Source organism: Phaenicophaeus curvirostris, chromosome 1 (genome assembly GCF_032191515.1).
Source record: "Phaenicophaeus curvirostris isolate KB17595 chromosome 1, BPBGC_Pcur_1.0, whole genome shotgun sequence".
Taxonomy (NCBI): Eukaryota; Metazoa; Chordata; class Aves; order Cuculiformes; family Cuculidae; genus Phaenicophaeus; species Phaenicophaeus curvirostris.
The window spans coordinates 100,119,884-101,273,316 of NC_091392.1; the positions used below are offsets into that span (position 1 = coordinate 100,119,884).

A 1,153,433-nucleotide genomic window follows, 5' to 3' on the forward strand; every position below is an offset into this window, starting at 1 on the left:
AATGAGTAACTGGTGCAAGGGCAACATAATTTTGGCAATAAATTTGGTGCTCTGATAAGGCACAAGGTATCATCTTCAGTTTGGGGGTTTGTCAGGTGCAGGATGAAGTATCTCTTCAAAATAAGGAAAGTAAGCCCGCAAAGATGTGGCCTTTTTCCAGAAAAATACTTCAATTTTAGGTATCTCAAACCATAGATAAGTTCTTTGACTTGACTGTTTGTAGCTGTTCTTACTCTTATTCTGCCCTGGTTAATATCCTTTACCCTCCTGATATAAAATGAGATTCTTTGTGATATCTCAGAAACTATGGTCTGGGATGCAAAAAACCCTGTCTCCTACACAGTTGTGCTCTTGACCTTTTTTTCTAGTTTTCTTCTCTTTTTTTTTTAATCGTAGATTTGAGACTGTGTGGAAAGTGGTGACCTAGACATTGTCACAATATTGAAAGTCATCAGGCTGGAAGGGTATTCTGCTGTGGGCTCTAGGAGAACAGAATCATATGAGGGAGAGAAGAGGAGAAAACAAGGTGTTGTTTCTTGGATTAGAGCTTTTGCAAGCTTCCAGAAGAGAGGAAATTCACATGTTTAGTTGGCAGCAGTTGGTGATGAGGGAAGTGCCCTGGCTCAGCTCCCTGTTGGGCATAGGGAACAGTTTCCTTCCATCTGTTAGGAGCTTCTGATTAGATGAGGTAGGTTAAATCTTTTTTTCTCTCCGCTCCTCCTTCCCAGTGGTTGCAAAATCACTTATTTGTGTTGCTGGGAGCAAAGAGAAGAGAAATGAAACCACAAAGCCAGTGCAGGCTTTTTATGCTCTTTGCAGGGAGTGGAGGCTGGAAAGAGGCGATTAGAGTGATGGAAGATTGATGGAAGTGATAAGATGGGTGAAAGGGTACTGAAAGGAACAAGGAATGATGCATTTACTTAATGGGAGATCTCAGGTTTTTCTGTCAGGCTGCCTTGATTGCAATCTGTTTAATACTTGCCCTTATAAAGAATAACTGTGGTTTATTTTTCATTTTCTAAAATTGCTTTCAGAAAGGAAAAGTTCATATCTGCAAGTGTATGAATTGGTACAGGGAAAGAGGAGTTACTACTCACTTCCCATATGCCAATATGGCTTGTCTCAAGGCCATGCTGAAGTAATAACAACTGCATCATTTTATAGTGATGTTTTCTACATACAGACATTTCTTAGCTGACTGCCATAGTGATGAACTGAGATTGTACAGTTTTGGAAATACAGGCCAGTACAAGCTCTTCAGGAAACAACTCACTGACATCAAGTTCTGGCAGGTTTTAGAGAAACAAAACAGGCACATAATTACAAAACTTTAAAATAAAAGTTAAAAAGAGTCCCTGGGAACAGCCTTCCAGCAAACCCCAAATATATACAGGCACATACACCAAATCTGGGGAAAAAAAAAATAAAAGTTCTGAAGAGAGGAAGAAACTTTCTTCCTTCATCTTCTAGCCTCTTCTTGTTCTTCACTCTTCACCTTCTGTGACTAATTTCCTTGGGTTCCTGACCTCTCCCGCTGTGATATTGATCCATCTCCTGTGAGGGCATCAAATTGCATAACACACCAATACAATAGGCTGCTCTATTTGTGCAGCAGCCCCCTGTTAATTCTTCAGTTGCTGGCTAGCCCGACACAAAATAACAATAAAAAAAGACAGTCACAAGCATCCCACAGCCCAGGACAGCATCATTTCACTGGATTTTGCCTTGTCGCCTCCCTCTACTTTTTCACAGGCATTATCATAGGAGCAGAAATGACAGCAGCCTCTTTTCTGTTAGAAGAAAAATTAATATTGTGATGTGAGTCCTACATCAGCCCCTAAAGCAGCAGCTTTCCTTTTGAAGACTGACCAGGAGATTAGGCTGAGATTATAGAAGGCACAGTTAAAGGTGGTTGCTTTTTCTAAATAGAAATTTGTAATTTTATAACTGAAAGTCACACGTTTGCGCAATCAGAAGTCGAGGCACATTTTTTCCAGTCTTAGTAAGTGGAATGAGGCATTTCTGCAAGACAAACAAGGTTTTTATAGAATCATGGAATCACAGAACAGTTTAGGTTGGAAGGGGCCTCAAAGATCATCCAGTTCCACACCCAAAGCTGTGGGGAGGGACATCCACCACTAGATGAAGTTGCTCAAAGCCCTGTCCAACCTGCCCTTGAATACCTCTAGGGAGGGAACATCTACAACTTCTCTGGACAACCTGTTCCAGTGCTTCAGTGTCTTCACAGTAAAGAATTTCTTCCTAATATCTAATCTAATCTACCCTCTTTCCTTTAAAAACCATAGCACTCATTATATCACCACAGTCCTTGATAAAGAGAGCCTTCCCATCTTTCCTGTATGCCCCCTTTAAGTACTAGAAAACTGCTAAGAAATCTCATAAGATTTTCATTGTTGAACACTCCTGTCCCCCCAGAACTGGAAAAGTAAAATGGCCAAGAAAGCTTCCATGAAACATTTTTCAAACATGTTCACTTAGCCAAACTAGCTAATTTACATCTCAATTTACATACATCCCACAGTACTTTATTCCATTGATTAGACATCAGCACATTTACATTTCCATCACTTCCACATTAACTGCAGTGGTAGGTCACAGTGACCTTACAGATATCTTGTCAAAGCCTTTTGTGTCAAAACAGCCCAACCTCAGAAATGCACTATCAAAACATCCCTATCATCCAATGTCAAAACAGCTTCATCACAGAGTCTAAGCACATTTAGATCCAGCAAATTAACATATCAAGGCTTTATTGCTTTAATATCCAAGTAAAAAACAAAAACCTAATGCCTTCCCTGTGAAAAGAAAATTGTTCTTACTCCCATTTCCCACTGCTAATTAACAAAGTTCCTATCTACTGGAGTGTCTCAGGAGTGATTTTTTTTTCTGACAGTGCCATTACAGTGACCAACATCTTCATTTAGTCAAACTTGCAAAAGTGGCTGGAAGAAGCTTCTGGGGACTTTGCCTCAGTGATGGCCAAGTCAGTAATATTTCTGGCTAGCTACAAGACTGTTCAGAAATGTGGACAGCATACTGAAAAAATTAGGAAACAAAAAAACAAGGCATGGTTTTGGACCAACCACCATTGCATTTTAATTATCTCATCATTCAAGTTTCAGGATAAATCTCTCTTAGCACTTGGCTGCTCTGCAAGTGACTGAATGGGGAAGTGGAAAGTACATGCTACACTTTTTTTCCTATAAAATGTAAAGGAAGTGAGATAAATTATCCCCAAAAGGTGAAACCTGGCTGTTTTTAAATCGTGGTCTCAGTGGTTTCCTTGCCATTTTGTCCATCTACATCCAAGGCAGAAAAAGTGCCCAACTCATGCATAATTGCACATTCACAGCAGTGCAACCGGATCTATGCGAACCCCAGAATTTGAATTGTAATGTCCACTTCTGTTTTCTGAATGGGGTGATCATGACGGAGGTTTTCAGGGAAGGATTGCATTACAGGACAGCGTGCCTGAATGCAAAGGTACATGACATACAAATATAAAAGTGATCAGGACAGTAAGACTTAGTGTATTCTTGAATAGGGTCATGCATAAGCCATCGTCTGAAAACGCAGTAGTGCCATCACCTAGTCTGGAATGTCAACACTGCAGATATTCATGTTCAGGCAATGCTCACAATTTCAGGCAATGACTTTCTTAATAGGTAAATCTTTCAGATATAGAATACATAAATATAAATCAGTCTGTTATATTCTTTCCACCTTTTTTTTTTTTCTTCAGGATATTAGCTAACAACCAAAGCAATTAAATTTACAAGCAAGAAAAAGGTTATAGGCAATCTGCTCTTAATTGACCCTGTAGTAAAGACATTGTGTCACACCCATTTGTAATAGGGCAGGACCTGCTGCATTTTGCTCTGTTTCCCACGAGTTATTTCTGTGGCAACACTGGGTGATACCATGAATTCAGATTGATTACATCAAGGCAGAACAAACCAGAAGCAGCAGTTGCAAATTTGTAGAAATAAATCTGACTAGCACAGTACTGTTATACCCAGGAAAAGCAAGTGGGGACGTGATCACATATCTTGATCTTGTATAAATATTTTATATTTAATTTTTCAAATTTGATTCACTTTGAAAGACACTTTTTTTCAAAATAATGATTTTTTTTCTTAAAAGTTGTACAGCAGCTCCTGTGTAAGCTCTCCTCAAAAATGGTGTATCAGTATAGGAGATGGTATTCCCTCTTTTTTAAATGAGAAGATTGTTGCATAATTCATGAACTTATTAAGTGTGATGGATGTGAAGAGATAGAAAAACAATTCACTCTGCTATAATCATGGCCTTTAGTTTATATTTAACTATACTTTAATGGATCATTACATTTATACTTATTTTTCTTTCATTTTCTAAAGAGTAAAATAGTGATTTCCAATCTGTGGTCTGAGAACTAAACTCACAAGTTCAATGACCAGCTTCACAGTAGTGAAGTCTCTTAATGTTAGTGCTTCTTATTTTCATCTGCTTTTCCAAGTTCTTCCCTGGAAACAAGATGTACCAAACCAATTTAAAGTCAAAGGGCAAAATACTTTAGATCTCTCTGATAGAAACTTCTGCTGCCTGAGAGCTGAAGGAGCTGCTTTCATTGGTTGATGTGACCTAGGGGACTTAGATGAAGTGACACACACACACATGTGAAACAAAAGTATAAGGAGAAAGAAAAGCAATATGGGGTGCTACAATTACAAAAGGATATAGAAAAAAAGAAGTAAAGAGGTAGGGTGAAGAATCAAATGAGAGACATATGTATGAAAGAATAATAAGACCTCATGATATGGAAAGTGGAACCAATTTGTTCCTGCATAATTTTGATTCCACTCAATTTCTGCTATTGAAAGTAACAAGGATGGCCGAGGAAGCCAAGCAGCCTTAAAATGGTGGGCAAGAGGAGCGGCTGCTGCTGCTGTAGGGCTGCATCTGTAGAAGGACTTCCAATGAAGACAGCTGAAATAGTTGCTGACGGTCAAAAGGTGAAAAACTACTGATGTTGTGGGACATCCCAGAGGAGTACTGAGAGAAAGGTTGCTTTGAGTGGATAAAAGTTCAATTATTAAAAGATCCAAGGGAGCAAGAATATTAGGTATGGTAGAAGAAAAAACCTACTTAAACCTTATTTGATTACCTAAATTCTCTGAAAATTTTTAATAGGAATGCTAATGTCCCTCTATGACTGCAGCCCTTCGATCTAAGTTTTCAGAACTGTAGGAGACATTTTGTGATAGCTCTGAGACTGCTGTATAAGACATCAGCCTCACAATGATTTGCCAAAGCAGAGATCAGCCCTTGACATAAGAAACCTTTTTGGCAGCAAGCAGCCTGGCAAATTGAAGACATATTTCCAGTGTTCTTGTAGTTTCATGATAAAATAATTTCTATTAGAGTTTATTCCAAGCAGCTGAGGGGGTCTATACACAGGGCATCTGTGTGTCGCCCAGTAAGTACATCAATGCTGGCAGAAGAGACCTTAAGATTCACTTTACAACTATCAACTACATCTCTAGCTGCCTCCATGGAGCTTGGTAATCACCATGGCTGAGAAAGTGGGAAATGACTCAGAATAAATGAGTTTTCAAGACCTAGTTTAGATACATCATTGGAAATTACAATTGCTCCTTGATTTGATCATTAAACTGATAAAATAACTGAGAAAACTGGTGTCATCTTTCTAACCAGTTCCTCTGGATTGCCAAGAAAGTAGAGCAGCAGCCAAAAACTTCTCAATAATACAATCCTGTATCAAAGACTTCTCTGCCATGAGAAATAATTCTAATGGAATACAAAGATAGGCAATATTCCAGACTAGCTTTATGGTAGGAAAATACAATGAGCTGCTGCTGCTAGTGAAACTCAGTCTGAAGCAGCAGAAATGTTGTATTATTTCCATGTAGCAATCCTGAGCAGCAGGAACGGTGCTTGTGTGTACTACTCTTTGAAAGCTAGCTGCCCTTTTTACAGAGCCAGATTGTCCCAAAATGGGTGATGGAAGTGGGATGAAGGGATAAACAGTTTGGACTGAAGTAACAAGAAAAAACCAAAATCATGAAAACTTAAACACAGACCAAATTTCAGTAACATTGAGCCATCACCTTAGTTTTGCAGGGAATTTCTCTTTTAGTTCAACATTTTAGCTTAAGTCTTCAGAGGCTGCACTTACAAGCAAAAATTTCAATCACCATGTTTGGTTTGCTCTTTGTACCACGCTTCACAAGCCTTATCATCATTTTACCATAAACGGAAGTTGGGTTTCTTTTTTCTTTTTAGTAAATTCTTCACTACTATTCTTGTTAAAGTAATACTGCACCAGAGATTCCTACGATAGTTTGATTATGTTAGAACTGCCATTAATGCTGTTCTTCTTTGAAACTTCTTCCTATGGGTTTACTTTTGTACATCTGGTGGAGAACTTTATTTGCTTTTTTGTTTGTTTACTATCATATACAAGAAAAGCATACATAAATCAAATGCTTTGTCCCTCAGGCTTCATTTGTCTTCTCTTTCTTTACCCTGTATCAAAAATTTCAATAAAACCTGCTAAGTAATAATCTTATAAAGGCATGAAAGTGGAATGTGGCACACTGACAAATCACTGGGGGTTGGATACACAAACAATCTTTTTGAAAAAGCAAAGAATTCTGATTGCAGATAATTTCTTCCTTATTTATTTATTTATTTATTTTTCTAACTTGCTGTTTAAATTTTATTTACAGATTTATATACTTGTGTGAAGGTTGCACCACTGCAAAGTTGGATAAAGTTTGTAAGGAATATAAAAGCACCAATTTTATCTGACATGTTCCTGTTTTTAATCTGATTTCAGTAATCATTTTTCCCTATAGTTGCAAAAGAGATACTTTGACAACACTGTCATTTACATTGGCAACAGACGAAGATCATCACAAGACAGATGTAGTACTACAAAAAATGGAGACAAATATCACCTAATTGTATATTATTGCAGATTGCACAGTACTGAGGTACAGAACTGCAATATGCAAAATATTGCTTGTGGAGAAATGTCTGGTGAAGAGAATTGTGAAAGGAAGGAAACAAAACAAGACCCTAAACTTTTAAATATATTACGTAAGAGATGTGGGAAATAAGAAGCACTGAAACAACTTTGTATTTTCTTCTGTGGAATCAAAAGACCAGAAGTCTAATTAAATTGTCAGGCATTAACCAGTCTAGTGCAAAAGGGGAAAGGTTGAGATAAGAAAGGAAATTTTAACAGTGGCACAATGTCCTATGATTTTATGGACCTTTCAGATTATGCTACTTTCACTTGAGTCTGCTTCTTCTACTATCTCTACTTTTGTGGGTGTTTTGTGTGTGTATGTGATGCTTTTTCTCATTCCAAGCACTTTCACCTGAAATGCAACATGTCTTTTCTACTCTTGTTGGCTCCTCCATATGGTATGTGTTTCCTCATTGAATAGTCCCAAAGCCATTCAGTTTCAACTTTTCTGCAGCACTGTGGCAATGACAGCACATGACCCAAGAATCAGGGGGCAGATGTGGCAACAGTGACACTACTCTTCTCATTTAGGATAATAGTAATAAATCTTGCAGACTCATTACTAAAACAGTAGACTGTTAGCTATGATTCCTCCCTCCTTCCAACAGTGGGACACATTGTAAGGGTGGTGACATTATAAGGATCAAATTAGTCCAGACTATTAATACATGGCTTTGTGGGTGGTGTCACTGCAACAACTTTGGGGTTTTTGACAATGGGATGGCCTACACAGCTCCAGGTTTACAAGTGTTGGACAGGAGCCACATTTTCTTAAAGGAAAAGGATGGTCTTTGCTCAGGAGCTCACTAGGCTCATGGATAGGGATTTAAACTAGATGTGAAGGGGGAGTGGGGTAATAACAGAGTCGCCTATGAGAAGTGGTAGGAGGACAGACAATGGTTGGAAGGATGGGTTGCTGATATGGGCCCTCCACCTGCTGTCCAGGGGCACGCTGATGATGCCATAACATGGCTGTAGTCCTGTGGAGATGAGTGGGAGGCTCCAGAGATAGAAGGTGTCAGGGAGGAAGTTTCTCCAAAACACCTTATGAGTAATAAATTGACCACCTGAGGAACATGAATATATGTAAGTCTATGGGACCTAATTAGATGTGTTCCAGAGTTCTGAGGGAATTGGCACATGTGGTTGCCAAGCCACTCTCCATGATATTTCAAAGGCATGGCGATCAGAAGTCCCTGGTGACCAGAAGAAGGGTAATACAGTCCACATTTTAAAAAGCGTAGGAAAGTCAAACCTACGAACTACCGACCTGTCAGCCTCACCCCTGTGCCTGGGAAGATCATGGAAAAGATCCTCCTAGAAGCCAGGCTAAAGCATGTGGAGGACAGAGAGGTGATTAATAGCAGCCAGCATAGATTCACCAGGGGCAAGTCTTGTATGACCAACTTAGTGGCTTTATTGATGGGGTAACCACAGCAGTGGACACAGGAAAACCAACAAATGTGATCTATCTGGACTTCTGTAAAGCCTTTGACATGGTCCCCCACAACATCCATCTCTCTAAATTGGAGAGATATGGATTTGATGAGTGGACAGTATGGTGGATAAGAAACTGGTTGGATGTTCATGTTCAGAGAATAGTGGTCAGTGTCTCAATGTCCAGATGGAGATCCGTGACAAGTGGTGTCCCTCAGGGGTCCATACTGGGACCGGTGCTGTTTAATATCTTCATCAATGATATAGACAGTGAGATTGAGTGCACCCTCAGCAAGTCTGCAGATGACACCAAGCTGAGTGGTGCAGTTGCCACACTGGAAGGACAGGATGTAATCCAGAGGGACCTAGACAAGCTGGAGAAGTAGGCCTGTGAGAACCTCATGCAAGGTCCTACACCTGGGTTGGGGCAATGTCTGGTTTCGATACAGGATGGGGGATGATGTGATTGAGAGCACCCCTGTGGAGAAGGACTTGGAGGTGCTGGTTGATGAGAAGCTCGACATGACCCATCACTGTGCACTTGCAGCCCAGAAGGCCAACCTTATGCTGGGCTGCCTCAAAAGAAGTGTGGCCAGCAGGTCAAGGAAGGAGATTCTGCCCTTCTATTCCTCTCTTGTGAGACCTCATCTGGAGTATTATGTCCAGTTCTGGAATCCTCAACATAAGAAGGATATGGAGCTGTTGGAACAGGTCCAGAGGAGGGCTACAAAGATGAGCACCTCCCATATAAGGACAAGTTGGGAGAGTTTGGGTTGTTCAGCCTGGAGAAGAGGAGGCTCTAAGGAGATCCTATAGCAACTTTCCAATACTTAAAGGGTGCCTAGAAGGCAGCTGGGGGAGGGACTGTTTACAATGGCTTGTAGTGATAGGATGAGGGGCAATTGGTATAAACTGGAGAGGGGCATAATTAGACTAGACATAAGGAAGAATTTCTTCGCCATGAGAGTGGTGAGGCATTGGAAGGGGTTGCCCAGGGAAGCTGTGGCTGCCCCATCACTGGAGGTGTTCAAGGCCGAGATGGATGGGGCCTTGGTCAGCCTTGTCTGGTGGGAGGTGTCCCTACCCATGGCAGGAGGGTTGGAACTATATGATCTTTATGGTCACTTCCAACCCTAACTGTTCTATGATTCTATATTAAAACCACACACAGTTGATCCACACTTAGTTTCTCTTTGTGTCTGTGGTCAGAGATTAAGACCTGACGAAAAGCATTAAGCCGTGTACTAGAACCTATGGAAACAATGGTTTATTTTTATTTCAGCAATGTGTTTGACCAAAATACTTATATTTTCCTCATTGTAAAAGCTTTATTACAAGACACCACATCTATTTCTTCATTGCTGTACTATACACTTTGAAAATGGACTAGAAATATCCAACAAAAAAAGAAGCTTTGTATGAAAATATGTTGTCATAAATATATAAGTAAGTCAAATGCAAATGAGAAGCTTCTAACAGAAGACAAAGCACTAAGTAATCATCATTCATGGCCAAAATATTGTTACAAAGTTTCACTCAGTTATTTGCAATGAGTTTTCACTGTTTCATGTAGACTTTAAATTTTTCTTCTCAATAGCAGACAGGTGATGTCTTTTTTGTTTGCTTGTTTTCAAATTAGGAAGCATGTCTGCAGATAAGAATACTCCCAAGTCCTCTCTGCACTGTTTGGCACAGTTATTTATGGATTTGCTGATTGGAATGTTTGTGCTTGGATCGCTTGACTGGTCATCCAGTTGTCACCAACAACACAGTATGAATACGAAGTGCCAAATTCTCAGAAAAACTCGTGTGCATGTGCATACATTTTTAAATGGCTGAAGTCTTATTTGAAAGCATTCAGCTTCAACGATGCACTTACCATTCAACGGTTGCATTCATATAAGCACAGTTTTAAGCAGAAGAGTTCATTCCTTATTTTGATGTAGGATCAGCCCTGCTGTTTCATCTAAGCCTTATCCCTTGCCATTTAGTAAATCTGACAGTATGACAAAAAAGACTTTAGTGCTAACAAACTTTGTCTGTTCCCTTTTTAGACTTCCCAGTAAACATCTTGCAAGTGTCACTGATATTTATTTAAAGGTGGAAGAGATCAAGCACATAGAGGATATTTAAAAATAACAAGCCACTAGGAAATAAATGAACAAACCCCACCAAAAGTAGTATTTACAGCACTGCTAAAGAACAAGGATTCAGTTGGTGTGAATCTGTGTCGTTTGCAAACACTTCTGCCCAAGGAGCTGTGAGACCTGACCTCAAAGTAGAGCAAGAAATCATACTTTTGTGAACTCTATCACTCTCTGCCTTTCAGAAACAGAAAATTAAATGTTAAAAAAAACAACAAGTAAAACCAGTAGAGAGAATGCTTCTAGATCTTGCTCTTTTCTCCCTTCTGCCTCTCCAAGCTTGGACCCAGCAGAAGCAGCACTTGCTTATGGCGTGTTTCTGCCACCCTGGATGCTGTGGCTACAGCCAAGGTTTTGGCTTCAGTTATACCACCAGTTCAGTCAGAGAGTAGTTCCCAGGAGTGCCAGGGCCTTCTGAAAAGGTCTTTCCCCTGGAAAGGAGACACAGAAGTCAGGAGAGTGGGCAGTGCTGTCAGCCATAGAGAGCAGCATGGCACACCTCCTCACCTCCTCCTCACAGGAGTCAGGAGCTCAGAGGAGATTTTTTGAAAGTTTGAAGGTGTTTTGAACCATCCAGTGAAATGCAAAAGAAGCAATGCCCATCACATCTATTGTGTATTAGATCTGCTAGAGAGCTTCAAGCTCAGTGAAATCCAGTGCATCCATCTAAAGCTTTGATGGCAAGCCTTCCTTGTGTTCACCTAGGAAAATTCAGGAAAAGAAGATTAAAAAAGTAATTAATAAACAACAAGGAGAAATTTCCTTCCTGGAACAAAGTGCAGTGATGGTGACGTAGATGTAAGGAATTAATATCTATTTCACCTCATAGGTGGGAGACTTTAAAAGCATTTGCTTTACTCTTGTTCTAGGTTGTTTCTGTTTGTGCAGGCGGATAGTACAAAGGCAGATAATTTTAACACAAGGAATGCATAAAATGGTTTGTAATGTTTCCTGTGATCTTAAGCATTGTGTTCAAACAGGAAGGTTGGCATCAGGAACTGATGGATCCAAGCTACTGCCCTAAAGGGTAGTGGAGGATATTCTATCTGCTGGCTCTTTCTGACTGTCAGAACAATTTCTCAGGCCCCATTTTTCTTTACTCTGTACTAATTGAGACTAGAATGTAAATACAGTCTACTCTGAAGTTAGCAGAAGTTTTGGCATTGACTTCAATGGGACCAAGATTTCATAAATATGTTTGGTTTGGTTTGTTTTTTTTCCTGTCAATTACAGTGTTGTTATGGTTTTCAACACGGCACCTTAAGAATGATGCCTGCACCCTGTGAGGTTAAATAGGCCTTTGCACTGTAGAGAGTTTAACTTCTCATTGCTACTCAGATACTGTCTGTTCTCCCTCATATCAATCATCAGAGAAATAAGTCCTGCCATAGCATGTTATTTTGCCCAGAATATAAATGGATTCAACATGGCAGGATCTTACAGGAGGCTGGATGTGTTCTATTGGGCAAACTGCTATAGCTGAAAAGTGATAAATTTTGAAGCACACAAGCTCCTCTTCTGCTTTGATGAGAGCAAACAATTCTCATGCTCCTAGACAAACATCACAGTTATGTAAAAAATAGTCACATGTAGGGCTACAATCAGGAAAGAGAGGTTCTATTATCATAAGAAGTAACAATCTTAAATCACTGGAGATCTATTGGAAGAATAAAGGGTGCAAAATAAGCTTAAGATTGTGCAACAGCTTTGCAGTCAGAGAAGTCAGAACTAAGAGCTGAAATTTGGTGACTACCTTAAACAGAGGCAATAAATAAAGAAGATTAACCACTTATTTGTTGGTTGCTGGTAGGAGCCTTCTGCAGACCAAAAGCTTCAAGTTTTTGGAAAAGAAATTTCTTTTACAAGCAGTCAGAGAATGAAACAGAGGTGAGTTTCTACTGGCCCAAGGTAGATCCAATCTACTAAGAAAATAACCCAGAGTCCTAAGGAGTGAGAGGCACTTGGCGATAGTAATTAACATGATATTGTGGTTCTTTGCTAAAAAGAAGTACAGTGATTATACTTCAGTTTAGTGCACACTTCAGTGCAAATGTTTGGGAAATTTTGATAATGTTAAAGGTTTAGCTAGAAATACTGTATTGAATTTAAAAATCACGAGGATGTAGAAGTAGGCTGGAAGGTATCTAAGTAATTTCTATTAAATCTGCATTAATAGGCAACTCATTTAATTGTAAGGCAACTCATTTAATTGTAAGTATTTGGAGGGGGGTGCAATGATTTAAGTGTCCCAATTTAATTATTAAGCCACAATACAAGTTAGGGGTTTGCTTTGTTTTCCTCTACAATTAAAAATCTATTATTCATATTGAATTTAGAACATAAATACATTAGGCATCAGTACCAATTCCTGGAAAGACTCAGAATCCCAATTGAATTAAAATCTGATTAGTGGATTGTTTATTAAAATTACCTATGCTATGCATTAAGAATGGATTTGTATTTGTACATCTGTGTCAACCGAAGGAAGTCCTGTCTTTTGTTCCTTATATTTCACTGGGATGTCAGTTATTTTAATGTACATCTTAACTTTGGATAAATCAAGGAGAATTGTCTACAACCACTAAACCCAGAACAAAGTAACTTAACTTGGCAGTTTCATCACCCATACTGCACATTTCATTACAACTTACTTCACATTTCTTTCCCCTGGAACTCTCCCATAAGGAGAATGAAAATCTCAAGGAAGCAATAAAGTAACAATTTTATCAACAGTAAACATTAAGATTTCCATCTGTGACACTCGGCATGTCATAGAAGCATTATAATGCTCAATAGTGTAATTTGGTCATATTGTAAAGTAATTATACTTAAAACATTTTCTTCTTTTTTACCATCCTAACATTCTGCCGATATCTATTCTCTTCATGACAAAGCATATATAATGACAGAAAATATGGCAGTTGCAACAAATATGATGCCAACACAAAATTAAACATGACTCCCTGCAAACTCAAGCTGAATTTCACGGTGTGATCTGTGTAAAAGTTTCTGTTGGAAGCTGATAGGAAGTCAATATACATATTCAAGAGCCGAATTTAGCCCCAGTATCAGTAGCTGTGTTGTTCTCACTATCTAGACCCTAATTACAAGTCTTGCCTTTAGTTTCAGACGATCTTAAATCTGCACAAAACTTCTCATTTTAGAATTATGTTTTCATGCACATTTACTTTAAAGTTCCCAAGCTTTTGTCCCTTAATGTGATATTTTAAAACCTGCCTGTGTCACACTTGAACTAATTTTTGGGACGTGTTGGGGTCTTTGGCATAGAGATAGAAGAATTTCAGAGTTTATTTTTTATCTGGGGCAGGATAAGGTTTCCTTACTGTTGGGTTGGGAAAATCTAACTTTCATTTGCTCTGCAGAAAACATTTGGCAAGGTGACAGTAGAAGCAGATGGCAGAAAGTGGGACAAGAGAGACAATCACTTTCATGTAATGGAAATTTCCATATTGTTCTCATATGAAAGACTCATAACCAGTTTTAATACCTGGAAAATCTCAGTCCTAGGATGTTCTCATGTGCGCAGATACCTTAGTTTCCTTAAGAAAGCTTGCTGAAGCCAGGGATGTCTCACATGGGATCAAATAGCCATAATTCTTAAAGTCAGACCCAAGGTTCTCCTATAACTCCTGTTCTTGAAGTCAAATCTGGTAGTCTGTTGACAAAAGTACTTGGTGTGCATTCATTATTGTATTGTCTTGTATTACACTATAAAATTTTGTGATTTTCCATCTCTTGTTGATGTGAGGGGTTTTTGATTACATAAAGTGCTAAGATCATGTTAAAACTGATTATCTGACTAGATCAAATAAAGAATTCTCACTATTCTCTCAGGTTTTCCATTGCTAATGTTTGCCATTTCTTTTCTCTGTTATGGTAATTTCCCCAAATTTCAGTTCCTTGTTAACTCTGAAAATGTAGTGCTTTTGAGGTTACTGGAGTGTGACTTACCATTAGCAATATTACAGTTACAGCTTTGCAGTAATATTTTCCAATATTATGGCTATCATGCAGACTCAAGTAGACTGAAATGGCTCCAAAATAGCCTAATTGGCTAAAAATAGTGTTTTCAAGCATGATTCAGAAGAATTATCTGTGATTGTGTTTTTAGAAGAAAATATTAAAATTACGCAATAAAAAAGACACAGCATTAAAGTGACATAATTTAATGTTATTTGTGAGTGAAACACACATCTTTGCAATTCTTTACATTAATACACAAGAGGTCTGAATCTCCATAGACTAGAATGGTCTACAGTGAACTAAGAAATTTTTTTAGATCGTTGCACTAAAATTTTGCCCGACTTTGAGTCCCAAACATGTCTTAGTGTCGTAACTTTGATAACTCATATCCATGATTTGACTGTCATTTTTTGATAAAATATTAGTGCTGTACTGTCATTTCTGATCTGTGGCAAGCAATCACACATTGAAAAAGAGAGTGAAATGGCATTATCAGGAGATGCTATCTCAGAATCTGTTTCAAATTTGTATACAAAGCCATTTTGAGACCCTTTTCTGATTGCTGTGGTAATGTACAGTACAATTTCATCTACAGACGTTGCCAAAGGATAATATTCCACTACATTGACTAATGTATTTTATATATTATTTAGTAATAACATGTGCGTAGTATGTCATCAGACTCTGCAATACTGTTACAATAATATGAAATTACAGAATAAATGCCTGCCTTCATTCTCTTTTATTCCCCTTGTGGATTTTAGTTCCTTAAAATATTGTTTAATATGGTTTTAGAGATTTAATAACAATCTATTGACCAAGAGAGGACAAATGTCTGTTCACTCCCAGCTTGTTCTCTGGGACATAAGTTCATTTGAGAATTCTTTTTCTTTTCAGCCTTATATTAAGAAATATCTTCTCAATTATCTTTGATGCCATCAAACAGCTTTCCCCAGTTAATGGGAGGTCTTTAATGACATCTAACAACAACATGTTCTAGAAAGTATTTTGGGAAGCTTTGAATATAAAAAGTGTTACATCAAACTGGATTCTATTTTTGTGCTGTCTTGTATCATTTTATACACCACCTGAATTGCTAATAACAGCAAAGTCTGACATATGCAGAACATGAGAAATGTTTTAACAATAAGTGATAATTGCATTATTATGTAACTGAATGCTATATGCACATAAATAAAGAATGTATTTTACTGATTGCATAAAGTACTTGTGGACTATGAACTTCCACTCATAGTGTATTTCTGAATATTTTCATAGAAAAGAGAATCAAATTAGTCAGTGTTTCTTTGGTACTTTAATGACTTTCACTGTTATTTTTATGGAAAGTTTTCCACGCTCGTGCAATTATTTAATACAGCACAAGCAAGTCTGGTAGAAATTATAATCATGCCCATAGTTCAGCAATCTTGTCTTCTCATTGCATTTCCAGTGAATGTGTACAAATAAAAGGCCAGAGCAACACAAAGCCAAAGTTTATATTCATATATTGACATTAGATCTAAAATTCTCTCGTAAGTGAACAGAGACAACAAGATTTCCAATTAAAAGCGAGAGTCATATCAACCCAAACAACTCAAATGTTTCCAAAAGAAACATTGGAAATGTTGTCTTTGACTCAGGATTGTAATCTGTATAGTACTGGGATGTATTCCTGCATTTAAGCATAAAGTGAGTTTTTGAGAAAGTTGACTGGGTTTTAGGATAGTAGGACAAGAAGTGTATAATCACTACCCTACAGATACACCAACATAAATTTGCGCAATTTTAGACCTTTCCTAGCCAGAAGTAGTTGAAGTTCATAGTTTTGACTTTCCTGTATGATGTGCTAAGCAGCTGGCTATCCACTAGCCTGCAGCAGAGAAACACTTTGTTGCCACCATACTTCAAAAGAAATCCAGGATTCAGAAGTCCAAAGAGACAATAAAGGGAAATTAAGAAATTGTGATTCTAATTATTAATGAGGATGCTCATCTAGTACAAAAGCAATAGAGGTTTGTACTTTTTGATGTTTAAGAAGTCAAGTCTTCTGTTTCCCGTGTTATTAACTTGTTCAAAAATTAGAGAATAAGATCTTCTCCTCTGGCTTCTGTTTTACTGGAAATGCCCATCACTGCTGTGATTACAAAGACAGTACACTGAATTTGCCCAGCAGAATACATTTCTCAGAGAATAGAAAATGGTCTTAAGGCATGAAATTGTTGCCATTAGCTCTAGCATGATGGCCATGCCACTGGGAATATACATTAGCAGAACCTGAACAGCTTGGAAGATAAAAATTAAGGTGCCAGGGGGATCTCACAGACTAGCATGGACATGTGGGGATTTTTAGTTCAGATTGTAGCTTGCAAGTATTCTCGCATTACACTTGAAAGTGTCTAGCAGGGTCCTTGCCACAAAGCCATATGCGTTTAAAAAAAAGTGGTGAAGAACACAGAAAAATAAAATTAGTTCAACTTTAAATAAATACATGTTGACACTTTTGTTTCTGACATAACTTTGTCACAGGAGTGTAGCCCATGCAAATATACTGGGATGCTTCCTTTACACTGGTTTCACCAGAAGGGGAGTTGCACTCAAGTATCAATAGGTCATCCTTTTTTAAAAGTGTCAAAATATGTACAGCAATGAACCAAAGTGTATTTTAAGAAGCATTTGGTTTATGTGTACATGCATATATGTGCTTTACTCTGCTTACATGTATGTGGGGATGTGTACTGACACACAGCTAAAACTGAAATACAATAAGCAGTTTGATATACCTGGTGAACAGATGTGTCAGCATTAGAAATGCAAAACTCATGGATAAATAAATGTCTTCCATAATTATAAAATATAAGCAATTCAATTAAAAACAAGAGTTTAATTCCTGCTAAGCTATCTTTGCAATGTGATGTGAGTGTAATTTGCTTAAAGTTTTTGATGTTGACAACAAACAGTTGAAATCACTCTTCAGTTGTACATCACACTAAAAAAAAGAAAAAATACTCTTACATTGCAGATTTCATCTCAGTCTAGTTTTATCTATAAAGCCTGAGGTGTATCAAAAACTCAGTACCTGTAATTTGGCAGAAAAGTAACTCGTGGCAATCCTTGTTGACTTTTGCTATAATACATTAGTCACAGTAGCCACAGAAGGGAATATTTTGGGTATCTGGGATCAAGCTTGCTGACTAGTCCAGCCAACTTGGATCACTGATTTATTAGGGTTTATTTCAAGGGTTTGATACATTTTTGTTTTGGATTTTTGGGTGTTTGTGTTTTGTGCTTTTTTTTAATTGACCAATTGACAAGATAGAGTATTTCATGCACTTGAGGTACAGAATGAGCTTTTGATGTGTAGAATATGATCTGAGGTCTTCTTTTAAAAGCAATTATTTAGCTTTTCCTTGAATGACACTCTGTGAGGGATTATGGAAGAAAATCATTATAAGGTTGCACATCAGCCAGGATACTTTTTGCCCCTACTCTTTGATTTAGACATACACTGCCAAACAAATCAAAGATAACACTTGGGAGCTGAATGTTGCTGTGATGGATCTCTGGAGAGGAAGAGAAAAATGAAGTTAAAAAAAAGAGGATGAGAAACACGAGGAACCAAAAAAAAGTTTTAGCAAGTATTGGCTTTGCTGTCAGTCAAATAAAAGAGAAGAGGCAATTTGATCTATTGCAAGCTCATATCCAAGGATGAAGAAATAAAAGTTAACTCCCTGAAAGAAATAAAGAAATAAAGAAACACACATTAATTTTGATTCACCCAGTTGTTTGGATTTTATTGTTCTTTTACAGACAACAGCTTTTTCCCTGTTCTGGTGATATGACAATGCGCTAGCAAAGCCTGTTGATCATGTGTAATGCACACATTCTATGACACCAAATTACGTCCTGAAGTTAGAAAGGCTGAGAAATGAGAAGCAAATAAGGATATTCTCCATTCATTTCAGAGCTATTAAAGGATATAATCTCTTAATGCCTCAAAAGACCTGACTGTTGAACTTCGACTACAGCTACCACTAATTAGAGGTCTGCAATGCTTGATATGCCTTCAAAGCAAAACAATAGCAACAAACTAGCTTATTAAAACCGTGATGCTAGCTCACTGCAAGCAGCTGCCAGCATGGACAGTTTGGGAGTGCATGTGGAATGAGAGGGGAAAAGCTGCTGTAAATGTAGTCAAAAGAAGTGGATGCACCAAAGCAATCACATTGATTTATGAGAGTGTGGGTTTATGGCAGAGTTTCTGAAACTTCTATACCTGGAATTAACTAAAGTATGTAAGACAGTTTGCTTCAGGAGTCACCTTTGATAATTACATGACACTTTCCCCTTGCGTGAAGTATTCTATAGTGACCAGGTAAGTATTACTTCAAGCTGTGCTCTTGGAACTACCTGATTTTATTGCCTAAAACTTTTTTTAACTGTAACTGTACACAACATAACTTGTATGAGCTTTACCAGAAATTTTTTTATGCTGCAGGGAAGGGGCTTAGGGCAATATGTGGGACATACACTCGTACAAGTTGATACAAAAGTGTGTAGACTGTCGGTACCTAAGTACACGATCAAAAAATTGTCATCAAACTGCTCACCAAAAAAAATGCAAACCAGAAAGAGATCCTAAAAAACCTGGGAAGTGTATAGGGAAGCTACCCAGTTGTTTAGGGATAAGGTCAGGAAGGCCTAGGCACAGTAGGAGCTGTACTTGGCAAGGGAAGTGAAGATGAACAAGAAGGGAATCTACAGGTACATCAGTCAGAAGAGGAAGGTTAAAGAGAACGTACCCCCACTGATGGTTGAAAATGGTGACCTCACATCAACAGACAAAGAGAAGGCTGAGGTACCTAACAACTTTTTGCCTCAGTCTTCACTGACAACCGCTCTTCTCACCCTTCCTGGGTTGTGGGAAAACAAGATGGTGACCAGGGTTGTGAAATCCCCCCGACTGTAGCAAAGGATCAGATTCATGACCACCTAAGGAACCTAAACATAGGTCTATAGGATCTGATAAGATGCTTCATAGAGTCCTGAGGGAATTGACAGATGTGGTTGCTAAGCCACTCCCCTTTTAAAAAGGATAGAAAAGACAACCCTATGAACTACCGACCTGTCAGCCTCACCCCTGTGCCTGGGAAGATCATGAAACAAATCCTCCTAGGAGCCATGCTAAAGCACATGGAGGATGGGGAGGTGATTAATAGTAGCCAGAATGGATTCACCACAGGCAAGTCTTGTATGACCAACTTAGTGGCTTTCTTTGATAGGGTAACCACAGCAGTAGACACAGGAAAATCAACAAATGTGATCTATCTGGACTTCTGTAAAGCCTTTGACATGGTCCCCCACAACATCCATCTCTCTAAATTGGAGAGGTATGGATTTGATGGGTGGACTGTTCAGTGGATAAGGAATTGGTTGGATAGTCGTGTCCAGAGAATAGTGGTAAATGGCTCAAATCCAGATGTAGATCCATGACGAGTGATGCCCCTCAGGGCTCTGTACTGGGACCGGTGCTGCTTCATCAGTGATACAGACAGTAAGACTGAGTGCACCCTCAGCAAGTCTGCAGATGACACCAAGCTGAGTGGTGCAGTTGCCACACTGGAAGGATGTGATGTAATCCAGAGAGACCTTGACAAGCTGGAGAAGTGGGCCTGTGAGAACCTCATGAGGTTCAACAAGGCCAAGTGCAATGTCCTACACCTGAGTCAGGGCAATGCCTGGTTTTGATATAGGATAGGGGGTGATGTGCTTGAGAGCAGCCCTGTAGAGAAGTGCTTGGGGGTGCTGATTGATGAGAAGCTCAACATGAGCCACCAGTGCGCACTCGCAGCCCAGAAGGCCAACCCATATGCTGAGCTGCCTCAAAAGAAGTGTGGCCAGCAGGTTGAGGGAGGGGATTCTGCTCCTCTATTCCTCTCTTGTGAGACCTCATCTAGAGTATTGTGTCCAGTTCTGGAATCCTCAACATAAGAAGTATATCCAACTCTTGGAATGGGCCAGAGGAGGGCTACAAAGATGATTTCAGTGCTGGAGCACCTCCTATATATTGACAGGTTGGGAGAGCTGGGGCTGTTCAACCTGGAGAAGAGAAGGCTCCGAGGAGATCCCATAGCAACCTTCCAGTACCTGAAGTGGGCCTAGGAGACAGCTGGGGAGGGACTGTTTACAAAGGCTTGTAGTGATAGGATGAGGGGCAATTGATATAAACTGGAGAGGGGCATAATTAGACTAGACATAAGGAAGAATTTCTTTACTAGGAGGGTGCTGAGGCACCGGCACAGTTTACCCAGAGAAGCTGTGGCTGGCTCATCCCTGGAGGTGTTCAAGGCCAGGTTGGATGGGGCCTTGGTCAGCCTTGTCCGGTGGGAGGTGTCCCTGCCCATGGCAGGGGTGTTGGAACTATATGATCTTTATGGTCCCTTCCAACCCAAACTATTCTATGATTCTAAAAAAAAAAAAAGATATTTCAAACTTTACTTTGCCCTAGCAAGGTTATGTTATAGCATTCTCAGACTGATGGTGGAAGCATCTCAATTTCATTTTTAACAGGTTTCCTTATGGAAATCTGTATTTAAGTGAGAGAACTCATTAAAAAGTGTAGCAGAGAAAAGTGTTGAATTAATTTATGAACTTTTATTCATGACTATCTGGCCTTAGAAGATTATTTGACATTGCCTATGGATGTCAAATACTTGCAGATTGAACTCTATTGCATGTAACTATCACTCCCAGCTTGCAGCTATGACAAGCTTAGACTTGAATTCTTTCCTAACTGTACATATGGCTTAACTATATCTTTATATGTGTAGACCCTTCATGCAGAAATAACGCTGTGACATTTTTAAGAAAATGACTGTAAATTTTAATTATGAGTACATGTTTTTTTCTGCATTTGAAACATCTAATCAAAAGTAGAACATACGCTTTGAAGTGGAAAGTGGCATTCTTTATGTGTCCAGTGATAGAAAACATATAATGCTAGCATTTTGCTAGTGTTTTGTATATGTGAGGGAGATACGAACCTAAGTGCATTTTTAGATAAGATTACTGTAGCTAGCTAATGAAATCCTGGATTTGTATTCAGTACAACAGCCCCTTGTGATTGCTTAGTTTAAGAAGTGACTTTTTAAAAACTTGTGAACCAGACTTGAATGTCTGATTCGGGTCTTCTGACTGAAAGATTTAAATTGATTCCATGTTTGTGACCTGTTGCACTGTCAGGATTTGTTCATTATATGTAATACCCATGAAAAATAATATATGCCTAAGACAATGTGTACACAAATAAAACTTTACCCATGTTTTCCTTTACCTGAAAATTTCACTCCTTTAAGTGAGGCCAGGCATCTGTAAGATCCCTGTACATAAATCTGCAGGATACTGTTCCTGCAAAACCTAGAAAATAGAGAAGGATCAGCCCACGGGTTCTTATGAGACCTTTGGCATGGCTACCTCTCTGTTCCTTTGGGTTCCTCAGGAGGTCTCCCACCACCTGAATCTCTGTTTAGTGGTAGGAACTCCAGCTGCTGTACATTCTACGAGAGGTATATGAAGTGAATTCTTTCTTTCAACTGTTCTTACTGGTATTGTTGTCACCACAGAGCTAGACGCCTGCTTCAATTTGAGCAGATTTTATTTTCTTGGACACAGAAGGATTGTTTATCCTTTTCAACTTAAAATGAAATCAAATTTTGAGAGTTTCCCTTAACAAATATCAGCTTACAATGCTTTACCACAAACCATTTTTTTAGCTTAGAAAAGTGAAGATTTCAAGAAGTAATGTGCATTTTTGTCAGAAGAAAAAAAATTAAAAAATTTTCTTTAACCTAGTCTGTGCTCTTTGGCTCCTGAGAAGCATTATATAGCAAATGCATGGCTCCACTTCCTTCTAACTTTATAAAAATTTACAAAACTGAAATAAAGCTGGTAGAACGGTTCTAGGAACATGACTGGGATTTTCAAAGCAGGATTTTTAAATAGCTGGTGGTTTATTTACATTTGTAGAAAGCAGGCAAGGAAATAAAGTCTAAGGATTTATCTTGCATCTGAAATCATAAAGCCTCTAGGTGTATATGGACTTAACATTCTATTGGTTCCAACTGTGTATCAGTAATATACAATCTGGATATAATTTTTATTTACAAGCATGTAGTCCTGTCTCTCTGAATACATTTTTGTGTGAGTTATAAGCATTTTTTTAATCTAGTTTGTATGAAATAAGAAACAACATAAAGTAACAGTAAATAAAGATTCAATCCACATAAAGAGTTCCTCTGAAACACTAGGCAATTGTTAGCATTTTACTTACCCAAGATCCCTGTATGGTTTCACCAACAAAAGAAAATATATTTTTCTAAAGATATCCATATTGATTTTAATTGTATCAGATCACCATAAAACAGCTCATTTGCAATAAATACTGACTTTACAATATTCCACAACCTATTGATTCTAAATTGTTGTTTGAGCAGTTATAAAGAGAAAAGAAAATTCAAGAGGCATGCAATACAGTCTGCTCTATGGAACCAGGTAAATCACAGTTTGTAACATAATTTTCCCCTCTAATAGAGTCAAAAATAGTTATTGTGCTTTAAGGTTGCCGCACTTCATCTAATTTATTCTTCCATTCCCTAACTGCCTGGCAGTTTTTTCAAGGTTGCATAGTCTATCATATGTTGCATCTATTTTCTATATGACAGAAATTGTCTTGATTTCCATAACAAAACAATAACACTTTCTGCTATTTTACTGTAACAATCTGAGATATCCACTAGCGTTTCCATCTCTGCCTTTGTACCCAGTAAACTGAGATTTCATTAGCACCATCCCAATCCAGTAAACTAGAACTGAAACAGTGGTCAAACAGCATTTTATATATTAACAATGTTATTAATATGCTAATAACTCTTCTTTAGAGAAGGATCTCTTTCCTTCTTCCATCAAACATATTTTAGATCAGAAAGATATGGCAACTGATCTTGTAGAATATGGCTTCTGCCCATCTAGCATGAATAACCTAAGCAATTTGTTCAGATAGAAAGACCAAGTGTCTTTCTCAGTACTGCAGAGAGTTAGTACTGAAAGGAGTTAGTGGGCTAGCAATGTATTTTTTCTGGTTGTTGGTATCACATTGCACATTGAAGCTTGAGCTTTTTATTGTGAATTTTACTTCCTAAAATGGCCACCTCTTTCTCCCTACCCAGACGTCTCCTTAGTATGCTGTCTGCCAACCAGACTTTTTTCCTCTTTCACTCCTATTTATTTATATTAAAACTTCCTGCCTCCAAAACTTCAGTACCTTCTTAAGAACATCAAGTCACTCAGCAGGCTAATTGCTTTTCTGCTAGAAGAAGTTATCAAGTGAATACACTACTTTCTGTAGGAATTACAGAATGACCCCAGGGCAGAATGTGCACAACAATAAAGCTCAGTAACAAGACAGATCCCTACTATTGTAAATGGATGAAACTCCTCTAATGTCAATGGGGTCGTATCTATTTCTATGGGTAGATAATTTGGCTTGCCTTAGTAGGCCTTTTGTGGATACTTCCCTTGTTTTTTTAGGAAGTTATTCCTATATGAACTCCTCCTGCCATTGCAGGAAGGCAATTACACCTTCCTTACCCCCAAGGTTATGCTGACCAGTGCTCTCTCAGAACCAATATTAGCAAATTTAATTCAAATCATTCTCTCCTTTGCCAACACGTGGATCAGTCTGCTCACTTTCATTTTGAGAATATTTCAAACTGCTACTCAATGAACCACCCAGATGGCAGAACATTTAGCTTTCCTTCCTCAGACAATAACAGATGCATGTTCCTTTTGCTGCCTCTATTTAAAAGCTTAGGTGCAATTACATTAGAGAAAAATCTGTTCTCTTTTTCACATATTTAGTTAAAGATGAAATTCCTCTGCAACCATTACTACTAGGACAAGGACTTTTATGCTACAAGGGGTGTATCTGTCTGTGGTTTTTTCAGACTTGACTGCTTGTACCAGTGTGAAACTGTAACCATTCCTGGTCATGTGAGGTCATGAACATAAAAGGATCAAAAAAAAAAAGCCTGTTAGCCTAATACAGTCCATAATTTATATATTACATAGTGAAAAAAATGTAAATGTTAAAAGTCTGAAATCACAGCAGTCCTAAGATCTTGTAACCTTACCCTGCGGCATTCTTTCCATTCTTTTTTTAAGAAGGAGGCTGAAGAAAAAGGTGAAAGGGTTTTAAACAATGAGCCATGAGCTCAGAGTAGGACACAGATCTGACAACAAAGCAGGAACATGTTTTTATCTCAGTCTTTTCATAGCTATTACCTAATATGTAGCATGCCTTGTTTAAAGATGTTTGTTTTATCATTTAATTCACAGTTTCATTTTTTTCCTTGCAGTTATTTTGACTACATGTACAACATTGCTGCATTTTATGAAGGCTGCCATTAACTATATCAGTGCCTTGAGAGAAAACAGCAATTTTTGCAGCTACAAATAGCAAGTTACAGTCAGAGTTTTTAAGCTGATTATGGCAAAGGGCTTAATCCAGAAACCTATCTTCACAGCAAGGGATGAAGGCAGAGGGATAAAGGTGATTGCTGTTGGTCAGATGCCTAAGTGAAATGCCTTGCAACAAAACCTGCAGGCTGTCAAAAGAAGAGTTAACCCTAAAATTGCAAAAAGCTTTTCTTCTCTGGACTGGTTCTATGTTCTTAAAAATTGTCTGGGAAGATAAATGATGACAGAGCTGCATCATAGTAAATAGGCAAATTAGCTTACATATATACATCAAGTTTATCTCCAGAATACTGTGGAGTGTTTGAAAATCCTACAAGCAAAAACAGAGGAAGATTCATTGTGTGAGCTTCTATACTTATAAACAATCAAATCAACTCTTTGAATATATGGTAAACAAGGTCTATAAGGGAATCTGTGTTGACTGAGATATGTGATCTGATGATACTCTTACATCTCTTTGACAAGGATTTTACCATGATTGTAACGTAGCCAAGGCAAGTCCCAGTTTTCACCATCAGCATCTTGGCATATTTTGATGTTGGTTTTGCTGTTTTTTGGGTTTTTTTTTAAGTAATAAAGGTACAAAATACTTCCAAGGAAAATCCATGACAATATACTAAGGTTTAACAAAAAAGCAATTGAATCTTGGCTACAAATATGAAAAGAATGATTAAAACTGAACATATATGCATGTTCAAACCCATGTTGTTTCAAATCCTAGATTCAATAGTATCATTTCCACTGTCAGTGGAATAGTAGATTAGTATTGGTAACCATTGCTTCTGAATACATGTGTTATAGCTAGCTGTTTGCACTTCTACTTCTGAGACAATATTGTAAAAATAAGCCTGTCAGATTAATACCTTTATATACAAACAGCTTTCTTCTCTCCCTCAATGCAGGTGGTACTTGATTAGCTTTACCTGCATGGTGTGTGATCTGATTTGAAAAATGACTTCAAGTATCTTACGTCTTTGTCTTAATTTTGAATCCAGATTTTTGTTTTTAAGTGACAAAATTGCTATAGAGTTTATTGTGCTGTATCTTGATATTTTTAAGGTTATCATGTCATTTCAGATACTCTAATGGCCATCTCCCTCAGAGAAAGATGGCATTTACTTAGAAAGAATTAAGCCACTGTCACTGGGAGACATGTATGAATCTGTCATGACTCTAACCAGATCTGTTTGTTTATTTGTTTACATTTCAATTTCTGTCAGTAATTCTAGGTATATTTACAGTAAAAGACACTACCATGGTCCTCAGAAATGAAAGGGTGTTAACAAACACAGCCACCATTAATGAACACCACCAGCAACACGGCTATGATTTGAGCGCAGAAAATAAGAGATGAGAAGAGAGACTTGGCAGCTTACCAAGAATGTAAAATCCATATAGGAAGACAATTTGGGCTATAAGCCCTTGAGTTCTTCATGAGAATGGCTAGGTTCTTTCCTTGAAAGGATAAGTACATTTACCTCAAGATCGCAACTGCCTGTATTTGTGAAGTAAAAACTTGGGAAATTATTTCGTTGCTAATACCAAAGTTTACAGCAAAGAAAAGAAGCTCAAAAAGTTGCTCACCAGAAATCCTGTAAACCACCTGAGGAAGCACGTTTCCATAATTTTTACATCTCCATAACAGTGGTGTTTATAGTGTCTCAATCAAATTCATCTGCTTAGTATGCACATTAATACATTGTTGATTATTCTGAGATCACTTCTTAATCTCCAAGTGCATCACAGCCCTAACTGTTCTGCAATGAAAGTATGGTCTGAAAGACAGACAGAAAAGTATTTACTATTTTCATTCAGATTTGCTAAGTGAATTTGATGATAAATTATAAGCTTTTTCTCTATGGTTTGAATATGAGGTCCAACACAAAACAACAAGACTAACTCTATAGCTTGGGAACCAAAAGTGTTAGTGAAGAAACAAAGATAGTCATAGAACGTGTTCTAACCCATCACAATGAGACACGACTCAATTCAATTGCTTTAGAGTACAATTGTGCACATGTTCAAATATAGGTGTTTTCTTACCCTTGGTCAGAAAATGTCAGTGTGCAAGAGTGAAGAGCAAGTTAACATCAATTTTTTGGAGAAACTAAAGAAATCCATGATAGAAATTTTTCAGTTAATGACAAAGAGATCTCAAAGATTAAGTCAGTATTCAAAGAAACTTATTTCTTATCAGTAGAAGATGTGGAAGTAAAACCGACAGAGATCCTCTACAGCCTTTCAGAAAATGATTTGCAGAATTGCTTTTCATATTGGAAGCATCATATGCAGCTGTGTGTCAACTCAGCATGGAATTATTTTGAAGATGATCATACTTGATTTTCTTAATTTGCTAAATAAAAAGATTTACAGATACAGTCTCAGGGTCTTGGCTTTTTTGTGTTGGACACATGACTACTAAAACATATGCTGAAGCAAGGAAAGATTTCAGTCTTGCTAGTAATACTTCAAGTTTTAAGCATGCTGGGTAGCAGTTTTCTCAGAGACCTCACTGCACAGATGAATCTATAAGCAGTACATTAATTTCTAAGCAGGTCTTTTTTTTTTCCTTAGAGCACTGAAGTTTCACTTCAGAACAGCAATAAGTCCTTTAATCTTCATAAACAAAATAATAAAAAAAAGCTAAATGGTTACTTGCTATTTACATTATCCTTTTAAAAGGTCTTCTATGTGCTGTTTTTTTCACTACAATTTTTACTCTTACCCTTTGTCTCAAAAATTCAGATTCATACTAAAAGCTGCATGTTTTCAAAGTGGTATTGTTCCTCATAAATTACCCTTTTCCACCAAAACAGCTGTGTTGAAAGAACTGAGATTACAGGAACTTTGCCATTTACAGAAAAAAAACCCAAGAACAACCAAATATTACATACGAAAATGAAATTGATACACTATGGTTACCAATATGTATATAACATCCCATTCTAAGTGACTCTTGGTTTGAAGATCTACATTTAAATACAAAAGTTCCTAACAAAAATGCCTGAGCATCAGATGCTTTTAGAATCCTAGGTATAAAAAGTGTCTGAGAACATGGGAATGAGATTTTTTTTTAAATGTTATGCATGATTTCCACAAGTTTGCATCCATACTTCTTTGTTTTCATTCTTTCGCCACTTTTGTGTCCATACTTTTTTTGTTAGATTCTTCTTGCATACTTTTCTTTCTCTTCATTTATACTCTTTCTCTTTTTATGTTCTTCCTGTTTTGTGTGATCAGCTTCAGTTTTCAGTAGAGACTTTAGGAAAACCTCCTTTGAACACCAGAGAAAAAGAGAATGTGTCTTTTGCCAGTTCTTATGTGCATGTAAGATGATGTTCCAGTACACGCACATAAAGCAATTAACATTGTCTTTTATTGATTAGCTTAACTGCTTCCTAGAGAGTGGACTCCTGACATATCAAAAACTTGTAAAGTATTTAATCTGTATTCTAGTGGTCTCCTTAGATGTCTAGAAGCAATTTCCAATTCTTCCCTTATATCAAGAATGAATTTTGAGCCAGTAAGTAAAGTGTTCAGAGTAAGAGGCGTTAAAGTCAACATCACTTGAAAAATGTTACGCATGCAGTCGAAATGCAGCTTAGAGATAGAATGCGTGTTTTGAGCAATAGCTGAGGGTTTTTTTCCAGATAGCACCTTGTGTTGTCTCGTTAAATTAACAGCTCCTTAGACAAGAGAGAGCAATCTGAATTAATATATAATGCACTATATATATTGACATTGCTCTACTGTGATTCTCAATGAACTAAAATTAAAAGCATACATTATTTGTGGGTATAGCCAAAAGTGAACTTCAAAAGAAATGACTGTGTAGCAAATCCCTCTAAATTAATGAAACATCATGTGTACGTCTGTGCAAGAAAGAAAATATATGTTACCAGTAACAGGAAATCTTTTGTGAAACTAATAATTAATTAGATATTTTCATAGACGTTCAAGTGTCTAGTGCATAGATTCATTCTGAAATTTCATTCATTAAGTTTTGCCTGCAGCAAAGACTGATTGATTGATAAGGACGGAGACTGAAGAACTATATCTCATTATCCCTTCTGATTAGTTAAATGGTAGATGCATGTATTTTACACAATGTATCTCAATGTAGATTTCTTCAAGCTACTCATGAATATGTGGTATATCACCAAAACCCAACTAAGCACAGAAGAGGAAGACTTAGTGCTTTCTCTGAAGAGTTATGCTATGAGAATTTTTGATTATTGTTTTTTTAATATTTATATTTTCTTTAAGTACCAAAGTAGCATCTGTGGCTAGCACAAACCTGAAGTATTAGGACACATTTTCTAAAATATGATAATATAATTTATTCCTTCTTGATTTCCTTGTCCAAATCCACAGACTTTACAAACATCATGCATCCTGCTGATGTCTTACCTGATATATGTTTATGCCATCGTTTCTTTCTTATTTAAGATAAGTATTTCCCATTTGTAATAAACCTTTATGCAATGCAATAAATTCCTGAGAAATAGAGGAAGTTAATTGTTACTTTAACTGCAATGTTAACTGATTTCATAGGACCTATGCATGTGTCTTACAGAGATAAGATTACAAAATTTTTATGTAGAAAACAAAAATAATAGTTTATATTATAGGCAAGAGGAGGAGTTTTATATCTAAACAGAATGGATTCATTGAATTTGTTGGAGTACCAGGAAAAAATATATGGTTTTTAATTAATAAATTGTTTTATTTAAAGAAACTTCAGCTATCCAGAAATAAAAGTTTGCAAAATGGCCCAGAATGGACAAGAAGATCACAAAAAATGCTGCTTCGAAAAAAAATTGTGTATGAGTTTTCTTTTTGTCTCAAAAGACTGAAACGTAAGCTGAGATGAGCACACGTTTGTAAAGAATCTCAGCTGTGTTATCCTTGCATCCCTACACTCCCCTAATATGGAAGTATTTTTAAATGTTGCTAGGCAAGTCTGGTATAATTTTTAGGGGGAAAAAAAGAAAGTTCATTGGTGGGTTTTTATTTTGTCAATCATGTTGGTTTTACCAATGCTCTTTTTCACCAGAGAGATTCCTCAGTAAAACTTTGCAAGTTGTTGCTGAGTGGGCCCTGCACAAAAGGAATTCCCAGAAAAAGTAAGGGAGGTCACAGAAATTATTTCAAATCTTTCCCTTTTCCAAAATACTGTTTTCTCCATCTGCTACAACTAAACTAAACATTTTCTGTCTGGTCTTTCCTTGTCTTTTCAGTTCTTTTCTTTTTCATTCTTCCCCCTCATTTTTCAGTGATATGGCATCACTTTCTGCACTTCTCTCACTCTCTCTATTTATTAAAATTGAAGGCAGGTGCTATGTAGATACACAGGAGTACACTTCTCACCCTCCTTGAGTACTTAAACAGCTTCTTCCACTAATGCCTTATTTCTGCACTGAACTCTTCTTGTTTCAATAGTCCCACTGAGTTTAGTGCATTTACACACTTGCATGAATTCGCTGAAGAATTTTGAAGCTTTTGCTTCAAATGCCTAGCATGTGTTCTATTCACCACCAAAAAACCAGGACAGTCCTTCACAACAAGGTATGTTGAACTGAAGTGATGTACAGACCTATCTCTGGACCTCATTCTTTGCAGAGAAAAATGACAGGAAGAGCTGAGCTCTGAAGTATGCAAGACCATGCTGGAATAAAATGTGATAATGGCTCGAACATCCTTCGGCAAATTTTTTGAAGACAAATTCAGAAAACTGAATGTTTATTTAGTAAAATTATGAAGGGTACAGAAAATTACAGAAGTACCTGGTATTTCTCAGTTCTGGCTCATAATTTTACTGCAGAAATGTAAAAAAAAAAGCAGGATAAGTTTTGCCCTTGAGAGTAATAATTTCATTACAACAAGAAAGTTTCAGATCTATTGAATATTTTAAACCATTCACTTTAATGTGTGTTTCATTAACTTTGGGGTGGGAATGAAAAGAAGGCTCCTTCATGTTGTTTTTCATACTGTTCCTCTTCATTATTAAGCAATGATGCCAAGCTGTTCACTAGGATTGCTGCTAGCAGGCTTGAACAGCTTCTGCCAAGTATGATTAATGCAGATCAAACAGAGTTTATTCAGCAGAAGAGATTGGCAGATAACATTTATCATCTCTAAGAAAGTTGGGATTTCCAGACTGACGTCAGGCTGGTGATAAAGGCTAAAAGATGTTTGACCAACTACTTTGCATATTCTTTAGAAGAAAGTTGCATCTATTTTGATTAGATTTGAAACCTGAAGAGAACCTCATTTACATGCAAAGCCTCTTCCAGTGGTTAATGTTTCTTTTAAAAGGACAAGGCATATGGAGACTCTTATCAGAGATTTAGTTTTTTTCAGAAGTGAAAAACCTCTGTGTTAGACTATGTGCATCTTGCTAGTATAGAGTAGTGTGCTACTGGCCAAATCGGCATCCTCAGGCTATATGAAGGCTGAGAGAATAAGGCAGACTGGATTTAATTCCTGGGTTTTCTTTATTACCTTGGGCCACAAGGTTCTAACATTTTTTGCTTTCTGTCTGCTTGACAGCATAAAGTTTTCCCAATGTCACAGTCCCCAGGCTCAGAGGACAGGTGAAATACAAAACAGCAGCTTGCTGTCTTAGGTGAACATCTTTTCAGAAAACAAGAAGATTTTGATGAGGGAATCGGAAAATGTTTGGTCTTTACCTTTCTCAAAAGTTGTTATCTTCAAGTCAGTTTTCTGGGTGTTGAGCAACACAAAATCTATGTTAAGAAACTCATTCAGTTTCTAAGATCTGGTACTTGGCCTTGAACGTCTAACAAGAACCTCTGCAAAAGATCTTAGAATAACAATTTTCCGCTTCCTCCTCCTTCTGAAGCCAAACACAACCCTAATAACAGTAGGCATAATAAAAAATCTCCAACAAATAAAAGCAATTTACTAGCTGTAGTCAGCTAATCATTGAGACAGCCTGTGTTCTCACCTATGCTGAGAGAGCAAAAAGCTCATTAATAGCAGATGAATTGTGTACACATGTTCAGTCAGCTCATCCTGGTTTGGTTACTCCCCATCTAAAGCTGTCTCGGGCAGGAAGGCCTTTGTTTCCCTCCCATTTTGGTGGTACAGTGATAGAACCTATTCTGCCGTAGCATGTATTTCTCTGCAGTGACAAATGTCCTTTTTGATATCACTGTGACCTAAGACCTTTGTTCCTCACCACAAATTTCCATAGACTTATTCTCTCGAAAGTGTTGCAGTTCCCAAAGCTCCAAATGGTAAAGTTAGTTTAATTTTCTTTTCACAAAAAGGATACTTCAGAAAAAAAACTAAAACCCCGAACAATAATAGTTTGGAACAAGCACAGTTTCTTTCATATGCAGGAAAAGTAAAAATAAAGAAGTTTATTTTCTTACCTTGCTATATAGCATTTTCAGTTGTTGTAGGTAGTATTTTTGGTATAGTGTTTTCCTCAGTATTGGTTAGGCTATGGCTTAGATTTTTCATTCCTAAATGAAAAACGTTTTGAAGGTGACTTTTTATTTATTTGGGGTATTTTTCTAAAGCTTTCTGAACATCTTAGTACATTTAAGAAACACCTGCCTGCTATTGATAACTCACTTTCAGATTGATAACACAAGTTTAGAAATACAGTCTTTCAGATAACTTGTGTTAGTCCTAGTTATAATACTTTCTTTGGAGTCTCACACTCAGCAGCAGCTTTGGCAAAAAGGCATCATTTTGTCTGAGACCGAACAGCAATTTTAAAAGATAATAACAACAAAACCTAACAGCCCAACACATACAATCTAACACTGGAGTTTATACTGTAGCTTATCTGGCAGACGTTCTGAACAGTGCAACTCTGATTGCCAGAGCTCTAGTTTCTGTTCCATTTGCAAGTGATCATTTCCACACTCAGTAGTGGTTGTATGCCAGATCCCTCTGGGCAGTGGCAATATGCTCTACTTAGTTTCAGCCTTCACTAGCCCAATATATATATATTTAAAGTAATAGTAATTCTGAGTCTGGAGCAGAATGGTATTACAGCTGTACAAATTTGTCCTCGGGGTTGTTTGTGAACAAGTTATTCTTGGAGCTTACTGACAGAGAAGCTAGGCTCTAGAGCCTCCTTAACATCATTCACTGTGCCATACTGGAGTATTGGCAATTCTTGTCCTATTCTTGTCTCCAAACAGCAGCAGCTTTAGGTTGCTGTCTCATGCAACACCACAGTTCCACATGTTGCTGTGCAAAATGTTTCATTCTCTTTTACTTCTTCAGACATCCTCCAGAGCCAAAAGGTTTGACACTAGATGCTTCAGGAGCTCAGAAGAGAATGATGCTGTCCCCACACAATACAACAGCTATTTCTGCTTCTCTTGGATGGTCCTTTTAAGGGTGCCAGGAGAGATCTGCTCCATTTCAACTCTCTGCAATGTCACTCTCAGAACTGCTGCAGCTCACCTCTCCTCTGGCAAACGTCCACTGCTCCACCATCCCCTGTATGATACTCACTTGCAGTAAAGCAGCTATAGGATCTGCTGATTTAGATTTCAAGGTACAACTGGAATAGAGCCATTTTCAAGGCTTTCCAGGAGCACAGACAAAGTCACTTTTGTCACTTGAATAATAAGTGTCACAAGCCATGTCAAGCAGTGCCTGCTCTTGGTAGGGACAGCTCAAAAGAAGGCATTGAGCTTGGACATGGTGATGGAGTTTTTTGTCTTTATCATTGCCAAAGCTGAAAGCATGTGTGCCCCTCTATCACCATTCCCATCCCACTCCACCATACCACAGCGACAGCTATGCTATGGACTTCTGGAGCCCCACCATCCTCAAAGGAAGCAGCTGAAACCACTGACAAACATTTGCTATTACAACTACACCAAGGAATGAGCCCCTCACTTTCATCACTAGGCCTGCCTTTAGTGAAGAATGGCTGCAGCCCCTTGTAATGATAAACCAGCACTGAAACAAAATTTGAACATTCATAATCTCCTCTCTCAGATTCTCATACCATTAATGTCACCATTGCTGTGACCTTTTAGCAAGATATCAGGCTGTAGCAGCAGGTTCACAATGGCAAACTTTAATTAAAAACACTATTTTAAAATAAAACTCAGTTTAGATGCACTGATAAGTGATTTTCACCATGTGAAATTTCAGAGTGCTATGCTCAGAAAATCATTGCCAGTTTCCTATTAGTTTCTGGTCTAGCTGGGTTTCAAGGACAAGTTTATTAAAATGAGCAAAACCTTATATAATAAACTCTTTGCAGTTGTTATGACCACCTGTGCTACCTCCTGCCCTTATCCACCATGTGACAGAGCACATTTAATTTTTCCACTTCCTAGCACAGAAACCGCGCCACCGATCTGCTTCAGTTTTAGACTATGAGCTCACACACACATATTTTAGACATCCTTATTTTTCTGTATGGCAAGACTGGAGCTGGCAGAGTTGTACCTAAATACCTTTAAAAACTCTTCCTCTGTGCAGGACGATATAAAAGTTCAGATAAAATCATTAAACTTTCTGAATGGGCATGAAAGCAAGAAACAAGAAGTAAATAGAAGTGGAATCCTAGTTGAAGTACAGAGCACTGATTGTACAGAAAAGGTCTCACATGAGACAATCTTAATGGATTACTGTTAATAAACATTTCAGTTTATTAAACAGTTTATTAAACAAACAACAGGATGGTACTCATCTGAACTGAAACATAAATAGGGAAATTATGACTCTTGAGGCTTGCTCACTATGGATAAATAGCTTCCTGTTCTCTCCTCAGCCCTAAGTCTAAGTTTTATGAAAACATTAATTGCTCCCCAATCTCATTCTTAATCATCAATATTTCAGTGAAAAATAAAAAAAAAAGTAATCAAAAAAGCACATACAATCTTGATTGTGTCCCCGTGGATCAGACTTTTTGGATTGTGCCAATCTCTTCTTAATGTCATGGGGAAAACCCCTTAGTTGCAGCCACAAACAAACACCAGGTGACTGTTTCTTTTCCACACAGGAAAAGTAGAACAATTCAGTAAGGGGAGAAACTTGGCAAGCTGAAAAATGGAAAGTAACAGAGGGAAGAGATTATAATTAATGCATACAGGTAGTTTAAGTGCTGTCTCCTCTCCATGGTGGGAATGTAGCAAGTTGTCTAATTGAAGCCTGGGTTTTGGTTTCTTTTAAATTTCTCAGAAAACATTGCACTTCACAGTCTGCATCGTTAGGTTTTGTACATTTTGACCACAGGAGAAGCCTAATAGAAATAGCAGGATGAAGAGGTTGAGCTATTTCAGGCATAACATTCTGGAGAAATACCAAGATGTCACAACTAGTGAGAATGTGCATGAAATTGCATCAGGCACAGATGAAGTGTCCGGTCATCTGCTGAAACTCATAAATATATTAGCACATGCAACTGTCACAGTCACATCCTATTTTTATATGCAGTGACTGTCCTCTTCACCAGTCCCTGACAATTCTGATCAATTCTTGTTGCTCTTCAAAAGAAATTTTGATTTTGATTTCACACCAGACCATGGGTTTTACCAGTGTATATGTGTCTAAAAAGGTGCAGTGATGCTCTGGCAGGAGAGTGGATAGAGATGTTTCTTACACTTTCTCAAAGCTTGTGAAGAGCTACAAGCGAAAGCTGGATTACCTAAATATTTACAGTTTAATTTGTTAAGTATGAAAAAAGAATCCTTAGAGTTTAATATACAATACGCAAAAACCTAATGTTAAAATAGCAACTATGCCTATTCATTTAGCCAAAGTGGATACCCATCCAGTAAATTACACTGCAAATTGCAATCTTTGTGAGGCAGATCTTAAAGCAGAAAGCCTGGAAGCCCTTAAAGTTTCATAACTGACATTCAGAGGAATTCATTGATTAAGTGAGGATAACACAGTCACCTGAAAGGGAAATGGAAAGAGTTGTCATGAGTATTGACATGAGCTGCGTCACTTTGGCACCAGCCCTAGCTTCATGATTCTCTGTTTCTAAGTGCTACCATGGCATGTAGCCAGTGCATAAGAAGATTTCAATTAAAAGTAGACTAGAAGAAACCTGCATCTTTTACTAGAATGTAGTTAAGTATACGACATTTTAATTTCAACTTTCAGTGTGCAAGCAAAGTGATGTGAGTGACTGCTTTTGAGTAAAGTTAGAAAGGGCAATTACTTCTGAGGTTTAAGGAAAGACCACTCAAAGAAAATGGTGCACACAGAAGGGCAAAGCTACAGCTTCAAACACTTGCATGGAATTATCAGTGCTCTGAAACTGTTTACTGACATCACAACCTTTATTAACTGCACTTCTTTCCTCCTAAAAGACAGAATTCAACAATAAGTTATTTGGAAAGGCCAGAATCTCTGCATTAATTTATTGAGATTTTCATCCTTCTGCACAGCAGTGCATTTTTTAATACTACTCAAAAGATATCAAGTACCTTCTTTCCAACCTATTCACTAGCTCTAAATGGGATTTGACATTACGAGGTCAGCTTTGCTTTGCCTCGTAGATGACGAACAAATTTGCAGAGACATAGGTTCACTATTCTCACATGGATCACTGCTCAACAGGCCACCAGTTTTTGATGGCAAACATTTAACTTAGAGTCATTAAGTAGAAGAGGGAATTGAAATTGAAATAAATTACCTGGCGTCTAAACAGTGTTAAAGTTGCCCATTAGGAGTGCCTTTAGACAGTGGAACAGCACATTAGTTTTAAATTGCAAAGTTCAGTCAATGGAGTGATACAGTTCAGATCTGAAATGTTTTACTGAGCTATTGAAAGGCCTGCACAGTGAAACATATGTATTGTGAACAAAAGTGGAGTGGAAACCCATTTCTATAGTCAGAAGACTGCAAACCCTCAAGACCTCTCTGCCTCCCTGCCCCCAAAAGTGAACAAAAATACTGATACACACTGTAAATGATAATGATAGTTATAAGTGAATTGTCTATAAAGTTGTCGTATTAAACTGATTTCACTGTGCTTTAAATTGTGTGGGCACATCATACAGAAAATATGTCTTTGCCACGATGATAGTAGAGGGTGCTATTCCTACCTGCTATGAATTAATGTTTTCCCCTTTATAATCATGTCAACATATATGGCTGTTCACATCAACTTTCCAATTAGGAGCATTTCCCACCTTGAATAAGACTGGAATCCTATATAAGGGAGAGGAATAAAAAGAAGAAATATATAAAGAAGGAATATACATAGTGATACTATTTGGGGTAGAGATGTAGAGATTAAATAGTTTAACACTTTGCACTTTAGAAAAAAAGTTCCATCGAAAACTTTTTAGAATATCTGACAAATTGCATTTACTGGTTGCTTTTTACTACATCTTGGGTGAGGGAGCACAGAATGTGTATCTCTCATGAAAGGTTGGTGCAGAAAAGTTTGAAGATGCTGCTTAGAACAAGTTTCCAGAACAGGTTAGAAACATGATTTTTTATGGGCATGATGCAGATAACACTCAAACAAATATTTTATGGGTATGTGATTGATTCTTGGTGTTTTCCTCCTTGTCATTACTCCCTGGTTTAAATTTTTTTCCTCTCTACTTTCTTTGCTCTCAAGAAAAATCTCTTGTATTCATCTCCCCTTTTAATGTGAATTGAAGTTTCTTGAATAATCACATCCTTCTTTGTACTAGTAAACCTAAAAGGAAGAGATTTGAATGGAGAAGAATCTGCAGTTATTAAAAATACAAATGACAAGGTGAAAAAGATTTCGTATGGCCTGCAGAGGTAATGAGTAAATGATGCTTTCCTGTTTCCTAATACATGTGCTGAGTGTTTGCACATTGAAAGAAGGACAGCTAAACATAGAGAGGCTGTCTTTGGAGGAAACCTGCAAGACAAAGGAAAAGAGAGCCCAATGGAGAAGGGGACAAATAAATGTAAGGAAAAAGCACTTCAGGAGTGATACAGAACAAACCTCAAGGAACTAGGATAACAACAGCAGGAAGGAAAAGAGATTCAGGAAATCTGTGCATTGTATTATTTTATCCAGTTTATTTGTTCAGCCCAAATTTGGCCAGCGATAGCTTTGTTCACAGTGATAGCTGGAAATTTACTATCTTAACTAGGCAATATTTTGCATAGCTGGTTATAAATCTATAAAAGACATCAGTTGTAAATGCATCCGAGACCTCTATGCATTTTTACTACTCAAGAAAATTCAGTAGCATTGTATTCACCCATCAGCGAATGAATGAATGAACAAATATCAGGCAGAAAACTTGGCCAACCAGGAACTCCAGGTGAACTCCTTCTACATGACTTCTATTTTACTTGCTACAACTGCTACTTCTCAAAGATGCAGGAGGATATTGCCAGTTGTAACTCAGTGAAGAAATTTACTCATCTTCACAAACCTAAACGCCAAAGAAAATAAGTGCCATGAATATAGTGTCTCATTCTCCTTCTAGATAATTTATAGAACTCTTGAGCGTTTTCTGCAATTATTGTGGCAATTAACACTGAAGAGAGGTGTTCACTTTAGATATCCAGTATAAATGTTTATCTTTCCAGAATTCAATTATGAGAACACTGCATAACAAAAAAAAATCTTTATTAAAAAAAAAGATGAGCAAACCCCACACCTGTAATGAAAATTCAAAAGATTAAATTGAGTACTGCATAACATCATTTGAAGTGAGTCAAAATAACCCTCCAAAATGTCAAAAAAAGAGCAGCTACTACTCCCTGTGGTTACTTGATATATCTTCTTGAAGTATGAAGTATTTCACAGCTAAAGGCCATAAAAATGTACTCAGGAGGATATACTTACAGGAAGTGTTGTTTATGTTGTAATTATTGTGTTGTCAGCAAACTTTCTGAGGGTGCACTCAATCCCACTGTCCAGGTCTGTGACAAAGATGTTAAACTACACCAGTCCCAATACCAATCCCTGAGTAATGCCACCCATCACTAGTCTCCACTTGGGCATTGAGCCATTGACCATAACTCTTTGAGGTTGTCCATCCAGCCAATTCCTTAACTACTGAGAGGTCCAGGTAGATGATATCAGTTATACTTTCTTTATCGGCCAATGCTGTGTCTCCATTATAGAAGACCACCAAAATTTGTTAGACATGATTTTTCCCTTAGTGAAGCCATGTTTTCTGTCTCCAATCACCTCCTTATTTTCCATGTGCCTCAGCAGAGTTTCCAGGACGATCTGCTCCATGATCTTGCCAGGCACAGAGGTGAGACTGATCAGCCTGTAGGTCCCTAGGACTTCCTTTTATTCTTTTTTAAAAAGTTCTTCTTTTCCAGTCAGTGGAAACTTTGCTGCCATGACTTCTCAAGTATGATGGATAGTAGCTTAGCAACTGCATCTGCCATTTCTCTCAGGATCCACGGATGCATTTCATCAGGTCCTGTGGATTTGTGCACCTTCGAGTTCCTTAGGTGATCTCACACCTTATCCTTTCCTCCAGTGGGTGGTTCTTCAATTTCCCAGTCTCTACCTTTGCCTTCTGTGACTTGAGTGGTGTGGCTCAGGCCTTTGTCAGTAAAGACTGATGCAAAAAATGAGGTTGAGTACCTCAGCCTTCTCCATATCCTTGCTAACCAGGTCTCACATTTCATTCTGGAGAAGGCCCACATTCTCATTAGTCTTCCTTTTCTCACTGACATACCTGTAGAAGATTTTCTTGTTGTTTCCTTGATGTCTTTGGTCAGACTTAATTTTATCAGGGCTTTAGCTTTCCTAAACAGATCTCTTGTTGCTTGGGTAATTTCTCTGTATTCATCCCAGGCTAGCTGCCCTTGCTTCCACCCTCTCTAGTCTTCATTTTTATTTAAGTTTGTCCAGGAATTCCTTGCTCATCCATGCAGACCTCTGGGCATTTTCCCCTAACTTCCTCTTTGTTGGAATGCATCACTCCTGAGCTTAAAGAAGGTGATCCTTGAATATTGTCTAGCTTTCTTGTCCATCCCCTGCCCCCAACCTGAGGGCTTCAAGCCATGGTACTCTACTAAGTGTGTCCCCGAAGAGGGCAGTCTGGGATTCCTTCTTTAAGGAACTTGAATTCCACCTTTTCATGGTCACTGCAGCCAAGGCTTCCCTTAAGCTTTACATTCCCCACAAGCTCTTCGTTGTTGGTGAGAATAAGGTCCACCATAGCACCTCTCCTTCTTGGTTCCTCTATCACTTGGAGAAGGAAGTTATCATCAACACATTCCAATAACCTGGATTGTTTATGCCCTGCTGTGTTGTCTCTTCAATAGGTATCAGGGTGTTTGAAGTCCCCCATGAAGGCCAGGACTTGTGAAGGTGAGGCTGCTCCTCTATGTCTATAGAGGATCTTATCCCCTTGTTCCTTCTGGTCTGGCGGCCTGTACAAGACTCTCACTATAACGCCATGTATCCCTACCTTCCCTTTAATACTGACCCATTAGGCTCTTGTTTAGCACCTCATCCATCCGCAGGGAGAACTCCATGTACTCCAGCAGGTCATTCACATAGAGGGCAACATCTCTTCCTTGTATCCCTTGCCTGTCCTTCCTAAAAAGCCTGTTTCCCTCCATCCCAAAACTCCAATCATAGGATCCATCTAACCATAACCCTGCAGACACGCACACGTCTCTTAATGCCTTTTGTTTATTCCCCGTGCTATATGTGTTCACATAGAGGCTGAAGTTGGGTCCCCAGTGAAGCTGACTTACTGGCTGGAGCGGTTGTAAATCCTTTGTGTTCCTCTTCAGGTACTCTCCTGCTGACCTACAATCCTCCTTCAGGCTCTGGGTACCTATTGCTGTCACTGACATCAAACTGATAGGAGCAGGATGGATTGAGGTTTCCCTCCCTCAGCAACTTAAATTTAAAACCCTTTTCACAAGGTTGTCAAGCCTATGACCAAGGACTCTCTTCCCCTTCTTCAACAGATGGACCTCATGAACTCCCAGTTGACCAGGTTTCTCAAAGTGTCCCATGGTCTAAGCAGCTGAACCCCTAGCTGTGGCACCAGTCCTGTAGCCATTTGTTGATTTGCCAGATCTGACTGGCCCTTTCACATCCCATCCCTTTGACTGGGAAGACTGATATAAGAACTATCTGCGCTCCAGAGTCCCTTACCACTAGTGAGACAGGCTGACCTCCTGCAGCTCATGGAGATTAACAGCAGGGCAGACCTGCAGCCTGTGGAGAATCCCACACCAGAGCAGGTGGATGTGCCTGAAAAAGGCTGTGCAGTGGGATCCTGGCAGGACCTGTGGAGAGAGAAAACCGCACTGGGGCAGGCTTGTTGGCAGGACTTATAAGTCAGTGGGGAACCCATTTTGGAGCAATTTGTGAAGAAGTGTAGCCTATGGGACGGGCCTATGTTGGAGGAGTTGGAGAAGTTCATAGAGGACTGTCTACTGTGGGAGTGACCCCATGCTGGGCCAGGGGAAGAGTGTGAGGAGTTCTCCCTATGAGGAGGAAGTAGCAGCAGAAACAATGTATGATGAAGTGATTGCAACCACCATTGCCCATCCCAGAACACTGCTGAAGGGGAAGAAGTAGAAAATACTGGAGCAAAGTAGAGCATGGGAAGAAGGGAGGAGTAGGAGAAAGTAGTTTTAATATTTTGGTTTTTTTGTCATTATCCTAATTTGATAGGCTTAATTACCAATTAATTGGTAATAAATTAATTTCCCAAGTTGAGACTGTTTTGCCTATGACAGTGATTGGTGAGTGATCTCTCCATCTCCTTGTATCAATGCTTGAGCCTTTTATTATACTGTCTCTCCATGTCCAGCTGAGGATGGGAGTGATGGAGTGGCTTTTGTGGGCACTTAGTCTTCAGTCAGGGTCAACCCACTGGATTTCTACTTCTTTTTTACAGTATTTGACACTTGTTCTCTCCCCAAAGAACTTTTTTTTTTTTCTCTACATCCGTTTTTTAACAGCTAGCATGAAAAATACAGTGTTTGAGGGTAATAGTCAGCATTCATTCAGAGCAGTAAATACCTTTTTTCTGTGTTACCAGTTTTGTTTGTCTCCCATAGACCCTAAATCTTATTGTTGATTGAACTGTTCTGAGCAGTACTGAGGTCTTCTTTCTCAGTGGCTAAATAGAGGCATAAGAAAGTTTTAAAAAGTTCTTAACAATATTAGGATGTTCAGCAGAGAGCAGAGCAACTTGGCAAGATCAGTAGGAGTTGTTTCTCAACCATTTCATACTTGTCACAGTCAAGTCTTAATTTCCTAGTTTTCAATATCTTCTTATTCTTGACATCTTTGAGTTATACTTCTGCCTTCACAATCACATCATGCTAGATAATTACAGCTTTATCTCAAAAAATAGTCCATCGAGGAATGGGAAAGCACCCACTCTCACTACTTTGAGGATTTTCTCCATCTACCCATGCTCTACAAAGAGAATTTCTATTAGTTCTGTGCGGAGGGTGAGAGGAATGAAGTTCCTCTCTGAACTCTCCCTCTGCTGTTTTTCAGTAAACCTTACAATGGATGCATAAATTAGAGTTGTTTGTCAGTGTGTTGTGTTAGGGCTGGGTAGATGAGAGCCTGGGTACTGGATCAGCTTTCACCTGGATTTGTAATTCTAAAACCAGACTGCTAGAATATGTTGCCCTAGCAGTAGAGAAACAACAGTTGAGATAGGCATAAAAAAACAAAAACAAAAACAAACCCCAAAAAACCAGCAATTCCTGTATACATACAAAAAAGAGGGGGAAAAAAGGCATCAGTAGTTCAGTAGTCAACCAATACCCAGGATGGGTTAAAGAAATATTGTTTTCCCAGTGTTACCTTGAGGGAATCTTATTTATGGCAAAGGCAAGGAACAGTGATTCCATTTAAAAAGTCACAGCTAGGCTCATAAGAAATAAGTGTTAAACTCCCCTCTGGAGACCTTGATATTCGCATTGTAAACAGAAAATTTGTGTCAAATAAAAAAACCATTTTTTCCTTCTTTTTTTTATAAATTTTCTCCCCAGTAGAAACATTTTGACAACACAAATTTTGGTCAAAATTTTCCACAAATAACAGGTATTTCAGCAAAATATCCAACATCGTAATTCTTCCATGAAGACTGGCAAGGCATCAGTTTGCAAAAGCTAAGGCATAAGCACATTTTTGAATAACACTGGTAAAAACCTAATCTCTCCATGGCCATAGGCAAAATACCCCACTCCAATTTCCTTGTAAGACTTCTCATTTAAGCCAGTCCTTTGTATATTTCTTGACATTTGCAGTGGGGTTTGTATGTGCTATATTTAACTAATAACATTATATCATATGTCAACAGCTATGGCAGCCCAGTGGGAAGAGCAACTTTTAAGAAACTTTCTCTACAATACATGCATCTTCCAAGGATTCAGAGCCAACCAACTAATATAAACTACTGGAGAATGTAAGTTGCCGCATAGGTTTTTAGAGGTCAAAACTGACAACTTTATTAACTGTAATACTAAAGAACCCAACTGTATAAACAATTTAAACATCATCAAACACTAGGTGAGGAATAAAGTGGTTTACAGACAATACCTATTCATCATGTATCATCTTAATAGGACAGGTGATGCTTCCAGAAAGGCCTATTAGGCTATCACCTGTGTTTATCACACTCTTGGCTTCTTCACATATACACTTTAGCATGGTGCATTAAAGTTTTGCTCTTCAGCTTTGAAGAAACTCGTCTACTATACAGTGGTGCTGTCTCATCTGAATTAAAGTCATACAGTGTTTCCTTAAAGATAATATGTTGCACTGTCAGGAAGGTAGTCATATATAGAGTGGTAATACACATATTTTGTGAAATATCTAAAAACTTACTTGGATATCGATTTAAACCCACCAAGTTAAAGCATCTGTGAGAAATTACAAGTGTAATCGACTGCCTTGGATAATGTGCTGTTGCCATGAAATCATAATGATACTTTCCAGTAGAGTAACACTTCCCAAAGGGAAGCAGAATGTGGAAATGAATGATGTGACAAAATTATCAATGTTAAAAAAACTAATCCAGAAAATTAAAATTGTTAAATTCTTCAAGTAGAAATGCAGTAAATTAAACCTAGGTAACACCAATATACTGAGAGAATGAGTACAAAAGGAACATTTGACACAGATATTTAATATTTAAACAGCATCCATTTTTGTCTTTTTTGAAAAATGTCTGTGTTCAGAGATACAGAACAGTGCTAATATACCCAACATTAATCCAGTCAAAAATGTCAGGAAAAAGTATAGTCTGCGTCTCACTCTTTAAACCAGGAACTTATACATCACTGCAAAGTCAGCTGCAGTTTTAAATTCAATTCCTTGAACAATGCTTCCTCATGTCTGCAAATTTTCTAGTTTGTGAATAGGCATTTGAATAAATAAATCCTTAAACTGATTAAGTCATTTGTCTAAGAAACATAAATGCAGTATTTCTATGTCAACTACTGTTCATATTCGTATACAGACTTATTTGCCAACCTTGAGACATAAAATTGTAAAAATACATTTTCAGAAAAATTAGATGAAATATCCCTTTTCATTCTGTAATGAAATAAATATTTTTCCATAATGTCTCACAAAGAAAATTAGCTAAGAAAATTAGCATAGGCATCACATCTTACCTTGGCTGCTGAAGAAGATGCCTAAGGAATGTGAAATGATACTGGCAAGTGGTCTTGGTGACCTCCCAAGCTGTCAAATCTTAGACTGCACAAGACTAATAGCTGTTTTATAAAGCATCTCTCTTAGCAATGCTCCTCAAACCCAAAGGCTCAGAATATCAGCTTTTTAAGGGAAAAGCAATAAATGTTCACTAACATTGATAAACTGCATTTTAATCCAGAAGCAAGTCACAGAACTTATTAGCAGGTAGAACTATGAAGATAATGGACTAGGACTCCTACAGCTTTGTCATATGGAAGATTAAAGTACTTAAGTTCATTTTGCTTTGTTACAGGGTTTGTGTTAATTTGCTCTCACAGTCTGCAGATTTCTTCTAAATGCTGTCTCTCTGCAAAGAACCCAAAAGGAGTCACAAAGAGCCATAGAATTTATCTTGCTTCTCTAAGTTTAAAGCAGGAATGACCACTCTATGGCTCACTCACCACAAGGGATGCTATATACTCTCAGCTGTGATAGAACTCTTATCTCAAAGAGAGAAAGAATTATAAACCAATGTGGCACTCCCAGAAAACAAACCTGTAAAGCAACAAAATTCAAGCAACAAATAACCAAAATGAACTATTTACAGTCTGGAAGACACACAGTGATGGAAACTTCCCCATGTAGCAGCACAAATACTTACTAGCTGTCTGTAGGCCTGGTATTGCAGAATACAAGGTTTGACTTATCTCTGACTGATGAAGATTCAGAAAAAGAAAATGATAAAGGGCAAAAACCCCTCAGAGAATATTACCAAGGTCTCACCTGCCTCATTTTATGAAATAACTTGAAGAAATACTTAAAAAACATTATGATGCTGGAGTATGTCCAGGGAAGGTCAAGCAAGCTGGTGAAGGGGCTGGAACACAAGTCTTGTGATGAGCAGCTGAGGGAACTGCAACTGTTTAGCCTAGAGAAAAGGAGGCTGAGAGGAGACATTATCACTGTCTACAACTACCTGAAAGGAGATTGTAGCAAGGTGAGTATTGCTCTTTTCTCCCTAGTGATAGGTGACAGGATTAGAGGAAATGGCCTCAAGTTGTACCATGGGAGGTTCAGGTTGGACATCAGGAAAAATTTCTTCACTGAAAGGGTTATCAGGCACTGGAACAGGCTGCCCAGGGAGGTAGATGAGTCACCATCTCTGGAGGTTTAAAAGATTAAGTTCTCAGGGTAATGGTTTAGTAGTGGGCAGGTAGGGTTGGACTCAATGATCTCAAACGTTTTTTCAAGCCAAGTGATTCTATGATTCTATATTGTAGGATCATGCACAGGAAGGCCAAAAACATCATCAAAAAAAAGAAGCGGGAGAAAAACAATTACAACACAGCAGTGAGAAAAATTAATACTATATGGGAAAGCCAAGTCTTATTTACAGACTCACTTTCAGTCTGTTTCACTTGTAAGACTACACTGAGAACAAAGTTCAATACAGAGTAGCATTCAATGGAAAACATAAAGAAATTATTCCACAGTATCTTGGCAAATATGTTATGTGACCATCTCTCATATGAGAAAGAATAACAACTACCCAGTAAAATCTTTATTTGAAGTGCATTCATTCTGTACACATGCACGCACAGTATATATATGTACATATGTGTATATATATATGTACTTATAAACACACACACATCTTTATGGATGTAGATATATAATGGCATAGAATATATTCATACAAAGATACACCTATGCATATAATAGATAATAAAATAAAATGTAACCCTACTTCCACTTTACAAGAAGCAACAAAGTTGCGAAAGAATCAGTCAGAATTGATGTCCATAGCAGTGGCCCAGAAAAAGCAGCTATCAATTGATAGGACTGTACCTTCACACAATATAATGATGAAAATTGATTTGAGGAGGTGCCCAATGATATATCAACCCAAATTACTTTTTAAACAGCTATATATAAAGAATTCTCACTTGCAAGTCATAAGAGCTGCAACCCTACTGTCACTATACAGCTGAGCGTTTTTGCTCAGTGTATGCCTGGAAACTTTGCTATAATTGAAGAACTGCTTGTGCTCACATTCTTCTACCAACACTGCCCAAAGTTTGTTTAGAGTAAAAAAAAAAAGTCCTAAAAGTGTGACACTATTGAAAATGGTAGACTTGCTAGACAGTATATGCTCAAATAGGACACATACCTTGACTGGTGAGAACGGTTGTGAGAACATGCAAGAAGAAAGACTTGTGGAGTTAATCTAAGTTTTTCAGATATCATGATGCTATTCACCTAGAAGTCCCATGTAAGTCAAGGACTTGGCATCATTTGTTCATGTTAAAAATTCTGCTCTTTGCTGCATCAACTAAGTAAATGCTCATTAAATCACCAAAACACTCATAACTTGTTCAAAGAAGTATGAAACAATATTCTGTTGAAGTGCTCATTGGCAGCCAAAAGGTAAAGCTTTTCAGAGTTTTGGAAATTATCAGGCTAATGTGTTTGTAAAGTATTCATTAAGACAAGAATCCATTAAAAGATAAGATAAGGATTGGTTAGGTGATCTAGCTTTTCTTACAAACTCATAATTCATCTTAACAGCTTTACACATTTACTGCAGTTTATATGTCACCAGAAACACTTATGAAAATCCTATACTACATTGCTTTGTATGTACTGTAAAGTCCTTAGGTGAAGAAACCCTGAATACTTTTTACTTTCCCCTCTGTCTATTTTGGTAACTGATCTTCCACAGTATTATCTAGTCTTTGGAAAAACCATTGCTTTTCTTTCCTTCACTGCATTTAGGTTTTTGTCTTTTGACAATATTAAAGAAAATAATAATCAAATTAGAGCATCTTTCCTTCTTAAAGCTGAGAGCTGCCTGGACAGTGAAAAACAAAAAAGAAGGAAGATAATGAGAAGGAATTCCAGGCATGTTGTGGCTTACCTCACATTGACACATTGAAGTCAGGCTGTGTGATTCTGACTTGAAACTGGACTACTGAAAGATGAGATCATCTGATCTGTAATCCAGGCTCTGAATGACTTTCAATATCTTTTACAGAATGCCTCTACATTATCATTTAAGTTCAAGCCCATAATGTGCTTTTGTATTAAATTTTGGTTGTTCCTATTCACCATGCCTTGGTCTGCAACATAAAGCAGCCTCAGAGTGCATACATTGGTATCTTTCCGGTCGAGCTAAACCAAAGGATGCACTTTGTGATCTCTCCTTACATGCTTCGGTTGTGACTGGGTGTTCAGTCCATTGGATCAGTCTAGAAGAACCAGTTCAAAGAAAAATGCAGGAACGGCTACAGTGCTTCTGCTGGATCCTCAGCACCGTATGCTTTTCTTCACTAAGCCTCTCCATTGTGTAGTATATACCTGCTAAGTCATACACAACTTTGGGAAGGTCTGTAACATTCTACTGTGCCTAAAAATATATGCAGAGAAATATAACCATGTTGCAGTTGTACCTGAATACAATCCAGACTATAAGTACAATTAAGTTAGCACTGGCTAGAATGGTTTAATTCTTAAATAATTGGTGTATTAAATAAGGACAGCACAGTAGAAATCAGTGGAGTTGAAAGTTGACTCTGCCGTAGAATCATAGAATGGATCATAGAATGGTTTGGGTTAGAAGGGACCTTAAAGACCATCTAGTTCGAACCCCTCTGATGTGGTCAGGGGCACCTCCCACTAGATAAGGCTGCTCAAGGCCCCATCCAACCTGGCCTTGAACAGTTCCAGGGAGGAGGCATCCACAACCTCCTCGGGCAACCTGGTCCAGTGTTTCATCATCTGTGAACTTGGCTCACAGATTCACGTTACTTGTCAATGTTGGAAATAAAATTGCAACATGCTACTTACCTGCTCCTTAGAATCCCTATAAACACACTGAATATAACAACATTATTAAACACTTAGTTAGTCCATAGATACTATTAAGACAAACTATTTTCAGTCAGCTGTGGCCTGTTATGCATGTAAAATAGGGGTCAGACCTGACAAACACACTACATTAAAAACTCTTGCTGAGTGACATTCATTTTATCAATGCACAAAATTACTTAATAGGACCTATTTCAGATTATTACTATTTTCCATAATCTTTTCAGAAGACATAATAAAATATTTTAATCATTAAAATTTGGGATCATCAAAATATTTATTAACTTTTTTCTATTCCTGTGTATATTTTGATTTGCAAACTTTGTAGAATCATAGAATCATAGAATAACCAGGTTGGAAGAGACCCACCGGATCATCTAGTCCAACCATTCCTATCAAACACTAAACCATGCCCCTTAGCACCTCGACCACCCGTGCCTTAAACACCTCCATGGAAGGTGAATCAACCACCTCCCTGGGCAGCCTGTTCCAATGCCCAGTGACCCTTTCTGTGAAAAATTTTTTCCTAATGTCCAGCCTAAACCTCCCCTGGCAGAGCTTGAGGACATTCCCTCTTGTCCTGTCCCCTGTCACTTGGGAGAAGAGGCCAGCACCCTCCTCTCTACAACCTCCTTTCAGGTAGTTGTAGAGAGCAATGAGGTCTCCCCTCAGCCTCCTCTTCTCCAGGCTAAACAACAGCTCCCTCAGCCGCTCCTCGTAAGACTTGTCTCCAGCCCCCCCACCAGCTTTGTTGCTCTTCTCTGGACTCGCTCCAGAGCCTCAACATCCTTCTTGTGGTGAGGGGCCCAGAACTGAACACAGTATTCGAGGACCGGTCTCACCGGTGCTGAGTACAGAGGGAGAATAGCCTCCCTGGACCTGCTGGTCACACAGTTTCTGATACAAGCCAAGATGCCATTGGCCTTCTTGGCCACCTGGGCACACTGCTGGCTAATGTTCAGTTGCTGTCAACCAACACCCCCAAGTCCCTCTCCTCCAGGCAGCTTTCTAGACAGACTTCTCCTAGTCTGTAGCACTGCACAGGGTTGTTGTGCCCCAAGTGCAGGACCCAAGTCCTGTTGTGACCCAAGTGCAGTTGTAATTTTAACTTGTATTTTAATCATGTAACATGTAGAAAACAGTGTGAGATGTAATATTTTTCACCAGAAAAATCCAAGGCTGATAACTATAGAGTTAAAAAGAATAATTTCCTGCCTCTTCTTTTCTTGTTTGTACAGACAAAAGCATACTACAGTTCCCATTACAGTGTTTGAAATGACACTGAAATTTATTATTATTACCTTAGTATTCATGGAATTCCAGACTCCTGAATTTGCATCAGTTTCTTGCATTGAAAAATGAAGAGCTTTGTGACTAGCCCTGTACAACTGAAGGGTCTAAAATTATCTTATGAAGCCATCTAGCTCTTTCCTGCTGTCCTTATGTATTTCAAGCCAGAATGCTCATAGCATTTTCCATATTTGATCTCCAAAACTTTATAGCCCCTGCGATGTCTCAAATGCATAGTTTCCATTTCATGGCACCAGGATGCTCTGCCGGGCTGAAAGGCCAGGGTAAATAAATTTCCAGTTTCAAAGCTGTTTGTTTTGGTAATTCTAGATGGAGAGGTTCTGTAATTGGTACCTACTCATTTTTGTGTTTACCAAAAGGTTGTTTCAAATCAGAATTATTCCCATAGCTCTCAACTTGCCGGAGTCCACATGCGTAGCATAATGTCTAACAAAGAACTAGAATGAGAGACTCCAAATATTTACAAAGGGGAAAAAAATAGCACCCACAAACTCAACATCCTTAAAACACTATGGACTTCAGATTTCATTCCACCTAAGAAAGAGCTCTTACCATATAATTGTTTATTAGGGATCAGGGGGAAAGCGTTGTCTCAAAGGTCATTTTAACTAGAAAATTGTGAGGAAAAGGAGCTTTTAAACTGTATGGAAAGGTGATAGCTTTGACTCTAACTTTTACATGAAGAGAGCCCTCAAAGAGAACGACATTTAAGAAGCATGGCAGTTTCACATTAGTGTGGTAAACTAAATTACAATCAGGAAGATGGCTTGCATTAGATATTTTGATTACAAATTTGCAGTGCCCTGTCATAAATTCTCTGAGGCTATTAACATCATTGTTATCTATATAAGAGTGGTGCCTAGAGGACTCGAATGAGATCAAATCTTAGTTGCTATAAGCATTTTACAAGTGCTCTTGTACTCACTCTCACATTGATACTGATGAAATACAATGAATAAAAGAAAGGAAAAGGGCAAGAATTGAGAAACTAGTTTCTCTGAGTCAAATAAGGGATGTCTACATTGGCTTGCATTGACTGCAGCACTAACACACACTTAAGTTTTGTATTACTCTAGGAAGAATTTTGCCTGCTCATTCTGTCATGCCCCAGAACCAAGAGCTACACACTCATGTCCAGGCCTTCTCTTGACCTTCACAGTCAATAGAAGGTTGTTCATTTATCTGTATGGTGATCCAGAGGCCGACAAGGTCACTCTCAGGGTGAAAATCAAAAGCAAAATTTATTCTGTCTTTGACCAAAACAAACAGACCAAAAACCTCAGGTGCACAACCAAGATATGGGAGTGCAACTTCCCAAATTTGCTGAAAACTGATTTCAATCTGTTCAGATTGCAATCTGATCCCTGAACACAGTCAAAGTCACTTGGATTCGATCTGATGCACCCTGATACCACTCAAGACAACACAGTAAGGTAAATGATATATAGAGAGAGTGAGTGATGGGAGAAAGAGAGAAAGAAGGGAAAAACTCACTACTTCAGTGGGCAGCCAGCAGTTCCTCGGGAACACGTGGTCACTGCAGCAGCAACTTCTTCCAGGCTGTGTGGTCCAGGCTGGTCTGGTTGGAGTGATGAGTGCATGCACCGCTTGGCTCCTTATGAGTTATTTTATAAGGCCAGTCCATGCTCCATCAGCACATGTGGGGTGGTCTTGCCACTTGTGTGCAGAAGCTCCCATGGGAGAGTCCAGCCAGCGCAGTCAGGTGGGTATGAGGAGCGGAGGGGCAGTGCCTGCTGCTGCACCTTGTCCCCCATAGCAGTCAGCTCTGGACTGTGATCTCAGCCAGGTGATGGGGAGTGGTGCTTACTCCTGCACCTCCCTCCTCATTGAACCCGACACCGCAGATCAGGCCCTCAGATGATATCCTAAGATCAGTCTTTGGGGAGCGCCTGCTGCACCCCCTTTGCTGTTCACTGCCTGTGCCACAAAACAAAGGCACAAATGGCCAGCCTTCAGAGAAAATGTTTAAGACAAACAAAGAAGTAAAGTCACAACTTAAAAGGTCAATGGCATTACAGGATGGAAAGAGGTAGATTCAGCCAGACAGTTCATCCCTGCTGCACGAGGTTGCATGCTTTGGGCAACTGGTCAAGTTTTCCCCATTACCACGCTCTAGGACACCAACAAGGTTTGCATCTTCTATCCAAACACCTTGGATTTGAGTGTCTTCTGGGTCAACCATCTAGAGAACACCCAGAATGACTAAACCCAGAACCCTTCTCAGCCCAATGGCTTGCTGACAAGAACACATTTTTTTCCTCAGTCAGTACATACTCCACATAAATGGTTGCTTTACGTCAATAACTTTACCATCATGAAGGATTGAATTCACTGCCCTTCCAACATTTTTGTGTTCTGCTAAGTTCATGTAAGCAGCTGTATTTTAGATCTAGCAATATAAAATCTTCAATAAGACCACTATCATTATAAAAGTTATCATACAATACAAGTAAATTTCATTCTCCAGGTAATTCATGTGTGACTTACAATTTTTATTCTCTCTTGGTAATTTTTTCTCTCATCAGGAAAATGTGTTTCATGGGTATATTATGTATCATATTTTAAATAACACATTTTAGTGTATGATATCCAATACCACATTCATTATTTTAAATAAGACTGGGAAATCTAAACCTACAGGGGAAAAAAAAGTGTCATATATGCATAATCCACAAAAGGAAAGTCTATTAACCACATAAATATTTATATTTATACATTAGATTCCATATTAGAATTTTGGAAAATAATTGTATCTTAAGGTAGCTCTTAAAATCAAAATGGAAGGTGATTGCTCCTAAATATATTAATACAAATCATGTGAAATAGATTGTTAACTGTTCCAGAGGAAACCTAATATTACTTTTCAAAGAATTGTACAACTGCATCTATTTGTATTTGAGTGTGTATATATATATATGCACATGCATGCATATATACCTAAAGTTACTTAATGTGCATATGCTAAATATTACATATATGCATAAGTGTGCAAAGCTAGTCTGAAAATGAGAACTTATTATTTAAATATTTTGTTTCAAGACACATTATTTTAAGCTGTAGCCTCTCTTGCTGAATTGACAAAGTCATCTCATATTTAATTCTTATAAACTAAAACAGTGGGAGATAAATACTTTTTACTTTTACTGAAAACTTCATAACTTTTGCAATTTCTGCCCCAACTTGGATGATGCTTAAGAAGTATTTACGATAGTAGTTAAAAATTTTCATCAACTCAAAAATATGACATCTCCTCAGAAAGGAGAAAAAGCAATCAGGGAAAATAGAATGGAAATCAGAATTTTTACCTGCTTTAAACCAAGAAAGTTCATTGAGCAGCCAAAGTTGGTAATCTGTCCTTTTATAAATACTGGTGTTTAACAGCCTTATCTTACAGAATAGGGTAGGAAAATGGTTTCTAGAATATAGCAGTGATTAGAGTACTGAAAACCAGAAAAATATCTGTTAACAATGTATTTTTGCATACATACACTATATCACAGTGCATAAAATTGCAAAAATTTAGATTTATTCTTTAAAAATAAAAATAACTGTTCAGAATTTGTACTAATAAGTATGCATTTAGGCAAATATTAATGAATTAAAGTAATTATCAGTCTAAAATGACTAATAACAAGTATGCCTAGTCTTGCTTACATCTGACTTCAACACAAATCTTTTTAGATGGAAAAAGCCCTGTTTGGTATGTGGAAATCAAGATTACATGTGGAATCACACACATTTGCATGACGAATGCATGAATACATGCAATTACTGCCTAAAAAGATTCACTTTTCTGAGGGTATTAAGTTTTACCAATCCATAGCTTTTTGTATCATTGAGCTCTCCAGCTGTGATCAAAACATAGTGCAAAATCGAATGATGCTGCACTCCAGAATCTTAACATACTACATTGTCTGAATTTTTTTATCTAGTTTAGACAAAACATTCTAGCTAAATTTGTCTACAATACTTATATCATCTCTGTTACTGGAATACCTGAGCTCTTCACTGTCTTTTAGTGTCAGCATTTGTTGATGAAAAGTCATTTTTTTCTTGCAGTTTATATACTGAACATCAGCATAGAACTGCACAAGACATTTGGTGAGCTGCTCTGAAACTCCTCTCCTACTAAAAGAGGAAAGGTGGACCACAACTTCCAAAGCACCTGATGAGTACAAAAGTTGTTTATGAAGGAGGAGTAAGTGAGCTCACATCCTTTTGGATGAAAAGCACAAGGTGAGCTCAGCCATCCATAAAGCCACAGCTTCCTAGCCCATGCTGCAGTTCCCAGCCTTTAGATAACTTTTTTACCTACCTCAATCTCTTGCTCAGGGTGAAGAGTGTATTCAGCATGTTGGAAGAGATCGGTGACTATTTACAGGTTTTCAACAACCTCAGCTTACTGAAGGAGTCACTTGAAACAAGTAAGCATCCCAAGAGACACCAAGTTACTCTTCTCTAAGATATACAGATGCTTTACAGAGAAGATGCCTCTTTGATCTCCATTTGGGGTTAGGACTCTCTCCATAATCTTGGAATATTTGTGTCCAGGTCTGCTGTTTTCCACAATGCAGAAGCTGTGGTAAATGGCTGCCTTGTATTTAATGACTGTGTGGTTAGCTGAAAACGTCCACCACATAGACTTTCAGTCTTCAGTGTATTTAACTCCTTACATATGCAAAACCAAGCTTTTTGCATGCCTGGAGTACCTTTCCCTTTGAATCAAACTGCCTAGGTTTTCTTCAGACAAATTATTTTTCTAGTCAGCAGAACCCAAGGATTTTGACCACCTGAGCAGAAAATCTGGATGCCCCAATGTGCCAGACAAATGCCATTGTAGATTCAGGATCAATTTAGAGCAAATGTGCTGCAAGTTCAACATGTCTTGGATGCGCTGATGCCACACAGATTCAATGTGACACATTCTGGGATTGCTGGGCTCAGCAGATGCAAAGCCTAGTAGGTCTGCAGACATTTTAAAGTTTAAAGACAGATAGAGGGAGAATGTCATTTAAGATTGTTTGAACCCATATTCTTTATCTTCTGAGGGAGGTGTTTGATCAAGTGACAGGTATTCAGGAGTGATCAGAGGCTCTCACTTTCAATGCTAGAAATAGTTCAGTTCATATTGAGTAACTAACTAGTAACTGGATCAGAAGAAGGGAGGGAGGAAGCCAGAAGGCATATTACTCTTCAGCCTGGTAATAAGGGAAAATAAAAAGGGACAGTATGTCTGCCATAATCTACCATCTTTTGCATAAGAAAACATCAGGTAGCTGTACTTTGACACACAGAGGCTTTTGCCACACAGGTGAGATAGGGGAGAAAACCTTTCTTTGTGTGCTGGAACACAGCTGATCAAACTTAAGTAATTATCAAGATAAAATACTGTGAGACACAGTCATAAACAGATCTTATTTGAGTGGTTTTACTCATAATAATGTAGACCTCTAATGGGTTAAGCAATGTTTTTTGAGGAACTGTCTAGGCATCTTGCTCTAACAAAAATAAATGTGGATACTGGGTGTAGTAATCCTGGTGACTCTAGTCACTTGCCTGCAAACATAGATTTCTAGAGCTGGGACAGAGCACTGTGCTTGAGTGTCTTGAATGTCAAACAGGCCCTTAAACAACAAAACTGAATCATGGATCATCTTTAGCTCAGTAGACAAAGAAATAAAAACCCAGCAATAAACAAGAACAATTCAGATGAGGTAAGAAAAATTTAAAGCATGAGAATTTATGTCAAGGACCTTCTATCTTAACAAATTACATATTAACTGAATTGGATAACTGTCTGGATTCCCTGCAGATATACTTTGAGGATTTAAAGACAAAAGAAATGAAATTTTAATTAGGTACTTCTTATGATCTTAGTCTCTGATTCATGAAAGCACTGAAGCACCTGTTCTAATCCATGTGTATTTTACAATAAAGGTAACTATTTGTCTGAATCTCTTATTGAATAAAAATATTTTCCTAAAATGAGGCATTGCCTTTTAAGGGACACTTTAAAGCTGGTCAAAACTTCCAACTGCATCTTGTTGTATGTCACTTTTAGATCTTTTCAATTGAATCCTATATTGGAAAGAAATCATCATTGAAGGAATATTAAGGATACCAATAGAAAAAAAGAAAGTAAAAAAAAGAAACAGATTAGGCAACTTATCCTTCCAGTTTTACAAATTCATTTTGAGTCCCTTTTATCTGTCATGCTTCCCGATGAAATGACCATAAATTTCTGCAACTATAAAAACAGTCTGAGTATTAGGTTCCAGATCATATTTCAGCCCCTTGATGAGACATCTCTATAATTGGAATGGGTGAGTAGTTCTTAGCAGGGAGATTTAATACACCATGCCTTACTCTTTTGGCTCTGAGCTGTTATCTGGGATCTCCAAGTTTTACGCCATAGCCCATTTTTGCGCATTTCACAGAACTTATTTCACATACGAAACACTATACGCTGGATTTTGATTTTGACTCCTCTACCCACCTTTTTTATAGACGAGAAGGCTCAAGGCTTCTCAGCTACAAATTCAGTTTTGTCCTGCCAAAGATCCTTCAAGAAAATTCAGTTTAGCAGCATAAGCAACAGGCCAGATTTGAAGGAGTCACATGCTGGCAGGTGTTTACAACACGGAGATCAGGATTGCTGGAGGGTCGGGAAGGGCACCAGGAGCTCTAAATTGATATTTGTCTATAATAGGAATGCAGCAAAATTTTAAGGCTCTCTGCATGGCACAAAGGACTACAGATGAATGAGACAGAGTTGCAGTGTTACCGGGTAAATAAGAAGGGTTTGGGGTCCACTACAGATGGGGAGGAAAAGTAGAGCTGGGGCTCTTCATGGAGAAAGTGTGAAAGAGATAGAGGGTAATTGGTGAAATAACCAGATAAGGAGGGGGGGAAAGAAAGTCCAGCCTGGGAATTTCACTTCCATCTTTTTCTGCTGCCTCGTCTGTCCTGCTGCTCTTATTTGCTCATGAGGCAAATATCCCTATCCCAATCCCTTGCCTACTTCTTCAATTGCCCTTAGGCCATGGAGGCAGTGCAGAGCAAAGGTTTCAAGGTAATAAAGAAATAACTGCCCTCGCAGCATGTTAGCACGACCGGAGAATTAGACTGTAGGAGTACAGGAGTACATCTATGCTGATCTACATTTCCTCCGACACAGGCAGAACAGCCTTTCCTTGCTACAGGCTACTTCCTTAAACTGATGCCTGTTTCCTATGCCATTTGTTGGCTCTGCCTCTAGGCATAAGCCCAAGCTTCCACAAATAGTTCTATTGCAATCAGTGTGACTACTCATGTGAGTAATGGCTCACAGCTGGATACAGAGTCATGAGCTCCCTACATTCTTAGGGTTTGAATTTTAGTATTTTTCTTGTGCTTTTTTCCCCCTAAGAAATTGGATAAGTAAATTGTTTTTCCTCAGCTCCTCTATGTTTAGGATCACAATGATCAGCACAGTAAGACAAATAAAAACGAATCTTATTAAGAAAAGTTATCCCAATGCTGCTGGAACTCATAGCTTTTTGTTGTTGTTGTTCTGTCAAGCTTTGCTGGTAGTATGTGGATTCGGTTATCAGTCCCTATGGTAGTACTTTCGTCAAGAATGACTAGAATAAATTAATACTATTTTCTTAGATTGTTTTATTTTAATAAAACTAAGGAAAAGCCAAAAAAAAAAGACAGGAGAAAAGAAGGAGATATTTTGTTGAGGGGCTGATTTTTAAATGCTTATGACCACAGTAAGACACACTGTCAAAAAGTGTTCAATGTCCAGCCATTACTTCTACAAAAATGATGTCTGAATTTTTTGAGAATTCAAACAGCGCATCACTGGCTACTTCACTGGTGCTTCAAAATGCTTCAGGTTCTCTTGAAAGCTTGACTTTTAACAGGCAATACAATCTTCTGAAAATCCTGTACTTCTTAGCAAATATTGCAAAACTCCTTTCTCAGACGGACATAGCAAAGAACTGCCTCATCAGTCCTTAAAAAAGTGAAAATATCTAAATTAAATCTATTTGAGCTGAAATCTAATGGAAAAAATGTATAAAAAAATTAATCTTTATAAATACATATTCCTTTGTGATTTACGCCCATGAAATTATCTCTCCATCTTCCTTTCCCTGTAGCTACCTCTGTACAACCTTCTTTTCCTTAACAGCTACCTCTTTACCTGTATCATGTAGCTGATCATTTGATCATTCCTCATTACTCTTACTGCTAAGCCAGTTTTTTCTTTCACAATTATTAAAATTCCTCATCCCACTTTCCCTGCTCCTCTCCTTTCCCTGCCTTGAGGACAAGTTCATCTTCCTTTCTTGCTGTAGTTACAGCAAGTTCATACTCCTTTTTTTTTTTATGCTTTCCCTCTTACTCCATTCAGTTCATATATTCTGTCCTCACATCTCTGTAAAACTGTTCCTCTGATCAAAACTGACCTCTTCTTTCCTTATAATGTCTTACTGCTCTTGAAGGTCAGTGAAGGACAAATATCTCCAAACAAGAAGATGAGTTAAGAAAGCTACAAAAGATACACAGGAGAGTCCCACTACAATTTTAAACATTATCAAGCATTTTTACTAGTGTCTCCAATTTCAGTGACTCTCTAATTCTGCCCAGAATCTGTTTGTGACATCAGAACTTCTATTTGTAAATTTTTTAGGACTGAAGCTCACATGAACAATTTCATGTGAAATTTTGTTTAAGCCAATCACAGAATCACTAGGTTGAAAAAGACCCACAGGTTCATTGAGTCCAACCATTCCTATCAACCACTAAACCATGCCCCTCAGCATCTCATCCACCCATCTTTTAAATACCTCCAGGAAAGGTGACTCAACAACCTCCCTGGGCAGCCTGTTCCAGTGCCCAATGACCCTTTCCATGAAAATTTTTTTTCTGATGTTCAGCCTGAACCTCCCCTGGAGGAGCTTGAGGCCATTAAATGAAGCTATAAAACCTGAAAAGTATAGACACATTTTTTTTCAGCTATATTCTCTTGCTATAGATGTCTAAGCAAACGGACTTTCTGGTAAAACATTTATAAGATGGTGGTTTTTTGGCCAAAAATGCAGAAAGATGAGTATTTGAAATTCTTGTGCTTATTTGAAGAGGAAACAATATTCAAAAGAGTTATGTCCATCCAGCTGGAGGCAGAGGCATGCCACATATTTTAAAACCGCACTTACAATGCATAGTAACCTTGCAACAAAACAAATAGGTAAGGGTAGACACACTGGCAAGGTATATTCTTCCTTCTTATAAAGTTTATACGTATCAGAACTATATTTTTGATGAAGTAATAAGGAAGCACAAGCTGCAAAGGTCTGCCCACTGCCTCAGATAAAAATAACTTACCATTGTTGGGAGCACCTCAAATAAACAGACTGAGAATATTAACACACATGCGCAAATATAAATTGTAGTTGTAAAACTTAATTCATTTTCTCTCAGTTGTTGGGTTTTCCTTCATTTTGTTCAGACACAGCAAACAGATGTGTCATCTTTTTGTTGATTCAGTAACAGAGAAAAATCTCTAGAATCCGATTATCTCAATTTATATATAGTCTGCAGTTATTTAAAAATAAGTAGTCTGGAGATTCAGCTTTGCTTCAGAAATCAAAGTAATCTTATTGTTCCCCAATAAGTATGGCATGACTCACTCCACTGAAATAGTCCCTCCACATTCTTAATTGTCTCCAAATGAAGAAAAGTGTTAGGTGCATCTTACTGTGAGAAAATGAATACTTCTGATCCCTGCTGCTAAATAACATGGCAGAGAATTCCTCTGAATGTACACCAGATCTCTTCACTAATTTGAAAACTGTCCCTTGAATGCATTATTCAATCATTTTTCATTCCAGCAATAATTTATAATTTGTTAAACCTGCAGAATTATTTCACATACATAAAGTGAGTGTTACTTCTCTATTAAGAGGGGACCTTGTGAGCTCCCAGCCTTTCTCAGCTCTTGACAGAAACTTGATTGCAATAATGAAGCACAATAGCTACAGCTCTGTTAAAAAATACTGGTTTTGTTTTTAAACTAAATTGTGACAATTACCTCCCATTTGACTCAAATTTACACAAGCCTTGCAACAATTTTTTACTCTGTGGTTATTTATTACGCATTATTACCTGAGTGCTCAGTGACTCCCATCACTGTGGAGGACTCATCCTGCAGAGAGTGATATACGAATTGATGGGCAAAGGCCTTTCACTCCAAAGTGTTTGCAGTCAAGACTCCAAAACATGTCATGTGTGGTGCCAAGAGTAGCTCCACCGCTGGCCCACACAGCACCTAGGAGGAACAACAAGGCCAAGGGTTACGATACCAGCTTGCTAGTGATAAGTGCTGTGGTGTTGATCCAGAAGAGCATGAAGGCACGACTATTTACACTGAGCAGCAAAGTAGCCCATTTACAGCAGAGCCCAAAGGAAGAAACTAGTGATAATTAGGAAAGTGATTAGGTAAGGCAGGCAAGTTGAGCAAGTATGGCTTGCCTCACTGGTAGCAGGATCTCCACATTCACGTGTGCATAAGATCAGATTTGGATCTATAAAGGTTGGATGGAGACCTAGATCTTTATGCAAATATTTCTCCTCACTTCAAAGAACTCTATTTTTGAGAGGTTTTAAGGAAAAGTCATGTCTGTATTATTTAAAGGCTGTTTTCCACCACAGTAAATCAATGTAGTTTAGGAAACATCTAATTAAAAACAGATTCTGCTTTTTAATATCAAAGAAATCCTGCCTAACAAACCTGAGCTATACACATTTTCTTGTTTTTTTATTTTATTCTATAAAAATATATCAGAAAGAGTATTTTTGTGTAAAACCTACCAACAAAAATCAATGCATAAATGTCAGAAAAATAATTTTGACTACTGTCTGCATTATCTCCAACACATGAAATTTAACCAGCAGAGCCTGAATTAAATGAAAAAAAATACATATTAAAAATTAAAAATAGCAAGTACAGAAAACTGAATTGAATCAAGATTCTCCTACCACCTGGGAAAGCATGTGGAAAATGTTTTATTGCACAGGAGAGTCCGGATGATATTGACCAAGCCCCTCTTCATTTTATTTAAAATATTTGTTGCATTAAAAACAACTCCTAGGAGCAGTGATTTATTTATGAATTCCCTGGATATGCAGAGAAACACAAAGGTCCCAAATCTGCTGACTAAGATAGATTGTAGGTTGGAATATATTTAACAAATGATAATGCAAAATGCAGAAAAGTATACAGAGAAACAGCAGATAGCAGTAGAATGGAGTACATGACCTGCCTGAGAAGTTACTACATACAGCCAAAGAGTAGATATAACTGCAGATGAATTCCTTCAGCTTCCAATCCCTACAGAAATAAACTACTATTAAGAGAACACATATTTCTCCCTGCAAGTGAATCCTTCAACTGCTTAGCTGCAATGGCTACGAAACTGCTGTTGCAGTAGGAGAGACAACTTGAAGCAGGGGAAAGGTTAGGAGAAAGGACTCTACTGAAATACATTTAAATTTTTAAGCTTCCAAGGCAAAACCAACAGGAAATATTAAAAAAGTAAGTGATTATTAATAGACACACCTCCTGCTACTATGGCTAGCCTGCTGCAAAGTGCCTTGTTACGCACTTTGAAACATCTAATGCTGGCCAGAATTTGAGTTTGGACACAAGACACTACAACGGGCTAGTGGTCTACTAGGTCATGGCAATTCCCACAGTCTTGTTTGGTAGAAAGATGCAGGCAACCCTGGTTTTGGTTGGTTTGTTTATTCATGTTTTAGATCTCCTCACCTGTTTCTCTCTGCACATAATGACCAAAAAATAATTTCACTAAGCTGTCACTGCAAGCCTCTGGCAGACGAGGTCCTAACTTGGGCCAGGGCTCAGCAAGTACAGAGCTGCAAGTGTAACTCATGGAGAAATACAGATGAGAGAAAACAGAACCTGCCACTGACTTGCACTCACCTGGTTTTGGTCTTCTCATTTCCCTTGCTCCTGTGCAGTTAGAAGAGTAATGAGATATACCAAAGCATCCCTCTGTCCATTTAAGAAAGCTGCTAAGTAAATATCTTGGAGAATTCTAAGGTGAAAATTGACATAGACAGTGAAGAAGGGACATTGGAAGGGGAAATTGTCAATGGTAGCTAGGAAATAAGACAGTTTAATAAAAAAATTACCATGCTTATGAAATAATAATCTTCCACTGAGACTCCTTCAGGTGCTTATTGTTGCACAGTTTGTACAGCACTACCACAATGTGATGCACAAACACTACAATAATTCAACAGAGGATTCATGGAATTGTTCTGGAATACTGAACTCAATCTCCATGGGATCTATGGTAAGGTAGAGATAACAACAGTGAAAAGAAGAAAAGGGAAAAAAAGGAGTCTTGAGAATAATTTTATGTACAAACAAGACTTGGCTTCATCTGCTGGGCTGAAAGGAAAAGGCAGGACACAGCTAATTCCATGAGGGCCACATTTTTCCAGAGGAAAGTTTCACCATCCCTCTATTACCAGAATACTCCTAATTCTGTATATGATTTAAGCCCTTAAAATGTTCCTTCTTATAAAATCCAGCCTTAGCACTTCTCTTATGCTCTGGATTTGCTTAGAGAAGAGTCCTGCAAAGCCATCAGCTCTTGAGCGGATGCTGTTCCCATCCTTGATAGAGGCAAGGACTCCAGTTCTGAGTTTTCGCAAAACAAGATTTTAATCTACTCCATATAGTCTTGGCTCGACTGGAGAAAAATTTCAGAAGTGGAAGCAGAACTAAAACACAACATGATCATACACTCTTCCTTGTCTAAATAATGAGATTTCATGCAAAATCAGTATTCTGAAATAGCAATACTTAGCCAAATAGAAATTTATTGATTTCTTCCTTCATTTTTCTACTTTTTCTGACTTTAACAAAACATATAATATGTTTTCTCACCCTGGGAAAGTTTGCTTCTGCCAAGAAAATGCAGATGAGGAGTGACTTCCAGACAGTTCATCAAGAAAAAAATCCCAGAACTTCCCTCTATAACTAGCTAGATGTTGTTACTGACTCATAGGAATGTGTTCTACTAACTCTCCTTTTTTATCTTTCACCAGCTCATATACTGTTTTATTGTGCTAAAATAACTATTTTTAGCTCATTAAAGTTCACTGAGGACCCAATTAGATAAGTGTCTATCATCAGATGGGAGCATTGACTCCCACCGCATGATTCATACCCAAGAAGCTATTCACCCACCCTCCCACTGGACTGCTAGCTGTGCTGCCTGCTGCAAAACATATATCACAGTTTCTAAGACATTCTGTGCTGTAATGACCTACTAAACTACTGAAACACAACCACCACATAAATTTTCCTCCTATCCATCCCAGGACAACTCTATCTCTGTGACATGTAAGTATACAGAAACATTAATGAGCAAGCTTTGTATATTCCTTAATAAGCTTATTATCAGTGGTGATGTCTTGGAAGGCAGAAGTGTATCCTACCAGTGACATTAAGCTTTGCTCTTCAGGGACATGACTAACAGCAATGTCTACCAGCTCTTAGCTGTGTAATGCATAGCGGTGTAGCCCAGTTGCAGCCTCCAAAGAGATGTGTCAGGTTTCCTGAAAAATACAGCAGACACAATTTGAGGTATGTATCGTGAAAGAGAGGACAATTTGCAAGGATGCATGGTTTGCTCTCAGTTTGCAATAGGCTCTTCCAGGGCTGCCACTTGATGAATCTTCTTAGGGGGGACAGAGGCGGGGTTTCAAAAAAAATGTATTTCAAACCAAGTGTCAGTTTTGGAAGAGGCAGAGGACAGATTACTCACTGTTACTCAGGACAACTATAAGAGCAGTTACAAAATCTACAAAAAAAACCCGGTTGACCTGCTAAAGATGTGATACCTGACAGTACCAAGCTGAAGAAAAGAAACCATAACACTCCAGAAAATTCTAAGCAACAAGAAAAAAATGAGAGGTCTGCAGTGAGATTGCTCCAGATTTTTTTTTTTTTGTTGTTGAGCTGTACAGCCAACCAGATTTCTCTGCTACACATATCTTATTTATAGATGAGTTATCTTTGTGCTGCCACTGCTCTCAGCTCCTTCCTTGCCTGTCTGTGTCATTTCTTTCATCCTTGCCAATAAATCCTATAAGGACTTACCAGTCCCAACAATTGATTGAATAACAGATCATGAAAAAAAAAATCTATAACAAAGAAAAGATGCTGGAAACTTTCCATTTTCCTTCTTTTTTTTCCTTTCAAGCATATTAACACAGTACCTACCCCAAGGCTTCTTGTGCTTTATCAAAAAGACCAGATCCGGGCTACTTCTAGCAACATGCTAAAGTACCATCCATTATTTATTGGATATGACATAGCATTTCCTACATTCCTGATTCAGTCTTTGATCACCCTTGACAATTTATTTTAAAGACTTTTGCCATCTTAAAAGATTATAATTGGTACATGCTGTCCTTTCAAAAAAAGGGTTTTTTTTAAAAAGAAAATAAAAATAAAATGCCTGAAACATCATTTATGTTCTTCCTACTTTTAAAAGTTCAAATAAGTTCACATTTAGCAGATTGTTAAGAAATATTTATATTTGTTTTCTTTTCCTTCAGCACCAAATCACTAATGTCTTAAGAACCCTTTATTACAGCATCCTCCTGTGAACTGCTCTTTTCAGTCCTTTGATCATGAGCCAGAGGAGGGTCTCAGTGCGTCACCTTGGTGTCACTGCAAATCATGATTACAGGGCAAGCTGGTGTTCTTTTGGTTTTATGCACATTTTGTAAACTGTCTTCATTAAAGAGAAATTTTTAAAAGACTTGCCATCGGTTGGGTAGTCTTCTTCTGTTTGTTTTCTTTGCTGGTTTTCTTCTGCTCTTTATTTTTTTCATGTTTGCTACTCTTAACAAGAAAGCTAAGCTTGACCAATGCACTTCTACTAAAAAGCATAAGTTAGCACAATTTGGTGTGCATAGATCTACACCTCTGCCAAGATCAGCCGAATTTCCTTCTGGAAGAAACTTCCAGTAGCTTTATTAGTAAACAGCACTGCAGTTTTAATTGTGCCTGTGTGCTTTGGATGCTCACACTGACATTCCTGTATTGTTACTACCAGCTAGTGAGCATGATAAAGACTAAGTGCCCTATGACAAATATTTCTGTGTTCCACACTTCTTGGGTGGCTTTGTGTCCCAGAATGCACAGGGAAATAGCTGCAGTGTATAATGAGATGACAGATGAATGTTAGATTCTTAATTATATTTTTTTTTCTGTCTTATAAGGTTTTCTGAACATTCCTAAAATAGTCAACCTTTTGAAAATATTCTGGTGTTCCTCCCTACTCTTAGTCTTTCTGCCACCTGCAAGGACACGGAACAGATCTGCAGCATTCTTGTGTTTTATCTACAGACATCCTAGGCAATTCTTCTGCAAATGCAGAAATTCAATAAGTATAATTAAAACATCATTTGAAGACATTGGGAAGAGGATATAGAGTTTACTGAAGTGAACAAGTAAATAATGTTGCTTGGTGTAGAATTCTGCCGGCTACAAAAACAAGAGTGATACTTCAGGGCCTATGAAATAAACACTAACTGATAGGACCACTTACATGCAGACCTAGGTCTGTTTGGAACAGCTGCCAAACTTCTGACCAGGAAGGATTCAGCCTATACTACAACTCAACAGTTCAGAAGCAGAAAGCAAGACAACTTTGGCAATCAAAAAGAGAGTGGTGAACATCACCAGAAAACTGAAAGTCTAGCTTGTGCCAGGCACATATCAGTTGCTGAGGAATCAGCTTCAGGTCAGAAAACACACCGTGAAAAGGGCTGTCACTCAAGTATGCAAGGCCACTTCTTGCATTTTTCTGTACAAAGCGCAATGGAAACAGCTTCCTGAAGAGCAATGCAATCAGAGACAGGACCTATGTCGTAATGAGATTTTTTTTTTTCCTATGACTACATAAACAGGAAAGCTGTTAATTTTCTTGGGTTATGTAAGCACCTGTCTCAAGTGGAAACATTTAACTGTGCTGGCTCGTCAAGGCAGTTTGTAAAATATTTACATCGTTAGGAACATGTGTCATTTTCAGAAGGTGCAAGCGGGGATCTTTTTTCTTGACCAATCCCTCTACATTTCTGGAATAGCATTATCAAGGGTAATTTTGTCCTTTGCTTCCCTCATTTTGGGGCCCCTAAAAAATTATCATAAATATTCAGCAAATATTGAGAAAATGGACAAGTTAAATTTAATATAATTTTAGTATCCTGAAAAGATATGAAAATGTACCGTGAGTCAGATTGATACTAGCAAAGTTAATGTTTCTGCTTTTATTGCTATGTATGCTGCACTGAATCATCTTTGTAAGCTAAGGTAAATATTTGCAGCGCAGGTTAAAAGAACATTAAAATCAGAAAATTTGCTTGCTAATTTTCAACACCCAGATACAAAGGCAGTTTTGAAAAATCTACCAAGACTCTGCTCAGATGAGAGAGGTCCTACAAGATCTTAACAGCATGTCTGAGTACTGAATTACCTGCTTTTTTTTAATGTGCGTTGGGTAGAATATTGCAGTTAAGTGCCATATAAATAAATAACTTGAACCGTTTTGGAGAGAAGAGTGCTGATTGGGCATCTGTGATCTAATAAATTTCATAACAAATGTACACATTTCATTGAATAAAAGCTTCAGAAAAGGAAGCCGTGTAAACACATCAAACAGAAAATAACAATACATTCTGCAGATACTTTTCATAATAGCACAAAGGGGCACATAGTGCATGATTTATAGGGAATACCATGCATCTTCCTGATTTATGACTGGCATCCATTTGAAATAGAGAAGGATGCTGGCCTTTTGTGTCTGTCACTGTAGGGGCAGCACTTGATCTCCAAAAATTGGTGAAATAATGGCTTTTACTTATTCCAAGTCCATAATGATTTGTGTCCAACATATAAGAGTTACACAGTGTTTTGGTACCTAGCCATCCTTCCCTCTCAGGCCTGCAAAATGCTTTCTCGTAAGAACTTGTGGGCAGTACGGGTCCTCTGACTCTTGGTGAAGCTTCAGTAAACAGCAAGGTTACTGTCTGCCAGCCAAATCTGCTAGAGAAAACAGAAGTTTTTAGATAACTGGAAAGAAAAAGAAGTCATTCTTAAATTTCCTAAAGTCTGTTCTGAGAAACTATTTAAAGAATAGAGAATGTGTTTCAGGGAATGTACCTCAGCAGCCCTGTCACATCACAATGAGCCCACATGAAGGCCAAACCTCAGAGAAAAGAAACCTTCTCCGGGGGTCTCAGGTTATGAGTGTGGGAACAGAAGAATGGATGCAACTAAATTACTCCAGACATGATTATTGGTAATGTATTGTTCTGGTGGTTGAAAAGGACTGAAATGAGGCAAAAACTGCAAGCAGTTAATGGCAGGAGGGTCTTATTGCTGCTCAGTTACTTGCATGAAGGCCCACGATATCTAAGGGAAGGATACAGGAAAATACTTCATCAGGATGGAAGAAATAAAACCTTTATTCCTAGAAACCTCAGGAAGAGGTTTTTGACCTATTCCTGAAAAATGCTGCTGTATAAGTTGAAACATAAAAAGAACATCTCTGTACAGGTCAACACAGCTATCTCACAAGGAAAGATGAGTCATCCTTGCCACATAACACTACAAAACAAAAGAAAGCAGAAGTCAGGATCAACTATATTGCTATTGTAATTGCTTCTTCATCCTTGTGAAAGTACAGTGCAGGTGTGAGACATCTGAAACTGTCAAAATCATGTTTCTAAATGGGACTACAGGCTTCTGCAATTTTTACATTTCCTGCGTGCTAGAAGTTTATGAGAATTTATTTTTAAACCCAAGGACCTTAGACTGAATCACCACCGCTATTTGTGAAGCATGTCCTCATGTAATCTCTTTTATTTTAGTTACATACCTAGATCTGTAGATTTTTCTTTGTTGCCATGACCTGCATTTTCTGATATTATTGCTTCATGACAGCTGAAATTCCACCGTTGATATTAAGATGTGGTAGATAACTAATGGCTTTAATATTCCCTCCTTTTTGCTAGTTCTTTATTTAAAGACATTATTTTCAGAATCTGTTCTTATGGCTTTTGGCCATGAAATGAACACTATTTTTTCAAGACTGTTTCCAGTCTTTTTTGATTGGAAAAATAATCGTATGTATTATTTCTGCTTTAACTTCCTCCTTTATTGGGATTTCTCTGGCTTCCCTGTGTCTGATGCTTCTAAATTTTAGAGCAATTATAAATGCCTAACACACCCTGGATGTCATCTCACATGCCTCTTCTTCCTGGCCTCTGTGGCATATTTGTGAATTTCCAGCTAGATCCAACTGAAAGCATGTTTTTCCTTTTACATGTGCAAATATCTACAGTTATACTTAATCTTCTGTACATATGCAAACATCCTTGTTCACCTCTTTCTTCACATATATATTTAGCTAGGAAGGGACTAGTGATGAGTTAGCAGATGCTGTCCTGGTCTCGTCTACCTTCCAGTAGGCCTGCCAGAAATCTTTCACTTTAACTAGTTGCTACATCTCAGGTTTTTGCCCTTGACTATTCTCTGCAATGCTGTTGACCTGAATACCTCTGTTCTCTTTTCTGCCTAGAGGAAACATCTGCTCGGCCCCTTAAACCATACAGGGAGTAGGGTTTTGTTCAGGTGTCAGAAAGGCAGTAGGATTAAACTACTTCAAATTTGCACACGGGTGCACGAAAGCCTAAGGAGATAAACTGACAACTTTTTGTAGAAGAGAGGAGGGGAAAAGGAATTAGTGCTTGGATCATAATGCTTTCAGCGCAGGCAACCATAGACTTCACTACCAAAAGAAAAGTATTTGATATTGGGCACCAACTGTGCATTCAAAATAGAAAAGGCAGCAGGCCTTCTCTTGATGAGTTTTAGCATTCAGGGACACATTCTGTCTCTTTTTGTGCTCACTCTGATTAGTCTCTTACTCCCTTTATATTCCTGCTGTAACTGGGAGGGCAGAATGTGAGCTATACAGTAGTGAAGTGGAAGGCAGAATGCAGTCTGCAATAAACCACAAAAATACAGTACCCGAAAAGGAAACAAAATTACTAGTATGCTAGTGAATAACACTGACACTGCATAATCAAATGGCAGGATATAGGATAAAAAAAACCCAGTATCTCAGCTTTGATTATTATATGTATCACTTATGCATACTCTATTATTTTACTACACCTTCTTGGTACATGCTTTATTTCTTAGGGTTTGTGGTAAAAAGATTGGATAACTAATCTGGATTTTATCACTAAATGACAGAGCCCTGAATACCTCTTTCTTGACTTCAGTGGTATAAAGAGTTTCCAAAGCTCCTCTCCTCCACTCTTTCCAGTGCATTTTTAATGCTAAGTATTTCTTTTAAGCAAACAGAGATAGATCACCTGGCTTCTGCACTTAATAATTTATTGTGCTTTAGCTTTTATGAAAAAAAGAATTCTCTAGAACTACTTAAGCTTAAAAACCATTTGCCTGAGCTGACTGTTATGACGTCATTAGATTCAAGTAGAGGGATGTGACAAGAATGTGAATATTCAGGTAATGAGGCAAGTTCAAATATTTTTTAAATCTCACTCCAAAGTTCTAAGAGCAATCCTATTTAAAAGTGTGTGTAAAACTAGGTTACTCTTACAGTGACTAAAGCTATGAAATACTGCTGTCTTTTTAAGCATCACTGAGGATGGATGCCAGTATGGCATCCTAAAGAATGGTAAATTCTTAAAGTGAAGAACTGGTTAACATCATTTCCAAAGGTTGGGTGGAGTCATGTGAAAGACTGAAAAGCCTGAAAGGACACAGCTGCAAAGCCAGCTACTGCATATCCTTGAGATGTTCATACAAGGACTCTGTGATGTACAATGCCAAAGGAAGAGAGATCTGTGGAGTCTGTTGAGACAAGGTACCTCTGTCAACATTAATAAGAAGAGAGGTTATCTCACTGCTAAGTTTGGGTCAGAAATACACTGAAGCTTCTCAGAAGACACATGGCAAAAGAGATAATGAAGTAACTGAAGAGCTACCACTTTTCCCATAATCTTTCCCCAGAATGAGAAGATTAATGATAGAATGATAAATGGCCTCTTCATCTAAAGGAAGTGAGGGATTCTTCTTTTCTTTTGCCTTTTTCTCTTTCTCTGTTTTTATTGCTTAGAATTCAGACACTATTTTAGGAGACAGCAGAGCTTTCCTGATCTCACTCAGAATGTCATTTTTATGGATATGTGCAGTGTCCAGGCACTTCAAAGTAACACACTTTTTAAAAATCTAAGTACAAGAAGAACAAACCTACATGGCTATAGGGATAAACTAAAAGTTGCTCTGGACTGAGGACTCTAGTTGTGTCAAGTCTCTTTAACTCAGAACTTCATAAGAAGCACATGCTGATGGCTCCATATATTTTACTTTTATGTTTGCACCCATCCTTGCCTGGCCATTTTCCTTTCCTTCCAGATACTTTTATGCTTTTAAAAATATCATGTGCTTATCTCTATGTTTTATTTTTTGGCTATGCAATTTCTATATGCTCTGTGATTTTAGATGATGGTTTCTAGCTATCTAATAATTCTTGTAACTTCCTTGTAAAGTATCTCCATCTGATCCAAATATTTCTTTAAGTGAGGGCCCCAAGTTCAACATAGCTTTGTACCCCTGAGGCCCTTGAATCTTTATAAAAGTTTAGCAGAATGAAAATATTACCTTAAGTGCCTTGCTGACACCCAGTACAGTATTTGGATTCACCACAGCAGTATGACATTTTTAACTCATGACTCATACGTATTAGCCTGTGGTTCAGTACAAACCCTGACTCTTTTCAGTATAACAGTTTCCTAGCCAGCTGCTCCTCATTCTTCATTTATGCAGTTGACTCAGCTTGCCTACGTGAAGTACCATGCACTTCTTCCTATTCCATTTCATCTGCCCCAGGTTGTTGAGATAATTTTGAATTCTGATCATGTTGTCCAGTGCATCTGACTTCCTCCATCTCAACTTGCCAGTGCCTTGCAGGTGGTGATCATTAATGAACAAGCAGTACATGGCAGCTTTATATATTGCTCTGTTCTGATAGGGAAACTGATAACTACCTTCTGTGAAGAAGTTTCAAACAGTTTTGCACACAAGAGTGTCAAAAGTGACAAGATCAGAAGACTTTGTGAAGTCAAGACACAAGATTCAGTGCTTCTTCTCTGGCATGCTGTAAAACAGAAGTAGGTTGGTTTGACACAATTGTTTTCTAAAAAAATCATTTTGCAGCTATTTGTCTCCACATTAACTTCCAAGTACTTAGAACAGTTGGGGGAACTTTGGCCTAACATGTTTCTAAGAATTTTGATTACCCATTACAGTCAAACTCCACTGGCTCCTTCAATTGTTAAAGAAAGGCATCTTGGTATGCCTCATGATAGTCACCATCTCTGAGATCCCCTCACTGACGTCATTTCCTACAAATGGATTAATATCTTGGATACCCAATGTGTACTTGGCAACATTGACTAGAGTTATTTAGGGGAGTAAAATTAAGAAGTCACTGAATTATGATTCTAACTTGTCAGTTACAGGAAATGATAGAAAAAAAATCTTTCTACTCATATTCTCTGATGGCTTGTAACCTTTTGAATTAAAAAAGCTATATTTCAGCTGTAGAAATCATCCCCATTTTTCTAAATTTGCCCCAAATACATGACTATTTCCTATGAAAAAAGGTATTTTTCAGAACATCTACTTGTAAGAAAAGAAAAATAAGTAGCCACATAGCCACAAGAATAAAAGACTGCATAGTCTCAGTGCACGTGCAACTTAATTCGTCATGGATCCACACTCCAGGCCTATCAAGACAACTCTGTTCATAATGTGATTTTCAGTGTTTGTAAGAATAAGTTATTGGTTAAACAGATGGGGGAAGAGGAGAGTGAAGAGAGTTTTTGAAGTTATGAGATCATAGGAAATTTATTCTCATTGTCAAATCAAGGGACTTGAGAACTGATGATGAAAAAAGGGTTTTGCAATTTCTCATGTCTAGTTAAATTTGTATCTACTCAGAGCATTGCCCTTATAGCACTGCTGAAAAACCTGTAAAATATCCAAGATTACACTGCAGCAAGGCAACATCCCTGGTTTCTAATAAATTTAAACCAAGAGGCCCCCTAAGCTAGCAAGACTAAAGCTGAAATAGTTTTCTGTCTGACACATTAAGGAAAAGCAAATGAACCTACTTGAAAGGATGCATTTTGCTCAATGGGCACTCAGGAGTCACTGTGCTAAAATACATTAAAAGTGATGTCAAAACAAATATTCCTATTTGTGTCTAGAGTTATGATTTATACTTAGTATAATGTGCCTGATACAACTGAAGGAAAATGAACCTTAAAAGGTGGTGTATTCAGAAACTGCAGCACCAAAAGATAACCAGAACATTCAAGTCAGTCAGCAAATAGCTACAAAGAAAGAAATTAATTCTTTGAGTTTGACTCATCCACGTGTCATAATGATTTACTGTGGGCTATCACAGGTCCTTGTATCTAAAAGCCTTTGCAGAAGACAACCTTGTGTCCTGGCAAAGTGCCCAGAACAAGGGGCATGGACATCATCTGCCCTTAAGATACTTTGGTTTCAGCACTTCTCCTGGTTAGCTCCCCACTGGAAAATACAGCTCTCTCCTCCTAGAAGAGGTCCTTTCTCTCTTAAAAGCTACAGCAGCAGACAAATTGCCTGTCTTGTCACTCCACAGATTTCCCTTCCTCACCATGGCACAAGGGACATAATTCATATCATTCTGAATCTGCACAAGTGCTCGTTAAAACTTGCAGACCACTTTCCCTATGACTATTCCTCTTTCCTAAAGTTGAGGGCACAATTACAGGAAAATAAATGCTGTTCATAGATTTTCCAGAGCAATAAATATATACGTAAATAAACAGACGACTCTCAATTTTCTTCAGAAATTTCCATGCAGACTAAATGGGTATAATTCTGCTCACTTGCCCCCAGTTAGAAGGTAAATACCTCCCTTTTGTCAGAAGCTCAGCATGTCAATGTTTTTTGTTGTCACAACTGTTATACAGAAATGGAGATATTAAAAAATGGTTTTAGTTTTGAAAGTGCTGGTATGTGGCAATAAATTTGTGTGTCAAAACTGACAAGTAAGAGGCTCTGTAAGACCTATGGAAGTTCAGTATTCAAATGTTGCTAACGGTATTTAATAAACTAAATGTGGAGATATGTGTCTCCCTTTTATCACTTCAACAGATTTGACATCAACTATTTCACCCCAGTTAAAAAGTCAGACTTGCAAATTTATTTAGCCTCACACATAACATATCCACATCAACAGCATCATGGACACATATGCATCCTGGACACGTGTTCTCTCTAAAATTCAGAGACAAAATTCCTTCTTCTGTTAAAGGGAGTTACACTCTGTCAAACTAGTATGTTTGGGTTTTGGGTTTTTTTTAAGGCAAAGAATTCTCACTTCTAACCACAGCTTCATTACGCCACACTAACGGTAAAGCAATAATAATAATGATAAAATTCAGCAACTCATAACAACTTGTAGAACAATAATAGTTGTGCTTTTGCCATTTTTATGAGGCACTAATCTTGTTGCCTCATAAGGAAGCAGATTATGGTCTCATAAAACAGCACAGTGGAGCTATGGTATAATGACTTTAGTAGGTACAGCAGCAGCTTTACTACATCTCCTCTCTCGACAAATTGTGTGATGTAGGATGATAAGTATAAATATAAAATCAATCTAAATTTAATTTGATTGTGATTTCCACCTTATCAGGACAGAAAGAGATCACAAGAGAGCATGAAGTAGCAAAGACAAATGTAAAAACCTGACCTGTAATAAGAGAGAAGATAACACTTTCAGCTGCCTAACTGTAAAAATATTTCAGCAGGTGCCCAGAACACTAAAGGTATTTACACAATTCATACAAAATAACAGCTCTAAAAGATAGTTGTCAGCTACACAATAAGAAAGAGTAAAAAGGCAGAATTAAGTAAATGGAAGTACCCCTTCAGAAGCTGTCATTTATATCACATCAGTTTGTTTCATTTCTCTGTATGGAAGAATATTAAAAAATGCCTTTTAAATGACTATATCACATTTTATGTCAGCCTAGGAAAAAAGATAAAATAAGAATTTTGTTTGATTCTACTTTTTTTGAGCTTTGTGATATTGCAATGCAGTAATTATACGTGTCGCTCTATATATTCATACAAAAGAAATACTAACAGAATAAGACTCAGTATCCTAGTTATTTTCAGTACAAAGACTGATAAACAGTATACAATTGCTGTTGGTATATACCAAGGGCCTGATCCGATGTTCAAGAAGTCCACTGAATGCCTTTTTGCATCATGTACCAACATAATCTCATAGTATTGCCTCTCTTTCTTGTGTGATTTTGAGTGTAAATATCAGACAAAGACCTGATTCTGTTTGAGTGGTTGCACAGTATATAGCAGTGTGAGATCCAGGTCTGCAACTGTAGTGCAATTCTAACGTAGTTCTAAACACCACTGTACTTATAAATGAAATCCAAATCTCTCTGATCATCCATGATAGAACCATGAAAACTGGAGTTACTCCCAATTTTTTTTTAAAATTCTCAATGGATTTAGAGTTCTATTTCAGTGCTATTGCAATTAATTTTGGAGGGGTCATAACAGAATAGTTATTACTATACAGTCCTTCAATAGCATTGCAATTTTTGACAGAGATGATGTACGATCCACAGGTATGAGGTTACCCTTGCAAAATCAATGTACTCGGTTCCATTTAAATACTGCTTTGAGTTTCGGACTCTCCTGCTGTTTCAAAAAAACATTCCCCTTAAACGTCTCCCATGGTTGGATGGGAGGCCCTTACAAAAGCTGTGATCAAGTATAACTCTCCACCCTGCCACGCTGCTGAATTATTCTACGTGTTCAAGGATTAAGACCCTTAGGTGCCCAGAGAACAAATGACAGTACCTACTCAGACAAGCACTTAAATTAAAACCTAAATTTTGCAAATTTCCAGTATACCTTGTCTGTGTACAGTTCTGTGCTTTGAGAATGGTCTCTCAAGCAGCTGAAAGTGCTGCAAGCTTACTGTCCTACATATTTTCTGTCTACACAACTGCTTCAGAGATAGCTCCTATGGAAATGGGCATTGTTGTGCTAAACCTGTCAGATGTTTCATATGGTCTGCAGGATCTCATGGATGCTCTCTACGTGGATGGATAGATGGATGCATAGATAGATAGAGTTAACACTTCATTTGTGTCCCTCTCCCATGACTTCATCCCAGCAAGCTCCATGAGTCCACTACTACCTTGCTTGCTTTCAGCTACACTAGTAAGAACTGTTCACCATTGTCTCCTTGTATTGCTTGATTTTATATTCAGCCACAGATTTTTTTTTAATAGCAGCATGAAACTCCTACAATGAATGAACTGAAACAGCAACCGAACAAGTGCTTTAGATTGCAGATGTTTGTAAGCCCTGCCTTCAGAACTGCTTACAGAGGCAAGTAAGATGTGGATTTTTGGAGGGGCTGAATATGCCTGTTAAAGTAAATGCTAGCAAGACTTTTATTTACTAAGTTTTACAAAGAATCAGCTTCAAGATACTGTGATATCTACAGTGATCTGATACAGAAATTTACCTCAAAGTATTTTTTTATACAACCCCCTCTGTTGCTGCAGGTTAGGGCCAAAGTAATTATAAAAATAAGAGGTGACAACTAGGAGAAAACCTTCCAGATGTTGCAAGGATCTTATACTGAACAGAGTAATGTCACATAGTGTTGTGCCTGATGAGACTGAGGTAAAACAAGACACTTTTAGTTGAAACTGGGCTTGGTAACAGTTGTATTTGCAGAAGATCTGGTTGAACAGGATGCTAAAATGAACATAACCACCAGAATCAGAGATGTAAATGAAGTAATCTGTCTGTTAGCAAATAGAAATCCAGTCAAATATGTATATGTCATAAATGACTGAAAGAATGCCTAAAGATCTTTGAGTTTTAGCTGCTGGATTGTCTCTCATTCCTTCCTTACAGTTTCCACCTCTTTTATATCATCAAATGTAAGCATTCATGGCCTGGGTAGCATGAAGTTATTGCCATGGCTTGCAACAACAAGGCAGCTGACAAGCAGAAAGAAAAACTGACACAGAAGCAAAGTCATTGTACTTTTATGTAAATTTCATCTCTGACCTGCATGCAGTTAGCAGTGCATATTTTATTGTGTTCCCCAGGTTTTCATTACACACCTTGTCATTTGCTGAAAGGTATTTTAACTTCATTTAAATCTCCTTGTGCCTCAGAAATGTCAATAAATGTCATTGTTATCATCAATTTTGTCCTGGGTTGGCTTTTCTGATTTTTCTGCCCTTAGATTTGATTAAAATTGGGAAATAAATAGTGAATAACATATTGATTGCAGATGGGAAAAGTTGCAGATAATTTATCTGGCAAGCATGATACTGAGATTTTTTCCTACCAGAATCTTCAGACTAACAAAATCTGTTCTGATGGGAAAGAGCAGTTTGTAACTATTCTTCAGTGCAAAGTAGTTTTGCAAGTCTTTTTTTAGTCATCTACAGACCATAAATCAAGTTAAGGTCAATGGTAGTTTCCCCACAGTTAGTTTACCAGACCTTTAAAAAGAGGCTATTAAAGGTTATTAAATACAAAATCAAAATGCATTGCTTACAGGGAAAAAAAGAAAAGAAGATCAACAGGCATTGTCTGCGAACACTAATCCAAACTATAATTCATTTTATTAGCAGTAATTTCATTATATTGCTTTATCCAGCCTTGCAGAAGTGTTAGTATTCGGAACTATGTGTCCTAAACTGACATTTTTTCACTCTCCAATACCGCATCACTAGCCAGGAGAATCAAAATTTAACATGCCAGCATCAGCTTCTTCACTTCTCATCATACCAATGAACTCTCAAGTATCTTCCTGCTTTCAAGACTTTATGTGACTGAGAAAATCTGAACATAACAATGATGATTCAGAGGAAGCAAAATGAGATAAAGCTAGGTAAGACATCAATCAAGTGCTTCAGTCTTTCCTGTTTACCTATCAAAGGGAACTACAGGCCTGTCAGTCTGACCTCAGTGCCAGGGAAAGCCATGGAACAGGTGATCTTGAGTGATATCATGAAGCACACGTAAGAGAACCGGGTGATCAGGCCCAGTCAACACGGGTTCATGAAAGGCAGGTCCTGCCAAACTATCCTGATCGTCTTCTATGACAAAATGACCTGCCTACTGGATGAGGGAAAGGCTGTGGATGTGGTCTTCCTGGACTTCAGTAAAGCCTTTGACACAGTTTCTCACAGCATTCTGCTTAGGGAACCCTCAGCCTCTGGCCTGGACAAGTGCACACTCTCCTGGGTGGAAAACTGGTTGGATGGCCGGGCCCAGAGAGTGGTGGGAAATGGAGTTAACTCCACCTGGAGGCCAGTTACTTAGTGGCGTCCTCAGGGCTCAGTGCTGGGTCCAGCCCTGTTCAATGTCTTTATCAATGACCTGGATGAAGGCATTGAGTGAACCCTTAGTAAATTTGCAGATGACACTAAGCTAGAAGGTAGTGTTGATCTGCTGGAGGGTAGGGAGCTCTTCAAAGGGATCTGAACAGGCTGGACTGCTGGGCAGAGTCCAATGGCATGAGGTTTAACAAGGCCAAACGCCGGGTCCTGCACTTGGGGCACAACAACCCTATGCAGTGCTACAGACTAGGAGAAGTCTGTCTAGAAAGCTGCCTGGAGGAGAGGGACCTGGGGGTGTTGGTTGACAGTGACTGAACATGAGCCAGCAGTGTGCCCAGGTGGCCAAGAAGGCTAATGGCATCTTGGCTTGTATCAGAAACGGTGTGACCAGCAGGTCCAGGGAAGTTATTCTGCCCCTATACTTGGCATTGGTGAGACAGCTGCTCGAATACTGTGTTCAGTTCTGGGCCCCTTGCTACAAGAAGGATGGTGATTCTCTAGAGCGAGTCCAGAGAAGAGGAATGGTTGGACTCGATGATCCGATGGGTCTTTTCCAACCTAGTGATTCTATGATTCTATGATTCTGTGATTCTAATGATTATATGATTTTATGATTTTTGAAACTTTGTGTGCATTTGGAGAAAAGTTACCATTTTTTTTACAGGAAAGTATTCTTGTGAAAAAAGACTACCCAGAAAAGCTGTTTCAATGATGACAGAGATAGAAATGAACTGTCTAGAAACTAGATGCCCTTATGTAATATATTGAGCTACATGAAATTTTTTCCGTGTTTTATTCATTTGCAATATAAGGGCGTCATGGTGCATTTACTAAGAGCCCAGGTGGTGTATTGCTCTTGAGCTATTGCTTTTTCACTAACGTAAAAACAGAAATATAGAGCATGTAGGACAAATAGTCCAGATTTGAAGGTGAATAAAATTGCAAACAAAGCACAGAATCACCTTTGTGCTGTAGTCCTTTTGGGAAGATTTTATAAAAGTAAATAAACAATAAACATTACTGAAGTTGTTCTCGGTTCTGCCTCAAATTATTCAGACAGTGACAACGACCCAAGTAACACAAGACTACCCATTGTCAGTTGTAAACAAAAGGGAAAGATAGACTGCGAAGAGTTATTTAGCATAGAAACATGTTTCATAATTCATCTTCTAATATTACTAGCCATGATAGAAAGGGATTATTCAAGAATATCCAACAAATTCCAGCAACAGGAATTCCACTTAAACTAATGGGACTTCTGCTCCTCATTGCTTTTCAGTCTTCTCATTAAGTATAAAGCATTCTTCTCATCAGATTCATATCTAAATTACAAATGTCTGCAGCATTTCCCAAATTAAGATTAGATTTAGTAACTTCCTTTGCTACCCAAATAGGAATACAATTTAGCAACTCAGAAAGACTAAGTCCAGATGCACCAGTTTCATGCCCTGACCACTAAGCTGCCCTCAAGAATTTATACATAGCAGAAGAACATGTCAACATCTATGAGAATGAAATCTCATCAGTAGAGGCAATACATTTAGTTAATAAACACAGAATATGATCACTAGAACTTCATTTCTGTGGAGTTCATGTATATCTTGAACTGCTACAAATTAGTGTAAGATGTCTAACCGAAAAGATAAACAAAGAAAAATCTTGAAATAAGGGATTTTTACATGAATGTTGGTATCCAGCATTTCCACTGCAGCTTCTCATTCTTTCCATCATCATGCTTCAGGCAATGACAAACTATTTCACCTTAAAGACAATCAAGGGGATGCATGAAATAGTATGTGGGGGAGTGGGATGTATGTATATATTTTTTTTTTCTGATTTTCCATGGCACCCACCAAGCAATGATTCTATGGCATCCTATCTACACACTGGGTAGCATCTATATTTTAAACTGCAACATTGCACCACTTCAAAGCAAGGATAGATATTTTTTCTCTACACTCCTGCTTCTCCATTAATGCCTCCTGCTGACACAGAGGCAATGCCCAATCAACTGACCGAGCAAAGTGTTGATGGACCCCAGAGATCCTTCTCTGCTCCCGCTGTGCTGAGAGGGCAAAAGGAGAAGAAACAAAGTCCATTATCAACTTGAGGGAGATGTCAAGGGATTAAATATTGTTCTGAGTTTCAGTATGAGACATGGGATGAGTCAGAGCTCCAGCTGATCCACTGGGAGGAGCAGAGCTGGCTGCAGAGATAGATAGGGAGAAAGAGGCCACAGAAGGAAGGTGAGCAAATGATGCTGCAGAGGAAGAGAAGAAGCCTGGTTCAGTCCAAACCTCTAGGTGCAACACCTTTTGAGAAGGAAAAGTTGTTGAGTTGCCTCCCACACCATACCTCTCCTTTGGCCCTTGAAGAGGGCAATTTACACTCTTACAGGCCCCCCCACTGTGCCCAGCATCAGGACAGGACTGATCAGGGATGCACAGCCTCCTTGTTTCTCTTGGCTTTGCTCTTGCCCATTGCTAGTGGAAATAGCCAGAGCATGGAGGGGCAGCACCTGCTCTGTAAGCAAAAGGGGAGTCAGCAGGAGAGGAGAACTGCATGGTTAACCTAGCTGCTTGGCTGAGGAAAACAAAGTTACAGTTTACTTTCAGACTACACTTTCCATCAGCAAGAACCAGTTGATATGTCCCCATAGATGACTACTCAGAGATAAGGTGGTCAAACAATACTTCTTCCAGCAATATGTGAACCTCATAAGGCTCACCGAGGCCAAGTGCAAGGTCCTACACCTGCGTTGGGTCAATCTGCAGTTTCAATAGAGGATGGGGGATGACATGATTGAGAGCAGCCCTGTGGAGAAGGACTCGGAGACGCTGATTGATAAGAAGCTTGACATGAGCCAGCAATGCACACTTGCAGCCCAGAAGGCCAACTGTATTCTGGGCTGCATCAAAAGAAGCATGGCCAGCAGGATAAGGGAGGTGATTCTGGCCCTCTATTCTGCTTTCCTGAGATCCCACCTGGAGTATTGTTTCCAGTTCTGGAATCCTCAACATAAGGATATGGAACTGTTGGAATAGGCCCAGAGGAAGGCCACAAAGATGATCAGCAGCCTTCTAATACCTGAAGGGGTCAGCAGGGAAGCTGGAGAAGGACTTTTTACAAGGGCATGTAGTGATAGGATGAGGGGGAATGGCTATAAATTTGAGCGGGGAAGATTTAAACTAGACATGAGAAAGAAATTCTTCATAATGAGGGTGGTGAAACACTGGAACATGTTGCCCAGGGAAGCTGTGGATGCCCCATCCCTGGAAATGTTCAAGACCAAGTTGGATGGAGCCCTGAGCACCCTGGTCTGATGGGAGGTGTTCCTGCCCATCGCAGGGGTGTCGGAACTGGATGATCTTTAAGGTCCCTTCCAACCCAAACCATTTTATGATTCCATGATTCTACGAAAATGGATCAAGATAATTATACATGACTGCATATTGAAGAAACTGGATTTTTCACAGGGGGTTGCTCCAAAACTGAAAACAAATCAAATCATTAACAACAACAAAAAAAACCATGCATTAACACTATCCAAAAGGCCCATGGGCAGATAAAACCACTTTTATAAATGTGGATTATTCAGTCTTTGATGCTTTAATCTTGTAAGTGCTATATAATTACTAAGAATAGAACTGGTTTCTCTCCCTATGACACTACTTCTTATGCCTAAACATTGACTATGCAAGCTAAGGTGTTTTTTCTCCCACTTTCTCCTGTTGCTTAGGTAATTATCCAGACATAATCTTCAAGGGGATCATCATCATCTCATGAAATATCCATTTAGTGTATTTAAGTCACTAAACACTCACAATTACAACTATTGCAACTGGGAAGAAGACATATTTTTTGTTATTGTTTTCATTCTTATTACTTTTATTTCTCTAAGTGTTCCTTCATATGGAGAAAGATACAAACAGGAACTTTCTCTGTACTTCTGATTATCTGCAGTTGTTACAAGTGCTCTGGAGATGTTAATTAAAAACCTTTGTAATGCCTTCTGTCCCTGACCAAGTGTATTAACCTACCGGAACACGCATTATCATCTGTGTCTCAGAATTGGAAAAGCTGTGCTCACATAACTTTTACTCTTTCTTATTTGTTTAACACTATTTCTATCCCCTAACAAGTGAGTTTCTGAAAGATTAAGGCCAATTACCATCATACGTCTATTATATTTTTTGAAGTTGAAAAAAAGACTGCAAAGGATCCTTGAACATAGCTTGTTTTGACATCTTAATGCAAACTGTGCTGTTAAGCTTCCTGGCTGACTTCCTGTCCAATAGATATAAGATTTTTATGCCATTCCTACTTTGTTTCCTACAATACACGAATGACAGCATATCTTAAGTGCTATGTCTTTACAGTATAAGCCACAAGGTGTTTTTCAAGCAATCGTGAAATCTAAAGCGGGTTGCTTACCATGACTCAGTAATGTATTCTAGAGATATGAGTGCTTTTGTATATTTAACATTGTGAATTTTGTCTTTGATCGCAGCTATCACATTTAAAAGTATCCTAATCTTGTAGTTCTATAGCTCATCTTGAAAATTTATCAAGCAAAGCTTTCATGAGACACACATACTCTTAGATATACCACATCTCCTTATTAGTTCCTTTTGGCAATCAGACTTTTCTTCTCCTTCAGTACATTTTCTATCAACTATCATATCTCCCAACTGTGTTTCAGATAGCCCATTTTAAAAACAGTTACTCTCTTCCTGAACTGATGTGAGCTTTCCAGCCTATTAAGTTAATTAGTAAATGCGAATGGATAAAAGCATCCCTGAAAATGTTATACACATCACAATACTTTGCTTAAGGTATGTGATGCTACAGAAAATAAGTGATTTCCAACTGTTTTAAAATGAAATCTGCTCTGACAATCGCAGAATGATTGGTTTTAATGAACAAGGAGTATGTCAAAAACACTGTAAATTCAGAGTATCAGAATGCAAATTTCAAACTTCTCTCTACTTCTTTTTTAACATGTTGATTGACATACTCCCCAGGGGAGAAGGCTTCTGAGCACTGATTGTATCGCTAGCAGCTGAGCAGATTCCTCCACTAACTACTTGAAATTGCTGGAACATGTAAGGTATTCCTTTGCTAGTGCTGACAGTAATGAATACCTGGTTTTGCTCAGCTTCAACCACATGGGGGAATTGCATTTTACTGTCTTCAATTTTCAGCTGGTAATCTCATACATGAGTGTATTTAATACCCTCTTGATTTGTACCAGAACACCCACTAATACCTTCTCAGGTGCACATTTTGGAATCTTTGCACTTGAGGACTTCACAGATAGGGGGTAAATTGCAAGGATTTGCCTTCTAAAGGTTTATCATCCCCTACACATCTCTCTCTCTGCACATACAATATTGTAGACCTAGAATTAAAGGATCTATCATAAATCTTAATTTGCTAGGCTTCCTCATGGGGACAGATCTTTTATCTGGAATCCAATACACAGCTCCCTGCAAAAAAAATGAGCAACTTTTCATTCCCGTCACTATCCTTTGTGTGTTTGCGTGTTTGCGTGTTTGTGTGCATCCCCCAAAGAAAGAATAAACTTCACAATATCTGGCTTGACGGCTAAATATAGATATTTAGCCACTGAAATTTTTACTACTGTTTCAATGAGTTGCCAGTCCAGGACTGGTAACTTCCAATTACATACACATAATTTCATAACACGGGTGGATCACTGAAATTGTAGGAGTGTCTTTGTCACAAAGAACTGTAATGACAGTTTGCATGGGCTCTAGGATCTTGTCAAATCACCTTCAAAGAAGTCATGAGGTCTTATCCATTTCTCCAGATCTGTTTTGACAATAATGTGGCACTAATAGCTGATTGTTGCTTTAACTATCTAGATAACGTGTCACAAGTTTGTTGGAACATCTGTTATTAATTTACACTGGGAAACAGCCAGCAGGACTGCTTCTTTTCCAGCACAGTACTTGCTGTGTGGATGCTTTGGAAAAATGATGCAAACACTGTTCACCTGGTGCACATTTAGATCCTCTGCAGTTACTGAAGTGAGATTATGTAAACATTTAATATGAGAGGACAGTTCTGCCTCTTTAATTGCAGTCAACATGTTAACCACATTATCTGTAGTAGCAGATGGGTTCTGACAATACTTTTTCGAGTCTTGCTGAAATGCAACACTAGTCAACACATGAATGATGTTGTGATCATTCAGCTATCAGAACGATCTGTCTTGCTCAACTTTCTTTTTTGTAAAACAAAGTCTTGATATGCTGTTAGCTGGTTTTTAGAGATTTTGGTATTGTCACTGAAGATGTGGCTTTAGAGGCTACAAAAGATACATCACAGGCTTCTGATATACATTAGCCTTTGATTTCTGCAGAGGCTTATAAAAAACATTCGCAATTGGTTCCTCCTGGGAACGTAACATTTGGACTGAATTTTATATATAAGCATGCAAATGCTTTTTTTCAACCATTGAACTGAGAAGCAAACATGATAAAGGGTTTATCTCTGTTATCAGCTTCACAGTTCAGCCCTAAGTTCTGGTACTCTGTTCTAACTGTATACAAGTCAATTCAATTCTAGGTTCTTTTTTGAAGTCACCCAATCATTTCCATCAAACCAGTTATTTTACTTCAGGGACAGTTATTTACATTTCCTTGTGGATAAAACTGTGCTGCTTTGGTTCTCCTTACCTTGTGTATTTCTCCAATACTACCATAACATCTGTATCCTAAAATCTTTCTATCTACTTTCCTGATATGTTCCAAAGCATGCAATGCAGATCTTCAGCTCTTATGCTAGGAAAAAAAAAACCCACAAAAAAACCCTAACAACTTCTTTTATAGGCTGCTTTAACATTATTTCAGACATTTTGAACTAGGCAAGAAACCACGCACATACAAATCAGTTTTAATGTGCAGTGGTAGGGCCTAGGGAAGGTCTGGATCAAGTGCTAAGCAGTGCTGGGATACCTTTAGACAGAGTGGTTGCAGGCCATTCTGCACAATTTTGTCTAGAGACAGATTTGTTTTCTGGAAGGAGGACGGTAGCTATGCAGATATAATCAAACACAGCAGTAGATTCTGTAACATGACTAGTTTATGATTTCAGTTTGCCTTACACCATCATTAGAAGAGCTACTTGTACAGATTTGCACTATTTTTTTTGCTTTTGGATTCACCGTCTCCAATCTGCCTTCCAGAGCAATTCCATATGTTTCTCTTCAGAGGCAACATTACTGTATAACTGGCTTTAGAGCTCATGTTGCCATAGCAAACATTGCAAATTGTCTCATTATTATTTGTATTTTGAATGCTTATGTATGCAATTATTTTCAAACTAATGTATTTGCATTGTTGTAGAGACTGAAATGATTCTGTGGATCTCTGCATTGTGATCTCAGTGTGTTTCACCTAAACCTATTTTTACATTTGACTACTTTAGGGGTATATACTGCTAGCTAGGATGTTCCTGTTGGCAGGATACTTGAGGGCCATTTCTAGCAGAGAGAGATGGTGGGAGCTGGGACCTCCCAGGTCACTCTTGACAAAGAACTTGGCAGGTGGTTTTGCCACATATGAGAGACAGCAGAAAACCTTGGGATGATGAACTTTTCAGCTGGTAGAAAAAAAAACAAAAAACCAAAAACACAGCAAAGGTGCCCAGTTTAGCATGCATACAAGTCAGCCCTCAGCAAGACCAAATGAATTTAACAGGAAGTTAAATACCTAATCAAGTACATTATCATGTGTTGAATAAACTGTGAACAGTTAATAGTTTCTTTAAAGCTAGTAAAGCTACATATATTATAATAGCAGGAAAAAAGGAAAAAAAAAAGGTTTCTACTTTAGGGTATTCTGACTTTACAGCTCCATAAAATTTCTCTTCACTTGAACTGACTAGAAAAGGACCACATTGCCTTGTACAGAAGCTCAGTTCTTTGTAATGAAACTGATAGAAACATATAAATATCAGGCATATTCATCATCAGTATGTTCACCTCCCTTTCCCCAGATAGCTCTAATGCTAATTATTTCTCCAGCTACTCACTTAATATGCAGTGTATTATGTACGACAGAAGAAGTAGAACGGTCACTTTATATGAATAAGAGCAAAAATCTCACCTGTGTTTGGTTCCTGTTAATTGTGTCATGGTAAAATACTTTATATGACCTTCATTTTTTTGTTGTTTTATTTCCAGCTTTTACAGTGATGATTTTTACAATCATAGACTTATTGAAGTTGTAAGAGACCAATAAGATCATTAAATCCAACCGTTAATTCAACACAACCATGTCTACTAAACCATAACTCAAAGTGCCACATCTACACTTTTTTTGAATGCCCTCTAGGGATAGATCACTTCCCTGGTCATCTTGTTTCAGTACTTGAGCACTCTTTCAGTAACTAAATTTTTCCTAATATCCAATCTAAACCTCCCCTGAAACAGCTTGAGGCCGTTTCCTCTTGTCCTATTGCTAATTACTGAGAAGAGACCAACACCCACATTACCTCAACCTCCTCTCAAGTAGTTATAGAGAGCGATAAGGTCTCTCCTCAGCCTCCTTTCTTCAGACTACACAGCCCCAGTTCCCTCAGCTGCTTCTTATAAGACTCATGGTCCAGACTCTTCACCAGCTTTGCTCTCCTTTTCTGGACACACTCCAGCAACTCAATGTCCTTCTTGTATGAGGGGATGAAAATCAAACACAGTACTTGAAGTGTGGCCTCACCTGTGCCAAGTACAGGGGGACAATCACTTCCCTAGTCACTCTGGCCACACTATACAAGCCAGAATGCTGTTGGCCTTCTGGGCATACTGCTGGCTCATGTTCAGCTGGTTGTCAACCCACATCCCCTAGTCCTTTTTTGTTGTGCAGTTTTCCAGGCATTCATCTCAAAGCCTGCAGCACTGCCTGGGGTTGTTGTGACTGTAGAACAGGTCCCAGCAGCTGACCTTTTAAAACCTCATCTGATTGACCTTGGCCCATTCATCCACCCAGCCCTCTTACCGTCAAGCAGATTGACACTCCCACATTATTTGGTGTCACTTGCAAACTTACTGAGGGTGCACTCTACTCTCTCATCCAGATCACCGATAAAGATATTAAACAAAACTGGCCCCAACACTGACCTTTTGAGAACACCAGAATTTTTGTGTCTATTAGGAATTATATGATAAAAAAAATTGTGTTGATATATAGAAATTGTTTTCTTTGCCCAAGAATGAATATAGAAAAGACTGGACAGATCCTTAGCTTTACATTTGTTAAAATAATCTAAATTCTTTTAGAACACTTGGGGAGGGAAGCAGTTACTCACAACCACCTATCTGATTTTTACACAAGCTGAGACTTAGATTTATTTTCTTATTGTATATGATTTATTGTTAATATTACAACTTTAAATAAAGATACCTTCCAGTGGAAACATGGTTGCTGAGGATTTTTAATGTACTGTACTATAAAGGTTTTGATAGCACTCTAGTTGCCAGAATAGCCACAGAAAAATGGCCAAATCAAAGGCTGATAGCTAACAGGAAAAATCAAAGATGAGCAAAATAAATAACTCCTTAGCACTGACAGACTATTTGTTTGCAAAAGAAAAAACAAGGATATGAGGAGAACATACAATTTTAATAGAAGGTTAGTTGAGTGCACTGCAGCAAGGAATGTGAATGCAATGCAAAATTGCATATTGTTTCATTTGGCTTCCACATGCTTTCCTGCCATGCTAATGAGGAAAATGTCTTTAAAAGATCAACAGAGAAATATGAGTTTGTATCAGAGAATTAGATTTTGGACACAAGGTCATAAAGCTTAGGTCACACAGTCCAGTGCACAGAGAACTGCTGATAAATTTTGGCTGAGGTAGCAATCAGTTAGGATGAAAGGAAAATAAAGAATTAAGGAAAACAACGGTTTTCACATGACTGTAGTACACTAAACAGCTTCTATACTCAGATGTAATATAAGCAGTTTAAAAGAAAAGGTAGCCTGCAGTATGATGGCCATTTAGCCAAATTCTCTGAAAGCTGAAGGGTAATGTTCAAATCCTTTCTGTTCTGATAAATATCACTGGAATGAAACCTAGGAAGAGGATAACCAGGTGAGATCTATATATGTTTAAAACAAAGAGCTCAGCTATAAACTAAGCCACCATATTACAGACTGTAGAGTTTTCAGAATGTAGAGGCTGCTATTTATCAATATCAGGGTCAAAATAAGAATACTGATTCCCAGAAAATACATCTGAATTAAAATCCAGGGAAGAATCTAGGACAATCTATGTCCTGCTAATATTTTCCTTCCTTGTACAAGTCTTCCTCCATCTCACATTCTTACAAAGTGGGTCCTATAAGCTTACACATAATTTGAAATAGGAAGTGTGATGCAGCATTTTCTAAAGCTGCTGAAATTCTTTTCTCCAAATAAGGCTTTTATCAAATAGCAGAGCCTCAACCAAAATAAATATAAAAAGCGTGTTTTTTTCAGAATGAAATACTCACATATTAAAACCACTCTAGGCTGTTAAGGTAATTTTTTTAAAGATCTGTAAAAATAATTGTTCCATCTTAAATAAAAAAAGTGATTGTTTGAAATTACTTCATTAATTTTCAAAATTATGTAATATAAGAAATTGCAATATGCTCACCACTGGTGTGCTGGCAGTGCACACAAACAGGTTGTGCTGAAAGCTGAGAAGCAGCACGTCTGTTAAATCCTGATGTGATGTGATCTGAAAACTCAGTATTATGACAGAACTTAGTATGGCAAATAACAAATGCTTTCAATCTGACTACAGGAGCTTCGTAATGCCTTGTCTCAGTTTCCTTCTTTGCCAAAAGCATCTGAGTGTGCAGGCTGTATGAACCCTCTCTTCAAACTTCCTTTTTCCCTACAAAGACTAATTACTTTTCTATTTAAGTATTTAAGCTTGGATGGGATATCTTACTATTTCCAGGATCTACTTTGTTTATACAGTATAGTAGCTTATTTCAGAATCAACACCATTCAGCATTTATTCCTATTTTCATCAGTATACAAGTCCCCTCAAGGGCTCAGTAGTTCTTGTAGTCTTTCCCAATCCTTCACAATTGCCTTGGGAACTCTTCTCAAACCTCTATTACAAATGCTTCATTCAGACAAAAAATTCTGTGTGGTTTCATTTTTGCTTACATTTCACTGTAGCTCTTTCAAGTTCCACACCATGTTGTTATCTTCCATCTATAAATACTCTAGGGTCTTCTACTGTGCCAATGACTAAGATGTGATACAAACTTGTATTGTGCACCTATATGCAGTCTGGCAGCATCATGAAACAGATCCCATTCCCCTAGACTTCTACATATTCCAGCCTCACTGTCTCTCACAAAACTATAGCTTGAACCAGGCCGGCCAGTCCTCAACTCCTACAGTTCCTGAAATGGACTAGCTCTTTTGTGGCAGTAATTTGGTAAAGATGCCACAGCTCAAGTTGCCACCTAACCATCTCCAGCCCCTGCTAAAAAAAGTTAAATCACTGTCCCCATGTAAAGACATCAGGATGTGACTTAAATATAATGTATTGCCAGAATATAGTAACAGGAAAACAGAGGCCAAAAATGTAAAGGTGACAAGCAGTAACAGTGGTTTGTAACAAGCAGTCAGCACTGGACAAAGACACAGCCAGACTCTGCTGCCTCTCTCTGCCTTGTTCATTGCTCAGGGAGTAATTTTGACAGAAACAGTGCTGTGACTCACTGCAAAAGGTGCTATTTATCATAACTATGTGTAGGAGACTGAGGACCCAGTTTGAATAAAATGTCTGATTTGCATGTTTAATGTATGACAGTTTATATTTTAAGTTATTAATGAGCATGCTGATCTGAATAAAGAAATTTGCTAAATATTTAATGTTTAACAAGCTCTGGTTAAACAAACTGGAACAGAAGAAATTTCTGAAGTTGCAGTCACAGCATTTTTAAGCCATAGGTTTATCAATATTCAAATACATGTAGAAAATGTTTGGGAATCTAAAACCACATAATGGTCTTACATTCCTATAACACCTTTAATTCAAAAGGATGTCAAAGTGTTTAAAAACTACAGGCAAGGATCATTTCACCTGTCATTAAAATGCAGACGTGGCTGCAATGAGTTCTGGAAGCACTTCAGCAGCTCAGAGGATCACTGCACAACAATAGAGGAAAAGAATAAAGAATGCTGCAGCTTCAGAGGCTCAGTATCAATGGGAATTTAATCCTCAAGGTTTATGAACTCATACTGGCATGTCTGCAACTTTAGGTCCCCACACAATTAAAGAAAATACAGCCCATAATAAATTGAGCAGATCAAAAACAACTAATCAAATTGGCAGAATACTGTGGTTAGCCCATGACTGTTTTTTGAAAAGCAGAATGAGACTGAGCTCAATACTCCTTTATTGAAATACAGTTTTTTTTCTCTCAGCTGAGAGGCAGTATCTTGGTAACAGACATAGTCTGTGGTTCTGGTCATGGTGTAAAGTACTAAGTCCATAATAATCCCTCAGAACAGTGATATATATCAAGTCATCAACAACAGTTTTGTTTTCCTTGCCTTTTTATTCACCCTCCAAAAACCACTTCTTTAGATTATGAGTCATGATAGAACAATGTCCCTAGGATATTGGTGCATAAATACAGTCATTGCTTGGTTGCACCCATGGCCCTGAAGTGCTTGAGTACAGACCTTAGAGTCAGCTGGAAAACCAGAGACAGAAAGGGCAAAGAAAGGATGAATATTCATAAACCATTGCTCAGAAGCAGTTTTGCTGAATTCCACTGGATTTGGTTCAGCATCTAATTTGTTTTGACCTTTTGCTGTTTGAGGTATTTTTGATCTTGACTGCACAGCACTACAGCTCTCTTTTCAAGACTTATATGGATTCATCTTGAAAACCACACAAACAAACCAACAGTAATGATAAAGTAAAAGCACCCACTTTTTCAATCTTTGCCTCAAGGAAGGCTGACAGGAAACTAAATGGAAGTTCATAACGCACCCTTGAATCAGTTTTGATTCTAGACAGCCTACTTTTACCTCATTCAAAAGAGATTCATACAGAGCTTTTCCTGCTTCATAGAATCAGAGAATCACCAAGTTGGAAAAGACCTCTTGGATCATTGAGTCCAACCACTCCTGTCTGCTACTAATCCATGTCCCTGAGCACCTCATTTATCTGTCTTTTAAATACCTCCAGGGATGGTGACTCAACCACCTCACTGGGCAGCCTCTGCCAGTGCCCAACGACCCTTTCTGTGAAAATTTTCTTTCTGTTATCTGGTGCAGCTTGAGGCCATTTCCCCTTGTCCTATTCCCTGCCACTTAGGAGAAGAGGTCAGCTCCCTCCTCTCTACAACCTCTTCTCAGCACTGCAAACTGATCAACTTATATATTTCACTTAATGATGCTCAAATTGAAAAGTCAGAGTGCAGTCCCTCAAGCACAGACCACACCCTCAAACACACTTAGAGAGACCAGTCCTAACCGGGTCCTAACATCAAGTTACCATTTTCTTTATATCTTTTCCTAGCACCCTGGATCTTTCACTCTGTGGTGCATCCTGTGCCATCTCCACCCAGGAGGGACAAATTCATCACTCCTGATTCAGCCCAGCTACCCCAACAGTGCTGCCTTTGCGATACTCCCAGAGGAACCAGATGGTGAAAATTTAGCCTCTTCAGGGTGAATTTACCAGTGAAGTGCTCTAACCACTTCATTTCTGTATAAAAAGGGAGCATTAGTAGAAATGAGTAGAAAATTCACAGTGATGTAGTCTGGTTCACAGCTCCCAGCAATAAAATGCACATAATAAGGATGTTCCACACTACTCAAGTTTTGTGAAGGTAACTGTAGCAGAGAATAGGAAATGCTCAGACACTGTATTAATGGAGGGGATCATATAGGTATGTTAAAGAGAGAAACAGAAGATAATTCTTTCTTCCTGACTGTCCATCTTCCTATTCTAAATGGAAATGCTCGGGAAGTACAATCCATGAGAAAGGCAGAGAAAGTGGCTAGCCAAGATGGAAATAGGCAGCCCCATCTTTCCCCTGGGCTTACGATTTTATGATAAATTGGCAGTATGATCATCCAACCAAAACCAAGATGAGTCAGTACTGTCTCTTAAACATGCCCTCGTACAAAGCCAGAGTGAAGAAGAATCCTGATATATTTTATATTTCAGAAAAGTTAGATAAGAATGAATAGGCCTTTTACTCAAACCTGTTGGAGAAAAAAAAGTGCCTACCAATCCATCAAAATGGAAAATTCCTTCCCAGCTGCATATGCAATTATTTTGACCTTTATGAAAGAAAAAGGAGGGCCATGTTAAAATGTTTAATTCCATGTATTGTTTCCAGGTGACAAAGGCCAGGTTCTTCCTTATGTGAAGGTTTCTCAGGTGTGTGGACACAGGCACATGTGCTGTGACAGTGTGTTCCCTGCCACTGCCCAGACTGACTTTTTCCCATAAATCTTGATGAAGCGATAACCACAAGAGGTGATTGTGATGGTTCTGATGGCTGCATCGGCCTCACGATGATTTTGGGGACAATAGCCAAGGGCTAATCTATATTAATGCACCTAGCTGGCCACAGTGCATGCCAAATCTGGAAGAAGCAGGCACCTACTGTAAGTATGTGAATGTGACTACGAGTCAGTCATATTACTGCACATATAGTAAGCAGTCCTTCGAGTTTTCCTGAAATGACAGCGTGCTGCATGTCAAGATCTCACCTTGAAAGGGTTACCTCTCAAGGTTACTCCTTGAGGCTGACAGAATCCATACTACAACAGACCCTCAGTAAGTTAATTGGGAATAAATGTATGGAAAGTTTGTGATGTTACCTAGGATACGTATATGTAAAGGACAGATTGCACACAGATAATCCTTTAGACGTAAACTGTTAACCTAATCTGAGACTGTCTGGATCCAGCCACACCAAGACTCCTCTCTGAGGAGGAGTTTAGAAAGTAAGGGGTGCCTTTCTGAACTGGGAGGGTCTCCTTGACAGTTTGGTCTCACCCTGTCTTCTATTCAGTAAACAATCAAGTGTACCATATCATCAAACCTTGTGAATCACTGTCACATTTATTACCAAACTTTGTTAAAGCTCTGCTTTATAACAATAAACGTATTGCTACTTCTCCTCTAAAAGTGAAGTGTGTCACTCTGTCTCTCTGTCCTCGGTGTGCACACATTCGTATTCCAGGTGGTAGAGCAGTGTTCATTATTAAAACCGAAGAAACTTGAGACAATTAAACTGTCCATTTGGACAGCCACTACTGTAATTTACCTGGATGGCTTCTTTTTCATGAAATGAAAGCCTTCGATGGTGATAGATATTGCCTAGGCTGTCTGATTGTAGAATGTTAAAATCTTTTTATTAGTTGCTTTGTGAGAAGTATTTTAAATCAGTCATTTTTAGGAATTCTGTACACTATATATTAAAACTAAAAATTATAAAGTAAAACAATCTGAACTGAAAATATGAATATATTTATAATTGATGCCTTAATGGACTTCTTTCTGCTGTGGTTTTGAAAATCACGACCTAAAAAAGCTGACAGAATGCAAACAAGTCCTCTTCTCATAGTTGAAAGTATGTGACTTCAACTTCAAAAAGTGCTTTCTTCCTGGAGCTTGAACTTTAAGCAACATTTTTTCAACATGTCAGTGATAAGATACAATTAGTTCCTCATCAAGAAGAAATATAGCATCTCAGAATTCAAATTTTATTATTGTAAAGGTTTGATTTAACATCCTGCATGCCTAAGCACTGCCAGGCAGCTGGGATGGAATACATTGCATCAAATTCTATCCTTTTTATTAAAAACATATTATACCTTAAGGGAAGTATGTTTTTCTATAGGGATTGCTCCACAATTTAATTACAGCAGACTATCCTCTCATTTTATGAGATTCATCGGAGCTCAGGAACCACAGTGTGATTTATATCAGAATATCCTGCCCTGTCAGAGCAGAATGGGTAGCTATGTTCTGTTCAGAAAAAATAGTATGGCTGGCAAAAATTCTTTGGACAAACTGCAGAAATGACAGTACACTGTTGCCTCCACAAGGTAACATACATCATCCCACTAACAAACTATTACCCACTAGAAACATCTCAGAAACATGTGCTGGCTGAGGCAATACAGCACCTCAGTATATCTTTTTTTCCTATAAAATCAGGCAATGGCACTAAATTTTGAGGGTGACTTTTTCTTTTTCTTTATTTTTCTATTTTTTTGAGACCATATTTTACAAAAGCAGAAATGCTGCAGAAACCCTCAGGAGATCAAACCATCCTTTTGACGTCTTTAATATGTTTCTTGGTTTTAAATTTCTTTAAGTTCTTATAAACAGTTGTACAGCACATGATATTCTCATTCTCACACAGACACACACAAAGGGAGCTTGAATATTACTCTATAAACTGGCCCAGCTGAGGAAGTCTCATACTATTGCAGTCCTCAATTAAGGACAGAAAATAAGTATTAAGTATGGAGTGTACAACAAAAATAGGACCAGAGATTGTCATTGCAGAAAACGTGCTTCTACTGAGCATGTCATACCCATCTTATGAAAGGGAACTCACTATGTTGATACTTAAATCACAGGCTTATATGTAAAATCGGGAAAAAAGAAACAAGCAGAGAATGGTAAGAAAGATTTTTTGATTGACATGGTATTTCAGACACTTGCTAGCTAAAAATCTGCCATTATTCCTTTGCTTCTGGGAAACACTTTCATGAAATCAGCAAAAGATTCCAGACATACAAGATGAGGGAGCTCAGTCAAGACTGCAAATCTCAGCACTTTGGTTGTCTTATGGCATCCTGCTCTTTTTCTGGCTGGTTGTTTGATTGGTTTGCTTTTTATTCTTCCAATAGTACCTGGTGCCAGAATTATTAGAATGTAGGAATATTCAAACTATATTCAAGTTTTTCACTTTATAGCAAATTTCCAGCTTACTTGTTTCTGAGAACAAGAATTAAAATAGACCATTGTACAAACTAGCAACGGAGAAATAAAGAGAAAAGGTATCAAAAAAGCCAAACTACAAAAGATTGATTTTTTTTCTAAATCTTTCATGTATTTCAAGGTATTCTCAAGATTTTTTACTATTTTGAGTTTGTAAAACTGTTCATTTATTATCTGCTTTTACTATCAAGCCTTCATCTGGCAGTTGTGCATCCTGAAAGAATCATACATTCTGGTTTAATACTCTGAAGCATATTCCAATTGACAGGTATTGCTGTCTTCCCAGAAACAATACACAAGGAAATGCTTTCTCATACCCTTGTTTTCCTCAAGCAGGACAGTAGGCTCGTAGAAAGAACTGCTATTGCATGTCTTCCTTCTCCATACTGAACACCTCCTGACTGATATATTTCCACAGTAATATATCACATGACTGCCTCTTAAAGCTGGCTCAAGACATGCAATGCATGGCTTTTGAGCTGCCCAAAGACCCTCAAAACATAATGAATGTACATGCAAACTCTATATGTCCTCATCCTGCAGGGCAGAGGTAGAAGGGAATCAATCATTTGCAACCAAATGCCATTTTGCACTGAAAGTAGAGCAGGACTTTAAAAGTCAGATCAGGACCTAAAATGCCCATAGCTTTAGCTTTTACTGACCTCCACTTTGTTCAACAAATACAAAGTAGAGTGTCATTCAATACCACTGCTTTAAAAAAACCAGCACAAAGCCAATAACAAACAAGTTTTAAATCTTCCCAGTACTATTGCATTTTAAGGAGGAGAGAAATGTCTGCAGAAACTCAGAGAGAATTGTTGTCTTACAGAGAGACAGATAAGAGTTAGAGGTCTCCCGAGCTCCTCTGGGCACAGCAAAGCAGGCTGCCTAGAGGATTGCTGATCAAGAGCATTTTACTCTGCAAGAGGCAGACCCTCCTGACTCTCCGTTTCTGATGAGTTCCTGTACTTGGGGAGCTGTTACCTTTTCTAACAGAAGCTGGCGCGTGCTCCTCTGCAAGGTTGTGTTTCTCATTAAACTGATAACTATTTCCTCTCTCCTTCCCCCTGACTGGAAGCATTGCCGGCTGGCAGCTTCTGACCAATCAAATGGGAAAACAGAAGAAAAGCTCCCAGGGAGACATCAATCATAATGCTCAACTCACATTTTATGTTCAACTCACATTTCTTTCATACAGTATTGGAAACAACAATTTTCTTCCAGTGTCTTGCAAAGGAAAATACTTGTGAATGACTAAGAGCTAAAAGAAGACTTCCTATATATTTTTATAAATCCAAATAAACACGTGTATGGCATGAGTAGTGACTATTTCAGAAAGTCACAGATGACAGTCACAATTCAGTTTATTTTTGTGCAACCATCCTACCAGTGGACATAATATTGGCCTTTAGAGTCAATAATCAGTAACTGATTGGCTGATTGGTAATATCATGCATGATATTAAGCATGCAGTGTTATCTCCTAATTAGTTTCCGAAAAAATTCAGTTGTTTCATTGTGTTTTACATTTTAGAAGGCCCTTGAGACTATTCAGTACAACAGCAGGCATACAACTGAGTCCCATATGCATTTGTACAAACACAGGTATTTGGCAATGGACCATACTTTGGTACAGGTATACATGGAGATACAATATTCACAGTCAGTGTAGAGAAGCATTTACTTCTAGGCAGTGGCTGTTCTGATTCAGTTTCTATCACTTAGAATGAATAAAATCATTTCTCATACTGACATTTCTCTCCTTTGATGATAAATGGTGTCTAGAAAACCAGCTCATATCTAGATATTGTAAAAATCTGAAATAAGGTGATGTGAAACTCTAATCTTCCCCAGCTTCCTACATAGTCAGTGGAGAGAGTAATGCATCTTAAAAAAGTCTTTAAGTCAGGCTCACATGCTGCCAAGCACAGGTAAATAGCTCTATGGGAGGAAATAATCTAGTAGTCCAGAGAAACAAAGTGAAAAGGATCTTTTTTGAAGGAAAAAAAAAAAAAAAGAAAGAAGTATTACAGAAAGAAACATTGTAAAACTAATAGTTCGCTGTTCCAAGCCTTAAAAAGTTCTTCAGGAAACATTTTTCAAAACAGTTGCATGCCTTTGCTATAGTCCCATATTTCCGTAAATGTTACTGACTCAAAGACAAGCTTAGGATACAAACATGAAAGGAAATCTCAGCAGTTTTGGCCATATCAACAACTATCCTCATACATTATTAGTTTTAGACTTTCAAGGTCAATTGTTTTGACTGAAACAACTGATTCATCTCCAAGGTTTGTGTTTAGATCTACTCTACTATATAGAGAAGTGCAGTAATATTCTGTGAAGTAGAATGCTCTCCCTTTTCTGTTGTGGGAATGGCTCTAGAATCATAGAATGTCCATAGTGTGAAGGAAACCACAAGGATCATCGAGTGTTCCTGTCATTCTCCTTTTCTCTGTCTCAACAAATCTCAAAATCCTTTCTGAAAATTGGAACAATTTCACTACGAAGAGTGCAGTGTGGTTTCTTTCCAGAGTAGCTCATAATTGACTCCACTCAAGGAGACTGGAAATATGGAATTGAGTTCGTTCAGGCTGAGAAGAAATTGAAATTCTTCCACATTTGGTGCAAAAGCTAGAAAAGACTTTTCCCAGCATTTTTTGCTGAGGTATTACTGGCTGAAGCATCTATAATCACCATTGGTAGTTGCTCACTCCCACCCCCGTGCAGATCTGCAAAAAGACACAAGAGAAAACCTTTTTTTATCCCCCTTCCCTCCCCAGTATACCAATGTGAGCAGCCCTTTAGGTATAGCTGCTCCCAGTGGAAGCCTTCAGTCCGTAGTATAGACAAGAAACTGCATGATGCACCTATGCAACAAGGCTCTTTCTGAGTCATGGAGGCAAGTTTCTGCACCCAGGCAGGTTCTTCCAGAGTTCCTAACCATGCACAGGCAAAAAGAAGCTTCACAATAATGTCTACAACTTAGGAAAGACAAAAAATATGAAAGTAACAGGTGGGAGGAACAAATATTCTACAAAACCCAAGGTTTGGCTTCTTTGATGAGAAACAGCCCTCTTATCCACCAAGTAAAATGAGCCCTAACAGCTCTTCTGTCTGTGGAGGTGGGTAGCACACAGAGAGAGGGGCTGAGGAGGATGGGAGGGTGAACACTGCTGTCTTCCCTGCTGTGCTTTCTTCCACCCCATTCACACTTGAGGGAATGCTTCCATTAATACGCGTCAATAGAAGATACCAGAGGAAGCGAGCCAGACTGTTCCTCAGCAGGAACTGTCTTTAACAAAGGGACATCGTTTCTTTACAATACTCTCACTTCAGGGTTATTTTAATCTGAAACTCAACAGAATACAGCAGCTGTTTTGGTTAAAAAGCCTCAGTGGACTAGAAGCATGACAAAGGATCTGAAAAAGATATTTCTCTCCACACCTCTTCTTCTAAGTCTGTTTTTTTACTTCAATGTCCATTTTAGATACCAATGTCTATGTCTGAGCTATTAACAGTTGATGAGTTTGGGCTTGGACCAATCCCTATATTCCTTCTACTTGTCTATGGTAACCAAAAATTCTTCTTCAATACTAATTAGTCCACAGCAACAACTTCAAAAAGCTGATATCAAGCTATAATTATTTTAAATTAATAAAATATGAATTTGCTAAATCCTAATAGAGTTTATTAAGTATACCTAGAAAATTCTGTAAGTTATGCAAAGTCAATGGGGAATAAAGGCTGCTTGGACCATTAAATATATTTGGTGTGCCTAAATCACATTTTTTGTATTATCTGACATTGTAGGGCTTTCAAAACAAATCCAAATCTGATTTGTGATCTTCTTTATGTAAGCACCGACCCAATAATGACCCTAAAGTGTGTGGGTGTGAATGGCATAAACATCAACTCTCCTTTCCCAAATCACAGAATCATGTAGGTCAGCAAACACCTTTAAGATGATCAGGTCAAACTGGAAACCTAGTACTGCCATGTCTACTGATAAACCAAGTCACTAAGCACCACACCTACACAACATTTAAATGCCTTCAGGGATAGTGAATCAACCACTTTCCTGGGCAGCCTGTTCCAATGCTTGGAATATCCAATCTAATTTTCCCCTGGCATGACTTGAGACCATTTCCTCTCATCCCATCACTTGTTACTTGGGAGAAGAGGCCAACACGCACCTTGCTACAAACTTTTCTCAGGCAGTTGTAGACAGTGGTAAGGTCTTCCCTCAATCTCCTTTTCTCCAGACTAAACAACCCCAGTCTTTTCAGCTGGGAATAATTCTTGTTTTACTTTACTTGAATTACTTCTACTCATCATTGTGTAAGTACATTTCCTCACCTTGAAATTCGCAACAGCACACAGAAATCACAGCCCCTCAGCATCCACTCCAAACTATTATAATTCATTGTTTTGATTGAACAGTCTGATTTCTCTGCCTTCACTCACTGTATGAGCATGACTGAGTGCCAGCTGAACCACAACGATGCCCAAGACCCAGAGAGATTATGTGGGTAAAGCACGTACTGCAGCTGTGATGATATACAGGAAGGGGCTGGATCATGCTGAGAATCACTTCTGCCACACAGTAATTCAGTAGAATAAACAAATATCTCTTTATCTTAAGGTCTGTGTGCCTAGTGCTTTCACAGAGGCTGTGGGGGAGGGAGGTTTTGGGGGGATTCTTTGGTGATGTGAGATGGTGTCTTTGCAAAGAAAAGAGATAAATCAGCTCTTTTAAAAAGCCTGTCTGCATCATTTTTGGAAATGTTGTTTGCAACAAAGTAGAAACAAACTGTGCATTGTCAGTGCATATCTGCAAAGCTGTTTCATACAAATAATCACTGTACCTTTTAAAACTTCAAAACTTTCTGATTTCCATATCCTTTTCTCCACTACTACCTTCAGCAATGTATTCACACTTTGTTCTGAACAGACAGTTGCTACTTCTCTAAATTTGTAAGCAAGTAATGGCCAGAGTCTACTCAATGGAACACATACATAACACTATAGCTAACAAATAAAATGGAAAGCAAGGGGATTCTGAGTACAACAGCTACAGTGTCCAAAGGGGCTGCTGCATTGTTTATATGAATCCAAGGCAATCATTCTCCTGACTGTAAGTGACTGCTGGCACTTCCGAGCCGGTAGGCAAGAAGGAAGCTGTCTACAGAACAGCTGTAGCATCAGAAATGAGTACAAGATGATTCCACTAGTATTTAGGCAGACAAAAAGAAAAAAAAGGAAGAGATTTTCGTAGCAGGAAATTCATATAAAAATGGAACTACTTTCAGAATTAGTGTTCAAGACACTCAAATGAAGTATGGGATTCTACGGAAAAAAAAATGTGATGCCATAGGAATTACATATTGGTGATAAAACTAGTGCTAAGAAGGAAAGGATTCTAATTTAACTAAAATTAACAACTATTTTGAGGAAAAGTTAATGCAAAGCAAAGAATTGAAGGTATAATAAGGCAAATATTTTTGAACTGTAAAATACGTACACAAAAATTTATTTAGAAAAAATCTCAGTATTGGATGAAGTGGCAGAAGAAGACCTATCTCAATCTCTGTTTTCACTAAGATTTGAAAAATGACTCACTTATGATCTATGTCAATGCATTGGGATGAAGGGGCATCTTGGTAGCCACATGTTTGTGAAGCACAAAACCAGAATATTTGAACTAATAATTAGACACTATTTTGGGAAGAGAACTCATCTCTCACTCAGATCTAAGTTTTAAAGTTCTGTGTTACAGCCAGCTTTGAATATTTTGAAGTATTAACATGCTGCACAAGGATACAAGGTTCTCACATTATAATAAGAAATGTGATGGCCACACCATCACAAGAACATTAATAGCATTATCCATGTCTTGGCCAAGTGCATAAACATTTTTGAACCTGCAGAGCACAGAAAGGTTGATGGGTAGCAAAATGAGGTAGCAGATTATTAAAAAGTAAAATTAAGCTCTTGGTTACATAGCAGAGGTTCATCAGTACATATTTTCAGACAGCCAAAAATTCAGGGTAACAACTGGAGATCTGGATTGCAGGGTATATGTTAGACATTGGGACACAGCCTTGAAAACAATGTCAGAGATTTCTTGTTCATGACCTGTAAATACAATATTACTTTTAAAAACCTAATAAAGTCCTTGGAGACAGAAGGAGACGAGTAGCTTCAATGTGGGTAAGAAAGCTATTGGAATTTATGTACCTAATTCCAGTGCACACATCATGGCAGATGTAAAAACAGTAGATACATGGAAAGGAAGGTGTGTGGGATGCATGGCAATCTCTCACATTTGTGGGCTAATTTATTTTCAATAAGATTAAGGTTTTACAACTTATATGAAAACAAGAAAGACTGCAGTATGGGTTCAAGCCACAATAGGCTTCCAAGAATTGGTATCACAGGACTATCTTGTTTCATAGCTTGGTGAAATTTTAAAGTCAAGGGATATGCACATAATCAGAGCAGTTGATAAAATCGGGCATTGACTTCCAGTGTAGAACCTGAAGAATATAGTTCTTGTAAATTTTAATGAACTATTTGCTATCAGAACCTGTCCACTACATTCTGCTAAATCAATTAACTTTTTGAAAAATTACAGATTTCTACTGAAACCTCAAAGATTTTCTGCAGAGTAAAGACATGACTGACATATTGAACAGAGATAAAAATGTGTCAGATTTATAGGCTAATTTTAAAAGCATTTTAGGATAAAAATAAAAGCTTTCCTTGTTCTCTACTCAGCCAGAATGAAACTGCTGCAACCCGTGTTGGCAATTCTCCACTGCATTAGTTATTTCATCATGAACAGAACATCACTGCCCCAATAACAATAGTAATAGTATCAGAACTGATAATAATTATAAACCAAAAAGATTTAATTCTCAGGTTGCTGGTCAACACTTCTAATAATTGCAAAAATATTTTTACTCCTCACTGTCATCTATAACAACATAACATTTCTTAAACCTTTTCCTTATTGAGTTGAGTTGCTTTCTCATACTGAATGAACACAATGGTTAGTTACAAGAGATCTCCTCGTTAGTGTTGAACTGTTGGCAACAATCATTGGAGCATTTGTGTGTTTTTACTGAAATAAATAATTAGGAACTGTGCTAAAGTTCTGGATATAGAGGGAAATGGAACAAAGAAGGATCAATATGTTAAATCTTTGAGAAGCTCATAGGCTCATGAATGACCTTATTGGTAGAACACCACTAACTGCCTTATAATATAGCTTATACAGATTGGGGTGTACTTATTTGTTAGTGGAGAGAAGGGGCTTTTTGTGAGGGAGGAGGCACACAAATTCATGGACAAGTCCCCTTCAGCATTTGGCATGTCATTAGACTGACAGTGTTTATATTTGTCATAAATATGCATGTCCTGTTTTCCGAGATCAGAGCAGTGTGTTTGGATTACTGTTTTTAAAATTAGCAAAACTTGTGTCTTGGTTTCATTTTCCAGCCAAATATCTGAGAAGTAACTTGAAATCAATGCTGAGCAAAAGAACTGCCAAACCCCAGTCTATTATTTAAGATATCCAAGATTCAGCTGTTTTTCTAGAGTGCAGAAATGTAATATCTTTTCTTCAACTGAAGTCTAGACACTACAACCTTTATTCTTCTTTTTGCAGATGGTAAGGAACCCAGTGTTGTCTAATTGTATTCTAATCACAACAGCAATTTCCATCCACATTTCTGTTAGAGGAGTCTTAGAAGATTATCATTCAGCCATCACATATATAACCCCTACATGAAAAGGAATAGTAATATTCTGGGGATAATCTAACCTTATCCAATGATACTTTGCCATTTTAACAAGGAAATCGGACAGCAGGTCCGATAATAATCTTATCTATACAAGCACAGGGGAGTGGAGGGGGAAGGGGAAGGGGAAGGGGAAGGGGAAGGGGAAGGGGAAGGGGAAGGGGAAGGGGAAGGGGAAGGGGAAGGGGAAGGGGAAGGGGAAGGGGAGGGGGAAGGGGAAGGAAGGGGAAGGAGGAGGGGGAGGGGGAGGGGGAGAGGGAGGGGAGGGGAGGGAAGAGCAAGAGAAGGGCAGGGCAGGGCAGGGCAGGGCAGGGCAGGGCAGGGCAGGGCAGGGAAGGGAAGGGAAGGGAAGGGAAGGGAAGGGAAGGGAAGGGAAGGGAAGGGAAGGGAAGGGAAGGGAAGGGAAGGGAAGGGAAGGGAAGGGAAGGGAAGGGAAGGGAAGGGAAGGGAAGGGAAGGGAAGGGAAGGGAAGGGAAGGGAAGGGAAGGGAGGGGAGGGGAGGGGAGGGGAGGGGAGGGGAGGGGCTTTTAGTCTTTTATCCAACAGAAAACCATTATTTGGAAACAAGTGAATCCCTCTTTAGTTGTCTTTAGGTTTCTTAAAACAAGATTATAGCATTTTATGTGCAGCTGTAGTCACAGAATCAATATACCTGGTACACTAAACCTGGTAAGACTTTAAGTAGGCAAGGTCAAAACAAGACCAATAAGTGAAGATGCCTTTTTTTTCCAAAGGGATGGGGGAAAGAATATATCAGGTGGAATATGAATAACACAAGGTTTTCAACAACTCATCCTCCAGAAGAGACCAGTGAGGCTTCTTGGCCGTGATCAGCTTATTAGCCTACCCTTATCAATAGCCTGTGTGAAGGCGACATGAGAAATTTCTCTCCTTCCCACCTCTCTTCTTCTGCCATGTCTCCAAAGATGTAGATTAACAATATCAAGAAATTTGCCCTTTTTTTTTTTTTGCCAGACAAGTCAGTAAGCAGCTTCCTCTGATGTCTAGACTGGGCGGGAAACCACTTTTGAGCACTGAGCCAACAATTGATGTATGATGAACAAGTGAAGCCTCAGAACTTGATTTTCATAGCTGCAGGTCATCCCAAAAGCATGTGCATTCTGCCAGGCATGGGAGCAAGAGACCTGAGGCCATGCTTCAGCTGAGCACCACTTCTCCAACTCCATCAAAGCAGTGCTGTTTGCTAACATGTAGTGCCAAAAAAGAATCCTTTTAGATGAACTGTAGTGTTATTTCTGTAAGCTGCCAATTCCCTGAATTCCTCAGTATTTATGAGTGAAATCCAGTGGGTTCCTAATGCCATCTTAAACTACAAATCAACACATTACTAGCAACAGGGTAAGAAGGTGTCTTGAATGTATACAGTCATGGCATGATACGCAAGCATCTGCTCATGCTAGCATGCTCTTCTAGTTTTGCTGTTACCTGTTAACTTACAAAGAATGTTAGAAATCCAGAGAAAACTATTTTTTCCAAGTAGAAATTGACAGCTTGCCTCTTGCTGTCCCTGCGTAAACATCACCAGTCCTACTATTGTCTTCCAGGCAGAAGCACCTTCCCCTAGTACTTAATTCTTATATATATAATTAATTCTTATACTTCGTATTTTTAGGACCTTTTGTAGCGCTGTGTTAACTGGAATAATGTGAAATGACCTCATTCTTTAATATAATGCTGCAAGAGGGCTTTCCATTGAAACAGGACTCATTCTTGTTCCTGTACATAAAGTTCCAATGCATGTTACCCCACTGTGTCACTCTCCAAACTTCATTTCGGCTCTTATCTCTTGAACAGCAAAGGAGTGGGACAAAATTACTCTCTATCTAATATCTATATTTCTTCTGATTTTATATCATTCACAGATGGTCTCATTAATTATATGACTTAAAAATACATGTTCCTAAGATTAACCTCCAGAAATGTAGCTTGCGCATATACACAAGGCTTCTTTTTACTAATAAACCAAAATAAAACCAATAAAATCCTGTAACTCATGCCATGTTAGCAGTTAACTAATGGGCACTTCTCTGACTAACTGCCTTGAGAGTGATTTTGCTTGTCTCTGCTTCTCTTGCTTCTCTCTGTGTTTTACTTCATTTAAATTTTGCCTCTCTTTCTAAGCAGATTAAATTTAATCCTCTTCTATTATTTGTGCCAGTTTTTGCACAAAGAGAGGCCCATAAACTGCTTTGCTCTGGTATCCCCAGTTTTATCCTCCCTTTTTTACTGACAACTATGGGCTACTACTTAGGCTTCTGAATAATAGCATTGCCATAGGAGAAACCCAGGAATAGTGTTCGCCACGGATACTTAAGACAGCAGAAAATTCATGACCCTGTGACCTTAGCCAAAAAATACCTATGCTTTTTAGGTCTTTTTCAATGCTAATTTCCAAGTTTGATACTAATGCTGCTTAGTTTTGTTTTGTTTTTTTTTTGCAAAAGCAAGAGAAAGATACCCTGTGGCAGGAATTAATTATAAGACAGTTTGGGCTAATTAAGTCTCTGTAGCTCCATGTACAAAACTCATAATGCTTGCAATAGCCACCACACACACAAAACAAAACAGGGACAAAAATAGGACATCATCCCACTTACCTATTCCACAGCAGAGACCTGTGTAGATAGTCTTTAGCCTTTTTTTCCGTGTTGTGCAGTGAGCATGATAGCCACTGACAATCTCTAACATGGGACATCTAACTTCATGCCAAAAAAATAAGATAAATATCTTTGGTTTTCAAGACTTTTTTTTTTTTTTTCTGTGCTTAACAGCACAGACCTGTGAGAGCTTGTCTTCATCCCAAAGCCAAGATTTTTACATGGTTCCTTAATAATGAGAATATCTAAAATGACTAATTGGTTACATTGTTTGCTCAGTAGAAGTTTAGGAATCCAGTTCTCATTGAGTAAATTCCCTAGGAACAGTCTAAATAAAGTATCTTTCTTATAATCTGTCTTAGAGAGCAAGCCAAGAAAATGAACAAACAAAGCAAATCTCAGGCTATGATTGTGGAATCATTCATATCTAGATTGAAGAAAACATCTGGACTTCAGGCTAAGCCATTCAGATCAGGTAAGGCTCATTAATTTGATCCAGAGTCAAAGGGGTCGAAACAACCATCTCCTGTTTGATGTGATTTTCCATGAGACGGCTGTAGATAACATGAGGTAGGTCCTCTTGCTACATCCACACTCATCTCTTTCCTTATTACTAATGCTGCTTTCAAGACCCTTGGCTCAGTTCTCAGTCTCTCTTTTCCCAGAAGGCACAGGATGATCTTCCTAGTTCACTTTCTCTCATGTCATTGCCTACTCCAAGCCCCTTTCCAGGTCCTTTGCTCCCACAATCTCATCTCATTTGTGGACTCCAGGACCTCTTCCTACTTCCTTTCCCTATTCCCTCTCCTGAAATAAAAATCATTTGCACTTTTTCATTTGCACAGTTTCATTTGCACAGTTTCATTTGCACTCCTGAGAAATCTTGTATAACTTCTGCAGCTGACAACAATATGTGACACCACAAACTCCCCCCTAAAAGAGTGGGAAAGACTGATGATAGTATGACCTTAATACACATTGCATGTCTTAGAAAAAGATACATTGTGTGCAGCTGTTAAAGGTGTTTGTTAATTTTTCAGTTACGATAAGACCACAATTTAACCTTAACAGTATTTGTCCTGTTTTTATCTTTTTTTTTTTTTTTCCAATCTGTGATGTGATGGGTAAGCAACAGAGAAAAAAATGACATCTTTGCTCTATTGAGCTTTTACACAATTTGCACAATTTTCAGGTTTCCATACATTAGCTCCTATGAGGGAGCCTGTCTGGAATCCCTCAAGTTTATCGCAATTATAGAAGTCTCTGTGGGTCTCCCTTACTGAATAATTTCCATATCCCTCTTATTTAAAGCTTGTTTATATACAGATTCAAATTAATAAGAAATCAGCTGATAAGGATTCTGGATACTTTTCACTAGCTCTACTACAAATGGATTAATCTGAAAAAATACATAAACACATTATAGGTCACTCTATACATCTGATGAAAGAATTAACTATTCAGAATTTGTCAACAGATTACTGGAACTGTCATGAGAACTGGATTTCAAACAAACTGAACATTGCAAATATCCAGAGCTAATGGCAAAATAAATACACATATTTTTCTGAAAAAAACACATAAACCATCTTAAGAAACACCTCTAAAGGAGCAGAAAGAAGCTGGAATATTTAAACAGTAGGGTTTGGATATTATGAGACATCCTTCAAACAGACTGAGCCCCACTAATGAAAACACACAGACACATACACAGAAATCAAACTGACAGACTCAATATTAACACGCAACAAAAACTAATAATAAAACCTTCTTCCAGCAGGGATCACAGACCAAAAAATATCCTGTACGACCAATAAATGATAAGACTACAAAAAGTACACTCAGAGAAAATGTAAGTACAGTAGAACTGCCAAACTAAATTTTTACACTCCCATTCACTGTGGAAAGTACCATAGGCTCCCATGTGGTAATACTTTTCCTTGGGAGACTTGTCAGAGGATCTGTGTGAAATTGAAATCATTATAGAGAAGGTCATGACACAAATGGACAAATAGAATAGTAGGAGCTCACTAGGACCAGATGGTGTCCACCCAGGAGTTTCAAGGGAGCTTGAGGGTGAAGCAGACAAATAGTGGGTTATAAATTCCTACCTGAAACTGTGCTAGTATGTGAAGATAAAAAATATGTTGTCAATAAAAAAATAAAATAAAATGAAAGCAGGATAAAGATGCCAAAGGAACAAGATAGAAGCCTGACACCTGCAAAGGTCCAGTTACTAAAAGCCTTATTAAAAGACAGGATGAATAGAAAAGTTGAAAAACATGATTTGCTTGGAAAAAAAAAACAACATCTCCTTTCAAAGAGGAAGAAAAGCCTTAAAAATCTATTAGAGTTCTTGTCGCTGTATTTAACAGAAATCTAGATACAGATCATCAACTTGGTATAACCCATTTAGTCTTTCAAAATGTTTTCAACTAATTCTTTCATTAAAAGCTTTTGGAGACCTAGACAACCGTATGCAAGGGAAAATGTCCTGGCTACATTATTTGCTTAATGATTGGATAAAGAAAGTGTAATACAACCGGTCTCAAGCAGTGAAAGAAAATAATTAGTGGAGTTTCACTAGGACCCCTCCTGTTCTGTATGTTCATAAATATAATCTTTGCAAAGAAGTGAGTGGTGAGCTGACAAAGTTTCCTGACGATTCTGAGATATTGAAGTAGGAAGGACAAGACTTGTGAAGAATTGAAGGAAGATCTTATAAGACTAAGAAGCTGAGCAATAAAATGTCAGATGGTGCTCAATATAGGTAGAAGTGCAGTTAGTTAGATGGAAGAAAAATAATCTGAACTCCACGTTTAAAGTGATGGCTGTTGAACTAAACGTTACAGCTCCAGAGCATGAGCTTTGGATTGTGATTGAAAATTGCATGAAAATGCTTGCTCAGTACTCAATAGTAGTCAAAAAAAGAGAAATCGTGTTAGAAACTATTACAAAATAAAGAGAAATAAAACGGAGAACTTCATTATGGCATTGTACAAAACCACAGTACATCCATATGTTGAACATTGTGTATTCCTTAATCTCAGAAGGTATACAGTAGCTTGAAATATGTGTAGAAAAAAAAGAGTTGAAAATCAAAGATGAAGGACAGTTTTTGTACAAGGCATAACTAGGCTAACACTCTCTGGCATGGAAGTTAAGTGACTGAGGGAGGATATGAGAAAAATCTCAAAAATCATGACCGGTATGAAAATGTTGGATAGGGATGAACCATATGATTTCTATTCTTTGGTATTAGAACTAGGGGTCATCAAATTAAGACAGCAGGAGCCCAGCTCCACACAGGAAAAACAGAACCAATTGTCTGTGTAGTATGTGGGACCCCCACGATACTTTGGGATGCAAAATCTATGTTCAAGGGGAGACAGAGCATAGAAGAGAAATCCACTGACAGCTACAAAACAGAAGGAGATGAGACTTTGCATATATACTGCCCTGACTGAAAATGGTTCCCTGACTGAAGCAGCTCCGACTGAAAACTGTTGGAGAACACTGAAAATGCTGAAGGGAGTGTCTTACTCTGCTTTTGCTCTTTCCTAAGCATTCACTTATAAACTCCTACAGAGTCAGAATTCAGAATTAGATGGACATTTGGTCTGACCCACTGTGATTCTCTTTACATATTTACATCTTTAGGATATAAGTCAAGTGTTACCTGAAGCATTAATCTTTACCTCTGTGGATGAAATATATGATGACTGAAGAATGTAAAGCTTTTGGTACTGGGGTCTGCCCCATATCCTGTGCTCAACCAGGAGCACTGGGCTCCTGGTTGCTCATTTGCTATCTTCCTGTCACATATAACCCCATAATAGTAATGGCAGAACCTTTTAGTTTTTACTATTAGCAGGAGAAATATTTTTAATCTGTTATTTTTGCATGGGGTATGTCAGAACGTTTTCTTTTGGTTTTGTTATGTAATGCAATGTGTATTTAGGAAACTACAAAGAAAGAAAATGCTAGAGATTATTGTTGAACTAGTTTAAAAAAACAGTTGGACAAATAAAATATTTATATTGAATAGCTTTCACATTGCAGGGCCTGGAATTTGGCAACAGATATTACAAATCATGAGCAATACAGAGGATACAGAATTTAATTAACAAAACTAAAGATGGAAAAGAAAGTACACTGATATATGTAATATGGCTCTCAGTTTCAATATTCAGCAATAAAAAAACCAAGCCAATGCTTCTAAACCAATCTGAAATGCGTTAAAAACAGAAGCAACATAGTTGGAAGGTTATATTTCAAAATCTAATTAGTGTCAGAAAATTCCAGAACTACTAAAAACAAATAAGTCACCAAGTTCAATACAAAGGGAAACACATAAGACAAAAAAGTAATTTAGAGAAGGAAACATACCTTATTATTTTTATTATTTAAATCTAATCATCATCAGATTAATTTAGAGGAAATGAAATGAAGGTAAAATACTACATCTTCATATTGCCAAATAATGAGTGTCAAAAAAATTTTAATTTACTGGAAACAATTCCTTCTGTGAAATTAAAGAGGAAAAAATGCTATTATGTATGCTAAATAACAACTTTCACTGTAAAATATCGCTCTCCGAAGATTAGCCATGGTTTAAATGAATGTCCACAGAACATGATTTCCTATGTTCTGTCTTCATGAAATTAAAGATGACTATGAAAAAAGGCCTATGTGAGTAAATTTGACAGGAATACTGAATCGTAATTTATTTGTAACTGCACATTAAGAGATCTTTTGGACAAAGCTAGTATTTTACTGTGTAAAATACTGAGATGCACTTGCAAAAAACATGCTCCAGCACAAATGCCTGGTAGATGCTCACTTTACATCAGAATCCAAAAGATGTCATTTATACAACTGAACAAGAAGTACCACTTCCCTTTGGCTGTGATATGTAAAGCAGCCGCACTACCAAGCTTATGCAGACATTTGAGCATGATGAGAAAACACTGGCAGTGGCACACATGGCAATTTTTAGTGCTCCCAGACTAACCTCCTCTACAGAAACTTCACAGTCACTTCAAAAAGCATTTCAGGGTAGTAATGTTACTGGCAGTTTTCTCTTAACTGCTATAGGTTAAGTACTCTGAAATAGAGATGGGCAGTCATTCAGATATGTAGCTGGGTTCAGAGAAAAGTGTCTCTTGTCTAGAAACATGTCTGATGATAGGAAAAGACAACAAGTGGCCTTCTTTCTTTCCAGTTAGCCAGGAAATGCGCCATCCTTGCACTCTCTTTCATCTGCTTTGCTGCAGTCAGGAACTACAGACAAATATTAACGTGTGAGAGTGAAAATAATAATACAAGCTTTCTGTTTTTCCCCTCCTAAATTCAGGCTCAGGTTAAGGGCTATAGACAGTCAGACCAGCTGTTTTTTCCAAAACAGTTCATCCATCACTAATCAAGATGCTAGCAACCAGGTACGTTGATCCTTTTGTATTCAACACACAGCCTTTCTGTGCTCTTCAGGAGAAAAAAGGATCTCACTGTAGACTATGCTTAGTCAAGAGTGCTTTTCCATCAGGAATCCACAGGTGCAAGCTCTCTGGCTTTGGCTTTGCTCTGCATGAAAGCTAATTGCATACCCCTTGGATGACCATTTGGACCTGTGTCTCTTAACCTCTGCACTGCTGAAAGGAAGCACTGTGTTCAGCACTAAAGGACGAATCAGGAGCAAACTCACTTAATTACCCCTCCACACTTCCTTCTATAACACATCTTCCAATGCACAGATTCCTCCTTGGTGCTCTACCTGTGGTCTTCCTACTAACTACTCCCTTCTACCTTCCCAGGGTAAAGGAGGCACCTTTTACTAGTCCAAAGGTGTCATTGCACACTCCTCTCATGCAGATATTCTCTTCCTAAACCCTTGAGTGGCTTTCTGGTGTAATAAAGTACTGGTTCCTGTCCCAAGGCTTCAGTCAAGTCTACTAAAGGAAAGGCATTCGCAGCTGGGAAGAAAGAGAGGAATTATTGAATTACACAGCCTAGTGCAAAGGGCTTCAGCCAATTTGGGCTCAGAATCTACAGCAGAAATGTGGCGCACATCAGGGCTGGGTGGTAGCTATGCACCACAACATGTTCCAAGGTCCTAGTATTTTGGAGTGCAAGTGAGAACCTGAGCACAACAGAGTCTGTGCCACTATTCAGTCCAGATAACTGTATTAGAGAGGGTTTTGATTGCAGAGAGCTCAACAATTGTGATGATAAGGTTGAATGTTTATGGTTAAGGATGAGGGAGAAGGCACACAGGGCAGATATCCTACTGGGAGTCTGTGAAACATTCTTCAAGTGGCTGGCAGAAGTTTCACAATCGCTAGTCCTTATTCTTGTGGGTAACTTCAACATACCAGATGTCTGCTGAAGATACAACACAACAGAGAGGAAATATTCAGGGAGGTTCCTGGAATATGTGGAAGATAAATTCCTAACACAGATGGTAATTGAGCCTGCCAGAGGAAGTATCTTGCTTGATGTGCTGCTTACAAACAGAAAAGGACTGGTGGGAGATGTGCTGCTTAGAAGTTGTCATGGGCTTAGCAACCATGAAACGATAGTGTTCTGAAAGCTGTAACAAGGAATGGGGGATGCAAAAGCATTGCCATGGACTTCCAGAGGGCAGACTTTGGCCTGTTCAGGACACTGGTTGAGAGAGTTCCTTGGTAGATCATCCTGAAGGGCAAAGGGGTCCAGGAAGGTTGGACATTCTTCAAGAAGGAAGTCTCAGAGGTGCAGGAGCAGCCTATTCCTATGAGCCATAAGATGAACTTGCAGGGAAGTTGGCTGGCCTGGCTGAACAGGGAGCTTTTGTTGGGACTCAGGAAGAAAAAGAAAGTTTACCACTTTTGGAAGAAGGAGCAGGCAACATAAGAAAAGTACAGGTCACGCAGACAGAAAATCAGAAAGGCAAAAGCCCAGCTAAAACTCCATCTGGCCAGTGTTGTTAAGAGATAAAAAAATTATATTTTTACAAATACATTAACAACAAAAAGAAAGCCCAGGAGAACTTCCACCCATTACTGGATACCAGAGGGAACTTTGCCATCAAGGATGAGGAAAAGGATGAGTTAATGCCTTCTTTTCTTCATTCATTAAGATAATTTTATTTGTGATCTGGATGAGAGGATAGAGGGCACCCTCAGTAAATTTGCAAATGACACCAGATTGGGTGGGAGTATCAATCTTCTTGAAAGCAGGAAGGCTTTACAGAAGAGTCTGGACAGGCTGGATTGATGGGCTAAGGTCAATTGTATGCAGTTTAACAAGGCCAAGTGTCGGGTCCTGCACTTGGGTCACAACAACCCCATGCAATGCTACAGGCTTGGGGATGAATGGCTGGAAAAGTATTCAGTGGAAAAGGACCTGAGAGTGTTGGCTGACAGCAGCTGAACATGTGCCAACAGAGTGCACAGACGGTCAAGAAGGCCAACAGCAACCTGCTCTGTATAAGAAATGCTGTAGCCAGCAGGACTAGGGAAGGGATTGCCCCCCTGTACTCAGTGCTGGCGAGGCCACACTCTGCATCTCATGTTAAGTTTTGGGCCCTTCACTTCAAGAAAGACACTAAGGCACTGGAGTGTGTCCAGAGAAAGCAGCAAAGCTGGTGAAGGGTCTGTAACACAAGTCTCATGAGGAGCAGATGAGGGAAATGGGGTTGTTTAGTCTGGAGAAAAGGAGGTTGAGGAGAGACCTTATCATTCTACAAGTACCTGAAAGGAGGTTGTGGTGAAGTGGTTTTGGTCTTTTCTCCCAACTAACTAGGAATAAGACAAGAGGGAATGACATCAAGTTGCATCAGGAGAGATTTAGATTGGATGAAAAAATATGAAAATATTCACTGAAAGAGTGGTGAGACATTGGAACAGGCTGTCCAGGGAAGTGGTGGAGTCACCATACCTGGAGGTGTCCAAAAGAAGTATAAATGTGGCACTGTGGGACATGGTTTGGTAGGCATGTTGGTGGTGGGCTCACGGTTGCACTTGATGATCCTGGTGGCCTCTTCCAACCCTAATGATTCTATGATTCTGTGATTTCCCTATTGCGAATCAGGATTCAAAAGACTAATGTACACACATTTATGACTGTGAAAACATCCCTCCCCTATGCCCTTGATTTAGGCTTAATTAAGAAGGCTGAATTTAATACGCTACCTGGTTACACCTAGAAGTCCATCATGGATTGCAGGTTCCTTTAGCAGAAGTAGTAGATTTACCTTTGCTTTTGCATGCATGCATCCTCTACAGAAAAGGAAAGTAAATAGTATTTAAAACACTGCTAAAAGGATTATTTTCTGGTTTGTGTCAGTATATATGACACAGTAAAACCTGTCTGTGCCCTCATCACCCTTTCAATTACAAAAGCAGAGGAAAAGATTCACTACCAGGCCTTTACAGGGAACCATGAAAATTATTTTTTTTTCTTTGCATAGTTATACTGTTGAAAAATTTGCTAATATATGTGCACATCTTCTTAGCATCTCTCTATTAAGAAAATGTGATTAACTAAGCAGATGGTAAACAGAAAGAGGGAACTGAGAGAGCTGGCTTTGAGCATTCTCATGGCATAGGCATTATGATGTACATACGAGGTATATAATACAGGCAAGATTGTCAGACAACAGTAGGCTCAGTTCATCACTGACACCTTTTTTTTTTGTTTTGTTTTGTTTTTATGATATTAAAAAGCCAGCAGATAGGCTTCTCCAGGGAATTTGCTGATGAAGAGGCTTCTCAGATCTCATACTATAGTGGGCTGTTTATGAAACCTTATGATAGTCCCAGCAAAAAGACATGTTTCTTCAGCACAGTAAAGGTGGAAAGAATGAAAAAAACCAGGCAGCCATAAAAACTGTCTTGGGACTGCAGACCCTGTGAAATTAAAAGAGTTTTGGGGGGTATTTTTTCCTGCAGAAAAGCTAGGGTGGTTCTATATTTGTGTTCTGTTTACCTGAGTTTCATGTAGATGTCACAAGCATTCACTGACCTTGAACAAAGGCCACATCACATGCAGAACTCACAACTTCCGAAGGGGTTTCTGAAGCCCTTCTTGGAGCTTAGGCTCCTCCAGCATCTACACTGTGATAAGAAATCATATCTTGTAAACTTCAGTCCCAAGTAGCCCAGCATAGTCCGTTTGTGACAGTGTTTGTTTTCCCCGCTCTAATTTTTCAGACAGTGTCATACTCTATTTATTCACATCACTGTAGCTTTTGGAAGACTTAATTTTAACTGACATTTTACTGTTCTAAGGTAATTCTATACCATTATTCAAATAATATACGTGCACATAGCTTTATTGTAAACATACTGTCAGAAACATATGTTATAATATTGACTCCTCTCAAATTAAATTTTAGTTATTTCTACCCATAAGAATGTCACTAATGTATATTTATGGAAAGAAACATATAGTGCAGCCTCTACTCATCTGAAATAAACCATTATTTATTCCTTAAAAACATTATTCCCCGCAACTATTGTTTAATTAATGACTCAATGCCTGAGCTCTGGGGACAGTTTTATTTCCTTTTTTTTTCCTTTTGAGCAATCTCTAATATCTCAGTCAGTTTAACGTAGTACCAGTAGGTGGAGTAATGGTAATGCAAATATCTGCTCCAGCTGTTTATATTTATAATCAGCCATTTTTAATATCTTTTACTGAGATTTGCATAAACCAGTTGAGTATATGTCAGAAACACCTATACATGTAAATATATATTACTTACATGCATGCACTTATTACATAGATTAAAAGAACATACTTAATACCTAAGTGATGAAGCATATTTCTATTTAATTCTAACATTCTATGCTTTCTTTTTTCAATTTATATATATCGGGTAATAGATAATTTACAAACTGCATTACAAGCCCAAACCTCTACATACCGATCCACTTAAAAAGAACTGATTAGTGCCTGAAGCGACTAAAGACTTGCTGGCAAGTTTTGCTTTGGAATTGAGGTCAGTGAAGATTTGAGAGACAGCTTTGGTTAATAGCGTCACGCCTTTGCCAGCCTGCAGTTATGTATAGCATGCTCAAAGCCTTCAGTACACTGGATAGGAGCAGTATTAGCAAGACCTTTGCCCTGTGTCAGGGTGGAGGATGGCTGTTGTGGACAAATACACTTCGGTAAATATTCTGGGTTTCACTGGGGTAGAGTTAATTTTCTTCATATTAGCTAGTCAGGGACTACGGATTTCTATTTGTATTTGTACTGGGAACAGTGTTGATAATACAGAGGTGTTTTAGTTATTGCTGAGCAGAGCTTACACAGAGTTAGGGCCTTTTCTGTTTCTCACACCACCCCACCAGCAACTGGACTGTGGTTGCACAGGAGGTTAGAAGGCAATACAGCAGGGACAGCTGACCACAACTGACCAGAGGGATATTCCATACAGTACAATATCATGCTCAGTGTATAAAGCTAGGGGAAGAAGAAAGAAGAGGGGAGGACATTCGGAGTGATTGCATTTGTCTTCCCAAGTAACCATTACAGGGAATGAAGCTTTACTTTCCTGGGGATGGCTGAACACCTGTCTGTCTATGGGAAGCAGTGAATGAATTCCTTGTTTTGTTCTGCTTGTGTGCACAGCTTTTGTTTTTCCTATTAAACTGTCTTTATCTCAAGCCATGAGTATTCTCACTTTTACTCTCACAAGTCTCTCTCTCATCCCACCAGAGGGGAGCAAGTGAGTGGCTGAATGGTGCTCAGTTGCTGGCTGGGGTTAAACCACAACATTAAAGAAAATGTTTCTATGAATGCAGCTGCTTTTCTTCCTTCTCTCCATTGCACAAAATTCTCCTAGCTGCTCATCTGGATTTCAGATAAACACTAGCAACCTGCAAGCATTCAGGCAGGAAACAAAGAAGAGCCTTAACAAATGTGTAACAGCCTTAAATCACTGTAGCATCTCAGTCTCCTAAAGCAGCGATTTTAACCTAAATTTTAAGTCACTCTCATATGTGATATTAAAATATAGAAACTTCAGAAAATTAAACAAATATGTACTGAAATAGATCTCATTTGGACTGCAGCGTGTAGCCTTTGTTTATGCAATGTTCCTTCCAAAGTCATATGCAGGGGTCTGGGTTTTTTTGTTTGTTTTTTTCTACATAGCAAGCAGGCCCAAATCCCTTGGTCACTGTAAGAGGAAAAATGATCAGCTAATGCATTTATTGATTCATTGCATTCAGATAAGGAGGAGTGCAGTGCACTTCTGTATAGATGCTTCAAACTAATATCTGAACCATAATGAAAACTACACATTCCCTAATATCGGTCTTAATATTATAAATAAGATGGCTGAAATTGAGCTTTTCTTGTGTGCAAAGATTAAAATCTTGGTCAGATTATCACCATCATTTTTAGCTATGAGATTCGCAAGGAGAAAAGCAAGTGAAGGAGCTTCAGTTTGCTCCTAGTGATAATATTAAATTGCAAATTCCAACATAAATGGAAAAAATAAAAGAGGACACGATACCCTCTGTAAAATTAATATAGGTCTAAAGAACTGTAAATATCAGTCTCAATATATGCGCTACTGAGTACGGGTAAGGCTATTTCCCGTATCACCGTTTGTTCTACCCAGCTATATGGAGATTATTAATATTAAAGAAACCCATTCTACACACCAAATCCACAAGCTCAAGAAAATATTTTCTCATATTAATTTGAAAATATTGAATTGCTCTGTGCTCCCTTCTTTAGGGTTGTTCAAGTTTGTAATAATTTTACTACGATTTTGTTTGTAAATTACTTCTGATTCAATTGGGATTTTTTAATCCTTTTGTATGCAATATTCAGTAAACCAAAAATATCCATACTCATTCCCCTGCCAGTACAAGCACTGCAGTACAATCACCTTCTTCTACCTTCTTATTTTTCTCTAGGAGAATGGTGGGAAGCGCAGAATAACAGATATTTCAAACTAACCACTTATTTTCTGTCAAACAAAATACAGTCATATCCCTGAAAACAAATATAACCTCAACTTACACCAGAGAAAGCAAGTGAGCAAAGAATGAGTATAAAATATACCACAATCATTCAATAAAAAGAGCTACAAGATTAAGGGAGTCATAAATTAGCATGATCTCAAGAGATCAAGCTTGTAATATCTGACATGTTTTGACACATATGGGAAGGGTAAATGAGTTTTAAAACTGAAGAAGAAAGGAACATTTTACAGAACTGTTGCCTGATTAGGGTTGTATTCTTTGAGTTGGTGTGCAAATCCCTGCAGCCCCTGCAGACTCACCAGGGAGAGGATTCACTGCTGGGCTGCACCTTGCACAAGTGTCGAGGCAGCCTCCAGCACCAACCCTGTTTGGTAATCAACAAGTCAGAAGATGAGGGCCCTCACAAAAACTGAGGCAATACAGGCAGGTGCAAGGCTGGGACCGTGGTAGCAGTCACTATGTCACACATGGTCAGCATGCCCTTTCCTCAAGAGGTAACCCCAGTTCACACTCTGCACACCTCCTCACCGGTTACTATGTTAGCTGCTCATTTCTTCTTGCTTTAGCAATAAAAAGTATGACTGTGTGAAGAGGTGGGGAGAGAACATACACATTTTTTTTTAGCAGCCAAGTGGATGAAATTCAGTTCACATACGAGGAAAAAGAGGGGCGGGGTGGAGGGGGGAGCAAGCTCACATCTTGCACACCAGCACTCATTCTTCTGCTGCCCTGCATCTCACACATCTGGCAGAAAAGGAACTACTACCAGATTTTATTTTTTTTTTTTTTGCCTTCTTCTTAAGCTAGTACAGTCTGGATTTTCACAGACTCTCTGGGAAAAAGGCATTGACCCTTTACCGCAGTCCTCATTCTGTTCACAAGGAATACTGTCCAAAGGGAAAACAAAAATCCTGCAACGTTTATAGCAAAAGCCTCCTCTACCGATGACAAAAAAGATGAACCAAGTCAGTTTTGCACTCATGCTTAATCTGACTACAATTTTCAGATTAGGTGCTAGCTTGTCATTCGCAGTTATCCACATTATAAGGCTGGTTGGTCTGACATGGGGAACTAGGGGATGATTTAGTGTATGAATTTGCCCTTTTGATATATTTCTTGACATTTCCAAGTCTAGATAGCCCATTTTGCATAAATCTTGCTGGATGCCATCTAGAAAGGTAAGTTTACATTTTAGTCCCTTCTGCTGGTCTTATTTTGTAAAACTGCATCCCATTTCAGTGACTGTTGGGTGCTGTGTCTCTATGTTATGGTTTGCAGCATTTTATACATCACTCCCTGAGCTCAGAGCCATGGTAAAGAGAGAGTTTGGGAAGCAAAAGCAGAAAGGGAAGCGGCTCATAGTCAGATTTACTGTCTCGCAGAAATCAAGGGCAAGTCTGCAAGCTCTTGACAGAAAATGAGACAAGAGAAAGTAAGCAAGTGGCAGAGGGGCACAAATTAAAGAAAACAGATCACTTCTGAAAACATGAATATACTGCAGGTGAAATCCAATATTTAGCTGAAATATTTTGCTTCCCTAAAAGAACTGCTAAAAACTAACACAGGGATCGGCATGCAAATCTCAAACTTAAAGATTAATTCAGGTTGGAAGTGACCTTGGAAGGTCATATGCTTTGACCTCCTGCTCAAAACATGACCAGAGCTGAATCCATTTCCACTATGCAGCTAGGAACAGGCATGTAATGAATACCATATCCTCAACCAAGTGTTCTGGACTAAGGGGAAAAAAAAAAAAAGCCAGACATCACCTACTAAAATAACTTGACATCTGAAAGGTAAATAAGTTACCCAGCAGTAACTAACATAGGTATTCAATACACTATCACTTCAAAGCACAGCTTTCACATGTTAGCAGCAGCCTTGTTACAGCTTTGCCTTATCTGCGTTAGCACTGTATCTCAACTAACATGCAGAAAAATGAACTACAGTAATGCTTTGGTGGTATGGGGATCAGAGGAAACCTAAAGAAAGATTTGAGGAAAATGTCTTTATAGAGTTTTCCAAAATTTTCTATACTGAACTGCAAAATATGCTGTAGCAAGAAATAAGATCCCCACAGAGTTCATGTAAATGAGAGTTCTAAAAATGTGTGCTAGGTACCAGAGGATTTGTTCATTATTAAACTTGTATTGTGTTTACCTGTGTAGTGCAAGATTGAGGAAGATTTAATTGCACACTATGTCCTTGCCCTCTGACCTTCCTGTTAATTACATTTTGCTATAGTAAGAATTAGATGCACCATTTTCTCTTATTTCCCTAGGACTGAGACAGTTATTAATTCCTAATAAGCTTGCTTTTTCCATGTGCAGAAGGCTATATTTTCTTTTCATTGCATGCACAGTACTCCCAGAAGCTTTTAATTTGCATATATTGAAGATCACTTCACACATTTAGCACTTCCAAAGTAAACTTGCTTAAAGTCACCATGCGGCTGTGCTCTGAGGTTTAATCTCCTCCCAGTCTGTAATCATAAAACCCATAGAAATTTGCAAGATAGGGAGAAGAGGTATAAGTGTGTTTCTGCATATCTTCATACATATATTGTGAGTGTGAGTGTGCATGAGGAGCGTGGTTGCCTGGTAGGTTCACTGAGGTTCGTTTTTTTGGAGTTAAATGTAAAGACTGATCTTCAACATACTTCCCACTCTGTCTTCTATAGAACTGTTACTGTCATGTTGTATAGCTTAGTTTCCAACAAAGACAAGGTTTTTTCCAAAATCAGAGAACATTTTTTTAATCTTTGAGGATGTTCTTTTTATTTCAGAGGGGATATTAATTGAAATTATATTCTACTCCTATCCTCACCTAATAGCTTAATAGTCATCACATTGCACAAATTATTTTTAATACCTTGAAAAATTCATTAAGTGAACAAAAGATCCTGACATAAGTCATAAGATATTCTTTTCCCTCAAATCTGAAGTTAATAAAAAAGGACTCTAGAATATTAAAGTCTACTTTTTAAAGCCACCTTTCTTTCCATTTTAAAGAAGAGTCTTTCTGCTTATTTCCAGCAAATTTAGACACTAAGCTCTGACCAGAGATAATCATTAAGCCAGAGAATTTTAACATGTCTGCACCTTCCAGCAAAATACAGGAGATTTTCAGAATAAGCCTTGTTTTCTTTGTTAATAGACTGAGCACAGAAGGCAGCAGTTAAGACTCATCTCAGATTTCAAGCAGGGTAAAACTTGTCATTTGTAAGAGGATGTCTGTCCTCAGAAAAGTCTTTATTGCACAGACAATAAGACTGGATAGAGAGGGAAAGAGAAAATGTAGTCTATGTGGTGGCACTGGAAGCATCGTGCCCTGCTGGAGCATGTAGAAGTGCTGGAAGAGCTGAATGTAAGTTGATATCACAAGCACAGCTCAACTTCTCTGGCCTGTCAAGCATGAAGTACATACCCTGTCTTCCTCAAAGTTCATGGCAGTTCTCCTGTGCTAGAGTATTCAGCTAGTGAGTGTTATGTCCATATGTGTTGCATCTTCTCACCCTAATGAACCAGAAATATTATCAGGCCCTTCTATTAATAATAAAAGACTTCGACATTTGTTTCAAATTTTCTCACTGTCCAGCTCCCACAAGATTCAGAATTTGAAGATATCGTTCTAGTAAAAGCCTGCAATAACATGGATTTGGGGTAAGTGACAACTTCTGTTTTGTGGTTATCATTGAGAACAAAGCAGCAAAGTAATGGGCAGATCTATTTATTTTCCCACAAACACATTTTCTCCAAGACTCTCACAGAATAGAAAGGCATTTCAACATAGTTTCCCACTCCCTAGACAGTGTCACTTCTCAAAGTGAAAGGGTTTGTGCTTAGAAAGGGATCACCATGCTGTGCAGGTTCACACAGCCAGTAGGAAGGCACTCGGTATCCATCATTATTTTGCCCAACAGGAACCAACCAGAGCAGTCAGGCCGTGCTCTCACATTACATACCAGTGCCACCTTAGAGAAAGCTTTGTGAAAAATAGCTAAGCCAAGAGAAAGGTCAGGGACAAGCCTTTTCCAGGTTCTCCATGCACATGATGCCCCTTGGCTCTGGAGCTGTGTTTTCACTTGAGGCTGGCCAGCCCCTGCTGGAGGGTCACTGCCTTCCAAGTGCCAGGCCTAGGGCAGCACCTGAGGTGGCTGGGCTGCAACTGACTCTGTCACCACTCCCTGTCCAGCACAGCTCAGACTGCTGGAGACTGCAAAGTAGATCTGGTCAAAGAGGAAGCCTCACCAGTGATGCGCTCGGCATGGTCACAACTCCATGCACTGTTAAAAATAACCTTACTTCAAGGCCATTTGTAAAATTACTGACATCTGGAATTTAGTCCAGGTCAAGACTTGACAGACTTACAAACAGCAAAAGAAAAAAAAAAGATACCGTTTTTAGGAAAAAAAAAAGCTGTTTCCTTTTACAGTTAAATCTGTTTTTGCTCATAGTGTAGTTTTCTAAACCTGTATATGCCCATTTACAAGGTGTTTCTTTTCTACTTTGTCTAAATTCTCAAAGATGGCTACATTAGTAAGAAATCAACAGCGTTCTTCACAGATGGACATAAGTGAGTCACTACGTCATATCTTCTAAACACTTTTGATGCTATTTTTCTCAAGTTGCTCCAGATTAATCCAGTCTATTTGACTCTGTGTAAAATTATTCTTTCAAAGAAGACATGGGCAACTGCAACTGAAAATTGCTCATCCTTCTCAAAACAATGCACTCTCAGTACATGCTTGATTTGAAGTCTAGTGTAATTGAACATATGTTTAAGTGCTGTTTTATGTGAACTGGCACCCTTGGTAGCACTCGAAGTTTCACAGGCTTGTTTGGCTGCATAGAGCAGAAGACTAAATAAACCAAAAAACATCTGAAACTTCTTTTCCTTTGTTGCACTTAACTGCAACAAAACCTCTCCACTTTGATGTAACCAAGCCTTTACAAACAAACACTAATTGGCTGCTTCTGTCACTGCCAAGAAAATCCTTTTAAGTTCATTTTAGTAAACGACCATTCATGTTTAGGGTAAATACCCACTTTGCTAAATGCCCCTATCTTACCATAAATGGTTGATTAACTGAAGCCAAATTTTTAACACAGTAACACCCAGACATGTTCTAGAAGTAGGGCAATACGCATTGCATTGGAGGAACCTATAGGAGAGATTATGGCTGTTTCAAAGAGGTAGCAAAACCAGAAATTGTTGGCAGCAAAAGTCTTTAGACATATAGGAAGAAGTGATATAAAATATAGTAACTTTCCCAGGGTTTTCACAGAGCTTACTGAGTAAAATAATGTACTTCAATAAAGAATGATACCTCTTCTTCCTTGACAGTGGTCTTCTAGAAAATTTCAAAGCATGTATAGTTTTCCATTTAAGACTATGGGTTGACAATAAATATATATATATATAAAATCATTCTAAAGGCTTTTAAAGCATATGACAATTGTACAGAGATTCTAAACGCTACTTGATTGTTGTACCTATATTTCACATTGTAGAGGAGTGTCTAGCAAACTAATTTGATAAGATCTTGAAAATTAATTAAATCCTTGAACTTTCTTCTATGACTTCCATTAACTGTCTAATGTATTGACCATATTTTGAGATATGACTGAAGTAATTCACTATTGTTTTCCAATAAAACAAATTTCTACATAGTTAATCAAACCAGCTACACTCAAAGCTGCTTGATGGATTTCATCTGCAGTCCACAACAATCTCTGAAAGATTCAATTCAAGAAATTTCCAGTAATCTGAGACATTTCATCATGGAAAAAAATAGGCTGAAGCCACCATTTCAAACAGGTGAGAGAATAACTCAAAGTTTGGTAGTTGGTACAGCAGTACAGCCATTAATGTGCATACGAACATACTATTACCATGATCATTTAAGCCCCCCAGGCTTTTTGTTTTGGTTTGGGGTTGCATATTTTTAATTCATTCATGCGTGGCATATAAACTTTGCAGCTGGAGGTCTCAACACCGAGTTAGGAATTGCCTAATGTAACTAAAATTTTGTCTACCTTTGACATTTGCTGCACACAGTCTTAAATCCAAACAAGGTTGTTAAAGATTAAAAGGAAAACAAGTGGTCTTTGAAAGCCAGATAAGCTAAATTATTACAAATTACACATGTCTCAGTTCAAAATCATTAATGGCTCTCAGAGTAAGAGATTAAAAGACAGAAATAACCTAATTAGAAAGGATTTACAGTGGGGAGTTGAATTATTTGTGCTCAGAGGAAGGCAGCACTGGATCTGAAGTACAAGATACAATGCACAGGCAATAATGATGATAATCAGGAATGGTAACTAGTATAACTGCCATAAACCAGTCACAAACACATGAAAAAATGCAGAAAAAACCCTGGGATACAATCTCTTTTTATCTGAAAACAGTCCACTTTACATTCTTTGAACAAAGGGAATGGTTAATTATGAGCTTTCAGATATTGCTTTCACTATACTGTTTGTAAAGCAGTGACTTTCAACAGCAACTTTAAACTAAAACTAGTATATTTATAAGCAACCCTTATGTTACATTTGTTAAGGGAATAATGAATAAAAGGTAGCTATACTACTGAGGATGGATGATTTCTTAGCCATCATCAGGAAAGCTGCAAAATAATTTTAACTGAACTGAGCACTCAAGGGTGAATCCAGCTTTCAGTTACCCATGTGTAATGCCACTGATTTGTATTCAAGAAACTGTGGGTATAATTTAGCCTCAAGGAAGTAGATTGCGTTAGTGCCATAATCTTTGTTTTACAGGGAGTACAACATTTGGCCCAGAGGAGAAATATGCCTCTTGTAAACCAGGCAAGCAATGGGCCCAAACCAGCTCAAGATATCACAATAATAAATGAGAAATAATTTCATTTCAATTTAAAAGGAAAATAATACCGTATGAAATGGGAATCTGTACATATTTCTTCTGATTCTGTTCTTATGGAGAGATTTTGGATTGAACTCCTTGGACTGGTGACCCAGGTTTGTCTTTCTCATGCAAATTAATTTGTAATTTACCTGCTAGATGCCAACAGTAGGAATCTAAAGAATTTATTGCCAGATTGTTTTAGAGGTCAAATTCTCCAGTGATCTGCTTCACCCATGCATGTCTACAGTAACACTGCACTATGTTGGTATCATCAATAGCTCTTCTTTGTCAAAATTCTGAGAGTGATACCAGAAGTAGTCATCTTTCTCATCTTTTTCAGCTCTCTTGATGGAAAGACAAGAAGTTGTATACATGTCCAGAATACTATACCTGCATATCTGTTTGGAAAGTGCACCTCCAGAGCGGGGGAATTTGGCCCTGAGGCATCTCACATCATAGTGTGATACCGTGTCTTTCCATTAGCACCAGAGTCCTTCACAGTCCTCCACCTTCACCCAGCACAAAGGAAAATATACATACCAGATGTATGCATATGGTATTGTATAACATCCAGCTGTGGATGTCAATAAAGTTTCATATTTCAAAAGTACTTACCTTGCACACTAAACTGCTACAGTAAACCACAAAACAAATAGGATTTCCATGTAACCAGTAATGACCTTGCATAAAAATCAATTAAATGTGATACTGTCAAACAGAGAAATCATGGAAAGGAGATAATCATATTCTTAAGATTAATGTGTTAAATTATTGGTGCCAAAAATGTGCTTACAAATAAATTTTTAAATTTTATTTCAGTGCAAGGTTGCTTACCTATCTGGTAGTCTATGCTCTCACCATTATTATTCTGTTCTGTATTTTCACAGGTTCAGTCGGTCATTTGCAACCCAACTTATGACCACTGTATAACATTATGGAAATAAAAGACTTAAGAAACAGGCTGAAGAAGCTTAGTGCACTCTTTGCCCCTACTTATAGCCAACTAGTAGAATAACTTGCTGGTCAGAGGACAGTCAAGCCACATTAAATGTGTTGTGTATTTTTATTGCTGGTACTGGCTAGAAGGCACTGTATGAAGATGGCATCCATTGTCTCATCTAAATGAAGCTCCATTATGGCTGAGTAACAAAAATATCCCTGTGGGCGCACTTCCTCTTGCTAGCATGCCACCTAAAATTCAAAGTCAAAATTTAGTTGGCATCACTGTGTTTATCATGTTAGCTACAAGTGAAATGTTTATCTAATTATGCTAGCACTTCCTCCGTATTTCCTTTGGTTAAATCACCTGTAAAAAGAGGTTTCCAGTGTTCATTCTCTATTTTTTCTCTACTATTGCCAGTCTGTGCAAGCATATGACTTCGTGCATCCTTAAATGCTGGTGTCCATATTTGCCGTCTTTCCCAACTCCTCCCTGATTTACAGGTAAGGTTTTAGGTACTAACATGAAGAATGAGTTGGTAACCCATTGTAAACACAGAGAGGAATGTAAATGTTCCAAAGATGTGTTAATATTCAAACCAGGTTAAAACTAATGCAAATAGATCTACAAATATTATAATTTTTTTGTTTTAGAAAATCTTTGGGCAGCAAATAAATGGTCATTCTATCTGAATAGATCTAAGAAGCCACAATATAGAAAAAAATTCCAAAAATCTTACTTAATTGGTACCTCTGAACTCAATACTGCATTAAACAACAATAACAATACTTCAGTCCTACTGCTATAATTCTAGAGAAAAAATAGTTTTCAAGTTACTTTAAAAAAGACCCCAAACTAACTCTGTTACAATAGCTTTAATGCTTGTATCAATATGTTCATGAATGACTGAACTTGGGGTAAACAGAAATGAAGTCTGCATTTCAAATTCAAAAGCAAAACTCGCAAAACAAATTTTGCATAAAATTTCAGCCTCAGAGGCTAAGTAGATGCATATTCTCCTGCTAAGTTTCATTCTCGAGCCAAGGGCATATCTTGCTTTCAGACTTAAAGCACAAATAAAATATGTTTTTATGAATTCAAATCATAACCATCCAGTCCCTGAGAATTGAGGAAGCATCAATCTGTCTTGTTAGGTCTATTTTAAAGCCATAATATTCCCATTTGAAGAAGATGCATCATCTGTGGAGAGACCATCTAGTCCCTATCTAGTTCAGCATTCAAGAACATGAGTGTCTTTCCATTTTCATTTAGTTGCACAGTTTCTCACATGTACCATGCAAAATATTTCCATGAAAGAAAAATCTACCATTAGGAATACTGTCTTACTGAAATGGTTGTCTGCCTCCGCTAACAAGTTATGTTTCTACTTGCACAAGAACATAATTTAGTAGATTTTTCTTATTTGTAATTAATGCAATCTTGCATACTTCACCACAAATACTGTGGAAAACAAAGTTTCAGTTGACAAGGAGAATCCAGCTTGCCAGGCTGACTGGTTCAGTCAGCACACAGCATTGATCCCTGGTCAGTCAAGTGTAAATTTGGCTAAAGAAATTTCTGCATGAGCGAGGAAACAAAAGCATGCAGCAAAGCACAGCAAGCTAACCAGTTACTGCTCAGCTCCCACCTTGAGAGCCCAGCCTTGGGGGCATCTCCAGCTAGGGAAGCAACCTGGGCAGCTGCTGCCTGTGATGGCACTGAGGGGACACATTTCACATCAACTTCCTTGTTCAGAAAGGCAAATTAGCCTGAGCTGAGGTCTGGGAGGCCATAGGTGCTGAAGCTGGGCAGTTTAAAGCTAGTGGGGGCACCTTTGTGTTGTAGCCTACTCACCTGACACCTGGAGAGGAGAAGTTCTCTGAAAATAACTGCGATTTTTCAGGATGGCTGTTATTTTTCTGTTGTGGTCATTGATACTTAAATGATAATTGAGCAGGAAACAAATCACTTCAAGACCAAAGGAAAAAAAGCTGTATATCACTTTTATTCAATACAATAAATACATTTAAAAGGAACTATTGCTGTCTCTCTTAGTTTTCCCTCATATACATCAGCTGTCAATCCTTGAGCTTTAAAGTGCTTGAATAATAAACCTGCACAGAATTGAATTACTTCAGTAGCAAGTTGATTAGTTCCCACATCCAATAAAATGTCTATGGTATCTCATATATTTGGCATTTAATGTTGTAATTAATAAGTCTTGATCATGTGTTTCCTACAGCCACAGGTCAGTGACAACAGTGACATTCCCTTTCTCAGCAGGAAATTGAGCCTCCAAGACATTTTCCTAGACACTTTCAATTATGATAAATTGTCAGATTTGCTTCAGTCATTTTGAAAACTACTTCAAGTATCTCTGCCCAGGTAAAAGTAGTACAAAGTTGGATTTTTTTCAAAAGGTGTGATTTGAAATGAACTCATCTCAAGTACATATCTTTGCAACTTAATGTAGCATTTCCAATAGAGGGACAGATACCAAATTGCTTTAAATCTGTGTAGCTTCATTGAATTCAATGGGTACATGTTCAATTCATTCCACACAGGGATTTGTCCCTTTAATTTAAAATGTTTAAAAGGCAACGTTGAAAAAGAATTTATATTCTTTTTCTTTTTAATGGTGTATGCAGGACAGGTTTTTCACCTTAATTTATTAAATATAGGGACTTTATTTGCTCCATTTTTTCATAATCATGTTGACAGAATGAAGGGCTGCTGATGAAAACATCAGTGGACATAAAAGTGTAGAACAGGTAGAGGCATTTTCATGAGTTATCACCTAAACCATGTGAGATCTCATCTAGACAAAAGACTGAGGTAAAAAAAGAAAGCAAAAAGTAGAAATGTCATGGAACCAACATTACTACAGCTATTTCTTTGGCACCCACAGCAAAGTTACATTTTTTTTCTATTTAAGAGATTACCAAGGTCATCTTGTTTACATGGATGGAGTTCTAAAATAATGTTCTTGCATATAAAAGTTTTTAGAAACTGAAGGCAAACTAAGGCTTTTAATATATAATTGCTAGTAAGAGTGAAAAGTTGCAATGAAAAGGGGGAGAAAAACTTTGCACCTAACCCTTCTGATGCAATACACCAAAAGGAGAGGCAGAGGGAGAAACAGAAGCAAAACTTTCTTAATGTTTGCTTTCCTTGCCTGGAACTTTGTTCAGTTACATTCTCTGACCAAGAAATGTTTTCTCTGAATTGAAGACAAATGGTTGACAACTCATTAATTATCAAGCTGATTGCACATGACTCCCACCTTGTTGTTCATGTATGTAATGCTGCCAAACCTGACACTCACACAGCATGGCTTAGATTTCAAGATATTATTCATTTTAAGAAATAACATAGCTTTGCCTCCTCTTAATATCTGTCCTATTTTTGCCTTCAGTCTTCAGAGATTGACTTTATCAAGGCTGTCTTTCCTTAAAATCATGAGATCTAGAAACCTATTTCAGTTAAAGCTGAAATTTTTATACAGTCATAAGTCTGCAAGTGCAAGAATGCTAAGAGAAAAAGGAATTTGAAATATCATGGGACCTGCTGTTACTGCAATAAGCAGTAAGAATTTATAAGATGCCATAATACAACATGAAATAGTCATACTTTCCTCAAAAAGAAGAATCCACCAAGCTTCAGGAAGCAGGTTATTAGTCTTCTAAGTTTTACAGATTAAAATCTTATGACAGAGAGCTTAGTGCTTTGCCCAAAATCATAGAGTCAATTAAAATAAAAATAAGAATACAAAAAGGTCTTGGAAACAGAGGTCTTCATTTTTATCGCCTACTGACTGGGCAAGTGATGATGATGTCTCTAGTTCTCAGACTCTTGCTTTAGACTTGGAGTCAACATCCCCTGAAGAAATAATTTCTGTTACTTGTTTTAGGAAGCAGCCATAGGTGCTGGAGTTACCAAGCATTGAGAAATGGCAAGTGAGGAAATCCAAAGCTTTGCAGCAGAGACTGAGTTACAGCACAGTTTTAAGGCACCTTCACACACCTCTTCTTTCTCATGTCAACACTGCCTCAGAGCGTCATGTGAAGACCTTTCAGTTAGCACCTGCTGACGCCATTAACTCCAAATGGCACAAGCCAAGGCTGGATATACTAGCTCAAGTTCAACTGCAATCTGCTGTTGCCCCAGGCACTGTGCTGGTCGTTTTGCTTCTGGATGTTAAATGGGATACACAGTAATCCTCACCTCTTCTGGCTGTGGATTTAGCTTGTGCAGAGCCACTACTGACAGAACGGGCATGTCCTCAGTCTTGTGTCTCAGTGAATGCTGAGCACAGAAGCAAGGGTATTGCAACTACAGATCATGCATTTTTGAAAAGACAGTAAAATCCTGTTTTAGACTGAAGGGTGTCACCACAATTGCCTTACATGTTTAGTACATACAAAACAGACAAGTTCTCGCATCTTTTGGTTGTCTTAAACCCTTTTCTGTATTTGAAATACTACACAGTGACATTTGTTTTGACATCGTTCTCTAGTGAAAATATTTACCGGTTATGAGAGCGTTTAAGATGACCTCCCATTTCTCCAGATTCTGCAGTAGAGTTACAATTGCTGCAGAGAGGTAGCCATTGTACTTTATAAATGTGAGCTGTAATTCATTTAGCACTTTTTTAAAAAAAGAAAAGTAATTAAGTTGCTGAAACACTTTAAAAATAATCTTATTTATATTAGGAAGAAAGATACAGAAAATTTGTAGGATACTGAAACCAACTATCTCCTTGGAAACAACCAGTAAAGAACATGTATATCAACATTAAACAATTCCAGAGAAATTAGGACAACAATAAAACAAGAATATTTAGAAGGACAATTGCTAAAATGATTTAAAAAGAAATTAGATAACTGTCATAGACTGGATACAATAGAGACAGAGCAAAAAGAGATGAAAGACAAATGAGGGAAAGAGAAAAATAGCACAGAAAACACTCACTACAATGGCAGGAAAACATGAAGAAGTAGCAGTGAAATCTCCTTTTCCACCCTCATTCTTGTAGGTAAGCAACCTGACTATGATGCTGAGATTACACGATTCTGATCTGCAGGAATTGCAGCCAAAGGTGCAATTAAAGGAATTCCTATCCTTTGGCTTTATAAAGAGATGCTTTCTAATTTGATGTTTTTTATTAAATCTATATGATATTCCAAGTTGTTTAATATTGCCTGTTTCTAATATACAGAACTTGCTAAATAGTTCTTCACATAACTAAGATGGTCTGCATCTGCTAACTCTCAAAATATATTGGTTACTACTGGTTTAAAAAAGACCACCCAAAAATGAAATGATCTCTTGAAAATAAGAAAAGTAGAAACTGTGCACAGGTTTCTGTCCTAGCTAAAACAGAGATCTGGCTGTTGCATCTAGAAAAGGTCATTAACTTAAAACTCATCAGTTTTAGAAGAATGTGGTATGGAGCTACCGTAAAACTGTGAGCAATCGCAATCTTCACTGGCTGTGTACAAGAACTATTCTTTCTTATATAGAAAGCCATTCGTGGTGTCACTCAGACACATATACTTTTCAGAACAAAATTTGTCTATGCAAAGTCATTTTGCACCTATTTTGCACTCACCAGAGATAGATAACTTCATGACATCAATCTTCACTCACTACTTTGTCATAAAAACCCTGACTCACCCCCATTCATCTCTCTTGCCTGACTCACTGATTAGCAGAGATTGGGAATTTTACTGTGACAAGCATGTTCAATGGAAATCAAAGTCTCTTGCTTAACCCAGATGCTTTCTACAGGAAAATCTCAATTATGTCAAAGTTTTATGGGAGGGAGGGAGGGAGGGAGAGAGAGAGAGAGAGAAAGAGAGAGAGAAAGAAAGAGAGAGAGAGAGAAAGAGAGAGAGAGAGAAAGAGAGAGAGAGAGAAAGAGAGAGAGAGAGAAGGAAAGAAGGAAAGAAGGAAAGAAGGAAAGAAGGAAAGAAGGAAAGAAGGAAAGAAGGAAAGAAGGAAGGAAAGAAGGAAAGAAGGAAGGAGGAAAGAAAGAAGGAAAGAAAGAAGGAAAGAAAGAAGGAAAGAAAGAAGGAAAGAAGGAAAGAAGGAAAGAAGGAAAGAAAGAAGGAAAGAAGGAAAGAAGGAAAGAAGGAAAGAAGGAAAGAAGGAAAGAAGGAAAGAAGGAAAGAAAGAAAGAAAGAAAGAAAGAAAGAAAGAAAGAAAGAAAGAAAGAAAGAAAGAAAGAAAGATAGATCAACTTAGGCCCCTTGATATGAACAAAACAACATTGTCTTTTTAAACCAAACCATGCGTCTAAACACACGGAGTGACAAGATTATAGTGTTTGATAGAGGATGTAGTCTGAGCCCAAATCTGAGACAAAGAGTTGACTTTTTCTCCTGGGGAAAAGACAGGTACCTGCACAAGGTGTGTATGGGTGGATGACCTGTTAGGTCAAGTAGCTGAGTTACAGGAAACAGTAACTAGACTGTGCATCATAAGAGAAGCCAGGGCAGAAATTGACAGGTTGATTCAGAACAATGTTCGAGTAACAGACAATACTGAGGATGACGCACCCTTGACACTGGTGTCCCATGAATGCATATCCCCACAGTCCCCACCCTCCAGCATCACAACTAAAACCAAATTTGAGGCTTTAACAACAGTAGACACCCATGAGGAAGACCTGCAAGTTGCAACTGAACCATCAACAGAAGGTGAATATTGCAAAACGAATCAATGTGTGCTCATTGTGGGGGACTCTCTATTAGAGGGCACTGAGGCACTCATCTGCTGACCTGACAGGGAGTCACATGAGGTATGCTGCCTTCCGGGAACTAAGATCCAGGATGTTACCAAGAAGGTGTCACAACTTGTCAAGAGACTACTATCCACTGCTACTCTTTGATGGGGGTATGAACGACACCATAAGCTCTAACCTAGGCAGAATCAAGAAAAACTAGAAGGCCCTGGGGAAGAAAGTGAAGAACCTTGGTGCTCAAGTCACCTTTTCTTCTGTACTACCAGTTCAAGGAATGGGGGCAGACAGAAATGAATGCATAATGGAGATCAGCTGGCAACGTGGCTGGTGTTGCCACAAGGCTTTTATAATGGAACCTTGTATGAGGACTACAACCTGCTAGGTTGGGATGGAATCCACCTGTCTAGAATCATAGAACCATAGAATAGTTAGGGTTGGAAAGGACCTTAAAGATCATCCAGTTCCAACCCCCCTGCCATGGGCACAGACACCTCCCACTAGACTAGGCTGCCAAAGCCTCATCCAACCTGGCCTTGAACACTTCCAAGGATGGGGCAACTGCACCACTTAGCTTGGTGTCATCAGCAAACTTGCAGAAGGTACACAGGATCTCACCGTCAATATCATTGATGAAGATACTAAACAGCACTGGTATCTGCATAAGTGACCTGGATGTTGGGATCAAGAGCACCCTGATGAAGTTTGCAGATGACACCAAGTTGAGTGGTGAGGTTGACACCCCAGAGGGAAGAACTAACCTCCAGGAAGACCTGGACAGGCTGTAAAAGTGGGCTAGTAGGGATCTTATGAATTTCAGTGGAGATAAGTGTAAGATCTTGCACCTGGGAATACATAACCCTGGAATGCAACTCAGATGGGTTCCACCTGTCTGGAGAGCAGCTCTGTGGACAAGGACCTAGGGGTCTTGATGGACAATAGGCTCCACATGAGTGAACAGTGTGCTGCAGCAGCAAGGAAGGCCAAAAGGATGCTGGGGTGCATCAAGAAGGGCATCACCAGCAGAGATTATCGTACTCCACTGGGTACTTGTCAGGCCACATCGAGAGTACTGCACTCAGTTTTGGTCCCCACTATATAAAAAAGATGTGGACAGGTTCAGAGAAGGGCCACTAAGATAATCAGAGGACTAGGAAACCTATCATACATAAGGCTGAAAGAACTGGGCTTGTTCAGCCTTGAGAGAAGCAGGCTTGGGGGAGACCTTATTATTGTGTACCAGTACATAAATGGTGTCTACCAAGAGGATGGAGACTCCTTTTTTACAAGGAGTCACATGGAAAGGATAAGGGGTAATGGGTATCGGTTGCTCCTGGGGAGATTCTCATTGAGTTCCAGAAGAACTTTTTTCACTATGAGAAAAATTAAACAGTGGAATAATCTCTCCAGGGAAGTGATAGATTCCTCTACACTGGACACTTATAAGGCTCAGTTTGACAGGGTGCTGGTCCATCTCATTTAAATTATACATCACCTAAGAAGGTTGGACCAGATGATGCTTGAGGTCCCTTCCAACCTGGCACTGTATCATTCTATGAATTTCATTTTTTATTAGGCACTGGTCCCACTCAGGCAGGCACAGTGTAACATCCAGCATAAAAACTTTTGAAAGTTCTATTTTTTTTTATAAATTTTCATTCTAAGAAATATTTTTCATCTTAATTCAAGGAAAAATGAAATGTTGAAATTGCAGATTTTCAAACTCTTTCATACCACTTCAGTTTCTGTTTGTTGCCTCTACTGTCGTTCACAAGACACCCATTCAGAAGACACTGCTCCTTAAGACACCCATTCTTTTCTGTTCCTTCTGCGATCCTGAAACTCACCCACTCACTCCACACATTCACCTTCTCCCTGTCCCCAGTAGGGCTTTCTGAGGATTGAAGCAGCCACAGTCAGCAACTGCAACTGTTTGAGTTAGGGCTCTAAGTCGAAAACAGAATTAGAAATCTTGGCCCTAGCCTGCTGGAAGAGAAATGAAAGCTGCCCATCAACCCCTTCCTCCACCCCAGATTTGGGAAGATAACTAGAATGAATGACCCAGGGTGTGAGGCAACCTATCAGAGGTATTCTCGTAGCAGGGAAGCAGATGTCCTATGGACTGAAACTCAGCTGGTTGCAGCACGAAGAGAAACCAGCATAAAGAGGAGGCAGGAAGGATGAAGTAATTGCTGATCTTTGCAAACTCCATGTAAAATACCATTCATAATGGTGATGACAGTCACTTTCTACACACAGGCACAAAGGGCTTTTTCTTCCATGGCACTCTGACAGTTTACGCAGGAAGAGAGAGGTAGCTAGTGGAAGTAAATTGTCAGCGATCTGTCACTGAAGAGCAGATTGCTTTTCCCCTCCTGAATTTTCCCTTCTGAGTTAAGATTAGTCTCTATTGAAACCTAGGCTTCTCTTCATCACCAGCCAGCACCCACAGAGATGAAATTTCTTTATCAGATCTCTCCAAATAAGTAGATGAAGCTTAAATTATTCTGACCTTAGGAAAAGGAGGGACAGCTGTCGCCAAATACTGAAGAACAAAGCATGCTATAAAATAAAGCTCCATAATGAAAAATCATTAAACCTGTTTTTCTACATGCAGGCTACTGTAGTGCAAATTAAACTCAATGTAATCACAAGGGAATTAAGGCCAATAAAATTATCGTAAATAAATTACTAGTGTTAAACCACTTCGATTAGTCTATATTTAGCCATGTGTACAATCACAGAAATTAAGTGGAAAAAAAAAGATTCAGTTACATATGAAATATTAGAGTAACAGAAAAAAGCAAGGGAAAGTCTCCTTTGTTTTATTTGACTTTGTTTTGATAAACACTTTGCTGTTTACCCAGGTACAGTGTCATCTTCTTTGTAGAATACTAAGATCTATGTGGAAAACAGAAGTGTCTGCTAAATATTTCCTTCTAAAAGCAAACAAGAGAATGAAATGTCTTGTATAATTGAATTTGAAAAATGCCAGGAAATTTTGTTTTCTTCACATTCAAAATGAAAGCAAATTATTTTGGTGAGGGCTGAAAGAAGGGGCAAGAGGAACTTAACTTTTCATTTAATTTCTAGGTGCACACACATTTTTAGTTGTCAAAAGGCAGTCTTTCCATAATAGGCTACAGTAAATAATAATATTTAAAAAAAAAAAGGAAAGCCTCTGTCACGGGGGCTCTGCCTTTGTTCTGTATTTGTGCATTGCCTAGAACACTGAAGCTCTGACTTCTAAGCCAGATATAAATAAACATGGAAGGAAATGAAAGAATCACACAAGAGAAGTCAAATAGATGGGTTACTTAAAAGAAAAAATAAAATTGTATTTATGCTGTTTAACTCTTGCTTGTCTAGCTCTTTATGTTGCCTTAGGAAAAAAAAGCCATTGTTACAAGTCAGCAATATCTGCAATTGCTTCCTTTACAGCATGTCAAAGATATTAAGTACATATATATTTATATGGCAATCACATTCTAACGTAATGGCTCTTTTTTCTCCACGGAACATGGCCAACTTTTACACAGCAGAGCCCATGACAGCCCCAAGGTATCTAGGACAATGCATTGAATTTCTCTGAGTATTGACAAGGAATCTTGACATTTGTTCTTACCAGGTAGTGTGGCAGTCTTTGAAATTAATTTATAGCCTCCAGAAACCCAAAATATTGACTTGATCTTTAGGACAGGAATGACAGCAAGGCACTAGCTCACCTTCAGGAGAGGTCTCTGCTGGATGTTGATGGGAAGTGGGTCCTTAGACCAGTCATGTGTCCTCTGCAAATACTGTGAATCGCTGACTAGACCCTGCAAAGTTGAGCCAGACTCTTGTAGCTCTGCACAACTGGGATACACCTTTCTACAAAGAATTACTGTTCTTATCCCTTTCAACACAACAATGATGGCCACCCACAAGAAAATGCTGGTATTTTCTTGAAGTGGAAAACTCCACTGACAGCAACAGCATTCTCTTGAAAACAATCCACTGCACATGGAAACAAGACCTAACAAGCTTGCCTAGCTGTCTTCTTTGCAAAGGTATTTGTATGGTATATAACAACATGTGGCATTTAGATAGAATATTCAGGTAAAAATCTTTGTAACCAACCAACCAACCAACCAACCACTCACTGTGTGTTTTAATGAAGGAGGTAAAAAACATTACAAACATACTAACTTAATTTACATTCTACAGGGAACATTGTGAACTGATATGTGAGACAGAAGAACAAATACTGTCCATCCAGAGCAGAGTTTGCCCTACATGGTGACCAGTGAATAGACATGCAAAAATATTGTATTTATTGGATTAGCACTTTTCAGTTGGAGATAGCAGAAAGAACTGATGGGTCAGCCACAGTCATCTGTATATTTTATGTCACAATATCTTAAGCAGCAGTTTCAGATTTTACTGTGCTTTAGCTACTTTGTAAAATAGATAAAACGAAACCAGGCAAAATAATGAAAGATGTTGCATTCAGAAAGGTGTATAGAAGTTTTTGTGATGGTATCGCAGGAAAATGTTGCAAGGTTATTGCACCAATGATGTTAAGAAAAGACAGAGTTATGGAGTACAAATACATTGGCACTTCTGTTTCACAATGTCATGTCCCCTTAGCAATTGCATTCATGACAATATGCAGAAGAGATGGGGAAAAAAAAGGAGACACCAATACCTCCGATTTCACCAGATGACTGGAAACCAACAGAAGTGAAAGGTTGAAATGTCACAGTGGCATTTTTTTCCTGCAAAGGAACTTCTGCTGTTGGTACAATTGCTGATGTGATCTGGAAAAACTGACATGAGGTTCCAGTGGAGTTATTCCCAAATCATCCATGTGAAAAGAAAGCATCTGTGTTCTGTTTTCACCAGACCACAGTGCTAGTAAGCTACGTGCCAAAGAAAGGAAAAGCTATAGCATCATCATGTTGCATTGAAGACAACAGAGCTATTTCAGGAGACAGCAAGCCTGATATTAGTTCATATTATAATCAAAACAAATCAAGCATGGACAATTTGGATCACCTAACCAGGCTTTATACGCGCAAGAGGAAAATTTGGTGGTAGACATTGGCAATGTGATTCTGATGTGCTTTGCTGAATATCTACATTTGTCATTTGGTATTCCAAGTTCCAAGACTCAAATTCTGCGATGTCCTGTGATTGCTGATTGTTTCTGTAGAAGTAGTCAACTTAGCTAAATAAAGATATGATAATTCAGGAGCTTTTCAAGCTACAGTTTGTGTTGAATTTCAAGCTTTTGGGATGGAAATACCAACCTGCTTGCATGTGGACTTATTGAACAGCACAGATCATCAAAGAATTAACACTATCACTTGTAACTCCACGCCAACAAAAAGAAAATGACAGCATCCACCCAAGTATTATATATAAAAAAAAGTTCATGAAATTTGTTGTATAAATATAAAATAGCCTAAAAAGCCTGAATCATGAAACAGTTCAATATGCACAGCTACATAACCACAGCCACAAAATCTGTTACATAGGAAAAAAAAGGCAGATATGAATTGGAAGTCTGTGCATTGATCTCAGATTAAAGCAACGAGAATAAATCAATTCTTTTTGGCCCTGTCACTAAAGGGGTGTATAACAAATGACAATAAAATATTCTATACAAGAAAAAGAAATAGAACTAGGGAAAGAAATTAAGATGGACACATAAGAGTGAAAGAAGAAGGTCATAAATGCAAGAAAGGGCAAATAAAAAACTTTCACACAGATCTTTCAACTTAGCAAATTTAATGAAAGTCTTTGGGTTTTCTGTATTTACCAAGGAAACACTGCTGAACACCTGAGTTGAAAAAACTTCTAATTTAACCATGAGAAGTATATTATACAACTAAACATGCTTAAGGAAACAGTAGAGGAAGCCAACAAAATTTCACCGAAATGCACACAGAGTCCTGGTAAAGCTGCTAAATGGAGCTGGAAGCTTGATCTGATGGCTGCAGCACAAAGGCCTTAATCCACACTTATTGATGCAAGTCTCAAATTCTGAGTGGTGGAGGCTCAGATCATTTGTCTGGCTCTTTTGAAACTCACAGTGCCAGACTGTGGGCCCCTAATCAGTCAGGGAATGGCACTTTTCCCACTGAATCACTAAGCCAATGACCCGTCATTATGTCAGGGGCAGGGAGGTGTTGGTGCTGATGGAAGGCATGTGTGTTTGGATTACGAAGCCCAGCAATTTCCCTTCAAAATAGATACACTGGCCCAAATGCTCTGGCTAAGTGCAAATACTATTGCATCTTGCCTACCACAATTTTCCCTGTGGTTTTAATTGAAAGCTATATAGCTTACTGTCCATCCTAAAATGTTGACTGATTCCGACCTGCCTTGCTGGACAGCTGCTGTGTTATGGCCCAGAGGTAAGTGCTTAAGTGGTCTCTCTATACCCCACACTAGCTGATTCACTGGGGTACAGAACGTCTTACTTAATGCTTGTAGAGCACTTAGGGATCCTTAAGTGGGAGGCATAAGTGCACAATACCATCAGCATTAGTTATAAGGGCCACTGCAGAGAAATTGAAAATATTCCTTTTCCCTGCCCATCTGGGGTTTTACACACCACCTAAGCAGTGCTCCCATCCCCTGCCAGCTCAGAGAGCAAGAGATCAAATCTGTGCCTCTGGCATAATAGTGCAGAGTGCTAATTACAGAACTACAATAAAACATCTGCTGTAGTGCATAACTATAATTCCTTGGCATGCACAAATACAGCACCTAGATGTTCAGAGCATAGCTCTGTAAGCAAATCCTAGGAACCAGAGTATAAGTGGCCCTCAAGTGAGTCTTGCCCTAGATGAAGGGAGGCTGAAGAACATAGAAAAGCACCATCTCCTTGTGTGCCCCCTTCATGCAAAGGAGTCACAGCTGCAGGCTCTGCACACAGACAGGAGCAAAGCCAATGTAGTTGGCAGCTATCAGCTCCCAGAACCAGGTCAACTGCCTAAAAGGCAAGGAAGGGTCTACTCAAGAGCATCTAGGTAGGCACCTTCCTTTCATGTCTCAGGATGACCCCAAATTAATTGTTCACAAGATACTGTGAAGCTTCACCCCCCCACAGGAGGCCTCAGAGAGATTACGTCTGAGAATTAGTCTCTCCAAGACCTCCTGTAGCCAGGCAGAGCTTCCCAGTGTTTCCCCTCTGCCACTGCAGAGTTGTGTATAAACAGGATGTCTTTGCACCAGGAAAGCACTGGCATAGACAAACAGGACATTAAAAATTAAAGTTTTTCTTCATACAGATTTGGAAAGGGCAACTTCTCGTTTATTCCTTCAGTCAGCAGTTACTTACTGCAGGGACGAAGTGTACTAGTATACCAAATATCAAGTTTTATTGCTTTTTAGGACTGTCCTTCTAACATGGCTTTCTGTCTTAAAGAACTTGGTATGGCCTGTCTAAAAACTTATCTAACATATCAGGCTTGTAAACCTAGTGATAAATTTCGTCAGGACGGAATTTCAAGGAAAGTCATCAAATGTTCCCTCATTCCCAGCTGATGTGCAGGGACTTGAAAAAGTTACACAGAAGGTGCCTGTGCTCCTCACCAGGGTCACAAGGAGAAATTATCTGCTGAAAACCTTTTGTTAGTGTGAAGATTCTTTATGATGTGTCAGAAAATATGTGCTTCAGTGCCTACAGGAAATATATGTCCTAGACTATTACATCTTTCTTTTCATCCATGAGGAAACACTTGTACTAATCATTGTTATAATTTTAAAATATCACATTCTAAGCATCAACATTAAAGTAAACATGTAATAGGGACAAAACACAGACCTTGCTTTACAAAAAGTAAGGAACAAATGAATGAAGCCATTAATTCCACAATAAGAATTGATGTGCTAATGTGACTTGCCTTGAAGACAATCAGGCCAACATTTAAAAAAAAGAAAGAAAAAAAAAAGCAAAAAAAAAAGCCATAGAATAACTCCGCAGCAGTTCTGTGACCAATACTATGGAAAAGCAAAAATATACTAAGCTGTCCTGCCAATATCTTTACAGTAAAACTAGAAATGTAGACACTTCACTTATTCATACATAATGGTACTAGAAGAAATGTATAAGAAAGACTCTTCAGCCTGAAATGGATAAATGGAGATAAGACACTGCTTTTGACGCAAGGCTAATCAGAGAAGTTGGAGGCTTTTGTGCTGAGCTGCTTAGATTTGTTTTCTCTAAATAAAAGTATCTTCAGAAATGTCAATTAAAAAAAAAGATTTATTTCACAATGCTGAAATTCAATACCAAACAAGACTGGCACATATGTTCTGATCTCCGTGCTATCATATTCATCTGATCTCTGTGTGTCATATTCATCTGAAAAAATTAACTGCAAAATTCTACCTATGAAATCTGAGGAACACACCAAACGTGAACAGACTCTTAACTACATTAAACTGTCAGTGCATCTAGATAGGAGGCAATGTGGGGAAAACAGGAAAACTTCAAGTAATAATTTGAAACAATATGCTACTAAAAATTAGCTTTTTGTTGTTGCTACAAAATATTTATTATTTTCATTCATGTCTCTGTTAAATATAATTTCACTTAAGAAATTCTATGCTCCCTTTCTATGAGGCAAAATATTATTCTTAAATAGGAGGCCTTCATCAAAAAAAGAAATAAATGGAGCTTTTCAACGTGCTCCTACCACCCACATCAAAAGTATCTAGAAGAAATTAGGTACCATCTTTGTAACAAACAAAAAAGCTGTAAAATTAATGAAGGGAAGTTGGCAATAAGTGTAGATAAAAAAATATTAAATATAAATGTATTTTTCTGCTTTCCTGGGAAGCTTGTGGTGCTTCCTCAACACTTCTCATTTTATTCTGCTGACCCAAAGGTCCTTCCCTTTCATCTTTTAATATTAGATTTTGGGGGATTCAATTCACCACAGTGCTCCAATGTATACTTAAGTGAGCAATCTAGCATGAAAGAAGTCAATAGGAAAAAATATTTTAAAAGGTTTTGCTTTCAACAAAGCCAGAGATAAAGAGGTTTATCGCTTCCACCACTGACCTGATATCATGGTACATGTGTGTACACAAGAAGAGCAAGAAAGACAAAAGATCTTCTCTGATATAAGTATATGCAGAAAATGCATTTGGACATTGTCAGCTGGGACTGTACAGATTCACAGATGTCATCATATAACTTATTTTTTTTAAATTAATCAGCAAAATTCAGTAAGTTCTTCCATATGAAACAACATACAGAAGAGAAATAAGAATACTGTATAGGATGGCTGCATTAGAATTTTAAAAAAGGGAATTATTTTTTACAGTATCTTGTAGAATCTCTGCTTGGTCAAACCATGTTAAAACATTAAGGCCACAGACCATGTTTTGCTTGAGGTATTTGGTATTCCTCCAGACACAAAGAATTTACCAAAGCCTGTAGATACTGTATATGTAGCTGGACACGGAACCCTGTGAGATGTTGAGTATTAAGGACGATCAGTACATTTCTTTAAAAAATGTATGAAAGCAACATTTTCTTAACAGAATACAGGAAAAACAACTAAAATGCTCATTGTTTTAAATTGAACTCTACCCAGCAGGGAAAAGCTGGTAAATAGAGAGCAATTTGGGACAGGATAAAATGGCTAATACATTCAGAGAACTGGTAGACTATAGCCACATAGGGAAGAGATAAGCCTTATAGGAATTCTAGAGAGATAACGATTCCTTAAAGAAATTATAACAAAACCACAAAAGCAAATGAGCAGAGTGTAAAGAAGGGACAGAAAATGCAATTAGACCCTCATTGGCTAAAAGACAAACTCTTCATTGACCTCATTTTAGAAGAAGCCAAGCAAGATTACTAAGGATGGGAATAAAAGAACAGCATTTATATATAGGGGCAACATGAAGCATTACTTCCTAGCAAACAACATGAAAGACAACAGGAAACCATCCTACAAGTACACTAATGTGCATAAGGCTAAAAAAGAATAAAATGTTGATCTCCTCTTCAGAGAGACAGAATGCCCACAAAGTACTGCATGCCTTCTTTGCTGCCAGTCTTGATTAGAAAAATGATGTACAATTGATGTCAGCAGCAAAAGTCTAGAGCAGGGAATAAACAGCTCAGAGACTTATGATTTGTTTTCAGACTCCATGAGCTTGATAAACTTCAGTTTCAGGAATTTTAAACATCTGAAAGTTCTTACACATTAATGACTGGTTTTGAGAATCGCTGGGAAATGGGTAACACTCCAGAAAACTGGAAAAGAACAAATATAGCATGTATTTCTGAGACAGTAAAGGGAAGTGGTAGAAATCAGCCACCTTAACCTCCTACCTAAAACACTATCAGCACAATCAAGCAGCTTTTAAGAACCAGCAAGGAAACAAGGATAAGAGTAATTGTGAAGAATGAGTTTTATCAAATCTACCCAGTATCTTTTTATGGTGGGATAACAGGTCTTTTGACCTTAACTGTTCTGTGAAAGGGAGAATGGTCAACATCATGCACCGACTCTGTACTCCTTATGAGAAATTCACAGGTGGCAATGAAGGGAATCAATGTCTAGATCAACAACACTTACAAGATTTCCTCAGCAGTCTTCAGAGTACTTATCAGGTGTTCACTCTCAAAAACCAAAAGATATATCAGGATTATTCCAACTGATACTACTTTTATTCAATACCTTCATTAGTGGTCTATGTGATGGAGCAGAACTAGTCTGCACAAATACAGGCTGAGCGCAACATGCTAAAAACAGACAAATAAGTTCTATTGTAATGGATCACAGAAAGAACACGAACCAACAGTGTCATTCTCTAGCAGAAAAAGATGGATATTGAAGCAGGATTATAGACAACAGCATAAACTGTATTACTTCTATTTTTCCTAGCTTTCATTCATTTTGCTGTAGTAATAGGTTCAGCCTTGGATATTGTCTACCAAAAACATGTAGGTTGCTTACAGAGATTCCTGCGGATCAGAGATCTAAGATACATAACCTACAAGGAAAGGCTGAACGAATTGGGGTTGTTAACTGCAAAAATCTTCAAGCATATTAAAGGATTTTGCAGAGAGAAAGAAGAAATAGTTTATCCTCCATGCCCAAGAAGGAAAGAATAAGAAATAATAGCCTGAAACTGCAGCCAGGGAAATCCACTTTCCATCACCAGAATTTTTTAAGAACAGGTAAGATAAGCATTTTTCAGGAAAAGCAGACAAAGGTTGTCTTGTCATTTTCTGTAATGTCTTCCTTCAGGGCATCCTGAAATCCTTTTAAACCCTACAATCTATGACTTGAAGTCAGTTATAGGCCCATTCAAAATATTTACTAAATTACTGTATCTCTTTGTGTTACCCAGAAAAATACATGGTGGAAGTATTTTTGAAAAGGTTATACTTTTTGGTAACTACTCCAATTAGTATGATTGCCATGTATGAATAAGAGACAGTGTTTGCTGGAAGCACGACTCTGGTCTATGGCCTGTTTGTGATGAGACTTCCCACTTCTACTCTGACATTTTCTAGTTGAGAAAAAACAAACTTCATAAAAAAAGAAAAAACAGCACCTTTTAAACATTGATCTCATTGACCTCAGAATACTTTATGCTCCTTACAAAAGCAAAAGCATTGTTACTTTCAACCATTCTCTGTTACAGGAAATAGTTAATAATCAATAACATCTACTATTTTTCTTATTAGTTAAATAAATTCTCTTGTGTTGCATTGCATGGAATATTCACAGTCCTGAAAATTTCATGTAGTCACAGAAGCATTATCTAAAGGGGACATTCAGTGCTTTCTTAGATGGTGAAAAGAATACAAAATCAGTAACATCAGCAGGAAAGTTTTCCAATTACCTCCTACCCTAAATGTTTCTTTTTTACAAGATGATCTCTTTTAGCACAGTTTACCTATGAATACACATCATTCTTAAAAACATATTGAATTTATGCGTGTGCAAAGTTTACTTTAAATTATATCATTCTAAAAATGTTCAAACACTTGAACAACAAAAAAAATCATTTAATTGTAAAAAAATATTTTGTTCAACCCCAAACAAATGTGCTATGGTGAAACTGTCAGTTGTTTAACAGCTTTGATTTAAAGATGGAGCATGTGCAGAAGTACTGAAAAGAAAACTATACACAGTCTTCATATTCATAGATACTAATGTAGTAGATTGCAAATTCGCCAAACCTACCAAGGTTAAGCAGTTTTCATCCAAGTATAGAAGCTGTCTTGAGCCATATAAGCTGACTCCCAGATGGTACTATTTTAAAACTTCTTACCCTGCCAATCACTGAAATACAGGTGTTTGGGGAAGAGGTCCTGAAACTGGTGCACTCCTATACCAAGAGTCCCCACTCTCAGTTGTTAGCTGGGCAACCCTTCAGCTGGTTTTCCAGCCAGGGCAAAATGACTATTAGGATCTGGAGACTGCACCTCCTGCCCCTCAATTCCCACAGTGGTACTACACTGAGTAAGTCTCTATCAGAACACTAACATCTTTTTTGTTACTGTACCTCATTTCATCTTATGGCATATCAAGGTTGCTGGAATGCAAAGACAGAAAAAATCAGCAGGATAATAAAGGTACTGACAACTGGACTGGGATGAGATAATGCGAGAATCTGTGAAACCAGCGAGATGTGGTGGAATAATATTGGCAAATGCTGACAGAAGGATATATTTGCTGAAAGGATATGCTTGCTGAAAGAGTGAGTGACAGGATTGCCAAAGAGAATTAGATGGCTGGGTCACTGACCAAACAACATGAAAGTTTCATGGCTAGAAGATTACATATGACTAATGCTGAGACAGGAATGGAATTTGCTCAAAAGGAACAGTGTTAAACCAGCAGGAAATTAGGGAAGACAGCAATGGTGCACACCTGTTCAAGTTGCAGGCTCAGAAAAATATCAACCAACAATTTATTACTCATTTATATAAAAGATGAAGCCAAAGAACAACCCAGATGTAGTCAGATTAAAATCAATTTGTGGTGAGTTTCTGGTCTCAAGATACTCTAGACAAGAAGAAAGAGATGAAGATTAATCTGGCTTCTTTAAGAATCTAAAAGAAATATTAAACAGAAAAGGGAGATCAAGAAGTATCAGACTGTATCTGAAATAGCCTGCATCTGTCTTTGATATAAACCCCTATTTGTTCTGCCAATGTCAGCTTATGCTGGCTATGGTGCTTCTTTGGCTCCTACTGTCCTGTAAAGGGTTCATCAGCCAGGCTCTTCAGTTGGAGGCTTAATTCAAAAAAGCAGCAGAGGTATTGGTTTAGCTGCAAAAGTTAGGCATATCAGAGAGAGCAAGTATATGAAGAACCCATACTTGCTTTGAGACAGAAGAAATAAGAAAAGCTTTAAGCTGGGGGCTGTGCTGGTGCTAGAGGTGATTTGCATCATTAACCCCTCAATGAGGGAAATGGTGGGTGATAGCAGAAAAAAATATAAGTTGAAACAGCTGAAGGAAAGATGACAAGAAATCAGAAGTAAGACGAAATGTGACAGGGATGATTTCATAGAAAGGAAAAAAACTAGGGAAGGAGAAGATGCAAATAGGAACTGACAGTGAGGAACTGCTTGGGATCATAAATAAGCTCAGTGGAAAACAGTGTGGCACTCACTGAACTGGAACCACTGAATTACAGGATTACATTCCCAGAACTCGGCACCATAGCATCCTCTCCTAGCTACACAAGCAGCTCTAGATTTATTATACTGTGGAGCTCCCTGCCTTTCCTAGCCTGTCCTTGTAAAAGCAATGTTGAATGGAAAATTAACCAGGCCCTCTCTCTTCCTGTCTTTTCTTTTCTCATTAAATTAGTGAGAAAATGTAAATGTTTTCTCCCTTTCCATCTCTTAGCCAACTGTTGACATGTCAGGAGCTAACAGTGAGAAGATTTAATTCAGAGCTTTACCCTCTTTCTTCAGAAGCCAGTGACCTTCACAGGTGCTAGAAGGAACAATTCAATCTGCAGTGCTTATGCTTCCAACTAGTATTACGACCTATGTCCATAAAACACAAAGGAAGAACGTATAATGAAAAGCAACGGAATGCTTCTGAAAGCATTTCTTTCCAGGATTTAGTAGTATTCTATGCTAAGTTCATACAAGGGCAAACCTTTTCTAGGATAATTTTGTAGAACTACAACAGGGAAACTCTGGAAATACTAATAGAAAATTCACAAGGCTGCAGATGAAGTTTACCCCACATTATTAAAAAAAAATTTGTTACTGATTGTGATTTTAAAAATACTGAAATTTGAACAAAATACAGAAAGTAATGTTTTTTTTAGGTTCAGATATTGAACAGAAACATGCAATGGACGTTAATTTTGTGGAAGACAAAGACTGTGCTCACCTTACCTTCACCTTGTTTCTCCCTGTATTTCATCAGGTCTTTTCTCATAGAAATAAAATGTATGGACACCATTTATGTAGTTCTTCTCTTTTAGTATATTATTTGACCAGGGAAAACAGATGGTATAAGACAGGACATTTCATTCAGAGGGCTACTTCTCCACTTTCAGATGTGAGACCAGACATTTAGGGATCTAATTTCAGACCAAGTGTTCTCAACTTCTATTTATTGTTTTAAGGAATCTAGAATTTATTCAATTTCATTACTCTCAGCCTCAGGACTGAGGTTTGTATGAGGCCCTCATCTTCCTCCTTCTTCCCCTAAACGATCATAGACTACAAGATGTTTTAAAACAGAGACAAAAGACTCATCCACCCTAAAGCAAAATTCAACTCTTGCAAAAAACTGCCAAGTTTGATTGATTGGAGTGCATTCTGAGACAACCACAGGGCACAGATTTCTGCAGCAGCCTGGCTTTTAGCAGATAGGGTGCTTGACTCTACTGGTGTCTCTCTTTTGCTGTGCAGAGTGCTTGAAATAGAGTCATACAAGCTATAGCAAATTATACTTTCTGTTTCATGGCCCTTCAGTCTGAAATAACCCTACTTAGAACTCAGCAGGAGCCTCGATGCCTATCAAGTCCCTACAAACATAGTAGATCCAGAACCACCACCTCTGCAGGGGCAGAGTGCCCCAACCCCTCTAGGGCAAGCCATGCAGCCTCATGGTGAGGCTCATAGTCCCAGGTGAGAAGTCTGACCCCAGAATTTCATGTCCCAATTCATTGCTGTCTTTGCAAAACAGTTTCCTTGGCAAAACACTGACAAGCAAGCCCTATTTTTTGCTAGAACTTTGAGTTTTCTTTGTCTAGCATAGGGATATAGTTCTTGGCTGTATCAGGATGCTAAAAACATGCCTCCTGGAAGAAGCTAAATTCTCCTGATCCCAGTTTTCAGCAGGGAATTTCCCAAGGTGATGAATTGAGGAATATCTGGTTATCATTCTGGACTGGGCATCCCCCACAGGAATGGTTCCTGCCCTTGCCTAGAAACCAAATGTTCTTTTTCTCTCCTTTGTATTTTCTTCTACAGTTACAACATCTCCCTTCCCTCTGGTTCCTACTTAGAGCTCTGTAAGGTCTGCTCCTGATCTGAAGCACATGGAGCGACATTCTGCTACCATGGAAGTCAAGAGCAAAATTTGCAGTGGCTAATTAGAATTGGCAGTTATTTTACTTCTTGCTTTTTTAAGGATGGGGATAGCAGGGAACACAAAATCCCATGCTACAGATACTTACACTACTTACATATTATACAGTTTGACAACATGCAAAATGTATCTCCTGTTTTCCTTCTGTTTGCATTCCCTTCAGATGTAACACTTGGGGTTTGTTGTTGTGGGATTGGGGGTTTGGTTTTGGGTTTTTTTGTGGGCTTTTTGCTGTTTGGTGGGATTTTTTTCCTTCCCTACTTCGTGAAATCCTCTAAAAGCTCTTGAAGAGTGAGGCCCTTTATCTTTCCATGAAGTTTGTATAGCACAGGTTGCTCTCCTGTGCAGCTGGAGGCATCCACTTACAAGTGAAAGAGTAGCTCATTCTCCTCAGCCAGCCAGTTCTCAGCCAAGAGTCTAACAAAGGGAAATAGTTTTTTGTGTTTATTTGAAACACTCCTAACAATGCACCACATATCCACATAATGCATAGGAATAATAGAAGAAAAGCCCTGCCCCAGGGAAGTTAATAATAATGCTTTCACAGTTCTTCTCCCACTCCCCAAGAATTGCATGCGGTTATAGAAAAATATATTAAGAGCTAAACATTACAAGGAGGAGACAGGTTGAGGAAAAACAGTTTCCTTTGCCCAAACACCCTTTTCTGCTTCTTGGGCAAGAATGCCTACCCCCATCTCCTGATGGCTGTGAAGAGAAAAGAAGGGATATAGGAGGGAAATAGAGCCTTTGGGATGAACTGAGCCACTCTTTCTTCCCACCTGACCTGCATAAGGGATACTATGTTCAAGAACTAGAAGGCAGCTGCAGAGAGAGCCCTTTGTCAGCAGGTCTCTGCTCCCTCTCTGCTTGCTTCTCCCTCTGAGCACTCATGCACCCAGTACATGCTGGTACATGCAGGTACCCACATGAGGTCACCATCTGCATGGGAACAGGGCTGGCAAATCTGCAAGAAGCAAGGTGGTAATCCTAAGGAAAAGCAAACGTGAAGAAGAGACTGAGGGATGGGAGGACAGTAAATGTAAAGAACAGGGAGACTTTCATGATAAAGAGAATGAGATGAACTGAGTATAAGAATAAAGGCGAAACATGGATGGAAATAAGGCTTTTGAAGACAAAGGTGACTTGAAAACATTGAAAGTACTATGATGCACATCTTTATATTTCTTTTCTGTAGGCCTGGCAGTTGCATATAGTTGCAGAAAGGGATTTTCTTTCTTAAGCAGGGGGGAGGAATAAAACCAAACAAAATCAGTAGGAAAGAAAGAAACCATTGTACATTCTCAGCCCTGCTTATTTTTTGAATAAAGAGGTAATAAAACACAGTAAATAATTTCTGTGCTTAGGAACAGTTTTTACTGAGACTCAATTCTCTCTCAGGTTGTACAGTCACACAAGGGAAATCATTGTCGAGTTATCTGGCTTATCAGCATGTTTAAGAAGAGAAAAGACTACTTGTTGACTGTCCCCCTTGCTTCCCTTCTCTAACTCACTGATGAAAGCAGCTGAGCAAACAGGAGTTGGAAAAGAGTTTGAAATTTACTACAGTATGGTAGCAGTAAATACTTCCCTCCACCAAGCAGGTGTGAGTGATGATTCAGAGGACTCTCTAGATCACAGTTGTTCTACGACCTTCTTAGTTATACAGTATTTCAGGCTACCCCTAAAATGTAGCTCTTGTTTGCTGATCGTTTAGATCAATTCCACTGATGCTTTCTTAAACTGAAATAGATAGATTCTTTGATTTCTTGCATCAGGCTACTATTTAATATAAAGAAACCCTCTATATCTCAACAATGAATTTGAGGTTGTTTTTGAGATGCCAAACAACATTGGACCACTCAGTCTCTCTTGTATCTGCCTTATATTCAAAATTATAAGGAATTTTCTTATGCTTATTTGCGCAATAAATGAAAGTAAATGTGAAATGCACTAATAAGTCTCATACCTCTGCTAAAAGGAATATTCATTCTTCTTGTTTACTTGATCAACCTCTGAATAAGACTTCTCTCTCAAATTTCTTATTTTTTTTCCTAAATGAAATTTATTATCAGCTGTATTAATAGAATATTCACTGTCACATATTACCTGGTCAAATCAGGTCTTAAAAACATATTTATGAAGCTTTGGGGAGTAAACATACAGATTTCCTTAAAAAAAAAAAAAAAAACCAAACATAAAAAACCCCAGATAAATACTTCAAATCAACAATCAACTGCAATTCAAAATATGAACTGGAACCAAAGTAATGAGTCTTCACAGCCAGTTAATGCACGCTGTAATAACTTTTTCACAATATTCTTAGTATGCACTGCAATAGCTTGCTAATGCTACATGATGCTTTTAATATGAGAATGTATATAGAGATGGCAGATAAAAGCATTACTTGATGTTTGTCCTTGGATTAAAGGCTCCTTATTAGGAGCCTGAAAAATTGACACTGTTTGTCATATCACAGGTCCATTGAGTTTTTCCTCTTTTCTGCAACTTTTAATACAAAGGGAGACACAAAATTGCATTAAATCCAATCATAGAGGCTTTGTTTAAACCTTAAAAATCAAAAAAGTTGACATAATTCTTGACAAGTCTTTAGATATGGGCAGAGCAACGCATAAAATGCAACAGGTTGGGACCTTGCATTCAGCTTAAAAATGACTTCAAGATACAGTCCCATACAGAGTGCATTAACATTTAACCTTCAAGTAACAAAGGCGTGAATCCTATTATTCAAAATCAGCTTGGAGAGCAAACATGGCAGTTGTCATCTTGCAAGGCAAAAGTGGAAAAATTGGTACATTTAGCATGCAGGATCTTCTGTTCTTAATCAATAGAAACATATGCTTAAATTTTCATTCACCTTTTCATGCTGGGAAACAGTACTCCTATTGCATTAATGCTGGCAGGAAAAATCAAAGTGTCTCAGATGGAAGACATACAGACTGCAAATGTAATGGAATCTGGCATTTTCTTTTGGGTAGAAATGCAGCAATCAAAAGGAAACGTTAGGCTACTGAAACTGAAGTCAAGAGGACTGAATTTATCTAAACAAAAAGGTTTATTTATAAACATGGAAGACCCTGAAAGCATCATATTCAGTAACACAGAGAAATGTGAGACCAGAAGTTTTTAGCCCAGATTTGGAACGTTGCAAACATCATCTTAATGGCAAGTCATTCTGGCTTTCTGTCTTTCGCACTTTCTCTTGCTCACTCTTCGCTTTTCTAAATACATACTAAACTTAGGGCACAGGTGGAAATTAAGGCCAGTGTGCTTTGGCTTAATGCCAGGAATTGTCCTCTAGCTGCAAGCCTCAGGAGTTGCCCAAAGCACTACCACAGTCCTCAAGATCAACTTCTGGCTAGTTAACAATCTTTCATCCAGATCCTTAACTGGATGCTACTGAATTCTAATAGCCTAACTACGACAACAACTTGCATGCCCTCTTCCCATGTCTGCTCCTGAATGCTTCTGCAGCGTATACATCTCTAATAAGAGAGGTGTATTTAGCTGCAACACCTTGAGAGGTGCTAATTTTGGGAGAGAGGGTGAAGAACAAACCTTGCTCTCAGTCACTTTTGTAATCTCCCAGGAAGATAAGGGTACAAACTAAGAGCTATCAGAAAACCATTCTTCCAACTCAGTTAATGCAAGAACTGCACTAGCGCTTACATGCACATAAATGGTGGGTGGTGGGGAGGACGGATGGACAGGAGTCCGGACACAAAAAAATCATCCACAAGCTATTCACATATCTAAAGAAATTAGCAGAACATTTTAGTTTTGTCCAACAACTGCAAAGTTAACAAAACATGTCATTCTCTACCAGGTATTCCTGTGTATTTACAGGGGCAGGGAAAGTATATTAAAGTAATTAAATTACTTAATTAAATTGAATTAATTCAAAAGATACCATCTTTGCCCAGGTAGAACCTCATCAGTGGTCTTCTACACAACAGAAAGAGATATGATAGAAGGAAACAGTTTGCCATCTTATCAGCATGGAGCCTGGACCTCATAATAGATCAACTGGTGTACACTACTCTGTACAGAAAGACATCACATTCCCATTTCCACAACGGTGACTATTTTGGTCCCCCTCTCAGCAATTCTGCCTTCAGAATAACAAGCAAAGCCCAACCACATAGCCAAGCTAATGACAGCAAGGATTTGTTGATCAGCCTCTAGGAAGGCTGGAGTTAATGTGAGATACCCATCACCAGCAATTTGCTTGAAGTCAGTGAAACAACAGATGTGCTGAAAGACAATCATGTTTCTGACTTTTTATAATGAAAAAGAAAATAAGATACATTGAATACAAAGAAAAAAGTGAACAATTATTTTTTCATAATGTCAAACATCAAAATAAAATAAAATTATTTGGCTTTTAACAGTGTGAATATCAATAAATACCTTCTCTAAAGTATGGGAGCAAAGAGAAGAGGGGAAAACATGTAATAACAGTAGCAGCTTTTTTGTATTATTTCCTCCAAAACTTGTAATGCAGCCAGACACTGAATTCCAAAGCAAAACCCCACATACTGCAGCCATACTGGAGATCCTCTGAAATTTGTGTAACACAAGCACACACATGCTAATCTGAAAAAAAGTCTGCACAATTGAAAAAACTGTTCAATGAATGTCAATCTGGAAATGAATTAGAGCTAAAAAAATACATACTGCAGGAAAAATAGCAACATTCTACCTGGTAATAAATGTGCCTGGATGAAAACCCTAGAAACGTGAGTTCCTTAACCCATGATTCCACAAAAATAATCTTGTCAAAAATATGTATTTGCATACTATATATTACTGCCCACTATAATGAAAAAACTTAAATTCAACTTAAATTCTTCAACTCCAGATAAGAATGACAAGGTTCAAAAAGGTCCTATGTAGCTTTAGATCCCTTCTTGATTAAACAGACATTTTGAAGTTCACTGTTCTTGCAATTACCGTTGAGGTTGGTAGATCCAATTTCTGTAAAAACATCTGTGCAATTAAATGTATTGTAATGATTCCAGAAGTTAATTTTTTAGCTTTAGAAGTCATGAAAATAAGTCATACTGTCTAAAGAAAAGACATGCACACAACAAAGAAAACCCCACAAACTAAAAAAACCCAAAAACCAAAACACAAAAAAAAATTGGAACAAATCAAAAAAACACACACAAACCTCAAAATACCCAAACTTATACTGAATTATTATTGTTGCCATTGTCTATGTTGAGTAAGAATTATATCATGGTTATATATGCACAACACGATTATAAGTATCTATTTATCAGTCTGACTTGAAATAATATTATTTTTATTTGCTGTCCTTTCCTTCTCAAGTTGTTTGAAACAGACCTAGTTTGTGCCCAAATGTCAATGACCCTAACAGATGTTTTAGTAACTGAGAAGAGCAAGAGCACATTAATAGAACAACCCAGACATCTTTCCTGCTGGGGATGCTGATGAACGCTGATATAAAACTACTTTAGTCCCACTTCACCTGAGCAGCACAGAACAACAATACCCTGTGGACTGATCTCACTCTTCTACTTCCTGAGCTCCTGTTACAGTTCCTACATATTTCTCTGGTTTTGAAAGAGCAGAAATCTGGCATCAGTTGAAAAAAGAAAAAAAAAAAAAAGGCTGGGGAGGCATGCATCAGGAACAGTGGGGAAAGGAAATTAAGCTATTACTCATTCAGGAGGAGACACCAGGAGAAAAAGCTTGCTGAAATTAAGGTTTGATTGCTGTGGGGTTTTAAGCCATGTGTTTCATACAAGGCACAAAAAGCCCTCTACTTAATCAATAAAATAGACACAAGCAATGGGACAGAATTTCTTTGCTCAAATATTATCAGTCTTTCTTTGAACATTTTTGCCAGAAAGGATCTCCATAGGCTTGCTTTAGAGTCAGTTTGTAAGAACTCTTCTGCTATCCTCAGATCCTTGCTGACTTCTCAGCAACATCCAGGCTGCTGCAGACTTGTTCACTCTGCTCAGAGGCTGGCTCTGCTGCTGGCATTTGCTGCAGGAATTGCCTTATGTAACAACAGGACCCTCTCTGAAGAGAGAAGAACTTCCAGTGACTGACAGAATGCACTTGGCAAAGCAGCGCAGCCACACCCTGGCTGAACTGGGGAATTCTGAAGGAGTCCAGAGGCAAAAAGCAAGAAGTGAGAAGGAGGGAGCAGGGAGAAACTGTGAAAGAGATCACCCACATGCAAGGTTGGATTCAGGATGAGCAAAGCATGGCTGGAGTTGAAACAACTGAGAGCTGTGCAGCGTAACAATGAGGGAGTCTACAGCTACCTTGACAGTAAAATCAAACTGTAGGAAAATGTGAGCTCGCTGATGAATAGAGAGTTGGCTACAGTACTTAATGCCACCTCTGCATCAGTCGTTACTGAGGAGGTCTGCTCTCAGTGTTTGCTGACAACAACACTGAGAAGAGACAAATTTTGTGATTCTTGAGTAAGCCAAGTGCACACTTGTCCATGAAACAGGACAAAGCATACCAAAGCACAGCCAGTATTGCTATGAAGCCACTCTCTATCACCTTCAAAAGTCTCTGCTGACTCGCATGGTCCCCAGTGAGTAAAAATAAAAATCAGAACAGCAGGACTATGATCTAGGGAATTACCCTGGGAAATTTATTTATTTGGCAAGTTCTCATGAAAGACACTTCTATGCACGTGAAGGACAGGAAGGTGATTTGGAACAGTCAGCACAGATTTACAAAATTGCACTTGAGCAGCATGATTACCTACTATGATGAAAAAAATATCTCTGTGAACCATGGGACAGCAGAGAATGGCACTTACTTTCAGTTTCTAAAGACTTCTATCAGTCTCACCTAGCAGATAAATTATGCTGACTGGGACTGAATGAGTGGTCTATGAAGTGGCTAGACTGGCTGGGTTTTCAGCGTTAACAGTTCGAATCCTAATTGTCAGTCTTAAGGTTTTTTTAGTGACTAGCATATCTTAGGGTTTGATAGTGTTAAATATCATCACCTATGAGCTGGATGACTGGAGATACTAACCCCCCTAGCAGTATGTGTATGGTACTGGGTGGCAGTAGGAGAGGCCAGCACCCCAAACTGTAAGGCTGACACCACTGCAGTGTGGGAGAAAGGGTCAAAAGGAAAGCTCAGGAGGTTAATGAGGACCAAAGGGAACTTCTGGACCTGGGATAGAATACCCTTAGGCCACAGTACAGGCTAGAGACTTGATAGGCTAGAAAGTAGCCTTGCAGTGGAGGCAAAAAGAAAAAGACACTGGCCTGACCAATCTGTAGTTCATAAGATCTACTAGGTTTCAGTAGAAGTTTTATACAAAGTTATACGTATATTGCACTGAATTTTGCATGCGAGACAGACTGAGTTCATGTTCTGTAAGTTTTCCAAAAAGCAGAACTAGCATCAAAGTAAAAAATGCTCAGCTTCCTGTAAAATTACTTTATGGTAAGTTTGTATTTTAAAATACAGTGCATAAAAATAAATGAAAAAAAAGGTGGAGTCAGCTAGAATAATTTGTAAAACAGCAAGTTCCTGCCCTGCAGAAGTGGTGGGGCAGGAAAAATAAGGAAAAAAAATTACAGGTTCTCCTTATTTTAGATGATAGTACAGTATAAGACTTCTTGGAATTCAGGTCTAGAAGATGTTCAGATATCTATGCTCATCTTTATGAAACGCATCTTAACATGAAAATAAAATTGATAAAGAGACTTCACAGGAAAAAGCTGAGAAACTGCAAAGAAAACAAATAACCAAAATGCAAAGCATAGTTTCTCAGTTCTTAACAATTCAAAAAGATTTTTAAGTGTGCCCTGCTATGAAGTCCCTGTGCCTTCCAATTTTTTACAAACCTGGTGATTTGGATCTTGGACACTATCTACATTTGAATCAGTTCATCTGACCAGATAAACCAGCACAGCTCCAATAAAGCAATAGAATCAAATGACTTTAGAGCCACTGGAGACGTTGTCTCATACTGCGACAATCAAAAAATGATTGGTTTTTGTTCCAAATTGCCTTTGAAGGCTGAACGATGCCACACTTTAAGAGTACTTTTTCAGAACACTTAGGTAATATCATTTGCTCAAGCAGTGACTTCACTACATGGAAGCCTGCTGACAGCCTGTACTGTGCAGGGGCTTCAGCCATGGGGAGATGACAGAGATCCTTCTCACCTTCCCTGACGGTGGCTGGCTGGAGCGAAGTCTGCCCATGGATAGATGCCAGCAGAGGAGAACAGAGAGGTGAGGTCTGATGGATTCTGTCAGGCATGACCAGCCATCCCCTTTCCTCCCTCATTGCTCTGTGGGGTAATGGCCGGGCCATGTGTTAATTTCACCCCCCATGTGGCAAGGCTGGAGCGCACTGTGGCGTGGTGGTGCAGCTACAGGAGGCAGAAGTGGGAGAAGAAGAGAAGAACAAGCTGCTTTTGCCCAGAGCACCCTTTCTAGAAACCTGAGCCTGAAGCAATCACTTGAGATCCTGGTATTCCCATTTCCAGCTCATTTCCCATGTGGGGAGACCACTCTCTCTCTGCCAACAACTGGCACCTACCGAAAGATTCACCAGGGTCCTCTCCTCCTGAGCCTCTGCATGCCAATTTTCTGGCTCAGTGAGAGCAGCAATCAGCAGACAGCAATTAGATCAGGCATTGCCTCCTGCAGCTTCAGCTCTCCAGACTCAAGAGGCAGCCATTTGACCACAAGCTGATCTTTTCCAGATCAGCAGCTATGGAATTTGGATATTTCTCCTCAATAAGCCCAGCAAGTTTTTTTTTCACTCGTACCATAGGAGTTCTGTAGCTTCTCAAGAGGTGCTCATATTTAACTTACCTGGAGGAAAATCCTGTGTTCTTCCTTTTAGGAACAACATAAAAAACCTGCAACTTTTAAATGCAAACCCACTCCAACATACAAATCACTCTAAAACAGACGCAGGTCTTGGAAACCTTCAGAAAGACTCCTAAAGACAGAAGTTTTATGCAGCTGAAGACAGGCTATTCCGGCACAAAGCCACCCATCCAACTGATGGGCAGCAGTACCAGCTCTCCTCAGAAGTCCCATTTCTTTCAGTTTACTTATATTTCATTTAATATGTATTGAGACACATCACATTATTTTAAGCTTCAATTACTCATGTCAATTCTTATTCGTGTACTCAAACAGTCATTTTGTCAAAAAGAAAGTTCGCAGTCCAAGACAGACACTGAATATTTCAGAATCTGAATCAACCCGAGCAAAAGCATGAAAACAGTTGAGGAAGCACTGCAATCTCCTCACTGCATGTTCAGAACAAGAGTTAATAAAAAACCAGCTAGAAACGCTCCCCAAGCACCAGTTATGAGCGAGTGCATAAGGCATCAGAATGCCAATGCTGTCAGGCAGCTGCTGCCAGAGAAGCTCCACCTGTGAAACACACTGCTCATCTCACAGGAGGTCAAGCTTTCACCAGGCAACCACATTTTTAGATGGTGTATGTCCTGGTCCTCAGAGACTCTACTTCCAGGACCCAGGTCTACACAGTCAACATCATGTTTGCTGTATGACATTTTGCCCACTCTTGCCTCAGGCCTGTTTATCTCTCCTCTCCTTTCTTACCTAAGGAGTCAGACCAAATGCCTTCTCAGTAATGGGACTTCTGAGAGCTTACTTTCAAACAACTAATAAAATTCAAAACAAGTCTTCCTGATTTGCTTCTTTGGTACAGTATTCCCCTTTCAACTCCTGCCAAAGCTCCCTTCCCAAGGCAGGCAAAAGTTTCTTCCAAACTATCTTTTTCCCATATATTAGTAAAGCATTACTCCCAGGTCTGTACTTGCAGTAGGCTTTCTTTTCACTGACCGCTTGGTAATTAAATACAGATTTCTAGCCAAGCACTGCTGCTAGCTTAATTTTTGTTTTTGCCACTTTGGGAGTTCAAATTCACAGAGGTTATGCCATGCCTTCCACATAACGCACACAGTACACTACAACTAAAACTTAAGCAATAATAGTATATATCATTAGCAATCTCTCATATTACCACATTGTAGAATTAGCAAACAATGTGTAATCTGAGAATTTTTTTGTCTGGTTCTTTCACACCCTAGGTGTTACAATTAAATGCACCAGTGTTTTTTGTTTTGTAAGTATTATTATAGTTAATGATGATTAGCGTAGATAATTTTGTTAGGTTCCCATTTTCTAGCTTAGGGGTATCACTTTAATTCTAAAGTGTTAATTGCTTCTTATCTAACTTTGAAAATGAGATTAGATACATTTAAAATGATGTTTCTTATATTGTCTAACTATGTAGATTTATATGGTAATTTAAAATCTGATAAGCAATGAGTGGCATAAGATTGTGTAATAAAGCAATCACAGGAGTTGACATTTCAGAATGAATTAAATTGAATCTTGCTTCAAAAGAGACAGGCAAAAAATATGTACCATTACATGCTGGGGACCAAAGCGCTGGGGGAAACATTTAGGCCTAGGGAGTCATTACTTAACTTACATGCAGTGCCCTCATTTTCTCTGCTTGACTGGACAGGTGCATTCTCTATGTGTTATTTTGGGAGGAAGAATAAAGGAAATGGTCAAATGCTAGGATCTGCCTAGAATGAGATTGACTCACTAAGGACTTCTGTGATGTGATTAGGATCACAGACTTTTTTCTGACACAGTTCTCTATGTTCTTCTGCACAGGCATGGATAAGGGAATAATAAGGTAAGAGTAACCCCAATGCAGTAGGTGCAGTTTCTTCTAGAAAAAAAATTTAAATTCTCCTTACAGGTGGGGCAAAGCAAACGAAACTCTTTTGCCTTCAGATTTTAAGGCAGCTTCTAAACCAAACTTGGAAATTGAATTATGCATAAGAACTCTGCATAGAACTCTGCCCTTTTCAGCATATACAAAAGGCAACCAAGGAGTGAAATGAGTGTTTTTAGGGAAGGATGATATCCCTGTGGACTGTTAGGCAGCATGCAGTTTTGCAGGATGGAAAGCTGTATGCTGATTATCTTCTTAAAAGAAGTCACCCTAGTATACATTCTTAGATGTTAACTCAGGACTGTCATGCTGCAGAAGCAAGATGGTAGGACAAAAAAGGGGAAACATACAGTCTGGAGCATGCTAGGAAACACATCTGTTTGAACTACAGCTCTTGCACATAGAAAACATTCTCTTGCAGCCTCTGAAGATTATAGCAGGGAATCTAAATAGGTCCGGGCAGTACACTGACACTAGGGAATCACCACTCCAGACACTTTACCCAGGCACCTTCCTCTCCCAGTGAAAGACAGATCCCCTTCCTACTTAACTCAGGGCTTCAGAGAAAGCTGGCTCTGATTACAAGCCCCTTCCACAGAATGGTTTGGGCTGGAAGGGACCTTAAAGGTCACCTAAATCCAAGTGCCCTGCCATGAGCAGGGACACCATCCACTAGATAGGTTGCTCAAAGCCTCAGCCTCATGAATTAGTCTATGGCTTAGTAAAAGCGTGTGATTATGAGGGCAGACTGGTGATTGCATAAGAATACAGTCACAGTATACAGCCTTCCTGGAATACATATTAGAGGGACTTAGAAAATCTGCATTATGATGGCAGAGGGAGGGATGGGCTGTGGCATGCCTTACATATATGATCTACTTTTTAGCAAGTAAAAAAGAAACAGATAGATATGTCAAGCCAATGCACATTTAAGAGCAGCTGAGTCGTGGTCTGAAAAGCAGAGCTGTGATCTACTTGTTTTAGTTATACAATCCATATTTTATGACTGAATTGTGATCAAACAGGATTATAACCATTGTTCTTTCAGATTTTGCATCTGAATGGTAGACACTGCTGTATCATCAGAGAGCTGAGCCACAATACAAGACACATCCCTTTCCTGGCTACACAGCATGAACAGTTATCTGAAATAAAGAGCCTTAGGTGAAAATACAGGGTGAAGATCCTTTGCTCTGGAACAGGATCATCCTGAGTTAGCAAGCAGACCTCCCACGGGAACCAAGAGATGAGATTCACCTTTGCTTTTAGAAGATAATTCATGACATTCCCTACATTCTTTTCTCTGCTGAAGTCCTGTGAATGGCTGGAATAATTTAGAAAAGGGCCTGGAAGGTATTGCTGAACTATAGAAGAATCCATATGCTCTCCATTTGCTCTAACTGAAGCAGAAATTAATGAAGTATAACAAATGCATCAGGAGAGCAGGTTTTTTTAATATAAAAAACCCCACAACAAATTAAAATAAAAAAATAAAACCCCACATGAATTCAAAGAAATCACCAATGTTAAAAAAAACCAAACAAAATTAAAAACCTACAATCAACAAAGTGTCTTTTCTAAGTATGAAAGAGTTTAAAAACTTCTCTGCTGCTATCCTTAGTTAAACAGAGTTTTGAGGTGTGACTTCCTTTTTTCTCAAAAGCAAATGCTAACACAACGTTTTGTCAGAGCAAACACTACCTGTAATAGCTCAGATTTGCTAGTGAGAGACTGGTTAGCAATTTTATTCTTGACTTCTGCACATTGTGTCCTCTTAGTCTGGGCTGTTAGCAAAACTGTGCTTCTGCTCCCTTAAGCAATATTTTTGACTTATTCTGCTTTCTTCCTTTGTCCATCTCTTGCTCTGTCCTATGTAAGGTCCATCTCCCTCTATGCAGCCCTGCTGTCCATTGTGGTCAAATGACCACCCATCCTCCTTCCAAAATCCATCCTGGTGACACAAGGCACTGCAACCAGGCCAGGGCTAGCACCAGGCACATGCCTCCCACACTAGCCTCTTTCCAACATAAACACTGAACAGCGAGCAAATACAGACAGTTCTCCATCATCCCAAATAGATTGTGAGCAACCAAAAGATAAAAGATTTCTAGCAGAAAACCAAGAACTCAGAAGTAAACGTTACCTAGAAAGGGATAAGCCTCAACCCTTAAATCACTTAATGCCTTTCCTGAGGTCAGAGATCTACCGTGGACCAAGGACGTCAAATTCAGTCTGCTCCAAGGGATGAAGGCAAGGAGAAGCGCTGCAGGCAGTACGCAACTTTTTATTGTGCTCTTTCATCTTTAGCAATCCTTGTTTCTCGTCTAACACACCTCTGTTATAGACTGTGGTGCTTTTAATAGCAGGGATTCATGCAGGATCTTTCAGTGTCAAACCCACAATGACAAGGAGTTCTAACTCTCTTTCTACCCCACCCCCCCATCAAACTCTCTTAACAGTATCAGCTAAACAAAGCTGCATAAATCCAACATAAACTGTTTTGCTGTAATTCAGCTTGGAAGTCTTTATTATTATTATTATTATTATTATTATGCTTTCATACTCTTCTAACTCAGCCAAGCAGCAAGCGGTATCTGGTAATAAAATGGCTTTTTTTTGTGAGGTTCTTATAGAATATATCTGCATTACCAAGAGCAAAAACAGTTGTACCCCTTCTTTTGGCAAATGTCAACTAGGCAAGATATTTAGACTAATCAAGCAATGTATACTAACACTGCTTGCTCAAGAGTATTCATAGTCATGCAAATATCTTTGGCCCATTGACTGAGTTTCCACAAATGCACAATTAGTTTCTCCTCTATAAATTTTAATAAGCACAGGGCAAAACATCTATGCTTTAGCTGTTAGCTTTCTCCTCATGTCATTATTACAGAAAAAAACATTCGGCATTTGTCAGCTTTCTCTGTATATATTCAGAAGAAAACTGTTCTTGATATTCAGCAACTTCCTTTTTTAATGCATTGTTATAACCGAAAACATGTATTTGTTGCTCCTCAGATTTCTTCACAAGACTTGAGAAGAGGAAATTTTGCTTGGCAGTTGTCATACTTCAGGGTGTTTTTCATAAGCAAATCACTCACCATTCATCAGCTTTATGTGGATCTACTAAAAAAAAGGAAGTGTTTGCTCCACTTTCCATCAACACACAGATGTAACCTCATTATAGTCCAAGGATGAGCAACTCTAGATGCATAAACTCATAACCAATTAGCATTACGGGGACATCTTCAGTGCTTCAAAAATACAATTCGGGCAAGTAGCTAGGGAAAACTTCCCCATGGTTATTAATTAGTGTGGGTAATTAAGAGTATTAATCTTACTGACTTTTCTCTACTAATTTACAACAATTTACTTGGGAATAAATAACTATGATCTTTTGGACAACTCATCTTCCAGCCTTGAACAAGAAATTCCTTTTCAGAAGAACAGTTAAGCATGGAAAGCATATTCTCTATGTATAGTTCAAACCACAAGTAGCAGAGGGAAACAAAGCACAGCACAAGTGTCTGAATCAAAAGACAACTAAAGTAATTTAAATCACATCTATAGCAAGTCAGTAGGACACTCTTCACTGCCCTCACATACATGCTTGTCCCCTCAGCTGATCTCAGGATGGAAAAAAGTAGTAGGTAACATGGTTGAAAGAAGAGTTACTGACTTTTGTTGGAGTGAAGAGGAATACATGTAAGTATACTATAATATGTCTTTAGGTCTGCTACTGCTGCTCTGGTATGAAGTTCCTGGTATTATAGCAATGATTGCCACAGAGCTCTGCTGGAAGTTTTCCAAGAAGCCCGCTACTGGCTTGGTTTATATATCTAAAAGACTATCACAACACTTAAAGGTAAAATTCTTTCTACCATTTGCATTTAGTGAAAAACTCACATCTGATTTGTAATTTTTTTTCTTACAAGTCTTGGATGTCTGTAATGCTTAGCACCTTTCAGAGGCACACAAAGCACTATCTGTTACAGCCAGCTGTTTCCTTCCTACACCTTCCCAAGAGAGTCCTGAATGGAGATTTTATTAGCTGGCTCAAAACGCAATAGGCCAGGTGTGGAGAGAATATGACAGCAGACACTCACTAATTTAGAGAAACAAACAAATAAGAAAAAAATAATTGGTGATGATGCAGACTTCTGAAGTATATTGCTGCTACTGTAGAGGCACAAATGACGGCACAGAAGTACATGTAGCTGCGGTTCTATCATTCACTAAAAAACAACCATGAAACGAATTTACACAGTAGAGCCTGATCATCCAGACTGACTGTTTCATAGCTGTTTTGACTATTTCAAATATACTTCTCCACAATACTGCCCAAGTCCATTTAGAGATATAGCTCACTCCAGAGGTCATATAGATAATGATCTGGATTTTTTTCTCTACACAGTTATTTTTTACTAAACTGGAAGATTCACAACAACAGAAAACCACTCTTCTGGGCTGCTACAAAATCCTGGATGTGATATGAGATGTTTCAAGATGACAAAACCACACAAACTATTTCATAATAAAACGGTTTGGGGGGCCCAGAGGAATTCTAGGTTCAAGGATGACTTTAGTGCAGATACAGCAAATCTGCTCATACAGTCTGCATGTGAACTAGTGGGTGAGGGATTAGTCCCTCTTATTCAAAGCTGTATATGCCAGCAGAGTGGATGATGATTACTCGCTTGCAGATATTCTCAGTGCTTTCCAGACACATACTAAGCCTGAGCTCCATCTCTTTGGGTTTACTCTGAAAAGCATTTGAAGTTTTGAAATAAAATACAAATAGCTCTCAGGTTGTCTAATTTTCTTTTCAAGGTGTTGTGAATTTATACTTAGGCCACCTCTTAAGAGACCATTTTTGACTCAATGGCCCATAATGGTTTCTTCAAAGCAAGACACAGTCTATCAGTCAACTTCTGTTTAGTTCACAGATCATTGATACAATGGAATTTAACAGCTGCTCAGGAGCTATTATAGCCATTCATGTCAATCTAGTTGTCAAAGGTGTACAACAAATGTCAAAAATGTTCAAGAATAATTTTAATTGATATTTACTGACCATATACAAGAAGTAAGCCCTTATTCCCAAGCTTTTTTTCCAAAGGTTAAAGTCAAAATACCTTGCAACCTGGGAATTAGAGCTGCCAGATCAAACTGGTCAACACAGTAAACATCAGATATATTCTTAGGCTGTAGAGCTTAGCAGCACGTTTACTCAATAAATTCCTGCTCTCCACTTCACTCTCATAAAATAAAACTAGCTAAACTTCAAAAAGAAGCTAAAAAGGGAAAATGTTTTATTAAGGCTTCACATCTAGTTTACTAGAAGTCTGGTTTTTACAATCAGCACTTAAAATGCTATCCTCAAAAGGTCATGAAAGTATGACGTTTCAAGAGCTAAGAAAGTTGGTTAAATAAACAATCTTTATAGACAGAAAAATAGTTTGTGAGTCCAGATATATCATTCAAAACATGAAATATAAATACATGCATAAAGTAATTACTGGGAGAGAAAAAATCCTTATGAGTCAAATGAAAATAGAAAGTCATCCTTGAAGATTTCAAATTGCAGCCCTGAAGTTCAGCCCTTGGAAATCACCTAAATTCACAGGCCTCTATATTACATAAAGAATATACTTTTTAAGCTGCCAAAGCTCTAATTTTGCATATTAATTCAAATATGCACAAAGCAACAACTTCTTCAGAGGATGCCTCTTGCCAAGCAGCTGAGCAAACTCCTCCACTCTGAACTAAGCAGCCACATTCCCACATGCCCAGACTGCCTCTGCCCTTTTCCATCTGCAGATAGAAAACTCCCTCTGTTCTCAGCTGTGGTTTTGCAGGTCTATCTTGCCACCATCTAGGACAAAGGAGGATCACACAGGTTCTGCTTGTCACTGGTGCACAGAAAATAAGCACTGCAGGTGCTAGGCAGACTGGAGAGGACCATGAGGATGGGTCACTGTGGAAAAGGTGAGGGAGTGATGCAGTCCCAAGAAAATGTTCTGACTAATTGGCAAACACCAGGCGATACTGAAGACACCTCACACAAGGACAAAACCATGACAGGAAAACCAAGGTCTGTAAGTTCCTGCTCAATGCCAGTAGGTCAGAAGTGTTTAAGAAAGAGGGGCAAAAAGAAAGGCTGAGATATGAAAACATGAGACAACCAGCTAGCGTCTTTTATAGCATTCAGGTAAAGTGCAGGTATCCAATTTCATTCCCTCAGACAGAGGATGGCAATACATACTAAGCTACTAGACAGTAGGGTGTGATACCATCCAGCCCCTTCATACATACCTCTTCTAGTAGATGCCGGTTAAAGGGGACATGATTGAAAGTGACCCTTTGGAGAAGGACTTCAGCGTGGTGATTGAGAAGCTCAACATGAGCCAGCAATGCACACTCACAGCTCAGAAGGCCAACCATATCCTGGGTTGCATCAAAAGAAGCATGGCCAGCAGGTTGAGGGAGGTGATTCTGCCCCTCTATTCTGCTTTCCTGAGATCCCACCTGGAGTACTGTGTCCAGTTCTGGAATCCTCAACATAAGAAGGATATGGAACTATTGAAACAGGTCCAGAGGAGGGCCACAAAGATGATCAGAAGGCTGGAGCACCACTGCTATGAGGACAAGCTGAGAGAGTTGGGGTTATTCAGCCTGGAAAATAGAAGGCTCCAAGGAGATCTTATAGCAACCTTCCAGTGCCTGAAGGGCGCCTACAAGAAAGCTGAGGATGGACTTTTTACAAGGGCATGTAGTGATAAGGGGGAATGGCTTTCAGTTGGAAGGCGGAAGATTTAGACTAGACATTAGGAAAAAATTCTTCATAACGAAAGTGGGGAGACACTGGCACAGGTTGCCCAGGGAAGCTGTGGCTGCCCCATCCCTGGAAGTGTTCAAGACCAAGCTGGATGGGGCCTTGAGCAGCCTGATCTAGTGGGAGATGTCCCTGCTCATGGTATGACGGTCCCTTCCAACCCAAACCATTCTATGATTCTATGAATATGCTTAATTTTCAGGTATTTCAGTTGCTTATTTAATTTAGCCCTCAGCTTCTTTGTGAAGAAAAAAAAAAAAATACTGGAAATTCAAGTCATTGCTGGGAGATAGCACCCCTTGCAGAGAAAATAAAGATTAATTAGGTAGCTAGGCCAATTTATTAGGAGGGAACTGCAAGATCACTCAGCATTGCCATGAAGAGAACTTACTCTCTGTAGAAGTAAATGAATTTGAGGCACAAGAAGACAAAGGAAAGGGAAAAAACTACAGATTAGAAAGGCCAGATACAGGAAGGCGTTATCTACTCTCAATAAAAAGGAGTAATGGATAAAATTGAATAAAGATAAATTCTTAAAGACAATATTTTTCTAGTTTCAAGGTCTGATTATAACTCAAATTTTGGGGAAGAACTGAGATTAAGTATCTAAATGGCTTTTTATGACTAGGAAAGCACATCAACCCACTTCAAATTATTCACTTCAAAAAATAATAAAATATTACCTATGGAAAAAAAATCAGCAGGTTTCTACAAAAAGTTTCCAATGCTTTTGTTGAAGTAATTAGTTTGTCATGGATGTATTGAATGTATTACAAAACTGTTGATCTATATTAATTGACCTGGTTTTCTTTCTAAGGTCAGAAAACCTGTGAAATTTTACATATAAATATTTTTTTTTTCTGTGGTGTCACATGTCTATTAGTCTAGGAGGTAAGCCTTATAGAACAGAAATTCACGTCTTCAAAACAAGCTGAGCTCCCACTTTTTGACTTGATAGCTCTTCTGGGAGATCAACTTTTTTATCCCTGCAAAATTAATAGCATGCTCTCATTGTCCCATGTTTGAATCCCATTTTATCTTAAAGGAGTGACTGATTGGGAGGAATCCAGGACTTCCATGCAAGCCCTTTGTTCTGCATTAGCTGCGACACTGAGCAGGCAGGAAACAGCCTTGATTAAGTTATTGGTATTCCTTAGAGCTTTACTACTGCCTAGGCTCACTCTGCACTCCTGTAACCCCGATCAGGAACAGCTGAACAACAGAAAATAGTTCTGGCTGTCATATGTCTTTAAGAGATAATGATTTTCTTAGGAACACAGAACAGCAGCGCATATTTAACTTGAGCAGCAAAGCTTTGGCCTCATTCTTTATTACACCATTCTACCAGAAACAGCAGAGGGGATTTGCAGGACTCTGATGCACAGGCAGAAACCCTCAACAGGACACTGAGTCCTAAACTCTCACAGTTTACATGTCTGTCTCTCCCTTTTTAACTTGCTGTCAGCTTTCAGAGGTGCCTACCAACTGAAGATATTTCATTAAGGTTTTATAGCATGAATCAGGACTCAAATGTATAAAACTTGGTCTGGAGAAGACAAGGCAGCAACAAGAGTAAGTTTCTCCTTGAACAGACAGAGTCAGCAGTAGGCATTATGAACTACAAAGATGCAACAGGATGTAGTGTCTATGCAGCTGCCTAGGACCGACTGTGGTTTGTAAAGCTGACTTTCCAAAACTCCACCCTTCTCCTATAAGGATTCCCCAACCAACTTAGATATATGTCTAGCTAATTTATTTTACTTCTGCATCATTGTGGGCAACATGACCTAGGACCATTGTAAAAACAAGCATATGCAACTAAGGAAGAGAATTTTTAAATAAAGAAGCAAATAAAGAAGTGCTCACTGTTCTGATACAAGAATACAATAAAAATTTAGTTTTATCTCTCTACATTATTTATATGCCCAACCCACAGAGAGCTTAAGTTTAATGATTCTATGGTTAATCATTAAAACAAGCAGATACATTAGTTCAATGAACTGGATGAGTAACTGCATGCACTTTTATGCAGTACTGCATTTAACTAGTTTGAAAATACAAATCTAAAATTATTTCCAAAATACCTTTACTCTTTCCTTATTATTCTCCTTTTTAAACACAGAAAATAATGAAAAAAAATATTATTTAAACTCCAAATACATTCAGGGCAATACCTAATTCTGTAACCAATTAATAGAAATTCTGGGGCAGAGAGTAGGGTTTAGAAACCATTAACTGTGAAAAATACATTGTTAGGATTCCCTGCAGTACTTTTCAAAAGAATTTTCCAATATGTCATTAGGCTCATTATTTCTTAAACACTACAGATATTAGCATCAGCATAATACTACCATTCATACTTCATCTTTTTTCTGTCTATTCCATCTCTAAACTTGTTATTCTCTCCAAAGCAAAGTTCTCATACTCAAAAAAAAAAAAATGCTTCTCTCTTGTCAGCAAAGCACTCTCATTCTTCAAATCTCTCCATATAACCTACATTTCACGAAGATTGACAGTGGTGCTCTAAATGCTGTCAGTATTGCACCCTATCTTACAATTTTACTCTTATCCTATGTATCATATTCCTGTAAAATCAGATTCCAAATTGCTTCAGGCTTAAAGTTGCCTTTCTGCTTTTCTTTACCTTGAGACATTCAAAGGGCCAAGTGTTTCCCACCCTGACTAGTTCATTCGTAGGAGCTATGGGACTGCTTTATGGCAGCTAGAACAGCACCTGAGGTTACTTTACCCATGAACAAGGAATCAGCTGAGCGTATAATATTCCAGCTCCACATTTTCCACTCCAATGGACAGCATCACTGGCATAGGACTAGTTACATAGCATTTGGAAAGCAGATTAAGGTTAGCTTATGTTGTTCATTTCCAGAAGATTATCTTGACAAAATTGTGGCTCTTCTTTAATTTACCATGATTTTGGTAAGGTAACATTAAAAAAAGTTGAAGCGGCTTTTAATTATGTGATCTATCTGGACTTCTGTAAAGCCATTGACATGACCCTCCACAACATCCTTCTCTCTAAATTGGAGACATATAGTTTTGATGGGTGGACTGTTTGGTGGATTAGAAATTGGTTGGAAGGTTGTATTCAGAGAGCAGTGGTCAATAGCTTGATGTCCAGATGGAGATCTGTGACAAGTGGTGTACCTCAGGGGTCCATACTGGGACCAGTGCTGATTAATATCTTCATCAATGATACAGACAGTGAGATCGAGTGCACCCTCTGCAAGTTTGCAGATGACATCAAGCTGAGCGGTGCAGCTGCCACACCGGAAGGATGGGATGTCATCCAGAGGGGCATGGACCAGCTGGAAAAGTGGGCCTGTGTGAACCACATGAGGTTCAGCAAAGCCAAGTGCAAGGTCGTACACCTGGGTCAGCACAATTCACGGCTTCAATACAGATGGGTGATTGAGAGCTGCCCTGCAAAGAAGGACTTGGGGTACTGATGGATGAGAAGCTCGACATGAGATGGCAAGGTGAGGCTGAGGGAAGTGATTCTACCCCTCTATTCCTCTCTTGTTAGACCACATTTGGAGTATTGTGACCAGTTCTGGAATCCTCAACATAAGAAAGAAATGGAACTGTTGGAACAGGTCCAGAGGGCTACAAGGACGATCAGGGGGCTGGAGCACCTCCCATATGAGGACAGGCTGAGAGAATTGGGCTCATTCAGCCTGGAAAAGAGAAGGCTCCAAGGAGACCTTCCAGCGACCTTCCAGCACCTGAAGGGGCTACAGGAAAGCTGAGGAGGAACTTTTCACAAAGGCATGCAGTGGTAGGCCTAGGGGGAATGGCTATAAATTGGAGAGGGGCAGATTTAGACTAAACATAAGGAGGAAATTCTTCACAATGAGGGTGGTAAGGACCTGGAACAGGCTGCCAACGGAAGTTGTGGATGTCCCCTCCCTGGAAGTGTTCAACGCCAGGTTGGACGGGGCCTTGGGCAGCCTGATGTGGTGGGAGGTGGCCCTGCCCATGGCAGGGGGGTTGACGCTGTGTGATCTTTAAGGTCCCTTCCAACCCGAACCATTCTATGATTCTAATTATGAATCTCACATACATGACAATGTCCTTAAAATTATACAATAAACTGAAAATTAAAAAATATAATCCTAATGTCCCAACAGCAAAGGATCTAAGCATGACAAATGAACCAAGACTGTGAAAAATAAGATGCTCATTGATATATGGGGAGCGCATATTAATTTTACAACAGCAAAATATGGCAAAGCCTACTCATTCAAGACACTAAATATAAAATGGATGTCTTCAGACAAAAAAAATGACAAAATTAAATTTTGATGTTTAATGCAATAAAATGTTAGGTTTCTTAATGAATAAAGTAAAACCTTTCTTCAGTACTAATTATGTGAACTTAATGGAACCTCTCCCTGTCAAAATATTAAACCAAACTCACCCCAGGAGCCCTGACTCTCTGAAACTTCTATCTCTACTGCTTTTGAAGTATCAGTACATTGCATTAAGCCTTCTAATTGACATTTTTTTAAATATAGAAAGTCTTCATAAACATAAAATGAGCCAATTTAAAACCTTGATGATCTTTGCATTGAAGTGTTGATGAGATAAAAGGCATAACTGAAATACTAAAGGCATAGGTTTTTTAAAAAGGTACCTCTAAGAAACTATTCAAATCATTTTTGCATAGTGATTTTCTATTTCCAAGAAGAAAAGCCATTTTATACTGGCTTAATGTTTCCATAAGTCAAAGTATCACAAGGGCCTCAGCCTGATTTTGTAGCAAAATAGCCATGTTCAGCTGAGACACAGGAGAGAGCAAAGACAGCTTTTAATCACAGTGCAGTGTTCTTGTCATTACAGTATGGAGACTTTCTGGCTCATTGTAAGTGGCAATAGCCACATTGCTCCGAACATATCCTGGCAGAAGAATCACAGAATCACAGAATAACCAGGTTGGAAGAGACCCACTGGATCATCGAGTCCTCTAGCTACCTCCTTCCCTGATGCACCCGGCAAGCAGCAGACCTCTCTGTGGAGCGGGTCCGGTCTGCAAATGGGTCCCTCCGTTCCTTTTAGGAGGGAGTCCCCTACAACAATCACCCTCCTCTTCTTCTTGATGGAGGATGTTTTTATCTTTCTCTGAGAATGGTGCAGCCTAGGGAAGGATTCTAGGCTGTGGGAGCCACCATCCTCATCCTCAGGGTTGGATTCCACCTGCAGCACCTGGTACTTGTTCGCCAGGGGGATCTGGGGCTTTGCTGTCTGGGTGAGGGGAGCAGGTTTCCTTCCTCTGGCAGGAACTTGCTGCCATTCCCCATCTCTTGTTCCCCCAACCGTGCAGTTTGCAGGTGGATGATGTTCGGACACACTAGCTCGAGCAGGCTGCTGAGTTAGTGAGAGGGCCCTGCTCCACTGGTCAATCTCCCTCTCACACTCCCTGATGGTCCTCAGCCTCTTCACCTCCTCTCTTAGCTCCTTCACCATGTGAAGGAGTTCCCCCACTCGAGCGCAGCTTTCACAAGTGGGGCCAGTACCAGAGGTACGAGCCGGTGTGGGAGGGGGGCACTGCCTGCAGCCCAGGGCTCTGCGGTGCACAAGTGAAGCTTCTGTTCCTCTGCTGTGGCCTTAACCAGGTGTCTGCTGGAGGGGCTTGCAGGGGGAAAGAGACTGATGCTCTCACATCAGTGCTGCTTGGAGGTAGTTTCTCATCCTGGGATGACCCCAGGCCAAAAAGCTATGAGCATTGTGTGATACTGAGGTAGCACAGGAAAAAAAGAGAACCAAAATCGGGTTTATACTTTTCATACACTGGAATTTGGAAGAAAGAATCCATCGTTTGACATTAAAGGAAAAAAACAAACCTAAGTACAAATTGAAAACTAAAGGCCATAATTTCTTTCAATTAAAAAGCACAGCAGAGGAACTTAAAAATCCAAGAAAGATAATCAGAATGTGCTCTTTGAAAAGTAGCTGGAACAGTGTGCACAGCTGCGAGGACATCCACCTCAAAGCACCTGGGCAGTGCAACACACCAGCAGCCATTGCCAGACAAGCAGACAATACACTCAAAATTTCCAGCTCTGTGTTCAGCTCATACTCTGCCTCACAGCAGAAGAGATTTAAAGCCTCAGCCCTCACAAACTGCAAGCTCTGAATTCCAAATCTATCCACAGCCATGCTCTAACCAAGATTATCTACCTTGTTATAGCTAAGTATGTACCAGTAAATCTCAAGTGTGAAAACAGTAGGGTATCTTGGAAGCTGGTTCAAAAATACAAACTTGTTATCATTTTCCTACAGAATCCAACACCTGTAAGGAGTGCTTTAAGAAGTGTCTAAAAAATGGATCAATATTTGAAGCTCAATATGCCCTTGGGAAAGCCTTGCTTTCCTGTATTCATCTGCCCTTTTTGATCGTCTAAGCAAAGCTTCATTTCTACAACATGGAAACTTCAGGTCGTTGCTGTGTTGGGGAGCTGTGAATCTGCAAACAATTTTAATAGAAATATTATAGCATAGCATAGAGGTAAGAAAAAAAGCTAATCAACACACCATATCCAAGATGAAAAGTTACGGACCCTAAAAGAGAAAGCGAGTCAAGGAAGTTATGGTTTAATATTCTCTTTGATCTGTGTATGACTTTGCCACTTAATTTGCTTGAGCTTGAAAAAAGTGGACAAGGAAGGAAGGTTTTATGAGAGAGATCATTTCACAGCAATCCAGCTTCATTTGACACTTCTGAAAAAGCAATACCTTATATACTGTAAATCGCTCCCTCTTTTTAGACTTCCCCCTGCCCCAGTTTGACAGGAAGTGAAAAAATGCATCTATTATATTCATATGACCCTTGAAGTACTTAAACTATCATGTTTTACAGGAGATATGTCTTACTAAAGATGAGAACATATTGTATATGATTACTATTTAAAACCTTACAACTGCAAAAACTACACTTAAAATCAGCTCTGTATTTATAAGCTTTGAACCAGATAACAGATGCAAGATGGACTGATACAGAATGGTAACGTGGACTTCCTGAGATATACTGCAAATGTTGCATAATAGGTCTGGATTGTACATAATGGTTACCAGAGGATTTCAATGCTGTATTGAGCAAAAAACCAGAAAGTATCTTCACAAATAACCTGCAGATCAGGAGGGCTTGGTTTTCTGCCCATGAAACCACTGGGGTGACCCCATTTTATTGCTTGCACCCAAGTCTGTGCCACACAACTTTGAGATTGATAGAGAGATTTGAGAATGAGCTCAGGGTCCCTCCAGCTTCTCTAGCAGGCCACTTCCTTGCACACAGACTGTGGTAGTAGCCATCTTTCTCACTGCTTCACCATTTACCTTGAGCACTGGTCAGCACCACAAACAAGGTTGTTTTTCTACCCTGGAAACTGAGAAGTCACCCTGGGCACAGTGCTTGTACTTTCTCCTAACCAGTTTCCTTCCTTGGCTGACTTATTCCTTAAGGCAGGTGGGATGAATGAGGTATAATACAGGAACTGGCCACCATATGGTTGTGGGGAAGTCCACTGTGACACACGTTGGTACACATTGTGTATGAACAGTCCCCAATACATTGCAGAAGCAATAACTAACTTTGGAGCTGGGGTACTCCACTCTGTTTTACTATACATCTCTACATCACTAGCCTGATTTTCTCAACTGTTCCTTCAAATGTCCTTTCTATAGCCTAATGCCAGCACAAATGTTACTATGAACATTAGGGAGGTTTGATTTGATCCCCAGCCCCCTTGATCCCCTTTCCTTCTTCAGCCTTCCAGATAAAGAGTGCATCATGTGGTGTATTGTGTGCAGTTTTTTTTCAGAGGAGCCTGTAAAAGCTGGTCCCATGGTCCCATTAAAGGTCCCAGGGTACCTCTTGATAGAAGAGAATAAAGACTTTTTTTGTGTGTGCTTTCTTCAGCCAAGTGCTCGCCTTCCAGGGCAATGTACTAAGTACCTTTCAGCTGTGTTCTATCTGAGGAAGCTGAATGCTTTTTTTTTTTGTGTGTGTGTATAATGAAGGCTACTATATACATCTAAGCTATTAATTCAAAGACAAACAAGCACTCATTTGATGGAAAGATGTGAGTGAGGTAGAAATGGGTTAATAAATGTGAAAATGAATCTTTTAAGGGTAATGTGCTACTGTCAAGTAGCAAAACAGCTAAAGCACAGTTCTGACATCTCCTCAGGACACATGATATTCTCACAAAATGTGCGCAGGGGAGAAACATTTGATGTCTGGGCCTACCATTTATATTTTTAGAAGGCTACACAACAATACTCTGACACCCCCTGAGGTATCTAATGGTTCAACAGTCCTGTACAGCTAGGTTCTGCCTCTTTTCTAAGGCACGCAAATCCACAAACTTTCACTGACCTGTAGTATCGGTATGTTCCTGCCTGCAGCCCTTTTTTCTGCTGTGTTAGAAAGCCTGATGAGACTGCTTATTGAATTTCTTCCTTTCAACTTCAAAGATACTAGCCATGCTCTCCAATTATTTAATAGATTCTGCTACAGTGGAGATCACTGATTCATTTTCACTAAAGATATCTAGTCATTGTAACGAGCAATTATATATAATAACAGCCTAGCAGTCTTCAAACACTCTTTTATCAAATACACAGTCCAGTGATTACCAAAATGGGCAATGATCTGATATTGATAATAAAACTTAATATCTTTAGTGTTTTACCAAAATACCAGTTGCTTTGCTTTGCAGACCCTGGCACTCAAAATGCAGTGGGAATGTTTGGACTGCCTTTTGCTTTAACTGTTATATTTATTTCATGATCATACATTTTAAGCCTTGCAGAAACGCATCTCTGATTCTTTTTTTTTTTTTTTTGCTGCTTGGCAGTGCTGTCTGGAGGAATGATGCAGGGAGATGGGAGATGCTGACTTCTGAAGCCAGCTCTGTCACCAGGCAGCCTCAAGCAAGATGTTTTGTGTCAGTCTTCCCATCTGTAAAACTTTCCTATTTAAGTGCGCACAGGGATCCAAGATCAATTTGTTAATGGCTGTGCATTAGCCCTATGCACAGCCCTTTGAACATATAATATGTCCTAAAAATACTAACCTTTTTTGCCCTTATTCACAGATTACTTTCCAGATCTACAGATTAAAGTATGCTTTTTCTAAAACTTTCCCTGAAATAAAAATTCAGTGATAGCTACTTATTAAGCCTTGTCTCTCAATATCTCTGAGGTGACAAGTCCTCTACTTGAAGTAAAAACTTTTCCTAACCCTTTCTTTTACAATTGTGATTCAACTAGAAGCAAAATTAGAATAATGATGTTCACAGGGCTTGCTTGACCTTGAAGTCTAAGTTGTGAAAAGCAAATTGAGAGCATTTACCTTCTCCAGACTAGTTTTTACTCCAGCCGGCTAATGAAGGCTTCAGTGATGAAGATAATCACAATCTTGAGTAGGTTTTATTTCCCCATGGACAGAAGACAGGATATGTGAACAAGGTCTCTGCTCTAGAAAGCTATTCTGTCCCATGTGCAATTTTCATGCACTTCAAATAATCCCTACTGTATGTAGAAAACATGATCCTCTACCTTTTATGCTCTGTTCTTTCTTATCTCTAGGGTTACACTAGATACAAGTTTCCCCTTTCTTTTTTTCCTCCTTAAAAATCAGATAAAGGCAGATTGTGACCATATGTCTGCTGTGTAGGATATAAGCATGGCTCCCACTGGAACACGAATTGCAGCCATCACAGATCCTGCCCACAGCATGTGCATAGGCGAGTCCTAGAGGCCACATACCATAAGGATGACATACTTGTGCATGACATAAATTTATGTAGGGCATTTCAACAGCCTAGAGCATGTACCATTGATTCCTTGGATATAGATGCTTCTCTTCAGAATTACTCTGGAAGCCTTAAGGAAACAAGCCGACAAGTAAGGCACTAAGTACACATAAGTACACGTGTTAGCATGGAATAAGAGTGAGAGCTCTCCTGAGAGAGCATGGGTGCATGGGTGCATTTATTCTGCCATATTAGTTCAAATTTTGCACTCAGATCAAAGCCTCACTCACTCTGCTGGACGAGTTATCCTCTGGCTTTAAAGTGAAACAGGTCAAATCTTTCATAAGGTCAGGTAACCTAGGCATAGTGTGGGGGCCCTGACTTGCACTATTCTGCTTCTAATCACAGCAAAGGTATAGAGGGGGATTCAAGAACACAAGTTGGCTCTAAAACCTTCGTAAAAAATTCAATCCCACAGACCAAGCAGACTATAGGTATAACCAGCAGACACCAAACCCTGTGAGGGGGCACTGCATGGACCCATGGTCAGGGTTTCTAAGAGTTCAGGAACCCTGCAGTGCTGCCAGATAAAAGCACTTTTAGCTGCCATTTCAGTTCAGTCACCCCTACTTTCAGCAGAATAACTGGCCTGGTTTACCTATTACTATTGACTGCTCCAGCTCTGCCTTTTAGTTGTAATTCATATACTGCAAAACCTAGAGCCTGCAGCTAACAGATAGAGCAAATCATTCAGCATTAACCAGCATAATCTGTGCTGGTTTTCATGGAGCCTCTTTACCACTCCTCCTCAGTCATGCGCAAGCTCTCTGCGGGCGCAGCAAAGCACATGTGGAGCAGCCACAACAGCCCTTGGGGCAGCTGAGGTTGGGAAGGAATTTTGCTTGTCTGCCTGGTCTCTCTACTTGATATTCTAACTCTCCATCCATTTATTTTTTTTTTTCACATCAGGCACCTATGAGGCTTTTTTTTAATACACTATCTGAAATCTATTTTCGTCTAGCATTCGAAACATGACTGTAAATGGTTTATTGTTGTAATACTTCTAGATTACTTTAACTTTAGGAGCACTGTCTTTCTCCCCTTTATTTTTCCTGGCAATACACACTGCTTCTCTTCCCTGCAAGTTGAAAGACGCATAGACTGCTAGTTGTCAGTATGTGCAAGTAGCCATTTAAAAGCAGATATTTTTTGTCAGCACTTTTATTTGTGAAGCTTCTATGACAGATTTGGAAATTGAAGCTCTTGATTTATCTCCAGGCTGAAAACTAGACAGAGGCAAGGACACTGTAAGCCTAAGGAATGAAATTACAAACATGTCATTACCTCCTTTAATCTGCTCTTGTTTCTGTGAAATTGCTCTAGACAACCCAAAAAATCCATGTGCTTTAACAACAAAAAAAATCCTCTTTTCAAGCTATTTTCCACCCATATTATTTGAGGCTAGTCACTGTTCACTTGTGTAAAAAACAAAGGCTAGTAAATATATTGCTTTTTAACATGTGTAGGGAGCTCAGCCAACAGACCCAACCAAAATACTAAACAGTCATGTCTAAAAACACCTCCCAGCCTTTTTCTTCTCTCACACTTTTTTTTTTTTTTTAATCTTGTTTGGCTCACAGGACAAAACTGTTTGATAGTGAGTCATGCTAGTACTCAGTTCAGGCCACATTTGGCATAACATAACATCACATCTGGCACATCGAAACCATAACTGACAGACTCTGCAAAGATTCATGTGGTGGGAGTAGCAGGGGTTATTGCAAAGCAGAAGTGAGAGGCATCAAAGGAGCTATAGTGAAAAAGTGGCAAAAAGCCGAACTCCCCCTTTGCCTGCTTGAGCATTTCTATTAGTTTTTATTTTTCCATTGAACTATGTACCTACACAGAAATTCTAAGAATGACTACACATATTATTTTGTGTTGTTACCCATGTGACAACATCAGTGGATAACTGAAGAGAATCTACTGCAACGAGAAAGGCTTCAATGAGTTTACAAATGGTTTTATTAAGTATAGCCCCTTTCCTGAGCTAGCCCCTAAGTTGGTGCTGGCACTAGCAGGAGCCAGTGGAAAAATGCAGTTACCTGAGCTGGGCATATAAAACACCTTTCTCACCAGGTTGGTTTGTTTCCAGCATGAGAAGTCCTCTGGTCACCCTTAAGCTGTTCACCACCAAGATGGGCATCCAGTGCCAAGAAAATGAATGACCTTATTCTTCCTACATCTTTCTGAAGTTCAGAACCAGTGACAGATCTCATTTAGTGTAAAAAATCAGACAGAAAAAAAGTAGCAATAATGCCTTCGTAGATAGGCATTCACAAAGAATTTGCCTGCTGTGGAGAAGATCTCATTTTGCTTCAGATCTGGGAGAAAGCCACTCAACCTGCAGCAATTCAAGCCCATTTCTTCCAGCACCTGTGCAGCTACAACATAGTTAAACCAGAAGAAATGCTGGGAGGAGGAATATGTATTCTGCCTCTTTTTTCAGGTGATTTGACTTTGCAGAACAAGGGGTTATGTTCCTAGCTGTTAATCTCAAGATTTATTCTTATCATCAGTGACCCAGTAAAGTTGTAATCTTATTCTTCCAAGATGCAGCAGTGGTGACAAACAAACTCTGAAGCAAACGTGGGTGTCTCTGCATCCATATCACTTTATAGGAGAGCACTCATGTCAGAGATGAAAAATGCTGACACTGGGGACCATACAACCTCATTACCCGTCCTGGTACATAAGCCATCTGACCTGATTTCTGGAAGAGGTTCAGGTAAAAGGTTCCAGTACTAAGCCCAAATGAATAGCTGATTTATGACAGGCTGAAGTGGTTTGGCAAAGCTCCAGAGAAGGGTAGAATTTCAGGCATATCCCTTTTGTAAGCATCTCCTGCTGTCTGACATTCCACATTGATTTTAAATACAACTGATATCAGTGGACTGGGGATCCACATCCTAGGCACCCAGATCCACCCACACAGATTTAATGCAGACCACTGAACTCTACTTTGGCAGGTAGGCACTAAAGGTTAGATATCAAACCACATAACTTTAATCCTTAAACCTGCCTACCAGTCCACCCCTTTGTGCTCAGATTCCTCTCTGTGGCATGAAACCGCTACCCACAGTTTATCAAAGGGTGAAAATAAAAGCAGCAATCTCAGAGAAAATTTGGATGCTGCACTGAACTTGGGTTTTTTATACTCACTGCCATGCTGCTCAGCTGCTGTTGTCTGTCTTCAGATGTGCTATCAGAGAGAGCTAGAAGTGGGGCAAAAGCCCATTAGTCAAGAAGGCAGACAGTAAAAAGAAACTGAAAGCCAACAACCCCCTGCCAAGATCCAGTAATGATGTAAAAGCCAAAAAAGCCAGGAGAGAGGTCAGGGTCTTCATGTTGTAGAAAGCTATAGCGAACAGCATTTGAAAAGAGTGAACTGTGGGTAGATATAAGAAATAAACAACTGCTTCTCCTCCCCTTTTCTTTCTCTTCTCTCCCATACCTGCTCAAGAGTCAATGAAAAGGGCAACAGCTGAGGTCAGTGGCAGCCAGGTGCCAGACAACACCATAGCAAGGCAAAGCCATGCATCCTGATCAGAGAAGCCAATCAATCAAACAAGGAAAACATGGAGAAAGTCTGTGTGAAGGGAAAGGAGGACTGGACATTACCAGAGAAAAGAAATGATGCCCAAATTATGAATGCTTTTCCTTTAAAAAATTTCATTCCTATCAGTAGGTCAAGCTTCCTTTGGGAGTTGAAATCTGAAATCTGTGATGGAATTATCAGGGAAAAAAGAACTGTCAATCAATGTTAAAAAATGCAAAACGTCAGCTGTAAATTACTGTTTTAATCTTTCACTTATGGCATAAATACTCTTTGTTGCACAATCTGCACAGTTTTGCATATTAACCATGTAGCATTTTACTGTGGGCACATAATTTCAACATTTATGTGGTATTTCATATTTGGGAATAGGTAAATTAAAAAAAATGTTACAGAAAGTCCATTGTGGAGGAGGTCTTTTGATATAAGTACATCAGACTAGTTTCAGTGCTCAGTGCTAAAATTAGATCTTCATCTACTTAAATGCATGGGTTCTGAATGCAGCAGAACTGTTCTCATGTCAGTGAGATGAGAATCAAGTCTGCAGTGAGGAAAGATTACTTAATCTGAGATTTTTTTTTTGTTCTAAAACTTGTGATTGACAGACTACCTTATTACTTTTCCTTTTTTTCTTAACTTTAAGAATATCTAATGAAATTAATCATAGCCTGGAGGAGACAGTTTGAAACCTGCTAAGAATTATATATGTCAGTGTAAGCTTTACAACTCACTTGGGCTAATTTGCTACTGGCAAATATATCACTGTCATACACTTCTGTAAACTTTGCATTTACAATCTTTTGAACTAACCATACAAACTGAACCACTAGTTTTAATATCTAAGAGTCTGATAGAAGTGTTGATGCAAAGTTTCTGCCTCAGCAATAGCTCCAGTAAAGACATATTGCTACACTCTCTTGTCTTCTAGTAATATTTATTGTTTACTCCATATCAGAGACACAGACAATAGGAAAAAGTAGTTTGTCTATTCCTAAATAAATCAAAGAACAGCTAGAGAGAAAACCTAGAGATAGTATGTACAGGAACTCATACTGTGTGCCACCGGGTGGTACATTAGCATCAGGCAAAATCTTAAAATCGTTAATGTTGTTATTAATTAACTCACATATTAATTAATCTTTCTTGGATGGACAAAGGAGGTTGCATTTTGCTATATCCAGACTATCCAGACCTTTTATAACAGCAGCAAAAGTTAGAGGAAAGTCTCTAGTAGTTTTTGCCACTTCAATAGTCGACACTACTGTCAGTTCCCTGTAAGTTATTGATTTCTGTTTGAAACAAATAGCAGGAACAATGTCTATGCTATTAAAACTCCTGTGCTAAAGAAAAGCCTTAATTAGGACCTCCTATTCTCTTGAGTCAAGATATTGACACATTTGACTGTCATACAATCTGTTTCCAAAATTGGTTTGCTTTACATTGCTGAAAATGCAGTAGATATTACAGCAGGAGATGAGTTGCCCTATGGAGAGGCATATTTTTTTCCACTTTTCAGGATTCAGAGATACACACTTATTTCCAGACTAGGTACTGCCGTTCAAGCTCTGTCAGATATCTGTGTTGGGATTATTAGGAAATTCGGTGGATCCTGCTGAATTCAGGTTTTTTTTACATCAGTGGTTGTCACAGATATTTGCTTTCCTGCTATCAACTTAACAGAAGTGCAAATCTAATGGGATTTATAATGGGAGCTAAGCTAATGTAATAGTATGAGGTAAAGGCTAATTTTTAATATGACAATCTCAAAATACTTTAAAAGGAGTACCATAAGTATCACCTTTATTTTCTAGATGGAAAACATGGAATAGATAGCAAACTTGCTCAAAACCTCCCCAAACAGTGATATCTAGGTATCCCAATACTGAATTTTCTTTAAAGGTCTTTGAGGAAGAAAACACCCCCTAAAATAACTCCTTCCTTCAAAAAAAATTGTGTTGACAACAAAATGTATTTGCACACATAGGCAGAGAGGGACTCAGAGACAAGAGGATTTTTTAATAGACTAGTTAGGGCTGGAAGGGACCTTAAAGATCATGAAGTTCCGCCTGCTATGGGCAGGGACATCCCACTGGATCAGGTTACCCAAGTCCCCATCCAACCTGGCCTTAAACACCTCCAGGGATGGAGCATTCACAACTTCCCTTGGTGAAGATGACTTCAGCTTTTTGAAGATGACTAGGGCTTTGAGTAAATATATTTAGAGGTATCAGTATATATTTCTCAAATACATTTTGAGACCAGACTACATAGATATCTATATTCTCTATCCACACTGCTATGGGTTAAGAAGAGGCGCAGGTGCATTAGTAAGTGAGGCAATTCATGGCCTCATTTATCACAGTTCATGTCCCATCTGAGGTGCTGTTTTGCAGTATGTGTTTTGTCTGTGTGAACAGACCTTCTAATTCATTACAGTAGGAAGTGATGAGAAACATAGGTAAACCCAGATTGTATTTCTGTTTAAAGAAAGAAAGAAAGAAAAACTTTGCATACCATTTAAACCCTTTTCTCTTACCAGTCTTGACTTTCTGAATATCAGATCTCTTCTAAAGAATGTTGCCTGGTACTAATATGTTTAGGAAAGTATAGGGAATATCAAGAAGCTAAAGGATGACCTCAAGATTTGTTTTTTTCTGCTTTTATCAGAATTTTTTATCAGTTCATGGGAAAGAGAAAGTTTCTGGGTGAGAGGTGGTTTGCAAATGGACATTTTGCACGGTAGTCTTACAGAGACAGTTTTGATTTCAGTTTAAAGCCTGGTTCTCCACTAGCAAAATGCTGCTGTAATCCTGTACCAGCCAGATGTTAGATCAGTCCCATCATACAAGATTTAGTTGGTTCTTGATTCCAGCTCTGTACCAGCAAATGAGTTAGTTTTCACAGCAAACTGAGCATTCAAGTAGCTGTTTGGCCAGCAAGGAGCCAAGTGAGTTACTCACACTGTACTGGGCTCTGCATTCTTTATACATCAGCCAGTTGCATTTCTTGGGGCTTAGCACAGCTACTGAAAGTAGCTTTGCCAAGTGAATTTTCTGAGGACATTTAATTCCTAGACCTTTCCCTGCAGTCCCACATAACAACTTCTTCTCAGAAGTATCTGCTCATGGTTTTCACTGTGATATTTGCCAAATCCTCCTTTCTGTCACAAAAAAAAAAGTGCCTGCTTTCCTGTGACTCTCAGGAAATATATAATCCAGAGAAAACAAGCAAACAAGCACATACCCAGGTCATCCTTTATTTTCAGGTTGGTGGGTTTTTTTCTAAACCTATCCAGCTGTAACTGCATATTTTCTAACTTGAAACATGGGCAATTCACTGCTAGCGTATGACTGTGCAAGACACTCATCCTTCCCAATATCCTCCCCAAAATCTAATTCCTATGCATTAGCTTAGAAACAAGCTGCATAGCTGTTTCTGCTTCTTGGAAGAAGTCAGTGTATTAACACATTACCAAGTTTTTCCAAAGTTTGACAAAGTATGGGCAGAGTCAGCAGGACTGTTGAGGTTAGACTAGAAGTTCTCTAGAACTCTCTTCCAACCCCTACCGTTCTGTGTTTCTATGACTGTAACACTTGGTGCAGTTTTTTTGGATGCCTGTCATACTGCCTAATATAAAACCTTGACATGAAAGGTCATACAAATGGGTGGAAAAAAAGGAAAGAAATAAGGAAAGGAAAAAAAAAAAAAAAGAAGCCTGAACTACCTGAACTAAACCTTTCTCCATTTCTTGTCCCTGGATGGCAGTACATCCAGCCCTTCACAAAAGCAGTAATTGAATTCTATGCTTACCTGCATCCATCTAAATAAGGAGTAATTTCACAGAAGTCCAGGGAGTTAGGCTGCTTTTAAACTGAGCCAGTATTGAAATAATTCAGATTTATTTCTGTGGTTCTCTGTTTCACCTTATTTCATACATATGTGATGTCTGCCAAGTCATTGCTTGTTTTTTATTAGAAAAACTAAATCAAATCACAAATTAGAGCGCTTATTAGGGATATGGGGCAACAAGAGCTTTCCTTTTTCATCATATATAATGACTCTAGGTTCCACAGAACACTTAATTTCCATTTCCAAGAGAATATCATGACTTGTACAATGAACTGTATGGCTCATGAAACTCTGACAATGATTTTTCACTCTTTTCTTTTGGTTAATTTCTTTGCCTTGTTATAAAGGAGATTATTTCTGAGAAGGAAGTTTCTGCCTGAGGTATATAAGAAGGTGAGAGACTTCCAAGTTTTGTCTGTTAATGCACCAAGGTTTAGCCTCTTTTAGTATGAATTTAACAGAGTGATTTTGCAGTTCCTTTTAGCTATAAAGAAGTAGGAATGCCTCCACCATTGTCAAAGAGTAACTGTCTGTCTGTCTTTTTGGCAAGCTTCCGAGTAAGTGGGTGGCAGCTGGTGACAAAGTCTGTGACTGCACTTGCCATTTTCTTGCAACAGCTGAAGCACAAAGCTGGCCTGAAGCAATTGCTGCCTTGTTCCTTATGTCTCCAGTATGGCTAGGGAGGGGATTTATGCATATGTAAATATTTTTATCAAATATGTTCATTCCAATAGAAGCTGCTGGAATCAGAAGAGGCAATGCTTTAGACAATGTCATCATTTCCCATTAGTTATGGGGAGGGAGTCTTTTGTGGCTATAGGAACCTGTAGCAATTGCCTTCTGCTTTATTGTCTACTATGTATTTTATGCTGAAAGTGTTGCCTGTGAGCAACCTGCTCTGTCATGGACTCCTGACTTTAGTGTGTTTTTAGCAGTACCCTTTGATCAGTTCAAAGGCTGCCTGTGAGTGACAGTGGAAGTCCTTTCTATCAGAAACCTGATGTGGTGCCTCCTCAGTCCCAGCTCTGGGGACTTTAAGGCATATCAGCAGCACCAAATGACACTCTGTCCGTCTGCCATCATCTTATTTCTTAGGCCTTTCTGTCTCTCCACCTTTACTTTGAAATATCTATTTAATTCCCTCCCTGAGCCTTATCAGATTTTGTAGTCTTATCTGAACCTTTAGCTATGTCCCCGTTCTTTAATTGTGAACCTCATGAGATTCATGCTGCTGGGCAAGGTATTGCAGCATTTCCTCCTGCCAGCACTCTTAATTTTCTCAATGTTATTTTATTTCTTGTTCGTCTCCATCCTGTCCAGTGTACGTAATTCTCTTCCCCCTATTCCCAGGTCCTTATAGAAGCAGTTATTTGTTAGCATTGTATATTAAATAGAAATACCATATTGTCAGATTTTGCCCTGCAGAAAAGCAGGATGATCATGATTCATTTCCTGAATGAAAACTTAGATTCAAGGCCCCAGGGACATTGAAGCAAGCCACACTGTTTTCCTTCCACTCTGAAAGAAAAAGAGAGTTATGTTAGCAGAGAAAAGTACAGGATTTGGTGGTCAAATAATACCCGGATCTGGTGGCTGTACTGACATAGACACTCTGCCAAGTCACAGCAGAACCAAAAAGCAATGACACTGCCAAAAGTCTCCTTCCCATCCTGGGGCAGCAATCAGCAGCTTCGCAGAGTGATGTTGAATCTCTCTCCCAATTCACAGAATACAATCTAGTTGTACAGAAGACAGTGGGAAAATGCACAATGCTTCCCTGCCATCTCCCTTTTTATATATTAGTGCATCTTTTAGAAAGCCTGAATAAACCTCCTGCTGAAAAAACTTTCAACTAAAGTTGCTGATCAATGTGTAGTTTACTCATTCTACACAAAGCATTGATGGCAGATGTACAAGTATAAAACAAACATGAAAAAGAGAAAGCTTTGTCCTAATAGACTATGGTAGAGATAGTACTCCATGAGCCTGGAATAGCAGAGCAAGTGGAAGATCTCTACTGGAGCAAGAAGGTGGCAAAGAAAAATACATGAAATAAGTGCTGTGCGTGTGTGTGAATGTGTAGTGCTGTGTATCTATATCTGTGTGTTTATGAGCTCATACAACCTGAAAAATGAAAACTCTAAATTACAGCCTACTGCTAATTCCAAACAGAACAAGAATAAGACCCTGAATTCTCATTTTAGTAACTTGTGATATTAAATTTGAAATGATTTCTTAACAGCCCCTAAGTCATCCGTCAGAGGAGAAGTTTATGATGTATAATTGACAGTCTCTGTAATGACCTACTGACTCTCTTCCTTTCTACTCCGTGAAATGATGTCACTCTCAAAGAAGTTTTTGCATGCTGCACAACGGTTGCTGTAAAAGGTAAGGTACCGACATTGGCTTTTCTGGCATGAGGCACCTAGGGAGTAGTTATAGCAAACTATACCTCCATCTTGCAGCTATCCAGTTCCATTAGATTTATCCTCTCCAACATAAGCCTCAGATTCCCCATGCAGACTAGTAGCTGTTTGGTCAGATGTGCTGCACCAATCTCAGCTGTGTCCAGATGAATAACATTAAGGGGTTATTCTGCCTCTTGGGAAGAAGCCTACACCAGGCTCCAAAGTAGTATTGCTACCTGCCCAAAAGGACTACTACTACTCTTCTCTCCAGCAGCAGCCATGATCATTGTTTTTTACCACCGGTAGGCAATAAATGAATTTGAAGGTGGTAGCATCAGTTCACCTATGTCACCTCTCAGGTGGGCTACATTGGTGCAATATAGCTGGCCATGCACAAATTCCTCACACGTCCTCAAAGGCATAAAAAACTTGGACATATCCTCAGTAACAAGCGAGATCAGCTTACTCTCTGCAACCTACATTGGCTTCTTTTAGTTTTTGGAATTTAGTCCAAGGTCACTGTCTTTATTTTAAAGTGCAGATTTGAGTGTAGCTGAAAGGGTCCCTAGAGCTCATAAATGTAAATCACCATCAAAATCTTTATTCTTCTATGACATTGAAGGATTTATGGGGAGAACTTTCTAAATCAAGATCATTGAATCTCAGAGGAAGAAGGGACCATCACAAACTGTATTGGTTTCTTCTTGAAGTACAGAGTACTCTTTTAATCTAAGCTTCTTACATAAACATAGAGGAAGTATGAAAACATATAAATAAATAAATAAACAAACAAACCACAATGCTTCATTGCACACACACTTCTCCACAGGGAGTGGGTGAGAGAATAAATATGACAGCTCTTAGTCATGTTGCTTACTACTGTTCTGGAGGGTAATCTCATACTATATTAGTGAATGCAAGATAATGATGCATTTTAACTGGATCACATCATGGTAGATGTACTTTTGTCTCTAGGGTGACCATTAGATTCTCCAGAAATAGTAAAAATGCACTGAAAAAAATACAGAATTATATTAAATATTTTCTTTGTTCTGAGACAAAGCTGCTAATTCTCTGATACAGAATTAAAAGCCCTTGTAAAATCTATTATTTCCATTACAATCATTTGTACTTTCTATCCAACTTCATCTATCCAGATCTAAATTCTCATTTGCTTGTTTCTTCTCCTTTATTCTTTGTATCTTATAAATTCCCATCTCTCTATAAGCTCAATCAACTCAAAGCCTTTGAAACAGGAAGAACTGACTGTTTGCCAGGAATTGGCATCAGTGTTTTGCAGAATGTTTCTCACTGTTCAGCAGCTCTATGATTCTGCTCATTGGACCAGTTTCTTTCTTTACCCCTGTAGAAGCTGTAGAAGTGGGTATAGATTGGAGAATAACAGGCTCGCCTTTAGACCTGTACCTAGAGAGGGACAAACCTGCATCCCGTACTCTTGGCATGTACACAGCTTTGCCTCCTCTCTCTGTTCCCTGCCTCTTTCATTCAGCCAGCTGGCACAACCCAGAGGATGTACTCCCCCCACAATACAGCAAGCAAGGATGATCACTGTCCTTACCAGCTGACATTAGTTCTAATTTCCTGTAAGCTGCCACCGAATAAAGAGCCCTCTTCCTAAAAAATCTTTCCGGCTTGCTTAAAAACACTCTCTGTCTTCTTTTCTTCCTGCATGCAGCTTGCAGAATCAATAAGGCCCTAGCCTCTTAGCCCTGAGCAGCACAGAAGCTGTTGCTATGAACTCAGCGGGAGCAAGAGCTAGGGCAAGTAAGTAGCCCAGAGCTAATCAAAAGTGCCCTCCCGTGGCTCAGGATGTTGCCAACTGCCTGAAGCAGAACCAGAAGGCAATGTAGTATGACTCTTTTGTCAGGCAAGGGATCATCTTCATTATTCCCACTTGATTATTTCTGAGCTTTACTAATTACATATACCTTTACCTTGCACTTACCAATGGAGGTTGGTCAAATTTTGCTCTGTAACACTACTTTTGAGAAAGTGTGTGTATCTTCATAGTCTGATGGCTATTAAAAGGGGCAAGTAGACATTTTTTTCCTGTCAGTGTTATAACACCGTGACAGTCTGGTACAGTGACTCTTTATTCAGTGAAATAATTCTCAGTATGCAATGAAATTTCAAGCAGCCTTTACAGTTTAAAAGAAATTGTATTTGTTTCCCCTTACAGTATTTCTACTGAGAAACAAACAAACTAAAAGCCGCCAACAAACCAAGCAAACACCCAGACAAAAAGGGACTGTTGTCTTTTATTACTATTGAAGGTGAAGAGGAGAGTAGGCATTTTTTTGGCTGCTGATAAAAGAGATCCCTTACTGACATTTATAGATATAGGGCTCTTTTAGAAAAAGAATCATATGAGGGACACAACAGGTTAGGGTGGTGATCATTCTAAGAATCTACCTTTGCCAGGTAGGGAAAAGGCGTAAAGCAAATCACAGTTACCTTTGAGGAAACGTTTGGCTTATAAAGCAAAACAGGACAGTACTGAAAGAATTAGAGCTTGAATGCAGAAAAAAACCCAGATGCAGTGGTGGATTATGCCATTTGCTGGTCTCTGTCTTTTTCCTTCAGGACACTGTTGAATTCCAGCATGCTTTGCCCTAAATCATAGGCACATTGCTGAGGCTCATGTGCAGTTCTGCATCATTGCTGTATTTAGAAAGTATGTTATAGCACATTAAAAACAGATATAGGGGACATAGTTTTGTTTAGTGAAAAGAAGCACTAAAGACAAGAACAAATGTGCTGAATGCAACAGGGCTGTACGTCTGTTGGTTGTGTGCTTGATGTAGGTCATAGGAAAGCTCTGCCATCAGAGATGTGCAACAACACTTGATGTCTTCTGCATGGAGCTACCAAACTCTGTTCAAGTATCTTTCTGCATCTGGAACTTGTTTCTTTTTCCTAAACATAGACCCTCTCAGAATTTCCTCTTCCCCATGACATTTGTCTCTTTCCCATTGAGATGAGTGGCCTTCTTGCCCTTTATAACATCAACTCAAGCATGATAAGTGGTATAGAAAACCTTGTATGAATTCTCTAGCTCCTTCTGGAGGGCTAAGCCACCATTTAAATCCCACAGGCTTAAATGCTTTTTCAGCACTTGACCTCTTTGTAAGGATGAATTTCTCCTACAGCGGAGACTGCAGCCAAAAGTTGTTACTTTGCCAGTCAGTGGAAAGTTTAAAGCAATGCACAGTAAATAGTATATAAATATCAAATAATATAATAGAATTTATAATTACCTGTTAAGTACCAGTGTTTCACAGCTTATTTTCTTGAATAAGTGTTTACATTATCAGAATTAATATTTAGAGTATCATTATAACAATTCTACTAGAAACAGCAAAATCTGCTCAGTGAATAGTCTGTGTACAGCCACTGGTTTAAATCAACTCCACTGCCAAACCGGCAAGCACCAGGAAATATACTAAATGAATAGACAATTCAGAAATGTCCAACAGGTAACTAAAATTGAAATTTTATTTTTTTCAATAATATTCATCAGACATTTTTCTGACAAGACTTTTCTGAAAGATGAAGTGCAAATGGGAACCCTGTAAGAATGTTTAGAAGAGTTGTACATGACATTTTTTAAGCGCCACTAAGTACACATTGAATACTTTGTAAGTATATAGGCATAGCAACATGCAAGTGTCATGTACCTAACATTACAATATGCATTTTGTCTGCTTGAAGTTGTTAATGAGGAAATTAAATGAAGTAAATATGTCTCATCATCAGTGCAATATGTTTAATTCCCATGGATTTTGCTTACAGGTTAATGGTTGTATTTCTGAGCCATTCAAATATATTTTTCTGAAGGCCTTAAATTGCCAGTGTAAGAACAGAGTACACAGGCATTCCTAGGAGAATACACTTACACTGACTATGAATAGATGAAGTTGTTATAATCCTTTCACAAATTATGCCATATTATTTATTCTAGGAAACATCCAGCTGAACTGAAGTTTTTCTGTAGTTATACAATATCTAGGCCAAAGGCTAAGGATGCACAAGGAATGCTTTATAATTCCATTGGAAAAGAGCTAAATAGCAACTCAAACATGTGCATTAAGGACACGAGCCTTGTTCTTTTGAAATCAATAGGTGGATTTTACCCAACTTTTGTGGAAGCAGGACATATATGGAACCAGTAATCCACGAGTTCACTCTCATGGCTCACTGTTTAGGCAGAAGCAGATTGTAGGTCATATTTGCATATTTCTATGGAAACTATATAGGGGTTTAAGCAAATCTGCTTTCACTGAAAAAGGACATGTGGAACTGTGTATTTACTAACATTAATCAATATGCATAGAAAGGAAAGAAAGAAAAATTAATACAGAATTCAGTTCAGCAATTAAAGGTTTTCCTTCTCTTCATAATCAACACAGTTGATGATCATCATTATTTTCTTTAAAAGTTATTATTTTGAAACCGCTCCTTTTGAACCTATTATGAACCCAGTTCAATGATTTAATTGTAGAATAAAACTAAGAAAATTAGTATGTTTAGAAGAAAATGGCATCAGTGATTTTTAGCACTATGTGAAAGGGCAGTATAAGGCTGTCTGTTTTTTTGTGCTGAAATGTGAGATCAGAGCTCACACATAAAACACTGTTGGCTTGACCTGGAACACAGGGAAAGTACTAAAGTGCTGACCCCAACAGGCTTGGCTTTGCACCTGAAATCTTTAAAAAAAACCAAGAAATAAAAATCTTTGAACTCTTCTTTAATAGTAACGCAGACTGCTCCCTTTAGAGGAAAGGTGGTTTTTTTTTCCTACCTCCTTTCCAATTGGACTGCTGCTTTTAGCCCAGCTGTGAATAAATGATTTAAAACACAGAACATCTAGGGCAAATCTATAGTAAACACTGAAGCCATGAAGAATCTTTTTTGCCATCTATTGAGACACTCTGGAAGCCCCTAGTACCACAGAGTCATCATATTTGCTCCACATCATCTTCCATCTGGTTGTGAGTACACGAAACATCACTGAAGAAAGTGAACATAGCTTGGCAACAAGGTGATTCCTAGATGTTGGAAGAATTCCCTTAACAGCTGCTGGAAGCACACAAAGCCTGGAGCATCCCGAGAATGTGGAGTGATACAGAAGTGTGCTGTTAAACCATGTTTGTACCCTTATTTCCTCCTGAGATAAAACAAGTGCAGAGTGCTGGGTTAGATTCATTGATAGCAAGAAGGAACTGTGCTAGCTTCTGTTAATGCCAAGTAGATAACCTCCATTTGCTTTAGAGGTACTAGGTCCACTCTGAAAAACCCTGTAGGAGGTCCCACTCTTAATAAGTTTCTACTCTGAGTCATTGACATCAAAGGCTGTTCTATCCATTTAATTTTCTTCTATTGTTTGCAATAGTCCTTACCTCTTCCCCCTGCATTGAATGTTTTTAATGTAAACATGCTCTGGCATTATTATGCTTAATTAAGTAAGAGACATGTCAGAATATCTCAACAGTACTGGTATTGCATATTTAATTCAAAAGCTTGCATGTGCTTTTAAAAGTTTCTGTTCAAACCTGCATGCCTTTTACTGGAAAGAACTGTGTTGCAGTTGCATTGCATGTCATTATCTAGTGCTGACTAAATATTGAAGTGTTTCAGCAGTTTATTTTTAAGCTGTTTGGGATGAATCCCCAGCCAGTGTAAATTGGCCCACATTTAAGGCAACAGAGTGAAGCTGGTTTATGCCAGCTGAGGCTGTGTCCTTATGCCCTGTTAAAAGCTCAAACCATCTCAGAATTAGTAAAGAACAGGGCAAGAATTATGAACTCAGGCAACAGAGTTTTTTTATCTTTTTAACAGAAAAAATACTATGATCTTATTTCAAGAATACACCAAAGATTCAGTAGTATTTTTAAATGTATACAAATATCTCATAACTAGTATTTAGACTAAGAGGTAGCTGTCATATTCTAGGAATAATATAGTATGGAATGATGCTAGTGGCAGTTGCTAAATATGTCTATATGCCTGTTACACAGGACACAAAATTGGTTTATAGCAATGGCAACCACAAGAAGGCTTACACTATTCTTTTCCTCTTTTGCTATTCTATGTTATCTGGCTTTCAGTGCATTCCTTCTGGAAGGACATGATGGAAAGCGATGAGAAGTGAAAAGATCAGTAATACAGAATTTCACATTTACAAAATGTTAGCTTTATCATTAAAGGCATCTTCTGTACTTTGATGGTAGAATTTTGTACTTACAATTTAAGATTACCTGGCGTTACTGAGCAAATAGTAGAAATTCCAGGTGAGGTGATTCAGCAAAATAGGGGTCAGAAGAATGCAGCTCTCTCTCTTTCTTGCTTTCTCTGTTGTTCATGCTAAAAATACCAGGGCATATGGCAGCATATTTCAGCATCTTAACATACTAGGCTCCCTTGAGGACAGAAAAAAAGAGGAAACTTGTGCTGTTGAGCCAGAAATAGATTACAGAACAGTGTTGCTAGACATACAGAGTGCTGGCAGCAAAGCCATTAGCAGAGTCAGTGTCTTACTTTGCCTAAAGGTGTTTCAGTGATATTTAATGAGCCTTAAAGAAATGGAAAGCAAAGCTAGTGAGAATGAGGAGTGGTTATAAGCATTTTTATAAATTAGTTGTCATTGCAAGTAAAGGAATTACACATATTGCATTAGAATATCCACTGCTTGTATATGTACCTTCCAGTTTTTTTTTTCTCTTGTGACTGTTAGGGGTCATCCCCCCTGCTTGAAATAATCAAAATGCATATTATAATTACATGGTTTTCCAGTATCCATACACAGCAAGTACAAGATACTTACATGTAAGTACACTGTATTTACCTATATTTTTGCATAGTTTTTAGTGTGTACTTTGTGCCACTTAATAAAAAGCATTACTCATTATTTTTGCTGTTTGTTTTTGGTTTTTTTTTTTTTTTTTTTTCTGTTAGACAGCTTATTCAATTAAAGTTGAAATAGATGCATTTTTGGTATGTTCATCACAGATTACCAGTTCCTAGGAGTGTGGAGATTAGACACTTGGAGGAGTTTGGATAAGTGATAAGTGAAGCTGCAGTGTCAACATGAAGTTTTAAATCACCTCCTTAATTAAGAAATGTAATAACAGATTTATGGTGCTAATTTAATAAACTTACCTTTAATTTGAAGTCATAAAGGTAAGAACTCCATTTTACTTTTGGTAACACTTTACAATAAGTGGCACTAAATTACACTATAACTGCTATGTTACAGGGAATTACATGTAACTACACTGTAACTGTTGAAATAGCTACTGTACATGTGCGTACATGGTAACTTCAGTGCTGTTACAATCATGAATTACATAATTACAAATGATTCTGTCTTTTCTTTTCATTGAAATAGTTATATATATATATTATACTGTAATGAAAATACACAAGATGTTGACTTTCATGTCTTATTTAGAAAAGTTGGTTTTCTTCATGTATTCCTTTATAGAGGGAGTCTCAGTGCAAGACGAACCATTTTTAAGTAATATGGAAACTTTGAGTTTTAGTTTAAACTCTGAGCCTTAAGTTAAACATCAGGTTCCTTAAACTGTTTCGTGGTTTGTCAGATGACACTAAAAGAGTGAGAGGATGCATCCTTTGTCTTCTAGTGCACCACTTTCCTTTTCAAATCATGAGAATGTTCTTGAAGCATTAAAAAAAAAAAAACTACATAAAAAAGTTTAAAAATAATCAGCAATCAACACTGTAAACAGTACACTGGCAGAAACTAGCTACCTGGTCTTGAGAAAACTACTCTGCAAGTGTGTGTGTGAGAGGATGTCACACATATTTTAGTGAGGGCATTTCCCATTCAGAGCATCCGTTTTACACATTCACTGGATACCTCACACCATCATCAAAATGGTATTTCAAAATGGGATCTTGGACAAAAGGAATGGATGACTGGCTTTTAGCCTGCTGCATGTCATTAGTGTTGAACCATGCTTCTGGTTACAAATAAGAGGGATGCCTCATTATACCTAGCGTAACTTAAACCTGCGAAAACCAAAAAGGCCTGCAAAATGCTGTCCAGGCAGAATACTTGGTGTGGGTTTTTTCACACCTGCTTTGCACAGATGCAAGGAACATACCCAGGTGAAATATAATGGAAGATCAACTGTGTTAAAAATGAGCATGTGTGTAAGTTTTAATTGAAAACCAATGAAATAACTTATTTTAACAGTACCATTTACCTATTTTTGCAAAGTTCAAATGCTGTTTCTATGCCACTGGAGAATATGGTTTGCAATGGTTACCCCAAGAATGATCCTACTTTTGAAGGTCCTACTTGACCTTGGTTGGGCAACAGTTCAAGTAACAACCCTACTATTCAAGCAAGCTGGTGTCAGGAAAAATGGAAAAAGGTGTAAACACCAAACTGGTGGGGAATTCCACTTGAACAAATAAGGCCTTCATCCAGGGAAGCACTTAGTTTTAAGCATATGAATAGTGCCTTACAGTTCAGTGGAACTTCTCCCACACCTGAAGCTGAGCATGTGCTTAAATGTTTAGTTAAACTGGGCCCCAGGTCCTGAAATAAAACATTGTCATATGTGATACTGTATTGTAGCTAATGTAACTTGTGACAAGAACCCATATTTTTGGTATTTAATTATTTCCTTTGCCAGCCTTTTACCTGTGTTTGTTTTGAAAGACATGAATATTTTGTAAACCTATACTAGTTTTCAATGTGTCTAGTAGCACCTACCTGGTTCTCTCAAACTACCGTATTATATTAACATATTATTGCATTTTTCCACAGATGAGTATGGAGTGAACTGTAAAAACAAGCATGCAATCACATCAATGCAGACTTATTTCTTTAAAATGTCATACTGTATATGATTTATTATGTTAACACTCAACCACATCATATTATTTATGTCTGTATATTTTGAAAAAAGTGCTGCTTTGATTGACGTCACCCTTTTTTCTTAGAAATTAACGAGATAAATGTTTTGACAAAAGCAATTAAAATACTCTAATATTATCCTTAAAAGGTTTATACTCTTCTGATAAATAAACTGACACAGCACCTTTATGTTCCATTTTACCATACTACATGATGTCATATTCCAAACTCTCCCTTCCCCACACAAAAATAAAATCCCAGGAGAAAGTCCTTTACAGCAGACCATCATGCTTTTAGACTTCACAAGTACAGCAACCGGAGAGAAATACTCTTTTGTCAAAGGTGCAAAACTTAGGAGCAAGACAAGCTCCAGCAGACTAACTTGCATTCTCCAGTGTAGAAACATTTCCAAGAGCTTTTATAGCCACCTTTTATTTCATTGGAAGAGGAAATAAGCCAATGGGCTTACAGTGTTTTGTTGTCATATTTAAGAGCATGTGATTTTTCACCTAGCGATTACACAAAAAAAAAAATCAGAAATAATCCAAACAGAGACTTTCACTGTGGAGCTAAAAGCATGGCAGGAATTCTCTATCATTCACGGTGACATAAGTTTGTACCTCACAAAATGCATAGACAGGAATTTAATATAAAGAATTAGTCCATTTACTGTATACACAAAACATATATCTTTTGTTTTAACACTTCTATTTTTTTTCTTTTTTTTCTTTCTTTTTTTTTTTTTTTTTTTTTTTTTTTTTGGCAAACCAACATAGAGAAGCAGCTCTGGAACTGCCAAATTAAAAATTGAGAATTTTAGCAACTCAACAGCATTTTTTTAAGGATAGTAATCAAATGTGGTTGTAATTTAAAACCTGAGGCTGTGCACTGGTTGTTAGCTTAAAACTACCTTTCCATATAACATTGTGCTTCCATTGTATAACAAAGAAAAAATTAATGAGAACTAGAAAAGTTTGCTGCTGAACAGTGCTAGGACATACAGACAAAAAATTACTAACACGTTTTCTACTCAGAATACTGATTTGAATAATATCTAAAGGAATATAATGGACATTAGAAAATGCTTACTTGTGACTGACTTAGCTACTGCCAAAAAAAGGTAAATATGTATCAAATAATGTTTAATTGAATTTATTATATGCACTATATACAGATACTAAAATGCCTTGCAGTTGTGCCCCATGAACACTTCAAATCTGAGTAGGCAGGTGAGTTCATGAGAAGCAAATAAATTATAGAAACAGAAATTACTCAGAAAGATCTCTAATCTTTGCAATCCCAAAAAGCAGTAATAGGGTAGGACAAATTTGTTTCAAATTAAGCATTATTATCTAACTTCTCAGAATCTATATAGAAATTTAGTATGTTTTTACCAGTGAAACTGGGCACTGTTTTCAAAGTACCATTTAAAAACATAACAAAACAAAGCAAAACAGAACAAAAATCAGTGGACTAATAGCTTTTTCCCATCAATCCAAGCATACAAGAAACTATACTAAAAAGATTTCAGTTCATGTTTCCTAGGGCGTAGTTTCCAAAAACAAGCTGCTTTTTGAGTTATAGATAAACATGTACAAAACATTCTTTGTAAACCTCTAATCTTAGACTTAACACTTTATGTAAGTAAATTAGGTCCTTACCTAATAGTATTTATTATGAATATTGTTCTATGACATACTAGTAGGGACATGATAAAAGAAAACTCAAAAAGAAAGCTGCATAACATTTAAAAATGTAGAAAACTTGATTTAAGATGATGATTAACTTTGTTAAGGCTGTATATTCAAGCACTGTATGTTAGGAGAGCAGTGGTTATGAATTTTAGGCAATAAGAAATGTCCTGCTTTACGCATGATACTGTAATTATAGAATAATGTCAATAGCTGATTGTTGGCATAAACTGGCTACTTATAGCAGGTATGCAAGTTAATAAAGATAGCAGAAGATGGTAGAAATGAATGCTGAGAAATGATAGCCAGTTTTCTCCAGCAGTCAGCCTGATAAGTAAAACTCCAAGATTCTAGCTCTGCATCTAAATGAAATACTCTTTTTTCTCCTCTGCATTAACTTGGCTGCCTTCTGCATTGATAATGGCTGTGTCGGCATCAGGTGCATCTTCGGCTCCTTTCGCTTCATTTGTTAAATATGTTCCTATAGGAATCAGTAAAAGTGAAAATTAAAAAAATGAGAGAAAGATTAGGAGAGTTTACCTTTACACTGCATTATTCTAACAATGCTCCAGTTGCCTCATGAATAGACAAATATTTTAACAAAATTTTAGTATATATTGTACAGGTTTGCTCTTCTTTCTAATTTGTCTAAGAAACATTTATAGAATTAATAGTGATAATGCGCATACACAAATTTAAGTATACCCACAATAAACCTTTTCATAAAAAAGATATCCATTTTATCTAACTGCAGTAATATGCAATACATTTTGCAATTATAAAGTAAGAGATAAAATCTTGGCTATTTCACGGCACAGCTACCCGTAAAAAATGAAACAACTTTGAAGATTCAGATATTAATAAATGCTTATTTTTTAAAAAAAATAGCCACTGATTATTTTTGTATTTGTATTTTTTCATGATTGTATCGGTACTTTAATTTTACAGAATTGTAACATTGCCATTTCCAAGTATTACAAATTAAGGTAGTTCTAGTAACTGAACACACTAATGTTATACTATTACAGATATTTTTATGCTCAAGATATGAACAAAAATAATTGTGCACCAATAGTCAACTTTCCCTGTAGGAAAAGCATTATTTGTGTTGGCATAAATGTATCTGTGTTCATTCAGGAAAGTAAAAGAAAAGTAACTTTCACTGGCTCATTAAAAAACTCTTCCCCTGCAAAGTCCATCAAATTAAAAATGTGTTTTTATCAGATCCTGTCTGCTATCCATATGATTATCCTAACTAAATAAGATTTAATGGGTTAATACCAACACTAATTCTTTCTTTGCTATTTTTTTTTCTGGTGAGGATAAGTCATGAACTGACTTTTAAAAGCCATTCATAGGTTAAATCTCAAGAAACGATTTTGGAATTAACTAGGTCAAAATAGGATCATAGAGAAGCTTAGTCAGAAGTCAGTGTCACTCCACTGCTGTTATCTCTGATGGCAAGGGGGATTGAAAATGAAGGCAGTAGAGTTCTTAAAGTGAAACCTCTGAATAAATTAAAGCTTGGCCCAGGAAATAAAAAACCAAACTCTTATTCCAGTGGTATCATTAGTAAAAGACCTGAAAACTCACCACCAACTTCTAACATTATCTTTTAAATTCATACTTAAATATTAGCATAATTTATTACAATGTAAAATCTTATTGACTCAATGTATATATATATTGTGCTAAATTGATATACTAATGAAAACTATAAGAACATGTAATAAAGTGTTTAGAGGTAGGGACTAAACTCAAGGGGTTGTCAAATCTCACAGTTTCTCTAGATCACTAACTTATGACGTGACCTTGAGCACATAACTAGATGTCCTTTGCTTTAACCAGTCTACTGGAAAACTGAGTAAAATTCAGGGACTTCACTCACAACCAGACTGTGAACTGAGCTTTCTTGTCCAGATTATTTAGCAGATGTGGGAAGGCAAAAGAAAATAGTACTTCCAGGTGAAATCACGCCTTACTTCCAAAAGTGACTGAAGTTCCACTATATCTGTCTTACCTTTATGTCTTGCCAGGTATCGACCAAGAAGAATTATAGAACATAGTGTTACAAAAACAACTACAGCCACTATTCCTCCTATAAGAGCGTGGTCAGGTCCAGTCTGTCCAGCCAGAGCATTTGGATCTAGAGAGAAAAAAAAAAAGCAAAAGTGGTCCTACGCAAATAAAAATTGACAGGAAAATTCACAATATCAAGTTTTATTCCAACCATCCTGAAAATAGGGCATTTTCCTCTTTAATATTCAGCAAGGCTATTCACACTTTTACTACCAGTATCTTATCAACAACATAGTGCTGATTGTATTCCCACATTGTTAAAGCCCCGAGGACATCAGAGTTATGAAAAATATTACCTTATTCTTCTTTGGCAGAGGTTATTAAATGGGAAAGGTTTCTGGTTTTGTCCTCATCATTTTACAACCGAAAACCTGGCCATAGCTATTTATAGAAGGTAAAGCATGGAACCGAGAATTGGGGATCAGATAGCATCAGCAGAATAGTGTCTGCATAATACATAATTTATAGAACTGATTCTCAGTGGGGATCCCTTATATATATTCTCTTCCTCTCATTCCTATCCTATTGCACCAGAATGAAAAAGACAGATATAGTGCAGCCATGCCAAGTTCCTCTGCACATGCCTGAGTCTGCATGAATTTGGTCAGATAAAGGTATCCGGCAAACTGAAAGATCATCATTCAATCTCAAGCATCAGTTTGTGAATTTGCTATGAATACACAATTAACAAGCAGTGTGAGCAAGCTGTAATAGATATAACAATGTATTAGCAGGTGGATCTCACTAACTCTGTGCAGAGCGCTAGGAATACTGCCAAATTTGAGCTTTCTGTGCTGTTTATTTGCCTGTTCTGCTGCCCTGTGCAAAGAGGCAGTCGTGGGAAATGGCACTACTTAAGGGTGAATGATTCTTTGGAGCTTGTTAACAATGAACTAGCAACCTGTGATTGTTGACTTACCTGAAATATGCAAAAGAAAGTAAAAATTAAATGTAAGTATCATGGTAAGATTTTTGTTTTAATGAAAATGCATTTGCTGCAAAGTAATAGTAATTTTCTGAAGGTGCTATTAGCATGTACTGTATGCTGCAATCAGTCTACTCTCACCGCTTCAAGGGCATTTTCCTTCTAGGAGCTTCTTATATTCTGTGAATAGTTTGCAAACAGTTTCTTTGCTTTGCAAATGGGGAAGGCAGGAAAAATATTTTCACAGAAAAGAGGGCAAGTCGTGAAGATGATAGAAGGGCTTCTGATAATGCCAAGGAGGTGTGATTCCATGATACCATAACTACATTCTGCTGATCAGGATTATGTAACAGTAAGGTATATAGATATATCTACATGCACACAGATGTACATAAGTAAAACATTATACAGAAATAAAAAAAGAATCCTATTTTCCCCTCTTTTTATAAACTCTCAGGCATATTGAAACTACACTTCCAGGTTTGCTGAAGTACAGAGTGGTATGGTGACTGTTACAGATTCAGTTCTGCTTTTTACAGTTACTGAACCTGTCAGGCATGGCTTTGTTACTTATTGCTGGCTTTCTGAGCTCCCAGATATTTCTCTTCTGGCTGCTAGGAGTACTTTGGAGAAGCTGGCCACTGTACTTCTGTGAACATGATGGAAAACAGTAGGTACTGGCATCAAAAAAGCTAAAAATGCCTTATGATATCAGCTGTGCCTGCCCTATCCTCTGTCTCCATGAACCTCCTGGCATGCTGCTACTGTTGGTGGCACTATGCTAAGTATGCCCAAGCAGTCCAAGGTGATACCTTGGTGATTAAAAATGATCCCAAGTTCTGTGTACCAGCAGCCTTGCAGGGAGGAGCAAGACAGCTAAAGTCTTGCCTCCCTAGAGCAAAACCTTGGAGCAGGCAGCCATCCTTTCACATGCCTTGTAGAGGCTCTATTTTCCAAGATGAGTAAGGAGGAGGTGACTGCTCGCTGCAGAAAATGGAAGGTGACAGCTTGCCGTAGGACTGTCAGCCTGCTTGACCCACCTAGCAAATTTCTCCTTCTGTGGTGCCTGTAGCAATATTGCTGCAAACCTCCTCCCTGCAGCAAAAAAGGCGGCACCCATTTGAGCCCTAAAGAGCAGCGATGGCCCAGGTGCTCTGTGTGTCCTGCAGGTGACGCTCTTCCCCAGCATTGGACCAGGAGTAAATTAGCATGTTTTTCCACTAAAAGCTAACTTCTACTAGTATACTCATAGTAAAAATAAAGAATGAATGGATATATTTTAAGGGATAATATACTTCCTGATGCAGAGTGTAATCCAGGGAAGGGTTAGCACAGTACTTCATCTAGAGGCATTTTTTGAAAAGCTGATTGCAGTACACAGCCTTAGCTCAATAGCCAGATTTACAAAGTATCTCCTCTGTGAGCTTTAATAAACATTATAGATAAAAATTCTCACAATACACTAAGATGAATAGGCCTCTGTGTTTTTATCAGCAGGTGATTTCCTATACGTAGCTTCTCATTCTTCCTCTGACATACCTGACGTGATGACATGAATTGACCTAAAGCCAGCATAAACATAAAGTTTCCACCTATTAGTGTGGATAACGAGATTCTACTTCTGTTACAGGCTGAAATTTTTAACTTTAATATTAGTTTAGGTGCTTATTGTAATGCAAAGGTATTATTGCATTTCTGCCATAATCTCTTAGCGTTGGTTTCAAAGCCACATTGTATTAATAAGTATTGCTAGACATGGTTGACTATGAAAAAACTTGTACATGACCCATTACCATTATATTAGCATTGAAAAAATATTTTTCAATAAAGGAAAGGAAAAGAAAGGAAAGAGAGAAAGAAAGAGATGGAAGGGAAAGAAATTTCAAAATGAAAATCTGTACAATATAAACAATATCCTGAACAGGAAGTGCACCTCATAGAAACATTCTCCTCATGGAAAAATAAATGTTAGCATTAAATATAAATATGCTTTACATTATGCATATAGAGTAATGCACTACGCTTTTGCTTTTCATGAAATGACTTAAGCCTCATGAGTGAAGCCTAGATCTGGGGCTATCTATCAGTGTACAAATAATTACTATGCCAAAATGTGCCTTAATGGTATCTGAAAGACAGAAATACATGGGTTTGGAAACTATGACATTTTGTATTTTAGATATTTATGCAGTCAACATGTACAATTATCCAAGCATTCTATGCATTTTTATTAAAAACTCTCATTAAAGTTCCTGAAAGTTCTAAATGTGTATTTGGGTGCTGACCGGTCTACGATTTGCTTTCCAAAAAACCAGAACAGTATTCAGATTACTTTTACATTCCTATTATAAGCTTCATGGGCTTTACTACGTAAATCCTATCCCGACACACACATAACACCAGCAAATGAAATCTTAAGTATGCAACTCTGCAATAAATACACATAATCCAGCTGTTTCCATAAAAAAAAAATAGATTACCCTCTTCCTGTTTTAAATATAGACTGTATTTTACTGCATGAGCACGAGCAGCCACAGTAGTCATGGACTGAAAGAGTGAAATGAAAATTTTATAATCAGACTAGCTCTTCTTCAAAGATCAGTTCTTTTTCTGTTTATTTCATCCTTTGATGAAATTGAGAAAAACTGTTTTTTCTGTTTTTGTTTATTTTTGTCCTAAATTTAGGAAGCCTCTTCAAAATAATGAAATAATGATTGCTGATACTGTGAAGTTGCCTCATTTTCAGCTTCTGGGATTTGCTTATTATTGTTTCTTCACAAACCTACAAAAATAACACACTCAAAGTAACTAAGTGTATCGTCCATTAAGAAATGAAACAAATCAGATAAATCTTAGAACTATTAAATAAGTAGATGTGTGCTTTTTATGACTTGTTGAGAAAGTTTCAGCGTAGCATATTTGTATGTGAATTCCCATCTTAGTTAAGTAGAGAAATTTTGGAACAGTTTTTCATGCTTTTGCATAAAGTATATGTTAATTATTCATCTAATTTCATTTTCTTCCTGATTAAGTTTCCTTCTTCTTTATGCATAGTTAGACTTGACAGAACAGGCTGCAGGAAAGGGTCACATAACCCTTTCCTGCACAATGGGAGAGAAAGCACATTTATGAATGCTGCAGTGATATATTTTTGGGAATATACGCTCAAGTAGCCCCATTTGTGGCAGAACTTTGTTAATGGGTATTTTGGCTCAGGTGCTGAAGTTTTAAAAAATCACCCTGCACATGAGATGTACCCAAGTTTGAGGCATCCAGAATAATAATTTGTCTTGACCTTTTCTATTAAAGAAAAAATTGGAAATAAAGTCTGAATTTGCTGTGGAGTTTCAATAGCATTCACAAAATGAAGACATATTAAGCAGATGTATTATTCAAAAATTACTAATCATTAAAGCTGTGAAAAGAACAGCAATGTCCCATATGTCAGACAAGTACTGAAATCGCTATCCTACAGTCACTTTTACTGATTTCATGAACAATCAATTCCTGAAACAAAGTAGAACCTTTCCAGCAAGGGATCCTGGGTTATGGCTCCATGTTAACATTTATGTGGCAGAAAAATCTCTTCAAATCACTCCTATTTCTTTCCCCCTATTCATGGATATTTCATCCCCGTAAAACTTGCTAATCCTTATTATTTTTGCAAAAGCATTTGTTTGAAGGGCCTGGCTCAAAAATCAGATCAGCAAAGCAACGTGCACTTTAGGGTGGGAAAAACCCCAAAGCAGAAAATTTAAATAAATTGTTCTATTGCATTTGAAGGGTTGGTGAATTATTGCAGGACAAAAATGAGTGGTGGGAGCCAGTGAATATTTCAAGAGGAAATCTAGCAAGGAACCACAGATCATGAGACATCTAAATCTGCACTACTTATAAGTGCCTTATCCAGAGGAAAGCAAACTGCAAAAAACTATGGAAAGCAAGTACTTTTGGGTTTTGTGAAATCCACCAGAGAATCTAAGTTAAATTATAAATACTATGCATTGAAATTTCTCTGCTTTTCAGCTCAGTTTCCTAAGGAGACATAGCTTGTATGATCATGTATTTCAGTCTGTCCAAATCACTTAAGAACCATGGATCCATCCCAACGAGTTTTAAGAGACAGTAAAGATTTCAACTTTATTGTATTCCTATATCTATCTTGAGAGGATAGGATATTAGAGAACCTATAGGAAGCATGCCTTCAGAAAAACCCTAACAGAGACAAAACCTTGTACAGAATTTGTGCTCAAGAATCAGTTTTTCATTAGAGATTTCTCTCCATTGTGAATACTTCGGTATACAACACGGCACAGAACCAGCTTCAAGCTATTGATGTGGTTAGGTGGCATTTATAACACCTGAGTCCTTCCCACTTCACCTTTTTACCATTCCTTCCATACCCACTCTTCCTTTTCCTCTTCCTTCTTGCCTCATAACAATTCAGCTCACACTGCAATATTTGTATAAATCTGTTAAAAAGTCAATCAGCCGTGAGGCACAATCTCATTGGAAACCAGAGAAGATTTCTTTCTGCAGCTTATGGAAACAACTTCAGTTTAAAAATGTATTTAGGCTATTATCATTTGCCAGATTTAACCATAAGTTCCATATAATTTTCAACTGTCCCACAAATGTAAGCATTGGAAAAAAAAAATTTAACCTCCCCTATCCCCTCAAAAAGATCAATGATTTATTTAACATCAGTGGGAAAAAAGACTAAAATTGGAATTTACTCACAGTATGGACAGGAGGTAGGACTGCAGTGATAGCTGACAAGGTATTTGCCTTAGGAAAAGCAGCAGTAATGTCGTCTGTGATAAATTTTGGCAAGTAGAATTTACCCATTTTAGCATCTTAATTTGGGCACCCCAGAGTTCAATTTTCCTTGCCTGGCCTGGAGTAATGAAACAGGTACTTTTAATCTCATTTTTTAATATACTGCTAACCACTAAAATACATGTATGTGAAACTTGTGAAAGTATTTTTAAAGGGGGAAAGAAAGTTTCTGCACCTTCATTTAAATTGCAAAGAGTAGCTGCCCAAAGGGGCTGGTTATGAAGTTCATTGAAAATATGTTTTGTTATTAACCAGTTCTGAACTTAAAATACCTGTGAATAGCTTCTTTATCCTCCAGTGCCTGAAGCAAAGAAGAACAAAACAGTGTACTAATACACAGCATATATAAACTGCTATTTTAATAGTAGAACATCATCAACCATAGAGAAGACAGGCAGAAAAAAAGTTTACTTGTAAACCTTCAAAGGCATTGTTAGCTTTTTCTTCCCGTCTCATTGCAGCAGTACATTTGGCACACTTTGCCTCCAAGTGGGGTTTGTTTTTTTTTCACAGTACTGAAATATATATACATTCCTATTAAGAAGAGCCCACATCCCAGAAGGATAAGAGTCCCATACTAATGTTTCAGCAGCTGAGCCTACAGCTCCTCTAGAGGAGTTCATGTTGTTCTCATGAATTTAAAACTTCTTGCAGTGGGCAGAAAAATCCAAATGCCTTCTGATGTGTATTTGTAAGAATGTGGCCCTTGTCAAAGACAAATAAAAGCATTACCCATACTTTTTTGTTTTGTAAATGTATTTTTTGCAATGCTAATATGAAAGCTGTATAGTTACAATAGTAACATTAAAAGTTTAACAACATTTTTGAGGATCCTTAGAGCCTTGTTCCAGATTTTGTGCGCTCCGTCATTGACGCAGTTTTCTTTAATGTTGATTTTTATTATTATTATTGTTACAATTACTGGGTTTTTTTAATTAATGCCACTTTAAAAGCTATAGTTTCCTGAAGGGAACTGTTCCTCTAATTAGAGCACATAAAAGACTTTTCTCATTGACAATATTATATTTTTGTCTGTCAATAAACTTATTAATGGCTTCAGACTTTGTCTTAGGAAAAAGAACTAAAAGTCTGCAAATTTTTGCCTTCATCCTATTTTCTGTATAGGATAATTAAGTCAATTCAGAGTTTGAAGAAATACTTGCAGCCCATCCACCTATAACTTCTGGCCACTGAAACAGAACACTAGAGAAAGAGACAACTAGTACAATTGACTGTAGAATTGCCCTGTTCAGTTTCTCTCCCCAAGTGTCAACTGCAGGCTACAACAACAGTCAACTCTGCTTCTACCATTTTAATTTTCATCTTCTTGTTAAGTTCCAGAGTGCCCAGTGCCTCTATTGAAGAAAACGAAAGAACGCAGACTGAAGTTTGGAAACTTCAGCCTATTAGATACTTAAAAAACCCCAAACAAACAAACAAACAAACAAAAAAGAAAAAAAGGGAAGAACCCACTAGAATCAATCAGAATCCATCCCTGCCTAGAAAATCAAGATGCATTATTTTCTCCTTTTTTGAGAAAAAACCCACATTCCACCAGTGTCATCTTGCCTCTAATGATTTCTCATCAATAAATATAGGAGGATCCCTGCTTTTGGTTTTCTTCATCAAAAAAGGGACAGGCACCAGCTGGAGTAGGTGTGGGTGTGTTCATACAACTCCTTTTCCTGTCATTAGAAATTAATTATCTATACAAACAATGAGCCATTCTTTAATTAACACAGAGACTGGAGATGCCAATGTATTCATTTTAGCCCTTCCTTGTATATTGTAGCTGTGGCTTTCAATCACTTCCTACAGCCTTCGTTTTGGTAGAGAGAATATGAATATGATTGTATGGGAAGGGAGAGTGGAGCATGTGTTCAACAGAGTTCTCTAAGCATAGGCGTCTATTGCTCCCTGCCAGTGGGGGTTAGGGCCAGGCACTCAGGTGGTCTCTGGCAGTGTCATCGTCCACATACCATGACAAAGCAACATGTTATCACCACAACTATACATCATGAACTATGTTAAGATTGCTAAGACAGTAATTGGTCAAAGCATTTCAGAAAGTTATTTTGCTAACTATAAAGATGTCCCAATAGCTTAAGCCTACTAGAAAGTAGTATAAATCTTTCCATGGTGGCTTTTTTTGCCACTTTATTTTTCTGCTTTTATACAAGCTTCCTTACAGATTGCTTCTCAGAGGTAATCAGTACCATTGCAGAGCCCAAGTAAAAAATACTACCTCTAGAAAGCAGCGCAAGAAAAACATGATTTCAGCTGAGAAATGGTATGAAGCAAGTGGAGAGGTTCAGTGAAGTGTAGAGATAGAGACAAAGCTGTTATTGATGGCAGAAGCTAGGGAGGAGAAGGTTTTCTAATCAGTAAAGCAGAGCCACAGACGTAAAGTTAACAGAGAACACATACAGTTCTATAAATACCAGAGAGGCATGAACAGATTCACTGTTGCACAAGGTACATTGTACTAAATATGTTCATGAGATTTTTAAAACCAAGAAGGCCAGCTTTAATTTATTTGAAGAACAGTTCTAATTAAAATTTACTCTGTGGTGGAAGAAAATGTATTGTTCAAATGAATTCTTTATGCTTGTCATACTAAATTTTTCTTACCAAATCAGATTAGAATAATTATAAGCCTATAATGACATCAAAACACCCCAGTAAACCAGCCAGAATCTGACACCTTATTCATGCTGAATAGCAATTTAATCTGTCATGGGACTACTCAGTGTGCGTAATTGTTACAGAATTTCCTCTTTGGCAGTTAATAGCATATTTTATCTGTCAATATATCTGTAGAATATTAGTCAGACATACCTGTGGTTAGGGCAACTGATGCAAAAGATGTTGTTGACTCACCCATCTCAGAAACAGAGATGTGAGATGCATTAGCAAAGACAATCTGTTATAATGCACAGAGTAACAGAAGGGTAAATTATTGATAGGAAGGTGAGCATCCCTGTTAATATGTGAGACATCTTTTATAGCTGTTTTAATCAGGGCATAAAACCTTACGTAATTTCTCTGGGACAATGGCAACATCTATTTGTGAAGTTTCTGTCTAAGCAACAAAACTTCCTCCAATATGCCTGAATTTTTGCCTATGGTTTAATTGAATGCTATCCATTCTTTATGCCAACTCTGTACTAATGGAAGCAACAATATTTTCCCCATTTAATAATGACATGCTTGGTGGAATTCAATATCTTAACCAAATTCTCCTCTGGGAACATTAAGACTTTGTTTTTTCCCGATGCCTTTAAGTTAAATACCATCAAGCTATTTGTAAGAGACTCTTTGCTCTTAATGCCATTGATTGGTAATGGATTTGCAACAATTTTTGCTTTCTGAAAGGCTTTTTGTATTCATAAAAAAGTAAAGCTACACAGTTATTGGTTTATGGGCCTATTTTTTTTTCAGCTTGGCAGCATATATTCATTTCCAGCAGCACTCATGATCTCTATTGTTAACACAACTAGTTGCAATACATCCAGATTCTACCAAGGGGGTCACATCCACACCAGTTTGCAACTGACAGATTCATTTCCTACCTTCTCTTGAGACAGCAATAAGGACAGAAAAAACAGAGGTCCACTGTAATTACTATGTATATTTCAGATTAAATAAATGTGATAAAAGCCTCCATCTGGCTGTTGATCAAATGTGCAGAGGCAGGCTGATTTTCAGTGACATATTACAATATGTCTCTTGTAACAGTCCCTAATGCCGTCCTGTAAATTACTTACATTTGGGATTACTTGACTACGGCAGAAAGAATATCACTCACTTCTTAAGTGCTGCCTACTGGGAATATGGGAGATGTGGTCCAATCTTAAAGTTGTTAAGCATAGCATTAAGAAATAATGGGGCCATGTTTATTTTACTAAATACCTATTGTGCTCACACTATTTGAAGATGGCAAACCTAATTTAATAGTAGCATTAGTCTGTTCCTGATACTGGAAACCTGTAAAATGTCTGATGCTGAGGTAATATGCATAAGTGGTGTGCTGGAACAGTTCTTGAGGAGAACTTTGAAATTCAGAAAAGTCTTGACAATATGTCAATAGTTTCAAATTATACTCTATCTGCTGAAAAAAAAAAGCAGGCCCCTCTCTGAACAGAAATTCAGAGATTCTGGGCCTTTCATTAAAGAAAAATCACAATGAGCTACCTAAAAAAGAAACAATAGGTATTTCAAGGTAAAAATAGAAGCCTATGCTGCCATTTCTCCATTTATTTTACATGTCTCTATGCAGTGGCTGTTGCAAAGTGTAGAGTCAAAATTTACTGCATTACGGAAGGTGTTTTAAAAAACCTATAGTAGAAAAGAAAGGCGGGAGAAAAATCTATCAACAAATAGAGTTAGAGCAAGAAATTGGGGTTAGAAGGGCTGTTCTTGTGATTTACAGCTCCTTGATGTTTACAACTCACAGAAGAATAACAAAATTAATTCAAAATTGAAAATAGAATTGTTTATTTAAAAAGAGAGTAATTTAGGCTGGAAAAGTATTTAAGGATCGAGTCCAACCATAAATCTAACACTGCCATGTCCACCACTAAACCACGTTCCTAAGCACCACATCCACTCCTCTTTTAAATACCTCCAGGTATAGTGCCTCATGCCCCTTTCCACTTCCCTGGAAAGACTTTATAACCCTTTTGGTGAAGATTTTTTTCCCAATACCCAATCTAAATGTGCCCTTGTGCACCTTGAGGCCATTTCCTCTCTTTCTCTCACTTCTTACTTGGGAGAAGAGACGAACACTCACCTCACTACAAACTCCTTTCAGGTAGTTGTAGAGAGTGATAAAGTTTCACTTCAGCCTCATTCTCTCCAGACTAAGCAACCCCAGGACTCTCAGCTGCTCCTCATAACATTCTTTTCCCTAGATCTTTCACCGGCTTTGTTGCTTTTCTTTGGACACACCTATTTTACCAGTGCTGATTTTAAAAGGAAGACAAATCTCCTCCCTTAGCCAAACTATGGATATTTCTAGTCTACAGCATCACATTTGTCCTTATTATTGAAAATTCATTCTGTGCCAGGACACCATGTAAATCAAGATGTTGCCCAGCAAGGTCCAGCAAGAGATTTGGTCCTTTAAATTCTTGTTGTGAATCCCACTAGAGAGCCCTTGTTGCTCTATTGTTCTTAAAAAGACAGTATCTTTGCACTGCAGTGGTTAAAATACCTTTTCTTCTAGCTATTGGTCTGAAAAAACTTCTTGAAAGCATTCACGAGCCCAGGAAACATCTCATGACACTTTTTGCTCTAGAAATATTCTGCTCATCTATTTGATCACCTCAGCAAGTAAAATTCCAATCCTTTCCCTGTTCACTTCTCATTCTGTTTTAACTACATGAGATTTTCCATATAATCCCTTCACCCTAAATTGTCTCAGTAGTCTACATCATTTGGCATTCAGACTTACTTAACTGAAGTGTCTCATTAAATGACTTTTCCTCTTAAGCACCTCTGAAAACTTAGTCTTGTCTTTAGGAAAGCAAGAATGCAAAATTTGAAAGCAAAAAAACAACATTCCAAACAAAGCTGGAGTTAGCAAAAGTTCCAAATGCCACTGGTAAGCATTTTTTCTTTATCTCTTTCTGCCCTTATTTCCTAATAAGTCTGTTGCCTTTACATTACAGCCATGTAAGTGACATGAAGGTTTTCTCATAAGTACTTTGTGTGCTTAAACTGATTAAAAATAATGATGCACTCAAAAAAATGTGATACCTATCATTATATCATTATGTTCAATGCCAAAGGTTTTATTAGTCAGAAAAATTTTATTTATGACTATCTCACTGATGTCTGTAGCAATGTAATTCTGAATATGGAGCCAGAGGATAATAAATTCAGCTGAAAAACGGAGATTCTTTAAGATAAAGTTTGAGCATATGAAGCCAAATGTTGATATTTTGAGTTTTCTGATGTTACAGTCCTTAATTCAGTAAAACAACTAAGTATGCAACAAATGGAACTTAAAAGGATTAGCAGCTTTTGTTGAGTTGCAGCTGGAGTGTTGGATCCCATCTTCGGTTTGCAAGACTTACTAAAGGCGACACAGATAAACTAAAGAAGGAGCTAGTACTCCTTTAGCTGTGAGAAACAGTGTTTTTAGCTTTCCTTGTGTTCTGGAAAGCTTTAGCAAGCTGCTCCCTTATGAGGAGGTAAGATTCATGAATTCAAAGCCCATTGCAACAGCTTCTCTCTCACATTAGTGGGTCTGGGTTTGGGGCCAGATGCAGCAGCTAACCAGCGGTGCTGGGCTGCTCAGAATCAGAGAGTCCCTGTCGCTCATAGCAGCCACTCATCAAAGCGCTGCTCTTGTCACCTGTGCCAAGGAGGCAGTGTGTGGCCTATTCCTGCAAAATCTATTTCGGTACTTAAGGTGGAAAGGTTTTTTTACAGTTTGCAGTCCAACAAAATCATAAAAATATATGCATGCTCTGCCTAATGACAACTTAGTCTGCTCAGAATATATAAAGTCTAGAGGTTGGTGTTCCTCTAGGACACCATGCTGGTGACAATCCTTGAGCGGAAGGTTAGTTTTTCCAGGGATAAGTATGGAATACCAAGTTTAAATTCTTGCCATGCAAGAAACACGTGGATGTGCACTTTGGTAAAGTGTTTTATTTATCTATGCATCAGTTCTGCTAAAATGAATTAAGACTCATGAACAATGACTGAATCATAGAACAATGAATGATTTTGAGATACTGTAGTAGCAGGAGTAAGGCAGGTACTTCACCTGTCCTTACAAAAACTATTCTATATAATAGTATTTAAAAACATTTGAAATGGACATTTGAAATGCGTATTCTTCATTTTTGGACAGATGTAAAACTCACCTGAGTGAGGCCCTGAGCAACTTGATATACAGTGGCGCTGGTCTAAACTGGGCTTGCACCAGATGATCTTTAGAGGTCCTTACAACTTATATTTTCTACAATTCTAGGAAATGGGTCATAAGCCACCAAAGAGGAGAATACATGGTAAAAAATAGCTACAAAATATTTTCCAGATTTCTGTATCTTAAAGTGAACAGTTAATAATAAACCAGCATCCAGCCAATGGATGCTAGGACCCTACTATTGCCCTAAGATACACTGTTCTTTCTGGGTTGTCTTACATTGTTACCATCACTGTTATATTCATACTGTCAAAAATTCAATAGGTTCTCCAATTACTTTTCTTCTGCCTTCTAGTAATGGACAGATTTGAATCAAAACAGAAGGATTTCACATACAGCTTTAGAAAATATACAGCAGAAAGTAGGTGTATGTTGGCAGGGGAAATCTCTATGTGCTATAAAGGGTCTTGTCTTCCTCTAATATTCTTTTTCTTGAAATATTTTTTCTTTATCTCTAAAAACATGGTGACAGCAGCCATTCTGTAAAACAAATTCCCCAGTAGATTATTTCAGATGATGTTTTACAAAGCATTATACATAATAAGAATGTCAAAGATCAGCAAATTGTTCCAATGGACTTTACATCAAATTATGTTTACAATTACTGAGAGTATAGGCCTGCAAAGAAATGAGCTGACATTTCAGCATTCTGTGGCAATTGCAGTGTTTTCAGTCTGAGGATTTCAGTTTTATGGCCAGGTTGACAAAACTAGTGTAATTCTGCTTTCTTCAGATACAGCTAAGTTTATTTATAGCAAAGTCAACTCACTTGAAATCTCTTCTATCTATTTACTCGCTAGAGAAATTCATGGGAGTAAAACTCTGGATGGTGTTGTTTCTCTGTAATAGCATGTAGTAAGAACCAGAAACCACAGGAATTTTTCTCTGTCTGTCAGAACTGATATTCAATTCACAAAACATTTCATACATAAAAATATACTACAGTTTATCTCCATGCAATAACAGGGAGCATGCATCTTTCAAAGTACACTTTAGGCCCGAAATACGGAAGGGGCTCTGATGGGACTAGCGCATGGAAGCCCTCATCTAGCAATCTGATAAATAAATACAAGGTCCATATCTGTTCCAGTAACCTGGGGAGATAAAGTTATGCTGTAAAAGTTCTGATTAGAAATTTCCCTCCCCATCCAGATTCTGGGGGAAGGCTCTTTGGAGTGCATCAGCCATCTCTCTTTCCTCCTTCTCCTGCCTCCCTCCCCAGTCCCTTCCTCCTTAATGTCTTCCTTTTTGGCAAATTGACTTCAAGGAGAGGAAAACTTTTCAGAAAATATGCTAATAATATAATATCCCAACTCTGGTTATGAGAGTGCTCCCACTCAGTTTTCTGTCTTCTGCCTTTCAGAACTCTACACCCTTCTCTGCTACTTTTTCATGGAAGATGGTCACAGAGCTTCAGCAAAACTGTGATTTAAAATTACTTCCCCAGTGCCACAAGCATCTGCATAAATACTGTTTTGCCTTGCTATTGTGTTGTTATTTCTTGCTACTGCTTTGGAAATTAAGTTGTTTTCCTTGTCCCAAAAAGAGATCCTAGGAGACCTCTTGCATTCTTTTCAATTCAATATTACTGTGTACTCAGGATGAGAAACAAATTCATATTTAATTATCTTTAATACATCTTAGGTCAAATTTGAGCAACGAAGTCTTGGAGTGTGTTAACAAAAATGTGGCTTAAGCCATTTAAAAGCAGTGAAACAATGTGTCATTGATGAAGATCATGTCCTTGGGTAACTAATATGCTACACTATGCATGTTAGAGCCAGCACTGTTTTGGCTGAGCTGATCATCTGTGTACCTGCCTGTCCCATAAGGTTAATTTAAATTCACAAAGTAGGTGTCTCTACCCTAGGTTGCCTGAGGGTCCAGTAGATTTACCTACATTAAGAATGTTAAATACACTCTTGAAAACACTGAATTCAAATAAAACTGTACTACCTACAGATAATTTTATTCAAGAAGCAACATTAAGAGGTGCAGAATCATTATGTCTCACTATGGATATGGAGATTAAAAGGGGATATTAAAATAAATACAATTCTGGCATGCATGAGAGAGGGTGAAACTCCCTCAAAATCATCACCACAGCCAAATTACATGCCTTGGTCATGACTCCCTTGGTACTACGAGACAGAAATTATATTGAATTCCCAAAAGCAACAGTCATGTTATCTGAGAGGCAGGGTTTTGTGAATGTAATTTAAGAAAACACTATTCTTGAATGGAAAGGTCTTGGGGCACAGGCAGAGTGAACACATGATTTATTGTACCCAAAGGGCAGCTTGAAATGGCTAATTCAGTATTGACCTCCTCTTCTGACTGCCTAACGTGTTGCACTGAGTATCAGATTGCCTCTTCTTTGGCCTCATTCCCTGTTGACTAGGTGTGCCTAGAAAGGCAAATAACTCAGAAGATGGATGCAGTGACATATCTCTTGTCTCAACTCCCTTTCATGCATAAGCAAGCGTATGCTGACCAGCAATGGTATGACTTGGCCTTGGGCATGATCAAAACATTCCAGGATTCCTAATGAGATATACTTTCAGCTGAGTAGTTCCTCAACAACACTTCATCTCTGAAAGAATTGGAACGTTGTGTTCGAATGCAGCATATATGAAGGACATGATGTCACTAACACATTCTGCTAGTTTCTGTAATGATCGATTCCTGACTGTACATTCAATAGAATATAGACTGTTAAAATCTCTGTCTCTCTTTCTTTCTGTCATGCGTCTCTTCAGAGGTATGTACTTCTGACACAGCATTTGATTAGACCATGATGGTTTTAAGCACATTAACATTTAGTTGACAGAGTACATTACTCATTTACATTCACAGCTATTAATTTTAAGCAATTCTATTTTTACATCTTATGGCAGGAATTTTTCATTGACTAATGTTCTAAACTAATAATGTTTTTATGGGAACATAGAACAAAATAGTGCATATGAGATCATCTTGGAAACTTTTGTTCTAAAATTGCTTTTTTACAGAATTTATTTTCTAGTTATTAAAAGAAAATCTGTAGAAGCCAAGAAGCCAAGTTAAATGTATATCGATCACATTGTCTAGTGTTGCTTAACTTTGTTATTTGAAACACTTGCTTTTCAAGCTTTATTTGCCTGTCTGGTGATAGTCAGACCAATTACTGAAAGATTTCTTTTCCTCAGAAGAGTTGTCTGTCATTTTACAGAATAGATGCTGAGAGAAGTTGGCTTGTCTTTCCCTGAAATATGCTGGAAACAAAATTTGCCTAGACAAATTTGCCTTTGGTTTTCCATGACATCCATGAAGAATTACACCAGCCAACCCTTTAAATAAATGATATCATGACTGAGCCCCTCATCAAAGGCTTAACCATGAAACTTTTAACATTGAGTACGCTTCATGTTTGCTTTACTTCAGTATCTCGGAGTGCAACCTTTCTCCCATTTGACTCAATGCACATTTCAAGCTTTTAAATATTTTAAACAACTTAAAACTACTACTAAAAGTTGTTGGCTGACAGAAATGTTCCTCAGCCAAACTACTTCTGGGACCTTCTTTGTGTGTGGTATGGTCAAAGATGTGTTTCTTCTTAATACAAAGAATACGGAAACCATTCTGAAATGCACTGAATAGGTTATTTTTCTCATGCACACATTTCTGCCATCGTCTGGCATGTACTTAAACACAATACGACCAAGAAGACTGCTTGCACCAGATTTATAATCTTTAATGGAAGTGTCACGCTACCTCAGAGCAGAAAACAAACTTGAGAAAGTATGTGCATTCTGGCAGAAAAGAACAACCCTTGTGCTGGCATAACCCCAGCAGCAAGGCCCAAGCAGTAGATTTTTCAGGAAGGCTAATATTTATCATTTCAAATCACATAATTTGGCATAATGTTTTCTTATAGACCAGTGATTTTTCAGAGACCAGACAAGCTTTATAATCAGATACTACAGAAATCATTGTTTAAGATTTACATTTGTAAAGGAAAACATTAAAAACTAAATCTTTTTAGTCCATAAACTCATGCACAGAAATGGATACTGAGGGAAGTGGCAGAGAAAGTCTCTCTTTTTACTCCCAGTTCTTAGAATCTGATTTAAAATTATTCCACCTCTTCCTACACCAACAGCAATATGGACAGGATTTGATGGGAAAAATATCATACAGTGTAAGAACTTCAGAGAATTGTCCCTTAAAGAAGCAACATTGTGGATAGGGTCTACAGTACATTGGAAGTACTAGTTCCAGGGGTTGCTTAAAGAAAAAAAAATTAATATAGTGAAACAGTCCTATGCAACACTTTGAAATGTCTCATATCTGCCTTTTGAGGAAACATAAAAAATGGTGGCTGTAATTGCTTTTCATAGCTGACAACAGCATTTTGATATCAGATCTCCTTTTTTTGAGTAGAACATGTGTGAAACAAGCAGCTATGCAGCAAAACCAAAATATTCTTCCAAAGAACTACAAGAAAGATCTAAGACATAAAAGGACTGATAATTATGATAGCACAAAAAATAATGAGCTCTGAGTGTAATTGATGGTGAGTTGAACTGTTCTTTCAGATCAAAAAATCAAACCTCATTTTCAACATGTTTAGGGAGAGTTATTCTAGCACTAACAATTTAATAGCATTTTTACACCTAAATTGTACAGGAACCTTTTATTCCCAGAACACCCTGAAAACTAGATGATTCATTTCAATAGGTCACGCCTCGTGAAACATTTTAAGCAAAGTTGAAAATCAATTATAACCAAAGAGATGTTATACTGTTTGTCTAAATGTTGGAAAAGCAAAACCATGCTTTTCTTTACAGCATTATGAACTTATTAACATCTTTGATACAAGAACATAAAATATTTTAAGATATTTTTAAAGAAAGACTGGGAAAGGGAGAAAAGAATCTGCCTTAAGAACACAAACCTCTTTCCTCCCACCTTTTTCATTTCATTTACTTTTTTTCATAAACAATGTTGAATCATGGAGAATATGGCCATGCTCTCTCATTTGTGGTGCTTCCTACATGACTGAATGCTCTAAAATTCAGAAGAAATAGTAATTGTGCCTGTGGATGAAGCCAAACAGGACAAATAAAAAGTACTGGATACATTCATTCTCTCTGTGTGGTAAGGATGGGGAAAGGCAAGGCAGATTTTTTGAAGTTTCCTTAAAAGAATAATGAATTAATATGAGTGTCCTTCTTTTAGTAATTGCTGTTGTTATTAGTAGTAGGAGTAATGCTTTAATTTTACATATATATTTCTCTGTATAATTCAAGAAAATTTGAATTAGTGTTATAATCTGTTCATGGGATCCTTTAAATAGTGATAGGAAATAAGAGAGATCTTTCCCTGGATTGTGCTATTGGCCATGTCTGTTCTCATGGCGCTGAAAAACAGTAGCATACTAACAGGGAAATAAAACACATGCTTGTATATCTCTGTGCATCTTTGATTTTCTGCGTGAACACCACTAAAGGAGAGAATGAGTTTTAGGAAAAGCCTGCTGGTGCACAGAACTGCTAGGTCCCTTGCTCATGCTTCAAGAGCTGCTTCCTTCTTGTAGGGAACCAGCTCTGAACTTTGCCCTTTTTATCAATTATAGTAGTTAAAATAGCAATGGCACAGCCAAGCTCTGCTACATATTTTGTTCATAAGTATTTAAAGTTATTAAAAAGGGGATGCAGAGGCATGAAATTACTTCTTCGAGGAGAGTAAGATGGGAATAGCAACAATGGTGAAACTCAGCCCCTATTAAGTCAGGAGGAAACATAAATTAGAAAAACCAAATTTCAAGCCAGAATACCAGCCAATACTCTATTCACTGTTGTATGATTAGCAAGAACCAGATGAGCAAACAATACACACTTTAGGCTGTTTCTCCCTTTTTTTTTCTTTTTCTTTCTTCAATTAGTCAGTGGCTTTGCTGTTGCTAAATTCCTTTTCTTTTCAAAGAATCTAATTTTCTTTCCATTGAAGCAAAACTGAAGAAAAGGAGTGAGAAAATCATGGAGTAACTAGGCAGGTGAAATCCTTGTAAATTCTATTCTGAACTGCTTAATATTCTGAATCCCTGTTTCAGGGAGGTGAAAACTCTGTTGGCAAAGTATGAGTTGCACTGATGTCTGAGATGGAAGTGTTTACTGTAGATTTAGAAGCCTGACTTGTTAGGAAAAAAAAAAAAAAAAGAAAGAGCGAGAAGTTAAGATTGCTCTGTTATGCTGGATTTTGCTACAACACAAGGCTCATTCATAAACAGAAATATAAACAGAAATTAGAAGTATTAGAAGTGGTCACAGACTGCTGAAGGTTTCCATTTAATTAGTATTCAAACTACTAGCAAACCATCTAGCTCATTTTGGTTCATTATGAAACATTTCTGGAGAAACAGAAAAATAACATAATTCCTAATGATTAAGATTGCCATTATGTAATTTTGTTTAGGCATCAGATTCTTTTTCATGTTCCTGGGACTTAGCCAGGATTCTAGTTTTTCCCTGAAATGGGCAAGAGATTGCTGAAACAAAACTTTAAATCTCTATTGCAAAACACGTGTTTATTGAGAGTGCGTTCATTTCAATTGCCTGAGGGGACACATAGTATTAGAGACTTCTCTGCATCATCCAGTGGAATAGAAGTACTGTTATATGCTAGCTATATATTCCTCAACATACTTTAAGCATCTTACATATTACACCAGTTGTATTAAGCTGTGGAATCACTTAATTTTTTTTCTTTAGCAGAAGGAGATATAATTAGGACATACTTTATGGATGGGCCAAAAATCAACTCCATACTTTCCTTCTTCAGCCACCCACTTTAATTCTCCCATAGAATCCAACCCGAAATACTCCCTCACACATTCAGTATAAGATGTACAATATCTCACATGGAGTTACTACCTTGGACTCACATGGCTTGAGCAATATAAACTTCTGTTATTCAACAGCTTTCACTGATGTGCAGTAGCAAGCAGCTTGCTCAGGGTATGTAAAACCAGATCATTTGGATGAAATGTCTACACAGATCATTAACTTCTACCTGCTGATGCCTCTCTAGTTTCCAGTGATTCTTCTCTCACTCATAAACGGGTGACTATTAACAAAGGAGAGCAAAATCCAGATGCTTTTAAATTTTCAGGGCTAAAAGTCACTGTTTCTGATTTATGACTACATGCAAATTAACTGTGCTTTCTCCTGCCTATGTATCAGAGGGAGTAGGGTGGACTGACCAATGTATGTATCCTTTTAGCAGCTAGTTTTTCACTTCTGGCATTTCAGTAAAAGTGGAAACTAAAAAAAAGTATGCTAGTAAGTAACAAGAACTGCAGCAGATTCATTGCTGGCCTACAGCAGGGGTGCAGTTTGGAGCTTGGAGATCAGCATGTGTCTCCTTACTTTCCATGGAAAGAACTAGAACACAGATTCAGCTGGGTGCCAGTTTCCAGTATTTACTCTTTCAGACAAGCCATAGGAGCTTGGTTGATGCAGTTCAGGTCTGAACAGTATCACTTTTGCTGTGTGATCTTTCTGGAAGTGCTCTTGAACATGAAAATCAGCATCAATTTTATGCATATCAGAGGAAGAGAAAAGATCAATGAAAATTCATGTTTACATATGCATGGTATTCGAGACTTGTAAGTTTACAGTAGTGTGATTGCCAATTTCTTTGATAGTCATTTTACCACTTGCACAGTAGCTGGACATGGGGAAATGTTATTTTTTCCCTTATGGCAGAAAGAGTCATATCTGATGAGCATTCTCTGTGTTATGGTATCTTTTTTTTCCTGATAAAGTAAATTATATAGTAAGCCCTTTTAATCTGTAGTTTGTATTTGCATTTTTGGGAAGGAGGAAAACTCATAACTTAGTTTTTATGATTTTATAATTTCATTGAAACTGTGAGACTTGGCAATAAAAAGTCTAAATCTGTAATTCATTTTGTTGAGATGTTACCTCCCTATTATTTATGCAATAATGGGGGAATTAAACTGCACTTTCAAGCATATCTTTCTCTTTCACAACCATTACGACGTTTATTGAGCTTACTTACAAATAAAATCTTAAATTTAGGGGAAAAACTTGCAGATCCTGTAATAGTAAATGAAAACACACTACTCAAAAGCATTCTTCAAGAAAGCACAAACTACTGTTATGAATACAGGCATAATAAGTGGCCCATTTACTTTTATGTTTTCAGGGTTGAGGCCTAATTAAAATACACCATGGAATCTTTAAAAAAGATTTCCAGTGAAAAAAAGTTCCAGTATTTGTTGTTTTTTTTCACAAGCCTTCAGACTCAGCTCTGTCCTAGTCTTTAAATTTTACACAGATATGTAGGTGTAACTTTGTAAAGAAAATTTTTCAAAACAACATAAACTACAGAGGAGGTTTAGGCTGAACATTAGGAAAAAAATGTTCACAGAAATGTTCACTGGGCACTGGAACACGCTGCCCAGGGAGGTGGTTGAGTCACCTTCCCTGGAGGTGTTTAAGGCACAGGTAGACGAGGTGCTGAGGGGCATGGTTTAGTGATTAATAGGAATGGTTGGACTCGATTCTCCAGCAAGCTTTATTTCTCCCTGCTAAATTTGATTTTACCAAACAATGACAAGAAGTATCTTCTAAAACTATCGTAAGTCAACATAAATTTGTGAATGGCCACTTCACGAGAAGAACAGGGACACAGTAGTTCTTGAAAATGTTGATGATTCATGTAATGATCACTGGCTTAGTCTGATTTTCTATGACTAGTATCAAAATATTTTTGTCTATATTAGCTGTGGTAAGTGAACTCCGGTATGGATAGCAGTATATTTATATTATTTGTACATCAATAAGGTTATAATAGTAAATTATATTATTAGAAGATTTGGTTTAACTAAAGTAGATTAAGGTAGAGGGATATTGCAGTTGTGATTTAGTCATCTTGCCATTTTTATTATTTTTATATGTGGTTATTAAATTAATATATTCAATTTACTTTTCTTATCATTGCAAAAAAAATTAGCCTGGTAGTCTACAGTTACCTTAGTCAATAACCTAACAGTTATAAAGATCTATTTTGAGTTAACAATTTTATTATTTTAATAATAATAAAAGCTATGATTTGAGATTGATATGTGTTTATTCATTTATATGATGATCAATATGAGATATGCAATTTTTTTCCTGTGCAGAAAAATCTTAGAACATAGAAATGGCTGTAAGAAATCAGGAGACACCACCGTCTAGTCCATTTTACTCACAACCAGATAAAAAATGGAATACATAAAGTTCCCCTTGTTCACTCACCATTTTCTGATTCCAGAGTCTAGAAGCTTTCTGCATTGGTGACTGCATCTACATCACTGACTTTTTTCATGTTGTTTCTAATTCAATTTAACTGCAACCACCTCTCTTTTCAGCTGTCTCTTGTCCAAGCTGGTCTGCTTAATCTCCGTTAGTACAGACACCATTTTCAAACACCAGCCATCCTTCTCACTTTTTTTTCCTCATTTCTCTTCTATTTTTTTTTATGCTGGATAAACCGAACTTTGTGCAGTATTTCTCATGCAGAGGTGCAGCATAAAGCATGAAGTCCACTTATTAAGGTGCACCATAGATTTACACAATGACATGGCAATGATTTCTGTTTGGGTTTCTACTCTTCTTCTGCTGGTGCCATCATTCTACTTGCTTTCCTGTATTGCCACAGAATCCTGACTTGTCTTACAAAGAATAGATGAAATGATCCAGCATCTCTATACAAAGTACTATCAGAAGCTTATTCAGACCTCACAATTACTGTTAAGTGTGTACAGTTGAATTGGTTTTCCAGAACCAATGCATCTCTTCCATTTATTATTTTAAATATTTTCATTTGATTGCTTCTGCAACTGTACATTGAGATTCTACAAAATTGTTAAGTCAGTTAAATGTCACGTGCATAATGGTCACGTCTTTTTGTTTATCAGCCTCTCCCTGCATAGTGTAATCAAGTTCTTCCTTTCTCTCTCTGCTTGGCAGCTGTCCTTTCTCTCCCCAGTAAAGAGCAAGATCACTGTGGGGTGAAACGGCTGTCTCAATGACACAGTAAGGGCCTTCTGACTTGTTTCTTGGTAGTGAAATAATTAATACCACTTCAGATAACAAATTAAAGACTTTTGCACTGTTAAGGTTCTTGAAACATCTCAATTTAATTTAGAAGTGGCTTCTGAAAACAGCATTATTGGGCAGGAGGAGTAGGGGAGGATTATCCCCTTAGTAGGTGATGGAAAAATATGCATAATCTCTGGTAGACTCCAACACTGAAAATTATGAATATTTTATAATTTTATCGTAAAAGTGTTTTCAAAGCTTATGCGAATTGCCAGGTGATAAAGTTTTTTTGCTAAATAATCTCACTACATATAAGATCTGTGAAATGGGAATGGGGACCGTTCAGCATATGAGTACATAGCTCTAATTTATTTTAAATTTCTGTCATAAAGATATAGTTTTACTCTTTGCTGCCTAGTAGCAGTAATATTTAGCATTATCTACTATGGTACTGCAGATTTTGAGATAAATATTTTGAGAACAAGTACAAATTTGAAGTCCCATTACTTCTTTTTTTTCTTTGAAGCAGGTTCTGTGAACACTTCAGATGAAAATTGGGTCTTATCTTAATATTCACACCTTATCAAAATTTTGAAGTGTTACATAAAGTAAGCAAATGGAGTAAATGCTTGATAAGTGCAAAAAATATAAATGCTTTAACCTTATCATAAAAGTGATTTATCTATAATAGCTTAGACTGAGTGCCAATAAAAAAGAACAAACCAAAAAACTCATTTTTGTTCTTCTTGTCTCAGTATGCAATGAATATGTGCAAAAAAGATCAAATTAATGGAATATTTAGGCATGATTATGTTGCACTGCCTGTTACACAAACTTCCAAATAAGTTTGCGTAACAAATGAAATGTTACACATTATTAAATGAAACTCAAAAAAGGAGGTTTAGCCCTAGTGTTAAACATGGCCCTAGTCTCCTAAAGGCACACATGCATTTGACTTAAATAATGGATGTAGCTTCCCTGATTTCCATGGGATTGCGCATGACAAGCAAAACGCGCAGGTAAGATTTTGCAAGATTGGGCTGGTACGTGAAGCCTGATTAATGACATTTGCCCAGAGACAAGATGTCACAGATGATAGGAAGGCACCTACCAAAGTGCTACTGTTAGCAACATACTGCGTGATTATGTAGTCACAAACTAATTCAATTAACATGTAATTATAAGATACGTAATGCAAAACCGATGTAAGGTTCTTTAGATTTCAGCACAGGCATGACAAAAGCTAAGTTTAGACTGAATAACATACTGCTAGATAGCAGGCCCCATTCTTTCCAATGCTTTTGACCTACTATGTATGTAAGCAGTGCTTCCAATGCAGCACTGCTCTGCTGCCGACACATCATTTTGGTTATGATTCCTGAAAAAATAGCTGTCAAATACAGACAGGCGTAGTTCACATTCCTGCAATGATTAGTGGTCACCATATATTGTATAGCATTCATTACCATAATCTTAGAAAACTACTTTTTTCAGTGCTACATACTATTATTTCTATGTTTTCATCTATATTTTCCTTGCACTAGGATACATGCAATGCAAAGACAGTAATTAATGTTTACAAAATACCAGAGGATAAAGCTGAGATCTTAAAATGTAAGATGGTGATTGAAAGAATAATTTCATTAACAAGGGTCAATTAATGAAATATTAAAGAGCATGCTTTTTTGACAGAATTCCATTCTCATGGTAATCATTTTGGGAAATTCCAACACATTTAATACATCCACTGATAAATAAATCATCCACAGTTATTTTTGATTATAATTTGAAATCAGAAGTTGAGAATATTTGACTGGGAATATTTGACTGCCATTTTCATTTCTCTTCTTTCAAGAAGACTTCCTTTTAGCTTACTGTTAATATTACAATATGGATAAAAAAACTACACTTTTCCAACATTGTCCAAATGTCTTTTAAACACTGACAGGCTTGGGGCATCACCCACCTCTCTAGGAAGCCTGTTCCAGTGTTTAGCCACCCTCTCAGTAAAGAAATGTTTCCTCATGTTCAGTCTAGCTTTCCCTAATGCAGCTTTGAGCCATTGCCATGCATCCTATCACTGGTTCCCAGGGAGAAGAGATCAGCACCTCCCTCTGCACTTCCACTCCTCAGGAAGCTGTAAAAAGCATTGAGGTTACCCCTCAGATCCTTTTCTCCAAATTAGATAAATCCAGAGTCCTTAGCTGTTCCTCAGTTTAATGAATTAATGTCAGTTCTGAGACTCTGAATGAGTAGAGCAATTTAAATATGGACATAAGCAAAACACTTCCCCAAGACAAATACTTCCTTTTTAAAATTAGGTAATCAATGATAAAAGTTATGTAAATAAAATGTATGTGATAATAACAAAAAGCATGATAGAGAAATATAAGGCTGAAACGGACAACTGTAAAGAACTGATAGGGAATTTGGAGAAGCTGCTACACACAGGAGATTTTAATGAATATGCAACCACTCATTTTCTTTCATTTCTCCAGCTTTGTTTCTCCTATTGCCTTCCTCAGCCATCTGTTTGGCCAATGACAGATCCATTCATGTTTTAGACACCTGTGATTTTAAACACTCATTAAAAGTTTATTCTGGTTTCTTCACTAAAGCTCATGAAAGCATGAAGAACTAGTGGAACCATTCTGTAACCATAAGGTCAAAAGAGAGAGAAGGGTTTAAGATTATGTCCAATTCTACAAAGTCCTAATCAGATGATGTCCAAGGGAATGAAGACTGTACTGTATATGATCTCTGTTTAAAGCACAGGGTAGCTGTTGAGCATGTTTAATTGTTACTTACTTAGAGCTAAAAATGTGAGTTAAGCTTGTGCTTGAATATAGAACTAAGCTCAAATGTTGCACACAATAGATTCAGAGAATTCTTCACACAGTGCTTTAATATGTTAGGATTTCAAAAGTTATTCAGACAGACTAGAAACTGGGACAGTATAAACAGGGTTACTGGACTGTAATATAACTCAGATACGTTTTCAAGAGTAAAAAAGATTAAAAAAATAAAAATCCTGAAAATATTAGAACAGAATTAACATCCAAAACCCTAGAATCTGCTTGTTGGGTTCTATCTTGAGAACAGACAGCTTAACAGTTCATAACTTTTTTAATAAAAGAGATACATTAGAAACACATTTTAGAGTGACTCACGTATTGCTCTTATTATGAACACTATCTCTTCTGTTAGTATACACTAGTGCATGCAAGCACTGCCTTAAAAACAGAACTGCCCTTGAACTTTCCTGATGTTCTTAATCTCTCCGTAATACTGCAAATGTACTAGAGTAAGATGTTTCACACTGCATACAACCCACCTATTTTTTATGGCGCTGAAGACAACCACACAATACTGTGATTTTCTCTTGTGTGTGAATTATTCCCCTGACTGTTTACTTGGTTGAGAAGGACATAGAATTATGTAAAAATCCTACAGTTCACTCATATTTCATAATAAATATAGAAAAGCATGTTCTTCACAATACATTGAAACTAAAACCTCTGAGTGTCATAGCAGCAATATGCAGTCATTTTTTGCCACAGAAAGTGCTTGGTTAGAACTAGTGGATACTACTCAAAAACACCAGGAAGTTAAAGTATGGACATTTCAATCACATAAACCCAAATAGCCCACCTCCATAGTCATGCTATATTACAGGGAATTATGATAAGAATAACAATAAAAATGTCCCATAGGAACTAAGATTCTATAAAACCATTCACAAATTACTTGGCACGAAGTCTTGTGGTGGAGGAGAGCCAACCTGATTTTAATAAAAGACTAATTTCTTCTTAGTGTTGCTAACTCCAGAAATATTGGTAACAGACACTTTCAGAGATGAACTGAAGGGATAGGGCTCTGAAATTAAGCAGTCTTTAAAAACTTAAATACCTTAAATAACCCTGGGCTGCTATTGTTTTGTAAAACACACAGGTTACCTAAAAAAAAAAAAATACAATCTGAGATATGAATGTCTACATACAATAGCAACCCAGCACTCACACTAACAGAATTGCATTGTAAGGGATAAACAAGTTCAGGATCGATGGCAGTAATTGTGCCGAAGAATCTCAACGTGTGCCCAAGAACGGAACAGAGTGAATTTCCCCACTGGAGACAGTAATTGAGTCAAAAGCAAACCTAAATATTAAAGATGTTCCTCTTAGGTCTATATTGAAAACTACACACGCACACACAAAAAAAAAAAGTGCAACAGATTTACACATTAACCTACGATGTTTCCATTCTCTAACAAATTAATATAGTCATAAAAGCATGTCCAGGGACCTGGTGCAAAGTCAATGCTAAAGACTAATAGAGCACTTTGAATTCATTAAAATGAAAGTTGTCTCTACTCTGCAGGGTGCTGAATTCAGTTCATGACCTGATGTGTATACAGAAGAGACTTGTTAGCCACAAGAAAGAAATGTACAAAATAAATGGAATGGCTTCCTTAAATTGTCAGTCTTGGGGATTTGTCAGTGTTTGGAGTTTGTCCTTTTTTTTTTACCACCTCTAACATATTCCCATGAATATTTATATTCTGGTCTTTGTTGCCCAGGATTCTTGTCTCTTACCCTTTAAGCTGAAAAAGGAAATTGTATATTAAAGTAAATTGCTACTCCTGATACTTCTTTCTCGTGACTGATGGTTTTCTATTACAGGCTTGTAAGAATTCAGTCTGGAAAGAAACCTAAGCATCTTGATTGAAAGGATTTGATACATTCTTTTCAAATTCATACTATCTAAATCACAGCAGGACAACTTGTAATCAAAGTTTTTCAAAAAGAACATAAATTTGGGGAAAAGGAAAAGGCCATTCAGCCCACTGCAAGTCATCTTGGTTAACACAGTTCCTCCAGAATAGTATCTCCCTTCTTCTTTAATGACCCCAGTGCTTTCAATTCCAAACCTGGCTCAGTAGGCTATTGAAAAATTGTATTTCTTTTTGAGTGAAAAGTACTTCCTTGTTGGTTCTGAATTTCATTTTTTTCAGTCACTTCCATTTGTGCTTTCCCGTTCAGTCTTTTATACCCAGGCAAACAGTGAGTCAAGTGTTATTGAATAAGGTTTTCCACCCTGTATTTCTCAGAGTAGATGAGTTTGTAGTTCTCTCTCTTTCTCAATTTTTATGATGAAAAAATGAACTCAGTGGTGATTAGGTACAGCCATTTATGATACCATGTACTTCAAACCAGAATTCTTTTCTGCTTCTTTCATATAAGGTGTGTTTTAAGCTAATCTTTTAAAACATTGATATCTTTTTTTTTGCAACTTTTTTTCTGCAACTTTTTTTCAGATTTGTTGACTCTGCTTTTCTGCACCCAATGTGACAGCCACATTGCAGCAAAAATATTAGAGTATAAAGATTTTTGGTTTAGAGTCATAAAGTAATAGAAGTACAGAAATCCTCTTCTTTCTGTATTTCCAGTCTCTCTCCCTCTATTAACTGCAACAAGAAAACACATTTTAACTATACTATCAAAAACATAATACAGCCAAGACAGGCACTACTGCCACAGCAGGCCCTGCACTTTCAGTATTTTGTCATGTAGTGCTGAGATGTGCAAGGCACACACTTGGCATTCTGCTCTAGAAACATACGTGTTGTGATGTTACTCAGCCCATTTATGACTATGTACCCTGCACATCAAAAATAACCTGCATAAAGTATGACACCCCATATGGGGACCCTAATAGATCCATGAGGAGACCCAGACCAAGTGCTAAACTGTACTGATGCTTTTGTAAGCTACTGAAGGAGCCAATCCCTTGAAGTAAGCACACAAACCAATTTCTCCAAGCACTGTTTTTCTCTACAGTTCAGTCTCCAAACTAAACACAGAACACACACACACCTCAAATTGCTAATACAGCATAAAAGGGAGACGGCTAGGCAATTGATTTCAATGGTCTGAAAGGTGCTAAAATATTACATGAAGAATATTCTTTTTTTATATTCACTGTCTGAATAACCTCATGTGCAAAAAATTAATAGGTCAGATTAAATCACCTCTGAAGTCGCTTGTTGTAGATTTTGCTTTTATTTTATTGTCCTGGGGAATACTATAGCTTCAAGTTTTACCAAGGTCATCTTTCATACAAAAAACTTAATATAATTAGTATCTATTCTGTATTTTGTGAAGCTCACACTGAAAGTTATTAACTGTGTTTCAAGCAGAGTGTCAGAGAAAACAAGGGCAGAGAAAGTAATCTTTTCAGCTTCAAAGGCACAGTTGATGACTTTAGTTCACTGGCTAGTGAGAAAGATGTGCATTTTTATTAAAGGTGTTAGCAATAAATTTGAAACTATAAGCATTTTTCTCTCGCTTTCTTTCTTTTCCTCATTTTATATTTTACCAGCACCATTTCAGACTTTTTTAACATCCCACATGACATTGGAGCAGTTGCATTAGTTGTCCTTGTTGTTAACTTTAATGATATTTACTTGTATACTTTTGCTTTTAAGAATGAAGCGTTTCATGAGTATCCTGACAGCACAGAACTTGCCCAAATCTGCCTTATGCAGTAAGCCAGAAAAAAAGATCTTGGTTTTGTTGGTACTATCTTCAAATATCATAAATATCTTTCTTAATAAAATAAAACTATGTTAGCCTTACGATTTGATATAAAAACAGTAACAATGAAACACTGAACAGAAACTATTTGCTTAATCTTGCTCTTTATAAGAAATGCATATTTTCCTTAAATCTCATCATTGAAGGCATGCTTGACAATGCAATTAAAACAAATCAAGTCAACTAAAACTTTGAATAAGATTGTAAAGATCTTAAATTCTTTCAAGTGGAGTCCAAAAATACATTTTGATGCATATTTACAGAGTCTTCTTTACAATGAATATTAACTTTTCAGAAGAAAATACATATGGAATGAGAAGTTGTTTTACTGGAGAAAGATTTAAAAAGAACCTATGTATGGTCGTTAACCTTGGAGAAACTTAAAGGTGAAGCAAGGCTCAGATTCATAACAATGAGGCCAGTTAACTGCTGAAGAGAAGCGTCAAGGGAAATCATGGATTCTGCATTCCTCCAGGTTCTAAATTAAGCCTACATATGTTCTGTTGGATGCTCTTTAAAACAAAGGTTTCTGTTCCTTATCAAGAACTTATGAGAGTGGAATCTATACAAGAATTTAGGCTAATTGACCCAGCAAGTCCCTCTGGAACTAGAAGATCACAGATTTTAATCTATGAGTAACATACTAAACTCCATATAGTCCCTCTAAAAAATAATAAGCTTATGTATATGTAAGATTTTAGATAGAAGAAAGGATATTACAGCCTGTTCTCTTGTAGAGGAAACTCTTCACATATCTGCAGGTCATTCTAAAGCTTGGGGACACTGCATAAAACATTGACAATGCACTAAAAGTACTCTGTTTCTCTTAGGACTGGAAAGTCCAGGTTCATCCAAACCTTAAAACTACCTGTCTGCTAGATGGGATAAACTCATTTAATCAATTTGAGAACCAAACTGCTTGTAGAGGTATAGTACTTGTTCTCTAAAGTCTCTTGAAAACAGTGGAATTCGGGCTTCTAAAGCAGCAGGTTAGAATATCTAACTTTTTTTATTACTATCTTGAATGTCACAAGATTATGAAGCATGAATGAAGTATGAAGTTAGTATGAATAATGCAGGTTTCAGGTCTTGTTTACATCTAAATGTTGAAAATGACCACACGTTAATAAAATGAAGAAAGAGTTATGACTGAAGTCACCACTCAGCTAGAGGTTAGATGAAAATGGTCAGTATGGTTACGATCTTCAGTACACATTGACTTTGATGTTATGCTTTACATAGAGGCAGTGATACTGATTAATTCAGTCCTTCCCATGTACTTTTTGAAAGGCTTGTGTTTCCTTGCCATTTACATGTGAAGGCTGTGCAGGAGGAGTGCTAAGACCCTACAGTCTGTGGCACCTGAGGAAAAGTCTCAGGACTAATTCAGAACCAAGGACTTTGTTTGCAGGCAGTGAGTATGCTTCCAGCAGAAGGGACTCTTAATTTGGAAAATCTCTTATACTGCTAGCCTACAATAGAACTGTAAGACTGCATAATTCATATGCAGTAGAAAAAAAAGTAGTGTGATCAGAGCTCAGGTTAGGAATGTTTGAATTCCTGATGCATTGCTGAAGCCTCTTCGGAGCTCAGCTATATAATGGAATCTTTATCAGACCATCAACCAATTGTGATGCTTATCTGTACAGCTTGCATTTTGGGTTAAGTGATAATCCATCAAAGCTGGAAATCATTGTGTACTTTTTAAGTTGCATACTTCATTACTGTGAGCTGACAGCTGGATAGATTTGTTAGCACTAGAAATATTTGTTCCAGACACAAAAAGCAGGTTCCTAATATATGATATTATGACATTGCCTTTCCTTTCATGTATTCAGCATGCCTGTGTTGTAATCTACGTCTTGTTTATGATGTTCATTTACATAGAAAACTATTCAGAGTATGAAATCTATCTTCATTTGTTCCAGAATGCAATGGCTTCATTTCATGAATAATATGACCAAATAACATATAATAATGACGACAGTCGTCATCTTACATCATAATAGCTGTAAAGCAGAGAAAGCTGCAATTTTCCTAACTGCCTATTTCTTTGCTTTAGCGTGTAAAAGATAAAAATTGAAAAGCCCAAGTACACTTCATGGCAATCAAGCTAACGAGCATGATATGGGTCATATCAGAATTTTTTGTTTGTGGCTAGACTGCATGGTGCATGTCGACTAGAGAATTACCCTTGGATAGATATTACAGCTACAAAAAATCTTTTACAAGTATCTGAGAACTAGGTATTCCACACAGAAACAGTTGGGTTTGTATTTTGGTCTGCTCACAATATAAACATTAGGATATTTCCATCTTTTTAGCATGTACCAATAATAGAGTTTCACATTAAGTTTCACAGTGCATGAAAATGTACTCCCTTTCACAACTGCAATCTGATGCTACTTACTACCCTGTTGTCCCATTTCCTCTGAGCCACAGGAAGATATGTTCTGTAGATGCAATGATATCTGAAATTCATACTCTTATTTTAAGAAAAATATAGATTTTTTTCATACTAAGTTTGTATAGCCCCTTGCTTGAGCCTAGTGTGTTTTTGGTCTACGATCATCATGCATGTGAACATGTGCTGTTTGTCATGACTTATCCTTTTTGGATATACTTAGAAATCTGGAATTTTAGGCATTGAAGTAAGAAATTGCTTCTATTTTTGTTTGCTTGTTTGGTAGGTTTGGGTTTTTTGTTTTTTTTTTGGTTGGTTGCCACAATGAGCTGCCTTATACCTAAAGTAACTAAACTGTAAAAGAAACACCTGAGGACTCCAGATTTTAATTTTTTTTGTTTCTATCAAATCTGTGTACATGATCCACTGCATTAGCATTCTCAAAAACTACTTACATTATATTGTAAGAAGGCTTTTCCTGGCTGTGTATCTATCAGACCTAAAAGACAGAGTTCTTTGAGCTATAAGAGATGCTACAATCTCCTTTGTTGATCTTAATATTGTGAGCTTTGAGAATTTGCCACATTAATTGTACTCCCAAACGTGACTAGTGGGGTGAAACCCTAATTATACATGTAGAACTTCAGAAACTCCAAGTCCTGTTCAACACATGAGGAGTCAGAGAAAAGTACAGGCACATGAGGACTGGGCAGGTGCACATTAGAAGAATAATTTCTGGAGAAAATATTGGCAGAATAGACTTAAGCGTTAACATTATAGAGCCTTTTTTTTTCTCTCTTTCCTGAAACTCTAGAAATTATCAGGTCATGCAACTTAAACAGCAAGTGAAATCAAATGAACTCTGTATGCTGAAGGAGACAGAAGAAACATTGATGGATCTGTAAATAGACAGAACTAATATCAATTCACCTTCCTTGCTCATGTTGGGCAAAAGTATCCTGGATTCCCCTTTGCATGGCATAATTAATGTGAATCCTGCAAGTATCACAGGAGAAGAGAGGAGCACAGGACTGTCTAATAATTCTTTTTTGAAACTCTAGGTTCTAATTTCCTCATATTCCCATAAACAACACATTTGAATCTCACCATGACAGGATATTTTTATATAAAAAATACAAGTGTTTGATGCTAAAACAGCCACTCTCAAATCTTGAAAACTTGCTTTCTCGTCTCTGGGAATATTAGATTTTTGTGTTGAGTTTGTCCTCCCCGTTGTACAGAAGCCTGGGATTTGGCCGGAGGAGCTGAGACCATACACAAAGCTGTGCAGTTTTCATTCCAGTGTCAGAGCCCACATGGAAAGTGTAGCAGAGTGCACATGGAAAAGAAGGCAGACAGTGTTACACTACTGCATATTCCCTCTGCACTTGTTAGCTAGTAGTGGACATTGGGAAACTAGGCATCATTTCTCTTCCTGGTCTCCTCTATTTAGTCCATGTAAGTGCCAACGAACAAATGTATGCTTTCTGTTTCTGGCCTCTCTATCAGCTAGTTGCAGATGCTGGCTAGGGAAAGTTTCTCAGCTACTACTCAGCTGAAGCTTGTGGATGTTCCACCTGGGTAACAGATAGCTCTGACCATAGAGGTTTCAAGACTTAGGGAAAGATGTTTGTAAAGTAGATTTGGGATGTCATCATGCTTTACCATGATTTATTAGTGCACCTTCTAAACAACTGAGAAACAAGTAGAATGAAAAATAAAGGTAATGGAAGAAGCCATTATAAAATCAAGAGATGCAGTTCTTGCTAGGTGGGTGCTAAAGGCTTACTTGAACATCTGATGGAAAAAAAAATCTAAAGAACTGTTGGCCTCAGATTGCTTGTTCTCCTGGGAAATCTAGAAGCCAGTAGGAGATTATTGTAAGAGAAGTGAAGATGAGAAAAAAGAAACAAAACCAGGGAAGCTGTAATTTTCTTACCTGGTTCAAGTAAAACCAGAAACAAATTACAGATCTTATGTTATCAGTATAGTTATAAAGTAGTATATAAAACAATTAGCTTTTAGCATGCTGTCATACAAAACTGCTTTTAACATTAGAAAACAATCTTTCTTTTATAATCAGAGTTGAATGCAAGTCAGCATACACAACAATATTTAAGATATGTCTACTTTTATCTCCTTTATTCCTCCAATATTCTATACCTTTCCCTTTCTTTATTGTTTCTTTCTCTGCCAATATCTCTAAATGCCAAGTTATATGAAATCACAAGGAAAGAACTGGTAATGCTTAACACTTTTTTGATGGAAAAAAACTGAGGTCTACAATTACTGTCCAAGTAGTGTCTGCATTTAAAGTACCTACAAAGAAAAAAGTATTCTGATCCTTCTTTTTCCCTATTCTCCCCTTATATAAACTGAAAGGTAAAAAGGAGAGAAAAATAAAATGTTATTTTTTAGCTAAGGTGGTTGAAACTTGTGCTATTAAATACAAATATTCACACTTAAACTTAATTCACAATAGTTTTCACAATGACTATGTCATCCTCAAACCCTTCCTTAATCCACCACAAACTCTTCTTCTAAATTTAGCTCCACAGATATCCTTTAAGAAATCTTTCTTTTATACTAGAGGCAAAACCAATAAAATCAAAGTGGATTATAATAAAGCAGGGATTTCATTCATATATAAATGTGTACTTTCATTGGCTTTGTGGCCACCCTGACTATTGCATAAACTCTTGAACTTCATAGTGCAGCTGCCTAGAAGCAGCATCATATCTCTGCTACACACAATGAATTTTGGAGATGTTTTTAGGCATTGCTATATAAAGCTTTGAACATTCTGGCACAGTCATTATACAAGTGAGTCAGCTAAGAATGAATCACCATAAAATCAGCCTGAATGGATCTATCTTCTGAGTTTGGGATGCTCTTGCAATGTTACTTTTGTATCTATTTGTTATGTGGTGGTGAGATTTCAGCCTTCAGTAGTAAGAATAAGCAAAAATTACCAAGTTTTATAACTTGTTTGACTTCTTTTTTGACAAGAAAATATTTAAATTTAAACAATCACAGAAGGGGTGTGTGTGTTGGGGGGGGGGTGGTGATTAACATAATGCCAGCCTGTGTGAGGTTTTTAAGTATATTTGTGTGTGTGAGCTTTTCTACGCTGTGAATCCAGAAATACAGAACTGTTCGGACTTGACTTGAGGTGACTTCTCCTAGACAGTTAATCACACTCCCTCTTCACCTACAGTACTTTGAGGATTGGCACAGAACCATCTAAATTAACTTTATGCTAACAAAGAATTTCTCTAACGGAGGCATTGCGTTTTTTCACTACTGGGGGCAAATCCGCAATCCTCTTATGTCTCTTCCCAGTCACAAAAGGGAACACTAGCATGGATCCATGCACAGCTTTCACAAATAACATTACATAAATCAAATAGAAAGGAAAGTACTTGTACAGTTTATCATTATTTTTTCCATAGTCCTCTAGAATTGTTTGTTCTCATGCATTTTATTCTCATTTTGTTGTACATTCCTCATCGTGGTTATTAGGTTTCAAGATACCCTTGACAAATATATAAAGGGCAATACTCTTCATTGGCATCAAATTGTGCTTAGATTTTTTGAGTTAGTAGGTAATGTACCAGTAAAAGAATAATTAATTCCTGAAGGACTGAGCACAAAAACAAGCATACGTTTGCCTGAGAAAGTGAAAAGTTTCATTATATAGGATGTTTATGAATTATCACATTATCATCCAACTGGATGAGTAACTTTTTTTCACATTGTTTACTAAATGCCATGCAAATTAAGACAGAGATGGGTCACAGTTCCAGAATTAACCGATTATAATTTAGAGATTTTTTTTTCCATTAATTCAGGCTTTTGGTAATGATGAAGTACAATCACCATAATGTAAAATGCCTTAAATTAACAGATTTTCTGGGCTCTTTATATCCTTCATAATTTTCCTGTAAAACCATCTCTTGCAACTGTATGTGAAGTAACATGTCCTCAAGGTGGACTTTGTAAAATTTGCCTGATATGATTCATAAGTGTTAAGTCATAATTTTAGAACAGAATTAGTGGAATCCATCCAGCAAAATTATTATGCCAGCTTTTGGAAAACAGGTTCAAACATATTACCAATTAGTATGTCCTACCCTATTATCTGGGGCAGACTTTTCTTTCTATAAGGTTTGATCAAACAAGATCCAATAAAGTAAGATGAAGAGAAATGCTGTTTCCAATGTACCTGGAAGCCAAAACACAGAGGGGGGATATTGTTTTGAAGGCTGAAAATATATTAATATCTTCTCAACTTTCTGTCCTTCGTGTCAAAAATCTTATTGGTATAAGAAGCAGAAGTATCAAAGAAAAATATATTTATATGGTAATCTTCTCAGCCAGAGACAGATACTACTGAAAATCTGATTCTTTCCAAAATGTCCCTTACGCAGCTTGCACCTCTGATTTGCTTGCACCTCTAGATAAGGGTTAGTTTAGTATTCCAGGACAGCAGAACTCTGCCTTCACAACATTCACCGCAAGTTTGTGAACTTGTTTATGGGTCCAGGAAACATAGAAGAGGAAGAGACCTAAGGGGAGCATCCTGTCCACTTCCCTCTGCCATAGGAATCAAGCATTTTTAAAGAAAGCAAGGATGAAGGAAGTTATAGAACTTCAATAGTTACACTGTGTCACTGCCTCCTGTGAATTTAGAAAGTTTTCCCACTAATTCAGAGGATTTGTTTTCCCCATGGAACTTGGAAAATAATTCTTTGTCAGAGTCATACTGACTTTTCTTATTTTAAAGCAAAACCAAACAAACTCGTGCCTTTAGTTCCCTCACAGAGCATATCTTTAAAATTTCTTGACCTTGTTTTCTTTGACCTGTATCTATTTGTCATTAACTTTTAGCACGACACCCCTATTAGGAACAGTTGTCCTCTATTGCTGGATAAAACACTAACTACTTCAGCCTTGTCCTAATCATTCATGAATAGGATCACTGCATTTCTTTAATTTTGTCTTTAATATAATGTATTTCTAAATCCTTTTGTTTTGTTAAATGTCCTGTATCTTACTAGCTGCAATTACTTTTGCATCTGACTGTTTCTGATTTTATGCCTGATTTCCTGCTTCTTCCACAAAGATTTATTCTATGACTTGTGCTTGTAGTAATCCTCATTTTCACATTTTTGTGGGATTTTATTTCCTCTATTGTTAATTAGACAACTTCATTAGTCCATTGCATGTGTCCTCTGCATTGGGATAGACCGTCAATTTCCTTTCAATGCAAGATACCCAAGAAAAAGCCTTCCCACACTACTCTATCTCTTAGATTATCTGCACAGGCGACCGTATCTTCCAGTTCCTTGAGTTTGAAGTGGTCTCATCTTCTTAGCCATTTTGCTACATTCACTCCTTTTCCTGGGAAAAGCGAGTGCTCATTTTTAGCGATTGATCACCCAGATTTCCTTCTTTCACTTCCTCTTAAAGCAGTATCTCTTTGTTACTCTAGCATCAAATTGCATGCATTCTCATACATATTAGAGCTGAAGCTTAGAGGAGGATTCTCCTTTTCCAGATCTTTGTCTTGATGCAAGGCACACAAATGGTAAAAATGAACACTTCAGAGTAAAAGAAAAGGAGGTCCTAAACCAGACTCTGGAGGTAACAGAATGCCCTAGTAAGATCAGTACACTAAATATACAATCACATCAATGACGTAGTTTAGCGACGATCACACAACAAGAAGAAAACAATTCAATAAGGATAGTAAACACCTACATGGCACACAAAACACTTTGTCCTTCCAGTATCTGAACCTTCAGAAAGCTGAGAAGCTTCTGCTGCTTGACTCAAAACACTGTTTTATAAGGACAGACATGAGCATTTCTGTCATTCTGCTATTTTTAAGGAAATGTTTCTCTTACAACTATGCAGACCCATGAGTGCTGAGCTCTTTTCCATGGTAGACCATTTTTTTCTGGAGGGTAAGGACCACTATAAGACTCCTTCTCACTAAAAAAAGTACTTTTTTCACACCATAAGTAATATTGAAGCGTAAAAATGTATTTTCAGGTTTTATGTTAGTTTAATAAATGAAGGCCACAATATTAAAATAGCAAGTCAAATCAAGGAAGAACTAGGGTGATTCAGTGCTATCACAATCTTTATATAATAGATTTGCATTTAACTCAGCTTATACTTGAAAGTTAGACAGGTCACTACAACTGACTTGTAACAATTCTTCCAGAAAGAAAATATTTTGTAACTCCATCTCAGCTTTCCTGAGATTATTATACTTCATCATATGAATTCTTGCAGTGTGATAATTGAATATTTCCTCTATTGCTGCACAATGAAAGCCTTCAACAGACGACATAGGAACCTTCTGCCATTTCACTCACCATGAGAGATTGCTAGCTACCCAGAAGATAATAATCTGTGAAACCTTACATGCATATCTTCACTATTGAACAGTTATCTCATCAGCCAGTAAATACAACAGTAAAATTCAGTTTCTGTTTTCCTCATAACAAAGCAAAGCATTACAATAAATACTTGAAAAACTATAACAGAGAAAAAAAACAAGAGGAGAGGAGAGGAGAGGAGAGGAGAGGAGAGGAGAGGAGAGGAGAGGAGAGGAGAGGAGAGGAGAGGAGAGGAGAGGAGAGGAGAGGAGAGGAGAGGAGAGGAGAGGAGAGGAGAGGAGAGGAGAGGAGAGGAGAGGAGAGGAGAGGAGAGGAGAGGAGAGGAGAGGAGAGGAGAGGAGAGGAGAGGAGAGGAGAGGAGAGGAGAGGAGAGGAGAGGAGAGGAGAGGAGAGGAGAGGAGAGGAGAGGAGAGGAGAGGAGAGGAGAGGAGAGGAGAGGAGAGGAGAGGAGAGGAGAGGAGAGGAGAGGAGAGGAGAGGAGAGGAGAGGAGAGGAGAGGAGAGGAGAGGAGAGGAGAGGAGAGGAGAGGAGAGGAGAGGAGAGGAGAGGAGAGGAGAGGAGAGGAGAGGAGAGGAGAGGAGAGGAGAGGAGAGGAGAGGAGAGGAGAGAAAAATTTTAGGTCATTTACTCTTGTTCTGGTAAGATAAAGACATCTCTAAATTAGGAATACCTTACATTGTAAAAAACTAACAAGAGTGATGTAATGTGTTGCCTTTTTGTTATCAAGATTGCATCAACAGTAATCTTAATGTCGAGATACTTATCTTGTTTAAAACATTTGCCCTCAAAATAATCACTTCTAAAAGGCCATGTATATTTAAAAATAACTTGCTTGTATTTTACATTAAAGTTAATTTACTAACCTTAAAAAAATGCAAATGTATACAAATGATTTAAGCATCCTGTCAAAGTTCACATACACTCTGCTAAAGCAATAAAAAAATACAAGGTCATATGAAATCTTTCTTAACCTTGTAAAATTGTGTGGATTATTCTATTATATCTATATATTCAACTAAAGTGTTTGAATTCTCTCTTTAGCAATTGCTATCCTTCTTAATAATCAAACCTACAATTTCCTGCTCATATTGTGTTTTTCAGGCCATAACAAAGAAGCGTACTGTACCTCTGGCGCTGATGGCGGTTGCCGATGTGGTTGTGCTGGTTGTTAAGGCTACATTGGTTGTGACTGTTGCAGTGGTAAGGGAGGGGATGACAGTAGTGGGAAGCAAAGTGTTGAAAACATCTGGTGAGTGGAAAAAAAAATATAAAATAAAATCATATCATGCAAACAAAGGAGAACCATAATAGTGGTTTAATTTGTAAATACAAGTATGTTGAAAATGACTAAATTAAAACATGATTAACATAAATTATTACAGGTACAACAGAGTACCTTTAAATTCTTGACATTATATCACTCTCAATTTTTATAGTCAATCTTCTAGCATACAGAATTTAAAGAACTGTTAAAATGACCAAGTTTCCACAGAACTGGAGAGTGACTGTTTAAGTGACAAGAATCCATTTCTTCACTGAGCCATTTTAAATGTCTCAAATAGTAGAAACCATATACAGATGAAACATGCTGTGTCAGAGTGGGAGATGGAAAAAACAACACCATCATGCTAAAATAAACACACACATGTTAACGAGAAATGGCTGTATGTTAAAAACACCCACTTTCAGACAGACTCAATGGAAGAAAAAAGGGGAGAAAATGCTACTAACTATAAGAGCTGCTTTTTCCGGATTGCTTTTCTTCTTCCCACACAATTGTTTAAGACACAGTTGTCTGCTAAGATCCAGAGCAGAGTATATTTCAAAATCTTTACCCTAATTAGCAGGCAAAGTCATCTTTCAGTCATCCTTAACACTTGAAATTCATCGTTAATACACATATTCTATACCAGTATTTTTCTAAAACTGCTTAGAAATAAAAATCAGAAATGCTAATAATATTGCTATTAAAAAACCCCACAATTGTATACAATTCAGAAAAAAGTGCATAGCCTTGATCACAGCATCCTATAAAACTCTTCAGCTTTTGATCAAGCAAGTGCGGGTATGCCAGGCTTAGGTGTGCTGCTTCTTCATTGCAGAGGAACCAACAAATGGCTGTTGCAAAATGCTCCAGTACAAAGCAGAGCATAACGAGATGTACACAGATAGCAAATACTTTGATTACACTGCCAAAAGCAATAAAGACCAGAATCACTTTGCTTATAAGGTGACTACAGGTTTTAAAGAACAAACAAACAAAAGCCTTGAAGAGAACTAGAGAAAAGCACTTCCATGAGGAAATAAAAAGCATCTGACATTTTTCAAATTATTTATACCATGGGTTTAAAAGGAAAGGACTAGTTTCACAGCAGTTGATGGTGAGTAACCCATTCCACACTGATTTCAGTGAAAATATTTCTGAAGGGCGCTATTCAATGCAATAAATAAGTAAAAATCTGACCCATGATCTGTCCTCCCTTGCTGTGGAAAGAAATGTAGTGCACCTCTCAGTACCATCAATTCTGACTGAAATCAATGGAATCTGAAGTAGCTCAGAGCTTTACAGTATTGGACCCTACAGAATGCATTTCAGACACAAGGTCCTTGAGTTCAGCATTGCATAATTACTCTCTTAAGACTTCAAATTAGCATGCTTACCCTATTTTCATACTGGATGACACATTATTTTGCGACTTTAAAAGTTTTCTTCTCAGTTAACATCTATGAGTCACCTACAATTTTCTGTATACCTCTGGTTTTGATAAACGCTAGAGCTATTCTCTCTGGAATATGTATTTGTGGGATTTTCCACTTTAGAAGCAATCAGAGAATGGCATGAGAGCCCTCTATCATCTGTTTTACACTGATATTTAATTTGTTTCTCAGTACAAAATATTCCCAAGACAGAAAAATTAAAATAGGCTTTTAAAAAACCCCACAGTGTAGCCACATTAATCATCAGGAAAAATGGTAACATTACCTGGAGTGTGAATACCACGATAATTAAACAGAACTGAGTATAACAAGCATCAGAAATAAATTAACATGTTAAAAAGATACATGTCACATGTACTGATCTATGCAATTGCTTCTCATAAAGGGGAACTCCTTGCCTGATAAGTATCTGCAAAAAATTAAATAAAAAAGACAGAAACCACTTACATCAAAAGGACAGCAAAGGCTAGTTTATTAGGAAAGCATTACAAATCTGTCTCATATGTAAAACCTAATTGGTGTGAGTTACGGTTCCCTTAATTATCTTTCTTAAATATGCCATTTACTTAAAATTATGCACTGGCAAGTTAACTGCAACGTGCAAATACAGTTGTGGTTTTATGACAGTGTTTTCCATTCTGTGAATACACTGTCTACCTGTTTTACCACGTTATAGCTTAAACAAGTCACTGCTGAATTTAGAAACTGCTGGTTTCTCTTCTGATTGAAGTATTTCCAACAAGATTTCTTATTTTAAAAGAAAGGATACCTAGAAAACAGACTAGTTAACAAGAACTAGGATATATCAGGTTTTAATACAGATGTGATAGAATCTTTTCTGATCAGATCAAGAATAATGAAGACTTGTACAGAAATTAGTTTCCTGATCAAAGTAAGAAACTCTGATGCCAAACATAAAAATGGCAGCTTGTCAGAAGCCTCAAACAAAAACATATATTCTTAAAAGAAATGTAAATGCAAGCAATGGCATTAGCTTTGTTTCTTTCTGAGTGGAGTAAGGTGAAATTTGCCGTGCAAATGACTGCAGTTGGTCTGCTTTGCTCACAGCATGACAATTACTTGCTCTCAAAGACTACAGTACAAGACAGCAACAAGGAATCAGACGCCTGAAGACCATTGCCCAAGCAATGAGATCTAAGGCTGCTCTGGACTCTAGAAATGCCTGGTTCATACCTGCCTAGGTTTGAGGCTCTGCCCAGTAGAATTGCTTTGTTAATGACATGAGAGTGTGCAACAGGAATGCACGTGCAAACAAACAGAATAGCTCACAGCTCTTCAGAGAGCAAATTTTGGAACTCTTGGACCACGTCCTATCCTTATACCTTGTTTTGGACAACTCAAATCCAGGCTCAGATTAGCATTCTGAAAAGCAACAGAGCTCCACATTCAAATACTTTTTGTGTCCAGCCCCAAAGCCCCTCCAGGCCTACTGTGTCTCTGTGACAGAAAGGCTCCTTATCAGTTCTTACAAGAAGATCTATGGATTCTTGCAAAAAATTTACTTGTCTTTGCCTTGAAAATGCTTTTGTATAAGAGAACACAGAATATGCACTTCAGAAAAAAGCGAAGTAATATGCTATGCCCCTCATTCTCTCATCATGTATTGTAGGTGTAAGAGGTAAGTGGGTTTGGTAGCTCAGACTACAAGTATAAACTGATACTGAACAGCACAGGTTTCTGTTGGAGGCGTATGAATCACTGTGTTTTAAAAATGGTGTTCTGTTTCATTTATATCCCATTAAAGGGAATTACGGTTTCACTTGTTTCTGGTCCTGTAGGGCACATCTGCCTTATACTACTGGTCAGGCACATGTTATGTTATCCAGAGCTCTATGTTGGCAGCTGCTCAGAAACACACTATCAAAGGGACCATGTAGATTCATCCTCTTGAGTTGTCTGTCAAGAAGGATCTTAAAAGAATGAATCTGCAGATTTCTGCTCCAAACACTTGCATTGGAGTGAGATTTAATTTCATTTTCTGGCCTTGCATTTTCTGAATCTAATTGTACACAATGTTCAGCTGAAAAAAATTTTGTTTATGACTTTCATGCCTCTAAATACCAATGACCATTATTACCATGAGACTTTGTAGAGTGGAACTTTTGAATTCAAGTAGCCATACTCAAATCAATGCACCAGACTGCTGTTTCAGTAATACTGAGGCATTAAGCCTTAGCCTCATGTGAGGGAGAAAATAGCTAGAAACACAAGAAAATAAAAAAGCCATGCTCAGAGATGTAGAACTGAAGCAATATTTGTCACAGTTAATTTCAAAACCTTACTCCTAAAATGAATGTTTGTTGACGGACAGATATTCAGTCCAAAAATTCAGTAATGTGTTTAAGGTGGTATTCATCACCTTGTTATCTCAGAAATACGAACAATTCACAGATAACTATTTACTTCCATAAAAAATGTTGGAAATAGTAAAGGGGCTAGACTTCATGCCAAGAAGAGTTACTGACTCCAAAATCCCTAATTATTTTTCATGCATGTTCCTACAGGTTTTACAGGTAAAACCTGAATTGGATTTTCAATGAAAGAGATTGGCTCCTAACCTCTCTGTAATGGCACAGAAGGGTTTGAGCTGAGCTGCAAATGCTCAGCCAAGAATTCCCTTTTCAGTGAGGACCTGACATAATGTCACAGTTTGGTGGGTGCAGAGAAAGTATGGCGAAGGTTTTAGAGAAGTGTTCTTCGTGGCCACTACTGTCTGATAGCATGTCATCAAGCTACATTGGCAAGGTGAAGGCAGACAGCAGGTAATCTGACAGATAATTGCAAACAGACCGAGGAAAAAGGAGAAGCATTCAACACATGGCTTGGTCTGGAGGCTGCTCTTTAGCAGAGGCATAGATATAGTGTGCCTATGAGTGGCAGAATAGGATTGTGCAAGATTGCCTCAAAACACTATCAAGCTCTGCCCAATGATAATTTCCTGTTCACTTTTTCTTCTTTCTTGAATGGATGTTGCATTCTTCCTACTAGGGCAGAAGACATTCATCCACTTAAGTGCAGGGAGCCTGGACAATTTACTCTCACTGCCAGTTTGGCCCTAAGCATTTTTACTTTCCATTTCCAAAGAAATGAGAAATGGTTCTGTTTGGTTTAGCAGGCTTAAATGAAAGATAGATTTGACCTATTGAAAATATTTGACTTGTTTGGTAAAAGCACAACCAATATTCTGAAATGACTGAGCACCATTCAGACAACAATAGCTGCAGTTGATAAAAATGTAGTCTTTTGTTTCAAGCTTGACAAAGGCTGACAGAAAAATTAAAGGACAAAGTGATAATGATGGATGGCTTTTGCTATATTTTGACTGAGAATGAAAGAAATTTTAAGTGGTAAACTGAACTGAGTGATGACCTACCTGGGAAACAATTTCGCTACTCTGTGCAAAATTTAATCAGTCTGTGCTATGTAGTGCTAAATAATTTAACAAGATTTTAAATTCAAAGGGAGTTACATTTAGCCTTGCTCCATGAAAATGGGACTGAACAAAAGGATCATTCAGCTGAATATCATATGCCAATATCTCCTTAGCACCCAGACTGAATGATCATGAAGGCTCATGGACATGAGCTCAAGGGTACTCTTTACTAATTGATTCAGATTTATGAAACTCTGAAATGGCAATTATATGCTTGACATTTTTGCTAGCAAATCAGATATCATTAAAAAATATCCAAACTCTTTTAACAAAAGCTCCATGTAGATCTAGATCCCTACTTAAAATAACTAGAAACATCCAGTGGATGAGTTCATAATGCAAGATATACAGCTCGGCTAAGATGGCTAGGCAGCTTAGAAAGAATAGAAAATAAATTCATATAGTCCCATGATTCTAAAATGTTTCATGGGCCTGTAGATTATGTTAAATGTTGGAAGATATGGAAGAGCTCATTAAAGTTTGATTAAAATAGTTTCGTTGCACACTCAGGGCAGAGGGAAAAAAAATCAAGTGTTAAGATAAACTAGGATTTTGTTCTCTTTGCTCTTTCTCCATAAATTAGAAACTAGGAAGGACCACAGTTCTCTTTCCTTATAGAAAGTATGACAGTTTGGTGTTGGGGTTTTTTTTGTTTTTTTTTTCCTAATTTGAAAGCAATAGGTTTCAGTAGCAAATAAAGGAGGATGAATTATTACAAAATCACAGCAGACCCTGGCCTAAATTCTAGCCTTATAAAGTTGAGAATGCAACTTGAAAGAACAAAGCCCATTTCAATATTAGTACTGGCAGCACAATGTCATCCCAAATAACTTTAAAGTTTATCCTTTAAAATGAGGACATGATATCACACTGTGCCACATTTTACAATACATGCTCTGACCAGAATTGCTTATGACAAAATAAAAAATGTGATGAATATGAAAAAACCAAGATGTAGTAGCAAGTTACTTCTGATTATGCCATCTCATTTGACATTGAAATATGAAGAAAAGTTAACTGCACTTAATTGTCTTGAAAGAAATTTTCCATTGAGTACCTCATTTATTTTGCACACCAGAGCAACAGCATGACTCACAAAGACTGCATGTGTGTGAAAGGCTGATTTTCTACCAGTAAAGCTAGGTCAGGTTGAGGACGGGCTGTCAGGTAAAAGGAGCTGTGGGTCTCATACCGGTGACAAGAAAGATGCAAGGGGAAGGAAGTACATTAAGGTTGTTGGAAGGACCTGGTAAGGGAGGGCAATTCTCTGGGCTAAGAGTAGTGACTGGCCCCGTGACTTCCTCTCCTGCCTAGGTAAGGCTCCCCCAGGCTCAGGCCAGCTCTCACGTGGTGCTGTGGGGCTCTGGGTCAGGCAGACAGGGAGGGATATTTAGATAAAACCCACCTCCATCACCTTCTGTGGGGACTTGGACAAGCAAAGGATTCTGAGCAGGTTAAGCCTCCAGCCTTCCTCATTAACCCCTCCCATGGCACAGAACAGAATTTGGGATGTAATGGGTGCTGGGTCTATGTCTTTTATAATTCTCATGAGTACTTGCTAAAATTCAAACAGTAGCAGTAAACACACACATAGAAAGGCAATTTTAAATTTCTTTTTCTGGGTAGAAAAGACATGACCTTTCCCCACAGCACAGATGTTGCCACAAATATGGCTTTGTCACCTGGAGACTAGTCTGTTGCACGTACAGTTGGTGGAGTTGCACACAGGGACCACAGGAAACTTGAATCAAGCATTTTACAGGAAAGCATCTAACATGAGCATGTAAGTATTGCATCAGTGGCCGGTAACTTTCAAAATGCAGGGATTGACCTTTGAAGCCCTTAGTGCTTACTTTAGGGATCATTTTCTCCCCACACTGCTCCACTGAATTTGTGATCAGCAAAAGTACTCTAGCTACAGCTCCCTTGAAACAGAAGGAAAAGTTTGCAATGAAGGCTCTGAGATGCTGGAACACACTCCCATTTCACTGTCCATCAGGCTTATTGTTTGTTGCCCGTCTAGCCAATTAAAAAGTTAACCATTCTTGATCTCAGTGAAGCAGAAGAAAAAAGGTGACATAATGTGGTATCTCACAATATGTTTACCTATTGCTTTTCAGCTTTTTTGGGGCAGATAATATAAATTGTAACATTTGTACTGGAGAAAAAAGAATAGGTTGTAATGTGCTATCAATTAATTTCTAAATCTGCTAAATCCAGATGACACATAAAGAGCATAAAAGGATAAATTTGATTAGTTAATAACTTGTCCTGGTGAGTAGATATTGAAAATTATCCTCGTACAAGGAAAATCTAAATTGCCAAGTAGGCAAATTTTTTAATACCAAATAATCTGTTTCCAAATGCACTAAGTTTTACTCTATTAACTGTTATTAGCATAACATGTATCTCTAAGGATGAATCAAAACAGATATTCAGCAAAAAGATTAATATTCCATGTTCTGGAGCTATATGAATACAACAAGAACTTCAGATTACTCCAAGAGTATGTTGTAAAACCTGTATTTTAATCAATGTTACCATAAATTTTGCTAGTAGTTAAACAAAACCCTTTCTTGTTTAATAGTAGTAACATTAATACAATTCATTATTTTATTTAAGGGAGTCATTCTATCCTGTATAAAAGCCCATCTTTCTAAATAAAGTAGTTACAAATGCTGCACTACGCAAATCACTTAAGCTTAAGCAACTTGCCTGAAAGAAATTAAGTAAAATTTGCAAAGCATAAAACAGGCAAAAGAAAAGAATTTTGTAATACATTTTAAATACAAAGGAAAATTTTTAGATCATTTTTTGAGACTGCAGTTTTAAATGAAGTAGCTTTACTTATAAAAAGGCATATATACATGTCTTGATTTTGTTCACTACTCAACATTAACAACTATATATGCAGTACAAAATGGATCTCTGCCTTGAGTTTCTGTAAGATTGTTACTTAGACACCACAGAACCAATATAAGGAAAAAGGAGGTAGCATTATTCCCATTTCACAGCTGGGAAAATGAACACAGAAGTATTAAATGAAATGTCTAATATTTTACAGACCTCTCAGCCTGACAGGGGAGTTTAGAACAGATCTCCAGAGCTGCATTTTAATCCTCTACTAAAAAAGCCCAAACCAATCAAAACTACAAAAGAAAACAAAAACTCTTAAAATCATACTTTAAAAAAGCAGTTGTCCTTATACTTGAAGTGCCAGTTTCACCGCAATCAAGACACAACGTTACCACAAAAGCACAAAAAGCCTTGTACCAGTACAGCTAGCATGATTGCCCTAAAAGTACAGCATTCTATCATTACTAATATGGTGTTCTAGGCCCATTGACACTGCTTAAAAATCATATTAAGGCTGTGATGCTCATTTTTATTTTTTCTAAGTAAACAGACAAGCCATATTTCCTTATTTCTCCAAGCCATAAAATAGGAGTATTCAAAATTAAATTGAATAAATTACTGGCAGCTGGCCCTTGAAAATCTGTAAGGGAAAGCTAATGTACAATACAAATTCAGGCACCAGAAGCCTTGAACAAAGATCACAGAATCATAGAATCATAGAACGACCAGGTTGGAAGAGACCCACCGGATCATTGAGTCCAACCATTCCTATCAAACACTAAACCATTCCCCTCAGCACCTCGTCCACCCGTGCCTTAAACACCTCCAGGGAAGGTGACTCAACCACCTCCCTGGGCAGCCTGTTCCAGTGCCCAATGACCCTTTCTGTAAAGAATTTTTTCCTAATGTCCAGCCTAAACCTCCCCTGGCGGAGCTTGAGGCCATTTCCTCTTGTCCTGTCCCCTGTCACTTGGGAGAAGAGACCAGCACTCTCCTCTCTACAACCTCCTTTCAGGTAGTTATAGAGAGCAATGAGGTCACCCCTCAGTCTCCTCTTCTCCAGGCTAAACAACCCCAGCTTGCTCCGTCGTTCCTCATATGGCCTGGTCTCCAGCCCCTTCACCAGCTTTGTTGCTCTTCTCTGGACTCGCTCCAGAGCCTCAACATCCTTCTTGTGGTGAGAGGCCCAGAAATGAACACAGTATTTGAGGTGCGGTCTCACCAGTTCCGAGTACAGAGGGAGAATAACCTCCCTGGACCTGCTGGTCACGCCGTTTCTGATACAAGCCAAGATTCCATTGGCCTTCTTGGCCACCTGGGCACACTGCTGATCATGTTCAGTCACTGTCAGCCAACACTCCCAGGTCCCTCTCCTCCAGGCATCTTTCTAGCCAGACTTCTCCTAGTCTGTAGCACTGCACAGGGTTGTTGTGCCCCAAGTGCAGGACCCGGCATTTGGCCTTGTTAAACCTCGTGCCATTGGACTCTGCCCAGCGGTCCAGCCGGTTCAGATCCCTTTGCAGAGCCTCCCTACCCTCCAGCAGATCAACACTTCCACCCAGCTTAGTGTCATCTGCAGACTTGCTAAGGGTGCACTTGATGCCTTCATCGAGGTCATTGATGAAGACATTGAACAGGGCTGGACCCAGCACTGAGCCCTGGGGAACCCCACTTGTCACTGGCCTCCAGCTGGATTTCACACCATTTCCCACCACTCTCTGGGCCCGGCCATCCAACCAGTTTTCCACCCAGGAGAGTGTGCGCCTGTCCAGCCCAGAGGCTGACAGCTTCCTAAGCAGAATGCTGTGAGAAACTGTGTCAAAGGCTTTACTTAAGTCCCAGAAGACCGATGATAGCTTTCTCGGAATGACACTTGACTCTTTCTGTGTAAAATTTTCAAAAAGCTGTGCCAAAACTGCACTAGGAAGAAGAACGAAGCCAAGGAGAATTTTCTAAAATTTCCCTATTAAGGAGACAAGTGTTGAACCTAAATTGATGTAAACAGATTGATAATCTCTATTTTATTAGGTTGCTGCTTTCATTTCACTTGAGAAATTCAGGACAAATCGCTGAAATTGCTTGAACAACTCAAAACTCACTGCAATAATTTTAAGGTTGGTAAAAAGTGATAACTGAGAATATTATTTATTTTGAATTACTTTATTTCAAAACAAAATCAAAACGGGTGGAACACTAATCTGAAATGCTTTATCACAGCGGGAGAGCTGTATACCATTGAAAATCACCTTGGGCAAGCTAATGGCATCTTCACAACCTAAAATATAGTCTATTGTACTTTTCTCTGTCTGACTAATACACTTAATTCTCACATTCTTATCACCATAGTACATTATCTGAAAAAAACAAAGCCCTGTCTTTCCAGTTGTCGATCTGTTATGCTGTCTTTTACTGCTCAGAAGAGTTTTATACATGTAGTTGTAGTTGAATTCCCTCCCTTCTCTGATGACTCTGGCTACTACGAATTGTGGGATACACACAATATATGAAAGACTTAAATTTATTAAAATAATCCAGTTTCTCTTCAGGCAGGCAGATATTCAGTACCATAACTACTAAGTCATCAAATAGAACACTTAACTAATGGAATACCACAGTGTTTATTATGCAGAATGCTTGGTCATATCTGCTTTTTTTTTTTAAACAAAATGATGTACAAAGCAGTGCAAAGAGATTTCAGTTCCTGCTTGTGAATGATGAAAGCCATCCAGAGCTCTCCTCAATCAAGCAGCAAACTAGCATTTCAACATGTCAGCCTCCTTCAACTCCTTCCTGCCTCCTACCAGTCCAGCATTAGGAAACCCACAGAAAATATAAAACCCAGAAACCACAGAGGAAAAAGAAAATTCACAAATGCAATGACCCCCAACGATATCTAAAGAATAAAACAGTTTAGCCAGTCCTACATTTTTATTCTGCCAAACTTTTTTCTGTCCTTTCTACCCTCATTTAGTACGTTTTTTTCTTCACTTGCCATGAGGATTAATATAGGTCATTTCAGCTGAAAGATATACCCTCTGCAGGCATAAGGTTACCGAGCAAAAGCTATTTTTTTCTTCAAGGGCATACCTAGGGAATAAACAAACTGTGTGCATACCAGTGAAGGGAAGGTAAAGGAAATGCTTGTCAAAACATAAAATACAGGAAACAAAAAAGAGATAAAAACTTTAACTCTTCTATATTCAGGAGTTCTATCAAAAGAAAAGTAATCCTGATTGAAAAACTGACTACTATTCAGGCATATGACAAATCACATTGCACCACAATACAGTCTTCAGTCACAGCAGACCTCTACACAGGCACCTGCTAGAAGAGCTTCTTCAAAAGGACTTACAGCTTTCTTTGTGTTTGTGAGGTAAACACAGCCTTGTGAAAGAAGCCAGGGGTGTTGTGGGACATCTCCATGTGGCACTAGTCATTCTCACCAACTTTATCAACTTTGGCAGAGTCATACTCATACTTGCTAGCAGTGGGGCTTGTGTTGGTTCTTTTGCTCCCTACAGCCTGAGAATGGTTCTGAGATACACTTTTACTGTCCTCCTGGCTAGTTTTTGCTGTCTCTTTCCTTTTCCATGGGAGTCATATGGAAAAATTAATGCAATGACCTCTCCTGAAAGCTGTTAAAATAGTTCTGATTCCTTCAAAGTCAAAATGATTCACAGTAAGGCACAGCAAGGCAGAGGAAGATCTAATGCAGAAAGGCTGTAATATGATTTAGCCATAAAAATGTGACTTTAATTACAAACCAAAAAGAATTTTGTTACACTGAATCAAGATTTCAAACAGTAAGACCCAGAAAAAAAAACAGCTTGTGATTCCAGCTTGGAGATTTCCCTTTTGGAGGAGGATCTAAAGAGACTTTGGGTCCCACTACAAGTTTAGACTGAACCTATGATGTAAATAAGGATGTTATGAACGTTTTAAAATATTGTTCAGGGAAATTTTGAATTCTTGTCTGTTTGATCTGTTTCTTCGTGGGAAGAATACTGCAAACAAGGGGTGGAAAGTTCTGCAAGTAAAATATTAATAGAATAGTGGAAGAAATATTTCCTTTATACAGTATAGAAATGCAGGATAAAATAAACTCCCCCAAATGTTCACAAGTTATTAACTATTAAAACTACAACTAGCAAAAAATAGAATAACTATAACTAATAATTATTAACATATAGTTATGGATGTTAAAAATATTAATCGTTTGAGATGAGGAAATTTCTAAGTGTCTACTCTCCAAGCCTCATCTTTGCATGGGATCAGAGGCCTTTGACAGAGAAAACTCAAAGCTGTCTAAGAAAGATATGCAATTTTAACATAAGCTTTCCCTACCCACCTTAGACTCAGGATGTTGTTTGCAATATCCCCCAATGCATTTATATCTATCTTCATTTGCTCAGAATGAATTATTTGTGCTCCACTCCCAAAGTTTGTAACCTGAGCTGGAACAAAACAAGATCCTGACGTATCACCAGGCTAGCATCACCAGTTGACATTTTAACCAATATCACTACATAGCATATAATTTTCCTTTCTTGAGTGAAAAACTGAGCAACCTGTTCTCAAACAAAAGGTAAATTATAGAAGAACCGTATGAGAAATATAGAGACAGGTCACCCTTATCTGCATTCCACCTAGCAACTCATGGTGCAGGAAAGATTTCAATTTAGAAAATCACTAATTCACTTTAAGAATTTCTTTATAGTTTGAATCTTGTGAATAATGATCTAGATGGAAACAGAAGTTCATAATCAACCGTTCTACTTTGTCATCAGTCTAAAGTGAAATCACTCTATTAAGAGTTATATTTTCTTCATGAGGTTTGCATATGATGTTCATAGACATGGTAATTTTACAGTCTGACTCCTTAAGGAAAAAAGTTTAATTGAAATAAAGTTCAAAAATATTAGTGGTAAGCAATAGCAAAGCTTGAAGTCTAGAAAAATTAGAGAGCAAGCTGTGCTACTACAGCAAATCAAAATGATAAACTCAGTAGCAGTATTTTAGGAATACGCATCGCTTAAGTCAGTTAAAACAATTCCTTTTAAAAAAGCAACAGCAATATATGTAGTTCAACAAATACTTAACTGTAGATGCTCTACCTGTATATAAACATCCAAAATACTAACTTTATGCAGTTATTGTGTATGGTGAAAAAAACCCCACATTATAATTAAAAACTAACATGCAATCATTTTCTCTTCAGAAATGACATAGGAAATACAAATCAAGACATTACATTAACCAATTGTATATGTGCAGAGAAACCTAAATATTTTCAAGTGATGTGTTTTAATAAATAAATTATTCAAATGTACATTTTTTTTAGAATAAGAACAACTTCTATTCAACTAACAACGAGATATACATGTTAGAATACGTTGTTACATATTGGAACAGGAGGGAGCTTTTGCTGCATCCACTAGGTGGTAAAAATTAAAAAAACATAAGTCATGAAATTTTCTGAATTCAATAATTTCAATGAACATTTCAGTATGAAAAAAAAAATTAAAATCTTCAATGTTATCTTATAAAATCACTTCATTTTAAAAGTTGTCTTTTATCAAAACCGGTATATTAAGGCAAAAATATAGAAGCAACAAACAGATTTCCTAAAAGCATTACTGTAGTTTGGAATGTTATTTTCTTGATGTTTCCAAAATAATTTTAAACTTGTCTGAAAAAAAAAAGGCAAAAAACAATGAAACACCCAAACACCTTGTATCTTATTTTCCTAAAGTCACTATAAATGAAGAAATACCAATTCACACAGCTCAACTCTAGACCCCACTATTCAAGTATTTATCAACAAAAAGCAATTTCAAAGTAGCTGCCTTGCGAGTGTTCAGGGATAATGGCTGGACAATTCATCCATAAAATTAAGCCAACAATTCCAACATAAGTTTCTTGACAGAATTCTTATACCTGAAAATGTCAACTGAAGATTATTGTTCTTTATTCCAATAATAAATACTATATTACACAATGATATCTGAATTAATTTGATTGTGCCGCATTATGCTTTAAGGTCTTGGCCACCTCTTTTAGCATAACAGAGTCATCTGGAGAAGTTAACTTTAATATTATAACAGCAATCTACTACCTTAATGTTACTTTAGAACACTGATGTATATGCAAAATCAAAATATTTCAACAAATTTTGAAGAGCAAAATTACATGTGAATCAAATTCTCTCCATGTTTACAATGCTACCTTTAACATGGGGTTATAGTCAGTTATTTTCTTGCTTCCACCACAATAAAACCTCATTCCTTCACATCTCAGCGTTTGCAAGAAAACCACACAGGTTCTGTGGATTTCAAGATATATGAAGATGAACAAAGGCCAACCTTTTCCTGAATACGTTACCAGACCTCTATTTGTTTGTTTGCTTGTTTGGTTGTTTGTTTGGTTTTGTTTGTGTGATTTTTTTTTGTGTGTGTATGTAGGCTTGCATGGTGTGGAATGGGAAGAGAGAAGAAAGAAAAAAGTATTGGTTTGGGGAGAAGGAAGGCCTTTGAGAAGGAGAAAGTCTTTAAGAGCATTCTTTTACTTATTTATCTTTCAGTTGAAAGCTCAAGCTCCTCTGTGAGTTGTCTTCTGTACTTTTGACTTTTTATAAGATAGGAATAGGAGACACTTTTCAATTCTTTTTTTTAAGGCCTCAAAATTGAGACACTGTCTTATAATTCAAGCACAGATATTAAAAAAAATATCAAAATTAAAAAGCATAGGTATTCACATGCATAGAATTTCAAATGAAGTCCTAAGCAGTCGTCTGAGCCTCATATTCTTTATATGCTTCGATTGCTGTAAAGGCAAGGTTTATTTTTCACTAAAAACATCATCTATTGTAGCTGTGTATGTTACTATTGTTCCATTACACCACGTCTTCTCAATTCTGTTTTCCCAAAGCCCAAGCTTTGTTCAGTTAAAGGGTAGGATTTCCCCATAGGCAGGGAAATTCTTTTCTCTGAGATGTGTCTGCAAATTAGACATTTCAGCTAAGGAGATATAAAGTAGAAACCTTTAGAAATTGTCTGGCTACCTAAATATCTACGGCCTATCTACCACTAGAACAGAGGACAACTAGGTTACTCATGAGCATGTTGCTCTATGAAGATGCTGCTGCTTGTTTCTATTCATACCTTCCCCCCCTTTAGTGAATATTATTTATGTAGTCTTTGAGGTATGTTTATGAGGATAAGGTGTCCAAAAACAGCGCATCAGATCTACCAGAGGCCTATATTGAAAATATTTGCAAGTCAGATTTATTGCCTATACAATAAGCTCAGCTTTTAAAGAGAACAAAAAAAACTTACCTCCTTACTTTTATTTGAAATTACTGTTCTACTCAGTTTTCACTTTCATGGAGTGGGAGATATGCACAAATGAGTACAGAAATAAAGGAAGGAGAGGATACTCCAAGAGAACATCAGTAGAAGTAAAACATAATAAAAATGTGATAGTGGGCAAAAGAACAAAGATAAAGGACTCTAAATACAGATAATGGAGTTTGTTTCATTTCATATGTGTTTTGGACTCCACAGAGTTTCTACTACTTCAAAAATAAACTTGTATGGAAGTAAAAGTGCAAGCTACTGGAATTATGGGTGGACACCAAAAGTAGACTTGTATAAATATATTTGGAGGCAAGAGTTAATAAACTAATGTGTCTGGTGCAAATTTGGCTAGTGCTGTTACAGACAGGGAGAACAGTCAATCATAGAGATTTGCTGCTAGACCTAAAGTGAAGAAAAACATAAAAAAGAGACCGTAAAAGAAGAGTGGATAGAAGAGACATGAATACAGGAAATGTAAAGTCTTAAGATCATAATTAGTGAGAAAATAAGAGTGAGGTGGAAATACTTGAGAATCTAGTGAAGGGAAGAGGCATGAAAATAAGTGTGATTTTTAACTGCAATGCAGCAATCAGACTGGAAAATGGCAAAATGAAGGTGGAAATGAGAACATTACAGACATAACAACAGCTGTGGGACTTAGAAGAGGATACAAGCCACTGGCCTAATTGAGAGAATTTATAACAGTACTGCGATGTGGAAGAAAATATGGCAGTGATGGTAAGAGGAATGCCATCTGAATGCAAATGTCAATAATGATCAAAGCAAGATTTTCTGTACTTACAGCACGAGCAGCAAAAGGGCCAAATGGATTTGAGAGTTGAGAAGTGAAGAGATCAAGCAACAGGCTTAAACAAACAAAAGAGAATACTACTCTCTCAAAGCACATAATTCAATTCAGAAACTTGTTGCCACAGGTTATTGTGAAAGCTAAGATGACAAATCTTTTGAAATGGGACTGGACAAACAGGTGGAAAATAAATACATTGTAATCCGAAGGAAAGGTGCAGTGGGACCTTTGGTCTTACACATTGTAGGAGATCTTCTGTTTGGAAGTACATTTCAAAAATTTAACGAGGATGAAAGTCAGAAGCCAAGGGAATATGTTATGCCACTTTTTATTCAACAGAGATAGTGAGTTACTGGCTGAATTGTTTTCTACTGTATGTATAATTGTGGCAGTAAGAACTGCCTTGACCATCCACAGCTGCTGATTCATGTTAATTTCCATATCACTTTGATAGATAATTGATACATGGCACATTGTAGCTCTGAATATTTCAATTAATTGAATGGATGTCTTTAGACTGGCAAATCACGACATTTCATCTAAGTACTTTATTTCAAATAGGTCTGCAAATTACCAAATGCTGCTGTTTCCATTAAGAAGATTTTCCAATGACGTGGACTTCAGTCATCCACTTAATAAGATGTTGAACTGAGTCTTCATCAGTGACATACAAAGGTTATGAACTACTGCTACATTCATAAAAGCTGTGTGTTCATTTTGATGATGATGGACCACTTCCTTTCTCAATGCCAGCTAAATCAATGCAGTTATTACCTAAGATTTGCAAGTAGAATCTACATTGTTGAGTTGGAAATCATGAGCTTGACAGTTACTTCTTTTTATTAATGATTAATGACTAGTATTTGAATAGAGGTGAACAAAATTTCTTAATAAATTGGAACAGAATGAATATTGCTTGGGGTCCATTACCAAAGAAAGGGTGTAATATATCTGGTCAGAATGTGTACTTCTAAAGCACTAAACTCACCAGCTATAATACAGAAATGACAACAGGCATTAAAGCTTGTGGCTTTGTTACTGCATGAGACACAAATACTTGAGCAAACTACATGTCTTGCCTTTGTACAGCTGCCTAGAAACTCTGACTTTGTGTCTACCTTCCTGCTTCAGGAAGTGTTTTCTTTAGAAAAATTAAACTTGCTGCCATATTGTTTTGGGAAAGCAGCATGAGCGTGTTAAATAGCCTGTGCCTTTTACCTGATTCAAATACATTAAATTTCTCTGAAGTGTGATTTCTTTAATTACACTACAAATGTATATTATCTGATACTAATTATATCAGATAGATTGTCATTCATCTGCTTATAGCAAAATTTATTTCCAATGCCATGACTTAACATCAAAACAGTATTACCTCATCATCATTTACAGCAAAAAAAAATCCTATTTTTCTTGTATAATTTTGTGTGTATGTTGCAACTCCTCTGGGCTCAAGACTTTCCCAAAACAACTATTAGCTGTGGAGCTGGACTTCCGGAGGCTCCATTAGGGCACCAGCTACTAGCACTCAGGACACTTATGCCTTACACCTTACAGATCTGGTAGGTCACTTTTCCCAGAGTTTAGTTCTTTGACCTACACTTTAAAAGAATTTCTTGTGAAGAGATTCTCTGCTCATGCAAATTCTTGCTTCCTCCCCTGCCATGTCTCTGTGAACATACCTTCCCTCACATTAAATCTGGCATGTACCTGTATTAGAAACCTAACATTCAAGATAAGCAGTCATGTAATAAATCAGCTCTAACAAAGGAGCAGGACAAAAAAATATTACATCAACACATTAGGCACAGGGGAAAGGATGAGAAATCAGAGGGCTGAAGATATATTTAGGAAGATACAGAAAAATAAAATGCATCCTCTGTTAAATGGGAGAATGCATCTCAGGAAAATGATATAAAGTAGATTTGCTAATCCCCAGAGAGGTGGAGAGAGAGAATATTGTACAATTTTGGGAGGATTATGTTTCACTAAAGGCATTTGTGATTGCAATAAGATAAAGAAGGGATAAGACACTTCCTAAATTGATCTATACAACTGATTGTACTACAAATTAAATAAAACAATTGTGTCAGTGTCTTCTGTACTTAAAATAAACTTAACTACTCTGAAATGCAGTATGTTTTTAAGCACTAAACATCGTCACATACTCTGTCACACTACTCTCATTGTTTCGGAAACCTCAGAAGCACCTGACATTTACCTTCTCTAATTCTAACACTGGAATTGCAGAAATGCAATTAGGAAAATTCTGGTACTCATAACAGTAAAGGTCAGCAATGTGCAAGCTAAACCTGATAACATGCCTAATGTGCTGCCAAAAATAACAGAATGCCTTCCTGATAATGAATTTTACAAACAGACGTGGATTAGTTGTAAGATAAGCAGATCAACACGGGACATGCCACTATGCAAGACATAGGAGATCATGAAATATTCCTTGACAGAGTTATATTGCAAAGTTACCTCTGAAGGTGAAATTATAAAAGATTGTATTTTCAAAAATAATCACATAAACAAATTGGGCAGAAAACTCAAATGACTGAAGTTTCAACATTTGGTATGCGCAGAAAACACTACCTCATAAAAGCCAGCAGCCTGCAGCCAACAACCAATACAACACAACCTTTGAGAGGTAAGAGACATTTTCTTTCTTTTTCTTTTTCTTTTTCTTTTTCTTTTTCTTTTTCTTTTTCTTTTTCTTTTTCTTTTTCTTTTGCTTTTGCTTTTGCTTTTGCTTTTGCTTTTGCTTTTTCGCTTTTCTTTTTCACTTTTTCTTTTTCCTTTTCTTTTCATAATCAATGTAAGTAGGGGTTAGATGGTTTAGTTTTTTCTGTTTGTCTTTAGTACAGAAATACTCACGCATCAGTACAGACTCTGTGTTCCTCATGCAAAGACCTCCTCCTTACTTGTGCCACTAATCCTTCATAAACTAATAATCAACTTAAAGAAAAATGAGAAGTAATCTATGAGGTTCTTTTGATAAATGACATTTCATCAACAGCACCAAAAAAAAACCTCATTATTGAAAGCTGAAAGTAGCACTTATTAAAAGTTTTCTGCCAAATGTCTAAAGGCAGGTTAAACCATTAATGAAAAGCAGTTTTTGAGAGCTTGCAGACATCAAAGAAACATATACTTGTTCTACCTGAATTGATCATCAGCAAACAAAATCTATAAAGTTCCCATGTGTATTTACAGACTATAAATTCCCATGTGTATTTACAGACTATGATTTGTATTAGATTGTTTTATTTTATTTTGTCATTTCTATAAATGCTTACAGGATTTAAAAAACTAGAGGGAAAAAAGTGTACTGTCAGGAACTACAGTGAAGCTTTTGCACCTATATTCCTTTAGGTTAAAATTTAAATTACAGAATTCATAATTTTCCAGGAATTATCATATACATATCTCTGATAAGAGAACATTATGCTTCAAGACTGGTAGATACATATTGCAAAGCTGTATTAAAGGGAAATGCTAACTTTTATATTATAGTTTCTCTTATACCTGTGTTATATCAATCTATTTCATGATTAATTTAAATGCCTGCTATTCTTTTCATGTGACACATATTGTTGCCTAATTAATTAAAGAAAACAAACTATAATTTAATGTGAACCTTCTTAATTTTCAATTTTATTGGAAATATCACTGATTTATTACATGATGTATTTTTGAGGATTGACTGTAACAATAGGCCAGATGATGATCAGCTATCTTGTATGAGCTGAATTTTCTCAGTAGCAGGCTATAACCTGCATGAGGAAAAGTCTCTGATATCCTGTCTTTGGTGGCCTGTAAAAAACAAAACAGAAACCCTCAAAACCCTATCTGTCTGATATTTCCATATTTCCCTTCATATATCCTTTTGTAATCGGCTTTATCAGAACACTGAGTGCCTGAGGCAAATATTTATAAAACTGCATCAACATGCCGCAAAAGATTTTTACAGGTGTTTATGTTGCAAAAAGTTCACAGCATAAGTGAATATATTTTGTTTAAACTGCATGAAGACAGGTATGCCAATAAAAGGAAGTAAACATACCCCCAAACTAGGTGACAGGATCTATAATAACGCGGTTTTACGTTCAGTTTTTCTTGCTGTTCTTTTGGTAACTGTCGTAAACATCTGATTGTATTTTCTAGAAATGCTACATATGCATATCATGCACCAAAAAACTAATGAGAATGCACTCACCATGTACTATCAGGACATATTCTGTGCTGTTTCGGCCAATAGGATTTTTTGCTTCACATCGGTATGTGCCATTGTCTGTTTTGTTTAGGAAACTGATGCTTAGGATCCTGCCGTTGACAACCATTCTTTCTGGATCTGGTAATTCTCCACCATCCTTTGTCCACAGCACTGGTTCTGGCCTGTGGGATTTAAACAGATACATGAAGCATGTATGTACAACATATAAAACAGAAACAGAAGAATCAGAAATATGAATACTAGATTGCCATCATAGAATATTCAATGATAATTTGAGTTACTGGATATAATGAACTGTCATTATTATAAACTCACCATCCCTGATGGGAACTACAAAAAAAAAAAGTGAAAGAACAAGCAGGGAAGAAAAGAGAAACAAAAAAGGAAACAGAATGGTACTGGAACAGGTCGAGATCTTCCCTAAATTAAAAAGTACTTCTCATGAGGTTTCAGGGTCCACTTGGCAAGCTAAGTGAAAACAGCTTTCTATTCGTGTGATGAGCAATATGGTCCTGCGTGGCTGACAGACATTAGAAATCATGCAAGCAGGCTGAGGTAAATGTAAGTGGTTTGCAAATGTATTCTAGAACTATTTAGGCTACTCACATTCACAAGTGCACTTGCATGCCCTGAGTATTTTTTCCTGAACCAGGCATATCAGTCTCAAAGCAGCACATCTTATACACAATCTAAATTTGTTTCTGTTGCTGCATTGTGCCACAGCCCATCCCTTTTTCTACCCTTTCTGCATTCTTCCCTCAAACAATTCCTTGTTATACATGTCCCCCACATCAATATAAGATTTTACTTAAAATCTGGATTTCCTTCTTTCGTGAAACCTTTCCTTTTGTGCTTCATGAACTTGTATAAAACAAGCAAAAGGCAAAGTACTGACAGTGATAACTCCCTAGGCAAGTTAAGGGCACCACAGAGAAGGGAACTGACCATCTTGGAGATTCCCATATGCCTTCCCACTGGCAAGTGATTCCTAACCCTTTCCTAAAGACTCTCAAGAAGCTCTTCAGTTCATTAAATTTGCCTGATATATAGCAGGATGTATTTATTACCAGAATGTAATCTTAATTTACATGTAAGAAGACCCACTTTCAAATTTACATGAGGAGTATCACCAGAAAGAAAGGTCCGTGACTGAGAATGAAAACTTGGCTTACTGAATCCTGACTATCTCACAAACAAACAGAGCATCTCAGGTTCTTAGATATTAGTCACTAAATCAAGATATAGACGGGTTGGGGATTCACTGTTATGTTACTTGTCTCTAGTAGATTTGTACACTATAACCCAAACAGCAATCCCTTTCTTTTGTGTATACTATTTAAGTAAATTCATTCAGAAACCATTATATATTTGCACATTTATTTTGCAGGAGAATGTTGCATTACATTTTCCTATCAAGGTATGCAACTGTATGACTAAGTAATACAACATAATGTAAAACACTGTTATAAAATCAGCAGATGCCAAATTATTTGCTAGTCTTACTCATTAAATACTTAATTTCATTAATTTTAGCAGGTGTTTAAAACCTATTAAAGATAATAAATGTTAAGAATAAGATTTAAACCTAAGTACTTAAGGACAGACATTTTGCCAAAATGTGGCCTCATGCACTGCAAAATAGTCCTAATGACTACAATAACATAATTATCTTATAAGTCAGGCAAGACACATAAACAAAGTGTTTTTTTTCTCAAATGCACTTACTGCTATGTAATACACATTATTTTAAAAGTAAAAATACTATAACTTATTTTTCTTTTGAAAGATAACAGATTCATACAGATTTTAGTAATATTTGGATGACATCTTGTTAAATCATTGTTGAACTTGTTATCTAGACCAGCTATTCTCTGAGGTTATGATTTTTCTTTTAGAAAATCATATACTCAGGAAATATAACAAGACACATAATTTTAAACAAAGGATTAAGAACTGTCAGTGTAATGGGCCTTATTTATACTTTACTTTAAATATGTCTTAATTTTTTTCCTAAGTGCCCTTTCAGGAACTGCTGTCTAAATACATGTGACTCACAATATACATCCTTCCTTTCTATGTAATGCAAGTAGCAAATCTAGAAGGCCAGGCTGTTGCAGAAACATTGTCCTATGGAGTTCATAACTTTGAGGTCTGATTTGCTTTGATATGTGAAGGTGGATTCGTTCCATTTCCTAGAAAACTCCTCATTGTTCCCCATTTACCAGCTTACTTTGAATCTGTAATCCCAGGAGGGAAAACTGAAACACTTCTGCTACAATGTGCACCATTACCTTCATAAATAGCATGTTAAAGCCACTTCTGTGCAGTGGTAATTTATCGAACTTACATTTTAAATTGAAATTAGATGGCATATCCTAGGGGAAAACCCACAGGATAACAAACAACTATGAAATGGAGCCTTAGATATAAATTATTCAGGGCTCTTTGTCACATTGTAATACACCAAATCGAGTCTTATACAGAGTGGTTAGCTGTGGCTGCAAAATGATGGTGGCAGGAAAACCCCAGCTTAGAGAGAGGCAGACCTACATACTGTCAGCGTTGGGGAAGCCGCTAATTAACAGTTCATATTCAGCCACCCTGTGCTGGCTCAGTGGCAGCAGCAGAGCAATTCCTGGGCAGTGGTCCCACAGTCAACACACCCTGGTGGCCGGGCACAGCTCTCACTCCTTCTCACTTCTCTCAAGGAGGATGGTGCCTAAAGCAGCAATCCTGTCACAACCAAAGAATTAAATTTTGCTTGTACTGCGGGGAAGCTTTGAGACACTGTGGTCTAAACAATTTACTAATTAGGCAGAAGTGCATTAGAACATGAGACAGGCCCATGCACCCAAGCCAGCACACTGCCATGGTCAATGACAAAGGGAGCGACTATTGAAGGAAAGCATTTAAGTGGGGCCATTTTTGGGGGTCATTTCCCCCTGTACTCTGCCAGCATCCACAATCATTTTGTCAGGGATATTGGTGGGCACATCTCTTGCTCTCTTTTGTATCTACTTAGTATTAAGACCTGTTGCCTATGAATATCTCTAAAAATTTGTTGAATCTGCTTATACTGTCTACCTACCCAGCCTTCTGTAGTAATGAATTCTGGAAGTTCCCTACCCACTGGTATAAATACATTTACTTTCTTTTACTTTCACTGATCTCTTAGCAATAGAAAGAAATATTGCAAGATATGGTAAGTAATGCTTCTGCATATTATAACCTTGCCAGAACTTAGGATAGCCTTGTACTTAGTAGGCCTCTTTCTCTCTTTATTAGAATTTGATACCTTCTGAGATTATTGGGTGGGGCAGGGGGAATCACAGAAAAAAAGGGTAAAGGAACATAAATTCAGAACATATTGGTTATTCCTTTATAATTGCTTTAATACCTTTATTTTCCAAAGAACAAATGTAGCTGAAACACTGGTAGAGAAGCTTTCCTTCAGTGACATAAGGCAAAGAGAAATGTGCATTCCCCAGAGTTTAGCCTATTGAATGGGTGCAGATTGAAACAGAGGTTCTTTCTCTTACCCAGCATTTTGAAAGGATTCTGGATGAACTGGGAGATATTGAGGTTTGACATTCTAAAATATCCATCAATTATGTACACTCACAATAATGCACATTTTTCTCTATTGTATGCATCTCCAGTATTGCAGAATTACAGCTTTTCTTCATATGTTAAAGAGTTGCCATAATGCTATCTGTTTCTGTGTGCACTGGAACAGAGTATCCCTGTGCCTTGCATTTGTGCTTACTTCAAGTTGAATCACACTTTCCAGTTTAATCTCCATTTTTCTCAGACAATCCTGAAAACATCTTTCTTGCAGCACAATAGCTGTAAAGCCAGAATGAGCACTGTGGCCACTAATGCAATTGCACATTACCACTTTAACACATGTCATGGCACAAACAAGCTCACTGACCTGCTCTGTCCTGATGGAGGCATACAGCCTGCTGGTACCAATCCCATCACCCAAAGAACAAGTTTGCCCTCCTTTTTTTCCTATCTTGGATGAGAGGTGCTTTTCTGTATCCCTGGTTTAATCCCCTCATGTGGATGAAGTTAAGTGGTCATGAGCTGTGCTACCACTAAGACTCTTCACTGGTTTGAGGGAGGTAACAAAGCTGAAGCACCAAGGAGGTATTTTCTTCCCTGAAACACAGCTCTGTTTCTGGCTTACCTATTCTGACACCTTTTAAAGCTAACCCAAACAAATTAAGCATGCTATGCTGGAGAAATTCTCTTAAAGACACAGCTCAACTGTGACAACCCATGCTGTTTGTTTCGCTAGTATGCAGTGCTTTTAGTGCTTTGGCTTTGCATGCAGCTGCATGCAATGGTACTATCAGGACTGTACTAAACTGAAAGAAGCCAGAGATACTGATCACATAGATACTAAAAATCCTTAATTATGACCAATGACTTCTCCTTAAATCCCTAAAGGAACTCTACTCTCTCTGAAGACCTGCTAAATGGGCTTAGATTTTGGTATAATTAATCTTAGTAGAAAGGCCCAGAAGATTTCAGTAACTGACTTGCAAGACGGATCTGGATTTCATGTAAATAAATAATTCAGACAACTATCTCCATGTTAACTTCAACACTTGAGAGAAAAAGCAAAAGACTCTAGTATTCTTACATATACAAACTGAAATGGAACTGCAATGGGGATATAAAGAAAATAGGTCCAGGATTATACATGTATTATACTGCAGAACAGGAATTTTCTTGTAAGTAACTTCGCAAATCCCACAAGACCATCGAGTCCAACCATTTCTATCAATCACTAAACCATGCCCCTCGCCAACTCATCCATCCATCTTTTAAACATCTCCAGGGAAGGTGACTTAACCACCTCCCTGGGCAGCCTGTTCCAGTGCCCAGTGACCCTTTCCATAAAAAATTTTTTCCTGATGTCAAGCCTGAACCTCCCTTGACAGACCTTAAGGCCATTCCCTCTGGTCCTGTCCCCGTCACCTGGGAGAAGAGGCCAGCTTCCTCCTCTCTACAATTTCCTTTCAGGTAGTTGTAGAGAGCAATGAGGTCACCCCTCAGCCTCCTCTTCTCCAGGCTAAACAATTCAGCTCCCTCAGCTGCTTCCCATAAGACTTGTTCTCCAGCCCCTTCACCAGCTTTGTTGCTATTCTCTGGACACACTCCAGAGTCTCAACATCCTTCTTGTGGTGAGGGGCCCAGAACTGAACACAGTATTTGAGGTGCGGTCTCACTAGAGCCAAGTACAGAGGGAGAATAACCTCCCTGGACCTGCTGGTCACACCATTTCTGATACAAGCCAAGATGCCATTGGTCTTCTTGGCCACCTGGGCACACTGCTGGCTCATGTTCAGTCGCTGTCAACCAACACCCCCAGGTCCTTCTCCTCCAGGCAGCTTTCTAGACAGACTTCTCCACGTCTGTAGCACTGCACAGGGTTGTTGTGCCCCAAGTGCAGGACCCAGCATTTGGCCTTGTTAAACCTCATGCCATTGGTCTCAGCCCAGCGGTCCAGCCTGGAGAGCCTCTCTACCCTCTAGCAGATCAGCACTTCCACCCAGCTTAGTGTCATCCAGGTCATTGATAAAGACACTGAACAGGGCTGGACCCAGCACTGAGCCCTGGGGACACCACTTGTAAATGGCCTCCAGCTGGAGTTAACTCCATTTACCACCACTTTCTGGGCCTGGCCATCCAACTAGTTTTTCACCCAGGAGAGTGTGCGCCTGTCCAGGACAGGAGCTGACAGTTTCTCAAGCAGAATGCTGTGAGAAACTGTGTCAAAGGCTTTACTGAAGTCCAGGAAGACCACATCCACAGCCTTTCCCTCGTCCAGTAGGCAGGTCACCTTCTCATAGAAGTAGTCAGGTTAGTTTGGCAGGACCTGCCTTTCATGAACCCGTGTTGACTGGGTCTGATCACCTGGTTCTCTTGCATGTGCTTCATGATAGCACTCAAGATCACCTGTTGCATGACTTTCCCTGGCACTGAGGTCAGACTGATAGGCCTGTAGTTTCCTGGATCCTCCCTCCAACCCTTCTTGTAGATGGGTATAACATCAATCAGCCTCCCATCCAGTGGAACTTCCCCAATCAGCCAGGACTGCTGGAAGATGATGGAAAGGGGTTTGGCAAGCACGTCCGCCAGCTCCCTCAATACCCTCGGATGGATCCCATCTGGCCCCACAGTCTTGTGAATGTCTAATTGGCCAAGCAAGTCTCTAACCACTTCCTCTTGGACCACGGCAGCTTTGTTCTGCTCCTCTGGCTCCTGTGTTTGTACACAGAGGGAACAACTTTCCTTACTATTAAAGACTGAGGCAAAGGAGGCATTAAGTACCTCAGCCTTGTACTCTTCCCCTGTCACAGTTGTTCCATTTGCATCCAACAGGGATTGAATATTCCCCCTAGTCCTCCTTTTATTGTTAATATATTTATAGAAAGTTTTTTGTTAATTTTCGCAGACTTGGTTAATCTCATTTCTAGTTGGGCCTTAGCCCTCTTGATTTTTTCTGTGCACAATCTCACTTCCTCCCTGTAGTCCACCCAAGATGCTTGTCACATCTTCCAAAGCTCATAGACATTCCTCTTCTTTTTGATGTCTTTCAAAATCTCCCTGCTCAACCAAGCTGTTTGGTTTTTTTTTTCCCGACAGCTCCTTTTCTGGAACATGGGGATGGCTTGCTCCTGAGCTGCTAGGATTCCCTTTTTGAAGAGTTGCCTATCTCCTGTGGGCTCCCTTACCCTTAAGGACTGTCTCCCATGAGACTTTATCAACCAGCCTTCTGAATAGTCCAAAGTCTGCCCTCTGGAACTTTAATGTTACTATTCTGCTAATCCCTCTCTTCACCTCACCTAAGACTGAAAAACCTATCATTTCATGATCACTTTGTCCCAGGTGTCCTCCAACAGTCACATCCCACACACCCCCCACAAGGCCTTCTCTGTTGACAAACAGCAGGTCCAATGGGGGGCCTTCCCTTGTTGGCTCACTCACCAGTTGTGTGAGGAAGTTGTCTTCCACGCAGTACAGGAACCTCCTAAACTGCTTCCTTTCTGCTGTATTGCACTTCCAGCAGATAGCCATCAGACTGAATTCTCCCAAAACGACAAGAGTTAGCAATCTTGAGACTACTCCCAGTTGATTATAGAAGAGCTCATCAGCTGCTTCTTCTTGGCTGGGTGGTCTATTACAGGCTTCCATCACAATATCTACCTTCTTGTGGGCTCCTCTGATTTTAACCCACTGGCACTCAATCCCATAATCACCAAAATCACGCTTGAGGGTATCAAATCACTCTCTAACATAGAGGGCTACCCCGCATCCTCTCCTACCCTTCCTGTCCCGATTGAAGAGGTTATACCCCACCATGTCTGCACTCCAGTTATATGAGTCATCCCACCATGTTTCCGTGATGGCAACACTTTTCTTCCAAAATAAGTCAGAAAGAAAGTTAAGGATGAACTAGAATGTCTTGGGGAAAAAAAAAAATGTTTTAAAATCCACAGCTGAATTTGATTACAACCCAAAATTTAGGCACAGACTTACCTTTTCAACATATGTTTATGTAATATTAAATTAAAAAATTAATACTTAGGCCCACATTAATATTTTTGATAATCTAGCGGTTTAAAGTTACACAGTAGTATTTTAAAACAGCTTCTTTAATTTTCCATCCCTTTCTCGATTCTTAACCAAAGGATCATGATGTTTCAGTGCTTTCCTATAATTCTCCTTTCCAGTGATACCTTTATATCTAACCACTGTATTTGTTTTAACTTAGCCTTCATTCAAAAATGATACATAGATATATCTCCTTTCCTTTCTGAACAAAGTGAATTTAAGCAATGCAATCCATTCTCACTTTAAAGTTCTTGGCGCTATTAATTTTTGTTTCCCTTTTCTGGTTCTTGTGTACAGAAAGGTCATGTACAAAGTGTTCTTCCTTGAGACCTTAGTAAACAACACTCAGATACCTTACTGGCCCATGAAATTAGCACAGGGTAACCTTTTAACTTCTCTAAGTTCACACTCAAAAAAAACCCCCAAAACAAGAACAACAAAAAAAAACCAATGCCAGCTTTTTACATACTAAGTCTCACCGAGGATATTATCATCCAGCTGGTCATCTAAGCACCTTGTTAAAATTTTGTAGCCAATGTGGGTTAAAATAAGAGAGATGGAAGGAGGATTTATGGAACACTAGCAAGACAAGTAAATTCATTATTTTGAGTATGGAACTCTTGAACATTGTGTTTAACTTTTCCAAACAGGAGCACACTTGTATCCTCTGAAGTCTATAAAAAAATATTCCTTCATTAATTTGAAACTTATAGAGTTTCTCTGTGTTGAGAATCTGGAATTTTAGCTTTGCCAGTTAATCATCCAGTTGAAAGTTGAAATCCCAAGGGAACCTCTTGTTTATTTAAAGTCTCAGTCTGATGAGTCATATTGGAATGAACAGGTTTGGGAGCATTATTTCTATAAAAAACATCTACATACATGGTCACTAGCCTTTCTTAAAAGGCTTGGATAGTTGTTTTTTATTTTTTGAGATAAGAGCAGTCTGTGATTTTGTAGTTCTGCAAAGCTTGAGAAAATGTCATGAAGTGTTTTTGTCCCCAGAAGAATTAGTCAAGAATATCCTAAGTACCTTTTATTAATTTCTCCTTTTTTTAAGAAGGAAGTTTTGAACAGCTGAATTGACTATTATATTTATATATACTTTTCTCTTTTAAGCATCTCACCAGACATAAGGTAGCCTAAGAATATTCAGGGTGCCCTATAACAATGTTTTTAAAATGGATAAGAAATAAATTATCAACATATGTAAAAAATAAGGAGGCAACAAAATACAGACTACTACTTTTTGTATCATAAAAATTTGTCAGGAATTCACAGCTATAAATAAAGACAACAGAAACAACAAAAATGTTGAAAATAGCTGCAGCGGATTATGCCTTTGAAAAAAGTTGCTTAAATGATAAACAAAGAGGTGTCAGGGATCTCAAATGGTGTTAGTATTAATCCCTTACAGAAAAAAAGTTAACATCAAAACCCAGAAAAAAATAGAAAAGGGAAAAAACCAAACAAAAGAAAGAACAACAACAACAACCCACAGCCCCTCTTCCCTTATCTTCTGTCCTTGATATGGAAAACTTCTTTTGTCCATCACAAATGTATTTGAGTGACAGGCCAACCTGCCTGTAGCTTGCTTTGGATAAATCAGGCAGTCCTCTCGCCTTAAGATTAGCTCCCTGGATTACAGTTGATAACCATGTTAATATGATAGACTAAATTTCCAGTCAAAAGACCTTATCCTCAACAGCCTGTGACAGCTACTGATTAAAGTGACTCAGGAAGAGTCTTTTCAAAGCAAAGCTATTTATACTTTTATACAAAGATACAAAATGTAGATTGCTAAATCATAAAAGAATAATATTTCATATTCATATTTCCCCCATCTATACGCTAATCTTTCTTCTGCAACCATATTTAAGTTTCCTTAGTGAATTGCACCAGAAATATCCTTTGTATTCTGCTATCGTTAGCTGCAGGGAAGCTAGAGATAGACAAAAACATTGTCTCAAAAAAACCTCCACAACTTTGTGAGCAGATGCCACAGGGATATAGGCCAGAATTTGATTTAAATAAACTCAAAATCCATTGACACATGAAGGCAGATGTGAGGAATCTGCTAAGCTTGTACAAAGTACTACCCTCCCTAAGGTAAATTTGACGTGGAAGGAAAAGGAGGACACCAAACTGGTGTGCTTATTGCTGTGGGTGATCCACCGTCTTTCCATGATTTGCAATAGTGAAGCGAAAAAAATAGTTCAGAGAACTATAATTCTTTATCAATAGTCACTGCACGTGATGGAGAAGCAGTGTTTTGTCAGGGTTAGTTTGGTTGTATTAGCACTGCCAGCCCTTTAGCTTTGAAAGAAATGCAAAATCAGATAGCTCACAAACATGCAATATTGCTGATGGGTCAATAGGAGAAAAAGCTCTGTTTTGATTTCATGCAGTACATCAAAACTTAGTACAAGTCAGCAGATTTTCTCAATAGAAGAATACACAGGAACCCATCACTCTAGTATGTGATAACACAGTTACTTACTTACTTTAAAGTGATTTCTTATGCCCCCAATACCAGAGCATGCAAACGGCCAACTCGGAATAAACGCAATGAGACATGAAATCAAACTGTGCACAGTTGGTTGCTAACACCATTTATCACCCGAAGTACCTCTAACTATTCAGAGTCAGGAAAACACTTACCTGAAGATGCATCTTCTAAAAAACTGTTCTTGTCATAAAGATTTCTGAGAAAATACTATAATCATTCAGGTTACATATTTTATTTTGCCTGTTTCAGCAGTGCTGCTCCTAATTCTATTCATTTCTTTTAACGTTTTTATCTGAACATCTTATCTGCTCTTCTGTATCAGAAGGAATCTCCTTTTTGTCTTTAGAGGTATTAAACTCACCTTGCAGTGAAATTACCATTACATGCCATAAAAATAACATGCTAACTTCTTACAAATGTCACTTACCTTTAAAGAATGCAAACTCTTTTGCCTTGCATTTTTTATTAAGTCCTGAAGGAAATGTCTGTTAAAAGTTCCTCTATGTGATCATATTAAGCTAAGAAAAATAAAAATCATTCTAAGCAAGACCTTTCACTTGATCTGGAAGAGACCTACAGTCTATTTCGTATTTCTTATCTTTATTGATCATTTCCCCTCTCCCTCACCTCCCTTCCTGTTCTCTTAGGAGCAACTCAGCATGAAGTTACAATTGACTGCCAAATGAGCAAGAGAGAAGACAGCTCTGGTTGAAGATCTTCTGCTTCTCTTGGTCTCCTATTAGTTAGGCAAACACTATTAGCAGAGGTACCAGCAAATCCTGATCTACCTTTCCAGTGTGACAGGCAGCTAAATCTTGTTATAATAATGGAAGGTTTGCAGAGATGATCAGAATGTCAGCTTTTCTAATTGATATTAATAACTTCAAATCCATGTATCAATTTATTTGCTGAATTGTACTCTATATATTGAAAAGCTTATTTTTTTCCTGATTAACATGAGAACCCTATTATCTTTAATTTACATAAGAACTAGAAACCTTTTTGCAAAGTTCAAAGCTTCTACAAATTACATGGATCTCCTGCAGAGTGAACAAATTTGGATTTTCTGTCTTATGGAGCTTGATTACTCTTAAAGGGAAATTAACTATATATTCCTGAACTATTGACTAAAGGTCTTAACTCTGTGCCAGTGTGTAAATATAGATCAGGATTGACAGGCATCTGCTGTCGCTTAAGGCTTGAAGTTCATGCTGACTATTTAAATTATTCATCTCATATTTTTAAGTAATGAAGTGATTTTTCTGTTTTCTACCTTTTTCTATCTTTTGGCACTTATGTATTCTGCAAAACATTTTCCTTTGAATATGCCATATTGAGAAAGTGTTCCAAAATGTATTGTACCACATAGTATGCTTTATGTCCTGAATCTAAAACTTCCATGCCACAACAGCTCAGATTATCATAAAAATGCATTAAAAACCTAGCCATCCAAATCTAGTATATATTCTGGAGTGGAGCACTTTCCGATTCATATGAACAGTAATATTTTGTCCATTGATCAGTGAATTAGTCTGTCCATATCTGAATCAAGAATTAATCTGGCACTACCATAATGACTTACAAGTACTGAGTAAATACTATGACTATATGAAAATACTTTTTTAAAGTATATTAAGTTTACACTCAACGTACTTCTTGTTAGTACTTAACAACAAATCACAAGTGGAACACTTTCTGCTCTTAAAGTATGAAACTTGGAATTATATTTAAACCTGCTTTCAGGATCACTATCACTAAGAACAGAAGTCTTTCAGTTTATATGATTGTTGCCTGCTTCAGCTATCATTTTTGTAGTAATGTGAAAAAGCAATACTTTAAATAATCCTAATATGTGAACCAACAACAAGTTCTAGAGAAGGCAAATCTATAAAGTATTCTAAATATCCAGTGTTTTCAACCTAGTGAAGGTTCAGACATCAGTTGCAAAATACCTGTAACTTTCATGGAAGTACAAAATGTATTTCAGGTTTTATAGCTGTTTTAAGAATGTTTAATTGCTTCCTGATTGCCAGACTTATTTTGGTGCTATGAAATGTCTGAATGCTCTCAGACATCCTTTCCAAGTTTGTGTTCTAAAACAATAACAACAAAAAAAGTCCAAATAGTATTCTTCTAAGCCACCTTACTTTTATTATTTGCATATAAAAAATTTTAAAAGTACTTCCACTTTTATTCTTTTGATCATAGAATAATAGAATGATAGAATAGTTTGGGTTGGAAGGGACATTAAAGATCATCCAGTTCCAGCCCCCCTGCCATGGGCAGGGACACCTCCCACCAGACCAGGCTGCCCGAGGCCCCATCCAACCTGGCCTTGAATACCTCCAGGGATGAGGCAGCCACAGTTTCCCTGGGTAACCTGTGCCGGTGCCTCAACACTCTCATGGTGAAGAAATTCTTCCTTATGTTTAGTCTAAATCTGCCCTTCTCCAGTTTATACCCATTGCCCCAAATCCTATCACTATTGATACACTATTGATGGTGTGTTGGTGTTATGTTTGAGTTTCATCATAAGACCTCAGAAATCTTTCATTTCTTCATTTTATTTCTACCTTTAAACCAATTTATTGTGGTACTGATTACTTCCCCAAGTATATACATCCAGTACTCTTCCAAGCCTGATACTTCCTCTATAGGTATGCTTTTGGTTTTTATCCAAAATTATTTTCAAGTTTTTCTTTTTTTATAGATCTGAACTCTTCACCTCTTCAGAAGATTTGTAAAATTTCCTATAGTTTTTAAGTATTTTATTGTTATTATAATTGATATCCAACCAATTTGCTAATTTCTCTAATGGAAGTTCTTCATTAAATTAAGTGTTGGGTTTGTCTTGTGTCTAATTTTCTTCAAGAAATTAAAATTCATTGTCTTCACTAATGGATTTAATATTTAAAAATGATCACAATTTTCCTTATACTTCCTAGGCCCTGCCAAAATTTTAATATAGGTGTACTTGTGAGTGGAGCTCTTAATTTTAAAATTGCATTCTTTATCAACAGTCAGACTAATACCATAGTAATAGTTCCACTTTAAATTAGACGTGTGTATAATGCATATAACCCATATATACAGAGTTTTCATGAGAAGGCTGCCAGTTTCTATTCTACAGCAACTTTTATTCACACACTGATGAGACTCTGTTAGTAGGCTTTTTAGGGTAGGCTGAAAAAAAAAAAAAAAAGAAAGAAAGAAAAAGAGAGGGGAGGGGGCAAGGTATCATGGATCTGTATCTCCCTTGCACTGGAGCTGTGCAGTCCATTTTGTTTTTACACAAACGTGCTTTCATTGCAAAGAACAGTAAATGCCTTCAGCTGACCAGTCTCTACAGTGCCAGTTCTATAAAATATAACCTCACTGACCGGTTTTCCAGTTTCCCTGAATCCCCCTCATATTTCTCATGCACTCCATATACTTTCAAATCTTTCATGTCTCATTTTACATGCCCTTCAACTTTTTGCTTCCTCTGACTCTGACTAACTTTCCAAACAACAGGTTGGACATTTCCATTCCTTTATACTTTCTCAAGTCTTCAGATATTTCGGCAACAAGCAAGCCATTACCCTAATGAAAGGCTAAACTTGCTGATCTACTTTATTTCTGCCTTCTATCGGTTATGAATGTAGAAATACAAGAAGGAGGAGAGAGAAAGAGGCTGCTGTATTTCCGAACTTTCATGGTCACCATCACTTAGGAGCAAACAGGAAAAGAAGGTACATTAATAAACAGCATAAATAAATAAGGTGCATCTCTTTTAGATACACCATTAGAAGGTCAGGGAATAGGCATTGACTTAATTTTTTACAGATTTACTCTGAAAGAAACCTGCATATTTTAACGTATTTTTAGTACTTCAATTAAAATGCCTAGTATTTAGGAAAATTTCTAGTAGCCAGCTATTAACCACACTTTTAAAATATGCATTTTACAGCCTGACGCTAAAGTTCAGAGAAAACACCATTACTGCTACAGCTTATACACAGCTTTCATAAAAAGCACACTTTAAAATCTTCTGTCTGTAGAAAACAATGGTATGTATGGCAATACTGTCCATTTTGTGTTGCCAGTTGATAACTAACTTATTTTCTTTTAAATTTTAACCAGGGGAAAAAAAATATGTTAAGATCTCTTTCAAAATGATTCCCAAGGCTAAAAAGGCAGAAGGAGAGGTGTAAGACAATGCAGCAGCAGTAAAGAAAAAAAAATACACTAAAAAAATCTAATGCCATAAATTCTGCCTTGCAAAGGAATGGAGGCCTTGCAGAAGTGACTGCCTCTGTCAGCTAACTGACACTAGCTCAAGGACAATGTACTAGGTAACACTTCGCAAGGAATATCCACAGGTCAGACTGGACTTGACCACAGATTAGATAAGGTGTTTTTCAGTTTCTATAAAGTAGCAAAGATGCTGCTTTTGTATCAGAATTCTTGTACTGAAGGCCTGATATGAACAGATTACACAACAATGAGCTGTTCAGGTGGATGGACAATTTGTCAAGGGCAAATGACAGCCTTGCTTTTAGGAGGTTGTGCAAGAAAGTGAAGGAGGAGAGATCTCCATAAGGTGCATCTCCCTTACTGCAGCAGGCAGAGGGGGAAGTAGACTTGTGAAACCACCACTTCATCCAGAGAACGGAAAGTCAGCAAAGCCAAACTTTAGACTGATGGCCAGGTAACCTCACACAGGAAAAGTAGTGAGTTCCACACAGGGCTACAGCAACATTACTCCCCTCAGAGGAACGGATAAAAGATGAAGCAGGGAAACAGTGATGTCCTGAAAACCTTAAAATTCCAGAGCTGGAAGTACTCTGGATCAGTGCTGGAACATGTCAGTAATATACATCCTTCCTCTTTTCTGCCTGGGATTTGTGCCATATATTGATGTGCAAATCAGAAAGACAAATCCCTTACTTTTTGGCCTTATAAGCTAAGACCTATGCTCTCAGGTAAGTGCAGGGGCAGAGGGGAGGAGAGGGGAAAATACATATAGGAAAGTGAATATAAAGAATAATTGTCACACCTTGCTTAAATATTTTATTTCTGTTTGTAAAGGCTTTTTCTTTTCTGTCAGAGTACAGCTGAGATGATAAATGGCGCAGAAGCATTCCACTCATATTAAAAAAAACATTGATTAAAAATAGACATCTTAATGGCCTGGTTTCAATATAATTCTAGTTCTATAGGTTTCCAATTATGTAGTCTGTGTTCAAACAGCTAAATCTTTCAGTTTCTTACACTGCTGTTTACATCTTGTTGATTTTGGCTTAACCTTTAAGAGCTATTGATAATTAGTAAATTTTTTCATCAGCTGTAAGTAAAGCATGGCAATAAGAACAAAGGATATTAGAAACTGCAGTGAATTAAATGGACAATATCTGAAAAAGAAGTATTTCAAAGACATGCAAATGTCAGCATTATTAAGATAATATGGTGCTTAAGTGTATGCATGAGAATGGCTGCTGAAAATTACTGGGATTAACGAGGAACTATGCTCTTAATGTTAATGAAGTACTACTGGGGATAGGAAGTCAGCAGCAAAGCATAATAATAGGATATGCACACCTTAGTTACTATGCATTTCATAGAAGAGAGGAAAATAACATCATCTTAACTGGCATATCTTCAGAACAGTTTATATAATTGTTTTTCTTTATACAAGTCTACAAGCATACAGCATTCCCAGATAGGGCCACAAGAGCTGGGAAAATATTGATTTACCAGAAATAACAGAAAAATAGCAGAAGACTCCACCATTACGTATTTCAAATGTTTTACATTTTCATATTATAAGACTAGAAATGTACATTTTCTGAAACTATCTTGGCTTACACAGGCTACGCTGGAGTGCCACTTTGAGATAATGACAGAGACTGCAAGAAAGAGGAAACAGGAAGCAGCTACATGCACATTGCATTTTTAGGTCCCTTTCCTCTCCCTCCCATCTGCCAGCTCCCTCAATACCCTCGGATGGATCCCATCTGGCCCTATAGTCTTGTGAATGTCTAATTGGCCAAGCAAGTCTCTAACCACTTCCTCTTGGATCATGGGAGCTTTGTTCTGCTCCTCTGGCTCCTGGGGATGTACACAGAGGTAAGAACTTTCCTTACTATTAAAGACTGAGGCAAAGAAGGCATTAAGTACCTCAGCCTTGTACTTACCCCCTGTCACAGTTGTTCCCTTTGCATCCAATAAAGACTGAATATTCTCCCTGGTCCTCCTTTTACTATTGATGTATTTAGAGAAAGAGTTTTTATTATCTTTCACCGACTTGGCCAATCTGAGCTCTAGTTGGGCTTTAGCCCTCCTGATTTTTTCAGTGCATGATCTCACTTCCTCCCTGTAGTCCTCCCAAGATGCCCATTCCTTCTTCCAAAGTTCATAGACATTCCTCTCCTTTTTGATGCCCACCCAGATCTCCCTTCTCAACCAAACTGTTTTTATTCCCTTCTGTCTACTTTTCTGGCACATGGGACAGTTTGCTCCTGCGCTGCCAAGTTTTCCTTTTTGAAGAGTACCCAGCCCTCTTGGTCTCCCTTGCCCTTAAGGACTGTCTCCCATGGGACTTTATCAATCAGCCTTCTGAACAGTCCAAAGTCTGCCCTCTGGAAGTTCAAGGTGGCTGTTCTGCTAACCTCCCTCCTCACCTCACCCAGAACTGAGAATTCTACCATCTCATGATCGCTTTGCCCCAGGCATCCTCCAGCTCTTACATCCCCCAGAAGGCCTTCTCTGTTGACAAACAGCAGGTCCAGGACGGTGCCTTCCCTTATCAGCTCACTTACCAGTTGTGTGAGGAAGTTGTCTTCCACACACTCCAGGAACCTCCTAGACTGCTTTCTCTCTGCTGTACTTCCAGCAGACATCTTGTAGATTAAAGTCTACAAGAGCTAGTGATCTTGAGACTTCTCCCAGTTGTTTGTAGAACAGCTCATCAGCTTTTTCTTCATGGCTAGGTGGTCTATAATAGAATCCCATCACAACATCTGCCTTCTTGTGGGCTCCTCTGATTTTTACCCACAGACAATCTTGTCACCACCATAACCGAGCACAATGGTATCAAAGCACTCTCTAACAGAGGGCTACCCCACCACCTCTCCTACCTTTCCTGTCCCACCTGAAGAGTTTATACCTCACCATAGCAGCATTCCAGTTATGAGTCGTCCCACCACATTTCCATGATGGCAGCTACGTCATGGTCTCCTTGCCCAATCTCAGTGAGATTACTATGAGCTGTTTTTCCTTTGATGAGTCAGGAGTAAAGGCTGCTTAGATATTTCAGGCTAAGACATGGATATTAACGTGCCTAACTTGTACTGTTTCCAGTAAGAGCTGTATTCCAACACTCCTAAGGAACTCTGTCTGTGTTATTACAATAAGCTGAGAAATCTCGTATAACAACAACTGCATTATTTGAGCTAAGGTTAAATGTGTGCTGGCACAAGAATCAAAGAGGAAAATGAAGAGTGGCTGATTCACTTCTGCTTTTGCCATCAGGCAAACAGTTGAAAATCTCATTCAGTTACTCACTTGTCCAAATACTACTTGATTAAAATAATTTGCTGTTGATATAAGGCACAGTCAAGGAGAAGCCTCATTAAACCAAAATTCCTGCATGCACTTGAGGTGCAGTGACAACATCCAGAGAGATGATAAAAGTACCAGTGCTACAACTTGAATGACAAGCGAGGGCTATACAAAGTCTTCAGTACCAACACTCATTAACCAAGGTATGCACTTCTTGACTTTCAATGCATGTAAGAACATCATGAAGTTTGGGAGATGCAGCAGAATATCCCCTTTTTGCTAGACAAGCTACTTTCAACAACCAGCCATAACATCAACGTTTCTAAGATGTTAAGCTGAATCAAGGGTTCTTCTCAACAAGTAATCAAATGTTTGTTGATATTTATAACAGTTATAGAGACACCAAAGGAATGGAAATACACCATAAAATTTTTGTACTTCAGCTATATTTTTTCACCAGTGTCAAGAAAATCTGATGTTGAAGCACATTGTATTAGATCATAATAAATAATAAAGTGTTTCATGCTTTCAAGATAATATAATGAAATCCTAATAACAATACACGGGGAACTTATGATTATTTATATTTCAGAGCTAAGTCCTATCCTGTGGTCTGTGTCAATTTCTTTTACATCTACAAATAACTAATAAAACACTAACAGAATAAAGGGGAAAAAAGAGACAAACATTATTTACTTACAGGAGTTTGCTTTTCTTCTCCCAAATGTATCATTACCTCCAGAAAGAGGAGAGTGCTTTAGTTCACAAAAACTTCTTGCACACAGAAAATTATTCATTATTACCTTCATGGCAATAATTTTAGCACTGTAAAGAAGATCTCCTCAAGGTTTCAATGGGATCTAGCTCCATTAGCATCTAGTCCTAGCAAGCCACAACAAACCATGTTCAACACTTAACGTCACAGAAACAGTTGTACTGTATGAGGGTAGAAGTTCAGCTAGCCCAGTGCCTTATCTCTAACACCAGGGATAAGCAGATATCTAGGGAACAGGCCAAGCACAGATGTTGCCTCCCCAAGCACTCTGACATGCAACTATTTCAGGCACTTCTGACACCAGGTACAGTTAAAAAATACTCTGTAAACCTTAAGGATTTTCCTTTCCACAAGCTCATGCAGTTTTCCCTTGAATTACTATGAATTTTTACCATCTGCCATATCCCCTGACAACAAATTCCCCAAGTTTACCAGTCATTGTATGAAAAATGACCTCCTTGCTTTGCAACAAAACCAGTTCTTACTAGCTTAATTTTCCCTTAAACTTGTATTTGAAAAGAAAATGAACCAACAATCCCTAACAGCTATCTCTTTGCATTTCCACTTTTGGAGACTTCTGTAATATTTCCCCCTCTATATCAAATAGGCCACCAGAAGGCATATTGTCTATGCCCTTCGAGGAATTTTAACATGCTTATTGTATAGAAGTTTGCCTCTGCAAATGTTATTCCCCTCAGAAAATTTGATTTTATTTCCAAACCTGCTAATTCCATTCCTTTTTATTGTTCTTGTTTGGTTTTTTGTTTGTTTGCTTGCTTGTTTGTTTGTTTTTGTGTAACCCAGATGCCCATTCTATAGACTTGCACATTCTGGGCTCTATCCTGAAGCACTGCTGTTCTGAGTTAGCAAGGTGGTTTTAGGAATGAAGTTTCCTGTCACTGACTGTAATTCATCAATCTCATCCTTGAGTTCCCTTCAAATGCTGAGGTGAAATCATATGATCCTGCTGGCTTGTTACGGCTCATTTTCCCCTTTTGTTCCACAACCTCCTCCATAGTCAATTTAAGAAAATCTCTCTCGTGAGCACCTCAGAAAAAAGGGGAATCATTCTGTAGTATACCCAGTTTCTTCCACAGAGAATATGGATGTAGCAAATTCATCTGGCTTTCCTCTTCTACCTTCAGTTGATCCTAGGAATGTACTATCATATGTCCTGACATATTTCAAGAAAGTTTAACTATTACTTTCAATTCCATTTTCTGGTTGCTCCTCAAACACTTTTTCTTTCTTTTCCTATTTTTTTACAATTTTTTTTTTTTTGGCTTGGCTCACTGCATTTTCAGATTTAATCTACAAATATCTAAGGATCTTCTCTTTCCTTTGCAAAACAACTTCAGCTTTTCAAATTATGGCTTTGCCATTTTTATTACTTTGCTTTCTCTTCTGTTTAGCCTCACCAGTTTCTCCTTCTCAAATTTTCTTTTAGGTGATGTGTATTGAACCTGTGGTTCTAAGCTCTTGTTTTATTTTTCTAACATAGTCCTCAGGGTGGCTGGAAAGATTAAATTTTCTTAGCTGACCCTCTTAGCTTCTTTTTAACAAGATTCTTCATTTTTTTTAGTTCCCCTTTTTGATGTTGATTACCATATAATTGCTTAGACTTTGTTTTCTGCCTCCAGGTGCAAACTGGAAGTAAATATATTTTGAAGAACAAGCTGAACATAGATCGTACTGAGAGCTCCCTAAGATTGTCACTACTCGGGTCAAACCACTTGGAGCATTCTAGAAATGTATGTATGAGCTAAGAAGATAGGCTAGAGGTATTTGAGAGCAGTAGAAAGTTAAAAAAGACCAAAAAACCAAAAAAACCCAAAGAACCCAAACCTCAAAATCACAATTAAATAGCAACAATATATAGAAACTCTGTCCTGTCTCCCACTTACTTCCCTTCTACCATCCTTCAAGGAACCACAGTGCCCCACTCTTTGTCATCTGGCCCAGCTCTGAGGTGAGCACTACTGCACACTAAGCATTTATGGCTGGATGTCCTGCTCCTACCATGGAGATATCAGAGTTCATCCCAACAGCGCTTCTTAATCTTTGCTAAAATCTTTATAATTTCATTTTAAAATTGACCAAATCTGTGTTTCTAAGCAGTAATAGACCAAAACAATGACAACAACCATGGCCCCGCTGCAGGGCATGGCTGAGCCCCACAGCCACACTGGCACTGCCATGGGAAGAGCCTGTGTAAGGAAGGGCAAAATGCTGCCTGGCAGTGAGGGGAACAGTGTGAGAAACAGCCCTGTGAGCACTGAGGGGAGTGCAGGAGGAAGAAGGAGATGATCCAGCTGTTGGAGCAGGGATAACCCTGCAGCCCCTGGAGAAGAACACTCCAGAGCAGCGTAAGGAGGAAGCAGCCACAGAGAAGAGCTATTATGGGCTGAACACAGCTCTCATTCCTCATCCCCTGGAGGGAGGAAATAAAGGAGCTAGGAATGAAGGAGTGAAGGCAAGCCTAGGAGAAAGGCAGGGGGATGAGGGGAAGGTGTTCTTAGTTTTTGCCTTTGTTTCTTATCATATATATGGTTGGACTCGATGATCCGGTGGGTCTCTTCCAACCTGGTTATTCTATGATTCTATGATAACCGCCAATAAATTAAATTATTTTTCCCCAAGCTGAGCCTGTTTCGCCCATGACAGTAATTGATAATGTGATCTCCCTATCCTTATCTCCATCTACATCCTGTTGAGTAGGCTGATTGCAAGAGTGGCTGGGTGGGTGTCTGGCAGCCAGCTATGGCCAACCCACCACAGATGGACAGCTGGCAACTCCTGCTAATCATGGAGGGAAATGCACAAGAGAAAGTTACAGGGTCCTTTACTAAGCTGCAGTCGATTTTTCTGTTTTCCAATGTATAAACACTAAATACTCACATCTTGTTTGTATTATTTAGATAATGACTAACCTGTGCAGTTCTTCCTTCGTACAAGACTCTTCCCTCAAGCTTCTGCTGCATAATATATCAAAAAAAGGTATGTATGCAGCACAGCATGCACATCTGTGATGGAATTTTCTGTTCAGGGCCTCACTAAACAACACCCAGTAGACTCACCGCTGTCTTCCAGTTAGATCATTCCCTGAAAGGGTTATTCATCATTAATAGCTCCAGCATTGCTACTCAGCCCCTCAGCTGCTCATAGGAGGTTCTTAGATGAGGGACAAATCGGGAAACCAGTCACAGCAGTTTCTTGGCAATTCTCTTCTTGCGGTTCTGCATCCTTTCAGCCCATTGCTTTTGTTTTTCCATGGAAGACTCCAAAGCACAGACTCAGTCTTTCCTCAGGTCTTATGAGTTTTGGAAACAGTTTACAGTGGTACTTTAAATACTAAGACTTGAATCTGGAAATTTCATTTTGACTAGCCAAACTTAAGTCTGTTAAATCTCTGAGATTTTCCTTGCAATAGAAAGACAAAGACTATCTAAAATGAACAATGAATAATTTGTAATCATATTAAATGTTGTTAATTTACTCATTCTCTTACCTGCTTCTTGCCATGCCTATCAGAACCAGAATCTCATTTACCTTGCCATCTCTGTTCGTTCTGAAACTATGCTCACACACCATAGAGTAGTGTTAAGCTTACATTTTCACACCTAAAAAGGTTGCTTGGATATTTTTCCAACATTTGCTTTCCAGCCCTTAGCAGGTGGCTTAATTGGCTGGGCTAATGCCAGAAAGTTCTTTCTGTGGAAAGATACGCAATTCCTTCCATTCATGACAAATAACATATCTTTTGTAAATATGATACCTGTTTGGCCTATTTGTCAAAATATACATCAGAATAGTACTCTCTCATGACAACTGAGAACAACTGTATGAAGTGATTTTTCCCAGCAATAACTCTTGGGAAAGGAGATCAAAGAACTTCTTCCAAAAAACAATTAAAAAAGACCAATAATATATGCGTGCAACACTTGGAAATTCAATGGGCTTGTGGGTAGCTCTCTCTGCCTATTCAGTAATAGGGCAGAATTTCTTTGCTGTGTAGTGGAACAATTTCATCACCTTTCAAAACAATTCTCTTAGGTTGTCCTGTAGCAAAAAGAATTGCTGCCAATAAGGACTATAAGTCTCAGTTTCATGAGGAAAGGAAAATTGCCAATACAGTTACAGAAAATTATGTAAGCAAGCACTGGATTTACTGAATGGCTTTCTCTGGTGCAAGTGCATTATGAGTACTTGTGCAGTAGTAGCCAGGAACAGTACAGGGACAGGAATCAGTGTTCAATTAAAAAAAAACCCCAAAACCAAAACACAACTCACTGGCTTCTTCACCTTTCATGTATAAGGCAGCCATTCCAAAAGTATGCCAACGGACCCAGCTGTATTGTTATTCTCCTATACTCACTCCATTTATACCCTCTTTGAAAATTTTCATGCTGACTGAGAGTATATAATTCTAGAGAAGGATGATCAGGCACAAGGCTACATTTGAGTTTGTGGATTAAACCCTTTCTTCCAGTGCTCATTTTCTGCACCTCATTTGCACATTAATCATATATGAGCCTCAGCTTCACAATGACTGGTGAACAGGCCAATATCTACATCTCCATAGCAATTCAGTCATTCAAGAAAGGTTACCCTCTGAGCTTGAGTTCTGCATACCAAGAGCTTGAGATCACAGTAAATATATGGAATAGATGTATAATAAACTGAGTTACATAAACATGCTTCTCTCTGCGATAAGTGCTTTAAAAATATGAAAAAAACCCTCCCAGATAATTGTAATTTAAGAAAAAAAGAAAGTAAAAAAGAAGTATATCTAACATTGTCAGAGAATGCTAGGGAAGGGGGGATAAGAGAAAAAAAAATGTATTGAAAATAACTAACTGAAAAATGTAAAGTAACAGTGGAGAAAGGAACAATAACAACTATTTTCCAGAGGGAAAAATAAGAGAAATTCCAAAATCAGTGTCTCATAAAGCTTATGTCTTCCTAACAAGAGACGTGAGTTTTAGAATGAAAAGGCCCTAGAGCTGACATTCTCCATGAAACTGGGTGTTCCAGTTTCCAGATCACATCTGCTAAAAAGGCAACAAATTTTGTTTCTTGAATTGTGTAACAGGGCAAATACCATGAGCATGATTTGCACTGAAGGACTTAGACTAAACGTGTCTTCTTTTGTTCTACAGCTAATAGTTGATTCAAGACTGCTGTAATTTTACCTGTAACTGTAGCTAATCCTTTATTTATAGAAACTGAAGTATCTAAAAGACTGAGCATCATATCCTCTCCCAAAGATTTTTTTACTCATGTTTTAACTTCCAGTCCAGTACTCAATTTGAATTATCCATGCTGTATTTCAATTTTATTTACTATGCTATTCCATGGACCTTTTTTATTTTAGAATGTGTTCCCTCCTGAAATCAAGGAAAATAATTATTTCAAAAAGAATACACATGCAAAATGGATTTAATGAGCAGCAAAAACCCTGCATCTTGTTGTTTTTCACGCTGTACTTTCTGCACCATTTTATGTGTAAACACTGCAGAACAGGGAAACTTTAAAGAAGAGGAAAAGCAATTATTGAATTGAGCCTATTAGGCAATGTGATCATTTTACAGAACACTAAAGGGGAAGTTCTTAAGCACTGCAGGAGGCTTTATTGTAAAGTGTAATTTTCAGACAGGCACTAATGCTCCCACCTGTTTCTTTTTGTGTCATACTTTTTATAAATTCAATTTCCCCACTCCCTGCAAAACACTTAAAACAAACCCCAAAAACAAACAAACCAAAAAAAAACCAGAAAAAAAAGAAACGTAGAAGGTCCCAGCTGTGAAAAGAAGATTCAGCCTCCCAGACGGCCAGGATGTTTTACATAAACCGAAATTTAATCTATTAAACATACATGCTGTATCCCAGCAAAAATGTTACCTGCTTCTTAATATGTTATCTACTACATCACAGCATTATTCCACAGTGGAGTTGTAATGTCAATGAAATATTGGTGTAGAAGGTTACAAGCTGAATATTTACATAATCTTTTAAAAGAAATGGCTTTTTTTTGCAAAGACACGCTACCTGTCTGGGTAGATTTTTTTCTACAATTTATATTATATTCTTCATAAGATTTTAGAATATTTTACTGAAAACATGAACTCATTCAACGTAGCACATAACAGATGCCTACTAAATTAAGGCAGGAGATATCATTAACTCCTTCAAAATTACAATAATTTAAAAATTGGTCAACTATCCAAAGAATGTAATTACAGAAATGATGGCAAAGTACTGGTAAACCTTGCCAAGTTTGGCTTCAGTAGATTTGGACTGGCATCAGTGACAATATTAACTAGAATTATTTAAAAATAAAATTGGGCATAGAATTTGGATATTGAAAAGGTTCGCCATTATCAAGTGTTATATATATTTCCGTCTAAAAAACTTCTGTTGCATGCTATCAGACCAGTCTATCTGGCACATGATAAATTTTCTCTTCACCTTCCCCACTGAAAGAGCTTGAAATGCAGTGTTTAATACTGATAAAGATTTCTCTATATATACACTGCTGGTTGGAGAATCCAGATGCTTGACTTACAAGTCTGGTTGAAGATAAATTTTTATGCGTTTGACAACAACCATGGCCTACAGAGGGATTAACATTAGCCAGCATGGGTTATATCCCACCAGATCAAGTTAAAAGTAGGTTGCTTTATGAGTCAATAATCACCTACTCAAATACAACCAGTTCCTCTTGGAGAAATCTAAGTTCACACTTCTCCAAACTGGAAACAACATAGAGGGCCTAAAAAGGATAAAGATACAAAGATGAAAAAGCACTGTTTAAAAAAAAACAAAAACAAACAAACATCTCAAGAAGCTAGAACAAGGTAGAAGACAGACAGGAAACAGATACCAACTGCATTTGTAGGAGTGGCTCTATCTAACTGCTGAACAAGCCAAATTGAAAGACAGACAATTAGGAATGGACAGAATGTGAGGCAAAAGGAAGGAACAGAAGAGCCTGAACTATCCTGTGAGCTCTTCCCCAAAGACAAGGAACACAGGGCTGAGAACTGTGAGGAGGGGTTCTTACCTTTGTCCAAGTCTAAGTTCACAGATAAAATACTTTGTCCTACATACATAAGCATTTATTCAACAACATATTTACAGAATTATGCCCAAAGCTATATGTGACATGTGCCCCTGGGAATTTAAGTGTAAATTAAGAGTATTCAGAAAGCATAAAAATGATAAAAGAAAGATACTTTAGTTACTGAGAGGTACTAGAAGTCAACACTATTTCTGGGATCAAAGCGAAGGATGCCAAGGAGACTCCTAGTCTCTTAAATGCATAGCAGTTATGACAAAATTGAAAAAATAGATAAATTGCATTTTTCTGCTAGGACAAAGACTGTCCAGATCTAAACATAAAACAGTGGAACTCCAGTATCTAAATTTCCTTCTTCCTTTTCACCTACTTGACTTCAGTTGTAGGTGGTCCTTTCCAAACAAATCTGGAAATAGACTCTTACAATTCAGGAGTTCTCATGAACAAATATGTATGAAGCTTAAAGGAGAAATACTTTGATACCACATGCTTATTTTGCTAGAATAATATTTCATCCTAGATATGGACAAATAAATCCAGTTTTCCAAATAATTAATATTTATTGGTACTGCCTGAGCATACAGTTTGGGCTGTGGATTCATTCTGCAAGGTGATTTATAAACACAGAAATATGCACACTTTTCCAGATTCATTATTATAATTCATACAACTGGAGTTAATACTAACATTCCTTTCTAGGCTGCTAGGAATTCGTGTCACAGTCCAGATAGTATTCCGCAGTGAATAAAATTCATGCAGAAAATGAGAAAATTTCTTACAGAACCTCCATCTCGCCTGCTAGAGAAGCTGGGAAGTGTATCATGTCAAAGTAGGAAAGAAAGGATTGTACGTGGACAAAAAGCTAGCCGTTAGGCTAATGATTCAGAATCTAAACCTGCCATTATGATGTAGTTTCTAAGCAATACCGGCAAACTACTTACATCAAACTGTTAACAGCTGAATGTCAAGTGGGTTTCTGCAATTTTCTCCACTAGTTTTTGATTTCAGACTCTCAAGCATAGATTTGCAGATGAGCTAAGAACTCTCTGTAACAATTACAATAAACGATGAGCTATCTTCTGTTTGTGATGCTGTATCATGTCACATACTCTTGGGAAAACAGTGACTGTGTTCAATGTCAGACGTGAAATATACATTATCTATTTGTCAACTTTGATCTTAGGATTTTTTTTTTTTCTGCTTCAGTTCACAGCTGTAAATTTGAGGCAACTGAATACCCTAATTGTCCGCAGGTATGATAAAAATAAACATTTATATATTTGCCAAGTTCTCAGATATTAGGTGAAAGAAACATATGAACAGCTTTGAAGAAATTATTTTAATTTTGTATTCTGAGGGCATGCATCAAATAAGGCCTGAGTCATACAGATCACTCGTAGCTATCATTCATAATTGCTGCCCCACTGAAGGAGTCAGGAATCCTCTTCGAAGGCTATGTTCTGCTCATATTACCACAGTTTACAGGAAGCAGAGCATTATGATATTTCTCATAGCATAATGAAAGTCAGGAAATCTAAATGTGTTCCTTCCAGAATTTCTCAAAATACCTCCCTTAGGTTCAGAAGTCTTTCCACTTTGTGTTAGTTTGAAATTCAGAGGAAGGAAGAGGTTTTCTACTCTTTTGTTTATAATACATTTTACCCTTGAGCCTGTGACAAAGCAATTCATGATATAAATGTTTCTGTAATTTTCTAACTACGAAATGTGAACATTCTAAAGAAATGACAGGATCTTTTAAAGAAGAACACAGTGTATGTTGTCTGCTTTGACTTTAGCAGCTCTTCACTCACTCTCTCCAATGGCATTCTTTGTATCTCGGCTGGGATGTTATCATTGTTTTGGGTGAAAAATGTTCTGGACCATTGATTGAGTTGAAGTCACACTCTATCTAGTGGCTGGTTACAAGCAGACATCTTCAGGAGTATATCTTGGGTCCTGTACTGTTTAACTGTTTAATATTAAAGACCTAGATTAGTTGGTGGAATATTCTTCCATTAAGTTGGTTGTTTACACCAAACTTTGACTGTACTGAGCATGCTTGAAGGGAAGACCGCTATTAAAGGGGGGCCTCTGCAGGCTGGAGTAACAGGCCAATAGGTCCCTCATGGGAGGCAGGGAAATTCAGCACATAAAGATGCAAAATCCAACACGTAAGCTGAGAAAGACCTTTGAGTCATGCCTGACAGCAGGCTAAACATAAGCCAGTATGAGTCCAGGCTTTGCGGCTTTCAGGTGGCTGAATCCTAGTCAACTCTCCTCACTAAGTTTTCTCTTTTCACCTAGAGCCCTGTCAGGTCCTTCTCAAATGAAACATTCACATGCTGGGGTCACTGACAGGATCATATTGTATATTTCTCTGCTATCATTAAGATTGGCTTCCATCAGTCTTTGTAAAGTGTTTGTCTCACTGAAGAGAGTCTTCTTTAAATAGATAATTAGGAAAGACGGAAATGTTGTGGTGATAACATACGTATAGTTTACAATAGCTTTATAGTGCAAGCTTGATTATTTGGTGTGCCCTCACTATTAAGAGTGATTAATTTTTCTGATATTAAAATGTTTATTTGACTACACTTTATATTAATGAGTACGTATATTAGTATTTATTACTTATTGTGCTTTCCTCTACAACTTTTTGATGACCTTACAAATAATGTTATTCTAATGAAGGATATATATATGAATGTTATCCTGAAATAAAAGTCTGTCCTATTTATTTCAAACAAGGCCAAATATTCACTTTATATTAGTCAGCCAACTATACTATGATTCCCCTGAGCTGCATGGAATGGAAAGACATTTCTCTCAAGCACAAACACTTCTACTAGAATTTTTCCAAAATAACACTTTTATATGTTGTCTACCATATACTATCTCAAGTTCCCTTAAAATAGTACAGATAATAGGGTATGTTTCTATAGTGAGATATAAGGTCTGTTTAAAAACAATCTCTGTGGTAAAGTGATGAATGTATTTCTTTTTTTGGCTTTCCGCTAACTGAAAATTTTAATTGGAAATGTCATATCTTTATGCATAAAATATTCCAAATAGCAGCTTTTCACTGTTGCTTCTAAATGGTGCCCCAAGTGCCACACAAATTGGATCAGAACACCATCATATCCATAAGCGTACCCTGATTTTTTAGGGAATATTCAATATTTGACACTAGATCCTAGACTCAATGAATTCAGCCAGAGTTGTATATAGAAGCAAGAGGCAGGTCTTTTGAAAGGCAATATATAAGGAAGCCTTCTCGCCTCACCATCTTGCCACTTCCACTCTGACTCAACACTGTGGCCCCTAGGGTCAAACCCAAAGACAGATGGTTTTTGCAGTAACTTCCCAGCGCCTCTCAAGAAGACTGCCTCTGTCTGAAGCTGCACCAGCCACAACACATACTCTAGAGGGAACAGTGGAAAGGTCTATAATGATCTGTGACACCTTATTAATCACTACATGGCCTCTGAAAAAACACTGCAGAACAGCAAGGAAACCTGGCCTGCTCTTCTTATTGGTATCATTATAGTTCTATAGCAGCAACACAGTGCTTACCCAGAAGAATAGCTCCTGCCTCCAAAGTAATTCCCTAATAGCAATAAGCAGAGGGTGACAACAAGAGTCAAAGTTATCCTTATCCTCATTCTCATAGTAACAAGCAGAGAGATAAAACAGAAGTTACAGAATGTGTGTATCCCGTCTTACACCCTCTCATGTTGCCTCATTGGATTATTCAAAATTGCTCACAGAATTCTCTCCAACCCCTCTACCATTCTCCCATCTTCTTTTCTCCCCTTAGCCCACTCTTAGGATTCTTGTTCCAACATTGCTATCTCTGCACCAAGACCTTGAATGTGAGGATACACAAACCCATTCATAACAACTAGCAACCTCAGAGTCTGGGATAATTCCAGCCAATTTCTCACATTATGATAATTGATGTTGCATACATGTAAGAGTCTGAGGTATTTTTTTCTCTTGTCTAAAATCATGGCCATTGACTGGTCAAGCCAAATGTTATATCCTAAACTATGAAAGCTTAACAAGGCCTTAGTTCTCCAGTTTAAACAGCTAATAAATGGTTGTTCCTTATCTCTCTTCTATATCTCCAGAGGATGCTGTTTCAGCAGGAGGTGCGGAGAACAGTTGATTTCCCAGAGGTTTGTTATAAGACAGTAAGGTAGGGCTTTTCCCTAGGACTGTGTTGTAGACTCGAAACACAATGTCTGAGTATCTGTGATGCACAATGTTTGAGGGAAAAAATCCCTGCAAAGAGGGTCTTAGTGATTAGATGTATGATGGGGTATGTTCTAGTTCTGGCCTCATTCTGCTTTACCCTTTTGGGAAAGAATTACTATGGAGCAGCTATCAGTATTGTGATTGTCACCACAGTCAAAAGCAGGCTTCATTCTTTCTCCATTTTCATCTCAAATGCCATTTTGAAGCTTGTAAAAATTCTCTGGGATACAAGAGAAATGTACCTATAAGTAAGTGTTCATTTGCTGGTATGATTCACTGCTGCCTACGGAAAACAGGAGAGACTGTTGTAACTGTGACATAAAGTTGACAGTGCATAGACATTAGCCCATGGTGTGTAAATGGCAGTGAAGGACTGTGGCTGCCTCTGAGGCCTCCATGAAACCCACAGTTCATCACTAATCTTGTGGCACTGACATATCTGGGTTCTGTGGACCTCTCCGATTTCTCTCTCTCTCTACAAGCCAGAAGGTAATCACAATGTAAGTTGAGAGCATGACATTACTGTTTCTCATGCTAAGCGACTGCAAACTGCTCCCAGGAGGATGCCTATTTATTACTGGCTCTGTGCCATGGAAGACTGACCTAATGAAGCAATATAGAGCAGCTGATGTTGCCAATCCTTGAGGCATGGACAATTACAGGTGCATTTATTGGCAAAATATTTGTGCCCCAAAGGCTGCCACATACAGGTGCCCTGCTCTTTCTTCTGTAATTTTCTAATGTAGATCAGACCAGTCAAGTCATAACAGTGCCTAACTCTCTCCACCGAATGCAAAAGGCAGCCCACGTCAGCAGCTCAGATGTAAATATCTACTATGCAGATGTTTAAAAATAGTTGAAATGATTCCTGTACACTCAGAAAGTGAAAAACATCGAGCCTCCTTGTAATACTCAGAGGCAGGTGAAATCATTGGAGGAATTAAACCCTTAGTTGGCATTGTACACCTATTCTCCCTCTTCCCCACCCCCGCAGTTTATATTCATATATCAAATCATCCTGCTATATGTCTCACAAAACTAGAAAGAACACAAAGAAGAAAAAAAACCATAACTTCTAAATTTTCTTATTATTTAATGACTCCAAATGTAAAGGGATAAACTGTCCCTCTCCCCAACAAACAACAGGTAATAAAAATATAAAAGTATGTAATGATTGCCTTACTTTTAAGCCTTTATCCCCACAGTGAATGTTAGATGAATGGTCAAAATCAAGCACCAGGTGCCAGGATGCCTGAAGTCTAAATGCCAAACAGAGCACTTGGCGTGTAGCTGTCACCTGTTAAGTTATGAGGAAATCTGAAGACAGTATTCAAGATGCGGCCTCACCAGTTCTGAGTACAGGGGCACAATCACTTCCCTGGTCCTGCTGTCCACACTCAGTCTGATAGGCAAAGATGCTATTGGCTGTCTTGGCCACCGGGGCACACTACTGACTTGTATTCAGCCAGCTGTCAGCCAGTACCCCCAGCTCCTCTGCCAGGCAGCTTCCTAGCCCCTGTCCCCTAAGCCTGGAGTGATGAATGGGGTTCTTGCATCCCAAGTGCAGGACTCGGCACTTGACCTTGTTAAACCTCATACCATTGGTCACAGCCCATTGATACATCCTGTTCATATCCCTGACTTCAAGGAGGTCAACACTTCCTCCCAGTGTAGTGTCAGGTGCAAACTTACTAAGGGTACACTCAATCCCCTCATCCATATCATTGATAAAGATACTGAACAGAACTGGACCCAACACTAAATCCTGGGGACACCACTTGTGACCAGCCTCCAACTAGATTTAGCTCCGTTTCCCGATGCTCTTCGGGTCTGGCCATCGAAGCAGTTTTTTACTCAGCAGAGAGTGTAACTGTCCAGGCCATTGAAAGCCAGTTTTACAAGCAGAATGCTGTGAGAAACTGTGTCAAAGGCTTTACTAAAGTCCAGGTACACTATATGCACAGCCTTCCCCTTACCCAGTAAGCAGGTCACCTTGTCATAGAAGGCGATCAAGTTAGTTTTGCAGGACCTGCCTTTCACAAACCCACACTGACTGGGCTTGATCACCTGGTTCTGTTGCATACGCTGTATGATAGCACTCAAGATGACCAGCTCCATGACCTTCCCCGATACCGAGGTCAGACTGACAGGCCTGTAGTTACCAGATTCTCCCTCCGACCCTTCTTGTAAATGGGTATAACAATTGCCAGCCTCCAGTCAAATGGAACTTCCCCAGTCAGCAAGGACTGCTGGTAGAATTTATAACAACTAATCTGAGCAGATACCATTTTAAAGTGTGAACTCTATTTAAATAAATAGCAGACTCTGTACAAGAGTTAAACTCTACAGATCTGCCTTTAAAAAAATATTGATGGCAGAGACATTAATTATCAAGTAAAACAACTTATATTCTTAAAGCAGGCTACATCTTTTAAAATTCTGGTAGAAACAGGTATCAAGCTGCACATGTCATTAAACTTCAAATTCCCATGTAAACCACAGCCAAAGCATGCAGAAAGTTCAATGTATTTTCTCTGAGGGTAGCTGATGTAGAAAGATTTTCATGTGATGTTTTCCCTTCCATCATCAGTTCAATGATATAAACAGTAACTGATTAAGCCTGCGCTCCTTTCAGGCTGATATACCCGACTGAAAAAAAAAAAAAAAGGAAGAGTCTCACAGCTGGAATTCTTTCTGAAAACTAAAATAGATGACAAAGTAAAGACCAATACTCTACAGACACTTAATGAAGACAGGCTTCAAGGGGTTTTCTGTACTAGAGATTACTTTACACCCCAGGATAAGACAAAACCAGCAGATTTCTGCAGCTAAAGATTGCAATCACAGCAGAATAAAGAAAATAGCAAAACCATATTACTTGTTAAATCACTTACACAGGTTTTCCTTTGGATTCACAAGTCAAAATTATAGTTTGTCCTTCTTCGGGCCATGAATTGGAAGAAATTATTTTAACTAAAGGTGTATCTAGGAAGAAAAAAAAAAGAGACATCTTGTTGATATACAAAAAAAAATATTATCTAAGAGTACATTATTCTCTCTTTACAAAAGACTATAGCATAGATAAAATTTATACTTGGAGATGCTTTTATATGAAGCCTTGTGCAATTTTCATTGTCTTCAGGAAGGCAATAAAAATGACCAGTGGAACTAAAGCAGTAACTTTTTTATATCCCAAGGAAACATAGATAGAAAGCACATGAGGAAATAACTTTTCTTCTTTCTCTATTCAATGCTAACACTCATATCATATGACTATTCCAAAGCCTGTTAACAATGAAATAAAAAATATTGAGGATGAATAACAAGTACTCTGTGAAATTGTTTCTTTGTCTACTTATAAGTTGATATGATGGAATGCTGCTATTGGAGGAATGAATGCAATAATACACATTTGAATAAGAACACTTTTATTGTTGCAGAAGCTTGAAACTCATAATAAGAAAGCCACAAAGGGCTTTCAGATAAAATAGCTTGTTATAAGCATTTTACAGGATATTATTTCTGAAATGCAGGAATGTTGCCCGTAAAAGAGAACATTCTTTTTTTAAAAACAAAATTTACAAAGAGAATGTTTTAAATATCTTTAAGAAGCACTATATAAAGTCTGTAATTTGTCTTAAAAAAATTTAAAACATTATTCCTATATATTGGAATTAACTTTATAATTTCAATTCCAAAAATACACACAATGTAAGTACTGTGAATTCATGGAGAATAAAATACCTTCAGTGTATCTTTATCTTTTAAAACATATTGCCATCTGGCTTGCAACATTATATTCTCATAATCAAAATATTTTACATGAGTTAGAGGGGGCACTTCTTATAAGGAAAAAGAAGACCACAAAGAAAAACATCTCTACGTAAACCAGTGTTTTCCTTAGGAAATGGAAAAAAAGAATTCATAGTCATAGTGAGGATACTTTTCAAACTCAATAGGAAAACATAAATTCTTATTATCTCCTTTTGTTTTCCTAATAAAAATGTACACCTTCATTCATGGTGCGAGAAATACTTTAACCTGCAGATCTAAGGTATGTTTCGTCTCATCCAACTTGCAATTCCTATTTCATTAGCAGAGTGGTAGCACTGACACCATAGGTACCCTATTATCAAGCAAATGTGAAAGAGCATGACAAAACCTTATAAAATCAAATAGAAAAAAATAATATGCTATAACAATATAATTCTTTATTGAGATGCTAATAGTCTTGTTAAACACTATATGGCATATGAACAATTAAAGATGTTGGAAGCATTTTTCTAACTTTGATATTTTTTTTGGCTTATCATAAGGTATCAACAAGACAAGAAAAGGGGAAGGTTTGGTGTAGACACGTCATAATTCCAATGAAATCACTGTCAGAATCATTTAGCTTTCAGTACACCTGCACTAAGTTAACACCAGAAGCAAACCTATTCCACAAGTTCATCTTTGTAAGGACCCTGCAAACCATTAGGTGGGTGACTAATTCTTCGGAGGTCATGCTGGCATTTCCTTCATTTTTAGCACTTGTTTAAAGCACTGACCTCAAGTGCCTTAATAAATCAGAGCATCAAGTACTTCTGTGATTTCAGTGGTACTATTGAAGATGAATAAATTACTCTCTTGACTATATATTGAGCCAAAGGAACAAATTAGTATCACATTGGAATACATGAAGAATTTAACTGAGGGAGGGAGACAACTAATGCAATGAGATCAAGAGGTTTCCAGAGAAATATGAAAAAGAGCTAAACTTTAATGGAAGTAATCATGATAGCCACAGGTGAAGAAAGAAATTAAACACCTTTCTAGCTAGCATTACTGGGTTAAATATTTAAGAAATGATCAGCATTTCATACATTACTCTAAATTCCCACATAAAATAGAGGGGACTTCAGACAATTAAGCTTTCCTTTGCAAGGATCAATGCAGTACTATTTCCCCCAATCTAAAATTCCCATTCTAACTTTATTTAATGCCCTGGAAAGTGCTCTGTCCCTATACACTTCTAAATAAAGCTTACTAACACAGAATAAGAAATGTCGTATATGTATATGTATTTTACTCTTTAATGTACAATAAGATAGTGCAGAAAATATATTCCCCTGTGGTTTTCCCTAGTAATTGACTTGTATAGTAACTACTTATTTCTTTAAAACAGGAAACATAGGGATTAATTCAATATACAGCTTTTAGGGAAGCTTACAATTCTCAATTTTTGTATTTTATGAACAATCTTTTTTCAAAAACTAGTTGATATTCTATTTTGGGTGCTTCATTCTCAGTGTTACTGTTTCCACTTCATTTTCATGCTGTAGTTAATGTCTCTCCAGAATAAAAGTGTACACTTACAAAAGGAAAACTTTTAAGGAAAACTAGTCTTCCACTTTTATGTTCACAACAATATTTAAAATGAGAAGGAAACTCTGGAATTATTGCATCAAAACTAACCTAAATATGTTATTTTAACAAGGATAATAAAACCTTGCTGGTTGATACTTTTCCAGAACAGAAACTGCCTCCTGCCAGGACTGTTCACTCTAAGAAGAATTTGAAACATATAAATATACTCTTCCAATACCGTGATCTTTAACGTCTCACACCCAGAAGTATTAATCATAACAACTAGAAGATCACCTAATCACCAGAAAACAACACCAACATTAGAAAACAAAGTCTAAAGAAAAATAAAATGAGAACAGCAATACAGCAAAGAGGTTGATTTATTTTCAGATATGTTCATCACCTTGTTAGAAGTAATGTGGATATGTCCAAAAAAATCTCTACAAAAGGAGTAGGATCAAGGGTGTTATTGTAGGTCAGATCTGCTGCTGTTCCTCCTCTAGAATCAGCAGAAGTATACCAACTTACGTCAGTTAAACTTAACAGAACTTTAATAATTTGCATATTTTTTAGGATTTGGCCCAGTAATTTTATGGTAATAAAATACTGTAGATCAGTACTTTAAGTGGAATTCTTCTAAACAAGGGATCCATGACTAAAATTTCTCTACAAAACCTACAAATATGCCCTTATCCTGAGCTCTAAGGGCAGTATGGGATGAATAAATATTCTGAAAAGGATAATCATTGAGAAAAAACAATTTTTTTAAAAAAACCAAAATGCATTAGTTTGTGTGAGTGTAGGTAATACAGCAAGCCTTGACAGTAAAACACACTGGTTTCAAAACCTAGTGACTTATTTATTTACATGCATCTCCAACAGTGTGAGAGCTGTTTTGCCCTCCAGTCTTTAGTTTGAGTAATGAGGTACTTATGAGCTGCGATTGATTGCTACCACCAGTCTGAAATGAGACTCAAAACTGTCTTTAGACACATAGCAAGACATTTTCTACCCACTCTGAGCCAAGAATCTGCCTTTTTGCTGGAAATAACAGCTTAGCAGTGGTTACAGATAAAAACAGAGGGAGGGAGGTTTCTATATACCCTTTCCTGTTTCAGAATACCAAAGGTAAAAGTTCCAGTAAGCAATTCTATTTCATCCATCTTTCTAGGATCTGGATAAGTCTCATTACATAAGACCACGGAAGGGATTTTAATGCTTTGAGAAGATTTATCTATTCTTGGTAATATTAATTTTACTCAGCCACATACAAAATCAGTGAATGTGTGTGGAAAATTGATTTCAGTTTACACTGCTAAATGAATGTTATCTGATATATGAAGAAATTAAACACTTCAGCCCATGATTTTGTTGTATTCCTAGCAATAACTAATGGCAACATTAATGCCTTGCGGAACTGCTTTAGTTATTGATTTAATCTATTTGAAACTATTTCAAAATAAAAGTGGTTCTTATCAGTTATCAGATGTTTTCTGCTAATCAGATCTCCAATGCTAAAAAGTTTGATTTTTTTTTTTTCAAAATGCATTTGCTTTTATAGCACTTGAAGTAAGGAAAAGTTCATTATTAATTTATATTATTGTATTGCCAAGCCCTTGCAAGGTTACATGCAGGCTTAAATTTCTTCATATAAATTTCTTCACATAAATTTCCTCATCTAAAGTAACAACACAGAAGCCAGTGGAAGATTCTCACATGATAAATTATATTAAACTATATGTGTAAGCCCTTGACAACCAAAGCGCAATAGCAGAAACTGAATTAGTAAAAGTAAGTAAATTTGCTTGAGATCATAAAGCAAGTCACCAACAGAATCATAAAATGCATGTCTATTGTTTCTTAATGTCAAGGGAGTAGAAAAATAATTTGTCCTCTTTTTCCAAACTGGTAACATTTTTATTCAGATAGGGCACTTATGTTTGCACATTACTATTTCATTATAAAACGTAGTGCCCCTTCAAGATTTTGGGTTTTTAAATGTGTTTATTGCATGAAGTCTGCAATTCCTGCTTCTCAAAGTAAAATCTCCAGATGACAATCTCCTGTAGTATTATCCATTCATGGTTTTGCATACTATGCAGTGATTTTGAAAAATGTTTGTATCTTCTCTTATTACCTGGCTACCATGTTTTTGTCATGATCAAACAGTGCATTAATAAATATAAGACAAGTTACTTGCTGTTTAATTAACAATTGGTGCCATTGGCATCAATATACATTTTTGGGAAGGTTATTTCGCATCATTCTAAGGAAATGAGTGACAGTATCAAGAAATCATATCTTGGTTTCCACTGTTGTCCCTTCATCAAAGAATGTATTACTTTCTGGTGTGTAGGATATTAAAAGAACTGGCACAGAAAAATCATCACTTTTGATGACAGTAACATATAAGGTTCAATATATATGAAATGTATAGTGAAAGATTAATCTCTTGAACTATCTTGGTTTATGAGTCTTTGGGGTTCAGAAAGAAAAACACATTGTTGAAGTCCCTTCCTCTGTGCATGGAGTACATCAATGTGATATATGCTGTCTAAATCTCTCTTCCTGATAATATGGGGGATTCTGTGTTTTTTTTTATTTTTCACAAAGTCCCATTTAGTCTTCTAAGTTCAAACTAGTACCAAAAAAGATAGATCTAGTTGAAAATGGTAGAAAGAAAGGAGAGTGCGGGAGTTCAAATATTTTTGCATGTTGCAAATAAAAATGTACACCTCTATTATATTATAATGTAATCATTAAAACTCTGAAACAATGCCCTCCCACCTGGTTAGATTCCATGCAACCAAATTCAAAATAGGCAAATTGGGTGGGCAATTATATGTCAGGGCAAACACAATCCTGTCCCTAATCATGTTCTAAATAACTGAAAACAGCTCAGTAACATCATTTGCCCTAAGCCTCTACTGGAATACTTCAATTCTGCTGTGTGTTTTCTTTGAAGGTGATATTCTCTCCATAGCTTATTTTATGAACATCTCTACACCTTCAGTAAGAAGCTGAGTTTGTTGAAACAAAGTCTGTGGTCCTTGTCGGACTTAATGTTTGAACACAAATTATGTTAACAGTAATAGTAAAGGCACCAATACAGGGAGGGACAAATACATCACTTGCTGGGTTTGTCAGAGGAAGTAAGTGCTCATATTACATCAGGATGTACTACAAGTGTTATTCAAATCCCTCCTTCTAAAAAACATTGATATTGACTTCTTGTTTAATCTTCTGGGGATGATGGCTAGATATTTTTAATCACCTTTTATGGCTAGATGTTTTCTTCTATGCACAACTATTTAAAGCCCCTTAAAAGTACTGCTAGTAAGATAAGAGAAGACTTTGTTTAACAATGTAGTTCTGCATTAGGTCCAACAATATGAAATATGCCATTGGATTGACTCAGGAAAAAGGCTATGTTTGTGTTACAGAGAAATGCTTCCCACTGTGATCACTGAGCTTCCCGTGAGTCCCAGCTTTTACCTTCACAAACACTAAACAACACAAGGAATATGTCTTATAAAATACTGGCCAGTTTGGAAAACACTTACTTAAGCTCCAGTTAGCCTCCAGAATAAAATACATAGGCCCTACCTATGGTGTAAAATCCATGTTATGGCTGCCAGATCATTTGGAAGAGTCACTGAAATGAGGTTTCTCTTCTTCTCTACAGAAAACTTTGCTGGGATTTCTAGGAATAATGGGAGGATTTTCATTGTCTCAGCAAGCAGGCTGTGCCTTGTTGTGATATATGAAATTCTTCTTGAGTTGGTTGGTAAGGTTCGCTGCACTCTTCTCTTGCCATGATCTGCTGCATTATTTCTAATAAGAGTCTCAAGAACAATGGATCATAATAACATTACTGTCCTCCACAGATGAATACATAAGTTTCTCTCACTGAGGTAATTTTTTTCAAGCTCTCTGTGTAGCCAGCAATTGCCACTGCCCAGGAAAACTTGCAGATTTTCTTTTGTCACCAAAAGGGATAGAAATGTATCACCCCCACAACTGCATGTCATTGCCCACTGACTGTTCCCAGACCACTCTAGGTTTTGACATAATCACATAATCCTGCACAGCAGCATCTCCTGCCTGGATCTTTAATACTCATGTTTGCTCTGCCATTTTTTAATTTATTTATTTACCTTGTTGTTTAATTTCTTGCATGCTAGCTACCATTTCCTCTTTGTACCAGAGGCTTATGGTTGATTCATTACAACACACTTTGTTTTGTTACAGGTTTAGCTAAATTATGAGCAAGAACCAAAAATTTCTTCTACAGCTCTGCCCCTCACCCTGGTTAGAATAATATGCAGTAGAGCAATTTCAGTCTGTGAGACACAGGTGCAGCACCGTTCATAACAGAGGAATGCAGCGGGAAACTATTTGTTCTATCTCACTGGCACAAGGCATGGGGCATTGCTCTCAGGTGAGGTAGCCATTCTTTGTGACCAAACTGCAAAGAGAAAACGTCATGCAAGATGGATTGTGATTGCTGCTTGACCAGTCAGGATCTAAATGTGCACTTTAACTTAACTTTGCTCATTATAATGTAATTATAATGCCGTTTTAATGTAATTAACACATCTCCTGGCATGCTCATCCACCCCCTTCATGCCTCTGAGGCAAACCACTCCAAAAACCACTCCCACTGGGCATGCACAATTGATTTTCATTTGCTATGCCTTCAAACTCAAAATGAGAGTTTCTTCCACCAATCAGGAGTGGAAAACTGGATGACTGAAGCCACTCAAGCTCCATCCAAACTCTGCTCAAAGGTACATTTATAAAAATGAAAACAAAGGGGAAAGTTCTGCAGAAGTCTTCAGCAAAACTTTCTGATATCAGCTGATGGATTGGGCCACATCTTCCCCCTCCCAACTGGGATGCCATTGAGTGAGATCTTTGTGTTATGTGCCCTGTACTTTAACATCAGGCTAGCTATTAGTATATCTTTATTTTCATTTTTTCACTGCTTATTCTTTACCTGCACATTGGCTTTCTTTACACTTGCTGCTTGCTGCATGCTGCTTAAGATATATTTTTTCAACAGTATCTTATCCCCAGCCACCACTGAACCATTATTCTGTCACAAATTGTTATAATAATAATGATTTGTGTACACATATATATAAGTTTCTGGAAACTTTAATCTCTCAATGTGATCCTGGTGGGCAGGACAAATTGCAAAGGGCCTGAGGCAGTCCCCTTACTATAGGGGATTTTTCTCTGTGATGCTGTTGGCATTATGTAAGGCATTTGCCCCAGTGATGCTGCAAGAATAATTCTAGCAGGCGGGACAAATTGTAAAGAGCCCAAGGCGGCTCCCTTGTATTGTCCGTTACCCTAACTTTAATGGAGACAGCTAACAACAACATGTCTTTAACTTAGTAGTTTTATTTTATGACCACAAACCTTCTGAATATTGAAAAGCTTACACAAACATCTCTGATATCTTATTGTGGCACTGAACAACGACAATTCTAATGTTATAATTTAAAAAAATGTTATTAAACTAAGAGTCCAATAACAAGAGATTATTGCTACCTGGTAATAAATGACTGACAGATGATAAGATTTTTGAAGTGTCTCTTGAGAGACTAATTCATTTATTTTCTACCTGGTATTGTCTGTTTGTTTGGGGTTTTTTTTCAAAAAAGTATGTTTGTAAATCTATTTATGTCACAGTTTCCTTCGTTTTTCATTGTGCTTTTTCACTCTTATTTCCTTGAAAGATTTCCATCATTTCCAGATGCAAAGATAAAATAAGCAGATACGTCTGAAAATTATGATGTATCTACTTTTCAGATTAATTAGCATTGGAGCAAGCATAGGACAGTTTAAGGTACCTTGGTTTTTGCTCCAGAAACCATGAGAAGATGATAATTTTCATATATGGATAGAAATTAAAAAGCTCCTTAAATATTCTGTATTCCTACACAATATTTTTGTTATTCCTAAAAAAAAACCCTAAGTAATTAAGCTTAGGGAAAAAAAAGACTTTTAAACTAAATTCCAAGGACAAACCACTCTAGTATGTACAAAAATCAACATCAAATTGGATATCCCAAATGAGATCTGAAAGATGAGAGAGGAGTACTCTAATCAGCTCTGTGAAAGTGCTCACCATTTTTAATAGCTTTTACACTTACCAGCTGCATGCATCCTACAGCTGTGAATCAACATTCCACCAAATTGGGCTGCTTTTGTAAATGACAAACAACATGGCTTTTGCCTGTGCCCCGTGGCTTTGAATAAGCACTCGCAAAGCAAGACTGCATCAGTAAACTTCATCAAAATACCCTGGGAGATACAGTAAGTTTAATGCTGTGCTTCAGAATATAATAAATGACTCATTGCTTAAACAGATGAGAGAAGGGCTTAGTATTATGTATCTGACAAATTAGTTTACTATTAGTATTTGTGGGTAAGACAATCTATATCAAATGATTGTGCCATGGCAGTGACATTTCATTTCAGTAAATGTATTCATCAATACTGCAAAATTAAGATTTATGATTTATTTTTAAATATTCAGCTTGGATCAAAGTGAATACTTGGTGTCATATCCACATGGATATTCCTATATCTTCTTTTTAAACTCCTTTAAAAACTATTTTACAGTCAAGCAAGTTTAGAAATAGCATATGGTCCCTTTGTTACTTGGGAATCTTTGATGACTATTATGTCACTCTTTATCTTGTCTCTTTTATTTTTGTTTAAAAAAGATGTTTGTTGAAGAAAAAAAGTAATAACAGGTTGTACCAGAAGATTGGAAAAACACTCTTCTGGATACAAACTAACAAGCCAAATGCCAATGTGTGGGGAAAAGAAAGCCTGATCAGTGAAATATTCCCTCCTGACACTTCAATTTCATGAGTGCGTTAATTTAAGAAATAACCTCGCAGAAACCCTTTAAGTTACTAATTCTGTGAACAGTGATTATCTGCTACTTTGTTAAAAATATTCATAGTACCTATTTCAACACTTCACCTGTCAGTCATACTACACTCCTTCACTACAACTACTAAAAAAAAAGTAATTAAAATTTGATAGTACGTATGTCTAGCTTGGGGTTTGAGAAGGTGGAAGAGAAGGTGGAGGTACTCTAGCAAAGCTCCACAGTTCCTCTCTGCTCCATTTAAAATGCATTGAAACCTTATCCTTCCTTTGTCATGTAATGTGTTCATGGATCATTCTTACCCAGTTTGTGCTTGGTCTTAAAACTGGCAGAGATAAATGTGAGCATGGCACTGGATATATTGGTAGACTCTACTGAATTAAGCGGTAGACAGAGTGGCACTGTCACTAGTTCTAAATCTGTGACACTTCGTGGAGATAGTTAGCACCAGCAGCACTGCCTGAGTAAATAAAAACTATTCCCCTTCACATGTTTTTGCAGAATAGGTTACTGGCTTCTTAGATCCATTAAGTCCCACACACATGAATAATATGGTAGAAATAATGTTTTCTTTGGCAACTCAGTCCTGTTTTCTTCAGTGAACCCAAACAATGCATCTGAGTTTTACAGCTTTTATGTTGTTTAATTATCTCTGTCATGCCATTTCTTCAGACTAAACAATCTCCATTTTGCCAATCTCTGCAGATGTTTAAACCTCCCTGTTCCATTTAACATGTCTGTTTCCTTACACTGTGCTTTCTCCAACTTATTTATATTTTATCCCATTTTTGTCATATCACCCAAGAGGAATAAAGGAAAAACAGAGGAGGAAAAAAATTCTTCTACCTTAATCATACGTATTATCAAGAAATTCCTAATTCTGAGTGAGCACATGACCTTTCAATTTTACTTTATCTCCTGCATACTTCGTTTCTTTTGCTTAATGCTGTCGGTTTTCTGTTATGTCTGACTTAAGTTACCTTGAATTTGGCTTGAGAACTGAAGCACATAAGTACATAAGAGGTCTGGATGCTCAGCATACCCAAATACCCCTACAAGCCTTTCTCTAACATTCATATCAGATACTGAGGACTATAAAAGTTTAATCTATATAAAGTATCTAAGCAGTAGAATGGGAACATGAAAATTTGAATTGTTTCTTATGCATATATAGCACACCCTCATGAAGGGAAAACTTCCATTCATTGGGAGGTCTTACTAAAAATCTCTCTATTTATTTTCCTCCAGACTATCTCACCTGTTTTCTAGCCTTTAGTTTTGGAAATAAACAGCTCCCCCTGCCCCAAACTGTTCTACAGGAAAAATCTGGAACAGCTCTCTCCTTCTGTTATTATGTTCACTGGCTGAAGGTGACCACAGCTGTAACCTGGAGTGTGAGGTATACAGATTCTGTGATTTTCAGTCTCCTTCCAAGATGATCCCATTTGAAATAACACCAAGTTTGGACTAGAAAAAAAAGAAAAAAAAAAAAGAAGATATTTGAAGCATATTTTTGAAGGCAGCATGGAGCTTAATGGATCTCAGTCATGTACCTGAAAAATTCTTGCTCCAGCTGGGACTTGATATGCAACTTCTCAGACACTGGACTGTCATTTGGACACTCAGTCTTTACTGTCCTGTTACTGCTGCCTGATATAAAGCAGCTATAACAAGTATATCTAAAAATTTGCTTCCTACTTTTTCTGTAAATTCAACATTTCACTACCTATCTCTAAACATAGATCATCTAATATATTAAGATTATGTTCATGTAGACATTCATCTTATCAAATACAAAGCAGATAAGTTACTTTTTTTAAATCACTTCTGTAGTAACTGGTTGCTACTTACATTAGGAGATTAAAAAGTCAGTCAGTCAGTCTGGGGGATATTGCTGTTGGGGTTTCTGGAAGAGATCATTATTTCTGGAACCTACCTCCTTAAGTAGAAAAAGGTTTAGTGTTACAGGAAATAAGCTGCACTGTTGGGTCTTTTTATTCCATTAGACTAGTTTTCTGGTCTTTTCAGGTAGATGAACTAACTTGTTCTCTTTATTATGTCCACCTAAGAATATCCTCCAGTGGCTTGACTGACTCACAGTGGCAATTTCTACTGATAACAATGGCACATGGCCAGTTGTGACCAAATTAACTACACAACCTAAAAGCCTACAGTAAGCCCTATAAAGTTCTGTCCCCAGCCTCCTCTCCCCAGAGAGAAAAAAGGTTTTAGCCCACCAGTGCTCATTAATTCAGAAGCATTACCACACTGACTGATGCTAGCATCTCCACGTGGCAATGTACTGTGATTTAAATGTATAATATTTGTAACAGATTCAGGGACAACCTCACTGTGCTCCAGTTCTCAGCATAGCTGTGCTCTCTGTTTTTTCAGTCCTTTCACCATAGGTTTTCTATTTCCTATGCCTATAGGCCTACTTCTCTGAAATAGAATTATATTTATTTCATGTTTATTTCCTTAATATCCTAGTTTTAATATTACTAAATGTTCCCTCCCAAACTCCCATTGAAACCTTCTTGAGCCCTCTCTAAAACCCAAGAGAAGCAGATGGAATAACCTGCCCACAACATATTTTAAAGTTTCTATGTAGAATAGACAAGCTACTCAGTGGATTTTCCTACAAGACATTTTAGAGAGGAATAAATTATATTAGATTATATTTCACTTGTAAACCATATTTGAACATAAGCCTCCAGATGGGAAAGGTCAGGACTGTACATTAACCCTTTGAACTAGATATCCCCTTTGAAAGATGAAAGTTTGGCAGTAAATGGACCCACAAGTTTTTGAATTATTTTGCATTTAAAGCATGGATTTCTTATTTTCATCCATCATTAACCTAATTGATCTCATTTAAACATGCAAATTGTGACGCTGAACTTCCATGTTCACAGGCATCATTCTTTACTGTTTACAGTAACTATCCTTTCTGTTTCATTTGTTTCAAGCATTCACTAATACGAAAAGCTTAAACAACATTATTTTACTTATTAACACGGTATTTAGATAATTAAATAGAATGACTTGTTATATACTTTTCATTCAATATGAAGTGCTGTACTTGTGCTGAAGGCTGTATCTTTTAATTTGAATTCTTATTATTAGTATTTTAAAATGCATCTTACACTGGTAAATATGGAAATGTCCCTTCTGTAAGTCAGACAGAATGGAAAGAATGGTCACTGAAACATTGAAATAACATCGAGATAAATTGTCTGTATTAATACCCATGCTGTGATTCAGGAATAAAATAGTCCTGTTCAGAGAAAGCACCAGAAGTGTATCTCAGTACATGGGAGTATTCAGTGGAAACTTGAATGTGTACAAAGCATAAATTTGTCCCACAATATAACAATATAACAGTCAACTGGAGTCAACAGAAGATCTTGAAATTCTGTCATTCTCAAGGTAACAGAAGTCTGCAGAACCTCTTCATAGAAAGAAAAAAGCAAGACCAACCTTTGGAAAGTTGATTTCTGAAGGATGCAAGAGACGATACTTCTATCAGACTCAGGTATCCATTTAAGAAAACATCTAGCTTTTCCTCATGACCTCCTAAAGGATTTAAACAGCTAGCAGTTTTTCACTGAAATGACAGAAATCCTTGAGTGCTTAGGCTTACAGAGATTTTCTATGATCAGAATGGAAAGTTTTGTGAAAGACTAAGATCCTGTCTGTACATCACGCAGAAAATACAGTCCTCTTGCTCTTTAAGCAGGATCGAAAAGTGGTTTTAGTCAGTAAGTCTCTTTATTGCGACATGAAGGTCAGAGAGAAAAAAAACCCTTGAAAAGCTGAGATCTAAGAACCCAAAGTCCAAGATTCTTATTTAGTAGAGGTGGAGTACATCCTAAAACCTCTACTGTTATAGTCAAGCCCAGGTGATCAAGATGCTGAGTGGCATCTTACCCTAATCAGCTTCTACTCTCCATTAACTCATGGGAATGTATTATGGTAAGTAGAGTTCAATGCTAAGGATAAAAGACATGTAAAAAAGACCCCTACGACAGGCCATTACTGGAGCAAAACCTAGCACTCCCTGGTGTCTGTAGAGAAGAGATTGTTCTTAAAGCACCCAGAGTCCTGACAAATCAGTAAAAAAAAAAGAAAAAAAAATTGTTCTGAATTTCCCTCTTGTGACCTATAATTCACACATGGCTTGTTGGTATGCTTAGCAGAAGGACTGATAAGAGATGGCAGTCTGATAATGACTTAGTGACTTCCACAAGGTTAGGTCTACTGACAGCACACTGTTTCCTCAAAACAAGAACACATAGCCTAAATATGTCTGATTCCCAGAGCTGAGCCTAAGAACTCTGAAGAATGAAGCATTAAAGCCAACATATGTATTAGGAGTATATCTGTTTGGAAAAAAAAAAAAATCCGTTTCCTCAAAGGGAAATTTTATTTTACATTTGTTATGAACAGTATACAATAGGATAGGCCGTGCCAGGGAATGTGCTGCTGCATCTGTGCCAGCAGCTTACTCATGAAAGAAGACTTAAGCTTGAGATATTGGCCACCTTCCTCAAGTTCCAGAGGAACCTGAGATGTCACAGTTCCCACACAAATTATTCTAAAATAAAATGGAAAGCAAATTGTGTTAAGTTGGAATAGAGAACTGCAAAGCCCTGGATGTGCAAATCTCAAGCGAGAACTTTCTTTTATTGCCCTAGAGAATTATGCCCTTGGAAAGTCCAAGTCTTTTCACTGCATCAGAATTTATAGGAGAATTGTGTATTTAAGCTTACTGACTAAAGATATAGTTAGGTAAACATTTTCTCTTGTGGCAAAGCCAAAACAAGTTACAGTTCCTACAAGCACTCCAGCCATTTTCACTCCTGACTCAACATACAATCTATCTGTATTATTTGAGCTGGCTTACTATTTTGGGGCACTGTTAGAAAATAAATGAAAACTTGGAAGGCTGTGACACCTCATTAACCTAGTTAGTAAACCATTCCTGACTCTGGGGATGGATCTCTTGCCGGACTGTCCATACAAGGATTGAGGTATTGTGTAATCATGCCAAATATTCCCAGATTTAACTTTTAGCCAGTGTGCCTTTGAGACTGTTACACAGCATAATGAAGGGATGTTCATAAACAACTGAGAATGACTAATACTCCTGTTGACTAATCAGAAATGAAAAATGATCACCATCAGTGATGGAAATGTCTTTTAAGTTTCATATTTTCTTAACTGTGGGAAAACATGTTCTCTGCCTAGACAGTACAAGCTACTTCCAGAAAAAGGGAAACGTGCCTTTGTTCCTAAAGCACAGGTACCACTGAACTCCTGGGAAGTTTTGTGAGACATACCTCATGGAAGAATCAAAAAACAACCAACAAACAAAACAATCCTGAGGCCAAGGATAAAAGGAGATAACTCATGCCAAATTGCAAAGGCATAAATGTTTTTAAAGCTCCAAGCTCGGATAATAACTGAAGTAATTAAAAAGAAAGTAACACGCTTAAAAGGAAATTAAAATCTTATGTCTTAGTTGAACATCATCAGAGACAAATGGTCTGCCTCAGCCAGACAGTTTAAAAACAAATGAAGTTGTGACACATATTTTACCCACCTACAGTACAGAAGGAACATCTGTAGGCAATGGGGAAAACTGCCCCTCCTCCCTCATAGTTTATCTTAGCTAAGAGGTCTCCAATTCTGTGTGCTTTTGCATCGACACACATCTATGCCTTCCAAATGACAAAAGTACAGCAACAGTTGAGATAGTCACCTTGAATAGTAATCTAAAATATTTAAAATGTAAGTAATTAATGAGTATTAAACATTAAGATTTAAAGATTTTTTTCTCTCTACTTACTATTCTGAATTGCAACTGTCAGTGATTTAGGTCTTCTCCATAGAGAAATAGTTTAACAGTAAACTATGCATGATACTTTTCCTGCCCTTTTTTATAATGCCTTATTTCACATACTACTATATGAATGTATGTTATAATATATATTATATTTCACTACTTATATTTTCACATATTTACACATATAAATACATATTTCATACATTTTCACTTCTTTTTGTTCAGAATGTGTAACTGAAGAAACTGTTCCAATAAAAACCTGAAACCAGACAATTAAAAATATCAGGCTAAACTCAGTGAGCATTAGGTAATGCAGCTTTTTGATAAAAATATTCTGCTTTACACCAGCAGAAATTCTAACCCCGTCCTGTTGTCAGAGAAGCCTCCATTTGTTAATCCATTAGAAATCACAGCAGTACTCTGTTGATACACACACGCACACGAGTGCACACACACACACACATAAACACACTATTTTCTACATGGCTGCGCAAGTGCATTGTATTCAAGAGATTTTGTTTACTTAATTCAAAATCAATAAGTTTATTTCCCAGACAACAGCAAACATTCTCTTGGAATTGCCACCTAATTTTAAAGTCAAGTTCAGACATTCAGTACAAAACAATCTAATAACAATCCACAAATGAAGAAACAGCCTATTACACAAACATTGTTGGAATAGCCTGTAGAAGCAAGTCAGTTGATGGGTATAGACTTGTCAGACTGACAATTCACTGCACATCTGTGTCTGTCAATATAAAATTTACTCAAAACTGTCTCTCTAGACACTTCTTTACATAACACATATTTAGCTTATTAGTGCTGTCATTTGGGAATGTGGTCAGCTTTTGAGCAAAATCTCACCAAGTCTGTTAGCACAGATCATATCACAGCTTCCACTTTAGAATCACAATGATTGGGTTTGAAGTTTAAATTATTTGATTTCACTTTAAAGCTTCAAAAGCAGCTTCTGGGACAGACTTACACAATTAATTTTTTGCTGAGGTCTTCTGGGTAATTTCCTGTAGTCAGTAAATCCTTAAGGATTTACCTTACCTCACCAAGGTAAGGTAATTACCACTGGGTAATTTTATGGCATTCCATTCAGTAGGAAGCAACGTGTTGGCTAGCTTCTGCTCAGATAAGACCAGGAGGAAAGAGAAGATGTTGATTCTGGGAAATAACACATCAGAGACACAGAGGATGGATGAGCTGATTTGACTCACTTCCTAGATATGGTCCAGAAGTCATATTTGCCCTAAAATTGTCTTTTCAGGAGTGTGTATTAGGACTCATAGCATATAATTTCATAAATGTCATACTGAGACTATTTCAAAATCTAAGTACTGCACCTGCGATTCTTTAATACAGGAACAAAGTATGTATTCTTAGCTTAGTTTGAATGCAGAGGAAACAATGAAATGAAAGATCTCTTTGCGATTTGTATTTATCTCTTACAAGAAGCACTTCCTAATAATCAGTGGCAGCTAGGCTGACAAGCAAACTTCAGAGCAAAGCCACAGGGGATACAAGTCTATTTTAGGTTTAGTGTTGACAGTAAGGGTCAGAGGAAAAATAAACTCAGCAAGTAGTGTCATGCCACCACAAACCTCTGCTGGCCAAGCAGAAACTAAATTACAGCCAAACCTTTCAGCACGACAGAATGATTTGGGCAACTGGGCTGCCCTTCAGTGCACAGAGCATGACATGCAGATGAACACGATTAAGCACAAGTGAGATATAACGTAAATTAGTAATAAATAAAGCTCAAAAGATTGGAGGAACTAATTATCCTACTGTCTGGAATGAGGCACAGTTTGCTCACACCAACAGCATTACTAGTATTTTAATATTTGAAGTCTGAAAAATTAATCTGGACAACCCTATGAAAAAAAGAACCAATCACAGTTTCCTTCAAAATATCCTTATTTTGGTCAAACTGTAAATGATATAGTTAATCTATACTTCTGGACCTAACCATTTAAAAAAGGAGAGTGTAGCAGAAGGACTCAGAAAAATATTTCTATTACATACATATACATGTATTAAAATAAAACTAAATCTTTTTTATGTTAAAAGTTTAGTTCTCAGCTTCATTTCATGTACTGTAATATTACTGGGAAAAGCTGATTTGATTGCTCTATCATACTAACAAAAGCTAAGATTTGTGTAAGGGGAAGAAGAGGAAATACAGTATATTCCATACTGATTTTGCACCTTGAATACGACTTTGAGTTCTGGGTCACTCACTAAAAAAGGATGATGAGGCTCTGGTGTGTGTCCAGAGGAGATCAACAAAGCTGGTGAAGGGTCTGGAGAACAAGTCTTATGAGGAGCGGCTGAGGGAACTGGGGTTGTTTAGCCTTGAAAAGAAGAGGCTGGGGGGAGACCTTATTGCTCTCTACAACTACTTGAAAGGAGGTTGTGGAGAGGAGGGAGCTGGCCTCTTCTCCCAAGTGACAGGGGACAGGACAAGTGGGAATAGCCTCAAGCTCCACTAGGGGATGTTCAGGCTGGACATCAGGAAATTTTTTTTATGGAAAGGGTGATTGGGCACTGGAACAGGCTGCCCAGGGAGGTGGTTGAATCACCTTCCCCGGAGGTATTTAAAAGACAGGTGGTCGAGGTGCTCAGGCACATGGTTTAGTGGCAGATAGGAATGGTTGGACTCGATGACCCTGGAGGTCTTTTCCAATCTGGTGAATCTGTGATGAGACAGCAATATGCACTCACAGCCCAGATGGCCAACAGTATCCTGGGCTACATCAAAAGAAGTGTAAACAGCAGGTCGAGGGAGATGATTCTATTCTGCTCTTGTGAAACCCCACCTGGAGTATTGTGTCCATTTCTGGAATCCTCAGCAATATGGAACTGTTAGAACAGGTCTATAGGAAGACCATAAAGAAGATTAGAATTTTTTTTTTCCCAGAAAGGGCCATTGGGCACTGGAACAGGCTGCCCAGGGAGGTGGTTGAGTCACCATCCCTGGAAGTATTTAAAAGGCGGGTGGATGAATTGTTCAGGGACATGGTTTAGTGGTTGGTAGGAATGGTTGGACTCGATGATCCTGGAGATCTTTTCCAACCAGGTGATTCTGTGATATCGTTGCTGATGGCCTTACTGTCTTTCATTTTGTTCAGTTCAGTTCCTATTAAAGCTGATGATAAAAGCAGCTGTGAGGACTTGGACTCATAAGCACCTCTATATACATCTCTCCATGGACTCATTAAAAGTAGGTTTCATATAGTCTCGTCATCCAGGACAGATTTAATTTTATTCCGTCTTTCACTAGTCATAAATAAACACCTGTCCTTTCAATGACTGCATTGATTTCCATTTTCTCTATCTATCATTCACTGGATGCAAACACAATCCTGTATTCCTACTGTCCCATTAATTTCCTTTTCTTCATTTTTTTGTGTTTTGATGAAGCCACAAATGTTTGGTCATTGTAAGGGGCTAGCTGCTTGAAACGATGAAGACTTTTTTACTTTCAAGCATAATTATATAGACAATTTACTATTGCCCTTTTCTTCTAACCTGTGACAATATACTGATAATTCGTAACAGCATCCATGTACCAGAGATAAAAAACAAGTGCAGCTCTAGTGGGTGTTGCCCAATCATTGTGCATCCATTCTTTGCAAAACTGATGCTCATCTGTGCTGTTCTGTTTGACCATTTTATGGTACTTGCTTTTCATTTCCCATAGCTCTCTGCTCATCTGAAATACCCGTGGGAAATTCAGAACAAGTGCCCTGTGGAGCAATGCCACAGTAGTTAGTGGTGATTTTGGAGCCTACAGGATATCATAGTAACAAATTGTCCTGACTTTTCTCATGAATCCCATATTCATTTGTTTTGTTAGCGCTACTTTTGAACTGCTGTCAGGTGGCATTGAGAATATATTGGGTCAGCTCACATTGGGTCCTGTGAGCATGGGTCTCAGACAAATATGATTCCTATTATATGTTTGAAGTCTTATGGATTGATGGAAAGAAATCAGCAGCTTCTTGTGATCACCGTAATACCCATGATGATGGTGAGCAGTATCAGAATAAAATCAAGGGGCCCAGTTCCAGAGCAATGTAGCCCATTCAGAGCCTTTAGGATTGCTCTAGTAAATCATCCTTCTCTTTTTTTCCTTCAAGGTTCCCTGCTGAACCACACTATTATTTCCCTGAATCTCCTCTTTTTATAAAGCTTCCTTCAGAAAATTCCCCAATGTCAGACTTCTGAGTACGTCAGCCACAGAGATGTAGGTGGTAAGGAGAAGGACAGTAATAGCCTGTTCTTAGTATTCTTGTCACCAGTAATAAAATACTGCTTTCTCCATGGTTTTAAATGGTATTTCCACCCTCTCTTCTAAACTTGAGTTCCTTTGGGCAGATTTCTTGCTTATCGTTCCATGTATAATGACTCAATACTAGTGCTGAAGAATATTAAATTGATTGATAGAAAATTAATGGAGCAAGCAGGAATGATAGAGAATAACTACTTGTGCATTGTGGCTTTTAATAAGTCAGCAGTCTGAGGGGGCAGAAGCATAAAGCACATTAGTAATTGTAAATGCCTAGTGCAGTTTGTCCTTGTTAGAAAATATCAGTGAATGCACAGAAGAAAGAAAAGGGTCTTGTTCAAAACAGAAAGCATCAGCATAGGGGAAGATGTATCACATTCCTATTTACCAAGCGTCTTGCTAGCTAGGGTGCATATTGGAAGGAAACAACATATATTCATCAGCTTTTTGTAAGAGAGACCACAGAAATGCTTCTTTGTCTCATGATCTTATGATGCTCATGCAAACCAGAACACTGTCTTTACCTTGAATCACATTATATTGCAGCCAATGTCACTCAGTTTAAGCATCCTATTTCTGCATCTACTGTTCCGTTTGATTTGGTTCATTTCCTGTAGTGCCAACATTTTGAGCAGGGCACTGAAGGAAGAGCAAGCAATTTAGGAGTGAAGGCATGGGCCAGCTCAGTTGCTGATGGTTTTGGGATTTAGAATTTAAGGAAGTAAAGCTGTTAAGCATTCATGTCTCCAGTACAAATGACATTTGAACACATTAGGGGAGGCAGGTGTTTAATATCCATTTGGTGAAAAAGGCTTTGAACTCCTTCAGTAAAATGATGGGTAGAAGGTTTCAGTAAGCAGTTATTTTCTGCATATATTACTAGTGGATGTTAATTCACATCCTCATAATTTTCACTCTTTTTTTTTTTGCAGGCTTTTTTAGCGATGCTATCAGCTTCTGTGCATGGAGTGCTTTTGCCATTACAGCATTTTATGTGCTACAAGTCTTCAATGTTTATAGAAATATTCTTGTTTAGAAACAAGTTATGTACGCCAGCAGTCCTTGACGTGGTGTCTTGGGAACTAAGTTGCAGATAGTGGAAGCTTGTCTGCTTTATAACAGGTTGATTACACCTACCCTAAAATCAGATTTGGGAAAGGTCTCTCCCCTTCACCTGCTCTGACAATATTTGCAGATGCCTATTTTTGCTAGCTGGCATTCAAAAGTAACAGGCGTTCTGCAGAAATCCAAATAGCTGTACCATGAAGAATGATGAGCATAATGCAAGTGAATATGAAAATGTCATCTGATGGTGAAAAGGTGTTCCCCTGAGTGTCTCACAGTTTATAAGAATAAAACTGACTCAAAGGACAAAATTAATTCAGAGTAGGGCACACAGATACATAGGCAGGTTCATTCAACTTTGAAACAATGCACTGTGGAAAACATCAAGTTCCCATAAATCCTATTTGAAAAAATGGACCAATATAAAGAGAAGCAAAATAACTGAAGTGTGGATTATCTAAAGTAACATTCTGTATAGACAAAGCCTAAAAATAAATTCTAAAAGAGTAACATTCTGTATAGACAAAGCCTAAAAATAAATTCTAAAAGAAAATTTTCCTCCTGGACTCATATTATTAATGGCATTACAGAGTTTCATTAGCAGGATTCAAAGCTATTTAGGAAGTCTGCTGCAAACTTTGCTTTTTCATACCCTTGTTTCAAGTGTCTAGATACTTTCAAGGACAATTGTGAACTACTATGATCTTGATCCTTAAGAACTCTTTCACATTGTTACAATGATAAACAAAAAAGACAAATGCATTTCCTCTCTACCATTTCTCAAAGCAAACTAGGAACTCAGTCCCATACTGTTTTCATTGGTAAAGCTCCCACAAAAATTTTTAGAGTTAGTTCTGTAAAAAAACCACACCTCTCAGCAACCAACAAACCTAATAAATACAAACCAGATAAGCTGGCTAAAAGAAAGGTGTTATCTATTCACACAATACCATTTTTTTTTTTTTAATTTTCCCACAACAGAAACTCTGAAACAAAACAAAACTATAAAAGCAAGCATATATAGTATGTACTACTTACAGTGTATTTCTAGAACTTGCATTGCTATCTGAGGTGTAGAGTTTAGGGACTCATGATCTACTCTGCAACTTAAAACTGCACCATCATCATTGCGATCTGCTAGGAAATCCAGTGTGCTGCTGACTGTGAAAGTTTTACGATTTACATCTTCTTCTTTTAGATATTTAACATCTGAAAGAAAAAACAAGCAGACAATGTTTTCTCTAATACTTGTAGGAAAAGTAGCCCAGCATTAGACAGATAAATTATCTATCACAATTGTTGAATGATCTCATTAAAACAAAAGTTTAATAATTAGACTGTAGTTATTCCTTAATTTGCTTCCATTGTCAGAACAGGAGATAGACATTGAAAAAGATAATTTTAAAGCTGCTTACATTATACTATACTTAAAAGATCATTCCTTTCATTACTATCTCTTATATATTTTGGTCCAAATTTGACATAAACTTTCTCTTCGGTTCATTAGAAAAAATGTGGGCTCCTCCCACTCTCACTTCCCTTAAGTATTCACTGCGTCACTAAATATTACGTGTCTGTGTTTCTAATCTTTCATAGGAATGCAACACATGGATATTACTGAAGCCATGTGAACTAAGACCTGTATGCATGTAGCCACATTAATCTTGTTCTTACTTTATTCATTGCTTATTGTGTTGTTTGGCTAGAATTATGCTAATTTATGAAATAAACTAAACCAAAGTATAGCTATCAATGTCAATGAACAACTGTAAATAGAGCGTGTCATAGTATTTACTGGAATCTACAGACAAGTCCCTGGAAGACTGGAAATAAAATTACTTCAAAGGAAACTTCCACTCATTGCTTTATATCATGCTAAATTGTCCTACTGCTTTTGTGCAAATTCAGCCAAAAAAATCTCTTCAACAGTTTTCAGGCCAGATATTGTAGTGCAGGGAGCCTACAGCTATGCTTAAGAAGATTTCAACTCAGTTCGAGGTTAAGGTTCAAATTCAGAGAATTTTGTTGTAGGACATACATTTTAGATTAGAACTGAAGATCCAAACAAATGAGCATTTATTTTAAGATGTTTCAATAAATTAACTGTAATACGAGAACTTCTTATGTACACTTATTCATAGTTTGTTTTACTTGGTTCCCAACTACTTATAATACTTACTGATTTTAATTATTTCTGCAAAATAGCAAGCTCATTATATTTTTTACAATGGAAGCTTTAAAAGACATATATAAATACATAAACATATAAGTACTAAACTACAATGAGATAGCATATTTCCTCTATGTCCTAAAAAAGAAGTAAGGGGTTTCAGATTAAAAATTATACTAAATCCCACTAGAGTAAAAAATGACCTAAATAAAATTTCCAGGAAATATTGGGTTTAGAACACAAATCTTAAATGTCTCAAGCTACATCTCTTTTAGATTAAAAATAACTTTGAATACAGAAATGTGGCCTTTTTCATTGTCTCCAGACACATGAAGTCACTACATAGTTATACAATTTCCTTTTTCCTGAAGAAATAATTATTTCTTGCATATCAGCATTCTTCTGCCTGTTGGTTGCTAAACTTTAAGAAATTTCCATTTCTGTCACAGTGACTATTAATATTTAGGGATCAGTAGGTGAGAGAAATATCAACTGGAGGTAAAGAAAATTTATTGTAATGAAATAACAAATGTCTTCAATAATATTTAAAGCAAATACATGAAAATTTGTTTCTAGAGTTACATCTCCAAATTTAATAATAAGAATCTTTATAGATAGCCTTATGCCTATAAGTAATGTACACATCTCTTTGCTCAATGACTTCAGGCTGAGGAAAGGCACCTCCTGAAAACATCAACTACTTTAATTTCAGTGAGAGGTTGTGGCTGCTTAATCCTTTAGAAAAACAAAAGCAGTTAATTTCCTAAATGGATGTTTAGAAGCCTTTCTCTAGACATCGATTGTTTGGAAGAGTTCAACTCTTGGAGTTAATTACCTCTGTAAAAATGATGGTGAGACTATTCTCTAACCTGTTGGCATCCTCATCAACAGAAATTCTTTGTTTGTCCACTTTATCAGCTGTATCTTCTTAGATGTTTCTTCACAGCAAAATGCAGGTGATTGTAATACATACTAACTGAATGCATGCCCACCTGGATGCAAGAGCAGTGAAGATCAGGTACTGGGTATATCACCTTATGCTAGCAGTCAGACTATTTACCCAGGGATTTTACAGAATTTTTAAACGTGTCTATTGTAGTCCATTCTTTTATTTATTTCCTTACTACTCCTTCTCTCTTCTAAATAGCCTCTTGAAAAAAACTTTTTTTAAAAAAAGATCCGTTACAGATGCAATTTCTCTGGAAATCACTATAATGAAACAAGTTGGGGGATGATTAGACAGACAGTAGCTTTACAGAGGAGGAACTGAGGGTCTTGAGGACAGGCTGAATATTAATCAACAGTGTGCCTTTACAGGTCTGAAAGCTAAAACCCAGCTACCCTACATTATAATGGCATAGCCAGCAATTCAAAGGAAGTGATACTTCTCCTCTATGCAGCACTTGTATGGCTGCATCTAGAGTATCAGACGCAGGTCTGGGCTTTCCAGTACAAGAAAGATACCGACAAACCCAAGTATGTTCAGCTGAAAGTCATAGAGATGGTCAGTGACAGAATTGTTCAATGTAAAAGGACAGCTTAAGATAATTGGGATTGTTCAGCCTGAGGAAGAAAAGAACAAAACCAGATCAAACTGCTGCCTTCAAGTACTTAACGCATGGTCATACAGAAGAAAATGCCATGTCATTTCAGAGACATACAGCAAAAGTTGAGGGACAATGAACAAAAGTTACACCAGGGTAAATTCTGATTATTTATAGTGAAATATCTAAATATAATGAAAATCAGCTACAATAGGAGCTTTCAAATGCTGAATCATCTAGCCCAGACAGATTACTGAATCTCCATCCTTGGAGATTTTTTCAAAATTGGAGACGAACTTTAGCAACCTGATCTCATCTTTAGACAGTGGCTTGGCCGTATGAAATCTAAGGGTCAACTATGGGCCCATGTCTATGCCTCTTTCAGATACATGCACATACAGATATGTTTGTATTAACTAATATTGGTTTATATTTCATAAGTATAGATGTTTGATAGTGAAAATAATAAATATGAATGATAAAATGTCTATCATTCATTGTTCAATGTCAACTGTTTATGAAAGGACATACTTGTAACATCCATATAGAAACACTTAACTTTAACAAAGATAGTTTTGCTGGTTTTACAAGGCAATTCTAATTATTGTTTACACAATAATTAAATAAATTTCTGCCATGAAATGGCCTTGCTACCTAACAAATTTTCATCTTTGCTTTAGAGTTTTATCAAGACAAAATGTTCAGTACCTCTCTGATTTTTTTGAGTATACTAAAAATATATAAACTAATTCAAAGTACCTAAATCTGTTGCAACAAAACAAACTGGTATTATCTTACTTAATTTCAAAGTCAAATTTTTTAAGGCAAAAAATAAAAGAAAGTCCATTAAAAATATTTCTGAAACCTAAAAATATTTTTAAATAATATTGTTGAAATAGCATGTAACAAATTCCATTGAAAATTGCATATTTTTAAATAAAAACTATGTATTCAGTTTCTCTGGTTTTTTTTTGCTCTTAATAATCTTCCAAAAATGTAACTAGAATGCTAAATTGCAGATTGCTTTGTTAATTTTATACATATATGAGAGCCAGAACACTAAAGTAAAAGTTATGGTACTCAGTGCTTCACACTCAGTCTTTCTCATTATTAACACTTACTCTATCAAACAGTATTCCTTTGCCAGCTGATGATTCCTTTTTTGAGTAATAGCAATGGATCTACAATTTTTTTCCCCTTTGGTGCAACTCTGAACTTAGCGCATTATTTATATTCTTTTCCACCATGTATAATACACTGTAACTCAATTGGATTTACTGGTGCTAGACAGACGAACTCCTAACCTTTAATGTCAGCTGCATTAGCATATAATTTCATATCTATTTTCTCAGATTTATCATTTCACCTGCAAACTGCTTAGGTTATTTTATTTCTGACCTTTGTGAAATGGCAATGTGCTCTTCAGAAGACCTAGAAAACCAAACTGAAATGATTGTGCTCAGTACTTTCCTCTTTTGATCTCATTTCTGGTTGTTGTGTTGTGGGGTTTTTTTTTCCCTTTAGTGATCTTTTTTTCACACATCATCTGTGTTCCTTCCCCACTCCCTTTTTTTTTAAAAACATCCTTTTAGGAACAGTTAAGAGGAGTAAATCAGTTAAAGAGTTAAATCATCAAATTGCTTGATTCACTTCAATTACACATCAGCTGAAATAAAGGCAAAGTCATTATACCAGACTTTAAAATATAATTTCTAAAATAACATCTTTTGGGATGTGCTGCCTTGCTGTTGAGCTAGCTATATCAGCAGTTCTCTTAAAGTATTGACATTGTGTTAGAGCAATTTTCAATCCTTACATCTCTCGAATACATACATTAATCCTGCCATCTTTTCTGGATGATGGAATCTATGCTGTGCCATGTGTGTTAGCTGTACTGCTAAATTCTTATTTTTAATGATGTTTGATTAGAAACTGCTTTTCTTTCAGCCAATTCCACAGATTTTCCATTGGCTGGAAGGAATGGTTCTCTGTTTCCTCAATTTCTACCCTGTTACAAATTTTCAAACACATTTAAAACTATTTCAGCCTAAAATTCCTTTCTCCTTCGATATTATTATGGTTTTCATCAGAAAACTAAAGACACTTGGTTGGTCTTGGTGATCTTAGACGTCTTTTCCAACCTTATGATTCTATGATTCTAAAATGAATTGGGTTCTTTAGACAATCAACTGCAATCTCCCTTATTTAGCAAATTCATTTTACAGCTCTGGTTCTGGATGTAGAACTGTGATAGAGAATAATAAAGGAAGATTAATGGATTCTGTAATTAGTGCTGTAACTTTGCTTGAGGCAGTTTATTGAGGTAATAAAATCCACAATGTTAGACAAATATGATATAAAGCAGATAAAAGTTGTTTAGTTGTTTCTAGACAGAAAAGGTGGATTTTGAGTCATTTATTGATCTGGTCTTATAGCAAAATGAATAAAGGTGACGTGAATAAATATCAATACCTTATCCTTTTTATTCATCTACTCTATAATGGGCACCTCAGATGGCTGTGGTAGATGTGATTAAGTGTTCTGTTATGGGAAGTTCTCTCCATCCATTCACTAAAATAAAAATTAGACTACCCCAGCATTTATGGGAATATGGACTAGAAAATCAAATTTTAAGAAAACAACATAAAAAGTGCAAAAGAAGACAGAAACAGCTTTTCTATGCAACTCTCTCCTGTCTAACTGCACCCTTAAAGGCAAAGCCTTACTTTCAGCTTTGGTTTTAGTCACACGCTCTCAGTATCCTTGCCTCAGGTGCAGATTCCCAGTTTCCCAACTGAGATTCCCTTAATTGTTGCATCCTGACTCTTCCTCACTAAAGCAGGTTCCAAAGCTTCCTTACAGCAAGTGCCGTCCCTGCCACCTCCAGACAATTCTGCCTCACCTGGTCACTTTACTTGCAAGACTGCATCATAAAACTGGGAACTGACCAAATCAGACACATGCCATATAAGAAAGCAAAAAGAAATTAAAAGTTAAAGTATCTGGAGTGAGTGGTATGGCTGTGATAACAGTAATCCATAAAAACTTTCTCTGCAAAGCATCACAATTGATTTTACTATGCTGAGCAGAGTTCAGAGCAATTCAAAATATCAGTTATTACTATTTGTGCAAAAAATAAAAAGATGGTTACACTATCGCTCAAACAAATTACAGTCGGTTTCTGATCTACATACTATTATTGACTCATTTAACAATTAAATATGAGGATTTTTACAAACATGAATTAAAAAATATTATTCTAAATAACATATGATTTTGACAATTGGACCAAATTACATTAAAGTCCTTTTAAATACCTTTAACTTCTTTGTCGTTCTTGAACCATCTGATATCAGCTGCTGGTTTACTACCAGATGTCTTGCAAGTTAGCTGCATTCTCTCTCCCTCCATAACTGGTGAGGTAAATCCAGTAATTTGTGGCTTCTCAGGAACACCTAACAAGCAAATAAGCAAAACATTTCTGATAGTGTTAGCTGCTGTCATAAAAATATGAACAAGTTAAAATTCAATTCTTCATATGCTCTAAATTCTGAAAACAGAGTAATTAGTTTCTTGTCTTCTATCAAAATTGAATGTCAGTGAATCCTGTTTGTTGTGGCAAGTATGCTATCAATCTGAACGTTAGTTGATTTTAAAGAATTAAAGAAAACAAAGCCTATTTTGTTTTCTAAGTTTTCCTATTTCCTAGTTTTCTAAGGAAAATTTTGTATTTCAAAAACTGTCTTATCTACTTTTATTCTGCATGCAGGTCTAGTCCAACCTGCTATTATAATGTTTAAAGGGGTCAAGCAAGACAATAAAGTATATTAGAAGTATAGTCGTGAAAATAAAATATAACTGGCAAAAAAAGCAGAACTGATCTAAGTTCAGAACATATGTTTCAGTAAGACTTAAGAAAATTTTTATACAAAACCTGAGAAAAGAGAGGATTAAAATAAATAAAGGAGTTACTCCATCTTCAAAGAACATATAATAAAAAAAACCCCAAAACACCAAAACAAACAAAAAACCCAAAACAACCCATGTAATCACAATTCCATTGGCTATGGAGAATTCTTCAGCTGAATTCAAGTACTTTGGAAGAGGCCACATGATCATGAAATACTATACACATCATATTAAATTTGGAAATTTTTTTTTCAATGAACCATGGAAGATTTAAAAGATTTTTAAAAGAAAATAAAAAAAAACATGAAAAGAATTGGGAAAAATTTGAACACTACGAGTATAAATACACTTGTCTTCCAAAACCACTAGAATAATTTATTGTAAAGTGATACTGATGATCGTAATTTTAAAATCTCTGAAAATGTAATTGTTATAACTTGCACCTTCAGTGCTTCGATGCACTAGTATTTGTAGACAGGTAGCGGGATAAGTCACAGCAATTGATTCTGTATCCTGCATTTCTCAATTTAGTTTGTTTACATCTCTTTTCCAAAATGACAGATTACGTACATTAAAGCCAAGCAGTACTACCCATTGCATAGTACATTTCTGTAACAAATCTTCTTCTCTCTTTCTGGACAGAAAATGGTGTCTACTATAATACCTTGACACTTAAATCATCTAATCCATAACACAGCAGTCAATAAAGAGATTATTAGTACATAAAAGAATTGTTTATCTGATTAAAAGATGTAATACATTTCAAGAGAAAATATCCCCTTCTCAGATAGAAAGTGTTCAAGAGTTTAAAATGTTACTTTGAAATACAATATTACGAACATAAAATGAAAAAAGACAGTCATCTTAAACCTTGCAACTTTCTTTCTTGGAAGGTAAGTAGCTGACATTGGGAAAATTTTATTAAATCCTACAAAATGAAGATAAAACTGAAAGTACCCTGAAAGATAAAGAAATTTGGTTAATAAATATTGGCTAGATTATTTTTTTTGTCTTTGTAAGACCTTTCTATGTCTACCTGTCATTTAAAAAGTTGAACTGTTCTATTAATCTAATATTTAGATCATGAGTTGTGTCTTGATTGATGGTACACAGTTTTTATTCCAGAATATTCTCCTTTGAGAGGGTACTTTTTGTTCTTAATGGCAAACTTATGAAGATTTTTGTAAAATAGTCTCATAGGGCCTGAAAAGGAGACGTTATTTCACATCCTATGCACAAATCCCTGGCTGAATTAATGTGAATATTACTGGCACAGAGAACAACTTACATCAGTCCCATTAAATTCAACTGTGTGCCTATCTACATATAAAAATAAAACAAAAAGAAAGAAAGAGTCAAGTTCAGGGACACAAAAAGGAGAAAATAAAAATCAATCTCTAAAATCATATAACCTCTTAGGTACGCAGGTGTGTTTCAATGAACTATAGCAATTTCAGCTGATTGTGCTACTGACATTCATGGAATCATATAAAGCTTTGAGCAGAAACTTTATTTCCTGGGCATCTCTCAAAATCTATTGCATTTCTATGTGTATCCATAACCTTTGGGGAAAACAGCGGAGCATTTAGAGGATAAAGCATAAAAGAACCAGCAAACCCAGTGAAAATATGCACTTTATAGACAAAAAAGCAAGCAGAATGAGACAAGAAAATGCACAGCTAAGAAAAAATGATAAAGCTCTAAAGCCCGTTTTTATTTTGTGCTTTCTGACTTTCTACCCTTTGCCTTATACAAAACTTTGTTAGGAGATGAACACATGGACCTTCTTCGTACTTCTTGTGTTTGGGATGGAGAAGTTCTGTCCATTTTATGGAGCATTCATACTGTGGTATTTGTGTGCTTCCTAATTAATTATCCTGCCAAAGTGCAAATGGGAAGAGGCATGTTGGTTTTCAGCACAGCAATGTGAAACAACAAACTTGAGGGAAACAGTATCAGATGTTTACATATAACCTCTGCCAAGCTTTAGAAAAGCTTATTCATATAATAACTTCCCAAAGCCTGAGAAACTTAACACTAGTTTCTTCATGCCTAGCTATTTATACTTACCAAGAACAGTAAGAAAAGCCTTGGAAGTTTTGACAGGCATAGTAAATAAAGAGCAGGTGTACTGCCCTTCATCTGACAGAGACACATCACTGACACTGATACTCAGTTCATGCCATGAAGCTCGGACCAGCTCAATTCTGTTGTCCCTCAGAGCTGAAAAACAAAAAATCATAGTATAAGGTAAGAAACAGCACATTAACAAAAGTGATATGTTATAAAAGAGTTTCTATGAAGCAGCCTAGTGAAATCATGCCCTACAATACAGGGATATGGATGGAGTTGTCTTTAAGCACAGTAGTTTGTTTTGTCTACGAAATAAAGCACAACAGCTTACCAAGTTTCTGAATGGTGTACTGAGTGACTTATAATGCACATATATCTAGAAACTAAGAGACTATTGTTACCTTTGATCTTCCTCTGAAAAAAAACCAACATCATTGACCATGATTTCCGCTCCTATTGGCTTTGTCAGTGCCTAAAATAACATCTCCCTAAAAACATTTTTTCCCGCATATTTACACATGTGGGTCAGTATTGAGAATCCTGTTTCATCTATGAACAAAATATATTTTCAATTAAGAAGAATAACGTTGCATAGCTGGCCTACATAGATATATTAAAAGTTCCACTTCTACATGTATATGAGGTCCGACAGAAAAAAATCCGAGACTTTGCCCGTAAATTGTTATTTAACAAATTAAGAAAATCAACTATGATCATCTTCAAAATAGTTCCCTGCTGAGTTGACACATAACTGCACAGAATGCTGCCAAGATTCAAAGCAATTCCGCAGATCATTTTCTGAAAGGCTGTTGAGCATCTCCGTCAGTTTTGCCTTCACATCTTTTACTGACAAAAGATGGGTTCCTTTGAGCACCAACTTCATCTTTGGGAACTCTTCACTCTAAGCCTCAGTCAATAACTAAAAAGTTTCTGCCATGGATTTCTTCAGTTTCACAAGAAGCTTCTTAACTCATTGCTCACTCTTGCACACCAACACTTTCTGACTGATGGTAAGAAAACGTCTCCATTTGAAAGTGCATCTACTCATACTGAGTGAGGCAATTGAGTCTTGCCTCACTATGACAGGTTAGAACATATTCTACTACCATCTCTTTGTCTCTCCCTTCCCACTCTTGGTTGCCTCGCTATAGGGTTAGTCACGGGTTTTTTGTGTCAGATTGTATATATAATACATTTAAAGTTTTAAGGTAATTAAGATTTTACGTTGTTGATTATGAATAAAAATATGTTTTTCTATCACAAAATCCTTCCTAAAAAAATTCTGTTTGCACAAAACCACTGGAGGAAGAGGAGCAGGGAGATGTACTTAAATTCAAAACCTCACTTTAGCTAATGCTTTAAAATTTTTAATATTCCAAAGCCTACGTTTAGACTAACCTTTGCCTATTTAAAAACAGTCAAAACATTCCAAACATTCAATTTCTCTGCTGCAGAGCTGTTTCAGGAATCTACATATATTAATCAAATCTTTCCACAGCATAGAAATACTACTATGAGAAGTAAACAGCATAATTCTCCTAAGCAGAAAATACAAAAGCCTGCATTACCCAGGAAGTTCTGCCGTATACCTCTAGAGTCTGTATCTCTACATTCAGAGCTTTGACATGGTAGTATTTGAATCTTTAGTCAGTCTATTTTTATAGTAAGTCTCTAATATTAAAAGTAAAATGGGACTATTATAATCACTGGGAGAGCTATGCTTTGATTTGTGAGAAGAACCAAGATGTTCAGGCCCCTAATGCTGTTCTCACTCACCTCTTTCTAAAGTTCCCAAAGTATTTGTTTTTTCAAACATTTATATTTTCCAGTGAGAAAAATGAGCTTTAGTGTGGTTCTTTTGCTATTAAATCTAGATATTTCTGCCCTTTTACAAAGCCCTCCAAGTACTACCAGGACAGGAAGATTTACACCACAATAAGCAGGTACAATGAATATTCATTAAAAATGTCCTTTGGATTTGTTGTGTGCTGAGGCTTCCATTCAGATTTCTTTACAGTGATCTCAAGATGAATTTATTGGCTATTTCAGGGTGCATCAGCTAAAGCTTGACTTTGTCTTTGCAGTGTCTAATGACTAAAAGGTGACAGCTTAAGCAGACCTAACACACTAGCATGCTGTGATCTGCTCCACGGCATATCAAAGTGGCTGAGATTGTATATGATAGACACATTCTGGATATCATCTGGCCAGCCATGGCAAGAAATAAATATTTATATGGTATGTAATATAAAATGCATATGATGATAGAAAATAGGTACAACATTAAAGCAAACAAGCAAGCAAAACAAAAGCCACAAGATGAAAAACTATGTATACACCAATATGCTGACATAACAACCAAGAAAAACAAACTCAAGAAAACAAAAACTACATAGAAGCAAGCTTCTACCAACCCAGAATAGCAGGCAAAGCTGATGACTGTGATTTTACTAGGCAAAAGTCCTCACAACAGTGAAGCTGTTGTTATCTTTGAGGAAGTAGATGGAGACTCAGAATTCATTTTTCAGCTTGTCAATTCTAGTCAGATGCAAACTGAGCAGACATAAGAATGGTAGTTTATTTCACATTACTGGCTTTCCAAAAAAACCCAACATATTCAAAATTACCCAGTGCTTCCAAATGCTTTGACTACCACCACACCTGTATATATAATTTGGAGAACAGTATAGAAAATACAAAAAAACCAAACAAATCCAAAACACACCCTTAGCACCCCATAATTAAAAAGTGGTGATTTTTGCCTCCACTTAATCAGAAATTATCTAAAAATAATGCAGTATGTCATCTTACATAGCATTTTATTCTGTTATAATTTTCAGTTGCTACAGTCCTGTGATGAAGATTTATGTAGCTGTCAAAATATTTTCCTGTACATAGGGCAATGTGCAAAACTTCATACACTAAAAAGAACTGTAATGAGTTCCACTAGAGCACAAATGGTCTACAGGTGATGTGAATAGCACACCATTTTGATCTTACTAGTAGGAAAAAACCAATTGAAATACAAGCCACCTGCATCACCTACATTCCTACTGCTCTCCTCTCTCATTTCCTCCATTCCACAATTTTCTAACTTTTGTATAATATAGAAACGTCAGCTTAGTCAATTTTCTGGAATACTGGTAAAATCAATTGCTGATCAAGAACTGAGATCAGATATTCCATGTTTCCGCCTGAAGTGAATTCTCATAGAAAGAACAGAAAGAAAGGCTTTTGTAACGGAAATACCAACACAGAGCCTTTGCAAATAATGCTGAAAATAGTACTGACATGATACTCCTTTACAGGGAAGCCATTTATCACAAACATTTTTATAAATGCTAAGCCTAAATGCAATTAATTATCTGTGCCATCAATTTCAGTCCTAAATATCTGTATGCTTTCCTGTCTACACAGATTCGAGAGCAAACTAATAAGAAAGCTCTACCTCTAGTGCTTAGACAAGGCTACCACTTACCACAGTCTTTTTAGAATCTTATTTGCAAACTTTATTCCAATACCTATGTCTATACCTTACCTAGATCTGTTCAGAAAGACACCAGTTCCTCCTATGAAACTGATAGTTGTGATGGATGCTAGAAGTGGTCATGTTCCATTTTCTTTGTTAGGTATGTTTTGCTAAAACGGTGATGTTGCATTAGAGAAAAAGCAGCTGCCTGTCTATTCCTGGCTCCTGCACTCTGGTCAGGGGGAACCCACCGGGAGAGAGTACTGGCTACCTTGAACTGAAAATGAGCAGTCTGCAGCATTGGAGAAGCCAGGAGCACTTCTAGCCACCTAGCAATCCCCAGGCACAGAGACTGAGTGGAACAGGGGTGTTGTGTATAGCAGAGAGAAAGCCCTTGCCAAACCTGACTGATGGAGAAAAGAAGCCTGTGGAGCCTGAACAGAAGCCACCTACTGAAAGGTATCAACTGATGAGAAAAGGCTTGAAGAAATAGTCATCAAGGAGCTGGTGAAAAGAAGGGAGATTTATTTACAATACTCCATATATGGTCTCTTTCAGCAGATCTACGTTCTACTTGTTTAAAGACTGGTTTCATCTACTTTATTATTCTCTATTGAAAGGTCATGAGCTTTAAAAGCTTCCTGCAAAGTTTTTGATTGCTCTGTCTTTGAAGAGAGAATTGCCCCGAACAGGACAATTTTATCACAAGGATCAAGCCAACTTGAAGATTTACCAAAGCAGTTTAAATAAACTACCATAAAGAAAAATAAAAATGTTCTCTATTATTTAATTAACAGCTGAAAACAAAAATAGAACAGACAAGGGGACATTCTGCATGAATTTGTAGTTTGGTATACACTAGTAAACAGATTTCCTATATACTGAAATGCCCAATGTCCATACTTTGTACAATTCAGATGATAGTAAATAATTCCAGATCCCCACTGAAGTTAGCAGGACACATCAGGCTTCTCTTTAAAGTGTCTCATTCTAAAATACAACTGCTGTGTTGTACTCAAGTGACAGAACTTATTCCTCCACTTTTTAAGAAGGTTATACTAATAGCTCCATTTTTATTCCATATGTAGTTTCTGCATAGTGCTTATTTGTATTGTTGTAGTGACTAGATAGCCCAGGTGAGCACAGAAAAGACAGCTTTGTCCTTAAAGACTCTGCAAGCTCTGTCCTCACTTGTCCTCACTTGACTTGCACGATTTCCTAGACGCGGCCGTGTCTCTGCCTGCTCTTTCAGAACCTTCTTGAAAGCTGTTTATTTTTTCCATTTCACTTTGTTAGAAGACAAGCAGACCTTCCTGGGTCTTTTCACCTGAATCATTACCTTATCAATAGTTTACATGCCTACATTTTTACACAATACAGAGATGCTAGAAAAAAAGAGTAAAAAGATAGAATATGTATTCAACTTCTGGGAAATAGACCTATGCCAAAACAGTAAGAGAGAATAGCACCACTGACATCTCCTTCCTGGATTCTTATCTTGCAAGCACTTACAGGAAGTATAAAAGGCAACAAGAAATATAATTGCATAGTAAATGTGAATATGCCCTAAATACATTATTTCAGTTTTCTGTAATTCTCAGGCACATATGATGTAGTTAATTAGCAAGGTATGAAATAATTATGCATAAAATACTTAATCCTAACAAGATATTCTTAATTTAATTTATTTGTCATTCTCTTTTGCTGTGGAAAAATTTTCTTTCAGATTGTTTTCTGACACAGAAACATGCAATCTTGATAATTTGCATAGTTTTGATTATTATGAGTAAAAGACAGTCATGTATTTCAGCTGCATTGATTAGCAGTTGTTGAGATTGATGACCATTGCAATAAACTGGTCTCCTTGTTCACAATCACAAAAAGCTGTACTTCATTTTTTTGCACTAAATGATGTAACGATCATATGTAGTCATGTAGTGAAATCTTGCAATAGGCATTATAACAAAGAGAGGAAAGTAACTTAGAAATCCAAACTTTCAAGGAAAAAAAACTCCACTTTCATACTGAGCAGAAAAGGCAGTTGGACTTATTTCTGTAAAATGCCTAAATCTTACTAGTCTTTGGTGTTGTATATTTGAAGAATGGGGAAAAAAAAATCCAACTAAACTCCTGAATCCTCTAGTGTAATTTACAGATGTTTTGACAATGCTAACTTGGCATATGCTGCTACCCAAGGATTCACTCAACAAAATTTTTTTCTTTATGTTAGAGTTGTTCCCTCTGTCATGGGAATAATGTAACCATTACTTGGAAGGAGAAAGATTTGTGATACTCTACAGGTCATGCTAAACTCCCAGAAATTTAATACTTTTGAAACTGAAAAATTCCTCCTTATTTTCATATTCTGAATTTCTGAAGGCAGTACCATCTTGAAATCTGAAAAAAACTTAAAGAGATTTATATTTCAGTTCTGGGTATACATAGATACACTTTAGAAGGCCTTTGCTTTGTTCCTAAATAATTCAATGCACCAAGATGCCTATAGGGATGATCTGTAACATTTGCCAATAGTTCTGCATCAAAATCTATCAAGCCACATACTGCTACCATCATCACAAGGGAAAGAAAAAATACAGGAGGGGAACAAATGAAAGAAAAAACAAACTATTGTTGGTGTTCTGGGTCTAGTTTTCTCGTTCTTTGTACTCCTTTTAAAAACATTTCTATTTCTTTCAAAAAAAATCATGTACTAATTCATCTGTTGCTCTATAACAGTTTGCCAATTCCCAACTGATATACAGTTATTCTAATGATGTCTTACCTTCCTAGTAGGTATTTGCACATTATCTGATCTCGTAACATTTTTAAACTTATCTATTATTTGTATGTGGAAAGAAAATCTTTTTTCTTCATCTGCCTTTTCCAGTAACATAATTTGATTACTTTTGTACACAGAGGGATACAAGGTTAGTGTGGCAGTGTCGATATTTAGTAATCACATTTTCTATTTCTGTTTCTCCATGAGGTGAGGCCATTTTTACTTCTCACTAGAAATGAACTCCATAGCATTGCATCTGTGAAACTATTGCTTTTGCTCTTATTACTAGCTGGTCATGATTCCAACAGAATCCAAAGGTCAGAAAGATAGATGATCTCTTAATTAGTCTAGAGTCATGACAGATTTCAGTACTAGGCCAGAAACATTAAAATGGAGTCTTCTTTCACAGGTAAAGCTAACGTGGAGAAAAAGGCAGTTGGCATTATATTAGAATTTTTTATACAGCTTATTAGATTGGCTGATGTATATACTGTTGAAGTCCTTTAAAAGTGACATAATTTCTAAGTAAAATTAGTGGAAATAATAAGACCTGAAGGTCACAATACTGCGGACAGATCTTTGGCTAATTGGCTCTTGAACAGAAAGCTGGCCAGTTTGCAGATACATGGTGATATTTTTCCCCATTAGGAAAATGATTAGTAACACAGATGAGTTCAGAAAGACATTCCGAACAGTGTTTTTTCAGTTTTCTGTCACTCAGATGCTGTGGATACTTCAATTTCAATTAATTTTCCAACTCATTCATGTACTTATTGAATAAATTCAGGGCATCACTGAGTTTCATAGAAGGTGTTAAGTAAGGTTTATGAAATGGTAGAATAACATAATAATCCTTGGATATTAGTTTTACTTTCATTCCAATGCATTTAAATTTCTCTTTGAACCCTTCTAAAGTAATCAGTAATCAAAAGGATGAAATAGTGGGGTCAGTAGGAATACACTTCTTTTACCTCTAAACATCTGGTCATCTTCTACTTTATGCTCTGTCTTGCTATCTATTAAGAAAAGACTAGATTGTTTTCAGCTGAGGAATACCACTGAAATATTTGACTAGCTTATCTAGAGAACAATGTTCCACAGCAATCTGATTTCTCCTTTTTATGTTTTTTTTCAGATTTTTTTTCACATTGTATAATGCATATGTCAAGGACTACAGTAAACTCCCTTCATTAGAAGAGCTGCCAACAGTCTCACTAACAGAGGCATCTTCTCTGTGCTTTCTTACTGCCTTGAAAAGGCCAAAGAATTAGAGACCCTGAATCTGTGCATAAAAGTTTATCTATTATTTATCAGGGCAGGCTTCATTTAAAGGAGGAAAATCTAAACAGCAGGCTAATTGTTGATATTTTTTCAGTGAAATATCAACAATTCTCTGTTTCCTGCAGTCTGGATAAAATGAGAACAGTTTAAGGTGACTTACAATGACTTACGATCTCGAACACATCTGCTAAGAGAGGTTTCTCCAGCTGTTGCCAACTGACAAAAGAAGGCCAGGAGGATTATTTGTCCTTCATGAGTGGAATAAATATAGTAAAACCTTCCTGCATGCCAGATTTTCTACATTGAACTACATTTTCTCTCACAATAATTTTCTGCATTGTCTTCAGTATCTGTCTTTCAGAGCACTCAAGATACATGACAATAAAGAAAAAGAGAAGAACAACTTGCCTTCTAGGGTCTTTATAATGCCTATTTCTGATACCAAAGAGGCACTGCATTTATATTCTGCTAGTCTTTTTAGAATTATAAGGATGACATTTATTGTTGTAGATGATCAGAGGGTCAGCCTCATTTTCATATATGAAATTTAAGTTTCAAATCCTTCCAAAATATACAAATCATGAAGTGGCTTTGTTGTTTTATTATGTTGGAATAATGTTTAACTGTACCTCAAAAAAATAAAACAAAATCACATTGTTCAGGATGAACTGTTGTCTTACAAGGTCTGCTTATCTGATTCCTCCTGCAATGGGGATTACAAGATTTCCTATTATACTAATGCAACTGGACATGTGCCACAGCATGGTAGCCTAGAAAAATCTTTAACAATCATACTTCTCAAATATGCAGCTGTAAAAATTAAAATTGCAAAATGATCTGGCAAGGTTAGAGATGGAAAGAATTAAAATAAATGAGATTCAATAGATGAAAGTAATGGGTAGAAATTATAATCTTATATACCGAGTTGGAGACTGATATTTTGAAAGCAGTAACACAGGAAAGAAGCCCTGAGGATTATGGAGGAAATCATTTAACTATATGTTCAAATGCAGCAGCACTCTAAAAAGATGAATCCTATTCTGGGTAGTACTGATCCTGGCAATTATGGTAAAAGGAAAAAATAATTCTACAATATTCCAAAACTGCATATATCATACTGTGTCATATGTTGTAAATTACAGACAGAAACAGGCTCTCAGTTGGGAAGGTAATTTCTGAAGGTCTACTGATGGAATAGTACTGCATAAGTAATATATGAAAATGCAAATAATACAATGGAGACCTGTAATAACAGCCCACACCTACCTCAGAAAACACTAATAGAAGTTAGACTTTTTTTCCTATAATTTTGCGTGTAATATTGAAAACACAAACCTGTATGTTTCAGGCTGAATGAGAATTCATTGTAAGTGAGAAATATTGGATAATGACATTATTGAAGTAGGAGGGATAAATACTAACCTTCCTGCAAACTAAAACAAAGCTACACTGATTTTCCAAGATTTCTTCTGTGAAGAGTAAACCAGGTAATTTTTCCTGATGCTAGTGACATTGATAATAATTATTGTGTTAACATTACTTAAATGATTGCTTACCAAAGCAAGAGTTAGGCTTATTTAGGTATTAAAAACTGTCTAGCCAAACAACATGGAGCTCTACCAAGACAATTACAATATATTCTTTTTTTCCTCTTCAGGAGTCTGCCCTTTACAGTCACTGTTGGTGACTCTCATGCACTGGTTTTAGGCAGATTTGGATGCGAGGAATCCTAAAGGGTAGGGTTCGTAGAACAGCTTGGCCAAATTTTACACTCTTAGCACCATGGAAATCCAGTTGCTCCTCAAACCTGCCCATGAGCAACGTGGTTTGCATATGTGTCTGCAGCTGACTAAGTCTTAAGGAAGTTACAGAACTAAATTATACATGTATTTCTATAATCTTGTAGGTGGCTACATTACACTTCTGCTCATTCACCAGCTAAACTTAATGACTCCATCATAATGAAAATGTTTTTAGTGGCAGGAATGTATAATATCCACATTAGAATCATGTGTAAATTATTGCCTCATACTTCTTGGAAAGTCATAGTCTACTAATTTCTAAAGAGTTCAGTCCTGTTCAAACATATTCTCTCAGCAGAATTTGGAGAGACTTTCTCATTCATTAATGATCTAAGTGAAAAGATCTGCCCCTGTTGTTTCTGCATTTCCTGCTCATTCATGTAGATATATAAATTAGCATTGTTCTTCTTGTAGCAGATGGCTACATTGGGTAGACATGCAGTAGCAATACTCATATGTCCTAACTACATTAAGAATTCAGACCCCCTAAACTCCTGCTGCAGTCAGTGGAGCAAGATAGCTTCCTCCAGAGGCCAATTAAGAACAGGTCACCGCCTTGAAAATATTATGGAACCCAAACACAACAGCAAAGAAATTACAAATGATTGATGAGGGAATCTGCAACCAATCTGTCAATTGATTCCAGTACCAATGTAGAGTCAAATACTAATGTGTATGTCAATGCTGAAGATATTAATAGTGTTAGTGCTGACTCACATATCTTACTGCTGAGGGAATTGAAATATGGAATGAGGTACCAGAAGAGATCTGAGATGAGTTAAGTGCAATTCCAGAGTCGATCTCAGAAAGGTCTTGGATGGTTTTAACATCTTTTATGATAAAGCACTTTAAAGTTTTATTATATGTCTCATATAGCCTAGCAGCAGACAATCCACCTCTGAACCACAAGTACACAGACGCTTCCTCTTTTGCAGGATTTGTCTGAGTTTTCCAGATACAGGTGTGCTGTGAAAGAAACTATTAGTGAGAAATTGTGATGGAAACAGGTAATTAGGGGACTGAAACATCACTCACACAAGAAGAGGCTGAGAGATTTGGGATTGTTTAGCATGAAGAAGTAGCAAATCATGAACTTAATCAAAATTCAAAAGAAAAAAATTGGAAGCAGAACTTTATAGACCTCTAATTTTCTGAGGAACCCGCTCTATCTGGACATAGTTGGAGAAGAAAGTTGGACTAGGTGACTTCCAGAGATCTTTTCCAACACGAAACATTCTGTGATTTTCTAACTCTAGAATATTTTGGGCTGAAGAATCTGCATATCACAATATTCAGGAATGTGACCAATCCTGAAACACCAACAAAGTAAACAAACAAACAAACAAATAAAACCTACACCCCCTTTGCTGGTTATTCACAAAGATTAATCTTCTTTAGTTTTTCCTAAGCAATTTTCTCCCCCCTTTGGATTTGAGCCCCTCCAAAGAGACTACCTGTCTGTTCAAGTCATATTCAATAAAAAAAAACTAGGCTACACCGAGTTTGTGTGAATACATTTCTTGTGCAGCTATATTCCAAGAATGTAGTGACCTCACAAGTGCAATGGTACAATATTTGGAGTTCAGAGTGGTGGCCAGATGTATTCAGCAAGTACCATGGGACATCATTTGGAAAATAAAAAAATATTTGGTATACAACATCATACTTAGTACTGATAGCTACACTGAATACATTATTTGATAATACCAGAAGAAACTTGTCCATTTTTAACATATATGCCTAGACAAAACCCAGATGAATGCATCCCAGCTTTTTCACTTAAGCATTTATTGCAGGCATTTTGGTTTTTTCAGAGTTGGGGAAAAATATTATTGTTGTTGTTTCCTTCTGCAGTTCAAATTGTAGCAGTAAGTAGAGGACTGAAGACAGTAATTTGAAAAGCAAATATATAGAGTATCTACAATTTACAGCTACATAGCAATAGAGTACTACTTGACCACACTTGCAAGAGACGATTAATAGTATTGGTTCTCATATTCCATTTTCCTTTAACTGGTATAGTCTGTAGACTCACCCAGAAATTCACAGAATCACAGAATCATCAGGTTGGAAAAGACCTCTTGGATCATCACGTCCAATCATTCCTATAAACCCCTAAACCATATCCCTGAGCACCTCATCCTCCCATCTTTCAAACCCCTTCAGGGATGGTGACTCAAGCACCTCCCTGGGCAGCCTGTTCCAGTGCCCAATGACCCTTTCTGTGATTTTTTTTTTCTGATGTCCAGCCTGAATCTTCCCTGGCAGGGCTTGATGCCATTCCTCATTGTCCTTTCCCCTCTCACTTGGGAGAAGAGGCCAGCTCCCTCCTCTCTACAACCTCCTTTCAGGTAGTTGTAGAGTGCAATAAGGTCTCCCCTCAGCCTCCTCTTCTCCAGGCTAAACAACCCCAGTTCCCTCAGCCTCGCCTCATAAGGCCTGTTCTCCAGCCCCTTCACCAGCTTTGTTGCTCTCCTCTGGACACACACCAGAGCCTCAACATCCTTCTTGTGGTGAGGGGCCCAAAACTGAACACAGGATTCAAGGAGCGGCCTCACCAGTGCCGAGTACAGAGGGAGAATAACCTCCCTGGACCTGCTGGTCACACTGTTTCTGATATAAGCCAAGATGCCATTGGCCTTCTTGGCCACCTGAGCACACTGCTGGCTCATGTTCAGAAGGTTATCTGTCAACAACCCCAGGTCCCTCTCCTCCGGGCAGCTTTTTAGCCACTTTTCTCCGAGTCTGTAGCACTGCACAGGGGTTTTGTGCCCCAAGTGCAGGACCAGGCATTTGGCTTTGGTAAACCTCATGCCATTGGTCTCAGCCCAGCAGTCCAGCCGGTTCAGATCCCTTTGAAGAATCTCCCTACCCTCCAGGAGATCAACACTTCCACCCAGCTTAGTGTCATCCACAAACCTACTAAGGGTGCATTCAGTCCCCTCATCTAGGTCATTGATAAAGACATTGAACAGGGCTGGACCCAGCACTGAGCCCTGGGGAACCCCAGTTTTAACTGGCCTTCAGCTGGAGTTAACTCCATTTCCCACCACTCTCTGGGCCTGGCCATCTAAACAGTTTTCCACCCAGGAGAGTATGTTCCTGTCCAGACCAGAGGCTGACAGTTTCTGAAGCAGAATGCTGTGAGGAACTGTGTCAAAGGCTTTACTGAAGTCCAAGATGACAACAGTCACAGCCTTTCCCTCGTCCAGATCACCTTGTCATAGAAGGCAATCAGGTTAGTTAACAGCATCAGCTCTAATAAAGAGTGCTGCAGTAACAATCTACAACACCGGATACATTAATATTTTTGGTATCTAAGTTATAATAACCCATTTCAAATTATACTACAGCCTTGATTCCTTCTTCTCTCTCTTCTCTTCACTTCAGAGCTGATGCAATTAGCTCCTTTTTACCCAGCAATCAACTACTTTTTCTCCTTCCCCAGGCACTAAATTGAAGACCTCTATTTAAAAAAATATTAAAAATAATAAACGTGCTATTTGTACACCTGAATCTCTTTTCTCATCTTACTCAACTACTATTAGATTAAATAGCTCTGGAAAAATTCCAGATACCCAACTGCTTCTGGTAAACAATGATTTTTTAACACTACCATTTTCAATGAAAGCAGTATTTTTACATCTGTTTTCCATTTTGCTTACAAACTCTGTTTGCCAAGTTTGGGGCTTTCCTCAGATCCTCTTCTTGCCCTTCTTTAATTAGGGTGTTTCCAAATTCTTCAAGCAAAAGCTACTAAATTAAATTTTATATTTAATTCTTTTCTCGTATAACAATCTTTAGTATACTCAATTTATGTTTATCTTCCAACAGACAGTATTTGTCCTGCTGCATTGATCCTACCCTTTCCTTGTTCTTTATTCCTTTTCCTCTTCATCTTCCTTTCTTCTTTTTCTTTGAAATCTTTCCTGGCTGCAGACATATGGGGATGTTGCCAATGCTTGAAATAAGCTGTCTTTAACTTCACTTTTTCCTCCATCTAGACCCTTCCTCCTAATCTCATCAGTCTTAAATTGATAAAGAAACCTGTTGGCATCATCTTAGTAACACTTTTCCCATTTTCTGTAGGAAATAATTTTGTTTCCTCCGTGCGATAGATAATTTCTCCATGAGAATGAGGCCACTGAAATAAATTAGAAAATAAGAATGGGCTAAACCAATTACATATGAAATATACATCAGGAATACTGATAAGTAACACCTTAAAATGGAAGAGTACATAAAATTAATTTATTTCTATATATTTCCAAATATAAAGTCCAAAGTACACTTTATCTTTTCTGTAACAGAAGTGCAAAAAAGTGTAACAACTGCAAATTTAAATAACTTTACACTTATCAGCATCCTGAGCTGTACTAGGAAAAATGTTCCCAGCAGGTCCAAGGAGATGATCCTTCCCCTCTGCTAAGCACAGGTGAGGCCACACTTGAAGTATTATGTCCAATTCTAGACTCACCCAGCACAAAAGAGACAGGGACATACTAGAGTGAGCTCAAAAAGTGATTAAGAAACTGGAACATCTATCATGTAAGGATAGGCTGACAGTGCTGAAATTGTTCATGCTGGAGAAGAGAAGATGTAAGGGAATCTCATCAGTGTTTATAAATACCTGATGAGGGCAGTAGAGAAGACAGAGCCAAACAGTTCTCAGTAGTGCACACTAACAGGCAAAAAGGCAATGGGCACAAATTGAAATGCAGGAAATTCAACTTAAGCATTAAAAAACCTGTTTTACTGTGAGAGTGGTCAGACAGCTGCACATGATGCCCAGAGAGGTTGTAGAGTTTCCACCCTTGAAGATATTCAAAACCTGACTGGACGTAGTCTGGGGAAACCTGCTTTGGCTGCCCAGATTGAGCAGGGTGGTTAGACTATATGATCTCCAGGAGTACCTTCCAACCTCAGCTATTCTATGATTCTCTATTCCATATATCTTTTGCCTGTATCATAATACTACAGACAAATAAAACTAAAAGTTTTCAAGCATTCCTCTCTTCCTTTATTTGGCTTTTAAATTGTTTTCTTATAATTAACAACTGATACCTGGAATAGTACTCTGCAGATATTAGTGAAGACAACTGTTTGAAGACTATGCATCCATAGAGCTAAGTCTCACCCGGCATTGTTAAAATGTTGACAATTTAATGTGATCTCCTCTGGAAATGAGTGCTGCTCTAAGTAGATCCTCTTATGATCATCTCTTTTCCCAGAACAACAAATAATTTAAAAACCTTTGATTGCATCAGTGAAAGTATTTCCAGTTAGAAGAACAGAGAGGGAGTTGGAGAGAAGGAAGCATGCCAGAAGTTCATGGTAAGTACATATGGATGAGCACTCACATGCACCAGGACTGTGTTCTAGGTGGCTGTGATCTGTTCTCAGCTGCTTTTTCTACTTGTAGGATACCACAAGCTCGAGCTCTCCAGGAAAACTTTTGTGTCAATAATGAATTACAGCATTATTTTCAGAGATAATAACAACAGCAAAAGAGTTCTGGAAGCTCTGGCAACTTAGATCTTCAGGGTTGTTGAAAAGCTCAACAAATTACCTTTGTACTTAGGGTGAATTTCCTTATTGAGAAAGGGTATTACTTCTAGCTAGAAATTTAAAATGTTTCTTCCTCAGACCAGCAATCCCATAGTGTTATCAGGATTCAGCTGGAGCCAAAGAAATCTATTTTAAAAAATCCCTAGTAGACAAAAAAAAATGAGATCTATAATCCAGTTATTAGAGGTGCTGTCATGAAGTGCCTGCAAATGCTGATGTACTGAATATGCTTTTGAACTCTCTATGCTTGATAGTCACACTGGATTACTCTGTTCCCAAGAGGTCCATTCTGAGATCATGGGGAAAAAAAAGAAATCGAATCATACAGCACTTATTAACTCTCAATTAAAAATCTGAGTGAAAAAAATCTCAAAAATATTTTTGTAGAAAAATGCACAGAGCTGATAATTCCTCTAGTGTTTCCTAAATTTGAAACTTACTTTGCAGATTTAATTTTCTCTATTGAATTTTGGAAAGTATCACCGAACAGCAATGGATTAAAACAAAATAAAGCAATCTCCCACCACCACAGCCAAAAGGAAAAATAAAAAGAAAAACAAAAAACAATCAAACAGTTCTGGCACAGAAAAATCCAATCCTATCAATTTAAGGATACAGCCAGATTTCAATTTACAGCCAGGCAGAGGAAAGTAATCAGAGTATATGGATTGATACTAACCCTAAGGCACCGTTAATTTCTGTAGGGGACTTTAGGGAAGATCCTAGTGTAAAATCTGGATCATGAGATTTACACCAATAGTTACCAGAGTATGAAACAAGGTTGGTCTCCAGGGGATGAAGACAGAACAAAACCCTCATATGCAAATCTGTCTTCCTAATTCCACCTACAGACATAAAACATTAAGTGAATTAAAGCCAAAAATGAGAGGGGGGAAAAGCCTTTGCCTCCCTCAGTGGCACTTTAGAGGACACTGCTTAAACAGTGGACACTGCTTTAACTGTTTGGACACTGCTTAAAATCAGAGTGAGGGGAAAAGGGACAAAAGATGCTGAACTACTTGAGGATCTGGCCCTGGTGCGTGTATCTAGATCCAAGACAGACAGCTACAGATGAGCCTAGATGAAACATTACTGACTGCGTCAGACAAAGGAGGATGGGAATGATGATTACACTTCTTTTCAATGTGAATTGCTGTAGCCAAAGTGACATCCTGAATTATTCTATGAATGTAGTCGCTGATCATCCATTTTAAAATTACAGATATATTGTTCCCCATGAAAATGAAATCAAAGACTCGACTCTGATCTCCCCCATAACGGAACAAATCAGATAATGTAAATCAAGTGTCATCTTGTAAGGTGATCTCTACTGGAATAAATTTGGCAGCTTTGATAGACATGTCAAAAAGCCGCTACAACAATACCCAGGAAGCTCACTGGCACTTTGTACTATTATTTGTGTTCTGATATTTCTGTAACTTTATTAAGGAAAAGTACCTAGTCCTAGTTGTGACTGAACTTGCCACATAAAACTATAGCAAACATCAGAAACACGAATCCTTGTGCCTAAGGAAAACCTTTGGGCACTGCTGAAATCCTTCAATTATGCAATGACAGGTATCTAGCTGAGCTGCTGAGCTCAGTTTTCTCAGTAAGGACAAATGACTGAATTCTCCTGGGTCATTTAAGAGCACTGGGAGTGAGGGACAGATCCTTTGTTTGCATCAGGGCAATTCACACGCAAGGCACTCCCCTATTTATTTTACCCATAAGCTCACGCACCAAACATTCTCAGAGTTACTTGCTCTACTTCCAGCTCACTTGACTATCTAGCAGGCCATCACCACTGGACTTTTTAGGCATCTGCCATTAAGAGTGTCCTTTTAAGCTGTCCAACTTTCTACAAATACATATTATACAAATATAAATACAAACACATATTAATTGAAGGACAGACTTTTGAGTGTTTCATATCCACTAGCTCATCTTTTTTTCTGCTTCCTACTGTCAGAATTTGCAGTGGAATAGCTTTGGTACATGAAAGTGTGAGCAAAGATCATTAAGAAAGTACAGTGGCCAGATGGTTAGGACATTCTCTGAGAAGGCCGGTAGACCAGAAGTCTTATTGCTCATTCTTATTAGAGACTGTGGCAGTTAAAAACCTTGTCCCTTCATCATTCACCCCACTTGCAATGACTGCTCTAACTACTTGGCTACTGGCTTGAACCACGCAGCCTCTTCTCTGTTCTTTCATTTGTGTCTTTGTTTCAGTATCCTTTAGGGAGAAGTGGAGAATCTCAAGAAGCACTAAAACCCTCCCTTTAGACTGAAGTTGCTTGACCAGGCTTTATTGCGTCTCATTAGGATTTCATAATGTTTAGCTTGCACAGCTTCTGCTGCAGCTTGCTGTCTTTTGAGAACCACATTCTTAATTTGTCTTGCTCTTTCCAGATATTTCTCAGAGGGCTTGAACATGTAATTTGAGGCAGACATTTCCTATAGGTATGTGTGTCTTTTTTGGGAATCAATATATTGCTTACCTAGAGAGGAAAAACTGTAGTTTTCATTAAATAATCAAGTGTTACAAAGTTACTAACAAAACCAGGTGTTGACTCTTCAACCTCCCATCATACCTACTTGACTGTTTTCAAAAGCCAGACATCAGATAAGATTCTCTTTTATTTCATTGTGTAATAAGTAATACAATTAAAGTTAGGTACCAGGCACTAGTTCTCAATGCCAAAGTCTATAGAGTCCAGAAGAGATGTACACATAATGAACTTACCTAAACAAGGTTTTTTGTAAAACATCTCAAAATTCTTGTTACTTATAATATTAATGCAATTTATGTTTGAATATCTGAGGTATGAGAAGTTCTGTATGGACCAGAACTGTTTGAGCAAGGAAGATGCTTATTTATCTGATTTCTGTTTTGGTGTACAAGCAAAGAGAGTGCTATTTCCATGGTTGAAGTTCAAGATGTGTCTCACCTGAAAAATGGATTCCAGTAAAATCAACAATATACAATCTATACTGGGTATGTGTATCAACTTAGAGGAAAAAATGAGGAAAACAATCATTAAGACAAACAGCGGACTAAACTAAACCTGACAGGCTTGAGTGATGACATAATACCCTCTTACTCTGTGATGGTGACACAAAAATTCCAAAGGACACAAAGCTGTCAGTCTTGTTGTTTATCTTCTATCTAAGACTAATAAAAGGAGGTCGATGATTGACAGAACAGACATTGGCACAGTCCTAGGTCTACAGTTTGCACTCTGTTTGAAAAATGTGTTGGTGGTTTTAGTGGTGCCTTATTTGTTATTGCCTTTTTCTGCATTACCTTTGTGATCTTTCACAAACTTTTGATGTAACTTTTTTAAAGCTATTATCGTCTTTGTAATTTCATGATTAGTAGTTATAATTGCTGAAACTGCAATGCTCTACTAATTTAGCAACAGAATCAGCTTCCAAGGAAGTGTCTAATTTAGTTGAAAATAAAGCTAAGTTTTGCATAACCCTTAGGAACTATCATGGTGAATAATGGAATATTATCAAATGTTTCTATTTTTAGCTGCCTCAGAAAACAAAGCCTAAATGCATCTTGCTACATCAGCTCCTACCTATTAAATATGGAAAATGACACAGGTCTCTATAGAGCACAACATTGGAGCAGCATAATTTTACAATATAAGCCTTTTAAGGCAGGTAAAACTATAAAGAGAGAGAATAAGGAACAGTTTACATAATGAAGCATTACTGAAAACAAGTGACTTATTTGATGATTGCCTCAATTACTCTGTAGCCATGTCTACACACTTTTTGAACACCTCCAGGGATGGTGACTCCACCATTTCCCTGGGCAGCTTCTTCCAATGCTTCACCGCTCTTTCAGTAAAGATCCTTTTTTGGTTTTTTTCTAATAGTCAATCTAAACCTCCCCTGGTGCAATTTGAGACTGTTTCCTCTCTTTCTATCACCTGTTACTTGGGAGAAGAGACCAACACCCACCTCGCTTCCTTCTGCTCCCTTCAGGTAGTTGTACAAAGCAATAATTTCTCCCCCCATACTTCTGTTCTCCAGGCTAAATAATCCCAGTTCCCTCAGCTGCTCCTTATAAGATCTTTTCTCCAGACCAGCTTTGTTGCCATCAACTTCTTCTCAAATTATTCAAAAACCTTATATAATTGAAGAAGGTACTATATAGATCCACACTGCCTTGTAATTAATTGCTTTCACTGGAGAAGATGTACAGGCCCGTGTTAGAAAGTTACATCTTCAGGACTTAGAGGAGATATCTGCTTTTCTAAAAGCAAATACACTCAGTAATAAGAAGGGCATTTTGCTACCGATTTGCTCTTTCTATCGGAAACGGAGATGCACAATACCACGGAGCAATATTTATGTTTTCTACTGAAGCTTGTGTGCTCCCCTTTAAAGCATCGAATGTAGTGCTGAGAAACACACAATTTGCTTCTGCTTTGCATAATGGTTTGCTGTTTGACCTTGTCTGCAGGCACTTTAGCTCACTGAGTGTGAGATTTCTAAACACCACCCCCAACCAGTGACACTGAGTTTTCTTTCCGACTAATGCTTGATGTAAAGTGTTATTGGAGGAAAGGCACAGTACCTGAGAAAGGTGTGGATTAAATACTCATTCCAGAGTGGACTGGAAAACATCCTTTATTGGCACACATTGGCTGAATAGAATAGCTCTATTCATCTTCCAGTTGCTGAGCACTAGGGCAGAACGTGAAGAAAGTCTTTGGCTGGAATAGCTGCACCAAACGGGCATATCACTATGCTTTTAAGTCCCACCACTCTATGTCCATACACTCCCCTCCCTTATTTCAGTAATTTTGGCTGATAACAAATATATCTTTTCAAGTTTCAAAAGATCATTTTGCCTTAAGGTTGTGCTTTGGCAGTATGTTTAACACTGGCCAAAGTAGGCACAACAATTCATAATTTGAAAGATAATTGGGAAACTCCCTTCTCTTTCCTGTATTACAATTGCATTACAATGCATTTATATATATTGTAATGAGACACGTATGAGTGTGCATCACTATGCTATAGACACATTATTCCAGCTGTTGAAGTTATTTTTCTTTGGCACCACATCTCGATGCCTGAACCCCCCCAAAACTCAGGAATGCACATCCTATTACATCCTATTACATCTTATTACTTCAGTAATATAGAAAACCAGCCTAGCCAGTGAACTTAGCAGCATATAACTCTTCCTCCATTCCTCTGCCCTACACTCCACTCATATGTTTCCAGTGATAACAGGGCATTTTATTGTTATTTCAGGCGCAAGAATCTGCCAGTGTTACAGCCATCTTGTCTTCTTTGGGGTAGAATGAGAGTAAAATCTATGAATGAAATACATAACTGGAACACAGGCTTTTTTTATTTGATGAAGTGTGCTTTAGCTGAACTGCTTCTCCCTATTGCAGTATAGCTGTTAGCCTTCTTAAAGAGGTCAGTTCCTTTTATGAGCTCATTCCTAGAAATTTTACATGGAAATCATTACATTTTAATAGGAAAATCTGCCCTTATTTTGTCTGCATTTTTTGTTCACAAAATAGGGAGTTCTTGCTCTTGTTACTAGTATAATAAAAATCATCTGATAACTTTGCATCATTTCAGCAAGATATATTTAAAGCAGTAACATGATACATTTAATGCCATTTAAATATACAGCAACAAAACCATGTCATTACTCCCCTCTCCATGACACACTCTGTAGTAAAAGTCAGCAACAATTAAATGGAGGCATTTAATCAAATGTATGGTTTCAAGGGCAGCCTAGAAACATTAAAAGATAGCCTGAAAGCACTATGTTCTTAACATCCTGATGTCAGACTCCTGTCAAAGTAGCTTTATTCTAACTACGAAAGAATGTTATCTTGACCGAAATAACAATGAAGGGAAGCACTCAGTCAGAACTGATCGGATGTAATTCCTGTTCTCACACATTCCTCGTCACAAACATATTCTCAGATGACATTGGATCAGTCCAGTTTCTACCTTAAAATTTTAAGGGCTTTGCTGAAGCAACATCCTTAGATCTTTAAAATAGTAAAAATGGAAATTATAGTCACATAGCCATTTGAAAGACCCTGAAACAAACATCGGTACTGGGAGAAGAATAACTTTTAGCTGGACTAAAAGATTTTTAGAAAAATGAGTCACAAGAAAAATGCCTAGCAGGCAGGAATTGTAGATGCTTATCTCAGAATTTATGCCAGTGTCTTCTAAGTCTTTGATAATCTAGGTAAATTTTTTACCTTTTACTCCTATTGCAGAAATGCAGATGACAGTTAATAGTGGCACAGAGGCATTCAGAGGAAAATGCTAAAGAACAAAATTTCACATTGTATTCAGGAATATAAGTGACATTCCTAAATCTATTCTTAAAACTACAGTATCAGCAACATCCTAAATTTTAAACAAATAAATTACCAATACCAGATTTTAAGTTATAGCATCACAACCACCTCAGAGCTCTACATCTTATTTCCTTGCAGGTCAAAACGCAAAGATGGAAGACAAAATTAAATTTAGTATATTTTAAGGATTAGCAAACGTACTTTTTCTAATAAAAGTTGAAAGTAGTTTCCACAGCCTGGATTTCCTTGGGCATAGACACACATATTCCATTTTTCAATAATGTATGCCTGATTATAGGTATATATTATAAGTGCCACAAATTTTCATGGTGTTGTCGAACCCGAGCAACCCAGCTGTACTCTGTGGAACAGCCATCTTCTGTTCCTCAGCTGTAACAGCAACATCTTGTATATACATAGTCCCAGATAAGAGCTTGGTTCTTAGTTTGGGCACACTTGGCAAATGAAATCCCCAATATGATGAGAGGATGGTTACTCTGAAGGCACGTTACCTGAGAAGTAGTTTATTACTGTACAGTCTTTTCTGGCCAAAGCGTGTACCATCTTATGATCCCTTATGGTTATACATGTAGGATATCCACTGCAAATTTGGAATCTCACTGAAAATAGTTGAATGCCATTGTATGAGGCCAGACTAAAATCAAAGCCAGGTTAAGACATAGCCACAAGTTAAGAGAAAAAAGGATATAAGAAACAATGAACATGTGCTTCTACGTGCCAAAGTACTTCTTGGTAGTCACTGCTCAAACTAATGACCTTTTGAATACCCTCAAAGTAAAGCACCACAAAGCACACATTGTAATACGGAAGAGTAGTATAGTTACCACAAAAGGTGATTCTGTAGCAGACAATGTAGTACCACAACAGGAATATCAGGCCTAGTATCCATCTAATGGCATAGTGCAGAGGGATCTGAAACCAGTCCAGCTGCATTAGCTGGGCTCAGTAGCAGTAATGTAAGCACAGTGAGGTGGTTATACTGCTCTGGGGACCTAGGCTGGTATTTCTGCACAGTATTTTGCTTGGCTGCATGTCTCAGTATCTTTGCCTACTGACTGAAAATCAGGTATTTTTCAAGACTTCTTGCTAGGGTTTTGTTTCTCTAACACAACAGCACTGAAATTGACTGTGTGAAATTTCCAGGTTTTCCATTCTACTGAGTTGAAGTTGATTTTAGTGACACATTGATTGTTGTAAAAAAACCCTCACCAAACAGAGGATTCTTGTAATTAAGAAGGTAAAACCTTTATGATAAGGAAACCTTTTATCCTTCAGACACTGTACTATGCCATTACAAAGTGGATAATAATCATTCGTCCAGCAGGACCAGCAAGAGCGCATCAGAATTCACAGTAACGATTTACAGGATCATTGATTGCCTGAATATTTGATTAGTCTTTATCTTTCATCTATTGCAATATTTATTCTAGTTTTAAATAGTTTTCCTGTGCTCATTATCTCTGTAAATCATATCGGGAGTTGCAGTTCTTTGAATAAGTTTTTTTATAGCGTAGAATAAAAAGTGGCCCTTAAATCTATAAGTGGAAAAAAAACCCAGAAATTATTTTCTATTTTTCACTGCAAGTTGATGTTTTCAGTAATCGAACTACCTGAATCAATGCACCAGGAAAGACTATTCGGCACAGAGAATATACAACACAGATGAACTTAATTACTTTTCAAAGGGGAAAGGAAACTATTCTGAGAAATAGCAGACAGGTCTCATATTGACCTAAAATGAGCAGACAGAGCTGACTGCTGCTGTACTGTAACTCAGATGTGGTTGTGTTTTACAATACTTCTGTCAGGCTGACAGAACTGCAAATTACCTACCATAACAATTCTAGAATTAGTGTTGTTTTCATGGGTGTCTTTTTACTCTCCACTATTAGACCTGGTGGAAGAGTAGGATCAGCCCTCCAAAACTAACACTGGAGATCAGAGCGAAAGAGTTTTTCAGTCAAAACCACATCTGTCACTATTATTCACTCTGAGAAGCAACTTAATCGGCAGGAAACCCCGCTGCAATCAATTACGAGGTAATTCCTGCCTGTGGTAGCCTTTGGTCCAAGCATGTCACAGTTTGACTTAGAGGGATGCATTCATTCACTTACTGCTCCAAACAGGAGAATGTGGTTTTTCAGCAAACGTATTCTCACAGATTTGTAGTGGATCCCTAGTCACATCAGCACCATGGCAGTAAGCTTTGTGCATCATTTTCCCTTTCTTATCCTAAGGTAGCCTAGCTCACAGAGAAGCAGTGTGTTCCAGTTTGAGCTAAAGCAGAACCAGTTTTCTAACTTTTCAGCTAAGCCTCATCTAAATAACTTCATTTTCTGAAAGTTAGCTGTATCTTTTCAGACAGTGTTTCTCTCTAGAAGTGATAACAATAACACAGGGTATTGCTATGCAGAAAGGACATTGCTTATATTTATTCTTATGGAAACCCAGGCCATCCCTTAGCTGGTGGAATGCTGTAAGTGAAAGGGACAAAAACAGGTCACTCTTGCTGGGAGGAGCGGACAGGACAGGTGACCCCAACCTGACCAATAGAGTATTCTATTCCGTATAAATCATACTCAGTATAAAACTGAGGGATCAAGAGGGTAAAGCTCTCTTCTTTGATGGCTGGCGTCCACTATAGACCGTGTATGTCTTTTTGCCCTGATCCTGGATCCGTGTGTCCCTGAATCCAGCTCCCTCCTGCTGCTGAGTCTAACCTGGGACCCCACACCTGCTCTGCACCATCTGTGGTGAAAAGGGGGCAGGGCAGCATTTTCATATATTTGGATCTATTATATTGTTTTATTATTAATAGTGTTTTCCTTATTATTATTATTGTTTTGGGGGTTTTTTGGTTTGGTTTTTTTTTTTATTTTTACTTTTAGTCTCCAACTCACAAGCCTTTTTCTCTTGCTTCCCTAAGCCTGGGGTGGTATAGAAGGGAACCGGGCTCCAAGCTGCCTGCACTTAGTTGCCAGTCAAGCCAGGCTGTGGTTAAACCGTGAAACAGAGACAGGTCTTGTAACGATTTACTTAGAAATTATAGTTACAGGAGCCTACATAGCTCTTCATTTAACTGTCAAGATTGTGTTTTCCTTTCCTGAGCCAAAAGAAAGAGAAAAAACCATACTGATAAGATTGTATCATTTTTACTGATGTTAGGATAAGGGCACTGTATTAATGAGATATAATTAGATTAACTGATGAAGAAAATGAATTTGCAAGATCTACCTAGCTTGTATATAAGATGGGAATCTCTGTGATGCAAATTTGCAGGACTACTGAGGCAGACAGTACATGCTTAGGAGAGAAAAATGATAGCAAACATGAAATTATCTTCCAAACTGGAAGACATGGTAGACATGCAAACTCTCAGGTTGGTATACAGACACGTAAAAAACCCAAGTACTTGTAAGTATACTCAAACCAACTTGTTTTCTTGAAGTTAATATCATGACTTCCATTGTCCACATTAAGTATTGGTAGCACTGATTTTGCAAAAAATATTCTTCAAAACATATCTCAGAGGTATACTAGATTATATTACTTTCACTGAGTAGGAAGTTAGTGACACAAACCCCTTCATCAATAATCTTAGTGTCGTCCTGTTCTATTTAAATTCATTTTATGCCTCTCCGAAGCTTTTACACTACTTTCTCCTTGAATAATGCTGCTGGTGCTTTCACTTTGCTTTTTGTGGCTTGCACATCATTGCAGGTTTGATAAATCAAGCCCTAAAAATTTTATTATTATTTCTGTTGTTTCAAGATTCCTTACCACAAACTGTTTTCCTATCTTATGTTTTCATTGTTTTCCTTTCTTACATCACTGTTCTTCATAAATGCACTTTGTTTTACAGAGCTCTACTAGTTTAGTGCTTGGGTTTTTTTAATGCTGTCTCTTTATAATCTTCTACTTCCTTTCTTTCCCTTTGTCTTCTTTCATGCCTCTGTACTGTTATGGTGTGCTGAAGTACACAGTAGGAGCAAAGCCACCCTGCTTTTTAAGGAGGATGTCTGAATTTAGAGGGCAAAGGAATCAGCACTATTCTGAATTCAGTTCCCTTTCTTTTTTTTTTTTTTTTTCTTGCTGTAGTAACAAGGTAATTACTCAATTGTGCTTCCAGAATCCAATTACTTTGAATATTATGCCATCATCCTTTTCTTTTTACTAATCGTTACAAGGTTTGTAAACTCCTGCACAGTTGTACTGACACAATGATGGCCATGGCTTACACACTTTCTTAAGTAAATTGTAAACTATGATTTGAACATACTAGAGTGACAGGCACATTATGAGATAAAATAGCATAAAAGGAACTAACTAGCAAATTACTCTGTATGCTTTCTGAGACAATTGCATTACATATTAAACATCTGAAGAACACATAACCTGCCGTATTTCAATTCCCTTATCTCTTTCTCCTCAAACTTTCACATGCTCTTTTCCCCTTTATTTAAATAGTTATATTGAAAATACAAACTCATGGAAATTCTCTTTAAAAACCAACAGAACAGCTGAAATTTTAAGTCCATGATTTGGGATCTTGATTAAATTCTTCTAGCATGACAAAAGAACGTTACAGAGCAATGAACTCAGAGCCACGCTGCCTGCATGAGATGCGGACGCAGTAAGGGAAAATGGCCAGTCTCCTGCTCCATGCAAGACCACGTAACTCACAAGGCTGTGCTAATGCTGAATTTCCTATTTAAGGAGCTTCATATACTATTTGCTAAAAAACCAAACCAAAACAAACTTGTATCCTTAAACCACTTTCAGAATTCACAAAAGCCAACGACTACCTACCTAGCAACTAGAAGAGAAGTAAATCATTGCATGACAGGTATTTTAATGAACCTTTTCTTGCTTCTGTTATTCTTCTTCCTTTTTTCTCCCGTGCTTCCTTCCCTCTCCAAATATATTTCTGTCCTAAGATGTCCATTTAGTATGGGTGCAAAATTTGTGTACTGTATAACTGACCTTATGCAGACATGAAAAGAAGATAGAGTGGCAAGGAATTCAGTTAAGACTGGCTGTAATTTCATATTTATATACACAGTAGCAGAATTTTTGTTCTTTTTTTCAATAATGTAATCTCAGAGGTGCAATTCTGCAGTCTATATTTAATCTTGCAAATAATGAAAAATAAATTATGTATTAATCAGTTTACAGAGCCATTTCTTTTTGGGTTTTTTTTTTGACTACAGGTTCTCAACTATTATCTGATTTTCTAACGATAATGGTTTTGTCAATGTTATGAATCTATAGTTCCATTTGAGTGCAAAATAGCTGTGGGAGAAAAACTCTTGTATTAAAGTTTTGTTCATTTTTTTTAAGTTACTTTCAAAATGTTATCTGAATTGACAATTCTGCTATTTCTGATGATACTTATTCTAGTAATCTAATTAGTTCTTCCTGTTCTGTGATTGTTATGTAACTATATTATGCCATAAAACCAGCATGTTCTGTCAAATTGTTCTTTTGGTTTCTTCATGAAGTTTTAGTACATTAACAACAAGAGAAAAAACATTCTCTGTAACAAAGCCATAAATAAGCCCCGGGATCCTTTTTTGTATTTATAAAACTCTTATTAACAAATGAGACATTCAATTTACTGGAACATATTGAGTATGTGAAAATAAAATCTTGCATCATAACACACTGTCTTTGAAATGTTGTGCACCAATCATATCAGATTGTTCTCATTGACTCAATCAGGCATAATTTAATCAGATATAAATTAGACTTCCTCTATTAGTGTAAAAATAAACACTTGATTCACATTCATTCCCTTGAAATATTTAGTTGTATCCACAGTCATATAAAGATTAAGGGGCTCAGCAGGCCCTCTGGCAAAGTGATGCAAAGGTCTGTTTTCGTAAGTCCACAACACACAAGTCACTACATGTGATAATGAATGTCTTTTTGGCTGATGACACTGAGATTGGATGAAATGAACAGCTGATTATATCTCTCTCACCATAACTATAGCTCCATGCATATTCTGTTTCCTTCTTTCAGCTAATCATAGCTAAAATGAGGACCATTTTCTTGGATGAACTACATCTTTAGACTAAGAAGTGAGCCAAGTGAGTTTGACAACAGAAGTTTTTCTGTACAAAAAAGGCAGGTAAAAAAGGCAGGTGATGCTTTATGGGTAACTTTCAAAATTAAACGGCATGAAATATTAGCTTCAGCTTATCAGAGAATCATAGAATCATAAAATAGTTTGGGCTGGAAGAGACCTTAAAGATCATCTAGTTCCAACCGCCCTGCCATGGGCAGGGACATCCCGCTAGATCAGGCTGCCCAAGGCCCCATCTAACCTGGCCTTGAACACCTCCAGGGATGGGGCAGCCACAACTTCCCTTGGCAACCTGTTCCAATGTCTCACCACTCTCACGGTGAAGAAAATCTTCCTAATGTCTATTCTAAATCTGCTCTTCTCCAGTTTATACCCAACTTATACCACAGTTTGCCTAAGACCATCAAAGAAAATTATTCTATATAGTACATTATTTTTCTCATGCCCAAGGCTCTTAAAGTAAAACTCAACAGACTAACAATATAATCCATGAGAATAAGGTGGGGTTGAGAATCAATACTTAGTCATTCTCTCAAGTGAAACGTAGCTACCTCAGATCATACAGACTATGATCACAGCACTCTGCATTAGACTCCAGAATGGGCTGTTACAAGCATCTATTAAACAAATGCAGGAATGATGGGCAGCATCAGATGTGATTAAAGAAAACAGTGGAATTGCAGAATGCTGAATGAACTGCTGTCCTCTAAAATCCTTTTATGAAGAAACAGCCTTGATTCATTCTGTGTCAGCAAAAACTGTTAAATGAATGACACACTTGGGCATCGAGCATTCATGCTTCACATTGCCAAATGAAAGATGAAAAAGTCCATCTCCATACGCTCAACTCTTTCCCTAATTGTTTATGTAATGATAAGTACTATGTATCAAGCAGATGGGAGAATTGCAATGCAGGTGACATTTGACACATACGTTGCCTCTCCTCATTCTCTTGTATGAAGTTCTCTGCAAGGTGGGAAGAGAATGAATTCTCCTTTTCCCTAAATGTAATTTCTATGTGAGAAATCACCTTTCATACAAGTACTGTAAATGAACAGCTTATTTGTTGGGGAAGAACACAATGGTTAGGATGATACAGCTCACAGACACTTTTTTTAGCTTCCATTTGGCAAGTAATTTGGATGTTTGGTCCTAAACTCAAGACCTTTTCCTAGGTATAGCCCAAGGCCTTAGGGATGCATAACACAAAACTGATGCAAAACCTTTGGTAGTCTTGCTGCTGTCATCTTCCACAAGCAGTATAACCACACTGTTTTACTGCACTGAAAATTACAAAGTATGGACATGTGACTCGTATGTGTTTATAAATACCCTGGCTCCTAGTTTTGCTGTTAACAACTGTGACAAGGAAGAAAATTGAGTATATGCACTCATCATTTTCTCCTTAGTCTGTACAAAAATTAGAATAACTAGTGCAGATGGGTCTCTAGAATAATAAAAGGCATGTGCTCTTTTATGTTGCTCGCTTTTGCACAGATTAGGAGACCTCACCAGCTATGCTGTTTATCAATTACAATTTCAGTTGGCTACCATTTAATTGCTTATTTCTCTGAGGCAATGAGAAAGCAACTTTACACAAATACTTTCTACATCAGGTGCTCTCTCAAACACAGCCCTGTGCTCATTCAATGTACTTATCAATCAATGTAGATATATTTCCCTGTGGAAGGTGAGTGAGAACAGAGGGCAGTGGCATTTTACATGCACAGCATTCAGTAAATCCTTAATATCTCACTTAGTTTAACTGCTTTGTAAGGTGCCTTAACTGAAATAGGACCATAATGTATAGCTCCTGTCTTTGGAACTCCATGCAGGCAGAATTGAGGTAACTGCTGTACACTTAGAGGAACATCTGGTTAATATCACATGGACTGCACCTGCTCTTTGAATGAAGGGACTAGCAGCCTTTTTTTCTTGAAGACAGCAGTCAAAGAGATTGTGGAGTAACATTGTAAAGGTGTGCTTTTTACTTATTCTTCTGCAGCATAAAGTTTGTCAAATTTTCTTACTGGTACCAGGTAGTGTAAAATTATGCTTAAAAACTTGAGTCATAAATATTAAAAGGAGTTCAAAGAGGCAGCAGTATCATGCTAATTTAGAATAAATTTGCAGTTGGTTCACTTGAAAAATCCTAATCCAGATTACTACAACACATACTATACTGCCTCTTACCACAAGGGAAGCATATAATGTCAAAACCACACATAACTTCGAGAATCTTCTTGGTTGGTTGTTAATCTCCTGACAGGTGATAAGATGTACTTTTCAGCCACACAGATATAAATTGCCTGGGATGCAGACAGCTGATACAGTGTATCTTTCCACATAAGGTTGGGATAAGCAGAAATGCTTGAGCTGGAAACTGCTTGGTACAGAACAGACAAAAATGAAGGGAAAATGCTTTCCTTGCCTGGCTTTTAATTCTGCAGTTGTCTTTGCCTTTGACCAAAACTGCCAACTCTCTGAATGTGCTACAACAGCCCTTGTTTGCACAGGATGTGGTGCCACATCATCTGGTGTCTTCATTTCAGAAATGATCATTTACTTGTTTTCACTCTCCAGTGTTTCAGGGACTTTAAAAAGTAGAGAAAAGGGTTATCATACTTGAAGAGCTATTTTTGAAAAGGAGGAAGGGGAACTGTTTTTTCAGTTGAAATCAATACTGGACTGATTTAGTATTTATTAAGAAAGTAGAAAACCTGAATCTAAGTCCAGTACAACTGGAATTATTTTCTGTAAAACTGTAACTGTATCTAAGTTTTGGATACCCAGATGACAGAAGCACACTTAATATCTGTACTAAGAACAATTTATGGTGCAGAACAAAAAAATAAGAGGAGGGAAAAATATAAAATATTCCTACTTTATCCATATTTAGAAGCAAAACATTCCACTAATACAACAGCTGCTACTTTTTAAAGCCATGATGAGTTGTGCAGATTTTATTGATGCATAACATAAAACTTTACAAAGTCATTATAAAAATTAAAACTCATTGTTCCCAAGTGCTTCAGGGGACAGTATTTTCAACTGAGATACATTAGTGGCGTTCCTACAATGAAGATAGTGAAGCTTTAAAAAGCCTATGGAATAGCCTTTTTAATCTCAGTCATCTGAGAAGCAGATATTTTGACAGCTACTTAATGGCAGATAATAAGGTCCATGCCAACTGTGTCAGTCTTTCTAGGTACATCACGCAAACATTTATTTACACGGATGATACCTTGTTATCACTGCAAGAACATTAAAATGGGCATATAAACTTGAAATATTAAAGTTCTAGGAAAAAAGAAAAAAAAAAAAACTACCCACAGATGATAACAAAATCCATCATAACCCCAGGGCAACAGTTTTATGCCACTGTAGCATAGATTTTCCTACATTTAGTGCATATTAATCTTGAAAGTGACAAAATAACTTAATAAAAGTGGAACAAACTATAAACAACATTCAGTAAAGCTAAACAATATTACAACAAATTCAAATTTAAGTAGTAAAGTTCTCAAATATTCTTTGTTAGTTATATTTCTTTCTTGTACCTAATTTAGTAAGCTTTAGTGCAAATCTTAAGGTAATGTATATCATAAGAAAAGAAAATGGTCCCTTTGATTATGAACCTTCTATTCACTTAAAATATTAATGAATGTAAAAATATTATTCTGTTTATGTGACTTATTGGAAAATTACAACAGTCACTCATTCATTAGACACTAAAAGATTTATTATCTCTAAACTGTTACTACAAAATGTGAAGGAGTGTTCTGTAAGGGGAAACAAGAAAAGATGAAGTTTCTTTTGATTCTTCTTCTGAAAAAAAGGTTCAGAGTGAAAAGAGCATAAACATCAGTATAGACTATCCTTATTTGAGCTAAAAATAGAGAGAAATTAAAATTTCAAGAACTGTAATTGAACATGGCCAGGATTTTATATGCCAAGTTCTCAGGACTAGGGTATAAACATGTAATTCTACTGAGTTTGGTGGATACAGCTTCCTTTGCAACTACCTCATCATGGTTTAGCCCTGACCTGCCTAATTTCAGCAGCTAAAATGGCACAGTTGGACCTTCAATTCCCTTTCTCCCACCCCCCAGGGAAAGGAAAATGAGAGGAGAAAGACTTCTGGGTTGGAAACTAAACCTACAACTTTAATGAAATAATAATAGTAATAATAGTAATAATAATAATAATGTAACAAAATATATACATACATACACATATATGAGATCATGTCTTCACCCCACCCCTCCATGACTATACATCACCACAAATAGTGTAGGGCAGACACGAGGGAATGAGTCCATGGCTAGGAGGGAGGTGGACTCAGGAACTGGATTTAGCAATGCACAGGTTGGGGATCAGGACCAACAGACAGATGAGATGCTCACTGGATGTCAGCCATCATAGAAAACTACGAGACCTCCTACGAGGTCTCTCAGTTCTATGCTGAGTGTAATGTATGTCGGATGGAATAGCAGATGGAATATATCAGACTCTGTGGGTCAATTTAGGGACACCTGTCCTGTCCATCCCTCCTTACAGGTGCAGGCTTTTTTTTGCCAGCTTGAGGATGGCATTGGTTACTATGGGAATATGTGTAAGCACTGGCCTTTTTGCATACCAATGCCCTGTGTTATCACTTCTAGAGAGAAACTGTCTAGAAAACATGCAGTTTGCTTTTAGAAAATGAAGTTACTTGGTCAAGACTGAGTTAGAGTCACAAAACTGACTGTAATTTAGCTCAAACCAGAACATACCTTATAAGCCTGCCTAAAGAATTATCTTAAATTAAAATTTATCCATAAATATTTGAAGTACTGACAGTGTCACTTGGGGCTCTTCCTTTTCTATAAACATAACTCGTGATTGTGTAAAATGCACTAAAAATATTGACATTAAGTTACTAAAATGAATAGATGGTAAAATAAATGACGAAAGTGTATTTTTTTTAAATAGAATAATTTATAGATAATATCTAATATAACCCATATGTTCCACTAATAACTGGTGTTATTAGTCACAAGGATTTTAAAATAGCAATGAAACTTCAGGCAATGATGTTTTCTTTGGATCCAGATGACTGTTTTCCATGGCAGAAGAAAAAAGATTGTGATGAAATAGTTTATGAGCTCAGGAGAAGATTGGAACCGAGTCCTGCAGTGTGCCATAAAACTTAAGCAAAACTCTGAGTTTTCAATTCCAATCAGCTTCCAAACTTCAGACAGTTCACCATCTACCAGTCTTGGACGGGTGAAACAAAAAACTGCTGTGTGATATCCTTTCATTTTTATGAAGGGTAGATAGAATGAAAAATGGCAACAAGAATATCAGTAAACAGATTCTGAACACTGCTACTGTGCATCAGAGTAGACTGCAAATATGGCAATAATCTGGATATTTAAAATGTAGCCCAAGGCATAAACCTACATGAAGTTTTCATTATCACATATTTAAAAGTAATCGAGTGTTACTGTCAATCAGTTTAAGAATATTGTACAGCTGAGTTAAAAAGACAAGTAAGCCTCTCTAAACTACTCAGGAAAGAAACCCTTCCCATGATTAACACTTCTAGGAACAGAAACCCTTGTTACTTGCAGCTTTTACTTGTAGATTTTAACAAGGTCACAATCTACTTATAGTAGCAGCTGGTAGGAGATTTCTCCTTTTAACAGTTTCTGTTTTAATTATCACTGTTATCTGAAAAGGTACTTTTCATTGTGGCAGCACTTATCATAGAATGAAAAAAAAAAAGAAAAAGAAATACTGAAACAGACCCACACTCAAGAATGAAGTGAGTGGGTTTCTGAAAATTTAATAAGCTTTTTTATTTTGTAGTAGAAGATGTTGGGGATTATTTATGCATACTACATACTAGAACCTCCAACCAACCAGTGTTACTGTTCAAATCAGACTTTAAAGATGTGATTCTTCTGAAATAACAGTAGTAGAAGTAATTCCTCTACGTTCTGCTTACACTTAGATGACCAAATTTTGAAAGTGTAGAAGAAGAGAACTTTTTTTTAAAAGCCTGCTTTAATTCATAACTTCTTCAATGAGAATTGTCATGCTTTTGAAAAACAGTCATTTTTATTGTCACCCATGCTGATGCAGTAAACTTGACTAAGCAGGAATGCTGCTTCTTCCTGCTTTTGGCTGCCCTGTGTATCCAAATCTTCTTGTTTCCTTTATCTTATCCAAAGCCCTCTTAAAATTAAAATCTGCAAACTTTCAGAACAGATGAAAAAGGGAATTTGTCAATATAAGAAAGAAACACACAACACATGTTTGAGTTTACTGAACTGTTATCTCCTATGGACTAACTTTGCAGAGATCCCATCAATTAATGCCATAAACAACAGTTCAAAATATCAGGTGTTTGTGTCGGCACAGAAGCCTGACATCTTGGAAGTCCCTGAAGTTCAGTCAGTTCCTGATCATGAACGTAGCTAAATTATGCCATATCAAACTCATCCATGAAATACTATGGAGTGTCAGCCCTGAGCACATAGTTAAAAGCTAACATGTAGTGGTTTAGAGGAAGGCTACCATCAGAGCATTTTTAATTTTTTTTTCATTTTTTTTTCCCCCTTTCAAAAAGGAGCAGCACTGCAGCAGCAATATTTGGCCAAAGTTTAAGAACTAAAAGCAATCACAGTTTGCAGCCTTGAAATTCTAAGTGCAAGAACTGGCCTGAGGTGGGCAATTGTTGTTACCACAGTTCTGACTGAATGAGTTGTCATTTGACCCTAAAGCACCTGTCCAGCCAAAACATATCAAAGAACAGATGACAACAGCTATTTCAGCAATATTTGCAGAGACAAGAACACATCAAGAGTCAATAGAGAAAGTAATAAAAAAGGCTAAACTTTCCATTACAAATAAAAACCAAGAAAACCTTTCTGATCCTGTTTGTACAAGAAATATGTGTAATGTCAGAGCTCAGAAGTTGAGGTGAAAAAATGAGCACCATGCATTATGAGTCGTCAAAGTAAAAAAGTATGCCCCTATAACACCCAGAAACAGCCTTCAGGACACTCAGAATATCTTCATTTTTGTAAATACTTTCACCACTGTATCCACAGTTTCTTTGAGTATTTATTATCTCAAGTTATTAACTATCTTAAAACCATGTTGAGAAAAAAACAGGAAAGCTAACTATTACAGAGCTCTTTCAAAAACACATTTGAAATTATATAATAAACATTACTAAGTCTCCTCCTGTCATTCATTGTTAGCCAATGATGAGTTGTTGGAATTGAGTGTTCTGTGCAAAGTTTCATATTAAAGAGTTTAAACTTATTGTTGACCAGACAATATGAAAATTTTAGAATTAAAAGTACCATAAGGCTTGGTTTTTAAGTTCTAGTTCTGTTTTTCAGGTATCACAACTTGAAGTCTTTGTTAAGAATGTTATTTAGTTTTACCTGAGAGTTATAATTGTTCTGGATACTAAGGGAACAAAAATATGTGTTCACACTATATTTTAAAGTAACATTTAGATTGCTATTTATTTTATTGTATCACTCATTATAGCCCTATATTACTTGTTAGACAAGATAGCAGTCTGATTCCATCTAGGTGTTGCCAGATTCTACAACTTTCATCAATTAACAAGAGTGGGTTGAAAGTCATGTCAAACAGGGCTAACCATGTCCAAGCTAATCTACCTACTGCTGCTGCCACTGGAAAAGGAACCAGAACCACATTGGAATAGATGCTGCAGGGAATGGTCCTCTGAAATCAATTGTGATGCCATGATTCAGTTGCTACCTACCTTCTTTGTTTTATATTTGTACTCAGTACAACCATTACTGACTATGACATGTATCTGTATCACAATTTGAAGGCAGGACTGAGTTGCACTGCAATTCAGATTTACCTAACCTTCAACATAACCAACCCCAAGCAAAAAACTTTGAGTGAATCTGAGAGATGGAAGGAAGCAGCAACTTGCTCTCACTGTGTCCATTAGCACAGGGACTACTTGTCTCTACAGGCATATGGTGGTAGAAGGGTAGGCAGGCAGGCTTGCCTTAGATTTTAAGGACACTCTCACATGTTAACTACTGGGGGATACTAATGCAGGCACTGAGGGCTGGGTGGGTGCACCACAATCTAGACATACCCTACTGCTTCCTAACAAACATGTGGACCACGCTAGATTTAATTTGCCATCTTGTCTATGCTGCACCAAGCTGCCTTGACATTAAGTTGAAGGTGAAGACAATTACTTGTAACCAGCTATTCTTAAAACTCTAAATATATTTGCCCAAAGCAGAATACTAGATAAAAAAATTTAGTATCTGCATATACAATGTTAAGTAATACAAACAAGAAAATTCCCTAGTCTTTTCATTTGTTATCCTGTTTGTTGTTTGCTTTTTATTTGTTTGTTTTGGGTGTTTTTTGTAAGGGAGGGAAACACTAGAAATAATAATGTCCAGTTATAAAGTATATACCTTGAGTATTCAGTTACAGCTTGATTTGTTTCCATGAAACAGCAGTTTATCCCGTAAACCAGTCCCCTTGCATGTGACACATGGTGTGAAAGTTGGGGTTGTCCTGTGCAGGGGCAGGTGTCAGACTTGATGGTCCTTGTGGGTGCCTTCCAACTCAGGACATTCTGTGATTCTGTGTGATTCTGTGACCTGCAAATTTCTTCTTGTCTTGGGAAAAAATTTTCTTATGGTCAAATTTAAAGTGCCTTTGGAAAAGGGAAACCAGTATTGTAGTTTAGTCCCTAGCCAGCAGCTAAACAAGTACACAGATGCTTTCATCCCCATCCCCACCTGGTGAGATGGGGAGAAGAATTGGAAAATAAAAGGAAAACTCACAGGTTGAGATAAAGACAGTTTTAATAGAATCATTAATAATAGAAGTAATAATAACAATAATGACAGTAAATGTATAAAAACATATCAAAATAGAATTGCTCACATTCTGATTATTTGCCTGTCCTGAACAGTGACTTCAGCAAACAAAGGGATACCATTGAGTGCAGAGATTATAGTAAGTGCAAAGATCCAGCAAGTGCAGTGATAACAGAACATAGAACACTAAATGGTGAGCCCAGACCACTTCCTCACCCCCTGGCCAAATTCCCATTTTTATACTGAGCATGGTGTTCTGTTAGGGTATGGAAAATTCCATTGGACAGTTTAGGTTAGCTGTCCTGGCTCTTTACCTGTAGATTAGCAAAACATGGGAAACTGAAAACCTCATGATTTTTTGTCAACAGTTAAAAACATCAGTGCATTCTCAACATTCTTCTCATACTAAATCTAAAACACAGCAGGTCCTGGAAGGAAATTTAATTCTATCCAATCCTGGTTTTCCAAAACTAGGAAAACTAGTCCAACATTGATATAAAGAAGAAAAATCTCTGTTATGCAGGCAGCTGTGACTTTTACATACATTGCAAACTCACAGAAAATATTCCAATTAATAACTTTACCAAATTGCTGCTATAATATTTACTCTACTTCCTTAACAAAAGAGAATTTGTGCCACACAGCCAAAATACCTTCTATGAAAAAACCAGCCTGCTGTGTCTGGTCACTAGGCCAATGAGTCCATTTAACAAGGAAGGGAAAAAAAAAGTAGAACATAAGAGAAAAGTGCTGTGATTGAGCCTGTAAATCCAACTGATAGAAAGTGACCACACTTCAAGAAGACTTGAAATTCAGAAATTATCACTAAGCAATGCCTGTATGGCATCAGGACACATTACAAGCTAACAACCTGGAATTAGAATTCTGAGAAGGAATTTTAAACAGAGAGTACATCATGGTCTCTCTCTGTTTGTTTTTTTTTTTTACTCTGTTATTTACAAATATATTGTCTTTTTTTTTTTCCCACAGCTACTTGCCAGCTAACTCTGGAAGAACCTACATTGCTACCAAGTATCACAGAGGTCACTTCCACACATCTGATTTTCTCCTCACTTGATTTATAGGAGTGTTTCCAGACATATACTGAAAGCGACTGTGAATAATCCATTTATTTCTAAGATGGTTACCTACAAAATGCTATTGGACTCAGGAAGCTACAAGAAGCTAACCTCCAGAACAGTGGTTTTATACTTTACATACAAGGTTTTAAGAAAAGTTAGGTATTGTTTTGAATAAGTCAGCAGCCTCCTGCTCTGGCCATGATTTTGTACATGGTGTTCCTGATGGAAATACTATGATGGAAACTCATAAATTGACAAGAAAAAAAGTTTTCATGGGAAGTCTCATGTATGGCATAAAGAATTCACCTTTACTGACTTTATCTACAGAAACACTGAAAGAACCTTGATAGGGAAGCAAACCAATATGATTAAATTTCCTACAGGTTATTGAATATTCTATAAATTTTTCACTTGAATAAAGCAAATCAGCCTTAAAGCCCGCTGCTATGAAAATATCAATTAGTACTTGCTCTGGTTGTTTTACGAATACCTAAACCAACATCTTTAATTTAGGGTCACCATGTGCTAACAAAGATGAAAAGATCCTACCCTCAAAGGTGTAATAAGTATATGAATGTCACAGTTGAGCCCTGGCTTGTTTGGTTTTGGCAGCTAAAACCAAGTAGTTGGGCTCCCTATTCCTTTCCTCCCCACCCCCCTAGGGAAAGGGGAAAGGAAAATGAGAGGGAAAAAAACCACCTTGCAGGTTGGAAACTAAAACTATACCTTTGATGAAATAATAGTAATAATAATAACACTAATACAAATAACACTAATACTAATAGCAATAATAATGACAAATATAAGAAAGTAATAAAATATATACAATATATGAAATTGCACCCCCACTCCACTCCTCAATGACTACATATCACCACAAATGTTGTAAAACAGAGATGAGGGAATTGGTCCATAGCTAGGAGGGAGCTGGGCTCAGGAAGTGGATTCAGGAATGCATGGATCCAGGATCAGGGGCAAACACACGGACAAGGTCCTCATGCTTGTCACTTCTCAGTTTTATATCAGGTACAACTTATATGGGGTAGAGTACTCTGTGGGTCAGTTTGGGATCACCTGTCCACCCCTCCCTGCAGGTGCAGCCTTTTTTTTGCAAGACTAGGAATGGCCCTGTATAAACATTGGCCTTTTTCATACCAGTGCCTGCATTATCACTTCTAGAAAGAAACTGTCTGAAAAATATGCAGTTTGTTTTCAGAAAATGAAATTACTCCATTAAGACTGACTTAGAGTCGCAAATCAGACTCTAATTTAGCTCAAACCACAATAAGACAAAGAACAGATAGGGCAAGGGAAAACTTAGAACCTCCAAGCCAAAGTCAGCATTCAGAAGCTGAGAAAGACTGATGGTCAAATCTCCAACAGTGCTTTTTTTACCAAAACCAGAAACCCGAAGACTGTCTCCCTAGACATCCAGAGAGGTAAATATTCCTAAACAGCTACCTAATCCCCACTCATGTTTATATTGAAAAACATTGAACATTCATTCTCCTTGAATCACAATTTTATGAGGGACAGATACAAAAGCACTTGTTATTGCAAATAGACAATGTACATTGTCTTAAAGAAGTTATCAAATCTCTCACAAGCCTTTACTCTTTTTAATGCTCATTTTGTGTTTGAATACGGGAAACATTACAAAAATATGGCTAAGCACTACCATTGCCTCCATGAAATCAAAAGAATGGGTAAGACATGAATACCTGTTGCATGGATGTTGCTCATTTATAAGAGAGTCTCTGGTTACTCAATATACTGAAGCCTGGCTTTGGATACTGGCATGGCGCTAGCTGAGGTACATCAGAATATGAACAGAACTAGAAATCTACCCATCTTGGGAGATTTACAGCACAAACAGTGTGCTCCTATCCAATTCTAGACATCTAAAATTCACTAAATGCTATTTTATGCCCTTGCTTATCTTTTTCTTAAATATTTAACCTGTTTAGGTGTCTTTCCTCTCTCAATATCTGTGGATTTTTGAAAATACTTCATTTTATTTACCAAAGGTTACATAAGAAGCCTTTGACTGAAAGAGAAAAAACCCCCATATTTCACGAATCCTAACCCAGAGCGTTAAGCATAAAATTACTTTTCTGTAATTACCAGTTTTCCCCAAACCATTTTCTATCCCTGTGGTATCTTACTGAGAAGTCATTACGCTACTGAAACCTGAAGTATCTGAAAGTGAATAAAGACAATCTCTTCTCCTGCCCTGTAGTGCTCTTTTAGTTGTTCTTCTGAGCTCCTCTGAAGCCATACATGTTCCTTCTTCATTCCTCAGTTCTTTTTTCAGATACGGGTTCTGTTTCCTTTGTCTCTCTGAAATCCTTAGCTTCTTCTACAGACAGAAGCATCATACTGAAATCTCATTATGTTATTCAAGGACTTTTCGAATGCACATTACTCAAAATCTTGAGTCTTACAAAAATCTTCAGTGAAACCAGAAAAAAGTAAAGAGAGAAACGAGGCATATAGAGAAGATGCCAGGACTGAGATTAAAATATCTTTTCACCATACGATGTGTTAAACAGAGTTTGGAAAGAACCAAACTTTATCTATAAAGTAGCGAGTCAGGAAAGCTAGACAATACCAAGGGTCTAATTCCAAGTCTATGCATTTGAGTGTAAGTTACTTAGGACTAGATCATTAGGGTGGGAACTGGTGGTCTTCATGAAGGGTCCTATTACTCTTCTCACAAAATGTGGCCCTCCCAAAATCATCTGATTACAACTAAAGAATAATGACGTGAGCCAATCACATTTCACAAGATATCTAGGCAGTTCACTTGCATATTACCCTTCCAAGGGAATAGACTTTCAATTTGATAACATTGTTTTTGTTCTGAGTTACTTAGAAGAAATGTTGCATTTAAAGTTGTAGTACATCTTTGTTTGGGTCAGAATTGAAGAATTCTGCTCCATTTGCACATCATTGTGCAAAGACCACAGGTGACTTATCATGTGCTACATTCACTAGTGTACCCTGGTGAGACAGAAGCACTCTCACAGTTCTGGAGATAGACAGGTTCAATGATCAAAGGTTCTATAATCTCCTTTAATCAACATCTGTATTGGTGACTGAGAGGTATGTTCAGAGGAAGAAGTTGTGGGGGAGTTCCTTTAAAAAGAGCAAACAAAATAGAGTAAGCAAAGTACGAAACTAATTAAACTTAATGCAACAAAAAACTAAAGCATTTTTATGCAATTTATTAAGGAGAAAAAGCTGTGAAATTAACAGCAATCAAAAACTAATTAAAGTTGATGCAATAGGAGCAGCCAAAGAATGCTGATAACATTTATTGAACCAAAGAAACATGGCTGTCAAGTTAAAAGAAATCAAGCAAACTCTGTTTTTGAATAGTAACGCAAAGATAATTATTCTCTGGGTGACACTTACAGAATAAGATTCAAGTCATTACCTCAAAAGACAAAAGGATTGACATGCTGTGTTTAACAGCCTGTGAAAAAAAGGTTCTTAGTACAGAAACTTTATAAGTAATTCCTAGGTCTTGTATATAAACAAATATGAGTCATCAATCAAAAACAATGCACTTTTATTGCTATATCAGTTACTTCCATAAACTAATACTTGACATGTAGGAAAATACCTTGTCTAACAGGGTACCTACAAAACAAAGACTCCTGCTGTTTTCATCCTAGCTTTGAAAGGCATTGCCTTAGCGCCTTGGGCAAGTAATTAACATCTAGGAGTTTGTTTGCTTTAGGATTAGGATGCAAAACTCAATTCCTGATGTCAAGCACCATTTAAAGTATGGCAAACTACCAGAAATTCTTTTCTCATAGAAAGTCTTGGTGGTAAATAGTGAAGTGGCTCTGTCTGGAGTGAGTATAGGGCACTTGTTATTTCCCCTGTGTAGCTGGACGACTTACACATTATGGTCTCAGCTTTACAAAAAGAATTCAGACAACAGCTTACTGTTTAACTAAAAAAACCTCTTTTAAATCCTGTAGGAAAGGTCACAGTCAGGGTCCCAGTTAGGTGAATCTCATCCAAAATACTCAACTTCCAGCACCTTTATTCTGGAACCATGGTTTAAAACCAATTCAGGGAATTCTTCCCAGTCAATTGCCAACATTATCATCAACCTACTAAATCACCATCACAAGGCTTCCTCATCACTGAACAATTTAAAGCCTATCTTATAAAACATAACATAGCCAAACATAGCACAGATTTCAAGCAATCAATCAGATTTATTTTGTTATTTTAATTTCACAAAGTCAATTTCCTCAGTCGTGAAATAAAGTTTTCTGTGACTCATTCTAATGCTTTTAAGATCTACTTCCTGGTCTAATAAAAAAACTCCAAACAAATACTTGTCTCTGGTGTACACTATGTCAAAAAAAACGACTGCTAAAGCCCATAATTCAATTCCATGGAACTGCAGTCTGGTATTACTGACATGCCGAAGGAACATTTCCATGTCACATTACTGCTTCATAAACCTGGCATTCTTTTTAAGCATGGAAGAGTAAGTTAGTCTGCTTAATGGTGTTGATTTTTCTTCTCTACTGCATTTTTACCCCTAAGGAATTTTTAGCAGTGGGAGAGATTCTCATTACTCTCACAATCTTTGAGGCCTATTTTTTTTTTTTTTTTTTAAAATGCTCACACTTACATGCTCAAAATGCCTGGCTTACTTGCAAAGACAGTTTACATAACAAGCATATATTTAAGAGATCATTATTTCCCAGTCTTTTCAGAAATTGCTTAAGATTTCTCAATAGAAGTTTTCTTCAACTTCATTTTGTCTTACAGTGACTCAAGATTTTGAACTCCTTTTTACCTTAGGAATAAACTCTGGCTTGCAGTGAGCACTTTCTTGTCTTCACTTCAATCACAGATGAATGAAGTGCAAACTAAGCTCCAGTAAAGAGAGCATTTTCATGTTTTCATATTATAGACTTCTGCAGCCTGGTGCAGATCTTCAATGCACCTAGAATCATGGGGCTAAATTAACTACTAACGTAACCAAGTTAATGTTACTTGAGTGGACAGAGTTGCATGCTATGCTAGGTCATAATTTGGCCTGTCATGGACAAAACCAGTCTGTTAGGCCACTGTTGGTGTGTATCAATCCATATGACTGAGCCTGGAGTTCAACCTGTTACAATTTTATCACTTGAACACAAAGAAAAGTTTTAGAGTGCTAGCTATTCATAAGTTTTAGTAAGTTGTTCAGCAAAGAGTTACTGAAACCTGGAAGCTATACTCATCTTTTCTTATACCACAGTAATTATTTTGTCCCTTTTACAAATATTCTCAGCTTCTTTCTCCATCCTGCCCTGTTGGATAAGAAACAGATGGGACCTACTCTCCCAGTCTGCAGCTTTGTATGAGTTGACTAGCTGCCTCACTCTCCTATCTCAGCTGCCTGGTCAGTGTCTGCCTCTTTGAGTACAGAAGAACAAAATTCTACCTGCCTTTCTCACAGTAGCAGAACACATTTAGATCACCTCTTTCTACTCCTAATACCTAAGAATTTATACGTAATTGATAGTAAGACATTCTTTCAAATAGGTTGGAACTCAACAATAGATTCAAATACTAATGACAGAACATTTGGAAAAGAAGAAAATGAGTTAACTGATAGTGCAATAATAATTTCCTAGGAATACTGTCTAAAAATGGTTTTTTTCCAGCACTTCAGATTAAATACACATAAAGACAAAAAATTCCAAAACAAGTCCGAAAAAAACATGCTGAATGTACACAGCTTTGCAGGAACATGACTTGAAAACACCTGTTCATTTCAAACCACTGCATAAGGGAAAACTTTTGAAGATTCTCCGGTTGTATTTTTGCCAGTACCATATAAATTACATCAATTCATTTTCTATTACCCTCTATTCCAGGTCTATTAAATCTTTACTAATAGGTCTCCTTCATGTCATGCCCGTAGAGGGGGATGCAAGGCCCTTTTTATCATAAGTTAAATGGTGGTAATGGGAGGATGGTTGGGTGACATACTGCTTTCAGACAAGAATAGTAATTTCCACATTTTAAAATAAGAAATTAATCTTTATCACCTCTATTATATCTTGAAGGACAATTCTGATCTACTGTGCCTTGATTAGTTTGGCATTAAAAAAAATCTGTTTATTGTTGGTAGTTAAAACACAGACGAAGAAATAGGAACTCACTAGAAAATATGACTGCATGAATATCTTTCTTCAGAATTTTTATAAAGCACATAAAGCAAACAAGGACATTTTCATATCACTGCCATTTTCTCTTTTCCTTTGCTACTCTCTCCTGTGTTTGAAAACATGAACATAGATGTAACCTATTTGACTATCGTAGGAGAAAGGGAAAGATTCTGCTGCAATCTGAAAGAAATAGTCTATACCAGTAAAGGTGTAAGCTTTTTCATCAAAATGGGTTTATTACTGACCAGTGTGAAAACCATCCTCTCAGGAAGCTGCAGTAGACTGATAGATTTTATACAGACTCCTTAACCTACTTCATTATAAACTGACAACATCATTGCCAGCACATTTTGTTAAACACAGATGAACTGCGCCTCTTAAATTCTTCAGCAGCAATGCTGACATTGTTGGAAAGTAAATCCTCTCATTTGTGAAAAAGAAATTATATATACTTCAGGACACATTGATCTGGAGGATGAGTCCAAGCTCATCCAGGCTTAAACAGTCTGGCAAATAGCACAAGCTGACCTGAGTTGCATTAACTTTTCTGAATTCATCTATAGGCTCTCAAAAGAAGTGTTTCAAATATAACATGATAGGAAAGTGTTTATGACTGTCATTGGAAGCCTCAGCATCGTGTGTTGATGTGGCACTGTATCATCTTGTGGTGATGAACTCTGGCTTGAGTACCAGAGACAGAAAAGAAAAAAATGCATTTTGAGTAAGCTCTTCCTACATCATCTTAACTGCAACACATTCAGACAGAGTAATGAGTAATGAAGCAGGGTTGTAGTTTGAAAGACTGGGTAAGCATGTCTTTCTGTTTAGCACACTTTCATCTATAAATGGGTGGAAAAAGCCACAACACATTTAATATCATAGTTTTAATTTCCTCAGAAAGTTCAGCAAAAAAGCAGGGCACCAAAACAAAGAAACATCTTGTTTTCCTTGCCTTCTATTTTAGAGCACAGATGTGACCAAAGTCCCTATTTTAAACAAGTAAGGAAAAAATCGTTAAAGGATTTGTATCTGTACCTTTCTTCATCCCTGTTGATGCTGCTTTCTTTCTGAAAATAAGCAGAAAAAACTTAAGATGCCCTAGTGAAGAAGCAGCAGCGATTGTTTCTGTTTCTACTAGGAATAAATCCTACCAGAAAATCACACAAAAGGAATTCGAAATGATCTGGCTACACCACTGTCGGACCTCACAACAGAAAGTAATACTATTGAGCAGCACATTACCTTTTAATACTGTCCCTTCACTATCTACATACAGGCATCTGCAGGTGTGCCCTGACTCTCAACAGATTTGTGATGGAGCAGTGAACTGAGCTCACAGCTCTCAAACCCAGGGGCTTGGTCTCCCCTCTGCGAGATTTCTTGATAGTAAGGTGATGCCTGCAAGGAAGAACCATTCTAAGAAATGGGCTGGGCTGTTCTGGTGGTATTTTGCTCTGTGGTGCCATGGTTCATGCTCCAGACCTATTTCCTTGGGGAAAGAAATTCAGAGTTTTAGGTCAACTCTTACCCATATGAATCTGATTCTTCAAGTGGACCTTTCCACTGCTCCAATACAGCACACCTGTCTTGAGTGTGTGAATCAAGGGGATAAAATCAAATTATTAATTATTTTTTTTACTCCAAAACCAGTGAATAGAGCTGAAAAAATGAAAGATCAGTAATCTGTGCAGATTGGCTGTCGTGTCCTAAATAAAACTTTTCAAAAAACATGTTGACAAAAGCTTATTATTCACTGAAAAATAAACTAATTAATTGACATCGTAATGCCTCATTTTCCACTTTCCATTTCAAAAGAAAACTAATTGTAGTGATAGGATGGAAATTGAGTGTTTTCATTTTAAAATGTTTCAATTTCATATATAAAAAAGCTGAACTGAAATAAATGTTTCGTTTAAAAGGAAAAAAAGAAGTTTTTTCTTTATGTCAGACAATTGATACTTATTAAAATGGTGATATTTCCTTCAAAATAGCAATCCCAGATCTCACATCAGTTAAGTTCTGAAGCGGGACAGCTAAAGAAATTAAGATTTCCTTATCAATGTTCAACAGCTTCATTAAAGAAGCTTGTAGATCATCAATACACAGCTATGTTTGAAAGACAAACAAAAGGCAAGACATTTGATGACTAAGGATGACTGTTACAGGAGGTGAGGGAACAGCAGCCCACTACTTTTTTCGTCACTGTGAAACATGTTCCCTTTTCACAGCTTTTTACAGACGCTAATTTAGATACTTTTCCTCCTCTGGCTGAATGATTGGGCACCTGATACTTTGAGATTTTGTTTATAACATAAGTTGTACTATGACTGGCAAAAAACAAACTTACCTGCAAAACACAAATGGAGGGTCCTTGGCAGCTATAAAGATCTGGAACATATGAAGTTTCTCAAATGCTTTAATATTAAGGTTTAGTGAATAGAAGCTTACACAGATATTCTAAGGAGAACATCACCGATGGCACAAGGCCTCTTGTCTCAGAGGAACAGGCTGCATGATTTCAAGGCTCCTACTTGCCTTGGCTCTAAGGTGACCCTTCCAGCTGAATACAAGAATAATTTCAGTATGGACAAGGAGACTGGGGGTACACTCAGTAAGTTTGCAGACAAACATGTCATGCAGGAGTATTGATGTGCTTGAGGGAATGAAGGCTCTACAGAGGTGTCTGGGCAGGCTGAATCAAGGGACCAAGGCCAGTTGTATGAAGTTTAGCAAGGCCAAGTGCCAGGTCCTGTACTTTGGCCACAACAATCCCAGGCAACGCTACAGACTTGGAAAAGAGTGGCTGCAAATTGCTTGTTGGAAGATTACCTGGGGCGGGTGGTCAAATAGCCAGCTGAATATGAGTCAGCAGCATGCCCAGGTGGCCAAGAAGTCCAACAGCATCCTGGCTTGTATCAGAAAGAGTGTGGCCAGAAGGACTAGGAAAGAGACCATCCCCTGGTAGTCAGCAGTGGTTAGATGATTCTTCAAATACTGTGTTTAGCTTTGGGCACCTCACTACAAGAAAGACACTGAGCTTCTGGAGCATTTTCACAGAAAGGCAACAAAGCTGGTGAAGGATCTGGAGCACAAGTCTTATGAGGAATGGCTGAGGAACTCGGACTGCTTAGCCTGGAGATAAAGGAGGCTGATGGAATATTTTTTCACTCTTTATAGCTACCTGAAAGGAGGTGGTTGTAGCAGGTGGCAAGGGAGGTGTTGGTCTCTTCTCCCAAGTAATAACTGATAGGATGAGATAAAATGGTCTCATATTGCACCAGGGGAAGTTTAGACTGGATATTAGGAAATATTACTTCACCCAAAGGATTGTCAAGCACTGTAACAGGCTGCCCAGGGAAGTGGTTGAGTCACCATGCCTGGTGGTATTTAAAAGGCAGGTAGGCGTAGCACTTAGGAACATAGTTTAGTGGTGAACTTAGCAGTGTTAGGTTTAAGGTTTTTACTTGATGATCTTAAAATTCTTTTCCAACATAAATGATTCTATGAAACTGGATCCTGTGACAAACAAAGAACAAATAAGTCCTCCTTTCCATGAATTTCCTCTAGCCCTACTCTAACAGAAGCTCATCTGCAGGAAGACAGCCATATGGAATGCAAACAAATGACCAGGCAGCATCAAAGTACTGTGCATTCTGAGAAAGAAAATTATAAGCAACTTTTTTAACGTTAATATGGGGAAACTGAAGCCTTCAACAGGTCTGAAAAAAACCTCAACAACATTCACATCCCTGGCTTATCTACACAGGCAGAAAATTCTCTATGAGTGAGTCAGCTGCTAAGAAAGCTCTGACTAATGCACATACAAGTCAGACATTTTAAGTTAACTTTTCTACTTTTCCTGTAGATCAGAACTGTCAGGAGAGTTCCCCAGGCAGACTAGAGGATTGCAGAGGAGAGTTATTCTGTAGCAGTCTAAGAATTGTGGCAAAAGTGCTTTGATGGAATTAGCAATGGTCGTTTAAGAAACAGCCTTGGATTTCTTTTTTTTCCCAGCACTAGCAATTACCACTTCCGCAAGAAAATCAGAACAAAGGAACAACATCAGAAGGAAATCAGCTGCAAATTTTCCTATACAGGCAAAGAGCAAATTCCCTTCTGTTGCTTCTTTCACAATGCCTTTAACTAACATCTGGCAGTGGGGCAGGACAGACAACAGGAGACAGGAGCATTGAAAGTGTTGCTGCTAGACTTGCCAAGAACTCAGCTGTCAGAGTCCTTACACCATCTTCATGCCTCTTCTGCTTTTCTCACAAAATGTTCCTTTAATAAACATTCATTCTTCAAAAATTAAAAACAATTTCAAAAGTCCTTTATAAAGTACATCAGCAGAACCTACTGTTCATCTGTAGAGTGCCAAAAGAAGGATTAAATAAAATGCTGTTAGGTAGTCAGAGAAAAAAAGTCTTTAAAGATACCGTTTTGCACGGTTTAATCGCCTGTTTCATTAAAGAAAGGAAGACATACTGAGAACATCTTCCTGCCATCTGATTAAGCAATGAGCCAATACAATTATAAATTGTCCAGAAATTCCCCATGGTTCAACTCAATAGAGGCAATTCTTTACTTCTCAGACCCTATCCTTCATTTTCAGATAATCATTGCATTAATTGTGTACAAAAACTTTTATCATGCTGTTAAAAGAAATGGAATGTGACTGTTCTGTGATTCTTCTTAGCAACCTTTGAAAATTAAGAGACTGAATTATTCATATTTTTTTTTATATAATGTCAATTTTTAGGTTTGTTCACCACTCAATTGCTCAAACAGCAAGAAAAAACAGAACTGTTTGACTGGTACAAATATTGCAGCTGTTCATGTTCTGCTGTTTTAGTGGCTGATACAACAACTATCTGTAAGAGAGGTAAAAAGGATTTAAGGGTGCTATTCTATCCCCACAATCACACACTATGAATTGACTTGCAAATAATTGCATTTTTTTCTTACTTTGAATAAGGCACATTTTAAGTCTTGGCTACACTTATTTGTTTTATTTACAAACAGTATATGCACTAGTTTTATGTAATACCTGCCAATACTACATATAGTTTTGTGTAAGTCCAATCAAGATTAGCATTTTAATTCAATGTGATTCAATTCAGACAGGTCTTTTTCTGTGTGTTAGTAAGCAGCACAACCATGGTATTAAAACACAAATTATGAGATTTGCACTAAGACATGTGATAATTTCATGCAAGATGGGAAGAATACAGATGACACCCACTTCATTTTCAGCCTGAAAATTTGACTAAAAAATACAAAGAAAGTCAAAAGGGAAAACGTGCCCTGTATGAAAGTAAAATAAATACATATGTCCTAAGATTGTACACCGTGGCGCGCATTTTAGAAACCAAGCTTTTGTTCACTGGCAGAAACTGAGTCACCACCAGATAATCTGCATGTGAAGAAAGATCTAGTAAAATGGTATTACGATCTTTGCTCTAAAAGTTATTTTAGATAATAAGAAATTCTGTTTAAGTTGGTGTTGATTCCATTTAACATACATTTGAGCTGTCAGTATAGCTGCATGCTATTATTCTCTTAGGCAGCTACTGGATAATAAAGCTACAGATAGAAATAAAATAACAATAGTTTGTGACAGGTTACATTTAAAATGTTTGATCAAACTGATCAATGGAGCTTTGCTTGAAAAGCTAAGCTGAGGTTCAAGGAAGGAAAAGATAATGGTTGTTCCATGAGTTTCTCCATATCTCACTGAACTGGAAGGTGTTTGGCATGCAGCCTCAGCTGCCGCATATGAAAAAAACGTGGTTTTTTGCTTCTCAGATTCCACCATGGAAATTCACATCTATCTTTTTTCTTACAAAAAATACTTCTGTTAGAGCTTATAAACTTAATGTGGATCTTGGATTTATTTTAAATTTCAGAAGCTTTTTCTTCCCAGTCTTGTACTTATATTATATTCTTTAAATAGCATTCTGAAAACTTATTAGTATTTGGCAATTCATATATAGGTAAAAATAATTATCAGTCAGTTACTGTAGTCAGTTAGCTGTTATAGGCATCTTTTTTGAGGTTTCTTTTTTAAGCATCTGTTAAAATGCCTTGAACTCTCTGCCTGCTACTGCTTTGGTTTGGTTTTTTCTTCTCCATTTACACAATTGCTTTTGGGTTTTGGTGTTTCCTCAAACTCCTTTTACCCAGAGTACACACCTCTGAAAGTAATCTCATTCAGGTTGATTCAGTTCTCGTTTCTGTTCAATTTAAAGTTATTTTCTTCGGCTCACAGCAGAACATCACACAGTCTCTCACTGAGTTATTGAGGATTTTCACCCCATATCAGCAGCTCATCAGCAATTACTTTTCTGCACACAGATCCTTAAAGATCCAGGACACGATGATTTGTTACAGTTTCTCTGCTGAAACAATCATGAAGGGAAGCTCCTTAAACAAGCTTCGACCAGAAAACTAGTGGAGAGATGAACACTTCTAATAATGGTAGATACTTCACTTCTACTTCAGAATCTGAAAACAGTAATATTTTGGGGTCCAGGCACTCTGAAAGTGTACATTTACTTCATTTATTTAACTCTTCCGATATATTAAAATCCTCAGCTTGTCTGACCTTAATACTGCAATTCCCCTAAAAACTAATCATCTAGGTTTTGGAATGACTTCATAATGTCTTATGTTAGGTCTGGTAAAATTTGTCTTTAATTTGTTTCCCACTGTCAATGGAAATTTAAATAAGGTATTCAACTTTTGGTGATACAGTGGGATTTATATAATAAGGTCTGACTGTAATATATGGGAAATATTAACACTGTTAGATATACGGGAAGTATTAACACTGTTAGATTTAGTACACATCTTTTATAAATTTATTTTGGTAGCCATACTATACACATTTTTAATGATTTGTTTGGTTTGTTTTGTTATTTTTTAATACAAGCAGTTCTTTATCCTAACCAAAATTAGGATTTTCCATTTAATTCCTTTATGGTGTCAGTCAACATGGGCTTATTTTTTTAGGATGACTATTTAAAAGATAAATGGTATTCTGCTTTAATCTAGTCTTTAAATATTAAGAATCTCAGAATCACTGAATGGTCAGGGTTGGAAGGGACTCTGGAGATCATCCAATCCAACCCTGCTGCGAAAGCAGGTTCACCTAGAGCAGGTTGCACAAGTATGCAGCCAGGAAGGTTTTGAATATCTCCAGAGAAGGAGACTCCACAACCTGTCTGAGCAGCCTGTTCCAGTGCTCTGTCACTCTTACAGTAAAGATGTTCTTACTCGTGTTCATGTGGAACTTCCTGTGCTCCATTTAGTGCCTGTTCCTCTTGTTTTATTGCTCGGCACCATTAACAAGAATTTGACCCTATCCTCCTGACACCCACCCTTTAGATATTTATAAGCATTGATAAGATCTCCTCTCAGTCTTCTTTTTTCCAGGCTAAACAAACCCAGGTCTCTCAGGCTTTCCTCATAAGATAGATGCTCCGGTCCCCCAGTCATCTTTGTGTCCCTCTGCTGGACTCTCTCCATTAGCTCCCTGTCTTTCTTGAGCTGGGAAGCCCAGGATTGGATACAATACTCCAGGTGGGGTCTCATTAGGACAGAGTAGAGTGGGATGTCCTGCTGGCCACACTTAATGCACCTCAGGATACCATTGCCCTTCTCGGCCATGAAGGCACATTTCTGTCTCATGGTTAACATCTACCAGGACTCCCAGGTCCTTTTCTGCAGAGCCGCTTTCGAGCAGGTCAACACCTAACCTGTACTTAGGGTTACAAAATTCCATCTTTATATCATTAAGTCTTCCTGTGGCATACAGAGCAGCTGAAACTGAGTCTTTAGTAGTATCTTCTCCATTCTTAAGTTAAAGAAAAGCAAAACCACACTACTAGTGAAAAAAAGACTCAAGCCATCTTCACCCTTGATAGGTGTGAAAACAGAAGTGAAGAAAAGCATGCTACAGACACATTCACCCTGTATGCCAGTTAGCTCTAAGTGAGAGAGAATTTATCTCCTCTAGGCAGTGAACTCTTAAGCCCTACTAATACAACATGGTGAGGACTTGCCATCTTGGATCACAGGTAGCTTTGGGAATTATCTACCATATTTGACTGAGCAATGTGAAAAAGCTTACACAATCTGGCAAGTCTTCGTCTTTGCAAAGATGTAATTTCAGGAGGTAGAGGGCTGAAACACACAGATACAACTGTGTTATCAAATCAGCTTCTGAGCTAGGTTTGTAATCCAGTTTTCTCAGGTCTAGTTAATCCAGACTGGGAACTCTGTATCATGCTGATAGAAGAGGCTTTTCCTATTCCTCTACTATTTTCCTCTATAGTAGTCACTGTCCTTCAGTCACATCCTTTGAAGTTGTTTTCTATCCAGTTGGGTAATTCTCTAAAAATACATTGTTGAATCATTCTTGAGACTACATTTCTTCTTCACCTGCTGTACTTTTATTCCGCCAGCATTTCTGAGTCATAATTAACTCCACTTTAACCCTTATCACTTGGAATAGCAGTGACTGTATCACTGTTAGTCTACAGCTGTTGTGATTATATGGCCTTCAACTTCAGTTTCTGTTTCAAAGTTAGCTTTTGACTGATTACTTCTAGTGTCACTAGCCAGCACATTGCAGAACCTTATATTTTAAATGTGTTAAGCTATGCTCATGTTTATAAGCCACACTAAAAAGGTTTTTCTTTTCAGCTGACCTAATTTGCTTTGAGAAATCTTGTGCAAGTTGAACAGACCTGCCAGCAACATCCTAGCTTGCTAAAGCACAACCTCAGATGTCTCTTCATGGCACTGCATTGTCCCATGCAAATACTGTCATGTTTTCAGGGATTTCTGGTTTGTTCTTGTACATTTTGTCATCCCAATACAAAGTCATAACTGCATTTGTCGTTTGGATTTTTTCTTATTTCTGTATGCAATATATCACATCTTTCTGTCCTGGGAATATATGCATGCTCCATGATTGTCTTTCTTTCCATTTTAATTACAAATATTTTTATGCTTTTATCCTAAAGCATTGTATATTTCTTTATGATGTGATATACCATTTCTAAAGATTTGCACTTAAACTTTTTCTACTGCTGTCATTTTCCTTTTAAAAGCTTAATTTTCACTAGCACTGCAAATATCAGCCATTCTTCACAAAATTATGTTTTCTTGAATCTAACAATCACTTGTGTGACAGAATACTTCAGGTTCCAGTCCATCTGATAATTCTCTTTTCCCTATGAATCTACCGAACTGAGTATATTTTGATATAGCGATCAGCACTCTTGCCTGTCACCTAGTTTCTTCAAAAAGATAACCTTCTCTTTCCCTAAGGAAAACTGTTCACCATGTTCCTGATTAAAAACAAAATGTCTTTTTCTGTCTGCCTTCACATTCCTCATGATGTACAATGTTGAAATCTACTGCTCCTGGATCTACCACCTATCATTGCACATGTATTCTCCCATTTGCCCTTCTCTGCAACTCAGATTTTTCCTCACTATAATTTGCTCTGAGATCTGTCTGAAAGATAATAATAAGTTCAAAATTTAATGTAATAAATCCATTTTCTTCTGAAATCCCAGCAAGTTTTTCTCATCCATGCAAACAACTAGTATAGAGAGGTCAGGTATAAAAAATTTATCTTTCTTTTTCGAACATCACTTCCATTCCCCTCTCCCCAAGATGTCTCATTCCTTAGAAGATTCTTTGCTAATTAAAAAAAAAAAAAACAACAGCCACCATCCGGAGCAACATGAAATTGCAATACAAAGTAATCTTAGCAGTGTCATCACAACTACTACTTCATCATATTGCAATGTATCAACATTTAGCTTGAGTGCTGGCAAACTTGATTTCTGCACATACCCACACTTCAGAACAGTATAATATAAACTCCTACACTTTCTAGCCATTTCTACAATATGCTCATTTACTCCCTTAATACTGCTAAGAAATGAAAACATAAATGCTGTAAGTGGGAGCAGTTCTACTAATTTATGAAATAATATTCTAATGCATTTTAATACATTTTTAAAATGTAATTTTCATATTCATACAGACAATAACTGTCAAGATATTTTAACAGATTCCCATTCTCTTTTATCACATTATCATTTTTAAGATGCATGAACACAAGCATTTTGTCTTTCAAAAGTTGCAACCTGTTTTTGAAACCTTAGTTTCTAAGGATCAAGTAAGAAACTTCTCGATCTCAAAAGCTTGAAAGTCTATTTTTCCTCTGAGCACTAACGAACTTCCATCCAAAATCATTTAAGCTTATTTCCTGTCCATGTCTCAGAGGTAAAGTGTGTTTGGCTTGGCTGGGATGGAATTAATGTTCTTCATAGCTGCTTGTATAGTGCTGTATTCTGAATCCATGATGAAAACAGTGTTGATAACACACTAGTGCTTTGGCTTTTGATGAGCAGTCCTTGCACAGTGTCAAGGGGTTCTCTGTTTCTCACTCTGCACCCACAGCAAGTAGGCTGTGGGTGGCACAAAGGTTGTGAGAAGACGTATTTGGGACAGATGACCCCAAATGACCAAATGGATATTCTATACCACATGGCACTGTGCTCAGCAATAAAACCCAGGGGTTGATTTCCACGAGTAGGGATTGCTCAGGGACTGGCTGGACATTGGTCTGCCGATGGTGGGAGGTGGTGAGCAATTGTCTTCGAATCTATTTTTTTTCCTTTTTTTTCCTTCACTTATTAAACTGTATTAACCTCAGTCCATAAGTTTGTCTGAGTTTTGCCTTTCCAATTCTCTCTTCAACCCCACTGCAGGGGAGTGAGTGAGCATAAGAACCCACTAGTAAGAAGCAAAATTGCAGCTGAAAGACTTAACATAGGTTATCTATCTCTATATGTCATACCATGGGCCTCAAGGAAAGATAGAGTCGGATAGACAGATGTGTAGCGTAATAGTGAAGTCACAGATCTGACCAACATTAAAAAAACAAAAAAATCACACTTAGCTACAGATCATGGAAGAACCATTCAAACAGACCATCAGGGAGAGCTCCCCATGAAAACAAGATTTCTATCTTCTACATTTTTTAATTTACATGCTAGAAATCTTTCAAATGTTGTAAAGCATTTATAAAAAAATAAAATAAAACCCTGTCCCTCTGTGCACCTTTCCCCCCAACTTTTCCATCTGTAAAGTCATACTTTAATATTTGTCTCTATACTTTTCTTGCATTTTTCCCATTGCTTTCACGTTATGTCACAGGTTTACTACAAGGTATTATCTCATTGAAAGGGTCTATTAAATTCTAAGTAACGGTGAACCTCTAATTTATATGTGTACCCTGCAATGGAGTTAAGCTTTGTCATCATCTACTGTCTGATACCATCTCCACTCTATTATGTAATAGGAAATAGACCATGTGAATGTGGAGACATAAATCCATTCATCATTGCTACTCGATTTCACATCACTTAAATGTTAATGCTCTCAGTCCTCCCAACAATACAGTCTGTCTGCTGCCCTGTCTTCATAACTAATTTAAAGCATGTATTTCCTACTTTCCTTGCTATTGCAAAAAGAAACATTATTTTCTTCGCTTCCTTGACTTCATTTTTGTTACAAACCCATTCCTTCTGTCTGAGGATTGCTTGTCTACCTGTATGCCTACATCTTAAATTCAACTGCTTGCTAGAATCATGAAATGTCCTACAGGAAGGAAGTTCACATTTACCCCCAGTCAGAAATATTCTCAAATTATTTTTGTAACTCACAGGTGCCTCTGCTGATTTATGTAGGGTAGAATCTGAGGCTGGATCACCACGGAGGGGTGTAAGCCAGGTTTATAGGTAAACTCAATATCTGGAGTCTGACTTCCACAAAACAAGCCAAAGCGTAAATACAACCAACTAGGAAGGAGTCATAGGTCTACATCACCAGAGAGGCAGGATGTTCGTGCCTGAAAGTGCCAGAAATAAAGTTCTCTGCACAAATGACTCCTCCAAAACTGACATAAGTGAAATGGTCATTCAATTCCCATACTCTGTGCACTATGAATTTCAGAATCTCCTTCTATGTCCTTCTATGTGATACAATATATCTCAATATGTCTTTATATTGGAAAAGAAAAAGCTTAGGAGTTGTTTTCATGGAATTGATAGTACAGATAGGTATGACAAAAGGCACAATGTTTTGATTAGGATGCAGCCTGTCTCTAAACTTACCTGCAAGTTCTAACATTATAGTGCCACTGCTAGGAAGGAGCAAATGTAGAACCTTATGGAAAGCTGCTACACTCAGACATGTTTTCACAAGCTCACCTGAGGCATTCTGCCTATCAGGGAAGCTCCTGGGAGCTTTGCAAGTACAGTGTTTTCTCATAACCCTTGCCTGGTGCACCAGTATCTTTGAAAGCTTTCAAGATGATAGGGAGTTACATAAATGACAAGTAGTCTTACACATAAAAAAATCAAAGGTCATCTAAAGAAACATTCTGCTGCTGAGGGATGAATAATCCTGAGGTTGGAATAAGCTTTCTATTTTTTTAGTAAGACATAAAGTGCTACTTCTTGATGAAAACACAAGGGACATGTCCCCATCTATGATTAGCATCATATAGATCAGGCATATATCTTGTCAAATTTCACATGTCAGTTTGTGGCAAACTTATCATGATCAATGTCAACACAGCACTTGTTTTACTATCAACAGACCTGCAAACTTCCCTGTTAAAGTGAAGAGCAGGTATCTTACGCTTTCTCTCACCTGAGTGAGCAAAATCATTAGGTATGTATCCATAAGGTATTTTTCTATTCCTTTATATAGTCTCATTGCGCTTTTTTATATTGATGAGATTAAATATCTTTGTCATCAACAGCCATTGTTCAGTAGCATACGTCTCTTCTATAACTCAATACCTTGCTCCATATGTATTGATATTCCCTGCTGAAAGGAAATATGAAAAGACAGCTGCTATAGCAAGGTGAATGAAGGTTCCTTTCAGTCTTGTCTTTATCAACCATTTCTGCATATCCATGCTACACCCTCTCTGTTATAAATCTACAGTCACGTATATGTCTCTTTGTTTATTGCTCACTTGAAATCCTTAAGAAGTGTCACCAGTGAAGACAAAATAAAATAACCTATATTATTTTAAAATCGTATCTGCCAGTTTTACATTGCTGCACATTGTGCTTCTTCCAAAAGCAGCTCTATAATTACAGGTACTTGGGTGCATAAAGTGATACAGAGGTTTCTATGGCAATTATTCACTTTTAATTGAAAATTGTGTAGGGAAAAGCTGATTTTGTGTGCAGTATACAATTTGCATTTGTTTCCAAAGAATCTGAACTTGTTCTGAGTGAACCATGAATTCCTGTTTTCCATAAAGACACAGTGTTTAAAATTCTCTCTAGGGGGTGGGAAACTGAGGGGGTTCTTGGCAAGGTTGTTAGGTTTATTAAAATGTAAAAGCGTTTATCTATTTATGCAACTAGTCTATCTATTTTTTACTGTCAGAAAAAGATTTCATGCTTGAAATGAAAGAGGAAGAGTTAAAAATCAAATTGATACACAATGTCCTTGAAGCTACAAGGTAATGGAACCAGAAGAAAAGAAGTACCAGAAAGGACAACAGGGAAACAGCATGCTGAAGGAGATGGGTCACCAATGAGACTAAATCCACAAGAACAAACATTTGTAATTTCACATGTTTTATCTGCTGCATGTTAAAATAATAATGAAAATAAAGTTAGTTCCAGCTTTAATATATTTTAGAACTCAAAAAAGAGTTAGAGGGAAGTAACTGTTTTACCTCTCTGAGCTAATAAAATTATACATTATTTTAATTATAAAATTATACATTATTTTCTAATTATACATTATTTTCTAATTTGAAAACACAATATCTTTCCTCCTCCAATTCCCATCATCACAATGAGCCAAACACATACCCAAATTTACAGCAAACAAATCAACTGCTTCAAGTGATGAGATTTCAATGTCCCTCTAGAAGATAGACTGGTGGAACTGCACCCTGATCTCCCTGACACAGGAACAGAGGCAGCCACCAGAAAAAGATCCTGGTCAAAGGAATCTGGTATCCTTCCTCTACCAGCATGTAGGCAGGGATGTAAAGGGATGTAATGAGTGGAAGCAAGTCCACCAATGGGGCAGAAAATGAACCCCCTCCTTGCCCATGCCTCCCCAGGTGCCTCTGCACAACAGGCATGAGGCTCTAGCTGTGGAAGATCGACCAAAGGAAAATGTGGGTGATGACTCGTCTACATCAGAAGAAAGGCCAAGACCAGAACAACATACCTCTCATATTAGTACAACTGCCACAAGGAGGAAAAGGCGAGTCGTAGTACTAGGTGACTCCCTGCTGAGGGGAACAGAGGGTCCAATATGTTGAGCGGACTCTATTCATTGAGAAGCCTGCTGTCTTCTAGAAGCCTGGGTAAGAAATATTGCTAGGAAACTCCTCAGTCTGATGAGGCTCTCAGACTACTACCTGTTACTGCTGTTCCATATGAGAGGTGACAAAGCTGCAGTATGTAGGCCAAGAGCAATTAAAAAAGATTTTAGGGCCTTGGGATGGCTAGTGAAGGAATCAGGGGCCCAGGTGACTTTTCCTCCCTCCTTCCAGTTACAGGTGGTGACATTGTAAGGATCAGACAGGTTCAGTTTATTAATACATGGCTTCATGGCTGGCGTAACCATAATCATAGAATCAGAACCATTATGTTGGAAAAGACCTTAAAGATCATCAACTTCAACCATACCTGCCTACTACTAAATCATGTCCCCAAGCATTTTAAACACCTCCATGGATGGTGACTCAACCACCTCCCTGGGCAGCCTGTGTCAGTGCTTGATAACCCTTTCTGTGAAGAAAGTTTTCCTAATGTTCCATCTAAACTTCCCCTGACACATCTTGATGCCATTCCCTCTTGTCCCATCACCTATCATTTGGGAGAAGACAGAAAAGCCCACCTACACCCAAAGTAATAACTTTGGGGGTTTTGACAATGGGAAGGGTTACACGGCACCAGGTTTACAGGTGTCAGATAGGAGCCAGCTTTCTCAAAGGAGGAAGAGGATCTTTGCTCAGGAGCTTGCAGGGCTCATTGACAGGGCTTTAAACTAGTTGTGAAGGGTAAGGGACATAATATCAGGCTTGCCTATGACATGCTGCAGGAGGACACACAACGGTTGAAGGGACGGGGTGCTGGTATGGGACCTCCACCTGCATGCTGGGCATGCTGGGGATGCCATGGCACAGTTGAAGTCCTGTGGAGATGAGCGGGAGGCTCCTGAGGCAGTAGAAAAATAAACTTCCACAGAACACCTTAAAAGAAATAAGTGGTCTTCCACTAAGGTGATACAAGCAACAGCCCAGCTGAAGTGCCTCTATGCAAACACATGAAGCTTGGGCAACAAATAGGAGGAGATGGAAGCTACCATGCTACTAGAAAGCTATGATCTTGTTGACATCACTGAAACTTGGTGGGATGAATCTCATGACTGGACTTTGACTATCGATGGCTACAGGCTGTTCAGAAGGGACAGACTGGGAAGGAGGGGTGGAGGTGCTGCCCTGTATATCATGAAAGGGATAGAATGTAAAGAGCTGTCACTGAAAAGGCCAAGTGCAGGGTCCTACACCTGGGGCCCCACCCCTGGAATTGTTCGAGACCAGGTTGGATGGGGCCTTGAGCAACCTGATCTAGTGGGACGTGTCTCTGCCTGTGGTAGGGGGTTTGGAACTAGATGATCTTTAAGGTCCCCTCCGACTCAAACCATTCTATGATTCTGATTCTATGGTTCTATGACCTGAAATCAACCTCTGAACTATTGTTTCACATTCACTAAATTTATAGCAGTGCCTTTGCTGAAAAAGAACTCTACTCATTTTCTATTTATATCATTGTAAGATTATATAGGCAAAGTGTCAAAAATGTCTCAAGTTAAAAATAGTCCTTGTCTCCTTCATAAATATAAAATACATATTAAATTACTGGGAGGGTAGGGGAGAAAGTGTTCTTTATCAGCCACAAAATCCTCCTAACTGTGTGAAAACTGAGCAAAAACCATGAGGCCCTGGCAGTATGTGAGGAAAACAAGAATAATTTTGACAAGTTAGCTTTGGTGTTTGTGTCTTTAGCTCACTGCATTTCCATACCTATGTAGGATATCTAAAGCAGAAAAAGGAAGAATATGACTCATAACTTCAATATCAATGATTGCATCATAGTTCAGAAGAAAGCAAAATGACACAAATACGCTTTTCATTGTATAAGTCACGCATTTTCAATAAAATGAGGAGTAATAATAAATTCCTTGTTGAAAGACACAGCACTGGGAAAGAGACATTCCCCCCACCTGACCAAAAGACAATTTATTTTCCTGGCCCGTAACAAGTTCTATTTTGGTCAGAAAATATTTTGCAAGACAGAGAAACCAACCTGCTTGAGAAAGAGGCATGAAGACAAAAGGGGTCCCACCAAGAACAATCTAATAATTAGAGGGCTTTTCATTGCATGGACAATTTGTTCTGGTTTTGGCATCTGTTCTGCCATATGCTGACAGCTGTCATCTCCCTCATCTTCTGCTGCAGTTAGGACCTTCTTTTGATACTTAACTAGTTTCCTTTGTTTTACTACCTGATTCTCATAACTACTAAAATATAGAACAATCAGTAGAAAGGTTTCCTGAGTACTTTTTATGCTTCCAAACATAAAAGAAATATGCTGTTATTCTTATGTGTGTCATTCTTATACGTAAAGATATAGAAAATAACTTATTGAAGGAAGGTAAAGGCATGCAAATTTGATTTAGTTCTGAATGGGGCAATATTCACAGTTACTCAGCTTTGATGAATATAAAGGCTGCTAGCATTGGTCCTCTTGTCTGTTTCCTACACAGAACTTAACCCTACACTATCGTGTACCATACACCTACTCTGCAGTTTTCATGAATTTTCAGGATTTGAGAAACATAGCTATTAAACAGCACTTTTCATGGTGCTGAAAGGAGAAGATCTGAAGGTTGATTTTGGCTAACATTAAGAGGCAGGTTTAAAAAGACTCTGGACGAGACATTGCTCTCAATAAATTAAATGTAATGACTGGACCTAGTAGAAAGCTGCTTTTTATAGCCAAATTGTATGCCTGGCAACGAAGAGTTATGTTTGTTTTGCCATCATTCACTGAGAAAACCATGAAGATGTCAGAGCCATAAATATCTCTTTCCATTTTGGCTCAGTCAAAAGCAAGAGTCAAGAGCATGTAAAGGAAATATCCTTTGTATTTTTAATAATGTATACATGTACACATATACACAGAAAAAAATGCCAATCAAAGCTATAACTTCATTTTTAAAAATGGTAAAATGACTTTCCATGTTGGTCTTGGATGCACTGCTCGCTCTCCTTGGCATACTCAAGCTGGGAAATGTCACACAGAATGAATGCAAAGCTCTGTCAGTGTAAGAAAGACCAAACATCTGTGATTGAAGGACTTAAAGATTTTCTTGAACATGTCAAAAATTGTCCTGCCTAACGGATGCACAGTTATCCCTCCATAAATGAATCATCGAGTACTCCTTGAAGTCTTGGGACAAACTAAAAGTTTAATAAAGAGTGTGGTCCTTTAAATTTACACATTTCAGGTCCTCATACTTCCTGTGCGGAATATAAATTGCTTCTAAGTACTTACTATGCAGCATGTCATTCAAATTCTGTTGCTTCGATTCATTACATTAAAAAATAATACAAATTTCAATTATTTGTCATAAAAGCATAGAATTAGCTGAAGCACAGAGAAAATTCAATTCACACAAAAATGTCTACAAAGTTAAATTTAATCTATTCGCAGTCCTCCCACGTCCTTCTCAGCATCCTTTAAAATGTCATTTGTTTTTTAAAAGATATAGATTTTGTGTATTGATATGCTCTATCTACAGACAAGTTCTCTCTACTTTTAGTTTGGCAAACATTATTTACCCATCTAAATCACTAACAATTGCAACTAAAATAAAGGGGTCCATCCATATCAATAAAGGTTACAGGGCTAGACTTAGAGTTAAAAAGTTTGCACCTTATAAACCTCTCAATTTCAACCTCGCATTTAAAAGGTACTTATGATTTCAAAGAAATTGCAAATCAAATGATTACACGCTACAGGAAATTAGATAAAAGAGAAAGGAACCACTTCAACACCACAAAGAGATTCTATTCAGATATTATATTAATAGCACCCCCCACCTTATCTTGATTGCAGCTTCTGCAGGTATAAAATGACAGGTTTTAGACTTTACTTTTATTGAAGTCCATAGATCCACAAAGCATTTTCAGTTCTGCAAGGTGTTTTAAAGTCTTGTAATCATGCAGCAAAGCATTTGGACAGCAATTCCCTAATTTTAAGCAAAGGAATAACTGCACTTGTTAAAATATGTCCTAGAGCATGTAGCACCTTTCAGAACAAATTCAAGGAGTAGAATGAAGTAAAAAATACCATTGAACAGCTCTATCACTGAAATCAACACCAAAGATTTTGCATTTTTGAAACCAAATTATGAAATTATTCCTCATATCTTAAGCTTTAATTTCTTTATGGAATCCAATGTAATCTTTATGTTAACATCCTATTATCTAAAATGCAATTCTTTTTCGCTTCAGATTAAGATAACTACCATAGAAATATATCTTACTGCAGATATGGTGCTCTTCTTTTTGAAAGGAATGGATATTTTCCTGTCTTTTTTCCACTTTAATTTAACTAAAATTAAAAAAGAAAGTACATGGCATAATCTGAAAAATTAGGGCACTAAAACTGAGCATTTTTATTAGTTGTAAAGAACACCTACCTCAGCAACTGCTTCTTGCACTAACAAGTAAACTGCAATACGCTTGAAACAAATAGTGGGATTATACATGTAAAATATATAACATATATATATGCATATATACAAACACACACATTAATAAAAGCAAATCACAAGGTTTGCGGACTACTTCTTCCCTTGCCAGCCTCCTACCATTCATAAATGCTTTTCCAAGATATTTTGCAGTTTTCCAAATTAGCTTGCAATGTGAATTTCAAATATTATTCTTTTCCTTTAATAATAACACACAATTTTATATGCAAGCAACTAGTTATGTGAAGTCCCCTCAAGAAATATTATATTATAATTGTAGCTGAAAATTTATTTTCCTTGTAAATGTTTTCATGTTAAGATGTTAAAAGGATTTTAGTAAAAACATTTTCCTCCTAGAACAAATTATGCAGAACCATGAGTTTAGGAAAAATTTACCTTTCTTGTCATCGAAGTACAATGTCTGTTGAGCCGGATTTGACCACTGGAGGGAGGTGTTATCATTTTGATCGACCCTGCAGGTCAAATTTGCTGTTCCCCCTTCAACAACCGTAACATTCTGTGTTAGTGGAAACTGGCCTTGGCTGCCTGAGGAGGGAGGGATAGAGAAGGGAAGAGAAAAAGAGAAAAATAAAAACCCAGGTTTTAAGTTGTAAAACTGAATATACTGTAAGAACTTCCCAGAGGTGACAGTCTGAATTCAGTGTGAACTATGCTGACCAAAGAAAGTCAGTACAATAAATTGGAAAAAAATATATATATACAAAATAAATTATCTGTATCCGAGAAAAAGATAGATGAAGAAAAAGGGATTCCCACTCCCCCACTCTCCCACACCTTCCCTCACGCCATAAATCATACTAATTAGTTCCAAAGAAAAGCTCTGCAATTTTATCTCCTCAGACATACTCATACATCCAAGATATGCCACTGCATAGGGCTCGGATGCTGCACACCTACATAGATGTCTCAGTACAGATAAGATAGTTAAATGACTGTTGAAAACATCACTGAAAGCATAAAATAAAAATTCACATAGGATTTTTTAAATAAAAGGACAGGGCAGCCTTGATTTTCTGTTTCTTTTTACGCTTGTTAAAGAATTCTTAGGACAATGTTTTTCCTCCCAGGTTTGCAAAGTTGCTGGAGAGCAAATGCAGTGTGAATCTAATACTAGATGCATCCTCTATTGAGGGACTCTAGCCTGTTCTCTTATGAAAATGGAAGTGGTGTTATAGTAGGTCTCTTACACATCTATGATTCTATCCTAGAGCATTATGAATCACGTTAAGTGCTTGCTGAAAAGTCACTGGGAAGATTTCCAAATACTGCTACACAATACAGCAGCAATATCACCCAGGTTCTTGAATCACAAGCATTTTCAATGGCATAGTTAGATGGAAGTGTTTATGTATTGTGAGAATAGCTAACACCTTGCCAAACAGCACATTCTGACAGAGTATCACAACAAGGGAGCACAGTAAAAACATGGAAGTAATTTTTAATAAAGGTGGGGAAAGTAAAGATCTTCAATAATATGAAGACACATAATTATCTGGGAGATATATTTCTTTATTCCAGGATAAATTGCAAAAGAAATACAATCCAATAGTGTAAATCAAATATATGTTTCTTTCTTCTTCCCCTCCTTTCATACAGGTTCTATTAATACAAGAAGCACTCAAGGGCAGGAAGAGCTGCTAGCATAAGTAGTATAATACAAAGATTGATGCTCAAGTGGGATGTGTCAGAAGTGAAAAGTCTCTCTATGGTCCTACAGGAGTGAACAAGCTCATAGACATTTCATAAGTACACCAAGAAAATTATATCTACAATATCCACTAATCATATCAATATGGAACTGCAAATTGTGTATAAAATCTGGACAGAAATGTCCTATTTTACTGACTCTTATCAGACTTGTTCACAGCTAAGTTAAATGAAGACATATTTTCTATAAGGAAGGCATGATAATACAGAAGTCTGTTATCTAGTACACAGGTTTTAAGATGACCAGAGAAAGGAAATACTAAATAAAAGATTAACAACTGAACTTCTATTTGAGCTACTGATATTGCAAAAAATGTAATTCTAGCTAGGTTTTTCTAGCTGTCTATTTTCCTATGTAAAATATTTTAATGGTTTTAGGCCTGGCACATAAGCATCTATGTCACGGAAACCATTAGCATTTAGGTAGTCTAACACTCTCCACAGATAACTTTACAAAAATCATTCTATGGAGGCCTGAACAAATTAAAAAATTATCGGCAGCGCTAAGGAAAATTTATCTCAACAATCTGAGATATTGAGATATTGAAATACTGTTATAAATATTTTATTTTTTAAAAAAAACACATCCTTGCCTCAATTGAAAGAAAGAAAGAAAGAAAGAAAGAAAGAAAGAAAGAAAGAAAGAAAGAAAGAAAGAAAGAAAGAAAGCGATTTTGATCAGAATACCAAATCTGAATAACTGATATAATTTTTCTATAGATATCAATTTCCTGTAGAAATCTAAATATCAAAATGTATTATGTGCTGATATTTCCTATAAAAGAGTTTATACCATTTACGGGATAACAGACATAGTAAACAAAAAATAAGGAATATTGAAAACTCCATGGCTAATTTAAATGCTGCAAACAATAAATGCCAAAATTCTCATGACATCCTCTGTAGCTGACACTTCATTAATCAAACCCTGCTCTTGAAAACCACATGTTGAGAAATAGTTGATGAGTGAAAAATTATAAACAAGGATGGGGAAAAAAAAAGCAAACAGAAAAGATTTGTCATTCCCTTCCATTTCTCCTCTTTCAATTCCAATGTGTCAAGGAACCTCAAGATATTGCATAAATTGCTTATCGCTTAAATTAGAATTTTAAAAATCCAGAAAAATGCACACAGCCTGTTATTACTTCCACTAAATTACAGGCATCTTACCAAAGAAATAACCTTCTAAAGAATGAATTGTGGATAAAAGGCTATGGGGGATAAAATATTTTTTGCATACAGAGAGCATTAAACAGAACCCAGTGCCAGATTAGCACAGTGAAATCTGTCATTTACATTAAAGGCTAGGAATGGAAGTTAGTTTAATGAAGACTTGCTGTAATGATTTAGTACCCTATTAACATGATTCCTGAGAATTATCCCATATTCTTTTTCTCACATTATAGTTCTTATCATGAAGGTGTCATTGCATATGCAGTCTGTCATCAGGTAATGATTGTCAAGTCACAGACTTGTTTGACCAGAAGAGTGGTTAGTGGGCAAAGCTTTCTGATAAAACACTTAAAAAGAAAATATAGGTGCCATGATTTGAAAGAGGTCAGATAACTTTCTTTTCTCTAGCCACTCTATCACATGCTGATGTTTTGGAAGCAAGAATTAATCTAGCATATAAAAGTGAAACCAAAGCATTCCCCCTATCCCTTACCAATACAGAAGCAGTGTGTATCGGGAAAAGCTTGGGGTGGAGAAAGAGATATAGAGAAAAAAAGCCATTTAATCTGCAACCTAGCCCAAAGGGAAAGAAGGGAGCCTGTGTGGAAAAGAGAAAAAATATACACAGCAAGACCAAAAGAATGGATACTGCACATTAGTGTGCCCAGGTGGCCAAGAAGGCCAATGGCATCCTGGCTTGTATCAAAAACGGCATGACCAGCAGGCCCAGGGAGGTTATTCTCCCTCTGTACTCGGCACTGGTGAGACCACTCCTTGAATCCTGTGTTCAGTTCTGGGCCCCTCACCACAAGAAGGATGTTGAGGCTCTGGTGTGTGTCCAGAGGAGAGCAACAAAGCTGGTGAGGGGGCTGGAGAACAGGCCTTATGAGGCGAGGCTGAGGGAACTGGGGTTGTTTAGCCTGGAGAAGAGGAGGCTGAGGGGAGACCTCATTGCTCTCTACACCTGAAAGGAGGTTGTAGAGAGGCGGATGCTGGCCTCTTCTCCCAAGTGACAGGGGACAGGACGAGAGAGAATGGCCTCAAGCTCCGCCAGGGGAGGTTTAGGCTGGACATTAGGAAAAAATTTTTCATGGAAAGGGTTATTGGGAACTGGCACAGGCTGCCCAGGGAGGTAGTTGAGTCACCTTCCCTGAAGGTGTTTAAGGGACAAGTGGATGAGGTGCTGAGGGGCATGGTTTAGTGTTTAGTGGGAATGAGTGGACTTAGTGATCCAGTGGGTCTCTTCCAACCTGGTTATTCTATGATTCTATGATCCTATGATTCTACTTAAACAATCTAGCTTTAGTAGTTTATAGTAAGATAGCCTTCAGTTGAAACTGTAACTGCTTTTTCTTCTCAGCTGACAATAAGAGCAACGGTTTTATTGTGAGTTCCAATAAAACTATGTACTCCAATCACAGATACATTTCCTAGATACAGCTAGAGCCACAGTGGGCAGGATGGCAAAAATGTTCTCGTATGTCATGAGGACGTTTCTCCAGCAAGCTTTATTTCTCCCTGCTAAATTCGATTTTGCCAAACAACGACAAGAAGTATCTTCTAAAGCTATCGTAAGTCAACATCAATTTGTGAATGGCCAGTTCATGAGAAGAACAGGGACACAGTAGTTCTTAAAAATGTTGATGATTCATGTAATGATCACTGATTTAGTCATGGGGCATGGTTTAGTGGTTGATAGGAATTGTTGGACTCGATGATCCTATGGGTCTTTTCCAACCTGGTGATTCTATGATCTCCTTAGGAAGACTATAATTATTAGTAAGTAATGGGAAAACTAAGACAAAGAAACATTTATGAGATTTACTTTATTGTTTGTATCAGCATTTAACTGGGATTACTGAAGAAAGATCTTTGGGGCTACAGAAGCCATCAACACCATGCCATCTAACACAGCACTAAAAGATTTAAAGAAGTGGTTTTATGCCACTAAAGACTAGATCTGGTCCTGAAGGTGGATATAGTATTTTCTCGGAGAGGTCTCATTTCTGTTAAACAGCACGTACCCAGGAAACACAGAATCATAGAATGATTTGGGTTGGAAGAGACTTAAAGATCATTTAATTCCAAGCCCCCTGCTATGGGCAGGGACACCTCCCACCAGACCAGGTTGCTCAAGGCCCCATCCATGCTGGCCTTGACAGCTCCAGGTATGGGGCTTCAACAATAACGTTTTCTGGGCAACCTGTGGGCACTGGAGTGCCTCACCGCCCTCATCATGAAGAATTTCTTCCTAATGTCTAATGTAAATCTTACTCCTTCTAATTTATAGCCATTCACCCTTGTCCTATCACTACATGCCCTTGTAAAAAGTCCCTACCCAGCTTTCCTGAAGGCCTCCTTCAGGTGTTGAAAGGTTGCTATAAGGTCCCCCTGGAGCTTCCTCTTATTCAGGCTGAACAACCCCAACTTTCTCAGCCTGTATTGTTCAAACAAGAAAATAGAATTTTATTCCTAGTCTGAATTTGTCTTTCTGCAGCATCTAGCACCCACTGGCTCATTATATCTTTCCTCTGTTCTGAAGAGCCCTTTCTTAGAAAACTTCTTTTTCTTTTGTAAGTACTTAAGGACTGTGATTAAATCACCCATTAACCTTCTCTTTGATAATCAAAATAAATCAAGCTCCTAAGTCTTTCCATAGAAATTGTATTTTTTTCTAATCCTTTAATTAGTCTGTGTCTCTTCTTTGTGCTCTCTTCAATTTGTCATCTTTTTTCCAAAGCATGGAGCTGGGACCTGGAAACCCCACTGTAGTAGTCACAGAAGAAAAAAATAAAAAGGTGATGCCACTTCACTACCAGTACTTTGAACTCTTATTTGCACACCTAAATGAGTCCCCTTGGCCACAGGGTCAGATGGAAAATGAAGTCTGACTGATATTCTACCATGATGCCAGCGCTTTTTCTCAGACACTGCTCCAAAGACAACCCCACCATTTCCATCTGTGACCTCCTCCTGCGGATCTCAGGTGTAAGTTCCTATAACTGCACTGAAACACATGTTTCTCTGAGACCAGTGACCTGTGCTCTTCTTTTTATCATATATTTACAGTCTTTGTATCATTGACAAACAAGGCTGGCAAAAATTATGCTTGCCAGGGTGTTTCTAAAAACCAACTCTGAAATCATCTAAACAATACAGTACCAATAAGAATAAAAGAACATAGCATATCACAGAATTTCCACATCCAGTGAAAACTCCTAAGCACTTCCCACACTATTCATTAGTGCATTAAGCACTTCCCAGATACAGCATCTTTTAGTCTGCATTGCACTAGTTAAACAAACCAGTAAGTTTTATTTGCCTCCCCTCCATTACCACAACACCTTGCCAGCAGTACATTATACAAAGGCAATAGTAAGTCTTTATTTTAGGTTGCAGGTATGGAAAAGATGCCTAAATATGGTAATTGTACTAAGGAAAGATACTGAACTAAGACTTGCTTTAGGAGATGCACCAGGAGAAAAAATGTCATATGGAATTACGTGACGATGATGGGACACCGGGCTTGCAAAGGCCAGGGCTCTCTTGAAAGCATGTACCCATGCACATTCAACTCTTTTGCTTCCTGCCAACTTTTAGAGAATGCAGAAAAGGAAAATGAGGCTGATTGATAGCACCAGAAATATGGGAATTATCCCTGTTCAGCTAAAGAAATAGAGGTGGTATTGTAAACTGACATGGGTTAGGAGGGGAATAAGAAAGTAAGATAAAATGACGCAGAGGACAGGTTTGAAAATTTGAATCAAAGATAAATCTTCCCCTTAAATCCTATGTAGTAAGTATTAAAGGGATACTTTATTTTTATAAACATCTAGAAAATAAAATGAAGAACATGTAAATAATATGTACTCGTCTAAACACAGCCTTTTATGTAAGTTCAGTGCAATTTACTTCTTCCTTTACTGTCAACTGAGGTGATTGACAAGTATGATCAAGAGAATGTATGTGACTCAGACCAGCACTGTTCTATAGACAGGTCTACCCATCCAACTTGTTTGCTTTCTTCACAAAATAATGGTCGACAATGACATTTCTACCCTCCACTTGCAGGTCAGATCAAACATACACATATATAACTACTACAGTATATACAATTATGTTCTGTTCCATAATCAAACCCTGAGGCAAGTCAAACAATTTTACTATCTGCCCGGAATATACTAATAATGAAAGAATGAAAAAAAAATACTGATGGTTTGCATTAAAATTCCTTTGTATCTGAAGAGGAAGCAAGAAGTTTCATGAAAAAGACAAATTACAATAAGCAATGAAACCATTGCAGAAAGAAGGGAGAATCTAGATATTGCTGTCATCATGCTGTATCCTGGTCCCTCTGCTCATTTCGGGGAGTTTTGTTAGCACAATTATTTCAGTTGTTTAACCTAGATGGAGCTAGAGTTAAGTATGTTCTATTGTAGGTTGTTTTTGTGATGCTTTGTGAATGACCAAAACTGCTTTCCAGTAGAACTGACAGGATCATATCTCATTAGCCACAAGCTGTTTTCAGGCAAGAATGGCTTTTTTTTTTCTTTTTTTTTTTTCAAGCCAGAAATCATGTCTCAACTGCTTTTACAGATTTCAAAACTGATCTTTATCTCAGTATGAGACTAGACTATGCAGAATAATTATCATTATTTGGTCCAGTTTGGAAACATTAATCTTGTGAGTTCATCTCATGTTTATCTGGTTTTGTTTGTTGGTTTGGGGTTTTTTTTGTACTTTTTGCTATTAAAATGAAAGCTCTTTAATAAGTTCAACATTTTCATTTGATGTTTAGGTTATATATTCTAATCAATTTATCAGGGTAATCATAAATATGATTTGGCGGCTGAAAAGCACTGAAAAGATATAATCCTTTCTTTACTTTTATTTCTGCAGAGATCTTTTTTTTTGTAGGAAACAGTTATTCTATATATTGAGTTTCACAGTATCAGTGCAGCAAGCTTTGCCTACTCACTTCAGTGTATATCAGAAAGCCATAAAAAGAAATGGGAAATGGGTGTGAAAAGAGAGGGGGGACTGCACAAGAGGTGACAGCAGTGAGTTAGCAATGTTTTGGTATATTGACTCTATGTTCCTCTGTGACCCTGGCTGCCCAGCATTCCTGTGAAGTAAATGAAGTTTATCAGCATATGAAGGAAAGAACAGAGCCTACAGTTCTATTCATTCTTACAGAAAACCTGCAGCAGAAACTTATCTGCTTCAGTCTTGTGTAGAGCCATAAAGCAGTGGGCTTTTTGTTTGATGCCTTCATACCATGATTTCAGCCAAAACCAAAGCCCATAAAAAATGCCAAGCTCTGTGAGAAAAAATAAAAAATAATCTTGAGTAAATAAAAAAAAATAAGTATCTTGATCAAAATATTTTTCAAATCAGTCAGATTTTTAATATTGACTTCAGTAGTCTAAGCAAAAAAAAATACAGACTAAATTTTTGGGTGGGGAGGCAAGCAACTTACTAATTCAAATAACAGCCTGCATCTGTAGGGAGAATACATTAATTTTGGCCTTCTTTCTTAGCAAAGGAACCAAGACACTAGAAACAAAAGCCGCTATGATGAAATACATAAATATGTTGAATGAGTTTTCTGGCTTTCTCTCTTAATTTATATATGAAATAGTGCAAACATCTCTCCAGGGAGATGAAGTGTTATTAGCTTGTCTTTGTCTAATTTAAAGAAAAATGATACCATGAATTGCATTTCAGCAGGCATAAACTGAGCTCTGCCTTACTGTGCAACTAACGTTTCTTCTAACTTTTCAATAGGACAACATGTAATATCCTGGAAATTTTGAAGAAGGAAACTACAAAAGAAGTTATTGGCCCTATTCATTTTATTTCATTTTTAAGAAGTCTTAAGCGTGTGGTAAAATAATGACTATGGCTTAAAGGTAGTTTAACTCCTGATACATAATTATCTGCTTTGCTTTATTCTGAAAGACAATACAATAACGTAGCCTGCATGCTAAACTGTACTCATTCAGCATTTTTTAAAAAATTTAAATTTTTCTGAGCATAATTTGATACACAGTCTTTGACTAGGTCAACAGGGCTTTTCTAACTTGCCATCTTAATTGGCAGTAAATTAGTCCCATATCTGGACTGAACAGTTTTTTAGATTCGATCCTTGAAGAGTGTGCCTGTAACTTGTTTGCTTAATGAAGTAACCCTGTTTTAGAAATAAAAAACACAAAGTGGGAGGGGTCAGTTGGAAGTGTGCTCTGGTAACTATTACATGCTCCAGTAACAAAAACCACTTGCAATAAGAACACTGCAGAAACTTACTACAGGGTGACAGAGGTTTAGGAGAGAGAGAAGAAATACCCAGAATATAACTGTTATCCCAAAACTGTGCATTCAAGGTCACTGGGCCTTTTTTAATGTTTAAGCAATGACTAAAATAATCCAAATGACAAGAACATGATGGTGCAGCCGCTGATTTTAGACTACAGAATTTATACTAGACAGCAATAACGGAGAAGGTGGAAGCTTTTGTTCCTTCCTTCAGTCCCCATGTTTCAGGTGTATGTTTCCAGAAGAGCAGCTAACTCAAGATATAATTGATTTGGACTACATTTCAGTGAAAGAGATTGCAGATATAAAGTTAAGAAAATTACATGCGAAAGTACAATTATTCCATAAAGGTAAACAGTAAAAACTCTGTGAGAGACAATAGACTAAAAAGCGTTGTTTCCTAGGAACCTTGCATAAATGACTATTTTTACTCTTAAGACCATCACCACGCTACTATTCTCTTGTGGATGGAGAAGAGCATCCACTGATATTATTTATTTATTTATTTATTTCAAAAGGGGAGAAAGGCATTCCCTTCCAGCATTCTAAATTCTGATGGAATTTACAAACCCAAAACTAATTACAGTGAACTTCATCTCCCACAAGTGTGATAAGAGACTGCTGAATTTTCTATTTCTCATAAGCACAAATGTGGTCTAGAGCTTTCCATCCACAGACTGTAAAGCCCTTTTTCACTAAAAGCAGGAAGGCACCCAATTCTAACATGAAGTATAAGGATTTAGGCACTTTAATTTCTTTGAGGATCTGGGACTTATTGTCACATTTCCATTCCTAATCTGCAAAATGAGATTAATGTCATTTTCTTACTTCACATCAGTGCTCCAAGAAGAAAATGAACAAAAAATTTACTCATACACTGGATAATAGGGTAAAGGAAGAAATATATAAAGCTATGGTGGAGATAAGCATACATAAACACACAACCTTATCAAATCTACGTCTAACTAATAAGTTAGAACATATCATGTGCTCTCTTCTCCCCCAAATCCATGCATTTCATCAAGCCAACTGGTACTTTTTACACTTAACACAACCAAATAAAATGAATCTGATTACCTCTCATAAAAGTCAGTCTAGAACTTCCACTGGTTTAAATTCAATATCAGGCATTATCAACTTCACATCAGTTATGTGTTTGGCCATTCATGCTACCGAAAGTACTTTCTGCTACAATTTATTACTTCTCTGTTCAATCTCTCTGAGTAACACATGAAATTAAATTCTGGACAGGTCATTTTGAAAGAAAATAAAAGAGCTGTAAACACATGACTTGCCAGACTTTTAAGGACTGACCATACCCACACTCCACAGGCCTCTGGAGGATGCACAAGCAGGTGGTATGGCTAAGGGCTTTGACTTTGTCTTTGCATGAATGTGTGTTACTGCTTAGAGGCAGGTGTAGGACAAAGGTGACTTAGTGGCAAAATTGAAGATAGAGCTCTGACTTTTTCAGAAATTGAAAAATATTTAGAGGATGTAAGGACAGAGTGAAGCTTATTTACAGAAATGTTAAATGTCAACATAAAAAAGCTAAGATCATAAGCAGAAAAATGATGTTTCTACAGTGCATAATGAAACTAACATAAATAAGAAATTTAACTTACGAAAAATATTTCCAATAGGAATACATGACACTAATGTAATATTAACCTATCTCAAAAAAATTACTTTTGCAGACAATAACAGAATGCTCCTTTCTCTCCCAATGAAGGCTATACTAATACATTGTACTAGTTATGTCACAGTTTCATATTTTAGTTCAGCATCAATAGCGGTTAATACAATCACTTCCCCAGACTGCTCTCTTAATACTGTGATTTGGGAGTCTCAAAAACTGCCTATCACACTGCAACATACAACCTGGAGGCAGTACTCTGCCTGAACACTTCTTTCTGTCTTCTGATTAATTGCTTATCATCTACAATAAATAATCAGTTAAAAGTACAAAATACTCTGCTTTGGTTACTCCTCTCTTTCACTGTGGAAAGTCTTCATAAAATAAGAGCCAGGAAAAAGGAATAATCAGCAAATCTAAGTAAAAGATCCTACCCTAATTATCTGCATACAAATGTGAAGAGTTTTCCCAAATGAGTACAAAAGGACAAGAAAAACTTAACGTTACTGATTTTATTAAGATGACTGTTACAGAACCAGGATTGTCCACAACCAGCATCTCATCAGTGAGATGGTAATTCTGTAACATATATGCCAAAAAAATTTTGACACCAACGTCATGCTGATATGCAAGAGGGCAACCGAAAAACTATCCAAGTCTAAACATTATGAGAAGACTTATATCTATATTGTCATTTAAAAAGTAAAGGATGGAGCTACACATGCTATTTGAATTACATTGTGAGTTCTTTGCCACATTAAACAATTGTCATGCAGATATTTAACAATGATAAAATATAATTTAAAATATACCATCAGTGTAATTTGAATACAATGTATTAATAGTATTGATCCATTTGCAGCTACTTATAATGGTAGTAAAACTGACTACAATGAAATGCAACCTAAAGCACACACTTTTCTCATTTTCCATCCAGTCTCCACGTGATAACTCACTGCAAGCTACAAACGTTTGGCACTGTGTTGTCATGACCCAACCATTTACTCTCTTGAAGCCCACTGCAATTCAACAAGTGCAAAAAAACCCAACCCAACAAAAGCAACAAAAAAAATAATCAAAAAAGTAGACAAGTATTCTGATGCACTCCAGCCTGCCACAACATGATTCTTCTTTGGGGAAATGGTCGTAAGGCCTGGATGAATATTTTATGTGAGAGGTTTTCTTTCTAGTTCTTCAAACTCAAAATATCCAGAAAACGCTGAGAAGCATTCAAAGTCTTACATGTTTATATGGACATAACTGAAACTGTGTTTATTCTTTAACATGCATGATTAACATACCCTCCTCCCCCGCCCCAAACACAAGAATTACATAAATGAGATCAACGTGGGTCTGTAGATATTTAAACAGTGTTAACAACACATCTTTTCAGTATCTAGAAAGGAAATACTGGGAAAAGTGCCCTGAAGCAATACCCAAAGTTTACAGCAATAAACTGATGATCTTGTTTCAAGCACACTCCATACAGAAGCAGTTTCACAGATAAAATAGGTTAGAAAAGAATATGAAATTATCAACCACAGTTCTGAAGCAATTATAAATGGGGGAATCTAATCTTTCTCAAAGGAGGAATTACTAGAAAAATGACACAAACATATAACTTCAAGAATATCCTGAAAGTTAATTATTACAGGCCCACAAAAACACTTTATCATTCTGTAATGCCATTTGAAACGTTGGTAATCAACATAAGTAGATGTCTCTCTCTCCCCTAGCAAGAAGAACAGTTGAAATGCAAACAGTTAAAAATGAGAAAACTATAGTCATATTGAGAAATGTTCACAAGAAAAAGTCACAAACTCAATCCTAGATTGGGATATCAGTCTAGAGCAAGTGTTCTGAAAAAAATTGTATAGGGCTCTTTAGGATCAGTGTGAAGATTCAGCCCACTTAGGACAAAGCTAGCTTTGGCATTGTGGGTTTTTTTGGTTTGTTTGAGTTTTGATTCTTTTTCTTAATAGGAAGGGGACACAGATAGGTTGTGAAATCACTTTATGTAAGTTGTTCTTCCAATATAGATCCAGTGAGTAACATGAATATTCGTATACAGAGCTTAAATATGGAGGACATCACAAAAAATGTACCAAAGCAGTAAATGAATCGTTGCATAGACTTCCTAAATCAGATCCACAGGTTTTCATTGTAATCCTATATGCTTCATTTTTACTGTGAACTAAGAATTTGTGTAAGCTACTAAGTGTTAACAGCTGTCACTGCCTGGTCAAACTGTGCACTGGATATTTGCTGTTCCAACCATTGCTGGGTTTTACATGCTAAACTCATGTTATTGTATTTCCTTACAACTGGGTAGTGCCTAGCATTGTCTCAGGTGAGTGTCTCTCCACAGGCTGTACGTATTACTCCTTTATTCAAGTCAGATACTCAACTGATCCACTTGCAGAAGCTGTGCTAATCTCACAGATATTTCAGTAGCCTAATCATAGCCTTTCCCACAACTTAACCCTATTTAAACCTTGGCTTGAAATAATCTGGGGAAACATAAAAGCATATAGCCTTAATATTGGGAGAAGATATTTTGGAAAAAAATAGATTTGTTGGACAAGTGAAGACTGAAATCACTACAAATTCAGAAATAATTGGGAAAATAGTTTTAGCTAAAGGAAAAAGTAGGCATGGACTGAAAACATTAAAAATATATTTTTTTCTTTAAGTATTAAATGCAAATTGTTTCTGTTCAGAAAAATCAAAATACTTTGAGTTTCATATTTTAACTCAAATATTTCACTGAAAGATCACACAAAGAAGAAAAAAAAATAATTAAATCTATGGATTTGATTAACTATTTTCTGCTCATTTTGCCACAACCTCTTTCATCATTTCCCTGCTCCCACCACTGAAACTTTTCAAATCTATTGGAAAACATAGTCTTTCAGGTTTTCCAGCTAATAAGTCATTATACAAGAAAATATTCTTGCATCTTTCCAGAAATACAGTTTTCCTATTTCTTTCATGCTTAAAATAGATAATGGAGTTTGAAGTCCAGCATGCAGGTAACCCATCTGGCAGGGACATTATTTTTATCTGTCTGTTTATCTATATTCTCTGTTAAATCACTCTTTCCATCTAGGAGATCTCAATGAAGATGTAAAATCCTTCCACTTTTAGCTTTGTCTCACCACCATCCAAAATTTCATCCAAAGGAGATATTAAAAGACAGAAGAAGAGGTAGTTATACAAGTCAGCTTCAAGTAATGTTGTTCTTTGAATGCTTCTAACCTCAAAGAGTATTCAGGAATCTTCAAAATGTACCATCATTGAACTGCTTAACTTTATTTACAAATACTCCTGACAAAGGCTCATTCATCACTTTAAATCTGTGTTTAAATGTAAGCTGGCTTTTCTCACTGTATCAAACAGGTGAGCAAAAATGAAAATGAAAACTTTTCTAGGTTTGCCTTAGTATATGCCCACAAAATAGCTTTTGTTCTTGTTGAAACACAGAAGTATACACCTATCTTGCACGTCTAACATATATGGACAAAGTGATACAATCATCAATAAACCCTCATCTTTTTTCTGTGATTAACTTCTTTTTACTTCAGACTATATATTTTAATCAAAACAGAATGCAGTATCTAAACACTGATCCAACTACCTCTGATTTAGAAGTCTGAGTAAGAATCGACTGTCATTGCCTTAGCACATTAAATAATTCCTTGCTATCTGGACTTCCAACACTTTCACTGTTCAGTTTGCTTCAGAGGATGTGATATCCTTAAAGGCAAATGACAAAAAAGCAAAGGTAAAAAAAACCAGATTTTGATCAGAAACACTACACGTGGTGTTGCACTTACCTGTTCTGATTACCAGTATTTTTTGTGAAATACTCTGCAGTCATAAATAGTCCCAATTAAATCATCTTCGTCATAAATGGGGATCAATTTCAAGGACCTAGATAATTGACTTCAGTCAATATAACACTATATAGACAAATGAAACATACTTTCAAATAAAATCCCTTTGGAAACAAAGATATGTACTATAAAAATTATCATGAAGGGGTACGTATATATGTGTGCTTTAAAAGACAGTACTGTTTTAAAGGTGGGAAATAGTATGCCTGCAGATGGTTTTGATCTGAACAGGCACTCCCTTAATGACTTTGTGTTGATCAATACACAGATGCATCCCAGTCAACTTGGATCATTCCCTGCAGAAAGCAGTTCTGATTCTCACAGAGCAAGAGCCAGAATGATTAATGAAGGTTTTCCACTTGTGATCATCTGTATATTCACAAACTTTTCATTACTGGTGACTTCACCCACCATGTCAATATTTACCTGCACTTTCAGACACCAGAACACAGGCTTGAACTGAAGAGACAAGAGGCAACTTACACCAAAATAGGATGCCCTCTCTCCTCTACCTTCACTGCTTCAACACTTTTTCTCTGCTGTATGTCCTGACACAGAGTGGTCAACGCCCTTCCAACAACCTTCTTCACACTATTTGTGTTTCAGAAAGATGAAGGAAGCTCCTTCTGGTGCAAGATTCTGAGTAATGGAAATATATTCTCAGGTGACTGTTTTCTGTCAAATTCCATCTGGGAACCTAGGTGATTTGCTCCTATTAGCAGACATTACAAGATTAGGATTGCATTTTGCTATAAGAAGTGTGGCCAGCAGGTCAAGGGAGGGGATTCTGCCTCTCTACTCCACTCTTGTGAGACTTCACCTGGAGTACTGTGTCCAGTTCTGGAATCCTCAATATAAGTACAATATGGCATTGTTGGAACAGGTCCAGAGGGGGGCCATGAAAAAGATCAGAGGGCTGGAGAACCTCCCATATGAGGACAAGTTGAAAGCGTTGGGTTTGTTCAAACTGGAGAAGAGAAAGCTCTAGAGAGACCTCAGGGCAACCTTCCAATACCTGAAGGGGGACTACAAAAAAGCTGAGGAGGGAATGTTTACAAAGACTTGTAGTGATAGGACTACAGGGAATGGATATAAATGAGAGAGGGATGGACTTAGAGTAGACATAAGGAAGAATTTCTTTACTATGCGAGTGGTGAGACACTGGCACAGGTTGCCCAGGGAAGCTGTGGTTGCCCCATCCCTGGAGGTGTTCAAGGCCAGGTTGGATGGGGCCTTGGGCAGCCTGGTCTGGTGGGAGGTTTCCCTGCCCATGGCTGGGGGATTGGAACTAGATGATCTTTAAGGTCCCTTCCAACACAAACCATTCCACAATTCTATGATTCTTTCATGTACTTGTTCCCTAATGAGTTTGGCACACTGATCAGCTGTAGAAGTGGCTCTAATTTTGTGCAATTTAGATATCACTTTATATGAAACGACACAAGACTTTGGTGTTCTTTGAAATTAAATCACTTACTCTACCGACTTTCCTTTTTTCCTCCCTGTGGTTTATGAAATATCTATTGAAATGGCAGTGCTGATCTGCAGCAGTTCTCCCTGCTGACTTCGGCCAGCAAGCTGCTCATGAATCTAGCAGATGTTTCAGTTGTCTAGGCCAATGGAAACCTTATGGACCCTTTTTTCTTCATCTCCTCCCAGGAGCAAATGTTAGTACAGCAGATATCTGGATGTGTGCCATGTAGCAACAGAGACAGGAAAAAGCTGCTGCAGCTTTGCTAAGCATGGTGTTGTATACTGATTTTATTTTTTTCAGTCCTGTCTAACAGGGTTATTTGCAAACACCATACTCCTCAGACATAGCCAAATGTTAAATCTTTTCTTTTTCAGACTTCCCTGTTGGGTTATTGAACCTTAGATTAATAAAAAGATTTAAATTAGAAAGATACATTCATGCGTCAGACCTCTTTTTCCCTGCCAATACAAATTTAGAAGTGCCTAGATGCGAGTTACATTTAGCAACATGCCCCTAATAGGTTGCATAGACTGTGTCAGGGAAACTATTAAGGGGATTTAGGTACAAGAACAATCTAATTTTTAAAAGTTTAATTTAAAATAAATTAATTAAAAGGAAATTATATGGCTGAATTCTCCAGCTGCCCTTCAAAAATAGTTATATGGAAAATCATTCTTTTATCACTTGACCTAGCTTTCACAGTAGATGGAAGGAACAGTCCCTCATTCCAAATCTCTAAGTTTTTAATCTAGAGTCTGTTTCTTTCTTCATTATGACCTTCGGATCCTTTTTTTTTTTTTTTTCTGTGAGAATTACAAACCATTTCTAGTGGCCTATGAATAAAAAGCTTCAAGTCAAATATCATATTTGTCTAAAATTCTTGCCCTTACTGTTCTTAAAAGTAATGAGTTGGTATGACGGAATCAGCAGAAAAACATTTTCTAAATTTCTTCACTTTATGCATTCATTAGATGTATTTTTAGATATTGGTATTTGTTAAACATCTCTCATGCGCCAGTTAAATTCTGACTCCATAGAACACACAAAAAGGGACAGCATGGGTGTACATGTGTGAAGCCAGCAGCAGAACTAGGAACTCAAATAGAGCTGACTTCTAAATTTCCATAAAAGGCATTAAATGTTTAGCTTCATTATAACCTGGATTGAAATCTTTGTCTCTTTTAACTAAAAATGCCTAGTGTATGTCCAACTGGCCCACAGAATAACTTTATTTATCAATTATTTTCAATTAGAAAAATTGCATATGCTTAGGAAGCAATTCCAACTTCTTGCAACGATACAAACTTACTCTCTTCCTTTTGGTATGTCCTCTTGCACAATAAATCCCTTAAGGATCTGGAATAAGATTCACAGGTTTGAGGTTTTTTTCCTTTTGAATGCAGTTAATTTATCAGCTCCATACAAACATTCATGTACTTCTACAGCCAAGCTCTACTTAAATAAAAAAAATATAATAGATTTTTATTTTTAAAAAGGTAAGCCCAAGGAGCTACAATATTTGTATGCATTATATATATTTCTAATGTATGAAACACAAAGGATCTGTGCAATAACAATTATTTTTTTTAAATCCACTGAAATGTAAGAAATCAGCAAGTATATTGATACATGCATTAAAGTAATTTTCTAGATCAGTGAATCCATGTCAGTAATGGTTGACTAGCTTTCCTACTTGGCTGTAAGAATATTTTAGTTGAATCCTTTTATTTTACAATTTACAGAATTATTCTAAAGGCTACTGGTTCCTAACAAAATTTTGACTTGAATGAGTCTCTTCTAGAAAACGAAGAATAACACTTATCCTGCACATAGTTAAGAAAATGTTTCTTTGAGTCAAATTTGCAGGATAGTCAACAGTTCTGTGGCTAGTCACATTAATGTTACCTTGCTTCTTTCATTTTACATAATACGTTGATACAAATATATTTTTTTCAGGATTAAATCACATTATTTTTTAATGACCGAAAGACAGGAGAGCTACCATAACATACATATCTCTAAAGCCCAGTAAGGAAAGTTGCTGTGGAGTGATGATATATTAGGAAAAAGAGTGCAGTGCAGTTGTAGGTTTGCTTGTGGGATGACAAGCTTCTCTGGAACAAGCTTTAATCTTACTAGTGTGGTCATCAGCAGCTCAGACGACATAACCACACATTGTTATTACCTGAATCAGTGCCTCACATATGCACACAAAAATGAAATTTTGAGTTCCCTAAGCAGTATTGCCCTGAGAGTCAGGAAGAAGAAAAAATATTCAGTAAATAAGGATAAGCAAACTCTTTGTGACTCATGGAGTAAGAAGCAACAATATTCATGAGGGAACATATGGGGCAACGCCAGGTGTGGAGTTTCCTTAATCACCCTAAAGGATGAAAAGTTTGAAAAACTAATAAAAATGCTGTTATGCTAATTAGAAAATGCAAAGAAAAGAAGAATTTCTCAGTTGCATCTTTTAGTACATAGCTGTCAGGTTAGCAGTCTGGAAACTTGTGAGCTGCATAATCACATGCAAAATTTAAGTGATTCTTCTTGGAGTCAGTTCTAGCAAGTGCTTATTAATTACATTAATATTGAGTGTTGATGGGTTTTAGTTATAAGAAGAAAAGGTAAGCAGAGCAAGTGTAAATTAGAATGCATTAAAATTTACTACAAATTCATTTTCAAAACATAAGAGCTTGCCCACACTCAGGAAAAGAAAAAATCTACCACTTGGCAAAGAATTCATTACATGGCAGAGGAGGATATGAGATAAAATTCAGAAAACTCATTTCTTAGCTTAATTATAGAGATTTTTATTTTATTTTATTTTATTTTTTAAATCTCAGCAGTTACCACAACCAGCCTAAATAGGGAAAGAGATTTCTCCATTAGGAAAATATAAATGCCAAAGACTACATTTGCATATTAGGGGAAGGCAGGAGAGGAGGGGACACAATGACTAACATCTGTTACACAGATTGAGACAACTAGACTTTTTCTGGACAGCAGTGTGCATTTCTCAGGTGAAGAAATGGAGGAGTAATACACTGAATTAATGTGTCTCAAGGTGGAGCAATGTCAGTTAAACTTGAGGTTTTGAATCCTGATTTTTTAAAGTAAGCTTTTAAAATACATTGCTTACAAATAAATCTTGGGTTTAGGTCTTCCGAACAAGTATAATTATTTTAGCAACATTCAATCACAGTATGCTCTATATCTGGTCTTTGTTGCTTGGGGGTTTTATGTTTGTTTGCTTTTTTTAACTTAAACAGGAGAAAAAGTAACATGAATATTTCTGAATCTTGTTGTCAGCTGATTTTTTTCTTTCTGTTTGCACAAAGCACTTTTTTCTTGGCATTCATGCACTCAGCAATCAGAATCCCTGCCTGAAAGACTACCTATGGGGGGAAGGTAAAAGGAAAGCTATCTCCCTCACCATGCGCCTTTGTTTTGAGTATCCAGACTTCTGTATTCTCAAGACTTATCACCTATTTATGTACACTGACAACACAAACAAGCAAGCACTTATAAAGCAATGTTTTATTAACATTACTACTGCAAATTTTATACTCACACATATCTATGTGTTTGTTGTACTGAATCCTTTGACTGCAGCTATTCTAAAGCATCTGGTTTTATTCTGAAGAAGTTACCTAAGAATATAATAGTTTGGAAATAATTTTATTTGGGAAGGGAAGCTGATGATGTAATGGGGATTTTCTGTGATAAGTCATACCATTAAAGAGTGCACAAATTTCTATTACTCTGAACAAAAAGCACATAAACCAACACAAAATGTGACTTTGCCCATGATTCAAATTTTTTCTCAGTCAATGTTCAGCCTAAAGGCATCTGTCTCACTTATTTTTTTTTTTTTTTCAGTCTCCTGCCCAGTGTTTTCTTCAGAGCAGGCTGTGGGAAACAGCTAACTGCTACAGTATCAAACCCTACAATGGCTCTTTTTTTTAATTTCTCCATTACTGACCTAGAGCAAGCAAAACTATCTCCACACTATATTCCAATCTACAGTGAAACAATCATTTTTACTGATCTTCCTGAACTTCTTTCACAGAACCACAAACACAAAATCACATCAACAAAATGATTCAGGCAAACTAAGTTGTTTCATCAGTATGTGTATTCCATGTCTACCCTTTGGGCCAGGCAGTTGTGAGGTAGAGGTCACTGACCTTTTCAGCATCATTGTATTGCTATTTTAAAATTATCTTAAGTTTAATAATTATGTATCCCCATTTCAAGAAGCTACTGAAAATTCCATAACAATATCTTTCTAAATCCTTAGGGAAAAACAGGCTCTTTACCTCTTGATATTACATGTGCTGTTTTATTCACTTTCGGATGTTGCTACTTCTGCTTGACTCTGAGAATCAAAGGAACAGTAAGAATGGTAGTAATAAAACCATCTTGTAGCATCACGCATTGCATAAAAAGCAAAAGTGAGTTCTCCTGAGCACCACAGACTTAGAGCCTATTACACACACTTATAAATCTTTCTTCTAGCATTCATTGGATTTTCCATTCTTCAGTTCTCCAAGAATAATATCCACTGATGAAAACAGATTTATTGATACAGTAATGCCAATATAAGACAAAAGTCAGCAGAAATGTCGCCTGCTGTAAAATACTGCATTTCTAAAAAACATCATCATCACAGAAGAGAATTTGATCTTCTCAATTAATTTGATCTATAATTAAATCATGTTTAATTTAGATATTCTTCAGTTTATATTTTATACCTTCTGCCATCAAAAGTAGTTGCCTTGAAGACTTTTGTCAAGTACATTTCTCCTATATGACAGAGTTGGATCAGCAAGTCTAGCTTACTCTTTCTTTGGCAGCAGAATCTAGAAGATCTCTGCTGCTTTTCTCTAGGTGCTTATTTCCTTTGCCAAGTTCTGCTTACTTTGCTCTGTGTGCTGCTGTACTGCTTCAGCTGTCAGGCTGGCCAGACCTCGAACTGAATCTGTGAAATGATTCGGTTTCAGCAGTACTAGGCTGGTTGGCAAACAGCTGAATCAGTGCAACCAAGGTCATGAGGACTGTGAGAACTCCTCTAATGTTGAATCCTAAGAGACAAAACTGGTGTCAAATAAAATTCCTGTGATTTCATGTATGTGAGAAAAACATATGCAAAAAGATACACACAGCAAATATGTGCTGAATAAAAATGCAATATTATTATAAAAGATGACTCAAAACCCAGTTGAAGGGTTCTCTTATTTAATGTTACGCTAAACTGACTTACAGAATCAACTTACAATAACATTTCATAAAGGAAGCTTACATCTTTAAAAGACAAAGAATACTTGCTTGGCTTTTACTTAAGCATAATTCTGCCCCATGTTTTGAGCAGAGCAAAACAAGGTGACTGTTACGGTCTCCAAACAAGCCACTGTTACAGTGTCTCTTCCACTGCCAGACTCTAACATCATTTACACTGCTTCTGGGAACTTATTTTGAAATAATAAATTTGCTGTAGCTAGCACATCTTATTCCCCATGCACAAAAACTTAACTATCTAGGAGTAAATGCAGCTCCTCAGAAGATGCCCTCCGTAAATAAAAACAGCTTTTAATGGCTTTGCTTAGGGACAGCAGAAGAAAAAACAAAACAAACCCAAACAAAACCAGACCCTTACATTTTCAGGAAGAATACTGCTGTTGTAGACCTGCACTGGCCTATAAAGAGAACTTTTTTAAATTTGTCTGATCTTTACAATAGGATCCATTTGAATATATCATGAAGAAAAAAATGTTTAAAATACTTTAAGCTTCTTCAAGAGAGAATAAAAATAAGAGAAAACAAACAATTGAAATTATGATTTGGGATTTGCATAAATATTTCCAATTTTTTATGCAATGCCATATGGAAAAAAATATATAATCCATTGATTCCAAGAGCTGCAGCTTCAAAAAAAAAGAAAACAAACACAACATCAAACGTGAGACTTGTCAGAAGACAGCAGGAGATAACTCTCTTCTTCATATACAAATGAAAATGTGAAAGAAACAATTGTGTGTTGCATCGCCACTGCACTCCGATTCTTTTGTTCCAAAAGCCACACCAAATCCATTAAGCTGCTGCTACAAGAGCAGGAAAAACACAAAAGCTCTATGCCAGCCTATATTTGAGAACTGGTATAGTGATACAGAAAATTCAGTTGTTGCTGTTCACTGTTCTAACTACTGCTGTTACAAATACTGTTGCTTCAGGCTTCATATACTGAAGGACAACATCCCAGGGAAGAAAAAGAAGAAAAAAAAAACCAAAAAAACCTCATACCAACAAAGTGAGCAACCCCTCTTGCCCCCCAAAGCAATATCACATCTGTTTGTATATGGGAAGTTCTGTTCCAAAAAAAAATGGAAGAAAATATACAGCAAATGCAGTGCTTACAGAAAGCCCTCCAAGTCTGTGTACTGCAGCTACTGTGTTCATATACACCTGATGCGAGGCTTCTGGAAAATGCTCAACATGCTGCCTGTGAAACGTCCTGCACATGCTTGCTGTGCATGAACAGCAGGTCTTTTTAGGCCTCCTTCTGGCTCTGAAGTGAGAACTGTACTCGGCACTGGTGAGACCGCTCCTCGAATACTGTGTTCAGTTCTGGGCCCCTCACCATAAGAAGGATGTTGAGGCTCTGGAGCGAGTCCAGAGAAGAGCAACAAAGCTGGTGAAAGGGCTGGAGAACAGGCCTTATGAGGAACGACTGAGAGAGGTGGGGTTGTTTAGCCTGGAGAAGAGGAAGCTGAGGGGAGACCTCATTGCTCTCTACAACTACCTGAAAGGAGGTTGTGGAGTGGAGGGTGCTGGCCTCTTCTCCCAAGTGACAGGGGACAGGACAAGAGGGAATGGCCTCAAGCTCCGCCAGGGGAGGTTTAGGCTGGACATTAGGAAAAAATTCTTTACAGCAAGGGTCATTGGGCACTGGAACAGGCTGCCCAGGGAGGTGGTTGAGTCACCTTCCCTGGAGGTGTTTAAGGCACGGGTGGACGAGGTGTTGAGGGATATGGTTTAGTGTTTGATAGGAACGGTTGGACTCGATGATCCGGTGGGTCTCTTCCAACCTGGTTATTCTGTGATTCTGTGATTCTGTGATTTCAAGAAATGTTGAGCTGTGCTGTCTTAAGTGAAGCTTAAATGGAAGTGTGGGGGGCAAGGTATTCAATTTCTGCTGCCTAGAACACAGTAGGAAAAACTGTTCAATATGAATAAATGCCCATATCCTCATTATTGCAAAAGATAGACTAAATAAATGTTTTGCTCCCAAATTACAGAAACCATAGACATCTAATGAAAGATAGCACAACATCTCAAGAGCTATGGTGAAACAGTTACAATGAGAAACTAAGACTCTCCTCATTCCCGCTAGCAATATTTGCTACCTCTAGCAGTCAAGAAAGCTAACCAGGAAAGTAAAATTTTTATGTGTTCTCCCTGATACGCTTCTGGACAACTCAACAGTACAAACAGTATTAAAATACCAAGTGGAAGCAAAAAAGTAGAAGGCAATTTTTCCACTCATACATCTGCACAGTGTGGTTGTGTTATTAAAGATGAGATAGAAAGCCTGTATCTATCCTCTAAGCAAGCACACTAGTTATAAGCCAGAAAAAAAACTTTGCTTGTGTGTTATCATCCATGAATTAATGAGTACAGAAGACAAGTCAAAGAGATGGCAAAAGAGCTACTTTTGGTGTATATGTAAGCTTCAGTTATTATCATTAAAAAATACCCAAGAGACAATATTATGTTTGGAACATTACAGCATAACAGCAGAAATGAAGAAGGGACTAAAATGATACGATATGTTGCAGACAACACTACAGAAATTGAATCTGATGCAGCAATAGTAAAAAGGCTGGTATAGAGGGCAGAAAAAAAAGAGCAACTGAATTGGACTGCAGATAGAGAGAATATTTAAATCATTGCTTTGATTAGATAACCTGCAGATGATTGAAGGACCAGGAAGCCAGAAAGAAAAAAGATTATGACAAGATGTCTGAACAGCAGTAAGCAATTTTTTGTTTCGTCCTTAATATACCTAACTTGACTTATACAAAAGAGACTTAGTTTCCAAAGGGTAAGATCTTAATATTTGTTGAAAAACTGAAAACCACTAGTCAATTCTAAAACTTCTTCCTGAAATAACTTGGGTATGAACAAGGTGAGGTTTTTTTTAATAAAAAAAGAAAATGAAATATAACAGGATGAAATATAGTGATAACTGGAAGTAAAAAAAAAAAAGAAAAAAGAAACAGTATAGAGAATATTGGAATATTGGATCAACAGGAAGAAAGGTGAAAAAACAAACTCCATCAGTTCTGATGACATTCTGTTGAGAAAAGAAACCCTTCACAGTCTTTGAAACACCAAAGAGGAACACCGTGAATTTTTATTTAGAATATAAATTTTAGATTGTTATTTTATTTTAAAATATCACCTTCTACATTTGGTAAAGTTTAAAATCACATATTGGATAAAGAATGTTAAACAAACTGAAGACAAGGCATATAAGAAAACATTTAAGTTTTAGTAAATTTGAACATTTTAAATTAACTTTTTTTTTACCATGATACTTTAATGAATTTAAAAGAAATGGAATATATTTTTGTCCAATAGAGATGATTTTAATGTAGAATTTTCCCACAAAACAAACTCAGTCCATTTCCATGAGTTCCAACACATTCATTTACATTTATACATGGTCTCTAGCCGCATCACAGGATAAAAGAGACCATTAACAGAACACAAAGTCTATCTATATTTTCCTCCTACGAGTCACAAGAAATGACAATAAATTATTAAAGTAGAAGTATAGAATAGACGATACTAAAGTTTCTAAACCAATTTTCGTTCTACTTCAAGTTGGGTGTGGAGGGAATTGACTAATAAAAAGTCTCACACACAAAATCCATTACAGGAAGGCTCATTTCCCCAAAAGTGGGTCAGAATCAATTTCAACCTTGTTAACAGGATGTGAAAATGAAGACTGTTGAAACAAGCAATGCAGGAAAGAGATTTTCAAGTCTTTGTTTTGTACTCAAACACTAAGTTTAACAAACAAATTTTCAGGGATCAAAGCTAGCCTATTACAAAGCATAAAACTACCTCTGAAAACCATAAATTATGTATGGAGCAGGCATATTTACTAGTGCTGCTAGTAATGCAGAACAACTCTGAATGAGTACTGACTGCTGAATGCCTCATGTTCTTTTATGATGAATTATGCAGAAAGCTCCAACACCATAACTATGCTAAGGTGCTAGAGTTCATGTACATGAGCATTTATGAGTCAGTCAATAAGTAGTAGACAAAAATACTACCTTTTTCTTTTGCTCAGGTCCAATGTTTTGTGGAGAGCAATTGCCACTAACACAAAAATGGATATATTGAAAAATATCAGATGAAATTATTGCCTTCTCCACCTCCTTTCCCTTTCTTTTATTTAGTTTTCTTCTCTCCTCTCCTCCCCTACCCTTATCATGTCTCCCTTCTTCAAGTGATGCAGCAGCATAAAAATTAGATGTACTGATTGATGTACCAAATTTAATGAGCAGAAACAGCATTTAAGAATATAACAACCAGTAAACATCATGAACATTTAATTTTAAAAAAAGCTTTTGCTTCTTCAAAACAAGGACAATTTCAGAGCAGGTTCATTTGTATTGAATATTCAGAAGAATTTAAAACACTAGATGAATTGTAGGGAATGTCTACATGGCCCAATGAGGCACAATTCACCATCTCTTTCCCCCTCCAAGGTAGTGACATCCCAAAGCCATCTGCTATGCTTCTATCAATAGGTCTGGATTGCTTTGATGCATAATTATGCCCTAGCTGTACTATTTCTGATTTGAGATGTACGTCGGTATTTCTTTCTGGCATCCTCACTGCACTCCACAAGTTAGAGTCTGTGCAGGGATTTTTAGGACACAGAATCAAACCCAAAGCAGGACAAGTGCAGGTTTTCCTGTCCAAATTTGAGGCACATAAGGAGACAGCAATCTGCTGAGGAGAAATATGTGAAGAACAAAGAAGTAGTCATCACGCTTTTTTCCAGAAGTCTGAGAATAAAAGATTAGCCTAAAACCTCCACCCATATAAGTGCATTATGAGCCTGCTTGGTTACCCAATACATGTGTGGATAGGTCACATATGGCTGTAGGCAAGCTATCAGATTCAAGTAAAAACACAGTGGAATATGCTTCATCTGCAACTTGTCTTAATATATTATGGCTGGAAAATACAAAGTGTGACTAAAAAAAGGCAATATTCCCTCCAAATCATAGAATCACCAGGTTGGAAAAGACCTCTTGAATCATCTTGAAGTAGTTCTGATTCCAAGTAAGATAAGAAATTATCTTTTACTCCTTGTGCGATTTTCAGAATCCAAAGTCTATTTTTATTTATTTAGACTTCTATAGAATTAAAAATATATAATTTTATTCCTCTCTCTTTTTCACATTGAAGATAGTGGTTTAGCACACTGCATTTTTTCCCCCAGACTTCTCAGTTAATGCAGGCGGTTTAATTTTCAGATCTTCAGGGAAAAATATCAGTCTTGGGCTGAAACTTTATGTGTCTTATTTCAGCAGATAGGATTCATTTTTTTCCTCTTTAAGAAAGTTATAAACCTCATCTTGAAGTCTTTGAAGATGAAATGTATTTTCCCTATGCTCCTAACTTCACCAATGGCCTAGAGATTTAACAGAAAACTAGGTCATTAGAGTCTTCAGTACTGTCTTTGACATAGCTAAATGACATCTCTTCTGGAATCCAAATGTCATTTTTGCCCTTTATTCTTAGAAAAATATATGTCAATCCCCACTAGAAAATACTTTGATAGAAGATTTAAATAAATGAGAAATAAAATAAGTTTGAGGTGTTGCTGCTTTACAGCTTTTGTTTCAGATCCATTTTCTAGGCTTCCTGAACTGCCCAAGCCTCTCACAGCTGGATAGTCTCTTCTTCTGATAAAGAATGAATCCAAAGGTACACAGGGCACTGTCTGTGCATTTTGGAGACCAGCTCATGAAGTTCAGGGTTAGAAAAATTCTGCTTCACTTCACACTGGTTTAGAGAAAAAGCAAATCTAGCATTTTTGTGAACTGTCAAGCTACAATCTGACTTTACATTGTAATATATTCAACAGCAATTCAAAGCATAATGAATACAGTACCATACTGTAGATAACTGAACAGCAATGGGTGAAACACAAAGCTCAGTGGGGTTTAAGATTAAATGGTTTCTTCCAGTCAGAAGTGTTGCGAGCTGAGAAAGCCTTGTGTATCCTTTCATTGGCATCCTCCTGACACAAGCCTGGCTCTCTCACTCCTTCAGCACAGCATTCCTCTTCTAAGAATCCCCACCTTTCTCCCCCACATTTTAATCATGGCTTTAAATTTTACAGACTGACTGGGATTTTGCGTTTTTCTATTAAGCTCCCCCGGGATACGCTATTTACATCTAACAGAAGCTCACGTCACACACACAAGGGAAAAAAAAAACAACAACGAAACAAAAAACCAAGAGAAACAGGGAAACACGTTGTAAGATAAATTGCCATGAATACCTCAACAAGTATCATTACAGAGACCTCTATAGCCACAAGGCCTTAAGAGTTGAAGGACAAAAGTGACAGAACAACTCCAAAAATGGAAAAAAAACACCACTTTAGGGCCTGGTGGGATGCTAGGGGCAAAAGTGTGAAATTCAAATTAGTATGGAAGCTGGAAGATCTGAGCAGTAGAAATACAGTTTAGTTTAATCGCCATATAAAATCTCTGTTACCATTTAATTCAAAATCCTCTCCCATTCACTTCAGCAGTACCTTCTCCCATCACCCTTCACACAGAACCTGAGTATGTCAAACTTTAATAAGCATACAGGTAGCAAATTATGGAAAAGGATTTACAATATATGTAGCAAGTTGAAAGATACATATAAGGCACTTGTGAAATTAATGGAAAAAAATGCAAAGAACAGGAAATGCCCAATAAAGTCCCTTAAAGATACATAGCTTGGCAAAATACAAAACTGCTGGATACGTAATACAGAATTACTATACGCATTTAGTACACAGGTAAAATAATAAGCCCACTACAAAGTGGCCAGCAGAAAATTATGATAGTAAGATGCAAAAATCACTTATCAGGAAATTATTACATATGAACTATAGCTGTAATTCAGATTAGATTAGATACAATTTGTACTTTTTGAATTCCACTGCTTTCTGTTTTATCACTACTCAATAGCATTATACTTGCTAAATATCAGTTGTCTTGACTAAAACCCCTGCCTACAGCCACCGTGACATGCTGGAGAAGTAGAATGTAGCCCAGGACACCCTGGAAAGACAAGAGACCAAAAAATAACTATCTGTCTACCAAAATGAAGCCCAAAACAAGATTTCATAGTTACATGTGTATTACTCACAGAGATAAAAAAAAAGAGGAGGAAGGAGAAGTTCATCTTACAATTAAAGATAATCTTGACTGAAGAAAATATTATGTGAATAGGTTACTTCTAGAAATTAGAAGAACATGCCTGGCAATTGGAAGGGAAGTTTCACAGTTTCAATAATCAGAAAACTAGATGAGGGGGAAAACAAACCGTCTTTTCAGAAGAATGCATATATGGAGGAGGTAATATGCGATGCTTATTAAAAAAAATGGACTTGGTGATCATGAATATCTCTTATAGCTGTCCATATTCCTGAATACCACACACAACTTGCTTTTCAAAAGCAGCCCAAGGGCTAGAATACTGTACCTCAAAAAGTCAATCAAATTCATGTCCTTTGGGAAACATGTAACATTCTTCAGGTAAGACTGACAAGTTTACAGCCTAAATCTCTGAAATGACATCTTATTTTAAGGAAGTGTCATGGGAGATAATGCTTTGCTCTTCACAGAAGCACTAAAGAATGTAAAATTTATGTTTAAATGGTAAAGTTATTAAAATAATTGTCACTAACCTACACAAATGACTGAATATATTTTAGAAGATGTTTAGATCAAATCAAGCGGAAGGAATAATAGATTATGAAACTGCCTCCTGTGTTACTGGGACATACCAAAAGTTAAAAAAAAAAAAGGTTGTATACAGAGAGTAGTGTTCAATGGCTCAGAGTCCAGATGGAGATCTGTGACAAGTGATGTCCCTCAGGGGCCCATACTGAGACCAGTGTTGTTTAAGATCTTCATCAATGATACCGACAGAGAGACTGAGTGCACTCTCAGCAAGTTTGCAAATGACACCAAGATGTGTGGTGCAGTTGCCACACTGGAAGGATGGGATGTCATCCAGAGGTACCAGGACAGGCTGGAGAAGTGTGCCCGGGTGAACCTGATGAGGTTCAACAAGGCCAAGTGCAAGGTCCTACACTTGGGTCGAGGCAATCCCCAATTTCAGTACGCAATGGCGGATGATGTGATTGAGAGCAGCCCAGCAGAGAAGGACTTGGGTATACTGCTTAATGAGAAGCTTGACATGAGCCAGCAATGTGTGCTCACAGCCCAGAAGGCCAAGTGTATGCTGGGTTGCATCAAAAGAAGCGTGGCTAGCAGGTTGAGGGAGGTGATTCTGCCCCTCTATTCTTCTCTTGTGAGACCTTACATGGAGTACTGTGTCTAGTTCTGGAATCTTCAACACAAAACCAACATGGAACTGTTGGAATGGGTCCAAAGGACAGCTATAAAGATGATCAGGGAGCTGGAGCAGCTCTCATATGAAGACAGGCTGCGGGAGTTTGGGTTTTTCAGCCTGAAGAAGAGAAGGCTCTGAGAAGACCTTATAGCGACCTTCCAGTATCTGAAGGGGCTACAAGAAAGCTGAGGAGGGACTGTTTACAAAGGCTTGTAGTGATAGGACTAGGGGTAATGAGTATAAACTAGAGAGGGACAGATTTAGACTAGATGTAAGGAAGAATTTCTTCACTATGAGTGGTGAGGCACTGGCACAGGTTGCCCAGGGAAGCTGTGGCTGCCCCATCCCTGGAGATGTTCAAGGCCAGGCTGGATAGGGCCTTGGACAGCCTGGTCTGGTGGGAGGTGTCTCTGCCCATGGCAAAGGGGTTGGAACTAGATAATCTTTAAGGTCCCTTCCAACCCAAACTATTCTATGATTCTTAAATTAAAAAACAAAACAAAACAAAACAAAGCAGGAAGGAAGGACTAGGAAAACATGCTATTACTTTAAAAACACTGACATCAGCAGGGGTGGAAGCTGTCTGGAAGTAAATGGAAGGGAAATGGTGGCAGAGCACATCTCGAGCACATTTCTGTAACCCTGGGATTTGTTTCCTAACTGGTGTCCCAGAAATCAGACATTTTTCAACAGTGCTACAAGGCCCACTTTTTCTCCTGAGCTTCTGTAGAAAGAAAAAGCCAAAGATCAGATGAATGTTTTTAGGTCTGCTCTGAAGAAGCATTTATTTTACTCATCTGCCTCCTGGGGAACATTTATTGCTGTAGTGGTATGGGTAGTTCATTATGACAATCATTACAAAAATTAAATTCTGTAAGAGAAGCTGAACCATGGGAAGAAAGCCTATTCATCCTATTCATTTCTGTACCTAACAGTATCAGAAAAGAATGCTGAATTATTAGCTCATTAGTTTTATACTCTTGTAAATTCCTAAAATGTAAATGGACATCTATGCAAAGAATTATATTCTCTCTTCATTTCTGAGCTGCTACTTGGGAAGCATAAGCTGAAACACTTTAAATTTCCAGAAATCAGTGATAAATAAATACAATAAGTACTATTCCCCAAAACAAATGAAAACAAATATTTCTGAAGGAAACTAAGAAAAGAAACCAAGAAACCAAGAAACCAAGAAACCAAGAAACCAAGAAACCAAGAAACCAAGAAAAGAAAAGAATGATTTATTATCATTACAGTCTTTCACATATTCAGCCTCATAAAAAGGAAATCCTAAGATTTTCTTTTTCCTGGGGTAATGCTTATTTTCAGCTACAGTGATCTATTAATAACAGGAACACTTTTGTTCATCTGTTTAGCTTTCTGAGAGCCAGTAACAATTTCCAAAACATAAATGACATAGGTTCCTACCAAATTTGCAATTATTTGCAATAGGCCAAATAGAGTTCTGGTTTTTTCACTTGAGCCAAGGAGCTGCATAAAGGCAATATGATGTTGCAAGATTTTTGAGAGATGAAATTCACTTTATCAGGTTAATAGAAAAGGAGTTGGGTGTTCTGCAAGTAGTGATTGAAGATATTAATTCAGAATCAACAACCTAAAGCTCATGGTAAACAAACAAAGTGTATTTTTCTCCTTCATCTCTAATGATCCACTGGATCATGCGATAAATAGATCTACATGAATTATCTGTATGATTGTTTCTAATCATATTTTTGAGGTAGTTGTGTATGAACAGCACAGGAATAACCATCTCTACATAGCACTCTACTTAAGTATTTTCCACTACCTTTCTCTTATAAGCAGTCCGTAATCTATTAAAATGTGAGGAAGACCTTGATGTTATTAGCCTTGAAAGAATCCCAGAGTAATGCAGAGCGTAATGCTTACTTACAAAGAATTTCTAGAGACCCAGTACAGAACAATGGTAGCATATATGGAAGTCTTAACTTCCTTTCTTCTGTTTCTTTGTCTGAAGCAAGAAAGCAAGCTAATATTAATATAAAGCACCAAACATCAGCAGTGAGAGTAAATCCTTAGTAATTTAAACACTGTGTGTTTCACTGAACAATGTCCACTAAAGTTAAACAATTCTTTGAAGACCTGATCTCAAAAAAGAGATGTAAGAAGAAAATCTTGAGAACTTAGCTAATGTGCAGAATTAGGTTAAGTCCTACATTTTTCACAAGAGCATTTGAGAAAAAAAAAAAAAATCTTTCTTTTTATTTAAAAATAGTTTTTTCACTATCTTTGTTTATAAAAGCATACTGGAACAAGGTCAAGCCTTAAAGAAAACCTGTGCTTTAAAAAGCCTCTATGACGATCAAGAGAAATAAAAATCAGTGATTAAGGGTTTGCTGGAAGCCATACACTAACTGTAACTTTTCTCCAATCTTTATTTATTATTATTAAATTCCTTTTCTTTATCAGAAATTTTGTCTCAATAGAAGTTGAGTAATTTAGATCTTTGGGACAAAGAGAAGTCAATAATTTGCTTCAGAGCAGAAGTTCCTTCTGACTGCCAGATATTAAGAAATCATGCCCAGTCATTACACAGCATGATAAAATACAGTGAACACATCCTTGATATTCACTATATTCTTTGGATTGTGCCGAAATTAAAAGTGTTTTGTCTCGCTGGAGTGTGAAAACTGACTTCACTGGGCCAGTACACAGCAATATCTGTCTGTTCACAATACTTTCACCTCCTACCTCCTATATACAACTCACTGCCTACAGAACATCTTTGTAGATAGCCACAAGGGCTCAGTGCTCAATACCACAATCAGATTTACAATAATATGTCCATTCAGATAGCAAATAAAACAACTAAATTTCCAGCAGGGTTCTATTCAAGTAAGGCACACTGCTGATGTGCTGCCTTTGACAGTCTGGTCTCAAATACTTAACAATCAAATGAGGGCAGATAAATTGAAGAAAAAAAAAAAAAGAAACAATCAGAATTCTTATTAAGTATTGTGGAGGGAAGAGTCATCTATCTGAAAGTTGGGGAATAAGAACTGACAAAATGCTTTGGTAGATGCTAACTGGGTCCACGAGTCCCTCTCCCACAACTGTGTTGCATTTCACAAGAATAAAACCAAATATTATCTTACTACATTCCAAACTCTTCTACTCTGGTTATTAAACTATTTAGTTAATAAATGACTGATGTGTGGCTCAATGGAGATGACAAATGAAAAAGGCACATGAACAGCAGTAGCCTGCCCCTACTGATCTCATTCAGTGAGGCTTTGTACTTTCCTTTGCCATTTCTGTGTTGCTAGAACTGCTTTATTCCATGGTGGCCTACAAATTTAATGAGCATGTTATATTATCAAAACTACAACTGAATGTTTTGTTTTACATCTATTCTGGAGAATGTATCAAAATAAAACACATTAAAAGCAGTAAGGAGGACATAGAGGATTGTATAACTGCTGTTTTCAGTGCTGCTAACACAGTCCCTCAATCTAAGAAAGGAGAAGCTGATTCATGTTTCCACAGTCTCCTCAGTAAGAGGCAGAACTTGGAAACTTGAATGGCAAAAGGATTCTGGCTAGAACTGCAATGGTGAGCATTTGGATGGTGCACACACAACATTATGGAAATCTCAGCTGGCTCAATATTGAAACGATCTTACAGATGCTAGGGCCAAGTATTTCCCACATACAATTACAAAGGATAAAGAACAGTCATCAACTTTCTTAAGAATTAGTATCACCATTATGATTCCAGCTTTCTCCCTCTGAAGATCAGTTTGTAAGGAAAAAAAAAAAAATTAATGTATTTCATGAATCTTCTAAAAACCCCCAGAGAACTCAGGTGACTGCTTTATCTTTCAAATCTCTTTTGACAAATGGTGTATATATTATACTGAAGTTGATAGATATAATTTTGTCACAGTCTGACAAAATTATAATGTTTTATATCATCTGATGGAAAATTGAAACTGTGAAATAACCTATTACCTTGATCTAATGTGAACTTTTGTATTTAGGATGTTTTAAAAAAAACACTAAATCCCAACGTATTTTTTGTAACTAGAGAATAACAATTAAATTGTAAATTCCATATTCTTTTAACAAAAATGGAACAAGAACTGGAAAAATACAGTAAAAATTGCCTGCCTGCCTAAATTAATTTCTCTGTATAAATGCATGAATGTTGACAGCAAAAGCGTGCAAGTAGGAGCAAGATGCTTCATGCATGTCTTCACAGTCCTTCAGCACTCTAAATATGGTAATTTTCAAATCTGTTTTCTTTTTTTGTCCACTTACTTCGCAGACAACCATTAAATTTTGTTCTTCATTATCACTTTCCTTCCCCTATTGGAGCCACTGAATATGAGAAAACTCTGGCCTTAAGTGCCATGAGAAATCACAGAGGAAAACTGTGGCAGACCTAGAAATGAAATCCAGACCTTTCAAACTCACAGGTTTAGCCATTGGACATGATTTAATCAGCAGAGGAAAGCACTGGACCACAGAGGTTATGTACTGGAAGCAGTGACTAAACTACAGGGGAGAAAATACCAGAGAGACAGTAAAAGAATGGTTATCAAGTTTTCATTAGATTTGTTGTTTCCCCTCCCAAGTATAATCTTTTATAAAGATCAAAGGTGCTTTTACTACCTTAAAGTGACACGGGAAAATTCTACCTTTAGAAAGTGAAACTGTATCTTGAACAAAAATATCAGGAGAATATTTTACAAATAAGAGCTCCTTTGTTTCAATAGCACTGGAATATCTGAAAATGTTCAATCAGGCTTCAGATTATGCTATACTACTACAGTAGCCTTGGCAAGCTTTTCATAATGACCTTGTATTAAAGGTGGAATCTGACAGGTTTTCATTTCTACACGTCTCAGTGGTGAGAGCTTGTAACCATAAATAAATGCTCTTTCAAACTACTGTGAGTTATGGAGTATCCCTAGGCTCTGTATTGGATTCACACTTTCAACATCTATACACTTCCACTAGTTTGTATTTTTTGCCATAATGCTGCAGTGTGTCATTTTTATGCAGATGATACCCTGAGTTATCTATCCCTCCATAAAGAAAACGTTGCAACAGGAGAGCTACTGCCTGACTGATGTTAATAAGTAGAACAGCTCAAAACTTTGTGAAGATAATGCAAACAAGACAAATAGCAGTATTTGGGTCTCCTTTGTGTATATTTATTTTGTCCTTTTCCTAACACGGACAGGTACTATATTGCTTCATTTCAGGATAATTTTACCTTGAATGAGAAATCTACTTGGCTAATTACAAGTACTGAAGAAAGGATCTAAAATGTAGGTCTTCCATACAGGGAATTCTATTCAACGTAATTTATCCTGGTTTGTATGGTTTTCAGTCAAAACAATGGAATGAATTAAACCTGTTTTTTAACCAAGATGACAAATACTTAGGTAGATCAATGCAATAACCTGTAAGAAAATCAAAGAGATGTGTGGGTAGAATATGACCATTGATGAAGATCTGGTGAAGTCTCAAGAAAGAAACTGATTCCTAACTAAAAGATACCATGAGTCATTACACAATAAAAGAGCAATAACAGCCAATAACAGAGTATATTTGTACAACATTCTTCATATGATCCCTCCTGACTTAAACTTCAAATAAGCTGATAGTGATTTCATTGACATAATGAGAACAAACAAAATACATCAAGTTAATGAAGTACAGAGTGATCTTTGCTTCTTGAATAAGATGCATTTAGACACTATATCAACTGCTATGATGATTTATATTAGTGATTGAGATGTATGTTTTAAGAAGCATTCTGAAAGCTAAATTTAATCTTATGTTTCTAAAGGAATATCAGTCTGTTACTGTAAGAGCAAAGCAGAAACAACACACCTCTGCATTTGTGGAAAAGAAGAAATACAAAAGTGCTTTTCCATGGAGCTCGAAAATAAGAACTTCGTGTTTGGGACATGGATGTAATACAAGTCAAGATAAAGATGCATCTCAGAAATCTCAGGGATACTCAATGGGCTACAGAAAATGATACTGTTAATATCAAAATTGTAAGACAAGTGAAATAGTTGAAGGGATTTACAGTACTTAAAAGTGTAGTATTAAGTCAGGAAAAAAGTTTCAAGGTACCACTCATCAACAGAACATCCCCTAGAATCCACTGTAATATAGCTTTTACAGCAGTTTTGGAAACAGACTATAGCATTATGCATATATAGATTGAATTACATAACAGTAGTACTTTGTTATGAAAATCAGTGTGATTATGATATGATTGTTATTTCTTTCTGAGAAAATTAAAACCAGAACTTCATATATACCTAAAATGGGGTAATATGAATACTACAATGTTAAGGCAATTATATTTTCTCCTCTGCAACATTCTCTCATTCTTCTTCCAAAGACTCTTTGGAATTTCACCATTTCTAATCTGTGGGCCTCCAACATAGTCTGTCGTACTTCTCAACAGACAGACAATAAGAGGTCTTTCTGGAGAACTTGGCCAGTATAATAACTTTTTTTAATAGGAAATGTTCATATTCATCCATAGCATTCCAAATATCAAAAAATCAGAAATTTCAATTTAAATTTTGAAGGGTTATAAAGTCAAGTGTCCAACTACATGAAGCTAGCAGGCCAGCTCTGGAAATAGCTTTTTAGTAGCAGCTGACACAGAGTATATCAGGGAAGTGAAAATGTGGAGCACAGAACTCCATTCATCAATTAATTACATCTGGCTGAAGACACTTGGTCTCTCTTCTTTCACCTGCTGACTAAAAATTGACATGACATTAGCAGCTCTGATAAGAACACTGAGCCTGGAAACCACTGTTAAATGCTGCCAGCAGATATCTGCAACAATACTGTCACCAAAAAGTCACAACAATCCTTAAGATGTCAAGAGGTCTTCAAACAGGTGCCTTGATAGAGCTTGTTTATAGAGCTCAAGTTGAACAAATCTCATCTTGTGCATTAAGGAACAGTCCTCAAAATATTCATGCACTGAAACAATTCTAGACAGATAGACTGAGACTTTTAGCTGGCATCTTTTGGTTTTGTTTCATCAAATTCAGTTCTATGAATGACCATTTTCATGCTTAATTTTTCTCCTTACTCTTTAAAATCCTTCTGAACTAGACTTCTTGGAAAGATCACGAGTATTCTATCCAGAACATGAGTGTTCTCTGACAACATCTGCCCAATGTAGTTCAAAGCAAGAGCCTTCCTTCTGTTAAAAATCCAACTATTTACCCTTTCCAGAGACCATGTAAAAATTTCATGCGGTTTCTTCTATGTAATGGAAAGTATAAAAGAGAAATATGAAAAATAAATGATAAAATAAAGCAACAAGGGCACAAATCTAACCTAGAGCTGTGAAATCTCTGACCCTTGAGATACTTCACTTTGACTGGAAGGCTCTGAACAACCAGATTTAAAAGGGCCTTACTTAAAGGTTGACTAGGTCCAGAAGAGCTGCGCACATAATGACCTTCCAACCTAAGTGGATTCTAAGCACGCAAAGTAAATATAAACTAGAGAGTTCAAAAGCTGTTTTACACCACTTAGTATAAACAGTCTTCAGCAAAGCCTGAGAAAATACTTAAGGAAAGAGCATTGAATGGAATGTTTGAGAAGAAGGGCTCTAATGTTTTGCTTATAGACAATCCCACAAGGAATGGAGGGAAGTTAAGACCTGCAGGAATTTTTCTAATGCTAATGAAGTGCAAACAAAATTCCAGGACAGGTGGTCCCATAGCATATCACCTCATAATGTGCTCTGGAATTGCTGCATTTGCTACCTTATTAGACAACTGCTTGCCAGTTAAGTAAATTGCTTGCCAGAAGTTATACTTCAACAGGAGGAAAAGACCTTTATTTACTATTTAAAAAGAAATGTGAAACTATTAAGTTATCATCTACTTTATGTCTTCCAGCACAGGAGATTGCAAGATGAATGCTATGCTTTTTCTAAAAGACAGCTCTACCATAGGACTGAATTTCTCCTGGATATTGGGCATCTTCAGCACCAAAGGAAAAGTTGATGATGTCATGAAGACACTGTGCAATTGAGCAAGAAAACTTCAAAGACAATGCATAGCTACAGATTATGAGATTTGCTTTTATCACAGTGTCAAATCAGTTTACTATATATAGTTTCAGCTGTTCATTCAATATGCATGTGCACTTCTGCAATAAGGGTGTGTTAATGTCCACAAATGAGTGGGGCTCATGAGTAATTCTGACTCATTTTATAATTCCTGTGCCTCTAGGGCAGTTTCTATTTGAATGACAATGTAAGGGTAAATGAAATAATCACTGAATACTGATGAGATTATGCTTATTTGTGCTGAAACTTTGGCTCCATGGATGTGTTTTAATCTTGTTCGGGTTTTTTTTTCATTGTACATGAAGGTCTTAAACTCTTGACCACTGTTACACAGCATCACAGCCAAGTACATGACAGTAGCGAAAGGAGTAAAGTAAAATTCGTAGCATGCATAGATAAATATGTGAATTCGACTTATATCCATTCCCCTCACTCATGACATCCAATGCATGCAAAGTTCCTGAGAAAAAGATTTTACAAAAAGCCATGCAAGGGTTTAGAAAAACCTGAGCTGTATTTGAATTCATCTAATTATTCTAATACATAAACACCATCAGATGGCTGTGTTTCCTTTGATTATTATTACTGTTCTACATCTTCAAGCTAGAAATATATATAATTGAACTTAATAAACATGATGAATATGTGCATTATTAACTTCCAAACTACATGTAGCCAAGTAGAAATCTTTGCCTTAAAATCTGATATTTAATTATCAAAGATCTCAACATTATCTACTGGAAATATTACATAAAATTTAGTAAAATATATCTTCTCAGAATTTCCTATGAAAATATATGTTCATATTTACACGCACACATTTATATGAATATGCAAGTAAAAATACACCCTTCAGGTTACATTTGCTACATCACTGCTTCATTGAAATTCAGGAAATGGTTTGAGGCACAACTGACCTTACATGATTAGTTCTGAAAGGTTTACTTCTTTGTCACACTGATTTGTGACAATCATCTTGCTGCTCTGAAGTCATAAATCTCTGTAGAGATTATAGTATGCCTCTATATCTGTTGGTATGCTATCAGAAACAGTGATGATCATTTTATACTAGTGTGAAAAGGCAGGGAATGCTTAGGAGACACTTATGTTCATTGTTCTCTGTTCAGATATTTATGACTGTGTCTAGAGATAAAAAAAATAAATTACATTTACATATTTATGAGCATTTTAATGTAATATCTTAATTTCTATTAAAATTCTATTGATATCCCTACATTACTATAATACAAGTAGAAAATGTAACTATCATGCACTTGGTTTTTATCTTTTTCCTGGAAACTTCCTAAAGTAAAATAATTAACAAAATACAGTACAAGTAGTGATGAATGATACTGAAAATAGTCTGCACTTAGAGGCAATTTCTAAACTGTAAAAGACTAACCTATTATACCATAAGATCTGAACATATCTTTCTTGGTTTTGAGGAGGAGAAAAATCCTTGTGAGACAATATATGGGCTGCAGAACCATGCAATGCAATTTAGGAGTGCAGGCAGAAACTCACCTCTAGCTCTGTTCTTTGAAGCAGCCACTGGAAGCAAGGAAAAGATTGCACAAGAAGAAGAGAACAAAGATAGATTAGACAGAAGTTTGAGCAAGTAAGGATACAGAGAATCTTCACCACTATTGATTCAAAGTTAACAAACATCTTTTTTAGGATTATTTGACCTATTTATTTGAGACACTGTGGCACTATGAGATAGTTCAGATCTATGATTCTGTCAGAAAACCCATGTTGAGAATTTAGAAAATGTATCACAAAACACACTCCAAAAGCATGGCAAGGAGTGCAGAAATATCACGGACCATTAATCACAACTAGGTGAGAGCATATGTATACACATTTGTGAATTCTAAACTGAACAGCACAATCTGCCTTGCCAAAAGTCTGAACTATCTAAATCTTACATATTTTTCTTGCTCTTATTTCTTGAAACATTCTCCTATGAAGCTGATGAAACCAAACATCAGTTAAACTGCAGGTACTGCATTTGTAATTTCTGTCATAAGATCATTGTTTTTCTTCATTTAAGCCTGTATCTTCAGATAGTTCTTGCACCTTATGTAGCATGCAAAGCAAAAGAAGCAGATAATATTTTAAGCAAAAAGTGATCAGTGTTCAAACTCAGTAAAAAAGGGGCAGACATTACATCCTTCCTTGAGTCTCCTGAAGCAACACAGTTTCGCTATTAATTTTAAAGACAAAAGAGGGCAACAAAAACAACCATAGGAGCTAAAATGTTCCACTAACAACTCTCCTACTGCCAAAATCAACGGAATCGTTATTTTCTCTTTTCTGAGGTTCATGGATAATGCTGCTGATACACACTATTAATCAGAACCCAAAGCACAAATGGAATCACTGTTAGCTGTAAATTACACAAAAGATACTATCCACAATTTTTTAAAACTCTCAGATGCCTCTGAAAAGACATTCATTCAACAGGAACTTCCTTAAAAAAAAAGGCACCTCAGAAAAAAACAAAACAACTTAACTCCTCTTCTGCTGACCCTTCCTGTAAGGCAGAAGTATGTTAACAATTCAAAGACAGATACACTTGAGACCAAAAGATAAAAAAAATAAAGAGAAAGATCAAATCCCCTTTCTGCTCTCTTTGCTTCTCTTGTTCACTCCTAAAGGTTTTCATGTGTTTGGGTTTTCTTTTTATTTGGCTGAGATTTTTCTTGTTTTTTTTTTCTCTCTGATCTGGTGTCTCATTAATCAGTCTTTACTAAGACAAGTAAGGAGAGAATGGCAGTGAAGGTCAAGTAGCCATATATGAAGAGAGTGTTGAAAAAAATAAACTTTAAACTTAATGATTGCATCCAGAAATGTTTTTTGCTTTTTTTTTTTGTTGTTTTTTTGTTTTGATGGTGGTTTGTAGGTTTTGTTTTGGGTTTTTTGCGTTTGGTTTTTTTGGTTTTTTTTTATTTCTTCACTGATCTCTCCTCTACCGTTCTGTACTGTCATCATTCTCCTGGCAATGAAAACAAAACTAAAAAGTAGTCTTATGATGTTTGAAATCAGCATTACAACATGGAACAACTCTGCTGTGGGGAGGTTCAACAAATGCAGATACTTCTGCAGAGCTCCTTCCATGAAGCTGTTTAACAAGACATATTTGCCTTCAAAATAGCCAGTAAATCTTACATGCACTAAATACTGCTCATGCAGTAAACAAAATTAATGATGCCATTCTAATTTTATAATAGTTGAACAGTTTCTCCTTCACGCAAATGTAAGTTGATAATGAACGCATTGAGTTCATCAACCTGTTCACTTTCTTATGCTCCCCCTTCTTCTTCAGTGTAGAGAATTACAGCTACATGAAGGCCTCATTTTGAGCCAGCATACTCATTTCATCTTAACAAAGGTCTGGAGAAAACATGACCTTCCCCTGCCCCCTAAAGTAATTTAAAAGCAACAGGACACTTCATACTCATATTAATAATTCAGAATAGGAAAGATATATATCTCTTTCTATATATAGAATATGCATATTAAAAATAGATATGTACTTTAACTGTTCAGATTAAATATAGATATACACATATATGTGAACTATATATAAACTGTGTGTATAGGTACATATATACATGTACATTAAAAGATTCCAACCATTCTATGGTTAGACAGCTTTATTTTGAAGCATGAGTACTAGATAGAGAATTATTACCCATCATGTATCAGTAAATAAAGAAAACATATAAATGAGGTTGTACATTATAATTGGGAGTAGGACAGGTTACTAAGCTCGTTAGACCAATTACAAGTCTCTGCAAATCCACGAATAGAGGACTAGATGATAGTAACCTTCTTAAAAATGTCATGTTCAATACTTGTAAGTTTTTCCATTGACAGCATGGTCCAATTACAAGACAATTCATAAAGTTCAAACTACACAACAGCCAAATTAACTAAAAACAGTCTTTCAAAATATAATTCTGCCTACTGAAGGGAACTAGCTGGAGCTGCTTCCACCGATGACCCATCTTCTTGATACCTAGCACAAGAGAAAATTCCCCTTCATTGTTATTATTGACATTGGTATTTCTTTTTCAAAACATGAAAGAATTTTTCCCTCTTTACTCTCCTTGTGTAAAGAGAAGACAATTTTCAACCCACATCCAATATGTTTTAGAACTTTTAGCTATCTCTTCTTATTCCTACATGAAAAGTCATAGGAGGAGACAAGCATAGATAAATGTTAAAATGAGCAACATCAAGACTGAAATCTAGCAGAGGGAGTCTGATCTCATGGTTAGAACACCGGATATAGTATAACTCCGCTTTTTGTAACACTTAAGTCAGTAGAAAAAAAATCCCTGTGGTTTTCAACAAAATACACTACAATCAAAGGATGTACACTTGCTTCATGTCTCCAGCAAGTCAGTTTATTTCTCTGCATTTCACATAACACATTCTTTTTTTCTCCATCTAGACATCCTTGCCTGCTGACTAAAGGGAAATCTTCAAGGCAAGAAGCCTCCCACTTCTCTAAGTAGTGCAGAATCATAGAATGGTTCCAGTCAAAAGGGACCTTAAATACCTAGTTCCAACCCCATTGCCGTGGGCAGGGACACTTTCCACTAGATCAAGTTGCTCAAAGCCTCCTCTAACCTGGTCTTGAACACGTCTGGGGTGGGGCATCCACAGCTTCTCTGGGCAACCTTTTCCAGTGCCTCACCACCCTCACAGTAAAAAATTTCTTCCAAATATCTAAACTAAATCTACCTTCTTTCAGCTTGAATCCATTAACCCTCAGTCTATCACTGCACTCCCTAATAAAGAGCCCCTCTCCAGCGTTCCTGTAGGCAAAATATATTTCTAGGACGCTGACTGGAAACTTCAGTAATGCAGCTAACATGGATTAGGTCTGGCCAGTAATCATGGGTCAACGTAACAAGAAAACTGTAATTTACTGTATTTGGCTGGCACTTACTTCATTTGGCTAAATTAATGAGCCAATAAGGAAATGGATAAAAAGGAAAGACAATGATTTCCAGTATTCTCCATGTTCAAGGATTTCTTTAAACACCAGCACACATTTACTACAGAAGTTTTCTTCAGTTACTCTGTCTTGACTTTCTTAGGAAATTGATTTTGGATAGAGATGCATACTAAAGAAAAGTGTGAACAGTGATCTTTGTCAGAATTTAAGGAAGATTTTAATGACCACAGAAGAAAGACAAAAAGGGAAGAAAGAGCATATTGTCAAAAGTCAGGTTGAAAAGCACAAGGTTACTAGATTTCTAGGTAAGACTGAGAAAAGAAAAAATCTCTTTTATTAACCCTTATTTCTATCAAGATTAAACAATATTTTATTTTCTGAAGGCTCCTCTGGCCTCAGCATATGCAATACAAAAGTGCTGGCATTAGGGAAAGGTTCAGGAGTGAGGGGATCACAGAGCAGCAAGAGAATTCAAGTTCAGAGATCTCAGGGGAGTTCACTCTGAGGGATCGGGAAAGGGAAGGAAAATTGTGCTAAATCCTGAATCATGACAGTTAATAATCACAGAATTATGTTTTTAGGGCACTTTAGATCAGAAAAAGCATTTCTGCTACAGCTGTGCTTCTGAAACAATGTTTTGTAAAAAATCATTTTCTGAATGTAAAAAGCTGGACTCAAATTTAAAAAAAACATTACATACCCTTGCTCTCAAATATCAATAGTATATTGTGCTTTATTTTTCTGTGATATATCTTTCTGACTTCTTACTTTTTGTATGCCAACAATTGTTAAATTACACTCTTTGATAAATTGTGGCTACAAGTTGTTCAATATTTTCTCCACGCTCAGCTGTCTCTATGCTGTTCAATTTTGTGGACGCTTTTAGACAGATTTGATACAGCATTTATTTTATTTTTCTCTTACATGTGATTTATTATTCAATTTGGGGTTTTGTCTTCTGTCTTTGGGGAAAAAAAACACATGTCCTTACAATTACTTCAATCACTCAATAAAAATAAAAGAGGGAAAAAGTATTTTCCCCAGATGTCCAGCTTACCTAACTTGTTATTACAGAAAGTAAAGAGAAAGCTAAAAGAAAAAGGGAAAGGTTTGAGGTCAGTGTCCTCTTCTCATTTCACTTATTACAGGGCTAAGAACGCAACTAGCAAAAAAAATAGTACAATATCTAAATGCTATAATGACTAAATAGCTCTTTTCAAGATAAGAAACGAGATGAAAGTCACACTCATAAAACACACTGCATTGATTTTCTCCCCAATACAGTAATCTACAGTTCCAGCAAATATGGAGGTTATTTCATATTCAATAAAAAAATAAGACATCGAAAGTACATAGGATGAACATAATTATTAATTTGCATTTTTACTTCAGTCTTAAAACCTCTTCCAGCCATAGAATACTAAAAATTACCAGAGAACCAGCACAGATTAAAAACAAAACCAAACTATCCTCCCTCCCCAACACTCATAACATATAATGCATATTTCCAATTTTCAAAAGAAAATGAGTTATCTTTATACTACCTAAATTTTGAATGTTATTTTAATTTTATGATGACAATGACAACAAATGCATTTTTTTCCTTTATATAAACTGATGGATTTTATCATTGGCCATTTAGGTCACCTACATGCCAGCTCTTATTCTCAGACTGGAAACACTCCTCTGTGTGACAGAAGGCTTAGCAGGATCATTTTCTCCAGACAATAATGCAAATTATTAGCCTCTCAGAGACTGAGAGACCCATTCAAAGCAAAGATACCAGCATATGCTGTAACACAGCATCCTTCACCACCTCCTTTTCAACAACAGCATTTTCCAAAAGCCACTGAAGGAGAAAGAAATCACCATCATCGTCTGAAATTCTCAGTGAGATTTTGAGTCTCCTGCATTCAGGAAGACATTACTGACTAGTATTGAAGAGTAGCCAATAGATCACAAAGAAATATGGGATCTACAGATTTCTTTTAGATAAGGATACAGCTAAAAAAAAAAATAGATATGTCCTCATAGCTAAATTTGTTTGCTTCTGATCTTTTGACCTCTCATTTGATTGCCTTCATTGATATGCCTTTGCATTTTATAGTGAATGCTGTTTTATATATGCAAGTTCTGCACTCCTCTCATAGAGATTTCTAAAATACCATTTAGTGGAATTTGAAGATACAATCAAAACGCATATGTTCCTAGATAAGTCTTCATCTCTTTATTTGTATAACCATTAAAGATCTGTGCAACCATGAATATGTAATTTTATGGAATTCAAACATGTGACCTTATATTATTTATTGTATCTTTGCATTATTCTATCCACAATACAAGTTCCTAAGATGACATCAGGTGATTTCTTTCTGAAAGAGATATATTTTGCTTACTAAACTCATTGACTGGTCTTCAAAAAAACAAGAACCTTTTTGGTACTGAGAAATTAATACATTTTTTACCTCAAATTTAAGAGAAAAATTACAAACAAACTGGTATGCAAAAAAAAAGTGATTTTGCAATGACAAAAATGTATTAATATCTTTTATTACAACTATAGCACTAAGTGTGTATAAATTAATGCATATTGAATATATGCTATATAGTAGGGATCGTGCATCTGTATATGACTTGTAATCAGTACTCCTCTTAGAATACAAAACACGTTCTTAAAGATGCCATTTGAAACAAGACCAAAATGCAAATTTTAAAAGGTTATGAAGAGGTCAACTACTGCATCCTCTGGGTTTGAAGCAGCATGAATTATGTTTGGACCTCTCCTAACAGATTATCTAGCATGTAGTTAAAAACTTTGGAGACAGGGACTTCAAAAGCTCTCTATGTAATCTGTTTTTAGCGCACAACTGTCCTCTCAATGGCAAATTGTTTTGCTGACATAAAACCTAATCATCATATACAAGAGACTAGACAAATTGCTTAACCATTCTTATGCCTTTCATGAATACAAACAGAACATATACTTATTCAATGTAACCCTGCAAATTTGAAGACATTATTTCTCTTATGTGCCAAAACAAAATGTTCTTCTTCTACTTTCTTAATATATGCTTTCCAGCTTCCTCTTTATTGTCTTTCTTTTTTTTCCTCGGATTTTCAACAACTTATCTACACTGATCTAAAATCAGGCAAGACATCCAGCTGAAGTGGCAAAAGCAAAAAGTGGAGTAAGCACTTATAATGCCTTCCACCTAGCTCTTTGGCTAAGCACTCCAAAACAGCACCTGCCTCTAAGAGAACACAATCACATTATGTTGAAGCTCCCATTGATCCCTTAGGCCTCTTCTCCATACTGTTGTACACCTACCTATTGACCATTTTGGATTCATATATTTATTTTATCCTTTCTGAAAGCAAGATTTTATCCTTGTCTTTAGAATAATCTATTGCTTTAAAGTTATTTCAGCCATTTATTAAAGTAATCTTGAATACTAACACAACCCTCCAATTCCATTAATAAATATTAACTTGTACATTAATCTATAAAATACAAACCTATCTCGAAGCTACATACTGTAGATTTTCTAAAATAGTAATTATTGAACCCAGATAATTATAGGGAATTCATATACCAGAATAGAAAAGCCAAAAGGACTGTAAGCATCTTACAAACTCCCTAGTACATTGCTAAACATATTAAATATTTTAAACCTGCGATTAGATTATCGCATACAATGACTTTTATTAAGCAATACTTATTACAAAACATTGAAGAACATACAGTTCCATTCTCTTTCTGAAAAGTAAACTATAAATATAGTAATTTTGTTCTTGATACTCATTATAACTGGCATGACGAAGATCAGCAGAAAAATCTTATAATCTACATATCACTAGAGTTCAGGATTCTAGCTGTAGCTGATTAACATTAGCAGCTGGAAACACACAACGCAGTATATTACTGTGTAGTGAAAGTAGAAGATGAGTATAATCATGCCCTAAAGGCATCCAGATAACATGATTTGCCTGTCCCAGAATGCCAACTTTATGCATGTAATAATACAGCTGGACATGAAATTTCTACAATCAATGCAAGTTGCAAGTAAGCAATTTCATCATAAGTTGGGTTTCCATAAAACATCACACAAATTTCACTTGCAAATAAATAATACAGTTTGTGAACAAGAGTAAATGCAATTTCTATATTTCATTTTCTCAAGGTAACAGAATGTTTTAATAAGTATGTATAAGAACAACTCCAAAGTAGTACAATGAAGAACTCTACAAGGTTGTAAGTGTGCTTATGTCGAATACTCAGTTTTGCTCTCAGATCTTTTACCCTTATTTCAAAACTTAAAGCAAATTTTTAAAAACCTTTGATATTCATTCATCGACTCAGACAAACTATCAAAATTGTTCTGTGCACACACACTCACCAGGCTTCCATGTTTACATCAAGCCTCCAGAAAGAATAGAAAAAAAAAGATCCTACTTGCATACACTTAGCAAACTACTTAGGCACAAATTGGCTGTCATCGCATAACTGTGATTGGGCACAAGTAGCTGTAAGCAGTAAGCTTATATTTCTTCTCACATCTGCAGATCAATGCATGCAAAACACGTCAAACTATGCCCTGTCCATTTCACTCAATACAAGCACAAGCTGTGACATTCAGGTCTCATGTTAGGTTTTTGCAGGGGGGATTTTTTATTATGTCTATGCTGTCTTACATTATTACAGATAGACATTTTCTGAGTCTACTATGCTTATATACCTTTCTTTCCACTCAGTCAGATCATTTGTATTAAATGATTCCTTAATAAAGCTGAAGTATGGGCAACTGGGATAGCAATTAAAGCCTGTGGAAACAAGTGCATACCTTAAAATTATAAGGAATTAAAACCTGGAACAGTAAAAATAGATAGTTTGTTTCTTTTATTCTCCAAATGCTATCAATTTAGACTTCTCATACAATCATAGAATGGTTTGGGTTGGAAGGGACCTTAAATCCAGTTCCAACCTGGAAGGGACACCTTCCACTAGATCAGGTTGCTCAAAGCCTTATCCATCTTAGTCTTGAACGCTGCAGTTTATCATTTGTTATTTGCAATCATACCAAATATGAAGTTAAACGCTATCTTTTTCTTTATATCTAGCTTTATAAAAAATAATTCCACTTCAGTGTTGGAAACAGAAAAGACTTGTTGTCACTTCATTTTGTCAGCCAATATTCAATGTATTGCCTCCTAATGCTGTTAAGGAGAAAAGTTGCCTTAGTAAGACTTATCGAGTAAGACTTATTTTTGTAGACTGGGTGACATATATAAATAATTTGTATAGGGATGCCCTGTCCACAGATATATTTCATCCTTACTATAGATCTTTTTTACCTTAAATCATCTTTCATTGCATGTTTGCAATTTTATATATGCATTACGTTCACAATTACATGAAAAGATATTTTATTTTCTAATATAGTTCTAACTTCCTGCTATGGTTTTAAATGTATATATGTGTTGAATATACAACCTAATTCAGAAAAGTTTTCAGCTACTCTACAACTTCCCGATACTTATGAGAACTATGGCTGAAAATCCACATATTTGTCAATTAACAGTTCCAAACTTAAGATTTTACACCCACTCTCTTGTATAAATAAATACAAGCTAGTAGCTCTATATTAGAAATAGACTGGAGGAATTAATATGCAGAATCTACAGGCATATGCCTAAATATTTAGAATTTGGGAATTTCTAAAACAGCCATTTGTTTTTTCAGGCAGAAAAGGAAGGAATATTAAATTTGGAACTTAAAACATTGTCAGAGGTTTAAAAAATAAAAACAGTTCCAAAGAAGTGATAATTGCTCCAAACATGATAGTTTTCATATCAGTATGAGCCCTAATTGTCTTTGTATCTGAGTATTAAAATAATTTCTATTTCTTCTTTAAATATATTCCACTTATTGAAACTGTTTATAGGCAAGATTCATTTAAGAGTTCATCTAAGTTCACTGCAGCTATCAGTAGTCATAGCTCTCCATATCACTGTCAGGTTGCTACATGAAATAATATGACTAAAATGTTGACATGTAAAGAGCTGGAAGTAATGTCTGTGATATAATATGTAATCAGAAAGCTTTTTGCAGCAAGAAAAAATGTTATTTTTAACACTGGGTCTGTAAAGATCAACTTCTTTATCTGTATTTGTCTGTGTGTCTTAAACATCTGTCTTGCTGTAAGGCTGTGCATGCTTGGGGTTTTGTGCAGTTTAGTGCAGGTGTAGGCATTCCTCCAAGCCTGTACTTGGACTCCTAGTGTTCACTGAGTTATTTGTGTTGCTGTGGCTGAGGGATTAGTGCACTCTGAAGAGGCAGGAGTACTCCTGACTGCACATGCACACACAAAGGGTTCAAGCAGTGGTTATTCTGTTGAGCTGCCAGCAACCCCTGAACCCTGCAGCCCCAGTTCAAGAACTTTCCACACAGAGATATACTGCAGGCATGGCGAGACCACTCCTCATACATTAACAGGGTTTGGAGCTCCTCTATAAAAACTCATGCCAAAAAAGTACCTTTGTGCACACTCTGTTGAAAGCTTCATTGGATTAATCAGAGATGTGCTTATTTTTATCTTATATTCTCTGTTTGTTTGGGGTTTTTTTGCTACTTTTCTTCTTTTTCTCTCTCTGCCTTATTCTCTCCTCAAATCTAACACTTTTTTCTTGGCACTTTGGGTGAATTTGATTGTATCCAAGTTCTTGTTGTAAATTGTTGATACTTTGACTGAGCTCAAAGTAAAGATTGGAACTTTAAGTAGACCTGTGGAGTGACTGTCATCACTTCTGTTGCTGCCCACAAACATTCAAAAGAAATCTATTACACACCCCATCCACCTTGCTGAGTAAGCTGGGCCAGAATAATAGAGTCCTAAGCTAATAGGCAGTAAAGCTCTACTTAGGTGATAAGCAATTAGAAAATTACATTGTTATTTAAACTCTCTTCAGCTTACATTTCATCTAAGTTACTTTCAAAAGTGTGGCTCACAGTTTGCCACTCTAACAAGAACATCCATAGACGGCTGACATGAGCTGTTGATTTGGCTGTCATAGCTTTGTTCTGTACTGGGGCCTTTCATGATGTGCCCTTCACATTTTCTTTTCAGATGTATATGCTGACCATACCTCCAAAACAGACCACATGAACTGCTCAGTTCTGTCTATGAGTCTTCAAAATAACGACTCATCAGAAAATATCTTGACCAAGGTGTGTGTACACAGTGTGTATAGTCACCATATGCACACTGTGTAAGCAGACATGCTAATAGCAGTACGTGGTCCACTGCAGTGACAACAATAAATGAGAATTTCTGAGTGACTGCTAGGGATAACTGAAGTGATAAAACTAAAATTCTGCAAATTCTGCTGCTTGGTGGAAGGAAAGTTAAAGATTGAAGCTTCACAGCTTGTAGACAGCACAGGCTCTTTAAGACTTTAAACTAGGAGATGTAGCAAATGAATATATTAAGATGAATTAAAAATCATAGGTGCTAAAAGGAAGATTACTTGAAAGTCAACAAGAAAAACTAAAAACCAGGAAGGTAAAAAAGATGAAACCATAAAGAAGACGCGGAAAAAAACAAAGAATAAGTGAAAAGATGGGGAGAAAATAAAAATCAAAGATCCAGATCAGAAACCTCAGAGAACCAAATATGCATGAGACATATTATTATAGAAATTTCAAAATTTCAAACTCCAGATATCTGTATTTTCAGCATTTCAATATTGAGAAAGTATTTTGAAAGTGATAAGAGATACAGAATCTACTAGGAGATAGACTAAGACGCCACAACAACTGTAAATGAATACTTAACATAGTAAGATTACAGGAAATTTTTCATGTCTTATTAATAATTACTTCCTTACTACTTCCTTACGGTATCTGCCTGTGCTTATTCGTTCTAACACTGTCAAAAGGTTGTTACATTAATCACCTTAAAGAACAGAACAAATAACTGATCTTTATTTTACAAAGTAAATAAGCATGTTTCCAGCACTTCTCATTTCTCATATTTCTTTTTCCTTTTGAATCAGCAAAAGTACTCCCAGAATTTAAAACAATATGAATTTATACCTAGTTATATAGTATACAGTATATTATGAATACTTGGTATTTTTGAATTTATTATTTTAATTATTTTTACAAGATAAAACATACTCTGTGCTATATAAACTTATTCATTCAATAACCATAGCTTTACAAATCACCCACTGTTATATTCTATAAAAGAATATATAAAGCTATTTATATATTTATATATAAAAATGTATATATTTATATATGGATTATATACTATATAGTTTATAAAAGTGTGTGTGCATCCACACACATTACTGCCTGTAAAGTACAATGCATATTCATACATCTGGACAACAATCAAGTTAGTTATGTGCATAGTCAATTGAAAAAGGAAAGATAAGAACACTTTCATGGAATGATTTTGAGAATTTTTTTAATAACATCTTAGGAATTTAAAGAAACAAAATCTAGTCAAAGTGATTGTTTACAGGAAATTATGCAATTCTTGGGGTAATCCTCTTAATTATGAATTCTGAGGTAAAATATTTTTACTGCTTCAATAATGAAAGAAGTATTATTGTAAATAAATGATTTGTGAATCTTGTACATTTCTGAACTGTACAATAACTTCAAGATAAGGTTCATAGTATTTTGATTTATAATGCAAGTTTTATAACATCCTGAAAGAACATATACCAGAAACATAATTACTCAAGTTAGTCCTCAGTATAGCATACTAGTTCTGGGCCCCTCACCACAAGAAGGATGTTGAGGCTCTGGAGTGAGTCCAGAGAAGAGCAACAAAGCTGGTGAGGGGGCTGGAGAACAGGTCTTAGGAGGAGCGGCTGAGAGAGCTGGGGTTGTTTAGCCTGGAGAAGAGGAGGCTGAGGGGAGACCTCATTGCTCTCTACAACTGCCTGAAAGGAGGCTGTAGAGGGGAGGGTGCTGGCCTCTTCTTGCAAGTGACAGGGCACAGGACAAGAGGGAATGGCCTCAAGCTCCACCAGGGGAGGTTTAGGCTGGACATTAGAAAAAAATTTTTCACAGAAAGGGTCATTGGGCACTGGAACGGGCTGCCCAGGGAGGTGGTTGAGTCACCTTCCCTGGAGGTGTTTAAGGCACGGGTGGATGAGGTGCTGAGGGGAATGGTTTAGTGTTTGATAGGAATGGTTGGACTCGATGATCCGGTGGGTCTCTTCCAACCTGATTATTGTATGATTCTATGATTCTATGATACTGAAAACCTCCTGAAAACAAAAGAAGAAAATAAAAATGGGAAAAAAATCCAAACACTAAACTAGCCCACAAGGCAGATAAACAAATTACTGTTGTGCGTTTCTGACTCATTCCTTGACATCTTTGCTAACATGCATCTTCTAAACAACATTATTACACAATTACAATAAGCTAAACAAGTACACAAACCCTCTTGTAGCAGAGTAGTGCTTATATGTAGCGTTTAGCCTCAATCACTGCTGGAAACAGAGGAAACATTTTAAAATATGTCACCTATTTGTAGCAAAGATCATTGTATAAGAAAGGATTCTGATTGAAAGAACACACACACAAAAAAGGGTAGTGTTACTATTTCTGTTTTGCTGTTGGAGCATATCCAGAAAAGATTTGTAATTCAGTGAATGGGTGGCATTACAAACTCCGGCTGCGAACATGTGCTCTGCAAGATTCAACCAGGTCCTTAGCAGCTAACCAGGCAGCTCATCAAATTATTTCATCATGCTCTTGCCTTGCCCACCTCTTGGAACATGCCAAGCAGATGGTAACAACAGAAGCATCCCATTCTTTTCCTAGGAAACCAAAGAAACCTTTTAAGGCCATTCCACAGAAGTTCACACGCACCTCTTTCATATTCAGTATAAGTCTTGCAGTTTAGAATAAGTTTGCACATGAAGTCAATCACTGCATAAATGGAAACTGGCAACACAACTATCACTACTCCTCCTTAAAAACCTCATAAGCCTTCTCTTCAAAGAGATTTATGAATAATGGGAACTAAATAATTCATGGCACTGCAGATGCCAGTCCAAATAGCCTCTTCCTTTTAAAGGTTTCAGTTTCTAGATGTGTGATCAAAAGCCTTCATCAGTCATGATAGTGGCATTTGTACTCAGTCCAAACAAACTGTATTTGCATCTGAATGTTTTTCATTGAAATGAGAGATATAATATGCAAACCAAGTCCCAACTAAAAGGTGTTCTATGCTATTTAAATTCAGTCAATTTAAAGGCTGAATGCAACCTAAAAGGTCTACTTCTCAGAACAGTAATTTGACACATCATAAATAAGACTCATTTTTTTTGTTACAGTACCTCAGCACTTGTCTGAAAATTTTAGACAGCATCTTAACAGTGATGCCTCTTAAGGAATAATAGAGAAAAGTCCTACATATAAAGTAATGAAGTAAACAGAAACTTAACATGCTGCCACCAGCTCAAAGATTTCACTTACTTATTCACATTTACACAAAACCAAGTACATAAAGCCTTCACATCTGTGAAGGCAACATTAACCTGGAAGAACCTACTACATTTTTGAGCAAATAAGTATATGTCTTGTACATGGAATTCTCACCCTGTTATATTAATCCTGTTTATTAATAAGGTGGGGATCATTCTTTGCCATGTCCATTGGTAAGCATTATTATTACATTTAGAATTGTCACAAGCAGTCCCTCAAAAAAATAACAAAGGGAAGAAACCTGTACAATAAAGACCTCAATTAATAAATGTTGAAGAAGCAACAGGAATTTCACCTTGGCAAGAGACAAAGGAGTAGGAACAGATTAAAATTCTTGTTCTCGTCACGGGCAAATAAATACAACTCTCATAACCTGAGGTTGCAGTCTTCATAAAATTAGTATTAAGACCCTAAGTTGGCCTTTTCATGTGAAACTTAGTTAGGATAAACAAGGTAATTATTTTTAATTGTCAGGGGGTTTACTCTAAGTCCCTTATTTTTCCCCCCTTTTTTAAGAAAGTGTTCCTATTGTATCTAAGAGTGAGGTGAGCTGGTGAAAGAAGGAAATTAGATATTATGTATAGATCTCACACTGAATCCTGTCAAAGGTCAATTTTGCCATTTAAAATACATCCGGGGTATTTATTGTTAGTTTTTTAAATAAAAAATCTATCGGTTTGCTTTGTAGAACACAGAATCCCATTAATTTCTTATCCAATATATATTACATTGAGGTCTTACTTGTAAAGTCCCTAAATTTAACTTAGCAATTAGTATATGCACTGTAGATGAGAGACACTATAACAGTCCAAAGGATGTTTAAATTCATTCACACACAATCTATTTAAATATTTACTATTTGCTCAATATTTAGTTATAAATATAATGATAAATCATAAATAGTAAAATCATAAAACATAACTAAATATCATAATTAATCATAAATAAATAATAATATTTAATCAATATTTACTAAATATTTATTTTAAGGTATCACCAGTTTTCACATGGAAAGAGTTTACTTGAACAAAAGCTAAGAAAAAGAAGAGGAATATACTTTAGAAAACAAGAGTACTCAGAAGCATGGAGGTACAGACTTCTCAGGAAAACGATAGGGAATGGCTTGTGGCAGACTAGCACAACACAGCATCAACATTGTGAATGCTAATGAGTAAAGCCATGGAATAATGCTGGAGCATCTTATACTGGAAGATGACACTGATGAGGGCAGATGTAGAGAAATGATTATCAACTTCAGACCCCTAGAGCAGCATGAATGAAATCACATCCTTGTGTTCTGGGAAATAAAACAGGCAACTTGGATAGAAATAAAGACAGCCTTTAATTATCTAAAAGTAAATTGGGAGCAGCCCATGATAATTCAGAAGTGGTGTTATTATAGAACACAATGCAGAGTTAATTCAGAAATCAGTTTGTTCAAAAACATCAACAGCTGGGTTTAATAATAGACACAATGACTCAGAAATGAAGAAAAGCTTAAGACAGAAGACTATTGAGCAATTCTGATCATATTATTAGGTTTACAACTAAACAATGCCAAAGAACCTGTACGTTAGAATTATTTAAATAAAGGAAAACAATAATTTGGATTGGTGAGCTGCAAGAGCATCAAATCCCTGAACTTTTACAGCATTATTTTGTTTAATTGTGTTTCAGAGATGTTTGGTTATGCTTTAACCATGGCACAAGGTAACTTTCCTATTCCTTCAAATTTTTTGTGTCTTGACACGACACCAAAATATCATTTGAATGAAACAATGCTTTATTATTAAAAAAGGTTTTAGTTACAGGGTGCTATATTCTGATATTTCTGTTCCTATTCAGTAAGATCTTCTGCAAATTCTCTCATTGTTTTTCTAATTCGCTGACATATGAAACTTAAATTCCATTGCATTGGGGAAAGCATGGGAAAAGCACAGTGAGACTATTAGATGATCAAAGCCAGTACTAGCGGCTGACTGAAAGTTTGGGTAGAATGACTGGATGTTTTATTAATAGAATTATAAAGTTGAACTTAGTACAAAACATGGCCAAATTTTACATATAAGATCAAGCATTTAAAGCAAACACTGTAGTGCCATATCTTGCTCAACAGGAAAAGAAAACCAAACAAAACAAAAGAACAAATCCAAATATTTTTAAGTTTTTCTGTTTGTTCTGGTTTGTGGGGTTTTTTTAAGGGAGGAGAATAAGGCTGCGTTGTTTGGGCAAATCTCAGCAACCTTCACAGAGTCATAGAATCATAGAATCACTAGGTTGGAAGAGATCTTTGAGATAATCAAGTCCAACTGTATTTGTCCACTACTAAATCACATCCCTAAGCACTTCATCCACCTGCCTTTTAAATACCTTCAAGGATAGAGACTCAAGTAAAGCCTTTGACACAGTTTCTCACAGCATTCTGCTTAGGAAACTGTCAGCCTCTGGCCTGGACAGGAACATACTCTCCTGGGTGGAAAACTGGTTGGATGGCTGGGCCCAGAGAGTGGTGGGAAATGGAGTTAACTCCAGCTGAAGGCCAGTTAAAACTGGGGTTCCCTAGGGCTCAGTGCTGGGCCCAGCCCTGTTCAATGTCTTTATCAATGACCTGGATGAGAGGACTGAATGCACGCTTAGTAGGTTTGTGGATGACACTAAGCTGGGTGGAAGTGTTGATCTCCTGGAGGGTAGGGAGGCTCTGCAAAGGGATCTGAACAGGCTGGACCGCTGGGCTGAGACCAATGGTATGAGGTTTACCAAAGCCAAATGCCTGGTCCTGCACTTGGGACACAAAACCCCTATGCAGTGCTACAGACTAGGAGAAGTGTGGCTAGAAAGCTGCCTGGAGGAGAAAGACCTGGGGGTGTTGACTGTTAACCTTCTGAACATGAGCCAGCTCAGGTGGCCACGAAGGCCAATGGCATCCTGGCTTGTATCAGAAACAGCGTGACCTGCAGGCTAGGGAGGTTATTCTCCCTCTGTACTTGGCACTGGTGAGGCCGTTCCTTGAATCCTGTGTTCAGTTTTGGGCCCCTCACCACAAGAAGGATGTTGAGGCTCTGGAGTGAGTCCAGAGAAGAGCAACAAAGCTGGTGAAGGGGCTGGAGAACAGGCCTTATGAGGAGCGGCTGAGAGAGCTGGGGTTGTTTAGCCTGGAGAAGAGGAGGCTGAGGGGAGACCTCATTGCTCTCTACAGCTACCTGAAAGGAGGTTGTGGAGAGGAGTGTGCTGACCTCTTCTCCCAAGTGGCAGGGGACAGGACAAGAGGGAATGGCCTCAAGCTCCACCAGGGGTGGTTTAGGTTAGACATTAGGAAAAAATTTTTCACAGAAAGGGTCATTGGGCACTGGAACGGGCTGCCCAGGGAGGTGGTTGAGTCACCTTCCCTGGAGGTGTTTAAGGGACGGGTGGATGAGGTGCTGAGGGGCATGGTTTAGTGTTTGATAGGAATGGTTGGACTCGATGATCCAATGTGTCTTTCCAACCTGGTGATTCTCTGATTCTATGATTCAACCACCTCCTCGGACAACCTGTTCCAGTGCTTGATAACCCTTTTGGTGAACAAGTTTTTCAATGGCCAATTTGAACCTCCTCTGGTGCAACTTGAGGCCGTTTCCTCTCATCCTATCACCTATCACTTGGGCAAAGAGACCAACACCCACCTCTCTACAACCTCCTTTCAGATAGTTATAGACAGTGACAAGGTCTCCCCTCAGCTTCTTCTTCTCTAGGCTACAGACTTCTCCTTACATCCTTACAGTTAACCAGTAATCTTTCCAGCTATACCTATACTTTAAAAAAAACCCTTTTTCCTGCATGCATTGTTTAGCTTTCAGTTGTCATCTTGTTTGAGTTGGTGATATTCTGTAAAATGGCAAATAATAGAAAGGTGAACAACAAATATTATTGTCCCAAATACATGCATCAGGTCTGCCAAACAGAAGAAATTAACAAAATCTATGAAAACCCCTACTCTGAGTTTGATGATATTGTTCTGAAGTCAGAGAATCTATCAAGATAGTCTTAGCATCTTGACATACTGCCTGCTAACAGATGAAAGGTAATTATTTCTCAGAGAACATGAACTAAATAACGTTAAGAGATTTCCTGTTTTCATGACTCTCTGTAATGCATCTCTCTCAATTCAACTTTTCTGCAATGGCCCTGTATTATGTGCAGACTAGATTAAGTGAATGAGATTCACCATTTTTGACGCCATTAAAAGCTGGCCTTCACTCATCCAATGGAGTCATCAGAAAATAAGGTGCTTTCTCCAAATGCTTACACAATAAGGTCTCCCACTATTATTAGCAGTTTCACAGCCATTGAGATGTCCATGACAGTTTGCTGACAAGTACAAAGCAAGGTCTTGGTTCTCCCCTTGTTTGTCTATGAAGCCTGAACTACACTGTACTGGTTGCGCTGATCTGTAGCAGTATACAAATGAACTTGAAAATATCCACCTTTGAGTCTGCTGTCAGTGCACTCAAGCCAGAACCAAGAGAGAACCAAGTAAGTACTTGTTCAAAGTATCAATCAACAGACTAACAGGAAAATGCGTTCTCATATATGCAGTTATATTATTTCTGATTTCCCATAAGAGTAAAAGTAGCTCTAGGATGAAAAAAACCAGCATTGAAAAGATGGTGATTCATGATGCTCTTTTGGATAATTACATAAATATTAGCTCAATACCACCTTGTTAATTTATTTCACCTTCCTCCTCTCCTCTTTTCACTCAAATTGGAAGTACACATGCAGAAAGAGAGGCTACCACAGTATTTTTTTTGGTTAACCATTATTTTGGCAAGATACAATTCATAACAATACTTTCAAGAAGATACTGAACAGTTTCTACAGTCAGCACTTTGCATACCAAACAATACTGAGTACTGAACATTGTTTAAAACTATAATTTCAAATCAGATTCTTTTCAAAGAAACAAAACCCAAAAGAATGCTGACAAAATATAGCCGCTCCAGGTAAAAAGCTGATATAAGATCTGTGTGAAGCTGTTAACCAGAAAGCAAGTCAAACATAAATTGTTGGTCTCTGAAACAATTTATGGCAAATGTACAAGTGCTAAAACTACATTCAACTCAATATTTTTGTATTTTGCTTTTTCTAAAACAGGAATTGAGGAAGGAAGTACCATTTGCATAGAGATGACATTTCATAACCTTCCATATTTCATCATATGACAAATAGTTTCAAAGTTATTTTCATTACCAAATATTCCTCTACATAAGTTGATATATGTAATATACAAATAAACTACATCTCAATGACAACTCAACAGAAAATTTGTTGGAGACAACAAACATCTACAATGACACACACGAATATATGCATTTATTCACTGAAAAGTAACATTTTTATTCAACATAGTTGTTCCTTCTGTGATTCAGATATTTTGTTTCCTTTAATGACAGGTACTTTTATTCCTTTTTGGTTTGTCTTATAAGTAAAGAAAGCATTTTCATTGACTTTATAAGGCTTTCAACCAGAGCTGTAATCTGACACTCAAAGACGAGGGAAAGGAAGGAAAAGGTTTTGGCCTGTGCAGCATGAACTGTATTTAGCCTGCAATTGAAATAGTTTAAGCAAAAGGTGGCATGCATCCAGTCTGCCTGATGGGAAAAAAAAAAAAAATCTAACACCCACTGAATATAACAGGGATATTTCTATTGACTTCAGTAGGCTATGAATCAAGTAATAATTATACTATTAGATCATTGAAAGAAAATAATAGCAATTTAGGAAAAATAGATGGAAAAAAAAAGAAACAGCCCTAGAATGATCTTCATAATCAGATATCATCCTTGGCTAAATGAAATTGCATTTTTCAGTATCCTCTAATGCAGCATTTATCAGTAGTCACACGTACATATTATTTTAAATTTATGAGCTAAAATGATCACTATCATGTAATAGAAATCACTGATAAAATAAATTAATAAATAATTTTTATTAGAGAGAGTATTCACAACAAATAAAAACAGTTTCTTCAAAGCCTTGCTACTCAAAGAGATGATTCATATAATAAGATCCACAAATCTATATGCAACCGATACTGTTATAGCGAACAGCTATCTTATGAAGTTAATCCCATAACAAAAAAAAAATATCATGTATCTTAAGTGGCAGAGCAAGCATCCATAAGATGATCTGGCTTTTGACAGGTATTATGCATGGTTGATCTGCTGTTCACATTAGTATGCTGAGAATCAGTTCACCTAAAAGGGAACTTTCAGGAAGGTGAACACTGGCTGTCAGCGCCATGATTTTACTCCCCAAAATGCCACATGCCATTTCACCCGAAAATTCAGTGATGTATTGAAAAGCAGCAGGTAGCTTTATCAGGGATTTATGTTTCTAAAAGCTGTATGGATCATTCCAGTATAGAAAGCTACTTGATATTCTAGGTTTTTGAAAGGAGTAAACCATCTGCAACTGAGGAATATATGTCTTATATATATATACAATTATACATAAGACAGACAGATGAAGGTCCTCTTCAAGCTTAATGTCAGGCTGAGTGCACAGTCATCAGAAGTCCATGAAAAACTATATTAACGATAATCCCAGGTAATTTAAAAACATGAAGTTCAGTGCACTGGAGAAGACATAAAGGACATAAAAGTATAATAGTACTGAAGAGAATTAAATACTAGAAGATAATCATCTTGACATGATACATTTTTTAACATCAAGCCTTTTTATACTGGAACTATAAAATTTTAGAAAGACATATAGATTTATTTAGAGCATAATCATATTTTGAATTAAGTGGCCATAAATCAAGAGTGACTGTTCCTGTCCTCTGTCCATCCTCCAACCACTTGCATGTCTCCCCCTCTTACCACCCCACCCCTGCCTTTGGCTTTTACACCAGAATCAGTACATTTTCGACTATGAGACAAGGCAAATGAAGGGACTGATGAACTGATGCAGCTGAAACAAATTACAATGCACTGCTGTGTTTTGGATTCAGTTGTGTTTTGGATTCAGTTCTGTGGATCTACTTACAAACTTCATTCCTTCACTTTATGCAACTTTAACTGTTTTATACTTCACTCTCATAAAATGCCATACTGCTCTCCCCTCACATCTTTAATCTATAAATGTAATACAACATGCATTACAGTTAATATGAGGAACACCAAATAGATAGGTATAATAGATATAATCTACACCTGGTCTCATAAAGAGAAATGAATACTAACATGAGAAAACAAAATAAAAATAGTACACAACTGTAAACCTGCATCTGCAAACAGGATATATTTAGGAAAAAGTTTATTAATTCAGTGAATTTGCTGAATTTGACTGAAGTTTAACTTTAAAATTTTAGCTTTAGAAGAACATACTTTAAGCAGATCATAAATAATCTATCAGCAATAGAATTGCTTTAAATAGATCATAAGATTATTATGATAAGATTATATTATGATTAGTTAATTATTATTAATTATAGGTTAAGGCTAGATCATTAATTATTATTAGATCATAAGATTTTTATCATTTATAGTCGTGTTACATATTTAATTTTGGATTGAAGTGGTGCTGCCTGGAGGACAAGGACCTGGGGGTGTTGACTGATAGCTGGCTGAACATCACCCAGCAGTATGCCCAGGTGGCCAAGAAAGCTGATGGCATCTTGGCTTGTATCAGAAACAGTGAGGCCTGCAGGTCGATTATTCTGCCCCTGACCTTGCCACTGGTGAGACTGTATCTCTAATACTGTGTTCAGTTTTGGGCCCCTCACCACAAGAAGGATGTTGAGGCTCTGGAGTGTGTCCAGAGAAGAGCAACAAAGCCGGTGAGGGGGCTGGAGAACAAGTCTTACAAGGAGTGGCTGAGAGACCTGGAGTTGTTTAGCCTTGAGAAGAGGAGGATGAGGGGAGATCTTATTGCTCTTTACAACTCCCTGAAAGGAGGTTATGGAGAGGAGGGATCTGGCTTCTTCTCCCAAGTGACAGGGGACAGGAAAAAGGGCAATGGCTGCAAGCTATGCCAGGGGAGGTTCAGACTAGATATCAAAAGGAAATTTTTCACAGAAAGGGTCATTGGGCACTGGCAGTGGCTGCCCAGGCAGATGGTTGAGTCACCATCCCTGGAGGTGTTTAAAAGATGGGTCGACAAGGTGTTCAGGGACATGGTTTAGTGGCAGACAGGAATGGTTGGACTGAGTGATCCAAGAGGTTTTTTCCAACCTGGTTATTCTGCATTTCTATGATTCTATGAAAAGAAAGTAAGGGGTTGAAGGGTGTGGGAGGAGGCAGCCCGCTTAACATACACTATCAAGCTATTAATGTGTGAACTGGAAAAAAGTATAATAAAATTATGAAGGGTATAGTGAAAACTATCCAATATTTTTTGAACTTTATTCTCTGACTGTGAAAAGTCTGCTTCTGTGAAATGATAATAAACTTTCAACTGAAAGAAGGAGCCACATTTCCAAGGCAGTGTTTAATTAATTTATGGAATTACTGCTGTGAAAGTTCATCGAGACAAATATTGAAGCTGCTTTTTAAAAGGGCTGGATAATTTTCTGATGATAAACAACACTGGCAGCTTTGTAAGCAAAGACAATGATATTAGAGTAATTAAATCTCATGCTTCAGGACATAAGTAGAATCTCTCTGCCTCACGTACAGCATGAACTATTATTAATAACATCGTCTTCATCCCATAAATGTAAACTCCTAGGTGAATTATGTTGTCTGGCCCACCTCTTAGCCTATTTGCTACAGCCAAGAACAGCACATGAGACTAGAGAAATCCATGGGTTGACTTGAGTGGCAGAGCTCGTATTTTGATGAGAAATGTTACAATGCCAGCAGAAAAGTACCATAGAATCACAGAATCATAGAATCACCAGGTTGGAAGAGACTCACTGGATCACTAAGTCCACTCATTCCCACTAAACACTAAACCATGCCCCTCAGCACCTCGTCCATCTGTCCCTTAAACACCTCCAGGGAAGGTGACTCAACCACCTCCCTGGGCAGCCTGTTCCAGTGCCCAATGATCCTTTCTGTGAAAAATTTTTTTCCTAATGTCCAGCCTAAACCTCCCCTGGTGGAGCTTAAGGCTGTTCCCTTTTATCCTGTCCCCTGCCACTTGGGAGAAGAGGCCAGCTCCCTCCCCTCTACAACCTCCTTTCAGGTAGCTGTAGAGAGCAATAAGGACTCCCCTCAGCCTCCTCTTCTCCAGGCTAAACAACCCCAGCTCCCTCAGCCATTTCTTATAAGACCTGTTCTCCAGCCCCTTCACCAGCTTCGTTGCTCTTCTCTGGACTCACTCCAGAGCCTCAACATCCTTCTTGTGGTGAGGGGCCCAAAACTGAACACAATATTCAAGGAGTAGTCTCACCAGTGCCGAGTACAGAGAGAGAATAACCTCCCTGGACCTGCAGGTCACGCCATTTCTGATACAAGATAGGATGCCTTTGGTCTTCTTGGCCACCTGAGCACACTGCTGGCTCATGTTCGGTCGGCTGTCAACCAACACCCCCAGGTCTTTCTCCTCCAGGCAGCTTTCTAGCCAGACTTCTCCCAGTCTGTAGCACTGCACAGGGTTGTTGTGTCCCAAGTGCAGGACCTGGCATTTGGCCTCATTAAACCTCATGCCATTTGACTTTGCCCAGTGGTCCAGCCTGTTCAGATCCCTTTGAAGAATCTCCCTACCCTCCAGCAGATCCACACTTCCACTCAGCTCAGTGTCATCCACAAACTTGCTAATGGTTCACTCAATGCCTTCATCGAGGTCATTGATAAAGACATTGAACAGGGCTGGACCCAGCACTGAGCCCTGGGGAACCCCACTTGTAACTGGCCTCTAGCTGGATTTAACTCCATTTACCACTCGGCCATCCAAAGTCTTCCATCCAGGAGACTGTGCTCCTGTCCAGGCCAGAGGCTGACAGTTTCTGAAGCAGAATGTTGTGAGAAATGGTGTCAAAGGCTCTACTGAAGTCCAGGAAGACCACATCCACAGCCTTTCCCTCATGCAGTAGTCGAGTCACCTTTTTGAAGGCAATCAGGTTTGTTTGGTAGAAATAAGCAGAAATGCAGAAATAAGCCTCCCTCCAACTACCTACTATCAAATACTTTTCATCTAGTCTAACTCCAAAATTCACTACACCGTCATCAGTATTATCCACATAATGCTAAGTCCTCCGTGATAAATAAAGGTGAGGATGACCAATTGGCCAATACAAGGAAATGTAGGCTAAATTAATTCTATGTTTTCCAACTAGCTTCTTAAAATTCCTATATACCTGCTTATTTTTTGATAATATAAGTTACAAGAGAGCAGAAAAAGAACATTATGCAAAAGAGGTTTTTGAAAACGTGGAAAATGTACGTTGCATGCTTAATGAATACTTATACTTAAATGCTAAAAAGAATTACAATTTTCAAAAATCTGTTTGGGCAAAAGCAGTGTAACATTTATGCATTACTTTCTACTGTAGTATTTCTGTCATCATCTGTGCCCAAGCACTTCAATAAAATAAAAGTTTAGAAAACATGAATAAAATACATCGATCCAGCAAAACCAATAAAAGGGACAAAAAGTGGAAGGAAGCACACATATGTGGAGAGTCATAAAAAAATTACATGAAATTTGAGTGTTCTTTCACTATCCAGATAATTAGAAGAAAACTTGCATCTCTAAACAACGTATTTCAGATTACTTCACAGTAAATCTATTATGAAGACAAGAAAAGCCCATAAAACTTATGTTTATTAGTGCATACTTCATAATAAACAGATGAAGGGAATTTCAGAGTTTTATCACTTAAATATGATGTCAAATAGATTTATACCCTGATCACTTTTAGGCACTTATTTTCATATAGATACACCAAAACATAAAATAGAAAAAAATATTAAAACCTTTTTGGTGGAAGCAGTTTTGCAACATTGCTTGAAACCCCTAAGAGCTATAAATATACCTTCCCACAAATGCCAAACACCTCTACTAAAGGAAATGGTGAGTAAATAATATTAAGCCATGAATACACGTAAAGTACAGGATGATGTTATATTTCCCAAAGAAAATTTTTCATACTTTGGAATACAGCAATAACTCAGAGGACAGTCTGCAAAGAACTGCAACCAAAAGGAAGCTGAGGTACACCTGAAATCCAGATGGCTACATTATCAATTCTTTCTGCACCACCACTGGCAAGGCGCTCATCATTAAGAAATCAAAGCTGAAAATCTCTGACCACTGAGGTGTCACTGGCATTTGTTGGTGAGGCTGCCGAGAATGGGCATGTTGCTTTTGCTGCTGCTTTCTTTCCAATTAGCTGCAGAGAGAGGTTAGGAGAAACCAAGCTGCGCTGCCCCTGCTCCTTTTCAGAGCAAGGGCACATGCTTCCTCAATCTCTCATGCTCCTCTGCTCTTACAAACAAGTGACAGTAGCAAGAGTGACTACAAACAGGTTGCAGAATTCCTATAACAAGAATGTGAGTAAGTGCATTTCAAGTTAGATTCAGTATCCTTGCGTGCCCCTAGGCTTTCAGGAGTTGCCATCTGCAGACACATCAGTATAATATGCCTTCCTGAGTTACTTCGTCTGCAGTTTCTTTACTCTATGATCAGAAGTTATATTTCTATTCAAAGTTCACTTAGTAAAAATAAAATAAGCAGCTTCTTCCTGTGGCAATTTTCAACTCAGCTACATAAACGAAAGTAGAAAAGCAAACTAAGAGTTTTTCTGAATGTTCCCTCTACTTTTTACTCATTAATGAAAATCAGTTTTCTGCAACAAAAAAAACCCCACAAATCAAAAGCCTCATCTCCCTCTTATTGTTAACAATGCTAACTTAACAACAGTAACTTTATATTATTAATGATAGAATTAGTTAAAATTAATAGTCATGCTACCCATTTGGGTTTAAGACAGATCATCAGAATTACTAACAGGGGAACAATTATAGATTTAATAGATGACCCAGATTTAGATGTTTGTTCCCTCCATTTATTTGACTGCAATTCATGAGCTTGGTCAATGCATCTTCTGTTATATTAGCTCATTATTTCATTTTATCCTAGGAATTCTAAATGAACTATTCCTGTTATAAGGTAAGGCAATTTGTAGGTAGGGGTAAAATCTTTTATTAAATCAGTAGTTGGGGATGGAAAAATAACATGAATTTACCACAAACAAAGACCAGGAAATAAAAGTGGATTAGTAAAGTGGGGGTAGCTAAGATTTTCTACTAGTGCTGTTCCAAAGGTTGAGAGGGCTCTAAAAAAAGTACCAGTGTGCATTCAGGACAGTATGGTAGACTATCCAGCCTGCTCTGTGGCTCAGCAGAAAACACTGGCATCCATCCTTCCATCCATCCGTCCATCCTTCCATCCATCCGTCCATCCATCCATCCATCCATCCATCCATCCATCCATCCATCCATCCATCCATTTCAGCTCAGCTTTATAACCCTTGTTGAAATCTGAGCACCATTTCTCACTTAGCACTAAGTCTGATGGCAGAAATACCACCTTCAAGCCTAGAACCATAATCCACAGGGCTAGGAATTTGCTCAATGGCTAAGAATATTAGAGTTTACACTGCTGTCAGCTATAGCCTTGTTTCCTTTAATAAATTGTACATATATGCTACCATGAAATCCTTTGAAGAGTGAGGAGTTCATCACCCCAAGCAATCTCCAATTCAGAAATGCAATTATCATGGTCTGCTCTTGCAGGAGATGGAAAACTTCCTGCATGAGGCTAGTCAAACACTGAAATAGGGTGCCAAAGAAAGTGAGGAATCTCAGTTTCTTGGAGATGCTTGGAACTTGTTCAATTAAGACCCACAGTAACCCCACCTGTCTTCAGAATTGTGATTACTTGGCTCAGGGGGTTGATCACGTGACTTCCAGAGGACTCTTCCAGCCTAAGTTACTCCATCATTAGCTCCAACAAGAATCTTTCATATTACATGCAATAATCACATCTTCAAGTATGCACTCTTAAACTTCAGCTTTATCTTGAGTATTTTGTAAGAAGCGATACGTTTGGTACATCAAAAGAGTAAAAAGGGGACTTTAATCACAGTATAAGAAGAATGTTTCTTCTCAACATACCATTACAGTTCTTCTTATATTTAGTAATTGTCTTGATTCTTGAATGACCTAAAAAAAGCTGAAGTCATCTTTGATATATTAGGAAGTAAAGATATCATTCCTAATGGAATTGAGATTTGAATTGGCATGGGACCTCAAGTGAGCCTGAGTACTAAAGGAATCAATAGTTTTTTTCCTCTGGTTGTAAATTATTTTTTTTATAAGAAGAAACCTTTAATCTTGCATTACAAACAGATTATTAGACAGATGATATACAGCAGGAGACTTTGAGCAGATTAGAATGAGATAAGAATGGTATTACCTACATAAAGGTGTAAATACATTCTCTATAGCTAGAAATTTAAAATTACTTATTCATTTTATGATATTGTAAACTATAATAGTCTATGTTAAGGATGATTTACAGGTACCAAGCAAACACTAAGGCATCCCAAACCCAAAAGTCTGGCAATGCTAAAACCAAAGAAACTAGAAAAGTTTTCCAGTGCCCTTACTACAGATCTTTTTCCTCAGAGTACCCAAGAACAAAAGGGCTGTAACAAATCAATTAAGATTTTTGTAAAAGAAGAGTCTTCTAGAAAGGTGGCCAACTTAGCCAGGAACTATGACTTGTGGTCAAACTTAGCCAGGAAAGCTCTACAGCACACAGAGGTCTGAAACAGTTACAGTCCATGCAGTAGTTAATAATAAACAAAGAAAACACCAAAAAAGTTTACCTCCTTCCCTGCTTTAATGGTAAAATCTTTAATGGTAAAATACTTTCACCACAGAAGATACTCTCCACTGTTTTTAATGCTGGCTTAATCAAGGCATATTATCTCATATACACACAGAGATCAGTGTTCTCATTGCAGACCAAGACTAGCAGCACAAATCCAGAACACAACACTGTTTAACAGTGACTTTTACTAGCATTTTTTTCAAGATGTCATCATGCTTATTACCAAATGATGCTATAATATATATAATATAGACAATTTAATTTTTTGTTAGTGCTGATATCAATACACTTGCTAAAATTCATCAATGTACTTGATTTCTATAACTGCTTATAAGGGATATAGTATCCAACATGGCAAGAATTCGCTTCCTTATGCTCCACCTCTGAAAAGACACCATTCTACCACAATGCCAATTCATGTTCTCTCTCTCTCAAATAAATAACAGTCAAGTTTTTGTCTTTCAGGAATGCAAATTGTATATTACATCACATCATATGTAGTCTAACAATGCTAAGCCTGTGTCTGTCTTTCCATGTAATTACAACCTAAAAAAATGTTATAGTTTTAAAGAAACTCATAAGAAAAAGTACAAAAAGATCAATATTTTACATTTGTGGTTATTAAATTTCTACCAAAGACCCTATTTATCAAAAAACATCTATGCATATATTCTTCTCATTTTTTAATCTTTCAAGACACACACACAGAATGATGTGAGTAAGTCAGAAAATCAAAGAAAAATATCCCTGCAAATGGTTACGGGTGGTAGTTTAACACTAGTATTGATTAAGCACCTTGAGTATATTGGAACTTGACAGAAAAGTCTCCTGACCCTAGAAATCAATGCAAGATGAATCTGCTTAGACTTTTCTTCACAGATTGGGTAACTGCACTACTGGGTAAAAAGACAGGCTCTCAGCTCTACCATGGGGACGTTGCTCAGCTGTGTGCATTACAAAGCAGCTAGCCAACTGCACCCTGATGCATTTTCACAGTCTGCTTCACGCTTCTCCTGCTTTGTACACTCATCCACATGCAGCATAACTCTCGTGGTTGTGGAGCAAGGTGCTGAGTTTGAGGCCTTTTAAATCAGCAGAATGGAAATACAGAGAAAGGGGACTGTTTTGAAATTATGCCACTCAAACTTACTCACCTTACTGAAATGTCTGATTTCAAAAAATGGTGTCTTAATCAGTGGAAAAGCAGAAGTAGTCCAGGAACTTACATCAGGCCTCCTCTGTGACTTGCCAGTTAGAGGAATCTTCCTTTCTATTCATGTATTACGATGTCTCTTAAAACTAGTGCTTACGTGTGGGTGAGATGGATATTTCCCTGCACATAATTTTAGGTTGAATTAAAGATGTTATTCTAAAGCCTCTGAAGACTTTATCAGTAAATAGTAACTTATAAGAAAGAAGACAGAGAGAATTTACCAAAAAGTCTGTTGCTTATTATCAGTACTACTTCTGAAAATCTGACTTAACAAAATATGCATGCATGCAGTTTAAGTGGTTAGTCAAATTAGGCTGCAATTTTTTAATTAGCTTTAGAGCAGCAACAACTGTCTGGACTGTACATTAGAATTTGGATTATCACTTCCATGAATAGAACAGTGGATGTAGGAGTCTTACTATGGTTACACACCATACCGCATCAACCATTATACAAAGACAGGAACACACACTGCTTGTCCTGAGAACCATTAAGCTGCTCAACAAGGGAACCGAATCAGTAAGAAAGCTGTGTAAGCCCCTTAGCATGTGTTACGGCTTTACAAGAAAGGAGCAGAATGCACGCCTGGGACAATGAGAAAGTTATTTCTGAGGAAAGGAGGAGTGGATAAATTAGGATAGGATAAATTAGGCTGAGACTATTGTGGTAAAAAGATTAGAATAATTAAAAAAAAAAGACCCCAATAGTATTTGAATTCAATAGTGACAAAACAAATAAAAGAAAAAAAAACCCTCCATTAAATCATTGGTTCAGCTAGAGCAAACAATGTTCACAAGCTCCCTTCATGCTGAAACAGTTATCCCCCTACCTATGAGCAAAAAATGTGAGACTGACTCAAGAAAGACTTAATGCCTTTTCTTTATTCTTCCTGAGAGGACAGACGTGAAGAGGGTATAAACCATGGTTCAGACTAATATGAAATAAGTCTCCACACATTTTTGATTTAGCTTCCTGACAATGTCTTCCTCTAATCAGAGGAAATAGGGCAATATCAAAGCCTGAAAACACCAATCATCTGTTCAAATATGACTTTTTCTGTGTGTTATTGTAGTGGTTTGGACATATTGTACAAATTTACTTACAGAAGAGGGGTCATGATATTCCTGAAACTTCTGAAAAATTGTGTAAAAATAATAAATATACATGTAAGTGATGAGATTTCCATATTTTCTAAATCATTTTAGACCTGACAGGAGACTGCACAGGCACTGCTGTATACAAGTTGCAGTGCCACTGGTAAACAAAGCATTGCCCTTGTCAGTATTTTGACTCCATACTATTCCATAATAGTATGTTTGACATGGATTGCAGTCATTATGTGGATATTGCTTAAAAGCTTCCCAGTGATATAAATATTTTTTAGTAGAGCAAAACAGCTATGAAGGTTAATATCGAGAAATCCCATTAGTTTTTAGTTGTACTGGATAAATACGCTTCCTCCTCCCCCTGCTTTTGAAAACTCTTGAAAGCAAGGTTTTCTCTAAATTAAGTGTAAAAATCATCAACAACTTGCCTCAGATAAAAAACACTTCCACTTTGTCCAAAACTGTAATTTTGAGCAGCTGAGTTTTATTTTCTAACACAGAAACATGTACTTTTTTTTTATTTCCATTATATAGGGGTATAAAAATGAGATCATGTTAAGCAAAATTGAGAAATCTAAATGCAACTCATTGAAACAAAACAATTTCTGCTTAAGAAAAGGAGAATTGTTTTGTTTCAATGAGTTGCATTTAGATTTCTCAATTTTGCTTAACATGCATCTCATTTTTATACCCCTATATAATGGAAATAAAAAAAAAAGTACATGTTTCTGTGTTAGAAATAAAACTCAGCTGCTCAAAATTACAGTTTTGGACAAAGTGGAAGTGTTTTTTATCTGAGGCAAGTTGTTGTATGATTTTTACACTTAATTTAGAGAAAACCTTGCTTTCAAGAGTTTCAAAGCAGGGGGAGGAGGGAAGCGTATTTTTCCAGTACAACTAAAACTAATGGGATTTCTCCGATATTAACCTTCATAGCTGTTTTGCTCTACTAAAAAATATTTATATCACTGGGAAGCTTTAAGCAATATCCACATAATGACTGCAATCCATGTCAACATACTATTATGGAATAGTATGGAGTCAAAATACTGACAAGGGCAATGCTTGTTTACCAGTGGCACTGCAACTTGTATACAGCAGTGCCTGTGCAGTCTCCTGTCAGGTTAGAATGCAGAGGGAGCAAGTAGCAACTCCATGCAAAGGTCTACATAGGTGCATCCTTGGACAAGATAAAAGTTACTAGTCATAAGATTAAGAACTGTTAAATATAATCATGCCCCCATTTTGTTGCCATACTTTCTTTTACTGCATAGATAGCAGAGAGATTAAAAATAAATACATGCATAAATAAACCTTAAGACTTTTTTTCCAAGTAGCACATAATGTAAGAGAACAAAAAAACAACAACAACAAAAAGAAAAAACACTTATTCTAGAAATACACAGCACTTTATATGGATTTTTAATTTAAACTTTTGTTCTATCAAAAAAAGTAAGCCAACAAAGCCCAGGATTATCACACAGCTCTCCTTTTCCTTCAACTGCTTTGTAAGGGTTTGTCAGTTTGTTATTGTATACTCACTCCTCTTTAGACTCCTACCTGTATTATTTAATTTTTCTGCTGGCCTGTAGATAACAAATCTGTTGTCAACCTGTCTGTATATGTCCATCAGATATGCACAGGGAATAAAATGTTCAGAACAGGAGACAAAAGACTATTCCTTTACTCCTGCCTGAGAAAAATCAGATTTACTAGAAGTGCTGAAGCCAGCTGTAGCTCTTACAGTGGCAGGAGGTTGAAGAATGCATTCTGTTTACCAATGTTATGTGTAACATAGAGGGACAGACATTGCATCTCACTCTCCCACTGTATGGTCTTTAAAATTGTTGCACGTAATTTGTAGATACTAATATTTTCATCATCTACAAAGAGGAGAATAAAATAGATGGATAGAATAAAAAATCTATGAAACTAAAAATATCAACCCTCCCTTGAATATTTTTCATTTGGTTAAAGAGCATTCTCTTAAATGACTGTGTTGCAAGGCATACAGGATGGAGACATCTAAAATCACTTCTTTATTGAGAAGAGCAGATTACCACACTTAGTGAAATCCATTGAACTTCCAGTGACTAAAACTCCAATGTATTAATTAAATATCACTAGAACTTTACAGGTGGAAGTTTCTCTCACTTCACCTGCAGCACTTAACTGGCAAGGTTAAATCAAAAGCTCACATAAATATGCTTGCAGTGACATTCAATTTTTTGCTCTTCTGTTACTTTATTTCCCAGATTAATCAGCATTTGCAATGCATTTCTGACACTTGCATGAAGACAACACATTAAATAACACTGACCACGATTAACATTTCTTCATGTGTACTTGCTAAGAACGCAATTATTTATTAATTATATGCTTTTATGAAAAGCACTATTTCATGTATGAACAGCTTTAGATGATTCCCACATGCAGTGGTTTATTTATTATTTATGACAATAAGAAGAATTATTTAATATCTGCACTTAGCCAACTTACTTTATAAGATTCAAGGTACAAAAGAATACATGCTGAATTCATTAACTACACTGTTAACTAATTTGTTATCTCCAGTAACAAAGATAATAGTTAGGAGAAATGAATATTCAAAACTGGTTTTAATCTGAGGAAAACAGCACATATTCACACACACTCCCACTGAAAAATGTCTATAAAAGACTAACGGGTGTAAGCGGCATGAAATAATGTCCACTCACAAAAGCACCAGCACGTCACCTACACAGAAAAAATAAACCCATCATAGCACTAGTAATTTTCAGACTGTGAAGGTTTGGAATTTCAAGCAATTCTTACTTGCTTAAAACCATGTGATCTAGAACACATCTTCACTTCTTAATGGTTGGACTTGATGATCCAGTGGGTCTCTTCCAACCTGATTATTCTATGATTCTATGATTCTCTTAAGGGAGCAAACAAGGATCTATTTCTATTTTAATAAATATGAGAAATTTTATTATTCTCAGAATAACTATAGTCAGCAATAATTATGAAACCATCTTTTGGGCTGGAAGGAATACCGAGGACCTTTCATGAAATAAAAAGAAAAGGAATTAACTCAATAGCTATCATCACAATAAGTACCAAATTCCATCATTTCATTATATATCCTCTCCAAAATGATCAGAGAGTTCCAATTTCAGCAGAAAAAAATGTAGCAATATGTTTTAAAAGAGGCACATTATAGAGAAGCAATGTGAGGAAAGAAATAAAAACCACTAGAGTGCAAGAACCATCAACCTTAAAACAGTAGCGGGAACATCAGCAAAGCACAATGTAGTCACAGAGGCTGTAGTCCACAGCCATACGGAGACTGATAGAAGCAGCTTTCAAAGATAACAGCATGGAAGCGTTTCAGAGGGGAAGAGAATGTGTGGCACTCTCCTGTCTGAGGAGCTTGTATGGCTTTAGCCAGGAGCTTAAGAAACTCTACCTTAAGCAGTGCTGACACCACCTCAGCCTGTGCAATGAACCAAGAGAGGAGGAGCAAGAGCTGCGATGCAAGATCTGACTGACACCTTAGCAAAACCAATTCTAGTCTATGATAAGAAAGCACTAGCAGAAGGAGCTAAACACCACTGGAGCAGAGCCCAGAAAGTAGATGATGCTGAAAGCAGCCTGTGCCTGGGGTATCAGACGTAACAGCTGACATAGGAGAAACAGTCAGCAGCAATTCCCAGAAGTGGGAAAACTATTTGCTGCTGTCATCTACAAGGCATAGGAATACAGTTGTCCCACTGTGCCACAAGAGCAAACCGAACACCAAAGGACTGCCTGAGAACAGGGAATCACAGTCAGCCTGAGCCTGGCAAGGATTTACCAAAGTTAAAACACTTTAGGTATTAACTAAAGCTCTCTCTTCATTTAGGCGTTTGGACACTAGATAGTCAGGTACAAGATACAAAAGACTCGGGGCTGAGTCCTTTACAAAGGAAGTCCTTGAGAACAGACAGAAAATATTAAAGGCTTATTCTCTGTAGAAAACAACAAACTCATCAAGGAAAATTTTCTTTGCTGAAACTGTCATAACCTATCATGTCATATAGATGATCTGACAACTCACATTTATATAAAAACAGTTTAACCCCTTTGTTATAAGCATTTCAAAGACAAGTTTGGAGTTGCTTCCCCTTCCCACCCCACTACCCCCCTTCTCTTGCTAGATTATGGTAGTCTCAGCCCTACTGATACTAAATTCCAGAGCTGTCTGTTGTACAGAATGTTGGATCGAAAAGGCACATTAGACTTTATGGCTCCCACATTAAGTCTTGCCAGATGTGCTCAGCAGTGAATATCACAGACAGCAAAATGGGGCATAAGTGACTATGTACCAAGCAGATATCAATCATTCTCTGCCTAAATCTTCAGTCTAGATGAGGTGTGCTGAAATCTGTGCTCAGCTACATGGGGTGTTTTCACTGCTGTTTGTGGATGTCCAGAATTGATTTCACCATAAAACAGGGGGGAAACTTCTGTTGCTCTGATTTAAGCAGCTGTCTGGATTCTTATGTGCCATTTTGACCTTGTTTCAGTATTTTGTAAGAAACAGTGAAAGAATTTTTTAGAAGTTTGTTCCATTCCTTTATTCCTTTGTTTCAAACTGATTTTCAGTGTATTAAATATGAAAAATAGTTGCTCTGCATCACTGAAAATAGGACACAATTTAGACAGGAAATTTTATGGGTCTTATGAAAGGCAGGATATTAATCAATATAATTATGACATTTATTCAAACAAATGACCATAATGCAAGGCAAAGGTATTAGCCACCCTAACAAGCAAGATGAAGGACATCACTGAATAACCAAAGATATGCTTTGTTCTTAAAAAAATGATAGCACGATCAACCTGTGCTCAAAGGAAAAGACAAATGGACAGCTTTCAGATTCTCATACTGTAAACAGCTTTTATACTGAGTATCTGAAGGATGGGTGTGGTGGGTGTACCCCAACTAGCACCTAAGCCCCCATACAGGTGCTCATTAACTGTTCTCCAGTGGGATGGGGGAGACAAAAGGAAAGGCAAAAGCAAGAAAATATAGTGAGTTGAGATAAAGAAAATTTAGTAATTAGGAAGAAAAATAATAAACAAACAAATAAAAAAAACCCCAAGCATATCAGAAAAAAATAAAAATCCAGATCAAGATAACCCCCAAATGGTGGAAGGACAATCACTGACCACCTCCCACCAGCAGACTGATGACCAGTCACTCTGAGCCATGGCTACCTTGGTAAAACTCCACTTCCCCCAGTTTTAGTGCAGAGGATGATACTATATACATGGAATATCAGTCAGTTCAGGTCAATTCAGGTCAGCTATTTGTTGAGGGTTAGAGGGAGAAATGATGAAGGCCTTGATGCTGTGCAAACACTGCTCAGAAGTAATCAGCACAGTGACATGTTGCCAACACTGTTTTGGTCGGGAATCTGAGGCATAGTACCATACAGGCTGCTATTAAGAATATTGACTCCACTCCAACCAGACCCATTACAAGGTGGTAAAAACCCTATCTGTATTCAAACTACAAATCTTTCATCAGGAAAAAAAGTGAAATGAACTATGAGAACCTAAAACTGATAAAGTATAAGAGCCTTAACCAGTGAAATGTCTCTAACAGTAAAATGACAACAAGTAAATTAACAGCTTGGAAAGAGATTCATTGGGTTAATTTTACCAAGGTAACAGGCTATGGTAGGAGGATCTCTCTTTTGTAGAACAGATAATAAATAATATCTCATAGCTTTACCCCAAAAATCATGATACGGGAAATCACATTGTGAATTTTGTGGAATGTTAAGCTATGGTAAACTCAGGGGAAACTGCAAATATTCATTACTGGAAATGAGGTAAAAGATATCAGTACACAAATTGAAAGTAACATATCAAATTACTTGTTGACTTTGCTCTTACTCATATAATGCAAAGATCAGGAACATCTCACTATTGTATAAATCCCGCACTAGTAAGGAATATGAGATAGTGATGGCATCATTGCATAATACTTCTCTTCACATTTGAAGTTTGAGTATGATTTCTATGAAGTCAGAGATTAAAGATATAGGACTCCAAAATCACTCTCATCTTTAAACACTGCTGCACTGTGCTAAGTGAAAAGCCATCTGATCAATCAAAAGAGAGATAACAGTCTGCTCCACAAAGACTGCTGGGCTCAGAATACGAAATCCACTGTTTCCTTTGCCACTTAGTGAAACGAGAAAACCAGACAGAATGATCTTTTTCCAATAGCAGTATCTACACTCTACCAGCAACACACCTGAATACAGAAACTTCTATTTTCCTTAAAGGCAAAGTTTCCTTCCAGGTGTATTACACCAGTTCTAATCTAAATAAATTTTAATCTAAATCTTGTAGTTAGGGTGCCTATTTCTTTATTCAAGATGTCACATAATTTTGCTTCTGACTGTAGCTTCTTACTCACCTCTTCCCAGTATCTTCTGCTCAGAGATTCCACTAATCTACCATTACTTTGATGCTATTTGTGCCTACACAAGTACTCCTGCCTCTTGATACCACCTAGCTACAAGATAATTTTTCATTAAACCAAACCTTTATGAGATCTACCAAAGAATTACACAATTTCTCTTTAAGCAACTGATATCTTTCATCTTCCTGGTCACCAAAAATTTTTGTTGCTATTGGTTCTTCTTCTAGTGCCAGGTCAGACAAGAGAGAATTTCCTCCACTTGTACTTCTGGTACACAAACAGCAGCAATAAGCCAACAGCTAGAACAGCCAGCATATTGGGTTCTGGCCAGGTTAGGGCTAAGAGGGACACACAATATCACCACTTGCTACTTGCCCACTAAATAAAGGTTGTGTTTCAAACTCTTTGGTGGCTTTGTTGTTCTGAAATAAAAACAATGCCTCTCAGAAGTCTTATGTTTACGTTAAAATTCTTTGAAATTCATACTAAACAAAGACTTTCAGAGTAAACATTTTTATTATCTGAAAGTTTCCATAGACAGTATGGACTTTCACTAACTGAAATGGGAATATTTAGCTGTAAGACTTTCAGAGAAAAATACATTTTAATTAACCCCTAGAGGCATGAATCATAGCTCTTCTTTTTATTTTTCTTCTCTAAGTTGGAGAAATAATTTTCTCAGAGAAGATCCACTTGGTCCAGTGACAGAGGAAAATATAAGTATGGGCAAAGGAATCAGGAAAATATTCAGCCTTCCTCTTTAGTGCAGTGAAACAGCAAATCACTGCAGTTAACAGCAGGTCTCCATCCCTTACCAACAAAACAGCACTGCCATGCTCAGACTTTGAACCACTGATATTCAGTAATGGTCTGCATGTGACATTGCACTCTGGGTTAAGTGAACAAAATTGGAAAAGGCATTTAAATTAATTTTATGAGATATCTTAATCACACTGTGCTTACTAATAAAAAAACAGGCATTTCACAGACGGAAGGAAAACCTCTGACATTTCCAGCTTCAGTACAGATTGGGGAACAAGAGGCTGGAGAGCAGCCCTGTGGAAAAGGATCTGGGGGTTCTGGTTGACAGCAAGTTGAACATGAACCAAGAGCATGCCGTGGCAGCCAAGAGGGCCAACCATGTCCTAGGGTGCATCAAGCACTGCATTGCTAGCTGGTCAAAAGAGGTTATTGTCCCACTCTATTCCACACTGGTGTGGCCTCCACTCTGAGTACTGTGGGCAGTTTTGGGCACCACAGTGTAAAAAGGATATAAAGCTACAGGAGAGTGACCAGAGGAGGGCCACAAAGGTGGCGAAGGATTTAAAGGGGAAACCATATGAATAGTGGTTAAAGTCAGTTTGTCTGTTCAGCCTGGAGAAGACTGAGGGGAGACCTCATCACAGTTTACTGCTTCCTCACAAAGGGAGCAGGTGCTGATCTCTGACAGGACCCGAGGGAATGGTGGGAAGATGTGCCAGGGGAGGCTGAGGTTGGATAGTAGGAAAAGCCTTCTCACTCAGAGGGTGGTGGAGCACTGGAACAGCTCCCCAGGGAAGTAATCATGGTGCCAAGTCTGACAATATTTAAGAAGCATTTGGACAGCACCCTCAGACACGTGATGTGGATGTTTGGGCTGACCTGTGCAAGGACAGGAGTTGGCCTTGCTGATCTTTGTGGGTCTCTTCCAACTAATGACGTCCTATGAAATTTTATTTAAACCATATTCGATAGTACACAGAGTTATGCATAAATTGGCAAAGGTTTGTGAAATTGAATTTTAAAAGTGCACTTAAAAACCTGCAACACAAAACCAAATAAATTCCATATTAGTTATAGCCAAGTTATTTAGAGATACCTTCTATTATATAAACAAGATTCTTTACTGCAGTTAGAAGGGCTGTGTATAAAATATACTGTTAATATAAATAATTATTGAAATTTATCAGAGAACTATAATTATTAATTTCAGAATAATCCTTTTGCTTCCCAATGAAAAAAAAAATAAAGAAAACTAATTTTGTGGCTACATTCTGCAATGTCTTTAAAAGGTATATATTATTTTAAAAACATTAAAACTTCTCCTTATTCCACAGAAAATTTAATTAAATTCTTGACAAGGCCTTCATTCCTTACACATTTATATTGGTCTTATTTTGAAGAATGCAGAAGGCTATCAAAGACCTCCAATTTCTCTCTGTGGAAAAGGATATTTTGTACTTCCAGTCTTCACAGAAAACTCTTAGGTAACTTCATTGTCATTCCTTTAGCTGTCTCCTCTCAAACTTCTCTTGTCCTTTCAAACTTCTCAAAGACCAAATTCAAAACAATCTTAATTGCACTGATTTAACCAACTACTACCGTTCCCCGTTTTGTTTTAATTCCAGCAGCGCCCCTTTGCTCCAAGTTTTTTAAGTCTATCTAATCTAAATTCCAGATCATTTTTTTTAAACTTTGCATTCCCTATTGTCTTTTAATGATTTCAATTTTTCCATATTCTAGTTTCTCTTTCAGTGACCTTCAGCAGAGCCTCCTCATTTCACCCAGCTCTCTGCAAGACTCCTCAATACCACTGTACTTGACATACATCTCATAACTGCATAATCCCATCCATAAACTCACATAACATATATTCATAGAATATCTTTAACCTCCTAAGGTCTGTTCTACCATGTCTAAATTAAAATCTCATTAGCCTCTTCCTCTGGCCTGTCTTGCATGCATCTCAGATATATTATGGCTCAACTGAAGCTCTTAATTTTGCACCCTCCAATTTCCCCCCATTCCCCTGCTCTCTCTGCTTTTTTTTCTCTCTTTCATGACTACTGACTATAGTTATAACCAACAACAGCTCAGCCTTCTAAATTTTACTTAAATAGTTATACTGATTATTCCCTCTGCTAAGTCCTTCACATTGGTAGTCCACAGATGCCTTTCGCAAAGCATCTTTAAAATACAGCTCTTCTTATTTTTTTATACAGAAAAAATACTCTCATCTTGCCTTCTGCATGGCAGCATTCCTTGTTTTGGCCTAGGTAAGTGCAGTTTTGCACTGCTCAAATCCATTCCAGATGTGGCTACCACCAAATAAAAGATTTATCAGTGCAGATAAGCATAATGTGGTACTCCATTAGCAATGGCTGCTAGAATAGGAATCCTCTAGACCATCTCAGGGAAGCAGTGCACTGTTGTACAATTTAAAAATGTTTCCAACCCTTCCATTCTGAATCCCAGTACAACTATGTAAAGGGCCAAGGAAGCTCATCTGTACTCCATCAGCACTTTTCTAAAGCTATTTGTATAATGGCCTTTATTTCATAAATAAAAGCTTTATTAATTTTCACAGCCCTTTTGTTCTATCTCATTCTCCAACTCAATGTTCAGATACCAACTTCTAGTTCCTAACACAGTCTGGAGGCTCTCAAGGACCATTTAATGGACAAGACAATTCTACAAGCCTGCAAATGTAAAATGTTGGTCATCTTGAAACAGCCCCTTAAGTTTCACCCTCCTCACACTTTCAGAATCATAACAAAGGCTATTACAACACTGAAACTACAGCCCATGTGCCAGTCAGGATTGTGACACCTTCTTACTGCTACTTAAACCTTGTATTCCTCTGTTTGATTCTGGTATTTTTGCTTTATAGTTAGCTTTTCTGTTCTTGCAAGACACGGACCTTCTTTTACTTCTGTGTTTATAGATCAAGTATTACAGCATGGCCTTATCACCTGTGCAGTCAAAGAATGAAAAAAAACTATTATAAATTAATTCTAATTAAAAACCTTATTGTGACTATACCTTCTTTGAACCTCAATAAAAGGATAGTTAAGGAGACAGCTAGAACATGACTTGTATTTTAGAACTATTTTAAGAAAGAAAAGCTTTATCAAAATCCTAGATACATCTGTACTAGAAAGAGTTGGGGGAGGACAGAAAGGGGCAGAGAGTTTTTTAAAAATCAACTTTCTTCCACTGCAAAATAATTCTTAAACATTTTCATTTAAAAGCTGTGTTTAGTTGACTCAATAGTTAATATTTATGCTCATATGAAAACTTTCTATCCTAGGAAAAAAAATCTTCATAATATATTTTATATTCTGGTCTCTTGATTATTTAGACATTCAGCATCCATAAACAAGTAGTTTATCCATAAGATCAGCTATGTGATACCAAAATTAATGTACCCCTGAGAAATATCCTTCACAAAAAAAAAAAAAAAAATTAAAAGCTGATTAGTGTGCTTATACTTGGTTTAAAGCAAAGCAGATAAATTGTGCAAGAACACAAACGTCTCTTAAGGCCTCAGATTCTGCAGTTCTATGGATAAAAGGAACATTTTGTACTTTTGGTAACACTGTTGTTTCATAAAATACTGCTCATTAAGATACAAGCCAATGTTTAATATCAGTGACAAAGACTTTATTTCAAATGCATTAAATGAAAAGAAACGAAACTAACGCAGAAGCTGAAGACAGTAAAGGACAAATCATTTCATAAGCCATTGTTAAAATACTCCTTCGTAATATATCAAACCACAGTTTTCAGTTCACAATGCTAATATTTTCAAGGCCTAACTATATACAGAGACATAAAAAGGTCTATCTTTAGCTAAACTACTTATCAAGTCAGTCATTTAAAACAGGAAGCATGCAAAGACCTTGCAGCATGCTTACCCTTTCAGTTTGTCCTAACTCTGCAGCCCAGTGTTTTCTATACCAAATAGGACATAGCTTTGTTTCTAAAGGTACCCTTACTGATTCTTTTCACTTTCCCCTTGATTTGCTGTTGGAATTTCTAACCAGCACTTCAAGCCTTTTCTACCCCTCATCTGCACTGGTTTAACTTCTTTGTGATGGCAGATAATTGTTTTGGCCTTAGGCAAGGAATGTGCTCTCTGCTTAGGAAGATGGCTGCACAGCATCTTTATAAGGGAGCCAAATGAGGAAAAATGAGATCATTGCAGAACATTACATTTCTTTATCTTATAAATTATTAAAGAAAGACTTTTTTATTTAATATGGTAAGAATACTAATAAGAGGTCAAAATATAACACCAGGCTCTTGGTATTAATGGTGATAAGAGCCATGATGAAAAATAATTCAAAATAAATATTACCTAATGAACACAAAAGCAAGACTATGGTTGAACTATCGCACTACAGACAACAAGTATTGCTGTTAAAAGAATAAAAGAAAACAGAAATTAATCTAAGCACTTGAAAAACTGAGGGAGGTCCATCTTCTAAAGCACCTATATCCACTTCGTTACTGAAACATAAATATATCAGAACTCAGGTTTACTTTATAGTTAATATTACCTTTATAGTCAATCTGAGATGTTCCAGCAAGAACAAAGTTTATAAAACATATAATGTGCATCTATACTTAATAATATTATTCATTAACAGGGACAACAATCAAACTGATTCTCCAAGTTCTGTGTGTCTGAGATGGCAGGCTCAAAGACTTCTCAACAGAGGTGAAGATATATCTGATAATTCCCATGAGAATTACATGTTCTCATTTAATCAAGAGAACAGAAGCAGCAGATACTTTCACAAAGTATTCTTCAAGTTAAATTGAAGGTGGATTTTTGGAAGACTGAGGTGGGGGACCTCTGTACATGAACCAGGATTGTTTACTACTTTGCTTTTCTTCCTGCTTCTCTTTTTTGTATAATATCAATAATTATCACATAAGCAGGATTTTTTTTTCCTGTGTTGAATGCAAAATGAGGAAGAGCAAATGCTGGTCACAAAACTAACATGTAGAAATAGAACTTCCCTAAATGACTTGGAGCACTGGAAAAGAAACAGAGGCAAAAATACTGCATTTCATCACCTTAAGCAGTTCCAACATTACAGATATAATTCTTTTTCCCATTTCCTGTAAAAGTCTGCAACTGCTATAGATGGTAAATATCATTAAAGGAATACTTGAGGGAAATCTCTACACTGACACTAATGTTTTCATCCTGTAGTCGAAGCATCAAGACCTAAACTTTACAACGGTATGCTAGAAGACATACAGCATTTAAATTTCCTCTGTTTTGATTATTTTAATATATTTCTTTTTATTCACTCACTCAATACTTAGAGCCCTTAAAGTTACTAAAGAAAAAAACAAAAAATCATTTTGAATTCACTCAAAATCACATCATTACCATAGATTTTCAAATTTCTTTCCCAGTTTGTTAAAAAGTACTTAAAAATGATGATGACAATTTTAGTTAAAAAATCATAGTATTGTCAAATGTATTAAATAGATAAGGCTATTCTTAGATCTCTCTTAAGTACTTAAAAGCCTGCCATTTTTACTGGTATGTGTTCCATGTTTTTAAAGTAGTTTTTAAATCTGAAAGATGGAGGCTTGATTATACAGGATACAGAACCCAAACTGGTTATTGTTAACATCAGCGCCTCTTTCAATATCCTTTCTTGAACCTTTTCCTGCAGAGGCAAACTCAGAAATACCACACTGGCAGCAGCGTAAGAAGAAAACGTGAGCTATCCTTTGGAGATTTCTGCAGGCAGCTGACTGCTCTGTCTATTTCCCACTAGTGTTGCGTGCAATATGGCAGCAATGAAACAAACAAAAAAAATACTAAAATGTGGCTTTGCTGACATCTCACACTTTATATTCTGCTTGGAAATTAGGGTTTTTTTCCTAGTAAATTTAGTTAACAAGTTTCAGACTCATATTTCAACAAGTATCTCTGTTTAAGCTCTTGAGAAAGAGACAAAGATGCACATAAATCATACCATTCAAAATTCAGAAATATTCTCAATCACATACATCAGAACTATAATATGCCCAGAGTATTCTAATTATAAAGGGTTTACACAGTTTTCATTAATTCCTGAGTGACTACATGGTAGCTCTAGTATTTAATAAAGGTATGCAACGAAATCCAAATGGCTGACATATAAACCTCCAGAGGCAATACTAACCTGAGGCTGCCAAGCATCTTCTCTTCTGCTTTGGTTGAATGACCTTTTACTCGACCTACAAGCATGAGTATCACTAAGGAATATCAATGAGAAGTACAAGTAGCCAACTCTCAACTATACAGGTTCTCTGGACGGTGCTTGGTATAGAAGCTAATGTTAAAAACAAAATTTAGGCTCTGTTTTCTGGACATCTGCATTTGTTCTACCTGAAAATTTATGATTTATCCCCTTCTACCCCGCCCTCCCACCCCTGGCTTTCTCTTTTGAAGTTAGGCTCTTCTAAAACTACTGCACAGAGAAACAAAATATTGACATGGATGCCTGATTGCTGTGGAATTACTCCACAGAGGAGAATTCTGAATTAACATGCAACACCATTTTAGCTTTAACATTTTGTGGTTCAGTCACTAGACCTTGCAGTTTATTGCGTCTGTGAACTGCATTTGCTTCTGCCAGAAAATAGCCTTCTATTTAAGGCACTTGAGGTTGGGAAAAAAATTATCCTCAAACAGATTTCATTAATTCAGGCAAGAGAAAGTTAATATCCCATGACACAACAGATTTGTTTGTAGGGGTGTTAAATGCATCATTTCCCTAATAAACTAAACCACTAGAGGAATGTGTAGAAGTTGGTGTTCCTTCCCTCAACTCATAAAAAAGCAGCACTATCTGCCAGGTGAACTCTGAAGAAAAGTACTGAACGGATCACACACTGATAAGCATTTCTAAACAGAATAAATAGTTTTATATACTTATCTTGAAAACAGAAAGAAAACATTCTGTTTGAATTCTTTGGAATCGTTTCTTTTTCCAGGATCCAGAAGCATCCCAAATGCATATTCACTGTAATAGTGCTTTTATTGTGCCCTCAAAAGAAGAAGCCTATTCTATCAGTGTATCTGCATTACGGTTTGAACATCCAGACTTAGAATTCTGAGTCCCTGCATTTCCATGCTTGTGAGTATTGCTTTAGAAATAACAATTTCCAATTTGTTGATTTTTAGGAAGTTTCAACTCATCATCTAATCAACTTTAAAAGAAAACAAAATCAGCCACCTGAATAGCAGAGATATAGGATGTGATTAATTCATCTTTTAAAAAAGACAGTTTTATGGAATGGATATAAATGATAACATTTGCAGAAAAGAATACACGTTTATTTGCATAAGTGCAACAAGACACATGTCCTCTCACCTTCACATTCCCACAATAAACCAGATCAGGGTCTTATTCCACAAAGTCTTCAATTTAAGGAAGGTGTCCCATCCTGCTTGCCACAGATCAACTCACTTCTGAACTATCCTTGCTGTCTAAGAGGGGTTTGAAAGCCTGTAAAGATTTCAAAGTTTCCTAAAGTTCTATTCGTACCTTAAATTCTGTGAGAGCTGGCTCTGTTAGCCTTCTGGTATGGAAGGCCAAACATATTTGCTGGAACAGAACAAAAAAAACCTCACAAACCAAAAGCTTCCCAGACTACATACTTCCACATCGCCTTCTGAAATCACTGCCTTTAGTTCTTTTAATTAAAACAGCACATTTTCATGATGGAAAGATCATAGTCCTTCAGAAAGCTGAATAAATACAAGACGAAAGCTAAATATTTTTGATGTGTCAAGATATATTCGAAACATATCATTAAGTAAGACAATTGCCTAACAGATCACCATAAAATTTTTTCATTGCCACTCAAAAAAATCTCTGCATACATCAGCAAGGGAAATATCAAGCTTTCTGTTTTCATTTGTCTTTTCTAGGGAAATATGGGTGTAAAAACAATTAGCCCTCCTGCGGTCTTCTGCAGTCTCTTTTGTTCACTACTGAGTGAAGAAGCAAACAAGACTCCTATATCATAGAACAGAATCATAGAATTGCTTGGTTGGAAAAGACCTTTGAGATCATTGAGTCCAAATGTATCTGTCCAGTACTTAACCATATCTCGGAGCACTTCATCTACCCATCTTTTAAAAATGTCCAGGGATGATGACTCAACCACCTCCCTGGGCAGCCTCTGCCAGTACCTGACAACCCTTTTCATGAAGCAATTTTTCCTGATGTCTAATCTGAACCTCCCCTCATGGATCTTGAGGCTATTTCCTCTCATCCTATTGCCTGTCATTTGGAAGAAGAGACCAGTACCCACCTCACTACAACCTCCTTTCAGGCAGTTGTAGACAGCGTTAAGGTCTCCCCTAAGCCTCCTTTTCTCTAGGCTAAACAACATCAGTTCCCTCATCTGCTCCTCATAAGACTAGTTCTCCAGCCCATTCACCAGCTTCACTGTCCTTCTCTGGATGCGCTCCAGCACTTCAATGTCCTTCTTGTAGTGAGAAGCCCAATACTGAACACAGTATTCAAGGTGTGGCCTCACCAATGCCACGTACAAGGGCACAATCACCTCCCTGGTCCTGCTGGTCATTCTGTTTCTGATTCAGGCCAGGAAGCTATTGGCCTTCTTGGCCACCTGGGCACACTGCTGGCTCATATTCAGCTGGCTATTAATCAACACCTCCAGGTCCTTCTCTGCCAGGCAGCTTCCTAGCCTCTCTTCCCCAAGCCTGTAGTGCTGCACAGGGTTGTTTTGTCCCAAGTGCAGGACTCGGCACTTGGCCTTGTTGAGCCTCATACCTAAAATATTTTACTGAACAACAGCTGAAATGCAAATCTAGTTGCCTAGCCAACTCTCATACATTTTAAACAAGTACTTTCACTGCAAATTCATATGAAGACCAAAATATCGTGCCCTTACATATTCTTACATCGCCTCTCAGAGGCATACAGGACTGGTCTGAAAGAAACTGAAGACATCATTTATACCAAAGAATTTTGTATTTGATAAGATTGGACCTGAAAATTGTTAGGATTTGGAGACCAGAATGGGCATATTACTTCAGAGGTAAGGGACTTTTATCCATAAGATTAAGTTCCATATGTCCATTCTGGACCAAAGTGCACAGTAATAATCTGTAAATTTTTAGGGAGCTGGACTGGAAGCACTTAGAAGTACAACAACAGGAAGTCAAGTGCATAAATACAGAGTAAAAAGATTGGAAACATTCCCACTCATCCCAGTTTAGCTGGTGCTTTATTTATGCTTCATATGGTCACTCAGCAATTTACTTCTACAAAAAACACCTGATGTATCACTGGCAGCAGCATCAGACATCCAACTGTGTAAAGACTGACTTCTTTGCTTGCCTTAAACATTTGTCTGAGGGCTGACCATTTGTGCCCTTGTTTGTGGCATCAGCAATGAAAAGCAGAGGGGAGGAGGTTGCAGCAGCAAGTGCTCTCCAAAGAGCAGTCTTAGAATATAGTCTGAGGGCTGTCTGTCTTTGCTTTGTTTATGGCACTGGTCCTGAGCTGGCTGCTATAGCAGTGGGAGAAGGTGTGACAATGGGTGCTCCCCACCCAGCCCCACCTGACTGCCCTGGAATGGCTGGACCCTCCCAAAGGAGCTTCTGCACAGGCATGGCAAGACCACCCCTCATATGCTGATAGAGCACAGACTGGCCTTATAAAAAGAGCTTGCAAGGAGCTACACAGAGCATGCCCATCACTCCAATCAGACCAGCCTGGACCATGTAGCCTCGAAGGACCTGCTGATGGAGCTGCTGCTAGAGAGACCACATGTTCCCAAGAAAACTGCTATGGCCCATTGGAGTAGTGACCCCTTCCTTGTTTTTCTCCCTCTATTACTCTCCCCTCACTCTCCCTCCCTCTGTCTCTCACTTATCTTACTGTGTTTTCTCTGACTGTCATTGGTGTGTGCCAGATCAAATCCAAGTGACCCTGGCTGTGTTTAAGGTATCAGATTGTAATCTGATAACAGTGAAATCTGTTTTAGATTTTGGGAAACTTTGGGAAGTTGCCCCCCTGCCTTGGGTGTGAACCAGAGTTTTTGGTCCATTTCTTTTGCTTGTGACCAAAATAAATCCTGCTTTTTGATTTCACCCTGAGAGTGACCTTGTTGGCATCTGGATCATAACACAGATAAATGAACCCCCTTCTTTGATGGTGCAGGTCAAAAGAAGTCCCGAACACAAGCGTGTAGCTTGTAGACTAAGGCATAACAAGCTGTGAACAAGGGAGGCTTTCCTCATGTGTGTCAACATGTTCTTCAGTGGATGACCCAAATCGAAGTGCTGAGATGTCCGCAGACAATGTTGGTACCATCTCCAGATGCACAGGAATTCTGTGACTGCTCAGGTACCAGCTAGCACCTCTCGCTGTGCACCGGTAGAGGGGCAATTTCAGCCCCATATCACTTTGCTCAAGTGTCTGGAAGATCTTTGCATCATATCAGTATTTCAGCCAAAATGCATAAGGCTTTGCACAGCTGCTTCCACTGCTGGGATAGTTTGGTCAGGGGAGTACCAGCAACTAAGCTGCTCTGTGAATTCCTTTTGGCTGTTTGAAGCACTCCCATTACAATGCCCAAATCATTCACTCTCTTCGAAGGCCCTCAACTTGCAGCAAAGTTCATAAAATAGTGATAATCCAGGAGAACTACAGCTGTGGTTTCCATTAGGGTATTAAGCCTAGAATTATATGGCAGGAGTTACTTCACCCAGGTCCAGTTTACACCACTTGTGAGGGCTCAACATTATTATCAGGGCAACCTCATGTCCTGTGGGATGACAAGGATCATAATGAAGTCTCTTGTGAACTAAAGAAGACATGACAGGGCAACATCTTGCAGCATTAGCCTAATAGGCAGTTCACTTGACCTGTGGTGCAGCCAGGACAACCACAGCCTTAACATTACTTTCTAATGATCCTCTCTGATGAAAATATGTATGTAAGGCCAGATAAGGAAGACTAAGACTGATACTACAGATGGGAATTGGACAAAATGAAAGAAGCATGACATGTAGGGAAGCTAAATCACACAAGGTGTAAGTTATAGAAGGTCTAAGTGTGATGGAGAATACAGCCATATAAGCTGCTATTTCAGTCCTCAAACTTGGTAGACCATGGACTATCACCAGAATGTACAAATGTCATTGTATTGAAAAGAATTAGAAATTTTTACTTGTCACCCTGCAAGGTACTTAAGTGATTTTGGTATCTTATGATTACAGAGACTTGACAGATGCTGGTTGAACAAGGATTTTGCTCTAAAAGTATGTATTTATACATACTTTATAAACACTAGCTGTGATCTCACATCTAATCTTTCTTTAGCTGTATTTGTCAACCTTTCACTTAGATGACAATCAAAAGAATAAATTTATCAACAGTACTGCAAAGCAATGCATATTGAAAGGGGTGAATTATTTAGCTTGAGTCATAACATAGTCGTCCATGAATAGTCTTTGACAGAATCGTATGATCCCCAGGGCGGCAATCCAACTTCTAATACTTCTGTGTTACCAAAGCCATAAATATTTTTCTGACAGTGTTAGGTTGAATATTCAGCATCCCTATAATTTCTGCCCTAATTCATGAACAGTTTAAAGGATTTGTGGTCTCTTAATATTTCTTCTGTAATGATTACAGCTGTTTCAATATGCTGTATCTATTTCTAGAATACAGGAGGGTTCTTATTCTCCAGAAAAACCCAAACCCACAACAGAAAAATTCATGTATTTTAAAGTGCAAATCAAAACTGCTACAGAAATGAAGTAAATATTAATTACAAGGTTCAACTGCTCAAACAAAAGAGGACAATAAAAACTCGTAAAAAATAGTTCAGCTCCATGATTATTTCAATAACCACTATTTATCTGACAGACTACTACACTACTACAGTCTGTATGCTGTGTAAAATAATGTCAATTAATAAGGAAGAAACACATCAGACAAACAAGCTAAATTAAAAGTGAGGAGATGGAAAAATCTAATTAACTTCACAAACTAGTTCTGCCTTTGTCATACCTTAATTGTACTAGTGGAGTACAGGTTATGATCCTCACTAAAATCTGAATTGCAAGAACATGTCTGAAATTGCTGAAAGAAAAACATCCTTTTAATGCTTCTTAATTACAGCAACATAGCATGAAACAGTGTCGTATCTGTTGTGACACAATGTTTCTAAGGTCAAAACCTCTTAAATTTTACCTGCCTACTCAATTGGTGTGAATATTGGAAAACTGGGATGTCATTAATAATTACTATTTTTATGCAAACCTTCTAAATAGGAGTTTGATATACCCCGGAGCTTGTCTTGTTTACCTAAAAGTAGTCTTATTTCACAAAGATTTCCCACTGAAACAACAGAACAGGCAGGGAAAAGGTACTAGGGATTTGTCATAGCACTATTGTAGCAGTAGCTGCCAGACTGAGAGTCAGCAAGAACAGATCAGTCTTTTTTGCAAGTATGACTTCATGGCCACAGATACAGCTTCTGCTAGCAATAGTTAATTTCATGAACTGGGACTTAATTTACACTGTGAAGTACATACTGAAAACATACTAGAAACAAATAAAGTTGGAGACTCAGGAAAAGAATCTGGAACTAATGATAATGTTTCCAAACATTATCAAGAAAAAAGAGTCAGCTTCCTGTCCACAACCTCATCCTCAAGGACTGTGAAAGGCTACCTCTTGAAGACAACAAATGAAATCAACTTCTTTCATCTCTGTCATTTTGCAGAGGGTTGACGCTCGCCAGCAACCAAACACACACTCTCCCTCTTTTTCACTCCTCTCCTGTGTGGGATAGGGAGAAAACTGAAGGATGGCAAGAAGACTCATGGACTGAGATCTTGAGAGTTTAATAGAGAAAGTAAAAGCCATACTTGCAAGAAAAGCAAAAATCACTGCTTCCTATTGGCAGGAAGATGTCCAGCCACCTTCCAGGCAAGCAGAGCCTCAACATTTGTTAATTGCTGCTTGGGAAATCATACACCATAACTCTGAACACCCCCTGGTTTTCCTCCTTTCCCTGAGTTTTTATGGCTGAGCACAACATGATATGGTATGGACTATCCTCTTGGCCAGTTGGTGTCAGCTGTCCTGCCTATGTCTCCTCCCAACTTCTTACCCACTTCCAGCCTACCAGTCTCTGCAGGGGTAGAAAAGAGAAGGCTTTAAGGCTCTGCAAGCACTGTTCGGCTGCAGTCAAAACACCAGTGTGTTATCCACACTGATTTAGCCACAAAAGTCAAGCACAGAGCCATAGAGGGTGCTATGAAGAAAGTAAGCTCTGCCCCAGCCAGACTCAGTACAAATTTAATGGAAAATGCAGTCATAACTTTCAAACCAGCAACCTACATCTAAAAGTAATCCTAAGAGTCAGCTCTAAAGACTGATACTTTTTGTGATACAAGCAGCCTAATGCAAGGCGCTGAGATACCTGTGAGACAAAAATATTCTTTAGATCTCTTAATACCTTTTAGAACTCTACCACAACCTGTAAACATGCTGCCTGCAAAAGAAACTTGAGATTAATTCCAAAGATTTTCTGATAATCCTTTTTTTCCCCTCAAAGTGCTGATATTGGTAGAACAAAATTTTTGCTAAAATAATTCTATCAACAAGACTGAGTGCATGCATGGAAACAAGGTAATTCAGAGTAAAAACTGTAAACAGTTGGAATTATAAGTAAATAAAAATATAAAAATGACAAACAAAACAAAACACTCTGAATATAAAATATAGTTTTAAAACTTTAAAAACTTCAATATATCAGCATTTCTGCAATACTTCATACTGTAATATTACTAGGTTTATCTCTATAGTCTTCTGGTGAATTAAGCTTTACTTTTTATTTTTAAGATACTGGCACAGGAGTTCAAACAAAATGAATTCTTCATCCTGACTGTCAAAAGAATATATTTTTGGTTTTGACAAATGCATATTTTCATCAATATTGCCTCCCCCATTGCAACACTTCCAAGCTAAAAAAACAAACTCCACAACCCTTAGGTGAAAACTCAGTTCTCTATAACTAAAATCAGCATTGTCACCGACACAGTTCCAATATATCTATTGCCTTTACATAGAAAAGATGGATAATCTTGTCCTGCTTATTCCTGTAAGAATCTCAGCTGAAAAATGATAAAGTCTAATTTTTCCCCTTCTAAGTGTATGAATTCTATCAGCTTGAAGTTCCCACTATTGGACACTTGAATTAACTATTGGACAGGATATCAGAGAGATCAATTTAAGCTCTCCAATAGCTCAAAACACATTGTATAATCCTATTCATAGAGCTATTGGCCATCATCATTGCTTATCGTAGATTCCTGCCATTGCTGTTCCTCATCAGATCTACCTCCTTCAACAGCACATTTTAGTTGAAAGTAAACAGACCTTCTTTCAAATAAATTGTTCTTCATTATGTGGCATGACTGCACTAGATACATCCTGTGATGACATGACAGTTTGTGTCAACTGATGGTGGGATCACTCTTCAGTCCACTGACAGAAAGGCTTCCTTAGATATAGGAAAAGGTAATAGGTACCTAAGAGCAGGTTGAATCTGCAGGAGGAAAGGAAACGGGGAAGATAAGCATGGTGCAGTTCTTGGGAGCTCAAGAAAAAGTAAATAAAGCTTTTGATAAGAAATATACAACAGTTCATTTAATAGTCTATACAGGTTTGAAAGCCCAAGAGTAATGTTTAAGTCTAGTGACGTCCCCTAGAGAAAGGAAAATTTTATGGATTAAATACTTTATCTGAAAGAGAAATAGATCAGCTGCCATACCACAACCTTGCAGCCTGAGGCAGAAATACTCAATATATTAAACTGCTATATAAACAACCCATGTCTGAGAATAAAGTGCCTTAAAAACTAAAGGAAAAAAAAATCATCCATAGAAAAAAAGCTTTTTTTTTTTTTGTGGAAGTTTGCTGGAATATACTCTGAAATGTAGACTATGTGAGGGATCCATTTGGCTTTCAGATATACAGACACAAGGATGATTCAATTTTCATTAATTAGTGTTTCATACTTGGCGTGTAAGAGCAGAACTGGGCTCCTTCAATATCAGCATTTCTGCAATACTTCATACTGTAATATTAGTAGGCTTATCTTCTGTTTAATTAAACTGTAATTTTTATTTTTAAGATACTGGCACCAGAGTTCCAAAAAAACAAAGCATCACACATTCTGTTCTGAATATGTTTCAAACCTCTTGCTTTTCTAATAAAGCTACCTGCAAAAAGTGCAGCTTTTAAAGTACTTCAATGGGATTATAGCTGGCCTACTAATCCTGCCATGAAATTAATTCAGAGAAGTTCTCCACTGCAGTTACTTCTGTAACAAATAAGACTCAAGTATAAAAGATGCATTAAAACGTGTCTTGGTCACAATGTAAATGCAGAGAGCATTACAGCCATCTAATCTCAAGCAGGAAACAGACAAGAAAGACTGTAGCAAACTGCATACTTGAAAAACATATATATTTGGTTTTAGCCCCATACAGACAAAAATCTAATCCTTTGTATTTGATTTATGTAGCTAGATGAGCATCTATTAGAGCATTTTAGACTCCATGTACATTTTTTTTCCTCAGAAATTCAAAGTTCAATAAGATGAAAGAACAAAATAAATTATATCATTTCCACAGGAAGGAAAAACAGTATTGCAGAAATTAGGCAAAGGCAAATGTCCCACAGTCAGTAGGTGGTAGAGATGGAAACTGAACTCCAGCACTCTCAAGGTTGCTCTCCCCTTTCAACCTTGCCTGTACTGTGACAGCACATGCATCAATTAGATCACTTACTTTATTGTGGAACCACATGCATAACCTTCACATTTTAATAACTCTGTAACAACACTGAAGCACTTTGTGAAAGAAGAGTACTGGCAATGAAAAGTCAGGTTGGCTGGGTCTGCATGTCCCAAACAATTCTCACAACAGTTACTCAAACCCATGTACTTCAAAGATAAAAAGGGATGAAGTCCTCACTTATCCAGCATCATTTTCACAGAAGCAACAGTGTAGGGTGTTGAAGTACAGGAAGCAATGATCCTCTTCCTTTGCTCCCCTAATACAGAACTGTAGGCTATGTGTAATGAAGAGACGTTTCCCCTCCCCCATCATTTAAGCTGCATAAACTGTAATTTTAGTAAATCAAACAGAGAGATAATCAAGTTTTGATTTGCTAATTACTTCTCAATTTGATTAGAGCTGGCAGCTAATCATCTCTGGAAATGTAAAGTCAATCCTTCACTCACATTTGAAAATCAAGTCTTTAGTGTAAAAAAACTGGGATATTGTGCGTTACATCCTTATATTTTTTTCATATTTCAATGCTTTTAACAATAATCCTAATTTTTATTATTATGGCAGCACTCTGAAAAAAAACTCTGTAGAAATCTGTATGGCCTTGAGAGCATGGCATTGATAACAGCTGTAGCATTATTAACAATAAAGTTCAAACTCTATGTATACTGAATTAAACAAATACAATACAATGAAAAGTATAGTTCACGTATGAAAAAAAGGTATCAGAAAAGAACAAACAGACCAACACATAATTTCAACAATCAACATTTTTAGGATAAAGTTTTAAAAGTAGCGCTACATCAAATGAAGAAAAAAAATCATTTACCTTATGTAAAATCAACAATTGAGCAGAAATAAAGAAATTAGACTATGGGGTTTTATTTTGTTCTGAGGCAACATTGAAATTGGAAAGAGCATGGAGTTCTGCTCTATTTTGTTTCTATGAAGAGTTCTTGGCCCAGAACATCTACCTCTATTCTTCCTCTTCTGAGTTGAGGACAAACAGCCTTCTAAAACCACTAATTCTCTGTCATTCCTTAATGCCTGGATGCTGCACTGTCTTCCTACATTAGTTGCACTAAGGGACAGATGGAAAGTTAATGCTCTGAAAAACATATTTTTACAGATATCACAACAGCAGTTTCTTACTAGAGTATACTTTGATAAACAAAACTCACATTAGGCATCTCCGTGCAGACTTCCCTGATTGTCTGTTCTCTACAGAAGAAAGCGAGGGCAAGATCAGGATGGGATGGTCCTGCTTCTTGATCATCCTGCACCCTCTTAGCAGCTCCAATATCACCAAGTATAGGTCCATTCCTTTATCTAAACAAGCCTATCTAGATTGGGCCACTGCTGATTCTTTCTGTCCCTCCCAATATGAAAAGTAAGAAAGGAAATCACTGGTGGGGAAGCACAAGGCTCCATCCAACCATGTGGAGTCTGACATCTTCCCCATCCAGGAAGTGTTCAGCCTCCTCCCCTCATATATTCTACTGTCATAGGTTCACAGCACTATTCTAGCCCCAAATCGTCCTCATCATAGATATATAGGATGTTTTGGGTTGGAAGGGACCTCAAAGATCATCTAGTTCCAATATCTCTGCCTTAAGCAGGGGCAGCCACAAGCTCTTATCCATAACACTGTCCTTGTTTTCTTACTTGTATTTCTTTAGGCTTACACTGGATACTTATGTTGAGTATTGCAGCCACCAGACTGACTTTATTCAAGTCATCCACTCTCCTCAAGACTATGACTCCAGATCCTCATCTTCCCTGTCTACACATTATAAACAATTCCTTGTGTTACCCAGACTCCCTTAGATTCCAACATTGACCTGATGCCTCTCAGGATTGCTTCAAAATATTTTGGGAGGCAGGACAGAGGGTACAGATATGTTTAAGTGAAATTCTAACTACAGCTTGCCTCCTCGCTGTCTTGTTTCACATTTCAAGACCTGCAGATCTTTTTGTGACAGAGACCCACTGAAGTATAATCACAGTTGTGGGGAAATGGGGAAAGGACAAAGTGATGCAAGATGACACTCATTCAAGCCAAACTAATAGAGAAGCACATATACCAACATTACTTTATATCTAATTTACTAAAATCTAGTCTTGTTTACCTATCCTATTTAAGATAGTAGGACAAAAATGGAAGAGTCAGAAACAACTGAAGAGTTGTCTTAAATAAAGTGCAGCTTAAGTTCAGAAGTGAAAAAACATAAACGGAGCCATTTTCAGAGAAAACACATTTCTAAGAAAAAACACATTCAGAGCCTGTCAAAAACATTTTACTTAAGAGTTTTTTCTAGAAAATACTAGGCTTCTTTTTTCCTTTTACCATTAACTATCATTTAACACCTTAAAATATCCTGCACTTGTATTATAGACTTCCAAAAGATAGATTAAAACATATACTATGATTCATAAGAAACTTTAAATATTTTCTTTAAAATTAATTTAATGCAGAAATTCAAATGGTTAGGCTTTGTTACAAAAGCTTGTATTAAAAAAGGATGTAAAAATTGACTCTACCATCTCTATTGTCTGTGTATATAATAATTTCCTCATAGTTGCTGATTTCAATGAACTATTATTAACTCCATCTTCTACAGAATTCTCCCATCTATCTATTCTGTTTACTATTTGAATGCTAGAACAATAGAAGAGTAATTGTTCTGACTGAGGAGAGTGAATACCAAAGACATTGTGTAACAGCGTCTAATAAAATTCTTCGGTGTGACAACTGTTCTGAATACCATCATTACTTTAGAGTCTCTCATTACAAAAGTTACTGATTACTTATTACTGATACTACTGTCAAAAGTTTTGCAAATTAATCATCAGTATATTCATTTTAGAAAACAATTAAAATACAGATTTACAACTGTACCTTCAGCAATATAGTATTTTTTATACTTCTGTAATTATCAAAATATAAAAGGTAAAGAACTCTCTATTCTCTTCATTAATTGATATGAAATTATAGCAAGAATATCTCTACTAGCCCATTCTTCACTTCCCCCTAACCCCGTAAAGTAATTATGCACAAGATATATTCTTAATTATTTTGAAATTGAATTTGGGACAAGAAAATAATAAAGCTAACTATGAAACTTCAAAACATAAAAATGTAAACTTTGTGACATTTCACATAAGGGTGCACTCAATACTTTCATCAATGACCTAGATGAAGGCATTGAGTGCACCCTTAGCAAGTTTGCGGATGACACTAAGCTGGGAGGTTGTGTCGATCTGCTGGAGGGTAAGGAGGCTCTGCAAAGGGATCTGAACAGGCTGGACCGCTGGGCTGAGTCCAATGGCATGAGGTTTAACAAGGCCAGATGCTGGGTCCTGCACTCGGGGCACAACAACCCTGTGTAGTGCTACAGACTAGGAGAAGTCTGGCTAGAAAGCTGCCTGGAGGAGAGGGACCTGGGGGTGTTGGTTGACAGCGACTGAACATGAGCCAGCAGTGTGCCCAGGTGGCCAAGAAGCACTGGTGAGACTGCACCTTGAATATTGTGTTTAGTTTGGGGCCCCTCACTGCAAGAAGGATGTTGAGGCTCTGGAGTGAGTCCAGAGAAGAGCAACAAAGCTGGTGAAGGGGCTGGAGAACAAGTCTTATGAGGAGCGTCTGAGAGACCTGGGGTTGTTTAGCCTTGAGAAGAGGAGGCTCAGGGGTGACCATATGGCTCTCTAAGACTACCTGAAAGGAGGCTGTAGAGAGGAAGGTGCTGGCCTCTTCTCCCAAGTGACAGGGGACAGGACAAGAGGGAATGGCCTCAAGCTCCACCAGGGGAGGATCAGACAAAATATCAGAAAGAAATTTTTCACAGAATGGGTCATTGGGTGCTGGAACAGGCTGCCCAGGGAGGTAGTTGAGTCACCTTCCCTGGAGGTATTTAAAACAAGGGTAGATGAAGTGCTCAGGGACATGGTTTAGTTGCAGATAGGAATGGTTGGACTCGATGACCCAAGAGGTCTTTTCCAACCAATGATTCCATGATTCTATGACATATCCCGTACTACAATCTACAGCAGAACACCAGCTATCTCCCCACTGGACAGTGCGGCCACCCTTCAACTTTCTTTCAAGTGCAAGAGAAACGAATTAGAACATTTTCTTTCTGATATAATGTTCTAGATGTTCCCCATTAAAATAAATGCCATATTTAATTTATATACTCCACAATCTAATACATTTTTCCCATTTCTATTTCAGAACAGGAATATCAGATACTTTCCAAAACATCCTCAAAAACACAAGATGAAAGGACTTTGGAGTCAATACCAAAACACCACAGAAATATTTAATTTTGCTGTTATCACAGGAACAGTCTAAACTTAGCTATTTGTGATTTTGGCAGTTATTTCAAAAGCTGTATAGCACAGTTAGAAAATTACTTAGCTGTTTCATTGGAAACCAAGTGAGAAAGCACGACTTTTTTTTTGCTAGCAATGTTCTTCAATAAATGCTGTGCCTATAAACTCATTAGTTATGATTCTGTTGATGAAACATCCTGCCTTCAACCTAACTCCCAAGTCTCAACCAACTAGCAGTAAAATATGTTATTTCACATGTAAGCTATAATTAAAGTACAACTGAAAAACTTAAAGTTTACCAAAGTAAAACTTCAAAGTGAAATACATTACCCACAGAAAGTTACAGAGCTTTTTAAGCTTTTGAAACATACAGCTGTGATAATATCTATTTAACCATTTATTTTGCAAACATCAAGAAAATAAAATTAAAAATTATTTATGTAGGAAATTATAACACTACCACTCTTCACCAAAGAGGAAAACAACTCTCCAATTCAGTTAGGGTAGCAAGTGATCAAGAGCCAAACACTCACCACAAGTCTTTCAAATGCCCACGGTTCAAATCTGTCCATCTATTTGATCTTTGCAACTTCATTCCTTCTCTACAAAAATGAAGTCATTATAAAAAGCAGAGACTTACAAACACACACACACAAAGAAAATCTGATGTCAAACCAGCAAACCAGTAATAGATAGGTTTTAAGCTTTTTTCAAGTAGAAAGTCAGTATACAACAGAAAGACACAGGTTGCATTTCTTGGGGAAACAAATTTTCCAAAAAAATTCCTTTTATTTGTTGAGGAAAACAGTTCTCTCTCAGTCTTTGTTCTAGCTGTTGTTTCAATAATCGCCTATGCCCGTTCACATTTCAAACCACTGAAATGTTTCATATCTGTAATTTAATAAAAAATTCATAACATAAATGAACCAAGAAACCAGTGTGTTGACAAGTTTACTTTGTGAAGAACAAAGTAATAATGCTAAGGCAAGATATGAACTTAAGACTTTATCATAAATCATACATCGGATTTCATGGGAAAATTAATAGTAATGAAGCCTACTATCATTCCCTTACCTTTAAATGAATGCTCCATTCATCAACAATCAAACTGTAGGGAATGAAAGTTTGCTAGAGATTTAATCTTCATGCATCTGTGCCCATAAAAGTCATGGTGGAATGACTATTAATCTTCCTGCACATTTTTTCATGTATTTTTGTTAAATTTGTTCGATGGCTATTTCTTGTTGTGAGACTTCATTTGCATTTAAAAAAAAAAATTCTTCAGTTTTTAACTTTTGCACATTACTGTCCCATTGAGCACTTGCACATCCTCTGAGATAAAGTGACTTTTTCAATTTGGCGAACTGAAATCCTTGCATTCAATGAACCTTTGATCGCTAGCTGATAACCAATTCAGTGTTCACAGCCTTAACCAAAAAAATGGAAGACTTCTAGTTCAAGATAGATATTGGTAATATATAGGCAAGGGAAGCATAGAGCATACAAGAAATTGATACAAAAATTGATACATTTAATCTGAAATAGTTCAGTCTGGGTACTTAGAAGAAAAGCCATGGGAAGTAGTTACAAAAACTTAGGAAGGCACAAAGAATTATTTTACCCAATAACAATTAGATCTGTAACAGTCCAGTTATCAAATTAGAGGAAGATTTGGAAAATTAACATTCTTGCTTTTGCTAGGTAGTTTTTTGTTTGTGTTTTTTTTTTGTACACATGACAATTCTAACAAGGAACCACAGGTTCACTGCAGCAGGAAATTAGGAAAAAAAAATAAGTACTTTAATTTTAATGTTCTTGTCTACCTGCTCTACAGTGTGGCAGAACTTAGTAAGTCATTCAGTCCTTAGCAGCTGCATAAATTGCTTGCTCACATTCATGTTAATGTCTCAAGTATCTAGCAAGATGTTTCATGTGAAAACAATGTTAATATCTAATTAATTACCGATAAGAATTATTACTGAATACAAATATCTTAACTTGAACAAAATATCATGTGTCTATTTCCCATTTCACAAAACATACAGATATTTGTATAGTCATACTACAATAAAATATCTGTCCAAATTAACATGTAACAACAGAGTTGAATCCTGCTGCAATTATTCCTCTGTATACAAAATAGATAAACATTCATTGAGATGTACATCAAGAGATTCCTTATTCTGTAGTCAGTGACACTGAACTAGATGTTCTAACAATTCTGCTTCAACAATGTATATCTATAAGAATGTAAAAGTTTTAAGATAGACTGATTGCCCAAGATCAGCATACCTGACAACACTATAGCTAGGGAACTGTCCTAAGAGAATGCATATTCAGAATTTTTAATAGCTTTAGCAAAGTGAAAGCTGAAATTTTGTTTTAAATTGCGCTGTCCATTTGGAAAAACATACCTTTCAGTTTTCAGTAAAATTCTCCCAACCATAACTCTTTGAAAATGTTATATATCTTTAAGATAAGACACAAATACCTAGCAAGTGTAAACGCAGGCTTCTTCTAGAATTAGAAAGAAGTACGATACTTATGCCTCGGTCTTACTGTGTCCTACTCCTTCCTCTTAGGTTTCAATTCTGAATTATAGAAAACTTCTAGTGAACCTAGTTTATGGCAACGAGTCACTCAAAGACATTAAAATAAGACATATTTGAGCATGAAATTGTTCTTGAACTGCAGAAAGAACTATAAGGAACATAGCTTTCCAAATATAAAAAGGTATACTGATTACCTTTTGTTCTATTTCTAGGCATGCCAAATGAGTTGAAAGAAGAATTCTAACAGATTAACTCAACTACTATCTTTTGCATCTTTACAATAGCCTAGAATTTTCTATGTAGTACATCTCTCAATAACAAACAATTAAAAATACGAAAATTTAAATGCATTGCAACTTATATTAACTTCCTTACTAAGCAGACAATCACTATTATTTTAATATGTCCAACCCCTTCTCCTTCATTTTCTCTCTCTGAAGTCTATCAATCCACAGAGATGAAATGCTGAACTCCAGCTCTGAATTATGTCTTGGAAAGGATTAGGAAATTCAACTCCAAGATAAAATTCTTTTTCAGCAACTCCATTAATCAGTGCTCTGGACAGATTAGTGGACAGATTATCACTCTCCACAACTAGTGGTCTCCTACAGAGCAAAAGAATAATCAGGGATACCTGTGTCATATCTCTCAGTATAGACTTTAGTAGAATTTGATATGTTCTTCTTTTCCCCACTCTGATTCAGTAACAATACAATATTAGGGTGAACTGGAGTACCTGCAGACAGAAATAAAATGAATAGCTATTGTTTCTACATTATCAACTAAAACTGCAAAAATATCCACTCTGAGCGTTGTATTAGTCTCTCACTTATGATGAATATTTTCGTCTCTTAAGCTGATCAAAGAAACAGAGGTAGGTAATGATCATAACGAATCTCAGCAACTGATCTGGTAAAATTGTTCATGCTAAATTAGTTTAATCTATTTAGAACATAGATTTCAATGTCTGCCTCCACTGAGACATGATGGCTATAATTTTGAACATGTCCTAACTCCCATCCTCTAATTTTGTCTCACCCAATCTGTCAGCCCATACAAATGGATTGTAGTTGAACAAGATGCATATGGTAGAAAACATACCTTGCTATTTTCCTCAAGCAGCAGAACTGAAAAGCACCACCTCACAATTAAGAAGCAACCATGACAGTACTCAAGGACTTCTGAACTTCTGCCTTCAGGACCACTGCCCCCCTCAGAATGATGCTGGCTCAATACTGCCCTCTCCCATCCCCTATCATGCATTTTTTCCCTTTACATTTGGGATCAGCAACTGAAAATAAACTGTCAGGTTCAAGTAATACTTTAAAAAATTATTTGTTTTCACTGGAGAAACACAACATCTAAAAATCTAACTACATAGAAGTTCTTCCATAGGTTTTCAGTGCAAACATTGATAAACCACATGGTCACCCTATATTTCATTTCCGCTTCTCTAAAAATAAGATACTACCATAAAATTCTTCTCTGTTCGTTTGTTTGTTTGTATGTTTTTATTAAAAAAAAAGAAATTTTTTAAAGCAGTGAATGGAACATCAGGTGAGCCTTGTCACTGAGATACTAGCACTAACCATGATTACAGGAACACAGCATGTGATACGATCTCAGTAAAATTACTCTTGCTTAACAGGAATATTTTGAAGGACAAGTGAGAAGTAGTTTCATAGTTCATAATTCACTTTTTTTTTTTAACTTTATGCTTGTCTTTCTCTAGCTGGTACATCTAGAACTACTCTAGTGGCTTGATAGGCCATTATGAACGATAATACAGCAGCCTAAAGACAAATTGTCTTTTCTTCTCTCAAGTGACTCAGAAAACACTATATGGCACAGGAGAAAATGTTCCTATACATGTTCCCTTTACATCAACATAGTCTCATGTATAGCACAGTTGTTCATACATTGTAGATAAATTAACAGAAAGAGCTACTGTAGCTTTGAGGCTTTATGAGAAAATTATACCATTTTAAAATTATGTTCATCTCCAAATAGCCAGGCCATAATCAAAGTGCTATGAAAAGGCTATGAAAAAAACATCAGAAAGGCAATTAAAGCTGGATGCACAGCATTTACTAAAAGACAAGAAGCAGGAAAATCTGCAAACAACGTTAATCAATGTTAAGTTTCTATCTCCCATTTACTGCAAGTTTCAGAGGGAGTCATAAATCTAAAGGATCTTTTGAAGGACAGAAAAAGATTTTCTTGTAGGAATAAGATATCTTATTTGTTAAAAAGTAACGGTTTGATAGTATATGTTTGACTCACTTGTTTAGCAACAAAAAGTTTACTGGAGTATTAAGCTGCAGCGTTTTTTTTAACCTTACTCACCCTTTAAACAGCACCTCAGCAAAAAGCAGCAAGTCAGCTGCTGAACCAAAATATTCAAATAACGTTTTTGCCACTCATGCTACCTCTACATTGTTCTTGAAGTTGGATAAATTGTTAAAATCATGACAGACAAACAATGTGCTCAGAAAACATGAAATATATTACCATGAGAGCCTGTTTTATTTGTGCTGAAAATTTGTCTAGACAATTAAAAAACCAGAAAGTTTAAAAATAATACTGGTTGGCTCATTATAATAGTAGAAGTAATTTTTAAAGTACTTATTATCCAAAGTAATTTTAAAATGTTTAAAAAATATTGAAATGTTTATTGTACCATATGCAGAAGTAGCATTGATTACTTCACAAGTATGAAAAGAAAGAAATCGAGGATGTAGCAATAGTTGAGAAAATGAAAGATAATTACCCTTCATGGGTGACATATTTCATTTATTCCACTGAGATTCATTTAATTTGATTGTAAATTATACCATTTAGTTCAATATTTTGAGTACCCAGTATTGCAGGGGACACCTGGGAAGACCTAGTGAGAGAGTTGCCAAAGACATAGTTAGAACTCACAATAAATTACACAAATTAAATAGTATGTTTATAATTATTTGCACTGGGTGAGATTTTATTGAATATCATCTGATCTATTCAACTATGTCTGATCTCTTCTTCCTAACAGCATGAATGTTACAGACATGCAATTTCTAAGAGAATATTTTTGTAGGAATCTTGTGTGTGTTGAGTTTTTGGACCTTTGTTTTTCTTATAGAAGCGCAAGGTCAATATTATCAAGGCAAATATATGGAAATCAAGTCTTAAAAAAGGCTGCTATCAGTTCCATCCCCTTTATTCTGAGAGAGAGAAAAACAAACACATTCAGCTTAAAATTTTCCTTTCTCATGCAACAAAACTGTATTATAAATCACGTATCACAGCTGAACACCCTAAAGAATCTCTCTGGGTGTAGGACAGCCAAGTTACATATTAGCCAAATATGATAAAATTAAGTGTCACTTTATATTACTCTCAATAAAACTGATGAATAGATTAAATTTAAAAAAATGCAAAATCTGTGAAGTTTTCATTTAAATTGACCAAAGGAAGCAATGTAATGCTGAGGATGTCAGTCGATCCATTCTTCAATACAGCTGCTCCTAAATATTGCAAAACATTGAAAAGTACATAGTAAAATTAAAACAGTAATTTATTTTGCAAAGGATGTATGTTTATTGATTTTGTAAGAAAACACTCTGTACAGTCAGAAATATAAATGTTACCTCATTACAGTGTCCCCCTAAGCACCAAACCCCTATAAGGAAAGTAAACCCACAGCCTGATGATCAATGTGGATTTTGAGGTAGTCAAAGACCCTCTTGATTACTTGGGTCCAAGAAAATCCTCAGTGAACTGGTGACATTTGAAGGGTTACCTAAAGTTTATTAAAAACTGTGCAGTAACGTAAGAAAACAGGTGCCAGAATGAAGGAAGTTTTTGAGAACCGTTTGGAGAAATATAGGTTAAAAACCAGTGAGATTTGAAGTTAGACGACTTATTTGGCTCTACATATTTTACAAAAAAAATAAAATCTTTGTCTAAAATATGAAGCAGGATGCAGAATGTTCTACTCACCCTACAGTGAAAGAGAAAGGCATAATTCTGCCTTATTTTGTACTATTTTTGTCTGCACATATTTCTTACACTTGAAACAATTATTGCCACACAGAGCAATCCTAAGAGCTTATCAGATCCTCCCAAAATATTTGGAAACTTTTATTAGTAATTGTCTAGGGATAACACAAATAGCATGAAAAATAGTAGTAGAATCACTGAAAGTTTTGATACCCATACACTTCTCATGTTCCTAATGTATTTCTGTGTCCAGAATGTTTTAATGGGAATATTATACAACAGTAATGATAAAATTATTAGGTGTGTAATACTAAAAACTGATTCCTATAAAAACCAATCTACTGGACTTCATTAACAACTCTTTTCATTGCAGTTCCTCTATTCTAATACAGGGAATATAACATTAGTGGGAGAGAAGCAGTCTTTCCAGAAGAGAACCTAACTGATACAGGTCAAAACTGACACGCCAGACTTTGCTTGGAACTCAACAACAACCAGTGCAGAATAGAAGGCTGGCACATTCCAGCCATGAAATACCATATAATCATTATGGTACCCAAGCATTTCCTATGCTAAAATGAGAAAGGGCGGACAATATGTTACCACGTATTGCTTTTTAAAAGCGTAAGTGAGCATTCCATCCTCTTAAACACAGGCAAAAGAAGTCAAATGTGAAATACCATTTTGAATATCTTGGAAAGAAAGCAGCAAACACTTGGTGATCTCCCCCATTGCTTCAGGGGTTACACACATCAGTCTAACAGCTGCACTTCCATCACCAGTATTATCAAAAGCATTAATGTGGTTAGCTAATCTTTATCCATCAAAAGATAAAAGCTGCTTGTGCTCCCAGAAGAATTTTCATACTTAACCAAGAGTCTTTAGAGTTGGACAGAGGTATCGAGAAATCTTAAACCACTTTTAAAATATGTCTCCAGTTGTTTTACTTTAAATTAAAGAGGTTTCAGTAAGAAATGACAGATAAATAGATTACAGATAAATTCTTTCCCAAGTTAAGGATCTATATGCTTTAATGTGGTGTCTCCAATGATACAAAAGAAAATGTGAACAGTGACAGTCTGTAGCATATAAGAGCCAGAAAAACAGTCACGAGATGGGATGATTTAACAGAGATACAGAATGAATTTGAACTAGCTTTATTACTTACTCACACCTGGTAAGGTGGCTAGACGGGAGCTAACTTAAATTGTTTGGATATGCAACCTCATTTGTGTTTGCAGAATTCAGAATAAGCGATGAACATATATGATCATCAAGTGCTGTTTTCAATTGTATTCAAATAACTTCTAGATAATCTTGGTCTTCTACTTTATACCACCCGTCAATTTAGCCCTAAAACAGCTAACGAATTTTAGTCAAAGAGGATCACTGTGTTCTGGAAGAAACAGATAGAGGAGAGGTGACAACAGGAGTTTGCAGGTATCCAAGGCCTTGTCTAGTATTTGGCATAGAAGAAATATATCCTGAGAATCTACCATTTTCCCTGTGGTAGCCCTTGCTGTAGACTGCATCTTACAATAACAACAGAATCTCATGTGGAAGGATTTTAGGTTTCACCCTTTCTAAATTTGAACCACATTTAATGCATACTTGTGTATTCACATTAAAATTACTATCAACAATTTTCTAACGAGTGATGAGTCAGCATGTTACTAGGAGAAATTTCAGCTTCTAGTGAAAAAAAGAGATGTGTTAAATTTATCACCAGGGAAGATGTTATTAAGAGGTACAAAGATAGGAAAGTGCCAATAAAATACCTCCTTCTTCACTTTGATGTCATAAATTGTGTGTGAACTTAAGTCTGTAGCTGTACTTATGCTCATTTACTACTTAGAATCTAAAAATGCAAAATGAACTGTTCCCATTATAATTAAAGAAGAGTCCAAATATAAGCTAGACTCTAACAATAAACCAGTTATTATGGCAGGCCTTAATAATTCAAAGTAGGGGCTAACAAATTTGATGCTTGCAGTTTAATCAACCTAGTTGAAAGAATATTTAGAGGGCACAGTACTTCTAAACAGTGAGGACAGAAAATGGTAATTCAATTATTTTCTTTAATGCAATATAAGTACCAACGATCCATTGCAAACAATATACTGTTGGATACAGTATATTTATAATGTTATCTAGGACATAAGCACCAAGGTACATTGTGGGCAAATATATTCAAGCTCTGGCTTCTGGATAAGCCAATTTGCCGTGATATCTTTTAACTAGCAATACACCATGGATTTTGGTCTTGCTTCTATAGCACTGGAAACCTGAGAGATGATTCAATATGGAACTGAACCCAAACCAGAGATCTGAACCAACAGTACATGAGGTATACATATGTATAAGGAACAAGCTCACAGTAAGAAAAAAGATAGGGAGTGAGAAAAGCTCCTTCAAAAATAGAAAGAAATAGGAAATATCTTTCCTATAAAGACCAATACACATATAAGGCAAGCTAAAAGGGCCAAAATCTATTAAAATGCATATATTAAAAGCATAGATAGCTTGGAAAGCATAGGCTCAGGCACAGCTAATCTATGATGCAGAGCTCTCTAAAACAGATGGGTTTGGGTAGATTGTCTGAAGGCAGTGGTGCCATCAAGAAAAATGAATTGGACCTCCTTAAATATGGCCATCATTCATAGACTAACATACTAGATGCTGAGACCTTTTTGCAGAAATTATTCTCTTCATGTCAACACTTGTAACGTTTCCTGCAACTGCCTATAACAGAGTATACATTCTTGTTAAAAAAAACCAAAAAAGAGTGAAAAGACAGACTTCTGTGCTTTGATAAAGCATTCTCTTCCAAGAAGAGAATGAAAGGGCATTTTGAAGCCTCTGCCACCAAGACTAGTAGAACAAAGCATCTAGAATAATTAAAATTGGTGACAGTTACTTTACAACTCACAGGTTAGAAAAAATAGGTATGATACTTGTGGCTATGTGTCCATTCTACATACGTAGTGTGCTTTTTGACCAGCCAGTTAAAGTTTGGAATTAAGCATACTGCTGCAGAAACTAGCATTTGTTCAAGTAAGAAATTTCAAATTCAATTGGCTGACACTTTAACCAATCAGAATTACTTAAGCAACTTGGCTTCTCAAAGTACAGGAACAACAATTTAATCAGCTTTGAGTACTCTTTTTGCACGGCTTGCTGACTGCCTACTACTATATACAGCAAAATAGGTGCAAAACTCTTTATTGACAGTTTTTGATCAAAGCAGAGTAAATATTTATTCTTTCTCTGTGAAGTATGTGGTATTCCTTGAAGAACACATGACACCATCTATACATAAATGTAAACCCATATAGGAAGAAGCTTTCAGAAGTTCATGCAGGCCAAAATGTGCGACTTGCAGCAAAAGGATAAAGGAAACATGTTTTTTGGTGTCTCATCAAATGCTTGTTTTCTATATCGATCATAGCTTCCCAAAATACAAAGGGGTTTGAGAACAGCTGGTCAATTCTTCTGACTATCCTCTGTTGGAGGACACAAAGAGATGGAATCAGTTTGCAGGGAAAGATTCATGTTGACTATTACAAAGGCATGAAAAGGAAAATCAATCTATAAAAGACCTAAAGAACTGGAAAAGATTATCTCAACCCACAGTGCAATCTCTGTTACTGAAAACCACTATGTTCTTGAAAACCACTATACAGGTTCTGTGTCTAAGCAGGGGGCTTATTTATTTTATTCAGGATGAGTTTCAATGTTTGGGATAACCTCTATTAACACCAACGGATACACCTAAATAATAACAATCTCTGTTATAAGAAAAATGAATGCTAATTAGTCTTCTACCTATACATATCAGCATTAAATGATGCAGTAAAGTAACTTTGCTATTACTGTGGAAAATACATCTTGAGAATACACAAAACATTTCTTTTGTTGGTATTTTGAAATTTTCTTTTCTCCAGACTGAATTACCCACAATGCAACTACCTTGAGACTCCCTCTGTGTTTCAATTGCTCCATAGTGTGTTTATTTCTCACCTTGCTGTATAGAGAATATGAAAAAAAGTGAGGCAGGTGTTGCACATAAGGCTGACACTCTTTCAGTCATAAGCTGCTCTCTGGTCAGCATCTGTTTTTTATATATGCATGAGGTAAGGTATTATTGTTAGAAGAGGTTTCCAAAGCAATTCAGAAGTAAATTAAAGAAGCTACCCAGCTGGTGATTGTAATGAAGAGGTAAAAATAATGAGAAAGAATAATCAGACACAGAACATGATTTTATTGGAAGTATTTTCTGATTTTTCTTAAGTAAATAAAGTATGCATTTTTAAGGTTTAAGAAATAAACTAGCGTCCAGCATGAACTTAAAAGTAATTTACTGCTCCCGTGATCTAAACCAGAACATATCATAATGCTCTTAAATTCACGGTGGGTTGGGGGTGAGGGAACATAGCAAAACCCCAAATTTATCTCACATGCCTGCAGATCATCTTTCTAGAATACAAAGTATGTTCTACCAATAAATTGATACAACGAATTTTATCAAAATCTAATTAAAATAAGTCAAATGTGCAAAATTAAAAAAAAAGAAATACACAATCTGTCCAAGCTCTTGTTCACCAAATTAAATGGAAAAAATCCCAACAAACTGACTGGCATTTATTTTCTGTATTTTCTGTCTTAGAACAACACAAGTTATATTTTCATCTTGAGAACTCTCATCGCAGTTAAATTATGTGCTAACACACAGCACCTTATTGAATAAAAAAGATCTCTGTCCCTAGTGGGCAAGTCAAATGCAGGTCAGCACCTTGTCTTTGCAGTGAAGGAGGCCAGTCAAAGCCTGGGCTGAATTAGCAAACAGTGTGGTTTGCTGGCTTAGGAAAGTGACCCTGCTTTCCTCTCTTCAGCCTCTATGAGGCCACACCTGGATACTGTTTCATGCTCCCTGGTACAAGAAAGATATGGACATACTGGCATGCCAAGTTGGTTGGAGGCTGGAGAGCACAACATAGAAGGAGATGCTAGAGGTCTGGGCCAGTTCAGCCTGGAAAAAAGACGATCAGAGGATACAGAGAGAATACACACTGTTCTCAGGGGTGTACAGTGATGGGACAAGAGGCAACGGACAAGTTGAAATGTGGGAAATTCCATTCATATATTAGGAAAAAAATTGTTGGGGAGGTGGGGTTGTTAATTTAAACCACAACGAACAGGTTAGTCAGAGAGGTTGTGGGATCTCTGTCCTAGGAGGTGTTCAGGATGAGACTGAACATGACCCTGAGAAACTTGACCTTACTAGACATATTTGGAGCCGGCAGTTTGGCTAGATGACCTCTGGAGGTTCCTTTCAACTTAAATTATGACTCTACTATTCTACTAAGGAAACATCCAAATACCATTTTCCAGAGCACTCCAGTTCACTAAGGATTTAAACAAGTTTTCCTTGGACAGCAAAACTAATTGTCTAACAACAGATTGGTCTGTCTTACTCACTCCGTCTCTTCATTCCAGCATAAAAATTCCCATATCCCTTCCATGAAATATCCACTGCAGAAAAGATACAGCACATACCATGATTAGACAGGAGCTGATTTTCTAGCTGGTATATTTGTGCTGACCAGTGAGCTAGCCACTTTCAAACAGAATACAAATAATCTTTTTTCCCCCCACTATAGAGAGTTATTACAACTCTCTTGCCACGGTTGCTACCATGAAATTCTGGACACTGAATATCTTGAAGACCTTTAACCTTTTGACAAATGCTTTTGAAGATATCGGTTCACAAATTCTCAGTGACCATGAAAAGACAGGCAGTACACGTACTCTCTAAGGAACCACATTCAGAATCATTGCTGGCTAATACATAGGGCAAGCAGCTTGAACTATGGCTCCAAACACTCCTTGTACTTTCTGACATCTAGTACCAGCTTTGATTTAGGATCTCAGAAGTGGCCTTTGTGTTTCCATACAAGAAAGAGTATGATGTCCAAGAGTAAGGATATTTCCTTACTCTTTTGTTCCTGTCAAAGGCCAGAAACAAATCCTTCGATACCAAGAATTGTCTTTCAAAATCAAGTTAGATCAGGAATCATGAAAACAGCATTACCAAGACTGCTCTAATAACAAAAAAACATTCAAACAAGATCATGTTAAATCAATAACTTTAAATAATTTTTCCATAGTATAGGTAGTGAAAGTTTCTAGGCTTACCATAGGATTGAACAAGTGTGAGTAAGCCTACTGTAGATCAAAATGTAGTTTTTCAGCATTTTGAAACTGCATAAAAGCATTTTTCTTAGAAATTAATCTCCATCAGGAAAAAGGGATACTTTCACAGAGAAACATAAAACATCCTTTTTGCTTTTAACCGTTGCCTTGCATTCCTACTGCTTGCTGTACTGTTGTTATATTACTCTGGATTCTCAATTTGAAGAAAGCATAACATTTACTTAAAAATGCCACACTTTCCAAGACCTTCACTTAAACTTGAGACTGCCATTTCAAGACTGTGAACTGTTGATTGAACTGGAGATTAAATCTTTTCAGGCTTTTTCGGTGGTCATAGAACAGCTTTGCTTTCTTTCGAAGAGGCAAAGAGACTCAGATAATTCATTTGGCAGCTAGTCGCCCCATTGGCATTATGCTGTACATAGATGTTAAAATCAGACTAAATAAATACATTTAACTTTCACATTATAAATAAAATTTCCACTTCAGGAATAACTACTGTCTGATATAATTTTATTTAATAAAAGCCTTAGTATAACCAAATCTAACAACTGAAGAAAAAAATAAATACAAAAGCACGAAAGGCATGTGCATCATATTTGAAAAAAATAAATACAGGCATAAACTTTTAATATTTTTTTATTGTCCTAGAGTACATTTGAAGAATATGTGATGGTTCTAAAATTAATATTTTTAGATGTCCTTTTTTTTTTTGCTCTGTATTTGCTTATGCCTGCAAATTTTTTGGTACTGAAACTGAGAAGCCAGGCTGGTAATTAATATTTGCTACATTCATGACACATTAGTAATTCCTAAAATTTTTTATTTGTCCAAGAACAGGTTTACTTGCAACAGTTTCATTGTGTTGATGTTATGATTCAAACAATAAATAAATTCTGAGCTATATATATGGTGCTTGGTTGCAGACAGTATTAATACAGCAGGAAAAAAGAAAGTAGAATTAAATCTTAAACCTCAAAACTGTTTTCTGGGCTTAAAACGCATTTGATACACATGATGAGACGACTGACACTTGCCATTATATGAATATATGCTGTCTATTTTATAAACTTCATTCAAAAGAGAATAATAAATTTTAAAAAGCTGTAGAAGTTAAATGATTAGTAAAAAACAGAAAACAAGACAAATTGGAGGATGAAAAGGCTTTGATGTGTCAAAATGAAAAACTTTTAAATTTGCCAAATTTTTGTTTCGATGTAAGCCAGTATATTAATATTGGTTATTGTAACTGTCTTATACCCTCAGTATGTGCTATTCTAATAACTTGACAGCTTAATTTTCTTGATCTTGTTGAAAAGCAATTACATTATGGGTTATTTGTTGAGCTCGTACTTGCAGAGCAAGCTCAAAATTTGTATATGAGGCCTTATTTCTCTTGCTAGATTGCTTTTTAGTATTAAATGTATTTTTAATGCTGGTTTTGTGCTTTTCAAATGTCCAAAAAGCCTGGAGAATTGTCAGGATCTTCTAAGATGTTCTTATTAATAATTCTTTGGAAATGTTTTACTGTTGAAATATATTCTGCCACTCATCTGTTTAGAGAGATCTGTACACTGCAAGTAAATCTTACATTCTTTTTGTTTTATTGTAATTTGAACAATAAAAAACCTGGGTAGCGGCTACTGTATATCACAGTGCACAGCAAACTACCTCTATATAGGTATCAGCTCTTTAATACCCTTCTCATTTCACTGTTGTCTCAAATCCTCTGTCAGCAAAATGAGAAAATAAGTAATATCGGGATAGGGTTACCGGGTGAAGGTGATTCAAGGTAGAACAGATTCAAAGTGATACTATCCTGCTGAGCGCCTGCATCATGCATCACAAAGTACAATTTAATCTGCTGGAAAAACTGTCCAAATTATGCCTATTTTGCAGTTAATGGAATAGTACAGTTGACCATTCTGTATTAAGCACTTTCAAATTCAGTGGGATTTTACCAAATGTTTGTTTCCAGTTCTAATTGCTTGCAACTTCTGTTTCTTTCCTTTTTTTTTTTTAAGAAACCTACTTACAGTGCTCTTTACATTGTTCTTTGTTTCACCGCTATTGTATTTGTATGCAGAACTCTACATATTACAAATGCATGTAACACACAGAAAAATACTTACATACTTTTCTATTCAGACTATAGAATTTTTGTGCTTAGTATATCCAGCCAATCTTTCCTGCCCTCAGGTGTAAATAGGTAGGATAGAAAAATAAGTTAAGGCTTTTCCTATGACCATTTTATGGAAGAGTCTAGTCACACTTTAACAAATTATTACAAGCAAGTTACATTAAACAGCACTTAACAAAATAAAATTATTTATTTGATTTTAATTACTACTTATTAAATAGATCAAACAATAACTATCTACTCACAGGGTATCTCTGTTCTCAATTATTATGCTTCTACTAATTCAGAACATGGGTTCTCTAAAAGCAAGGATCATGTTAACACATTTATAAAAATATCAAAGCAACATTCTAAACTAAAATTTAAATAATTTTTAACTTTGTAATTCTGCTCTTCATAATACATTTTTTGTGATGGTAAAATATATATTTACATATTTTGAAAACAGCATATGGCATCATATTCTTCTGCTGTACAGTAGGAGGATATCTAAAGCTTGCAGTGATGATCTATACATATAAAATGTTACCTCTATACTTTTTTTATTAATACATTCCCATTACAGAACACATTTGCAGGGTTCTGAAACCTACCTTACAAAGCTATTGACAGTAAAGACTCAGAAAGAAAGTCTGAAACCAGAAGTTTTTGTTTTATTTTTATCTTGTTACACTAAAAAAACCCCTCTTTGTTTATTTTTTTATTTGGGCAAGAGGAAATGTATGCCTCATTAAAACAACCACAAACTCTAATACAGCATCATTGAAAGTAATAAATATCCAGTTTTAAGTTTTAGATAATAAAACTGTAATAAGATCCATCAATCAGTAATTGCATTCTCTAAAAATCTAGATCAAAGGTAGTGGCTAGCCTCATCCCCTCAAGACGTAATTTCTTTCTGTCCCAATGAGCGAATTAGTTTCATTCTCCTATGCGTCTTTCGAGCTTCTACAGCCACAGCTTCCTGCCTTTTTATGATTTTCATGCTGAAGCTTAAGGAGTAGAGATAAGAGATGTGAGGCAGAGATGAAATGAAAAAAAGGGGTTCCATGGGAGGAGAAGGCAAAGGGAAACCTTTAGGGTTGAAATTTATTCTTGGCTGTAGCATTCAGTACAAGCCTTTTAGTACTGTACATCTGGTTAACTGAATATTATTTTATCTTCTTTTTGCCATTGTTCTATCAAGATCATCTTTCACACTTCTAATTTCATGAAAGAGTGTACTCCCATGCAGACAAACATAATGTTCTCCCTACAACTTGATTCTCACAGGAAGTCAAAAAAGAGCCTACAGGCCCTAACAGTTTAACACAGCAAGATCCATCTCTCAGTAGAGTGCTGGGAAGAACTCTCTTAAGATAAAGGATCTGTGGTTTTTGGTTTGGTATTTTTTTTGTTTTAGTTTGGTGTGTTGGTTGTTTTTTTCAGTTTTTTTTTCCCCTATATTCTCCTAGTCTTTTTCCATTTAAGCATTACCCTTTGAAGTTTCTAAAACTTATTTACATATAAAATTCATATATTTTATACATATGCATGATACATGCATACACATATATATATATGCTGGTAAAATAGCATGGCAAGCTCTAGGCAATCCAGGAGACTCCTAAAGTTCATTGAAGATAATTTCTTAAGCCAAGTAATAGACATCCCTACCCAAAGGGAAGCAATACTGGACCTTATGATCACTAATGCAAGTAAGCTCATCAGTGACATCGAGATCGAAGGTAGCCTGGGCTGCAGAGATCATGCACAGTTGGAGTTCAGGGTCCAAGGGGAAATGCAATAGGTGAGGAGTATAGTTAGGACACTATATTTCAGGAAAGCAAACTTCCAGCTTTTCAAGAAGTTGGTCAGTAGGATCCTTTGGAACGTGGTCCTCAGAGACAAGGGAGCAGAACAGGGCTGGCAAATGCTTAAGGAAGGAGGCTTTCCATAAAGCGCAAGAGGGCTTAGTGTCCAGATGTACAAAATTGGGCAGGGAATGGAAGAGATCAGTGTGGCTGAGTCAAGACCTGCTGGTCAAACTCAAGACCAAGAGGGAATTGCACAGGCAATGCAAGCTGGGACAGGGAACCTGGGAAGAGTACAGGAACACTGTCTGGTTGTGCAGGGATAGGGTCAGGAAAGCCAAGCAGTAGCTTAAGCTGAAGTTGGCAAGGAAAGAGAAAACTAACAAGAAGGGCTTCTACAGGTATGTCAATCAGAAAAGGAAGGTTAAAGAAAGTGTACCCCCACTGATGAATGAAAATGGTGACCTCATAACAACAGATGAGGAGAAGGCTGTGGCCTTCAACAATTTTTTGTCCTTCACAGACAACAGCTCTCCTCACCTCTCCTGGGTCAATGGACAACAAAATGGACCAGGAGGGTAAAGCCCCTTCCACTGTAGGGATGGATCAAGACCATGACCATCTGAGGAACCTTAACATATATAAGTCTATGGGATCTGATAAGATACATCTCAGAGTCCTGAGGGAATTGGCCAATGTTGTTGCCAAGCCACTCTCCATGATATTAGAAAAGTCATGGCAGTTAAGGGAACCTGGTGACTGGAAGAAGGGCAACATTGTCCCCATTTATAAAAAGGGTCAAAAAGATGACCCTAGGAACTTCTGACCTGTAAGCCTCACCTCTGTGCCTGGGAAGGTCATGGAACAAATCCTCCTAGAAGTTATGCTAAAGCACATGGAGGACAGGAAGATGATTAGAGGCAGCCAGCATGGTTTCACCAGGGGCAAGTCCTGCCTGACCAACCTAATGCCTTTCTATGATAGGGTAACCACAGCAGAGGACACAGGAAAACCAGCGGGTGTGATCTATCTGGATTTCTGTAAAGTCTTTGACATGGTCCCCTATAATGTCCTTCTCTCCAAATTGGAGAGATATGGACTTGATGGGTGGACCGTTCAGTGGATAAGAAATTGGTTGGATGGCCATATTCAGAGAGTAGTGGTCAATGTCTCAATGTCCAGATAGAGAGTGGCATCCCTAAGGGGTCTGTACTGGGACCAGTGCTGTTTAGTATCTTCATCAACGATGTAGACAGAGAGATTGAGTGCACCCTCAGCAAGTCTGCAGATGACACCGAGCTGAGTGGTGCAGCTGGGTGACAGGATGCCACCCAGAGGGACCTGGCCAAGTGCAAGGTCCTACACCTGGATCAGGACAATCCATGGTTTCAACACAAGATGGGAGACAATGTAATTGAGAGCAGCCCTGCAGAGAACAGCTTGGTGCTGCTGGTTGATGAGAAGCTCGGCATGACAGAGATGGTAGAATTCTCAGTTCTAGGTGAGGTGAGGAGGGAGGTTAGCAGAACAGCCATCTTGAACTTCCAGAGGGCAGACTTTGGACTGTTCAGAAGGCTGGTTGATAAAGACCCATGGGAGACAGTCCTTAAGGGCAAGGGAGCCCAAGAGGGTACACTTCAAGAAGGAAATCCTGGCAGCTCAGAAGCAAGCCATCCCCATGTGGCGGAAAATGAGCTTGGTTGAGTGGGGAGGTCTGGGAGGACATCAAGAATAAGAGGAACGTCTATGAGCTTTGGAAGAAGGGACAGGTGTCTTGGGTGGACTACAGGGAGGAAGTGAGATCTTGCAGTAGAAAAATCAGGAGGTCTAAGGCCCAACTAGAGCTCAGACTGGCCAAGTTGGTGAAAGATAATAAAAAATCTTTCTATAATTAACAGTAAAAGGAGGAGCAGGGAGAATATTCGATCCTTATTGGATGCAAAGGGAAAAACTGTGACAGGGGATGAGGAAAAGGCTGAGGTACTTAATGCCTTCTTTACCTCAGTCTTTAATAGCAAAGGAAGTTGTTCCCTGTGTGTACATACCCAGGAGCAGAACAAAGCTCCCATGATCCAAGAAGAGGTTCTTAGAGACTTGCTTGCCCAGCTAGACAGCCATAAGTCTATGGGGCTGGATGGGATCCACCCAAGAGTATTGAGGGAGCTGGCGGACATGCTTGCAAAACCCCTTTCTATCATCTTCCAGCAGTCCTGGCTGACTGGGGAAGTTCCACTGGACTGGAGGCTGACTGATGTTGTGCCCATCTACAAGAAGGGTCGCAGGGAGGATCCAGGAAACTACAGGCCTGTCAGTCTGACCTCAGTGCCAGGGAAAGCCATGGAGCAGGTGATCTTGAGTGCTATCATGAAGCACATGCAAGAGAACTGGGTGATCAGGCCCAGTCAACATGGGTTCACAAAAGGCAGGTCCTGCCAAACTAACCTGATAACCTCCTATGGCAAGGTGACCTGGATGAGGGAAAGGCTGTGGCTGTAGTCTTCTTAAACTTCAATAAAGCCTTTGACACAGTTTCTCACAGCATTCTGCTTAGGAAACTGTCAGCCTCTGGACTGGACAGGCGCACACTCTCCTGGGTGGAAAACTCATTGGATGGCGGGGCCCAGAGAGTGGTGGTAAAAAGAGTTAAGTACTCAATAAGTGTAAAAGCAATGTATTTTAAAGCAGATACTATTCTATTTTTCTTTTTCTAAAACACCCTTATAGATTAAAGCAAGATTTGCACCTCTCACGCATCATGTGCCTACTGAGATGCAATCTAAGCTCACATGTTCACTATGCTTATGTGACTGTAACTCTTGATAATTATGCATGTAGAAAACTCAGACTGTAGTGCTTAATACTTGCAGCTTCTTCCAGTTTCAAGGAGAACTTTGTTCATCTTTTCCTTTGTTAGAATTATTAATGATATGAATGTAGCCCACTTAACATATGTATTATTACTAGAAAAGTTCAATGAAGTTTAAAAAAAAGCCAGCATGTATTCATATAATTGCCCTGTTCAATGTCTTCATCAATGACCTGCAAGAGGGGACCGAATGTGCCCTGAGTAAGTTTGTGGACGACACTAAGCTGAGTGGAAGTGTAGGGAAGGGTAGGGAGGGTCTGCAAGGGGATCTGAACAGGCTGGACCACTGGGCTGAGACCAATGGCATGAGGTTTAACAAGGCCAAATGCCGGGTCCTGCACTTGGGGCACAACAACCCTGTGTAGTGCTACAGACTAGGGGAAGAGTGGTAGAAAGCTGCCTGGAGGGAAGGACCTAGGGGTGTTGGTTGACAGCGACTGAACATGAGCCAGCAGTGTGCCCAGGTGGACAAGAAGGCAAATGGCCAGCAGGCCCAGGGAGGTTATTTTCCCCCTGTACTCGGCACTGATGAGACTTAAAATTTTCAATATTAATGTCAAGGAGTAATACGACTATATATTTTTACATTTAATGAGAAGAAGAAAGGAATAGGCATAAAGTTATTTGAAACAAACACTTTATAAGTGGCTATCCTTCTCCAGAATATAATTTCCATATGGTACATTTTCCACATCCCGTCAAAGCAACAGTAACAGCCAGTTAGAAGCAACTCAGCATCAAGCTAACAAGATGCCCAATGCATGAAGTTTCTCTTTCTCCCATATGTTGCTAAATTATGCTATAATAAGGTTATTCATTTTCTGAAATACATAGTGAGTATTAGTCAGTATGGAGTCAAAATTCTATATTTTAAACTTAGTTCTCCAGAGGCATTATACATGCATCTTCCCTCCTTCTCTGTTACAGTTCTCATTTTCTCCCTCATGAGCTGTCCAGTATCTGGCAATTTAGAGAGCTGCTTTAATTCAAAATCCCAGGAAAAGCCCAACACAATCTCCTGGGGTGGGGGTAGGGGGAAAACATAATCACCATTTTTTTTTGTATGACTTTTTTTCCCCTGACTTCCAACTTTTGAATAAAACGTCATGGCCAATTGGGTATACAAGTCTGAAAGAACACGTAGTAGATAAGAGATTTGTTGTGTGATCAGTGAAAAGGGCCAGAAAGGTAATCAAACACCGAAATAGCAGCTCATCAAATAAACATGCTCTGGAAGTTGTTTCTTACTTCCCCCTTTTACTCCACAGAACGTGTAAAGTGTTAAGTGAAGCAAAAATATTAAAAATTACTTCTTTTACCATTTCAGTTCTTATCTAAAATTTCTCTCCCACTCTCCAACCTTTTACTTTCTATGCAACTTTAATCACAGTGCAACTATTGGCACTTCCTCCATCATCATGATACAGTTGCAGTGGTATAAACAGTGCAAAAAGAGAGCTTGAGGAGAATTTGTTCAGGAACTGCTAAAGAGCATAAGAAACTGCAGTGGAAATGGTGCAAAACTGTATTGTCTAATTAAGATCAGTATCAACTAGATAGTTTCTGATGTACTGAGTAACTTTGACTAAAAAATTCTGAGGTAACGCTTAAATTATCTGCTTAATAATACATTGACAGTTAGGCTTTTGCAACTCGTCTGATTATACTGATACTATGCTGGTGCCCCCTAAATGAGACGACATATGAGGTCCAACACAAAAAAAATGTTGTCCCTGCAACTCTTTTTAGTTAACAAATTAAGAATATCAACTATGATCACCTTCAAAATTTTTCCCTTCTGAATTGACACACAGGTGCACATTTTGCTGCCAATGTTCAAAGAAATTCTGCAGATCATTTTCTGAAAGTTTGTTGAGGATCTCTGTAATTTTTGCCATCAGAACTTCTACTGACCAAAAATGGGTTCCTTTGAGCACCAACTTGCTCTTTGGGAAGAGGTAGAAATTGCAGGGAGCCAGGTCTGGTGAACAGGGTGGGTGCTCAAACACAGTGATGTTATTAGCTAAAAATTGTTTCACAGACAAAGCATTGTCCAGGTGTTAACTTGCTCTTCACTCTTGCACATTTTCCAGCCAAGGGCAAGAAGGTCCACTGTTACTGAGAAAATTGATAACCATCTCTTTGTCTCTCCTCTCCCATTCCTCATCTATAGCTTAGTTGGGGGAGGGGAGGTGAGGGGAGGGGGGAGGAGAGAGAGGAAGGAGAAGAGGGAGAGGATGGAAGGGGAGGGAGGAAGGGGGCAGACAGTGTTGGACCTACTTTTAAGCATCAGTAAATCAAACTAGCCAATCTTTTTCTCATCTACAACCTACTGACTTCAGTTTTTACAACAGGAACACATGCTTACATGAATCAGCACAGAAACCAATTCTTTCACTATGAAGCAAGAGTTTTTATATAAAACGAATTAGTTTTCCAGAACACTCAAGTTTCACCTCCTCCAATTACTGAGAGTTCTTTATACCTTTAGAGCAAACATATCAGCTGAAGACATTCAAGTCTTACATGAAAGTGAAGGCTTTCGAATATTAGTTACACTGACATCTGAAATGAATGCTGCTTCTAACAACCTATCTCTGCATTTACATTTTATCTGTTATCCAAAGTTTACTTCATCAGACAGGAGTTGAAAGTGAGTGCACTTAGGAAATGTGAATTTATTTACCACTCAAGCTTTCTAATGATATTTTCATCTAAATTTAAACTATATTCAGTATGGATAAGCAGGACTCATTAAGATTTTTAAAACTTCTTTTTCTAGCTTTGTCATAGAAGACTTCTCAAAAAAACTCACTGGTGAGCTGAACAATTAAAGATTAAAGAAAGAAGGAACAAACTCACTTAATATTAAGGTTTTCCCACTGAAGAGAAAGCTACTACTAACTTCCTTGAATTTACATTTAAGGTTGCAAACACATCATCATGAAAGTTTGATTTCTCCTAGTGAAAAACCTCTCCAGCCTCTCTCTTTTCTCTCTGTGCATTCTCTTAATACATTACAAAGACATGGAAAGTTTAAATTAATGATGAGTGATGAGTGATAAATTAATGATAAACAGTGATGATGAGAAAAAAGCAGCAAATAATAGTCACAATATTGCTCCCTGATAGCTAACCTAAAATATTTGCAGCTCTTGGAATTTACTCCTTGTAAACATGTGCAAAGGCAACACTAGATAGCTAGCAGTCTTCCCTTTAAAGGCTGAGAGACTGACTATCATGATCTTATCTTGATCGAGATACCTCCTGATTGAGGGTGAGCCAGATCTCTGGCAGCTTCTGCACAGTACGTTATCTGGAATAAAACCTTTTCCCTTGCCAGCAGGCACTGTGCTACACTTCTTGCACCTGTCTTATCTATTCTGGACTATAAGAAGCCTTTTCACAAGTTAGGCAGGGAAGCAATTTGGAAGCTTTCTCAAAAGCTTGAACTTGTAGACCCACTAAATAAGGCTTAATGTTTATAAACGACATGTCTGAGTAATTCAAAGACTCTGGAAGAAGCTTTCTTGTCTTTTTGTTAGAAAGACAGTTGCTTTTCAGCGCCTGCAACAAAAAAAAAGTGACTTCACAATCTGGAATGGTTATGAAAAAGGGTTGTAGCACAGGACAAAAGCCTCAACTATATGCTTTTCTATTAAATACAAACCTCAATTTTTTTTTTTCTGGCACTGCAGTTGAGTTACTACCTCAAAGACACTGAAAAACATAGAATGCAACACTCGATCTTAAAACTGTCACTGAATTCAATGGGGTACTCTGAGAACCACTGACCTTTAGGCATCAACCTTTGGAAAACAGTTTTTACTTGCATGTTGGCGATAAGAAAAAAATGGTGAAGTGGGGCCAGGACCAAGTCTAGGTCTGCATTTCTGTGAGCAAATTATTACAGCTGGTGATGTATTTTCTTTGATAAAAAAGCTAAACTGCCATTTTCTGAGTTCAAATCAACCTTTTAGTGTGCATGTAGTTGGAACCGTAGACAGGTATGAATCACTTATCATGATAATATCCTCAAAGTGTAGTGTTGAGGTAACAAAGTCTATTTGTCTTGTATTCAAGGCTCTGGAGCGTGTCCAGAGAAGAGTGACAAAGCTGGTGAAGGGGCTGGAGAGCAGGTCTTACGAGGAGCAACTGAGAGAGCTGGGGTTGTTTAGCCTGGAGAAGAGGAGGCTGAGGGGAGACCTCATTGCTCTCTATAACTACCTGAAAGGAGGCTGTAGAGAGGAGAGTGCTGGCCTCTTCTCCCAAGTGACAGGGGATAGGACAAGAGGAAATGGCCTCAAGCTCCACCAGGGGAGGTTCAGGCTCGACATAAGGAAAAAATTCTTTACTGAAAGGGTCATTAGGCAATGGAACGGTCTGCCCAGGGAGGTGGTTGAGTCACCTTCCCTGGAGGTGTTTAAGGCACGGGTGGATGAGGTGCTAAGGGGCATGGTTTAGAGATTGGTGGGAATGGTTGGACTCGATGATCTGGTGGGTCTCTTCTAACCTGGTGATTCTATGATTCAACATCATGTGACTTAAGGCTTTTTGGACAGGAGATGGATAAGTAACTAGCTCTACAGTGCTTGTATAAACCATGAGCCACCACAACAAATTCAAGCAACTTACCACATTTCCTAGTAACTAACAAATTCATTAGCATTCTGAACTTCTGACCTTAAAACCAAAATCAAGACCTGGGATTGTTCTATTTTGGTTATTATACCATATTTTTAAATAGTATTTAATAAAAACTGTGTTAGGAAAATGCAATGACAAGAGGTGAAAAATATTAGTGAAAACTATGCTCAATGAGTAAAAGTCATTAATATTGTGTAATGTATTCTAAAGGCTTAATCTTCATCAATGAACTTATAGACACCAGTGTACATTAGCATTTTAGCTGGCTGACTAGATATCTAGAGTACATATTTTGAAACAGACCCAGATAAAATACTTGGCTTATTGCTAGACTATTTGTTATATTTTTCAGTATGGAAATGTATGATTTCTAGAAATCCTGCGCTCCAACCTATGTAGTTGAAAAATTGAGTATTTTCAATCTATTTGTACTTTTACTTATAGTATTCCATAGTTTCCATTTTTAGTGTTGGAGGCTTACTCTATACCACACACATATTACCCAGATTTCTCTAATTTCTAATAGCGAACCTGATCTTGCAAAACACCTTTCACTTTTCCCCAGTTTTGTGAACTAGCTACTAAAATACATTCTCAAAAGCAGTTTAGGAAATCATCTGTAACTGGTTATTTGAGGGATCTTTCTTTATTTAAGCATGTCTTATCAGATGGCGACTAGGCTGACCTAAGCTGGTTCAGTGGCTAATCATTTATAATCTACACATGAATTAATTATAAAAACAAATTGGAATTCTCTCAGATTAAGTAGTCACAGAAAGAAGACAGGCTTTTGTGATTTGCCCAGGAGCAATGGGGAAGGAATAAAGGGAAGAGCTTACTAGTGTCACATACCCTACTTTAATCGAGGGAGTTCTCTTGTGTTGTTTTGTGTGTTTTCTGTTTGAGTAATGAAACTGGTTCCAGCCAAAATCTAAGTCGAATTCTGTAAGTATCATCTGTCCTTTCTGGCCTGGACAGACAGGCCTGCAGCTTATGGCCATCAACGGTACTGAAATTCTGTTTATGTCTTCCTGGTTTTTCTGATTCTTTACCAAGGCCACTGTTGAAAAGGAGTGACATTCTATGAAACGCAAAGTCACTCTATCATGTTCTCACTTGCTTTCCCTCTCCGTCTGCTATTGGAGCTATTGGAACAGGCTGCCCAGGGAGGTTGTGGAGTCTCCTTCTCTGGAGATATTCAAAACCTGACTGGACACATTCCCATACAACCTGTCCTAGGTGAGCAGGGGGATTGGAACAGATCATCTCCAGAGGTCTCTTCCAACCCTGACCATTCTGTGATACATAAAATCATCTCTACATAAATTAGATAATTTTCAGATATGACATTTCCCATTCTTGCCTCAGAATGAGTTTATGCTGCAGTGTTACAAACTATCCTAGCCTAGATTAATGTAAGTAACTTGACTGCCACCAATTGCAGTCTCCTTTAAGTGGCACAGACTTGCCAGTGCAAGGTAGCCCAAACTGCTATACTTAAAATTTCTTATGTTCACTGCTTTATTTGGTGTCCATTCACATTTCTGAACTTAGCTTTCAATGAAGCTACTTTCCAGCATTAGATGACTATTTAACTGTACTTAGATAAATTTCAAAATACTGAAGTTAGGAAGCTTCAGAAAACAAGTAAAGCATTTGTATGCTTGTTACATGTTTCATGGCTCACCTAACTAAGATTCAAAAGAGATTGAGATTGGTGTTTGCAGACTATTGCATTCAGTAAGACTTAGACAATATTTGTATTAGTCCACCTGAACAGGCAAGAAATCTTCCCCTGCAGTACTGTGCTTCCTTGTGCTGAAACATTGCAAACAATTAGAAAGTTATTTCTAATTCTATATGAATACTTGTTGGTCATATTTAAGAATAATAATCTATCATTTTTCAACAGCCTGCCAAATAAATGCATTATAGAAAACACTAAGTTATATTGTACAAACCAAAGGGTTAACTATCAGCATTAGGTTCTCTAAATATAAAGTGGACTAGGAAACTGTCAATTCTGAGGCTATATTAGACAGGTAATACAGTTAATTTTCATGACTTCTGAAGCTTTAGCTTGCTACAGTTTTTTTATATTAAAGTTTCTAAATGGGTTAGCATTTTTAACAACTTTTGAAATTATTAAATTAACATTAAAAAAACCATCAAAAAAACCCACAAACAAAAATAAAGCAATAGTGTTCCCCCAAACACTGTGAAACTCAGAGAGGAAGTGCATTACTTCTAAACCAAGTAATATTTTGGTCCCAGTATGACTCTGATCTCAGCTTTCTATAGCATGCTTCACCCATCATACATGCAGAATGCACTTTAATTTCATCCTTGGGTTGTATACACATATTTCTGGTATTTTTAGCAGCACTTTAAGAGTATAAAATCTATTCCCTATGCCCTCATCAATTTGAAATTACCATTTTAAGGCTGATTAAATAAGGATTAGTGCTAATGTTCCACTTATTAGTCTGTGTCTTCAACTGGAACTGATGATGTAGTATTTGTCAATAACTAGTTCACAGCCTTAAACTCCACAAAACAAAACTTCTGCAAGACAGTCCATCTGTCAGAAGATTTTGTAGCAGGCTCCCATTTAGAAGAAAATCATCCATTATAGGATGTTACAAGATTAAAGTGGCATGTATCACAGCTGTTTGATTACTACCGGGAAGATGACTTGCATCCCCTTTACAGCCCTGTATCAGAATCCAACAGTGATGGATTGAATTTCCCTTGCTTTAGCATGATGATGGATTACCTCAGCAGTATGTGTAAGAAAGGTAAAGTCTCATCCAAAATTAACACCATGACTAAAAGATGCGGGCCTAAGTTGTGATTTCTGGCAGATCTGGATAGCTAGCGAAACATTTTAAGGACCTTTCAAAAGTGTATATGATGGGATGGGAATTCTCCAGAGACATAAAGACCCTTAATACACAAACACCTGGAAGACATGGATCAGGCAGCAGGTTTGGAAACTCAATGAGTTTGTTCATGAGGTCTGAACTCAAACATTCTCTGCTATCCAGAAACAGGTTATTTAAATCCCCTCATATAAACAGTACCTTCCAACTCACAAAACATACTATCAATTGAAATGTAAATTATCCTGTTGGTCTACTAAATGAAAAAGAAAAGTATCAAATCAAGTTCTTTAATCAGTGTACCTACAGACTAAAAGAGAAACAGGCAAGAAAAAACTCCAATCATTTAAATCTTGCAATGAAAGATCTAATTTCACCAAGAATTTTCGTAAATTCTAGTACATCATACATAAATACCACTACTTCAGTATGTTCTTTAAACTCAAAAAAAAAAATGCCTGCAAAATATTGAAGTCTTTAGTTTTCTTTTTTTATCTTTGGGGTTCTTGGTGCAACGGACCTACACATGTTGTAGCAATACAGAAAACTTTGACTGGAATCTATTCGCGTAGCACTTGTTAGTCATTAAACACAAGTAGTTAATTTAAAACTTTCTATAAATTGTATTGCATTATATATTCTGTTGTAATTTGTCATAATGTTTTATAGTAGTTCCCAAGATTTTGTGGAAAGGTTCAAAGAGAAGTGAACATAACAATGTAACAAAAAGGATTTTAAATACCCAGATTTTATTTAAATCACCAACTGTACTCAGTTAAACAAATTTACCTCTCTATGTAGGGAAGATGTATGCCTATATTTTAATAAAAGTTAAATTTAAAACCTTTAATTGCAATTGTTTTTAATTTTTAAGAAAAGATAGGGTCTGAAGTTATGTCCTACTGACAGTTGAACTTGGAGTGGAGAGGCAGGAGGCTGCTGCTTCTGTCTTGCCATAACTGTGAGGAAGATTTTATCAGCAGAGTGTTAGTGCCTTATTATGGTTGTTCAGTATTCAGTGAAGTTTGGGAGCCTGTGACTATTAGAGTCACTTTACTTCTGTAGTTTTAAGAATTACTTGGGTGCCTTTTGCATATGAAAATGTTCCTCAGTCAAAAAGCACGTTAAATTATTATTAAAATTCCTCTAGTTCCATATTCACACATCTATATATAGAGAACTCCGTTAGTGGAATTGGAAGTTAATACTAGTAAAGCACCATCTGAAGGTAGAACCCAGCTAAATCAAAACAATTCTTTCCATTTTTTTTGTATGTGTTTTCTTAGTTACAATTCTGCTAAGAGACAGGAAAGCCAGCCCTGACAAATCTACATACATTTCAGCAATCAGGCAACAAATATCAAACTTCAGATTTTTTTTTGGCACCAACAGCAAACATAATCAATAAATATTTAAGATCATTTTCCTACATAAAACCTGAGAATTGAAAGGGCTCATTTTCAGTGTTTGTCCTGTATTACATGGAAAACAGTGACTAAGTCAGCAAATGCCTACTACTGAAATCAAGAGGTTCTGCGCATGTTTAATGAGGCAGCCCATGTGCCTTTTCTAGTAATAATACATATGTTAAGTGGGCTACATTCATATCATTAATAATTCTAACAAAGGAAAAGATGAACAAAGTTCTCCTTGAAACTGGAAGAAGCTGTAAGTGTTAAGCACTAAATCTGAGTTTTCTACATGCATAATTGTCAAGAGTTACAGTCACTTAGGCATAGTGAACATGTGAGCTTAGATTGCATCTCAGTAGGCACGTGATGCATGAGAGGTGCAAATCTTGCTTTAATCTATAAGGGTGTTTTAGAAAAAGAAAAATAGAATAGTATCTGCTTTAAAATACATTGCTTTTACACTTATTGAGTACTTAAATTTCCAGAAAAGAAGAAAAAAACCTACCCTCCTTATCTACCTTATCTATGCTTTCCTCACTCCTATTCAACTACTTAATTTCCATATCAACTTATCCTCAGAAACTAAACTAGATGTCTTTAGAATCCATCAATACTTCACGCCTCAATAACCTTTCCAGTATTTTTTTCCATACATTTATTACTCCTTGTAAAAATGTTTCACTTGAGCTGTCTTTTTCTCAACCTTTCCTAATCAGTTTTGATTTGTCCCCCTCTCCCCTTCCTGAAAGAATAAAGAATTCATTTAATATTAGCCATCTTCTCCCTGAATATATAAGTTTTGCTAAAATCACCGTAAAATATATTCTTCTTTTCCAGTCAAAATAAGCCTCTTAATCTTTCTTTATAAATTAAATCTTTGAAGCTTGGTATTATTTTTGTTTCTTCTCTTTGACCACTGAAGAAAATTATCTAAGAATCAGAACTGAAAACCTCATCCTGGGATTTGGACTAAACATTGCTTCTAATAAATTAAGAATTCTATCTTTTTAATGTGGATAATGCTCAAGAGCAATTTTTTTTCAGGCACAATGCTATGTTCTTTGTATTGATTTTGCACTTCACCAGGCATGGAGAAAACAACACCGACATTTTCTTCAAATCTGTTTCAACACATTCCTCAGGTAGCAATCTCATAGGAAGCATAATTGGCTGTATACCACTCTGCCATAAAAAAAAATAGAACTTTGTTCATATGGTGACCTTCATTTTTAACACTCCTTACACCTTTACTTCATATTCAAGTAAGCCTCTTCCAGAGAATGTAAATATTTCTGTTTAAAAAGTCATAATGCATTTCAGTTAATCTAGAAGCAGATGTAACATGGCACATTCACCCTGGAGCTTTAATTTGATCACACTGTTCTAGAAGTTCCAGTTGAAAAACAGTTAACAGCAAATAAATTATGCTTATATGCATGTTAGTACAACAGGTCTTTGATCGTGATCAAGCCCATAGGCTCTATCATTATATACATATTAATTGCATCCACAAAATCATATAGAGAGATGGTTGCTAAGCAAAATATTTAAAAGGAGGAAATGTCAGACTCAAGGCAGCCTATATATTACAATACAATTACCAATTAAACAGTAGAGTATTACTTTTCACCATTAGGACTCCTGCATATTGCAATAAACTAGGTCACTGTGAACTTTTTTTTCATCCTTGTGTTCACAGTATAGCCCTATACTTTAGGACACAAACCTCTATCTAGCTAGTATATAGCTACTTTCTTCATGAACATTTCTGCTGCATTCCACTATTGTATTTAAGGACCTCACAAACACCACAGATTTATCTTCAAACACCCTTTATGGAATTATATATTGTTCTTGAATCTGCATTACTGTTGTGTTCAAAATCTCAATGTCTGGCAACCAGGTGCAGCAGCTGCAGGGAAATTCACCTTAATGCAACGCTCCCAAATCTAGACATATTCAGTTCTGAAAGCTTCTTTCATAAGCTACAGCCATAATAACTAGAAATCCTCCATGTCATTGCTTACAAGACGCCTGCATGATTAACTGCTTATACATGTTGATTATCTCATTTTGCCTTCATTCATTCTCTGTCTCATTATTTAATTGCAATGTCATGGATGATTCGGTCTTGTTTTAAATCAAATACCAGAAAACAAAATAATTTCAAACACAGAGAATTAAAAAAAATAAGTCTTACTGCAGAGCTCTCTTGAAGTAATATTCTGGACAATTAAAAGCAGTCACAATAGACAACACATTCATAAATTTAAAGTACTCCTTTTACAAAGATTTTGAAATATTTTTTAAGCTTTACTGGATCACTCTTAAAGAGATAACTTTAGAGATAGTATACCGCCTTTTTAACAGAAGACGAAAGAGGAATAAACACACCATCAGTTTCCACTACACTAGACCATTATAATCAATACTACTTTAAGACTTTGCTTCAGTCATACTCCCATTTGCAATGGAGCTCTTGCTACATTGACAATACACCAATATCAAACAAATTTGCAGTACCACCTAATGCCTGTAGTTCGATTTATAACATAATTTTTCTACCATTTCTACAAAGGGACTTAACACATGAAAGTGATGTTATATTATGTTAAATAAAGAGCTTTTATTTTCACTGTTGGAAACTAACCAACAATTCTAAAAAAAAATGGAGGTTAATTCCATAGAAGGATTAGATAAGTGGATTTTGGGGTAGTGATAGGATCTTACTATCCACTAATAATATTATGGATTCATAGATGTTTAAAATAACTGAAAGTAAATAAACTAAATAGCATTACTTTTAAATGTGTCTTTGCTTTTATACAATGATCATTCTAACACCTTACAGACTTGGTGTGTACTTCAGATATAAACATCTGGTAAATTTCAGTTTTATTAGTACAGAGATCCTGCTGGCACCATCATGAAGCTAATATGGGTGTATTCCCTCTAAATTTCAAGTTGTCTCTGGAGATCAGTGTGCTTGTATGCTTCACTATTTAATATTATTACACAGTGAGACTGACACCTGGCAGATTCTTACAGTCTGTAGAATCAAAATGTGAATATAATGCCAGGCTGAAGACTGCCTGCATGCTATATTCATTTAGAGACAGAAGAAGTTTTACACTTTTCTCACAGGAAATTCTCTTATTTTAAGACCTAATTAGAAGAAACCACATTCTTCCTAAAGACTTATGGGTGTCACACTAAAGAAGACTGATTTAAAACTTTCCCTAGCATCACCTCCGCTCAAAGAAGAGCCTAATTCGATGCTACCGTCTCATCACATGTCAGTTACTGAATCATAGAATCGGAGTAAATAGTTTCCCATCACACTGAGGCCTGAGGAAATAAGGATGTATTTGAGAGGCCCTGAGGAAAATCCCTTACATAAGCTGATCCTCATGTCATATGTTACTGGGAACAACCCTACTTGAGCCCAGCTTCTGCCTTTGGGATAAGGAAACTGGAAACAGACTTTTCCCTGTTATTCCACATTCTCTGCTTCCTATGGCCCACAAGTCTTTCTGTAGCCCAAAGTCGATGCAGAACATAGGAAATGGCACAGCAGCCAAAAGTCTCTCCTTCCCTACCTCTATTCCTGAACTATGTAGACTGACACAGAGTGTAGGGTCATCACTTTGGCTTTATCTACTTATCCTGCCTTTGAGATCTGTTACTTGGAGGAGAAAAAAAATCAAACCAAAACAAAATCCCCCAAACAAAAACCACTCCATCTCTGCCCAAAAACCCCAAACCAAATCAGTCAAAAGTGACAGCACCCATTCCCCACAGCAAAATATTTGTTATTATTTTAAATTAAGAGTCAGAGAAAGAAGGAAGAGAGAAGAAAAAGCCAAGACTCAAAATAGAAAATGGTAGAAAGGATGAGTGCATAAATTCAAATTATTAAAAGTTTAGAAATGCAAAGGGAAAGATAAACCTTAGATTTTAGCTGACAGGAAGAATGGTTCCCTAATTCCATCAGGACTGTGAAAGTAAAGCCCCCAGAACATCTGAAATAGGTCCAGCCAACCACCAAAACAGTTTTCTGGCAGTTGAAACAGCAGCAGATGGGGAAAGGGCAACATTTTTCAAAAACCAGGACCAGCCTCTCAAGTCAACAAGAGTTCATAGCTGAGTTGGGCAAATACAGGGTAACATCCTTTGTTCTGAGCTTCTGCTGCTAACTGCTCACTGAAAACACAAAAAAAGATCAGTGCATTTCTTATAAAAGTGGTATGTTTATTTTGTTAAGCCGAGGAAACACCCTAGCTAGCAAGTTACTTTCTTCAGGCATATTTTCCCAGAATGTTCTTGATGCATAAATTCCCACTCTGTTATTTACCTGATTACAAGAAGTTGCTCATTATTAGAATACACTATTTTATTAAAATAAAACTTCATACATATTTGTCTCTGTGTAGCTTCTATATGACTATGCTAGTTTAGATGAGCAGAATTTTCTTGCAATAAGCCTGATTGTTCCCACTTACAATGCTTTGGTTCTCATCTTACAGCAGTCTTGAAAGACACAGATTCCTTTAAATGGAAGCTAAACTTGGTGTACTCCAGGAACACCTCTAGTGTTCTCCAATCTCTGACAGGTGCTCCAGTCCACAAGGATAAAGTAAATGGAAAACTAAGATTTCAGAAAGGCACACAGCATGGGTGTTGGGTCCTCAACACCAGGTGTTCCAATCTACAGGTCCTTTCCACACTACCTGCTAATGCAGATATGATCTTTGATTTCACAGCAATGAATGCATATATTTTTAGTTTGGTCTTTCCTTGATGGTATTAGCGATAAGCTTTCCACTTTCCACCTCCCCACTTAAAACACATGCTCCATGCATTAGAGTTATTAAAGTACACCGTACTGGAAATACTGAGACATAGGCTTTGTGATCACGAAAGGAAGACCCATTTCCTCAAACTTAATGAGGACATTATTCAAAAGGAACTTGCTACTAAAATTAATTCACCTTGGATTATATTAACAAGATTTTTTTTATTATTATCTCTATTCAGGCACTTTTCTGATAATACATTCATCACAATTTAATTGCTAAATGGGACACAGGACAAGATATGAAAAGGCTATACCAACTAATTTGCATCAAAACATGAACACAAATCAAATTATTTAAATGCATCTGCATGAAGGTTTAGGAAATTGTGGAATTTCTTAAAATCTGGCAGCGCCTCAAATTTCATCCAAGTAACTGTTTTTAACTATATATATATGTGTGTGTGTGTGTGTGTGTATATATATGCACCAATTATAACCTAAAAAAATTCTTCACACTTCCTCCAGGAAGATCCATTACAACCTGCTCCTGAACTAACCAATATTAAAAAAGAACCATTGTTCCAACTTCTGTTGTCTGGAGTCCACTACTGACATTCTATACTTGAGATGGGCATGAATCCAATCATGCTCATCATTAAGCTAAAATCAACAATTCTTTGAACCAGGTATACTACTAACAAACATTCCGTTAATAAGTTACTACAAAAGTCAACTTACTTGATCTAAGCAGCATTGTAAGTGCTCAAACATTTATTTTTGAAGTTCACTAAGAATAAAAAAGGAGTGAAGGATTGGCAAGAAAACAAACAAAAACCCACTACCATCAGACTGCAAAACTGATATTTAAGAGGATGAGAAATTAAATCTGAATCCATCCTCCTCATTCTTTGCAACAAGTATTTGTTACATTCTTATGCATATTTTTGTTAGAAAAGATAATTGCTTTTTCACTGATCATTTAAATACTTTCATCTCTATTGTTTTATAAATATTCCATTGGCATTCTTCTATAAGTTTTTTTGCATGCAGATAAACCAGGAATAAAAGAAAAAAACTTCTAAGAAAGTTCTCCACAGACCCACAATTATCTTCTCTCCTATCTTGCCATATATAAGCCTCAGACTGAAGACATGGTTTATAATAGTCTGAATTAAAAACAAATTTGCAATTAGATGGGCAAGTACAGAAGACACATGGCAGAGTTACCATCATGCCTTCATTAAGAACACACCTGCATTTTGCTTTTTAACCATCTCTACATGTAGCATATACTCGCAGCTCATCATATGACCTTTGTTGCTATGGTGTCAAGTAAAGAAGCATCTCAGCCAGCAAGGAACCATTTAATATTCCACAGGTTTCACACAACACCTTGAAAATTGAGCCAAAAATTACAAGCACTGGCTGGCAGTCATGGAACTCATCTGATCTCTTTGGAAAGCACAGCTAAATGAAGAAGTATTCATTATCTGCTTTTTCACATTTACCACAGAAAAAAAGATAATCTACATGAAAAGAAAGAAAAAAAGCTAGATGCTGAGCAGGTTTATATAATTCTTCCAGAGAGTCTATGTTTTTTTCTGTATGCAAAAAAAAAGCAGTAAATCTATTTTACCTTGTTTACTTTTCTTAGATTTGCCTTACTGATGCCAACATCTAATCCTTCATCTCTACAAACATTATTTGTTCACTGCTTCAGTTTACAAATTGCTTAAATACCACCCTTTAGGAATTTCTGTTACAATCATTTAGAAGGATGCAGCAAGCTAATGATTATATGGTGTGTACATCATCTGACCACTGGATCCGAGAGTAAAGGCTACACTAAGTATCACAGCTTAAAACACACCCAGAACACCAAAGCATACTCTTAGATTGTCACTAAAGAGCTTAGGCCCCAAGACCTGAAATTGTCACCACTCGTGTCATTTTCAGAAGCCTTAGAGAAAAAAAAAAAAGACATTTCCATCTGTTGTACTCACATTTTATAAGCAATTCCTAATTGATAAGAGTACCCTCAGTCTCTGTCTTTGCTTACAAAGAGAATCACATTAGTAAGCTGACTGAGGACAGAAAAAGGAGAAGTGGAACAGGAGTGACAAAAGCAATTCGACTTGGAAAAATTCTGTGGACCAATAGTGAAGACAGCCACCTGATGGGTGACACAGATAAACTGAAATCTATCATCCTCCAGATTTAGGGCCCAAGTCTGGCACAAAAAATTTTGCCTTTCAGGAGTATATGACTAACACTACTCTGATGCGAGTCTTTGTATTTTGTCAGAGAGTAAAAATAATTATATAGAGTGAGCAGGACTCTGCACTTGACCTCTAGCTGCACCTGCATTGCCTTTCTATTTTGTCAGCTAAAACAGGAAAGCTGGAGATGAACCACATTTCATCTTTCTTTCCACCCTCCAGGAATTCCCTTCCAGGAATGCTGCTCTTTCCCCTCTTAAGCAAACCAGAACTAGCTTGAGTGTAAGATTAAAGTTGATTCATAGTTCTCAGTAGAGAATTCTGTTGGGATAAACTAATTGTTACTCCAAGGACGTTAAGAAAGGGAAGCAGCAGCAGGTCTGAACCCCTCTTTGTATTAGGATGTATCAGGTACTGATCCCAGACCTTCAGTGCATTGAGACTGCCTGGGGATAGAAAGAGGAGAGAGATACCATTAGCCTTTACTTCAAAGCGCAGAAAACTTGCTTATGCTGCCTGACATCACTAATGTCACAATAACACTTTGGAATCAACTTGTAAAAGACTCAACTACAACAACCCATCCTGAAAACCCAGACATGTATTAAAAATATAGAATCATAGAATAGAATCATAGAATAACCAGGTTGGAAGAGACCCACCAGATCACTGAGTCCAACCATTCCTATCAAACACTAAACCATGCCCCTTGGCACCTCGTCCACCCGTGCCTTAAACACCTCCAGGGAAGGTGACTCAACCACCTCCCTGGGTAGCCTGTTCCAGTGCCCAATGATGCTTTCTGTGAGAATTTTTTTCCTAATGTATATTATATTGACATGTTCTGCAGTCATAAGGCCTGAAATTCCAGCCCATCTTTGACATCATTCCAGTAACATCTCTGGATTTTTTTCTCCAAAACAAACTTTCAAAACAAACTTTCAATAGAAGAATCCATTTAATGCAAAACCACCCACGTGGTACATATATGGTACAAACACTAAACATGTAGAAATGTATATTACAAAAAGCTTTCCGGTGCAAATTTTGACTACAGAAGAAATCATATAATATAATGTGATTCTGCAGGTGAAAAGAACAAATACATACTCCATAATACAATCCAAATACATGAAAACCAGAACAGCAACAATGGCAAACATCTATGCCAAGGTTGTGAGTCAGTTCAGAGCAGCATTAAGCAAAGAAATAATTGCAGACATAAGAGTTTAACTAAAGCTTATTCTCACATTTTTTGTATTTTTTTTAGAGTATTAATTCTCTAGGGAGAGAAAAAGATCAAGCAACAATATGTTTTCCTCTTACTCCAAACATGAAGGGCATTAAACTTAACAGTTCCTGACCACACCACAGCTTGTGGCACTAAGTTTCCTTTAAATTTGAAGCTTGTTGTCTTTAAGAACACAACAGATCCATAGGAAGGAAAGGTGAATAGATTTGTTAGTGCTGCTTGGCTGTTTTGGGTGGGGCTCTTTGTGCTTTTATATCTCAATAACTATATTATTATAGCACGCATAAAGTCATTGTGGAAGAAATCTTTTCTCCAGCAAAGCAATTTTTCAATAGTTTTGCAGTACTATTGTTATGCACAAACATCAGCATTCAGGTAGAGTTGTTGGATTTATTATTCCTTCTCCTGGTACCATAACTTCTTTCAGCATAAAAATGCTAATTTTCTTCATATAGGACTTCATTTTCATTCACATTAGAAGCTAAGTTGATTTAACAAACTCTGTTTAATTGAAAATTAAATTATTCAGAAGGGCAAAAGAATATATAGTGCACAGGGTCTGCTCCTACACCAGCAGAAACTGCACCTCCAACAAGGTCACTGTTTCAGAAAACTGAACCTAAATGCTAAACCACTTGCTGAGAGTACACTGACTGTTAGAAATATGGTCAGTGTTAGTATTTGCTAAGTGTCTGACAGCACATTGTTTCCTTCACTGGTGACTTTGTCAGAAATGGAAAGACAGTTTAATAAGTAAAACAGAATTGTTGTGCAGGGTTTGTGGCAGAAATTAAAAAGATTTTTTTTTTAAATATTCTTTCAGCACTTACTTAACCCTATAACTCTATGTTGCTGGCTTGGATAATTCTGCCCTTAGAGCCTTCTTCCATAAATGGTATTTAGTCTTTTTCTGGAGCCAGCAGGAATCCTGGTGCATTTGGCAGGTATAAGAGTCAGAGAATGCAAAATTTTGATACCTTTTTTTCTGCCCCCAGTATTATAGGTCTGCTGATTCTTGGCAAATGTTTATCTTGCTTGATGATGTATCATTTGTCAAAACAATACCCAGAAAGTCTTCGTGATACTTGTGGTCTTTTTGCTACTGTGTCTTTGCACGTTGTGCAGTTGTGAATTGAAAGTATTACAGATAAGATTTGATCACTTTTAGACAATAATGAGTTTTTGGTCTTGTCACTTTGAACAGTGGCAGAGCAGTACACATCTCAAAGCTTCTCTATTCTATGGGTTAGAGGGTTTTAGCTACTAAATATTTGTATACTAAATGCACAAGTTGTTTGCTCCTCCTATTGCAGCAATTTTTCCTCACTTCCTATTCCTCCTGTTCCATCACTTCTCCTCACTTAACTGAAGTCAAATTTAGAAGACCTGTGTTCTCCTAAAAACAGCTGAGAATAGCCTTAGGACACTGGAGGCTTAAACCATTAGAGTTTATTAGGACATCATCACAAGATAATAAAAGAGAAAGAAACAAAAACCAACTTTGCTAAGCCACACATGCATAAAAACCATGACACAGTAATGAGCTGTAAGTAACTCAACCTCACTTTCCCTGAGGCTAATTTTCTGCTGTGGGAAATAGTTGTCCATCTTTTTGGAATTCATTGAATTATTATGGCCAAAACACCCCACAGTCAAGACAGGGATGCTAATTCTATCCAACTCTTATATATCATGTACAGTTAGCAATTTTTTCTTTGGCCTATAAAAAGATGCCTGGCTAGAAAATGAAGAAAAATTATTTTAATGAAAAATTAAGAAAATTAGTTTCTGGCAAACATTTTATACTCATGAAGTCTAGTTTATTTTGATAAAGTTAAATTCTAAAGACCATCTCTTTCCAAAAATGACTTGGTTCCTGTGGAGGCAACAGGTCTAGAGGAATGTCCTTGAAAGGTCAAGACAATGAGACAGAGGTAAAGATACCATCTGTACACTATATGAGACATTGTAAACATCTTTAATTACATATTTTACTGCAGATACTAAAATCAAAGATATTATGCAGAACATTATGTCTACTGAAACAGAAGAACTATTCTATTTTAACCAATCATGTCTTTTACATATTTTGCTTTCTCCAGAAATGATCATAGTAACCATGCTCCCTCAAAAGCTAACAAACAGTATGTGTGTGTGTGTATATATATAACACCTTTATCAGAGACTATACATCCTACCTGTTTAAAATTCTGACTTTCATTGATTTGTACAATGATATCTGTTGTGGTGAGACATCCACTTTTGCCCTCCGCAGTGTTTGGACAGCAGATGCAAACACAGTAATAAGGAACAGTGAGCTGGTAACTACAGGAGACTATGTTACTAATAAGAAACTAGTTAGAAGTGATCTATATTCCTCCTTTCCACATACTCCACAGAAGTCTGGTGACTTAAAGTCCAGGAACACTGTACACATCCTAAGCCTTTCAATAATTCAGCATCTAGCTCAGAAGAAGACCTTACTGAGATTCATGGAGTTTGTGTCTCCTACCCACCCCTTCTGAAGAGTTCAGTCTGCAATGTAAAGATACATTTCACAAAGCAATCTCAACAGGCTGGGCTCTATAAGCTGTACAAAATGCTCATTTTTATTCAAACGCTGTTATGGCCAGTTCATCCACTGTTAGAACACCCAACATAAACCAGATACCTAACACAGCAGCAACAAAAATCCAGATTCTTACCACTCTGGTTGCATAGTTTAAAGAGTAACCATTACAAACTTTTTTCTTCCTTCCCCCGACCCAATGACCCTTGAACTTAGGGAAGCCATTTAAGTGGCCCCAATCCAGTGCTACCATCTCTTAAGGTTTGAATACTGGATGTTCTGCCTCACCAACACCTAGGCTATTTTAACAAAAAGAGATGCCAAGACCTCTTCTTTTGTGTTTAAGAGAAGCAATCAACAAAACAAACCCTCAACTCATTGCAGCAATAACAGAAAAGTTCATTCTATGGGAAGCATTCCTTACAGAGGAAAGCAAGTGGGGAACTGTGTATCCAATGAGGCAAAACTGCATGCCTAGAGAACAGCTGTGAACAGAAGTTTCCTGCTTGGTGATTTTACCATTCCAAGGGCTGAAGGGTGGGAGACATTAAATTACAATGATATTCACAGTACTGGTTTTCCCTTATCTGACCTAGACTATTTTTGTCTTTTTATATCATTATTATTTTTAAAACTAGGGTAGAGCATTTGTAATACTGTACTATGCAGCAAAAGAGGAAACTCTGGGACTTACCATGAACTTCTTTACAATGACTTGCAACATTGCTTTACAGCCTGGAAAGGCACTATGAACTTATTTGACAAGTAATCCGTATTGCAGAATATGGATAGAGAAAATAAAAAATACTTTGGAATAAGTTAAAAAGAAAAAAGACACCTATCTACTGCAACTTTTGTTTCCCCCTTGCTACGAGAGTCACATGATTCATGCAGTCAGCAGCATATTATAGGGCAACACAAGGCTGAAAAAGCTAGCAGTATCAACCAAATAGCCCAAGAGTGTTTCTTGAACAGCAATGAAGTCTATTCATGAATAAAAACCTTGCTTTCTTGGACTAAGTATGCTCTAGAAAACTAGGTCAAAAATCTATTGACATACAGCAGCAACTTTCTAAGGCTGGAAATGTCAAAGTCTATGTTGATTTATAAATACCCAGGCAAACTTCTGTGCATAAAAAGGTATCAAGGCCACTGTGCAAACTGCAAAGCTCTCAGAAACAGAGCGGCAGTAATGAAATATTCCAGCAGAAGAATGAAAAAGTTAAGCTAATACATCTCATTTATGTGTATTAGCTATTTTGACTTGTGTCCAAGTGACAATAAGACACATAAATTGTCAGTTAAAATAATATTAAAACCTAATATTTTCATTAATTTTGGAATTCACTGCTTCAAGGGAAGGACATTATGAACTGTTTATAAACATAAGAAAAAAAATGTTTGTAACTACAAACATTTAAACAGAAATTGAAAAGGGAAATTGCATCATTGAACTCCTGCTAGCAGCCTAATAAGCTTGTCTTCTTTCCCAGATTCTTCTCTATTCTTTTTCAATTTCCTCCTAGTCCAAAAACTGCTTTCACAGTCTTTTCCTCTGCTGTTGCTTTACCTTTCTACTATGTGTCTTTCTTGTTCATACAATAGAACATGAAGTTCCAAGAGTGATTGGCTAGCAGTCACTTCATGTTATATCTTAATTTTAAGCAGTTCTTAATAAAATACTTTTTATTTCTAAAAAACATGTCAAATAAGGGGTAATCAAAGAATCAGTTTGGACACTCTCCCAAACAACAGACATAGGTTGGATTTGCCAATATAGCTTTCATACAAACATAATTGGTACAAGCAGAGGGTGCCTAATTTCACCTTACTGGCTATTCATCTGGAAAAAGAGATACAGGGCAGAGCAAGGAAAAAAAACCTAACAAATATTTAAGTCATTTACTGGCTGACATACTTTGATAAGCACAGGTGTCCATTGCATTATTTTAAGTCAAGGTTAGGAAGATGAGAAGAGTGCAACTTGAAAAACCAAAAAAACTTAAAAATCTATGACCTCAGGCAGCATATAATAATTAAAGGACATTTTAATCAAGCAAAGAAGGAGAAAGCTACAGATGTTTTGGTTTCAGGAGAAAGAAAATCCACACACACTTCTGTAGAACTCTAATTCCAGATTAGGTCGCTTATTCATTTGTAAACTAAGAATTTCCATACATAGTGAACTTTAATTGCTTTAGTATTTCCTGTGTTTAAGTGTATTCCAGTACAGTTAAACAGCAAGTCCATAAAAAAATAAATTATATCCATTAGTTGACTGAAAGATAATCTGATTGCTATAATTGATATTTTCTTGGCAACATTTTGCTATAAGTTGATTTAATATTGAATTCCTTCTAAAAGAACTTCCTGGTTCTAACAGTGTATACTGAAGATTCTAAAAAAGTCCATTTATCTAAGAGTTTAATAAAACATGAGGGACTAGATCAGCATGATTTTTGTTCATTGCATTAATTATCAATTGCATTCTGGTCATATATACAATGTAAGATTCTTATTTTTATTCAATAGCAAGTATATCCTGTAAAGTTGCATAGACCTACCCACCCATTACAGACAAAGCCTTAGCATAGCAATCGTTTAAAAAAAAATAAAAAAAAAAGTAGTCAATCTGTTTCTGTCTCTGATGTTGCAGCTGGAAAAATAATAATAAATGAAACACAAAACAATAAATTAAAAAAGTGACATGGGAATAGACAAATGATGCATTTTTAAAGCAAAAACAGTGTTACAGATTTTATACTGATTTTATTAAAAAGTGAAGTTCTGTCAGCAGAATGTGCCATACCTTCTTCAAAGTCTTTCAAGAAATAAGGACAGAGAAAGCAGAAAAATCATGCATACAGTATAGACAAGCAAAACATTATACATATTTTCAAAGCTTGATTCTTCCTCATGAACTAGCCACCACCACTTTGAAGTACCCTAACAGTTCCTTTTACTAAGAAACAAATTGGAGAGTTTCACAGGAAACAAATTGTGCTTTATTTACAGGCTTGGGTGGGAACCTAGTAAAGGACACACTGGGTAATGTTATCCTAAACTCAGTGTCAGAACTAACAGCCTCAACTTAAAAAAGAAGCCCTCAACACAACCAAATGCAGCAAGCCAGAAAGAACTCCCTAAGCTGTTTAAGCACATATCAGCCTTACTACATAGAATTGCACAGGTCTACTGTATTCCACATAATGATTTTATTTGGTAACTTTACTTGTCAATCTAACAGACTTATTTTATGCTGCGCTTCTGCTAAATTGGAGCTGAAGAAATGTATTCCATTCTCATAATACTTAAAACTGTAAGCAATGCTGGGTGAAAGAAAAATGAATTTCTCCATGAGTTAGCTGTTCAGCAGCTGAATGGCATATAGCTGAAATGATAGCTGTCAATTTATGTTCCTATGTTGTTGGACGTAATACTAGTTTCTTTAAATTGATGAAGCTCATTGTAACCAATTTTCAGCTCCTATCAGTCATACCTGGAGCTGCACTAGTATGCTGCTGGGCACCGGAGTGTAGCAAATAGCTTGAGATAGTCAGAGAGTAAAAATATTTACTGAACTTATATGAACAATTGGTCAAGCCATCAGTAACACTTCAATGAGACTAGACATTGGGGTTTTATTAAAAAATAATCTTGAAAAGTTTCTTAGAAATATTTTTATTAACATATAATACTATACATTTTTAATTGCTGTCTAATAAAAATTAAACACTAAATTCTGTTTTAATATGCCTGCCAATTCTTTAGCATAACATGCAGGTAAAATGCTTGTGGGGAATTTTGTTCTTTTTTGTGTTGATTTTATTCCCCAAACATGCAAGAAAACTGAGGTCTGATTTCTTCAAGTACTCTTCTGTCTACTGTGACTATGAAAATCTTGGCATGCTATTCCAAAACATTTTAAATTTGTGCATGGCTTCATGGCTTGTCCCCCTCCCCACCACGTTTTTTTTTCTTTATATCATTAAAGATTACAGAAACAGAAAAAATGCATTCAGGGGAAAAAGAAAATAATTGACCTATTCACACAACAATTTGCTGAGAAAAATGGCCTAAAAGAATTACCTACCAGATTATACTGTGTAAGGGCACACAGTTCTGATCAGGTCCACATCCTTATTGTGCTAACTGATGTACAAACACAGTTTTATACCCTGAACAGACTACAATCTGTTGTAACAGCAATATACAGCCTACTGTCATAAAAAAACACAGGGAATGCAGAAGTAAGGACAGGTAAGTGACCAAGTACAAGGAAGGACAAGCAATAAATATGTATGCTTTTGTAGAGGACACAAAGTAATTTTTCTTAAAGCCCATTAATTAGAAGATACTGGCAACTAACAAGCAACTCCCTCATGGAAGCAGCAATTATCATCTTAAGTTTCATGTAAGACTGCCAGAGACATAAGTCAAGAGGAGACAGAAGAGAAAATCATGACATGTTTACATGTGAAATTATACCAAGGCAAAAAAGTGAAAGCCTAGAATAGTGGGGCAGAGAGGGGTGTGACATAGTCAGAAGAAAATTATATGAAAACAGGTATCAGCAGTACCCTATCTCTGATAAGATGTGTAAACAGGCAATGAAGTCAGAAAACTCTGGACCCAGAGGCTGCAGAAATGAGAGATAAGGACTTGATAAAAAAACTTAAGGTGCTAAGCAAAGAAACAAATAGAGAGCTCTCGGGAACCAGGAAATGAGGTGGCATATCCCAGCTGGAGCAGAGGCTCAAGCATAAGGCCCAAAATTTTACTGTTTTGTCAGGTTGTGGAGAAAAGCTTATTTCAGCAAAATTTCAGTTGCATTGGCAACTCATTTTGCACTCAAAGACCTGACCCTTTTAAGCTTAATATTGGATCTCTCTGAAGAGTTCTGGGAAAAGTATAAGCCAGTGGGTGGCAGTTATGTTGATTCCTGAACAATGCATGAGCTATGTTTGTCACTAGATATGAGTTTTATATGCCAGAAATATCACAGGTTAACACAAGAAAATTCCACTTGCCTCTAACTCCATGCTCAAACTTGTGACATTGGAAATCAACTGTATTGAAGTACGTACTACAGGATTAGTACATACACTTGGATTTTGAAAAGCTGTTCTTTACTTACAGATACCTTAAACCAGACATTTTAACCAACATGGCATAAATTAAAAAAAAAAAAAGACTAAGTTAACAGTCAAGGTCAATATAAACTTTTCAAAATTTATAACATATCAACATTTATAAATCCTGTTTTAAGCTATGCATGAAGTCCAAAGACTTAAGAATTACTTTGCAAAACGTTATAGCCAGTCCTACCTTTCCTCTCACATTTTCCACAGAGATACAGGCTTTGTCAGCAGTAGCAGCCATGCCTATCTGTGCATGCTGTGAATGACAGCTACAACAGAGGAAAAAAGTTTATTGTGTAGAAAAATGGGCCTTTTATTAGATGGATTAGTGTTTTCATTCACAGTTGATCCTTTGATAGTTCACACACATCATCTATAGCAGGGGTTAATTAGATTAGCTCTGTGCCTGAAAGAACACAAAATCTCTGTATACGTCTCCAAATATACACCCAATTATATTTCCAAAATTCTTAATTTGATATCTATTGGTCCTTCTTGATTTATTTTTTTGTATATGTCATAAGCATAAGTAATATCTGCATATGCAACTGACAAGCTAACTCCTACAGCATATAACTTATTCCTCTAATAATAATTGTCTAAATCATAATCGCTAGCACAGAAACATACAGTAATGACGCTTTGTTACGTAATCACCATACTGGAGGTTTTTTCTGCTCTCCTGGTGACAGTGACATTGCTGTCCAATAGAGTTAAAACAGTCTGTTAATAAAGACTAGTTCATGCTTTTAATTTTCCTGTGTTTAATATACTACAAATATCAATACTGTGCACCTATAACAAACACACAAGTAACTCAAAGTACATTAAAAACCCAGATCTGGATTATTATTCTTTAACCAGTTCATTGATTGCTGTAGATAGATTCAACTGACTGCCAGAAGAAGGCGGCCCATGATAGGACAGAAAATAAAATACGTGCCTCAGAAGTCTTCTGCTTTTAGTGCTAGTGGATAAAAGTTTAATAGTATAAATTGCTTCACAAATTGATGTGTCCCAGCTTACTTAAGAAAAAAATGTTTCTATCCAAGACTTACCTTTGACAGTAACTTCTAAAATGAAACGGATATTCACATAATCTTGCAACAGGTACCAAATATTGAAAACCAGTTACTACAGATTTCAGCCCCTGTGAAAATAAGAGCCTAGAAGAAAGATTCCTTCTTGGTCTTTGGGGAATGCTGGCATACTTCACAAAAGTTTTGTGGAGAATTTTATTTTTTTTTCCTAAGCCAGGGGTGCACGCCGTTTCTTTTCAAACAAATGACATATTTTGAAGTGGATTGTTTGCAATATCACAGCCCTCATTTATGAAGTTACAAGTGAGATGTTTGGACATAGCAGGCACAACAGGAAGGAAAAACTACACCCATATTTCATAAAGTTGAAACTAGAGAGAACATGATATGAGGAATATGGCTTCTATGGAGTGGGAATAAGGGCTATGAAATAAAGCTTGCAAGACAGTGTAAATGTAGGTTAAGAAATAAGTAGTGAGGAATCTTAAAGTCTACATTTTCATTTTCTTGATGGACAGATACTTAAGCTTCTTTCAGAATAGCTGGCTGCATCTCACTTTTTCCTCCCTGTGAACAAGGCACTGTCAGTCTCCAGTACCAACAAGGTGCAAGCAGATATAGAGGGAAGGACTGCAAGAATAGCTTCCAGTAGCTTTCTTGTAGTCAGAGTTCTAAGGATTACCCACAAAAAAGAACACTTTTTTTGTGTGTGTGTGTTAAGAAACCCCTGATAATTTTAATTTCCAGTATCTGCTTTATGTTTTTCACAATGCATCCAGATTTTGGCCACCATAATATTCCATAGCAACAAGCTGTAACAGTTTCACTTTTAATAACCTGAAAATGTACTCCCTTATGTTTTTCAAAATTTACCAGTTTCCTAAATTACCAACAAATCACCATCCAACACCTATATATCCTATTGTAAAATTTAATTCTAACACTGTTAAATTCCTTCCTGAGTCATGTTTCATTTCAAGCCTGCTCCACAGAAAAAATATTTTCCAAGTATTTTTACCATTCTACAATTTCCTTACCCATAAGCACATAATTCCTCTGAATGTATCATTTCACTTACCTAGCATTAAACCTCCAGAACACACAGATTAATTGCAAGAAATCCTTTAAGACGACAACTGGCTCAGCCCTTGGCTAAACATACGCAAAGCAACAGCGAAAAGAGGCTAATGAACCTCTCTTGAGGAGGCACAAACCTTTTTATACTGATCATATATAAGGTGTGAAGCCTGAGGGCATAGCCCTCCGAGGTGCATTCTATCATTTTGTGCTTCACCAAGCTGTCATAATTCTCCCCATTTTGTTGTACAGGAGTGCCTCACACAGAAACAGTTGAATTGCTCACAGATACTTTCTATTAACTTCAAGAGGCACAGACTGACAGTTGTAAGGACCTATTGCCTTTGCCTTTTTACTTCCTTCTCATGTTGAGTTTTATTGAACTACACTCTTGAAAAGTCACATGATCTCACTGGGCAACTTAAACTCTGTGTTAGTGAAAGCTAGTTTTAGGATTGTGTCTGCGTATTTTCGCCAATCACATCAGAGAATTTCCACAAAGGGAGTTTTTGGACTGTTTTGGAGAGTAGAGTGGAGGGCTCTAGCCCAACTGACAGTCAGTTTGAGGCAACCAAAACCACTGTGAAGGCTACCTCAAATATCCAATTATTTCTTTCAGGCTCCACGGAATGACTACCTTTTCAAGATATCACTATCATGATTTAGCTGGTAATCTACTCAAGGTAAAAGAGAAGCAAAACTACTCCCAAAATATTTTAAATAGAGCAGACATTCCTGAGTTGTCTTCCTAACTAGTGTTTTCAGAATAGGATGGGAACAGTCCTAATACAATCCAGAATTCCAAATGTAGAAAAACAACTCAAAAAACTGAAAACAGAGAGAAGGAAAAAAATCTAATTATGTGAATTCAAACTGAAATAATACAAAGAGTAATATGGAATGGCAACTTTGGCTTCAAGTCACTAAGCTTCTGCATAACTTTGTAACCCAGTGAAGTTGTTGCCACTGCTAATAACAGATCACAAGTTTTACACTAACTCCACAGGGCCTCAAGACAGGGGCTTGTCAGCTTTTGTCTAGACTTGTTTTGAGTTTGCCTAGAGCATTGTTTTAGCATAAGATGTAAAAGCAACTGTCTAATTATCAGGTAACTCATATCTGACCTGATTTAGCTTAGCTTTGCACAATGGTGTGGTGTAAACCCCACTGCTATTAGAATTTTGATGTATTTTTATAACCAATGGAAAAGAGCAGTAACTTGTTATTCTAAAAAAATAGAAAGCTATCTATGAATTTAGCATAAAAATACAGCACAGAGGAGTGCAGACATGAAATGATAGCAGAGGCCTTGAAACTACAGATGGCAGTCCCAGGACTGTAGAAATATCTTCAGCAGTCAATTACCAGTCACTAAAGGATGCAACCTTGGGAGCTGGATTGTAAGAGAAAAAATAACATGCACTCAACATTTGAAAAAAATGCCATCTAGAATGTAACGTGGGACTATAAACCAGTGAAGACAGAGCCAGGTGTACATCATGTTACAACAAAACGTTAAACCTGCCTCAAAGGAACACTAGAGTGAGGAGAGAAATAAAGCATTTATAACATACTCATCCTAGTAAGGTATTTAGGATACTGATGACTCATTGCAACCCATTCCTACCTCCATTCCTGCTTGAGCACAACTGAAACTGTCAAGTTCTCAGAGAAACTGGAAGATAAGTGTAACATCAGAGCAAAGAGGAAGATATTAGGAAGTGTTTAAATTTTAAATTTATTGCTATTGATACTTTCTCCACAATGTTGTCCTACTTTATTCGTACATAACAAACCTCAAATAATAACTATTTGGTTAGACTGTTAAGATTTCAGTTAGACTTACAGTAAGCTCCTTGCTTTGCCAATAATGTGGGGGGGTTTGCCCATATAAACTGCAAAAAACCGCAATGCAAAACTCTTAGAACAAATTGGTACAGATAACTTTGATTTAGATGCCACAACTGCTAGCAACTATAATGCCATCTCACATGCTTCCAAAAGCAGGATGGCTTTTTCTTTTCTCCTCTCTATCTTTTAAGCAATTCCAGGTGTCTTAAAGTATAATAAATAAATGAGAACTGTAGGAGTTTTAACCACTCCCCAACCTCTAAATGCTTAATTAGTCCTCTGCTATGAATTTTTTTAGAGCACAAGTCACATTGGCATGCATTTGCCTTGAAGCTGAGCCATAGGCTAAACCAGTTTCATTTTAGCTAAGAATCTCAGATTGAGTCAAGTATCTGTAAGCTCAAAATACTCAGTGCTTCAATCCCAGTGAATAGCAATGAAATAAAAAACATTTTGTTACACATGAAGGGTACATTCAATTGTCAGGATAGCTGTCAGCCACCATGAATTCATACTATGACTAAGCTAGGCAATATTCTTATTTTAATGGCATTATATAGATGTTCGGAGAAATCCTGCCCATATCTAACAATCATTTAACAAATTCAGTATTGGACACAAAAGTATTCAAGTTTTGAGGTTTGTTTTTTTTGTTTTTTTTGTTTTTTTTTTTTGCTTTGTTTATACAGGTTTTGCTAGTGTTATTCTGAACCTAGTCACATCTTATGAGAACAATGCAAAATATAACTCACTTCTGCTCACTGGGTACCCACTGTAGGGATAAAATGAAGCCACCTGTTTATTGTTATTCCTGCCATCATAAGACCACATACATACTTTATTATTTCCTCTGTACAAATGCACAAAATTATCAGGCACACTGCAACAATGGTTTCTGCTTAGCCAGAGATCAGGCAAGCAGGTACAGAAATTCACTATTAGAACAGTGTTAGTCTGAGATCAGCAGTGGAGCAACATGATCACAGTTGTGTAGTCTACGCCCTACCTGGCATGTGCAATGAAAAGGCTGCTCATTTTTCATCAGCGTCTTAATCTTCACAAGTATAATTACAGCATTTCTCAGTAATGGTAAATATAAATTATACTCTGTTCTGCAACACAAAGATAAGCTTGTTTTTATAGTTCAACAAAAATGAATGTACGATTGGAATAAAAAGATATTTATCCCAGTTTAAATATTAGCATTATATAACGACTTTTAAAATACCTGCACATAAATTGAATGTTCATCAGCTCAGCATCCTAACATTCATCTTATAAAACTACAGTGGAGACAAAAAATTGCTTTTATTCTTTGTTACAATACTGCTTCAGGGCTATGAAAGATCAGCCATAATTAACTTATTCTCTTTTGGTTTCCTTAAAGTGTATCCTCTGGAGGCAGAAAATTATTTAAATGACACCTGTCTGATATAATTTCCCATTACAAAAACAATAGCTTGATGAAGTCTTCACTGTGATTTCAAAGATTTAAAGACAAATAATAAATTGCCATCTATTTTCTAACATGATTATTTGAATAGTTAACCTCATATTTTGCTGGTTAATTACTGACCTCTATACTGTGTGACTGAAACAATAAAAAAAATCAAAATGGCCAGAGTGTCTGAAATCACCATGTTAGAACTTGGAAGCCTTTTGTACTCAAGGTAGAATAGCCTGTTGATTAAAAGAAACAGCATAAGTTCACTATTGCAGACCAGGCTACAAGTGAGAAACTTCTGAATTTGAAACTCAGGAGTGTCATGCTTACTTCCAGAATTATTTAAATGGAGATTTGCCACAGTTTACAGTTTATAAACTAAATCCCAAGAAGTCCTACCTAATCCTCTTCTTCTTTTTTTTTTTTTTTCTTCTCCTATAGCTAGCAAAACAAGTCTCAGTCGTGGTAATGTGGTTACAATCTATTTGTATACATTGTTTATCACAACAAATAGCATTTGAACAATGCACAGAGCAAGAAAAATACATTTTGCACTAGTTTTATATGTTTATTCTTGCTGAGACAAGAAGTAATTTACTCTGCCTTGCAGAACATTTAATCCTTTTTACCATTCAGATCCAACAGGATTTAAGGACGTACAACATCTCACAGGCAGGACCTGAGAGTATTTCAAGAAGAACCCTATCTTAACTAGCTTTACAGCCCTAGCAGGGCTCCACTTCTGGAATGATTTTATCTGTTATTTTTAGAATTGATAATTACTCATTTTTCCCATACTAATTTCTTAAAACCAACAAAGAAATCTCACAAGTGTATGAAATAGTCTATTAAAAATTATGAGAGGGATATGATTGCTTCCTCTTCTTTTCAAACAGTGTAAGAAAGTAGGATTGTTTTGTACAGAGGACATAATTTCTTCACATTCACCAGTTCGGCCTGTCAGAGCTTATCATCTTGTTCGGCCTTGGTATACTTATTACTTCTTTCTCTGCACATTAAATGCCTTGCAGGTTTTTTAGGAGGCAGACACACTAGCAAGGGAAATTGTTCTTTTGTAAAAAACCCCCACCAAATTAAAACAAAACAAAACCAATCTATCTGTTAGTTTGCTGCATTTGATATGAACCACCTACTGTGCACCTCCCGTTTCAAATCTTTAGTACAGGCATTAGTTAATTCTCTCTGTTGTATGTAGGTTTAGACAATACCTGAATTTGGCATTTAGTTTTGCATTCAGTTTTCTAATCCATAGCACTGAGTACATATAATTTGTCTTTGTTTTCATTTTACTGAGAAACAGGTGTTAAGTAGGGACAGTCTCACAAGGAGGGGAAAGGAGGACCATCAAATCAGTTTTCGCTCCCTTGTTGAACTGAGTAACAGAAAAAAACCCAAGTTAAATATGGAGAAAAATCAAAGTAAAAATCCTAGTGTAACCTCAGCAAATCAGCAGGTGCTTAAGTACTTAAAAAGAATTAGAAGGTGACAGATAACAGGCTGATACTAGACTTTCCCAGCACGGTACAGAATTGTGAAGAACACCTGGATCAAATCTTGCATTGGGAAGGTCAGCAGTAAAAAGGACAGTGTTAAAGTCTGAGCAAATGCAAGAGGATTACACAATCCCTACTCTTTAAAAATGTAGTTTATTGTAACAGATGCATGCTGTTGCATCTCCACCCTGTAAAGATTATCATATCACAGCCTGACTAGCCTCAGGTCTGGCCCTTACATCATATTTGCTACTGAGGAGGCATTTGTGAGAGGGAAGTGTAAGGAGAGGACAGGAGAGATCTGTCTGTTCACACACAACAGACTTGTGCTCTGTTGTTTGTCTTAGAAAACCATACTGTGCTTGCACTAATCTATAAAAGGTTAGGAATGGAAATCTAGAAATTACAGATTTCCAGCCATTCATTCATTAACTGCTAAACAGCTCATAAGAATTGGACTTGATACACACTGTTCACATCACACTGTACTTAAATTCTTTCTGATTTTGAAGTAGTAATCTCTTTCTTTTGACAAAAATTCTTTGGCTAAGAACATTTTTCATTCCCACCTCTCTGCTTTATTTGGTCATCACATAAAAATCATTATTTTTCACATAGAAAACCAAAAACAAAGAATAAAAGATATTTACATAATACTTTACATAACAAGCTCCCTTTGAGAAATGAGAATATTAAAATTTCAAAAGTACAGTCACAGCAAGTGGTTGGCAAGCAATGAAGATAAATCAAATCCTATTTCTTGCCATGCTGGGAAAAGACGGCTGGCTTTTAATCATCATGATGTGCCATATGTAAATTCCATCAAAGAAGAAGTTTGGTAAATGTTATATTTCATAACCACAGGGAAGGAAGCTATTTATAAACATCAATTAAATTACATAATATAGTATAAATCTATTAATAATAAAACTATTAATCTAGGTAGACAATACTCTCATACTGAATAGTTTTTCGAACATGCTTTTTCAAATGCATATTTAACTAAGAAAATATTACATTTTATCTATTAAAGGTCATTCAAATCTGCCTCCTAGTTTCTGTGACATAAGTAAATTGTTTCAGAAAAAACTAATGTACAAATCACTCGTAAACTGAGAATCACTTTCTCAAAAAAACCTGAGAATGTTTCAGTCAGCACCTATGCTTGATATGCGGGCAGAAATCAATATATGAAGTTTAAACGCTAATTCATATTGTGCTTTGCAAGCCTCAGGGAACATTTGGAGATGCATATGTCTTCAACAGGAGATAGTAAGAAATCTATTTGCAAGCCTCCAATGGATTAAAGAACAAATCACAATAATAATACTATTATACTAGAACTGTACATCACTTGAATTAGAAGAAAGGAATCTCATTTGAAAACATTAAAAATCATTATGTTTCACAAAATTCTTAGGAAGGCTGTAATCATCAATGTCATGGTGGGTAAAGATTGGACATAGAATAGTTTACATGCCCAGTCTCAAGCAAGTATGGTAAACTGACCTAAATACTGGACCAATACTTAGAAACACCCTTCATTCCCATAAAAGAAGATAAATTCAATGGTTTCAAACAGATATTCTATAGCAAAGCATGAGGGAAGGCTAATGACAGCTGGGAGAAGCCTTGTAGCACAAGAACTGCCAGGCTACCCACTGGATACTCCAGGGAACACATACATACATTTCAAAGTAATAAAGGCATGAAGGAATTAATTTCTTCTCAGTAGATATCAGGATTCAGAAAAAAAAAAACAACCAACTTTTAAAAACCTACAGTAAAGCATATCCTTTATAAAAAACCTCCAGAATCCTCCAAACTAAACTTCATTTATATTTTGTGTCTACCTATGAAAAAATCAAACCTAGTCCAGTCTCACCAGAAAATTTATAGAACTCTGTTTGTTTTCCATGACATAGGAACAAATATTTTCAGCTACATATTTAAAACAAATGGTTTTATTCTAATGAGCTTATTGAAGGGAGAAAAAATATCTCCATATTTTCAGCACACTCAGCAATGCCTGTGTGCATAAACTGAAGCATGTCATATCTGCCTTGGGATTAGGCGAAATTTAATGCTTCACCTCTTTGTAGTGTTTGTTGTTTTGTTATAGCTGGTATGTAGATTGAATGGCAGGTGACAATTCACCAGATTTATATGAGGTAAAAAAATAATCAAATTAGTATATTCCTTTTCTACAGTACTAGTCATTTGCATATATAATGCAAGAGTGTAAATAAAAAATAACTCCAAGTATCAGAGGATATTATGAACTGCATTTCTTACATCTTATAACATATGTGTGTATATATATACACATGTATACAACCATCACAGAGACAGCTTTTAAAATCCTGAAACCCCAGCTAATTTATACAGCAGTTTGGACTGAAGAAGTGATAATGCTTACCCCCTCTATGGCTCACAGCAGGTAAGATACCACACTGCAACATTCTGTAGGGCACCTACAGAGCCACTTATAAATCAGCTGCAAAGGCAGCCTCTGATCTGTCCTTCTAAAAAAGGGAAATGCACTTACAATGCCCAAATTATATTCCAAAGGTAAGCTCCAGGTCTGATTCTGTAAAAAGGGTTTGGCAGGTACTTATTCACACAAGGAGATCAATAAAAACCTGATGGAGGGGACAGGATCTCAACCCTTAGTCTCTTAGCTACAGCTTTACTCAAATGTAAGGCAACCATGACATGGAGATCCATCTAGAGAAGAATGAGACAGCAAATTAACAGATCTACCAGGACTGATAAAAATAAAGACTAAAACACTGCCTAGTCTGCATTAAAAAAATGCTGCAGGTAAGTAGCACTTACAAATTAAACAGTAGGAATTTCAAGGCTACAGGCTAATTTCTTTTAAAAGATGTTGCCAGTGCATGCAACAGCACAGTGAAACAAAATAATTGATAATTGAAATAATTTAATAATTGAAAATCTATTTGCCTAAAATTGATTTAAAGAGTTAAAGGATTTAACTATGGTAATTTGTAACTGGTGCTCCTGTCAACAAAAAAAAACAAAAAAAAAGAAAAAGATAGTCTTTTATTTATGAACTGAAGAGAGCTAGACTTATTAAAGTTGCAACATAAAGCTGGAAAATAGTAGCTCTAACATACGGTATGAATTCACATAAATACAACACCTTTAGCCAGCTGGAGACAAGATATAGTGCTAGCTGCATAGGTTTGGCTTTGCACAAGGGATTAATGAATCATCAGTATTTTAATTCATGTAAATGCATAACTTACAAAAAAAGTAAAATTTCTATCCTCTGAAAACAAACAGAGAAGTTCAGTAAACAACTATCAAATACTACTGAAAGGTATGAAAAAAAGCTTTAAAAAAGGGCAAACTTGTGGCAGAGGGGTATTAGGCACTGCCAACGACTGCAGACTACCTGCAGGAAACCTGGACTTTCCGTATCAATTGTACAGAAAAAAAAAATCCCTATTTTCCATATTTCATCTGGTAGCAACTGCATGCACCACCTCTTGTGTGCACAGTCTATGCTAGCAGGCTGCTTAAAAGCAAGACCTGAGTCTATATTACAATTAGCCCTGCTAATTCTCTGCTAAAAAATTAACAACCTTTACTACTTTCCTGGTGGCAGAAGAGGACTTTAGTCTGTTGCTTGTATTTCTCAGTATGCCATGGACACCACTGGTTTAGTGGTATGAAGGCTAACCCAAGTTAAAGCATGAATGTATTTTCCTTAAGGATATATGCTTGACATTCTGTGTCAAAAAAGGCAGAGGACTGGTAAACATCAAGGAACCTCTTACCCTATTCTATAATCTATCTAATCACACTGTACCATTACATAGGTACGTAGGCCATTACAGGAGAAAAAGACTTTTAATCCCCTCTGCCAGCATGTCATTCTTTTAGAGTTGTTTAGAATTTGGCTAGCTATACTTGGAAGTTGAATTTCATGCTTGCTTCTCAATGTAACCATCAGGGCAGAGAGTGACAGATTCCCTCTCAAAAATGGTTAAGGGAATGGGACCAAAATCAGTCTCCCATATAAAACTGCTTTTTTAGGGTACATTATGGATGTATTTATGCATAGACACATATGTATGAGATTATTTATACTTTATAAACTTTGAAAATAGTAACTGAGTTTACTAGCATTGAGGAATTTGCTTACCCATTTGAGCCAGACTGCCAGTTGATGCTTGGAGTCTGACAGTTTCTCCTTGGAGGGGAAGCTAATGATAGAATCAGTATTTCTTTGAGACAGAAATGATTGCTTTTTACAAGAAGCATATAAAAAACTCTTTTCAGAATACAATACAAATGTTAGATTTCATCTTGAGAAAGCATGAACCATGAACCTATCAGGAAATATTAATTTGAACAATTCTTTCAACCTGCTTATAGTAATGTTACAAGTGTTTCTGTGACACTTTTTGAGGCTTCTTTACTAGGTCTCTTCTACTTTTTTCTTTTTTCTCTTTTTTTTTTTTGTAGAATTTATATGCCTCTGTCAACATCTGCCTCTACATTTTCATACAGTCCCACTATTACCTCCAAGCTGTGTTTTCTGCAGTACTTATTATTTCAGCTATGTCTTCTAGAGTGATGCTCAAATTCATTTCAGGTCTCTTTTCAGTGAGGGATGACTGCCTCTATCTTCAGCCAGGTGTGAGGAATATTTATCCTTCACCTGTTTCTCTACTACTTTCATCCTATTCCTACAAGTATGCACAACTTTGCATATTTCTTACTCTCTCAGAGTTGTCCTTGAAGACTTCAAATTCCTCTTTCATTTTAAGCATCACTATTCCACACATTTACTTCTGAGAGCAAAAGTATTTCCTACAAAAGACATGCAGCAACTCAAGTGTATCTCTGTTAATCCTACAGAAAAAGACACTTGGTGGAAAGATGTGATTGTAAACAGTAAGGACAGAGGGAGAAAAATAGTTACATGTCAGCACAGTGGGGATTGAAGCAACAACTCAATTAAACTCATAATAGAGGTATTTAAATTAAAATACCCCTTTGAGTGAAATTCAGCACTAATGTATGTTACCTTAAACGTCCCCTGTTTCCTTTCTTTCCTCCTACCAATGAACCCTGGGAAACATTTTAACCTCCTGAAGTGTAGTCAGCAATCCATCCCATGACTGATTGACCCATATCAGGAATGAAGCAGACTCTGTGGGTCAGTAGCATGCAGCAAGGGGAATGATGAGGCATTGAATCTGCACTTGATAGGCAGACAAGATACAGACAGGATAAGGTGGATAATAGGCTCAGCTTCTGTCACCTCTTCTTGTGAAGACTCTCAAACTAAAATATTGTTAAGAGTTCTTTTCCATTAATTAAATGGGAGCTGAGGGGATACATAACCTGTCAAGGCCTGAACAGCTCGACCTCCAACAGTTTCTTCAACAGAAAATGAAGTAAACATCCTTATTAACCAAACTTATGTTTCCTTCTTCCCTCCTTCCCTACAGTACCAGACACAAACACAGAGTGTGCTAAGTACCACCTATCCAGGACACTTCAAGTAGTTTAGACCATCAATGAAAAACAAAGAGCCCTCAAAAATAACCATCATTCACTTCTATTAGAGAACTTTTCACAAAGTCCCTTTGTTTTACTGAACAGACATGCTAAATGTACTGTAACAGTCGTAACATTTTTCCAGAGAACAAAGTTGCTGCTTAAGATACGTGCATGTTTCTTTGATTGCTTGCTTGCAGCTTGCTTTTACCAGGTCGAGGGAGGTGATTTTCCTCCCATTCTACTCTGCTCTCCTGAGACCCCACCTGGAGTACTATGCCCAATTCTAGAATCCCCAGCACAATATGGAAGTGTTGGAACGGGTCTGAAGGAGGGCCACGAAGATGATCAGAAGGCTGAACAACCTCTGCTATGAGGAGAGGCTGAGAGAGTTGGGGGTGTTCAACCTGAAGAAGAGAAGCCTACAGGGAGACCTTAGAGCAACCTTCCAGTACCTGAAGGGGTACAAGAAAGTACAAGAAAGCTGGGGAGGGTCTGTTTACAAAGGCTTGTAGTGATAGGATGAGGGGGAATGTCTATAAATTGGAAAGGAGAAAGTTTAGGCTAGACATTAGGAAGAAATTCTTCATGATGAGGGTGGTGAGGCACTGGCACAGGTGGCCCAGGGAAGTTGTGGCTGTCCCCTCCCTGGAGGTGTTCAAGGCCAAGTTGGATGGTGCCTTGGGCAGCCTGATCTAGTGGGAGGAGTCTCTGCCCATGGCAGGGGAGGTTGAATTAGATGATCTTCATGGTTCCTCCCAACCCAAACTATTCTATAATTCTATGATTCTATAATTAAAAGCTGGTGCCAGCTTTAACACATAAATAAATGACTTACTGGATGAGAACTCAATGTTATAAAACAAGTAAAGTAATCAGTTGTGTAAAAAAGATCTTGAATTAACATGCATGCTTCAGAGCAGGGCAGAATATCCAGTTTCTTATGCAGTGACACTTTTTCAGGTTTAGATCAGTATTTGTCAAAGGTGAAGACAAAGCCTGACCAATGAAACACAGATGAGTTAATATATGAGCTCTTTGGCATGTGCACATGGGCACATGATAACAAAAGAAAGAAACTGGAAGTAAAAGCAGAAAAGTATAAAACTTCTTTTCTTTGTAAACCACAGAAGTTCTACTGCAAAACCTAGAATTTGCAATGCATTAAATGATTTGCATACAAATAATTGATTTCTTCAGTATTTCCAGAAATGGGTGTTCCTTAGGTCACCAATGGAAAGCAACATCAACAACAAACAGCAACTCTTGCAGTCTTCCCTAATTTGAATAATGAAAAAAATTACTTCAGCGAAACCTCTGATTGAAGCAAAGCTTGCTTGTACAAGGGTAATATGATTCTATAATTGTCTTCAGGACACATCATGTTTTCTATTACCATATTTTCAAGAGAAACGATTTATTAAGGTAGTTTAATACATTTTGCTGATTTTTTTTTCATTCTTTATCTTCAGGGATAAAAAAAAAAAAAAGCTTCACCACAGGCACTTAATCTCCAGTTACTCAATGGCAAGTCCCAGTAAGTTAGGAACTCTATGATTAATTTCTTCAGAACTGCATATGTCAAACAAGAATAGCCTAAATCCTTTACAGTTTCTCAGAAATTATAACCCAGATCTTCATCTTAATATATGTCTATTTGTAACCATCCACTGTTTTAATACATATAAAATTATAGGTATTAATCTCAACTGAGAAACACTACAAGATGCAGACAGCTTCCCAGTGAACACTGCAGTTTCATAGATTCATTGCATGTAACCATTTCTCTCACAGTTTTATTGAATAAAATACAATAAGGGAGTATCAGAAGAATCCTGTGCATACTTCATTTTCAAGGCAATGGATCAATGAACTGTAGTTTTGCCTACTGACCAGTGATCTGAAATTCGTAATACCCTACATAACTTTAAATGAACATTTTGAAACATCAGCAATACTGAGTGTACAGTAAGACAAGGGATGCATCCATTCTTTATGCAGATCACTTGAAAACAAGTTGCTTTTTTAGAACTGCTTGGCCGTACCTGGTGCTGCTACTCATTCTCAAGCTTCTCTTAAGTTATGCCAATTAACACTAAGTGGGATTTTGGCCTTCTGCACTGTTTGTAATAACACATTTTAGGCAGAAGCAATAGCATTCAAGAAAACTACTAGGAGATTTTTGTAGAAATATGCAAGTATTTAAATTGGACAACGTATAGTGTTCATAATTTTATAATGAAATAAGTGACCTCACAAAGGTAACAAAATTATCATTTAATTAAATATACTACTTAAACTATGATTTTTTTTATCTTAAAAGCTTTTAAATGAAAAGGATTATTAACATTTTAACAGCACCCTAAGGAACAAAAGCTAGTTGTGTAACTTAAATATGTATGACACATATGAAACATTTACATACACCAATGTAAGTGTGTATGACACAACAAATTATCATATTGTCCTCTGCATGCAGCTCTTTAAAAAGAACATTATTCTTTTGATGGACTTGCACACTCAGGTCTCCTATTGTTCCCAAAGGCTCACTGCCTCCTTTAAGACAGTTGTAGATTTGGTATATTCTCCAGTTTTTTGGCAGAGGTTTATTTTCTACACCTAGGAAGGTAAGAGAAGAAATGAGAATTTGGAGGTCTCTGAGGAAAAGCGAAGAGTAGTCTATGCCATAGGGAGCTGAACACCCTTGGGAGGCTGGGATCTCAGAGGTACTACTTTATAAATCAGTTTGGCACAGGGGCAAACACTGCTGCAGAGCTGTTCTACTAAGGTAACTATGGATCTAGCATCATCCTTAGTTTCTAATGGGAAATTACGTGACTGTTGATGGAAATGCAAGGTCCAGTGTGATGTGTGACCATTAGGCTGGGTGGGAGATTCTCAAGTATACTTCCCCAAATCTATGTGTATAAACTGATCACCACGGAGTCAAATAAAGACAACAGACAATGCCTCATAAAGACCCTGTATTAGTAATGCTAATGTTAAAAAAAACATGCTGGTTTGCAGCATTCTGCACTTCAAACAAAATCACATATTATAGTGAAATGTACTTCCGAATTCAGCATGCACAAAAAGACAATCTGTACTTCTTTAGCTTCTCCAACTTTGGTTATTTTACTTTGCTGACTCTTCTTACAGTTGTCTGAAAGTCATGGCACTTTGCCAAAGTGCGTATTACATCTATATCGATTTAGATGCATATTATATCTAAATAAAGCACCTGAGGTGTTTTGGTGTACTTTCTTCACAGTTTATTGCTATTTGGAACCCATATGTGGCTGTGCAAACATTCTTGGAAGTAAGGGAATGAAAATATCTGGGAAAAACAAAGACTTTAGTGGATCAAATACATTACTCAGGAGAAAATAAACCTTTCAGTTTCTGTAATAGGCTTTTTTCCTCATCTATATAATCAATTTTCAATAATAGTGTTAAAAATAACTAAATATCTGGATAAGGACAGGTAATGATAAACAGAAGGATCTCCAATTACAGGGTTATATACTAACCCTCTTCCAACTTCTTCTGGATACCACAGAATATGTAATTATGTTTACTCTGAACAGCTTTCAGCCTCTGACAGTTTGTATCATTATAAAAAATTTTACTGTGCTTCTACTTGTTATTACTAAATTGGATCACAGCCAAATTAAAATAACAGAAGAAGATAGATTTAAGGATGCAATAGGCAAACATCTGCTGGACTCATGCAAGATCAGTGTGAGCCACAGAGGTAAAAAAGAAGAAATAAAATTTTATGAGATCTCTGAAATAGGAGATATTAATTAAGGTTGTGCCGTTATATAAAAAGTCAAAATGTAGGTAACATGTCTACAGACATATTAGCCAATGACTGTTATGTGAGGTATTACTATGTAGTCATAAATACTAAATGTGGACTAACCTGGAACAGATCGTATGGCCTCTCTATAAATTCCACCTCATTATTTCTAGTGATTCAAGAAGTCTAGTGAAAAATTGTAAACTTAAATTATTGGTGGCTGAATTAATAATGTGGCAACTTAATGCCAGAATGCTTCATCTTCCAAAGATTTACCCTCTGGGAGGAGGAGGGGACCAGCAGACAGGATGACACCTGCAAGAAGCAGGGAGTTGGACTTGATCCTTAAGAGTCCCTTGCAACTCAACATATTCCATGATTGTATATTGATACACTGAAGCTCATAATTCATAAAGCAAAGTTTTTAATCCTGTCCTCACTATTAGATGCTAATTCAGGAAAGTTCTTCAGTACAAACTTCATGCATTCAGTGAGCACCAAGCCAGATGAAGCCTAAACACGTGTTCAGGTCTTCTCTGATTTTCAAGGAGTTACTTGGGAGTAAGTATATGTTAAAATGAATTGTTGCAGCAAAGCCCACATAAAGAATGCAAAACACAATAGAAGAAGCCTGGGGAAGAGTTTTCCCTCAGAAGCTTTTGCCACTGCCATAAAGTGAAAGGTAATTAGACTGACTAACTGAAAATCATTGAGGAACTTCTGCTGCACAGTGCCTGAATCATTCTTCTTTGCAAATACCAGCAAAGAATGCTTAATGAAGAAAGGTGAATAGAAGCTGAAACTATTTTGTGGGTTTTTTCCACCATAATTAGGAACTTCTCCCATTAATTCCCAATGTATACTTTTCCTTTTAGGGAATAGTCACCTTCCAAATTAAAACTCCTTGATATTTCATGTTATGCCAGGAATAAACTCTTTTCAGAAGATTTCCTTCCAAAGAGAATTTAACAGAATTTTGCAGAAGAGCTTTCAGCACTGATTATTCCTGTGACTTTTAGAGCATAATATAAAAGAAGGAAAAAAATAAATTAAAAAGGGAAATAATTCCTTCTACTACCACAAGTGGCAATCAATTAACTCATCAGATTTTCTTCTAACATTATACAGGTATCTGGTAGGTTTTCCTAAAGCCTGATATATTTCCGATCAGTTTGGCTAATTATTCAACAAAAATAGCAAAAATGTTCTGGAACAAAAGCTCTGGGTATGTAGACTTACATACTGAAATATCAAATTAAAAGTTATGGGATGGATCTCCTAACAGCATTTATTTCATTTATTTGTTTGCAACGCCCTTTATTCTCCAAGTTCTCTTCTACATTAACAGCAATAAGTCTCAAGATAAAACAACCTTAGACAATACTGCTAAAATATTTTCTGTATTCATCCACAAATTACTTTTTATTGATCTAGCACTGAAAATCCAAAATAATGGTGAGAACCTCATTGAACTCAGCATTCTATAAATGACTGTATCAATACTTACAGGTACTAAGAGTAAGCAATAAAGGATTTACCAAAAAAAATAAAATGAATTCTATCGAGGGAACTGATCTTCACCATGTATTTATATTTAGGCATTAATTTAAGCCTCATTCATTGTTAAAAATCAAACTCATTCATTAGATCCTCTCACACTGCAAGTTTCATAAGAAGAATTTCCCATTATTAACGTATAGGGAGTTTGGGTATCACCATTTTTAGAATGGAATAAATACCGGGAATAAGTAAATTACATTATTGACTTATATGGTGGGAGTCAACAAAGCTGACTTTAAGGGAACATTCACACAGTTAAATGAATGTGTGATATTAAGGCAATTATGCCTTCTCATCAGAGCTTTAGCCAGCAACTAAATGTGCAGATACAGGCTTCAACACGGGCCAGCAACCACCACTGTGTGTACCCACATTACGTGTTTGGCTTGAACAGCTTCCTCTAAGATCCAGGCCTTCATTACTAGTGTCACCTATGAAGGACCATATTAACAACAACTTGCTGTTCACTGTATCACAGTAGCAAGAACACCAGAACACACTATAGTAGGGTTCTTTATTCAAAACAGATATTTTAAAAAAAAAAGGTAAAAAGATAAAAATTATCTTCTATGATGGGGTGACAGCAACAGAATTTTTGAATAGTCAAATCAAGGGGAACAAAAAGAGCATTGATGAAAAGTTGAATGATTCAGATGAGGAAAAGTTAGTTGACTGTTCCACAAGAACTTGCTTTTTGGTTTGAAATCCTGTGATTTGGAAAGTAGCATATTTGCATTTACTTTTTAATGCATTAATAGCAGCTTAATTTTGAAGATTTCTTGTTAAATAACCTAGTTAAAAATTAATTGAAGTTTGATTGATATGAAAACAGTTTTGATTTATCTTTCTAGATTTATTTCTACTAAAACTGTATGATTTGCAAAGTAACATTATTTTTCTTTAATTATTATCATAACAGTAGAGTAATTTTGCTGGCTTTTCTATTGAATAATTTGATTACTATAGAATTGAGCTTTGCTTCAGCTTTCTATTGATTCATGTGTACATACATTAGTATTTTATATTCTGTCATTATAAGTTAAAATACAAGATAATAATGTGTCCTGTATCAGGGACAATGTAATGTGGCAGTGCTTTTGGAGGAATTCTGAATGAGAATTTTGAGTTATTTTGCCAGCAATCTATGGAGTAGATGCTGCCCATCACAGCATACAAAGCCATAGCATAAATAACCATTCAAAATACGAATTCTTTGAAAAATACATTTTCATTTTCACATCCTAGCAATATTATATACATCAGAACTGCAGAAGATCCTATATTGCATAATGGAAAGAGGATTTATTTATTAAAACCACAGAATAATTAATAAATATACTGTTGAAGGATATACTTTTTTTTTCTCATTGTACATGATATCACAGACAATTTAGAACTTTGTTCTTCCCTTTTAATTATTCATCTATTCTGGAAAGTCATAGAAGAAACATGCACACAAACTATCATAAAGAAAAATTATATTTTGAAAAATAAAGTATAAAAATAAAGTCTGCAAAAAATACATTTTCTACATAATCTTTTGTTTGATTTCATATGCATATTTAACACAAGTGCATGCTTTAACAACTTGATTTTATATTAGTGCTTCTGCATAATTCCCGTCTCATTCATGGTATTAGACAGTTTGAGGCGAGACGGGTGAAAGGGGGAATCAATATGCTTTTAACCTGATAAATCTACTTGTAGTTCTAAATTTCATTTAATCCTCACACTGGCAAGAAAGCTTCTAGACTGAAGGCATTTTATTTCACTTGTGAAGTCAAGTCTTCTGTTCAATTACTTTTTCCTAGACTAGGGATGCAGAGGTAAAAGGAGGGATTATCCATTATCCCTACCCATTTTTATCACAAAGAGACCATACCTCCATTCACAATAGGTGCAGAGACAAAAATCCAACTTGTCCTAATGTAACCTCACATGTAAAAAGGCTGCTTATAACGTTATAGTTGTATGTGAAAACAATATGAAAACAAAGAATCCTTGAAATTCATATAATTTACAGCACAAACTGTTAACACAACTTAAAACTGGTGAAAATTGCCTTGGAAATTATAGCTAATGGATTATAATATCCTTTGTCAGAAATTGTCCAGAGTAGCTTTGGTTATGTACTATGTAGCTTTACATAACATTATATTGCATTAATATGTTTATGATTAGCTATTTTATCAAACTGCTCAGAAACCTCTATTAATATTAATGGATCCAAAGAAGCATATCTCTCTTAAGAACTTTGATAACTTCTCTGTCAACATAGGTGTGCTGGTTTGGGCTAGGACAGAATTAATCTTCTTTAGAGTAGCTTGTAAGGAGCTATGTTTTTAAAACAGGAATGTTTTCATTATTGCTGAGCAGTGCTTATGCAGAGTCAAGGCCTTTTCTGCTTCTCACAGCACCCCAGGGGTGAGTGGGCTGGGGCTGCACAATAAACTGGGAGGGGGCACGGGCACAACAGCTATCCCCAGCTGATCAAAGGGATATCTCACACCATAGGATGACATGATCAGTGTATAAAGCCGGAGGACGGTTGGCTGGGGAGCTGCTGCTCTGGAACTGTCTTGGGTATCAGCCACTTGGTGGTGAGCAATGGTTTTCATTTGCATCACTTGCCCTTCCTGCATTTTAATTCCTCTCTCTTTCTTATTTTCCTTTTCATTAGAATTTATTGTAAGTAGTATTAGTGTTACTACTACCATTATTACTCCTCCTTCTCCTCCTGTAGTTCAGTTATTAAACAGCTTTTATCTCAACCCACAAGTTTTCTGATTTTCACACTTGTAATTCACTCCCCCCACCCTTTGCAGGTAACTAAGTGACAGCTGTGCAGTGCCTAGTTGCTGACTAGGGTTAAACCACACTAAAATGTATGGTAGACTAATATTTAGCCCAAGAAGCCAAACCTTTTTATTCAAAATACATAGGTATTTCATAGAGAAGCAAAGTTCATTTGTGTCAAAGAAATCCCGACATGAAGCTTGGACAGAGCTCTCCCACAAAAAAATTCTAGAATTTTCTACTTCTCCACAGAACCCTAAGAAAAATTCTCAAAATAAATAATACTGCAAATATACTGAGTTGAGACTTCAGGATGAGGATAGAGACAGGAAAAGAAATTGCTGCATTGCCTTATGCAAACTTCTGTGTTTGCCTTAGATAAAACACAAACATGTAGAGTTATTAGAGTTATTGATGCTAAGCATTCTTTAAGTTATTCAAAAAAATATAAACAGAAAAGTAACTTCAGAGAGCGCACTGGTGAAGTACCCAGCAGTATGCAATCAAGCATGTACAACTACCCATTTTTTTTTCCCTGTTGTTATGAAGAATTTTAACAGCATTCAGCAAATGCTGTCATTATATGAGAGTCACTCGATTGCTGTAGCTTTGTTACAGAAACCAGGATTTGCATACAAGTTATAGCATACCACTCCTGGAAAGAAGGAAATGGTACATACAAGTGGACTTATTAAAAGCATGAAATATGGAATGCCTGCTGTGTAAACACATTTAAGAGCCTTGCATTGTATAATATTCTGGATTTAATATTCCAGCTAGAAAAGGGTCACTTTTCACCAAAACTTTTACTTTGACTACAGAAATACTTGGTTGTATCACCATTTTATTTATCTTAAATACTATCATTCACTTATATAAAGTAGGAAACACCAATTGTCTTAAAATTATATGTCTAGACCATTTGCCAGCACACTATACATGCAAAGACAACTAACTTGGAGATTTCATCGCTGAACATTTTTTTCATTACAATTTTTCATATGGTGTGACAGGTGAAAATACAGTAGCAAACTTAGGAAACAGTCTTCTAGTTCTGATAAGGTACCTGTCCATGCAGTTTCATTAATTCACCAGGAGCAAAAAAAGGATAGCTACTAGGGGCAGGGAGAGGTGGAATGGAGAGAAGGGAAAAGCAAACAAAAAAAATAAAAAATCCCCACAAATTGCCCTACAGTCAGAAGAATTCTGTAGGCCAATTTGTGGAATAAATCAGAAAGTTGTCCAACTGCCATCCTTATTAAACTTAATGACCTTATGTACAATTTGCAGATATCAATTTGACCAGAGATACACAATTTATGGTTTCAAAACCTGCACTGCAACTTTAGTACCATTCATCTGCTACAGGTAGCATGCCTCAAGATTAAAACAAATAGCGTATTACATTTAAAAGTAAGAGCATCTGCTGAAAGTACACTGCAGAACAACAGATGTTGCTATATCAAATAACTATCAATCTTAACCTGATCTAATAGCACTGACAAGGCATTCAAAATACAGCTGGACAAGGAAAGACACACCCACCCCAAAGTTATACTTGAAATAACCCTGTGTGATTTCTGCTTTAGCTAAGTAATCGTGAAATCTCTGGACAGCTCACCAAACCCTACTTAGAAAAAGCCATTTAGATTCATCACAACATTCTGTCTAGCAGTAAAGGATTTATGCTGCTTACTTGCCTTTGTGTAGCTGTCGGATTTTATGTATCCCAGTATCAAACAATCCAGATATTGGCAACAAAAAAATCTCAGTTACTGAAATGTGAATACAACATTATCAAGGATGCACTAGCACTACTATTCTTTTTAAAGTTGTATTTTTTAAAGAAAAGATGCAATCAGCGAAAGAAAGACTTCTTGGTTTCAAGACTACACACACACTCTTGCTGGAAAACTACCATATTTAGAACTACAAAACTACAGATTATTTCTGAGGGGAAAAATAGGTATCCATTTTAATTTTTAATTAAATTTTCCAGGAAAATCTTAGAAAGCTGTTGGTGATAGACATTCCAGTACTGAATCTTGGCCAAAACTAATGCTGACTGCTTAACCATAAAGAATTGGGGGTTGTTTAGCCTGGAGAAGAGGAAGCTGAGGGAAGACCTCCTTGCTCTCTATAACTACCTAAAAGGAGGTTGTGGAGAGGAGGGAGCTGGCCTCTTCTCCCAGGTGACAGGGGACAGGACAAGAGGAAATGGCCTCAAGCTCCGCCAGGGGAGATTTAGGCTGGACATTAGGAAAAAATTCTTCACAGAAAAGGTCATTGGGCACTGGAATGGGCTACCCAGGGAGGTGGTTGAGTCACCTTCCCTGGAGGTGTTTAAGGGATGGGTGGACGAGGTGCTAAGGGGCATGGTTTAGTGTTTGATAGGAATGGTTGGACTGGATGATCTGGTGCGTCTCTTCCAACCTGGTTATTCTATGATTCTATGAATTAATTGTACTTTACTTCAATAACCAGGTTGATTAATGCGATTCAGTTGTCTATTCAAAGGACAAGATTCTAACAGGAGTCATATCCATAAATATGGACTGACAACAATAGATGCAAAATGAAAACATTTCATGACCTATGCAACTCTATTATTTTTGCTATTTGCATGTATTTTTTTCTTTTTTTTCTTTATTTTTATATCACTTCACAGACTGATCATATTCATATTTAGTCTTACTTTGCAAACACATAGACATATAGAGCACATCCAGTATAGTAAATATATGAATTAAATAGTTTTCACAGAAGAAAAGCAAGACATAGCCTAGTGAGATTGCAGCACAGAAAATAATTATTTTTATTAGATTTTCAAGGTTTGCTAGAGATTTGCTAAAGATGACTACTTTTCCTTTGTAAATCAAATCTGTTACTGACATTTTTCATATGCAAAAGAATTTGTTGTCCACAAACATGCATATACAATTATAGTCCCATCATAGACTTCAGATGCCTGAAATTTGTTACCTTGATGCAGTCTGATTATAGAGAGAAACCTGATATTTTCTTACCTAGAACACAAAAAAGAAATTGTTTGATTAATCCACAGCATTTTTTAAATAATGCATTTTGCAAATTCTGGTAGAATTAACAACATACAATCAACAAATCAGGTACACTATTTAGTTGTCTTTAGCATTAACGCACTCCAAGAAATTTGACAGCATCTTCTACCACAGCCTTGTCATTTGCTCTCCTTGGATAAGTATAAAGTGAATCTTTTCAGCCAAATAAGGGCAAAAGCCAAATCTTGCAACAAAAATCCAAGATCCATAGTAGTATGTATCTTGGTATGACTCAAGTTCTATCTTTCTAACTTTTTCGGTGAACTTTTAACATCACTTGTGTAAATAGACATGTGTAAACAACATTTTTACATTGAAAGTAAAAATTCAAAGCCAGTTCATATACTCCTCACTTTATAATGATTTGTTTTGCTGATGATACTACATAAATGGTTTGATGTCATTTTGTCTTCCACTTTCTTTGCCAACAGACATGCAATCATGACAAATGTACCATATTTTGTCTGCAGTAAAACATCTTGAAGCTCAAAGAGTGACTGAAGAAGTAGTAGCACCTTGTGTTTATAAAGTGTATAAACTAGGAAATATGTATGTCTGAAAAAAATCTACCCTTTAAATGGTTCGCATTCTTTAAAGCAAAGTAACTTTAATGATGCCAGCAATGGGGCAACTGCAATCCTTTCAAATGCATGAACTATAGAATGTATAGATTCCTGTGACAGCTGAAACTCTGTTCCTGCTAGCAGTTCAACAGTTGCATGGATTACTGGGGCCTCAACCAAGACTAAAATTGTACACTTTTCAGCACAGTTCACCTTATAAGAAAAAAAAGCAACATAACAACAAAGTATCCCTTAATTTAGAGCTATTACATAAACAACCAAGGATCACTGTGCTAGAATCTGCATTTTAGGGTGAGGAGGATTGGGAAACAACAACAAATTATTAAGCACCATCATATTTATGATTTTGCAACAACTTGCATGAAATGCTACCAAAGATTTCAATTAAGCTAAACTTTTCATGAGTAAAAGAACAAGAATTAATATACAAACAGCCAGCTAAGTATGTCTTCAAGGTGCAAATACTACAGATAATCTGAAGTCTACCACCACTCCCTCTCTTCCTTCAGTACTATTGCAGCCTCTTAGAAAAACCTCTTCAACATTTTTTTTCTCATTCACATTGATATCACTCCTCCATTTAAACTAACTTCATTTTTTACATGAAATCTTTTCCATCTGTGGGTGCCTTGCCGCTGGTAATTTTCACTTCTGTTCACCTCTCTCCTTCGCCATTACATAGCATCTCTGACTACTTAGAGGTATCCAGTATGTTTTAACAAGTCCTTATTTATCACAGGAGGTGTCTAATGTTGACCAGCTGTCTGGTCTGAAGGTTTTAAATACCTTGCTGTCCAAAAACATATGACAGAGAAATTACTACTACCTCTCATTGTACATTCATGTTTATGATCACATAGTGTAAAGACAAAATGGACTCAAATACAGAAACCCTTTATCATATATATATGTGTAGTTTTATAAATTACATGATCTCCATATCCCACAGGAGAGACAGAACAGTCTGGGTGGAAAGCCAAGTAGGTCAACATAAAGACTGGCTATACTTTGTGTAGCCCAGGGTAGGACAACTGAGTCCCCTGGATGTCTCCTTCAGTTTCTCCTCTCTTGAAACTTTTGGGTTTTCCCTCATGTATCCCAGAAGTCTCTCATACAACCCTGAAAACTCTCCATCATGTGTCTCCAAGAGTATCTTCCAGAGTATCTACTTGGCATTTCTCATTAGGAGTCTCTCCTGCCACTAATGACTGCCACTTTTATTTCAGCATGTTTGAGTAGGTGCAGTATGGGCTCCCTGATTGGATAAAGTGTTTGCAGGTGATGGGGTGTTTACCCCAGTTTCAGAGCCAGGAATACAAAACAGTTAGAGATTCCATTTAGAAAAACATTAGTGCAACAAAAAGAAGGAAGGTCCACTCTTCTCCTTATTGTTGGACCTGAACAACGCCACTGGATTTCAAAATGAAGGATTCAGTTAGGCAGTACTGATGGGTTTCAGAACAACGGGGAGGCTGGAAAAGTGCACGCGGTCCACTGGCCACCCTAGCACTTCAGTGGTCCTGGCCCAGAATCACCAAGGTACCCAGCAAGCACAGGCTGGGGACAATTTCTTCCAGAGCCAGCAACCACGTATTTGCTTATTTCTTTTTTTCTACACATTCTGCAGGTTCTTCACACTCTGTTTAAGCGACCACATGCTGACCCAAAACTGCTCGGCGTCATTCTCCACTCTAAATTTCAATCACTTAAAGACAGTTTTCTGTTTTCTTGTTAAACTGGATAATTTAGACAAATTTGGGTTAGTTTCTGGTAAAAGTGATGCTTGAAACAGCACAACAGAGAGTTTGATAACTCTCAGTGGGAAAGGGATACTAGCTTTGCTGGCACAGGAATGCAGCCTTTCCTTTAACCTTATTCTGTTTATCCAATAGGCGAGCTGACTGATTTTCTCAATGAATGGCTTTGGGACAAGTGACAGAAAAACTAACTTTTCTTCTGTCCTGCTATTGAAACATGTGGAACAAAGCTTTCTTTAAACCACTTTTTTTCCTGCTCCCTCTGTTGACTTCATAATCTTTTAGTAACCACTAGAGGACTAAGTCTTAGCTCCTAGGATACACAGGTACTAGCCTAGGAACATCTCTTTCTAAAGCTATTTTTTGATATTTTCCTTGATAATTGTGAGTAAGAGGTCAGGGATCAGTAATAATCTTTGGGAGTAGAAAAAAAAAAGGAAAAGGAAAAAGAAAAAGAAAAGGAAAAAGGAAAAAGAGGAAAAGGGGAAAAGGGGAAAAGGAAAAAAGGGGAAAAAGGAAAAAGGGGATAAGGAGACTTTCCCAATGGTGAATGGTTTCTAGTGTTTTTATTCCAGATGAAAGCTGTTTGGCTCCACTGGCTTCACCTGTATAACTTCCAGTAATGGCTTTATTACATTGGAAGGATTATGGAATATTCTGGCAAGAGTATTGACTATTAGATTTTTTTTTAAACAAGTTATTTCAGATTTTAAAATATCAGTGTGTTTTACTTATAGTCATGTTGCTAAATACTTTCAAGAGGGATGAAAAAGTGCTATGATCTGAAAATTTAAAAGATAAAAAAATCTAAAATATATATTTTTCTTTCATAACTGAAATAAATTCAGCAAAATGACAATGACAGTGGAAAATGGTCATTGCTGGAATGTACTTAAGTAATCTTCTGTCCTCACACTTGGCCACCATGCACTGCTCCAAACTTTGTAAATTCATTATGTCAAATCCACTCATGCTCATAATGATCAAGAAACAAAGGTTTCTTTGTCCTTTCCAGACAGACTTTCCTAGATTTGTGGAAATCTTGGCATTATAGATCTTTTCACACCACTTGACTTTATTATCAGTGAATCTATAAGATACAAAGAAAACTGCTATTCACATCCTATACAGTCCTTCTAGAATATAATTACCAGAAATGTCCATGGTCTACCAAGCTGTTCAAACCAGCAACCTTCCAACAGCATAAAAACCTCCATGACCAAGGGCCCTACCAATGGCATGTTAACGATGATCCGGTGGGTCTCTTCCAACCTGGTTATTCTAAGATTCTATGATTCTATGATTCTATGTTCCTGAGCAATATCTGCCAGTGCTGGTGAGCCTCTGGATGCTGCCATCAGTGACACTTCCTTACAGGGAACATGAAAGGTAACTTCAATAATGGACTCCCATTTGAGTGAGCAGGGCAGATTCTGAGAAAGGATGACTTTTTCACCCAGAAGTCCCATTACTTCAAGTGTTGTCACAGTTCTACATATCTTCCCTATTCAGTGGTCACACCATTTGTCTAAGACATAAAATATAGGAGCTCCAGAGAAATACTCTTTCTGTTGCATCCCTTCCACCTTTCCTTTTATACTCTTCCTGTCAAACTGCAGAGTCAAAAATGTGTCTTATGATTTAAGCATATTACTGTTTATATTTGACTATCACAACTGCAGCCATCATCACCATCTCTCTCATGCAACAGGAGAGAAATTTTAAAACAGCATTTGCAAAAGAAAAACAGATACTAGTAGTCTATATTGGGGTATATATTGCTTACATCTGGAATACCAAAACACCTGCAGTTTTTACTAGCCAAGACACATTTCATTAAAACAAAACAAAACAACCCCAAACAAGCAAAACAAACAAAAAAAAACCACAAAAAACCCCAAACCCTAAAGTGTGGGATAGAGTATTATATTCTGTATTTTCAGCTGAGAAACTGAGCAGCAGATGTTGGTAAGCAACAACCTATTTTGACATAATAATTAGTCAGAAAAGTGCTTCAGAGTGAGATAGCAAAATGGCAATGAGATGTTCTGATTTGACAGTCAAAGGGAGCAAAGATAACTAGACCAAGGAAGTATTGCGTGTAATGCATAGAACAGCATGAGGAAAAAGCATCATTGCAGATTTCTATAAAGGTTTAGAGTTCATTTCCATTAGATTTAAAGAGATCAGAGCTTTACAACTGAGATGTAAATTGGAAGTTTAAGGTCTTATGATATACCATTGAGGAATAAGCTGAGTTCAATAAATGTCCAACCAGTTAGCAATCAACAGCAGTGCCTATGACATGGTACAGTATAAATTAGTAGTCTTGAATAAACAGATACATGGTTTTTAAAACCCAGTTGGGAAAATCCACAAATACAAAACATAATTTTTAGTTGTGATCACTACTCATGAGACAAACTACTATAAAGCACGTTACTTACAATTACCTACACTTCAGAAAGGTGACTTATTTAAGTTCTCAAACCCAGTCATTTCATGTATTGAATGTTAGCAAACTCTTCCTTTAATTTGTTACTATAGGTTGATATGTTGAGGTCAAACAAGACAAAAAATAAATATTTGCATCTTCATCACAGTTGTGCAAACTGCACAGATACCAGACTTGCTCACAGTTCTCAGACTAGTCAGGCCTATTTGTAACATATGAATCTTCCTTGAGCTCGACTTTGTATTGACTTTGAAGTTTATGAGCTGAAAAGCAGCTAAATTAAGCAGAACAAAACAGGCAAATGACAACTAAAGAAGCATTAGACCCAACTCTATCCATTCAATTAATTTGCAGGTTTACCTGTTCTTCTGTTTAACTGCTTTGTCAAAATTTAGACAGAAATACTATATGACTGAATCTATGCTATGCACAAAAATAAGCTAAATATCAGAAATAAAGAAAAAACAGAGAATTCTGCACAATAAGGTATAGTAAAAAAAAAAATACTATTTCAGTTGTCCTTTCAATGCATGCATTTACTCTTTACTGTCAATTTTAAACTTTGTTATGTTCTAAAGAAACGAAATTAAGACTCATATTGATGCAATAAAATATTCAAGAATTTAAATAAGGGGCAGATATATAAATTAGAAAAGCCTTCAAGGGAAAAAGTTATATGAGACTCACAGGATACTGACAATTCTTTTGTCTCATTATAATATTTGATAGAATTCATCAGGCCAAATAATATGTAAACCAAATCAAGATATGAAATCAGTCCCAAACAGGATAAAGCACTGTTTCAGTCAGGTCCAGAAGCTTTGTCAATTACTCAATTACTTCAAACAACTTCCGCTTGACTTCTCAACCTTTCAATCCACTTTTCGACTTTAAACGTTGTTTGAGACGTACATTGATCAAATAAAGCCACTCATCAATGATTGGTACAAAGACTAGAATTCCCTTATATTTCTCAGACAGATTTTTTTCAAACTATTAATATGTAAGTTATCAGTAGAGATAATACCTACTGTAGCTGTGCATTTCTAACAGAAGAATGTGAAAAAACACTTCTCGCTACACAAAGCAAGCCATATTAATAGCAAAAGTAGCCAGATGAAATTCGTTGGGTAAGTTTAAAGAAAATTATTAATAGGCCTTTAGGAGTACAGTTATACAGAAGAGTGCCAATCAATCTTGAGTCTTGTAGAGACATATATACTTTGCTTGTATTTTCTGGAAAAATAGAGCACAATGCCTATCTATGGTGCACTGTAAATTTATGTAGGACAGAAGGAACATACAGCCCTACTTCTGCTGCTGTGTTACTATTAGCAGAGGTAATCTACTGCACATATTGGGCTTGCATCTCCCTACACTGAAGACAAAAATCAAAGTGGTTTGTTTCTTCTTTGTGCGCCTCCTATAGCAAACATGTTCTACTTAAGTCCCCACAGAGTTCCTTGTTGTTGTGGAGAGATTCTTCCAGTAATCAAAGTAACTTAGTCAAAAGTATAGCTTATAACTTCATAAAAAGTACAGCTGCAGTATGTCAGCTGCACTGCAGCCTCTGTCTGCTAAATTGATGTCACTATCTACACTGTGCTTGGAACACAAAACCTAAAGAGCCTGAGCTAAAGAACATCCAATAAACCCATCCAGGTGCTAATTTTTTTCAGAGGCATTATATTTGTAGCAAGTCTGGACAGGTACTTACGGGGACCAGAAATTATGTCTTTTGACCCAAATACAGCCCCACTCCTATTCTCTAAACCATAGAAACACAAGAATAATTCAAAGAAAATAATGAGGAAAATTGTGTTATATCAGCAATGTTACTCCCCAAATTGCTGACTACACATTCTGTTAACTGCATTTATTTTAATGTGATCAATGTGATTAAAGTATACTGAGCACTTCATGAATGTGGTATTACAAAGCACATGCAATAACAAAATCTTATTTTCCACAATTTAAATTTAAAAACTGACAGAAGTAATTCTTCTTTAGAAAATGATTTTCTGACAATTTTTGAAAGCTTGGATGCAGATGTACTTATCTGTCCTCTAAAGCCGAGATAAACAACAGCACAAGCTCTTTTGTATGCATGGTTGATTTTCAAATCACTTCTTGAAACAAAATAATAATTATATAGAAAAATGTCTCTAATTCACAGTCCTGACTGAAAACCATTACCAATGACTAAATCAGAAGAATGGTAAAAATGAATTTAAAAAAAAAAACAACCTGAAACATCTTTGATACGTGCATCAGAAAAAATGTTTTGTGCCTACAGTCATTTGACAGTTGCAGGTTGTGCTTGTACATGAAGGCTTAATGCATGCTGGTTTGTCCTAGAATGCAAGTTATGAAGCAAACCTCTGGAAGATGTTACATTTGAGATAGGACAGTAGTCCAGCCAGAGTTCGGTCATGCTTTACCTCAGCCTCTTCCCGTGGCTTTTCTCCCTCTGGTGTAGGTGTACTCAAATGAAAGACCTTCTTAGCCTCATATTAGGGCAAGGAATGAACCTACATGACATTTTCTGCTCTGTTCTGAAGAGCAAGAAGGGAGGCTGCAGCTGGTCCTGCAAGGGGGTTTGGATTTTTTTCCTGTAATAAAATAGTATTCAACTATTTTGTTCAGTTATTGGGCACTGGAACAGGCTGCCCAGGGAGGTGGTTGAGTCACTTTCCCTGGAGGTGTTTAAAAGATGGGTGGATGAGGTTCTGGGGGGTATGGTTTAGTGAATGATGGAAATGGTTGGACTCGATGACCCAGTGGGTCCTTTCCAACCTAGTGATTCTATGATACAGTTAGACTTCAGCTTTATATCCACTACTTAGAATAATACATCATTAATGTGCTATTCAACTTACTATGCCACAGTCCTGTAAGAAGTATTCATGGAAATCAGAACCATATATATTTTGCTTAAGGGCTAAACAAACAAACAAGCAAAAGTTAAGAGTATTTTAAAAGCATATGCCAAGGTTTGTTTTTTTTTTTTTTTAAAAAAAAGGCTGGGTCAAAACAAAACACCTAATTTGTCCTGATATTGTCTAAAAATATTAAGATCTTTCATGGTCTGAATTTTACCCTCATTCTGTTGAACAGATTTGCATCGTGATAGATGAGCTTATAGCCTTGTGTCGCAAAGCCAGCAGGGTCAGATGCAATTTGGGGTAACAACCTAATTTACATGTTTACAGAAATCAGTAATCAAAAGCTGATTTGTTAATTCTAAACTCTGGAGAGGGATTTCTGTTATTTTCAAGAGTAAACTGTAAGGTGGGTAGATCAGAGAATTACAGGTTAGGATGGCTCTGATACACTGACTAAATAACCATATATTAGGTCCTACATAATGAGGTTCTGTGGAAATAATGTAGAATTTAAAATAGTGATAATTATTGTGTCTCACTTCGAGTATTTAAAAAAAATACTTTGAAAAATGGTAACTAAAGTCTGAATATTATCCTACATTACACAGTATACCTTTATTGTAATTACAAACATTTTGGGGGGGGAAGGGGGGAAGAGGGTGTATGTGCGTGGTAGATATAAACCTGGATTCAGACGCTATATAAAAACAAAAAGCCATAGAGAAGCTGTGGTGAGTTGGCCTTAGCTGGCTCCCAGATGCCCACCCAGCTGCTCTCTCCTTCTTCCTGAACAGGACAGGAATAAAATAGGATGAGAAAGCTCATTTTCTGTGTCAAAGGGAAAAACATATTTGACTTGGGGAAAATTAATTTAATTTATTTTCAGTTAAAACAGAGCTGGGTGGTAAGAAACAAAGACAAAACCTGACACATTCACTTCCTCATTCCCAGCCCCTCTGTCTCTTCCTCATTAACTAAGCAGTGGAGCAAGGGTGGGGATGCTGGCTGGGGTCAGTCCACAGGAGATTCTCCCTGCTGCTCCTTCCTCCTGACACTTTTCCCCTGCTCCAGAGTGGGGTCATCCACAAGCTGCAGTGTGGATACCTTCTCCACAATCATCCTTCTCCAGGAGCTGCAGGGTAATCCCTGCTCAGGTGCCTGGGTCGCCTCCTCCATCCTCCTGCTCTCCCCTTGGTGCTTGCAGAGCTGTTTCTCTCACTTTTCCTCCATCCCTCACTGCTGGGCAGTGTTTTGCCCTTCCTTACACAGACTCTCCCCACCACAGTGCCATTGTGGCTGTGGGGTTCAGCCACACACCACGGTGGGGCCACAGCAGTTGGCCAGAACTTGCTCTGTCTGGCACAGGTCAGCCCTGGCCACTCCTTACAGAGGCCACCCAGCAGCCACCTGCCGGTCTCTGGATACTTGGAATGCATATAAGGCCAAAACCGGCTTCATAGCCAGGACTGTCAAAGCTGCAAAACTCACTTGTAAAGATGAAAAACAGTTGGTTGTAATTTGTCACTGGACAGGTGTGGTCCATCTCAATTTCTCTTTCAGTCTCTGGGCTCAACATAGGCATTCTCAGTTAGTGCTATGACTTGTCCTGCAGCATGGAAAAAGGCTAAATCTTACTATTTATAAAGTATTTTGTGTTAAGTAGACCTCTTCATTTTAACTGAGCCGATTATAAAGTATGCGTATCTGAAATTTCTATCAATAATATTAAACAGATAAAGGAATAAGTCATACTACAGGGGACATGAGAAGTGTTTTGTTATTGACATACACAATAATGGATTAGGTTTCTTAGCTTCCGTTGATAGAAATTCTGATGTATTCCACTTAGGATTACTAGTTAGCTTTCATTTCCTTTCAACTTTTGCCTCTGGATAAGCTCAACTATTCCCAAGAAAAAACACTGATCAAGTACATTTGTCATGCGAACAACTATAATAAGGTAATTCATCATAGTCTGTCAGACTCCTATTCCAGGAAGACTGCTGCATTTTTATCCTTACTTAAAAATCTGCTGTCACTCCTGCTGAAAATTTTGGTAGACACTTTAGACATGTTTAAAAGCCCTTCCAAACTGATTGTGGCAGATAATTAAGTCACCAGCTTTCAAAGTCTTTTTTCACTCTCTGCAATGTTTATGACACCATGAACCTTTCTGGCCGGTTTAATCTGAGCCACTCAGAGTGTGTGACCCCTTGTTCTTTCCCTTTTCCTTTCTTAATGGTAACCAGTGACCAATGTAATTCACTACAGCAAATGAAGCTCTTCTAGAGAGTCTAATTGAGCAATTTTGTTTTCTTTTCAAGGTTTGAACTCAGACACATCCTGCAATCCACTCTTCAGTACCACAGTAATAAAAGTGTTACTTGAAGGCCAAGCAAGCTAGATTTTAAGTCTCTAAACACAAGAATAATAAACTAACACTGGTTCAGAGTTGCATGTGGGTGAAGGTGGGATATGTTGAGTAGGCTACTAGAGATGCTTAACTTTTTTGTATATTATCTAGTCAAAGTTGAACATTTTTTTTTTTTTTTGCAAGCTTGGCACTTCACCAGCATGTTGGGTATAAAATTTTATGTATTCTTCTTGTATTTTCTCTTACATTACTCTGTAGATATAAATATTCTGTTGCAAAAAAATTCCACCTTTTGTTCTCAAAAAAATAGGGCATGCAGTTTTAGTACTGGTGAACTATCTCACAAATGAAAATGCACTGAATGGAAAAAAAAATACCGGGAAAGAAGCAGGTTCTATTTTCATCTTCCAGAAGAGCATTAACAATAGCAAGAAGACAATGAACTCAATCTTGCAGATCTATTGACTCACATACCAACACAAATGAGGCATAATTTCAATACTTGCACCTCCTCTGTCAGCACCTTTTATCTGTGGCCTTTCAATATAGTAATGCTAGCCTAATGACACAGTGATCTTAAAAAGCTAGAATTAATTTCCACTTCAGTCACAGCTGTCAAAAAGGCAGGGAGAGAAGTTAGATCTGATACGCAAAATTAAAAGTAACATCAGTTAAAACCACCAGATACATGTGGTAGTTTGCTAGCAACACTATGCAGTCTGTGTGTAATTGGTTTATTAACAGCATTCCATTTATGAAAGATGAAGCAAAATGCCACAAGATTTATCCTGAAGCAAGGCTTCATCAAGTGTGAAACACAAGAGATTCAGCATCAGAAGATAAATGAGTACTATTCCTAATACAGTGAAAAGTGAAGGAAGGTAAAGAAAGGACCATACTTAATCCTTACTTGACTTCTAATAATAGGTCTTTTGTAGGTCTTAGAAGAAAGTGACATATATTACAACTAAGAAGTCTAGGTATGCAAGAAGTCAAGTCAGTCTGCAAAATACTACACCTTCCAAGCATTATTTGTATTTGCCTAGTAGGGAAGAGAAAAAATGAATAATAATAAAAAAAGAATAGTCTTAGATACTCAAATATTCTCATGTGCTTAGAATTCAGAATATTTGTAAACATTTCACTTGTATTTAGAACTTCTAAACTTAAGTCACAGAGAATTTTTGAGGAAACAGAGGTTCAGGGGTTAAAGGAAACTTTATTTTCAAAATAAATATTTAAGCAATATCATGCTTAGTACTTGTTCATAGTCTTTTTACATAAATCATACACAGGGGCACTTCTAATTGTGGCTAAAAAGTTATAGAAACAAGACATCTAGTGATGATCCTGAAGCAATTGCACATTGAAGAATGCAGCTCATATTGCTAATATTAATTCCAAATCAGTATAAAATATTACTACATCATCCAGCACCTGCAGCTTGAGGGACAAACTTTTTACCTCAAAGTAACAGCTGAACTGATATTTTTAGCCATATATTTAGTGTTGTTCAGTCCTCTTTTCATGAAGCAATGCTAAAACATAAGAAGAAATAACAGGCCTCTTGTTTACAATTTCTCTGGTTGAGGAAAAGCCAGCTGAGAAATCACCATCAGCCAGTGAGACTAGGTGCTCTCCACAGTTAGCTTCACAACCGCTCTTCTTTGCCACACAGAAGGTGAGAAAAACAAAGCTTCTTATGTCTGGTGTATACGTTGAATAGATAACTTAAGAAGAGTACTGTGACTACCTGATTGTCCAACTTTCATGCTAAATTTTCCCCCTCCACTGCCCATGTTCTCTCAACACAAGTTCCACAGCTGAATCACTGCTTGTTCACTCTGTGGTTCCAGGCTTGAAGCAAACAGATCTGCCAAACAAACAGATGTTCTAAAAACCTTGGCTGTAAATCGTGGACCTTCTGGTTTCAGCTTTTCTTCGTCCCATGACGATATGCACTTGTGTATTTCCCACCCTGAGGTCACCACCAGGCAAGGAAAAAGTTCAGATCAGCAAATGAAATCAAACCCTGTGAGTAAGTTTAAATGGCCTTAGCCCAGCATATCCATCTAAAAATGGCAGAGCCTCACATTTTCCATTCAGAGATTTTTGACTGGTTGTTTTGAATAATCTAACTGCCTTTAGCAGTCAAAACCAGATAGCACTAAGAAAAAGAATCAGTAATTTCAGGAAAAACCTAAGAGTTCATATTCCACTTGAAGACAATAGCTTATTTTAATTTATTAATATCCTGAATAGAAAATCTAGTATCTACTATGTTTTAACTATTTAGTATTAGGAAAAATCTTATTTCTCATATGGTTGTTATGAAAATTTTCCAAGGTCTTAATGAAGGCAAAACTTCTGGAGTACATTCACTGAGTCTGAATTGCAAAGAATCCTAATTTATATTTTCAAATAACATTATTTTTTGGCATAAAAACCATATAAATGTTACAGCACAGCCAAGAATAGCTCTTATTGCCAAAGGGACATAGGGACCATGACAACAAATTTCAGGACACTGAATTTTAAACTGGAGGCATTTCTATCTTAAAACAATCATTCTTCTCAGGGAGTTATAAAGACAGCCTAAACAATGTGAGGCCATAAAATGTTTGACCTCTTTCCCACAATCCAATAAATCAGGGTGCCAAAGAAGCACCAGACTATGGAACTGCTGAAACTCTAAGGCTTATGAGAAGGATTCCAAATACAACTGGGAAGCATTTAATTTCAGATTTCCAGGGGAATTCTCAATACCAGGTAGACTGAATTCCCACTCAACGTTTCTCTGTGTGTGGCCATCATTAGTGTTAATTATTTCTGACATTTTGTCTATCATACTGGATCCTTGGAGAAAAGTAATGAGTTTCCTAATGTGAAAGGTGAAAAGAATGAAGATCAAATTAAGATGCCAGACATAATTAAACCACATGATCTTACTAACTACAAACCCCATAAAGGATGTGATTAAACCACTTGCAACTATCAGTGTGACTGCAGAAATCTCCTCATTAGCTATAAAAGCCAACTAGCAGCATCTTAATTCTGGTGTCTCAATTTCATTATTTGATTGTGTATACATGTTCCAGATTTAAAATTGGTAAATGACAACTGTCTGATAATAGTGAGTATGTCAGTAATTAATGAGGGCTACTTACCTGAGAAGCTAAGTCCAGTCATTTCCTAATCGTTTCTTTTCAAGTGGTTGGGAAAGTAGTTTGTTAAAGTTATCTTTAACCTTTTCCTGAAGGTCATGTTTGTATGTAATAAAACTTACTCAGCTTTTTGAAAAGAATATACCAATCAGTTCAAATCAAAAGCATTGGAAAGTACAAATTACCTTTTCTCTCTTCCTAGCTTACTGGGAGGAAAACTCTGTATAGTGTCAAGAAAAATGAAGCAAAGAAGTCTAAAAATCTGTGTATTCTTATCCAAATAGAATTTTACAACAGCAATGAATGATTCAGAAATACTACTAAGGGGAAAAACTAATTGGCAGAAGACTATATTGTATTTCCATATTCAGCTAAATAAGTACAAGATAATTTATTATTATATTCAGAACTATCACTAAATGGGTAGATGCAGAAGACTGCAAAAGTAATGAAACATACTTTCCCTCTGAGAAATATTGTTTTATGAAATTTAATGTATCTCTTATTCACTTCGGTTGTCAGCTAACACTTGACCTACATGATTAGGAGTAGAATAATCGCTTAGTACTGGAAGGAGCTTATAGCAATCTAGAGAGTCCATAAGTATGGAAACAATAATAAATAAATAAAAATTGCAAAACTAATTTGGAAGTATTATTCTGCAAATTCTCTGGCAGAAGACCAACAGAGCACTACAGAATAATTTTACTCTCAAGCTAGAAATGCACAAAAACTTAAGTATAAATATTTCTGACCATGAAAAAAACCCACCATATATTTTTGTCAGTCAGCCTCTAAAGAAGATCCAACTCAGTAAAAATGTGTGGGCACATAAGCAGAAAAATCCAAGGTTTATTCTAAAATGCATCTGTTTCCTTCCAGTATTCTCGAGAAACAACTAAAATCTATGTGTGCGTGTGTATATATGTATATATATAAAAAAATCTGCAAACAGGGAGGAAACAAGCCATTGAAAATATCTTGGATTTTAATGTCATGTCTAGTAATTTTTACAGTGCTCATCAGATACTGTTACAGTAGTCAGATCTGCTACAATCACAAGCCCTGATTTTACAGTTTCCCTTTCAAGAATTTTACTGAAACTAAATACAAAATCTTACTTATCTCACACTGACATGAACCTATCTTCTGGCCTAGCAAGCACAGCTCTTTTTTTACACTAATCACATATTTATACAGCTCTCAAATCTCACTTTGAAGGAAGAAGGAGCAGCTATGTCAAGACTACAAGTATTGCTGTTGTTGAATAAGCTGTTGATGGCATGGGATATTTATTACAACTTATCATATGTATGTATGCAAAACATATTATCATATACATGTGTGCAAAAGACAGGCTGAGAGAGTTGGGATTGTTTAGCCTGTAGAAAAGAAGGCTCCGTGGAGACCTTAGAACAGCCTTAACAGTACTTACAGGAGACCTACAGGAAAGATGAGGATGGGCTCTTTATCAGGCTGCATAGTGACAGGATGAGGGGCAATGGTTTTAAGCTGAGAGAGGGTAGATTTAGATTACATATATTAGGAATTATTTTTTTACTGCGAAGATGGTGAGACACTGGAAAAAGTTGACCAGAGAAGTTGTATAAGCCCCATCTTGGAGGTGTTCAAGATTAGGTTGTATGGGGCTTTGTGCAACCCAATCCAATGGAAGGTGACCCTGTTCATGGTCAGTGGGTTGAAACTAGATGATCTTTAAGTTCCCCTCCAACCCAAACCATTCTATGATTCGCAAAACAGTGTTTCTGTCATCTGCAGTTCTTGAACTTAACACTCACCAAGATAGAAGCTAATGCTTAACTTCAAACTGGCCCTACATACTTCCTTAGAAAAACCCAAACATGTTTTCTTAATTTTTCTTTTTAAGTATTCAGACACATGAGAACTCCATTTTACTTATTAATCTGCCGTTGTGTGACTTCTAAAACATATAATCTGAAAAAAATAAAAGAAATTAAATATACATCTTAAGCCTTCTTATATCAGTATGTATGTATAAAGGCAAGAAGACCATTAGATCTTTCCACTTTTGACAGTTACTGTTAAGAGATGCAATCCTCAGAAGAAAGCAAGAATAAAAGAAGAGTAGGCCCTGATTATTACAAAGTGTATCACTTTAAGATGTGTAGTGGTAGTGAACACGAACAGAAAGAAACCCTGCAATGTCATTTATTTAGTATGAGTGAACATGCTAAGTGATTCAATTAGGAAAAATTATTGAGTATCTCCATTCTCTAGACTTTCTTCTTATAGAACAGACTTTCAGAAGTAATATTCTTGAACTATATTTCGAGAGCAGAAGGATCTTTATTCCCCTAATTGCAATTTGATTTAAAGAAATTACCAGAATTTATCCACTCATCTGTAAAGATACTGTACTACAGAAATTGTTTCATCCAGTGGTAAACAGTTATTGATCTGTGCTCCCAACATAGAAAATGGAAGAGTAATAAATGGAGGAGTGATAGTGCTTCTTGAAAACAAACATTCTCACTAAAGACTTAGTTTTACTGAGAATGGATTAGTGGTCAGTGGGAAAGGTGTGTCCTTACTGACTCTGTATCAATGTTGAGATGTAATTCAGCCATTTTGTAGAAACAGTATATTGTTGCTACGATAGTGATTAATGCAAAAGGGACCGTCTCTGTGTTCTGATGCTTGATTTATCCTTGTAAATGCACTGAATACCACAAGGGTCTCACTTTGCTTACTAAGCTGAGAAGTGCTGTCCTTTCACAGCACAGAAAATAAGATCACCATCTGTTTCTTTGCAAATACTTTATCTGAAGAGATTGTTGTAAAAGCAAAATAAGTTCTGAGAATAAAAGAGGAAAAATGTAATTTGAAGTTGTCACAATAAAAATAAAGAGAAGATGAAGATGGATGATGGTGGGCGGTCTGGCAGCCTGTCTGAAAACATATGGCTTGATCTAAGACCCAGTAAAGTTAGCAGAGATTTCCTAAAGAGACTTCAGTTACAGTCAAAGGCCTATATAAGTCATTAAGACTGTAGAAGCAGAGTCATCTTGTTACCACCGCTTATGGATTTTTTAGTTATTTATGGTTATGGAATTTTGTTATTTAAATATTGTGACATTTCCAAATACATTGTATGTTACCATAAACTCAAATTTATAGCAAAACAAACTGCTTCAAGCTGTGCTGGATGTGGCAAATGGAAGCTGAAAGTGTCTAAGGAGTAAATGGATGCCAGCTTGTTAGCTGAGGGAAGAGGCTGAGGCAATGAACACTGTGAACTTGGATAACGAGGAGCTGGGTTTCAGGGAAGGCTGAGAGTTTCAAGAGGGAGATGAGAAAAAGCAGGAGAAAAAAAAGTAATTTGTGGTTTTGAGAGTGTCTGGTTATATTAAGGTAGAACAGTAGCTTATGGTAAGAAGGTGGGTTTATGGAGGCACTGAAGGAGGATAACTAGAGCTGTTGAGTAATTAGGCAGTAGCCAGACACCTTAGAAAGATGTGGAGGTGGTCTGGACAGCAGACAACGTGGACTCAAGGGTAAGCACCAGTACCAGATTACCAGACCTCAGAACAAAACCATTTTCAGAATCCTTTTAAAAGGAAAGAAAAAAAAAAGGAATGCTAACAATAGACTAATTACTATACTAACAGCCATTTTCAGTGTGATTGCTGAAAGCTGGAGTAATGTTTCCCCAATTAACTCTTCAAAAGGAGTTGCTGCCTCTGCTTCTTCTTGCCCCTATAACAGCACTTACTTTGTCTCAATATGAGCACTCGTGTGGCTGCACACTGAATACCAGGGAACTAATTCAGCTGAAAAGCATCATTTGCATTTAGTTCACAGTCTTGTCATGTAAACACTCAAACTCAAGGGAAGTCGTTATGCAGGGGTACAGGTACCTGAGGCAGCAATCACTTTCTATGGGGCATCCATATAGCAAACAAGAGGGTGTGCAATGACTTGAAGAAAAGCCAAAAAATTCTGAAGGAGTTAAGCTTTCTCTGCTCTCTAAAAAAGCCAGCACAGACAGTACCTTCTTCAGGACTGAAACATAAGTCACCACAGAGATACAGCTATTGCCATTTCTACTCATTATTATTCACAACACAGGCTTACTGAAAATTGTCTGTTAACTAGAAAATTACCATCATGAGATTCCTTCTCCTGGTTTTGGTTTAAGGACCTAACTATAATCCCCTCTAGAGGAAACTCTCCAATTTTTTGTTCTATACCTGCCTGTGTGCAATTCATGGACTAAAAGCAAATGAGAAATTCCAGGCAGCAAGATGTGCCAGGGTTAGTGTGGAAAATTACATTTCTCCCTTAAAACACTGTCCTTTTAAATACATTGCAGTTGTCATAATTCTTGAGTTCAAACTTATGTGATCTTATATGTCAGGCAATCTCCACTATAAAAGGTGTTAGCAATTTTCAGATACATGAGCCTGTTTTACCACCCTACTATTAACATTTTACCATTTAGACAGTTATACTCCTAAGACCTTTGAGGCTGGCATTATGAACAGTAGGAAAAACAAATGCAAAACAAGTTTTTTCTTGCGCTCTGGCCCAGCTAAGTCATGGAAACACAGAAGCTTACAGTCAAAGTTTATTAGATTTTCACCACAGGCAAAATATGTTCTTTCCACTTGTTTCAGTTTTCAGTTGGGAACACCATCATGTGTGCAATGCACAAACCATATCAATATATCAGTAATAGGACAAAATAACTTTGGTGCCATAATTTAGAATTCCAGTCTTCCATTCATGTGTTTTTTCAATGAAAGATTTGATTCCATTGCTGGTAACAAATTACAGGCACTCTAAAACAGCCTTAAAAAAAAAAAGGGGGGGGGGGAATTTCAGTCTGCTTACAAAATACATTAGGCTTTAGTTCATATATATGTATTCTCCCTCCACTTGAACTAAAAATATACTTGAGTTCTAAGCTGATGATTTCTTTAAGAGAGACGAATGTTATCTTTACCATGTGGCCATTAACCAGTCAGTCAACCTTGACTAGAACCCTCTTGAACTTCAGCTGTACATAGTGTCAACTATAACACAAGTTCACATAATGAAATGCCCTCTTGTTCTGCAAAAGCAGATAGCATTCAAAAGATACATATATACTTTTAGACACTTCACTGTCCTTGCCACTTGTTACTGTCACTAAAAAGCATCAATGCTTTTGGCATCAGGACTCCAGTGAACTACGTCATCATGTTCATATATATAAATGACAAAAAAGTGAGATAAATACAAAATACCGGGCCTAAAGCTAAAATCCTAAATCCTTATGTCATCAACTGGCCATCAGCAGTCTATCAGCAGTTTTAGTTTGTGAAAATGCAACCTGATTGGCACCTCATAGTCTCCTCTTCAAAACAGGAACAAACCCCAAACCATTTAAAATTACGAAGTCTCTAGTTACAGTGACTAATTTGAGCTACTTAAATTTTCAAGTCCTGACCAAAACACTTTTAACATTATAAAGAGGCAGTGCGCATTATTAAATTAGTAGCATGACATAGTCCTCTTCAGAATGAAGGATGCAGAAGAATTAGTGGTCACTTAATTAGAGCACAGAAGGAAGATCAAGAGAGAGGTCTCAGAATAGCTAGTCTATACAGTGCTGCGGGAAATTATTCATTCTGTTCTGGAAACAGTCTAACCACATTAACATGCTGCTGTTCTATTCCAATAAACCTTTTGAGGCTAGACTGCCCTGAGTATAACTGGATAATAAGTGACTCAGCTTAGGTCGGGAATCGACAAGCCTTAAATCTTGCATTTCTGAACACTCTGCTCCAGAGCTGAAAAAAGCAGCTTAATTCCACTTCTGTCTGACATTAGTTCTAGCAGAGCTTTTGTGAGATCAAATCTGGTTATGCTGCTATACCTATACCCCAGACAGGATCCATTTATGGCTAAGCTTCTTCAGTGTGAAAAGAGATCAGATGCAGTCTCCGACTTTATGTTTTCTAGAAAGCCTTTTAAGAAGATATCCTCTTGGGAAAGGATTTCAGAAAGAGATGAGTTTTTACTTTCTTACTTGTATCAGAGGGGATAGCTTTTCTAGACTCTTTGTGTTTACTCACCTACCCCAGATACCTGAACACCATAAATCAGAGTCTCAGGTTTGTAGTTTACTCTTTCTAAGCCTCTGGTGAAGCAAAAGAAGGTAATTTTCAGAATTTGTTACCTCAATTGTACTAAATGTAGCACTATTAAGCAGAAGTGGTTAAATCATATAACATCTATAAGTACTTCCTCGGTGTCACTAATTACTCTTGATCACAGTGCAATATGTGTCAAAATTTCTAAGTATGTTCACTTTTCTCTTTTTACAAATCTTGGCTTCTCTTCTAAGACAGGAGGCTCTCTCATCACCTGTACATGCATCCAGCATTCTGTCCTCTCCAAATTGTCAGTGTCCAGCCACTGTCAAATAAAATGGCAATCAGCTTTGTCAAAATGCCTTTTGTCAAAATGCTAGATGAACCTTCAGCTGGTCATCTTCCCACTTGGCAAAGCTGCTGTCTTGCTTGGCCAGCTTCTTTAGTTTATCCACTATACCGCCCAAGTGGACTTATTCAAATGCCAATGAGCTTTTTTAATCTTTTCACTGGCCCTAACCAGTTATTGCCTGTCATAAACAATGCCCATGGAAATGGAGAATACCGCTGGTAAAATGTTAACCCTTGGATATCAGGTAAGAAGCCACACACACATATGCATGTATACACAAAATAACTAGGTATACCAAGTAATTGTATTTCATAAAACTATTGCAAAAAAAATCTCTTTTGGTTTTGAGGCTTTGGTTATATGTAAGTATAAAAATGACAAAAATCTGGCACTGTTATTCTCTTAAAATAAACCCAGAAGGCTTTGTGTGCCTTGGAATAAAGGAACACATAAAACTTCTACATAAACTCTGGGGATACTATAAAAAAGCAAGTTTTCAATTTCTGACCCTGAACACTCTCAGTAAGTATGCCCCACTTGTTCAGCCTATAAATTTTCAAGGTTATTTCGAAAGTGAAGAACAAAAGAAGTGTTTTTCATGAGAAAAAAAACTCCCTCAGAAACAAGGAAGGAATTCTTTCCTTTGGAACACCTTCAGACCTTACCTATACAGCTTAAAAAGTTAAATAGGCTAAGCATTATACATACTGTCTTTTTAAAATAGATTTTAAATTCAGTTTGATTAAAAGTCCAGCGTGCAGTATTTTGGGATACAGTAATAACTTCTCTTGCAGTTCTGAAAGATGTTGCTAGATATGAGCTATGCAACCAATTAGAGCTCCAGTTCAGTCTGGGGAAAAATGAGTCTCCATAAATAGAGTATTTGTATCACATAAAAGAAAAAAGCAGGCATACTTGTAAACCCAAACTAGAACATCAACACAAAAATGAAACTGAATTTTCAAGGAAATATGACATAGCCAAATGAAATACCTGCAAACGTATTGTGCAGGGGATTTTATGCTGAGCTCTACATTTCAATTATCCAACATAGACATACCAGTAACTAGTGTACAGATGATACACTGCATAAATTACCACTGAACTATCGAGTACCAGTGTAAAAATGCAGTAAATCACCCTCTCAGTTCCTTTCCCCACCCCCTTAGGAATGCAAACCCATTCATATAATTTATTTATACAGACTCTCCCCATTCTTTATAGAACACCATCAAATGAAAAAGGAACTGTAGAAAAGAAAGGTAACAAGGCTGAACCCAAATATGTTTTACCTTTTTTCTGAAAACACAACAATGGGACAGTGCTGCAGTAAACACACACACACACACACAAACAAATAACGGTGATCCAAGAGTATGCGGATTGATTTTTGTCTGAATAACTGTTCTTAGATCAGTTACCAGTTAGATCGTTTCCCTTGGAGTTATGAAATGTTATGCTGAACCTTTTACTTTCATCAGTCATAGCACTCAAGCATGCTACAAAGGCTGAAGCAGCATTGATGTTCTAATCTCTACTCTTTTTTTTAGCGTTTTTAATCCTTCCCAGCTTCTTTTGAGGTTCAACTTCCTTCCAGCTCACAAAGAAGGCTAATGCATCAATAGATTGTTCATGAAGGCACTTGTAATAAAATCTCTGCACAAAAATTTCTGTGTTTTTTAAATAATTCAGTATTTCTCAGGAGATAAAACCATACAAACTTCATCCCTCCCCTTCCAAAATAATTAAAAAAAAAATACACACATACCTGTTTTTCTTGTGGCTTTCTGAAACATTACAAAACCAAATCTCTTGTTTGTCTTTGTGTTGTTCAGTGAGAATGAAAAGGCTGGTGCCAAGTTGGAAACAAGTCAAAATGCCCTTTCTGACTTGTTAATGAAATCCTTCTGATTTACAAAAGGTATTTATTCACCACCTTAATAGTCACACTGCAAGAAGATTTTATCTGGCTAGAGACTCATTTATTTGAATGAAGAACTAATGTCTTTTGTGGGATTCACATAAATGATTTGAATTTAAAAATAAATAAAAGGAATTGTTTACCTGCACATAGCTAATAATACCTTTGGAAATGCCATCTATGGATATTGACTACTGAATCATGAAACATTAGTCTGGCACATTTAAAAGAGTTCACGCTATAAAAATATAATGAGTCTATGCTCTAGACCAGCACATAACAAAAAGAAGATAAGGTTAAAATTAAGTTCCAACCACACTCAGAAAAAAATAACAGAATATTGTAGAAAATAATTTCAGAGAATGGATTTGAAGAGGTATGGAAAAAGCTCCTGCTTGAAGCTTTGCAAATTGCATTTGAAAGAACTGACCTGACATAAGGTTGGCAATGGATGCAACTAGAGCTTTAATTGAATAAGCTTGGACATCTGTCTCAACTGTCAATCCTCCTAACAATAAGATTGATAGATGCAAGCTAATCACCAATTAGAGGGAGTTCTTTCAGATACAGGCTGTGAGCTGAGAAACTGGATGAACTCACAGGGAGGTGGATGAAGTAAGTACGCAGAAGAGAGAGCAATATTTCTGTTTGTTTGTTTCCAGACAGAGAGACCACAAACGATAGCATCTTAGATTGGATTCATAGAGCAAAGTGTCACTGGCACAGTAGTGAAGGCAAGAGAGAAATGCTGGCTCCGCAGCTGTGTGACCAACCTCTATCTCATCTTCAGACAGATTTAAGTACATACTCAGTATGGTCTTTCTTACACAGTCATTAGCATCCCTTTCCTCCTGGAATACAAACTATTTCAGCATTACATAATGCAACTGTATTAAGTGTCTCATTTTCTTCCTTCCTGAAACATAAATACATTATCTAGTTCTTTTACCTTTTCCACATCCTTCTTAACAGGCTACTTTTTATAATAAAAAAATATAAGGATTCCATCTGCTCCTAATATGTTTAAACTATTTTTGGATTATCCTGGCTGGCTGCTGGTCAAAGAGTATGTTCTCATTTCTTCTATCAATTTTTCACCATTCCTAGTTTTGGTCATATAGACTTAAAAAAAATCTCAGTAGTTCTTCCTAGTTTAGGCCCCGATATTCAAAAATCCTACCTCTCCCTACCCTTTCCCTCCTCCTGACTATGGAATCACATCTTTGTGAACACAAAATGTAAGTTTTATAGTTATCAATATATATTTTCTGTTTAAACACTGCTTCACCACCTCTTTGAGATTCACATGTAGTGCCGCCATGGTATACCACGAATCCCTTGAAGAAGTATAATTATTTCTGTGACACAAGAACAGCACAGTAAATTTATTCTTCTCTCTTCTCCTCTCTCCAGTATCAAAACTTAATTCTTCTCAAGGTGCAAGCTAGTTTCTTTAAACACCACTTTTGGAGGTACATCTGCCTACCTAAGTACTTTGATTCGCATTTATGAGCTTGTAGAGCAAAATTGATAACAACTGTGGTGGCTGTTGGGAGGAAACATTTGTTTCCGTTCATGTTTATCTCTCTATTCTAGTCTCATGTTGATGGGAAACTGCTCTTGGATGCCATAGTTGAGGTTATAACAACAGTTGCCAGCTTTCAGAAATCATAACTGGCAGCACAAAACTTCCAGCACGCCATAGAAAGAACTGCTGCCTAATAGCTAGCTCAATGCTATGTTCCCCAACAGACTATAAGTGGTTTCTGGTGTGATTTAGTAGCCTGTAGTAGGCACTATTAGGCACACCATACTAAACTTTCCTTAATAAGCTTTCAAGATAATCTACTTCTAAGTTGCCTATGACTTGGAAACCTATAGTCACATTAACTGCACCAGAACAAAAAGATAGGCTGTCTGGATAGCTCATGAGCATGAGATTCCCCTTGGACCACTGGAGCTATGCCTTTTCCAGTACCAAATGTTGCTTAGGTATTTCTCTACAGCCTAGTTTCACTGTTCATTGTAGTTCATAGAAAACATATCCTAATTCATTATGCAATGCTCAATGGGAAAACAGTGTTTATGGCAGGGAGGCATGGTGAAGTGAAATAACTTAAGCTTGTATTTTTATACCTTAGCAGACAGAGAAGTTTTCACCCACCTAAAAAGCCCAGGAAATGACCTCCAAACACTTATGTCTCTACCAAATAAGTCCTATCTCTGGCCCATAAATATTTTGAAGCGGAAGTCGACTGTGCTGTTGTTTGCTGGGAATGGAAATGTCAGAGGTATCTGAAGTCCCAAGGGTTAAGTCATTTCTATAACAGTAATGGCCAAGCCATTAAATGTACATGAATATTTAATTTCAGTTGTACTTAGTTACAATCTTAATTCTGAAAACCACTTTGCTAAGAATATGCAAAGAAATAATCTATTCTCCTCATTTATGTAACATGTTCACCTCTAGATTTAGGACAAGGAGTTAAACCCACAAGGAAGTTATTTTAGGGGCTTGTTCTGCCAGTTAATCTTACCATGCTGTCAGAACTAGGACTAAGCATAGCCATGGCATCATTCATTATTCTCCTCCACCTTTTCTTTTTACCTTAATTTTCACAATTTTCTCACGATCTATTGAAAATAATTCCTCCACAATCATTTGGCTTTCTCACCAATGCTTTTTACCTAATTCAGAAAAATCTCTGCTGTCCAACTTCAGGCTTTCAAAATATGCTTATATTCAAAGTGCAGGAATAACTCGGGGTTAAAACCTGAAGTGTGGAGTATAATTTGCTTTAAAACATAAAATACTTTTAATGGCACTATTGAAAATGTCCCTAAGCATTCTCCAGAAGCTGTTAAGCCATTCAGTGCATCCTGCAGTGTTACAAACTCCAGGTACTCTGGCCCAATGAGTGAAAAGTCCATGTGGATCTTTTATCTAGAAGAGCTATGTAGTTAATGAAAAACAGCAGTGATTGGCACACCACATTTAAAGAATGAAAAAGCAGGGTTTTTTTTAATTAGCTTTCTTCCTTTCTGAACAAAAATGGTAGTTTTTTTCTAGTAGGTTTACTTCATCAGGACACATAGGGATGAAAGATTTACAATGACAATCAGCTACTACTGGAAACAAAACTTGAAAAAGCAAACTCAAAGGTGTGTACTACAGCCATTTGTAAAGAAAGAGGCAGAGGATTAAGTGACAGGTTTGGTGCATGTACCCTCAGAGGCACATGAAATACATGCCTAATAGTTGTGCCTTTAGGCAAACAGTCTTAATTCATCTAGTTAAAAATCCATATTCCAGTGTTACATGCTAGTGGCCACACAGCCAAAGACTGTTTTCACACACCTTTTTATAACTTGGCAGGGCAGCTGACTGCTAAAATTAAATATATTTTAATAGTGTAAACAAATTTATTTGTCTGTCATCGGGTTATGCAACTTTGCCAAAGCCTACTTATTTAAGATACATTAATTATTTTACAGTTTCATATAGTGTGTTCAAAATACACTTAAATTTTAAAATAACGTTGCAGATGAGAACAACATATTTGAATCTTTTGCAAGCAAGATTTATTGCACATAAAATGATTTTATTGCATATGAAGAATTGAATTTTAACAGCTTGAATGAGTCACAAAAAATGGCTTTATTAAACTGGCTTAGAACTGTGATTGACTTTGGGCTACTGTCATCAAAGTATAGCGTGTATCTTAAAGGGAAAATGAAAATAACACCCTCTTCCACACTCACTTCCACCATGCAGACCAACTAAAGCAAATGGCATGTGGGAAATGCTTCAAATGGAAGAGTGTTGAAGGGAAAAGTGGAAAACCCAAAGCCCTAGAACATTTTCATAATTGTGTGAATGTGAATGTTGTGTCTAAGAAAATCTGCTCACACATTAATACAATGACAGACAGCATGGGGAAGATTTTTCAGGAATACTGAACTTTTAAGTTTCCTTTATGTTAACCTATATGTCTAACCTATTATAGGTACCTATACACTACCACTAACTTCTGCTTTTCAATACAGGACACAAAGTGAAATTAATGCAACAAAGAAACATACAATGGCATGAATTGTTCCATCATTTGTTTTCTGATGTTCCAATAAGGTAAAGCAGGCATGGAAAAAGATACTCCCAGGTTATGCATAATTCCAATAGAAATACTTCTGAGCATTGTCATAAAATATATGCAGAATCACCCTGCCCTATTTGCCTAAAACTGCCTGCGGCAGATTACATACATGCAATCAAGCTTTGGGAAAGTATGGCACTGATTGTACTCTTTTCAAAAAGAAACTACCATCTCAAAATGTAAGCATGAGGAATTAGTTCTTGGACAAGGCATTACAGTTAAAAATTTTATGTTTTCAAGTTCTAAAAGAATGTACAGAACTTTATTCTTTATATATTCTTTATTCTTTATATATTTGAGCTTAAGGATTTGAATGTTACTTTAAAATAATCCACTTAATATGTAGATATGTGTCTGTGTTGCTCAGTGAGAAGGGAAAAGGGTCATGTAGTCTGGATCCTGCTTGTCAATGCTATTATTCAAAAACATCTAGATGCAAAATAAACATAAACATTCATTGAAGAAGAACTGGTGATTAGGTTTCATGTCACTTCCAAAGGAGCCTAATTCACAGCAGGTCAACAAAAGCAAGTGCTCTCTCTTCTCCTTCTCATCCCATAAAACTTGCTCCAGAGTGGTCTGGATTCAGAATCAGAGAGTAGAGAAGCCCCACTCAGCCTCACTTAGCTACCTAGCCTGCAGCTTGAGGTTTGGGTCCCCATTTGAATCTACAACCTACTTGCAAATATACATATTATGAAATATGTTATGTAAAAATATCCAACTGTCAGCAAGAAGTAGGATTTGAAAGGGGGGAAGGCTGCAGTTTGCTATTGAGCAGTATACATAGAACACCTTATTTTGTAGCAGCACCTCAACATAACATTTCTCCCCTTTCCTCTTAACCTCCTGTCCTCCCATCCCCAGGCAGTTCTCTCTTACTCTTTGCACTGTTACTTCCATCATGGGCTTATACCATTGACTGCTCAGCAGCTCACTCCAGCAGCAATGACATGAAACCCAAGTTAGCTGCTCTAAAAAGGCTGAGTCTGGGATCTCTGTAAGGATGCCCCCAAGCAAGTTAAACTAGCCCCACTCAGAAAAGCTTACTAACATTTGTCCTGCCTTGCAAGATGCTCAAGTTCATTACCAAGGTATCTGAGCCAAAGAGCAGCCTCTTTTACGATTAACTGCAAATCTTCAAGTTTACATTTACTCAAGGAAGGAAGAAAAAAATCAGAATTTTCTTTATCTTCCATTTTTCCATTCCACTCACCTCTTTCTAATGTTCTCTTCAACATACAGAAATTTCAGTGCTATCCACTGACTGATGTATATATTTTTTTTTTTTTGCTCAGTATGTTGCTTGCCTTGAATTGTACTCTGTTGTCCAATTTCTCTATTTAACATGCAGGGAACTTAGAAAATCTTCACATGGCAAAGTAAGGACACAATTAATCCCAAAATTCTCTAATCTTAGACATGCACTTTGGCCTTTTAATCTGATATTTCATTATTTGAAATACAACACAGAATATGAATAAGTAAAAAGGTGAGACCAGTGTTCAAAATAATCTCATGCCAGCCTGAGGCTCTTCTCATCACCCATTCCAGTGGTTTTTAATGAAGTACCTTGGACTTTATTCACAGTCTCCAAAACCAAACACATTTTGTGCAGCAGGGATAGCAAAATAAAAAAAAAGTGATGTCTGTGTCTACATAAAAAGGAAAAACTATTTCTAAAAAGTAAATTTTTTCACATCCTAAACCTGTCCTAATAATATGTATCAAATACTTGAAAATACAGAAATAGATATGAGTAGAAAGTCAATCCTGTACAAACAATATTTACAACTCTGTGCACAGTTATCAATTTTAAAATACTATGTAATATTTTCCAGTTATGAACAAATACTGCAGATCATGTGATGTGTCCTCTGCAATAAGAACTCTACTCTTCTTTCAGTAAGAAAGAAGCCTCAATATAAATTGCCAAAGTTCCTATTATTTTTAAGCTATAAACCTTCTGCAGTTCATAGCATTATATCAGAACAAAGCAGAAAGGAAAAAATAAAATAATAAAAAAAAACCAATCAAAAATACAGAACAGCCAAAGTCTCTTTAATCCAACTCACAAAAAGATGACATTTGCATGCAAAAGTATAGGTTGTTGTCATTCATTCAACCATAAGCTATTCTGACTTCTGCTTCTATCTAGACTCTAAGAAAAAACGTCCAAATTGTCTCCTTTAATAATAGCAGATGATTCATATGAGTAAAAAATTCCTACAAGTAAAAAAAAGGCATAGACACTAGATCACAAATGCAGCCACACTGACAGAAGAAGGCAATCTGTAATTATGAGCACTAATACCGTGTATGCTATGAATAAAGATTCTTCGTTCTTTGGCATATGTCTCAGCTCACTGAAATAAACTTACGGTTCAATGTTCACTATTTCAAATCTTTAATATAGATACTCATGAAAAGGGAAAAAAAATATATTGAAGTTTGACCCAAGCAATTTTGGACATTTCATTCATTAAAGAAAGAAAGCATGCTAGAATTATGGGGGATGTTACTGCCACAAAAAGCATAAATGCACAAAGGACTCTGTTCAGTTCATTGTGTTACATTTACATGTTCAACTCGAATTTTTACACCAAGATTAAGTTTTGGGGGTATATATATAATTTTTTTTCACGAAAAAATAGAACCCACCTTGATTTGATAAGTAGACATTTCTGACAAGTACAAGGAACACAGAGATACCCAAACATGATGCGAAACAAGGCAGGAGATGCTTTGAAAGAAATGTGGTTTCCTCCTTTTCTCCACATATATTTATAGCAAGACCATCGATTTCCCCCATGGCAAACTACCTCCATGATCTTTTGCTTCCACACAGTACAGTTAGGAAGACTTTCCTTCACACATTGCTACCAAGCTCATTCCAGACAGCAGGAAGAAGCTAATGAACCATTTATTGATCACTGGACTGTCCTGAGCCAGTTTCTCTAACCCCAGATCTCCTTGTTCTCTCTTTTTATAATTTGCTCTGGATGTAGGTACTACGTGTAATAATGTAGCATGTAAAGAAAGCCTTGATTTTGCCTCTTTCTTGCAGGCAGCAGGCACAACTGTTTCCATATTGAATTAACAGTATTTCAGTACAGCCACCAAATGTAACTTCTCTCTAAAAATCATGAGCATGAAGGAAAAAGATTTTCTTTTGACAGCACTAATATTAATTCCACTCTGCTTCTTTTCATATGTGTATATTTTGATATGCAACAGTCTATGACTGAGGTTGGGAAATTAAAATGTTAATACTCACTGTTTGCCAGGAACTGAAGTACATTTGTTTTTAAAATAAAAATACTAAACCAACAATAGTGGTATACAGTGCTTTACAAAAAACAGTGCTACAAAGAAAAACAACTAGATTTTATACAAGCATAAGTAGCTGAAGTTCTGAATATATCTGGATTGAATGTCAAATAATTTCTCTTGAAATCAAAAATCTTCATCAACATAAGGCTGTTGAACATGTCTTTAATTTCTGTATGCAATCTCAGTACAATTTCTGCTTGTCAGGTGACAGAAGAGAACAACTGCTATCTATTCGCAGATTAATTTTTATTAAGCACAATATTCTTATACTAAAGGCTAACAATTTTCTACATCAACTAAGTAAAGGTTAGTTTTCACGCATATCTGAATCCCACATACATTTCCATTCTCACAGTAGATGGAGAAATTTCCAAAGCTGAAAGCTATTTTGAGCAGCTTCCAGAGCCTTTCTTTGTAACACCTTCTTAACTGTGATTTCCTAATCACTATGCAGAAGATTTCACTGCCTAATTAAAGGACTGGTGCAGTGATGAAGATAAAGAATACAGAGCAGGGCTGCAAGCTAATCTACAAGCAAAACACAGGAGCTACTTGTCAAGAGTAAGGGCATATTTTATCGACAGCTGTGTCCAATAAGGATGAGTTATGTAGTGAAGGTTTAATATTAATGCATTTCAGTCTTTCCCATTTCTTACTCGTTATACATACCTAGGGCATTTCCAGTTCTCTCACTCTCCCTTCTTATTGTAATGTAATTAACATTTTAACCCCTCTGAAAACCCTTGGTTTTACATCATCACAGACTTTCACAGTGTTCCACATAGCTATATGTTTCAGCAGTGAAGTTTTGGGCCTGTAAAATGCACGCTGGGTGTCTAAGTCTTGGTGATGAGTGAATCTGCAGGCCAAATCCACTATTTGCCTGCAATTTATTTTTCCTTTATGTGCTTCTCCCTATATATATGTGTCTAAGTATATCTGTCTATTTATACCACTTCTCCCAAAGGAATATAACTGAAACAGTTACAGATTACTCAGATTACTAATACTATACACCAAAGACATGGTGTACAGTTAATGGTATGTAAAAAAATACCCTATTTTTAAAGAATATGGGGTTGGCAATTCAAGCACAAGCATTACATTCGTTTGTACAAACATGGTTCAGTTTTCTTAAGATCTGAACAGCCACTGCTCAGGTCATACATTCCCTCTGTAGGATCCTACCCCTTTATTTATAGCAGAACTGTCACCAGAGAAAGACAGGACAAGAGGGAATGGCCTCAAGCTCCACCAGGGGAGGTTCAGGCTGGACATTAGGAAAAATTTTTTCACAGAAAGGGTCATTGTGCACTGGAACAGGCTACCCAAGGAGGTGGTTGATTCACCTTCCCTGGAGGTGTTTAAGGCACAGGTGGATGAGGTGCTAAGGGGCATAGTTTAGTGCTTGATAGGAATGGTTGGACTCGATGATCCGGTGGGTCTCTTCCAACCTGGTTATTCTATGATTCTATGATTCATACAGGAACTCATAACTGTTGAGTGATTAGGAAAGAGGCAATAACCGTAGAAAAATAATCTTACAGCTGAAACTGGCAGAGTCTATCCTACCTATATACTGTAAATAAAAAATATTACATCAAATTCCTTCTCATGGGTACTAAGTGCCTGTTCCTTATTTGAGGGCAATTAATTTGATATATCTAGGACGTAATGCAGACATGGTGCATTCACACAGCAACACATTCAAGGGGAATGGTGTTATCAGCACATAAACCTCTACACAACTATGCCATAAGTGTGTCAAACTGAAGACCCAACCGATGCTTTTAAATTGTTGGACTTCCATGATCGTGCCTGAGTTTGCCCTACGCAACTCATGAAAAATAGCAGTGTGGCTTGCAATCAAGAGGTGTTTTAAAGCTGAATTCCTCAATGGTTTATAAATCATTAGGGCTCAGAGAAATAAACAGACATACATTTTACAATAAAATTCTCTTTCAACAGGAAAGCTCAAATCTGCTTCCATACGAGCTTTGAGGTGCTCATGCACTCTCCTCTCCCTCTTTCTGACACTTTGAATTTTTCAGTAGGAATGGAGCAGGCTGTCAGGATCCTGAGTGCATCCTGTCTCCCGGGGCTTTGGCTAGGTGGGCTCTGGGCCAGCTCAGAGCAGAGCTGGTGATCTTGAAGGTAGGCACCGTGAAGAAAGTCAGAAGAAACTTCATCAGTGGCAGCCCCCACCTTCCCTGAGGAGCTACATTTACACCAAGCATCTCACCCCGGATCTCTGCCCAATTTGTGCTGCTGCTGCTGCACCAATGCCTGCCCACGAGTCCTGCGGACCTGTACCCCAATCTGACCCAGTCTTTGCCCTCCTGGGCCCTACAGCCACAGCAGATGGTCAGGACCCTTGGCTGAATGTGGCTACCATCACAAGGGCTGCCAGGCTCACCTTGACAGCTGCTGTGGGACACAGCTGCATTCACTGAGGGCACTGTCATGCCTGCTTTGCTGTCTCTAGCCCAGCTAAGACCTAGTGGACCCCCCAACTCTAGCACCATGGGGCCTGACCCGAAACCTCCCTAAGATGCTACTTGCCAACTCACAAACCAATGGACACCCAAAGCTTTGTTGCTGCCTACCACCCCTGTATCCAAGGCTGCAAATGAGCCCCAATTCAGGTATGGTAGTGGTCTCTGATGACACCTGTCAGGAGGCATTGGCAGGGTCTCCACCTCAGCATCGCTTGGATGGTAGTAATAAGATTGTCCCCAAAAGACAGTACTTGCAAATAGGAAAGCTCATCCTCAAAAAAGGTGAGAAGTAAACCTTGGCATCCTGTAGTCTGAGTATATAACTAGGAGCCAGCAGGTAAGAGGTGAGCAAGAGGACAATGTTTTTACCATCCCAATAAGAAAGAAGCCAGAAATGATCTCCTTCCCTGCAGAAAAAAAGAAAGACTTTAGGTAACCACTCCTGGATATGTTTTCTGTCAGTGAGCCAGGAGCAGCAGAAGGCACCTGGACTCAGACCTGACAGATACAAACATCCCTTGTACAAACAAGCATCTATGATCAACCTGTGCAGTGGTGGACAGCCTCTCAACTTCTGCACTGGGGACCCAAAGTTTTAACTAATATAACAGAATAAATTAGATTCATGCCGATACACTTTGACTTCTGCAAGTTTTCATGTCACCTAAATGGAGTAGAGAACTCCCTGTTTTGTACAAAGCCCTGTAGCAGAAATGCAAGATGTCTGCATACTGAAAAAGAGAGCCAGACACCTAGAAATTAGGCATTGCAATCCTAACTAGCAAAATTCTTATGTGTCCCTTTGTGAATCTAGTCATAACAACCAAAATACCTGGAAAAAAGTACATGAGGAAGTTAATAATTCTGTCTGTGTTCAGCGTAAGGACTGGACTATGTGCCGTAAATATTCCATTCAGTTACAAGCTGATGGGAACAGTGAAGTTAGAAGGAAATACTGAATAGCACCTCATTTGGTACTCAGCAGAAGTTAAAGGTTGTGTGGAAAAACAAGTCAGTGAACAGGTAATTACAGACTGTATTAGTGCACCTGCTTGAAGGGGACAAATCAGTGTTGCATAGGCAATCTTCATCACAGCGTTTCCTAGGCTGCGAGTGCTTGCCTTACAACCTTGAAGTAGCCTTGGCATATGTTAATTTTCATTCCTTTTAATGCCATATTATATAAACAATCCCTGTATTAAGGCTGACTTCAGATATTTGTATAAAAAAAAAAGGAATTATCCTCTTTGTTTTATTTGAAGAATACATTATATCACCTTCCCTGCTCAAAGGACATACTCTAATTAAAGATTGACTTTTCTCAGGATTTTAACTAAATCTGTCACTTAGCTTTTGCATTAAAAATAATTAAAGATAGGGTCTCATAAGAATTGTACTTCTGCGCCTGCTCACTTCTGTCTGATTCCTTTTTCAATAACAAATTGGTAATTTTCCATTGTTCACGTGCTTTGCATAAATTGGATGTACTGTGAAATAATTAATGCACATGGGAAAATTATGTTGTAAGTAAAAGCAATTTTTCCCCCATTATAGTCAGAACTTTGCCTTTCTTTGAAACAATACTTATTCCACTCCTGTCTGCATTCGAGGAAAGCAAGTGTTTGTCTACAGGTAATTTTGTCAGGGACTAGCTCATCTCTACCAGAAGATGATGTCCTCTTCATTTCTACAAATAGTTCAGAAGACAGAAAGCCTTTGGGGAAGACAGCTATCATTTCATTGAAGCTTACTGTGAGCAGTAACGGCTGATGTTCCCACTTCTTGGACCCAAACTGTTCTGGAAGATGTCTGCCATTTCATGAAGAAATTCCATTGCATAACTCAGTTATTACATTTTCCTTTCTTTTCACAAAATAACTGAAATACAGGACTTCCAAGATTGACTCAGTAGTGTAAATAATGTATAATAAATGAATGCAATATCTGCCTTACTTTCTTAACATGAGGATGAAAATTTTTGTTTCTGCATGCATTTTACAGAAGTTTCAGTGCTTGTAATCCAGATAAATTGCCATCCCAGACACCTGCTACCAACAGGACCTTACTTCATCAGGTTGGACGTTCTGATCCAGATCACAAACCTCAGTGCCGCTTGGCTGCTACTATTTCCTTTCCAATACTCAAATATTCTAGGTATTTTATGGCCAATTCTTTCATCAGCTAATAGCAGAAATGAAATGAAATTTTGTTAAAAGAAGAAAAAAATATGTTTCAAATAGTTTAAAAAGATAAAGGCTCAATTCAAAAAAAAAAAGAGGAAGCACACTGGTCACACATTAATCACAACACTTAAAATTGTTAATACAGTGTCAATTCTGATGATTTACCAGTGTCTGTAAGGTTTCAGCTGTGTGTTGTTCCACAAAAGAAGAAAGTTAGCTTCAGAAATATATGAAGAAACACAACGTACATGCAGTCCCCACTTCTTCAGAGATGTTAATCTCAGAACTGTTTATTTACAAGAATTATTTAAAGATACATAAACACTTGTTGCTCCTTGCTTCCCCAGCTGACAGCAAAAAATTAAGTAAGAAACCTAATTCATGCTCAATTTTAAAGATTAATCCATATGTCTGCCATTGTAAAAAGTATATAATTAGAAAAATACGGAATTCTGGGTGTTTGGAAAAAAAACACTATTCAAAATCAGAAATTATTCCTCTGTCAAATATTAATTTAGTTTAGAAATGCACTTGATAAAAGTGTCATCCTCTCTACTACTCAGTTCTTATGTCTTTTGTAAAATGAGCTAATAATGTTGTGTGGCAACTCCACTAACTTTTCTCTTCTCTCCATTAAAACAAGGAAATGCAGTGGATTGAATAAACCTCTTGCTCTCCTAAAACCTAATAGCTAATTGTAAATTTTTGTTTGTTATTAACTTAAGTGTATAAAGATTTTCCATAACTTTTGCATATGCATATTACTTCCCATTTCCTTAAAATTGCCATGACAAAATAAGAACAAAAGTTCCTGAAGCAAATCTATGATAGTTCAAAGCTCACTCTTTCTTTTTTTTTCCTGACTGTCTTTATGAAATTGGAAAAAATGTAATTACCATGGAGACCTCTAGCCTTCTGTCAAATTTGATTGAAATCAGCCAGTAGCTTCAGATGTTTTCAGAGAAAGAGAGTCATACAGTGTCATAAACATTGAATAATTGTACAACTCTTCCTCTAAAAAAACAAAAACCTGAGCAAACAAAACCAGTATTACCTTAATAAATAAAATGCAAACTGTCTCATCTCTGAGCTATGTTTTGGAAGTATGAATTTCAAAAATTCTCCTTACTCTGGGAGACACAGTCATTTAAATTCAGGAAATTCTAATGAGCACTATGAGAAGTCTATGAACAAGATTAATTTTCATTCACCAGACTTAACTTCCAACTTTTTTCATGTGATGTTCTGTTAGTTTTTTACATATGTAATGCTATTTTAATATATGATTAAAAAAAAAAAATCCAAACCATAAATCTCCACTTTGGTTACATTTAAAGCCAGACTACATGCAACTAATTTAACAAATAATCTTTTTTTTTTTTTTTTTTTTGTAAATTCAGAGTTCCTTATTTCAAAGTTAACATAATTTGGATGAAACTCCTCCCAGGATTAACCTTTGTTCTAATCATTGTAGTCATAAATGACAGAAATGTCCCAAAATCTGCAAAGATTAATCTTGTCTTTGAAATTACTGAAAGCCTTCATTAAGCCTTAATATATGCTGTCAGTTTTAAACTAAATAATAGATGAGATTTTAACATAATCAGAAGAAAACTGCTGGTACCTGCCTTTGTTTCTGTCACAGTTAAATTGACGTGGTAATTTTAAAAATAACGCCTTCTCTAAGTCTGTTAAAGACTGACAAGAACCCACCATTCTTTACATAGAAAGAAGCACCCTACTATGAATTCACTGGTACAAATGAGAAAATAATTCTCCTGCTAGTCCACTGTGGGAGTAAAACTTGGATGTCTGGGTTAAATAAATATATAAATTTGAAAAAGTCATGTATAACCTTTCTTTTGGAAAAACATATTTTTGAAAATAATTTGCAAGTATTGTATTATTTGTTATTCATGGCTGCAGGGAAAATCATTTATAATGTTTATTAAATGTGCATTTGGGGATTAGACTATATACTGTGCTTAAAACCTACACTTAGTATTCCACACACTATGAGGATGAGGACTACATAATGCAAACAACTTCGAGTCACCCTCTGTATCATCTAGTATCCTAAAGCCCATACAGAGTTTATAAGGGAGAAAAAGAATCTTACTAATCTCTAGCCACTCTAGAAGTTCCAGGACACCTGCTGGTTTCAGGTATGCCTTCTCTCCTTCTCTCCATACCCACATGCAAATAAAGCAGAAAAAACTTCTGCAGCTTCTTGACTGGACTCATCATAACAACCCAGCCTCTTGAGATTCCTCTGTGCTGGACTGGCTGAGCCAGTCAAAGCACAACATCTTTTCTGTATCCCTCACAGCAACACCTACTAATACATGAACCAATCCTCCTCCATGGAGATTTCACCATTTGCATGAGTAAGCAGACCAGCTGATACCCCTGCATGCCTCTGCTTTTTACTTCTTTCCTTTCCTCTGATACCTATTTCAAATACTGCTGGTATTGCCTAGGATGTCTGGCAGCTTCTAATGAGGCCTGGATCTCTGTTGGCCCAAAATCCTCCTAAGCTTTTCTTACAGATTGGCTAAGAGCTTTTATCAGAAGTAGCACTGTGCATGTGAACTTAGCAATGGTGAAATGAAACCAAGTTGTAAATAGTGGAAGAGGAGGTAAGTCACCAATAAATGTTTGACTTAGAAAGTGTTGCATTTCTCTTCTGGAAGGGTGACGGTTTCAAAGTCTGTTTTAAGATAATCATGTTCTGTGCCTATCAGCTGTCACTGTTCACAGTGACACACTGTTCACTGACACATTTCACTAATTTAGCTGCAAAAAAAAAGGATTAAAATGGAAAGTAATCATTTCAAGTACTTCAAAGTAGCTCAGAGCTCTAGATGCTGGATCACTTTATAGGACTAGAGAAAATATTTGAACACTCAAGGAAGGTAACAGCACTACGGATAATAAAACACGATGACTCATAGCTGTTTTTTTGAGGGCTAGTACTTATTTTCTGGTTTTGTAAAACAAAACAAAAAATTTACATCCGCAAACACTTGAAAAGATTTCAGCCCCTTGGGGTGGAGTTCAAGTCCCCTGCACTACATCTATGGAACCTGACCAGACCTTGAAGTCTGGAAATTCTTTCAGGTCATGCAAATGTGTCAGACATCTAGGCATGAAGCTATATAAAAATATATTAAATAAAAACAAACTGCATAGTCTACCTATGAAATAAAATTGATTACTCTCTTCGTGAGGATTTATGGATGATGACAAAACATAGCACATACCCATTTCTCTTTTCAGCTTCCATAGAAAATAAACGGGACTGACTGACAGAACAGGAAAAGGACAGTTGTAATTCAAACAGTCGGAATAAGATGTAGATATTCTCTTATAACCAGCTGCTCTAAGAGCTTAAGAAGCTAAATGCATCATTAACAATGAAGAGGACCTTGATTAGAGGGCTGTGTCAATCCTTCATAGTTGGGAAAACAGAGTTACTAGTCACTGAGCTCTACATTGGCTTGACTGATTGGGCAGAAGGAATAGAGAGTGCTTGTGCGCATGTGTGCCTCTGTGCACCAGTATTTGTACGTACACATGTGCATGTGCCTGCCTGTAAGTAGAGAAGCCTTACATACTTTATTTGTAATTGATTTATTTCCTAATTTCATATAAGAAGGTGAAACGGAGCCTACTCTGCCCCTGTTTTGGCCTCCTTAGACTGAAGTCCTGATTATTATTGTTGCTTCATGTCATGTGGCACGGATTGCACATATCCAGCATTAAAGTTTCATGACTATTGGGGAAGCAATTGCAATGTGAGACACAATGCGTATTTCGGATGACACATGACTGATGTGCTTTGAGATCTGCGTCTATTATGTACTTGCAACATTCATCTACTACCAGAAGGCTGATATTTCCCTCTATTGCACTAACTAAAGTCAAAGAAGGAAAACAAATGTGCATTTTGAATGTATCTGATCTTTTACTGAAACAATGAATTAATGTACTGTCATGTTTGTGTTCTACTGTCTTTCCCCAAAGACAGAGCAGGGATATAAAAGCAGCACCTGAACTTTTCTGTATTTGCTTCAAAATACAAAAATTTCATTTTAGAAAATGTTACTAGGTTTGGATTAATAAAATTTGTTCTAATATCTCATTTTTTAAAATAGGAATTTTACTATAGGAATTGTTCTGTCTTTTATTTGATATTTCCAATTCTCTAAAGAGTATCTTTAGTCTGTTGCTTACTATCTCCAAATGACAAAAAAGTTCAAATTTGTAAGAAATAACTTACATGCTAGTCACCAAAGAGTTGTTTAGTCAGGAACCTGGGTGAATATTTGTCACCATTTCATTTCAGCTGTAAGAATGTCCAATTCTAGAAAGGTTGTTTCCTTTGATTTCTCTCTTCATACCAAAACAAATCAAAAATAGAAACATCCTCTACCCACACACTCACATATATAATTTTGAAAAGGCTTAATTTGATCCAATAAGGCAAAAATGATTTTTTGGAAGCTCAAGAAATTTATAGCAAAGAGTTTCCTCAATTTTATTTAATGGGTTATCTTTAAAAAAACATCTAACACATCAAATATTGCATATGGAGAACTAATAATTCTGTTTACTGCCCAAACCAAGGCAGTCCTAATAATGTTTTTAAGTTGTTCTGAAAAAAAAAAAAAGATAAAAGCTTTTACCAAAAAGATAAAACCTTTCAAGAGGCTGTAGCAGACAGAAATGATAAAGGAAAGACAGATGTGGCCTTTAAAAGCCTGAAAAAATACAGGTGTCTGCAATCTCATCAAGTTTTTGCTTTAATGATTTTAAAATTATAAGCCTACTTTCCTATGTTCCTTTCATGAAAAGGTTTCTGGCCCATCTTTACAGCTTTTCATAGCAATACGGTGTGAGAACTTCATGGACAGGCAAACTGGGGAAAGGCAGTCACTGCTACATCACTTATCCACAAAGATTTCAAGTACTGTTTTTTGTTTCCTTTAGAGCTTCTCATTTATAGTTCCTGAAACCTATTCCCCATTTGAGGCAAGTTTGGCAAGTGCTGTTGCCTGAGTGCTGTCTCCAGGGAAAGGAGAAGGTTGGAGGATCTGCACTATGAGCTGGGGGAGCTGCACGCCTTGAAGCTTCCCACTCACTAATAGCATTAGGACCCCAAATGTCCCACCGAGTTCTGGCCACACACAGACCCTGCCACTTCTCACACAGAAGTGCAGAAGAAATCACATGGGAAGTTTGAGCTGTCTCTGAGTTAATTTAAGAAGCTGATGCAAAAACATGAAATCAGACTGCATCTCCAACTAGCCATTGCTTTCAGGTAACAATTCAAGCAGGTAATGCAGCTGTGCTACAGTCACTTCAGTTTTCCCACTCCTAAGAGAAAATTCTGCCACCTGGAGAGATGCTTACTTGGTAGAAAAATCTCTAGACCCTGATAAATGACTAAATGCTAAATGGAAAAACCCCAGCAACAACTGAAAACCAAACCAACATGTTGCTAAGTCAATTGGTCTAATTGTGAAACTCTCCTATTAAAGTTCTCAGGCTCACCTGTTTCGCATTCAGTGTCACAATTATGGACATTTCAGCTTCTATATATTTCAGCTTCCGCACCTCCATTTTCAGCCCTTATTTAAAGGTTCCACTTTCCAGGGTAGAAAACACTACTTTCCTCTTTCTTCCTTTCTTCCTTTTATAGACGTTGCAGTGAGAAACAGAAGCAAATAGCCTGCTTATAGTTCATTATAATAATTTATTGTATTTCACCTGCAGTAAACCCCTGAGATGAAACAATCCTGTTGCAAAGGATAATGTTTCATAGTCAGAAAAAAGAAAGGATTCATACAAGCTAACAATGTAAGTACATCTCAATTCATGTTACACACAGATGCTGCTGAAAAATCAAAGCCTCATGCAACGTTTAGAAAAAAATATTTCTTAATCATTCAAAACCAGACCTAGTAAATGAATAACATGCATTGAAAAGCAAAAACAAATTTCAGAAAAATTAAATGATCTAACTATCTGACAGCAGTTGTAGAAAAGGCAAAAGTAGATATCCCTTGCATTTGGTAAGCACTACCCAACAAAACAGCAAATTGTACTTTTAAATGAGGCCACAGGTGTTAGTTACCTAAATGCCTTCTTATGTGGCAGCTGCTTGTTGATTGGGTTTGGTGGACAGGTCTTCACACCAAGGAGACCATCACAATTATTGCCTTTGTTGGCAGTCTTGGCATAAGCCAAGAACTGAATGGCCATCTCTGTTCCCTCTGATATGTAGCATGTTGATGAGATTTGCTCGTGCTATACTTACTTGTTCAGTGGTTCAATAGCTTAATTCAATTCCCACATTTTACTATCCAGCAGACCTACATTCCCTTGAAAAAATATATATTCTTCTCTAATCTCATCTGCCTCAATTAATCACTCCAATTTCAGATATCATCCCAGTCCTTGAAATTGAAAATGGGAGGTCAGCATCCACAGATCTCAATTCTTACCTCAGAAGTATTATTTAGAAAAGGCAATGTAGAATGGCCAGTGCAGCTACGTAAAAGATGTGATAATATTCTTCAAGAAAAAGACAACAATAAATCATCAGTAAACAAACGTGTCATGATCATACAGACTACATAGTGTTTTTCCAAATGGAGATGCTGTAACATACAATAAAAACACTCACAGATAAGGGAAAGAGCAGGGAAAATTTGAAAAGCTGAAACCTTCTCATTGTCTTAGTTCACGAATGGAACAGAAAGAATATTGTAGCTCAGTCTAGAGACACAACTCTATATAAAGGCTGACTGAGAACTCTTCTGTATTCCGTTGACATCACTTAGGCCTCCTAAGTGGTAGCATTTAATATCCTATACACAGTAATAAAATACTGCATACACACAGAGGTATAATGCATGCATATACTATAGAGTAATATTTGAAGAACTGTGTTATTTTGTGGTCTTGACCAATTGTTATTAAATCTGTTGCCTTCAACTGAAATTCCTCCATACCTTTCACATCCTTCCATTTACACTGAAATCTCCAACAGAAATCTAATTTGTGTTTAAATATGAGAATTCTAGGTCACTGTGCAATGATAAGGAATTTCTGATGTTCCTATCATCAGAATATTTCCAGTAGTTTATGGCTACCTGAGTGAAATATAAGAAAACATAAGAAAATATATTTTTCTATGGTATTTCTCAAACTACTGTTTCAGAAGCAAAGAAGGACTCTCAGAACAATAAAATAAAATAAAATAAAATAAAATAAAATAAAATAAAATAAAATAAAATAAAATAAAATAAAATAAAATAACAATCACATGTACTAATTAGATACAGGTAATAAAGCCCAGCATTATTGATCTCAAGCCTTCACACCTGTTGGTGGTAGTTGTAAAAATGTGGATTCCCTTTCAGCTCACATGCTTCTTAAATAATGATAATATCATATATACACTCAGAAACAATGTGGTGAAAACAACTCAGTTATCACATCTGAATGCTTGAAATATGTGAATTGTAATATAAGTGGTTAGTATTGCTCTGGTGAGAGTCTTGATTTTCCATACAGACAGCTCTGGGGTATACTTTCTTGCTAATGGTACATTTTAATTTACTATGATGGGTTTGGCTGTTGCTTTGTGAGTTATTTTATGATATTTAAAGATTTCCCATGGTAAGAATACTTCAACGTATTTATAATCTTTTGATCTTCTACGTGTTAATTTGGTCAGTTACCACTTCTGGTTATGGATCATCCAAGATGGTCAGAATTCTAAGCAAGTACCCCCAGTAAAATTGCATTGTAAGAAAAAGATAAAGACACTAATTAGGAAAAAGATCAGGCTGTTACTGCCATTTCCTCTCAAATATCCAACCAACAACTGCAAAAGTAAGATGAAAAAAAACCAGCCATGTTCAAATACAAATAAATTCAGTTTAAAATATCATCTTGTCAAAACAAAGAAAAAAGTTGTGAATCAGTAAAAAAAGTATTAATGAAATGGGAATTTACTAGAAGAATTAATTTCTGCATTCAGTGTGTGGGTAGCCATTTAGTGGCAGCAGTACTCTGGCAAACACAAAGCTAACCATTTTTAAAGGGCAAAGTGTTTTAGGAGAACATAAGCATATGAGGTCACAACTCAGATCCCCTAGCTGACCACAGCTGGGTTTTCCTTTATGCTTACTGAATCCTTCATCTTACCTTCCTGGGTTCTTTTGTCACAATCAGTTCTTCTCCCCTCCTCCATTTTCATCCATTCACTAGGCAACTTCTGCCTCTTTTTGCCTTTATCTTAGGCTGCTTTTAACACATCAAGTATAATCTCCGATTAAAAAGTGAACTGGTATTCTTGTTCAGTTGCTGAAATTTTGTTGTACCCTTCCTCCTTATCATTAGCTGAGAGCATTTTAATGCTCTATGTATGGCACTCTCTATATATCTCACTACTGTAACCAGAGATAGATGAAAGACTTTGCATATTTTCCACTTCTACTTGCAAGCAGGGAATTCTCCCAACTTATTTATCTCCCTGCCAGAACTGGTTATGGATTTTCTACTAGACAGCTTCCCCACCAGATCTTTCAGGACTATCAGAACTGAGCAAGGTACTTCAGTTGTCAAAATGAAATACAGTAGTGGGCCATTCCTGAGAGTCTTCCTCTCTGATCCTTTGTCCTTATGTCTGTCCAGACTGAGGAATTTCATTTCTCAGTCTCCTAAAAATTCCCAGGCTCAGCTGACAGCAATTGTAGAAGTCATCAGCTCCCAGGCTCTAAGCCTCTTACCAAAGCTGGCAGAGGTGGGCTTCCCAGGTCTGCCAGCAGACTCGCAGGCACGGTCAGGAGCAGGGAATCACTTCTTTTGTACAAAAGGATTTCCTCTTCTCAGTCATGCCTTCCCCTTTCTTCCAATATTCTAAACCACAGGTATAAGTGGTTTGGGGTGTTTTCTTAAAAACAAAACTTTAAAATACACAATGAGTGGCCATCTGGCAATGCATCCATGAGAAAGAACAGAGAAACCCAGATGGAGGAGGGGAAAACTTTCTACATAGCACAACTTTGTATGACTCCTATTTGCAGACAGAAAGAAAGTGGTATCACTTTCCCTAATCCTCCCTGCCTCCCAGCCTTGTTTCAATAGCCAGGTCTTAAGTGCATGAAGTTGCTTTACTTCCAGGCATCTTTTTAGCAAATCTGGATGGCTGTCACATAATTACTAGAGGTTAAAATAGAAGGGCTAGCAACAGAGATAACAAACTAAATCTTGTTTGAGAAATCTCTGTATTCCTTCTGTCATGCAGAATCAACTTTATCAGTCATTAACTTTGTAACCTAAGCTACTTACCACACCTGTGGGCTTTCAAATGGAATCAAAGGAGTTAGTTTTGACCTTTAAATGACTGGGAAAAGGGTACTTGAGAGACATTTTCTCTGTAACATGATTGTGCTGTCAGAGAAACTTGTGCTAGAGCTCTGTCAATTTAGTAAAGTGGGACCTCCTAGAAAGGCATACACTGTAAAATCCCCTTGACTCTGAAATTGGATGCCCCTTTAGCTTCCAAGCCTGGATTTATTGACTCTCCTGTAATGATATTGGGTTGACTTCTTTACTAGAAAACTGAAGAAGGCCTTTGAACATTAAAATAGGGGCTGGTATTTGGGGCAATTTAGTCCATTTTAACCTCTGTAATCTCTGTAATACCAAAATAAAGCACGGTAATATTTACTGCTGTTCTTTGAGACTCCATCTGCAGAAAATATGTATGTGCAATTAGAATAAAATTGTTTAAGGCAAAGAAAGCATTTATTTGATTGGGAGCATATTATGATAGAGCAGTAAGTCCAATACTACACATCTTAAAGGAATTGAAATAAGTCCTGTTGCAAGTTTGGATTTTGAGTCTGACATGAGATGAAGAAAGTCATTAGGGAAACAGAAGCAAAAATTCCTGTTGATGAGGTCATCTATCAAATGATGCATGAACTACCAAGCTATAATTTTTTCTAGATGTGGAGACGTATATTAGTATCTGTCCCCCAGGTCCCTAAGAATAAATGCCAGAACAAAACTGCTTGAAGAACCAATTGCATGTCACTCATTACTTGCAAATAAATTCTGCATCTCCCCAGTACCAAGACAGAGACAGGAGCTAGAGATGTAAGGAGAAAGCAATAACTCAGACCAGGTGAACACAGAAATGGCTATCCTTTTGTTGGTAAAAGCCCATGATATTTTCAAGTATCTTAAAAATAACTTAGAATCATCAGACAGGCAGGAGATTTAAACTAGATGAGTCCCAGTTAATGATTATCTTTTGTAATTTTTCTGGTATGAGATCATATACTTTTAGGTAGTTTGTTCAGCTGTATGGTTCTGTTTTCTATAGATAAGAGAGACAAGGCTTTTGGAAATAATAGTGTGATTTATTAGTATGACTTTTGAATGGGGAACTAGGAACTTAAGTTAAAAAGTTCCAAGCCAGTGACTTAGAGATACTGAGCAAATGACTAGGAGAAGATTGGGAGCTGACCACCAGACACCCCTAAGGATCCCCTTGGAGCATGCACAGACGTGCAACGAATGACTTGGCATTTATTATATTTACACGTAAATATGTGATTATATGAATGATGAATAATGTATGGTTTATGTGTAACTTTGTGCATCAATGAAAGTCCCTTGGTGTGTTCTTGATTTGAAGAAAACCTTCAAGCACCTGGGATTTGTGCAAACCTGAAATAAAACAATGTCCTTCTTGATGATATGATTATTGGTTTATTGCACACCAGGCAACAAATCCATAGTTTAGGACAACACGTCTAGACAAGCTACAGGGAAATTAGGCTGAATTTGTCCCCCACAAAAGTTAGGGTTACATGCTTTCTTCCTTCTTCCTGAAAAAGACAGCCTGTAATCTGTCAAACTATTTAATATCTCTCATCTTGGGATGACACAGCATTTGATTGCTACAGGTTAGTTTCAAATTAACTACATGAAAATACAAAATATAACTTGGGTTAAGGATGCTTCTCAAACATTTATCATTTAAGCTTTACTACTTCATTCATAAAAGTCTCTTTTGTATATTCACATGGATGTTTTTCAAGTGTTGTATTCAGGAATATGGTTTAGTGGTAGACTTGGCAGTATTGGAGCTTCAGTTGGACTTGATTATCCTAAAGGTCTTTTACAAAATAAATTATTCTACAATTCTATTGTGATTTTAGATGTAGGTTTTAATCTGACAGCTGAAAAATCTTCTACTTACAATTCCTCTCTGGAAAGCAGAACAATAGTACCTCCTTAAAGGCTATGATAAGTGGACATACTGATGTAAATGCTTATGATTTCATGACAATATCCAAACTATAATTTGTCAACTTATAAAAGACTAAATAATAGTATAATTAAAATTATAAACAAATCAATGAAATTACATCTCTAAGAAACTTGAATCTTTAAATGTGTTTCTTCCTTGACTGATATATTTATACATTTATACTTCCCAAATTCTTCTCTAAAATTAAATATATCATTAAATTATTATATATAAGTCTCCAAATAGCTGCAAATACTGGTAACTTCATTTTGTTAACTGCCTACTGTTACAATTCCATACCTGCTTTAACAAATTAACCCCCAAAAATCTAAAAGAAAAGCTAATAATTTCAGTTACATTTAAAGTTATTTTTCTTCCCCATATTGAGCTAATAAAATGCAAACATGCCTTTTTTAGGCAATTACTAGAAGCATTTCAACTACCTTTCAACACTTCAATATCCAGTACAAGTTTACTGTCTGAAAGGTCTACAATGAAATTTAATAAGCCCTTACATATTATTCTTAAAATGATTAAGTAACTGGGAAATTTTTCATTTGTAAGGAAATGACCACAACCAGAAAGTTTGTCTGTCTTTTTGTGTGTGTTTTCATTATGCAAGTACTTATAAAAAGAGACATCATAGTCTTTCTACACTGAACATGAAAGATGTCCAGAAGTGACCGTAAGCACTGAATTTTATTAATATCAAGCTGGGCCTAAATATTTTTGCAGAGAAGTTGTGTGAAAAAGTGACTGATATTTGCACTGAGTAGTCACCCTTACAACACCAGCTACAGTAATACAGAAGTGCTTTCTGGTTTCCAGTTTCAACTGAGAGGTAAGTAACATTTCTGGAAGTGCTTACTGATATTTATTTAGTCTTCATTTTAAAATTAAATATATTCTCAGCTAGAAATCTGCAACAACTCTAATGTTAGTTAAGTAAAAGTGTAACATTTTTATTATTTTGTCTCAGTATGATCATATGAGTTTTGAAAAACAGCTGAAAAATTTTTTTTCAAGATCTATTTTTCACATAATCAAGTTTATATACTAACCATTTGTAACTTATTATTTGTCCTCACACTGGGCAATTAATTCTAATATAGGAAATCCATTGATAGCAAGTGCCTATTAATACATCAATGACATGTTAACATGGCATTTTCTCTCAGGATGGACATACGGGAAGGAAAAACTTCAAAAGATTTAATTTTAAACAGTTCTTCTTGAGGCTGCAGTACTAGTTTAATGACAGAGATGTTTTAGAAGGAAAAAGGTGTGAAAAATGAAAAAAATTCCTGTCCTTAAAGATTGAAAGCTCCCAGATTTTTGAAGAGTTCAGTAGTTGTCAATGCCAATAGAATTTAATGGAATAGATACAAAGCAAAAGAAAAAATCAATACATCAGTGTTTGTGCTTCACTTCTTTGTAGTTGTCAAACCTTTGAAGTTGTAAAATAATGGCTTATAGACTAAGAATAGATGTCCACTTTGACACTTCCTTAATACCATGTCAAGAATCCAGCTACTCACAGGCAAAAAAACCCAAAACTCCGGTGGGTCTCTTCCAACCTGGTTATTCTATGATTCTATGATATAGAAAAGAAACTCAACCCCAGAACTATGTGATGTGAAATTGATGCCACCTGACTCTTCATATTGCCTTTATACAATGCAAAAAAAAAAATCTAAAAAAAAGACCTCTTAATTTCTAGACCTTTGATGAGAAAACAAAGCTTACTCCCCATATAAATATCGTTGAGACAAAGACATTTTATCATGCATGTACAGACTAAAAAAAAGAACCATTTTGTAGGCTTAAATCATTCTACAATAGACAGATCATTCTTTAGGGATTCACTGTTGAAGTGCTCCTCTGAAGCATGACTCACTTAATCCTTAACTAAAGAGCATAAACTAGCTCTTTAGTCAATTAATAACATAGTCATCTTTACAAATTTCATGCAAACCCACTGTCCCTCCATGACAACTCAGAGCATTCAGAACTATGGGATAGAGACACTATCATCTCCCCATTATGAACCCCACTACGTTGGTATAGGTTTGTCCCCACCTCCTGTAGGACTGGAATGTGGCATAGGTGAAAGCCTAACGAGTTTTGCTTTGTGAGGAAGCTACCACCTCCTGAGCCAGCAGCTCTGTACTGTAAGTCAGCTAAACAATGTCATGACTGTTGGGAGACCTACGTAAAAGGGGAAGTTAGGGCAGAATAAAACAGAATTTAAATTAAAACCCCTTTACTAACTCCCAGGAGACCTGCTTTATGGCTCTGATTCATGATCCTTGCCTGATTAAGTTGCAGCATCTGAAGACGTTCCTGCCTGTCCTCCCTCCCTAAATCTGGCAGTTAAAATAAACCAACAGTTTTCAGGACCTAATTTCTTCAATTGCTGCAGCTAAATCCTGCAGGGTTTGTGAATCAAACCTCTCAGGTACCATGGCTCCTTGTCTCATATATTAAAATAAACTGAAATGTCCTTTGGTTTATATTAATATTACCATGGCTCTGGACTGGATGCGCTACCATTTCATCATCCCCAACGCTAAAGCAGAAGCTTTTGGTAGAAAACAGGCAGGACAGATACCATCTGGACTCTCTTCAGCTGCCCAGCAGGAATTGGCAGAGCTTGACTTAGAGCTCTTACTCTGACCCAAAGGTACCTTGTCTAGTTTGGGTTAATCTCCTTTGTAAATGTAGCATAAGTGTTGCAGTTTAAATTCACACCCTAGCTTATTCTGTATTCATCCCATTATGCAGAGTTACATTAGAAAGTAACATTAATCATATCAAATTTACATCAGACTAAAAACTTAATATTTAAATCTTGTAAATACTACTGTTTCTATTAGCAATTAAAAAAAATCCTTTCATATAAGCATCGCAGAAGACTATCAGAATAAAAGAATTAAAATTATCAATAAGATAAAACTCTGAGCCACCCTGCAGAGTGCAACAAGGTTAAAATCAGTCCCCTCATTCCTTCAAAAAGAGAAAGAGGCAGCATAAAGCAAAGCAACAAAACCTTCTTTCTGGCTTTCTATGTGCATTAAATATCGCTCACAGAATCTTGTAACTCTGACAGCCACTTTATTCCTTCATATATTTCTGGAATACTGAGAAGGACAGATTAGGCAGCTTTATTTTCTCTGAAGGTCAGCCTTTTATTGATCTGAAGCTAAAGCAAAAGCTCACACTTCCAGAGAATTCTTGTGTTCTGACTATTTGGATATTTTAAGAATATAACCGATTTTAATTTATACAAAACAGGCAGAATTTTGGATGGTGAAAATCTTTTTTGGAAACCAGTCTTTTGGTACTAGAACAGATAAGTGTAGCCTGGGGTTTGTGTTCGCAATAATGGGTCTCCATGACCAGTTAAGCTACGATGGGACTTCTTTACAGGCAAACCTGCATAGGTTTTGTCAGACGCTGACAAAAATTTTGTCATTATCATGCTTAAGCTTTCCACAGCTTTCCTAAGCTAGGATTTCCTAAATCTCTGTTATGGAGTTCTAACAGAGATACTGGTAATAGAATTGGCATAACTGAAATTCAATGTTGGGCTGATTTCATATTTTGGATGCCTGAATTTCATTAGGACTATTCATTTTCCCATGAAAACATATAATTAAAACAAACACTTCCAGACATCACTGCACTGAAGGTTCCCTTGTTTTGGTATTCTTTTTTCCTGCTACTGAAATCTTGTTTTCCTTATGGGAATTTTATTTTAGAAATGCAAACTGGTGTGAAGGAGACTCCAGAGAATATTTTGTCCTCCAGTAACATGTATAGATGAGATGACTTGCTGAGCAATACCTTGTTAACAACTTTCAAGTTTTAAAAAAAGCAGAAGGGGGTTTAGTTTGCATGCTGCTTGCTTTAAGGAGGTACTGTATAATCAAAACAAGATTTCCCACAGGAGAGATTCTTTAGTAGCAAAGGAAGGAAAGAAGGCGTTACCCTCGACATTTGATATAGAGAGTATGAAAAGACAAAACCAAAGGAACAATTCAGTACTGCTTATTCTCATAGCTGTATCAAGTGCTGTAAGGAGTAGCAAGCAGATCAGAAACCACAGTTGCTGATGCATCTACTTAAGCAAAAGGACAGAAGAAGCTGATGCAGGAGTTGACAGTGTCCAGGCATATCCTCACAACATGCCACACACTGTCAGATGAAACTCAGAAATATCCTAGTTTCTCAGCTAGTAAGCAGAGGTCTCTATTCTGTCTCACGGTAAAAAAAAAAAAAAAAAAAGTAATTTTTGCTGCTATAAAAGGTTTGATCACTGAATCACTTTTGCAATTTCATGACTGTAGCTTCCAGAAAACACCACAATACAAATGATAAAGTATATGCAATGATCTCTGGCTTCAGAGACAAGAACAGCCAATTCAGGGTCACAAATGGATAATTATATTTCCAGACATTCTTATTTCATGTTTTATCATCAGGACCCTGTTAGCCAGTGCCAGTTTTTGGTGCCGGTAAACAGAGGATATCAAGATTATGTGATGATTCACTTGACCACTTAACTAATCCAGCTGCATTATTTGCAATTAGAGTCCTGCATAAAGTTAGTCCTCAAGGGGGTACATGTTCAGGGAGTAAAGGAATATAATTGCATCAAAACTGCTACACATGAGACTTGAAAAGTTCCACATGTTGAAAGCACATGGAAAGAAGTGACAGTATAGCTGCTACTGTCGTGCAGAAAATAAGCAATATTATGAATACCTTGTTAGGCTGTCAGGCACCAAAAGTAAGGGAAAAATTTTGAGTCCTAAACTAATCTATAAAATGCTTGTTCATTAAAGTCATTAACTCAAATAAAACAAAATAGAAACATTGTAAACTATCTGATCGCTTGCTTTCATCTTTGGCTAATAGCCACTTAATTACAGTGAATTAATTATGTATTAAATTACTTTTTCTGAATCTATCAACAATTTGCATTTGGTGCAAATAATCAAGTTTTGTAGAAGCAAAAGTAGCTATGTTTTATATTTATCTTATACTATTGGCAAAGTGAGTAACTGCATAATGTAGTGTGGCTATATTATATGCAAAAACAGCAACAAAAGACACTTTTGCATAATGTCAGCAACAACCTTTAATGTGTGACAAAACTGTATTTAAACTTGGACATTACAATCTATGCTTTTGTAATGCCAAAAATAAAATTACTCATATGACAGTTTAAGAAGGGAAACATCTATGCTGAATAATTTGCTATTGCAGACAAAATCACTGGAATAGACCAAAGGTTGTATGTTATTTCTGGTAACTGTGCCTGGGTGTGACTGAGGACACAGAATTGGAAACATTCTCCCATAACTCTGCTCAACAACAGTTTTTATGTGTTTCTCAAAGGGGAGAGAACTTACAAATATGTTAGTTACTGAAAACCCCAGTAGACTGAAGGAAAATAAAAGACTACAGATCTTTTTTATGCATTTAACTCTTGTTTGAAAACTTAGGCCAACACTGAAGCAAAACATAACTGTATGACACAATTCAGTTCCACAAACAAGCAGTGTAACTTGATTCTGTAATCTTAAAATATTTCATTACTACACCTATCTAAAGAAATTGCGTTATTTGAATATTTTAGAAATTCCAGTGGCAGCAACTAACTTTTCACTTGCTCTTTTTGCACCATTATTTGATGGGGGGTGAATTTTACTATCACTGGCATTTGTTTCTTCCTTCTTTATCTTGCTGAGCTACAGTTTTTGACACCTAGTGCATGCCTAGCTCTCCTCCTGCCTTGCAGTCACTCTTGCAGCCTGTTGTTGAGCAACCCCTCCATCCTCCCTGCATGCCTGCTCACCAGGCTGCTGTTACCGTCCCCAGTGCCCTTCCTTCTTCAGCCATAACTCCCCTTGCTTGTGATGAATTTGACTACTACCTGCAGGCAAATCATTCCCAAATGCATCTCACCATCTCTATACAATCTGATACCTCCAGCTGTCAAGCAGAAAATGAGCATTTGATGATGGCTTAAAGTAACATTATTCTGCCTCTGAAGTAAAATAGGGAATGCTAACAGTCTCTCTATTTTATTTTAATGTTGTACCTGTATTCAAAAGTCTCATTAAGCAGTGCTGCACTTTTCCTTCGAGAAGGATTCTAGTGCAATTCTTTTTCCTAAGGGTGTAACGAAAATACACATGAATCATTTTTATTTGTGAGATTATCTGCAGAAAGTTCTTTGTACATTGCAAGTTTAGAAAATAATGTATTTCATTTTGGCAGATCTGTATTCCACCTGACAAAAAAGAGTAACATAAAAATGCATTGTCTGTCTACATTACTTTGTGGTTTTTTGGTCACCTACATATATCACTATACACTCGTGCTCCACTCAGGGCAAAAATTTTTGGTGATGTACGAAACAAAGACATCTCTAAATATTAACGCAGTGCTCAATATGATGACAAGTGATGGTCTTTGGTAGATAAGGTGGGTAGCCGACAACTCTAGAGGAGACAGTGCATGTATACGGGCACCGACATATCAAAATAAAGCTACTTGAAAGAGAGAGGAAAAGGTCATGGGAAAAAAAAGAAAGTTTAATTTACCTTATTCTTCTTATGAAACTAGTACTATAGATTTTATTAGTAAGTGGATTAATCCCATGCTGAAGCAATTTAGAGACTTAAATTCCTTAGCATTCAGAGTTTCAAAAGTGACAGCAATCCACTTCTTTGTCACTTCTGTGTTAACTAGCCTCCTACCACCACAAATACAGTTCCAAAAGCTCATTTTACATGCCTGCTACATGTTAATTATCTGTTGAACTCTGCCTTTGTGAACAGCATGTGATAAAGCACAATCACAGTCATCCAGAAGCATTAAGTTTCTTACTCTTTTTCTCAGTAAACCAGATAAAACAACTTTCCTACTGTGGATGTTTAATTTTAGGGTAATTTTAATATTGTGTGTTTCAGCTTCTTTATCATCTTAAAGCCTAAGGTCTGGTTTTGGATGAAAATCTCCACCTCTGGCCACATAATGCTTCTCTGAGAAATTTCTGGGAGCTACAGTTTCTACACTAAAGTAATATACTATGTTTATTTCCAAGTCATTGAACTAATTTTTGAAAGATAAGAAAATGGATCAGCAAAAGTAGTGTGTCAATCTGTAATAATTTCTCATGTGCATCTCTGCAGCAGACATCATGAAGAAACTTTGTTTTCAAAATCTACTAGGTTTCCTTTTAAAACATTTATCTATCTATCTATTTTAAAAAGAAGCAAATGGTTTCCCTGAAAGACCATATGTGTTTAAAATGATGCATGGTTCTGTCTCGTTAAGCTCTGAAGTCAAAGTATACTGAAGATTGGGAATAATTTCCTATCTATCACTAACAACAACAAAATAAAGATATTTTATTGGCTAAGAAATTTTTTCACATCTTTCATGCTTCTTTTCATGCAGCCCAGGATATGGTTGGCCCTCTGGGCTGCGAGAGTGCATTACCACCTCATGTCGAGCTTCTCACCAATCAGCACCTCCAAGTCCTTCTCCACAGGGCTGCTTTCAATCACGTCATCCTGCATACTGCACTAAAACTGTGGATTGCTCCAACACAGGGGTAGGACCTTGCACTTTGCCTTCTTGAACCTCATGAGGTTCTCACAGGCCCACTTCTCCAGGCTGTCCAAGTCCCTCTGGATGACATCTCATCCTTCTGGTGTGGCAGCTGCACCATGTTGGTGTCATCTGCAAACTTGTTGAGGGTGCACTCAATCTCACTGTCATTATCATTGATGAAGATATTAAACAGCACCGGTCCCAGTACGGACCCCTGAGGGACACCACTTGTCATGGATCTCCATCTGGACATTGAGACATTGACGACTACTCTTTGAATACGACCCTCCAACCAGATTCTTACCCACCATGCTATTCACCCATCAAATCCATCTCTCTCCAATTTAGAGAGAAGGATTTCATGGGGGACCGTGTCAAAAGCTTTACAGAAGTCTAGATAGAGCATATCCATCAGTTTTCCCATGTCCACTGCTGTGATTACCCCATCATAGAAAGCCACTAGGTTGGTCAGGCAGGACTTGCCCCAGGTGAAGCCATGCTGGCTGCCACTAATTACCTCCCCATGCTCCATATGCTTTAGCATAGCTTCTAGGAGTACCTGTTCCATGATCTTCCCAGCACAGAGGTGAGGCTGAAACATCAGTAGTTCTCAGGGTCATCTTTTCTATCCTTTTTATAAATGGGGACAACGTTACCCTTCTTCCAGTCACCAGGGACTTCTCCTAACTGCCATGACCTTTGAAATATCATGGATAGTGGCTTGGCAACCACATCAGTCAATTCCCTCAGCACTCTGGGATGCATCTTATCAGATCCCATAGACTTATATTTGTTAAGGTTTCTCAGGTGGTCAGGAACCTGATCCTCCCCTACAGTGGGAGGAGCTTTACCCTCCCAGTCCATCTTGTTGTCCATTAACCCAAGAGAGGTGAGGAGAGCTGTTGTCAGTGAAGAATGACACAAAGAAGTTGTTGATAACGTCAGCCTTCTCCTTGTCTGTTGATAAGAGGTTCCATTTTCATCCATCAGTGGGGATACACTTTCTTTAACTTTCCTTTTCTGATTCATGTACCTGTAGAAGCCCTTCTTGTTGGTCTTCACTTCCCTTGCCAAGTTCAGCTTCAGCTGTGCCTTGGCCTTCCTGACCCCCATCCCTACACAACTGGGCAGCAGCCGTATACTCTTCCCAGGCTCCCTGTCCCTGCTTGCACTGCCTGTCTTCAGTTTGACCAGAAAGAACCCATGGTCTTCAGTTTGACCAGAAAGAACCCATGGTCTTCAGTTTTACCAGAAAGAACCCATGGTCTTCAGTTTGACCAGAAGGTCTCAGCTCAGCCATGCTGGTCTCTTCTCTTCTCTGTCTGATTTCCTACATCTTGGGACTGAGAGCTTTTTCACTTTATGGAAAGCCTCCTTCCTTAAATATCTGCCAGCTCTGTTCTGCTCCCTTGTCCCTGATGACCATGTCCCAGGGCATCCTACTGGCAAACCATTTGAAAAGCTGGAATTGTGCTTTCCTGAAATTTGGGGTCTTGACTATAGTCCTCACTTGCCCGATATCCCTCAGGACCCTGAAGTCCACTAGTGTGTGATCATTGCAGCCGAGGTTGCCTCCAGTTTTGACATCACTGATGATCTCACTTGTATTGGTGATCATCAGGTCCAGTATTGCATCCCCTCAGGTGGGGGTGTCTATTACCTGCGTTAAGAAATTATCTTTGCTGCACTCTTAAGAGTCTCCTTGATTGCCTACAGCTTGCTGTGCTACTTTTCCAGCATATGTCAGGGTGATTGAAGTCTCCCAGTATGATGAGAGCTTGGGAGTGTGAAGCCCCCTGTAGCTGGAGGAAGAAGGCTTCATTGGCAGGCTCTCCTTGATCAGGTGGCCTTTAGTATACACCACCTACAAGGTTCCTTTTGCTGCCTTTGTCTTTTACTCTGACCAACCAGCTTTCAACTTGTTCATGGCTACTCTTCAAAGACAGCTCTTCACACTCTATCCATTTCCTGATATAGAGGGCAACACCTCCACCCCTCCTTCCCAGTCTGTCCCTTCTCAACAGCCTGTAGCCATCGATAGCCAAACTCCAGTCATGGGATTCATCCCACCAGGTTTCAGTGATGGCAACCAGATCATAGCTTTCTAGTATCACGGTAGCTTCCAGCTCCTCCTGTTTGTTGCCCAAGCTTCATGTGTTTGTATAGAGGCACTTCAGCTGGGCCATTGGCCGCATCACCTTCTTAGTGGAAAATCCCTTTTTTCCTTTAAGGTGTTCTGTGGAACGTTCCTTCCTGGCACCTACTACCTCAGTAGCCTCCTGCTCATCTCCACAGGACTTCAACTGTGCCATGGCATCCCCAGCATGCCCCAGGGCAGCAGGTGGAGGGCCCATACCAACATCCCAACCCTCCAATCATTTTGTGTCCTCCCACAGCTTGTCATAGGCAAGCCTGATATTATCCCCTCCCCAGTCACATCTAGTTTAAAGCCCTATCAATGAGCCCTGCAAGCTCCTGAGCAAAGACCCCCCTCCCGCTTTGAGAAAGGTGGCTTCTGTCTGATGTGTAAACCTGGTGCCGTGTAGGCCATCTTGTTGTCAAAAATCCTGAAGTTATTATGGTGACACCAGTCATGGAGCCATATATTAATTGACTGGACCCATCTGATCCCTACAATGTCACTGGCTGTAACTGGAAAGAGGGAGGATAAAAGGGGGGAATATAGAGCAATATGCTGAAAAAAAGCCATTTAGTTTTGCTACTTTTATCTTCCTCTGTGGCCCATGAATGAAAACTTGTATCATATAGTAAGATTATCAAAGAAAACATGTGAAATCTTTAGCATCTTTGCATCTATAGATAAGTAATTGGGAACTAATTTATTTCCATAATGGCATAATGTGTTTGTTGAAATTGGGTAAATTTTAATGTATGGGGATTTTTATAAAGCAGTTTTGAATGAAACAATTTAACATACATAGTCACCAGAAAAAAAGACTTGAATATCATAATAGCTGTGATTTGAATAGATATTACTTAAAGATGCACTAAAATAGAGGTGATAAAAACTGAGCTAAAATTTACCACTTTTTTCTCAATTCAGTCTCGTACTAAAATAAATACAATCAAAAAAGAAGGAGATAAACTGTTCGTGTGTTATCAAGTGCAAAAGGAAAAAGTAAAATCAACCTGTAAAGCATTACTAAATGTCTCTGATGGCGCAGAGATTTATAGAACTCCCAAGTATGTAAAAGACTGTGTGGCCAAAACAAACCCACCATACTCTTCCTGTGGAGTGATTCTTTAAGATAAGATTCACAGCAGATTACAAATACTGAGTCTACTTGGTTGAGTCAGTAGACTGAGAGAGAGTTGAGACCCCAGCTGAGAGAGCTGGGGTTGTTTAGCCTGGGGAAGAGGAGGCTGAGGGGAGACCTCATTGCTCTCTACAGCTACATGAAAGGAGGTTGTGGAGAGCAGGGAGATGGCCTCTTCCCCCAAGTGACAGGGGACAAGAAGGAATGACCTCAAGCTCTGCCAGGGGACGTTCAGGCTTGACATCAGGAAAAATTTTTTTATGGAAAGGGTCATTGGGCACTGGAACAGGCTGCCCAGGGAGGTGGTTGAGCCACCTTCCCTGGAGGTGTTTAGGGACGGGTAGATGACGTGCTGAAGAGCATGGTCTAGTGATTGATAGGAATGGTTGGACTCAATGATCTTTTGGGTCTTTTCCAACCTAATGATTCTGTGATTCTGTGATACTGTAAAACACAACCAGAAAGAATGAGAGATAAATAAATTAAAAAGGGAAAGGGATAAAGAGAAAAAGAGAGAGAGGAAAGAAAAAAAAAGAGAAGGAGAAAGGAGGAAAGAAGGAAATGAACAAAGAAAGAATGGGAAAGAAACAACAAAAGAAGGAAAGAAAGAAGAAGTCTGGGTGAGAAAAAAAAAAAAACAAAAAAAAAGTGGAAAATGGCTTGGGTATCCGGAAGAATCTCATGACTACATTAGAACTAATGGAACCCTGCCAAGACTGGCAGAAAATTAGTAATATTATCGTCTTCCCAATAGTAGTAGCCACCACAAGTAAAAGGTGAAGAGAACTGGAAGCCTTCCCAGAATTTAATTTTCTCAGGAAAGCACTCAGCAGATAATTCTATTAAATTCTAAAATGTTGGATAAGAAATATATAATCCCAAGTTTAATTTGCGTGTCTGCATAGACTGTGCAAGGAGATTTTTTTTGTTGTTTTAAAGGCAACACAGAAAAAGAAAAATGGCTTAAGCATCTGAGAATAATCATTAAGGGTCTTGAGAGACAGAGAGGGAAATCTGGAGAAGTGGGCCTGTGTGAATCTAATGAGGTTCAACAAGGCCAAGTACAGGGTCCTACATATGGGGCAGGGCAGTCCTCAGTTTCAGTACAGGACGGGGTATGATTGAGAGCTGCCCTTCAGAGAAGGACTTGGGGATGCTGGTTGATGAGAATCTTGACATGAACTGGCAATGCACACTCACAGCCCAGAAGGCCAACCGTACCCTTGGCTGTATCAAAAGAAGTGTGGCCAGCAGGTTGAGGGAGCTGATTGTGCCCCCTCAATTCTGCTCTTGTGAAACTCCCACCTGGAGTATTGTGTCCAGTTCTGGAATCCTCAACATAAGAAGGATGTGGAACTGTTGGAATGCATCCAGAGGAAGGCCACAAAGATGATCAGGGAGCTGGAGAACCTCCTATAAAAGGACAGGCTGAGAGTTGGGGTTGTTCAGCTTGAAGAAGAGAAGGCTCTGAGGAGACCTTATAGTGACCTTCCAGTACCTGAAGGAGGCCTACAAGAAAGCTGGGGAGGGACTGTTTACAAAGGCTTGTGGTGATAGGACTAGGGGGAATAGCTACAACTTGGAGAGGGGAAGATTTAGACTGGATATAAAGAGGATCGTGAGGAACAGGAACAGGTTGCACAGGGAAGTAGTAAATGCACTTTCCCTGGAGGTGTTCAAGGCCAGACTGGATGAGGCCTTGGGCAGCCTGATCTGGTGGGAGGTGGCCCTGCCCATGGCAGGGGGTTTGGAATTGGATGATCTTTAAGGTTCCATTCAACTCAAACCACTCTATGATTGTATGATCTAGCAAGCTTGAGTCTGGCATTCTCTTTTAAACCTTATATTGCTTTTCCTACTTAGAAGCAATTTGTTTAAGTATGCACAGTGAGGGTAATAGCTGGCTAAAAGAGGCAGCTTCTTATTAGAAATGTGTCAAATGACTTATTAATATATGCATTATAATAGGAAACTCCTTAACATATGATACTAAAAGAAAATCAATGGCATTTGCAAATCATTACAAAACAGTTTAATTGCAAGGTGTAATTCTCTTAGAAGGACTCTGCTGAATTTCTTTTACCACTTCTCTGATTTTAACAGGTGAAAACCATTCAAATGGAATTTAGTGTTAACTAATTAAAATACCTCTATCTATTTATCTTTATATATTTGAGCCTGTAAGGTGCTTGGGAACTGTTTAGCAAGTAACACTGAATGTGAATACAAAGTATAAACACTAAGTAAAACAAATCAGGATTCCGTTGGTAGCAATAAGGTCTTCTTCAAGGTAGAGCAGTGGATCTTACCCATGAGGAGACATGGGCTACTTGCAATGCTGTACTTATATGGAATCAGTTATAGGATACATTTGTTGACAAAAACCAGAACTTAGAAGATGAAATTCCATAGTGTTTCCAAGTTCAAGACTACTTCTCAAAAAACAGACAAATGTCTATATTTGTTTCAGTTAACAAATGGGAGAAGGAATTAATTTCTCTATATTAAGACATAGAAACATTTCTACTAACCAATGTAAGATACACAAACAACAAAAAAAACCGTATAGTTCCATAATATAAAACAAACAAATCCACAAACAAACAACACACCACAAAAAAAATCACCAAATCAAAAAAAATTAAAACTTCTACCTGAACAACATTCTAGGAAGAAAACATAAATAAAAATACAATGCTTACAGTGGAAGCTACTGGTTTCTTTTTTTTCTTTTTTCCAAAAGAAGAATATTGTCTTAAAAACAAAAATAATTTTGCTTTTATCTCCCACAAAAAAATTGACTCATTTTCAATTGAATATCGTTTCATTCTTTCACACCACATTTTAAATTATTTCATTGTACAATCCTAATGCATAAAATATAGTCTTATAAATAACCACATCTCTTAAAAGAAGTATAAAAGAGATGCAAAGCCTGATGAAGAACTGGAAAGTTTATATGTCCTACTATGATAACTGTATTAGAATTTTGTATTTAAGAAGGTGTTATCTTTGGAAAAATCCACAATGAAATTGCAAAGTAAAAAACTAATAAATATCTTAAGCCATTGGGTTTGTATTTTTCAAGTTCTCCTATCGAAGCATATTAAAATAGCCATCCTGTGGACTAATTCTGTGTAATTCTTTGGTTTAGAGTTTAAGGACTGGAACCTCATTGATAGTCTTGAAGTAAAAAATGACCTCGCTGAAGAAGGGAGTAGTAGAATGGGAAAGTAGACAGTGAAACAGTTCCCTTTTCATGTGGCAAAACAATAGAAAGAAAAAAAAAAGGAGGAAAAAAAGCATATGGAGCTATATTATGGGGAATCATGATGATGATCACGGGGCTGCAGCACCTCCCATATGAGGACAGACTTAGGTTGTTTAGCCTACAGAAGAAAAGGCTTCTAGGAAAGAGTAGAGCCATCTTCCAGTACTTAAAGGTGGCCTACAGGAAAGCTGGGGAGGGACCTCTTATAAGGTCATGTAGTGATAGGACAAGGGGCAATAGTTTTAGACTGAAAGAAGGTAGATATACAGTAGATATAAAGAAGAAATCCTTCAATGTGAGAATGGTGAGGCACTGGGACATGCTGCCCAGAGAAGCTATGGATGCTTCATGCCTGTAAGTGCTCACTGCCAGGCTGGATGGGGCTTTGAGCAACATACGCTAGTGGAAGGTGTCCCTGTCCATGGCGAGGGAGTTTGAACTAGATGATCTTTAAGATCCCTTCCAACCCAAATAATTCTATGACTCTAAAACATTTCAGACAGTGTTATACATAGCACAAAGATTGTAAAAAGGTTTCCTTGACAAAGTTTTCATAAAAACATCTATTCAATTCAAGTTTTGGTCAGTTATACAGGAAAATTAATGAGGAAAAGTGTCTTTATCAATTAATAGATGTAAGGTTTGAAAGTGCATAAATGTAGTTTTTTACAGTAATATGCTTTCTAAAAAGAAATTATTCCTATAGCTGAAAGTAATAGAGCAGACTATTTCTTTCAAAATAAGCATACAGTTACAAATCAATAACTTCATTTTTTTCTTTTAAGCGTGGTAAGAGAATGCCTCCCTTAAATGCTGTTTAAAAATCTGATCTTAGGCCTCATAATTGGAAATTTTGATTTACAAAGTCACTAAGGAAGTTCTGAGGATTGTTCTGCACAAAATATTAACGATACACTTTAGTCTAAAATAACAACAAACATATATTAGTTATATACTCTTTGCCCATAGTGACAGCCCCCCCACCCCCCAAATGAATGAAGGGAAATACTGCACATTTCTAGTTCCCACGGCTACAGAAAAGATGATATTTGATAAGACAAGTAGTTCTCTATAATTCTGTGTTCTTGAAAGTGTAAGACATAGCATTTACTCTTTAATCATGTACTTTATCAGGATCTTTTGCCTTATTTTTATGCATTATTGTTATAAAATATGTGTTCATGGGGGAGGGGTGTGTACAAATTAAAACATTAATGCAGATACAGAGAGTACTCATTTTTAATAAAAATTAAGATGTTTCAATACTGAAAATTAGCTATGTTGCTATGGAAATTATTTGTCCACATCAGTAAATAGGAAAACTAAATCTGAACACAAGGAAGAGGTAAAAAATACTCTTCATGAGTACTCCATGACCCAAAGAACAGAAACACGGCAAGTAAATAAAAACCAGTAATTTCTACAGCATAATCTTCCTAGAAAATAGAGAAAATGGAATATTTTAATCTGTAAATGTGAAATTAGCATAGAAATGTGAAATGTGAAATAGCATAGTCTGTAATGTAAAGAATTAAAAAGATCCTATTGAAATTAATTCAACATTTCTTAACAATCTTGATATTCACTATGCAAGAACAGAATAGTTTCTAAAAGTTAGCATAAATCACTTGATTTTACACCAAAACCAGACAAACAAAGAAGTGGCATTTACTGAAAAATTAAATTCTGAAACTTCCTAGAGCAGTTCTAAAATTGATCACCCTTAAGGAGGATGCAGGACACTGGAAATACTGAAATTTCTGATATCAAGTACTGTCAGGGACATTTTCTGAGGACAGAAAAGAAACAGTGTAGTAATGAGAATATAGTTTTTCTGTTTTGCTGTATCCACCACCAATAGTTACTTCAAAATACTCTTCATAGTAGTGAGTTGTTGGATAATTTAGAGGTCAGAAAAAATGTATTTCATCATTCTTTGCATATCTAAATACATGCCTTAAAAACTACAAGGGCCAGAGCAAGGCTTATTTCCCACATGAAATATACACCTGAAACATCCCCAAAAAAGCTTTAAGAAATATTTTCCTATCTTAACAAAAAGCAAGAACTTCAAGGATCAAATAATATCCTTTGTGTATGTGGCAGTTGGAGCTTATCATCGGGGGGAGGGGGTAGGGGAAAATTGCTTTTGTGAAATAACAAATCACAGTTAAGCAATATAAGTTGATTTCAAAGCTGACTTCTACTGGGCAGAGAAAAGTTTTAAATTTAATTCTTTCTAATCGCTTGCCTTAGTTAATACTGTTTCCTGACCCTTTACCATTAAAAATTGGAAAAAACAAGTCATCTTGTTGCCAATGAGTAAAACACACTGTGCACAGCAGAATACCAATTCAGCCTGTAAAGCTGGTTCCATTCCCATTTGTTGTCTTTTTCTTTTTCTGGTGAAGTACATCATTAATGAAGACTACAGAAAAGCACAGCAATTTGTTTTTCATGTTAACCTCTTCAATCCACTACTACACACAGCAAGACAGGCTGCAGCACTACTGGAATGCTGGCATCAAAATTATTCTGTTTCCCTCAGGTCTGCTCACTTTAACAAAAGATATGATGCAGACAACTGATAAAGTTTGTAATTGTGTCCAAATAATTGATAATTGAATCTACTATCATTAGAGTTTACTGGAAGCTCATACAGGATTACAATTTAAAGAACATGCATCCACTGAAAGCTTCCCACAGCTGGAATCTCTCTTTAGCATTGTAACAACCTGAAGCCTAGCATTAGACTACAAAGACTTAGTCATTTGCTTCGTTGGAGACACAATTCTAAATTGACTTTATTCATTAAATTCACTTAAATTCATTTTTCCAATAATGGTTAAAAATTATGTATTTTAATTACCAAGGTAAAACTTATTATGCATGCTGCCTCAGTCTTGGAGGAGCTGATAAAGCCTCCCCCATTTAACACACAGCATTATGTTTACTTTTCAATTTACCTAATAAATTAATTCTCCAAATTCCTTAAGTAGTAACACAATTCTCAATTGTGTTTGAAAAGTGGAAGCTCACTTACTGCTACCATTCCTTGATATTTCTGAAATAATCGAGAGTACTCCAGGGAGTGCTCCCAATAGTATTTATCTTTTTTTTCCCCTTAGGTTGAAAAGTCGTTATGGTTGATTTCTTCTTGAACGGAATTCTTTCAGATTCCTCCATCAAGGAGTGCCTGTTTATGAAGAACTCTGAAGCCTGAGATGGGAACTGACCTGCATAATCTGTATCAGCTACTCCAGACCCTTCAAACCATCAACGAGCCTTCCCTTACAGCTGACAGACCTGTGGAACAAGGCTTCCTCACTGTCGTTGTCACAGCCATTCTGCAGGCTGAGGAATCCTTTACTGGCCTCACAGTCCAAGACGTTATTTTTTTTAAAAAAAACCCTTAATTTCTTCAGCAACAGAAGGATTTTCTTCTGTCAGCCCCAGAGGCTGGGAGGCAGGCATGTGTATGGAGGTAAAGATAGAAAGGTTCATGATGTGAAGGGGAAACATCAACCATAAAAAGCAGATTATTAAACTATTATCAGGCTAACAACCACCTTGGTCCAGAGGGAAAATAATGTAATCAATAGGGCCTTTACAAGACACACCTTTCCTCCCATTGCCAGACAGGTGGAACAAATGGGAAAGAAGTCTTTGCCCCTCATGCTAAAATAACATTTCTACTTATGATGATTCCCTCAGCTACAAACACAATTTAGTTTGTAAATAACAATAAATCTCTATAAGACCTCTTTTAAGTACAATTCCTATTAAATCATCTCTATGGGGTTCTCCAAATAATTTTTCAGACCACAGTTGTAACTCAGCACTATAGGAATCTAAGGCGCTGATGTAAATTGAAGCGAGAAGAAATTTAGGACTCCACTTCTTGTCATTGATGCTTCTAAGGCCACAGTGACAGAAGGAGTATCAATAAGTATGCTGCTGCTGCTGAAGACATACACTTTTAAAATAACATAAGAATCAAGAGTAAAGTAACAATTTATGAAAACAAGATACAAGGCTTAGAAATGGCCCTGATCATCAACCTGAAAGTCCAGAATAGAGCTATCAGGCAGAAAGGTTTGCATAAATTTCTCTATCATTTCTCTAGAGAGATGCACAACTAGATTTTGTTTGTGCTACAACATTAGAATAGGAATGATTTTTAATGAAATTTGAAGAACTTGTTTCTCTACTTTGTGGAACACATAACTCATAAAATTAAGGATAAAAGAAAAAAAAAAAAGGAGGATGGAGCATTTTCCTAAGCTTTTGCATACATATACAGTCTTACAGTCTTGCGTCTCTTGCTTATGTGCTAGTCACAGTAAATTGACTAGAGATGCCAAGAAGGGATAGAACATTCATTTTTAAAATATACATCATGACGGGATGAAGAGTCTCTGGCATTCCCTTGGGTTTGTATGCTTTGTTGGTTGTCTGTCTCAGTGTCTTCGTGGGACTGATGCTCAGACAACCCACTGTACTTCTCCAGACACGCGTATGAGCTTCCTAAATGCATTTTTGAAAGTGTCAGAGACAATAATGTATTCTACCCATTTTTCCATTCTGCATGACAAACCTATTGTATTTTCTACTCAAATGTTTTCCATTTCAATAAACAGAATTGATCATTTATCAGACAATGCATTGTAAAGAAGTCTGTAAAATATTCCAGTATATAAAATAAAACCAAACCAAAGTAAAATAAATAACTCCAGGACATACTTGAAAATTGAACCTCCTGCATTTGAGTGCCAAGAAGCATAAAAATTTCTGTAGAAAAAACGTAAGACTGAAATATTTTCCTGGAATCTCCTGGCTACGGCACAAAAAAAGAAATACATGGAGACTTTAATGGCTCCACATAAGGCAATCTGAAAACACTTTCTGCAGAAATATTTCATTTGAAATTAGAATAGAAAATAAAAATGCTTATTAGATGAATGGTAAATGGTGCAAAGCAGTAATTAAAGAATAAAAAATACAGCTTTCTATTTTTTTCCGGTTCACTGTTATAATTACACTCTAAAGTTAGCTTGTTAATTAACTTCACTTGTTATTTGACTGGACATGATGAATGAAGAATCAACAAAACTGTTGGAAGATATCAGGACAGTGCCCAAAGCAAAGCACCTACACACTGTCTGTCACATGGAGAAACACATTTGCACTAGAAACACAAATACATACATTCCTTTACACCCAAGGAAGCAAGAGGAATCATTTAGTATCACTTGGCTTATTTTTAAACAAATCAGCAAACTCATAATGTATGTACTGAGCAGTGTTGCTTCAAATCAGACTTAAGCCTTATTTTTCTCTCCTGAAAACAGTAAAATCTAGGGAAGATCATAATAAATTCTTATTTGGCATGAAAACTTAAAATTATTACAAGAAGAAATCTCAGCCTTTCAGTGAATGCTACTCCATCAGTATTTTAATATACTATAAAGGGAAAAGTTGAAGAATATTTTAATTATATATGAGAAACAAATGACAGTTGTGAGAAGAATGAGAACAATACTCCAAAAGAAGAAGTTTTAGGGAAATAAGAAGCCCAAACTATCATATGAATTATGCTTTGTGGAATTGAAAAAGATTTAGAGTAGTAAGTAATATATTACCTGTAAAGGACTGTTAACACATCACAGAGCCTTGAGAAAAAAAAAACAAAACAAACCTGCAGGATTGTCGCAGAACCTCTCTCATAGGAGACATACAGTAGTCAATATTTAAAATATAACTGCCTTCAAAATGTTTGTGCAAACCCAACTACAGGTCAACAAGCAACTACAATTCATGTACCCCCTTTTGCAACAGCCCTATTTTCGTGTGTAGAAAAACTGCTCTGGCAGTCAGCTATCTGCCTTTCGTTTATTGCTCTTGCTGCACTACAGCTAACTCAGATGATGTGTCACTTCTCATGTAAACATATACTTTTCACATGTCTTAACTGTCAGGTACACTTATAATCCTTTACAGGACATTGGAAGTATTAGTTAATATGAAGATATTATTCAGCCTATCTTTCACTTGAACAAAACAATAGTTTGGTTTTCACACTGTCAATTAATGGATGAACATCATCATATAGGGAACATGGAAATTGCCAAATTGCCTGCAAAAATCAAATTTGTAAAATTATGACTGAAAAGCTGCATCATCCCAGAGACATTCTTGAACTGCTGTCTGATAGTAGAATAGTACATTTTAGGACTGATCCCACTTCTGCAAATTAAAAAGTCATCCTCATCACAGGGAGAAATATCTGTTCATTCAATTTTGGCATACTGTCGGGCATGCATTTCTGTCCTGATAATACTGTTTTTCATTGTGTTTTCCTTTATCAAAGTCTATAGTTCTGTTTTCTGAGAAGCGCAAAGACATCAAAATATTTTTTAAATTAACTCTGGGGCTACACAGAAGTGAATGTTAGAATGGCATGTTACAAGCAGGACTCATGACAAGCACATAAACCCTTATTTAGCATTCTGGAAATTAAATTGTAGAGAATTCAGAAAAGGCTCTCTCCTCATTCAATGACTTACAACTTTAAAAAGCTGATAATGATGATGACAATAATAAAAATAATGAAAAAAAGGAGCCTGGACACAATTGTTGATTTAGTCTGGGAGTGTTTTGTTGCCCAAGCAAAGGTATCCAATGTCTAAACACAGGTGTCCTGTAACCAAACATATGTTCCCCATTCTGTGCAAGAAGACTTGGGGGTATCTTGCCTGCTGCACACTTGTTAACCCGGACAGTCACAGGCCTTGCACAGGTCTTGTGTTACATCTGTTAACCCCCTGCAGACCTGCAGACTTCTTGGCTGCATTAAGGTATCCTACATAGCATTAGCTACCTTTCTCTAAGGTAGCTATTTAAGTTTGAACTGAATGAAGCTTAAACAAATGCTGTAAAAGAAAGTTCTGTAAACATTTTTTTTTTCTTTTCTGGGGTGCTACATAAACATTTACTGTCTACTCCTCTTAAAATTCAGGTTATTTTGCATTTAGATATAAGCAAAGTTATTTTGTTGCTTGAATATCACCAGCAACAATATCCTTAATTACCAATATATTTTGCAGTGTGGAAAATATTTTTTCTAAGACTTCTGGAATTAGCAATAATTTGTTGTTAAAGGAGGCTTTCTGCTTGACCCAATTCTTTATACACTAAACTGAAGGTTGGATGAGGATTTTTCTGTTGACAACAAATAGTTGTCTAAGAACAGACAACACTGGTTAGAAAATATTCATCCTAGGTTTAATTTAGTCTAGTATTAGGGACATAGATTATGAAATGAAGCCTTGCTTGCCACACATAAAAAGAGAATCAAAGGATATTGCAAGTCTTATACATTCTTCAAAGTGCCAGATCTTATCCAAATCAAGAAAAGAGTAGAAGGGAATTGCTTGATCCTTCAGTGAAGACTTATTTCTCACTTGACTTAGCCAAAATACAGATGGAGAAGAGAAAAAGATCCTGAACTGATGTACATCTTTATAGCTCCACCAGAGTCAAAAGAATAAACAGATTTCCCAGTACTTGAGGATTAGCCCTTAAGAGATCAAAACTTAACAGATTTTTATCCCTGAAAAAAACCCCAATCTTTAGTACCTTTAAAACCTGCTCTATTGGAGTTCCTATTCATAAAACAGATGGTCTGAATGTTGAATCACATTAAGCACTTGTCTGAAAGATCTTTCTTACAAGCAAGCTGATTTGTCCCCAAGTACTGAAATAGCTGCACTGAGAAAAATCAATTGATCAGAAAACATCTTTGCTTTGGAGGTGATACCTCTCCAATCCTTATTCTGCTTTCAGGAACTGTATAGCTGGTTGAGAAGACATGGAAATTCTCCAATAGGATTGCACTGTAAACATTTTTTAATCTTTTGTGCAGGGCTACACAGACTAAATTACCAAGGGAAGTGTTGCTTGTATTGGGATGAAATAACTTACACTGCACAAAGTAATCCTTTATTCACTGGGAAATTTGCAAGGAGTTTGAGGCTTAACAGCTGTATCATAAATTCCTACTGAAGACAGAAGTTGTACTGTTATGGTGCATAAACCTGTTCATATTCACTCCATTATTCCCAATGGGAAAATTCCATGAGCCAGGAAATTAACCATTTTTAGTGTGACTGTTGTGTAATATTACCATAGAATAAGTTCTGAAAATAGGTGCAGAGTTCTTCTTGTTGTTGCTTCGGTTTTTACTATTTCTGATATCTTCTTTTTTCTTGATGTTTTTCGTTTACTGTAGCTTTCTCTTTCCTGGTGTAATACACAATTTTCAAGAGAGCATACTTTCGGCTTTCAAAAAATGCTGTTTTTTTTTTCTTTCCCAAACAGTGTCCATCTTGTAGTTTGAAGGCACATGACTTATGTAGGTAATGCCTAAGTCTGTCTATGCCTTACTGTGTAAACACAGAAATTGTGAGATAAGACTCAGTGTGACACATAAATGCCTCTTTTCTTAATTATTCTATAAAATATTTCCTTTTCTTCTAAAAGAAGTCAACCAAAAGGCATCAGACACTGTTTTCTGAAGCTGTTACATAGAACAGGTTAGTACCAAAGAACACTTTTGAAATTCATGAAGCTATCCTCTTGAAGAAAGAAACACTTTGATGTATGAAATCTAGTTTCAAGTGATTTTTGAGAACACGCAATATAAACAAAACACCTTGGTCCCATTATGGCCTTCTTCCCTTCCAACATTTTTTTTTTTAAACACAGTCTTAAATTTTAGAATCTCTTTCTTAGCTTGGCATGTATGTATATGGCATACATACATGGCATGTATGCATATGTATGTATATGTTGCACAGATTACTATAATACTATGAAGAGTTAAAAATCAGGTGCTTTAAAATTCTGTCCAATACATCTGATGAAGAAGCTTTCTTGAATGTAAACAGAGATGTTACAGGTTTATAAATATTATATACTCAATATTAGAAGTGCACTAGACTATTAAAAAAGAAACAACTGTAAATAAATTTTGGGCTCCCTTAAAGAATGGGTTAAACAAATCTAATTTTCAAAGTCTACAGTTAAACCAGGTTACTGGTTAGTTAATGGGACATCCTTTCTTTGCACAGAAAAGGTAGGTCATAGCTACACAAATAAGAAAATTCATGTACTTCATTGTGATATAAAAAACCTAAAATGCATGAAGAAAAGCAAAGAAATGTCAAAAAATACAAACACAAATCCTGAGATCTACTTGAAAGGTTGGTACCCTTGGAGTTTCATGTGCATCATGTCTTTGTTTTTAAGATAGAACTTTTTTTTTCTTTTTAATTCACAAACAAAATATGTTCTCTCTAATTTCCAATAGATTGAAAAATTCAGTTCAGTGTAAACCAGTGCAAATGCAGTTTAAGATCTGAAATGAAGCTTTTATCTTTCTTATGTATGCATATTTTTCCATTAACAAAGACTCTGAACTGGAATATAGTTACCAAATATTGATCATGCATAACCCAGAAAATAATATAAATCATTCTCCCAAGCAGAAAGTGTTCAACTTTCAGAAATGAAAGTGTATAAAGAAATAAGATTCTACTTTAGATTTTACAGTATTTCACTTCCTAATATGTAATTAAAACAAACCAATGAACCAAACCCCCTTAATGGAACAATAAGCATAACCTACTCCTACTAATAGATTATTACTACTGTTCCTTACTCATAAAATTGACAATTTAAATACAGCCTGTATTTATATCTTACAATGCTTTTGTCCTTAGACAGAGATAGAATTAAAAAGTTTTCTGCCTTTTGGTCTTTGGTCTTTACACTGCCTACAGAGGAATTATCCAGACATTAAAATTTACAAGAAAATTGTATTTTGTCCCGAAGCTCCAAAATATTACAATTTTTATCTGGTTATGGGACAGCAAGATATGATTTTCCTGTCATCGGTCTACCTGCTGTCTTTAGGGAAAAAAAAAAAATTCTCAAGGATAGGGTTTATTTTGAAGGCGAATAAAGTCCGTACATCTAAAACCATCCAAAATCAAATTAATTTTGCCATATAACACAAAATAGTATACACTCCTCCTTTGCTGCTCAAACACATATAATTTTGTCACTGTCCTCAAGCCCCCTGCAAACACTATACCTCAGGTCTCTAAGATAAAATATTCAATGCAACTCCTTTGAAGAAAGATGTGAAAACTTGCCCTGTTTATGGTAATAGGACCATCAATGACATTTTTTGGTCAATGTCAATTACTTTCTTCTAATAAGTAATTCATTTGAATGACATAATTACAGACCAAATCACTTCCTTATCTGCAATATCATTTGTACAGACTATATAGTTTGTACATCAAGGATTTCCATAGGCCAAAGCAGATACTCTATTCTATTTTGTTAAAATGAGGACAACACAACCTTACACATAGAATTGAGTAAGTCTAAATAGGGTGCTCTTGGACTCAATAATTTGCTATAAATTTGCCCAGGACTGACAAAATACCCTACTCGACTATACAAACAACTATGCTGTTATATTACAGAGAAAATTCCATTGCTGTGCTCCTGTACTTTCCTACTAGACATTAGGTCAGAGGATGACAAAACAAGCTGGTGGAATATCAATATCAGTTAAAGACCCAGAATGTCAGAGTTATTCACAGTTATTCACTTAAGGACTGAAAAGTCCCATGAGAGCAATTCATTTAAACCACTAGCAGAAAATACATAGGGATTTCTGGCTGATAATGTTTACTATTTTCTGTCAAATTAAGAGAGAATGATAATATTCTGCCAGCTGGAAATAGCAGAAATCAGGTAATCAAACTTCTGTTAATAGGATAAGAAATTAAGAAGTAAAAATAAATATAATTGCTAAGAAACCACTTCTCTGAAATGTAAATATTTCATGTTTTAAATAAGTTATCTACCACCATGTGACAGTATACTTATCATTCACAATTATATAAAAATAAGGTAAATAATCAACAGAATGTATGACCTTGGAAAAAGATTGTGCTGAAAGCCTTTAACTTAAATAATGCAATAGATCAAATTAAATTACTTTTAACCTAGTTTCTAGATTTATTAGGAAGAAAAATGAGAAAAAGGACCAACAAGTGTTAACCAATCAAAAGAGCCTTATTTTACAAAACTAAGTTCAGCAGCAAGATTGTTTTGACAGCTATACTGCATTTCTGTTTAAGAAAAAGTTCTTAACTAACATTTTAGCTAGTTAAGTGGTATTTGATGACTATCACTGATTCACATAGATTATGACAGAATTGATCTGAAAAAAGACTGACTTACATTTCCTGTATTATTCATTAGAGGCCTCATACTTTTAAAGAAGGATATTAATGGATTTTTCTTCTTTTTTCCTCAAATTGGGATGAAAATTTAACCTAAGATGAAAAAGTTATGATTTCTATCAACATTCCTCTAAAATTCTGGTTCGTATTTCTTAAGAGGTACTGCAAATTAATAATCACTTTGGAAGAACTGTGCTCATTCCAGCCAATAATACATTAAAGCCCTACTGAGAAACAGGACAAGGATGAAGACTATACAAGTTATGAATAAAATGGCTAAATCAATATGAAGTGTCAAGTAAGTCTAGTTAGAAAAAGCGTACATAACTAAACATGCAGTGTCAGTTATACTGGTGATCTTTATCTTAAAATACGTAGTCTTTATCTGAAATTGTAACAATGCTGAAACTGTACCTACATCTTTGTATTACGCAATGCATTTTTCAGCAGGGATACTTTTTATGAGGTGGACTCTTTTCTTTGCCCTAGCCAAACATCCATTTAAAACTAATTTACAATTCTGCTTACTGTTGGCAAAACACAGTTTCTTCACAAAGATCGCATCTCTGAGGTTTGAGATTGATTGCTTCACACAATATGTGGTGACAAAAAGATTTACAGTTTTTGATCAGAGTTACTAGTACAGCCATAGGCATTGGGTGGTATTACTTCAAAGATGATGTGCATTTTAAGATGAATTGGGCCCTAACAGTGACCGCTGGTGAGCTACAAGGCTTAAAGTGTTAAGTCACAATTTGTTCTGGCATTATTTCATTGCCATCGTCTGGCTCTACATTTCATATATTTAGTAAAAAGCTGATAGACATTTTATATCACAGAGTTCAGCACTTTCTTGAGAAAAATATGCTTCTGTGGCCAAATAATCATAAAATAAGGAAGATTAAACCTTGCACAGCACAAAGACAAAAATCCAAAGCTATGTATTTTTCCTATTTTTTTTCTCACAAAAATTAACAAGAACAATATGGTTCAAATTATGGCTTTCTGTACCTGAAAAAGCCACCAGCTGATTTTATAAAGCAGAAATATATAAAAGTGAGTTTAATTGCTACAGGAATAGTGCAGAATTCTGCAACTTTATTTCTATGTCAAATCCTACCTTTCTTTTGACAGAACTGTCAAAGGAACAGATGTAGTATGCTTCCTTTGGAAAGTTCAGCAGGGAATCAAGCAAATCAAATCAAGCCTATCCATTATTTTCCTTTTTTTTTTTTTTCTTTTAGAATAAAATATCTTCCTTTTTGCTGATCATCAGTAATAACAGCTAAAGAAGTAATTCTTTCTCTTCAATCATTCCTCAACTATCCTGGGCTAACAGTTAATAATTCATTTATAGTTCAGAGAGATGTTGAAACTGCTAATTAGTTAAGAGATGGATTTTATGCATAACTTGATGTGCATCTATGCCAGACAGACTTATAATATTCACACCCTTAAAACTGTCACATGCTCTAGCAGCTTCTGCTTAAATAGAATTACATTAAATAAGTATAAAATAAAATAAATAAGGCCTTTTGTCTTCTCACAGGCTTTCAAATCAATTTACTGGGGATTGCGTAGAAAGCCATTGAAAGCAAACAGACATGTTTAAAAGCATTTCAGGATTTTCAAAAGAAGAATTTATTTTTCAAAAATATTAATTATAAATGACATTTCTAGTTAGCATATAGAGCTAAAATATCAAATGGTTCATTAAAATCATTAAAATATCTTTATTTAAAAAAATAAAGATGTGATGACTAAACTTTAGGAAGCTATTTCAAATAATAGATGAGAATATTTTACTATTATTCTTTGGACTGGTGTAGGGTTCTGTCCGACAATTATTTTACTCCCAAGTGGGCATCATAACACTGTGTTGGATAGCTGAATCACTTTCAGAGTGCACTTTTCAAATGTTCCTACCTTGCCTCTTTTCATAACGAAATTCTTTGGGGACTGAACGCTTCAAACACATTTTGTTCTCACACATGCCTGTTTAGAAAGAACGACATTCTTACTTTTAATTAATTTGATACTCTCATGTTCTTGCATTTAGGGTTTTAACATTACGGCTTCTTCTCCTGTCAAATATCCATGCACCATTTCAAAAGAAACATACATTTTCATCTATAGCAGCTGTTTTAACAACTGTTAGAAAGATGAATCAGAGCAAGCATTCTTGTCTTGCCTCTCTAAAATATTTTAGCTTTTCTCTTTATATGGTAACAATGCATTTTGCATGAACACAGATTTTCAAATAATCTTTTCCCTTATCTTTAATTTGTCTTCTGCACTGATAGGCACAATCAATATTTCATCAATCTGTGAATTCATAACTATGCCTTTTGTATTCTTTTCAAAGTTTTATTTTTCAGACATAAGGAAATTAATTCCTTTTACAGTAATTAGCATATCTGAATGTTTTCCTGCTCTCAGTTTCAAAGTACAACCTTGTAATATAAGGGCTCAAATGAGCTCTTAGGAGCAGATTCCCAAAAAAGACCAGAAGATTTATCAATTTTAAGTAATTTTAATTTTAAAACTATTTCCTTAAACCTGGCATATTAGAAGAATTTTTGTCAGCTAAGCAGAAATTCTGAGCAGGAGTAGGAGAAATAGGTTGCAGAAATAATCAAATTCCATAAATGATTCTTCTACTTTCTCTAACTTCTTCCTGGTTCAGAACAGCATAAAGAACAACCAGCTCAGAATGTCCTCAGCTAAACTATTGTAAAAAACAATGAAAGCAAAGTCCATAAAGAGTACAACTGTTGCACAGTGTTACACATTTATCCTTGAAAGAACCAAAAGACCCCAATCCATAATCATTTCCAAGAGGCCCTTGGCAGCATGGCAGAAGTACTGCAAGCACAACACCCAGCGAGTCTGGTGGGAGCTCAGGCTGCTGGCCTCCTTCCAGCCCTACAGCAACTGAGAGGAGATAAACTTAAAGGATAAGAGTTTGCCAGGGTGGAGCTTCCAAGGTGTACTCAAGACCACCATGCAGGGTGAAAGGACCCTTGTACAGCAAAGGAGATGGCTGAAGATGATGCCACAGCCAGTGGCAATGAGAAGGTTAATAATTCTGTCTTGCTTTCAGAAATCCCTTTTGTTACAGAACAAGCCTTCATCCCCATGAGCTAGAGGGTCAAAGTAAATGGTGGTGGCAATCACATTAATTACCATATTTTCTTTTGATATTCTGTTGTCATGTGGAGTCCCACGCATGAAGAACAGTGTATGCCATCACAAAATCTTGTAGGATGTAGCTTTATACACTTACACAAACTTTGATTTTAAACTTCCACAGTGATGTGGAAACTAAAGAAGAGAAAATTCAAATAAAACACAACTGAATGTTTGTGATTATCTTAACTGAGTGTGTGTTAATTCATATACTTGCAGACAGTTGAGGATACTAAGGTGTGTCTTAATACTATTTTTCCATTTCTAAATTCTTCAGTTTAGAAATACTTGGGACAGGCTTTGCCTTATTTCCTTTATTTAGCTCCATGGCCTCCCTTATTTGTGTTTCAGTCTCACATCTTCCAAAGAAGTTAAATGTATGAAATATCAACATACGCAGTCAGTACTGCCAGTGAAAACTTCCCATAAATGCAGTCCCTAGAGACTAATGGAGACTGGGTTTCAGAGTACCCTGCATGACAGCACTGCTCTAACTACAGAAGGATGCTGGTAACTTCAGTCTTCAGCAACTGATGAAGTGACATGGTGATGAAGCAGGAGGTAAACGAATCACAGTCTGAATCAAAACCATAATTCAATTCTGATGTCCTGAGGTTCAAAGAAACTCTATATTACACTTGCAAAGTTCTGGATGAGTTAAAGGGAAAGCATTATGCAGTAGTTTTACAAATTTATGGACTCATAAAACTGCAGAGTCATTCAGAACTTCTGTACTTCACATGAACTAGACTTCAGGAGAAAAAGGAGTATGGACAGCAATGTCAGATTCAACATACCTAACAATTCTGCACTGGTTTTCTTGTCAAGGAGACCAGAGGCATACAAACAAGAAATCATGAAACATAGTCTATCTGCTTTTCAGTTTCAGTGTTCTCATGATTAACTTCTGGATGCATACCTAGCAACAGCTGTTATTATTTTTAGAGGGCCTAAAAGTGTACTCAAGAATCATGGCTTATACAATGACATGATTTGAAAAATCCTGTGTTCTATGCTAAGCAGTTATCATGAAACAAAGCTTACCATTACTTCTTTAGACACTTCTTTCAAAAGCAAATCTTGAAACTACAAGTCCTCTGCTTTGCCCCAGCACTAGATTATCACAACTTGTTCTACCTGTAGAGCTCTCATTCTTAGCTGATTCTTTTAAATCACTCAGTTCCTATTGCAAAAAAACTCTACATATTGTAGCTCAGAATTTTGACTACACCAAAGTCTACCTATCTCTTCATAAAGCTAGTTAAACCTAAGCCCTTCTTTATTTTCTTTTTTTTTATTATTTTTTAAAAAATACTAATGATTGGAACTTTGTAAACTTTTAACATAGAAACCAGTGAATGAATATGCAGTTAACTGGTGTAGAAAAAAATTACTCCATTGTTCTAGAAAGATTAAATTAGGTATTTAAATTGATACACATTTCTAAAGTTGAACTCAGGCATTTACAGGTAATTTACAAGATACCTTGATTGTATAAACATGACAACCTCTTACTCCTCTATGAAAATTTGTACAACATAAGTAACTTGATATAGCTGTTACAACTAAGTAACTTACTGTAATATTCTAAATTTTCCTAGACTGAAATGGAATGGGAAGATTTTTGTTGTGTTGTAATCAACATCATGAACAAATATAAAATCTTTCAAGGTAATATTCTTAAGATTAGTTACTGATAAAAAGTTTGAAGTGGCACTAGAGATGGAATTCATTTGCCTAAACTACAGGCATCTATACTCTTTGATATACCCATACCATGCACCTCTACTCCCCGTAACAAAGAACTGCAGGAAGCTCTCATCCTTCCAGAGAAGCAGATAGAGTCCAGGTGCTACTGCAGTGGACATAAGTTTAAATAACAAATACCACTCTTCAAAAATATATCTAACTTATAACTGTATATATATATTAAGTATAGTTTGATGTCATTTCTGTCTTCTTCTCTTAATGGCATTTATAAATGATGCCTAGAAACTTGCCAGCCATTAAAAAAACAACAAAACCGAAAACCAAAAACCAGCTGTGTTTTTTGACCATGTTATACAATTATATGAAGTAAAGACTCTAAACATTTATTTTACCGTTATACTTAATCAGAAATGATTAAAGTGTCTCAATTGATACTAAGAACAGGATTCTTGCAGGCTATGTTGCCATCCAGAGGGGCTTGGCCAAGACAGAGAAATGGGCTCATGTGAACCATATGAGGTTCAGTAAAGCCAGGTGTAAGTCCTGCATCCAGACTAAGGGATGAAAAGACTGAGAGCAGCCAAGAAGGATGTGGGGGTACTGGTGGATGAAAAGCTGTACATGGCCCATCAAAGTGCACTTACAGCCCAGAAGGCCAACCATACTCTGGGCTGCATCAAAAGAAGTGTGGCCAGCAGGACAACGGAGGGAATTCTGTCTCTCTACTCCACTCTGGTGAGAACCCACCTGTAGTACTGCATTCACTTCTAGGGCTGTCAGCACAGGAAAGACATGGATGTGTTGGAGTGGATACAGAGTGTCTTATGAAGTAAGGCTGAGAAAGTCAGGGTTGTACAGCCTGGAGAAGAGAAGGCTCCAGGGAGACCTTATTTTGGCCTTTCGGTACTTAAAGGGGCATACCAGAATGATGAGGACAAACTTTTTAGCATGGTCTGTCACAATAGGAAAAGGGGCAATGGTATTAAACTAAAAGAGGGTAGATTTAGACTAGATACAAAGAAGAAATTTTTTACAAATGGGGTAGTAAAAGATTGGAACAGATTGCCCAGAGAGGTGGTAGATGCCCCATCCCTGGAAACATTCAAGGTCATGCTGGAAAGGGCTCTGAGCACCCTCATATAGTTGAAGATGCCCCTGCTCACTGCAGGGGGCTGGACTAGATGACCTTTAAAGGTCCCTGCCAACCCAAACCATTCTGTGATTCTATGATATTTTATAGAACAAAAAGGATATGGAAATTGTATGCAATAACATTATGAATACTGAAATTAAACTATTTTATGAATGTAGTCTGTGAGGCAACTATGTGACTCTGATGAGGCACCAGAATTTTTGGTGTAAATATGTTCTGCTACTAAAGCTTGTGGGATTCTCATCATATGCATATAATTCTTAACAGGAATACAATCTGGTCAGGAAGACACCGCTACTTCTTTCCAGAAAACAACTTACAAGTACAGATTTGATAGACTATCATTTTCCTAAGTTATATGTTAAACTGATAACTGTTTTGTGAGATTGCCAGAATAAGGATCAAAAAACCCTTTAACTACACAAATCCTTGTGAAGGAAGGAGAGTTACCTTTCCAAAGGGAAGTTTATGTGTTGTGAGAAAGAAGATAAGCTGACCTAGAAGAACATTAAAGAAAAGCTTGCAAAAAGGTAAGGCTTCATGAGATGAGAGATGTGTTAATCCTATCTATATTAGGTATCTAACTACCCCATATAGCCTTGGATTTAAATTTCTCTAGAGTTTATATGTAGAAGATGGGAGCTATCTGAGGTGTTGGTGTCTGTACAGATTCTTTTGAGTTGCCTTGGGTTTTGGGAGATGCTTTTTTAAGGTACTTCTTCTCAAAAAATATATTTTCTTCCTAATACATGGTACCGTCTTACAAAGAAGTTTTTTAGCTATGCATTCCTTCGGAGAGAAGCATGTAAGCCCTGAACTAAAATTAGATCTGCTGAACATTTTTTACATACTATGGAAGGATTTATAGTCCTGGCACAGCCAGACAGGGAAAAGGAAGCTAAGTTTATTCTAAGAGATGTGTGGGTGATATAGATCTGAAATTAGGAGGACTGCAGCAGCTGAGCAGACAAAGTTTGTGCATCAAAGGAAAATGAGTTACTATTGCTTCAGAAATCACCACTCATCATCTGGAGCTCTGCTAGTGGCAACGAACAAAATCTTATCCTGTCCCAAATACAACTTTTATTTAATTCAACAGTTCAATCAAGTAGAAACAAAAGCACAGTCACTACAGTGGACATCCAGTAATGAGCCAAATTACGGAAATTCACATTTGCCTATCCCTATGGAAGCAGCACTTCTTCCAGGAATAATGAGAGATGATACTACTCTTAAGTACCTATGATTTTGATATAAATAACTGTTGTCAACCTCGAGTTTTACTGAGATTACCTTTGTCTAAAAATACAATGCACAATAATATTAAACTAGCTAAACTCGTTTTTTTCAAAAATAATCAACCATATTTCCTTTATGCTTATCTTCATATGAAAAAGGTGTTTTCATTTCAAATGCTGATATGCTTAACATAGTTTTTCTTTTCTTAAAGAAGTATTTTTAATGCTGAATATGTGAGAGTATATCATCTTTATTACTGAACAAGTAAGAAATTCACTATTGTTCACAATGCAAAACTAGAAACCATAATATGAATCCATTAAAAAATGGAGGGTGGGAGCTAGACATTTTTCTACACGATGTATAGACAAACTCTGAAAGTTATTACCATAGACAGCTCTGGATGCTAAAACAACATACATAGACTTTGTAAGAGAATGAACTTAAATTCATGGCAGAAAAATCTCTCCACAACTACAGAGCAGAAAAATATGTCCTCTAGCTCAGGATTCTAAACTACAGTATCACAGGAATCTAAGATTATACACTAATGCAAATTAGACTGTTTTTTCCTCCGGCTCTTTACTCTTTTCCTAAGGATCTTTTAAATTTGGCTAGAGGTTTTACCAGAGCAACTATATTTAAGACCATGCACATTTATGGGGGGGAGTAATGTTAAGGAGCCATTTTGGAGGTAATATATAATATCTGCATGCATTTATTTTCACTTAAGAGCATGTTATGTTTTTTTTTCTTCTGAACAGAAATCTTTAAAATGTGAGTCTCCCTTTGAAAGTATAATCAAAATCAGAAGTACTATTAGTTCTTTATTCTTCTTTTAGATTATTTTTGGTTAATCTTTAGATATGTTTTACAGAACAAAACACTAATAGGTACTATTTGTTCTTTTGATCTCTTTTTGTCCCATTTCATTCTTTTTATTATTTTACTTCCGCCAGGATTCCTAAGATGTACAGAGATGTCTGAACTGTTTACTGTCTTTAAAATAATTGTTTCTGCCATAAAGTTAGCATTATGTCCAATATATACCAAAGTTTTCCACTATGCAGTGTCCAAGAACTCTAATGAGCCATTAATGCTCTAAGCTGTAACAATTTAAAATAAGAGATATTGAAAGACATTTCTGTGTAGTTTAAGTTCTTTTTTGTGTCAGCAGGAACTCGCAGAAGGCATTTCAAGATGACATCATATTAAGCAGATGGAAATCTGTGTTAATACATTTGAATCTGTTAAGTTTTCTCTACAATCTTACCATAGAAAAGCATAGTACAGTAATGCTTTTGCATATGAACACAAAACTAGCTAAAAAATACCCACTGCAAAACCAAACCAAAACAACACAAAACAAACCCTTCATGTATTCTTCACTTCTACATTAAATGGAGATATATCCAATGTGAGAATTTTTAAAGATGCCTAGGTTTTTAGTTTTGCTTTCACAGACATAAATTTAATTGAGATATTCCATCTGGAAGTAAGAAAAAAAAAATTCTTATGAGGACAATTGGGCAGTGAAGCAGGTTGGCCAAAGAGCTTGTGCAATGTTCAGCCTGGGAGACTTTCAAGTCCTGACTGAAGAAAACCTTGAGCAACCTGGTCTGATCCTATAGCTGGACCTGCTTTAGCAGTGGGTTGAATTGGAGACTTCTTGAGGTGCCCTACAACTGATACTGTCTATGACCCCACCGTAAACTCACTCTGTGTATAAAACATCAAACCAAGGTATTGGTATCAGCTTCTGAAGAACTGTATGTTATGACAGATTTGTTTCACTTTCTAAATACAAATTGAAGAGTTAATTTTCGTTATATATCTATTATAGCCACTCCCCCCAAAAGTCTCATGCCTAACAAGTGTTATACTGCGTATAGACCAGTGTATTTCAGTCATTTAGAATTCCTCATTTTACACCCAATTCTTCAGTCTCTTATCCTCAAGTGGTTTATTTGATTTTGAAAAGTTTTTCACTTTTTCTTGTGACAAAGGCAAATATATGATAAAACTAAATGAAATATGAGCATAGCCTGAGTTATCTAATTTAATCATTATTACTACAAAGTTTTCTTTAAACTCTAACTTTTAGCAAATTAAAAAATAAATATTTGATTTTGAAGCAATTTTTTGACCAACCAAAAGGGATCTGAAATTGGTCGCTGTTACTAATATTTGCCAGTCAAAGATATGTCAGGAATAAAACCCACAGAGAAGGTGTATTTTTCAATCAGAGTGTTGGTGATGCAGAGTTTTACAAAACTGCTTTTTCTAGTGAAAGGTAATTATATCAAAAGGGAGCTGATTTTGGGCAATGACAGGTTCAAAAAAATAAAAGAGAAAAAAATGAAAATTCCTAATGAAGAACTCTTTTTAATTGGCATTCTGCTCACCCTGCGCACAAAGGGGAATGTTTAAAATATTTAACAGAAAAGCAAAGTTCAGTGCTAGTCTGAGAGCATCCTGAGGAGAATAACCAGGAAAATGTAAGACACTGTTTTGACACTGAAGAACGCCTCCTCTTAAAGAGAACACAGACTAGCATGAAAGTTAGTTATTTTGTTCATTCACAAGCATGATCTATTTTTTCCTTGCAACCTTATTTTCCTCTCTCATTTGTGTTTAAAAAGTAAAAAAAAATACTGGCATCTGAAAATTGATGACTCTATTCCTTCCTCCTCCTTAATTCCATACAAAAATTGCTTGTGTCAGCTCCCATGAAAACATGAGCAAAACACAAATCTTGATAAAATTTATTAAGAAATAATTTTCTTAGATGCCAGTTCCACAAATGATTTGTATAAACGTCTCCCTGACTCTCTTTTTACTAGCAGTTTTGGTTTTTATGTAGGAAATAATTAATATCAATACTAGCTTAATGGGATGGAATAGCTTTCCCATCTATTGCACAGTGGGTTACTGACCTAGCCAAACAAATGTGGAAAGTGAGTACAAGCTCTCCTAGGTTAGATGGCAGCAGGCTTCAACGGAAGCTCCCTTAGTAAAGGTAAGGAAAAGTACACACTAATTTATAAGATTCTCATATAGCAGAAAATGCACTAAAAGTACCATATATCTCTATGCAAAAGAAAGACAGCAAGGTCTGAGGCATGGCTTTAGATCTAGTTGAAAAAGGAAAAGAAATGACTAGTGTGCTTACAAAATAGACAGATATGAATAAGGAAAGGGAGATGATATTCATCCTACAACTTTCTCTCAAAGTCTTCTCCAGATAAAGAAATGAGATCCTTTCAAACAAAGCCACATGACCTATGTTTTGATTTCTTACAGAGAAGGCTGCTACTTAAGTAAAATGCAAATATCACCTAAGACCATTTCCTTTTCTTCCAGATTTTTTTTTACATCATTTGGAAGTTTCTCTTTGAATCATTATTTATAATCCTAATTGTATTTTAAATGGTTAAATGAATGTCTTAATTTCAAGAAGCCTATAGATCAATTCCCTCCCTCTTCCTTGTTGAATTAAGACTTGGTATATTTTGGAGTTCTAGAGATGGTTTTTACAAATAATTCAAAACAAATACAGCCCTCTGAAACATTAATTTACATTAAATTATTTTAGCCCACACTTTTAAGTTTTTCACTGTTACTTGTACTGAGCACACAATAATCATCAACCTATTACTGGTGGCAACTGATATTAAAATTTCATCTAACTCAGTGTTACATCCTTGCATGCTTCAGTTTCAGGCACAACTAAGGAAGTATTAGCATTGACCTCAATGAGTTCCTCTTACCATTAAGTCTGAAGTTACCTAGACTAATTGTCCTTGAAGAATCCCCCAGCTACAACATAAAGTCTGTTAAGTTAGATTACAGCAGAGGTAATTTATTTTAAAAAAAAACTTATTCCATTAAAGAGTTTAAATCCAACTTACAACAATGAAACCTTAAAGATTTAAGAGTTCCAAATGAAAACCAAATTACAAACTTTTTCCATAAACATTTCAGTCATATGTAAAAGTAAAGTTTAGGATATCAGAGATCACTCAATGGAACAAATCCAGCTAGAAAGGCATACAACATAAAAGCAAGTTAAGAAATAAATCCTAAACTTTTCTATTTTAAGAAACAAATTAAAGTTTTTTTTTCCCCATCCTCTTTTTAGAAACATTGTAGTAATGCAAACAGGGAAAAAACATTGCAATTAATCTTCACTGTTATGTAAGTTCCACTCGATACACCACAAAATCTTCCACACTCATCTATCTCATCTACTCCTTTTCCCCCTGACCATCAAAACAGCTAAATCTAGCTAGAGACTAAAATTTTATAGATAAGTCTGCATTATTTACTTGGTTAAATAATATATCTGTAATCAGTTTTAAATAATTAGGAAAAAGAACACAGAACATATTCTGGAATATTATAATCATTAAACTATAAATACTTGTAAATCATCAATACTTTAAAACCATTTCAATGAAAAAAAAGGGATAACTATTACCAGAAAAGAGGAGATCTCATAACTGGGCACTTTATTCTCTGAGCCATAGGAAAGGCTCACATACTTTGTAGCCATATTCCTTTATAAATTCTGATGTCAGAGGCCTATTCCCTCTACATAACATTAAGTTCAGAAAGGCTTTGTGGCACTTGCTCTTAGCTTTTGATAAGGAACTCAGCTAAGAACATTTCCTATGGTTAGATTCACGTATATCACCTTTTCGCTTTTGACATTACTATAGTGAAAATATCCAATAAAACCTCTTACTTTTCTCAACATACAAACAAGGATCACAGGAAAGTTAGCAGACTGGACCTCCTTCAAATAGTAGTCACGAAAATCTATCTTTTTTATTTCATTTTGCCCTAAAAATAAGTATTTCTTAGACATCTAAATGATTTTTAAGTGGTCCACATTAAAATGTACTGAAATGTAAAAGTATTTTTGTTATTCACAGTGGTATTTTTTCATTTCAAGTTTTTCTTTAAAAATGAGACTACATGAAAAACAGACAGCTAACTTATTTACATTGTAATGAAGTTTCAGAAGCAAAATAAAAGACGTACAATTTCTACTTTTTCCATAAGTAGAATTGTGTGATGAGCCTTTGGTACAATAACAGTGTGTATCATCTATTTTCCAGATATGCACATTTAAATAGTTAAATATTTGACAAGCTGAATGTTGAAACATTCTGTCTCGAGATGGAAATGCAGGAGATACAAGGGGCAGAAACACATATATAGAGCACTAAAGAAGTTCTGAATGTGGAGTTCCATAATTTTGTAAGACAATTTGAGTGTTTTCAAAAGTAGAGTCCATTGCAACAAGTTCCTAAAATTATTTTGTTCTAAATTGTGCAAGTAGAAGGTAGAGTTCAAGATTTTAAAGTTAAAACGTCCTAGGGAAACCTTAAAATTAACTTCAATTACAGATGAAAAGATCAAATGGAAAAACTTCTATAAATACTAACCTATACTTCTGTTGTACAAATTCTGAAAATGTTAGCTTAATCATAAACTAAGTCCTGATAGCTATTTTTTCCGAGTATGTCCATTCATAACCTGCCCAGTCCTACAGTAGCATGTTTTCAATTAATCTCAATCAACAAGATTAGTTTACCTGTGCACTTGTCTATGTGAAATGAATACAAATATTACAATACTACCTATGCATTTAAATCACAAAGCTCATCAACTTATGTTGGCAAGGTGAAAGATAAAAGCTACAGAAGGTCCTTCCCAGCCTCTGTCACTAATGATAAACAGCATTAACTGCTTCTGCAGACACTAATGCTGCTATCTTGGGAACACAGGCAGCCACCATGAGAACTTTACAGCTTCACTAATCATACTCTTGTTTGTCACAGAACACCAAATAAAATCTCAACAAGAAAAGGCAATAAATATTAACAGCTATGAACAAAAGGAGGTCACATTAATATGTAGATCTTTAAATACAAGATGCTTTCTTCATTAACTAAATAACTTGTTCATTATTATAGAGTGTCAAGGGGGCGTAAGGGAGAAAATACATTAAAAAAAATCCCTGATTGAGAGCTTTAATATATTATCTACTCAACATTTAATATTTACAGAATAAGGATTTTTGCTTGTTCTACTTTTAGTTCAAGGTTGTAAGATGTTTAAAGATATTTTATAATCCATGTATGTTGTTCAGCTTCTGCTTTATGTACAATCTGATGGGTGAAGTTTGGTTTTGGTCTCTGTTTTCCTCCTTTCCTCATCTTTTTTTTTTTTTTTTCCTTTCTCAAAGTTTTGATGTTGTGTTTAGTTGGTTTTTTTTGGTTGTTTGCTTGTTTTTAATTAGGAAGGGTGTCGGGAATATGTCTGAATATGTTCCCGTTTCTTTTTGATCACAGAGCCACAGTGAAGATTTCATTTGTTCCCTGAAGAACTCGATGAAATCATCCCTACCATACACTGCCTAATAAATCCTTTAAAAAATATTAGGCCGACTTGAGCTGCCATTTGTGCCCCAGTCTCTATGCGGATACATGCGTAAGCCTTGCAATTTATCTGTATCAATAATGTTTCTATTATGCAAATGCTTATTGAAAGATAAGGAGGAACAAAAAGAAGTGAGCATGCCCAAACTCCACTCTCCCTTGCATAATAGTGTACTTAACCCAAATAAATTGTTTACACCCAATTAGCCCAAAGGCTTTACATCTACATTTTTTCCCTTTAGCTCCTCTAAGCTCTTGCCTATACCTTGGCAGTATTCCTTCACTCAACAGCAACCACAAGACACTATAACAAGCCCTGAGCGACAACTCTTTGCAATGCATACATTCTCTTGAGAAATGAGAGAAATGGTTGGACTCAATGATCCTGGAGGTCTTTTCCAATCCTGTGATTCTGTGAAATAATCTAAGATTAACGTGACCAAACACCTCACCATTATTGCCGTAGGAAAGTTGCATAGGGTGATCCCAAAAGTTGTTGTGAATTATGTTAGCAAAGCCATGTATGCAAAGTTTTGTGGAAGCACAGGAAGAAAGCCTGAGGGAAACAGTCACCTCAGAAAAAGTAATTGGAGAGCCTTACATCTCAGCCATCCATACATGGAACCTTCCCCTCCCTTCTGCTTTAGCATGAGCCTAGGCCCAAGCAATCCTTCACAACAGCCAAAGCATCACTTGATAGCACATTTGTATGATCTTTCTTGTTACACAAGCACTGAAGATAAAATGAGATTATCAGAAGCTAGTGGCCTATGAAAGGTGCAACACTCCTTCTGTCAAAATACCCTTAGATATATATAACCACAGACTCAAGCACATGTGAGAAACCTGAATATTAACAGTGTTCAAGAAGGGTTAAAGTGAAAAACAGTATTTTAATAATCACATTAATACAATAATAAAAAGTCAGAATTCTTAAGAGATACAAATATATTTAGGGATATATTCAAACTGATCTTCAGTTGGATGATTCTTTCATATGTATTACTTCACTCCAAACAAATGAAATTCTATTTTTATACATTCTACTGTAAACAACCAGTCTTTTTATACTTAAAGGATTATTTATTTTAAAAGAATACTTACTAATTTTGAATTATTTGTTACTGATTTATTATTGGCAAGTAGGGAACATAAGCCAGCCTTAGTAGTGGCATGAATTAGTCACACATCTAAAACTAATCATTGAAACTTAAGCATGCCTAGTCCCACCAACATTACAGATTGCTAGTGATATGTGAAATTTCAGGGATATACATTAGAAATGTAAACAATATTTTATGTGTGAATCAGAAATTAAAATTGTAAACTTGCAACAGGAAGTTTTCAGAGGTGTTAAGAGAGGAAAGAGATGGGATTAGTTTTTATGACATCAACATCATCTAGAAAATAAGCTGAAAAGATATTCAGTGCATGAGTTTCAAACTGATTTACTTATCCTTGATGTAATTCTTTTCAGAACCCATGTTTTACTAGGAGCTCTAAAAATCAAACAAATGAAACATTTGCTTTCATGGAAATTGTTTTAATTAACTGAAAAATTGTTTAATAAACTATTATCCATTGTATAATGGCAAGAAATGCAGGAATAAATAACATCCATTCAGTAGGCTTATAAGATAATAAAATCAGTCAGCCATTCACGTGGCCATCCGATTCTTTCCTGAGATCATTTAAAGCCCAATTCACACAGAACAGCAGAATCCCCAAATGATATTTCAGACGAGACACTTTCAAACAAGACTGTTGTTTGACTTTCAAGCAAAAGACTTTTAGAACTCATTCATCAAAAGATAAACAAACATAAGAGACCTTATCACACAGGTACAGCAGATATAACAGAAAAAGAAAAAAAAATCACACCTTTGACAAAATAGGAGATAAAAGTAGATAACAGGAAGCAAACAGGGAACCAGATAAAAGTCACTATCTTGAGAACTTGTTTCAATTCAGATCCATTCAGCAGACATCTACGTCATAGCAAAATTTTCTTGGGCTTTAAGAAGAAATCACAAAAAAAGCTGTCATACCAAAACACACAGTTATATAATAACTGAATGTTCTATCCTATTATTCTGCTAAGACATAAGACTCTCAATGAAGCAACAGTGTGGCAATTTACTTTCACTAGTCTGATCATGAATGGAGTAGAGGATTGTGCATGTGACAGATTCCCCAAATCAAAATTTTGCCTGTTTTGAACAAATTCGGATACTTTGGTCATAAATTACAGACTTAGAACACACTTGTCTCGCAAGAAAGGAAGTTATTACTACTTATAATAATAGGTGATACTTGGAGGACAAGTTTTACAAGGAGCGGCTGAGGGAACTTCGGTTGTTTAGCCTAGAGAAAAGGAGGCTGACGGAAGACCTTATTGCTCTCTACAGCTACCTGAAAGGAGGTTGTAGAGAGGAGGGTGCTGGCCTCTTCTCCCAAGTAACAGGGGACAGGACAAGAGGGAATGGCCTCAAGCTCCGCTAGAGGAGGTTCAGGCTGGACATCTGAAAGAAAATGTTCAGAGAAAGGGTCATTGGACGAGGTGCTGAGGGGCATGGTTTAGTGTTTGATAGGAATGGTTGGACTTGATGATCCTGTGGGTCTTTTCCAATCTAGTGACACTGTGATTCTGTGACTAGATGAAAGCCTCTGTTTCTGTTTTAGAGTGAGAGGAAGAACATTACCAACGACTTATTTGTGCAAGACTTTCTTGGCCTTTTCTTAGTCAGTGAAGAGGTTCATTCCTCCAGGGTGTGAGTGAGTCAAATTATGCACTTACTCCAATTATTCCTTGAGAAGAACCCATTTTCTCTCCCTTGAGGAAGCTTAGAAGTTAGTAAAATTCAACAGTGAAGAAAACAAGTTTGAGAAACTGAAGCCCAGGACCGTTAGCTTTTCATAAGGAGAAAAGTCCTGAAAATATTTTTCAGGACTGAGTTTTGAGTAATTTTTCTTCTCCTGATCCCTTCCAAAGGCGATCACGTGTACTCTTCCTCAAAACTTATTTATCCTGTTGCATTTGTTTCAATATTCCCAACAGAAAATTACTTTAAAAAAAAACCATAAAAGTGATCACCTAGTTGAGAGTAGGAGCTACAACTACATTTGAAATTGTGTCACACCCTAGTGTTTAAATTTCCAATGACCTAGTTCAGTGACTATCTCACACAGGTACTACAATGACATGAAGAGCCATCAGAGGGATTCAGCCAGAACATAATACAGCTAGGTTATGGAAGAAGGTGTCACGGCAGGAGGAACAATAAATAGAAACATAGTTAGAGGCAATTTTTCTGTGGTCAGCAGTTCCACTACCACTATGCCAGAAGCAGTGAAAATTTCCTGAGGGAACAAAACAAGAATCTTCAACAGCTGCCTACAAAGAACTTTCAAAATCTGTAGCCAACACACAATAACAAAGACACAGGAAGAATTACATTATGAATTTCAAAGTTTTACTTAAGTGTTTAATTTCATCTATAGTTCCAGTAGCATTAATTAGCTTACTCTTCAAGTTAATCATCTGCATAAACCTGTGAAGGTTAAAGATCAGAACCTGAATCTGTAAATTCTGTTAGAATGTGCCATAATTTATCCATATTTTCAATTAAATCTATTTCAGAGGAACCAGTCACCCCTGGATAAGTGATGCAGTAACACAGGAATTCATTAGTGTAGAGGATAAGAACTGTACTTGCACATATGCAACATAATACAAAACAATACTGTTCTATTCTAGAACAGGACTGTCATTCCCTTTTTGCAAGCAGCCGAAATTGAGCAATATCTTTTCTGCAAAAGACTTCTGAAAATTCTTTTAAAAGTTCCTTAAAAACTACATCCAGATGTGACCCTTGATGCAATAATACATTCATACAGAGCTGCATAGACACTGAAATAATAAAAGATATCAGATTCTGCTTACATAGCTGAGAGCTGTTTCTCCTTTTACCTTTTAGCAGTGTCATTTCTATAACATACAAGTCCAATGTTCACATGTGCCACAAATGACTAATATTTAGAAGGACAATAGAATGTAGCCCTCATTCTGTTAACAACATGTGACTATCCTATATTACATCAAGCAGAATCCATATACTTAGTAGATTTTTCATGTATATGAACAGAAAATTTTAGTGCATTTTAATTTCATCCATTTAAAACACAGGTCTTGCACATCCCACAGCTGCATTTCTTGTTCCCTTCCTTTATTTTTAAAATGGTGTACAAATAGAAGGCCATTTCTTCCAAGCAAAAGGATTACTTGGAGGTCCCAGATATTTTTCCCCTCCAGTACTATCATAAGCAATAAATTACAGCAAATTGCAAGCCTAACAAAACCACATTTTAAACTGTATTGTCGTATTTATTATAAAAGTCCTGGTTCATTGCATTTTGGCATTTTATACAACTGGTTCTGACAGTGATTAACATGGTTTGGGCTTCTGCTGTTTCACCCAAGAGAAATAAAACACCAAAATCTCTGCAGGTGTGTAATGGGCCAGGGATTCACAATCTGTTCTGCAAAGTCAGACTTCAAAGACTTCAAAAACAAAAATCCTAAAGTTGGCATTGCTTCTGTAATAATTTAAAGCTTTTTGCATATTTCAAGGAATACTAGTTTCAATGTTTTAATCAGCAGTGTTATTCAACATTTTTCTGTAACAATTTAACCAATTGCATTACAAAGTCTCCATTAGCTTTGAGTTTCGCAACCCAAATAACATAACAATGAGTAGATTTGAGACTAAATAACAGAGCAACCTAAATTATTAGGTACTTTTTTGAACTTGAAAGGGGCTTTCACTTATTTGAAGCAGACAGTACAACTTTATCTAATGCATGTCAGTGGTTAGAATCATACAGTAATTACAAGAAAGCAATCAGACAGTTGCACCTGCAGTAAAGGAGCCTCAGGACAACATCCCTAATTGCTTCTGTGATTACCCGTCTAAAACTAATACAGAACTTACTGAAGAAGCATTAAAGTTCAGGCTATAATCTCAAGTCCTTTGCAATTTAAAAAAAGCATTAAATAACAGACTAAATAGGAAATATTCCTAAAAACGATAATACAAAAACTGTCTTACATGCTCTAGAAATTACAAAAATGTATTTCATTATTAAATTCTTAAGAAGTGGAGAAGACTATCACTTGATATGTTTGTTAGTGTTTTGGTTTTATTTTTCGTTTAAAGTGCATTTCCTTATCTTCAATATACTTTAAGAATTTTTTTGCTCCCTACACAAAGGGTATTTTTCTTGACATTTGGCATTTAGTTAGAAATTTTGACTAGTTTTTTCTTCAAAAGCACAGTCACTCAAATATGAGACTAAATACTTTGGTCTTAAAAGATAACTGAAGTAGTACTGCAGACATCAATTAAAAATATTTTCCTTCTTGTTTCCCCTTAGTTAGAACTTATAAACCTTATTTCAATGTTCACTTATAAACCTGATAGTCGCAGCCTCAAAACAGTCATCAGAACAAAATGATAATTCTATTACGGTACAACATAAAACATGGAAACTTTTTATACCATTTTGCTGAATACTCAGTCAAAACCATTGATCTAAACCAAAATAAAATCATCTCCTTGCTCATAATAACATATCATTAGTAGAAGGAATAAGCCAAACAAATCTACAATAAGAGGAAGGCTAAAAGAGTTTGAAGTGCCATAAAATGTTAAGCATCGTCCTTACTAGATTAGGTTTAACTCACAGTAAAATACTATTATATGTCATTTTAATTCCATAGCTCTTAATTATTTAAGAGAGTCAGGTTTGAATGAGTTGTGCAGCACCATTCTGTGCACTGTCCTGACTCCTGACTTGGTGGAGTGTGATGGATTGCTGCTATCTTCATGCCTCTACTTCTCTCTTTGCTTTCTATAAGCTTTTGTATCAGATCTTTGAACTTGAGGGAAAGGTGAAGCAAGCAGATTGTCAGACACAAGCAAAAGTCAGAGTTCCTGAATTTTTAGTCCTATAAGTTACCTAGTTCAGCATGATTCATGTCACTTGTTATGGTTGGGGTTTTTTGTTTTGAGGGTTTGATTGTTGTTTTTTTTGTTGTTGTTTTGTGCCTAAGCATAGAATGGAATAAAAATGTTAAACTGCATTCATTAAATCCTTATGCCTATGATCAGCTTTTACCTCCCTGTGAGTACTTTATACTGACATATCTCTACAGCAGTCTGAGTATTGTAAAAATGTTTTAATCTTTTCTTTTAACAAGACATGACTGAACTTTGACTCATTGATTCTGTGTGAAGAATGCAACTTACCTTAAAGAAAAAGTGTTCTTGTGCCTTTTAAAGATGTCTTTTCCCTTCAGCTGGGAAATAATCTAAGATTAACGTGGCCAAACATCTCACGATTATTGCCATAGGAAAGTTGCATAGGCTGATCCCAAAAGTTGTTGTGAATTATGTTAGCAAAGCCATGTATGCAAAGTTTTGTGGAAGCACAGGAAGAAAGCCTGAGCGAAATAGTCACCTCAGAAAAAGTAATTGGAGAGCCTTACATCTCAGCCTTCCTTACATGGAACCTTCCCCTCCCTTCTGCTTCAGCATGAGCCTAGGCCCAAGCAATCCTTCACAACAGCCAAAGCATCACTTGATAAAAACACTGTCACTTCCATTAATTAAAAAAAACGCTACAGCTTTTTCTTTATTAACAATTCCATAGTCTTAATTTTTTTTTAAGATTTGAGAACTATAGTGCCCTGTATGAGATATAATATTGTCAGCCCAAGGGAAATCAAGAGACGGCCAAGTAAAAAACCAATTGTATTTGCTGTTCTTGGAGACCCATATACTTCACATAAAACTGTTGCACTTACACTCCAAGCAAGGACTTAATACTAAGCAAATAGTGCAATTAAAATATAGTAATAAACATGGATGAAATAAAAGTACTGAGCCTACAGAAAGGCTAAAATATGAGAAAAAAGAAAACCACAGTAAAATAATAATATAATAGGAAAAAAAGGCAGAAGTCATACTGTCCAGAAGAAAGGGCATTTAATAAGTAAAAGCCATGTAGTAATAGGATATAGGGAGCATTTTTCAGCTTTTGCAAAGAAAAAGATTGCATACAGATGCCTTGCAAAGGGAAACTACATCGGGAAACTTTAAAGTCCTGATACAAACTTTGCTCTCATCCACTAGTTAACAGATGGAAAGTTAATATGCATATAATATTAGAAAAGTAGAGGTTCAATGTGTATACTGAATTCTTTCTGACCACTAACAATTCATTACACTCATGGGAACATTCTGGTAGTCATTAGTTGCCATTATTCTTGATGCTAAGGAAACCTCACTTCAATGAGCAATATATACCCACAACTGTATTGTGTAGCCTCTTGGCACGCCTGTATTTAAAAGTCAAGAAGTACAAAGTACAAAATCAGAATGCAAAAAGTTGCTGTGTGCTATCAAATGACAGTAAAATAATAGTTTAGCATAAAAAAATACAGAATGAAAGCCCAGACGATGTCTGCTTTCAGTATGCCCTGTGCCCATGTATAACCTATGCTGAGAAGTAACTAAGAGATGGACAAAATAGCTCAAAAGTGAACTATTAAAATCAGACAGCAGAAATGAACAACCAGAATTCATTAGAATATTCAAGTGTTACCGATTCAAATACCAGAGAATGCAAAGCATAACAAAAATGATGCTAATTTGCCCCTTATAAAATAACAAAAAAATATTATTAGCATCATTATCAGCTAAGCATGTGTGGGAAAATATTAATTTCCTTCTCTATTAAATAGAAAAATACAATAGATCTAGGAACTCAGTGAAATATAAATATTGGCCATTCAGAGAAGGTTTGGGTTTGGTAGGATTTTTTTTTTTGCTTTCTTTTTTTAATCATCATGCATCCAACCAAAGATGATAATATTAGGTTTCTTTCTACTACTTATATTCCACAATTACAAAATTAAAGGTAACCTTTATAGGTTGCTTGTGTGTATGTTTTTACAGAGTTCTACTCTCCTGCTTCTAGGTCTGTAATGCTATCAGTTTCTCTCTGACTTGTAATAAGCATAGCATAGAACAAGGATGTTAAATTTCCACATTAATTCAAATGTTGGAATAAATTATTACTGTGTCTTCTTGATATGAAAGTTCAGTGATATTATTCCTATCATTATTAATTCCTTTGGCATACACCCAGAAGTATTTATACTGTATATAAATTAATAAATTATACAGGTAGCAGTTAGCTGAAGTCACTCTTTCCAATTTCTGTTAATTAATAATGTCGCTGTCATATTAAACCAAAGGATTTGTGCAAAAAATCTCAAATCCTTAAGGCAAAAAAAAAGTTTAAAGTATTACCCATCACACTTTAAAAATGCCAATCAATACTGTTAGCCTAAAGATTCTTTTGGCCTTACTTGGCATCAGTTTTATGAAATAATTATTTTGTTTTATCTCAAAGACTTTCTCTGCAATGCTTTATTTTTAGAGACAATGAAAGCTGGGGAGAACAAAAAGCTGATTGTTTGGTATATATTAAATAATATATGTATGATATTAGGTAATGCTGAATTAATACTGCAGATCCAAAGGCTATAAATACTCATGGCTAAGAATTAGTTATATCCTTGAAAGTTTCATTTTGATGGATATCTAAGGGATTTTCCACTGACACAAGTCTGCTGAGAAAAGACAAGATTTGAATATGCAGCTTCACTAATAATTTTGATGCTTAATTATTATAAATACTTTTCATGTTAAATTAGGGAATGCAAAATAAATAGCTTTCTATTTTGATATCTATTATACTTCATTTTTAAATAAGAGCAAAAAAATTTGATACAAGTTACACAATTATTTCAGAGCAAACAGAAAGGTTAATCACCAGCATGAATGTCAACCAGGCAGTCGACTTATTTATATAAAGACTTGGGGGTTACTATGTATTCCAGTTTCCTGAGGGCTAAAATTTCCTTCCTATGCAAAGCTGACTCAAGATTTTCCTCTGAGACATATTTTTTAAGCTTAAAAATCAGCCCCTTCTTCCCCAAGCAAAAAATCCAACAAGCCCCAGAAAATTATTAACTGGGGTGTTGGGTGTAGTTTGAAATTCGATTGGTTAAAGAACTCAGTTGGATTATTTGAAAATAGCTACTAAAAGGGACTTTTATTTTCTTTGAAGTAACTGTATTTTCTGCATACCCTGCTAACTCTACAAAATGGCTATTCCTGTCTAAAACTAAGAAATTTCATTATAGAAATAGCCTTTACACAGAAAATGTACATAATAAACAATATTTCAGATGAGTTCTCTTACAGATAGTTCCACTGTATAATTAGATATATTATTATAAATCCTTCTGTTAGAGTTATCTCTTAGTGCCATTCATATAGTATTGATTTTAGTACCCTGCACAAAAACGCTTTCACAAAATCTGGAAAACATGCATTTCCAGATGATGATGATGGCTACTGATGTGGCACGCACAGCTGAAATCATACTGCTTTTCCTTTCCATTTTGTTCCTACAATAGTTCTGAATTTTTTAAATATTTAAACTGCAAGAAAGATACTTGAAACTTTGAAGCAGGTACCTGGTTAATTAATCTGATTATGTAAGGACAAAGAAGATTGTGAACTAAAACCAGAAAATGTACAATGTGAAACTGTTCTATATGGGAGCCAGAGCAAATTACTATTTGCCTAGTAAGTCCAATGACTAACACCTTCTGTGCAGCGCTCTGCAAATGTGACCCAGACACTTCATGAGCACAAGAGAGAAACCCGGAGGTTTGCTGAACTGTGAATGTTCAGACAAAAACCAGCTGTGGTGGCTCTCACACAACCACATTTAAATTCTGTCCGTGACACTATGTCAGCACAGCAGGTTTAATGACAGTATGCGGTGAACTCAGAAGAGTTATCCTATATATCTCATCAGGAGGAGCTGACCTGAGGCTACTGTAGCCGTACCAAACCAATCTTTAATCTGACTCAACAAGCATTCAGGATTTTCTCAGTGATGTTTCTTAGCATGTCAACAGCAGACATAGTAATGTACCTTGACCTGTAGTACACAAAAGAGGAAAAGAATAAACGAAAAAGAAAGTAGAGAAGACACAGCAAAAAAAAATCAGACAATATGTTTTAAGAGTTTGTCATTTAAAATTGCTCTGCAGTTTTTTTTGATAAGCAACCTTAAGGGACAGGAACAGGGGGGACAGAACGTGGTTTTCCTAATCCATCTAAAAGCAGAAGAAAATATCCAAACTACTTCTTCATTGAGCAAAATAGCACCAATACTTTAATTTCTGCAGCAGCCACAAATTTTCATGATTTGTCTTTAGGAGATTTCAGAACAGTGATAAGACCGAAGCATTCTTTTGAAATTCTTCTCAGTACTTCTAACAAGGTCTTACAGACAGGAAATGTTGAGAGGGAAGCTAGTTAGGATTTATATTTCATCTTCAACCTCAATCTTCCTGGAGGTTAGAGAGGCTTCTTTATAACCCTTACCTTGTACATGTATTTCTAACATATTTTATATTTTTCTATTACATAAAAATCCTTGTTAACGATATGAATTGGTTACAGAGAGAAGGAGAGTTCATAGAAAATATAATGGTGCTACAAAGAAAAAAAAAAATCAGTCTCTGAATGACTGAATGAAGTTTTGTCTATTAGCATTCCTAGATGTGTTAAGAGAATCACAGACCTTTTTCACATATATATATATAAAATTCTAGCAGAGATTTGTTAAAATACTTGAAATATTTATTTATGCACCAGTCCAGTTATGCATTTTCTATGTGCCAACTTAAGTCTCATCTTTTTTCTCAGGCAAATTTTATATAGTTCTTACATTTATGAAATAATATATAAATTAGTAGTAACACCTAAGAAGTAATGAAATACCAAAGTTGGGAAATTGATTAAATAAAATAGAGAATGTGGCAAAACCCCTTGGTTCCCTAACTTATCTAAGATCTTATTTTCTCTCCATTCAAACCAACCGGCTTTCTGATGTTGATATAATATAATTTCTTTGCATAATTTTAATGCTATAGATACCTACCCTAATTGCTTAAGATCACTTGTCCTATCACACCAGTGAAAGTCAAAGAGAGTAAATGCTGTAAGAAGAAAAAATTTGATAATATTGCCCAGAATAAGTGCCAGTTCCTTGTAAAGGTCATAATTCTCCTCAGTGCAAAACTTTTATGAAAGGAGATTCTAAAACATCCAGTTCAAGTATTTGTGACCACTGTCACAGGCTGCAACAATGTCAAACTGAGATAAACTATACTAGCACAAACTAATCTTAAGCCCATCTACCGAAAGATAAGGAAAGACCTCATAATTCTAATTTTGCATCAAATTGAAGATTTCTTGAAACTTATAATTTGTCGGTTTCACCTAATCTAATGATGTATTGTCTTTTATACTTCCTGACATTAAAAAATTACTGCATTACATATTTGCTAACAGTTCAAAACCAGTGTGCATGTCTGGTATAAAATACTTAACTGTAAATATTTCATAGCCCATTGTCATTAAAAGATAAAATATTCCTCATTCACTTATTATGTGCATTTAGATGTGTAACATGTATTTTTTGAAAGTATCCTGTAAAAGAAAAATAAAAAAAAACTTTCCAAAATAGCATGAAACATATTGCATAAACCCCAAAACTACTTTAAAAAAATACAAGTTTTTAAGATCTAAGTTTATTCAATTATTCAAAAAGTAAATTTTCAGTATTTGACACAGCTGAAGGAAATAAGTAAAATAGTTGTAATGGAAGAGAAAAATTACTACTACTTTTATGTCTCTTCGCAGTTATAATAAATTCATAACACTTTCTCTCTTAAATGAAAGAAGCAAAGACGAGAGATAAAAAAAAAGAAAAAGCAATATTGATCTTAATACTTCAAATCAGAATCATAGAATCACTTGGCTGGAAAAGATCTTTGAGATCATTGAGTCCAACTGCACCTGTCCACACCCCTGAGCACTTCATATCCCCTCCAGGGACAGTGACTCGACCGCCTCCCTGGGCAGCTCTTCAAGTGCCCGAGAACCCTTTCAGTGAAGAAATTTTTCCTGATGTCTAATCTAAACCTCCCCTTATGCAACTTGAGGTCATTTCCTCTCATCCTATCACCTGTCACTTGGGAGACCAACACCCACCTCACTACAACCTCCTTTCAGGTAGTTGTAGGCAGTGATAACATATCCCCTCAGCCTCTTCTTCTCCAGGCTAAATAAAGCCAGTTCCCTCAGCCACTCCTCGTAAAACTTGTTCTGCAGCCCCTTTACCAGATTTGTTGCTCTTCTCTGAACAGGCACTTCAATACCTTTTTTTGTAGTGAGGGGCCCAAAACTGAACACAGTATTCGAGGTGCAGCCTTACCAGCACCTAGCACAGGGACAGAATCACTTTCCTTGTCCTGCTGGCCACGCTGTTTCTGATACAGGACAAGATGCCATTGGCTTTCTTGGTCATCTAGGCCACTGCCAGCTGTCAACCAACACCCCCAGGTCCTTCTCTGCCAGGCAGCTTTCCAGCCACTCTTCCCCAAGTCCATAGCGCTGCATAGGGTTGTTGTGTCCCAAGTGCAGGACTCGGCATTTGGCCTTGATGAATCTCATCCTGTTGGTCTCAGCTACTCGACTCAGCCTGTTCAGATCCCTCTGTAGAGCCTCCCCACTCTCAAGGAGATCAACACTACCTCCCAGCTTAGTGTCATCTGTGAACTTAGTAAGGGTAAACTCAATCCCCTCATCCAGATCATCAATAAAGATATTGAACAGGAGTGAACCCAGCACTGAGCCCGGGGAAAAAATTACAAAGCATTTTATCCTTAAAAGTAAAAATCACTTGAATATGGTTTTGTTTGTTTGTTTTTAATTTAGTATCTGAGAAAAAATTATAATTGCCATCATTGTCCTAAAGGCTTACACATTTGCAGGAGAATAACTCAACTGACAGGAACTGCTGGTGTGTGAGAATACCTTGGCCAAGCCTCCAGCAGCATTACACACAAAGGCATAGCAGCTTTTTATACGTGCTTCAAAAAAATCCCACTCAGTGATAACAGTTGAACTGAATTAAAAATTCAAATATATAACTGCTATCCTCCAGAACAGATCCACAGAGTAATATTAATATGCCAAGAGTATATTCAATACTTAAAATGTATTCATTATAATTTTATAATTCGACATTTTATGCACCACACATAGCGAAAAGAACACGCCATGGCACTTACGAGCCATTGTGCTTGAAATTATGTAGTTCTGTGCAATATTTTAGGGTTTGTAAAGTGACTTCTAAATAGCTTTAAATGGCATCTTGTAGGCATCACTATATATAAAGTTAAAACATTTCATATGAGCTAATATAAAAACCTGAGCCTACATTTTGCTTCAAAATTTATTTTATACTTTACAAAGTAAAATAACTTCCCTCCCCTCCATCCACAAATCTCAATTCAAATCCAGGAATAAAACTCAGCCCTCTGCAAGAGATTTAATTAATAAGAATATTTTTCAATAGTATCAGAAATACAAAACATCTGTCTTCCAAAGAGGGATTTAAGAAAAATGACTGAAGACATTCTCAAACTGCATTTGATTTAATATTTAAAGGGAAAGTTATTCAGTATTTTACACAACCATAACACCAATTTTATTGATTTCTATTGTTTGATTGTGGGTTTTTTTTCTGCTAAGACAGAAAATCAATTTTTTAGCTCAAGCTTGCACACCTGTCAACTTAATTTCAGATGTCCTTCCCAATGATACAATAGTTATAGCACAAAAATGCCTTCCTAATGTAAGGGTACATATTTCTTAAGTTTAATTTTTCAATTGAATCACTGACAATATATCTACAATTGTGCACATGCTGATCATCCTTTTATTAAAGTTTAGTTCTTTTCTTAGATATGCTATTGATGTCACAGTTTAATCATTCTGATATCATGTTCCACAGCTGTAAAAGACTGAAGGAATTAATTATAACTTTGTCACATTTTTTCCCTACAGCCCAACAGTTTTGTGTACGGTTTTATCACCTATACAGTGGTACTTTCTGAAAGAAATTCAGTGAAGAAGCAGGGAAGATTATGAATAAACTGAAGAATGTCAACACTCCTCAAGAACTGTATAGGAAGGAATCCAGTCATAACTATGTGTGTCTCCTGAGACTAAAATTAAGTGCTGATGAGAATTACAAGCAGATCCAATATTTTCCTTAAAGAACAGAAGGTTACTCTTTGTTTTGCTTTTAAGTTATTTGATCAATTTAAAAAGGGGTGAAATCCTTTTTAAAATAAAAAAGATATAGATATATGGTAGATCCTTTATAAAATAAATTTTCCTTTGAAACTATTCTTAAATTTATATTTTAGAAGGTAGCTGTTCACAATATAAAATGAAAAAATTTAGTTCAGATCAAATGATATTTTTCACTCAAGCAACTCCTTTATTTCTTTCTTTTTTTTTTTTTTTCCTTAATTTTAAGGAAAACCTGAAGGTTTTGGCTCAATCAAAACATCAAACCCAAGCCCCAGCCCCTTCATTTTCTTCTCACCACTGCCATAAAGTACTGAATAAGAAAGGGGCTCTTCATTTTAGACTACATTTTATTTAAAAAATAAAATTCAGAGAGAAGAAAAGAAATTAAAAGAGGCTGAGATCATGACAGTGAATTAAGGGTAGCTAAAATAGAGATTGTAGGATTTGCTAACAGTAACCAAGTATTTTCTTCTGAAACATTCTATAATGGACTCTGGTGTAATGATTGAACATAAAAGATGCATTTGATGTAGAAATGCTCATGTAACAATTATTAGAAAATGGGTTAAAATACTGTCATTAAACTATGCAGAGATCTGCATGGATTAGGCTTCTGACTTCACATGTATATGTGCACAGACATATGCATGTTTTCAAGCTAATCTTACATACATACTGAGTCACTCTAATTTTCCCTGAAGTCAAATGAATTCTAGGAATTTATTAAGGACTTTTAATGAATATAACATTTTGTTACTTCCGTAAGTAACATTGCAGGTAGTGGTATCTGAGTAGTATCTCTAACTTAATTTACTATACTGAAAAAATGTAGAAATAAATCTAGCAGTCTCTTTCATTTTACCTAAAAAACTAAAACAGAAGAAAAAAAACAGGCAACTTATTTACTATGTCACTGACTATAAACTTATTTAACAAATGAGTGCCTGTTAGTTAAGATGGTGAGATACCCCTACACGATGGAGCAAATTGCTGGAACAATCTCCCCTCCCCAGATCACTCCTACCAGAAAGTTTGCCCTTTAACTGAATAAAAAACTTCTGAACTAATTAGAAAGCGCAACTAGCACTATTGTTAAACTAAAAGAAATAATTTGTTGTGGAGATCCAGTAGCACTGAATTTAAGTGATAAAGGTATGAATTCTGTTTGCATCTAACTTTAAGCATGAGTAAACCTCTTAAGAGAAATGCAGTTAATCCTGTTCATTCAGATATGCCTAAGTAGCTTGTTATACAAGGACAGTGACCCTGTGGTGTGTGTTTCTCTGCATGCATGTGTAAACTTACAGAAAAGAGACTTTTTGAGCAAATGGTTAAGATTAACCCAATCATTGATGTATACAGGATTCTTCCAATTAGAGATGAATAAATGATGGGGCTGAGAGGTGGAGATAAACTCATAAACCAAATCTCAAGACCAAAGTGTGAATATTGCTTCTAAGTAAATTAAAAATGGACTACTTCACCTAATTTTCAGCCATTACTAAATAAAAATTTAATGGGGTTGTTTAGCCTGGAGAAGAGGAGGCTGAGGAGAGACCTCATTGCTCTCTACAACTACCTGAAAGGAGGTTGTAGAGAGGAGGGTGCTGGCCTCTTCTCCCAGGTGACAGGGGACAGGACAAGAGGGAATGGCCTCAAGCTCCGCCAGGGGAGATTTAGGCTGGACATTAGGAAAAAATTCTTCACAGAAAGGGTCATTGGGCACTGGCAGAGGCTGCCCAGGGAGGTGGTTGAGTCACCTTCCCTGGAGGTGTTTAAGGGACGGGTGGACGAGGTGCTGAGGGGCATGGTTTAGTGTTTGATAGGAATGGTTCGACTCGATGATCCGGTGGGTCTTTTCCAACCTGGTTATTCTATGATTCTATGAAAAACAAAGTGTATTGGGAAATGATACCAGCAAACAGAGGATATTTGCATTCTTGGCAACTGTACAGACCACCAGTTACTTACACGGGTTGAATTTATATCCTCAAAAATTTTCAAATATTTCAGCTTCTCAGAATACCGTCCTTAACATTTTGAAAAAAATAATTAGAAAGAAACAAACAGGACAAATAAATTAAAATATTTGTTGAATGTTGGTTTGGGCATTTTGGGGATGTAAGATATTTTGTAATGTATTAGTATATAGAAATACAGTAGTTTAAAAGCATATAGCATATTTTACTACTATACTCAGCTATCTGGTCTTAATTCTCAATCTCTGATGCAGAAGCAAAATTGCTATATTTATAGTTCTTTTCTCTGTGGATGAATTAATTTTCACCTAGGTCAAACAATTTTACACATTACAACAGCAAATTAAATTTTTATTTCTGGGTTTTTCCTCTGAAGTTTTGATTACAAAGACAAAAAGATTCAGCTTGTTCAGCCTCAAATTCATTTTGTGACACTGGTTTTTCAAAGATACTCGACATTTATCATATTAGCTAAGACTATTCAAGAGTATTTAAAGGCAAGTTGTAAAATCTCTTGAATACATATGTGGGGAGGTGGCTGGTGTGACATTCTAAATGAAAGAAAAAAAAATGTGCAATGCTATTATTCTTGACCTTTCTGAGAGTCTTCAAAAGTACACTAATATTTTAGCATATAATCATTTTTCCTTCTGCATTTACTATGTAAATAAATAAGGAAAACTACACTCTGGCCAGACAGTGTTTCTCCAGGGGCAAAACAGTTGTTCTTTATCATTGTGTGCAGTTTTTGTTATGGCTTTGCATATGGTAGAATAGGCTAAGAATAATTATTTCGTTTCTTGTCTTATGTTTTTGCTTATTTTTCTCTTTTATAAAAGTAAAGACCTAAGAACTGAATCAAATAAATCCGTTGTTTGAGCAAAAACACTCTTACTCCTGCCTTCAATTCCATTATGGCTGCATTACTCATTCACTGTATGCCTGTTTTTACTCTGTGCATTTCCCATATCCCCAGTGCTTAAGAAAATTCCTCATTTTCACGACCCCTCACACGTACAGACCTGGGGAGTGAAGCCCGTGATAGCTGCTCAGGAGCGCAAATCAAGCATTTCATGCCCAAAGCTATTACACAGAAATGACTGTCTGGGGCTGCACCATCAGCATTACTGCTGTAGCATGAAGGAGAAAAACAAAACAAATATTAATGGAAGAGATGGAAGGACAGCAATGAACACATAAAGACTTGTTAAATCATTGTTGAAGACTGCACCATTTGCATAACTCCCTTAAAAATGGAGGCAATGGAAAGAGTATTGACATGCAGGTCTTTCATATTGTATGTACTATCAAATTACCTATGAGATTTTAGGGGTTTGTCATACATGAGTGAGTCAGGTAATTAAACTATTTGTTGCAATTAAATAGCATGAATACTGTTGAATCTATTCCTTCACTCCTTTTAACTTCACAACAGAAATTTTAAACTATTTTAAAGGTAAAGAATTTGACAATCTTGCCCAACAGATTGCAAAAATTTATTCACTGGTTTCATTTAAAAAAGCTCACTAATAAGTCTGAAGATAGTGCAATAAGATATATCTGACATGTAAAAATCTCTTCTTTTGGGTTATAAGTCAATGTTTTCTCAAAAATATTTTTAATAGATTTATAGTTTTAATACAGAGATTAGACATGAAAGTCTGAGAGTTTCATGGTGGTACAGCTTTACTTTTTTATTTCAGACTTGATTAATATGTACCTGACAAAAACCACAAAACAGAATGCACAGATCTTGTGGGGAAAAAAGCATTCAAAGAAGTGGTTTCAGTGAACACTTAGGATTACCCTCCCTTTTTTTCATTAAGTTTGACATTTTTGACACAATTCTGTATTACAGTATATTAGCCTAAAGCAACGATTGGGTAGATTAGATTTTTACTGAAACACAGACTGAAAAATGTGTGAAAAACTGAAATTACAAGCCTATATTAGCAGGTTATTTTCAGAGGATAGCACCATCTTTGTTGTATGATGAAGTATAGTAATTTAGACCTTGCTGCTTACAAATGTCATAAACTGAAAGGCATATCCAATGTGCCTTGATAATGAAGACACCCTCTAGAAAACAGCTCCATTTAAGCAAATGTCCACATTTTCCTCCCCTCCCCGCCCTCCACCCTACTTTTGATAGTGTTTTTGTTTCTTATTCTCCTTTTTACTTCCCTGTTATCATATCTGCTCCAGGAGTGGCCCCGTGGCTGTGAGCAGAGCTGAGCCCATCCCACTGTTCAAGCAGGACTTGGGCAGCTCAGCCAGAGGGGCAGCATGCTCCCTGCAACCTACTCGCCCTCAGTAAAGACAGAGCCCCTCACTTGCAGGGGCACTTGGGTACATCCCTTCCCTTTATGCCCTTGAAAATTTTCCCCTTCCAAATCCCAATATATTAAGTTATCATGCTGTCTTACTGCTCAGAATAGTTTTTCAAATGCTCAGATTCTCCACAGAAACTATAGCAACTAAATTCCGTGTTGACTTTCATATTTATCATACTAACTTGAAGAAAACATGCTAAAATATGCAGATATAGATATAATAGATACCACACAATAAATTAGGATAACAATATGGAAAAATTTCTCTCACTGCAGAGAGAACAGTTACAGCAGAAATGTTTAAAAACATAAAATTGTTTAGGTATATATCAGTATCTTTTTTGCATCAGGTGTGATTTTAATAAGGGAAAATGAATCAGTAGTTGACAGATAGACACCATTTTTAAAAAGTTGAGAAAATGGCAATGATACAGCCACTGAATCACGTCTTTACAATCTCAATAATAATTTTCCACATAAAAGCAGTGTTACTTTAACTTCATGAGGGGCATAACCGTTACTCTTTTGGGCAGGTAAAAAGAAATTATCTTATTTTTTAAGCTGCAAGTTATAATCCCCATAGTTTATACCTTATATTTATTCTTTTAAATTTGCAGTGTTCTAAAATTAAGGCCAATTTCCGCTGCAGAACAATAAACTTTTTTATTTCCAGAAAGTGGCTACAGAAGCTCCATGCTACCCTTTATTCTGAATTGCAAAGGAGAATCAGTCAGCCAGACAGCAGTCTATATTCTGGTCAGCAGAGTAATTTTTAATTTATCTGCAATTTATGAAAATATTCCACTGTAAATATTTTGCAATTAAAAAAAAAGCATGCATGCTGAAATGTGTGATACGCCTGCATGTGTGCAGGTGAATCAAATTTTCATAGTGGCATCTAAAACTTAAAACAATTTAATTTTTTAAAAAAATATAAAACAATAATTTTTAAGTTCAGTTCAGAAAAAAGCAAATCATATTCTACAGAGCTGCTACACTCTACTTAGAAGTTGCAATTTGAGATCATACTCTCAAGAATCTCTGCTGGCTTATCCAGGGAGGTTAAAATACGCCTTCCGTGGTGCACTGTGCCTATGGCATGGAGTGGCAGATTTTTTACAAGACAGAGAATAAAAGCCGATGAAAAAGAAATGAATACATGAACCAAAATATCCAAATAGCACTAGGTTAAAAATAAAATAAAAACAAACTTGAAATAAACCTGAGAGTAAGGAGTTAGAGGAAAAGTTACCTTGCACTTTGAAGGTAAGCAGACAAATGGTGCTATAATCAGGTATTTATCAAGGAAACACTCTTCTACAATCAAAGGCGGTAGCTGCTAATTGCTTTTAACTAAAGAACCTGCTTCCCTTGATACAAGTATTTAGTTCTAGCCTCTACCTGACCTAGTTATAAGTTATTAATAAAATTGATGTTGCCACTTTAAACAACACTGAAAAAGAAATTTTAACATTAAATAGAATTTTACATATTTCTTTCAATTAATTTTAAATGCAGTGAGTCATATGTAAACATTTTGCTTCATAGAGTGCTTCCCTTGGAGAAGAAGAATATCCTCCAGCACAAGGGAGAAGCACCATTTTGCCAGCTTAGATCAATGGTCCATCAAATTACCCATGACTAACTAAAGCCTCACACAAGGTAGTCTTATCTGTTTCTAATCCACAAAAATGACCTTTAAATCTCTGCCATTTCCTCAAGACCGACCTTCATTACAAATTCATCTTCTTTTCCCTTTCCTCCCATACTTGCAAATTTTTTATTCTCACACACTGTAGTTTGATCTGTAACCGCCCTGCTGACTCATTCTTGCTTTCCTCTGTTGCTTGACTGAAGCATTTACCATTTTCAGTATCTTTCCCTGGGATCAGATTCTAGCATGTAGAGAATACTGCTTCTCTTTCCTTACAACAACAGATTGAGTCCTGAACTATTTTCAGTCGGATTCTCTTCACTAGTCTCATACCCGTTACTTATTTCTCTTTTCATATATTTCCACTGTTGTCAATACACAAATATCTCCCTCTGGATATATGCCATCTGGAACAGCCTTTTTGCATTGCTTTGCCTCATCAGCTCCAGCTTCTATTAAAACCTCCTTAAAACTGCAATTTTAAAATATAAATGTATTTAATATGAACATTACACTGTAATTAAAGCAATAAACTCTCTTCACTTCCTGTCCAGAAATTATGCACTATTAACTTCAAAATCATGGCTAACTTCAAATTGTTACGCCTAATATTTCTGAGTTAGTAAAATCTACCAACAATGAAACAGAAAGACAGAATGCAATTTATAAATGCTAGGTTTTAGCATATATACATGCGCATATATATATATGTCAAATAGAAAAGCATTCTCCCTTCTCTTAGGAGAAATTGAAAAAAACAACCAGAACAGCTTCATTCCTTTTAAATGTTTTGTCTTAAACCCGTGAAGAATGGCATGCTAATAAATGCTGATAGACTGTTTTTGCAGCAGGCAATCTCCTGGTTCCGAATGAGCAACTGGAACAATGTTTTATCTCTGAATAGGAGACATAAGACGTCACTTGGATCGCAGGAGTCAGTGTGAACATTAAGAACATCTTGACAGAGTCTAGTCAAAGTAACAGTGAAAACTTTGGAACAATCAAAGGGGTTACATCACAAGGAGAAGATATTAAGAATTTTACATGCTACTAAGAACAGCAGCCTGTAAGAAACTGGGTTTAATATGTATCTTTAAACTTAAATCTAAACTGAATTTATGCTTTGCAGAGTGAATTACTTAGATAACATAATAGAAGAGGATCATTTTCCCCCTCATCTGCATACCTTTCAATCAGAATAATTTCTAATTAAACTGCAGTCCGGGTTTCATCTGGTTTTCCTAAATACTAAATGTATTCCTATTTAGCCATGCACAAAGCACTCCACTCTTATACACATCTAAATAAATACATTTAAAGCAGCATACAGATATTTGCCTGCTTTGCTGAAGCAGAAACAGAGATGATGTTTTTTTCACAAATGCATTTGTCATTGTTGTCTAGCACGCTCAATAATATCTGATAGATACAGTATCTTTAGACAGAGTTCTGCCCTTTCAGTTGCTTTAGATTTGCAACGAAGATGTTCGAAGAGTATTAACTATCAGAAAAGTCATTACTAATTTTAGTTACATTGCACATTAAAAAAAATAAATTATTATTAAATAATTATCATTCAATTTTAATACATCCAGTATTTTCTTTATAAAGAAGATGCTTAATGAGAGTTACATGACTGAGGTTTTCATTTAAAAAAAAAACAACACAAAAACCAAAACCCAGAACAACCTCCTCCATAATACCAATCCAAGCAACCAAAAACCTTCCTCTCAAAAGCCACAAAACACCAATGGTATACCCAAGTTATATCCAAATTTACTTTACAATATGGTACAATCTGGGGGACAAGGTGGCGGGGTGGAGAAGCAGCCTGATAAATAAAAACATTCAAAAGATGTAAATACCTACAGTTAATGGAGACCAGTTATTGCTATGACACCTTGGAAACCCTCTTTGATTATCTTTTCATGAAGTCAAAAGAACAGGGAAAGGGCTAGGGTGGCTCATTGTCATAGAATAGTGTGAGAGTGCAAATTACACTTGATTATCCATGTGAAATATTTTTCTGTAAAAAGGCTCCAGCTTCTCCATAAGTAAGATCAGTTCCGGCTCTCAAACCGCAGGAAAAGCCCTTGAAAAGTTGTGAGGAAAACTTAATGCAGCAGTCTCATAAATCTCACTCATGCGCAAGCACAACTTAATTTCTTAGTTATCATATATGCATTGCATTTTAGCTTCAGGTGTTTCTACAGCTCAACCAAATTATACCAGTTTATCAAGGCAGTATCAGTACAGAAATCTGAGAAAAAATTACAAACGGAAACCAGATGCCACTAACTCCTTCATTATGATGTGCTGTCGGGGCCCCTGCATATTTAATTTATGCAACCCAAATTCCTGCAGCAAATAGAGTAGTTTTACGTGGGAAAGATACGTATTTTTATAGGTTGGTCTAAACACAAGACACATCTCCTCCTCACTGGAAATTATATACATTGGTACTGTACAGAATTACTAGATACAGTGTCATTCTACAAGTTTTCCTTTTTAAAATCACCTACTTAAAGTGAGGTGACATGTTGATGCAACCTACAGGATTTCTGTCTTGTGGAGAAAAATCCAGGAATTTAATATCTTGTACAAATAACCCAGATTACATAATCCATAGAGTTCACAGTAATAGTCTTGAAACCTGTTTATGACAAAAACTATCTACTTATCAGAATAAGTGGAATTTTGTATTTTTTCATACTCATGCATGCCTAAGCCAGCATTCACAACAAAATCTACATCTAACAATACACTACAGTGTAACCTGGCACCATAATAGGTCAGGTACAAACAAACTTATCCTTAAGAAAATAACATTGAGAGAAGTACTAAGTAGCCAGTTAACAATTCCAAAATTACTGTTAGGCTGTGAAAGATTAACAAACCCCAGCGTGAATATCCCTTGAATCATGCCCATGTTCACTATTCATATCACTTCTGTCAGTGCAAGCAGAGAAAGGAGAACAGGGAAATTTGAGCTCAGCTTCGTGGCGTAGATTACACAGATGACTACATCTTCACTAAAGCAAAGTGGTATATGTACCTTTTCCCTGTGAACAGCAGCTGCACAGAAATAAACCTCTTTTACAGAGATTTCAAGCAAGTCACTGCCTGCTTTGCACCCTGCCTGTGACTCCTGTCTTGGGGGAACTGCATTCACTAGACCGCTTGCCTTGAGCTACATTGCAAGTAATTAGTTGGAAATAGCTACCTTCTACTTCTTGATTATTCTGCAGGCCTTGCTACATGAGATGGGGAGAAACCCAGCCAGGACCAAATAGCATTTCCCAGTCGTGTAGGGGAAGCCCAGCCTCCAAACAACTCTCCCACCAACTGATCCCCAATGTTAACTTCAGCCTGCCTTACTGCACACCTGCAGCTTCTAATCTTGTGTATGTAGAAAAATAGCCTACATTTCTGTGGTTTGAGTCATTCTAAGAATATGTACTGGTCAACTGTGTTAACTTAACAAGAACTGGATTACTTTTTAAAGGCCACGGAAAGGACAATGGAAATTTATTTACACTTCTGCTGGAGTGACTGAGGCCAATCCTCACCACAAAGGGGATCACATCTAGCCAGGGTTAAGTAGGAACTTTGATTTCATATTACTTTCTCAGTTCAGCTACTAATGAGTTAAATTAATTTGAAAGAAGCCTCCCTCTCCTGCCCCCAACCAAAATTAAAAAGAGCAAGTGACCTTAGTGGAGAAAGGTACAAATTATGCAACTCAATTTATCAGCCGAATCCACATCACTGGAAATCTGATGAATAATTTGTGATAGTTCAACAGGGAATATCTCTTATAATTACTTGCTCATAAGCTTCTGACCAGCCAATAACTATTTGTCTTAATCAACAATGTATACTCCTCAAACAGGTAAAGCTTCCTGTTTTGACAAATTAATTACATTACGAACCCTTTGTTAACATCTTACAGTGAATTCAGAAATAACACATTTGTGGGATATGAATACAAACACCTCTGTATCCCAAAATAAAAATCATAACTGTCCAAATCACACAAAAGCAAGTTGCTGCATATCTTTATTTAGAAGCTATAGATTTTGTTAACACTAACTACCTCCTTCTTCAAGCTTTAATTCAGGGACAGTTTCTGTTAAATTACATGACTTTCCCTTGGGGCCCTTGTGGCAAATATGCAGCTACAGAAACAAGAGCAGATTCTAAATAGAGGTGATAGAAGCAATGAGTACTTGTAATGAGGTCGGTATCAAAAAGAAAAATACCCAGCATTCCATCCAAAATACAAACAATAAAAAAAAATGCACAACTCTGTCTGCTCTTAACAGTATCGGCCTTTGGTCACCCAGGAGGATACGAGAATGGTCAAGAATTTCAAAACTAAAAGTTTCAAGAGCAAGAGCATACAACAATTTTCAAAGCTTCTCATTTAGAGAATACTTTGATTACTCTGTCTTGAGCACCCCTCTATCCCATCACCCTTCTCAGGGGAGACCTACAGTAAGAAACTGCTGAGCCACCATTAGAAAAGTTGTTCAAAAATACAAATTTAGAAAAAAAATGAGGTAAGCCCTGGCTATGGATAAAATTTTATAAAATATTGAATTATAGACCAGTCTATTTCAAGATCTCCATGTGTTTAAATATAACTATTTTTAAAACTAGCAGAAGTTACTCAGAGATTAATGACTGGCAAGATTTTCTTACAGTATGTCCAAATCTCACGCAGAAAAATGGGTACTAGTACATTTATTGAAAATATTTACAGCAAATGAGCTTTAAAATATGTTAATACAGTTATGGGTTGGTTTTCTTTTTTTGTTGTTGTTTAAACTGCTTTTCTTTAATAGCAAGCTATTAAATCCCACATTTTTGAATATTTTTGTAGGGATTTTTAAAGTACTGTCTTTACTACTCTACTACAGTAGTTCTATGAGGAGTCCTGAGGAAAAAAAACCAAACCCTCTGATCAGTGCCTTATAATGAAAGACTTCATGTTCCTTTATCTGTGAATTAAATTTAATATTTAAAATAAGAAACAGGCTGTTTTCTTGACCTTAATTGTTACATATTTTTAGCTATTAAATCTGTCTGATATTTTCATTACCATCTGTCTAATATTACCCCACCTAGTTAGCTTTGCAATGCAGTATTGTCTATCGTCTTTAAGCCTTGGGGAAGTATTTTTCATTTCTTATTGTTTGTTCAGACTTTAATGAGATTCTTGAAGAGCAATCCCTTGGATTGTAATAGAATCCCACTTCAGATACATGACTGGTAGAAAGTGTTTTGATATGACTAGTTTTACAGAAAGAGAAATTTACCTTTACAAAAGTAGACTAGATATTAAGGGTGGAAACAAGAGAAAAAAGAATGAAGTAGCTACAAGTAGTCAAATAAAAAAAAAAAAAATCAAACTACCAAAATACTACTAGGCTAAGAGTCATATTTTAAAATACAATCACTTTTTCCTCCTTCCTTTTCAAAGGGCTCTTTTCAAAAACATGGATAATAGCTATAAGTTCTAGGACCTACCAGAAAAAGACAGGCATATAGTTCAAAAATCTGCTAATAAGCATTCTACTCGAGCCTGTGATAATATAATTTAACTTACAAAAAACAAAAAAAAAAGAGAGAGCGACCTCATATCCCAAGTTTCCTTTTTTGCCATCTTCTGTTAAATAAATTATGTCTCTACTAAGAGTTTTGTGGCTATGTCTGGAACAGAAAATACTTTGTACAGAGCAAATCTGCATACGAGCAAGGTAAAATAATGGCTTCGTTCCCCTCAATATACTCTTCAGGCACTATTTTTAGGCATGCTTTTGAAAATTGAAGTGTCTTTTGAGGAAACAAAAATAAAGCATGTGCTGGAATAGTTAGAGGGACGTTTATGTTAATTTACAAAATGCATCAAATTCCATTTGCTTTTATGCATTCTTTACTATAATATACTTAACGGTATTAAAAAAAAATATTGTCCATACTTGAAATAGCAGGCTACCAATGTATTCAACAAGATTTCACATAACAGTAGAAACCAGTAATATAAATGCTAACTGCTGTGATCAACTCCGCATTCAATATGTCATGGAATGCTCAAAAGCACAGAAAGCATTGACAAAGATGAGCAAATTACTCTTAAGTCAGTGTTCCCAACAGCAAGAGGAAAACTGTATCCAGAAAAGTAGTGGGAGAGAGAGTACAAACAGTCTGTACATTTTAACTAATAAGTTCCAGCTTTGCATGGTGAAGACATTTTAAAAAGATAATTATAAGCATTTTTATTCTTTTACAACATATCTTATTATTAGTTATTATTATTATATTCCTCTAAAATACATAATATTATTATGCCTTATGACAGTAACAGTTCAAATCACTAAAGGAATAGAAGACAACCAGATTCCCCATCTCTTCATTACTGAAGAAAGTAATGTAGCATTCCTATTTGCTCTTCTCTCTATTGACACTCTGCTTTAGTCTGATTTTAATACTTGACAGTTGATAAATTTGCCAAAATGACAAGCTAGACTTTTAATTTAACTAAAATAAGCTAGATTTCTAAACCACAGATTAACTGAAGTAATTAAATTCCTTAAAAACTTTAATTCTTACACAGTACAGATTTAGTAAATTACACATAAATACACTTTTATTATATTGGTCTTCAAATAGTTTGAAGCAGACAGCTCAGTTGACAGCTCATGACAATGCCTAGCTCAGAGAGAAATTTTAGTTGGCCTCCAAAATGCTTCAGATATGACTAAGCAACATGCAGCACACATAACTAGAGACAGACCTGGAAAAATTATGTATTAGTTAACTAGACTGCTAATCAGTGCATGCTTGATTGCTCTCAGCTCAACCTCCACTTCCCTTTCAGTCAACTAGCAAGCTCCAAACAGGGAGAAAGGGAAAGGTGCAAAACATCAGGAAATCATTTAACTGCACAGACGTTCTTAAAAACACATTCAGCTCCAAAATATCGATGTACAGTTTATCTGGGTTGTAGATTAAGCACACCACAGATGCTGAGATATTAGACTTGGCAGTCTGCAAAGGCATCTTAGGTCCAGGAGGATGCTTTAGCAGAGCCATGTGCAGATTTCCAAGCCAGGTCAGCAGAGCAGCTGCTTATGGCAAGGCTTCAGCTGACCCTGGGGACCTCTAGGTTCCTATTAGCCTCTACTTAATCCCAGGCAAAAACTGGCCCTGCAAGGTGATGCACCTGAGCTAAGATGCCCCTTCTGGATCCAAAACATTGAGGAACAGAGGTACAAGCCAGCAGGAGCCAGTTTGGGTCCTGATGACATGGAACAGAGCCAGCGCTAATAAGCTGGGCCCATATGACGTCTTTAATGCTGGGCTGTGCAAATCAACAGTATGGGTATTTTCAAGGGTTTTTTCCACTATCCACTGTTTTCTTGATTGATGTGTCACCACTTTAGCATGGCCATAACAGGGATGAGGAAGCAGAAATTCTGCACATATAAATTGGCTGCTCCTGGCATTAAAAAATAAGAACTTGTATATTTAAAAAAAAATAAAGGGTGTTTTTTTCCCTAATATTGTGTATTTTAGAATTCCAAACTATGTTTCTGCATGTAGCATGTGTTTAATATAACTTTAAACTAAAGAGTGTAATACTCTAATATTTGAAAACTATGAATGACAGTTTCATTATATGCTGTGCTTAAAGTAATATCTACGATAAATTAATTTATATGAAATATGCTCTGGTGAATTAAAACTTGTGCTGCAGGTACAAATCTGGGAGGAAAGATAGATTTTGTAGAAAATTTATCACAATCACCCTTACTTCTCTATTATAAAACGCTGTAAAAAACCTGCCATAACTTCTTGCTTTGTTTTAATTTGGCAGGATGGGGAAAGTGTTTTTCCTTTATTGGAGTACAAATCTGGAGATAATTATGTAAGATCTGTCAATTCATCTTTTAAATATTATAAGCTGAGCTATAAACTTTGTGGTTTTGGTGTTTTGGGTTTTTTTGTGGTGAAGTTTGCCTTAGTTAATGCCTGGACAGCATATTATATATAAAGTTATATATTATTTTTGTAAGTAATGTGCAACTGAGTCCATATTTATATTTTTTTCCCCAAATGCAACTAATGTACTGCATGCTTCATGGCTCAACACCCTTATTTTCATGGTGATCTGGTAACAGAGAGTAGTTATATTTTACAGGAGAGTTATGCAATCTAAAGACTATCCAATCCCCTGTTGGGAACAGGAACATATGGACTTTATATGAAGTATTACAGTATATGCAATATCCATACTGATGGAAAACTTCTTTAAATGTATGAAAATGAACGATGTAAAGATATAATACAACAAAAATGAACTTTTAAGGGTTTAAAAGCCTGTTGTATTTCCTTTCTCTTGAGTGTTCCGTTAAAATTAAAATCATACACAAAGACAGTATATCTTACTGTATATATTACTGATATCAGTAATATCATCCTATACATTACTGAAGAAAATACAACCATTTATGTGCAGAATATGAAATGTTTTGTTGTTAAGGGTAAACAACACAGTTCTACTGCGGAAAAGGCAAGTAGATGAGGGAACACTGAGAAACACTGCAGCCTCCAGACCTCTGTTAGCCCTCATTTTCCCCTGGAATTACAATTCTGGAGACATCAAGTATTGTCATAAATATACCAGCTTTCTTCTTGCCTGTATTAAAACTCATATGTCATGTTTTTTTTTCTGATTATTATTTTCTTAATATTCAAACTGTTACAAATTTACTATTCTCAATCCATCAGTATACTAATTGTTTGATTCCCAATTTACACAGCTGAAGCCAAAATTGCAAAGCCACATATGGCACCTCAGGGTTTGCCTACAGCTGTGGAGAATCTGTCAACTTCATGTTCCAGTAGGACAGTTACAATATGTGTCCCCAAACTTGAGCACTTGCAGGCCACTGCAGCTTGTTAGGGATGGCTTCCCAGTGCTTGGGTCTCAGTTTTGTATCTTCAGAAGTATGCGTACAGATTACTTTGTTCAGATTGACACCTTTCTTAGAGGCTGACTGTATTTCCTATTATCCTGGGGTTTAAGCGACAGGAAAAATCTGTTATGGAGGTTAGTGATGACAAAATATATGGGCCACATAACCTATCAATGGTTCCATTTTCAGTACATGTTAATAAAGTTGCAAGATTAAACTAGTCCAAGACTTTGACCTTTGTGATCAATGCAATTAACTTAAGCATATCAAAATATCCAAATTTCAGTATTTTCTTATAGTTTTAATTTCCATTCAGATTCACCTAGTTTTCTAGACACCTTTGTGTGTGAATATATGTAATTAAGGTTAATTAAGAAATTATTAGATCAGTTGTTTTTAAATACCCATTTCTGCCATATAAATGCATGATAAAAGATCTTTGCTCACAGCTCACTAAAAGTTACCTGTTTAATGGTCTATTCTTTTCCTCTCAATCAGCCTTTGTTTTTGATGCTTTACCTGTCTCTGACTATGCCAGAATCCCACTAAACTACAGAAAACAACCTACTGGTATGGAAACCAGTGATTAAGGACTAACAAGATATACTTAGCCTCAAAGAAAAGAAAAAAACATGAAAACCACCTTCACTTTCTGATTTGATAAAAGTGTGTGTGTATGTATATATATACACACACACACACACACAAAACACGAAAATAGTTTATGTGACATATAAAACAATATTATTGTATAATTAAGAGGAAAAAACTTGACTGAGACTGCCTTTGAATTATAGCGTATTATATGTGGGATACTACTGACAATGTAAATCCCTGCAGGGAGGGATTTGTAAGAAATTCCCATTACAGCCCATTGTGTATTGTTGTTCATGCAGAGAGGGATTTCACAGAGCTGAACATAAAACTACACTTACCTTTGGCTGCCACCGGGGTAAGTGCTAATTCAACATAAGTGATAGTTTATTTGTTTGTTTAGTTTGTCTGAAAGGTACAGGCATATTACTTGAAATATGAAATACAGGAATTATGCTTCACTATTACACACAATTGAAAGTCACAGCTATTTTAAGTAAAAACAAACAGAAAACAAAAGCACAGAGGACTGTGCATCTGTGATGGATTTTATTAATGTAATTTTATCATTTGCAATCCTTATCAGAATCATTGATTATAATTTGTTCATATGACAGGGGTGAAAAGCAGCCGGCAAACACTTCCACCAGCTCAGTGCACTTACAGGAAAGTATGCTTTCCTATTGCATTAGAAAAAGGAAGCCTGGATAAATGGAGCTCAACCACTGCCTGCTGAATTCAAAATGCTAGAGTCTGAAGGATAAGATTTGCTATGTATGAACTATACTAACAGACCATTTAGAAACACACCATAGAAAAGATCATGCTTAGAAGTAGGTCTTACAGATGTTTGCAGAGAGGGGCATTACAACCAAGCTACAACTGGCTGTATGGCACAGAAACCAAAATTTTCCCCCAGACATTTTGATTTTATTTATTGATTTCATTTATGTTATTTGTAGCCTTGCACTGAAGGGCAAAATGCTGATGTCAGCAGGAATAAGAGTCTAAATCTAAAAGAAAAAAGGAAGATTGGTTGCTAAAGCTTTGAGACAGCCAATTTTATTTTTTTTTCCTATTCATACCTTTTCTTTTTTTTTTTTTCCTGAGCCTTCTGATATTTTTAGAGCATACATTTCTGTGACACAGAAAAATTTTAAGTCTCACTTATCTGTCCTTATCTGGACCACATGATTCTTAACATCCAATCAAGAAAGTGATATACTAACAATGAAAGACCATTTCTCTAGGAAACATGGAGAATATAATACACTGCACAACAAATGCAATGTTTAGAATGTGATACTTTCTCATTCTTTTAGGAGTAATGCTGTCATCTTCCTCAAACTCTTCTTCCATTATAGAAGTGGTAAGAAATAAACTGACATTACTTTGAATCTAAAAAAAAAAGCTAAAGCAATCTAACTTTGAAAATGTAAAGGAATGATTTACAACAAATCAAAAATCCTGCATCACAATATTTCCCATGAAACAAAGGAACTACAAGGAAATCTACTATAGATGCAGCTATTATTATAAATTAAAACATGAAAGACACCTATACACAATAATGATGATGGGCAACAATATAGTGCCTTTAAATTTATCTTGGAGTTACAATATCCTATTGTGCTTCAGAAAATGTGTCCACACCTACTAACAATGCCATTTTAACCTATAAATATAACTATATCTAATTATTACTTACTGACTTCACAGATGTATAATCCAGATAATAAGAGCATTTCAGACATTACGAGTAAAAAATGCTAATTTGTCATTTTGAAATGCCTTTGGGAACATCACCAAGTACAAGTTTCTGATCAACAAAATTATCTCTGTCTTCAGTAACTCTCTGGGTCACCACAATCACACAACTGGTAAATTAAGGGAAGGCTAAAACCAGTTTTCACAAGACCTTTCAGAGAGCAAAAGCCAAGACTGAAAGACAGTGAATGGAAAATATGAGGAGATCAAAGCAAGGTTTTTAATTGAGAGCTGTAAGACAGCATTTTCATCCTGGTATGTGTCTTTATGAAAGGAGCCCCATAAAGGGTACACTCAAGTATCACAGATACGCAGATGGATAGAGGGCTGAAGACTACCTTTTTTAAACAGTGGAGCAAGGTGATGAAGAAGTGGAGGAAATGGCAGAGGGCACTCTAAATGGAGTAAAACTGTATTTTCATTGTAGCTACCTGGTTGAAACACAGAAAAAAATGTCTTCTTTTTCACTTAAGAAGGAATTCATGAAGCAACCTCAAAAAAATTGAGATGACCTTACCAACACAATAGACCTTCTGCACACTGTGGAAAAACAGAATTCTGCTTTCTGCAGGGAGGAAGTGGGATGGCAAAGGAAACACAGAAAGACATCCTTTTGGGGAGTAGAGGTTTCAGGGTTGCAGCAGGGATTTCAAAGACTCAAGGTGAGGCAGAGACACAAATCTTGTTACATAAGAAACTACACAATTCTTTCCTGCAGGAAGCCATACACATTAATGCAGTGCCAAGGTTTTCACTGGATGAGGGACCTCAAAAACACCCAACCTCTCACAACAGGAAGGTTCCTTACCCTTTTTAAACATGTTGTGAAGCATAGAGCAACACATTGATAGCGGTCTCCACAGTGGTATCAAGCTCATCTCATAGATGATACTAAGAGATCTTTAGTGCTTGCAGATATACTAGTTATAAGACCATTATCATCACCCTACTTGGGAACATTAGATGAGAAATACATTTGAGCAACAGCTCTGTCCCAGCCGGAACCATGTTTCTTTGGATTCTGGCAACAGTGTCTAAGATGCTAAGGGCAACAGGAAGCCAGAGGCAGAACAAAGGGTACATGGCCTCCTGACAGGAGCAGCCCACAAACCTCTAAGAGCTGCAATAAAGACATAAAGATAAGTTTTAGTGCACACTGTGAGGAGGAAGCTTCATAACCAGCCCAGAGGACACTGCAGATCTTGCCACTGATTTCTGTTCTGAGTTATGTTATTAATATGATAATGCACAGTACAAAAAAAGATTGTTGATACATCAAGAAGGGATGAGTGCATAACACTAAAATCACAAGTTAAATTCACTATAGCCTGGTCATGTATTTTTTCTTTTGCCAGTCAAAGGACATTTGAATATGATGAAAACACAAGAAGCCATCAAAATTATATTTTGTGTTTGCATTAGTTCAGTGCTTGGAAAACAGGTTACTCTGGCAATTTGACTGTTGACATTCAGGTGATAGAGGTGAGGGTAGTATAAAAATCTCTGCAGACTATAACCAAGCTGGCACATAAAATAAGTTTAGCAAAATAGAGACACTGACTCATCAAGGGTGCAAAGCCTCTTTCGCAAATCAACCTGCTAATAAAGCAGTTAAGAAAGCTTAAGTTTATGCTCTGTCTATGTAGGAAATTAGCACATTGACCTTCACTACAGGATCCTCAGTGTAAATGCAGAGTGTCACCAAGGTCAAATACAATATGTATGCACAGCAGCTGCACTATCGTTTTTAAAATGTGTTTCCAAATATAGGAAAAATTAAAATATAGAATAATATGACAGAGCTGCAGAATTGTAGCAGGTTAAAATTACAGAAATATCTGTTGTTTCAAAAGACTAAAAAAAAAAAAATCAAGCAATTATTGCATTGAGTGTACAATAAAAAAATGGTGACTTAAGTTATTCCATATACATATTTTAAAGAAGTTTGATATTAAAAATAATGAATGCTTAACATAAATGCAGCAAAAATTACTTTTCTTCCTCTAACATTTACTATAATAAGTATAATAAGTTATGATAAAACTGAACAGGTAAAAGTATATAATCTCATTTCATTTTGCTGATCAACAGCAATCAGTTAATGTGCTATTATATGAGTTAGAATCAATATAACATGAAATTTATATAAAGATGTTTACTGCTACTTACTGGGTACTTCTATTGATATTTTAAACCTATAGTTAGAATAATGACTCATTTGCCTTTCATCATAAAAGCGGAAAGATTCAGCCCTTGGGTTTAGACTTCCAGAAGCCAAAGCTATAACTTTGTTCTGATAAAATTTCTAGGAAGAACAATTTCCCTGCCCACTTTAAAGGAACTTGAAATGACTCCAAAATACTACCCTTTAAAAAGTGTTCAAATTAAGAAGCATAAAGATAGATTTGAATGGAGTTAAGCAAAGGAATTAAATGCCGAGCACTAAATGAAAGCACCTTCTTATACTGCCCATTCTGGAAGGATTTGAGTAATATGTATTTTTACATTACTTTTCATACCTTGGTCCTTATTCAAGCATATATTTCTGCATGTTTCCAATCTCATTAAATACTTACTCACTGATGAGTCCATTGTATTTCAAGATGTGCTTTGTTTGTCCTGCCATGAGTCTTTTAGAGTTGTACTTTATAGATCAAATATAAAAATTACAGGATAAGTAGACTAATAGGATGCTCCATTTGTGACAATGGCAGTATAGGGTGTTTCAGGAGACATACAAAAGACTATAGAAGAAATTCCATCCTAACTCGAGGCAGTTAACAGATGTCATTCTTTCTCTTCAAAACAAATCAAAGCCTAATCACCTAATTTTTGAAACCTATCTATTATGTCCTTGGCTGTTTCATTTTCCCTTTAAAATGATACTTGAATATATCTATATACCTAATCAAGTTTAAATTCCACTAGTTAGAACTGCAGAATTTTAAAACAAAACACACAAAAAACAAACCCAGAAGAATAAATAAGATAAGAGTTTAAGGACACTAGAAGAGAAAAGATAGAATCTACATTTGTGTGTTCCTTCTGGGAGGCAGAGATCTTGGCCTCTCCATAGAGAATAAATATTTATCATAAATAAAAAGGGGAAAATGCTGAAAAAATTGTGCAATTTACAGAATGGGCAGTATGTAAGTAGCAACTAGCAGATAACAACCACCTTAATACTACTGAAAATAAAAATCACGTAAACCAAAATCTAGACTAAAACTTAAAAATGTTTTGAGAATTATCACAAATTCTTTATCAATCTTAGTTTTAAATATTCCAAATTGTATTGTTGAATATCATTCACTGAATATATTGAGAAAATTCCACTAAAAATGTCCTTGGCCCACAAACTGAAGAAGCATACTCCTTGCTCTTTATACTGGCTCTGAATCTGGCTTCCCATACCTGTTCCAGTCTTCCTGCATTTTCGGGAGGTATTTAGGAATTGCCTGACTTATAAAACTACCAGTACTGCACAAAGAGGAGGAGTGAGTTAAAGGATCTCAGGAAGAATTATCAATCACACAAAAATTAGATGAACCCTAGTGACTGGAAACACCTGGTGTGAAAGAGCAGCAGTGAAATGAGCCAGGGCATGTAAAACACCTGCCCATTGAAGTTGTTATCTCTCTCAAGGCTTGCCTGGGAACCTGCTCAAAGAATCTGTGCAAAGACAGGCAAGAGAAGTTACTCTCATTTGACCTACTCCATCTTCTGATTAGCATTTGGTAATTGGCTGGAAAAAGTCCAATTTCTTGCCCAGTTGATGCTCTTCAGGTATGCTGACCGTGTTGGGTTAACACCCTGAAAATATGGCAATCTGTACTAAGTGATCTAGGAATACAAAATCTCACCATAATTAAGTGGAATCCAAGTACCTAACAGCTAGGGATTTTTGATAATCCCTATTGTTACACCATACTGCAAACAATGACATGAAAAAGTGGCTAGTGTAACTCTGAAGAATAATGAGTAAAAAAAGGAGAGAAATTGTGCTATCTCTTTCTGCTTTTCAGCAGTAATAGATCATCAAATCTGAAAGAATCAGCAAAAGCTTTATAAAAGGGAGAAAGAAGCTAAATTAAAAGACAATAAATACATTTAAAATCAATCATAATCTAAGAAATTCTTAATTTTGGGTAAAACAGGCAAAAGTAGGAACATTCTGAAAAAAATACAAAATGAGAATAGGCACAATCTAAATAACAAATACTACAAAACACTGATGATACAGTCAAGCTACACTTCTGCTTTTCTTTAAGGAACAATGTTGAAGGAACAGCAATTTGCCAAAGTGTTACATGAACTCCAACTGCCTGCTCTGCAAATCTCAATCTGAATGAGTATCCTGAGGCATGCTATCATGTCTGAAAAAGCTCTAGTTGAATAAAGTCTCATATGACCCCTGAGAATCAGTTCAGCTGAGAAATAACAATACACAATGGGTGCAGAAAGCTATTTTGACACATTTTTCTGAAAGTGGCTGATTTATTGTGTTGATCTTTTTTTTTTACCAAAAATGTCTCAATGCTTAGTCAGGATGAACATTCTAAGACACCACAAGAAACTTTACAGCAGCATATCAGCCTCAACAAGAAACTAATGACTAACAGCAGTGTGGATGCTACCTCCCACTAACTGAATCAAGATAAGCAGCATTACTGGTAAACAAGTAATTACATTTTTATACTGAGAAAAGGTACAAAAGCAGTAAAGACAAATAACAAGTGCACTGTAATTTTGATAGTACCAGTCATAAAGTTTAAATTTCAGTGAAGTTTGATTTGATAATGGAAGGCTAACTGTATCCTTCCAGTTTCATTCAAGTATGTAAACAAAGGCTTTTCTGAAGATAGATAAGTGTTTTTCACTGAATACTATCCTCTGCAAAGTTCTTACTGAGACTGAGGATTTGAGGTCAATCCTCTAGTTTTAGAAAATTAATCAAGTGATTAAACTTTTGTGGTGGGTTGACCTTAGCTGGATATCAAGTGCTCAACCAAGCCTCTCTTCAGCAGGGGGGTGGGGGGGTGAGGGGAACATGCAGGGAGAAAATAAATTGGAAAAAAACTTATGGGTCAAGGTAAAGGCAGTTTAATAAAGCAAAAGCAAAGGCAAAGGCTGCACAGGGAAGCACACACACACACACAAATTTATTCTCTACTTCCCATCAGCAGGAGGTGTCCAGCCACTTGCCAGCAAGTAGGGCTTCAGTACATGCAGTGGTTGCTCCAGAAGACAAATGTCATAATAATGAATGCCCCCTGCCACTCCTCCTTTCTCTTAGTTTTTATTGCTGAACAGATATCACACGGTATAAAATAACCCTCTGACCATTTTGGGTTAGTGGTCCTGGCTACGTCCACTTCCAAGGTCTTTCCCACCCCCAAGCCTAGTGATGATGGAGGAATTCTGGAGAGAGCCTTGATGCTGTGTGCACACTGCTTAGTGGTAGTCAAAACACTACCAGTGGTGTGTTATCAACACCTTTCTAGCTACCAATACAAAACACAAAACTATGAGGGCTGCTGTGGGGAAAACTATCTCCAGTTCAGCCAGACCAAATACAGCTTTGACTAGAAATTTCAGGGATAAAATTCTTCTGACTGAGCTTAACCTTAGCATATGCAATGGAATTAAAATTTATTAAATCCTCACTTCCCTGGAAGTCTTGTGTTTGAAACAAAACTGATGAAGTGTTATTACCATCCCAACCTTACACCAAATGTAATTAACACAATGACAGGTTAATAATTTTTAATTGCTTCTCCTGTTCTCAGTGGCTGTTGTATGATATTTGAGAAAATAAATGTTAATTTAGAACCCGTTCCTGCAAGTGCAAATGTAAATACTCAACTCAGTTCTGTTTTGCTCTGTAGAGAAACATGTGTATTGATCTACCCACATGCATCCAGTTGAAACCAAGACCACAAATTAAATCCTAAATTTGCCAGCAAATTTAAGTTTCAGTTACCGGTTCTGCCACAAATGTGTGATGCACTTTAAAACCCTTGCCTGAAAGACAGTGATGGAGCACAAAAAAATATACTACTGAGTTTCATTTCACATTTCTGAAGAAAGAAATTTAAAAAGTGACTTTCCTGTTTAAGCTCTAGTAAATAATTCAACAAAATCTTTCTTACACATCCCTTAGGTATTTTTCATGTTATTTTCAAAAAAAATATTTTAATATTAATTTTTTATATAATATTAATTATTTAATATATGCTCCCAACAGTTTATTTCTGACTTACATACAATGAAAGTTATGATGTTTCATCTTCAGACTGTGACCTATAGTAACTAGTGTAAGTATGGTTCAAAGAAAAGTCTGGGGTGAAATGGTTCTGTCCACAGCTTAGGCCACAAGACAGGTTGTTTAAAATAAGTTTTCACACACACAGTTAAAATTTTGATACAGGAGCATCTTTAGAAAACTTTTCAGATTACACGGATATTGAAAAATGTAAATAAATACTTCTGCTTTTGAAAAGCAAAACAAATACCCCAAAAGTGTTTAAATGTCTCTTGGTCAGAAATAAAAAGCTTGTAAACCTTGTTGAAAACACATTCACTACTTGTGAATCACAGAATCACTAGGTTGGAAAACACCCATAGGATCATCAAGTCCAACCATTCCTATCAAACACTAAACCACGCCCCTCAGCACCTCATCCACCCGTCTTTTAAATACCTCCAGGGATGGTGACTCAACCACCTCCCTGGGAAGCATATTCCAGTGCCCAATGATGCTTTCTGTGAAATTTTTTTTCTGATGTCCAGCCAGAACTTCCCCTTGTGGAGCTTGAGGCCATTCCCACCTTGTCCTGTCCCCTGACACCTGGGAGAAGAGGCCAGTACCCTCCTCTCCACAATCTCCTTTCAGGTAGTTGTAGAGAGAAATAAGGTCTCCCCTCAGCCTCATCTTCTCCAGGCTAAACAACCAAAATTCCCTCAGCCGCTCCTCGTAAGGCCTGTTCTCCAGCCCCCTCAACAGCTTCATTGCTCTTCTCTGGACTCGCTCCAGAGCCTCAACATCCTTCTTGTGGTGAGGGGCCCAGAACTGAACACAGAATTCAAGGAGCGGTCTCACCAGTGCCGAGTGCAGGGGGAGAATAACCTCCCTGGACCTGCTGGCCACGCCGCTTCTGATACAAGCCAAGATGACATTGGCCGAGTGCAGGGGGAGAATAACCTCCCTGGACCTGCTGGTCACGCCGCTTCTGATACAAGCCAAGATGCCATTGGCCTTCTTGGCCACCTGGGCACACTGCTGGCTCATGTTCAGTTGACTGTCAACCAACAACCCCAGGTCCCTCTCCTCCAGGCAGCTTTCTAGACAGACTTCTCCTAGTCTGTAGCACTGCACAGGGCTGTTGTGCCCCAAGTGCAGCATTTGGCCGGCATTTGGCCTTGTTGAACCTTATGCCATTGGTCTCAGCCCAGCGGTGCAGCCTGTTCAGATCCCTTTGCAGAGCCTCCCTACCCTCCAGCAGATCAACACTTCCACCCAGCTTAGTGTCATCTGCAAACTTGCTAAGGGTGCTCTCAATGCCTTCATCCAGGTCATTGATAAAGACATTGAACAGGGCTGGGCCCAGCACTGAGCCCTGGGGACACCACTTGTCACTGGCCTCCAGCTGGAGTTAACTCCATTTACCACCACTCTCTGGGCCCGGCCGTCCAACCAGTTTTCCACCCAGGAGAGTGTGCGCCTGTCCAGGCCAGAGGCTGACAGTTTCCGAAGCAGAATGCTGTGAGAAACTATGTCAAAGGCTTTACTGAAGTCCAAGAAGACTCCATCCACAGCCTTTCTCTCGTCCAGTTGCAACTATTGCAGCTATGTTTGCCTTAACCAGCACTAGCTGTAAATTCTGAGCATAACCAAACAAAGTTTGCTTGCTTTTCTATTTCCTATATCTCCTAACATAAGGAGCTAAACCTTGTTTTTTGAAGTCTGCAGTTAGCTCTAGATGAGCTGTTACTATACAGTGCTAATACTCACTGTGCATAGTTTCAATCCATGTAGCTGCTGAAGTTCCTGTGAACTGCAGTTGTTGTCTGTTTGCCTTACCGCCAATTCATGTTCAACACCCACATGAGCTCTGCGAGAACAGTCAGGACACAATGTGAAGCTATAATGTCTGAAACTGTCATACCTCCAACTCCAAAGCTCTTTTGCATTGTGCAAGATTACTATGTTAAGCTCTCCCACTGTTAAGTACCTGAGTCCCCTGGCATATTTTCTGGCTGTGGCACCTGCCTATTATTTGACAGGAAAGCCAACCAAAAGCCAAACTTTAAGGCCTCCAAGACCTGGGTTGACCTTATTTCTGATAATACACAAGAATATTTGTTCCACGTGGTTTTTACACTTACTGTGAAAGACAATATGATATATGAAGAACATAGTACAGCTTATTTAGTAGTATAACGAAATACACAGACATGAGGGGAAAAAAAAAGAAGACGACCCCCTCCCCCCAAAAGGAAAAAAAAGAAAAAATGAAGTCAAGCAACCACTTTTGCATGGCTTTCCTCACTGTTCTGGATAGTTTTTCTAGGAACCAATACACCTCCAATTTCTCCCAGAGCTTGTAGTTTTTCTTAGGAAGCTTCAGTTTTAGCATGACATCTTCCACTGCCTGCTTTTCTCTTGCCAACAGTTTCCTACAGTTTCCTTTGACTGCCCAGAGTATTTTCTGCATTCCTGTGCCCTCCCACCTCCCACCTTCTCTGTTCTTGTGTCTTCATTCTCTGTTCTGACAAACACCACAGAAGACATGTGGGAGATCAGTCTGGATGCTTAAAGGCGTAAGTTGCATGTGCATTCCATTTAAAAGCAGTATGGCTTGAACAATATCTGTTCTCCCTCTTTCCTATTCCTACAGTTAATCATTACTTCTCCCCTTAGTTGTGTTGTCAAAAATATTTTCAAGGCTCCAAAATGAACGAAATGAGGAAATGGATCTGAGATGGAATTTATATTGAAAAATGTGGACAGAAGAAAAGAACTAACTGCTAAATGCAAGACCTGTCTAATTTAATGTTGCTGCAGAGGGAAAGGCCTATGTAACTGTTGTTTCAAAGCACTTTTGCTAACATCCCAGTGAAGTTACTGTAAATAGGAAAACGGTTACCAGAGCACTATGTCTACTTACTACCTGATGCATGTCTTCTAATGCATCATTATTTTTGTCAAGTGCATCATTAATGGTCTTAAAACAATAATGTATGTGAGATTAGTTTGTAGTAATGAGACATCAAGCTATCAGAAAACCACATCTTGAAGAAAACCAGGAGATTTAAAGTCAGGTCTCCTGAAAGCACAAGCACCAGATGATAGCAAAGATCTTGACAGTGGGAACACAGGATGACGACAAAGCTGCCAGAGCTACAGAGACAAAGCAGAAATGGTCGATCACTAGTCACCAAGGGAGTGCAACCACATGAACTGGGGCAAAAAAAAAATAAAATCATTTTATCAGTGAATAAAGATTGAGACTGTGTTAGAAAAAAATAAAAATGAACCAAAGCAGACAGCGACCATTAAGGAAAAGACTTCCTAGGTCAACATCATATGCATCCCATCAAAGGGAAGAGAGAAACCAGTAACATTAACATCAGCAATTTCTGGTGAAAAGCTTGAGGTGCTGACAACTCATCATAACTCCATCCTGTTTCTTTTTCTATTTATTTGCTAAATAAGACTACTAACATTAGTCTTATCCCCTAACCAGTTTTAAGGAAGGTAAGGTAACAGCAGAGAAAGGGGTAAAACTTGGTAGCATTTTAACAAGACACTAGTTCTTTGAGTAGACTTAAGACTTTAATAAGATTAAGAATAAACTTTTGTTTTCACATACATGGTGTGATTCTTTACACCACATGAAATACATGAGGTACTTGATATGTACTCCGCCCTTAAGGACTAACTGTTAAGATGCAAAGTTGTGGCTTGAGATTAGATAAACTTGCCCTGATGCTTAATTCTCATCTTTATCCTTTTGACTCTACATGAAAAACCCGCTGGCTGTTCTCCAGAATACCTTCCTTATAAGACGAATATAAGCAATAGTGATCCAGAATTGCATCTCTCTTTTCCTGATATGATTGATGACAAAAAAATGAACAGTACTGACTCTAAAATCATCCTTAAACAACCATTTACAAAGAGGAAGCCTAAGCTCTACATCTCCAAAATATTGTTTTACACTGTTAAAAAGAGTTCAAAGCTTCCACTTCGGCTTTCACTGCATTATCACTTTAAAGAAGTGTAAAAAGGTACAAATTAACTGAAAGTTTAATAGCAATTGTAAACAGCTGTGATGTAGCTCTAAAATTAAATATTCTGCTATTTTAATTGGTTTCAATGTTTTTAGTTATTTTACATTGTGTGTCAAATACCACTGCTGTATTGTTTTCCCTATCTCCTCACCTGCTTAAGACACCATTAATGCTTTGAGGTTGGTACACTAGTTTACCAGAGAAAGAAAATGGAATGAAAGACTAGAAATATAAACATCTCGGAGCTTTTTTCATTTTTTTTTACAAGCTTCCTAAAACAAAGCTGGGCATAAAAACTTTGCAAGTGATCTCTTCTTCCTTGTGTTTTCCTCCCAGGAAAATAAAGTTGATGCAAAGAGACAAGCATTCTTGGTGTTCATTACAATATTCTCAGACATCACTTCCATAACAAAGCTAACTAAATGACAAGGCTAAAAACTTGGTTATGCATCATGTTAAAGAACATGGAAAATTACACCATAATAGCATTGAACTACTGTGATTTCAAGATTTAATGTTTACCTGACAACTTTCTTAATGGTTCTCCCCAACACTTGGAAAAAAAACCCTGTGGAATGCATAAAGCATTGAATATGATTATCCATAGCTTCCAACAAAATTTGCTTTGTACTGTAAAAGTGAAACTTCAGCCACAGTACATATAAGCCATGGCACTGAATGTACACTAAATACATGTTTAGAGATATTTATTTGGCATTTCAATAAAGTATATTCAAATGCTTAGGAATACAGACTAAAAGTTTTTCACTAAGAGTTACCACCAGGAAATAACTAAAATGGAAATAAAAGTGAATTGCCTATTCCAAATCATGTCTTAATTTCAAAAAATAAATAATGGCTGATAAATTATTTGTTTGAATATCTGTATAAATTACTTGTTTGAAGAATTACTTATAATTACCCTTCCTGATTTCCTGTTTCAAATTATGTTCTATGATATAGTTCTTACCGGACTTTCTTGCTGAGTTGCTTCTGGCAACTCAGTCATTACAGCCTTACAGCTTTCTCCTCCAAGTGCTGCTCAGCTACTGAGAATTATAAATGGTCTATATTTCGATGCTGAAGAAAGAGGTTTGGTTTACTAGCCTCCTCAAAATAATGAGTAAAGCCAGTATTTTAGTTTTTAATTAAAATCTTGGGAGGTTCCAGTCTCCTAATCTTCTGCATCCTGCTGTTCTGTCACTATACTATGTACACTCCAAAGAAAGCAGTAGTAGTAGAGGTAAGATAAGTCCAGACATGGGCAGAAATTTCAGTCAACCCTGTTATTGTCACCATCTTGGCAATCACCTTTTTTTTTATTCAGTATACATGGAAAAAGCTACCCAAATATAATGAATGCAATATAAGTTCAAATAAAATACAATTTCTATTATAACAGTTTCAGAGATCATAATGAATTGTGGTTGCATCTAAAACTGGTAAGCTAATTTGTATTCATTTTGTGGCATTGACAACAACATAGGAAAATGAATCAATACCTATGCTATCTTCTTTTCCTTTAAGTGATGAAGCCCGATATCAAGTGGTTTTGTATTTTACAAAATTAGGATTAGGAGATTAAAAAAGCAAACCGTCTGAGCAGATTAAATCTTTTAACATCTTTGCCATTATAAAAATACTAAAGGTGATAATTGTTACAATATTGTAGGTAATGTTTTCACAGGAGGATGAAAGTTAAGTCAATTAAAAGCTTCAATCTGAAATGAGAAATGGCTCAAATGAAATGCCACTGATAGTGCAACACTCAATGAGAACCTACTAGTTGTGCTGCATTCAGCCTTGGAGTCCTCAGCAAACGAAAGGCATGGACCTTTCGGAGTAGGTCCAAAGGAGGGCCATAAAATTTAACAGAAAGATGGAACATCTCTCCTATGAAAAAAGGCTGAGAGAGTCAGGGCTCTTCAGCCTGGAGAAAAGATGACTTTGGGGAGAACTTACTACAGTATTTCAGTACTTAAAGGGAGCCCATACAAAACATGGGATAAAATTTTTATCAGGACCTGTTGCAACAGTACAAAGAGTAATGGTTTTAAACTAAAAGAGGCTGGATTTAGGCTAGATATAAGGAGGAAAGTTTTTACAATGAGGGTGGTGAAACCCTGGAATAGGCTGTCCAGAATGGTGGTAGGTACCTCACCCCTGGAAATATTCAAGGCCAGATTGGAGGGGTCTTTGAGCAACCTGGTCTAGTTAAAGATGCCTCTGCTGACTGCAGGGTGTTGAACTCCATGACCTTGAAAGGATTCTTCCAACCCAAACCACTCTATGATTCTATAACACAAGAAAATATTACCCATGTATACCAAAGGAGATGCAGTGAGGCTGTTTCTGACGAAGCAGCAAAGAGCAGGTCAGAACGTTTCCAGCCAGCAGGACACTGTGCAGCCACCCACGCAATCAGGACAGGGGAGACGGGGGAGTCAAAGGAAGAGGAAGACAAAAACTGAAAAAAAAACCCCAAAAACAGAAAGGAGGAGGAGCACCCTGAGAAAAAAAAGAAAGGATTCATTCAGATTTTGCTGCTTTGTGGTCCAAGCACATGAGTATTATACAACATGTAATGCCAGAGACCTGCAAACAACATCCCACAGAGCTCTGCAGGTTATGTAAATAATATAGTGCATGAGTTTCTAAACAGCAGCATAGGCACCACTGCTTATATATACGCCTTTTTTTAGGTGGTTCACAGCCTGGAGCAAATGCTACTATTAGCTGTGGTCATATGGGGAGTGGGGGAGGGGATCTGCAGGAGGAGTTGCAAGGGTCTTGTTTTATTCATGTTACTGTTGAGGAACAACTTGCATCATAAGGTGTAAAAATCTTACTATTTATGACCAAAATTTAGATGCACAGAACAGCTGATATATTGGAAAATGAGAAAAATGAAATATAAGGAACATCAAACAGAAGGAAGAAAATGTTAGCAGATGACTATAAAAGAATGAAAAAGCAATGTGTTCAAAGAGGAAATTATGGATGGTTCCCCAACACCCAACAAAGGCTAAGAACTCTCATAGTATCAGAAATATCCCATGAATGTGATCAAATACTGTTAAATTGTTCATTTATTTTTGGTATCACATCTTCAAGTCTCATCAGTGTGACAGTTTGCTGGAGTTGAGAGCCACAGGAAATAAAACAGAAGTGAATGTAAAAGATAAGTAATACTGAATAAAGAATGAACTTCTCTTGTGTCTTTAGGCACTAAAAAGGAAAACAAGTAGAATCCCCGTTTTTTGTTTGTTTTGTTTTTAAAAAAGGTCAGCAAAATAAAAGGGTAAAATATATTAGTGTGATAACTAAAGAATAAGTGTTAATAGGGAGAAGAGAAAAAGATTTTTTTTTCTTTATATGTTCTAAGCCTTAAGTATTTTTAAAGTTCTGCCTTTTAGTTAAAGTTGTAGCAATGCTTTTATGGCATGATGTAAGTTGAATCAATCCTAATTCAGGATATAAAATTTCTTTCAGTATGTGAAACTATGCTGTGTCCTTGAAGGTTGTGAAGTTTAACTAGTTTATATTTTATTTAGTACTTATGATCCTGACCAGCAGGCTGCCTTAGGCCTCATTTCCACTTAATTCAGAAAAACAACATTCCTTATTCATGTACTGTCTCATCAAAGACTTAACATTTAGCACAACAGACACGAAAAAAAAAAAGCATACTGTGAATAGATTTCTTACAGCTAAATGAGAAACTGAGCCCAGCTCACGGAAAATGTATTAGTTCAGGTTATACTGGTTTTGCAATTTGTGCACAAAGTTGCTCTGCCAAATTTGCAGCATTCAAAATAGAAAAGAAAAAAAGGTATAGTATGATATGGATACATAATGGCATAAATGCAGGCATAACAATCACTGAAAAGAAAAAAAGTATGAGGTGAGGCTTCTTACTTACCTTGAGTGGTTCATGTTCGCATTATTTACATTATTTGCATGCTGATTAAAAGCACTTTGGGCATAAAGGATTCCAGGCATTCACATAATTGCACTAGTGCTGATGGATCTTTGGGCCCAGCAGTCACAAGACTGTGCAGAATGAAATGCCAATTACTTTGTCTTGAGTATTATGGGCGGATTGCTTGTACTTAGACAAGTCTGTATGTAACATCAGTCACCGCCTGTCAATGTACGTAACAAAGTTCTGCTTTAAGCACAGGAGAAGAATAAGGTCAAGTCAATCACATTCTATTTCTAGGATATTTTAAATATCTGATAGATCTCATACAGCCACTGAGAAAACAAACAAGTTGTCGGTACAGTTACATAAATTAGTATCTCTTAAATTATATTTTCTTGAAATTTTGTGTGACAGCCTACCTGACCTTTGTTATGCTCTCAAGAGTTTTGCAATCAAGGTGCCTCAGCTCCCAGCAGTGCTCATGGTGTGGGTAGGGCAGAATATAATTTAAACATTTCACAGCTAAACACCAAAACAAATTCTGGATGGGCTTTTATTCATTTTGTGGTGCTGAAACTAATAAGCAGATGTAGTTTGACCTAGTCAAAGACACAACCATATGAAAATTAATAGATTATTTTAAGGACCTCTGAATTTACAATGTTTCTGGACTAGAATTAATGTCATGGAGCTCAAGACGAGCACTGTTCCAGCTTACAGTGTTCAGATGTCAGCTTTCTTTTGTTTGTATTTCAAGTTTGTTATGCTTGATAAACTGAGTGTGACCAGAAACACTTCATTTGTTTTACTTCAGCTGCTGAAGAGGAGATAGGCAAAATAGCATTCCACATGATATTGCATAAGTTTTCTTTGCTTAGTTTCTTACTCCTGTTAAATATCTATTTGGCTAAAAAGACAGGAAAGTGGCAAAATTCATAATAGTTCAGTTTCACATGTGAGTAGCATGAATATGATTTAAAAAACAATTCTTGCAACCATCTAGATCTCGGATTTCATTGATGATAAAAACAGTAATTTTATCCATTTCAGAATGTTTCCAACTTTCTGCTTAATAAACAAATATCTCTGCTGACAGTCCACTCAAGGACAAACATCATTTCCTTAGATATAAGTGTTAAAATTTCACTTAAAGCTATGAATTTCAAATAGATGTTTTTACTCTGGGAATTTCTCTTATTTAATCATTGTCAAAGAGACCCTATCATAACTTAAGCAACTTCTAGTATCTTTCAAATGAGAAATCTGAAGGAAAAATAGCTTGAAGATAAATTATCATTTAGTTCTTAGGGCCAGCCTTGCAGGCCTTTCAAAAAAGATTTGTGTCCTGATCCCTGAATAGTAGGAGCTACAACAATGTGTCCTTCTTTTTAGTCTAAAGAATGAATCCCTATATCTAGATCCATTTCATCCTTGAAGCGGTTTGCACACTCATTAATTCTTTGACAGCCTTTCATTGGTTTTGAGATTTCCTCTTCTTCCAGTATTCAGTATATATTACAGTATCAATTATGTTAGTTCATAAAGTCCATTTTGCTCTTGTACATTATTAACTATCCCTTTATTTCTCTTTGTCCTAAAAACTACACGGGATGACAGAAATCCTAGTATCAACAAAGCTGGATTATTTCCTCTGTGAAACAGAAGATATTTTAAAGCCCAGCATAAGATCTTATGGAAAAAAGAAAGAGTTTTCTGAGCAACTATGATGGAGTGTATCTCCAAGTTTTGATATAATATTTAGTTCCAGAAGTAGTCTTCAAATCAGCATTTCTGGCATTGCTTCTGGGCAGCCAATTTTTTTTCAGGTTTTTGTCCTTAGTTGTAATAATTACTGTCCTGGACTGTAAGCCACTGCTTCAGCTTCCTTTACCCAGAGCACACATGGCTCCATAGTCTCATAAGACTAAGGAGCCCAGCTGGGCTGGGCTGCAGTGAGTGCCTGAGTGCCCGGCATGAAGCACTGCATCACTCAGCACTACAAACATCAAGTGTCTGGCGGGAGATCCTCTTGCTTTGTATTTTCCCCTGTAATACACCATACATCTCCATTGATATAAGCTTTCTCTAGTTGCATGAACCTGAAGTTGTTCTCCCTTGGGTATTTTCTCTAGTCTTGACTCAAATTTTTAAATTTACTTCCCCTTCCTCTTATTCCTGTTGTTTTCACGTGCTAATTAAAAAAAATAATTAACTTTCTGATTTGCTTTCTCAGTGAGGCAAGTGGAATTCATTACCTCCACCACAAATTAATACAATAGAGCTAGACAAAACATTTGTATATATACTTGGGAAACTTAGAATCACAGAATCATAGAATAACCAGGTTGGAAGAGACCCACCGGATCATTGAGTCCAACCATTCCTATCAAACACTAAACCATGCCCCTTAGCATCTCGTCCACCCATGCCTTAAACACGTCCAGGGAAGGTGACTCAACCACCTCCCTGGGCAGCCTGTTCCAGTGCCCAATGACCCTTTCTGTGAAGAATTTTTTCCTAATGTCCAGCCTAAATCTCCCCTGGCAGAGCTTGAGGCCATTCCCTCTTGTCCTGTCCCCTGACACTTGGGAGAAGAGGCCAGCTCCCTCCTCTCTACAACCTCCTTTCAGGTAGTTATAGAGAGCAATGAAGTCACCCCTCAGCCTCCTATTCTCCAGGCTAAACAACCTCAGCTCTCTCAGCCGCTCCTCGTAAGACCTGTTCTCCAGCCCCCTCAACAGCTTCATTGCTCTCCTCTGGACTCTCTCCAGAGCCTCAACATCCTTCTTGTGGTGAGGGGCCCAGAACTGAACACAGGATTCGAGGAGCGGTCTCACCAGTGCCGAGTACAGAGGGAGGATAACCTCCCTGGACCTGCTGGTCACACCGTTTCTGATACAAGCCAAGATGCCATTGGCCTTCTTGGCCACCTGGGCACACTGCTGGCTCATGTTCAGTCGCTGTCAACCAACACCAGGTCCTTCTCCTCCAGGCAGCTTTCTAGACAGACTTCTAGTCTGTAGCACTGCACAGGGTTGTTGTGCCCCAAGTGCAGGACCCGGCATTTGGCCTTGTTAAACCTCATGCCATTGGACTCTGCCCAGTGGTCCAGCCTGTTCAGATCCCTTTGCAGAACCTCCCTACCCTCCAGCAGATCAACACTTCCACCCAGCTTGGTGTCGTCCACAAACTTGCTAAGGGTGCACTCCTCATACTTGTAACACTCCTCATGTCACTAGTTGGTAAGGGATATTTCACAGATTTAATTACTTAATGACAAAGTCACCACACAAACTGAAAAAAATATATCTGCTATTTCTTAGTGCAAGAGAAAATAGTCTCCATGTTCATTATCCCAAATAGTTAATAAGAGACAGGTGGTTTTAGGGACAACAGGATGGCAGATAAAGGAGGTTGTTTTCTTTCATGGCTCTGGGTTCCTGGCATCAAAGTTAAACAAAGTTTAAGCAGTAGATGAACCTGCCGATTTTACCTACTGAGTAGCAATTTGATTTGACCCTCACCTGCAGAAAAATTCTTAAAGATGAGACATTTCCTAAATAACTGTGACACAGCATACAAAATAACCGTTAAGTTAATAAATGAGTGTATCTTTGCTAAGAGGGTGGTCTATAAAAGGTCTGCTGACCCTCAGTAAAAGCTGGCGGGAGACCACAGCAGGGGAGGAGACCTGAAGCAGATATCACTCACGTTAAAACTGTGTTAAAACAAAACAAACCAAAACAAACCCAAAAACTTGCACAAAACACCTTGGATCTAAGCGCTCACATTTCAGTCTTCTCCAAGGGAGGACAGAAAGTTTACATTTTCCCTTCAAGGTGGGTAGCAAGTCAAAACATCAGCCACTGGAAAACAAGCAGTCAGTTTGGAGTAGATTTGCTAAACCCAATTAAGTACTCTATGAATGGACTTAAAGCCTTATGACTTAATAGGAACATAGTGAAGACATGTAAACTGAAAACATCGAAAGACTAGATATTAAGGAGATGAGAAGAAAGGTCAGAACCTGTTCACAGTCCAATAAATAACTTGGGTTGTTATTTAATGCAGTTTTTGATAGAATAGAATAGAATAGAATAGAATAGAATAGAATAGAATAGAATAGAATAGAAGATAGATACTAGAGCAAGTATAAGAAAAAGATGAGTAACACATTTACATCTACGTAATGATAAATCCTATGTGCTATCAAACTGCATATATGATAATTATCACAACACTGAGTGATTAAGCAAATAAATTTGCTGGTTTTTTTTTTTTTAATGACAACAATACATAGCCTTCTCTTACTCCTGATAAAGGTTTGATTCTAACCGCCTTGCCACAGGAAAGGAAAAGGTCATTCTAACCCCAACAACAGAAAAAATTTAACTAAATTTTGAAATTCCTAATGGGACTGAAAAGAGTACTGACCTGCAGATGTAAAAGAAAAGGAAAAAACAAACCATTTCTACTTCTCACAGCAGGAACAGTTTTTCAGGCTTGGACTGAAGTCCCTTTCAGTTTTTCTTCTAATTCTGACAAGGAAAGTATGCTGGTAATTAAACTTCCTAAAGAAATTAGATAGATTTTTTGTTGTTTTTTTTTTTTTAATTACATACGATAATTCAGTGTGTTTTACTTTTCCAGTAGCAAGTTCTTTAGTGAACACTAATTATTCAAGTACTAGGAAATTCCCTTTAACATTTAAAGTCAATTCTTTCTAAACTTTGTTAACTTGGAGACTCGCACAAAAGCTTTGAATCAAACAGTCAGTAACTGAATTTGAGGAAGCATTTGTTAAATACTGAAATCTCTATTAAAATAAAAGGAGCACTTTCACTTTTAGGAAAGGAATATATGACCCAACTATTCTGTATGAGTATCCCAAAACATGAATAAAAATTATTCAATTATAGTGAATTTTTTAAAGATAGAAGTATGTAGTCGTGGGTGGTATGGAATCTTAGAGTGGTTTTTGCTTTTAACACATTGTTAGTGAACTACTTCAGAACATCCTCAAAGTGACTGTTCTAAGAAAACAGGGTCCACTGTGAGTTGGTGATCAATTCTATAAGCTGCTGAAATAAATGGAAAACATTTACAAATAAAAAAACCCCCTAATTCTTAAATATTTTTTTAAAAAGGAAAAGCTAGATATGGCAACAATACCAAATGCAAATAAAAGCAATGCTTGCACCACTGCCAAGATTATCCAACAGTACTCACTTTGTTTTCTAAAAGGTGATTTAGGTAGTGGTGACAAATTCAGCTGAAATGTGATGCGTGTAAAGTAGAATATAAATGGACTGGATTATCCACAAATTGGAATATGGGTTATTTGTTATTTTCTTGCATGCAAAAGCAAATGTAATGTGTTAAAATGCATGGAAAACATTACAATTTATTACTGCACCACAATCATGACCTACTGTATAAAGCAAATATGCAGGTGTAAAAAGTGCCTGCATAATTATCCTTCCTAGTTTAGGTTCCTTCACAACAGTACTCCAGAATCTTAGCTTCACCAACCTCAGATTCTCTAGTCCATTTGCAGGAGACAATAACCTTCAAAGGTTTACAATGATGCCCGTGGAGGGCTGCAGAGAGGCTGACAGCTTTTCAGAGGTGTGAACTGATCTTGTTTGTCAAAACAGGTGCTAATGAAAAAGCAAACTTCAACAATTTAAAAGTCAGTGTTAATAGTTTCACTGCCAAACATTGCAGGGGGAAAAAAAGGCACTAGTGAATCTGTTGTTATTAAATGAAGCAGCAAGGAAAGCATCATGGTAGATGGAGAGGGTTATATGATACTTCTCTCAAAGGCTGCTGGAAGTGGGAAAGAGCTATTAATAATTTCTCATCTAGGATTTAGAGAAATATCTGTCTTATCCCCCCAAAAAGAAAAAGAGATGCAAGATAAAAATTTATGGAACTGCTTCTTTGCTGTGTCATGATAAGATCCCAGGAATCAATAAAACAAAGTCTTGGAGGAAAAAAAGATCTCCTCTTAACTCTTCCTTACCAGACACTGCTTATAAAATTATGCCTGTGCTGATGCCCGAGGGTTAGAGCTCCAGCACTGTCCCAAACAGCAACCTCACTCTGTGCTCACCCTGGTTCTCAACCAAGCTAAATCTTGTTGTGTTTCATTCTTTCAAGCCTAGGAGTATGTAAATCAACTTCTTCCCCCTTTGCTCATCTCCTAGTGTTTGCTCACCTCTGGGAGCAGTCACCTCTGATGCAGCACAGCTCTCTCCTCCTGAACCTGGAGGAAAGGTGAACTGGGCGTTCTCCCCCATGGGGCAGCATCCAGGATGCAGCAAAGACAAACTATAGACTGGAAACTGTCAAAAGAAAACTTCCAGTCCTCTCCTGGTAAATCAGTGTCTGTGAAACATGTAGATAACATAAGCTTAAGTCATAGAACTTATAGTTTCTTAACTCATAGTTCCTTTTTAAAACACAGCCTTCAGTTTTTATCATTGTGTTAATTGTTATTTTGAAATACTGCTATTATACTTCAAGTTCTCAACTGCTCCATAATAAAATTCACCACCAGGTGTTATTAACATTCAGCTATCTCACTCGTTTAAATAAGGCACTGTTTTCTTCCTTATAATACAGTGAGAACAACATAACATAATTTCACAAAATTTGTTTTAGATATTTAAACCTGATTACATTTTTTTTGTTTGAGAAAGCAATTTGCACAGGAGCTTCATCCTATAAGCAATATTCTTTGCTGAGATTACTCAGTCTCTTTCAAACAATGTGTGGTAAATTACTAATTATAGTCAATTAAACCGTACAATATGAAGTGGTTTTTATGCTTTGCAGTTCTTTCAACCATAAGAAATGTCTAGTAAACGCTATAAAACAACAACATATAAAGACTTTTTAATATAACAACATATCTTGCTCACAATGCCTGAGTCATAAAGATTCCTGAAAACATAACCATTCTGGCACCTGTGTAACTGCAGCACAAGTCTTTACTCCACAGTAATGATTAAAGCAATACACTCTTACAAATTTCAGCTAAACCAGTTTGTTTAAAATATTTTTTCTACTTCCTTTTTGAGGCTTAATTTTACTTGAAGTTAAATATATTTGTATTTTTCCACATACATAAAAGTCAAAAACCCAACGCACATCTACGATGTCTCAGTCTCTTTGCAGGACAAAAAGAAAACATACAGTGTCTTTTCTGGTAATAAGGTAGGTAATCTGTATTCCCTTCTAGATATGCTAGTCTTGTACTTCCTATGTTTCCTTTTATTTGGCACGTTAGCTGAAATATCATCCTGGTTTTACCACCAGTTCTCCAGACAATTAACCACTAATATTTGACTTACTTCTTTGTGAATTAAATGCAAAATTAGATGATTTAATGTGCTTTGTGCAACTGTATACTACATCACTGCTGAGAGTTTTTTGAAGAGTATCTCATTAGTTTTAGCCCTACACGTCTAAGTGAAAACCTTGAAGAAATTCTGCAGAAGATTTTACCGCATTAAAAGGAAACAGGAGAATGGGCTAATCAACCAACTTCAGTAAATAACTGATAGAACAACAAAGAGCAACAACAATGAATCAAATGTCTATGTTAATTGATTCTGCCAAGTGCCTTTTATTAGTAACAGGTCATACTTCTACAGTATGTCAATAAGTTTATGCAACATACAGCCTTCAAGAAAGAACAACCACTGCCTCTAACAAGAAGATCATTCTAATGATGGCTTGTTCACTTAAACATTTTGATAAAATGCTCAATCGCCAAACCAAGAATAAAACCACTTCATTTCACTGACTCTCTCTTATCTGCTCTGGCTAATATTAAGCTGCACTGAGACCTCAGGACAGGAACAGTCTGTGGTGCTCTCTGGAGCATGCTCCATAGTCATCATCATCCATGAGGCTGGCTGACACTCATGAACGACGGCATGAAAAAGTGGAATAAGAAAAAGGAGGACTGAAGTGTACCTAGGTCCAGATGGGAGTCACGGCAAATACTTAAATCCAGAGTCAGACCAGTGTTTCTGTGTGCCAGAGTGGAGGCCAGCTCTTGCTGCCTGGAGGCGAGTGCTGTGAATGTACTCACAGCTTTTCTCACTGAGCTTTTGAAAGGATTAGATAGTTAATATTTTAAAACCTTTGTAAGATTAAAAAGTTGTGAAAGATTTGCAAAGTGACCTTGCAAGTTTCAGTTGTTTACATATCTCATTTAATGAACTCAATTTGTCTATATTTACAGGTGTGACAAAGATGCACCTCAGACTTCAGAAATTAAGATGCATATTATATTCATCCCCTCAAATATTGTAAATCTATAATACTACTGCACACATAAAGAATACTACAGAACTTAATTTCCTGATTAAAATCTAATTTCATGCCCAGAATTTTATTTGCTTAAGCTGGTATTATAGTGGAATAAACATGTCCATAGACCAAGCAACCTCACAGTTTGTAGTTAAATGGAAAAAAAAATATATATATATGTAGATTTGTATTTATTTAATAACACATAAAATCCAGTATATTCTACTGCAGTCTGGAACTGTACAATGTTACCTTAATCACCAACAGAAGGCAAAAATCTATTTGACAAATGTTTCAAAAAGCACTCAAAATGTAGATTTCAATGTGCTGACTGAAGCTGAAACAAACCACTAAGCAAATAAAACAAGTGAACCTTTGTTATTGATAGGATGCACTCAGACAGACCCACATTTCAGTAGCATACTAAACAGATTACTGGAACTGCAACCAACAAACAATTGCTGTCAATTTAATTTTCAGAATTTTGTAGAAGATGGAAACTTCTATTATTTTTCAAAGAAGTATAGCTCATAAATCAGTTTTCACAAAGGCTTTTTCTTCTCTAGGTCCTGTTAGCTATTTCACAGATATGTATGTGTAACAAGAAGTCTTTACAATTTCATCCTCACACCCTAAAAAGCTTCGAAGGATGCTACACATATAAATCTCATCAGAGGTGATGGACAAACCTTCAGCTCTTTCTCAGTTGAGTAACAGAGCTACAAAAGAGGTTACTCTCTTTTCAGGCAGGATTTCATGCATAATATTGCTACATAAATTGTTTTAAGATAAAATAATGGTTACTGTTCAGCTAGATCAATTGACCAGTATAATTCACCTTTAGTTTCATAAACAATTAATGCAGCAAACGTTGCCTGGGCTATCATTGCCTCTTCAAACATGCTCACTGAATGTACAGCTTCAAAATCTACACAAATGTTTTTCCAACAATGTGAGCTTCTTGGCTATGTCCAGAACAAGTAGTGTGGGCCAACTGGAAGCAAATATGTAAGAACAAACAGCTGGCAAAGATTATCTGCTGTCCATATTTCACAGATTTCCACAACAAATCTTGCCTCTCCTCAGCCGATAAAGCTGGAAAATCACACTGAGCCGTACTAGAGAAATGGTGCTTTAATTTACAGATTCTTCCTAATGTAACTCTTTAAACTTCAATTGGTTAGAAAGATTCTTTCCAACAGACAGAAAAAAACAGTTTCTAACATATTTATGTGATGGATTCCAAACATAAATGGGTTTATTTACTCTAGTAGATAAAAAAGTGTTACAAATAAGGAAGATCCAGAATCCTCTAAATAAGAGATATTTTTGTGGAATTCTGTAACTGAAAACAGCTGGTCTGGAAAATACCCTTTAACAAAACATAGCAAATGGAGGGCTATTTCCATCAAGCAAATCATGTTGTCAACATGTATGTGCAAGGAGTTATGACAAAACACATCCAGAGGACAAAAGATTAATTTTGCCACCCTGTCAGCAGCAAACCAGACAAAATATAATATTTTTATCTATTTATAAACACAACTTTAATGATTCAGCTCTGTCATATGCTAAAAATAGCAACCCAATTATTTTTTATACTATTAGATCGGTGTGGAGAAGTACCTACAACCAGATGCAAACAAAACTTCAACAAAGCAGAATTATATTTAAATTAAAATTAAACTCACAAATGAAAGAAATTATTAGTTAAATTAAACTATGAATGCAGTTATATTAATTTATATTTCTTTATTAATACTTGAGTCTCCAAAACATTCAGTTATTTTTCAGAACTCTAAATACAAGTTTTCAACAGATGCAGTAAACAGGAAGAAAGTTGCCTCTTTACACAAACACAGTTAAAGTGGATAGAGATACTGTATTAAATACAATTTGAAATACTTGTATTTTTGTACACTGCATACTGAAATTTCTAGTTGTTCATTAGTTTTTAAAGTTATCAGAGTAGAGTTTTAAGAAAAGCAATCTATTTCTTTAACAATTTAGTAGTTAATAAATCATGTAACCATGACTCAGTCAGCATTCATTGTTCTGATACAGAAAGTGTTTATATTTCACTTAGAGAAATATCAAATTTTTGAGATCTGAAGATGTTTATTTGCTGCTGTATGGGCACTAAATTGGTTTTACTCCCAGAGGTACTCAATACTACTGTATTTTCCATTATTTATTTGTGATTTTATTCATTATTTAAGATTCTGCCAGATATTTGCCATTGGTACTTCAGGAAGAATAATAATTTAGTAACATGCCCCTGTTCAGTATTAGATTAAATGATCATATTTAATAGCTGAAACATTTGAGCTATGTGGCCTTTAGAACATCATGTTAGATCCAAAGAAATTAGGAAGAAAGAATAAAAGCCATAAACAACTAATCTGTCATTTTATGGCTGCTCCCCACTGCAGCATTTAGCAGGTGCCTGCCCTAACAAGTTTAATTTCCAACTGAGCTGCTGAGAGCCTAACCCACAGGCTTAAAGGCTCACAGGTTTCTCCAGTTGCTATCGTCCTCCTTTGCTAGCCTTTTACATGGCTTATGCACATCTGGTTTGCTGTTGATTGTCACTCTTACTTCCAGCTATTTTTCCTACATAATTGCTTCCGTATTTCTTTTAAGTGTGTTATCCATCTTCCAAATTCTCCTCACAAGATCTAATTGGGCTACATTTTGTTGAAGCTGAAGCTCACTGTGGTACTCCTGCCAGTGTTTCTAATCTCTCTGTAGGTCTTGTGTAATTTTTTTTAACTTTCAAGTATCTCTATCCCCTCACAATTTAGTAGCACATGCTAATTTTATTAGCATGTTGTTAACACTCTCTCCCAGATCATTAATAAAGATGTTAAAAATGACTGGTTCTAGCAGTGATCCCTGTGGTACCCTCAAGACACCCTTTGTTTGTAGTCTTTCAGCCAGCTTTTAATCCACATGACAGTGCTCTTATCCAAGTCAATTTGAATTAATTTTGCAAGTAAGGCTTAGCAAGGCAACAGCCAACTTTTTGCAAAAAAAATCCAGAAGTACTACATTGATTCCTTTCCCAGTCCTCACTCCTTCCTCCACATTTTCTAGTGTTTTTAATCAATTAAACCAGTAAGTTTTATTTGCCAAATTCATTGGCAATTATATCTTAGGTATATGTTGTATTGTATCCCATAGATATTTTACACAAGTTCCTATACTACATCTTCTTTTTTCTCAGTATTTTAGATTTTCTTAATAGCTTGTGGTATTTAAAAAATAATAGATAATGTTGTAGTAAAAGCTGCCTGTGTAAGGATTGATCTGATGACTAACAAATAGTAAAGAATACAGCTTTATGCCCTATGTAGAAGTAAAAATTTACAAAGGCACGTACTGATAGGACTAGAGGGAATGGCTATAAATTGGAGAGGGAAGATTTAGATTAGACATAAGGAGGAAATTCTTCACAACGAGGGTGGTGAGGCACTGGCACAGGTTGCCCAGGGAAGCTGTGGCTGCCCCATCCCTGGAGGTGTTCAAGGCCAGGTTGGATGGGGCCTTGGGCAGCCTGGTCTAGTGGGAGATGTCCCTGCCCATGGCAGGGGGGTTAGAATTAAATGATCTTTAAGGTTCCTTCCAACTCAAACAATTCTATGATTCTATGAAACACAGGGTTATCTTCAAATGAATTTGCATGTGCATTGGAAGGATTTCAATATATATATTCTAAGATGTAGGATACTGTATTTTAATGGAAATAAATTTATTTCCAAAATAAATGAGAACCAACCTACATCACAGAAATCCTAAAGGTCAACATCAAAAGTCATAATCTATATCAATTGTTGAGTAAATTGTAAATAAGGAATAAATATACTCATTGTCCTGTGTGAACGTTGCGTATACTTCAAGGAATTTTCAAGTTACTCCATTTCTTGGTATTTATCAATAAATATTTTACAGGATTTTAACTTAATAACAAATGCTTTCTCTCACTTTTCCTTGTGAAAGAGTCCCACTTAAAATTGTTTTAAGTATCACAGGCTTATGAATCTTACATATTTGGTAACAGGCCTAAGATTTTGTGCGTGTGTCTTAATGCATACCTGTAATATTAATCTCTAAGGACTTTTAGTTTACTTCCCCTTATTGTCATGTCTGTAAAATAATTTCTTCATCTAAAAAATAGTGATGACAACACAGTATCATAATTTATCAGCTTCGTCAATTATATAATAAGAATTTTAATATTCTCATGTGCACTACACTCCTCATTTCTGTTTTTTTTTTTTCCAAAACGGATTACTAAACTTTGATGTCCTTGCATTACATTATGCAAAATCACTCTAAATTTTTATGAAAGCAAATAGATGGCATTCACTAGTTCCAAATTATTTCATTTTAATTTTATAAAGCGTTCCCAGAGCAGCTATAAGAATTGGATCTAAAAATTCCATTTTACAATGATGAGCTATATAGTTTTAGTAAAATTCACCTTAATAAAGAACAAATATTACCTTAATACCTGTAAGAATCTCCCTGTAAGAATTATGATGGACATGAAATATATTTCATTTTTAACAGAAGCAACATGTTCTCCTCTAGGAAGATGTGGCCAGTGGGTTTTTCACTGCTCCATAGTACTGTGGAAGTTAGAGAGATATACGGAGATGCAATACAGAAATGTTTAGTTCTTTGCTATTACAATCAACATATTATGGAGAAGTAACTAAATCCTTTCTGAAGTGCTTCTTTTTAGCCATAGGCACATTAGTATCCCGCTACGAAGAAATTATTGGAAATTTGTCTCAGAGGCTGTAGATTTCAAGCTTAATACCTACATAATTTTGAAAGGTACCTTTGCTGGATACCTTCTTGCAGTCACAAGCATTCTTAAAAAGGGATGCTGCTTACTAAAAATATTCTTTGGTTTTAATCTCTGCTAAGGTTCTTCTCAATTACTACCTGCTTAAGGCTCCCATTGCTGTAAGTTTTCTGTTAAAAAAAGGGGAAACACTTTTATAAGTTCTGCTTATCTGTGACCTTCTGCTGGACAAAGAGCACCACTGTATTGCTGGTAAACATCTGAACTGCAAATCACTTCTTGTATTTCTGGGTAAAGTGGATGAAGAGAAAACCATTTAAATTATTTAAAAAAAATGTACAGTTCAAATTACATTTGCAACTGTAATATTTTTGGGTTTGTAATTGGTGATTTTACTCAGTGTTTTTATATTGCTATAAGTCATATCAACTCACACTTGTATATATGTTACTCATCATGCACCCCTATCAAGAATATTTTTATTTCAGTGCTCCATGGGAATCCAATTTTATTCTTCCTTCCCTGCTTCCTCTACTCTCTCTTCTTCCTGTAGTGCTTTCTGATAGCCTATTTGAAGCCTGCATTGCTGGATAGTACCAAGAGCTATTCAGTCCTCAGGATCTTGTGCAAATATGGGCAGTTTAAATGGCTAGATAAAATCAAGATGGAATAGATGCAATCAGCAGCAGAGGGCTAGCTGTATGATGCAAAGGGAATGGTAATCCTCCTTGCCTTGCTGTTTACAGATCTGCTAGGCCTGAAGGCTGTGCTGCACTTGAAAGAAGGAATTTGTGTGGGCTGAGAGGTGTGAAGAACAGGATATTCCAGATCTTGGAGACTCTTCTTCTCCATGACTACAGCCACATGCACCTTTCCCACTCTCTGAAGTGGATGAAACAAATAGCTGCCACTTTTTTTGTTCTCCAGTATTTGATTCTGATGAATCAGTAACTCATATGCAGACCTAGCTATACCTCTAATAAAATTAAGTAATTCAAAGCCCTTGCTTTCAAAAGTTCCTTTCACTCTTTCATTATGTTGTTATTCTGTATCAGAAGTATATTCTTGTCCACTCTTAAAAGCAAACATTAAATAGTAGAATGTATTACATATCTTTCACACTCGATAAGCATTTTTGCATAGGTCTCATATTCAAATTTAAGGAATTTTTGTCAACCAATTTATGTAGGTACAAGCTCCTTAAAGTGTCCTTTGGGGACACCTGTCTTCCCAATTTCATCATTTCAAGTGAATATAATACTTGTGTCCCCAGGTAAAAGTCATGATGCAATTCTATCAGACAGTTGCTGTACTTTGCACAGTGTGGGTGTGAGAGCTAATTTTGTCCTTAGATTCAGAGGCTTCATTAACAGTCTTAACACATTCACTGCAGCTTTCTAAATCCTTTCAGGCTTTAACACTTAAGTTACTGGGGGGAAAAAGAAAAGTTCAAATATAGGAAATGCTATTTCACTAACCCAAATAAAACTGATCTTTTAGATAATACTAATTTCCACATTACAGCAATGTTATCCCTATGAGATTAAAATGTTCAGAAATTAATTATAGCTAGTAAAGGCTTTAAACACTATTTTGTGCAATTTATCCCGAAAGAAAATATGTGAAATTCTGAACTGCTATGCATAAAGGAAAAGAGTGGAAAATAGTTGTCAGCTATACGCAGGTATATGAACTTCAACATAATGCATATGGTACCACTTTGCTGTTAAAGGTTATTATTCAGAGAACTTCCTCATGTAAAAATATATCATTCATAACATTAAGTAATTAAAAACATGGAAAAAATACTTTTTCTTCCCTCAAAGATGGGCATTATTTCAGCTTTAAGAAGTTTTATACAGTGGGGTAAATTTTAAATACTTTCAAAGAAAAAGGAAAAAAACCAAAACCAAACCGCAAAACAAACACCTCAAAAAAAACCCACTCAATAATATTTTTCCAGTATATGTAACTAAGAGGACAAAAGAAACAGATAAGTTAGGCCTTCATTCTGGTCATATGAGGCTTCTGTATCTAATTTTATCAATTGATCCATGTTGCATAGGAAAATATGTCTATTCATTATATTTTTTTCCTTGAAGCTATCTACAGCAACATAGACGTACAGATAATGGAAGTCCTACGTATTACTGTTTGGAAGCAATGAGAACTAAGATTCTGCACATAAATTTTACAAAATCCAGTTACATTTCAAAAATTAATTTGAAAAGTTACAGCTATCCTTATAGCTTCTGTAAAAAAAAAGGGAAGCTTTACTATTATCTTGATATTACTTGCTGATTCATTTCTATTCCTTTTTATGCTCACTAAGCCTCACTCAAAGTCCGCTTCTGTTTAATTTTTACTTTATGATTGAAGTTATATAAGAAATTTTAAATTATGCATGAACTTCATTCCAGGTAGACTTACTCCACAACATTACTTCCAACAGTGGCAAAATACTTTGCACACAACTTTCTTTTCAGCAGCAGTGAGGGATGGCTGCATTAAATTTTGCTTTCCATAAACAGGCATTAATCTGGAGGCATATCTCCCACCAGTGACTCCTGTTGTTTTCAGATTGATTCAAGAGGCCTTTTATAGAACAAAAGGACCCAAACTAGCTGAGAAATAGAGGCCATTAACATTACACATGAAAAACTATTAAATTATTCATTTTTGTATTTACATTACATATTTATTTTTTTCTAGAAGATCTTATGTTACTCCTTGGATGCAGCAGGATTCAAAATCAATTAAACAGGAGAGCTCATCTGTTTAATAATCTAAACCCCGTTGCTTATAGTGAGTTATGTCCACTCATTTGCTTTATTTGCCAAGACATCGAGAAACAGCAAAAATTATCCCCTTGTGCAAACCACAAATATTCTAGGCAAAAAAAAAAATATTTAGAAGAGAACACGAAGCAGCAATAACAAGGAATAAAGATAACAAGTTCAGATTCTTTTCGTTAAATAAGAAATATGCAGACAGAGAGAAGCTAAGGAAGACAAAGGATTCATTTTTCATTACTTTAAAAACCAAACCTGTCTGCAGTGAAACTTGCATAGGAGAAAAAACAATGATTAATTTTTCTGCTAGTCTTAAAGATTTCTGAATCAGTAAGCTTTCATTATCTATTGTCCTCTAAGTTGAAGGAAGATCTATGCTGACCTCTGTCCTGCAAGGCTGGAAAAAAAACTTCCCTGCTCCCTGAGAACCAGGTATCTGGAAAGACGATCCATTATATGCGACCTGACAGCTCTGGGGATATACCTTTAGCTCATGTGCAGGTTTATTATTTCACCAATGGCAGATTTCAACTCAGGAAGCAGGCTCTCATATTATCTCAATCAGCTAAAGTGGTCTAAATGTTATTATTGCCTGCACCTCAGCCTTTCTTTTGTCTTGTTTTCTTTTCCTCACTAGACAATTGATAAAGAGGTAGGTTAAAACCTGATTGAATTTGTTTTGGATGAAGGTTATTAATTCCATATAACATGGCACCTTCATCTGAGGATTTGATATTTGCTTAAATAGAATAAAATTTTTGAATGTAAGTAATAGAAAATATACTGCTTGAATGGATCTTGCACGTCTTTTCCCACATTCACTGAAATTAAATATATTTCCAAAATGACAATAATTTGAGGGATAAATTTTGAAAATATATATTAAAATAATGTGTTCTGTGTTTTGGTTTTTAATATTTCTTAGGTTTTCAGTCTCTAAAATTATAGTAACTATTACTGAGCAAAAATTTTATAAAAAGGAGCTTCTCTTTCTGGGATGGATTACTGTCCTCTAGCTAGGCTACACATGATTATGAATGCAGCAATGCTTTTTGTGACTACTTTATCACTTGTATTTATGCAAAAGAAGGATTTAAGAAAAGTTGATACAGTAAGATAACAAAGAATGTGAACAACAAATACAATGCTACAGCTGGAAAAGTTGTTTGTAAGAAATGTAATCCTCTGCTTACATTACTGAATGACAAGATTTTGTTTTAATTTGTTTTCAAGTTTGAGAAACATTTCTAATGTTACTTCTCACGGCACATTCTAAAAACATTTTAAACCTTTATCCGACTCAGGTAGTCTCAGCTAGTCTCAGAAAAGGGGAAGGTTAAGAGAACAGTAAGAAGAAAGCAAATTGTGACTCATGTATTTCAAGAGTGTCTTTTTGATCTAAAACACTTTGTGGGGAAAAATATCATCTCAAGGATCTAAGTTATGCTGTGTTTAGCTATCTTCTCCATTTTCCAAGAGATTCTTAAACATGACAAGTAAATACCCAAGTAACAGGTTTGCAGTGGGAGCTTCTGATTCTCTACAAAGCAGTGAAGAATGGTGGCCTACCAGTAGACACACTGCAGTGGTGGTTAAACTGATCTGTTTGGCTCCACCTTGCAGAGGAATACTAGGGAAAAAAGTAAATAATATCAACAGAATTCACTTACTGAAAAGACACTCATTGGTAGTCCCAAAGTGTTTGAAAGCAGAAACACTGTCTAAATAAGTGGATTCAGAGGTACTTTACTCCATAAAGGACAACTTTAGTCAGGCATGCTGGATCAAAGAATTAAGACTACAGGAATGCAAAGCCCACAGATGTTGATATGAACTTGATTAACAGCCTTTGTGACCTCTGTCATTGTGAATGGCAAGACTAACTCAGCAATAATGCTGAAATCTTTAGTGAGCAGACATGTGAAAAAAATTGCAAGGCTCATTGTGATTTATGAAAAACCATGATAAAAAAGTATGATAAGGAGAAAGGATGTTGGTATAACCACTCTTCAAACTGAAAATGAATGGAATAAATCTATGAAAGGCAAAAGTGAAGATAAGGCAGATGCAAAAAAAAAGAAATTTTAGGGAGTATCAACATTTTGGGGGAGAATCATGAGACTAAGTAGCACAGAGAGTGTTGATTGTTGCTTCAGGGCAACAGACATATTTTAAACACGCTTGCAGAGACTAAGACAAAGCTAAGGAGTGTTTAAGAGAGAGAAAATGGTAAGAAAATAATCACAATATAAACTTCTAAAGAAAACTGCTTAGTGAGGTGGTCCTAGTGTGAGACTGATTATCACTTCTGATCTCAGTTTTAGTAATATTGCCTCTGTTTACAAGCAAGTTTGATGAGAAAAGGCTGCTGTCCCTTAAGAACTGCAGAGCATACGCAAGTTTGACTCCACAAAACTCACACAACTTGGCATCAGTGGAGGTGGGTCCATGTGGTCACTTGAATGACTTGGCAAAGACTTCACCCACCTGCCAGCTGGTGTGAGACTTCCCAGCTTTCTTGATGTGGACATCCTTTATAAGCAGCTTCAATCAAGTTGGACAACTTTCTACCCTTCCCCTTTTGCTTCTGGCAGAAGATACAGCATGTTTGCCAGCTCTTCTCAAGAGTGTTGATTCTTTGCCAAAGATTTAGGAATACTGAGGGCAGAAGCAATATTGCTTTCTATTAGTTACTGTGAAAAGCCTTCTTAAAAGCTTTTCTAGCATGGGGACAATGAAAATGGTTGCATTCTCGTTGAACTCTCCAGATAAAAAAGTGCAAAATGTTCTGAAATGAAAAACACTATGTAATAAAAATATAAAATAAAATATTATAAGATGAAATTCCTCTTCAGTGGATCACTATATATGAAGACAGATATTTTACTGGGTCAACTCTCAGAAGACTTATTCAGTTCCCTTGGTATTCATAGTAACTAATGCCAAGCAATTCCATGAACAATCAAAAAGAAAAATAAAAGTAGTTAACATGCATGGTCACTAAACAGAACAGTCTGTAAAGATTTATCTTCTAGAGATGTTGGTATGTTAGGAGAACAAGAAAAGAGTAAGGAATCATGATATTCAAGACAAACAAACAAATTAAAAAGGCAGGAAGTTAAAATAATGAGGGCTTAATCAACATGGATAAGATTTTTAAGGAGACAAATCTATACTGACTGTAAAGAAAAATGACAGGAAAACTAACATCTAAGAGTAAGAATTCCTAACAGTAAGTAAAGATTTCATTGAAAATTGAAAGCAAGTAAATAATACAGATACAAAATTGCCAGAAGTTTATCTGTAAAGCAGGAAAATAAAAGCTTAAAATCATTAAATGACCTAATATTGTAAAACAGTTCAGAAATGCTAGCATTAAATAAAAAGTATAGCCTGACCCAGAAAACAATACACAGACAGCATCAGGATCAGATTTGCAGGCAGCAGCTCAGGTAGGGAAACCGAATTTCTAGATCTCCCACATCCTCCCTTTAAAGGAGGATGCATCACCGGCTAGAGGGACTGTTGACCAAAAAGCACTCTCCTGTTCATGAGATACAAACCTGATAGAAGTGCACCTCATTGCATCAGGGTAAGTGGTAAAGAGAGTTGGACTCTCCACTGTAATTTAAAAAGTCATTCCTATATTAGTCCCCAGGCAACACAGATCATCATCCCTACTCTTGACTTCAAACCTAAGCCCTCACCCCAAACTAATAAAGACCACAATTAAACTATGTCAAAACTACGTCATAAACTATGAAGATATATTCAAGAAGTTGGATAAAATCAACTATTTAGGTGCAACTATGTTAATAATTATTTAAACGAGGATGGACAGTCAAAAGTGAGAACTGAACCTGAGAATTAAAATAAATAAACTTCAAGTAATATCAAGAAGGATTACTACTACCTGAAAATCCTCCATTTTCTATTGTGATTAAAATTTGAGAATAGGAAAAGGCAATTCAATTTGATTAGTACAGCTTTATAACTATGCAAGAATGATATAAAGGAAAATAGCATTTAAAAAGTAACTTAAAGATGACAAGAAACAAAAGTCAATTTATCCTTCAAACACTAAACAGATCATGTTAGTGACATGATCTGTACGCTCCAATCACATTCATTGCAAACTCAAGTTATTATTGACATCTGATTACCATTATATGTGATTTCTTTAAGCACTGTGATTCAATTAGTAAAACAATGACCCTTTCGTATTCCAGTACTGATGTAAAATAGTTTTTGAACTAATTGTACTGACTACCTAATTGCTTCAAAAAAAAACCCCACAAACCACTTAAAAACACTTTCCACAATCATACAACTTTACAACTTTGATTTTTCTGTGGCTACCCTTCAGAGTATCAAGCATTCAGATAAAATAAAATTTTATTTATGGTAGTGCCCAACTAAAAATGACTTAAAAGTAAGCTATAAAAATGTCATCATGAAGCTGGCAGTATGGTTTATTGTGGTTATCCGGAAATAAAATCAAATAGCGAACGGATCTTGTTGTGACGAATAGAAATAACATTTGTCATTTTCTCTCAGGGACAAAGACAGCCTGATATTCAAACATCGCCTACATTTGTCCTTAAGCACATTTGAGCCTTTTTACTCTTCTGTGTTCAGTTTTCAGTATTTGTAAAGATGTATAATCCTCCTCCAGCACAGAAATTGAGTTGTTGAAACAAGTAAGGATCTATAAAACCCCCATTTTCTGAACTTTAAGGAAATACATGCTCTAAAACATACATCCAGAACTCAGCTTGCAAGTTGGTCTATGAAACTGAGTAATTGCTAGATACACAATATCAATGTGGGAACAGAAAGTGCATAAATAAGAACTCTAACAAATATTACGTATAAACACTTGACTTAAAAACTGCTGAAGAACCTACTGCACAAAGTATGGAGTAAAAGTACCATCTATCAGTATAACTTCACTGCAGTAACTTTTTGATGCTAACATCTTCTAACACTAATCAAGAGCTTACAAAGGCTTTTCCTTGAAGTAGCAGTATTAATTATATAGAAGGATATTCACTTCAATGTAATCTAATTCATGAATGTAAGTGTATGGAATGCAGATGAATCCCCTCTTCAACACGGAAACAAATGAATTGGAGCGTCTTGCCTCTGGTTTTCTGTCACACGTTTTTTTCAGAAAAGGTTTGTCCTAGTTATACCTTTTTCTCTTTATCTATATATCCTAAGGACATAACTAAAATCAATCATCAGGCTCTCTGCTGCCATAAACAAAGATATGACTCTGCCACAGCTTGAATTGCTGCTACATTATACTTAGAGCAAATTATCTGCTCAGGGATGACAGAAATCCTGCCAATTATACAAAATTATTTTCACCTCTGAAGTGTCATCAGATTATTATTGGAATCATTGACACCTTGTATTTCAATATCTGAGATTCAGAAATTTAAGAATGCATTCTGCATCTAGAACACATTAGTATAAAGCTTCAGCTCTTAATAAATCCAAGTCATTTCAAAAAGTAAAGATTCTACTGCAAACTGCCTGAACCTGGTATAAGGTAATTAAAATCTAACCATTATTGTTCTTGTGATCCATAGTATATCACTAAAGTGTTACCACTGTCAGGATAGGGTTTGTTTATGGGAAGCATTTCTCCCTCAAAATATGGTTTGGGGTTTTTTTTCAGATTCTGAACATCCTCTTTGTATTACCATCAAACCATTTTGCAATAACAATATTTGTGAAAAAGCACTCTTATCATAGAGTAACCGACACTGGTAAGGGTTAGATGACCTTGGTGGTGTTGCAACATTTGTAATTTTTCTGTACAATCAATTATCTCATTATACTGTCTTTTGTCAGAGACAAAATGAAGATCTGTAACACAATGAAGACCTGATTTTTTTCTGTGAAAGAAAAGATTTGCTTTGACTGGTACAGAAACATTTATACATGGATCACTGACTGACAAGGGAACTGTGTATTACTCAGTAATAAAAAATAATAGTAGACATTTATATAGCACTGCACCTCACACATAAGAGGCTCTAGGCTCATTATAATAAGTATTATTTGTCAAAAATAAATTCCAGTAACCATCATATCTTCCAAAAGATTTTATTTTAAAATGGTACATGACAAAAATTGTAAATGTCAAGTCTTATATATCAGTTAAGAGAGAGCCTAGCATGTTACAGCAGCTATGTTCACCATGCTTTGTAAATGAAAGTAAAGATACTGAGAAAAAAAAGGTACTAAATTAAACATCAATTGACAATTTGAACCAGGAAATATTTGTTTCAAGTTTCACAAATTATTAGGAGAAAGAGTTGCATGCAGCACATGTGTTAAGATATGTTTTCAAGCTTATCCTCGGAGTCACACAGTTAAACCAGTGAAACATCAAACAACAAGCAAAGAAATAAGAATCGCAGCAGTGAAACAACAGAGTCCCTCCAAAAGAGAATCAGAGAATGGAAGTCAAATTCCCAGACATCTGAAGAAGATGCATCTAATGTGAAAACATTTTTATGCATTAAACTACATTATTCCACAGAATTTGGAAAAATTCTAGAAAAGAAAATAAGCAAGCTCTTGCATGGACTAGATGAAGCATTCCTGCAAGTATAAGCTATTTGCCTTAGTTTTATTGACAGAAGTGCCTACAAGCTTAAATTCCATAAGAATTTTGGCAACCATTTGACCACAGAGAAGTTTAGGATCGTAAGCTAATTAAGTTGGAAGGGACCTTCAGAAGCCACCTGGTTCAAAACCATACACACAGCAGGGTTTACCGTAGTCATACTGGGAAATTTGAGGACTGTATTTTGAAATAAACCTAAGTGTAATGTTCATTCCTATGAAGAGCCATTTCCAGCCATCAGAGTATCAAGTACTGACATTAAAGTTGGAAATTAAAAGAAATATTTCAACATAAACTAAAATTTGATAACAAGAACTCTAAAAATTTTCAGAGTATTAAAATATATCATTTCACAAGTAGGGCATGAAACCAATCAACACTAAGACACCCCAGTCAGCATTCTACAAAAAAATTTACTGAAAAAGGATGATAAATAAAAAAATATTGGTAACTATGCTGTGTAAACTAGAATTTGAGGAAAAAAAATGGCTTCAGTTATATATACAACCTCAGATTTCTTTGCAACAATATTTAAGATTTAACGGTACACTACTTTTTAAAAACATTATTTATAATTTGTACTTATTTTCACAGAAAATAACACTTGCTACATATCTAAACAATAATCAATATACACATTAAGTACATGGGTTCCCATTTTACCTCTGCATCAAAACGCACAAAATTCATCAATAACAGGATGAAGACTTAAGACATGCTCACATCTTATTTCTGATCCTATTTCAAGGAGTAAATGCTAAATTTCTTTAAGAATAAAGGAGTCCCATGTAAAGCCAAACAATCAACTTTACGCATCAAAGCCTTAAATTATAGATATTTGTGAATATGGCTTGAAGTTTTGTATCTTGCTAATATTAATATCTGAAATAATAGACGATTTTGTCTTTCCAAAACCAAAAGGAAAACAAAAAAAACCCAAACAAAATAGGAAAGATATAGGCACAATCCCAGCATCTGCTTTGAAATCTGATCATCCAGAAATCCAGAAAACACTGCATGACTAATAATTAAATATTGATTTGAGTAATATGATTTATTACCCTCAATTTAACAAGAAAGAGAAAACATTTTTCAGACTGTTGAGTGCTGCTATAGTTAAAAAATGGTAACATCTGAGAATAATGATGACTAATGACCACTGTATCCTCTGGATGCTTCATGTTTAACTGGCATTGCTTTTTGAGAGTTAGTTCCGAAACCTTTAACATGTATCACTGCAGGTGATCTAGGGCTTTATACACAAGGTGCTATGCTCAAAAGTATAAATGTACAAGTTACATAAGGAACAGTTCTAGGATCATCATCACACGCTTTGAGGACACATTTTACTTTCAATTAGAGACATGGGTTTGTCACGACGTTCTCATTTGAGATTTCATTCTAAGTAAAAGTGAAACACATACATTTATCAAATTAAAAGGAAAATCTTGGACAAGAAGATAATGGATTCCAGAAGTCTAGCTTTTCTCCTAAGGGTGCTGCCTAACAGCACAGACATGCTACACTTCCTTGAGTTTGATATAGCTACAGAAACTCCGTAAGAAAGGACAGGTATTCTTTCTCTCATCTCTCCAACCCTATACCACTGAGACCTTTTTAATCAAACTATTTGTGTAAACTAAAAACAAGTAGCAGCTGATTCCTAAAATATAGCATGGGTAAAATCGCTAGCAAATAAAACACAAAAAATCTGTTGGACTGTCCAGCAGTTCTAGTTCTGCTCTTCAAACCCTACCAGCAAGTGAAAAAAGGATACCTCCCTCTGCACTCCATTCAGAGACCATGAAATAGTGGGTGACTGGAACCAGAGGCTAAATAACTTCAATTGACCCAGCAAAATCTGTTTATTTTTAACTGTAACTTTGACCAGTTAATTTCTACCATAACATGATTGACTTGCTTGATTGAATCTTCTGTCAGAAAATAAAACCTGACAAGTTAATAACTTGTTAGTCATAGTGTTAGAACTTACTTATTCCACACTGACTTTTCTTTTCTAGAATCATCTTAACATATATGATTAAAGAGCAGGGAGGGGAAAGGGGAAACAGGGGCATCCTTCATTGTCACAGTGGAGACAAGAGACCTGATGACATTCAAATTTCCTTGACTAAGTCAATTTGAATAAGTCAATTTTCCCTCACCATAAAATGAAAAAAAAAAAACAACAAACCAAACCCAAACAAAAAGAATTTAACTAAATTATTTACTTTGATTTATATTCAGAGAAGATAGAATCCATTCTGTTTAAATAGTTGTAATTCAGGAACTAAGAACAACTTTGTTCTTGAACTCTCGATGTATACCAGCTTTCAACATTACCACAACCGTTTTGTGTCTAGCAGTATTGCAAAAGCCTCTCTTCTTTTTTGGTCTGCCACAAGCATTTGCTTGTGGAGTTAAGTAAATATGCGTCATCATGTGAAGAGGTTCCTGCTCCTCTTTCTTGCCAGTCTCTGCTCTGATCAAAGTCTGGATTCTTATTTTTTTATTCCCTGGTGCTATGAAATATATTTAAAAGCATTTGATTTCCACTTTATTTATTTCCCTATAATTTATAAAAAAATTAATGCTTTTCTTAGAAAGGATGGCATACATACCCTCCAAACACGGAGCTAAGTACATCATTGAAAACTTGTGCTACACGTTACCAGTATATTCTTAATCTATGTTAGGAGCATTCACACATATAAACGTACTCTACTGCTACTCACTCACCACTGTGTTTACACTTTCAATCATTTTACTCTCCTAACAGAAAGGGAAAAATAACACTCAAAAATTAAGCTAGTTTTAAAAATAAAGACCAAGAGAATTTGATGTTTTTGTAAAATCTAGCCCTTGGTAACTTACCTACCATCACAAATTCTGTGTGAGGAAAAAGATTTCACCTAGTTTCCTCTAAATTATCTACTAATACACTGGTAATTCAACATATTTTTCCCAGATTCTGAAACTCACACCACTGTAACACATACTTATAGATTCAACACATACTATTGTCTTAGAGAAGACGAATGTCTGCAGTATTTTGTGCTTCTGCTGCTTTTCACTCAAGATTCTCAAAGAGTATTACAATGAGTAAGTCTGCATATCTTATCCTAAACCAGCAGTAAAATAAACACTGTAGATGAAAATACCACACGTAATATCTAAATGATGCAGTTTTAAAACACCACAGAGTTTTACATGTATAGAGCATGTCCAGAGACGAGCAACGAAGCTGATGCAGGGGCTGGAGAACAAGTCTTACGAGGAGCGGCTGAAGGAGCTGAGGTTGTTTAGCCTTGAGAAGAGGAGGCTGAGGGAGACCTTATTGCTCTCAAGAACTACCTGAAAGGAGGTTGTAGAGAGGAGGGAGCTGGCCTCTTCTCCCAAGTTACAAGGGACAGGACAACAGGGAATGGCCTCAAGCTCCACCAGGGGAGGTTCAGGCTGGACATCAGAAAAAAAGAAAATCACAGAAAGGGTCATTGGGCACTGGAACAGGCTGCCCAGGGAGGTGGTTGAGTCACCATTCCTGGAGGTGCTTAAAAGACGGGTGGATGAGGTGCTGAGGGGCATGGTTTAGTGTTTGATAGGAATGGTTGGATTCGATGATCCTGGGGGTCTTTTCCAACCTAGTGATTCTGTGATTCTGTCACTCATAGCACTTAATGGCAGTCACATACCTAGAAATACAGTATGCTATGCTGAACAATGGTAAGTAAATTTATACAACGGATCAATAAACCACCAGCATACATTTAAATACTCTGGACTGTTTTGGCTTCATCTGCAATGGAACAAAATTGATACTGATAAAAGATTTCTCAAATCATCTAGAAATTATACAGTAAAATGTAGCATCAAATTGAAATAGAGAAAAACATACAATTCATTCAAGGAGCATAACAAGAACCAAAATGCATCTGTCATGCAAGCAAAAAAACAGGTTTCACTTGGGTTTCCTCCTTCCTAGAAATACAAACTATGTAGCAAATCAGCTGGTCAGAAACAGGAAAAAGAAGACTGGGAATACCTGGTAAAGACTTAAAATTAATTCCTAATACAGAAATAGTCACAACAACATCTTAAGTATTTGAGTAAAGAGCTTACATACTAGGAAAGCAGATACTTTTTAATTTTCAAGACAAAAATAAAATAAAGGGCAAGCATTTAGGCAAATATAGATGCCCTCTTTTAATACGCTTAGAGGTTATGATTCATTCAGCACACACTTAGACAAATAGTACTGTGTATCACTTTCTATTGATCCATAATATGCTCATAATATGCCTCTTCAGAATCAGAATAGTGACCTTAATCACTTCTTTCGTGACCAAAATTTCTGCAAATACAATTCAATTAGAAATAGGCTGCAATAAATCTGGCTTACCTTTAATCGTACTTTCTATATCCTTAATATGCAGTTAATGTGTCTCACAAAGTCAGTCTCTCATCAGCCTTTCTCTGAACCTATGTGAAAAGCTGTTCCTTTTTAATCCAAATATGAATGACAGCTTGGTCATTTGAACTGTTGAAATCAAAGGATGATCATACCTCTTTCTTCTTTGATAGCCCCTCTGAAAGATTAATATGCCTTAAGCTCTCTTGTTGGGTGAGCTATTCAGGATTGGAACAGACTTCTGAATATATTATTTTAAGTAAACCAATATAACCAAATCTTACTTATTGCCTTCTCAAATTACTAGTATTGAATGAATCTGGTATTCCACCATTCCAATCATGCAATCCACTTTTAAGTCCCTCCTTAGCTTCCTAAACCTCTTCTTTACCCCTGAAACGGAGCTTTTCATTGTCACCTATGTTCTGTACATGGACTGTACTGAACTTGCATGTTCCATGCTTCTGTTATGCATTTCCCAAATGTTTCATTTTCTTTATCTACTCTACCTTAAGAGCGTGGTTCTGTCTTTCTGGAAATATATCTATCCCTCTTAATCATATTATTTCTCCTTTCCCACTTGCTCCCTAGGGTCAAACTCACATCTCTGAAAATAGATTTCTTAGAGAACATTTCCTCTTGTCATTACTACCTTTATCATGCACCTATTTTGTTTTGTTTATAAGCTGTTTGTGACAAGATGGAGCAAATTCTGCCAGTATTTAAAGTATATTTCAAAACAACAGCAATAATATAGTTTTAAAAGGCAATTATTGGTTCTGAGTAAATGTGGATTAATAAAAATAAGATGTTGTTCTGCACTTAAGTACCAAATGAAATATAACATAAATGTGAACCACTGAAGTTAGATGAACCAGTAATTTAATAACACTGACAACCTGTAACTATTTATACTTCTTCAGGGAATATTCTAATACAGAAAAGTATTTGAATACAATATGTTTTTATCCTAAATAGTGCAAAGTAACAAAAATTACCTTCCTTGACCTATCATGAATTTTAAGCAAACATGCAAATGCTGCTAAAAATGTTTTATTGGTTCAGTTAGAGTACATGCACACAACAGGCACACAACTGTATGGTTAGAACTCAACCACCATGTATGAACAAGAAGGCATGTCACCAGTGAAATCAAATGTAATACAAAAAGGACTCTTCTCAGAAGAAATGATCCCAGCTTTTATCTTCCAAGAGGTCTTTGGTTTATGCTGGAGGGAAGGAAATTCCTTACTTCTTTTCCCACTACCTTTCTCTGCAAAGAATAGGAGAATGTTTTGATAGCAGAAAGATATAGAATCATAGAATCACCAGGTTGGAAATGACCTCTTGGATCATTGACTCCAACCATTCCTATCTGCCATTAAACCATGTCCCTGAGCAGCTCATCTACCCATCTTTTAAATACTTCCAGGGATGGTGACTCAACCATCATCCATCATATCTGAGAAGTCATGTCAGTCCAGTGAAGTTCCCACCGACTAGAAAAGGGGAAACATAACTCCTATTTTTAAAATGGATATAAGGAAGAACAAGGGAACTACAGTCTCACCTCTGTGCCTGGCAGTGTCATGGCACAACTCCTCCTGGAAACTCTGCTGAGGTGCATGGTAAGTAAGGAGGTCATTGGTGACTGCTAACATGGCTTTACTAGGGGCAAGTCATGCTTAACCAATATGGTGGTCTACAGTAGGGCTACAGCATGGGTACATAAGGGAAGAGTAAGCGACGTCTTCTACCTTGATTTGGTGAAAGCATTCAACACTGTCCTGCACGACATTCTTGTCTCTAAGTTGGAGAGACATGGATTTGACGGATGGATCACTCGGTGGATAAGGAATTGGCTGGATGGTCACACTCATAGAGGCATGTTCAATGGCTCAGCACCCAAGTGGAGACAAGTGGCATTCAGCAGGGACTGGTATTGTACAACACCTTTGTTGCAGACATGGACAGTACGATTGAGTGCACTCTCGGTAAGTTTGCTAACGACACCAATCTGTGCGTTGAGGCTGACAAGCTGGAGGGAAGCGATGCCATCCAGAGGGACCTTGATAACTTGACAAGCTGTGAGGCACTGGAACAGGTTGCCAAGAGAAGCCATGGAAGCCCCAACCCTACAGGTATTCAAGGCCAGGTTGGACAGGGCTTTGAGCAATCTGATCTAGTAGAAGGTCTCCCTGCCCATGGAAGGGGTGTTAGAAGTAGCTGATCTTTAAGGTCCCTTCCAACTCAAACCATTCTATGATTCTATAACTGAGCAAGATAACAGAGGTGAAGGAAAAACAATAAACTATTTTCTAATCAAAACAGAGCAATCTCTGGTTTGGTTTTTTTCCAGAACTAAAACTCAAAGAAAGAGCAGCTCCACCCCAAAAAATCAACATAAATCTAAAAATCATATTGTATTCATAAAATACACAGATTCATGGTGGATCCCAGAATTCTTTGCGGATGTAATGTACTTGGACTGTAGTAAAGGGATCTGAACAGGCTGTATTGATGGGATGAAGTTTAAGAAGGCCAAGTTGTTTAACAGTCCTGCACTTAAGACACAATAACCATGTGCAGTAAGCACTACAGGCTTGGGGAAGAGTTAATAGAAAGCTGCCTGACAGAGAACGACCTGGGAGTGCTGGTCGACAGCTGGTTGAATACGAGCCAGCAGAGTGCCCAGGTGGCCAAGAAGGCCAATAGCGTCCTGGCCTGTATCAGAAACAGCGTGGCCAGCAGGTCCAGGGAGGTTATTCTGCCCCTATACTCAGCACTGATGAGTCTGTACCTCAAATCCTGTGTTCATTTTTGGGCCCCTCACCACAAGAAAGACATTGAGGTCCTGCAGCATGTCCAGAGAAGGGCAGTGAAGCTGGTGAAGAAGCTGAAGAACAAGTTTTATGAGAGGTGGCTGGGGGAACTGTGGTTGTTTTGCCTAGGGAAAAGGAGGCTGAGGGGAGACCTTATCACTGCCTACAACTACCTGAAAGGAGGTTGTAGGGAGGTGGGTGTTGGTCTTTTCTCCCAAGTGATAGGTGATAGGACAAGAGCAAATGGCCTCAAGTTTCTCCAAGAGAGGTTCAGATTAGAGATCAGGAAAAATTTCTTCACTGAAAGAGTTATCAGGCATTGGAACAGGCTGCCCAAGGAGGTGGCTGAGCCTCCATCCCAGGAGGTATTTAAAAGATGGGTAGATGACATGCTCAGACATATGGTTTAGTAGTGGATAGGTACAGTTGGACTCAATGACCTCAAAGGTCTTTTTCAATGGAGCAATTCTATGATTCTACAACTCTTACCAAAATACAAAAGGAAATGACTGCACAACTATGTACAGCATAAGGTGTAATTAAGGCTTTATTGGCATTTAATTGTTTTAAACATGCTACTTTCTGTCATAAATCACCAGCTACACACAATGTGCTGTGCTTAATAGGTTTACATAAAAACCGTCTGTGTTTGCATATATATTTGTGTATATATACACATTCACAAAAAAAACCCGTTTTTCCCTGATTCTTAATTAAAATTTAAATCAAAATCACTATTAAAATGTAATTTCTACTTTTATTTAAAGAAATATGGAAGATATCCTTCCAAACTGATATTTTGACAAAGGACTTAATATTTTCATATCTCAGAACCTGCATTTACTGTTTATTTTTTGAAAAGGAAAGGCAGTCCTGCTGAAGACTATGAAGCTGAAATTCCTGGAAACCAAAGTCCCACCTTGATCCTCAGGGCAGCTAGAGCTTGGGAAACCATAGAAGTTTCCTCAGACAATGACTCCAAAACATCTAAGCAGTGTCCTAGAATGCTGGATTGTCCTTGACCTCTTGCAGAGACTGCTGAAACCAGTGCCAATTACTGTCAGTTCTGTTGGTTTACTTTGCAGTGTAGACACCTGTAGACCATGAAATGGAACAAGATTGCAATTGCTTTCACACAGGTCACCGTGCAGCCATCAGCGAGTAACAACTGTCACTCATTACCTGCTGAAAATGTAATCAGATTGACAGCACAGAGATGAAAGCCACTGCTTTCCCTCCTTATGAATCTGAAGTATTTGTCCCTTCCAATGAAAGGAGTCAGTCCTCTCCTCCTTCAGAAGTTTATATTGTTACCCAATTCCATTTAAAAGGCCATACTATAAATGCCTGCTTTTTACATTAAACTAGTAGAAACACAAAGCAATTTGCCTACAACAATGAATGTTCCCAACACACTTGTTCCTCACCAGCAAATGAAAAGAATATCTACGTGAGCTGGGCAGAAGAAAATGAGGGGAAGAGAAAGGAAAGTGTGATTTTTGTAGTGTTCTGGCAGCTTAAACAATTTGGATGCTGGTGGAGTAATGACAGGAAAAAGCTCTTAAGTCAGATGTCCTTCACAACTGCATCCTGCTATCAGTGTCTTCCTAGTTATTTTAAAAGGACTGTATCTCAGTCATCTCTGCTGATGTGAGGTCCAGAAACACATGATAATTAGAGCAGCCTATTTTTAGGCTATCAGTTATTGTGCAAATAGATGAAAAAAGAACAGTTAAAGTCCCATGAAGAGTGTACTCTGTTAATCTTGTCTCCAAGTAACAAGTAGTAGACCATGCTGACAAGACATTCATCCCCCAAAAGAAAAGTTCAACACACACCAAGATATGGTGGTGAGGCACATTTGTGCAAGTCGCAAGTAGCGTGAGACCTGACAACATACTCTACTGAACATCAGAGGTGAACTTTAGTAATTTCCTCTTACCATCTTCTCATCATTTGTCAGGAAATTACTATACCTGCTGCTTATTACTAGCTAACAGGCAGATAGCTCTCTCCAGAACCTAAGCTCACATGAACAGCTTTCTTTTGGTCTACTGCCCCAGACAGTCCAACAGATAAGGACAGAGACAGATCTCTTCAGCCTGCTGACAATGTTCTTTCCCTTGCTGTCAGTCTAGCTTCCTTAGCAAGACTGAAATATTCAGGCTAAGGATAAAATAGTCTAATCAAGATAACAGTAGTCTAATAAAAGTCTAATAAAAGCAGACAATAAAGTAGAAGAAGATAGTCTAATAAAAAAGTTCATATTTAAAAAAAAACACCAAGACAAATGAAGTGATTACAAATTAATAAATAAATGAGAGATTAGTTAGTGCAGTAAAGGCAATAAATATTTTTCACACAGTCCTGCCTTACAAACAGATAATGTTCAAAAATCTCAAAGACTGTAATGATTGTCAGAGGGACCTTCCCTCAAACAAAGGAAGAGGGAATGTTTCAGCAGTAAGAAACACTGTTAGCATTACTAACCCTGTTAAAAATAGATTGTAACAATAGATTCTGTAGCTGCTAATAGCCCTTTGCTAATCCCTGAAAAACACCTCCCACCTCACTCAAAACTGCACTCGGCACTCCCCACCTTTGGGCAAAACAGAGAATATGCTAGGTCTGTCTTTCTTTTTCTGTATTTTTAAAGCTTTTTCTTTTTTTTTTACCTATGCAAAGGATATTTCACTTAGTTTCCTAGTTCAGATTTACTTTAAGACTGTGATACGCACAAGAATCATAGAATCATAGAATCACCAGGTTGGAAGAGACCCACAAGTAACCGACACAATGTATTCTGATTCTGTGACAACCCACTATGTCTGCCAAAGACAGTCATTAAAATGATGAAAAAATTAATATTGCTACACAAACAAAATTGGTCTTACTTCTCTCCCCACCCTCCCCCAAAACCAAGTAATTAAGTACTTTACAAGAAATCAAGAAGGGACGAATCTTTTGGAAGGGAAGTTACATATTTGTTATGAATAGCTGTTCACACTTAAATATTGGCTAGTCATGAATTTTTATGATTTTGCATAATCTTCGTCACTTCTCAATATGAAACTCACTTCATTACATGGATGCCTTATCTGAATGATATTATATGGTTGCAATTTTGTGACTGCCTTTGGAAATAAGACAAACTTGCTTTTTAACAAATCTAGGAGCACAATATCACAAAATGGGTTAGTGTACTGTTTTCATTTCGCATGTGTTCAGTTATTAAACAAGAACTTTTTATTCTAATATTTTCCAGTTTTATCTAGTATTTAAAAATAACAAAGGAAAATATGGAGTAAGAATACAGAAATAAATAGCTGTTTCTCTCTTTTCTCTCTGTTAGCAAATAAAGTAATTTGTGAATGGCTATGAAAAATGGAAAGTCACTTCACTAGTTGCACTTAAGGGAAGCTATTCAATAGAAAACATCAGAAATATGAACTCTCTAGAATTCCTTACTATGTTTTGTTTAGTTCAATGAGTAAGGAATGCCTTAACCACAAACTAGTCTTATACAAAGATGAACCTTATGAATCTCACATAGATTAGCCTTTCCTGTAGAAGGGATATCTTATTAAAAAAGCAGTGAAAAAAAAAGGCAGAAAATTAAGAAGGTATTTAAACAAATTGGAAAAAAAAGGCCAATATACTAGTTGCCTTTACTATACTGACATTTGTTAAGCATTGATATCACATCTTCAATAAATATTTTTGTTTCATAGCCATGAGTTCTTACAATGCTAAAATGGCCTCCGCTTCTCAGTGCATGTTTTACGCTTCCAATAATTTCTTCTCAAGTAGATGTTAGATACAGTAACTATTAGATTTAAGCTACTGAGTTCTTTAATTTGACACACATTTACAAACATATATAAACAGATACACTAGAATACAACAAAGAAGTAATTAATGGAACTATATAGTGAATAAATTTTTATACATAATGTTTATATCTATGCAATGATCTAGGAGATCTGAAAAATTTAAACCAACATATAAAGACATACATAAATTCTATTCACATAAAAGTAATACAATAATAAGTTGTTTATACCTATCCATGTGAACTATAACCAGTCAGATTAGCCACTGTGATAAAAAACACTGAACACCAGTGTAGTTCCTGAGAACATATTGTCTATGGATTCAGTACCATCTTAGCTATCACTGTAATAATTCTATTTTCTTTGAGCCTCTGATGATACAGAAAGAAAGAAATAATTTTTTTTTTTTTTCAAGTTCAGGCTCTATTTAGGTATTGAGAACAACCTTTAATTATTGTCTTAATTCTGAGACAATGAAAAAAATGCTGAGAAATGGAGTTTTTTTACCATAATATAATACAACTAGTTCTGTAAAAATTAGAGATTTTAATAGAAAAATCCTCCCTTCTGACATTTGCATTTACAGTCTATATTGTAAATACTGCTTGTTTTGCTTTAGCCTGAATCTTATAATAAATATCACAATTTTCATTTAAAATTAACACAAGAAACCCTTGAAGGTAAAACATGAAAACAAATATTGCAAAGCTGAAAAACAAATATTGGCAGAAAATACCAGTGTATAAAAGAGATAGATAGACCCCAAATTTTTCTGACTAAAAGCCAGTATTAAAAAAACCTGTACCTAAAATTAGGCAAATCGATACTCACAACTTCCTCTTTAGATGGGCAACAGTTGTTTGAAGCAAGCTGTTATTATCAGGTTGACTCAAATAATATATTTTTCCTCATTAAATAATGGGCTAAAGCAGAAGAGACAGTCATGAAACTCCTTGACCTTCTACTTCTCTAGCTTACTTCTTTCAACGTCAGAGTGAAACAAGCAGTATATGAATAGATCTACTAATGAACATACTAGCAAACTGAGTTATGGAAAATGGTATCTTCTACAATTTGTTAAAAGCTTTTCACCCATAAAAGAACAAAAATGAGACAAAAGGAAAAAAAACCTGAACCATAAAAATGTAGCTGAATTGTTCTCACTAAAAGAAACAATCCAGAATAAATTAGGAAATGAATATATTACTTCAATGGATATTTCATATTCAGTGTAGTATCAGTGAAGAAAATTTCCTATGTGTGGACTTTTTTTTTGGTTTACAAGTATCTTAGTTGAAACCTAATTTTTGGTTTAAAACTGTCTCTCTTTTCCCGCTACTTGCAATCTCATCTTCCAATCTTGCTTCTGCCCTACACTCCATAGTAAAAGATGGTGATGGAGTTTGGAAGGTTTTTTGTTGGTAGTGGTTTGGAGTTTTGGGGTTTTTGTTTCTCATAATGTTGAGGTGGTTGTTCAACACCAACTCACATGTTCATTCTTCTACACCAAAAATATCTGAAACTGATGAACATCTGAAACCTTTGACTCAGAAATTCTAATTTACTCTCAGCTACAGCAATTATCACTGCTTTTATTATAATGATCATTCCTGACCCCAGGATAATAAAAGCACAATTAATAGCAACTTAATATTTTGGAAATAATGGAAACAGATGGAAAAATGCTCAATATTTCTTTTTATTGCAGTTTTTGATGCAGGAACAGCAAAATCTTGTATATGTTACAACAGTAGCTGTTCTGATTACTTTCTTGTATGTCATTTTTTTTCAGTTGTTGTGACTCTGAATCCCTGTGTTCCTAAATCGTTGTTACAAAGTCTTGCTAAGTCCAGACTTCTGGATAACTCTAAACTAAAAATAATGAATACTAAAGCATCATGAAAATTGAACATAAGCTTCCCAGCAGGCAACCATAATGAGACTACTTTAAATTACAGTATGTTACAACTTCAGAAGGTTGCATAATAAAATTCCTAAATGATTAATTTAATATACTAATCGTTGCAACGATGATTGCAGAGGCAAGGTTCTAACAGGTGTAGAATACATAAATGTCTTCTCACTGATATAGCCAGGTGTGAAGAAAATTTAAGTGATGTGTGCCAAAGAAAGTGCAGTATGAAACACTACAACTGAAATTTACGTTTATTTTATTGCTTTTCATTCCTAGCAATAAGGTCGATTCAATGAGAAATGTTGAATTGCATGTTTTGTACAGGACCATTTATTCCTCTACACACTAAATGTTTTACTTCTCATCAGAGTTACTGCCTGCAGTTTATTCCTTTGTATATCACCACTGTAGTTATCACCTACAGTTAATTTCTATGTTAAACATTTTTGTAATTTCTCTGCAGCAAAGGATAAGCTTCATCTAACCACACTTTCCAATGTGAATCTCCATATTTGTTCAACTCTCTCTTTAATGTGTGTAAGTTCTGATCCAAGTCTAAAGCATGAAGGCAATCAATGCTGATGAATGACTAGAAATGGTTTCTTTATTCCACTCCTCACTGAATAGAAAGTTTCCATTATCTCCCTGAACATCTTCACTCTATCAATTTGACAGGGGCATGCCGTTCTACACTCCACTGCCTTCACTCTAGAAGTGTATACAGCTTCTCCATCTTTTTGTAATATAAAAGAAAAATGATAAATGATAAAGCCAAGTGAAAACTTCTTGTCTTCCCTCATAAATGTCATCTTTCTCTTCTTTTAATTGTTCTATACTTTATTAAAATGCATATTAGATTAAATATACAGTATCAGTCAAAATACATACACATAAAATACAAGAGTTTATTTGGACAAGCAGAAAAACAAATCATTACAGTACGATAAATGCTAATCTAGTTAAGTCAGTATTTAAGGCACCTGTGACAAAATTTATACTACAGTATCCCAGTGGTTTTAGACTGATATTGTACGTAAAAAGAAGCATTCTTTCAGATGCATTGCTCAAACATAAGTGGAACAAAATGACAAATAGAAAACTGTTCATTCAACTAAACAGGATTTTATCAAGCCTTAGATAGTAACACAACATACTGCTAATAATAAAAGCAAAATATACCAAATGTCCAGGAAAGCACTCAAACTGACAACAGTATTAAAAAGGGGGTTTCCTGCCTTCACCATGACTGTTCTGACGGAATTGATCCTCCCCTGCAGTGCAGTGTTTGGTCCTTCCCAAGATGATACCTGTCACCCAACTAGGATCCTGGTTTTGCAGGGACTCAAGGTACCAATTATGGTCTTTTTTACTCTTGTTTTCTTCTTACTACCCAATTACATTTCTGGCTTTCAGTTTTTAATGGAGACAAACTTAATTGTAGAGTGCAAATAAGCTATGGTATTGTCCGGTTACATGTTCTTTCAGCCTTTTTATACTCATCACCTTTTCACATGTTGTCTCATTATGAGTCCCTTGAAGACTTAAGGTTCCCAACTCGAAGTCTGAGCAGACTGAAAAATTATGCTTCTTTACCTTTTTTTAAATTTTATTTTATCCATAATAGCTCCCAAATTTGAAGCCTGCATCTTGGTATTAAGAAATCTTCTGGAGAAGATCTAGGGCAGCATGGGATGGGGTTCTAACTGCCCTTCAGTCCCACTGGGCAGCAGAAAAGGAATGATGAACTTGAGGGCTTCACCAAACACTGTACTAAAAATAATGAAGAGCTCGGAATTCTTCCTACCACTTACATCTCCTTCACCACAACATCCCCTGCTCCAACCCACCTCCTCTCCTTTCCCCATTCCCACAGTGGGAGTTGCCAGTCCTATAAACACAACAGCTTTAGTGGGACATGGCACTGTGGAAAAGACACTGCAACAACAGCCTCAGGCAGGCAATGATGTTGGAAAGTACCGTATACATCTCCAGCAGGTGCTGCAGTAATTTCTTCAAATTGGACTGCAGAAAAAAAGGAACAAGGGACAAGGTGTAAAAGACTAGATGGCAGACAGTGGCAATTTGGGCCCCGGATTACCACTGCAGTTACCTCAAAACTGTAGTGATGTTCAAAATTATTACGTGACAAGAAAACATACTTTCTAGAATTATGATACAGTCATTGTTGTGTTGCCCAGTGCTTTCTTAAATGGTCAATAAACCAGACCTCTTTATATTAAATTATTCCCCTAAACATGGACTAAATTTATATCAACTTCCATTATGTCATTATAAAAGCTAAAAAATATAGCACAAGCCTCTTCCTCTTGCTTTATGTTATATCAAGCCATTCTATAGGTACTAGTTTCAGACAGAAACTAGAGTTTAGAAACTCAATTTTTCTAGTATTCTTCAGACATTTTCTACAGAAAACCAATTGAAAGGTTGCCTGATCACCCTGAAGAACTTAACAAACTTAGGCTTTAGGTATCATACTTTTTTTTTTTTTAAATCAGTAGAAGATTATTCTGGGATTACATTATATTTGATTATATACATTGAAATACCTAATCTGCTAATCAGCCAACAGAGTCTGCAAAGTAACTGCTTTGCCTTGCAGTTTCAGTTTGCTCCTTTCTTTACCTTTAATACACTCTTAGATAATGGGAAGGGAATGTGCTTATGAACAAAGTAGAAAAATACTATCCTGTGGCTTTATTTTATCTATGCTGCATACTCACCTTATCTACTTACCAGTACTGCCTAATACTTTAAGTATTCAACATATGTTGGTTAGTCAAAGCAGTCACACAATAACTGGACTGAAAGACTCAAAAGGGATGAAAGAGAAATAAAAAACTATGACACACAGTCAATATCTGATTTATGGAATAAGGTATTTTTCATAGTTTTATAAAGAAACAGATGAAGTTTAAGTTCATTTTTGCTATTACCATTGTTTTCAGTAAAAGTGGTCAGCACACCTATGGATGTTATATTAAATGCAGGACCTATTTGGTAGAGTTAATTCCTCAAAAAATAACAGGGTCTAAATTGATTTTAATTAAGTATATATAAATAGCCTACCTTTAAAGCATAGGTTAGATTCATAAAATAAACAAAAAATGTTTCTTCTATTAAAAAAACATAAAAAATTTTACAATAAAACTTTTTTTCTCCATGGGAAACTATTTGTTTAACAGGGCAGGTGGTTATAGAGGTGGTTAGTCTTTCTTTAATTATTCCATTTTGTTTTCACGCTTGGGCTTTATTTCTGGAACATCATAATCAAATACCAGGTTCAAATGAAAAGCTGTTTCATTGCCCCAGTGTGCAGATTGCATTCTCTTATTGAGCTCCCTGCCCTTTCCTATCTGTCCCTCCTCCCCCTCATCTTCAAATAAGAAGTACAGCTTGATCTTTTCCTTGATCTTTCTGTAAAAAACAATCTATAATATTGACCTCTAAGAAGCAATTAGATTTCCCAAGGGGCTACTAGGGGGAATCCAATGTTAGATGATTCATGAATTGTAAGTATTCCAGGGACTTTTCTGAATAAAACTTCTTCACCTGTACAGGTACAGAAATGTGTTAGGTAAGCAAGAGAGTCAGTCCGTGGTGCTAGTCTCCAAGTTACCTTCCCCATAAACTCAAACTACTGTTCTTTGCATTGCAAGCTGTCAAGCCATTCTGGAGGAGCCCTTAAATTCCTGCAGAAGCCTTTAATTCCTGCAGACACTACCCTTCAGCCAAAATTCCTACTGCTAATAGAAGTTTCTTGTTTCAAATGCCACCTCCTCTAAACAGAGGATGATTGGAAATTTTCCTTTGTTTTTTGTATTGATGAAAATGTGGGCTGTGAAAAAAGACCACTCATACATGGGTCTCAAAGAAACCTCCTATTTTTGAACAATTATTTACAATATAGTATATCTTCAAAGCTTAAACCCACCATTCAGTAGCCAGCAGGGGTAAATACTTATTTGAGTTCTTCCAGTGAGAGAGAGTTGTTATAGAGTAAATTGAGAACAGAATATAGGAGCACGCAAATGAATCGGAAACATCCACATAAAATTTAAGAATTAATCATGTCTCATTTGTATAAAAATATGCACTGTCATATGACTAGCGCACCTTTATCATAAACACATTCTAATTAAAAAAACCAACCCAAAACAAACAAAAAACCCCAAAACCCCAATTCCCCCCAACCAAACAGCTGAATAATCTCTTGACATTACTGACTACTATATGTTGTTTTATGGAATGTTTACTCATGTCTAATCCAAAACAGATTACTGCAGCATAAGAGAATAACCTGCCTAAAGAGTTCACTGTGGCATGGAAAGCATCAGCCTCCTTTGACTTTATTTGGAGAACAGATCTTAAATTTAAATAAAAGGAAGGCAAGAAAAAGGTATCATTTCTCTCTGTCATGTCATATGAAATGAAAGTGCAGCATGATCTTGTGTTGTCAAAGCTAGTAGCAAATGTCATTTTACAAAGCCAAAGATCTGGCACTGCTACTGTTACCCTGCCCTATTCATTTCAGTATTACTCAAATTGTCCATAACAAAAAGAAAAAAATAATGATAGACTGAATTATTCTATTGAAGCCATTCTGTTCAAGAGAATAAAATAGTGATGGTAACAAAAACAGCATACCAGCAGAAATTCAATCCAAGTGTTCAAAAGATGTGACCTAAGTGTTACGTGAATAAAGAAAACAAAGAATAGGCTGTTTTGCACATCGTGAACTTGGCATTTTATACTAGGTGTAAACAGAAATAAATATTCCACATTGGTATTGATTAAAACAGAATTAAAATGAGTAATAAATACAACTCTTCCCGACAGCTTTTGGGATTTGAGGAATCATTGCCTTGCCTTTGGCACCTCATCCAGTTCCAGATGAAACAAACCATAGAGAGGGATACAGAGATTTCCTAAGCAGTTAAATATTCTACCTATTTCCACTGCTTTCTTAAAGTGATCTGGAGTTTTGACATCAGTATTTTTGCCCTTTCTCAGATTTTCCTTGATTTATTTCTTTTCTTCTATCTTTAATTTTTCATCTGTTCATTTCTTGACTACGTTTCAGAAAATGGTTTTGATTGAGCTAGTCAAGACATTCTATTGACCCACTGTCATGAGTCAATTGGCAAAAAGTCTGGCAAAATCAATGGGTAAGGATATTTACTGCTATAGAATTAATTCAGTCTACACACTAAAATGGCTTGATCTTTGTAAATGTATGTTTTGACTTTTGGTGGGTAGTAAAATCCATGTGCTAAGATGCACATAGCATCAGCAAGATGAGGGAGGTGATTCTTCTCTTCTATCCTGTTCTTGTGAGACCTCACCTGGAGTACTGTGGTCAGTTCTGGAGTCTTCGGCACAGGAAGGTCATGGATTAGTTACAGTGAGTCCAGAGGAGGGCCATGAAGATGATTAGAAAGCTGAAACACCTCCCAGATGAGGAAAGGTTGAGAGAGCTGGGCTTAGTCAGTCTAGAGAATGGAAGGCTCCAGGGTAACCTTATAGTGGCCTTCCAGTGGGCCTTGAACTACTAAGCTACAGCATGTGACAAGACAGTAATCGGAGGAAAGGCAAGGCAAGGCGAAAGGCAAGGCAAAAGGCGAGGCAAGGGAAGGAAAGGCAAGGAGAGGGAGGAGGGAAGGGAAGGGAAGGGAAGGGAAGGGAAGGGAAGGGAAGGGAAGGGAAGGGAAGGGAAGGGAAGGGAAGGGAAGGGAAGGGAAGGGAAGGGAAGGGAAGGGAAGGGAAGGGAAGGGAAGGGAAGGGAAGGGAAGGGAAGGGAAGGGAAGGGAAGGGAAGGGAAGGGAAGGGAAGGGAAGGGAAGGGAAGGGAAGGGAAGGGAAGGGAAGGGAAGGGAAGGGAAGGGAAGGGAAGGGAAGGGAAGGGAAGGGAAGGGAAGGGAAGGGAAGGGAAGGGAAGGGAAGGGAAGGGAAGGGAAGGGAAGGGAAGGGAAGGGATTTCCATTTTTGTCCTTTGCTTGAAGCTTGCCCCTGTACTTGGCACTGGTGAGACTGCACTTCAAATACTGTGTTCAGTTCTGGTCCCCTCATCACAAGAACGATGTTGAGGCTCTGGAGCATGTCCAGAGAAGAGCAATGAAGCTGGTGAAGGGGCTAGAGAAAAAGTCTTACATGGAGCAGCTGAGGGAACTGGGGTTGTTTAACCTTGAGAAGAGGAGGCTGAGGGGAGACCTCATTGCTCTCTATAACTACGTGAAAGGAGGTTGTAGAGAGGAGGGTGCTGGCCTCTTCTCCCAAGTGACAGGGGACAGGACAAGGGACAATGGCCTCAAACTGCACCAGGAAAGGTTCAGACTGGACACCAGAAAAATAAATTTCACAGAAAGGGTCATTGGGCACTTGAATAGGCTGCCCAGGGAGGTGGCTAGTTCACCATCCCTGGAGGTGTTTAAAAGACAGGTAGATGAGGTTCACGGGTACATGGTTTAGGGGCAGATAGGAATGGTTGGAATCAATGATCCAAGAGGTCTTTTCCAACCTAAACAGCAGCTTATGAAACACCACAAATAAATCACTGACTTGGTAACAAATTAAAGCTCATCTCATTGACTACAGTTTTATTGATGTGCTTACTAGACAGACTTTAACTAAGTACTCAGGATAAGACACTTGACTATCTAACTGCCTTTTAGAAGAGATTATGAATAAGAAATAAGGGACCTAGATGACACTGACCCAACAAAATTAAATTGCCTATGGTTTTCTAATTTTAGCTCCTGGTTGCGTGCCTGCCAAAAAATAAAGCAAATGTGGGGAAGTGCAAATGGTATGGAAAAGTAAAAAATATTTTTAGAGTAAAAAATATTTAAGAACAGTACTAATGTTGAAAAGCTAAGAAATATATAATACTGGACATAATGTAACTATAGCATACTAGGATATGAAGGAAGATAAAGCTCCATGTAGAATTTCACTAGAGTTGTTGATATGTGAGAATGGAATCAATCCTGAATTTTCCAGAAAAGAAAAAATAATAGTAAAAAAAAATCCTCTGAGAATGAAAAGCACCATTTATCAAAGTCTGACAATTTCTACTGCCGTTAGCATTATTTTAGAAACGTTAAAATATTTCCCTAATCCAAACTAGATTTGACCAATCTCTAGCCAAAATCACTGAGAACACCATACCACATCAACATCAACAGCACATTGCTTATAATCCTTATCTTTCATTTAAAAAAAATCAATGTTTTGGTTTCTCTTCTGTTTGACATAGAGGTAGCACTTGAATCTCAGGTCTCCATGCAGACACAAGTTGCCTGCTACTGCTGGCTACTCTCCGCAAAGCCTCTTGGTTTCCTTTTGAAAGACTTGGCACTTCCTAAAAAAAACATTTGCCTCAAAATTTCCATATGCAGTGCAAATAGGGAACTACTAAATCATTTACACAATCCATCTTTCTGTGCAGTCCCATATATTTTTAACTTATATACTTATATAAAAATGCAGGACTGACACAAATTCTCGGACAGAAATAACAAGAATAAGTCTTCTCCCATTCCTTGCAGGAGAGATTAATACCTGCTTCCTTCCTTGAAAAGAAAAAAGGAACCAAACAATCCATATAAAGTAAGGCATGGGAGACAGTCCAGAAGGCAGAAAATGAGCTTCCCTAGATAAAAGCTATGACATAGCAGAACAAAAAGAGCCTGGGATGAGGAGAAACAATAGCTCACTCACAAAAGCCACCATCACTTAAGTGGGCATGTAACTAGCACAGTTCTGTATGTCGGCCAGTTTTGCTTTGTAACAGGCTCCATTGAAAAAAAATATGGGCATCATGGAAAAGAACACCCAGGTAGCCAGAGAGGCTCTCTGAACCGGTAACTTTCATAAATAAGCAGTTTGCTTTCTACCCCGATTCCTGCATAGTACAAATTGGACTAAAATTTATCTGCAAGAATGGCAAGCAACTTCAATTCAGTATATAACATCACAGCTCAATTGTTCAGCTGCCTTTCCAGAGCTTACTCAGGTAGAAGTTTACATTCTGTCTCCTGGAAGATGCTTATCTTCTGAAGTAAAGAAAAAAAAAGTTTTTAACTTATTTTATTCCTTGACCATCAAATCAAGAGTTTTTATATCAACATATCATTTTATATCCCAGGGAATACCATGTCAGAGAGCTTATGTTCCCTCCCTGTTGGCTCCTTATTACCGTCTTACTCCTGCACAAAACCGTATCTCGCAAGTTGAAAAAAGGATAATATATTTTATTTATACTGGAAGTCACGTAGCATATTTTCTGTGCTATAAGTAATAAAATAAAAACATAACAAGATGTTCAATTAAATCGCGCATCATAGACAAAGTACATCATGCCCCTAGCAACAGCTTCCATTCGCTGCATAGAAATATGCTGTAGACATGACAAACCTTTGTGAAGCTTCTCTTAGTAATTACTCTGCTTAATACAGGCTGTCATTATATGGTAGCTTTGATATGAAAAAATATTTAGAGTCATATACCTACTTGTAAAGCTGCTTGCAATAAACATGAACTTTTTCAACAGAGCTATCATAAACCCTATCTGTACATTTTGCTTTCTAAACTTGAACTTTGCACATTTTTTGTCTCTGCCTGGCCCAACTGGCCAACAAGCTGAAGTTCATTCCTATGTCGCTGGCCAGAATCTACTTTCCATGGCAGTGGAAGGTGAAGACCACTCCTGGGCATGCCCACCAGCTATGCAAAGCTGCCTTACTCCTGGTTTTATGCAGGGCTGCACACCACTGGGTTTATGCTTCTCCCTTCGTACCTCCTCTGCAGTTCTACCCTCAGCCCTGCTCTATCTTGCCTGTTCCTGTTCCTTTCCCTGCTGATGATGCTTTTCTAGCTTTGCTTGCCATTATGGACTTCCCAGCTTCCAGGCTTGACCCTTGTCAAACAGCTGATATATATGCACTTTCAGCTGCTATTGCTTCCACTTCAGATCTTCAGGTTGACTAAATGATTCTTCCTAATTTTTTTTGTTCACATTGATCGGCTGTACTTAACAGTTTCTACTCTACGTTTTCCATTCTTTCCTGGGCTGCCATTGAGTCATCTACTTAATAGCTCTTAACATGCAGAGGAAACCCTAAATGGAATCATTATCACATACACACAAATGGGTAGTATGCCTTATTTAAATGCCGTCTCTCTGCCAGTTAACTTGTCACTGCAGAGGCTAACTCCTCACCTTTCAATGGAATGCTACAAAACCACCTGAAATTTGAGATGCGTTAATCCACACTGCAAATTACCATTTATACTAGGTTCTATCTAGCGTATACAGAAAATTTATCAAGGTAACAAAAAAGAATTCAAACAAGAAAACCAAACTTGCTACACAAGGCAGCAATGGATAGAAACAAAATCTGTAATTTTAAGCACAATACACAGACCTTCTTCTAAGTATGTAGATATTAACAAAGAATCATTTAAAGAAAACAACAAAAGAATAGCTTTTGATTAGTGATACTAAAGTTACTTCCATAACTGATGCCAAAACCTGTCCCATATAAAAAGTATAAAATTATAAGCCTCAAGCTGATCTTGGTTTCACAAGATTTAGAATACTGAATAACTAATTTAATTTCTAATTGGAGAGATCTCAGAAATGCTTCATAAGAAGTTCTTCCACATACAAGATACTTAAATCTATCAAGTCTAAAGTGACAGACTTCCTATTTTACTGTCTCACTTTGAAGTATAATACAGACATCCTAAAGGATTTATTTGCCCTAGGAACAAAAGGGTAAGCAACAGCCTTTGTTTTAAATGAGGAATTTATGTTCACCTGTAAGAAAAAAAAAAAGAAACAAAACAACCACACCAAAACACAGCTCAAAGAAGAAAATATTAAGTAATAGGTTATCAAAACACTGGACTATTTATTTCTTCAGTTTATTCTGCCTTCAACCAGCATAAAACACAGCACAATCATAGTGCCTGAAAGTCCACTAAATTAAAATTCCATCTGAAACTGGTACAATTAATGAAGTATTAAAGTGATCTGTAAATAAAGGGAAACCCTTTATTATGCTATATTTTAAACACAACTTTTTTCATCAGACAAGATCCCAACTGCTCAAATTGTTGAGGTAGTTCATAAACTATGTAGTTTGTTTCTACCTTGCTTTCATAGCTGCAAGAGAGACATCATGAATGCAATGCCTCTGGGTTTTAATAGGAAGTGAAATGCCTTTGTGTCAATTGACTTCTAAACCTTTTCTAATGAAAAGATTTGGGAAGTTACTTTTTTTAGCAGTTATTTTTAGTATCAGGCAGTTTATGGATCCATTAACACCATGAGACAATTACAAAGAGCTGGAGTGAGAGGAGGAACAGTAGCATGGAAGGACAGATATTATCTGATTTGTTCTTACTGAACTGAAGATCTAATCAGTTTTAACTATAAACTAATTAAGAGTTCATATAAAGCTAATTCCAATAGCTAATGAATTCTGCTATAAAAACACCAGGTTTTTTTTAAATATTGTTTTTATGTTAGAAATTACTGATAGAGGAAGGAATCAGTTTAGCATTCTGTATAATTTTCTTTTTCCTGGACTACCCTTTTCAAATCTAAGTTTCTAGATAGAATTCAACCTGGTATTTAAATGTATGACCTCAATGCTTCATCCTTTGAACCTTCTTAAAGATTATTTATATATAATGATACATACAACTGTCAATAGTTCCCAAAAACAGAATGGATACAGAGTACAGACAATAAACTAAAGTTCAGTTACTTCATTTGGTAGTTTACATACCCAGGTAGTTGGAAATGAATATGAAATAACTCTGAAGTGTGCAAAATACATTCATATTTGAATCAAGTTTTGTTCAATCAGAAGTCTATACACTGTAGCTATTACCTAAAGAATCACTGAATGAAAATAATACAACACTGAATAATGTTATATGGGATGAATTACTGACCCTCGAAATCAAGTTTTCTATTCACTTCTGTAAGGCTTATCATTTTATTCTTCATTTTTCAATTGAAGTAAATAGTCTGAGATTTCACAGGACTGCTTATTGCTTTCATATGACATCTGATCTTCAAGTGTGTTTTATTAGTGCTTGAAAAGTTAACTAGCTACACTAAGAATATAAACCCGGATATATTTGAACACACAAAATATCTATTTAACATTCCTTCCACCTGCAGAGTTTTTTAACATTTAAAGAAAAAATTATAACAGATAAACTATGGAGTAATAGTCAGGACTTTGACAAACAATTGTACAGCCAAAATGAAGAAACTGTAACAAAGTGACTGTCAGGCATCCTAAATCAGTGTCATTCACTACATTTTTAATATAAATGTTCTGCCTTGAGGCTTTGAATGCATGATTTTTCAGTGTTTCTGAAACCATGAGTTCTTCTTTGCACATGCTATGCACCATATAGTGCTATTGAGTACTCTTTATATGACCTTTAAGTTTTCCAAGTTTAAAAAAAAACATGCTCAAAATTCTAATTTCCTAGAAATATGCTGTCTTCACACAAAACAGTTTTTTAAATCTGTGAAATTATTTACTAAATTAATTTGTACAACTGAATTTTAATGTACTTTCATGTATATGTGTTCCTTTAGAAACTAAAACATTTTCACATCTAAAAACCTATGAAAATTTTCAACTCTGCCCTAAATACATAATTAAAATGACAGAAGAAAAGAACAGGCGTTAAATTCTATGAAACTGAATAACACAACACTTCTCCATATAAAATACCTTTTCAAGTCTGTTGCAGTTTTTACATAATGTTAATATAGTAGCCAGTAACGACACTAATTAAAACACCATTGCAGAAGTGATTACCAGTTATTCATTTTCACTTACGTGCTCATTTAAAAAAAACAATGTAATACTTCTTTTACTTACCCACAGCATGCTACGGAAAAGCATTAAGCATACTTGACAATCGGGAATTCTGTTAACCTTCAGTTACTCACCTATAAAAAAGAAGAAAAGAAATAAGCACTCTGTATGGGGAGGAAGACAACAGTATTAATGTGTGATGTATGCAATAAGCTTCTGTGTTTATGATTTCTTTGAAATAAAATATTGTATCTTTAAATCCAAGTTAAAAAGAAGGAGCTGGAAATATTTCATATAGTGAGGTAGATTACAAAACAACAGTTAGATAGAAGTTGCATTTGTGTAAAATCAAATCATTTCAAACAATGCTCAAACAATACTGTTCTGCTACCACAAAAGGAATCTCAAAATCTTCTATAACCAAAATGTATAAATACATTCTGTGTTCAGAATACAGTGCCTAAAGCAACACTTTAACAGAAAGCAGTTACAAAACTAATTAACTTTTGTGACTACCATAATCGCTTTCAAGGCTTCCCATGAAGCCTGGTGGGAGATCCAACAATTTGCCTGATAAAATTAGACAACTTTTCTGAACTACTGTATTTTTATATTTTTATTTTATTCTGTTTAACAGAATAGTGAACATACTGTGGTTTAGGTAATGCCAAATAAGTATCAACAATGGTACGTTCTTATAGAGGTTTAATGAATTCAGCATTTATTATTGAACAGTGTGAATAAAAAACCAATTATGAATATCATAAGCTACATTTGTTAAAAAAGAAGGCTTAGATCTCAAGTGTTAAAAATAAATAGAAAAAATCCAAAAAAAGAAAATGAAATGACACCTTTACCTAGGAAGCTAATATTTTTCTTTACTGTATTAAAAAAGGCATTAGCTTTCATAAAGGCTATGTCTGTTCAAATTTGGGAAATTTTGCCAATAAATTATAAACTACAAAGAATGTAATTAAATGAAAGTTGCTAGATTTGAGCATAAGTGAAAAAAAACTACTTGCTAGTCCTCTATGTGAGTGAAAAAACTTTCCAAGTAGTATGACTTTTCCATGGTAGTTTTAAAATAGTTAAGAAGTTCATGTAAATAATGTTTTTTGACACGTGACTTACTTTGGTTTTATATGTTGGTATAGAAAGCACTTTGAATTATTCAGACTCTTGAATGCTGCTTAATAGTCATCATTTTCTATTAAGATTTTTGTGTATCTTTCATAACCCAGCCAATGTGTACAGTCATCTACAGCAATCCAAAATACAATTCTTCAGAAATATGGCTCACAAAACCCCAAGGCAGCCCCAGCTACTGTCTCAAGAGCGATACTTGTGATGCACTGCTACATTTCAGTGCATGGAAACCACTGATGCATCTCTCAAATCTCACTTTGGTACCCTGCGGGTTAGATCCAGATTGCTTAACTGACAGTGAGATACAAAGCTATCCAGGCTGCATAAATGGGATACCTAGACACTCTGCATAATCTACAAGAACTGTGTTCAATTCCAGTGGAATGCAGAGGACTACTAAGACCACTTCTGTTACAACCCTGCTATTCTTCACTGTACAAATATAAAATCTGAGTTCTCTTACAGAGGTTCTTCAGCAAAAACTTTCAAATATTATGCCTATGAGGTTAGACAGGCTTGCTGTGGACAACCTAATAAAATTTTATACCATATCTTAGGTGTCATTGTAGGCTCTTGCATGCACCTAAGATTTAGATGAAGTAGCTTTCTTTTTATTCTATGTTTTTTTCTAGAGCCCAACTGCTTATTTGAACAGGCTTTCAACACTTTCCTAATAGGAGAGAGTATATAACAGTCTTGTAACAATCTAAACAGTATATAACATTTTTCTTAAGAGTACTTTAAATACTCCTGCAGGATAAGAGTCGATCTTTATACTAATGAAGTTTGATCTGATGTATCTCATGTTCTCATGTATCTCATGTACTTAAGAACATGACTGCAAACCTATATTGAGATCAGGTCCTTCCTGTTTCACCTTCTAAGAAAAGGCAGAAGAAGAAACAAATGGCTGAAGATTCAAGAGAGAGTCATTATACAAATAAAATACTTTGGTAAGAAAAACTTGAACATCTCACTTTAACAGGAAATCCATTTGAGCACAAAACTTTGCCCTATTCATACTGTGGGAGAACTAATTTCTGCTAGTGGCTGCTTGCTGTAGAATTTTCCCAAAGTATCAGGTGAGCAACTCTACACTCATGAACCATCTCTTTAATTTTTATAACTTGCTTAATACTATATTGAAGAATTCCTTTAAATGTGTGTACTACCACAATTATGATCTCCCTCAGTAATATTTTGAAACCAAGCTTGCAAGCATAAGGCTATCTTAACTTTAGAAAAAATAAAACTCATGGTAGCAGCTAAAATACTCTGTAATGAGGGAAAGCTCTTTACTAAGCAAGCAATTGAAAGTTAATAGCAATAGCATTTAAATATTTACCATTAGTGTGAATTTTATATAAATACATCAAATTTCTACTACAAATCGAAATCATAAAGTATATCTCTCTACATTCAGTTTCCATCAGGGCAAATGACAAAGCCATGCACCAGCAGGAAAAAGGTTTGCAAAGTTCTAATACATGCTACAATGTTTTTGTAGCTGCAATACTATTAGCAGGAGCTACTTTTTATTGTTATTCTAAATAAGAAACACTCTTAGAAAGAACTTCTACACAGAAATTTAGAGAGCCACGAAACTGTATCTTCTTTCAGCAAGTGCTTCAAATTATATCATCACAGTGAAAAACCTTCTAAGCAACTGCATTTTCCAACATTATGCATTTGTGATTTTCCAGTGTCAGACTATTAATGTGAAAGCAACTTGTAATCATTAGTCAAAAATAGTGAGTAAAATTATATACATGCTTAAAACGACCTTTACATGCTTAAAAAGACCTTGAGACTGTCTTGTCTTGTCTTGTAAAACATAGATAGCCAAAACAATTGCTGTTTAATGATTGTTCCAGACTAAATGAAATCATACTTTAATTGAAATACTGAACTAAATCTCATTAAAAAAAAAAAAAATCCACACAAGGTTGTTACTTTCAAGTGTTTATGGGACTACATAGGAAATCTGAACATAAGTAAATATAGCCTGTTCAAAATATGCCTGAAATTTAAAAGATTATCAATCAAATTTACTATGCCACTAGCATACTGGCACAGTAATTGCAGTGCTATAATACTGGGTAAACCTATATTAAAAGTCTTGAGAAATAAATAATTGTCCACACAATTATTAGTTGGAGTATTCTGTGAAAATCTGATAATTCCTAAGTCTGATCAGAAATGGAAGTCCTACAGTGTTGGGTAAACTTCAGACTTCTTTACTTAAGTTTTTATGTTGGTTGTGTGCTTTAATGTGATCCTTTTTTTGGGGGGGGTGGGGGCGGGGGAAGAGCTGGGGGGGAGTGTGGTATGGTGCCCAAATCACTAACTTTATTTTTTTTCCTTCTTTGGAAGAAGTGAAAAATAGGCAAATTTGCCAACAATAAAGTATTTTTCTGACCATACAAAAGCATGTCAAGAGCTACTTTGGAGAGAGAGGAGAGGTGCATTTCATGACTTCTCTGAAAACAATTCAGAAGTGACATGAGAAGGACTGGTTAGTAAAAGATTATTATTAATAATATTATTATTCATAAAGTGGTTCTGTTTAAAAGCAGCAAACACCCTGTTCTATAGTAATGCAGTACTTCCAATATACATGTAAGACTTTTACTTCTAATGCTTCCTTTTCTTCCTGCCCCTATTCTTTTTACCTCATTTTGTTTTCCAGCCTTCTCATTCCCTCTTGTACACTCACTGTACACATCTCCTTGTACACTCACTTTACACACCTCCTTGGTCCTCTTTCAGATATTCACCACCCTACTTTTTGAATTATCCTCATAGATTTCACACTCTTCCGGTATTTCCAAACTCCTTCTCTTGACAATAATGAATTTTTAATTGCTTTGTATTTTTGGCTATCTAGTACTCCTCTGCATGTAATACAGGTAAATTATTAAGTAAAAACCACAATTACATTGTCTGATTTCAGTGAAGGAAGATATGTGAACGCTAAACAGCATGTTCTGCTTGGGAACACATGCCGAGGAAGTAAATAGCTCCATTCCCAATTATAGCAGCATTCAGTTGGACTTCCATAGTTCCTATTACTACCATTATGATAAATTTCACTTCCAAAGATATGCAATTAGCCTCCAAATAAAAGGATATATGAAGTAGCTTAAGCCAAATATGTTATTTTCTTAAAAGAAAATTAAAATCATTTTACAAAGGTTAGTATCAATAATTATTGAACATTTCAAATGAACAGAGAAGATGTGGATATTTAACTCTAAGGACACAGATAATTCCTCTGAGTGTTACATAACTACTTTTATCTAAAAGTAAACATATGCATGGTGTTAAAGACTAACATTTCAGGTTTTAATAGAGAAAAAAGGAAAAAAAATCTCCTATAAGCTTAAAGGTTAGGATTTTCAGCTTTTGTTGCTTCTAATCTTCTCCTAGCTACACTGTCTTACAATAATGCCTAACATCCACAGGCTGGATAAAACAAGGAGTCCTACTATTAGTAAAAATATAGTGGAAAAGTGTAGGCTATGCAGCAAAACCAATACATGAGCATGTCACAGAAAGGTATGTAGCCCTCTGCTGTAACTTAGGTCAAAACTAGACAGGTTTTTTTTTACAGGTAGCAATCTATAAACTTTAACTTCACATAATGCAAAGTGGCAGTTAAAGTAGTCATGAAAGCACTGGGGTACTGTTTGCAAGCATCTGCGCGGTGAAAAACACAGAAAATTTACCTAGTCAACAGATGAGACAATCTATGTGAAAGTTTAAAGTGAAATTCTCTGTGTTACTTAGGCTTCAATTATAGATAGACTAGAATTAAGTTTGAGGTGTCCACCTAAAGCCAGACTTCAGATGCCCACATATGAAAAATCACATGCCAATTGCATTTTAATAGAAGTTAATTCTTGGAAACTTTCTAGTCAATTAAGTATTTACGAAATCATTCAACTAATTGAACTGAGTTCTTTACAAGACTGAAAAAAATTGTTAGAGATTTATTTATTTTTTAATTATCTTTGTGCAGACTTCAAACTTCCAGTGCAATTTACCTTAATGAAAGCTTTAGTGATTTAAAGATAAATTAATATCATTTCAGTTATCCTAGATAACAAATATCCCTCACAAAAGGCTGAGCAGTGATATTGTTTATACAACTTTCTGAATACCAATGGTGTTCCAAAACGGATGACATCTCTAAGTGCCTCATCTTGGGTCAAATATAACTATTGTTTCCATCTGCTTGCAGTATTAATTTTTATGGTTACAAGTATCAAGGATGCAGCTTTTTCATTAAAAGTATTTTCTGTCAAACGTTAAGCATTGGATTTTTTCTCAGTAAATAACAGGTATTTGGCATTATAGAGGTAGTAACTCTTTAGTAATGGAAGAAACCTAGTAAATCACCATTGAAAATATATAATAGATCTTCATATTTCATATTATATTCAACATTCTTAAAATACAGTACCAGTAGGAATGATGGACCACTGCTCTGAGAAACAGGAAACCTCAGGCGGGGCTGAGGTATGCATGATTGGATACCAAAAGCCAGAGACTGCTGTGGGCCATGACAAACTAGCTTCACCTTGGTGACCTTAGGAAACATGAGGTAATGACTCAGTAATGCCTGAGTAATGACAGAGCAATAAATATAAACTCATTATTTAGCTAATACTTTCTCTGGACAATTCAACTAGTTTTTACGCAGTGGCAGAACAAAATAACACAAATAAAAAATAGAAACCCTGTAACTTAACTCTAGTTGAAATCAACTGAATGTTGAAAGTTTTCTATTTGAGATGCATGTAACTCACTTTTCTAAACCAAGAAGCTCATTCCAGCAATTACTTAAAAGCAATCAGAATTGTTTGGAAATATGATTGTGAATAATTAGCTCCTTATATTTTGCATAATCTTCCGTCAGTGATATATGGTCATTTTTGTGCTCCTATTCTTTTCCAAACACAATGTGCTTCTTTCATCTATACACAATATGGATATGAGTATACTAGAAATTAACTGTGATTATTGAAAGATGAAATGTATAATAAAATTAAAATATTGGATCAAAGTTTTCCCATTTTTGTCAAAAACATTTGGAAACATACTGTATGGCTTCAGAGTATAAAAGAGCTCATGTATATTCAGTCACAGCCAGATGAACGTGCACAGATGATACTACAGAGGCACTCTTGAAAAAGTACTAGATCTGACACTTGAAAGTTTACATTTGTATTTTAAGATCTTTGCATTACTGAACAAACTTTCTCAGTCTGGTGGCAGTCACAGTAACATCAGCATCACACCAAAATGCACACAGAGATTTCTTGGTTTCTGCTTTTTTGAAAGTTGACAGCGTTTAAATTCACAAAGATTACATGAGAGCTCCAGTTTTGTTCCTAACTTTAGCATTTACCATATAAAATTCAAATCAAGATGTGAAAATAAATTGTTCTAAAATTTATACATGTTGTTTTAGTAGCATCTCAACAGGTTTATTTTTTGCCACATCTATAACTAAAACAACCTACCTCTTTAGAAAATCCTGCACTAACCGGAGGCCTAACACATATGACAACTAAATAAGCTTATCTGATCTGAGTTTTGTCTAGCAATTATTAAAAATCACAACCAATAAATAGCTTGAAAGTGGTATAGTAAACCTTTATACGTGCTGCCAATCAAAACTGAGATTAGCATCTTGAAATGAGATTCTGAGATACTGCATCATACTGTGAAAATTAACTCACCCATCTTTACTTAAAAGGTACTGTTTTGAAGATTTTAAGTATTAATAAGATATTCTTTATATACTTTAATATAAACATTTTAATTCCTCTTTATTCTTTTCAGTGCCAAGAACCTAAGACAGACATATTCAATTTAACCATAAATTTGGAAGAGGACTCTCCTACTATCACCTTCTGAAACAAGACATGGAGAAAGTTAGGCAGTATGATAATCTTCCCAATACCAAGAACGTCTTCCCTTCTTGTTTGTTGGACTCAATGTTGGCCCCAGTAAAGTTTGGCGCAACTTGCAGACTACTGTATGGCAGCCTTGCTTTATACTTCATGTCATGAGGAGTACTTTCAGTTACAACCACCACCACTGCTCCAACTCCAGTATTTTCTGGCCCCAAGACAGCACAGACATTGGACATGCAGAGCAGCAAAACTTCATTTACTCTCAGGCTTCTGACTGAGGCTTCTGCTGGCTAAGCTGTTGAATGATGACTAATTTACCACACTGGTCCAGGCCAGGAAGAGAAAACCAAAGGTTTTTTACATAATGAAAACATTCTAGCAACCCAGTTTTCTATTTTTGCGATATTTGAGATGAGTGCCATAGATGACATAGATGAGGGACAATAAAAGGAAGCAAGATCATTTTTACAAATATAGTTTACAAGTCAAAGGAGTATTTCTTCTTTGAGCCTTAAATGTAACCCACAAGAAAAATATGCATAGCATATTCAGCAGTTGTCTAATTATATATGTCTAAATATATTAACTTTAAAAAGGAAGTCTTTTAAATTCCTGCTGTTGCTTCTGAATTACACAATTTTAGAATCTATCTTAAATAACATAGGGAAAAGAGGAATTTTCTTCTAACCATGTTGAGCACTGAAGATATCCACTGATATCTAGGAAAGTTATTTTTAAGTAACACGTGGCACGCTCGTTGTTACAACAGATCCTAGCACCTGGTGAAATTTGCAGCTGAGAAGCTTTAACAATTTAAAAATAACTGAATCACATCTTATTTTTAATTTCAAATAATATAATCACCTGTATTTAGTATTATGAATATTTAGACGAGCTGCCTGTCTCTGTTCCCAGCCACCTCTTTCCCTCTGTCATTTAGAACTTGACATTTTTCAATTCCAGATATGCAAACTTTTTTTCCTTGGATGACTTGTCACTAAAACTGTCAAAAACTATAATTATTTATGCATACCTGTTTATTATTAATCTAGCAAAATCTTCACAGACATGACACTGCTACTGTTTGCTCGTATCATTCTGCTTCCAGTCCCTGTTTTCACTACTGTTTGTTTGATGCCTTTTTGTCTACATCTCACCCATTTCTTTTGTTGACCATTTCCAGAGCATGGTGGGCACAAACATGCTACCTGTTTCTCTGTTTGTTTGGTTATAAGGTTCATACTTATTAAAACATATTAATGCAAGGCCACAATAACTATAAAAAACAAGTTATAGAAATGTTTTGTATAGCTAAGTAGCTTTGATCAAACCAAAGTTTTATTTTTTCCCATTATTAGGGGAACTGTCCGTATCTCAAATTTTAAAGTCTCTACTTTCAAATGGTTTCAGCTATGAACATCTCAGCTATGTATAAAGTCTTGCAAATACATGACTGAACAGGTTCACCCAAAGATTACATAAGATGGAGAAGGAAAAAAATAAATTAAAAAAAACCACAAATGAAAAAAACCACCCTCCTACTTCTCTGTTGAATTAATTTTGTACTGTCTGTACATTTTGGGAAACCAGCCAGTAAAAAAGGCATTTTTACCTTCATACTTTTCACTTTACCTTCCATTGCTTATTCTCCAATTCAAAGCACTACTGTACCTTCCTAGTGTCCAGCTTATTGACATACCTGATATATGCCCCTACAATGGTCCTTTTTTCCCCTCTACTCCCACCCCTCCATGCTCCTGTTGTTAAAATTTTGTTCCAAACCACTAGTCAGAATAATTTTTATTTTTTTAAATTTTGTTCAACTGAAGATCTTAATGGGTGAAATATAATTGTAAATCAAACTGAGTCTTCATTAAGAACCACTACAGATTATACATGACGAATAACTCTTGCATCTCCTTTGAATTTTTCAAAGCAAATTTGTCACAACATACAAATTGCACTAGTGCAGATATCAGGAGCAGCAGAAAGATTAATATAGCAAATTAAATACAGCTTGAATTAAAAGGAATAAACACTCTGCTAAAGGAAAACATAGGCTGAAATAAAATTTCCACCCAAAAAAACCCAACCCCAAAACTCAAAATAAGAATATCCGAATAAATAAAGATACTAGAGGAACAGAACTGAGAAATCTTCTGTTTAGGGTAGAACTTCTGTCTCCTCACCACTTGTCACAGATGAAATTCACCACTTGAAACCAGGAAGTGAGAATTCCTTTTTTATTTCTTTCTCCTCATTGCCACACAAATTTAAGTGACATCCAAAACTTCAAACCAGACTCAGACCCCAAATGGCCCCACCCTTTCTAGCTTCTCAGGGGTTCCTCAATCAGCGCTGCCGCCTCTACGTGAAGTCAGCCAACAACAGGCACCCATTATGCAATGCAGGCTCAAATTCATGGCTCCCACCGATCCAGCTGGCTCTGCCTCCCAGTTGACTGGGATTACAGGCACATGCCAACAGGCCAGCTGAAATGCCTCTATACAAATGCATGCAGCTTGGGCAACAACAGGAAGAGCTGGCAGCTCCCATGCTACTAAAAGAAAGCTATGATGTTGTTGACATTACCGAAACTTGGTGGGATGAACCCCATGACTGGAGTGTGTCTATCAATGGCTACAGGCTGTTGAGAAGGGACAGACCAGGAAGGAGGGGTGGAAGAGTTGCCCTCTATGTCAAGAAACAGATAGAGCGTGAAGAATGCTCTTTGAAGAGTGGCCAGAAACAGGTTGAAAGCTTGCAGGTCAGAATAGAAGACAAAGGCAGCAAAAGGAACCTTGTGGTTGGTGTATACTAAAGGCCACCTGATCAAGGAAAGCCTGCCAATGAAGCCTTCTTCCTCCAGCTACAGAAGGCTTCACACTCACGAGCTCTCACCCTACTGGAGGACTTCGACCACCCTGACATACGCTGGAAAAGCAGCATGGCAACCTGTAGGCAATCCTGGAGAATTCTAGAGTGCATTGAAGATAATTTCTTAACCCAGGTAATAGACATCCCAACCTGAGGGGATGCAATACTGGACCTGATGGTCACTAATGAAAGTGAGCTCATCAGTGGCATCAAGATGGGAGGCAGCCTGGGCCACAGTTATCACGCACTGCTGAACTTCAAGGTCCTGAGGGATATGGAACAGGTGAGGATTATAGTCAGGACCCTAAATTTCAGGAAAGCAGACTTCCAGCTCTTCATGGAGTTAGTAGGACCCCCTGGTATATGGTCCTCGGGGACAAGGGAGCAGAAACAGAGCTGGCAAATATTTAAGGATGCATTCCATAGAGTGCAAGAGCACTCAGTCCTCAAATGTAGGAAATCAGGCAGGAAAGGAAAGAGATCAGTGTGGCTGAGTTGAGACCTGCTGGTCAAAATGAAGAGCAAGAGAAAACTGCACAGGCAGTGCAAGCAGGGACAGGTAACCTGGGAAGAGGACAGGAACGCTGACCGGGTGTGCAGAGAAGGGGTCAGAAAGGCCAAGACGCAGCTGGAGCTGAACTTGGAAACGGAAGTGAAAACTAACAAGAAGGGCTTCTACAGGTATATCAGTCAGAAGATTATGGTTAAAGAAAGCGTACCCCAACTGCTGAACAAAAATGGTGACCTCATATCAACAGATGAGGAGAAGGCTGAGATAATCAAAAACGTTTTTGCCTCAGCCTTCACTGACAACAGCTCTCCTCTCCCGTGCTGGGTCAATGGACAAAAAGAAGAGGACCCGGGGGTATAGCTCCTCCCACTGCACGGGAGAATCAGGCTCATGAACATCTGCGGAACCTGAACATACGTACTTCTTTCGGACCTGAGGAGATGCATCCCAAAGTCCTGAGGCAATTGGCTGATGTGGTTGCCAAGCCACTCTCCATGATTCTGGAAAAGTCATGGCAGCCAGGAGAAGTTCCTGGTGACTGGAAGAAGGGTAACATTGTCCCGGTTTTTAAAAAGGGTAGAAAACATGACCCTGGGAATTATTGACCTGTCAGCCTCACCTCTGTGCCTGGGAAGATCATGGAACAGATCCTCCTAGAAGCTATGCTAAAGCACATAGAGGATGGGGAGGTGATTTGAGACAGCCAGCATGAGCCAGACCTCTTTACCAGAGGCAAGCCCTGCCTAGTAGCTTTCTAGAATGGGGTAACAACATCAGTGGACACAGGAAAACCCATGGATGCAATCTACCTGCATTTCTGTAAAGCCTCTGATATGGTCCCCCACAACATCCTTCTCTCTAAATAGAAGGGATATGGATTTGATGGGTGGACTCTTCAGTAGATAAGGAATTGGTTGGATGGCCACATTCAGAGTGTAATGGTCAATGCCTTGATGCCCAAGTGGAGATCCATGACAGCTAGTGTCCATCAGGGATCTGTATTGGAACCACTGCTGTTTAATATCTTTACCAATGATATAGACAGCAAGATCAAGTACACCCTCAGCAAGTTTGCAGATGACACCAAGCTAAGTAGTGCAGTTGTCACACTGGAAGGACAGGATTATCATCCAGAAGGATCTGGACAAGTTGGAAAAGTGGGCCTGTGTGAATGTCATGAGGTTCAACAAGGCCAAGTACAGGGTCCTGTGCATGGGGCAGGGCAATCCCCAGCTTCAATACAGAATGGGGTACGATGTGATTGAGAGCTGCCCTGCAGAGAAGGACTTGGGGGTGCTGGTCGATGAGAATCTTGACATAAACTGGCAATGCACGCTCACAGCCCAGAAAGCCAACTATATCCTTGGCTGTATTAAAAGAAGTGTGGCCAGCAGGTTGAGGGAGGTGATTCTGCCCCCTCTATTCTGCTCTTGTGAGACTCCCACCTGGAGTACTGTGTCCAGTTCTGGAATCCTCAACATAAGAAGAATATGGAACTGTTGGAATGCATCCAGAGGAAGGCCACAAAGATGATCAGGGGGCTGGGGCACCTCCTATATGAGGACAGGCTGAGAGAGTTGGGGCTGTTGAGCCTGGAGAAGAGAAGGCCCCAGGAAGACCTTACAACATCCTTCCAGTACCTCAAGGGAGCTATAGGAAAGCTGGGGAGGCTCTATTTACTCAGGCATGTAGTGACAGGATGAGGGGGGTTCGCTATAAATTGTACAGGGGAAGATTTATACTAAACATAAGGAAGAACTTCTTCACTATGAGACTGGTGAGGCACTGGAATAGGTTGCCCAGGGAAGTTGTGAATGCCCCATCCCTGGAGGTGTTCAAGGACAGGCTGGATGAGGCCTTGAGCAACCTGATCTATGTCCTCGCTCACGGCAGGGGGGTTGGAACTAGATGATCTTTAAGGTCCCTTCCAACCCAAACCAGTCTATGATTCTATGATTCTAAAACTTCGAATTTTCTTCTGTGAGTTTCATTGTTTCAACTTTGTTTGGCACTACAACCAAAATTATGTGCACTTTTACAGTTACTCTAAGAACTATTCCTTTTTTTTCTTCCACAGTCACAGTGACTCATTGGATCAAACAAACTCTTTCCCCACTCCCTGCCCCTTTTCCTATCAGGTCAGTCTGCTTTTCACAAAAAGCATCCATTTGATATATGGTTTATTTTATTTTTGCCATTTCCCTTCAAAAACAGAACTGCATCCATAAGGCACAATGTCCCTTCCAGATTTTTCAATAAACTGTTAAAACCCATTACTGTAGGAGAAAGTAGTTGATTAATAACAGCAAAGTTTCAGTAGTTACTGGAGATCTTTTGCACACAGATGGCATTACCCAAGACTGAGAAGCCTTAGATGAAAGCCAATGAAAAGCGTCAACCTGCTACTCTGTTTACTGTTTTCCCAGATGCCTTTATTCATGGTTTGTTCATTGTGCTCATAAGTGCTTTTGGGAAAGTGAAAGTACTGTTGGGGTAGGGCTGGTATATTTTCTGCTAGAGATTTTTAGATCAATTCAAATTCATGTTTACTTTTCTTCTTTGGGTTTTGGGACTTTTTTTTTTTTCCCAAGGAGAGCACACACATGGGGTGGGAGAAGGTGTCAAAGCTTTATCTTCATGACAATTCTGACTAATGTTGTTCAAAAACTGTACCACAAGATCTGTGTGCCCAGTTGGAAAGTCTTCTGTACTTAAATCTGATCAGAAAAGGCTTATAAGAACTTACATATTACAGATAAAATGGGATTTGACATAACAATCAAATTGCTGCCATGCCAAAGGAAAAGAAGGGGCTGAAGTCAGTTTTGCAGACTCAGTTTGGGAACAGAAAAAAATTCATTGTGAAAGCTACCAAAAAAGAACAAAATGGTAAGCAGATTTTCTAAGCCTAAGATCCCAGGGCATTTTCACTTCAAATTGATTAATGGGATCACTAAAATATCATGTGGAAAGGCTACTTGGCAGGATGGCTGCATCACTAAATGGCAACATTCAGTCAACAAAATATAAGATGACTTAAAAACAATTGCTCTGGACTTACTGCTTAGGCTTGAAGTATGTTCAGTCAGTAGCTGAACTCACATCAGCCAAGCGACATGACCCTGCAAGCATAAGAATAGCACAGCTGATCTCATTCTGAAGCTGCTGTTGGGTATACAAATCTTCCAATTATATGTATCCATTAACTGGCACGCTGCCAACTGAATCACTACTTCATTAGATTTCTCAGTTATGTGAAATGTTTATTAGCTTTCTCTTCCATTTTAATGTCATTGCATAAGGTATGATGATTTCATGAGCAGTCTTAAGAATTTCAGACACGTTGGAATGTCATTGAAATTAACAACTTGTCTAAGGTATTTCAAGAGTTCTGGACACAAATAAATTCTGTTCAGTGAGTTTGGGTTTGGGAGGTTTTCTTGGTTTTGTCATACCCCTGAGCAAATCAATACAGGCTGCTGTGTAGAATGTAGTGTTCGTACTAATACCTAATCTAATCTAAGGAACTAGTGAACAGTTAAGTACTTCTGTGATACTGGAAGAATAGAACAAAGTCTAAAGGCCTCAAAGGCTGCAGAAAACTGGCATCTGGACAGTACTTCAGGAGCCAAAAAAAGATGAAGGTCAAGACAATCCTGATTTTGAACCTTCTATAGAAACTTCAAAGGAGGGCAGATGCCAACAAAATAGGATTGAGGCTGTTTTGCAGACCTCATACTCAATAAAGGACTGTGGGGAGCACGTGCAAGGGGGAGGACACCTATTATAATTAGTATTAGGAAATGTGACCAATATGCCTGATTTTTCTGAGAAATATAAAACATACGTATAAGTTCAGTGTATAAATAACTGCTAACAATCAATATATACACTAGGCGGGATAATCACCATGTACCAAGTGCCATATGAAAGAATGCCTGCTTCTTAAAACCTCATTGGGTTTAAGGAGTTTCTTTACAGATTCTGGTGATGATTTGTTGTTTTATTTTGGTGTGGGTGAGTTTAGTTGGGGTTTTTTTTGGATGAAATCCATGAGACTAGAACTTGACCAGAACCTTGAGGTGAAAGTGCCTGGACATTCTCCTTTACTGAGTAACCTCAAAAGATTAAAACTCAGAGAAACCACGTTTTCTTAGACCATAAAACAGGACAGTTAAGTTTTTACACAGTGAATATGTTACTAACTGGAGTATTAGTTTTAGTTGATTCAGTGACTTATTCGGTTGTTAAGAAACCTATGCCAGGGCCTTCCTGTCCCTGAGAAGTTTTTACTTCCCATGATGCAAAGGTCTAGCTATGTTTTTACTCTCTGATCTTACTGGCAGCCTGAAAATGTCTGCAACCGCAATGCACACTCCAAATCCATTCTGCTCCTCTTATCCCTTCTTCCCTCTTTCTGCCCACCCGCCCTGCAACTTAGGAGTCACTTCTTCATCACCATGTTTAAATGTTCTTTACAGGAAGGAAACAACTCTTCCAGGCATTTTTAATTTATTTCTCCCTTCTTAAAGTGATATAGCTTGCAAACTGAGAACAAACAAATTAAATGCAGTTACGTGTCTCATTTCCTCAACTACTATCAGTAGAAAGCTTCTAAAAGTCCTGACTTCATAAAACCATTTTATGAATACCTAGCCAAAAAGGAGAAAATCATTTGATATAAGAAGGTTTCCAGTTTCCCACCTATTGTAGTCCAAGTAACAGCTAGACATGTAGGTACATGCCTGAAATATTACACTGAAGACCTAGCAAAGGACAAACTCGAAGTCCTCAAAAAAAAGCACTCTGGACCCAGCAAAAAGGAATACATTGCCTGCAGATGGTGAGCACATCATTTTTGTGGTGCTCTGGCAAGAAGCAAGTAGACACAGAGAAAGTCACAGCTCCTTTGATTGTGAAGTCTGAGGAAACAGCTCAAGCATATATATTCTATAAGCTTTACTATGTACTGCCTTACATGTGTTTTTCATTTAAATCATTATTTGATGTGACTGATCATTCAAATATCAACATCTTTATCAAGACAGAAGAAAGACAGAAGAAAAATTTCAGCATCAGCAGCTAAACCAGGCCATCAGAACTACCATATCAGAAAGTGACCCAGAGTTTCACCCATGATCCCATGCTTAGGGGGATAAAACCTCAAAAATCAAGGCCCACAAAGGTAGGATGTACACAAACAGAGAGCCAGTGGTGAAGTACATTTCAAACCCTATGGAAGTTATAGGACTGTTCATAATATAATTAGGGCAGCAATTTTTAAATAGCCCCTCTCTAATTGGAATATTCAAATATCAATTGCAAGTCATGCTGAGGAACACTCTAAGACAGCATAAAGAGATGTTAGACAGATCTGCATCTTTCAATATAATCTCCATACATGCAAGTATATTTCATAAAACTATAAAGTATACTTTATTTTAGTACTATTATTTCCAATAGGTTATGCGATTATGTCCACAACTCTCCAGTTTATTATCTCCTATGATATGATCACTACTTTTGCATCTTCAGATGTCAGTATGTTACTCTTTGTATTGAACAAAAGTTGTTGAGCTAATTTTGAATTTGGGACTTATAATGGTCTCCCCCAAAAGTCATTTATAATATTGGGATAATATTTGGTCTCCCTTCCAAAGAAAAAAAAAAGTCTGTCAAGAACTGAGAATCTATAGTTTCAAAACATACAGAGTAATCTTTAATACTACCTGCAGACTGTTGAGATATGTTTGTGTGTGTAAATAAAAAAATATAAATATAAATAAAACAAGATTACAAACTTCCATCCTGAAAAGTCTATGTAGATTCCAAAAACACAGAGAGAAAACCAAATAACTAGAAAAGCAAATAACTTTCTCAACAAAGGAGAGATGTCTCTAAATCAGGGTGGAATTGCTGTAGTACAAAAGAAGAACTGTTAGTGTGAAACTTGTTCTGTGCAAAATTTATTTATAATTCCTACAGACTGGAATTAAAAATTTCCTGACTTACAACACGTATGAAATATGAAAAAAATCAACTGAACTAAGAGTTTTGGTAAAACTAGCATCGGTGCCATCTTTCAATAGTCCCAAACAACTCAAACATGAAGTACAGCAATAATTTAATCGCTGCCTTTCCCATTCTCATTTCCTGACACCACTTAAAAAGAGAAGTCTTTGATGTAGAGGCCATAGGGGAAGGGCCAGTTTTAGACTGAATGGCTGAATCACTGAACACCAACAAATTCATTGAAGTGGACAAATAGGAATTCATTGCCCTTTAATTGTCAAGCTATTTCAAATTAAGTATAAAAAAAATCTTAAAAGTAATTTTGATTCCAAGTTTTGAATTTTTTTCTGTTTAATATTTCTCTAAGCTATTTAGATATTCTGTGACTGCTAAAGCATCTCATTTTCCTTCTACAACCGATGAAATCTGTGCTGAATTAAGTCAATATTTTACACAGAAAATAACTGCTGAAATTAAGGCATATATAGATTCTGGTTTTTTCAATTTTACAATATTAGGGAAAAATGAAAAAAAGAAAAAAAGACTATATCAAGAAAGCTATCTTCCCAAATATTTAGTGAATTCTACATTTTTGCATTTGACTTCCTAAATGTGTTTTCCTATTTTCCTTTAAATTGGACTTCTAGTGGAACAGGTCTATTCTACTCCTTCAGAGGGTTTGTGTGTTTAGAGTTGCAGGTCTAAAGGTCTGAACTGAGATGTTCTTTACTATTTACAGTAAAGTTGGAACTGTAGATATACCATGCCCTTAAAAAGTTTCCTCTACAAGTTCAAAGTTTGAAAGTAATTTACCTCATCCAAAGAGAAGAGCAATGTTTTTGTTTTCTTCAAAATACTGCAGATATAGATCTCTAGTCTTGTCTACAGCTCCAGAGATTACCAAAATTACTTTTATTTACTGTGTTAGAGACAGTCCATGTAAGAATTGAGACAGACCTCAGACAAAGCCACATTTTCAATGCAGATACACTTTTCATACAAAGTACTTACCATGCTTAGACGTTAAACTCTATGAATATCATTATTACAAAGACTTTATGCCTTTCTGTATGCAGACATTTAATATATTTCTCGTTTGGTAACTACAACCTGTGAGAACAAGCTTCAGTAAACACATTTGTTGGGTTTTAAATTAAAAGTTTAACTACATTAACATACTGATTTGACAAATTCAAAGGACTATTATGCCTAAAGCTAAATTCATACTCCTTCAGAAAACTGAGATTTTTTTTTAAATAAAAAATTAGAAAAACTTAAAAAAACCTTAGAGTTCTGTGATTAATCATTTCATCTACTATGTATTTGTGGTTTTACATACAAAGGAAAAAACACTCTACTGACATATTATAAGCTTTCTATGTTGGTGTTACCAGGACCATAAAAAGTTATAATATGTAATTTTAACAAGCAAATTAACATCTGAATGTTTCTAAATTGCATCTGACAATAGATTTCACTTCAAATTGTGACCTTTATAAACTAATTCCTTAGGACATTTAAGGAAAAAGCTGAACTTGAATTTTATCTAATAAATTTTCTGTTGTTTTCCTACCAAGTTACACAAATATTGCTATGTGAAAAAAATACTTTCAACAATTCTGTCATGAGTCTGAAAAAAAGATCATAAAAGGATTCATTTGACTTTTGTACTTGGATTACAAATTAATTCCTTAAAATTCGTTAAAGAGATTGCCTACTTTGAAATAGTGGTTCTTAATTGTTTGGGTTTGGGGTTTGGCTTTATTTTTTGGTTTTGCTTGGGTTTTTTTTTCTTTTTTTTGGGCGGGGAGGTATTTTGGATAGTTTTGTTTTGGACTTGGGGTTTTGTGTGGGGGAGTGGAGTTTGGTGGGGGAGGGTGCTTGGAGGGGTGATTATTTTTGCTGTTGTTTTCTAAAAAAGGCTTAAAATTACCTCGTTTCAATTTTCTTCTTGCAACTGCTTCTCTATCATACTGCTGGAAAAGAATCCCATTTCCTTTTTTGATATATTATTGGTTTGTTTGATGGGATTTTCTTATTGCGTTTTTATTTACTAAGAGAATATTTTATATTCCTTTGCAGGAATAAGAGTGCAATTAATGTAGACCTTATCCAAAGAGACTGAAGAGATTTATTTAATCACCATATAAAGCAGTAATTAAGCAACACAGAAGATAATATAGGAATAAATGCAAACCATACTTCTTCCAACATGTAAAGAAGTCTTAACTGTAGTTTATGCAGTTTTGAATTCAAATACTCTTCTAAAACTTTTTACCTAAAAGGAGAATTCTCAAAAGAAAATTAAACTAGTCAGGCCTCATATTTGGTGACATTTCATAACAGAGCAATGAAATCCTGTAAAATAATTAAAACTCTTAAAAGGATTTGGTAGGATTTTTTCAACATTTTCCCAACTATCAAAATATATCTTTCTGATAGGCTAATAGGAAATCTGTTTCAGGACAAAGATTTGAGGATGAAAATTTCTAGTAAATTATACATTTGTATGAAGATGCATCATTAAATTATTATCAATTCCAGTATTATTTGTGCTAATATCATTTGCAAATTCTGAAGACTGACAAAATGGTCAAGAATATTCCATTAAATTAAAACCTATAGCATGATTTATGAAGAAAGGTTTATGGGAACATATCCTTGTTTATTTTTTTCCAGCTTATTTTAAAAGCATTGGTGCTGATAGATTTGGAAGTACTTGACTCATGATGTGTGAATCATTTGATGGCTAGACTCAACATTTTAAAGAAGCAAAATTCATTAATAGTTGGGCAGAATAATATTGTGCCATTGGGTACTCAAGGTCAACATCATTATAAAATCATACAGCACGTAGAAGAGAAGTTAATTCTCTCATGACCAATTTTGTTCTACATCTGTTGATAATAGTAAATTGTTTGTTCGTTGCCCCTTGAAAGGGATACATTGTGATACTAAATTATTTCTATTGATTAATCTTTAAACATACAACACATTTCGTACCCGTAGTGTTACTAGAATTACTGAAGATTTATCTCTGCACTTTTTTTGTTCCACCAGTACTGATTTCAAAGAGATCCACAGGATCTTGTGTATAAAGGAAAATTTCTCTCTGATTTCCTTTTTTTTCTGTGGGATCTTGTAAACTCTTACCTTCTCTATAGAGGATTTGTTATCCCTTCTGTTTCTTCAAATTTCCAAAACATTCTTTTAGTATATGCTCTTTAATATGCACCTGATATCCTAGATTAGCACAGACTATTAACAGTCTAACACTGATAAACACTACCGTAAATGACAGTCTAGCAGCACTGCGTTACAATAGACACTATTGAAACCACTGCAGTAGTTCAATTAATATAATGTTAACAATAGCAATAAAGCAAAGCCATATAGATTTCAGCATTTGCCTTAAGAGAATACTTTCCTTTTTCTTTTTCTAAATTTAAAAGTTGAACAACTTCTGGGATGAGAAAAAATATTTTCTAAACAAATAATTATAAAAGCTATTTAAAAATTGTTACTACAGCTCCTACTTGTAATGTTGGCAATAAGAATGATGAAGGAATGTCTAAAGGTCCACAGCATTTATTTTTGAAAAGCATGCTATTTTGCTACCTTCTATGACGAAAAAGGTTTTCAATATGAAAATTGTCCTACATTATGCAACATATTCCATTTAATGATGCAAACTCCATGACATGATTCTGGAAAAGTCTTGACTTGAATGAACTTTATAGTTTGGCACCTGGAATCCCAGAAGCAATAAGTAAAAATTAATAAGAATAATTGAAGCTCACCTATAGCAATAGCCTAGCAAATATAACCATGTTCTAGTAGACATAGACACTCCACTCCAAGACAACAATTAGTTAGAAAAAGAAAGACACTGTACCATTACTTGCCTGGGTGCATTTCTGTAGAGAGGAAGACTACAGAAGAGCCTTGTGAATGCCAAAATAACGTTTGAGTTGTAAATTACTAAAAGAAACTTTACTCTTCCCCAAACTCCAAAATGTCTCAAATTCAAAGTTATCGCTTCCTCCTTAATTCCTTCATCATTCCCCAAAGTCTCCTCCCGCACAAGAGTCTATCCTTCAGTATGCCTTCCTCACCTACTTAGAGCCTCACACTATTCTAAACCTCTCCCCATACAGGTCTCCAACTTTCCAAGCAACCCTCTCACTATATGACTTCTGAATTCTCTAGAACTCCACCCCTCCATCTCTCTCTAAAGAAAACAAAACAAAACAAAAAAGATACAAGTACCCAGAGCACTCAAACATGAAGACCACTTCAACTCATTGATTTGTCCAGCAATGAAGTTTTGAGACAACATCCAAGGTTGACCCTCGGGCACCCCACACAATGACAACTGGTCTTCAGAGATAAAACCAAAATGCCCATGAGGAAAGAGGTCAACCACTCAGGTAAGAAAAGCAAACCTTGGTAGCTCAGAAGTCTCCACTACCAAAACATATTCTTCCTCATGGAGATGAGTTATGAGGAACTGTTTCCAGAACAGCCCTGAATGTATCATGAAAAGCAACGACAAAGACTGCAAGAAGACCAAAAATACCCAACCCTGTTTCCAGAATCCTTTTTTTATTATTTTCTTTAAATCTATTTTTCATAATGTATTAAATGTGTAGTTTTACCAATCATTTTATTCAGGTCCACTTGATTAACAGTCAAAGAGATACTGAGCAGTGCAGAATAAGGGATTTTCTGGTCTTTACTTTTATTTGGGGGGAGGGGAGGAGATAGGCTGGGGTTTTGCATGTTTGGTTTTCTTTTTAAAGTTGGTATTATCTGAATTGTGTTAATTACCCTTGGCAAACTAGGGGATATGATCTTTAATTATTAGTTTGTTTACTGCCAAATTAAATATATTCTGTTCCACTGGCATCTGTTATATACCCATTAATCTTGGACTTAGAAACAAGGCAATTATAATTTCAAAATATACTAATGGAAAATTTAATATTAATTTACTTTCTATCATTTTGTATTTTATTTCCTTGAAAATGATACATAATTACATATGTATGCATATGTAATGAAAGCTATCTCAGTTTACAGCTTTTTGTGAATAATTGGGAATATTCAGTGGATAGAAGACATTTCAGAATAGTGTTCCTTTAAGAATCATATTGTGACACTATTTTTGACTGAATACTACAATTGTGAACAAAATCCTATATACTTAACAAATGTTTTACAGTTTTCCATATGAATTGACATGGCTACTTATGGGTAATGTTCATTTAAATGAGTGGTTCTGTCATGGGAACTAAAAATGTGTTCGTGGTTCAATAAATAAGTTTGTTGATCAACCAGACCTGACAGATTATAACCTCTAGTGTTTTAATCCTCTGCCACTATCAATGATGCAATTCCTACTAAGCTAAATATTTAAATCTGAAAGAATATTTTTTGTTTACATCATATGGAAAAAAAGGTTAACGGATTACCTTTTGCAAATTGCATCACGTTAAAAAAGTGTATAACAAATTTGAAACCATGCATTCCAAATACTAGTTTACATAATTCAACTGAATTAAATTTCTATTTTTATACAGGAATTCAACATACATTCTAATTATCAGCAAAAAAAAAACCCCAAAAACCCTGTCTTCAGAAATGCATAACATTCAAAATGCCTAGAGTCTTATCAGTGATATGTGAGAATTTTAATGCACACCAAAAATACATGTACATAAAAAAATCCTTCATGCTGATAAAACTCTTATTTTTTTCCCCTAGTTTCCAATTTTCACCTTAAAAGTTAGGAACAAACAACAAGAAAATATTTGTCCCTAGCCTGCCACATCACATCTGATATTGGTAGTAAGTGTACTTACGACCAATATCAGATGTGATGTGGCAGCCTAATCATTATAAATGCAGATTTATTTGTCCTATTACAATATAGGCACTATCAGAAGGACTGAGGAGGAAACCTTAAGCTCAGTGAAACTGGGGACAGCATATACCATTTTGAAGACCTTGGAAATCAGTTAAATTTTCAAATCCTTCAATTTATTCCTTCCTCCATTCTAAAAAGAATTTAGCTGTAAGGTTGATTTAACTCTTGTGAATTCTACTAAAGTGCACAAGTTTCCTTCTACCATAAGGCAAGCTCATCTTTTATGCATTTGTAGTGGAAAAGGTCTGCTATCTTAGTCTCTTTTCAGAGAGAAAATAGTTTTTCTCTCTTACAGCTGCAAGAAATCAAAAAGTTTTATTTCTATTTTCCTACCACTTGTATAGTAATCCAAGCCAACAATATAGATGCTACAACATTAAATAAAGCACCTCATCTACTTGTTTTTAATACTATGCTTCTAGCTAAATATCCTCAGAATGTTCCTGTATTTTATTAAGCTCTCTCTTATCACTTAATAGAGCAAATGTTATTCAGATTCACATATTTATACTTTAAGCTTCATAAACATGTTCAGGTTCACAAAAACTCCAACAATATAAATAACGTACATTTTTAAAGAAAACAGAAAACCTATTTATAAATATTCAGGAAAAGGCTTCTCAGAATCTCTAGCATTACTAAAAATATATATAAACTCCAAAATGAATGATTATAGATACCTGTATTCTGGCAACATTTTAAAGTTCTCACTCAAGAATAGAGCTGCTTTCTAGTGTGAGCTGTGTTCTGTACCAGCACAGAAAAGCAATGTTGTGTCTACACTGAAGGGCTCTCAGTTATTTTTTTCTTAGTAATTGAAGTATGTAACTCAGTGATGAGATTACATGCTTACATTTCAGTTGAGAACATATTTTTAAGAGCTGAAGATTTGAAGAATCAAAAGATGCAGAGACACCTATGAAAAAGTAGGATTCACAGAGAAGTTACTCTTGCTCTGCTTATTATATAAATCTTCAACTGTATATCAGTCAACTGAACAGGTATGGAAAACAACCACCTCTTTTTGCCTGACAAACTTGTTTTCTGAGGATAACTTGTTTCCAATGACTGTTTCCTCTGTTTAAAAAACTAATTTTGTCACTTTTCTTTGTACTGCAGCATATGCAAGTACTATAAAACCTAGAGACCTGCCTAGTACACGAAAAACAACTGCTTGTAAGGCTCATTCAGTAATACTCTGAAGATGGACATTCTTGTTCAGAAGGTTAACTGAATAACACTGTTGACGTCAATCTCCATCAAATATTTTCCTACCTCAGAAGTATTTTAAAAAACATACAATTTCTTCATAAAGCTACTTATATTTGCAACTGGAATTGTTTTAAGTGCTAATCAATGGAGTCTTTTATTAACAAAGTCTGTTTATTAATGGAATTCTTAATTTTGAGGAAAGATGATGAACTTCAATTTAAAGATCTCGATATTTCTGACTTTGCAATTATAATGTAGCTATCCCTTTCTCATCCTAGCAGAATTCTAGCCTGCTATCATGTCAGATTTTCTAAAATAGTTTCCAATTTTTTTTCGAAAAGGAAAGAGGTGATGTCATTTATCCTAAGACAATGTTCTATTAGATTTGAACATATTTATCTAGAATACCTGAACTAGAGCTTTTCTATCTAAAATACAGGTGCTTGTAAAACATTAACAGCACAATTTAAATATCAAGTGTTCTGATATTACTGATTGCTTTAGGTTTTTATTTTTTTAAATTTTTTCAAAATTTATACCAAATCTGAATTTGAATAAACCAAAAGTTTTCCTGCCTGAAAGTAACTATTCTGGGTCAGCTTTCAAAACAAATGAGTCATGTTGCCTAATACAGAACTTCTTGTTTTTAACCATGTTGCAGTACCTTTCAGTTTTCCTTATATCACATCCTTATATGAAAGAAAAAAAATTACCAGACTAATAAAATTGTAATAAAAAGACAGTGCTCCTACAAAAGCGATTTCACAAAACATAAGGAAAATAGAGACGGTGGTGCATTTTCTGTCCTGATATACAGTTAACAACAAATTTTAAACATAGATATCAACCTATCCAGCAGATGCTTCATTTAATGACTTTTTTTCATTCAAGATAAGACAAATATATCCCCAAAGAAAAAAGGGTTGTGGGTGGAGGGAGGTAGACTGAATAGGTAGGCAGTCTTCTTTCTATCTCAACAAACACTTCATGTTATTATTTTGCCTTTTGCCTGAAAAGCAAATGATGAAAAAAACCTGATTTCTAATCTGATTATTACTAATGGAATTTGGTTTACTTTTTTTTTTTAATCTACATGGATGCTCTAACCACAAATTTCTTGAATATAGCAAGGAAGGAAAAATTTCATCAAAAGAATCTTTTTCTGCTCTCCTCTTCCCAACACAACATCCCTTTCCAGAGCAGTTCAAAGTTCTCTTTTCCTGACTTCTTCATACTTTATAGCATTTCTATTTTTTTCAGTAAAACTGCATATCAAGAATATTTTTTTTTGAGTTATCTGAAAAGAAGGAAAGCCATTTACTCAGATATGAAACCATAAAAAAACATTCTGTTCAAGTGGGATAAAAAGAGAAAGATTCAGTACAAATTGAACAGCTATGCTACTACAGTCTTGAGAGAAGTCTGAAGACTGAGCTTTTCACTTGGGAATTAACAAAAAAGGCTTTTTTGGCTTTCTTGATTTTCCTATACAGAAAATTCAAGCACCACAGTTCTACAAAGAACTACAAATATATAGTAATGGGCAGATTTTGCTCTTGAATAGCTTCCAATCTATACTAAGTATGGGTGAAGTGGGAATTTAGAGAAACAGTTATTCTTCTTAAGTAGCTCATTCTCCTCTACAAGAAACGTATGACCAGCAGAAAATAAATCTCCCCACATTCAATCATGCCTTCACTGATGGCCAAAGAACAAATAAACTAAAAGTACAGTTGTTTCATTTTATGGTGGGGGCTCTATTTTATCCCCAGATCCAACAACTTGTAGTTTAGGTAATATGAGTCACACACATGTAATTGTGTGGATGGTCTTTCAGTAGATGTGTCTGTTGATTGCTTTGGCAAATGTAGTATGCTGAATCCACACAGTTCACTGTACTTATTTAATTTGAGAATAGGCACTTCCTTTTAATTTTAAACTAGTTTCCCGAGATTGTCATTTTATTATAGCCAAGTTACTAGTTTATGAATAAGATTTCTTTGTTCCTCTTTTCCACGTTCTCTATAGTTGCATACCACCGTGTTACACCCTTCTCTATTACTTCTCCTCCAGGTCCTAGAGCACTATAATAAATTTGATCTCACTCCAAATGGGAACCTTTCCAAAATTATCATCTTCATTATCCCACTATGTAATTTCCTTATTTTTAATTCCTGACTTTTCAAGACAGTGTGGCTTATGAATTTCAAACTAAATACTGATCTTTTCTCTCTTCTTCTTGATTCCATTTTCCTTCAGAAATTCAATAATAGTAGCTAAACATTAGGTTGATGTTTTCAGACAGCTACCTATAATGTCTCCAGGAGGGCTGTTTGCTGGTTTTTGTTTGCTTGTTGTTTCCCTCCCTCTATTAATATTATTTTTTTAAATTTTAACCTCAGGAGTCCTGAGGGAATCTCTGCTCTTGCACCTGAAGCACCTCCTTGCCCTCCTTCTTTGCTGACCTTGATGCCTGTGGAGTTGTTTGTCTCACATGTTCTCACGCTTCTCTCCAGCTGCAATTGCCATTGTGCACAGTTGTTTTTTCCCTTCTTCTTAAATATGTTATCCCAGAGGCACTACAATCACCAAATGGTTTGGCCTTAGCCAGTGGCAGATCTGTGTTGGAGGCAGTGGCATTGGCTTTATTGGACACAGGGGAAGCTTCTAGTAGCTTCTCACAGAGGCCATGCTTGTACCCCCATGCTGCTAAAATCTTATCATGCAAACACAATCGATGAGAGGAATTAAAAATAGTAGTATCATATTTAGATACTAGCAGTGTTGTTTTTGTTGGGTCCTTTCTATAGCAAGGCCTGGGGCTAAAGCAGCATGAAAATGGAATCACTTTCTCAAATACACACACTGTAATTGAATTTCCTTTATTTGTATGTAGAAACTTTGTATTTATCAATGTCCTGTTTATATGCAATTTGACTCCATATGGTCAGCCAGAGAATCAGCAACTAGGTGCTCCAAAATTAGTCTTAAGCTTGCATGGCTCAGAAAAAAATAATCTACTGAGCACGTGCGTTGTTTCTGCATTTTGTAGCTTTCATAGTAGTTTAACTTAATGTTAGACTAAAAATGATAAAATACCAAGCAATGTTTTCATTTTTGTAAGTTCTCAGTGTCATGACCATTTATATCATGATCCAGCCTTAAGGCTTTACTGTATACCTAAGGTCTCAACACTAGCAGTATTTAGTTTATCTTAGAATGAAATGGTTCCCCTTAGGCTTCAAAACTGTGGCATTCAGAGAGAAACTCTCTGGTTAAAAAGATCAGAGCAGTTCTGCCTGTAATTGACCACTTCCCTTGAAGATTACAATTCAAACACACTTTGAGAAGAGATGACCCAGGATTTGACACAGTATAGAGAGACACAAAATCCCTTTCCAGGACTCGCAAAGTCCAATTTAGAGATCTCTGGCACATGCAGGTTAGGCAATGCAGGTAGGATGTAAATTCCACCCTACTGGGTTACACAGTCAAGCATATCTTCATCTTTTATTTGAACTAACTATCAGGAGTATACACAATAGAGGAATGGACATAAGGAATCTTACTGTTGTGTGTAGCTCTATTTTGTATTAAACCAGGCCTGAAGCCCAGGCTTAAATAAATTGCTCTGTATTTACGAGTTCCCTGCACAACTAAGAGTCCCTCTGGTAAATATGAAGAAAGAAAACAATAGAAGCACTTTTGAATAATTCTTTTATGAAAACAATTCCTATGAAACTAAAAATCTCAAAACAAGGAAAATTTCATCTGAAACATTAATTATGGAGCAGCAAGGAAAAGTCATTCAAAAGCAATTCAAGGAAGATTAAATAAAAAGAGAAAACATGGAAAAGTCAATGCTCACATTACTGTTGTAATGATACTGTTCTATAATTATTTGATTTAATTTAAAAAAAATACAGTCCCCAAATTGAGTTGCTATTAAATGAGCAAAATGTTATGTTAACGTACAACGGATTTTGACAGTGCCTGTCACAGAACAGATAAACAACTACATCTGACTTAAAATAAATAATAAACCCATGTAACACAAGAAATGCTGGAGATCTACTAAATGCTATGGCTTCATTTCTTCACTGACATCTGTGCAAGCAGATACCTGCCACAATGCTAGTGATGTCAGTTTTGCTCACCAATGGCTCGTGGCTACCATATAGTGATGGAGACCAAATTTGGCTTTATCAGTCCCAATCAATCCTGCTACCTGAACATGGAAGAAGATCGAATGAATTTTTAACTAGGTATAGCCATAACTATTTCAATACCTAGTGACGTATTTAGTTTGTAATATTAAGAAATTAATCTACTTCCTCTGTGTTGGAAGTTCAGACCTAGGCATATTTTTAAAGAGATCTTAAATGTGCTCTGAAGTAACCACCCAGCACAACTTCAGTATTGTGACTAGAGTTCTGGAAAAATGGGATGTATCATGAGATTATTTTATTAGCCATGTAAGTATTGTCAGATTCAGTATTATACCTTTTCTTCTGAAACAGGTGAGTTTTCATAAAGGTACCTTAATGAGGATTTTTTCTTTCATTTTCCAATACCAATAATTTTTCCTTATCACTTATACTTGCAAGCATTGCATGTGGAAAAGCCATTAACTCAAAATACAGAGTATAGCCATATTTCAAAACTCCATTCAGAATCTAACACCTCATTCACACCAGAGTTGAAAAAAAAAAAAAAATCAGCCAAACAAAAATCACTAAACAACAAGCCCCACCTCCCCTATGTAATTTTAATTTCTTGAGACTTCAGGGAAAACAAGTACTACACCGTATATATTCATATAAAAAGAACAGTATGTCAAAGTGAAAGCTATGAAAAATACAACACTAAAAATTATTATTAAAGGCTGACTTAAAAATCACTTTGTACAACAGTCTATTGTTATGTTCTCATTATAGTCAATGTACTGCATGCAGCAACAAGTATAGTGCACTTTACTGTTCCTATCTGGTGTGGATTTGGCTGTGTTGCTATTGTACAAGAGAAAAGGTTTTTAAAAGACTCTGAAAGGAAATAAATCAGTAAGATGTACTGTATACTATAAGCAAAACAGATACATAGTTTCTCAAACAAAGCCTATTTGTGTCACAATCTTTTTATATTCAGTAAAATATTGTTAAAAAAGTCAAACCACAATCTGAAAATGGTTCAAGTCAGTCATTGTCTTGAACACCACAAACAGATATAATAGTAGGTATGCAGTTAAGGTACCACATGGAAACAGCAATCAATAAATAGCCTACTGCTAATCCATCCCAGCAAAAATTCAATAATTTTCTCCCACTCCTCTGTCCCACTTTGATGAAAGGATTGATAACATTGCTGTTGACTAACAAGTCAACATTAGTTCACCCAAAATTAGTACTAATTTTGAAGTCCTGACAGTCAAGAGAATGCAAAAAGGGGCTTCTGCCTTTATATTACCCATAAAAGGTGTGGCTTCAGTAAAAACAAACTAGTCAAATAGTATTCAAATGTAAAGTGCCATCACAGGATAAGGAAACTCCAGCGTAGGGTCATGAACAGCAGTCCTCTCCAGTGGTTGGTTTACTGCACTGGTACTGCACTTCTAACTAAAGCCCATGGGGTTCCAAGGTTTTTCAAGTATCTTCCCACATGAAAGCCTCATATTATAAGAAGGAGGGGAGGAGAGAGGAAGTAATTTCACCTCTGAAAACATGAACTTCACAATGTCTATTGGAAAATCCGAAACCTCTGGTGACACCCAAATTTAATATGCAGGGTAATTAGGATAGGGGTTTAGGAGGTCTCCTCATGAATGAATAGCAGGTTTAGTTTGTTTGCTCCACACCCTTCTCTCCATCTTCTCGAATTTCACCAAATCCTTCTTGAATTTAAGAGGAGAGAGCTACACGTTATGCACAAGAGGATGTTGCAGGAATTTTTTAACACACCACAAAACAATGTCCAGCATACTCTTGAAAAAAAATTAGTTTCAAAAAGGTAATTTAACTTGATTACTGTTGTCACTGATTGTCATTGATAATTGGAACAAAAGAATCAGAGTTTATATGAAGCATATGACAGAAGAGAAGGTTACTTTAGCTAGATGACTTCCTTGCTTCCAAGTCCTAGTAGGCTCTAATGCTTGGGAGAAAGGAGAATACTATTCTTATGAAAAAAAAAAAAAAAACCAGTTATTTTTTTCATTAAAAAAATGTAAACTATAAATTTAACAGTACTTCTCTAAAGTATATAAACTTGAGAAAATTCTGTCACTCTGAATTATTTCAGTTCTACTGACAAGGCTCAAAACAAGATGTCACACGTATACTTTGTTAAAATTAGAGACCATTTCCTGCACAATAAAATCCTAAAATTTAGTCCTTTTAGAATTCTTTACTTTCTGACATATGAAGAAGATGCAGTTTTGTAATCACTGACATCTCTTTTCCATTTGCTATGTGATTTTAAAGGATAAATCTCATGTTTTATAAAGTACACAGTGTTTGAAGTGGTATTATATACAACTACTTTATAAATGGTAAAATTCTATAGCAAATGGCTTTCTTGTTTATTATATGCCTTAAAAAGATAAAGAGGTGGATTATATTGGGATACAATCAACATTTCTGATCTACAACCTGTAATAAAGCAGATGATAGTCATTATATTGGTCGTTTGCCAACACAATCTCAGTTTACCAGACAGGCATAAATAGCAATGTTTCTGTTGATTGGCTTTCTTGTTTTTTATTCTTACTTCAAGGGCTTTTTTTTTTTTCGAAATCACAACTTTGTACACTGAAATTGTTAAGGCTCATAGAATTTCACAGTTGCCTTGATACTCAGTTAAGACAAGGAAACTGCAAGCAAAAAAAATCCTGATTGACCAACAACAGAAAAAAAACCCAGAAGTAAAACTACTTCATCAAGGCTTTCTCTTAGCGTGAAAAAGAAAAACACAATGAAATATGGTTATGGGTTTTATTAATATGAAAAGCAAAAAATGAAAATGTATGGAGAAATATTGATTTACCTATACAAAAGTTTCTCTACATACGTTTAATTGGAATGGTAGGTCAATCATAATAGTTTGTGCAAGTGAATATTGTAATCCCATTTAAATAATTGAACAACTCACTGCTGCAAAACTCAGCATATGCTGCAGAGATTATAAATCTATTTTGTTCTCATTCTTGTAACTACTATAAAAAAAAACCAAAAACAAAAACAAAACTTCCACTCCAATGGTGGTTGCAATCAGAGAAGTGGTATCAGGCACCTGTTCCATTGCATTTTTTTTATTTCTCCACAGGGTTACAAGGATAAATATAGCAAATTTTCTACTTCCTAAAAGTGCCACTCAGCTACTTGGATGAATTATTGATATGTAGAGTTTTTTTGAACATCATAACTTTGCCTATACATGCATGGGTTGGGTCAGTTTGGAACACAGAGGGAATATCAACACAACAGCTCATAGCATACTTCCCATGCAAAGGTTCTATATATATTTAAAGTATTACCGTCCTTTTGGTGATGAAACACAGCAATCACTCTGACAGACATGAAACAGATGAAGATCAAGTGGCTAGTTCCAAGTCACAGAGACAAAATTATCTTTATTTACAAAATTTATCTTTATTTACAGAGTGGCTTTACTAGATTAAAGCAAATCACCTTAACATATCTGGGCTAGTTATATCGTTGTTTATTTTTACTATTTCTATTAAATTCATAAACTATAGAACTGAAGTGACTAAAAAAGAGACTCAGTGAAAACTTACACACAAAAACCAGTTGCTACAAAAGTAAAATTCAAGATAAGCACTTTGTCTTTCATTTCCACAAATTTGGTTCTGCTTTCAGAAAAAGATGTTAAAACAGTAGGCTTTTACAAAGGTTCTAGTGACTTTAAATACAAAATGTGTACCCACTTAATTCTGTGGTCGTGTGAACCAGGTTTATCTAAACTAGAAACTCCTGATTACCACAGCTACAATATTAGAACAAAACAGATTCATTCAATAGCACAAAAATACAATAAGGTTCTTCTTTCTTCTTTTTGTTTTAATTAGCTTGAATTCACCATGATTTATGAGATAACTTTAAAGTTTAAGATCCCATTTTGAAGAAATCATTAGGAAAAAACACAGGTTACACATAAACCTTTGCCCACAAAATTCATTATCACAGAATTTTGTTCTCCTCTCCCCATATTAAAGATCATAGTTCACAATCAGTACACAAGCAGAATTAAGGAGACTATATCCCTGAACACTACTAAGTCCACATTATTTCAATAAATTTGTAAATCTTATTTATATTAATATAAACATGTTATAGTTCAACTCAGAGCAAATAGCAAAGATTGCTTTAAGAACACATGCTGGTCATGTGCTCTCTGTGCCTCTCTTGCTGCCACATATTAATAAGAACTGTGACTGTCTGAATAGTCTCAAAGCCTTTACAACGTGCCCACTGTCATATAGACTTTACGACTTATACAGAGCTAGTTCGCAATATCGCCCAAGTGTAAAGCACAAAAGATCAAGTTGAGCAATCAATCTGCATGAATTCAGCCTTCTCTGGTTTTGAATCCTGTATTTCCACCCAAAAAACCAACAGCTTCTCCTCATATTAACTCTTCCACCCTAAAACACTTAAACTTCCCCTAACTTTCACATCCTCCTCTGTTCTAACACTCATAGTCATAGAATAACACTCATAATCATAGAATAATCAGGTTGGAAGAGACCCACTGGATCATCGAGTCCAACCGTTCCTATCAAACACTAAACCATGCCCCTTAGCACCTCGTCCACCCGTGCCTTAAACACCTCCAGGGAAGGTGAATCAACTACCTCCCTCGGCAGCCTGTTCCAGTTCCCAATGACCCTTTCTGTGAAGAATTTTTTCCTAACGTCCAGCCTAAACCTCCCCTGGCGGAGCTTAAGGCCATTTCCTCTTGTCCTGTATTATTACAATATCCTGGATCCATGCAAGTAAAAAAAAAAAAACCAAAACCAAAAAAAACAAAACAAAAAAAACCCCAGCAACTACACAGAGTCAGAAATTTCTACCTCCTCCATATTTTGGGAAAACCTAATTTATAGCTGCCTCCTATTAAAGCAGATTCTATTAAAAGGAGGGAATTATAAAGAAAAAAAAAAGCCTGCCATCTTATGAAAACTTCCATTTCAGAAATCTAGGACTCAATTCCCAGCACAAACTCACATATAATTCAACACTAGATCAGATTCTCAAATGTAGTTTATAGCATTATGACTAAGGGGTGGTTGAATTGATTTTCAATTCAAGTGAGAAATCAAGTTAACCTTAACCTCACAGCAGACAAGTACATTCTAGTAGAGTATGAGAAAATATTTAAAGGTTTCTATGGTTAACACAAACTCCAGTTGCTAATGTAACAAAATCCACTGTAAACAAAGCGCAATCCACCTTCCAAATGGTCTTCTTCCAGGGCAAGAGATATTGTTCTTTCCCACCTGATAAGGATCCAGCTATGATGCATTTGCCTCATTCAGACTGTAGTACTGTAAGTTACAGAAACTGGAAAATAATGCAGTTACTTCTGTGTTCTTCATGCAGTTACTTCTGTGTTCTTCACCTCAACAGATTCATAACCAACTGGTCCAACTCTCAGACAGTGTAACATCTTCATTAGCATCATCAAGGCCACAAATGTGTCATGCCCATTTCCTTTCTTGATCTTTCTCAGGACTCAGAAAACAAGCAACTAAAAGGATGAAAGTCATAGAACACAAAATACTGAGCAATGTGTAGGAGACACTAATGTGATCATGGTGATAAAGTATGGCTTTGGATCTAACCACATAAATGAAAACTAATAAATGAAAATTAGTTACTTTTTAAATACATTGAAGAAACTATCCTTGTGATACAACATATCCCAAAAAAAGTGAAAGATTTATAGTACATACTTTTTCCTCTTGTATCTGTTCATCTCTTTAGAAGAATAGCATTGACAGTGAACAGGAACTTCAGTTACAGGTCCAATTTTCTTAAGTGTGGAGATCACACTGAAAAATGGTAGGTATTTCTATGCAAAATTATATACACAGAAGGAATGCTCTTCAATTTCATAATGGCTAGACAGAGTATGAAAAACCTTTGAAGGCCAGGCTATTCAAAATATTAAGGTTCAGAAAATCCAAAGCATTAGTGGGCTTTCCAATATATTATTACTATTCCTGTTATTTACCTAAGGGTTTTACTTCTCTTGAGAAAATAAAAAAGTCAGACTGTGGCTAATCCACTGAACATTTCCCATGCTGGGAGGTTAAAACTCTGCTCAGAACCAGGGCTTCCACATTGGAAAAAAGTCAGCTCAGAGGAGGATGTGGATTATCAATAAAACATCTCTGCAGAATTAGCTGAATATTTCAGAAATACAAGATTTCAGAAAATGAATTTCTGAACAGAGAAAAATGAAGTAGCTGAAAAGAATAAGATTAATATGACCTCTTCTTCAGTCAAGATACAACCATGGACCCTAACTTCAAAAGATAAAATAATCACTCACTATTAAAAAGCTTCTTAATTTGTGTGATCCAATCTAAAACTCAGGAATAAATATTGTCTCTTCTCATGGCTCAAACAACTCACCAAAAAAGTTTATTATTATTTAATCGCAATTTGGATTTGAGAGATTGCCCATGAATGAAGAAGAGTTATACAAATCAATGCTACACAGAGTGTGAGTATTTTAAAGTAGAGTTGTGGGAAGAATTTAATAACTACTCATTGTACAACACATATTTTGGTTCAGAATGAGAAAATTATCATTTATAGTTAAAATACCATAAAGCACTGCTTCTTCTAACATATATATTCAAATATATATTTTCTTCTTGAAATAATCATGTTCTGTACTAAAATCAAAGACAGTTTCTTGAAAGACAACATCCACATTGAAATGATGTCTACCACAATTTTTCTTAACATAAAAAATAACTCCCTATGAAAAGCATTGCTTTAATCTTCATAACGGTTTGGGACTTTTTTTTTTTTAAGCTAAGAATTTAGAGACTGAATTTCACAGTAAAATATAAATGCACAGAATTATCTAAATACTTTTTTGCACCCACAATAGTACAAACCCCAGAAATCCAGCTACAATCTCAGTAAACACTAACCTACTATTAAAAGAAAAAAAAACAAACAAACAATCACCCAAAAACTATAAACAAAACACCTAAACAAAAAGCAAAAAAAAACCCATCAAAGGCCTGATATAGAATTGAAACATACCAAAGACGTCATGTTATTTCATGGCATAGTTGGGTTTTGGAGATAAATTTAGATTTTCCTGTGTTTCAATGTTTGCTCGTAGATTAACTATTTTATAAGTGTATGGTAATTTCCTAGAACAATTGATGTGCTCTCCAAAAAAAAATCCTCAAAGAGGAAAAAAAGCCTCCACCTAAACCTTTTTTCCCTCTTTGAGTAAGACTAAAAGGCATATTGCTATGCCAGCACTTTCTCTGAAGGTATTATTTGTTTGTTTACAAAAGAATACCTAGAGCAAAGATGCAATGAAACCAGGACTTGTGGGCATTTCCATTTTCAAGCACTTGTATTTGATTCCTTTTACATAGGCTACATGAAATCATCACACATATTACTGGTTATATGACCAGTCATCTAATCCTTAAATTACAAGTTATTATGACAGTCAACTTACTACCTAAAATTCAAGCACAGAAATATTAATGAAACCTCGTGGGAATGGACAGCTGAACACAGCATTCGTTGAAAATGTTACGTAAGGGTTTATTTCACTTCAATGTATTTTATTAGTACTCTTGGCAAATAATACTAACAGAAAAGTGTGTATAAGAAAACAAAATCTATTCTAAGATTCTACTTAAAAATTAAAGTTTCACCTGTTATAAAAAATTCTGAAGCATTTTTCTTCACTGCCACCTAAGGATATCCTCTACTATAATTTTGTTTTCAAAGAGAGGCAGGGCTTTTTGGTATGGCCTGGATTTTGTAAGCATCTGGAGCAAGCACACAAAACCTGCTAATCTTACTTGCTTATACACCACCTTCATTCAGTGTATAAGCAGTGTATGACTTACGTGCATTCCCCCCTCTGGGATGACACAAATTTGGCAAATCTGTTTTACTCCTTTTCTTGTCAATACAACTCCATGCAAGAGGAAGTACGCAAACATAGAACTGATTGTTTCTTGGCTTTGCAAGAGATCTCCTTACATTAATCCCTTAAAAGCTGCATAGAAAAAAGGCACCCTGACCTCAAGTTATTTCAGACAAATAAACTATAACTTTGCAGATTTCTAAGCAAGCAGATTGATTGTTGTCGACTGAATTTCTTGCTGTGATAAGATTATTCCAGTTAAATGTGCTAAGTCAGGTCATTAAAAACATAGAGCTGATTTCTATTGTGAGCCATACAAGAACTGCTGTACTTTCTCAAATAAGTAGTATGCTGCTCAGCAGCAACACAGAATGTAGCAGAAACAGGACGCCATCTCAGCCTACCGCTTTCACAACTACTTTCTAGCTAAACTTGTCTGATAATACTATTTCAACTGCTTCATCTTCATCTCTGTACGACATAGCCTGCAGGACTTTAAAAGGATTTTTTTTTTTAAATTACACATACTTTTTTGATTAAAAAGAATTTTCATAATAATTGAATCATAGAATCATAGAATCATAGAATAACCAGGTTGGAAGAGATCCACTGGATCACTGAGTCCAACCATTCCTATCAAACACTAAACCATGTCCCTTAGAACCTCATCCACCCGTGCCTCAAACACCTCCAGGGAAGGTGAATCAACCACCTCCCTGGGCAGCCTGTTTTGTCCAGAACACTTTGAAAATGTTTTCTGTCTTGCTAAATTTTGAAACACTTCATTACAACTTCTCTATTTTGCTAAAATTTTACTTTTCTATTTTTCTATTTGACTTCTTCTGTTTTCCAATCAATACTGTTTTGATTTTTCAAAATCAAATAGGAATGATACCACACCAGTTAGGCAAAAATCTTTCAATACACCCAAAATGAAATTATTAGGGTGTTATTTGTATAATAAATGGAGTTTTTGTCATGAATTGGAGTAAGAAATGAATAGCAGAATTTCCTAGAACCATAATTGTTTTCAAGCTCATTGTGTTAGAAACAGACAAGGAGAAATAGTGAGTTGCATTTAGGACCCCCTAAATCTGCCTCCCAGTCATTGGTTCCTGCCATCTGCAGGCCATCTTTGATTACATTCTCTAGACCTTCCGAATGTCCCAAAAGCATCCACATTTTACAATCTGTTTTTTGATTTGTGGCAACCTCCTATGATCTCTGTGGCTAAATGCTCTGCTATTATCTTTTGTTTTCTCATTCTTAATTAGGTACATGAGAAAATAATTTTGCAATCTTAGAAAGTTACATTAATTGGTTTTGGCTATAGCTGAAAGATTTAATGTTAAATGACCCAAGAATTTTATATATATATAAAACCAAACCACCCACATGATAGAACACAGATTATATGGAAGCTATGGCACAGAAGTTGGCATGGATGCTTACCAAACAAGTCATTCTAGTTACAGGTATAATTAGGAAAGACAAACAAGCAGTTGTCCTTCTTGTCCTCCAAAGAGTACAAGACAGATTAATTTACATTGAAGGGCGCTGAACAAATCTATACAAGAACAACAAAAACAAAATATCTAGACAATACAAATAAGGATCTTCCTCAGCTTTTGGAAGAAACTGTGGAGTTGTTACAGCTACATACAATAAGAGGTCTATTCAAGCTATGTGAAGTAGTCAATGTGGGCTCAAGGAGTAGAGTTAAACAAATTCCTTAGTATGAAACCAGTAGCAGTGTTAGATGTCAATATGCAGTGTAGTTGCTAAGAGCTATACTGTTTATATGCAGTATAGACATATTTTACAAAAAACTGCATGGTGAAGTTGAATCTTGGCTTTTTTCCCAGCTCTACCTGAAATGACCTTGTACAAGCTGTCAGTCAACAAGGTGAATGATATATCCCAAGGCAGGAAACCCTGGCTTATTACAAGGATTGTTAACAACAGTCAGTGGAAGATTTGGGACTACTATGCATAACCTATGATGCAAAGTTCACTGAATTATCCAGTAGACTACAGTGCACGCTAGAAAAGGGGTTGAGTCTCCCCAAAAGCACATGAATACTAGAATGTTTTTATTTATGCCCTTGGGATAATTGAGAGAATGCCTGTGTGACTGAAAAATCAGAAACTGCAGTACATGCTGAAGATGGCAACACTAAACACAATAGACCTCATCTCAGAAGGCTACTTAGCCAAAGCATTCACATTTAAGACTTAATCTTGCATATAATCAGCAGTATACTTTATCTTCAATCACAACTTATAGCCTTTAATTCACTTTACATACATTCGCAATTGACAAAAGACATTTCTATAATTAAAAGCCCAGAAAGGACTACCAGATTTGTCACTAAACTTGTGAAGAACACAGATCACCAAGTTTCAAATAAAGTGTTTAATAAAGGCCAAAATGACAGAACAAACAATTTCAGTACTTGGTAAATTATGCCTTCATCATAGCAAGGGCATTCAGCTGAATGAGGAAGCATCATGTGCTTATCCCCTCAGTCTGAGAACCTGGCATCTGCATGGCAGTCCATCCATTTTCGCCCTTCCTAATTCTAGTTCCTTCTCTTTTCCTACTCTTAATCCCAGGCTGAATTCACTTTTTTACCGGCTGTCAGCACTGCTTTTGCTGATGCTGTGCAATCTTTTCACCTTTTCCCTACAGACAGAAAACTTGACACTTTATACTTAGGCTCCTTAGATTCACTCTGAGACTTCAGGCAAAAAAAAAAAAAAAGGCCTTCCCAAGCCTAGTGTACAGACTGGTGCAGGCTTATCATGAAATACTGTGCTGTTTGTAAGCTTTTACTGAGTTCCACTCCTGCCTACTTCAGGATTCTTCTCATGCAAAGGTAAAAACAAATAGTGCATTGCATTCCTGAGGCCAGCTGCCATCATAGCCACTGATGGCCATAAGTCCACGAGGCCACAGATTGCTCCAGCAAACACACAGGCTCAGATATCTTGTACAACACTCCTAGCTTGGGAAGGAGAATTAAAAATCCATTGATCACCCTGGTTCTTACAAGCATACTCTTGTACCTACATGCAGCCATTTACAGATGCTACTTCACTGTCCTGTCTTCCTTTTGAGGACATACAAGTTTAGCAATTTAGCATCTGACAGACATGGAGCTTGACTGGTGCTAAAGAAATTCTCATACTAACTCCACACACAGTCTCCAAACAGCACCTCCTGCTTCCTGCTGCAGAGCAGCCCTCGTTGGCCACAGAAGCCCAGAGCTGCAAGGCAGGCGGTGAGCTGCTGAACACATGGGGTCCAGCCTCACTATGCTCCTGCATCTGGGCACCCCAACGCTCTACAGGGCTGCACTGGAGAGCCCTGGCTCTACACATGACTGCGTCTTGCAGATTTGAACTCTGAAAAGCAAGCCTCTCACTGGCACTTCACCACACAGGGAAGTGCAGGAGAGAAAGCTGATTCACCTTCTTTCCATCTGTATAATAATCCAAGTACACAATAGCTTAACAACACTAACTGCTATCTATCTCAGTATATATTGTTTCTTTTCATCCCTCCTTTCCTTCTTTAAGGAACAGAAAGCACATGTGGGCACACCTTTTATTTTCTATGTGAAGGATTTTCATCCCAGTTTTCTTAGGTTGTTTCCAGTGATAAATTGGTATTTATAAGCATCAAATGCAAAAAGGACACAGAGTGGCTAAAAAAGGAGATGCTTGTTAGTAGATACTTAGCTTGACACTTTGGGCAAGTCACTTAATCTCTCCTTATCTCAAAATCCCCACCTGGAAAATACGAATAACAGTGGGGAATATTTTGACTAGTGTTTATAAACAATTTGAGACTCCCAGCAGGCCTGAAGAAAAATGAAATGTGGTATTAATATTAAAGAAAATAATGTTGAAATTTGAATGCTATATTCAAAATTAAAACAGATCTCATATGAAAGCATGGAATTGATTGACTAATCTTGATTTTTCTGGACTGAAATAACCACATAAAAAAAAGTCATAGTAAGGGAAACAGCTGTAACAGAATACTCCTTGTGCATGTACTTGTTCAATTATCTTAATATTGTATTTCTGGGGGAAGGGAGAAAATATATTTTCAAGAGCACTGCTTTCCAGACAGAAGGACAAAGGAATAAAGATAACGAGAAACCAAAGGAATTTACCTAGCCTCAGTGTTTGTTGCCACAAATCCAAAAACTCTGTTACCGCAAATTCTTCTAAAACAGGAACTCGTAAGAGCTGGTTTTGAAAAGATTTGCTCAGATTACTGGACTGGACCTACACTGGAGCTCAAGGCAAGCTTAAGTATGCTTCTTATCAACTTAATACTTCATGTTGGCTGAATGAAAGTCTGCATAGGTAGTTAGGTAAATTACATTGCTGTCTGTACAACAGACACAGAATTACAGATGCTACATTATTCCTTCAAGTCTATTTGATAAGCATTCAAAATGGAAGGGGGAACCTGTTTAGCATCCTAGAAATTTATCACTTTTATAAGAGATCATGCAAAAAGAAGGAAATTCAGAGGCATGCTGCTTTTCTTCCGTCAGTCTATGAATGCTTTACAAGGTTCAGCTAAGAAACAACCTCGTCCTATTTTATTAAAAGCCTGTATCCAAAGTTTATTAATCTGATGTCAATTATTTGGTATACATATTCTAAAAAATCTGTTGAATGAGGGAAAGTATACTTCTTATATTTTCCAGTCCATTAGAACTAGAATACCTCTTCAACTTAGTTGGAGAAAGGAAAATCTTTTAGTCATGAGGTCCTCATCAAAACAATGCACAGCACAGGAAATACATAGAGACATAGTCTAACAACAAATGCACAGAATCAGGACTTTGCACTAGGTCTTCTAAAGGACTACTACAGTCTTAGATTTCTCTCACCTATTTTTACTTCAGTATCTAGGCCCTATAACAAGAAAGGAAAAATTTACTACTATGACTGTCTTGCAAATGAACTAATTAATGTTCACAAATCCTTCTCAGGAATATAAAATACCAGAATTTAATCAAGCAAATTTAAAATGCATTACCATGTTTGCATATATTCAAACTTCTTCACAGGTTTACTCACACATTTGCTACAGTGCTTCTGGGGTATTTACAGCTTCTCAAAACCTGAATATTAAAAGACTCCAAGCCCTCTTCAAGCAAGAAATGGTTTGCCATAAATTGATAATACTTGCAAAATTAGAAGCAATATACTAGTAGCTGTTAATTTTAATAAAGCAATAGCTTTCCATAAGTGGGAAAACTGGGTTGACATATTCAGTTTGGTTGTAGAAATTACTTAAGTATAAAATTTATCTTTTGTCTATACTGTCTGGAGACTGCATTACAGAAAAGAAGAATTAAAAGTTAACACACTCAGAGGCACAGGTCTACAGAAGAACTGAAAATCTTTATTTATGAAAAAGATGGTCATAGCTGAAATCTGAAAGAAAAAAAAATCAGAAAATTGTTTACATCTGCTCAGACTAAGAAGAAGTTTAAAGTATTTTCAACTGGGCATGACATCAATATATTCAAAATTCATGCTATTTACAAAAACCCAGCAAGATTATTTTTATGGCTTTTGGTTGCAATAATTAATTTTTAAAACCCTCAAAAAAAAAGCACTTCTCAGAAATAGGTTGACAGATCTTCCTACAGTTCCTAGAAATATTATAAGTTCTTTTTTGTCAAGTTAGAATTATATACCTGGAAAAAATAATATTCACCTGAGGTCTGTACAGCATCATGTAGAATGTCTTGTTTCTACAGAAGACACTGTTCTGCAGAACACACTAAACACTTGTAGGAAGCTGATAATCAAGGACACTGTGTACATTTGAGTCTTAAAATTTCAGATGAGGCATGGTAGTAGATACAAGTGATTTACAAAAGCTTCAGGAAAGCTGCTTTACCCTGTGAAGAAAGTAGTCAGACTGTGGATCATTTTGCTGTCCACTTCTGGCACATCAGCTTTTAAGATATTTCTCTAAGACAAAAAGCAGATAGGCATTTAATTTTTATGCTTGGCTTACTCCCAGTGCTCTAGGGCAATCTCATAATAAACTGTATTGAGCTTAGTGCTTCTTTTTTTTTTTTTTATCTCTCCAACTACTTCATTTTACTTTCATTTGTAAAGGCATTTTTTCAGAAGAGCTGCCTGCTGGAAGCATCTGTTTTGAAGCACAACAGCAGCTGGCAACCCTACCAAAATATGGCCTACATGGTTTTGTTACTCAAAGTGCAACAAGCCTTGTAACTGTGCCTGAAGAAAGGCTGTGCAGTATTGTTTCCAACAGTGATATGGCCATAAGAAATAAATATCTGAGTAAGAGAGAATATCTGTAAGATAATATGGTAAGAGTTGTTTTGGAGCTAAAAATAATTTAGGAGGGAGATTATGTATCAGACTCAAACACTCTTATTTTAAACAAGTTTTCCCTATAATATTTTAACACTTTCATGTAAGGCTAACCAGAAATTCAGGACAGAATGGAGAAGATAAAGCAAGAATTTAAAATAAATAAAATAAGATGACTGGTCTCAAACCTTCCATTATGAATACCTTGTAACACATGTACCGTAGAAATACGAGTAGTATTCACAGAAGTACCGAAATTTTTAAGTTGCTTCTGAACTTGGAATTTTCTTTCTTAAGTGCATATTTGCAGGTGCATTTAGCATTTAGTTATCATGCAATCCCATTCAGGTTTACACTAGACTATTTCGCTTTGGAAATCACATGACAGAAAGACCATTTGCCAGCTGATCCCCTGTCTTTACAGAACAGTAAATACAGCCCAATGTTAAACTGACCTGACCTGCACTCTTCTGCATGGGACTTACATTCCATATGAATGGTTTGTAGTTTATAACAGCCACCTAGATCCATCCTTGTTAATCTAAAAGAAAGACTATATGAAATTCAAGTAAACAATTTGAAAAATAAATCTAGAATGGAAGTTTCACCAGCAGCACTACCTAGCAGTTACACATTCTAACCTTCTCTTTTAAAGCATGATCAAGAGACAGGTCAGAAGAAACAAATTTGGCAGGTGGCTTTGCAAAAATGTCACGACTTTGCAGATGAACATGTTTTGTTGGCTAATAAGACAAACTTCTCTTCATACTCCAGGAAGAATTGCTACCTATGCAAAATCCTTGAGATTCAAGATTGGCCTAGGAGATACCCAAACAATGACAGCAACAGCCCATGCAGGAATCCAACAAAGGTCACTTCACATTGTTAACTAGGAAAAAAAAATACACATGAAAAGGGAATCAAAAGCACTAAATCTGTGTATGCCAGACACTTTTCAAGGAAATCAAACAGAAGGAATAAAATAAAAGATACATAACTACAGCATATGACTCCCTGTGTTCCAAAGGCACTGCCAAAAAACATTAATATCTCATTGAAAACTCCAAATTTTAACTAATCATGTTAACATAGTCATTAGATGCCGTCAATGGATAATTAAATATCTTTGCAGTTTTTGCAGCCTTCAGCACAAAGAATGGGCATTCATCCAGGTAACCAAATTATGCAGGGGGAAGACTCAGCTTTTTCATAGAAATATCTTTCAGTGAAATTGTTCAATGTAACCAACTACAGCAGTGATTCTTTTTTACCAGTTGTGTACTTTATCACAGTCCTTGAATATTTTGCTATGTTCTACACAAATAAAAAGCTGTTTGAATAGGTAACTATTTTAAAAAAGAAACCACTTAGATGAGAAAAAGAAAAAACAATGACAAAACAGTGAGTATAGTATTTCTCATGTTCATAGAATGAAGAAAATTCTTAAAATTCTTACAATTAAACAAGTTCAATGTAAAAAAAAAAAAGTCAGAGTCATCACATGAACTTGAAAAGTTCACTTATTACTTTGATATTTCAGCTATGAAAAGTATTAAAACATTTGTGTTCCTCTCCATTCTGATATACCATATCTACTATTCTTGAGGGAAAAGACATCTTTTCAATATGTACTATAGAACGTGGTCTTGTAGGAAGACGTCACTATGAGGCAACTAAAATTTGATTAATAAAATAATGGACTTTCTACTTAGATACATCAAGCCTAGCACAATTATCAGCTATAAAGTTTAAATTCTTCAAATCAACAACTTTCAAAACAGAATTTACAGAATACTGTGTTGGTTTTACAGGCATCAGTCACCCATGAAAGGGATTACAAGGAGGATCAGCAAGGCTGTCAGCTTTCAGTCAAATCAATTCCACTCAAGTAATGTATCTGAAGAGAAGAAATCACTAAGGTGTACATGAGCACTACTGCTAATGCAAAACAATCAAGCAGATTAAAGCTCTCAAGAGAACAAAAATCTGCAAGAGCACTGGGAAAGTACTTAGCAGGACAGGGAAAAAGCTATTGCATCTTTCAATATTAGCTATACAATTTAAAAAGCAACCCAGAATTTAATATAGACTGTACCAAACAGAGTTATATTAGGTGTTGCAAACAGATCCTCATCCAGAAGTCTGGAAGAAAAGTGAGATATCACCCCCCTCAACATACAGCATAACAAGTGTGAAAATATCCCTGTTTCATGTATACTCTCATTTTGTCTATTCACCCATAAACTTTGCTGGGACCTTGGCTACATTCTAACATGTATCTTTCTGTTCCCTAAAACTATTCTGTGACTAACAGTAGCTACTTTATTGTGGCAATCAGTAGATAATCTTACTACAATGTTACAATCAGCATTTTGTCATAATGTGGAGCTCAATACATTTGAGGTGCAGCAGTGTTTCTGTTTCACAGCAGTTCTGACAAAACAAAATAAGTTTGAAGCTCTTAACACCATATGATAAACTAAAAACATTTTATACGCTGAGGAAGACTTACCTACATACCAGCCTCTGTGGAAACATTGATACAGTCAATGGTACCTACAAGGGGAAGAACAATGACCAGGAATTTCCAATGCTGAGGTTTTATCAAACTTCAGAGAAATGTTACGAAAACAAGCCTTATCAGAATCATTGCTCAAAACCTTTTCCTATTTGACTTTAACTGCAGGATGCTCCAACTCATATTTTTATTATGTTGCCTAAAAAGAGTAATAATCATTTCAATATATGACAAGAAATACCAAGTATAGGCTGCATACTGTTTTCAATAATTTCAGAAGAGCAAGGGAACTTTAAAAATAGACATTCTTCAACTATGTCACACTATTTTCATCCATGAAAATAATATCTTAAATGTAATATTCCTTCATCTCCAAAAAAATGTAAGAAAAAAACTCCTGAAAAAAACAAACAAGACTGCAAGAAGGCTAAGAAAATATAATTAGGTCCATTCTATCAAAAGGGATTTGCTGAACAACACAGCCACATCTAATGGCCTCTTATGGCCTCAAGCTCCGCCAGGGGAGGTTTAGGCTGGACATTAGGAAAATATTCTTCACCAAAAGGGTCACTGGGCACTGAAACAGGCTGCCCAGGGAGGTGGTTGAGTCACCTTCCCTGGAGGTGTTCAAGGCACGGGTGGACGAGGTGCTAAGGTGCATGGTTTAGTGTTTGATAGGAATGGTTGGACTCGATGATCCGGTGGGTCTCTTCCAACCTGGTTATTCTATGATTCTATGATTCTATTCTATGATTCTAAAGAAGTAAAACAGCTTATAGTAAAGCAGAACACAACACTAAAATAAAAATTACTTCACTTGTAGTTTGTAGTGTGACTTAATGTGCACACTAGATAAATACATATAATTAGAATTACTATTTATTTCTATACTTTTGCCCTAAAAGTAAGTTTAGCCTGCAGCACTCAGATTTGTTCACCTGGATTTTCAACTGAAGGTGTAGAAAAGAAAATTTGTAATCATTATCTGCAAGCAGTGATAGTCTACCACTTGCTCTTTCAAGTATTTTTACATGTGTTTTGTTATCCAGAAAACCTGCAATTAAGGATTTTTAGAATCCAGTAAAAAGACAGCTTGAAGGAAAAAAAAAATGATCACAAGCTGGATTAACACTCTATGGGCAGTTCTGAGTGAAAAAAAAGAATTCATTAGGGATACTATGTTTGTCATTTTTAGTCAACTATGATGACATATTACAACCTGATGAATATACTGTGGATGAGGTAACAAAGAAAAATAACCAGGCCTGAGGCTTTTTGAGGCATTTCAGCATGTTTTCTGCAGCCCCTTCTGTTTTTAAAAGTAATTAATAATCCATGGCTCATGACATTGTCATTCTCAAGCTATTAGTTAGACAATAGCAGTGTTAATTAGAATAAAATATACTATTTCAGTTGGAAGGGACCTGCAAGGATCATCTAACCCTAGTGCCTGACCCCTTCAGGGCTGATCAAAAGTTTAAGCATGTTCAGGGCATTGTCCAAATGTCTTCTAAAACATGACAGGCTTGAGGTGTAGACCACCTCTCTAGGAAGCTGGTCCCAGTGTTTGACCAACTGGCTTCCAGTTATGGCAGCCACATTCATACCTCAGTTTCTTTTTCCATAAAGTTAACTTAATGTTTACCTAGATAATTATGTCTATAAATAGATATAAGGATATGAATTAATGATAATAATCATAATAAAAAGTAGGAAAATAATCAGACACATACGTAGGATCCTTTATCCAGTTCCCAAAAAACTTGTAATAAAGGACTCTGGATGAATTTTGCAATTAAATGAACTAAAACACAAAAAACCCCCATATGCCTATGTATCACATTCATACCATATGGCATCTGTATACTCATTCTTCTCGTAAAATGTGAAATGATTTCCATTTAGCTTTGCTTCCTTGGCATCATGGAAGGTTATATTTGAAACTATTTTATTTTCATTAGAAAGCACTGCACTTGTACACTGTTTCCACTGACCGTGCTTTGCTGAGTCAGACATTGAAATTCATGTGCTACCAACAAGGAGCCCTCTGAACTTCATAATTTGAGATCAGAATGACCTGGTCTAGGTCTAGATTACTGCAAATCAGTTTCTCTTTGGTAACCTGGAAAGTTGACATACAGAGCTTAGAGATCTAAATAATAAATGAAAAAGCATGGAGCTGAGAAATCAAATTTCCTGTTGGGAGTTTCAGACCAGATGAAACCAAAGATAAGCATGAAGTCTGGAAATAACTGGAAATCCTAACATTTTTGGTCTAGACATCATTGTTCTTGGTACTGATTTTGTTTCCACAAACAAAGTATTCAGTACTTAAAGTGTTCTTAGATCAAAAAAGGACCCTGGCCCTGCAGAAGCATGTTTCCTCTCTCCTCCTGCCATCCTAAACAAAGACTGCACCCAGGAGTGCCCCAGCCTCAAGTTCAGACTAACACCTAAAGCTTCTAAGATAATCTATTTTGTATTATTTTGGACCTATTCCATTTTACCTTGGGAAATAGACTTTAGCTGTTACAAACATTGCCACACATTTACCGTCCAGAGGAACCTGACTTCAAAAAGAATAAAATACATAAAATAAATATTTAGGAAATGGTAAGAAAAAATTAGTTTTATATAAGTGAAATTATAACTCAAGGTCATAAAAATAGTTTTTTTAAATGATAAAGATTTTTAATTTACTCTAACTTAGAAAAAAAAAGATTACTCATTTTACAGCAGATTTTAGACACTATTTCATTACTTTTTCCAAGAGTATGAACTTCAGTCCATCCATTTTCCTTTTACAGTTAACTTGTATTGGATAAAAATGTGTATGCCACATGATCTGACATTTCCTCTTAAAGCTCTGTATTTGAAACTGAAACATGAAGTTTTGCAAAGGGTTCACACTAGCACTTCTATTACTAGATATCAGAGAACATAGGTAAATACTTATAATATAAAATATAAAAAGGTACACACAGTTGACATATCTAATTACATTCCTGTTTAGTTTCTGCGTTGATTTTGTGGAAATTAAGTCTGAACTTCAAATGAAGCTTTTTCCCTCCACACAATTAGGGCATTCCTGTAATGCTTACCTTTTAATACCTTCTCTGGCATCTAATAAGATGCACAATTAGGTCATTTGCTACATCTAGATTACCTGATTTGTACCAACATGTGAACTCATGCTGAAGTAATTTCTTCCGTAGGGACACTGAGCACTACCTACTCATATCTTTGAGACTTCTATCCCCTTATCCAATTTTAGTCCTATTTGAAAAAAAAAAAAAAAGTTTATTACTGTCTAGTTTATAAATAAGAAAACAGTGACAACTTATAAAGGGGGGAGGGTAGGAACAAGTAATCGCTTCTACACCTATTGGTTGATAAAGGGAGCAATTTACAAAGGACGAGGCTAAGTGACCTTTCAAAAACAAATCTTCTGAAATCAAAGGATATGATTCATTGTCCATTAAGTAGGCAATGATATTATATCTTAAGACAGAAAAATTCTATTTTTTATTAGAAGTATCAACTTTCCAGAAATTCATGTATAAACAATATACTGTGTAATGGTATTGGGGTTTAGAGTCAGATCTAAAGACTTTCAGTGTTCCATTACATTGACTACTTCTTTTCCAAATTTTTTCAGCTTTGCTTCACTGACATAATTTGATGGCTTAAGGATACTAACACTCAAAAGAGGAGACTGCTACTTTTTAATGCCACCCTGTGGTTGTTTCCTCTGGAATAGCTACTACCACATGGCTGCTGTCGCTCACCTGTAGCTATACCAAAAAAGAAATCACAGCACAGCAAGCTTTATCTAACACGAAAAGACACAGTTGAAGATTATTGATTTCTACTTCAAAACTGGTCAATATTTTTCTTAACCTATATTGGCTCACTTTACTCACTGGAAAAGAAAAACTCAAGCGTTTCAACATCTCTACAACACACGTGTTTTTCTTGGTAGAAAACAATTCATCTTTGGTGGTGCTTGATTTACCATCAAATAGTTTCTTACATTTCACTTTCCTCAGGGATTTACAATCAATTAAAATAAAAAACTATATTACTTTAAAACCTATTCTTTAATATTTAAATCTGCTAGTCTATTTCTCCCCTTCAATACCTTCAATTATAACATCCACAGAAATCCTTGGCACTGCTTGAAATGCCCTCAAACAAGTGGTTGCTACACAGCTGGACTATTTTTTCTCTCCTTTCAGAGCTCCCATAAACTTTTAGCAATCATTTTACTTTTTCCCAGCCAATTAATTCTTATGCTGTTATTTCTATTTCTTCTTATTCTTCAATTGCCTTTCAATTATGCAGCTTCTTCATCAACTTTTCCATTAGACAAGACAAGTTTACACAACCCTATACAGCAAAAACCAGAAAGACCACCCTAGTTTCTTCAAAAGCTAAATTATGAATCGCCTGAGCATTAGATATGGGACCATTAAACAAGACTTTTTTCAAATATTGATACTATTGCTGAAAAAAGCACACATCAGATTCCAGAGTGTGTTAATGTCTATATCCTAAGTTCTAAATAGAAAATGACCCCCTATCAAACATTTTCAGTAATTTATGGAAATGCTCAAAGAATTTTAAGAGGGAAAGACATTAAATGTTCCATTAGTGTACCACAAGACACAAGAATTTGACAATACATCAAATATAAGTGTAGAAAAGCATACAAGAAATATTACCCTGGATAGATGCTAGCAGAGAGAGGAAAAGAGGAAATCTCACCCAAGTCACCCTTTCATGTTTGCAGTGACCCAGATGCATGCTAGAACGAACATTTTAAAAAACCCAATCAAACAAAAAAATACCCAAACAGAAATGTCAGAGAAATATTCCACATTTCATAACTTCTGACACAATATTAGTTGATTGCATTTTTCTTCAAGCTTATTGCTTTCAAGTGTCAAAGCAATTTTTGTTATACTGGTAGGATTTTCAGATAAGGAGAACTATGCTTTGCCACTGATTATCTTTTTTTAATGTAAATATACAAATTTCAAACTCTATATGACTCAATATAGGCACACAGGAAGCTTACTGCTAGCAAAAAAGTAAACTTGTGGATGCAAAGTAAGAGGCATAAAGACTCATGCACTGCTTAGAAATTAAGATGATTAAAACAGAGTTGTATGCATATATTCTCAAGTCATACAGGGACTGAACTGTTCTAGAATAAGACTCATACTTCATTTTGTGTTGCTTTACAGGAATATGATTACAGGGTTCTATAGTAACATAAGTTATCAGGTATTTTTCGTATATGGTGATGCTGTTATTATAAGAGGTAGACAAGACTATCATAGAATCATAGAATAGTTTGAGTGGGAAGGGACCGTAAAGATCACAGAATCACTAGGTTGGAAAAGACCTCCAGGATCATCGAGTCCAAACATTCCTATCAACCACTACACCATACCCCGAGCACCTCATCTATCTGTCTTAAATACTTCCAGGGATGGGGATTCAAACACCTCCGTGGGCAGCCTGTTCCAGTGCCCAATGACCCTTTCCATGACTTTTTTTTCTGATGCCCAGCCTGAACCTCCCCTGGTGGAGCTTGAGGCCATTCCCGCTTGTCCTGTCCCCTAAAATTTGGGAGAAGAGGCCACCTCCCTCCTGTCTGAACCTCCTTTCAGGTAGCTGTAGAGAGAAATGAGATCTCCCCTTATCCTCTTCTCCAGGCGAAGCAACACCAGGTCCCTCAGCTGCTCCTTGTAAGACTTGTTCTCCAGCTCCTTCACTAGCTCTGTTGCTCTTCTCCAGAGCCTCAACATCCTTCTTGTAGTGAGGGGCCCAGAACTGAACACAGTATTCAAGGTGCAGTCTCACCAGTGCTGAGTACAAGGGCAGAATAATCTCCCTAGACCTGCAGGCCATGCCATTTTTGATACAGGCCAAGATGTCATTGGCCTTCTTGACCACCTGGGCACACTGCTGGCTCATGTTCAGTTGGCTGTCAATCAAAACCTCCAGGTCCTTCTCCTCCAGCCAGCTTTCTAGCCACTCTTCCCCTAGTTTGTCGCACTGCATAGGGTTGTTGCATCCCAGGTGCAGGACCCGGCATTTGGCCTTGTTAAACCTCATGCCATTGGTCTCAGCCTATTCAGATCCCTTTGCAGAGCCTCCTTACCCTCCAGCAGATCAATACTTCCACCTAGCCTAGTGTCATCCACAAACTTACTTAGGGTGCATTCCATACCCTCAATCCAGGTCATTGATAAAGACATTGAATAGGACTGGACCCAGCACTGAGCCTTGGGGACACCACTTGTAACCGGCCACCAGCTGGAGTTAACTCCATTTAGCACCACTCTCTGGGCCCAGTCGTCCAACCAGTTTTCCACCCAGGAGAGTGTGTTACTGTCCAGGCCAGAGGCTAACAGTTTCCTAAGCAGAATGCTGTGAGAAACTGTGTCAAAGGCTTTACTATAGTCCAAGAAGACTACAGCCACAGCCTTTCCCTCATCCAGTAGGCAGGTCACTTTGTCATAGAAGGTGATCAGGTTAGTTTGGCAAACAAATCTCTAACCAAGTCCTCTTGGAACATGAGAGCTTTGTTCTGCTCCTCTGACTCCTGGGGATTTACACACAGGAAACAACTTTCCTTACTATTAAAGACTGAGGCAAAGAAGGCATTAGGTCCCTCAGCCTTGTCCACATCCCTTGTCACAGGTGTTCCCTTTGCATCCAGTAAGAACTGAATATTCTCCCCAGTCCTCCTTGCATTGTTAATGTATTTATAGAAAGATTTTTTGTTATCTTTCACTGACTTGGCCAATCTGAGCTCTAGCTGGGCTTTAGCCCTCCTGATTTTTCCTGTGCATGATCTCACTTCCTCCCCGTAGTCCACCCAAGACGCCTATCCCTTCTTCCAATGTTCATAGACATTCCTCTTCTTTTTGATGTTCCCCCATATCTCCCTGCTCAACCAAGCTGTATTTTTTTCCCCGCAGGCTCATTTTCCGGAACATGGGGACATCTTGCTCCTGAGCTGCTAGGATTTCCTTTTAGATCATCTAGTTTCACCTCCCATGCCAAGGGCAGGGACCCTTTCCACTGGACCAGGTTGCTCATAGCCTCATCCAACCTGGTCTTGAACACCTCCAGGAATGGAGCATCTATGTCTTCTCTGGGCAACCTCTTCCAGTCCCTCACCATCCTCACAGGAAAAAATGTCCTCCTAATATCTAATTTAAATCTACCCTCTTGTAGCTTAAAACCACTATGTCTTGTCCTATCACTGTACTCCCTGACAAAGAGCCCCTTCCCAGCTTTCCTACAGGCCCCTTTAAAGTACTGGAAGCCTGCTCTAAGGTCTCCCTGGAGCCCTCTCTTCTCTAGACTGAACAACCCCAACTCCTTCAGTCTGTCCTCATGTAGGAGGTGTTCCAGCCCTCTGATCATCTTCATGGCCCTCCTCTGGACTCACTCTAACAGATTCATTTCCTCCCTTTGCCAAGGACAGGAAGTATTCAGCAATTTTAAACCTAGTCAAATGGCTGACGCAGTTTACAGATATTAATGAAATACTTTCACTAGTTTGAAAGAAACAAGTCATTAACTCCATTTATAGATTAACTGAAGGCTGGGGTTTCTTTTCTATATTAAAAACAGAGAAAGCAGCAAGCCTTGAGTAGCACAAGTTAGGTAGAGGAAGACAATGTGATTTGCACACAGAAAGATCTTTTAAGAGCTGAAGAAGGCTCAGTCTAATCTCTAATGAATATACCTAATGCCTTGTATTATGAAAACAAAACATACTTGGTTTTCCCTTTCGATTACTCCTTGTATACTCTTATATTTTTGTCAAGTCAATATGTGTACATAGATTTCATATGATGACAAGAATGTACCATTCAGAAGCAGCTTTAATCAAGATCTACGTAGCCAACAAGTTCAAGATTGTTTTCATTCATCCCCAGTTACCTAAAATTAAGATGTTATTCCACAGCTAAGGATTATGTGCAGTTTTACTCAATCTTAGTCTGCATTCAGGGCTGAGTTACTTTTGTCTACTAGAGTTAGATTCTTCTAGGACTATGGAGAACTAGATGAGTATTCATTCAGCAGCTGGCTAAGACAACTACACCAGCTTTACAGGAATACAATGATCTAAATTCTGGAGAAGCAGTAGTGGCAAAAGTATGCTCTATATACTCAAAAGGTCTTTATGCTTGGGAGCCAACTACAGGACTGGGAAGCCATCATAAAACTAATGAAGTTCTATCATCTTTTCTTCTGTTTTTGCAAAGTTTCTTTATATAAAAGACAATGAAATATTGAATCATTAGCAGCATCAAAAAAATTAGAAGAAACATGACTGAGGTGAAAACATGTCTGCTTTCTGCAGGAGGCATTGGACTAGATGACCTTTAAGGGTCCCTTCCAACCCAAACCGTTCTATGAGTCCAAGACAAAATGAGTATCAAAACAAAAAATGAGAAAAATTCTACTCTCCCTCTCATTGGCTAACTAATGAATAACATTTCAAAACCAAGTCTACAAGGAAATGCCACAGCTGGAAACAATGACATTCTTGGGGTTACAGTTAGAGAAGAAAATTGTAGGACTTGAAGAAAAACTAGAATGAAAAATACCTTCGCATATTTTATATTTTTAAATTCTATTTAAATTTCAAAGTTTTAAATTAAATCAAACAAAGCACACACACCTAGGGTACAGAGCTATACAAAAAGACCTGCAAGAGATAATGTCTCAAAAAAACCCCCATCCTTCCCACAAAAGTAACATAAAAATAATAGAAAACAGGGTAACAGAAGAGGACCATTAAAGAAGGACTCATACTTTCTATTGGGTTCAAAGGAAAAAAAAATTAAAAAAATGAATGAAAGAAAAAAAGCATTTAACCTTAAATTTCTGCTCTTTTATGTTTTCCATAATTACTGAAATGACTAAACGATGACTAAAGTAGTGCTTCTTCGCTGTAACAAAAACAGTTGCAGGAAGGGTTATCTAAATGTCACAGTCAAAATAATTTCAAGTGTAAAATTTAATCAACAAGCCATTGCAAATATCCATTCATCAGCAAGAAGGAATTTAACCATAGATAATTCTGATGCTATATATTTATTTAGAGATCAAGTTTCCAAATTGAACCATAGATAATTCTGATGTTATATATTTATTTAGAGATTGAGTTTCCAAATTCAGAACTATTAGTCCATTTTATTATTTTCTGCTTCATAAGGAAGATTTAATTTTAAAAAGTGATCTGTAACACATCTTTTTTATGATGTCTTCATGAAAGTTAATTAATAGTTATTAGTTTATTAGCAGCAGCTAACCTCTTATTTCTAATTTTCTTGTTTTCTCCAAAAACATCATTAATAGCTAATGGCGCTAATAAAAACACTAGCATGATAAAAAAATGCAGGCTGATATAAAGGTTTTGTATCAATATGATACTCTGTTACAGCTTGTTTTTATTGTCACACAAAAACAAGACGAAGGAAAAAAATACTTATGATAAACTGGAGTGCTTCAAAATGCATATTTACATTTACAAACATTATTACATTGCTACAAAAGCCCTATTACTCACTCTTCCACTGAACTCATGTGTCTTCAGTTTACTTTAATTGGTGCCCAAAAATTTAAGGTAGAAAGGGCTAATTAATTTTATAATAAAAAATAAAAATAAAATAAAAATCTACGCAACCTTGGAAGAGTCCTGGGAGGAAATGAAAGCAGGGAAAATTAAAATACAAGTTGATGAATTCCAGTAATAGATACCATAAGCCAAAATATAAATTTATCTCAAAAGAATGAAGAATAATTTAGCAACATTAAGGAAGGTAGACCAAAGCCAGCAGGAAGCAAAGAAGCAGGCAGGAAAAGTTTGAATCATAGAAAATCTTGAGTTGGAAGGAAACCACAAGGATCGTCAAGTCCAACACTTGTCCCTATGCATCCACCCTAACCCTAACGTTCACACCATGTGCCTGAGGACATTGTCCAAATGCTTCTTGAATATTGCCAGACTTGGTGCCATGACTACTTCCCTGCGGAGTCTGTTCCAGTGCTCCACCACCCTCTGGGTGAAGAACCTTTTTGTAATATTCAACCTAAACCTCCCCTGGCACATCTTCCTGCCATTCTCTTGGGTCCCATCAGAGAAAAGATCAGTGCCTGTCCCTCCTCCCCACCTTGTGAGGAAGCCGTAGACTGTGATGAGGACTCCCTACAGTCTCCTCCTCTCCAGGCTAAACAGACCAAGTGACTTTATCTGCTCCTTATATGGTTTCCCCTCCAAATCCTTCACCACCTTTGTGGTCCTCCTCTGGACACTCTCCAGTAGCTTTATTTCCTTTTTATACTGTGATGCCCAAAGCTGTACACACTACTCAGAGTGGGGCCACACCAGTGAGGAGTAGAGCAGGACAATCACCTTCCTTGATCAGATAGCAATGCAGTACTTGATGCACCCCAGGTCATGGTTGCCAGGGCATGCTGTTGACTCATGTTTAACTTGCCATCAACCAGAACCCCCACATCACATCCCGCAGGGCTGTCGTCCAGCCTCTCGCTCCCCAGTCTGTATGTGTATCCAGAGTTGCCATGTCCCAGGTGCAAAACCGCATGCTTGTCCTTATTAAACTTTATGTGACTAGCGATTACCCAACTTTCTAATTTGTCCAGATCCCTCTGCAGGGTCTTTTTGCCCTAAAGAGTGTCAACAGATCCCCTCAGTTTGTGTCATCTGCAAATTTAATTAGTAAACTTTCAAGTACTGAATCCAGGTCATTTATGAAGATATTAAAGAGTACTGGCCATAAGATGGATCCCTGTGGAACCCCACTACTAACTGGTAGCCAACCCAGTGTAAACCCATTTGTTATGGTCCTTTGAGCCCTGACTATCAGCCAATTGCTTGCCCATTGCATTATGTATTAATCCAGATGTATGCTGGACAGTTTGTTCATTAGGATACTGAAAGAGACAGTATCGATGGTTTTACTGAAATCCACAAAGATTACATCAACTGGCTTTCCTTGGTCAACTAGGTGGGTGACCTTGTCACAGAAAGAAATTAAGTTTGTTTGTTAAGCAGGACCTTCCCTCACTGAACCCGTGCTGGCTGGGACCAATGGCTGTGTTGTCTTACAGGTGTTTTTCAATATCTCCATAGACCTGTAAATTAATTTTACCACAGTTTGAAGTCCAATTGAGCTGTGCTAGGAAAGGACATATGAGAACCTATTTGAGAGCTGTGGCAATTCCAGAAATTATAATACCAATGAAAAAGGGAAAGTGAAGTCTAGTTTGAATATTACCTGCAGCTAGAAAGATCCTCTTTAAAGGTACAGTGTGATCTTAGTATTTGACTTCATTAATTTGCCTATGAAATTAAGACAGAATATTACATAGTGAGAGAAGACTGTTTCCAGTGGCTGAAAAATGAGCTGTTCTCATTTGAAAGAATTTTCAGAAGTTTCATGGATTTCTTATGGAAAGTATGAACTTAAAGACAGAGGAAACAGAGCATCCAATCCTCCAGTCACTATAAACTGCAAGTGACGGAACTGGTTAATAGTACTTGTACTGTCAGGCAGACAAGCTTTAAAGGAGTCAAAACAAGACCAAAGAGGGTCCATTCTGCCTTAGGACTTCAGTCTCTTAAAGTTTACTTCTCCAAATATGTATTTATCTTCCCCTTCATTTAGACAGAAGTCATATAATTGCAAAAAACCTTGGTTCCGAGCATTGTATAGATATTATTCCACATTGGATTATCTTTTGATGCATGAAAGTATTTTAATTTCTTCCAACAATTTTCAAGAACAAAAGATAATTTGATAGCTTACATCCTCATGTCTCACTCCACCCCTCTTTAGTTTCCTGGTGACTCATAATTTGAAATTAAAAAAATTACAAATAGTTCCAAATTCTATCATCCTGCCTTAAGTCTCTCTAGATTAAGTTTATCAGAACTAATAGCCTTTAGCAAGCTATTTCCTTGGCAGTTTGAGGCTTAGATACCACTTACTCTTACTGATATCAATCACAATGGTTGATCTTTTTGAACCTTTCTGTTAACTACCCTTTACTAAAAAGGCTCTTCCATCATTCTATGATTTTATAGATTAGGCTGGTTTAGCATGTCACATATTACCCTATTAAAAGATTTCTCAAAGGTGCCTCCAATTATAAACAGGTGAACTGATGTTCTTCCTCTTTTAGGCTCAGGATTAAACACAAAACTAGTACCTAAATTTCAAAGTAAATCAGATATATTTATCAAATAAAAATCTAGTTTCTGACATGCATCTGAAGTCACCTCAATTTTAAGGATAAAGTCTTTTGAATTTTAGAGCAAGAAACAGAGATATATGCATAGGAAAATATATCCATATACCAAAATATAACATGTGGTTAAAAGTGTTTGTATATTAAGAACCTAAATTCAGTTTGCTTTTTATAATTTTGTACAGTAATTGTATCTATGTCAGATAACTCCTACCCAGATTTGTATGTAATTACTACTGTTGATTCATTGCTTTTTATATGTTGATCATATTTGGTTTTAATATATGTATTTTAAAATTTATCTGCATCTAAAATAGAAGTTTTATTTGTCAAATTTTATGAGAATAGCCACACATCTAATCTCCATGTTATCTGCTTTATTGTTGACATTTTACTATCTGCACACATATAGCCTACAAAGAAATTACTAAACAAAAACATGTCCTATTTTCAGGTAAGGAAGATAAAATTTTAAATGGTGAGAATCTTCTTTGATACAGATACTTTTTTTTAGCAACAGCAATACTGGATGACTTTTCCCCCCAGGTAATATTATCCAGAATACATTCATCTGACAGAAAACTATAATGTGTTAACAAGTGCTCCGCTGAGATAAAAATTAACTTGGTCAGCTCTGTTACTGGTAAAATATTATTCCAATCTAATAGAACTTTGTTAACACGGTATGAGGTACAACTGTATTAAGAGTAATATAGCAATCTATCTTTCAAGTTTTTTTGGTTTAAGAGCCATTTTTGAGTTAGAAAGAAAAAACAGCTCAGTATATATTCATTTTCAATGAAAGCAAAGTTATCTGATAATAAATGACCCATTAGTTTGCTCATAATTCTGTCAGGGTTATTACAGTCTTTAGATTCTGAATGACTGTAATTTACCATAATTGGTTTGCAGGACAAGAGATAAATTTGACTTGCTCAATTGCATATTCACTAAAATAATTTTGAATGTTAAAATTATTTTAGAATATAAAGGTCATGACAAAAATCTAACAAAAACAAAGAAAGTTAATAGAAGAAATGTTAGTTTGATATTCAAAAGAAGATCGGTTACTGAAAATTATCAGTCTGCCTCAAAGTTTAGTCCTAACATTGTATATATTTTGTCTAGTACCTAGATCTTTCCAGAATCAATCTTTACAATGACATTTAAAAAGGAGGAGGTAGCTGAGAAATTATATATCTCAGATAGTTCTACACAGGATGTAAGAATATGAGGCTCTGCTGAACATATATACTTCCTCTCAAATACTTAATTTTAGACACTAAAATATAAATGAAATACAGGAAATTGAAAAAGTTGAAGTGTGCATGCAAACTTTTAAGCTATTTCTGTCTTGTTAGGCTGCAACATTTATCCAGGTTTCTAACAGCTCAGAACTCTTCCAATCCATGAAATTGGAATTGATTTGTTTTTATTGTTTGCTGGTCCTAATGCAAACTATGAAATTGAAAGTGATATAACGACAACTGTGGGGCAAAGATTAAGAAGTCTTTTCCTTAAATTTAATCTTACACTTAAAAAACCCCAAACCAACAAAAAAAAATGCCCCCAAAAAGCTAGTGACTACATTGATCTTTTAAAGTCAAGACTGTGATAACATCTTTGCTGCCTTGACCTCCCTTTTGTTTACTTGCTGTTCAAAAAGGAAAACCAGTATAGTCTCAAGGTTTACCTTTCTTTCAGAATCACAAAGCACTTCAGTTCCAATTTTTGTGCTCTAATTGCTCCCAAGACAACACAAATCAAACTGCTATCATTCATGTAAGCATAGTAGCCTTTTTCTCAGATGGAATACCGATAGTTCTGGACTTGACTGGTTAGTTTAATAGAAGTTTTCTCTCCTGGTCTCAGAAACCTTTGGCAAAGGAAGGCAAATATACTGAGTGGCAAGCTCAGCCCTTCCTAGTGGTACAGCAAAAAGCTTAAAACTAAGTTTTAAGTAAAAAATTACAATCTTATCTCCATGGATAGCTATTCTATTATTATGATCAAGTCAAAACCTAAAGATCCAGTCTTACCATTGTAATAGGATTGTGTCCACAGCAGTTAAAGTTTAGATTAGAATCTGCAGTAATATCTAGAATGGGGTGTCTGGAAGGAAAAGGAATGGCAATTGTTTGGGGTTTTTTTTATAATGGTTGATTTCAGCTGGAGCTAAAAGGCCTTGGTAAGTCCTAAATTTCTTTTTCTTCTCCCCATAAAAAGCTGGTAAAACCCTTTAAATGAAGGGTCCTTTGACAACATGTTATATCTGAGAGCTCTCTAAAAAATTAAAATAGAAATCAGAGACTACAATATATGTATCACTGAGAAAAGTAGCATACATCCCTTTCTGTCTCCCTAAGAAGAGCATCAAAGTCTGCTGAGTTAATGACAATGTAGATGTTTGAACTACAGAATAAAGTGCTTGAGCAGGTACAGGACTGCTGATACCTTATGCCACTGACTTCACAGGCACCACAAGTGATATGTATGCACATGGTGTCTTTATTTCGTCCAGAGCTTCTGGTCACCTGAACTCAGTTGGACTAACTGTGCTAAATAAAAGCTAAAATACAAGAAATCCTTGAGCAGTCATTCTTATACAGACAAATTTTTAAGCACAGGAAGTCTTAGGGCACCCATATTTGCTATACTTGTATTCAGCAGAGCATGCAAGCATATTACTGTTGGGCAGGGAAATAAGGAAATCCTAGGGAAAACTAGAGCTCCTTCCCTAGAATCCAATCCATTCAATAAAGTAACCCAGTCCCCCAGTCCCTCCCTTTACTCCCTTTATTTTCCTCCAACTTTTAATGAAGATCAGGTTAACACTAACTGTTGAAATCAGTTTGTCAATACACGACAGTATTGGCACTTCGAAACAACGCAAGTGATTCAGAAGACAGTTCGAAAAAGACAGAAATCATTAAGAATAAAAAAAAACCTTAAAAAATAGTTAAGGGCTAGCTTTGATTATCACACTCCAAAATGTCGGCTTATAAGTGCTCTATAGATAATTGGAAGAAAACTGAATAGGAATTGGTTAACAACTCAGCTAAAGGTCATACTCAAGAATTCTAAACCCCTTAATACTTCAGCAATTAGAGTTAATGTAAACATTTTAAAATTCACATTCCTTTTTTATTTCTTTTCTTGTTAATCTGCTATTGTCTACCGGGTAATAAAATCTCAATTTCCCAAAAAGATTTTTTGGAAGCTGAATTTTTAGAAAAATATGAGTGCACTAAAAAGGAGGAAAAAGTGGAAGACAATAAACAAGAACATATGGCTGATGATTCTGAGAAAGAGATCAAGTTCCATCTCTGTTAATAACAGAGAATTTTATATAAAGAAAATAATTTAAATGAAAATTTGCAACCAAAAAATCCCAACTTCTTTCTCCCATGTGGTGGGCTGTTTCAGTTATTTTTGCTCTGAATTTTGTCAAAAAGGAAAAAAAAAATATATCAGCATAAAAAGAATGTACAAGTTCTGCTAGTTTTCCTCTTACAATAAGAGCATAGAACCAAGATTAATTGTCCATAGTAAAAATTTTACTTTTTAAAACCAAATATCCGGAAAATACTCTCAGAAATGCTTACACTTACATTTATTACACAGCACATTAAAAACAGGACACTATCACACCAGAAAATCTTTGAAGTTCATGCCGTAAAAAGATGCACTAGCACTTTTGCATTCTCTCCATCCTTAAATATGTGTCCTTATACATTATTTATTGAAAAATAGCACTATTTCTCTCTGAATTGGGCACTTGATGTGTTTTTTCCAGCTTTGAAATCAACATATTATCTCAGTGCTCCAGAAACACTGGTATATTTTTATTAAAAATTCCTTTAGGTATAACTATACATTGTAATAGCTTTCTTTGAAGAACATCCATCACAGTTAATATAAAAGATATGTTTCCACAGGCCCATCAAAATTTCTATAGCCTCCACATATACATTTGAGAGAAATTATTTTCTGTGTTCACAGCAAACCTTTTGGGGGATTTTTTTGGAGGAATTCTAAATACTCAACTAGTTTGCTGTTGTAAGATGAACATGTAACATCTTTTGTTACAATAAATAAAATAAATAAAACATATTTAGCAATAAAAAAAAGCTACTAGAAAAAAGATTTAGTGAAGGTAAATGCAGAGAGATCTAACAATATCTTGTTTAGTGACATGAAACTTTTCAACAAAATGATTGAAAAAAAAATCACACTGATATATAATGCCACTTCATGAAATGTGAGGTTGACTGTCCACTCCTCTTTCTTGTTTTGTCTCTTCACTAGGCTACCAGTCAAGTCACACCTAAATTCAATTCAGTCAATATCAGATATGTATTATGAAGAAGGGAATTTTGTCCCCATTCAGCATGGGCATTACTTTATGCTAAGGCAACCTGTGACCTACAGCTAGAAAGCCCCAGTGTAACTGGATCCATATTAAGGAACCTGGGCTCCAAATCTTCAGTGTTTTGGCTCCAGAGGTAGAATCAAGGAGTGGTTCTAGCTAGCCTTTTGGGTTTCTAAACCCAACATTTTGCCAGAAAAGCACAACTACTACCAAATGCCAAAGGGATTTTAAGGCAACTACTTTCACCACATGAATACAACTGCTTATATCACATTAATGTTGAGCATTTCACTCTTACGCCTGCTAACAATGACAAGACTAGTTATTCTATCATCTGTCTTGCTTTCATGACCTTCTTTGGTAGACATGTTTATATCACATCAAATACTACACAACCATGAAAAAGCCTCTTTAATTAAATACATTACCTGCTGAATCGAGTGATAAAAGTCTAAGGTCTGTTTTCCATTTCCTTCCACTGGTTTTATGTGGAAAATTAGCTCAAGGACGGTGTAGAACAACATGGGGCATGGTACTCTCCCAGGAAACAGAGAAAAGTTGGATTTCCTCCAAAATGATGGGAGTTTAAAAAAAAAAAAAGTAGTAATACAATTCTGAATTTGAAATCTCTTAAGCCATCTTCCTTTTTGAAACAGGATATTGATTCATTGTATCACAAAGTTTAAGACCGTGATCCCTGACACAACACAGCACGGTCTGTAGCTATGAGTTGTAAGAATTTGCTTTCCTTCAGATTTTTAGCAATCTAACATAAGTCATCTTTCCTCCTCATTGTGCTGCTGTCTGTAAATAAACTCCAAGACAACTGCCATGCAAGTGACTAGGTAGTAAAGTCAGTTTTATGAACAGTGCTTTGGGGACATATATGAAAAGCTGGTTTAAACAAATTCAGTGTTGGAAGCCAAGAGAACAGTACTCTTCAGTGTTATAGAATGGCTTACATCGGAAGGCCACCATTTTTCCTCTTCATTTACCTGTTTCATTCACTATGTGACTTTCAATTTCTGCACCAAGTTACATCAGTAACCCTAGAGACAACAGCTTCATTAACTCTACAACTCATTCATTCTCCAAATGCCACCCATCCTATGCATTAAGTGGAATATGAATCCAGTGAAAGATAGTGTATGAACATGTAATTAAAGGCAATTATAATACACACTCACAGAGAGAATGGGGGACAAATTAAAATTGAAGAAGTACCATGGATTCTAGCATTCCTAGCTGATAAAAGATTATAACCTACAACAGCTGTGTGAACCAGCAAGAGAGAAATGGAGCACACAATTTCTGTTAGTGGATTTCATGGCTACTTGCCAACACCTAATGAAGTCTGAGACTCAGGAATTCTGGATTCCTTTCCAGACTCTTCAAGCAGTTCAAGACCTGTTTGCACCTGCCTCTCCCAATAAAGCTTATGAATCCAAATGAATCTTCTTGATTCAATTCTGAGTGGTTTGCTCTCTTCTATATTATGTTCCCTATATGTCCCACTTCATCTGGGAGCAACAGGCCCATTCTTCATTCATATGCAGCCTACATATAGAATCATAGAATGGTTTGGGTTGGAAGGGACCTTAAAGATCATCTAGTTCCAACCCCCCTGACATGGGCAGGAGCACCTCCCGCTAGATCAGGCAGCCCAAGGCTCCATTCAACCTGGCTTCAGGCACTTCCAGGGAGGGGGCAGCCACAACTTCCCATGGCAACCGGTTCTGGTGTTTCACCACCCTCATCGTGAAGAATTTCTTCCTAAGGTCTAGTCCAAATTCTCCTCCTGTCACTACACGCCTTTGTAAAAAGCCCCTCCTCAGCTTTCTTGTAGGCCTTCTCCAGGTTCTGGAAAGTCACTATAAGGTGTCCTCAGAGCCTTCTCTTCTCCAGGCTGAATAACCTCAGCCTGCTGTCATATGGGAGGTGCTCCAGCCTTCTGATCATCTTTGTAGCTCTCCTATGGACCCGTTCCAACAGCTCCATATCCTTCTTATGTTGAGGATTCCAGAACTGGACAGAATACTCCATGTGAGGTCTCACAAGAGAGGAATAGAGGGGCAGAATCACCTCCCTCGACCTGCTGGCCGCACATCTTTTGATGCAGGCCAGGATATGGTTGGTCTTCTGGGCTGTGAGTGCACATCACTGGCTTATGTTGAGCTTCTCATCAACCAGCACCCCCAAGTCCTTCTCCACAGGTCCCTTCTCAATCACATCATCCCCTATTCTGTATTGAAACCGCAGAACACCCCACTGCAGGTGCAGGACCTTGGCCTTGTTGAAACTCACGAGGTTCATACAGGTCCACTTCTACAGCTTGTCTAGGTCCCTCTGGATGACATCCCATCCTTCCAGTGTGGCAAATGCACCACTCAGCTTGGTGTCATCTGCAAACTTGCTGAGGGTGCACTCAATCTAGCTGTCTAGATCATTGATGAAGATATTAATCAGCACTGGTCCCAATATGGATCCCTGAGAGACAGCACTTGTCACAGATCCCCATCTGGACATTGAGCCGTTGACCACTTCTCTCTGAATGCGATCATCCAACCAGTTCCTTATCCACCAAACAGTCCACCCTTAGTCCGATTAAGAAAGAAGGATGTTGTGCGGGACCATGTCAGAGGCTTTACAGAAATCCAGAGTTTTTCTGTGTCCACTGATGTTGTTACCCCATCCCAGAAAGCCACTAGGCAGGACTTGCCCCTGGTGAAGTCATGCTGGCTGTCCCAAATCACCTCCCTGTCCTCCACATGTTTGAGCATAGCTTCTAGGAGGATCTGTTCCATGATCGTCCAGGCACAAGGTAAGGCTGAAAGGTCAGTATTTCCCAGGATCATCTTTTCTACCCTTTTTATAAATGGGCACAATGTTACCCCTTTTCCAGTCACCAGGGACATGTCCTAACTGCCACAACTTTTCCAGAATCATGGAGAGCGGCTTGGCAACCACATCGGCCAATTCCCTCAGGACTCTGGGGTGCATCTCATTAGGTCCCATAGACTTATAAATGTTCAGGTTCCTCAGGTGGTCACAAACCCGATGCTTCCCTACAGTGGGAGGGGCTGTACCCCCCCAGTCCCCTTCTTATTGTCCATTGACCCAGGAGGGGAGAGGAGAGCTGTTGACAGTAAAGACTGAGGCAAAAACATTGTTGAGTAACTCAGCCTTCTCATCTGTGGATATGAGGTCACCATTTTCATTCATCAGGTGGGGTACACTTTCTTTAACCTTCCTTTTCTGATTAACAAACCTGTAGAAGCAGGTACATAAAATACACAGAGATATTAGGGATAGTGCCATAAATACTTGTGCTACTCTGTTCACTGCTGGTGACAGGAGAATTGTATATGGTCCTCTACCCTGATTCTGTCCAGTTATGTGTTCTCATGAATACGGCCTTCTGTAATTCAGTTGTTAGGCATCCAAAGCAAGATCAAAAACTTGAATTGTGTATCAGTATCAGCTCCTGTCTCAAGTGAAATGTTGACTGAATTGCCACATCAAACCCAAACTCCCCTACACTAGCTACAAATAAAAAAATAAACAATTTTCAACTCTTGCAGTTAGCCAGTGTTTACAAATCATCAAGCACTGGCATTTTTGTGCATGAAACAGCTTCTTTCAAAGTGTCCTTGTAGAGAAAGATAACTACTTGTCCTAATCTGTCAAAAAGAAATTTCAGGTCAACTTTTTTTTTTGTTGCCTGACATATACAAAAGACAAAATGTAATTTTATTTAAACTACAAGGACACGGGGTTTGTCAGTTTGCTTTTCTCTTTTAGAAGCTTTCTTTTTGAAATGAGTACAGAACTATTCCAAAAACCTGTTGTTTGCTGAAAGGAAAGCCCAACAAGCCCTAATTTCTTGACTACATGTTCTTCCACTTGATTGTACCTATCTGTATGGCCTTTTCCAAGTAATCACAGAGAACGAATCCAGGATGTTAGTCACAAACAACCAAGTGGAACCTTGTGTCATATTATTCAGACAACTGACAATGTGCAAAAGTTCAAACATATTTTCCTTGCATATTTAAGTATAGGTCTAAAGACTTATGACATCCTGATTAAATTAGAAATATTGTGTAGGTTCTTTGGAAAAAATGGAAGGTTTAAGAGTTATATGAAAATGTAAGCTCTCTTAAGTCAAGGTTTTATTCAATGATTCCTACTTTCTGATCTTCTAAATAAAGACAGCTCAAAGCAGGAGATAAATAACACCAAATGCATTACTATGATGAATGGTGCATTGTACAATCTGCTTTGGAAACAGTCAAAGAAATGTCTTTGTTATTCTAGTTACCTTATGTACTTCCCTGTCAACCAGTGATGTGAACAATTAAAAAAATAGGCAGAAAATAAAATAAAATCACAGCTTCCTACGGCCACTGTGTCGACTTCTAACTTTTCCTATATTCATTATTTCCACCCTAATTGATTGAAATTGGCTGCAAACATAGACATTAGCAATATAATTTGGATTCTTCTTCTCAAGGTAGACGTGGAAAGACCATGCTGCTTTGACAAAGTTCTGAAATGAGGTGACAAAGGAGAACTGCAGGATGAACTGCATTCTCTGCCCTTCAGTTCCAGTTGTGCTGCCAAGTTACATAAAAATACGGTAAAAAAGAATCAGAAGACATAGTCTGTTAAATGTTCCCACTATTAGCTCAGTATAGTAGAACAAGCAACTTAAGGATATCTCAAAAACAAGTGTGAGGATCAATCATAATTTTTCAGACAAATCCGTTTCTGTATATGTCTAATTTAGTAATCATACTTTAGCTGGCATTCTGTTCACACAGATTCAGAAAGTGCGGATACCTAATAATTGCACATTCTTTAGACATAAGAATTACTTCAGTAGTTAATGCTTCACTGTATCCATACCAGTATTACTTCTTGAGGTAGATGAGGAAACCTTAATACCTTAAAATATGAAAACAGAGAAACCCAAAAATACTGCTGTGGTTTATTTCACTCAGAAAATCTTATTGCATGCTTCTCAGATTTTAACCCCGTTACTTGCCCCAGTTGCTATACCTTCTAGTGGGTTTTCTTTGTTCCATAGTCACCTTGAACAGTCTCTAATTAAGGTAGGTTCTTTCACAGCAAAACCTCTGCCATCTTGATAATTGCACCAGCTATTTTCTCCTACGGTAACATTTTCAGTGGGTATTTTTTAATAGTCTCTAGTTAATTCAAGGAATTTTTCCTCTCTTTATGCCTATAATTTATTGGCCTAATTCAATATCTAATATCAAGCAACATGGTTAATTCATGAAGGGTTCCCCCTCAGTAGCTCAATTGTGATCTTTTGAGTATTATCTAATCACAGATGACTTCTTACTGTAAAGCAAAAAAAGGAACTGTAATCTCTTCCCTGCCTTTTTCAACTGAGACACGAGAGTTCATTACTCTGCGTTTGGCCTTAAGCCTCCCACGTGCCATCACTTTTGCTGCACAATAATCATCAGAAAATATTACACAGGGTTTCTTGCACTTACAATATCTTAGAACTTAGACAACATTTAGATTTCTAGTCAATAAAATAAATATTCCTTAAGGAGTAATTTGAGACATAATTCAGTGAATTATTCAAAACTACCTGGAACTCCCCATCTCCAAATATTAGTAAAAAGCACCATCAGACAGAACATAGTCAAACTGAAAGCCTTCTATATTCTTGTGAATACCCTCTGTATAATTTTTATCTATATAGTATAAATGGTCTAGAATCTTGTACATAAACTTCTGGAAAAAAAATTATCTGTGAAACCTAACTTCTTGCAGTTGGGCTGATTTTTTCTTTCTTTTCATCATTTTTAGTTCAGTAAAACAATGTTGCACTTGCTATTGTGAAGGTCCTTTCCGGTATGCTGTATCCCATTATCAGAGGCTCTGTTATACAGAAGTACATGCTCATCATTTCCCTTGGTATGACTCACTTAAATTTCAGATGAAGAAGCAAGCCACCAGCTGTCTCCAAGAATCAATTCTGTCAGTATTCACTCTACTTGCCCAACATACTAGTGCCGCCAGCGCAACTGATCTAATTTTCACTGCAGCACAGATGTACAGATTACACAGAGGATTTCATCTGCACCACTGATGAGTAAACAAAGTTTCTCTGTATTTCTCAGCTATCCTGAGTATTTCCAGTTGCCTTCTAACTAATGCTGCAGTGTAACAGTCAACAAAACCAATGAGACCCTGAGCTTGAAGAACTACAGCCAATAACATAGCTAAAATACTGTCTGTTAGTTATCTTTCTGAATTTCTGTATCAACCCTGACTGCTACTGTTAAGTCCTAAGGTTCAGAGTGGTTATACCACTAGTTGAGGGGCTCTGTCCTGGTAGGTACAATTCATTATAGGTTTTTGCAAAGGTCTAGTTCTCAGGAAGTGTTTCCCATCCCACTGCTTCATGAAAATATCTAATTCAGTGTAATACTGTCTTGAACATTATCCTCTTTGTAGTAATGTTCATATCAAAGTCTTATTTTGAAAACTCCTTACAGGCCTAAACTCTTGGCATTTTCTCTATTGATTCTGTTAATTTAGTTTGTAGTATTTATCTTTTTTGCATGTAAGAACTTCTTTCCAGGAAGTAAAACAGGAACCAGGGCATCTGAACATTGTTCTTCTGAAACAGCCAACAGTTTACCACTTCATGAACCCTTTACATTCTTCCAACTGACACTATTGCTCCTGTCTTGCTCAACCCTTCTCTTTTATACCACTTTATTCGTGCTTCAAAGTATGTCTGATGAATTACAGAAATTAATTTGTATCTTTCCTATTTTTCTGTGCTCATTCCCCTCTTCCTTCCTAATAATTACACTTAATTCAGCACTAGTATTGAAACTGCATTTGGTTTTATTTCTAAATCATTGCTCAAATCCATGTGACTGTACTCTATATAAAAGACGTGATTAATAGTATTTGTGAGGAATGGTCATACTATAAAATGCAGAAAAGTCAATTTCTCCAGATACTGTTGGCTAAAGAAAAAAAACCCCACACACAAACCACCCACCAAACAACAGTAACAAAAAACAAACTGGGTCATGATTGACAGAAAGCATTTGAATATCTGTCTTTGAAGTGTCCGGCACAGTATTGGTACATCATTCTTCTAAATTTGGAGGCACAGCAAGATTCAGATCCACATTCATGTTATTTTAATTCTTTCTTTAATTATTTGTGCATTATTCAGGAGACTACAGTAAAATAACATTTTAGTATCTACAATTCAGTTTTCTGCCATGTGTATTAATATTGTTACCCATGAGGAGAGAGGACTGTTTAAAGTTCTGAAAAACATGTGATAATTGTTTCAACCTCTATTTTTTCTGCTAAAGACTTGATGTGACTTTACTCTCTTCCCTTACTTTAAACGATAAAAAAGATCCATTTTGCTACTGTAAGATAAACTATCTGAAAGTATACAGATCTTGAAATTATAAATCAAATAGAGTTGAAAGCATCTCAGTAACCCAGCTGTCTCTGAATAATGCTGTACAACGACTGTACACAGCTAAAACAATTCATGTAGTCAAGGAACACACAGAGAGGGCATGCATCCCTCTGCAGAGTAATAAAGAAACCAACAACTTTACAATATATTAAGCAAAGCAGTCAGAGCAACTAGGTCAGTCAGAATAAAAATGCAAGGTCTGTGTAAAACTCTTCCCTTGATCATGGCGTCCTTGAAGGCAGATTCGCGCTTCCAGTGTGTCAATTTGGGCAGTTCTCATCTGAGTCACAGTGCCTGAAGCCTTCTCTTGCACCTGCTTCTCCAGCTCAGAAGCAGCTGCCTCTTTGGGAGCTCTACCTCCCCATACCTTCTGTGCTAAGCATAATGCAGTACCATCAATGACTTACACAACTATCAAGGGATTCATTACAATAAATTTGATTAATTTTGCATATGGATAACAAGCTCAGGGTATAAAACCCCCAACATTTTAAAACTCTTGTACCAAAATTCACTCAAGAAAGAAACACAAGTACACAACCTTTGATACAGACTTCAAATATAGGGGGTTTTGGGTGATTTCAAGAGTAGACAGAGTGTCTCCTCTCTTATACTGACATGCCTGTATAGACCAACTTTTCTCCATCATATTACAAACTTGGGGAAGTTAAGGAATTCATCAGAACAAAACCACTTTTACACATATGTACACAAATCTGTTTCACTGAGTGTAAACAACTTTGCGGTTAAACTTGCAGATGTTTTTCCCAAGTGAGCTGAACTGAAATACTTGGGTTAAAATTGACTTAAGAGGATCCAAGCAGAGATGCGCTCCAATGAAGTAACATCTGCTTAATAAAATCACACATTGAAATTCAAGCTAATTAAGTTTTGTGAGTGAATAATGACTGAACCTCACCAGCTACACAGTTTGTGTCTGAATTTCTTTTATCTATCTCCATCACTCTCTGCTCTTTCATCAAATACGGATGCTGCACTGAGCTTCAGCTCTCAGGTTGCTGCTATATGTAATAGCATAAGCTATCTTTTGTTATGTTCACAGATCTGCAGTAGAATCCAGAATCACTCAGTCCTCTCTGCCTCAGCCCACAAATACAACACAAGAATCCGAAAATAAATGTCATTAATTGAAAGAACAGTAAACCATGTATTTACCACCTCAAAAACAAATTCAGTGTTTGTTTTCTGATACACGTAGGCTACTGATTACATGGATATGGGTAAATAATACAGGAAGGCCCTCAATAAAAATAATTACATGGCTTGGAATGTTAAAATAATTAACAGAACTAACAATAAATTATTGGTCCTGTATACTTATGGTGGGTTCCCTTTTCACAATAACAAGAGGAAGTGCAAAATAAGTAAGAAAATAAATCTCTTTCAATTTCAACATCTTTGAAAAATTCATTTAGGATTCATGTTTTGAGAGAAAACACCAGGTGCACAAAGGTGACAGTTGAGGATAGGTGCTGTTCACTGCAAAGCCTGAAACAGGATAGTCATCAAAAGGCCCTCACTCCAGCCTTCCTTTGGAAGATCTGAGTCAAAAATGTTGTAGTTACACAGTGAAAGCAAACCACAACCTACAAAGACAGATGGACTTTCTTTACACTTTCAGTTCCTGATACAAAGTTTAGGCAGAGATAACATTTTATAGATTATGAACTATATCAGACTGTCAGTTCTGTTCTCTAGAAAGTTGCAATCATATAATAATTGCTTGCATTTCCTCAACACTTAAGTCTATTTCAGGATTCAAAAAATTACTTTTTTAAAAAATACCCATTGAACTAAGTACTAGGATAGCAACTGGAAAAAATCAAATCAGATTCTCAGACAGAATTCTGCATCTAAGTTCAACCTGCATTCTACCAACACAACTAAATTTTGAACTAATTCAGACAAAAGTAGTATCAAAGACTACCAAAAAAAAGAGAAAAAACACCACACTTCAGGTCAATGAAATAAGAAATGATCTGTTTTAAGAGACTTTAGCCCCTAACAAGCACAAAACCCAAAATGTCTCTTCACACTGGACAATAAAGTTCAAGTCATGAAAGTGATAAGATATTCACTGCTAAATTTAGCATTCTGCTTCTTCTTAAGTCAAAAGATGGTCCAAAAACTGCAATGTACATGGGGCTAATGTCTCCATGTTAAGCCAAATGTGTTTTAGAACCCTCTGTATACCTAAGGTAATAGCATCTGAACATATATTTGGTAGGAAAGAACTTAATGTTCCACGGTATCTCAATATTCCACTTACTGATTATTCCAAGAAAATCTCAGCAACAACCTCTTTCTGATAAGGGAAGAAAAGAAAAATAGAATGTGCCAAATATATCTCACTATTTATACTTTGGGAACGCTATTAATACCATAAGCACGATTATGGAGTTTAACGCCAAACACAGGCTCTTTAGCAGGTTACATTTCACAAGTCTAGCAAAAATTACTAGTCATCAAAAGAAAATAAAATTATGTTATTTTATTTTTCTTTAAAATAAAGTTCCTTAAGGAGCTACCTAGGGACCACAAAGAGCATCATTAAGTGTGAAACCCTGTAACCTGAATACACGCTTACAGTAGCTGATGCTCCATGCTACTTAGCAGAAAACACATTTAAGAGTATACTCCAAACAGCATGGTTCCTTCCGAAATAGCAGCCTACCTGCTTTCATGAAGTTCAAAACTGAAAAAGTTCCCATTAATTCAGTAAGGACTGCAGATAACCCAGCAAAACTGTCAGACCTAAATTTATTTCTCAATCTACTCTATTGTGAATTTATAGAAACTCAGGAAATGCCCCCAAGTACATCGCCACAGTAATGGAAGCTGGTACAAATACACTCAGTCCATACTTGACTATGACAGTCTGTCAAATTTAACCATCAAGACAGATGCTTCAGCCATTTTCCAGGATCAATCCAAAATATACAAGACTCCCTCCACAGCTTCTGTGTAAACATGGTAATAACATGGTTAAAAATTGTGACAGACTTCTACCACAAAATTACTTTTTTAGGACAATATTAATCATGAAGTATAAGATAGAAGACAAGGCATATGCATTTGGTTTTACTAAAGGCTGTAAATAAGCCAGAACACATGGAAACCTTTTAGAAATGCAGTTTACCTAAAGTCTGACCATTTTTGTCTGCTTTGCTTTCTCTACCCTCAACAGTTACTAATAGATTAACCTGTATGTTCTGAATCACTTAATTAGTCATTTTTACAAAAGCTGATATAAACTGTATGCATCATTAAAATATTTATCTGTACTTTAATTTTCCCCCAAGGTATTAGTAATTCTGAAAACAGGTCACAATCAATTGTAAAATATTAACTTCTATGATTTCTAGTTAAGTAGCTTTTAGATGCAGTCAAAAATAAACACTTATTTCTCAACTACGTATGAATGGTATACAACTGCTATTTCATATTAACTGTATCACCACAGTTGTATGTTACCTGACAAAAATAGCAGTGTATCAAGAGTCTTGAAAGATATTAGCTCCCTTATTTTAAACGCTCTAGCAATATTCATTTTTAAACACCCTGAAAATAACAAAAAATGTAATACATTTAACGTTCCCTAATGACTTAGTAAGCCTTAGAAAGTCAGTGTGTATGTCAGCTCTCCAGAAGTATTCACAAACAAGAGAGACCTTTCACACCAAGGAGCTTGTTTCAAATCCCAGCACTGACAATCTGCCAGAATTGAAAACAGCAGGACAAATAATAATTGGGTATCTGTTTGCATATTAATGACCAATATTCTATCTGCAAAAAAGAAACCATGTTATTTCCACCCCAATGGTAGATAAAGATATACTATGTTTAAAGCCTGACAATTTTAGCAGCTGCAGAACAACGCAAACACTACAGAGCATGCCAAAACAGCGTTCTGACTGGCACTGCTGTAGATTACTTCGGAAGCTCATAAAATATTCCCAGATAACAACATGTATTTTCCTTCTGCAAATTCAAACTGCTGGTTCTCACCAATACATAGCTTTGCTAGTGCCAAGTTAAAGAACTCCTACACTTGATCACAGGAAACCTCTGCTTTTACCGTTCTAGTCAGGAAGAGTAAACAAAAGCAAACACACACTCAAACACAGTTCTTTACCTTCCACAAACTAGGCCTTTCAAGATTTACACTTCTTCAGAGAAAGCACCCCACATTTACATAATGTGCCAACATTTCAACAGCAAGAGCATTCTATGGAACATGCAGAATATAGTATTCCCTGCCCATAGCAGGGGGGTTGGAATTAGATGATCTTTAAGGTCCTTTCCGACCCAAACCACTCTATGTTTCTATGATTCTCCTAACAGAGCCAGATACTTCGTCAATAAGCACTAAAACCAAACATCAATTAGAAAAGAATCTAAACTTCATCTATAAGCAGGTATTCTTCATCAAAAACTAGATGTACAAAGTGATAGATCTAGGGAGGTAGCAGTTTATTTTGTTATGAATTGGAGAAAAGGTGCTGTGTTCACGGCAAGTTTCATTGATGTTTCCAGAGTTGAGAGAAGGCTACTTACGAAGGAATGTCCTTGTTAATGTAGATCCAGAGTAAAATCTGGAGCATATTAACCATAAGGGAATTATCAGCCAACCGCTATCATGTCTCTGACCATGAGTAATCTGGCAGGACAAGCAAACAAAGACATTGCAAGCCTTTGTATGGTATCCAAACCAACTGATGACCTTAAATTCTCTTCTATGGCCCTGAAGCTATAAAATCCATTACTTAAAGCCAGATAAATGGCATTTTGCCTTTCTACAATTTTGGATAGTATGAATGGCTTCAGAGGAAGGGGCAGACAGCTATAACTAACACTGATTTAGAAGGATTTCTTTGTGACTTCAGCAAATTCCTCTTTCATGGAAGTTTTTTGTTTGTTTCTAAACCAACTTGTCACCAAGACAGCAAATAAAGAAAAGGGCTGCCTTTCAGAATTTAGTAACTATTATTCTTATTAAGTTGCAATAGGTGTTCTTTCCCAGTTATTCAGATTGAGTAATGTCGAGTGTCTCTTGCTTCTATACCATAAACATACCTTGTCCTGTGTCTATTTTAGTTTTGATGACATAAAAAAGTTCATCCATTCTTCATAATGCATAGTGAGTAAAGAATGCACAGTATTATCTAAAGAGTTATTCAGCATACCAGAAAATCCTACATTTCACTGGACATAGCAAAATTTATCTGACAATAAAGGAATACACTGTAGGTACAGAAACTGAAGTCTAGTTACTTTGGAATTCCTTCTATCTATGCATAGCCAATGCATGTAAACTATTCAGTCACAACCAAAATACTATGTGTACCTTACAGAATAATATTATTGAGTGAAAAAGTACAAATAACATAGGATATAACTGTAAGAAAGTAAGCTACCAAGGATAAGATCCATTGCATTTGATTGTATTTTATATACATTAACAGAAAAAACAGCTATAAACTAAGTATTTGAAAGCATTTCCAGTGAAATAAAACCATCTGGCTATGACAAACTGGACTCTGATCATCCTCCTGTGCCCTGCAACTTCTCCTTCTCTCACTAGAACGTAAGCCATTAGGAAACTGTGGTTACTAAAAGAATAAGCAAAAACATATAAGGACTGATGTACATGAGTAATAAAGATCATTGATTACTTCCATGTGCTTATTAAGATTTCAAGCAGAGCATAAGAATCCTCAGCATGAGCTGTTCTATTTGTATAATTGTGTAAAAGAAAGCAGTCCCTATTTCAAGTCTTTCCAAATGCTCTGCTTATAACCAATTATGTCAGACACCTTAACAAATCTTTTAGCTCTATATGAAAAAAATATCTTCTCAGCAGTGCATACAGTAAGTAGAACAAAGACAACAGTTAGGAGTGCAAAGATTTTCTGTTTGTTCATTTTCTGCTCAAGATGGTACTTCTTTCCTTTTATTAACTTTTTTCTCTCTACAAATTAAGCCTATAATCTAAGAGCTAAAGAATCAAAAGCCTCAGATTTTTAAATCAGGCCTTCTTATGAAAATATATTTTAGAAAAAAAGAAACCCGCTCTTATTTGTTTGACATCATTTGAGTTTTCAAAAGAAAATTCCAACATTTGCTTTGCAGGATGAATGGGGTATACAGTCTGGTAACATGTTTCTGAGTTTTGGAAAGCCAGAAAGGTAGTTTTAAAATGCCTTTGGAAGGTTCAGTCAGTATGGTGACAGAGCATAGCAAAGGTACTGCAATGGCCAAACTGCGGGATCAGAGTCAGATTAAGACTTGGCAATTGAAATGAAGCACCTCTTCCAACATAATAAGCCAGAGCCGTTAACGTAGTTTCTTCAAATTTGGATATTTTTAAATGAATTGATGGTTTCAGTTGCATTATTGGGGGGGGAGGAAATTCATCTTACAGCAAAAACTTATTTATAATCTACAGAAGCTTTGACTATTACTGAAAAGCTATTGCCTTTTCAAAATGCAAACTGATAAAAGACAAAAATGGGTATTAATTGTGATATTTACATGATGATCCAGGTGACGCTCTTTAGTAACAGGATTTAGAAGACTAACACATTTCATGTAGGCCATTGGACAGATGGTTAGAACTTTCAATCATGTCCAGCCTCATGGCAGTTCAAACTCATGACAAAGAGGTAAAAAGCTTTGTATGCCATTAATAAGCTCCATGCCATCTGTTCTCTGTAAATGGAGAGACTCTAGGACAATTCCCAACATATTTTTTACGATAATATTTATTTCAAATCTTTCCAGAAGCTTAATATTTACCCCATCAAGTTCTCCTCATTCAGCAAACATTAATTTTCCTCACTTGAATCAACTACAAAACTGCAGGAGTCATTTCTATTTAAAAAACTTCAGCTGGCACACCATTCTAAAACTGAATTTCCTTTTGCATGCCTTAGGTAAGAAGTACATACTATTTAAGTGTTTCTTCAGAATTTAAAATCAAAAATGCACACCAACATATACATTTGAGATATGTGCATACCAGTGTTTTGTCATAGGAATGAAATTCAAATGCTACAAATTTGAAGTTAGAAACCTTTGCTGACCTCATGGGTGGGCTACATTTGAACATACAAATTCTAACAATGCTTTAGCAGAAAAAAAATACTTGGAAATCAATTAAACAATTGTGTTGAATGTTTTCAACAGCACACATGGATTTCAGCTTCCTAGTCATGACAAGTTGACCTTGGCCAGCTGCCAGACACCCATCCAGCTGCTCCCTCACTACCTTTGCTCACCAGTGGACAAAAGAGGGGAAAAGACAAGATGGATAAGCTTATGGGTCAAGACAGAAACAGAGATTACTTAGCAATTACCATTACAGGCACAACAAACTTTATTTGGGGAAAATTAATTTATTGCCAATTAAAATAAAGTTGAATGGTGAGAAACAAAAACAAAAACTAAAGCACCTTTCCCCCCACTGCACATCTTCACTCTCATTCCTGGCTCCTCCATCGCCTCCCTGCCTGAGCAGTGCAGACAGCAGTTTATAGTCAGCCATCAGCCCCTCTTTGCTGGTCCTTCCTCCTCATACTTCTCCCCTCCTCCAGTGCGGGTCTATTCCATGGGCTGCAGCCCTTCAGGACAAATCTGCCTCAGCTTGGGCACTCCACAGGCTGCAGTGTCATATCTTCCCTGGTACATTTCTCTATGCAGGAGGCCAGGGAATACCTGCTTCACCATGATCTCTCCAGGGGCTGCAGAGGATCCCCTGCTTGGCTGCCTGGAGCACCTCCTCCCCCTCTTCCTCCTCTTATCTCAGGGCTCACAGGGCTTTCTCACACTTTCTCCCCCACATTCCTCTCTGTGACTGTCCAGTGTTTTACCGTTCCTTACACAGACTCTTCCAGCGGCCCCACCATTGTGGCTGTGCAGCTCAGCCATGCCCTGCAGTGAGGACATTGAGGTCAGTTGGAACCAGCCGGAACCAGCCACATCCAGCACAAGACAGCCCTGGCTGCTCCTTATAGAGGCCACCCAGCAGTCACCTGCAGCCACCAGCTACCAGCCACCTCCACCCTGTCCAGCAGTTAAGATCAGACATCTGATGTTAACAGCTTAATCTAGACTTCTATTTTTTCTCTTTGTCTATAAGATTAAAAACTAGCATCAACAGGAATGAAGTTATATTCAAACTGAAATGCTAGGTGTTTTCCTGCATGGAACAACGACGTCAATGCAATCTTGCTTATACGTGATAGTGAAAATGCCCAGACGCCCCAAAACCTTCCATCACTCAGTAAGATACTATACTGCTATACTTCTATTTCCTGATTCTAACAACTGAAACAGTATTTGTATTTCCATTCAAATTGGTCTATGCCTAATTCTGACCTGCTTGAGAAAAAAAGAATTCCCCAGAACTAGAGTGTAAGTGTGAAATATTGTCAACCAGCCGAAGCAAAAGGCAAATAAAATATGCTTACAAATATCTTAGATTTAATTTCATTTTACATGAACTTTCAGGCTTTAAAACATTTTTTTTTTTTTTTGCACTGAGGAACCACACACAAAATCCACTTTGCATTAGCAAGACAAATGATTTTGCAGCTCACTAGATGTTATGAACTAAACCACTGCAATCTACACATGACATGATCCCTAAGTTCTCTTCAGACTGTATAAAACTCATGATACCTAATGGGTGGAAAAGAGACACCTCCTATTTAACATCTTTATCCATGACTTGAAAGAGGTTAGGAAGCGCATTCCTATCCAGTTTATCAACAACAAACTAAGGTGGTACCACTGGTGCACCAAGGACAGGGCTGCTATTCAGGGACACCTATAGATGCTGGAGGAATGGGCCAACAGGATCCTCAGGAAGTCCAACAAGCGAAATTACCAAATCTTGCCCCTGGGACAGACTAACCCCCTGTGTTAATAGTATTAATACAGGCTGGGGAGTAGCTCTGCTGGAAAGGTCCTGGGGCTGTCGGATGACCTGAGCCAGCAGCCTGCACTGGCAGCAGAGATGGCAAGTAATAGCTTTGGATGAAGGTGGTAGATGAAGGAGAGGGACTATCCTCTCCCCACATCCAGCAGTCATTAAGTAACAAAAAAAAAAAAATGCATTCTTGTATTAGGGGATCAAAAACGACGAGATGCTGAGTAAGTTCAAAAGTGTACTTGACCAGTGAGTGGAGGCTGAGGGATCAACACTTGCTCTGCCTTGGGAAGAGATAGCTTGAGGTTTGGGGTGATCCAGCAGCCTCCCAGTGCCTATAGCAAGGTTATCAAGGAGATAAACCTCAGTGGCGTATGGCGGGAGCACAAGAGACAACAGGTGTTGCCTGAAACTGAAACACAGGAAGCACAATCTGGCTATAAGAAGAAACTTTCTCCTCATGAGGTCAGGCAGGCAGCAAGGCAGACTGCCCAGAAAGACCATACAACTTCAGTCCTTGGAGGCTTTCAAGACCCTGGCGGATCAAGATCTGAGCAACCTGGTCTGACCTTGTAGCTGATCCCGCTTTGAGAGCAATAGGATGGATTAGAAACCATCCAATGCCCCTTCCAACTGGAATTATCCAATCATTATCCTGTGCTATAATTTTGGGAATGGCATCTTTTTCTCAACTGAATATCATCTATCCATCTACTTGCAGTTAATTCTTTTTAACCTTTGAAGCAGGACATTTAAAGTATGAGCAAGTACAGTAATTTCTTATGTAGAAGTATTAAATAAATTACTGACTAACTGAAGAAGGTGACATTCCCTCCAAGTTATTTTCATTAAAGTGGTGAAAAAATATAACATTTCATTAAAATATATCAAAAATAAGAATTATTCGTCTTTTTTTTATATTTTCTAAATTTAGGTATTATTTTAAGAAATCAAAGTATTTGCAAATAAATATACCCCGGCCAACTTAAACTTCAGGTTTCCAAAACCTTAAAATCAATTAAAGTATATTCTTGGAATTATACAGATTACAGTAGAAACATCTGCTTCCACTGGATGTTTTCCAAAGTATTTACAATTCAAATTTGGCTGCATTGTTTATTAAAAATGTAGAAATAATAAAATAAAAAACAAACAAACTTGTAATCAGAGGAGAACATGACCAACCCTTTACTTACGCCTGAGCAAATGAAAAACAAATTTAACTGCATGAAGGTATTAGCTGTTTAAATAACATCTTCAGCTGATGTTTGAAGTTCAAAACTGTCAGCAGCCTCTTCCAGAGAAAAATTAATTATTTCTTCAAAATCTCCAAAAGTAGAAAGAAATCAAGTTATAACGTGATATGTAAGCCATTATCATACTTCAAAAGTATTGAGATGGCAGATAATCCCCTTTCAGATGGACTCCTTGTCCCCATTACTTTGTTATTTCAAATCGGCTTTAACACTGGAAGGAACTGAAGGAAGTAACACCATCTCTCCCTGTATTCCCATATTGCTTCTTTCTGCTCCTGTGCCACCTACACTCTTATTGCTAGTCTCTGGTTGTGGACAGGATCAAAACACGAAATAATCTAGTAGGATGATAAATTTTAATCTACAAGTTCCTCAACTCTATGTCACCACATACACATTTCTGATCTTATTGTCAGAATAGTAAACAAAAACTGTTCAGAAAAAAAAAAAACGCCCTTTGATAAAAAAATAATAAGCTTGAGTATGGTATGAAAAAAAACATTTATAGATGGTATTTTGCAAGATTTCATGTTATATTTGAACTCGGTATATATTTGGATGGCACTTGATCTTCCAATGAGTATGAGAAAACAAGAAAGAGACAAGTTTTTACACATTTAAAACTTAAAGCATATATATAAAGTAGTTGATTTTCTCATCCAACATTTGATGCTCAAATATTTCAGTTATCATGCTTATACAATCTAACAATTCTTGAACAGGAACCTTGAAATCAATGAAACTCTGGAAACAAACAGCAATGATAGCTTTTTTCCAGAGAAATATTCAAGCCAAAGAGAAGAACTGTACAGGCAATTATGCAGTTAAACTCAAAACATACAGAGACACAATCTTCAAAGGGAGTAACTTATACTGAAATACTACAGTGACAGCCAAGAAACAAATAAATATGAAATAATTCCATACAAGATAAATTTTTCTTCAAGGCAAGGCTGCCAGAATTTAAACTTTAGCATAACGAAAATCTGAACCCTGTACCAAAATAAAATGTGCATCTAAATGAGGCTCAGGAGCAGCAAGAGACATATGTAATCATCATTACATAGATACAGTATTAGTACATTTGAAGGTCTGAGATAAATATGATCTATAGCTCCCATTACAGAAATGAAGCAGTCTGTATTAATGCATGCCTCCAGGCATATTCTCAAGTGTTCTAGGTTTTACTACATATGCACTGAAATACCCATAATTTAAGAGGGAAGCTTATTAAACTTAAAGAAACACAAGAAAATCATATATGAAATAATACATAAACAGGTAAGTATATAAACAACAAATAGAGCTTCATTGAGTACTGACTGTACATAGAATTTATTTATTAGCTGAAATAATTACTATCATTGTTTTAAACCAAACAAGCTTGTAGAGCAAAAATATTGTAATATAATATTTTTAGAATCCCTATCTCTGATTATTAAACAAAAATGGTGTAGATTTTCTTGAGAGAGGATTGCTCTACAGTTATAAGGAGGAGGAAAAGAGGGTAGGTGATAGTAAAAAGGAGGTAATATAATAAATGAAGAAAGTTCTTTCCATCTCAGTACATAATAAAAGAAGTCATTCTTTCATTTTCTACTGAAATTTTCTGAATTATCCCTTGGCCTTTTATCACAACATAGACATTTAGTTTGATGAATGACTGGTAGCAACACAAGTTTAACTTAGTTCCTGATTGCAACAGAATCCTCATCAACTGGTACAGATTAACCTCAAGCAGCAGAGACAGCAATGCAAAGAGGAACTCTGATGACTACGTGTGGAAGAAAAACAAATGCAGAAAAGTGTGTCTGCTATTCTAAGTATTCCATTTTAAGTAATCCAACTTAAAGTCGGACAAAGCCCTAGCAGGAAAGGGATGTGAACAGCAATAGGTAACCAAGCACTCAAAAGCAGAATCGTTTTTGTGACAGACTCATTTTTACAAGCATAAACAGACTTTCCTCAAAATTGTAATGAGTTTTAATGCTATCTCATATTTGCTTTAAAACATTTCAGAATATTTATATTTATTCCCAGTTTGAGTTACTTATTCCCTCTATTTCAGGCAAAATACTCTCATATGACAATTTTTAAAAAACAAGCAAACCTCTCTTTTTTTTTTTTTACTCTTCTAGTTAATTCTTATGGCAGTTTTCTAACATCCTTCCAAACTTTGTTCTTTTCAAAAAGATCAGCAATAAATTAAACGCAAAACTCAATCTCTGAAGGCATCTACCTTAAAATAATGGTACTGCTATGGAGTTGTCCTAACCTAGGCTGATTTATTACTTTTAAGAACAACATAAGGAGCTTACTCAGTTTACGAGAAAAGATTAAGTTATTTTTAGCTTACAATCCCACAAGCTTAAACCTGGATATTCAGTCAGTAGTACTCTGCATTACTCACACAAATGTTCTTACAGTGAAACTACTTTCCTGCTGCTGCCTGTGAAACTTCAGTTTACAGTGAGCTACTTCAAACACAACTCAACAGGCATTCCAGTGATGCTCACATTCAATTGGTAAGAGACATGAAATGCTGTTTACAGAAACAGCTTATAGTTGGCAGAGAGAGCAGTATCACAGCAGCAGGCAGGTAAGAATTTTGTTACCAAGATGAAGTAGTAGAATTTTCCCTAAATTAAGCAGACTAGCTACGCCTTAGAGAATTCAGACAAAAGTTTCCTCAAGTTAAACACTAAAAATACAGGAAATTGGTGAAAAGGAACATCATCTTTCAATTTATTTATCTTCCATATCTTTAATTACTTTTAATTCTATATTAATTCAATTACTGATGTGTTTGTGCATCTAAGCTGATTAAAGCAGCACACTTGAATGTTTAATCAGCAGCAGCAACTTTTTCTTTGCACCTTTATACTCTATCATTTTCTGGGCATACACCAGTCATGACACAGAGTCCTAGCTTTTTTAATTACTACAAAATACAGAAAGCTATTCTCTTTTACTAACTATACATTGTCAACTTTAAGACCAAATTTAAAAGTCAAAGTGGATTTTTGTAGGCAGATGTGAGCAAATCATTTGCTTTGACAACTTGAGTTCTGCCCACTGGAACACATGGACAATGCTGAACCTAAAGCTGTAATTCTTGCTTGAAAGACTGGATGCATCAGCATGAATCCTTAAGTCCTTGCACTACACTGTCAGAATGGGCCTAGTTAAGACTGGAGGTATCATGTACTCTACTCACCTGTTCTTAATAATGGACTTGTTGAACATGTTATTCTCATTACCCAGCTAAAAGGCCTCTATGATAATCACACATTCTTGCTTCTCCTTTCCCAGTATCAGGCAGGCATGTCTCACAATGCCTAGACTCTTCTCTGTAACTGCTTATCTCCTCAGAGATGTCATTCAAAGCTTAAAAAAAGCTAAACCAAAAAGAAAAGAAACCATCAATTTACATCTAAAATGTAATTGCCTTTCTTCACCTAATTATCAGAAGAGCCTTTTCTGGAAAAAAAAAAAAGAGACAATGAAAGAAAGACAAATGAGAGATTAAAATTAATAAACTCACTGATGTTGCTCCCTGAAAGTATGGGTATATGACAGATTTTCAGTTAAATTTCTGAAAAGACAGGTTATAATGACGCTAATGCTAATGCTAATATAAGAGCTTTATATAAGGCTTCCATAAAGAGAATTAAAAGTGTAGTAAGCTTCAATATCTGCATCTTGCAGGTGAGAAACTGAGGAAGAGAGATTAACCAGATCAAAGGACAAAGAATGCTATGCCACTACTTATTATTTGCTGTACATACCAGATCTTTATTTAAAAAATAGAAAGAGAAAAAAAGCACAAAACCACCTGCTATTTAGTGTATCTTCCTTGATAACTCGAAGAAACAAATCTTTATACCGGTTCAGTGACTTTAAATCTTAACGCTTAAATCTATAAAATTCATCAAGCTCACTGGCAGGGAGCAGCAAGAGCAGGGCTACTCCACAAGTAGGGAGCCATGGACAACGCAAGCGCAAGCGGTGCCTCCTCAGCATCATACTTCCCTGAAGTATCTGAGAAGTCTGAGCAGAGCCACAAGCTGACAGTAACAGTTCCCACCAGTAATCCTTTTCCAAGCACAATGGGAGGAGGAACATGCCAGGAAGTATGTAGCATCTTCTGAGGAGAGATGTATAAGAGCATGTGTGGAAGATAGGTCACTAGCTATCATTAGGGAAGGGAGCTTCCCATGGTGACATTCTACTCCATGAGAGTCTCAGAGGGCTGGGCTCAAATCTTCACAGAGATGAAATGTTCACAAAGTGAACATTAACAAATGAGCAGGACCAGATGGTTTCCACCCAAGAGCTTTAAAGGAACTCAAAGATAAAATAGATGAACTATAATTATAGCATGTCATTAAAGGACAAAGTATGACTACATCTAATTCTAAATGTTTGAGTTTTTTAATATGCTATGAAAACTTACAGCTCTGTAAACTTGATGTATTTATTGAGCAAATTAGTAGAAACTGTAATTAAGCATAGGTTCGCAGGCTTGAGCATTAAACTTTGACATTCTGCATAAGAATCAACGTGGCTTTTGTAAAGGGGACTGATACCTCAAAGCTACTCTGTGGACAGGGGTCTACTTTGAAATGCAAAGGATTTCAACAGTGCCCCTTCAAAAGGTGCTTAAGGAATCAAAGATGCCACAAGGCACAAGATCCAGCATGAGGAAACAACTTACTTAATGCATGGAGCAGTAGCTCATGGTCATAGTTCACATAGGTGAGAAGTCACTGGTGGAACTCTGGATGGATTGGTACAGAAATCAGAGATATTCAATTAAGTAGTTAACAACTAGATGGGCCATTACTAAATTATTTCAAAGAGGAGATTATTAGGAAAGTAGGATTTTGCTAATAATGCTTAGCAATTGAATGTTATAAAGATAAGGCGACTGAACTGGACAAAGCACCTGACTAAAGAGGAAACATCACCTGTAGCACAGGAATTCTCAATCATAATTTAGTGGAGAATGGGATAATAATCCAGGGAAATTTCACCAAATAACTTCATCTTGTTTTCACGTCCTTTTGGCATCTTTTTTTGACTACTGTTACGAGCACAACACATTCTGTGGAAAAGCACCTACAGATTATGACTAGGAATTCACATCAACTGGCACAGCATGAATTCCCAAGTGACAAACCATTAAGCTCAGCCAGAAGCATGCATGCTATTTTAACACAATATATATTGGGGGGGGGGGAAGGGGGGAAAGTCTTCCATTGGCAGGAACCTAATTGCACTGAGACTCTGCTTTTGCAACACATACGGAACTTCAAATTACTAGCATTATTTGGCTATTTATCCAATTCACTTAAACTCAGTTTAAGCTGTATTTACTAGCAGAGAGGTCACATTAGAATAATGGAAACAGCTGTTATACCTAGCATATTTAGAAAACTGTTCATTCTGTACTATTTTGTGACAAGTGCTACACGGTGAAGATGACTCCTTCTGAGTCACTTAAACTGTCTTTGATAACATTTTTCTGATCTCTGTATAGTCAGCACATTATGAACTTTTCTTCTCAAAGCAGATTTTTTCTCTCTACTGATCACCTAAGATTAGGTAACCACAGCATACATTTCACTGTGTTATACCTGATGCCTGTTGGAATACCCTCAAGCCACTAAATCAGTTGGCAGACTATTTTTTAAGAATCATATATAGCCAAGAACATATGAATATTCTGATCAGCACTAGCAATTGATAACTGACCCACAAGGTAGCCTCAACCATATTTTTCAGCTTAAAACAATAAACCTTTAAGTTGGTTTGGGACTGTCCCTCCAACATGATATATGCCTTGCTGTGCGTCACAGCTGGCATGTTAAAATTACCTTCCTCTCTATGAAGAGGGAAAAATAGTTGTTTAAAACAAATTAAAATAAAAAATGGTTCCACTGTTTCTTAAAGAAAGTGCAAGCCCATATGCTTGATCCCTACAATATGCTACATTGGGCTAAATAGTAGGAACCGTAACAGAGAGAAGTTAGAAGAATGTGTGGATAAATATGATTTATATTGGAAGAGTCAACGTGGCTTTTTTGAAGAGAAGCCTGGAAACATACGGCAGTTCTGTGAGGAACAAGCACATGTTTAATGATGTTTCATCTAAGGAATTCACAAAGATTTCCAAGAGGCTTTCAGACAAAGCCAAAATCATTCACTATGGTTTGGGGCTTTTTTGTTCGTTTGTTTTGAAAATAAATCAGGCAACCATCTGAGATAACAAGAAAGGCATAAGCTGTAGACTGTAAATCCTTGCAATTCATTTCAAAACATGTAAAGAAGGTCAGTCAGGAGCAGTCAACATGGATTTACAAAAAGTAAATCATGCTTAACCAACCTAATTTCCCCCTGTGAAAAAATGACTGTCTGTGCAGATAAGGAAAGCATAGTGAATGCACTATACATTGACTTTTGGAATGCTTTCGACCATCTCACACAGCATTCAGATTTGAAAGCAGAGGAAGCCTTCCAGTTGACAAGTAAAAACACTGAATTAAGTGACTCACAAGAGATTCCACTGGTATTATGAATAAAGCACAGAGGCATGAAAAGTTTTCTGTACTGTTTGAACAATGCATTTATTACATTAGATACAACATAAAAACATTCTGAACTTTAAACATACAGCACAAAGAAGCACAGTGGCTGGATGGCAAAAAGCATACACACGGCAGTAAGAAAATCAAATAACTAGATATTAACAGTAGTATTAAAAGTCTGCTCTGGAACAGCAGTGAATCTAATTCACTAATTAGATTAACAGTCGTTATTATCTCTCTCTCCAGTCTGAGATCCACTTATTAGCAAGACCTGCTTGGGAAAGCTATGTAAAATGGAGGTAGTTCAGTGAACTCCAGTTTGGTAGGAGTTTTTTGTTTGTTTTCAAGTGATTTCTAATTCCCTGAAGTTAAGCAAGAAAATGGCTGGTTGGTTCTATCTGACAATTTACATGAATCAAGGAAGCATCAGCGAGAATCACAGCTAGGAAGACAACTACATTGAATAGTCAGCAACCTGATTACCAACCTTTAATAAAGGTTAAAAACAATATATCAGGAAAGCATATTTATCAAAGTGTTTTGACAAACCTGAAATATGGGGGGTTTGGAGAATTTCTCTCTTGGGTCTTTTCCACGTTCAACTGAAGTTGAAAATTTTCCCACAGGACAATGAAGAATGCAAGCTTTGGCTAGGTCTCTAATCAGATTACTCAGGAATGAATTAAAAAATCACTGTATCTGTTGTCTTCCATCTCCTTCTTCACCATTGTCAAAAGGAAGTTAGACAGCAGTATACTAGCATTCCCAGAAGAGAAATTATTTGTACCACTTGTCCAGCAGTGCCTCTGAAGCTCCATTTCAAGCACTTTCATTGATCCCAATTGTCTAGACAAACTGGTGTACAAGTGTCTGATAGCCAATTTCCCCATGTCATCCTTTCCATAGTTGTTTTACTTTGTTTTCATGTAAGTTAATTGCTTAGACACAATATTGGCCTTTGCTGGTATTAAGCACAGTTCCTACTTTCATAGCTAAATAGAGTTATTTTAGGCTGTGCCAAGAAGTTAACAGTATGCTATTCAGTAAAATTAGAACAAACAGGAAAATTTGTCATCACATAAAATGCAGCACTAATTCATTTTTCATGACTGGAAAAATGTAATTATAGAGCATTTCTAATATAAAAGACTTTGCTGCATAAACTTAACACATATTTTGCAAGTTCCAGCTAATTAAAAAATATTTTAAATCTGAATGGTTTTACAGTGTTGTAGAGTGTGATTTAAGGATGTGAGAAAAGTGACAGAATATTCATTCATACTTTTTAATCAATGAGCTGGGATACAAAGGTTGTTTATGAGTTTTCTGAATTTATCAGGAATAAATGGAATTACTTAAAACATATGATAAAATATAATTCTAAAGCCATTTCAGTAAATTACTGAAAGTCACCTCTACGAACACCTAGCGAGACTAGAGTTAAGTTTCAGTTAAATTATCTGAATTCAAACATAAATATTTACTGACAATTAAATACTCTTTGCTGAAAGCATAAGAAACAGAACAATAATGATCATAGCCTTGAATCAGCCCTTTGGGTTGAGTTTAGAAGCCCACTGGCTGCTTCTTTTATCTAAATGCCTTGGCTAAAGAAGGGATTATGTAATCAGCAGTCTAGAAGACTCAACATGGTAAGAAGAAAATTTCCAAAGTTGGAAATTTCTTTCTTCCAAAGGAAGTTCAAATGAACTCTTCTTTCTCCCTCATTTAAACATTTTCAGTTCAATATATTTCTACTGTGCCCATACAAGGGTGGACAGCTAGCCTGTACAGAATGCAGATATGGAACCACAAAAAATTTCACAGAAAAGAAATCTCACTTAAAACTGTTCTGGTATTTTTAGACTGCTAGTAACTATTAAAAAACACCTCAACAAGCAAATTCATCCAAACTATTATATTCAAGTAGTTAATCATACAGCAGCACAGACCTGGAACATTCACATTGGTGGTCAGAAGAAAACGATTGTACTCTTAGAGCAGGCTATATGCAGAATCCATTTGTTTTTCACAACACATGCCAGCTGTGGACTGAATTTTCAAATGCCACCCAGAACTGCCAATATCATCTCCTAATTTCTCTTGTTGTTTCTCTCATTGTACTAGTATCACACAGAGTTTGCATTGAACTGAGCCAATTCTTTATTTTTTCAGTGATGAGTAATCATAACGCTTTACTTGGGAGGTATTAGCTTATTCAGAAAAAAAATAAAGCAACTCTGGAGACTGTCTAATATTGAGAAAATTATGAAGACTGGACAAAATTCTCAAAAATTATGAAGAATTTCTTAATTTCAAACAAAATAAAACTGTTTAAACTTGCAAAAGCCATCTTTAATAGAATCAGGTAAACTACGGAACTTCAGAGCGATGATACTTGTCATTTACATGGGAATTATTTAACAGTGAGGAAATCAAGTCAACTGTAAAGGGTCCAGTTTGCATAGAGCATTCTCAAAAAAAGAGTTATTTAAGAGCAGAGAATGCAATTTAAAACATACTGAGATAGAAAATCTGCAAGAACCTTAAGAATCTAACATTGTCAGATAAAGAGGTCTGAAAATTAGTGATCACTAGAAAAGGAATTGTAAAATGAGGAACCCCCTTGTCTTTCAGAAGACTATCAGGGAAAGCAGAAGGGAGCAGGGTAATACTGATGCACTACTATTTAAGTAGGATGCATAGAATCCGAATAGTGCAGGGGTTTGAATGATCACTCAAAAACCAGTAAAGTACAGACTTATTACCAAACCAGGAGGGTTTTAATACACCTTGTCTCACTGAAGGAACATTAAGCTTTTTTTTTTATCATCTGAATGAAGTAATTTTACTTCACACTCTTCCTATTAGAACTGTAATATTGTGTAGCAAACACTTTATAACCAGAATGGACTAGAGAGGGAATTCATGAAGCAGTACCCTCCAGGCCCTCTGCTTAGTGCACTCATCTGAGACAACTGACATCAATCTGTCAATCAGCCAGTGAAGGTTTACATGGGAGTCGATTCTCTGATTTGGACTGAAAGAGATGCCAAGATATTCAAGTGGTGGTCCTTTTTCATGTACGATGAAAGATCCCTTGGAAGTTTATTTCACTCATATGGATTTTCACTCTTATCTACCTCCTAGACAACTAACTAAAGATCATCCTTCAGATATTTTACTTCCTACACCAGTGTTGTTCTAGGAATCTGAGCTTTACTTTCTTGCCCAGAAAGAAAAGACAGCAGGTTAAATCAAAACTATACTCAGATTTTACTGATGGCTTTCATCTGCCAAGTCTAGAATTTTTATAGTATCATCCGGTGAGACATAATCTTCCACTGTACATTAACTTTTTTTTAAAAGTAGCAGTAATTAGGGTTAACAATAGTGATTTAATTTAATGTTCATACGCTTTACAAAGAGAAAAGATGGATTATGAAAGCTAAATATCTGTCTCCAAAGCCAAAATGCAAGTGTAATGAAGAAAACATAGCAAAACGCACAAATTCCTTTTTTTGCATTATGAAGATCCCAAACATTATACTTTTACAATAGCTGACCTCTATCAAACTAGATACTCTGTTACAGCAGTCCAGTTCTTTTCTCCTTCATGTCAGTTCAGCAATACACTCAAAATATTGGAGGGGGCAGGGGGAGGGGGTAAACCACAAAACCTCAAACAAACAAACAAAACAAAGAGTCACTTTATTTTATAATCTATCAAGCCTAAGTGCAAAGGAGCTGTCCAGCTCGGTTTCCTGCCCCTGCCACCATATTATCTTGGAAAGCTCCTTAGTTCTTTCAGCTTCTAAAATACAGATCATTAGAGAAAGTGAATGGCCATTACAGTTACTAAATAAGAAACCTTAATACTCAATGAAACAAAGCTTCAGACTTCTTTTTTTTAATAGAGATTTGAAATACAGGCCATATGGATACTAGCACGCAAAACTTAAGTTCTTATTTTTCTGTAAGAAGAAATATCTCTGTGATCCATTGCAGAACATAAGCTTTTGTAACTACACCATATATTAGGTTTTTCAGACAATAATGGAAAAATGTAATATCCATTTTATTCCATTTTTGAGAGACAGATTCGTATTTCATTTTACATAGCTGAAATATGCTGCATTTTCAATACTGATTCTTAAATAGAGCTAGTTGTTTTCTAATGGAATTATGGAAAATGCTAAGTACTATCAAAATGTCTCAGATGTGATTAATCTTTTATGAAAACAAATATTTCAGGGTGCAGTACCTGAGGAAGTTAGCTTCCACTGCCTATAACTTCATGTCAGCAATAATATAACAAATTAGGTAAACAGGCAGGGAACAGCCTTTCTGTGCTCAGGTTTCCATGTTTCCTTTCTCTCAAATAGGGAGCCTGAGTGGACTTCAGAGAACAGGCTCTAAGGAGAAATCTGAGAGTGCATTTGCCCAAAAGCACATGAAAAGCTCTGAGCAGGAGCCTGGTTTATGAAAGCTTCCAGCTCCTGAGTGAAAAACTGTAAGCTTTCTAGAGTGTCAATAAGTAAACTGCCTTAAAAAATCTACAAACTTTTCAGCATATCACCTTTGTCTCATCTACTGCACAACTGATATTCATTAAAGTACTGATTGCTATTAGTAATGTCAAACAGGCAACTTCATGATGTTCCACTAGTAGTTTCCAATCTCCTACCATTCTGGGGTTTTGTATGATTTTGGTTTGGCTGGTTTCTTTTAAAGTATTGACGTATTTTCCATAACGTGCTTTCAATTATTGTCAATTTTTTTTTATCCTAAAAGTAAATGAGGGAAATTTTGATTTTTTTTCTCAAAATGAGAAAAAAACACCAAACCAAACTTTCAAAATCAACTGTTTACAGTTTTTCATATACTGCCTATGAATTAGAAATAAAGATGCTAACCTATAACTAGCACCCAATGCCTCTGATGAGACAGTTAAATAGTTTAATACCAGTAATTTTTTTCATAGAAGAAAAACCTTTAGGTCTTTGCCTTTTCCCCCAACTTTTCTCTAGCTGCACTCTCTACACTAAGAGCTTGGCACTTTTCTGGACCAGGACATAGAAGCCTTTATGGCTTGGGTGGAAACATAGACAGCATGGTATCCATAAAACCTGACTGCATCATAAATGATTCTGCCATTCTCTATTCAAAAGAGATTAATGGGACTGATTTCCTCTCTGTCTGCTGCTCTGCATCTTTGTGTTCCATGCTGAAATCATGAAGAGCTTCTGGGCAGAATTAATAAAAATTGATTAAAAAAACTAGATCTCTATGTTTCTTCATTTACATCTGCAATATATGTTGATACATTACATTAAATTTAATTAGTAAAAGGAACAATTTAGGGTGTATTAAATATCCTTTTTAGTCTTACTTTTTCTTTTAATATCTTGCATTCTTAATCTAAGATAAATATCAACTTTTTTTTCCTACCTAGAAATTATGACATATTTTCTACACATTTCCTTAATACTCTTTGTACTGAAAACATAAGAATAAGGTACTGTGGTATGAAGGTTTCCACAAGGAAGACTCAAAAAATTTAACTTTGTTCAGGACATGGCGTAACGATTCAATCCATCAACTGGAAAGATCAAATAATGAATAAATACTACACAAAAAAGATAAAAATCCAGAATCCTGGGAAAAGGAGGAGGAAAATAAAACTATAGTCATATTTCTAAGCTGGGTGAGCACAGACTTGCAGAATTCAAGCTGAAGTGATGGCCTATCCTTTGCACAACAGATTTCTGAGATCAGATTTAAACCTGCTTTACTGCTTTCCCCAAGGGCTCCCAATGGCCAACAGCAGCCAGAAGAAGCAGTTGAGATTGTTTGCACATCTCCTTCTGACCAAAGGGACTCCAAGAACTTCTGTCTTCTCTGGTCTTCTGACTTCACAGCTTCTAAGACAGGTACACTGTGGGAAATGGGTATTAAAATCCATTTGTTTTCTAACTAGGTACTCTTTTCCCCAAAGACATGTTATTTAGTAAACATTATCAAATACCATAGCCATTCTCTCTATTCCCAGAAATAGCTTGTCAACTTAGTTATTTGCAAACAGGTTCCTTACAGGCCAAGAGTGAAATTCAATATGTCAATCTATGGTCTGGAAACTGATCCACATGCTAGTGAGCACTCCAGTAACCAACTCTTTTGCATGGGTTTGACTAATTTTATTTACTTTTATGTTTAAGTTTGAAATGTCAGAAAATATTTTAAGTTCTTCTCAATATAAAAATATACCTATGATGTACTTATTTTTATAAACATGTCAGCAGTACTCTCCTATTTAACATATCCATACTAGTTTATACAGGAAAACATCTGTCTGTTAATTCCCCACCCTCAGTACACTTCAATAATTCTAGCTCCACAGTACTCAAATCATATCTTCTCCAAGCTTGATGTTAATCTTAGGTCCAGGATGATGTTGTTTTCTATTTCAGGGGCCCAAAATGTAAACAAATTTCTTCCATAAATGTATTCTTTGATAAAGAAACTAGGCAGATGAAAAGTGACACTAAATAAATTACTAGTTCTACTTCACTTTAACAGTAGAAATGCCCAACCTTTGCAAGCATTCAAAATAAAAAAAAAAACAAAAATAAACCCTCAAGCCAAAATACAACAAAATTTAGTCCAACAACAGCCTTATTCAGCTATCCAGTATACAAAATCTATTTGCTACAATATGCAGAAATAATAGCATTCTTTCCATTTAGTTTCCAAAATGAACAGCCTTGGAGATAAAAACACACACTTGTCAGGATGAGCTCACCAATATGAATGCCAATTTTGTGGAACATAGCTCTGTATGCAGTAAAGACTATAGAACAGTTTTTCAGGGTCAAGAGAGATTTCATTGAACTCATCTGAATAACTGATAAAGAATAGAAATCCATTGACACAGCAAGATGATCCACATTACATCTGTTTTCAGTAGAACTGACTAATCTAGACTCCATTTTTGTAACAGGATAGTCTCCTGTTATTTGAAGAAATAAATGGCAGATTAGACAGTACCATGTTTAGATGTACCTTGCAACAGACAAGAAAAAAATAAAAGGTAGGTTAAACTACAGAAGTATAAACGATGAAGAAAAGCTACCAAGGAAGTAAGTTGCTAGGATACCAAGCACTAATGTGAAATCTGATACAGCAATTAAACTAAAACTATACTTTCAGAATGTAAGAGCAAAACCATTTATTAGTCTAAGTAATTAAATGGAATATTGAAAACGGAAATAAATGAAAGCAAGCAGTTCAAAATACTACATTGTCAATTTGGTATTGAAAGCTTGAAAGGTCAATTGATACACCATTACAAAAACAGATAGCAATTTGACAGTAGCAAGCATATATTAGAGCCTACTTATGCTCTAATCTGTCACTTATGCCATCACCATGATCTATTTTATTAAACTGGAGATTAAAAATGTTCTCAGAGCTAGTAGTGGCACAGAACAGTAAAAGCCAAGTGCGTAAGCAAACAAGCAAAACCCAAACAAACACAACACCTGCTTCGCACCTACCTGTAAAACTACTGTAGGACTGTTCCAACAATGCTGCATGGAGAATAACAAAATAGTCCACCAGAAAAATTCTGTAGTTGGGAGATGTTATTTAGTTCCTGCTTCTTCAAAGTTTTAGTCCCCTTTTATTTTCTAAATTAAACTCAGAATTGATCTCTAAATAATTACTTAGATCTCGTTCCATCTTACTAGGATATACAGGTGTACCCAAACTCTCCTTCTTTAACAGTACCAAATTAATGTTCAGTCAGTGATGAATTTGAACACAGGTATATGAGGTATAAAATGACTGAGACCTCTCAGCAAACTACAGAAGTATCAATACATTCACTAATGTTTTACATAATTCTTCTTATTTCCAACACATTTCATAATCTCAAACAATCATTCTCGGAATATTCCTTAAGGTATGATTTCTGTTTTGTTCAGAAAAAAACTCCAGTATTTTCAAAATTAGGAAGTCCTCAAAAGCAAGGTTTCTTTGTCATACTCCAGTTTTCCACTTTTTCTCCACTTCTATCTTGTCCTACAACTGGAAGTTGTAGTGAGTTCTAGCTATTCGGGAAGTGGATCAAAGAAAGTGGCTTGCATATAAAACCTCAAGTAAGCCTCTGCAAAGTGTCTCTTCTAGTTATCTTTTATCTGCTTAACAATTATAGCCGTGTAAGAAGAAATTCCTCAAAAAAACTGAAACTAATTAAGTAACACACACAAAATCAGTAAAAGGGAAATACTGAAATAAAGAAGTTGCTTCAACTGTAGATGAAATAAGCACATTTGCTTAAAGCAATGATTTCTCTAGATCATAGTAGTGTCAAGCTTGCCTTTGTATGAATATGCAAACTATTCTTGCCACATTTTCATTGAATCAAGACTTAGAAATTCAGCCATGAATATGAGAAATCAGTTTATCTGCTGATACAAAACAAAAAGTCCTCAACATATTTCTTCAAGCACCTGTGATTTTTTTTAGGTTATAGAAACATTGACTTCTGCATCCCAGGTATACACCCCAGGAATCCTAGGGATACAAAGCCTACATACTCTTCAGCCTAACTGACTTTTCTTACCTGTATTTTGTATTTTATTTGGCCAACTGATAGCAAGTTGAAGCACTTTAAGAATCATTACACTCAGACAATCACCTGAAAACCCTAAATATGAAAGCTACATTTCCAAAAAGATCATCTACAAGAACAGTGGCCCAGTAACAATGCTAACAGCATTAATTCTCAATATATTGAAAATACATACATCTCCTCACTCCAGTTTCACAACTATCTTGTGATACCTATCTTGTATCTATATTTTGTGATATCTATCTTGTATCTATATTTTGTCTTTATATATAAATGAAATTTCAACTAATAAATTGGGTTTAACCCCTACATAAACACTGCAGTTAAGTATGGCTACATTTAAAAATAAATTCAAAGTACATTCTAATACTCAAAATCTTCCACAGAATAAGCTCAATCTTTCTCTTCTTGAAAATGATCTTTCATGAAATGTGTGGTCCACTGAAACAAAACTATCCACACATAATAAAAGCTTGTGAACCTGAGGAAAAAAAAAAAGGCAGGCTTACTTTACAGTACGATGTGACAACAGAAATCACTACTTTTCTATCAAAAGCCATGATATGGCAAAGCGCTTAAAGCACCTACATTACCACACACATCTTCAGCACAGCACATTAAACTGTTATCCCATCCCAGCAAACCAAAACCATCTAGGAGCTCAGGCACTGCATGCTAAACTCAGTTACTGATCCACGTTCTCTACAGTTGTTTCACCCATGCATCAAAACAATATGCATTAATAGGGAGGAGTAGCACACAGGCTACAGAGTGGGCAAATACTGAACACATCTACACTTCACGTAGCCTACAAAGGCTGGAAAAAGATATTCATACACCTCAAACTGTCATAGTAGTTTATTCAAAACCATTATGGTACAAATTCTGATCTAGGCTTTTTCAGATACATGTGGTTTGTCTTTTTACTTAGCTAGATATTTCAGGACATATAAACAATACTTCCATAAAATAGACACAACTAGAAGACCAAGCTTAAAACTTTCAGGAAAAGGACTAGAAGTATACATTCTTTTTCTTCTACAAATCCCATTTCAAAGAACTTCTTTTTAAAAGAGAGGGCTGGCCTGAAAGTATAGAAAAATAATTATTTTATTATATTTAAGCTATTATTTTAAATGTAGGCCAAGAAGGTACATCACTAGAGCAAGTTATGCAAACTTGATAATACATTTATTTGTAATGTAACTACTCACATGCTTAAAACCTTCCTTCCATCCACCACTCCCACATTCTAAATACAGACTGAGAGCTGACAGAAACTGTTAGGACCTTAAACCTCCAATTTTTATGCTACTGAATTCTGGGAATTAAACCATTTCACGATATACAACTCTCCAAACTTCAGTAGCAGAAGCACGTGACTGACATCATCCACAGGCTTCACCTGCCCCTCTGTTGGAACCTCCCTTGAGGGTCTGATGAAATTCAGGGGTCCTGAGTCAGCAGAGGCAAATGTAGAATGGACACCTTAGCATCCTCAGGAGATGTCCCCAGCCAAAGTTGATAAGGTTGAGGATCCTGAAAAGATCTGCCACAGCCCTAGGCTAATCCAGAAGGGGAAAAAAAAAAGTGCCCCAGGGAAGTCCTCAAAAGCAATGCTTTTTGGTGTCACGATTTCATGTTTCAGAATCTTTTGTAAAATATGGTTTTGGATAAACATGTCATAGTACAAACCCAATTTTAAAAAGGGATGTCTGCAGAACAAGTAGACAACACAACACAACGACCAATGTTCATTAGAAACATCCCACTGTTTTAAACAAATACTAAGGCAACTCAGAAAAGACTTTTTATGGCCACAGACCTAGAAGGAGAACAAATACAAAGATACAGATAAGGGTACCCCAGAATACTTTCTTATTTAATTCTGTCCTTGAAAATATAAGCTAACCACACACTTGCAATATAAATATTAATGTAATTCCAATATATGGAATCATGACAAGAAAAGAATAAAGAAAAACTTTAAGACCAACACTTTTTAAGTCATCCAGGTGTCTGAAGTCAGTTGCATTGGAAAAAAAAAAAACATCCAAACTTCAAATGTTAATGTGTTTTAACACACCAATGAATTGATACCTATGAATAGAGTGTATGAGTACAGAAAATAAAGCAGTCTACTTAGAGGCTCCAGAGCAGACTGAGCATTTTAATTAATTCGCTTTGCAGCTCCTAAAAGCCACAGGCAAACTTGCTGTTGTGCAGTATATTACAAAGCAAACATATGCTGCATACAGGTAGGAAAAAAAATATTCGCTTTACTACTTCTAAATAGAAAAAGCTGACAAACAACATACAAATACAGGTACAGGCCTAGGCAAACAAGCAATAAAAATAGTTCAGTCTCATCTTGCAATTTTAAACACTACATCAGAATGATTATAATCACCCCTTGAATATTGAATTTCTATTCTCTTAACATGTTCCCCACGCATTATAATTTTATTAGTAGAGATCAATTAACAGCTCCGTGTTTCTATCGCTTCTGTCTGTACCTATTAATACGTAACCACAATATTCTGCCTGCATATCACATTTGCCTTTACAAATATGGAATATTTTCTTAGATATTCTGCTGTAGCAATTTTACCGCAGGAAAAAATATTGTTCTCAAAACCCAAAGTATTTAAGAGTTTTCAAACGAAATAAACCATCTTAATCAAGTTTAACGTCAATACTAAAATGGACTATTTTCTAATTAAAACCTTTCAGGCCTTGCACTATAGTTCAATAATACGCTACCACGTGAAGTGGGCAACAGATACTACACCAGGTGTACTGATATTTGCAGTGCAAATACCTGTTTGCAAAAAAATACCTGTTTGCAAGACCCAGCGAGGGGTTCAGAGTTCCAATGAGCTGCAGTTATATTGCAGGAAGATAATCTGTGCAATTTATTTTATCTGTGAGTGCTAACGAAAACTTTTTAATTTTATAAAAGTTATGGACTTGCTGAATACTGATGCCTGGAAACTGAATAATATATTTTCATTTCCTTCTGTACAGGTTCTTGATGGTAGCATTTATCTGCACATATGTATGCACATAGCTCATTTAGAGATTTTCGCAACAGGACTTGAGAAATTACTTCTGATTGTTTAAGGTCCAGTACTCTGAAAGAAAAAAACTCTCAGGGGAATCTGTTACACCTTTTCTGCACCTAGGACAGAATAATGTCAGGCTCAAGTATAAATTAGGAGAGGAGCAGCTGTAGAGTCCAAACCATTGCCAGGGCCATCACGGCCATCAAGTCCTTTGCCATTTCCAAGTATTTCACAATCACCAAGTCTTTTACCATTACAGAGTTCTGTACTACCATTAAATCCTCTACCACAAAGATATCCTTTGAAATCAGTGCCACCACAGCATCAGCAGAAGAATTCAGGACAACCAAAACCAGATACACCCATCAGATCCTTATCTATGAAGGAGCTGCGAATTCTAAGAAAAGATTTTAGCCATCACCAGGGTGAGCCAATTGTCTCCTGGTTGCTCTGGCTTTATTAGAAGTTGGTCTATAGTGCAAGGCATTCAAATACATCCTGACAAAATGTCATGTCACCAAGCTTTGTTACAGAAGCTTGTGCAAGGTGCCCCACCGGTGTATTCTCACACACTGTCAACAATGATTTGGGGAAAACCTGCTGGTAATCCAATGGTGGGTGAAATAATTGACAAACTCTGACAATATGAAGATAGTCTCTCTCAGCCTTCAGAGGCTGTGTCTTGGCTCTGGAGAAATTATCTGGAAAAGTGCTCAAAGGATTCAATAAACTGCTTCATAAATTGTCTCACAGGGACAATGGCTCCTACTCCTCACAGACTCACATCTCAAACTACTCCAGTTTTCAGTGGATGGAAACGTAATTCCTATATTCAAGCTGTGGATACACAGGATTTGTCTCAATCTCCTGCAACCGAAAGAAACCCATTCCTTGATGGGTACTATGTTCCAAAATAGACATGCCTACATACCCAAGAGTTGAGCCACTGAGAAATATCAAAACAACCAGCAAATGGATAAGGCTGCTAAAGTGTTCCAAACAGATTAGGACTGGTAACATAAAGGTGAACTATCTTCAGCACCATGGGCTCATGACACTTCAGGTCATCAGGGAAGGGATACAACACAAAAATGGGCATGTGACCGAGGGGTGTTTTTAACCATAGACACTATTATGTAGGTTATCCACAATTGTGAAACATGCACTGCAATAAAGCAAGCTAAATGGTTAAAGCTTTTATGCCATGGGAATGATGGTTGAAATATAATATGGGGAGAGCTGGCAAATTGACTACATCAGACACCCAAGAACCCGCCAGAGTAAGCATTATGTGCTTACAACGGTGGAAACAACCACCAGATGGCTGGAAACATATCCAGTATCCCATGCTACTGCTCATAACACCATCCTACGCCTTGAAAAGCAAGTTTTATAGAGGCATGGTACTCCAGAAAGAATTAAGTCAGACAATGACATGCATTTCAAAAACAATCTTATAGATACCTGGACCAAAGAACATGGTATTGAATGGATATATCATATTCCTTATTGTGTATCAACCTCAGGAAAAATTGAGCAATATAATGGACTATTAAAAAATACCCTGAACTCAATGGGGGGTGGTACATCTTAAAATTGGGATAAGCATTTGGCAGAGGCCACCTGGTTAGTAAATACCAAAGGATCTACCAATTGAGATGGTCTGCTCAATCAGACCTTCTACACACAACAGAAGTTGATAAAGTTCCTGTGGTGCATGAAAGGAATTTGCTGGGGAAAACTGTTTGGGTTTCTCCCACTTCAGGCAAAGGCAAACCCATTTGTGGGGTTGTTTTCGCTCAAGGGCCTGTACATACTTGGTGGGTAATGCTAAAAGATGGAAAAGTTCAATGTATACCTCAAGGAAATAAGACCCTGAGAATGCTCAATGTTAAACTTTATTACTAACAGTGTTTGCTAAGTTTTTCTTTCAGTATAATGAGCTAGCTTCATCATGTGGTGTCCAGTAACCTTCTCAAGGTTGGCATTTCTAACTTGCAGCCTGTGGGCACAAACCACAATGAATCTTTATATTATTATTCTCACCCTGAGAAACTGCTTTAATGAACTTTTGTGTAGATAGATCATGAACTTGCTATATGTATGTACATTTAAAAATATAAGTAGTAATTACCTGAGCATGATGTAAATGGTATAGTATAAGGGATGGAATGTTGTAGTTTGAAGTAAGTTAGAGTCAGTTTTATGACTAACAGTTGCTGTAAAGTAACTTCATTTCTCTGAAAACTAACTGCATGTTTTTGAGACAGCATTCTTCTCTAAAGTGATAACACAGGGCATTAGTATGCCAAAAGACCAATGATTATACTTAACCAAGGCCATCCTCAAGCTGGTGGAATGGAGCTGCACCTGTGAGGAGGGGTGAATAGGGTAGGTGACCCTAAGCTGACTGCCAGAGTACTCAATTCCATACATGCCGTACTCGGTCTAAACTTGAGAGATTGCAAGGGTCTCACTCTCTTTTGTGATGGCCTATGTCCAGCGAGGACCTTGCCTATCTTGTTGCTCCCAATTCCAGATCAATGTGTTCCTGAATCCAGCTCCCTCCTAGCCATGGATCCATTCCCTCACGTCTGCTCTGCAGCATTTCTGGGGATATACAGCCATCAAGGAGTGGGTGCATGATCTCTGTATATACTTTGTATATACTTTATTACTTTCTAATTATTATCTTTATCGTTTTTATCGTTTATCATCACCATTTCATTAAAGCTATAGTTTTAGTTTCTAACCTGTAAGTCTTTTGCCTCTCATTTCCCTCTCACCTTTCCCCACTGGGATAAGGACATGGGGATTTGGAGCACCAACTGCACAGTTTTAGCTGCCAAATTTGGCTAGGTGGGGTTAAACCATGACAGAGGGTTAATGTCCTGGAATGAGTCCAGGAGGAGGACAAAAAAAGCCGGTGAAATGGCTGGAAGGCATGCCCTCTGAGAAGCAGCTGAGGATTTGGGGCTAGTCTAGAGAAAAAAAGGCTAAGGAGCAAACTCTTAGCTCTATACATCTTCCTGAGGAAGGGAAATAGAGAGAGAGATGTTGATCTCTTCTCCCTAGGATCTAGTGACAGAGCACATGTGGATACTTCAAACCAGTGCCCGTGGAAGTTCAGACTGGACATTATGAAGTATTTCTTTAGTGAGAGTGTGGTCAAAAGTTGGAATAGGCTTCCTAGAGAGGTGGCGGATGCTCCACACATGTCAGTGTTTAAGAGGTATTTGGACAACGCCTTTAATAACATGCTCTAACTTTTGTTCCACCAGTTAGACTATATGACCATTGTAAGTCTCTTCCAACTGAAATTCCATTCAATTCTTTTGTTCAGTCACAATTCAAATGAGTTCCCTACTCTCCAATATCGAAAAGCACCTACAATGCTGTACACATTTATTCCTTGTATGCAACACCCCCCCTATCCAACCACAAGCTCTGCTTTGAACTGCCATTGAATCAGACAGACAGCTCTTATAACCCAAGAAGACTTGCTAGCCTGTTTATGTCCAACAGATGGCCTGTAAACTTTGAGGCAGCAAAGAGGAGACATAAAACTGCCAAACTAGTTCTGTAAGCCAGGAGGAAGCTGTATTCACAATAGGATCCAGTAAGCTACCAGCTGTCCCCTCCCAAATACCTCACTAACAGATGAGGGAGAAATTAGTCCTTTCAGATGTTTTGGACGAAGGGGGAGGAAAGTTTGCTTTAACTTAAATTGACACGCAGAAAAGTGTGCCTGTAACTTTTACTGCTCTATTTTACACTTTCAACTAAAAGATCTAAGGCATACATCAAGGACAAAGGAGGGAGAAGCGTTAGCTTTAGGGTTTAGTTTTGGGGAGGGCTTTTGTCTTTTTTTTTTAACTTCTGAATTTGACAAATAATTTTAGAAAAACTCCAAGAACAGATAACAAGAGCAGCATTAGCTCATGCAAAAGCCACACATGAAGCTGAGAAAAGAACTAGACAGAAGTAGTGAACTATTTCCACTCTGAAAATGGAAATTATCCAACTTCCTCATTTTTACTAGCATGCACTCAAGTTATAAGCTACGATTTTTTCTAAACCTGTAAATGTTTTCATACTATCCTGTCTTTTATAAAAAAATAGTATTTTCATTTTACTGACTGTTGGAAGTAGAAGAAGACAGCCTCTCCTGTGCAAGTTAGGCAGCTATGCATCAAAAGCAGCACTCATACACAGTTGCCCTCTTACCAAGCCAAATCACATCCAGCCCCTTTTCAGTTCTCTGAATTCACTAAAGAACTGAAGGAAAATGACCATTTTTTCTATTTTCAGCCTGACTACATTCTCTCTCTTCATTTATTCCTTCTTCTCCCTAATCAGAAAATGAAAATTCATCTTTTCAAAAGTACTTTTGAAATATGCACATTTATCCCTGTGGCCATGAGGTTAGGTATGAACCAAGCTTAATGAACTTGTGGCCAAGGTGAGAAGAAATAATTATATGGTTTCTTGATTGCATAGATATCTGATGTAAAAACACGTAAGTGAACACCTTTGTTCTTAAACACTTGCAGTCTAGAAACTGAGCATTAGTAGCCTCTTTCCCCATTAAGGACAGAGAAATCCTAACTTAAACTCATGTATATTATAGCTCAATGTACACAATTAAATATTACAGCTAGCATGGAGAAAAGTTAAAAATAAAAAAACTAAATCTCCCCTAGCCGCCAACATCTACAAAGATTTAGTTAAGAGTTGATGAAACAGAATGTTTAGAAAGTGCAGAACTATCTAAAAGGGCAAATGTAGTATTTAAATTCTTTTTTTCTGTGAAGTGATGATTTAGTTGGAGGCATACACTCAGTCCAGGAAGTTCCAGAGTTTATTAAGGTTAGAAACACTCATTAACAAGTATTATCACCAACAGAATCAAATATCACAAGCAAGAGTACTATGCGAACTTAAAGTTATCACCACAAAGGCTGCCATCTTATAACCAGGTCAGAATACCAGTCCAATAACAGAAGTCAACATGCTAGCATGCCAAATGGAGCATCTACCTTTTAAGAAAGTCATAATGATGTTGGAGTGAAGAATAGGGTGTTATTTTTTACTGACTACATTTGTTAAGAGTATCCTAGATTACAGAATTTGAAAGTGAGCTGAGAATTGCTCGTATTTGTTACTATAATATGCCATTTAGATTATTACCTTGAAAGCCTGCTGTGACACGAGTCTTTTGAATGCTTATGAATGGTTAAATATCAAATAAACAGGAAGCTCTCAAAAGATTCAAGAAGATAGGAGTAGGAAAGTCAGGGAAAAAGCAAGAAAAATGTGTGTTTTGATTTTATATTCAAAACAAATTTAGTTATATACTATGACTAAACCAAAATAAAATGCTAACATTTTTATTTTATGATTTTAGCAAAAGACAGGAGGAAAATAATCAATAGCTAGGTGGACCACATGACTGACTGCAACATAGGAAGAAGGCTATGACATCAATCAGTTCTTCTTGATCTTTACTGAATGAGTATTACAAAATCAGGGTTTACTACACATGTTGGAAAAACATAAGGTCTCAGAATCTTACCTAAATATATTTATATATTTTAATATATTTTTGATACATGTACTTACAAAACTAATAATATCGTTTCCTTTAACAAACTGAAGTCTTTTTGAACTAATATAATACCTATATTTGAAATATTTGGTTCTTTTACTCACATGTATTTGGCACATTGATCATTTAAATACCTCAAGCAATCAGGGCAGCAAGTTAACCATCATACTATCAAAGCAGAGCGTTGTTAAACAAAAAGTGTTAAATTCAATTATACTTCCAGGTTGCTTTTTTTTGTAGTATGTCTATTGCAATCAAAGAAACACAATTTGAAATAATGAAAAAGTATATACAGACAAATTAAACTGGTTTAGTATTTGTAGTTACAAAATACTTCAAAGGTTAATGCATACGTAAAACAAATTCTATGACATTATCAAACCTGCAAATACTGGCAGCTGTAAAATTGTTCTAGGCAGCACAAGAGACAACTTAAAACATCTTTAAATTGGAGCAAAATAACCTCAGTCTCCCAGAACACTACCAAAGTGCAAAGACATACACAGGTCAGTAGCACTCCAGCTGTGTCCTGAACTCTAAGGTCATGGATTAAACCTTCAGCAGAGCCAGGGTCATCTGGTTATGTGCCTATATGACTAAAGGTGATAAACAATACATCATTTTACTTGTATGTGTTCTTGCTTGAACCGTTTCAATGTTGATGATTATAATGCTGTAATTCTATTACTGATGAAGTCTTCTTCCTCTAGCTGCAGAAGGCAGTCCCTCCTGGGGGACTTGAGCCACCCTGACATATGCTGGAAAAGCAGCACAGAGAGCTGTAGAAAACCCAGGAGATTCTTAGAGTGCATCAAAGACAATTTCTTAACTGAGGTAATAGACACCCTTACCCAACGTATGCAATACTGGACCTGATGGTGACAAATGCAAGTGAACGCATTAGTGACATCAAGATCAGAGGCGGTCTGGGCTGCAGCAATCCTGCATCGGTGGATATGGGACAGGCAAGGATTATAGTCAGGACCCTAAATTTCAGGAAAGCAAAATTCCACCTCTTCAAGGATTTAGACAGCAGGATCCCCAGGGAAATGGTCCTCAGGGACAAGGGAGCAGAACAGAGCTGGCAAATATTTAAGGATGCATTCCATAGAGCACAAAAACGCTCAGTCCTCAGATGTAGGGAATCGGGCAGGGAAGGAAAAAGGCCAGTGTGCCCAAGCTGAAACCTGCTGGTCAAAGTGAACAGCAAGAAGAAACTGCACAGACAGTGCAAGCAGAGACAGGGAACCTGGAAAGAGTATAGGGATGCTGCCCAACTGTGGCCAAGGTGCAGCTTAAGCTCAACTTAGCAAGGGAATGATGAATGAAAATGGGACCTCCTATGGACAAATGATAAGGATGAGGTACTGAATTTTTTTTTTTTGCCTTAGTCTTCCCTGACAACTGCTCTGCTCACCTCTTCTGGGTCAATGGACAACAAGAAGCAGACCAAGGCAGTACAGCCCCTCCCACTGTAGGGGAAGACCAGGTTCATGACCACTTGAGGAACCTCAACATTTATAAGTCTATGAGACCTGATGAGGTGCACCCCAGAGCTCTGATGTAATTGGCTGAAGTGTTTGCCAAGCCACTCTCCATAATACTGGAAAAGTTATGGCAGCCAGGACAAGTCCCTGGTGACTGGAAGGCTAACATTTTGCCCATTTATAAAAAGGGTGGAAAATATGACCCTGGGTACTGCTGACCTGTCAGCCTCACCTCTATGCCTGGGAAGATCATGGAACAGATCCTCCTAGAAGCTATGCTAAAGCCCATGAAGGACACAAAGGTGACTAATGGCAGCCAGCACGGCTTCACCAGAGCCAAGTCTTGCCTGACCAGCCTAGTGGCTTTCAACCCATCATAGATCACATCAGTGGACACAGGAAAAGCAAGGGATTTAATCTACCTGGATTTCTGTAAAGCCTTTGACGCAGTCCCCGACAACATCCTTCTCTCCAGTTTAGAGAGATATGGATTAGATGGGTGGACTATTCAGTGGATAAGGAATTGGTTAGATGGTCACATTCAAAGAGTAGCAGTCAACAGCTCGATGTCCAGATGGACAACTGTGACATATGGTGCCCCTCAGGGGTCTGGACTGGGACCAGTGCTGTTTAATATTTTCATTGATGATATAGACAGTGAGATCAAGTGCACCTTCAGCAAGTTTGCAGATGACACCAAGCACCTGATCTCACTGTCTAGAGGGACCTAGACAAGCTGTAGAAGTGGGCCTGTGTGAACCTCATGAGGTTCAACAATGCCAAGCTCAAGGTCCCACATCTGGGTTGGGGAAATCTGTAGTTTCAATCTATGATGGGCGATGACATGATTGAGAGCAGCCCTGTGTAGAAGGACTTGGGGGGGCTGATTGATGAGAACCTCAACATAAGCCAGCAATGTGCACTCGCAGCCCAGAAGACCAACTATACCCTAGACCGCATCAAAAGAAGCATGGCCAGCAGGTTGAGGGAGGTGATTCTTGCTACTCTGCTCTCATGAGACCCCACCCTGAGTACTGCATCCAGTTCTGGAATCTCCAGCATAAGAAGGATATGGAACTGTTGTAATGGGTCCAGAGGGCCATGAAGATGATCCGAGGGCTGGAGCACCTCTGCTACAAGGACAGGCTGAGAGAGTCAGGGTTGTTCAGCCTGGAGAACAGACGGCTCCAGGGGGACTTGATATGGGCCTTCCAGTACCTTGAGGTAGCCTACAGGAAGACTGAGGAGGCACTTTTTATGCAGTCGTATAGTGACAGGATGAGGGGGAACGGCTATAATTTGGGAAGGGGGAAGATATAGATTAGACCTGAGGAAGAAATTCTTCACGATTAGGGCTGTAAGGAACTGGAACAGATCGCCCAAGGAAATTGTGGCTGCCTCTTCCCTGGAATTGTTCAAGGCCAGGTTGGATGGGGCCTTAAGCAGCCTGGTCTAGTAGGAGGTGTCCCTGCCTATGGCAGCAGGGTTGGAACTAGATGATCTTTAAGGTCCCTCCCAACCCAAACCATTCTAGGATTCTATGAAAAATACACACATAAGCACATAGCTTGATTGGTTTCTTCCATCATCTCTGAAGTGGTCCGTGGCCACTGCCTTCTCATTCTCCTTGTCCACAATATTCCACAGACCCTTGTCTCCCCATCACACAATTCTGCAGCTTCTCTTCCCTCTTGCTCTGATCCAGCCTTATTGCTACATCCTCTTCCTCACAGCTTCTGTATTCCTCTTCTGCAGGCATAATAGTGTTTCCTTATCAGTTGTTCTTCCCTACCGCTTCTCTGCTGACCTTCACCATTCCCCGAAGCTGTTTGGGCCACCTCCTCCGGACCTCTCCTGTATCTGTATGCGCGAGTGCAGAACCAAAGGTACTCAGCAACAGAGCTTACCCAGCTGCCTTCAGAGCTGCTCCACATTTTTCAGAGCAGTCAGGCAAACAAAGGATGCCACAATGAAAACTTTCACTGAGGACCACAGTGAAATGGAAAAACTGAGAAACACCACATGCTAACTATCACCCTTACAAAGCTTACAGGAAGACACAACAGCTGAAGACACTGACTAACGCTGCCATCCAACTGATCTGTAATTTTCAGAGTATTTAGAGCGTATCTAACAGCTTTAAGTTGCAGAACAAATGCATCCTGGCAAAGTAAAAAGTGATGAAAAATTTGATCAATTTCCCAAGCAAAAACATTTAGAAACAACGTAGGAGGATAGTGATCTTTCTGACAACTGACACTTATAATAAACCATGATTCAGTCTTTTAATTTGTCAGCCGCAGTCCAATAAATTAAATAAGTTATTTAACTTTTTAAATGTGCACCTGGATTTAATAAGATTTTGATGGAAGTCCTTGGTGGTAAACACAGCAAGTAACCACAATTTTGAACTCTTCAAATTATTACTTTCTAGTCTGCTCCAATATTAAAGTGAATCAATGAAAGTAGTCTGGTGGAAATGGATCAGTTACCTGATACGAATGTGTTTTCTTCCTTCAGTAACTATCATGGAAAGAAATCTTCTCTAATCATTGTCTTGGTGCTTACTGAAAGATCATCAACCTAAACGGACTTGTAGATAAATCTGAATTATCTGAATACCGTATAATGAGTAGATTTCACAAGGCAGCCATTCAGGTGTCTAAATGATCTTAAACATGCTGTAGTTTCTGAAGAAATTCTTCAGAAGTCTTGCTCTAATATGCTCTGCAAAGGGAGCATTTTCAAAGTCTGACCAAGCAAAGGAGAAACTGAAGATTGCTCCTGAACATCTATTAGATTAAGTGTGCAGTAACATGCTTGTAAAATGTTCTAGGAGAGTTTACATATATACATCCACAGACTACTAACATCCTTAATAGATCCTTAAAAGATATAACTATATGCTATAGAAGAAATGTGAGTAGATAAGTGCAAGACCTGTTTTCTAAAAGTCACTTTCAATAAACAGTTAACTTCACTGTTGTAAGCTTTTTAGAGGGAAAAGTATAAGTCTAAAAACTTCAGCCTTAGTCACATTACATGAAACTGCCACAAGTAAAAATATACCAAGATAGATTTTCCTTCTTACAAAAGTGAAAATCAAGCATAATTCAATGCAACAGACATTCCTCACCTATTTTTTAAATTATACATACACATGCATATACACACATATTAACGCAAATTAAGTCATGAAAAACTTTTATAAAATTTAGAATTTATACTTGTTTAGATGAACAACTACAGATGGTCAAGAATTCATTTAAAAACTATAGGCACTAATAATCAATTAATTCTTATTAAACAAATGTGATGCCAGTATACTGTTCCCAGGTGAAAAATTACATTTTTACTAAACTAAAGCTATCATTATATTAAGCAATAATTTCTTTATATTATCGTCATGCTATTCTACAGTCATAAAAAAAATCCTGCAAGCCTGTAAAAGCCATTATTCAAAGGCAGAAGTAAATGTTTATAAGCAGTTGAATAGTAAAAATAAAATGCCACCTGTTTTCTCTCTTTTGTAACTGTAACCCACAGAAGAATTTTGGAAGAGATTGTCCTTTTTTAAGTTAAAACTCTACTGACAGCTTGGTGGTTTTGCTCCATAGACAGACACTACTCTAAGTTAATTAATTTCTAGAGTTTTCAACTTGCCAGATATGCATTCAAGAACATGCAGTACCAGTATTGAGAACAAAGAAATCTGATTAGGATGGGATCTATGACTTTTTGCCATATCAGTATCAAGTAAATTTGTTTGTTAAATAGCCAAATCACAGTGCAGAATATATCTTTGGACTGAACAACTAGAAAGCATTTCAGATTTACCTAGAGGATAAACAAAACCAAGCCTGAAATAAATAATTTTCATTTCAGAAGGACAAAATGAAAAATTAAAGCAACTGGACGAAGCTCACCAAGATGTGGAAGATATTTAGATTCAGTGCCTTCACATGAGTTTGTTTGGAAAGGGCATCTTAATCAAATGGAAGAAACCCAAAAACCTATTGGAGAAGCTTTTGATTTCATTGAATAAATAGCTACACCAAGAGACTACTCTGATCAATTTTCACCTAAACCTGTTGAAAACAGGGACATTTATAATAAAATGTAATCATAAAAACAAAACAAGGAATGAGAAAATTCATGCTTTCATGATGATAAAAAGAACTACCAACAAGTAAAGTCTTGCAAAGAAGACTGAAGAAGGAAAAATATTTCCATCGGTATACAATTTTTATGTAATGCCAATGGAATTTTAATTAAAAAGTAAAGCAAATTTCAGTTCTGCATCAAAAGTTGTAGAATATTTTGAGTGTGATAACTGTCATATTGGATAAAATTAAAAAAAAATAAATACTTATTTTACTAGAAATAAAAGGTAGCAATTAAATATCCTCAGAGGTTGTCCCAAGGCAGAAAATTTTGCACATCATATGAAAAATAAATTCTACTAGCTTCTGCTTATTTCTGGAGAGCCTCATATTGTTCTTTGCACAAACATGATTTAACATTCTCATAAGCAACACTTCCATACAGGTTGAATGTGCTAACTAAATTTACTGATGATAACTTGGGAAGAACAATAGGTTTCTACATCTAGAAAAAATTTAATGACTTGGAGCACTGGAGGAGTAAAACATTCAGAAATTAGGAATTGTAGCTAGTAATTCCTTTTGCATGCTCTAAAGAGTTTCCTGGTTTAAGCTGATAGCTTCAGACTTGGAAGTAAAGCAAAAAAAAAAAAAAAATTAAAATCACTAGTCTCCAAATGTGACAGTGCCTGTAAATGGCATAAGCAGTAATCCAGCAGTAGTGGACATTAAAAATAAGGAAGGATTATTAAAAAAAAATCCTAATCTTATTTAAAAATGAATTCTTAGTTAATAATAGAGACTATATTATATGGCAGCTTAGAACAGCAGATTAGTGCTGATATGTATTCTGAAAACTATTATTATAGGCTCTGTTCATAGAAGGATATTCACCCTCTGGATTAAGGTTAGTCAAGCACACTGCATTTGGAACATAAGTATAAGATACTTGTCCCTGTATAAGAACAGAATCGAGGAAGTCACTCAAGCTGTTCTTCTGGAATCAGACACAGGAAAACTAATCACAGAAACAAGTAAATCATGAGAATTAACGAGGTCCTATATAGGAAACAGTGAGGTAATAAGATAACAAACTTGCGCTATTACAAAAAAAAAAAAAATCCATTGATAACCATTCATTGATATTTAATATTTGATCCTAAAGACTGTTTTCTGCTTTTATTACAGAAAGTATATGGAACAGAACCTTGTGCAAAACATATAATTTCTTAATTCTAATGAAGAACTTAAAAAATATTTTTGAAGTGCCAATCTGTTTACAACTAAACTGTGTCTTGAGGCCAGACTAGCTACACATAGCAGGGATCTTTGCATTTCTTTCCATCTGAAACAGTTCATATTATTTTCCTGTGCCTTACAGCAGGCAGTGTCCCCTTCATGCCTCAAATCACATTCTGTGTATCTACTTTCTGTCATACTATTGTACATTACTTCTCTCCCTCTCCTTTCCACCCATCATTTCAGAACCCTATGCATTTTCCCGTCTTTTAACTCACCATTAATATCTTATGTTACTATGTGAATGCAGCTAACAAGAAATGGGAGAAAGTTGAGCTTGTCAGCAGGGGGACAGATCTGCTTTTTCACTTTAGTCCTCTCACCTTCTTTGTCTGCCTACTACTTCAGTATTTCTCCTAGATCTCTCCTCAGCTGACAGAGAAGTACCCATCAGTACCCACCAACATGTTTTGTGTAGCTGAGCATTGTTAGGGAAGTGCAAGAGCTGACAATGAATAAATCTGCCATATTCTAAAGTACCTAAGGTTCTAAGCTGTGCAAGCAGAGCCAGTAGCTTAGTTTCACATCAAATACTACCTCTCCAAATTTGCCATTTATTGACTAAAAAGACAACTTTGTTAAAACTTCAGTGACAGGATCAATAGATTAAAAAAAAATAAATCAAAATGCCTTTCAAAGAACTCACACAAAGCCCATGTCCACTCCTTTTGCCTAGCACTATTCAAGAAGGTGGGGATATTTTTGCAGCTATGTTAAGATCAATGCCATCACAGGAGGTGCTTTGCCTAGGTGGTTGCTGAGAAATGTCAGCATGCACATAAAGCCATTCTTCCAAAAAAGCAAAAGCTATCAGACCATCATTTGCCTTAAAGCAAATAAAAAGTCTTATGACATAAGGCACTGTCCTAGACAAATGAAGCAGCATTATAAGGTGCAGAAAGTACTCATGGTCAACCCCAAAATTACAGTAGTTGAATCAAAGTTACAAGAGTATGACTTTACCACTAACAGCTTTTGGTGAACCTCAGATGAAAGCCCCACTGCATATGTAACTCCACTGCCAAATTCCCAGCTTACATGAAAAAAACCAAAAACATACGAACAAAAAGATAGTTTTTTCTCCTGTGATAAAAGATCTTCCATGTGCTCCTAGGATGTCATGAATTTTACCCAACTCCAATTTCAGTCACTCTTCTACACACTCATGAGTTTCATGTAACTGATCCAACTTGTGTTGCTGCTTATTTTTCAAGAAGCTGCAGCTATAGAAACTTCCTGCTTTCACTTGTTTGTATTTTTAGAAAAACACTGTGATATAAGTCCAAATTCGAAGCACCTAGATTACAGACTTCTGTTGTTGACAGTGGAGAGTGGTTAAAGAGGGAGACAGGAGAATAACACGTGGTTTATCTATTTATAAGAGACTTAAGCTAAACTGGTTTAAAGATCCTTCTCATGGCATCAAATTCCTGAGATCTTTTTTTCAATACAGAAGTTAGGAAATTTTGAGAACAATTACATAGATATTATAGATAATATGGTATCATTGGGGGAAAGTTGGTCCTAAGTTCAAGCTTCTGAAAAGAAAAAAGACAACCAAAACCCATGAAACATGTTCAGGTTAAGTTTGATATAGAATGGATAGCAGCATAAATCTCATGAAGAATACCTCCTAAAAATTCGTCATTCTCTATCAACTGTTTTCTACTCCTTTTTTGCAGCACTACAGTTTGCTTACTTCTAGATTTTTCCAGTTAACTATCACGAGTGAAGCAGATTTCTGAACTGTTGTTCAGAAAATATTTCCCGTTTCGTCAAGTGCTAGTGCTTCCCTAATTATTTGAATTACATGTAAAAGAATCCGATCTAGTAATTTTGACTCAATTGTGGTAAGTCAACATTAGAAGAGGGCATTCTTACTTTCTTTCTTTCATTTTAAACTGGAAAAATGCCTTTATCTCTCAAAGATCAGAGAAGCAGTGTTCAAATAGGATACTCATGTAAACCTCAACCAATTACAGGTTTTTTACTAGCTGCTGAGCTTAGTACAGTCTGAGAAAAAGAAAAGGATGCAAGTTTAAATTTAACTTGAAGTCTTTTCCGTATGACTACCCAGTCATGCCTTCTAGTATTGCAAATCTTGTCCTTCTCCACACATATGCGCACACTCAGGTCTGTAGATTAGCAAGATCAGTCTTTAAACTTCATTACTAGCAAGGCGCATTAAGATGTGGTTTGGCAGCTCTCCTCATTTGAGTCTAAGGAAGTCAATAATAAAAACAATAAGTCTGCCACTGAAAATTTAGTGGATGTACTTCAAATACATAATAAAATTAAATCTATCATATTTTATTAGACACTTTACCTTTTAACCTTGCTAGTAAATAGCCTAATCTTTTACAGGAGAATTACTTCTTAACAAAGAAATCTCAGAAAGAAAACAACTATTAAAGCAAATTCAGTGTAAAACTAGAGGCATTTCAAGTGACCTCCTGATGATGTAAATTTTAGTTTGTGTGAAAAGAAGAAGTCACATTAACAGTTATATTTGTTACTAATTCAAACTACTTTTTTAGTTTTAATAATCTCAAGTGCTTGCAAAACAAGAGAAAAGCTTCAGAGTACTCTTAAGTATTTACACTTCTGCTTCTATTTGTTCAGCTTATTTTGGAGTCTAAGAAATTCACACTTCTAACATAACTGCAACAGACACTCCTGCAGCTTCAAACAATGAAGAATTTAACAGAAATTAACTGAAATAGTTCCCTGCAATGTTGCATTTAAAGAATGGCAAGTGGGCATACATCCATTCCATAGAAACTAATTATGTCTCTTCAGTGAGGAAGATCTGTTTCATGAAAACAGGACAAAGGTCAGAATGTAGTACAGCTTTTCACATCCAGCATTAATCAGGTGACCCATGATGACCTGGAATAACCTAATTCTGATTCTATTCAACTAATGGATAACAGGTCTTGCATAATTCAATTGTGTTGACATCAACACTTCAAAGTAGTACATATTTTTGATGTTTTGAAGAGGTTTTGATTTTCCGGTGTCATCGGAAAATTTAAATGAATGCATAAGTGCAAACTATAAAATAGTAGTACTTATTTAACATACGCATTCTGGGACGCAAGTGCTGACAAATAAGTATAGATAAAACAATCCCATTATAAGTATGAGGTTTCTTTAGAGCAATTACTTAAGATATACAGACTAGAAATTGGCAAATTGAAAAAAAAAACCAGAAAAAGAACTCCTGGGCAGCTGAATGACTTTTCACATACTATGACTGCACCTTTGAATTTTCAGAAACAGTTATAGAGTACACATGGACTATACCTACAAATCAAATTGCAATTGCAAAAAAATATAGACAACACACAAGTTATTCTGCTGCAGTAACAATATCTTGGTTTTATCTGAGCATAGATACCAATGCTCATGTGTTTCACAATGAAAACAAACAGAATTGCAAATAACATTCCCCAACAAATAAAAAGAGACAACACTCTTTGATTAATTTTAGACAACTGGCTTCATGGCAGAAGAGTTGGAATTCCAATTTTTTTTTTTTTTTAATGTTGTCAGCCAAGTTTTATACACAATTTAAATTCTCCAGGGGTTCAGGGGAAAGTGGGGATGGCTAGCAAAAAAACCCCAAATATCTTGTTTCCTGGACATTGGGAATATTCACACACAGCCAACTAAATAATTGAATTGGGTTCAAACAACATGCAATAATTGCCCTATCTTGTTCATCATTTGTTAACAGTTTTGATATGGACAGATGTATCCAAACACAATTCTGTGTCTATCTTGTAATTTCCATTTAATTCCCCTGTTTGCAATCTTATGCACAGATAGAGGTTTTCAAGAGGAATTAATCATGACAAACACTATGAAACAACTCTCAAAAAAACCACTTCTATCATTACCATAAGCCTGTATAGCCTTAGAGCTCAATTTAATTAGAACTGATGAACTATGCTTAAAAAAGTTAAACCAAAAGGTTCCAAGATCCCATTCTCACAGACAAGAAGGAAAATGTTAACTATAAATATTTAATAAATTTCCTTTAAATCACATATTTGGAAGAAAGAGTTCAGCCGGTTTTAACAGCAAATTTAAAATCTCTGTACTGAAAAAAAATCAAACGAGAGTCATACTCTATAATGAAGTTATGCTAAAGAGTTTAGCTTTAACAATAGCTGAGAGTTAACAGTTACTGCAACTGTGGCAAATTAAAAACTATGAAGACAACGTGAAAGGCTTCACAAATATTAAAAATAAAAAGAAAAAAGAGTATCTTAGAACTTAAAAGTGGTACAGCCAGAGAAAATGCAGAATTATTGTTATGAAAAACAAAGTAATTCTCTATTGTACCCTTCTCACAACCTGTATCCCTTCCATAGGTACAATGGAAGTTAAATTGCTCTTGGTTGTCTATATTTTACTAAATTGGAAAGTAATGTTTACTGTTTACCTCCATTATTCTTACTCAAATCCAAATAAGGTAAGAAAAAAAAAATCCCACAAAACTTTACTTTATGTGTTTTTCTTATTCTGAGATAAGAAAATACTGGTATGAAGTTTCAGATGAGAGTATGTTCTACATATTTTGGCCTGAAACAGATAATTTCATTTTTATTCAGCTTTCCTTTTTCAACCGATTTAGTACATTGACCATATAAAGTCTTGTGTTGGCATGCTGACATAAGAACAAAACAACCTACAAAACTAGACAATGCAGGAAGAGAGATGAAAGTGCAGATTAAAAGAGAATAAAAGCTGAAAATTGAATGCAAAACATGAGAGATCTTGGAAATCAAAGAATGTTGAAGGAGGACATAACATTTTCTCACATATAAAAATAAGAAATAGTTTATGGTTTCTTTACATTGTGGTATTTTACTGGACTAGAAAAGTAACCTTACACATGGTGCTATCTTGCATTTCATATATAAATTATTCATTGCAGTGTAAGCTATGGGAAGGAAACACTACAGTGCTAACCTCAATAAGTTCAAACAGAGAAGTTGCTTAAAACTCAGTACCTAGTTCAGATCTCTCCCCATACAGGTAATACTATGGGTGGGGAACAAAACACAACCTAGCATTATTGTAATGTAGTCAGAAAGCAAATCCAAGTTTTACTGATGCTTTTGGAATCGTTGCATTTCCCAGAATTTACACAGAACAGATGTGATCAAAACTCAGCTTGTTTTCACTGGCTCTGCTTTTAAATAATAATAACAACCCTCTCTCTTCCTCAGATCTGAGGAAGTACTAACATCCATTTACTAAAAATAATTTTTGAATGTTTTAGGAATCACACTTCCAGTGCAATCAGCTCAAATTAAATTTTTAAAAAGCATCTGTAACTTATACAAATCTCTCAGTAAAATACCAGTAGCTTGGACTCTAACACATCACTCTTTCACATGTTCATACTTAACTGCTTAGAAAGACTTGGAAGTGGTCCTTCATTTATTTATTAACAGCCCAAACCTATCTAGAATACAGTATACAAATCGTCAGTTTTATTTGTTTTGAATCAGAAGAGTGGAAAAGAAATTACTACTTGAAATAAACTGCAGTTTGCAGGAGAAAACAGAAACTTAAGATATCTAGCTTAATTTTCAGTTTATGATGTGCATTCAGAAATCTTCTGCACACTTGTACCAAATTACACTTAGCAATTTATAATCTATTAACACATCCCTTTTGAAAGTAAATAGTGGTTCAATTTGTATGGGTTAGCAGACTACCTCCAATTTGCTTATTCCAGTTATGGAATAAGTAAATGCCAAGCACTGAATTAAATATGGGAGTGAGGTTTTATTAACAAGTTTTAATGGCAGACACAAAAACTTTGTATAAAGTCTATTAATGCAGGAGTATACTACTCAAAGGCAGCTTCTGCTCTGGTCTCAAGAATACTTGATTTCCAGGAATTAAAAGGGATTTTAAAAATTACTTCTTTGTGAATTAGATTTGTTTTGGGATTCTTTCTAGGTTTACGAAAATGAATCAAAAGACCTTTTAGTACTTTTCAAACACTGGAACGACAATAATGACAGCTTGGTCACTGAAGTCTTACAAAAATCAACATAAAAGGAATTATTACTTTTTAACCTTGGTAGGTATTAATTTGCAATACTACGCGTATTACTTGCATATTTTACAAAATCTTAATCCAAGTAAAGTAAAAGCATTTTATGCTTACTCATGAACAATCAAGGAGTACAAACCAGACTTTCTGCTTTAGATTCCTCTCTACAATGCAGCAATTAGAAAGAATAGGGGAGAGAAACTGCAAGAAAGTGGTTTTGTACTCACTCATTTGTGACTATTAACAGCACAGCTTTTTTTTTTTTTTGATAAGTAATTACCTGCTTAGGGCAAACACATTCATAAGTTTGACCTAGCTACAGCACTTTTTCATCACTTTTTCAGTACAGAAGTACATTTTCCCTGTTATTTCTTTACCTTCCATCTGTTCTTCCAACATCCCTGTTTAAGTGGTGGTAAGTGAGAGGCATTCTCTACCAAAGTGCTACATACTGAAGCTGGATTCTAATTAGTCATTTATTATTCTGCTGCAATATTGAACACTGATATAACAAATCTATCTAGATCCCAGGTGGTTTATTATAGCCTAACTTCACTACTTCCTATTACAGCATTAATGGTGTTGAGACAAGACAGTGATTAAAACTTTACACTTTTTTGTCAATGGAAGAAAGCTTAATAAATTAGCTTTCTTGCTTAATTAACTGGGCTTTATATACTGCTACCACACAGCTACAACAAATTTCTTCCAGCTATTATTGATAATCTCATTGTGCTGTTAGCAAATTATGCTCAAAATGTTAAAGAAACCAACAATGGAAAATGACTCAAAGGTTCATGCATCTAATCATGCTAAACTGATCTGACCAAATAATCCTGAATATGCAGCCAAGTAAAGGGTCAAAAAGTTGTTAGAATTCACTCTGAAGTAATTGAAACTGAGAATAAAAGAAAGTCTATCACCATGCTGAATAAAACTAAACCATTTGTTGCATGCAATAGTTCCACATGAAATACAGTGTGTCGTATTGTGCAGATATTAGCTCTCAAAGTAGCACTCTCAATGAAATCAGAAACAATAACTTCATCAAACATTTCACACAGCTAAATTTATTCTTGAAAAGTAGTAGCCTGGTGTTCTCAGCCCATACTTAAAAATTCAGCTAAACTACAAAGATGAAAGAACAGCACCACCTAGTTCTCTATTTAAAAGTTTTCAAATATTATCATCCATTGATTTATTTTTGTAACCTTTATTCACATACGTGTATGTATTCTACAATGAAGTCTGTCATATTTCCATAGCTAACAGTACTAACAAGTTTGTCAGGAGTTAACGCATCGGATGTAGATACTTTACAAGTACATTCTGTGCAAAAACACACTTGCAGTGCAAGAATGCTAGAGACTTGTAATAACACAGCTATTGTTCTGAAGCACCATAAACACTGAATGGATTGCTTATACATCCCTCATATTACTTGTGGGATCATTTCTTAAATTTAACCAAAACACTGTATTTGTTTCGAGTCCCCCATACAGCAGTCTGACACTTCATAGTACATATGTATTCCAGATACAAAACATTCATAACATAAACATAAAAAAACTATAGCTCATGCAAATTGTTTCATCTTTACTTTTCTACTCTGCAAGTAGTAGAAACTTTTCAGAAATGGGATAGATATTTGTTAGTTGGACTGAAAGTTTTCATGTCAAGAACTTCCCTGCTACAGAATGAGATGTGTATTCAAACAACCCAGAAATTTACCATGACAAAACAGCAACACCCAAGAAACAATCTATTCCTACCATGCAAACATCTTAACCAAATTTTACTACCATAGCTGCCTGTGTTTCAATTTCATAAGCACACAGCTATACATACACAACTGTTAGTCTATTTTCCAAGACATGCTGGATTTTCTAAGATCTTGCTCATATCAACAGGACACAACAGCAGTGGCAATTTATTTCTGAAAATATCAGTCAAAGGAGATGATGTTTATCAGTCAACTCTGATTTCTTACACTAGTATACATTGCACTTGATATTTTCCATAAGGCTTTTAACTGAAATAAAGCACGCTATTCTGGATAGTATGGTATTTTACACTGTGATGGCATGTCTTGTAACATTGTAGAAAAAATGGGAGTTAACTGCAGCTACAAAGAGTTTCAGCTGCATTTGAACAAAATGTTCAAATCGGATAATTGACTTACCTAGCTTAGAACAAGGAAAATAAGTGAAGCTACATTGAAATGATCTCATGCAGCATACTTCCATCAATATGCTTAAGTTCACTTAAATTCCTGTTTTTCATACAGTAGCTTTTAAAAGTATTTTCAGCTCTCAAAATTGACCCTTCCTAACAACGCCTGTAAGAAGTCTTCCAAGCTGTACTAATGCAAAATAATCAGGCTCTCAAGAGGCAAAGAGAATAAAGCCTTTTGACTACTTCACTAAAAAGCTTCTGCAACTGATGTCCCTGACAGAAGTCATGTCCCAGTGCCAGGGACTAACTCCCACTAGCTCCCCTCTTCTCTTCTTCCGTTAGAATACATTTGGGGAATGTACAGAGAAGCAGGGGAAACAAAAGGAAATAATAATAATTAAAAAAAAAATTAAATCTAGACCTCCTATCACATCACTCCCAGGTATTTTCTCCTCCAAGGTAGAGAGAATGACATTCTCTCGTAGCTTCCACTGAATGTACTTGCCCTAAACCCTTCACGTGCTGCATTCCCTTTCCTGGTGAAAAGAAAAGGCAGTGTCAGAGCACAAGAAAAGATGAAGTAGTACACTGTGTATCATGCAAGTCTGAAGTTGTATCCAGTCTCATTTTCATATATGTCTTAGTCTTTCACAGCAAATGCTTTTGTGGTAATCTTGGAGGGGATGTTTTATTCCTAGAGAAAATAAGCTGCCCCATTGCCTGTCTCCCACCTGTTTACCCACCTACATATCATCCATGAAGGCCACTTAAGTGTTGGCATGGCATAGGTCACTTTTTGCAAAGCTGACACATTAATGTAAACGGATTATACTGGATCCAAACTTGAGGCCTTTGTCCTCACCATCTCAAGAAGAGAAATCTCTTCATGCATACAGAGTAGGGCTATTGCTCTTTCCTCACAACAGCAACAGAAGAAACGAGAAGTTTGGTTTTCTTGATAGGTATCTTAGACAAACAAGGTCGACAGGGAGATTACTCCACATTTAACTGTGACCAGCTAGTAATCTATTTTGAAACCGATTTCTGAATCTATTTCCTTTCTAGAAGTTGTTCAGATGACAAGAATATGTAATGATCAATTAAAAGAAAAAAAGCCTATGGTATTAACAATTCATTGATCAGCAAGTTCTCATTTGTTCACTCTAAACGATATAGACTACTGGGTTTTATTCTCCTGTTGGGGTTTACAGTGTATTTCAATTTGCATCTGCGCTTTCAAATCCTGCAATACAGATGTCACCGTAAATGAAGAATACCCCTTATAGAACATGTTCAACTGTCTTCTTTGTCCAGATTTCCTGTTACTCCATTTTCCATCGTATCAGGAGAAAACATGGATTTGTATAACAGAATTATCACTCTCTTCTACAAACAAAAGCAAATCTTTACAAAATGTGATATAATCCTTTTTCTCAAAATCCAAAGATAATTTTGGAAATTCTGCAATCACATTCTTTTAAATTACACACATGTACTGCTTACACAAAGTATATTAGAGCATATTAATTAAAAAAAATCTCATATACCAAGCTATTTTGAATTTACGTTAATCTTGTATTAAGCATGTGAATATCCCATAAGTAAGTCTATCAGTCACTGAGGTTTTTATTTACCCTAAGTAAAAAAAACAACAGCACACCTATTTCTAATGATTACATGTCTTCCCTATCATCTCCAAAATTCACCATTCAGAACACAAAGAAGCAATAATAATTCAAAGTTTTCAAGACAAAAATTATTTAGGAAGCAGAAAACATTTTAAATTTTGTCTGATCCAATTCTAAAACTCAAACTTATTTTATGGGGAAAATACTGAAATTATCTGAGCTGTGGACCATTCTTGAAGGAGCAAATGAGTTTACTCACTCTAAGAATGGTATACATTCTACATACCAAAAAGAAGCACTAACCAGCAGTTTGTAACTCACAAACTTTATATTTAGTGAAGAGAGATATGACAAATACTTGACAAGAAAAATTCCAAATGAGGTAAGGAGAATGTTCAGAAGAAGCTGAGCAAATAGTCAACGAGCTAGCCCAAATTTAACTTACTTATGTACTATTTGTGTTCAAGTAAGCATCATCTTTATTATGTCTATAAAGATGTCAAGATATATCCTGAGACTGTAACTCTAAGTTCAGGACTCCAGCCTTTAGAGAAAGTACAGCCTATGAAGCTAATTCACTGCTGATTTGTTTTATAGTAAAATATTAGACATGCTCTCTTTTAATATGTAATGTCCTAGTAACTGTCAGACTTCAGGTTCTGAAAATCTCCTCCAAGTTAAGTGTTGCTAACTTTGCTACAATTGGTTTCAGTTTAAAATGGAAAAGATTCCTTTAGAGTGTACAGATACCATCTTGCATTAACCAAAATTATCATTAAACCAGATGGTACTTATAGTTTCCTCCACATTAGTTCAGGTCTCACTTATTTTTCACATACTATAAGGCCACATTATATAAGCCTGGAAACATCAATAACATTATTGGAGATGTGCAAATGCAATAGAAAAGTTTAAAAAATGGTAAAGTTAAGAGGAAACTGCAATGCCATGCTTACCTAATGAATAAGATTTCACATGTTACTTAAAGTCATGAAAAATTGCGATGTTATTTTAAGATTTCCTCCAAACTTACAGGAAAGAAGTTCTATTTTCAGTAATAGTATTTTAGATGTTAACAAAAAATTCATGTAAAGGAAATAATACAACACATTCTTGTACATTGTACCATTTAGTGACCTGCCATAGATTTGAGATACTCTGCTAATGCTTGAATAGCAGTCAGTTTAGGGAGTAATATCCCTAGTCACTGCATTTTCTAATTTGCAAACAGCTGCAGTTCAACATTTTTGTGTATCTGAAGATATAAAAAGAACTTCTTTCTGTTGATGACCTGAAGTATGAACAAGTGTTTTCAGATATCAAATGAAGTTTTGCATTTCCTGTATAAACTGCAAACCAAGGAGACCTCTTTGCTGTTCTTCAATTTCTATCCATATGAAAATGAATATATTACAATGAAATATATGAAAATAATGAAAAAATTAACAGATCACAATTAAATATATGAAAAAGATGAAAAAATGAACATATCACAATGAAACACTGAACAGCATGTCAAGATTTAAACATAAAAAACCCCCAACACATTAACACTAAAGGAAGAAGACAAACACCTTTGAAAGGGATAAATATAAAATGACCTCAATACTGGAGCAAGTTTTGTGCAATGCTTTAATTAAAAGAAAATTTTAATATTAGACTCCATCTTGATTTTGGCTGTACCATCCCCGTGCTTTTGCTTGATATTTTGTTATATTCAGAATATAATTTTTTATTGCAAAGTAATACTATGTTTTTTCATTAGCAAATTCAATTACCTTAAGCCCTACATAAATCTAAAAACTGATTGCTTCTGCTTCAAATAGTATGGCTTTTCCACTTGTTAGGGACTAACCAAAACAGCCTTCCTGCCTTATAGCATAGCAGGAGTAAAAGCAGGTCAAGTTACATTGATAATCCAGCAGATGTAGGTCAATTTGGGATAAATATCGGAACAAATTGAAAATACCAAAGTGCGTACCACAACTGCTGCTGTGAAGTACTGTGGTCTTATTCTCTTCAGAGCTGTCAGTCAGTCACAGCTGTGGAGTTTCCAGCGTTGAACTTTGAAAAGCCAGAGTTTATTAGTCTTAGACAGATGGGTCAGTATAGCTGTGCTGACCTATTCAGTTTCTGCCAGAAGGAGTGCGAATAATGCAATGCATTACATATTGATGACATCCAGAAAGGAATAACCACATCTTTGTATGCAGGCACAAATTATTTTTGCATGTAATAGCATATTCAGGTTACTTTAGCTAAGATTTGGCAACTGAATTACCACTATTAGAATAACTGTTTTATTAATTTTGTGGTATATAAGAAGTTTGAAACACAAACAGAACATTTTTACCTGCAACATAGAAAACAGTCTCTCTTGCGCTACCTTTATCATCCAACAAAGACAGGTAGTCAGCAAACTGTTCACAGAAAAGTTAAGATACAGGGAATATCAAAGCTATGCAGACAACCACTATATTGTATATATGATGACACATGCTGTTTTACTAATAACCTAAGCCTTTCCAACTACATTCACAGAACAAAGAATAAGCCGGACAAGAGTTTACTGATATATGTCTATGTTAGTAGAACTGTATATATGTACACACACACATACACACCAGAAACCTTCAGCTCTAAAAGAACTTCAAGGATTCAAATTGAGAAACACAGACTATACACTAGTTATTTTTCTAAAACTGAAGAGCAGCTGCTTATGAGCAGTTAATATTCTTTAACAGCTCTTTAAGAAATAAGGAGAATTTTAAATTGAGTATTATAAAATATTTTTTTAAGTTAGATTTATGAATTTATAGTAATGTAAAACTATATTAACAGTAATTCACTGCTACTTAAAGTGTGAAAGCTACAAAAAACTCCATACTTTCCAAAAGCCATACAATTAAACTAGAAAGCAGTACATATATCTCAACTCATGTTTTAGGAAAACTGGTCTTTCTCTCCAAAATCACAGACTTTGCAGACAGCAAAAACACTCCTGAATAAGGATTACATAGATCCCAAGATCCCTGCTTTTCAAATAAAAGGATGTCAAAGGATGCAAGTATGGTTTTATATGTCACAGTTACAGATGTTAGGGAAAGAAGATAGGAAAACAGGCAAGTATTGTTAAAAGAAGAAACAGTGAGTCTTCCAGTCCATTCACAACAAAAATAATGACCTATATTCTTCACTAAATCCTTTCTGACTGTTCCTAGTTCCTCATGTTAGAAAGTCCCACACGTGAAACATTAATATTAAAAGAAAGCACTGGAAGATGCAGTACACAGACTCCAGTGTTAGCACTCTATTTGTCATTAAAATAAACATCCAATGCTTCATCCTCTCCCTCCTTAAAATGCTATTATGATAGTGTCCTATATATTGGCATTTAAAGCACCCACCCTGAGCCTGCTGTGCATTAACATAAGAGAATTTGTAAACATTTAGACTTTGTCTTTAATTTTCAGTTATAAAATAAGGGGGAAAGATCCTGAAATAGAAAAAACAAAACAAGCCTCAAACAAACCCCCACAACATTAAGAATACTTGCAAAATATATCCACATTCATTGTTCAAAATACTCCATTCTTTCCAAAATGTTTTCATTCTGTAGAAAGATAAGCTGTTCGAGGGCAGATTCCTAAGAGGAATAATGATTTTACAAGTTACTCCTTGCCACTGGAATTTGCTATTTGTCTTTCTTCCTTTTGAAAAAACCTCAAAAACTCCTTGGGAAGAAGGGATATGCTCAATAAGATCACACTTAATATTAGAATCATCATAGAATCAGAATCACCAGGTTGGAAAAAATCTCTTTGATCAAGTCCAACCATACTTATCTGCCACTAAACCATGTCCCTGAGCACCTCATCTGCCCATCTTTTAAAGACCTCCAGGGATGGCGGCTCAACCACCTCCCTGGGCAGCTTGTTCCACTGCCCAATGACCCTTTCTGTGAAAGATATTTTCCTGATATCTAGTCTGAACCTCCCCTGCTTCAGCTTGAGGCCATTCTTCCTTGTCCACCCAGAGGGGACATTTACTAAACTATTTCTAATGGTTTTACCATTCTACTTTTGCTTAGGAATGTATACCTTAAAGCATGTTGGTGGCATTCTCTCTAGAGAAGACCCTCCATTGCTTTTTGAGTGCCTAACAGAATTAGCCTGTTGTTAGATTCAGGTTTTAAAACAAAATTGAAGTACTCCTCCTTTCTCTTGGAGAAAGCATTATGAGGAAAATGACAGTATTTTCTGTTTCTACTTTTTCAATATTATATGAAGAGAGCATCATTCTAGTACAGCCAACCACACCTTGGTTATACTGCTATTCTCTTGGCAATTACCTGACGTCCATGTTCATGTCTTTACCGTACATCCAATAGTTACTAATTACTTAATCACCATTTCTGATGCCTAAGCAAAAAAATAAATAAATATCTAATCTAGGGTTCACATAGCAATATTAAGAGATCAGTTCTTTGGTAGAAAGAGTAAGGGTAAACACATTCAACATATTTTGTCAATAGTAGGATCAGGTCAGAGTGATTGGAAAGCTAATCGCAAGAATTAAGGCTCCCATAATAAAAGTCCATGGCTTAAAAACATTTACAGTACATTATAAAGGAATTGCAACCAACAATTAAGTAGATTTAAAAGCAGATGGAGTGTCACTGTTTTTAATTCTTTTTTTTTGATTGTTGTGTTTTGTTTTAGGAATGTAAAAGAGAACTAACAAGAAAATAGACAAGAAAAACATATGTGCTTCAATTGAGGTGCTTCTCTTGATCAACACTCCCATGGAGTAACTTCCATGAGAAACTTCAAAACTTTTTACTGTTGAACTGATGACAAAACCTTGATAAATATTGTGAAAGCAAGACTGCTACATATTATGAGAGTGAGTGATCCCCAGTCATATATTCCTCAGGGAAGCTGTGTGAGGTTATCAATGGTAGTCTGGATTGTTCGGTTACTTCATGTTCTAAAACTTAACATGAACTGCTGTATGATGACTAGCACTAAAAATACATGAAGAAACAAATTCATAAAACATGAACCAACCTTAGAACTAAGCAGCTAATAAGACTACCAAGCCTTCACTAGACTGACAGAAGTCATAAGGATGGGCATCAAGTAGAATGATACATTTTATACTTCAAATTTTGTGTAAAATATTCCTAATAAAGATTGTATCAAAACTACTGTCTTCTAATCTGTAGTTGCCTATATCTTCACAGAACCTACAGAATTACATCAACATGTTTTTGTCTTGCTGTACGCAGTATTAGTCTAACAACATTTAGTTGTCAAGATAATACCTATGCATACAGCATTGGGTTGCCGATATTTTGCTAACAGAAAACCTATCAAAAATTCAAACCAGAACCTAGATACACAGATTCCGAATAACGCATGAAAGTTTTGTCTTACATCAGTTTAGATGTTCTGAGAAGTACCCATTTGCATATTTGTCTTTTTTTTTTTTAATTCTCCTTGTAATATATATGGGCTTACGAAAAAGAGTCTCACTCATATGCAATTATCTGTCTTCAGTGATTTGTTGCATCACTGATCACAGTTTCAGACAAATTAAAGTGTCTTTACATCATTTTCATTAGTAGACAGGTTGCAAGAATTTGAAGTATCTGAAGAAAACATATTGAAAAGATATGTTTGGTGTTGGCAGAGAACTGAATGTAGATCATTTGCTATCACATCCAGCACTATCCAGTGTCTTCTCAGAAGCAGAGTACATTAAGGCATTAGATGCCATTTGCATTATCACACAGCAGGGGGCTATAGCAGCTACAATTCCAGCATAATCTTAACCTGTATCTGTATATTATAAATCCAACAAAACTATTTTTAATATTAGAGTTTCTCACATGATAACTCTTTACAATAGAGAACTTACTTTCCATGTTGCATTCAAACAGCTCAGATAATGTACTTGTTCTAAATATATGCTGCCTTCCAACTGTTAAATTTTGTCTAAGGAAGGCTAAATTCATGAAGCAGAAAAAACAATCAGAATGAAACTAAAATGTAAGAGTGACTGTAAACATAAGTAATAGTTTAATCCCTTGGGACATGGCTTAAGTACTCCAGAATCATTACAGTGCACAAGCTAAGAACAACGGCAGACTGAGATCCTACTATTTTCACAGCAAACGCTGGAGAGGGCAGAGCAGACTAATATCATACCTGAACTCAGCTGACAAACTGCTTCTCAGCTCAACATGTTATTACTCCCTCTTCCACCTTCACCACTCCCCTTTCACAGCAAGCAGTTGACACTGAGCTCTTTTACTTCTTTTGCCTTCCATCTGAAGGGACTACTTGCTGTTAATGCTATTCCACACACAAGCTGAGAAACATTATTCTATGTTCTCTTCCCCCAGCTGATGCTTCATCAATACTCAGGACAGATTCCTTAAGCAAGTCTCTCCACAGATCATGTCAGAAAGGCACACTCCCATACAGAACACACATGAGCTTGACTCTTTGTCACCTTGTCTTTAAACTAATTAGCTGTAGTTTCACTAACAGGAACCATTCTTAGTTACAATCCAGAGGTGTTTTGAATCCTCAGAACAAAGATCTTCATTTACATACAGAACTGACGAAAAACCTGCATATCCCATAACAGAAAATCAGAGGCATCATTAGGTTCCATTGAGCCACTTTGTAACACAATTTGGGGAAGCAAACCAGGCCAACAGAAAAAAAAATATTTAAATGCAGGTATAAAGCTGCCAACAAGAAACGTGTCTAATATGGTAGCTGTCCGATAGTTGTGCTAAAATAAGAGGCACAAACTGAGAAAACAACGGTTATGAAGTAGTACTATAAGGTGGACCAAAAGACTTCTATATTCTATTAGATACAGTCCCCATTGGGCAGTCTTCCCCTAAAAATTGTTTACTCATCTTTTCGGTTCTCCTTTACCTTAGGAGGAAAGGGTAGTAGAAATTACTTCCTCTCACTTATGTCTAAGGATTACAGGTTCTTTATAACACCCCTTATTTTTAGCAGTGCCCAGCAGAAATGCCTCTGCACTCTGCAGAAATGCATTACACAGGCTACCTAAGTATTTTTGACTGCAGTTTTAATCAGGAGCTGAAAAAAACTAACCGTGTGAGAAACTGAAAAAGGGGTAGATGTTTTACACACATGGACGGCAAGCCGGGTAACATGTTAAGCATCGCTTTCCCCCATCTGCAAGGACAGGCCCAATCTGGTTATTTTCACTCAGTAACAGTCAGATTTGTATTACACCCCTTTCCTTGCAACATGTTTTATACCTGATGCAGTTCACAGAGTTACATTTCGCCTGGCACACTCCCTTAACTGCTGTGAAAGGCATCACTGTTTTTAATCACCGGTTTACTCTCAAAACCGCGGTGCGCTGAATGCGGCTGATTGCATCTTCCCAAAGATCAAATCCTCCTCCTCCAGCAGCAGCCCCGATTTTATTGGTGACAGAAAGTCAGTCCAGACGCCCCCGCCGCACCCCCCCCCCCCTTCTTCTTCGCAGGGCAATGAATTGACAATTCACAGGGAAATGTAAAAGGCAGCGAGAAGCCAACCCCCAGGTGCAGCCCGCCACACATGCCCCAATAAATAATCCTGTATGGCCCCAACACAGCAGCTCCTTGTGCGGTGACGTACAGGGCAACTCATAAACATCGGGAAAGAATACAAATAATCCGCCCGATGAAACTGCGCTTCGCGGGTGCCAAGCGCGCTCCCCCTTTCCCTTCGCTCTCGCCTCCGCGACCGGTAACTTCCCGGGGAGGTAGAGCGGGGAGGCTGCTGCCCGATGGGCTTGGGGGGGATGAGGGTCGCGTGTTTCGGGGTCTCCAGCTACCGGAGCTCCAGCTCCCAGCTCCCGGTCTGCCCGCGGAGACCGCCCGGCGCAGCCGAAGGAAACGCGAAATATATTAAACTTGACGCGAAATGGCACGACGGAGGCGAGGTGGGGGGCGCGGGGGGGGGAATAAAAAGATACATACACATCTTACAAGGTCACTTAGTTTAATCGTTTCTTCGTTCCTCCCTTCCAAAAGTGAAACAACGCGGAGGGAGGCTCCCCGCCGCCCCCGAGCTCGGGGCTCCCTGACCCCGCTCCCACCCGCCGCCGCCGCCTTCCCCGGCTCCCCCCGCCCGCGCTCGGTGGTGCTAGGGGAAACGGGGATGGGAGGGGGAGGCAAACTCTCCGTGCCGCGGGCTCGGCAGCCCGGTCGCCTTCCCCTGCAGGAGCGGGAGACGGGGATTAAGAGAGAGAGAGAGAGAGGGGTCTGGGGGAAGGTCTCCCGCAGGCAGGCGCAGCGGCGCGGCAGCAGCGCGCATCTCCGTGCGGCGGCCGCTCCGTTCGACTCGGACGGAGAGCGGTAATTAGGGAAAACGGCGGCGGGGAGGGGATGAAAGAAAGAAAAAAAAAAAAAAAAAAAAAGAGGAATGCATCCAGTCGGGAAACTAGCTGCAAGGATGAGCCGCCCGGAGCAGGATGGGGAAGGGATCCGCTTCTGAACCCGCGGCTGATCCGATTACCCTACATACACACATTCCCTATCTCGCATCGCGCCGCCGCCGAGATCCCGCAAACGAAGCACGGACACCACCACCCCCCCCCCCCGCCCTCCCGCCCCCGCCATCCCCCTTCCTTCCCACGTCCCCCTCCCGTCTCCCTGCCGGGGAGGCACACCGGGAGCCCGCACGTTTTCCCGGGATGCTGTTGCGGCGCGCAGGATGCTGCTGCGGCAGCGCTCGCACTTTCGGTGCCACGTTTGCGGCCGGGGAGGTGACGGGGAGTTGGAAAGGGTGGCTGCGAGGGTGAGGGGGGGGGAAGACGGTCGCGCGGAGGGCGAACGAGGGTGGGAAGAGGCAGAAAGGGTTAACAACCGCACGGTGCTTTAGCGTCGGATAGCGCTGCCCGAACGGGAGGCTGGGGGCGGCCAGGAAGGAGAGGGGAGGTAGGGGAAAGGGAGTCAGAAGTGGGGCGGGGGTGTGGGCAACGGGGTCAGGGATGCCCAGGGCCGCTGCGGTGCTTCCCCCCCGCCCCGGGTCCCTCCCCTCCCCTCCCGGCGCGGGGCAGGGGTGGGGAGGAGGAGGCGGTACCTTGTACGAGGATCCCGCAGAGGCTGTAGAAGCGCAGGAGCGCGCCGGGCTTCAGCCGCATCCTGGGGGCTCCCCTCGGGCTGGGTGGGCGCCAGGCACGCAGATCCGCAGCCTCCCGCCGCTCCGCTCTCCGGGCGCTTCCTTCCCCCCGCAGGAGCCGCCGCCGCCGCCGCCTCCGACGCAGTGTCTCCCTCGCTGTATCCAGTGGGGTGAGGAGGAGGAGAAGGAAGACCAGGGTCGCGGGGGTGGATTGGGGAGGGGGGGAAGGAGGACGGGGTTGGGGGGGGGGGGCGGGGGGGAGCGGTTCTCTCCACCGGCTCCGGTGCTGCTAGGCAGGTTCAGGTTCCCCCCGCGGAGCGTTGCCCTCGCTCGCTCCCGTTGCCCCTGCTCGTCTGTCCGTCCGTCCGTCCGCTGGCCTCTCCTGCCCTGCCCCGTCCCGGCGGCGGGGGGCGGCGCTGGCGGGGAGGCTGCTGCTCCGCTCCGCTCCCAGCCGTTCCCCGGCTCGAGACACAAGGGCAATCTCCGCTTGCGAGGCTCCCCTGGCCTCGCCCCGCCCCTTTCTGCCGGGAGCCCCGCCCCCGGCCCGCCCCCGGGGCCACACCCCGGCCCGCCCTGCGCCGTGGCCCCGCCCCCCGCCCCGCCCCCTGGGCCCCGCCCCTCCCCCGCAGGCGGGCGCGTGACCGGCGCCGTCCGCCCTCCAATAGGAAGTCGCCGAGTTCGGCCGGGCGGCCAATGAGGTGGTGGCGGGGCGGGCGCGAGACGCCGGGTTACGAAACAAAAGCGGGCGTCTCTCGAGAGCCTTCGAGCCGCGAGCGAGGCGCCAGCCCCCCGCGTCCCGCCCCGGCGAGCGGCAGCCGGCCCGGGCCAATCGCGGGGGAGACCCGGCTCCGCGGAGGCTTCTCCAGCCAATGAGCGGCGGGAGGGCGGGGCCGGGCCGGCGGGGGCGCTGTCCGGCCCCGGTGCTGAAGAGGCAGCCGGCTCGGGCCAATCGCGAAGGGGACCCGCCTCCGCGGAGGCTTCTCCAAGCCAATGAGCGGCGGGCCGGCGGGGGCGCTGTCCGGCCCCGGTGCTGAAGCGGCGGCCGGCTCGGGCCAATCGCGAAGGCTTCTCCAGCCAATGAGCGGCGGGAGGGCGGGGCCGGGCCGGCGGGGGCGCTGTCCAGCCCCGGCGCTGAAGCTGCGAGGGGCGGGCCGCGGCGGGGCAGGGCGCGCCCCGCGGAGGGGCAGGAACGCTGCCGGCTGCCGCGGGGCGGGGGGGAGCCCAGCCCCGGGGCGGGGAGCGGCCGCTGTGGAGAGACCAGAGCCCCGGGGCAACCCCCGCGCGGCAGGCGCCGGGAAATCGCAGTCCCGGAGCCCGCGGGCAGGCGAGGTGCGTGGGAGCCGGGCACCTGCGCGAATCCACCGTCCGCCTCGGAGGCGCGAGTAACGTGGAGGCGGTGGAGAACTGCTTGGTTGGAAAAGACTTTTCACATCATCGAGTCCAGCTGTACCTGTCCACCTTATTCCTGCGCCTACGTCTCCTGTTCTTTTAAATACCTCCAGGGATGATGACTCAACCACTTTGCTAGGCAGCCTGTTTCAGTGCCTGATAACCCTTTCGGTGAAGACATTTTTCCTAATGTCCAGTCTAAACCTTCCCTGGTACAACTTGAAGCCGTTCCCTCTCATCCTATCGCCTGTCACTTGGGAGAAGTGGCCAGCTCCCTCCTCTCCACAACCTCCTTTCAGGTAGTTGTAGAGAGCAATGAGGTCTCCCCTCAGCCTCCTCTTCTCCAGGCTAAACAACCCCAGTTCCCTCAGCCGCTTCTCGTTCACGACTTGTGCGCTAGCCCCTTCTGCACCTCTGTTGTTCTTCTCTGAACACACTCCAGGAACAAAATGTCCTTCTTGTAATAAGGGGCCCAAACCTGAACACAGTTTTCAAGGTGCAGCCTCACCACTGCCAAGTACAGGGCCAGAATCACTTCCCTGGTCCTGCTGGCCACGCTGTTTCTGATACAGGGCAAGATGCCTTGGCCTTCTTGGCCACTTGGGCACACTGCTGGGGCTGCCCTGCCTGGGTTGGCACCTCGCTCACACTGCAAGCCACCAACATGATGCAGTATATCTTGCACCATGCCTTCCTGAATTTCCAACTCAATGTCCCTTTCTTTAACACCAAAGAGCTTTACTGAGGTGAACAAGTAACAAAATAGTCTTATGTAGCTATAGGACAGGGAAGCTCTTTAAACGCTTATTTCAGTGAAGACTGCATGGTCTCAGATCCTTAAGGAAGTGCTAATAGTTGTCAGCTTGACCTTAAAGAACTTGAACTATAGTGGGATCTGGGAAGCTATATATTCTGTAGTCGTATCTTCCCCTTTGTTTGTTAGCAAGTGATGATTATGCCTAGCAACAGCTGAGACTGCATCAGGATTCACAATGAGTTCCCTGTCTCCAAAATATGTCCATGCAAAGTGGAGAATCAAATTATGAAATTACATTTTGAAGTTCTATCGTTTGTATGATTCTGAATCAAATTAACACTATGTATAACTCCACTCTTGGAGTAGGTTGCTTGAACACTATCAAAGAAGTTGCACTGGAATTTGCCCTAGGACAAGAAAGCATTTAAAGTCTGTTACTGGTGGATGAGTAGGTGCTTGCTTCACTTTTTTTTTTTTTATTGATACTGGAAAAATGCACAATAGGCAAAGATTTTACCACTGCTCTAAGGGCTTGGGGTATGTAAAGTAGTAATGAATGGGAAATGATTCTCAAAATATTTTGGAAGTCTTGCAAAAAGAAACAAGTTATGCTTTTTAAGGCAGTGCTAAAAATGCCAACAAATGCTAAAAAAAAAAATTTTTTTGTTGTTGTTGAGGAAGGAAATTAAAAAAAGCAATTCTGACAAAATAAGTAGTTTAAACCCTTCACTGTAATTCAACCTGAAGTGCTTTTGCATTAATTATAGCTGACAGCTCTGTACTTTTCACAAAACATACTTTTGATTGTAGTCTTGTTCCAGGAAGTGTTATAGGAAAGATACAAGTGTTTTCCCAGCTTAGCAGTTAGAAACTGTGAAAAGACATCCCCTGGCAGATGTAGGACTGAAGCGCCTGTCTGTGCATCATGGGAGTTATACATCTTTGCCACACTAGTACTTTTGGAAAAGCTGTTCTGCATGTTTAGGAATACCAGGTGACATTTTCCTTCCAGGACCCACAAACATGAACACGATATCACACTCTGTGTCAGAAGTGCAACCAGAAATGCTGGTTCTTACCATTCTCTTCTGGCTCAAGTGGTTCCAAGGTGAGCTAGCAACATGTTGATGGGAAGCTGGTTCACAGCTGGGGGAGATTTTAGCTTCATCGCACAGCAGATATATTTACAAACCATTAAAAAATTAAATCTAACATTCAAACCCCACCAATAAACCACCACAGTGGAGAAGAGTATCACGAGGTCTTTATACTGCATGTGCTGAAGCGACTCTTGTCTCCATTTTTCAAAATGAGGAAAAAAATCCTAACCAGAAGCCCTTGGTTTATTTGACGGACTATCTGTCTGAAACAGTTGTGATTAAAATCATTAGAACTGGTAGATATGATGTCATACTTCTGATGTCATTCTTCTGATTAACACAGCTATGTTAATTTGACAACTTATGTATAACCATTTAATGTAAATGTAATATCATGTCTTACGGCCTTCGGTGGCAACTCACATCTAAACCTAACATAAATTGGACAGAATTTTGTAATGGGTCTTCAAAGCTAGAGCTCTCACACAGAGTGGCCAGAAGCCTCATTACTTCCAGACCGAAAGGGCCGCAGGAAGTCTTCAGGAAATACACGTTAGATCACAGTAAAAAGTAATACCATAAAATATCAGCAGGAGATCAGCGCTGAAAATCAGATGCAGAAGGTAAACATTTTATCAGAAACAGAAAAAAATTCTTCTGTTACCCAGATATTCATCAAGGTAATACTTACAAGTACTCCTGATGCTAAACAAAGCAAAAGAGTTTAATCTCCAAGCAGGATTCAGAACGAGTCAGCAAGTTTTTCCTCTCACTAAATTGGTGAACAGCAAGTTGTCCAGCTTCCATTACACTTTCAGTACACATCTTAAATTGCATTCTCCTACTTAATTTTTTTCTTGGTTGTGTTCACTCAAAAGCTAACAGACAAATCCTTCCTCTAGCAGAGCAGCCAGCCTTGTTAGTTGTTTCCTCTCTATTTCCTGTTCATCCTTTTCTAGGCAGCTCAGATTTTACAGGTAATGGTGAACAGCTGATGAAACTGTGCAGTCCCAACAGCTGATGAAACTGTGCAGTCCCAACAGCTGGCTCTGATTACCTACTGCTTCATGTCCTGGTCCACTACATGTTCTGTTAATTTGCTTGCACGCCTTTTTTCTCCTGTTCAAGAAGACTTTGTGCTTCTCTTTAGAAAGTTAAACTCCATCTCCTATAGTAGGAGCCATCTGTGTTGTATTGGGTCAGTCTACTTCTAGAGTTTGCCTTGAAAGACAAGTAAAATCTGAAGGGATAATAATTATTTTAGTGCTGCTTTTTGATAGCATCAGTGGTCAGTGATTAGGGAAAGGAAATGATACCTGAGGAAGGCTTATTTAGTTGATAAGACATTATGGTTTTGTTGAATTTAGCAAACAGAAGAAGATAAAGGGTGAATTTAAGGAGAGAGAAACTTCCAGTATTACAAGCTGTGAAACATATCTCTAGAAACACTTGCTCTGTGCTGTATTTTATAGTATATATTTTTAAGAAATTTTGTATGGTCTAGAGGGTAGTGAAGATGAAGTCAAAATATGATTGCAGAGTTCCAACAACAACAAAAAAGACCCAGGGGAAATAAGGTATGGAGAAGGCAAGCTGGTAGTGACAGAAGTTAGAGACAGATTCTGTCCCGACTTGCAATACTACTTCACACTCACAATCACATTTAAAATAGTACTTTGGAAAGTGAGACTTATTTGCATGGCTCAATACAGAAATGTTGTGACAAAACCCCCATGCAGCTGCCACCTAGCTTTGAAGAAATAGCTGGTTGCATAACAGCCATCCCTTGCAGCTGGAAGTACTTAATTCTTATATTTTCATCTTTCTACCTGAAAGTGGCAGAATGGCTTCTCTAGGGTGTAAGGTCCCTCTCCAGAAGGCAGCACTTATCGTCACAGAAAGTGTATTACCCTGCCCAGTTCACCTTTATGGGCTTATGTGGAAACTGGAGGATCAGATGTACCTTGACTGAAGTCTGTGTATTTGTATTTTATGTTAACCCTTTACTACACTTCAGCAGCTGCAACAGAAGAGTTTGGGATTTTTTTGTTGTGGATGAGAAATTTTGTGTGATGAAGGTGAGTTACTGTTGTTTTAAATTGTGTGGATTTGGTTGAAGCTGATGCCTAAAAAAAAAAAAAAAAATTGGATAACGTTTACTTACCAGATGCCAGCAAAAATGCATTGGTTTGAACAAATACTGTAACTACTAATTTAGTTAAATCTATCCAACTGTGAAAATATATTGTCATGAATAAAAATATATAGACAAGAAACACATTGCATTTTTTTTGTTTGAAAAAAATTGGCTTCAGTAAAGAGCAATTGAAGTTTGAAAATATGCTTCCGAGAAGAAATGTGTTCATTTCCATAAAACATATTGGTGTGTAAATATACAGCATGTATCAGTTCCAGAGCAATATTATGAATTCAGTGAAATTTTGTTCTGTGTTAGCAAGATGAACGAAGAAAAAGGAATTGCATGCTGCAATTACTACATATAAAATATGTGTAGGATGAAATTCCATTTATAAGCAATTATAAATGTGAGGTATGTTGCTGGCTTTTGGAAAAGAAAAAAGTATATAAAACCACACTGTCACTGCAATGCCAATGAAAAGAGAACAAGGACGAAACAAACTGGTGTCATTCTTATTGAAAAGTACCTAACGTACTCCTTGAGTTGGTGAAAATATTTGCAGAAGAGAACTACCAATGATGAGTGGAAGCAGAATGTCTTACTCATAGCCTCATCCATATAATTTGTGGAATGAAGATCCAGAAAAAATTATGCTGGTAACATGATACTCCATGCATTCTATTTAGGTCCTACTAAATGTTTGATAATTAGCACATGGGTGTGCTTTCCTGTCTTCTAGCTGTTAACTAAGAAGAAACTGCTTTAAGATATTTTAAAGTTACTTACACTAAACTACATAATTATAGAGCCATGTAACTTTAACACCTCTTATACCTTTGTTTACTTATGATTTAAGTACATATAATGTACATTACAGTTGGCCATAAAAGCGTATTACTGCATGGAATTAATTAGACACTAATTGTGTTTTGAATATGCTTGGATGAACGTATTTACATAATGTTTTAGAATACTTCCTAGCTAACATCTTTGAAATATTTATTTATCCAAGTATCAATTGTTTTATTATTTCTGATGCCGTGTAATTTTTAATTGCTCTTTACTTATGCATAGATTATGTGATATGTTGAAAAATGCTTTCTTGCACACAGCTGAGGTGACAAAGATATATTCAAAAGCTCAATACAAAGGAAGTTGTTCATTCTGTAAAACATGTCATCCGTTTTACTTTCTTAAGAGTATCTTCAATTACAGAAACCAGTATGTTTACAATTATTTTCTTGCATGTTCAGGTAATTTAAAATGAAGGTCTAAGCATTTAGATTCAACATTTTTGGTTTTTTTTAGTCTAGGGTTTTCATAGTAGTGCATCCTTAGTTGAAAACGTTTTCAAATACAAATCAAAGTATTTTAACTAATCCAGAGTAAGACTCAAAGAATTGAACACAGACATTATTTTGCCAATACTAAAGACTCCTAAGATATTTGTTCTAATAAAGCCATGATTAAAAAAAAAAAAGGTCTTAAGACTTGATAGGACCTTTCTGTCAAGAGTATTTCTTTTGCTATTTCTATGAAAGTAAGTTCAAGGCATAAGCCCCAGGAAAATAAAATGCACATGGCTGACTTAATAGGCCATAGACGTTAAAAAGCCTACACGTTCTGTCTCTACTCAACATTCTCCTTAAGAGTTAGATGATCTTGTAGTGGAATACAGCCATCTGGCCAGACTAGATTACTATTGCTCTTTCCAGCAATGAGGATGACGTTGCAGTTTTGTCAGATGGTGTAATGTTAGATGCCACAGTTAGGAGCGGAAAAAGTTTATTGTGCTTAGCTTGTGCCTAAACATTTCTGATGCCAAAATTGTTCTTCATGAAGACCTAATTTGTTGTGTGATGGCATGACACCAAAATTCTCTTTAACAAGAAACCAGGGAATGTGAGAAATTGTGTACTCCAGTTTCTGCCCTGACATTCACTCTGGAAGCTGAGGATGTTAATGAGTCTTGATGGTTCTGACCAGCTACACCTGGGGTCTTGACCCACAGCCACGGGCCAGAAGCTGTGTTAGAAGGGTGCAGATCTCTACTTTAGTCCTACTCCTACCTGGTTATGGAATACTTTGATCCATATATCAATCAGTGGCTTGATAACAGCCTGTCTTTTATTATGGACTTGCCTAGTGATCGCTGGATCTGATCCTAACCTTGACCTGCAGATTGATTTCATGGTGTGATCTCTGACCTACTTCATTACCATAATATTGCCTTATGATCTCACAATTAATAGATGTTCGTAACAAAAGAAATTAACTTGTTTGCTATGCAATCTTTATATTGGTTTTGTATTTTTATATGGTGAACTGTAACTACATGATAGCCCTTCTGTCTTTTTTTGTGCCTTGTCCATCTGTTGTCCTATTCTAGCCCTTTTCTACATAACACAGAGCCTTAGTCTCATTCAGCCCAAAGAGCAGCTCTAGGCATGATTCAAGGGTTTGGGGACAAGGAAGATATTGATAGATATACTCTATAAATCATTAGCTGAAAAAAATTGGAAAAATGCACAATCAATATGGCAGAGGACTAAAAGAAGAGGAAAAGACAATCAGAGTAATTGAACGATGCCTCTAAGAATTGTATTGCTTCACTATGCCACAGAGTTCCTCTGTGATATTAGTTAAATCACTTAAACCAAATGTTTTTATAGAGATAATAAATCGATATTAATACTAATTTTTCTCAGTTTCCAGCTTCATACTGAAGAGTCATCTCTGCAGAGATGTGAAGTACTGCAGACATCCTAAAGCCAGTGTGAACTGGACTAGGAAAGCACAGAGCTGTGTAATGAAAATTGGCCACTTGGAATTAGTAGTTACCTTTGACATTAATCTTAATTAAATACTTCATTATGATGTATCTGCAGAATGAGGACAAATTAAGGTTGCATAGGCAATTCTGAATCCTGGCGTTTCTTAAGTCTTTGACTTTTCAATTTTAGTGATGTTAGTATGGCTTTGTATGTCTATTTGGTCATTTATTAGAATTCAGTTATTTACTTTTCTTTCTTTTTGTATTGGCTTATTAGCTTTGATTGAGTTACTCTTTTGAAGTATTTGCCTAATGTATTTAAATCTATCTCAGAAGTGTAATCATCACAAATTAAGTCAATGAAAGTTTCAGGATTTTTTTCCTCTGAAGAGTATGAATCTCTTGTGTTAATCCAATAAATCACAAATACACACAAAAATTATGCTTACTAAGATAAAGAATGACTTATATTGCCACTTCTTAGTGGCCCAAAATATTGAGCTGACCTCACCCTTCTTTGGAAGAAAAATAGTGGAAGTATATTTGGAAAGAAACAAAACCAAAGGAATTATGCAAAAAACAGCAACTTGCCAGTCTCTGTTGAGCTCTACTTCTTGTTTCACAGTAGGTGACAGGTGTTTGTTACTGTAATTGCTACATTATTTTGCAAGTAAACTTCTAATTGTTTTGTGCAGAACCCTGTTACCATGTTGAAATGTATGTAAATCAGAGAAATCTATGAAATACACTTATGTTTGCTAGATTTATTTTTATTAAAGTGAAATTCCACTTCTAGACCTGTGATATAACAAGCCTGTTAATACGGTGTATAATGAACAAGCAAATAAGGGAACATGGCACATTTTTTAATGCTCCTCTTCTATATAATGGTGCAGTAAAGTGTTTCATTGTATCACTTGCTGTTGTGATATAGGACAATTAAGTCAGAAGGTTTGTTGCTAGATGGAAGAATGAGGATAAAGAATTAAAACAAATACATGTTGCAGTATCTGCAACTATTTGGAGGTGCATTATTTCTTTTCCCCTAGAAAAATTATAATGTGGGAGATTTAATGGGTCAAATCAAGTTTCTAGTGCAGTGAGATACGTGCGTTATAAAAGAAAATATTTGTGACGGATTACAAGAAACTACGAAAAGGTTTTCAAGGTGCTTGTACTTATTAAAGCAAATTTAAGTTCTCTGATAATCACAAAAGTGGTTTGTGGCAAGTGCATTTTGTTGCCATTAATACTTTAGTTATTAGACAATGGTGCTAACAACACTTTAAAATAGTGATATAGGAGGTGAGATTTTTGCTTCTTACAGGTGTAAGTTATTTTCTAATTTTTTTTAATTAATATTTGGACTGTGTTTTAGCCTATTATCAGTAATTTTAAAGTAACAGATGATAAAAGTAAAATGAGTAAAAAGAGTAAAATGAAAATCAGCCTTTCGTTGCTAGAGGCTGTGTATGGAAATAGTGGGACACATACAAAATCTCATTTTAAAAATTCTTTTTCTATGTTTCAGTTGTCTGAGATCTTTCACTTACAACAGAGATTCTTCTTTTCCTGGATTGATTGGATTAGTCTATGTCTCATTTTTTTTAAGTTCAGAATGATTTGTATAGTGCCAAACCGTGGAAAATTACTAAATTCAGCTATATTTTATGCGTACCTTAGTTTTTCCTGTGAAAGTATAAAGACTGAAATTAACAAATGATATCTGAGCAGCAGGCTATCCACTGGAGGTTGGTTTATTGCCTACAGCAACTCAATTTGATTTGCTTCTGTATTCATAGCTTTTGTATTTTACAGAGGGCAAAACAGGTTAATTAAATAATTACAATATTTCACTTTAACAATGCACAATAAGTATTTATTGCGTAAAAAGTATGTTGAAAAGAAAAAATAACAAACATCATTTATGTGCAGTTCATGCATGAATCCTTTTCAGGCACCTGCTACATGAGGAATGTAGAAGGTAAGAATGGATACTTCTCCAGTAGTCATACTCCAAAGTATGTATTGATATATGAAATTGCTTCAGCATATGAAAACTAATTATCATTGTAGTATTCTGGAGCTATTTAAAAGACAGGTAGATGAGATGCTCAGGGATATGGTTTAACAATGGACAGGTACAGTTGGACTCAAAAATCTCAAAGGCCTTTTCCAACCAAATTATTCTATGACTCTGAAATACATGCCTATCTGTCTTAAAATATATATATATATCTTTATTTCAGGTATTGAAAGATGATTAAACTTATGGAGCAGAGTTTCTCTTGGTTCTTCATAACTGTTTCACATGTATTTCCAAAAGTGATGATTGTCAATGGGCACCAAGTTTACAGAATGATTCAACAGAATCTGTGAAGATGTAATTTATTCCTTTTGTGCCTCCTGTATACAAGCATGCTCTGAGGTTGTTAACCATATGTGTATATGGGACAATTTCAAGTTTGCACTCATTGGAGTATATGCCATTATTGTCTCTTAATTTATATAAATACTATATACTTCTCTAATGTCTTGCTCAGGTGTACATGAGTGTACTCCAGTACTGCTGAAGAAATTTTACAGCTTCTTGATTGGTCAAGTACTTGGTTTCAGTCCTGGCACCTTGAAGTAGATTTCTAATGTTAAAAATCAGCTTCAAGAGTGATCTTCCTTTAGGAATGGGCCTAATCTGTAATTGTGCTGTGATTTGTACATGTGCACTTGTGGAAGGAAGTGGATGGGGTATTATTCGTGAAAAGTATTGGTACAAACAGAATTCAGAGGGATTTCATTAAAAATATTGTTATGTGAATCGTTTGGAAACCAAGGTAATTATATAGATAGCTGTTGCTGAGCATTTCAGACTTTTCAGTGTATGATAGTTATACTAGTTGGTAATTTGAACAATGGACCTTTCCTCCATACTCAACAAGAAGCCAATGACTGTGGCCATTGTCTTTAATTTCCCTTACAGCTAATCAACCTAATATATTAGAGATCAGACCACATGTTTTAAGATGACCCTAAAGTCACTGTGCATAAAGGCACTAGAACAATCTGGAACAACTTCTGAGCAACATCAATATTTCCTGCAGCTCCTAGGTGCATTTTTCTTTCCAAGCCTAAGCATGTTCATGAATTTTCCAGCCTTCACTGCAGTATATCTGCTGAAGTATAATTTTTGATCTCAGGTTTTTATGGAGTTTATCATATCTAGCAGTTTTACACAATTTAATATAAGTACACTATTCATTTATCTTTGCACTGATGACCTTGTCAAAATTGAAAAGGCAAAGGAGTTGCCAGAGGTTTTAATTTGACCTTATGTGTGCTATACTCTCTACTAAGTTTTGGCTTGTTTTATTTTCCAGGGATTTCAGGGGAGTCTCTGCTGTGTGTGATTTTGAAAGTGTACAAGCGGAATTCTTCTGTATGAAACTAAATAATAATGCAAACTTGAGAATGTAACTTAAGCACTCAACTCATGGGTGCTTTATACACAAAATGGGACTACAGTTAGTCTAAGGAAACGTCTACCTACCCACATGCTTATAATGTTTTCAGAATAAAGTTATATTGTGCAGCACTGTTCTTATTATATCTTGTTACTCGGTAGCGTATATGTATTCTTACATATGAGGACGTCTTCAAATGAATCGAATTGGATCAGTTTCATGATTGAAAGTATAATGGGGTTTTGGCGCTTTTTAGAAATATAGGGTGGGGGGAGAGCATTAGATTTGCAAAGATTTTTGTGGACCTAGAATGAAATTTTCTTCCACCTGAACTTTTCCCTCAGAAGGTACTTGTACTAAATGAAATTGCTTTCAAAATCTGCTTTTAGGGGTTTGGGTTTTTTTTCCACAGACTATAGGACTTTGTAAATGAGTTAAATTCCCTCTTATTTTCAACATATCAAAACTAAGAACTATCAAATCTTGGATTTTCCAAGTAGTAGTTCAAGTTCATTTTAGTTGCAGGAGTAAAACAATCATTTTGCTACTTCTTCCGGTGAAATTAGCCTAAGATTTTCCCCATTTCTCAGTGTATTGCTTAAGTCATCACTACCTGGAAAGACATCTCCTGTTGCCACAAGCAACTTGTGACTAGGTTCTACTTGGCATCTATTTTGGAGAGAAGTATCACTTGACCAAAAGCAGAGAATCTTGGAACGTTGATTAAAATTCTGCAAAGTGGCAAGGAGTACTAAGACTAGTATGCAAGAATACCAGGAACAACATAAAATAATTGTAATAGATACCATTTGGAACAAACAAATAATAGACATAGGGACATAATAGCTTAATAATGGGCTAATTTAAGGCTAACAGGTAAGTATTAAAGGTTTACAAGAAAAACACAGATTCCATGATGCTATCTTTTTCCTTTGCATTTTCTTGAAGAGATTCGTGGGGAATTTTTGATACTGTAGTACTGAGCAGTTTAGACAAAACAATTTCTCTTTAGTTCCCTCTTCAATGGAAATAAAAGCTCTCTTTCAATTTCAGTGGGAATTTTGGGTTCCTTTGGATTGGAATCTCATTTATTTCCTGAAAACAATATCTGACTGTATCTGTACCACGCCACTAACCTAGGCATTTGAAAAAAAGACTTGTTAGGGTATGTATTCTCTTTCTGCATTGGAATTCAGTCCTTTATCTCATATACTCAAGCTTCCCCACCCATCTGACTTGTAGTAGACCCACTAACAAGCCTATAAATTATTTGTGGTGTCATCAGTTATATTTACATGAAAAAACTTCTATGATAGTCCAAACTAGGAGAAATAAATTTATATTTGTAAAGAGCAAAATTAATAGAAGGTAATAGGGATACAGATAATGAGACTGTTCCAGTTATAGCTTTCTTTTATTCAAAATACAGCCCTGACCTGCCTAAAACTTCATTCACAAAACTAGGAAGACTCAGAAGCAGTCAAGCTTATACAAGGACATGTATAATATATTCTTAAAAAAGTAATAATGTTGAACTTGAGAAATTTTAATTTGTAAATTCACTATCAAATAAGATTAATGAACATTTAGTGAACAGGAAACAATAAGTAGTCCACACCTGAGCAGCTGAGTTATCCTGTAGTTCATTGGTGTTACTGCCATTTTATGTAAGTGTATGCACAAGAAGAATTAGCCTAAGGATATGGTAGTCTTTTTGTGAAGGAAATAATTGATACAGAAAATGTACTTCTGTTTTAATTATTTAGTATTTCCATTCTTAGGTGCGTAAGGCACCTATTACTGTTCATTATTTCAACATTGGCAATTCAGTCTTCTGGCTATTGTATCGATGGACTAGATATTTCTCTACTTCCTTTTCTAAGTGATGTCTCTGTGACCTTTTGTTATGGAAAAGTGTTGTTAAAGCATGTCCTGAATATGTCAGTTGTATAATACAACTGACATTTAGTATGTGTGCCACTTGAAATATATAGTCGGCCATGTGCTGATGTATCTTCCACCTTCCACATGACTTCATTGAAGTTCATGGTTAAACAATCTGAAATTTCTCTGAAATTATTGAGCTCTTATTTTTGTATGAATTTGTACATGATCATGTATCATTTGGGTTTACCAACTTCTCTCCCATCTGGTGGTACTTCTGAGTATTCAATTACTTTTTCCTATGATATTGCTCTTTTATATTTGTTGATAATTTCTCTGCTCTCCATTTGATGACCTCACCCTTTAGAGAGAATGTGTTGTGTTCAAATTCTGATACTGCAAATGCTGTATTAGACAGACTTCTGGTAGTTTAAATTCCATGTCAGGAAACTGATCTTTATAGTGTTCAATGAAAAGTTGCTGTTGAATTTGGTATAGATACTGTTTTTTCAAAAATTAGATTAATAAATTGTGGCAAATGATGCATTTCTAAAACAGGTATGCAGTGTTTCCAACTTAGGAGTCCTGCAAGTATGAGTGGGCTGTAATAGTGTTGTAGTAGTAATTAGAACCAGTGTCATGCTGTGGCACATGTCAGAACAAGGAATATTGAAAAATTACCTGTTTTGCTACTTTACTATCTGATACTTGTAATTGAAGAAAACTTTCAGGAATACGCCTTAGCAACCTAAAATGTAAATAAGCAGGAAAGAAACAGTTTATAGTTTCTGACAATTTAGATGGACCAGAAACTTGGACATGAAATGTTAGTGCGTATGTTTCATGCTTTGGGAGAAAAATGTTCTGACTGATTTGAAATTAGTCCGTATAGTTCTAGTCTTGCAGTAGTGATCTACACAGCAGGAAGAACAGACATTAGCAGAACTTATTGCCATTAGGAATGACTCATAAAACTTCAAGGTATAATTGCTTAGATAGACCCATATGAAGAAAAGAAAGGTAGAAGGTATACTGTTGTGTAGCAGTGTAAATATTTTGGTATTTGTAGCAAAATCTTATGGAAGATCAGAAAATTAATGGATATCCAATATCCCCATGCCATCTAGGTCTCTCAAGATAACTAGCTCAAAGAATGTCAGTGTTTCTGTTCTTTGTTTTTTAGGTTTTTGGTTTTTTTTTCCTACATAAGATCTACATTCTCGTACCTATTTGAGTGGAAAATACTTTTGATTCTTTGCATCCTCGTGGCTTCCTTCACAAGTTCTGAGTTCCAGTGAAAGGGACGTGGCCTATGCAAAATATTCAAACACAGGTTTTTTTATAACAATACTGCAGAGGAATTTCTTCTGCCTTATATGTGATGCATCCATATATATAGTCCATAATTCGGCATGTTTTTTTCACTTTTTGAATAGCATTCTGAAAGGTTTAAAACTTTATACACTGCTTCCTGAGAACTTCTGCTTGTTTATTGTTGGGGAACATATTAATCTAAGGAGTGTATAATAGCTTATCCCTTTTTCCTTCCTTTTTTTGGCCCTGGGCTTATTGTCTTTCGCTTCTCTACACTGAACCACATGTCATTGCTGCAAGCTTTTCCAGCAGTTTCTGAATTATAATGTCTTTTTTTTATTATTCTGTGTTGGTTGACGCTTCTTGATTCAGTGTTTTGTTATCCATGTGTTTTGGCAACTTACCTCTTATTCTTATATCATTTGAACAAAATGGCACTCCTTTAGTAACCTCTTTCCAATTCAAACTATTTTCCCAACATATATTAATTTAGCTGCTGTATATCGTTTACTATATGATCTCTTGAAGCTAAAATAACAAAATCAAAAAGTGTGTTTTATATTGAGGAGAAGTATACTCAGACTGAAACTTTGCTGAACTCTTTTACTTCTTTCCATATACGTGTACTACAGCCAGTACCTCTCATCCACAAATAAGGTTATTTTTCAATTGCTTATGCTTAATACTTCTCTTGCTAATGATTCAAAGCTGTGGAGAAATGCCGTGGATGCTTTACTGATGTCTTTGTGAAAGTCCATTGTCCTGGTGTCCTTTTCATATCTTGTCAGCATGATGCAAGAATTCCTGGCTAGTACAGCTTTCAAAGGTACTAAATGAGTAAGATGTAGCATATGTTCAAATGTAAATGTTTTAATGGTCCCATTAACTCCCGTGGCCTTTACACAAATTGTTCCACTGAGGTGGAGTTATGCCCCTTCACTGTTCCGTGTGAGTGGATGTAGTGGTCCAGGTGGGATAATATGATGGATTAGAAGCTATGCAAGTTTATTCTTTCACTGGAACTTGCTGAAATACCCGCATTGTTACTCAGCCCCTGAATAACAGAAACAAATTAAGAGACAATAATATTTGCTGTTCAGTGTATGGGAACAATAGATTTATATTTTCCTTTTATTTGTATTGAATCTTGCTATCTATTCACAGAAAAGGAAAATGGTAAATGGTACAGGTGTTTGCTGGCTGTTGACTGTTCTAAATAGTCCTGTGTTAAGCTCTTTACAGTCAGCAATCCAGTATGTAGACTGTCTTAGTCTGAATGGAGGCTCTAGCTAGCTGCTGTATGCCACCAATGCTTGGACTGGTTGTACAGAAGATCTGACATAAATGTTTACTGTGCCTTTCAGTCAACCATCACTTCTCATTTAGAGAAATAAATTACTGTAACAGTAAGACCACATTTTTAACTCTTCAAAGTTTTATCAAGTGTTGGTAGACAGAAAAAAAATAGATAAAATAATAAATTCTAATTTAATTACTTCTTTTCCTACTTCTCCAACTAGTAATATGGAATAGCCAAAAGAAATGGGAAAAAAAGTTTACACTTAAAAATATATCAAATCACAGAAATAAGCTAACCTCATCATTCAATCTCCTTGCTTAGATTTGGGGATATAAAATGAAAGGAGAAGATAAGATGCTTCGACTTTTTTGGAGATTAAATTTTGCACAAGTGTTACAGCTGCTATTTAATTTCATAGTACTTAGTACGTTTTTATGGGTTGTCTCAAACAGTATTTTTCATTCTCTAGAAAAAAAAAGTCAGAAAAAGGTGATGAAAATTGGGCATATATGTTTACCTAATATAAACAATTTGAACTTATTTTGTTTTCCGCAGAGAAGATTTGTAGTGCTGTGCTCTAAAGTAGAACAATTTATGACCAATCATTCTGATGTTCATTACATGACAGGAGATCACTTGAAGTGGAAAAGTAAATAATTCCAGTCCAGATGTCCAGAGAGCAACAAAACAAAGCCAGTGTAGGATTTGTTTGGATGTTTCAAGACTGAATATTCTGTGCAAGATTACATCTGATGACCATTTAGAAATTTGGTTTATTACAGAATATGGTTACTGACTTCCTTCATTTTAGAATAGGTCAATGTGTTCTATACTGTATATTGTTTTCTACTTCATTTTGTTATACAAAGCCCTAATAAGACTTACAAGTTGCTTTCCTTTTTGCTTTTCCTCCCTGTGCCTGCTAACACGTTCAGTTTTAGCCTGTTCATGTGAGAGAACTAAAAACTGCATAGGAGGGTTCCAAGATGGCACTGAGGCTTCCTCAGTAGCATCTAACAGAATCATCATTACTAGCTTAAGAACCATCCTCTGGGCCATGATATTAAAATCGTCCTAAGATAGCTTGAGAATCAGGTGGGCAAAAGGTTTGCAAGAGGTAGTAGATTTAAATGTTTTCTAAAATGTAGATATAGTATTAGTTACAGCCTAATATGCTATTCATACCTAGAAAATTATGATGAAATCTCTTCAGAAATGTCTCAAGTATTTGCAGACAGGAACTGTCAGTGGAACTTATTAATTGTTGAGCATTATGTATGCACTGAATTTTTGACTGTAGATGTAGATAACTTCTCTTGATTTTAAAAACTGCTTAATTGTACAGTGATGAAAGATATAAATTGCTAATAAATTCAAAATAAAAAAAATTCAAAGTCCAGACTTGAATAAAAGCAGATGGTGGAAGAACACTACATGTGACTGTCCATGTGCAAACTTAGAAAGATGGGAATTACTCAATTATGTCATCCCACAGTTCCATCCATCTCAGTCTTCTGGATTCAACAATGTCCAATAGTGAATGTTGAGTGAAAGAGAGCAAGTTTGACAATATGATAATTTTTCTCATTATGTGTTCCTCCATCACCTAGGAATTAGCACTTTAGGAACTTCCTGAGATGGAAGTTGTATCAAAGCCATCTTGTTAATAACCTCTCAATGGAGTTTCTTTCTGCAACTGTCTTTATTCTCTGTCAAAATCATTTACAGTTTTGAATGCATGGTATAAATGTTACACTATTTTAGTTTATATTAAACCTATTTCTTATGCTTATTTTAAGACTACTGCGTGATAATTTCATTGGGTAACACTCTACTTAGCTCATTACCCCTTTGTGTTTCCCTACACCTTGGACAAACATTCTTTCCGTCTTCTCCTTCAAGCTGTTCTGTCCCATTCTGTTAAATCTCTCTTTGGTAAGAGAGTATATTTGCCTACGAACTTCCTATGACTTGCTTTGTAACTTTTCCAGTTGTTCTTTATGCTTTTTGAGAAGCAGTGGCCAGACAGATAGTATTCAATATGATGGCATGTTGTGGTTTTGGTTTGTCCTCTTTTCTTTTCTGGATATTTTCTAACATGGCTTTGTTGCTACTTAACACTACCACTTTCAATAACTGTTTCAATAGAAAACCAGGCAGTGAACAGGCAATGCCTGAATGGAAATGGCTTATCCCTGTGTATTTGTGGACATGTGTTGGGGGAAAAGGGAGCAGGGGGCTGTATGTGTATTTACATGTCAGGAGTGGTTTGTTTCTGCCACACATATTTTCTTCTGCATTTACTGATACTGAATTCCATTTCCCATTTTACATGAGATTGTTCTGTAATTGTTGGGAACCTGTTCTAGCTTTGAATTTTCTGATTTATTTTGTATCACCAGGGACTTTGTTGTTATTCACCCATCCAGTCTTCTGTAAGCAAAGAATAATCATGTTTTGTTTCCAGTTAGTCCTAGTGTATCCCACTTTCCAAGTCTGCTTTGTTTCTAGTCTAATACTATTTTTCCTGGGAATTTTGTTTCCTGGGAATGTTGTTTACCTGATTTTTCCTTGTATATTTGTGTGTTGTTCACATCATAAACAATATTTTATTCATGTAAAAGAAGATTTTTTTCCTGGCCATATCCTTGATGTTGCGCTTAATATTGTGGTAGGTCTTCTGAGATATTGAAGTTTTTAACTGTTAAATGACGTGTTCTTCAATCTCATGACATTTAACTAACAGCTATATTATTTTACTACAGGTTCACCAAGTAACTGGTCATGGCACCAAGTCTGTCAGAGTTTGAGGTGCATCTGGACAACGCTCTTAGTCATATGATTTAGTTTTAGATAGTCCTGTGTGGAGCTGGGAGTTGGTCTCAATGATCTTTATGGATCCCTTCCAACTTGAGATATTCTATGCTTTATTTGACTGAAGTCTTGTATGTAAGGAAGCAAGGAGGTTTAGTTTGGACTGCAGCAATGCTATTCAGAAACTAAAGATTTAAATTACTTAGTATTTTGGAGAAGGACATGTATGATCAAGAGTCAATATTTTTAAAATGTGGAACTCCTTAATTTCAAGGTTAAATAAACTACTATGGTTCTATATCTTGCTTTCTCTGTAAATACTTTCTCAATGTGTTTCAGTAATGTAGGAAAAAGATTATCTATGATTTTTTTTTCTTTCCTTCTCTAATGGTAGTTTTAAGTACATAATATGCATTATATATCTTATATAATTACTACTGGAGAAACAAAGAAAATATACTCTGTGTTTTGAAAGTGTAAGAAGATACAACCTTAAAGAATGCTTTTATTTACATTAAGATATTGCAAATCACCTTATTGTGTGGAGAATAAAATGTTGCTAAAACTTCTTTGCCCCTCAAATTATATATCTCTTCAGCTATTTTGCATATTTATTAGCTTTTTATCAGAGATACTTTGAATAAAATTTTAGAAAACAATAAATATTCTCCAACTTTTTCTGTCATGATGGATGTAAAGGAGCACATTTCCTGCATGCTGTACAGGGAGTTAGGCTTGCAATTTCCATTAATAATGAACCATGCAGAGAATTTACCCTTGAGAGGTACATGTATAGGCATGACAAACATTAATCATTGAAGTTGTCCAGCATTCCTAAACTATTTTCTTATCCAAAACTATAAGATACATAATAACTAAATTTCTAATTGAAACGACTGGAATTAATCTGATACACTTTGCATAAAGAAATAGCACTGTACAAAGTCAGGAAGGCTCTCCTCTGCCTTTTCTGCCATGGAGTTAAAGTGGACAGACAGACCCTACCACTCCCCTTACATATGCAACCTATTTAATAGTAGTGCTTACGTTAAGATTTCATACATGGACTTTTCAAGCAGGTATTAAGCCTACTATTTTCCCTGACAGAATACAGGTCTGGTGGTTTATTAGGGAGGCTATAAAACTTGGATCTGTTGCTTCATATTATAAACTACTTGTCAGGAATTTGCTAGAATATATCACCACTTTCTATACCTAGGTGTAAGTACAGTGGTGCTTGTTTTCTTCTCTTCTTACCTAAAAGCTATTCCTCTGCATAGTTAGGCAAAAATTCTGTAAATATAATTTACAGGAGTAAATTATAGTTGAGTCTACATGTTAAAATATGAAGGATTAGTGTTTTAGTATATTGTCTTGATTTGCGAGAAAAGCCTTTGACCTTGCTGGAAAAATGGTGGTTTTATTTGGTGACTCGCACTTGTAGATATCCCTTTACTGGAATCAAACAGAAATAAAATATAATCTGCTGCTTTTAAATGAAAGTATCTCAAAACGATTTGAAGACCTAATTCCAAAAAGTAGTACAGATTATTTTTGTTGGCAGACTATATTTGAAACAAAGCTCATATCTGCTGTGTCTGAAGAGATAGCTAGAGCAATATGAAATTAGTTTATGAAGACATGTTCTTATTCCATATTAATCTTATTCATAGAATCATAGAATCACTAGGTTGGAAAGGACCTACTGGATCATCGAGTCCAACCATTCCCATCAGTCACTAACCCATACCCCTCAGCACCTTATCCACCCGTCTTTTAAATTACCTCCAGGGAAGGGGACTCAACCACCTCCCTGGGCAGCCTGTTCCAGTGCCACATGACCCTTTCCATGAAAATTTTTTTCTTGATGTCAAGCCTGAACCTCCCTTGGCGGAGCTTGAGGCCATTCCCTCTTGTCCTTCTCTTTCTGTAGGTAAAAGGAAGGGGTATACAAATAACCTTCCCTTTAAAATTGCATTTAAAAGTGGCCTTTCATTGCATTTTGTGTGGACTTGCATTAAACTTCAGTTCTGGTAGTCATGAAAACTGGGACTTTTGAAAAAGCTTACCATTATTGTTAGTACGGCTTACTTTAGTTATAACATACAAAGTATGGGGTTTTACACCTTACAACCTGTCCTGGTGACATAACATTTGATGTCATACTTACAAACTATGGAGTCTGTATTAGGCTTCCTAGTTTAATTGATTGATAGCTTGAAAGAGAATGAGGTTTCAGCTTTTATGGAATGTTTCACACAACTGGTAGAAGAATTCAAGCAGCGACATGGATTTAAGAGTGTGGTTTTTTTTTTTTTTGCAGCTGTGATTTATTTGGTGAAAGAAAAAAAACTTCAAGTGTTCTAAGGTGAGAAGAGTACAACAATTTCCGTAATTGTCCTTGATTTTTAGTTATATCACTCAGTTTAGTCTTAAAGCAACCACTTCTCCACACTATCTTTTGTTCTCTAGCTATAAGACTTCTACTTCAGAATAGAAAGAAGAAAAAGTTATAAACAATATTCTGGTTTTAACTGCACCCCCTAGTTCTTACAGTGTTTTTGCTTTCCTTCCAAATTTGGTTTGGTTTTTTGAGCCAGCTTGATTGAGTTAGCACAGGGGCATAAAGTTGCTTCAAAAAGACAATACCAATCTTTCTTATAGAAGAACACTCTTGGGAAAAAAAAATCTTAATGAGGTCAGTGGAACTGATATCAAACTGTTCAGACTTGACCTTAACCAGTACTTCTTTTACAGCTAGACACTTTCTTTATACCACAAGAGCAAGTATATGTTAGGAATGAGTAATGTCATGTACATTCCTAAATTCTGAGCTGGCCATCACTGGAGAGCCAAGCAATAACAGTGACCTTCAGGCAGCATCTCAATTGCTCTGAGACTTATTTAGGAAAAATGACAAAATAATACTGTTTGTCTGATAGCAGTCTAGTCTGAATACTGCATCTCCTGTTTCAGTGAGTTAGAGAATACTACACATGCTCCAGTGAGTCTCAGTGAACAGAAGGAAGAACTAAAAAAGACAGGCGAATAACATCTAGCAGTTTAACTGCCTATACTCTTACCACAGTTTTAACATATGGCTTTCATAGTGTTATTGTGCATCACTAAAAAGCTGGCATATAACCTCAGTGCAGTTAAATTCCAGTATTGCATTAAATACATAGCATATTCGCTGTGTGGGAGTGTGTATATAAACATATTACCTGCCTGGATGGTACATCTTTGGAAAAGTCAGCACTGATGATTCTTGTGATAACATCATAACTGTCTTGGTATTAAATGCTAGTGTATCTTGTCAAGATGCTACCAAGATTACTACCATCCATTCATACAACTGCTTTTGGTTTAACCATGCGCCACCTACCCTTCATGCCCCTGGCCATTATATCCCAAGATGTTTCAGAGAAAGAAGAGGGAAAAAAATATCTTGAAGAGACACATCTTTCTGGTAGCTGTAATGCTGTTTGTATTTGTGCCTCCTGTGAGATTTGTAGTTTAAAACATAAATGCTTAAATAGGGACCTGTTGTCAGCTGCATGTGTTTTGTGGTCACTGGATGGAGTAAAGGTGGTACGGTGGTAGTCCTGAACAACAGGTAGAGAATAGGAGAGACACTTATATATGTATGTTAGCACAATCACATAGGTTACAGATGTTTAAGGCTTCCCACAAGTGGAAGCTTTGACTTCTCTTATGGTTTCAAAAAAGGGAATTAGAGGCAGTAGGTAAAGAAGTCCAAAAGGCAATGGCTCACTATCTGTCTTATAAGCAGGAAGGGAGAATATTTTATGCTGCAATATGGTATTTATCTAGGACTGAGTAAACAAGATTAAGAAACATTGCAGTGGATAAGACACATGCGTTCTTGCTAAATATTTTTTTAGTTAGTAAGAAACATGTATTTTTCTACTTTAATGTTTATGGTTTTGACCCAGAAAACATAATTAGCTGTCAGTGAATTTGTGTATGGGAAGGCTTAGGAAATGTACATGGGACTTCAATCCCTGTCTGTTGGATTTAAGACAGGGGTTCAAACTTCCAAAGCTATAGCAGAAGAATCAAGGATAAGCCTGAAGGATTCCCTTTCAAGAAGCTGTAGTTTAAATGTCCCCTAGACTTCTGACATATCAGCGCTTCTTCCCTCCAGCTTTACAGCAAGCCAGTCCTGGCAACCCTTCCTACCAAGCTGGCAGCTATGTTGAGACATGCTGTCACAGAATGTTTCCTCTTCTGTAAACAGTTTTCAGTAGAACCAAAGTCACACTGACATTATGCAGAGAAATTGCACCTCTACTTTCTTTTAAAGGTGTAACTGAAGTTGCCTTGCGAGGACAGTAATAAATTCTATTATTTCCAGTAGCATATTCTGTTTCAAATATTGGTGACTGACCTGAAGAAATAAAAAATGTCATGGTCAAAGAAATCTGGCAGAAAAAGTAAAGTCAAAGAGGGAGCATTTGGGAGTTCAAAGAGAAAAACTGAAGGAGATCATGAGTATTGTTGCTGCTCACATTGCTTTCCATTCATCTTTTTACCTTTCATATTTTTTTTTCAGAATTTCCCACTTAGCTTCTGAAGCACAGAAAACTATGACCATTTCTCTAAATGCCATCTTAATTTCAATCCACTGAATTTAATTAAAAGTAGCACCAAATAAGCTGAAAAAAAAGTACAGTCTCAAACCCAGTGATAATATTACTGAGCTCTGGTATATCTAGAGTATTCATTGCATGAAGCTCACCAAAGGATCAGGACAAGAATAATTAGCCTGACTTGAAGAATTTGGAAACTGATGCTGCAGTAAGTCCATTTGCATGAAGTCTGCCCTGTGAACTTACACATAGGCAGGGAGTAAAGTTATTTGTAAGACTAGACAGTGTTCAGATTTTGGGGCCACTTTAAGCAAAAACATAATCTTTGTGAGAGAATTAGTGAGTCCAGCAAAGTTACCAATAAAAGAAAGACCAGAAAACTCAACATCACCCTTTTTCAAATGTGTTAAAATTGTTACAATGAAAAACTCAAAAAAGGTGAAAAACCTAAACCTAAAATAGTTAGAATTTCCTATTTTCATTAATTTTAAATATTTCTGTAACTAGAAATGCCATAAATATAAACCTATAATACATTGTATTTTGATCATGAAAAGAGGATGCTGTCACTGTGTGAGAAAGGTCAACAAGGAGGAAGAAGGTAGGAATAGAGAGAAATAATATATTCAGCTATAGTTGAAAATTATGTTTGATTTTTTTAATAATTCAGTTGTCTCAAATGTGAATTCTCACCTTTTGCAAACTCAGATTTGACAAAGAAAATGAGAACCATAGCTGTAAAAAGAGAATAATCAAAAATAAAGCATTCATCAGTCCAAACTGACTAGAAAACTGCAAGAATAAATCAAACAAATCAAACATTGTGGTAATTGTTTTACAGTGTTATGCTTCTTTACACCTGTTATTAATTGAATGACAATTCCTATTTACAGTGAGAAACCCAGGTAATTTGGATTCAAAATGAAAGATATTTGCAGTAAAGCAGTTCAGGATATACTGCTGGGAAGTGGCTACTACTTTAAGGAATAACATATTGCTGGAGTCAGAAAGCCAGTTGCTCATGCTTTCTTCTTTTCTGTCTGTCTTCCTTTGTTTCTTATTAAAAGCTAGTACATGAATCTTAACTTTTGCCCAGGATTTTAGCTGCCATGGTAGCTGAAATCCCAAATCACATTGACAACCTGATCACAGCAGAAGTGTCACAATGGGGGACCTTTGCTCAAAGGATTGAGAATACTAACAGACATTCTGGTGAACAAATATACCTGTGGTGACAATTATGAGTAGAATCTATTCAACATGAAAAATATCCAACTAAGTTAATAGTATGGCTGATGGAACTTGAATAGTAGTTTTAAGCCTATGTAACTTTGATTTCATTAGGCTTAAATCTTGAAGGATTTGCCATTCTATAACATATTCTTTGAAGTTATAATAATTTTAGGTATTATATGGAATGCTTCTTTTTATGTTGCATATGGACCAGTTGTACTTGCTCTAGGAACACTATACAGTCTATTGGTAAGAATCGTATGCATTCATAGAACATTAACTTTGGTTTTCAACTTAATACACAGATAAGATAATTATTCACTCAGCTGCATGATCATCATATTCCAGAGAACCTGCTAGAGAGTCAAGAATAAAACATGAAGTATGATTTGTAGTAAACATACGATTAATCCATTTCTTTTCTTTCACAGTCTTGAAAAATAGCCATGCCACTGCAAACACTTTTGTTTCTTTTAACATTTTGTTTCTTTTGCATTTAGACTCTGTGTTTGTTGATTCTGCTATTTACTCTGGAAAACAGCTGTTCTCACTGAATTGGTTGTTTTGGTGACGTCCTTCTCTGCACAAGGATTTGTTTGCTCTCTGTTTTCTGCTGGAGGCAGAGTCTTGCTCATGACACTTTAAGAAGTTTTCATTTTCTGGATACAGCATCTGATCCCGAGTTTTTGTACAAGTAGGATTGCTCTGTCTCTGCTAGGTTTACATATGAAAAGAAAATAAAGGACAAGACAAATTTGCCTTGGTAAGTTTCTCTTCCATCTCGATTCACTGCTGAATACTATGGCATGCCAACAACAAAGATCAGCAATATGAAGGCTTTGTGACCAGACATAGATTTGTATCATTAAAATAAATTCATAGTTTGAGCAAATGACTGGATAACTGAAATTCAGAAGCACTTAAAGGTGAGTATATATAATCTGTACACAGACTACAACACTGTTTAACAAAGGTGCAGCTCTAGATTAAGATTTGACCAGCAATGAAATCAACTTTATTCTCTGTTCCAGCAGACAAGTGATAACTTAGACCATCAAAACCTGAAATAAAAACTGGATGTGAGTTACTGATTTATGAAAAATATATTTAAGGAGTCACAAATACTGTGTTGGGAGGCAAAAGGTCATAAGAAGTGGATCAATTTACAAACATTTGGAAACTATTTGGAGGACTATTCAGGAGGAAATATCACAAATGTAAAAAGAAGCTTTACTCACTCATTAGTGAGTAAAAAAAGACCAAAATCTGTATTTTTAACTCAACTAAAACCTCCATATTACTATATAGCTTAAAAAGTGTGAAATTCAGCAGCAGCAGAGGGCAAATGCCTAAATATATTAAAACAAAAACCTAGTGGAAACGTTAAAAGGAAAGAAAATGTAACAACCCCTGAATGGTTCCTTGGAGGTATCACAGTAATATAAGACTCAAAATTACTTCAAGACATTACCTTAGTTTATTCAGTGGCATAACGGCAAGTGTATCTAACCTTTCCCTGTTGTATTTTTTTCCCAACTTATGAATTTATTTTGGTATTTCAGCATGTATTGTTAGAAAATGTTCCTTCCAATGTTCAAAGTACATGTTTGCTCTAAATGAAAATTATTTATTGTTGATTTTCCCCAGTTTCCTGGAAAATGATTGATTATAAATCCTGGTATAGTGCCATCCCTGTAAAGGTCCTCCTTGAAATCTTTTCTTTTCTGGGCTGAACAATCAGGTTTTTCAGTCTTTATTCACAGGCATATGTTTTTAAGCCCGTCCTCAGTGACAGATTTGCTTAGCAGTGAAAGCATATACTAATCTCTATAGCCTCTGAAATTATTTTATATCAATTGCATAACAACTAGTATTTCTTTCTGTAGTTACTAGTACTGTGATATACATTGGGAATGAATGTTTAATTTAACAGGATTTTATTAGCTAGAAAATCCTCTTTAAGGCTGACATTTTCATCTATTTTCTTAAACCTAGGAAGAATGGGAGCTAAATTTAAAATACAGTAGCTATGAAAAATCTGAAAAGTAATTATATAATATCTGAACTCCAGTTCTGTGAATTTTCTGGCTTTTATGATATTTTAAACTTCTAGAAACTTGGAAAACAGAGTTTTAAAAGTCTTCTATGTAGGAGGATCCTAACAAAACCCAGAAGTATACTGCATATTTTGAAGTCAATGTTATGGCAGTGCATAGAAGAAACTATTAATTCTGCATCCAGTGCTTACTTTTTATACAACATGCAGGATAACAGTAACAAAAAGTAAAGAGGACACACAAGCCACAGAACAAGCCACAGACACACAAACTGCTTAATTTCTAGGCATCTTCATTAACTGAATATTGATGCTGTGGCAATGTCAAGCCTTACAGTACAAGTTCATGTCACTAAGGCATTTTTACTCTCTCCCAAAATACTTGACAAACTGTGGCTATGCTGGAAAATCTATTGATTATTTTTCCATTGCTCTTGCTTTAAGTCTGCCTCCTCTTTCCTAAAATGTTTTTGAAGTGTTTGATTCCCAGTTGACTTTTTATGAGTGCATATTCCGATGTATATTGCAAACACAACATTTTTTTCAGGTGGTGCTATGAATTTTTTGATATTTTGCTGACTTGTGAGTTTATACTTCGGAATTTTGTCAGTTATAACATTCACTCTATGCAGTCCTTCCAGCACTTCATGTGCTTTTTTTCTGGACAAGTTAAAAAAAGTCCCCTTCTGCAAATGAGATGCAAAGGGCATTTACAAGAACCAGCAACTGCCAAATGACATGCTGCAGGCTGGCAGGCTGCTTTTCTAGTCCAGCTTCATTTGCCAGTGCAACACTTGGTCACCTTATGCAGTGAATACAGTAACCTGAATGTCATATCATCCAGCATTTAGTGCTGGCCATAATACTCCTACAATAGTATATTATTAAGATGTTTGGGCATATAAAAATTCAGTTTCTTTCCTGTAATTTTCTTTGCTATAGCCATAATTGAGATGATGAATTTGGGCCCATCAGCTTGCTGATCTTTACCTGATTTGTACTTCGTATAGGTAACACTTCTTCGGTCATTTTGGTCAGAGGGAGTTGATGCCATGTAAGCTGGCTTCTGTTTATTCCAGAACGATCCCTGAGGTGCTCCATGCTGTCATTACATCTGCAAATTTGTTTGATATATCACCCTAACAATTGTGTGTTTCCCCAGGGTAATTACAATTTCGGTCAACTTCCTTTTCAATACTCAGCGTTTTCCCTGCAGTGATGGTATTTGTATTGTGCATTTCTCCTCTGCCTCCTCTGACTGCTATGTATGCACAGACGGCCTCACCTGACCCTTGTCCTACCATACTAGAGTTCTTGCCAAGCTCCATCTGTATTGCCTCGAAGGAAAGCTGTTGAATTGTGCACCTGCACCTATTTTGAATATCTGAAGCTGTTTTTCTGGTCTGGTAAATATTGTGGCAAAAGCAAAATCTTTTCTTTGTTCTTTCCTTTCTGTTCTGTTTGTTTGGGTTTTTTTGATGGAAATAATTCTGGAAATTCATCGCTTTGTTCTTTTTTTCAAGAAATGAGTCATACTGCCACTACTGTCTGTATCATCCAGTATACCGTTGACAGCTATTTGGGTGATGTAATTTTTTTCAGATTTTACCTACACTAAGCTTTGGTTATGTGTCATCCCTCTCTTACTCTTAGCTGCCCATTGGCATAATTCAGTGCAATCTCAGCCCTATCTGGCTTTCTGTCAATGTCTGTGCCATGTCTGCCTCTTTACATCTCTCTGGAAGGATGTCAGTCTTCCTAGTTGTCTGTGTATTGGGACTGAATGATATTTCTTGCCAAACAGCATCTCCGTATATTCAGTTGATTCTGGAACATTTGATTATGCACCTTCTTATTTTCAGGTAGGCACTTTTCTTTCAATTCTATAGAGACTCATTGATTAATCACTTGTTAATTATCATTGATTAATAAATGATAATTAAGCAGGTCATAACATGCCTTTAAATATTAATTATTTGCATACATGAATATTTAGTCTTTTATTATTATCTAGAGTAGATTAATTCCGTGGTTTTACTGTTAACTCATGCAACCTGAACATTTCTTTTCTCCAAAACATTTTCATAATTTGAAATAATTTACCTATTTTTTTTAAGTTATTCTGTGTCAGTTTCTTTTTGAGCTACAGCATTGATATTTCAAAGTGAAACTGTTTTCCTTTTATTTCTCCTTTTTTTTTTAATTCCCTGTGCTGCTTAACATCTTATGTCTGGGTTGGCTACCCACAGCTCAACCCTAGCTGTCCAGTTTTATAAGGCACTCTCCTCTTCCCCTTTTCAACTTCTAGGAAAGGCATGCTGAGAAGTAGATGCTTGGCTTTTGACACAGCACAGTGTTAACATTTAGGCTGTTAACTTCTGTCAAGACAAATATACCTTCCTTCTGCCTTAGACACTACTTTTGATGAGAATTTTTTATTTTTAACTTGTTTCTTCACTGGTTCATATTCATACTTAAAATTAATAGCAGTCAACATCATGCTATTTCTTTCTCTGTTCACTCCAGTTTTCTTCTTTTCAGAAGAAAGCCATCTATATTTTTTCTTTTGAATCTTTTGACCTTTGTATTATAATATTAGGCCTCAGTGATTCAAAATCACTTCCTGTATTTGAAATGATAGACTGGATACTGTTGTACACCTTCTTGGAACTGTTGAAGCTTTTGGCACACAGCTTGTTCTAGTGAGGATACACAGACATTTCTGCTTTAGGGAAAAAAATTGTTCTCCCAACACTTTGTCAGACTATCTAGCTATCATGCTATAGATAGAACAATTTAATTTCTTCCTGTGGCTATTTTGCTTCTTGTTACTCCTTTAAACTTGTTCCCCCATTGATGGAACTTCTGCAGCACCTTGTTTCTTATCCTGTAACTTTGTTTTGCCCTTTCTGCTGACATAAGAACAGTTTCCTAGATCCTGTATTTCATCATTTTCTTACCAAGACTCTAGGAGAAGTCAGTGCACAGCATTTGCAATGATTCCCTCTATATATTTTTTTTTGTCTGCTAGGCTTGTGCAGTTTACATACAGTGTTGTTCTCTTCCTACTGCTTCTGTCATCATCTGCCTTAATAGCGTGTTTATGACGATGGATGCTATTATTAGTCTCATATGCTTGCATAGTGTGGGACCATTATCATCTCTGTGAAAGAAAGGGAACCGAGTGAGTCAAAATAAATTCTTTCAGAGGAACAGGTCCATGAGTCACAGTATTTCTTCTCTCTTTAATTTCTAGACCCACCCTCCACAATGTAAACTACATATTTATGATTCCATGCTGCTTTTCCTATTATTTCTTTAATACGAAACCATTCCTTTAATAATTCAAACAGTTGTATCTAAGATTCTTTTTGTTAAAAATCAAACTCTAGAAATGAATCCATGTTAGTTACTGTTACCTAAAGACAATAGCTCTAATGTAACAGTTCTACTGTGGCTGGCTTCTCACATGGCTTCTGATTTTGACTGCTAAATTTCTTTAGGGTGAATTTCCTCACAGGGATGATATATTTTAATATGAAACTATATCAATATAATATATATTTTAATCTAAATGTTGGGGGGGGGAGGCGAAGTGCTTTTCCTGGCATGTAAATGTAAGAATATGACATTTTGTTACTAATAGTGTAATTCCTGACATGTAAACAGTTTTTATCTTGTGCCTGTTTAGTTCTTTGTTAGCAAGATCCTATATCAAATCCACATAAGTGACAATATCCATTGAAGAATATATTACCAGGGGTTTACCAGTTTTGGTGTTCTCTCAGATTCAGTGCTAATGAAAATTTGTCTCAGCTGTCAATGTTAAGCCAGATACCTAAAAAGTCAATAAAACAAAAGCAAAAAAATACCAAACATTTTGGAAGGTGTCTGAAAAAGCTTCACGATTCTAGCAGATTATATAGAGAACCAGGGATTTGCTTTGAGATGTTTCCAAGATTCAGCATTTTTCAGATTGGAAAGAACACATAATTAATGTTAGTGAGTTTGAAAGTGCAATTATTTGGTGCAAGTTGTTAGGAAGACAGTGATGGGGTGGGACTGGTTCCTAAATGAGGTAACACACCTCATCTGTGAACCATGCTAGCATAACTATGTGGAACATGGGGGCAGGACAATCAACTGGGAAGACATGTTATCATGGCAGCAACTCAGAAAGAATAGAGAAACTTAAGTGTGGAGTGTAGGGGTGGTGAAGACCACAGCCATGAGAGCAAACTTAGGGAAAAAAACAAAGAACGGAGAATTACTGTTGGAAGAGAATAGTTTTGCTTCTTTGAGGAATATGCTAGGGTTAGAGAAAAGAACTATAGTCTAGCATGTTACAAAGTCCACATTTCTTGTGTTCTAGTAGCAGGACTAGCCAGTGTTCCTGTAGATACGGGGAGTTTTGGTGGGGTTTTTTTTACATTTTTTTTATCATTCCCTTGATTAGATTGCTTATTTATACAATGGCAATTATGATCCATTCAATTATAACTGATTTACAGAGCACTCATAACACCTAGTATTTTTATTGATAGAAATATTTTTAATAATGGGCAAATTATTTCAAGCCTTAAGTCCAGCCTCCTTTCTATTTCTGTGGTTTGTTTAATCTTGTGTTCAGTAGTGTTGGGAACTTTTGGCACTCAGTTCATCTTTTACATACACTTGTTGATTATTTTCCTTATTGCAAGCTTTTTGATTCTATTGGTGCACACTGTGAAAAGGATTTCTAAGAGTACCATAACAGCATGGACAGAAGTGCTCCAGGTGAGAACCTGATTCTCTTAGGGTTAAGACTGTGGGATTATAAAGTAAGTTAGCTTGGAAGGGGCCCCAGAAGGTCTCAAGTTCCTTCTAAAAGGGTAGTTAGCTACAAGGTCAGACCAGGTTGCCCAGGGAGTTATCCAGACACATCTCAAACCTCCAAGGATGGAGACTGCACAACCTTTCTGGGACACCTACTCCACTGCCTGATTTGCCTCATGGGGTAAAAGTTTTTCATTACATCTAATCTGAACCTCTCTTATTTTACCTGACACCTGTTGTTTTTTGTGCTTCCACCATGCACCATTGAAGAGCCTGGCTCCATCTCCTTAGTAACCACTCCTTGGTAACCAGCACACTGCAAGTGGCCAGCCTGAGTCTACCTCCAGACAAATCAAGGTAGTAAACAAGGTCCTAGAATCTATCTAGCAGCAGAGGATGGATCAAGAGACAGAATTCAGAGGGTTTTATCCAGGAGACAAACTCTCTACAATGTAGAAGTTCATGCAGAACACAGACTCAGAGACAAGTGTGGAGACAAGAATACATATGATGCAGCTCATGCATGAACTAAAGGTCTAGGCCCGATCTGAAGTTGAGCAAAAGAGTGTGGTGGATGGAGAACCCAGGTACAGTTCATCAAGGCCATTAAGGCTTATTAGTGCAATGAAGGCCCACAAATATTCCTGCATTTTTCTTATTCACCATTTTACTATGACTACAGCAGTAGACTATAAAGTTGACCTTAATGGCCCTTGTCAGCTCTGACTGAGCTTTGGATTTCCTACCACCACTGTTTGTAGTCTGCCCCTGTTTCTACCACATCTAAGGTGTTTTTTTTCATTGGTGCTCTACCTTGACTTCCATGCTTTTCCAAGGTGAGTTGTCTGATATCTCTGCTTATTTTCTTAAGTATTGTGATGGAAAACTTTTGTACTTGGGAGATGTCATCTTTAAAAACCTGCCAGTTTCTATGAGCTACTCTGCCCTATCAGAGCTGTCTTCCATAGGATCCTGCCTACCAGTTTTCTGAATAAAGTGGTAGCAACTACAACTGCATGGTTTCTTTGTTCTGCACTTTGCTTTGCATGTGCTTTCTTATTTGTTTGTTATTTATTAGGTTTTTATGTCTTTTAATTCTGAGTGAAAATGAATTACTCTTTTACCACAAAAGAACAAATTACTCTGACTTCATGGGTGAGAAGAATCATTAGTTCAACCTACTCCTTTAATGAGCAAAGCACTGTTATCTAGGGTGCTTACATTTTACTGACTTGTTTTTAAGCCTCCTGAATTTCTTAATATGAAGTTCCATGTTGTTATATATTTGTCTTACTTCCTTCTCAACGCTTTTATTCTGCAATGGAAACAAGGCCTTATTTTTCTCGAGAAACAACATACATGCCTCAGTCCCACTTGTATGTGTATACTTTCTGGTATCATAAATCCAAAACTTAGAACTTACTTTTGCAATAATAAAATGATGTAACAGAACTAGAGAGAAAAGATTATTTTCAGTCTAACGTCATTACCTTTTACTGAAATCAACTTTGTCGATGTAGCTAATGACTTGGCAAAATAAGGGGATTCCATGAGTATGCGCTTCATTATTATGTATTGAACAGATGTAAAAAGTTCATGCTTAGTTTGCTATGGTTTATTTCTAAGCAGGTATTTTTTTTCCTAAAACTGTGTAGCTGAAACCATGAAACAACAGATTGTTCCTGGCCCTGATGAATACCCAGAGGAATGAAGAAGGTGAAAAGGGATCTGTTGCCACATGTGTGCAGGACACCACTTCAGGCTGTTCTTTATTCTTTTTCCCCTTTGATGTTTTAGTTGGTGTGATATATAGGGAAGAGCTTGCTAAAATACCAGGGTATAATAGTATAAGCACACCATCTAAAGAGCACTGGGAACTCCTACAGGAATCAAGATGGCTCAATATTTTCCCACAAGCAAATATCACTCCATACCACCTCCAGTGAAGGCCAATGTCACAATCTGGTCCTTCTACTTGTAATTCTGAAGAAGTTACTTACTGTCCCTCCTGAGATTTATGCCTTGCATGCATGTATTCCATGCACTGCTGGACTTGGATTTAGACTCTGTGGGTGATCTTCTGCCACCACACACCATTGTACATTTTGCAAAACACAGTGGAACTGATAAAAGGGAGAAAGGGCATACAGGTGAATTGCCAGAAGCAGCCTTCAGGTTTCATGAGCCTCTTGAAAATAAAATAGGGATAAGAATATGCTTTCTCCCCCTTGATGCTAGTGTATCATAATGTGACTACCTGAAACTCCTAAGGTTCTACATTTTTAACATCATTATATTTTGTTTAAAGGTAGCTCTTAATTAGGTAAATATTGTGGGACGTCTATTAATAAGAAACACCATCCTTGACAAAATCCACAATTACATTTCTCCTTACCTAAACAGTGAACTCTCTGAACACAAATGGCTATCACGTAGTTTAAGAGTCTCTCCAGCAGGTGAACATTTAAATATCTAGATAAACTTACAAAACTATATAAATCTTTATTCCAATTATCTATCCTATATAGATTCTTCAAACAAGAAAACCTAGATAGAATTAGAATTCTATCTTAGAGAGAATGTACAATGAAGAGAAATTTGTTTCAACCTTAGTACTGTATTTAAATTGGCAAAACAAGCAAACTGCAATTCAAAGCCCAGATTTTACAATAAATATAGCAGGGAGAAAATGCTCTGACACCTGGAGAAGAGTTCAAATGTTTATTCCTCAGGTATCCTGTATTATGCTTTTAATATACTGTCAGATATAAAACTTTGTAAAAATTTTGCATATCTTATTTGAAGATTATTTGTCTGCTATCTGCTTACACTTAAGTAGTGCTTTACTGGGGTGACTTCAATGTTTGTTAGTTGTTATGTAGATGGAAAATAGTTGCTCAGATAAGTGATGCTTTTTGATTAAATGAAAATAGCTTCCTTGGGTAAATGACTGTGTGGTTAGACCAATTGTCCCTCTATTTTCTTAGTCTTTTATTCTGTCAGTAAATCATCAAATGTGCATCTATTCATTCTTAGATGACTATAGAAGGAAAAAAAAGTTTCATTCTTCCAACCTGTAGACACAGATTTTATCTGATAGGTCATTCCCTGCTTCAGTAGAATTTCCAAATTTATGAAAATTCAGTATCAAATCAAGTGCTGAGGTTTGAGGTCTTTACTGAAGGGAAAAGAAAAGCTTGTAGCTCTAATAAAGGCTTAATTGGTGTATACATGGCTTTCTTTTACTTAATCTGTGCACCTTGAATTTAAAATATTTTTTGTTTCCCTCCTGTCCCCTTTCTCAGTCTTTCCTGGATTGTCTTATGAGATCAGACCTTGCTGAGACTGCATAAGTAGTGATGAAAGTGGAAACTGCTTCAAAGATAACCCTTAGGCCCTTAAGAATATGTTGTTGATGTGAGCAGCAATAAAAGTGGCCTGGTTAGAAGGGGAAAATTACTGGGGAAAAAGGAACTGTCTGCTGAAAAATACTGCTAGAGGAAGGCCTGCCAGCCTAGAAGTTGGAACCTATGAACTAGCCCTGTGCAACAGAGACATCCTTGAAAAGGGCAGCTGGCATCTTTCAAGTACAACTGGAGGACCTAGAAGAGAGCGACATACTGAAATACCACCTACGGGTGTAAAAACAGGGAAGTGAAGAAACAACTTATCTTCTGAGAAGGTGGAAAACAGTCTGAAAAAAACTGCTCTGAAAGAACAGAAAACATCATCACCTGTTCAGTGTTACAAGTGAAAAAATCAAATTAACAGCATTTATTGGCTGCTTGAAGTAGTATAATTTGTGCCCTGCTATATTTTAAAAAGAGCTTTATTTTTATCCCAAATGGAACCTCTTCCTGAGAACCTCCCATGCCGCAGGTACTTTTCCTTTTTCCTAAAAAGGCTGAATTCTTCCCAGGGGCTTTTTATGAGAGCTTGAACTCTCCCTGAAGATGTTTGGCTGACCTTAGACTCTGTAACGTGGATCAGGTTTGAAGGAAGGCTCTGTCTGTTACCTTACCGGACAAGGGATAATGGACACAAACTGGACCACAGGAATTTCCACCTGAACATGAGAAAAAACTTCTTTATTGTGAGGGTGACAGAACACTGGAACAAGCTGTCCAGAGAGGTTGCAGAGTCTCCTTCCTTGGAGATATTAAAAATCCACCTGAATGAGTTCCTGTTTAACCTGCTCTAGGTGAACCCGTTTTAGCTGGGGGCAGTTGAGGGGCGGGGGGGTGGGAGGGAAAGAAAGGATTTAGAGGATCTCCAGAGGTCCCTTCCAATCTGGCCATCCTGTGATTCTATTATTAAATTATTGTTGATAGTAATTTGATATATACAACGTATGACACAAAAAAGAACTTTGACTAACCCTATAGCTCAGGAACAAAGAGTGGGATGGGAGAGACAACGAGATGGTTATAGAACATATTCTAAAATGTCACAGTGAGATAAGGCTCAGCTCAGTTGCCTCACTCAGTATGAGTTGATGTGTGTTCAAATATAGAAGTTTTCTTACCTTCTGTTTGAAAACATCAGTGTGCAAGTGTGAACAGCATGTTAACTTCAAGTTTCTTGTGAAACTGAAGAAATCCATGATGGAAGCTCTTCATTTATTGACTGAGGCTTAGAGTCAAGAGTTCCCAAAGATGAAGTTAGTGCTCAAAGGAACCCATTTTTTGTCAGCAGAAGATGTAAACGCAAAACCGACAGAGATCCTCAGCAGCCTTTCAGAAAATATTCTCTGGAATTGCTTTGAACCTTGGCAGCATTATATGTAGCTGTGTATCAACTCAGCAGGGAACTGTTTTGAAGGTGATTGTAGTTTGTTTTCTTAATTGTTAAGTAAAAAGATTTACACGCACAGTCTTGGGTTTTTTCTTGTGTTGGGCTTCATATATATATATATATAAAATATTTACTATGGTATTGGTGATTTGTTTGGTATAAGTAGCAATCTGCAATAAAGCAGAGAAATTTAGAGGATAAAGCTTCTATGTCCTTGTGCATTACAGAACCTTATAAACTCATGATGGTGATCTCTATACACCCATGGACTGGGTAACCCTTTAGGTCATGACAGTTGTGCAAGATTACTTGCCTGTTGATATGATTTTTGTATTCAGATTCAAACTCATGGTTTTTAAAATCCAGACATATTGATCTGTTTTAATGAATAACTTCTGTGAAAAATGTTCTGCCTGTGCTGTCATGCCCTGATGATATATGACATTGGAACAGATACTGTTTTGCTGGGACTAGTCTGAATGAAAGAGAGATATTACCTTGCACTAGGTCATCTTTTGGATGTTCACCATCATGCCACTTCTTTTTTTGGGATGCCAAGTAAAGCTGCTATGTTAAACCCATTCTGAAAATTCAATTCTTAAGAACCTAATTACTTTGTTTTCTCCATTAAAAAGGCATTTCCTTTGTGTGTTTTTTTTAATGTATCTAAAAGAAAGTACAGTGAGGGTATTAATAGCATTGTTTACCTTAAAGATATAAAGGATGTTTCTAGGTATAATTTCGTAGCACTGGGAATGAAAGCTAGCAGTTAAGCATCTAAGCAGCATTAAGAATTTTCAGAACTTTTGTTGCAAGGCTCTTGAGAGATTACATTTCCTTTTCCATTATACCTGAACTCTCATGTTTCACCACAGTATTTTCACATCTAATGATTTCTTTGACCTATGAGAGGTAACCAGTGGTAACTGTAAACCTTATTTTGTGACTGTGTCCTTCCTTTCTTTGAGTTGTTCTAATCTCCACTTTGATGTGAAGAACAATGATATTGCCTGCAATCTCTAACAATATCCATGTTAATACTAATACTTATTTTTAAACCTGGAACTATTAAGACTCACTGTGACTCGCTGTCTGCACTTATCTTCAACCTGCTTCTCTTTCTCTCTATTTTATTTTTTTTTCTGGCTGTTGTAGCCACACACAGCTGTGGCCTTCCTGTTATAGTTTTCAGATTTCTATTTTAGACATATAACTGGCAAGTTCCTATAAGTAATGATAACTAGGGCTCTTTGGTTTGATGGAGAGACAGTATATTGCTAGAAACTTCTAATCTATTTTCAAATAAGGATGACATATTGCATAGAGATTAATCTTTCCAGCCTAGGTACATTATATGGTAAATTAAAACCTCTTATAAAGCAGTTTTTCTGGAAAAGTAATGTAAGACTTCTGCATGGTCAAACAGATAGTTTGGTGTACAGTCTTAAATTCTTTTATGACTCAGGAAATGCTCCTCTTTGTTAAGGCATTTATGGGAAAAATACTGGAAATTGAATCAGAAGAATTCTCAGAATGTATGTTTTTAGAAGCTCCTTTAAAAAACTTCCTGCTAGACTGGAGAAAAATATTTAATGTTCCAAGAGCTCTTATCCTGTTGCCATTTAGTGTCTTGAGATGTTATTATACTTTCACGTGTTATTTATTCCTACATCTTTGATTTGGATTTACAAGGTTAAAATGGAAAGCATTTACAAACATGATCTCACGTCAGCTGAAAAATCTGAATAGTTAATCATAACACACTGAAATATTCTAGCAAATAAGAATGACTAAGCAAAAAGCATTTCTTGTGTCAATCATTCTTTTATTTTGAAATATTATTTACCTATTAGAATTAATGAGCTAGGTTAGAAGCAAAACTTTAAATGCCACCTCATACCTATGAAATCAGATTTTAATTTAAAAGACAGAAAAATTGGAAATTTTATCTGATTCCTTTTAAAATAAAAAAGAACCAGAATCAGTCTTCTGTAGATAATCTTGGTTTATTTTCATTGAAGACCTATGGTAATAACAATTCAAATGGACAGCTACATTTCTGTATATATATGAATAATTTTTTCCTGAAATACAGAAGCTACGTTTTCTGAAGGAAGCTACTTCTCTATACAAAATCTGAGCTGACTGTTCTGTTGAATGGCAATGGACTAAAAGCTATGGAAAGCAAAATGAGAACACAGAACTCAAGACATGACATCTTTTAAGTACTTTGTACACTGTTCTGCTAATAAGTATCAGCTGTGCTCTGCGGTAACCACATATCTCATGAATTATGGTTTATCTATGTATAACCATCAAGTTTTAACTTGCACTTCACTAATGAAGTCAAAGTACTGAGTGCCTCTAAAGATGAACTGCTTTACAGTCTTGGCTTCATCAGTAGAAGATGCAAGTTGGTCAAAGGTTTTACCTTTGTATAAATTTTTTTGAGAGATTTGACATGGGGCACAAAACAGACCTTTGAAGACTGTTCTGGTTGAAGTTGTCATTTAATTTTGAGTTAGTTTATTTGAAATGCTGTTACAGCAAAAATCAACAGGATCTACTATTAAAAAAAAGTCTTCCCAAGAAGGAGGACAGATTGACCACCAAAGTCTATTCCATATGATTCAGATGTGTTATACTGTGTACTTATTTATGTACATTTCTTTCTTACAAGCATAAGCTTTGATGTTTGTTCTCACCACTTCATTAACCAAATTCTTTCTCATTTTAAATGTAATATGCATAGTCTTTCCACTCCCATGAATACGGATTCTGTATTTAATCCACACAGCTTTTACAGATAGATCTTAACATCTAAATTAAGAAAAGGATGTTTTAACACTGCTTGTTTGTATGCAGGCAGAAATACCTTATTTGTGATATGTCTGTAATGTTGTTTGTAAGCTCTGGAGATACTAATGCTAATTTCATCTTTGTTATACTCCTATATAATCTGTTCTACGGCTTTGTGCATAGCTGACACACAACAGCCAGAGTGTTTTTTCCTTAGCAAAGCCTGTTGTTTAGTCTTGTTATCACTAAAGCTTGTTATCATTTATCCTGTTCATTCAGCTGTAAGGTTCAATCCTTGTCCATCATGTTTCCTTAATGCCCCATGTCTTTACTTGCCTGTAACTGCTATAACATAACTTCCTATTTTTATTTAGTACATAATCTGTTTTTAGCTTAGCAGGATAGTAGCTGATCATGCGTGTACAAACTTTTATAGCTCACTTTGTGTTATGGCATAGTTTTCAATATTAGGAGTCTGAAAAATAAAAGAAATGCAAGGGTAAGGCAAAAAGAGAAAACTGTGGAAAAGAATGTAACAGATAAAAAATCATATTTCAATCCAAGATTTCTAACAAATTTTCCTTTCTAGGGAAGAAAATAAGGTTTATTTAGCTCCTGATTTGCCTCGGTCATCTGTACAAAGGGATATGTGAGAATAAGAAACTTTATCTTACTCTTTGTGGACTACCTCAACACCACGCCCCGTTATGCAGGGATAAGTAAATGTCATGTAATCTTTCTTTCTCCCACCTATAAGAGGGTGGACAAGCCAATTCTCTTTACCCCCTGAAACATATTAATCAGAACAACCAAGCTGACAAGCAAGAAAGAGGTCAAGAAACATTGGCATATGCAGTGGTGTAAATTGGAAGCAATCTTATATTGCTACAAAATGATAGCTTGTGATTAGTCTTTTCAGAGCCTCCTCTGAGTCCTCTGGGCCGTGAGTTTCTGACAATCCATCCCAGAAGCAATATTCCATTCCATACTCTCTCAGAATAAGGGATTAGTTTATGGTGCCATTTATTCAAGTGGGCAAAATAAACATTGCATCCATGAAATGCTCTCTATTGCTAAGAAATAAATGTAACTGAGCAAAGAGGCTGTTATGGCACCACTACATGTGTTCAATAGACAGTTGTGTGTACAAACTACTTCTGAAATGAAGTACTGCATAATAGAAATAGGAAAGCTTCCATGAAGTGCTCAACTTAGAATGCTGATTTTTCAAAACCAGAAGGATAACCTTGGTGTCCTGACATGCACACAATTGCTTTGTGCATACAGATCTGGTATTTGTATATGAAAACATTCCATATGTACTTACCATTTTTGGGAGGCACAGGCCAGTCTTCAAGTCAGGATTACAAGTCAGGATGCAAGTTCTTGCATGTAATCCTTAAAATCTTTTCCCCATATACTGTTTTTTCAGAAAGAATTACTATTTTAGTAGTTTTTCAAACTAAGCATTTGCTTAACACCATTTGCTAAAATGGATTTTTACAAAATTGTACGGTGAGTTTGTCACTGTGACTAGATTGTGACTTAACTCTGAAACAAGACTAGAACATAGTGGGTTGGGAAAATGAGCTTTGTAAACTGGTTACACAGAAAAGAAAAATAATTTATACTGGCATTTCTAAAATGGGAATTACAGTTTTTTTCCTGTGTTTATCTCAAATATTTCGTTCAAGGTATGCCTTGATTCATAACAATCTTTTAGATATCTTTTCTGTCAGGCAGTTTCCCAATGGCCAGATTATTTTCTGCCATATTTCCCCCTTAATTTTAATAGCAGTCACAGCTGACACTATTTCCTTTTTCAAAAAAACCCCAAACCACATGTCTGTAAATACTGAGAGTTTTCTTCTTGATTGAAGAGGTAGGCCCTTTGCTTTGTTATCATTATGATTAGCCAGATGACGAGAAGTGGCTACCACTTGGGACTGAAGGGTTGTCTCAGTTTATTCCTAGGAGTTCTTAGGTTTAATTTAATGTAAGATCTAAAATAGCTTTCAGGTAGGAACTCTTCATTGTTAGCATCTTAATGAGACATTAAGAGATTAGACTATGATTACTGAGCTATTGGCCTATTTATAGACTTCTGGGCCCCTTTGACTCTGTCATGCTTCCTATATGAAAAACCCAGTGCTGAAAAATCAGAGGGAGATGGTATTGCTATTTGAATCTTTTTATCTTATGGTAAAGCTTTTCTGTCTGTTATCAATTAATATTATTTTTATGTAATACTGTATTGATAACAAATAAATAAATAAAAGGATTTTTTAAAAATAGCTATAAAATCCTAATTTTTCTACCTTCTACCTATTCAAAATTTCTGTTCTAACTACCTCCAAGCTGATATACTTAAATAAAAGATCATTAAGATATAATATACTGATTTTTTTTGTTGCCTATTATATGCTAGCAGGAGAAATGACTGCATTTTTATCATAATTGCTTTTGTTATTTGTCAGTTGGTAAAGGACATATATGAGAATTGCCATGTTAATGTGACTTGTCATTTAACCGTTGAACTAAAATGTCATCAAGTACTATAGAAGTTCCATCACAGAAAAGGGGCAAAACATAGCACAAGGCAGGACACGAAACATGGGATGTGTCCTTTATATGACAAGAGAGATTTACTTTCAGTAAGCTATTTGAGAAAACACATTCCTGGTAAAACTCAGTGTTTCATGCTATTGATGACTTTTCCTCTTTCCTCAATAATAGATGTTTGTGTCTTTTTTTTTTTTTCACACAGCACTACTGGCTATGATCCTGTTAACGCGGCTTTGGGTGCTGTAGGAATTTTTTACTGCCTGGGCATGCTGCTGGCTCAAGTTGAGCTTGCTGCCTACCGAGACCCTAAAGTCCTTTTTTAAAAATCCTTTATTATCTTTATATTGCCATGATTTAGAGTAAATTCTGTCCGGAAGAAGTTAAAGATCATAAGGCTGCACTATGAAAAGGAATTGGTAGAAAAGTAACATTAAGCTCAATATTCATGGATATCCATTCCTGATATGGAGTTTTCTGGAGCACGTGCATTGTCTGACAGAGAAGACAAAACAAAAAAAAAGCTTTTATTATCCTAGAGACTTAAGATTTTCCTGTCTGACTAAATGAATAGTTGGGCAACATTCACATAATTTCTATGCATTTTTCATTTACTAAGAAATCCCATTTGTGCTGTTTCCTGAGATGAGACTGGAAGAGGTCTTTTAAGAGCAAAATGCCTAAAAGAATCCATGTTGGCAGAAAGAAGAGGTCTTAGAAGCAGAAAAGAAAGTCTGACCAACCTATGTTAATAGCTGTTCATATCTCTTAAGTTTAAAAAATCTAATAAATTAACAGTATTCTGAGAAAATTTCTTAAAAAAAAAAAAAGAATCAAACACCTCCTACCCACAATAAGGAATTTTGATATGTAGTAAATGCCCTGGACTGGTTTGGAAATCAGTTGCTTTCTTTCCTGAAATCTCTCAGAAGCATGACAGCACATATCAATTCCACATCACAGTTCTGAAAAAAAATAAAATAAATATGACAACCAACATTCTTTCCACAAGAGACAAATTGTAAATAGAATTGGAGCTTATGCTGAAACTGCTTGGAAGAGCAAAACTGGCAGTGAAGTGAGTATGAATTTGCACTACTTTGACCTTGAGGCAGCACCCCTGAGAGGCATAAACAGTGAAATGTAGATAGCCATAGAAAGTCAGTATAAGAGCTTGTGTGATGTTGAAGGAAGTATGACATTATATTTTTCTATAATCTGGAAATATCATTCCAGGCTGTCAGTTGAATAATGCGAGTTCTTTTTTAAAAATTATTTTATTTTATATCTAATTTCTATTTTATTTTGTTGTTTCTCTATTCTTAGTACTATTATACACATTATATGCTGCCTATTAAGTATTTAATGGTTCTATTAAAATAGAACTTTATGGTTTCCACATAAAGAACCAAAATCTGTAGTAATTGTCTTGTCATCATCCAGGTAGGTTATTCAGTATGAAAGAAGTAATGCTATGTATGCCTTCTCATATTCCACAGTTTCAGAACATTAAGATGCACAGAGCAACTCAATGTACATGCTCATGCAAAATTACTTCTCTTAAAACAACTTTTATCCTCAATGAATCAAAATTCATAATTGTCCTCTGTGACTGCTCATTTGTTTACTCTCTCTTAAAATGAAAGCAAGTTGCTGATAACTTCTATATTGGTTAGAAAGACTTGAGACTGAAATACTATTTCTTCTGAAAGCATGTACTTAACATCAAAGGATATACATGAAGGAACAAACTGAAAGCTGTATATCTGTCTCTTTGTCTGTCTATCTACTATTCCATCTTCTGCTCTTTTCCTAATATGCTTAAAGATTTCAGTCTAAGTTCTGTATTTCTGTCTGAAGGACATAGTGATATTTTTTAACACATTCTGCAAATGAGATGGCAGTTTCTCAGTTGTAGTCCATGAAAACTATTATTGAAGATTGTTAACTTTTTCCTAGCAGAGAGTTTTATTGCATGGCAGAATCTTCTTCCCCCTTCACAGACCTGAAGTTAAAAATAAACTGTAGTTTGCACAGTTGTTATTAGATTTTCTCATAGCACGTGGCTGATGCTTGCTCAAAATCCACATTATACTCCCCCTTTCATCCTTTTCCAAAATTTTATTTTGCTATTGAATGTTTCTGAAGAGCATACATTAATCATTTGTTTCTTCTTCTGCAGTATTCCTGTCTTTCAATATATTTTTATAGACTCTTTTGGAGCTATCAAGAAAACAATACTGTTTACCTTCCCACTGATCTTTATTTCGCTCTTCTCATTCATTTGAAAAGAGAAGTTAACCTACTTGTGCTGACAGGTTTTGCTGGTTATTTGTTTAACGGAGCCTTGGGGTGTTCAAGCATTTACTATTCCAGCTGAAGGCAGCTTGTGGCATTTTCATGTGCCAGGCAGCGACCACTGTTACCTTATCCTGTGCTACTTATTACCCAGGCCCAATGTGTTGAATTTTTTTGTTAATATGGAAAACCTGAAATATTATTAGGCCTTTTAGACTATAAGATTAATACAAATAAAACAGTAGTCCAACTATTGCACTCAAAACTATTTTGAAATAACATTAACATTTTCTGGAAAAATAGGTATGAACACACAAAGTGTTTCAAGTGAAATATCCAGATCCATACCGTATAAAGTGGATTCTGTCAGCTAGAAGCACAAAAACTGCAGTGATTAGGCTTTAGCTCCAAACCAATAAAGAAGGCACCTGTATTCCAGAATTTGGCAAGAATGTATTAAATACAGTTAAGAAAGAGATGCATATTAACGCTTATGTACATATAAACAAGCTTTTTATTTTTGCCTTTATTTTATATGGATTTTTCTGTGAAGGGATGATGTATGCTTGAGGAAAATGTCTCTAACACACTTAAATTTGCTACAGGCTTTCAGAGGAAAGATTTAGTGATGAAAAGGATAACTTTACTTACAGTGATCCATTGAATGATGCAGCTAGGCTGCTTATGGTATTGGAATGGCATGTTTATATCTATATTTTTTTAGTACCATTTCACTACCCCATAATCTAGTGCGTAGACGTATGTATTTTGTTCCTTATATTAGGAGAATATTGGCAGTTGAGTTTGATACAGAACACTGGAAAAACACGTTGTGCAACCATGGCACATCCAACATGTATTGTTCTCTTCACATGTAGCAGGACTGTGAAAGAGCATGAAATAGACCATATCTACAGCTATCCTGGAAATACAGCACTTAGTTTGGAACAAATTAGAAACCTAGAAAGTCCCTTCTGGACAGTTAATATTTATACCCTTAATGGATAAACTATTTTCTTGGATGTTTTGTAGTTATTTTCATACATTATCCTGCTCACAAATCCAGCACTATGGAGATACACATTCAATGAAATATCAATGACAGCTCAAGAAGTTGCACTTTTAATGTTAAGCCTAGAAACCATGCTGTTATCTAGTGTCTGGAAATCACAGTAGTGGCCAGGGTTGTTGGACCAAACCTTGGATTCATGTCATTAACTTAGTAATGCTGCCTATTCTGGTAGTATAATGTTGAACCTAATTATGAGTGTAATACTATTTGTACATAATCTGATCTTACATTATCATCAAGGTAAAAGTCCAGTTATTGCTAACTCCAAGAATCACCTATCTAGAGTTTTGATTTGTTTTTTTCCCCCCTGGAGTCTGTTTTCTACTACACGGCCCCTGAGGTTTCAGATGTTTTCAACACAGTCAGACTTTCAGGGTGATTAGAAACTATAGTAAAACACAGTTCTTGTCTACACATATTTACTGAGCTTCCAGGTTCCTTTTGCCATATGTGAATAGCTAGAGCAACACCCGTAACAAAATATTGTCATACTGTACCTTCAGGTTTGTTTCTAATCGTATGTGCTGCCTGTAGATTTTTATCTGTGTCCTTAGGCTCAGTTATGATGACAAAACTTTGATCTTAGATAACACTTCTGCCAGAAACATCCTCTGTGGAATTTTCAAAGTGCATTCCTTCTTGAAGAATTATGGGTTGAGATATAATTGAAGATCTGCAGGAATTGTCTCCTTCCTGTTGGGAAGGATGCACAGTGCTCTTTCATTGTTTCTTACCTCTTTCTTATATTCTATTACACCACCTTCTGTGAGTTTTATTTTTAAGAAGATTTCTCTTTGTGATCCTCTGTGACTTGTACACGGGGCATAAAATGTCAATTTTCTTAATTACTGTGGTCAGTTTACTTTACATCAGAAAGAATCTGTCTTCACATTTTATTTTCCAATTAAAATTAATATACCAAATTCAGACCTGCTGTGAGTAAGTATTGTATGTTAATTTCACTGGACACATTAGGCCTGATGATGCACTGGAGTTTTTTTGACTTGCCAGAAGATCAACACAAAAAAAAAATAAAAAATTTTGTGTTGGTACTGTAGATAAAATAGGTCTGCATCAAAGACAGAAATGCTCTAATCTCTTTAGTGCAAAATTATGGGTTAAAGAGCCAAAATCATTATTATATGCATTGTTTTTATTATGGAACATATGCATCTTAAATACGACAGCCAGCTTCTTAGTTGGATACCTTTTTGTAAAAGCAGCTGAAAATAATTCTTAATGTAACTGATAAATCTGTTTCTGATCAGGCGACTTAAGCATTGCATTCTTCCTCTCTAGTGGCTGAACTCCACCCCAAGTAGTAATCCCTTCTTTATAAGAGGAGATATCAAATCCCCTCCAACTGTTCTCTGTCGAGATAAAGCTGCAGGCAGCTTCCTGCATCCCATAGATGATACAAGACCTCAAATTCTAATTTCTGAAGGCTTTTGAGGCAATGCATTTCTTGGATTATTCTGTACCTGATTTGGATTGTTCTCTCCTCAGTCTCATTCATATTCCTGGAATGACTTGTGCATATTTTCTGTTACGTCATTAGAACAGATCTCCTCAACTCTTTTCTCTCCTCCTTCTGTAAAATATTATTAACACCTATGGAACATAGGTTCAGCATAGGAGCTCAGGAATCTCAAGTGGCATATATTTCTGTTGCTTAAAGACTTGCTCTGAAAATACTTTAGAAGCAATTTATAACAATAAGGCTCTATGTCCTACTGATCTCATTAATTTTTAACAAAAGTAGAGGAAAAATTAACTGCTGTTTAATGTCAGGCAGGCAAACAGTACTGACACTATGCAGCTCAGGAAGAAGCAGCTTTGCTTTTCAAGAGACCTATATTTTCACTAGAAACTTCATTGCTCAGAAAACAGAGCAGAGATACTTGGCACAAATATTTAATATTAAGGTTAGGCTTATGGCCAGGTTCTTTATTCACCTGTGACAAGGAGGAGAAAGATGACACATCACAAAGATGCATAGATGTGATGCATACAAAGCAGATGTCAGTAAAACCTTGGAGGAAAAATTATTCTATGCTTGCTATGGTACTAGAAAATAATAGCCAACAAATGTGCAATCCCAAGAATTAAGGTATAATTATATTATTCTGTGTTAAAATACCAAAATTTTTGAATCACTGCATCAGTTTCCAAGATTATGTAGAAGCTAAGATCTAGTCGCAAAAGAAAGAAGGTGTTTAGATAAAAATAAAATCAATAAACCTACAAGTCAAATTAAACAAAAAATTATTTGGGTTTTTTCTCCTCATAGCTCCTTCTGTTACCTGCTGTAAAAGTCTAATAATATTTAAAAATAATTTGAAGGTGTGTTATTGTTATTTAAGTAGTTAGCAAACATAAAAATGCTCTTTTTTCTTTTCCCCTGCCAAGGAACTATTACTGCTGAGCTAAAACAGCTCAGGTAATTTAAGTCTTCCTAATTTCTGCCATGCAGAGATGACATGATTCTTACGTTGACTTTCTTGTAATTATTCTGATAGTGTAACAGCTCATTGAGTTACCTTCATGCACTTCAAGACACTTCATTTTTCAAGAAAGGTAAAGAAAGCTAGGTTCTATAATTCAGCTTTGTGAAGGAAACCTGCTAGGTGCCGAATGCTTTCTGGAAAATTAGAGAAATTAATAGAGAGGTTGTGCTGAAGCTAGACAAGAATTACATCTGTGGGGGAGTCAGTCCTAATTCATGAAAGAGAAAAACATAATAAAACAACATTTTAAAGGAGATTAACAGTTATACGAAGGTGCTTACAAAATCAGAACATTCCTGATAAACAGGGTTGTTCTGGTCATCAGTGATTTCTGACAGGGACCTCAGTCTTCAGTTCCTTTTCTACTGATATTGGGTAAAGAACACTCTTTTCTAGATGATTTAATCTGTCTATTCAATCTTCTTCTCCTCCTTTGAAGTCAGAATTATCTAATTTCTCAGTTAAATCAAACATCAGTTTCTGTTTTTACATTGAAAGTATTGTGTAAGACACACTGAACATTCAGTACGTCAGTGTAGTGTTTATCTTATTGTCTTATTGATTTTGTAGACAATTTTTCCTTCAATGTCCCTTTTCTTTTTGAGATGCCTACTGTGCTGTGGTGGTGTTCTTTTCACAATGCCAAAATAGTAACTCAGCAAGCTTTAAGATGTGCATTATAACGGGGAAATGTCTCTCTGTCACGCATATGATTGTTTTGTCTTAGAGGGATAATGCTGTATGGGGGATGGAGGTCAGATCAAATATATCACATCAAACCTGCAGGTTCCAGAGAAAAAGCTTTAGCTTTGTCTGCCTTTCACATGGAACAGTCTGTTAATTGAATGCAAAACTGGAATGCCAGATAAAAAAATGCTTCTTCCAGGAGCCATAGATTATGAAGCTGAATTTCTGCACTGCAGATGCAGTATCAACAGAAATCTCACTACATAAACCCCCAAACTGCACTCTATTGTGCTGTATATTACACAATGCATACTCTCATTCTTTGGAACCATCAATGCTTAGGTGCTTATCTAGGGTATTTTGTGATTCAGAAATCACTGAATGAATCATTAACTTCACAGAAGCCTTTTTCATGCCACCCAAAATACAAGAGTACTTGATCCATAAACAAAACTATAATCCTTGGCTTCACAATTTCCTGAACTAACAACTGATCCTACCTCACTGAGTCAAGGCTGTTGATGATGAGAAAAATCGAACTGAAGCCTCGGTGTTACTGAATCAAGTTGAAAATGGTATTTCAGTCACTCAAAGATAACTGTACTTCTCCCTCATTTCAGATATAAACAGCTACAGTATGCTAGGAATAATTTTGCTCAGGCTTGTGATGCAGAGTACAGTAAGTTCAGGGTATGTTTGGGACCTAGATGAGTTTGGACAGGCTGCCCTAGAAATCCTTCCGATTTTAAAGGTGAAATTTTAAAGGAATAAATGTGAAGATGTTTACATTTTTCAAAGGATTTAACAGAAAGACAGTAAATGAAAAAACATAATGCAATGCAAACATGGCACAGAATTGTATTAGTATGGCATAATACAGTCTTATACTAAAACTGATCAGAAAAAAAAGGAACTCTAATACCGAAGTGTTACAGTTTTTAATAATAAGAAACAATAGCGTATCACTGACCTGGTATTGGATACAAATAACTTTCATAAGCTAAGGCTTCAGAGACTGGGGTTACGTTTTGGTTCAGTCCAACTATGAGGGGTGTTGTATTAGTGTCACCGAGGTTCTATCAGTCTCTTGACATTGATCTTAAATCTTCATTTTGCTAGACTTTTGTATGCAAATCCAAAGACTTGTATTTTTTTCCTAATCTTGTTAAGATGTGAGTTAAAATCTACATTGCTGTCCCTCCACTCAATAACATCCAAGTATGGTCAGTGGGCTGTGCCACACTCCCACAGAGGCAGAGTAGGAACCAGAACTGCACTTAAACAGTTAGTTTATTACCTATAATGTTACAGTTCTAAGTCAACAGTGTAAGCTAAGTCTAGACCAATATTAATAGCCTATAAGGGTTTGTGAGGGACTACATGACCTGTCTGGAGTTCAGTAACAAAGTCCTTATAGATGTTTCCATGAGGTTGCTGCAGGTGAAGTTTTTGCAGACACTCCGGTGGTGTAGAGATTGGATACATCATGTTATGTTGATGTTGGTGGGGTTCTCAGACCAGGTGAGACGGAGCTCCAATTATGACCTGCTCCCCTCATCCTTTTATAGTCCATTCTGGAGTGATAACATCTGGGGTATCAGTCAGTCCAGCTCCTCATCTTCTTTACCCCTCATCAGTGGCACTGCTGATGAGGGACATGGCAATTTTCTTCATCTCCCCTGGTAGTGCAACCTCCACCAATCTGTAGGGTTCTGAAAAATTCCAGGGTCATACATCAAGCTGTTTCCAACACACAAATCCCACATTTTCCACATCCATAAGTCATACAAGTACAACATATATTGTTTTATACTCATAAATCTTATTAATACTTCACCTCTGATTCTTTGTTCTGTGGCTATGCTGCAACTCTGCTATATGCTCATATTTGCTTTAATATGTGGGAGGGCATGACCAGGGGACAGTTTGGTCATCCTGATAGATGAATGAGTGGCAGAGACATAATGGCTAGCTTATTATCTCCACTTATCCTTACTGCACACGTGGTCTTTGATGTGGCTGCCGATGTGGAGTGACTATCAGACCTTCATCTCACTCCCCTTCACCCTGCAACTAAGGAAAGCAGTAGCCCTCTTCAGCAGCTTCAAAAGGGATTAATATTTCAAGCTGGAAAACTTCTATGAAGAAAGGCTGAGAGAGTTGGAGTTGCTTAGCCTGGAGAAAAAGAGGCTCTGAGTAGAACTCAGTGCAGCATTTAAATGCTAAAAGGGGGCAACAGAAAAGATGGTGGGAGATTGTTTATCAGGGCCTGCAGTGACAGGACAAGGGGCAACTGTTTTCAAATGAAAACAGTTTAGATTGGGCATAAGGAAGAAATTTTTTTACGATGAGTGTGGTGAGACACTAGAAGAGGTTGCCCAGAGAAGTTGTGGATGTCGCACCATTGAAAGTTTTCAAGATCAGGTTGGATGGGGGTTTGAGAAACCTGGTCTAGTGAAAGATGTCCCTGCCCATGGCAGGAGGGTAGAAACTAGGTGGTCTTTAAAGGTCCCTTCCAGCAAAAACTATTCTATGAATATATGATACCATGATCATAGAATCATAGAATCACCAGGTTGGACGAGACCCACCAGATCATTGAGTCCGACTATTCCTATCAAACACTAAACCATGCCCCTCGGCACCTTGTCCACCCGTGCCTTAAACACCTAATGCTCCCTGCCTGATCTTACATACAAGATATTATTTTGAGAGAAGACTGATACATAGAGAAAACATATTTCTCTTTCTCAATGTCTAAAAATATGATTTATGAAAGATGCAGGTAATTAAAGTGATGTGATATATTTTAACAGATGTGACTAGCCTCCAATTCATACCTTAAATTAAGAATCCTTCAGAGCAGATGACTTTATCTAAAATAATTTTAAAATTAATAATAAAATACACTGAGATTTCTTCTTTAGTGAGAAACAAAATGGAACCATGTAATAAAGAAACCCTACAACCTGTTCACAATCCTTCTAGAACAGTGACTCCTGCTGCTAAATTTTCCATATTTGGAGAAGTTTGGTATATTTTTAGACAAAGAGAATATAAGAAAACAGCCTTGCAAGAAGCTCAGAATACATCTCAGAAGGATGATACATCTTTGGATGTAAGCCCATAGAACTGTAACATGTAACATGTAAATAGCAATTGCATCATTACTTTAACAGGGATAATAATGTAGATGTCTTTTTTCATATAGAAAGTCTCTGTTTTTAATCGGCTTGGGGGAAGACACTTTTCCCAGAAAAGCTTATCTAACACCCGTTGAGCTAAATTGAAAAATTACTATTGATCTGCATGAGAATGAGATCAGCCCCACACTGGGAAAATGATACATATATTTATATAATGGTTAATGCAGGAAAGCAATTAGTTCTTTGCTCAATAATTTGGTATAAATTTAGCAATTAATCACTACCAATTAGCGAGATGACTTTTTTCTAGAATTCTGATCTATCTTATATTTTAAAGAGTTTTCTTAGTTTGTCTACATGTATCACATTATCTTTTTTTTTTAAAAGTGAAATAATTCTACAAAGTGTTATTTCTCCTTTGTGTACTTTAAGGATTTAACGAATCACATTAAGAGTTAAAAAAATAAGGAACTACAAGCCCCTTAAAAAAAAAAAAAAGATAATATTGTGCTGTACTTCGAGTAAAGGAATAATGTGCAACACACATAAGGACATTTTCTTAACCAAATGTAAGGTGTTACAAAGGTGACCAGAAGTTACTGTTATCACTTGGAATGGCTGTATTGTAATGAATAGTCCAAAGAGAGCTGTATCTCCATACATCCCTGGTAAACAGTAAGCTTCACATGCAATAAATACTGCTGTACTCATTGAAAATTAACTTGCTGAAGAAGCATGCATTTATTCCAGAGAACATGGTCTACCCATGTCTAGCTTTGCAATAAGGAATGCAACTAATTACTAGAAGCAATACAACGCTGTGAAAAATAGGGTATGATATAAATCATCATTGAATACATATGATCTTTTATTTTGCAAGTTGCTTCCTAGATTTGAGCATAATTTAGGCCTGGAAAAGAAAAGAGAAAGTCTTTATAACAGGAGCCGGATGTCTTCAAATCTGAGAAGTCTCTTATTCTGGTAGACTTCAGTGGCCATATGGGGAATAGGACCTTCTGTCTTCTGTATGTACTGAACAGATAGAGAACAGATTGTGCTGGTAGTAGTGATATCTGCTACATAATATCACATAGGAGCTGTGACCAGTCAATCACCAGCACTATGTTCCAAAAAAAAAAAACAAAAAAAAACCAAAAAAGGTGGATCAGGAAAGCCCATATTAACTGCATTATCATCACATACTTGAGTGACTTGAAAACACTGCTGCTACAAGGGTCACTTGATTTGCTCAAAACTCATCTCTGTTGTATAATAGCTGTGAAATATGGCAATAAGAAAAATGTAAAGCAGGGAAAATGATAAGGAATTGTGTGCTTAAAACCATGCCATGTTTTGTCTACAACTGAAACTGTCTTTCATGACATCAGGAATGAGGAAACCAGCAGGTTTTATGTGATTATTTGAGAAAATTATTTAATTTTACCTAGAGGACAAGAAAAATTATTTGATGCCAATGGTGATGGAATGCAATTTCAGCTGAAAGAGAAACAGAGCGCTCTGCAGGAATGAAGTCTTCCTTGACTAGACTTTATTATCAGCAAGCTGATTTACAGGAAACTTTGACATGCACTCTGATCAGATTAACCCAGAGGAAAGATTAGTCATGAAATGCTAACTGTCAGATTGCAGATATGTGCTGATGAAAGCCACACACAATTGTCCTTTGCTGATCTTCTTGCTCAATATGGTACATGACAATGAAGATCAAGAACAGAGACAGAACCACACAAATCACAGATTGTGGAAGTATAAAAAGTATTGTACCTTTCAGCATCTTCTCATCATCAACACACCCATCTCCAGAGGTGTGTAGGACCTGGAAATATCCATTTTCATCTTAGGTAAGCTGCTAAGTATGCAAAATGAACAGTGCAGTAATGTCCATCTGGATTGTGAGGCACCCGGTTTAGATGACATCTCTTTAAAAAAAACCCAAAACCAATCAATGAAGTGGAAGAACTTCCTCTATTGATTGTCCCATCTTTTTTTTTGCAGGTTTTCTCCTGCTTGTATGCTTGAATTAAATCTGCTCAATGGATTAAGTAGATTCTCAGTACAGTGATGATAGTGAGCTTGTAGCAAATACTTAGAAAGTTCTTGTTTTAATTGATAGGTTGCATTGCTTGTAGTATAGACAAAGCATGAAATCTGCTGTAGATGTTTTTCAGCAAAATACTACCAGAAGCTATGTCTGTACCCTGTCTGTACGAGTAATTAACAGGACCAGCTGCTGCTCCTGAGGGCAATTGGCATGACAGAGCTTGCACCCCTATAGTACTTTTCCCTCCTAAAATAAGGTTGTCTTAAATGTACTGCCCATCAAACCCCTGAATACTTCCCTAGGGCTTAGCTGCACATAATGAAGGTCTGGGATGGTAGGCAGCTATATAATCTTGGTTCAGAATAGCATTCCTCCTTCCCTTGTAGGCTACACTGAAGTTCAGATCCCCAGACTTGGTCTCTGCCTGAGCTATACTGCAGCCTTTCCTGTGCTTGGCCACATATCCAGCAGAGCCGGCCTTAGCCCCTGCCCCAGTGGCTCGACTTTCCATCCTTACCTGAACACTCCTCATTACTGTGGTCTTGCCTGGAGAGCACTGAGATATTGGCTGGCTCTGGGTACTGGCACCAAACCTATTCTGCTTCCCTTGCTCAGATGTTACCAGCTTGTACTATCTCTGATCAGATCCCTCTCCTGTGCCTGCCTTGCTGTCATGCTAGCCTTCAGGCTTATCTTCTTCTATGGAGGAGCCATTATGGCACGTACTATGAAATCATTGCTCTTATACATTCAAAAGCCATGCTTTTCTTAGTTTTACATTGTGGTTTACACAAAATATATAACCACAGTTTATTTTACATAGTATCTCATAAAAATAACACAAGCAGGTAATTTTCTTAACAACATAATATTAAAATAAAGATCAGATTTCAGTATAGATTTTAAGTTTTTTCCTGTTTGAAAGTAATCTGGAAAATGGAGCTGTTGGAACAGGTCCAGAGGAGGGCTACAAAGGTGACCCAAGGGCTGGAGCACTTCCCATATGAGGATAGGCTGAGAGAGTTGGGCTTGTTCAGCCTGAAGAAGAGAAGGTTCCAAGGAGACCTTATAGCGACCTTTCAGTACCTGAAAGGGGCCTACAGAAAAGCTGGGGTGGGGCTTTTCATAAAGGCTTGTGGTGATAGGACAAGGGGGAATGGGTATAAACTGGAGAAGGGCAGATTTAGACTAGACATTAGGAAAAATTTCTTCACCATGAGAGTGGTGAGACACTGGAATGGGTTGCCAAGGGAAGCTGTGGCTGCCCCATCCCTGGAGGTGTTTAAGGCCAGGTTGGATGAGGCCTTGGGCAGCCTGATCCAGAGGGAGGAGTCCCTAGCCATGGCAGAGGGGTTGGAAGTATATGATCTTCAAGGTCCCTTCCAACCCAAACTATTCTATGATCCTATGATTCTATGTCCTCCTTTTATTTTGCATATGGAAATTAGTTTGAATATAAGTTTGAACTTTCACCTTCCAACTATGTAAAATATAACTTAAAATTTCCTCACAGACTACCTTAGAGTTGACATCAATGCTGTTGCCTCAACTTGTAGAAACTGGCTTTAAATATAATTTTAAAACTTTTCCATCTTCAATGAATAGTTTCTGTTGCATGGAGATAAACAGTTCCCAAGGTCTATGAGGTCTATGAGGCAGGCGATGAAAGAACAAATGTTTTATTGTTAGTAAAGAACTTGCAAATAAACAAAGCTTTTTTTTTATGACAGTATAAACCATATCTTCAAGAAGAAAAAAGGAAGCCGTACTTGAAGGATGGTAATTCTGAAAATAATTTGATAAATAATGAGTTGAACTCAAGTTCCCAATCCAACAGCATTCTTTAGATATATTCTAAAAGACAGATCAAGTTGCACTAAAGCCATCTTGACTTTTCTCTTTTTTTTTTAAGTAATTTTTTGGGAATACTATGTTTCTTTCTCATTGATTACAGTTGATAAAAAGTCAGTAGCATGGAAAAAATTCAAAGAAGAGCTAAGAAAATTATGAAGAAATGAAAAATATATCTTTCAATGAAAGAACCAAAGAACATAATTTATATGCTTTATGAAACAGAAGTTAAATGGCAATTTTATTAATCAATTTATTAATGAAAACACAGGGCATTTCAGATTCATAGGACACTGGGGGAATGTGTCCCACTGGAACTGGGATATCTGCTTTACTTATTCAGACATGGTAATATATAGTGTGCCTTTTCCCTTTTCTGAGTTTTAAGAAAAGCTGTTGCCGTAAGAAGATATGATTATACATGCAAATTAAAAAGTGCCAGAGAACATTCTTGTCTGCTGGAACCGTAGCTGACTGTGCCATTGTAACATAGCCCTACTGTTGTTTTAGTCCAATCCATCTAGCATCCTCCTGAGCAATCCCTAGCCACAGCTCAGGAGTTAGGCTGGGCCAGGGAACATTCTCAAATGACCCCTTGTATATAACCAGACTGTTGCAGAAGGTGAATTTTTTTTTTTTAAATGCAACTCCATTCCAGTTGGCCTTAACTGAAAAAAAACCAGTTTCAAATATATTTAAATTATTAATAGATGAGTTTCCATTGTTGAGGCCTCAGGCCTGAAATGTCTTCAGATCAGTTGTCCATGTTTGACAGTCTTCTGTTTTTACCACATCATTATACAAGTAGACATACCTAGTGGATTAATTAAAAACTGGTATCAGCTAGGAAATTGTTTAAGTATTACGGTTAATAGCCAGAATTAGAATTCATTTTATATCATAAATATTTTACATAATTTCTTACAAAAGGAGGTGAGACATTTCATGCCCCAGGCATTTTAGAGATACAGATGATAAATAATCTCAGAAAGGGTTTGATTTGTATTTTATCAGAAAGGGACTTGAGGAAAAAAAACAAAACAACCAACCAAAGAGTGTTTAGAGTGATCCAAAGATGCACCACATTTATCTCAGATATTTGAAAATTACACAAAAATAAGCATATTTTACAAGTTGTTCAGACATTAAATACAATATGGTATATGTATATTCTGAATTCTAAGCCCAACAAAATGATAATGACCTATCTGCTATCATTTTTGTCTATGCAAAGCAAATACTCCTGTTACTCTAATGTGGATCTCGTACATTGCTATGAATGTAGGATACTATTGGTAAATGTAGGTATACTTACATTTTCCCTAAAAAGATGAATAACATGAACACTGCATTCCTAGCTTGTCTATGAGGCACACTGCTTTGCGTCACAACCAAAAACTTTGTATCTTAGGTCCCAATTAAGTAAATACATACCTACTGCTTGGAAGGCTGACTCCATTGAACTCCAGCATACGTTGTGTGATAAAATGACAGAATTGCAAGCACCAGGAAAATGCCATAAGAAAAAAATATGTTAACATTCAGTACTGTCTACTAAAAGTACTGTAAACTTTTCAGGTCATATAAATTTGACTTATAAAAGCAATGTTTTGAAGGCATTGAATCAAGAGCAATAGCATTTAGGTAGAAACACTTAGTGTCCCACACAGAATGAAATGTGCTGGCTTAAGACGAGAGTAGGAAGGTAACAATTATTTAATTGTCAAAATTCAAATTCTTCAGCTACAATGTTGAACAGGCCGTGTTTAAGCTTCAGTATTGAAATTGTTGTATAAAAGCTATGAAATCTGGTGAAAGCACAGAAGCATGCTAATACTAACTACTCCTGAGCTGCTCTCTGCATTCCAGGCAAATCAAGCTGACACCACACTAGGTTACTTGGAAAAAAATAAGAGTCTTGAAGAATGATTGTAACAGGCTATTTCAGTAGCAGCAATATTTCTCCAGAATTAGTCTGACTACATATAATTATTTTTTCTATTTGAACAGAAAAAGTAATGATATGTTTTCATTACTTTGCCAGAACTGATTTATCTGGGCTTTTATCTCTTATGGGATTATTATGATGGCTGATATTAATATATAGTAAATTATGTATAGTTACACCACACAAGTGGATTTGATTATCAAAATGCATGTTGATATTTCATCAACATGTAGAAGTATCATATTTTTGAAATTCGTGAGATTTGAAATAAAATGTTTCACTACTTGTTGAAATGTAAATATTCACTGTTTTCCCAGGTGCTCCTGCTTGGATTTAATAAACATTTAATAGCAACTTGTATTTCTAATAGAATGCTTTGAATGAAAAAAATGCTGAATTACTCACTTAAAATACGTAGATTTTTCCATTTATATCGTTGTAGTCTTGAGGCAACATTTTATATTGTTATCACACACTTCTGACCAAAGATATTGCATCCAAGCTGCTTGAAATGTTGAAACAAGAAGAGAACTCAAAGACCACATATTAGCAGAATGCATATGTGCATAGCATACATGTTCACAGTATTATCAGTAGTGCAAAAACCTGAAGTTTTCTCTCAATGAAAATAGTAGAGTGGATCAAAAAAAGGGTGACAGTGACTTTCCCACAGGGGATAGATCACAGCTGTGATAATGCAGACTCTATTCAGGAAACTCCTTTTGTGATAGTATGGGGGAAGACAGCAGATTTTGTAAGGCTGCATTCCTGTCTGATGAAGCCGTATGTGTTTTAGGAGCTGCCCCATTGCTCAGGTGCAGGTAAAATGCCAAGGAGAGTTAAACACTGATGCCCTGGAGCTCTCTTTGTGAGGTGGCCCAGGAAGGACAGACCGGCAGAAGGTGGCTGCCATTAAGATTGCACAGGGTGGTCAGACACCCTGCCCTCCCTCCCCAATCAGCCTCATCCCACAACCCTCACCGAGGTGACCTGGGCTGGGCATGGTGATTGGGGTTGGACAGAGACTGACCAACTCAGGCAGCAATGGGTTAATGTCAGCAAATACCAAATTCAAAGGTAATTTTTACTGTATTTGTGCAGAACTTCATAGAGGTTTAGCAAGTAAGTGGTGCCTGATACTGCAGTAGTTACTGGTGTCTGTTATTGTGTTTGATTTAGGAAGCTACCTCCCCAAGACATTTATTTGACTTGCATTTAACTTCTGTCTCCATGATGAAGCAGCAGAGAGAAGGCTTCTGCCCCACCATGCCAGCATCTCTGCACCCGCTGCCCAGGCTGGGACTCCCACTCCACCAGCAAAAGAAAAAGCATCTTTTCATTTTCCAGCTCTGCTCCCGAGGTAATGGACTCTGGCAGGGAAGGAGGTGTCTGGTCTTTAATCACTGAAAATTTTAAGCAGTGAAGCTGAGTGAAAACCTTCGGAAACTGATGTGTGCACAAGCATAGGCACAACTAAGATATTGTAAGTAACTTGCCAAGGCACCAAAGGAAAGGACAAGAAGGTATACATCAAATAACCTCCGAAGTAAACTCATAGATTTATGTTTTGCTTGCTTTGTTCCTGTAATTTCATCCATCAGCATGTGAATGACATCCATTCAGGCTCCTAAGGTCTCATTCTTATTCGTAAGAAGAGCACTTCACATCCCTCTGGTAATATAAAGAGGCACTAAAATGAAAGTAATTTATATTTACATTATTTTTATGGCTGTGTTGCTATTAGAATTGTATAAAGTGGCATTAAAAGAAACCACTGTCAGACTCCTTAGGGTCGTTACTTTCAGACACTCAGGGATTACAATTAAGAGCCTAAATGACCAAGGGAGTGTAAGCGACAACATCTGAGAAAGGCATTTGTGGCGTAACGTACGCAATAGAAAGGTTGGTAAAAAGCACTAGTTTAGATTTACTAAACTTGCTTCTAAGTACCTGGGATGTAAGATCTCTTGGAGTAATGCCACTGAATTATCTGGAAGCTGTTAACCTCTTTCACAAGTCCAATACTGAAAGAAATGTTGCTAACATCAGAAGGCTGTTCAGCAGCCTACACGAAGTAAATAAATTTGGGATAGATATATTTCCTGCTCAAAGTGTATTTATTTGTTGTAGCGCCACAGAAATCTCAGAAAATTTGTTGAGGATTTATGGTAGATGCAAAATTAATGAACCTGGGGCATGAACACTCACGTAGAGATGGAAATGCTTATTCTTCCTTTTGCATGTGTCTTGTGAATGCCTGTATAAATCCAGTATATGCAAGAATGTTATATATTTGAATAAATAAAACATTGATAAAAATGGCCTAACTGTGCACTTTTGTTTTCATACAAGTAGAATTTCAGCATTAAGAATTAATTTCCAGATCTCAATCACTACTAAAATCTATGAACTCTTGAATTATTTCTGTATTGTTGGTTAATTCTTACAGAATAAAGAACAAAATTCTTATGAACACTAAGCACTTTTACCTGGAACTTGCAACATTTGGTGTAATTATAAAGTATTACTAAAACAAAAGTAAGAAAATAAAGTCAAAGAAAATCCACTTAGTCCTGCAGCTTGTTTGCGTCCTCTCATTTAGTATCTCTGCTGTTTATTTTCGCTTGGTGTGTTTTACACTTACTAGGGCAAAATTTATATTGTTTGCAGATGCTCCTTGTCCAATCTGTTTAGGTTAATTTGCATTTTACTGTGTCTTCATGTGTGTCTTCTGTCCTTCCAGCTTCAATGTCACCCGTGTGATTAAGAAAGAAAGAAATGGAAAAAAACAAAAATGATAAAACAAGCAGGATGGGCAGAAGACTTCAGTGTTCTGATTTGGGTTGAATAAAAATCCCCAAACCAACCTACATAATTCCCCCTTCTAAAACTCTAAAACTAACTTTACTTTGATACAGCTACATGAATGGTTATCGAGCAATAACAGATATATTTCACAGAATCACAGAATCACTAGGTTGGAATAGACCCACTGGATCACTGAGTCCAACCATCCCTATCAATCATTAAACCATGCCCCTCAGCACCTCATCCACCCATCTTTTAAGGGAAGGTGACTCAACCACCTCCCTGGGTAGCCTGTTCCAGTGCCCAATGACCCTTTCTGTGATTTTTTTTTTTCCTGATGTCAAGTCTGAACCTCCCCTGGTGGAGCATGAGGCCATTCCCTCTTGTCCTGTCCCTTGTCACTTGGGAGGAGAAGCCAGCTCCCTCCTCTCTACAACCTCCTTTCAAGTAGTTGTAGAGAGCAATAAGGTCTCCCCTCAGCCTCCTCTTCTCCAGGCTAAACAACGGAAGTTCCCTCAGCCGCTCCTCATAAGGCTTGTTCTCCAGCCCCTTCACCAGCTTTGTTGCTCTTCTCTGGACTCTCTCCAGAGCCTCAACATCCTTCATGTGGTGAGGGGCCCAGAACTGAACGCAGGATTCAAGGAGCAGTCTCACCAACCAGTTTTCAACCCAGGAGAGTATACGCCTGTCCAGTCCAAAAGACTTTCACCAAAAGACTTTCTCATCTTCTGACTGTATTGGTCCATGGATCATCCTTTAATTCAGGAACAATAATTAAACATGTAAAACAAGAATCCACCAATGTGTCTGCAATAATTAAAACCTGACATAGTCTGAGGCAGGCAGACTTTCTATAGAGGAAAACATTGAAACAAAATTGAATAATTACTGGTTGGTCACTCACACATCATTGACATCAGAAAAACAATGACGCACATATGAAACAGCAACTGAACACGTTTTGACTTTTTTTTTTTTGCGTGTTTCTAATGACGCTTGTACAGTGTTCAGACATATAGAGGTTAATGAATTTCCACCTCCAAATCACTTTCACCTATAATATATGAAGACTGCTAGGATAATGTAAAAGGGAAAAGCCAGCTTCCATTGGTGCCAGGACTGTGAAAACTTTGATTCCTCATGGCTGCCTTCCAGAAGGCATAACCTGAGTGGTTTCAGGTGTTTTGCAACCTGCATTGTGTTCTGCAGCTTGACGAATACTATCTGTGGGACTATTTTTAGTGTCTCACCTGTGGAAGCATGAGAACTATTCTTTTCTCAGAGTGAAGATAATGCTGCTGTAGTCCTAAATGCAATTAAGGGTTTGGACTTTCTTAGGTTCTTTAAAGCTGCTAAAAGGAACAAAATCCCTTGAGACTCTAGCCCTTAGCTTCTTCGGCAGCACCTGGCAGCAGGAGGGTGAGTTCTGTGGTGGGGGGGACTTTTTGAGGCGGTAGGAGCTTCCCTGAGCCGGGAAAATCCCAGAAAAACCCAGGCGGGGGCGGGGGTCCTGACAGCCCCCACAGCTGCTCCCGCGCGGGGCCTGACGGGAGGGGGCGGTCCCGGCGGCCACCGCGGGAGATTTAAACAGTCCCCTGGGAGCATCGTGAAGAGGGGTGGGTAGGGTGCAGAGTGGGCCTAGAGATTAGACAGAAGACACTGAGGACCATGGTGGCCACCAGGCAGAAGATTAAAGCTGCTCCGTGTGCTGCAGTAGGCAGGGTGGATGCTGCCACTCAGACGGAGCCACAGTGGGTGCAGCAGCTACCCAGACCCGAGGCTGCAGGCAGTGCCCCCCTTCCACACCAGCTCGTGCCTCTGGTACTGGCTCCACTTGTGAAAGCTGCGCTCGAGTGGGGGAACTCCTTCACATGGTGGAGGAGTTAAGGGAGGAGGTAAAGAGGCTGAGGGCCATCAGGGAGTGTGAGAGGGAGAGAGACCAGTGGAGCAGTGCCCTCTCACTAACTCAGCAGCCTGCTGGAGCTGGTGTGTCCAAGCACCATCCACCTGCAAGCTGCAAGGTTGGGGGAACAAGAGATGGGGAATGGCAGCAAGTTCCTGCCAGATGAAAGAAACCTGCTCCCCTCACCCAGACACCAAAGCCCCAGATCCCCCTGGTGAGCAAGTACCAGGTGCTGCAGGTGGAATCCAACTCTGAGGATGAGGATGATGGCTCCCACAGCCTAGAATCCTTCCCTAGGCTGCACCATCCTCAGAAAAAGATAAAAACATCCTCCATTAAGAAGAAGAGGAGGGTGATTGTTGTAGGGGGCTCCCTCCTAAAAGGAACAGAGGGATCCATTTGCAGACCGGACCCGCTCCACAGAGAGGTCTGCTGCTTACCGGGTGCATCAGTGAAGGAGGTAGCTAGAAAACTTCCCTCCCTGATCCATGAGACAGACTACTATCCTCTGATAGTAGTTCAAACTGGCAATGATGGTCTAGTAAACAAAAAGGCCAAAACCCATCAAGAATGACTTCAGGGCCATTGGGAAAATGATGGAGGGCTCTGGGGCACAAATGTATTCTGCTCCATCCCATGGCTAAATAAAGAGGAGCGGGAAGTCAGGAAGAAGAATTCGATTAATGCCTGGTGTGAGGAGAGGGGCTTTGGCTTCTTTGATCATGGGGTGGCTCACGCACCCCCAGGCTTTGTTGCTAAGGATGGGACACGTGTGTCTCCTAGGGGGACTAGAGCCCTTGCTAGAAACCTAGCTAAGCTCATAAATTGAGCTTTAAACTAGATGGGAAGGGGGAGGGGGTTGAGCCCAGGCTAGACAGGAATAAGCCTGGATGTGGGGCAATGGTGATTGGGAGAGGGTGTGCTGGTGAGGATCACCAGTACATCACCACACAGAAAGTGGGGGAGAACACACCTGAGGGTGCTAAGGGAGATATGGGCACTCTGGAGCTAGCTACTCCAGTTACCAGGCAATTGGGAATGAACTCTGTTCCCTCTAAGAGGGCTGAAGCCTTAGCAGCTGAGCTGAAGTGCATTTACACCAATGCACGCAGCATGGGGAATAAGAAGGAAGAGCTGGAAGCTGTTGTAGGGCAAGGAGCCTATGATGTCTTTGCCATCACTGAAACGTGGTGGGACGACTCATATAACTGGAGTACAGCTATGGTGGGGTACAAACTCTTCAGGTGGGATAGGAAGGGTAGGAGAGGAGGCAGGGTAGCCCTCTTTGTAAGGGAGGACTTGGACACCATTGAGATGGATTGCGGCAATGAGGAGATTGAGTGCCTGTGGGTTAAAATCAGAGGAGCCCACCAGAAGGTAGATTTTGTGATGGGAGTCTGTTACAGACCACCCAGCCAAGGAGAAGCAGCTGATGAGCTCTTCTATAAACAGCTGGGGTTAATCTCTAGATCAATGCCTGTCATTCTTGTGGGAGACTTCAATCTTCCTGGTATCTGCTGGAAGTACAATAGAGCAGAAAGGAAGCAGTCTAGAAGGTTCCTGGAGTGTGTGGAAGACAACGTCCTTGCACAGCTGGTGAATAAACTAACCAGGGAAGGTGCCCTCCTGGACCTGCTGTTTGTGAATAGAGAAGGCCTTGTGGGGGATGTGGCAGTAGGTGGACGCCTAGGACTAAGTGATCATGAGTTGATAGGGTTTTCTGTTCTAGGTGAAGAGGATTGTTAGTAGGATGGTAGCATTAAATTTCCAGAGGGCAGACTTTGAACTCTTCAGAAGGCTGGTTGGCAAAGTCTCATGGGAGACAGTACTTAAGGGCAAGGGAGCCCATGAGGGCTGGGAGCTCTTCAAAAAGGAAATCCTAGCAGCTCAGGAGAAAGCCATCCCCGTGTTCCGGAAAAAAAGGCCGGCAGGGGAGAAAACCAGCTTGGTTGAACAGAGAGATCTTGAGTGATATCAAGAAGAGAAACGTTTATGGGCTCTGGAAGAGAGGACAGGCCTCTTGGGTGGGCTACAGGAGGGAAGTGAGATTGTGTAGAGAAAAAATCAGAAGGGCTAAGGCTCAGCTAGAAATCAGATTGGCCAAGTCTGTGAAAGATAACAAAAAATCCTTCTATAAATATATAAATAATAAAAGGAGGACTAGGGAGACCATACAGTCCCTATTGGATGCAGAAGGAACAACAGTGACAGGGGATGAGGAAAAGGCTGAGATACTTAATGCCTTCTTTGCCTCAGTCTTTAATTGTAAAGAAAGTCATTCCGTCTGTGTACAAACCCAGGAGCTAGAGGAGCAAAATGAGGCTCCCATGATCCAAGAGGAGGTGGTCAGAGCCTTGCTAGCCCGACTAGACACCCACAAGTCTATGGGGCTGGATGGGATTCATCCAATGGTATTGAAGGAGCTGGTGGATGTGCTGGCCAAACCCCTTTCCATCATCTTCCAACAGTCCTGGAAGACTGGGGAAGTTCCACTGGACTGGAGGCTGGCTGATGTGCCCATCTACAAGAAGGGTCGCAGGGAGGACCCAGGAAACCACAGGCCTGTCAAAAAAAAGTGAGTTTATTGATAAGTTCCGAGGTTTAGCCTGGAGAAGAGGAGGCTGAGGGGAGACCTCATTGCTTTCTACAACTATGTGAAAGGAGGTTGTGGAGAGGAGGGAGCTGGCCTCTTCTCCCAAGTGACAGGGGACAGGACAAGAGGGAATGGCCTCAAGCTCCACCAGGGGAGATTTAGGCTGGACATTAGGAAAAAATTCTTCACAGAAAGGGTCATTGGGCACTGGAACAGGCTGCCCAGGGAGGTGGTTGAGTCACCTTCCCTGGAGGTGTTTAAGGCACGGGTGGACGAGGTGCTAAGGGGCATGGTTTAGTGTTTGATAGGAATGGTTGGACTTGGTGATCCTGTGGGTCTTTTCCAGCCTGGTTATTCTATGATTCTATGATTGAACCAGTAGCTACCAGGTTTATGAGCAATAAGTAGGCACACAGAACATGCTGCTGTACTTCACAGGGGAATAACTTCGTGATGAATTATTTCATTTTAAACTACTGCAAGAAGTGTTGTCCAGCTCCTGTCAATGTTTGACACTTTTCTACTAGTTGGAAACTCTTGATGAAAGAAAATGGTTACAGCAAAAACTATTTCACCTCAGCTGAACAATTAATAAACTCGCCCCACTTTTTTTGTTTGTTTGTTTGTTTTCTATCAGAGTTCTCAAAGGGTTTCTTGCACTCTTCCACTATTCTTAGATTAAAAATTTAGGACAATAAAGCACCGCAAGTAAAGTTTACATGTCTCTTGTGAGCAAGTAGCCAGAGATTGTTGTGTCCATCAAATCTTTGCTCACATCAATGAACAGTTGAATGATCTTAAGGCAGCAGAAATTGCATTAGGTTTGTTCATATCAGTGTTTCTTGCAGCTTCAAATTCCAAGGCCAATACGAAGTGATCACATAAGCATCCATCATACATAGTGGTTCTTACAGCATGCAATCCCAACTTCAGTACAAAGATAGATATTTTATTTGAGACTACAGAGGCTGGTAAATTCATAATGCAATGGCTGTTATTATTAGTTCAAACTGATAAGCATGTGATTGTTGGATCCAGTTACAGGCCTGATATTCCTGTCAAATTCACATTCTTCAGATTCACCACTAGAAATAAAGCTTTTGAAATTAAGTTGTATTGAAGTAAAAGGGTCTGCCACATATTAGTTTTTGAAAATTCAGTAACAAGAGAAATGTAGACATTTTGTTAGAAACTATATATATATTTTTTTTTGTTAGAAGCTAATAAATTATTTAGAAAAATGTATAACTTTTATGTTTTGGTTAGATATGAAAGTATTTTCTGGCAAAGTGTGGAAATAAATACTTGCTTCATGATTTCCTAAATAGTTTTAGGGAAACATTTTCTTAGCAAATTTTTAGAGCTACCTGTATCAATCAACTAGGAGCCAGACTGGTCCAGCATTTTTTTTTAAATTAGTATTTTGCCTTATTATTTTTATTATTAGAATTCAATTTCGCATATAGTTGTAGCAGCATAGTAGCTTGCTGTTACCCAAATGAGAAGTTGACATTCTCCTTTTTCTTTTCTTCTGCTGGCTACAGTACACTTAGCTCTTTTCTTGACTTACTAAATGAGTAGAAAACCACTTTCCCCCCTGCCCCTGTGTTTGTTTTATTCCATTTTAGTGAGTTGAATGGAGTAGTGGAGCAATCTAGCAAATTCCAGAGCCAGCCTTAGGTAAACAATGAGAATGTTTATGCCTAGAAACAGGGAAAGAATCTCGACTTTTCATCAGTTTTGAGACATGGTGTTTTACTGCATATATCAAGGCTCTGACCCTGTGCATTAGTGCATGTATCAGAAAAGCAGATTGTGAGCTTGGTTGCTAATCTGAATAATTAAGAAAAAAGTTGAGACTAAATTGATGCTTTTTGCTTTTAAATTAAAAATTTGGGGGGTTGTTTGATATGATTTTTAATTTAACTAAGAGTGAAATACTTTGTTATATTTGGGTATTATCTAATATTCTTCAACCTGTTTTTAAAGTTTGAAGTCAAGCATAAACCAAAGCTTCAAAGTTTTCAAAATGAAAATGGAAGGCTTAAAGGAATTCGTTAAAAGAGAAAAGGAAATACACCGCTGAAATTTCAGTTTTCCCTCTCCCGCTTCTTTTTCTGCAAATCTGAACACAAAATTGCAAGGAGCTTGGCTCCTTAATACTTTCAATTTTCAGTGTATTCCTTAATTGATGTAAAAATATGTACCTTCCTTGTGCCGTTTTAGTTTACAGTCATACTATGCACCAGGAAACCATGTGTATTTCTGTGATACCTTTAATACAGGGGGAGTTGATTGTCTAAAAGCCATTTGTTTATTTCTTCATTTGTAGATCAGAACACATCAGTGAAGTATTAAGGATAAAAAGGACCTTAAGCCATCCAAACCATTTTTCCAGTGTCAGATTTTTGTAAAATCATTTCTTTGAAACGCAGTTCTTGGGCTTTGCATTAAGAATTCAAAATCTGGCAAAGGAATAGTCATTGGATCTAAGAGACATTCGTTGTCTCTGAAAAAATTCCTCTTGATTTGGCTGGGGCATAAACCTCTGAAAACTGTCATTAACATACACTTAGTAGAGCGTAGTCAGGGGTCTGATAAAATCTTTCTGAGCGCTGTATTACCACTGAAGCTGCTCCAGTACCAAAGGCTTTGGTGCATTCCAGATTCCAAGAAAGTGCTGCTAATCTTTACTAGATTTCCTATATAGTCTGTACATAGCTAAATGTTCAGAAAAGGTGTACTGTCCCTCTAGCCATTATTCAAATATCCTTCTTTGGTTAAGAAAATGAATTGTGCTAGTCTCATACTTACAATTCAGGAATTAGGTAGATACAGCCTCCTGCTGTCCTAATTTACCAATAATTAAATTGAAAACTCACAGTAAATAACTTAATCAAAGCCAGGAAAAGAATCATAGAATCATAGAATCATAGAATCATAGAATCATAGAATCATAGAATCATAGAATGGTTTGGGTTGGAAGAGATCTTAAAGTTCATCCAATTCCAACCCCCCTGCCGTAGGCGCAGACACCTCCCACTAGACCACGCCGCTTGGGGCCCCATCCAACCTGGCCTTCTGGTATGGCACAACTCCTGTAAATAATTCCACTGCCTTGCAGCTTACAAAAAATGCTAAATCTCTGTCTGTGTTGACCGCAACTCCTGAATATGACTCATTTACCTACAGTGTTTTGTATTTACAAAGTAGGGAAAGTGAAGGCTGCATCACTACACTTAATTCCAATATTTGTTAGACCATCTGCCTTAGACTCTTAAGTTTTATTATTTAAAGAATTTCTAAAATAGAATTTTTCAGCTGCAGTTTTTGTGAAGATGATGAAGTAACATATAAAACAAACTAGGGCTAGACTTTCTAATATTTTTATCTTATAAACACAATTTTTTTCCCCTCAAATAAATAGTTCTTTTTAAAATGACATCTGGTTCTCCAGACACATTTCAGTTCTTCTGAAGACTTTCTGCCAGAGTCTTTCCAAGTCTATAAGCACTGACATTTAAGACAAGATTCTTGTTCTGGATAATAGGCCTCCTTCGCAGGAATTCAAACACCTGACTCACTTCTCTCTCCAGCCTATGATTTGCCCTTCTGTCCTGTGCAAGTTTATTCTCCTTGTTGTAACATGTAAATTAGCTTCAAACACTTATTTGTGGGGATTGATCCTCATGTGATCAAAAGAAACCTCATTTGAAGGATTGCTGGGAGCTACTTCAGTTCTCACCAAAATGAATCTGGTCGAAAATGTTCTTCCATTCTCTTGCTTCACTCACATTCATAGGAAAGCCAAAAGTGTTTTTTGTGTGTTGGTTGCTCCTCTGAAGCCAAAACATGTCTTGAAATTTTGACTGATTCATTTACAGTGTGGTCCTGTCATTAATGAGTTTTTTTAGATAAAACTTGTATTTAAATAAAAGTGTGACTTGATAAAGTCACTCTTTTACTTATTACATGGAAGAAATATATAAAGAGCATAATTGGGCTATAATCAATGTGTTTTGCACAGCGCCTGAGAAGGCAGAAAGGTAAGGGAGACCCTCTAGTCAAGTCATGAAAGGACCTCTTTGCTTTCTAAACTCCTCCTGAGAGGAGTCTAGGTGCAGCTGGATCCAATCCTAGACCCAGACTTAGTCAACGGTTTATGGCAAAGAGGTACAGAGGGTAAAGATAATATGTGTTTGTACCTAAAGGATTATATATGTACTCCTGATTCTCTGTATCGCTTAGCTAAGATTTCAAAGTTTCCTTGTCCTTCTCCGCTTCCCTCACCTTCTGTCTGGGCATCCTGCCAGGTGCTGTGAGCTCTCAGTTCACTCTGAAGTCAAATCCAAGGTTTCATGAAGCAGACTCTCAGATATCAAATTTCATAAAATAAATAATTTAAGTATACAGCAGCATGATCAGCTCCAGAGAGAGGGGCCAACATGAACAAAAAGATCCCTGGGCAATTTATACCCTTACAGACTATTTACTCAGCCCACACAGGATGGTTTGATCCAGTAGAAATTTTTCAGTCTAGGGTTTTCTCATTCCTCATTAGATTCCTTCTCTGAATTTCAGACAGGTTGTTGTCTTGAATTCATGTAGCTGGTACTGATGAATCGTATCCATGAAGACCCTTTACTTTCCTGGTTTTCACTAGTTCAGGAAGCCATGTTTTGACTGAACAGTTCTGGGAAGGTTTTATAACTGGAAATTCCCAGCTTGTGGCCAGTGCTTCAGAGCAAGCCATGTTACTCATGCTAAGAAATCTAAGCAAGCAGCATAATAAATCACCAAATTATGTATTCTAATTAAAGTGTTACTTATTTAGACTGAACAACTGTCTCTGTCAAAGAGGAGATTTGCCTGATCACGCAGTCCAGCTGCCATTCAAATGGAGCACAGGAGCAATCTGTTGTTTGTAAAAGATCTCATTGCTTTCAGGAGCACCCTGGAGAGGTGACACAGTAGAAGGGAAGATCATTGCCATGTAGCCACACTGCCTGGCAAGGAGAGCTCAAAGAAGGCTCACTTAGGCTGTCATATTTATAGGATAGAATAGCTTGTACTCAAACGGTGTATAATAGAGATATAGGTGTTCATCATGTTACTCTGCTGCTTATGTTTCCTAGAGGAGTTCTTGGCCCAGCTACAGGCAGGCTTTTACCTCCTCTGGAGCCTGAAACAAACTGTTGTTCATTTGGTAAGGGATGGGCAGGGCAAAGGAAACTGCATCCATCACAGATCCTCATTCAAAGCCTGCTAATACATTAGGACAGTGATGATGACAGTGTTGTTGCAGATGGATGCTATGGGTCTAAGCAATTTAGTGTGACATTTCCTGGGACTGTATTTAAGAAGAGGCACCAAGTATCTTTTAAGGAGGAGGAAAAGCTCCGTCAAGAGGTAAAAAGACAGGGATACTTTGAAAGACTAGAAGATCTCCTGGCAAATTTTAAGATTGATAATATAACGTACTCTGAATGACTGAATGTCAAAAACCAAAATCACCATTGATTCATATTCAATTTCAAATATTGCTAACTGTGAAATAATTTTTTTTACCCAAACACATGTAAAGAACCATGTTCTTTCTCTGACTGTGAGTGTAAAAGAAAGCATTCATTGTAGTCAAGAATCGGTGAATTCTGACTCTTCATTGTAGGTTATTTGGACGCATACTGCAGGGATCTGTGGATTTGGTACTGTATCTGTTATGCAGTAATATTGCCTGCATTTTTTTGTGTTACTAAATTGACACTACATTTGAGACTTCAGCATTATTTCCAAAATATGCCTTTTCAACCTTTGTTTATTTTAAAATTTGTTTTGCAAGAAAAACTGCTCTTTAGAATTCTGCATTTTCAAACCTGATCTGTTAGAGTTAGAAATTACTTTTAGTTTAGGAGATAGGCTTCTTTTCACTCTTACTTCCCCTGTTTCCCCCACCCCCAAGCAACGGTCAAGATCTCTACAGATTTCTTCTAATGTTTAATCAAATAATAAACTGTTTCATAGCTTTTATATGAGTATGCTTAATCTCACTCAAATCTTAAATGTCCTTCTTAAAAGTATTTAGAAGTTCTGGTAAGGAAATAGGTACACATCTATTCCAGGTATTTGTCAGTATGAAATGGGCAGGCAATATTATAACTTCCTCCTCTCACGTAATGCTGTAAGAAGAAGTAAATCCTTAATTTTAATAGAAATTTCTTACAAATCCATATTGCAGCAATTGAGTAGTAGATCTAAAGTGGAGGCCAGCTTCTCTTTGCAGCCTGGAATTAGATGCTTGAATTTCAGGTGGGATTGATGAGGAGAGAAATTGGTAGCATAAAACCTCATTTTTATTTTCTCTTTTTTTAATTCTAGAATATATTCTTCTAGCATTCGAGTTACTGCTAATCTCATTCTGAATCATCTAAGCCTCTCCATCTATTGTGTAAGAATTTTTAGTGTCTGATTAGGAACAATGTACTTTTTCAGGCCCATGCATATGCAGTCTGACATTGGAGTGATCAGGGTCTATCCTTTGGGTACTTGTACCAAGTGCAGTGTAATACTGCTTAGACACACTGGCAGGGGTCCTGAAAAATGAATGGCCATATTGCTAGTCCAGATTAAATGTGTCAGATGTTTTGAGGCCCTAGAAATCCTGCAAAACACTGGTTGAAGTGCCACTCCCTGCACTGGAAGGAAGTTCTCAAAACTCAAAACTAACTTTGCATTATCTCCAAAAGCTTAAAGGTATTTTCAGCTATCCACAGAAATTAAGCTTTCTGCTTCTATTTCAGTTTAGGAAAATAGAACAAAAATAATTTGAAGGGACTTTTTTTTCTTAATTATCTCTGGAATCAATTATTTTTTTTTTTAATAACTGTTTAGACTTCAACAAAAATCCAGTGTTTGGGTGGAACAGAGAATTTGTATGGAGCCCTGTCATAATCTGAACTTCTATGACTTTAACAAGACCAGAGGCATCAAAGCGCCAGACAAATTAATATTATTGCAACAAAACAAAACAAAAAAGTTGTGTCTCACTCATTCAGATCAAAATCAGGTTTGGACCACATCCTCACCCAAGAGTGAGTGCTAAAGTTTTGAGTAGAATGCAAGTATCTTATTCTGTGATCACTGAGTTTGAGAAGAAAAAATCTAAGATGGTGCAAGGAGTTGAGGAAGTAATAGATAATGAGTCACAACAAGGACTTTATGTTGCTCATTTTTTAATCTTTCTAGTAATGATGAATTTGGGGTTTTTTGGGAGGATCTCAGACTCCAGTCATGTTCGCTCTTTTAAGGCTATTGTCACATGTTATCTCTGTGTCTGAAAATATAGGTAGAAACTGAATGAACTGAAGGTCATACATTACAAGGTTCAATGATGTTCAAATATATTTCACAGGACTTTGTGCTTGCATATACTCTTTTTCCGTGCATACGCTTATACAATTACAATTTTTAAGTTTCAGAATTTGATGAAATTTAAGCTATTTTCAAGGAAATGGCAAAATTTCCTCATCCCTTGGACTCAGATCATCAAATCCTTGTTCCAGTCCACAATATCTGAGGATTTCCTGAATTTGAGGGGCTTTGGGAGGGGTCAAGGAGAAGAAGAATGAGGAAGATTATTAATTTGTAAGTGTCTGAACGCATGACTAATTATACAGTTCTTGGCAGGTTTAAAGTTCTGATCTCTCCTACATTTAAGCAGGAAATGTGAGATAGTTTAAATAAGAAGTTTGACTGTAATTAGCTTCTCAGAACATGTAAATAAAGGACAGTGAGATTTGATCCCCTGCAATTCTCCAAATGGTTACCTATATCAGTATGGTTGTATTAAATAGATAGTCATAATAGGCAAAACAGAGGCAAAGATTCTATGGCATCTTAGCTGAGAATTTCTGATAGAAAGGAATCTTCCACGTTATCAAGTTCATATCCCTGGATAATACAGGCAGCCACAATATACAATTTATTTCAGACATGTTACTTAAAAAATCACAATTAAATTCCTGTATTTACAAGAAAGCCCACACATCACAGATAAATGCATACTCCTTAATTGCAAGATTTGTTTAGTGGTGATCCACATTTTATCTGCATAGTTGCAAAATATTTACACCAGGGTTTCCAGTTCATAAATCCTTAGTTTTATGCAAGCTTAATGATAGCCAGTCTTGCCAAAGCTTGCATTTATTATCCATTTTGAAAAATTGGTCATGACAAATGCTAGTTTGTTCTGAGACACCAAGTTTCCCTTCCTTCATTGTCTATTCTCCTGACTGTAGGAATGGTAGGCTTTGGTATAGAATAAAGCTTTAATAATTCAATGTTGATTAATTAAAAGCTGCTTTTTGACACCAGTGCTCTTCCTGAGAGAGACCTTGTGCCTGAGAGGTCCTATGATTTCAAGGTGTTACTCCTAGAATAAAGTGCTAATCAATAAGATAAAGGGTATCAGATCTAAATAATTAATTATGCTAATTAGGAGAAATAACTGTATGATGCCCTTGGTACTTTTCTGTCTTTATACAATGGTAAAGATACTGAGAACATGCAAGGCATACAAATCTTGAGTAGCTTTTTATAGTTCCCCTCCTAGCTTTTCATGAATTTTAGTGTACTTAATTTATTTAGGATGGTGGTTTCTTCTTAATTGTACTCTTCTTTCTACCAAATTTGTTGGTACAGTTCATCAAAGTTTTCTCCAGCACTTCTTTAATATGCTTTAACAGGCCCTCCTGTATATGTAAGAGCTTTCAACATTCGGACTTTACACCTCCCTTTGGCAAAGCAGAAACAGACTCAGTTAGTGTCATCAAGCTCCATGGTTAGTTGGAAATTAGGGATTAATTTGATCATTGTTTAGAAGAGTGTCATTACATGAAAGTAGTTTCTGCATTTGTGATACTCCAATTTTTGTACCTATATAATTACATTCCTGGGGTTATTCTGTTAGCTTCTTTCTTTTCCTGGATTTACTCTTTACTTGTTCTGGCTGGCTTTTTTTCATCGTAATGCTCTTCAAACATCCCTCTGTAATGAGTCTGTATATCTAACTAAAATCAATCTTCCATTAGCCATTCACCAGACTGAGGATCCCTGATGCTATAGGCTGACAAATAAATCCCATTTTCCTCTGAATGTACAACACTTGAAGGAAACAAACCAGCAACAGTAAGAACACTAATTCCTACCGATTTCTAAGGCCTCTAAATCTCGTTAATTTGTTTGGGACAAACGATTACTTTGCCATGTATCTTAAGAGGACTGTTCTATCAGGTGGTATCGACTGGAGTAGTTGGATGTATAACTAGATAGTTTACAGAAAGTAAACTTTCACATTATTATCACTAAGAAGCAAATTTAGATTAGGATTTCTGTATGTGCGATGAGTGTCTTATGTACCTTTCTTGGAAGCTTAGCATGGTCCATGATTTTTCCCAGACAGGTCAACTTGCTAATGTATCCCTCTTGACTGGAAAAAAAAATTCTTTTTATTACTTTCAGCATGGATCAAGCTTAGGATAATTTACCCAATTTCAGCAGTCATAATTTGTAGGTTCTGTATCTCAGAAACATCACTAGATGTAGATTAAATCCTGTCCCATCTATAAATCATACTGCTCATATTTAGGGTGGGAAGAAGAGGGAGGAGAAACACGACCTTTCCATGGAAAAATAAATATGACTGGAAAAGGGTCACACTGAATTAAAGAAAACGATGAAAGAGAAGCAGCTGTTCCAACACTGGTGAGTGTTTATGTTCTGAAAAAAAAGCCTTGGTAGGCAATTCAGAGTAAGACTTTAGCTGACTGCATTTAATACCTATCCATGATGTGAGCTTTGAGTTGATCACATGATTCTATAATTTATTATGCAAATGCTTCTGTAATAAAAAGCATATGTAAAACATTAAGGTAGGACTTCTTCAAAAACAGACCTGTGCCAGTTTAAACAATATTTCAGCTTATGCATTGTAAAGAACACACCGGTTAGATATCACAGGGACATCTGTAAGTACCCAGGATTTATAGGGATAATATTCAAGTTGTAATACATATGAAATTATTGGGAAGCTACTTAAATGAAGGATGAACACTCTGATAAAGGCAGTGTTAACTACATCCACATACAGTGCTATAATAGGTTACTGCTCTATTACAGTGTTCGTTAAAGCTGTTGTACTGTGTATTTCACTTTTAAATAAGTCTTTTGCTTGTGAGAAAAACATAATTATGTGACTCCAAAGCAGAACCTTCCTTGCAATCTCACCATACTTTCTGCTGTAATTATGTCCACTTCCTAGCCCTAGGTGGCATATTGTTTAGGTGGGAGCTAGCCTGGCACATGTGGCAGCTTGGTCTTTTCATAGTAGTCATCTAAAAGGGAAGAAGAACCGTTGATCTCTTCATATCACATTCCTTACATGATTTCATTTTTAGCAGATTTGGTAAAAATACCCACTTGTATGGACCTTTGCCAAAACAGGCTTACGCTATTATAAAGTTAGCAAATTCCCTTCTTCCTTAAACATGCTTGACATTCTGTTATACCAAAAACCAGTGGTAAGAGTGAATGCAGTTCTGATATGATACCAAACATGCATATACAAAAAAATGTAAAGAATTTGAATTTTAAACAGAGAAAGTGAAAGTAAGAACTTCAATACTGGAAGGAAATATAATTGTCTTGTTAATTAAGTTAGCATCACATCCTGATACCATTCTAATCATGCTGATCCTCTCTTCTGTCCCATAACTTCAATAACAATTTTTTCAGAGACAATTTTTGAGCAATTAGTGTGTATAACTTTATGAAAATATTCAGCCTAATCAAGTATGCTGATAAATATTTCCTTGATTTCACTCCAAAATATTGGCCAATCATAAGTTCAGAAGATATTGTATAATGACTTTTGGATAGAAGAACATATATTCAATATAAAAAAACCTTTAGAGAATTTTAAACAGAATCTTGAGTTAAAAATCTTTGGTTGATAATATTTTGATAGGCTTTCCTGCATTTCCTTGTAGAAAGTGTATTGTAGAACTCTACAGTATTCTGAAAACTACATTCTGGGGTATGTGGAAGACTAGCATTTCCTCACCAATCCTGAAAATAAAGAAGAGATTTATCTCAATGTGGTGCTCAGGTCTTTTCACAAGCAGATCTATGTCAGATAAACTAGATCTTACTATAGATTCCTGTCTCATGTTGTGCGTGGCAAATCACTTGTTCGTTTCTCAAAAATCAAAATGTTTTGGAACTTTCAATTCCTAAGTAATCAATAGACTCAAAAGAAGATTACCTGGAAGAAGCAGCACATTGTTCTTGACATAGTTGACCAATGATTGTTTTAGCATAAGTATGCCCCAGGCTTTCTGTGAGAAAACTTAGGAAGAATCTTAGAAAGAACGGAGTTGAAAACACTGAGAAAATTAAGGGAAAAGAGAATATTGAGAATATGACCATTTTTTAAAATAGCAATAGGATTTTTGTGAACCTAAAGGAAGGCTATCGGGTTTCTCTGAGAAAAAGGGCCTGTTCTCTAGTGATTAGCCTTCCTGGAGTTTTAGAGCATGGCTCCACTGATATAAGAACACAGGCTAAAACAAATTCCCATATATCAGACATAATCTAGTATGATGGAAAGCTAGGGACAATTCTGAATATTTCATAAGGAAAAATAAAATGCCAGTTGAAGTAAATTTCTACTTTCTGAGAGGGGAGGGCAAAAAATATTTGGTTTTAACCGCATTCCCAGCTCAGCAATGATATCAGGAAAGAACAGTAGAATATTTCTAGAAACTGAGAGTCGAGGTTTTCCTTTCACCAAACATGAAGCTAGGATTCACAAGCAAACAGAAAACATTTCAGAAAGACATAGCTTCTTGTTTTACTTGGTGTGCTAAGCTAGGTGATAAGAAACGGGAATTAAAACATATGAGCTACTGACAGTGGGAGGAAAAGTGATGATTGACAAGAAACTAAAGCAAGGAATTTATTTCATTTTGGATGGCCAAACCCCCTCACAATCTCCTAAGGCACCTGGTTATGATGATAACACAAGAGCACATGGTAACATTTATAAACTGTATTGCATATGCTTTTTTGGTAACACAAGAATAAGGCTTCCTTTGAAGCCTTCTCTGAAGTGTTGTAGTTTCATTTCTTGTATTATTCAAAACTTGCATCATTATAGCAACAACAGGCTAGCAATCAAAAGTGTGTTTTTTCACTTCCTTTCCACCCTCATGATCAAGGACCCATATCCACATGCCTATGTTAAGTTACTGAAGAATAGTTTTCAACATTTATCACACCCTCGTTTCACTGACTCAGACAAGTGTGTATATTTTTCATCTGTCACTTTGTTACCATAAGTCAGCGCTATAGTGACAACGAGATGTTAAAAAACCATTTGGCTTCCACATTATACAATTTAGAGCTGTAGACGAATAGAGTAAATCATGTATATCTCCTTTAAAATACTCGTAGTAATCTGCTCTTAAAATCAGAATCACACTCTTACATTACCAGAGGTGAATGGACACCTAAAATATTGCCTGCATCAGCAAATGTAGATATTCATTTTGTAATTTTCATCCTCTAAAATTATGCTTTCTCACTTTGCAGAATGCATTTATCGGTCTGTCTAAAATTAGGTAAAAACCAGAAAAAAATATGCAAGTTATAGTTTAAGTTCAGTAACCAGTTGACCTTGTATCCTTAACTTCTGTTACTGCATCTTTTTATTCCTAATTATAACAATGTCAAGACAAATTTAATTTTTCATTGCCCAATTTTGCCCAATTATGGCAGAATTTTTATTTTCTCACTGTAAGTACTTTATTATTATTGTTATTATAATTTATTTATTTATCTGTTTGTTTGTTTACAAATAACCTCTTCTGTTGTTTGGACATACTGCATTATTTTCCCACTATTTTCAGAAGTCTCTGTAGGCCATAAATTTGGAGGAACCAATTCCATGTCTTTGAAAAAGCATCTGTTATGTATAATTTTTTTACTGAAAACACCAGGTGAGGTAGCTGTCAGATTCTAGACGATGATCCAGCAGAGCAGTATTTCTGTGTTTGGGGATTTTGGTCCATTAGTGTTGTTATTCTTTCTAAGATGTGGTAGAAAACTGTCAAAAGTTGATGTGTACGTAGTGTACCAAGTTTGTCGTAAAATTGAAACAAAATTGTTCACAATAGAAATCACAAATAAGTAAATAAGCTAAGCAGTTCTTAAATTAGCAATTAAACATCTAATGAGTGAATAAAACTTTTTATCAATTATTCAGTCTCTGTTTCTGGGCTTTCTTCATCTTTTGCTGGTTTGAATTTATACACTGCATGAATCTGAGGCTTCTGGAAGGCGAGTTGTGAGACTGTATGAAGGAAGAAGTTGGAAGAGGAGCAAAAGAGGGAGATGTTTGTCTTGTGAGTCATCTTCCCTAACAATGAAAAACATCAGAGTCAAGAATGATACAATACTACAATTTGGTACTTATGTGAAATCAGTGAGAGCTGCTGGACAGGCTAATTGATAACAAAGTTCCATGGGAACTCTGTGAATAATTTAATGGCTGGATTTTTTATGATGCCTACTCCATTCCACTGGGAGATCTTTAAAATAGGTATTTTGCATTGATGAAGGCTAAAACAGTTCTAAAGAACTTGTCCTCTGGCAGGGTAGAAATGAATTGGATCTAACCCCATCAAATTAATGAGGACTAAAAGTCAAGGCCATTCATGACCAGGAGGTGTCAGACTAGCAGATAAAAGTCTACACTTCCTAAGTGCTACTGAATTCTTTCTATTTAGTGTCACAAAGATATCAGATCTTAGCTTGGATCCCGGAGAAAGAAGGACCCTGAGCTGTTCATGCGTCCTTTGACAACATGTTGAAGTTCACTGCTCAGTTACACGTAATGTAAGTCCTCTGTAGCTTATAGGTAGTTTTACATTTAAAGTTTGTTGAGCTTCAGTAACACCAAAGTTCATTTTAAAATATGTTATAACTTGGAAGAAATCCAGTGAGCTGGAATTTAAAAGAGACTTTAGTAACACATGACAAGACAATAATGAAAGATGGGTTGTTAAATAACAGTCATCAGGGCTCACAATTTTCTAAGAAGTTTAGCTTCCCCTGCATCCCTCCTCCAATTTTATGAGGTCTTCTTTTAGTCATCTCCAGTTCCTCAGAGATATTAGAAGTCATTGTAATGGGGTTTTTTTGTGTGATTATATAAAACTTCTTGTATTGGAGTCCTTATTCTGTTCATTCTCCAAAGCACTAGAATGTAAATAGTTCCCTTTTTGACTGGCAAACCAGTCTTCTCCATTTCTTGAAAACATAATCTTTCCTTCCTGCCTTCCTTATTTATTCTCACACTCCTTCTGTTGCATGGTGCTTCTGTCTTTCCCATGTTTCATCTTTATTTTTAAATATCTTGTTATAAATCTTATGCAGTCATTGGTTTATGGTCTTACATGAAAAGTATCTTTCAGAACCCTTTCATCCTAGCCATCAACCCCTGCTCCTTGATCTGCTCTCATCATTCTTCTTTTATTTGCAAGAAATGACAGTTTTGTTGAATCTTTGAGAAAAAAAACTTCCTCTTCATGTCGCTTGCATTTCAATTAATGATTGTTACACAGTTACTTTAGGTTATGACCAATGAATTGCAAACAAAATCCCCAAGTAGTCTGTATAATACAAAATCACAAATTAACCAGATTTTCGAAGGGTGAAAATGCAATTCCACGAAATGCTGGTGTAGATGAATGTGAAGCTTTTGGAATACAATACATGTAAATAAACTTTACAAATTTTTTCATGCTTGCAAAGCCTACCACTACTGTATATGCAGGAATATGCATCTTCAAGTAAGGATATTAATTATGTATTTTGTTTCTGTTTTTTAAAAGCATTATTGTTTTGTTGTTTTTTTTCACGTGGGCCTTCATGCTGCTTCTCACTTACAGTATGAATGCTAATGATGCTCAATTTCCCTTGCAGCACTTGAAAGAAAAAAAGTTGTAAACCTTTAGGAATATTTTGAGCTATACCATATAGAAAAACCATTGCATGTTATATGTAAAGGTAAAGAGGTGAAGGGCTAAACGTTGATTCTATTATACTCTCCTAGAAAGCTAACAAAAATTAAACCAGGCTTTTTGATTTGTTTTTTTTTGTTGTTGTTTTTGTTTTTGTAAAGAGATTGCTATTGAACTCCTGGAAAATGTAAAATTTGAAGATCAAATATATCTATTAATCTACTTCTAGATGCTGGATTAATTGAAAAATCTACGGAGCACATGCTGTTCATCATTAGCAATTTCCATGACTTTTACACTAAGATGTTAAAAAGAAATCAATTCATGTACTGTAGTATTCAAAACCACATATTTTTGATAAAATTAAATACAATAATCTGTATATTGTCTGTTGAGTGGGTTTAGATTCATTCTTCCTTTCACTGCTTTGTGAAAAGCCTAGGCATTGTGAAAGTAGATACTGAATTTCTGGAAATAAGGAGCAGGGCTTCAGAGCCTGTATCTTTCCTTTGCCAGGTGGTAGAGCAGCTTGTTGCAGCAGTTAAAAGTCAGAGCCATATGGCTCTGATCCACTGCAACTGCTACAATGGAAAGAAAAGTTTGGAAAACAGAAAAAAAGATGAATGAACGAGTGAAGAAGTAGTCAGTTACTTTGATGAATGTGACAAGGGCTGCTCTGAAAAATGAAATAGTCTCAATCTGTAGAGTTTGATAAGCATCTACATTGAAAAGAATAAACAAATAGTATCTTGCAGCTCCAGAAAGACATTCAAGCAGATGGACCCTTATGCCTGTGTGAATTCCCATCAAAATTGATGGATATATAAACATAGAGGTTCACATGGCCTGATACTCCAGTCTATCATAGGGAACAGTCCAACACAGAGTGCATGGAGACTCTCGTTAGATTCTGTACTTGGCAAAGGTAATGATGAATAACAGAACCGAACCAGCTAGTCAACTTGTACTTGCTGGCTGGATTGAAGAGAAGTCAAAAGAATTATACTGATTGCTCTAAATAAAGGTCTAGCCCAAATTAAGTGTTTGTGTTTGCATTTCATACATGGATACAATTTAGTATTAGTACCTTCCCTCTTCCCATCCCTCCCAAAGCTTTTACAGTTAATAATTTAACAGAAGAGTACCTCTGTGCCATCTTGCATCATTATAACAGTGTTCTGAAAGTCTTGGAAAATAGCTTAAGAGTGTTTTGCTTCTTGGATTTATATTATGAAGGCTATAGTCTCCTTGAAAAAAGATGGAAAGTAAGGCTAAAACACTATATAAAGAAAACTACACAATTGTCAAAAATACTGCCTTACAATATGGTAAATTTGCCCCTTTTTTGAGATGAGTGTAACTAGACACCTAGATCCCCAAGGAAGACAGAAAAGTTTTTAAAATCAGTAAGTGAAGTGTTCTTGGAATATAAGAATTAGGATGCTTCACCTTTAAATCTTGTGCTCATACATACCCCTCTTCCTACCTGCTGTGTCTGTTGTGGTTCCTGGTCCTGGTTTTAGTCCTTTAGTGCTGCTGTTTTCTGCATTGTAGAAAACTCTGCACAGCCTTCCCAAGACATCTTGAAGTTCAGTCACTTCTAAGTCCCAGCTGTTGACATTGGACTCCTCGCTACAATCTCCCCATCGGGGGGCTAGATTTCTCCTCTGACTGTCTCAAGTCCTCCATGCTGTTACCCCTTAAAATTTCTCTAATAGCATGCTCAATTGCTTTCAAAGAATCCTCCAAAGGGCTTCACTCAGTCATTTATTTCTTCAAAAGACATGATAGATAAATAAGAGCAAATTGAGAAGACAAATGTAGTCCATATCCACAGTAGCTGTCCTTGTACAGGGCAGCATTTGTGAGTTCATTCTTTTTCCAGAGTACAGTTCTGCTAAACCTCTATTGTATGTATCCTCAGAAAAGATTGTTTCAGATTTTATGTAAGAATTTCACTCTAGAAAGAGGCGTGTGCTTAATTTTGGACATTGAAAGCTGTATTATTCGCTTCAAACCCTGGTTTCAAAAAATCTCGGTCTCACCATAACTTTCATGCTCAAATAAAGTTGAGTATGAGTGTTCAAGTTAAGTGCTGGTAAGATTTTTAAAAAAACCCAAACAAATGCAAATTATTTTCTAAGTCATGTTGAAGTTTCAGGTTTCGAAATGATGATTTACTTAATTTAATAGCACATTATATTTAATGAATAGAAAACAATATAAAGTGTTATATCTCTGCTTTCTGTTGGGTTTGCATTTTATGAGAGCAGCATTAAATCGGTATCTTAATCTGTTCAGACTTGAGATTCAGTACTTAAAATAACTGTTAGAAACTTCTAGAGAGCAAATTAATTTTTTCAGCCTATGGCTTACACCCCGCCTCACCCATGTAGTCATCTAAGTGTAATGAAGCATGAATATCATAAAGACTATCAATTTCTTTGAAAAAAAAGTGTGACTAAACTTTTCTCCTGCTAATTATATTAATCAGATTTGAAAATCACCTAGTTAATAAAGACACCATATTATTTTTGTTATGGGCTGGTGCTGATTTTCAGGACAAACTATGGTTCTGTGTCTGTTGCACCTGCCTACTGTCCTTGTATTAACAATCCACAAAGATAAAAAGAATGTTTAAGAAAATTTTACTTTTTAGAACGATTGAGCACTTTTGTTAGAAAAGATTACATGCAACTCTTAGCAATGATCACATCTGCAATTATCTTAACAGTCCCTTGTAGAAGTATAGTAATGATGTATGTAGGTCTGATTCAATCTAACTTTGTGCAGGCTATTTTGTTCTGCAATTTTACTGTAAGCCTCACTTTCAGGTTAGGGAAGTATTAGAATATGCTTTCTCTGATAAATGATACTTAAAAAAGCTGACTTGGAGCATGAATCCGTATGAAACTTGGTTTACTTTCATATTGACCTAGAGAACTTTGTTGACCAAACCTGTATTTTGTTGTTACAATGTCCACTCTACTATAATTTACTTCCTTACTTTTTTTTTGACAGCAAACCCAAAAGATGCATAAACTTCAAATAAACACAAGAAGGCAGCGTGTTTCCTAACATCTAGGAGTGAGACTTGAGTCATACATTCATTAAGGAGAGTTCAGATTGTTTGCCTTTTCACACTGATTTTGAGTCATGCTGCAAAATCTGCTATGTATCCTAAAATTAATAGATGAAAAGACTAGAATCTCTCTCAAATAATGAGAAGGAGTGGCACAAGAAAGAAAATATATCTATTTAAGACATTGAAAGTACCTTTACTAGTTTGGATCTATCACTGCAACTAAGTAGCAATTCATGTACAATACATCATGCTTACAGATGCTTTCACCACCAGCAGAGCAGTCATAGGCAACATGGCATGTTGGTATTCTGACTTTTTTCTAAAGAAATGTTGAGACATAGAGCTGTTAAATACCAGTCTTTCTTTAATGGCTTGCTAACCTTGAAGGTAAAAATTATTCTACGTGTTCTTTAATTTTATGACTTTGTCCACGGATCATTTAACCCTGTAACACCCTTTCTTATGCCTTTGGGGAAATCAGGAATAAGCTGGTCCTGGATATATATACTACTGCCTGGTGAACATGATTTGGTCATCTTTAGGCTATTATCAATTTTTCTTCTGAACTGATGTATCTGGAAATATATCTGAGGACTACGTACTGAGGACACTGAAAATTTGTGGTATTCCAAAAGTATTAAAAACAAAGGGTGTATGGCTACATTTGAAACAACTGAGAAGCCTTTTAAGTGAAAACATTGAGCACTATTGTCTTACAAATTTACAGGAAAAGGGATTTTAAATTTCATAGAAATATATTTTGTGAAGATCTAACAACATCATCAGATGTTCAAAATTCCTAGCTAATGGAAACTTTGGCTTGTATGAAATTTTACTATAGCCCCAGAGTAACAATGAACTAGTAATTTTACATTCAAGAAGTTCAGCAACTCTTGAAGAATTCTCCCTCTTCACAGAAAAAATTAATTAGGGTGAAGTAGTGTATAAAATGTAATGTTTAACATGTAGAAAAGATCAGCATTCCTGTATGTGCTATTTCTCCTCTGCAGTGTTCCATAAGTGACAGATTTTGTATATAGATAATGAAAAAAGTGCCAGAGTTAGACAAATTGTGATCTGTGTAAGGTCATCATCTTGCTAATATTATCTCATTAATGTTGTGTTAATTTTAAAAATTGTAACTCTTAAATTTGAGTTTTATGTTTTGATTCAAAACTTGTACTTTACTAAGTAGGCTAAGATCCCAATAATTTCAGTTAGTGGAAATCTGAATCAAATCTCTTCTATGCAAGTATAAAAATGGTGATTCAAGAGGGTCCTAACTGTTGGTTTGGTATTTGCATAATATAATTGCCAGAAAAATTGTGCTTTTTTCTCTGTCACTGAAATACTTCAATCAAAATTTTCAATAATGCATCATGTAGCTCTTGGGCCAACATAAGAAAAATTTGATTTTTAGGTATAAAGGTGTTGGAAAGGAAATGTAATAATATGCTGAAATATAATTGCTGTATTGACCCTACTAAAAATCTCAGACACGTGAGTAGTTTTGGTCCAATAAAAACTTAATTAAAATACAAAGGCCTATACTTGTGCGAAAGGGTAGGAACTGTAATGTGTTTAGTGAAACAGTTTGTTTAGGGTTCAAAACTCTGGGAATATGTAAGACATTGGTCTTGCTAATGCTTAGCTATTAACTGATAGTGGATCAAAAATTTTGCACTGAATACTCCAGGCACTATCAGATGTTCAAATTAACAAGATGCTCAAAAAGGCAAAATAATTGCTTTTTCAATATTTCTTTTTTTTTTTTTCAAATGTTACTTGCAATCAATTTTAGGCTGCTGTATGTCTAACATTAACATATAATAATGCTAATGGTACACTTATATTTTCTTTTAAGTGTACCAAAAAACTTTCCCAGATTTGTCTGTGTATTATATGAGATGAGCATCTCATTCTACATATGAAGATTAAATGAGAAAGTATGCCTGGAAACAGCTTTAATTCACTTTACCTTAGTGATATTTATCTGGATATTATGGCAACATGAACTTGTAGCCCAGAAAGCCAACTATAACCTGGGCTGCATCAAAAGAAGCATGTCCAGCAGGTCAAGGGTGATGATTTTGCCACTCTACTCTGCACTGGTGAGACCCCACCTGAAATACCGTGTCCAGCTCTGGCATCCCCAGCACAGGAAAGACACGGACCTGTTACAGTAGGTCCAGTGAAGGGCCACGAATATGATAAAAGGCATGGAACCACTCTCCTATGAAGAAAGGCTGAGAGAGTTTGAAATGCTCAGCCTGGGGAAGAGAAAGGAGGCCTTATTGTAGACTTTCACTACTTATAAGAGATTATAAGAAAGACGGCCCTTTTTAGCAGGGCCTGTTGCAATAGGACAAGGAGTAATAGTTTTAAACTAAAAGAGTATGCTTAGACTAGATACAAGGAAGAAATTTTTTACAACGAGAGTGGTGAAAGTCTGGAACGGATTGCCCAAAGAGGTGATAGATGCCTCATCTGTGGAAACATTCAAGGTCAAGATGGATGGAGCTCTGAGCAGTTGAAGATGATTCTGTTCATTTCAGGGCTTTTGGGCTAAATGACGTTCAAAGATCTCTTCAAACCCAAACTGTTCCAGGACTCTATGATTACATGATACTTAATCCTGCAGTACAGCCATTCAATAGTCAAAAGAACATGAAGTAAGATGTGTTATCCTCTAGCCTTTGTTGGAGAAATAGCATTTTCTTCAACACAGATGAAGACTGCGATAAATGACCTACACCTAATGTTTTAATATCCAGCATAGGATAAATTGGTGTAATGCGAAGAGCACCATAATGACATTAGTGTGTTATACAAAATATAATCTGAGAGTAAATTCATCAACTTAATGTTTTGGACTATTTTCTTCTTTCTGAGATTTATACAAGCCTTTTCTCTTTCTCCTGAGGTCAGCTGCCTGACTAAATAAATGTACTTTTATAAAGCAAGGTGGCAGCAAGAATCTTCTGACAGAAAAAAAAGTCTACTATGCTTATTTTTCATGAGTACAGCAAAAATATGAGATGCTAGCCATGACCACATTCTGCCTTGGTACTTTATTTCTACATATTTTACCCACTTTACCCAGTAGTACTTTTTGCTTGAGTTTGTATTCAAATTACCAATTTTTGTGAAACTCATCAGTGTTTTGTACTGAAGCATTTTAGCTGAGGAGCTGAAGAAACCCTTATGGATAATGTAGTTTACAATAACTCTTTCATCATGTGTGAGATTTAAATCGTGTGTGCCTGGGGATTTATTTGTGGAGAATAGGTTAGATCATCTTTTATGTTCATTTAATGTTGTTCAGTGCATATTCTCTTTTTAAGTAAAGTAATTTTTATCTGTGCTAGTCTTGCTGGAAAGAGAGTGTTCTGATGGACTCATTTACTTGAGCAAGAATGTAGATTTTTCTTTTAACCATGGATACCAGCCTGTACAAATCACTTTTCTTGATATATTTGCCTTTTTTAAAAATAGTGTAGAGGCAAAAAGCACCTAGGGAACGTCCTGAGAATTAGATCCCTCTACCTGTGACTGCTAGAGGGGTACTAAGCAATCTTTTAAGTATTTAGAATAAAAATCAATAGAAAAGTTGTCAGGCACTAGCAACATATTTACTGGAAAAATAAAGTGTCTTTCAAAATTTCTTTAGACTTAACTTCCTTTATACAGATGACTTTTTGCTTTAGTCTATTTTAGGAAGCTGAATACCCTTTAAGAATTTTTTTTTCTTGTTAATTAACATCTTCAATGAAGGTTTAAGTTTTTCCACACATGAAGGATTTTCTGAAAATCTGATTTTTTAACAATATTTTAAATTCTTCAATTTTTTTTCTTAATTTTTGAGTTTTGCACATGAAGTGGATAGTGTATTATTCACATTATCTGTTCTGTAACTGACCTCTTTAAACTGTTTCATTTTTCCTCTCTTACCTAAAACTAATGCATCTGGAATCCCATCTTGAGACCTAGAGGACTAATAGCTCTGAAAATCTCTTTTTAAATTATAAGTCCTTGTCTAGACTAGGATTACTGTTATAAATGTGTTAGTTGGCTAATTCTGATGAATCAATTCATATCAGCTTAGATAAGGGAGGGGAGCTTTAGTAATACTTTCTGATATTTTTTATAAAAGTTGTGGGTTCGATCTTGTTTTTTTTGTGTGCAACAATTTGTATGAAAAGTAATATATGTCATTTCTATTAATTCATGTGTATTGCCTATTATACACAAATAAGTAAGCTAGCTGCAAGGGGATGAGTAATTAAATCTCATATGTGTTCATGTGTATGAGTAGAACATAATTTATCTCTGAAAACAAGACCAATAGAATTGCTATTTCAATGGAAATTTGGCACTTAATTCCTATTTTAATAGAAAAGAAAGCATGATTAGAAGGGGAAAAGTCTTTAGACTGTTTGGAAATGGTATATAAGTAGAATTACATAATGGTATATAGTAGTATTACATAAATAAAATGATAATATTACATAAGTTGAAATGACACTGCCAGAATATTTTTGATTTGGCACAATATGGAATTAACTAAGAATCTTGGTATTAGTAATACTGAAAGTGTGTATTTCAAGGATACAAAAATAATTTTCATGTTGTGATAGGAATATGCCATATGTTCAAAATTCTGACCCTAGCAATCAAAGCATGTCTGTGAGGAGGGAAACTGGATGGGAGGAGGAGAACTGAGGGGGTCTTACTGAAAAGTAAATTGACTCCTCTTTGTATCTCCTACACATGGTAGAAAAGGAACTGCGTTACTAGACAACTTGTCTGGAAAGGACTGATAGGTACACAGAGAACTGACTCTAAAACTTTGATATCTATCACATTTACAGGCTATATATTTTATTATTGAGGCTCCTAGGCCACTCTTATCCCTAGTGGATAATGTTCATAATCTAACAATGCTGACTTAAGAACAGAGCTACAGGCTGTCCTGGTTACTCTGCCTCAAAAATGCAGAGTCCAAGGCAGTGAGCCACCCAGTGCATACCAGTCCTGCCAGCTTTGTGCCACCAGAGGAAATATCAAACTGTTAGCACAAAAGGTCTGGCATGAGACAGGGAATTTTTCTCTAGGGGATTTCAGAGTCCATTTATTATTACCTGTAACTTTAACAAAAGAACTTTTCTCCAGATCTTTAAAAAAGAATTGAATGCACTATTTTGTTTATTCTCTTTAAGGATTACAAATACTGATGATATATAAAGGTGGAAAGCAGACTAATAACACCAAAAATTAATTTGAAAATGAATTTGAAATTTGAAAGTAGAAAGCCTTTCACTTCACTTTCTTTTCTTTATTTATTTTGTAGTCAAAGAGAAGTTGCCAGGGAACACGCTCTGCCAGGACCCCGTAAGAATCCGCTCTGATTGCTTTTGGGAGCAAACACAAAACTCTCTTCTAAAATGTCTTACTACTGCAAGCACTGGAACTCACTTCAACTGGCAAATTTCAAGCCATCTTCCACCTCCTTCTCCATCAAATCAATTAACTACATTCAAAAAAATATCAAAAAATAAAAAGCCTGCTTGAAGTAGAACTTTTGTGTTCAAATTAGGGAAAGCCAGAATGTGAAATCCAGTATGTGTTCTAGCTGTACCTTTTTCATGAAAGGTGGTTGGCTACTGCTGGCATAGTGATATTGGGAATTTTTGATTGACACTTGTGTTCTTTTTGTGCCATTCTTTTCTACTGACTAAATTTCTATATGCAGAAACTATTAGAATATGAGTTTTGAAATTACCCACTGCAGTTACATGCAAAAAGCAAATTTTCAAAAGGCTGACATAGGAGTTAGAGATCTGTGCTTTCTTCTGATATAATCATAATTAATTTGTGTAAGCAGTGGAAGATAACATAATGAAGACATTGACATTGGGGATAATGCTCCAGTGGCCAAATTACTTTCAGAATTTTGTCTTGTATAAACTGCTTGAATTCTGGTCCTTGGAGGTAGGATGTTCTTACAAAGAAAAGGCACATATTTTTGCATGTGTCTGGCAATATTAACTCCACTGCAGTGTCAGAACTGCCTTTCAGTGCTTTATTGACAGGCAGTGTTGATAAAGGAAGTAAAGTTAGGTCACCAAGGAAGTGGGCTAATTGAATATTGCTTTTTATCAGTTTATTTTGACAGAGATCCCTTAAAAATTATTTGAACTCCTCTCTGTTGAGTATCTGTCAGAAAAGAAAGGAAGTTATTATAAAACAAATCCCTCAAGCTGAGATTAATCCTTCTTACTCTTTTGATACAGCTGTTATCTTTTAGTTTTGCACAAACTAGTATTATGATAGTGCAATTAATGCAAACTACTCAAAATATATCACATTTGATATCTTGGAACTTGACAAAGAATGATGATTTCAGGTGAATTATTCTATCATAAGGAGTATATAAGAGTGTGGCAATACTAACCCAGGAAGCTGTGACATGTATCACCAAAGTGATAATAGCTTCCACATCATAAAATGTACTCATCATTTTCTGCATCTACACAAGGCCAAAGACAATGAATAAACCCCCATGCAGTGCCTGTTGATGTTCTTCAGTAGGTATGGCATCATTCCTGTTGTGCAGGTCATAGTATGTGAGACTTGTGCACTCTGTGATTCAATTTGAGAGATGCTTCACTGAGATTTATCTAATAGCAATATTCTCTCCTTTGAATGAGTATACTGTCTCTTCCAGAAGAGCTTGGAACTGCTGCCTAACCCAGTAATTTTAGTCATGAAATCTCCCTACCCTGCCTATGGCTGGACACTTTAATAATGAGGAGAAAGCTGAGAGTTGGAGATAAGACTGTGTACTGGATGAGATGAATCTGATGGGACCCAGAAGGATTTCATTAACAACTCTTAAAGCAAGTCTTTGCTGCAGTGATAGTTGCTTATAGAATAAATATCAGTGGAGGTTTGAGTGTTGCCAACATGGAGCTTTAAGACACCACAGCTAATTCTTCAAGTACCTAAGGTTATCTGAGAAGTTTTAGAGAAGGCAAGGAACAGCTATTGATCTGCATATATACCTTGAAATTGCGCTGACTGACCACCTATGTGACAAGAGTTAGGTGCAGACAACTTTCTTTACCTGCTCTCCCTCCTGTTTTCCTGTCTTCTCACAGCCAGGTATCTATTGGAAAGAAAACCTGGGGTGCAAGAACAGATCATCCAGACCAAGGTGGCAAGATGATAACCGTCAGCCCATATGTCACCAAATCTGTAGTTTAGGAGTAGTTGCTAGACTGTATGGAGGATACTATGACTTTAATCAAGCCTATGTTTTGATGGAACACTAATAAAAGGTATTTGTTATTCAGGTTTGGATTTTTCTGCTTGAATTTACCTAAAATTGGTAAAAAGAAGAAAACATCTTGATGAAAAAAGGCAAATACTGTATCAATCATAAAATCATACAATCATAGAATAGTTTAGGTTTGAAGGGACCTTAAAGATCATCTAGTTCCAACCTCCCTGCCATGGGCAGGGACACCTCCCACTAGATCAGGCTGCCCAAGGCCCCATCCAACCTGGCCTTGAACACCTCCAGGGACGGGGCAGCCACAACTTACCTGGGCAACCTGTGCCAGTGCCTCATCACTCTCATCGTGAAGAAATTCTGTCTTATGTCTAGTCTAAATCTGCCCATCTCCAGTTTATACCCATTACTCCTACTCCTATCACTACAAGCTTTTGTAAAGTCCCTCCCCAGCTTTCTTGCATGCCCCCTTCAGGTATTGGAAGTTTGCTATAAGGACTCCTTGGAGTCTTCTCTTCTCCAGGCTGAACAAGACCAACTCTCTCAGCCGGACCTCATATGGGAGGTGCTCCAGCCCTCGGATCATCTTTACAGCCCTCCTCTGGACCTGTTCCAACAGTTCCATATCCTTCCTATGTTAAGGATTCTGGAACTGGACACAGTACTCCAGAAGCAGTCTCACAAGAGAGTAAAAGAGGGGCAGAATCACCTCCCTCGACCTGCTGGCCACACTTCTTTTGATGCAGCAGAGGGTACGGTTGGTCTTCTGGGATGCAACCGCACATTGCCAGCACATGTTGATCTTCTCATCAACCAACATCCCCAAGTTCTTCTCCACAGGGCTGCTCTCAATCACATTATCCCCCATCCTGTATTGAAATTGGGGATTGCCCCAACCCAGGTGTGGGACCTTGCACTTGGTCCTGTTGAACCTCATGAAGTTCACACAGGCCCACTTCTCTAGCCCGTCCAGGTGCCTCTGGACAGTGTCTCGTTCTTCCGGTGTGGCAGCTGCACCACTCAGCTTGGTGTCATCTGCAAACTTGCTGAGGGTGCACTCAATCTTGCAGTCTATATGTCCATAAATAGATGTTTTCTTTCTTGCTTTGTTTAAATAGGCTATATCTTCTCACTGATTCCACAATTTTAATTTGTTTCTTTAAATATTCATTTTTCATGTAGATTTATTTTTCATATATCATTTAAACTTTCCAAGTATCTGTATAGTCTGAAATGCCTGTCTTTGTGCAAGAATATAGCTGAAAACTTCAGTGGTTCTGCATTTTTATATCTAATTGAAAATAAATACCTAAAGCTGCCAGTTGTGCTATGTCTTTTGCCTGATGAAAGGTCATTCTTAATCTTTTTTTAGAGTTAATGGAATGCATCATTGTGATTATATTGAAATCTGAATGCCTTCAGAAAGTTCGAAAACTAAACAATTGTATATGAGATAACATAGAAAAATAATTTCCTTTGGAGAATGACCTTTCAAAAGTGACTAGTCCACATCTTTTCAGTGATGCCAACATGTCAGCTTCACATTGTGTACAAGCTCCCTGCCTTTGCCATATGCAAATATCCTCTCTAAAATGTTAAAATAATACTACACATTGTAATATTTATTTTTTCACAAATGTTCATCAGATAATAGCTTTTAAGGGTCTTTGAATACAGAACACTGTATGTGCTGTCAGCTTAGCCAGTTGATTTTGTTTACAAAATGTCAGCATTTCCCTTTTTCTGAAAAGGACAGATGATAGTGTCTTCTGAGGAAGGAAACCTCAGGCCAACTCTCAACTTACACCATCAGCAGTAACCTCTATTGTCTTATTCACGGCAGCATCAACAACAAAAGGTAATTGTTACATTGGAAAAGAAAAACATACAAGAATGTAAAGATAAATGAGATAATCTTATGCAAGATATGTTATCATTTTCTAATAAAAGATTGGGCCTTATTTATTATGTTATTTCTTCAGAAACACTCAAATTAGTTATGATCAAGTTGTAAGTCAGAATAAAACTGGGAATATGCAGCCTTGAGGACTGTCCTTTAGATGAATGATTTATAGTCACTAAAGCTTACAGTTAGCAAGCATAAAATAAAGAAGAAAATTATTTAAGAAAGTATTCATATATCCCTCTAAACACTGATAAGTACAGACTATTCCTTCACATTTTACAAATAATTTTTACAATTTACTAAATAAATGTTATTTTCAGAACATAGCCTGCTTCTCAAAGGCCTTGGCATGTGAAAAAAATATATTAAGAAAAAAATTTCATATTCCTGTTTAGAAAAACATTTATGTGTCTATTGATCAAAACAGTTAAACGCATGCTGGTGCTAGACATTCTTCATGGGATTTATGTCTTTAGAATGTATGACCAAATCAATGATAGAGGAATTATATGGCTAAGTCTAATAAACTCATGGCATATTCTGGCGATCTTCACAACTTTCTTGCTTTCATTTTCTAATTCCTGAAGAGAGACTACTTTTTGTCCATCAGAGACTCATAGGTAGAAATCTCTGGTTTTTGGAGTTCTGTGCCTGTAAAATGTCATTTAAATAGAGGTCATGCAGCCAAAAAGGAAGAAAAATGTATATTGAGCCATTGAAACACAAATGTTAACAAGTTTTCTGTACCAAAATTACTTCGTAAGTTAAAAACTACATGAATGTACATACTGCATGAAAATAACGCTGTTCTGTAAGTAGTGCTCTGTATATTGCCTATTGTAATATTTGAAATCCTTTCCAAGATTTTGAAATAGAAGCTGCAATATTTTATCTTACACTTCGCATCCCTATTATGTCACTTTATAGCCATATTCTGATAGAAGAAGCCTGTCCGTGCTTTCTTGTTTGAGAAGATTGTCTGTTTATTTAGGTTACTTTTGTATACCAACCCCTTTTGTTAACTATTCCTTCTAGCGGCAGCACTTCTTTTTTTTTGATAGTAACACAGAAGTATGAGTCACATTTTAGGAGCTCTTGAATTATTTGAATGCATCTAATTATATTATATGTGTGTCTATCCATTCATATTTTATTTCAGTAACTTTCAAGTTCCTTATCTGAGCCCAAAAGAATAGTTGTCATAATATTTGGCTTCCTGTGATTCTAGTCTCAAAATCTACAGGGACAAAAGTACATCCTAATAATACATTATAATTGGTCCCTTTGCACAATTAATAAGCCAAGTCTTATCAATCAGTGACTTTCTGTTTGTGTAACAAGTACTGCAGATAGCACACAGAGAAAAACCTTCACTGTGAGAGAAACTCTGAAGCTAAGTAAGAAGAATGGCTTATGTTTTGAGATTTTTCCTCTTAACTTTTGAGGCAAAATCCCAGCTACAGAACTGTATTTGACTACAGGGAACAGATCATATGAGCCACCAGCTGCTATACAAAAAGTAAACAGCTATTAGGTCTGCGAGAAGCAAATAAGTAGTTTTGTTATCCTACATTACCCAACTGTTTTTCATGATGAGTAGTTGGTGAAAGCAGCAGCCATGAGTATCTTGAAAAACACCTGACTGCCACAGAACCAGGATGGCTGCTTCTAAGCTAAGGGTGCAGCAGTGTCTCCAGCATTTCCTGATAAAATATGTTCTGAGGAAGGCCACTGCAATGGGATGTAATATATAGACATGCTGAAGTACTTAAGATGGTCCAGGTTTAAGTTAAATAGCAGGCATGTGAAGGAGAGGTGGACAGCTTTACTATTCTCTCCACCACCTGCAACGCAGTACTAGAGTGAGCTGAGGTGCTCCTTGGCTGGGCAAAGAGAGCAGGAGGACTGTTGGTGCTGCCTTGAGGAGTTGGGGGGAGAAGGGCAGCAGGGGCTCGTTCAAGGGAAGTTTGCCTCCCTCCTTTTCCACTGCTCAGGGTGAATGGGGAGGAAATGGTTTATTCACACCAAATACAGATACGATTGTTCCCTTCTAGTCTGCTTCCAGGACAGTGCATTCAAGAACCAGCTGAGACCATCTCATTTGTACTGTACTGCTGAACAGCTGGTTGTTAGATGCAGAAATTGACCTTTCTTAAGCAACCCCTGAGAAAAAACCCGTAAATGTAATAAGTCAGTCAAATGAGGTTTGGAACAACTGTATAAATTAGGTGAAAAGAATCTTCCATGATGATTGAAGAAATGGTAGCAATGCAGCTGCCTCTTTTACTTCTGCCTTTGGTGTTACAGCCAAAGATGACATATTTCTGAATGTTTTCACTGTGGAAGGTTTTCCAGTTCTGAACAGAAGTATGTCCCAGCAGTTGTTTCATGGCATTCAGCAGGCAGGCTAAAACAGGATTAACATTTCTAAGGGTTAAATAGTTGAGAATAGCTTTGCAGGAGGAGGATGAGAACACAAGTGAAATCAAAAGCATTATACCAAACTGAAGAAATCACATATCCATATTTTCTGTGTTGTATTTTTCTTTTTTTTTTTTTTGGTCCTTTGAATTGCCAAGGACATGAAGCAGGAGAGACACTTGAGAGTTCTTATCCCGCTGTTTTGTTCTGAAATTCATGATTTCTTCGGAGCATCCTAGTAATTATCACAGCAATTGTCTCTTCATGTGTCAGATCAGCAAGTGAATAAAACATCAATTTCAGTAGACTAAACGTAGTGAAAGAAAGAAACAGGTCTTCTAAATAATGGTACATAAAATTAAGTTTAAAAAAGGGGTAATGAATGTTTCACCTAGAACATGCTACTTTATGTATCTTTGAAATTATCGGTTTCCTGTTGGGTTATGAAAGAAAGATAAGCATGACAATGGCAAAGGAAATGTGATTACTGAATAGATATCACACTTTGATTTGGATTTGTAATATCTTTCTCTGGAATGTTTTGGTTTTTTTCATATCTGAGGTGCTTATGTAACACCTGAGTATGGAATCCATCTTGGAATTAACAATAATAAATGACACAATGCTTCCTGACAGGATAGCAGGAACCCTATCATATAGGTATAGAAGAAGAAGTAGATAAACAACATGCAGACATGTGAGTGAATCTTAAATGACATAGAAATACGCAGAACTTGAATCTTTCACCTACCAGTCCAATACAAGAGACTTCTACCATCTGAATATTTAATACTCCGTTCTCAAGATTCAGAGCAACTTGTGGGCTAAGCATCTGAAACAATTAATGTTTCAGACTTACATTACAGGCATAACAAAGCAACTGTGTATCAGCAATAAGTTCTTACCTTGTTTTTAAGGGACAAAGAAAACAAGGTGATTTTAATTCTGTAATATACACTGTATCATTAAGCAGGACTGATCATTCAATTAATAAGGATACAGATTTTTTCCAGTGCATTAGAGAGTTAATTTGATCACACAAATAGATAAGCCACATACTTACATGAGCTAATAATGCGTTTGCTAAAATATTTATGGAGTTAAATTATTCCATAAATTGTACAGTAGTTCAGAAAGATTGTTTCATTTTAATATTTATATGGACAAATTACGCCAGAGATGCTAAAAATGTTGAACTTCAAACACATTTCTTGATCATTCTGATTTATATAAGAGCTTATTGGTTTAGGGCATGTTAAGTGAAAGATAAAAGGAAAAACTTCATATATCTTAAGGTGACAGGTGAACAAAGTGATGACCTATATAGAAATACGGCACAAACTATCACTTGCATATAATAAATATTTTAATTTAGGTTACTGTAAAATGTTGTTTGCCATAACTTTGCAGATAATTAATTCAGTATAAAATAGCTTTAGAACAAGAAAGCTAAAATGATATGCTTTCTGGCACAGTTTTCTTTGAAAGAAATGTTTATAACTTTAAATCAAAATGGATTCATTTCTTACAAATCATACAGTGCATGTAAAACCATTCCCCTAACATGTGATCATCCCACACATACTTCAGTTTGTCATTCTTCTCTTTCTTTTTGCAGGTGTTGTTAAAAAAATGCAAAACCCTCCACTCGGAGAGATGCATGTGCATTGAGCTATTTGCAGATTTACATGAGAAAATAAGCCTTCTTAGAATTCTGAAAATGTTGAAATTGTTTTTCCCAGCTGGAGAGTGGGGTTTGCTTCATTTTTGCAAATACGTCTATGTCAGAATGTTCTTCAGCTTTATGTCAGGAAACTCTACTACATGTTATGGAGTTCAAGAGAAGGAAGGAGGACTGACTGTGGCTTTGGCAACTACTACATCCATGCGATGATTGAAATAGACATGGTCATTTTTTTGGCTGTTGTTTTTCTTTTTAGAATGTCTTGTGTGTGCGCATGTCTCAGTAAAAATGAGATTCAGGAAACCAGGACATATTAAAGGTGTTGACTATCTTTCAGTGTCCCCCTTTATTCTTACTGCTTTCCTTTCAGTATGCAAATATCTAAATAAGGAGTCATGATGAAAGCCAAAATATGCATAGTTACAATTACTTTTCTCATCATCCGTTATTGGCCTTCTTCATCCTACTCTAGGCCCACACATGTTCATGTTACTTTATTTTGCATTTTTTAAAAGATTACTTTGCATCAGTCCTCTGGTCTATGAGATAGGCTTAGCTCTTGAGATATGCGTGATCTGACATAATCTAAAGAGGTATACCCTTGTGTGTGCTGATATGAGATAAATAAATTAATATGGGAAGCTGTGATTTAATCTCTTCAGTTAAATCCATTTGGTATAATCTCCTATCTTCGCTTGTTGCAGCTTTTCAATACTATAAGAACATTCTAAAATTCTGAAGCTAAACTCCTGTGAAATACAGCATGTATCCTTCAAGAGCTTTTGAAATAATGACATGTGAAGTTAGTGGGCTCACCTTCCCTGTACCAAGAGTTTTAATAACTCTGTGATTTCACTGATGACATACAGAGTGTTTCAATAACATTTTATGAAATTATTCTCCTTTTCACTTAAAATACCTAGATAAATTTAAAAATAGTTTTGGTAATTTAACAATTAAAATCATATGTAGGCATAATTACATACACAGATAGTAACTCTTTACATCTTTTTTTTTTTCCTTCTACTAGCATTTCACAGAAAGGATCATTGGGCACTGGAACAGGCTACCCAGGGAGGTGGTTGAGTCACCTTCCCTGGGGGTGTTTAAGGCATGGGTGGACGAGGTGCTAAGGGGCACGGTTTAGTGTTTGATAGGAGTGGTTGGACTTGATGATCTGGTGGGTCTCTTCCAACCTGGTTATTCTATGATTCTATGATATTTTTTTCCTTTAATTTCTTCTGGGATTCCGTCTCCATTAGGTCTCTGTATGTAACTGTAAGAACTTAGACAACAGAGGTTGTATGTTGTGGTATTGCAAGAATGCAGCTTGACCCCCTGTTTGTGCACATAAGAAAGTCTAACATCTGCCAAATGGAGGAGGCTCTTGGCATTGGAGAGCTGCAGGTGGAACACTTTCAGCCATGCTTATAATTAACTTTTCATACTTCTGAGACCATTGGCATGCTACGCTTTATCAGCAGTGCCATGTTACTTCTAACCAACAGCAGCCTTCAGGTGTTCCTGAAATTTTGACAACGAAACCTGATATCTGTTCGTCTTTCTCTACCCTATGATCAACTAGTGAAACAATATATCCTGCATGTATTTAGTCATCAGAATGAACATTAATCTGTTTAAATGTCTCTCAAGTTTATTAAATCTTAAGTACTAAAGCTGTCAAGTTCATTACCATCTGACCTCTCTCCAGGTGGCATTATTTGAGACCTTGAGTCAGCCCCATAGCTTACCACTGCCAACTGGGGAGGTTTCCTCTTATGCAGCTTCAGGACCTTCTCCTCCTCTCTCTTTCACTTGATGTAGTTCTGCCCTTTATTAGGCTTTGCTCAAGATCATCCCTGAAAAGACTGATTGCAGTAAGCCAGGAGAAAACCATCTTAAACTGTCTCATGGAGAGTTCTGATGCATGTTACAGCTCAAGCAAGGTAAACAAAGACAGCATGTAGTAGTGAGCAGTGATAAGGTGTTAGATTGGCTCAAGCTGTCTTGTGCAATTTTGTTTTTGAAAGTTAAGTGAAACAGCTTTTGTTGCTTAGGTTAGCTCTAGTAGGTGGGGATTTTTTTGGTTGGTTGGTTTGGAATTTTTTCCTTTTATTTTCCTTAAACTGCATGTTAGTTCTAGAACTTCTCATCAATACAGAAAGCATACTTTGTGTTTGAAATCTTTAAGATATACTGGAATTTGGTTGAAAGGAGCTACTAAAATTTTAACAAGCTTTTAAAATGTTGTTTTACAACTCCTCTTATCACTTAACCTAAATTAGCCAAAGATTTGAGAAAGATATGTCTAGTTTGGTTTCCATTCCAGTACAAAATGGATCACTGGAGATCAAGGGGTTGCTAAATATTTTTTAATTTTTTTTAATAGGAAATTAAGTAGGCTATTTAACCTTTTTGATCATGGGATACTGATCTATTAGGGAAGACAAAACTGGAGTAATAAAATACATATACATCTTTCCCCTGCACAATGTATCCTTGCTTTCAGGATATCAATGATTTTCAAGTTCCAGAAAACTGTTCCTAGTTTCCTTTGATTCTTAAGGTCTTCATATCTCATTCAAGTGCTTGTTGGTACAAACATGCTGATGTGACTCTGCTCTACCACTTGGTCTCTGAAATCTGCTCCCTCTGAGTATCTCTCTTCATGTTGTCTTGATGTCAATTTAGAAATATATAGGAATAGATGAGGGTATCTATGAACAAAATTAAACTCCCCAAACCAATATTCATCACATGCACACTGAAAGAGTTTGATCTGCATACGTAATTGTTTATTACTGCTGGTCATCACTACATGCACTTAAAAACTGCATGTACAAAGCCTAATTTTTCTGTCTATTTATATGTTCCTACTGGAATGAAAAAAAACCTACAAATTCATTTGAAGTAAAAAACCCCAAAACTTAACATCAAATTAGAAGTAAAAATTTACTGTGGATGATTCTTTATGCCATTTTTGATGAAACAAATTAAAATTTCACTGGAAAACATATGCCATGCTTTAATAATGAATATGTCACATACCTTCATCAGAATGAACAGGCAGATCTAGACTGAGACTAAATATTGACCTAGTTAAACTCATATTATAAGCCCATGTACATTCACAAAGCAGTTACAGACACACACAGGTATTACAGCAAGGACCTGTTTACCTTAGAATCAAAAGCTGCTGTAAATCAATTTAAAAATAAAAAAGAGAAATCATATGTAACTCAAAATAAAACTATAACAAAACAATGGCAATTATGAAAAAGAAACTATAACAAAATAAAATAGTAAATATAAAGTATTGGCAGAAAAGTTGAGTGCATGCTTTTGTGGAAAAAAATTGTTGACAAAAGCTGTGTATTCTGGGTTTGTGGCTTTCTTTTTTTAATGATCCTACAAATATTTATTTTATCATCGGGGGGAGGGGGGAGAAACTTGTAATGGAATTGGCAAAAAGAAATAGACTGCATTCCCCCTCACTTTATCTGTGATGACAGCAGTTACTTAGTCTCTTAGAGCAGAAGATCTCTACAAGAATTATCGCTGAGAAGTTAGGGCTTAGTTATCTTAGGCTCACCCGAAATAATTTTGTTGATTCGAGTTAGTATCAGGAAAGCATGACTAATTTCTCTGTTTCCTGCTGGTGTGCTGAACCTTTATAATCTTTTTTTTAAAATGTTAAAAATCAGCTGGAATCCCTTTTTTTGTGGCCACACCACTTAATGCTGGGAAAGATTTTGAGGAAATAGGATAATTTTATTCGTACAGAATCTTTGAAGTGTTTTTTGTAGGGAACAGGCTATTGATTGTGTCAGCATCTCTCACAATACATGCAGAGATTCAGCCTGGAACAACAACTCATTCTACAATAAAACACAAGCCATGAGTGCCTTGAATCGATCTTAATATGCCAAAAAGCACTACAGTACTTTCCTCAACTGATTGGATGTAGAACTCACCCAAACTGATTTCTAGCAATATAAATATGTGTTTCTGCCTTTTTGTTTTATTCAGTTCCAGGCACAAACTTCTTTTAACATATTGAACTTTGCAAACAAATCCCTATGTAAGCAATTAATTGGAAGTAAACCAAATGCCTATGCTCTGTTTCAAAACACCACTTTATTTTAGCTTATAGAGCATGCTTTCTAAATAGTGTATTAGCACTGAAAGACCTTCTATATAGTTTAAGGTTACTTAAACTAACCCATCAAATCTGCGTACAGTTTCTTCCTATGTATTAAATTGAAAACCTATTTAAAGCTGAGTGTTTAAGGTTTAAAATATGAGCTTGTGGGTACTATTCTTTTCTTTTGATCTGCTGTAATGAATTGTTGCATTAGATTGATGGAAACAAATATCGCACTGTAATGGCTACGGGTGTGGCTTGTTATATAGGGCTAATCATCTATTAAAGTTATAGATCAAATTCTTCTTTCATCTAAACTGTTGTAAGACCAGTATAGCTCATTAGTTTCTTAGGAGTTATAAGCGATGTCTGTCAGGGAATGCATGTCTTCCTCCTTTAATAAGTTCCTAAACCTGATAGTCAAATTCTGCTGTAATGCAAGCTGCATGTCCTCTAGTTTGCACCACAATAAATTCAACCTATCTTTTAAGACTCCTTGGGAATTCATTCATAATATGCTGGCTAAGATAACCACATTTGTTGACATTTCTATTAAATCCTGCAGGCTAAATATGTCTTACTGCACAGTGATTCTGGAGGAAATGTATTGAAGTCAATGGAGATACATGAGTTTAAATAGTTGTACAAGGAGAAATGCATCCTTTGAGTTAAGAGTAGACAAGGATGAATCCTCTGTCCGCATTTAAATTGCAGCTTAAGCCTATGCCATTCCCTGAAGTTTCCGGAGATGGAAAAATGGTGCACTAACTCACTATCATCCTGTCAAGTACATCTGTGTGGCTTTTATTAGGTCTGCGATTTAGGTTCAGTATGAAAAGGGCCAGTATCCTGATTTATCACGGTTTTATGACAGTGATGTTCTCTCTGCGCTGAAGAAAGTGGAAAAATGGTTTCCTGGTAGTCCAGCTGCTGAATAAAGCAGATAGGTATCTATTGGGATTTCAGGGACAATTCTTTTAGGAAATTAGATCTTATCTCATTCTAAGGAATAAATCTGAAGTCTTTGAAAGATTCTTATTTTCAATTTGCACGATGCCATTTAGGTGCAGTTTTAGAATAATGACGTGATGGAAAATGAATGTAATGCTAAATTCCATAATTGCATTAGGCTTGAAAAAGCACGGGGAGAAGGGAAGATTGTATTTGGGATATATAATCACAAATACACAACAGTATTCATACATACCTAGGAGACAAACAATACTCAATGAGGTTGGTCCTCTCGAAGAGGGCCAGTCCTGCTGAGGAGGTTAGTAGTGTGCAAATAGAAGGGATGGAACATGTCAGGGGAAATACATAGCATGTTGGATGGTGAAATACATGGATTGCTTGCCTTGCTGAAAAGTTAGGAAATCATGCTACAGTAAATACCTATTCCTTTGGAGACTCCAGCAATGATCAGAGCTTGATACTCTGTGCCATGGTTCATAATAGTGGCCTACTGGCCAAGACTGGGGACAAAGGGCTGCCAGGACAATGTGGTACCCTTCCTCCCAACCATCCCTGTCCCACAGTCCTCAGTGAGGTGAGCTGAGTCGGGCCAGGGACTGTAATTGTGTCAGCTACAACCTGGCCATCCTCGGGTGTTGCTGCAGGCCCTGAGCTCAGGCAGGAAAGCAGCCTCTGGTCTGGGACACAATCAAGTCAGTACAGAGTAAATGGTCGGTTACAGTCCACTGCTCAGTTGACAAGTTCACAGTGATAAGGCAGATCCAAGGGCAAACCAGCCTGTGGTCAGGAGGAGACTCCAGATTGATGTGGAAATGATGGGGTATGGCAAGACTGCAATGCATCTGGAGTTTCTTGAGTATGTCCAGTATCTCAGCTGGAGCCAGTCTTGAGAGCCTTAGCTTAAAAGCAGCCTCCAGGGAAGGTGTGTGGTCCTTGTTGAGACTTTCAGCAGCTTTACTTTCTCGGGCATAGCTGAGATTTTTCCCCAGTTAGGCCTGATCTCAGGTAGCCAGGACCTGGTGAAGCTGCAGTAAAGGCCTGTGTATGCTGTGTATCTAGGTATTCTGTCTACATACAATAAGATTGAAAAGATAACAGGCGAATAGCTAGGGTGAATTGTCCTGTTTCGAGCAACTGCAGAGAGAGTTATAGAATAGAGAGAATATAGTTATAGAATAGAGAGGAGGGTGCTGGCCTCTTCTCCCAAGTGACAGGGGACAGGACAAGAGGGAATGGCCTCAAGCTCCGCCAGGGGAGATTTAGGCTGGATATTAGGAAAAAAATTTTCACAGAAAGGGTCATTGGGCACTGTTAGAGGCTGCCCAGGGAGGTGGTTGATTCACCTTCCCTGGAGGTGTTTAAGGCACGGGTGGACGAGGTGCTAAGGGGCATGGTTTAGTGTTTGATAGGAATGGTTGGACTCGATGATCTGGTGGGTCTCTTCCAACCTGGTCATTCTATGATTCTATGATTCTATGAGAATCTCCTGTGGTTTAAAGCTTGTAAGAAAAACTTGGAATGCTCCTGAAGACTATGGATGAAAACTGTTGTGAACTATTCATCTGGAAGTAAAGCATGTATTTGTATTCGTAGGAACATGCTTGCTTATGACTATTTGTATTTTTCTCTGTTTAGATTCTTAAAACCTTTGCATTCTGAGGAGTACACTGGCACAGGTTGCCCAGGGAAGTTGTGGCTGCCCCATCCCTGAAGGCGTGCAAGGCCGGGTTGGATGGGGCCTTGGGCAGCCTGGTCTAGTTGGATGTCCCTGCCAGTGGCGGGGGAGTTGGAACTAGATCATCTTTAAGGTCCCTTCCAACTCTAACTACTCTATGATTCTATGAGTATAGGCTTAAGATTATTGGTTTAATGTTTCTCCCCTATTAAAAGTAATGCGTTTGTTTAGGAGGAGTCAACTTCCACATTTTACTCAATAGAATTTTCAAGTTGTGATGACTTATGTTTTTCTCCTTTTTTCTTCTTCTCTATCCATATACTGCATGATACTTGAAATGAGTTTGATATTTCTACTGATAGTTCCTTCTGAACTGGCTATGGCTTTCAGGTCTGAGCTTTTCAAAATGACAGTAGTAGATCTAACAATGGATTATCTCCTTGCAAATGAGTCTGATTTCACAGCATTAATCTAGGAATATCTATTGGGGGAAGCCTTACTTTCTTTGGTGCTAGCTGAGGAATATAAGATACTCTTCTCCTTGCAGCATTTCAGAGTGGTTGACGAGCTCCAACTGACACTATCACCTTAAAATCTGAATTTCATCCAAATGTGAAATTGATTATATGGGCTGTTAATTTATGGTATTTCAGCTGTGTCTAGTGATGGTGACTTTTGCCTAAATTACTCTCACTTACTACTTTAACATTCTCCTGTGAAAAGCAGTGAGAGATTTGTGCCATTTTCTGATGACCTTACTTGAGTTGTTTGGTGTCCTAAATATTTACCAAGCAACAACCTTAAACTTCCCTCTACCATTTAATAAAAAAACTTATGCCTTCCAGTTGTTGACTTGACACTGCAGAAATGTTATGGGACAGGATCCCAGTGGAGCCTCCAGGATGTGTATTATGCAATGTAACATTGTATTTTACTACAATTGTTCTGTGTGTATTTCTCTCTCTCTCTCTTTTTTATTTTTTTTTTTTTTTGGTCACTATGTTAAGCTTCCTATATATATCTCAATTGATCTGCCACCTTACTTGGCAAAAAAACTTAGCTTGTTACTGAAAGCTTCCTTTTAAATGCTGAATATACGGTACACAGACTAGCATAATATGATAGTTATCATTTGCATATGAAGATTATACCAGTAAGAAGAGGAAGCGTGCTGTCCTTTTCTGCTCAAGGCACTAACAAAGCAAGTTCTGTGAACTCTTACTAAACCCAAGTGCTGTACTTTGTAAAGCACTAATTTTCTATGTCTGCATCTACTCTTAGTGGTCTTGAAGAGTGTTTGTGATCCATGGTTCCTCTATACCTGGAAACAAACATTATAGGTATATAAAGCCCATCTATCCTTTTAAACAGGTATTCATAACATAACACAGAGCATTCTTATTTGTGAGCACATCTTACTTGCTTTTACTATCAAATGAAAACTTCAGATTCTCTTTTTTTTTTTAAAATAAGTTAAAGGTGAACAATTAAGTGTCTGGACTCTTACTGTTTGACAGTTCATAGAGCCAGCCAGGTAATTTTTTAAAGCTTCTTTATTAGTTAACAAAAGCTAAAGCCTGAATCTTAATCTGTGGTGAAGTACAAGGATGGTAGGTGCTTGAAGGCTCTACCTCTCTATTGTTATCTAGATAACATAGAAACCAGCAGGTGAGCAAGCCTCCCTGTCCTGCAGAGCAAGAACAACTCCCATTTGTCACACGGGCAAAACTACCAAAACAGACAAAAAGCTGTAGCAAGAAAAAAAATCCATGTTTCTCCTTAGAGTAGTCAAGCTGTCTGTGGTATTTTTGGCTTTGTGGGCTGGATCAAATGAGCTGTCAAACTGGAGCAAGCTTGAGTGAGAACATTTATAGTAAAAGAAATGTCGCTGGTTAACAATGTCTATGTTCTCTTCACCACTGTTGAAGATTTGTGCTTTAATCCAGCAGTAAAGCTCACAGCCTATCCTCACAGCGTATTTTTTGCTTGATCCTTTGGTTTAGTCGTAATCCTATGTGTGGCAGTACAGTCATGAAAATTATGTCACAAATCCAGCATAATGTTGCTTTGCTGTAGGATGAAGCTGTAAAAGGAAAGGAGCTGAAAGAAGACCAAATATGGCTGATTATAAAAATCTTTGAAAAATAAAAAACTATTTCTTAATTTTCTTTGTGTTTATAAAACCTTCAGTATGCAGGGTACAAACCCTAGGACTGCTACAACAAATAAAGGATTTATTCTGCTACATCTATATTTTCTTCTCCCTTTTTTTCTTGGTATTTAACACATTTCCTTTCATTTGAGAAGGGAATGTATTTGAAAGTAACAACTTCATAATTACAATAGTCAATCTGGAAAAAATATTAATGACAATATTTTGATGGAGGAATGAACTGAGACTTGGGAACTCTGGATCAGTGAATAATAACTTTTAAACCTTGTCTATTAACAAATGAGACTATTTTCGAGTGCATGCTGTCTCTCCAAATGTATATTTACCATGCATAGTACAATGGGTCTCCTTTGTCAGAAACTGACAGTAAACACTATTATAATATAGTACTACTGTATTGTAACTATGACACTGCTAATATGAAGCAGGGCTGAACACTTCTGTGTGCTCAGATCTATGTAGTTCATTAGAACAATAATACTATTCTATGTTTAAAATGTTCCTTTTATTTACTGCTTTCTTTATAGACAATGGTAAAACATTTATCATCAAACTGTCTTTTTAATATTTAAATTCTACATACTTTATAAATGTTAAAATTGAAGGAAAGAGAATTAATTTCAGAATTTAATCAGAGAAGGACAGGGATTGATTTAAAAGGCCCAATTCTGCAATTTTTTCAGCATAAACATTGTACATGTTGTATTCATTACACTGAAGTAACATTGTGCCTATTTTTAAAAAGGGGTAGAAAAGATGACCCTGAGAACTACCGACCTGTCAGCCTCACCTCTGTGCCTGGAAAAATCATGGAACAGATCCTCCTAGAAGCCATGCTAAAACACAAGGAGGAGGGGGAGGTAATTAATGGCAGCCAGCACGGCTTCACCAGGGGCAAATCCTATATGACCAACTTAGTGGCTTTCTATGATGGGGTAACTGCAGCAGCGGACATGGGTAAACCAAAGGATGTGATCTATCTTGACTTCTGTAAAGCCTTTGACACGGTCCCCCACAACATCCTTCTCTCTATATGTAGAGAGATGGATTTGATGAGTGGACAGTATGGTGGATAAGAAACTGTTTGGATGGTCGTATTCAAGCAGTAATGGTCAATGGCTCGATGTCCAGATGGAGATCTGTGACAAGTGGTGTCCATCAAGGGTCCATACTGGGACTGGTGCTGTTTAGTATCTTCATCAATTATATTGACAGCAAGGTTGAGTACACCCGCAGCAAGTTTGCAGATGACACCAAGCTGAGTGGTGCACTTGCCACACCTGAAGGACAAGATGTCATCCAGAGGGCTTGGACAGTCTGGAGAAGTGGGCCTGTGAGAACCTCATGAGATTCAACAAGGCCAAGTGCAAGGTCCTACACTTGGGTTAGGGCAATCCCCGAATTCAGTACAGAATGGGGGATGATGTGATTGAGAGCACCCCTGCAGAGGAGGACTTGGGGGTGTTGGTTGATGAGAAGATGAACATGAGCTGGCAATGTGCGCTTGCAGCCCAGGCCAGCTGTAACGTGGGCTGTATCAAAAGAAGTGTGGCCAGCAGGTCAAGGAAGGTGATTCTGCCCCTCTATTCCTCTCTTGTGAGACTGCTTCTGGAATAATGTGTCCAGTTCTGGAATCCTCAATGTAAGAAGGATATCGAGCTGTTGGAACAGGTCCAGAAGAGGGCTACAAAGATGATCCGAGGGCTGCAGCACCTCCCATATGAGGGCATGCTGAGAAAGTTTGTCTTTTTCAGCCTGGAGAAAAGAAAGCTCAGAGGAGATCTTATAGTGACCTTCCAGTACCTAAAAGGGGCTACAAGAAAGCTGGAGAGGGACTTGTAGTGATAGGAGTAGGAGCAATGGATATAAACTGGAGAGGGGCAGATTTAGACTAGACATTAGGAAGAATTTCTTCACAATGAGAGTGGTGAGGCACTGGAAGTTGTGGCTGCCCCATCTCTGGAGGTGTTCAAGACCAGGTTGGATGGGGCCTTGGGTAACTTGATCTAGTGGGATGTCTGTGCCCGTAGCAGGAGGGTTGGAACTAGATGATCTTTAAAGTCCCTTCCAACCCTAACTATTCTATGATTTTCTGGTTCTATGAAGTACTTTCAAGTGGCGTTCACTTTAAACCTAAGCAGATCCTGGCCAATGCAGCATTAAGCTGCTTGTTAACAATACAACAAATTATATCTACACTTGACGGCAGTAGTTATTCAGTTTTCAAATTTTTTTTTTAAAGTAATCTGTATTTAATTTATTGTTTAAACTGCCAATAAATATTCTTATTATCTTATTATTTAGATGTAGTATGGAACAGAGAGGATGAAATTTTTCCATAAAGAGTGTCCTCTCTTCTCCTTTGGCAACTGGGATTATCATTAACTGTAATAAATAAAGTGATTCCAAATGAGTGTGACCATGTACTGTATTTTGATGTAGTGTAGAAATAATTTTTTATGATATTCAGTTTTGACTTCATCTGCATATTATCATAATTTGAGACAGTCACATGTAGCTCTGTGGTAACTAAATGAAAATCCAGTGTCTCATACTAAGCAAATTTTGCTTCTAACATTTAAGTATTTTTCCTTCAAAATGCTGCCCTCAAGACCTCGTATATTTAGGGATTTATACAGTGGCAGAAGCAATTTATTTTTTATTTTTAATAAATGGCCCTTAAGCCACTTTGGACAGTTATAGTAAAATTAGCAGTTTGATCACATTTAAAGTGTTCCCTCTGAGCAGCAATAATACAACCTTGTTATTTCATTATGAAATAGTATCTGAGCTCTATGTATGTCTTGTTAGGCTGCAGTGCAAAAAATATAATAATCTCATGGAGCTGATCTTTGTTAATGTACTGTGACCCTTGCTATTTTCAAATTGGCCCTGAAGTACTCCCTTAATGGAGTAAAGGAGTTGAAAGAACTTATTTTTGTAATGAAACCACAATTCTGTAATATCTAAAGATATTTGTGTGAAGAACTCCCCAGAATGAGCATGTGGGTATTTATGAGTATGTATTTCGTTAGTTGATATCAGAGATCCATCAAAGCATTACACGTGTGAAACTGTTTGTTTTTGTCAAGGTCTAAGTATAAGGTGAACTATACTGCTCTTTGTGTTCTAATAACAAATCTCATTTGACCATATTATGTAACTGGTCAAAATAGCCATTTTTTTTCTCTTTCTGGGTCTAAGGTGATTATTACCTGTATTTAATCTGAAACCACCCTCTTTCAGTTTAAAACTCTTGCCCTTTGATCCAATGGTACTATTTAAAGTGGAAAAAGTAAGAGGAGACAGGGGATGATAAACTTTAAACCTGTATAGAAATCCTGCACTGGAGACAACTTCAGCTATTAGCTTTGTATATTGAAAATACAGGCTGGTACGGAAAGCGAACTTGCAAAAAACATTAAAAAATGCTTCTAATGTCAATTCATTATTGTTTATAGGAAGCTCAGATTAAGGGAATATTGTCGACTGTCTTTTTTATCAAGTAATGTAGGAAGAAAACTAATGTCTGAATTATACAACATTGTAAAGAAAGACTCATGAAAGTTCTAAAACCACTAGCCTGTAGCAGTTGAGGCTGTCACAACATAATTAAGTTTGGCATCCTACGGGATAAACTCTCGGTGTGTGTAAAAACAACCTAGCAATATTACATTGGATATTTAAGAAGAAAAATGAGTAAATATATCTAACCTTAACAAGTTATATCCAACCTAATACATCTACCCTCAACAAGTTATATGCAACCTAATACATCTAACCTCCAGCAGATCCTTAATAAATAGGCTTCAAAATGACAAGGGTAAAACTAGAAATCCTTAGATTTGGGAAGGTTAAGCGTATCACCTGTCGGAGAAGGTATACAGGTCTGATAAAAACCAGAGAAAGAATAAAAATATATAGAAGTTTCAAATGATAACTTCATTCAGGAACATTGTAGAAATCACATCTAGTGAAATGCTGGGCCAAAACTGTAGTTCCCTTATAAGAAAACTTGAGTAGGAAACAATCAGATATATAAATAAACCTTTGCATGCTATTGAACAATGGATAAAGAAAAATAGTAGAAAATTGAGACTGAGTGGAAGAAAATAAATGAAACTTTTAATAAGTACTACAGAAGACTTATCTGATGTGTTGAAATTAGTATACTCAACTGAATGAGATAAATAAGATGAGATAGCAGTGTGACAAATGGGAAATTACATATTTAACAAAAGGGGGCAGTAGCTTGACAGAATTGCTAGATAAGGTATAATTTACTGTGGCAACCCATCTTGCAAATTTCAAATGTATGAGTAAAGTTTGGAAGGGGAAAAGAAGGCTGGGCATGTATATGGTACACAGGAAGGACTTGGGAGGGGAAAAGAATAGAAGGGCAGAAAATAATGTGGTAGAGTTAGCTGAAGGGTGCCTACTAAGCAGCCAACTCACTACAGCACAGCAGGACATGGATCCTGCTCTTTTGACCATGCATGTGTCTGACAAACTCCTAAAGCCAGGGGGGCTTGGAGTACTTTTTCAGTATTGGCTATGGAATACCTAGAGGGGAAAAAAGCAAATGCTCTGTTTCCTTGACACATCTACCTCAAGCTGAAAAATGTTTGCTTCAGGTAAACTGTCATTCAATTTTTCAAACAAAATATTGTCATTTTGAACTGGCTCAGGACCTTCCGGTAGAAGACCTTTTCATTTGGCTCATGAGTGCAGGAGTCTTCAGGTAAATCTTCACACTAGTCATAACACACCTTAACAGAGAGTTCAATTGCCTCTTTTGCCTGTGGAGGTGATTGAATGCCATGGTGGTTACTGAACTTCTGTGGGTAGTTACTAAATGTCTGGGTCTACAGCTGAATATTCAGGTGTCACACGTGACTCAGATGGAACGTTTTAGGTTCACTTGAAATGTTGTGACTTGTCAAAAAGTATCTTTTGCAGGACAGATCCCGGTTGCTAATGAAGTTCGTTAATCAGCTTGAGTTGTATCTTTCCCCTTGGGTGAAGGTAACACTAGCCATTTCACAACATATATTTATGATACCAGGTGGAAGGGATCATTTATGGCAGGTACAGATATTGTTTCAGACTAACTAGCTAATGTCTGTGCTATTATTTTACATCTGCAAACCAGTTACAACTTCATGATTTGAGAATAGCCATTTGTGACTGGAACTTCAAGAACTAGGCTTGCTTTTGTGCCAGTCACTCTTTGAATGCCAGTAGTAACTTCTGCTTCTGCTTCAAATCTGAACTTCCTGTAGTCAAATGTATCCTGTATATTACAATTAGGGACATGGATGGAAACTTCTTCCCGACTCTTCTACTACCAAGTATTACCCAAAAAGAAAGGTGATAAATGGTTTGTGAAAATAGCCATGTTTTTTACCATGGGTTAACAACTATTAGGGGCTGAGTGGCAACTATTAGGACTGTTAACTCAGCCTACGTGAGTCTGCGTGTGTGTGACAACATAGGGAAGGACCTGACAACCTCAGGCAGTTCCTGCATGACAAACATCTGCCTGTGAATGCAGGAGGGGCACAGAACAGCTTGCAGCTATGACTAGGAGCAGCCTGGGGTGAGAAAGCACAGGGAAATAGACTTGTATACTTCATCTCACAAGCACAAAAATGCTATGTGACGTTGAATTCTTAAGTGTATTGAGATGAATGTGTATATTTATATACACGTATGTGCCCACATACATGAATGAATAGGTAGCGGCTTCTGAGGAAGAAGAGATAAAGATACCTTTCTTTAAGGCATAACAAATGTGACTCATATTTGTCTTAGATATAAATATACTCTTTAAAAACTTATTGATATAATCAAGAGTTTGTCTTAAAAATATTTTCTCTGATTTTTCTGTTTCAGAGTTGGTTATTTACATGAGATTATTTGGGGATGATTGTCAAAGAATGAGAAGTAAATTAATGCTAATGATTAAAAATTAAGAATGAGAAGCAGAAACCAGGCAATATAAGTGTAAATTAAATCTTTTATTTGTCCAAAGGCTAACAGTTGTTATGATATTTTCTGTGTCAAATTTTCTACAGATAATTATACAGAATGTTAAAAGGCAAAAAAGGACTTCAGAGAAGCAAAATTTATAGCTGACACTAAATTATTGAGGCTAGTCAAGTATAATGAAGCCTAAAAATATTCTGAAGTAAATAATAAGGTTAGATTTGCAGGCAGTAAGACAGGTAGTGTAATTCACTACTAACAGATGTAAGGAAATGTTAACTGGAAGGAGTGATTGGAATTGTTCATACTTGCGGCATTATGAAGTAATTGTAACCACTGGGGAAATAAATCTTACTGGCATTTAAGTTTAAACAACTGAATGAAAACAAAACTACACAAACATTCTTTTCTTACTGCACACATCTATAGCTGGAAATGTGGATTATCAGCCACAGTGAGAGATGCAGGAGTAAATAGAAGGATGTGCGAGGACGCAGCAGGGCCAGTGGCAGCCCAGCAAGGCTGAAGGCCCTCTCCTCTCCCCCTGCCCATCCCCATCCCATAGCCTCCACTGGGTGGGCGGTGTTGGGGGAAGTGATTGGGATTGGCCACAGCCTAGCCATCTCCAGGTGCCACCACAGACCCTGAGTTCAGCTGGGAAGGCAGTTCCTGGGATGGGCCAGGGCTCATCAGGGACCAGGGCTTGGCAGGGGGCAATGGCTGGGGCTGAAAGTAAAGCGGATGAGTCCTGACTTTTCACAGCTCTTTCCCTCTGCTACCTTTCCACCTCACACTTTGCCACACAGTTTCCCTGCTCTGCCTACAGGGCTGGGCTGACTCTGTCCCAGAGGCCAAGCTCCAGCCCTGGGGCAGCAGGGGGGGCTTGATCCAGAGGTCTGACCTGGTACAGGGATTTCCAGGTGCCTTTACATGCATTAGGGAATTGGATTAATGGAGAAGGAGGATATTTCCCATCATTTTTTTCCTTTAATCAGTTACTTTAGCTTGATTAAAGCACTTCTCTCTGCTATGGAAACTCTGTCCTTCATCCCACATTTGGTTATAAGCACCTTTGGAGCTAAAGTAAAACTATGTAAGTACGACTCAAATATTTTCAAATGCTGTGTAGACACTCTTCTGAGAATTCAAGAGGAGATTTTGTCCGGAGAAGCACGCATTGCCTTCGTACTCACATCCCAATTCCACAATTGTATAATTTAAATAAAACTTCTGCTACTGATTTTAAGGACCAAAGCTTCACTTTTAAGAGGACATGAAAAGTTGACGGCCTCTGCTTTCAATGAGACTTCTCTACAACCCAATTATGTAAATCTCTAGTATATTCCTATTGCAATGATAACTTCCATTAACTCACAAAATTCTGGGGCAGAGTTTCAACTATTTTGAATTAACATGTGAAAATTGAAACCAATACATCAGTGCTCATTTACTGGAAATCTAGCTAGAATTCATCTCTTTAATAATTGAGTTCATAGCTGTTTTTCAAACTGAATTAACTTCATTAAATGGCATGGTTCTGGTTTTTAAGAGTTAGTGAAACTGTCCTGCAACGGATTTACCCTACAGGTTTGACAGAAAAGTTTAATTCTTGTATTTTTTGCATGGAAGATTGGATAATTCAGGACATCCATAAGGAAATAAAACTTCAAGTTTTTCACTTTAGATTGGAATTTGTGGTCCATAATAGACAAAAATGATTGAAAAAATCTAATATCTAACAGTTTAATGGTGATATGTGATATGCATTGCCTTGGGATTCTAGACAGATAGTTCATGCCAGTGACTTGAAACCATGTCCTCTAATCTCATAGATATGCACAGGTTGCTCTCTTCGTCACTCTTTGCTGCTACAGCTATTTTTCTTTCATATAAATACAGCCATATCAATTTGCTCATGGACTAGAATATGCCCCAGTTTTTAATGGCCAGAGTTTCAGTTGTGTGGCTGCACATGCTCAATATTCAACCTGCAAACACGGAAACCCATGGAAATAATTTTGCATGTTTTAAAGATGAAAAAAGTAGGGTGTTTCATTTAGTGTCGGATAATAAATATTTATTATCTTAGATCAGACAATTTGTCTCTGTAATATCTTGCTAATAGGAGTAAGATTTGGACAAGTTAATATTTTAGGGGAAAGCACTGTAGCCTCAAATATATGTTATATTGAAGAATGATAAACTGCTAATAGAGGCAACTTTTAGCTTTTTAACTCACGCTAGAAAGCAGTTTAAATCAATGGGACCTTTCTTCTTTTTTAAAGTTGTATTAACCTCCACAAACAATTCTTTAAAATATATTTCATGGGGTAGACACTCATTTTGTTGACTTCAACTTTGTCACAACTATTTTGAATAAAGATTTTTGATCAAGTCAATGTGTAAATTATGCTAATGCAAAAATGATGAAGAAATTAAAAAGCCAAAGCTTTTTTTCCTTTTCTTGTTTTACTCTATTTCCACATGTATTTCATAGCATGCATAAGTACAGAGTAGAATTGTTACATTCCCAAGAGCGATTTTTCTAGACAGATTTGAATAGTTTGTTTTACATCTAGTGACTGAAATAAAATTAAGATAGCTGCATTGTAAATGGTAGTATCTCTCAAAGTAAGTACTACTTAATTTCAAAATGAAATTTAAAAAACATATAAAGAAATGTTACAAAAAATACACCTTTAATTGCAGAATTGTAAATGTTTTGGTATTCTGGTGATAAAGTTTTATAACATGAAGTAGATATTCGATATTATCTGTATTTTACATTGATAGCAATAGAAATACAGTACTGTAAGTAAGGAATAAAATGTTTCTTATGACTTATATTGCAGAAAAAATACTTCCTTAAAATATGGCCAAGGTACTGAAGATGAAAATCATCTACTCTAAATCTGGAATTTAAGGGAGCTGTAACTCTAAATGACATGTGTGTTTTTAATCTGATCTGCTAATGAAATAATTGTGTGTCAAGTAGTTACACTATGAGTGTGATCCCTGGTGATTCCATGAGATGAGGAAGGCCATGTCATAGATGCATATATTTAGATGAAGTCCATACCAGGTTTCATTAATTCTGTTAATCATGAAGCAATTTATTGTGCTAAAAGCTACTTATTTATTGTAATCAACCTTCAAGTCTGATTTATAGAATTTTCTTGCAGTAAAATTTGAGATGTCAGAAATCATTGCGTAACTTAGTGAAAAAGGAGGAAGGGTGGAAAAAACCTGCAAGTCTTGCATATCATCTTTCACCAAAACTGGAGGTAACTGGAGGTTAATTTCCAGTTTTCATACCTGGTAACCTATTGCATTGGAGAAACTATTTGCCTAGTCACAGAGGATTTAATAAAAGATTTAGGCTGGATTGTGCTGATATTCTTTTTGTTCCAATGAGATTAAAGTTGTGCTTAAAATTTAGTACATAAGATGATGCTACTAAATTTATATCCCTCAGCAAAGAGCACAGCAGCTAAAAAGAAACATTCATGCACATGAATGAAGAAAAAATGTTAAAACCAAAACAATATAGTTTTTGTGCACTGTGTAGAGAAAGTAAAGAGTGAATATACAACCATTTGTTCTTTGGCTTCAGATTCCAAAGTGTACATGGTGTTTTCTCAAGATTTGTTACATCAGAACTCACATTCAGAGACCATGTGGGTAGTAATCTCGATATATATATTCTCTGGTTAAGCATATGGAACAAATGTCAAGGTCAACGTCTGTTAAGACTTGACTCTGAACCTCCTGTTTATACTGCTGAGCACATATTAGCAGAAGTAATTCTGTTGATTCTGATGGCAACATTTGTATGTTTTCCACTACTGTCCAAGAGCTTGTAATTTGGTCTTGAGTGTTCAGTGATAGCTCTACCCATGTAAAATGAACTTGTGTATGTACTATCAATTATCATTTGGGTTTGACATAACTTATCATGTTTTCCTTAAGAATAATTCTTTCCACTAATAGTTTCTTCTTGCCCACAGAAAACAATAATGACTTTAAAGCAGGTTAAATATATGTAAGTGTTCCTATTTCTCTTGTGGTTTTTTTTTCAATCAAATAATTGAAATTAGTTTAGTACAGTTATTTTAACAGTTTGTCATCCAGTCTGAGAATTATTAAGCTATAAACATTTAAAGTTGTTTTCTTTATGCTACATTTTCTTGCTGTATTTCTAGCTGACAGATGAAGCCTGAAAAATGAGAGTAACTACATTCCTAATGACTTTGAGAAATTTATAATGATTAATTTACTTAGTTTTGTTGTCAAAGTTTTGCAGCCATAAGTGAGAATATATTTTAAGTAGGGTTAAAATGTGTTGCAATAATAGTGTTATAGTGGCTGAGGAAAGCAGTTTGCAAAGAACAATAAATGCTGAAGATAGAAATCAAGTGCTCTGGCTACAAACAAAACAAAACACTAACCTATCAAAGAGTTCATTTAGCACCATTCCAGATGGCTAGAATTTTCCAGAAGAGCACATCTTTTGCAATCAGTATTGCAAACGAGTATTTTTTCTCTAATAATTTTATGTGTCAAATTATTCCATTACAATTTGCAGGTCTAGACCTTGATCCTACATATTTTGAGCAACAAGAATAATATTTCTTCTTGTCAAATTGTGATATAAAAGGAATTATATAATGATTTATCAATAAATCAATGATGAATTGTTAAATGGAACTTCATCCTCTAGTGTTTCATGTAATTATTCTAGAAAGTGGCTAATTTGTTCTTATACTAATTTTTTAATTTTCAGTCTTCCTATTGGATACTCTGCATGAAAGTGAAACCCAACTTTTTGTAGAACAGGGATTCTGTTTCAAAGCTTTGAAAATAAAATGAAAAAATTATTGAAGCGATCAAAGTGTTTTATGAAGCGTGATATAAATCAATGATGGTAGTGAATGAATTTGAACATCTTTTTGTGTGGAAAAGCACAGGTATGTTAATAATTTTAGGTACTGGATTTCAGAGACATTTAAAGATTTTCTAATTGTTATTTAAATGGACATAAAAAAATCTGTAAGAGAAATCCATTCACTGGAAATCAACATTCAATGAGAACTATACTTTCTCTTTATTTCTAATGGATGTTTTCTGTTTTAATGTACTTTAAAAATAAATAAACTGCATCTATTTTGATATTTAGTTTAAACTGTATTGAAATATTCATTAAATTCTTTGTTTTGACAGTTTCCCCTCAGCAGTTGTGATCATTATTCCATGATGTGTGATACTGTGTTGTGCGTAGTCTGTAATTTAATAATTTGCATTTTTTTGTCCTTGTAGCAGTAACCTTTTCAGTATTCAATGGCAAAAATGGCCCCCGGGAACTTTCTGATTAACATGCAAGAACAAAGTGTCAAGGAAAGCATGTGCTAAGAGCATCGCATTCTGTCATTTGCAGTTTAAAAATGTGTACCAACCTGAACATATCTGTGCATCACATAGGGAACTTCCATAACTCTAGGGAAGAAACGGAAGCTTAATGTTAAATGAAAAAATATGTTAAAGCTTTCAATAGGAAAATTATAAACAAAGATGAAAGAAGGAATATGTTCAGAATAAATTAGTCAAAATAAATTAATTTTTAATAGTACTATTAGCTTTGTATCAACTGCATATATGAGGTGGAGAAGAGTGGCAGAAAGAGTATCTGTATACCTTCAGATGGATGAATTTATTGGAAATAATTCTGGTTTTAGACCTGTTCCACTATTTTTTTTTTCTCTTTGTGCCAATTTCCTTCATTCTGATCAGCCAGATTTTGACATCTATCCCTCAGCACCTCTGGCCAGAGAATTGCTCTGAACCACATTGTCTATTTATATTGAATTCAACTACAGTTTGATTTCTGTCCTCTGATTTCATTGTATCATTCTTCCTACTTCTTCCTTTCTTTGAGACAAAAACTTGGTTGATGGAGTAAAACTTTGAGTCACCCCCAAGTAATTTGGCCATCCAAAACTTCACCCACATTTTAGGATAGAAGAAACATTTTTAACAGCCTTTTGTGTGAGTGGGATGGTGAAGAGACAGACAGTGAAAACCTTATGGAAAAAAAAGCCATGGATATTATGAAGACGAGAAGAAAAATAGCTGAGAGTTTTTAGCCCCCCACAACTAGGAACATGTTGCAGACATTCACTCTAGTGGTGAAGTAGTTAGGATGTGTAAACGTAATTTTTTTCCCCCTTCCCTCCTTCAAAAAATAAGTACTTTTGTGATATAGCGTTCTTACCACTGAGTGGACTCCAAGCACCTGTGTGTATTAGCAAACAGATTTGACACTTTTGATAAGAATGAACCAGTTGCATATGCTGAATCAAAGTAGGCAACAAAGACTGCAACTTGTCGAAGAGATTTCTAAACCTGCTAGAGAGGAATTATAAATTTCGTATGACACAGCTTTAATTTAATCAGGTCGAGGTCTGAATTTCATTATGGGAAGTGTCAAGTGACATTGGACTTTGGAGTCAAAACCATCCTAACCTTCAAAACCAGAGGCTCGGTCATGCTATATTGTATTTTTATTTAGCTTTTCTTCAAGAAAAGGAGAATACTATGCTATCAATAGCATATTTTTTTTAGCAAATATTTTCTATGTAAACATGTGCATTTACTCTTAGAATGAATTTTAATTTAATTTATCTACTATTTAAAAGTGAATGTATATAAATTGTGGTAGATCTGGATTAAAAGATTACTAAAAGAACATTACTTCCAAACGGAATGTTCCGGATGATACATCCACAGTTTTCAATGAAGTAGAGACTGAAATTGTGCTTTTTAGTTATTATTATATTTTTTTCAATTCCCCTAGTTCATAAGCCATCTACCATGATTCTGCACTAATCAGGTTCTGCTGATAAAGAAAGTGCCCTAGGAATCCCTTATTTTGTCCTGGGACAAAACAAGTCTGTACCTTCTTTCCAGTCTGTACCTTCTTATTTTATTATCGAAAATGGAAAGGTAAATGAAATTTCTGAAAGAATATATTTATGAAAATGGCAGTAGAAGACCATCATAATAAATAATATGCAATTTGTGTTATGTTGCTTTTCTTCTGTTATTTGTTTCTAACAATTAATCAGGATAGAGGGTTTCTGGAACAAAAAAAGTGTTGGATGGGGGCAAACATGAGTCTTTTCAATTTGTGTGAATTACTTCACAGTGAACATGAACTGAGAAGTTCTGTGTTTTAGGGGTAACAAATGATTCTTTATAAGAAAGAAAATGTATGAAAACAAAGACTGTTCTATAGAATTTATATATGTCCACCTACTGTTTTAATATATTTGTATTCAAGGAGGGGATATTTTATTTATTCAATCATAAATATAATCTAGAAGTACATTGAATGCATCCAGTCTCTAAGGCATGATGTTCTTATAATCATATATATTTTACAACTGTTTTTCTCTCAGTTTTAAAGTTTATTACTTTCTTCTGCTTTTGAATACATTTGATGAATGTTTGACAAACACCAAATCATTAAATTAAAAGTAAAATTTATTGGTGTTAATCTTTGCAAAAAAAAAGAATCAATTTCCCTCCAACCTAAGAAGAAACTGTACCGTGTACCTAATATTGTAATTGTATTATAAAATTTGACTTATATATATGTTTTTATTTCAAAATAAATATTTAATAAGAGGGTGTAAATAGTACATCTACAAGCAAGATTTTTCACTACAGGTAAAACAAAAGTACGGTGCTGTTTTGTAATCCATAGACTATGAAGTAGTATGCCTGAAATATTTTAGTATTGCCTGCATGTAAAGTTGTTTGGGGTTAAATACTTGTATTCAAGAGGCAAATTTATCATGCAATAGAATTTTGGAGCTTTTTTTAGGCAGATAATCAGAAGAAGCTTTCAGCTGGATACATATGTTAGTGAAAACATATCTTGACATGATTTAAATTTTTGGAAAAGTCTCCTAATGCCAGATGTGATTCTGGTTGAATGAGGCAGTTTAACATCATTGAAGCATTTTAGTCTCCCTCTTTCTTTTACATCCCTTAAAATGAGATCTCCAAGGTGTGTCTTAGCAAGATAGATTGACACCCAAAATGCTCAGCTTCAAATAATGAGCAAACTTGATTGTGTCATGATTCAAATACGTAGCCTACTTTTCCTGGAGCTATTTAGAATGTTATTTCCTTTTCTTGTTTGTAATCTGCAAATAAGAAAATATATAAAATCTATATTTTAGTGTTTTTTTGTGGACTTTTACATTGTTGTAAGTTATATGTATTTTTTTCATAAAAAATCAGGGAGAAAGAGAAAGCTGTCAAAAGCAGTCTTCATACTCAGCTTTAAATGAAATAACTTCCTGCTTCAAGTAGAGATTGCTGCTGAGTGTTAATGCATGAGAAAAGGTAGCTGAATGCAGTCTCTTCTTAATTAACATTCCTTGTCAAAAAGACTTTCTTTATGAGTGGAAATTCTTTGAAATGAGCAGTTTTAACTGCATTTTTGAGACAGTTAAGTGGAATTTGTTAGTGAGCTATTGCAATGAGTAACAGGAAGGTTGGGGGTTTTTTTAGTACTTTTCAAGTGATGGAGGTAGAAGTCACATCTGAATATATCCTACTAGAGCATTTTGAAGCTTTTTGCCTTATGTTGTGGTATAATTTAAGAATCAGGGAATGCTTTCAGTAAGAACTTAATGAAATCATGTCTTTGCTTAAATCTGGAATCGTATATTGCTCCAGATCCGTGTCCAATTGAGTTGTATCGAACTTGGAGTCTTCTAAGGGGACAATTTGACTAGACTGATGTATTTAAGGAAGATTTTGGGTCAGAATCTCTATGGACCTTGCACATCTACATCATGGTGTAAACCGCAGATATCCTACATAAAATTCTATTTCTGCAATAAAAGATGTATAATTCCTGTTCCTTTAGACAGAGACTGAGAGATATTGTAGTTAAGAAGAAAGAGAGAAGGCAGATAAACCCATTGCTCTTGTATATATATTGACTGGCCTATGGTGCCATTTTATTCTAAGCAGGTTGAGCAGTGTCTCATCGGAATTAGTATATAGTAAGCATTTATTAAAGCATTACACTTTGCTAAGGAAAAAAAATCTCCCCATACTCCTTGGAAAGCAGTCACCCATACTGCACTGCGTGCTTGGCAAATCAAGCCTGAAAATATTGTTTTACTTTGTCGATCACCAAAAGATATTCAAAACCATTAACACTTTTTTTCCCCCTCTGATTTTGGATTGTAAATTACTTAATTTGGATTATCTAATTTATCTAATTGGCCTTATTCTGAAAAAAAATTGATGATGTCTACATTAAATGTTCTTTCTGAATGTTTCCCTTTAAAGTTTTTCTGTGAAAACTCTGGACACTTTAACTTCCATAATGATCCTTTACTTCTCTCCTAACTTCCTAACTAATTTTACAACAGATAGCCATCTGCTGGTCTGATGTTTTGTTCCTCTGAATTCAGAGTTTTATTTCCAGGCTGTCTTTTTTTTTGTTTGTTTGTTTTATTTTTTGCTATCTCATCACCAGTTTATATGTTCAGCCGGGAAAATAATGTATTTTATGCTGCTTCTTGCAATGACTGACCCCTCTTTGGATGAGTAGATTGATAGAAATTATCTGTTTGATGAGCTTGAAAATACAACACGCAAAATCAGACTATCTTTTCAGAACCCATGGAATACAGAACAATCTCTTATACCCCACACATAAAGGTCACGTCAGATCATATCACGTGTATCATATTTTACAGAAATATAGATTCTGACCAACCTACTCTTCAAGTGAACCTATTGAAACCATTGAGACAATGTGCCAAAAATAGAACCATTTGTAGCAGCTGTTGAATTTAACAAATTGGAGTGCCTGTTGGGAAAAGCATGCAAGTTAGAGAGAAAAATCAGAACAGCTGAGTTGAACAACTTGAACAGCCTAAGAGTCCTGGGGTGTGTGAAGAGGCAAAATTATTGGATACATTACAAAGGACAGATCACGAGACACCAGTGAATAGAAATCTATTCTGTTAAAATTATTAGGACCAATTACAGAGTAAAGTGCTGTTTAACATGCACCAGCTGCTACTGTTTCCCCACTATCTCATGGAATAACACATTTCAGGACCATCACATTTTCTCTTAGTTGTGTACTCTTGTCAATGACTCCATTCTGCTGAATTTATTGGGGACTTCTCTTTTCTTTTCATAACCTTTCTGAGGCCCCTCTTAATTTTTCTGGTTATGTCTTCTGCTTTAGCTCCTTCCTTTTTTCCATTCTTCACAGGAGTCAACTCTACACTCATCCTTTACCTTATCAGGTACACTGGGTGAATCAGGGTGCATGCTTAGTGTTAAGCAGTGAGCTAGGTCTTCAAAACAGCTAAAATGTATCTATTTTATAGTACATTTTAATCGAACAATTAGGATTTAGAGGCCTTGCGTGTAGAAAAATTTGTGTCACAGATTCAGAAAACCAGATGGCAAAGAAGAAATTGGAAATGCAACAGATGGACAATGAATGATATGCAAATTAAATAAGGTTTGAAGGGTCTTGAGGTCTAATAGTAATTTTTAAGAAGGGCATACCTACTATGTTAATTTTATACTTTTAATAATATGTTATCTCATTTTATTTACTAATTTTTATTGATTTCAACTTTGCTCTTTCAAATAAGGTTTTCCTGGCTTGTAGTTTGGAATCTTTGCAAGAATTTTATTTTTAACTGAAACAACATAACAAAATATAGATCTCCGGTTAGGATGCAGTTTCATGGAGGACAGGATAGAAATTTAGATTCTTCTCATATATAAGGGCTAACAGTTGTTCTGTTTAAGTAGCAATTATAGACATTAGTCTGCTTATTCTGTTTTGACATTTATTGATGTATATATAGGATTAGGAAATAATTCCTCTTATAAATTTGTTTATTTTAATCCCTGCATCTGTAATTTCTGCAGGTAAAAATAGCTACTACTCAAGTTTTCTCACATGGCTTACATGTACAGTATATTGACCTGAATAATAAACCATACCAGATGATAGATTTGTCATAGGTCTTTGTTTACATTACATCTGAAGATATTTAACTAAAAAAATATCAGTTTAATAAGGAGTGAAATTGATTTATTTACATGATTTACTTGGCTTTTCTTCTTCTTCTAACAATGAAGCCCATATCACAGCAAAGTTATTAGATTTTATTTATGGAGAGAGAAATGGATTAGCCACCAAATGGAAATGGACAGCTTCAATTTTTTTCTTTAAAAAAAATAAACAAAACAAGACAAACCTCTGCAAAAATTCCCACTGCAGAACCCAGTAGTGCTCACCTTGAACCTAAATTTAAGACTGTTTTCTAAGAGACCGAATTATAGAAAGAGGAATTTATTTTGGAATGTTTTTAAAGTAAAAAAAATCATAGTAATAATAAAACCAAACTATGTCCGTCTATGCACCGGTGTTCGTTCTCAAAATGTTAAAAATTGGTGATGAAAAAGGTTCTTTTTTTAACCCCGCACCCAGCATCTCTATAATCTATTACTATAAGTTTTATTTTTGAAAACTTTTCTAGAAATCTCTTTGTTGCAGATTTTTGTCCTGCCTCTCCAGCCTTTGTGACATCTCAGTAAAAGTTTCTTAAAGGAAAAATTATCCTTTAAAAAGATTTGGAGTAACACTGCAAAATGATGTATCAGTACATCAAAGGAGCATGTACTGAAACATGATTTTATCATGAGTTTAAGGCACAAAGACATTTACAACAGTATTAGAACTTGGAGAATGCTAAAATAGAACATAACATGGTTACTATATGGCTGATGATATCAATAATGAATAAACAGGAAACAGATTTTAATAACCTTATTCAAGCAGGAAGTGCCAACAAGAAAATGTTTGTAGCATGCTTTAACTGTGAAGCGGATGAGAAAGCAGAGTCAAGTAGGCACATGCAAAGGCTGCCTTTACTTTCTGGGATTGGTAACAACAGCACATGTCAAATATGTAAAAAAAAAAAATAATTGAAGTCCTAGGAAATTTCTTTTCAGGTAGCCTGAATTAGCCTACTAAAAGAATCCCAAATCAAAAGCAACCTCAAAGGATGTCAGCTGTTATACTATGGTCACAACTTTTAGCAGCCTCCCAAGGCAGTGAGTTGTATATGTAGATATAGCCTTTGTTGCTAGTTATGGTGCACTGCAGCAACAAAACATAGGGAAAAAGTCAAGAATTCCAATGTTTCTTCTAACAGAGTTTTCTAAATTCTTCATGAACAACAGTTTTTTTTTAACTTTCAAACATAACAGAGTCACATAACTATAAAAGTAGCAAAGTTCAAAATATCTTAATTTATTAAAAGCATGATGAGATAAAATCACCAAGGCTTTGGATCTGAAAAGTGTTCACAGACTTGATGACATTACTATCTGTGAATCTTATAACAGCAGCAACACCTATTACTTCACCATGAACATGAACTCTGATGAGTAGCCAGTTTTGATTGTTTTTCATTTTTAGTGATTTATTTCGCTCAGGATCTAGAATATGAATTGTTTTTATTGCCTTGCTGGATTACAAACTTCCTTTAAACTTCCTTTTCTGGATTAGAGTAGGCAGCTGAAATAATTAATTTGAGTCATCAGCAGTTTAATTTCATATAAAAAAATCCATTTTCTCTCAAGATTCCAGAGGAATAAGTGCATAATGTATTTTTTCTTTGTCCACATTTACTGTGGGTTATTTTTTAGAGTTCCAGTTGATGACATCAGTACCTAAAAGGCAAAATATATAATTCTCGAGAATTCAAATTCAGAAAAGAAATTAGACTATACCGTCATGCAAAAGTCAAACACAGGCTTAATGAATATGTTTAAGTAGACAGGTCTGCTTAATAACACCAAGTTTTCCTACATTTGCCTCAATAATTTTATTATAAGTAGTATTGCATCTGTGAGGGCATATAAATGTAGGTGGGTGAAAGTCAAACTGATACTGTAGTGATACTTTAGGATTGGTTAAACTCTATAATAAGGAAAGCTATCAATAAATGTGTTAATTACTGCATGCATATTATCAAGCTTAAAGATAAATATCAAACATTGATATCAATGGTTAAAGATGAAGGTTACTTACTTCTCTTTAATGTCCCTTTCCAGATATGTGGTGCACTTCCTCAGAAATGTTGTTTTAATCTTTTCTTTTGGGTGAAAGGAGGGCTGACAAAGCGGGAACATCTGCAGCAGGAACAGTAAGAGGTTTTTGGTTTTCACAGATTTCCATCTGGAAGGAAAACCAGCTGCAGAACTCAATGAGAAAAGACTTTGGGATGGAGGATGCTGCTTGCTCTGACTAGCAAGTAGCTGATATGGGGGGCGGTGGAATGAATAGTGTTAAGAGGGCTGGGATGCACAGTGACTTTTCCTCACTTTGTTTCACCGATACTAGTGAAAAGCTATCCCATTAAAACCTCATTTCAAGATGAAGAGCTTTGCAGTTCTGATTTGCAGAGCTCGTGTAGGAGGATATGCAATATTGCTACAACCAATTTATGAGAGTCTTGTACTTTTTTAAAAAGTATGCAAATATTTTACATAAAGTGGCATATATAGTGAATTTGTCTTGTCAGAAAGTACTTCAAATAATGACAACAGTTTCAGATGTTGTTTTTTTGGGAGCACTTTTCTCAAGCACCCCTAACTGTCAACCTCTTTATTTTTTAATGTATTATCAAACTTCAGTCTATTTAGAATTTGTCACTGTACTGTAACCCATCCCACTAATGTGCTATAACATTTGCTAAATTAATAAGTAGCCATTGTAATTTCAGAGTATAAAATAATTGTTTTGAAACTCAGATAGATTGTTTATGTACATACGTAAATAGAAAAGGATATCTTAAGTAATATTCATTGTTGTAAGGCCAAAAAATTACTTCACATTTCAAAAAATGTCTGTCACTGTAATGAATATGCAGAAGTATAGACAGGGCTAACTTTGATGGAAAGGTGATACCAGAATCACAACCCAAGGAGAAACTAGGAGTAGTATGTCGGTATATATTTGTAATTGAATGATCTGAACAAGTTCTGGTACATAATTTCAAACTATTCCATTATATACTTCACTCAGGGCATAGACATTCTTACCTGAATCCAAGTCTTGAGAAAATACAATTCCTTTCAATTTCTCTCATTTAATTAAAACAGAATGAAAATATATTCCTGCATAATGTAAGATTAAATTACAGAACTTTTTGCCTCGGAGAGTTATGTATGTCAAATGCACTTTACAAATGATGAAATTAAATAATGGAATAAAATGTTTTAAAAAATCCACATACATGGAGAACATGCTCTTTTACCTCAGAAAAATCCCCATCCCTCAGGAAGGTGGGGTGAGAGGCTGACGATTCAGGAAACATCACTCCATCCTGATTTTATTCTCTATTCAAATAAACTTTATTAGACAAGTCGCTGTTATTAGTCATTTCCAGAAACAGTATTGTAGATTAAATGAACTCTAATCTGACCAAGTTCAGTCACAGATCCTTTCTTGTTAGCTCTGTCTAGGTGTCTCAAGTTGGGAAAGTTCGCTTAATATCACCACAGTAGGACAAGATACCTCACACTCCCTGGATATTTTATTAAATGTGTATCACCTTGTTTCAACTCTACATATACTTAACAACATTTTCAATTTTCAGTTATAAAATATCAGTTAGATTAGCTCTGAGCAGTACAAGAAATTTCTACTCCTATTATTCACCTGTGTGTTTCCAACTGAAGGCTCGTATTTGAAACACATGTTATGCTTGGTGTCATTATTAGCAACTCCAAGAACATGGATGACTTTGTATAATGATGGTAATGTACTTATATGTACTTTTTCCATCTTATTCCAACACTGAAATTTTAATTTGTGCATTTCACTCCTAAATATTATGCCATTGTTTGACTTCTAAGTTAATTTTCATAATTTTATATCAATCTTTGGACAGAAGCAAAAAATCAGACCTTATCTAATATGAGGAAATTGTACTGTGAGACCCTGAAACACTGACATTTTGATGATGACAGTGCCTAGGTGAATTGAGGTTGTGTGTGAAGCCTGCTAGCAAGGATTAGTGACAGCTAGTAAGGACTAGGCTGCTAACAAGCCTGCTACTCAGGCTAGTAAGCCTCACTAGTCACTTGTTTAAAAGGATAACTAAAAAAAAAATCTTGAAATACTTGTTTTATCATACTTTTAAATAATAATTGATCTGCAATGATTCATATTTCAGGGAAGTATTTCTGTGAGGGTCTAAAGTTACTAAATTCATAATTGAATTAAAAAAATGGGTATTTTACAAAGGTGAAACTCAAAAAAGAAAAAAAAAAAGAACAAAGTGGGTGTGGCAACAAAAGTTGTTTTAAAAAGACTTTAGAAGATTTAATGTCTCTAGCATAAATTTTTGGGGCTGGTGTAAGTTCTTGTGTCTCTACACCAGGGGAGGCTCAGACTAGATATCAGAAAAAAAATTTTCACAGAAAGGGTCATTAGGCACTGGCAGAGGCTGCCCAGGGAAGTGGTTGAGTCACCATCCCTGGAGGTATTTAAAACACAGGTAGAAGAGGTGCTCAGGGATGTAGTTTAGCGGCAGATAGGAATGGTTGGACTCGATGATCCGAGAGGTCTTTTCCGACCTGGTGGTTCTATGATTTTATGATTCTATGTGATCTGAGATATGGGAATACTTTGAGTATAATGAAAGCTGGGAAAACCCATTTTCAAAACAGTAGTTTGGAGAACTTCCTAGATGCATCTGTTATTCTTATTTATTCATTGGAGGAGAAAATGAAAGGTAGGCTTTAAAGATTTCTCCATTTAGGTACAGTGACATAACATTTCCTGTGATATTGTGGGAGAATCTACCACACATACATCTATATAGTGCATATATATATATTGCTGCTCATTAACTAGCCCAGTAAAAATATAGACTTGTGCAGAGAAGAGGCATTTTGTGGCTTTTTTAGAAAGTTGTGTTTAGCACACTGCATTGGATGTTCTTTTCTTCCTCTCAGTTTGTATTATCAGGATCCATAAAACTGTTTCATTGAGTACTGTATTTGCTGCGTCTCTATTTTTTTTTCCTGCTGTTGCTCAAGTGGACAGGATATCATCCTGACAACATCATTGCATGTGCTGCTTCCTTCTCTGGTCTGGAGACTTTACAAAACAGGAGGAAATCTTGCTTGAAAACCCTGGAATATAGACATTTTAATAATGTTAGGCCCTAGGGGGAGTGAGGTTGTTCATGCACCTTTTAAATGAAGAGAATCACATTTAAGACACTCTACTAGGATCAGCATCATAAGTAAGACTGAGTATACTCTTCTCCAGCCCCAAATACTATCTGACAGGTCTGATCATATTGAAGTCTGAAAAGCTTCACCAGATTGTTGGCCCATAAGAAGTCTTCATCAGCAATTTCTCCAGATGACTTTCAGGGCTTTTGAGAGCTGTGGTCATTAATAGGATTCGCATTGTCATCAAACATCCTTTATAAAGAGATCAAATAGCCCAGCTAAATGGTCTCGCATCATACCAAGCAAGATGTCAGAGACTGCCATAGAAGAGTCAGACTGCCCTGGCTTCAGGTTTTATCCTCAGGTCCTTCAAAATATTCTTTTTTAACCATTCTGGCAAATAATAGATTCTCCTTTGACAGTGTATCCCAAACTCTGAGGGGAAAAAATACAGTGTAAGATGTAGCTCCACTACAGTTAAGTGTTCCTCAGCTGATGGGACAGAAAAGAAGTGTCAGAAAACAATACCTTGTTAAACCTATGGTGGGTGTGTCATCAGTGAGAAAAGAGGGAGAGAATGAAGGACATGTAAGGCATGTAACAGGATTGTGTTTGTTCCTTTACCAGAATAGCGCTCTGTAAAACCAGTAAGCATCGTCTTCTACAGCTGCAGTCCATTGTTCCAAAATGTAGTGAAAGTGAATTCTTATTTCTTCCACCTAAGGGGTAGAGTGCTACTGTGAAAGCAGTACCTGTTCCCTGATCCACATAGAGGGGATGGCTGGCAGCTTCTATTTATGCACCATTTGTAGATATTTATCTGGTCTTGATGTTCATAAATGTGTACAGTTGTGGTTTATCAGTCTCAGTTTCTGTTCAACTGAGCTGTAATGCAGCTTTTTGTCATACAGACCTCATCCCTGGATGTAGAGTTGGGTAAGTTGTTAATAGGAGGCTGCCAAGTACAAAAGCTGTGGTTTCCTTGTGTAGCCTGTGCCCTGCTTGTTTCAGTTTGCTCCCCGTTGTACTTTGTCTGCCCTCAAAGGCAACGGTTATCCAGCCTCTCTTCCTCCTTGCTGTCTGTCCTCAGTCAGATGTAAGAAAATGTGAACACTTGCCACAAGTTCGTTCTTGTGATAATCCCAAAAGTCCGACTCTCGTCATGTATGCCAAGCTGCGCAAGACCTCCAACTGGCAATCACTCTTAAACTATTCTGCAGGGAGACTCAACATTTGAGTTGAAATGGCTGGCAACATGGTCCTACCCTGCAGCACCAGCCACTGGAGCCACTTTCTGTGAAGCAGAGGTTTGATCCTGATAAAGGTAAGATTCCTGAGGCCTCCACTTTCCCCACACAGATGGACTCCAGTGTCCAGGTCTCTTCTGGCTTTAAGGATCTGCTCTATGTTGGTAAGATATTTTTTGCTCCCTTTTTGAGGGAATGAGGTGACCTGGAATAATGTCCACTGGTTGCTGTAAGATTGTGGCTTTTAGTACAGTATGAAGAATGCAGGACCTGCTGCCCAGGGAGCAGTATGGGTGTCTGTGACCACAATTAATTGCAGTGCTGTTTTTGTAGGACTGTCCCAAAGTGTAGGATTCATTTCCTGTAATGATCTTATACACGTTATCTGCATGAAGCAAAACATGAGATAATCTCGGTCTTGGTAAGGTTTCTTTTCAGAAGGTGTTAAGGGCTTTCTCCAGCCCTGTTTTTTCTAACAGCCCAGGAGCAAACTACCATGCATGCAGTGTGGGATATCAGAAAAGCGGGACTAAAGACTAAAATGAGATGTTAGCCAAATTGATGGTATAGACATGATTATAATTTAGAGAATTTTAAAAATAAATTAATATTTTGTATCTTCTAACAATGACACTTATTGTTGCAATCTTGTGCTTTCTCACACAGTACATATCACGTAACAATAATAGAGATAACTATGATAATTATAAGAAAAATTAATAATAATTGCCTTTTTTCAGTGTATTTAAAGTGCTTTTCCGCATTGATTAATTAAGTCTAACAATATGCTCTGAGGTGGGTAGCAGGTGTTTGTTCATTTCTCTGCATCATGTCACCCACCATAGTAATACAGCTGCTTCCACTTAAGTCTCATTGACTTCTAAATTATCATCATGGTTTTCAGCAGATAATTTTCTTACCTTCTCTGAGTAGTGTGTAGAGAGGTGGAAGCCCTTTCTTACATGACTCCTGTTTTGAGAACACCGACAATTTAGATGGAGATGATTCATGGCTAGAACCATCACAGCTACGCGCAACATGACAGGAATGGGAGGCTGTGCAGCCATGTGAATCCAAACATGCTTGCTACATAAAAAGATGCAGAGTATTTTGTAAGGCAGGCATGAAAGGCCCCTAGACTATCGAAGCTTGCCTTTTAGATTACTCATCTGTATAATGTTTAGTCACATAATCAAGTATATCCAGACTGGGTCCCTAGATAAAAATATTAATCCAGGTTCTGATTTTACACATATACATGGGAAAAAAAAACCCCTAAGGAGTTACAGAAAAGGCTTTCCTTTTTTAATCTCTTTCTCTTCTCCTTTTATCACCCACCCCCTTAAACACACATGTGTGCACACAGTGAATGTATTTTATTTTCAGATATTAACAGAGAGATTATTTATACTGAGGCAAATTAATCTGGGGTGCAACCTGTTCTTCCTAATAATCACGGCATAATCTGGACTCCGCAGCAAACTAAAGGGTTTTGAAAAGGATATGAAATGACAGATGCTTGATTAAATTTTTAAAGCGTGAAGTGGAGAATGTAGGGTAAATTTTCTGAACAGTATACAGGAGACTCAACACAAATCCCATTATTAGTTTACAAGATATGTGGGTGTTAAGTAATAATAGGATTCCTTCACAGACATTTTTAATATACTGCTGTACAAATTTACACCTATGCATTCAATGAGTTTAGACACTGAAAACTGGAATCAGGCTTTCAGTTCTTATACACTATCAAAATTAATGTTATCCTTCATTTTCTTAAGTAGGGCAGTGTGATTTTTAAGAATAGCATTGCATAAAAGGCCTATTTCTAAATCTAGTCCTCAGGAAATTAATGATGACAGATAATAGATCATGAACTTTGAATATGGACAGCATATCAGCCCTGTTTTATGCCAGATCAGCCAAATATCTTTGACCAGAAAAGCACTTACGCATCTATCAAGTTAGATAGCACTGAAATCAGATAGTATGTAAATGAATCATGTCCTGAACAGGGTGAACTTCAGGGTACATGTCAGATTTCTTCTAAATTGAATGTTCATACACTCATATGAGTAATTTTCTTCCTCATAAGTATTGCAAATTGCAGGAAAGGCAAAGCAGAAATCCTCCTATGCAGTCGATGAAAAGAACAAAGGTGCTGCTAGAACATCTGGGGAATTATGAACCACCATGTTTCCAGAGATTATAGAAGACCAGGCAGGCAGCTAGCTTCTAAAATGGAGAAGAGTTTTGGATGATATCTAGCATAAAGGAGTATGGGACTATCAATAAATTAAGAAGTGAAAACCAAGTGTCTCTGCTAGTATTAGCAAAATTGTTTATAAGGATCAGGGATTATGTGATACAGATGAACTTCACACATTTAAGACAATCTTTTTTTAAATCTTTACAGATTGTGTATCTTTCCCCTAAAGTCTGAAATGGCTCAGAGTGTTAATGAATCTAGATCTTGATAATTCTTTAAAAAGACAGTTTGCAAGTATGTTTCCTGGATGTAAACACATCATAAATTATTTAGCTTACTTAAAGCAATATTAAGTTTAAAATGAGATATGCTTATAAAACTCTGTATCTTCCTGCTATATGCACTATACTGTTAAAGCACAGCACCTAATAGAATGATGTAGAGTAGGAATCCAGCCTGTTTTAGTAGTCTTCTAACATTTATTGGAAGAAAAACTGACAAGTATTTTTCTTCTGACTGCAGAATAAACTACTGTATCTACAGTCTTCCAACTGTAATAGCATCTATTGCTTTGTAAAATGATCATAGTAAATAACTTCTGAAAAATGATTCCGTGCTTTCAGTGTGGCCCTTCTGGGGTGTTCTCGTAGTCCACTCCCAGGAACTGTAACCACAGAGAACTAGTATTTTAATCTGTGCAAAGTAGTATAAGCAGAGTGTAGCTTGTATCCTCAGCACTAAGAGGGTTTCTGACTTTAGCCTTAATCAGTCTTATTGACATTCACTTTGACTCTTAGCAGAACAGAAAGGTTAAAAGAGAAGGGCCATTATGATGGATTTTGCTAGTTCTTGAACTACAGGAGTTCAATTATAACTCAAGGTATCTAATTCAACTAAAAAACCCTGTTTATCTGTTTATACACATAATAGTAGTATAGGACCTTTCTGATAGCAATAGTAAAAAATACCTGATTGGGGTTTCTTTACCCTTTAGAAGCTCTTTATCTTTAGGTTGTTACTTGCAGAGCATTGGGCGGCTTCTTTCGAGACATACCATATTTGAGTCAATATGACATGCCTAAGATTTCCCCTTGTACATAACACAATTCTCTGTACAATAAATGTCCTAGACATTGATATTTGAAAGCATCTCTGTTCTGAACCACTTTTAAAGCATTCACTTAATGTTCTGCAGAGGAGTGGATTCAAGCATATGCTTATGAGCTTTCAGAATTCAGACTTGGTACCTAGCCTAATACCTAGAAGAATAAAACTCCATGTGTCATTAACCTTCCTGTCCTTCTCCCATAAAAAGAAGATCTAACCAGTCAATTTATATTGTAGTGACTGGCAAAAGTTATAAGATTAGAAATGAAGCCAACATCGAGTTTAATGCTAGAAACTCAATGTAAATTACATAGGGTTTTAGCAGAGTTACGATACATGCTGTCAGAGATCATAACAGTCTTACTTTCTATATAGGACTGAAGAATATTTTTTTAGTTTGATGTTATAGTCCCTTTATTAAAAGAAACAGTATAAGCAATCTCTAATTCTTTAAAAAGTGTTAGAACACAGAAAGAGAAAGGCACAAAATTTCACAAGAATTTAATTTGTATTACTCTGTGCAAAAATATATAACCTGCCTGAAACAACTGTATAGAGCTGGATTAGACCTGTTTGAGCAAGTTACTACAAAATATAATTTCAAATAGAATGTGGAGCTAGGGAGATAGTAGCTTTAGTTTTAATTGTCTTCTTGCAATAATTTTTATTTCTACCTTTCCCAAATCAAATGAAGATAAATTTAAACTAGGAAAAGTGACTTAACAATTTCACTTTTTGTTTTAAGCTGAACTATGTGAGACAGTTACATCCTATTAAAAAAAAATCCAAAATGTGACAAAATTTTACCAGAATGCATGAAGTGGTATATTGTCTTTTACTAATGATATTGAAAACAATTAATTAAATGCCTTTATACAGTAATTAAAATATCTATCTGTGATTTTTTATCTTGATTTTGGTTTTGAGCTAATTTCAAAAAGATCATAATCCTTTTTTAGATTTTGTTTATTAATTTCCTGTTAGAAATAATATATACATTGTATACAATACACTACCTTACATGACATTCTAAATTTTTATTGATTTTATTCCCTATTCTGTTTCTTTTCTTTGTTCTGATATCTACATATTTATGAAATCATACTTTTATCTGTCTTTGCTTAATGTAAAAACCCTCTCCATCTCAGTCATATTTTCCACATTTCTCAAATCTTTTACCTTGTTCCAGTGTTTCTTGGTGGTTTTATTAATTGCCATTGTCAGTAATTATGGCTATCATATGTGAGGGCATTAACTATTCTGCAGCATTCACAATTGAAGCAGGCTTATCAAAGGAGAAATGTATGGTACACATCCAATGTTACTTAAGCAAAGCACTTAAGCACATTTAACTCAAAGTGTTACTTACATTATCCCTAATGCAAGGACAATAGATGCTAAAACCTTTATAAGGTAGAGCATAAACATGTAACGTAATCAGGTAAACATGCAACGTGATCATGTAAACATGCATGTATCTAATTCTTTCCTGTTCATCTGTGAAAAAAAACAGGAAACAGAATCTTAAACTAGTGCTTCCACCAATTTTATACCTACTGAGTATACCAGACTTTCCCATAGCTGCTTTCTAGCTCAGCCTGGACCTAACCTTACCGTCTTTTAAGTTGCCTCACTTCCTTCAGTGTTTTGGTATATTCATTCTCACCTTAGAAATTTCTGTTCCTTTAGGAAATCTGACTACACAAAACTCCCCTCAAAACAACCCAAACACACACACACATACAACCTTCCCTTCCCCCCTCCTCCCCTCAACTGAAAAACACAGGAGAAATTCAAGTATCACCTCTATGTTCTTTGTCTTCAAGGTTGCTATTTCTTTGCAGCTGGGCTTTTGCTTGTTTTACTGTGATAGGGAAAGCAATTAGCTAAAGAAACAATTTTAATAATAAAGTATCTGGACAGCAATGTCTCGATGTCAGTCAAAGTATTCCCTGATCTAATATTATTTGGTATTTTTGTTCTTTCTTGGTTGGATTAATAAAAATTAAGGCTATAGAGATTTATTAGTTGATTTAATGAGAAATTCTGCATGATAAAACCATCTGGTTTTACATAGTTACCCCAATATTAGGGTCAGTAATAAGCTCATTGTTATCTATTATTTTCTCTCAAGAAGTACTTATGATCAATCACCAGTCTTTCAATACTGCTATCATTGTTTTCTTCCACAGAAATGAATGAGATTTAACATTCTAGTAGATCTAAGACATGTTTTCACTTGTCTTTTATGTGCCATGTATTCCATGTTTTCAGTGTCCATTTTGAAATCTGTGCAGGCATCACTGGACATGATCTTTCATTGTCATTTTTACCACAATTGTTTATGAAGATAAAATTGCTGGATGAATTCTACTCACCATTCAACAGTTTATGAATTAAAAGATTGTGGTAGAATGTTTTTATTCAGTCTTACAACCCATACTGTAAATACTGTCTGCTCTTTTTTTTTTTAGATCTATAAAAATAATATAGTTTCTTAACTGGCTTTATCATACAAACTAATTCACAGTTCAAAACAATTGCTGCTAGGTACAATGTATCTGTCATACAATAATCTGTAAAAGTTAAGATGTTTATAGTTTTGTTTCCACATTTTTTTCATATGGAAGTTCTGGAAAATAATTTCCCCTAGCAATTATTATAAGAAGATAACTGAGGATTAACTCCGTCTCTTCTCCAGTTCTTTTTTTGGAGTTTAATTCTGTTCTCATACGTGTCTGTGCCTTTAGACAATGTTAGGGAAGTAGAAATGCATTTTGCAATTCATTTGTTATACTAAAATTTTATCCGGTCACCAGTACTGCTGTCATTCACTTCAAGTAATGAACTCCTGAGCGACTGCATGTGGGAAAAAACTATAGCAGTTTAACCAAGAAGAATCAGGGCATCTGGTCTGGAATCAATCACAGATGGGTATGTAAGAACCTCGAATATATTTTGTGCAATGCTAGAGGAGATAAGTGTGTCATATCCAGCTTTCCCAGACTTGTACTTCAGCCTTGTTATGACAGAAAACAGCTAAACTACCAGAGAGGCAAGCCTCTTTTGAGAAATATCCTTTATTCTATGCTATATGGAACATGAAAATCAACAAACCAGTGTTTGAAAATATATTGAAAATAACATCATGTTGCTTGGGGACTTGCTGAAAACAAGCGCTAAATGTGTTCTTAAATTTGTTAGACACTGGAGCTCTGTCTTGCAGATCCAAATGACTACATGGAATTGATGGTTATGCCTGTGCAAATGGCTATATCACAGCAAGAGCAGTTCCTATTTTGTAAAGAGGTGGCAGAAGTCTGTCACAGAATTTCCTAATAGTGGTTATATGTCAGGATCAAACATTGCTATAGCTTGAACTCTGTGGTTGTACATAGCAGTTTCCTGTCTTTCTGTACGTCTAATAAGAGATACAAATTCATGCGTATTTGCATGCTTTTTGTTTCTAAGCACATACATTCCTCTCCATCTCCATATCTGTCATTTTTATGATGACTGTAGAGGAGGATCAGGTTCGTGGCCACCTGAGGAATCTGAACATTTATAAGTCTATAAGACCTGATGAGATACATCCCAGAGTCCTGAGGGAATTGGATGATGTGATTGTCAAACCACTTCCATTGATATTTGAAAAGTCGTGGCAATCGGGAGAAGTCCCTGGTGACTGGAAGAAGGATAACATTGTACCCATTTTTAAAAAAGGTAGAAAAGATGACCCTGGGAACTACTGAGCCATCAATCTCCCCTCTGTGCCTGGGAAGATTATGGAACAGATCTTCCTAGAAGCCGTATTAAAGCACATGGAGGACAGGGAGGTGGTTAATGGCAATCAGCATGGCTTCACCAGGGGCAAATCCAACCTAGTAGCTTTCTATAATGTGGTAATCATGGCAGTGGACACAGGGAAAACCAACAGATGTGATCTTTCTGTGCCTCTATTCCTCTCTTGTGAGACCTCATCTGGAGTACTGTGTCCAGTTCTGGAATCCTCAACACAAGAAGGATATGAAAGTGCTGGAATGGGTCCAGAGGAGGGCTACAAAGGTGATCAGAGGGCTGGAGTGCCTCCCATATGAAGACAGGCTGAAAGGGTTGGGGTTGTTCAGCCTAGAGAAGAGAAGGTTCTGAGGAGACCTTATAGCGACCTTCCAGTACCTGAAGGGGGCCTACAAGAAAGCTGAGGAGGGACTGTTTACAAAGGCTTGAAGTGATAGGACAAGGGGGAATCAGTAGAAACTGGAGAGAGGCAGATTTCGACTAGACATTAGGAAGAATTTCTTCACCGTGAGAGTGGTGAGACACTAGAACAGGTTGCCCAGGGAAGTTGTGGATGCCCCATACCTGGAGGGGTTCAAGACCAGGTTGGATGGGGCCTTGGGCAGCCTGGTCTAGTGGGATGTCCCTGCCCATGGCAGAGGAGTTTGAAGTAGATGATCTTTAGGGTCACTTCCAACTCAAACTATTCTGTGATTCTATCATAGCTACATCCTGTATCACAGTCTATTTGCGTGAACTGACAAACAAGACTAACATCGCAGAAGAAGAGAAGGTAAACACAGTATAGAATTGAGACTTTTTATTACAGACCAATCAATTTTTAATTTATAATGCCAAATGAGATAACAATATGTACAAGTTATCTATTTGACACCTTTCACATTTTATTTAATTCACAAACTATAGGTAATCAAAATATTTGGGTTTTGTTTTTTGAAATACATTTGCATTTCAATGTTGCATCTTTTCCCTGTCCTTTAAAATACTCTTTTTAATTTTTATCAGTGTTATTCAGCTACATTGCCTGTACAATATATTATTTGGAATGGAATATCACACTGACATGCACACTTCTGATATCAGTAAGAAAGAAAGTATTCCTTAATTTCTTTTTTTTTCCCCCTATTTCCTTTTAATTTTCTACTGTAGGTCATATTTGTGTTATTTTTATTGACCAAGATATTTAAATAATGTAAATAAAATTAAATGAAGAATATCATAACAAAATATATTCAAATAAATTCTTTGGAAAACTACATTAGACAGTAATAAGCTCAACTGTGTGTCCAGACTAATTCTGATATAATCAAAGAAAAGTGAACCTAAAGTTTTTTTGAATGCAAATGTGGGACTTGAGCAGTTATATAAGCTGCACAAGTGGGAGTTGCTGAAGTCAGTAGGCAGTTCAGTGAAGAAAAATTCAGTTTCTGAGGAAATCAAATAATCACTTAATCAGAAAATGTCCCCAGAAAAAAAGAATTTAACATATTTTTTCTAAGGCTTTAATATTTTTAACACAGTTAGCTATTCCTTGATATAATTTAATTCCTCAACTATTTTATTTTTTTGGCTCATTTTCATTTCATTTTCCTGGTATGGAATGTAAATATTGGAGGAAATATGAAGCAAAAAAGTCTGCAATCAAATACAACAAATGAGGTTACGATGTTAATGGAATATTTAGTGCAATAGTTCATAATTTCAGTAAGAAAGCACCTTATATAAGACTTTCTTCCAAGGTAAAATATCAAAACAATAAACATGTCTAGTCCAATGCCTTCTGTCTAAACAATCTGTACACAGCTGTCATCCATAATAATTGCAGTGAGGCTATACTGAAGTAATGGTCAATACCAAAAGTCAGATAATAACAGAAAAAGTTGAGACTCCTAAATATGACAGTATGCTGCAGTAAATAATTAAGAACTGCTTGACGTTTTTTTACGAATTTTATTTTAAAAGAGCTTTTTATATTAATTGAAAAAAACAACTTTGGCACATTTGAAAGAGTTACACGTTTTGTAAAAACAAGCTGCACACATGAATGCAAGATACATTTTTTTCACATACATTTGTGACTGAATTAAAATCTACACTTCCTTGCAATCTATATAGGTGCTTGTTCCATTTAATTGTAAGTGTAACAGCTCAAGTATAATTAAATTTGGTAGCATTTAACACCTGTTTTGCATAAAATAAAAGTTTTTCCAGATGAAAATGAAAGAAAATCAATATGAAACACAAAATGATTCATTATTGGAATTAATTTATGGTGCTGTTGTCACAGCTAAGCTAGTGGCTAACATTCACCAGAAGGAGTGATCCTAAATCTCACCTCTGGCCACACAATTGTACCACTTCCTGTGCTCAGACAGAATCAGTTTTCAGAACCTGCTGTGAATATAGTAAATAAGGAGAAAATAGTTATTGTTTGTCTGTTTGGTTGGTTGGTTGGTTCAAAATATCTTTCTGTAGATTTTTGGATGATGCGTTTTCTTTCAGTGGCATCTGGTTGCTAACTTAGCTAGCAAATTGTGTCCTTGGTCTGGTTCAGTAATTGTCTATCTGACCATATCAAAGTGACTAAGGCGGTTTTGGAAGAGGTGGAACACCTAAACAAATGAGTAAATATGAGTGCAGACTGTAAAGTTCTTATTCAATATAGCAATATAATGAATATTTCCAATTAATTACTATCCTTGGTGCTTGAGGCTGTTTATCACCAAATGAGGCATAGAATTATTTACTGGTAAAGAAAATTGGTCAAAATTGATCTAGAACATTTTTATTGTAAAGAATTTATATTCCTATCTAAAAGTAAAATAGTATCCCCAATATACTAAAATACTGTGATTATATCAACAGAAAAGTTAATTGGCATATTCAAAGGTATTAATATTAATTCATATGAATGAAAAACTCTCTGACAATATCCTCAAGAAAGGCTATTATGGAAACAGGATCTTACTTTTTAAAGGCTGTTTTCAATGTTCTGTATTGTGTATATGTCACTTTGACACAATAGAGATTAAATTATGGAAGTGTGAGATCAGGACTGTATCTTTTAAATTATTTTAAGAAGCAACATATATTTAAGAGCTAAGAAACTACTGTAATGCAGACAGAAGTAATAAAAAAGTGTTCTGTTTTGTTTTTTAATATGGCAGAAGAATGTTTTAAGATGACCCAATATTTTATATTTTATGTCATTCAGTATTTTTTACAAGATGTAGAATGTAATGAATAGAAAATGTGATATGGTTTAGGATAAGTGAAACTAGAAGGAATTTTGAGTAGTGTTAGAGGAATCACTGACAAATGTAACTGAGATATTAATTGGAAAAATAGTCTGTTTGGTTTTTATATATGCATTAAAATACCCAACAGCAGGAATGATGTGGTCTACTTGTACAAATTTTTGTATTACAAAAATAGCTTACGGCTACTGAGGGGAAAAAAAACACCAAACAAACAGACAAGGGAGTCATTGCATTCAGTTGAGTAAAAAGTTCTTGATGAATGATGATGAAATAACATAAAGCAAGGTATACGAGAACACCAGAGTGCTTTAAAAATAGCAAAGAATATAACAATTAATGCTGTAATGCACTTATGGTATACAGACATGATCTTGAATTAATTTCAAGTTTCTCTGATTCAAAAATAAAAATAGTTTCGGAATAGATTATTAGAAATCTGGTAAACTTTTTGTAAGTAGAGAGTGAAAAGATTACCTCAAAGGATGATTAAGAGAAGAAGTGGCATAAAAGTTGAGTGACTAATTCCTAAATTATTTTTTTCAACATGAAATTAAAAACAACCAATTCAACAATTGTTCCTTTAAAAGTATTGCTGATATTGTCCATTATAAACTGTATTTTCTAGTTACACTTCTGCTCCTAATGTTTTCTAAAAATGATATATTGCCCTCTATGCTTGTTTCCAACAGAAGTTCTGTATGTTGCTGGTATCATTTTTTAATCTCTACCATAAAACTAAGCTGATTTTATGTATTTAATTTAGGTTTTCTTTTTTTCCTACCTTAGGTGTATTTACTCTTAGTCATTTTCTTCAAATCTTTAAACAGTGCTTTGTGAAATTGTTTCACTATCTCCTGCTTACTAGCAATTTTAATGTGCTTGGTTTTAATTAATTGTCAGTGGAGATCACACAAATACTCCAAGCAATGATAAACTTCATTTAATGTTAAAAAAAAATAAAATATGGTTTTGAAACTCACTTTTCACGCACTGAATTTCTTAGATTTGTGTTGAGTTAAAATACAGTAGGATCCCATTTTAAAGTATTGATTGCCACCACCAGTTGTCACAAGTTTTTAGCTTGTCACACCGTAGTTAAATAAACGGCTGTGCTCTCCTCTCTTCTATTTGGTTCATAATTCAAACAAAATATTTGGGATATGGTGTTTCAGACACCAATGTAAGAATGTAAGAAATATGAAATACTAGTTCTGATACTTAAACTTGCCTACCACAAGAAATATAGGTAAATATTAAGGGAACAACCTTGAAGAAAGTTCTTGATCTGAAAATTGTCTATATTTTTTTTTTGTTTATCAGTGATCTGTAAAGATTACAACTATGCACAATTAGTTGCAGTAAACACAAACGTCAATTAACACCAGGGAATTTGAATTTTGGAGTTCATTTCATTTTGCACAGAAGAGATTGCATATAATAAATGCTAAATTTAATGACCTTTTAAAGACAGAAGATTAAACTTGCTTTCCAATAGACTTATATTATTAATGTCAATATTTCCTGATATTTTTCCACAGAGTTGTAGAACAGATGTACAAGTATTGGAAACTGGATTGGGACCAGTATTGTTTAATGTCTTCATCAATGACATAGTGCACATACAGCAAGTTTTCATATGACACCAAGCTGAGTGATGTGGTCAACATGCCTGAGGGAGGGACCTGGACAGGCTTGAGACATTAACCCATGCAAACCTCATGATGTTCAACAAGGCAAAGTGTAAATTCCTAAATGTGAGTGGGGCAACCACTGTCATTAATATGGACCAAGTGATGATGGAATTGAGAGCAACCATGCTGAGAAGGAGTTGGAGATATTAATGGATAGAAAACTGGACATGTGTACTTGCAGCCCAGAAGGCTAAATATATCAAAAGCAGCATAGCCAGCAGGTCCAGGGAGGTGATTCTGCCCCTCTACTCTGCTGTAGTGAAACCTCACTTGAAGTACTGCATCCACATCTGGAGACCTCACACAGAAAAGACATGGACCTGTTAGAGCAGGTCTAGAGGAGGGCCACAAAAATGATGAGAGGGATGGGACACTTTTATGAAGACAGGCTGAGAGAGTTGAGGTTGTTCAGCCTGGAGAAGAGAAGGCTCCAGGGAGACCTTATTGCTGTCTGTCAGAGCTTAGAGGGAGCCTAAAAGAATCACTGGGACAACTTTTTTAAGAGGGGCTGTTGTGATAGCACAAGGAGTAATGGTGTTAAACTAGGAGAGGGTAGATTTAGACTAGATAAAAAGAAGACATTTTTTACAATGAGATTGCTTGAAGACTGGAATAGGTACCCCAGCATGGTGGTAGATGCCCCATCCCTGGTAACAATCAAGGTCAGGTTGAACTGGGTTCTGAATGGCCTGATCTTGTGGAAGATGTCTGTGCTCATTGCAGGAGGATTGGATTAATGACCTTTAAAAGTTCCTTCTGATCTAAACCATTCTATGTTTCCATATCTAAAGACAGAACAGACTGAAAACAGCGAGCTCTCCCTAGCTGAGCAGTAGGCATGAGCTGTCTTCTTGGAACAGTTACTCCACAAAGTACCAAGCACTTTGGACTGCTGCTCTATGAATTCCACTCCATGTGAAGGAACAAGTAATTGTGATCTTGCATCAACTAACAGTGAAATGCCCACTTGTCTTTCTAAATCCATGGGTAATTTGTCATTAATTTTTAATTAATTTCAAAGGCAGAAATATGAAGGTCTGCCAATAATCACGTTGAGCTGGTATACAGTGCCCTGGAGTAATTAGGACAAAAAACTGCAATGATACTGTTGTGACAAGTAGATGTAGGTAGCAGTGGTTAATTGTGTCTGAGTCATGTCCTGAGTTGATTCTTTTGGAGCGTTTCTCCTTATATTTGCCTCAGACAGGGGTTAAAAACAGTTCAAACCATACCTTTATGTAAGAGCATCTTTTCTTATTTTTACCTGGTTTTTGGCCAGATATCTTTTGCATTTTGTTTCTATAGGTGACAGTACAAAGATTCCATTTGCTTGGTCAGGATAAATATGTAAGTTCATGACTTTAAGATATTGTCCTCTCATTTTTGAGGCTAATGTCATGTTTATTGCCTTTTCTTCTAAGATGAGATATAGATATAACTTTTAAAGATGAGATTCTCAAGTGGAGAATCTTAATGCAAGTTGGACTCTGATTTTGTGACATCCTTTACATATTTCACAGGAGAGTTCTTTGGGTGTTTATATTGCACGAGAAATATCAGTACATTTTGGTAGGAAAATTCTGACATTTCCTATCTCTGATTTTGGTGCTTTTTTTTAATGTACAATTTACAGCATAACAAGTACAGTCTGACAACTGCAGAAATTTGAGATGAATAGAACTTTGAAATTGGAACAGATAGGAGAAAAATGTACCACAAATATTTTGAACAAGCCCCATTTGATGGATTGATCCAGACCCAATACAATCCACTTTTACAAAGGTAATTTTACCATATCTGAATTAGTAAACCTTGCTGTTTTACAGTAGCAAAGGAGCTGAGGACTTCATTCTTTTCAGGAGACCAAGTTCTAGACCCTTGTTCAACATTAGCTGTATTTTGGCATAATTAATGAAACAAATCAAAATAGTGTTCCAGCTTTGCACTTTACTGCGACATTGCAAGTAAATGATACTTAGAAATACTAATTTAATTCATCACCATGACACAAAATTTGTTAAGCTCAAGAGATTTTACATATCCTAATCAGCAAAAGGTTAACAAAAGTACAGTAATAAGCTTCTATTACAAAACATCAATGTCTCTGTGAAAAAACATCTCCTATCGGATCTTATTGCGTGAGTTATAACAATAGAGCACTGTGTAATCCAGTTTCTCAGGACATGTATTTGACAATTCTGTTAACTAGGAAGAACTCATAAAACTCTTCCTTATATCCTGTCTACAGCAGCTGCTAACATAGTGGTATTTTCTAATTGTGATATTACCTTCTGCAAGTTATATGAAATTCACTGAACCTGTTTGAAGGATTGCTCTTTGAAATCTGAACAAAATACTGGTGTATTCATGTTTTGTGCTGCTGGAGACAATTGAATGGTAATTGCAAAGAGGTAATGGCTATATCAAATTCATTACAGACAGGGTTTTTTTTTAAAGGATTTACTCTGACATTGCTAGCATGTATGGTCCTAAAAATCAGGAAAGACAGGGCAAATCTTAGCAGTAGTGTCCTTTAGTAACACAAAGAATGGCTTTCTATTTTATCCACATTAGATTAATGTCCCTGTCTTTGGGAACAATCTAATTGCAGACAAGGAAAATAGCTGTAATCAGTTCCTATAAAAGAAGAAAAAAAATGAGAGCAATAGAAAACACAAGTAATAAATGCCGATTTCTTCACCTAACTTCATGTTTCTTTATAAATATGGATATATCATCTTTAAAGGCAATAATGTATTGAGTCAGTATCTCCTTTGTAAGTAAATTAAATTTAAAGAATATTATTCTTTGAAATCAATGTATCTTGTCTTCTTATGCCTTAGACAATTTAGGGCAAATTATTCATGGGCAATAGTACTTTTTTTTAATGGCTGGAGAATTCTCCTTGGTTTATAACAAATAAACTAGTCAGTGTATAGGTGGGTTTGTAAGCAATATTATCAAGCCTGCTGTAATCAAATAAAGTATTTAGATCAGTTAATTAAAAGAAGTTATTAGAAGTGTATACTTGTAACAAGCAATTATTGAATGAAAAATAGCTTTAAAATGTAATTAAGTTCAACAATTTCTCTCAGTTTATCAACATTAATTTATGACTTCTTGCCAGGATAACATAACTTAAAGATTTATTATTTAACACTGTATAAAATTATTGTCCTGAATTTCTAATCATAAAAGAATTTGAATTTTCCATTAAATTTATTATATCAGGAAATGAAATCCCATTTCTTTAGCTATACTTCAATAATTTTTTTCTCACCAATGAATGCTGTAGGCAAGATGGTTGTTTTGCTGTTGGAAAGTGAAATATGAATCAGGATTTTAGTGCTAACAAAGCTAATGCTGAATCTGTAAGATACTAATGCTGAACATCAGAGGCATTTTAATTTTGAAAATTTTGACCTTGTGGTGAATTATGAAATTTATGTGTGTTTCTGCTGTATATATAAATTTATGTTGCTGTATAACTTAGGTATGATTTTAATCAAATTTTTAGAAATATTTGGAATACCTTTGGATATTACTGCCATTAAGCCTTTGAGATTCTGTTGGTGTGTACAGTGTTAAGGTTATTAGATGGGAAGGATATTGGTTTTGCATAAAATGCCACTGTCTTAGTCCAGAAAACCACCAATGCTTCTCTCTCCTTACCTAATTCAACAAAACAAACAAAAAAAGGGAGACCAAAAAAAAAAAAGAAAACGTAAGTACTCATTTAATACATAGATCCTGAGTCCCACTAAGAAATTGTTTCAGATTAATTTTGAAAGGTGTAAGCTATAAAATAAATATATATATAGGAAATCATAGACTTATAAAAAGCCAGGTTGGAAGGAACCTCAAGGATCATCTGGTCTAACCTATCTAGGTAATGTATAGTTTAAATGAGATCACCTAGCACCATATCAAGCTGAGCCTTAAAATGTCTAGTGTAGAGGAATCTACCACTTCCCTGGAGAGAGTGTTCCAATGTTTATCTGTTCTTACAGTGAAAAATTTTCTTCTGGAATCCAGGAGCAATTTATACCTATTAGGTCTTGTGTTTTTCATGTGACTCCTTGTAAAAAAAGTGTCTCAATCCTCTTGGTAGACACCCTTTCTGTACTGGTATATGGTAACAAGGTCAACCCTAAGCCTCCTCCTCTCAAAACTGAACAAACCTTGTTCTCTCAGCCTTACTTTGTGTGGTAGGTTTCCTAGTCTTCTGGTCATCTTAGCTCTGGTAGGGAAAATGCAGTAAATAGGGTATGAGCCAAAGATCAGTCTGTGATGAAAGTACCTACGCACTCTTTTTTCATCTCCTCATCAGTACTAACAATGTTTTAAGATGTCTAATGTCTGAAATATCTTTGGTTGTTCATAGTATGTTGTAAACAATCAGTGCTCCTGATTAATAAATATCTGAGATTACCCAGGCCCGCTTACTCATTCCCAACTTTGAAGAGAAGATTAGTGCAGGGCAATATTAAGTGAAATACTGCTGGTGTCTTGCTGCCATTCACATGTGACCAAGCAGTGACTGAGCTGAAAGGAAGGGTGCAGATATACTGTGAGCCAGTATTGTAGAGCCTTCTGATATGTCTTTCTGCAGATTTGTTTAGCTTGTTCTCTTGGGTTGGTTTTTTTTTTTCCCCCTTTCCTTTTGGGGATGGAACTATAGAATCATCTTTAATATTTACAGTTTGATTCCTTACCTCATTAAACACAGTTACTGAATCAACTTTCCAATTTTTTTTTTGGTCAGAATTTAAGGAAAGTTTTATAAATTTTAAATGTTTACCTGGTATGAAAATAGACCTTTTTAATTCAATTTACAAACAAATTTATAAACCGTACATAGTCATTCACGAAACCCATTTTTTTCCTCATTTTTTTGATAGTTATCTTCTGTTCTTTTTGCTTTGGCACTGAACTACTTTTTAAATACATAACTAATGGCATAATTAAGATAAACTCTTTATACTAAAATGTCTTCTTTATACTTGTTGTATAAAGCCAGTTGTAATGCAGCCACTGGTCTACATATTGGATTATAAAATGTTTTATTGTTTGCATAGCGCTAATATTAAGATGTTATTACTAGTTATCTAAATTTTCATACAAAATGTTTCTAAGTGTACCACTTGAGAGGTTTATGCTATTGTTGAATTTTTAAGTATTTGTAATTTTTTCACCATTAAAAGAAAATGTGACATTGCAATAACCAAAATACATCTCAAAAATGAAAGAATCCCTTAATGCGAAACAAATGGATGCTCTGCAGTGCTGTAAAAATAAGATTTTCTCTGTAATATAATGATTCATATGGGTGTTTTAAAATAAAATCTTTTTTACTTGAAATATAAGGGAAAAATCTCTGCTTTAACAATACTATTTACAGTTTGTGGTAACATATTCCCCAAATATTACTTTTCTCTGTATTATCCATAGTAAAACCTGCCTGAATTTTCACAAGAATAAGTATAACAGAAAAAATGTGGGCTTTTTTATAGTTTAACAAAAGATAATCTCAGCTGTCTCCCACTCTTTTGACAAAAAACTTTTAGAATTAAGTGCTACTATTTATACCAGTTACCATTTTGATTTAAAGATTTCTTCTCATATTTCATAAAAAGTAGCATAATTGGTACTTACATGTATATTTCACAACATGGCATGCAAAATGTTATATGACATTATAGCTCAATAGAGGCTAGAAATTGTCTTTTATTTCCTTTGTAAACACATCTACATCAAATCAAAGACAGCTTAATTCCCAAAGGGAGTTTTTTTCTCTTTAAGATGATGGAAATCTCCCAGCTTTAAAGAAAGTATGACTCAAAAGATATGGCAATTAGCACTATGATTCCAGTTAATTAAATAATTGCCGCAGAAGTTGAGACCATTTCCTCAGTAGCCATCTTAGATACAAAATGGATTTGCAATCAGTTTTAACAGTCAGTAAAAATACAAACAAATTTACAACAACTTGATGTTAAAATGCTGATTAATTCTTATTCATGATAGTTATTGAAACATATTACGGATAAACCTTGAAGTGCATCGTAAGAGAAAATGATACTTTAGATAACTCAAATTGTTATATTGATCATAAATCTGAACAAATTAAGATTACATTTAATTTTAAATGTTTTACTTGTTACCTCTTGTGCACGTAATGTGAACTTGTCAAGCATCTGCTATACTAGGTCATGCTGCGGAAGAGGTTATAATCCTTATAGTAATTGTCCTATCCCGTAAATTTACCTAATTCTCTCACCCCAGGAACTGAAATTCTGTTTAGGTGTAAATTAAACATGTGCTATATAGTTTCTCCAATTAAGACTACAATGTACCATGTTAGTTCTTATATCTGCATTGCTTGTATTCAAATGATAGTTCCTTCCTACGTAGCACACAAAGCATAAAATCTTCAAAGCTGAAAAGGGATATGACATTACATAAATCCTCTTTCTCTGTTAAGAGATGCGGTAATTCACTGGACACTAGAAAAAACACCACATAAAAGAAAGTATCTTAAAGCATGAGTACTGCCTTGTCTAAGGTGTATATTTCCTTTTTATCCAAATATAATAAGGTCATAAGGTACAGCTTTTTTTTTTTTTTACTAAAAATAAACTTCATATGTTCCAAGACACTTAAAATAAAACAAAAATACAGTAGCCATTTAATAAAGCATTTTATAAAATAATGCACAAAATGGTCATTTTGGATTTTAAAAAGAGTAAGCATTAATGCCTCTGAGTTGAAACAATGTGTATAAACAATGAGGTCACTTCCAGGATCTGAAAAGGAAAAGTGGCTGAAATCACAGTGTTTCAACTTAAAGCCAACTTAATTTTCTTTATCTGTTAGTGTATACAGTTATATATTCTATGAGATCTGATGTTGTCAAGAAATAAAATTCCAAGGAATAGCAGGTTGGCAAATTATATGCCCATTTACAAGAAGGGCCTGAGGGAAGATCCAGGAAACTACATGCATGTCAGTCTGACCTTAGCACTGGGGAAGGTCTTGGAGCAGGTCATCTTGAGTGCTATCTGTGAGAAGCCAAATTAAAACATCATTTTGTCAAAGATTGCTGGTTTGTGATACGTGAAAGCTGTTGCCAAACTGATACACAGGAAGCTACCAAAACTACAAAGCCAGCAAAATAGTTCTCTGCAGGGGGATGAGGGCATGCGACTGCTGGAGACACTGGGTGGTGATGCACAAGTGTAGGTGGCCAAAAATGTGCAGGATGTGTGCTGTGTGATAACTTGGACTGGGGGAGATATAAAAGGACCAAAAAACCCCATGCAGGTGCCTCTCCCCACCACCAACTCTTCACTGGACCCCTGAGACACCAACCTTTGAAGGTGCCATGGACCCAGGATGGTGACTATTCTTGCGACCCTATCCCGACCTCTTGCTTAACTTTCCATCCTTCTTCCTCTCTCTCCCATTGCTATTGCTTTTATCTCACCTTTCATCTACTGCCTATTTTTGCAATAAAGAGATTTTTTATGTATGGCATTTGATCTCAGTTGTCTCTCGATCCCATCTTGGTGATTCTGAATGAAACCCTACCACCAGCAGTCCACCACCTTCACACTATCACACTGTAAATGCCATGTTCAGTTTTGTGCCCCTCACTACAAGAAGGTCATTGAAGCACTGGAGCATGTCCAGATAAGGGTAGCAAAACTGGTGAAAGTTTGGGAACACAAATCTTATGAGGAATGACTGAGGGAACTGGGGTTGTTTAGCCTGGAATAAAAGAGGCTGTGGGGAGCTTTTATCACTCTTTACAACTTACCTGAAAGGAGGTTGTAGCAAGATGGGTGTTGGTCTCTTCTCCCAAGTAAATGCGAAAGGGTGAGAGGAAATAACCTGAAGTTGCACTAGGGAATGTTCAGATTAGGCAGTAGGAAAAATTTCTTCACTGAAATGGTTATCAGGCACCGGAACAGGCTGCCCAGGGAATTAGTTGAAGGTATTTCAAAGATGGGTAGATGAAGTGCTCAGAGATATAGGTTAGTAGTGGACAGGTATGGTTGGATTTGACGATGTATGAAAATACATTTCAGTCAAGATTTTTCAGTAAAGACAAGCTATTTTCTTTCAGCATTGTAAGACAAAATTTTGTGCACAAAGATGCAGAAAATGAACATTTTTCCTTGCTAATATGTGTGGTTTTCATCCATATCTTGCTGCAATCTTTAAAGCAGTTATAATAGCCTTATTAAAATAATTTGTTCAGTAGCATTTTTCTAATGATTTCCTTAAGTAGTATACATTTTTCTTAATGAATGAGGTTTATCTGCTGAGCAGACAGACAATACTTTGATCGCCAACAGAATAATTTCTTGAATCTGGAAAATATGGCTGGAAGTCAAAAAGAAAAAATGTTTCTGTCATTTTACATATATAAAAAGACTGAAGCATGTATCCAATGTATAATATCTAATTAATGTATAATTTCATAGAATCATAGAATCACCAGGTTGGAAGAGACCTACTGGATCATCGAGTATGTAATGTGTAATTAATGTATAATATATACACATATAATAAAACCAATAATATATTACTATATAATATACCTATATAATGGTCAGATATTTCAGAGAAATTCCTCAAAGCAAGATCTAGGCAGTAAATGTACTATAATTTTTTTTTTAAGACACAGATTGTGATGCATTATTTTATTTTTGCATTTATTCACTTTATTGTAGTACAGTACAAATCTGCCAGAAATAAAATAGAATACAATGATATCCATTTGTATGAAGAGACATTTTACTCCATGTATAATGAAGAAACTTGTTGATATGATGCATTATAAATGCATGATATACAGAAAAATTACAACTTCTTATTTCTTACTTATTTGGCCCATGTGGCTTAAGTTTACGAAAAAATCAAGCATTTCAGTTATCATCATTCTGGTCAGTTTTAGCATTCCTATTCTTGTGTGAAATGCTGTTTGTTGATAGATTTTGTTTCCTACATTTTTAATATTCCAACTCAAATGATAAACCAAAAATGTACAGTCATTGAAACACTTAATACTATGGTTATGTTTTGTGTTTGAAATACCTGTTCCTCAAAGAAAACATCTGTCCAGTACACAATGCTCCCTAAACAATTTCCCTTTTTCTCCTGCATCACTTCTTTTAGATTAGCTTATGCAGTAACATTTCATACAAATGCTTCTGACATTTTGTGCTGAGAAGTAAGAAAATTGATTAAGATTCTCTAGGAATGTTATGTTGTTTAGCAGCAGTTCTGCTTTGTTTTGCCAGCAGTGAAATATAAACTCCCGATACTTTATATGAGCAAAATAGCAGAAAGATTTATACTGATGATCTGAGAGCTGCTAAATCGCCCACCTGCTTCTTCAGTTGGCCATGGAAGAAGTAGAACACAATACAGCTAGGGAAGTATTTCTATTCATTTTCAATGAAATATGTGGATGGGTATGACAATTACCAAACCAGGAGACGATGTCTTGATTTACGGTTTAGAAAGCTCTGTAGTGAACTGGCCATTGTCAAGGGGATAGTATTTTACATTTTTGGCTTATTGCTTGACTCTAGAATGAGATTTCTGAAGTTTCATAGTGTTTCCTAATGACAAATTCTTTGTGAAGCCAGAACCTCACAATACAAACAAAGTTTTAGCTATAAACTAACTGGTCTCTCCCAGCACTTTTTTTTTTTTTTCGTCTGATAGGAAACCTCAATTCCTAACTTTTTATATGGATTGTTAAGCTGTGAGAAATGAATATAAAGGACAATATTTGCTGAAAGACTTATATTTTAAAGAGAAGGTAAAAACAAGTGATGAGTTCTGAGGAAGAATTTATGTTACAATTTTCCAAAACATACAAGCAGTCTGTGGTTTCCATTTACAAAGCAGGTATATGTTGGGTGAAGAAGACACTACAGATAGTTTTCTGCATGTCGTATCATTTAAACACAGATTACTGAAATTTCTGTAGCTTCCAAATTGACTCAGAGATACATTTTTCCTTCAGAAAATGCTACTGCATGATGACAGCCATGATACAAAGAGAGGTGGTCCTGCACAGCTATGTTACAATGATCCAAGAAGGAAAGGGGAGAAATGGAGACAAGAAAAACATAAGTCTCCTTTCTATCCTTTCCCTTTCCTCCTGCACCTTCAGGAATTGTACCTTCCTGTACACTCCCAGAGGCTATTACAGTTCCTTAATTTGCTTCTTCCATGTTAACCTGGAGGTGTCAGCACGGAGTAGTGCTTTAAACAAACACCCCCTACACAGTTCCACTGTTATTTTGTCTTTCAAGCAAGCTCTCTTCTACCTTCTGTCACACAGTCATTAGTTGCATTAAATCCTTCTTATTTTTTGCACTTAACTTATCAAGGTACTTTTGTCTGTCTGGATTGATATACTCAGAACTGGAAATTATGTTTTGTGCTTTAACCTGTAAAGCTTCTACTATTTTCTTCTTGCATGATATGTAAAGATAATACCTCAGAAATATCTGAGCCTCGAGAATCAAATGCCCAGCTGAAACAGACTGCTGCCTCGCACACAAGCATCATGAGAATCAGTAAGATTGCATTTCCTACATGAGATTCCCCCTAGGGATTGAATCCTGTAGGTATAGTCAGAGAATGTAGAACATACCACGACAAGGGCACAGCTCTCAGAAAACAGCATGGCAGCTGTCATGTTTTTTGAAAAACATGGCTGGAAGAGTATGTGATACTTGTTTCCACCCTTTCTCATTACCCTTAATACGAGTGGGATGCCTGGATGCTTTTCCATTCTTTTACTGAATGTTTGCTCACTTAAATCACTTACCATAAACTGTGCTAATCACCAGGTTACTGACAAGCCTTGCATGTGGGAATATGCTTTCATAGTCTTTCCTTGAAACTACTTCATTTTCCAGAAATGAATACAATGAAAAAAAAGTCAAAGGAAGTGAATGAAAGAATGGGTAAAGAGCACTGGCCTGAGGGTGGAAACATAAAGAGTTCCTGTAGCAGGAACTGATTTTTTTGGACAATCTCTGAGAACACCTACTGGCTTAAGCGTTGCAGCTGAGGAAAGCAGGAAAGCACCATCCTGCTGGAGCTCTGCTCTACGTGCCATATCACACCAAAAGCACATTTTTCAGTGTTTGGGTAATTATAAAATTGGATATAATCATTGGACATAATGTGTTTTTCAGTACAGATAGGAGTGAGGCAGTGATCTTGATAACTGATATGGAGATAGCAACTGAAAACTGCAATTATATGTATTAGTACTCCTAAGTCTTGTTATGAAACTAATCCCTAAATCTAGGCCCTGTTTTCCATGTGGATAGGCATGGAAGGCTTGATTCACTAAACTACTTTTACTAACGATTTTGCGATAAAGTTGTTTTTTTAATATGGTATAGAAAAGTGACAGTAAAAGACATTATAGTATGACATTATATTTTGTTTCATAGTGCATGCATTACCTTACATTTCTAGTGATGCCCCTAGTATATGAAATATATAATTTGTTACTACGCATCAAAAGTACTGAAGAATTAGTGTTGTGAATTTTATGTAAGCAAAAATCATATAAATAGCTGTTGTTTCAAAAGTGAGATCTGCCTTACAACCACACTTCCTGATTTCTCAGTCCCTTTAGAAGTACTCTACATAGAGACTTGTTGATTTTCTTTCACAATGACTTTTTTGTTTCTTTTTATAGGAAAATGCCATTTAATGAACACAAAGCTGCTTTTGTGGAAAAATGTTAATACTGATGAAGTGGGAGTTGTGATAGATTCCCACATTTGAGATGAAATTTCTGCTTGGAAGGGGAAAGAAGAAGAGAGAGATGTGTTGCAGAACTAAGCAAATGTTTGGGACATTGATTTAGTCCTTGAAAGTTCAGGTGGACATTATACTGCCCAGCCTAAGATGTTTTCTAGAGCAGAACTACTTGAATTCTTTTCCTATAAACAGCTGTGTAAGTAAATATTGATTGATATGGACTAATTTCAAAGCCTAACTAGCATGTGCTGTCGTAAGATTTGGGAAAAACCATCAAATTCTTCTAGAACTGAATATCGATTTCATAAATTTCAACTAGATTCCATAGCATGCATAAGGTTGCTGAGAGCATTTTCCTCCCTCCTCTCCAGATTCACCATTTTGGGATGGAATATCTAAGACAGGTGGGGGTTTTTTGTTTGTTTTTGGGTTTTGTTTGGGTTTTTTTTTTGTACCTTCAATGCTAGTATTATTCTGAAGGTTAAGCATTGACTTTGCTCCCAGTGAGTCACAAAATGGACTGAAAAAAGTCTTCCACCTTACCAACAAACATTTTATGCATCTCTGCAATCACAGAGGGAGAAATAGACCTCTCTGTCCTGTCTGAAATTAAGAAAAAGTGTTAAATATTTCAAATATTTTTGTAACAGAAATAAATCAGAAATATTGAGTAAGCTAATAGAATGAGAGAGCTACTGCCCATCTGCTTCTTTGTCTCTATTTTTTTCCTCTCTTTATGTACTCAGATTTATTTAAGAGATATTCTATTTTCTAATGTTGCGATTCTAGCAGTATGTGCCATACTTCAGTTAGAAAATGACAACAAGTGAGTTAACTTTTTTAGCTCAGCATATGTGGGTATGTACAAACTCATGCATAATCATAAACCAAACTACCCTTGTGGAAAAAAGGCTAGTACATTTTTAGAGCATAAGTGAATAATAGCAGCCAATGAAAACTGAGGACTGAATGAGCCTAATTTCTGAAAGAATGACTTATTTTTCCATGCCACCCAACAAGGCAGAGAGCTGAGAAGTGGGTAGATATGTGAGTAACAAAAGATAACTTTACAGTACATCAGCTCTGGGAGTTTAATGCACTTGTATTAAAGCATCAGTGTGTGGAGGCGTGTGCAGTGACAGGCAAAGAAAGCTGTGTCTGTTATGCAAGCAGAATGAAGCTGAGCACAGAAGCAAGGGATTTGTGGGTTTTTTTTTGCTGTTGACTTCTAACTCTCACTTTGCACCCTTATAAAAGCAAATTTTCAAATCAGCTAACAGCTTCTGCTTACACAGTAAGAGAAGTATACACTAAACCAGTGCAAATGATCTTAGTATTCAATAATTGTATTCTTTTTGGTCTTAGAAGGCGTGCTCTTCACTTGATCACCTTCATCTTGACTTCTGCATCAAGGATCGCTTTCCTGACTTGTCATTTTGATCAGATTAATTGCAAGAACCTTCAGACCTCTCCAATAGCTTCCCCTTTTTTAATATGTCATATATTGTGTTTTGATTTTACTTTCAAAAATCTTTCTTCTCTTCCTATGAACTCGTTTTCCACTTCTGAGAAATCACTTTTTGCCCCCTACTAGTAAATGATACTAGTTGCCACTGCAACTCCAAACAAATCCTTTCCTAGCATTTCTCACAATGCCCTTAAGTGCAGCAGACTATATTTTTAAACATCAGCAAACTCCACAGAAGTCTCCTTTGCCATTCTATCTACAGAAAACTCAATACATGTTTGCCAAGACTATTGTGAGCAGCCATTTAAATGCATGATTCACTCAACTTCATTTTCCTGATAAAAAGCTTCACTGGATACCTGTGTTGAGGTTGGTTTTTGCTTTGATTAGTCATCATCTACCTTCTCTGGTCTTTTTCACTGTAGCTTTGACACATTCTTGTTTTTCCTTGACTGTTTAGGCTGTGTCAGAAGACAGTCTTTCCAGTCTTTCTGGTTGCTTATTAAAAAAAGAATTAAACCAAACATCAGCTTGCTATATGCATCTTTGCAAATTGCAAAAGTCTGGTTTTATCAATAAAACTAAAAAAAAAAAAAGGATTTACTACTTCAAGGCCAGATGCTGAAAGGGAAATGTCAAAGACATTTGAAAAGTTTTGAAAGACCTGCAATCCATTAATTTTCTCAAATAAAAGACTACAAAGGAGAGAATAAGCCTGTCTGACTACTAAATGTGAGAAGTAGACCAACTGCAATTAGATAGAATAGTAACATAGTAAAAATGGCATCAATCTTAGACAATACATTGCTGTTAAATAGATCAAAAAACTGGACAAATCAGTGACTGTTCTGAAAATAGTGAGTTGGAAGGTAAACTACAAATTACATATAGAAGGAAAAGTAGTAGTGTCTAGAGCTATAATGTGTACAGCAACAGCTATTTTTCATTTCCTTTCCTCTGCACGCTATTAGCATTACCAGCAGGAGTAATACCTTCTAGGAACATACAATTATCCAATGAAGAAATTATTTCACTTACAGTCTTCTGTGGTTGTGATTCCATTGGTAACTGACGAATCATCTCAAAGAGTGAATAATATTGATATTTTTTCCTGCCTAGTTAAAAACAGTCAGCTTAGGTTACGTGAAAGACTTTCAATTATAGGACTGGTTGAAGTCATAATGCTAGTTCTACAAGTACAGTACAAGTAGAACATGAAATCAAAAGTAAAAAGAAAATGAACTTTACAAAGCAGGTGTAGAAGGAGCATTATCAAAAGGGAAAAATAAGATAGAAGAAGAGAAATAAATTTTTACATTAACTTTATTGTTTTTATGTTTCCTGCAGCATGCATAAGTGGAGACCCATTTTAGGCATGGAAAAAAAGCCCAAATAACTATGTATGTATGTATGTATTTATTTATTTATTTTCCTAGTCCCTCAACAAAATACTAGGAGAAATTGATTGGCTTGTCTACTATGGAGACTGCATAAAGAGTTAGACACCAATATATGGGCTAGTCATATATATAATAACCAGTCAATGAGCTAGTGCATGGCAAACGCACACACACGAAAAAGATACGTCACTTAAATTTCTCCCTCTTCAAGGCTCATTCCTCTACAGACACATGTCCCAAATCCTGTTATGGAAGGCAAGACCAAAATCCTTCCTTTTAGAAATACAGCTGTACTTATTCCTTCATGCGGGGGGAAAGATGGTTCATTCTCTACTGAAGAGAAAGAACTAGCAAAATGATAAAGTATTTGCAAGCTTAATAGAGGACAACACTTGCATCTTTACCACCTTTTATATCTTTCACTTAAAACCAAACACCACAGGATCAACGAACATTTGAAAAGAGAGCACAAAAAAAGAAAAGCCTTTCATGGCCCCACACTTAGGCCACAACAACCCTGTGCAATGATACAGACTTGAGGACGAAGGTCTGGAAAGCTGCCAGGCAGAAAAGGACCTGAAGGTGTTGGCTGACTGGTAACTGAATATGAGCCAGTAGTGTGCGCAGCTGGACAAGAAGGCTAATAGCATCCTGGCTTACATCAGAAGGAGAGTGGCCAGCAGGACTAGAGAAGTGGTTGTCACCTTGTACTCAGGGTGAGGCTATACTTACAATACCATGTTCTGTTCTGGGCCCCTCACTACAAGAAGGACATGGAGCTACTGGAGTGCATGCAAAGAAGGGCTACAAAACTGATGAGGGGTTTGGAGCACAAGTCTTGTGAGGAGCAGGCGAGGGAGCTGGGACTGTTAGGAAAAATGCCTTTACTAAAAAAGTGGGCAAGCATTGGAACAAGCTGATCAGGGAAGTGGTGGAGTCACCGTCCCTGGAAGTATTGAAAAGATGTGTAGATATGGCACTTAGGAATGTGGTTTAGTGGTGGACTTCTCAGTGTTAGGTTCACAGTTGGACACAATGACCTTAAAGGTCTTTTCCAACCTAAACAATTCTGTGATTCTATAACAAAGATAGCTGTTTGAGTAGAAAAGATCTACCCTAGTGGCTTTATTAAGATTATTGATTTTATCCAGTATTTCTAAAATACATCTTAAACAGGAGGAAGTCTCCTTAGAGGCATATAACAGGCTATGGATTGACCTAATTGTTTAGTTTGGTCAAGACTCTACAAAACTTCAGGTCTCTGAGAAGCTAAAAATCAAGTTAGGGTGCCTAGCTGAATCTGCTTATCTGAGAGCATAGATAACAACTCTATAGACATTTTATTGACTTCTGTTTTTAACTGGGGTATCTAAATTCTGCCAGAAGTTCTTCTTTCTCTGTATGGGTAATGAATTATAGGTTTTGAGAAACAGAATTACTTTGTTTATAAATGTTTAAACAACCGAAGTAGATCATAAACTTCTAATCTCTTTTAAACCTACAGCATTCTTATTATCATATGGCTTTGGTTGGTAGTGTTTACTTACTCTTTAAGAACAAATTTAAAGTATCTAAAGCTCGCTTCCTGTGAAACCACTCAAGTTTCTTCTTCTCTAACTTTAGGTAAATAACACACTGAAAACCTCTTATGTGCTGAGACATGTAATTCCATCCAATATAAAAATCTTAATCTCCTTATTAAATTCATGACACATTTTAGCAGTCCCAACTCTGACTAACTGTTTAGGGATCCTAAAGATAATATTCTGTTTTTCCTACAGGGAATAAAAATCTTGTTTGAGTAACATAATGGAGGCAAGTTTGGAGTAACTGCTTCAAATTGGTTCATATTTTGAAATGTCTTCCTTATATGTTGTACCTGGAAAAAGAGTAAAAAAAAACCACATTGCAACTATAATTTTGTTTATTTGTTTAGTAGATATATTAATTTGTCTTTTAAGAAAAAGAATGTGACCCTACAAACCATGACTCTTGTAGTACTAGACCAAAAGGGCTACTGAAACTCTGTTAAGAGAAAACCTCCTCAACGCCTTAAAACTACACATCCTGTTTTATCCAGAAACCAACAGATTTTCTATAATGTATACTTGATATGTATTTATATGTATTTTGTGTATAATATAAAAAATAATATATAAAATATATTGTATACTTTATATTTAACATGTATAAAATATAAATATGTATACAAGTATTTACTTTAGCTCTATATAAACAACTCTAGACTCATATGTATAAACTGTAAAAAAAGTTCATGAAAGTCTCTGGTAAAAATAAGAAAGAGAAAAAAAAAGAGAGTGGGATAGAGAAGAAGCTGAGACTTGACATTCTTTATTTTAGGAGTATGAGGTTCCCTTTGTCCTGAGGTTAATTTTTCACACCTGTGTGCAATTCATTCTGGTTAATCCAGAACATATGATGCTTCAGTTTGTAACAAACTTGGAGATGATAACTTGCAGCTGTTCTTTTATAAAATGTAGAGGCCTTTGAAATGTAAAGAACTTGAATGTTTCTTAATTTTAAACTGATATGTGTTCAGAAATGTTGTTTAGTCATTAATTTGGATGACTATACCCTACTAGGACATGAACATAATGAAAAGGAAGTTGATCTATTCCTTTTAGCTGAAGGTAGAACTGGTTTATCTGTAGTACTTAAATAGGCTTGTTTCAGTCATTATTTCTGTGATAGTTTCAAGTTTGTGGATAGAATTAGAAATTAGATTTCAATTTTTTTACCCCTTTTTTCAAATTCAAGGAATTGATGACATGTTCTTTTTTTATGAAACTTCATGTTTTACATAAAATTTCCTCAAACTGTTTATTTTTGTTGCTAAATAATTTTCTCACTTTTAAAAGATTTTATCACTTCATAGTTTTCAAAGCCTGACTGTCAGAAAACAGCTTATAAGGTTTTTTTTTACGCTCCTTTTCTTATTTTTGAGTAGTAGAAGTGGTGTTCTATTCATAATGAACAAATGTGTTAAAAGTCCTGTCAACTTCTCTGACAGATGTGATAATCTGATTGATTGCTGGCATGGATGTATTTTCCCCCACTCAGGGGTTTTAATTTACTCATTTATTTTCCCTTCTTTAGGGAACAAGCTGTTATGAGAGAGAGAGGAGGAGAAGAAAACCTACTACAAATAAAGAAATGTGTAAATATGTACTATATTTCAGTTGCACACTAAAAGAAAAAAACACGAATAGACTAATTGCTGACATTGGCAAGCTAAGCATTTATAAACTCATTGATTCTTGGCATGATCCAAATGTACAAAAAAAGACGTTTTGATAAGGATAATTGTTGGAGTAACAGATTCAGCTGGTCTCAGTAAAGGCTCTGTACTGAGAAATGTTGAATTATGGTAAAGATCTTTATAACTCTGCAAATGAATAAGCAGTACTATAAAATATCTGGCAATATTTTAAACCCACTTTAAAATGAGGTGTAACTGAGGGTATCAAATATTAAAGGGATTTTTTTTTTTACAGTTCTTCAAGTTAAGGAAAAAAATAATTGTACAGAAATACTTTTGAGAAGCCAGCAAGGGCTTTTTCATGGGCACACCAGATGCATTTAAAGAAGCATCTACTTGAAATTCTTATGAAATATTACAAGTCAGAATTATATTTTCCTACGTCATCAAAATTTGCTTTTCTGATTCATATTGACTTTGGATATGGTTTTTCTGTGCTAACCTCCTACTTCTGGATTCCCTTTACCCTTTCATAATCCTCAACTCTTAGTGAGCCGGTTGGAGAGCTTTGATTAAGTCCTACCTTTTGTTTCTTCTCATAGCTTAGCCTGTGGTGTTTATGAAGTAGACTTTATGCAAAGACTATTTTGGATAAAATGGTCAGTGTTTAAATAAAATGAAAACAAAACCCCAAAGCTTTATCATCTGTACAATAATAGCTGCTTTTTTTGCTGTATGTTTAGCTACAATTCCTCATATTCTGAAGGGAGCATCTTCTTTAGAGAGACTTAAATTTCCTGCAGGATCTCAAAGCAACAAAAGTTTTCTCCTTTGTTCCTGTGGTGAACCTGAGTAAAGTTAGGATATCTCTTTCCTGCCTTCGGAGCATCATTGGCACATCACGGGGAACAGGAAAGATAGTACCTCCTTTCTCTCTTTGTGAAGTTACATATTTGTCTTGCCAATCTCTAAGAGGAAAAAATCCCATGATGTTGTTTGTTGCTACTTTTCCTTTTCCTTCTCTACAGTCTTTTACTGGCTCAAGCTGTCTTCAGACTCTGTTACCAGCCAGGTTATATTGATAACCTGGAAAAAAGTCCATGAGTACTAAAAGCAAACACTCAGTGGCAAGTAGCACAGTAACCAGTGGCACACAGCAATGATGACAGATTTATTGGCAAATTTCATGTAATGACAATATTATTTACATTTCAGGAATTTTACTTCAAACCAGCTTTAGTCAAGATTATAGGACTGAGCGTCCACTAGTGTTGGGAGCATATTTGATGTATTTCTGGAGTATACCTTCAGATTTGATTTTGTCTGAAAGGAATCCACTTCACTCCCAGACCTCTCCATGCAGTGAGACAAGGCAGAGTACATGGGTGATGGAGAGATATGATACAGGAATAGCTTGTTTTGTTAAAATGTTTAGGTGGATCGATTCAGTGCAAACCACATACTTCCTTTCTGTTGCTCCAGATTTAAGGTCTATCTCTCCAGTGTGGAAATGCTTTAACTTCCTGTCACACCCCAAATTCACAAGCTGCACACTCATGTCCAGGCCTACTTTCAACTTGCATGGTCAAAGAAGGTGGTTCATTCGTGAAATCAAAAGCAAAATTTATTCTGTCTCCAAGCAAAATAAAGAGACCAAAATACTCTTGTGCATAGCTGAGATATGGGGGTGCAACATCCCTGAATACAGACAAGGTCACTTGGGTTTGATTTGAAACACACTGATACCAGTCAAGAAAACACAGTAAGGTAAATGGTAGTGAGAGAGTGAGAGAGAGGGGGGAGCAAGAGAAAGAGAAAGGAAAAAGAAGGAGTCACCACATCAATGGGTAGCCAGCAGTTCCTCAGGAACAACTGATCACTTCAGCAGCAGGTTCTTCCAGGCTGCATGGTCCAGTCTGGACCAATTGGAGTGATGGGCGTGCATGCACGTGGCTCCTTGCATGTTCTTCTACAAGGCCAGTCCATGCCCCATCAGTATGTGGGGGATGGTCTTGCCATGCGCGTGCAGAAGCTCTTTAGGGAACCAGGGCAGCTAGGTGGGTGTGAGGGGGGCAAAGAGAGGACAATGCCAGTCTCTGCACCTCCTTCCCCCCATAGCAGCACAGGGCAGTGAGCTTGGCCAGGCGAGGGGATGGGGAGCAGTGCTTACTCCTGCACCTCCCCTACCATTGAACAAGGTGCCACAGGCGAGGCCTTCATACGATACAAATGTATAAGACAGACAAAACAGTAAAGTTGGTCTTTACACTTCCCACTGAATTTATGGGGAAAATGAGCAGACAGTGAATAATTTAACACAAGCAAAAGGACTTCGTTTCTTTTCTAAGATACTGCCAAACTGTTTTTAATTACATTTTCTAAAATTCCACAGTCCAAAACTGACACCAGCATGAGAAATTTCAGTCCATATGGCTGAGTTTGGTGAAATTAATGACAGATGAAATGTGGTAGTACTAGAATGCTGAATTGTCTTACAGACATGCATCAATATCTCTGCTGGCTAAAATATCAGGGGAAGGTTATTTAAAAACTGTGGTTCCTAAAGAGAAGCTTAGCAAAATACCATGTTAATGAACTAAACTCGGAGTCTTGAGTTTAAGTGCCAGGTCTCCCAGCACTTGCTGTGTAACTTCATTTTGTGACCTGATACATGTGTATAGACCTTGGGTAGTCTTCTACTGTAGTCACAACTAGAGGTATCAATATCTGTAAGAAGTTAAATGTCATGCCATGACTTTACTGGTGTGGGATTGTCTCTTGATAGCCCAGTGATAACTTCAGTGTACTTGATTTCAAGTTCATATTCATGGCATGTATGTCCTCGTGTCATTTGTCTACTTTGTGGAAAATTTCAGGTTTTGGTGACAAGTGGCTTTTCACCAGTGTAGACATGCAGAAACAACGTGGTTTCTCCTGAAGTTGTTTCAGGTATGACTAAGTGCAAAATAATAAGCAACAAGAAATATCAGAAAACATAAGCTTTATTGTTCATACTTCAAATTAAAGTAGCCTTAGTTCTAGACAATGTCAATGTACAAATTTTTCAACAACACAAAGGACATTGTACAGGATCAGAGATGACAATACTGGGGAAGAAAAACTGAAGAGATTTTGGAGATAAAAATAATTCCTCAGACTACCTGGACTGTGGTACAATAATGGGTTAGGGGGGACAGTACTGCCACAATTGAGACTTTGTGATTCTGTAAATAAAATGGATCTCATCCAGCAGGCCAACATCCTTCACAAATACTACATGCATAAAACATTTAGGAGAAAGTTTCTAAAGAAATTAAAAAAGTAGTGACATACAATGGTGCGCCTCCTGGTAGTATGAATTTCTTTACTCTGCAGTACAATAGGAAAAGGACTGGCTGACTATTAAGAATGTGAGGCATTTAGCACTTCCACTGAAATACTCAGAGGCTGTATGGTAACAAGTACTTAAAAATAAAGGTACTTTCTAATTAAGCATGTGTCCATTTTGAAACACTTATTAGTGCAATTAATCTGTCTCTGTACTTGGATGCCCATTCCTTCAAATCAGTCCAGCTGCGTCAGCCATAACACAGTTTGTCTAAGTTCTGTGAAACTTGTGCTCTAATTCAACATGTGCAGCAGCAGTTGAGGTACTTTACATATAAAATATCAGGGAAGAAAGCAGGAGAGCTCTTGTGTCAAAAAGAATCCTTTCTTTCTCTTACTGAACCAAAGTTGGCCTTAGACTGTTTCCTTTTGTAAACAAAATGGACCTGGATGTAAGAAACTTAAACCAAAGTTTGTTCATCTGTGGTTTTAGAATTATTCGACATACTTTAAGGAAGCCTTGCACATTATTGATGTCATAGCACAGCTTTTTTCTTCTAGCTATTATTTTCAGCAAGCCCTTTCAGTATCAGTCTAGAAAGACTAAAGTCAGGACATTCTGAATCCAGTTTTAAAATGCAAAAGCAGAAAAGTCTTTAAGCGAAGTGTCGTAATCTTTTCAGCTTGATTCCTTTCAAGCAGTTTCCAATTGATTTTTAATGCACTTAATTTTTGGCTAAATGTACATTTATTTTTCAGAAGCATATCAAGACAAAAAGAAATACAAATGTATTGGTTTTATGTATTTTGTCACGAATGGATAACAGAAACATGAAGACCATCTCTGACACTCAAGTTTTGTGTTCAACGTTATGGTTTCCTTAGTGTAACTCTGAAACTAAACAAGGAAACAGACTATGCATTCTCAACATGCCTAATTTACATTTTACATTCCATTTATTAAAATATTTTTCCTTGTACAAAATTCACATTTTGTACCAAGTACTTTGAAAATCTTGTTTGCTGTATCTCTCTGACAATATATGATTATTTACTATTGATGATATCTGTCTTACAAGCGCAGTTTTTGGAAGCTATTTCCATTGCTTCCCTTAGCAAGAAGAAAAACATAAATCTGTGTTAATGTTAGTGCATTTTCTGGGATTGTCCACACCATTACAGAACAATGAGGACAATTTGCAACACATACAGAATTTCTAACATAAAATGTATGTTAATCATGTGAAGTGTTTGATTCCTCTAATCTAATCAGGAACTCAACACCATGATGTTCATGTACTGCATGTACGAATTCAGCATAGGTGGGGATCCACCCAGCTGCAGAGCAGCTTTATGGAAAGGGACTTAGAAGTCCTTATGGGCAACAAGCTCAATATGAGCAAACAGTGTGCTGTTGTCGCAGAGAGCCAACGAGATGCTGGGTTACATCAACAAAGGCACAACAAGCAGAGATTAGGAAGTCATTATCTCACTTTAGTCAGCACTTGCCAGACCACACTTGGAATATTGAGTTCAGTTTTAGGCACTGCTGTATAAAAAAAAAAGAGATGAACAGTCTGAGAAGGGTCCAGAGAAGTGCCATAATTGTGATCAAAGGACTGCAAAGCCTTCTGTGTGAGGAAAGGATAAGAGAACTGGATTTTTTCATCCTTGAGAAAAGAAGGTTTAGGGGATACCTTGTCATCATGTTCCAGTATATAAAGGGCAGCTACAAGGAAGACAGAGCTTCTCGTTTTACAAGTGGTGGCTTCCCCATCATTGGACACTTTTAAGATTCAGCTGGACAGGGACTCTTCCAGCCTGCCATTCTATGATTCTGTGATTCATGCCTTAGTAGCTCTAGGCTTTCCTGGGTAGTTTGACTGTCCTGCTTAATGTATTGTAGAAAAATATTGACTTTTTAGTCTCTATTTTACACTTGAGACTCTGTAAAGACCTTGAAAAGCTAGGGATTGGCATAGACACATCATAATTTCTTGTTTGAACTATAATGAAACTGGCCTGACAGGGTGGATGTCCTCCTTGAGATCCACTAGAGCTGGTCTCTTAATGACTCACATGTACCCAAAGCCGACAGTAAGCGAGTGTCATGGAAGAGGTGAAATATCTTGGGTAGAAAAAGATTTCTGGAAGTAATTAGATCTTTAAAAAATGTTCTGAAAATAAAGCTAAGTCTTGCTGCTCTCATCTTCATTTTGTTAAGTCTCAAACTGAAAAAGTGCTAGCGCTCAAAGTAGATGTGACCTATACTCATATAATTTAAAAAAAGAAGTTTTGTTTGATTAGTTAGTATGAGTTTGTTCAATGTATTAATACTCTGGGTAAACTCAAAGGAATTAGTTACCTATGGCCCGTTTTCCCTTACACTTGGAGCAATGCGACTTTATGTCACCTATTGCAACTGTATATGGAAGACTAATAGATGGGTTTACAGTGGGTTTTAAACATGACAGATCTAATGACTTCAAGCAAGCTAAGACTTCTTTTTATGACCTAAGGATCTGCACTGGTAGAAGGAAATATTGAGCTGTTAACTAACTCTTAAATCAGTCCAGTGGATATGGAAAGGCATATGATGTGTTCTGTATACAATCAATGGATTTCTGGGACTGATTTATGACCTTTAAACACTAGGGCTTCATTGGATTTTACTTTCTGTCTTCCTTTTTCTCTCTTTTCTTCTCACTTCCTTTTATTTTATCAAATATTTAATGTATCAGCATCATTCACAAATATAGTGTGAAGAATGAAAAAGGATTATTTTCCCTCCTGATTTTTTTCATGTGAAAGTTAGGTTTTTGATTTTCTATTTCATTTCTTCTGAGCTTATCTACTAAAGTGTTTGGAAAATAGGTGAATTTCTGTAAAAGTCTCAATGAATTTAACTTCAGAGAATAACATACATTCAACATACAAAAGAATATATTGCTAAAAACTCTCTAATGCACTTTATACTTAGCTGTGATATTTCATATTTAAACACATCTGAAGATTCAGTCTGAAATAACTGATGTTTCCGATGAATTAAATAATGTGAAGGGTTAAGTTTTCATTAATTTTCCTTAAAAAGGAGGAGGTGGTGTAAGTGTTTAGTTTATTTTATTCCCCCAAACCATGCTTTCTTGACTTAGAGGGAAACAATATTCAGAAATCAGATTTTTTAAAAAATCAATTTAAGATAATAATTTCAAGATCATTGTTCTGGTAATAGTATTAAGTGAATTTATAAATGTGGTGCTTTCAGTTTCACAGTTCTATAGTTATCGAAGTTCTGGAACACGTATTACAGATTAAATATTAAATGCAGATTATGAAATGTTATATACCTTAGAGAAGTTTAATAAATCTAACATAATATTTTTCATTAACCCTTTCATTTTCTATATTACACTGACTTTAAGATTTAAGAACTCGTTTGAGAGGATACTAGTCATATAAGGAGCAAAGCTTGCATGCAGTCATAGAATCACTGAGTTTGGAAAAGGAATCTAAGATCATTGAATCAACCATCAGCCCAACATCTTTGTGCATAATAAACCATATCCCAAAGTGCCTGGTCTAAATGCTTTTTGACTCCACTGTTTCCCTGGGCAGCCTGTTCCAATGCTTGCCCATTCTTTCAGTAAAGAATTTTTTTCTAATATCCAATATAAACCTCTCCTGGTGCAATGTGAGGCCATTTCTTGAGAGAATGTGAGGCCTGAGAGAAGAGACCAACACCTCACCTTGTTAGAACCTCCTTTCAGGTAGTTGTGAAGAGTGATATTGTGTCCCCTTAGCCTCCTTTTCTCTGGGCTAAACAACCCCTGTTCCCTTAGCCAGTTCTAATAAGATTTGTGTTCCAGATATTTCACCAGTTTTGTAGCCTTTCCTTGCATATGATCCAGGAGGTCAATGTCCTTCCTGTAGTGAGGGGCCCAAGACTGAACACAGTATCTGAGGTGCAGTCTCACAATGCTTGAGTACAGGGGAAGGATAACTCCACTAGTCCTACCGGCCACACTATTTCTGATATGGGCCAGGATGCTATTGTCATTCTTGGCCACCAGTGCACCCTGCTGGCTCATTTTCAGCTGGCTGTCAACCAATATCCCCAGGTTCTTCTCTGCCTGCCTTTCATCCTTAATCTTGTAACATTGCATGTAGTTGTTGTGACCAAAATGCAGGACCCAGCACTTGGCCTTGTTGAACCCCATACGATTGGCCTCTACCCATTGATCCAGCCTGTCCAAATCCCTCTGCAGAGCCTTCCCGCACCTGAGAAGATGGATATTCCCACCCAATTTGGTGTCATCAGCAAACTTAATGAGGAAGCACTCGATTCCCTCATCCAGTTCATTGATAAACATATTAAACAAGACTGGCCCCAACACTGAGCCCTGGGGAATACTGCTCATGACTGGCCACCAGCTGCATTCAGCTCTGTCCATCACAGCTCTCTGGGCTTGGTCATCCAGCCAGCTTTTTTTTTTAACCTAGAGAAGAATATACCCATCTAAGCAATGAGCTAGCACCTTCTCTAGGAGAATACTGTGGGAGACAGTGTCAAATGCTTTACTGAAGTCCAGGTAGAAAACATCTCCAGCCTTACCGTCATCCATTAGGCTGGCCACCTGCCCATAGGAGGAGATCAGGTTGGTCAAGCAGGACCTGCACTTCATGAACCCATGCTGACTGGGCCTGATCCCCTGGCTGATCTGCACTTGCCTGGTGAGTGCACTCAAGATAAACCACTCCATAATCTTTCCTAGTACTGAGGTCAGACTGGCAGGTTTGTAGTTCCCTGGATTCCTGGAGGAATAACGGAAAGGGACATAGAAAAAACATTTTCTTTGCTTAAAAATGCAAGGCTGTAGACATGGCTGTTAGGTTGTACAGTAATAAAGACAGTGAAGTAAAGATAGTTATAGGAATAACTTACAGCCTAGTGGACACTACATTTATTTTGATTGCTTTGTTTAAGTACTTGTAAATCAAGCCAAACATACTTTAATTTGGGTTCATAATTAATGCACTACCAAGCTGTGAAATAATTCGCTCAAATGAGAAGGCAAGACCTTAGCTAAAGTATTTCTGCTTCATTTAACTTTTTGCCCTAATTCATAGAATTTAAGTAAGAAATTAAATAAGATCTTTAGGTAGAGAAATCTCTGGTTTAGAGGTAAAATACTTGCTAGCACCTGATACCATTAAATATGATAAAAAGTTATAACTGGTAATGAAAACATCAGGAAAATGATGGGAATTATTCTATATATTTCAAAAAATCAACTTATAAACTTTAATCCTTATAATTATTTTCTTCTTCATTAAGGGAAAGATTTAAACTACGCTATCTTAAAAATCTGTTTATGATAATAGAGAGTACTTCTTTTTTCTCTTTTCCATAAGGAGTAGAGTCTAAAACATATGGAAAAGTTACTACAAATTAACAAATGCGTGCATCATGAACTAAGTTATTTTCTAGTTAAAGCTTCCACCCAGGAATTTAACATGCTGAAGTTATGCATTTTAGCTTAGCACATTTAATGAATTTATCCCAACTTCTGTGAATACAGAGAAAGCCCCTAAATATGCATGTCCTGATATAGCAAATTAATAGTCATTAAAATGTTATAGAGGTTTGTTTGAGCCAATTAAAGAGAAGGTTCTAGGTTGCTAGATGTAAATACGGTCCTGAAGCTGTTATGAAGGCTTTCCCCAAGTCTGTGTCAAACTCATTCAAGGATGCCTTGGACAGGTAACTCATCAAATTACATTGAGATTGGGTTTGTTTCAGAGTTCGTGATTTAGCTGCACGTTGTAGATTTGATATATTTCATAGAAGTCTCCTTAATTTTTTTAATATATATTCTGTTAGCACACCTAATTCTTTCTATTCAGTTTTTTTGAGGCGAAATTGTTTACATATTTATAAATTGGACAGGAAAAAAGTCACCACTATTTATGCATGATACTTATGCCTCCAGTTTCCAGATTTGGAGAAGATATATATTGGAAAGAATATGACATATGTTCCTTATGGGGAATTCAATCTGTCTGCCACATCCTAACCCTAATTTTCATAAACCTTCATATGTTACTGAACTCTACAAGTCCTTTACTTATTGAAAACTAAGTTAACAGTGAATGCCTTTTTTTTTCCTGAATAGTACTCATTTACTAGGTCTAAAATTTTACCTGGAGTGTTTAATAGAGACTTGTTATGGATTGTTGGTTTCCTGACAGTAGCTGATACTTGTTCTTCTGATTACTACTTCTGATGTGCATTTGAGCCCCCTGTGGATGGGCTATATTGCTTCATAGGCTGTCCCTGTAATAGCTTCCATTTTTAAAAAGCATTGCCACCAGCTCAATTGCTATGACAAATATATTTTATTCTTGCATTTCAGACTCATTAAAAGTCAAACAAAATGGTAAGAATCAATACTTGCACTATTAAAAATAATCAAGTTATCATTCTCTAACAGTTGTCAGACAGCTTGTGCAAGACAGCATGTTCTATGCATTATTTAGAATAGAGAAAGTTGCCATCAGTCTTCTATGGCATTTGTTGGATACTGTTGTCATTTTTAAGAGCTCTTGCTTTATCGTACTCTAGACTTGGTTGCAAATTCAGACTTTAGGAATCCAATTGTAAGTGTGGATTTTCTTCTAAAGCGATTTATTCCAAGTACTTAATACGGTCATTTTTGTCAAGTGACTAACCTTGCAATATGCTTATTTTACCTTTTCCTTTCCTTCCCTTATTCTGTTACCCTGCACATACATGTTTTTTCAGATATCAGATAAAGGTCAAATTGTGTAACATTGCCCCAACAGATGTTCAAGGTTCCAAAGGCTCAAATGCAATTGTGGATTGGAAACATGATATTATAATGCCATTATTTAACTATTGGTTAGTTATACATTATAAATAAAGGCAAAGTTGGCATTTCTATTCATTTTGTAAAGGCCAAAAGGAACTTCCTGCATTTTGTCCTAGATGTGTTTCTGAGTTTTCTCTCACTGTTCCAATTTTTATAGATGAAATTATCAACCAAGAAATGTTAAACGCATCAGAGAGGGTTCTAAGTATTTACATCATTTAAAAACTAAAACTACCTTCTGAACTTCCTGGAGCATGTGCTAACATACACAAATTTCAGAGTCACAGAATCATAGAACAGTAGGTATTGGAGGGGACCCCTGGAGATCACCTATTCCGCTATACCTGCTAAAGAAGTCTCACCTAGAGTAGGCTGCACAAAGAAGTATCCAGGAGGGTTCCGAGTATCTCCAGAGAAGGAGATTCCACAACCTGTCTGGGCAGCCTGATCCAGTACTCTGTCACCCTCAAAGTAATGATTTTTTACCTCATGTTCAAAAGGACTTCCTGTGTCCTAATTTGTGCCTGTTGCCTCCTTGCCCTGTCATAACACACCTTTAGATATTTATAAGCATTGATAAATCCCCTCTCAGAGGATAAATCCTCTCTTCCTTTCAGGTAGTTGTAGAGAGAAATAAGGTCTCCCCTCAGCCTCCTCTCCTCCAGGCTAAACAACCCCAGCTCTCTCAGCCATTCCTCATAAGGTCTGTTCTTCAGCCCCTTCACCAGCTTCATTGCTCTTTGGACTCGCTCCAGAGAATCAACATCCTTCTTGCAGAGAGGGCCCAGAACTGAACACAGGATTCGAGGAGCGGTCTCACCAGTGCTGAGTACAGAGGGAGAATAACCTTCCTGGACCTGCTGGTCACACTGTTTCTGATACCAGCCAAGATGCCATTGTCCTTCTTGGCCACCTGGACACACTGCTGGCTCATGTTCAGTCGGCTGTCAACCAACACCCCCAGGTCCTTCTCCTCCAGGCAGCTTTCTAGACAGACTTCTCCTTGTCTGTATCACTGCACAGGGTTGCTTTGCCCCAAGTCAGGACCCAGCACTTGATCTTGTTAAACCTCATGCCATTGGACTCAGCCGAGTGGTCCAGCCTGTTCAGATCCCTTTGCAGAGCCTCCCTACCCTCCAGCAGATCCACACTTCCACCCAGCTTAGTGTCATCTGCAAACTTGCTAAGGGTGCACTCAATGCCTTCATTCAGGTCATTGATAAAGACATTGAACAGGGCTGGACCCAGCACTCGGCCTTGGGAACACCACTTGTAACTGGCTTCCAGCTGGATTTCACACCATTTACCACCACTCTCTGGACCCGGCCATCCAACCAGTTTTCCACCCAGGAGAGTGTGCGCCTGTCCAGGCCAGAGGCTGACAGTTCCTGAAGCAGAATGCTGTGAGAAACAGCGTCAGTGGTGCATAGAGTTATTCCTTCCTAGGTGCAGAACCCTACACTTTCCTTTGCTGAACTTCATAAAGTTGCTCTCCACCCAGCTCTCCAGCCTGTCCACATGTCACTGAATGGCAGCATAGCCTTCTCGTGTATCAACCACTCCTCCCAGTTTTTTTATTACCAGCAAACTTGATAAGGGCACACACAGGGCATTAATGAACATGCCGCACAAGACTGGAGCCAGGACTGACCCCTGGGGAAAACTGCTACAGGCTTCTAACTAGATTCTATCCATTGTCTAGCCCACATTTCCTAAACTTACCTATGAGGATGTTATAGGCAAATTATACAGTAACTGTAAATAATATGGTAGGGTTTTCTTGGACTCAAATGAAATTTAATAAGTACGTGCCCACCAGCTTTGCTGAAACAGGGCTTTGTCATTCAGGTACTTTTTATTATCTCTCAACCAAAATATAACCCAAGCTTATTGTACTTCCTCTCTCTTCACCTCAGTTAATTATTTTAGAGTTGAACTATTATTCTTCTTTAATTCAGGGCTTTGTATTTGAGGGAAAAAAATATGCCACAGAAGATGTAAACAGAGAGTATAAATATGTTCTCAAGAAATGAGAGGAAACTATGCTATTTATTTATTTTCAAAATGTTTGTTTTTATTCCTCATCCAGGACTTCCATATTCTTTTTATTCCATCTTCCTGCATCTTGTCTACTCACAGTGGATAAAATATGTTTAGTTTCCTTTCAACGAAATAAGTATGTTATATTCACTTCTGTCTTTTCTCTTATCCAGTTTGCATTATTTCACTTTGTTCTTACGGCCTTTTCTTTTTCTCCTCTCAGTGTAGCATCCATCGAGACCTATATCCAAAGCTCACTCTGGATTTGTAATGTGTAGTTTAAATTCTGTTCTGTTACCATATTTTTCTGGCAGACCAAAGCATTATCTCACATTTTCTCAAGAGGACTCAGGCACCACAAAATTGCAGTCAGTTTTCTGAAAATGTGGAAAGAAATTATCTGGATAGCAGGAGAAATTCCTCTTTTTCTGTGTGAGAATGGTATAAACACTTTCCAGTCACGCCTGAACAGTGAAGCATTGGATCCTTGTTTTAATAAGACAGTTTCTGAATTAATGGTTTCCATGGTAAACATTCTCACTTAAGCAAATACAATATGTTTTGGAGGTAGATTACAGACTTGGACTAACAATGGAAGTGATCAATTTCTGTTAAATCAGTATTCAGCAAACTTTTGTCTTCAGGCCTTTACTCCCCACTTTTATTTCCTACCCACACAAAACCCTTTGTCTCTCATAATGCAAGTTCAGCTGTCAGCTTTTCATTATTACAGAAATCCTCAACTTTCTGATGATGGTGGTTTTGCTTCATTCTCTGTTCATGACTGTGACCTTCTCCAAGACTTTTTCATCTATATCATGCTCTTACTACAGATGTGAATGAAAAACTAGTTTGTTTCTATTAGCAGGATGAATGGAATTGTTCTTCAGTTGTATAGAAGCACTTCTATATTAGGTCAAATTGCTTCATGGTTAGACAGAACCCTCCCTCTGCACCATTATCACAAGGATTACTGATAGCTGCAATACTGATGGAAGTTCTACTGGAGCTGCTAATTTTTCCTAGAGCTATTACTTGTTGATACCAAGGTTAATGAATAATACATTAATTTTTTTATGTGAAATTGTGGCATTCAATTTAAAAAATGTCAGTATGGATTTAGATGGGAATTCATTACAGGAACTATCTTTAAGCAGTTTAATAGCAGTTTGACTTAAAAGTTCTTCCTTTTTTTGTGCTTTTTGAATGCTAGATTTTTTGAAAAGGGATTTATTTTGCACTGTTCCTAATGGAAATGCAGTGTCAACATTAAGTCTACATTGCAAATATTCTTTCATTCATAATATTAAGATTTTATAATTGTTTTTATGTGGTGGAACATTCACAGGATGGGAAATCTGAAGTCAGTTCCAATGATATAGCAAGACTACTGTAAAAGTAAATAACATGTATGGGAAGTTTGGTTTTGTTCATATGATTTCCAAGGTCAAAGTATGGCTATGATAGCAGCTTTTACAAAGGGAGCTTTGCTCATTTGGGCTGCAGGGCAAGAAATATCAAAAGACTTTAGTACTCTAATACTTCCAGAGATTTTATGCAGAAAGCACACCTCCCCCCCCAAAAAAAAAAAAAAATCTAGCAGTGTGGCTGCTGTATTTTGTCCTTTCATTCAATGGAAAGAAGAGGGACAAGGGTAATTTGAAACTGCTTCCAGCTTTGAGGTATGGAATTAACGGAGTATTCATACCTAGTCTGTTCCAATGTGGTAAATTCATTACAGCAGTGAAAATTAGTATATAAGAAGAGGCTAGTAGTTGCTGTGAATGGATAATGATCCCTGTTGAGCTTGAAAGTCCATAAACGTATTTTAAGAGTAGTGCATCTAAGCCCAAGAGTTATGCATTTGCATTAACTCAAAAAGTAATTTTTTTATATATATGCATTTTTCACTATGTTAATTTAATTCTGTCTTTGTTGGTTTTTTCCCCTTTGTAGAAGTTTCTTCAGCTCTCCCTTTACTACTACTTATTATTATATAGTCTAGGAGCTTGTGTCATTTCCTACAGGCTTGTACTTCTAGAGTATTGACAGAACTTTCTTCTCCATAGCAAGTATTAAAGAAAGAAATATTCCAAAGCTTCCGAAGTTTAATACTGATAGAATAACAGTCTTTTAATAATCTTCAAATATCATAAGTGTTCTCTTAATTTGGTAACTATTCCTGAAGGTGAAATTTGTCTGATAATTTTGGGGAGAGAGACCATCTCTTTGAGTCTCATAGCATTTTTGTTTTGGATTCTATAATGAAAATTATATTTCCAGCTATGAGGAATTCTGAATACATCAAGTGATTATGAGGACTCTCACCCATACTATTTTTACTGATTGACTGATGAACTCCAAAACTCTGTTCCCAATATCTGAAAAAGCCTCCTCCAACTCCAATACAAATGCTAAAATGAGTCATGAGTCATCTGAATCACATAATTTAGTCCTGCCAAGTTTTCATTGCTTTATAAACTTTAACTACCTTGGACATCAACTTCCTTCTTTAGCCACTCATGTATGCAATTGTCTCTGAAGGTTTCCACATCTGCTTGAGCCAGGGAAGTAAGCTGTTGCATGAAAGGAAACATACAAGTAAGATAGCTTGCTAGAGATTATCCTGGACAAATTTACTTCTGTTATCCCAGACATAAGAGGTTTTGCTTTTCGGCATTGTGCTTTCTACAGGGAACAATATCGTTCTATGTGTTTACCCAGAGGCAGCAATAATGATTTCCTTCCTCATGCTTCCCCATAACCATAAAGCCATAATATATTAGATAATGAATGGGAAGCTTAATTTTATCAACTTTTACATCTCTATATCAAATTTATCAGTTACATATTATATGATTAGTCTTAATATCAGAATTTCTTGTTCTTTATTTAATGGATTGATTTCCTTATTTCCAAAAACATAAGCATTCTGAATTCCAGGTGCATCTCACACTGCCAATTCTCCTTTCACTGGAGCAGTGTGTAAGTATTTAAGTATGCACCTCACTGAAAACAGATTCATTCAGGAAAAACGTATGTGGTCATGCTGCTATAGAAATTTTGCAGTGAAGGACAGGAAAAACAAGGTATTTCTATATCTAGTGCTTATTCCTTCACATCAAGAGATCTTGAATTCAGAAATTTGTAGCCTATTTTCTACACCATCCATGTCTTTTTTTTTTTTTTGAAAATGAGCTCAAATCTTCAAAAGGAGAAAAGTTATGCTTAAAAGTAAAAGATAAACAAAAAGCATAACCCAAAACCTGCTGTAAAGCAGAATGTATTCTAATGATTTTGAAAGTAAAAAGTAAGCACTTCTTGAGACTTGTGTAGTTTTACAAGTTATTGACAACTTGATAGTTGTGGAAGACATGTCTACTGCTATTTAGTTTTCTTCTACGTGTTTCCTTGCTTCTACTACAAAATACAAATTTATAAAAAGAATTATAAATCCAGCTAGAAAAAGAAGCAATGAAATGACTATTGATTCTTTCATAAATAAATATCTACATAAGTAAATATTCATTTTGAAAATTTTTTTATTTTATCCTAGTGAAGAATAATATTTTTTTAAAAATGTCAAAAATATTTGAAGAATAATTAAAATATTTTAGCTTCATTTATATTAAATATTAACATGGTAATTGTATGGTTTATGTGTATATCATGTATATAATAGAGAGTATATGCCATTTATATGTAATATGTATTATCATTACATATAATTTACCATCACCATTATAAATCATAGAATCATAGAATAACCAGGTTGGAAAAGACCCACCAGATCATCGAGTCCAACCATTCCTATCAAACACTAATGTTTTATAATTTTTTATTTTGCCATAGCAGATTGCAAATCACGTGAACTTTCTGTATCCTCTTGATTTAATTTAACTTGATTTAATTAGTCTAATTGCTTTTTGAGCTGGAGAGTCAAATACACTCACTACTTGTTCGCAGCAATGTAGCTAGCTGTCCTTACTGCAAGCGGCCCTTCTGAAAACCATAATGTTTGAACAATTGCCGATAGTGCTGAAAAAAAAAATCATGTAAAATGAAATTCATTGTGTTCGTATTGATTTTGTCACAGATGCCACTTCTACTTGATAGGCAAACTCCACTTTGTTATGACAATGATCTGTTCAAAGTAATTCATGCATCAGTACATTAGAAATGCAATTGTCATACAGTAGTACCTTGGGTCTCAAAGCTACACACCTAGCAGTAAAACTGCTGCTGATTTTGCAGACTCTGTCTTATGTCTTTATTAGAAAGAGTCCAGCTTTTTTTCACTTCAGCACTCAGAAGCTGAATGTTACTTCAATAAGACAATAATCATTATGCTTGCTCTATCTGTATACCATTGAAAGGTAATAACACAACTACTTAGGAATGTATAACTATACTGTACTAGATGGTAGATAATCCTTTATATCATAAAATTAATACAGTTGTATAGAAGAGGAATATGTGTCTACAAGTATACATATACATAAAAGTGCATATGAGAATGTCCTACTCTGCTTCTATGTGTATTTTTTTCTTTGGGCTATTGCATGTACAAACAAAGGTTTGATAGGTTTTTGAATTCTATTTAAGGGACTACAGGCATTCATCTCTCAATGGAGGGGAACTAAATGTGAATAAACTTCCTCAGCAGCTTTGAAAAATCTTAATGACTGATAAATTGTGTAACAGCCAATTCCTGAATCAGCAGAAATATTAAAGAATTTGAAATGCAGAGGGTTAATGTATTTCAGTGGAAGTATATACTATTACTGTATGAATCAAATTGCCTAACTGTTAAAAATTCTCATGTATTTTACTTCCACGGTATTACATAGCCCTAGAGGGTTTAAATTGTAAGAGCTAAACAAACTTCAATTGAAAATAGTACTCTGAGACTGCATCATTATTTGGGGAACTTTGACGCACCTGAGAGTATGCCTTCTCATCTAATGATCCCTTATGTGCTCTAGCAAGAAAGTTTTAGTAGTGCTGACTATAAACACAGTTTTTTTGGCAGGGTGAATGGTGGACATCTTCACAGGTTTAAAAGCATCTAGAGTCTTTCTGCCTTAACTTTGTGCTTCTGAATGACCGTAACTCTGCAAATAATCTAAAAATTTGCTTTGAAATAAAACATGCCCACTTGTGGCTGCTAAATAGACTTATAGACAACAAACTGTTGTTTAATTAATTTTTAATTTCTTCCTTTCTTTTCTTTAGCATTGTCTCACCCCTTACATTTCCTGTTGTAAATGGAATAAGTAAAAATGTTGAAATTGAAAGGAAAGTAGTGGAAGGATTATGTATACACAACTAAAATTCAGGTTCCAAATTTTCTTTCACATATTTCTAAAGCCATAAACAATAAAAGAAATAAAGTTTATATATGATTTACATAAATAGATGCATAGATGAAATCTTACCTATTGCTAAAAAAATTTAGATATTGTAATTCAAGATACAGGGAATAAACATTACACTAACAAAACTGTATAAAACAACCCATATTTTTTGTGTAGTGATATATAGAAATAGTAAATAATATTAATTTGTTAATGAAGGAAGATAATGGCTGTTTATTGAGCTTACAGTTACAGGGAAAGATAAGCCTAGTTCCTTTTTATAATTCAGATTTAACAAATTTTCACCTTTTTCTCATAGAAGTAGACGAAATGTGCTATCTATAGGTTCCTTAGTAAAAAATTTTGAACATAAATTTATTTTGACCATGATGCCTAAATACAGGGATAAGCGCCACATGAATAATTTTTCTCATTAGTTTTTACTTTTACTAGAAGGCTGTCTCCAAGATCTAGCCCCTAATAACTGCTAAAGGTACTATTCACTCATAAGAGATTTAAATGTCATTGCTTAAAAGCCTATTCATCATAATTTCCAGTTCAAATACCTTTCCATTTGCCACATCCACAGTCAGAAACACCTTAGCCACTTAAGCACGTATTGGTTTTAAATGAATTTTTAGACCAGTAAACCAACAAACAAAAAATGAAACAACCAAGACACAAACAAAATGGAAAGTGCATTCTAAGCTCCTTTAAATACAACAATCTCTTTTAAACAATGTTTAATTTGAACCATGGTCACAGCTAAGTAAGTTAGAATGCAGTTCCCAAATGAGAAATCTTCTGTGGAATAGAAAATAACACTTCAATGGAAAAGGCAATATACTCTAAAATACAAAATTTTGAACCAGCACTCATTTGGTTGATTCTCTTCCCAAACTATGCATGGTCACTAAACCCTTCCTATGCCATCCCATGCTTTCATCACTTCTAGAAAGGGAATTATATTTTCCTTGATGTTTTGCAATCAATTAATGAAAAATAGTGCAGATATAATTAGGTGATTTGGAATAATTTTTAAAAAAATCCAAAAGCAGAGCTTTTCAGAAAATTTGAGGTTAAGAAATGCAAACATACACTACCTGTTATTTGATGTTTTCTCACAATCATCTAATCTAATTTAAAACTTTTTTTAATTTGGTTTTCTGTTTCCATTTGTGGAATAGATTATTTTTTCCCATGTTCTTTTCTCAGTTACTTTATACAACTGTCTAACAGTTAATAAAAAAAACCCTAATGTTTCATAAATATAAATCCCCTTTAAAATTTGCTGTTCTTCTTCCTGGTTGCATACATCAAAGCTGTTGATCAATCAAAGAACACTGAAAAGGCAGCATTTATTTGTCAGGTTCTTAATTGTACTGTGTAATTCCACTGATCTGAAATACAAGGAGCCTCTGAAGAAATTCTGACTTATGTCAAAATGATAAACTTGGTTCATTTGCTAAAATTTCACTTAGAAGAAACAGTTTTCCCATTTTCTCTAGACAGTTGTGCATGCAGTCTATTCCAGTTCGTTTCTTTCCTCAAATGCACCTTAGGAAAGTGTGACTTCTCTTAGGTTTTCTTTCAATTTGTCTAAATATTGTTTACAGAAAAGAAGTAAATCAGAGTATCATGACCTAAAATGGTGTGGAGGAGCACATGTGTAAAAGTCAGTATATGTTTGAACTCTTGAATGATAGTGATGTTTTAATGTGACTCAGCAAAGATATTGTTATCAAAGTTAACTTTCTAAATTACTTCTGATTTCAAAGCAGCCTTTTTTAAGAAGGATTTTATTATCTTTTGAACTATGAAGTGGCTATGTATTTGTATTGTGGCCTAATGCTTTTAATGAGATCAAAATATTTAATTTTGCTTATATATCCTCCTGAGAAATGAATCTAAATTTACATTCAGTATATCTGACTTACACAAACATCTGACACATTATGCAAGACTCTAAGTTAAGTACATACTATTTGTTTCCTGTAGTACTCTAATTTTTTGCTAGTCAGACTTTGTTGGTATGAAATTTGAGATGTTAAAGCATGATTAAAGTTTCCAAAAATTGTTACTAAATATAAGCCCATGTTTGGGATTCAGAAAATAATGGTCCAACGATGATGGCCACAAATCTTGTGATGTGATTTTTTTTGTCAAGTTTTCTAGTTTGAATTTGTATTGATTTTTACCGTTGTGCTGTCTTCAAGGAGGCCAAAAAAGTTCTGTTTTGAAAAATAATTTGTAAGTACAAATTACCAAAGAGTAACTAGCTGGTATCTTTGGGATATTCTTGCTGCAGAAGAATTAAGTTAATCAGACATCCTCTTCTTCTTTGTGTATTTGACCTGTGTCTACTTCCTGGACACACCAGCACACTTCTGTCTAGGCTACCTCTTTTTCTTGGAAATCTGGCATGTTGCCACAAAAAGGGCTGAAGATATTTTAGATGTAGAAAAGACCTACCTCCACCAAGTCTTGTGATACAAACTGTGTTGCAAGCATGCAGCACAAGCTAACCTACATCTGCATACTATTGTCTCTCCCCATGTGCTAATAACAGCTTCATCACCTTCCAACAGTCAGGTTAGAAAGGCTTACTAATTAAAATTAAGAAAAAACAATGTCTACAAAGTACTGTGAGTATGGGAATGAAACATTTTGTTTAAATTTTGCTGACTTCATTTGACAGGTTGACCTTCTGTGAGATCTGAAGCTCTAGAAGAAAACATTATGAAACTTTTTTAAAAAGGAAAATTCTTTTTCTTTAGCTTAGTATCACTCTTCCCTGACTGCTCTTTGTTCTACGCAAGTCACATCCTCGGGCAAAGTAGATCATGGCCAAGTCACAACCACTCCATCATTCTTTAATTCCCAACTGTTAAAATCCTCTGCAACCCCTAGGCAATTTTTAAGGAACTAATCCCTTGCCAGGCTCATGGTTTAGCAGCCTAGGTTTTTGCAACAATATTCTCTATCCAAATGCTTCATGGTAAGCAGATTGTTTATTAAACAGATTAAAAACCAAGACAGAGAAAATTAAGCTAAACCTCTAGTCTTGTAATTACACATATATTTCTAAAAGTAAATGGTAAATGTTTACATGGATTCTGAAAGGAACTGGACGAATCTAGGGGAGAAAAATCAAATGAAAGCTGCTTAGTACAAAGGGCTCACTTCTGCATTACGAATCCTCTATGGAATTAGACGTTGTAAGAGAGCCCTAGGAAAATATCACTCAGTTTTTACCCTTCTATTCTGGAGGAATCCACTTGTGGCCAGTGCTGGAGAGAGAATTCAGGGTGGGATAGTATGATTTATCTCACAATTATACATAATCTCGCACAAATTTTAACATGATTAAATGTAGAAATAGAACTTGTAGTTTATAATATTTATAAGGAAGTGGAATCTTTCCAATTCCATTGCAACTTCAGGTCAGTACCTATATACTAGGTTTTAATTGCCTTAACATTGTAAGAATTTTGAAGTTTCTGACTTCCAGTATTAAATTGTTCTGAAAAAATATTACATTGATAGTACATTGAAAGAACTGGTTCTTTAAATAATCCCAATGTATAAACTTGTTTGTAGACTTACATATTCAAGCAATCAAAAAAAAAAAAAAGATGCTGTAAATAAGGGTGAAAGGAAAGAGATATTGTGTATCTTTAAAAGCGTTTTAATGGTCTGTACTGACGATACCAGATAATACTGATGAGAGAAACTGTATTTGTACGGTGAATCATTCCAGAAATTCTGAAAAATCATTGTGATGAAGTTTCAAATCCAGTATTGGCTATTTATATTTTCAAAGATGACTTCACAAAAGGGTATACTACTAAGAACATCATGTTTGGTAAAGAATAGCTATGAAATTTGGAGACTAAAGTTTTTATGACTCAAAGCAAGATTTTATGGGTTTCAAAAGCCTACTGAACAATCTGGAAGAGGAAATAAAATCTCTAAAAAGACACTTTGTACACAGTACTGTGCAAGGTGACTTTTGTATATCGAGTCAAACAAATAATCCATTAAGTTTTTTATATAATCTGTTCTGAAGTGAACACCTGCAAATGACCGTCTATGTAGTTCCGTTTATGCCCTTACAGTGAAGGGAAGTAATTTAACATTGCAAATCATGTTATGTAACTATATCAAAATCAATAATGTGCTACATATATATCTGTGCACTTTTCTTTACCAATCTTTGATCTAGAATTCCTATCTGTATTTCATTGTACCTTATGCTCAGCCATTAGATCATCAAATCACAGTTGAGAAGTGTTAAGCGTGGCTGAACCTCTGAAAAAATTTTGAGTAGCTCAGTGTAAGGTTGCGCTGGCACAGATGTTTGTGTAATTATGATATATTAGGAATATTCTTTGTTGAATGGCCTTCAGGCTGTCCAGAGAGTAAACTCCAGAACAAGCGGAACATTTAACAGTGATGACTACATGTGAGCAACATTGCAGCAATCACTTTTCACACAGAATATGGACATCTTACTTTCACAGGTCAGGGCCCACTCCCTTGAAAGTGGTTCCTGCATGCAAAGTAATAGACCCTATAGCATCTTTCTCCACCTCCTTCATTAGCAGGCAAGTCAGAAAAGAGCACTCAAGACAGACTTAGTATTCAAGGAAGTGCTGCAAAATGAGGCAGAAAAAAATGATACAGTTGTTTCAGCAGTGAAAAGCATTTTTGAGAATGTGTGATCAGGATCCATTACATCTCTGCTAAGGCCAGGGAAACAAAAGTCTGAAGAACACTTGAGTCAAACTCCCCTGGAAATAGCAGAATGCTAGCCATTTACTTATATTAAAATAAATTGTATTTTTATAATTTTCTGCATATGTAGCCATAGACTTGCCAAAAGAGGATATTAACAGCCCTCTCCTCAATAAATACAAATGATGACACAAAGAATGAGCATGCCAATATGGTTTCCATCAAATTATGTTCCTCTTTAGAAGTCAGCACAATTAGATTAAACTTTCTCCACATTATTTAGAAGACGTTTTAAATAATTTAATCATAAGCAAATGTCAGAGTATTTTTGCAATCAAATTAGAGACTGCAGCCTGTGTACCTTAAGCATTTTTAAGGACATTAAAGAATATTTCAAATCATAACATGTTTCCAAAGTTAGGATGGTATGTATTTTTATTCCCATTCACAGATGAGAAGCAGAAGTGCAATAACAAGAAATAAGCCATCCAAAATCGTAAAAACACTTTGACTGAAACTTTGATCTAGTGAATATTTCTGGTTCTGACACACCAGAAAAACAGAGTGGCACCTTTCTTGGTTTGTCTTCTGCATGTACTTGCCCTACATCTTAGATAGAGACTACAATTTAGCATTGTAACCGTAGCCTGTCACAGCCTCTTTTCCAAGAAGAAGGCTAGCCTGGTTTCAAACCCTTTTCAGCTCCAAAGCATTGTGTGGCAATGAGCTCCACAAGACATTGATTGTGCTGAAAAAGTATGTTGTTTTTTTTTTTTAACATTTCTGTCTATTAACTTCATTTTTCTTAATTCTGTTATGAAAAACAATAAATAACCATGTTTTAGTTCTCTGTTCATGACTTTATAAACACCTTAATAACACCTGTATGAAGACAACGTGTTAGTGTCTGTAAACTACTGAAAGCAATCCATACCTATATTCTTTACTGCCTCACCCCTCACACCCCTTTTTGGCAGTGTTGCTTGTTCATTGAGGAGACTGGAATGAACTGATAATTCAGGATGTGACTATCCTATGACTGTACATGATGCCATGATGATGGTCTCTTTCACTTTTTGTTCTTTAAGGAAAATGAAAATTAAATATTTCTTCTGAATGATAAAAGGTTGTTAAATTACTCTAATTGCCTATTTTTAATGATGAGCTTTTTTCCCCTGTGTACTTTACCTTAGATTTATCAACAGTAATGTTCGTTTAGTCCTTGTCCTGTAGTTGATCTGTACCCTGAAATCCTCTGCAAATCTCAGCAGTCAGTTTTCATTATTACTATTTTGAAAGGTTTACTATCATCAGAACACTTATTCACCTCATTATTCAATTCCTTTTCTAGATCATTTATGTTGAGCAGCAGATATCCCAGCAGAGCTCCCTGGGGGACTCTGCTGTTAAACCTCTACTTTTGTTGAAGCTGATCATTTAATCCTACTAGTTAAGCTGTTTACTAATTCATGAGAAGACCTCCCCACCTGTCCCATGGCAGTCAAATTTTCCAAAATTCAAGATTTTTTTCCTAGCCCGTTTTGGTACTTAATTTTTTACAGCTACTGTAGTAAAACAATGCACTACATAACAACAAATTTATAGGTCTCTATATTATAATACTAATGCAAAAATGAAATGAAATAAAAGTCTGCCCCAAACTCAAAATCACACCTTCTAACACCAGAAACACATTTATAATACACATTTACTTTGTAAAATTTAGCATTTTAAATTATGTGGCAAAAGGTTCAAAATCGAGTTAACTTAATTACCTACACCATGAAGAGTCTTCTTGGATCTATTCCTTGGCTATTTCTGGTTTACAAATAGGACTCTTTCCTGCAAGTTACTGATGTAATAAAGTAAACCAGGAAGTTACTAGGTGGCATTGTTAATGATAGTTTGTTTCTGTTGAACTAATGAGCTAATACTTGAAAACCCAATTAACCGTTCTTAAAAGCTAGGTTGTAATAAGATAATTGATGCAATGCTGCAATACAATTTAGTCCCACTTGAGAAAGAAAACTTAATACTAAAATATTTTTGACTGACAACTTTGCCATTTACCTTCATAGCAGGAGTCAGGTGAGAGCAATAAAATGAGAAAAGCTCTCTGTGCTCCATCCATATCGGCTGCCATCACACTTAAAACAAATGGTGTGAATAACTGCAATAAGAATGTTTGTGTTCTCAGAGTTTTGATTTTGAATGCCTGTAGTGGAGCTTCAATATACCAATAGAGGCTTAAAAGTTCTCTAGGTCTAACTTTTTGTGGACTAGAGAGAAAAAACTCAAAAGTTTATATATCCCAGGTGTCATCAATTCAATCACCAAAATTAGATGGCTGTTATGTAAATTATGCAAATACATGATTCAACCTCTTCATTCATATTTGAGAAATGAAATATTTAATGATGTTGACATTTTTAATTATCATGCCTCTGAATTAACTCCTAAGTGGGAACAATCTTATTACAGGATTTCTGCATATTCTGGGGGATGTCTCTGCATCACGTCAGACTTCATTGCAGCCATACGTGTTAGCTGTAGTTGAAAAGCTGAGAAGATGGATAATAAGGAAAACCTTTTTAAAATCATCAAACAGGTAAATTAATAGGCACTGTGAAACTTGTCTGTTCTTTGACAGTTGTTCAGAAGTTGATAATTTTATGATGAATGCTTTTCCCATATCTTTTCCTATACCCCAAATTAGTTACAATATATTCTTCCAAAAATATCACCAAACTACAACATTGTTATGGCAATATTATGAGAACAGAAATATCATGAAATTTTAATTTCAATTTTTTTGTCTATCTCACTTCAATAAACTATATCGTTCCTTAGATGTATCAGACTGAAAATAAGAGTCAAAATATAGGCCATTCTGAAAGTCTAATTTCAACTGTGTCGTTGACATGCCTCACAGAAATTTCCTGATAGCTGAACCTCATCTTTTCCATCAACAGAAGAGGGATAATGGTACTTAGCTAATTCACAAAGCCAGTGATATTATTGCTGTTGTTTGTCCTACTTTGTAAGTAGATGTAATCATTTGTGCTACACAGAGCTTTCTAAGAGGAATCGACTTATCTAAATAGGGATCTTAACATTCTAAAGATTAATTAATTTATATTTGCATAGTTCTTTGAAGCTGTGGAGCACTATATAAATGCAGAATATTATCTATTCTTAACCATTAACTATAACTTTCCGTAGGTACTGCATATGACAGTGCATGCTATCATTACAACCCAAGCCCTTCTGTAAAACTCATAAAATTATTAATTTCCCTGTTAATATTCTTTCCGTCCTCTTCTCTAACCTTCATACTCTTTGCATAACCTTCTACAAAGCAAAGCTACCAGATACCTATTTGTATAAAACTGTTCCAGCCATTTTAGTCTAAGGTTACTTTTATTGCATAGAAAATCTTGTATTATTTCAAAGAAACAAAACAACACTGAAGGACTTAAGAAAGTTGTCTGCCTATAAAAAAAAAATCCTGTCTCTCTCCTTGAAACATATCTCCTCTGTTTCCTTCAGCACAAGGGCATATGTCTCCCTGTGATGATCGATGACTTCAGACATGGTGTTCAAACATGGCAGAGATACAGCCTCCTAGCCTTTAGGACTGTGGCAGGTTATCAGTGGAGCAAGTTCAAGGGTTGGAAGCTGTAACTGAGAATGTTGTCCCTCTGGATATTTCCTATAAATGCAGGTTGGAAGGTAGAATTTGTTAACAAAAGCACTCCATGTTGACTTGAGTTTCAAGTAGCCATTATGCACCTCATCAGAAAACTACCAAGATTCGATTCACACAGCTGGCCTCTCTAAGCAGGATCCCTTCATGATGACTGGTGGTGGAGGGACAGAGCATCTGGCAGTGAGCTCCTGTGGAGTACACGAAATCATAACTCATCTGAGGTAGTAGCAGATAATGAATATGTCTTTTTTTTTTTCTACTTTTAAGAATCAAAGTGTTTACAATGCTCAGATCACCATCCTCCAGACTGTAGGACTATATCTAAACTGGGCATCTATATGTTTCTGAGTCTTCAGGTCCAGCTCCATACCCTGACTACACTCTGACTCCTTCTTGAAGCAAGATCTGGGAACACATCAGTATTTTCCTCTTCTGCTCCCTGTTTCTTCCCAAGAAAGAAGTTTGGGTGCAAAGTCTGTATGGGACTCGAGGGCATAGTTACAGTGGTGCCAAATTGGGTTACTAGGAATGGGGGGCAGGCAGTGACACACACCTATCACTAAGGATAGATTTAGTCTTTGATGATTTTATTTGCTTAGAATCAAGAAATAAAAATGATTGTCAGCTGCATGTCAATGATATAAGAGGCCAAGTCATCTCCCAGTGGCCTTTGCTACAACTTGAGCAATTACACTTTATCAGTGGTTACAAAGTAATTCACGGAATAACTTCTAATTGTGACTTGAATTTTCCTATTGGGTTTCTTCACAGGGGAATGAAATTGTCCTCTAGCAATGCTACTTGTATATATCTAATAAACTAAGGCAAATAGTCTTTTTCTACTAATACTCCTCTCCCTTGGGATCATCTCCTGATGTATTGCAAACCCAGATTTCTTTCCTCTGATTGACAAAAAATGTCAGGTTAAGGATTTACTTATATAAGCTTAAAATGCCAGTCTCTAGCATCCTGGCTATACAGTGTGTTTCTATCACATCCTTTTGGAAATATATGAAAGTGTAGCTTAATCTGGTGAAAACAGGTAATTTGACCATGGATGATACAGTGTGAAGGGTATCCTGAAAATTTTGACTGCTCCCTATTTTATTTATCTTGGAGGGGCAGATTAGAGGCTTTATAGATGGCAATCATTCTTCACATTAGCTGTCTAGCAAGGAAAGAATGAAATGTGGTCCAGAAACTTGAAGGTCTCCTTATCTGTTGCTGTAACTGAACTTTCTTCTCTCACTACAAAGTTAAGGGGACAGCACTGAAATTCTACAAAGGCAGGAAGAAGAGGAAGGACCTTTGTGGGTCATGGCATAACTCTCGGGGCAATTCTTATCACATACATTATTTGACTCCACTGTTTCAGCTTTAGGAGATATTTTAATGACAGAAAACTCTTGAATGACACCTTTTTAAATAACGTTTTGATAATGGTGATCATCAATGATGTCCAATAAGTGCTGGTTTAGGCTGAAAAAAATTGATCCATATTCTAAAATATATTGCCCTTAATTAAATGCAGGAAATATTTCTTTTTGTATTAAAGTTTGCATCATTTACTTGCTTTGTTTTTAAATGGCAAGGTTTTAGTAACACGAGGGCCACAAAGGTGGCTTCTGTGAGAAGCTGCTAGAAGATTCCCTTGAGTCCAACAGTACAATGACAGCCTTCTACAACATGGACCTGCCACACGTCAAGTCCAAGCCAGTCAGTGACAGTGTCAGAACCTCTGGGACAATATATTTAGGAAGGGGTATAGGGTGGGGGAGACATGGGGCCTATTATGCACCACGACAATTGCAGCTGGAGAGAAGAGTTATAATGAGTGAGAGAAACACCTCTGCAGGTACCAAGGTCAGTGTAGAAGGAGGGGTAAGAGGTGCTTCAAGTGACAGAGCAGAAATTCTCTTACAGTCTGTGGCGAAGACCATGGTGAGGCAGGCTATCCCTCTGCAGAGCATGGAAGTTAACAGTGGAGCAGATATCCATCTGCAGCCCATGGAAAACCCCACATTGGAGCAAGTGGATGTGTCCGAAGGAGGCTGTGAATCCATTTGAAGCCTGTGCTGGAGCAAGCTCCTGGCAGGACCTGTGAAGACAGAGGAGCCCATGCTGGAGTACATTTCTAGCAGAACCTGTAAACCTGTGAAAGACCCACACTGGAGCAGTTTGTGAAGAACTTACATTGGCGAAATTAGTGGAGTATTGTCTCTCATAGTAAGACCCTGTGCTGAAGCAGAGGAAGAGTGTGAGGAGTCCTCCCCCTGAGGAAGAAGGAGTGATGGACAACATGTGATGAACTGAGTGCAACCAGTTCATTCCCCTTCTTGCTGCACCTCTTGGTGGGAGGAAGTAGAGAAATCAGGAATAAAGTTAAACCTGAGAAGAAAAGGGAGGTATAGGGGGAAGGTTTTTTTATTTTTTTTTTTTATTACTTATTATCATTACCTTATTCTGATAATTTTGATTGGTAATAAATTAAATTAATTTTCCCCAAGTGGAGTCTGCTTTACCCGTGATGGTAATTGGTGAGTGATCTCTTCCTATCCTTATTTCAACACATTAGCCTTTTTGTTATATTTTTTTCTCCCCTGTCCTGCTGTGGATGGGAGGGATAGAGAGGCTTTGGTGGGCAACAGGCATTAATGACTACATAAAAGAGTATCAATGAAATATAATTAGAAAAAAATGCATTAACTTATTCTATTCTACTTTCTAGTAAACTAGGGGAAGTCAAAGGTACAAATCAATCATCAGGAAGTAGATGTTTGTGTTTCTTCACTGGTTTTGTCCTCATATGGTGATAACTAGATAAACTATCCAGTTGTTCTTGAAATTAATGACTTTTTAAATAGCTGAGATTTTCTTCCTGCTGTTTTGTGACTTTTTTCCATTCATATTTTATTTCTATACCTTATTAAAAACAATCTGCACCCACATTTACCAAATCTCCTGCCATGTTATACAGATCTAGCTAGTGATTCTAGTGATTATAGTGGAGCCTAATGGTAAGGTCAATGATATCAATGTAATAAATCCCCAATGTAATAAATCCTCTATTTAAATTCCTTGCTCTTGTTTGAATGAAATCAGAATCAGTTTTCTAACTTTTCAACTAAGCCTAGTCTAAGTACTTCATTTTCTAGAAGTTAACTGCATATTTTCAGACAGTGTCTGCCTCTAAAAGTGATAACACAGGGCACTGATAACCTTGAGCTTATTCCTATAGAAATGAAGGCTATCCTTGAGTTGGTGGAATGCTGTTAGTGAAAGGGGCAAAAAAGGATTGCATCTTCAGGGAGAAGCAGACAAGACAGGTGATGCAAAACTGACCAACAGAGTATCCCATTCCATTCACATCATACTTGGTACAAAACTGAGTGATCATGAGGGTCAAGTTCTCTTCTTTGATGGCCAGCATCCAATACAGACCTCATCTGTCTTTTTGCCCTTGGTCTTGGATCTGTACGTTCCTGGATCTAGTTCCTGAGTCTTCCTTCTGCTGAGTCCAGCCCAGTACCTTTTCCCCATGCCTGCTCTGCAGCGTTTGTGGTGACATAGTCATCAAGGGGTGTATTTCCAACCCACAAGTCATTCTTTATTTCCCTTTCCCTTTTCCCTGGGTAATAGATATAGGAAGGGAATTGGGACCACACTGCTCACATTTAGTTACTGATCAGCCTGGGCTGGGGCTAAACTCTGACATCTTTATAACTTTTTTATTATGTGTGGTTGCAAACTAATACTGTATCTACTTGTCTTATTTTATTAGTATCAATGATTTTGAATGCTTATACTTGCTTGTTCCAGTTTTAAGCCACAACTTTAATATAGCTTTTAAGTTGCCTTCTTGATCATTTTTTCTTTCATTTCTGATTTAAAGCCAAATTGCATGGTTAAGAATAATAATTCTGTTTGGAAGGAACAGTACCGAGTTGATATATATATGCATTCTTGTAGCATTCATAGCTTATAAAATACTGACCCTGTGATTACTAGCTCCTTGAATAACCACATTCAAGTACAAGGCATTGGAAAGAAACGTGAATCATATATGTGACAACAGCATTTCAGTGAGTCAGTGAAAGGCTGACTGGTTTATGCCCCAAAGCCCCTGGATTCAATAGATGTCTTTCATTTAAATGAGTTTTAGGTCAGCTCTACTGCAGCTGCACAAACACTGAAAAATCAACAATTTTCTTTAACTAGACAGAGTAGCCTGCTTAAGATGATGAAGTATTATATATTCTGTAACTAAATCTGTAAGAAATGCCTAAGTTTTGTTGCCTGTTTAAACAAAATCAAAGGTAACTTGAAGTCAAATGAGCAGAAAGCCATCTGAAACTAGCTGAATATGTTAACAGCAAAAGTGAAGATATCAGTGTCACTTTTATCACTGAAGCAGAAATTATGAGGTTTAGGAAGAGATTTTTAATACCATATCTATACCTCAAGTGCATAAACCTTATTGAAAGACTTTTCTACTTGGTCACAAGTACTTTTAGGAAAGATTCAAGTGTATGTTATTAATACAGTTCATTTTCTTCACTAAAGAAAATCACGGGGTAAGGTGTGTAGGGAAGAAATCTTTCCAAAGACATCCCTTCCCTAACTCAACACTCTGATTTATTTCCAGGCCTGAACTGTTTCGGACATCCTTTTTTCCAACAATTAATTTCTCCTTATCCTTTAGAAATGCCTCTGTCCTTAATGCATCTCTATCTTGGTATATGTACTTTTTTCTGTGGTCTAAATGCCTGTTTTGTTCATATGACTTGCTCTTCAAGAAATTTTCTGGGTCAGTAAACCTAGAAGAAATGCTGTAACTTTGTCTTTGGAGAAAGTTCTTAGAGCTGACCCTACAAGAAGAATATCAAAGTCAGAGAGAAACCAAATGAGTAAAGACGATATTGTGGAACAGACTTGCTTTGATGGCGTAATATAAAAAAGAAAACAGAATTTGAAACAAGCACAAAACACTTACGAAAAAGCTCTGAAAAATCCAAAACTTTGTTCCTTTCATATTTATTTATAGTTTTGTAAAATTTTCCAGTGATTTTGGTTTTGCTGCTAATCCTCAAGAATGACGTAGTCTGGCATACTCACCAGTGCTGCATACCATTGTCCCATAGGAAGTCAGGTGGATTTTAAGACTGTTGATGTTCTTTCTTACGCTTTAAGTTTTCAAGTCTATAAATAATATTGAAGAAAATCAGGGGATAAATGGACTTTAAAATCAGGATTTTGAGTGTTCTAGAAAGGTAATGTCAAAGACAGCTAAAAGAGCATCTCCCTCCAGTAGCTCTGGGATCATGTACAGAAATCTTTAGGGAATGAGCATCCAATAATGGGTATTAAAAAAGCCTAAAACATTATCCTGACTCATCTGTCTATATTTTTGCTCTTAATGCTGTGACAAGGAGATATACTTAGAGGTGTGTGTGTTTTTAGATCCTGTGAATATTTTTCTCCTTCAAGGAAAGCAAATCTGCTTTTTAAGCTGCCGTAGAGAAAATTATTTCCCTCCACAAGATGGCTCCTACAGTGAGAAACACCTGCCTCTGAAGAATTTATTTTTTATTTCTGCAGAAAGTAATTCCAATTCATATACTTTAATCTGTCTACTTTTAGCTCCTGAGGAGTGATGTTTATTAAAAAAAAAAAAAAGCTGGTTTTCCATGTTGCAATTACTCTGTGGTGCAGGAGAGTGAACTTCGTTATTGCAGTTTCTCACTATATGAAGTAAAGAACTTGATGCTTATTTTGATCATTTTTACTAACTAAGTTTTTTTTCTAAAAAATCAAATACATGTGGTCATTTCATGCCAGGGATGCTTAATCCCTCCCCACTGAAATCAATGAAGAACTATGACTAAAAATCAATGATAACATACGATCAAAGCTGGTTCATGTTAGGATATGTTATGATGGTCTTTTGGGGTACGACAGAATAAACCAGTTCTGGATATTAGCTTCACAGAAATACTATATTTATTTTTTTCAATGATAGAATTTCATGGAGCTTCCCAAACTAAAGGGAAAAGACAAATCTAAGAAAATATGTAAAACTAGATCTGTAGTCTTAAATATTCTTCTGAAATCAAGAATGTACCCCTTGTTCCTAATGTATAAAAAAAGTTACGTGCATTAAAACATTACCTACAAGCACAAAACTGTGCAAGAAGGTTGAGCCATGCTATATTGTCTTGTTTTACTATTGGTTAAGAGCATACGCAAAGGAGACAGAAAAGTAACTTGACCATCCAGGTGAGCCCTAACACTTCGGTTTTGCAGCACAGAGGTATGACAAAGAATTGTATGATTGTGGCTAATAAGGTTTTTGCATACCAGGAGTACCTAGGGTTTTCTGTGATTGATAGAACAGTGTATTAGAAAATGCATTTACAGTTGTGTGAGTATCTGTCCCAAAAGAAAGTCAGAGGCAGAGGATGAAATGCTTTCTTTGTTTATCTGTGTCTCACTTAGGCTAAAAGTAGATTGAGGTGCCCAGTACTGGTGTCTTTGCATATTGTCAGCCCATAAGATACATGATGAATGTGTTGTGTGATCTCAAGCGAAGCATCTAATGGGGACAGCTAGAAAGTAAACTCTAAAAGAGAAGCTCAGGCATCAGGTAATCAGATAGAGCCAAAGCAACATTGAGGAAAATAAGGAGGTATGATGAATATAACAATGTAAAACTTAGATATTATTGTTAGTGGATTGTGATAAATAAAATATTGTGTTAGGAGTACAACCAGAACCAGAGTTGGGAAAGTAATCTTCATTAAGAATACTGTTCAATTATGTATAACATCTCTATGGCTGGTTTAATGCCCCGTCCAGCTAAATCAACAGTTTGTGCAAGAAACTACTTTGAGTATAGGCATAGATTAAATATAAATATTAGTTAGTGGAACTGCTTGAGGTTTTCTTTAAAGTTTTAAAGAATAAATAGAAATGTCTCAAGAAAGATGATGAGCAACTTTTATGATCGGTGGAGAAACACAAAGCATCACTTTTGAGAGAAAAGCTAAGTGAGACACCAGAAATGAATTATCAAGAGGGACAGGGGACAAGACAAGAGGAAGTGGCCTCAAGCTCCACCAAGAGAGGTTTAGGCTGAATATTAGGAAAAAAATTTTCACAGAAAGGGTCATTGGGCAGGCTGCCCAGGGAGGTGGTTGAGTCACCTTCCCTGGAGGGGTTTACGGCACAGGTGGACGAGGTGCTAAGGGGCGTGGTTTAGTGTTTGGTAGGAATGGTTGGACTCGATGATCCGGTGGGTCTCTTCCAACCTGGTTATTCTACGATTCTATGATTCTATGAACAGTTATTCTGTTCATAATCTCAAGATATTCTCTTTCACTTCTTCATTCTTTATAGATGAAAACTATAAAGAAGCGTCTTTTGAGCTTATTTACATTCATAACACAAAACTTTGGAAAATGAAGTCCTATCTTAAAAAAAATGGATTTTTATTACTTGTTTGATTTGATTTTGCAAAGAAATGATGATACGGATATTTGCTTCTTCCAAGAGACAGTTATGGAAGGTGACTGAAAGACATTTATAAATTCTGGAGGATTTATTAAAAAATAGATGCTGCAGTTTCTTACGACACAAGTTATCTTCTATTCAGCCAGCATAAATATGTGTTTTAATTAACCTGTTTGAAAATGATAGAGAAATAGAGAGACTCAATGCCAATTTAGTAACTAATGTCCCTATTATCCGTGCCTGCAGGAAAACCTGTGGGAGAAAGAAAAAAGCACTAGGCATTTTGTAATGTTCACTTTGCAAAGCTTTGTTCTCCCAAGTCTTATGTATTCAAAAATCTGTCATGCAAAAATGATGCAAATCTCTAGTTTGCATAGGATATATATACATAGTGTTTAGTAGAGCTTGGGGAACTTCCAGGAAAACACAGTTTAATTGGAAAATGCCATTTCATTGAACCCACAATCTTTTACTCCAGATTTCTACAGCTGAGCAAATATTCAGTGCTCTTAACTTTGACAAGGACATCAGTTTTACTGAAAACTGTAGGGGTTGGAAAGGCTTGTAGAAAATCATGAACATTTTTTTTATTATTATTTTTCTGAGAATGGGAAATGCTGCATTTCATCTCAGTCTAGACATAGCCAGAGAGATCATCTATCACTTGCCTTTCCTCTTCCTTTCTTTCCTGGCTAGAACTGGTCCACATTTGTAACTACTGTGTTTCCCACACAATAGGGGAAAGACAGAAGGTAGAATTTACTTAATTAAAAAAGCCATAAACTACAAATAAACTAGAGTGATGGATGAAGCAGAAGAAAAGGCATATTCTGTTGTTTCCCTTTCATAAATGTCACACACATGACAATTTTTTTGGCATTCTAAAACCTGAGGCTATATTGTACCACAATGAAGGTGGGCTCAATACATGTCTTGAATCAGACTCAAATTATCAAAAATGTTGCTTCTATGGAGCAAGTAAATAAATAAACTTTTGCTAAGTTTTTGTTCAAGAAGTGTCATTGAAGAAAACATCACAGAAACTTAATTTCCTCTTGTGTAGTGAGCCTGTCAATAAGAAGCCCTTATAAGTATTAATATGAAAGGTGTGAAAAATATTTTTCTTTATGGATAGATCTTTCCAGACATTGAATTCAAATCCAGACATTGAATTCAAATCCAGACATTGAATTCTAATCTAGAGTGAAATTATATGAGGATTATATTCTGAGTTGAAAGTATTAGTGAATAACGAGAAGGGAAAGGGAAAGAAAGAGAAAAATCACAAAAAAAAAGAGGCAATAAAATGAGTTCAAACGGACATATATTATGTCATAAGGCACTAGTTAATACTAAAGAGTTTTAGAGGATAGTAATATATTGCCTGAATCTGTGATTCCTGGAAAGATAAAAATATGTTTTTTAAAAAATTTTAGAAAATAGTTTCATGAAAATGAAACTAAAATAAATTGTAGTCCATTCAAATTCCAACCCCGCATTTTTAAATATTGTGAAGTTTGTAGACTTAAAAAGGTCAGTAATATAATGAAATTAAATGAATAATATCTAGAAATCTGCACCTATAAAGTAAGTCTTTAAATCTTTCAGATGTTATGTAATAGGAGACGACAATTTATCACTAGCAGAAAATCACTTGTAAAAATTATTCAGAATGAGAGCCCCTGCATATGAATAAAACAAAGTCTCCATGATTCATAGAATCATAGAATGGTTTAGGTTGGAAGAGGTCTTGAAGATCATCTAGTTCCACCTGCTGTGCCATAGACAGGGACACCTCCCACTGGATCAGCTTGCTTAAAGCCTCATCCAACCTACTTTGAGCACCTCCTGGGATGGGGGTATCCACAACTTCTGTGGGCAACCTGTTCCAGTGCCTCACCACTCTCACAATAAAACAGTTCTTCCTAATATCTATTATAAATCTCCATTCTTTGAGCTTAAAACCATTACCCTTTTTCCTATTACTGCACTCTCTGATAAAGAGACCCTCTGAAGGGGATCTCTATCTTTCCATTAAAAGAAACCTTCAAACCTGCTTGTGTAGAACAACAAATAAAGAAAAAGGAATTTGACAGGAGAGAAAGAGAGAGAGCTATTAACATTAGCTCTCTCTAATTCCTAAAAATTAATATTCCTGTCTTTATGCTGTATTAATACTTCCTTGGACACCTTAGGCTTCATTACATTCAGACTTTGAAGAAAAGAGGTTCCTAGGTATTCTAGAAACACCTGGAGAAAAATACAGAGCTGTTCCAAGTGTATAAACTGCGTTATTAAAAATCAACAAAATATAGAGACCAGTTTCTCAATAATTTGTAGATTTTCCCAGAGAATATGTGTCTGAGGCCTTCAGACTCTGTATAAATTATTGTTATCTCAAATCCCTAAACTTGATAAAAAACATCATGCCTACTAATATGTTGTAGGAAGAGTTTACCAAATTGTAGTTACATTTATTTCTAAATGAAACAGTACATCTTCTTAAGCCTTTCAGGCAACTCTATCTTTGTGAATGTTAATGACATTTTTATTCACTCCGCTGGGCTTATAGATGTCCTAACAGTGTTTTTTTTTGTATTTATGGATTAAAGATTTTTATGACATGTGTATCCTTAAATAAAAAATAGAGAGTTCTGTTGAGTTAGTGAGCTACACAAAGTACAGAAGTATCTGGAGGTATTAATTACAGATTGGATTCATTAATTAATTGAGACAAATTTGTGTTTATACAAACAGGTTCTGATGATGTTCTGAGAACACTGAACTGTTGGAGAGATTTAAAGATCGTTTATCTGTGGTGGTGACCCTTTGAGGCAAATAATAGACTGTAAGAGAAGAAAAGTGTTTTCTCTCAATTTATGCTCAATTAGATTAAGTTGAAATATATGGGAAGTATAACATAATTTACTGTGTATTCTCCAGAGATCAATTATCTTGAAAACTTTTATCAAAAAGGTTATAATAAAGATGCCCTACTGCACCGCTGTGCTTTTCTTATGAATCCTCTGCACCAAAAATTTAACATCTGTCTCCATAAAACCTGTATGAATTTAATAATCTTTCTCATCACACAAAATGCCACTGCATCCTACTTTATTGTAACTAAGGTTACAAAGCAAAGCTCTAGGCCACAAAATTAACTTAGAGAAGACTCAGGAATGCTCCCCCTCATTATTGTGTGTAGCTATATTTATATAGCTATACATATGTATCTATATGTACTCACATTTATATATTTATATACGCACACACACACCAAAAAGAGCTCTTTCCCCAGCTCACATGTACCTCCCACAGAACACATTTCATACCGGAATTCCTGTGCGGGGAATAACATTCACTACTGATTTAAAAGATCTTTATTTTGACCTATAAATCTCAGCAAATTCTACACAGAGGAAAGGCTCCTGTTTACCTGGAAATAGCTTTCTTATTATAAGGAGAGTCCTTTTGTACAAAAGGAACTTGTGAGCCAATTTTATACTTTTCCTACTTGTTTCATGTCAGCATTAAAACCCTCCTTCTGTAAAAATAAATAAAGTTTCTCCCCTTTTATTTCATGCACGTTGTTGTTGTTTTTTTAAGATTGAAAAAAAAAATGAAATAAAAGCCTCCATCCTATAGTAAAAGACAATCCAAAGTGTCCCCACTTGAAAATATTGTTTTATTCTTATTGATTCTCAGGCCTGCAGGGTAACATCAAAACATTCATAGTTCACATTAAAGTGAAGGCTGGGTATCTTTTACCTATACTGTCATGAAGATATTGGCTGATAATTCACAATAAATGATACTTAAAAATGTCCTTATAGAATGCATTCAAGTATTTGAAAGGTATTAGAGCTAAAATTTTCAAAACTCTTTATATATTTGGAGGTTTCCATTTTGAGAAGAATAATTCAAAAATATATGAAGAATTCCAGACAAAAATTGCAGCACCTAGAATTAGAACATTATTTAGAAGATTCATTAATAAACTTGTACAACAACATTCTATTATTTTTCTTTTTCTTTTAAGTTAGTACCTTTTTTAGTTCAGTGTAATAATTATCCATAATTTACAGTTCATTAGAATAGTATTAACAAAGGTACAATTCCTATTTACCAGTTGATCCTTTTGCATATTTTTATTAGGAATAAAATGTGAAGCATTTTACAAATAGCTCAGGGAAAAAATAGCAAATTCTTCTTAGCAAACTTCTTTATTTCCAGTTTTGATATACAGAGAACCTAATTGAAACCAGTTACTGGCAAGGGCAATATCTAGATGAATGGAGTTCAATGCTGCAATACTTTGCCAAAGCCACTCCCTGTTTTGTTAATGACAAAGAAAAAAACAGGCATCTGATGTCAATTGGGTAATAAACTTTTGAAAGGACTTATTGCATTTTTTCTTTTGTTTATTTAATTATTTACAGGAACCAAAGACAAATGTGTTATCATAGGATGAAGACGGTTTCAGAACACACAGTGTCAAGAAAGTAAATAGATTATTGTTTTTTAAGTATCCTAAATAGAGGATTAGAGCAATTAAAAGCTCCTCCAGGGTTAAATCTCTCTAAACAAGGAAGGCAACCATAGAAAGTTCAAACAGTATTTCTCTCAAACCACAGGCTATTAATAAGAAGAAAAACATTCAGAAGGCAGCTTTATTTTTTACATGGGCTGGTTGGGGTGAATCTGATAATCTTTTCAGAGAAGCCAGACAGAGATGTTTACTTATGAAATGGTAGTAAAGGAGTACCAGGAATGTTGAGTTGTACTGGACTTTGCAGAAGGATGAAACATATGGGCAATTTGGCATTAATTTCAAATATTATACGTGGAAACTGAAAAACTAGAAATCTGTCTCAGGAAGTAAAGCTGGAATTTGGTGATGGTTGGGGGGAAGGGGAGGTTAACAGCAGCTCTGCTAGATTGGTTCAGGTGAAGAACGCATGTGACTTTGAACAAGACTAAATGCCTAGGGAAGACTGTGAGAACAAGAAACTCATATAGTATAGTATTAAAACTGAGAATATTTTCTCAGCCTCCAAGAATTGTTAACTCTGGGACTTTCTCAGCTGAAGTTGTTTTGTTTTAAGTACCCTGATTGAATTTTTCTTCCTTTCATTTGTTCCATCGCTCTTTGAAGGCTTGTAAGCCCTCAGCATTCCAAACATCACATGTCAAGGGATATTATGTTCACATGTAACATGAAAACTTGCCACTTAGTTTGACTTTTGCTGGTCCATGCAAGGATATTACGGCTGTTATAGAGTGGTTCTTCAAAAGTAGTTTTTCTTATCAAGTCCTGGGCTTTAGAGCATCTCCTTCTAAAAGCCGAATGTGATTGTTACGCTTAAAGCAGTAAATACAGCATTTTTTCCTTACATTTTTATGCTGTTTTCTCAGTTATGGGTATAGACTATATATCTGTCTTGCTCAAAAGTGCCACACAACTGAGTATTAGGTTGTCATTTTGGCTTTAAAGACTAATTTGCACTACTGCCAGTTTAAAAATTGGCCGAAAGACTTTGAATAGGAGTTGCATGTGATTTATTTCTACTTCTATCTGATCCTAACAAATTACATATATAAATCCTCTGCTTGGAATACAATGTCGTAAAGAGGAGCTGAGATTACACTGACAATGTATTTTCCATTCAAAAGTATAAATCAAATCAGCTACTTAGCACTAAGTATTTCAGAAATTGACACAATGTCATCTCCAAGGAAATACATTTTATGGCAGGTTTTCTGACACATGTAAACATTTTGGCTCAATGCCGTTGTCCAAATACAGGCATCTCCTACTGTATTAGATCCCCTATGATATCTACAAAATCCACAAGAGTCTGGCAAATACCCACACTGGACCTATAGGAACCCTTCAGGAGAAAAATCCTGAGACTAGATGGTATACCATAAAGCATCACAACGACGGTAAATCCCTATGTTTAGGCAAGTAGGGATATTCAGAAACCATCTAAAACCACTAAAAACCATATTTCAATAGCAGCTCCTTAAGCTTTTACACTGTGAATTTCTGTCATAGGTGGCTGTGGAGGCAGATAGTGTTGTCAAGTCCCAAAATGTTATCAGAAAATTAAAGGATAATATGCCCATAAATTGATAATATAGGAAACATGAAGGAATGTACCCTCTAATATCCAAAGAGATTGGTTGGGCTCCCTAACACTCACTAAAACTCATTCGTTTTCTACTTTGTTAGAGAGAGAGTATTGGGTAAGGGTTGGTCTGACCAAATAAGGAATTTCTAATGTTCCTATATTCGTAACTGAATTCTACACTATAGTGTAGGATAGGAAGATAGAACTCTATGAATAACCAGAAGACTATTTGGACTTTGCTCTACCTTCAGTAACTTTGGTCCACCACTTATTTAAGAACTAGTTTTCCCACTTTTTTCCCCATGCCAAAACTCATTTGTCTGTGGGGTCTCTGAGCTATTCCGTATAATACTCCTTTTTGAAACAGGTTGTTTGCAGTCATTCACCAAAAAAGAATCTTCTGTTAACAAAGCTTGTCTCTGTACAGTTAACTCACACATGTTGTATAAAAATTATTTTCATTTAACTGAAAAATCCTTTTAATAGAACCATATTCATTCAGTGATGTTCAGTGATTAAGCTGATCAAATGCTTCCAATTAATTTCTCCCTTAATTTGCAATGAATTTCTGTAAATAAAGAGCAATGCACTTAGACAGAAGAAAGATTTCCCATTTTCACTTAATATGCAGGAGAAAAATGATAAAAATATATGATCAAATTTATGTTAACTTCAGAATAGTTATAGAAGTTCAAGCTGGCTGAGCCGTAGCTCTTAAAAAGAAAGAATTTCTGAGAATCACTAGTCAGTGGCATAATTGACTTCTGGTGGCTTCAAAAGGCCATGAATACAGCTAATAGTTTTTGGCAGTTCCAAAGGCATTAATCACGATCCATGTGCAATATTAAATAAGGCTCCTTCAAAATGAATGTAAATTAAGACTGTAATTCCATGTCAGCCTTCTGGTGACATGAGGAAACCACTCGAGTTTCACTCTCACAGTTTATGATGTCCCCGGAAGCCTTTGATGGAATTATAGCCTTATTAAGTACAGTTGGGGTACATTATTCCTTAAATTATTGAAACTACAAGTCATTATTCCCTCTAGAAATTAGAACTTGCTGTACTTTCAACAACCACATAATCTTGAAGTAAGTTGGGGGAATTTAATTGTGGGAGGGTATCTGCTTTTTAATTTCTATTACTAATATACATGCACAGCTTGGTAGAGTTGTTAACATCTAATATTGACAGCCCTCACATTTTTGATTTGTTTTGTTTTAAGGAACACTATTCACAATAATATAATTGAGTCATCAGTGATGTTTATATAACTTTTTATAGGAGATATAAAATCAATTGTTTGATCTTCTTTTATATAAGCTAATTCAACCATCAATGAAATGAAATAGAATTCAAAAACACAGATGATGGGGACATACAGACAGGCTTTTAGGGAAGCATGATGTAAGCATTAACAGTATGTCAGTAAAGACACATGCAATCACATCGTGAGTAGGAAAAAAAATAACATGTAAGCTTTAATTCCTCACAATAGTTATGCTTTCAAGGCCTCAAACCAAGAAAGCAAGATGAGGACTTTTTATTTTGCAGTCTGTAGCATGGGTAAGAGTGGTGACTCTGAGGAAGAGCAAGGTCCGTACTGTATCAGCCAGGATGAGGTTTATCACAATGTTATCTGCAAACCATGGGCCACGAGAGCAGTGATCCTACAGGACTTGGTCATGCTAGAGAAGCTCCACCCTTGCTGGCTCAGGAGTACAAACTAATCCCTCAACCAGTACAGTCCATACCAAGGCATATTTAGTTTACGAGATCAAAATAAATTTTGATATTTCTATCAATAACAGGAGTAGTGTATGGGGTGCAAGTTAAATATTTTCATTATGGGAACATCTAACGACGTAAGATGTGTATATGTTCTGTAGCTGTTCTTAGTTAAAAAGAACGAAGCTGTCTGGAAAGAATGTACAGTATTTATAAAGCATGTTTCTAAGATAAGAATTTTTCTTCTCTAATGATAGTTTAAATCATTACAGCTTCACTAGTTTAGTTTGCTTTGTATATTAGCTTTCAACAATCTTCACACTGCCTAGGCTTTTAAATAGTGGTAAGTATTATTCAATGCCACACATTGAAAAGAAAACCTGTTAAAGAAAACCCCAAATTGTACCACATATATCATTAAGGCTGAAGGAGTTCAGAGCAATTATTATTACTATTTTTTTAATCTTTTATATGCTATTTTCTGACCGCATCATGTACAAAGATTTCTACACCCCGTTCTCCCACAGCTTTTTCATACTGGAAAAAAAGTCTAGTTCTACCTAGGAAACCATAAGACTTGTCACCACCTTGCACAATACACATAAGATTTTGTGGGTTTCTAGCAAGTATGGAATATCTCTTTTAGATGAATCCTAAAGAAGAATCTTTGGTCACTCAGAAAAATTATAGAAGACAATTATTTGCATCTCTAACAGTGGGTTAGAAAATGTGGCCTTGTAGTAAAGGAATATATGAAAAGACATAAATTTTAGGATGCTATATTGTTCATATTTTTTAAGGGGTTGTATTTTTATGAGTGTAGCAATCCTGTTACACTCCTGTGAATACTTTTATGTTGAAAAGTTACATGCAAATCTTTTTGTAATCAGTGTTACTATATCAAATTATTTTGGTAATATATTTAATATTTACAAAATTAAGCGATGAGGAAATGTCTCTGAAGGATTATAGTGAAAATGATAATGTTTTTCAAAGATTACATGTGAAAGATATACCATATTGTTTAAACTTACCTAAACCTATTATGATTTAAAGTTGAAGTGCTTACAAACAATGTGCCCTTTGTGTAAGTTTGGTTTCTTGGAGTTTGATTTTTTTTTAATTGAAATAAGGTTCCCATCCTGCAATCAGAGAGAAGTTCTAGGCTGAAATGGCATAAAAAAGAAAAGAAATATTTTGAAAGTCACAAGAGTAATAAACTCTTCCTATAGTGAAATGTAGTTTATTTTGTATATATTTTAAAGAGTTATCATTTGGGGTTGTGAATTTCCAAGGACCACTCTTTATATTTGTATTGAAATCTTTCTTTTAGATAAAGGGTGGCACAAAATATATAACATAATCCTATGGATTAGGATTAAAGGATGGGCAGGGGCAGGTGGCATTACAATGGGAGTTTGCTATATGACATTGAACCAGGCAAAGTGAGTCGATGAGGCCCTCTGTAGACATATAGGTACAGCCTTGTTTTCACAAGCCCTGGCACTCCTGGGGGACATCAGTGGCCCTGATATCTGTTGGAGGGACAACACAACAGGAAACAAGCAATCCAGGAGGTTCCTGGGATACGTTGATGATAACATCTTTCTCCAAATGATAGAAGAACCAACAAGGAGACATACTATGCTGGAATTTATTTTCACCACAAGGAAGGATTGGTGGGGAATGTGAAGCTCAAGAAAAGCCTTGGCTGCAGTGACCATGAAATGGCAGAGTTCAAGATCCTTAGGGCAGCAAGGAGTGTATGCAGCAAACCCACTTCCCTGGACTTCAAGAGAGCAAAATTTGGCATCTTCAGGGATCTGCTTGGTAGGTTACAATGGGATGAAGACCTGGAGGGCAAGAGGGCCCAAGAAAGCTCATTAATATTCAAGGATCACCACCTCCAAGCCCAGAAGTGATGAATTCCAGCAAAGAGGAAGTCAGACAAAATTGCTATGAGCCCTGCATGGATGACAACAGGCTCCTGGACAAACCTGGATACAAAAAGGAAGCCTAAAGAGAGTGGAAGCAAGGACAGGTAGCATGGGAGCTGATACGAAGTAGTTGTTCAAGCAGCCAGTGATCAGGTTGGAAAGCTAAAACCCAAATAGAATTAAACCTGACCAAGGACAACAAAAAAATCTTATATAGGTATATCAGTGATAAAAGGACCCGATAAGACACATCTGTGGGTCCTGAGGGAATTAGCAGATGAAGTTAGTAACCCTCATCTTTGAGAAGTCATGTCAGTCTGCTGAAGTTCCTACTGACTGGAAAAGTGTAAACATAACTCTCATTTTTAAAAAAGGAAATGTGGAAGACATGGGGAACTACAGGACAGTCAGTCTCTCCTCTGTGCCTTGAAGGGTGATGGAGCAGATAGTCCTAGAAAATCTGCTGACGCATATGGAAAATAAGCAGGTGACTGGTGGCAGTCAACATGGCTTTTCATTTTTAAAAAGCAGGCCATTTGAGTGTATTCACAGAATCATAGAATCATAAAATGGTTTGGGTTGGAAAGAACCTCTAAGATCTACATCCAACCTCTCTGCCATTGGTAGGGGCCCTTTCCACTAGATCACATTGCTCTGACTCTCATCCAACACGATCTTGAACACCTCCAGGAATAGGACATCCACGACTTCTCAGGGCAATCTGTTCCAGTGCTTCACTATCCTCACAATAAAAAAATTCTTCCTAATATCTAATCCAAGTCTACCTCTTTTCAGCTTAAAACCATTATCCCTTGTCCTATCACTATACTCTCTGATGAAGAGCCCCTCTCCATGTTTCTTGGCACCTCTTAAGTACTGGAAGGCTGCTATAAGATCTCCCTGGAGCCTTCTTTTCTCCAGGCTGAACAATCTCAACTCTCTCTGCCTGTCCTCGTATAGGAGGTGCTCCAGCCTGGTAGGTTTTTGTGAGTTCCTGTGTTCTCTCTGGAATTTCCCTGTTTCAGGAAACCCCCCTGAATGCCATGAGCCCCTGGCTCCACTGTGGTACACATACATTGGAGCTGATCACGTCTGCAAATGAGGTGTTTACAGACTATGGATGTTTGGCTCAGTAAAAATTATGTGTAATGGTTAGTATTAGACTCATACTGAAAGTCAAATTAGCACAACATCGAAATTAACACATTGCTATGGTGTTTGTCTTCTTCTATTAAGATAAGACAAATGTGATGAACAGAACTTTTCTAATACGTACAACTCAAAAAATATTTTGCCTCTGAACAATCAAGAAGTACTGGGGTAATGCCGTAACTGTAGCTAATGTGTAAAATCCTGAGAAGGAAATGATCCATATTAAATTCCATGTGCTAGTTATAAATATCAACAACAACAGAGAAAGTAGGCATATTTTATTGGTTGCATTTTAAAAAAAATCTAATTGTGTACTGCTTAGTTTTATGAATGCACATAAATTTGCCTTTCAAGACTTATATGTGTGTTTTAGATTTAAAGCCCACTACAAAAACATACTGAGAGCCACAGGGAAAGATGATGGATAGCAGGAAGCATTTAAGAGAAATTTTTCTATTTACAGTAGTCTTTTTTTTTCCATTTTTAGAGCAATGAATATGTTAAAGAATTAAATACTTAAACACCATCAGATGTTCAAAATGTATCTTAAATAACAATACACAAGTCAATTAGAACTGGACAGGCAAGGAACATTCTGAAAGCAATGCTCACTAGAGTGAGATATTATAGGCACAATGGATAACGTTTTCAGAACAGATTATTAGGACTGTATATTTTTCACAGCTCTATTTGTCTGTTTAAGTTTAGTCCCCCTCCCCCAAAATTCCATTAAACTAACTGATACAGTTGAGTGAAAATTTATCTGTGTCTTCTTTATAAAAAATATAATTGTGATTTTACTTTTCCAAGACAAGGAAAATCAGTGAAGTTCAGGGGAAAAAAAAAAATGTGATGGTACACCAGCAAAGGAGAGAGACCTGTTCTGGAACAGCTAAGGTCACCAGGACATGAATATTAAGACATGTCAAGGACCTAAGTCCACGATATTTTTTGCCTAACTCAGTAGAAGAACTGAAACTTCGTCTTTTGGTCTCAAATATGTGATCAAACTATGATGTTATTTGCTTTTCAAACTCTTCTCTTACTCTTCTTTGGTACTTTGAGAATGTTTAATTAAAGAAGTCACCTTTAATGAAGAATTCTCCCTATGACTGACTGTAAGCATGGGATTTTTTTTGTAATATCCAATCACAGAGATGTATTTACATTGCTTTTATGAGAATTCATTAGTTCATTGCTAAGTAACTTCTTTAGGGAGGGATTTAAAAGGATGGATGAATGAGTTCCAGTAAAAATCACCTCACAAGGCTGCCCACAAGGCTGCCTTGCCACCTTTCCCTGTTATGTAAATGTTTGGCTTTCACTAAAACCTAACTAACCTTTTAATTCTGAAAGAAAAGTAGGTTCCACCACATAGCAGACTTCTTGCAGACACTGACTCAAAAGCAGTGCTGATCACAATGCTCTTCTTGCTCATGTTCTTGTGGACTCTTTAGTTTCTTTTTTGCCATTAACAGTAAACAGGTTTATTTGTTTTAAGCACTGAGAATTGCACTTTTGGGCAATGCAGAGGAAGATGTCACCTGTTTTTACACTCTGGGTGTGTTATAGGTTTCTTAAACAGCTGCAGCTTTCTAGTAGTACTAATTGTAGGATTCATACTTTTACAGTGAGAAATTATGGCTGTTCGATTTCCAAGTGTCCCTATTGTCATTAAAGCTTCATCACAACCCCATATTCTTCAACTGTAGTCATTGTGTAAATCAAACATACTAAAAAATAAAAAAAAAAATCCATCTCTGATTCATCACTGAGGATCACTGAAGTTTCCTTACTTGTGTGGTAGTGGATTGCAAAATTTATCCCATTGCTTTTTGCTAAGGTATAAATATGAAAATATTGATATTTAAACATTGCAGTACAATGTGTGAGGAATGGGTTTAACATCTTATATATTACAAAAGTGAATCTGAAACATTTGGGGAATTGCAGTCATAGTGACAGAATTATGCATTTTATTTCTTTTCTAATTAAGCATACAGTTACTTTACGACCACTCTTAATTTTCACTTTTTTCACTAAATTTAAATACACTTTAAAAAAATTAGACATTGCAAACTTAGATTTGAAATTGTTTCTGAACTAATTTAAAAACATATTTTAAGATAGTTAGATTTTAAAGGGTATTCAGGCAGTCTCCCATTTCCTCCTATGGCTGTGCAGGGTGTCCCCAGATGAAGAGAAGCCCTGCAGAAACTTCTACAGGAAGGTACACAGCTGGACGTTAATCACCCTGTTTGAAACAAGTACAAGAAGAGGTTGATTTATCTGAACTTGGTATTTTCAATCTGAGTACCAAAGGTTATTCTTTAAAATGTGTGCTAATGGCTAGTTTAGGCTAATAAATCAATATGTGTTGCTTCCTGAGGGCGTACTGTATGATTTTATATATGTAATTCACACGTATATAAGCAAATACGGAAGAATTATTTTATCAGTTTGGCTTTGGTTGACAAAGATGAGACACCTCTGTAACCCAAGAAAGTATCCCTTCAACAGATTGTGACAACACTAAAGAAAACTATAGTGTAGAAATGATGAATATCTGAAGAAACTGAGAAATCTTTTCAGTTTTAAGGATCCTTCAAGGAGATAAATTAATATGAATATTGATATAGTATAACATTGAAATCTCCATCTCATTATTTAGCATACTCAGTTCTGCTTAGCTTTTTTCTTTATAAAAGACATCATTCAAATAAGTTACCCAGTCACCTCAATATTGTTTTATCACCATCCACTTGAAGATACACATATTTGTATGTGTATTTAAGCAACTCACAGAAACTTCTGGATTTATGAGTCAAAGTTTAATTATAACCATTGTTCATGCAGATTCATTTGATATGGATGGTCTAGCTTGTGAATATACAGCTTGTTCACCTACAGAAAAGTACAGCAAAAGTGAAGACAAAAATTAGGCACAGAAATTTAACAGTTTGAAGGGAAACATGAAGAAATAGTCAAGCAGTGTTTTTTTATACTTCTAAATCATCTGTCTCATACATAAAAACTTTATGATTCCAAAAAGAAAGACTGAAAGGGATAAATTGAAGTTAGCAGGGAAAATCTAAATTTGTTATTGCTATAATTTGTTAAGAGATAAGAAAACCTGTGTAAAAAAATATCTGCATTAATGAATTAATATGATGGACTGTACAGGAGAAATCTTAACGTAGTTGGACATCAAAATATACATGAGTCTTTTCAGATCTATAGATCTTAGAAAATTTAAATGGCAGTGAAACTTCTGTCCGCCTACTAATCTCTCTACAGTCTTTTTGGTTTCAAAAAGTGCTGAAAGAGGTGTTCTGCCTATGGCATCATTTTGACAGCTGAAATAAAGAAATTACATTTGCTGAGTGGGAGATTTTTTTGGTTGTGATTTTTTTCAAGTAAGTTGTAATACTGACTTTCTTCCCCTTCTGAACATGTGTTTAAAATATTCTGTTGAATTAGCTTTGTGTGCTTCAGTGAAATTACTTCAGTGAAAATGTAGGTTGTGAATTATATCACCTTGGAAGCATATACCCGCACTACTTTGGAATTACATTAAGGACCCTCATGTAGATGTGCAATATAAAGACTAAACCTGGAAAGAGAATTGTTTCTTGAATGCTATGATAATACATGCCTCTATCTGTTTGTTTGTTTATTTAATATTTTATTTTGTTTGTTTGTTTGTGATCATGGGGTAAAATGGTGTGGTTTTGTTTTTTTAATTTAGAATAAATGGTAATAGGTTAGAAGGTTATGGTTTCCAGTGGTCAATTTATCTCCATAATTGCAATTTCCATGTGCTAAATCAATGCTAAGCTCTTTCTTCCCCTATTCAGCTGAAATTTCTGTATTAGGAAGGGAAAAATCAATTGAAATATTCCACTCAGTATATTTTAGGAACAGTTTGATATATTGTGTGATTTTTTGAGATTGAAATATGAAAAAGAGTAAATTTTCCTTATTGAGAATGATTATAATAGTTCTAAAAAAGCACAGATATTGAATGCTACATGTTACATATCTCACGTTTTGAACATCTGAAGTTCTATTTTATGGATTCTATCAGCATGGGATCTAATGTTAAGCAATATGTTTTAATGGAATTGTTGTTGTGCTGCTTTAATGGGAAGATTATAAAATTATAATTAGCATAATCCTAACTCTATTAAATAAAATGACAAAACTGTCTTTTACTTCAATAGGAACAATGCTAAGTATCCTGTCATAATTAATCTTCTCCATCCCTCTTTCAAACTTGCTCCTCTAATAACCATGGAACTGTTTACAGTTGGTAGCGGAGATTAGGAATAGATTAAACAAAATTAAAGGAGCAGATGTTGATATTAGTCAACAAAGCAACTCTGACATAGGATCCTCGGGAAGGTTAAAGTGAACTGAAGATGAAGGGGAAGTATCCTATTTTTCACAGGCTTTGAAGCATCTCTTAGGAATTGTATAGATCAATCGTGCACAAAGATTCTTTGCGGGCCTTGCAAGAGTCAGCAAATAATTTTTGTGAAAAATGTAATAGATAGGGAGTGATACTGCTGAATAATGACAACAATAGCAACAACAATAAAGGAATTTTAAAAAATGAGGCACCATTATTGATCATTAAGGCAATGTTACTGACCATCGTGTTACAGTTAGCATGCTATTTGGAAAGCCCTGTTCTGATAACACTCAAAGCAAAGTTGAAACTTACTTTTTCTGTACATGTTTAGGGAAAAATAGTTTGTAAGCAAAACAAAAAGGAATTTTAACTTCAGTTTTGCCTTCAGTTGTTAATTCAGGAGACTAATTTTCTTGCGATTCACAAAATTAACTTTCTCCTATGCTAAAAATGAATTCAATACAAGACATTTGGTGACTGTGAACACTGATTTGGTCTTCATTTCACACTCAGATATAAGTTTTCTCTAATGTGCATTCTTTTCTCTCTGTCTTCTAATTTGACCCATATCTTCAAATGCACTAAGGATATTGGAAGTACAATATCCTTCTGGGATGAATAGCTAAGGATGTACTAAAGAAAAATATGCATGTAAGTCCAAAACCCAATTTAAATGAATAGTAAACTGAAGAGTGGCCAAAGCAGTGACCTCTTAAACTCTGCCACTAGAGAAATTGTAAGGTCTAATCACATGCTGACATAAAAATCAAGCATGGCTTTCACCTAAGGATGAGAATGCTCATCTGCAAGGGGAGAAAATCTCAATGCTAATGAATATTTATGTGTTTTGTATAATTATTGTTGAATATAGAACATGAACATTCATTAGTGCAGGAGCTGGAACCCCAATTTCCCTCATCCTAGGTAAGCATTCAAATCATTAAATTCCAAGGTCATATTAAATCCTGAGTACAGGCAATGAATATTTCACTATACTACAGGAAGTGTAATAACTTCAGCAAAAGGGAAAAGGAGGTCTGCACTACTTTGAAATTTAAAATCCTCTAAATTTACACTTTATTTTTTGTTTTTTCCCAAAAAAATTGGCTTTATATATTTATTCTCATAATTTGAATATTCTACAATATAAGTGTTAAAATCACATGTAGCTTTATTTAGCTGATCAATGTCATTATTATTTAAATATAAAAACATATCAGCCATTTCTAGAAATATAAACTTTGATGATATTATATGTGCAGTATATAGTCTTGGCAATATGGCTAGATTATCTGTGAATTCATTAAAAAATAAATTAGTTCCCTCAGCAGCTGCATTCTTTCTGAACAAACAATGCAGGTATATACCTGATTGTGGGGCCAGAGTAATTGTACATTGATTGAATCAACCTTCTTCTTACCTTTTTTTCAGAATTGTATCTACACAGAAATTAGTTGTTAGTTTCTGTAGATCACCGCTATTTTGCAGTAACTTTGGTTGAGGTGTTCCTCTAGAATATTTTATTGCTTTATTTCAAGATATGAATTTCAGGTTAACTTATGTGCTGTATTCTAGATTTGAGGATATTTGATGAGTATTTAAGTTGTAGCATATTGACAAGAAACGATAATAATGCAATATATTCCTTGCAATAATCTGATAAATGTATTCCTTTTAGTAATTATTGATTAAGTGATGGAAATACAGACAAGAGTTGTAACTTGGTCTCTTCCATTCACAAACAGTTGAGGAATCTTTATTTGTTGATGCTTCTTTTGACAATCAAGTGTTCAAATAGTTTTAAAACATTTTAACAATACTAATGAAAAGTTGCTACCAAAAGTATATTTATAAAAATATACATGCACAACTTAGAATCATAGAATCATAGAATAGTTAGGGTCCTTAAAGATCATCTAGTTCCAATCCCTCTGCCATTAACTTCATTAGTCTATGTTTGTATTAGTGCATATATTTAGAAATTAATCCAAATTAGAACAAAAATAATGAAAAGTGTTTTCAGTTTTCTATCTGCACTCATAAAACTTCATATTACTGCTGATTCTGTGTCACAGCTTGATAAAAATTACATAGGGACTAAATATTTCGGATACAATAATAATTCAAGAAACTTCTAGCCATGATTGCTTTTCTAGTTCAAATGCAGTTTAGATAACTTGAAATGCAAAATATACACTTGCCTTTTCTTTTGCTTCTATTTGAATTCCAGTAAAAAATTTTGACTTTTTTTTATTTCTAATCTGGTGAATACTAAGGAGTAATGGACATTTTGTGAGTCCCTTTCATTAAATTAATCTCCTTTCTGCTTTATAACTCAAAGGTTTGCGTTTCAGATCTGGCACCTAATATCATTTCTTCCAAACCTGATGAGTGTTTTCCAATTACATATTCTTCCACTTGAATGGTAATTGAGTTTGGCTTAAGGACTCTTCTGCATTGTTTGAATAAGCCTGATGGAGCTCTGCAATGTTTCTCAAGGACAGTAACAAGGTACTACATTTGTGAGATCGCTCCACAGTTGCAAAGAGAATTATGAACCTTATTTATATAAGTTCTATGGACAGCTGGAGGGTAAGGATCTGATTTGCCTTACACCTATTTTATACCAGTAGATTTGCTTTTCATGTAGCTTATTGTTCATCAAAACAAAATCAGGACCTTTGTGCTTGAGAGAGTAAAGTCCTCTGAGATTACAGGTGAAATTAAATCCTTCCATCCAAATCCCACAGAAAGGTGAGATAAAGAAGAACATGGTATGGTTCTTCACGACACTATGTGATGCTCATGTTTATTGTTTACTCTTCCAGTTGTCCTATGTAAGCTACTCTAACAGCCTCACATTTTCTTCTTTCCTCTCAATAGTTACATTGAAAGCTGCAGGATTAATCTGTATCAGAAATCAACAGTGTCCATTGTCTCAGAATGAGTTATTAACACAGTTAGTAACAAAGGCTATTAATATGTAATGAAATATTTCAAATGCAATTTCTCATGAAAGTTGGAAATTGCTTTGCTCTTGGCTCTAAAATCATAGTGCTATAGCTGTTTGGTTTTCCACTGGTCCTTTGACATTGGACATGATGTCTAACAGCATATGTGCTGCCAATCAGTCTTATATAGAAATTGTCACCTTTCTTCCACAGTGAGATCAGTGACCTTTCACTACATGAAGGAAGCTGATATGACAACACACCTTCTACAGTTTCTCACAATATATACCCTTTTGCTGCTACAGCCATATTGACCTTCTAATCACACAGACAAGAGACTGCTTGCAGAGTAACCTGCTCAGTATTTTTATTTCGCATTGCACTTATAAAAAGAATTTCCATTTAAAATTTCACATATTTATCGTAATCATCCTATTGTTTGATAGCTGGCTGTACATTTATTTCTTCTAACAAACACATGATCAGAATATATATGTTATGTTATGTTATGTTATGTTATGTTATGTTATGTTATGTTATGTTATGTTATGTTATGTTATGTTAATAATTAATACTATTTATTTAATTTATTCATAAAATAATCTTTGTTCCTGTATTGCACAATTCTTACTTGCCCTACTTTACAAAAATTTTTTTATGATATGAAATGGATTAAGTTCAAATTCTGAAACACAGATGCACAGCTGTAACTCGATACATAAACCATCATGATTTGAAAAGAATTAGGCTGGATTTTTTTAATCTGCAAGGGTGAAGGCCATGCATTCATGTTATTCAAGGGGCTCCATGCAGGTGTTACTTGTTCAAAACTGTCTTCTGACTTCTCAGTGGTTTAGGTTAAACTGACTTTGTTATCCTAGTGACCGAGATGAAATATTTGGAAAAGGATGGTGAAATCATTTTGCTTTGTAGGCCAGATGGCTTCCTCATGCAAAATTTTTCAAGATACTGTCCAAAAATACCTGCTATGCACTTGATTCCATTGTCCTCACCCTTGCTCTTTGCCAGACTTATCTGGAGCTGTTACTGAGCCCAAGGTTTTACCCCTTCTGTCATCCCTGATCTGCTGGAAAGAAAAGCGCTGCGGATCTATACTGTAGCCACTGCTGAGCCGAGTACTTGGCATTGGTAAGCATCAGATCCAGAGGATCTTAAAAATGTGGGGTTTTTTCCACCCTTAGCTGTCCAGAGGTTCAGCAGCTACTCATATGGCTTATGCTTAAAACTAGCGGAGGTGTTGATAAGATCAGTTTTCAGGAGTGACTCTTCAGCTAAGAAAAAGGGCAACCTTAATTGCTAGGTGCAGGGAAGCAAGTGCTGGTTGCACAAAGCTCTCTGATGTAATTTTTTAATCTATCAGTATTGCTCAAAGTTTAACCAAAAAAAAAATTTGTCCTCTGTGACATACAATAGGATGATTAAGAAAAAAATCTTTTCAGAGTTTCTGTTTTGGTCCTTGTTAAAATCTGTAGACTGTTACCTCTTTCTGAGGAGGGGAACGCTAGAAGACCAGTCTTCTGGGGAGAGTTATTTGGCAGAAACATGTTATTAACTCATTTTGCTGTAGTCATTTACATTACCTCTTATCAACCAAAATTCAGCTAAGAATATCCTGAACGATATGAATTATTTTTATTGATGTGGTGCAAAAAAATGACTAATGAGATTGTTCTTTTATATAACTCTATATTTTCTGCTACATGATTATTAATCACCATCCATATATGTGGCTCTGTGTAGTCATCATGCATTTGTTACTCCTATAAGTACACTTTCAGATGGTCACTAGTCAGTCAAACATTTAGCTCACCTGTCCAATTTAGGTACGCAGATTTATGTATCACTCATTCTGGTTTTTAGTCAGGGGAAAGTGTTTGCAACACGAACAGCCCAAATAAATTATTTTAAACAGCATACTAGTATAATTCTGGAAATAGCATTTAGATTCTCCTAACTGACCAGTGATTTGCCATTTACACCATGCAATTTATCAAATATTTCAGAATTCTTTTTGTTGAGATGTCTTATGACTGAACAGAGAATCTAAAGGAACAAAATTTGAAGTGGCACTTCAATTTACAATGTACTATTGTACTGGTTTTGGCTGGGATACAGTAACGTTTCTTCATAGTAGCTAGTATGGGGCTATATTTGTACTGAAAAAAAGTGTTGATGAACCAGGAATGTTTTAGCTACTGTTGAGCACTACTTATAGAGAGTTAAGGCCTTTTCTGCTTTCACCCTGCCCTGCTAGCAAGTATGCTGGGGGTGCACAAGAAAAGACTGGAGGACACAGCTCGGACAGCTGACCCCATCTAACCAAAGTGTTATTCCACACCATACAACATGTTCAGCATGTAAACCTGGAGGAAGAAGAAGGAAGGGCAGTAGGGTGGGAGTGTTTGGAGTGATGGCATGTGTCTTCCCAAGCCATTGTTACACATGATAGAGCCCTGCTTTCCAGGAAGTGGCTCAACATCTGCCTGCCAATGGGAAACAGTGAATGAATTCTGTGTTTTGCTTTGTTTGCATGTGCAGGCTTTGCTTTAGCTATTAAACTCAACCCATTATGCCTGCTACAGCCAGCAAAGTTTCTGGGTGCTATTGCTTCCAATCTTGCTGCCGCATTGAGCAAATGAGCAGGAAATACACAAATGTGTGCTTGAAAATCTGTCATATGGGAGATATGAGCTATGTTCATTTTTCTGGTTGTGTAAACATCCCTTATTAAATATTACACTTTATCAGGATTTATTCTGTTTGCTTGGGTTTTAGGGAAAGTGGGAGAGGGAAACAGCTTTCTTGCATTTTCTCAGCCATCAGTTTTTCTTGAAAAGCTTTATCCTTATTAGAACTAAAGCTTCTTTATTCCTGCACAGCTCTGTGGAGGTCTCTTAACATAAGAGACAGTCCTATTTTCAGTTTGTTATTGTTCCTGTACTATCTGCTACTGATTTTTCTTTTATTTTGAACATTTTATTTTCTTAAATGCAAAGTCATTTTTCAGTTTGAGGGGAAAAATTCAGCCAAGTATTTTATTGGTGAAAAATTACAAGCAGAGCACAAGGATTTTTTGCTGAACATGTCCTTAACATATTTTTAAAATTCTCCATTATTTCTTCTACAATCTTCTTATTGTGTTATTTCAATACTTGCTTTGCTTCCTTTCAGGCATACCTATTTCATTAATCATGGTTTCTTTCTATTTTTATATATGATCCTTGGAGAGGCCTTGGTTCAGGAGTTTTCATAAATGAATACCAAACTTCAACTAAACTGCTAAACTATATGATTGCATAAACTAGATATTTATTAATCTAGGCAGCACTTTTATAATTTCTGTTTTAGAAGCTGCCTTTGTTCGTTTAATTTTTGACAATCTTCTATTCAGCTGCGACTATGGATATCAAATGTTTTTGCTCTTTCTTTCCTTGGTGCTTGTTTATACTCCTTTTTTTAAATTAAAAGTATTTCTAAAAGATTTCTTTGGATATCTTAAATGTTTTTATTTTATTTTGGTTTATTCTACTTTATTAGCATAGTACCTAGCATTATAGTGATTCTGGAGTCCAAGACGGAACATTGGTGAATACCTGTGTTGCTCAATCACTTTCATCTGTGAATATTTGCACAATAAGTTTATTTTGCATATAACATACTCTGATCTTACTATTCCTTGAATTTTCTTTTTTTTTTGGGGGGGGGATGGTGCAGAGGAGTGGGTGTAGTTTTTGTTTTGAAAGTCAGAAGCTTTGAGGCATATATGATCTATCCATTTCTAGTTCTCTTCAATATTATAATTAAAGACCTATAATTCACCTAGTTCATCTAAAATATCTCATGTAATCCATAACATATGAATGCATGCACAGATAGGCAGCACCTAAAATAGGTCAAGTAACACTGATGCTAAGCTTTGAATTGCTTGGTTGCATATTTTCAATAGATTTCTTTATAGATGCCAGATAATTTTTTTTAAATTTAAAAGATTTAAAACCTCCTTCCTTGTTGATGGGAGCATGGAATCAAAATCACAGAATCACAGAATCACAGAATAACCAGGTTGGAAGAGACCCACTGGATCATCAAGTCCAACCGTTCCTATCAAACACTAAATCATATCCCTCAGCACCTTGTCCACCCGTGCCTTAAACACCTCCAGGGAAGGTGAATCAACTACCTCCCTGGGCAGCCTGTTCCAGTGCCCAATGACCCTTTCTGTAAAGAATTTTTTCCTAACATCCAGCCTAAACCTCCCCTGGCGGAGCTTGAGGCCATTCCCTCTTGTCCTGTCCCCTGTCACTTGGGAGAAGAGGCCAGCACCCTCCTCTCTACAACCACCTTTCAGGTAGTTGTAGAGAGCAATGAGGTCTCCCCTCAGCCTCCTCTTCTCCAGGCTAAACAAGATCAATGTGATCAGCGAGTGTTCACTTTATTGAGCTTAGCTGTTTCTTTATAAACCCTTTTCGGTTACATAACTGGGTGCCCACGAGGGTATCTACAGTGTATTATTGGTTAAAGGTAGCTGTCCATAGGGCTATTACTAATATATTATTGGCTAAACTACTGCACATGCTAAGAAACCAAGTTATACTAAACTTAACTATGTTGACAGTTCTCTTCAATTGTTTTTCTTTCAGCTGGTGCTTGTTCCCACAGAAGTAGCCACTACATTCCTCCCAACTGGCCCCTGTTTATCTTTCGGCTCTCTGTTTCAAGGCCTTGTTAGAGTTGTTCAGTATTAAACAATCTCACAGCATCCAGGCCTTGTTCTCTGTAAAATGTTCCAACACTTTCTCAGTAAAAAGACTCTATCATTTGGAGGAAAACTGGTAAAATACTTTTTGCAGTGATGGGGTTTCGGCACCACTTTCATTACAGATTTCAGAGAGGCAATCCTACATAACTGTCCAAGAAGAGACTAAGTAGAAGCAATTAATCCACCAATAATGTCAGTAGTCAGGGTCTTTTAAAATGGATGTCAGACCTCCAGAGGAAAAAATGTCAATATTTAATACTCCTGTATACTATCCTGATAAATTTCCTCTACAAATTCCTCTAAAATTTCCTCCACAAAAAGTGGAAGATGGTCAAATTAGACTGTGGGTCAAATTCAGACCAACAAATTAATCCAAATCTCTTATCAAGCGCATGTCTACCAACTTTTTGGATTTGGACATTATAATAATTGAATGTTGGTACATGCGTTCAAATAATATTGTTCACTTACTAGACTTTTTATCCTCCAAGTCTGTGAATGATTGTCAGAACTATTTACTTTCTGCAGTAATAAGGGTTTGGGGATTTTCTAGTTAAATGGGCCTAAGAATACAAAAGTAAAAAATACTTGTTTTCTGAATTCTTCTTAAAAGCTTCATAATGAAAGTAACGCTATTTACAAGTTTAAATTATTATCAAGCTATGTAAAAAACCCAGGGCTTTGCTATGACCTCCTCATAATTTGGGTGAAATAAATCCTTTCAGATATAGTTGTGCTTCATTGTACAAATCCCTGTTACTGCAGAGATTGGTTGCACATAGGTTTACAATAGAAATTAATTGCACAGATGAGAATATTTTCTAAAAGGGAAAGGAACCAGAAAGATCTTTTTTTATGGGCCTTAAATGCTCAATTTATGGGCCAATAGCCACCTCTAAAAACCTGAGTTTTAAATCAAAGAATCTTAAAGTGTAAAATGGTTTTGGGGCCACAAAACACTAATGACAGGACAATTGAAGTTCAAAGAGACAGTTTAAGGACTAACATTTTATTTCTTCAATTTATGGCAGATGCTTTAAAGGACCTCTCCATCCAGCATTGCTACTTGCTAAATAACTCGCAGATGTTTCAAACTTTAGCATAATAATTAATATTTTCATTTGTTCCAGCTCAATTTCTTGATTTTAAGTGGGAAGACACCCATCACTAATAACATCAGTCTCTTTTTCATCTTCTTTCTTTTTTATTGGGCAGTCATGTCAGAAATATTATATTAAACATTCAGATATGTGGATAAAGAGTTAAAATGGGAGACTTCTTGCTGTCCTCCATCTAATTTAAGTAGTGCTCATTGTGGCATTTTTTTTTGCAGTTCTTTTCCTGCAGGTCTGTTGTAGGATTGTTGGGGGAAGACTTTTGGCAGCATTAGGGAACTGAAGTTTGTTCAAATGTCAGAGAACTGAGAAAAACCTTGGAGGAATACTTGCTTTGTCACAAATTATAGTTGATGTGCTGTGAGATAAAGATCAAAGAGATAAAGAAAATCATGGGAGTTTATTGGTAAATATTATTAGCTGAAAAGGAAAGAGAGAGACAATGATTCTGCAGGTGAAGATTTCAAAATGAGCAAAATACTCAGAGTGGGATGATAAGGAACTATATGGAATATTGATAATCTAGGGAAACAACTACCTCCATATAATCCATAAATGCATATATGAGGGTTTGAGACAAACAGGGTAAATGGGCATATTACCCTTCCTCCCTCTTCATTACATCCATTTACCCATGTTTCACTTCAATAAGAGCACAAAGATGAATAAAATAAATAACTGAACTGGGGCTACAGTTTTGAAGGAAACGAACAAGATACTTAAACTTTGCATTAAAAATATCCAGAGAAGGGATTTATGTGCTTGCTTGTGGTGGATTAGATCTCATCTGCTATCCATACAACGAAAACCTAATCTGACCTGGGTTATTATTATGATCCTTCATAAACTGCTTTTTTGCCCATTCTTGCATCTTTTACTCTTTTCTTTTTGCCATATCTAAGTACTACTGCATCCATTTCTTACTCCTCTATCACAGCATTATACTTTTTTTTCTTAAAATTCCTTATTTCTCATTTAGAGTTCACTTGAAATTTGATGTTCACACCAAGATTGGAAACTTCTAGAATATGATCATGTACTGGAATTGATCAATATTTGTTTCTATCTCTAAATACAGTAGTGATTCTGTAATTTCCTTTTTCATCTTAACCAAGATTAGCTCTGTAGCACAGGTGAAGAAACTCAGCAAGTGGGAAACTGGCCAAATTTTGACACTGATAATTAAATGGCTGATCCAGTGTTACATAATGTCAGGGATGCTTTAGCAACAGACAGCCCCAAAGGCAACATGTCAGAGAATTGTTTTGTTGGATTTAGATGCTAAGAGGAATCAAAAAACTAGAGGAATAAGCAGCCTAGCAGCAGCCTACTACTATGTCTCTTGCTACCTTTTCCCTCATTTGTCTCTATGAAGAGGTACTAGAAAAGCATCTTTGTTTCACCATTGAGATATTTTTAGTCCTGCTTTCCAGCTTCTGAACTTCATGCAAAGCAGCTGGGCAGACATGGAAAGAAGCAATACTTCATCTAAGAATGAATGATTCAGAGTCACATACTTTTGCGAAATATTGGCCACGAATATTTGTAAAGACCTAATTTTACATTTTATCTGAAATTTCTGGGGTTTTAGTATGTCCTTCCTTTGTGCCAGACCCAGAGGAGATTTATTATTGGAGGTTAAAAGAGCTTGCAAGCAGATAGGATTTGCAATATGTCATTTGAAGAGACTCCTCAGCCATTCAGTATAGAGATGCTGAAGCGCTGATGCTGCTACTTGTTTTCTCAGCTACACCTTATGCTTTTTACCCTATGTCTCTTAGGGATTTCGTTCCACCTCCTGCAGTAGATTTAAGCGCAATAGTATCACCTGAAACAAAATACCCACAAAAAAGAAAACGGAAGCACCAGAGCTGAAACAAAATGGGACAGATTATATGTATTGGAGCTTGTGTAATGTACTTAAAGAGAGAGTCATAAAAGGTCATTACTTCCCTTGGTACTATATAATACACATCTTAGACTTCGACATACTCAGATACTGAACAATGGCAACCACTGCCTACCTTGAATGGACTGCAAATAGCTATCTAAATGATTCTTCAAATCCAGGTGATATAAAAATATTTTCATTTGTTAACAAGAGAAGACTGAGACACCTACTTACATAACATCTACATATGTCCGAGAGTTTAATTTGTATTTCTTGGTCTCTCAGACTGCCACTAAAAACAACCCAAACAGACAAGAAGAACACGGCAAAATAGGAGCATTCAGGCTGTGTGGTGTAGAATAATGAAAGCTATTTAGATACATTTGGGATAATGGAATATGAATTGCATTAGTGAAGTGTTTTCTCCCATACCATAATCTGTCAATGGTCTTCCTTAACTGACAGAATAAACCTTCTGGTCAATTTTGTTTCTGTGTATCCAAATTTTCTCTATCAATGACTTTTATTTCTGAATTTATGCATTGCATCACAACCTGCACTCTTACTGAAATGAAAATTCAGATCATTCATATGTATTTAATCTGTGTTCTTTCACCATGCATGTTCAGAGACTTCTTCTACACATGCCTCTCCAACCTGCTTTGAAAGACAGACAGAAATACTGTTCCTATGGTGGGAGAAAACCTGAGCTTTTCAAGTTTCCATTGGAAGGAGGAAAAACAGATACCAAGTTATAGCTTTCCCTTCCTATTTCAGAGGTAACCTGGAAAGCCAAGGGTAACATGTGTTATGCCCCTTGTGTTAGGCCTCCAGCTACACTCAAAAGCAATATCTGGAAAACAGCTAACATAAATCTGCTCAGAATCAGGTACTGAAGATCTCTGTTCAACCTAGACATAAGTCAAAGTACTGTCTCTGCAGGAAAGAGGAGCAAAGGAGAACTGAGAGACCAGTCAAGCTGGGAACAGTGTTATGTCTTTACAAGCTCTGAAGATTTACCCTCACTGTCCTTAAATACTTTGAATACTTAGGCAGAAATCAGTCAGGGCTAGCTTCTGACATTCCCTCATGCACTTAACCTAGTGGCTTTGGAGAATTAATGGGGACAACTGTAAAAATAGTAGGCTGGTAAACTCTGAAAAGTTGAGGTTTTCCTGTTCCTTTCAATGATGCAGCACTGTAAAGGTGATACTGGCAATTCTGGTTCAGCAGACAGGACACAGAATCACAGAATCAGTAGGTTGGAAAAGACTCCCATGATCATCGAGTCCAACCATTCCTATCAATCACTAAACCATGCCTCTCAGCAGCTCATCCACTCATCTTTTGAATACCTCCAGGGAAGGTGACTCAACCACCTCCCTGGGCAGCCTCTTCCAGTCTCCAAAGGTGCTTTCTGTGAAAAATTTTTTTCTGGTGTCCAGCCTGAACCACCTCTGGTGGAGCTTGAAGCCATTCCCCCTTGTCCTATCACCTGCAACTTGGGAGAAGAGGCTGGCTCCCTCCTCTCCACAACCTCCTTTCAGGTAGTTGTAGAGAGAAATAAGGTCTCCCCTCAGCCTCCTCTTCTCCAGGCTAAACAACCCCAGCTCTCTCAGCTGCTCCTCGTAAGGTCTGTTCTCCAGCCCCCTCACCAGCTTTGTTGCTCTTCTCTGGACTCGCTCCAGAGACTCAACATTCTTCTTGTGGTGAGGGGCCCAGAACTGAACACAGGATTCGAGGAGCGGTCTCACCAGTGCCGAGTACAGACAGAGAATAACCTCCCTGGACCTGTTGGTCACACCGTTTTTGATACAAGCCAAGATGCCATTGGCCTTCTTGGCCACCTGGGCACACTGCTGGCTCATATTCAGTCGGCTGTCAACCAACACCCCCAGGTCCTTCTCCTCCAGGCTGCTTTCTAGACAGACTTCTAGTCTGTAGCACTGCGTAGGGTTGTTGTGCCCCAAGTGCAGGACCCAACATTTGACCTTGTTAAACCTCATGCCATTGGACTCGGCCAAGCAGTCCAGCCTGTTCAGATCCCTTTGCAGAGCCTCCCTACCCTCCATCAAATCAACACTTCCACCCTGCTTAGTGTCATCCGCAAACTTGCTAAGGGTGCACTCAATGCCTTCATCCAGGTCTTTGATAGAGACATAGAACAGGGCTGGACCCAGCACTGAGTCCTGGGATATTGCTTACAGATCATTCCTATCTTTCTCATATCTCTCCTTGACCTTTAGGACACATATTCTTATGGCTATAAATATGAAAATTTGCATAACTGCTAGAGGTCTGCAAAAATATTAGCCAAAATTGGGCTGCCATATCAGTTAGTTCTTCCAATAACATTTTCAACACAGCAAATGTGAGACATGCCCTGAAAAAAAACCCCCATAAAATGCTATGCATCAAGAAAATGCCATTGGGAAAGATCTGCAGCTGTGAGCAGTAATTGGTAAAGTGCTATCATCAAACCCCACATGGTCACATATGCAGAGGGAGATTCATAGCACATCAAGTGTAAAATGAAAGCTGTGATAAAGGCAGACATGGAGCCAAAGGAATATTGGTCAATATGCTGAAGCTGCTGGCCAAAGTTAGATCTGTTCAGCAGCCTCCAAAATGTTTGTGACTTTGAAAAGAAGAGAGGAAAATCAGATAAAAAGAGAATCAGTTGTTCTAGTTAGTGGGAAAAGCTGATGTAGAGAAACAGTCCGCAGAAATGAGGTGCAGATGCTGGAAAAATGGATCATTATCAATGAATAATACTACAGTGTCAGTGCTCTCACAAGCATGAAAATGATATACATCATCACTAATCCCTATGGATTTATTATGTTACGTGGTCAGTCTACATTCCTCCATCTTCATCAGGCAAAGACTGTGGTTACTAACCAGTAAAACCAATGTCCTTCAGTCATAGTGAATAGATGAATGAGGAACACAGATCAGTAACATCACATAGTATAATGGTGGATTATTAGGCTAAGACACATGAAATATGTGCTGTTATAAAATATTAAACTAATTATGAAGAGTGGTCCTGCATAGCCAACACCAGATGCTTTGATTCTAGCTATTTACCCATTTGAAACACAAGGCTATGTCACAAATAAGTGTAGTCCTACACATTGGCAAAGTGCCCAGAGATAGAAAACCTGAAGTAGAATGCTGTGAGCGAGAAATTCTCACACTTTCCCAGCTTTAAATATCTTTATATACAGATATTTCCCTCCTTCTTCATTCATTCTCCAATATTTTGAACAAAGCTGAGACTGCATCCCTAGGAGAAGAGAGTTACTCAGATTTTGTGAAGAAGGAAATAAGTCATATACACCAACTAGTCCACTGGAATTTCTGGCGTCATTCTGCCTCCTAGGAGACAGAGGGAATAAAGATTTGGAAAATATGTGGTATATAAGTGGTTACAGCTAGGTGCCATTTTTTTCCATTGTAGTTCCTTTACTGAGTAAAGGAATGAAGATTTAATGAATGTCTTGAAAATCATAGGATCATAGAATAACCAGGTTGGAAGAGACCCACCGGATCATCGAGTCCAACCATTATCTCTAGTTCAGTGATAATAGAGATAGTATTCAAGGCTGCCTGATGTCAAAATCAGTGAAATTTGTGCAGTTTTGTATGCAAAAGTCAGAATGTCACTTCTAATATCATCAAAGTGAATTAAAAAGTTGCTCAGCTGTAGTGATAAATGGTGAAGATTCCTTAAGTGATCTTTTTTCTTCACCTCTTGTTCCAAGACTACACTTTGGATGAAAAGAGCCACCACTGCTAACAAATAAAGCAACACTATTAACTTCACAGATTCAAGTGAAGGAAATGGCGTGATACTGGATTATATTCCACAAAGGCTCATACTTAGCTTAAACCTAGCTTCTAAGATGATTTAAAAATATTATACTAGTATTTGAATACATCATTATTCTTTCTTCCCTGTCCATTTTCCTCTTGGACAATTCTCCTATTTTCAAATCTTAGTTTTCTTGCCTCCTGCAGTATATATAGAGATAATTTAGACAGAAGCCTGCATTTTTGTCTATGGTATCATATCAGATGAATTGGTGCATTTTAGCACAGTGTTATGAAATGCCTTAGGTTCATCCTTTTGCAGGTGACCAGAACAAGGATCAGACATCCTGTTTTTGATTTACTCGAAAAGCAGCTGGGCTTCACATTTGGGTACATGCCAGCCTTTCTGTCTCACCTTGATACTTTATGCTTACATGGCAGGCAACTCAAGGAACAAAAAGAACTTGAGAGATTTGACCTATATCCCTGAAAAGAAACTGAACCTAAACCCCAGAGTCTTCTGATTCTGGCATTTCTTTCATAAGCTCCCTGCAATCCAATTAAAAAGAATCCCCAAACATAAAATTGAGGACTCTACAATTTGTTTGTATTAAGCTATCTGTTTAGAAGTTCTGACTAAACAATTTGTAGGAATATGGGGTGTATTTAAGTAAGAAAGCCGCTACTCTTGTTGATTAATCCAGAGAAAGCTTCATGGTTCAACTACTCTACACTTGTTTTCCTGTAATTTGCAAAAAGAGAAGATCATAGAAAGAGTTTTGTCCAATAATGTCCCAACTAGTTTACATTTGAAGTTCTATTTTGCTTTTATTTAACCATCATTAATCACCGTTTGCTCTGCAGCATTCACCATGTTCGAAGTTTTAATTCAGACCCAACATTTCCTGTATATTTATGATGACCTACTGATAAGTAGTCTTACTGACTGTTGAGAAGTTCAACTGTTTGGTATCTTTTTGACGTAATTTTTCAGTGCTTTGGTTTGATTGCAATATTCCAGGGATATCACAATTTTCAGAGTGAAATCCTTGATACAGACTGTTAGTCTGTACCTTCCCTTCCTCATCTTATTGTCTTTACCTTCAGGGTTTTAATGATTCTGGCCATTTGGAGAGGGGCAAACACACCTTTCCTACACCCTGTTACTATAACCATGTAATAACTGGAACTGTTTCTCTTGATATTCCCCAAAGTGCTGGTAAAGCTTCCCTAAATTTGTTTCTCTTCCACACACTTTTTTTTTTCTCTCTGAATGATTGTTCTTAGTGCTAGCCTCATCGTATACAGTGTGCAACCACCTTAGAACCACTTTATTTTACCCAACTTATCTGCTCTGCATTGCCTAATACTTGTTACTCTTTTCAGATTTAGGTTCCATCTTCTACTGATAACGCTGGAGAAACTGCAGGGTCTGTGAGAAGAGCAAGAAGTCTGCGTGTGTCTGTGGTGGCAAGGGCAGGGCTGCAAGAGAGATGAATTGCTTTGGAGGGCCAGATTCTTGACTTATTTTTTGTGCCTAGGTATGACGATCCAGATGAAAGTCAATGATTATATCCAGCTTGTCTTCAAGGTTCTCCATTTCTATGGTGTCTAGTATGCAGAAGTGTTTAGGAATTAGAGCTAATATTGTAGTCACTAAAGCCATACTTTAAACATGAAAAGTGCTACCTAATCCTAGAAATGCTGGAAAACTAGTTTCTAGCCACCTGTCAAAATTGATATACAAAATCAATCAATACTTTTGACCTTAAGCTGCCTATGATCCAGTAAACCCTCCTTAAAATGCATATAGTAACAAATACTTCCCCATCATTTTAGAGGGCTAAAATGTTGGGAAAGAAATTTTGTATTTTGGAAGACAACATATGACAGAAATGTGTGCATTACATTTCTGATTTTAGAACAGTGTTTGAAGGCTGTGTCACTAGTAACACCTGGAATTACACAGAGAAAATAAAGAGAAATAAAAAATTTAAAATATTTTCATAAATTATTTCCATCCAAGCTGTGCATTGAATACGTAGGTAGGGGACCCATTAGCTTTTAATTTGTGATCATACTGTTAAAGAGAGTATCATACGAATGAGAACTAAATTCAGATTGTACAAATGAGGTTTTCAAATAATTAATATTGTAAGCTAACAATGCTTTTAATATTATTTTATGGGTATGTAAATGTATTCATATATATGCATGTATGTTGAAAGGCTTAGTTGTAAATCAATTAGAAAATACATCTTCAGGACTCTAAGACACAGTTACATCATTCAGGGATACCCCAGGCTTTGGTTTATCAAGTGTTTGGGGAGGGTTTTTTTCCTATTAATTTTTGGCTTTAATCACATAGTTGCAAGCAGAGATTCATCTGCCGTTGACATGTAATTTACATCAATTGTGTACAATTATTGTCAAATGACCTTGTTAATACAGCAAATCACATATGAAAGAGGGTATTTAAATGAGATTTAAATGTTTAAATAGCTTAAAATCTAAAGATTAATGAAATTCAAAGTTTTGACTGTGCTGCTTGAGCCTTATAACCTTTCTTAAATGTTTCTTAAGTTAATTATCTCTAAAACTGGCCTTTTAAAACATTACACTGTATCTAGAGATTGATATTTAACTTTTTTTTCTATTAATCATATTTAGTTTTAAGATTTGGAAAGGTAGTCCTCTAAGGTTCAGCTGACATTTAAACAATTACATTGAGACTTAGCACTGATATATTTTGGTTGCTTAACCCTTCTTGTCAGCAGTTTTGTATTTTATGCAGACCTTGCTTGTGTGACACTGGCATTTATACTAGAGTGCATTTATTTTAATAGAACAATTCTTGTCCTTGTAGTTATAGCCATTATGATTATCATCCTAAAACAAAATTCTGAAGCTGTAATCAATCTATAGGACATGATTACACAAGCAGACATATGTGTATCCCTTGTGACAACTGATGCTGATATCTGTTAAATTGTAGACTTTTTATTATTAAACCATTGCATGCCCTTCCCAACTGAAAAAAGGAAAGAATCACTAGGTTGGAAAATACCTTTGAGATCATCAGTTCCAACCGTACTTGTCCACTACTATATCCCTAAGCACTTCATCTATACATCTTTTAAATATCTCTAGGGATGGTGACTCAACCACCTCCCTGAACAGCCTGTTCCAGTGCTTGATAACCCTTTCAGTGAAGAAATTTTTCTTTTATTCCAATCTAAACTTCCTCTGATGTAGCTTAAGGCTATTCCCTCTTGTCCTACCACCTATTACCTATCACCCATCTCTTGGGAGGAGAGACCAATACCCAGCTCTCTACAACCTCCTTTTAGATAGTTGTAGGGAGCAATAAGGTCTCCCCTCAGCCTGCTCTTCTCACGGCTAAATAACCCCAGTTCCCTCAGCTGCTCCTCATAAGACTTGTTCTCCAGCCCCTTCACCAGCTTCATCGCTCTTCTCTGGACACACTCCAGCACTTCAATGTCTTTCTTGTAGTGAGGAGCCCAAAACTGAACACAGTATTCAAGGTGTGGCCTCACCAGTGCTGAGTAAAAGGGCAGAATCACTTCCCTGTGTTATAGCACACAAGATGATCTGCTCAGTGACCTTTCCTGGCACTGAGGTCAGACTCACAGGCTGGTAGCTTCCTGGATCCTCTCTCCAGCCCCTTTTGTAAATGAGTGTAACATCAGCCAGCCTCCAGTCAAATGGAACTTTCCAAGTCAGACAGGACTGCTGATAGATGATGGAAAGAGGTTTGGCAAACACCTCCCCCAGCTCCCTTAATACCCTTGGGTGGACCTTATGCAGACCCATAGATTTGTGAATGTCTAATTGGCCAAGCAGATCTCTAACCTATTCCTCTCAGATCAAGGGAGCTTTGTTCTGCTCTTCCACTGGCTGAGTTTGAGTACCCAGGGAACATCTTACCTTACTATTAAAGCCTGAGGCAAAGAAGACATTAAGTACCTTAGCCTTATCCTCATCCTTTGTCACTATTTTTCCCCCTGCATCCAGTAAAGGATGAACATTCTCCTTGGTCCTTCTTTTGTTGTCCATATATTTGTAGAAGGAATTTTTATTATCTTTTATAGAATGGGCCAATCTAAGTTCTAATTGGTCTTTAGCACTTCTGATTTTGTCTCTACAAGATCTCATTTCATCTCTGCAGTCCTCCTGAGATGCCTGCCCATTCTTCCAAAGATCATATATTTTCCTCTTTTTCCTGATTTCCACACAGAGCTCTTTACTCAGCCAGGCCGGTTTTATTCCACACCAGCTCATTTTCCAGCACACAGGGAGGGCTTGCTCTTGTGCCACCAGGAATTCCTTCTAAAAGAGCATATAGCCCTTATGGGCTCCTTTGCCCTTAAGGACTGCCTCCTATGGAACTTTATCAACCAGCCTTCTGAACAGACCAAAGTCTGCACTACAGAAATCCAAGATGTCCATTCTACTGGCCTCCCTGCCCACCCCCCAACCCCAACCTTTCTTCTCCTGTAACTGAGAATTCCTTCACTTTGTGACCGCTATGCCCCAGGCATCCTCCAGCTGTCACATCTCCCACAAATCCTTCTCTGTTCACGAACAAAAGGTCCAGCAGGGCACCTTCCCAAGTCGACTCGCTCACCAGTTGTGTTAGGAAGTTGTCTTCTGTACACTCCAGAAACCTCCTAGACTGTTTCCTCTCTGCTGTATTGTACTTTCAGCAGACAAGAAAAGAAAACAAAAAGAAAGAAAGGGAAAAACAATGGAAGAAAAAAAATCCATGTAAGTTGAAAACTTATTTTTCAGTGGATAAAACTTGACAGTACAGGCTTAGTGCTGACTATGAAAACTGGATAAGTTGCTCCATGATTCTGGCTGTTGAAGGCTACAGGAAGACATCTTCATGATATCGGTTAAATAAACTAGGGATATCTAAGCTAAAGTAATGCTTCTGTCATTCTGTTGCTTATTGCATTCTCAAGGACTGGAGAGTTTATATTCTGACTTCATCTTAAGTCATTGTTTTGTAGTGTACTGTTTTTAGGGCTGGGGGGAGATGTAGTCAATGAAGCTCACTGGACATATGGTAGCTGGATATTGATGTTTTTAATCAGGCTAGTATTTGATTTTAAGGTTGGACTGGCATGTACTGTCAGTGTGTCACTGCCATACACAGCCATACATGTCCCTTCTCCATTTTTGTGCAATAGTACAAATATTCGATAACTGCATCATGCACTGGAACTAAGCTGGCATAAAATAAAATAGAAAAAGTAGAATGAAAGTTGTCAATAAAATTTGATGATGAAAGAAGAAGGAACTGATTGTTTGGTGGAAGTGTTGGTTTCAATTAATCAACTTCTATACTTTCTCTTTTTTTTTTGAGAGATCAGAAGAAATGGACTGGAAAATGCTCATTTACATTTAAAACCATTCTAAGATTAATTAACATTTTAATGCCTCTGAAGTTTGGAAAGTAATAATCACTTGATAACATATAGAACACATTAATTATCTTTTTAAGATTAGTCATTTTTTCAAGCATTGTCCTCTAATTTTTTTTAATGATGCCATCTAAAGGTCATTTATAAACAATTCCTGTGACCATCAAAGCTAATAAACAACCTTGTGTGGTATGAATTACCACCTGCTCCTTTTTTGCCAGAAAGTATCTTTCTATATCCATGCCATAATACTGTTCATCGCATTTGAGTTCGATATCTAGTTTATACAGAAGAACCTCAATAATGGGATATCAGAACTAGTATCTGGTATGTGTTCTTCTCTCAGAAGCTTTTTCTTGAATGCTCCTCATGTCTGACCTGTGTCTTAAACATTTCTGGAGGTACCAGCTCCCAGTACTGTAGGTACTGTAGGTACTGTAGGTACTGTAGGTACTCTGCCTAAGGAGAAGGGCAGAGCAGCATTTTCAACACGGCACATGTCTTTTTCAGCAGTTGGAAGGGACAAATCCAATAACACCCTCCTTCTAAAGGACATGACTTTGTGTGAATGCATAGATTGGTATAACGTTCAGTAGTCCTAGGAGGGAAATCCACAATACATCAAACAGAAAGTTTAATATAGCTTTGTGATATTTGTATAAGAACTGCCTGAATGCACAGGCACAAGTCGGGTTTCTTGCTGTTACCACCACTGCTGGTGGGAAGCCCAGGCTAGGCTGAGTGCTTAGCTTGGTGGTAGCCTTTGTCCCCAGCCTTTCCTATTTCCTGCTGGTCTCTATCTTCCATGCCAAACAGAAGAGCATCCTTTATATTGCCCTTTTTTTCCCCTCCCTATGCCCAGGACAGCAGACATATCAGACTGTGCGTGTCCTCTCATCAGGGTCTGGTGGGCTTCCCTTCACCAGGATGTCAGCACTAGGGACAGAAGATGAAGGTGCAGGGTAGTTTGTTGTAGGAAGGGAGGCTGCTTCATAGGTGGGAGCTGCTGCCCACATGGAGGGTACATGAATATGCATGTATGCACAGACTGTAGCCTCCTACAGGGACAGCAGGAGGGATCCTGAAATCTATAACCAGCTTCTGCAGACACCACCAGGTCATACTTTCTTGGAAAAATGCTGAGAATAATAAAACAATCTTTTCCTAAATTAATGTCATAAGTGACCAATGCTTCTGTGACTTTTAACCTGATGTTAAGTAGGATTCAGATTTATAAAAGTATGTCAAGTTGCCTTCAGGAGCACCATTGAAGAATTGGCCTTTTGTTTATGTTGCTCACAGAATTAAATAGTTGGGATATAGTGTACTATACATATACTGTTGTATATACCTTTGACAATAGCGAACTCCTAAATTTATGCAACAGCTAAGAAAACAAGAAAGGACACAGGGAGCTGCAATATAGAAGAGGTGCCAGAATTACTCATCCTCTTCCCACTCTCTGTTGGTTATATTTTCCTTTAACAGTAGAAACGAACACTAAATTTCAATTTTTTTTTTTCACTTCCAAATTTCTAGTTTTACATTTATAGGTAGAAGACACTAGCAAATATTTTTTTAGTGCTTACAGAAAGATCCAGATTAACAGCCTTTGAGAACAAGATCTGTAGCTCAGACAGGGCACAGCAAAGGCAGAGTCTATATAAGCATTGAGCCTCTGAGATGTACTTCAGATCTGGTACTATCCCCATTGCATGACCTCTCTGCTGAGACTTTCTGTAAGAGTAACAATTAATGCTAACAGTTTTATAGTGTTGGCTCTTGTGCCTTGAGAGCTGTATTAAGACCATTTATTCACCCTATCTTATGTTTAGAAAAGTCATATGGACTGTTTTTTTTTGCTCTGTATGATTACTGACCATTTAATATCCAAATATCCCTTTTTCCCAGGGACAGAGAACTAATTCTGATTACATATCACTGCATTTATTATACACAACATTCAAGCAAAGTATACAGTACTAATAGATAATCATGTTTGTAAGATACTGTATTTACAAGTTACCAAATCACACTAATTTTTTGATGCTCTCTTTCTGTTTCGTTCTCAAGTGCATGAGGTATGTTCTTTGTTTGTGCATGTGACGATGCAAGGAGGGCTAGCTGCAGCTACAAAAACAATTCCACCTGTGCTTATTTTCAGTTAGTGATTACTAATTCAATGGACCCTTGGGGCAAAAATTCTTTTGTTTTCACCTGAACTGAGGGAATACTAAGAGAGAAAAAAATATTCTATCAAAAATTTTGTCTGAAAGTTTTTAATGAGCTTTTGGATAATCTTTACTGAGCTTGTTTGCTGCTTTTATTCTCATTTCCTACATCCTCTTGTGCTATGCAAACTAAATTTACAGGTGGTGACCCACCTGCCCAGTCAGCATTAGATATTCGTGGTGGGATATGCTGTACGCTCACATGGCAAAACCCCATTACTTCTAGCAAGGGCTTGTATCCAAAGATAAAAAAAGCCTGCAAGTGTCGCAAACAGTATGAGGGAAAGCATGGACAGCCATAGTAAAAACATAGCAAGCTCAGTTTGATAGCTTTGAATCATTTAAATGTACAGGGTTTCCTTGCATGTCTGACCTTGTTGTGATTAATGCTCAGGTCTATAACTACAAATAATATTCCCCTCTGCTCCACAGGAGGCTTTTTCAGCTTCAGTTTTGGAGGGCATGGGCTAAGCAATGCATAATTTTTCAGAGGGTGTTGCTTAATCTAGTGCCTTAGACATGATTCTGGCATTGGGATCCATCTGCTATTCAGGGAGTATAGGAAAAGAGGCAGGAAGCCAGATGTCTTGTATTAAAGACCTTGTCTCACTTTGGATGACAACTCTGGAATGCAGCATTTGGCACATTTCTTTCATCAGTAAAGGATAATAGGAAAACGGTGTGAACTTCTAATAGATCATATTGCATCCTGACTTTAGGGAGGACAAACAATTGTGGAACAGGTCAAAGCATTAATAACCTTGCTTTTTTTTTTTTTTGTCAAGTAGGTTATTTCAAAATGCTAAAAGAAACACTGAAAGCTACCAATTATGCTTATTGTTTAACAAGTACCTGAATCACTTTCTGAGATAGAAATGTCCTTGGAGATGATGTTTACTTGTATAAGTGCACACTTTGCATACAGATCATTTTTTTTCAAGAAGTAAAACTAATTTACATTCTTGATGCCATATAATTTGTAATAATGAATCCTCGTAACTACAATACATGGAGTAAAAGCATACATTCATAAAGTATACTACTGAGTTTACCTTTCTTCACAGTACCCTAGTTCATAGACTCATAGAATCACAGAATCATTTGGTTTGGAAGGGACCTTAAAGATCATCCAGTTCCACACTCCTGCCATGGTCAGGGACACCTTCCACTAGATCAGGTTGCTCTGAGTCTCATCCAACCTGGTCTTAAACACCTCTAGGGATGGGGCATGCACAACTTTTCTAGGCAACCTATTCCAGTACCTCACTACCCTCACATTAAAGAGTTATGTTTCTCTTCTTCCAGTCAATGGGAACTTCACCAGACTGCCATGACTTCTCAAAAATGAGGGTTAGTAGCTCAATAACTTTATCCACCAGTTCCCTCGGGACCCACAGATGCATCTTATCAGGTTCTGTGGACTTGTACACCTTCAGGTTCCTAGGGTTGGTCTGGCACCTGATCCTCTCCTACGGGTAGTTCTTTGTTCTCCTAGTACCTCAGCCTCTCAGTACTCTCTTGAGTACCTCAGCCTTCTCCACATCCTGGGCATCCAGCTGCCCCATTTTTTGTCCAGGGAGAGCCTACATTCTCCCTAGTCTTCCTTTTATCACTGACACATGGATAGAAGCTTTTCCTGTTGTCCTTGATATCCATGGTCAGGTTTAATTCCATCTGGGTTTTAGCTTTCCTAACCTGATCCCTGGCTGCTTGGACAATTTCTTTGTATTAAATCCAAGACTACCTGTCCTTGCTTCCACTCTTTGTAGGCTTCCTTTTAGTGTTTAGTTTTTTCCATGCAGGCCTCATAGCATTTTTGTCTGACTTCCTCTTTGTTAGAATTCATCACTCCTGAGCTTGGAGGAGGTGAGCCTTGAATATTAACTGGCTTTCTTAGACACCCCGCAAGGCTTCATCCCACGGTATTCTACCAAGCAGATCCCTGAAGAGTCCAATGATTGCTCTCTGGGAACGTGAGTTTGCTGCGCACACTCCTTGCTGCCGTAAGGATCTTCAACTCCATCATTTAATGGAGTATATTGCACATATTGCAATATATATTGTGCAATATATATTGCACAATGTGCAATATATGCTAAACATATGATATCACCAGGTAGGCATATCACAAGACCTGTCCCCAGAGGAAAAAAACATCTTCCATTACCTCAGACTAACATCCCACAACAGGTGGTTCTTTAGTAAAAGATTACTTAATATTAAGTAAGTAAATAGCCAGAAACAGTGCCCCTACTTCGTTTAGACATGGAATTCTCCTGAAGGTAAATTGAGTTATTCCATTGGAAAGTGAATTGTAAATCTGTTTTCTATATCTAGTCAGTTCAAATAACATGGTACACCTTTTATGCTTTATGCTCTGTACATAACATTGTTTCCAAAGACAATTCAAATGGTGGGAAAAATTAGGTAAGAGGATAGACTGCAGTTTTCTTGCCTAAGTTACAGCCTTTTAGATATTTCACAGCCAGAAGCCTGGCAGTACTACTATCAACTGTGAATGGATGGGGATTTTTGAAAACTACCTTAGTACTACACTCTGATTCATAAAAACATTTTGTTTAGTCATTAAGGGACAGGTGGATCTGTCGTGGATCTTGTTGGGTTCAGCAAGGGGCAGGCCCTGGTCTTTTCTCACAGACTCCACTCATGCAACCCTCCTGTCAATAAAACCTTGACACCTGCACCCAATGCACATATACTTTATTCAAAGTACAGCTATTTACAGTATGGTTTTTTACAAACATTGTATGAAACAAGATTGATCTTTTTCTTCTTTCCTGTCCATAACTTCTGAGAGTTCTGTGCCAAAGTCTGCCTTATTGTTCCTATCCTTTGGTAACTGCCCATACACTGTCTGTCCCATCGTAGATATAAAGTTATTTAAGTAACTACTTCCCTTCTCCATTCTGTTAATGTATTGTGTCAAACAGTTATTCTATCTCTTTCAGGAATCTGAGAAGGTGTGGGAAACAGATAATTTCAAGCAGCTGACACAAATGCAGTCACTCCACAGCTAAATGAATTTGGCAACTACTCTGCACAAATGCAGAAGGGGGTGGGAGCTTTGAATGGGGTAGCAGCTCCTGTAGTGGGTAAGTTTGTGATGTGAGAAAACGGTAAGAGCACTTGGTAAGGGTTAGATGGGAAAAGGCATGCTCATGTTGAATGAGGTGAGTGGAAAGTGGTAGGCTGATGTTCTATGCATCTAAGGGACTCTAAATCCCAAGCCAGCTCCTGTTACTCCAGAGACTGAACCACCCTGGAAACAACTGATAATTAAAATCTTCTCATCTCTCAAAATAGCAACAGTTCTAAGATATCATGTGAGATCCATTCTTAACTAATATTTCACATAATTTTAATATCTTTCTTTCATTAAATACTTCTGAAATTCACCCATATTATCACTGTTGTGTGTCAGTATAAATTTGCACCCACTGTTCACTTTTTTAAACTAACAGGAGGTTGATAAGAGTCTGATTATTTTTACTTACTTATAAATAGCTTTTTGCATCCTTGCCCGTTCTTTTAGAATTGTGTCAATTTTATTTGATTTTATGCTTTTGGGAAAGTATCTATCAAATTAGAAATAAATGGCAAAAATATCTCTCTGTATAATTATTCAACTTTATTATAATTGCAAAATGCATCATAAGTGCAAGTTATTTTAAACCTTTACTAGCTAGGAAAATATAAAATTTGAAGTTAGAATATGAGATTAAATTGAAAAATATGTAAGATATCGTGAAAAGCTGCTCTGTGTATTTTATGTTATGTGGATTTCCATCAGAAAAAAACCTGTCCTTTACTGCTTTAGTGTTTATAGTACATATGATTCTCTACTGTGCTTGAGTTATCTCTCACTCTGATTTGCTTGCTACTTTCTGCAGTAATAGTATCATATAGCATTGGCATTAAAATGAAATTCTTTGTTAAAACAAAATCCAAACTGAAGTTCTTCATGTTTGAACTATGTTGAAATCAGTAGTAATACCAAGGGATAAATTTAGTTAGGCCGATATGTAGGAGAAACATTAATTATCAGGAAACAAAGAGAAAACCTGTCTTCATCACTGATTTTTTCCTCAGTGTTTTACAAATGAACACAGAGTCCCTTTTGGAATTGCTATTCCAGAAAACCAGATTTATATCTATTATGGATGAGTCAACAATGGAAATGAATTGGCAATGAATTATGCTTCAAAGCTGTTTTGCCATAGTCTTTTAAACTATCTAAAAATGCTTGGACTCAGAATGGTTGTTCTTCTTTTTAATGTGATTTAATAAAAAAGTTAATTGGGTGAAATGTTTAGTGCTGTATGCATATTTGGGTGATCACGTGTAACTCATTTGTATTCTGTAGTGACAAGATTACGCTACTTCAGTGCTAATCTTAAGTTTTATTTTGTGTGCTTACAGAAAAAACAAATCAAACACTGCCATTTATTCTTTGAGTGTTTCCATTACTATTAACACTAATTAATCATTTAATGACTTAGATGTCACTAAGAATGTGCAATTCATAAGTCTTTTGTTGAACTAGAGTGCCATGTTATAAAACCTACAATTAATCTACCGTTTCAGCTACCACTGACTTTCTTGTTAAACCACTCAAAGTAGTTTAATATTTCTCTTTCTCTAAAATTCTAGTGGTCTACTTGTTGGTCAACACACAGGTTTAACCTTCAAAATATACAAGTCTGCATTGCTTATATAATTTTTCAAACTGTGTCATAACATTTCTTGAATTCGTCTTCTAACAGGGGATATTTTCACTTTCAGACAAAGCTAGGAGATCATATTTCTTAGTATCATACTAGTTATGTTTCAAATAATTTTGTTCATTGAAGATTTCTCAAAAGATATTTTTTACATAAAAGGATAATTTGTTGAAAATAAAACATTTTTAGGAAAGATATAATTTTTTTGGATTTTTTTTTTAATATCATTAAGCACAAAATATTTAATTTAGCCTGTGTCAGAATGGAACGTCTTGATTTTTTTTTTCTTCAAGAGCAACTTGCTGTTAATTATTTTTATTCCACAGTAGTTTTAAGATACTCTATTAACCTTTAAGAAGTCTGAATCACAATGAAAATCTACTGTTTATTTGTTTTCTGAAAAGTATTAGAATTAAGTACTGTATTAATCTCATTCTTGTTTTTTAATAGCATGTTTGGGTTTTTTTTGTTCTGAGCAGAGAATAAACATCCCAAAGCCCAAAATTTGTCAAACAGATAATTGGATTTCTTGGTAAAATTCACTTTTATGACGATAACTGGCTTTGAGAATTCCACCTGCAAGGGAGTAGATAGTAATTAGGAAAGGCAAGAATTTTGATCTTTGTGTAAAGCACTTGTGCACATTTCTTCATGGTTTAACAGGACAAAGTGAAAATGCAAGCTAATGGGAGTCAGTAGACATCAAAATCAAGAAAAATACTGTCCCACACTCAGAAACATTTCAATGAGGGACATTCCGTGTCCTATGTTTTATGTGGAGCTGAGCACTCACTCGCTAATCGCTGTGGACAAATTCTTAAAGTGAGACTTCAAAGTCATTGTAATCATACCACACCTTTCTGCTTACTCCTCATATTCATTGTTGTCTTCTTTTATTCCAATGTACTACATAAGCATCTAAACTTTCAGTTCATTCTTTTGAAAGGTTGAGGTTCTCCTTTTTCATCCTTAACTTCAGCCTAAATTAAGAGCACTTAGCATCTGGAAGAATTAAGACATGCTGAATTTGCAGCTTTTTATGCAGATAACAGATACTGATAACTGGTTGGATTAATCTGTGTGGTCCTTTCAATGGATGCTGGGATTGAGCCCTGAGGGATTTGCTTAATTCTGAGTTGAGATACTGAATAAGAGAGATTAAATCTTCTGGAAGATTTTGGTTATTAAGTTATTCTAAGCAGAGAAGTTTCTTTTCCTTTTTTTTCAGTAGGAAAAGTGCATAATAGCTAATTAGGCCCTTAGGGATCAATTTTCAAAACAGTGTGCAGGAAGTGTGAGCACAAACTTTATTTGTTAATGGGTTTGGTGAGCATACCTCCTGTGATTTTTCAAAATGTGGAACAAGAAAACAGTAACCTTATTGGAAAAGCACATTAAAATATATACTTTATGGTATCTTTTCCTTCAGGGCATTATGTAGATGTCATACATTAAGACCATGGAGTCTTTCTGTGGTCATTATGTTATACTTCCTTAAACCTGTAAATAAAATGAAATAAAATATTCTCTGCCATCCAATAGAAGCCAACCTCACAGTAATTGCATACCTCCTATTCACTTGAAGGAGGAAAAGTAACAAAAAATTGGTCTCTAATTTTGGTTGTGAAAAAAACATTAAAAATTAAAATAAACATTATTAAACACTTCATTGTAAACGTATTTGCAACAAAATATCAATGATCATGGAAAAAAATCCCAAAAAATATTCAATATAATTCTCCATTTAAACTATAATAGAAGGATTCCTTATCATTGCACAGGGAAATGCAATAAATGGATTTTTTTAAAATAATGTTAAATAAAAGAATGTGACCTTAAATTTCCAGTATATTAAAGTATGTTAACAGATGTGATTAATATAAGTTATAAAACAGCTGAAGGTCATGGCTACAAGAATGGATTTAGAGGTAGGTGGATGCAATTTGAGACAGGGCAAAACTGAATCAGGAGACATATATCCGTAAATTAAATGCACATTATATTTGTCCGGGTGTGTTGTGGCCCTATTCTGCCCTCTGTTGGAAAGCACGGAAGTGATTCATTTCTGGTCAGGTTAGAATGCAGGTAGATGACCTCAGGTTTGTTTGCATCTTCGTATTTCAGTATGCTTTAAAAGTCAAAATGAGGATTTGGATCCATATGATTGGGTACTGCTAATACATATGTACATCCAGGAATATACACATCAAATCCTGCTTTCACAAAATTAATGTTGTATATGCTCTATAAATGTGTATATTCATATCCATAGACTTCATCTTTATTCTGATAAGTGTGCAAATCAAGACGGTAAAAAGGAAGGAAGTGAAAAAAATTACATTTAAAATATTTAAGTGTATTTTATGTCTGAACGAGAATCTGCACACTGAAGATCTTACAATTTAAATAGAAAAGAAAAAAGATAAGGGATTCTATTTCTATTTTACTGACAGAAAAAGTAAACAACAAAGGTAAATTGAATGGGGACTTCAGTAGATCAATGAGGGTTTACTATTGATTTCAGTGGAATAGAGATTTTTTGCTAAATGACTTTCCCATGGATGCAAACAAAACTGTAACAAAGAAAATAAGTCTAATGAACACCAAGTTGGTGTCTTGCCTGTATAAATTCTTTAGTCTAAAAAATGAGCTACTTCTGTGTTTTTCGAACTCCAAACACGATTGTCAAGCTCAGAAATAATGAACAGTCACATAATTCCAACCCATCCTTATTAGTAAAAGTTTTTGATTTCAAATACTTGCAGATTCTATAAATGATAGCAATTACTGCGTTGAGTAGAAAAAGATACGTTTTCTGAAATATTTCACTGCTCAAGTGGTATTATTATCTAGAAAACATTAGATTTCCCAGAATAGAAAAGATATTTAAAAATAGGTGAGCACAAATAATCACTCCAAATTGGTGATTTTATTTCTTAATGTTAATGGGCAGTAGCCAAAATGGCAAGTTTCCTTACACTAGGGTGTAGACATGACTGAAGTGTGCAGTATTTTCCTTCAGAGAGCATTTAATGGAATAGAACAATAGTCTCAGATTATTTGTATTGTGGAACATGATTGGAATGTTTAGAATGTGTGTTTGTTACTGCTATTTTTTTTATTTCTGAATATTTAAATTTTGGCTTTCAGAACGCAAGTCTTAAATTGTTTCTTATATATATCTATATTCGGTAGAACAGATTAAGAAAGTGGTAGCAGAAAGGGTCATTAAGTCTAATGAAAATTTATGTGATTAAGTGCTTTATTTAAAATCTTCTACTTTCAAATAAAAAATTTTATCTCACAAATCCCCTACGTTTCTAACAGAGATTTGCAGGGGGGCCAATTACGATATTGACACCATGAAATCATGAGGTAGGGCTATACTCGCAGTTTAAGGAAAATTCTATTATAAGGAATGATTACTTGAGCTCTAAAATTGCCTGATATCTGAATAAATACATTTATTTTTAGCTATATGGTTTTGAACTTTGATAACTTCCATACATAATCTTATAATTAATCTTTTGTTAGCTTTTTTTCTGTTTTGACTTTGTGACTGCGAGCACTGAAAGAAAAATCCCTCTCTTACTTACTATATACACAGACTTTAATTGTTGAACTATCTGGATTTATGGAAACAGTCAATATGGACTCGCCCCTCACCACAAGAAGGATGTTGAGGCTCTGGAACGAGTCCAGAGAAGAGCAACAAAGCTGGTGAAGGGGCTGGAGAACAGGCCTTATGAGGAGCGGCTAAGAGAGCTGGGGTTGTTTAGCCTGGAGAAGAGGAGGCTGAGGGGAGACCTCATTGCTCTCTACAACTACCTGAAAGGAGGTTGTAGAGAGGAGGGTGCTGGCCTCTTCTTCCAAGTACCAGGGGACAGGACAAGAGGGAACGGCCTCAAGCTCCACCAGGGGAGGTTTAGGCTGGACATTAGGAAAAAATTCTTTACAGAAAGGGTCATTGGGCACTGGAACAGGCTGCCCAGGGAGGTGGTTGATTCACCTTCCCTGGAGGTGTTTAAGGCACGGGTGGATGAGGTGCTGAGGGATATGATTTAGTGTTTGATAGGAATGGTTGGACTCGATGATCCGGTGGGTCTCTTCCAACCTGGTTATTCTGTGATTCTGTGATTCTGTGAATAGCTATTCAATAATATGTCTTCCATGTGGACATTCCTATTTCAAGGTGGAAGTAATGTTTTTCTTACTATAACTATCATTTCTGTAATTGTATTAGGTTTAGCTACTAGCAGCTAACTTAAAAAATAAGGTTTCTTTCAGTGCTATTTTTGCAGAGAACATATTGAAATTTAATTTTTCTCCATGTCTTGTTATGAAAGAGTTGCACCATAAAGACAAGCACTAATAGAAGGTTAATCATTCTCTCCCTGTCTTTGCTTCTACTAGACAAGGATGCACATTAATGTTTCTACTATTTCCATGCAATTCAGTAGAGCTTAACTCTGTATACACTCAAATTTAAAAGATTTCAATATTTGAGGTGATTTACCATTAGATAGCTGATATGAGTTTAGTTTTCCTGTCTGCAAAATTGAGTTGACTTTTTCTCCTGTGTGTCACCCATTTTCTATGCAGATTGTATGTCCTCTCAGGGTAGATGCTGTCTCTTACAAACTGTTTACTGTTTGTAGCTGCACGTTTCCCAGCATTTCATATTCCTCATCAGTAACATTAGTCCTATTGCATAAACTATTGATTTGTTTCACTTAATTCTCCAAAAACTTAAATGGAATAAAACTCAGGTTTTGGATTCTTTGCTCCTTTCTGACTTTTTTGTAAACAATTTTCAGCATCCTTTGGTCTGACCCTGGATGTAAACATGTAGAATATTCTCTGCATTTCCCTGTCTCTATCTGACCACTCAACGTAAAATCTATCCAGGATCTTCATTATTTTCCTTCCTGTCTATTACAAACATCATTCTTGCCCTTCTCCTTTGAGTCATTATCATTTTAGTTCTAACTTTCTAAAAATTAGCTGTGAAAATCGACTTTCTTACTAACTCATTAAGTCCTTCTACTAATATGCATTTTTTCCCTACTAGTGTTCCCTCATGTCCATATTAATTCTCTAACACTCATTTCTGATCAGTTATTCTTCTTTTCATTCCGTCTAATATGTTTACATCATCTCTTCTCCTTTTCCCACAATTTTTCAATATTTTTTCTGCCTGACCCTCTACATCACAGAATCACAGAATCACTAGATTGGAAAGGACCCACTGGATCATCGAGTCCAACCATTCCTATCAATCACTAAACCATGCCTCTCAGCAGCTCGTCCACCCGTGCCTTAAACACCTCCAGGGAAGGTGAATCAACCACCTCCCTCGGCAGACCGTTCCAGTGCCCGATCACCCTTTCCGTGAAAAATTTTTTTCTGATATCAAGCCTGAACCTCCCCTGGCAGAGCTTGAGGCCATTCCCTCTTGTCCTGGCCCCTGTCACTTGGGAGAAGAGGCCAGCACCCTCCTCTCCACGACTTCCTTTCAGGTAGTTGTACAGAGCAATGAGGTCTCCCCTCAGCCTCCTCTTCTCCAGGCTAAACAACCTCAGCTCCCTCAGCCGTTCCTCATAAGGCCTGTTCTCCAGCCCCTTCACCAGCTTCATTGCTCTTCTCTGGACTCGCTCCAGAGCCTCAACATTCTTCTTGTGGTGAGGGGCCCAGAACTGAACACAGTATTCGAGGAGCGGTCTCACCAGTGCCGAATACAGAGGGAGAATAACCTCCCTGGACCTGCTGGTCACACTGTTTCTGATACAAGCCAAGATGCCATTGGCCTTCTTGGCCACCTGGGCACACTGCTGGCTCATGTTCAGTCAGCTGTCAACCAACACCCTGAGGTCTTTCTCCTCCAGGTAGTTTTCTGGCCAGACTTCTCCTAGTCTGTAGCACTGCACGTGGTTTTTGTGCCCCAAATGCAGGACCCGGCATTTGGCCTTGTTAAATCTCATGCCATTGGACTCAGCCCAGTGGTCCAGCCTGTTCAGATCCCATTGCAGAGCCTCCCTACCCTCCATCAGATCCACTCTTCCACCCAGCTTAATGTCATCTGCAAACTTGTTAAGGGAGCACTTAATGCCTTCATCCAGGTCATTGATAAAGAACAGGGCTGGAAAGGCTCTTCAGCAAAACTCATTCTTTCCCACCACCTTTGCCACCTGCCAGAGTTTAGCTTGGTTTTGTATTGTGTATGGGTTTATGAAAGGAGTTCTGCTGATCTAAGCTGATCGTATTTTATGACATGGAGACCAGCTTAACAGATGAGGGAAAGGATGTGGATATAGTATATTGGACATTATGTAAAGCCTTTAACAACATTTCTGACAGTATTCTACTTGAGAAATTGTCTACCACAGGACAGGCATACCGTCTGCCAAGTGAAATACTGATTGGATGTTCAGGCTCAAAGGGTTGTGGTAAATGCGGTTAAATCCAACTGGAGGCTGGTCACAAGTGGTGTTCCCCTGGACTCGGTACTGGATCCAGTTCTGTTCAATATCTTTATCAATGATCTAGAGGAAAGGAATGCATGTACCCTTTGCAAGTTCACGGATGATACTGAGCTGGACAGAAGGGTTGTTCTGCTGGAGGGTAGGGAGGATCTACAAAGGAATCCAAAAAAACTGGATAAGTGGGCTGAGGCCAACGGGATAAGGCTTAGCAAGTCCAAGTGCAGAGTCCTGCATGTGAGGCACAATGACCCTATGCAGCACTACAGGCTTGGGGAAGAGTGGCTGAAAATCTGCCTGTCAGAGAAGGACCTGGGGGTGTTGGTTGACAGCTAACTGAACATGAGCCATCAGTGTGCCCAAGTAGCCAAGAAAGCCAATGGCATCTTGACTTGTATCAGAACCAGCATGGCCAGCTGGATCAGCGAAATGGACACAGCACGGGTGATGCCACACCTCAAATGTTGTGTTCAGTTTTGAGCTCCTCACTACAAGAAAGACATTGAAGTGCTGGAGTGTGTCCAGAGAAGAGCGATGAAGCTGGTGAAGGGACAGGAGAACAAGTCTAATAAGGAGTGGTTGAGGGAACTGGGGTTATTTAGCCTGGAGAAGACGACAATGAGGGAAGAACTTACCACTGCCTACAACCACCAGAAAGGAGGTTGTAGAGATCTGGGTGTTGGTCTCTTCTCCCAAGTGATAGGTGATAGGACAAGAGGGAATGGTCTCAAACTGTACCAGGGGAGGTTCAGATTGGAAAATAGGAAATATTTCTTCACCAAAAGGGTTATCAAGCACTGGAACAGGCTGCCCTGGGAGGTGATTGAGTCACCATCCTTGGAGGTGTTTAAAAGATGGGTAGGTGAAGAACTTAGGGATGTGATTTAGTAGTGGACAGGTATGGTTTGCCTTGATGACCTCAAAGGTCTTTTCCAACCTAGTGATTCTATGATTCTATGAACTTATTTATTAGCATTATGTAGTATAACTAGGCTTTTAAAGACTTTTGTTAGCCTTGAAAAATTTCTCATGACCTGTATCTTCTAAAGGCTTCTTAATTTTCTAAAATTACAAGCAAGCTTCCAGTCACTCTTTGAAGCACTTTCATGATGATTCTTGAAGTTTCTACTTTGCCCTACAAACATAAGTGCATTAGGAAATGCTGATAAGTGCGCCCAGATACTTGCTTAAAGGTACCAATGTGAAAACGCTGTGACTTTGTATGACAAGAAGCTACAGTGACAGGCTTGCTAGGCTGTTACTACCACTGAAATCTTATTATCTTTCAAAAGAATAAGAGTAATAAAATAAACATTATGATGTAACAAATGCTAGTTAAGATCACAAATTTTTACAGGCCGAATGGCTGAAAGGTGGGTTCAAATTTATTCTCCTGAATCAGGTTTGTTTATTATAGGGACACTGTAACTTTGGCCTAATGTTTATTTATTACTAACATTTGGGACAAATGGGACCAAGAAGCATTAATTTGTGATGTATTGTAGTGACTATAACCCCTTGGTGCTAAAGTGTATTGATTATTTTGCCCTTCTAGGAAGACATCTTCGATCAATTAATCACCTAGCTAAGATATTACTCCATAAATTACAATCATATTTGAATGAAATTCAGTAATTATCACAGATTAAACCTACTTTTTGTCTAGTGACTTCAGATGGTCAATGTATGATAACAGTACTAATGTGTTTCTCCTGTTACAGAGTTTTATGGTACACACAACAGCAATAAAGTCAAGAAAATACGAACAAAACTAAGTAAAAATTAGATGAGAAATTTTCCCATGTCAGGCCCTTGGATTTACTGGATGACTGACTGTGGATCTTGAATTCCAACCTTCATTCTCCGATTAGACTTGCCAGCAGCTAAGTATTATCTAGTTGATAAACTGGAGAGTGTGTTCAGAAATAAAACCTGATGTTTCATATCTTGTAAAACAGAGATAATTGGGGGTCTTGAATGCAGAAGTAGCTGGGTCTTTCAGATCTTACAGATTGTTTTAATTGTCCTTATGCAACTAGTGTTTTTTTTCTCTCAGTATGTCTGTTATAGACTGTACCCTTCAAAGACACAGATAAACTATGCATCTAGTGAAGTACTGTGAAAATCGTTATGGTTGATACCGAAATGCTGTGTGGATCTGGAATTATATTTCATTATTAAGGGATGGTATATACAAAGGAAAGGAAGAGTGGAGGAAAGATGAAGGAAATTACTATCTGATCTTTCAGGGAAATAACTTCTAAAAATAACTGCATCTTAAATTTTCTTTTAAAGTGGACATAAAGAAGAAAATGCACCTATTTGTCACATCAGAAGCTGCCTAAAGGTATAGGTTGCACAGAAACTATGTAAAATGTAAGGTGGATCACTTGCACCATTGCACATAGAAAGTTTACACTCTGTTTCTTAAGAAATCATGAGATGTTTTAAATTAAAAATTTTAAATTAAAAAATGTGATGTCTGAACCATTTTGCTAACAGTTTCTTTTTTCTGAAAGAAGATTGCTATGTAAAGTCCAGCGTGTATGTCATTATGTACACGGTAAGTTAGATTTCACTGGTCATATTTAATTCACTAGTTAAAAACTTAAGATCCTGAAGAATTTTTATGAATAAGGAAGGAGTGCAAGCTGAAATTTGGGTCACTAGAGTTTATTTTGGTATTGATTCCACTCTTTCATATGTCAGTTTCTGTTCCGTGTATCCTAAGGCAAAGAACTCTGTACCTTTTTAAAAATCAATATCAAATGAAAGGACTTGAAGAAAGTTGTCTTCACAGAAGATGTCCTCCATTCTCCAGTTATTTGATTTAGAGCTGGAAGTCTACTTACTCCTTGGATTACTTTTATCTCCTTATGGCAACCTCAAGAGAAATACAGCTAAAACACAAAGATGCTTTTCAGACAAAGAAGTTCTGTCTTCAGAAATGTAGTCTTTAAGTAAATGTTAAAAGCACATAGGGTTGCATTACTTCAGACAAATGTGCATAAATCAAAGCTTAAGCTGTTCTGGTTCTTGTTTATAGCAAGTTTTGGTGTACAAGAATTGATTTCTTTTTCCCAAAGTCAGTCTTCAAGAAAGCAAATTGCTCTTGATCCAGTAAAGCAACTGTCATGTGGGTAGCCAGAGGGATAGGAAGTTTAATAAACATTATATATTTTAGATTTCTGTGGCTCCGTGTAGAAGTTTGAGTTGTAAAATAATAAAATTATTAAAACGGTATGCAGTTCTGATACCTTCTCCTGGATGAAGGCAGATATTTGAGTTGGACTGAGTTCCTGGAAGCTTATCATCTCAGTGCATTCTGGAGCAAAATATGCAGCCAGAAATCTATGCATGCTGACAAAACTGTGCACTTTTATAGAATCATAGGATCATAGAATCTCTAGTGGAAAACACTCACAGGATCATCGAGTCCAACCATTCCTATCAATCACTAAACCATGCCCCTCAGCACTTCGTCCACCTGTCCCTTAGACACCTCCGGGGAAGGTGACTCAACCACATCCCTGAACAGCAGTTCCAGTGCCCAATGACCCTTTCCATGAAAAAATATTTCCCTAATGTCCAGCCTAAGCCTCCCCTCCCAGAGCTTGAGGCCATTCCCTCTCATCCTGTCCCCTGTCACATGGAAGAAGAGGCCAGCACCCTCCTCTCCACAACTTCCTTTTAGTTAGTTGTAGAAAGCAATAAGGTCTCCCCTCAGCCTCCCCTTCTCCAGGTTAAACTACTCCAGCTCTCTCAGCCGTTCCTCATAAGGCCTGTTCTCCAGCCCCTTCACCAGCTTCATTGCTCTTCGCCAGAGCCTCAACATCCTTCTTGCAGAGAGGGCCCAGAACTGAACACAGGATTCAAGGAGTGGTCTCACCAGGGCCAAGTACAGAGGGAGAACAACCTTCCTGGACCTGCTGGTCACGCTGTTTCTGATACAAGCCAGGATGCCATTGGCCTTCTTGGCCACCTGGGCACACTGCTGGCTCATGTTAAGTCGGCTGTCAACCAACACCCCCACGTCCCTCTCCTCCAGGCAGTTTCACAGTCAGACTTATCCTAGTCTGTAACACTGCACAGGGGTGTTGTACCCCAAGTCAGCACCTGGCATTTGGCCTTGTTAAGCCTCATGCCATTGGACTCAGCCCAGTGGTCCAGCCTGTTCAGATCCCTTTGCAGAGCCTTCCAACCCTCCATCAGATCCACACTTCCACCCAGCTTAGTGTCATCTACAAACTTGCTAAGGGAGCACTCAATGCCTTCATCCAGGTCATTGACAGAGACATTGATCAGGGCTGGACCCAGCACCGAGCCCTGGGGACACCACTTGTAAGTGGCCTCCAGCTGGATTTAATGCCATTTACCACCACTCTCCGGGCCCGGTCATCCAACCATTTTTCCACCCAGGAGCGTGTGCGCCTCTCCAGTCCAGAGGCTGACAGTTTCTCAAGCAGAACGCTGTGAGAAACTGTGTCAAAGGCTTTACTGAAGCCCTGGAAGACCATATCCACAGCCTTTCCCTCATCCAGTAGTCGTGTCAGTTTATCATGGAAAGCAATCAGGTTTGTTTGACAAGCCTGTCTTTCGTGAACCCGTGTTGCCTGGGCTTGATCACCCGTTTTTTTTTGCGTATGTTTCATGATGTGCTTTATGATACAATGAAGATAAACATTCCCAAGGAAGACTTCAAGCACAATATAACTTTTATGTAAGAAAGGTGTTTTGAGGGCTACCACATCATACAACATTTTACAGGCATACACATGCATGTATTCAAAGATAAAATTTATGCAACTTAATATAAATTGTGAACTATTGGAAAGAACTTTAGGAAGTCTATGTCTGAATTTAATTGAGATAGGAGCAAGAGTATGCAGCATGTTGCTAAGGAGGTTCTCATCCCATGCCAAGCCTCATGGCAGTACAGGTCCAGAGTGAGTACTTGATGCACAGAGTGAGTACGGTGCACAATTGGCCACAGATCCATAATTATAAGGCAAGGAGACAGAGCTTTAATGTTTTTTAACCCAGTATGCTTTTTACTTGAAAGGATTCAGTTATAACACAGGAAAGACAAAGAGAAATTAATCAGCTAGCCTTGGATTTAATTTTGGAAAAGTCATTTGAAACAAGTATTTGCATTACTACAGGATAAAATGAGTATGAGATCAGACTCAGATCTTGTAACCATCTGCCTTTGTAGAAATTACTCCTTGGATTAACATAAAAAGCTGAAAATTTCTTAGCTTTGTTGTAGGGAAAAGTAAAGTATAATTATTAGAATATTGTAGTTACTGCTGTACTGGAATGATTGATTAATCTGTAGCTAAAGACCTAGAGAATATAGTTAGATAAGTCTCTCTTTTCTCACTTTTGAATCAGGAAGGCATTGTCAAACGCCTTCAGACTGCGTAGGGGGTAAAAGGCAATGATGATTTGAAGCTATGTCATGCTAAGTAAACACCCACATGATGGTATGTATGAGAAATAGCCTACGCAGAGTTCTGGAAATCTTGAGAAAATTTTACCAGCTCCTGCAGCTTCATATATGACAAGATCAAAACCAAGAAACCTGTCAGAGGTTGTACCTACACAGCAGAGGTTGTAACAGCGAATAGCTACTTGAGCTACCTTTACAGTGTGTACGCTGAGTAGAGGTAACAGATTAGGCCAGAACAGCATCATATTTAACATGAAGTACTTTACCATGATTCTTAAGGTATATTGCTAATCCATGAGCAAAAGTATTATTTCAAATAATTATATCAAAACTAGATATTTCTCATTACTCCAAACCTAATAAATTGATATGTATTTTAAAATATAAAAAAAATCCACCAAAAATAAGAACATTTCCATCATCACCTAGGAGACAGTTTGAAAGAAACAGGTTGACACAAGATGAAAAACTCCATTGATTTTAGTAGGGTTGCTCTAGATACCTCTAGCTTAAATGAGATCAGAATCCAGCCCTTTTTTCAGATATACGTTCAAGAGAAAAACAGATGCAAAAAAATCTATGGCAGTGATTGAAGAGGGAAGGTTTGTTATTGAGTAAAAAGCATATCTGGGAAAGCTATACACTAGTAATCTGGTTTTATAGTGCCTATACTTGAAAAATAATTCCTAAAAACTTAATATCTTGAAATATTTTTACTAGGGTTCACTATGTAGGAAAAATCCTCTGTAGAGGAATTCCATATGACTTTGCAATCCACATCAGCATATCATTTTCTTTTCAATCTGTTTAGTGATGCACTCATCAAGGATTTAGGTTTGGAGATATTTGTGCAGCCTACATAACCGCGAAAAAACGTTTTCAGATACATGCAGCGTAATATATGTGAAGGAAAGATGAGAAAAAATGAGAAAAAGCATGAGCCATCAGGTTTCAACAACAAAATTCTGTTGATGTAGTTATGAAAATATTCTGATTTGTGAAAAAAAGATTTAAAAAATTAAAAAAACAACAAATCCCAGTGTCACGTACTGCATTTACATTTGATATGCAGATCATCCTTGGTTTTGCCATAAAAGAAAAATATAGACCTTATTAAGTATATGCGTGGTATCAGCATTAATATAATAGTAAGTTAAATGATTCTGGATCAGGAAATGAAATTATAATTAACTCAATGTGATTTCATTGAGGTAAAAGAAATTTAAACTTGATAACTATTCATAAGAAGAATAGGTACAATGTTTGCATTCTGTTTCCCTGGAGGTGAAAGAGTCTTGACAGGGTTTCTTGTCTCATTAAAATGCTGACATGACTTTGTCCTATAGGATTTGCTGGCTTCACTAGAAAATTTGCTGTCATCTGACATACCTATTCTATTCCTAATGGATGAACAAGTCTAATTTAGTATATACATATACAATTAAATCTCTCCATGACTGTGTTGGAGCGGAAGTTTGCTAAACTGTTTTTAAAATTTAAATTAGAACTGTTAGGCCCAGGGCCTTATAATTCAAGTTACCTATTACTAATGGGAAATGTTAAGATTTTCCATCAGTTTGGAAAAGGGAACAGCTACTTGATAATAACACACATTGGGCCACATCTGAATATACTATAATTGTACCGAGTCCCTTTATTATTGAACAGGTCCTAAATTATTTGATTAAGTTGTTGCAATTTGATTCTATCTATATTTGACAGCTAAAAACATTTCTTGTTATTTAACTCAATTTTACTCCTCTTTCCAATGAAAGAATGCCTATATTGGCATTAAAAACTAAAGTAATAAAAAATTGAGCGGATTTTCACACAGACCTGTGAACAGCTATTACTGCAAATAAAATTAATGAATTTGGAGTGGTGATCAGTAAGATGTATGTTACAGTTTAAAAATTATCAGATTTTTTTTTAATTCATAACTATGCACAAAATTCTTTCAACCTTAAAATTCTTGTTAAAAGTCACTATTAGTATAAATAAAAAAATACAGTGATTTTCTCACCAGTTTATGTTTCTCTGCTCCCATATATGACCTTTCCACATTTCAATGAAGTTTCTTGGGAACATGCTGTTAAAATACACAACATGAAAGATGCTTTCTAGGTGATCATCTACTCTAAACAGATGAATACACAAACTAGGAAAAAGATTGCAAGCATTTTGACAGAAAATTCGAGAAATATTTGAAGATGAGACTGAATTAGAAGGACCTAACATTCCACAAATTGTGACCATTTTCAAGTATGCAACTTTTCTGGAATCTTATATAGTCAGCTTTAGTGAGATTTTTTTTTCATTTATCAAAACCCCAAGTATGTGATAGAGGTGGTAGTTTTGGCAGCTGAGTTATGGACTTGCTTTTCCAGTGTGTATTCTTTGCACCCTTTCCTCTGTGCAGTTCTGACTGCCCTGCTGTCTCCCCAGTATGGGATTCCCAAGGGAGTGCACAAAGCTGGTGGCGGGGGAAATGAATACAAGCATTTGTTAGATCCTGTCAAATCTGACTCTGTTTCCACTATTTATCTTCAAATACTGATAGACCACAGGATGAATTTTGTCTCCAGAGCCTTGGGCTAAAAACCTGAACTGAAATTTTAATTCGACAAATACGCAGTATAAAGAACATTGCATAGAAACATTGTATATTTACAATTTATGTAAATATATAACCATATTTTTGAGTTATAATCTTCTTAAACATTAATGTTTATAACTGATGTTTAAGATGTCATAGAATTAGAAGTAGCAAACAATTCCAGAAGCTGTAGGGAAGCAAAACACACATTTACTCAAAGTTGTTTAAAGACTATTATTTTATTGTTGCTTTTTCCTCTCCACTTACTTACCTCTTCTCTTCTGAGTTAACATTATCTAGCACTTCTGTAGAAAACTGACTTCCAAGCACTAACTCCTTACTTTCTCACCTCCTCCTCTTCCTCATCTGTCTCCTAGTTTTGTTGGCTTTGCCCATTTCTGCTTTAATTATAAAGATATTTTGTGAACTAATTCTACTTATAATAGTAATGCTTATGACAATTTGTTCTTCTGAGCATCATTCATGAATACCCCAAGTGGTTTTTTGCTAATGAATGGTTACTGGTTCAATCCAGTTCCTGGATATAATTGATTATTTGCTCTCATTAGTATCACTGTTCACTGTGTGACGCTTGGCTCCAGTTAAGTCACAGGTCTTGGAGTGAAATGGAACAGTAAGCTAAATGACATACTAAGCTTCAGGGACAAAAGGACACAGGAAGGAAAAGGGTTTTCTTCTCTACATTTTTGCATTCCTTTCAAAGTTTCCCTAAATGCAGTAGGAAGCTGAATCAGATCTTGCATGCCCATCAAGCAATTGCAACAGATCACACACCTTTTATACTATGAAACTTCCACTCTATGGACAGCTAGAGGATAAATATATCATCCAGAAACTTCAAGTCATACTTAGACCTAGCTTATAATAAAAGTATCCATTTTAGTGTTTCTACACTATTAATGTTTTTTATATCTTGCTTCAAATTAACTGCTTGATTAGCTTTGGTTCGTTGGTTGGTTGGTTGATTTTTTCCCCTGTTTTGCTTGTTTTTTTGTTTTTCAGTCCAAGAGGTTCTGGTATAAGAATTTCCTAACAAGTTTTATTCAGTGATTTCCAAGTCATTCATTAATCAGCACCTAGATAACGTGTGAGTATCATTCTAAACCTATATTAGTTTTGAAGCCTATTTTATTTCAGAATTCCTGTTGTAGGTTGGGTATTTTCAGAAATAATTTTCCTTCCAGCATGTTCCCATTTCAGTGGCACAATTCCACTTTCCAGCATTCTGTGTTTTCTCGCTTTACTCCACTGTGGAGGCAGAGATTTTAAACTACATGTTAACATGTCCATTTGTTGCCATAGACTTTCATAATCATGAGTAACTCCATTTTAAACCATCACTGGTCCTTTTGGGTAAAATTAATCAAGCTTCTATTCCATGCAAAGCACCAACATCTTAAAAAGGTTTGTTCTGGTCCATCATAAAAAAAACAGAATTCATTATATTACTGTCAGAAAGAAAACTCTGAAGAGCTTAAGAAAATGTCAGCTTTTTATCTTACGTACTGACAAGAATAGGATATCTAACTTCTCCAAATCACTCTCATTTGGAGAAGCACACTCATAGCACACATCACTCTGACACCCAGGATTTTGGGGTTTCCCAAAACCAGAAGAGTCCCCCATTACAGATTAGGGAAACAATAAATTTAGAAGTCTAGGGTTCCCGAACTCATCTGTACTCAGCTGTTTCACCATTTTGGATGTGTTCCAAACTGTATTTCCAAAGATGGAAAAAGAAATCCTAACAAAAGAGAGTTTAAGTTTATAATTGCTACTGAATATAATATTTAAAAGCCCACTGTTCTTTGAAAGTTAATTTGTAATCCTTTGATATTGCTGGGCATGTTGTCTCCTAAGGGCAGTAAAAAAGCCAACTACATGGACCACATATAGTGAGGCAAACCTTTCCTCTCAAGAGAAACATTAGTCTGTATACACTCATACACTTCAAATTATATTTTGAAAATTGGTCATTAATAAATTAAATATTTTCACAGTACCGACTAGATTTTTTTTTTAATTTTTGTCAAAATTTTAGAGTTATATATGTGTTTCAAAGCAAGTGAAGATTTTGCGCTGTAGCGCATAGGCCAAACTGGTACTTTAATCCATGGCTATTCTTCCACTGGGGCTCTGATGTCAAACTTCAAACATATCTGAATAAGAGAATCAATTAAAGCAAGTCAGAACACAATAATTTAGAAATTAATCTAACAGCTTTGATATCTTTCCAAACTAGACAGAAACCTCTAACAGAAGAAGAAACACATTCTCCTGATTATCATTACCAGTTATTAAATCCCCTAGATTTTTTATAATACCTGGCAATTGATCGTACTGACATAAAATCTTGGATTTATGAAGTTTCAGTATAGCAGACTCAGATTCCATGGTCAGTGTACTTCCTCTGTATCCTTAGAGTATCAATTATTTTCTTGCAGTAGCTTTGTATCTAATTTTTCTTAGTAAGATATGGTAGAGCTAGGTCCTGAAAGATGCTTAAGTACCTACTGGTTTCATTAGATATTGAAAGAGCTTCACTGCTTGAAAGATGGAATATATGTATAGCATCTTCAAACTGGGGGATTCATATCTTCCAGTATTCTAAATGTAATTGATACAGTAAAAAAGCTGATGTATAGCAAAGTGAATTAGCAGGAAATTCTTAGGCATCAACAAGAAACAAAATGAATTATTATGGAGTTTCTACTAGACATGTGATCTTGTACATCTGAAGAAGGACAAGTAATATAATGACAGTATCTTCTTCCACTGCTAGAGCTGTTACTATGTTTCTTTACTATACTGACATAGCACAAGCCTACAGAATTCTTATTTTTCTTTTTGTTGTAGCATAGCTGTCATGAAGAGAGAAGTCAATCCAGTTTCTCACTGTGTCTGACAGCCTTGATACTGCTGCATCTTTTGTGTGCCTGTTTTGACCTCCAAGCTTCTGCATTGTAGTATTTCATGACAGACCTAAGCCCTTGCAGAAGTAGAGAGAATTTCTAGAGAAATGCTTCTCTAAAAAAACACGGCAGTTTGAAGCTGTTCTTCCATATAGAACTGTGCAGCCTATGTCTTTACTGCCTGAAGGGCATTATAGTCCTGATTCAGCTCCCAAAGTCAGCAAAGTCATCCTTGTGACTCTAGTAGAAGTTGAGAGAAGTATGTACAGATGATGATATATGTATTGCTTAAAAACAGTGTCAGCTAATCTAAATTGTCTTCTTTTCTATATAAACCAGCTGTATGTAAGCTATGTCCTTTGCAGTAGTGAAATGGACAATATGATGCACCCAGGAGCTTGGCTTTGGGAACACAGCAAAAAAAGGTATTGGGAACAGTTTCATAGAATCATAGAATCATAGAATCACCAGGTTGGAAGAGACCCACTGGATCATCGAGTCCAACCATTCCTATCAAACACTAAACCATGCCCCTTAGCACCTCGTCCACCTGTCCCTTAAACACCTCCAGGGAAGGTGACTCAACCACCTCCCTGGGCAGCCTGTTCCAGTGCCCAATGACCCTTTCTGGGAAAAATTTTTTCCTAATGTCAAGCCTAAATCTCCCCTGGTGGAGCTTGAGGCCATTCCCTCTTGTCCTGTCCCCTGTCACATGGAAGAAGAGGCCAGCTCCCTCCTCTCTACAACCTCCGTTCAGGTAGTTGTAGAGAGCAATGAGGTCTCCCCTCAGCCTCCTCTTCTCAAGGCTAAACAACCCCAGCTCTCTCAGCCGCTCCTCTTAAGACCTGCTCTCCAGCCCCTTCACCAGCTTTGTCGCTCTTCTCTGGACTCGTTCCAGAGCCTCAACATCCTTCTTGTGGTGAGGGGCCCAGAACTGAACACAGTATTCGAGGAGCGGTCTCACCAGTGCTGAGTACAGAGGGAGGATAACCTCCCTGGACCTGCTGGTCACGCCGTTTCAAGATCCTTTGGCTGTGAAGTGACAATTTCAATTATTTTGAAATTTGCACATAAATATCCTGGTCTGTTAGATGTAACATTTGAAATGTGGGAAAGAAGTATTATTTCTAAAAATGCAGATATGTGTGTGTGTAGGAAGATATCTATTTCCATAAATGTTTTCAGCATAACAAGTCTACTGGAATCTTTCAACCATAACATGTTATCCATTTAATAATCATATCTGGTTATATCAACTTCCTGTATAATAGTGACTACAATATCTCAAACTATTAAAATGATACATTTCATAGGTTTTTAGCTGACTGATTTTAAATGAAGTATATTCATCTTAAAGAGTTTTTGAATATCTGTCACTATACAAGTCTTCAAAAAAGATTGCCAGTTAAATGAAAGCAGCAGTAAAGCATTTCACCAAGGAGGTATTTCTCTTTCAGTGACTTGCCACTTCAGAAATACGTTGAGAAGGAGCTAGTTTTGAAAGTGACTTTTCTTATATGTTCTTTAAGTTAGATTATATTATGAGTCAAATGTCCATGTGTTCTGGTAATGCAGAGAGCATGACCAGGTACAAAGACTTCTAGGTGGTCTGTGACCAACGTGGATACAGTACTTTGTCTCTTTCACTTTGTGCGGTGAATGAAAAACAAAGCATATCTACACATCTCATTATGTGTATATATTTTTCTTATATATAATTTTACTATAAATATACTTATTATACATATATACACATATATATACTTATTTATAAGCAAATTGTGTATATGAGCGTGGGTATGCACATATGGAGGGAGAGACCCTATATATGTGTATATATATTCTGTACATTTTAAGTACCATTTCTTTAAAATGAAGCTTACCAGATTATGTATGTATATTTAAATTTATGTAGCAAATCTGAACATAATAAACTCCTTTCATATACTTTTCAGCTTTTAATATGAAAAAGTATGCATCCTTCTATATAACGTACTGTTGACAGGCAAAAACATTTTTGACATTAAAGCCTAGAAATTGAAATTAAAAAATAATTCTAAGTTTAAATTCTGCATACATATCAGGTGGTTTTAGGTGGTAAGAAAACAAGGTGTACAGAAATATTTTTTATGGAGCTTAGATGTGATTTTTCTAAAGAAAGGAAATTAGAAACAGCCTTTCAGTAATGGTGAGTTGTTTGATTGTTATGCTGTACTTCTTAATGTAGAACTTTTTCTGCACTAAAAGGTTAATTAGTTGGGAAATGAAATACAGAAAACCATCATGAATGAGATGTTATTAAGTCTTCCTTTTTCTGCTTGTCTCCCTGTCTTTTTGTAGAATATAGACTCAAAAAAGGGCAAAGGTGTCCATGTAATTGGACATTCCTTAGCAATCTGCACTGGCTTGTTTCTTATATGCAGTGGGAAGTAAATGGATTTTATTTTCCTACACAATATTACAAGATTCACTAGATCTTTATTTTATTTTATTTTTTATTTTATTTCATTTTTGTTATGAGAACTGTGCAATTACTCTCCAGTTAAACTTTTCTAAAGTTGTTTGGTAGGAGTATGTGGGTGTAAATCATAGACTTTTCTGGCTAGTCCTCAGTAGGTTTTACTAAGAGGGTACTTTCTCCCTCCACTGACTCCATCATAGGAACTGATCAGAGAGAAGAAGGTAATCCACACTAGCACATCGAGTTTGATACTGTATCAATGCCATTGCAGTCCTAGAAAATACAGTATTTAGCCCTTTTCTTTATGTGTTCTAGATGAAGTTTCATCACATCAACCCACTGCTGTGTGCCACTAACCTTGGACAAATCTCTACGAAATTGACTGAAAGGATGAAACTATGAAAGCCACAAAGCATTTGTTGATAGCAATAAATTTAGGTTAACATTCACTGAGTTAATAACTGGTCAAATTTATGTTGACAAATATGTATGCACAGATGTACAGAAACACAAATATATAAAACAGACAAACTGCACAAACAAGCACACACATATGCAACCTGCATTTAGTTTTCAGTCTCAAAATCTCTCACCTTCACCTTCACTTTTTATCTGTCTTTTCAGTTCTTCCTAAATTTCTCTAGTTTTTCCCCTCTGTCATCAGTATTCCCTAGCTGCAAAAGGATATTAAACAAAAGGAGAAACTGAATTTTATGTAAATATTGAGAACTTGAGAGTTTTTAACTTTTATGCCTGTGTATTCTCGGTACTCTAAAATCCTTCATTCCAAGTGTTATTTTCAGCTGGCACAGGAGTAGAAATAGGACTCTATTTAATCAAAATTCAGCTTGAATTTTAAATATTGAATGTTCATAATTAAAGCTTCTAAACAATTTACTGAGCTAGTAATAATTACAGGAATTAATTTGTGAGTTTCTTTAATTAAAAATAATTCTGACAAACTATAACTTGATCCTGAAAAGTTTAAGAATAGAATTTGAGACAAGGTTATATACAACTTTGTTCAAAGCCTCAAATCCTTCACTTTCTTCAGAGTACATATGGCATCTATATTCTTACTGTAGCAAGATAATTCTCAGTTAACGCATTTATAATTTTTACTTACACATATATTCAAAGTTACAGGGAGACAGAATTACCAAGACCTAAGAAAGAAGCAAAGTTGGGCTTTACACAAGGTTGCTACCAGACCAAAAGCAAAATTAAACAGTTAAGTTTAAAGTTAAACAAAAGCAAAATTATGGTCTGGTAGCAACCTCGTGTAAAGCCCAAATTTGCTTCTTTCTTTGCCTTAAATATTTGGTTGGAAAGACTGGCAACTTGTGCCCATTATTTGTGGTGCCCACAAAGAGTAATGGAGGTGGCACAGCAGCAGATGTTCCCCAAAGACCGATCTTAGGGTATCGCCTAAGGGACTCGTCTGTGGTCCTGGGTTCAGTGGGGAGGGCGATGCAGGAGGAAGCACCACTCCCCATCACCTGGCCAAGCTCATGATCCTGAGACGGCTGCTATGGGGGGAGGAGATGCAGTGGTGGGTGCTGCCTGCCACCCCTCTTCTCACACCCACCTGACTGGACCCTCACAAAGGAGCTTCTGCTCACTCGCGGCAAGAGACCCCCTTCCCATGTGCTGATGGGGCATGGACTGGCCTTGTAAAAGAACTCACAAGATGCTACTTGGCACTCTCTCACCCATCACTTCAATGGGCGCAGCCTGGACCAAGTGTCCTAGGAGAAGCTGCAGCAGCAGCTACTTGTTCCTGAGAAACTGCTGCTGACCATTGATGCGGGGTTTTCTTTCTTTTTCCCCTTCTCTCTCTCTCTCTCTCTCTCCCTCTCCCTCTCCCCCCCATTACCTTACTGTTTTCCTGATCCGGTATCTGTGTGTGTGTTGGATCAGATCCAAGTGACCTTGTGTGCGTTCAGGGATCAGACCGTGATCTGAACAGGTTGGGAACTGTTTCCCTGCAGCTTTGGGAAGTTGCATCCCCATATCTCATCCGTGTACCCAAATTCTTTGGTCTGTTTATTTTTGTTGGAGCCAGAATAAATATTGCTTTTGATTTTTTGCCCTTTTTCAGCCTCCGGACTGATGCACAGATAAACAAGCCCCCCTCCCTCCCTGAATCCCTCTTCCCTTCTTATTCCCCCCTGTCTTTCCACCGCGCAGGTTGAAAGAGGCCTAGACGCGAGTGTGGGACTCGTGGATCTAGGATGCGACACCTTGGAAAAGGGTTTTTTTACTTTGCATATTGCTTTTCATATATCTGAGCAGAAATATGCTGCAATGAAAAGTTCAAGCCTGTATAATGAACATATTTTGTGGGGTACACATTGAGCCAGCCAAGGCACACGACGATCCAGTTACTTTAGGGTATGTCCTTAATAAACACTAACTAGTAATTCTAAAAGTACCATGTTAAAATACACACACCATGAGGGAAATATAAGCCCTAATTTGGCATTATTTCTTTCTATTTTTAAATAAAAGACCTTTTAGTCTGGAATATAATGAACTTCCAAAATTATCCAAAACTCGTTCAAACTCTCTCCGTGTAATTTAGATGTGTATGTGTACAGGAAAGAAGGAAATGTTCTTGAGCTTGTTATCAACTGAGACAAGGTTAATTAGTGACTAGAATATCTTCAGCATTTATTTTAGTCCATTGTATTTTACCACCTGTTCTTTTTACTTCCAATGTAAGATCTTATATTCTTAAGATACAAAAAGAGAAGCTGTTGCTTTTCATATTTTAAGTCACTAATGAATACATATTTATCATATAAGGTGTTTTTTTTAAGTTTATTGTCTATCTAGAACTGTATTTCCAAAATTACATGATTGATTTTTCAAACATTTGGCACCCACAGGATTTTCAAGAGCTCTGTGCTGAGAAGCCTTCAGTATAGGAAGAATTTTCAAAGGTTTCAGAATTCAGTATCTCAGTACTTTGAAAAGAAAATTATTTATTTGATATTTAAGAGAAATATACAGTGTTCAGTGTTTGCTTGTTTGAAGATGGAGTGTATGAAAATACTGTTTTCCCTACAAAGGAAAACCCAGAATTGTTAATTAAGATCCAGCTGAGAGTAAAATATTGAAAATATTCGTAACTCTTAAGAGTAATAAGAGGCTATCTAAGCTTCATGCTTCATATTGCTTTGTAGTCTAGAATAATGTAATGCCTTTTTCTTTCTTTTTTTTTTTCCCACCTCTCTGTGGTTGTAGTAAACTAAGTACCACACAAATTCAAATTCTGTCTTTGGTTTCTATCACTATTGTGTATTCAGGAAATACTCTACTTATAGATTGTAAGGAATATTTATCACCATGTCTTAAGATCTAAACTACAGTACAAATTCAAGCCAAATTCCAGATTTCAGTTAAAAGGAGGAATACGAAGAGAAAATAAAATGACTTCTTATTTCAGTATTCCGTTATAAGTTTTCTGCTTAGTGTTTATGTGTAATACAGCGTTACTTCATGTTCTTCAAAAGTATGTGACCCTCTATACAGACCATTTTTCTTGATGATCAGCAATGTTTGAAAACTTTATGTTAAACAGACATAGACCAAAATGCTATCTTATCACAAAAATGAGATAGACGAGCTTGTAAAAAGTAGTGTGTATTTGATTTAATTTTGCTTTTTTCCCTCTTTCTCTGTTTTGAAAAGCAGGGATTTTGTATTTCCATTAGAAGAAAGTTGCTTCCTTTCAGTGCAGTCTCTGACCTCCATTGATAGGTCTTTACAGTAATCTTGAGCCTGTGTTTGATGGCAAACTCTCCTTCTGGTCAAATTAAATGGAAGGCTGAAATTAGAGAGAGTAGGTGAGCTCAGCAGCAAAGCAGATAAGAAATTTAGTAGATGAAGCATGGATTCTGCCTAAAACACGCCTACTGTCATCCCTATGCAATCTAGCTGTTGCTGTGACAGTGCTACAGTGTTGAAGTTGTGCAGGCAGGCATCTGCAGACTCGAGGCCGAGGTCTAAATGTATGTTCAGCTGTCTTTCAAGGAAGATGTGCACACAGCCTGAAACTCAATTTTCCTTTAAATAGTACAGCAATGTTCAATGGGATGATCAGTTCCCAGTAACTCCTCAGACATGCTGCAAACCAGCCAAGTTCATGCCAAGTGCAAAAGGAGCTGTAGTCCTTGCTGGCTTTGGTTTGCCAGGCACTGCAAAAAATGATGTCTAGAAATAAAAAAAAAAAAGCAACCAATTAACGGGGTTGGGGTCCAACAGATGTGGTGGGTGCTGCAGATGGCCCACAGCTACATGTGGCCTCTGCTTTTCCCTGGCAGCCTAGTTAACATTAGAGGATGTTCTTGCAATTATTATATCAAGATACAGAAACAACCTTTGGTGTCTAGTGATCTACATTATAAATTTACCAATGTTTTGCCATCTAAAGGAAGATCTGCTGGTCCAAATTTTCTAAGTCATCTGCCCAGCCTTTAAGGAAAGTTTACAGAGTTTTATTCATTTGTGGCTCATGATATTGGATAACCTTCCTAACAGATGGACCAGGCTGCCGTTCCCAGTAGGAGTGTTATACATACATTTTACTCCTCCAAGGCATTTGGCTAATGAACACATTTAAAAAAGGGAACACCTTTTTTGATTGTTTGAATCAGTAACATTTAAGAATTATGAGGTGGCTCCCTACCATCTCCTTTACTAAGGTGTTAAAAGCCAATGAGATTTTGAGAATTTCAATCCCATTCTACTGTGATTTGGTTTAAAGAGAGAAATATGGCCCTGAATCACATCTGAGGAGTGTATGGGCTAAGTAAATGTAAACAACATTATGCTTGCTTTGAAGATTTTTTCATTTGCTATGGTGGTGTAATATGATCTTATAGAGTTTTCTGTGTTTGTTTTTGTATGGGAAAAGAAAATAAAACTTCTTATATAATGTTTAAGTATATAAAGTTTTCTACATATGCAAATTTGGGGTTCTAATTGCAAAATTTATTTTAAAAAATCCCCCACTGTGTTTTAATTTGAATTGTTAGTATTTCAAAATGTAAAGCAAGTAAGTGTATAATATTTGGTGTCTAAATCTATGAATACGCTTGCCTAGACTATCTAGAGCTAAATGCCGTAGTGTACACTTTTTTACTAATTCTTACAATAATTTAGGTTGGAAGAGATTTCAGGGTCATGTAGTCTAACACCTGCATTATATAAGCCCAGCTTCTTGTTTTTTCTCAGAAGAACTCTGATTAAGGCTTGAGTTTATTTTTGTTAGTTGCAGCAATTTAACAGTTATCTTCCACCCATGGTAGAACAGACTTCCTGCTCAAAATAAATTAAAAAAAAAAAAAAAAGAAAGAGTGCTCTATCTCAGTTTGAAACCTGTCCTATTCTACAATCTGTTAAAAAAAATCTAAACCAAGACATACATGTGGAAGCCTGATTCAGATATTTTCAAATAAAAGGGATTTACTCAAGACTGCTGAGGTGGTTAATCTACTTACATACAGTTTTGCAGCTAAGCTTTTCTGTTCTTACCAATCTGATTTTCTATTTCTGGTACACTTTTAATAAATATTACATGTACTATTCAAGAATTCAGATAAGTGGCTTTCCTTGTAAAGAAAATAAATAAATAAAATTTAAACCACTGTATTCAATCTTTCATATGATGTCCTTTGTAAGCTGGAAGCAACAATGGTTCTGTTAAAACACTTTCCTCACAGCCTAATCCACTAAGGACCATTACCAGAACAGACCCCAAAACTTAATCCAAAGCAGGAAAGCACACTCAAACTCCTTTATAAAAATTTCCATGCATTGAATTACTATAGAAACTCACAGTATGCAAGAGTTATTTCACTTATTTTCTCTCTGTAGATGGTTATGAAGTGTAACCAGTACGGAGATGCCTATCTGAAATTGCAAAGACCAGGCTGTAGATACTAAGGTAGTGTTAATGCATTGTTCAGTGATCACTATGCCTGACATTTAAGCAGCACAGTTAGTCCTCACCAGTGAAAGGAGAGATCAATTGCAGCTCTGGTGCTGTCAGCTTATTGTGTTGCTATGGATGACAACTGCAAATTACTAATCTTTTTTCCCATTTTATCTCCTACACAATTCTGTCTTCCAACTAGTCTGTTCTTCAATCAGGCAAAAGATAAACCCAAAGATCTCTTTGCAGCTCAAGATCTCATATGAGGCCTCACAGGGAGAAGAAATGCTCCAGAACAGTCACATTCATGTGTGGATGCTACACCATATGTTTAAGTAGCAGTATTCTGAAGCAATTTGTACAGTCAAAGCTTCATGTAATAATGTTAATTATTTCAATGGTTCTTTTAAACAACATTACCTGGCCAGGAATATGTATGACAAACAGTGAATTCATTGAGTTAAAAAAGCACTATCAATAACAAGAAAATGTTCACAAGAACTTTAAGTAGGGTTTGGAAAAAATTGGAAAAATTATCTCATACTGAAACACTTCTGTAGTTCTTGCTTATTGCAAGATAAGGTATTGACCACTGGAGGCTAAATAAACTGCCAGACAGAGTTAAAAAAAACAAGATCCCTAGCTGAAAACTATTGAATAAAATCTGTGGCCTACTTTATACAGAAAGATCACTCCTGGTTTTAAAATCTTTGTGGTGCCGAACACTTGAAAATAATAAAATAAGTGTAACAAAATTTTAGGAAATGCATAGAACACATCCATTTCACCTGGATAACCCTTCCATTTGTCATCTGATAATGTCAGAATAATGTCTGTGCAAAGGGGTTATAACTCACAGGCTTAGAATAGGAGAACAAACTAACAAAACCATGAGACTAAAAATGCATATTTCAGCTCAGTACATCTTTGTTATTAGGTAATTGCTTTATACATGGAATTATTTAGTTTGCTTTCCTAAACAAATGTATGTATAGTATAATGAAATATTTGAATTCTACCCACAAGTTTTAGATGAAGTTCCAATGCTTACATTTTGTATTTATTCTGCATTTCATTATTATAGAGTACTTGTTTCATTATATTTAATTGTCCTGGTGTTGTAATGAAAATGATTAATTTTTTTTTTAAATCAGCATGAATACAAACAAAAAGGAAAGAAAAAAACCATGTCATGCCACTCAAACTTGATTGCTTTTCTGATAAACTTAAAAAATTAGTGGAAGAAAGATACACAGTAGATATATTTGCATTTTAGTTAAGTATGATTATGCCTTTGAAAAACTCACATTCACTTGAATATGATTACTCTTACATGGAGGAATAACCAAATGAAAGACAATGAATAAAGTGAACTTTAACGTGGGGTGAAGTGCAGATGGATACTCAAAACATATGCATTAAAATTTATTTTATTAAATGCATTCTGCCCTGATCAGGAGTAGATGAAAAACACAGATGAATTTGCAAATCATAGTCATCTGGAAAGTAAATTTTTATCAAGATGGGCTGGAGTAATGGGAACTCAGACTTTTGACCCCTTTTTATGAATAGATCATTATGTTAATGTGACATCCCAAACAGAATCCAATAAAAGTAGTGTGGCTGAACTGTGGACTCCAAAAGAAAAAGAGAATAACAAAACTAATGATTCTCTATTGAATGCTTAAACAATTCCATGTTTGATATGATATCACTGATGAAAAAATATTTAAAGCATTTTATAATTTAATATTAGGCAAAGTTATATATTGACAACCCCCCAAAATTAATAGAGCTAGAACATATTTTTTCTATTTCTAAATCTTTTCAGAAAGAATTTTCTGTGTCAGCTTTACCTTGGTTGCTGTCATTGTTTTGAAATCATTCATTCCTTAGAAATCTCTCATCATACCCCCCCCCCAACAATCCAACAATAAGAAATTGTTTTTGTTTTTCAATTTGTAGGGGATTTATGTCTTTTGTCTTTGAAATTGAGAATTATTACATGTGATAATCTCTTAAGATCTATGAAGATAATGGAAATAGATAATACAGATGTGTATGTACAGTTTGACAGTGGGATCCTAAACCATCTCTTTAATATACCACTAAAAATAATTAATACAAATCATAATATAATATCTGACTCATAATGAGTAACCTGTTGAAGATTATAGGGTTTCCCACAAACCGGGATATTTCTTTGTCTGATTAAAAATTATTGGTACACATATCTGATGCTTCTACATATCTGATAAACTTCTTATAAGGTTCAGGGGTATATTCGGTATAAAGTTTGACCTTGAGTCAGGTTCCCTGTTCTGATTCCCACTGACAGTCTTATTCCATGAGTTATTCACTGAATACAGAATTTCTAAATACGATTACAGGATCTAGGCTTCCTTAATTTTTTTTTAAACAGGATTTTTTGAGGAAAGGCTGTGGTGCTGTTTCTATAAGGCTGTAGCAAGTATAGGAACTAATCTCTCAGTCTTAATCATTAGGTTTGAAATGCTATTTATTTCCCAAACTATACCTTTTTCTTTTCCTTGCTATTGCCTATATTCTCCAAGCACTTCAAGGCATTCAGTTTTGCTTCTATGGTACTTACCAGATATTTTTCTCAAACCGAGAACTATCAGCCTAGATTCAGTAATGGCTATCAGGCAGCAGGCTCATTCAGCTGTTTCAAGTTACATGGAACACATTACTTTGGCCATCTTGCAGTAACTTGCATTTTTCAACCAAAGATGTTTAAAAATTTACTTCCCACCTCTTTTTTTCCTACTTAGATTGAATCATGAAGCTAGTAATATAAGCAAACATTTCCCTAGTGATTTGCATTGTCACAGGAAAAGTCACAAGATACTGAGTTTTATAGAACAATAAAAATGATCATTTACCAACATGTATTCCTTACATTTCTACCTTATTTTTTAAATGTAAGCCTAATGAAACAGTGAGGTTTCTCATCTTTATCTGCCTACAAAGTTTTCTCTGAATAGGAAAAGAGAAATACATGCAATTTTCCTGTCCTCCACCATGTCTTTACGCGTGAGCTATAGAATCAATCTAATTGCAGTGTCCAGGTGGGGCAGAACCTACTACTACTGTACTAACGAGACCTATTGATTCTGGACATCTCAAAGTCACTACACATATAATGGAGAATGAATGCAAGTATATTTCTGTCTGTGAAAGACAGAACTGCACCAGCCCTATTAGGTGTAACCTTGACAGAGCTTTCATTCAGTTAATACTATGGCAAAATTAATAAGGCAGGGGGTGAGAGGAACCTGCCATAAAGAGAAAAAAAAATAATTTCAGAACTGTTCACTAGGGACTAATAGAACATCTTTTCGCACTACTAATTTGCCTTACTGCCTCTACTAACAGCCTCTGAATCCTACCTAATTGTACCCCTTCATTCCTTTTCCAGAGCACATTGTCATGTCTGCTTCTCTGGCTGTCTTTTGCTTTCTTCTCAGTGTATTCACTGACAAATGATGACACACTGAAGTATGAAGAAACTCAAACTGCATTATATGAAGTCTTCAGATCACTCAAATTAGCTAGTTGCCTGTGAAAACCTTTCTTTCTCTGTATTTTTTCATTACTGAGAAATGAAAGGGTTCGTACAGATCTGGACAAACATAGCATTTATACACAATGGCTAAGGGTTTTGTCTCTGTTAGCTTTTTAAGCAAAGAAACATTGACTTTTCCTCTTGTCTTATTCTGTTATTTCCAAATCTCTTTCTAAGGCAAGAAAATGGCTTATAGAAATCACATTTTTCCTTTTTTTTTTCCACATAATTCCCATTTCAGATTTAAATTTACAAAACACTCCATACTTTTACTGCTTGGACCCTGAGATATGAGCTTTGGGGACAGCTATGGTTCTGTCTTTACATAAAGCTGTCAGTTCTCAAGGTCCAGCCATTTATATTCTTTTGTACAATGACTTCTCATCTGCAGCTTGGATATCTGAGAGTGAGCAAAACCTGGGGGGTAGCATTTACTTCGGTATTTTCATTAGATCATTGATGGAAATAGTTCTCATAGTCTTTCTGACACTATGAAAAAAATATTCATAGAATAGAAAATTATAAGGCAGATGCAAGAAGAAAACTGTTTTTCTTTCAACTCTATCTTTTGGGAACTTTGTGCATATCCTATATATAATGCTTTTTAGCATTAATATCTGATCCATTCATCATACTATAACATGCTCAGTGATCAACTCTTTTGTTTGCTTATTGACTTCCAACAGATTTTGTAGGGCTGTCTTTCAACATATTGTCAAATCCAAATTATTCACACATGATTTTCTCAGGTCTGTATTTTGTAATAATACTTCACTATAGAAAAGAGCTAGGTTATCACACATATTTATACAATTTGATCCACCTAATAGGAATATCATAAACATTCTCAGCACAAATTATTCTGGTCTCTGAAATAAGAATTTAAAAATTGTTCAGAAGCCTAGAACAAAGCTTGTTTTCCATTGGTATGACCACAATTTGCAGATTTTGTCTCCAAAGTATTTCAGGTTATTCTGTTGTGATTTGCCTATCATCTATTTGTCATCAATACATTTCAGGAATTGATTTCCAATTACTTAGCTGAAGCTGCATTGTAATTTGGAGTCAGACTGTGGCACTAGGGAAGTACTTTTCTACGAAAATGAACGTGGAAACACCCAATATGATAAAAATACAGTTAAAAATATTTTATAATTTTTAATACCACTAGGAAAACATCTAATTAGATAAAATTCAACTGTTTTATTAAAAACCTGAAAGCTGAACCTCAGCATTTCATGTGAACAAGGTCTGTGGAATTAAAGTTTTCTAAAATATCTTTTTCCTTTACATACTTTCTGTATCCCAGATATGGAGAGGTCCAGCTTGCTCTAATGGAGCCACTGCAAGGCATAGCTGAGCCCCACAGCCAAGATGGTGGCATCTCAGGGACAGACCATGTAAGAAAGGGATAAGTGTTGTCCGTCAGTGAGAAGTCAGGGGAAAAGCTTGAGGAGCGGCCCTAAGGTGAAACAATGAGGAGGAGGTGCTGCAGATCTAAGAGCAGACATTTCCCCCGCAGCCCTTGAGGACTCCATGCCAGAGCAGTTATTTCCTTCGGCCACTGGAGAAAACCATGGCAAAGCAGATATCTAGCCTATGGAGGACCTCATGATGGAGCAGGTGGAAAAGCCTTGGAGGAAGCTGCAGCCTGTGGAAGACTTCATGGAGAATCAGGCTTCTGACAGGAGAGGAGCCCACACAGGAGCAGGTTTTCTGGCCAGAACTTCAGCTTATGGAGGAACCACACCAGTGCAGTTTGTTCCTGATGGACTGTACCCTATGGAGAGAACCCATGGGAAGGACCCATGTTGGATCAGTTTGCAAAGGACTGTATTCTGTAGAAGGGACCCCATGCTGGAGCAATTTATTTTAAATTTTAAGAATAAATGTAGGTTATGTTCAAAGTAGTATTTCTATGCACTTCAAGGATTTTCCATTACTATTGAAAGAATTGTCAACAATGAATATATTTATATTGCATTTATTACACATGACAACACTGTGTGGTTAAACCTAAAATAAAGAAAATTTTTTTGATTGCTTTACAGTAAATATAATCTTTGATTAACATTCCAGAAGGAGGAAAAACAAATGAACATGCCATAAAACATGCTAATGCTGATTATAATGATAATTTAGAATGTTCTTAGAATAGCTAATATCATAATGAAGGCTTCAAGACTTAATGTAAATTTCCCCCTGTAGATTTTGTAATGGGCAGAAGAATGTTTACTTATTTTTGAGAAATTGTATTGGATCTGAAAGCCTTTCTGAAATAAAACAAAAGAAAAATACTCCTTTGTAAATTTTTAATTTACATTAATTAAGATGCTGGTTTGTTCCTTGTCTCTTTCTGTATACGCATTTTCATTTTCCTGGCCACAAGGCTTTGCAATTACCAATAACAAATCTCTCCCATTGGCTGAAAATCTCACAGCCCAATCCTCTCTTTATCATTTAACTTTAGCCTCCGTTATTTTACTTGCTACTGTCTGTAAATTGTGGTCACAGCTGAATAATCACTCTAAAGTTACTAGCAACAGATGTGGAGCTGATATTCCAAGCACAAGAAAAAGAGAAATTGTATAGGGATTTCAGTTTAATTGGTCATGAAATCACCTAAAAACTCCTAAAAGTCATTGCTGAGGTATAACTCCCAAAAAAATCTTCACTATATACAGACCAATTATTTCCTTAAAAAAAACAAAGAAATGCTTTCTGTGCCTCCAGTGATCTGCAAAGGAAAGCTCAAGAACTACAGACTAAATGAAATGGACATAATGTAGATAAACCTTTCCTTTCTAGACCATTGAAGGAGTATAAGAATATAAAATGATGAGTAATGTTTCATTATGAGATGAATATCATACATAATAAAGTAATTCTAATTCAGATTGTGCATCTGGGCCCAATCACAATTTGGTCAGAAGATCTGTTCTGAAGTGTGAAAGTTAAAAATAGGGCGTAAGAGAGTTAGGCACTTAATAGCAGGATTTCAAGAGTATTAAGCTTCTGTCCATCATGACAATTAGTAAGAGTGAGCCATCTAGCAGCTCATGAAAAAAAACTCATCTCCCCAACTTCTGCCAAATTTCATAAAGCCATCCTGCCTTTCTCCAAAAGCTAAAACCTAATCTCAGCTTTTCTCTTGGATCGTCTTCTGCATACTAAAGTCTTTTATCTATCAGCTATTCTTTGTCAGCACACACCCTCTCTGCTGAAAGTTGAAACGTAACAAAAAAATCCCAACACCATACTCGGGCACCCACTATTTTTTTAAATAGTCTGGTCTATGCATCCTAGAGGTCTTAACAAGTTTTCACATGCAAGGACTACTTATCTGTCTTAGTAAATCCTCTCTTCTCATAACATCCTTTCATGAGGCTTACTGCCAGCAGCTGCAGTTTCTTCTGTTGGTTTAACTGCATATTTCTCAGCTCCTTAAAGGGCACATGCACCCGACTGGCTATGCAGTCGTAATGGAGAAGCAACTCATCAACTTCTGCTACAGCTGGATTAATCAGGCAGGGTGTGAATTACAACTCAGGGGAAGGGTGAAGCACTTTCACAGGCAGGCTTCCCCAGAAAAGCCCTTGACTCTAGCTCTCTGTAATTTGTTAATTGGAAAGTGCTATAAAAGAAAGGCCGTCAGTGGAGTTTCATCTCTCTGTGCTTAGTGTTGTTGCTGGTGGTAAAGCAAGCTAGAGGTGTACAGCATTCATTTTTCTTCATGTAAGCTTTATAGCAGAATATATTCTAAAGGTAACGCTCTTGTTGCTTTTAAAACACATTTTTGAAAGGATTGTTGCTGTGCATTCTTTTTATCTGCAGGCTTCTCATTTGAAACACTTTATCCAGGAGATGGGATAACTGGTCTAAAAGTTTGGAGGATGAAATCAGGCCTGTGGTTCCTGTCACACAGGTACCTGCGTTAAGCATGATGCTGTAGCCTCACTTAAGGGGAAAAAAGTGTAATTACTATTTTTATGTGTCTTCTTATCTTCTTACAGTGGCTTAAAAAGAGCTATGAGGTTTGGCCCTGCAGGCAGGGGAGTGTGGGATGCATGTCCTTTGACAAGAGGAGAGTAATCCGTAAAAATTGGTGACTACTCGTTTCTTCTGGCCACTGATTGAGGACCTGCTTTTAGGGGTCATTCAGGTGTTCACAACCATCTCTAAGGTGAGGTGATGGCTTCAGTCCTGTTAAAGTGTTTGATACCAGCTCCTTCTCCAAGCTGAACAGTACCTTCTGTCCTTGTGTTTTGTGTCCATCTCTGTGTGCACCTGTACCTTTTAGACATGATATAAAGTGACAGCTGACACCAAATGATATTGACAGGCCTTTATGGAACTTAATTACTCTTCAGAGACTGGTGTGAATCAATCCTCATAAAATTCATCTGTCATTTTGTGATGTGCCAGCTTTAGTATGTAGGAGATGGAGGGAAACCTCTCTGATGAAGGAGGAATCCATCCATTTTACCTGTAACTCTTTATTTCTTCTTGAATTATTGTTGGACTTTGTTCAAGTGAAAATTGTCATAAGCATGTATTAGTTAACATAGCGAAAATGAAGATAGGAAAACTCAATGGTGACATTAAATTTGTCACTATTCTGCAGTGTAGTAGTACCCTGAACTTGCATTAAAATTAGTGAATTCCCTGAAAATGTACTTAACGCCATGATAAATTAAGATATTTGACAGGATAAAGTTTGATGTGTAGTGACATATTAAATATCTTAGACTGTTTTGGGTGGGATTTTTGATAGTTTGGGTTTTCCTCTAGTGGTTACAAGAAACTATGAAATTATACTTTGTTTATGGTAACTAAGTACTATGAGAACTGGAAAATGGAAGTTATGAGCTTTATAGACAATTCTTAGACAAAAAAAAAATTTGACAAAAATCTGTAAAAATTGACACATATTACACTAGTGATGAAGGAAGCATTTTTTCAGAGGTGTCTTATTTGCAGTTTTCTTCATGAACTCAACCAAAAGTCCCCCAGCAGGTTAGGGAAAATAGTATAGATACCAATAACTGGTAACATCATGCCTTTTAATTATAATCCCTTCTCATTCTTTGCTATAAGCTAGTGTTTCTCAAGCTGAGGATATCTATTGAAGGTAGATCCCTATTTTTCCTCATAGGTTATAGTGGCATGCATTTCCTCCATCTAGAATGGTGTTTGTCAGAGCCTTCCTTCCTCATCTTTATCACCGCAGACCCTTTCTGTGGTGGAGAACTTAAACCACCAGTTCTCAAAAGTGATGGAGAAATTATCCAGCCTGGTAATTTATGGAGTGATCACTTCCAATCACTGCTGAAATTTCAGTTGCCTTGCAGGTCTTACAATCTATGTTGTATGTGAAGCGAGTGAGTGGGCTCAAAAAATCCTTCTAAGACTTCAAAGAACAGTTAGGGAAGATAAGCAGTTTAAATGGTCTGTGAGTTCTGTGAGTGATGGCTCAAGCTCAGCTGTGAGTATGGGCCTAAAAATTCCCTTCTTGTCAGGTAAATATATAAACAGCCACTACTAGTATATCTGACTGCCTATTCCATGCCAGTGTATCATCCTTGCAACAAAATTTTTTCCTAATGTTCAGACAGCCTCTCCTGCATTTTAGTTTTGTGTCCATGGCACTACAGGAAAGAGTGAAGTGTGAGTTTTAGGTCATCTTTGAAGCAATTTGTGGGTAATGTGTTTCAGTTCGGTCCCATCTTTGTGTTTTCTCTCATTCAATAGAACCTGCTTTTGCATTAATATTTTATCTATTCTTACCACATGGCCAGCCCATCACTGCTTGGCCTCTATAAGTAAGACTTCAGCAGATGTGCAGTCAGTGTGCTAAAACTTCCATTTCTATTCAGATTCTTAAACCAATTCATTTGGAGTCATCATCTAAAATTGCGAATATTTTTGTCTACTCCTCTCCATTTTTACTGAAAGGCTGTTCTACTTCTGATGGTTAAGACCGACCTTCAAAACACTTGTTAAACTTCTGGAACTTTTCCACAAGCAATATGCCTTTTTTTTTTTTTTTTTTTTTTTTTTTTGCCTGTCCTGTTCCTTTGTCGTTGGTATGTTGATCATGTTGGCTATAGATTTTCTTTTTTATTAACCTTCCTACAACTTCTGCTTTAAAGAACAATGTCCTCTCCTGTTTACTGTCACTAGGCTACATGATTCATGCTCATTTAAGGTAGGTTTATATGGCGTAAAATAGTACCATGTAGAAATGCTCAAGCTAGATTGCTGTGAGGCAGTTTGGGTTACTAGAAGTACTGTTGCCACAACAGTGTGATGTTCTATCTGAGCTAAGTTACTCCACAGAAAAGTGATTTCTTTTAGCTAATGTAACTTCCTTTAAGTCATTGCAGTTCATGCATGATGTTAAGATATTCTTCATGATCTATATCTACAGATACTCTGCAAGTCTTTTGAGTAGACCTTCTTGTAACCTGTTCCAGTTTGATAAGTTTTGTCCTGAACTCTTGAATTATAATTAACATACAATAAAACTGGAAGCTGCTTCTAACTCCATCTCTCTATTAAAGATAAAAGCTTCAGACATTCTTTCAACCAAAGGTTAAAGAACCTAAGACTTTCATGTGTTCAACTTCCTTAACATGTGAATGTGCCTTGTTGTATGGTTCGTTTTCAGAGTTAGCTCTTCTTATGAAAATATTAGTAAAATTTCCTCAAAGTGGTTTTCAGGAGTTTGGAGTATGTGGAGACTGATTAATCAGTTCCGAATCTTTTCAACAATGCACCAAACAGAATTCAAAACTATGGCCAGGTTTTTAAAATATTATTTAAGTTCTCCAACCTGATTAGATACTGAGTTTTTTCCAGCCAGGCATTAAGTAGCACAAGTAAACAGCTGGCAAGTAAAGTAGCACAAGTAAACAGCTAAAAAGCATGCAAGGTGTTTCTACAGAAATATTTTAGTTTATTTCTTTTTAAAATATATTTATCCCTATTTATGTATTTTTAATTACCAAGTGAGGAAAAGAAGCTCGCACTTGAAGAATAGTGGGATTTGTGACATCCTGTTTTTTTTCAGGAAGATTTAACTTGCTTTTTCATGTATGCTCCTTAGAAAATTGTCTCCTAGTCCAATTATCCTGGTTTCAAGCAATGAAGGTCTGTGAAGATAAAGACAGGATTTTAAAATAATTATATTCTGTGTAGAGTAACAACAAAAAGATAATATGAGGAGTAATTGTGACTTTGAAGAGCATTTCTGTGAGTCTTAGTTGCATTCTGTTTGTGATCCAGTGTTGCAAATGTTATCTTTGCACATGACGAAATTACTTGTATCTATATGTCTATAAACAAACTCAACAATACCAACACAAGCCCATCCAGTTGACCACATGGTACATACGTTACTAATATTAAGACTATTTGAATTAAATTGCTTTATAAATGAGGATTAGTGGTCCGAAATGAGCCTAAGATAATTTGAGGAAAAATAATGATATAACAATGATAACCACACAGTAAGCCCGCATTCACAATTGGACAATACTGTCCATAAATTCAAGCTTCTAAATCTTGCCTTATCACAAAAGTCTCAAAGGATTTTCCTGTAATAGTGCTGACTAACCAACAAACATCTTACACCTCAGCATGGCATGGCTTGAGTCAATTGTTAGTTTCTCATATGGGTAACAGTGACAGCCTCTTGTGCCTCCATGCAGGAAGCTTTCTGTTTTCTGAGAAGGCCAGATAGCAAAGAATCTTTACAGAAATCCTGCAAAAAAAAAACCTTGGAAGAAATCTTAAAGAGGTCTTCAGTACCAAAGTAGAATTCGGTATTCCTATGTTATTCTCGATACACAATTATCTAACTTGTTCTAAATACAAGAATGCAAATTCTGCTGTCTCACCAGGCAATTTCTTCTAGTACTTATCTGTAGTGCTATGTGCTTCACCTGAAAGTTCCTTGTTGCATTTAAACCCACTACTGCTTCTCTTCAGGGTATATTAAGAATCATTTATTCTCTCCTGCTTAATACTTTAATGCGTAAAAGATAGAAAAGCTGTTATCATATTTTCCTTCATTCTTTGATAGATCAAATACTGCAATTTCCTTTAAACCTTGATCATGTGGGCTACTCTTCTTAAAATTCTCTCCCCCTGCAATCTGAACTAGTCCATATTTCTCTTGAATCACATTGCCCAGAAGTGGTACAGCGTACACTCTGATGGCTTACCAGCACCTAATGTCACTAAGGAGTTTCTTCATGGATCTTGCAGCCTACTAGTGGACTTTATAATTTCTATGAAATATATTGAAATAAGGAGAGATACTTGATCACCTTGAATTTACAAGTAGTAAATTTTACTATTTTCTTTCTGTGAAATCTTTCAGACAATATAGAAGGGAAGATTTTATTTCCTACTGACTTGTCACAGCACTTTCTGAAAAATAAATTATTTCAGATCGTTGTTAAATAAGCACAAAGACTAACTTTTTTTTTAAAAATTATGATGAATGGAAAGTGCCCATTTCATTGTAGTGCTCCTAATACGTTGTTTGATCTGTCTTGAGAAACAACATCTGTAGCATAGATGCCCTATTAAACTTCATAGTAATTAAGTATGTCATGACTAACTTCACCAAATGAAGAAGTAACTAATTATTTTTCATAAAGAGTGCAGTGTCACTGACTCAAGAAATGGGGAACTTCACAAATTAACATCTTGACCGTGCACTTCTTATGTGGTTTTCTTGCTTATTGTATTGGTCTTTTGAGTCAGTCATTCAAACAATTATTCTGCTTCTGTAGAGAACATCTCAAAATAAAAAGCTTACATTTCTCTTCTCTCCCTCTTTCCCCTCCTAGCCCCTTCTAGTAGTATGATAGACTTGATGCTTGGCTTTTGTGAGTCATGGGCTTGGTAGCAGAAGTGCCATAATTATCTCATTATTATTAATTAGTATTAGTATTAGTGTAATTGTATTAGAAAATAAAATGAGGAGAAGTGGAAGAAGATGACTTCAGAGGTTTATTCGAATTTCTTCTATTGATGTTTGCGAAAAGCTATATTTATAATCGCCTTAGAAGAACTTGGTAGTAGCACTATTCGGGGACATGCTGGTTTCTGCACTCAATTTCTGGCCTGCTCTGAAAAAAGCACCTAATCTGTGCCACTTAATAACCCCACCCCACCCCCTGCCAATTTCAGTGGCCTCTGTGTGATTGTTATATGTTGCAAGTTTCCTTTAAATGTGGTGAATTCCTTTCAGAAATATTCACTGTGATGCGTACAACCAGGTGTGGAGACACCTGTGAAGACATCTGTGGTAGCCCAAGAAGGAGTACACTATAAGCCACTTCTGGCACCTAAGGCTTTGAGGATATAATTCTCTTCTTGCTTCACTTTTTTAATGCCGAAGCATAGGGGCTACTCCTTGGTAAGCTTTTATACAGAAGAGCTTGAAATTGACTGTAACTTGAAGTCTAAACAAATAAATTAAATGAAAAACTACTAAAACTTTAGGCAAGGAAAATGAGCTGAGGGAGAGCTACTCTTTTTCTCCTGTGAGTACTTGTATTTAGTCAAAGGTTAATTCTGAAGGATTATGTCACCTTTATGCATTTATTTAGAATAAGATTAGGACAAATATTTGGTTTAGTATTAAAATGTTCTACACAAAGTCTTCCAAAGTATGCATCATACTTGACCTACTAAATATTTGTAAACAAAGTGCTGCTTCTTTCTAAAGCAAAACTGCTAAAAGTAACTACAGCATAAGGTCCAAGAATGTGTTTATTGGTCTACAAAAATGTTTTCATCTGTGATATTCTGAAATTTGCAGTTAATCTTAGGACTAAAGTACATTTTCTATTCAAGACTAAACAGATGATTCACCTTTTTGCAGTTCAGCATAGCAGAAATAAGTATTTTATGGATGTTGCGTCTTTCCTTTGTATTGCACACATTTACTTTTTGCTATTACTTCTGGTCTTTAAGATCTAGCATACACTTATGCAGACAAGTCCTTTAATACCTATATTTATAGCATGGAACAGAATAGGAATTTGATTGAAGAATCCAGTTGACAAAACGATGGTTACAAACTTTCATGTAACCTACCTATTTTTTCAGGACATTGTTCAAAATATCAGATTCATTAAAAAGGAGATGTACTTGCTGATGATTATGGGCAAAGCCCCCAAAATATTTACAAATTATTTTTTAAAATCTAAAGCATTCACGTATTTGGAAAAAATAAATTTTTTTTTCAGGTGCAGTTATGTTTTCTGCATCAGAGATTTTATTCTTTGTCCTTTCTCTGTATTTTCTTAGTCGCAGCTTATTAGAATTGCTTTCACACTGTGGCCTTAGTTGCCTAAGAAAATTATGAATAACATTAGTAAGTGGTCAGGGTGAGTGGAGGGAAACACAAAACAAAACACAACAAATGCTTATTTAATATTTAATGACAGAGTTGTGGTTTAGGGAAAAACAAGTGTCTAGGTTATGGATTGAAGCCATGGGCAGGTAAGAACACCAAAGGAAGTTTCAACAACTCTACAGTTAAACTAAGGAGGGTTGTTCATGAAAAAGCCAAAAATAAATCTGTTAAGTTTGCTGTAGAATCAACAGGTACTGTATTTTGAAAATTAATCTTCAAAAGCTTAGACTGATTAATTAAAGGATGATTTTTGTAGAATAACAGTATAGTATACATTAAATATAAAACAGAGAACAAATGTATAAACTTTTCCAGATTACTGAGCTAGAGAATGCCTAATTGCAAGTGTTTCTTTCCAAGCATCTTGAAACACAGAAAGGAGTAGTATACTATTCCTGTTTATTTGGAATTTGTGTAACTGTAATATTTCTTGAAAAGAAATCCAAGTGGCATTTAGAAATGCTGCACGATATTTATTTAATAGAAAAAAGTAAAAAAAAAAAATCTAACCAACTATCCTAAAGCACAACAGAACTGTTTAGGATGCTGTGGAAGTTAATTAATTTCTCATTTGCCTTCCATTGTGTTTAGTGTGACAGTAGCAGCTGGTGGAGGGTAACTGCTTGTGGGTCTGAAACAATAACCACATGGATGAGACTGAAACATGGAGTTCTAGAAGCTGCTAGGGTTGGATGTCCTTGCTGATGGTCACATAAGAACTTACTGAATCAAACATGTGAATATGAATCAGCAAGTTTGCAGATGACACCAAGCTCAGTGGTGCTGCTGTCACATCAGAAGGATGAGATGTTGTCCAGAATAACCTGGACAAGCTGGAGAAGTGGGCCTGTGTGAAAGCACCTGGGTCGGGGCAATCTGCAGTTTTAATACAGGCTGGGGGATGACACGATTGAGAGCAGCCCCGTGGAGAGGAACTTGTGGGTGCTAGTTAATGAGAAGCTCAGCATGAGCTGGCAGAATGTGTGCTTACAACCCAGGTCAATGATATCCTGTGCTGCATCAAAAGAAGCGTGGCCAGCAGATTGAGGGAGGTGATTCTCCCCATTTGTGATGCTCTCAGGAGATCCCACCTGGAGTATTGTGTTCACTTCTGGAATGCTCAACATAAGAATGATATGGAACTGTTGGAAAGGGTCCAGTGGAGGGCTACAAAGATGATCAGAGGGCTGGAGCACCTCTGATATGAGGACAGGCTGAGAGGGTTGGGGTGGTTCAGCCTGGAGAAGAGAAAGCTCGGAGGAGGCCTTGTAGCGACCTTCCAGTACCTGAAGGGGGCCTACAAGAAAGCTGGGCAGGGATTGTTTACAAGGGCATGTAGCAATAGAAAGAGGGGGAATGGCTTTAAATTGGAGGGGGAGGAAGATTTAGAATAGATGTTAGGAAGAAATTCTTCATGATGAAGGTGGTGAGGCACTGGAAGATGTTGCCCAGAGAAGTTGTAGATGCCTCCTCCCTGGAAGTATTCAAGGCCAGGTTGGGTGGGGCCTTGGGCAGCCTAGTCTAATAGGAGGTGTTCCTGCCCATAGTAGGAGGGTTGGAACAGGATGATCTTCAAGGTCCCTTCCAACTCATTCTACAATTCTCTGGTTCTATGAATATGGATGTGTTACTTCTCTGCATTTAATAGATAATACAAATTGGAAGTATTAGTATGATAAGCTTTATGAGCGGACCTGTAAGAATCTGTAACACCTCAATGACCAAAATGTCCTGGCTACATTTCCCCTTCCTGCCTTTCACTACGAGCTGCTTCTTCAAAGTAGTTGGCAATAATTGCCATTGTGGGAACTTCACTTTTGTTGCTGTTGGCTATAAGAATTTTTTTTGTGCAAAAACTGAGAACTTGCCCTAAGTTTGTGAGTTAGATCATGAAGTCTGGAAGGAAAATGCCAGAAGAATCATGGGAGATGCCAGAGGAGGAAGAGGTCTTGCTCCTTTTTACTCTCCACAGGTTGTTAGAGAATAGAAATCTTTGTCTAATCTGCATTTTCAGTTTTTTATCTCTTAAAATGGAATCTTGTTTCTGGTTTTACCATATTTATTCTGGTTTTATTTTTGGGTTTCTTTTTTTGTTTGTTTGTTTTTTTCCTTTGGGAAACTAATATGTCTAAGTACATTTGTGGCTTACTCCCACTTTCTTACTTGCATATGGACCACAAATAGAGCCTGGGGGTATCATCCTTCCTGAAGATTTTTGTTGCTTTATTGACCCATGAAGACTATTAATCTATTTCAAATGGGCCTCTATTGACAGAACTGCTATATTAGTGACTTACAAATCTTGTAAGAGTTTCTCCTGTATATGCATTTTATAAAACTCACATCTAGCTTGATATTCACTTTCTGCTAATACTAGATATGATATTATGAAGGCACATGATAGACTTAATGGGATTTTGCAGGGGGAAAATGTTTATTTGCATAAAGCACTTGTAGTTCTTAGGCTTACACACTTGTAATTCCAAACTTGTATTTAAATTTATAAAAATTATCCTTTACTTTGTGGCATGGGATACTCTGGTATCTAGGAAATTTACTGGAATAAAGATTCTACCTCTAAAACCTAATCTTATGGAATTTTCTTGATGTGAGATCTTAATAACTAGAAGGAGTCCAAGAAGAACAGATCACATGAAAATTTTATTAACCTGAAGTTCTCTGGAACTGAATGATAGAATAATTTCTTGCAATACCCTCATATTTCTTTGCATAGTTCCGGATCAATTTTAGTATTCTAAAATAAGTATTAATAACCTTTCTTATTAAAAATATTTTTTATTTATTCTACCCTATTTTTATCTGCTCTGATGAATCTTGGTACTTTACTTCCTTTCCAAGAAAAAAATTGGAGTGTTATAGGGCTAGGAGATTTTTAGCTCTATTGCCATAAAAGAGATACTTTTCTACAAGATGAATATATTCTGTTCTGCATTCTCTTATGTCTCATGCAGACTTCTTTTAGTTAGTAAAAGGGAGATTAAGAGACATTCAAGTCATTCATCAAGAACCTAGACAGATATTAACTCACCAACATATAGTAGAATTCTGACTTTTTAAGTATGCTGGATGCTGAAAACAGCTTCCATATTTAGGGCAAACATGTATAACTAATGAGCAGTGCCTTGCCAGTATTCACAACTACATTCTTTGAGTAATTCTACAAGTATATTTGTTGTTTTGAGCTAGTTTATTTTTTTTATTCTCAAGTAGGATGTTTGGGGTTTTTTTTAAATGCAGCCTCTTTAAATAGTGAATCCATGTAACTGAACTGTAAAACCATGAGATATTTACTGAGAATCAGAGGATCCTCGTATGTCACCCAGAAGAAATGCCAGATCTCTGTTCAACTTCAGTAAACTGTTCACTTCAGGTCACTAGACTCTGTCTCTGCCCCTCTCTCCCAGTCAATGCTACTTTTTCATCTAGCTTTTGTAACCAAAATATGGCATCTATGAAGTCCTCCTGGATCATTGTCCATGTGACATGCTCCAGCTACAAAGAGCCACTCAGTATGGTGGACCTTTCATAAACAATTACATGTAGATGAAGTCTATCTGGTCTGTGGAGGATTAATTTTTCCCTAAGACTCATTCCTCTTCTTCCTCCTTACCCTGGGACTGGGCTAATCGTGTTTCATTTTTTTCAACATGCATGAATCCATTTCTTGCAAGATACAACTGTTGTCTTCTTAGACCTAATAATCTCTCCTGCCTCTAAGTATTATTTATACTGTTTGCCTTCTATAAGGAGGAGAATTTTTTTCCATATCTTCTGAAAGTCAGTGGCATGTTTCACTGTGAAATATCTCACACTGGGTTTAGATGCATTGGTCTTTCTGGTGAGCAGCCTCCGTGATGTATCAAATGTATGAGGCCTAAGTACAGGCTGTTCATTAGGAGCTCTCTGTTGAAACCAGATGCAACTACAATTAAGCACTTCTGGAGATGATTAACCCCTAGTGGCTTTTTCCTAAGTGTACTGTAACAAAAGTCTTCCAAGCAAAAAATATTTTTCAGCTCTAGAAGAAAAGCAAGATTTCTGTGTCCCTGATGATTCTTTTTTTCCTCCTCCCTGATCTGCAGCTGTAAAAAAGTATTTGTTTTCTTTAATGGAAAATTCAGCTTAGTTATTCATATTGGGAATAGAATTGTTTCATTAAGGCTGACATTTCTTTTGTCTTTTCTGAAAAATTGAGATAGGCAAGCAATCATGCATGGTAGTGCTACTGATAATTCTCCTTCTGATGAAAACAATAAATGTTTTATTACTTTTTATAGCTGGTGCTGGGGCATTAACCAAACTACCCCTGATAAGTGGAGCCCAAGCTCAGCTCCTTCCCTTTTAAATTCTGTGGTGAGAAGGGCTGTCAGCTGAGACTCCCCTGCCTGGGGCTGCCCTTCAACCCCTGACTGCCCTGGGCCCTGATGAACTGAGACCATCCCAGCCCAGGGACTCCCTTTCTGGGTGGTCCAGAGCCTGCAGTGGCACCTGGGGGTGGCTGGTCCATGCCTGAGCCTGGGCATTATCTGTGGCATGAGTGACCTTTCTGGGTCTGCGGGACAAACCTGAGGGCACTTTTCTCCCTGCAACCCTGAAGCTCTCTGAAGCAGTCCTGACCATATCTTGCCCTGGCAGGTGCCTTTCTGAGCCTTGTCTGAAAAGAGACTGAATAACTAAACTCAGAAATGTAAGAACAAAAATTTTACATGATCTTTTTCTTTATATCACTGTTATAGAATAGGAAATTATAGAATCATGTAGTACTTTGGGTTGGCAAAGACCTTAAAGATCATCTAATCCAGCCTCTCTGCCATGAGCAGGGACATCTTCCACTAAAGCCAGTTGATCCAAGTCTTGTCCAAGCAGACTTTGAATGCTTCCAGTGATGCGGCACATCCATCACTTCTCTGGAAAACCTGCTCCAGGGGCCAATACTCTTTCCCCTCTTCATGAATGACCTGGATGATGGATCAGAGTGCACCTTCAGTGAGTTTGCAGATGACTGAAATCTGGAGGAGGTTCTGGTAAGCTGGAGGTCTTGTGCAGGGACTGACCAAGCTGGAGAAATGACCCTTGTCAAGTTGAACAAAGGGACGTGCAAGGTCCTGCACGTTGAGAGGGTAAACCCCAAGCACCAGTACATGGTGGAGGTATGATAACCCTGAATAAAAGTCTTAGCATAGGCCTGGTACAGACCTTTTAATTGCTGTTCTGCAAGAGGAAGATATTGACCTTCTTCCCAGCTGTTGGTATTCACAGTAGTAACAGTACTTCCTTGATGTGTTGTCATAGTTTAACTCCAGCTACTCACTCGCTTTCCCCTGGTGGGATAGGGGAGAGAATATGAAGGGTAAAAGTGAGAAAAGTCATGCATTAGGATAAAGACAGTTCAATAAGCAAAGCAAAAGCCCCATGCGCAAGCAAAGAAAAACAAGGAATTCATTCTCTTCTTCCTATTTACAGGCACGCGTTCAGTTATCTCCAGGAAAGCGGGGCTTCATCATATTTAATGGTTACTTGGGAAAGACAAATGTTGTCTTTCTGAACATCACCCCCACCCCTTTGGTCTTCTTCCCTCAGCTTTATGTGCTGAGCATGATGCCATGTGGTATAGAACATCCCTTTGGTCACTTGGGATCAGCTGTCCTGGCTGTGTCCCCTCCCATCTTCCTGTATAACCCTAGCCTACTCACTGATGGGATAGTGGGAGAAGCAGAAAAGTCCTTGGCTCTGTGTAAGCCCTGCTCAGCAATAATGAAAACATCCTTGTATTTACAACAGTGTTTCCAGTGAAATCTAAATCATAATCCCGTACTAGCTACTATGAAGAAAATGAACTCCACCCTAGCCAAAACAAGCACATGTGATAACAACCAAAGCATGAGCTTCACGTCCCTGCCCTGAATCATGCTTCCAAACCACACTGGACTTGGGGTTGAGGAGAGGAGGATTCCTTTCCTCTGTTCAGCAGTTGTATTTTCTGTTGCTAAGATGATGACACACTTCTGCTATGCAGCAGGTAGAGTGCCGGAGTGAGGTGCTGGTGTCCCCAGGCATATTTCTTCAAGTTCGCTTTCATAAAATGGAGTCATTGAAAAGCAAGGAGACTGAGATAGGTACTACAATGGGCTGTAGGCTGGTAAGTGAAGCACTTACCAACTCAGCTAGAGTTAATCAAGCTGTCATTTTCTGCAGTAAAAGGTCAATTTTAGGTGAATTGGATGCCTCTGTGTGTGCTTGCAGGAAAATGTGGGATGTCTGCAGTAAATTGAGGCTTGTGCTTAAATGTGCATAACTTTTGGCCTTGGAGTTTGACTCGACAGCTACTTTTGTTCTGTATTTATTGGTTTGTGGAAACTCATAACTGAGGCACATTTTCTACCTTTTACTCAGTACTGTCTTATTAATTTCCCTTAAGCACTTTGTTGCAGAACACTTCTTGCAAGTTGTAAACAAATGGAGCTGGGAAAAAAAAATCTTTGTAGTGATGTAACATATTGGTGTCCATTCTCTCTCTTGTTTCTTTGCAGTGGTGCATGATAAAACTCACAACTGGAGTGTATTTTTGTAATTTTTGTAAGCTAAAAGTGATTAGCCTTCATGTTAAAAAAAAAAAACAAGAACCCAAAAAACCCCTTGGTAGGAGATCAAGAAAATGAGAAGAGAAGCAAGAATTATCTGATCAAAGAACATCATTGGGCATTTGTGATTCCTTTAAAGCAAAGGGAAATGACAAAGACATAGGCAGAACCTACAGAACTGAAATAGGGCTCTGATCACTCACCCTTTTAATATTAAAAATCATAGGTACTCATCTGAAGAGTTTAGATTGAACCTAAAACACTAAAAATACTCCACTCATTGACTAACAAGCAGAGAGCCTTGACATTTGGATTAATTTGAAAATTGCACATCAGAATTTATCTTGTGTATGCTTAAAACTTTAGCAAACCAAATTTATCCGGACCTGGTGATGGAATTGCAAAACTGAAGAAGGAGTTTTTGTGTTTTATTAACTGTGTATCTGACAGTAAAATGAAACCGTCCTTTAAGAACAAACTTAAATATAAATCAGCAGTCACTTACTGAGAGAAAATCAGATTTAGTGTCATCACTGCTAATATTAGCAAAATATGCTTTAATATGTTAGCATTCAGAGTATGTTTTACCTTTTACCTTAGAGAAAGTATAAAATCATCCTCTCATCCATTGCTCCTTTTAATCTTTTCTTTTTTTTTATCCTACCTACAAGAGCATCTTTATTAATAGTGCTATAGAAGTTTAGGCAGCAGGATTTCTTAGATCTTTTAAAAACCCTCTGAATTTAAGCTTTCCTGCTTTCTTTTTATGATCTACCAAGTCTAAAAACTTTAAGGATGATCTAACTTTAGTAAAAGCCTTCCATTTTTGCTTTGACCACCATGTAAGCATGCATATTTCATAAGGGAAAAAAGGCACTTCTTTCCTATGTGATTAAGCGGTGCCCAAAATCTATATTTGTCTCTAGCAATAGTGTTAAATTGAGATACTCTTGCTGACTAGTGGGCTTGTTACTCCCTTGTTCTCACTAGGATGCTGGAAAACAAAATGGGCTCCTCTTTGAGTCCTTGGGTTCTCCAGAAAGATTTCTTGAAACTGATAAATTTAAAACTTTGACTCTTTCTGATATTAGCTCATTTATTGAATATTATTGCTCTTAAGAATGTGTGACACTGATATTTACTTTTGGCTTTTTACTTTTATCTACCTACACAGCTAATTTTTCACCAAACTGCTATAAAACCATAGGGATATACACATGTTTTTAATCGTTCTAATATCTCACTAGAATTTTTCCTTGAATATTATATATTATATTATTATATTATATATATTATAGCTTTTTCCTTGAATATTGGAATCAGTAGAACTGTTTCAACCGTGCCAGAAAAATAGATGATTTTACAGCTATGCCTTTTGTGAAATAGCTAAGTATAATGGCTTCTAAAAATTCTCCCAGTATGTGCAGCATTGTTGGGCAGTTTTTCTGGAGTTTGGGGGGGTTTCTTAACTGCTGTGTATCTGATACGCTGTATTTGCAACATATGATATAACAAGAAAAAGAAAATAAGTTTGATTTGGGTCCAGACTAGCAAGACTTAATGTATTGCATCTGTGACCAGCTATAAGATAAACTAGAAAAGTACCAAGCAATCTTTTTCTTTCAGCTGTAAAACATTTACATGGTGGTGGCAAACAAAAAAAGCTACTATGAACACTTGCTTCCTCTTAGTCCTTCATTCAGCTTACTTTATTAGCATGAGAAAATTGTAAATATATATTTAAATGTGGCAGGAAGAAGAGACATTCTGTTGTTATATTTGAATGACAACAATTAAAGTAATTTTCTTTGTTAGAAAATGTAAGATATTTAGAGGCCTGATAAGAACAAAGGGAAATGACCAAGCTTATTTGGGGTTTACTGTGCTTTTGAACTAGTGTTATGTCGAGCACCCTTAGTTGGAAGTGGGTGGAGGGGCTGCAGGGAGATGGGGTGATAGGGCAGAGGGGTTTGGTGGCACAAGCAGAGCCTGGGCAAGAAGAAAAGACATTTTGATTCAGTGTTTAATCACTTATGCTCTATTTTCCCCCCTGTATCAGGGTCCCTGATTAGAAGTATGCATTAATTAGGAGCAAATTAGATAAGGTAAAAATTCCCCAAGCTGAGACAGTTTTGTTTGCAATACACGTTAATAGTGAAGCCTTTTGAAGTTTTATGCTTTCTCTTCGATTCCTTTATGCATGTACTGTGGTATAGTGGACTTCCCTGACTTGTTCAAGCCTGTCTTGCAATAAGGGGCGAACACTGAAGTCACTGCGACTTTGCAAAAGGGAACAGTTCAACTTCAGCAACTTTATCCAGTAAGACAGATGGATCAGGAGGTGGTCTCTCAAATCAGCTGAATGACTCCTGGGGTGAGGCAGAGGCCTCACAGCCTGATGTTGCTTCTGTTCAGAACAGAAACGCCCCCAAAAGTACCTACTGACTCAAACGCATGGCAAACTGCAGAAACTCCCAGTTTCTGACACATCTGGCCTTGCCAATCAGCGCATAATAATTGACTCAATCCCACCTTGCCAAGACACACCATACAGTTTTCAAAAAGTATAATATTGGCACCTGAAAACCCCTTTTTTGGTGGAGGAATCAATATTTCTCCTGATGGATGAATCAATATTTCTCCTGATGGATGGGTTGACAGGCTTGCACCTGTCTTCCCTCCAAAGAACAGATAGCTTTTTCGTAAGAAGTTGTGCATCTCCAACTTTGTTGGATGTTCCCCCTGGAAAATAGCTACTAAATTGAATTTCAACTATTGCTCCTTTTATACATATATATATATATGTATGATCATTCTCAATGTATGCTAACCATGGTTGTAATCATCTAGCATTAAAGAAGCAAGTGAATTTATCAGCAGCAATCCAAACTTGGTTTTGTCTGTTGCTTAATATAAATGACTTAGTGTTTCAGCATTGAAATGTTGTCTGTCTGACAGGCACTGCAAAACTGACTGCTCTGGTGACAGCATATCTGGACTCACTGGCAGCAAGTATTAACCCTCTGGGTGACAGCTTCTGAGGACATTCTCACAATAACACTACCTCTGACTGTTGGCTAACTCATATCATCCTTCAGCCACCTATCACAGCCTTACCTATTTATGCAAAATATACTTAACCCAATTAGAAACTTAGTGAGTGGATGAAATCTTTTGTCTTGCAATTTAAGTCTTTCTCAACTCATATTATTTAAGAAAAAAAAAAGCCTTATTGTTACAGCAGCTGGCAGAAGAGTGGAGGTTAAATTAATCCACTGCAATTGATAGATTTTTGTTTTACTTTGAATATGGAGGATAAATTACCTTTAGCTATTATTTATTGTAACTGAAAAAATTTGTGAGAGTTCTGATGAAGGAATTTGATTTTCCATGAGCAGGTAAAATCTTTTTCTTCATGAGCTATGCTGTTCTGCTAGATTTTTCTCCACTTTAATGATATTGTGTTAAGCTACAGAGAAAAGAAAGTTTAATTTAATAAAAAATTTCCTTTTCAAAGTCTTTAAAACATGCCTGTTTCTTCCAAAGTATTGGTGTAAAGTTATTTGTGGACATGTCCAAAGTATCAAAACTTATTATTCAAAAGCTTTTAATACAGGAATAAAAAAAAAAGGAGGGGGAGATTATACTGCTATAAATATTGAACTGTGCTTAGATTAGCACTTTGAGCTTAAATGCAGACTTCTTGTACCTTTAAGCTTACGACTTAGCCTGACCTTTCTCAGGAGACAATTAGGCATAGCTTATTTGTCATGATCATCACTGTTTGCTTTCTTACCTATCCTTGGATGTTCTCACTGACACTCATCCACCCACCCCCAAATATCCAACAGGTCTTCTTTAAGCCTGGGAATAATGAATGAGAAAAGTGTAATATGTTGTCACTGGGAAATGTGGAGCTGCTTTTGTTCTACAGCATTAGTGATGCAAAGAGAACCTAACTTGTGATGAACTGGTGAATCCAGCCTAAAGTCCTGGCTATGGCCCCAAAAGTTACTTTAAGAAAGTTGTTTATATGGAATAAATGACTGGATTGAAAATCATAACGTGACATCAACTGCAGCCTTGTCTTTCTGCTATGGTTTCAAGGCTTTGTTATTCTTCAAACATTTGCTATGTATCAATGCTTTATACTCTGAAATGTACATTTTAGAGTAAAAAGAGGTCATGGCATAGTTGTTAGACTCTACGCAATAAACCCTCTGTAAACAAACAAAAATTCTTAAATTTCAGTCTTTGCCTGTTTTAGTGCATATGTGTTGCTCTTCACCACCATCAGGAATAGTAATAGACTACAGAAATAATGTTTCCTTCTGTATATTGCTGAGAAAAACATGGAGTAAATGAGACAATACTTTGGGCTGCACTACCTAAGAGTCAAATCTGATACAATTTTCATCTAAATTTGACAGGTACTTAGTTCATCTGTGTATCTGAATTGATTCCAGCTGTGCAAAGTGCTCTTTCCTAAAACTGTTTTTATCAGGGAATGGGATTCTTGGAAAGCTTGACCTTGCAACTTGAGTGAAATTTAGTTTAAATACTGAACAAACTACAAAGTGACTTTTCTATTCCTGAGCTTCTTGCCATCCTGGTTTTGTCTTTTTAAATGAGTGAATGGGGACAATACTAAAAGTGAGAAATATTTGTGATACATTTACAGTCAAAGGTAAAAGCCTTCACTTTCTGATATACTAACATCAAGCGAAATATCTTTTAATTTCTCATATTTCTTCTGTGTTTAGGTGAGTACACTTCTTTCATAATAGCACAAATATGAAGAAGACATTTTTTCTTTTTGCAAACATAGCTGGTTTATGTTGACTTTCTAGATCTTTGCTTTGGAACTTAGGGAGAAATCAATTAAATAATCTACAAACTGGGATATTGGGGGATGTCTCTTGCTAGTTGCAGTAGTGACTATGTTAATGTCTACATTATTTAACTTATGGAACAATTATAGAGATAATTAAAAAAAGCAAATAAGTCGACCTAAGAAGTTATTATGATTAGGTATAACACATTCTACTGAAATTTTTTAATAAAAAATGGCTTTCTGTTGTCATCTTCAAAACTCCTGGCCAACCCAAACATTTTGCTGGAAAGATCCTACCAGAAAAGAAAATCCGTTTTCATAGAATCACCAGGTTGGAAAAGACCCATCGGATCATCGAGTCAAACCATTCCTATCAAACACTAAACCATGCCCCTCAGCACCTCGTCCACCCGTGCTTTAAACACCTCCAGGGAAGGTGACTCAACCACCTCCCTGGGCAGCCTGTTCCAGTGCCCAGTGACCCTTTCTGTGAAAAATTTTTGCCTAATGTCCAGCCTGAACCTCCCCTGGTGGAGCTTGAGGCCATTCCCTCACATCCTTGCCCCTGTCACTTGGGAATTTTATAACAAGTCTTAGAAACTAAATTATCTGGCTTTAGAAAGACAAGGCAATTATTCAGAATACTTTGCCTGGTAGTGAAAGTTCAAAGGCTATCATAACAATAAAACATTAGTGATACTTCCTGAGAAGGTATTGTTTAGTACAGTTAGTGATGCTAAAATTTTAGTGAAAAGCAGCAACACTGTGTGCTCTAGAAAATCTATGACCTTTCTGAGAAGAACTGTAGAACATCTGAGATTACTGCAAGGGGGTTTAATTATCTTCCTCACCTAACAGTGTTCTTGTAATTAGCATGTTTTGAAAAGTATTGTCAAAATACATTTAATATATTATATGATAACAAAATATTTATATGAGCTCTGAGGCCAAATAAACCATCAGAGAGAACTTAAATGTTCACTTAGGTGAAGAAAGATGTAGGACAATCTTTAACATAGCCTAAGTACAGCCCACAGCACCAACAAATTTTATATGTGTAATGTAGTGGAGGATAGTAATTTGTGAGCTTCTTTGACTTAAGGCAAAACCAAGTAATTAAAGGCCTAAGCAACTAAGACGTGGTAGCCCTATGAAAGAAGTGACATGTGATAGCTGGTAACAACTCCTGTATTTCCAATTTAATATTCCTATTTAGGATAAGGCTTATGATGATGTATTGTGGTGTGATTTTTTTGTTCCTATGTGAGAGTGGGATTCCAAAATACGCATTTTTTTTTTGTTTTCTTAGGATTTGTAATACTCCAGAGATATAAGCTGCTCAGGGAACATCCCCAAAAGACCTACCTGTTCATAGTTCTGTCCCGTTAAGAATTTAGATACAGCTCTTTCTGCTCCAAGAAAAGTGATATTACTCTCTGTCAAAGCAGGTATTTATTTAACAAAACTTCTAAAATATTTAGGCAAACAGTGCCACAATTAGTGTATTCAGTAATTTCCCTTTTTGTTCCCTGCCCTGGTCACCACGTGACTGGGAACTCACGCCATCAGGCGTCTTCTGACTGCTGTTAAAATAACTCAAAGATCTTCAGTTGCCTTTGCTTATAATGCTTATCACATAACTAGATATGTGAAAATCTTCTTTGGCTATCTAAATGCTGATGTGTTTAAAAAAAAAAAAATCATGAGTATAGTATCATTGTGGTTTCAGTTTACTGTCCTGATTTCATTTGGGATAGTGTTAATTTTCTTTGTAGCAGCTGGTATATCGTCATGTTCTGGATTTAGTATGAGGATAATGTTGATAACAGATTGAAGTTTTTAGTTGTTGCTAAGCAGCGCTTGTACTATGTTGAGGGTTTTTCAGCTACCCATGTTTTACTAGCATGCAGGTGCACAAAAAGCTAGGAAGGGGCACAGCCAGGACAGCTGACCCAAACCAGTATATGAACTGAGGGTAGTTGGCTGCAGTGCTGGGATTGCTGCTCAGGAATGGGCTCATCATCTGTCATTGGATGATGAGCAATTGCCCTGTGCACCACTCTTTTTGTATATTCCATTATTATTAGAATTACTATTTTCTCTTCCTTTGCTGTCCTATTAAACTGTCTTTATCTCAACCCACTGGTTTTCCTTTTTTTATTTTTTTCTGAACTTAGGCAGACGCATAACATTGTTATTCTATTGCCGATTTCATACAGCAGTAGAGAAAAACAGCATTTTTACTACTTTCTTGCTTTACAAATATTGTAATTTTTCTGTAAAGTGATTTAGTGTTAGCTTTAATCACTGAGGTGAACGTTCATGACTTTATAATGCAAGATTGAGCTACACTGTAAATAGCAGTATACTGACAAACATGTTGATCACAGGTATCAACACGTTTGACATAGTTACTCCGTTTCCTGTCCCTAGAAAGGAAGAAGACAACAGAATGCCTTTGCTGCTCTGACTTCACCTAGCAGCTCAATGGTGTTACTAAGGTTGCTGAACTGACTCCCTGAACAAGTCAAAATCATTTTTTATTCATGAAATATTATTTATGAAATAGGAATATTTAAATTTTCTTATCATTAATATATTATAGAAGAAAACCACTTCAGTCTGGTGTATGATTTTAATGTTTGATTTTTTTTAATTAATGGGACTGAGGGCTGCTACAATTGACATAGTCTGAGATCAAGTACATGTTTCTTTGCTGAAATTTTGAGCAGAATATAGTGCCACACATGCCACTACCCACACACAGACAAAATGAATATGCTTTGATATTAATTGCAGCATATTTTAGAGTTTAAGGAGGCACTTGCACAAAGTGGATTTGAGATCTCTCCTCTTGCCAACCAAACCGGTTATTTTTGCGCAAGTCTTCTACAGTTCTTTTGATTGAGAGAATATTTTATGTTTGAAATAGCAAAGAAATTACTTGCTCCAAAGCCACTGGATTAAATGCATTTACCACTTTGATTTGTTGATATTTGTTTAATTTTCAAATTTTGGTATGGCAAAAGGTAGATCTATTTTATATCTATTTATGAGGGCTTTGTACTGATAAAAAACATCCACAATACAATTTTTGCATTTTTGGCATTTTTAACACAATGAGGTGATAGGGTTTTTATTTGTTTTTGGTTTTGTTTTTTCTCACTGTTGAAATAGAGGCATGGTACTTTGTTGTATATTGAAGGGTCTGTTATGCTATAATACACTTCTCTGTGGGGAAGTGGAGTTGGCAGAGCAGGTAAAGGATTTTATTATCTGAGAGGAAGATAATCTGGTTAGCTTTTATGAACAGTTTTTAATGCCTTAAAGGAGAAATGAAAGGTCCTTACTTTAGTTCTTACCTTTTGTATCTTTTCTAAAAAGGCGGAAAGCACTTTGTAGTAAGAGCTCAATTGTTGTTTGTTGCCCAGTGCATTGCATTGTAATCTCCTGGTCCATAGATAAAAGTTTTCAATGATTACTGCAATATAAATAACATGGATGATGTGAAAATAACCTTGTCTTTGACAAGACTGGCTTGTTAGAATGGGTTCTGCATATCATTTCAGGTTTTTCTCTGCTTCCCATTAACTGTTTGAGATACCAGTCATCTACTTTAATGGCTGAGACAGTAAGAAACTAAAAGGTAATTCCTCAAAATTTGACATGTATTTGAATTAGATCAAGTCCCTATAAAAGGAAGAGCTAGCATCTATGAGTAAAATATTTCTATATGCATGAGATGAGGCTTTTGAGAGTTCTGTCCTGCATAAATGAATTGGTCTGTGTGCCTTCCTTCTCACTCAATCCTTTTTAAACAACACATCCTTTTTGCCTGAAGTACAATTAGATGCTCAAATGAGCTCTTAAACCACAAAATAAAGACTTGCATTTATCTCTGTATTCTGTATGGACTTCAGTCATCCGCTGTTTAGCATCTTAGAGCGTTCCTGATGCTAATGGAAACTACTAGTTTTTCCACTCCTGCTAGATGAATATTCTTACTTATCCAGCATTCGTCTCTGGTTTACAACATTCTTATTATCTTGTGACTCATCCTTCTGTCTCCATCTTCCCTACTCAGGATAGTAGCTGATGTTCATTAATCAGAAAAAAAGAGCTTGCATATTCGCTTCTCTGAAGTAAGACTAAAGAACAAAAATGAGGCTATTTGCAATAGCCAAAAATAAAATGGAGAGCAACAAATTACAGTCTGTGTATTGTCTCTATATAAAACTTCCCTGCAATTTAACAATACAACATCTGAATTGAGTAGTATTTGAATTGCTGCTGATAAGCAATAAAGAAAAAAGTTATCTTATCCTCCCACCTAGTAGTTTAGCCTATCTTATTTTATTCTAACTTTTGGGTGACCTTGCACGTTTAAAGTGTTTTTAATTGGGAAATATACTTGGTTTTAAACTAAGAAAGCTGCTGGACAGAAAGAGCTGAAAGAGTATTACTTTCTACGCTTGTTTGTTTGCACAACCAGTAAGATGTCTATAGAGTGTTTTAGATGGGTTTAAATCATTGTGACATTTGAACCTCATAGACAGATGTCTGTGTGAGTCACTTTCAGACACAGGGTTTTTTGCCATTTTTATTAAATGGTTAATGAACTTTGCTGTTAGATTTTTGCTGATGTAGATATGAGAAAGAGGAGGGTAGGTTTCCTTGTGTGATTATTCATATTGGATCAGTTAATGAGTGTAGTTCAACAAGGAGAAAAAGGATGCATTTTGACTATGGTGACTGATAAAATAACAAGTGGGGGATGGAGAGGCTACATTTATTTGGTTCTGCAGCTCTTCCCATCAGAATTGTGTACCAGTGTGCATGTAATTGAATTTTGCATTCCCTTAAGACCCATATTATCCTATTCAAGTGAAAAATGTTATCAGAATTCCCAGACCTTTATCCTAATATGTAACCTTCAGAAAAATATTTTTTTCATGTCTACTGCTCCTCAAGTAAATGTGATGGGATTTTATTATGCAAACCACTCTCTAGTTGGTGTAGTATTCGCTTGCGTGGAAGTAGAGTATGAATGTCAACACTTAAATGTATTTGCAGGAGTGTATCTGTCTTTACAACAATAACCACAAAAGGTAATGTTTTTTGGTTTTGTGAATTCACACAGTAAAGTTATGAATTGTGTATTAACCTCTACTACACCCCTCCCACAAACGAAAATCACCCAAAATCCCACAAAAAAAACAGCTAGGAGAAAGCTTTTTGACTGTGTAAATGCTACCATTTTTGTAACATATGTTGCACTTTAAGCATCTGAAGCATTAGGAATTTATTTCATTCACTTGCTCCCTTCTGAATACCACAGCGCTATCCGATCAATTGCAAGGCGTAGTTATGCACTGGTTTCAGGTGCACAATGGAATTCTTGTCATAAGTATAATGGGATGCCAATGTGGTGCTTTTTCAGAATTAGCTGGACTTAAATAGTCTAGTTTTCATGCTGGGATTCAGTTGTACTGCTGGCCAATGGCACACCAGTATACCAAAATGAACTCTTCAGTATGAGTCCTAGCTATAGCTGTGTGTTTAATCCTTAGGAAGAAAATAATAATGATGAAGGAGGAAATAACTTCTGCAAATATTTGATCCTGGCTTCAGTTTGGATATAAATAGACAGAAGACACACCTATGCACGTAAATATGATTCTGGGCATAAGTACATCATCCAAGTGTCTTTAATGGAGGATGCTTATATAGTAAAATTGTTGCTGACTTTGAGAATAACCTGCTTTGGAGATAAATTCATGACTCGGTACTAAGCTGAAAGATATTTTTTTTATCCATTTTTATTTTGGTAACCTAATTAAGAAGTTGAAATAGGAGGAGAAAAAAAAAACCAACCAAAACCAGCAAATCAGGTGGATTGTGGAAGCTGGAAAGACCTGATTGTGACCTTATTTTGCCTTATGTAGCAGAGAAGTTGAAGGGATTGATGTAATGAACTTGTAATTTTCATGTCTGATCTTTCACTGATAGGACTTTAGGCTCTTAGCTGCTTTGTTTTGTACTGAAGAGTGGTTAATCCTCCCTTAATAGTTTTTCTACTTCTGTTCTGCTTTCCTGTTTGGTCAACAGACAACTGAAACCCAAGCTATGTTAGATGGGAAAATCTAGGTACATCAGGAAAGCATCTTTAAAACATTTTAGAGCTTATTTCTCCTCAGGTCTGCCCTTAGGAATTTTCATTTAGCTAAACTCTGGAGCATCTGACAGATGCTACACATTCTCATCACACACACATTCTGTGAAGGTTGACTACTATCATGGGCACACGTGGGAGTAGACATGCAAAGACATATGCATCTTATTTAGAACTCTACATGTGCAAATCTGATTATAATCAGAACCATAGTAGATTTTAAACTATTTTTTTCCTTTGGCAATTGCATTTCCTTCAGATGCATCTGTTAGAAGGAAATGTCTGTGGGCAGTGAAATATTTCAGAGTACAGAGCAAGAGAAGAAGGCATTGAGCAAAGCTTCTGACTCCAATGCTATGGTAATTTCCTAAATGTAGATCTAATGCATGGTGCCTTGCAGGCTGTTTCTCAAGACATGACTAAACGAAAGAGAATATTAGCAATATATTTTGGACTTAAAATCTGAGACCAGTATAAAAGAGACAAAATTTTAGGATGTCAAAAATAAAAACTGCTCAGGTGTAACTCTGCTCTACGAAAGTTGGAAAGAAGGATGTGGAGGGGGATTATAGACAATGATTATTTTAAAGATAATGATGAGCAAAAGGTGATTATGTTATTTGCAGCAATAACATGATATCTGCCATATTTTTTATCATCACAATCCCCTTATCACATGTTATGTTGATTTTTTTCCTTGCTGTTTGCTCCGTGCAGTCTACTTTGTGTTTTTTCATGCTCATCTTATTTCTTGATATGATGGCTTGCCTAGAGTTTGATAGCATTCATCTTTGTTATGACATTGTATCATGTCACTAAAATATTTTATCTGCTTTTACCACTAGGTATGAAACTGCAAATTTGACACCTTAATCTAATGAATAGTGATTTTTTTAAAAAAAACATCTGTTTAGCCTCCCGCTTGATACTAGGTAAACATATTCAGATTAAATCTTGGTGTTTTCGGATGTGCTTTCCTGATATTAATTTGAATTCTCCTATTTCATCCAAGTTTCTTAAAAACATCTATTCTGTAAAGAGCTGTATCTTTCAATCAGTCTCTCTTGGAATACATAAAAAAAAATAAATTTCTTTAGCTTAGAGGTTCGTGTGACTCTAGCCCCTGTAGGACTAACCTCTTCACATTGTCACCGTTTAAATGCAGTGATGTCTTTTCAAAGTTGCCATGTTTGCATTTCTAGAGCACCTAAAGTCATGAAAACGTCTGTCTACTTTCTCAATTTGTCTTCTCCTCTCTACCCTCCTCTTCTTTTTAAAAAGACAGGGAAGAGGGGAAACGACCTTGAAGTGCAACAAGTGGCTAGTCCTGAACTAGAACTGTACTTTGCCTGGTTTTGCAGTATTTGCTCTGAATCTCACATACAAAAAAGTAACATCTGTCTCATGCTCTGCTTTGCTCACAGTGAATGGACTCCCTTGATAGCCTTCAGTACATCATGTACTATTGAACTTGTTCTGTCCCATTCTTTTTCAGAAGGCTACATACAAAATCTGTAGTGCCTCTGCACTGCTTATTTGATGGCATCCGGGTATAGGAAAATCTTTTAGTAAAGCTCAGCCTAGTCTTGTCCCTGTAGGCAAGTTCCAGAATCATGAGAGCTTAATAAATTCAGTTTTATATTGCAGAACAATGTAAAATAGAATTGAAACATGATCAGCTACCGTCTGAATATGATAGCATTTTGCTTAAAACTCACCCACTGTAGCTTTTGACATGATTAATCAAGTAATTGAACAGTTAAAGATGAAGGAAAGACATTCATTTTTTGCTGTTTTTTACCACCACACTGGAAAAACTGTTGCTTTTTATTTTTCCTAACAAGAGGATTCTCTCATTTTGCTCTGTGGTAGGTAGACTGAATTTGTTTTCATGAAGCAAGGGACAAAAGGTTGTAAGTCTGGTTAAACAGAGAAAAAAGCCTTCCATCAATATTTATTCCTCTCTCTTTGTTCAGTACTAGCAGTAACACTTTCAGATGTAGTATGAAAGGGAAGTGTGGCATCTCTTATTACCAACTGTTTGCTGAAGGAGGCAATAGGAGAAGTAGATTTCAAAGAGGCTGTTCAGCATACCTCATTCAGTATAAGGGGATGCAGAAGAAATTCAAAGGGCTCTTCAGAAACACATTATAGGCATTATGCCCGCCCCAGAAGCTAAACTTCTATCTGAATAACTCAGCTGGAACAAATAACAAGTGCATCTGTAAAATGAAAAAACATTGCCTACCAAGTTTCTTTTGATACATTGTTGAATATCTACTGGTCAACTGTAATAAGAGCTGGATTGGCATGATGAATTCTTGCTTGTGTCACTTGCAAACTACTAAAACTTTCAGCCAAGCTTGTTAATAATGTCTGATCCATATCATAGCATGGGTGGGGAATGTATGCTTTCGCTGAGGAAGTTGTAATCCTTGGCCTGTAAACATGTTTAGCTGTTATATTTCTTGAGATAAATTGAATATTATTACACAGCATCACAAAGCAGCTGGATTTCCATATTTTTGTGTGTTTTGGGTTTATTTTTTTTTGTTGGTTTGTTTTAAGTTGTTGGTCATGCAGTATTGAGCCTTTTAATCTCATTATTCGGACCAGAACAAGATTTTTGTCTGTATCTCTGCTAGTGTCTACTAGTTCAGTTTGGTATTGTTGCATAAAGTAGGATGACTAGAAAATGCGGAAGGAAACTTTCCTAACTAGAGTTCTACAGATGACTGTATCTGCAGAGCTGGACTAACCTTTTATCACTAGACAAAATGTAAGGTTAATATGTTTGGTTTTGATGTGTTAGAATTATGTAACATTAGGACAAAACATGTTTCTGAGATTCCACTTGCAATTGTCCATAATTGCTTTAGCATTTTGTCCAACATCTGTTGCTAGTTTGAATGTAATGACTTTATTACTTAAACAAGATATCTCTGTTGGAGAATGCACAGGGCATCTTGGGCATCCTTTTTGCAGCACCGTGCTAGCTTGTGGAATCAGCAGAGAACAGAGGTTTTTTCTATCTTATCCCAGACTGGATTGCCTGGTCATGCCATTATGTTACTGCAAAACTTTACTTGTTTGTCATTGATAATGTATCTTATAAACCACCGTGATTATCCTCTGAGTTCATTAGTTAACATTTCCTGTAGTTTTGGGTGCACATTCCTGGCTTTAGGCTGCTGATTATTTTTTTCTCCTGCTGTGGCTCTTTGAAAGTTGATGGAATGCTTGCCTGCATTAGGTAATTGTTAAAGGCAGAATAATGATGAGTCCAGCAAAGATAATGTTTTTTTTTTTGTTTTTACTGCTATGGGTACCATCTGAAGATTAGCTGTGACATTGCATGCAATGAAATTTAGAAATCTGACTCTTAAACACCTTACTCCTAATCTTTCATACATGATTTCATGTGTCTGTCTGGGCACTCTATTGTAATAATATACACTAATTTTGAGCTCAAGTTGAAACACATTCCCTATATTGACCAAGGAACTAGAGATATGTATTTTTAATAGATGCTTTATAATTCGCATTTGAATCTTCCATTTCTAATTTCATGATCTCACACTGTGTTAAGCGGTCATGAGTATAATTTTTGTTCCTCAGAGATTTTTTATATCATCCTTAGTGTGCTCTAAAATCATATTTCATTCCAAATTTCTGTTTTTGAAATGTTAAATTATTAGCTAGAACACAATATATGTATTCTCTGAATGAAGCTGCTAGTCTTTTGAAAAGGAACTGTTCCTCTGTGGGCATGATAGCTATTAATTCTAATGCTAATGCTTTGAATCTTGAGACTAGAACTGAATTTAATATTAGCCTAAATTCCTGAAGACCCTCATTTCTTTTACCTCTGTGTGTGTGGAGAAGGAAGGGGAGGAAGAGAAGGAATTGCATTAATAAGAACAAGAACTGCAAGTCAGTTTAAAATGCTAATCTTAATCTGCTATTTTTAGAATTATTGATTGCTTTTGCTTTCTTGCTACAGCAGAAACAGCAATTTCTTTTGGTTTTGTATACCTTCTACAATACATTATCTTCCTTCTCTGTGGTTCTGTACGTGGCTGTACTAAATATATCCTGATTTCAGCTGGGATAAAGTAAATTTTCTTCTCAGAAGTTGCACGTCCCTGTAGATGCAGCATTTTAGGTTTAGTGTGGTAAGAATCTTGATCAGACACATTTTAATTGTGGTTAGGTAATGTTTGTGCTTAGCTGGGATAGAATCGATTTTCTTCTCAGCAGCTACTGTTTCTTTAGATTTTGGGATGAGAAGAATGCTGGAAAATGCTGATGTTTGCAGTGGTTTATGGGGAAACCAAGGACCTTCCTCATTTTACCATATTTTAACAAGTAAATTGGCACATTAATTTGGGAAGAAGAGAGCCAGGACAGCTGACCCAAACTGTCCAAAGAAGCTATTCAATACCATAAATGTCACAGTATAAAGTGAAAAGTTTTACAGGGACAGCTCTCTTTTCCTTAGTCTCTCTGCTTTTGATGGTTTCTTCCTCTCAGAGCTCCTTGCTGTCTAGTTTCCCTAAGCTCGGAGTTTGACTTCTGTGTTTTGGTGATCTCTCTGTATCATCTGTGACCTTTGTGCCCACTGGAATTTCTCTGCTCTCTGTGTTAGCTACCTGGCATCCACTGCTGGGAGCATGCATTCTGTGATCACAATGGGCTGAGTGTAGTTTTGTATATTTTATTACTACTATTATTAATAGTACTAGTAGTACTGGCATTAGCATTTTCTTTTATTGTTTTATTAAAAATATTTTTATTTCAACCCTTAAGTTCTCATTTCCTTTCCTCATTCTTCTTTCCATGGGTGGGAGTGGAAATGAAATGATAGAATGGCTGCCTACTGTTTAGATGCTGGCCAAGGTCTAAAAGATAAAATATACCATAAGCTAATAACTTCCAGGCTGCAAGACTGCTGGTGCCTGGGTATCTGAAACTGTGCCACTACCTGACTGGATAATAAGTCCCAAGTTGCAAAACACATGTTTATCCCAGGTAGAAGCTGGCAGTACAGTTATCAAAAAGAGAATGTTATGAGCAGATTTCTTAGAGTACATATTTTTATATTAACACATAGCAAGATTTCTCATCATTTTTTTAAAAAAATGGTTAGGAACAGGGAAAGTTATGAACAGCTGAAATAGGTTAATTATATTTCGCATTTGTTATGCACAAATTGAAAAGCTCAGCATTATTCAAAAGCCTTAATTAAATCTTCATGAACTTAAATTCTTATTGGTCTCTAATTAAATTAAGGATATTACTGGCAAACTGAATTGGAGTTGATCTGCATTTAGGGACTTCTTGAATAAGGTCCCTCACCAATATAGTGTCTTACATATTTCTGCTTTAAATCTACCCTTGTGGTGTTTCTATCTCAGTTCATCTGTTTCACGGTTTTAATTTTCTTTCCTTCTCATGAATCCTGTATCCATGAATCCCATAGATGGAATGATTAATTGTTAGTCAGAGAAGCAAAAGTAAATCTTTCCTTTTTGTTGCGCTGTTAGGGTCTTAATGTGAAACTGTCGGGAGTTCTTTACTGTTGAGTAAAAATACAGTGTTTTCTGAGCTTGGCAAACCACAAGAAGACATAAATAAGTAAGGCAATAGAAAACTTGACAAGATGAAGGTGATTAAATAGGAATTTTCCTGCTGGGTCTAACAGTAGAATGGCAGGGAATTTTTTTAAAGTCTTTTTCTCGTAAGTTCTCAATATATGTACGTAGACAAAAAGATATAATTTCACCAGCAAGACATTATACATCTATTATTGATTTCAGGTTAATCTGTTGAATAAAAATTTGGAAATGTGCTAAACAAGCTAATTCATATTTCTGCTGTATACTGGATTTATTAGCAGTTCTTGAGGATTCTCTATTTGGATTTCTTCCTTCTTTCATAAGAAAGAAATTAACATTGAATTATATTCCAGGATCAGAAGTTATATAGCTTAATGATAAAACAGTTGTACCTTAAACTATGTGGGAATTTAAATGCTAATGACATTCATAAGCAGTCTTGATTGCTGCCACTAGGTGCATGTTAGAAATTGGAAAACAAAGACTCCAGGAAGCTCACTTCATTCCTATATCCAAGTTGCTCTTTTTACATACCTGATGCTATAGTATCATAGTCATATACTTGTATTTGAAAAGCTGACAAATGGCTCTCTTCCAAAGCTTCCTGCCAATATAAATTAATGCTTACCAAAGGACATACTTGGATGGTACAAAACCACGGTCCTGTGAGGGTTCCTCAAAGAACAACTGAGTAGTTCTGTCTCCTATACATCAAACCAAATGGTATGTATTAATTAATTATAAAGCACTTTGTTATTGTTTCTTGCCAGACCCATTATTTCGTATGTCCACATCAATAGCATCATATTTGTTAAGGAGGGAATATCTGTCTCACAGGAAATGGTAGCTGGAGGAAGATTAATCATGCTGCTAGTCAATGAAAATAATTGCACTTAATGCTTTATAGTACATTTTATTTGTACAGCTAAATGGGTATTGTTGTTCTTATTTTATGCCCTACAGTTTTCAAACCTTGCAAAACACAGAATAGCTTTGATTGTTTTTTTTTTTATTTTTTCTTTTTTTTGACTAGGAAAAGATTAGAGTTCATCAATTAAAAATTATGGGTTCTGCAGTGAGTAACTGGATTCCACTCCATGCCTTAAGTGCTTAGATCTTACATTTTAGGTACTCGATGACAAATACAGAAACCAAACCCGGATATTCTTCACCAACATTATCCATAAATGAAATGAATATGCTAAGCAGAGAACTGTCTATGTAGAAAGTAGGTGTCAGAAAATGATGCCTAGTATTTGCTGCTTTCCTGTTTGTGACATAGTTTGCTTAAGAAAATATTTTCTCTAAAAGTAGGAAGCAAGGCTTTGTGGTATGGTCAGATGAGGAAATTAAAAACACATTCCTTTCCTAAGAGGAGGTGCAGAAACTGCTACTGAAACAATGAAGCTGAGAGGATCCTGTAGGTTGATAGGATGAAAAATGGGACAGTATAATTGCAGTCTATAGTTAAGCACTCATGGCAATGAAAAGACCCTTGGTCTTATTTTGACTAAAATCCAGAAACTCATGACTTATTCTAAGTATATGTCTCAGGCTTCTTATGACAGTGGATTTCCTTGACACATAAGACTGTATTGTCTCCCTAAAATCAATAGGTTGACGTGAACGTAAAATTTTTTCAAGAAAACTTTCGACTCCCATTTGGACTCTGATATTGCCTGAACTTTTTCTGTTATTACTACAAGCTCCTAAATAACACTTTAAAGTATGGATGATGAAGAAGGAAGAGAGTTATCAGCAATTCTGTGAAAGAATGATGGACAAGGTTGGCAAGCAAGTGCCTGGAGTGATGTTACAGAAAGGGACTGCAAATTCAAGAGAATAGGACTTCAAGTGGGATCATCTCTGGCATTTGCATTGGAGCAAGAAAGTGTCTAGCAAGCGTCATTATGGATTAATTTCCCAAATCCTTTCTGGGAAATCAGTATGCTGGGT

General features: G+C 36.8%; 1 protein-coding gene across 3 annotated transcripts; it reads right to left on the bottom strand.

Annotated features, from left to right (window-relative positions):
- Positions 1-191,342: 191,342 nt before the first annotated feature.
- Positions 191,343-854,079, bottom strand: CADM2 (cell adhesion molecule 2). Of its 3 annotated transcripts, XM_069870080.1 has the most exons (11): positions 853,800-854,069; positions 421,621-421,647; positions 382,491-382,640; positions 319,667-319,819; positions 317,005-317,142; positions 311,012-311,182; positions 289,393-289,483; positions 256,694-256,872; positions 236,407-236,526; positions 197,017-197,142; positions 191,343-195,477 (listed from the first exon to the last, which is right to left on the bottom strand). In XM_069870080.1, the coding sequence occupies exons 1-11, from the start codon at positions 853,858-853,860 to the stop codon at positions 195,359-195,361; spliced, it is 1,335 nt and encodes a 444-aa protein (XP_069726181.1). In that variant the 5' UTR covers positions 853,861-854,069; the 3' UTR covers positions 191,343-195,358. The 3 variants fall into 3 exon arrangements, with proteins under 3 accessions (XP_069726181.1, XP_069726200.1, XP_069726191.1); XM_069870099.1 differs by lacking the exon at positions 236,407-236,526 and having other exon boundaries at positions 853,800-854,079; XM_069870090.1 differs by lacking the exon at positions 421,621-421,647.
- Positions 854,080-1,153,433: the final 299,354 nt, after the last annotated feature.

Coding starts and splice junctions, on each gene's coding strand:
- CADM2 (XM_069870080.1), bottom strand. CDS start 853,860: ATGCGGCTGAAGCCCGGCGCGCTCCTGCGCTTCTACAGCCTCTGCGGG. Junction 289,484..311,011: donor GCAAGTTCTAGAAATACACT/GTAAGTAGTACA, acceptor TTTTCTTCCTAG/ATACACCTTTAGTTAAAATA. Junction 256,873..289,392: donor GAATCCAAAGGAAAACCTGT/GTAAGTGATTTA, acceptor TAAATCCCACAG/GCCAGAACCAGTGCTGTGGA.